The following is a 1,086,203-nucleotide window of genomic DNA, read 5'->3' as shown; positions in this document are numbered from 1 at the left end:
TTTGGTTTATGAGATCAAGCTACAGAGCCAATTTCACAATCATACAAATCACAGCTGCCATTTTTACATCAAAAAAGTGAATGAAAGTGTTTTATTAGAAGGTAGTTCTGCATGTGAAAGTGACAAAATCAACTCCAAGTTATGGGAGGCATAAATAGAAATGGCAATTTTCTAAGATGGTTTATTGTAAAATTTTCATCCTAATTTGAATTGATAACAGAAGATTTTGAAGCATGGTTTTTAAGATCAACAAAGAAAACAATGATTAAAAAGTTAAACCCTAAAATCATGAAACCTATTGTGCCTATTTTCCAGAGACCTGGAAAGGATAGAGATTCCGAATATAAACACACGGATGTTTCAACCCATGAAGAATCTTTCCTACATGTATGTATGTATGAAAGAACAGAGAAGAAAATATGGTGAAATGTTACAGATGCTCTAGCGTAAACTGTCTAATGTATCACTGCAATGTGTTTTTATGCAAGAAAAAGTCTTTTATTGAGAACTTTTTAATTTTGTCACCTTTGGTCCCTGTTCAAATAGAGTTCAATATTATGATGTGCCGACATGAATGACACTTCTCTCTGGAAACACGCTGTTTATCCAATTGAGGCCCAATAAGAGATCAGGGTACCAGAATGCCACATATTACACAAGATGAAGTCACTGGCTAATGGTACTCAAGAGACCTGGAAACATTAATTCACCTCACATGAGTGAGCAGTCGGCCACTCTAAGATTTGAGCCCTTAGGAAGAAAGATGCTATATAAATTCCAGGTGTTGTTTCTGTTACTGAGTGCACTACAAAATGGAGGTAATTCATCTTTATAGTAGTTTTTGATAAGTCACGTTAATATATTTGGCTAAAGTGCACTGTGTAAGTTGTGTTAATATATGTGTATATGACATGATCATTTCTTTATCAACTGTGTAACCTATATGTTCTGATTTCAAAAATTAACCATTGTCATCCACAACAATAGGGAGGATTCGATGTAAGATATCAAGTTGGGTGCAGCAAGTGGCTGAAATGGTTAGTGTGAAGGTGCACTTTGGGGAGAATATTTTGTTTATGTCTGTGCAGCAGGACTGATTACCCAAGGACAAGTATTTGATGTACATCCAAATGGTTTTCATAACTTCTCCTTCTGTGGTTCCAGTAGATAAATATTTAATGAGGCTAGTGTTTCCTTGTTGCGGGCAGAATGTGAGGTCTTCTTAGAACAGAGAAATTCAACTTTTGTAGAACTTGATGGAGAAGCAGCTGCTTTAAATGTGGACCTCGGGTTGAGGTCAAGAAGGACCCAGTGATTAACAGAAAGTGTGTGAACATGGTTCCTTCCCTACTAAGTGACCTAGTGATTCTCCTTTCATCTTCCTTGTCCATCGTTTATTGAAATACCTCCACCTGCCCACCTGCCCTGGTCACAGCGGGCGGAGAGGCTGAACCACTCTAAGCTATTTGAGGACGCGGGTACCTGACACACCCAGCACGAAACCATCCATCTGCTTGTCTAACAAGTGTGTGTTTCTAGTGCCTCCCTCAGGCCAGGGGGAACACAGGGATCAGCGAGAGAGAGAAGAACCTGCCCCATGGAGCTTCCATGGAGCTTCGGGAGCCAGAAAGTAAACTAGGAAACAAATAAATGATGAAGAAATGCTGGGAAGGAAAGTATAGCGAGTTCAAGGGATGAAGGAAGGGAATGTAGATGGTTCACCCAGAAGTCAGAGATGTGACAGTCAAGCAGCCCCAAATGGAGGGAGGCAATTCTGGGGGGAGGGTCTTGCAGGCAGAGGGAAAAGCAAAAGCAGCGCACTGAGAATAAGGTGAACCGGCTTGTTTGAGGATCAGAAGAAAGCCCACGTGTCTGGGTGGAGTGAGCATAGTCGGGAAGCGGTGAAATGGTCAGGGTAGCCAGGGGTCCAGTCACGGGAGGCCTGGAAGCCAGGTAAAGTAAAGCTTTCTTTAACTGGCTAGTTTAGCAAAATTGAATGGACAGATTGAAAAAAAAAAAAAAGATTAGATGAGAAAGGAACTGAAAGAGATGATAAATGAATACAAAAACAGAACAAGTTTTATGGGAGAAAATCCTAAACATAACAGGTTTAGAGAATGACCTTAAATCCAAATGACCTCCCCAGTTTAAACCCTTGAAGATCGCACACACTTAGATCATAAATACACCAATGACAGACAAGCCTGTTTTTTCCTCTCGAAATGGTTTAAGTCCTTCCAGGCCCTGACCAGGAATCTGTGTGTAGCTGCTTCTCCTACTCGCTGCCATGAGACTGAATTTTCCTAGTCTCATGGACCCTCCCTTCCTGCCCCTACCAGGGAAAAGAAGGCTAGTTTAAGGGAATAGACTTAAAAGTAAGTACAAGACAGGGATGTTTTTAGTGAGACTCTTAACATCCCAAACCCAAGCCCCTGAAAGTTTGTTAAAGATCAGTTTCACAATGACCATCAACTTCTTATAACACCCCAGAGAACCACCCCAGACAAGGAAAATTAGAGCCCTGGAGACTTGCCATTCTCACGTCCTCGCCACAGATCCCCGTGTTCTTTAGGTTCTTCACCTTTAGAGGAGGAAGACTGCCTAGAGTAAAGTAATACTGAATGAAGAACTCTATCCTTCCATAATCACTGCTAAACAGAAATAACCAAGCCTAGTGAAGCCGCACACCTCCCACAGCTGCAGCCCCAGATAGGACTGCGCCTGTCGTCTCTGTCATTGCTGTCAAGTGACTCTTTTTTCCCTTTGACTTTAGTTATTTCAAAAACTTTCGATACTGCTCCTATGCTCCCCATGTCCGAATATGTATGCCCTTGACTGACGGCATTTCTTCATTTGAGGACCTCTTGGCTAACAATATCCTCAGAGTATTTGTCTGGGTTATAGCTTTCATAACCTGCTTTGGAAATCTTTTTGTCATTGGCATGAGATCTTTCATTAAAGCTGAAAACACGACTCACGCTACGTCCATCAAAATCCTTTGCTGTAAGTATGTTTTCCATGTAAATGGATTAAGGGTGTCTTCCGTGCGCTGTGCTCTAGATTATATCAGCCTTCAGCAAACGGCATTTAATATGAATTACATATTCTGCGAAATTTTTTTAAAGTATGAAAGTCCTGTTGTTCTCTTTGGTTACTCTGTTCTGGATTGCATGAGTCTGCAGTGATTTATGTCTTGGAAATGACGTAACAAGGAGTCAATGAGTCAAGGGATGGATTATAGAAGGACAGGTTGTAGGTTACAAAACTATGCTTTGTTTAACCTTTAATTTCAGTAACATCCATGTTCCTCAACCCCAGAAAATTACTCCCTTTATTAAATATGTAAGTTATATTTTTTTTACTGTTTAAAACCTAGATTCCCTATGTGACCCTATGGACTGTAGCCCACCAGCCTCCTCTGTCCATAGGATTCTCAATGCAAGAATACTGGAATGGATTGCCATACCCTCCTCCAGGGAATCTTCCCGACCCAAGGATTGAACCTTGTGTCTCTTACGTCTCCTGCATTGGCAGGCGGGTTCTTTACCACTAGTGCCCCCCGGGAAGCCCAGGCTCCCCACAACCCTAATTATCTCCCTACCACCACTTTTTCAAAATTATAAAGATGTGGTGTAGTACTTTAGAAATAGTACACCTTTTGAAGTCTGTTGACTCCTAAGTACTATTTTACGTTTTCGTTAGTTCATTTAGTACAGTATAGAGGAAGCAGATCTAATCAGAAAGTGAAGACGGGGATGTTGAAACTACCAACACATACTCTATGATTCTTCAACAGGTGCAGACTGCCTGATGGGTGTGTATTTGTTCTTCATCGGCCTTTGTGATCTAAAGTACCGTGGGCAGTATCAGAAGTACGCGCTGCTGTGGATGGAGAGCTTGCAGTGCCGCCTCCTGGGCTTCCTGGCCATGCTGTCCACTGAGGTTTCTGTCCTCTTGCTCACGTACTTGACCTTGGAGAAGTTCCTGGCCGTTGTCTTTCCCTTCAGTAACATTCGTCCTGGAAAATGGCAGACCCTGGCCATCCTCATCTGCATCTGGATTGTGGGGTTCTTAATAGCTGTGACTCCGTTGTGGAAGGAGGATTATTTTGGAAACTTTTATGGAAAAAATGGAGTATGTTTCCCACTTTATTATGACCAAACAGAAGATATTGGAAGCAAAGGGTATTCTCTTGGAATTTTCCTAGGTAACTTATTTCTCATTTCCTGGACAAACATCATTTTGATAGAAATACCACAAATTTCAGTAAAGCCATATTTGTCTGTTTCAGAAAGTAAGCAAATATAGTTAAGACTGTCTCCTTTTTTTAAAGAAAAGTTCCTGCTGCATATTTATGTGTTTTTATTAAATTTTTTATTAAGAGATTTGGTATGAAAAATAAAAACATACTGTCAGGATCTCCAAATCATCTTTTTTATTATCTGTGAGACCCTTTGGTTTTATGTTCATACACAGTGACAATGATCTGGAGGAATTCCAGTTCACTGCCATGTCCTGTGACCCTTCCAAGTTATTTGAACTCATTTTTTCATGGTCTAGATATGAGGTAAATAAATAATAATAACAAAATTCTTGAAATTCACTAGCAGGAGATTATTTGAGTGGAAATGCCAGAAAGGTTTATTGCCTTTCATAAATGCAGTTCTAGAGTCAGCAACGGAAGGGTGCTTTTCCATTTCCTTAATCCTCCCTAATTTTTTAGAAAAGAAAACCCAACCTTCTCTAGTACGAGTGAATGAGAAGTTTAGCCCCTAAAGATTAAAAAAATGTTTTATATTGTCTAATAGGTATCTCTCTTGCTTAACACTAAGGCCATCTCCGTATTCTCTCTTTAACCTGGGCTGTATCATCAATTCAGTTCCCCCTTTGCATCGGTCCCCTCATCTAAAGAGGCAATAAGCTCTGTCATCCTTTCTTTTTTATCAAACTTTTTTTCTTCAAAATATGCCTCTGACTTCTCTTTCTTTCAGTCTGTACCTACTGCTGTCACCTCTCTTTTAAAGCCTTATGACCTTCACCCTGAATTACTACATTAGTCCTTACTGGTGTTTTGGCCTCTGGGGTCTTTGCTCTCCTGTTTATCTGTCCACCACCCGAGTATCCAAAGGACTGAGTATCCTCTGCTTGGAGACCTTCAGGAACCCCCTACAACCAGGGTCAAGTTTAAATTAGTCACTTAAAAGCCCATCACAAAATGGCCCTAAGCACCATTCCCAGCTGTTCTAGTCCTATTCCTTCTCCCTCTGAAAAAGAAAACACTTTATTTGCACCATTTTAATAATACTCCTCACATAGAACCCTATTTGGTAGTCGTTTTTGCGTGGCGGTATCATGTCTACAGTATTGTAAGCCATTCCCAGTATAGGTGCACTTCCTGGAAAACTTCCTCAGCACATGCACACACACACACAGACACAGACACACACACGGACACACACACACACACACACCCTTATATTCATTGATTCAAAAAGGATTTATTGAGCACCTCCTATAGGCCAGGCACTATTTTGGGTACTGGAGATCAAATAGGTTGGTCCCCACAGACCTGCAGCCAGAAAGGAGGATGAAGACAAGTAAACACGTCCTCGTGTCACCAGCTGACAGAAGTCAGGGAGGAGGAGTGCAGAATGTCCTAGGAGCCCAAGATCTGAGGACCGAGGAGGGCGTCCCAGTAAAAATCAGCCCAAACTGAGGCCCGAAGCGTGAGGATACATTGGCCAAGTGAAGGCAGACATTGTAGTCCAGGACTTAGAGACCCACAGCCAGGGAACAGGCCCAGATAAAGGGCCAAAGAAGTTTGTGTGGCTGGATCTTGTGGTGGAGGTGTGGGGGTGGTTGACAGGGTTTAGCACACGCACACACACACACACACACACACACATAAATATCATCTGCATTTACACAGCTTATTTGTGAGACATGGAGTCTTAAGGGCCCATATTTTTGCTTAAAAATAAGAATATATAGTTTTTAAATAATTTTTAAATTTTAGAATATGTTTAGATTTAGAGAAAAGTTGCAAAGACAGTACAGTTTTCTGTATTTCAGACATGCCTCACCCAGATTCCACTGTTGTTAACTTCTCACATTCCTATGGTGTTTCCAGAACATACACTTCTGAACCTTTCTATAGGTCTGTTTTCAGGATTTGTACCAGAGAAACATCTTTAACAGTCATTTTTTTTTATTCTTAACTTTCTGACAGTAGACCTAAGATCAACCAATTTTGTGAAATCCAATTGTATGGCTTTGTAACGAGATTCCATGTGAAATGTTTTGGATAAAAACAATGAAACACCAAGAATTTATATTATTTCTCCTTAGACTTTACTAGTCTTACATACAATCTACTCAGATGGACGTTTTAAAACAACTTTGAAATTATATGGATATTTTACATTCACTATAAGGAATAAGATGAGTATTCTCTCAGGATTTTTATGGTAGCAAGAATGTAACGAAGTAACCAAAAAGTCACTATTATGGGATAAGTGACTCTAAAGCAGTAATTCATATAGTTGAATTTTTAGTTTTTCTCTTACTCTTTCTTTTTCTAAAACAGTCTAAAGGGTTATGAATTTCAGTTTAGATTACTATGGGCAATCTGAAGGAAAATAAGATGCATTTTTTTTTGTTCTAGGCATTATTTTTATTTAAGACCAATAAACATGAGAAATAATGTTTCTGATGCTATTATCTTCTTGATATCCCAAGGTTATCTTAATCATATTTATAAGATAAAGGAATAGGGCATATTGATTTTTTGATATGTACATGTGATTACAGTAATCCCTTAAGGTTTGAATTTGCAGAGAGGTAAAAAAATTAAATAGTCTTTTTCCTGCTTTAAAAAAGCTACAGATTACCTCATGATATACCTAGATCTGAATTTCAAAGTCTATAATTCTTGGTAATGTGCTTATGTATTTGAACTATCTTTTCGATCTGGCGAACCCAATGCCTTTATTCCAGTTTATAGCCGTGGGTTCAGGGTTTTAGCTGATTACCGCTCTGCTAGTGCAAAGAATGATTCTTGGAAAAGGCACCATACCAAACGTTTAAGCAATGCAGTATTTCTCCTGTTGATTTATACCCCGAGATGTTAAGAGGTGTGCTTTTCCCAACAGGTGTGAATTTGCTGGCTTTCCTCATCATTGTGTTTTCCTATACTGTCATGTTCTGTTCCATTCAAAAAACTGCCCTGCAGACTTCAGAAGTGAGGAGTCACGTGGGAAGAGAGGTGGCTGTTGCAAACCGTTTCTTTTTTATAGTGTTCTCTGACGCCATCTGCTGGATTCCTGTGTTTGTAATTAAAATTCTTTCCCTCTCCCGGGTGGAAATACCAGGTCAGTCCCTTCTATGATTCCCACACACGTTGTGTCTTCTTTCGTCCTCTGTTTGACGAGGCACAGGGTCTCACGTGTAGTAAATTCTCCACAAATACCTACAGCTTGAGTTATGATTTCCTCAGTGTTTATACATACATATATAAATAACATATATTATGCATTACATATATATTATATAAATAAAATAAATATATATGTGTGTATATATATATATATAATTTTATTTATTTTTTACTCTTGGGCCTTCCTTGCTGTGTGGGCTTTTCTCTAGCTGTGGCGATTGGGGGTTACTCTCGAGTTGTGGTGTGTGGGCTTCTCATTGCAGGGCTTCTCTTGTTGCAGAGCACAGGCTCCAGGGCATGTGGGCTCAGTAGAAGCAGTTCGTGGGCTCCAGAGCACAGGCTCAATAGTTTTGGTGCACGGACCTAGCTTCTCTGCAACATGTGGGATCTTTCCAGATCAGAAATCGAACCCATGTCTCCCGCACTGGCAGACAGATTCTTTAGCACTGAGCCACCAGGAAAGCCCTCCTCGGTGTTTCATAATCAGCATTTTAAGATAGGAATTGGGTAATGGTGTAACCCTGATTAGAATAATAAAAACACAGGAGATAGAGAAAAACTAAATCTCAGTGTCTCACTTCCACTTGAGCTAGAGAGTGGTGCTTCACCAAGGGTACATAAAACAGAACAAAATATTTATGCCCAGGTTCCAGCCTGGGCCTCTGAATTCAGTCAACAGGGACCAAGGCCTAGACATGGCTATTTTAGAAAAGATCCCCCTGTGGTTCTGAGGTGCACCCCCTGGTTAAGAACCACTAGTCTGTTTCACGGCCCTGGCCATGTGGTTATCACACCGGGCCCTGTGGATGGCCATGGAACAAACGTGTGTGTCTGTGCTTAATTGCTGTCATGTCCAACTCTTGCGACCCCATAGACTATAGCCTCCCAGGCTCTTCGGTCCATGGGATTCTCCAGGCAAGAATACTGGAGGGGGTTGCCATTTCCTTCCCCAGGGGATCTTCCCGACCCAGGAATCAAGTCCAGGTCTCCTGCATTGCAGGCAGACTCTTTGAGTAAAAAACTCCTGCAACTATTTATGTCCCTCTGCCTTGTCAAATGTCTCACAAATGCCACACAACACCCACCACATCCCTTTAACCTATCAGCTTAGCCTCACGATAAGGTTTTCTGATAGTAGGGATTGTGGTAGTTGGTTAGTCGCTAAGTCGTATCTGAGTCTTTTGGGACCCTATGGTAGGGTAAGTAGCCCGTCAGGCTCCTCTCTCCATGGGATTTCCCAGACAAGAATACTGGAGTGGGTTGCCTTTTCCTTCTCCAGGGGAGCTTCCCAACCCAGGGATGGAACCTGTATCTCCTGCTTTGCAGGCAGATCCTTTACCACTGAGCCACCAGAGAAGCCTGATAATAGGGGTAGTAATCGTCATTCTTGGAGAAAGTGTAAGACATTTCAGACCATGATAGGGAACCATATCAGGAAGAAATTACCATGAAACATTACTGGGCCACACGCTAGTCTTTCTCTACATCTTATAATTCAGCAGTTTGAGGTTTGTCTTGAGCACTGCAGTGGAACTAGGAGAGAAGCCTTTACCACACTTGCCTAAGCCTCTCCTTCCTTGCCCAACTTCCCATGGTGTTGTACAAACTGTTACATTCATGGACCTAAACCACTCCGTCCCCACCGTCCAAGAACTGTGGGGTCTTCTCCACCACGGCAGGTGGCCGATAGTACCTGGGCTCAGCCACAAAGGTAAGCTGGCTTCAGCCCTCCCATCTCAGTCCTGAGATGATGCTAACCTTACATCACCGAGTGACCCTGAGACTAATGGGACATCTCATTCCTGATCACAGCCTCCTTTAAGGACTCAATAGACAAAAAAGCAACTGTTTTTTCTTCCATCACATACTGTTTGTATCTAATTTTTTAAAAATTAAGGACAAGTAATATATACTAATATAAAACTTCATTGAATCAATCTAAGATATGCTAAATACAAATGTTTTTCTTTCATATTCTTTCCAGTTAAAAAGAAATAAGGAAAAGAAAGAGAAGACGGGATGAAAAGAGGAGAGGCAAACATAGAAAAAGGAGAAGGGAGAGGTCAAAGGGAAGGAGGAAGGGGCAGATAAGTAGTTAGAGAAGAGATGGAAAGCAAACCAGAAGAAGAACAGAAAGGATGTAGGGAAGAGCGGGACTAAGAGAAGAGCAAGCAGCAGTGTGTGAAGGATAAGAAAACTGCGGGATGGGGAAGCAAGGGGTTGCAGTCACAAAGGAGTGGAAGAGGGGAAGGAAGGATGCTGGTCTGACCGACCAGCTCCTCCCCCGAGATGACAGTTCTCTGACTTTGAAGATAGGGGAGGAGGCTGCAGAGTGTGGTGGGTCTGGAGAACAACAGGGCTTAGTGCTGAAAAGGGACGTCCGCAGAGCCGGCCCAGCTCCCGGACGTCAGTCATGTAAGTTATCATCAGCCCCTTTCACAGATAAGGCAGTTGAGGTCTGGGGAGCTTAGTTGATTTGCCCACAGTCTCAGAGCTAAGAAGTGTGCAAGCCTAGGATCAGGCTCTATTTGAGGAGGAAAACACATTTCATCCTAACCAAGTAAATGATGTAGTCGGCCCATCGTACCTCTGCATTCCAAATCCATGGATTCAACCAACCGCACACCAAAAGTATTGGGGGGAAATTTTCCAGAAATTTCCAAAGAACAAAAAACTTGAATTTGCCTTGTGCTAGCAAATATTTCCATAGTATTTACATTGTATTTATAACTCTTTACATGCAAGTACATTGTACTAGGTATTATAAGTAATATAGAGATGATTTAAAGGATATGGGAGGATGTACATAAGTTATATGCAAATGCTATGCCATATTTTATAAGGGACTTAAGAATCTGCTGATTTTGGTATCTGTCCCACCGTGGATATCAAGGGACAACTGAATTCAGAAAACTCTCTGTTATCCAAAATATCTCCTCCCTTTTTGTGAAACATTTCCCTTATATTCTATTAGCCTTTGAAAGGCTTCACACTGAAGGAATTCACTGAGTTTGGAGATATATTCTTTTTTGCTCCTCAGATCTTCTGACTCCATTCTGAATATAATAGTGTAAGGCACAGAGATCTTCAGGACTGAAATTTAGACCAAGGTCAGATCTGACTCTAAACCAGAAGATTTCTGGACACTGTCCAATTAATTGCTCATTTTCCTATTTTTATATAAGGAAAGGCAACAAAAACTAGAAAAGTACATATCGATTTATAGTTTATAAAGTGTTTTCACATAATATTTCCTCCCATATTGATTCACGACAAACTACAGAGTAGTTACTGAAACTCAGAAAAGTTCATGTAGGACCCTGAATCCATAGCTCTTATGCTCTTTTGGCAAAGAGATTTTCCAGAAGGTGAGAGAAGACTTAGATGGAACAGGTAGCCCTCTCAAAAACAGCATTAACCATAGCATGTAACGTGTTTCGTGTGTATTAAATCCTCACCTTTCTTTCATGTTTCGTTTCCTTCTCCAGGCACAATCACCTCCTGGGTCGTCATTTTTTTCCTTCCAGTAAACAGTGCCTTGAACCCAATCCTCTACACTCTCACAACCAGCTTTTTCAAGGACAAGTTGAAACAGCTGTTGCACAAACATCGGAGAAAATCGATTTTCAAAACTAAAAAAAAAAGTGTGTCTACTTCCATCGTGTGGGCGGATGACTCCTCTGCACTTAAACCTGGGGCTTTGAACAAAATAAACCTCGAGGACAATATAGTGAAACCAATTTCCTAGTCATGGTTTTGGAGCACTGGACTTCAAATGGACTACCTGAAAAAGCACAGCGTTTGGAAGATGACGCCTGCAACGCTTTTCATCTTTAAAAATCGAGCGATCCTTGACTGCACTGGGAGCATAGTAGGAGGATGTCAGGCATGACATTCTGATGGCAGCCGTGGTGTTTATCAACTGAGGACTGTACCTACGGGTCTCCTCACCCCGACATGCCTGCGATGCACTAATGGACCCATAAATAGCAGGCTGATGGGCAGTGGATCTCTCTCTCAGCAGCACGGCCAACCTACCAGTGGATGTCCACCTGTTGGTCCTACACGATCTGCTCTTAAATTGAGTTGTGCTGTCCATTATATAAAAATATTCATGACATCTAATTCTAGCGTGGCCATAATCGCATTAAGCCTAAATCGCTTTCCTTGCTTTTTCCATGTCAAACGAAACCATCAGCATCCTGCTGAAGTGATAGAAAAAGGACTTCTGAGATGTCCACTCACCTCAAGTCCTCCCTAAGGAGGCCAGTGGAGCGGCAGCTTTGAAAGCAGAACTTTGCACAAGGCTCAAAGTCTAATATAAGACCACAGAGGGGCGCGCTGACTATTCACCTGGTACCATTCACCTTTTGGCTTGTATGTGATGTCAGAAGAGTTGTGCTCTCAAAATATTTTTCTTAAGGTTGCCCACACCACAGAGGAAAATTGGGCATTACAACTGCCAAAAACTACATTTCCGTATGTTTTAAAATATAATTTCTCTAGAGCATCATCCCTATTGCTGGCAAGTTCTGCCTTCACAGAACACACAGATAAGTGTTAAGGGGGATTCAGGAATACTGGACTCAGATAAATTCCCATTGTTTTTAACAAAAAAGCTAGTAAGTTTGTTCTTTTTTTTGGAAAATGAAAAGCACTTGTGAAGGCCTGGACATGTTTTTATACTGAAAGATTATATGTGAAAAAAAGAATCAGATAAATAAAATTCTATTTTGCAATTATCTATGTATTATTTTAAGTTCAACAAAGACCACATTCATGTGCTTAGTAGCTTCGGTCATATCCGACACTATGGACTGTAGTCTGCAAGGCTCCTCTGTCCATGAGATTTTCCTGGCAAGAATACTGGAGTGGTTTGCCATTTCCTTCTCCAGGGGATCTTCCTGACCCAGGGATCAAATTTGTGTCTCCTGTGTCTTCTGCACTGGCAGGCAAATTCTTTTCTGCTGAGCCACCAGGGAAGACCACCAAAGACTTGGGCTTATTGACTATTAACCATTTTTTTTTCCTCTGGTAGATAATATAACTCAGAAACAAACACATAACCTCAGTTAACAAGACACTTCTTACATTTTTTTTCTTCCCCCCTTTTCCAAATCATGAAGCAGTTAACTTATTTTTCACTTCCTTCGGCGTTCCCTTAACGAGATGAATGTAAGCAAGTGAGAACCCCAGACCACCTCCTACTGCATGTTTATCTAGTAGCATCCAGGATGAAAGGAATCCCAGAATTGATACATCACAACTGTTATTATCTAATATTGACTAAAACCGTCATGTGAGTTCCTTTATTTTGATCACGTGACATATTTCTTACATCAGTGAAATCTTTCCACATTTATTCTTTTTTTCCCCACATTTATTCTAGAAATAATTTCCCTACCCATCGACTAAGCTGCCCTTTTTTCTTACAGTTTCAAATTTTACTCCTCTTGTCTCCTCACTATCATTAGTCGCTTCCTCGTGTGCCTATTTTATTAAATGTCCTTTCCAGTCCTTGAACATCATATGATTTATTTCCTAATACATTTTCCAACATCAGAAGCATAAATAACGAATAGACCCTGAGCCTTGGGTATTTCAATCTTAGCACAAATGTGTATCTCCCAATTTCCCATTCTTGAAAGGCATCAGGCGTGAGCCAGGAAGTAAGGCTCTGGGAACTGTTTGTGAATGTCTGCACTCTTGCTATTGAGCTTTGGGCATGAAAAGAAGCACAAGGGCAGATGCACCAGGGAAACGAGCAGCGTATGTCAGAAAAATGGAAGTTATTGATGCATATTGGTCAGCAACATGTCAACAAATAGTATAAAATTAAATTCTAGTAGCTTAGTGATTAACAATCTTATTCTGTACTGTTATATAAACAGAAAACCACCAGAAACCATGAGAAAACCATCAGCTTTATTTGTGCTAGACATAGCCTGGCTTTATTATATCACCTTGTTTTATTCTTGCTTTTTATCTGATTAAACTAGCCCATGCCCATCAGGAAAAGACCCTGATGCTGAGAAAGATTGAAGGCAGGAGGAAAAGGGGGTGGCAGAGGATGAGGTGACTAGAGAGTATCACCAAGTCAATGGACATGAATCTAAGGAAACCCTGAGAGATAGGAAAGGGTCGGGAGCCTGGCGTGTTGCAGTCCATGGGGTTGCAAAGAGTCAGACATGACTTAGTGACTGAACAACAATGCCCATCACAGTTGCTGAAATCGCTTAAATTAGGCATACCAGAGCTTTAGTGTAAGTAGCAGTATCACCTCCCCCCCACCCCATCTTGCACCCCAATTATGGAGGTTCATCTACTGGTCTCTGTAGCATCAAGGAGCCACAAAAGCAGACCCATCTCTCCAGCGTTTGTCTCCTAAGGATGACTTTGTTGCCAGATCAGGTAAGTATTTGGTCATTTGCTACCTATCTACTCATGACACGTTTTTAAGATTGTGTCTCATGCCCCAGGTAAATATTTTCTCTGCTTTAGCATCCTCAGGTTCATAAGCAGAGATCCAAAGAGTGCACATGTTAGAGGTAAGAAATAGTAAAGATTTCATATCCACCCTATCATGTGATAAATACCCCAAGGCAGTCTGAAGGAAATGTATCTTCCAAAACTAACAAGGAATACATGTAAGACGTTATTTCTTTTTTATTTTTGCAGTGTGACACAAACAGGCATACAGTTCTATTTAATAAATAGCCTTAGGCAACTTTACTCAAGAAACAAAACATTGAAGATAAGAATTTGTGTTTTGGTGAGTAACAGAGAGTGATTACAAAGCTCTTTTTATATGTATGTGTTTATTTGTTTATGTATGTATCTGTGTATCAGTTGTCTGATATTTATGAAAGACAAAAGAAGCATATTTAATAATGATAGTGTTTATTTCTGAACCAGGAAACTGAAATGAGAGGGTTCTCCTTTTAAATGGCTTTTCAGTGGGAGATCTCGGAGTCCTTGAGAAATACTTCCCAAAGCCCTGTAAGCTAATTGAAACCTATTACTCAATGTATTTCATCACACTCATCTCCAGGATATTTCTCCACATGACACAGACAGAAGAAATAAATTGAATGAATGAAGAAATAGACAACAAAAAGGCCAAGTGACAAAACTGCAGATCTGGGAGGGGGGAACTTCTGCTGTCTGAACAGCCTGGTCCTAGCCCATGGCGGCACTCCTACCTCTAGGAGCTAAGCAAACTCATAATGAACTTGAGTTATAAACTTGTAACTACTTTATAAAACAGAAGAAATTATTCCTGGTCTGTATAGGACCTAGTAAAGCATTTACTCGTTTAGTGATTCTCTAAATTAATGGTTCAAGGGTGTTTGATTCAGTATAGGTTTCATAATGAAAACCATATACTTTCTAGACAAACATAACACACATTTAATACAAGGAAAAACAGTATCACAAGTGAGGGGACTGGCACCATAATTCCAGGTCAGCCATCAACTACTTACAGGACCACAGACAAATATTTTTAAATCTCTTTCATTCTATGTAACCAGCTTTCCTTAAGATTATATCACATAAACAGATGTCTTGTCCCGTTTCTGGAGAGATCTGTTGTGTAGATTAAAACATATGCTGAAGGTTGGTGTAGATTAAAAATCTCAAAGTTTACATAAAGTTCAAGGATTATTCGATTCTCAATTTCCCTTTTCTCAGGAACAATCAATGCACAGAGCACCCGTGTTCTGAAATCCACCCCTTCGAGTGAATTTCCTTCCAGGAAGCTTCTCTTCTGGAAAAAAAAGACTGAAGCAAAGCCTCAGACATTGAAGCTTTTCTAAGATACAGGCACTTCCAACAACACAGTGGTAAGTACAACCTAAAAATTAGGCAGCCGACTGCTAGCAGAATCCAGGAATGCAGTTCAGTTCAGTTCAGTCAACCAGCCGTGTCTGACTCTTTGCAATTGCAGCATGCCAGGCTTCCCTGTCCCTCACCAACTCCTGGAGCTTACACAGACTCACGTCCATTAAGTCAGTGACGCCATCCACCATCTCATCCTCTATCATTCCCTTTTCCTCCCACCTTCAATCTTTCCCAGCATCAGGGACTTTTCAAATGAGTCCATTCTTCACATCAGGTGGCCAAAGTATTGGAGTTTCAGCTTCAGCATCAGTCCTTCCAATGAACACCCAGTACTGATTTCCTTTAGGATGGACTGGTTGGATCTCCTTGCAGTCCAAGAGACTCTCAAGAATCTCCTCCAACACCACAGTTCAAAAGCATCAATTCTTTGGCACTAAGCTTTCTTTATAGTCCAGCTGTCACATCCATACATGACTACTGGAAAAATCATAGCCTTGACTAGATGGACCTTTTTTGGCAAAGTAATGTCTCTGCGTTTTAATATGCTATCTAGGTTGGTCATAACTTCTCTTCCATAGAGCAAGCGTCTTTTAATTTCATGGCTGCAGTCACCATCTGCAGTGATTTTGGAGCCCAAAAAAATAAAGTCTCTCACTGTTTCCATTGTTTCTCCATCTATTTACCATGAAGTGATGGGACCAGATGCCATGATCTTAGTTTTCTGAATGTTGAGTTTTTTGAATTTCTGAATGCCAACTTTTTCACTCTCCTCTTTCACTTTCATCAAGAGGCTCTTTAGTTCTTCTTCGCTTTCTGCCATAAGTGTGGTGATATTTGCATATCTGAGGTTATTGATATTTCCCCTGGCAATCTTGATTCCAACTTGTGCTTCATACAGCCCAGTGTTTCTCATGATGTACTCTGCATACACTAAATAAACAGGATGACAATATACAGCCTTGACGTACTCCTTCCCCTATTTGAAACCAGTCTGTTGTTCCATGTCCAGTTCTAATTGTTACTTCCTGACCTGCATATAGATTTCTCAGGAGGCAGGTCAGGTGGCCTGGTATTCCCATCTCTTGAAGAATTTTCCACAGTTTGTTGTGATCCACACAGTCAAAGGCTTTGGTGTAGTCAAGAAAGCAGAAGTAGATGTTTTTCTGGAACTTGTTCGCTTTTTTGATGATCCAACAGATATTGGCAATTTGATTTCTGGTTCCTCTGCCTTTTCTATATCCAGCTTGAACATCTGGAAATTCACAGTTCACGTACTGTTGAAGCCTGGCTTGGAGAATTTTGAGCATAGCGTGTGAGATGAGTGCAATTATGCGGTAGTTAGAGCATTCTTTGCCATTGCTTTTCTTAGGGATTGGAATAAAAACTGACCTTTTCCAGTCCTGTGGCCACTGCTGAGTTTTCCAAATTTGCTGCCATATTGGGTGCAGCACTTTCACAGCCTCATCTTTTAGGATTTGAAATAGCTCAACAGGAATTCCATCACCTCCACTAGCTTCGTTCATAGTGATGCTTCCTAAGGCCCACTTGACTTCGCATACCAGGATGTCTGACTCTAGGTGAATGATCACACCATTGTGATTATCTGGGTCTTGAAGATCTTTTTTGTGCAGTTCTATGTATTCTTGCCACCTCTTCTTTATATCCTCTGCTTCTGTTAGGTCCATAACATTTCTATCCTTTATTGTGCACATCTTTGCATGAAATGTTCCCTTGCTATCTCTTATTTTCTTGAAGAGATCCCTAGTCTTTCCCATTCTATTGTTTTCCTTTATTTCTTTGAATTGATCACTGAGGAAGGCTTTCTTATCTCTCCTTGCTATTCTTTGGAACTCTACATTCAAATGGGTATATCTTTCCTTTTCTCCTTTGCCTTTTACTTTTCTTCTTTTCACAGCTATTTGTAAGACCTCATCAGACAACCATTTTGTCTTTTTGCATTTCTTTTTCTTGAGAATGGTCTTGACCACTGTCTCCTATACAGTGTCATGAACTTCCGTCCATATTTCTTCCAGGCATTCTGTCTATCAGATCTAATCCGTTGAATCTATTTGTCACTTCCACTTTATAATCATAAAGGATTCAATTTAGGTCTTATCTGAGTGTTCTAGTGGTTTTCCCTACTTTCTTCAATTTAAGTCTGAATTTGGCAATAAGGAGTTCATGATATGAGCCACAGTCTGCTCCTGGATTTGCTTTTTTTGTTTTTTTGTTTTTTGTTTTTTTTTTGCTGATTGTATATTTGGCTCCATCTTTGGCTGCAAAGAATATAATCAATCTGATTTTGGTGTTGACCATCTGGTGATGTCCATGTGTAGAGTCTTCTCTTGTGTTGTTGGAAGAGGATATTTGCTATGACCAGTGCATTCTCTTGGCAAAACTCTATTAGCTTTTGCCATGCTTCATTTTGTACTCTAAGGCCAAATTTGCCTGTTACTCCAAGTATTTCTTGACTTCCTACTTTTGCATTCCAGTCCCCTATAATGAAAAGGACATCTTTTTTGGGTGTTAGTTCTAGAAGGTCTTGTAGGTCTTCATAGAACTGTTCAACTTCAACTTCTTCAGCATTACTGGTTAGGGCATAGACTTGGATTATGGTGATATTGAATGATTTGCCTTGGAAATGAACAGAGATCATTTTGTCGCTTTTGAGATTGCATCCAAGTACTGCATTTCAGACTCTTTTGTTGACTATGATGGCTAGTCCATTTCTTCTAAGGGATCTTGTCCACAATAGTAGATATAATGGTCATCTGAGTTAAATTCACCCATTCCAGTCCATTTTAGTTTGCTGGTTCCTAAAATGTCTATGTTCACTCTTGCCATCTTCTATTTGACCACGTCCAATTTGTCTTGACTCATGGACCTAACATTCCGTGTTCCTATGCAATATTGCTCTTTACAGCATCGGACCTTGCTTCTATCACCAGTCACATCCACAACTGGGTATTGTTTTTGCTTTGGCTCCATCCCTTCATTCTTTCTGGAGTTATTTCTCCACTGATCTCTAGTAGCATACTGGGCACTTACCAACCTGGGGAGTTCATTTTTCAGTGTCCCTGAATGCAGACATCAGGGTAATTGACAAACAAACTTAACTACAAATCATAGACTGGTATCTTCACATAAGTGTAAAAGTGGATCTACTGTCACCTGTATTATCCTCTAAAACAGACATAGATGCACTGGGATGTCCAGCCCTTAGGATTCGCTATATTCCTGGGGAAAGCATTGTTAGGATAAAGAGATTATGACATATCTCATTCCCCCATGGAACCAGCTTAGAACATGCGGTTCTTGACCCAGGATTGGTCTCCACCTCCAACTTTGCACCATCAGCCATAAACTGACTCCTGGCTGGTCAACAATCTCTCCCTCCTTCTGCTGGCTCATCCTCCTCAGCTGGTAATGCTCATAATTCTCAGCAATAAGAAAACAGTCCTCCCATCCTGTACCTTCCTTTAGAATTTGTCCTCTCTTTATGGCTAAACGTTTTAAAAGAATGGTGCATTCTTGGTCATCAGCATCTCACCTTCTATGACTTCTCAATAACTGACCTCCACCCTCACCACTCCACTGAGCTGCTCTCCTGAAGATCGAATCACCGTATTGTCACATGAAACCAACATGAGGTTATGTCAGTTATGCTTCGGGGCTTCCCTGGTGGCTCAGACAGTAGAGTCTTCCTGCAGTGTGGGAGACCTGGGTTTTATCCCTGGGTCAGAAGGATCCCCTGGGAGAAGGAAATGGCAACCCCACTCCAGTATTCTTGCCTGGAGAATTCCATGGATGGAGGAGGCTGGCAGGCTACAGTCTGTGGGGTTGCAGAGTTGGCCATGACTGAGTGATTTCACTTTCCTTTTCAATGAAAATGCTTCAATGAAAATGTCAGTAAGTTACTTTGTTTTCATTGAAGTGTATTTGATTTCCAATGTTTCCAGGGGTCTCTGGCTCTTCCACCACTTCCTGTGCGGGCCACAGGAGGGTGAGAGTGGAGGAGGGTTTCTGTAGCAGCCCCAGGTGACGATGTCTAAAACTGCAGGGCAACTAACTCCTCCCCGAATGGACTTTGTCCACAGGAGAGAGAAGAGGAAGGCGGGCCAGCAGATCAGTTGCCACTTGTCCTCCTCCAGTTCACTGCTCCTAGGAATACGTCCCTCTATGGCCTACATCCAGGGACACCCCATTTGGCCAAGCGGGTCCACCTGCCCAGCCACTGTTCTTGGCTTGCTCTGAAGCCATGGCATTTGCACAAACCTTGCACTTGTCATCCTTCTCTGCCTTGCATCCTACTTCCCTCAGCCTCACTGCTCTAGGGTTGGCTTCCTAGCAAAGCATCAGCTCTTAAGCCTTGATTTAGGCTCTGGCTTTTCTAGGGAATCAGGGCTAAGACATCCCACAAACCAGCAATTCAACTTGCAGGTGTTCACCCTAGAGAAACTGCAGCACATGGGCACAGAGAGATGAATACAAAGATGTTCAATGCTACCATGTGTGTTCAGTATTTGTATTTGTGTGAAAGCAGAGGCAATCTAACTGTCCTGCAGTAGGAGAATGTATAAAAGATGATAATTAAAACAATTCTTATACAGCAGTTAAAGTGATCTCATATATCAAAATAGAGAAATGTCAAGAGCATAATACTGATTAAAAGCAAAATTGTTAAAGATGAGCAGTGTAAGTTGTAAAAGATGAACAATATAACATTCACCCCAAATTTTAAAACACAAAACAATGTATCCCCTTACATATTTAAGCCATGGGAATGATATTCTGCAACTTTAAGAAAGGATTTACCTCTGGGAAAGATAGAAAAAATCTGTCTTTAACAGTTGTTCTTAAAAAAGACCTAAAGCAAGTATCACTAATGTGATTATCTGTTTAACTTTGCCAGTGTATACATTGTTATCAGTTATATTAGTTCAAAAACCTTTCTGTGGTTCCACCATCTTTTTAAAAATTTTATTTATTTACTTATGGTTGCTCTGGTCTTTGTTGGTGTTTGCAGGCTTTCTCTAGTTGCGGTGAGTTGGGTCTACTCTTCATTGCAGTGCAGGGGCTTCTCATTGTAGCCAGTGGCTTCTCTTGTTGGTGAGCCTGCGCTCTAGGTGCTTGGGCTTCAGTAGTTCGCAGCACCTGGGCTCAGTAGCTGGGGCACACAGGCTTCAGTTGCTCCACAGCTGGTGAAATCTGCCCAGACCGGGGATCGAACCTGTGTCCCCTGCATTGGTAGGCAGATTCTTATCCACTGTACCACCAGGGAAATCCCCATCATCATTCAGAATTAAAATGTAAATGTCTCAAGCCCTCATCCTGCATATCATAGCATTAGCATATCCAGTCTCGTCAATCAAGGTTTCTTTAAATTCTCAGGGGATTTATAATTGGCGAAGTCAGTTCGTCTTCTGTGAGCCCTTTCCTTCCCCCCGACCCCTTGCTCTGGGCCTCCTCTAGCCTTGTCTGTCTGGACCACAGCCCTCGGTCCTCCCACCAACACAGGTGCAGAGCAGAGTGATGTTGCTGGCAGGACTGGTTTACCCCTCACCTCTGTGCATCATCGCTAACACAGAGCTACTTGTTTGCAGACTTAGAGCTGAGGATAATGAAGACAGATTGCAGTTTAGTCAAAAAAAGAACTTGAATAAAATGTGTTCTAAAACTTCATTCAGCCATTTCCATCTCTATATTTAGGTTCACATTGTCTCCATCTTTGGGGGCTTTTCTGTTATACACACACACATGCATGCACATATACCTTCTCCCTACGCTGACTGCCAGCCTTCCATCCCATAAATTCCGTTAATCCCTTCTTCAGAAGAGTTTTGTTTTTTAACCTCTGCTCCAAACTGAGTTCAAGCCTACCCTTGCTTATCCAAAATACAAATTTGCATTGTTAAACAAAGGGCCTTCTATTTAAGGTCTCCACCCTTTGGCTGCACAAAACAGAAGGAAAAGCTTTGAAATTTTCGGCCTTTCTTTAGCATGAACAAATTTTATGAAAAATAGCCTCCCCCTACAAGTCTTTCTGAAAACAGAAGGAAAACAGTAGGAAAATTCACTTCGTATCTTTTCAAAATAAGTTTGCAAGCTTGGTGAAACTCTCCCATACCCAACTCAGCCCCACTACCCATATATACAAACACTAGAAGTCCTGAAATCTAGGTCCATTTAGTGTAGGGGCAAATAATTCATCTACCTTAGTTAACACCAAAGAAATATCTGTATTATGGCCCAGTGTTAGAATGACTGTCCATAAGGATGATGCCTTAGATGTGCATAGCCTTCAATAGTTTATGAAGAACTTTTATATAGAAAACAATCTGTAGAGAAATATATGTGTGTGTTATTCACTCAGTTGTGTTCGACTCTTTGCAGCCTCATGGCTCAGATGGTAAAGAATCTGCCTGCAATGCAAGAGACCCAGATTCAATCCCTGGGTTGGGAAAATCCCCTGGAGAAGGGGATGGCAACCCACTCCAGTATTCTTGCCTGGAGAATTTCACGAACAGAGGAGCCTGGCAGGCTACAGTCCATGGGGTCTCAGTTCTACTAAAAATTATTCGTGATCCCTTATATATTTCTCTGTGCTTCCCTAGTAGCTCAGATTGTAAAGCATCTTCATGCAATGCAGGAGACCTGGGTTTGTTCCCTGGATCAGGAAGATCCCCTGGAGAAGGAAATGGAAACCCACTAAAGTTCAGTTCTCTTAACACTCAATATTATTCTTTACATGCTACCAAACTGTATCTAATCTTCTGTCACCAAGAAAAGATTAGATTAGTATAAGAGTACTATAGAAATGATGCTTTTGAACGGTGATGTTGGAGAAGACTCTTGCAAGTTCCTTGGGCTGCAAGGGGATCAAACCAGCCAATCTAAAGGAAATCAGTCCTGAATATTCAATGGAAGGACTGATACTGAAGCTGAAGCTCCATTTGGCCACCTGACGCGAAGAACTGGCTCACTGGAAAAGACCCTGTTGCTGAGCAAGACTGAAGGCAGGGGAAGAAGAGGACAACAGAGGATGAAATAGTTGGATGGCATCGTTGACTTGATGGACATGAGTTTGAGCAAGCTCTGGGAGTTGGTGATGGACAGGTGATGGAGAGGTGTGCTGTGGTCCCTGGGGTCACAGAGTCAGACATGACTGAGTGACTGAACTGAACTGAGCTGACTATAGAAAGGATCAAGTGAAAAGAAACATAAACAATTTCAGAAGGAATTCATTCTAAAGTTTAAGCTTTGATGGATAAATGGTTACCTAGAATAGAGCCTAATGCATAGCAGGTGCTCAAGAATTTGTTGAATGAATGAATGAAATGTGTATATCCTTGGCTGCTTGAAATCACTATTTAGTTATCCAGAATGACCCAAGGGTTTTAGATGGCTGCAACGGTGTTATCCAGGATGCTAGGATGTATGGACACATCTCCTAGCATCCTGGATAAATGAAATTTTCTGGCCCTTATTTTTTATATATATATAATGTATATATATATACACCAGCTGAGCCACCAAGGAAGCCCTATACATATATATATATTTCTAAATATATATATTTATATAAATTTATAATAAATTTCTAAATTTATGCATAATTTCTAAATATATATATATTTCTAAATTTCATATATATATATATATATATATATATATATATATATAATTTCTATCTCTATTACTCTCTTCCTTGCCTACATCCTTGGTCTTCAAAGCCACATTAGTAGGTAAAGATTGTCAGTATCCAAGAAAACATACACAGGGATATGTCTACCTAGAGGAAGACACTGAGATTCCAGTAAGATTTTTTCACAACTTCGTTACCTACTGAATAGAGTACCTTTTGTGTAATCTTTGGTGACATCAGACTTTCTTAAAGGAGAGAGCTTATGTGACAACCTTCTTCCTGGCACTGAAGATGAATGTGGCTATGCAGAACACAGAGATGATAGAAGGTGAGGAAAGCCCTTGACTTTGATTCACGAGATGGGGAAAATTTGCTCAGAGAATGGAACACATCAGAGAACAGACCTCAGAGTCCCAGGCTCGGAAGAGACAGCCCAGTAGCTGAGCAAACAGCAGAGTTTTATTTGGCAGAATTTGCTTCACAGAGTAAGAGAAGAGAGAAGTGATTCAAAGAGAAAGAGTGAAATAAGGTTTTAAACTTTTATACAAATACTGTGTCAGGCTTGAAGCACAAGTGGAGAGTTTAGAATACTAAACCAAAGTAGAAGCAATGTCTATCTAACGCAAATGCCAGAATGTTTTTAAGTCATCTGCAAAGCACATTCAAAAGAGGAGAGAAGTCTTTGCAAGAAAAGACAGCAATCCCTGAATGGGTTCCTTGTCTATGACCATGCGAAGCTTAGAAAACACACCAAATATTGAACTTGCATGATTGTGTTGAATTAAAAACTTGTTAAAGGATTCAAACATCTATGACAAGTGAACACGAATCAAAAGAAACAAAATTCCATTAACTCAAAGAAATTTTGAATCAGCAGATATTAAGATTCAATTTAAGAATTAAAGATTTTGGAATAGCCCTCTAGCAAGAAGATAAGGGCTTTCCTGGGAGTGGATTCTGCCTTCCCCGATGTCCACAGCTGCTGAATAGCTTCCTCTGCCAGGTCTATTCCCCATCTCTCTAAACCCCATCTCACTGCTGAGACCTAACAGGCTCACTCCCAGGTTGACAGTAATGCTGGCAAAGCCACAACTGGTGGTTCGTCTTCTTCTCAACAATGTAAGTAATATCGCACAAACTAAATTATGGCAACATTGAAAGAACAAACAAAAAAATGAAAACCACCCACAATCCCACAAATTTAATATAATATGACTTTCATTTATTTATTTTCTGGCCCTTATTATGTTAATATGTACATTTCCATCATTTCAAACCCAGCAAATGTATGTATTACTACATGTGCTGTTTTTCAAGAGTGTAAAATTTTTTTCATGTTCCCTAGTTTTCATAATTGCTGTTTTTTCTATATTGAGAGGCATGATTTTCCACTGAAGTATTAATCCTAATTGATTTAACCACTTCCCTACTGTGAAACATTTTGGTTCTTTCCAACTCTGTTTATTCATTCGGAAAGCAGGAATTGCCTTTTATGTGGTAAACACTACACTAAAATTTAGAGACATAAATAGTCCCTGCTCTTGACAAATTCAGGAGGAAAGAAATACGGTCACTGAAGGGGAGACCTGGAACCACACTGCCTGGATCCAGAGCTCCCGTGGCATTGGTCCTGCACCCCAGCTCACTTCTCCCTCTACCAAATCTGCCTCCTCCCCCTCCTTTCCACAGGTGTCAACCCCGAGTACACCCTGACGAATCCCTTCAACACTAAACTCTGTCTCAGTGTCTGCTTTCTGAATACGCCAGCTGATGAAACACCATAAGAGAAAGATGAGGTTGCCAGACCCTTGGGTAGAAATGGAACGTGAATCTCACATCAGGCATCAAAAGACCTGGTTCAAGTCCCAGATCAGCCACAGAGAGGCAGTGTGATCTTTTTTTTTTTTAATATTATTTAATTGGAGGCTAATTACTTTACAATACACTAGTGGCATTTGCCATAATTTGACATGAATCAGTCATAGGTTCCCCATCCTGAACACCCCCCACCTCCCTCCCCATCTCATCCCACTGGGTCGTCCCAGTGCTCTGGCCCTGAGCACTTGTCTCATGCATCAAACATGGACTGGCGATCTATTTCATATATGGTAATATACATGTTTCAATGCTATTCTCTCAAATCTTCCCACCCTTGCCTTCTCCCATAGAGTCCATAAGTCTGTTCTTTAAATCTGTGTCTCTTTTGCTGTCTCGCATATAGGGTCATCGTTACCATCTTTCTAAATTCCATATATATGCATTAATATACTGTATTGGTGTTTTTCTTTCTGACTTACTTCACTCTGTATAATATAGGCTTCAGTTTCATCCACCTCATTAGAACCGATTCAAATGCATTCTTTTTAATAGCTGAGTAATATTCCATTGCATATATGTACCACAACTTTCTTATCCTTTCATCTGCCGATGAACATCTAGGTTGCTTCCATTTCCTAGCTATTATAGACAGTACGGCGATGAACATTGGGATACACGTGTCTCTTTCAATTCTGGTTTCTTCGGTGTGTATGCCCAGCAGTGGGATCGCTGGGTCATATGACAGTTCTGTTTCCAGTTTTTTAAGGAACCTCCACACTGTTCTCCACAGTGGCTGTACTAGCTTGCATTCCCACCAACAGCGTAAGAAGGTTCCCTTTTCTCTGCACCCTCTCCAGCATTTATTGTTTGTAGACTTTGATAGCAGCCATTCTGACCGGCGTGAGATGGTATCTCATTGTGGTTTTGATTTGCATTTCTCTGCTAATGAGTGATGTTGAGCATCTTTCATGTGTTTGTTAGTCATCTGTATGTCTTCTTTGGAGAAATGTCTGTTTAGTTCTTTGGCCCATTTTTTATTTTTTATTTTATTTCATTTTTTCAGGAACTAGTATTTATTATCAAAGTCATATTCGATGTCAACAAGATGCCACAGCTACAAAAAAAAATCACGCACATTGCAATCTCAATGCAAACAAATGGAACCCCAGTCATTAAAAAAGTAATTCAAATTACCCCAAAAAGCAACTGAATTTTTCAAACATCTTTATACATCCAGCCAACAAATTAAAATGGTTAACAAGAAAAAACACAAATTCAGAAGTCTGGTATCGATGTTTTAAAAAGGCAACTGCTTAAACATTTCTATTGATTCGAACATCAATCTCTCGGCCACTCAGCTTCATCCCATTCATCATCCAGCAGGCTCTCTCAGCCACCTCTGGCAACTCAAACTTAACCACACCACACCCCTTGGACTTCCCATTCTCCATCTTGATGTTGGCATACAGCACGTGGCCTCATTCGTTGAACTTGTCTTTTAGCACCTTCCATGTAAAATCAAATGGGAGATTTCTCACAAATATCTGGCAGGCTTTCCTGGCCACCCTAGGGGCATGGCCTCCAGTTCCACCAAAGGAACCCACGAAACTTCCTCCAAAGTTGCCATGCTCCATCTCGATGGCACGGTCAAAGCTGGCACCGCCACCACCACCCATGGCCAGGCCCATGAGCTCAATGCCAGCACCCATGGCAGGACCCATGCACTCAAGGCTGTTGGTGTCCATGCGCTCCAGGCCCATATGCTCGAGATTGTTGGGGCCCATATGCTCCAGGCTCATGCCCTCCAGGTTGTTGGTGCCCATGCACTCTAGGCTGGTGACCATGTGATCCATCATGGGGCCCATGCCTCTGGGCACCATGTGCTCCATGTCCAGGCCCATGCACTCAATGGCAGGGCCCATGCGCTCCACACCAGAGCCCATGCGCTCGATGGTCTAGCCCACATGGTCAATGGGCATGGCCATTCACTTGAGGCCAAAGCCCATGCCAGCACCCATGTGCTCCACACCAGAGCCAATGTGCTCCATGGTCTGGTCCATGTGCTCGATGCTGGAGGCCATGTGGTCGAGGCCCAGGAGCCCATGCACTTGATGCCAGAGCCCATGTGCTGAACGGAGCCCATGCAGTCCATGACCAGGCCCATGCACTCAATCTCAGAGCCCACACAATCCATGCCATGGCCCAGGCCTGCACCTATGCATCCCATGCCGCCCCCCTCTCCCCCCCACTCTGCCCAATGTGGTCAATGCTGGGGCCCATCCTCTCAATTCTGCGGACACTGCCTCTGCCTCCACCACCTCCCTGCTTTGCAATGATCTCTTCTCTCTTCAGGGCATTACTTAGGATTTTGCTTATTCTGCCCATGTTCATCCCAGATCCAAATCGACCCATATTTTCCATACCACCACCAAAGGGTCCTTCGATGCCTCCCATTTTATTTATTCCAAATCCTATGCCTTCCATTCCCATTCCTGCAGGTCCCAGGTTGCCCATTCCAATGCCTTTATTCAAACGGTTGGCATCAATAGGCTGCCCTCCTGGTCCTAACCCTGTGCCAATACCACCAAGTCCATGGGGAAGTTGTTGTGGATGCTCAGGAAAGAAAAAGTATCCCTTTGGAAAGGCCCTCTCATCCATTTTCACGTGCATTGGTCTGTCAAACAGCAGCTGGCCATTAAACATAGATAGAGCTTGCATGGCTTCAGTGGACTGTTCAAAAGTAACAGTGCCTATTCCATGACTTTTTCCGTCTTTATCCTCAAGAATGTCTGTTCAGACCACCACACAAGCCATACTAAAAACTTCCTTCAGTTTCTTCCAGCCAAATTTATAATCCAGATCTGCTATAAATACTGTGCTTCCAAGTCCTCCAGCCTGTAATGCATGGATAATCTCATTTGGGATGTTAGGATTATTTAGGATACTGGGTGCGATATTAATCATTCCTGGGCCACCTGGTCCCATACCCGTCCCACCAGTCATAGCCATCACCTTTTGCATTGCTCTCCTGGCATGTTCACCATCAGGATCTTCTTTGACTTTCAGTGGTCTTCCACTCAGACTATCCTTGTTTAGAACTTCAGCAGCTTTTTTCATGCTCTCTTCCATCTTGACGTCAACAACAGCACATCTCCTTGACTTTCCTTCAGCGTCCATTAAGAGTTCCATGTATGTTACCTCACCAACTTTTTGTTTAACCAGGTCTTTAAGTGACTGCCATTTCACATCAAAAGGTATGTTTGTAATGAAGGCTCTGTATCTTTTAGTTGGATTGACTTATGGCTCAAAGCGATTGCCTCCTCTTTTTATGTTTTTCTCCTTCCTCTTCTCATTCTGAGCAGGTCGTTCTCCTTCACCTTTCGGGCCTGGCACGCCTGGCGCGCCAAGTTGTCGCTTGGCACGCCAGGCGCACCGCTTTGCTCCTCCATTTTAGGCTCTGTCGCCGCCACCTCGGTCGCCGCTTCGACCCCTGCCGCCATTTTCTCCGCATCTGGGCTTTGTGTGAGCGAGAGAGCTGCGCGGCGCTGCACCTACTTGGCCCATTTTTAAAGTGGGTTGTTTATTTTTCTGGAATTGAGCTGCATGAGCTGCTTGTGTATTTTTGAGATTAATTCTTTGTCAGTTGCTTCATTTGCTGCTATTTTCTCCCATTCTGAAGGCTGTTTTTTCACCTTGCTTATAGTTTCCTTTGTTGTGCAAAAGCTTTTAAGTTTCATTAGGTCCCATTTGTTTATTTTTGCTTTTATTTCCATTACTCTGGGAGGTGGGTCATAGAAGATCCTGCTGTGATTTATGTCAGAGAGTGTTTTGCCTATGTTTTCCTCTAGGAGTTTTATAGTTTCTGGTCTTACATTTAGATCTTTAATCCATTTTGAGTTTATTTTTGTGTATGGTGTTAGAAAGTGTTCTAGTTTCATTCTTTTACAAGTGGTTGACCAGTTTTCCCAGCACCACTTGTTAAAGAGATTGTCTTTCTCCACTGTATATCCTTGCCTCCTTTGTCAAAAATAAGGTGTCCATATGTGCATGGATTTATCTCTGGGTTTTCTATTTTGTTCCATTGATCTATATTTCTGTCTTTGTGCCAGTACCATATTGTCTTGATGACTGTAGCTTTGTAGTATAGCCTGACATCAGGCAGGTTGATTCTTCCAGTTCCATTCTTCTTTCTCAAGATTGCTTTGGCTATTTGAGGTTTTTTTGTATTTCCATACAAACTGTGAAATTATTCATTCTAGTTCTCTGAAAAATACCGTTGGTAGCTTGATAGGGATTGCATTGAATCTATAGATTGCTTTGAGTAAAATACTCATTTTTACTATATTGATTCTTCCAATCCATGAACATGGTATATTTTCCATCTATTTGTGTCTTCTTTGATTTCTTTCATCAGTGTTTTATAGTTTTCTATATATAGGTCTTTTGTTTCTTTAGGTAGATTTATTCTGAAGTATTTTATTTTTTTTTGTTGCAATGGTGAATGGAATTGTTTCCTTAATTTCTCTTTCTGTTTTCTCATTGCTAGTGTATAGATATAAATGCAGTTAGTGTATAGATATATATAATTTTATATAATTTATATAAAATTAACACACAGAAATCCCTTGGATTCCTATACACTAACAATGAGAAAACAGAAAGAGAAATTAAGGCAGTGTGATCTTGAACAAGCCTCTTACTCTCTTGAGCCTCAAGTGTTGGTTAAGACAAGAGTAATTTCTCCCCATCTATCTTACACAGTTATGGTCCTGAGGACTTAACAGTAAGATAATAGGTGTCTTGGGGAAACACTCTTTGGAATGTAAGAGGTTCGATAATTTGTTATTCAGTAGATTCTGGAGTTGTTCTTTTCTTTGCTTATTATTTAAGTTCATCTTTCTCAGCACTAAACCATTCAGATTGTTCTAGAAAAATAGTCCCCTGGACTATTCTGATAGGTGGTTAGAACTAACTCTTCAAGGCTCATGTGCATGTGCATGCTCAGTTGCTCAGTTGTGTCTGACTCTTTCTGACCCCAAGGACTGTAGCCTGCCAGGCTCCTCTGCCCATGGGATTCTCCAGGCAAGAATACTGGAGTGGGTTGCCATTTCCTTCTCTAGGGGATCTCCCTGACCCAGGGATTGAATCTGCATCTCCTGTGTCTTCTGCATTGGCGGGTGGATTCTTTAGCACTGTGCCAAGTGGGAAGCCCCTTTAAGGCTCATAAAGAGACGTAAAAAATCAAGAACTCTGAGTGACTATCAAAGGGCTCTGCAAATTTCACACAAACATTTCTATGTAAGGGAATTCCCTCACCATCCAGTGATTAAGACTCAGCACTTTCATTGCTCTGGGCCTAGGTTCAGTCTCTAGTCAGGGAACTAAAATCCTGCATGACATAGCCAAGAAATTTTTTCTACACAATATATATATTTTATGACTACACACTCAGATCCTAGGCTACATGAACACTTGTAGTCTTAGATATAAATGAACTACATGAGACATAGACAGTATGTAGTAGAAGACAGGAACAGATATAAAGGAGATACATGGTCCCAAGTCCTGTTAATGTATAGGAAGTTATCAATTTAGTTCAGTCACTCAGTTGTCTCCAACTCTTTGTGACCCCATGGACTGCAGCATGCCAGGCTTCCATGTCCATCACCAACTCTGGGAGCTTGCTCAAACTCATGTCCATTGAGTCGGTGATGCCATCCAATCATCTCATACTCTGTCATCCCTTTCTCCTCCTGACTTCAATCTTGCCCACCATCAAGGTCTTTTCAAATGAGTCAGTTCTTCCCATCAGGTGGCCAAAGTATTGGAGCTTCAGCATCAGTTCTTCTAATAAATATTCAGAACTGATTTCCTCTGGGATTGACTGCTTTGATCTCCTTGCAGTCCAAGGGAATCTCAAGAGTCTTCTCCAACACCACAGTTAAAGGCATCAATTCTTTGGTGCTCAGCTTTCTTGATAGTCCAACTCTCACATCCATATACGACTACTGGAAAGAGTCATAGCAAAGAGTCAGACATGACTGAGTGAGCACACACACACACACACACACACACACACACACACACAGCTCATCCTGGCTAGAGAACTTTGTAAGTACGAATTGGTTCACTTTTCTTCCTGTCATTGAAGCTTCTTCATAACTAGGAGTCTCATCAGAGAGATAGTGACTCAGTTGAAGATCAGGACAATGATGGAATTTTGGATTTACAGTGGAAGGAGAGACTGACGGTGCAGAGCCTGGATGTAGCGGGGTCAGCAGCTCTCCAGTGGAAAGTGTCAGTTGGAGCCTCATGCAGTGAAAAGGTATGCCTATCACTTCTCACTGTTACCAAAAGGTATGCATAGGGTGTCCGACAGCTCACCGCTCAAAAGCCAATAAGCAGGCCAGGATGGTGGAAAGGGAAGTTTGCTTTATTTTAGATGCTGGCAACTGAGGGGGAGGGGGTGGGGGGTGGCAGACACCTGTCCAAAGGCCGACTCCCCCCACCCCCTGACAAGAAGAGGGTGAGTGCACTTATAGACAGGACTCTGGTGGGGGAGGACTACATGCAGAAACAGCACAGTCATCTCTAACAGTCATTTCAAATTGATCATCTGTGGTCTGACCAATATCATCTTGACTGTTTTAGGTGCAGTTAATCATCAGTTCCAGGGTCCATTTGTTCCCATTTCTTTGCAGTCATTTCTCAGAATTGTGGCAGCTGAAGTCCTGGGAACAGTCTGGCCATCATGTAGTTAACTTCTCCACCTGGGGTTTTGGTATGTATAAGGCAGCTTACAGGATATGGCTCAGAATACTATCTAAGGCCCTTGAGAAAGAACTAAAAGTCCTTGACTATGCTTAACGACTACATTATTATTATTTAGTCTCCTTAGACTGTTTTCCTTTGTTTCAGTGTTTCTCACTTCTTTGATTAAACTTACTCTTTGATAAAAATTTTCCACAGGCAAAAGGGAGGCAGAGGACATGGTGGGACAGGGGCAAGGATCATATGGTCCTGCTCCGTTTCATTACTGCCGGCCCTATGGCAGGTCAGTAAGTCATAGCATCCAGAGAACTGTACCCACTGCAAACATTTCATTTATCAGCTATCTATCTATCTGTCTATCTATCTATCATCTCTATCTTTTTGAGAAAGTCTCAGATTAGTGTAACAATTCACTTACCAGTAACTTGCTATAAAAGAAAAATTAGGGGCTATGATGAGGGTCTTAGCCTGTCCATGCTTCCAGCAACTTTCAGAGGTCTTTGAGTTCCTCATTTTGATTCACTAAAAAACAGATTATTAATCAAAAGTTAAAGTGTTTTCCCTTTGGTAAGGACAATGATCTTTCTCTTAGCCCTTTTCCAGTCCTGATAAGGACAAAGCAGATCTTATTCAGAAAGCCCACTGTCACAGTTTACAATAGCCAGGACATGGAAGCAACCTAAATATCCATCAACAGAGGAATGGATAAAGAAGAGGTGGAATATTACTAAGCCATTAAAAGGAATGAAATTGTGCCATTTGCAAAGATGTGGATGGACCTAGAGACTGTCATACAGAGTGAAGTAAATCAGAAAGAGAAAAACAAATATCGTATATTAATGCAGAGGAATCTAGAAAAATGGTATAGATGATCTTATTTGCAAAGCAGAAGTGGAGACACAGTTGTAGAGGGCAAATATATGGATACCAAGGGGGAAAGGAAGGGTGGGGGGAATTGGGAGTTTGGGACTGATGTATCTATAGTATTGATACTACGCATAAAATAGATAGCTAGTGAGAACTACAGCACAGGGAACTCTGCGTGATGCTCTCAGGTGACTTAATTGGGAAGGAAATCCAAAAAAAGAGGCGATATTTGTTTACATATAGCTGATTCACTTTGCTGTATGATAGAAACTAACACAACATTGTAAAGCAACTATACTCCAATAAAAATAATTAAAAACAAAACAAAGCAAAACAAAAGCCTACTCTTGGAAATGGAACTGCTCTGTCAACATCAGCAAGCAAAAGTGAACAATTTATCCTTGATTTCCCCCCCGCCCAAAATATTAACAAATAATTAACAGAGAAAGTGGAGTCCATTTGATAGTAAATAGAATAAGATCTAGGCTAAACAAAGAAAATGCAAAAATGCAAAGTGGTTTCAGTATCTCTTCTCTACCCTTCTCTGTTTCTCTCTTTTCTCTGACTCTTTAGATCTACCAAACTTTGCACGAATTTCTTCTCTTGCAGTCCCTTGGCCTCTCAAGCTCCTCACCCTAATTTGGCTCTCCATGACTCAGAATCTTTATTTTACCTCCAACCACCAATCCAAGGCATGTACTATTTCTCCACTTATAACCCCAATAGTCAGTGGGTTCTCATGCCCTTGGGTTTTAAAGGGCTAACTAGCTAATCCAGAGGCTACCCAGGTGGCGTGCTGGTAAAGAATCTGCCTGCCAGTGCAGGAGAGGCAGGTTCGATCCCTGGGTTGGGAAGATCCCCTGCAGGAGGAGATGGCAACCCACTCCAGTATTCTTGCCTGGAGAATCCCATTGACAGAGGAGGTTAGCAGGCTACACAGTCCATGGGGTCGTAAAGAGTTGGACACGACTGAGTGACTAAGCACACAGCTAATCCAGAGGCTAACATAATATTAGAGAGAGTCTTGTAGGGATGGGCTACTCCCAGACAACATGTAACAAATACATGTTACTAATAGCCTCCTAAAGACAAGCGGTCCATGGGAACCATTTTTCCCATGAGAGATTCTAATGATGGACACTCACACTTTACAGCTAAGGAGGGCCAGGCTCCATCTGCCTGGGGGTGCACAGATAACTGCAACTGGAATGACCACTCTCACCCCAATCAGAGGAGGTTCCTCCCAGCCCTGATCTCTTGATGTCGAGGCCCTCTACCTCCAGTTTCCTTCCTTCAGAGTTCTGGGAACATTGATACTATCTCACCAAAAGCCTTTCTGATTCCCTTAATTCCCTCAGTCTGGTAGTACACTTGGCTTCAGAACAGAGAGGACTGAAATGTCTGTCAGTGATGATCTCCTCTGATCTGGCAATCCTGAAGGATAGACGTGCCAAAATGAGACAATTAAAGGAGCAGTGTCCTGTGCATAAGAACTAGGATGTATTAAAGTACTGAGTGCCACCCAAATGATAAGGAGTAGGTACCCAGACATGCTCTCAGTATTTTCACTTTTATATTTAAAAAGAAAAAAAAATCACGAAGCTTTAAAACTGTTCCAGTGAAATAAATCTAAAACAAAACAAAACCAGACTGGATATGTATAGGGACTTCAAAGGTGGCTCAATAGTAAAGAACCTGCCTGCCAATGCAGGAGACACAGGCTTCATCCCTGGGTCAGGAAGATCCTCTGGCTGAGGAAATGGCAACCCACTCCAGTATTCTTGCCTGGAGAATCCCATGGACAGAGGAGCCTGGTGGGCTACTGTCCATGGGGTCACAAAGAGTTGGACAAGGCTGAGCGTGCATGAATATATAACTGATTCACTGAACTGCACTTTTGAAACTAACACAGCATTGTAAATCAACTATACTCTAATAAAATGTTTAAAAGAAAAAAAAAAATTCCCCCAGAAGAATCATTCTGCATTTCCTGAGGTAGAGGCTGTGAAAACAGAGTGAGATTGCCAAGGGTAGCTGGGGAGGCTGATCAGCAGTGACATTAAACAGCAGTTTCCTGTGACAACCACAGCTGGCATTTAGACAGAGTGGGGAAAGCAGAAACCAAGCAAAGGGGACTCGAGAGATGGTGGGAAGTGAAGCAGGACGAGTGGAGAAGCCAAGCCATGACAGTAAGCAGTAAAGTACCGATGAAGACCTCAGCAAATGCCACTGCTCACAACACACATCCACCACCATCTCCTGATCTCAGGACATCTGAAGCATAAACCCCCACACAGCAACCCTTCCTTTTGTTCTTATAAATTGGCAGCAGGCCCACATCACTGATGTTGCACCAAAGTCCTGACTCTACAAAATAACTAGAGACAAATCATTCACTCATTCAGTGAAATGAATGGAGTGGACAGTGGGGGATAGGGACAAGGGAGACAGATTTCATCAACTTCCACACATTCCAGAATGACCTTTATGTTTGCTGGGCTTTCCAGATGGCCCAGTGGTAAAGAATCCACCTGCCACTGCAAGAGATGCAAGAGTTTGATCCCTGGGTGGGGAGGAAACCCTGGAGTAGGAAATGGCAACCCACTCCAGTATTCTGGTCGGAAAAATTCCATGGATAGAGGAGCCTGGAGGGTTATAGTCTATGGGGTCACAAAGAGTCGAATACGACTGAACAACTATACACATTTTATGTCTGCCTTTCACTTGGATGTTAACACACATATGTGGTTGAAAGAGACTTTTATTCCTCTTGTTAACATATTCGGGTAGCTATGCTTCACATGATTAATATACAGGTATATGATTTAAATTTGGTCAATTTTGCTTAATTTAGTTTGTGCCTTTTTAACAACCTCTATTTTTTCCCCCTCCCTCCCTATCCCAGGGCAGCCACTTTTCTACACTTTGTTTGACAGTTCCAAAATTTTATTTAGTTATTTATTTATTTCAGGTTCCACATATAAATGATATCATGTGGCATTTTCTTTCTCTTTCTGGCATATTTCACTTAGCGTCATGTCCTCCAGGTCCACTCGTTTGTCACAAATAAGAGCATATCCTTCTCTGTTATATTATTCTGTCTGAATCACACTTGATTGTATATACAGATCTTGTTGACTTATGATAGGGTTATGCACCATAAACCCATTGTATGCTGAAAATATCATAAGTTGAAAATACATTTGATACCCCTAACCTACTGAACAATGTAGCTTAGCCCAGTCTGCTTTCAATGTGCTCAGGACATTTAACATTATCCTACAGTTGGGCAAAACCATCTAACACAAAGCCTATTTCACACACACAAAAAAGTGTTGAATATTTCATGTCATGTATTGTATTCTGTACTGAAAGTGAAAAACAGAATGGTTGTTATGGGTGTGGAATGGCAACAGGTGTGTCAGCAGTGCACTCACGTGTTCCTCTGCCTGACTAGGAGCCAGGCTCCCAGAACCACACAAGAGAATAGTGTAGCATGTTATCACTAGCCCAGGAAAAGATCCAAATTCAAAGTACAGTTTCTACAGAATGCATATCACTCTTGCACCAACAGTAAGTCAGAAATCATAAGTCAGACTGTCATAAGTTGGAGATCGTCCATATATACATCACACCTTGATTCGTTCTGTGGATGGACACTTGGGTTGATTCCATGTCTTGGCTATTGTGAATACTGCTCCTGTGAATGTGAAAGTGCAACCATCTCTCTGAAACTCTGTTTTCATTTACTTTGGATGTATACCCAGATGTGGGATTGCTGGATCAAATGGTAATTCTATTTCTAAATTTTTGAGGGCCCTCCAAACTGTTTTCCTTAGAGGCGAAAACAATTTATGTTCCCACCAACACTGCACAGAGGTTCCCTTTCCTCCCTGCATCCTTGCCAACGCTTGTTATCTCTTGCCTTTTTTATTTTTCGTTTTTATTGGAATATAGTTGCTTTACAATGCTGTGTTAGTTGCTACTGTACAGCAGAGTTAATCAGCTACATGTGGACATATATCTCCTGGTTTTTGGATTTCCTTTCCATTTAGGTCACCACAGAGTATTGCGTAGCGTTCCCTGTGCTATTCAGTAGGTTCTCATTAGTTATCTGTTTTATATAGTAGTGTATGTATGTGAATCCCAATCTCCCAATTCATCTCACCCCCTCTTCCCGTCTCGGTGTCCATACACTTATTCCCTACCTCTGTGCCTCTATTTCTGCATTGCAAATAGGTTCATCGGTCTTGTCTTTTTGATGATAGCTATTCTAACATGTGTGAGGTGATATATCAATGTAGTTTTGATGTGCATTTCCCTGATGATTAAGAAAGTGAAAACCTTTCTACGTACCTTCTGATCATTTATATGTCTTCTCTAGAAGAATTCCTATTCAGTTCCTCTGCCCATTTTTAAATTGAACTGTTTGGTTTTTTGCTTTCAGTTGTATATGTTTTTTACATATTTTAAATATTACCCCCTTAGCAGATGTATGAACTCATACAAATATTTTTCCCTTTCTGTAGGTCGCATGTTCTTTTATTTTGTTGATGTGCAGATGCCTTATAGTTTGATGTATTCCCACTTTTTAATTTTTGCTTTTGGTGTCAAATATAAAGAAAAAGTCACTGCCAAGACCAAAGTCAAGGAGCTTACCCTCTGCATTTTCATGTAGATCAGTTCTGTCAACTTTCGTCAGTTATAAAGAAACTTTATTCCTGAATGACTTGTTCATTGTGTTGTCACTGTGAAAAGAAAACAACATTAAAATACAGATTTAGAAACATGAAAACTATAACAAGTTTTTGCAAGGTCAGAGTGCTACTCACTTTTGCTTAATATCAGATTGTCAAAATTAATACTATCACTGCAAGAAAGAAATAATTTATTTTTTCACAGCCTTGACTAAAGATTCAATTTTTATAAGGTGGAGAAAAATTGTATGATTTTTTTTTTGAGATGAAGAGTTTATTCAATTTGCTTCAAGGCCATTACATAACTGTTTATTTTGGTTGGCACAATATTTTGCTGCACAATTAGTGCTATTAATTTTTACCATTAAATTGTATCAGTTTTAGCAATTTTTCCTTTAGTATGTGAATAATCTTTTTCTAATTAAGGAACAAAATTTTGAAAAAAGGAACAACGTTTAAAAGAAAAGTTCAATTGTGTCAATGTACCTAATGGATATTTTAAAATAAACCAGATTATTAGATTGGGCTTCCTCTCCTAATAACTGACCCAGAAAAGAAGCTAATTTCTTGGAATATAAAGTAGGACGATTTACTTGTATTTGTCTGTTAGTCAGATATCTTAAATCCAAACTTACAATGAGTATATATAATATATCTGGCATTAAATTGTTTTAAAAATTAAGTACATTATTTCTCTGACCCAACAGCTATTACTGAGCACTACAGAAATGTCTGTAATTGTGTTTGCATGCACAGCTATAATGGTTTCTGAAATATGATTTAAAAATCAATACCTAAAAGTATTTTAAATGCATACTTGGGCATTATTCATCCTAGAGGCATGCACATTTTATTTTCTAGAAAAATCAAAGTCATACTTTGTCAAACCAAAAACTACATTTTCAATATTGTCTACATGATTTGACTGTGCAGAGACAATACTTAGATTTAACCAACTTAGGGGATGAACCTAAAAGATGAAAGAATATTAAACTTGAATATTATTTCCGTGATGGTTCAGCTGGTAAAGAACCCACCTGCTGATGCAGGAGACACAAGAGACATGAATTTGATCCCTGGGTCAGGAAAATCCCCTGGAGAAGGAAATTGCAACCCACTTCAGTATTCTTGCCTGGAAAATTCCATGGACAGAGGAGCCTCGTGGGTTACAGTTTATAGGGTTGCAAAGAGTTGGACAAGACTGAGTGTACACACACACAGGGGATGAACTAAAGGATGAAAGAATATTAAACTTGAACAGCACAGACATAGATTTTCTGCAGCTAAAATTCTGTGTTTTAGTAATATGTAGCTACCACAACCACTGACTAATTATTAAAGTAAAAATTAACTGTAAGTCTCTTTTATCTTAACATTTCTTTTAAAGTATAGGAAAAAGAGCATTTATATTATTTATGAGCTTAGTATTATTATCCATTAATTATGTAATGCTTATTTCACTTTTCTAATATATGTTTGGAAAAACAAGATCACAATATTGTAGGGAATACGTTAATGAAGAGTAATCACTAAATAACAAGTCAACAACATTTACAACAAATATAAAGTAATTGTTAGGGTTTTTAAGTCCTTAGGAATTTTTGAATATTGAAAGCACAAACAGATATAAATATATCTTCCTTTAGTTTAGGTTTACAATTTTTCTTTCCATGGTTACTTTTAGGGAAATTAAGACACATTTTCATGGAAAAAAATTTACTCTATAATTACATATTACTTCAAGATTTTTAAATTCATGCTCTATAAATAGACTGTAATCAAACAAATTAATAATACTACATTAACCTGGTTCATACAAATCAGGCTACAGTTGATTCAACATTCATTACTGTTCATCTTTAGTTTATAATTGAATTTAAAGTTCATTTGTTTCCAAACGAAAATGTATTAAGAATATAATTTTTATTTATAATAATTAAGTGTTCAAATCCATCAAAATTACATATTTTGCTAATTCTTTGGCACTTGAGAATCTATAATTTGGGTAACTTTTCAGCACATGCCTGAAAATCATAAATTTACAATGTATTGTAGTTTTAGTTGCCATTGAATAGTGACCTCAAATTGGAAGCTTTAACTGTTAAATACTCAGAGCTTCTTACTTCATACCTCGGTAGGTGTTGGTTTGAAAAGACTTTGAGAGAAACATGTTACTCAGAAACATATAGTCTAGGGTGGAAATGAAATAAATAAAGATTTCACAAGAAATTCTGATGTCTGCAGGCAGCCCCAAGGACACGTCCTCTGAACTACACCTGGCCCACGGAGTGTCAGAGGACAAGCTATGTGCAAGATGGAAGCTGAGAATAATTCTGCAAATATTGCTGAAAACAATCCAGATCCTCTTATGTACGGTCTCTCAATCTCCACATTCCAACTCAGGTGGGAATCTCCCTCCCCTTGTCCATTCCCATCCCTCACGCTGTAATTTACGCTTCTGTCTTCACGGTGGCTGCTGAGTTTAGTTTCACCTGATTTCATTTCAATATGGGAGATGCTCTCTCAAGTAAGGGAGACGCTTGCTGTTGGGGATTTCCAGACTCTGCGCAGGGGTAGAGGTGTATCTGCCCTGATCGTCACTTCTCCAGGCCCTTGCAGGTGGCTAGTCTCCATGCGAGCCCTCCACGCTACCTAGTTAATAAGCATCCATCTGATTTTTTAAAATTTATTATTTATTTATTTGTGACTGCACTGGGTCTTTGTTGGGCTTTCCAGGTGGTGCTAGTGGTAAAGAACCCATCTGCCCATCCAAGTAGACATGAGTGACGCAGGTTCCATCTCTGGGCTGGGAAGATCCCCTGGAGGAGGGCATGGCAACCCACTTGAGTATTCTCGTCTAGAGAATCCCGTGGACAGAGGAGTCTGGCGGGCTACAGTCGATGGGGTTGCACAGAGTCAGATGTGACTGGGCAGCACAGCAGCAGCAGCAGCATCTTTTTTGCTGTGCAGGCTTTCTCTAGTTGCAGTGGGCAGGAGTCACTCTCTAGTTGTGGTGCGTAGGGCTTCTCACTTCAGTGGCTTCTGTTGTTGCAGAGCACGGGCTCTACGTTCTCAGGCTTCAGTGGCTGCAGTGCTCGAGCTCAGTAGTTGTGACATAGTGGCTTAGCTATGTCTAGGCAACTAAGGGGAGCTTAGGTGTGGGGTCTTCCTGGACCAGGAATCGAACCTGTGTCCTATGCACTGGCAGGTGGATTCTCAACCACTGGACCACCAGGGAGGTCCCAGCATCCAACTGATTTTTAAATCACACTGAGGGTTGCAGAACACGAGGCCTCAGGAACCAACCTAAAACTGAAAACACTGCAGTTGTTAGAATATAACATATACATAGTTCTTCCAGTAGTCAGGTGTCTTTTAACCTGATAAATGCAGTGAAGTGAGAACCAAATGAGAAATGAGAACCAAATCTGCAGAACTAGCTTAGATGATTCAAATCTTCCAGAAAACACTTACCCTGAACCAGTCCTGAGACAGCCCTCCATCTATTGCAGTTACCACCAATGTCAGAGCTCCTCTACATTTCCTAACTAGACCAACAACCTTAGAAAGAAGTAACCTGATTTTTTCCATGTTAAATGGTCAAAGACAACCCGGCTATAGTAGTTTTTAAAAGAAATCAAACAGAGAGAGTTAAGAAGTAAAAAAGAATGAGTTCATTTTTTGAGACAAGTTTAGCTACATCAAAAAATGCTTCAAGTCAATTTAAAAAGAAACGATTTCACTGTCAATCTTCTCCATATGCCTCCTTTGGGTTTTGCTTTATTATCATTTGAAGGTAACTAGAATTGCAAACATCAGCTTCTCTGAATAATCACTAAGATGTCTTCCAAAAGAAAGTCAAGGGCTATAATCCTAGTCTAAATTTTTGGATGGCTTCCCAGTTAAATGTCAAAACAGTAGCTTCCTTTGGGATAGTTATTCCTTTTTATTGTACTGAAGAGCCCTTTTAGTGGCTTGTTCTGAATAATTACATATCACGCTTGACTTTTCTTTTACATAATATGAAAATTTTTTATTTCTTTATTCTCTATGGTAACAGCCAAGTTGCTTCAAGCCTGTTTCTTTTCTCTCAAGTACAAAGCTATTTTCCTGGAAGTGGAGGTGGGGGATCTGTCATACACGCAGGCAGAGAACGTCGAAGCAGTTCAGGCAAAGAGAAACACGTACTCCGTCCACACTTCATCTGCGTCAAGTCGGCTTGCTTTCTTCTGAAGCCATGTACACGTCCTCACCCCGGGACTTCCCAGGTGCTGTTTACTCAGCATAGAATGCTCTTCCCTCCTTCCCATCCTCAGACTGCTGTTCATCACTCATCTTTCACTGTCAGCTCAGAATCCATCCCTATCATGATGACTTTCCCCCGATCATCCAGACAGGATCCTGTGTTCTTTTCTCAGCTAGGGAAAAGGTGTGCTTAATCATTCAGTCATGTCCGACTCTGTGGCCCCCATGGACTGTAGCCCGCCAGGCTCCTCTGTCCATGGGATTTCCCAGGCAAGAATACCGGAGTGGGTTGCCATTCTGTTCTGCAGGGGATCTTGCTGACCCAGGGATCGAACCTGCATCTCCTGCGTTGGCAGGTAGTTTCTTTTACCATTGTGCCACCTGGGAAGCCCGAGGAATGGGTCCCCACTGTGAACTTTTTAAAGTATGCAATAAACGGTAGCATTAATTTTGATTTTTTAAAAAAACTTCACAATTTTCACAATACTTACAAAATTGTTCTTTTTCATGGGGTTACCAACGTTCGTAGTCACCGTCTGCATGTATCCTTTCCTGAAATATTGTCATAAGATACACTGATTTTCCTAGAACAGAAAGGGGGACCCCTGGCTAACTGATTGGACACACCAGCATTGAGCAGACCACTCAGCAGGGGAACATGCTGGCTTCCTCTGTCTTTTTTTGTTGTTGTATTTTGTTTTTATTTTTTAATCGGAGGAAAATTGGTTTACAATGTTGTGTTGGTTTCTGTCGTACAGCAACACGAATCAATCATATATATGTTCCCTCCCGCTTTGATTGGCTTTTCTCCCATAGAAGCAGGTCACATCAATATCACAAGGGCAGGGACACTCACTGTCCCAATGACTCTGCCAAGTGACCTGGAATGAAGGAAGGCTGCTTAGAAGGCTGCTGAGCCACGGCTGGGGGGCAGATGACAGCTAACAACCCCCTGAACCCCTCCAAAGTCACCTCTTACCTCCTCTCGAGGACTGCCCGAGACAAACAAACACTCTGTTTATTACACGTGGTCCAGTTAAGTTGGTTGTGTTAGTGTTAGCTGCTATGCTCTGTCTGACTCTTTGAGGCGCTATGGACTGTAACCCACCAGGCTCCTCTGTCCACAGGATTTCTCAGGCAAGAATACTGGAGTGGGTTGCCATTCCCTTCTCCAGGGTCTCTTCCCCACCCAGGGATCGAACCCACATCATCTGTATTTGCAGGTGAGTTCTTTACTACTGGGAAGCCACCTGGGAAGCCCTCTGATTAAGTCAATCCTTTTGTGCAAAGCATTTTTTTTCCTAAATATATTAGGGAAAATGTCATGTTCATCAGCTTTTTACTTTTATCAGTAAAGGACACTTATTTAGGGAGCTATCTGTCTGGGGCTGATGATATTTGATAACACTCACAAAATAGTTTGCTTATTTTCATTATCTTATTTCTTGCAGTGCATCCTAACTCCTCTGGGAGGGACAGCATCTGTTCCTGCAGGGGGAATGTCTCCAGCCTTCTCGTTGGTTCTCCCCCCAGCTTTAGACTCCAGGGAAACCAGCTCTCCCTCATTCTTGTGGATTCCCTAGATTTTTGCACGGAGATTTATGAAAAAGAGACTTGTAATGCTTCGGTGTTAATTAGATATCACAGTCTTGTGAACGGAATGAGACTAAAAGGATGATCTGAAAAAAGAAAAAGAAAAGCAAAGGATATTTAGAAAAGATTTCAAAGATTCTTGAAAACCACTAGGAAATTCTTCAGAATGGAAAAAAATTTCTACAACAAATATGAAAATTATTCTGCTGTCAAATACTTAGCTTATTTACTGTTAAAATGTTAATATTGTACCTTCCTAGACTGAGACTAACTTTTAAATTTCAGGCGTTTAGATTTAGAGTTCAACTCACAGCTTATTAAAGTGTGGAATGGGATTCTCTAATATTCTTACAACTATGCCCCAGAACTCCAGAGCATACAAACTATATGGGCCAATTAATTTTCAAATTTCATAAAGTATGTCAGTGCTATAAACAATTAGTAGTGAGAGAAAAAAAAATGATACCCTTTTTGATGGTAGAATGACACGGAGCACTTAACAAGCATTCATTGAGGGCCTGTTGGGCTCCAACGGTGGGGATGGGGGTGGGGAAGGGGACAGGGTAAGGATGAATGGAGATGCGAGTGCGGGAAGGGAAAATCAGGACATTCGCAAAGAACAGTACCTGCTTTCAAAACGTGTCCACAATCCCATGAAGGCGAAAGAAAAGGAAAAGGAAAAGAAAATGCTGTTGGTATGCTGACAGTTGTATCATGACAAAACAGGTAGGTAGCCTCCAGTTTTCAAATGGTTGAGCCACTTTTTTAATAAAGTCTGGAATCCAGGATTTTCCAGCACAGGCCCAACTAAGGAGCTAGGGAGATCAGTAACTGTTTTGTTTTTTTTTTTTTCTCTTTGTCCCCCTTAGGGCCTGTAATAGTCCTACTTCCTGATCAAAAAGTAGATCAACTCCAAGTGTAAAAACAGTTTCATTCGCTGCAGCTTAAAAAGTTTTCTTAACTCAAGAGTTCAGTGATGGAGTTCTATCCCAGTTCCCTTATTCAGAATCCATGAGGCCTTGAGTGCATCCCCTTACCACTCCACCTTCAGGAGAAACTGCAGGAAAGCCCTTTGTGTGCTAAAAAGGTAGAAGCAAAGTCCAGCTAATCATACTATGATACTCCAACAACATGATGAAACTGGGTTTAGAGTAAGACCATTCACCAAAATCGCACACTATACCAGGGATAAGAAAGACCCAGAGGAATTCAAATTTTCACTTCCTAATTAAGCTATCCCTCTTGAACTGAGCTCTGATCCACCATGATATTTTGTCCTGGGAGTAACTGTCCAGCTTCACTTTCTGCCACACCTCCCATCCTGGGCCACATCAGCTGTCACTAAGACACCCAACTCCAGTCTCTCTATGACTGCGCCAAGGTCCTTTCTTAGGTCTTAGTACCCAAACCTGTAAGAAGTGGACCATAAAAAAGGCTGAGCACTGAAGAATTGATCCTTTCGAACTGTGATGCTGGAGAAGACACTTGAGAGTCCCTTGGACAGAAAGGAGATCAAACCAGTCAATCCTAAAGGAAATAAACCCTGAATTTTCATTGGAGGGACTGATGCTGAAGCTCCAATACTCTGGCCACCTGAGTGAGGAAGAGCTGACTCATTGGAAAAGACCCTAATGCTAGGATAGATTGAGGGCAGGAGGAGAAGGGGAAGACAGAGGATGAGATGGTTGGATGGCATTACCAACTCAATGGACATGAGTCTGAGCAAACTCTGGGAGATGGTGAAGGACAGGGAAGCCTGGCCTGTTGCTTCACGCCATGGGGTTGAAAAGAATGGGACACAACTTAGGGACGGAACAACAGCAACAGCCCTAAACCTGGCACTGTTTTACCTCCTTGAAATGACAACTTATTGTATTATAACAATTACTCTCTAACAGTGTGGGCACCCATTGAAGACAGAGATCATGTGTTATTAATCTTTGTACCCTTGTCAGTGTACCTGGCAAAGATACATGGCTTAGTGAATGAATGGGTGCATGTATCCAAATCATAATTTCTGCCCATAAAGAACAGGATTGTGACATACTCCAACTACATGTTTCTGTGTTTCCCAAAAACACTACTAGTGTCTATATAGTTTTATAACAGCTTTGCTGAGATGTAACTCACAGGTAACCTCAGCTTTTCAAAAGTTTACTGGGTATCACTTGTTATGAAAAAACTACATTAGTTACCATTTTCGATCACCAAAAGAAATACAAAGAGGGTTTTTGCTTTTATGCAAAAGGCAAAAAGCAAAAACAGCACTCAGCACTCGATTTGCAGCAAGCCTATACAGAGGCAGAGTCAGGCTCCACCTCCCCCCACCACCCCGCCCCCAACCATACTGGGCATCCCACTCTCAGTCTGCCATAGATTTGAACTAAGTCTGTGAGCATCTGTGCTTTATCTTGATTGATTTTGCGTGTTCATTAGCAAGATGTGCCCCCAAGGTAATTCTTTTGTGCTTGCTCCCCTTTTGGCTTATGAAAGGTTTCATAGGAACACTCTACTTCAGGTAGGGGGGAAGCTTGCACAAGTTCACTCAAAGTGTACTAACACAATGCAGTGGTTTTTAGTGGATTCAGAACTGTGCGTGCATCACCCACTAACAAATTGAGGGAACAGTCTCATCACCTTTAAGAAACCCCAACCCCTTAGCAGTCACTCCCCAACCCCCCTCGCGCCCCTAGCGACCATTAATCTACCTTCAGCCTCTATGGATTCCTAACTTCTTGTTACGTACGCAGTGTACACAGCGTCAATTATTAGAACGGATCTCTGTGCCTCAGACCTAAGTGCCGAAGCAGCTTTGATTCAGTGTAGAAGTACAAAATCAATCTCTTTGCTTTGTGACCTTAGGTAAGTTGTTGAACTGGATTAAGTTTCCTCCTAAAAATGAAGAAGTTTGGACTGTGTAAGAGGTTTTAAAAAAAAAAAAAAAAAAAAGCAAAACCCCTCTGGCTATAATTCCAATAGGCTTCCTAATAAATGTCTTCCTGTAATTAACATTTCACACCAGAACTGCTGCAGCCGCTGCCTTCCCCGCGAAGGGCCCTAGAGAAAACGTTTTCTCTTTTTCTGCCCTTTGTGGGTGTCTATTCCTGGGCGGGCCAAGGAGAAACTGCAGAGCACGGGAGCGGAGTCTCTCCAGCGTTCCGCGCCCGCAGGAAGCCTCGCCCAGCTCGGGACCGCACCCTCCGCGGCGCCCCCGGGAGAGAGCCGGCAGCCGCGCGCGCCACGGGCGCGGGGAGGGGCGCGGCCATGGGGAGGGGGCGGAGCCAGTGGCCCGGCAGCCAATCGTGGCGGCCGCGCGTCCCGAGGGCCGCGGCTCGCCGGGCGCGCAGGGGGCGGGGCTCCGCTTGACAGTGGCGGTCGCCGGGCAGCGAAGCCCGGGCGCAGCGAGCGCGGCGCGGCGCGGGGAGCACGGGCGGCGGCAGCGGCGGCGCAGGGCCCCCGCCAGCTCAGGGTCTCGGCGCAGCGGAACAGCCTCCCGCGGCGGCGGCGGCGGTGGCGTCCGGGCGATGCGGCGGGTCTCCTCAGGCGCCGGTGTCCCGACCTCTTCCTGAAGGTACCGCGCGGTGCTCGCCCCCTCGCCCTGGAGCGGCGCAGCGCCGACCCCGCGGCTTTGTGAAGCCCAGGCTGGGGCGCGGGGTGGGTGGGGCCGGGCGGGGCGGCGCTGTCTGGGCCGCTTTCCCCGCGAGGAAGAGGGTTGCGGCGGAGGGAAGCGGGCTGAGGGAGGAGGGCTGTCTCCCGGGCGCGGCTGGCGGCCCTGCCGCCCTGCATCCTCCTGCCATCCCCTACCCTCCCCACCCCACGTGGTTCGAAAGAGGTTTCGTTCCAGGAGAAAGTTTGGTGCTGAGACGCGCGGAGCCGGACTCGGGGGTCCCTGAGGCGCGCCCTGGTAGAGGGGCGGCAGGTCGTCCTTGCCGGGGACGCCCGTGACCTGAATATGGGCAAGCGGGAACCCAGGCCACTTTCTACCGTCTCCCCACACCCACTCTCCCCCCAGCTGCATTCCCGACGCAGGCTCTTCCCCAAGGGAATTCCTCGATGGGGATTTCCCGCTCCCCCCCCCCCACCACCATCGGAGCAGGGGACGAGCACCCAGAGCCCCCCCCACCCCCGCTGTGGCTTCTGCCGAAGGTAGTAAAGAATCCCGCACCTTCTAATTAAAGGTCTCTGAACAGTGTGTCAGAGCTGCCGGTGATTCCTTCTGTGTCACATCTTGAATATTTTCCTCATGCTACTGGGCTTGCAGTTGGTCTCCAGCGTGCTGGGGTGTGGAGCACAGGAAGGGGAGTAGAAGCTGTGGCCCATCTCTCAGGGTGCAGGTTGGGGAAAAAAAGAATACAGAACGCACTGATCCACTTGAAGATGGGAGAAAGTTTCAGCCTTCAAAAAAAAGATGGGTTTCTGTGTGGACTATTTGCTTTGTGAGGAAGCTTCCTCAAATGCAGAGAAATAGAGTTAGTATTAAGTTTTACACAAGGTTGTAGGAACACAGTCTGTCATCACTGTAGCTGGGAGTAGAGGTGGTCATGTGTTTATCATAGGGACTTGAAATGAGCAGATGTCGACAACACATCAACCTGATACCTTTCTGATCATATGTGTGGGTTCTCACAGGTACTTTATTTCTTACCAAGAATATTCGTACCATAAGACAACTTCATAATACCTTTGGTACCCTGCAGACCGCCTTAGCCAAGGACATGAACCTCTTGTTCTGGTCCACACTGTTTCTTCCTTCACCAGGTCACGTCACTTCCATAAGAACGTTTACATGTGAAAGACCAGGAAACCTGCTTCGTCCATTGTGACACGATATATACAGCATATACATGGTGCATACAGGTGTCCTAGATATTTTGTATGTATCTTTGATTCTCACAGTCACCCTGATGTGTTCTTAACTTCCCCTATTTTAGGATTTAAAGAGTTGTGCAGTCTTCCCAAGATTGGAATTTGAACCTGGATGTCTTTGACTTCCTGCCTGGTGCCCGTTTCCACTAATCTATGCTATCTCTTGGCCTCTCTGGAGAGAGAGTTGCCCATGTGATGATACAGTAGGAAATCCCAGCATGGCGATGTACCCTGCGTCTCCTGACCTCCTGAGTCAGAGCCCTTTATGAAGTGTCTTCTCCTTCTGGGAACCCACCCCTGTGTGCCCAGCTGGTATGATATCAGGGTTGATGTCAGGGACTGACATCATGGGCTCCACACACTACGCCCACTCCCCTACGCCCCGGATGTAAGTCAGATAGCAATCTCCAAACATACCTTCCCCTTCCTAATACCTTGGTTCCAGAAGACAGGTGACCGAGTGTTTTCCCTTTCTGCTGCTTAAGGAGCAGTTTCTCCCCTCTCAGCCGTTCAGGTCTATTTTAAGTCTGCACAGATAAGTACACCCCACCAGCTGGCAGCCACGCCTCCCCTGCGGTGTTCACAGGGACACACTCACCCTTCTGTACCAACTGTCAGAGAATTCCTGACACAGCCCTGCCTACTTACAGTGGAAGACTGAAACAAGGTCTCTGGGGAAGATGGTGCTCGTCCCTGGATTCTCCTCTACTGACCAGAAAGGAGACTCACCTGAGGACCCTAGGGCAGGAAGCAGGCCTTCTCAATAGTACCAAATGTTGCGTGTGTGGTGGTCTGTTGTCAACACTGTTAAAGATAATGTATTTGTCATATAGAAATGCTTTTACTGGTTGTCTTCATGATGGATGGAGGTGATCACCTGTTTCTGATTTGATTACTCACTTTTACACTGAGGCAGTTGTCACCTGGCTGAAGGGTCTGAAAACCTGGTATCACAGTTGTGATAGTGAGTTTGAAGCTGTGTCTAAAAAAAAAAAAAGTATCTTTTATTATAACCTACAGGTACTCTTTTATCACTTCTCTTCCCTAGGCGGGTTGTGTGTATGTCTATTCTCTCCCTTGCTATAGTCTTCAACTCTTCTCTGGTTCCAAAATGGTTTGCAGTACTAAGGCTAAAAAGAGATAAATTCATTTTTGAGCTGTGACCATATGCTGCCTGGAATCCTATCCTCGTAGTTGGCATTTTACTCATGTTACTCTAGTGTTCAGCATCTCAAAGTCCCATGTGTGTGCCTTGGGATTTCACATGGGCTCTCCTGTCTAATCATTTCACTCCGTCCCCCGCAGCTTGGTGAGGTTTCAGTCTAGAAGACAGCCCTGGCACCTCCTGCCTGATAGCTCTAAACTGTGGAAAACTGGAGCAGCACTAATTAAAGTTGGGAAAGTGGAACATGAGGTGTGCTCGCTGTCACTCTGGCACCAGAATGGGAAATGTACCAAAACCATTTGAGGGGAGAAAGAGTGATGCCGACTTCTTTAAATGACTGGGGATCTGCAAAACTGTACCAGATAATTGACATGGTATAGTCAACCTGAAGTTGGGAGCATGCAGATACCTCACTAACCTAAAAGTGTCCACATTCAACAAACTTCCACTCTGCATTCTATTCAGGTTTTAAAACCTATTATTAACTGGCAACCCATCTTTATTTCTGTATTTCATCAAATCGGGAATGTCATCAGAATGTAAGACATAGCATGATTTTTCTTATACAGGGAGGAAAGAAAATACTGCCAATTATATTATGACCTGCCACTGTAACAGTGGTCTTCCAGGACAAGGCATGAAACTGTCATGCTAGCATCTCACAGCTTTCAATGTTCATCTCTTCCATCAGTTGTGGTACTTTTTACTGCTGGTACCTCAGTAGCATTGCTTATGGTGTGATAGGCAATCAGTTTGTATATGTCTCAGTTACGAACTGTAACACAGATTCCTCTTCTGTGTTTTCCTTCAGTCTAGTTAAGCATTTGGATTTTGCTTTGAAAGGTAATGTGGAAACGCTAAACAAAGACAAATGTTTCCTTTAGTAACAGAACATTTAGACCCCACTACTCTGTTTGTTTGCCTTGGTGCACACACAGTAACATCTTTTAAGTGCCAGATCTTTTTGAAAGCCATTTAGATGGCAATTTAACAGAATACATGCAATGCCAATGATGCTCCTTAGTGGAAGCAATGACAAAATGAATATCGGTGACCAAGTTGATGCAAATACAGGGAAATGATGATTGTGCTGTGACTACTGCCAAGTTGTCAGTCATTTTAAGATACTGTCCTTATTAAGACCCATCCTGATTTCAGAGATATTAAAGTGTGGGGGAAAAAATGAACCTTATCAATGAAATATGTTAATCTGTGCCCACTTAGTTTGGGGAACTTGACCTGCTTACCATCTTGCATGTTTTCATTCATTCAGAGTCATTCATTTTGTTAAACTCCAAGCTTCAAAGGCTGATGATGAGGGCTGGCAGAGAGTGGCCCAAGTGAGAGAGCCAGTAAGGAGGTTATGAGTGTGGCCTCAGGATCGGTTGGTTTGCATATGAAAGGCTTGTGGGAAGGCCAGTCTTTTTATCTTTAGGAATTGACTCAGCCTGGGAAGGACACTTCCTCCAGGGTCCTCAAGGCCCTCCCCCCACGCCCCCAGATGTCAAAACATCAGGGTACAAAAAATAAAAGGCTTGGTTAATTACCCGGAGATTTTTTTAAATAGTCAACTAATGGATTTGGCTCAGGTGCAGCCAAGCGTGAGGAGGTGCCTCGCTCAGGATGTGACACATGGTCTCATCCAGTCAACATTCATTAAATCCAAGTCGTGGCGCCAGATGGTCCAGCCGCGCTCACAGTCAGCCTGTGCTGGATACTGCATCAGGTGCGCACTGTTCATCTTGAGAGAGAGCAGAAAATGAGAGGCCGTACACTGCCCAGAGGACCCCTGGATGAAAGATGAACCACCCAGGACAAAGGCAAAACACAAGTCCCTAAAAACATAAATGAACCCTCAAGCAGATACTTCTTCAACTTTAAGATCTGAAAATCTGTAAGGTGATTATATATTGGGGGCTTATTCACTGTGGATTTGGAAGATCAGTAAGAGTTAGGAAGCATGAAAAAGTTAGTGGCTCAGTCATGTCTGACTCTTTGCGACCCCATGGACTGGGGGTCAAGTTCCTCTGTCCATTGGATTCTCCAGGCAAGAATACTGGAGTGGGTAGCCGTTCCCTTCTCCAGAGGATTTTCCCAACCCAGGGATTGAACCTGGGTCTCCGGCATTGCAGGCAAATTCTTTACCATCTGAGCCACCAGGTTGTTTCTCAGAGTGAAACTGGAATTGGGAAGTGAATTTAGTGTTGGTGAGTGGTGTGCTCAGGAGTTGATCGCTAAAGGTGAGTTACTCAAAATAACGTGAGTCATCCTTTTCTTCTCAGCTGCTGGCAATATCAATCCGATGAGCAGATGATTTTCATACACAGAAAAGAATGTCACTGGAGAGAGTTATTTGAAGGCAATTAATAGGATGTGTGGTGGCGACAAGTCTAGGCATAGAATGTTTCACCTATACCTGGCTGACAAGTGTCTGCTTTGAGGACACTAATGGAGAAGGCAATGAGTGGGGTGGACCTGGGTTTAGATTCAAGGCATTGCTCTTAATAATGAAAGCAGGGGTGTTTGAGGGTGGGCGTGTCTGGACTCACAGTGAAGTAAATGAGTCCTTCCTCTGGGCAGCCTCATGACTTTTCTTTATGTGGCTGGTTAATGGTTATAACGTCTTCAGAATCCTATGACTTTTTCTTAGAATCTTGACCATGCATGTTAAGAAATAATCATGAAAACGTAAGCAGGAGGTCAGTCTTTTCATGTAAGAAGGGTAATTCCTTTGCAGTGAAAGCTGTGCAGTAGCCCTCCACGTGCAATTCCTCCTAGTCTGTGAGGAGGAGGAATTTGCACGCATCATTCTTGTGTTCGTGTAGGAGTTTATCTGTGTTGATGGAAGTTGCAGAAGTGTGTTCACTGGAACACACAGCTGCTCTGCCTTTGTACTTCCACACTGACATCATAACTCTTTAGTTAAAATAGTGATGGTAGCTGAAACTGGCCAGCGAAAGCATTTCTGCCTGGCTTATGTTGCTGACCTGGATTTGACGTTGGTCAGGATGATCTTTGGGTTTATCCACTCCAGTGATGCATTACCTCTCAACCTCACATACATTTCACAGTCCAGGCTTTTAAGGCCTTTTAACCTGATTCCCTACATGAATTAGGTCCACATGAAAATGGAATATTCGGTCAAATGAGATAATATGCAGAAACATGTGAATCGGCCAAGAAATGTAACGGACAATTACATCAAGCTGAATATTGCTTTCAGGTGTTATTCAGCATTGGCAGTCTTTGGGGTCCTTGGCTTTCTGGAACTCTTTCTTTGTGTTGATTCTTAAGTGAGACCCCCTATGGAAGGCTGGGGGGAGAAGGGACAGCCTTCCTGGAGCTATTCTTGATAATTATGTTCTAACTTTAACCTTTGTGAATCTGAATTGCTCTCTTCTGGGAGTGGGGTAAGAGGCATCTCCCTGCTGATCTCTTCAGCCCTGGAGCCTAGAAAAGTGCCTGCAAATGGCAGGGCTTAATGATTATTTGCGTAATTAAAAAATATCCTTTGACTGGTTGACACAGGAATTCCCATCCTTCTTTGGTCCAAAGATTCTTATTACTTATGAATAGAAATCCTCACAAAATACCTTATGATTTCATATCTAAATCACTTAGTATAAAGAATCAAGGATATCAAACCTGAAATTGTAAAGAATGGAAGTCATGAAGATAAACTCTCCTTAACAAATTAAAAAATCTATTGTGAGTGAGCATTATTAAAATTCTATAGTATTGGATTGTAAACTAGGAAGACTAAAAATAATGGTATAGAAATTACAGATTTTGACTCAGATTATTTAGTGAGCTTAACACATACAAATAAGAAACACAGCTTTTGAAAAAAGACTCAGTTACCTAAGGAAGCATGTTAGAATGATAGACTAATAGCTTGAAGAGAAAACAGTAAGAAAGAGAATAGTTTACATTTTGGTCTTAAGCAAATACTGCATGAATTTCCGATAAGTTAAGTGTTAAATGTTGGAGAGAAAAAAAGAAATACCATAGTGATGGATACATGTCATTATGCGAGTGTCTAAACCCACAGAATGGATGGCACAGTGAGTGAACCATAATGCTAACCATTAACCATGATGGACTTTGGGTGATTATGATGTGTCAGTGTGGGTTTATCAGCTGTAACAAACGTCCCCACTCTGGTGGTGGTGTTGACAATGAAGGAGGCTGTGTATGTGTGGAGACAGAGAATATATGGGAAATCTCTGTACCTTCCCCTCAATTTTGCTGTGAACCTAAAACTGCTCTGAAGGAATTAAGTCTTATTAATAAAAAAGGAAAAGAGGAAGAGAGGGAGAAACGGACAGACAGAAAACAGTAATTTTTCTATCCCAAGTCTGAAGGCAGTGAAGACTTTTCTGAACATTCATGTCATCTTATAAGACAAATACATTGGAATATAGAAACCTGATAATTATTTAAATAACGAACTGTAATAAAACCATCCTAAAAGGCATCATGATAGAACATGGCTAATGGAAGCATATCTAAATTATGTGGGGGGGTTGATACGAATATGGGATGTGTGACCTGGTCACACATCCCAGGGGTTGAGGGAGGGAAGCAGATGTTTTGGTCCTTGATGTACAGATGTTAGATCATTTCATGATAGGCCCAGAGTGTAAAACATATACATTAATCACTATCACCTAAAGGTGTATTTTGTGTTTTGACAAAGATCAAAGATCAGGAGTAATTGGGAAGTTGGAATTCTATATCCACTGACTGCTTGTTCATTTGTTGCATTACTGGAGGAAGAAAAAAAAAACCCAAAGAACCCTGCTATAAAGCACAGGAAGCTCAGCTCAGTGCTCTGTGATGACCTAGATGGGTGGGAGGGAGGTCCAAGAAGGAGGGAATATATGTGTACCTATAGCTGATTCATTTGGTTGAATCATACAACATTGCAAAATAATTGCACTTCAATTAAAAAAAAAAAAAAAAAACCACACACACCTAAAAACCAAAAAACAACAGAAACCATCCTTGAAACACCACTCGATAGTAAGGGCTTTATTCAGAAACCACTTGAGACAGAATTACATATCAGAATTTTTTTCTCTTGTTTTTCCAGACAATAGAAACAAATTTCACAGGAGGCTACAGTTTGGACACTTGGAGGTGTTAGTAGCACATTGGACAGTGTCTCTGCCTTCATTGTATGCCTTAAAAGCGCACTTATCTGAAACAGTAGTTCAGGGTTTGAAATCTGCTCTGCTCTCAATTCTCATCACATGTCCACTCCAGCATTGATTTTCTTATCTCTGTGGGATGTGGAGGTAGAAGCTCTGTCTCTGTGAGTATTGCATGTGGCTGGACAGTGACCTTCCAGCCCATTGAAAGAATCAGAACAGAGGTTGGGAGGTCCCTTAAACAGTGGCTATGTTACATCAGGTGTGTCTGGGGGATGGAAAGAGTTTCCACTCAGACTGATGGGGGCTTACCATCCTCTTGTCTTGGAGTGAGAAATGCATCATTGCCCAGTGAGGGGGCTGTGTGACTGGTACCCAGCTCAAGGCTCTCTGTTGTCTCCTTATGCCGTTTAATCCTCATACAGCCCCTGGGCAGTCAGCCCTGTTACTGTCTCTGTTTTGCAGATGGGGAAACTGAACAACAAAGAGGTTAACTATTTTGCTTTGGGTGACCTTGATAGCAAGTGAAGAGGCTGAGAGAAGAACCTGGAGATCTGACCGGGATGCAGCACCGACTATGCTCCCATGGGGTGTTCTTAACACCCTTCAGACTTAGCTTCCTTGTCTGTAAATTGGGGCCATTCATTTGTATACTCAGCCAGTTGGTGGTGAGTTTGCAAGAGAATATGAATAAAGTATCAAGCACCCTATGGCCCAGTGCACAGTGGTTGCCTGTTATTATTGCTGTCTTTTTCCCTGGTGGTCCAGTGGCCAGAACTCCACGTTCCCAATGCAGGGTCCCAGGTTCAATGTGTGGTCAGGGAACTAGATCCCACGTGCTGCAATTAGTTCACATGCCGCAGCTCAAAGTTTCCTGTGCCGCAGTGAAGACTGAGGATTCCACGTGCTGCAGTCAAATAAAAATTGTAAACAATCTTAATAAAGTTAAAAAAAAAATTTAGCCCATTGCCATAGCAGCCACTCTATCCTAGCTGTTCACTGTTACAGGTCTACAGGAGCTTCTTTACTGATGTCTGTTAAGTCCAGTCTAGAACCCTCTCTTCTCCACCTGGATGGATATTTTCTTCCTTCTGTAGAGTGACTGGATGTGAGGGAAGCAGACGTGGAAGAGGAAGCGCTTTAAAAGGAAGGGAGGCAGAGCGACCTTAATCACTGTGGGAACCTCCACCCCCTCAGCAAAACAGTAGAATTAAATCCACCAGAAGTAACACAGAAGGCACGTTTTCATTCAACACTCCGCTGCCAAGAACTTCATCTTCATCTGTTATCCTTCGAGTGCTGTATCTGTTGTCTTCTCAAGTAAGAAGAAAACTATAGGCAACCTCTAGTATACTCTTGAAGCAGTAACTATATAGAAAGAATACATTTAATTACAAGATCCCAAGTAGTTAGTGACCATCAACATTCTTGTAAATATATTGTAGCCAGTGAAAAGTACAATGTATTCCTCTAGACCTTAAAGAGATTCTGGTACATCCACTTTGAAGTATTTAGAAATCAATTAAGAAATACCTTTTTTTTTCTCACAAGTCCAATGTCATGTTTATAGAACACCTCATTTATACATTTGTAATACATTTTAACTTATTAAAATGTGTTGCAGCTTCCCAAGTGGTGCTAGTGGTAAAGAATCTGGCTTCCAGTCCAGGAGATACAAGAGACTTGGGTTCAATCCCTGGGTCAGGAAGATCCCCTGGAGTAGGAAATGGCACCTCACTCTGGTATCCTTGCCTGGAGATTTCCACGGGCAGAGGAGCCTGGCGGACTACAGTTCATAGGGCCTCAGAGTCAGACATGGCTGAGAGGCTGAGCACAAAATACATTAGATATGTTTTTAATGTTAGTATGTTTTATTATGCAAGTAATATGTTCAGTGGGCTTCCCTGGTGGCTTGGATGGTAAAAAATCTACCTGCAATGCTGGAGACTCTGGTTTGATCCCTGGGTTAGGATGATCCCCTGGAGAAGGGAATGGTTTACCCACTCCAGTATTCTTGCCTGGAGTATTCCCTGGATAATGTTGAACATTTTAAAGATTTAGTTAAGCCAATAGAAGAATATAAAAACCATCCATAATTCCACTTCCTAAATATCATCACTGTTTGCATTTTTGCGTATTTTCTCCCAGATTTCTTTTTTTCATGTATAGATGTATACAAGATTGAATCATTTAGTATACTCTTTTATAAGCTGCTTTTTTCACATAGCACAGTTTATCCCAAATCTCTCACCATGACAGTAAACCATTAGGTAGATTTATCAGACAAATGTCAATAGACCTTGGCCCCCAGGACACTAGAAAGGCCTCCACTTAGCCCCAAGGCTGAAGATGTTGTCCAACTCTATACAAAACATGCTGTCTGCCTGGTGGAGCTTTTAAGTCCCCACGCTGCCCAAGCTGGGTCTCACTTGCACAGTGTGAGGTCTACATCTGCACTCCAGCTCTGCTCAGTACCCTTGTCATCCTGAGGCTCCTGCTGTTTATCTCCTGAAGGTTCTCAGTGTCACCCTGGCATTTCTGACACGGAACTGCAAATGAGCTTTTTCTGCCTCCCATCCTCTGACGGGTGAAGGTCAGGAGATACACAGCCCTGCCAACTGGCTTCTTAAAACCAGGACCATCTGCCGATAAAAACCTGCCATTCAGAATGCTGACTCCCTCCCCATTTCTACAGTTGGCTCTCAATTACTGCTTCCCCTGGGAGCCAAGATCCCCAAGATCATTAAAACCCACAGTGGAAAACCAAACTTCACGAGAGTTTAAAATCTCCTCCTTGTCCATCTTTCAACTAGAGCTGCTCACAAATGCATTAATTTGAGTTTCTTCTCCTTTTATCCTCCTGATTCATGGCCTAATGAGCAATAAGGTAGTGAAAATGTGGTTATCAGACAGACGAGCAAGCAGCCTGTCTTTATGATCCTACAGTTTGAGTGTATGTGTCTGAAACCTCTCCTGCCTTCACTGTGAAGGGTACTAAGCAAGGTGTTTTATAAGTTGCTTTTTGCTACCTAGGTTTTCCAAAAACCCATCAGAGCTCTTCACATTAAGTTCTAAGTAATTGATATTCTTTTCTTTTTTAAACACTATTTCCTCTGTTTCAGTCTGCCATCTAATTTCCACTGTCCTGCAAAACAACAACAACAAAAACTATATACCCACACAAGTCCATGTGTATTTCTGTGTATGTATATTCATACAAATACACTTTTTAAAAAATGAATCATCTGTACCATCTTTCTAGATTCCACATACATGTGCTCATATGCAATGTTTGTTTTTCTCTTTCTGACTTACTTCACTGTATATGACAGACTCCACATCTCCACAAATGACCCAGTTTCATTCCTTTTTTATGGCTAATATTCCACTGTATGTTGTATATATCTACCACATCTTCTTTATCTGTTCATCTGTCAATGGACACTTAAGTTGCTTCCATGTTTTGGGGCTATTGTAAATTGTGCTGCAGTGAACACTGGGATGCATGTATCTTTTTGAATTATGGTTTTCTCAGGGTATATGACCAGAAGGATAGAGATGCAGAGATAGGGAACAGACATGTGGATGGGGGTGGGGGGCGGAGAGGGGAGGATGAGTGGGGAGATTGGGACTGACCTGTGTGCATTGCCACGTGTCAAACAGATCGAAGTGGGGACCTGCCCGTGTAGCACGGGGAGCTCAGCTCGGTGCTCTGTGGTGACCTAGAAGGGTGGGCTGGGGGAGGGGTTGGGAGGGAGCTCCAGGAGGGAGGGGAATGTAGGTATGCACACTTTGTTGTACTGCAGAAGCTACTCAGCATTGTAAAGAAACTATGCCCCAATTAAAAAAAAAAAGTCACCATTCTCTAGCCATGCATGTTTTTGTTCTTATACCTTCTCCTCCGAGGAGCGCTGAGCCTTGACATGGCCGGGCATTCAGCACGCCTGTGTGCACGCACATCCATCCTTCCCTCCTCGGCCAGCGTGGGGCAGCTGCCTGTCCCGTCTGCTCCTCTCTTCCCCAGCTTCAAGCCTGCCTTTAGTCCTGACATATCTCTTCTCCCGCTTCTTTCCTGCTGGTCAGTGCTCTGACATTCTCGTCCTCTCAGGAAAGACATGAGATACCTCCGAAAGAACAAACTTAGGACCACGGTATTCTCTGCAGCCATCTCAGTCATTAATGTTTCCTGAAACAGCACTCCACGTTTAAAAGATTTTAGGGTTTTGGTTTCTGTTTTTCCTTAAAGGAAGCCTTTCCGTGGACCAGCTTTCATGGCACTGTTGTGGCTGGAAAGGGCTACTGCCCTCCGGTTACGTCACAGATGCCGAGAAGGGCCATTGCGACTAAGGCACGGCCAGCACTTAGTTCTGAGCGTTCTAACCGTCTTGCTGGATAAGCGGCTTATTCCTCAGCAACAGTAGTGAATCAGGCCCCATGGGACCACTCCAGCCTATTTGAATAAGCTATCAATAACATTAAAAGCCTTCCCAGACATCGACATTTGCCAGCACTTACAGGCCAGTGCAAATGGGACGAGTGGCTTTTGGACGTTTTCAGTTTCTCCCCAGTGTTTGTTAAACAGTCAAGGTATTTATCAGAAATGGCCATGGGACACGAACACCTTCTAGTATGTGCTTTTAATTGTATTTTTGCTGAAACTGTCAGACTCGATTTCTTGTTGGATCATGTCCTTAGCCCCAGAGAGGAATCCTGGAAGTGCTGAAAAGAATTCTGTGTGAATTAGCCCTATTTAGAAGAAGACCAGTCAGAGCTGGCATAGCGGCCTAAGCTTTCAGCCAGGGCTGAGTGTGAGGACTGCCAATTAGGAGGCAGCAAGGGGGGCCCAGATCTGTGCCCCCTCCTCTCCTCTCCCACTCAACAGAGCGCTCCAGGCCCACTGACCCAGCCAGGCGCCAAATCCGCTGGACCCCAGACTAGAATCTGAGCAACACAATCCAAAGCTAGCAAAGAGCCTGCGGAGGTGGCCATGGCATGACTGATTTCATTTGCGTCCTGGATGAGTTTTAAGACGATGACAACTTCTCTCTCAAAAATGTGTTTTTCACACAAATCCCTTCTTTTTTCTTTTTTTGGAAAGAGTCCACTGTTTCGATCAAGTTCTTCGATCTTAGAGGAATCCATGGCTACAAAGTGCTTAAGATCCATGGTTCTAGCTTTTTACTCCAATTTAAAATAACCTCTCCTTTGCTGACTCCTAAGTTTTATTCAAGTCCTGAAAGGAAAGAAGGTTGAGGTGTTCTAAGGCTCTGAGTTCAGCTACAGGGGTTTGGGGGGCATTTTAAACCCAAACCCTTACCTTTCTGAGCCCAAGAAATCACAGAATCAGAGGAAAGCTGCCCTGATGAGGTTTAACAGTGTGTGTGGGAGGGGTGACACTGTCCACTCCCAACATGAGCTGAGGACTGTGGGAAGATGCTGGACCACATAGTGGAACTGGGCAAAGTGGTTGCCAGTCCAGCTGTGGCAAAGAACCTTTTTTATTTTTGCTAAAATGGGCATAAAGTCCTACAACTTTGTATGTAGCCCCAAACAGCTAAGATCCAAATACACTTTTCAGGATTCTGAATTCTAAAATACCCCCTACTGACAGTAATTTACACGACCTTTTGGATCTGAAGTATAGTGAGAATTGATTATATTCATCTGTTTTTTTACCTAGGATATAATTTCCTCAGGAGTATTGATAATATTGGTCAATATGGAAAGAATGGGTGCCTGAATGACATATATAAATTAAACAGCCTCCTTTTAAAAACATGACTGATCTGAAATAACACAAACAAGAATACCACCAAGTCATAACCAAGTCCTTTTCATACGAGAGTAGGTTTTGAGAATTTAAGGCCTGTCCTTTGTTGTCCCACATGGTGATGAACTGACCAAACATACATACAGGAAAAAGAAGTAAAGATATTAAATTTTTATTTTTAAAAGTTTGCTGTTTCTATCTGGGCTTCACTGGTGGCTCACTGGTAGAGAATATGACTGCCAGTGCAGGAGAGCATGGGTTCATTCATTGACCCTGCAAGATCCCAGGTGCCACAGAGTAGCTAAGCCCATGTGCCGCAACTACTGAGCCTGCACTCGAGCCTGGGAGCCGCAACTGCGGAGCCCATGTGCTACAACTGTGGAAACCTGTGAGCTCTAGAGCCTATGCACCATGACAAGAGAAGCCACCACCATGAGAAGCTCAGCTCTCCCCAAGCAGCGATGACTACTGCCAAAACTACGTAAATAAATAAAATTATTTTTAAACGCTTGCTGCTAATGTCTTCAGATCAACATTTTTATCAGTATGGTAGAAAAGGCTAAAGCTTATTTTCGAGGGGAGAATTTAAGTAACTTTTATTTGGCCAATGTGACTAGCTAAATTCCCTTCTGGTAATCTTTTTAAATACTAGATCTACTCATGAGGTTTATCTGTGAACTTAAGTGGAGTTTCTGGATTTTCCTGGATGGATTTACTTATTTGTGTACTTTGCAAGGTGGTCTCTATTTTACTTGAAAGCCCATTAAATAAGAGGATGTGCTTGATTGAAAGGAGAGCTTGAGGATTAACCAGCCAAAGCAGAAGAAAGCAGTGACTGAGTGAAGTTAATCTGATTGTCCCAGAGTTGATCCTAAACCATTACTGCCTAAGCCTTGGTGGATCCCTCTGTTTACAAGGAGGACACTGCCTGTGGCAGCAGCAGGAGCTTAGTGTGCTGTTTGGACGGCTTATGCAAAGTTGGTCACTCAAGATTTCACAAGCACAGCAAAGCCTCACTTATCTGTCATTACAGGGCTTTGCCGACCAAGGTCCGTATAGTTAAAGCTACAGTTTTTCCAGTAGTCGTGTACAGATGTGAGAGTTGGATCGTAAAGAAGGCTGAGCACCGACTGATGCTTTCCAATGATGATACTGGAGAAGACTCGTTGACAGTCCTTGGAATGGGACTCGGACCAGTCAATCCTAAAGAAAATCAACCCTGGACGTCATTGGAAGGACTGATGCTGAAGCTGAAGCTCCAATACTTTGGCCACCTGATGGGAAGAGCCAACTCATTGGGAAAAACCCTGATGCTGGGGAAAATTGAGGGCAAGAGGAGAAGGGGATGACATAAGACGACAGAGGACCATAGTTGGATGGCGTCATCAACTCAATGGACATGAGTTTGAGCAAACTCCAGGAAATAGTGAAGGACAGGGAAGCCTGGTGTGCTGCAGTCCTTGGGGTCCCTAAGAGTCAGACATGGCTGAGCTACTAAACAGCAGTAACAACAGGGCTTCCTAGGTGGCTCAGTGGTAAAGAATCTGCCTGCCAATGCAAGAGATGTGGGTTCGACCCCCGGGTCTGGAAGATCCGCTGGAGGAGGAAATGGCTACCCACTCATGTATTCTTGCTTGGAGAATTCCATGGACAGAGGAGCCTGGCGATCTACAGTTCATGGAGTCAAAAAGAGTCGGATGCAACTTAGCACGCACACACAGGGCAATGCATTCCAAATATGTTAGTTTTTCACATAACATAAGCTAACTTTTTTTGGAATCTGTTAATTAAAGGAAGACACTGTCTTCCGAAACAGTGTTGAAGTTAACTTTCCCTTTTCTGAATGTCTTGGTCGTGGATGTACCTCGTGCAGCTGTAAAACTAGGAAAGTGAGGTCATTTGTCCATTGAGCCAAGTTACTTTGTATTTCTTCCCTGCTGTGATTTTGTGGAACTGTTTCCTCCACAGATCCTTAGGGAGGAAATGATCTTCCCATTCCTGTTGGAGTATTTAATGTACATCTGTTACCTGGATGGCTCCACACCTTTCTTATGCTAGAGAGAGTACTTTGCAAGTTCTGTTCTTTTAGAAATAGAGAGGGACTTCACTGTCAGCCCAGTGGTTAAGACTCTCAGCTCCCAGTGCAGGGGACCTGGGTTTGATCCCTGGTCAGGGAACTAGGTCCCCTATGCCTCAACGAAGATCTCATGTGTGGCAACTAAGAGCCCGAGCAGCCAAATAAATAGATAAAATACTAAGAGAGTTAGTGTTGACAACATGTAGTTGACAACATGTAATGACACTCATTGGCTTTAATTATTCTTAAAATGGATTTGGGTTAAAGAATAGCTTCTAGTTCATTATTGTGACATTGGTAAAATTCTAAAATGGGCCTTTCAATTTAAAAATTTTGAGCTCTTTAGCAACTGTAAGTGCAAAGCCTTGTATCTAACTTCATCTGAAGTCAGTCTCCTAATTCTACCTTGACCAGAAATTTTGGCTTAATTTATGTTGTATGTGTTGTAAGGGCTCCCAGGTGGTGCCAGTGGTAAAGAACCCATTTGCCAATGCAGGAGACTTAAGAGACGTGAATTTGATTCCTGGGTCAGGAAGATCACCTGGAGAAGGAAATGACAACTCACCCCAGTATTCTTGCCTGGAGAATCCCATGGACAGAGGAGCCCTGGCAGGCTATAGTTCATAGGGTCGCAAAGAGTCAGACTTGACTGACGTGACCTCGCACGCATGTGTTCACATGTTGTAGGGTAAATAACACAAATGATAAAATAATGCAAATAATAAGGACCTAAGGGGAAAGTAAAGGGGAGTTTTGAAGAGCTCACATCATCACTATGCATGACTGTGTAACTTTTTAGTAAGTATGAAGTGAGAAGTGAAGTGAGTGAGAGTCGCTCAGTCATGTCCAACTCTTTGCAACCCCATGGAATATATAGTCCATGGAATTCTCCAGGCCAGAATACTGGAGTGGGTAGCCTTTCCCTTCTCCAGGGGATCTTCCCAATCCAGGGATGGGACCCAGGTCTCACAAATTGCAGGTGGATTCTCTACCAACTGAGCCACAAGGGAAGTCCAAGAATACTGGAGTGGATAGCCTATTCCTTCTCCAGGGTATCTTCCCAACCCAGGAATTGAACTGGGGTCTCCTGCATTGCAGGCGGATTCTTTACCAACTGAGCTATTAGGGAAGCCTTTAGTAAGTATAAAGTGAAGTCACTCAGTTGTGTCCGACTCTTTGTAACTCCATGGACTGTAGCCCACCAGGCTTCTCCATCCATGGGGTTTTCCAGGCAAGAATACTGGAGTGGGTTGCCATTTCCTTCTCCAGGGGATATTCCCCACCCAGGGACTGAACCCAGGTCTCCTGCATTGAAGGCAGACGCTTTACCCTCTGAGCCACTAGGGAAGTCCCTTAGTAAGTATAGAGAGATTTAAATATATTTAAAGTTGTGTTTCTCTCAGATTTAAGTTATTGGCTATACACTAAATGGCTTGATGACTTGGTTTCCATGTATATAGCCCTACAAAAGAATTTTTTCCAGTACATGCTTAACAATCAATAAGTAATTTTTATTTATTTTCAGTGAATTCTTTTATGGAATGGAGACAGTATCTCCATATTTCATATGCCTCTTCCAATATGTATTTATTTCACAATGCTTTTTTCACCATTGCGAGTAGATACATTGAGGCAGTAGATGTAAATATGTACAGTTTCTTGCTTTAAACATCTATACAGTCGTGGTGGCGGTGGCTGTTAATAGCATAACTAGATGCTATGGAATTAGGCAGAAATATACTTGTTATATAGAAAGGTCTGGTTACCACAGCAGCGTCTCCTTTTGTCCTGGAGCAGCATTTAATTTTTTTTTTTCCCCTTTAAGTTCCAGACTAGAGTTGTTTACAGTCTTTTTTTTCCTTTACAAATGCCAGTCGCCTGGAGATATGGCAGCTGATCAACACACCTGATTACTCTGCAGGTGTAAACCAGATAATTTAGGCCCCCAAGCCATCCGGGACCAGAAGTACTTAGTTGCTCTTCTTCATTAGTGAAATTCACAGGATGGTTCTATCAATAAATCGTCCGTTTCCATCTTAGGTTTGAAAATCAGACCCTCATCACAATGCCATTGGCTTCCCTGGTGGCTCAGCAGGAAAGAACCCACCTGCCAATGTAGGAGACTCGGGTTTGATCCCTGGGTCAGGAAGATCCCCTGGAGAAGAAAATGGCAACCTACTCCAGTATTCTTCCCTGGGAAATCCCAGGGACAGAGGAGCCTGGGGGACTCCAGTCCATGGGGTTGCAAAGAGTCAGACAGGACTTAGAGACTAAACAACAGCCACGCAATGCCAGTTATGGGAGCCTGCGTATCTAGGTGAGCTACTTAGAGGAAGTGAGAAGTCAATAGGTCAGAGCTGGAACGTGAGTTATGTGACCACTCCAGCATCATCATCATTATTGGTCAGGGAAAAGTACTAAGTTCCCTTTATCTGCTGAAGTGGTAGGGGATGGTGATTTCATTGCATATGGCTTTTGATTAGAATGTCTTAATGAGGTTGGCAGTGATGGGGAGATGAATTTCGAAGAACAATTTTGGAGTGTGTGTAGGTATGTTTAAGTAGCATCCTAATGACTCTGAGAAATTACCTGAGGAAGATGTAATCAACTAGACCATACTGGCTTATCAACATCGGGCCATGTTCTGCTTTTCTAATTTGATTACCTGGAAACTAGTATCATTAAACTAAAGAACATCTGTGTTGTAGGTCTTGATGGGGGAGGGGGGAAACCAAAGAAAGATTAATGATATTTTAAGAAATACTCTGACTCTGTGCCGGAAATGATCTCTTCTCACAAATTTTGCTTTCCAGCCTAAAACAGCCCTGTCCATGCTCTATAATTAGAAATATAATAAATAGTCAAACCCAGGCACTAGGAAAAATGTCAGATTTATTTTCTCCACCCCCACTTGTCCTATATTTGTTTGGTTTATTGTTCTCTTGGTCAGTGAAGAAATTTTATTTATATGTGAGTGGCAGACAGCATAAAAGTAAATGATTCAACAAATTTACCATTTGGAGTATATTCTATTTTTATTGTAATTAACCATATTTTGGGACATTAAGTACAGGAAGGCTTCCCTATAGTATTTGTGTGATAACTTTTCTGTCCAGAGAAATATGTTGTGTTTTAAACCCATATGACAAACAAATACTTCTATCCTAAATGTCTGAAAGAAAGATATCTAGTGTGATTTCCTATGCACAAAGATGTGGATCACAAGGCTTTCAAGAGCTGTAAAGTTGGTTTTCTGTTTAGACCCACCTCATATCTAAGGTATTTAGAAATTAACTGGTGCAAAATAATATACTATTTACTAGAAACAGTTTTAAAGGACCGTAGCCTATCATCTCTTTCAAATAATCTTTACTGGGGACGTTCACATGAGCATACTGTGGCCTGGAGCATGAACTTACTGTTACAGTGTCGGGGACCACTGCTTTCTCAGATTTTACACTGGATCAAAGACAGTCTTTATGCTGATAGATGATACTAGAGGAGTGTCAGTTTCCCTGGACACTCTCAGAAGCTACTCCCTTCCTAGAGTCCACTCACCTTTCCACTTGCACCCACCAGGCAGGCCCAGAAATCATCTGCTCAGACCAGAGACGTCAGGTGGGTGTCCTTGCCTGAGGGAGGAGAAGACTGTGCAAGAAAAATGCAGGACAGAATTCCAGTCTATAAATAACTCAAAGGCCATTGAAAAGAGGAGATGAACATGAGAGAGACAAGGAACCAACTAAACTATGGAAAATTCAGTGCTCAATTGTGTGAGGTTCAAAGTGCTTTTCTTAGAGAACCAATCAGGAGGGAAAGGAAGCCGTGAAGCAGGGCTGATTTTGTTAGACATACAAAAGGTCAAAGCTTTCCTGGTGGTTTTGGTATGATGTAGGACCAGAGCTTGTGGCTCAGGGGTTAAAAGAATGCACCTGCCAATGCAGGAGTTGCAGGAGACGAGAGTTTGACCCTTGGGTTGGGAAGATGCCCTGGAGGAGGGCATTGCAGCACACTGCCGTATTCTTGCCTGGAGAATCCCATGGACAGAGGAGCCTGGCGGGCTCCATAGGATCACAGAGTCGGACACAGCTAAAGTGACTGAATACACGTGCAGGGGACCAGAGCTCGGCCCCTCTTAGTACTGACTCTTGGTTTTAATGGCTGATGCTAGGGCAGACATCCTAATGCTGAACCACCCTCGTTGTGTACTTGCCCCTGTCGTAGTTTAGAAAAGGCTCTTTGGCATCAGTGGAAAGGCTGTGCTTCATCTGAGGTGGAGATGAGTCTCCTATGTATAACAGGTGACCTCTTGACAGCAAACTACATGACAGGCAGAGTTTGTCCATAATCTCCTAGGGGCTAGTGGGAAGGAAGAGCAAAAACTAGCTCATTTGCATCTCATCCTGCCCAGGAAAATTTTTGCTAATAGTAGTTCTACTTGTTTTTGTAAACTGTGGGTAGAGCACTTAACATTAGAGCCAGTCTTTTTTTAAAAAATACTATTTTAATTTTATTATTTGTAGCTACTCTCTAGTTGCCATGCACAGGCTTCTCATTGCAGTGGCCTCAGTACTTGTGGTGCACGGGCTTAGTTGCCACTTGGCACGTGGAATCGTCCCAGACCAGAGATAGAACCTGTGTCGCCTGCGTTGGCAGGTGGATTTTTAACCAGCAGACAACCAGGGAAGCCAGGAAAGCTACTCTTTTAACAAAACTTTTTTTTTTTAACAAAACTCTTAAGTGTACATTCCAGTGTCGTTGACTTTAGGTACAGTGTTTTACAGAAGATCTTTAGAACTTATTTATCTTTCTTAACTGAACTGTTAATGTCAGTTGACTAGTAACTTCCCATTTTTCCAATCTTTGATTCTAGGAATTTGACTGTTTTATTAGGTATCTCATGTCTGTGGAATCATGCAGTATTTATTCTTCTGTGATTGGCTTATTTCATTTAGCATAATATCCTCAAGGTTCATCCATGTGTGGTCGCATGTTGCAAAATTCCCTTCTTTTTAACAGGTAAATAGTATTCCATTGTCTGTTTCTACCGTGTTCTTCATCTGTCAAGGGACTTGTAGGTTGTTTCCACATTTGGCTACTGTGAGTAGCGATACAATGAACAAGGGAGTGCTAATATATCTTTAAGATTCTGATTTCAATTATTTTCGATAAATACCCAGAAATGGGATTCCTGAATCTTATGGTAGTTTTCTGTCTAATTTTTTGAGAAAGCTCCATACTGTTTTCTGTAGCAGTTGTACCATTTTGCGTTCCCACCAGCAGAATGCAAGGGTTCCAATTTCTCCACATCCTTGCCATCACTTCTTGTTTCTTGTTTGTTTGTTTTTCCATATATAATAACCATCCTGACAGGCATAATGTGATGTCTCATTGTGATTTTGATTTGCATTTCCCTGATGATTAGTAACATTGAACATTTTTTATATATGGCTCCACCATCAGTATGTCTTCTTTGGAAAAATGTCTATTTAAGTCCTTAGCCCATTTTTTTTTTCAGAGTTGTAGGAGTTCCTTATATATTTTGGAGATGAGCTCCTTGTCAGATGTATGGTTTGCAGATATTTTTTCCCATTCCATAAGTTGCCCTTTTGTTCTGTTGATTGTTTCCTTTCCTTGAAGATGTTTGGTTTATCTTAGAGGGAAAGCTTTCAGTTTTTCACCATTAAGTATAATGTTTCCTGTGGGTTTTTCATAATTAGTCTTTATTATGTTGAAGTAATTTCCTTCTGTTTTTAGTTTGTTTTGAATTTTTATTATGAAAAGCTGTTAGATTTTTTCAGATGCTTTTTCTGTATGTGTTGAGATGATCGTGTGATTTTTATCCTTTATTTCAATAATGTGGAATATGATATTAATTGATTTTCATATGTGAGACATTCTTCCATCCTAAGGATAAATCTCACTTGGTTGTGGTATATAATCCTTCTCATGTGCTGTTGACTTCAGTTTGCTAGTATTTTGATCAGAAATTTTGCATCTATATTCATCAGATATATTGGCTATAGTTTTCTTTTTTTGATGTGGATCATTTTTTTAAAAATCAGTATTGAATTTGTTATAATACTGCTTCTGTTTTGTGTGTTGGTATTTTGGCTATGGGGCCAATGGGATCTCAGCTCCCCAATCAGGGATTGAACCCAGAGGCCCTATATTGGTTAGTCTTAACTACTGGACCACCAAGGAAGTCCCCTGACTATAGTTTTCTTTTCTTGTTGTGTCTTTTTCTGGTTTTGGTATCAGGCCTCATGAAATGTTTGAAAGTGTTCACTCTTCTTCCATGTTTTGAAAGAGTTTGAGAAGGATTGGCACTGATTTTTCTTTATTTGGTAGGATTCACCATGAAGACAAGTATTTTTGTGCTTTCCTTTTTTGGGAGATTTTGATTATTGATTCATCTCTACACTTATAGATCTGCTCATACTTTCTATTTTTCCATGATTTAGTCTTGGTAGGCTATATGTTTCTAGGAATTTATCCATTTGTTCTAGGTTATCCAGTTTGTTGGTGTATTGTTGTTCATAGTAGTCTCTTATGATTCTTCTAACTCTGTAGTGTCAGTTGTAATGATTCTTCTTTCATTTCTGATTTACTTGAGTCTTTTTATCTTAGTTGGAGTTTGTCAGTTTTGCTTATCTTTTCAAAAACTAACTGAAAAATTCACAAGTATGTGGAAATTAAACAGCCTGCTCTTGAATAACCATTAGGTCAAAGAAGAAATAAAAAAGGACATTAGAAGATACCTCTAGACGAATGAAAATGAAAACAAAAACTTTCACAACTTACGGGATGAGACAAAAATAGAAGAGGGAAGTGCATTGCAATAAGTGTTTAGATGAACAAATGAGAAATATCTCAAAGATTACACCTCAAGGAGCTAGAAAAATAAGAACAAACTGAGCCCAAATTTAGCAGATGGAAGGAAGTAACAAACTAAATGAGATATAAAATAGAAAAATAATAGGGAAATGTCAAAACTAAGAATTGGCTTTTTGATTGCCACTTTTGTCAACTCTGAAATCAAGAAAATAAGTGAGTCTGCAGTAGCCACTTTAATTGAAGCAGGTATCTGTATGCACATGATTTGGGGCAGAAATACAATTCAGTTCAATTCAGTTCAGTCACTCAGTCCTATCTGGCTCCTATTTGTGACCCCATGGACTGCAGCATGCCAGACGTCCCTGTTCATCACCAACTCCCAGAGTTTACTCAAACTCATGTCCATAGAGTTGGTGATGCCATCCAACCATCTCATCCTGTCATCCCCTTCTCCTCCTGCCTTCAACCTTTTCCAGCATCAGAGTCTTTTCAAATTAGTCAGATCTTCCCATCAGGTGGCCAAAGTACTAGAGTTTCAACTTCAGTGTCAGTCCTTCCAATGATTATTCAGGACTGATTTCCTTTAGGATGGACTGGTTGGATCTCCTTGCAGTCCAAGGGACTCTCAAGAGTCTTCTCCAACACCACAATTCAAAAGCATCAATTCTTCAGTGCTCAGCTTACTTTATAGTCCAACTCTCACATTCATTCATGACTACTGGGAACACCGTAACTTTGACTAGACGGACCTTTGTTGGTAGAGTAATGTCTCTGCTTTCTAATAAACTGTCTAGGTTGGTCATAACTTTTCTTCCAAGGAGCAAGTGTCTTTTATTTTCATGGCTGCAGTCACCATCTGCAGTGATTTTGGAGCCAAAAAATTAAGTCTGTCACTATTTCCACTGTTTCCCCATCTATTTGCCATGAAGTGATTGGGACAAGATGCCATGATCTTAGTTTTCTGAATGTTGAGTTTTAAGCCAAATTTTTCATTCTCCTCTTTCTTTTTTTTTTTTTTTTTTTTCATTTTCCTCTTTCACTTTCATCAAGAGGCTCTTTAGTTCTTTGCTTTCTGCCATAAGGTGATGTCATCTGTGTATCTGAGGTTGTTGATATTTCTCCTGGCAATCTTGATTCCAGCTTGTGCTTCATCCAGTCCAGCATTTCTCATGATGTACTCTGCATATAAGTTAAATAAGCAGGGTGACAATATACAGCCTTGACATACTCCTTTCCTGATTTGGAACCAGTCTGTTGTTCCATGTCCGGTTCTAACTGTTGCTTCTTGACCTGCATACAGATTTCTAAGGAGGCAGGTCAGGTGTTCTGGTATTTCCAACTCTTGAAGAATTTTCCACAGTTTGTTGTGATCCACAGAGTCAAAGGCTTTGGCATAGTCAATAAAGCAGAAGTAGATGTTTTGCTGAAATTCTCTTGCTTTTTTGATGATCCAGCGGATGTTGGCAATTTGATCTCTGGTTCCCCTGCCTTTTCTAAATCCAGCTTGAATATCCAGAAGTTCACGATTCACGCACTGTTGAAGTCTGGCTTGGAGAATTTGAGCATTACTTTACTAGTGTGTGAGATGAGTGCAGTTGAGTGGTAAGTTTGAGCATTCTTTGGCATTGCCTTTCTTTGGGATTGCCTTTCTTCCAGTCCTGTGGCCACTGCTGAGTTTTCCAAATTAGTTGACATATTGAGTGCAGCACTTCCACAGCATCATCTTTTAGGTTTTGAAATAGCTCAGCAGGAATTCTATCACCTCCACTAGCTTTGTGCATAATGATGCTTCCTAAGGCCCACTTGACTTCGCATTCCAGGATGTCTGACTCTAGGTGAGTGATCACACCATCTTGATTATCTGGGTCATGAAGATCTTTTTGTATAGTTCTTCTGTGTATTCTTGCCACCTCTTAATATCTTCTACTTCTGTTAGGTCCATACCATTTCTGTCTTTTATTGTTCCCATGTTTGCATGAAATATTCCCTTGGTAGTTCTAATTTTCTTGAAGAGATCTCTAGTCTTTCCCATTCTGTTATTTTCCTCTATTTCTTTGCATTGGTCACTGAGGAAGGCTTTCTTATGTCTCCTTGCTATTCTTTGGAACTCTGCATTCAAATGGGGATATCTTTCCTTTTCTCCTATGCCTTTTGCTTCTCTTCTTTTCATAACTATTTGTAAGGCTTCCTCAGACAATCATTTTGCCTTTCTTTTTCTTGGGGATGGTCTTGATCCCTGTCTCCTGTACAATGTCACAAACCTCTGTCCATAGTTCTTCAGGCACTCTGTCTATCAGATCTAATCCCTTGAATCTATTTGTCACTTCCATGGTATAATCGTAAGGGATTTGATTTAGCTCATACCTGAGTGGTCTAGTGGTTCTCCCTACTTTCTTCAATTTAAATCTGAATTTGACAATAAGGAGTTCATGATCAGAACTACAGTCAGCTCCCAGTCTTGTTTTTGCTGACTGTATAGAGCTTGTTCATCTTTGGCTGCAAAGAATATAATCAATCTGATTTCAGTATTGACCATCTGGTGATGTCCATGTATAGAGTCTTCTCTTGTGTTGTTGCAAGAGGGTGTTTGCTATGATCAGTGATTACACCAGGACAAAATGTGTATAAACTTACTCACAAGAAGGTTTTACCATGCCTCTTAGTTTAGGGATGTAGGAAATTAGAAAATACAAAAAATTGTGAAACCTCTTTAGGTGATAGTTGAAGTTACTGGTAGGCCCTGCTGTCAGTGACTGCCAGGAGAAAGGAGTGCAGATTCATCACACGCTATCAAACTTTGGACCATTTGCTATAGAAATATCTCAGTCAGCTCATGTCTGCAGCAGTCTTCAAGACTTCCTTACAGTTCTTTATTGTTGACTCATTCTTTGTCAGGGTGTGCCATAAAATGATGCTGGGAGTCTGGTTTCTTGCTTTGATTCACTCTTTTTCCTTGCCTAAAGCACTTCCCAGCGGGGACAATAACCTAATACACTGAGCTCAGTGTAAACAGGAAATCTGGCAGCAATAACTGGACCAAGGGCTAACTTTGCAAAGCCAAGTTTTAATGAGTAATTTGCAAAGTGATTAATCAGGAGGCCACTGTCCTTAGAAAATGGGGTACGTGCACACCACGCTGACTTGGTGCCTTTCCTGGCTCTCTGAGGCGACACTGTCTTATGGACTGCTGCCCTCCTTATGTCCAGGAAGCTTCTCTTCAGTCACCTGCTGTTACCGGGATCCAAGGGGGAAAGTTAGTGAACTCCAGAATCCGCTTCTTTAGTCTCAAAAAACTGCAGATCATGAGCTCTTAATGACCGATCAGTGGATCAGAAAATCGACTTAGTGATTCAAACTCTTAGTCCCTCAGTCGTGCTGACTCTTTGTGACCCCATGGACCGTGGCCCGCCAGGCTTCTCTGTCCATGGGATTTCCCAGGCAAGAGTACTGGAGTGGGTTGCCATTTCCTTCTCCAGGGGATCTTCCTAACCCAGGAATCAAACCCGGGTCTCCTGCACTATAGGCAGATTCCTTACTGTCTCAGCCACCGGAGAAGCCCAAAATCAACTATCAAAAAAAATTAAGTGGAATAAACTAGAACCATCAGTATGTCATATGTTATGAGGTTAAATATTTCACAAAACAAATTTTTTATACACATATAGATATGCACACCTATGTTGGTGCTGGATTATAATATAATATATATTTCTTACTGTAGATCTTGGTCGGAAAAGCTTAAGCATCATCACAATATTTAAAACTTTTTTGAAATATGGAGATATTATTTTTCAATTACATTTTAGATAGTGATCAAGAGATAGTTTATTTCTTTATGCTTAGGAAAAATAAATTTTCTAGGAAAATAATGAATGTACTTAAAATTTCTGTAATTAGACAAAAGAAATGAATATGTTTGTATGATTCTCCCCAAAATATGACATTAAATGTAAACTGTTTGATAGCTTATGCTATTAAGTCTCCTAAATATTTCAAAGCTATATTTATGATATATTTTGTATGCAAATTAATGATAAGGCAAATAATACAAATATTCAAACATTTTAAATAGCATTTCAAAATGTAGAGTCTTGACACTAAAATGAAAAAAGTAAAATCTAATTTTTAAAAAGTACAAACAGCAAGTCTACAGGTTCTTCCAAGGAGCAGAGAAGATAATTGAGCTATTTCAAGGCTGTCATCAATATATTTTTCAGATATTATCATAGAAATTCTATAAAGCCCTATTACTTTTATTTAGCATTTGAGTAGTTTTCTTCATCATCCACAGTGACACCTTTATTTGGTGTGGGGGGAGAAAGGGAATCATTTTGTTTTAAAGAATCATCATTTTTAGCTTTGCTCAGTGGCAGTATCGTAGCCAATGAGGTTTATCCGAGGCGCGATTATTCCTAATTGAAAACTTTTCCTAATACCCCACCATGATGGAAGATTTAATGTGATTTTTATTGTTAATTTTCAATTTATGTGTTTTGTGGTCAGAGAATACAATTTGCCTGGTGTTGACTGACATCTTTTTTCATCTAATATGCAATTAATATTTCATTTAAAAAAAGAATCATCATTTTTATGTAAAATATGTAAAACAAGAAGCAACAAAGGAACATAGACTCCAGAGCCAGATTACTTGGGTTATGTGACCAAGAGCTGGTGCTTTAACCTGTCTGCTTCACTTCTTCATCCATAAATGGAGGAAAAGAGCAGTGTCTGTGTTATGGAGGATTAAGTGAGTTAATATTTATAAATCTGGCAAGTTAGGAAGTTCTGTTGAAGTGTTTGCTATTTCTCATGGCACCTAGTCAACCTTTGTTTATTCAGCAAACATTCACATCACACCTAGAAGATCAAATGCTGACCTGGGGATGAAAGAGCAGCCTCCAGCATCTAAAGAGCGCAGCTGGGTAGATCAAGTTCCTGGAACGGTAGACGGGAGACAGGACGCAAAATGCTACTTTGGTGATGGGGGAGGGGGAGCTGGGGCAGACAGTGAGTGCGAAAACTCACTTTTCTTAAACAAATACTAGTTGCCCACAGTCTAAACAAAGTCCAGATGTTGACACTTGTTTTGGATTTTCCCCTTGACCAAGCAGCCTAATTCCTGGCTTTTCCCTCCCTTATCACCTCGCCTAAGCTTTCTGTTGCCATTTCTCTAGTCTGGCTTTTCTCTAAGTGTTCGGTCTCAATGGCACCGTTGAAGGGCTACAGTAGGGATTCAGGACCGATGGATCACACAAGACTCCAGGCCTAGGTGTGGATCTCTCAGTGCTGATCCATATGCCTGTGGTTGGTTGGCCCGTTTACCAGAGGTAGAGAGAGGGATTACTGCTTTGGTTTACAGGCCTTCTTACTTCCCCTTCCCAAGTCAATTGCTCAACTTGCAAAATGCTTCAAATATCCTCTAATCATACTTAGTATACAGTGTAAATCTTCTAAGTACGTTTCACCTGTGAAAAATGTAATCCCTACATGGTTCTGATTTCCCTAATAGTTTGTCATGCTGTGTATTTACTCATAAAGTTAATATTACTGAAGGAAAATTGGGCATTTGGGTCCAGGGTTGAGAGTGAAGGAGTCATTTCAGGAACGTAGAAGTCTCATTCTTTAAGTGCTTGGTAAGCCCCAGCTGTGAGGATCCAAATATGAATCAGACACTCACAAGGCTTGAACGTGGATGGGGAAACAGATGCGATTACAAGTGTTAGGAACACTCTAGTAGAAACACAGACATGTTTCAGTGGTGGCTTAAAGCGGGGCATGGTCAGTTAACGCTTTGGTGCTATTAGGGACCTCACGTTAGCATGTTACTACCTGTAGCACCATCACATGTTAACCAAGGACCTTCTGCAGGCAGAACACCACACCCAGGAGCTGGGCTGTCCACCAACATAGGACAGTGAGAAGGTGGATCAGGAAGCCGCCCAACTCGCCACATCTAGCCCAGCCCTGTATACACATAACCGCATCTGAACTGAGGTCATGTCCCAGCCCCCAGCGTATCTATACACCATTCCTGTTCCTATAGGGATGGCTTAGAAGCTATGTGCCTGTCTGTGGAGGTTGAGAATATGTTTATCTTATATAAAATATGCAGGAGGTGGTGAAGCAAGCGAATGAAAGATAAACCCCTACCCAGATGGTCAACATCACCAGCAAAGCAAAAACTCAGATGCAAATGTAACCACAGAAAGTTAACAATGGTAAAGAATAGGAAGAGAAACTTTGAGAAGGTGTATGATTTTGAATAGATGATTCACAAGCAAAGAATAAATGCTTCGTTCACCTTGACTCTAAAAATGAGAATGTCAATTGAATGCAAAAGGAGAAACTTTATGATAAAGAATTCGGGTGACTGAATGAAATGAAAAATGATTTAGTAGGTGATGGAGATTCAGCGGGAAGCTCAACCTCCCATCTCAGGTAAAAAGGGGACATTAACCTTCTATGTGACCCTCCTGGGCTCAGTAATAATAATGTTGAAGGAGAAGTGAGGGGAGTCTTGGTGAGAAAAATCAGGAGAGTTAGTCACGCACTGAAGAGATGTTTCCAGGTTGGGATCAGGAAACCAAGATGATTAAATCAATGCAGAATTATTGTGTGTAACATGATCAAAGTAATGAAAAGACCCATCTTCTCAAATTGTATTTGAGCAAGGAAATCCCAGGATGGCAGTGACAGGGGTACATGCGGAGGACAGAAAATGATGTCAGGAGTTCAGGAACCAAGAAATAAAGCAATAACAATAACAGCACCCCCGTAACCTGTAAGATCCTCAAGATAAGACCTCAGAATAAACTAAAAGGCATCACAGCACTCTTTCCAAGCCACACCAGGTATCTGTGTTTGCCCAGCCACCTGTCTCCTTAATCGGGAACTTTGCCAGATGTAAAAACAAACAAGATGAAAGAAAGAACAACGCAAAACACTAAGACCCTGATGCTGGGAAAGACTGAGGGCAGGAGGAGAAGGGGCGACAGAGGATGAGATGGTTGGATGGCATCATTACCTCAGTGGATGTGAGTTTGAGCAAACTCCGGGAGACAGTGAAGGTCAGGGAAGCCGGGTCGCAGAGAGTTGGACATAACTGAGCGACTGAACAATAACAGAAGATTCAACTACATGAGCTTGATGATTTCAAACTTGAAGTGGAAAGAGCTGCAATGTCATAAGTGAGAGAGGAAAGGAGGTGGTTACCAGGACATGGACAGATCTTAAGAAGGAGACAGATTCCCTGAATTCTGATCTCACTGCTGTTCCCACCTGGCTTTATGGTTCTGGCGAGGGAGTTTCCCAGTGTGTTTGTTTGTTTGCTTTTTTCCTTGCCTGTAAAACAAGAGTCTTGGAATAAATGAATTTTAAGATACTGACTGCACTTAAAGATTTCTATAAGGATATAGAGAATATAAAGTGAATTCAGGCTTCCACTGGAGGCCTACACGCCGTTGCTGGGGCTGCCACCATGTCTCTAGTAATCCCTGAGTGAGTACTCAACACCAACATCGATGGGCGGCGGAAAATTGCCTTTGCCTTCACTGCAATTAAGGGTGTGGGGTGAAGATATGCTCATGTGGTATTGAGGAAAGCAGACATCGACTTCACCAAGAGGGCAGGAGAGCTCACCAAGGATGAGGTGGAACGTGTGATCACCATTATGCAGAATCCACGCCAATACAAGATCCCAGACTGGTTCTTAAATAGACAGAAGGACATGAAGGATGGAAAACACAGCCAGGTCCTGGCAAACAGTCTAGACAACAAACTCCATGAAGACCTGGAACGACTGAAGAAGATTCGGGCCCACAGGGGGCTGCGCCACTTCTGGGGACTTTGCGTCCGAGGTCAGCACACCAAGACGACAGGCCACCGTGGTCGCACTGTGGGTGTGTCCAAGAAGAAATAATGTGTGGGCCTTGTGTTTATGCAGTTATGGAAAAAAAATTAAGTGAATTCAGATCTCATGACAAGTTCAAAGTGAATTCACTACTCAGGATGTAAGAATGAGGTTTCTATCAGTTGATCATTTACTTATTTTCCTTATTTTTTTAGTTTGCCAACCCACTCTTGATCTATCTAGGTTCACACTCAGAAAGCCTGTTCCATCCGCTTCCTCAGAACCTTCCTAGAATATCACAATGTCTTCAAAGGACTTCTCTCCCAATTTCAGAAAAAATGGGCATATTTTGCACCATTAAAGGCCATAATGTCCAAAGTTTGTCCATATTCTGCCAATTTTGGTCCTGTCGAGCTCCTTCTAGAGATGTCAGGGCCCTTGGCTTACTTGGTTTTGAGGGTGGGTACTGCCTTTTGGGGAATATAATAGCCAAGGGATTTAAACCATGTCTGTTTAAAGTTGCATTGTGGGGACCTCTCTGGTGGTTCAGTGGCTAAGACTCCTTGCTCCCAGTGCAGGGGGCCTGGGCTCCATCCCTGGTCAGAGAACTAGATTCCACATGCCACACCTAAGAGTTTGCATGCTGCAGTGGAGATCAAGGATCCTGTGTGCTGCAATGAAGACTCGGTGCAGCCAGATAAATAAATAAATAATTAACAGGAAAAAGTTCCATTGTGTTAGGGGTTAGGGGTTATGGGGAATGGGGGAAGGTGGCCCAAAGGTACAAAACTCCAATTATAAGATATACAAGTGCTGGGAGTGTAATGTACAGCATGGTGACTAGAGTTAACAATAGTATATCATATCCTTACTAAGAGAATAGATCTTAAATTCTCATCACAAAGGAAAAGAATGTGTAACTATGTGAGGTGACAGACGTTAACCAAACCAATTGTGGTGATCATTTTGTAATATCTACTTATATCAAATCATTCCGCTATACATGCTACCTTGTCTAGTGTTATATGTCAGTTATGTCTCAGTAAAGCTGAGGGGAAGTCAAGTTGCACTGTGCAGTAGGATATTACTTGGTAGCTTCAGTTATAGTGCCTGCGTGGATGCTAAGTCACTTCAGTCGTGTCTGACTCTTTGCAACTGCAGCGATCATAGCCTGTCAGGCTCCTCTGTCCATGGGATTCTCCAGGCAAGAATACTGGAGTGGGTTGCCTTGCCCTTCTCCAGGGAATCTTCCCAACCCAGGGGTGAAACCCGCATATTTTACGACTCCTCCATCTCCTGCACTGGCAGGTGGGTTCTTTACCACTCCTGCCACTTGGGGAGCCCCGTCAGTTGCAGTGGTAAATGTCAAATGAAGAGTGTGAGGCACTGCTGTCTCATGCCTTCTGCAGAGTCCAGTGCCTTTTCTCTTCAGTGTAAATGGGCAGTAACACACCTAATAAAGCCAAAGGATAGAATGGTCATTTCAGCCTGCCAATTTAATGGGGCATTGCTCTGACTTTTATCCCTTGGGTGCTAATGTGATCCTAAACACTCAGGAAAGTGGGATCCCTCTCTTTTCTGTAGGTTCAGAAAGAAAGACAAGTTACTTAAGAATGTTCCATGTCTTCCGTGAAAATGCACCTTCAATAGGATTGAACCAGAGGCTCTTCAGGGACTTCCCTGGTAGTCCAGTGGTTAAGACTCTGCGCTCCCAATGGAGGGGGCTCTGGATTCAATCCCTGGTCAGGGAGCTAGATCCCACATGCCGCAACTCAGAGTTTGTACGCTGCAGCTAAAGATCCTGTGTGCCACAACTAAGACCTGGTGCAGCCTAATAGATATTTTTTAAAAAAGTAAAAGAGAGTCTTGTGGCCAGAAGGGGCAAATCAATGAGAGTGGAGTTAGAGAAAGATACTGGAAGGCAAGGGTCAGATGACAGGACTAAGCCACCCAGGGGAAAGTCCTGCTAAGTTTTAGACAACAATCTTGGTCAAGTTACACTTGAATTACCGATGAGCTGCCACAAAGAAGATGCTGCAGAGATAACCGACAGTTAAGATTCCACAGGATGAAGAGATCTGGGCTGGGCAGTCAGATCAGGGACCTGCAAACATAGGGCAGATAATAGAATTTGAGGACAGGTGATCGATAAAAAGGGTAGGCAGTCAACCAACAGTAGAATCTATCTTTTAAAAAAATAACACGAGCAAGAAAAAGCAGAGTCGTCAAGGCTATGTCTACACTAAACTTGCAAGTGAGGTTGAAGGGTCCAGAGCATCTCTTACTGTTCATCACCACCCTGCAACCTGGAGCTCCCCAAGAAGTTTTTGAAACGGATGCTCCATCTGCATTCCAGGTAGGATATTGCATTGGGGGGGGGGGGTTCCTTTTACTCTGTTTTGATTCTTTTATGGAATATCTGCTGTTGTCAATTCTGGTACTCCGTTTGATCTTTGGGTTCAGAAATATGAACTTTTTAAAGAGTTGAAGCTTGGACATGACCTGCCTTGAAAGCTCACTTGGAAAGATTATCAGGAAATCCTGAGAAGGGCAGTGCATTAAGAAAATTCCAGGAGATGGACTTAAGGGCAAGAAAAGTCTCAGCTAGAAAAATCTACCCCTCGTTGGATGAGGATAAAGGGATTCTAGAAGTGGTTAGCATTGTTTGCAAGAAGCCAGATACTGATTTTATTGAGACCAAAAAAAGACAAAGAAAAAAATTAAAAATTCAGTAAAGCACCAGGGAAGAAAATAATGATTATCACAGAGTATATAACAAAGGTTTCTGTTAAAGGGGAGGGGAAGAAATGAGCATGTTAGGCAGGAATAGCCATTTGGTTCAAAAGAGGCTTTTATGAAAATTAGCTTGAGAAAGTGACATTCATAATTAATGACCTAAAGGCAGGAAAATGTTTCCTGCACACGCTTGTCTTTTTAATTACTCCACATCCTCTGAGATACTCCAGGGCAGTGGTGATTTTGCAGCATTAGTTATCTTTTCGAGTTGAATATTATAGATGTAAGTGTGTGTGCCTTACATAGTAGGGCAAGAATGTGAGTCTGTAACTTTTAGTTCAGATTTGAGAGTCTTAGTCCAGGGTTAAGCTTAGGTTAAATTCATTAATAGAATTTAATTAAATGACAGCCAACTGATTCTGTTTGAATGAATATGTTTTCTTTTTTCTTCTTACTCCACAACTAAGTCATTATGTAAGTTTTCAAAACTTCTACTTCAGTGGCAGACTAGAAAAAATTACAATGGAGGCAGAATGAAAACTCACTTGCAATTTTAACCCCAGGATAGGCTCATTTCTCCCTTGCCAATAGAGGAAATCTACAGGGACCTTTTTGTTTCCAGATAGATGGAAAATTCCTATTTTGGGAATCCACCCCTACTATTTTAAAATAGTGTTCAGCCATTACTTAATCTGAGGCCTGGCTTTTGATCCACTGCTCAGAGGATTAAGTGAAATTCTGGGTTTCAAGTGAAAGGTCAGCAGATGCTACATAGCCTGTGCGGAAAAGGCTGAGTCGTGTGGTTTGTTACTGCTCCCGCATCTGAGATTCATCTGCATGGAATTAGTCCTTTGTTTCAAGTTTCTTGTCAAAAAAAATTTTTTTAAGTACTGTTAAACAATTGCTTATTATGATCTTGTAAGGGGGACCCAAATTCAGTCTGATACGTTGTTTGCATTGAGGTCTCTATCTTTGCTAAGCGAAATGTAAACTGTGTCAATTCATGACCATGATGGGTGCCCGTACATACCTCCCAGTAGCCCCATACCTTGAGCTTCAGTGCAGTCTGACTGACTGCAGATTAAGTAACAAATGGAATTGAGATGCAGTGGAAACGTGAAGCTAAGTCAGATAAAGAGCACTAGCATTACCCTCGGATGTGCATCAGAGTGGAAGAGGAATCTGGGAACCCGATGTTGTGATAGCGGCGCCTGAAATGTGATGCTGTTAGCCTATGAAGAGACCTGTTCATGTGTATGTATAACATTTTAGTGTATTATCTGTTTAGAGAGGACCATCTATGATATATATGCATATAAATATATGTGTACACATATATATCATAGATCATAAATATATATGTGTTAGATAATCCCTTCAAATACATATGCATATGTGTATGTGTGTGTGTGTATATATATAGGGGCTGGGGGCGGGGAGGGACTTCCTTGCTGGTGCAGTGGTTAAGACTGTGCTTTCATTGCAGGGGATTCGAGAACTAAGATCCCACATGCCATTCTCTGTGGTCAAAAAAAATAAAAGTAAAATAAATTAATAAATAAAGTCTCAATTTTTTAAAAAAGAGAGAGACGGAGATAGTTCGCCCAAGCATGTGTACGAGTGAGTGTGTGTGTGTGTGTGTTCTGTGGACAGATGTATGCATGCACATGTATGTATGTACACTTATATTTAAGGATATATCACAGATGGCTAGAAATCTTTCTCAGATTGTTTCCCTGCTTTTTAAGTACCTTCCTGAGCAACAGGACAGTTGTAAATGCCTCTAGGTTCATAAAGCATTATCTATCATTTGTAAGTATGATAGATAGTTAATTCAATTTAATTCAGTTCTGAGTAGATAATGTCTAAGCTTCTTGATTATAATACATTTTTGTTTTCTCTGTAACAGTTCTTCTTTCTTAAAAAATAAAGGCAATGGGAAGCTTTTCCAGTGATTTTTTTTTTTTTTTGTATGTGAAATTAATTGTTGGCCTCAGTCCCATGCCTTAGTGGGTAGGCATCATTATAGAACCCAGGTGCCAGCTGCTGTCATGACATTAGGGCTAACTTTGAGATGTAATTTCCATAGGAACCCATGGTTCAAATGTGAGGTGTCCCTAACTAAATCCAGAATTTTCAGATTACCATGGAATCAAAATTTATTTGTTGAGGAAAAAACCCCTATGCCTAGTGGGAACATAAGCTCTGAGATGCCAATATTCAGGTGCATGTGAGTTTTTGTGATGTGATTGAGATTGTGATGGCTATTTCTGAAAATGTACCTGCTCACCAGGAAAGCCTAGAAATTTGCTTCCAACTTAAAGATATATATGATATAATATTTATTCTATATCATCATTATATGACTTTCCCAGCTGTTACATTGGTAAAGAACCCGCCTGCCAGTGCAAGAGATGTGAGTTCAATCCCCCGGAGTAAGAAATGGCAACCTGCTCCGGTATTCTCACCTGGAAAATTCCATGGGCAGAAGACCCCGGCGGACTTGTTTTCTGAGCAGCACCATGAGCTTAACAGTATGCTAAGCATTATTATTGCAAGCAATCTGCTGATTATCAGAGTCAGCAATCCTTTTCATCCAGGCACTCCAGTGGTGCTATAGGGCTTCAGTGTGCTGGCGCTCTCTAGAATGACAGGGACTCCTTTGCATACATTCCAAACACTCATATCCTAGTAATTTATATTCTTCCAGACTTCATGCATATCTCCAACCAGTCTCATGAGTACTGTTTCTCTCCACTTAATTTTGTGTGTTCACGGAACTTCTTACTACTCAAAGCCGGGACTCATTCAGCCAGCCTAAGTCGACAGTAGCCTCTGCCTGATAGCATTGTGGGTGAAGACTCTTAATGAACCTACGCTCTGGAAATGTTCTCACATGGCAAGCCGACAATGCATGAATGAAAACTTTAAGGTAGAAAACCTTATAATCTATTCTGAGTGTCCGGTGGGAGGAGGCAGCTGTCAATAGGTCTTATTTTTAAAACCAAGAGCAAAGGATCACGTGTGTTTGTGCTGCCAGCTTCATGTTTCAGAAAATAGTTGACTGTTCTGATGGTTGAGTTCATAAAGAAATGGAATGCTTCCTTCTCAGCTTCAAATTCAGTGATCTTTTGGGTTCTTAGTGGTAACTACAGTATTCCTCTCTCCTGTTTAGCAAGACATAAACATTGCTCTTCTTGAAATGCATGGGAAGAGCCAGCATAGTTGCTTCCATGTGCAAGACACTTGTCTTGCTATTTTCATCACTACTAATGCTAACTGTGATTTCTTTAAAGCCTTGCTTCCATCTGTGTTAAGTCGCTCTCAATCGTGTCCAACTCTTTGTGACCCGGTGGACTGTAGCCCACCAGGCTCCTCTGTCATCCAAGATACACTGAATTCTTAGTGCTCCTATAAAATGTCAGTGAATGGAATTAAGCAGGCAATGAAGCAGAGACAGAAGTTACATTGGCATAACTATATTTTAGCCTATATATTTTAGGAAAAAATAACCCAAGAGATGGGAAAAGTATTTTTAAAGGCATCAAGGGACCTGTTAGCAATGAGTGCTCTGACACACCGTTTTTATCACACATTTTGATCTTGGTGTTCTCCAATATTCTTGCCTAGAGAATTCCATGGACAAAAGAGTCTGGCGGGCTACAGTTCATGGGGTCACAAAGAGTCAGACACGACTGAGCAACTAACACTCTGGGCTTCCCTGGTGGCTCAGACGGTAAAGAATCTCCCTGTAATGCAGGAGACCTGGGTTTGATCCCTGGGTTGGGAAAATCCCTTGGAGAAGGGAATGACTACCCACTCCAGTATTCTGACCTGGAGAATTTCACGGACAGAGGAGCCTGGTGGGCTACAAATAAATGTGTTTGAAAGTGATAGAAGAGCCATGATTTCATGTTTTTGTGACTCCCATAGACAGAGGAGTCTGTGGAGTCATAAACAGTTGGACACTGCTGAGTGTCTAACACTTTCACTTCACTAATTTTAATACATCTTCTTTGCTAAGAAAAAGAGTGGCATTTTAAGTGGTATCTTTGCCAGAAAAGGAACAAAAAAAAAAAACAGAATGATTTTTATGGTCTTCACTTGCAGTCTTTGTCCCGTACCTACTGGAAATTAATTGTAACAGTCCACTTATTTAATTTAATTAAATTAAAATTTTTTTAAAAAGTAATTTATCCAGTAAAATCATAAATTAATGGCTCTTTGGAAATGCTTAGTAGGCCAGCAGTCTTTAGCCTTTACAACAAGAATTGTGGAAACGATTTACATGAATGGATTAGGTTTCATTTTAAAGTCATCTATTTTGTCATTGTCAATATCAGTACTTCCTCAAGAAGTTCATGGGGTCACAAAGAGTCCTTCAAATACTTCCTCAAGACCTATATAGGATGATCCTTATGTAGAAATAATTTATGAGATAAAGGAGAGAGAACAAAAAAACAAGGGACTTCCCTAGTGGACCGATGTCTAAGACTCTGCATTCGCAGTGCAGGGGGCCCAGGTCCCACCCCTGGTCAGGAAACTGATCCCACATGCTGCAACGAAAGATCCTGGGTGCTGTAACGAAGACTGAAGATCCTACTTGCCACAGCTAAGACCCAGCACAGCCAAATAAATAACTTTTTTTTTTTAATAATTAAATGACATAAACAAATACAAATAGTTTACCTTGTAAGTTACCATAAGTACCCTAGGTAAAAGAAAATAGGAGCCAAATACTGGAGTGGTTATAAAGTTTCAAAGTAATGGTGAGGTATGGAGAGGAATAAATGTGAAAGTAATAGAAGAGCCATGATTTCATGTTTTCATGTGAGCTGTAATTGATTTAAATAATCAGTTTTTTCCACCCTGGAATTGTTTTCTTGCTTAGTAAATGGAACACACAGTTATGCATTATAAGGAGTTGATATTGAAATGATCATTCCCACTGGGGAGAAGAGTTGCAGAGATAGTCTGTAATGGAAAAGGCATATCATGTGAGCCATATATGTCATTTTAAATTTCCAGAGGATGCACATAAACAAGTTAAAAAAAAAAGCAAGTGAATTAATTTTAATAATACATTTTAAACCCAGTCCATCCAAAATATTATCATTTCAACATGTGTTGAATATAAAACAATTAATGGGATATGTTCCATTTTTTTCCTACTGTCTTTTGAAAGCTGATGTGTATTTTATACCTGCAGCACATCTCAGAGTCAGACTAGCTTCATTTCCTGTGTTCAGCAGACTCCTGTGGCTTGTGGCTGCTGCCCTGGACAGCACAGCTCTAGACGAAGGACTTACGGGGGCTAAAATGGAGGAAGAGGCCAAGCCAGTGATAAGCTGTGACTTTTCTATAATGAGCCAAACTGTTCTCAGCCCAGCTCACTCCTGCCATAGCCCTTGGGCTGGCAGGTTTTCTGGTTTTTATTTCAGGGAAACCAGAAATTCAGAGTCCTGTGAGAAACGTCTTGATTTTTAAATGTTGGCAACAAACTCAAAATTTTTACATCTTATGGGTCTGGCCCTCAGATTGCCAGTTTGTGGCCTCTGTTCCTAGCATTTTGTGTTTTAAATCAGTTTTTCTGGCTCATCCTACGTGCAGTATTAGGTTTGGTTAAGGACAACAAAGGATCCTTGGTTTTCACAAATGCAAATGTGTATGAACATATTTTTATATGTATAGATGTATCCCACATCTAGGCAGTGGTTGCCCAGCTAACTCAAGTGCTTTTAGGAAAGAAAATTTCATATATTCACAGAACCTGGAGCTGGAGAGCCTCTAGGATAAGCTCTTCATTCTTTCAGCTTACTGCACTCCTCCTTTTTAAAAAACACTCATCCTGCCTATGTTCGTTCAGCATCCCTAGGCTGTGTCAGGTCGCAGGCTTCTCCAGGGCAGGCAGAATCTGTCTTGCTCCTCACTGTGGCCCCAGCATCTTGTATATGGCAGGATTTGTGCAAGTGTCTACTCAATGGATGAGTAAATAGCTTAAAAACCCAAGGAGGAAATGTTGGTGAGAATGTGGAAAAATTGGAACTCTTGTGCACCACTGGTGGAGATGTAAAATGGTGCATCCACTTTGGAAAACAGTGTGGCAATTCCTCAAAAAATTAAAAATAAAATGTACCACATCATCCAGCAATTCCATTTCTGGGTATATATATACACCCTCCAAAATAAAAAGTGAGTTCAGAAGGAGGTATTTGTATACCCATGCTCATGGCGGCATTAGTCACCCTCGGCAGTAGGCAGAAGCAACCTGACTGTCTGTGTGTTGTGTGTTCAGTTGCTAAGTCACGTCTGACTCTTTGCAACCCCATGGACTGCAGCACACCAGGCTTCCCTTGATATGAATAGATAAAATGTCATACATATGTATTAATAAAATAAAAAATTGGCTCAATGGATATTCAGCCTTGAGAAAGAAAATCCTGTCACGTGTTATATATAACATGGGTGAAACTTGAAGACATTGTGCTAAATGAAATAAGACATTGTCCTGAGTGAAATAAGCCAGTCACAAAAGAATAAGTACTATACGATTCCACTTATGTGAAGTATCTAGAGGGGTCAGACTCATAAACACAGAAGGTTAGAATAGTGGTTACCAGAGACCGGGAGGAGGAGGCAGTGGGGTCTTATTATTTGATGGGTACAGAGTTTCAGTTTTGCAAGATGAAAAGAGTTCTGTGGATGGATGGTGGTGATGGTTGCATGAAAAAGAGAGTGTACTTATTACCACTGAACTGTGTGCTTAAAAATGGATAAAGTGGTAAATTTTACCTTATATATATTTTGCTACAATTAAAAACATTAATAAAAAAAAAAAAAACCAGGAAGGTTAAATGACTTATCCAAGATCACAGCATACTACTCTGGAGCTTTTAACACACTGTTGATCAGAGACAAATTAATGCCACAGGCATCAGTTTCTGCAGAAATCCCCCGGTCACTAATGTGTTAGAACTATCCCAGATTGTTTGCAGTGTTTTTTGAGGTAGCACGAAAATGAAAGGAAGGACTTAAAGGTGGGAACCAGGAGACTGAGACCTTGAGAAGTCCTCTGAGGTCTCGGTGCCTCGTTTCCCACACGTGCCGTGCTGTGTCCCTGGAAACAACTGACCAGTAAGGTCAAGAGGATGAAATGAAGTGTGTATGAGAGAAGTATGTATGCTGGGTTAATCCGGGCTGAATTCATGATACTCTGGGGAATGAGTGTTATTGAGATAGAAACTTCCAGGTAATGCAGAAAATACGTGAGGGCCTTGCTGAGCTGCTGCCCAGTGTGATCATTCCCCAGTTCAGTTGAACGGTTGGCTGAATGTAAAAGTTTGCCTCCGTCTCTGAGCGAGTTTGTTTCCCTTTATTGTTGTCATCATGATGCTGATGGTTTTATTTCAAAGTGATCTTGCGTGTATGCTGAAATGCCCTTGGAGTCAGATTCATCTTCTCTTGGTCTCAGAGTAAAGTGAGGTGGGAAGAGAATCTGACACCCCAGTAAGATATCTAGTCTCGAGACGGCAGTGCCCCACCCGAGGAGCAGCATCTCTAGGTGACCTTGACTGGCTTGGGAGCTATGTGAATGTCTCCTCTTCAAAGCAGCCAGATTTCAGCAATTAGAGGGGAAAGCATAAGTGTTTGAATATCTTCATTCTCTAGAGATTTGCTTTCTTAGGAAAGCAAACTCTCCCTCTTCTGTCACATGCTGTATTGAGTCTCATTGTTGAAGATGACATTATCTTGAAGCCGAGAAAGTAAATGAGATTCTATACTAGTTCTGCATCACAGATGGTCCGGTTTATCCACCCTTATGTTTTAAAAATGAACACAGCCACATGCCTTGTGCGTTGCTACTTACAGATCGATTCTCCCCGTTGTTGGGAGAGCTTTCAGTTACATCATACACTAAAATAAATTCAGGATGGATTAAGTGAGTTGAATGTAGCAAATAAAACCATAAAAATCAAGAAGAAAATAAAGATGGAGAGTTAGTTTGGGAAGAGGCTGTTGAGGTATAAATGCAATGAAAAATGCTGCAGAAGAAAAATTGATAAATTGATAAATTTAACTTCAAATAATCTCTACATATCAAAAATATAAAGCAACATTTTAGGAAAGATTTTGCAGTGAGTATGATCAGCAAAGGATTAATATATAAATAAATCTGTAATCAATTCTAAAAACCTTTACCACCCCTAGAAAATGATGGACACAGGACATGATTTGTTATTTAGTCGCTAAGTCGTGTCCAACTCTTTGTGACCCCATGGACTATAACCCACCAGGCTCCTCTGTCCATGGGATTTCCCAGGCAAGAATAGTGGAGTGGATTGCCATTTCCTTCTTCAGGTCATCTTCCTGACCAGGGATTGAACCTGTGTCTCATGAATTGGCAGGCAGATTCTTTATCACTGGGCCACCTGGGAAGCCCATAGGACATGATTAGGGACATGATTTTTCTTTACAAAAGAAGAACTGAAAGTGGCTAGTTAGTGTAAAAAAGTCATTATCTCTAGAAGTTAAAGATATGCCAACTTAAATAAGATGGAGATTATTTCTACTATTAAACTGTCAATTCTTTTTTTTACAAGATAACATTTAATACCGGCATTCATATACTGCTGGGAGGAGTATAAATTAAAATAGCCTTTCTGAAAGGAAAGCTATTTAGCAGCAGATACTTAGAACTTTAAATGTGATCATACACTTTGACTCAGAATCTTTTCTAAGGAAATAATTAGAAATACCAGTAAAGATTTATGTGTAAGGATGTTTCCATCAGCAATATTTGTAGCAGTGAGAAATTGAAGATAACCCAGATGAACAATGATAGGGAATTATATGAATTATGATTCTTTGATGACAGTGTTAAAAATCAGGAGTCCAAAGAACATTTATTAAAGTGTTCAGTGTGAATTGTGTGCATTTATATAATGTATAATTGTGTGAATGTGTATAGCCATATACCAAGATGTAACCTGGCAAATATATACAGTTCCGTTGCTCAGTTGTGCCTGACTCTTTGCAACCCCATGGACTGCAGCATGCCAGGCTTCCCTGTCCATTCCCAACTCCCAGAACCTACCAAAACTCATGTCCATTGAGTTGGTGATGCCATCCAACCGTCTCATCCTCTGTCATCCCCTTCTGCCTTCAATCTTTCCCATATATATATATATGCATTGAAAAGAGATTACATGACAAACATCAAATATGTTAGAAGCAGTTAGCTCTGCATGGCCAGATTACAGATGCTTTCAGTTTTCTTTATACTTTTCTGCCTATTTCAGATTTTCTACAGTAAAAAAAAAAAAATTTTTTTAATGGAATTGCGATGAAAACAGATTTATTGTGAAAAAGACTCTACATCTTTTCTGTAAACTTTTTCCTGGCACCATCACTCACTTCATCATTAATAACTCCACCTTTTCCCCCCAATCCATCAAATTTCCAGATTCTATAAGTCTTCCTCCTCAATGCTTCCTAGACCTGACCCTTCACTTTCCCTCCTACAGTCAGTCCTATTGTTTGGGTTGGGTGTGTGGATGTGTGTGTGTGTGCACGCAGTAGTGTCCAACTCTTTTTGACCCCATGGGCTGTAGCCTGTCAGGCTCCAACCCATGTCTCCTGCATTGGCAGGCAGATTCTTGACCACGTGAGTCACCTGGAAAGCCCATAGGTTGGGTTCCCTCCTCCAGGGGATCTTCCCAACCAGGGATTGAACCTGGGACTCTTGCATTGCAGGTGGATTCTTTACCTCCTGAGCTACCAGGGAAGCCCCCTCATTATTTATCACCTGGTCAGAAACTTCCATAGTCTCTCCATTGCCCTGGGGTTTGAACCCTGATTCTGAGCCCCACATCCACCACTCTTGGTGAGGTGCCCCTCATATAACATTCACGTGATAGTCCTCAAGTTCCCTATCCCATCAACCACACTGTCCCTGTGCGTTCACATCTCTATGACGCTCCTTCCGCTGGCAATAAAGTGTTCATTCATTCATTCATTCATTCAACAGCCGTTTAGTGAGCAAATGTTCCATGCCAGGCAGTCCAGGGCACAAAAATGAATCAAACACAAGTTTCTGCCTCACTGTAGCTCAGAGTCAACTTGGGGGAGACAAATAAATAAGCAATTAGTTATGTTTTGTAAGATAAGTGCTAGTTATGTTAAATAATCTCTCCAGTGATGGATCCGGATTTGAACTCAGGTTGACTTGTCCTTGGGGCTGCTCTGGTGGCTCAGACAGTAAAGAATCTGCCTGCAACACAGGAGACCTGGGTTCAATTCCTGGGTTGGGAAGATCCCCTGGAGAAGGAAATGGCTACCCACTTCAGTAGTCTTACATGGAGAATCCCATGGACAGAGGAGTCTGGTGGGCTATAGTCCATGGGGTCGCAAAGAGTCAGACAGGACTGATGGACTACCTACCAAGTCCAAGCTCACTCTGCTTGCCGCACGAGGGGCCAATGAATCCAAGAGACGAGGGGTTGCGGCAAGGAAGAGACTTTAATAGGGGAGTCGGCTGACCGAGAAGATGGCAGGCTAGTGCCTCAAAATAACCCTCTTACAGAGGTCTGGGTGCCAGGTTCTCTTTTACAGATCAGAGATGGGGGAGTAGGTGAGGAAGCACAGTGAAAAGGCCATTTATCTTGCAAACATCTCCTAGAATGCAAGCCTCAGGCAGAGGATGTGTTAATTTCATCCTTCCTGCCATTTGCAGGTGGACAGGGTTCTGAACAAAGGCACTTTAGTTTACAGTCAGCCAGAATTCTCTGGCTGGATTCTCTGAAGCAGGTCATTCTGTGCATAATAACAAAAGCAACGAAAAGCAAGTCAAAGGAACAGTTCCAACATGGAGTCAGAATTGGCTTCTTCTCTGTAGTAGAGTCTGATATGACATATGCTGAGTCTGTGTTGGTGGAGGAGCAGGAGCTGAACTTCAGAATGGCCCATTTGCTGAGGGGTTGCTGCTTAAACCTCTTTGTAGCTGGAATAACAATAGTTAATAACCGATACCCTGTGCCAGGCTCTAAGTACTTGGCATACTGACTTAATTCATCCTCACAGCCACTCTATGAGGGAGGTAGAAACAACTGTATCTTTTTAGAGATAAACTGAGACACAGAAAGATTCAGTCATTTGAACAATGTCACATACTAACTCTGGCTCCAGTGTCTTAGCTCTTGACCAATGTGCTTCAGCAGTTTCTTTTGTGCGCTTGGCTGTCTGCAGTTAGATTGTAAAACATGGAAAGTCAGAGACTTTCCTCGGCACTTTTGCATCCCTAGTACAACTCTGTGCATTGACACCAGTAAATAAGAATTGAATGGAATTGAACAAAGAGCCTTCACAGAGTCCTGTAAAATATTCATACTGGTTTTCATGATTATCCAGACCTGTGTTTTGTGGGGGGCGGGGAGAATTGAAGAAAAAGAAAACTGTTGATCCCTCCATTTTAACCCCACATTGAATGTCCTTCAGAAACAGATAACACGCCTGCATTGACTGAATTCACATTACGTGGTTCCTTCAAGTCAGAAGCAATCCAGCAGTGACCTTGTTGAACTGCCCACTGGTTCAAAACTGTAACTTGACTTAAAGACACTGAGAACAGGATTCCAGAATGTGAGAGGCTCTTGCTTTTTTACACTCACTTGTTCTAAAGCCTGTAGCTCTTTAGAGGAGATTGCAAGCCCTGCCGGGTTGGACTCCAGCATAATAGAGTCCTAATACACAAGTTTCTCGGAGATGCTGTGCAAACCAACACTTGTTTCCTGTTGGAACCCCGAGACAGGGCCCTTTGCTCAGGGAGAGTCTTGAGTTTTACATCCTGAGGGCGGGTGACTGACCTGCATGGCCACCGTAGGAATGTCACTGGAGACAGCTGCCTGTGTGCACAGAGGTTGGACCATGCTAATCCTTTCTCTCCCCTACCTCCATGCTCACTTACACATGCGGGAGGAGCAAGCTGCCACGAGGTCGTGCAGGGACACACACACTTCTCATTCCAACCATAGCATCACGTTTGCTTTAGCAGAGCTGCCGGATGGAGGGGAGAGATGGGAGGTGGGGCAGTAGCGACGACATGTCACACCACCCTCTTCTGCCCCGGCTTTTGTCACAGCTTCCCCTTCACAGCCTGACCTCCATGCCAACAATTCAAAATAATGTTTAGCCTTTGAGGCCAGGTCCAGCCAAGGCCTCATTAAGAACATTAATAGCAGCTAACATTAATTGAGCCTGTCCACCAAGTGTCAGACTCTGTTCTTTCCATAGAGCAATGCTTGTAACACTGGAGGGCTGCGTCCGTTGTTCTTGTCCGCATCTACTGACTGCAGTAGCTGGGGCTTGGAGCAGTTTGGTGAATTGCCTGGGATGGAGGAGCCAGGACTCAGCTCTGAGCTGTGTCACTCCAAAGCCCAGGCTCTAAGCCTGCTTGATTCGCCTTCTTGGCCACAGGCTTCTAGCCTCCAGGAGTTCCCTGCTTTTGCCTCCAGCCAGAAGTCATTTATCCTCCTAAGAGATTCTCACAGTGCTTGATCTGCATTTCTTTCTTGGGACTTCCCAGTTCAGCACCCGATTATCGTTATTTATATAAAATGTTCACTTATCCTATTCAGTGGCGGGGGTGGGGCACGGAGGCAGAGTCCATTTCTTACTCCTCAGCATATTTTCCATGGCCCCCAGTGTCATATGTAGGGCCTCAGGCAAGACTGAATAATGCGCGAGGTTGTTTTTTATTAGATCTGCTCTCTGAGCACCTGCACCTCAGTGGGAATTTGGGAATCAAGAAAACTATTTGTTGAAATTCTTTGGCTCAGGTTTCCCAAAGAAAAGATTTACCTGAGAAAAGTTGAATCATGGTTTTCCTAACAAAAACAGGGAACTCATACTGAACTCATACCTCACCCTGCCTTACCCGTGATGCCCCGGTTCCTCGCTGTCCTAGAGAGGCTCAGAGACCATCAGCATCCCAGGCTGCACGGATCCTGTCCTTGTTTATGGTTCAGATTTCTTATCCCTTCCTGCGCCATCCCATTTATTCAGTGTCTGGGTTGACGCTCTGTTGGATCCCCTGTGACAGGCTGCAGAGACACTTCTATCTCACGTTGCTTCAGTTCAGACCTTAGAGGATCTAGTTATTACCTGTACTTGGAGGTTCTACTGTTACATAAATTTATCCACACAGATTTCAGAACATTCTGGGAAATGCCTGCTCAGCTATTTCTCATACCAGGAATGCACACCCGTCTCTCTTTCTGTCTTCCTTTCTCTCTCTCTTCTGTCTAATCTTACTTCTTGGGCTGTGACAAATGAGAAGGGTTTGAGGTTCATATCTTGATCCAGTTTTTGGCAGACGAGAACCCTTTTGAGGATGAACCCAACCTTATACCTCCCACAATCCACCCTTTCTGGACGAGTTACTCAAGACTTTTATGTTTTTCTCTTTAACCATTTCATAATCACTGGTTTCTAAACTATCCTAGCACAGTATTTTGTTCATGATTATGCACAAATAATGAATAATGAGGGGAATGAACTAATGAGGGGAAAAGGGAGGAAAGAAAGTAGCATGTCCAGGGACTTCCCTGGGGGTCCAGTGATTAAGAATCCGCCTTGCAATGCAGGGAACACAGGTTTGATTCCTAGTCTGGGAAGATCCCACGTGCCTCGGAACAGCTAAGCCTGCGCCCCACAACTACAGAGGCTGTACTCTAGAACCTGGGAGCCACGATTACTGAAGCCTGCGCACCACAACTAGAGAGTAGCCCCTCTCACCACAGCTAGAGAAAGCTCGCACGGCCACAAAGACCCAGTGCAGCCAAAAATAAATATTAAAAAAAAAAAAGGAAAGTAGTGTGTCCAGGTGCACTACTACAAGCAGGCCACCCCTTTTCTTCAAGTGCAGCCCTAAACAAGGTGTCCAGATGGAGCACCCCAGCCCCTCCCCTTGCTGATTTCAGTAAATCACAAGGAGCTTCTGTTTGCCCCAGGGTCGGTCTTGGTGCCTGAGTTGCCTGCTGGGGAGCAAAGTCCGCAGCTGGCCCAGATGTTGCTGTGCATTTATATAAGTCTGTGTGTTTGCATGCTCCTCTGTGCGTACACTTTGTGTCCTGTATGTCTTCTGTGCAGAAAGCATGCCTGCCTCCTCATGGGCTGTGGGGAAGCAGAGGTCGGCAGTCACAACTCAGGAGGGCCCCTGCCTGCTGAGCCACCCCCGTGCCTGCAGCCTCATTCACTTTGGGTTCTGCCTCCCTTTCTGCAACCTCTAAATGCTTTCTTCTTTTCTCAAAGCCAGATCACACATTTGTGAGTGGTTGGGCTATCTTTGAACCCTTAGTTCTTGCACAGGATGACTGAGGGGAAAGCCAGGAATGGTGATAAGGAAGTGGTAGAGACATGGCATGTCATCACAGCCACTTAAATAATTCCTGTTGCTATTTTTAAGCGTTGCTCAGTTAGATGTTCGGAATGCACGTCTGTTGTCAGTGCACAGTGCATGCTGTGGTTTGGTAGATGGTCCTGCCTGAGCAGGGTTTGCCAGGCTGAATCTTCGGCAGGTGTCCATCTGCCTGCAGATTAATTGAGGCAAGTCAGTACGGAGAAGCCCCTAAACTCCTGAAGAATGCGGCTGGATGAGTGAATGCCTCAGGGGCAGGCGCAGTGCACTACGCCCATCAGTGAACAAACCGTCACACAGTGAAGCTCCTACTAAGCACCAGGCACTCAAGCATCTAACTCTGCAGCCAGCTGCTGCCAGCACGCTCCGATGAAAGGCTTCCATGGTCGCCTCTTAGATGCCAACCTTCATGTCAGTGCCCAGAGTATTTGGAAAACATCATTAAATAAGGCAATTCATTTCCTTAAGACAGAACTCAGAGTCGCAAGGAGGTTAAATGAAAAGGAACCCAACAGGGCCAGGTTTCCAACCCTTTCTCTTGTGCATAAATATTAATAGACATATATAGTAGATAATAGATTATATAATAGAAATATAATACATAAATATTAATAGATAATTGGCATAAGAGTTCTTCAGCTTTGTCATCTCTTGTGATAGTGGCAGGACTATGGGTTTGTTGTTCACTGTTAATTCTCCATTTGCTCATCTTTGGTATTCAACATATTTCTCTCCCCCCGATGAGGGCATGGCAAGCCAGAGCAGTCCAACAGGTAGAAACAAGTGAAGATAAATCTCCTTGTGACCAGGACTTCTTGTCACACCTCCTGATCTGCTTCAAATATAAAAGGAAGACATTCCACCTTTAAAGACAATTTCTATACCTTTGCTCATGGAATGGAACAAACCTCTGTTTAGCTGGGGATTGGAAGGGGGTGTTGGCTTTGTTTTCAGTGCATCAAAAGTACCATTTGTCTAAAACTAAGTGTTGACACGAAAACATCTCCAAAGCATATTGACAAGAGGGACTTACGATCTAGGGAAAGATGAGGCATAAGACTTGGGTCCTTTGCTCTGTACCAGGGAGACACATCCACTCAGGCAGTCACTCCTCTGAGACAGCTTCTTCAGGTGCTGTAAAGGGTCCCCAGAGCAGCTGTGAGTTTGCAGTGAGGTACATCCATGAGCATGCTCTGAGCTCAGGGCACCACTCTTTCTATCCCCTTTTTTAATTGTCTGTTTGTTGCATCATGAACAGTATCATATAACCGGCATCATTTAACACAAAGCTGTCTGCTTTTTCACTCTCTGTTCTGTGTGGTGACGCGCGTAGAACTGTGCACACAGAATGGCGTGGGATGCCGTCAGTCCCATCACTTGCTCATCGGAGACCTCATAGTGCCTGTTGCACAGGAACAGCCTGTAAGGTAGCTTTTCTAATCTTAGACACAGATCAATTATTCACCAGCCTGGCTCCTCTTGTGCATTATCTTATAGAATTCACCCTGGCAACGTTGCACCTCGCATCTAAATCTTAATCTGAATTTGATACATGGATATTAGGTTTCTTCCGCTTTAGATTGTTCTAAATGTCAGTCAATTGTGACAATGTTTTAAAATGTTTTCTCCTTCCCTCACTTTTCCTTAGGAAGGTTACTTAGCTTTGTATGAAGCTTGATAGGAAGTTTAAGAAACTAAGAGCTGGCTCTCCTTTTCTGCTATTTAGTGTCAGTGATGAGATCAGACTTCTGAAATATCAACCATTTAGCTTATAAGAAGAAATACATAAGCAAGAACTTCTGCTTAAATCTATTTTTTTTAGTTGCATATAAGAATTGCATGTATTTTGTAATTAATCAACTTTATTTATTAGAGCAGTTTTAGATTTACAGAAATTTGTGTGGATAGTAGAGAAAGTTCTCATATCACCCTCGATTTTCCCTTATTAATAGCATCTTGTATTAACATACCATATTTGTTAGAATTGATAAACCAATGTCACTACATTGTTAATTAAAATCTACATACTAGGGCTTATTTTTTGTGTTGCAGAGTTTTCAACATAATTAAAATTTATACAATTTTTGCACAACACCTAGATACACATTCTATTCAAGTTCAGTGTCCCCTGCATTATAGTCTCTGCTGAAATCTATTTTATATACTATGTTGTTTTCGGTGTTGAATGCAATGGTATAAAATGTGTTTTCACTTTTCAAATGTGTCATTCAAAATTACACATACTACAGTTATTCTTTTTCACTGCATATGAAGAAAACTGTATAGTATCAAGTTTCTGATAGTTGCATATGTAAATCAGTAAGTCCCTGATTGTCAGAAAAGTGATATGGACATGAAGAAATTCATTCATTTTTATAATGTTTTTATTTTGTTTTTTACCATGGGTACAAGCAAAGGAAGCAAAACCGTGTTGAGGGAGGGACCACATCATGTCATTAATCGGCTCTCCTGACAAGATGGATAATTATGCTCTTGAGCGCCTCACATAAAAGAACTAATGGTTCCTGGAGAGAGTCTAGCCAGCTCAGGAAAAAATTGGAGACTACAATTATAACATTAATAGCCCTCATGAGCGTGTGCACATTTATCTTCGAAGTGAAACAGTGCCCCTTGGTCCACACTCGGCCATCAGTCTGTGCTTCCATGTTGTAGCCATGAAAATTAAACAGTGGGTGATTTCTCACTAGAAGAGTAACATTCTTTTACATATATATGTACATGTAGTTTTATTTATTATTTATTTCTGGCTGAGCTGGGCCTTCGCTGTTGCACAGACTTTGCTCTGGCTGGGACGAGCAGGGGCTTCTCTAGTTGTGGTGCACGGGCTTCTTGTTCGGTAGCTTCTCCTGTCGCAGAACATGGGCTCTAAGGAATGAGGGCTTCAGTAGCTGCGGCTCCCGGGCTCTGGAACGCAGGCCCAGTAGTTGTGACGCAGGGGCTTAGTTGCCCTGCAGAATGTGGGATCTTCCCGGATCAGAGAGAGAATCTGTGTCTCCCACATTGGCAGGCGGATTCTTTACCACGGAGCCACCAGGGGAGCCCGAAAAGTAACGTTCCTAAAGAGCTGTAAGAAGAACACAAGTGGACTCGCTCCATATTTAACCCCGTGTGCAAAGGCGGGACGGGAGGGCTGCCCGTCAGTAATACTTCTGTTGCTCCATCACACAACAGACACATGGAAACTGATTCAACCCAGGTCAGGGGTCAGCAAATGAGCGACAGGAGAGACAGCCTGCACAGTCTGAGAGGCAGGTGCTCAAATGAGGGGCATTTTAGGACATAAGGTCTAAGTAAATCGAGGATCCAGTGAGGGAAATTAATAATATCGCAGTTAAGCATTGAATATATTCTCAAGCATCTTCGAGGTCCTGTTATGATATCATAACATTTAGACAGAACATTTTCACTCCACCCTTGGAGAATTTAGATTGTATTAAGTAGAATATTCTGAAATATTTCTGCTAATTTTTTCAGACTATTTCTTAGAGCAGTTTTAAGTTTACAGCAAAAATGGAAGAGAAGGTACAGAGATTTCCCATTTCCCACTGTGCTCACACACGAACAGTCTGACCCATTATTGACATTCCCACGCCTACTTATTCTCACGAATATTTTTGACAATATTTAACTATCCAAATCTTTCCAGTGTTGGCTAAGTTCCCCCCGCCACCATGGACCTTTGTCTATTTGTTTATTTTTTAAAATTTTATTGAAGTGTATTTGATTTAAAATGTTGTGTTAGTTTCAGGCGGACTGCAAAGTGAATCGGTTATACATATACATATATCACGTACACATATACATCTTTTCCCCTCTTTTTTAGATTCTTTTCCCAATACAGGTTATCACGGAGTATTGAGTAGAGTTTCCTGTGCTATACAGTAGGTCCTTATTAGCTGTCTACTTCATATATTGTGGTGGGTGTGCATCAATCCCAATCTCCCAACTTATCCCTCCTTCCCCCTTCTCTGTTCAGTAGCCTTAAATTTGTTTTCTACATCTGTGACTGTACTTACAGCTTACAGGCTATGTAATTTTGCAAAATTTATCTCTCAGAACTCCAGTGTCCTGTCTATAAAATAGTAATGTTTTGTGGGGAATAAAGGTACAGTTTGATCCTTATGGGACATAGGACATTGTGTCTTGCACATGACGCACACCTAGTGAATGTTGGTGACAGGACTTAACAAGAGCAAGTACAGGCCTGTCCAGCTCTCTGTGGTGACCCCGGTGGATTCTTATAGTTGATGTTGTATCAATGGGAAAAGTGTTCGAAACACTTGACATAGCTATAGACAGATTGTGATTATCTTAAATTGTAATTTTAATAGAAAATTAAGAAAAACAAATTTAGAGATGTTCAGGGTGGGAGAGATACAAGCTGGAGCAATTAGAAACATTCTCAAAGATTTGGAATATTCTTTGGGAGGACTGATGGTGAATCTGAAGCTCCAGTACTTTGAACACTTGATGCAAAGAGCTGACTCACTGGGAAAGACCCTGATGCTGGGAAAGATTGAAGGCAGGAGAAGGGGGCAGCAGAGGATGAGATGGTTAGATGGCATCACCGACTCGATGGTCATGAATTTGAGCAACCTCTGGGAGATATGGAACAGGAAAGCCTGGCATGCTGTATAGTCCAGGGGTTCACAGAGTCGGACACAACTTAGCGACCGAACAACAACAACAAAGATTTGGTGCTTGAAGAATGGGTGGGAGGAAGGGGTATTCAAGTTCAGGAGAATTTTTTTAATATTTATTTATTGTTTGGCTGTGGAGGGTCTTAGCTGCGGCACTCAGGACCTTCGTTGTGTCTTGAAGGCTCAGTAGTTGCAGCACTCAGGCTTAACTGCGCCTCTGTGTGTGGGGTCTTATTTCCCCAACCAGGGATCAAACCTTAGTCCTTTGCATTGCAGGGCAGATTCTTACCCACTGAACCACCAGGGAATTCCCTGGGAGAGTGTTTTGTGCTTGCTCGCATAAAGGTTCCAATGTGGTTCAGTGCCAAGTTTGACGATAAATGCCTCCGTGTCACTTTGCCCGGAAGAAAATCAGAAGATAGCAAGCCTTTTAGAATTAGGGGTTCCAGCCAAGCCTGTTGTGAAGAGGGGCCCCCAGTGCTGAGAGTTTCTTCATTCAGAAGACGCTCATCTGAGATGACTGACAACCAGAGGAGTCCCCCCACCCTCCCTCACCATCCTGCAGGCCCTACTCCTTGACAGCAGCCCCCCAAAGGGACTGTAGAGGCTTATTCTGTGACCACGACAGTTGTGGGTAAGAACAGCGACCCCGGCACAGAGGGAGAGGCAGGGCAGTCCCTCCTCTCCCCCGGCTCACTGACCAGCCGTGTAAAAACTGCTTTCCCACCCTCACAACAGGACTCAGAATAAAGCAGACGCCATCCTAAGCAGCCCCGTGGGGTTTCTGGGAGCTGAAAACCACAGCAGAGCTTTCTCCTGACTGGGCATGACTCTAACACAAGAAAAAGGATAATTTTAGACCACCAACTTTGACCTTGCGAGTACAAGGAGAATGGTATAAAAAAGAAAAATAAAGTGGAAGAAACGAGCAGAAAATGATGGGATTTAAACCCCTAGATCCTAAGATCAGACCCGGTTTTTTAAATACCCTAAAACCTCATACTGGAGCGTTTAAATCTGAACTTAGCTATTGTTTCTTGTATTTGTTTTATGTGTAATATAAATGATTATTGTTGTTTAGTCCCTAAGTTGTGTCCAGCTCTTTTGCGACTCCATGAACTACATAACCCGCCAGGCTTCTATGTCCATGGGATTCTCCAGGTAAGAATACTAGAGTGGGTTGCCATTTCCTCCTCCAGGGGATTTTCCCGACCCAGGGATCAAACCATCATCTTCTGCATTGCAAGCAGATTCTTTATCCCTGAGCCACCTGGGAAGTCCAATTAGGGGTTGCTTAATATTAATGTTCTTCTAACACCTACTGTTTATCAACATTTTGCCTTGTGCAGATCACACAGAATGCCCCATGCACTGTACTCAGTGTATTAGTTGCTTTTGGCTGCTGTAACAAGTTACCACAAATTTTGTGGCTTAAAGTGACACAGACCTATTCTCTTACATTTGCAGAGACCGGAAATCCAAAATGGGTCAGCAGGGCTGCATTCCTTCTGGAGACTCTAGGGAAATATCCTTTTCTTGCCTTTTCCTGCATTTCTTGGCTTCTGGTCCTGCCCGTCCTGACCTCTGCTTCCGTAGTCACGTCTCCCTCTCTGACTCCCATCCTCCCGTCTCCCTCTTGTAAGGATCCTTATGACTGTATGTAGGGCCCACCCGAGTAATTCAAGATAATCTCCCATCTTGAGATCTTTAACTTATCCCATCTGCAAAGCCTGTTTGGGCAAGCAAGTGACATATTCCCAGGTTCCTGGGACTGGAATGTGGACTTCTTAGGGTCTGTTGTACCACAGTGAGGCTTCCTGTGTGTTAGACCATCAACCTAGACTGAAGTCCATCAGAGGAGAAAATGGCCAAATGTTACAAGTGGAAGGTTATGTTACAAGTGGAAGGTCAGTTTGTTCCTATACAGAATTCTATAGGTTAATATATTTCATATGGTCTTCCCAGGCGGCTCAGCGGTAAAAAAAAGAAAAAAAAGAAAAAAAAATGCCTGCAGTGCAAGAGACGTAGGTTTGATCCCTGGGTCAGGAAGATTGCCCTGGAGGAGGAAATGGCAACCCACTCCAGTGTTCTTACCTGGAGTATCCTATGGACATAGCACAGTAGCACATGCATGCTCAGTCGAGTCCGATTCCTTGCAACCCCGTGGACTATAGCCCATCAGGCTCCGGTCCATGGGGTTCTCCAGGCAAGAATACTGGAGTGAATTGCCATGCCCTCCTCCAAGGGATCTTCCCGATCCAGGAAATCAAACCTGCATTGCAGGAGAGCCCACGTGTACTGCTACTACTATGGCTACTAGTAAATTTTATATGTGAACAATGAAAATGTATTTAAGTCTTATATTCAGAAAGAGGAAGTTTCTCCCTTAACATTCTGTAAATATTTTAATATGTGGTCCACAGCGTCTTCTCCTTCATCCTGCAGCCTAGCTAACCGTGGGCCCTCCATCCTCTGGGGGCTGCTGTCAGCTCCAGGCGAACCACGTAAGGCAGCTCATTCCTTCTCATAAACAGTGTGTCTTTGCTTTATGTTTATCATTTAAACTGGTTGTCAGCCCTGCCCTGGAGCAGTGACCTGAATTTGCAGTCTGCATGCATGCTAAGTCACTTCTTAGCAACGCCATGGACTGTAGCCCGCCAGAGTCTTCTGTCCATGGGATTCTCCAGGCAAGAATACTGGAGTGGGTTGCCATGCCCTTCTCTAGGGGATCTTTGTGACCCAGGGATTGAACATGTGTCTCTTAAGTCTCTTGCATTGGCGGGCATGTTCTTTATCACTAGAGCCACCTGCAGTTTAGCACAGCACATCCTCTGAAGTACAACAGTGTCTTTCTGGCTTCCTCCTGTAGCTTGTGGTGGCTCGAAGAAGCAGGAAGAAAGTTCAGGGTAGGGAGCACCCTGGAGTGGTGGGAGAGGGGGCGGTTAGCAGATGGCACCCTGGCAGTAGAGGAGGTTGTCTGGGCGTTGATGGGTGACAGAACTGTATGCTGATGGTGCTAGCAGGCTGCCTGCAGAGGAGGGGTTGGGATTCAATTCCCAGTGCAGATGGAGGCGCTTGCATAGAAGCTTCACATCCATGGATAAGATAATAAAGATGTTGAAGACGTACCTACCCTCCTAGAGAGTGTTGATACCGCAGCATTGCGACTCGCTGCAAAGCCAAGGGCTTGCTGGGGGCACCTGCTCAGCTTGGTCGCTGGAAGCTTGGGAATCTCTTAGTGACACTCAGCTCTGTCCCATGTGTGGCTCCTGCGAGGCTGCTGGGGGGCCTACGTTCTCCTTGTACTTAATTCAACTCTGTCAGGACTAGATTATGGTGAGGTTTGGCTGTGTTTTTAATTTATGGTGACCAGATATAGATGTATTAGCTTCCTACTGATGCTTTAACAAGGAACCACAAACTTAGTGGCTTAAAGCAACACACATTTGTTTTCTTACAGTTCTGTCTGTCAGAAGTCCAACATGTATCTCACTGAGCCAAGTTCAAGGCTATAATTCCTTTCTGGAGATTCTGGAGAATCTCTTTTCTTGCCTCTTCCACCTTCTAGTGGCTGCCTACTTTCCTTGGCTTATGGCCCCTTCCACCATCTTAAAGCCAAGCAGAATCCTTCTTCTTCTTCTTTTTTTATTTGTTGTTGTGGGAGAGTGACTGTTTCTTTTCTTTTCTTAAATACTTGTTTATTTGGTTGCACTGGGTCTTAGTTGTGGCCAGTGAACTCTTAGTTGCTGCACGTGGGATTTAGTTCCCTGACCAGGGATTGAACCCAGGCCCCCTGCACTGGGAGTCCTAGCCACTGGACCACCATGGAGGTCCCCAGAATCTTTGTTATATTCCCATCTCACTGATGGTCTTTTTTTTGTTTTTTTAAGAATCACATCTTCCTCTTCCTTTCTCTTCCGAGATCTGGATTCTGAACATCTTGGGATTATGCCATTCACTTCCAAAACTTTGTTACCGGTGTTGTGGCTGCATTTCAGCTAGAGTGTTATGAGTGAGGGAATAGTGATCAAGGTGAAAAGAGAGAGTTTCAGAAACATTGTAGCCAGGGGTCAGAAGCATGGGCGGGTGTAAACAACATAGAAAAGAAAGAGGGTCGGGCACCAATAAGTATGTCCTGGTGAGTCTGAGATTTTTATGTCAATAAAACTTGTGCTTTTCATATAAATGAACTTTAAATGCTTGTAGAAAACATCCATTGTTTTTGTTATTCAGAGGAAGTAATTCATGATAAAATAATAAAGAAGCTGAACAGATACATAAGTATCTAGGTGAATAATCACTTAGATAGTGTTAATATGATGGAATTGCAAGGACTTTTCAGAGAAATAGAATTCTGTTTGGTTTGTAGAAATTATAATGCCTATATTTATTTCTCATCGACCTATTGCATTCTCCATTATAACTCTTAGAGAATATAAAAATTGACCTATATCAAATAGAAACATGATTCTGGCAGCAAAACAGGTTTCCATAAAAATCAAGTAAAGTAGACAAAAGAGAAGAGCTAGACAGTTTTTATTACATTTATTTTTGTCCATCCCTTCAGTTTTTCCTGATCTATTTTAAAACCCAGGTCACATGGGCCAGAATCTATATTTATTGTTAAATAAATATATCTGTTAGACTTGAACCATATATGGAAAACATTGCTTATCTTGATTCCAGTGGTATTTTAAAATATTAATATTCTGAGTTGGTTTAGTGACTTTAGCCTTTTTTTTTTTCCAGGCTTTGCATTCAAATATAATTGCCAGCTTTTCTCCACTTTGCTCCACTTTTCTCACTTCCTGTGTCCCATTAAAGCTTGAAAGGATGTCATCCCTCATAGGACATGATTCTCATCTCCCCATCCTTCTTTATTTCCATCCTTGTATTTCTGTCTTAGCTAAATGTTAGTCTCATACTTCCTCTAGTGAATAATTCCTTTTAGCTCAATGGACAAGAGAAACCAAGCAAAACTTCATTCTTGAAGGAAATTATTAAGCTAATTTTTATACCATCTCTTCTAAAATTCCATAACTGCTTCTTAATCAGACACTTCTGTTAAATTCTAGATGTCAGTGAGCAGAATCAAAGGCCCATAGTTATATGCTTTTCAGAGTAAAGTATTGCCGTTGCCTCTAGCTTTGCACATTCTGATCTAAAGCATTAATATTTCCTTTATTTCTGTCTCAATCATCCAGTGGTATAATGCTTAAAAAAAAAAAAAATCACAGGAAGATGACTGGGGTTTGGTTTGTAGTGAAAGAAGGCAAGTCTTCTCAGAAACACAAAGAGCTACAGACTGTGTTTCAACTGTACTTACTACAGAGAGGTCTCAACTCATGTGCCAGTCTGTCCTGACTAAATAGCTGTGCCAAGAATTCTGTATCTGTGATCAACTAGTAATGTCTGCATGGGTGCAGAATGTGACAGTAGGAATATATATATATATATGCCACATATTTACCATTCTTAAAATCTAGATGAAGGCTTCCTGACAACATTTTTTTTTCTTTTAAAGAGAACATGGGGGCAGAGGGGGAATTGGGGGTGCAGAGGAGGAATTGGGGGGTTTGAAACTATGTATAAAATAAATAACTAATGAGAACTTACTGTATAGCACAGGGAACTCTACGTATTAAATGCACTGTAGGGACCTGAATGGGAAGGAAGTCCAGAAGGGAGGGGATACATATATATATTGCTGATTCATTTTGCTGTCCTGTAGAAACTAACAGAACATTGTAAAGCGACTATACTCCAATAAAAATTAAATTATCCTCTAATTAAAAATAAATTTTAAAAGTACTTAGAAAAAGTTAATTTATAAAAGACAGTATGGCAGTGGAAGGAACTTGCATGGGTTCGGGAATCAGATCCGTTTGGGTCCAAATCTCTCTTGTTAGTGAGTGAGTGAGTGAGTGAAGGCGCTCAGTTGTGTCCGACTCTTTGCGACCCCATGCACTGTAGCCCGCCAATCTCTCCTCTAGTTTTATCCAATTGTATGATGCTAGGAAAGCCAGCTACCATTTGTGCAGTCTTTAAGATGGGGTTGATAATACCTGCATTTCATGGTTGTTGGAATCATTAATCAGAACATTGCATGTGAAACCCCTGGGCCCTAGGAGAGTCTGCATTGATGGTAGCTGTACGGTTCACTTCCTGGGCTATCTTTCCACTCTCTCACCCACCGATCTGCCAAGACAAAGTCTTCACCAGACCGTGGGGCTCTAGTAGAAGGGAGAGATTTCTCAACTAAACCAGTCACATAATACTGCTTCTCACTCAGATCAGACCAAAACAAGTTCTTCCTTGGGGAATTCGCAGACTTAAGCTGGTGAAGAAGACAAGCTCTGTTGTCTTGTGCTCCCCGAGCCGGGGAATCTCCTCCTGTGACAAACCCTGTCCGCGGTGGGGAGAATGAACTCATGATGCAGCATCTGAGTGTCTAGTGCTAGAGCCTGGGCCCCTGGAGCGGCCCTGGATCCTGTCCTCCCAAAGCTTGGTCATCTTTTCATTTGATTCATTAAGCTCCATCCCCTTCTCCCACCCCAAACACAGACTTCTAGTCCCATTTAACTTTTTTTTAAATGTAGTTGTTGTTGTTAATAAATTAATTAATCTGACTGCACTGGATCTCAGTTGCAGCACATGGGATCTTTACTTGTGGCATGTGAACTCTCAGTTGCAGCCATGTGGGACTGCAGCCGTGTGGGATCTAGTTCTCTGACCAGGCATCGAACCCAGTTCCCTGGCATTGGGAGCATGGAGTCTTAGCCCACTGGCCCACCATTTAACTTTCAGCTGGATCCAAACTGGAAACAGTTCTGACTGATAACACTAATTATTATTATGCCTGTTTTTTAAGGAAGTTTGATTTCTATAGATTATCACTAAATTCCATCATTGCTCTTCTCTCGATATTTTTTTCATTTTCTTTGTATGAACAAGTCTTAAAATCCAAAAGAAGTGGGTTTAAATAGCTTTACTTATAAGCATGTCATATTAAATAGCTGAGCTGTGAATATTTATGATTGATGACATACTGGTAAAGTCTTTCTCTTGCAGTGGTCTAAGTAGATAACATCTATGTCCAAAAATGGGCACTGTTGAGTGGTTTTTTAAAACTTTGATGCCATATGGTGCAAATGAAACCACAGTCATCCTTCTAGAACCTGTTCAGACAAGATAGGTCTCTAGAAAGATAGCTCCACTCCATCTCACAGATGGTGTCTGCCAGTCTGGGGTCCTCCAGGGGCCTGGGTAACCCTGGGAGGACCTCAGCCTCAGCGTCATCCTGGTAGGAACTGTGTCAGAAGGCATTTCATCTCTGTTACCCTCATTCATGGGCTTCCCTCCTGGCTCAGTGGTAAAGAATCTACCTACCATACAGGAGACACAGGTTTGATCCCTTGGGTTGGGAAGATCCTCTGGAGTGGGAAATTGCAACCCACTCCAGTTTTTCTTGCCTGGAGAATCCCATGGACAGAGGAGCCTGGAGGGCTCCAGTCCATAGAGTCGCAAAAAGTCAGACACGACTGAGCACGCATGCACACAACGGACCCTCATTCCCACCCCACCACCTGCAACCACCGACTCCAGTGTCTGGCCATGTTTGGTCTTCCAGAAATGCTTGTTTAATTTTGGTTTTGGCCACCCCTTGAGCAACAGGAGCTTAGTTCTTGGACTGGGGATTGAACCTGCGCACCTGCAGTGGAAGCACGGATTCTTAACCCCTGGACTGCCCTGGAAGTCCTGTTTGTTTGATTGATTAGAACCTCAAGCAGAGAGAAAACATTTTAATCTAGTGCACCTTTTCCTTAAATCTCACCCCGACAATTGTCCCTCTCTATCTTCAGGCTTTTTCTGTCTAAAAGCACCTTCCTTTCTATCTCAATATTTCTCAGCCCTTTTAAGGAGAAAATATCTCTTTAAAATGAAAATTCTAGATTCAGAAGAATGATTTTTCCATAAGCTGTATAGAAAAATCAGATCTACAGCTTTCAACGTACTGCTTGTGCACATACACACGATTATTTGTGCCCTTAAGAAACGCTGTGTATTATTTTATAAACTCATACACATGAAATAGTTGGAAAATCACAAATTCACAAACTCTCATAATTAGGGAAACTGAAAAAGAGGCAGCCAGGGAGAGTCCTTTTTATTTTCCATTTTCCCCATCACAGTGCTACGCATGAATAGAGCAGACATTTGCTATTAATTTGCACTTTACCGAAAAGCCTATATAATCCAATTCAGCTTTTTGTTGAACTTTAGTTGTTTCACCTAGATTGAGCTTTTATATCTTATTTGCTATAAACTCCTCATGAACCAAATTTGAATTATGCCTTTATAATTATCTTTTGGGTCCTAGATATACATTAAATACTTAGTTGCTACTTGATAACTGAATAGGGAATAGAAAAAAGAGTGTTTTCAGAAGCTGCTAGTGTAGTGGGAAACACAGGGTCAACTCAAAGATGGCTGTAATTTCCCAAAGAGCATTCAAATGAATAATTTAACCAGCTTTCACTTTAAAGCTGACCTAAGATGGTATTACTCAGTGGAACTGAAATTGCTGTGTCCCAGAGCACACAGAGAAATATAATATGAGGTACAGGCCAATAGGCAGGTAGAATGTTCTGCTCGATCGTATGTTCTGTTTAACATCATTTCAGAATCTGAGGAGTCATGAGAGTCTTTAATCCAAGTCCTTCATTTTGTAGAGAGAAGTGAGCTTCCCAGAATCACCCAGTTAACTTGAGACAGAAAGCTGTATCTCAGATTCTCAAATTCCTAGTTGCTGCTTTTTTTGAAGTGGGATAAAATAAAATAAACCTATCGTGAAAATTTCCCGACAGTTTATCTTCTTTATGCTGCAGAGCTAAAGCCATACTTGAGGGGAAAAAACAGTCGGAAATTCTGGCCTTGAGTCCTAACCTTCTCACCTAGTGATGGTCATTCAGTCCCCATGAGCCTCAGTTTTTTTCATCTGTGGGATGAGAGACAGTATTTGATGCTGGATTTCAGTACCCAGTGAAACAATGTGTGTAAAGATGCTTTGTTCGCTGTAAAGCTCCACAGTAATATGAGGTAGTATTCTTTCTGTTGTTGGGATCTCGAAATCGCTATTAGAATTTCTGATCCTAGAGAATGCCAGTTGAAGAAATGCAGGAAACACCTGGTTTTTTTTACTCTACACTTACTTATCCAGGGATGTGACTTGAAAACATTAAAGGTAAAGGCTGCTTTTAGATGGAAGCTTTCAAAAGAAAGCTTTTTTTTTTTTTAAGTGGCTCTCCATCTAGAGCAATAAAGAAAAACATTGTTCTGATTCATGTCTTAGCCGGCTGTCACTTATTAAAAATTATTTCCTCTAAGAACAGTCTATTAACTAACCTGTATTTGTCCATCTCACACTGAATTTTCATCTCTCTATTATGTTCCTGTTCAAATGGAGGCAGCTGTGCATGAATATCAATTAAAGTTAATGGAAATTTGGTTCTCCTCTCTCACTGCTGAAAAACTGTGAATAGATGTTTCAACTGCTGTTTGCATAGTACTAGATTAGGCACTTGGGAGTGTAGCTGTGTTGGAAAAATTTAAACTGTCACCAACACAATGACAATAGCTCAGGATTGGGCTCCCCCAGAGGGGTGTGTGCTGGGTAGTCCTGTGTCACAGACAGAGTGGGAGGTCCCACCAGCAGCTCAATTCAGTGGCTCCACGGGTGGAAATTTCCCAGGCTCTTAATATGGAGTTTGTCCAACATGTAAAGACAATTGTCTAAGTAAAAACAGAAAGAATGAGAATTTCTGGGTGGGACACACAAGTCCCTTTCCCATCACTAAGATTAGTTGCAAGTTCTACACAAAGTTGACTCTGCTCTGCAGTAAAATGGGAAAAATACATCACTTGAATCATTGAAACCCCGAGATGCTCACCAAACATTATTTTAGCAAGTGGCTTCAATTTTTTTCAGAAAAGAATGTTTTCCACAAAGGGCAGCCATTAATTGATTTTTATTTTGCTTCTTTTCCTGCATGGAATATCCTTGATTTTCAATAGAGTAAAATAAAGTAGGAAAGAAATAGAAAGGCAACCAATATTGATAAAGTTTCTTTTCAGTGTATGCGTTACAACATGTATTTATAAGGTTAGAGATATTTAGAGGCTTCCCTGGTAGCTAAGCTGATAAAGAATCCATCTGCAATGTAGGAGACCCCAGTTTGATTCCTGGGTTGGGAAGAGCCCCTGGAGAAGGGATAGGCTACCCACTGCAGTATTCTTGGGTTTCCCTGGTGGCTCAGATGGTAAAAAATCCGCCAGCAATGCAGGAGGCCTGGGTTCAGTCCCTGGGTTGGGGAGATCCCCTGGAGAAGGGAACAGCTACCCACTCCAGTATTCTTGCCTGGAAAATTCCATGGACAGGGTAGGGTAGCCTGATGGGCTGCAGTCCATGGGGTTGCAAAGAGTCAGACACGACTGAAGGGACTTAGCATGCATGCTCCCTGAAGTCACTTCCCTGCAGAGCAACCACAGTGATCTTTTAGAAGCTTTAGTATTGATCACCCTCTCCTTCCCCCACTTGTAATTCCCCAATGGCACCCCTCCACCTGCCGTGACATCTAGACTCTGTCCTGGATAACAAAGCCCCAGCCTCCCCTGGGTCCTGCCTGGGTCTCCAGTATTGTTTTCTGTCACTCTGCCTTTTTTCACACCCCAGTATAGTGTTTCCTTCCTGTTCTCTAACACATCATATATGTTTCCACTACTGAGCTTTTGCATGAATTCTCTGCTTTCTGAGCTCTTGGCTCTCATCTCTGAGTGGCTGGATCCTTCTTAACTTTCAGATCTCAGCCTAATGTACCTCCTGGAAGATGCCTCCCACAACAATCCCTCTAAAGTAGTCACCGCCTATCTTGCCCCTCTGCTTTCTCTCCTGTGTATTTATTGCTGTCTGATATTGTCTTGCTTATCTGTTTATTAATTTTTCACTTTTCAGTCTGCATCCAGACATGTACCCCTATACTGTAGGCTCTGAGAGCAGGGCCTTGAAGGTCTTCTTTGCCATAGTAACCTCAGTCCTTGAAGCAGTGCCTGTAGAAGATGCTCAAAAAACATATTTGGAACAAATAAATGCATGCACTCAAGCAACAGAGAAATCTGTTAAGGGGGGAATTGATGACGTCTGCTTTATTTCATAATGAGGACTTGGCTGATCTTGCTAAATTCCTAAGAACTAATAAAAAAATTAAAAAAATATAAAATAAAACTTCCTGTTATTTGGCCAGTTCAGTTCATTGAACTCTCTTTCTTCCGCATTTGTGATCAAGGCTGCCATAAAGGATAAGCATGTTGGCATTGTGAATTTCTGATTAGATGCATGGAAGAGGTTAATGCGACATGGAGGCAGGATCCTTATGACCCAGGATGTCTAGATTCTCACTGATTTCATAAGATTGTGGTCGGGAACTTCCAAGTCCTTTGGCAGAACCAGAAAGTCTGCAGTACTAAGAACTACTCCAGTGAATGGCTATAGTTCTCTCCCCAGTCCTCCTTCCTTCCTTTTTTTAAAAAATCTGCTAACAAATGAAATAAAAAGTACAGCAGGCATGGCCCTGGGATGTTCTCAGTTAGAATTAACCACTCGGAGATTCTCACCTGTGGAGCTGAAGCGCCCATGTGAGCCTAAGTCTATCTAACTCTCAGCTAAGCTACACCCTTTCCCTAAGGAGATTTCTGAGGCCAAGCCTGTTGACCCATTTAGAGATCCAGGGGTAAGGAGCTTTCTATTTATTTGCCAGTAAAGCACTATTTATGGCATTCTGATCACACGCTCTCTTAAGACTATACTTCCAGAGTTTTGTACGGGGAGAGTATAGAACACTTCTTGTAGTATTTATCTTTTAGGATTGAAAGCATTGAAGATAGCTTTACTTAGTATTGAGAAGAGTTTTATGTGGCCTCTAGCCAGTTCCCCATTCCTCCTTTCTCATTTCACAATTGCAGAGTGCTACTGCTGTAGTTTGCCTCTGTTTTGAGCCCCACCCTTCCTGTTGCTAAGCAGATGAACTGGGTTGCATAAATTGTCAATTACTCAGCTGTGACAATAAAAAGGACAGAACAGCCATGGGCAGAAATGAGGACAGCAACTTCTAGCCCTTGGGTTTCAGATTAGATGTTAAAGAGAGAAGTAGAAGGCAACAGGTGAAGTTATCATAAGTAAAAGTGTGATCTTTACAAACTGGTAAAATTTGAAAACAGAACAGAAATGCCCCCTCCCCTTGCCCAATTTCCTTTATGTATATCTTCAGGAAGACCTGAGCAAGCTCATTCTCCTTTTCAGAATATTTGTTTATTGAAGGGAATCCTTCCTTTAACGTAAGAGTCATCTCTTATCATGACCAAAAGTAAAAAAGAAGAAAGGATATTATGGAAGGAAAAATGAAATAAAATTCTGCAACTTTAATACCACCTCATTAGAATTTCCTTCAGAGATTTGTATTCATTATTTTAGAGTAAATGGATTAGATTTGTTTGGGTATTTGTTTCTTTGTTTGTGTCTAGTTACAATTTACTTACTTTTATCCTTTAGTTTTGGGATTCCCTGGTGGCTCAGTGGTAAAGAATTCACCTGCCAGTGCAGGAAACGCAGGTTCAATCCCTGGGTCGAGAAGATCCCCTGGAGAAGGAAATGGCAACCCACTCTGGTATTCTTGCTAGGGAAATCTCATGGATAGAGGAGCCTGGCGGTCTACAGTCCGTGGGGTCGCAAAGAATCAGACATGACTGAGGAACTAAACAGCAAACAACAATCCTTAGTTTTAGAATATTTATTGAGTAGCAGTTACTAGTTTAATATTTCAGGTTAGGTTGATTCCCAAGTCTGAAGTCAGTTCTAAATCTGTATGTATTCATGAGCATATTTGCATTTCTGACCCAACAACAACAACAACAACAAAGCTAACTTTGCTTTGGGCCATGAATCTTCACTCATCTCATTTACCCAGCTTCCTTAATAAAGCAGGTTTAGTGAGGCAGGTGTCCACCAAAACTTCGGCTCTCAGCACGTCACCTGTGACTTCCCGTGGAAATTTTCCACGAAACAAACATTGAATAGGATTACAAAGATTTCCTTCTGGAGTCCTAGAGTACTGATTCCACTCACCTGTAAGAGGCATAATAAGCTCAATGTCGGCTCTAGCCCCCCAGAGAGAGGTAAATCATGTGTACAAGTATAATTAGCACACCATCAGGTTGTAAGAACCGGTACTTGGTTTTCTCTGTTGGGATGTTTTCCACCAATGGCTTCCCAAAGAGCTCCTTTGCAAATAGCTATGGAAACTACTACAGCAAATAATGCACTCAAAAAAGAAGAGCGTGCTGCAAATAGAACACCAGAGGGCACTGGAGTGACATTGTTATGTGATTGCATTTCCCTTTGCTCTGCAACCAAAATACTATTTCTATTGAAGTGCAGTTGGTTTATAATGTTGTTAATTCCTGTTGTACAGCAAAGTGGTTTGATTGTTGTTGTTGTTCAGCCGCTGTCGTGTCCGACTATTTGTGACCCCATGGACTGAAGCACACCAGGCTTCCCTGTCCTTCACTATCTCTCAGAGTTTGCTCAGATCCGTGTCCATTGATTCAGTGATGCCATCCAAACATCTCACCCTCTGTCGCTCCCTTCTCCACCTTCTCTCAATCTTTCCCAGCATCAGGGTCTTTTCCAATGATTTGGCTCTTCACCTCAGGTAGCCAAAGTATTGGAGCTTCACATGTATTTGTTTCCCCTGATATATACATATGTATATATATTTATTTACATTCTTTTTTAAAATATTCTTTTCCATTATGTCTTATCGTGGGATATTGAATATATAATTTTCTGTGCTATTCAGTAGGACCTTGTTGTTTATCCATTCGATATATAATAGCTTACATCTGTTAACCCTATCCTCCCACTGCATCCTTACCCCAGCGCCCTCCTCCTGTTAAAAGCTCTTAAAAATATTGCGCTGCCTTGTCTTGAACACATTTGCTGGAGTTTATACAACATAGATTTCTGATATGAGTCAAACGTTTGTTGTTATTTATCATTCTAATCAACATTTTCTCAAAAGCAGGTCTTTTCTTCCTATGCTGAATTTAAAAGAATCTTTAGTAATTTCTTCTTAGACAGTTTTGTTTTTGAAGGAAAGCACATCTTATTCTTCTAAGATTGTAATTTGCCTAATAGTTCTAATACTAAAGATATTAGAATCTGCTTGATAATTAAAGAAAGGAATTATTTCCAAACCTGCTTTTAGACTCACAGGATGTGGTCATCATATCAATATGTGCCTGCTGTTGAATTTAAAATAAAGCATATGAATGCACCAGGATAATGTAGCAGTGCTAAAAAGTAGATAAGTATGGATAGTTTGAAAATTATACTGTCACTTAGTCATAAACAACAATGTTAAGCTATTTTAGAATTCTAAATGAAGTAGTTTTGTTCAATATAAATTACCTTAAAAGTGGGAATTTAGTGTCTAATGTTTATGTGCCTGCGTGCCTAGAATTGTCTTTTAAATCATCCTTGCTTCCCCTCCAGACCTGTCAGTCTATTTGAAGAAACAAGGTATTTTCCTTTTAAGAAGTTGTCACATGACAATTTAATCCAAGAGATAAATAACACCTAGCAAACATACAGAATTTTGCACATGTGTATCAGGTAAAATTGTGTTTAAAGAATGGAGATGCTGCATGAGTGGAGAGGCTGTGGGGAGACTTGCAGAAGGGAAGACTGGGCTTGAAGGCTGGGTAGGATTTGGGCAGAGGACAGGTGATTCAGAATCACAGCCCGGCAAGAAGGGAGAAGGGAGAAAGCGTTAGTCCCTCAGTTGTGTCCGACTCTCTGCAATCCCATGGACTGTGGTCCACCAGGCTCCTCTCTCCATGGGGTTTCCTAGGCATGAGCACTGGAGTGGCTTGCCATTTCCTCCTCCAGGGGATCTTCCCAACCTGGGGATCAAACCTGGGTCTCCCACATTGCTGGTGGATTCTTTCCTGTCTGAGGCACTAGGGAAGCCCTGGTGAGAAGGGAGGCACGTGTGCTCAGTCGTGTCTGGCTCTTTGTGACCCCCTGGACTGTAGCCCACCAGGCTTCTCTGTCCATAGAATTTTCCAGGCAAGAATACTGGAGTCTGTTGCCATTTCCTTTGGGAGAGCCAGCAAGAATTCCCCAGCAGCAACATACCGGGCATCTCCTGGTCCCTCCACAGGGAGGTCACAATCCAGGGTTACACATGCCATTTGTTTTTATGTTATTGCTTTGTTTGCTTTTATGTTGGAATTTGGGGTGGTTGTTTTTTGTTTGGGTTTTCTTAGGAGTTTGTGTTGTTTGTTGTTTTGATGCTTCTTTCAGTTCAGTTCTGTCGCTGAGTCGTGTCTGACTCTGCGACCCCATGGACTGCAGCACGCCAGGCCTCCCTGTCCATCACCAACTCCCATTGCTGCTTCTTTCATCAAGAAAACACAATCCCACCGTTTGTAAGACAGCAATTCACTCTCCATCCCCAATATTGCCGATCCTTTTCCTGGCCTTTCTCGGCTCTGTTGCAGCTAGATCTGTGTGTGCTGCTGTGATGCCTGCCTTGGTGGGGGCGTGGGGAGGGTCCTGAGTGTTCACGCTGAGTGTCACTCGCCTGTCCTGATGCACCTGGAACCAGTCCCTCCAGGTTCTGAAGGAAGAATCCTGGCCTGATTTCATCTTTGTAGTCCCGACACTCAATACACTTTAGGAGTTTGGTAAATACTTATTTTATAATTAAAAATACCTTTTTGTTAGTATAAGAGCAGTGTAAATGCATTATGGAAAATTAGAAAATACATAAAGCAAAAATACCTTTGAAAAACAGCATATTCTCACATAGGCTACTATTAACATCTGAGTGTCTGTCCTTCCAAACTTATTTCTATACATATCTGTGTTAATTTGTCTTTCTTGTTTTAAAATTTTTTTTTAATTGGAGGATAATTGCTTGACAATGTTGTGTCACTTTCTGCTGTACAACATGAATCGGCCATGAGTACACACATATCCCCTCCCTCTTCCATCTCCCTCTCACCTACCCCCTCCATCTTTCATCTATCTATCTAGGTATTTTAAAATGAGATTATGTTATAATATGCAGTTTTATTAATGCACACTATTTTCTAGTCTCTTTTTTTTTCATTTAATAATCTCCCCATTTATACATAAATATGTCTGGTCTCTATATGATTCCTATCAACGAACACGCTGCATAAAAATCTTCCAAGAGAATGTTTGTTAAAATTCAGATTCCAGGACTTCCCCTGTAGTCCAGTGGTTTAGATTCCTCACTCCTGATGCAGGGGACCAAGGTTCCATCCCTGGTCAGGGAACTAGATCCCACACGTTGCAGTTAAAGAGTTTGCATGCTGCCACTAGAGATCCCATGCGCCACAACTACGACCTGATGCAGCCAAGGAAAATGTTTTTTAAAAATTCAGAATCCTAGGCCCTAGTTGGATCTTGAGGTTCATAATCTCCAGGGTTTGGTTCTGAAATCTGTATTTTAGCCAGTGACTAAATGCCCAAATCCCGGTCACTGATCTATAGCGTCACCGTGTGTGGGCTGGGGGTGGGATAGACTTTTATTGTATGAATACAATGCAGTTTATTTAAGCAATCTCTACTGGTTTAATTCTTGCCCTCCATCTTGAACCAAGTGATAAAGGTCATTTGGTGATAAGCATAAGTCAAGATGATAAACATTTTAAATTTCTGTGGACATCAATGTAGCTTGATGTATTAAGTGCTAGTGTTACACATTTTAAATCTGCTCAATATTGATAAAGGGAGATCTTTGGTACCATCCCCAAGCCACAGGACAGACCACCATAGAATGGGCTGACCTAAAACTATGGCAGGGGCCTTTCTTTCTTTCTTTTGTCTTTCGTTCATGGGCCACGAGGACCTAAGCCTGTGTGTCTGTGTGGGAAGCCAGATGACTCAGGTCCCCATGTCTAGCACCCTCGTCTCTGGGTTATGTGGACACATTGACCCATTTTGCCTCTGAATCCTTCTGCTGTCTGCTGACAGAGTCTTTCTTACCACTTAACACCAGTGATTAAGTGATAACCAGACAACTCTGCCCAGCCCACATTATTTCCTCCTAATATGTGGATATAATTGTCCGGTACTCCCAAGTTCTTGGCCACTGTAGAGGAAGTGTCTGCCCAGGATTTTTTCTTGTGTTTTTTTTTTTCCCCCTTTCAATTATTTTCTGTAGTTCCCCAGGTTTCATGATGTAATAGCCATGGAATTAAACTTGAGCAGCTTAGAATTACTGATTAATTGCGTGACGCTTCAATTATGATTACTAATTGATCCCCACCTACCCCTGGTGGCAGCAGACTTCATGGTGCTGTGATAGACATATGGGAAAAGCTCTGTTTGAACTTTGATGGACGAGATTCAGGAGATTAGGTTAAAAAATGTTTTCCAGAGCTCTCAGATGGGCCAGATTTGTAAAACACTGTTTGTGGACACCTAGACATTGTAACATTAATATTTCCTAATCTATTAAGTATAAAACTACCGATTCTGTTTCAACACAAAAGATAAGGCCTAGTAATTCATTTATTAGTTCACTAAATAGTTACTGAGCCCTTACTGAATGCAGGCAGGATGCTAGGCACCGAGATTCAATTGGAGAGCTAGATGGACCTCGTTCCTGCCCTCATGAAGTTTACGGTCTAAGAGATCAAAGACAAACAGACAATTCATACTAACACAGTAGGGACAATTTAGCCCAGACTCAGAGTGCCAGGATAGGCTTCTCCTGTAAGTTCTGTCCAAACAAATCGATAGGAACTGAGGAAACAGGGGAGGAGGTTTCTAAGGCAAAGGAGCACCATCTTCAAAAGCCTGTGGGAGGAGTTTCCCTGGTGGTCCAGTGGTTAAGAAGCCACCTTTCAATGGTGGGGACTTGGGTTCTATCCCTGGTCAGGGAACTAGGATCCCATATGCCGAGGAGCAACTAAGCCCTTGAGCCTCAACCAGAGAATTCATGAGCTGTAATGAAGATCCAGCATGCTGCAATTAAGACCTGATGTAGCCAAAGATGAAGTCCATGAGGTACTGAGTCATATTCAGGGAGCCGAATGAAGCCCACTGTGGCTGAAATCTGAGCTTGACTGAAATGGCTAAGCCAGACCAGGTTACCCCATACCTTGGAAGCCCTGGCAAGGAGTTTGGGCTTCACAGGAGGCACTAGTGGTAAAGAACCTGCCTGCCAATACAGGAGACGTAAGAGACACAGGTTCGATCCCTAGATCAGGAAGATCCCTTGGAGGAGGGCATAGCAACCTGCTCCAGCATTCTTGCCTGGAGAATCCCATGGACAGAGGAGCCTGGAGGGCTACAGTCCATGGGGTTGCACAAAGTTGGACACGACTGAAGCGACTTAGCACTCAGCACATAGGAACAATAGGGAGCCATTGACCCTCTTTATGAAGAGAGTTATAATCAGATTTATATTTTAACGGTATTACTTTTGCAGAAGTAGGCACAGTGGTTTGAAAAGTAGTAAGACAAGAGGCAAGGAGATTGGTTTGGGTCCCCCCTGTGTCACCCCACCAAGAATTGCTGCTAACCCATGGGAGACAGGAGTCATTTATGTTATATTCATTTAGTGTGACTATTTGGTTTGTAATGTTACACTCAGCTGAAAACAGTGCACTTAGCTTAGACTCTTCCTGCCAGAAGCCAGGCACTGTTCTCTTTGAACATTGTCTTTTGGGAGCTTACAATCAGGTGAGGAGAGACAGACAATAAACATGTTTTTAAAATTAATATGGGAATTCCCTGGAGGTCCAGTGATGGGACTCAGCAGTCTCACTGCCAGACCCCGGGTTCCATCCCTGGTCGGAAAAGTAAAAATCATACAAACCACATGGTGTGGTAAAAATGAAATAAAATTAATACATTAGCAACCTTCCTCACAATGACCAAAAGTTGGAAACAACGTTAATGTCCATTGATAGATGAATGGATAAACCAAATATGGTGTATACATGCAATGGAATATCATTCTACCTTAAAAAGGGATGAAATTCAGATATATGCTGAAGCATAGATGAACCTGGAAAACAGAATGCTCAGTGAAGTAAGCCAGACACAGAAGGACAAATACTGTATGGTTCCACGTGTATGAGGTAGCTAGAGTCGTCAAACTCCTAGAGATGGAAAGAATAGAGCTTACCAGGGGCTGGGGTTCGGAACATATGGGGAGTTACCATTTAATGGGAATAGAATTTTTGTTTGAGAAGATGAAAAAGTTCTTGAAATGGATAGTGGTGATGTTCGCACAATGTCATGAGCATACTTAATGCCACAGAATTACACACGTAAAATGGCAAATTTTACTTTATGTCTATAATACCACAATTAAAAAAAAAAAAAGAAAACCTTGTTCCCCCCACAGCCGAACAGTCTGTAAGGCACTGGGGTAAAGAAATGCAAGGAGTGGCCAAAACTATGTTTCAGGTAGATTTTTGTTTGGACAAAAAAGTGTAATATAGATGGTGGTAAATTAAATGAAGCAATAAAGCAGATGATACTGGGGAGTTTTCCTTGGGGGGCCAGGTAGGGGCTCGGCTCTTTCTTCAGGGGATGTGGTTAGAGAAGGACTCAAAGGAGGGGACATTTAAGCTGAACCCTGACAGAAAGACTCAGCTGTATCGTGCCATGTGAAACCGAATGACCCATGACTGTATGATCTGAATCACATGAAAAATGAATGCTTAGTTGGGAAAATACACAAATGAGACCTGGAAGGACACATCAAATGGTAAACTGCTTGTGATTGTAAATGACTTTGTTGTTTGTTTCTTGGGTTTTTTGGTTTCCTATTATGTATGTGTTTAATTTTTAAGAAATAAGTGTTATTTTATAAACCTTAAAAAAGAAAAGGAAGACTCAGCTGTGCCGGGACCCAGCGGAGGAACATCATTGGTAGAAATGAGCAGGGACAAAGGTGCAAAGGTCCTGAAGCGCCTGGCAGAGAGAGTGAAGATCAGTGGGGCCGGAGGGCTGCGAAGAGAGCAGGAGGTAGGAATAAAGGCAGGATTAAGGCAGGAGCCGGAGCCCAAAGGGCTCGCAGGTCATGGAGGGAGGTGAGTTTTATTCTAGCTGCAGTGGGAGGCACTGGAGGATTTTAAACACAGCAGAGATGCGATCAGGTTTATAAAACAGGAGGATCGCTCAACTGGGAGGTCAGGGCCGTGGAGGGAGAGGGAAAGACATGAGGAAGTGTTGGCAGTGATGAGGGGGAAATGATGCCGGGACACGAAGAGGGGTGTGATTCGGAAGCAGCTGGAAGGCAGAGTCCCAGGATTCCGCACTTGAACAACCGCAGACAGTGTGCATCTGTGATGCCCGGGTTTCCAACCTGGATTTCTGGATGAAGGTGGAGCCACCATGGGGCCCAGGTTGCTAGAGTGCTGGGTCCACGCTCGCTGCTGAGGCTGGCGTTTGGTTTCATCCAGGGAGTATGGAAGGAGAAGAGCAGTAAACAGCGAGAGCTTCAGCTCTGGGGTCCAGAGGCTTGGCTGTGCGTGGGCATGACTTACCAACTTTGGGAAGGATAAATTGCTTTAAGCCTCTGAGAATGAGGCTCATAATAGGAAATCTGGGTGCAGTGGGACCTCTAAAAATGAGGGATGCCCTTCCCTTCTGTGAGCCCCTCACCAGCCTCACAGCCTCAAAGTCAGTAATACAAGGTCTGGTCTGAAGGATCAGTCAGGCAGATCTCAGGTAATATCCCGATTCCTGCTCTTCCCCAGAGTAGCTGAAAACAGGGAGAAGTATTAACCTGGGGGAAGCCATGAACTCAAACAGCCGCACAAGCAAGGTCAACCTGCAAACACCTAAAGGCTTCTGGCTCCAAAGAAAAAACATGTCAAGTAATGGGGGTCAAGGGGATGGGGTAGGGGGTGGTTCTCATTCACAATAGTAACAAAAGCTAAAAGGCAGGAATAAATCTAAAAGATATTCAAGTCCTTATAGAGAAAATTACGAAACATTACTGAGGAACATGGAAGAGGAAATAGCAATACACTCCAGTATTCTTGCGTGGAAAACTCCGTGAATAGAGGAGCCTGGCAGGCTCCAGTCCATGGGGTTGCAGAGGGGGAGCACACATGGACCGCACACTGAAGAACTAAAATAAGATGCAAATCAAAGGCGAGAGACCACATTCCTACGTGCTGGGATTCAAAATCAAAACCAGTTTTCATCATCATTGATTTTAAAACTTAATCAAATTTCAATCAGACTCTCAGCAGGTTGTGAGTGGGTGTGTGGGAGTGTGGCATTTTAGAAGCCAAATTCATGTAGAAAGCACAATAAACAAAAATATCTAGGATGAGTTTGAAGACTATCAAGAGAAATTTCCTGTATCAGATACCAAAATTTATTTAGAAACTATGCTGGTTTAGTCAAAGGAACGTTGGTGCAGGGATTAAAAATAGACCAAATTTGAGACCCAGAAACCAATCCATGCACATATAGAAACTCAATTTATGGCATTAGATATTGGCATTGCAGATAAAGTAGGGGAATTGATTGATACTTGACTCGTAACACAAACATACAAAAATAAATTCCAGGTAGATTGAAGACCTAAATGTTAGCAACAAACATGTAAGAACAAATGTCTGCAAAATTTCATATCATGGAGAGATTTTATAGACAGGATACAAAAAGCAAAATCACAGTTGATAAGTGTGCCTACATTAAAATGAAAGTTGTTGGTTCAGCAGAAAATACTATGAGCAAAATGATAAGCTACATAATGGAAGAAGGTATTTGCATTGGCTGTAAGTGATTAAAAATTAGTATCCAAAATTTTTTTGTTTGTTTTGGCTGCACTGTGTGGCATGTGGGACCTGAAGTTCTCTGACCAGGGATCGAACCTGTGCCTGGTGCAGTGGAAGTGCAGAGTCTTAACCCTTGGACTTCCAGGGAAGTCCCTGAATATATTTTCAACCTGTAAATCAATAAGATATAGAAGCATAGCCTAACAGAAAACTGAGCAAAGAAAATGAACATAAAGTACACAGAAGAAATTTAATTGGTCTGAAAAGACACCCAGCCTCCCTAGTTACGAGTTTGGAATGGCAAGGATTTCCAGATGCCCATGCAATGGCTCAGTCTCCTGGGGACATTTGTGACAGGTCGAAGGCTCATGGTCCTTAGGAGTTCATAGGGTGGCCCTGTGGCTTGGAGCTAGATGCCAAGTTGATGCCCATCTCTTTCAACTTTGCCAGAGTTTAGAAGGTCAACGGCCAGGGTATTGTGAAATTCAGGTCTTAAGCTAAAACCACACGGGATGAAGACTTGGTGAGATGGGAAGGCTCAGAGCTATAGGGATGAGCACCCCAGAGAGCTTCAGAGCCAGTGGACAGTGAAGGTCACAGGAAGCCAGATAAGGAGCTGAAATTTATGCCCAGTTGATTCCCATTTAACATGGGGCAAGTGAAGGCTGGGGGCTTCCTCAGTGACTCAAGTGGTGAAGAATCCACCTGCAGTGCAAGAGACCCGGGTTCGGTTCCTGGGTCAGAAAGATCCCCTGGAGGAGGAAATGACAATCCACTCCACTATACTTGCCTAGGAGATCCCACGGACAGAGGAACCTGGTGGGCTACAGTGAGGTGGCAAAGAGTTGGACACAACCGTGCACACGCACACACACGCAAGTGAAGCGTGGGGCTCTAGGCAGGCTGAGCCCCACATGGAAGGTGGTGACTCAGAAAATGATGTGATATAAACTTTGTGGCCACCTCTGGCTACTCATTCACCTCTGTCCTTGTTGCCAACTAATCTCAATCTTAATGAGTAAGCAGTGTCTCTTGAGCAAGACTAATCCCCCAAAGTCAGAGATGGCATGTTGGCCCATTCCCTGGTTTGTTGGTAACGCCATTTGCTTGTTCAGTATGAGATGACCAAGTGCCTCACGGTCCCTGGACACTGTTTTAGGAGCTTGAGATCTCTGTCCTCCTGAAATTTACATTTTGGGGAGGGGAAGGGGAGGGAATTATAAATCACCAAAATGAACAAGTAAATTACTTATCTCAGCCTCTACCCCAGGCCTACTGATAAAAGAATCTGTGTTTTAACCAGTTCCTCTAGTGATGTTTATGTGCATAGAAGTTTGAGAAACTGTGAGTCTAGGAACCACTGGCTTTTCCATTCATAATTCTGCATCCAGTCATCACAGTTGGATTGACTTTCTGCCAAGTCAACACCTAACCTGTTTTTGGTAACAGACAGGACATCTCCTGCCGATGGGAAGTAGTATTTGTGAGCAGATATTATAGGCAACACTTAACCAAGTCATTTTGGATTTGGGACTCGTTCCTTTGCTATAAATGTGCCTATTTCTTCTCATACTGAGCAACTACTGGCTATAATTAAGGCAACTTTAACAGCAGCAAGTGGTTTCGTTATTTTATGCAGCTTGCTATTCTGGACCAATTTATTTTAGTTCTGGTACATCTGGTTATACCAAAAAATTTGACTCCTTTGCTAAATAAAGGTGTTCTCTCTGTTTTCTTCGTTTTAACACAATGCGGCAAGGCAAGTAGTAAGAGCAAGTGGTCAGAATCGTCTGAAGTGCTTTCTCATTTCCACGCTTCGGCGTCCACCACTGCTTCCAGAAGTTTTTCTGCCAAAACAAAGTATTCCTTTTTGGTAGCCAGTTCCTAGTTAGTCAGTTCCATTCATATTTTCCTGCTCATCACCAAATGAAGTAGTTATCTTTAACTTTCAACCATTAGCACCTACAGTTACTGTCTCTCTGATTCATTTTGAAATGAATCATGTACTGACATGCCAGCTCTTCCACACTTGTCTTGAACTGTCATGTGTGTCTGGTGAACTGTCATTGGAGTCTCAGATTATTGTTTACATTCTCATACTTGATAGAGTTTAGATTCCTGATGGACAGGAACTCTGTCTTATGTATCTTAATGCATTTCATACATCCCCTTAGTTATTGGATACATGTGTCTTGATTTTAGTGTATATTTGTTCTATTAGTAAAAGTTTTTGTTTTTTTTTTTTAAGTCAAGGATCCCGTGTATAAATTATAAAATTTGAGGCTCATATCACACAGATATTTCCATTTGCTGTCGGAGTAAAGCTTTAAGCCATATTTTAAGGGACTGAATCATAGCTTGGAATGATGTTCCCCAAGTAGCTGTTTGTTCTCAGCTTGTGAGATGATAGAAGCTGAATTCCTGTTTGAAGAACAAGGTAATCGGGCTCCACCATTAGAAAGCAAGCAGAAAAGGTAGTTAGAATTCAAATTGAACACTATTAATTTTCAGTATGGTATTCCTTGTACAATGTCATCACCAGACATTTGAAAGAAAGCTATGACTCAAATGTAAATAGCATTGTCATAAGAGCAGAAAGAATGTGAAAAGCATAGAGAATTTTTTTTCTTATAGCACAGTGGAGAAGCAATTCAATATCGAATCTAGGACAGTTCCCAAATAAATGGTATAGATCACTGCACTACAGTGTTTAATCTATTTATTCCTAACTATGTGGTTTACCCAAGAAGAGATTAGCAAGAACTCTGAAACTGAGAGACTACTAGAGCTAGGATAAAAGCTTGCTTTCCTCATACAGCCTTTTTTCTTCAACAGAAGCACATTCTTACTGTATCATTTTTCCTCTTTCCAAAGACCTTCCCTTTATATTGATGAAAGGAAGAAATGGGTTATCTCATTCTTCAATTATTTATAATAGCTCAGCACATCATTCTAAGCTTCATTGGGCCATCTGGGATTTTGCTAGAAACTGAACTCCTGATTTCCAAATGGGATGAGCTGAAGCTGCCTACAAAATTGAGGTTTTGGAAGATGGGAAAAACAATAATAATAAATACTGAAAGTTTATTTTGGAAAATACATGGACCCCTATTTCATGACTTTTTCAGGATTTTTACATGTGTATAGCTGTAAAGTTTCATATTCTAAAAATAAATCTGCTTATCTAACCCAGAATAAATAGCAACCAGAGTTTGAATTGTAGGAGAGCACTCATACTCAAATTTTCAGAAACTTGATTGGCTATTTCTCAAACTCAGATGTATCTAAAGATAGAAAATGGACTCAGAGGTCCCCGTGTCCAAGAAGCATCCTGTCACACAGAAGCCCATCTTTGTGGTCAAACATTTCCTTTTTAGAATGAATTTGTTCTTCCTTTCACTTATCTGTTTGGTTCTTCAAACTGTTGTCCTGAGTCGTGTGTCATGTGTGTGTGCTCAGTCATGTCTGACTCTTTACAACCCTGTGGAAATGGGAAATGGAAATGGGCTACTCTTTGTAGCCCGCCAGGCTCCTCTGTCCATGGGATTCTCCAGGCAAGAATACTGGAGTGGGTTGCCATTTCCTTCACCAGGGGATCTTCCCAACCCAGGGATCGAACCTGTGTGGATGTATTTATTCACATAAAAATACTGGGTAAAAGATGAAAATGATGACTCTTGGTTTATTTTTGTGAGATGTTTACTATGACCTTAACATGAATGGGAAAAATAATGGCCATATTAAAGATGGTTTCATATAGTCAGCATAAATAAACTCTTACATAAACCAAATTTTTAAACAGTCAAAATCACTGATTATTTGACTTTGGTAGCATCAGCTCTCTCTGAAATATCAATTCCATGGTGCACATAATCTTTGAGGGAGTTTTGCAAAAATTGAACTAGATTTCAAGAAGATTGTCATTAAACCATAAGATATTTATACCACTTGTTATATGGGAAAAGGTTAAAAAAAAAGCTTTACTGACATGTTTCATAGTCTGCTTAGGAGAGAGCAGGGACTCATTTGAGGCAGGAAGAATGAATTTTAGTTAATTTCAAGGTTAATATCTTCATGCATCAAATTATTTAAAAATATTTTCATTGCACTTTCATTCCCCTTGGAATTTAAAGAATCAGACCATTTTACTTTCTTACAAGGCGAGCTCGCACTAACTCAGGCCTTTGAATCACAGGCATTTGGGTAGAAAAAACATATTTTCTCTGAACATAACTAAAGTAGGAAAGTAGGATGAAGAGAAAAGGGTTAGGAGGCATTATTAAGAAGATCGTTTTAAACAGCAAAAATCAGCTGTCTCTCCATACTCTCTGTTTAGGGTCCAAAGAAGGGAATTGATTTCAACCAGCTGACGTGTTTTGGCTTCTGGTTCTGACATTATCCCAAACCAGCTCACATGACTGTCTTCAGTTACTAAACGGTTACTGACCAGGCACATGCTGTCCCATGATGGACAAAACAGACCCAATTCTTGCCTTCATACAGCCTACAGTTTAGTGGGAAGTCCTTTAGGAAGCCCTCCTCGTTCAAAGGGCAGGTGACCCCAGTGTCCAGTGAGTCTGCATTGTATTTACTTTTTTGTCTCTGAAATTCCCCACCTTAAAAAGCTGTTGTCCCTTGAATTTCAAGATATCATTGTCTTCACATCTTCTCTAATTTTAGTTCTGATCTTTTTCTTTTCCATGTAAAGAAAAAAAGAACTGGGTTCATACTACCCTTGCTTACCATTCTAAATTTCTCTTTTGGGGTCAGTCCTGTTTTCTTTGAATTCTATGATCACCCAAGGACAATACACTGATGACTGGCTCATCAGCCCCACGCGGACTCTCCTCAGCTCCAAACTCCAAACCCCTGGTCCCTGGAGATTTCCACATCCTGTCTCTCAGGTAACTCAAGCTGAACTCACCCTGTATGTTCCCAGATTTTTCCTCCTCCTATCTTACCTGTCTTAACAGCATTATCCAATTGCTCAAGCTAGAAATCCTGGGGGTCACACCGACCACTCCCTTTCTCATAGCCTTGCTTCTCCCAAGTCCCATATTTTGTAATTAGAATATATTAGAATATATCTAGAATAAAAATCCCTTTCTGTCTGTTTGGGGGCTTGCCTGGTGGCTCAGATGGTAAAGAATCTGTCTTACATGCAGGAAACCTGAGTTCTATCTATGGGTCGGGAAGATCCCCTGGAGATGGAAATGGAGCCACTCCAGCATTCTTGCCTGGGAAATGCCATGGGCAGAGGAGCCTGGTGGGCTGCAGTTCATGGGGCCACAAAGAGTTGGACACAATGGAGCATGAATAGACATACATTCTTAGATTCATCAATTTTACAATTTTCTAATTCATTACTTTCTGGTTTTACGTGTCTCTTAACTATTCCCCTTCCGTATTCTTTAGATTTATGTTATTTCTATCATCTTAGGTAATATATATTTAATTTGTTTGTTTAAATTTGTTCCTGTTTAATAATAGCACTCTCACTTGCATTTTGTCCCCTAGAGTCACAGGTGTCTTGGAAGTGGAGGAAATTGTCAAAACCATCTAATTCAAACCTCTTGTCTTCTGTGTTAAGAAGGCAAACAGACGTGTTTCACAGCCATCTGCTTGTAGAAGCAAAATCTCAAACAATTTTTGTGATCCTCTTTTTCCACTCCACCACCCACCCTGGCTGCTTAACCAAAAAAAAAAAAAAAAAACAGAGAGAGAGAGAATATAGTAAAGAGAGATCATTTCTCGTGGGAATGTGACCTGTCTACAGCTTGGGCAACCTTTCAAAAGGCCAGGACTTAATGTGGCCAGCTAAGGGCTTTCTGAGCACTGTTTTTTTTTTTTTTTTTTTTTTTTTTCTGTCTCTGGGACAGAGGTTAGTTTGTGTTGACACAAACTGTGTAAATAAACCCATAGACTCAGGCAGGGTGCAGGGCCTGTAGAGGGTGGCTTTGGGACTAGAGTTCAGACCCCTGGAGCTGCACCTGTCCTAAAGGAGCTCACGTCCCTTTAACTGCTGGCTCCCAACCAGACCTCCCGGTTGAGAGAGCCTCTCTCTTCCCACTCTGTTCCAGTCTGACCGCATCCCCCACCCCAGCCCATTGTTCCAGCCTCCTGACCTGACTGAGCCGCCTGGGAGAAGGACTGTTATCTCATTGAATGATTGTCCCAGGCTCATCAGCTCAGCAGAGTGCAGGGAGAGGAGAAGAGCAAATGGAACAAGAGCAGTTCGACTGTGGAAGTGTCTGGCCTGTATGCCCCTGTACTCCCTCCATTATCCTCCTTTCTTGCCCTGACTTGAGTTAGTGAATGTGGAGGGATGGGGCAGGGGCCTTCCAGGTGGCTCAGTGGTAAAGAATGTGCCTGCAATGTAGGAGACCCGGGTTCGATTCCTAGGTCAGGAGGATGCCCTGGAGGAGGACATGGCAACCCACTCCAGGATTCTTGCCTGGAGAATCTCATGGACAGAGGAGCCTGGTGGGCTGCATGCAGTCCACGGGGTCCCAAAGCTTTGGATATGACTAAGCGACTAAACAGCCACAGTAACAAGGATGGGGCAGAAAGCAAAGTGGTATAGACAGGGATTTGAAAATGAGTGTTCCTTCCTTTTTACTTACAAAGGCTTATGAAAGAAAGTTCATTGCTTTCATTTAACACTGGATATTGGTGACCTTTTGAGAACGAAGATGTAAAAAGATGGATATGTGTGTGTATACACATGTATGTATACATACATATGTGTGTATATATATATATATATATATGCACATACATTTTACACACCTAGAAGAGTCTGAAACTCACAGAAATCTTGTGATGAAGCATCTCTATGTAAAGTGCTGGATGTTTTTGCCATGGGAATAATTTTACTCCTTTACTCCCCTCCCCCTTTTTCCTACTCAAGGCTTCTCCTGGCTGTTCTTTACAATAGCCAGACAGTCCATAAGTTCAGGTAGAGTTGTTCTCTTTGATTCATTAAATTGTAATCCCTTAAACTCAGGAATTTTTTTATTCTTTATTCCTACTTTCCACCCCTGGGTACATAAAACAGCTCAGTAAATATGGTGATGCATTGAATGGGATGGGGCCATAGCATCTGTCAGCCCTTGGTGGGTATACTATTTGTACCTCCACCAGCCCTGGGGTATGTTCAGAGACCAGTGTTTCCAGAAGGAGATTGAGGTTCACAAGGAGACGCCATTCACGGTGGCAGACAGTAGAGCCAGGCCCCCACCCTTCCAGTCCATATATTAATATGCATAAGCTAGAAAATGGTACAGATGAACTTATTTGCAGGACAGAAATAGAGATGCAGATGTGGGAAACAGATGTGGACACAGTGGGGAAGGAGAGGGTGGGACAAGCTGAGAGAGTAGCGTTGACATACATACCCTACTATGTGTGAAATAAGTAACTAGTAGGAAGCTGCCGCATAGCACAGAAGCTCAGCTCGGTGCTCTGTGATGACCTGGAGGAGTGGAAATGGGGGTGGGTTGATGGGAGGGAGGCTCAAGAGGGAAGGGATATATGTGGACATACAGCTGGTTCGCGCTGTTGTCCAGCAGAAACTGACATTACATTGTACAGCAATTTATCCTCCAGTTAAAAAATAAAAATTAAAAATCAAGAAAAAGCCTTACCCTTCTGCCTTCCTGCCTCTTCCCTTGGAATGGGGCTGCTGTCCTTGCCAAAATCTATTGTATATCATTTAGATTCTAAATTAAGTATCAATTAAACGAATTAGCACTAGAATTCTCTTCCCTTCTTTCTCTCTTTTTCGGTATAATTTTTAAAAAAATAACTTTTTTGTAATTTTTTTTTGCACTCCTTTGAAACTTAACCAAAGCAATTGTTTTATGGTAAGGTTTACACCATTTGTGAATCAAGAAAATCAACCTGGGAAGCTTAGAGTTTGGTTTTCAGGCCTTATCCTAACACATCAGCCTTTTACCTACATATTTCAGTGGGTGTTGAACTCATTTTCCTTTTTCTAACTTCCTTTCTTCCGTTGATGTCAGCTAGTTAGGTATTTGTATTTAAGTGTATGAAAATAAAATCCTGCAGCCCTAAATTGCTTCTAGAAGCTGCAAGAAGTCAGGAGACACAGTTCTCCTGGAACCCACTCTACCCTCTACTCTTAGCCCTGGGAGCCTGGCTTAGGTGACCCCAATAAGTCAGAAGGGTGACACAGCCCAGGGAACAAAGATGTGTAAGAAGTGAGTTACATGCCAGCAAGGGAGAAGGATGTATCAGCAGATCATAATAAAACAGTGTCAGAAAGGCGGTGGGAGGTGTGAGGGAGCTAGGAGCTCAGAGGTACAACTAAAGTAGCTGGGAAAAGTCAGAAACAGTTTCTTTCTTCCTTTTTTTCCCCGTTGTTTATTTATTTGGCTGCATTGGGTCTCAGTTGTGGCACATGGGCTTAGTTGCCCCACGACATGTGGGACCTTAGTTCCCCGACCAGGGATCAAACCTGCGTCCCTGCATTGGAACGCGGATCCTTAACCACTGGACCGCCAGGGAAGTCCCCAGAAATAGTTTCTTAATGGAGCCTGGGGAATTGGGGGCAGAGTAGGAGAGAAGTGGTGCCAGAGAGGGTGAAGGGACTTAAGGATAAGGAGAGGGTGAGAAAAGAACCCAGGAGAAGACAGCAACGAGAACTAGGACATTAACTGAGAGACGGCTGGGAGTGGGGAGCGGTCAGGATGTCACCACGTGCAGCTGAGCATTGCTGAACAGGCCAGTGCAAAGAAGGCCGACATAAGAGGTGAGTGTAAGGAAGTGAACTGGCCCCAGGTCGTGGAGCGAAGGGTTAAAGATGCCAGGGTGTTGAGATGGAGCCGTCATTGGCTTTCCATCTATAGACCCAGGAAGCCATTAGGACAAGTCTAGGCAAGAGTTAATGGAGACCTGTACTGGCACAATGTTGACAGGAATAGAGGAAGCAACGAATTCAAAGAGGCAAAATTGGCAGCACCGGCTAAGTGCTCTATGTGGTGTCAGGGAGAGGAGGGAATTTAGAATGATTCCTAAGTTAGAAACTCAAGTGGTCAAGAAAATGCAGGATGGGTAGCAATTTAGAGACCATGATGATTTCAGGGCTGGACCTGTTGAGCCTTGAGTGATCTTAAATACCCAGATGGAACTGAACATCAGTAGTTGGATATGAGCCCCGTGATGAGGTGGTAGCTCCTGTGTCTGCCGTGTCGCTTCAGTCCTGTCTGACTCTTTGTGACCCCCATGGACTGTAGCCAGCGAGGCTGCTCTGTTCTTGGGATTCTCTAAACAAGAATACTGGAGTGGGTTGCCATGCCCTCCTCCAAGGGATCTTTCCGACCCAGAATTCGAACCTGTGTCCCTTACATCTCCTGCATTGGCAGACAGTTCTTTACCAATAGCGCCCCCAGGTAGCATAGGTCTGAGGATTTTATGTATCTGAAGAGCACACCGCCAGTACTTGAGGAGAGCGCAGGGTGATGAAATGTCACTATGTTAATAGTACCTGTTTGAAAGTCCCCGGTGACTCAGGGGGAGAGAATCCACCTTCTGTGCAGGAGACAAGGAGAGGCGGGTTCGATCCCTGGGATGGGAAGATCCCCTGGAGGAGGGCGTGGCAACCCACTCCAGTATTCTTGTCTGGAGAATCCCGTGGACAGAGGAGCCTGGCGGGCTACAGTCCACGGGGTCACAAAGAGTCAGACACGACTGAACGATTGAGCACGAAGCATGCACAAAATCCCAGGCTGCTTAGAGATATAGATAAAGATACAGACGTGTGCACAGATACACTCATGTCTTCTTCTGCTCCCCTCCCCCACTGAGGATTAGTAAAATAGTAAATCTTCTGTGAAGCATGGCATCAGAAGAAACGTTCACAAGGAATGTAGACAAAACAACATTAACCAAAACCACATACCTCCTCCAAAAAAAGAGCAGTGCATGTAGAAAATTATAGCTTTTATCCATGTCAAGGAAGAGCGTTTGACAGCTACAGGATGTGAGAAGAAGATGCAAATGACTAACTGGTTTGGGGAAAAAGAATGTTCACACAGAGTCACAAGAGAACCACTTACATCTTCAGTATCCGATAAAGTCACCATTAATACTCCAGCCCACTCACCCTAACAGTGTGTTTAACGTGATCACCTAGTCTCTGTCCCCGCCCCCCACCCCACTCTCTAGTAAACTGTACAAAATACTGCTGATTTTTAGATCTGGGCATTCACTGAAGACATTTTGGTATTTCAAGGTGGAAGTTAAATTGTAGACGTTTTCTAGGGAAAAGAAGCTTCGTATGTGTATCTCTGTAGGAGCTTCCCAGGTGTCTCAGTGATGAAGAATCTGCCTGCCATTGCAGGAGATGCAGGAAATGCAGGTTCGATCCCTGGGTCAGGAAGATCCCCTGGAGAAGGAAACAGCAACCTGCTCCAGTATTCTTGCCTGGAGAATTCCATGAACAGAGGAGCCTGGCGGGCTACCATCCATGGGGTCACAAAGAGTTGGACACAACTGAGCACGTGCCAACCCACATATATAGTATAATATGTACAGCTGGCTCATCGTATCCACAGGTTCTGCTTTCTTGAATTAAGCCAACTGCGACACTTTACGAAAGAGGCTTGAGCATCTGTTGATTTTGATATCCACTTTTGGGATCCTGGGACCACTGCCCCTCAGATACTGAGGATGACCTTCTCAGTATTATCTTTAGTATTACCTTACTAAATGACATCTCAGTGCAGGGAACTCGTTTTGAGTGATTTAAAGAATTTTATTTCTCATGGTTCCTCTCCTGGAATGGGAAAGAAATAAACATTTGTAATAGTTGATTAATATTCTATCATTTTTTCAAGTCTGAATTACACAAGAATTCCATGCTAGTTTCTACAAAACCCTAAAATTTTTCAGAATTCGTAAGCATTTCGTTACTGTAGGAATCCTATCTCAATGTAGAAAATGGAAATGAGGGAAACCACAGTTATAAACAGTGGCTTGTTGATCAGCACTAAATAAAAATAAAGGTTTGACAAAAATAGAGACATGAAAGCTGAAGCTGAGGCAGTGGGTCATTTTTGAGAATTTCAGAAGAATTATTGTGGAGAAATGGAAAACCACAAAACAGCTTTTTTTAAATTACTAGTCAAGCCTCTTCTACATCCCTGTAAAGACTGAAATGAAACCACAGGCAGTCACAGATGGAAAAAAACTGACCTCCCTAATAGGGCAGCATTTCATCAAGGTGGTGTGATAACTGATCCTTTGTGGAGAAACTTGTTCAACAACAAGAAAAATACAGGTTTGTGTGTAACAGAGTAACTACCGACTGAGTGAGAACACCGCTGAGTTTCAGTTATTTTCTGTCTATTTTGAGGACAATCTGTAGAAAAATATAATGATATTTTGACTTCCCTTGCCCCCTTCCAACAGTTGGTGTGTGTTAGAAGAGTAAAACCTCCTTTCTTTCATTGCCTGGATAAATTATAATTATAAGGATACTTCTGTGGCTTGTACTGGATTTCTGAGTCTGAGTTAAATTATTTGAAGTTATTTTTCTCTGGGCCATCTTTTTCAGCACAAGCAACAGTAGTTGGTTTTGTATTGATTGCTTCGCACTGAGATCTGTTCTCCTAGTAGGGGAGGGCGGACCTGGCAAACAGCCTGCAAAGATGTAAAGCTTGTTCCTTTCTTCTCTGTGGCCTGTCACAAGGCCCAAAGAGGCCTTAGCAAATGGTCTTTTGTTTTGCACATCATGAGGGCTTGAAGGATACTAATAATTGTTACAGAGAAAACAAGGGGAAAGAAAGTTTTCAATTTGACCACTTTTGGGAAAATGCCAGTTAAACAGAATTAAGTGGGGTTGGTTCTTTGCTGCAATATTCGAGTCTACGATGTGGACTTTTGCATGGTGACTCTCCAAGAGAGGACAGTTGTTGGCAGAACTTCCTAGATGTTTCTCACCTGGACACAGCTCTGTCACTAGAGCTTTCACAGAACCGCTCTTTGAAAATGATGGTTTAAGGCACTGACTCAAGTTCTATGAAGACTGACCATGTGGCCCAGGGAAGGGGGTTAAACCAGAGGCCTCAGTTGAAACATAGTTTTGGTTTCTTTGGCCTATGTCCTGTCTTTAAAAACCTGAAGTCGGGGACTTCCCTGGTGGTCTAGTGGTTAAGACCCTGAGCTTTCAGTGCAGGGGGTTCTGGCTTGAGTTCAGTCCCTGGTCAGAGAACTAAGATCCCGCATGCTGCACGGTATGGCCAAAAACCTCCCCACAAAACCAGAAAAACAAAAGCCTGAAGCCAACATTTATAAATCAGGCTTGTTGTTCAGTTGCTAAGTCATGTCCTACTCTTTGGGGCCTCATGGACTGCAGCACTTTCCTGTCCTTCATTACCTCCCAGAGTTTGCTCTAACTCATGTCTATTGAGTTGATGATGCCATCCAACCATCTCCTCACCCCTTTTTCCTCTTGCCCTCAATCTTTCCCAGCATCAGGATCTGCTCTTCTCATCAGGTGGCCAAAGGATTGGAGCTTCAGCTTCAGCATCAGTCCTTTCAATGAATATTCAGGGTTGATTTCCTTTAAGATTGACTGGTTTGATCTCCTTGCAATCTAAGGGATTCTCAAGAGTCTTCTCCAACACCACAAAAATCAAGGTTTCTAACTTTTCTTGAAAAATCAGAGGATGAAGCACATCTAATCTTTGGTCCTCCACAAGCACTGGTCCACTGGACTTGAGAAGCCGCTGCCCTGCAGGGGAGAGATGTTCACTCATTTTTCAGTGTCTACCCACCGCATTTCAGTACATATGACAGCCCGGCTCATTGGTCTCCCTTGGGTGGCTTCAGACACACTGGCCCCTCCAGTCACATGGCACCCCCTCATGGATGAGAAGGGGCTCTGAGGTTGAATCTGGGCAGATGGGAGATGGTAAGACAAAGCCTGGAATCTGGAACCAAAAATGCCAAAATGTTGACAGTGGTTGTCTTTTATTTATTACTTTTTTTGTGCTTTCCAGAAACTCTGCAACAAACATTTCCTTTGTAATTAAAAAAAAGAAAGAATTTAGAAAAACAGCTAGAAAGAATCTGAAATAGGAAATTTTTTTTTTAGATTTAGCTACTATGAAAATATCTGCCTTCCTTTCAATCCTAATTACTAATAGTGCTTATAAAACCAGCAACAGAACCATGAACTTGTGCAAGAAACCAAAAATAGGTCTGCTTCAAGAGTTGTCTTAAGATCCTGTGTTTCAGCTATTCATCCTGAGTTAATAATATAAATCTGCAGCTTTGTTTTATGGAGGCAGAATTGAAAGATGTTGGTTCGGCTTATGTGAAGTTTGGTTTCTGATACTTGAACCTTTCGTAACTTCGAGAATATGACATAAACTAAATAACCTTTTATTTAGAAAATGATAAAAAAAATAAATAAATAGAAGAACAGATAGATAGATCTTTCTGAGATGATTTGGAGGCCTAAGAAAATTGAAAATTTGAGGCCCACCTTACCGGTGAAGACAGGAGGAGAAGGGGATGACAGAGGATGAGATTGGGATGACATCACTGACTCAATGGACATGAGTTTTAGCAAACTCCAGGAGATGGTGAAGGACAGGGAAGCCTGGCATGCTGCAGTCCATGGGGTTTCAAAGAGTCGGGCATAACTTAGCGACTGAACAACAATTACGAGTGAAGATAGTTCCAAGTTTTCATACAGTTTCCTCGAAGCTGTCTAGGACTCAACAGTGAGTAAACAAACATGACACATGTTTAAATCTTGTGTGAAACAGACGTTTGGAACCCAAAGTTGGAATTTAATTTCTGGAGAAAAGAAATAAAATGGTGGCTCCTTTCAACCCCTGAGGGAGAGATACTGGAAGGACACCATTTGAAATTGCTCGTTTGATTCATTTGCTCTTTCTTGGTTATACATAAAAAAAAAAAAAAAAAAAAAAAGACCCAGAAATGAGGGTAGAGCAAAGGAGATGCTTTGTGGATAAGGATAAGACACCAGGGAGAGGGAAGACAAAATCAAAAGAGAAGAGCCTAGAGATAGTTGGGAAACAAAGAATCATAGGGGAAATTATATATTAGAGAGCTTAGTATTAAAGGAAGACTAGGCATTATTGTAATTATTTACTAATGCAGTTTCTCAAGGGACTTCCCTAGTGGCTCCCATGGTAAAGAATCTGCCTGCAAGGAGGGAGATCCAGGAAAATCCCCTGGAGAAGGAAATGGCAACCCACTCCAGTGTTCTTGCCTAGGAAATCCCATGGACAGAGGGGCCTGGCAGTTTCTTGCCCCCTCTTTTGTTCATTTTTAACTTTTCTAAAGTACTAAAAATTTTAAATTAGAGTATAATTGCTTCAGGGTTTTATTAGTTTCTACCGTACAACAATGTGAATTAGTTTACATATATATATATATGCCCTTGCTCTTGAGTCTTTCTCTCAGACTGAGAGAAAATCTTTGTAAACAAAGAAACTGACAAAGGAGTAATCTCCAAAATATACAAGTAGCTCATGCAACTCAATATAAAGAACAAAAAGCAAAACAACTCAATCAAAAAAATGGTCGAAACACCTAAACAGACATTTCTCTAAGGAAGACATAGAGATGGCCAGCAAATACATGAAAAGATGTTCAACATTGCTCATTATTAGAGAAATGCAAATCAAAACTACAATGACATATTACCTTACACCGGTCATAATGACCATCATCAAAAAATCTGCAAACAATAAATGCTGGAGAGGATGTGAAGAAAAGAGAACCATCTTGCATCTTGCACTGTTCTTGGCCCTCTTAAAGAGTTTCCTCCTCTGTAAAGTGGAAACAGTGGTAGTACCACACTCATGAGGGCCAACAAAATACTACAGGAGAAATACTTAGACAGGACATGACTAGGAGAATACATAATAAAGACTATTATCAGCATTAGATTAAAAGAAAATGTTTGCTGCTGTTTTTTATTGACTCCCAGTTTTATTGGGTTGTGATAAAAGGATATCTCGTAGAATATGATGAAAAGCAAATTAGTATTTTGAGTTTTGTTTCATGGCCTTGTACATGGTCCATACTGGAGTGGGTTACCATTCCCTTTTCCCGGGTATCTTCTCAACCCAGGGATTGAAACCAGGTCTCCTCCATTGCAGGCAGATTATTTACTGTTTGAACCACCAGCAAAGCCCATCATTTTTTTTAGATGTCCTAAATAAATTTAAGAAATTATTTTGGGGTAGAGAATTCTCTGTCCACTGGATCAGACTTTTAAATTATGATATTTAAATCTGCATTCTTGCTAGTTTTTTTTTTTTTTAGTCTGCTTAATATCAGTTTCTGAGAGACCTCATTTTTTACTTTTGTTTGCATAAGAAGCAATGAGGTTGTTTTTTAAATGCTGATCGTATAAAACTATTCGGGATTTAAATGGCGTGAATTATAAAGTTTTTCTATTGCGCAGGAGACAACTCATTGAAAAAGACCCTGATGATGGGAAAGATTGAGGGCAAGAGGAAAGGGGGACGACAGAGGATGAGATGGTTGGATGGTATCACTGACTCAGTGGATGAGTTTGAGCAAGCTCTGGGAGATGGTGAAGGACAGGGAAGCTTGGTATACTGCAGTGCATGAGATTGCAGAGTTGGAAATGACTTAGCAACTGAAAAATAACACCTGAATTTGTACAGAAGAGCTAGTTCAGTGACTGACATTTCACATTTTTTCATTAAATGGGTCATGTCACCTGAATGATCAGTGCAGTGTTGGATCCAGCTACAAAGCCAGTGTAGGCACTCATGCTTCCACTTAAGTCTGGAACATTCCCACAGGAGAGTCCCGAGAATGTTAGCATTGTCTGAAATTGAGGGAAGTCTTCAGACCAACAGGGGCTTCCCTGGTGGCCCAGCTGGTAAAGAATCTGCCAGCAATGCAGGAGACCCTGGTTCGATTCCTGGATTGGAAAGATCCTCTGGAGAAGGGATAGGATACCCACTCCAGGATTCTTGGGCTTCCCTTGTGGCTCAGCTGGTAAAGGATCTGTGTTCGATCCCTGGATTGGAAAGATCCCATGGAGAAGGGAAAGGCTACCCACTTCAGTATTCTGGCCTGGAGAATTCCTAATATAGTCCATGAGTCGGACACGACCAAGTGACTTTCATTCACCTTCAGACCAGCTCATTTCATCCGCCCTCAGTGTCCAGCAGAGCTACACCCAAGTCACTTAAGATAACCCTTGTTTATCTTAATCTTGAAGTTCTTTGGCCTAAAAGATTTCACACTTTTTCTTGGTAGCTTGTAAGGAAACTTCCTCTTAAGACACGCCTTCTTTTTTTTTTTTTCAATTGCAGTCTTTTACTCATTTACTTGTTTGTTCATTCTGTAGTATTTATTGAGCACCTTCTCTGGGCAACTCACAGTGAATGTGTTACATGGGATTGTCAGATAGGCGTCTTTCAGGCATTCTTGAAGCTTTGCAGTGAAGACATGATTCAGGATAAGAGAATTCTTAAGTGAAAAGGAGTCACATAACTCTTGAGTCCGTGTGTATTTTTTTACTCCCTCTTGAGGCAGATGACATGAGTTTGAGTAAACTCTGGGAGTTGGTGATGGACAGGGAGGCCTGGCATGCTGTAATTCATGAGATCTCAAAGAGTTGGACATGACTGAGTGACTGAACAGAACTGAGGCAGATGATGCAATCAGAATTTTTTCCACTTTTATTGATTAATTTTATTAACCGAAGCCCAGAATATGTCTGAATCTTGGTTGAATGCACTGGGGGAGAGGTATAACTTTGCCTTTTTAAAAAAAGTTGTATTGAGGTGTAATTGACTTATAATAAATTGCTCCTGTGTGTTTGTGTGTGTGTGTGTATACTGTGTGCTCAGTTGAGTCTGACTCTTTGTGACCCCCTGGACTGTAGCCCCCCAGGCTTCTCTGTCCATGGGATTTCTCCAGGGTAGAATACTGGAGTGGGTAGCGATTCCCTTCACCAGAAGATCTTCCTGAGCCAGGGATCAAACCCACGTCTCCTACATTGGCAGGAGGATTCTTTACCACTGAGCCACCTGGGAAACCTATCAAACTTAAAAGTACAGAGTTTAATTCCTTTTGACAAATGTGTACACCACCCGCCATTTCAGATCTAGCACACCACGGAGAAGTTTGAAGTGAAGCTTGAACTTAATGTCCTTGACACGCAGATGAAAGTTACAGTTGGGGCTGAGGCCTTGGCTGAGCACCCCTGGGTGACAGCAGACACTTGTCAACCTGCTTTTAGCAACCGCATTTCCGAGGTTACACCATCTAGTATTTGGACAAAATACTTTAAACACTTCAATTCTTTTATGCAAATTTCGGCTCAATTCCTTAAACAGAACAAATTAGCTACCCATCCTTCCTCTCGAAGACTGTGTGGGTGTGTTGGGGGCAAGGAGGGAGATTTGTTTATGTTGTCCTCTCACCAAAGAACTCCTCAACAAGCCCAGAAAAATGTGCCCTTAAGCCCTACCTTCATTTGAGAACAGTCCAGGCAGTTATGCTGGCATTTTGCTGAGACTTGCAAAATTGAACAAAGAGGAATGCAAGTGCAAATGAAGTTGGATTTCAAGCCAATAAGAGCTGGTTTGAAAGCTTTTTAAAAAAGGTACAGCCTGGATGACATTAAAAACTTGGGTAAGAGTCTACTTCCACAAGCCTGTGTATCATAGATTCTGGAATAAATAAAGATGGTTCAGGAGAAGGGTTACTTACTGGAGCCAGATTTATTTTAATGTCTTTTTAAATTTTGATCGGAATTACCAAAGTGTTTGGAAGGGTTGGAGTCAGTTTTTTAGTACTGATTTTTTTTTAAGGGGATTGTCTTCTCTATGTCTGATTTGTGGTGGTGTTTAGAAATACATACAATAATGGCAGCTTACAGTTTTTCCTTCTGTTCCCTATCTGCCAGGATTGCTCCGTCTCACTTTTCGCATGTGTCAGGCCCCAGTGTGGGTGCAGTATTGTGTGGGCATTTGCTGTGATGTCACATCTTAGTGCCTTTGCCCTAGTTCCCTCCATCTTCACTGCGAACTCGCTCCTTCTCCCCTGAAAACCCTTCCCTTCCCAGGCCCCTCCCCGCCAGAAAGAGCTGACAAAGTAGCTTTCTCTGACTCACCTCTGCACAGAGTGATCATTCTGTGTGTTATAGGTCTGCTCCCTTTCTAGATGCAGAGCTTCTTGAGGGCAGAGGCCTTCCACTTCTTGTGGTGTCAGGCACATTGTTTAGTTGCTAAGCTCTGTCTGACTCTTTGCAACCACATGGGCTATATAGCCCACCAGGCTCCTCCGTCCATGGGATTTCCCAGGCAAGAATACTGGAGTGGGATTTCCTTCTTCAGGGCATCTTCCCGGACCAGGGATCAAGCACAGAGTAGATGCTCAATCAGTGGGCTGGTCAAAGAAAAGGGGAGAGCGAAGGAGGGCAGAACTTCTAAGAAGCCCTGAAAGAATCCGAGCAGAAGGGATCTGAGAGGTAGGATGAAAAACAAGAGATATTGATGTTGAGGACACCAAGGGAGCAGAGAATCAGAAGAGGGAAAGGCTGGCCATTAGTGTTAATTTGCCAGGGACAGCCAATGAGATAAGTACTGAAAACCTCCATTGTATTTTTAGGAACTGAGGGAAGATTTCTTCCGCTGTAGTCACACCCTGGATAATACTGCAGGTGTGTTAACAACACCAGGCAGAGATGTGTCGGCAGTGAGAGGCGGCAGGTGACCTCTCAGAGGGATGCGTCGGTGGAGCTTGGTTTGGTGATATATTCTTCATCCTGATATTCTGTACAGTGATTTTTTCCCTGTTGTCAAACCCACTGAATAATGGGTCCTCTCAGCTTACAAACTGAATAGAGAGCTCAAAAATTCAGAAATATTTGCAGGATATAAAATTGAGAGATTGAGTCAGACTGAGATTTGGGAGTTTATTGCGTGAATCTTAACAGGCCGAAAATCCTAGTGGATCATTTCTCAGAAGGTGATAATGAGCAAGATGGTGACAGTTATAAAATTGTACAGTTCTCAACTTGCCTTTTTCTCAAAAAATTCAAATAATTTAGATTTTTTTAAATGACCAAAATTCACTTTAAAATTCTCTTTTAAAACTACCAAAATTCGCAAGGAAATTATAGCCATAAAGTGAGGAAATAAATGTTTTTCTATGGAATATTTGAACACTCAAAAAGAAGACAATGTCTTGTTAGCAGGAAGAATAAAATGTTCATGAGATGGTAACATCATTTCATAAAAAATTACACAGCTTATTGAAGGATAAGAAATAAGAATAATTCAAAGGAGATGAATATATTGGATTTTTTAGGAGAATGGAAACCTTTAAAGCATCTTGGTTATTAAAAGTATAGGAATAGAAGATGTCCAATTATATATTTTAAATTACTTAATTACACTCTAAGATTTCTTTTAGCTCAGAGCCCAATATCGTCATCATTCTTTGAACCACTTGAAAAAAATGAAATTCCACTTGTGACTGTTACCATGAAGAAGGAGAGATGGACTTAACATCACAGCCTGTGAATATTCTCCTTTAGCTCAAACCAAGCTGAATTCTTTGTGGCTGATTATCATTCATCTTGTCAGCCAATTTAAATATTTTGAAAGGAAAGTTTACTTTTTTCATGTTCACAAATTTAATACTATTTTAAAATAAAAATTGGCCCTTTTATCATTATCCTAAAATTTGAATAATAGCACATTTAAGCTGTTCTCACTTTTCTCTTTAAGAAAACATATTAAATGACTAGAGTCATTTCTCTTTTTATTCCCAATGAGTGGGGAATAGTTGGGCACGAGAGAGGTTACATTGAGAATATCTGGAACCCTCGAACCCTCTCTAACATCATTTTATTTTTAGAAGATCAGGAGATGAGGAACACCTTCAAGTGGGGTGGGATTTTTTTCCCCCTAATTATGATTTAAATCTCAGGAAAATGTAATACATTTGTCTAAAATGCATTTTAATATGCAAAGTCTCAACATGAATACATTTTATTAAAGCAAGAATCTGAATTCTCCTTCTGCTTTTTCTTACTGTAAGATTCCATGGATCTTACAGATGACCTGACAGCTGGGTTATGGGGGGGCGGGTGGAGGGTTTGGGGGTGTGGGGTGAGGTCAGCCAGACCCCTCCTCCCTCACTCAGTGGCGCAGTAGAAATCTGCCTAAAACCTAGGCTTGTGTTAGGAAGGTAGAGAAAGACTTTAGAGTTCTTTCAGATTTCATGTATACATTTAAGAATGAAGCATGGCGTGCTTTTGAGTATGTGGTAGTTTTTGTTTTGTTCTCTTCAGTATGGTGTAGCTTAAAGCATGGACTTGGGCAGAAGTGTTGGAGGCAGGTCAAATCTGTGTTCTGCTCTTCTGTCCCCTGGTTCCTTGGCATTTGGCAGCCTCGGTGTGCTTGTCTGTGGAACAGGGGGATTAGGAGGGATCCGTGAGATGATGCATGTCCAAAGCTTAGCACAGAACCTGGCCGGTATTAAGTGTGCAGTAACCACAGCTGTTGTTACTGTGTTCCAGATGCCTGAGCTCTTAACCCCGTGTTGCAGCCAGGCTCTCCGCGGGCAGCCGTGCCTGTCCCACACTCTATGTGATAATCACACCTTGCTTCTGAGGCTCCGTTTCATTTCGTCTGCACTCTTGTTCAGCCCCCTGAGGATACTGTGAATTGGGAAAGAGAGTCACTCAAAGCTCGACTTTCAGCTTGTCTTTGCTAGATTTCCCCCTGTTAACATCCAGTATTTTGTGCCCTAGGGCTCTACCCTGTTAGGGACTTAAAACTTAACCACTGTTCTCTAGATTTTTATTATGGGAATGTATTTTTTCTCCTATTAAATCGTTACCTCAAACTTTAAGTAATGCTTTACTTTTAATTTCTTTGCTGGAGAAAAAAGTGTGTTTTCAATAAGCTAAGGGAGATTCAAGAAGTCTCACGGGCTTTTCAAAATAGTTTTGTACAAGCCACTCATTGTTTTGAAGTTTGTGGTATGTTCCAACTTGACAAAATAGTTTTTAAGTCCTGCAAGGGAAATGGTGTCTAATTAGTAAAATAACTTAATAATCTAATATGTAAACAGCTTGCTGGATTATAATTATAATCTATGGGTTATAGTGCAACCCTAATCTGGACACACTTCTTAAAAAAATATATATACTTTTCACTTCAGAAAATCTGTTGTAAAAAGAACTATTTGCTAAAAGGAGAAAAGAGAATGAAACTTATACTCAGGTGAAAAGACCCAGTTCCTAAATTCTATCAAATAATCTAACCTACTTGGTATACAGTAAACCAAAGGGCTTTCCAGGTGGCTTTAGTGGTAAAGAACCCACCTGCCAGCACAGGAGACATGAGAGACGTGGGTTGCATCCCTGGTTTAGGAAGATGCCCCAGAGGAGGGCTTGGCAACCCACTCCAGTATTCTTGCCTGAAGAATTCCACCGACAGAGCATCCTGGCCAGCCACAGTCCAGAGACTTGCAAATAGTCTCTTCACACGCATGCATACAAGCACAAATCAAAGTAAACAGTGATTTCTGAAACAACCTCTAAATCCCTTACAGTGTTACGTATCTACGGATTCCAGGCACTGGGAAGAGAAAAGGCAGATTTTATCATCTTTATCTTCTGACTCACACTGCAGTCAGACAGAATATAAGGGGTGTGTGTGTGTGTGTGAGAGAGAGAGAGAGAGAGAAAGAGAGAGAGACAGAGAGAGAGAGAGAGAGACGGAGGAGGAGCAGGGGAGAGGAGACCCAGCCCTGGGACATGAGAGGATAAATGATAGAATTATGAGTTCTGCCGAGTCAGTTAGAGAAAAGTGGGCAGAACCTTTCCACACAAATAGAGCAAGGGGGAAGGGAACAAAGGATGTATGAACGCAAAGTCCGGAAGAGAGAGAAAGCAAGCATGGGACAGGTCGAGCCGGAATCTGGTGAAGGCTGCTTTTTCTCAGACCACCAAACCAGTTGACCATGTTAGTTGTGAGCCCGGCAGGATCCCGGCAGAGACCGCAGGGTCCTTTCCACTGGCTGAGTGGAGGGTGCCATCCGTGGTAGGTCACAGCTCACTGGCTAGACCTCTGACCTCACCTTGTCAGACAGCTGACCTTTCCCAGAAGCCATCTACCAGGTAGAGCGCAGGAGGGGAGGGGAGGGCAGGGGGGCTGCACTGGGGTCCCGGCACTGCTGCTCATGCCCACCCACCCCGGGTCCTTCCTGCTCATCGCAGCCATCTGTCATCTCCTCCGTCCGGCCCTTATCTACCTGCCAGATAAGGAATGTCATAAAGACAGAGGTTTGCTCTGCCTGTGTCGTGTGAGACAAAAAGGTAGGAGGGAATGTAAAAATATTTCCCAAAGTTTCCCAAAAACTTCTATTAAAAAAAAAATCCAAGAGTTCAGAAAACAACAATAATTAGGCTTGCAATTTGCATAGGCGTTCATTCTGAAAGAGTAAGTTGTGGTTGCTTTATGGCGTTGCAGCAATAAAACAGAGATTACGCTCAGTACTCATCTGGCCCCTTTTATTACCTATGTGCCACAACTGTTGGCAGTCCTCAGTCTCCTGCACCTAATGATTTTTTAAATCTCTCCTCCCCTGTGCTCTTTACTGGGGATAGGAGGGGCTGCTTAGTAATTCTACACCTGTTCAAGTCCACGCCTATCAACTTGCTAAGCTTCCCAAACAAGTGCAGGGCAAAGCATGAGAACTCCTAAGTCTGGGGTGGAGACGGAGGCGGCTGCACCTGGGTTTGGCTTTTCAGAATTTTTTGCCAGGAAAATCAAATGTATTTCCTACCATGGCGGTTGATGACAGTAATTTATATTCCAGGACGAAGAACAAACTAAATTCATCGCAAAATGATTATAAATCATCAAGACGGAGCAGCCTGCCACCTGAATTACTCATAGGAAATGATATTAAAGCAAGACTTCAAAGAAACTTTAGAAACTTGGAACCCATTCACCTGAGGCGCCCAAAGAAGAGACCATCGATATTTCCAGGTAGGATTTGTTTCAATTGATGCCTGCTGGTTAAAACAACAAGGATTGTATTTCATTTCTAACGATCAGATGTGTTACATTTCAGATTAACTTGGGACATGTTTGAGAACTTGAGGCAGTAAAGTAAACATGTTTAATTGTAAAAAAAAAAAAAAAAATTTCATCTGAAAGCACTCCCATCCTTTTTCTTTTCTTGATTTATTTTCATATCTTTAAGGGTCTGTAAATAGGTGTCTCTTTGACTGTAAGTATCTGTAAATAGGCGGCTATTCTGTCGGGCTGTGGAATCTGGGACCTGTTTTGCTTGCAGTGCTGGAGAATTCCATGCTGCATTTCATTTTCTGACATATTTTCTTTATTTTGCAAGATTATTGGATTGTTGAGTGAAGCCGATGTTTGTATGCACCAGAAATTAACGCCATTAAATACTCGAATGCATGCTTCAAATTCCTGTCTTGCATCAGAGCCTAAAACCATTTGTAGTAAAGGGCTCGATTAAACAGTGTCGATGGTGGAGGGTACTGGAGCTCAGAAGACTCCCAGATTTCAATCTCGATAAAGAGACTCTGGTAGTGGCCTTAGGTGGCCAAGCCTGGTATTACAGGTGTGTAGATTGTGTAAGATGCCCGTGACAGTGAACTCTCACTGAGGTATCACTGGTGCGTGATCCCTGGAGAGGATGAATTATTTAGTCAACTTATTTCAGTACTGTTTGCATTGGAATTTTCTGGAGAAACTGAAAGTGGCCTTTTGTTGTGATTTGATTGATCAGTTAGATTGATAAATTAGTAACTGCTGAAATCTAACTCTGTGATGATAGAAAATAAACGAGGAGAATTCGTTCAAGCTTTCCTTCATCATAAAAATGAAACAGACCCCCCTCACAGTCTCTGTACTGTTTTAGGAAATATTGAATAGCTAGGTGATGACTTAGAAATGTGGGCCATCAAGGCCACAAGCTAAAAACTTCAGTTCATAAGGAAGTTCTTGTGTTCATGAAGTTCTTGGGTCAGTGGCGCTACCTTGGTGTGAAAATACTCTGCAGGAAAAAACAAAGCCCAGGCTGCAGTGGGCCAGAGGTGTACGTGTGTAGGTGCATTGGCAGGAGAAGGAAGGGGATGGGGGAAACAAGCCTGCTAGGAGGAGCGTTTGAGTGTCTGAAGTATCTAAAAACACAGTAGCTTTCTGCCTGTTCTCTTTGATCTGAAAGTAGTGAGGAGCCCAGACCTGCCTTGCTCTCCTGAGCCTGTGTGACACGAAACGCTTTCTGTAGAGCTGGTTCCCTAGCCCTTCTTCAGAAACCTGCTCCCAGGCCTGTTCACCTTCTGCTCTTTCTTCTCCTTGTCTTTGGTTTAATGTATGGGAATCCATATGGGCTTCCCTGGTGTCTGAGTGGTAAAGAATCCACCTGCCAATGCAGGAGACCTGGGTTTGATCCCTGGGTCAGGAAGATCCCCTGGAGGAGGAAATGGCAACCCACTCCAGTATTCTTGCCTGGGAAATCCCAGGGACAGAGGAGCCTGGCAGGCTACAGTCCATGGGGTCGAAAAAGAGTGGGACATGACTGAGTGACTTAACAACAACATTGGGATCCATGTGTGTCACGATTCACCAGGCTTTTCTCTACCACCCCTCCCCAACACTTTCAGACAGCCAGATCCCAGAACATCTCACCCTCTCCAGCCCCCATTTCCGTTTTGCCTTCTCTTTCTAGAAGGTCATCTGGCTCCGGGCTGTCAGCTACAATCACAGAATTATGAGAAGATCTCTAGTGTGGACCTCACACAAGTCATTCCTTTCTAAGATCTTAGACTGTCCTAATTAATTGGACAGGGTAGAGTTGTGAAAGAGACGTTGAACTTAGGGGACCTGGGTTCTAGTGTAGACTGTGTCCCCAAAGGGCTGTTTGTGGTCTCCGAGCCAGCTCACCAACCCCTGTGGCCTTCAATGACATTCTTTTTCTTTGGCCTAGTTCTGGGGCCATTCCCCACCTTGGGTACAGCAACAGGGGATGAACTCTTAACAGCTTCCCTGTGTGCCAGGGTATCCAGGTGACAAGGTGGAGAGTTACCTGCCTGAAGTTTGAACAATGCTGGCTACTTCTTTTTTTCCTAAATTCGATTTCAAATAAACCACAACTTCACTGTCATGCAGGTTGCACTAACTTCTTTTTACGATAGATGAGTTAGAAATACCCTGGCCTGAAAAACCCACCGCAGCTCCTAAAGGTCAGCTGAAACAGAATTGTACATCAAATGTGTTGTTGTGCTCAGTCGTGTCTGACTCTTTGCAACCCCCATGAACTGTAACCCACCAGGCTCCTCTGTCCACAGGGTTTCTCCAGGCAGGAATACAGGAGTGGGTTGCCATGCCCTCCTCCAGGGGATCTTCCCAACCCGGGGATCAAACCCAGGTCTCCCACATTGCAGGCAGACTCTTTACCAGCTGAGCTACCAGGGAGGCCCCTGTATGATATGCAGTGACACGTAAAGAGCAGATAGAATGTGGGAGCAAGCATCATGGAAATTTAGGCACCAACTCAAAATGATAAGTGTTGCTATCATTTGTCTGATGAGATTCAAGATTGAAGACGTGTTAGTGTTCTGATGTGTATTCACTCTGACCCTTACAGACTCCCAGACAGCATTATCCTCCATCTCAAGTCCCCTGTTCTCAGTCCTGAGCGGAGCGATTGAGTGCCGTGTTGAACAGTTCATTCATTCACTCATGAAATATTCATTTAGTTCTTGCACTGGGCTAGGTTGGACCTTGAAGAAGCAAGCTACATGTTATTCTGTTCTTATTGCCCATTGCTCCTCTAAGGACCATCCCACATGTCAGATGGTTATCTACCCAAAATGAAAATGTGTTTGTTTCATTCCTTTAAATTCTTCAGTGATTCCCATCGCTCTTAGGATAAAGTCCAGACTCCTTAATGTAAAGTGCACGAGACTGCTTACCCAACCAGTGCTTCTGTCCTTGGCACATCTCTTAGCATTCCTCCTCTTGCAGTCCTGCAAGCCCAGCCCACTTCAGATCCCCGTGGCCCATCACACCTGCTCTTCTGGGTTAAGTGCTCTATCACCTACATGCCCAGTTTCACCTGACTAATTTGTACCTTAGCTTCAGGTGTCAGCTTGACCACCCTCTGAGGGAATGTCCAGGAAGTTTTCCTGATCCTCCTGTCTGGGTTGGGTCCATTCTCCGTTCCTTCGCATGACACCTGGACTTTGCCCTATCACAACACTTATCATGTTGTATTGTAATTATCCGTTTACTTATCTGTATCTTCCACTAACCCAGGAGCCAGGGACCGTATCAGTCCTGTTAACCATTGTGTCCCTTGTACCTGTCACAATGCTTGGCACATAGCGTGAGCTCAGTAAATGTTTATTCAGTTGACTCAAATTGTGGTGGACAGAGTGAACTCTGGTTCACACACGCCTTGTGCGCGCTGAATGCCTCCTTCACTCTCCCATCCTCTCTCACCTCCCAACACACACACACACACACACACACACAACCCCACACACCACACACACACACAACCCCACAAACCACACACACACCACACACACACAACCCCACACACACCACACGCACACACACCACATACACACACAGCACACAGATAGATCACACACACACCACACACATATCACACATACACACATACCACACACACACACACAAAACCCCACACACCACACACACACACAACCCCACACACCACACACACACCACACATACACACAACCCCACACACAACACACACACCACACACACACACAACCCCACACACACCACACACACACACACCACACAGATACATCACACACACACCACACACATACCACACACACACACACACACACAACCCCACAAACCACACACACACCACACATACACACAACCCCACACACAACACACACACCACACACACACACACACCACACACACACACAGAGCACACAGATGCATCACACACACACCACACACATACCACACACACACACACACAAAACCCCACACACCACACACACCACACGCACACACACAGCACACAGATACATCACACACACACCACACACATACCACACACACACACACACACACACACACACACACACACACAAAACCCCACACACCACACACACACACAACCCCACAAACCACACACACACCACACATACACACAACCCCACACACACCACACGCACACACACCACACACACACACACAGCACACAGATACATCACACACACACCACACACATACCACACACACACACACACACACACAACCCCACACACCACACACACCACACATGCACACATACCACACACACCACACACACATACCACAGATACACCACACATACACACACACACCCCCCACACCCCCCCTACACACACATGCCTGTGTTCCCATTCTGACCTTTCTTCCCTTCTCTCCCTGGGCTTCAAGGCCTAATTCATGACTTCTGTCTTCTGTAACCACCCAGCCTTCTGACCTCTCTTGAGTCCTCCTCTGTGCTGACCACCTCCTCGGCCTCATCACTGCATGGAGAGTCCTTCCCTTTCTTCCTGGGATTGCGTTCAGTTGTCTTGGGTTGTGAAAGGGTTCGGTACTTTGTTGCTTGGTGGCAACTGTTAAGTTTTGTACAGAAACTCTTTGAAAACAGGGACTATATGTGTCTTCGAATGGCCCAGTTGTATCAGAGAAAGAGTTGGGCATCATAGGTGGTCAGTGTTCAGTGAAGTTAGCTAACTTCAATTAGTGGCGAGTTACCTAATGGACTGTGAGGCAGTGTCCGTCCTGTGGAGCCCATCTCATTCTAGCTCTAGGAAAGAACCAGTTGGCAGTGGAGACTGTCAAAGGGTGAGGTCTTTAATAATGATGCTCCTCACTGTAGGAACTCCTGGTTCGGGGAGTGCAGGTACCCCTGTCTCAGTGTGTGGTTCATCCATTAAAATGTGTTAGGGTCCTCTGTATCCCAGGGTCTATTCTAGCCCTTGGGAAGACAGCAGAAAAGAAGACAATTTGTTACATAACTGATGGGAAAGAATTTTCCTAGCAGGATGCCTTGCATACTGTATAATCCGGTAAATACCGCTTGAGTTAAGGAATAAGGGGACACCATACTCACAGCAATGAATTGTACACAAAACCAGTACATATAAATATCATATTCATATGATTTTTACAAAATCATAAAAAATTAACCATTTATCTTTCTCTTGAAGAAGTCTCAACAGTAGAACTAGTTTGAGTTGCTCAGTTGAAGTTCCACCATTTTACCTCCACCATGCCAGGCATTAGGAATGTACGTTGGTCTTAGGACTTCCCTGTTGGTCCAATGGGCTAAGACTCCGCGTTCCCAATGCAGGGGGCCTGGGTTCGATCTCTGGTCAGGGAACTAGATACCACATGCCTCAACTAAGACCTGGTGCAGCCCCCCCCCCCCAAAAATGTAGGTAGGTCTCTAGCAGGCAGGCAGCCTGACTTCCTATTCCTCCTGAAAGAACTCCTGCCGCTTCATAGCAAAGGGCTCAGCTCAGTGATCTAAGAAAGCAGAGGAGCGAGAAGTGATCCTAACACATTCCATGCCCATGGGCGAGTCAGATTGAAGTGAGCATCTCTTCCTGCATGTGGAAGAGAGTGGGGCTCAGGTACCAGGTGTCAGAGGCTGTTCACTCAGCTCTCCTAAGCAGACAAGTTGATGCATCTTATCTGCTCAGTCTTAAAATATCCTACGGATTTTGCAGTCATCTGTTTGAGAAGTGAGGCGCCATCTGCCTGGAGGAAACGGGCTGTTCTGCATACTTCCTTACTGCTTAGAGGACGACTGTGGGGAGTCTGCTGGGGCCGTGAGGACCAGGGCCTTCCGGTCAGGACTCACATAGCAGATATCCCAGCGATATAAGCGAACCTCCATTCTCATTTTTAAATCAGTTCTGTTCAGAAGCTTTCTTTTAAAAAGAAAATCCACAATCTAAAAAATGTCATTTAAATCATTTTAATAATAAAACAGATTTTGAACATTTCTGGTTTCCCAGGTATCTCAGTGGTAAAGAATCCACCTGCCAATGCTGGAGACTGGTTTGATCCCTGGGTTGGGAAGATCCCCTGGAGGAGGAAATGGCAACCCACTCCAGTATTCTTGTCTGGAAAATTCCATGGACAGAGGAGCCTGGTGGACAAGAGTCCATGGGGTCGCAAAGTGTCAGGACACTACTTATCAACCAAACAATAACAACAAAGTAAAATTTCCCCTTGCTGCACGTAGGATTTTATTGGAAACACAGGGAAGCAGTAAGAACAGTGGCAGCTAGATGGTTCTGGGCTCCCCGAGGTGGCCAGAAGGAGACAGTGAGGCTGAAGAGTTGGGCTGGGCGCTGTCCTGGGAGCCTCTTATCCTGGGCGCAGGGAACGACTGTAAATAAGCTGCCTCCCCCAGTACTGTGTTGGCTGTCAGAATTCTGTCACTCAGGTCTCTGCTGAGTAGTGATTGGATGACGGTCCAGCAGGGCCTTCCAGGGACCCGGAGGATGCCATCAGCGCCTCCTTAAGATGTGCTGTAAACTGGGCTTCCTGGGAGCCTGTGCAGCTGGGTTCAGTGGCTCCTCTCGGTGACATCAGGACCCATGTTTCCCATACCTGGGTGTCCCCACAACACCCACCTCGGGGCGTTGATGTGGGAGGTGCCCCGGAGGTGGTAAGATGGGCAGACAGGGTGGAAGCGGGTGAGAACGCACGTGTCATGACCGCTCTGGGGTCCCACCCCCGTCCATCTGTCCTGCCCATCTGGTCGTGTGACTTCCTTCCGCAGCCGCTTCCAGAGGTGGCCATGCCCCGGACTAAGGGCAGGGAGCCCCAAAGTCACGAGTTTGAACCGCTTCTGGCGTGAAAGGGTTCCGGCTGAAGGATTTCACAAAGTGTCTACCTCACAAGCAGGTTCAAGTTCTAACCCCCGATCTTACTAAATGTGTAACCTCGGATGAGTCACTTGATCTTGTAGAGCCTCTTTATTTATTTACTTATTTTTCTCTAGTTGCTGAACAAATGCTTTCTGCTGGAAAACATAAATAAATAAATAAATGGAACAGTTGTGAAACTGAAATTAAGTGTAAACTTCCAGGCTATTAAACATTGGAGCCTTCTTTCTTATTCTTGCTCTCGGAAACTTTTTTACTTCTTCATCTGTAACATGGGGATGAAAATCCAGTGTCACCGAGTCACGTGACACTCAAATGAAATAGTGCATGATGATGAAATGATACACAGCTGGAATTGACAGTGTTCACTTATACTTCGGCGGTATCAAAGGTCTTGTTTCTCATAATTTGTACTTTTCATGGGTAGGTGTGATTGGAACACTTTTGCAAATCTTCATGACTGGAGAATTATCCTAAGTTGCTAACCAGATCCTCTGTGAATGTAAATTCTGTGTAAGGAGACAACGCTATGACGACGCTACTAAAAGACCCGTTAATTTCATTTTTCCATGAAAAAGAGGATAACACAGAAACTCTTGTCATGATATAAATATCCATATATTTTCTCAATATGAATTATCAAACTTGAGAGTGTTGTCATGACAGGCCTCTAAAAAAACTGTTCCATATTAGTAACAACACTGTCGGTGATTTCAAAACTTAGTTGTAGCCCATTTATGTTTAATAATTTTTCCTAGTTTTGTCTAAGGCCCTGCTTTTGGAAATTCAACCCTGGCTTTCCTTTGAACCAAAAGTTGGAACAGGATGGTAATTAGTTTGCAATTATATATAATATATAGCTTATCTATATGATTATAGATGAATTAACCACTTGAAATTCATCTTTTTAAATATTAGGAGTATTTAGACTTCAAAAACTTTTGAATGTCAAAAAATCTGACATTTTGGGGAAATGGAGGTGGAGTGTTTGGACTTGGTACTTTCACTGCTGGAGTTCGCTTCCTGTTTGGGGAATTTAGATCCTGCAAGCCACTTGGCACAGCAAAAAAAAAAAAAATTGACATTTTGATTTAAAATATTTATAGCATTTCTCCAAGTCTGTGAATCTGTTTCTGTTTTGTAAGTTCGTTGGTATCATTTCTTTTTAAATTCCACATAGTAGGGATGTCGTACAATATTTTCTATTTCTCTGTCTGACTTACTTCATTCAGTATGACTCTTGAGAAAGAGCTTATGGTTGCCAGGGGGATGGATGTGGAGAAGGGATAGTTAGGGATTTGGGGATGGACAGATACACACTCCTATATTTAAAGTGGATAATCAACAAGAACCTACTGCATAGCGCAGGGAACTCTGCTCAATGTTATATGGCAGCCTGGATGGGAAGGGAGTTCATGGGAGAATGGCTACACGTGTATGTATGGCTGGGTCCCTTCACTGGTCACCTGAAACTATCACAACATTGTCTGTTAATTGGCTGTATCCCGATACAAAATCAAAAGTTAAAAAAATAAAATATTTACAGCATTTCTTACTCAAAAATATTAATGCAGCAAAAACTGAGGAATCCTGTTTTCTTAATCAAATGTATTTCTTGAACAACTTTCTTCAGGAAGGCAAAATTTCTGTTCTCGTTTTGCTTTGTTCTATTTTCTAAAAAGAAACAAAGCCAAAAACCATTAATGAGGCTATTAATATGGTGATCCAGTTACTGTTAAGGAAAACAAGAATGTTAATACTACAAACATACATGATAAACAAAGGGAAATAAGTTTTACCTTTATGCAGGGACCCAGAATAAGCAGAAGGTGTTAGATTTACAGCTTGACTTCAGACTTTTTCTCCTTGTCGTAAAAAGATAAATAAATACAAATATTTGGTTCTGAAGACAAGACTTACAATATAAGTATATTAAGAGGTGGCTTAAACACCCTTGTTCTAAAAGCAGTTCATTTCCATTTGCTCATCTATAGCAAATGTGTAGCTGTACAGATTTGAGAGCTCCCACAAACTTATTCCCATTCTTAACATTCTAAGTTCTAGTGGTCATATCTAGACTGTGAAAAGATTATATATTCTTACATCCACATAACTTTGTATTAAGATCCCTGGTGGCTCAGACATTGAATAATCTGCCTGCAATGAAGAAGCCCTGGGTTCAGTCCCTGGGTTTGGACGATCCCCTGGAGGAGAACATAGCAACCCACTCCAGGCTTCTTGTCTGGAGAATCCCGTGGACAGAGAAGCCTGGCCGGCTACAGTGCACAGGGTCACAAAGAGTTGGAGATGACTGAGCAACTTTATATTTACTCAAGCTACTTCAGTGATAATTTTAAATATTTTTTATTGTTTTCATGAATAATGTACTTTTAACAAATACTTAGCAGGGAGAATGGTCATCCAGCTACCCAGTTAAATAAATGACCAGACCCAAACATTCCTTTACTTCAAATACTTTGGGACTCTGTAAAGAATGTTTACCTTCAAATTTTAACTAGAATACCTCCCACTTTTCTTTAAAGTCTAGGAAAATGTAGGTGTGGGAATAGGGGTTTACAAGATGAGCTTAAACAGGTAGTCATGTTTGGGTGACACGCATGTAAAAACTCTCATACAGAATGGTCAGGTTGTTTTTCAGTCACAAGTTTAAAACCTCCCGTCTTAAGTGGGACATGAGTTAATTTTTTTGTGTGCCAAACAACTTATTATTAGAGCTATCTTTGAATATCCTGGGAGCTCAGAACCCCAAGGTGGAGGAACCAGGAAGATGGTGTGTACTTTTGTCAGTAGATCGGGTTTCTCCATGGTACTCCCTCAGCTATCAAATTACACTCTTCTGTCCCTCCCTGATAACTTAAGAAAGACTGAATCCTCTTGATGGATAATGAATACTGGATGGTGTCTTGGAGCAGTTATGCGCCAGAAAGATTCAATTTAATGAAACATTCTTTTAAGTATCAAAATAGCTCAAGGATAAGGACTTCCCTGGTAGCTCAGTGGTAAAGAATCCACCTGGCCAGTGCAGGAGACTCGGGTTTGATCTGTGGTCTGAGAAGATCTCACATGCCATGGAGCAACTAAGTCTGTGCACCTCCACTACTGAGCCTGTGTTCTAGAGCCTGGGAGCTATACAGCTACTGGGACCATGCACCACAACTGAAGCCCATGCGCCTAGAGCCTGTGCTCTGCAACAAGAGAAGCCACCGCAACGACAAGCCCGTGCACCACAACTAGAGAGTAGTCCCTGCTCACTGCAACTAGAGACACATCTGCATAGCAGTGAAGACCCAGCACAGCCAAGCATAAATAAATAGTTATTTAAAAAAAAAAAAAAAAAAACAGTGCCCACGGACAAAGAAAGCTATGCCATGAGAAACACAACATCTATTCAACAGAAATCTAAGCTACCTTGTTGAATGTCTACTAGATGCAAAGCCCTGTGAAGGCCTAGTTGATGGTTAAGACACTGATACACAGCAATTTGTTCCCTATCTAATTTTTTACCAGGACAGCAGGGTACACTAATTTGGGTGTTCGTTCTTCTCTGGCACCAGCATTTAAGCCTCTCTGTCGCACCAGCTAAAAGTAATACTGACACCGTGTCATCTAGCACAGAAGCCCTAATTGGCAGTGGAGTGTCTCCTATGGGAAAATGGCAGGGGACCTTAACTGTACTCCGCATCAGGGTTTTTTGCTGGGGGGTTGTTTACCTGTTGTAATTTGGGCCTCTTCTGCACCCTTGGGAACATAGCTAAGGGGGAGAGGGTCATAACTCCACTGTTCCTTCCCAGGGTCCAGCTCAGGAAGGGTTTCCTGTCTTTTGAGATTTTCAAATGCTTATACAACTAAAGGAATATTAACTTAGCAACTTAGGGCATTAATTTTTAATCCCTGTTGTAAATGCAAATTACTGGAGGGGGGTTTCAGAACCCACAGCCCTGGAGATTGGATTGAGGAACTCTGGGGGCCAGGGGCCAGGCTTCTAACTGCAATGTGGAAATTTTCCCCACATACTTGGGATGTTTGTCCCCATCCCCTAGTAGAGAATTCTTGATTTAAAAGAAGTAAAAAGATCCTAAAGATCAAAGTCGTTCTTAAACTCTCTCCTGTTTCCCATGTAGAAAGCAGAAGATCCCCCATCCCAGCCTCTTGTCATCTGGTCGCCTCCCTCTCACACCTAGCCACCACCCATCTCAACTATCAGTATGTTCTTGGGCAGGAAGAGAACCTGCATTTTCTCTCCTAACAGTGCCTGGGTTTGAGTTCCATTATACAGAGACTTCCTCCTGGTTCCCACTCATAATCTTACAAACTGTTCATCTAGGTCTTTGTTTTAACCCCTGCTCACATCAGAGAGTGAAACACGAGGAATTTTCCTGCCACACCTTGGTCCATTTAAAAAATTGTAACAATGCGCTATGGGCTGAATGTTTATGTCCCCCCAGAATCCATGTGTTGAATAATCCCCAACACGGTGGCATTTGGAGATGGGACTTTGGTGGCAGTTAGGTCATGAGGATGGAGCCCTCATTAATGGAATTAGCGCCCTTATGAAAAGATACAGAGGAGAGATGATCTTTCTCAATTTGTTTCTCCTTCCATCCCTGGGGCGAAAGATCCCCTGGAGAAGGGAATGGCTACCCACTCCAGTATTCTTGCCTGCCTGGAGGGCTACAGTCCATGGGGTCACCAAGAGTTGGAATGACAGAGCGACTAACACTCACTTTTTTTTCTGCCATGTGAGGACACAGCAAGAAGCCAGGAAGAGGGGTCTCACTAGACACCAAACCAGCCAGCACCTTGATCTGGGACTTCCCAGCCTCCAGAACCATGAGATGTAAATGTTTGTTGTCAAAACCACCTGGTCTACAATAATTTGCTATAGCAGCCTTAATTGACAAAACCAACTAAATGAGTAAGAAACATATGAGTCCTTAAGAAATACTGTCAAACAGTACAAGTAATATAATAAAATATAGAAATGTTTAATGAGTAAAAGTTGATGAATATCATGCATGATACTTAGTGCTGCACAGAAACTGCATTATTCAGAAATAAACTAGAATGACTTACTCCCTTTTGTTACTAAATCACATCCATAAATAACAGTTGAGCAACTTCTCAAAAGAAATATTGCCAAAATGTAATTACTTTTAATAAAGATGCCACAAATTGATACATAATTATTTAAATAAAAGGCAGTGCAGTTTTGGAAGACTCTATAAACATCCCAATGTTGTAGCCTTGTACTTTGTCTTAATTTCTGCTAAATTAGAAAGTGCTCTGCTGTTTCAGATATACCGGTACTATTCAGTCCTTTAGTAAAACGTAGGTGACTAAAATCTATATGCTTAACCATGCTTAACGAATATTTATAATGATAGAAGCCATTTTATTGGCAGTAAATAAGCTTCTGATTGCTATGCCAAATACTCCCACAAGCATAAACATGGAAGGCAGCAAGCAGGAAATGGCCTGGAATTATATTCTTCATGAACAACCTGAACTGAAAATGCAAAATCTCTATCAATGGGGTCATGGTTGGGGATAAGAAAGTACAAAGGAAGTCCAGAAGGAATTTATCTAACATACTCAGCAGAGGGATCTTGGAAAAAAAAAAAGCAAGCAAAAAGAAAATAATGTTATACTTAAATCCACAATCACACCTCCCATCACAGCAGGGAATTTGTGGGGCGGTTTTTAGTTTAAAATGTTTACTGCTATGGACAGGGCAAAATGACTTGCAGAAATGAAACTGGGTTTGATGCTTGCCTCTGGGGAGTAGAATGAATGATGTTAGACTTTCAGTTGTGTCTGACTCTTTGCACCTCCATGGACTGTAGCCCACCAAGCCCCTCTGTCCATACGGATTCCCCAGGCAAGAATACTAGAGTGGGTAGCTATTCCCTTCTTCAGGGAATCTTCCTGACCCGGGGATCAAACCGGATCTCTTGCTTTGGCAGGTGGATTCTTTACCTCCTGAGCCACCAGGGAAGCCCTCTGGGAAGCTTCTTAAATGTCACTGAGATGGTTAAGAGCGAGGGTGGTGGCAAGAGTGTAATTCTTGTTTATTTGATAAGTAATGGTTCTCTTTATAAAAGGCTCTTTTAATGTTTCCAAAGATTGAAAATAATGATCAGTTAACATAGATGAATAAACTGAGACAGGGACAGTGGAATCCAGAAAGTGTTGTTCCCCCCCCCCAAACAACAATGGATTGTGTGTCTCTACCCAACCACTGCCTCAGGGAATTGATTTATAGGAAATTGGAGCAATGGGGAAGGTGATGGAGGAAGCCCAGAAGAGTTCGTTGGCTTCTCCTCATTGTCACTCCTTGAAAGGCTCCCCACCTCAGCCTGCACATTATTGCTTTTAAAACAATGTTAAGACCTAACTCAGTTGTATTTGGGCAGCAGAGGTAGAAATTACTGATATATGAAATGCTGATGTTCAGACAGAAGTCTAGCATTGCACATTGCTTTCTTTAAGTTGGAAAACTCAATGTGTCGGAGTTGAAAAATTGACTAAAAAATCCACCACACTCTCACAGGGGCTATAGTAGAGGGTTCTGCTTCTTTAAAGTGTGGACATTTGAGATGAACGCAGTAAAATTGATTAATATGTAATTGTTGAGACTTCTCTGGTGGTCCAGTGGTTAAGACCCTGTGCTTCCAATGGGGCTCGATCCCTGGTCGGAGAACTAAGATCCCGCATGCCATGCAGTGTGGCCAAAAAAAATGTAGTCGTTGCTCACAAAATACAGATTAATCAGCTGACCGGAGTTCTGTCCCTGCTCTGGGCCAGAGTGCTTACAAGCCCTTGCTTACTCTATGGTTGTCACCTTAATGTCTCACATGGCTGTATGCTGCCAATCGCTGAATGGAATGATCTCCTGCATTGGCAGGCAGGTTCTTTACCACTAGTGCCACCTGGGAAACCCTTTTGTAGTGTCTGCTCTACCAGTATCCTTCAACCTCTGGACATCTTGGTGTCTTCTTCTTTTCTTCTCCCATCTGTTCTTTCAAATTCCTTTCTACCACATGTCTCCAGAATTTCATGTTCTTCTCCCTCTGTCATATAGAACAGTTCAGCTCTTTCCAGCTCTTACCCCCAGCTCTTCTTCAGGCCTATCACAGCACATCCAGAAACAATTGAGGTGCTCATTGAAATCAAAGGGCCATCTGAGGTTACTTCCTTTAAGCCCATGGTTATCTTAAGGGTACATAAGAACCTTCGCAACTTTTGTTAAAATTAAATTCAGATGCTGGCTCATCTGGTTTGGAGGTGGCTGGGGAATACTTAGCTTCCCAGGTAGCTCAGTAGTAAGGAACCCACCTGCCAATGCAGGAGAAGAAAGATGCAGGTTCAATCCCTGGGTCAGGAAGATGACCTGTAGGTGAGCATGGTAACCTACTCCAGTATTCTTGCCTGGAGGATTCCATGGACAGAGGAGCCTGGTGGGCTACAGTCCATGGGGTCTCCAAGAGCTGGGCACAGCTTAGCAACTGGGCACTGGGAGTACTTACTTTTAATAGTCATGATTTGATTCTGACTGAGGAATCTTCTCAAATCTATGGTTTTTCCGGTAGTCATGTATGGATGTGAGAGTAGGACTATAAAGAAAGCTGAGCACCAAAGAATTGATGCTTTTGAACTGTGGTGTTGGAGAAGATTCTTGAAAGTCCCTTGGACTACAAAGAGATCCAACCAGTTCATCTTAAAGGAAATCAGTCCTGTATATTCATTGGAAGGGCTGATGCTGAAGCTGAAACTCTAATACTTTGCCACCTGATGCAAAAAACTGACTCATTAGAAAAGGCCCTGATGCTGGGAAAGATTGAAGGCAGGAGGAGTAGGGGAAGACAGAGGATGAGATGGTTGGATGGCATCACCGACTCAATGAACACAAGTTTGAGTAAACTCCGGGAGTTGGCAATGGACAGGGAGGCCTGGTGTGCTTCAGTCCATGGGATCGCAAAGAGTCGGACATGACTGGGTGACTGAACTGAACTGAGGAATCTTCAGCATCTTTGAGAAACTCTATGGTCTAATAAGATTCATCCTCTATAGGAGGCAGTTGGAGTCAGATAGCAGGGTTTTCCTCCTTTACATATAGAACGTACCTACTGAATCCTGCAAAGACCCCCACTGGGATGTCTCTCCATCATCCTATTGCTTGACTGTCTTACAGCGTAAGCCCAGGATCACTCTGCTTAGAAGCTCTGTCCATTAAAACTTTGGTAGACTCATTAGTAGCGGATGAGAGTCGTATTTCCTATCTTAAGAGGATTTATCTTGTCAAACATGTTTGTGTTCACTTGAACAAGCCCAGTGACCCATGTAACCAAGTTACATAGAGGACAGAGCTTGCTCTGGGTCGAACCAGGGAACTTTGCTTCCCATCTTCCAGTGAGGTAGAACAGAAGACAGGCTTAAGGGATCAGGAAGTAAGACCATCGTGGCTTAGCAGAAGGCCACATTATTTTCTATTTTTAGAGTGGTTGTGATAAGTTCACATTGATTTGGGCAGCATTTTCTGGTGAGATTAGCTTTGTTTTCTGCTCCATTTGCAGGATAGCTATGTCTCTTTTAAGAGTTAATATAATTATCATGCAAACCAGAAACTGATCAGAGGGTTCTTGTAAAGTGTATAAATTATCCATACTATCAATTAATAAAAATTAATAAATTCTCTTACAGAATGTGTTTCATTTTTTTAAGAAGACTTTTTAAAAAATGTATTTATTTGGCTGTACTGAATCTTAGTTGTGGCATGTGGGATCTTCAGTTGGTGCATGCCAACTCTTAGTTGTGGAATGTGGGATCTAGTTCCCTGACAGGGATTGAATCCAGGTCCCCTGCTTTGGGAGCTCAGGGTCTTAACCACTGGACCACCAGGGAAGTCCCCAGTAAAGTATTTTAAAAAATTTGTTTTACAGAAGTGTGCACTTTTCAGAAAGCTGTCATTTCTGTTGTGTTAAAAAATATGTACACATCTATACCATCTTTCCTAATCAGTTTACTGTCTTTTGTCATATTTCTGTCATCTTTCTACCTCAATTTTTAGCTTTTTGATTAAAAGAGCTAAATTTTCTATTTCTTTAATGTTCCTGAGACATTTATCCTGTGACTTCTGCCCTCAGTGGGTGTTCAGGAAAATGCTGTGTCCCACCCAGAGCTGTGTCATATTTTCCTCTCTTCCAGGAATAGAGTGTGGGCCTGGATAAGTAATTTGGCCACCCTGTACACCCTATAATATTCCTTGAAAAGTGGGATAAAAACAGCATCTGATCCCCAACATCTCTGCTATTTGAAGGACCCCTCTGGAGTCTAGAGTTGCATCTGTCATCTTCTTGTAGCTTTTGTTCTTTTAGACATTGAGATACGTTCTAATAACCTGCATTTCCCTTCTGGTAGTTTCTTTACTTTCACTATCTTTACTACACTCTTGAGCATGGCACTGAAGACCCAGGAGCCCTCCCAGGCTGGCCCCATGCTCAGATGAAGGCTTTGCCCTTCATCTGAGCATGTCCTTCATCTTTGTCCCTCATGCCTTCCCAGCCACTTGGAACCATGGACACTCTCTGGTCCTGCTCCTCTCTCACTGGTGTGGGTCTTTACACAGGCTTCCTCATCTGCCCACTTTGCTTTTCTCTATTATATTCCTTTTCAAGGCCAAGCTCAGGGACTTCCCTGGTTGTCTAGTGGTTAAGAACCTGCTTTTCAATGGAGGGGATGTGGGTTCGATCCCTGGTCGGGAAACAAAGATCCCACGTGCCCTGGGCCAGCTAAGCCCATGCACTGCAACCAAGACTGGATGCAGCCAGATAGATAAATATTAAGACTGAGCTCAGATGTTACCTTCTCTCTCAGACTGTCCCTTGTATTCCCACCTTTAGATAATTTAGTTATCCTATCTTTTGTTTTAGAGGTCTTCACACAGTTCTATGGTGTTTAATGCTGTGTGTATCTGTTAATACCACCTTCTCTGCTCCGACCCTCTTGAAGGCAGAAACAGTATATCCCATGAATGAATGAATGAGTGAACAAATGAATGTGTGTGCTCAGTTGTTCAGTCATGTCCAGCTCTTTGCAACCCCGTGAACTGTAGCCCACCAGGCTCCTCTGTCCCTGGGATTTTTCAGGCAAGAATACTGGAGTGGGTTGCCATGTTCTCCTCTAGGGGATCTCCCCAACCCAGGGATCAAACCTACATCTCCTGTGTCTCCTAGCATTGGCAGGTGAATTCTTTAACACTGAGCTGCCAGGAAAGCCCCTGAGAAAATGAATGAATGGATACTTTCCCTGTCTGTCTACATATTAACTGCCTAGTCTGTCTTAGAAAGTGAAATCGCTCTGTCGTTTCCGACTCTTTGCGACCCCACGGACTGATTATAGCCTACCAGGCTCCTCTGTCCATGGGATTTTCCAGGCAAGAATACTGGAGTGGGTTGCCATTTCCTTCTCCAGGATATCTTCCCGACCCAGGGATTGAACCTGGGTCTCCCGCATTGTAGGCAGATGCTTTACCGTCTGAGCCACCAGGGAAGTAGTCTGTCTTAGCAATCAGTAACAAGCACAAAGCTAAATTATTTCTCAAGAAGCGATAGTCATCCTTGATATTAGTTTTCCAGTGAAAGTGGTCTCTTTTCCTCTATCCAAATCCCTCAGCTTCTGGACTCCTGTTGTCTTACTCTTGTCTTAACATATCCCATTTGGAGAGGATTTTTTCTTTGTAATATTAACTACTTTTAATCCTTTGCAGGTTTGAGTAAGTGAGAGGTATAGTGTAATCTCTTCTGAGCATCATATGAGCTAAATAAAATCTTTCTTCCATCCAAGGCTGCGTCATTTTTTCCACTTCCCTTTCCCACTTACTGTATCCTGTATAAAACTGATGTCAGCTGCTTGTGTGTCCATCAAGTTGCCTAATGTTTTGAGTCAGTATCCTTTATTAATTTATTTTGCTCCTGCATCCATGATTGGCTAGAGTTCTTTGACAATTTCTTTTTGGCTAATAGATTTACAAAATCAAAACTTTCTAAAGCACTTCACTTTTGCTGGTGTCATTATATATGTCGCAGTAGCAGAGAATATAATTGTGTTTCGTGCAACACTGTGGAAGAGTTAAGTGGGAAGAATGAAAAGAGACTCAACAAAAAGAAATAACTGTAAGCTTGTCAGAGAATCAAAATGAATTTCCTAAAGTTGTTCATATGGTGACAAGTATATGCAACTTCTGCATTAAATCATCAGGTATGAAATCTTATTCTGAAGAAAGCTCATCAGAATGATGGTTCTTTGATGTATGGAATGGATTGTTTACCTGATGAAGCAACACAACAGATATGTCGGGAATAACCAGCTTTACAGCTGACGGCAAACTCCCTCGGGCAAGGACTTTATATGTCTGGCACAATTATACTTATTGTATATCAGTGCTGTATAAATATTTAATAACAGCTCCTTCCACACCTACTCCAGGCAGGTTGAGCCTTCCTGACTTGTCATGTCCATAATCAAATATGTATTTCCACATTAATCATTTGAGGTGTGGTGCCGCTGTTAGTCTGGTTTCTTTTGGATGATCTATCTTCTCTAGGCTTGGGGTGTGCTCTGGGTGACTGGAATATAGATAAATAGCTGTGAAAAAGAAAATCTCTTCATTTTTAGAGTTGAATGAGTTGCATAGAGTGAGCTATACTTTTTCCTAAAGGCAAGTCACCTTTGTTGGGAGTTACACCAATACCTGGACTTCTTCATCCAGACTCTTTAATCCACAACTAGCCTCTGGGCAGCTTACTTGACCTCTCCTGAGGTCAGTTTGCTCATCTGAAAAAGATCTAATCACAAAGGTTGTTTCTGGCTCCAAAGTTTTATGTACTGCCTATTTCCAGATGTAATATTGGTGCTTCTTTACTCAGAAGGAGTAAATGTGCTCATTCTTAAGTCTGTCTTTCTAGTAAATGTGGGCAATGTGCTACTACTTAAACATTTCATCTATTGTCTGATGTTATTTGTTAAGAGAAATTTATGCTTTTTTTTTTTTTTTTTTTTGCTTTTTTAAGCTGTTTATGGGGTTTTTGTGGCAAGAATATTCCTTGCCATTCCCTCCTCCAGTGGACCACATTTTGTCAGAACTCTTCATTATTTAGAAAAAGAGAATCATTGTGGGAACAGATTGGAATTCCAAAGCACATACATAGAGAAAAGCATAGCTGTTGACTTATGTGAATTTTAAAGGAATAGCACATTTAAATTGATCAGAAAGAACAGAATTTACTGGCTCTGGGAGATAAGTTTACTAATCCTACGAACTCTGCCCCTTGGTTTCTTTATCAGTGAAATGAGATGAAGACTTAAAGGGCCATTGCATTTACAAGAGTTTCAGTTGGAATGGATACGTGCATGCTCAGTCACTCAGTCTAACTTTCTTGTGAAAAGATGCTTCAAAGGTTGGTGCTTCAAGTTTTCTGTCCCCACCCTCTCGTGACTTTTACCGCAGTTCCTTTATGTCTGGCTCCATTTGGAGCCACCGTCTTTGCTCATGCACAGCCGCTCTGATATTTGTTACTGGTGGTGCAGCAACACTGATCAGGCCACTGTGCTTTGCTCAGACTCTCAGTCGTGTCCGCCAGGCTCCTCTGTCCACGGGGATTCTCCAGGCAAGGATACTGGAGTGGGTTGCCATGCCCTCCTCCAGGGGATCTTCCCAGCCCAGGGATCGAACCCAGGTCTCCCTCACTGCAAGCGGATTCTTTACTCTCTGAGCTACCAGGGAAGTCCAGACCACAGAAGGATTTAATCTGTTTTTTGTTTGCACCAACAATTTCCTCCAAAGGCCCAAGTTTATTTGCCAAAAGTGAAGTAGTTAAGGCCTCATAAAAAAGCTATGTAAATCCTTTTGGTTTTATTCACTTTGTCTTCCTCTCCTATCTGGGAACTCCCAGTCTATAGAAGTTTTGTTTGTATGCACTGAGGTTTCCAAGGGTGACTTGGGCAAACTGGAAAAGTTCTTTGGCCCAGGCCAACATTGGGATCATATTCCTACTCACTTTCACTCTGTGAACCCCAGGTAAGTTTTTCTGCCTGGGGAGCACAGAGAGTTTTGTCTAGGTCCACTGACCTTCATCACCGAACAGTAACTATTGTGCTTCCCGTTACAATGATTTACCCTTGTGTTACTCTCATGTTTAAATTATTAATATAATGGATTTATTAATATATCAATACATGAATACACTGAGAATCATATAAGCCACTAACACTGTTGTGACATGTCTTTTTTATTCCTCTTAAACACCTTTAAAAATGTATACATCTTCCAAGTCCCCAATTACTGATTTTGACCTCTCCATCACTGACTAGGATCAACTTGCTTAATCCGATCTTCATTTCTGTATTAGTAAATCTTGTAATCTGTATTGTTATGATCATTTTTCCACATTGATTCCCCCACCAGTGACTGCAGTTCATAGAAGAATCATGTACCAGATCGTTCATTCAAGTCATTCATACTGCAAAGACTTTGAGAACTTACTGCATGCCAGGCAGTGGTCTAGAACTTGCCCATAAGTATTCACGTGTCCTATGACATATACCTCATTTTATCATGCTTCTGTTTATTGTACTTCACAGATACTGCTGTTTTTAAAAGGCTTGTAGCAACCCTGCATTATCAGACAATACTTAGCATTTTTAGCAATAAAGTATTTAAAGTATTCTTTTTAAAGAATTAAGGAGATAGGGTGTTTTTGTTTTTTGTTTTTTTGTTTTGGCTACACTGGGTCTTCATTGGTGTATGCTTCTTTCTCTAGTCGCAATGAGTGGGGGCTAGTCTCTAGTTGCAGTGCTTGGGTTTCTCACTTTGGTGGCTTCTTGTTGCAGAGCAGTCTCTAGAGTGCACGGGCTCAGTAGTTGCAACATGCGGGCTTCAGTAGTTGCAGCAGGCAGGCTCAGTAGTTGCGGCAGGCAGGTTCAGTAGTTGAGGCAGGCGGCCTCAGTAGTTGGGGCAGGCGGGCTCGGTAGTTGCGGCAGGCAGGCTCGGTAGTTGTGGCATGCAGGCTCAGTAGTTGCGGCAGGCAGGCTCAGTAGTTGCGGCTCTCAGGCTCTGGAGCATAGACTCAGTAGTTGTGGTACACAGGTTTAGTTGCCTCTCGGCACATGGAATCTTCCTGGACCAGGGATCAAACCTGTGTCTCCTGCATTGGCAGGCTGACTGTTAACCATTGGACCAGCTGGGAAGTCCAACAATGAAGTATTTTTTAATGAAGGTATGTGTGTAGACATAATGCTGTTGCACATAACAGATGACAGTATGGTGTAAATATAACTTTTATATGCATTGGGAAACCAGAAAATCCATGGGACTTGCCTTATTGCAATATTTGCTTTACTGTGATGGTCTGGAACTGAACTCATAATATCTAAGATATACATACCTCAGCTGAGACTTTAGTGACCCATGTTAGTGACATCAAGGATCACTGATCACGGATCACCATAACAAATATAATAATAAGAAAAAGTTTTAAATGCTACAAGAATTACCAAAATGTGACACAGAGACACGAAGTAAGCAACTACTGTTGGGAAGATGGTGCTAATAGACTCACTCAGCAGAGTTGCCACAAACCTTCAGCCTATAAAGTATGCACTGTCTACAAAATACCATAAAGTCAAGTGCAAAAAAGCAAGCTATGCCTGTATTTTTCCTTTCTACTCTGACAATATTTGCTTCATATTTGTGGGAGCTCTGATGTCTGTTGCATACATAATTGTTTTACCTTCTTGGTAAAATGAACTTTTTATCGTAAAGTTCTTTGTCTCGTCTAACAATTTTTGACTTAAGCTTTATTTTTTCTGCTGTTAGTATGCCATCCCCACTCTCTTTTGATTACTAAGATGAATTATGTTTTCCCATACTTTTACTTTCAAAGTATTTGTATCTGTTAATCCTTAGAAGTAAGTCTCTTGTAGAAAGCTTATACTTGGATTCTGTTTTTGGTTTTTTATTTTCTTTAATCCACTGAGCCAGTCTACATCTTTTGATTGGAGAATTTAATCCATTTATAGTTAAAGTAATTACTTAAAGACTCCCCTGGTGGTCAAGTGGTTAAGACTTTGCCTTCCAATGTGGGGGGGGGGGGGGAGGTGTGAGTTCGATCCCTGGGGAGCTAAAATCCCACATGACTCACTGCCAAAAAATCAAAACATGAAACAATATTGTAAAAAATTCAATAAAGACTTTAAAAATGGCCCACATCTTAGAAATAGTAATTACTATAGAAGGACTCACTATTGCCATTCTTTGTTTTCTGTTTTATTGCTTTTTGTCCCTCATTTGCTTCCTTACTGCCTTCCTTTGTGTTTAGTTGATTTTCTTTTTGTAGTGACATGTTTTGATTTCCTTCTTGTTTCCTTTTACTTCTGTCCTATAGATGTTTTCTTTGTGGTTACCATGGGGTTGCAGAACACCCTCAAGTTATAACAATGTATTTTAAACTGATAGCTTCAACTGCATTGAGAAAGTCTATTCATTTAAGTCTCTGCCCCACCTGTATTTACATTATGGACGTCACAAATTACATCTTAGTACACTGTGTACCTGTCACCATAGATTTATAACTGTTGTTTACGCTTTTGTCATTTAAAGCCTATTTAAAAATGAGTGGTGGAGTTATAGACCAAAACTGTAAGAATTCAGGTTTTTGTATTTGTCCATATGTTGACTTTAACCAGAGGACTTCTGCAGTCATATGGTTTCAAGTTCCTATCCAGCATCCTTTCATCCGGACTTTAAGAACTCCCTTTAGCATTTCTTGTAGGGTGGGTCTAGTGTTAACTCCCTCAGCTTTCATTTACCTGAGAATGTCTCAATTTCTCTCTCTCATTTCTAAAGAACAGTTTTGCCTTATATACTATTCTCAGATGGTGACTTTTTTTTCTTTCAGTACTTTAAATATATCATCCCTTTGCTTTCTAGCCTGTAAGATTTCTGCTGAGAAATCCACTGATGTTATTCTTGAAATTTCCTCGTATATGATGAACCACTTTCCTCTTGCTGCTTTCAAGATTCTCTCTTTGTCTTCTGTTTTGGTTCTATTTTTGATTATTATTTGATTATTGGTTTATAATAATCCTTTTTGGTTTATCCTACTTAGAGTTTATTAAGATTCTTGTATGTATATATCCATGTCCTTCTTCAAATTTGGGACATTTTCACCATTTTTTCTTCAAGTAAATTCTCTGCCCCTTTCTCTCTCTCTCTTCTGGAACTCCCATAATGCATATATTAATCTGCTTAATGGTATCTCATAAATCCTGTAGGTTCTCTTCACTTTTCTTCCTTCTTTTTCTTTTTGTTCCTCAGATTTAATAATTTCGAATGACCCATCTTCAAGTTTTCTGATTCTGTTTTTCTGCTTGCTTGAATTCGTTGTTGGACCTCTCTAGTGAATTTTTTTAATTCAGTTATTTTTTTTCCCAGCTTGATAGTTTCTGTTTGGTTCTCTTTTTAAAAACCATTTTTACTGGAGTATAGTTTCTTTACAATGTTGTGTTACTTTCTGCTGTACAACAAAATAGATCAACTATACATATCCATCTATCCCCTCTTTTTTGTATTCCCTTCCCGTTTAGGTAATCACAGAACACTGCGTAGTTTCCTGTGCTATACAGTCGGTTCTCATTAGTTATTTGTTTTGTACATAGTAGTGTATATATATTGGGATTCCCTGGTGGCTCAGATGGTAAAGAATCTGTCTGTAACGCAGGAGACCTGGGTTCAGTCCCTGGTCAGGGAGATCCCCAGGAGAAGAGAATGGCAGCTCGTTCCAATATTCTTGCCTGGAGAATTCTATGGACAGAGAAGCCTGGTGGGCTACAGTCTTGGGCTTCCCTGGTGGCTCAGCTGGTAAAGAATCCACCTGCAATGTGGGAGACCTGGGTTAGATCCCTGGGTGGGGAAGATCTCCTGGAGAAGGGACAGGCTAACCACTGCAGTATTCTGGCCTGGAGAATTCCGTGGACTATATAGTCCATGGGGTTGCAAAAAGTCAGACACGACTGAGTGACTTTCAGTGTATATATGTCGACCCCAATGGTTCTTTTATTAATAATTTTTATCTCTTTATTGATAGTCTCCTTTTGTTCATGCATTGTTTTCCTAAATTTATTTAGTTTTCTGTCTGTATTCTTCTTTATCTCATTGAGCACACTTAAATTGCTTTAAAGTCTTCATTAGGTAAGTCCAAGACCTGTGTTTCTTTAGGGTTGGTTTGTGTAGGTTAATTTTGTTCGTTTGAATGGCCCTTGTTTATGTCTTGTGATCTTTGTTGAAAATTGGGCATTTGAAAAGCCATTTTCTCACTCAGTCTTTGTGGACTGGCTCTGCACAGAGGAGAGTCTTCACTAATCAACCTGGAATGAAGTCTTAAGTTGCAGCTTTTTTCTGAGGATATGTCTTCCCTGCATCTGTACAGTTGCTTTTCTCCCCTCCAATTCTCCTGTATATGTGGCAGTTTTTAAATCTCTTAATTTCCTTAACAGTCTTATCCCTGTCCTCTCTCAGGACCTTAGTTGTTTTGTTGTATTCCTCTGCCTGTAATCTCTTGCCCACAGGCTGCTTCACCCACCACTGCTTTCTGTAGCCTCCAACCTGATAGCCAAAATATGTCACCATTCACATCAATGCTCTGAATCAGGTCAGAAGGAAACCAGTTCCCACGAAAAACCAGAATGTTGCAAACAAGTTCTACCATTTCATTGTGTCCTGAAGGAGGAACCAGAAATTGGGTGACATCATCCTGACCACGTCATGCTGTATCAGGATGGGATGGAGTAAAGATAAGCAAAAAGTCCCAAATGTCTTACTGATTTTTTTTCTTTATTAAATTTGTTACAATACTGTTCTATTTTATGTTTTGACTTTTTGGCCTTGAAGCATGTGGGAGCTCAGCTCCTTGACCAGGGGTCACATCCACACACCCTGCCTTGGAGGGGGGCGTCTTAACCACTGGACGTCCAGGCACGTCCCTGTCTTGGTGTTTTGAGTGTAGTTTTTTCTACTTGGTTAGGCATTCATTTGGTTGCTATGGCTTCTTAATTGGTTCTCTAGTTCCCACAAAGCTGCTTTGGTACATATGTTGTTGATCCTTTGATATTTCCATGGGAGAACATGGGCCTGCCGCTTCCTAGCCCGTCATCCTGCTGATGTCACCCTTGTTAATAAGTAACTCATAGTCCAGGGAGGAAGAGAGACACACAATGAGAAGGACATAAATAGCTCTGCGTTTTTGAAAAAAAAATAACTTAAGGTTACACATCCTTGTATTGGGTTGGCCAAAAACTTTGTGTATGTTTTTCTGTAAGATGCTATGGAAAAACCCAAATGAATTTTCTGGCCAACACAGCACAAGAAAAAATAAACTTCAAAGCCAGGGAAACCCCTGGAAACCTGTGTATTAGTCTAGGTGAGAAATGATAAGGGCCTGGACTAAGACAGAGGCACACATTTAAGAAATATTGAGGAGATACAGTTCTAAAGCTCAGTAGCCTATTGGAAGCATGTGCCAGGGATGCGAGGACAGAGGAAAGATAGAATCAAGAAATAGACAAGTAGTAACTGTAGAAATAGACCCAGTAGCTCTGACTTTAAGCAAGTTTCTTAGCCAATCTATGCTCATTTCTTCTTCTATTAAATAGGATGGCTGTGAAGACTGAAAGAGATAACACGTGTAAGTGCTTAGTATGTTGTAGGCACTTCATCAATTAGTCTATTTTTCCCCATCCCCCTACCTCTAACCAGCATCACTAGATTATGCAGCTTGGTAGATGGTGATGCTGCTAATTAAAATGTAGACTAGGAGAAGCGCAAGTCAATCTTTTAAATCTCTGGGTTTGTTGGAGTTTTTTTTTAACTCTCACTCTTTAGCAATAATACACACTAGACACATTCTATATAAGGAAATGTTTGCATTAGTGTTTATCTTTGTCAAACAAGCTGTCCTACGTGTCCTAAAATTATTTTCCTATTCCCAGAATATTCCCCTAAAATTAGGCAGGAAGCAAGGTCACTTTGAGCACATCGTTGGTTCCAGGTTGTTCAGTAAATTTGGAGCACAGTGATAAAAATAATTTCTGTCTCCTGGCTCTTGAGCCAATACTTTGTTATCAAGTCTGAGTCTTTTTAAAAATTCTGTGAGAATCTTCTCCAAATGGCTATAATTTGACAGATTTATAGTCATGTAAATAGATGTGTGCATTCATGATGACAGTTTAAATGTTATGTTTAGAGATTATGAAAGGAAAATAGGAAAAGGAACTTCAACTAGCCCTTTTCCCCTTCTCAGGGCACTGACCTTTTTATAAATTATATTTTCCGTAGGCCAAAATTCAAATTGCTATCAATACTAGAGAATGTTGGTTTTCATGAAACTGCTATTTTGTATGGACTATGTCTAGTTTAACAACTCAATATGTAGTAAATTGTAAAAGTTGACAAAGAGCAATTTAAAAACTTGTTCTTGAGATAATCTGAAATAATCAGGATATTGTGTTTAACCCTTGATAAATAACGCTGTAGTTAAGATCTATGTATCAGATTTTAGAAGATGGTAATTATATATCTGGGTATTCCATGCTGATTAAAGAAAATCCATTGGCTTGTAAAATATAAAATCTGAGAAGTTGGGATGATGCAGACTTCCAGCTGAGGAATGGTGTAAGCAGTTATTGCAGCTATGTCCTTGGGTTTTTTCCTCTAAGTCATATTCCACTTTCTCACACCACCCAGAAATGGAATTTCCCAAAGTCCTGTGTTTTATTAATCATACATTTTGAAGCCTTTTCAAGAAAAACAAAAGCTATAAAAATATCAGGTGGCAACAACAACAAAAAAAGTAGCAGCATCTAATTCATTTCTGCTCATACTGTGGCTGTGGTCCATTTCCTGCATCTCATTGCTTATCCAGTGAAATAGTCAAATATGTCATCAGATGTTACCTCCCATAGAGAAAGTAGCAAGCACATTTTTGGGGTACTGAAAATAATGACACTGTGGTGGGACTCTTTGCATAACTCCATCATTATGCACTTAGAGATATTTTTCTTTGGCAGAGTCCTGATGACTGGAAAGACAGAACTGTTCAGTGAGTGACATCTCCATCTGTTTTCTCATGTGATCTCTCTTATTCAGAGGTTTGACTTCAGCAGATTCATAGGGTTACATTTCTCAGAGATGACACATGGACGTGCCCAGACACAGAGAATAGTTTTGCCTCATAAAACCTTATCTCTTTTCTAAATTTTTTAATTGGTGGAAAATTGCTTTACAGTGTCGTGTTGGTTTCTGCTGTTCAACAACAGGAATCAGTCATGTTTGTGTGTGTGTGTGTGTGTGTGTATTCCTTCTCTCCCTCCCCTCTCTCCCCTCCCTCCATCCTACCCCTCGAGGTCATCACAGAACACCAGGCTGGGCTCCCTCTCTTATTGAGCAACTTCCTAATAACTATCTGTTTTACATATCGTAGTGTATACATGTCAATGCTACTTTCTCAGTTTGTCCCACCCTCACCTTCCCCCACTGTGTCCACAAGTTTGTTGTCTACTAGGTTCATCGGTATCATTTTTCTAGGTTCCATATATATGTGTTAATATACCATGCTGGTTTTTCTCTTTCTATTTCACTCTTAAAGACTCTAGGTTCATCCACTTCACTACAACTGACTCAGATTCGTTCCTTTTTATGGCTGAGTAATATTCCATTATATAAATGTACCACAACTGTTTTAACCATTAACTACAATAAGGTATTAGCCCATACCATTTAGAATGACCATCATAAAAAACACCTACAAACAATAAATGCCGGAGAAGATGTGGATAAAAAAGGATTCTCCTGCACTGTTGATGGGAATATAAGCTGATACAGGCATTATGGAAAACAGTATGGAGACTCCTTTAAAAACTAGAAATAAATCTACCATGTGTTGTATTTTCCACATCTTTGTGGCCCTTTGGACTGTAGCCCAAAGGCTCCTATGTCCATGGAATTTTTCAGGCAAGAATACTAGAGTGGGTTGCCATTTTCCCTCTCCAGGGGATCTTCCTGACCCAGGGATCAAACACATGTCTCCCTGTGTCTCCTGCATTGCAGGCAGATTCTTTACCCACCCAGCAATCCCACTGCTGGGCATATACCCTGAGAAAACCACAACTTGAAAAGATGAACATGTACCCCAATGTTCTTTGAAGCAATATTTATAATAGCCAGAAGATGGAAACAACCTAGATGTCCATCAACAGATGAATGGAAGAAACAAGATGGCCAGGAGAAATATCAGCAACCTCAGACATGCAGATGATACCACTCTAATGGCAGAAAGCAAAGAGGAACCAAAGAGGCTCAATGAGGGTGAAGAAGGAGAGTACAAAAGCCAGCTTAAAACTCAATATTAAAAAAACTAAGGTCATGGCATCTGGGCCCATCACTTAATGGTAAATAAAAGGGGAAAAGGTGGAAACAGTAACAAATTTCCTCTTCTTGGGCTCTAAAATCACTGTGGATGGTGACTGCAGCCATGAAATTAGATGATTACTTCTTGGCAGGAAAGCTATGACAAACCTAGACAGTGTGTTAAAAAGCAAAGACATCACTTTGTTGACAGAGTTCCATATAGTCAAGGTTATGGTCTTTCCAGTAGTCATGTTCAGATGTGAGAGTGGGACCATAAAGAAGGTAGAGCACCAAAGAATTGGTGATTTCGAACTGTGGTGCTAGAGAAGACCTTCCAAGAAGACCCTTGGAGATCCAACCAGTCAATCTTAAAGGAAGTCAACCCTGAATACTTATTGGAAGGACTGATGCTGAAGCAGAAGCCCCAGTACTTTGGCCACGTGATGCTAACAGTCGACTCATTGGAAAAGACCCTGATGCTGGGGAAGATTGAGGGCAGAAGGAGAAGAGGGCGACAGGATGAGATGATTGGATTGCATCACTGACTCAATGGACAGATGGTGAGGGAAGGGAAGCCTGGCATGCTGCTGTCCGTGGGTTTTCGAAGAGTCAGACACAACTTGGTGACTGAACGATAACAACAACTGGTCTTTTTCTTTAAATTAAAAAATAATCATGAAGAGCTTCAGAAACAAAAGAATAAAAAATGTGGTATCAAATACTGTGTACCCACCTCAAAATAAAACAGATGCTAATAATGTCAGAAATTTAAATTTTCCAGATACTGCTAAGTCTCCATCTCTGTCCCTTTCCCATTTCTTCCTCCAAAGAGATAACCATTGTTTCCTGACATTGGTGGACTTCATTTCTATGAAATGTCTTAATAGTTCTAGTATCTGCTTAATACTGTTGCTGTTTAGTCCCTAAGTCGTGTCCAACTCTTTGACACCCCATGAGCTATAGCCTGACAGGCTTCTCTGGACTATCTACTTATCCATCTCTACAAAAACATGTTTCTCCATGAGCCCCAGGTCTTATTTCCTGATTCCACACTAGCCAAGTTCCTAAGTTCCCAAGAGCAGCTGCTGCTACCCGTGACTGTGTCACAGGGCCACCATCATGTCACTTCGTGTCTCACTGATTGTCAGTTCCTGGGCATTTTAGGAACCCTGTGTTTCCCCTTCTCCCTTACAAACTTAGCCATGCATGTTAACAATTGTGTATTATACTTTAGCCAGCACATCTGAGTGATATAAACAGGAGTGTTTTCTGGTTTGCTCTCTCAACACCATTAAAAAGCAGTGCTAACTTCATTTTCATGAACCAGTCATTTTCCTGTAATAATTCTTTCATGTCTTGTGTTAATGTTTTGGTTGGACTATGCATAGTTATGTACCATGGTTTGCATCAGTGTGTATTAGGACCCTTAGAGCAAGGCTCCCAAGCCTGCTTCTTCAGTTACCTTCTAACTGTAAGATTCTGTATAAAATATTTTATAACAATTTTATTAGAAAAACAAACTTCATTTCCATTGTTAAGAATACTTCCAAGAAGTGACCATAGATATTTTCTTAAGAAGACATGCATGGTTATGAAATAAAATGATTTAATAAATGAATATGATGGTTTGAGCAGATTATCTCAAAAGTTTGCATTCTTTTCCTTAACCATGAGTATTTTGTAATCTTTTTCTTAACAAAGCTTCTTTTGCCCTTATCCACTCCTTAGTCAAGACCACTGCCAAGTTTTTAATTATAAAGTAACTTACTTCATAAGCCTGAAGGAGATGAATCCTGGCTGATTATTGGAAGGATAAAACTAGAAATCCCAGTTAAGTAAAGTTTCACCCAAAACATTCTGTTCCAACAGAGTCATTTTTCCTTCCAAAAAACCTGGCATAGGACTCTCTCCCCTGGGCCAAGTTACACCTGTGTTTTCCAGTGTCTCTAGAACTTTGCTGTGATCTACATTTGTTCTCTTAAAGGCCAGTAAACTTGATGGGCTTTCTGCCAAACTGAGACATAGCACTGAGTAATTTAGAATTCTTCCTGATGAAATGTGTCCTTATGGAGATAACTCATTCCTTGAGCTTTATCACGGCCCGGGACCACCAATGCACAGTCCCAGGTTGTTAGCATTAGCTCCCCCAACCCCAGCCTGGGAGTTGCATGAAAGTGAAAAAGTCACTCAGTCGTGTCCAACTCTGCTACTCTATGGACTGAAGCCTGCCAGGTTCCTCTGTCCATGGAATTCTCCAGTCAAGAATACTAGAGTGGGTAGCCATTTCCTTCTCCAGGGGATCTTCTTGACCCGGGGATTGAAATCAGATCTCCTGCATTGCAGGCGGCTGCTTACCATCTGAGTCACCAGGGAAGCCAGGTGGGAGTTGCTTAATGTATCATTTGTATGTATGGAGCTTCAGAACCACGGGCCATGCCCATGCCAAGTCCCTATTCCCAACACAAAGTTTGTACTCAGTTTTAAACCAAGACTGAAAGCCCTTTTATTTTGAGACTGTAATGAGATAGTTGTATTCCCCCATTATAAAATGGTTTGAAATACATTTTATATCACTTGGGAGGTTGAACATAAACTTAGGAAAACTGATTCTGATGGAAAATGAAGGGCCTGTTAAAAGATCAGTGTGGTGGGAGAACCCTGGTAAATGATTCTGGGAGTTTTAAAGAAAGCTTCAGGAGAAATCCTGAGAGCCTGGGCCAGGGTGGGGGTGAGGGTGTGTGGGAACGTGAGCCCTTTAAGGTCCCTTGTCACTCAGGAGTTGTAATTGGTGTTCTCTCTTGGAGTATGAGGGCTTCCCTGGTGGCTCACTTATAAAGAATCTGCCTGCAATGCAGGAGATTCAGGTTTGACCCCTGGGTCCAGAAGATCCCCTGGAGAAGGACGTGGCAACCCACTCCAGTGTTCTTGCCTGGGAAATGCCATGGACAGAGGAGCCTGGTAGACTGCAGCCCATCGGGTCACAAAGAGTTGGAACATGACTTAGCAACTAAACAACAATTTGGAGTATGGGAAAAAAGAATTAAAGTGACATCCAGACCAAGGGACACAGAACCTGTATTTGAATCCCGGGTCTGCCTCCAGTGGCTTCTTAGGACACAGGTCAATACACAGACTCAGTGGCCCATGGTCTCCTTTGTTTGGAGTTCTGCCAAGGTCAGAGTGCTGACCTTGGGAGTTCTTCTCCATCTCTAAAGAGCCTGTACCCAGTAGGTGCCTTTCCAAATATAGCTGATTTTAATTGTTTCCTTTAGTGTGGGTGCTCATGATGTAGAAGCCTGGCACACATCTGCCATCATGACCTCATAGACACCCTCTCTTTACTTCCTTGACCTGCATGAGATTGAGGGACCTTCCAGAAAGTGGAAGCCTTTCTGTTTTCTTGAGATTCATTCATCAAGGTCTTTACATTAGTTCAGTGCTGACATTAACATTTTCACTACTCTAATCTGGTTTAACTAACGAGTCATCTATTGCTAATATTTCAGCCTTCCCACCATGCTCCTGACCTGCATCTGGTCCATTTATTCATTCATGTATTCACTCAACCACCTTTAAGCATCTCCAGTATTCCGAGTCCTACAAAGTCTGGGGCTGAGGTTGCAAAGTGGACAAGAATGTTTTCTGTGGTACACTTCTCTGGTAAAGGTCAACCTGATAACATGAGACCACCCAGAAAGCAGCTGTTTGCTCTGTTATGTTCCTGGAACAGAAGATCTCAAATCTTCTGACCCTTAAATCCACTACTGGCCAATAAATGATATTCCCATCATAACGCTTTACTTGTTTCCATATTATTGAATCATTTTCTTCTACTTTGTATTCTAGATAGTCACATATATATGTGTGTGTGTGTGTGTGTGTGTGTGTGTGTGTGTGTGTATGTGTATCACTTCTCTGTTCCCCGTATAGTTTCTTCAGAAAATGGTACTTGCATTTATTTCTCTCTTCTTGACTATCATATGGAAAATATTGAGAAATCAGCTGCATTTGAAAAATACCCCACAAAGAAAAGTTACTCTTTGAGGCATCGTACTTACTAGAAAATTAGAGATAAAAAAATGTAACAGTCAACCAATTGTATATACAGTTAGTTTATTCAAATATATTTATATTCTTTTTTTTTTAATTGGAGGACACTTGCCATACAATGTTGTATTGGCTTCTGCCATACAGCAAGGTGAATCGGCCGTAAGTGTGTGTATATGTGCTCAGTTGCTTCAGTCATGTCCAGCTCTTTGCTACCCTGTAGACTATAGCCCACCAGGCTCCTCTGTCCATGGGATTTCCCAGGCAAGAATACTGGAGTGGGTTGCCATTTCCTTTTCCACAGCCATAAGTGTGTAATATACCCTTCCTCTTAAGCCTCCCTCCCAGCCTCCCCCACCTCACCCCTCTAGCTCATCACAGAGCTCAGGGCTGGGCTCCCAGATATATTTGTATTCTTAATGGCCTATACTAGACATATTTGAATGCCTTATTGTTGGGGATAATCTAGAGATGTGAGATTTGTTTTTAGTGTAGCTAGAAATCAAGGATATAAGTTTGTAAAGAAGAAAAGCAGAAAAAGAAATCTAGATGAAGGTATGATGAAAGATGGCAATTAAATGCCATATTTTTCTGAAATAGATGACAGCCACTTTACCTATGTAGTTTAACTGGAAAGGGAGGAAGACTTAAATTTGAGATATCCAATTATCTATTGATGAGAGGAAGTAATTAAAGGTTACCATGTTTATTGATAGTTCCACAGCATACAGCTAGTTAGATTCAAACAGCTTAACCAAAGTAAAAATGAGATAGAATTTTAAGATAGAAAACACAGTGCTTATAATGAAAATTATAGAGAAATGTGAGATATATAAACTGAAGACAATGCTAGAACCTGTGTTAGAAGGAATAATGCCGTAGATGCGGTGTACTACACGGAAGCTGGGTGGTGGCCTTAGCCGTCTTTTCTTCCAACCTATGAATGCCCAGAGTAATACCTCTGATGCATCTGTTGATTGTTAAATGGCTCTTTGACCACTTCTGGAAATTTTCAGAGACAAGGAGTTTCATCATTTAAAAGTCTGTCTTTTTCAGTAGTGAGCAACTCTAATTTGCTAGAACCTAGTCCTCATGATATAATCAAATTGACCACCTTCTGTACAGTCTCCCTGGTTCTGGGCTCTGAAGACACAGAAAGTAAATCCAGTCTTTATTTTTTTATTGTGACAGCCCTTTGTAAAGACTTGAAGAAACTGATTGTGTTTCTTTTGAGTTTCTTTTCTTAACCTAAATATCTCCCATTTTATAATGTGTTCCTGCGTTTGTTTCCATACTTTTTGATAGCCTGGGCCTTGGTTTATCAAGGTTCCTTTTTTTAAGTTTTTTTTTTTTTAAGTCTTTATTGAATTTGTTACAGTACTTCTTCTGTTTTATGTTTTTTCCTTTTTTTTTTGGCCATGAGGCATGTGGGATCTTAGCTCTCCAACCAGGGATTGAACCTGCACTCCCTGCATTGGAAGGCAAATGTGGATCACTTAACCACTGGACTGGCAGGGAATCCCTAAGATTCCTCTTAAACATGGTTCTGATACCTCCGATGTGGTCTGAGCATTGCCAGAATGACAGATGGGCTCTTCATTCATCCAGATCAAGACTGCATTGCCTTTTGAAGGGTAGTCCTATCGTGTTATCATTTATAAGAGAGTTCAGTACTTTCATTCCCAAACTTTCTGCACTTTGGGTATATGTATTCTATGTTTTTGTTTGTTTTATTTATAAACACCGAGTGAGCACTATGCTATTTCAGGTGTGATGTTGGGCCCTGGGGACAAAAGATGAATAAGATTCTGACTGGAGGATTTTATGATGTACTAGAGGGAGTGACAGACAATAAAAATTAGAGTATGCTGTGTGATATAAATGTGAACTCAGTGCTCTAAGAACATAGGAAAGGGAATAAACTGCTTGGGAAGGGGGACTGGTAAAGACTCATCATCCAAACATTCACTCAATAAACCACTGTTAACTGAGAATCTTCTGTGTGTGAGACACATAAGTAGACCCTTTTTGGTATGATTGTGAAGTTCCCAAGTATGGTATCAGGTCTATATTTTTCTGGATTATCTATAAAAGTTAATGAAAGATTCTGCAAACTTCCTTCCTACATTTCCATGATCTTTTTAATTTACCAGTAGGAAATGGCAACCTGCTCCAGTATTCTTGCCTGGAAAATTCCATGGAGAGAGGAACCTGGCAGGCTACAGTTCCTGGGGTTGCAAAGAGTCAGACATGACCAAGCAACTGAGCACGCGCACATGCGCGTGCACACACACACACACACACACAGATAGAGGTTAATATCATGAACAATTATTAGTTCCTAATGATTACCAATTTCTTTTTAAAGTACTGAAAAGCTACTTGTTATATAATTTGCTCTTGGATTTAAACATAAAATCCATGCTATAGCTTTGCAGTTTCTGGAATATTTCTTCTCCCTTCTGAAAATTTCTTGTCCCCTTTCTTTGGAATTTACCACTTTTTCCTTTTATTGTAATGTCTCCAAGACCAATAATAGAAGTTTCATGATCTTCATCATCCTCTTGCTCTCCTGAATCTCCTGATGTTGCTTTCTAATTCTTCCCATGAGAAAACCCTCCCTTAGCCTCTCCCACCCCCACAGGCCCCCAGCCCCTCACCACCCCCTACCCCCACCCCCACTTTTCCACTTTTCCTTGAAGCATCAGTTTTCAAGGTTTGGTCTATTGATAGACTTTAAGAGGTCTTCTAGTGTGAAGAGCTTCAATTCAGAGGCTCTGTAGAGGACTGTGTTGTGATGTAAAGTAACTCTTACCTTTGTCTTGTAAATAATAAGCAAGTCACATCTGATCCTGCCCTATTTGTCACAAGTGAATCCCCACCTCGTGCCCCAGCACAGCCTTCCTTACAGTCCCAGTGCTGTTTATCTGACTGCCTGAGAGACGCAGGTTCTTATGGTCTTGCCCAGTATGTTCAGTGTGTTACCATTGTAACATGTGATCGGTATAAAAATCACTCTTGAGATATTTTACATTCTTTTGTACTACCAAGTCTTTGAAATCTGATGTTATGTTTTAGAGAGCGCATCTTAAGTGCTCCGTAGCCATGTGGGACTGTTGGCTTCCATGTTAGATAGTACTGGTCTAGCCTTTGACTCAGTGAGGACACATAGCATGCCTTGTGTCCCTGGCACAAAACCCAGTGCCTGGCATACAGTAAATACTCAGTAGATGTGGAAGTAGAAGAGCGGAAGGGAGCCATCTGTACTACCTCTGTGTGTAACAAGGATCATGTTCATTCAGGTGTTTTTCTCTTTTGCATTTCCTTATGTTTAAAATTGCCCTATTGTGCAAGGGATGTGCTTATGGAGGGTTGCTGCAGAAATACAAAGTGAAAGAAGGAGTTGTTATTTAGCTTTTCGACATCTAAAGCCAAGTTTGTCTGGTTAAGAAAGAAAAGGGATTTTAATAGTTTTTAGCTCTCACTGACATATCAAAATTTAGATCTTATAGACTAAAATTTACTTATATTTAGATCTTATATACTAAAATCTACTTATAATTTAACACGTCCAAGTGAAAATAACAGGAATTGTGTATGCAATATACAGAATTATGTGTAGAATATATTAGTATATAATAAGAAATTAACAAAAGAAATATCACTATGCAAAGTGGCCAAATGATTTTAATGAAACTGAGACCTAGTTTTGTAGTATTTAGATGTCCTGCAGGGTTAGGAACAAAAGTCAAAATTTTAGAAATTAAGAATGATAAAATGCATTAATCATTTTCTAGGTTTTTGGCCATCTACACAAGAGGGTCTTTAACATGTGGATTCTTGCTCCACCTTTGACCCTTTCAGAATGTTCTAACTCTCTGAAAAAACTGCTGTAAAATAATAAATGTAGGGGAATGCTAGGGAGGAAGGGTGGAATGAATGGAGACAAAGGGCTGACTTGTTGCTCTTTTAGTTGCTGGAAAATATCATTAAAGCCAGATAGGATGCACGTGGTAAAAAGAGGGCACCTGAACAAACAGGTATTGGATTTAGAGAATGCCTGCAAGGCTATTCTGGGCTGTATTCCCAGGGCAGACTCCCAGGTTACCTGTCCTGCCAGGTACCTACTAATCTATCCTCTCGGAAGGGAACATTTTCCCCACGACTGTAGGAGGGGCTTCTTGAAAGCTCCAAGTCTGATTTTTTTTCTACATGCTTAATTGGTAAAGTGCTAAGTTTTGAATAATCACATCAAGTAATTCTTGATGGTGGAATGAATCCCTGAAACTGCCCTCATGGTCCCACATGAAGGAAAGACTTCACAGACAGTAGTGTACCTACAACTGAGAAACTGATGTCAGCCTCTGAATTGAGGCTGACGGTTCCTGGGGAGAATGCAAATTCAAGGTGAACTAGAAGACAACATGAGATGCCATCTGTGAAACAGGAAACTGAACATTTACTTACATTCTTGGTTTATTAGCCTTATAATCAGAAATGTAAGAAAGAGGTGCTTGGTATCGCCTCCTGGAGTAAACCACTGAGGCTTCTTTTGCCTTTCCATGTGATCTTACTATTTCGTATTTAGGAAATGTATAAAATATGCTGAGTGCTACATCCTCCTTCTTTTTGCGCCACTGTGCTAAGTTGCTTCAGTCCGACTCTTTGTGACCCCTTGTGTAGCCCTCCAGGCCCCTCTGTCCATGGGTTTCTCCAGGCAAGAATACTGGAGGGCATGGGATGTCATGCGCTCCTCCAGGGGATCTTCCCGACCCAGGGATCGAACCCGCATCTTTTAAGTCTCCTGCATTGGCAGTTAGGTTCTTTACCACTAGCACCACCTGGGAAGTCCCTTTTTACCCCCAGACGTTTAACAAAATGTCAGCTTTTTATGAACATGGACCCACCAGTTGCATACACTGTGTACCTCCTGGGTGGCAGGTTAGGGTCACCATCTTCCCCACTGTTTGTCCTCCACTAGTGAAACTTCCATTATCCCCCAGAAATACCCATGTTCTCCATATCCTGTTCCATCCAAAACACCCTCAAGAAATGATTTGAAACTTTTACATAAAACTGGTAGCACAGGGTCTCATCAAAAGGCTTGAACAATGGAGGTTCCCGTGTACGTCTGTATGTCTGCTTCTAAGATAGCAAGGAGTCTTGCTGTCTACTCTTCTCATGGCATGAGGAAGATGAATTAACTCACAAGGAAGATAGAGATGTATTAAAAGCAATTGCCTGCTCTTTCTCAGAACGAAAACTGGTGTGTTTTTTGAGGGGTGGGGGTCCTAAAGGCTGAGTCTTCTTTCTGATGAGCAATCTGAAAGTGACGGAATTAATTTTTTGGTTCGGGTGAAAGGCGGGGTGGGAATCAGAGAAAAGTAGCCTTGTTAACTCACCTGGGCAGGAAGCGGGCAGAGTTGAGGGTCCTGGGAGAGGAGGATGCCCATGCACTTGGACCCTTCCTGTCAGGTGTAAGTAGGAGGGAGTGGGGCTTGGGTGGCTGGAACTTTGACCTTGAGAGTCTGAACAGGGGGCATCTGAGATCACCTTCAGGCAACGGGGGGCTTCCCTGATAGCTTAGCTGGTAAAGAATCCGCCTGCAATGCAGGAGACCCTGGGTTTGATCCCTGGGTTGGGAAGATCCCTTGGAGAAGGGAAGGGCTACCCACTCCAGTATTCTGGCCTGGAGAATTCCATGGACTATATAGTCCATGGGGTTGAAAAGAGTCGGACACGACTGAGTGACTTTCACTAACTTCAGGCAAAGGGAGTGGAGTTCGTGTGGGGGACTTCACTTCAAGATACACCCTCATTTGAGATGGAAAGGGGAACCGGTGAGACTTAGCCTCCACATGGGAGCAACGTCAGACCTGAGCCCAAAAGCAGCATGTGGGGCAGGAATGAGGTCCGAGGACTTAGTGGGACTTGTTCACTTTAGAATGGCTTGTTTTATACATGTGAATTTCACTTCACTTAAGAAAAATAAGAGTTTGATATTGAAACTCCAACTAAAAACCTTAATTTATCTACTTAAAAAATAATTGTCATATACAGTGGAACTATATGTAACTTTGTTCTGTATTTTCCAAGTCTCCTGTAAATGTGTTATCATACTTTCACAATTTAAAAAAATAAAAAAGAGAGAAAGAAAGAAAAGAAAAATAAGACTTAGCAGTGAGGACTTAACAGTGCTCAGCTTAGGAACCAGAAGACTGGTAGACCTTGTTGGAGCAGTCAGAGCTACCAGGGGTTCTTGAATGACCCAGGGGAGGAGGGGAACACCAGAGACCAGTAAGTAACAGGGGCAAGAGCTGGTACCAGCTCACTCTGATTTAGTTGGAGAAAATTAAAAAGTGTTGCGTGTTATAGAAATGCATATCTAATATGCTATTAAAAATTTCAGTGGTTCTCTATTGCCCATGGAAATAAGATCTAAAACCATTTTAATGGCATTCCAGGCTCCCTATGTGAAGCTCCAAATCTTTTCTTTGAGTTTTGCATTTCCTGCTGTCTTCCAGCAACCCTGGTTCCATTGCTGCCCCTCATATGATTTCCACTTGGATATTTCGCTGCTTTTACTCTGTGGTAACAGTGGGCAGATGACTGTTTGGGATTTTTAATGGGTTTCACAAGTGGGGAAGAGCCTCTGACACTGATTTTCAGCAGACCTGCTGTCTGTCTGTCTCCTTCCCAGCTTGCTATTTCTCCCGCACCTGCTACCTCCCGACCTAGTATCTTCCTACACCACATAAAGTCTTTACTATCTCAGTAAAAACAAAATTTCATTTTGCATCCAATCAAACAGTTAAATACCTTGTCATTTCTTTACCCGATATTCATTCATTCACCCAAGTGCAAGTTGCAAGTGTTAGTCCCTCAATCATGTCCAACTCTTTGCGACCTCATGGACTGTAGCCTGCCAGGTTCCTCTGTCCATGGGATTCTCCAGGCAAGAATACTGGAGTGGGTAGCCATGTCCTTCTCCAGGGGATTTTTCCCAACCCAGGGATCAAACCCAGGTCTCCTGCATTGCAGGTAGATTCTTCACCGTCTGAGCCTTCAGGGAAGCCCCAGCAAATGCTTAATTATCACACCAGGCATGATACTTGCCTTGGGAATTCAGAGATGAATAAGTCATGGATCCAAAAGAAGACCTGTAATTCTGAAAGAAAGTAAGAGAAGTCGTTTCCCAAGATGAAAGGCTCATCTTCAGTTGTGAAAGTTATTTGATTTTATGGATGCTTCCTTACATCTGTTTGGAAGGGTTGCAGAGTACAAGTGATTGAAAGATGTTTTGAAGACTTTTTGTGTTTGCCTAACTGACAGAGTCTTTATTTGCTTAAAGTATGGATAAACTAATAACAATCCCATAGCATCCATTGTGGTACCTCACGCCTTTTTAGTAAAAACAACAGCTAAAAGGCCACATACTCTGACAAGGGATCTCTCAGAGTCCCTTTTCCAGTCCATTGCATCTTTGATTGTGAAGCATAAAAAGCTTGAAACAACATGTCACGGGAGAGATAATTTAGCCAAAATAGGACATTAAACAGCACATGGGTCATAACTTGAGAAAAATCTGGACGTAGGCATGTGAACATGATGTTTTCTCTCTTCCAACCTAGGTGCCAAAGGAGGGAAGAATGATACATTGGACTGTATCCAATTAGAAAAAAAACTGTGTAAGAAAAACAAAGCCCAGAGTTTTTATTTTCCCAAGAGATTAAATCTGGATGGGCAAAGATGATGGTGTTCTAACGGACAGAGACATCCCCTGGGGAAATGCCAAATGTGTCTCAAGTTAATATGTCCAGTTGTACATGAATATTTTTCTCTTGGCTGGGGTATTTTAATAGATGTTTATTTTGAAAAAGCGAGGCACAACAAAACATATCAGTTTAAATTCAGTGATTGCTATGATGATGTCAGTTCGTTTCCCACAGGTTTTACTCTTTTCTGTGCGTGTGGCTTGGTCACTCAATCATGTCTGACTCTTTGCAACCCCATGGACTGTAGCCCACCAGGCTCCTCTGTTCATGGGATTTCCCAGGCAAGAATATTGGAGTGGGTTGCCATTTCCTGCTCCAGGGGAGTCTTCCTGACTCAGGCACTGAACTCAAGTCTCCTGCATTCTTTACAGGCAGATTCTTTATTGGTGAGTGATGTTTTATCCCTTATCACAAGAAGGAAGGTTTTCCCAGTGGCTCAGCGGTAAATAATCCGCCTGCAATGCAGGAGCTGCAGGAGACACAGTTTCAATCCTTGGGTGGGGAAAATCCCCTAAAGGGGGGCATGGCAACCTACTCCAGTATTCTTGCTGAGAGAATCCCATGGACAGAGGAGCCTGGTGGGCTACAGTCCATGGGGTCGCAAGGAGTTGGACCTGACTGGGGAGACTCAGCACACAGGCACCCACGCACAAGAAGGAAACACTTTCTTTAGGTTCATTACCTGGACAGTGGTAAATAGATGATGTGGAAACTTACCTGACATGATGAAGTACATTCTGGAATGTAAATTACCCTCTCTCCATCCATAACATCCTGTTTGTGGCTTAACTATTGACTATTTATACAGATTTTCCCAGCCCCTGGAGTTTATGGGAAAGAATGTTTAGCTCTGACAAAAAGAAAATGTTTCCACATATTATATTGTTTAGCTAAAAGTTTTTGCCTTGAATTTTCTGCATCTGAATTACGCATGAATGGTTGAGCCATCACTTTTGGAATATTTGGAATACGATTGGTTATATTAAATGGATCTAACACTGGAGCATGCCCAAGTTGTAGAAGATCACAGTTAGGAATAACATCTTCTATTTGTAAGGCATATTATGCATTCATATATAGCCTAGTATTTAATTATCAAGCTAATCATAGGAAGCAAATAATACTTTTATCCCCAGTTGGCAAATGAAAGAACTAGAACTCTGAGTGTTTATGTAACTTACTAAGAAACACTATAAATGACAGAGCTGAGTTCAAATCAAATTGTTTTGACTCCAAATCCAGCATTGATTCTATTTTTTTCCTTAAAAACCATTACTTTTTATGTTTATTCAAAGCAATGTGACTCTGGAATCAGGAGTCCTGTGTTTATTTATTTTTTAGCATTCATTTTTATTTATTTGGCTGTGTCAGGTCTTATTGCAGACCACAGGATTGTCGATCTTCATTGTGGCATGGAGGATCTTTAGTTGTGGCATGTGGGGTCTAGTTCCCTGACCAGGGATAAGATGTGGGCCCTCTGTATTAGCAACATGGAGTCTTAGCCACTGGACTCACAGAGAAGTTCCTGGGAGGCCTGAATTTAAATCCTAGTCCAGCCAGTTACTAAACATGTGGCCTGGATGAGGTACTTGACCTCTCAAATTCTCGCTCCTAAGACCACAATGTCCAAATGATGATTGACTTGCCTCTTGTAATTGTGAAGATTAAATCAGATCATATTTGTAAAGCTCAAGCCTGCAGTAACCTCTCTATAAATGTTAGCTATTTTTATTTTATTCTTAGAACAACTCTTAAGGAAATGTTTTAAGAGTTGACATGAGATTTAAACTCTTTTAACCCTCAAATCTCAGAATGTCTGACCGAGTTCGTCAACCTTTTTTCTTCTTTTCCCCACCACTAATACATCTATGACAGAGATGTCTAACCATGCATGAGTCCTCCCCAAACTCAATATTTCTGTTTGGTTTTCTCTTACCACACCTAGCAATGATCTTGTAATCCCATTTGTACCACACTGAGAGTCCTCTGTTTCCATTTCTTTCACAGGATGAATTTCCCCTGCTTATAAATTCAATTTAATTGACACAGTTGGGGAAAATCCTCAAGTCATAAGTCAAAAAATGTCATCCTACTTTTCTGGAACTATACTTAGATGTTAAAATTTCTTGTTCTCTTAAGCCGGTCTCTTAAGCTCTTTTGTGTCATTTTTCTCTTCCTCTGTCTGTGCTGTTCTGGAAAATGTCCTCAGATACATCTTCCAGTTCACCAATTCTTTCTTCCTGTGTTGAATTTGTTGTTAAATCTGTCCATTTTAAACTTCAGTTGTTGTGGGGGTTTTTTGGCCACGCTCTGCGGCATGTAGTATTTTACTTCCCTTGTACATGTGCATACTCAGTCATGTCCAACTCTTTGTGACCCCATGGACTGTAGCCCACCAGGTTTCTCTGACCGTGGAATTTTCCAGGCAAGAATACTGAAGTGGGTTGCCATTTCCTCCGCCAGGGGATCTTCTTGACCCGTGTCTCCTGTATTGGCAGACATATTCTTTACCGTTGAGCCACTGGGGAAGCCCAGAATCTTTGGGGTAGAGTAGACCACACTCAAGAAGTTCAAAGAGCAAAAGGCTAAACCACCCAGCAGGTGGTTTCTCTAGGAAACAACAAGAAAGATAAATCTGGGTTAATTAAGCTTCTTGGCAGCTCTCTAGGCTCTTGACAGAAGATCTTTTTACCTCAACCTGACTGCCCCCAACCATGATTTCCACCCCCTCCAGCTGCAGCTTTCTCCCTCACCCCTCTGCTCTTTGAACTGATATCATTTATCAAGCAGAAAAATACCTACATAAATAGGCATCCAAATCTTCCTCTTCAGAACAGTTTTCATAGCCTTTTAAGCAAGATAAAGACATATTTAGAGTTGTGGGTTAAGGCAATAGTTTTAAGATTTAAAAAAAAAATTCCTGAACCAGTTAAATACTTAGAAAATTAAAAGTACTTATAGGGAGTATTCAGTTTTTCATTTTCTAAGAATGTATATTTTTTAAAAATTTAATATCATTTTATTTATTATTTTGGCTGTGCCGGGTCTTCGTTGCCGGCTTCTCAATGCAGTGGCTTCTCTTGTTTCAGAGCACGGGCTCAGTCGTGGCGCACGGGCTTAGTGCTCGTGGCAAGTGGGATCTTCTTGGACCAGGAATGGAACTAGTGTCCCCTGCATCGGCAGGCAGATTCTTAACTACTGGACCACCAAGAATGGTGGAAGTATTATTTTTAAGCCACTTCACACTAGTTTTTCTGTTGTATCAGTTTGCTGCATAAGAAACCACCCCCAAATGCAGTGTCTAACAGCAGCACCCATTCATTATCTTTGAGTGTCTTCTGAGGGTCTTCTTTTCTGGGCCTGCCAGCCTGGACCTGGGTGGCCTGGATGCCGTCATCCACACATCTGGGCCCTCAGGGTGGGCAGCTCAGATGGATGGACAGGGCCTGTCTTCACTTGGCTTCTAACCCAGAAGGCCAGCCCTGGCTCATTTCATTGTGTCTCAGGGTTCTCTGCAGCAAGAGAGGAAACCCCAGCACAGAAGTCCCACCACCCAAAGCAACGCACAGGCAAGCTCAGATTCGAGAGCTGGAGAGGTGGGAGCCCTCCCCTTGCTGGAAGGAGCTACTGGGTCACAGTGCAGAGGGACAGATAAAGAGGCAAGAATTGTGACCATTTCTGCTGCAATCAACTCCAGGAGATCGTGACGGACATGGGAGCCTGGCGTGTTGCACTCCATGGGGTCACAATGAGTCAGACACAACTTAGCGACTAAACAACTACTACAGTCATGATTATCATTTCATAGCAAGAAGAGTTAAGAAAAATTAGAATGTAAATTCCTCAAATTTAAAATATTTAGTTTATGAAAAAGAGGGCTTCCCTCGTGGCTCAGATGGTAAAGAATCCACCTGCAGTGCGGGAGACCTAGATTCAGTCCCTAGATTGGGAAGATCCCCTGGAGAAGGAAACATCTACCCACTCCAGTATTCTGGCCTGGAGAATTCCATGGACTGTATAGTCCATGGGGTCACAAAGAGTTGGACACAACTGAGCGACTTTCACTTCACTTCACTTTATGAAAAAGAGCCTCACCATATTGTCCTTTATTCATCTTCTTCTTATTATTAATGATACCATGGACTATTGAGAACTTCATTCCTGTTCCCATTATTCTAGTGTTGGGAACTATGAAGTCATGAAACCAAATCTGGCAGCATTGTCTCAGATTAGAGAAAAGGGTGGGGAAAACTAGAGGGAGGAAGTCAGATAAGAATCTGGTTAAGAGATAAAGAGAGAGCATGAAGTGACTACTGAAATAGTGAGGAAGCAGGGAAATGTGATAAATAGCTCAGAGTAGCATTTAGTACCAGGACAGAATGGGCATGTGTGTTTGTGTGTGTGTGTGTGTGTGTGTGTGTATAAGTGTAGGGAAAGGATGAGTCCTAACTCTGAGCCTTCCAGATCGTCTGTATTATTTCTGTTACTGTGTGACAAGTTGCCACTTGCTTAGCAATTTAAACGACACCCACCTGTTACCCTACAGTTTCCTTATGTGAGATCTTCATGTGTCACGGTGGGTCTTTCTATTGCAGCGCATGGACTCTGGTTGTGGCATGGGGGCCCAGCAGCTGTAGTGCGAGGGCTTAGTTGCTCTACCGAATGGGGGATCTTAGCTCCCTGATGAGGGATCGAACCCACGTCCCCTGCCTTGCAAGATGGATTCTTAACCACTGGACCCACCAGGGAAATCCCCAAAGTCAGGGTTTTGATTGAGCTGGGCTCTGACCTGGAGGCTCAAAAGATGAATCCATGTTCAGGCTCATTCAGGCTGTCGGTGGAACCCAGGTCCTTGTTATTATAGAACCGAGGACCTGTTTCCTTGTTGGCTGTGAGCTAGGGCTCTTTGCATCTTGCAGCCAGAAGTGGGACATTGACACTCTCCCTGTGCTTCCAAGCTTCTCCTCTCTTCTTCTGCCATGAGTCCAAGAAAAGTCCTGTTCTTAGAAGGGGTCCTGGGATCAGATCAGGCCCACTCGGATAATCTCCCTGTTTTAAGGTCATTTCTGCCATGTGACATAACATTACATAACACGATCCTGGGAGTGATAGTCCATCAAATTCATGGGGATTAGAGCAGGACAGCTTTGGGGGACAATTTTAGAAATTCTGCCTTTCACTTCATCTCTTGGAAAAAGAGATATGATTAAGGAGATGATTTTTTTTTCATGAAGATATAATTTTATTGTGAAACCACCATCATCTCAGAGGATTATTGTTAGACACTCATGATATCAAGAATAAAGAAATGGTTTGTAAACATAAAGAGCTGGAATGAACGCAGATGCAACCATTTGGACCATGATATCCACTGCTCATTAAGCTGGATCATCTTTGGCAGGTCGGGACATCCAGCTCCCTCCTCCGAGGGGGTTTACTCCTTCTGTCTCTAGGGTCCCTTACACATGTGCTCCCTCCTCCGAGGGGGTTTATTCCTTCTGTCTCTAGGGTCACTTACATGTCTGGGAGAAGCTTGGCTCCTGGTGACTTTTCCCTTAGTCTCGTGGCTGAATTGGACCAAGATCTGTGCAGCTCCCCTGTTGTGGAGCCCAGAATTCGAGCTCCTCATCCCTGGGGGATTCAGAAGCTTAGAGGGACCCTGAACAAAATCCAGCTCTCTTAAAGGTGCGAGTCACTCATTCGCTTTGGGAATGGGGCTTATCATCAGTGTGGTGGGGGTGGAGGTGAGGAGAGGGGTGGGATGCGTCTGTCCTGCTTGAACCTCCTTCACCAAGATCTGGCGGCCCAGTTCATTTTGGCGGGGAGGTGAGGTCTTCTCTTGCCCACCAGCCTCAGCCACGTGACTTGGCACAGTCGGGCCAGGCTGTTGTCGTTCAGTCATTCAGTCATGTCTGACTCTGTGACCCTGTGGACTCCAGCACGCCAGCCTTCCCTGTCCTTCACATCTCCCGAAGCTTGCTCAAACTCATGTCCATTGAGTCGGTGATGCCATCCACCCATCTCATCCCCTGTCGTCCCCTTCTCCCTTCTCCTCCTGCCTTCAATCTTTCCCAGCATCAGGGTGTTTTCAAATGAGTTGGCTCTTCGCATCAGGTGGCCAAAAGATTGGAGCTTCAACTTCAGCATCAGTCCTTCCAGTGAATATTCAGAGTTGATTTCCTGTAGGATTGACTGGTTTGATAAAACGGGCCAAAACGAAAACCAGAGTGCCGACGTTCAGGGTCCCAGGTGTAACGGTGGAATTTTTTGTTGCAGAGACCCGTGTGAAACTTGGCTCTCAGGACCTGGACTGGGTTCACTATTGTCCTTCACTAGGTCAAACAAATGAGTTTTAGCCTCACATCGGAGCCCACAGGTTTCTAGGTGAGGAAGCTGGCGTGAAAGGGCTGAGCTACTGCAGATGTGAGCCCAGGCCTGCTGCAGGTGGCTGATAGAAAAAAACAAAACTGATTTGTAGGAGGGAACTCCTGCCATGAAGAGCTCCCTCCAGCAGGATGTAGGTTGTAGGCTGAGAAAGAGAAGGACTGCTCAGTTGCTCAGTTGTGTCCAACCCTTTGTGACCCCATGGGCTGTAGCCCGCCAGGCTCCTCTGTCCATGGGATTTCCCAGGCAAGAATACTGGAGTGGGTTACCGTTCCCTTCTCCAAGGGATTTTCCTGGCCCAGGAATCAAACCCGGGTTTCCTGCATTGTAGGCAAATTCTTTACTGTATATGCCACTGGGAAAGCCATTGTCACAGGCTAGCAGTCCTAAAGGGAGGTCCCTGGCCTTTCAAATATGTGAGATGAGTTTTCACCTTCCAGTCTTCTATCACCCATTTCAAAGGAGGAATTGGTTGTTCAGAGCCCCAGGCTCCTAATTTGTAAAACAGGTTTAATTTTTTTCTCTATACTTAAAATAGATAAAGTATAAGAATATCCATAATATATAGTCCTGTGCTCATGAAACTATAATACATTATCTCATAGCAGGTGTTACTGTAATTATCTCTTATAATTCAGCTTAAATAAATAGGTGAGGCCTGAATTATATTTTTCCTTGAAATCACCATGCCACTCTTTGATAATTACTTGTAGATTTTTAAAAAATTTTCTAGGTCATATTTTGCTTCCTAACAGCTATTTTGTGAGATTTGTTTTTCCTCTGAAAAGCAAGGGAGGGGCTGTACATCATTGAGAAACAACTTTCTAGCACCTTCTTGCTTATCTCCAAGATAGCTTTCAGTTGAGCATCTCTCCTCCCAAGGCTGTGCTTACATCCTCATCCAGCCGAGTCTACAAGAACATTTTGAGATGAGATCTTAATCATGAAGAATAAATTCCTTTAAGAGCAGAGGCCAAGGGGAAATATGCTTCCAGGCTTTAATGATTACCTTATTTGTCCATGACAAAAGATGTCCCCTGGAGGATACTTTTTCTCCCAGAATATCCTAGAGCATGAAGCACGTGGTTGAGTTAGAAGAACACAGTGAATCAAGTCTTGTCTCCTGCACATTTGTGGGTGTCACAGTGGGGCCAGCACAGAGTGGCCTCATTGCATAGATTAAGCTGTTGAGTGACTCCATCCGGCAGCCCCGGGAGGAATCCAGCGTCAGAAATTGAGTGTTTCAGAATTCCCTGCCTGGATGGCAGGCCAGGCTGCTGTCCACTTTAGAAGCAGCCCAAATCTATGCAATAATAAGAGTGAAATTGACAACCAATTAGGATGGGTCACCTTTCTGAAACTCGGTCAAACTTTTATTTTTTTACAAAAAGGAAAAGTCAAAATTGTTTTAGTCTCTCAAAAATGAGATGTCATATTCCTCTAAAAATAGTCAGGGTAAGATTCCTGTTTAGCTGGTGACATATTTGAGAACCGTTTTGAGAATTAGCATTTTTCTCTCCTTCCCAATAAAATAATTTTCTGAGCTGTAACTTTTTATCAGATTACTAATGTGTTGTAGCCTAAGGAGTGTGATTTTGTGTAGCCTTATAAAAGTGCTGTGACTGTCGGTGTGGCTCAATTCCTGTTTAAACTGTCCTATGCTACCATCATATATAAGTCCATAATTCCAAAATCATGTACTTCAAGATAATCAACATGCAGATCATTTATTTAAAACACTTTACTCTTCCAAATGCTTGTGATTGTATTTTTGCCTTTTTTTTTTTTTTTTTGTCGTTTTGGTCACACTTTGCTGAATGTGGGATCTTAGTTCCCCAACCAGGAATCAAACCTGTGCCCCCTGCATTGGGAGTGTGGATTCTTAGCCACTGGACCACCAGTAAAATCCCTTTAAGATTATTGTAAAATTGCTTTAAAAATATATACTTGGATAGCTGCCCCCAAATGAGTCTGTATTATACTTATTTACTGAATATATATAAATATAACTTTAATTTTGATATTGCTATAAAATCACTCAGTTCAGTTGTCATCTTCTCATGAATATCTACCATCTTGCTTTCCCTCACTATGAGACAATCCCTTGGCTGTTGACTGTTCTTTTCTTCCTCTGACCCCGAGGTTTAGCCTGTATCAATTTTCTAGTTGAGCCACCTTCCTGGTAGCCCACCAGCAGGCGTACCCCTGAGAACTGGCTAGCATATGCGTACCTCCTCTGTCGAATTCAGGGTACTTAGTGTCGGGACACTTCCGGTGTAGAGGAAACTGCACATAGCATTTGTATGTTTAGCTATGTTGCAAGCATGTGAGAGCACGGATTTATATTATACTTCTCTGGTGGTGGTTTAATCGCTAAGTCATATCCGACTTTTGTGACCCCATGGACTGTAGCCGCCTAGGCTCCTCTTTCCATGAGATTTTCCAGGGAAGAATACTGGAGTGGGTTGCCACTTCCTACTCCGATACTTCTCTGGGTTTCCATTTTTAATAAATAAGTCCTAATGGTTTAAATTATTATATCTTCTTACTTTCTGACTTCTCTTTTGAATGAATTTTTTCATTCCTCTTAGGTGGACTGTAATGACTCATTCATTGTAGTAGTTGGTGGTAAAAATTTTCTCTCTTTATATATGTCTGCCTTGCTTCTCTTTTCCCAAATCCACACCAGTGCCACTCATTGCTGGAAGAATGCAGAGATCAAATGGGATCTGCTAAAAAAGCAAGCCCACAGTGCAGAAGCATAGCTGACTGTAGGAAACCCTGTCGTGGCATGCAAAGATAACAGAGGAAAAATGCCAAAAAAGAGAAAACAGGAATTTGACCTCTTAATGTCAGAAACTTTGTCTTTAAATTTCTTTAGGAGCCTAGAACTAGTGATTCTCAACTGTAATAGGTTGATCTAATGATCAACTTCCCCTTTTATCAGAAATATTTTGTCACATCTCCTTTATTATCCTGCAATGAAATTGAAAGGTAATACAACTCACCTATCCATATAATTTCTTTTAAAAAAAATCTGTATTTAAATATCTGTATCTCATATCTGTGATATAAAAAGAGAAAGCTAAGGAAAGTAATCTGTGATAAACTGCTTGGAATATCAGCACTTTCTATCCTCTGACACTCTCTCAGAGGGACAGGTTGAAAGAGTCAGGTACCTGCACCTATCCCAGAGCCATCATGAATGCATGCCTCCCAGGCAGACTGACCCAGATGTAGGCCAGGTGTAGCATTGCCCTGGGTGTTTGGATTTTCCAAATGGATGACCAGTTCTTGTTGAAGCTCCCACATAGCAAAGTACTCTCTCTCCTTCACTTACACCAAGCAGTTGCATTCCTTGAAAATGTGGAAGATATGTAACCTGTGCAAAACCACTTTGTTTACATGTCCAAGAGTTAAATTCTGGACTTAGATCATTACAAGTGAGTTTTTCATGTTCAAGGATGTCAGGGAGAGCATGTGAAGGTCAGTGGAACAGGAGACAGTTCTTCATGGGCGGGAAAGCACCAGGCATTGGTGGGCACAGAGCTCTTCTGCCTTCTGTCCACGTGATGCTGGCAGCCCCTCCTCCATCACTGGTGTGACCGAAACCATCTCCACACATTTGAAAAAATCCCACTAAAGGGTGGTTTCACATCCTTTAAGAACACTGCCATCGAACATTAAGGATGCCTGGTAATAAATTTGATTCTATTTTATTATTAAGGGGTGTAAGTGTTATAGAAAGTTACATTTTAACCACTGTTGTATTGAATGCTCACCGTTTTGTCTTGCGACCACACTGTAAGCCTATGGAGGGTCAAGACCATATCTTACTGAATCCAAGTTTCCAGCAGGGCATCAGGCAGTTAGTTGGTACTCAGTAGCTACTTGGTTAATAATTGGACTCAGGAACAATCTACCCTGTTTTCACAGGAGCTGGTATTACCTTCATGTTATGAGTAATACATGCCTCTTTTATCAAACTTCATTGTTATTACAAGTAAGCTATTAACTGCTAGATTGTGCAAACCTAGAAGAAAATCAGTAGTCTGTGCCCAGTTGGAGATCATCTTTCTTGCATAATATATAAGAAAAGAGATGCTAGCCACTACAGAGTCTGTGGTGTTTTCCCTTAAGAAAATACTCTTCCATTGTTGTAAAACAATTAAGAGCTTTTAAAATACAACAGAGCAGAGAAAAAACAACAAAGATAGTCTATCCACAAGGACATAAGTATCCATTTGGAGAGATGGGCTACGTACCTAGAAGCGTTAAAGCTAATAAGCAGGTGCCAGGAGGAATAGAGATGTCATTAAATACACTAGGGGACAAGGGAGAACTGATCACTCCGCTTGGAATGCGAGGGTTGGAGTATCATTATACGTGTTGGAGGGAATTTGAACTGATGCAGAGGAACACATCCTTGGCAAAGGGAGGAGAGTGTAACAAAGGCTTGGAGGGGAGGCATCAGGGGAGTGGTCCAGGTGATGGTGGGTAGAGAACAGTGGTGGTGGTGATGGTGAATAGAAGTTTGTCTTCTTCTATGGGGAAAAATGTAGAGAAAGCTGTTTGGCAGAGTAGAAACCAGACTGGTTATTTACTTTTGGCCAGAACTACTTTAAAAGACCTGATGTTAACTGTAAGCTCCATGTTTAAAAAATATTCTCATAGATTTGTTTTTTGGGTTTTTTTTTTTTTTCATTTTCTTTGTGCCAGTGAAAATGCAATGTTCATGGTTGGGTTTTGGACTGAATGTTTAGTAATTCTCATCTGAAAATGAGAATTAGAAAAGAGAGAATGTTATCCATATTTTACTGTAACAGATTATGATTTTTTATCGCCTTCATTCAGATGACTTATGTTAGAGTCACTGAGCACACAGTATTAAGGAAGGCTGTGTGCTGAGCTGGGCTTGGGTTTGGGATCAGAAATCACTCACAGCTGTACCACCTTAGGCAGTAAGCCTGGTGAATCTCAGTTTTCCCATCTTTAGAATGGGGGTAATGCCTCATTCACACACACACACACACACACACACACACACACACACACACACACACGTCTTTGGCTTAAGTGAGATAACCTGTAAAATAGCCCGTTCTGTGGCACATAGAAGACACTTAATAAATATTAGGTCTCAGATTAAAATAAGGTATTTAACTCCATAAGGTAAGGTGAAATTTGTATCCAGTTACGGAACTAGTAAAGCTTATAAAAATTCCATCCCATCAGCCAAACAAGTATTTCTTATATTGAGTGACCTTGGATTCTCTAAACTTCAGTTTTTTCATCTATTAAATAGGGATAAAGCACCAATCTCAGAGACTTGCTTTGACAGTTAAGTGCAGTGGCACAGGAAAAGTGCTTCACATAGTTGCTAGCATAAAGCAGTGTCTCAATGAATATTATCATTGCTATTAATATCATTATGATGCCTCTGCCTTGCTGTGCACATATCCTATCTCTATCTTTACTACAGTCCTACGAGGTGTGTATTTTTTTTTTTTAATTTCATCTTTACTAAGGTATAATTGGCATTTAAAATGGAAAGATTTAAATTGTACATAGTGGTGATTTCATATACATACACATTGAAAATATTCTCCTCGTCTAGTTAATTAACACATCCAGCGGTATGTATTATTAATGTGTGAGCCACCAGGGAAGTCTGCTTTTTTATGGGCAGGAGCTGAAGAATGGGGAAACTAAATGGCCTGCTCTGGGTCACCAGTTGGTTAATTGGTGAGAGTAGACTTGAACACAGATCTTGCAGTTCTGAGTCTGATGTGGTTTCTGCCATGCCATTGCCACCTCAAGCCTCTGTAATATGCCAGGGTAACGTTTTCTTTCCAAGTCCTCTTAAAAATGATTCATAGAACAGTTTGGAAACCACTGGACAGAATAACAAATATTTCTTGATACCCCCTGAGCCTCAAATGACATTTGATACATAGTAACAGTCCTACCTTGGATAGGGAAAAAGTGGAAACAGTGACAGATTTTATTTTCTGGGGCTCCAAAAGCACTGTGAATGGTGACTGCAGCCACAAAATTAAAAGATGCTTTCTCCTTGAAAGAAAAGCTATGACAAACCTAGATAGCATATTAAAAAGCAGACACATCACTTTGCTAACAAAGGTATAATCAAAGCTATGGTGTTTCCAGTAGTCATCTATGGATGTGAGAGTTAGACCGTCCAGAAGGCTGAGTGTCCCTTGAGGATCCTTTGGACAGCAAGGAGATCAAACCAGTCTATCCGGAAGGAAATCAACCTTGAATATTCATTGAAAGGACTGATGCTGAAGCTGAAGCTCCAATCCTTTGGCCACCTGATGCAGAGCTGATTCACTGGAAAAGACCCTGATGCTGAGAAAGATCGAGGGCAAGAGGAGAAGTGGGCAACAGAGGATAAGATGGTTGTATGGCATCATCCACTCAATGGACATGAGTTTGAGCAAATTCCGGGAGATGGTGAAGGATAGGGAAGCCTGGAGTGCTACAGTCCATGGGGTCACAGAGTAGTACATGACTTAGTGACTGAACAACCTCAATGACAACCAATCTTGCATAATACAAGTCCTGCTTTTCCAGTGAAGAAGATAAACCTATCCTTGGCAACTCCTCTTTGCTGTCACTGCAATTCTCCCAGTGTCTTCATGTTGACGTCATGTATTAAGTTGGAGTTGGGTGGAAAATTTGACTGTTAGCAATTATTCAGCATGGTTTGCCTTTCAGTATTGAGCACTGCTACCTGAAGTGGTAATCATGCTTGACTTCTTACCATCTGTGTCATAGCAAAGTTGTTTTTTTTTTAAAATCTGGTTGCCAGTCAGTGTTGATCATTTCTTTGGTTCCACTTAGAGTGTTGAGATTCCTTATGAAAATAAATATTTTGGAGGTACAGCTAAAACACAGACAAACATGAAAGTGGAGGTATTGCAAACCTAGACATATGTTGGGTTGCAGGAGTTGCCATCTTGGCTGCATATGGAGTGTTGTTCTGGGCACATGGCGGGATTTCAGCAAGTTGGAAATCAGGTTTCTGGGAGCCAGCAAACGTTAAACATCTGCCAAAGTTAATTATGAAACAAAAACATTCTTTATTGAAAATGTTTGTGCTTTTCAATTACCTGAACGCCATCATGCTCAGTATTTCCGAGCTACGTGAAGGGCCTGGAATCATGAACTTGGGATTTGGGATCTTCCATGGGTAGAGAAAGGAGAGTGTCCTGTCTCCCTTACTCTTTGTATTCAAGGACAGACCTGTTTTTCAAAATCTCTGTAAGGTCATTTGGTAGTTTTTTTTTTTTTTTTTAGTTGAATAGCTGTGATTGAAAGTGTACCGGCTCATCTGCTAGAACAGAGTCTGTGCCAGAAGAATCTTTGGAACAGCAGCAAAATTCATGAGATTCTTGTGAGTTTCACTGTGTTCTTTGAATGCTGGCTTCTGGAAAGATCTATGGGCAGCCACAGGCACAGCAAGAATTAGACACAGCCGGAATTCACCATCTGCCACTGCTGTTGGGAGTGTAAGAAGATGATGACTGTTAGTATTATTAATTATTCATCACGAGACATTTATTAAAACTCCATAATCTTCTGCTGCTGGAACTCATGCATTCAATTAAACAGACATAAGAAACAGAAATGTCTTTCTTCCTAAAAAAAAAGAAAAAAAAAAGTGAAAAGAGCTGGCTTTAAGCAAACAATTTATAGTAAACTATACTAAATTTTTTTTCCCTCTGTGTCAGGAGTTAATACATTCATGTTGAAGAAATGCAAGATATAAGTTCATGGGCCTGATACTTGGACTAAAATCCACACATGAAGACAGATGTTTAAATATGGACCTTGCCTATATTTCATTCATCAGTAGTAGAATCAGATTAATAAAATTTCAACTTTGAAAAGGACCCTGAAGTAGCCTAACCTTGTGTGTCCTCTATCAGAAACTTCTCAATAATATCCTCACTGAAGGAGTCACCGAAGAAGTCAGTGTGTTTGACTTCTGTTCACGTACCTCCAGTAACAGGAAATGCATTACCTCCAGAAGAAATTCATTCACTCAGTATATTTACTGAGCATTTACTAAGTTACTGTCTTCAAGGAGTTGACTCCTCTAACCAGAGGAGTCAGCCATAACTGATAAGTTCAGTACTTAAGTAAATTATGTGTTAGGGTGTTTGTTCATTACATTTTCAGGTGTCTCTTTTTGCCAGAAAGTTTCCCCATATAGTTCCTTCCGTATAGTGACTGCTTAGATATTTGACAGGAGTGCTCATTGCCCTCTTAACTCACCTAATTTTCAAATTATACATTCTTAGTTGGTTAAGCAGCTACTTATGTATACCAGTTTGCTAAGTGAAAGTCGCTCAGTCATGTCCGACTCTTTGTGACCCCATGGATTATACAGTCCATGGAATTCTCCAGACCAGAATACTGGAGTAGGTAGCTGTTCCCTTCTTCAAGAGATCTTCCCAACCTAGGGATTGAACCCAGGTCTCCTGCACTGCAGGCAAATTCCACAAGTGAAGCCCAAGAATACTGGAGTGGGTAGCCTATTCCTTCTCCAGAGGATTTTCCCTACCCAGGAATCGAATCAGGGTCTCCTGCATTGCAGGCAGATTCTTTACCAGCTAAGTTTTCAGGGAAGCCCACCAGTTTGCTAACATGACCATTCGAAGGGACCAAAGACTGGGCAGGATAAACAACAGAGGTTGGCTCTCAGAGGCTAGAAATCCAAGATAAAGATGTTGGCAGGATTAGTTTCTTTAAGGCCTCTCTTCTTGGCTTGCAGATGCCCATCTTCTCCCTGTGTCTTCATATAATCTTTTCTCTGTGTCTGTTTGTGTCCTCATTTCTTCTTCTTATAAGGAAACCAGTCAGATTTGACTAGGACACTGGTGACCTTATCTGAAGCTCTGCATGCATGCTGAGTCACTTCATTGTGTCCAACTCGCTGCGACCCTACGGACTGTAGCCCACCAGGCTCCTCTGTCCATGGGATTCTCCAGGCAAGGATACTGGAGTGGGTTGCCATGCTCTCCTCCTCTTCCCAACCCAGGGATCAGACTCGTGTCTCATGTCTCCTGCATTTGAAATGGGGTTCTTTACCACTAGCACCACCTGTGAAGCCCTATTTGAACCCTGGTGGCTCAGATGGTGAAGAATCTGCCTGCAGTGTGGGAGACCTGGGTTTGATCCCTGGGTCAGGAAAATTCCCTGGAGAAGGGAATTTTAAAGACCTTCATAAAGACCCTACTCCAGCTGCACACATTCTGCAGTCCTGGGGGTTAGGACTTTAACATATGCATTTAATGGGGGATGCCATTCAGCCCATAACATATGCTCTTCTCATGTTGGAACACTCTCAAGCAGGCAGATTATGCCACAGAAAGAATCAGGCAGGATGGTCACATCCTATGCGCTAGATATCTTGATTACATTTGAAAACCCCGGCATAATGACTGACATTGAACTTGCAGTCAACAAGAAGTGCCAAGTCTTTCAGTGTCTTGTTTTTTAAGTCACACCTTCTTCCATCCTTTGCATAGTTGATTCATTCATTCAGCTATTCATCCAGCGAGTCTGCTCTGAGCACTGGCTACTTTGTAGATACTACTGCACAGACACTGGCTCTGCAGCAAGGAAACTGGCAGACAATGTCCCTGACTTCTTTGGAGCTTAAATGATATCCATGAAGGCTTTCAATAAACGAGTGAACAAACAAATATGTAATTGTAAATTGATAGATGCCATACTCTTTACAATAGCCAAGTCATGGAAACAATCTAAATGTCCATCGATGGGGAGTGGATAAAGAAGATGTGGTACGTGTATACTGTGGAATATTGGTGGTGGTGGTGGTTTAATCACTAGTTGTGTCTGACTCTTGTGACCCCATTGACTGTAGCCTGCCAGGCTTCTCTGTCTATGGGATTCTCTAGGCAACTGGAGTGTGTTGCCATTTCCCCCTCCAGGGGATCTTCCCAACCCAGAGATTGAACCTGGGTCTCCTGCACTGCAGGCAGATTCTTTACCAACTGAGCTTTGAGGGAAGCCCCACAATGGAATATTACTCAGCCACAAAAGGAGCAGAAGTGGATCATTTGCAGAGACATGTATAGGCCCGAAGATTGTCACACAGAGTGAAGTAAGTCAGAAAGAAAAACAAATATCATATATCCATGCATATGTATGGAATCTGGAAAAACGGTATAGATGATCTTATTTGCAGACACAGAGACCCAGACATAGAGAACAAACATATGGACACCAAGGGGAAAGAAGAGGTGGGATGAATTGAGAGACTGGAATTGACATATATACACTACTGATACTATGTATGAAATAGATAACCGATGGGAACCTACCTCCTTTATAGCACAGGGAACTCAACTCATTGCTCTGTGGTAACCTAGATGGGAAGAAGATCTAAAAAAGAGGGATAAATGTGTATGTAGAGCTGATTGACTTTGCTATACAGCAGAAACTAACATTGTAAAGCAACTATTCTCCAATAAAAAACTTTTAAAAAATTTATGTGTGCTGTGAAGCAAATAAACATACAAGAGAGGCATCCTACTTTTATTTTTTATTTTTTTTTTAGGCATCCTACTTTTAATATGTTTTTTAGGGGGTGGCAATAAAATACTATATTTTAAATTCGGCCCATATTCCACCCTGCCCCGGTCATCTGCAGGACAGTTCCTGGCTGTTATTTACTGCATGTATGCAGTGCCTCCTCCGCCATCTCCATACTTTATTCTCTAATGGGATTTAGTACGATATCTGGGCTTCCCTACAGTGCAGGAGCTTCAGAGACGCAGGTTCGATCGCTGGGTGGTGAAGATCCCCTGGAGGAGCGAGTGGCAACCCACTCCAGTATTCTTGCCTAGGAAACCCCAGGCTGCTGGGCCACAGTCCATAGTGTCACAAAGAATTAGACACACAATTGGAGCAACTAAACCACCACCACGCCACCGTGGCTTGTCAAGCTTCATGAGCAGAGAGGTACTGTGGTAAGCGTTCATGTAGACATCAGTTGACATCAGTTTGCTTATTGAATTGGCACATTTATAATCCACAGTATACATAGAGTACGTTAAATTGAAACAAAATTCACTATTTCTTGAGTACTCATCACATCCCTATATTCTTCTGAGTTGCTAGGATTACAACCAGGAATAAAACAGTCATAACCCCTGCCTTCACAGATCTTGTATTCTCCTGATGATGGGAGACAGACTATGAATGTGGACATTTAGATAATGAAACATGCTTTGAATAAAAATGAAGGAAAGGAAGAGAATAACATGGAAGTGAAATCTTACTCTATAGATAATGGTCAGATTTTGCTGATTGGCAGAGACTTGGAGAAAGAAAAGCAGTAAAGCATGTGGACATCTGGGTAGAGAGGGTTCAGGCAGAGGATAGAGTGCAAGGGCCCTGGGCTTGGGCCGCGTGAAGAGCAGCAAGGAGGCTGCTGTGGTCAGAGTGGCTCCTTTTTTAATATTTATTAATTTGGCTGTGCCAAGTCTTAATTGAGGCATGTGGGACCTTTAGCTGCAGCATGTGGGGTCTTTAGTCGAGGCCTGTGACATGTAGTTCCCTGACCAGGGATGCAACACGAGCCCCTGCATTGGGAGCGTGGAGTCTTAGCCACTGGACCACCAGGGGTGTCCCTGAGTGTTTGTTCTTCATCACTGGTGTTTCAGAAAATGTAACAGAAAATCAGGTTGATTCTTCACTCTACTTGCTCTATTTGGTTTTGCTCTTGTTCTTCTTGTTAACTAAAAGTGTGTGAGAAAAGAGTGTTTTAGTTCTACTAAGCCTGTGTTATTAACTGGCTGTGCAGGTGATTCCAGGGTGTGTGTGCACACGCTCAGTCGTGTCCGACTCTGTGATCCATGGACTGTGGTCCGCCACGCTCTTCTATCCATGGAATTTTCCTGGAAGAATCCTGGAGCAGGTTGCCATTTCCTCCACCAGGGAGTCTTCCTAACCCAGGAATTAAACTCGGGTCTAGCGTCTCCAGTGTTGGCAGGTGGATTCTTAACCACTGCTTCGACCTGGGAACCCCATTTATGTATATGCTGGTGCTGCTGCTAAGTCACGTCAGTCGTGTCCGACTCTGTGCGACCCCATAGACAGCAGCCCACCAGGCTCCCATCCCTGGGATTCTCCAGGCAAGAACACTGGAGTGGGCTGCCATTTCCTTCTCCTGTGCTTGAAAGTGAAGAGTGAAAGTGAAGTCGCTCAGTCGTTCTACATATATACAAGTTTGATGAAATTAGGAGAGCATTCGGGACATACATTTTTATGTTTAAACGTGAGAGTGAGAGTCATCTACCTGATTTAAAAGAAACAAAAACCCTTTGTAGCCCGTGATGATCTGCTCTAAGCAGTCATGCTGCAGGTGCTATCGTTTTCAGCTTCCAAATAAGCCGGAGTTGGGTAAGGGCCAGAGTAGTTAGGAATTTGAATAAGAGCTCTGATTCTTCGCAGGATTCCCCACACCTGTGTTAAACTACCGCAGGTGCGATCCCATTGGTGCAGACAGTTTTATAAGCAAAACCTAGGGGAGGGGGCGGCCACTTCCTGACACCACTCTTCTTTCACGCGCAGTGGGTCTTCCCCTGACCTCTCGGTAGCCAGCTTCTGGGTACTGTGCATCCTGAGACGTGTTGGGAATTCTTTTTTGGTTACAAAGCAAACCGTTCTCATGCTTCCAAGTGTTTCCATGTGTCAATTTCTAAGAGGCAACCTGTGTCAGGTCGAGAGCAGAGTGAGTGTGGGTGACTGTGCAGGTGAGCCCGCAGTGGTTCGGACAGCCCAGCCAGGCCGTGGCTGGGACCTCAGAGGACGCCAGAACGCTTGCGGTACCAGAAGTGCAAACGCATAAAACTGTAACTGCCTCAGAGTTAGACTTTCAAATGCACCACGTAGCCTCACTTGGTCCTGAGACCAAAGTCTGCAAAGAGCAGTGTTTGGACTCATTCTTTGGCCACAACCATCTTATTTGAATGCCTCAGTTTCTCCACTGGTGAAATTTAAAAATGTACAGACCTTCACATGATGTGAAGAAGATGTGTTAATTAATCAGTTCCTTCTTGGAAAAGAAAGTCACAATGAGCTATGGTGGTCGCCCTTGGTTGGAGTCCCTTCTCTGTGAATGACCAGCTGGGTAAGTGTGTCCCGGTAAAGTTGTTTTCTCATAGACAGGTGTTTTCAGAGCATTATAATATTTCATGGATCACATCCTGCATCTGCTTGGTTATTTCTAAGGGTTGAACATATGGCATTTAAGGAAATTTTGTGGTAATGGCAGAAGATTTCAAAACTAGTCTCTTAGAATTACACCTCTGATTGGATATTTTAGCAGAAGCAGTCTATTCCACACTGCCATGTGATTTTTAGTCTTTGGCTTGTATGAAACAATTAGTTGTTCTCCTTTCTATTGTATCTGTGGATTTGAAGAAAACCACTTGACGGATGCACAGCAAAAGGATGCATTTTGTGTAGTTTACTGAGAGGGATGTTAGACCATTGCTGGTGGGCTCACCCACAAAAATAAAGCTCAGCAAGTGTTTTATAGAATCTCTGATACTCTGGGCACCATGCTAGATGCTGGTACATCAGAGTTGAGGGGCATGGTCTTGTACTTCCTCGGAGGAGCTCAAAATTTAGCGAGGAGGCAGACATGTAAACTAATAATTACAAAACTGTGTAGCAGGTGCTTTGTTGTTTAGTTGCTGAGTCATGTTCCACTCTCATCACCCCATGGACTGTAGCCTGCCAGGCTCCTCTGTCCATGGGCTTTCCCAGCAGGAATACAGGAGTGGGTTGCCATTTCTACCTCCAGGGGGAGGAGGTTCCTTTGGCTGAAGCACAGGGTTGCATGAAGTTGGAGAAGTAGAAAAGGGTCGAGGATGACATCAGACGTTGAACTTGATCCCCAAAGTGATAAGAGAGTCACTGAACAAGCTGCAGCTGTAGGTAGGACTGCAAGACCAATGAGAGGACTGTTGCATTGAGCCTGGCAGGGAATCATTAGGACCTGAATTAAGACAATGATGGTGGAAATGAAGATGAGAAGATGGGGACAAGAAATATGTAAGATGGAGAATAGACAGGGCTTGCTGAGACTTTGATTGTAGGGGTGACTAGGAAGAGGGTTCTTGGCTTTCTAAACTTGAATGGTTTTGTAAATGGTGGTGCCATTCGGGCAGTAAAGGAGATAACTGGAACTGGGGAAGGGATGGGGTGAGTTCAGATTTAAAGATGTTGAATTTCAGGCACCTCCAGGGTATTCAGGTGGAGACAGACAACAGAAATGTAAAGAGGTACCCTGTATTGGCATGAAGAGGAGGTGTAGAAATATTCAGGAAACCTACATAACAGTTGAAGGGTTTAGATGAAATTCCCTAAGCAACGTTTATGAGTGGCACAGTGGTAAAGAACCCGCCTGCCAATGCAGAAGACGCAAGAGATGTGGGTTCGATCTTTGGATTGGGAAGATCCCTTGGAGGAGGAAATTGCAACCTACCTCTACCATTCTTGCCTGGAAAGTTCCCTGGACAGAAGAGCCTGGCGGACTACAGTCCATGCGGTTGCAAAGAGTTGGATGAGACTGAGCACACACGAGAAGGAAAAGGTCTCAAATGGAAGTCTGAGTTACTCTTTCCTTTGAAGGGAGGGTTGGAGGAGGAAAGAGCCCTTAAAGCCATGAAGCCAGAGGCAGAGGGAGAACAGAGGAGACTGATGCCACAGAAGCCAAGTAAAGTCAAAGTGTCAAAAGAAAAAGACTGATAGAGCCAAATGCTGCCGAGAGGCCAGTAAGGTGAGGACTAGAAGGTTCCCTGGGGTCTGGGCAATGGTGGTCACAGCACACTAATTACCAGTGAGCTGGAATGGCAGCAAATTGGAGAGCAAGGGAGATTAGGAAGGGGCTTCAGAAAGTGTGTGCATGTTTAAGAAACTTGGCTATCAGGAAGACAGGGTGGTTCCTGCTTTCATCAGGTGTTGCTGAGTCCACGGTCAGCCTAACTGACCACGTGTGGCAGGGAGTTCTCCATCAATTGTCAATTCAACAGGCTCCTGGCAGCGTGGATTTAGAGGATGTCAAAAGTTTTCGATTCAAAGTCGATCTCAGACCCCTGCCTGCCACTTTCTAATACCTCCTGCTACTCCTAAGTAGAAAAAGTTTCAGACTCTCACTAGAGATGCTCTGGCCTTGGTGCTTTGAATAGGACAGGTGCAGACCAATTCCATGGAGGAATTGCTCCTTATCGTGTGACAAGGAACACCTGGCGTCCTACCTGAATGGGCACCTGGTGATTTGTAAGAGGGTGCGGGATTGCATACCCACTCCAGTGTTCTTGCCTGGAGAATCCCAGGGACGGGGGAGGCTGGTGGGCTGCCGTCTATGGGGTCGCACAGAGTTGGACATGACTGAAGCAACTTAGCAGCAGCAGGATTGCATCCAGGCATTTCTCCCAGTGCTGGAACCTGGGGTGAGTCCCTTCCAGCTTAGGCTTGGGCTTTCCATCCATTATGAGTGAATTTGATTGTATGACTTCTCAGACCCACTCCTCCAGGTCCACCGGGCTTGGATTCTGCCTTCAGCGTTTGGTTTTTGTTTCCCCTTCCACATACCTCCCACGCTTTGCATGATTCCTAGAGTTTTCGGCCTACCACACACAGTTAAGAATGAGCCTTATCTGCAGCTGACATGGTTGGAAACTGGCCAGGGAATAAGAAATCGAACACCAAGAAAATCGAGACCATTTTCTTCCATCTTACATCCCTCTTGGCTTTTTTGCCTCTCTGTGCTGCCAGCTTAACTCATCCTCTTGGCCAAAATGGGAGTTTGTTCAAACAGATGTCTGGGAGCCTGGAAAATCATGGACAGCTCCGATGGAGATGATTAAAGGCCTGGAGCCGCCAGTATAAAATCGCTGTGCTTTGACCGCCCTGCCGTTGGTTAGAATACTTGCTGGTTCACTCATTGGTTAGACTACTTGCTGGTTCACTCATTTACCCCAATAGCTGTTCATTCAGTGACTACTTCCCGAGGGCCTCCTGTGTGCCGTGATGACTGGGCTCACCTGGGGTCCCAGGGCGCTGAAACAGCGACCACCGTGAACATGGAATCTGCCCTAATGGAGATGATAGTCCAAAGAGGGAGAAAAGCATATCGGGAAAAGTCACACAATAAAGGCACAACTGCAAACTGTGATAAGGGCTATTAAAAGTAAAAGTAGCAATGAGGAATTTGAACAGTGGGTCCAGATTTAGACCAGGACAGCAGGGGAAGGTGTCTCTGAAGAAGTGATGTTTTGATTAATGGTAGGATGAACAGGATTAGCCAAAGAGAACAGAGAAAGCACGTGGGGAGTGGAGTAGCACGGTCTAGACCCTGACGTGGGGCAGGGCGAGGTGGCCAGAGGATGGGGGAAGGGAGAGCAAGGAGATGATGGGAGACTCGGGCAGCGCCAACGGTGCACGACCAGGCAGGTAGGGGTCATGGACGAAGAGGAGAGTTTTGAGGAGGGTGGGGGTCAGCGCAGCACACGCTGCTGAGATGCCATTTAATGAGAGAGTGAGCAGTGTCCGCTGGCTCCTTGGAGATTACTGGTCACCTGAGTGGGAGTGCGGCCACAGGAGATAGCCTGGAACTGACTGAAGGGGAAATGGGGCGCGAGGTGTAGAGGCAGCCTCGCTGAGACGCTAAGCTACAGTGGGGAAGTCGGGAGGAGAAGGTAGGAATGGGAAGGAAATGTGGGATGAAAGAAAGGGTTTTGCATTGTTTCTTGTTTGCTTTTGGATGAGCAGTACTCAGCAATTTCAAAAAGACCGGAAAGATCTCACAGAAACAGAAAGGTTAAGATACAGGAGACTTTGAGGGCATGGGGTCCCAGCAAGGGGGCAGAGATGGGGTCAGATGAGGCATCTCCTCCATCTAGCCAGAGACGTGGGATGGTGGTTTAGGGAATTCAGTGGCAGGAAAATGAGGACCTTCCACATTGATGCCACCTGTGAGGCAAAGTCCTCCCTGAGCTGGCAGGAGGGGAAAAGGCAAGAGCTGACAGCTGCAGAGAAAGGCAGAGATGGGAGCCCTGCTCGCCCCATGCCCCGCACCTCCGATGGGGCAGCCTGGCTCCCTGCACCTGCTGGCAGGGCTCCTGTCTACTCACTGTCTGCCCCACTCATCGGGTCAGCATTGGCAGACATATCGAATATATAAGGAAGGCCGTTTTGATTTTGTTTCCTGGGGTTTAATGCCATATTGCACCACTTGATGTAATTTCCTTACAAATCCAGAGTATTCTGCCATGGGAGCAGTGCATTTGCTCTGGTGATTTTTCTTCCCTGTTTTGCATCCAGTTAATTTCATGATGCCCCCCAAACCCCCCCCACCATGTTCTGACTTTTTTTACCCTTGAAGTTGCATATACCCTTTCGCCTGCTAATCTGAAAAGCACACAATTTTGTGTCTTTTCTGGTGGTTTTGTGTAACTACGTCTCACAGTTCAGTCTGCCTTCCACCCCACTGTTAGAAAACACGTTTTGAAGCTGCACTCTTTGATGCAAGCCCTCTTGTGAAAATACTCACATACCTTGCCTTGTGTAGTTTTTGGCTTCTCCCTCTCCAGATTACCCACTCTTGCCTCCCCATGATTAGGAGCTTTGAAACAACACTTATAGTATGAACTAGAAAGTCCACTAGATCTTTCCTTTCCTTCCCTCTTCCCATGGCCTCACTGCTTTCTGCTCGGGGATTTGTCTTCGTTTAGCTTCCTCTCTGTGTCCTATGCTTGGACTCTTCAGATTCCTGTCTCTCTGCTCCAAGCCCCCGAGTCTTCACCTTCCTTCCAAGGACAAGCTGAAGCAGGGGTACCTTCTTGGAGATACGAGTCATCTCTTTTGCAGTTCTTAAGTCCTTACTGAGTAGCTACAGGGATAATGAAGGATGAGGAAGGGAGTAAACACGTAGTGAGAATCTCCCTGCTAGGTGTGTGCTTTCTGCTCTGTGAACCGTTATGGTCATCCTGCTCCAGAGAGCGTTGGTCCCGGTTTATAGACAGATGGACAGACCCCAGAGATGTTTGTGACTTCTTGAGACCTATTTTAGAGCCAGGACTGGAACCCGTCCTTCCTGGCCCAGAGTTCAAGGGGGCGGGAGGTTATCATTGCATCGTCTGGACCCTTCATGAAAGAGAGGCCCCATGAAAGCCCTTGACTTGCTTCAGATCTTACACTTGCTCTGATGTGAGGGTGGCTCCCTGGCAATTAGGAGTCTTTAATCCTTGGGTCCAGGCAGGAATCTCCTTCACCACTAGGTGGCGATGTAGCAGCATCGCAAGTGGTCCCCACGCACATGGAAACGTAGACTTGGGGACAAGCCTTCTAGGACTAAGGCGTTCGAACATTTTTTTTTCTTTTCCTCTTTAAATAATTTCCTGACATAAAACTAACCATTTTAAAGTGACAATTCAGTGTCATTTAGTGTATTCACAATGTTGTGCAACCACTACCTCTGTTGCTCTACAGTAAAACCCCTTAAGTGTTAAGCAGATTCTTAACTGGGGAATTCTCCCCAATTCCCCCTTCTGTGTCGCTGGCAACAGTCAATCTGCATTCTGCCTTGATAGATTTGCCTATTCTGTGTGTTTTTCTAAATAGAATCGTACAGTATGTGATCTTTTGTGTCTGGCTTCCTTCTCTTAATGTGATGCTTTCAAATCTTATCCATGCAGCAGGTGTCAGTACTTTGTTCTTTTTTATGACTGAATAGTATTCCACCATATGGATATACAACAGTTTATCTGTTCATCCCCTGATGGACATCTGGGCTTTTTCCACCTTTGGCCATTGTAAACAGCGCTTCTATGAACGTGTCCTTGAGTCCTTGTTTTCAGTTCTTTGAGATATCTACCAAGAAGGGAATTGTGGAGTCATTTGGTAATTCTGTTTTTAACTTTTTGAGGAACTCCTAAACTCTTGCATAACAGCTGAACCATTTTGCATTGTCATCAGCAGTGTATAAGATTTTATTAACTTTTTTGACCGTGATGCACAAGAATATTTTACATATTTTATATAGCAACCCATCGTTCACAAGTGTGTATGTATATATCATATATAGATGTATATGTGTGTGTGTATATATATATAATAGAAGTTTTATGAAATTGTGCTCACTTTATTACTACGTGATGCACTCAGTGTTCTTCCTGTTCTATTTTAATAGAAAAACAGGATGGTTTCAATCCACTAAATTAGTTCCACAACTCAAAGCAAAATGAAATCTTAAAAGATTAATTATTAAGATCAGAGTACTATTCCAAGTGTAAAAAATAACTTATCTCCTTTCCATTTGAATAGTCAAAGAATTTAGGTCATCCATTAATTTTTCAATGCACAAGTTTGGGGGAGAAGCTTATTTAACTTATGAAAATGACATTTTATATAGTATATTCTTGAACATGGACAGTTTAGATCATATTCAAAGATGAGTTGTGTTGCATGTACTTGACAATGTGAGGATTGTAATTAGATGGTATTCTATAGTCAAGCAATAAATCTGAGTGTCGTACCTGTGGTTTCTAGGAAAAGTCCTGTGATACATGTGATTTTCACTTATAAATAGTTCTTTATGTATCGCTTGAATACTTCATAGTAGAGCAAGATACTGCAGGGTGCAGTGGGGATGACAGGAAGAACAAGTGGTAGTAGAGCGAGAAAGAAGTACAGTCAAGAGAGTTGGAAGAAAAGCGTGAGAAGCTTATCTAATGTGAGGCAATACTTTATTACTGTCCTCAATAATCACCTGAAACTGAGCTCTTCTGGAAGATCTGGTATTTTGGGAGCAGTGGAGGCCAGTGGTTAGAGGAAATTCTGTTAAAAGGAATGAAGGACTGATACAAGCAGGTCCATGGATACGACTGAGGGGGTTGATGGCCTGAGATGGGAAAGAACTCCATATTACTTCTCATTAACCTTTAAGTGAAATCTTCTGTTTTCTTCAATTACCAGTATAGGCAATAAACCTAGTATTAGCAGTACCTTCGACTTCACTACCAATTAAACCAGAGATTGTTTCATCCCATTACAGTTACTTTAGGTCAATTTCAGTGTTGTTTATGTTCATTATTTAAAAACTTTAACTATTAAGCTCGTCTCTCAATTGTGTTCAGTAAGCTATTAAGGAAATGAATATATACAATACCATAATTTAAAATAATTTGATTTTTAAAATAATTTGATAGCTCTTTTGAAATAACTGATTCTCCCTTTTACACTGCTGCTGAGGATGTAAATTGGTGCAGCCACTGTGAAAAACCTCCAGTATGGAGGTTCCTTAAAAAACTGAAAATAGAGCTACCATATAATCCAGCAATTCTACTCCTGGGTGTATTCAGAAAAAAATGAAAACACTAATTCAAAAATAGCTAGTTCCCTTATAAGCCCATGTCTTTGATCTCATGTAAACACATTCTGAGAAGGAGTCACTGGGCTTTGCCATAGGGATTTGTGCCCCCCAAATAGTTCAGAATCCCCTAGAGCTGTCTTCCCAATAAGGGAGGCAGTACCCCATGCAGTTCCCAAGCACGGGGACTGTCGTGGCTGGTTCAAGCTGAGATGCACTATAAAATACATAACAGATTTCAAATATTTCATGCAAAAAGAGAAAATACTTCACACGTACTTTTTAGTGCACACTGAATGATAATATTTGGGTGTGTTGGGGTGAATAAAACATATTGAATCTCAACCGTTTATTTTTAGTTATTATAAAGTAGGTATTTGAAAATTTTAAATTGCTTATATGGACATCACCTGGCTTGTATCAGATGTGAGCTCCAATCCTGGTTCGATTCACATAACCAGCCATTATCTTCATCATTGTTATTACTGTTACTCCAGCATGTCCTAGCTGTCAGATCCCCATCCGTTGGCATTTCCTCATCTCTAAGAGTAGATGGATCTTCCCGACCCAGGGGTTGAACCCGCGTCTCCTGAGGTTCCTGCATTTGCAGGCAGATTATGTACCATGAGCATCACCCGGAAAGCCTAGAGAACCAAAGGGAAGAGTATTGCTACGTTCATTCCAGAGTCAGCCTTCTTCTTAATACATTTCTTATTATCAGAAATGCCCACCATCTTCTTATCTCACCCAAAAGCCCAACAGAAGCCCCACAATCTTTACCTTCCTCTTTTACTGTTCTGCTACTCAATATTGTAATGAGCAAAAAATTTTAATTATATACATGAGAGTAACATACCAAGATGATGATATAAGAATTCATAGGCAAAGCAATATTTTTTTTTTTTTAATTTAAAGAAAGAGAAAAGGAGAAATAACAAGGGATATTCCCTTGGAGATTAAAGATGGAAATAAGTCTTGAGGTCGGGTGGAGTCCCAGGCAGACATTTGCCACTCATCCTGTATTTATCCAGAGAGGCTGAAGTGGCATTTGGAGAAGACCCAGGCAAACCACCAGCAGATTCCTGGAGTTTGGAAATGGTCACTTAAATAGCAGGACAACCCTGGTGTGTCCCTAAAGTAAAAAATCCAGCAGGCTTTGTTCAGTAGCTGGAGCTCCTCCTATTTAAGAGGAAAGGGGTGATGAGGGAACTCCCACCCTCTTGTTGGGCTGATCCATCAACTGATGGAACTCTGAGCATCTTAACACTGGTGCCCTGGGAATACAAAGCCCTTTCATCTACAGAACCTCCTCTGAGGTCATGAAACAAGTTTGTGTAGACAGCAGATGCTCGCGTATCACGTGTATCTTATGATGGGAGGGGACTAGCTCAGACACACAAGTGGCTCACGGTGGTGGTAAATGGGGAGAGGGGCTGACCCTGGGTTTAGGTTTCTGCACTGCTAACACTGTGAGGGTCAGATTCACTTCCTCCCACCTCTGTTACCCTGGGCTTCTCAGAGTGACCTCACCCTCCCTGACCGTCTGCAAAGATCATTATTCTCCCTTCTGGCTCCCAAGCGTTTGTATCTGCGCTCCCCACCGGCCTGTTAGTTAAGCTGCTCCCTGCCATCATTCAGCCAGTTTCTAACAGCCCCACCCTCCTACACAAAGCGCTGCCTGTCTGGTCGGAGCAGGGTGGCGATTTCCCCACCCTTTCTAAAAACATGCCTCCAAAATACACTCAACCCTTCACAGTTAACGGTTCCTACCACGTTTGAACTGAGCCTGTGCAAGGAGCATCTGCCTAATGTTGGTGTTTTGTCTCGTTCACTGCTGTTGGGCTCAGTGATCTCCAGGCAGGCATTGGAGGGTCTGAACCACACGGCCCCTGGAACAGATGGTCATTTTGAAGATTTAGTCAGTGATGCTCAGTGAGGCAGACTCTTGTTTTTTAAGCTCTATTTCCAAATGAAGGGATATTCTGTATATCTTTTAATTGCTTCATTCAACTCTTCTTACTCTCAGTGGTGATAACCTGGCTTTGTGTTAAGTGCCGAATCACTTCAGTTGTGCCCCACTCTTTGGGACCCTCGCCTGCCAGGCTCCTCTGTCCATGGAATTTCCCAGGCAAGAATACTGGAGTGAGTTGCCATTTCCTCCTCCAGGAGATCTTCCTGACCCAGGGATCAAACCCACGTCCCTTATGCCTCCTGCATTGGCAGGCAGATTCTTTACCACTAGTCAGCTGTAGTTTATCCCTGGTTTCCAGTATGTGTCCAGTTGTATAGTTTTATCCGCTTTCCCCCAACCTGATTAAATCACTTTGATATTGTCTCATTCATTTCACAATAGACAACGCTATCATTTTCATTTTGATTTATTTAATTCCCAATTATTTTTTGGTCCTGTGTCAGCGTCTCCTACTCCGAAGCCAGTGTGTGCTCTATATTGATATTTTTGATGCTAGCTTTATCAAAACATAGTTGAGAAGGTGAATCTGTTGCCAAAAATTCAAAGAATAAATGCCAAAGATTTACATGAAATAATTTATTGCCCAGTGTTCTGCTTTCATCATGATGTGGTTCCTCCCCATAGGAGGGCTGGTTTGCCCAAGAGATGAGGCAGTTGGGGATAAGAACTAGCATCCTTCATTGAGTAGAAACGTGTCCAAGGTCATAGTATCAAGGTCAAAATTAGGAGCACAATAAGAATTTCCTGATTCCCAATCATTCAGCTTTTGTTGGTAGGTAACTGTAAATATGGGACGCTACCTAGAAGAAGGAACAAAATTTTAGCATTTATAAAATATAAGTAGGGAGGATATAAAAGATAATCAAAACTTCTGACATTTTTCCAATTTCATTGACTTTGAATAGATTTTAGTGACTGTATACAATAAATGGTGCCTTTGAGGAAAAGTTGATTTGACCCTTATGACTTAAACACTCGTATTTATTTTTATGCTTGAAATTGGGAATGTGAGTGGGAATATTAGTTCTAGCTCTAAAAAGTACTCAATTTTTATCACTAAATAATGGAAATAGCTTACCATACTCAAAACTTTTAATGTAACTATGAGAAGGCTGCTTTTTGGTTTGTTAAATTATCATGCTTATGGGGAAGAACCAACTTTTCTTAGTTCTCATTTAGATGGCAAATAGTGTTTGCGGAAGAGTGATGATTAATATAAATAAACTTTTTTTTTTACTTTAAATATTATTGTGCATTTTTGGTAAATAATGATGTGCTAAGCAAATGTCATTTTTCACTTCTTCAGAGAAGACGTAAATATTTTATAGCAAGTGCCATTTTTTACTTAACAAAGGGCTTAATATTTTATAATCCTACATTGTTAGCTCTTGAAGCTAGTTATATTAGAGCTGTTTGCATCTCAGTATAAATGGTACTTCAGGCTGCTGGTGGTATACGAAAGTACAGTAGGCAAGTTATCAGTGCCTTTGTGATAAAGGTCAGAGGAGGTAACCTTTCCACGTTTTCTCTTTACAAGCACATCTGTCTGAACAGTATTAAATGCAAGTGCCTTGTATTTACTCTGCAGAAATTGAGGTCAAATCTTTATACTTGCAAAATATATATGAACCACAGCATCTCTTGGGTTGGGCTCTAGGTTCATAATATCCAAACATGCAGGCCCTACCATGAGAGGTTAATAGGAGTAAATTAGGTAAATATTGAGCTGACACTAAGCTGACCAGAACCTCTGCTCAGCTTTCCCCTGGGCACTGGAAGTTAGCAGCACTAAAATACTAAATAATACTTTTTTGTATGTGCACATTTAAGCTTTCTCTATCTTTGCAAACATTCAGCCTTCCCTTGGTAGCCAGCAGAGGTGGGTAGCTAGAGGGCTAGACCCTCTGTGATGAGCAGGGTCCCTCTCTGCGCCTTTCCCTAACCTGGCTCTGGAGCGAAGGGGGCATTTTGTGCTGGGTGTTCTGGGTTCATTGCCAGCTGTCGATGGCTACTTACCAGTTGTCATCTTCCTGTGCCGTCACTTAATTCTCATAAAGAACCCGTGTGATAAGCGCTATTTTACAGACAAGGAGACCCAGGCCACCAGATAGATATCCGTGCCTTAGACCCACGTCCAGTTCCTTTGTCGTGTCCCCTGGTTCCATGTGAAACCCCTTTGGGGGAGAGGTGAGTGAGGAAGAAAACTGGGTTCTGCTGCTGTTTTTTAACGAAAACAATTTTAGGAGACACGATTTTCCTTGTTTATGTCTGAATCTGTGTAGCAACAAGCTGCCTTAATGAAGTTCTGTCGTGTTCAAAAAAAATGTAAATGTCTTTCAATTCATTTCAAAGAATTATTTGCACTGGAGAGTACTGGAGTGAATGTTTTCAAAACTTGTAGAATCTATTTTTGGGGAAGATTTGTATATGGGGTTGAATTTTTTTTTTTTAAGGAATGATTATCACATTTCATGTTAATGAGATGAACGTTTCTGTGGCATCACTTCCTATTTCTTTCTCTAATTTCTTAGCATAGGATAGATCAGCCCAAATTATGCATAGACCAAAATAGCAGCTTGTGATTTATGTTGATCATTTGTTCTTTAGATTGTCTCTAAAAGGTCTCTTACTTCTACTGCTTAAAGAAAAACAAAACCCTTTCTTCACAACTGTCTCTATTGATTTCAACTGCTGTCTTGCCAGCTCAATCCAGGCGATGCTTAATTTGACTTAGAAGTGTTCTTATAAAGAAGCAACATGTGTAATAGTAGGGATGTGATATATTTAGTGCTGTTTTGGAATTTGAAACTCCAGATCAAAAATTGATAAAGGAATTTTTTTCTTGCATTGAGTGATTTTCCTTTGTTTCCTCAGGATGCTCCTCTGCCTCATACATTCTGTTCCTGCATGTACACATCACTTTGTGACAATAATTAACACGTGTGTAGCCACGTGTAGCTCTCCATAGGAAGGGGCCTAGATTCCAGTGCTAACCCAATCAACTCAATCAGATGCTTTCAAATCATTAGGTAATGGCTCTTCACATTGGCAGGCATCCAGATGGTTTGCCTCACTTTGTTTTCACTTTTTTTTCTTTTGAGCACCACACATTTCAGTCTCAGAGTTTTCAGAAAAGGGAAAATTAAATATGAATTAGAACAGAAACCGACTGCACTTCTTGGTTATAATCAGGCAGGGTGTGAAATGCTTTGGGTTGTAAAATATAATCCATGAACCCTTTACCACCTTCATCTCAATGCCACCCAGCAATCTGGGGCCTAGGGTGACCACTTGACCTCTGCCTTCTTGATACATACTGTTTTCTTAGTTCCTGCTGCACCACCCTAGGCTACCTCCAGTCCCTTAGGCATCTGGATCACAAAAAAAGCACCCTTCTGGTGGGTTGGGGCTTCCCAGTAGCTCAGCAGTAAAGAATCCGCCTGCAACTCAGGAGACACAGGAGACATGGGTTCCGAGCAACTAGGCACGCGCCTGTGGGTTCAGTAAAGGGTAGATGCAAGCCCACACCAGGCTGGACACAGCCCATTACCACCCCTTTACCAGCTTGGAGAGTGGAGTTCAGACTAGATTTCCACCCTCACTCGTCCCACCCCTACCACAAGTCAAGCATCCCTTATACAGAATACAACCAGTGCAAGGAATCAGATCAAGGTGAAAAATCACCGCATTCTTCTCTAGATTCCTTTTGGGTTGGGCTTCAACCCCCAAGGAACAACTTCTTCCGGCCTAAAGCTGGACAGGAAGGCAGTGAGGAATCCTGGAGAGCCAGGGGGCCTGCTGCACTCCTTTTAGTGATAACGAAGGTCTTGGCATCTCTTCCTGAACTTTTGCTAAAGAAGCTGGTAAGCATGATTCTGGCCTTGCTTGTGATTGAAGTAAATACATAAAATTTAGAATAAATGACTCAGACTCTAAAATTTTCCAGGCCTCAATTTTATCAGTATGACTGATAAAGGTGTATGACTTTCACCTTTGGCCTTATTTTATGCCTCTTTAAACCTCCATTTGCTCATCTGTAAAATGGGGCTATTAATAGCACTTCATTGTGTCGGGGTGAAGATTAAATATGATAAAGTAGGGACTTTCAGCACAATATTGTGTGCATGCGTACTAAATCACTTCAGCTACGTCTGACTCTTTGCAACCTCATGGACTGTAGCCCACCAGGCTGCTCTGTCCATGGGATTCTTCAGGCAAGAATACTGGAGTATGTTGCCACGCCCTTCTCCAGGTGACCTTGCTGACCCATGGATTGAAACCACACTCTAATACTTTTCAATAAATGTAGATGGTGTCATTAATAGTTATCACAGTCTCAGGTCACTTTCTGACTCCCTCCTCTCTCTTTGATACCATTTCCCTAAGGCCTCCTGTTTTTCCTGTATTTCTGCTGCTTTTCTCTCAGCCCCCAACATCTCTGCCTAACTCGTAAAGATTCATGTTCTCCTAAGATTCTTAAAGAAGGGTTCCTCTTTTTACAGATACAAAAGCTGAAATAGCTTTAGTTCATCGTAAATGACAACTGATGTCTCATAAGAAGCCAGAGGTGCCTTCAGATTTTGTATTTTAAGTACCTCTGTCCAGGTGCCCATTCTGACTACATTTTTAAAATAAGTACCCCACCCTCACCTACCTAGAGAGAGGAAACAAAAGGATAAATGTCTTATCCCAGCTTGCAGCAGGTGTCATTCTATTTGATTTTCAGGCTTTTCAACAAAACAAAAGGCCTTTTCTGTTCTTTCACAATATATGCTCACTTTAAAGGTACTTGAATGAGAAAAAAGCCTACACCGGACCAGATTCCTGGTTCTAATGGACAATAACTGGGCTGTTAGTTGCTGATTCATTCTTCATAGGGAAAACTAAATGCCATTACAAACATTTTTGTCTAAATTGCATTTAAAATTTTGTGATAGCTTCCTCTTGAAATACTGTATATGAGTGGCATTATCAACAAATTAATACATTTAATATGATAGTCACATGTATTTTTAACTACTAAAAAATATGTTTATAGTAGGATTGAAAACTTTTAAAAGCCAGTTAAGATCTCTTTTAAAAGAGAAAATCTGACTTGAGTAACAGTATATAATAGCATGTTTGGTTACTGTAGCTGTTTTAAATGTCTCCAACTTGCAGTCCCCAAATAGTTACCACTGATGTTCAGAAGTGATAGACCTTAAGTGGTACAAAAAATGTATTTAACCTAAATTTTAAAGTTCTATTCTGGAGTCCCCAAGAGTTCATGATAAATGTCAAGGTAACAAAATTTAATTGTTTACTCTATGCAAGGCACGATGCTGAACACTTTCATAATGTCATTTACTCCTTCCAGCAAGTCAATGAGATCAGTACCACTATAATCCCCAATTTACAGATGAGGAAATTAAGGCTTAGTGACGTTAATAGCTTGCCCTAGATCTTATAGCTAGAAAGTTCTGAAAAGTTTTGAGAGGCTTTGTACTCATTAACTCCAAGGCACCCTGAAGCTTTCCTGTTCATTATTGCCATCCATAGTGGGGGAGGCACCAGAAAAGGGGGCATGGATATTAGTTTTGTTCTCAAATGTAACAACCGGTAAATCCTTTGGGTCCTGTTTCACCTAGAATCCATATATTCAAAGTACAGGTGATAAAACGAAATTAGCTCATTAACTCTGGTAAGCATGTAAATGAAAACTAAGTCAGTCTAAGTAGACTTCAAGAGAAGATAGTACTGATGAATGGTTGGAATTCTTGGTGGGGTTACTTGCCTTTTGTGTAAGAAGTTTGAAAAGAAAGCTGATTGTATTGATAGTGCCTTGGGGCATTTCAGGACACAGTCCTAAAGGTTCTCCTTCCTGTTGAAATTTTAAAAATTCTCAGTCTTAGAGAAAGTATAGTCTCTCCCTGCCATTTGTCAAATGAACAGTTAATCCGGGGAGTCCTATTTGCATGTTGACTTTGAGTGGGGGAGGGGCGCTCAAATTTTTTGTGAAATGATTATTAGCATAGTTTATCAATCCCGTTGTAAAATGTTGATCATAAATGAGCTTGGGATGGGGGTAGGATTCGTGGTTTATAAAATGTTTAGCCAAATCCCACCTGCTCAAACGTCGCCTGTCAAGATTAAAGTATTGACTACAATCCCCTAGCCAAGCTAAATAACAACATGAAACCAAGCTAACTGAAGTCAGGACACCTGATACCAAGATTTCATGGAGGAAAAAAAAGCCATTGTGCAGCCAGGAATACAGCGCGTTTGCTTATCTTTTTAATACAAATAAAAAATAAGCTTTATTGGGCTCGGTGATCTTTAGAATACACAGGCTTGCCGGATGCATTGTGGAGCCTGGCGTTCTGTACACGAGCTTACGTGGCTGGTACTGTCCCCTTCGGATGCACACGTTGGTAGGGGGTGGGTACCCCTCAAAAATGTCAGCATTTCTGGGAGGGAGCAGCACAGAAAGGAGGGGAGGGAAAAGCCCCAACCGACATCCTGTTGTTATCAAGCTCTCCTCTTGCAGAGCGGCGATCGAAGGGCGCTTTTCAGATCCACCACCAGATCCAGGGGTGCCACTGGGCCGCCGTAGTTGTGTGGATTCCGGGGACGGACGCGGGTGGGGGAGCGCGGCCGGTGCACCTCCAGGGGCGGGGGGAGCAGCTCACCCGGAGCGGGGCTGACAGGCGAGGATCTGCAGGAGCTGGGAGGTTCAGCCCACAGCTGAGTCGAGGGACCGGACTGTGGGGGCCGGGGGACCCTCCCCGCGCATCCCTGCTGGCCCATCCCTCCCCGCGCATCCCCAGCCCTGCGCGCCGGGGTACCGTGCCCCCTCCCACAACGCACACCGCGTGCAGGTGAGACTTCCTTGGCCTCGTACCTGCCGGGCCGAGCGTGTGGGCGACCCGGCGGCCGGCGTCGCTGGCACTGGCAGACGCCTCCCAGGGCTAGGGATCCGCACCCAGCGAATAAGCAGCCAGTCCTGGACCCGGAGGAGGAGCGGCCGAGCATCCCTCTCCCGCTCCGCCGCGTCCTTCTCATGAGGACTCGCCGGAGGTGGACCCGCAGAGCCAGCCTCCTGGCCGCTGACCCCGCTTACATCACGAACCTGTGACCAGCGCATCCCTCCCACGCCCGGTACCTGCTCCGCGCGGCTCACGGTCCAGCCTCGGGAGCAGGCTCTTTGTATGCCGCCGACATGGCCAGCCAGCAGGATTCCGGCTTCTTCGAGATCAGTATCAAATATTTACTGAAATCCTGGAGTAATAGTGAGTAACAGAAAATAACCTTTTTTTTTTTTTGGTTTGTTTGTTTGCTGGGTGTTGCGTAAGATCTGAGCAATAAAAGCCTCAACTGAAAAGCATAGGCTTGTGAGCCCAGGAAGTTTTTCTTTCTTTCTTTTTTTTTTTTTTTTTTTGCTTCCATCTGCTATGAAAATCAAAATGTCAGAGACTGAACTAGCCTTCCTGAAGTGCAGAGGCTGTGGTGGAATTACAGTAGATGTGGTTTGATTAAATTTTCAAGTGAGATGGCCCTTCAGACTCTTGGTGAGCGCAGGACGGGGTATTCCAGGCTGCATTTCCTGCCTTGGTGTGTGTTTAATGTGTTCAGGTTTTATCGAAATAATTTCGTGAAGTGTGGTTTAATCAAAGGGGTGTGGCAGGGCTTCAGAGTACTTCATAATTGTTTTATTAGGGTATTGTCTAAAGAAATAAAAAGTACTTAATGGTCCAAAACCTGACTCATCTTTTTTGAATATAGAGGCACTTGCAGATTTATTTGGTCTCTCTTGTCCATGTGGTTGGTGTTCAGAATTATAATAGTATATAATATTAATGTATTATAATAGTATAACACTTGAATTTAAAAAAATTCTGATGTTTGTCATAGTCCAAATAATGTGCTTTTCTGAAACATAAACAAGTGAGTTGCTGACCATAAAATCATTTATTAGGATATCAGAATGTTATGGCTTCTGAAGTTAGGGTTCTGACCTACTTAAAGCTTTTAGCAGGAAGATCTTTAAAAAAGACAACCTCTAAGGCATCATGGATCTGGAATCAAATTAAAATGAGGCCTTCAGGTGATCAGTGATGCCTTGCATTTTCTGAACAGTTTAAAAACAAAGTCTTCTCTATTTCTCCGATCAGCCTTTGTACTTGCTTTGGATTAAAAGACTGGCTGGTATTATAGGTACTGAATTGTTTGAAATTTAAAAAAAAAATTTTTTTTTCCAAGAAAAAATTTTATGTTGTATTTCATGTATACTAATTAACCTACCTGCAGGTCCAAGAGCTGGTGATTAATTATCTCCTACATAAATGACCTGTGGACAAGATTGTTCGTATGTAAACAAAACCCGGGCAGGAGAACCTGTGCCTTAATTGCTTTGAGAAAAGAGACAGCACCTTCGGCCGGAAGGTGTTCAGGGATATGCATCTCTAAATGCTATCCACAGAAACCATCTTTTCCAGGTCATTTTGCACCACTGTATACACCAAGGGGCTTGTCTGAAGCTGTATTTCTATAAGTGGGAAGCCATTTGGGAGTAATACTGTCACCCCCCAACAGCATTCCTTTGTTACAATCATAATTCATTTATCTTAGATTCATTATTTGTGTTAATACTTCACACGTAAGGATAAATCTTCCTTTGTCTATTCCTCCCATAGATTAGTGACAAGAATTGGACATACAAGCTTCTTTAGGAGCAGTTTTCCAATATCTGGAAAGACTTACTGCGAGTTTGACATCCGTGCGTGATACTGAATCATTATTTTGAGCACTTTAAGGCCAGATTATTTTCTTCCATCAATTCCTGTCATTGCCTGATTAGATAGAAAATTATGTTGGGACAATCCTGAGGCCAGTGGGATTTCTTTTAAAATCTTTCTCCACCTGTCTATTTTCAGATTATTCTAGACAAAGCTTATATTCTCTGCCCCGTTCCTAAACTCTCGCCATTTCCCCACCCTGCACTCACATCAGGAGATGGTTCAGAATGACTGTTCATTTCTACTTTGAGAGTGTCTGGGACACAGTTTTGAATTCTTTCATTCATTCAGCAAATGTTTACTCCAGACCTACTACATGCCAGGCTGTGGAGCTACAGAGGTGAATAAGACACAGCATTCCCCCTCAATCTTAATTTCTTTTTTGCACAAGAGTGAATTTGGTAATTTCTCTAGTGTGCCTTTGGGGGGAGGTCAGAATGTTTTTCAGTCCTTTCTTAAAAGAGGAAGAGGAAATACACCTTAGGCTGAGTCTTCTTTAAGCTTGTTGCAACACTGTAGCTCTCAATTTTACATGTTTTCAGTGGCCAAAAAAAAAAAAGAGAAAGAGAGAAAAGAATTTGTCTGTGTGGAAGACAAAGTGAAAAACAGAAGTTTTAGGGAGCTCAGCCTGCTCAGGGCCCCAAGGCTAAGAAGATGCACCATGGGGTGGGCGGCTCGTTGGCCCAGCATCACAGTTTTGAAAGGTGAGGACACCCCCCACCAACCCTGCCTCCATACTGGATTTATGAAAGTGCAACAATTAAAAACCAATAAAGCAAACTCTATAACTACATCTGACTGCTTTGCAAGGTGGTCATACAAGGAAAGATGCTTCCTGGAGCATTTACCAGGTTAAGAGTTACATCTTTTTTTTTTTAATGGCACATTGTGATTTTGTATATACTTGTCTCCCCCGAAGAGTGAACAAGTCAATTAGATCAGTCATTGCCTGGTGAGGTGTCTTAGGTTTTCTTTCAGTGTTCATTTTGACACTCCCTTCTTCACACAGGCTTGCCCTCTCTGTCAGCCTGCACTTTCATTTTAATGGAGGTGGAAATTCAAAATGGCCTTGATGTTTGGAAATAAAATGTCTTTTGCAGACTTGGCTGCTTTCCTTATCCGCCTGGACACCTGTCCCTGTTTGCTCTTTTCCCACTCTTATCCAGGCCTTCCCCAGCTGGTCAGTGATTCTCACAGGTGCGTCCCCTTGATGTCCAAGGCCATGGCCACCATGGGCCCTCCCCGGTTTAACCTGGAGTATCGCAGTGGTCTCCACCTGGTCCACCTGACATTGAGCAGCCTGGAGGGGCGTCTGCCAGCTTTTCAAAGACTTCATCTCAGCCCTTCTTGCCCCCGAGTGCCGGTGACCACCGCACAGGACCCTCTCTGAGTTCCTTGTTTATGTTCTCCTGCTCCAGCCAGAGTTAATTTGCTGCCCTCTGTGTGTTTCAGCACCTTGCTCTCCAGTTCATGCCTGTGCACGCGTTGGCCCCCTAACCTGGTATGCCCTCACCTGAAACAGACAAGCTGCAGAACCAGATAGACTTGGTCCACTTATCTAGGTCCTGGGTTTGTGAGGCCTTGGACAATCAGTTAACTACTCTCTGCCTCAGTTCTCTCATCCGTAAGGTGGAGGCAACAATAATACCTCACAGTATTAAGGCATTAAGATGTCAAGTATTAATACTTAGCACAATAGCCGGCACATTGTGAATCTCAATAAGTGTTAAAATAATATGAATGTATTCCAATGCTTCCCCCTCTTCTAAACCCACCTAAAATCAAACTTAGACCATTTTTCACCTTAGCATTGATAGCCTCAGTGGATTCTGTGAATAGTCAATATTTACTAAAACCTCTTGATTTGGGCCATTCATTTTTCTAGATTTCCTTTTTAACTTTACCCCCCTTTTCCACCTCAGCTACTGTTGGAATATGCCTACCTTCCCTAAGTACATACCTTCCAGCAGTGTGGGAGATGGCCTGGGAATATTCTTGGTGGCCAAAAGTCACCTTGGCCTTCCAGGTTTGCTACAGAAAAATATTTAGAGCAGGTGGTTCCCAGTTGTTTCATGGAAAGGAGGACTTGCTTTGTATGGAGGCTCAGAGCTGGTATATAGGCTTGCCCATCTATCTGAAACTTCTAACCAGCATTCCATTGTTTCACCCCCCACCCCACCCCACCCCACCCCACCTCCCATCCCCCCACCCATCCCATAACATCCAGTGAACATGGAGCCCAGCCGATGAAGGGGCCTTCAGGGTTCTTTTAACATCTCCCATCTTTGCAGGGCAGGAAAGGGCAATTTGTATCCTTTCTGCAATGCTAACAAAACCTTGCAAATCCCATAGAGATAAGAAGCTTCTGAATGTCTGTTAATGCTTTCAGGGAATGGGAATTTTATTGATAAATAAACTGCTCTAGGGAACTGAACAAGCCCCGGGCCCTGTTTTGGAAGGGACCGCTGTACATATAAAATGACTCATCTTGTTGTAGACAAACTTGCTTTAGTGGAAGATTTGGGTGTGGCATTTCTCAGATACGAGTTAGGTCGTGGTGAGAAGGATAGTGTTTCTGTCTGCAGAAATGCCGATTAGTATATGGTCAGCTCTGAGGATGAAGAGAAGTGCAAGTGAGGATTGGAAACACTTCCCATTCCCCGCAGAGCAGTATTTAGTGATCCCTGTAGATGTCACAGGATACCACAAAGATGCTATGAGAAAGCCTTAGACATCTCAAGGTGTTAGTTTAGTTTGGGTAGAGTGTTTTGTTGTTGTTTTTTTTTCTGAGGGGCTGGGGAGGAAGGTGGGAGCTGTGCTGGGTCTTCATTGCTGCATGGGCTTTTCTCTCGTTGCAGTGCGGGCCGTCTCGTTGCAGTGGCTTCTCGAGTTGTGGAGCATGGGCTCTAGGGCGTGCGGTTTCCGTTGTTTCGGCTCCTGGGCTCAGGCTTGTAGTTGTGGTACATGGGCTTAGTTGCTCCATGGTATGTGGGGTCTTCCTGGACCAGGGATCAAACTCATGTCTCCTGCAATGGCAAATGGATTCTTATCCACTATCCCACCAGGAAAGCCCCTAAAGTTGGTTTAAAGACATAGAAGACTGAAGAGGTTCGCCAGGTTGCCTGAGTCCAGCAGAGCAGTACAGCTCAAGTGCAAACACACCCATCTGGTTCTTCTAACAGTGGGGAACACGCAGCACTGTTCCAGGCATCTAGAAGAGAGTTACCCCCAGGTTCCTGTTCCTATTTCACCTCAGCTAAAATAGTTGATGGTCCTGATGAGAAGTGGAACCCCAAATCAATGCCCACTCTCTCCAAGGAGAAAGAGTTGGTGTATCCTGGGTTTATGTTGAAAGCAAATTTGAGGTTTTTACTTGCTTTTGTTTTAAGGGTTTATTTATTTGGTTGAAATGCATGAAAAATCCTAGAATCTATAGTAGCAGTAGCTGTCACAGTGCCTGAGGGCCCACCTTGTATCAGGTGTTATACTTGGTAATTTATATGTAGGGCAAACCACATCATTGTTTGTCCAAACTGAGACACTTGAGAGTGAAAGTTAATAATTATGCTGGGACACTAGGCATGAACAGGGACTGCCCTGAGCAAGGGAGGGCATATGACCACTCTGTTTATTATCTTTACTCTTTCCAGTAATCCTGCAAGGTTACGTATTATCTATATTTTACAGATGAAAATCAGAAAAATGAGTGTTGAAAAAGTGATTTGCTCAAAGCTAGGATGGTAGTAAAGTGCCATCAGCCCCTCCCCGAATCCAGTGATAATCTCATTTTTTAAAAATCACCCACAGAATGACCAAAGGATCAAGAACACTTTGGGCAATGTAATGCTTTATAGGTATTTTCATTCTTGTTGACTGACTGAGTTGCCCAGTTCTTAGCCTCTTCCTTCCCTGTGTACCTTTGAAGAGCTCTCTCCCTCTCCCATCCACCCCTCCTCTCTTTTTCTCTTTCAAGATGGAGAACATGATCTCCTTAGTACGTAGCTGTTTGAAAGAGTTCAGTTCAATAGCTCAGTCGTATCCGACTCTTTGCAGCCCCATGAATCGCAGCACGCCAGGCCTCCCTGTCCATCACCAACTCCCGGAGTTTACTCAGACTCATGTCCATTGAGTCGGTGATGCCATCCAGCCATCTCGTCCTCTGTCGGCCCCTTCTCCTCCTGCCCCCAATCCCTCCCAGCATCAGGATCTTTTCCAGTGAGTCAACTCTTCGCATGAGGTGGCCAAAGTACTGAAGTACTGGAAGACTTAAGTATTAACAATTCTTCACTCTCATTGTTAAATACAATACATAGGCAGCTCTGCACCCTATGGTCATTTAACACACTTGCACTCACAAAAGATGCGTGTAAAAGGGTACATTTCTTCTAGTAGAATATTTTATGTTGATTTCCCCCATTTCTAAAAGTTATTTAATTATATAATTACATACATAATTACACTCAAATTACACATACATAATTACACTCATACATACACTCAAATACATAAGAATGTATTAATGGTCTTCTTTTAGAATTGTCCTTTGCTTGTTGAGGTTTCTCTGCTATGTTGTGGGTTTTTTTTTTTAATCAGTAGCAGACTTCTAATTGTCTTTATCAGAGAGAACAGAGACTATTTCCAAGGATGATGGAGATATATCTGTAATTTGGGTGCCTCTGCTTACCTGATATCTCTGATCTCTGCCACCATAAACCACCCCCGCTGCCCACAAGACTGGCCAACCAAAATGACTCACTTTCTGCTTCTTTGCCTACTTTTGCATGGTGCTTGGAGAAGTTGTCAGCAAGAACTGAAATAGTCCAAAAGGCAAACGGTAGTAGGCAAGAAAGAGAGATGACCTGGATATTTTTACAATCTGGGAACCACCCAGGATATTTGAGAAAGTTGCCAGTATTTAGATGTTTCAACTGATACAACATGCAAATATGCCCTTTATTTAAAAGACATCTGTTTCGAAACGGTTTAATACCCATGACTCACTAGTTCACTTTTGGGTACAGTTCAGGGAATTGAATAGATTTCATGAGTCCTGATCATCTTATTAGTTACATCTTTATTTTTGAGCCTGGTGGGATACTTCGAATGAGCTGGGTTCAGAAATAAGTTTGAGTTGATGAGAAATGACATTTTACTTGTGTTGGAGCTGTTCCATAGATTGACAGCCCTGGATATAATCTTTTGTACTGGGTTTTTTTGTTTTTTTTTTTTTCGTACTAAACCTTAAATTTATTTAGTGTCTTGTAGTCTGCTCAGCGCCTTCAAACACTACATTACCTCATTTGATGAATTTGATGCATTGATTAGGAATAAACTAGCTTATTGAATGTTCCTGATTTGGGATAATAAGGCTTAATTTTCCCAAAGTTTATCTTCTCTGGCGTGAGATACCCATATGGCAGCAGGTAGGTATTTTTTGTGAGTTTTCAGATCAAATGAGCAAATAATGATCTTAGTCTGTGGGCTTGACCTTTGCATGGGACTTTTGAAATACACTATAGCTTGGCATTTATCACCTAAGGTACACAGAGGTGAGACCAACCAAAACACATCTGTATGAAAAATTCCTGAATTTATTTGTACCTTATTTGTACCCTAGCATTTCTTAGTTTTTTTAAAACACTTAAACATTTCAAATATTCCACAATATGGTGCCTTTTGGGTATCACCCACTATTTGCAGATGACCCCAGTGCAGAAGATTTAGCAGGCAGCCACTTCCTGGAGAGTGGCATTTATGGAAAAGATAGTACACAGCCTTATCTCTTTTTCTTTGTACTAATCTCTCTCATTTGATAGGTCTCATTCATCATGTTCACTTCAATATTGTTCCATTGTAGAACTGTTGGCTGTATGAATAAAAGAATGCTGTCTCTTTGAGCTGAAATGCATCTCCCAGTTTTGGAGGAGGAATGGAAATAGCCTTTTCCATTAGAACATTTTAATTTACTCTTCAATGCTACTTTATATTCATACTCAAAAACTTACTATCTTAGCATCAGCTTTTCTTGGTTATTACTCCAAAATGCTTTGCTTCTTGATACTGTCAGTGAAGCAAGGCAGACACTATCCATTACTTCTTTCTTCTTGCGCATCTTCTGTGCGCTGGACCCACTGCTTTGGGAGCTTCATCACTCATCCAGACCTGGATCCCACCATCAAAGGTCTCAGTTTCCCTTCCTTCCTTTCTAGATTCAGAATTCAGGACGATTAATGCAAAAGTTCCCAGGACTAGGAGAGGATCCAGTGATATTTCAGAAAGATTGTGTACCCTAGAGAATTTTATTTGGGAGGAGGTGTTTGAAAGATTCTGTTGACGTTAACTTTGTAGATGTATTTCACTGCATCAGAGAATTATTGGAAGCCTGGTGTTTACAGGCAAAGTCCTGTGAGAATATTTTCCAATATTCCATTCTAGCAGGATGGCTGAAGGAGAGGAGGAAATGTAAATTATTTACTCTGGAACACTTAACCAGATGTCAGTATTTGGGAGAGCAAGGGTTTCAGACAGACATTCTTTACCTTAGGAAAATGTGAAGAGGAGTTACGATGTTTATCAGAATTTTGGCCTGGGACTAACTTAAAGCCATTATATTTCACTTGAGGTGTATCGCTATTCAGAATATTTGGGGGCTTATGAGAGAAGGGATGTGTGTGCGTGTGTGTGTGAAGTATATTTCTATAAGTTGTTTAATGATCATGTATCTCACCTATATTGTTACAAACACTTCTTCTTTTTTACAGAACACACAAGCACAAGCATTTCAGTGTTAGTCATCCAAAACTCCAGATGCTAAGTAGTGAAAGTTTATATTCTGCCAGCATATCAGACTCTGTAATGAGTCTGATTTTGGTTTAATTCCTTTCTACTGTTTTAGTCATTTGATGAGCTACAGATGGAAATTTAAGCCAAAGCCGTAACATTTCAGCTAATACTTTTTATGCTGCTGTAAGAACTTGTTGTCATGTCAATTTAAGAGAGCTGAAATCTTTTTCAAGAAGGCATTCAAATCTACATTAAGTGCTTTTATCAACTCTAATTTGATATACAACTCTAACTGCCTCTGCTGTTCTCAGTTGCAAAGTGCACAGTAGTTTAGCAGTGAAGACAGCTTTGAAATTTCTAGGATTTCTCAGCTAATGCCACAAGCACAGCATTATAGAATATACAATTAAATCTCTGTTAAATTTTTTTGTCCTAAGTTTAAGAAACACTAGGCTGACTTCTTTGAGTTAGGATTTAAACAGGTAAATATGTATTTTGGCAACCATGAGAAGGAGAGGGTATTAGATTAACTAGGGCACTACTTTAGTAAAATTCCATTTGAATGTCATATTTATGTAGGAAGGATTCAGCAAATCAGGAAAATGATTTATTATGTAACCGTCAAATCAATAAAGTGCTTCAATTGTGCAAATACAAGATTAGGTTTTCCTTCCCTGTTTTTCTGTTATTTTTCTGTGTGTGACCTTGATCATCTCCTTCCCTCACTTCCTTATGTGAAAGGAACAAACCTGACACTGTCTATAGCTGTTTTGTGTGAAGGGTTTTGAATGCTGCCACTGAGAAAAGAGGTTTATGTCATCATCGTAATATTTGTCAGTTATTTCTCCCGCCCCGTTAAAGCCAGACTGAAGGAGGATGAGCTGTAGGTTTTTGAACTTGACTGATAAGTGGAGACCTGTCTCTGACTTCCCAAGCTTGGTCAGTTTCTTGAGCTAACCAGCTCTTCAGTATCCTGAATAAGATAAAGTTGTCTCATTATACAGCCTATTGGGTTCTTTCTGTCATTATTTTTACAGCAAAGTGACTGTGTGTCTAACTCAGGGAATTTGAATGTGGTTGTCTCCAATCTGAGGGGCTGGCATTCTTCATCTGGAGACAGGCGTTTCTTTCTGCACAACAAGATATGGTGTTTATGGAGATGGCTGGCAATCTGGAGGCTACAGCCCAAGGATACTCTCCTAGGTTTTAGTAGATACCGTGTTTCGGTTAAGCCATACTGAAATAAAGAAGTTCTTAAGGATGCAGGGTTTTATTAGAAAATCTGTCTGAAACATTGTTTGGTTTATTATACTGTTGACCTTTATTTAATGCCTGCAGCTAGGTAGAAAGCTCTGTGACAGCTTTAAAGAATCTTAAGACTGGAAAAATTGCTCTAACTGAGTAGCTTGCCTATGACTTTGGCAAATTATAAGCAGTTAGTTTAATATTTACAGGTTAAAGCACCAATGAGAAGATAAATTGTAGTTTTCCTTTTAAAAATTAAAAACCTGCTTTTCAACTTTTAAGTTTTTGAAAAACCACGTTTCTAACAAATCTTCCCCCAAAATGAGGCCTTGCAGTTGAAAGACAACATGGACTTAACCTTAGTATTACATGTACTATGTCAGCACCCTAGAATTAATCGTCTGTTTTTCTTTGTTTAGTTGAAGTGTAATTGATGTACAATATTGTATGTTGTGGGTATACAGTATACTGACTCATAATTTTTAAAGATTATACTTCATTTGTAGTTATTATAAAATATTAGCTATATTCTCTGGGTTTACAGTGTATCCTTGTAGCTTATCTTGTGCATAATAGTTTGTACCTCACATCACCAATTCCATGAACAGGAGTTTGAGCAAACTCTGGGAGATGGTGAAGGACAGGGAAGCCTGGCGTACTGCAGTCCATGGGGTTGCGAAGAGTCAGACATGACTTAACAACTGAACAACAATAGCAGTGACAGTCCTCTACCTCTGTACTGATCTACTTTTTTCTAATGAGATTCATGACTTCCTTGGTGAGTCTGTAGAGAAGCCCATCCCCTGTTGGGCCACTCTGGGTCTTTGGTCCCCCTCCTTCTTGATTTAATGGTGACCCTGAGGCCTGACCTCATCTTTTCTTCCACGACCACTTGTCCTCTTTCTGTTTTACTTGATTGAATACAATCGCTAGCAAACAGGAAAAGGAGACATTTTAGTCTTGCCTTCTGATTTTGCATTCCATTTACTAAACAAATCCCCAGTCCTTATCATTATGGGAAAGGTAATCCTAGTTTATGCCAATTGATATATCCATTTTGAAGCTATTTGAAATAGCTTGGCCCATTTTCAACTTAAAAAAAAACAACTAATGTTTAACTAACAATTTAAATGCTTGAACTTTAAGAAAGGTCACAATTATGAATGAGAATGAAGATTCTATCACAGTTTAAATATCCCCAAATCTGTCCTACCTTAGCTGCTTTTCTTTCTCTTGTTAACTGTTCTGTTTGCCATTTCAGTGCTTATTACCATTTTCTTTGCAGGACAAAGGAGTTGAAATTCAAATTGTTATTAGTCAACTGCTTTATTTATTTTTTTTTTTTTTAGTCAACTGCTTTATTTTTTAAAAAAGGAAAGAAAAAATAGAAATTGGAAATTGAGTAGTATTCTGAACATCAGTGACTTTCATTTCTAAATCTTAAATCCCTCTTGTCACCACTTAGAATACCTGCCATTCACAGGTATAATGGTATGGTTAATACATAGAACTAACTTTGCCATCTAGTGATGTGAAATGTGTATCATTTTAGGATGCCTTTGCTATACAAAATAGGTAAACTTTCTCATGGCTGAAAGAATGAAGACTTAATTAACATGCCTGACCCACAGCCTGGGTGAAGCTGGGTGATTCCAAGGGGTTTTAGAATCTGGAGGACCTAGACCATCCCATCTTTATACGGGCACTGCATGATAACAAGATGACTACCTTGGTTCTAAATATCTTCACTCTACTTAAGAGGAAGGGAGGCAGCCCAGTCTAGGTTGGTCTTCTAGCAGGAAGAAGATTTTGCTTAAAAAAAAAAAAAAAATCCAAACCCCAGCAAACTTCTTATATTCCTCTGGTTGGAATTGGGTCACATGCTAGTCACTGGCAAAGTTGAATGGAATTACCGTGTTGGCTTTAGCAAACTTCATGCATGCCCTGTGCTGGGTTTGGTCCACCTTCTGTTAGACAAGACTTCTGCCTGCTACCTGATCAAAGGGGAGCAACCAGTGTGTGTTCAGTTGTGTCCAACTCTTTGGACACATGACCCTTATGGACTCCTGCCCACTAGGCTCCTCTGTCCATGGGATTTCCCAGGCCAGAGCCACCAGTAGTAACCCCCATAAAATATAAAATGTACAATTACAGATGAGTGTTAATGACCACATGTTGTTATATAACATTGCATTAAACATAATAATAATAGCTGATGTTATTAGCCCTTGTGGAAGTATCAGTGCTGTATTAAATGCTTTACTTGCATCATTCTCTCTAATCTTCACCATGACCCAATTTGACATATACCATTTGTAAGTGGCAGAGCGGGGAATCAAACATAGACTCTAGGATAAACACTGAATTATGAAGTGTTGTGCTGAGTCACTCAGTCATGTTCGACTCTGTGACCTCATGACCCTATGGACTCCTGCCCACCAGGCTCCTCTCTCCAGGGATTCTCCAGGCAAGAATACTGGAGTGGGTTGCCATCCCCTCCGCCAGGGGATCTTCCTAACCCAGGGATCGAACCCAGAAATCCCGCATTGCAGGCGGATTCTTTACCGTCTGAGACACCAGGGAAGCCCTAAAGATACTGATTAACAGTAGGTAAAATTGATGAACCTCAGGTAAGAGTAGAAGGATGTTGACATGTACTTCCTAGCAATTTACCACAGTGATGTGTGTTAAGAAGCAGTGGCAGAGTTTTGAAAGTACTCAAAATAAAAATTTTCTCTTTGCCTCCAATTTCAGAAAAAGGAGCATTTTCCGTTGCTTCCTTTCTTATGCTCCTTCAATAAGAAATTGAATCTGTTTTTTTGTTTTTGTTTTTTAAAGCAAGTTGTAAGGAAGAATATTACTAGATCAGAAACTTTAGATCGTATCCAGTTCTCAGTTGAAAAACAAAAACGCAAAGGAATGTAATGGGTATATTCAAATCTGTTGTTAGATTAAAATGAAAAAATACAATATTAATTCCTTTGAGTGCCATTTGGCAGTAGTAGATGAAATGTCCTTAATTTTGTTGTTACCCAAAAATGACCAAATGTTTTCCTATTTTCAGATGTTTCTACTTACATAGAAATGTCAGTATTTTCCAGTGAGGTTTAGCTTTCAGTCTCCTTGTTCAGATTCAGCTATTTGAAAGCGCTTTAAGCCTGACTTTACCTATCCATGCCCCCTCCCCCAAGTTAATCTTACAAATAGTCCAATAAGAAGAATTGGCTCAGTTTCAGCCAGCGTGCTGTGCACCATCTCATTTAAACTTCATTAAATCCTGGTGAGGCAAATGTCTCCTTACAGGTAAAAACCCTAAAATAAATGACTTCCCCAAGGGAAGGGCGTGAATAAGCACTGGCAGCTGGATTCAGATTTATCTCCGCCTGCAGAGCCTCTGTTCCTGTCGGGGGGCCTGCAGGGGCCCTGCCCAGCCCCCCCTCTCCTATGCTGCAGTCCCACCAGAACGTTTCAAAGAGGCAGGTGCTCGCCTTTTCAGCCTCAGTGCAAGCTTGCAACTGCGATTCGGTTGCTGGGGGAACTTCTGGAATGCCCATTTGTTCCTGAAAATAGGATCAATTCATTCTTGGCCACTCTGATTGACATGCTGCCTCCAACCTTGAGACACACAGTTCATGTAGACAGCAGAAGGCAAAGTCAAAAACTAAATCCTAATGACCAGAGATGACTTTAAGCTGAACATGAGTCAAGGTCCTGCTCTTAAGGAGAGGATTGTCTGGTGAAAGAGATCTACATAAATCAATAATCATAGTTGAATATGACGAGGGACCAACCCCATGAAAGATGAATTGTGTCTCTGAGTAAGAGTGACTATTGTTTGTACGTAAATATGGTCCACTGACCCTGAAGGCCAGCTTTTCTTTTCCTTTCCCGCTTTGCTGGTAGTCCTCGCCAGCACTGAATCTTTTTCTCAACAGCCTGGTGAAGCTGTAACTTCATCTCTCTCCTCCAGGTCCTTTACTGTGCTCAGTATTCTCATTATAGATGCTGAGTTTCCCTAGGGGTCATCTCAGGCAAGAAGCTCCGTTCTTTTCAACTCTTTGGTCTTCATTCAAAACCTGGCTGAAACGTCTTGTGCTTCTTTCTGCATCTGGGTCTCCATCCCCATCACCTCTACCACAGCCTTGCTCCAGGCCTTCATCACCTCTCACCTGGAGCATCTCGGCTCTTCCTTGCCAGCCTGTCTGCTGCCCCCGCCTCTCTGCCTTCCCAGGACAGTCTGGTCTTCTCCACAGCCTGGAGGGGTGGTCTTCACCTTGGCCCTTGGGACTGCGTGTCAGCACTAAGAGTGATGTTCGCACAGGCAGGGTCAGCCTCATGTTGATGGTAGCAAGCATACTGAATAATTAAAATATCATTGTGAACTCGCGTCGTCATCTGAATTCATTGTCTTGACCATGTTTATCCAACATGTTTGTTCTGGTAGGCTTAAGAAGTCTATAGATTATTTACTTCTTTCTGCTCTTTTCCTTTCATGTTCTTCTTGATTTTGGTTCTTTTCCCTTGTTAATTTTTTCTTTTCTCCTTTTCTTCTCTTTCTCCATCACATTTTATAAGTATAGCTTCGTATGCAACATTATTAGCTATTTCATTACATCTTAAGCATATTAATGAGATATTTTAATAAAACACTTTCCAAAACCCAGTCCTGTAACAAATAAAAAAGTCATGAAGAAAAGGTTTGGTAGAACACAGACTTGGATTCTATCTCTGACCCACACTCTGTCATCACAGTCATGGCCTAGGCATGCAGTGTTGTTTCAGGGCAGGGAACACAATTTAAGGTAAAAGGAGTAGGACATACTACTCTGTATTTTTTCATGCTATCGAGAGTTGAAGAGCCTGGGTTTGGTGGGCATGATGCAGAAATTAAGAAAAAACTGGCTTATAGTTAAGTGAAAAACCAAGAGCTCAGTATAATTATTTGCTAATAAAACACATGAACTCAGACCGAGGCTCTAATTACTTATGAAGGGTCCAAACTCCAGTGATGGAAGGGCCACTCAACAGTTCTCAAGTGTCCCTTATACACAAAATAACAGTCTTCAAACTGGCCCAATGAGCTCATTAAATATCATATTGTTCTGCCAGATAAGGCTCTTGTTTCAGGGAGTGACTCAGAGACTGTCACTTCTTGGGCCAGGAGAATGAAAGTGCTCTTCAGGCTCTGGGGAAAGGATAAATTGTTGACACTGTTCCGAGGCCATCCCTCCCCACTTCGGTCTGTGTCTGATTAAACCATGTGTTGTATTGAAAGATGACCACTCAGCTGATCTGTTCAGCTCAGTGTTGTCATGAAGTTTCTGCTGTAGACCCACACAGTGGAGAGGAGGTTAGAAAGTTCCTTATGGACAGGGTTCAACTCGTGCCGAAGAACAACCCAGGCTTGAGGTGCTGGGCTGGCAAAGTCATGTGTGCTCAGAGCTTGGGTCCAAGTCTCCATCTCCTTTCTTGTAAGTGGAAAGTTAACTACCAGCCAAGAGTGTCATCTCATTTGGGTTACTTGCTTTTATTTTTTTCTTACTGAAAAACAGAAGTGAATCACACCCTTCACCAAGCCCTGCTGCAGAAGGAAATGATGCAGTGCTGGTCACGTGGCACAAAGGAAGAAGGCTCATAATGCAAACCTAGTTCATTGTGTTCTGGTGTGAGGACAGGTTCAGTCCCCACACAAAACTGTGGTTCTTCAATATAGACTCTTTTACATGGAGGAACCACGAGGTTTTACTTCGTTTTTGACCTTTTTTAATTCTTCTGCCTCTTTGACCACTGGAGTTCACTAATTTTGATTGTAATACAAAGTATGGAAAGAATTGATTTAAGCTTGTTTGATTTACTTTTTTTCTGTGTGATTTGGAATAGTTATGACCATGTGCTTTGCCTTAGCCTCTAACTTGCTATGTGACTTTGAGCAAGGTGCTTCAACTCTGATTCTGTAGAAAGGTTTTAATATATATTGTATCTCTCTTTATAAATAAATAAATATACATACATGCACATGTAATATGTCTACCATAAAGCCATAATAATTGAATGAATCCCATCACTTCATGGCAAATAAAAGGGGAAAAAGTGGAAGCAGTGACAGATTTTATTTTCTCGGGTTCTAAAATCACTGCTGAGCAACTGAACTGAACTGAAAATCACTGTGGATGGTGATTGCAGCCATGAAATTAAAAGATGCTTGCTCCTTGGAAGGAAAGCTATGACAAACCTAGATAGCATATTAAAAAGCAGAGACATCACTTTGCCAGCAAAGGTCCATATAGTCAGAGCTATGGTTTTTCCAGTAGTCATGTAGTGACTGTTGGTAGTGAGTGTTGGACCATACAGAAGGCTGAGTGCCAGAGAATTCATTCTTTCAAATTGTGGTGTTGGAGAAGACTTTTGAGAGTCCCTTGGACAGCAGGGAGACCAGACCAGTCAATCGTGACGGAAATCAATCCTGAATATTCATTGGGAGGATCGATGCTGAAGTTGAAGCTCCAATACTTTGGCCACCTGATGAGAAGAACTGACTCATTGGAAAAGACCCTGATGCTGGGAAAGATTGAGGGCAGAAGAAGAAGGGGCGACAGAGGATGAGATGGTTGTATGGCATCACTGACTCAATGGATATAAATTTGAGCAAGCTCCGGGAGATGGCGAAGGACCGGGAAGCCTGGTGTGCTGCAGTTCACGGGGTCACAAAGAGTCAATCACGACTTACTGTTTGAACAACAGTAATGTTTATAAAAAGTTTAATATACAGCCTCACTGTTGTAATTGCTCGATAAATTTTGACCATTATTATTATTTAATTAATGCTTATCTAAATTCCTCTGTGAGTTAATGGTTTTAACATGTTGGTTCATTGCTAAGACAATAGGGCCAGGGACAGAGTCCTGGAGTCTCTTTCTAACATCTTGCCTTGGCGAGCTGGTCTTTACCACTCCCTGTAGAAGACCTTCTGGTAAAGAGGTGTATTTCCAGAACTTCAGAAAAGTTCTGAATTCAGAGTTGCGTGGAGTGACTGCTAGTGCAGCAGGGTATTAATATGTGCTACAGTTGAAGCCTGTCTTGCAGGCGTCATATGAGTTTAACTTTGTTGTTCAGTTGCTAAGTCGTGTCTGACTCTTTGCAACTGCCTGGACTGCAGCACACCAGTCTTCCCTGTCCTTCACCGCCTCTTGGAATTTGCTCAAACTCATGTCCACTGGGAGAAGGCAATGGCACCCCGCTCCAGTACTCTTGCCTGGAAAATCCCATGGATGGAGGAGCCTGGTAGGCTGTAGTCCATGGGGTCGCTAAGAGTCGAACACAACTGAGCGACTTCACTTTCCCTTTTCACTTTCATGCATTGGAGAAGGAAATGGCAATCCACTCCAGTGTTCTTGCCTGGAGAATCCCAGGGCCGGTGGAGCCTGGTGGGCTTCCATCTATGGGGTTGCACAGAGTTGGACACGACTGAAGCCACTTAGCAGCAGCAGCAGCATGTCCATTGAGTCGGTGATGCCATCCAACTATCTCATCCTCTCTTGTTCCCTTCTCCTCCTGCCTTCAGTCTTTCTCAGCATCAGGGTCTCTTCCAGTGAGGCGGCTCTTTGCATCAGGTGGCCAAAGTATTGGAGCTTCAGCATCAGTCCTTCCAGTGAATATTCAGGATTGATTTCCTTTAGGATTGACTGATTTGATCTCCTTGCTGTCCAAGAGTCTCCTCCAACACCACAGTTCAAAAACCTTAAGCATGTGTTTTTTGGAACTGAGCCAAAGTCCTCTCCCAAGTGTGAGTCCAGATGTCACCTTCGGGGTGAAGTCTTCTCTGACTGCTCCACCTCCCCTGCTCTTTCTACATCTTTCCCCAGTAGCGATGTCTACAGTGTTGTGCAAGTGTACTTTGTGGTCTAGGTCCCACCTGGGCTAAGAATCCACCATCTGTTCATCCTTATATTCCCCAGACCTTTCAGGCACATTGGCACTTGATAAGAAACTGTTACATATTAATGGTGAGTAAAATTACCTGAATGGGTGTAGGAGGCCTATGGCCAAATATAACTTACATTGATCCCATCATGGATGAGCTCCCAGCAAGCTGTAACAATGTTCTGTATTGGGGGATGGAGGGATTTTGCTCTAACCTGGGGCTCAACATCCAGCCTTAGCTATAAAGTCTCTCTCCCTCTGTGACCTTCACCTGTTTTCTTTGGGTGGATTTAATAAGTTAAACTCAGCAGTTCTACTCCTGTATATATATCCCTGCCCCCCAAAAAATGGTAATTTAAAACGATACATCACTCCAGTGTTCATAGTAGCCTTATTTATAATTGCCAAGATATGGAAGCAACCTAAGTGTCCATCAGCAGATGAATGGATAAAGAAGATGTAGTATAGATATATTCAATGGAATACTACTTAGCCATAAAAAAAGAACAAAATTTTTGCCATTTTGCAGTAACATGAATGGACTCTGTGTTCACAGAACTCAGGGCCCATGGATCCATGAAACTCAAGATGCAGTTAGGGTGAAATAATGTATTTATGTAGTAATCAGCCAACTTCAGGGAATATTTCTGTGATTGGCTTTTTTGTTTTGTTTTAAATTAGTTGACACTGTCAAAGATTGCTTTCTCTAGAAAATATATTAACTTATTCCTACATTTGTCTACAGTGTCATTTAAGTTAAATGGATTTAACTTTTGCCAAATTAGAAGGAAACTATTTTTAGTGAGATTACAGAAGTAGTTCTTTATGATCAAGGTCTCTTTCCATGGGAGGGATACTGCTGTTTCATATTTGGAGAAATTGATTGTCTTAGTAGAAAAAAGTTCTGAACACAAAGATTTTTGTCCTGACAGTTAAGATGGAGTTACTCAGAGCATCAAGTTGGACATGCCTGAGTGAGCTTTCAGGAAGTTCCTGTCAGTAAATCAACAGCCTTCCCCTTCTCTTACAAATTATTGGATGCCTGCTTGAGTAGGGCACCAGGCCGGATAGAGCCTACGAAGCAGGGCCACCTCCTGCCTTCTATGGACTTTACAGTCAGAGACAGCTGGCTTTGATGAAAGGACAGATAGAAGGAAGTTGCGGAGAACAAAAATGCTGATCAGATAAATGTTCTTTTCTGTGCCAGGCCTTGTGCTTGGACTCAGGGATACTGACATAAATAATCATCCAGAGGATAAAGTGATTAATTTTTTTTTTTTTAATGTGGGAGGGAAAAGGCAGAGGAATTGTTCCAAGAGGCTGTGACATTTGAACTTGAAGAATGCCTCAGATAGGAGAGGGGAGGGCGAAGGGAAGAGTGTGATCAAATGCAGGGGGGATGAAATTCATGGATTCAGGGAGCGACTGGATCTCAGGGTCCCAGAAGAGTGACAGTGGTTACCTGCATACAATTGTGTCAAATCATAAGGAGCACTGAAGGAGCTGTTGAAGGGTCTGGGCTTTATCCTGAAAGCATCAGGCAAGCCCCACAGCTTTTGTTTGTTTTCTTCTTCTTTTTTATTTTTAAAATTTTGAAAGTATGATAAAACATTTACAGGAGACTTGGAAAATACAGAGCAAAGTTACATATGGTTCTACTACATATTAAAATTATTTTGTAAGTAGATAAATTAAGACTTTTAGTTGGAGTTTCAATATCAAACTCTCAAAAATTAATGAATAGAAAAGTAGAAGGATACAGTAGACCTGAAGAGCACTATAAACTAATTCAACATAATTAAGATTTATACAATTTTCACACAACAGTAGGATACAAGTTCTATTCAAGCTCCCATAGACGATAAACCAGGAGACAGTGGAACATATCCAGAGACATAAAGCAAGGTGCAAACATTTCATGGTCAAAAGGTATTGAAGTAGTACAGGGTCTGTTCTGTAATCACTGGGGATTTATGTTAGAAATCAATATGAAAAGATATTTGAAAATAGCCCACATATTTTCAAGTGTGGTGCCCCAGCAGCTTTTTAAAGCAGGAGCAACATGAACAGATTCCAGGAAATTCTGGGAGTTTGGGTTGAAAATGGAAATAGAAGAATCTCTATGAGGATAACCCAGGGAAGAGATGACACAGCTCAAAGTAAGGGAGAAGGAGAGGTGGAGAGGAGGGAACAGTTTCCAGCAACTCGTCTGGGTTAGAGTGGCCAGGGCTCAGTGTCCTCCCTAAACCAAGGCTGTGCTTGATTTTAACACATGATATTAATATGTATGATGATGTAGCTCATGCAAGTGGCTTAAAAAAGAGAGGGCAAGAGACAGAAGCAATTACCTGAGGAACAGCGTTTTGAAATTATACGTTGAATGGGAGTTGTCCTCTTAGAATATTTGTGTTGAAGCTAAAAGGTGATGATGGAGTTACCTGTTGACATCTCATTTAATTTCTTGCACCAGAATAGCAGAGGCATTTTTGTGCTGATATATATTGTTGAGTTTGGTTCATGGTTATTCCCAGATTATATAGATGAACAGAGATTTTGTGTTTCAATAAAATAAAATTTAGATGAGCAAGGCACCTTGAATCATTTAAATGCACAAATAAGGCTCTAATGAATGATGCACAGCCCTCTGGAATACTTTGGGATGGTTTCAGGTTATCAGTTCATCTAAATTGTCTAACCAGTGTGTTTTGTTTTTTTGTTTTTGTTTTTTTGGCCACGTCACACAGCATGTGGGATCTTAGTTCCCCAACCAGGGATCAAACCCACAACCCTTGCAGTGAAAGCATGGAGTCTTAACTTACTGGAACTTCAGGGATGTCCCCTAATTTGTCTAACCAATTTTTGTATATGGAAATCTCCTAGGATTGTGTAGTGTGACTTTCACAGGAAAGCAGTGCATCATGAATGGTCACAAACAGTACTTAAGAGACAAGGTTCAGGATGATGTGATCTCTGTTAGTTGCCTTTTGGGGCATTCATAGCTGTACATGGTTTGGTCCTCCTAGGACCGACTCTCGAGTTCCTTTCTACCTTCTAGAGAGAGCTGGTGTGCTTCCCAGGCCATGTGGACTTGCGTAAATCTCTCTAGGAGAAAAATCTCTGCTAGTCTTAGGCAACTCGATGCTGACATATTTTTCTGTGTTTTTGTGCCAGTTCAAACTCTATCCCATTAGGCTAGTTGAATCAGATTCTCCCAGTGCCTCCTCCCTGCCCTTACGTGAGGAAACTGCTGGAAGTTGTATTCACTTTTATGGGCTGCCAGGGCATGGCCGTCACTGCTTCAGAATGCCGCCGAGTGCTCTGTAACGATTAATAAGTCATGGCAGATGGTTTGTCATCACATAGGAAAGTAAGGCAGACATGCACGTAATTTGTCATAAAACAACAGTGTAAACCTTCCACTTACCCTGTCTTGAGCACTTAGTTCTCTCAATGAATATTGCACAATAAAGGAACTTAAAGTTATAATTACGTATCTGCCACACGTAGTATTTCAGGAAGACACATGAGCATGTGAACAAGCTCTTAAAAAGCTACTTAATAGTAAGGGACTGGTAGTTCAGTGGTTGACCACACTCTCCCACTGCAGGGAACACAGGTTTGGTCCCTGGTTGGGGAACTAGGATACCATATGCTGTGCTGTGAGGCCAGAAAAAAAAAAGGACTAAAAAGTTAAAAAAAAAAAAAAAAAATACTTAACAATGAGAATTATTTAAATAAATGAACTAACAGCAGTATAGTTGAGACAGAAATAATACTTTACCATAAAACAAGAAGTTATACAGTAACAAAACTCCATTCATACATATACATATTTAAATTTATACAGTAACAAACCTCCATTCATAGAGATACATATTTAAGTATTTCCATCCCTTTCCATTCTGAGGGCTCAAAGTTATTGCATCCCAGGATGTAATTGGGTGAGGAAAAGAACCGTTGCCCTTTTATTTGGTTAAGGGAGGTTTTGTGGTACCAGTTGGATTTGTGAAAGGTCTTTGAAAGAGAAGATGTGTTGGCAGGATTGGGAGGAAAAGGCATGTCAAGCAAAAAGTGTGTGGCTGGAGTGAAGAAGCAGAGGAAGGGAGTGGTAGGGTGGCTGGCCAGAGCAGCTGAAGGGAATTCAAGACCTACCTCCTGGAATGAAATAGAAGCCCACCAAAGCTTCAGACACACAGTTGCCAGTTGAGCTTTCTGCTTGAATAGGAGCCCATGTTCCCCAGCGCTCCAAGGACTCTGAGGTTTCAGGTGGGGATTAGCCGATGAAATGATCCTGCTGTGGGAACAGTATGAATTAAGATTGTGGTGTCTGTGTGAGGAATTCACATTTTGTCAGACTGCTTTACCAGCTTTTCTTCCCTCATTCCCGTGGCTTCCAAATTAAAGCTATAAACAAACAGATACACTGAGAACCCACTGTGTGCAGAGCACTGCAGTAGGTGTTTTGGATTGCCTGAATTTCAAAGAAGTGACCCTCAAGAGGCAGGCAAAGTGGGAATCCATGATTTTTAGTAAGAATGCTGATAGTAATACAGTGGTTATCCCAAATCCGTGTGTACTCAGCTGTAACATGTGGGATATAGTTAGACAGGGCTAAGGGAGTAGTAAGATGTTTAAAAATCTGTTTCCTAGTCAGTCTTATGTTTTTGATTTTATGCGGATTTGGGTGCCATGTGGAAGCATTAATATCTGAGATCTCTTTTATGGTGTTTTTGCATCTCAGTTTCTAGGAGGCAGTTTGGTATAGCAAGAAGAGTGCACACTTCTGAGCCAGGAGAACTATATTGGAGTCCCTTGGGTGTACGATCTTGGATAAGTTACTTTAACTTTTTCACCTTCAAGCAGGCATAAAGCTAACTCCTCAGTCTTGGAACAGAGTCCCCCTAAAACCAAGTTCCCAGTCTTACCCAGCCTGATAGTTTTTGAAGTGATTAATAGATATTTGCATATTGAATCAATACATCAATATTTTATTGCTTATTTGTGAATATTTATGGCTAGAGGTGTTTACTGATTCATAGTTATGCAACACGGTGGCTTTTCCTAATGGCTTTCCATGTTTATTCACAAAAATGGTTTCCCATATGTCTAAGTTTTATAAAGCAGTTAAGTGGTCTGGAGAACAGCATGTACAGTAGAAATATAATGCATGATTTTTTGTAGTTTTAAGCTTTCTAGTAGTCACATTAAACAAAGCTTGAAAACATCTGAAATTTCTTTTAGTATTTACCTAGTCCAGTATATCTAAAATATTATTTTGACATGTAGTCAGTATAAACATTATTTTTTTCTTTTTAAAACATTTTTTAATTGAAAGATAATTGGTTTGTAGAATTTTGTGGTTTTCTGTCATATAGCAACAAGAATCAGCCATCAGTACACCCATGTCCCTTCTCTCCAGATCCTTCCTCTCATCTCCCTCCCCATCCCACCCCTCAGCCTGTCACAGAGCCCCTGTTTGCATTCCCTGAGTCACATGGCAAATCCCCTTTGGCTATCTATTTTACATATGGTATTGTAAATATCCATGTTCCTCTCTCCATACACCTCGCCTCTCCCTCTTCCCTTCCCCCCATGCCCATAGGTCTGTTCTCTATGTCTCTTTCTCCATCACCATAAACATTATTAATGAAATATTTCATATTCTCTTTAGAAGGAATAATTCTCCAAAATCCAGTGTTGATTAATCTCAAACCACCAATGCTTCTAAATTTGAATAGCAAATTGGTCAAAAATCCTTGGTCTCTATTTAGATATCATAAAATTTACAGTTTAAAAAAACTAGTTTTACATATGCAAATTATTACAGATGTACCTAAATTTTTTCCTATAACTGAATCAAGTATCAAGTCTTCAATTTTAATTTAAACGGATTAAAATGAAAATGCAGTAACTCAGTTGCATTAACCACATTTCAAGTGCTTCATAGTTTTATGTGGCTGGTATTGAACAGTACAGCTAAAATTATCTTGAATTGTTTTTTAGTAGGTCCCCAGACTTTTAGGCAGCAGAATCATTTCATAATAAGAAAAGAAAGATATTCTAAACCTGGATTTCATCTTGGGAATTGCCTTATACTGATTATGCTTAGTGGTGACTTCTGACACTCAGCTTGTTCTGCCTGCTAGCTTGATGACATCTTTTTGAATGCAGCTCTCTAGGTTAGACAAAGTAATGTTTAGTTGCTTTTAAAATGCCAAAAGGATGACTATTTTTTCATAGCAAGTGTCTCAAGCTATTATCTTTTGAGTGAAAAGTCTGGATCTCAAACTGCTTGACTTGCCCAAGGTCCCATGGCTAGTCGTGGGGCAAGTACCCCTTAAACCTGAATTTATGGGTCCTGGCTGCCATGGAGTCCTTATTTTGCCTGCTTTGGACACTTAAGGTCTTACCTGAAGGAATACCCTTTCTTAGACCATATTTTTTGATTCTCAAACATATCATCAACTCCTGGATCCTTGGGCAGAGCAAAGTTGTGGAGATGAAAAGTCTTGGGGATAGACGCTTCCTTAGTAGTAAAAAGCTATGTGACAAAGTCCCTTCTTCCTGCTTCTTCATTGACCTGTAAAGGCAAGATTTAACTTGATAGAAAAACAGCCATTTTAATCTCCCACATAGCGGTGCCTTTACTATCTTCATTTCTAATGTATAAAGTTCTCTTTTGGAAATGCCTCTTTTTTGCTTCTACATAAAACCAGTACAGATGATTCATAAGCGTTGGGTCGAAATGGATATGGGATACTCAGCTGAATGGTTCTTTAACGTTCAGTGTAACTGGTTTTTAGGCACTGCTGTTTTCTGTATGCTTCTTAATGAATAGTCAAAAGGGAGGGATAGAGCTCATTCCTTAAGCTCCTGGCATTAGCTATTTCACCAGCATTTGCATACTTGATCAAGAAGGTTAACATTTTCAGGACCAGTCAAAACTTCAAGTTGGAAATATTGGTTTAAATGATGCTTTTTCAGATGCAGTAGTTGTTTTCTCTCATTTTAACTGTACCTCTTTGAGCTCCCATTATCAAGTTCATTGTATTAAGTATTTAGATGTTTTTGGTAAAAATATGAAAATCCTTTGAGTTTTCACCCTCCACTATTGATGCAATACATCTTTTTTTTTTGACCATGCTGCATGGCTTGAAGAATCTTAGTTCCCCAACCAGGGATTAAACACTCATCCTCTGCAGTGGAAACGTGGAGTCTTAACACTGGACCACCAGGAAAGTCCCTAATGCAACATCTTGAAGACTCCCTCTTTTTGTTCTGGGCCACTAGTCAGAAATGTCCTTATGGACTATTGTTTCCAGGAGGCTTACTCTAAAGGCAGATATTGCCCTGCTTTTGTTGGCACTGTCATTAATTGTGTGAGTGCATTTTAGAATTTTTGCATCTATGAAGTGATCGTTTGTTACATCTTGCCTTCTCTGCATCCAATTTGCTGAGGGTTTAAAAACTGAGCAAATAAACCTGCCTGAGTTGTATGCAAATAAAAGTTAAACTTGCAGTGAGGACTTGAGTAGACTGTAAAGTGCTTGAGTTTTGTGACATCTATTTGGGCAGAGAAGCTATGAGGCTATTTTGAGATGAAAAGCACATTAAGGACAACATAAATGAGCCCCAACTTTGGGGGGAGGTTACCTTCTGGTTCTTTATTATGTTTTGAGTTGTAAGGATGAGGTTACTAGCTTGACAGCTCTGTTCAAGATGGTAACTGTTTTAAACCCTCTCATTCCCTGTCTGTGGAGACAGTTTTACAGCATACTCAATTATCATTTTTTTTTAATTAAATATTCCCAGAGGCCACCAGTAGCTTCCAAACCTGGCTGCATATCCGAATTACTTCTGGAGCCTTTAAAAAAGATAGATCCCAGCTTTCCACCAATTTCACCAGAAATTGGTGAAATTTGTCCTGGAATTCGTGCTTTTTGTGGAGCTCCCAAGCTCTATAAAAAGAGCTGTAAAGAGTTTTTTGTCAGCCCTCTTCCTCCCAGAATAAATGCATTAAACTCAAGAAATAGGATCAATAGAGTGTTCCTCCAGTATAACATAATTAAAAGACTATAGGTCAGGGAAAGATCCGGTTAGGCATTGCACTTTCTGCTGTGGAACTGGGGAGTGTTTTTCTAAGCTGATTCATCTTCAGAGAAAAGTTTTTGGAGAAGAAGCACTTAGAGTATGTCTAACACAAGTAAGTTCTTTCATTTCTCATTAGCATAGAACCCCTTCTGATTTTCCTCTCCAAGGTGGGGCTTAAGTGCACCTGGTAATTTACAAGAGAATGGGTGACACGTGGAGGTTTAAAGAGAGGCTCTGTACATTCAGACAATCTGTAGTCATAAGTATTGCACACCTGTTGGTAGAACACTGCTTTAACAGTGGCTGGGTTCCAGGGGTGCCCTGCACCAGAACAAACCAGTATTTTCCTAGAGGCCTTCCTGGTAAACTTTTCGGACTGCATTTGTTTGTTGCATCTGTCTTTAGGTAATGACCTGCTTGGCAGTTGCCACCTACAACTAGAAGCCTGTATGATAGCCATTGCCTCCAAGCATAATGACACCCTGTCTTTGATAGGTTCTTGGCCCTTATTATGGTTTCCACAGGGAAGGGGTGAGGCTGCATGGGATGTTTGCTTGTGTTGTACTTAATTTGCTTTCTATTCTAAGACAGCCTCAGAGGTTCTTTGTCTCTGAAAATTTGTTAATCCAAGTGAATGATTGTATTCTGTACTACGTTATGTCATGGAAAAATAGTGAAAAGATATATATAATCCTTTTGGCACTGGCATCTTATCGTTAATTGCCATGTTTCTATGATACTGTTTTAGCACTTGTATTTACTGTTGTTATTTAGTTGCCCAGTCATGTCCAGTTCTTCATGACCCCCATGGACTGCAGCCTGCCAGACTCCTCTGTCCATGGGGATTTCCAGGCAAGAATACTGGAGTAGGTTGCCATACCCTCCTCCAGGGGATCTTTCTGACCCAGGGATTGAACCTGCATCTTCTGCATGTCTCTGGCATCACAGGCAGATTCTTTACTGCTGAACCACCGGGGAGGCCCCTTGTATCTATTAAATTCCTAGAAAGGCTAATGTGCATGTGATTATGCAAATAAAATGTAACATCTTATTACTGAAATATTTCATTAAATGTATCACACACTGGTCCTAAAGATTCAATGAGAAATGTTGGATTTTTAAGACCAGTGATGGAAAAAAGAGAAAGAATCATTATTATCAGCTTGAGTTTCTTATCACTTCAGAGTTTTGATGTAGTTAATGTTCAGTATCATCGTTTTAAATGTTGACTTGTTCTCCATGCTAGAAAAATTGGAGTCGGTGTCTAAAGGCTATTTCTTGCTTCCCATAATATAATAAGGTAGATTGTAATATACATTAAGGAAGGTTCATACAGTCCTGTAGGTCCCATTTGATGAAAGTGGTTATATAATCTAACCTTCATGTTAATCAAGTAGCATGAAATAGTATCAGTCTGTCAGTAGCCTAGAAACAGTCTTTCCCAAAGCAATGAGGTTAACCAGATACACTCAGGAATGTCCTTGCAACTTCTAAGCTTGTGAAAAGAGAAGCAGCCAGTTTGGGCTTTCATTTGCACTTAAAAATATTTGCAGTCAGGCCACCAGGCCACACAGATACAGAAAGGAATTTTTTATGAATATTAGATTAACTGTTAAAGTAATAAAAAGCATAAACTTTAAAATCATCATTCAATTAATATTTGAGGATTATTATGGAACTATCAATTAAGCATGCCAGCAGTCCATTTTATGTTATTTATTAAATTTAGATTACATTAATATAGTTTAAAATGCATGACATTTATTTAGCATCATCGGGGAACAAATGATCTCTGAGTAAATTTCTTCAGGTCATGAAGTTTAACCCTTATGTGTCAAAACATTTCAGTTTAATAATACTGAATAGAAGTCTTTCCAAAGTGTACCTTACTATTCTCTGTATTGTATCCATGCTGTCAGAGTCTGTCATGATTCAACCATGTCTAAATGAATTCAGAACATCAGCAAATGTATTAATTATTAAAGATTCATTGTATGTGGCTACCTTATTTATTTTTGGCTGCACTGGGTCTTCATGGCTGCACTCAGTTTTTCTCTAGTTATGCTGAGTGGGGACTATTTCCCAACTGGTGTGCGGGCCTCTGATTGCGGTGGCTTCTCTTGCTGCAGAGAGCATGGTTTCTAGGCCATGGGCTTCAGAAGCTGCGGCGCGTGGGCTCAGTAGTTAGGGCACACGGGCATAGCTGCCCTGCGGCATGCGGAATCTTCCCAGGCTAGGGATTGAAACCATGTCCCCTGCATTGGCAGGCAAGTTTCCTAACCACTAGATCGCCAGGGACGTTCAGAATGGTCTCTTTTTATACTAAAATATCCTAAGGCTGCTATCCTTCAAAAGTTTTATGTCTGCTTTTTGTTGTCTTCTGGTTTTTCTATCAATCTGAGCCATCAGCTGACATATTTCACTTACTCAGCTCTCAGTGTGCCTGCCCATAGGAGCCTTCACCTATCCATGATTTGGTACTTTCAGTCTGACGTAAACTGAGGCAAGATCAGGATTGCTGGAATGGTGTGTCCTGTGGGAGAAATGAGCTCTGAGTAGAGACGGGTGAGGTGAGATAGGAATTCTTAGTAACAAAGATGGACAGACTTTGTGCCATCTGTTTTTGACTCTAAAAGACACCTTGTATTATCCATTAATTCTAGGGATCCAAACTTCTAGGGATCCAAAGATGAGAACAGTGTGACTCATGCCCTTAGGATGTTTCCCAGACTTATACGGGCCAGGCTACTGCAGAAGGATGAATAGATCATGGAGGGCATCATGGAGACTCAACTCTGGGATTCATGAATGCTGGGGTTTTGGATATGTGAAGTTTCTGGATTAAAAAGGTAGATCATTTGGAGGCTCTTTCAAAATGTTTACAAAAACAAATACTCTAAGTTTACCATTGTTTAGAAGTTCTAATTATAGTATGGGAAGTACTAGAATAAAAATTAATAAACGTAGTGACGCTGGAGTCTGACAACCCTATATTTGAATGACTTGAGAAATCTTATTTTTAACTCCTTTCATCGACTCCAGAATGGAATTGTAATGCCTGTCTTATAAGGTTGCTGTGAGGACTTAATGAAATAATACATGTAAAGTGCCTGGCAGAGTACCTGACTCCAGTTCCATGTCTCACTAACATTATTTCTTTTTTCTACCTCTTTCTATCTTGTACTTCCCTTAAATGCTATTTGATAATATCTGTAATAGAGTGAAAAGACAAAACAAAAATTTTTTTTCTTATTTTACTGAGGCTCTTTTAAGTAATGTTTTTTGCCATTGAATGACAGTCGTATCATTTGAAAGGTTGGCCTAATAATAGCCTGAGAGATTTGAAGCTGACAAAGTACAGATTTTCAGTTGAGTCTTGACTCCAATGTAGATCCTGAAAAAGGAGAATTGAAGAATTCAATACTCAAGACTTAGATACCTCCCTCAGCACACTGTTGTATTGTAATTGTTTTGAGCCCTTTCATGTAAACAAACCAGATGCTACATAGGCACCACAGTCGACTCTAAAATAATAATAATAAAAAAAGGCATCATAAACCCTGGATGTGTAAGATACTGTGGAACCACAGGGGCATCTTTGCTGGCATTGAGCTTGCCTGAAACACTTAGAGTGTTCATTCTGGGAATTTGGACATTTTTCTCCTTCCTGTGAAATGTTTCTGTTCATCAGTCAATTCACCATACCATGCTGTTTTGTAATTTCAACCTATGTTGCTCTAGCAAACCTTCAATTACCCTGAGTAAATCAAGAATAGGAAATGACTTGGGTTTCTTGCTCTTCACAGCTGTGTTAGTGAAGAAAATACATTTTCACTGACCCTCATACAATTCTTCTGTCAGAAATAATGCCCATTGAAAGCTCAGTTAGTTACAGTTCTATTTTGTTTTTAAGTAACTTTGCCTTTTCCTTCCCAATCTCCTCACTGGCCTAATCTTGTTTTTTATTTGAAGGTGAAACACTTAACCGTCACCACCAGTATCGGTTCCTTCATAAATTAAGTTTTTCACAAGTCGATTTAGGCTGTGCCTTTTAAAATAATAAAACTGTAGATTTCCGCCCTGATCACTTTTCTTTACCGGTTGTGTTAGCAGATGTTCAGGGTTTTGTCTTCCTTAAGAGTGTAGTTTCTCACTGACTTGGCTTCAGATAGGGATTCTCTGCTATTGCGTTTTGCTGTAAGAACTTAAGCTGTTTAAAGCTGTTTGCACTTGTGGCCAAGAGTCCTGGTTCCCAAAGCAACGGTTTATCAACCACCCTGTGTTATCTCTGCTCTTGTATTTCTCCGGTCACAGGAACACAGCAGCCTGGCGGGGTGGCCCTGGGGGCGTGCGTGGACTTGGAATGCGTGGACTGTTTGTGGCGAGCCGTGGGGGTCAGGCTCATGTTCCTGGAGTGCTCTGAGCAGCTTGGCTAATCTGGCAGCATAGTATGTTCTTGTGGTTAAATATAGACATACAGGCACTCTGCAAGTTGTAGCTCACTGTCTTACCGAGCAGCTAAAAATTGTCCCATTGGCATGAACAGTCTGCCCTGGACGGAAGGCCTGTTTTAGTTTGTCTTCTACTGTAGGTCTTTAGCACCTGACTAAAAATACACCTTGGGCCAGAAATAAAGGAGACCCACCTGGTGGCCGAGACACTTATGGTGGCAGAGAGCAGCGGGATCATGGACTCGGTCACTCTCTTCTTCTGCTTCGGAACATAGTCTGTGCAAACGGTTCCCAACTGTGAGTTTGGGTTCCTTTTCAGGCTCATGGAGATTACAACAGCTTGTTGGAGACGATCCTCTGTGATCAGCTTCATAAAAGGGCTTGGTAGGTATGAAAGGCTGATGATTGTGTGGAGTGGGTCATTGGTTATCAGACTCTGGGTGGAGAGAGGGTTCTCTTAACGGTTTCTGTGGATGGGGGTGGTAGGAACACCTGCATCTCTATGCAGGGATTAGTTGTAATGTCACTTGTTTAGAGACGGGAATAATACCCTTTAGGATTTCTGATTGGGATTGCAATTGTTGGGATTGTTTCTGAGGTTAGGATTTGGTTAATTTTGTGTATGAGTCTGTAGAACAACAAACCTGTGATGTCATGGAATTTTTCTGTGCACTGAAATTCTACTAAAAGATTTGGTCTGACTCTCTGTTCTATAAAATTGCTAATCCATAAAAAAAAAAAAACTGCTAGTATACATTTGGAAGATAGTTAACATCCCATTCAATATTACAGCAGAGGTAGAGGTTATGCATGATTTCTTCTAAATGTTGATGTAAATATCCTTATTTGTTTTGTTTTAAACCTTGAAATGGGCCTAAAGCAGTCTTTCCTTTGCTTTGGACCTAGCCTTCTCCAACATTTAAAAACTGTTTTTCTTTTTTTGTGTAGGAACTAAAAAACAGGATGCCATATGTTAACCAACATTAACTGGATCCAAATTGCATGCGGCTGCTCTTTCTTTATCCAAATAAAATAGCCTGGTTACATTAGCTCTATCATAACCTTGTGAGCAGTATTGTACAGGAGTTCCAAAAAATTAATGAGAGGAAACTTCCATGACACAGAGTTAATTACATGCAACTTGGATATCGACCTCTTAACTTTCTATTTAATGAAGGTAGAGGAAAAGTTAATTTGTAAATGGTAAAGGCATACATACTGTTCTAGTAGAAGAGAAGCATTTTGTTTATTAATGATTTGGGAGATTTAATTACTTGTTAATTATTCTGCTGCACTATCTCTAATAAAACTACTAGATATTTGCATATAATACCACTCTATTTCTAGGGATAAAATCTCTATTAGTCATTAATTTACCCCTTTATGGTTTAAAAGTGGAGTATATTAGGAAACTATTTTCCCCTCTCAGATTTTTTTTAATGTATAACAAGCATACAAGTTAAAAGGCAAAACTTACGGTTTTATGCCTTTGGAAAAATGCTCCACCATAATAGGACTTAATGAAATGATTCATATTTTTGTTTGATATCTCTTGGAAATGTTACCCTTGCTATGTTACTGCTGGATAGACTGCTCGTGTGCTCTGGCTCAACTTCTTTTCAAACTCAGTGTCTCTCTTGCTCACAATCTATAAACTTAACTTTTCTAAGAGATCAGTAACAACTAATATGCTTCTATGAATTGAAAGATTTATGATCACCTGAAATGATAAACTTGGGGTAGGCATGTATCTATTAAGTGAATTTTACAGTCATTATACAGTTCCATAACTATTTAAAAATTTAATAAGGCCTATAATATTTTTTATTAAATGATCTGACATCCAAGTAAGCACATATGAATGAGGAATTTAATAAATACTTTGATCTTGACAAAATGAAGGACTTACCAGACTATCAAGGATTTCACTTATTCAGTGAAATGTTAGTGAGTTCATTATCACTTAATGTTAATTCAGTGTCAATGATGTAAATATTTGTGTAATTTCTATTGTATGCCCTGCATTGGAAGTCCTTATCTTGCTATAGATGCTACAAATATATCTTGAGTTATCATATGTATTCACTTCAGTTCAGTTGCTCAGTCATGTCCGACTCTGCGATCTCATGGACTGCAGCACGCTAGGCTGCCTTGTCCATCACCAGCTCCCGGAGCTTGCTCAAACTCATGTCCATCGAGTTGGTGATGCCATTCAACCATCTCATCCTCTGTCGTCCCCTTCTCCTCCCACGTTCGATCTTTCCCAGCATCAGGGTCTTTTCCAATGAGTCAGTTCTTCTCATCAGGTGGCCAAAGTATTGGAGCTTCAGCTTTAGCATCAGTTCTTCCAATGAATATTCAGGACTGATTTCCTTTAGGATTGACTGGTTGGATCTCCTTGCTGTCCAAGGGACTCTCAAGAGTCTTCTCCAACACCACAGTTCAAAAGCATCAATTCTTCAACACTCAGCTTTCTCTATAGTCCAACTCTCACATCTATACATGATTACTGGAAAAACCATAGCTTTGACTAGATGGGCCTTTGTCAGCAAAGTGATGTCTCTGCTTTTTAATATGCTGTCTAGGTTGGTCGTAGCTTTTCTTCTAAGAAACAAGCGTCTTTTAATTTCATGGCTGCAGTCACCATCTGCAGTGATTTTGGAGTCCAATAAGATAAAGTCTGTCACTGATTCCATTGTTTCCATCTGTTTGCCATGAAGTGATGAGACCAGATGCCATGATCTTAGTTTTCTGAATGTTGAGTTTTAAGCCAACTTTTTTACTCTTCTCTTCCACTTTCATCAAGAGGCTCTTTAGTTTCTCTTTGCTTTCTGCCATAAGGGTGGTGTCATCTGCATATCTGAGGTCATTGATATTTCTCCTGGCAGTCTTGATTCCAGCTTCTGCTTCATCCAGCCGGGCGTTTCGCATGATGTACTCTGCATAGAAGTTAAATAAGCAGGGTGCCAATAAATAACCTTGACATGCTCCTTTCCTAATTTGGAACCAGTCCCTTGTTCCATATCCAGTTCTAACTGTTGCTTCTTGACCTGCATACAGGTTTCACAGGAGGCAGGAAAGGTGGTCTGGTGTCCCATCTCTTTAAGAATTTTCCACAGTTTGTTGTGATCCAGTCAAAAGCTTTGGCATAGTCAATAGAGCATAATGCATATGCAGAGCATCTATATCATACATACATGTAGGTATAGTACTGTAAACATATGTATGTGTATGTATTTGATAGTTGAATGCATATTATAATGTATATTGTACTGGTGTATATATATATTACTTTATGATAGATTATATTAGCAAAGACATACATAGGATCGGACTCCTTTTCAAGTCCCCTCACCCCCTGTCCCGCATCGTGTCGTCTCCAAAGGGATCCTAGAGGGGAACAGCTAGAACTTTGGTTTGTGACATTTGATGTCAGGAGAAGGTGGCTTCTGGCTCTGCTTTCTGCTGGTCATCTCCGCATAGCCAGCCTGCCTTGTCGTTATTGTCCCTTCAGATTGGGTCCGTGTGTCATGTGCCCACTAATGCAGCTGCAAACACTTCTCTTACCCTTGATTCTGGCTTAAATATGGTTCTGATAACATAGCCCAAGAAGTTGGGTTTGTCCTTCCTGGTGGGCCTGAGTCTAACACCCACGCAGCAGCCTACACACCACTGCTGCTCCTGCAGCCTCTAGAGCCTTCTTGACCATGACGCACAGCAAGAAACACATTTTGTGTTAGGCCCAGAGCACCCACAGGAACCATAGGGATGGGAAACAGAAGTGTTGTCAAATAGTGCTTTCCCTCACTATACAAGGTGCCATCACTCTGCTGTTTATCTCTTCTGTGGTTTTCTATTCTGTTTCAATGCAGACATGCTGCTTGTGACTGAGTGTACTAAATGTTAAACTTTGTCTTCTTTATTGAATTTTAAAGAGCATGTTATACATATTGGGCTTCCCTGGTGGCTCAGCTGGTAAAGAATCTGCCTGCAATGCAGGAGACCAGGGTTCAATCCCTGGGTTGGAAAGATCTGCTGGAGAAGGGAATGGCTACCCACTCTGTATTCTTGCCTGGAGAGTTCCATGGACAGAGGAGCCTGGCAGTTTACAGCCCATGGGGTCGTAGAGAGTTGGACATGACTCAGTGACTAACACTTTTTTTTTTTAAACATACTAAGGACAGAGTGAACACTTGTTATGTAGCAAATTGATTAACTGATCTCACTCATGGTATTTTCAGACAACAATATTTCTGAAAAGACTCAAACTATATTGTAACATAGGTATGATCAAGGATGCCTGTGTAAATGACATCCCACCTATATTCACCTTTGCTGTGTGTTGTAAGTGTAAATGCTCCAAGGTACACACTGTTCAGTCAAATACATTTAATTAATGTGAAAAGTTGTAGCTGGACTTAAAAGTCTTAGTGAATATTCTAATGTATATGATTAAACTTACATTACAGATGGTATTCAGTTTTTTATATAACTTATTTTTATATCGTTATAGCATTCCTTCATTATTGCTACTATAAGGCAATAATGGAAACTGAACAAATGAGCCTTATTTTTTTTTTACAAAGTGTTGTATTATGAAAAATTTTCAAATACATATCCAAGGAGAAAGAATATACAATATACACATATAAATGCAATATGCAACACATCTCCATCACTCAGTTTGAGCAGTTATCAAGCTATGGTCATGTTTACTTCATGCATACATTTAAGAGACCTTTTTCTCTTAAATATTTTGAGTCAATTATGGACATCATTTCATTGAACTCCATATCATCAGTATACAGTCTAGAAAATAGAGATATTTTCTTACCTACCCACAATGCTATTATCATTCCTAACAAAGTTAACCATGATTCTTTGTTACCTAGTATCCAAATTCAAATTCATAGTCAATATGCTTTGACATTTTAAAAAAATGACTTCTAACAGTTGGTTTGCTCAAATTGTGCAGAAGATCTGCACATTATGTTTGGTGTTTCTGTCTCCTTTAATCATCCTACTTACTTATGTATGTAGGTTTGTATGTATTTGGCGTGCCAGGTCTTAGTTGGGGCATGCAAGATCTAGTTCCCTGACCAGGGATCTAACCCGGACCCCCTGCTTTGGGAGCATGGAATCTTAGCCACTGGACCACCAGGGAAGGCCCCCTTTCTACCTATTTTTATCTTCATTGACTTGTAGAAATTAATGCACTTTTCTTATAAAATGGACCTAATTCTGGATTATTTTCTTTGCTTCCTAGGGTGACATTTAACTTGCTTCTATATCCCCATTATTTCTTATAAATAGTTGTTAGTTCTAGTGTTTTTGAAACCTGGGTGCACTTGGACATAGGGGGAGAAACATTTCCCTTTTGGCCCCACTGCCAAGGTCATTTCTGTTCCCGTACTAGGAGACTCGGAAGCCCTCTGCCATTCTCAGGAATACATAGCTGACTGTTTTCAGTGCTTGGGGTCAAGAACTCTGACCAATATCCTGCCACAGGGAGGGAATTTTGAGAAAGCTGGTAGAGTTAGTATTCTAAAGAAGTATTTTAAACACCTTAATCATGATAATATCTCACCAGGAAACAGCTCAAACAGCCATCCTATACAACAATATTGATCCAACTTTTCTCCCAGAAACCTGCTAGCTTCAAGTAAGATCCAGACTCATTGACTTGTCATCCAAGCTCTTAATTCTGATAATGAGAACTAAAAACCTACTTTTTTATAGGACTTAGGAGTTTAAGGTTTCATATATGTGTACTTGTTCAATTATTTTGTTCACACTAAGACTACCGTGGAAGCAGATGGGTTCAGTTCAGTTGTTTAATTATGCCAGGCCTTGTGCTAAGTGCTTGGGATCTTTATGGTCCAGTTCTTGAGGACTTCTCAGTGCCCTGGTGAAGACAGCCTACCCATGTGTGCTGTGATGGGGACGCATGGTAGGAGGACGAGGGGCGGGGGGACAAAAAGAGACCCTCGGCTGATGTCTCCAGGCGGCTTCCACGCTGTGCCCTCAGCTCGGTTGTGCCTTTCTCGTCTCTGCTCGTCAGAGTCCTACGCGTCCTTTTAGCCTTGGGTCAGATGCCATCTCTTCCACCAAGTCTGGCGAATCAGTGGCTGGGAACAGTTGATGCTTCTGTCTTCCTAGGTCTAGCCCAGAGTTTTATGAAAGGCACAGTCTCGGGATATGATTTTTTTAAAAATGTTGACATGAAGGACTTCCCTGGTGGTCCAGTGGTTAAGACCCCTTGCTCCCAATGCACGAGGCACGGTTTTGATCCCTGCTTGGGGAACTAATCCCATGTGCTATGTGGCTTGGCCTAAAATAAATAAATATTTATTTTTTAATGTTGACATAAGTCCTGAGTTTATAGTGAAGCATAGTCAGGTTTCCTCATGTGTCCGCCTCTGGCATAGGGGGTTGCCAGTGTCAGAAGGGTGGACAGGACCAGAGGAGCAGTGGAGGTAGCGCTAAAAGGGTCAGGATTATTTGTCAAGCTTTCTTCTAGAGAAAAGACAGACCATGGAATCTCACTAATTTGTATTAAGTCAAGGAAAGACAAGTGTTGATTATTAAGTTGCTGAATTGTTAAAGTTTTGAATAAGTGATGTTTTATGCGTTTTCAGCCTTCCCTGATAGCTCAGTTAGTAAAGAATCTGCCTGCGATGCAGGAGACCTCGGTTCAATTCCTGGGTCAGGAAGATCCGTTGGCGAAGGGATAGGCTACCCACTCCAGTATTCTTAGACTTCCCTTGTGGCTCAGCTGGTAAAGAATCCGCCTGCAATGTGGGAGACCTGGGTTTGATCTCTGGGTTGGGAAGATCCCCTGGAGAAGGGAACGGCTACCCACTCCGGTATTCTGGCCTGGAGAATTCCATGGACTCTATAGTCCATGGGGTCGCAAAGAGTTGGCCCCACTGAGCGACTTTCACTTTCACTTATGGGTTGTCAGTGCATATTTTTACACAAATACTGGAGCTAGAAAGGACAATGAGGCCTGGCCTTTTTAGGCGGCCAGGTGGTTCAGGTTCCTCCCCCTGGGTCACACAGAGCCGGGCCGGGACTCAGACCTTGGAGTCTCCATGCAGTGCTCTTTCTCTGTTTGGCTTACAAAGCATTAAGTTGGCGTTCATAAAGCTTGTCAGTTTTGCTGCAGACGAAAGGAATGAAGAATACTTCTGTCAACTGGATTCATTGGTCCTCTTTGCTTTCCTCAGAGATCTGCGTGTGGTCCCCGGGCCAGCAGCATAACCTGGAAGCTGGTTAGAAATGCAGATTATCCAGCCTTACCCCAGAGCCCCTGAATCGGGAGGGGCCAACCCTTCCAGGTGAATCTGTGTGCAGAGTTCTGAGAACCCCTGCATCCCATCGAAAGTCATCAGGTCTTTTTCAGAGTTCACATATAACAGCATAAGGCCTTGTCCAATTTATCACCACTTTTGAATTAAGAAATTTCTAATTAATGAGATTTGACTGCATGAAATGAGCCAGAAGAGGAAGAAAATAGAAAGGTAGAGAAGATGTGAGGAGGAGGAAGAGGGAGAGAAAGGCCAGCGAGCACCCCACAAATGAGAGCAGTTTGTCAGTTCTGTCCAGGAGAAGGAAGTTGAAATTCAGGATTATCCTGTCTCTAGCTGGTTATCTGATCTCCTTTCGATGAGAAAGGACCTTGAAATGTCAGTGTAACCTCATCTTCCTCTGCTCACAGATCTCGGCAAACATTCCTTCAGGCTCTGATGACAGCATTTAGACTTTGAAAATTGGGGGAAAGTCCGTGTAATTGCATCTGAGCAGATGACAGACATTTATAAAGGAGATCACTGAAGTGTTATTGTCGTTTCTCCAAGATAGAACACTGGTAGGCAAAGAAAGAGAGAAAGAAAACAAAGCAATGACTTGACGCTAGCTCTTTTTTTTTTTTTTTTTTTTTTTTTTGATGCTAGCTCTTTATCTAACTACTTCGCTGTCTCCAGGGTATTCTGTCTTTGGGAGACTAAAGACGAAACTGCATTGAGAGGCCACAAATTGTAGTAAATACAGAATACTGTGCCTTCAAGTTCACTTGCTTCCTCTTAGGATAACAACCAGTTAAAGGTTATGTCATCAGGAAAGAAGAGTCTATACCTTTCTAAGGCGTGTCATTAATCAGATTTCATGTATTTAGATGGGGCCTCAATTCTTGATTATTTTTTGTGTTCCTAGCCTTTCTCGGACTCATCTAATGACTAAAAGATACATTCAAGTTCAAGAAGGCAGATAGCTTGGCAGGAGACCCATGGCTGGAGGTTGTATGAGTCTTTCTAGAAATTAACCAACTCTATTAATTTATGAGAAACCTCCAAATTACAACTTTAAAATTTTATCTGTCATCCTTTGAAGTCCCCAAACTAGCCAGAGGAAAAAACCCTGTGGGCAAAGGGACTTATTTTATTTAGTCTTCATCACAAGCAACTGGTTTGTTTTTAAAAACAAACAAAAAAACCAGGGTGATCCAGAAAGTTCACAAGCTGTCAAGGAGACATGGGTTTAGATCCAGAGTCAACCACTCTGTGACTTTGGACAAATCACTTAACCTCTCTCAACATGCACAGTCCTATCTGTGAAAAGGAGATTGTTTGACCTTCTAGGATTATTTTTGAGGATTAAAGATATTAATTATCCTAGAGCTATCTTATGAAATTGAAACTTGAAGGAGCACAATTTGAGAACTATAGAATTAAGAGCCAAAGAGTGTAAGAGAAGGCAGGAATGTAGTCAACTAAAAAGAAAGGAACATTGCACATTATGAAAACTTTATGGAGATTAAGCAGAATTTAACATGTCATTGAATATATTTTTCTTCCAAGGCAAAATTTACTTCTGAATATTTTTGCCTAGTAGTCTTTTCTTGACCTACTTTGAAATATATAATATTATGGAGGAATCTTCCATCTCCTTAGAAATGTTTTCCTGTTGCTCAAGCTAATTGTTTCATCTTATCCCAATATTTTCCACTTGCTAATAATGCTCATCAGAGGAAAATAATTCATCTAATCATACTTAGAGGTTTTTTTTTTCTTTTCATCCTAATTTACTTTCCATGACCTTGAGGGTTTCTGGTCATTTTGAGTATTTGCAGTCCTTTTAAAATGCCATTTCTTAAGTACCCTCATAAATGCATTAGTGGACAATTTATTATTGTTCTATACACAGTATGACATGTTCTCACAGTAGCTGCGTCATCCTTGGTTTGTTATGTTTTATGAAATGTTCCTGTAATCCCAGTAAACAAAATAAGTCTTACAGGAAAGGATGGATTAGGGGGGAAAGTGTGGCCCTAAAGAAGGACCCAGCTCTTGGTTATGAAAGAGGTTTGCCCTCCAGACCTACAAAGTGAACAAGGCAGTGAGAACCAACAGAAAGAATAACTTGTGTCCAGCTGCAGAGAAATCTGATCAGTGTACTCCTGTGTTGAAAGGTAAGGTTACACAGATCTCTGGAAAGTAAAGTTGTATAAGTGGATCTCCCTTTCCGGGAGGGGTACCTCCTTTGAACAGCTATTACCTACTGTCTCGGGATACTTTAAAAAAAAAGAAGAAAAGAAAGGCATTTTTTTATTTCAAATGTGCAGAGTGTGATTCCAGTAATGGAAACATCAGAAAAAGCACTGAGTGTTTTGAAAAGCTGGCTCCTTGTTGTCTGTCTTTGTAAGCTGCTGAGAGCCAGCAGAGATGGCCCCTTTGTGTGTCCTGCACTTGTGAAGGAGGTGAAGAATCAGGGTGTGCCATCAGCATTTTGATTCAAGCCCATTACAGGCTGGTTAAAACTCTCATTTTCAATCGAACTGGCAGAGATACAGGCAGGCCATAGGGATGAATCAGGAAAGCAGACCTTGCCACCCCACAGCCAAGCACTCTAGGTTTCCTTGGACACCCATGAGTGCCCAGGACTTTCCTCTCTCCACAGCAGTTCCAGACTAGAACATCTGAGTGCCTTTGGGCAGATAGACAAGACATGGTTCCTCTCTTCACTCACTCACTTTAATTTTCCCTTTGTCCTTTTAGAATGTATTGCAGTCTAACACATTGTGTGTGCCTGTGTTTGTTGTTGTTGTTGTTTAGTTGCTCAGTTGTGTCCAGCTCTTTGCGATTCCATGGACTGCAGCACACCAGGCTTCCCTGTCCTTCGACTCCCAGAGCTTGCTCAAACTCATGTCTGTTAAGTTGGTGATGCCATCCAACCATCTCATCTTCTGTGGTCCCCTTCTCTTCCTGCCTTCTATCTTTCCCAGCATCAGGGTTTTTTCCAATCAGTCAGCTCTTTGCATTGGGTGGCCAGAGTACTGGAGCTTCAGCTTCAGGATCAGTACACATGTGGAATTGCTGATTATATGACCCTGTCTCAGTAATCTGTAAACTCCATGAGGGCAGGACCCATCTGTTTTGTTCATAGCTATCTTCCCAGTACCTGGAACAGAGCTCGAAACCTCAGCCCTCATTCATTAAATATTGGTCAAAGTGAATGGGTGAATGAATGAATAGATGGATGGATGAATGGTAGGCTATAGTGAGTGATGGTCTTAACATCTCTTAAAATCTAACTGAGAAAACCAGTTGCTTTCCTATAGCATAGATTGCTGCTTCTAGCCTCTGGGGCATTTACATGAGGAAACTCATTATAGCCTTTCCTTTCCTTTCCTGTCATGATAAAAATGTAGCTGAACTATGAGTTGTGGGGGCGTTTGTATGGGTGTTGCCATTTGCATTTTAATACTTCTGGAAATGTTGGTAACTCGGGGAAATTGTACTGAAGACCTTAGCCAGCTAAGCGCAGTCAAACTAAAAATTAAGGTACTAGTCAATGAAATTGGAGGAAAAAACAGTCACATTCAAAAGATTGTCACTTGTACTGGAAATAGATCTAATAAAGAGGTAACAAGTAGGCCACGAAGGCCTAAATCATGTTTTACAGAGTAAGGAGTGGACCCTGCTCAGTGTAAGAAATAGATACCCGGTGAAACGGGGAGAGGCACCTCCTGAAACCATCCAGCAGAACCAAACTGAAATGGAATTTAGCATAAATATAATAAAATACCATCCACAAAACCCATTTAAGACAGAAGAAGATTTAATCCGAGATTAAAATGTAAATGGGAAAATATGAAGAGAAAGCAGATTTCAGAAAGATTCAATAATTTAGAGAGCTGATTAATATCTGAAAGTCATGCCCTTTTTCTCAACCCCGCCTCAGCTCTCCACCCCAACTGGGTGGACTGTGGGTCAGAGCCCAGACCCAGCCAGTGGAGGAGAGGGTAGTGACCGGACCCTGAAGTGTGGATGGGCTTGCTTGCCTGGTTGGATAGAAAGCAGGGAAAGCAGTGGAGAGGAATAGTCTCAGACTGTAGGGTCGTCTTTCAATATCCCACAGAGGACTGGGATTCCAAAATCCATGGATTCTCAGGTCCCTTATATAAAGTGGTGTAGTATTTACATATAACCTGCACACATCCTCCCACATACTTGAAACCATCTCTCAATTACTAATAAGACCAAATACAATGCAAATGCTGTATAAATAGTTGTAAATACTGTGTAAATAGTTGCCAGCCCACAGCAAATTCAAGTTTTCCTGGAACTTTTTTTTGTTTTTTTCTTCAATATTTGCCTTGCAGGGTTGGTGGAATCCACAGATGTGGAGCCAGGAGGCAGACTGTAACTGCCTGAGTTTGCAGAGCTGGAGGATGGGGCCCAACTGTGGCTGTTACTGAACTGGTGGTTGGTTTATATGTTTCAGTGAAAAATCCTTTAAAAATCAGACCTATGAAGAAATAGATTTAATTCTCAAGAGCAGAATTTACCCCTTAATACACCAAAACCTCTTTCTAGTTTTTTTTCCTTTTGACATCGAAAACTTTTGGAAATTTTTATCATTCTTCTTTCCCACCTTCTCAAATACAGGACTAGAAGTTTAACTTATTTTAACCTTTGCAAGGGACTCTGGGTCATCATCGCGAACATTAATTGCGACAGACTGCAGGATGGAGCTATCTTGCCCCCAAGCCTGTGGGAATGTCGTATTCTGTGTCCCTGCACCAAACGGCTTCAAGCATATGCGTTGTTTTTTTTTTTTAATTGGAGGATAATTGCTTTATAGTGTTGTGTTTGTTTCTGCTGCACAACAACATGAACCAGCTGTGAAAGTGAAAGTGAAAGTTGCTCAGTTGTGTCTGACTCTGCGACCCCCATGGACTATACAGTCCATGGAATTCTCCAGGCCAGAATACTAGAGTGGGTAGCCTTTCCCTTCTCCAGGGGAGCTTCCCAGCCCAGGGATTGAACCCAGGTCTCCCTCATTGCAGGCAGATTCTTTATCCGCTGAGCCACAAGGGAAGCCCATGAACCAGCTATATGTATACACATATCCCCTCCCTCTTGAGCCTCCCTCCCACCCCACCGCATCTCACCTCTCTTTCTTCACAGAGCTGAGCTCCCTGTGCGTTATAGCAGGTTCCCACTGGCTAGCTCTTTTACACACGAGTGTGTATTTGTCAGTGCTCCTCTCAGTTTGTCCCACCCTCTCCTTCCCCCACGGTGTCCAAAAGTCCATTCTCTTCGTCTGCATCTCTATTCCTGCCTTGCATGTAGGTTCACCAGTACCATATTTCTAGATTCCGTATATATGTGGAGGCAGCTGCATTTTTAAGTTCTGGTGGTTTTTGAGTTTTTTGCCTTCTTTTTCTTTTTTTCTTGTTAGTATTTCTACCTGTAGATTTTGTACCTTTCCCTTGTACTTTTCTGTTTCCCAACTATTGTGAACTTAGAAACTAGACCATTGATTTTAACTGTGTGTAGATTAAGAGCAAGTCAGTGCTGAGGGAGGTTGTAATGATTTTTTCCCAATGGTCCTGGTCTCATGTTTAGTATGAACTGTGTAACTCAGTTTCGACTGTCAGGAACATGTTGTTTCTGCTTCTCAGCTGTGTTGTTACCAAATAACTGAGTTGCTGAGAGGTGCCCTGAAAATTATCTTAACAAAAAACTAGAATCACTTACCAATTAATTATGGTAGGATGAAGAGTAAAAAGGGCTTCCTGGTGGCTCAACGGTAGAGAATTTGTCTGCAGTGCAGGTTCAGTCTCTGGGTCAGGAAGATGCCCTGGAGGAGGGCATAGCAACCTACTTCCCTGAAGAATCCCATTTACAGAGGAGCATGGCGGGCTACAGTCCATGGGGTTGCAAAAGAATCAGACACAACTGACTGACTGAGCACGCACTGGGAGGGGTTACTAAAAGGTGTGAGTGGATCTAAATCAAGGACACCTGACACCTACCTCAGTACCTCTCCCTGCATCTCCGTCTGCCCAGCTGATCTGTTTGCAGCCAGAACAGCGGGCACCTCTCCTTGAATCACTTTCAGCTCTGGCACAGAGCACTGCTGGGCTAGGATAGTTCCAGCCCGTTAAGTCTGTACACAGACTTTTGTAGTCACAGGATGTCTGGCTTTGAAGGACAGGCGGATACCGTTTTTTATGATAGCAGTGAATTGGTTCTTTGGCCTTTTTTAAATGCACAAGTTGTCTGGGAGACATTCTGGTATCTGCATTTCAGCCCTTCTGGTTCAAAATGCAGCTTTGCAGGAGGACTGCCAGAGGTCACTACTAAGAAAATCCTCTCACTATAGTCAGGACTCGCAGGCCCCTAGAGTCTTACAATGATGGATCTGGCCTTGCAGTTGCGTTTTCCATCAAGCTGATTATTGCTGTCTTCTATAAAAAGGTTAAAGTTCTGTGGACAACTAAAGGGAATAAAAAGTCCTCCACTTTGAGTTTTTCGGTTTCTGTTTGACTCAGTCCTATGGCACAATGCCATTGATACTTTAAAACAGGGGTCCCCAACCTCTGGGACCTAATGCCTGATGATCTGAGGTGGAGCTGATGTAGTGGTAATAGACAAAGTGCACTATAAATGTAATGCATTTGAATCATCCCAGAACCACCCCGCCATCACCCCCTGGTCCGTGGAAAAATTGTCTTCCACCCAACCGGCCCCTGGTGCCAGAAAGGTTGGGGACCACTGCGTTAGAATGGAATCTCATGGAGATCCCTTGTCCTTCTGTGCTTTGGGCCTGGGAGTCCTCCTACTTCCACCAAGTTCTTGCACTTGGAGTAGGAGGTAACACAGTAGAGGAATAGCCCGGCCTTCATTTGTATCACTTGATCTTTGAATGTGCTCTTTAGAATTAGTAGCACCTTCTAATGATCTGCTAGGAGTGCCATTTAATAATGACTCTTCATTGCAAATACTTCACACTATTCCTTTAAAGACTCTGGCCCCTGGTTCTTCTCATAGAGTTCCCTCCTTATGAATCACTTCTAGACATACAGAAATAAAGTGTCATTTGAGTTATTTAAGGAGATTTATTAAGTATTATCTGTGCAAAGAACTCTGTTAGATCTGGGAGGCTACAACCCTGTTAGGAGTATATGGTTCAGTTACAGAGCCAACCCTCAACAAAACCATGTGACCAATTGGTAATACTTTCATTTGTCAACTATCTCTGGAGCCTTCCTTAAGTCATGTGGGAATGTCCAAGGCCAGAGAGTGAGAGTTAAATGTTTAAACCTTGTTATACACACCACTGAGGACTGGCCTGGTGGAACAAGTTTTATGGAGATGCAAGTAGGTGTGGTTCTGAGAGGCCAGGAGGACGAGATGAGCAGAGAAGAGCAGAAAGCGGCAGCCAGAGAGAAAGCAGGAAGGCACAGATGAGAACGGGGTGCTCCTGGGCCAGCCGGGGCGTCACCACGACTTGGGACAGCCGGAACCACACCCTACCTTTGAGGCTTACTGATGAGAATTGAGAGCCGATGAAACTGTTGAGTGAAGTAAGTCAGAAAGGGACAAACAAATGTCATATGTATGGAATCTAGGAGGATGGTACTGATGAGCCTGTTGGCAGGGTAACAGTGGAGATGCAGACACAGAGAACCACAGAGAACAGGCATGTGGACACAGTGGGGGAAGGAGAGGGCAGGCAAATTGAGAGAATAGCCTGGAAACAGATACATTACCATATGTAAAATAGATAGCCAGTGAGAATTTGTTGTGTGACCACAGGGAGCTTGAACCTATGCTCTGTGATAACCTAGAGGAGTGGGAGGTGGGAAGGAGGTTCAAGAGGGAGGGGACCTATGTAAAACTATGGCTGATTCATGTCAATATGTGGCAGAAACCAACACAGTATTGTAAAGCAGCTATCCTCCAATAAAAATAAATATTTAAAAAATGTGTTACAGTTAAGCTGAAGGAAGATGGGTTTGGTATGTGAAATGAGTGAAATTAACCTGCAATGGGGCTGCTGTAATAATCTAGCTGTAGGTTTCCAAGGGCCTAGACTAAGATTGAGCTAGTGAGAATGGAGAGAGAATAGAATCATATACAACAGATTTATTTTTATAACTTGAGAGGCCATATTCTTAAAGTTTAATGGAGGTTGAGATATGTGAAGATCTTCCAGATATAAGGGAGCCTCCAGCTGTATGGGAGATTACATGAATTATAGAGGAAGAGACATTAGAAAAGATGACAGAATCTGCATGATGTGAAAACATGTTGGTAATTCCGTGAAATTAGTAAAATTTTTGCCTGGCTTCCTGAATTTGGCTTGAGTTAAAATGAAGATAGGGCTTCCCTTGTGGCTCAGCTGGTAAAGAATCCGCCTGCAATGTAGGAGACCTGGGTTCGATCCCTGGGTTGGAAAGATCCCCTGGAGAAGGGAAATACCCACTACAGCATTCTGGCCTGGAGAATTGCATGGACTGCATAGTCTATGGGGTTCAAAGAGTCGGACACAACTGAGTGACTTTCACAAAAAGAAGATAAGAGAGGCCTTGAATTTATTTGTAGTGTTGAGAAGCATGTTTCAGGTTTCACGGGGAAATTTTTCCCTCCCTTATTATCAATGACATCCCACCATTCTCTTAAAAACCAAACCAATGTCCAAACTGGAATCAGCTTTTCTTTCTTTACTCCCTTCCTTAATCTCTGTATCCAGTCACCCCAAACTATGGAATCTTCCCTTTTAAATGTTTACTTTATCATCGTCCTGTCCTCAGCATTCCTAATGCCTTTCTCCTAAGCCCACCTACTCTCATATTTCTTTCCTTGAATTTTGATAATCTTATAGGTACTTAGGTGGAACGGGCTATTAGTGCATGTTAGAACTGAACAAAGGATAGTCTGAAGTAGCATGCTAAAGTCACTTTAGTAATGTCCAACTCTGCGACTGTATGAACCAAAGCCCACCAGGCCCCTTTGTCAGTGGGATTTTCCAGGCAAGAATACTGAAGTGCGTTGCCATTTCCTACTCCAGGGAGATCCTTCCAACCCAGGGATCGAACCTGTGTCTCTTGTGCCCTACATTGGCAGGAGGATTCTTTACCACTGGTGCCACCTGGGAAACCCCACTCAAAAGTGGAGAGGCATAAAATTTTCATTTGTGAATAGATTTTTTTCTTAGACTAGTTAAAACAGTGATCCAGCTGTTGCATCCTGAAGGAGGCCACTCACTGGCGACTCTGATAACGGGCCTCTGTTCAAAATCTCAGCCAAGCAGGTAATCTGTGCATTTTAGAAGGGATGAGAAGGGACAGCCCAACTTGAACCAAAGGATGGTGAGAGGGAGAAGCCACACCTTGGATGGCATAGAGGGGGACACTCCTGAGCCTTTTATCTTTCAAGAGGGACAACCCCTTTGGGGGCAAGAGCTAGCTGGGCTTCTGAAAATTGACTCTTGGAAACTTCCAAAAGGGATGACCTCAGAGTCTTTTCTGTTCTTAGCATAAAGCACAAAAGACAGCTCCTGGTCATTAGGAAAACCAGGTTAAGAAAATCCCTTGTTTTCCACTGTGTGTTTTCTTAGACCATTTTTCTGGAACATAAAAAAGAAGCTAAAAACAGCCTAAATGTCTTAGGATTTATCAGCTGTATTATGTCCTTGTAACATGATTTACCTAAGTATAGTAACCAGTAGTATTTTGATGTATTCAAATATGACATAATGCACACTTGTGTCATCAAAATAATTAAATTGTGACACTGTAAGACCAGGTTATAATATTGCCTACAGCATTCTTCATGTGATTCATATCTTTATGTATTGATGATTTATTTTCAGTCGGTCAGAATATCCATTCTATTTTTCAGCTTCTCCAGTTGGCAACGGTTATATCAAGCCTCCAGTTCCACCTGTTTCTGGTACACAAAAGGAGAAAGGGCCCCCAACCATGTTACCCATCAATGTGGACCCAGACAGCAAACCTGGGGAATATGTCCTCAAGAGTTTATTTGTCAACTTCACCACCCAGGCTGAGCGCAAGATTCGCATCATTATGGCAGAACCCCTGGTGAGTAAACACAGAAGGCTTGTGTCTTTTTCAGTCCTTCTTGATGCTGAGTATAGATTTTACAGCTCTAGGAAGGGATGAAGGATGGATGGCTTTTCCCCTAGTTTGTTTTTTGACATCGTGTGTGTGTGTACTCAGTCATATTCAACTCTTTGCGACCCCATGGACTGTAACCTCCCAGGTTCCTCTGTCCATGGGGTTTTTCAGGCAAGAATGTTGAAGAAGGTTACCATTTCCTCTGCCAGGGGTTCTTCCTGACCCAGGGATTGAACCTGTGTCTCCTGTATCAGTAGGCGGATTCTTTTTTTTTTTTTTTTTTTTAGTAGGCGGATTCTTTAACCACTGCGCCACTTGGGAAGCCCTTTTTGATACCATAGGTAATTTTTCAGTCAGTTCAGATGGTCAGTCGTATCCGACTATTTGCAACCCCATGGACTGCAGCACACCAGGCCTCTCTGTCCATTACCAACTCCCAGAGTTTACTCAAACTCACGTCCATTGAGTCGGTGATGCCATCCAACCATCTCATCCTCTGTCGTCCCCTTCTCCTCCTGCCTTCAATCTTTCCCAGCATCAGGGTCTTTTCAAATGAGTCAGTTCTTCCGATCAGATGGCCAAAGTGTTAGAGTTCAGCTTCAGCATCAGTCCTCCCAATGAATATTCAGGACTGATTTCCTTTAGGATGGATTGGTTGGATCTCCTTGCAGTCCAAGGTACTCTCAAGAGTCTTCTCCAACACCACAGTTCAAAAGCATTGATTCTTCAGCACTCTGCTTTCTTTATAGTCCAAATCTCACATCCATACATGACTTCTGAAAAAACCATAGCTTTGACTAGATGGACCTTTGTCAGCAAAGTAATGTCTCTGCTTTTAAATATGCTGTCTAGGTTGGTCATAACTTTTCTTCCAAGGGGCAAATGTCTTATAATTTCATGGCTGCAATTACCATCTGCAGTGATTTTGGAGTCCCCCAAAATAAAGTCTGTCACTGATTCCACTGTTTCCCCATCTATTTGCCATGAGGTGATGGGACCAGATGCCATGATCTTAGTTTTCTGAGTGTTGAATTTTAAGCCAACTTTTTCACTCTCCTCTTTCACTTCCATCAAGAGGCTCTTTAGTTCTTCTTTGCTTTCTGCCATAAGAGTGGTGTCATCTGCATATCTGAGGTTATTAATACTTCTTCTGACAATCTTGATTCCAGCTTGTGCTTCCTCTAGCCCAACTTTTCTCATGATGTACTCTGCATATAAGTTAAATAAGCAGGGTGACAATATATAGCCTTGACATACTCCTTTGCCTATTTGGAACCAGTCCATTGTTCCATGTCCAGTTTTAACTGTTGCTTCCTAACCTGCAGACAGACTTCTCAAGAGGCAGGTCAGGTGGTCTGGTATCCCCATTTCTTTAAGAATTTTCCAGAGTTTGTTGTGGTCCACACAGTCAAAGGCTTTGGCATAGTCAATAAAGCAGAAGTAGATGTTTTTCTGGAACTCTCTTGCTTTTTTAATGATCCACTGGATGTTGGCAATTTGATCTCTGGTTCCTCTACCTTTTCCAAATCCATCTTGAACATCTGGAAGTTCATGGTTCACGTACTGTTGAAGCCTGGCTTGGAGAATTTTGAGCATTACTTTACTAGCGTGTAAGATGAGTGCAATTGTGCGGTAGTTTGAGCATTCTTTGGCATTGCCTTTCTTTGGGATTGGAATGAAAACTGACCTTTTCCAGTCCAGTAGCCACTGTTGAGTTTTCCAAATTTGCTGGCATATTAAGTGCAGCACTTTCACAGCATCATCTTTTAGGAATTGAAATAGCTCAACTGGAATTCCATCACCTCCACTAGCTTTGTTTGAAGTGATGCTTCCTAAAGCCCACTTGACTTCACATTCCAGGATGTCTGACTCTAGGTGGGTGATCACGTCATCATGATTATCTGGGTTGTGAAGATCTTTTTTGTATAGTTCTGTGTATTCTTACCACCTTGTCTTAATATCTTCTGCTTCTGTTAGGTCCATATCATTTCTGTCCTTTATCGAGCCCATCTTTGCATAAAATATTTCCTTGGTTTCTCTAATTTTCTTGAAGAGCTCTCTAGACTTTCACATTCTATTGTTTCCCCCTATTTCTTTGCATTGATCCCTGAGGAAGGCTTTCTTATCTCTCCTTGCTGTTCTTTGGAACTCTGCACTCAAATGGGTATATCTTTCCTTTTCTCCTTTGCCTTTCACTTCTCTTCTATTCACAGATATTTGTAAGGCCTCATCGGACAACCATCTTGCCTTTTTGCATTTCTTCTCGTTGGGGATGGTCTTGATCCCTTCCTCTTGTACAGTGTCATGAACCTCTGTCCCTAGTTTTAAAAAATAATATTCACATTTCCTGATTTAAGAACATAATTGAGGATCAAGGACCTTAAAATAATTAGCAGATAGAATTCAGCAGCACACTTCACCACTGGGTTTAGGACAGATAAGAATTTAACATTAAGAAGTATTAAAATTGTAGAAAAGTTCTTTTCATAGTCTCTGCTGTGTCTGGGTACTTTAGTCAAAATCTTTTGTCCTATCTTTAAAGTAAAAAAAAAAAAAAAAATTATCTTTCTTCAAGGGATTGCCTGAGCTCCTAGTCTGAGAACAAATAGACAGATGGTCTCCGTCACATAGTATCCAAGGAAGTTTTTTGAGTCGGTTATAAGTACCATTCTGTTACCTGAAAATGGAAGACAGGAAATTGTTGATTCGGTTACCTACAGTCCCTTTCTTAGATGAATAATGCCCTTCAAGTCAGTAGTCAATATCTTCTTTGCAAATGATTCTGCTGCAAAATAAGGCTTGTGCTTCAGCCTTATGTTAATTACTTTAACAAGAGCTCTAAAGACAGAGTGCTAAATCTCAAAAGGATAATGGAAAGGAAGAAAGTTCAGTTGGAAGATTCAGATTACTTGTCTCCTGACCTTGGCGGGCCACTCACAATAAGAGAAAGGAAAGGAGTTCAGAGTGACGCAGTTCTGTCTGTGAAGCTGGCTTTGTACCTCCTGTGAAGAGACTGGGACAGAAGAGGTCTGAGGCTGGCTTGAAGGCATCATAGCTTAAAACAATTAAATGTAACTTTGAGCCCATAGCCCGTGCGTGCTCAGTCGCTTCAGTTGTGTCTGACTCTTTGCAACCCTATGGACTGTAGGAGCCTATAGCCTAAGTCTCTTGAAAACTACGTAACTTATGATACTCAGCATCATCTGTTCAAAATGATCTTTATTAGGGACTTCCCTGGCAGTCCAGTGGTGAAGACTCTGAGCTTCCAGTGCATGGGGTGTGGGTGGGTTCAATCTCTGGTCAGGAAACTTAGATCATACATGCCTTGTGAGGCAGCTAAAAAATAAAAACAAAAATTCTTACCAAATAATAATAATAGTAACCTTTATAAGAATCACAGTTTAACATTTGGGACTCAAAATTCAAGGATATTGAAATGTTTTGAATATTTGTAACCCAAACATTAGAAACTTTGCCTTTAAATGTTTTTATTAGATCAATGAATTCCAACTTTCTATTAAGGAAAATGTTTTCTTGGTTTTACAGTTTAAATCAATTATAATAAATGAAACCTAGTATGAAGCTTAGTACTCTAGCTTTTTCCCATTCACCTGTGTGTTTGTGTTTCTAGTGCTTTTACTACTAATAATAGGTGATATTTCTGGAGCACTTAACTATGTGCCAAGCACTGTACTTAACATACTATATATCCTTTAATCTTCACAGTGACCTTAGGTAGAGAGTATTTATGCACCTGTTTATAGATGGGGAAAGCTGGCACAGAGAGGCAAAAGTGATCATCCAAGGTCACACAGTTTTTATTTGAATTCAAGCTGGGTCTCTTCAGAGCCCACCTCAGAACCATTCTACACTCTGCTAGTCTTTGCGTGGGCATTTTCATAGGAAGATACCTTCTATGGTATCTTTACTTAAGAGACTTAAGTATTACTTAAAGCAACAGAGGGCTTTCCTATAAATGGGGTCCAAAGAATCACGCACCTTCATTCCCATTGCTCGAAACAGTGCTGATCCCTGGAAACCTCTGAGCTTCTTGGGAGGTGTGGGGGGGAGCCAGGCCACCTCCTCAAGATGGGGAGGTGGGGAGCTACCTGGGCTCCAAAGATCCCAGAAGAGTTTAAGGAGAGAGTGGAAAAGCACAGGGAAGAATCCTTTTAGTCAATGGCAGTGGAAACATGCCAAAACACATCAGGGCTCTCTGAACTTGTGTATCATGGTAGATTTTTTCAAGAAACTAGTAAGTTATACCTTCCCAAATGGCGCTAGTGGTAAAGTACCTGCCTGCTAATGCAGGAGACATAAGAGACCTGGGTTCGATCCCTGGGTTGGAGTAGGAAATGGCAACCCACTCCAGTATTCTTGCTTGGAGAATCCCATGGACAGAGGAGGCTGGCAGGTACAGTCCATGGGGTTGCAAAGAGCCAGACACGACTGAAACGACTTAGCGTGAGGCACAAGGATGTTGTATGGTAGTTGAATAGAGGCGCTTAGAAGGCTGGACTGTGAACATCCCTGATTCTAAAATAATAGTTTAGGTACTGTTGTTTAAGGATTCAGGAAGTAGATTAGATTGGGTTTAACTTTTTCATCTTTAGTTTACTTCGTTTGGAATGTGTTTGCATAGCATTTTTCTTCTTGGAGTAAACATTATGTCTGAGAAGCTAACATGTTTCACAGCGTTCTTTTAATTAGAGGTAGACATTTCTGTTCCTTTCTCTGAGACAACTTAAAGGTCCCCAAACAAGAAAAATGAAAAAAAAAAGTGTACGCTGTCTTCATCAGCAAATCTTCATTGTGTGCCCAGGGTGAAAGAGTTTACCAGATGCTGATGGTCAAGTAAATGGACATTGTGTTTTTAGCTAAAGAAATGTATTCAATCAATTTTCAGTATTGTTGCTTTTTATAAAACGAGACTATTCCTCTTGTATTTTTTGGCAGAGGTGTAAGCTTCTGTGCCATTTCCTTCTCTTGTCTGTTGAAAAGTGCTTAGTAATTTTTGCCCTTGAATTTGTTTACTTATTGGACAATAAATGTGAGTAGATGCTGTGGCTTGTACCTGAGTCTAATGTAAATGTGTGTTTGGCGTTTTGTTCTAGAGCCCTAGCAAGAAGAGGAGTTATTTTTGATATATGTGTAATATGTTTAAAGTCAATTCTGAATAAATGTCCCCTAGTATCCTGGTGGCTCAGAGGTTAAAGCATCTGCCTGCCATGCGGGAGACCCGGGTTTGATCCCTGGATCAGAAAGATCCTCTGGAGAAGGAAATGGCAACCCACTCCAGTATCCTTGCTTGGAAAATCCCATGGATGGAGAAGCCTGGTAGACTACCAGTCCACGGGGTCGCAAAGAGTCGGACACGACTGAGCGATTTCACTTTCACTTTCAGTATTTCTCTTACAGAAGTTGATTTTATTTAGAAAGTTGTTGAATCCTTTAAAAGCCTGGATTCATGTGGACTTGTATCATATCACAAAGTTGTATTGTCTTATCTCTAATATAATTAAAACTTGTATGGGAGTAGCAAAGATAGTTTTTAAAAATTTGTAAGTATTGATTTATTGTTTATGGGGCTACTCAGGAATCTGTATTTCTCAGTTTTCTTTTTAAAAGAAACCTTCAGAATTCCACATCAGTTACACTGCATGAGATCAGTTATATACAATGTTAAATTAAAGTTGTACTTATGAATTACTGATGTCCAGATAGCTAACTTAAATGGGGGGAAAAGGACGGGAAACAAAGATGTTCTACCAAGATAAAATATTAGATTTTTTTCTTGTTAAAGATGTTTCACCAGTTTAGCAATATTGTTCTTCATACCTAAAAGATGCTCAGGTCATATTCATTAATATTTATGGATAAGTCAATAATTTTACTCAATTTCTGTTGCTTTATGAGGTCATTTGATAGTATTTGCTCCTGGCTGGTCTCCCTATTATTTTACTTTTCCCAAGCAGTGTTTTAAACAAGGTCAATTGGGTCATCTGTAACTTTTTTATACTTTTATCTCAAAACAGAGAAACAGATGCTATCCCTCTTGCCTCCTGCTCCTTTCCTCTGGTTTAAAATTTATTTTTCCCAAGTATATCTTTTTATAGTTATTTAAGTTATAATCAGTGGGGGGTAAATCACTTGGTTTAGTTTATCTCAGATGCTCGGATTTCCCCGAATTATCAGTGATATTTCAGCTGAGAATAGAATTCTAGTTTCACATTTATTCTCCTTCCAGACTTTTGCTGATAAGTTTCACCATGTTGCCTCTAGCACTGCTGTTGAACAGTCTGGTTGATTTGCTATTTGTTTGTGGATTATTTACTTTTTTCTCTGTCTGTTTTTATGGTTTTTTTTTTTTTGCTTTGTCTATAGCTTTCTGCAGTTTCACCACACTCTGTGTTGAGATGTGGATTTATTTCTATTTTCCTGTTTGAGAATCTGATGCTTCTTAAATTGAAGGTTCATGTTTTTCATCAGTTTTGAAAAATTCTTAGCTATTAATTATTTGAAGATTACCACGTCTCCACTTTTCCTCTTTTTTCTGGCATTTATGTTAGATATACATTGCTCTATTACCTGTCTTTTTACCATTCTTTAATTATTTCTACCCCTCTATCTTGCTGCTATATTCTGAGTCAATTCCTCAGGTCTAATCTTCAATTTATTAATCCTCTCTTGGGCTATAGGGCTTCCCTGGTGGCCCAGTGGTAAAGAATCCACCTGTTAATGCAAGAGACACAGGTTCAATCCCTGGGTCGAGAAGATACTCTGGAGAAGGAAATGGTAATCCACTCCAATATTCTTGCTTGAGAAATTTCATGGACAGAGGAGCCTGATGGGCTACAGTCCATAGGGTCACCAAAGAGTCAGACATGACTTAGCAGCTAAACCATGACAACTCTTGGGCAGTGTCTAATCTGCTGTATAATGTGTCCAATGAGAGTTATAATTTTGGTGATATAGTGTTTTCTTTCTAGAAGTATGTTTTAAAATCTATTTAGGTGAGGATTTTGTTAATTTGAGGGATTTCTTATGTTTAGAACTTCTATTTTGTGTCTTTGATCACCTTAAACATGCATTTTTGTTTGTGTCCTCTCTTAGGTTAGCCCCAGAATCTTCACTGTCTTGGGCCAAATATTATATTAATTTCTTGGTTTGGGAATTTCTGCACCTGGAAGGTGATACAAATATAAGCTCCAAACTCTTTCAAGACTTTAGACTGTGGTTTAAAATTCTTGGGGAGGATTGTGTTGTTTTTACCTAGAACTGAGGCAGGGGCCATTGGAATATCTTTTCATCATCTTGTGCCGGGACATAGATTTGTAGCTCATCCACTGTTCAGGACCACTGTTTAGGACCACACTTTATGTGGGCATCTTATCTCCAGTGCCCCACCTCTCAAGGTTCACAGCTTAGTTTCCTGTCCCCAAGTGGACAGCAACAGAAAGCTTCCAGCCTAATGAGACCAGTAGTTCTCCCCCTGTGTATCCACTGCATCACCTCCTATCTTTCTGCTTTTCATTTCCCTTTTCCTTTCTTGTGAACTCATTTCTTCACTTAAAAAAGTCCTATATTCCACTCACCATTTTCAAGTGTTTACAGCCTGTGAACTTCTGTATTATCTTGGCCTATTATCCTACCAGAGCCCTCTATGGAATTCTTGGTTTGCCTTTCATGCAGATAAGGACAGGATGGGTCTTTGTATTGTGAGCTTCCTGTACAAGCAGATATTCCCATGGCAAGATGGGGTGACCCCAAGATGAATAAAAGGAAGAGTGAGGGAATTGTCTAGTCAAAGCTATGGTTTTTCTAGTAGTCATGTATGGATGTGAGAATTGGACTATAAAGAAAGCTAAGTGCCGAAAAATTGATGCTTTTGAACTGTGGTGTTGTAGAAGACTCTTGAGAGTCCCTTGGACTGCAAGGAGATCCAACCAGTCCATCCTAAAGGAAATCAGTCCTGAATATTCATTGGAAGGACTGAGGCTGAAGCTGAAACTCCAATTCTTTGGCCACCTGATGCGAAGAACTGACTCATTGGAAAAAAGCCTGATGCTGGGAAAGATTAAAGACAGGAGGAGACAGGAACGACAGAGGATGAGATGGTTGGATGTCATCACCGACTCGAAGGACATGAGTTTGAGCAAGCTCCGGGAGCTGGTGATGGACAGGGAAGCCTGGCGTGCTGCAGTCAGTCCGTGAGGTCGCAAAGAGTTGGACACAGCTGAGCGACTTCACTTTCACTTTTCACTTTCATGCATTGGAGGTGGAAATGGCAACCCATTCCAGTGTTCTTGCCTGGAGAATCCCAGGGATAGGGGAGCCTGGTGGGCTACCATCTATGAAGTCACGCAGAGTCGGACACGACTGAAGCGACTTAGCAGCAGCAGCAGCAGAGTGACTGAACTGAACTGAATTGAGGGGACTGTCACTAAGTCTTCCTCTTCTGGTCCTTCCTGATGAGTTTTCCCTAAATACAAGCCTGTCCCTTTCATTCTCTTATTTAAAACCTTCGTTTCACACCCTTTTGCTCCTTGATTTGACTTCAGCCTGTCTTTCTTCACCTGTGCATCTTTATGTCCTTTATGTCCTGTGTTATGGCCTTTATGTCCATCTTTATCCCCTGTGTTTCAGTTCTGTGCTTGCCTGTCACTGTGTATATAGTCCACTGGCCCCCCTTCCTGGAATGCCCTCAGCTCTTCATCCTGCCTTCCTCTTTTAAGGCCCATCTTAAATACCTCATCATCTGGAAAGGTTATTTGATTTCTTCCCTGACTCCACACAGTTATACAGATGTGGGTAAACGTACCTGTAAATCTCTATCTGAATCACTGTACCATTATCTCAGGCAAACTGGCTTCATTAAATAAGAGTATTAGAATAGACTAGAATAGAAAATGTCAGAACATTATAGGTTTTAAGAGTGCATGTTGTTTTATGAAACTTTCAGTTGTGTGTATATCTACCAGACCTTGGTATCAAATTTATTTTTTTATGATGAGTAGGGGTGAAGGATATAGAATTTCTGTTTTAAGTTGAAGAAGCACTTTAGGAATTCACTGAAGGACCAACAGTTAGGACTGCTTTCACTGCTGAGGGTCCAGGTTGAATCCCTGCTTGGGGAACTAAGTTCTCACAAGCCATAGGGAGTGGCCAAAAAAAGAAAGAAATGAAAAAAGACACACTTTAGTAGCCTTTAAGTTCCTTACAGGCATTACTTACTGTGTCTTATCTACACATGCACACATACAAATACATGTATATCCCCATGTCTAGAAAGTCTCCATTAAACACAGTAGACAGTAAGTGTTTTGTTTAAATGAGTAAGTATATGAATAAAAGGAGTGGATAGATGAATGGGTGAAAAAATATTAATATGGTAACTCAAAAAGAATGTAGGATCCTGTATGTTTCTCAGGGTCATCTTGCTAACCTCTGAATTGATAATACTGGATTTTGTTCTGTCCTTTGTACCCCTCAGCAGATGAAAGCCCTACAGTCTGCCGAGTACAAGAGACGTTAATTCTTAGCCTTCTGCCTTGGGCCATCTAAGGACACCTCATTATTCACTGATACGGTCACCTGCTCCCACTTCACCCAAGCAGTGTGTGGAGAGGAGAGTCAAGTTGACTCTTAGCGGTCAGACTAAGCCTCAGAATATATGCTCTCATTATCTCTGCGTCTCTCCATTTATATAGCATCTGTCACTAGGAGTCACAGGCAATTACCTTCTCAATAAACTCTTTTCCAAAAAATCAAGACACTCCAGCTTTTCAAAATTCATGAGTCCCAATAATCTTGACCTTGGAGATTTAGTGGGCGAGAAGAGATAAGACCAAAAACAAAGCAGCTTTTCATTCAGACTGATCTAATAGTGTTGGAAGGCCAGTCAGTCCCTCTCCTTTTTTTCTCATGTGCAAGAGTCTAGCTCATGGGTGGACGAGAGAAGTCAGGGCAATAGGTGGAGCTCTGACATGATTCTTAGCACCTGCCAGATGCTGCGTTATCACCATCACTGTGATTCTCATGGTCGCCTAGAAACTGGTATCAACTAAGTAAATCCCCTAGTGTGTGTCTCTGGAGGTCATCCTGGTGCTTCCTGTCTGTGTTGTTCAGGAGTGGAGGCTTGAGCAGGGGGTGGCTGCCTGCTGTTGCCCAGCGCTGGTATTGTCAGGGTGGTGGTTCTGAACTCCACCTTGGCCACGAGAAAGGCAAAGCCAAAGCTGGCTTGGGCAGACCTGGTGTGGATTCTTTAGGGACTTAAGCTCTGAGAGGTGACAGAGGCAAACAAACAAAAGTTTATGCGACAAGGCAACACCCCTGCTCTCTCACCTTGGAGCCAGCAAAATATCAATACTTGAGGTTTATGCGGGTATAGCTTGTGAGGACTTAGGAAATGAAACCAGGGATTTGAAGTGCGTCTACGTAGAATGGTTTTCCAAGGCTTTCCAAGAGGAAATTTCACAGCGTCTTGAGGGTAGGGATCTGGGAGACAAGTAGGAACACTGTAGTGTTGGGAAGCCAATGTCCCAAAAAGTAAAAGCTGGATTACTCAACTAAGTAAAACATGTTCGGAAAATCTGAAGAACTTTCCTTTCTCTCATTCATATATTTAAATTTGATGAAAACCTCAGAAGAAAAAATTTTAACAGTCATCTAATCAAACTGATTTTTCCTGTTTTATTGAGATAAAATTGATATGTGACATTGTATTGGTTTCAGATGTACAGCATAGCAATGTCATATATATCTTATAAAATGATCACCACAATAACTTTAGTCAACATCCATCACCTTACATGGGCTTCCCTCATAGCTCAGTTAGTAAAGAATCTGCCTGCAAAAAAAAAAAAAAAAAAAGAATCTGCCTGCAGTGCAGGAGACCTGGGTTCAATTCCTGGGTTAGGGAGATCCCCTGGAGAAGGAAGTGGCAACCCACTCCAGTATTCTTGCCTGGAGAATCCCATGGACAGAGGAGCCTGGCAGGCTACAGTCCATGGGTCACAAGAGTCAGACACGACTTAGTGACTGAACCATCACCTTACATGGTTACATTTGTGTGTGTGTGTGTGATGAGAAGTTTTTAATGTAATCCTATTTTAAAGGAACTTTTTGAAATTATTTATTTTTGGCTGTAGCGGGTCTTTGTTGCTGCCTGGGCTTTTCTTTAGTTGGAAAGAGCAGGGACTACGGTCTAGTCGCAGTGCTCGGGCTTCTCTTTGGGGTGGCTTCTCATTGGGGTGGCTTCTCTTTGGGGTGGCTTCTCCTGTTGCAGAGCACAGGCCCCGGGGCGCCTGGGCTTCCACAGTTGTGGTTCCCGGGCTCTCGAGCACAGGCTCAGTAGTTGTGGCGTATAGGCTTAGTTGCCCCAAGGCATGTGTGATCTTCCTGGACCAGAGACAGAACCCGTGTCTCCTGCATTGCCAGTCAGACTCTTTACCACTTAATCACCAGGGAAGCCTGAGAATTCTTGAGATTTACTCTCTTCACAACTTTCAAACATGCAACTCAGTATTGTCAACTATAGTCACTTTGCTGTACGTTACGTACTCAGAACTTACGTATGTAATAACCAGAAGTGTGCACCTTCAAGAATCTTCAACCACACTTCTCAGACTGCCTGTTCTGTCCACCCTCCTTCCTATAATTTGCCCAATACACAGGAAACTTGGTTTTTCATCAGAGCTCTGCTACCAGCCTGTGCTTCCAACAAAGTCACTTAACTGTGATTCATCATGGTTTTTTCTTTTATGAAATGTTCACAATCAAGCCTAGTTTTTCCTCTGATGTACATAACAAATGTAAGCATTAAGTCTCCACATGTCTGAGTGAATAAGTCACATCCCAGTGCATCCACTCAGGTTAAAGTCACCATTGTCTTCACCAGGAGCTGCAGTGAAGCTAAACCAGGTACTGAGCAGAGCTTTCATCTGGATCTACGGTCTATCAGCATGAAATACCAATAGGAAGAAGAAGAAATTCTGACTCACCTAAGACTTAGAAAGCAAGTGATTTATTCTCTAATTGAAACCTGGAAAGAGGAAAAGATCTGCATCATCTCAGAGAACACACCCCATTCATCTTGTCCTTCATCAGAGCCTAGAACTGAGCAGAGCTCATCTTCCTGTAACATTCTGATATTTAAAAACACTTTTAGGATGAAAGTCCGTGTGACATTGGGAAGCTTTTATTTTTGGAATTGCTCAAGTCTTGATAGCCTCTGCTCCCAAAACAGTTAATGGAGGAAATAGTATCCCTGTATTGAACTTAGAACATAGGTGAGGGGTGACAGACAGTCATAGAGATGCTAACTGAGGGATGCAGGGAGGGAGTCTTAATAATCACATGACGGGATCTTACTTGTTACTTTCACTGCTGTCTCAGATGGTAAAGAATCTGCCTGCAATACTGGAGACCTGGATTCGATCCCTGGGTCAAGAAGATCACCTGGAGGAGGGTATGGCAACCCACTCCAGTGTTTTTGCCTAGGTAATCCCTAGGGACAGGGGAGCCTGGCAGGCTATAGTCCATGGGGTTCCAAAGAATCGGACATGACTGAGCAACTAAGCACAGCTAGTTTGCTAACATAAGTGACACAAGTCAGGGAATTTCTGTTGTTCAGTTGCTTGCTGCTGCTGCTGCTAAGTCGCTTCAGTCATGTCTGACTCTGTGCAACCCCATAGACGGCAGCCCACCAGGCTCCCCTGTCCCTGGGATTCTCCAGGCAAGAACACTGGAGTGGGTTGCCGTTTCCTTCTCCAATGCATGAAAGTGAAAAGTGAAAGTGAAGTCGCTCAGTCATGTCCAACTCTTTGCAACCCCATGGACTGCAGCACTCCAGGCTTCCTTGTCCCTCACTGTCTCCCAGAGTTTGTTGAAACTCCATGTCCATTGAGTCGGTGATGCCATCCAACCATCTCATCCTCTGTCGCTGCCTTCTCCTGCCCTCAGTGTTTCCCAGCATCACTCTTTTCCAATGAGTTGACTCTTCCCATTAGGTGGCCAAAGTTTTGGAGCTTCAGCATCATTCCTTCCAATGAATATTCAGAGTTGATTTCCTTTAGGATTGACTGGTTTGATCTCCCTGCTGTTCAAGGGACTCTCAAGAGTCTTCTGCAGCACCATAGTTCGAAAGCATCAATTTGCTGACGCTTAGCCTTCTTTATGGTCCAACTCTCACATCTGTACAGACTACCATATTTGATTTCTATTATAATATAAGACTAAAAATAAACTATGGGGCTTCCCTGGTGGCTCAGTGGTGAAAAAAAAAAAATCCACCTGCCAATGCAGGAGGCATGGTTTGATCCTTGGGTGGGGAAGATTCCCCTGGAGAAGGAAGTGACAACCCTGTCCAGTATTCTTGCCTGGGAAATCCCATGGACAGAGGAGCCTGATGGGCTACAGTCCATGGGGTCACAAAGAGTTGGACGCAACTTAGCAACTGAACAACAACAAATAAACTAGAAATAACACAGAAGAGCGTTTTGGTGTGCAAGTGTTTAAAGAATCCAGGATGCCACTCTTGGTTGCACCCTCACCACCAGCCTCTAGTGAATGTGTCATGCCTTAACATCAAGCCTATAGGGACAGCAGTCACAGTGAGCTGGCACAGATGTGGAAAGGCCGAGCAAGTAGTTTTCGACTGCATTCCCGCGTGTGACTGTGGTTCTAGATTCAGGCAGCCCTGCCTGCTGACACACCTTTGTTTCTTGGCCCTGCGTCTCAGGCTCTCAGCTCCTCCTCTACCTGCTGTCACAACTGGCAACAGCCCAGCTCTCCAGTTAACCCCAAACCAAGCAGGACCCTGTGCTGGAACACTGACACAGGTGACCTACCACCAACAAACCAAGTGCGAGACGGGGGCTAGTAGTTTTAAGGAGTCTGATTGTGGCTGTGAGGAAGCATAGCCTCTTGTAAGTGAAATGCACACTCACCCAACCTCCTCTTAGGATTTCAGACCAGATCTGACAAGAGCCAAGAGACCGAGGTTGTTCTGTAGTCTATTTGTAGTTATAAAAGAGCTCTTTTTTTGTTTGTTTTGGTGCCTCTGGCCTGTATATAGATTGAACATTCTGCTGTAGTCTTGTTTCACCTTTTCAGATACCTCAGTTATCTGCTGATGTCAAGATGTCAGAAGATATCAGATCCTTTCATCAGGAACTTTTTTTTTTTTTTTAATATTTAAAGAATTTGTGAATTAGGAAATCCTGCTATACTAATTGAAGGACAGAATTACTGTCTCTAATTAAATTAGGATCTTTATATGGTGGATTTTCATGAAAACTATTATAATTAGTCATGTTAAAGCCTGATGAAGTGAAGTGTTAGTCGCTCAGTCGTGTCCAACTCTTTCGACTGCCGGACATTAACCCATTAGGCTCCTCCGCCCATGGAATTCTCCAGGCAAGAATACTGGAGTCTGTTGCCATGCCCTTCTCCAGGGGATCTTCCCAACCCAGAGATCGAACGTGGGTCTCCTGCATTTCAGGCAGATTCTTTACCAACTGAGCCACTAGGGAAGCCTGATAGTCAGTCACTAACCTCAGTGTTGACATTTCAAGATAATATTTCATCATGATCAGAATTTGCAAATTGGTGGGTTGTTTTCTTTTTTACACTGTTGTATATGCCAGTCTGACAACCAGATGTTACACATATGTCATCTAAGGATGTGCAAATAGGAGAAAGAGCACCTTTAGTATCTCTCTGCACTGTGGATTCAAGTTAGCTTTCCAGAAGGACAACCAGCTAGTGTTTTTAGCCAACCTTCTCTTAGTAGAGAGTCTCTTGCTTCAACAAACCTAATAAGGGAAATGTGAAAAGAATAAAAATAATTTCTAGATTTACTTTCCTACTGAGTATAGAGATAGAATTAAAGTAATGCTGTCCTTAAAGGAGACTGAGAAACAATTCAGGTCAGATAAGAAATATTTATATTACACTTGACAAAGTACTGGATTATTTTCCAAGTTATAAATAAATATATAACTTTTAAAATAGCTTTTTCTTAGCAAAGCAGCTCAACCTGGCACCCCTTACTTAATCTAGTAAGACTTTCACCAGGAATCTGAAAACTCACCCTAAGCCAGAAACAAAATACTATTAGTAGCTGAAACCAGACAGAATTGTTGAAAGGTTGCATTGGGCTGCTAAATGACGTGATCTTTCCGATGAGCTCACAAACTCACTTTTTTTCTGTGTACTGTTCAACTTGAAGTTTGTTTGCCTTGTTAGGAGTATTCTTGGATTCATACAAATGAAAAATTGTTCTTTTGTGACTGTTAAATGGGCTTTTTTTGGCCATGAAATGAAATTCAGTATACCATGAGAGTAAAAGTTCGATTGAACCTTATAGCATGTAAACCATATGGAAAGTATCATGAAGTAATTTTTAAAAAAAGAGCACCATAGCACTTTTTATTTCAACTTAACAGTATCCAGTTCAATTCATTCATGAGTGAGGCTATAATTTTTATGGTCAGCGACTATGAGAACATGATCAAAGTTTCTTCTTTTTGAGAATACAAAACCAGGGGAATGTTGTTCCTCAAGTTATCTCCAGTCTAGCCTCGTTGATTGTATGCTTAGTTTTTACTACTTATAGAGACATCGTTTTTAACATGAAAGAGCATTTGAAAATACATCATTTTTAAAGTGACAGAAAATACCAATAAAAGTAAGTTCATTAATGTGACATAATAATTAAACATTGAAGGCCCATTCCTGCAATCACTATGATCTAATATCACTATGTTTCCACATAGCATTTTGCATTTTGACTTTTCCGAAAGTCATTGATACAGTTTTAGGCAGAGGCAGTCTTCAGCACCATAGTAATTTTAACTGGCTAAAATTCTACGAGTCATGCATTAACAAGAAGACATTATTAGGTATTTTTTATTTCCATTTACATGTATATCTAATATTTCTAACTTCAGTGATTCTTAAAAGTCAGCATTCTGTTTGACGGTATTTTCAAATTTTAGGAATTTCTACTCAGTTCATAGGTTGTAGTTATAGAAGTTTGTGGAAGGTTAGGTAATAAAATCTTTAAATAGTTTTTTGTTTGACCTAACAGATAAGTATTGCTTTTTTAAAACTGAGGTGTGTTCACGTACTATGAGGGCTTCCTTAGTAGCTCAGTTGGTAAAGAATTCACCTGCAAGGCAGGAGACCCTGGTTCAATTCATGGGCTGGGAAGATCCGCTGGAGAAGGGAAAGGCTACCCACTCCAGGATTCTTGGGCTTTTCTGGTGGCTCAGGTGGTAAAGAATCCACCTGCAATGTGGGAGGACCTGGGTTCCATGCCTGGGTTGGGAAGATCCCTTGGAGAAGGGAACAGCTACCCACTCCAGTATTCTTGCCTGGAGAATTCCATAAGATAGAGGAGCCTGGCGGGCTATAGTCCATGGGGTCACAAAGATTCGGACACGACTGAGCGACTTTCCTGTTCACTTTCACATACCATGAAGTTCATCATTTTGTGCAATTCAGTGAGTATTCACAAAGCTGTACAATATCCACTAGTAATTCCAGAGCACTGCCGGTTAATAGCACTTTAAAAGAGTAAGTAGATTTTGATCTACTTTTTTTCCAAATCTTTACCTCCTAGAGTTTTTATTTTACCAGAAAACCATACCTTTTTTTTTTTTCTTAGTTAAGGTAACTGGATCATTTCAGTTTTAGCTGGGAAGTTTTGATTGGCTGCACAAAATCTGGGTATGTAATGAACATTATATAATGATGATCATGAGGATACTGCATATGAAATTGCCTCTTTTGTCTCATGAGTAAAACCAAAATTCAAGATACTTAATGGACTGTGGAACCTTCAGAGGAAGGAAAATGCTTACCCATGAGTCAAGCCAAATTCTGATTCACAAATGGCCATGTGGCAGCATTCCTTGCACTCTCTGTGCTATTTTTTTTATCAGAACTGTTTTTTATCGGGTGATTTTTAACAGAATTGCCTTGCCTCCTCCCTTTGGTCTCCAAGAAAATAAAATGCCTATCAGACAGGTGAAGGGTTCTTCTTATTCACTCAGTGAAGAGGTTTACTTTAAGTCAGTATCATTAAATTACAATTTATATACAATAATCTACAGGGGATTAAAATCTATGATTTGATGAATTTGGACAAATTTTCACACCCATGTCAGCATCGCCACCATCCAGATACAGAATGTTTCCATAATCCTTAGGAGTTTGCTGAGGCTCTGTGCAGGCCCATACCCCCACCCCCACCCCCGGGGCCTCGAGCAACTATTGATCTATGTGGAGGTTAATTCCCAGTTTCTAGACTTATATAAATGGAAGCCACATACAGTGTACTCTTTTGTGCCTGCTTTTCACTGAGCATAGTACATTTGAGGCAGTATCCATTTATTATTCATCAGTAACTCACTCCTCTTCATTGTTGAGTAGAATTCCATTTAACGAATAGACTGTAAAGAGTTGGACACAGTTGAGCGAACACCAGCCCCAATGTGCTTATTAATACTTAGTTACCTTTAAATGGTCTTTGGGTCAAAACAGAGTGTTTGAGTACAGTTTTGACCAACGCAGGTCTTTTTTTTCTTCCTTATTCTTTTTAAGATTCTTTCCCATTATAGCTTATTATAAGATACTGAATATAGTTCCATATGCTCTACAGGGTCTACCTTGTGTTTTTATCTGCATTATTTAATACATATAGTAATGTATATCTGCCAATTCCAAGCTTTTATTATCCCTTCCTCCCTTCTTGTTTTGGTGACCATAAGTTTGTTTTTTGTGTTTTTGAGTAATCAGCACAAGTCTTGATTTTCACAGATCATGTAAACAATTATACTAATGCATATTATATAAGATGTTGTGATATATATATTATATAACATATATATAATATATATATTATATAAGATGTTGTGATAGTAGCTTACAGATAGACAGACAGTGCTTTTTAACTTCCAAGTGCAAGTGATTGTACTTAAGACTATGCATTATACAAAGAGGAATAAGACAGGTTTTTACAAGATTAACAACCATTTTGGGGCTTTCCTGTTATGTGTCAGATGCACTAATTTTAACCTTAACCCTAGCACGTAGGCAATAATAATAATTATTCATCCTTCTGTATAGTACCTCCTGACTGCAGGCACTGTTCTTAAATACTTGAATCACATCAACTCACCTAATTTTCACATTAACATCATGGGATCAGTAGGTACTCTCATGCCCCACTTCACATACAAGGAAGCAACTTGTCAAAAGTCACATAGTACGTGATGGGGCTGGGACTCAGCACAGACCATCCATCTCCTGGAGCCTTGCTGTTCACCACTGTACTCATAGCCTCCATAGTTTTTTGGTCAGAAAGCCGAACTTGGGAGATGTAGTAAGATGTACCAAAGGTGGTGTAATTGGGCTTAATATCCTGATTCAAATCCTGGTTTGATTGACTTCAAAGTTTAAGCTCTAGTCGACTTGAAAAGGGAAATGTATGAGAATAACCAGGATGGCTTTTGTTAGATGCTTAAGACTAAAGAATAGCAAAGGAGCTATGTAAGAGTGAAACCTCTGTTACTTCTTATAGGAGTGATCAGGGAAAGTGTGGTGAAGTAAATGAACCTTGTACTACAGGTACAATTTTTTTTGACAAGAGATGGTTTGGTTAATCTGAGGAGGGTATGTGTGTGTGTTTGTGATGTAGTGGTGGTGGTGGAGTTCAGATGCTAAGTCATGTCCGAGTCTTTGTGACACCATGGACTGCAGCATGCCAGACTCCTCTGTTTTCTACTATCGCCCGGAGTTAACTCAAATTCACATTCATTGAGTCAGTGATACTATCGAACCATCTCATCTGCTGCTGCCCTCTTCTCCTTTTGCTTTCAGTCTTTTCCAGTGAGTCAGCTTTTTGCATCAGGTGGCCAAAGTATTGGAACTTCAGCATCAGTCCTTCCAGTGAATATTCAGGGTTGATTTCCTTTAGGATTGACCGGTTTGATCTCCTTGCAGAGTCTTCTCCAGCATCATAATTTGAAAGCATCAATTCTTTGGCGCTCAACTTTCTTTATGATCCAACTCTCATATCCATATGTGACAACTGGAAAAACCGTAGTCTTATCAGAAGATAAATCAGAACATGATTGATTTCACATCCTCAGCAGCATCCCTGGTTAACGTAAACATTTGAGGAGAAAGACCAGCCTGTGAGGGACACAGAGAAAGGATATCTAAAGAATTCGGAGGAGAAAAAGTGGGGGATGGAAGGATTTGGGTAGAAAAAGGAATCATCAATAGTGTTTCGCTGCAGCCAAAAATTTCAAAAAGAAAAGTGCTGAGAGATGGCCACCAGATTTGTTGTTTGGGAAGTCACTGGGCTTGTAGGGGCACTGTTTTTAGTGGTGACACAAGGTCAGATTGCAGGTGGTTGAAGGAAGAGCTGGAGAGGAAAGGAAGACTGAAAGTATAGACCACTCACTGGAGAACTAAGGATGAGAAAGGAGTAGAGAGAAAGCAGTAGCCAGGGGCGGAGGTGAAAGATCTCCTTTAAGATGAAAAGTTCTAAGTGAGCACAAGAGCCAGGAGAGCAGGGCAAGGGAGACTGACCTTTGGGGAGTAAGGAGCTGACTGATGGGGCAAGGTCCCAGAGGAGGCAGGGAAAGATGCATCCACCTGTGAATGTCCACTCAGTGGACGTGGCATGCACAGTTGGGATGTATGTATGTGCTCAGTCATGTCTGACTCTTTGTGACCCCATGGACTATAGCCTGCCAAGTTCCTCTGTCCATGGGCTTTTCCAGGCAAGAATACTGGAGTGGGCTGCCATTTCCTATTCCAAGGGATCTTCCCAACACAGGGATTGAACCCACGTCTCCTGCATTGGCAGGCAGGTTCTTTACCACTGTGCCACCTGGGAAGCCCCTGCACAGTTGGGATATGTTGGGACAGAAAAATTCAAAATACCAACAAAATAGAATGTAAGCCAGAAAAAGATTAAAGAAGGTAGCATCTTAAATTTCTTGGTAGCTGCTGTAGTTTAAAAAAAAAAAAATGCCTTTGGGAGCTTCTCTTTTGTTCAATTAAAATGAATATTAACTTTGTAGCCAAATTTAATTGAAATTTCCCTTCCAGTGTTCAAATAATGGATTTGTCCTAGAAACTGTTAGGTTTGATGGAGAAATTGGCCTCTCTGAAATGTGCAAAGCCAGCTGCAAATAGGACAGATTCTCTCAAGAGTTTTTTAATTTTTAGAACAAATGCCAAAATATTCCTCCAGATTTGAATCCACCTTCTCATTTCACATCCCAGGGTACCAGGCAGCATCTTACTTGCTGGTGAAAAGCGGAAGTGTTAGTTGATCAGTTCTGTCCAACTCTTTGGGATGCTATGGAATGTAGTCCATCAGGCTCCTCTGTCCATGGGATTCTCCAGGCAAGAATACTGTAGTGGGCCGACATTACTTGCTGGTACTGGTAGCTGATTTGAGATACTCTCTATTATTCTCTTGATCTCAGGATTTTTCTCAATATTCTGGGTAAGAATCAGCATGTATTGTCTTGTTTCAAGAAGTCCATTCTGTAACTGAATAGAATGAAAGGAGAATCCAGTTTTATCTGTTCCTGTAAGCCCCTTCTTTTCTTCCAAGGAGCAAGCGTCTTTTAATTGACTGCAGCCATGAAATTGAAAGACTCTTGCTCCTTGGAAGAAAAGTTATGACCAACCTAGACAACATATTAAAAGGCAGAGACATTACCAATAAGGTCCGTCTAGCCATGGTTTTTCCAGTAGTCATGTATGGATGTGAGAGTTGGACTACAAAGAAAGCCGAATGCCAAAGAATTGATGCTTTTGAACTGTGCTGTTGGAGAAGACTCTTGAGAGTCCCTTGGACTGCAAAGAGATCCAACCAGTCCATCCTAAAGGAAATCAGTCCTGAATATTCATTGAAAGGACTGATGCTGAAGCTGAAACTTCAATCCTTTGGCCACCTGATGAGAAGAACTGACTCACTGGAAAAGACCCTGATATTGGGAAAGACTGAAGGCGGGAGGAGAAGGGGACAACAGAGGATGAGGTGGTTGTATGGCATCACTGACTCAATAGACATGAGTCTGAGTAAACTCCAGGAGTTGGAAATGGACAGGGAGGCCTAGGGTGCTGCAGTCCATGGGGTCACAAAGAGTTGGTCACAACTGAGCAACTGAACTGAACTGAAGCCCCTTCTTCCATTAGATCTGAATGGTTTTAATTAGTGCTCATGAATTCTTAGTAGAAAGCTAGTCAGGTTGGCATGAAGTAATGCTCATTTTTACCTGCGGATGAACTGAGGGCTGAGTCTTCCACTAGAAGTTCAGTGATCCCTTCAGGCATCAAGATACAGAGGTTATCTTCAAGGTGACTCCAAGCCCTGGATCCCTGATTGCCCCTCAAGTAGGGAGAGACTTCTGTGGGAGAAATGGCCAATATTCTGAACTGGACCTTCTTGGGATTACGCCTTAGGTCTGTTTTCAAGGTTGGGTCAAAGTTGGCACAAATAATATCTGATGGAAAAAAAAAAGCGTGTCGGACATGAGGATGTCTTGAACCCCGTTTTCTTTGGTTCGGCCTGAGGAGGGTGCCTGCCACTGCGGGTGGTGGTTCCGCTCAAATGCTTGAGCGGCATTCTCTTCTCTGAGAGGGCCAGCTCACTGCTCATCACTGCCCCCCGTCCCGTGTTCTGGTAAAGGAGAGAGATTCCAGCTGCAGTTCAGCTCTGAAAATTTTCTGTTAACTACTTCAGTCAGTTCAGTTCAGTTGCTCGGTCGTGTCCGACTCCTTTCGACCCCATGGACTGCAGCATGCCAGGCCTCCCTGTCCATCACCAACTCCTGGAGTTTACACAAATTCATGTCCTTTGAGTTGGTGATGCCATCCAACTGTCTCATCCTCTGTCATCCCTTTCTCCTGCCTTCAATCTTTCCCAGCATTCAGGGTCTTTTTCAGTGAGTCAGTTCTTCACATCAGGTGGCGAAAGAATTGGAGTTTCAGCTTCAGCATCAGTCCTTCCAATGAAGACCCAGAACTGATCTCCTTTAGGATGGACTGGTTGGATCTCCTTGCTGACCAAGGCACTCTCAAGAGTCTTCTCCAACGCCACAGTTCGAAAGCATTGATTCTTCGGCACTCAGATTTCTTTATAGTCCAATTCTCACATCCATACATGACTACTGGAAAAACCATAACTCTGACTAGATGGACCTTTGTTGGCAAAGTAATGTCTCTGCTTATTAATATGCTGTCTAGGTTGATCATGACTTTTCTTTCAAGGAGCAAGCATCTTTTAATTTCATGGCTGCAGTCACTATCTGCAGTGATTTTGGAGCCCCCCAAAACTAGTCTGTCACTGGTGAAAGTGAAAGTTGCTCAGTTGTGTCTGACTCTTTGTGACCCATTTGGAATTCTCCAGGCCAGAATACTGGAGTGGGTAGCCTTTCCCTTCTTCAGGGGGTCTTCCCAACCCAGAGACCGAACCCAGGTCTCTTGCAATTGTGGGTGAATTCCTTACCAGCTGAGCCACAAGGGAAGCCCCAGAATCCTGAAGTGGGTAACCTATCCCTTCTCTGCAGATCTTCCTGACCCAGGAATTGAACTGGGGTCTCCTGCATTGCAGGCGGATTCTTTACCAGCCGAGCTATCATGGAAGAACACACATGTGTATTATAAAATCTCACTGATGGTGACATCAAAATCCTAAGTCAGTGATGCAAAAGTGTGTTGTTATACAAACATACTGCAGCTTGAAGACTGGAGAAGTTTGGTGTTTGTTGTTCTTTTAAAATTTGGTTGTTTTTGTAAAGTGAAGTCACTCAGTCGTGTCTGACTCTTTGCAACCCCATGGACTGTAGCCTATCAGGCTTCTCCATCCATGGGATTTTTCAAGGGTACTAGAGTGGGTTGCCATTTCCTTCTCCAGGGGATCTTCCTGACCCAGGAATCGAACCCACTCTCCTGCACTGCAGGCAGATGCTTTACCCTCTGAGCCACCAAGGAAGCATCCTACCATTACAAGGGTTCCTCTAATTACATAATGAGCATTAAAGTTTTAACAATGTTATATTTTTTTAAGAGAAAGGGGAAATTACCCTTTATAATGTTTCTTTTCTCTTTTTTGTGATGCAGCTTTCTAGTTATACTTGGAAGCTTCCAGGAAGCTAAAATTAAAGGTTTAATTAATGTTAGTGGGGTGGGTGTTGCCCCAGGAAAAGAGGTGGAACTTAGTTTCAGCTCCTGTACAATATGAAAGAGGTTACACATCTTAATTTTATCTAGTTCTAGTAATAATGGTATTGAAAGGAATTTTAATAGTAGTAATAACTCTCAATTATTGAGTACTCTGTGTCATTCATCTTGCATTTCTATGAGGTAGGTTGGCATGTATTCTTACATTACCTAAAAGTTAACTGAAGCTTAGAGAAGTTAAGTGAGATCCACTGAAGTACCTCGGAGTCAAAGTCAAATCTCTCTCAATCCACAGTCCATGCACTGAACTGTTACATAATAATTAAAAGACATTAAAATAGCATCTCATAAGCAAGGTTGGTGATATATTTAACAAATTTAATACATTCATATTAACTCCAGTGGCATTGCTGAGTGATGTGTTTACTGAAATCTTTCTTAAGATTAGTAATAATTGGTAACATTTGAAATTAGTGAAGTCCTACCTATGTGGGGCACATTGGGGATTTTGGGGGGCCACTAAAAGTTCAGAAGTAGAAAGTTATTTACTAAATAAGCCCCTTGTATCCCCAAAATAAACCATCTTTTGACAAAGGAGACTCTAGACTTGTCTCACTGCCGTGTCCATGGCACTGGCTTGCCATCTTTTCTCTTACTTACATATTACAGAGGTCCAGTGTGGAAAGACTGTAAAATGAAAATGTAGTTAGCATGCACTGAAATTGCTTGGAAATGGAGGTAGAAGTCAGTGGCCTTTTTAGGTAGGTATGGACACAGAGAGCTTTTAGAGTTTGTGTTTTCTTAAGAGAGGGAGAGGTTGGAACATCCTGAGGTGTGAGAAGCACAAACAGGGACTTTTCTCTTTTCCTTTGGAAGTGCTCGAAACCCCTACTGGTTTCTTCGTGACAGGCAAAATCCCTCTTGGATGGGTCAGGACAGCAGTGCTCTTTGATTCAAGGGAAGCAAACTTGAAGAAAAGCCCACAGTGCAGGCTGAGAGGGGCAGCTTGCTTTTCACATGGCAGGCGAGATGCTCGCCACCCAGATCCTGCCTAGAAATGGGAAGAAATGGAGGGGGTTTCCTTCTGTAGCTCCATTAGGAAAAGATAAAGAGTTGCTTCCCAGATGGTGCAGTGGTAAAGAATCTGCCTACCAGTGCAGGAGACGCAGAAGACTAGGGTTTGATCCCTGGGTTGGGAAGATCCTCTGAAGAAGGAAATGGCAACCCACTCCAGTATGCTTTCCTAAACAATCTCGTAGACAGAGGAGCCTGGTGGGCTATAGTCCATGGGGTCGCAAAGAGTCGGACACGACTGACCACACACAGCACACACACAGAGTTGGATAGTGCTGTCAAAACCAGTTTTAAGTGCCTTATTCCATCTTAGAAAGTGAGACATTATTGAAAAAAAAATCTAATGATAACGTAAGTGATATATCATGATACCCTGTTTTTAGTTTTTGTTTTTTTTATGGGAAATTTCAAGCATGGACTAAAGTGGGAAGACTGTGTAATGAACACTGTGATCATCTCAGCAGTTACCCACTCATGGCCCATTTGTTACATCCCCAGCACCTCTCCCCAGTAGTATTTTCAGGAAACGCTAGAAACCATTTCTTTCAGTCTTTAAGTGTATCTCTAAAAGATTGATTCTTTTATAAACGAGACCATTTTCAAACAACTTTTTTAAACAACACCTAAAAAGTTAAAATCATCCTATCATATCTAATGTGTTCAAATCACCAGTGGTCTCATGAATCTTGTACTTTCTCTTAAAGGATTATTTGCATCAGAATCCAGATCAGATCCAGGTAGTGCAATAGCCTTTTTAAAAAAAGTCAATAGGCTCCACCTCCATTTCTCTTTGCATCTTTTTACTGAAGCAGTGTCTGTCTTTATTTCCGTTTCTTTCCATCTGGACCTTGCTGATTGCATCCCTGTGATTTAGTGTGACATATTCCTCTTACTCCTTCTCTAACTCCTGTATTTCCTAAAAATTGGAAATGTATCTAAAGACTTGGTTAGGTTCAGGATTTTTGTTTGTTTGTTTTGTTTTGGTCAAGACTGTTTCAAAGTGTTTGCTCCCATTAGGAGGGACAGCATCCATTTTGCTCTCTTTGTCCTGTCTGTAATCCCTCATGTTCAGTGCTAAGTCTCTTGATGTTTTGGGTTTGTTCAGCCCTTCTGTTCACTGTCAACCCAGTGAGCTGGAGCTTCTGGGAAAGGTCAAGTTATAGGCTAAGGTCTCCCAACTTTGGACCACTAAGAATTTTCTTGGATTTGTCACAGCCAAAGTTTTGAGTTTTTTAGAATGATTTTTGAAGAACAAAAATGTCATTCAATTCAATTAATGAACCTTTAGTAAATAAGTAAATTTGCACTAAAATACAGAACAAAGACAATTTTTAAAAGCATACAAAGCACACTGTTCTTACTGGACAAATGAGACTATTATTTTGAGCCTCCTCCATCATAGTCAGTTTCTACTTGTTCTTTAAGTACCTGTTGTTTAATCTGTGTTAATCTCATTTTTCTGCCTGCCATGCAGGAGACCTGGGTTCAATCCCTGGGTTGGGAAGATCCCCTGGAGGAGGAAATGGCAACCCTCTCCAGTATTCTTGCCTGGAGAACCCCATGGAAAGAGGAGCCTGGAGGTCTACAGTCCGTGGGGTCGCAAAGAGTTGGACACGACTGAGCAGCTAAGCACAGTCTCACTTTACTGCTTATTTGTTGCTCTTTTAGAACCACTTGGCCTTGACTGTGTACACCTTGGATTCTTACAGACCTTAGATGGGGTGTGCTGATCTGCAGGAGAATCTTAAGCAGAGCCATGTCTCTGCAGTTCTCTTTTCTCAAGTGGACATGAGCCTATCGGAAGGCTCTGTGTTCAGATGACTCTCTTCTGAGCTTGAGCAAGTTTGTTTCCCTTCTCGCTTTCATTCTCCTCTCCCTTCCTTTCTTCCCTTTTTCTTTTTCCTTTTCCCTGTACTTTTTAGCCAGTATGAAACTGTCTTCCCCAGGTCTACTTTTTAACCTCTTGACACTGATAAAATCTATGCTGGTGCAAAGATAACTTCGGGAATGTTAAAAGGTAAACTTGATTTTCTGTGTCCAAAGCAATCTTTCCAAATGCATAGGGATACAGTCATCTAATAGAAGTGTGTGTGTGTGTTCAGTCGTGTCTGACTCTTTGTGACCCCATGGACTGTAGCCCACCAGGCTCCTCTGTCCATGGAATTTTCCAGGCAAGAATACTAGAGCAGGTTGACATTTCCTACTCAAAGGGATCTTCAGGGATTGAACCTGCATCTCCTGCACTGCCAGGCAGATTGTTTTAATACTGTACCACCTGGGGATAACTATATTCATCTCAGAAACCTTAATAAAAAGTTTCAGCTCTGTACTAAGAGCGTAGGGAGACAGATAAGTTACAACACTGGAAATGCTGGCAAGAATAGATGCAAACCAAGTGCCATGTGACAATGAACAGATGACTCTACTTGAAGAAAGTAGGGAGTAGCTTAATCCTGGAAGTGACATTTAAACTAAGTCTTCAAAGAATATGATTAAGACAGCATAGTTCTGTAAGAACAGTTTGGGAGAACTCAGTTTAAAGATATGTTGTTTTACTGGGGCATGGAATTCAAGTAATGGGCTAATGGACTTGACTTAGGAGTAGAGCAGTAACTTAACAGAATTACTGTCTTCTATGTTTGGAGTAAAGTCTTTTGTGGTTGAGAATTTCTTAAAAATTTCTGACATTTAAAGCAGTCCTCAAAATAGTGGTAAAGATTGAACAACACTTACTGTTGCAGAATTGTACCCTTAAAAATCATTAAAATGGTCAATCTTGTGTCATATGTGTTTTGCCACAGTGAAAAGTATATTAAAAAGTTTATTACAACAAAACAGACACATGCCAGTAAGAGGATCTCTTAGTTGGAGAAACTGGGCATCATCAACCTAGAGATATGATTAATTTGGCATTTGTTTAGCCATTGCCAAGCCACACCCTGCCCTGTGACTTTAAGTGCTGGGAAAAAGAGAGGGTCCTGCATTTCTGCAGCTTGTAATAGTCGCTAGGGGTGGCCATCAGCTGATCACTCTTGGATGTGTGTCTGTATAGTGCAATTCTGTTGATACATGTGATGTGAGTTTACTCTGTGGTAAGTGCTATGAAAGGGCACATATGCAGAGCTTTGCAGGGATGTGGGGGTGTGGAACAGGTGTTATGAGGGGACTCAGTGACAGGCTTCCCTGAGGAAGTGACAGTGGGCTGAGATATGACTAGTGAACAAGTCTAGGTAATACTCAGCATTTCAGCTTCTTAGCCCCGCTGGCAGGAACACGGTGCTGGTCAGCATTCCCCCCTAAGTCTCACTTGACACCTCGTGAGCCCTCGATTACTGTTGAGTGATGAGTAAATAAAACAAGGAATAAAAATGTTTCTACTGGGTTTGTTCCAAAGATGTCTGTGGAACCTGGCCCCACCTGTTTTCACTTCTTTGGTTTCACATTTGTATGTTGTTTTACAAAGGACTTCAGATGACATTGAAACATAGGAAATGCTTCACCATTTATTTGCTGAATTTGTGCTCTCATACAATCAACTGACTGTCTCTTCTTTATTTGTTCTTCTTTGTTCTCAGTTACATTGTGATATCTGCTCTTCCACCTGTGTATTCAAGATAATATACTCTGAAGACAAAATGTTTATTAGCCCTTAAGAACAGAGCAGTCTCTTCATTGTTGATGAGTCTGCATTTTGAAGCCGTGTATTTTGCAAATGAGACAGCAGTTAATTCACACTGTTCTCAATTAAGCGTCATATACCCAGACTGAGCCCATCTTTTTAAGAACAGAGACCCTGGGGGGTGGGGGTGTACACATCCGCCTTAGGCGTGTATCGTCTTCAGTGGGGGAGAAGATTGGAGAAATGAGACAAGGAAAGGGTCCGTGTGGTCGGCAAAGTGTGAATGGACTCTTTCTAGAACATCTACATTGGCTCACGTAAAGCTTTATTTTTTGATCTATAACTTTTTACATAGTTTCTAATCTTAAACCAAATTTGGGTCAGCGTTAGCTTCCATACGTATCAAAGAATGATAAGGATAAATAGTTATAAAATGCCCTCCTGAAAGGTCAGTGAAGTCTTCCTAATGTAAACAAAGACATCACGGTTAGGAAAATTTGTTTGTGTAGACCTTTGTCACCACCCAGATTATTTTTGCTGAGATTTGGATGTGTTACAAGTCAAAAGATCACGCTCAAAATTCAGCAGTTACACCTAGTAACTGTGTGATTGGTAGGCTGTCCCTAAACACCAGACCAATAGTTAGGCCTATGGTAAGTCCCCTACATACAAACTTTCAAAGATGTGAACATGCCCTTGTACACCAGCTGGTGTACTGTAATACTGTACTTTTCAAGGTTATGTAAGATTTAAAATGGTTCCTTTGTTTTCTGTTTGTTTTTTATGTACATGTTACTTGCATGACAAGTATTATAAACCTATTACAGTACAGTACTATATAGCTGATTATGTTAGTTGGGTACCTAGGCTAGCTTTATTGAATTTATGAATGCTCTTTTGGGATGGAACTCATTTGTATGTAGGGGAATTAATGTATTTTGTTTCTAAATCTTGGGACCTGAAATGGTGTATCACTTTCAACTTTTATTACCTGTGATGTTCTGAGACAGGTACTAAAATTTCAGACAAATTCCCTAGTTTTTATCATGTGATTTTCATTGAAGTACAGAGGGCCAATTACTACTTCAGATTTGAATGTCTTGGTCAAATATGTGAAGATGAATAGCAAAAATCCTGGTGGTGGTGATCAAACACTGTACTTTAAGGTTTGAATAGTAAAGAAGAGTTTCTTATTTGAAAACTGTCATCTCTTTCTCCCATAAAGGAAGAAATAGATGAGAAAAAATTTAACAATAATGGCCTTTCTTTTGAAATATTTAAGAGCCTCTGGTAATTTTTCTTACATGTTTTTCTTTCCAGGAAAAGCCATTGACAAAATCGCTACAACGTGGAGAAGACCCCCAGTTTGATCAAGTATGTAATATGTATTATATACTGGTTTTATTTATTTCAAAATGTACAAAGCTAAGGGCTGGGGACTCACCATGGCGTGAGGATGAACTTCCTCAAGGAGGATGCAGGGCTGTGAACCTAGGAACTGAGTCCTGCGGCTTTTGTAGTGACAGCGTATAGTAGCCATTCAACAAATGCCTCTTGGTTTGAAGTGCTGAAATAATATGAATAGGTCCTCAATTGTTTGTGGGATCTTTGTGTATAAGAATTAAAGGAACTGAGAAAAGATGAAACAACTTCCATTCAAAAACTTTTTGAGATTCTTCTGAATAAATGGTACCACTGATGACCAGATCTCTGCCCTAGAGCTTACTTATGTTTGCATCCAATATTCTGTTGAATGCCAACTATGTGCTTGACATGGCACTAGGCTCTGGTGAGATGAAATCTAGGACAACTTTTAGCCTTTCAAAAATTCACAGTCCTGTGAGAGAGAAACTACCTAAACAGTAATTATTTAAAAAAAAAAAAAAAAAAAACCGCAATGTGGTAACTTAGAGTCTCATTAGAGAAAGTGATAAATGAGTAAAACAATAAATACAAAGAAGGTCCTTTGAAAAATAGATCAGGACTGGTTAAAGGACTTCCAGCTCTAAACAGTAGATGATAACCATGGGAAACAAGGATCTTACATATCCTGGTTGAGTCACTTCAGGAGGGCTTTATGTGTGTTTAGAACGGTGAATAATGGTATCAGAGGAGGCTGGAGATGTGTGTGTGGTGTTTCCTATACCTCTGTAGTTAATGACAGAGAGGACAGCATGTTCTTTAAAAACCTCGCTTGGTGCCAGTGGAGGAGACAAGTCCTGCTGGATGCTCAGGGGGCTGGTCTGATGCAGCGGGGGGTTTATATTGTCATATGGAGAACGCAGATTACACTTTCTGTAGGCTCTGACTCTGCCTTTAATGTGGCGTCTAGAGGAAAATTCTTTGGCTGTTAAGGTCCAGATGTGTTCGACCCAAAACTGTAAGCACTGACTATTGAGACAGAATCCCCCATTTCCTGTTTTACAATCTATTCCTTGAGTGAGATCTCACAAGTGTGCGCTCATAGCCAGTCTGTGAAGGCTGGGGTGGCCCTGGCTTTGCACTCTGTCACTGGCAGAACTGGCTGTTTTCTGGAATGCTGGTGGAGTGGAGTGTGGGCTTCTTCTCTCTGGGTCATGGAACTGTCCTTTCATCTCACATTATCCTTAGTTGCTGTCACCTGCTTCTCCTTGGGCAGTCAGGGACCTGGAGTGAGTGTTTGGGGTCATCACTTGGGGATTATAGTCATAGCAAGTATGGCTCTTTCTGTCCTCTTTAAGAATGTGAATATTATCTGTCTTCCACGATTTTTCACTCTATTTTATCTTCTTTGTCTCTATCCTCTTAGATTATCACTCTGTGTTCCTCAAAAAAATTGTACTTTTCCCCCCCTCCAGCTTAATGTACTTCTTTCTTTTTTTCCTCCTGGAGAAGAGTACTTTTGCATTCTAACATTTCATATAGTAGTTATCCCCAATAATTTGGCTTAAACACAATTTCTCATTTATTATTCAACACTCTATTTCTGCATTTCAGCATTGTGGGGAAGAGACAGACTTTGGAATTAGATGTGCCTGGGTTTAAATCCCAACTTTGCTGCTTAATTAGCTATAACACTTTTAACCCTGCTGCTCGAAATGTTGCAATGCAGATTCTCTGCCCTGCCCCCATCCACTGAGGCAGACTCTACAGCTTAAGGAGACCCCCAGGTGACCGCCACATGCATTGACACTCAAGAAGCACTGATTATAACACAGATAAATAGATAAAAATGTGTGCTCAGTCATGTCCAACTATTCATGACCGCATGGACTGCAGCCCACCAGGATCCTCTGTCTGTGGGATTCTCCAGGCAAGAATACTAGAGTGGGTTGCCATTTTCTTCCCCAGGGATCAAACCCATGTCTCCTGCATTTCCTGCCTTATTAGGAGGATTCTTTACCACTAGCACCACCTAAGAAACTTGTAACACATCTCTCTGTTTTAAAGACACTTCTGGAGTGAACCTATAGTGAGATAGTCACTGAGAACTTTCAAATAAGGCACATAAGATTATCCTCTGATTGTAAAATCATCAGTTTATGTGTGAACCAGGAGAGAACCAACCCACAAAATCTGTCTCATTTGGAAGAGATAGCACGACTCCCAGGCCAGAAGGAAACTTGACTGGAGTTGGTTCCCCTGTGGGTTCAGTGGAAAAAAAAAAAAAAAAAGTCAGCCAAATCACCTTTGAAAGTTCTGGTGTACTGTTTTACCAGCAAATGATAAGAACTGTGGTTCTATGGCAAGGCCATGAATGTATCAAGCTCCCTTAGCATTTTGATATCAAAGGTCCAAATTCTGTAATTCCTCTTACTCCAATTCCAGGCAGAAGGATGTTAACCTAAATTCACACAGAGGTCCATCTATGGAAGAACACGCTAGGGACACCTCCTTGGTGCTACAGACTCCACTCAAGGAGCCTGGTGGGTTCCTTCCTTCCATCGAAGGAACTGGAGGGTTCCCAGTTCCTGCTGATGAAAATCTCCTATGTGAATGAGAATTAATAAAGACACACAAGATTTCCAGCAGCACTCTGAAAACATATACTGCCACTAACTTATTTTAAATGTGTAAAGTAACTCAGCACTTGAAAGGAAAATAACTGAAAAACTGTCCTGGTCATAAAGTTCTTTATTTTAGCAAACGTTTATTGAGTGTGTGTGTGTGTGTGTGTACATGTACACACATACACACAAAACCCTGTGTGAGACAGAGATGTAAGATGTGGCCCCTGCATTCAAGGTAGGAAGGAATCTGACTGGCGAAGACCTTGATGCCAGTTGGAAGGACCTCACCATCTACATGTCAGTAGCTGAAAGATCAAAGTAGAGACTTGATGTTAAAGCCCGTGGGAACAGTGTCTATGACTAGAGAGATCCTTCAAGTTTGGATGCATTTTGGGAGTTGGGGCATTGATAATGACTTGAGGCAAAAAGGGCCGTGACTAAAAGGGAGGCAGAGAAGTAGAAAGAAAGGATGATTATAAGCAACATTATATAAGAAGAATCAATATTGATTGAGAAAAGGAGAAACAAAAAGTTCCTGTAGTTTTCAACGATGGTTTGGAGTCATTTCCATTCTATTTAACAAACTCCGAGTGCCTGAAGCATGCCAGCATCTGTGCAAGGTGCTGAGTTTACAAAGCAGTAAGGGAGTTTCTACCCTCCAGGAATTCTCAGTTCCAGGAGGAAGACAGATACCTGAACAAGTAGCGCTACAATGTAAATAGAAGGTATGGTTCAAGTGCAGTGGAACTCAGGTAAGGGAGCAGCTAAGGATTCTAGAGAATGAGACAGAGGATGAGATGGTTGGATGGCATCACCGACTCGATGGACAGGAGTTTAAGCAAGCTCTGGGAGTTGGTGAGGGACAGGGAAGCCTGGTGTGCTGCAGGCCATGGGGTCACAAAGAGTCAGACACGACTAAGCAACTGAACTGATTGAAGGATTTTAGAGGATGAGGTGGTTGGATGGCATCCCTAAATCAATGGACATGAGTTTCAGCAAACTCAGGGAGATGGTGAAGGACAGGAAAGTCAGGTGTACTGCCGTTCACGGGGTTGCAAAGAATCAGACACTCCTGAGTGACTGAACAACAACAAAGGATTCTAGAAAGAAGGACGGGTGTGTTATAGTACTGTGGCGAGAGCAGAAATCAGGTTTCAGGAATAAAGTGAGGCAAGAAGAGTAAACAGCAGCAGTACATGGTGGGCCAGTGAAGCAGTCAGCCAGAAGAGGGACCAGTCTTTGTGTGGGTCAGAGAGGGGAGAGCGGAGTCAAATGAGGGCTGTGTGTGTCTACAGAACCCTCTTCTGCCACATGTAATACAAGAGCTTAAGGCTATGCCTTTCTACCAAGCCTATGTCCTTTTTTTTTTTTTTTTTTTTTTACAAATTGTTTCCTGTGTACAGGATTATAATTTGATTTCAGTATTCACTGTGGTGCACTCAGTTTAGCTTCCGTCTGTCACCGTAAAGGTGACCCCATGTACCCTTTCTCCTGTCCACCACCTCTTCCCTGTGGTGACCACTTCTCTGCTCTCGGTACCTCTGTGCTCATTTTTGTTGGGTTTGCTCATTGATTTGTGTGTGTGTTTGTTCTTCATTTACATGTGGGCTCAACACCCTTTTCCAGGATGGTTGAGGTTTCTGAGAATCAGATATGACTTCTGATAATTGGTTTTTTCAACAGATTGTTTCTGGTTCTAGAACAGTTACTATCTCAGGGTCCTTTCCCATTCACTTTAGAGTGAGCTGTGCCTACAGTGAACTCAAGGAGTCTAGAGTTGCCACTTTCCTGTTTGGAGCTGATGTAGGACACGCGTTGCTCGGAGGCATCTCCGGTAACCATCTGGGAGGCTCTGTGTTCACATTTGCTGGGGTCCAGAAAAGTTGACTTAGTTCAGGAATGCAAGCTAAACAAAAAGATTCCAATGGATACCTTGATAGTTTGTGCTCGAGTATGAGATAGGTGGGTCTTTGTTTTTCCCCACTGTGGTTGTCCTGGGTGCCCATGGGGCATTGATTCCAGGGCCTCCAGCCTACCCGAATGCCGAAATCTGCAGAAACTCAAGTTTCTTATGTAAAGTGGCATAGCATTTGCATATAACCTACACACATCCTCCCGTATACTTTCAATCATCTCTAGATTACTTATGATATGTATTACAATGTAAATGATACATAAATAGTTATAAATAGGATTCATATCATTGCCAGAGAGTGACAAATTGAGGTTTTGCTTTTTGGAACTTCTGGAATTTTTTTCCAAATATTTTTGAACTGTGTTTGGTGGAATCTGTGGATCCAGAGGGCCGAGTCTATACCTAAAAGCAACATTTATCTGCTCTGATTAAATCTGTCATCAACTTCAGTCATTAACTTAGCCTATGATCTTATCTAAATCAAAATATTTTGTGTCTGAGCTTCAGTTTCAATATTTGGAAATGAAGAGGGGAAAAACGAAATAGGCATGTTTGAAGGTCTGTTGTGAGCTCCGCACTTTATAGTTTCTTCTTTAGTCTCCATAAAAGCCCAGTAGAGAAGAATTAGATCCCATTTAGCGCTTCAAAGAAATGGCAACATGGCCAAGCTCATACAGCCTATAAAGGGCAGAGCTGTAACTTGAATTCAAAACCGTATGGTCTTCCAGTACACTAATGAAATTATGAAAATTCAGCTCATGAAGCTCAGTCTTCACATAGGCTGCTTTGAGTAGTTGCAGCTGTTTACAGTTCATTGTGACCTGTTCTTTACTGGTGTCATCTCTATAAGTTCCAGACAAGTTGCTCAAACATTCTCTTTAACTGCTCTTGGGATTTTCTTCTAGATGGTATATGTTTATGTCCTTTTGTGGCATTTAAAATGCCATCTATGAACAGGAAACACATGGTAACATAAATCTCTTACAAATCTATAATAGAACTAAATAGCATCTTACCATCTTGGATAACAATAATTTTCCTGCCGAAGAAGGCACATGAAATTCTAGTGCTTCGACATTGAGTCTCATTCTGCAGTTCAGTGAAAATCTTATTTTAAATGTATAAGTGAAAAGTAAAATATATAAGCAATTGAGAGTAAAAACAAATTGGCTGGCCTTGGATTCACATTAGTGTTATTCAGTGTTTCTTAAATTATTCTCCAGTGGAAGGTGGACCAGAAAGTGGACAAAGGTGTTAAAATTAAATAATGGAGATCTTTTCCTAATTTGCAAGAAAACATATTTAACAAATAGATTTTTACACTTTTAAGTTTTATAATAAATTATTCTTAAGCATTTGGTGTTTGTCATCACTCATTGAAATACTTTAATCTAGCAACAATATGAAATGTGATAGAGTAAAAAAGAAATTGCATCTGAATTGCTTTCATAGATCAATATGTTGTGGTATCACATAGAGAGAACCCTACCCCCCAGGTGCTTGGCCACCTCAACTAGCTTGAGAAATTAAACCATAAATGAAGTTACTTTAAAATTATTTATTAAATGCACCACTCATGAGTAGTCAGCCTTATAACTGTAAAATACAGAATAACTCCATTGAGTAATTATTCATACATTTATGTGTGAAGTTTCCTTCTTTGCATTCAGTGAGTATAATAAAATGCTTATGAAAAATTAATGTCATAGCTACAGCATAATGGGCAGTCTCTTTTAGCCTATTTATATATAAAATGCCAAAGTAAACATTAAGAAAACATTTGCAAAGTACATTTAGTATTCCCCTGTATCCCCCCACCCCCAAAAGAAAACACCAGTATGAAATAGTTCTGTGATTCTGTGCACTTCAGGTCCTCAAGCTGCCCAGTACCTAGCTCATCTGTGATGGAAGAATATGATCATTTAAATGCAACAAGAACATCTTTGTAAATGTTCCTCCCCTTTCACAGCAACACAGAGCTAGAATTCATCTCACCATTGGCTCGGCTTCCTGTAAATGAAGGAGCTAAGTAACCAAGAAGCCAGCTAGACCTTACTCCCTTCCTGAGCTTTGAGGGCCAGGTCTTTGCGAATTCCACCCTTCCTTCCTGACAGCCTGAACTCAAAAGGGCAGTAACAGAGAGATGGAAAAAACACACACACAGCCACCCCATGCTGACCTTTCATCTCTTCTAAGACAGTCTCAGTGTTCTTGCCATGGAAAGTATGCTCAACAGATATAATACCAAGAATGGCTTTAGAAAGGCTTTTTAAGGCATAGAAAAAATTATTACAGCTGAGGTTTGAAGAACATTATTGACAGTCTTTAAGGGGAATATGAGTGTGAAAGTGTTAGTCGCTCAGTCGTGTCTGATTCTGCGACCCCATGGACTGTAGCCCGCCAGGCTCCTCTATTCATGGGATTCTCCAGGCAAGAATACTGGAGTGGCTAGTCATTCCCTTCTTCAGGGGATTGTGGGTTACACCTAAGTGAAATAGCTGAATGCTCTACCTGGAGAGATTTAAGAGTCAGACTCAGGTTTATATCACCTTGATGGGTCTGAAGTAAGTAAAGGAGCTTGTATACATCCCACCCCATGTTTTTTTAAGTCAGTGTTTAATTTTAGAGTAGTTTTGGGTTTACAGAAAAGTTGCAAAGGTAGCACAGACGGTTGTCATATACCCCACACCCAGTGTTTGCTATTAACCTCTTACGTTATCAAGGTATATTTGTCATAACTAAGAAACCCAACATCAGTACAATATTATGGGCTAAACTCTGCATTTGTGTTTCATCTGTTTTTCCCTAATGTGTGTCTTCTGTTCCAGGTTACCATTGAGGATGCCATATTCCATTTAGTTATCGTGTCTCAGCATTTCATCCAGATTTGCAAAAGTATTCTTAAATTATTGAAATATAATGGTAGCTACTTTAAGATTTTATTACAGATTCAGTAATTAAGATGGAATTAACCCATGGTCAGGGACTCTGAATTCTGAACCCTTTACCCCTGTGGGAGGAACCCCCTCTGTTTTGTTGTTGTTGAGTCGCTAAGTCGTGTCCAACTCTTTGCGACCCCATGGACTGTAGCCCACCAGGCTCCTGTGTCCATGGGATTTTCCAGGCAAGAATACTGGAATGGGTTGCCATTTCCTTCTCCAGGGGATCTTCCTGACCCAGAGATCAAACCCTGGTCTCCTGCATTATGGGCAGATTCTTCACCACTGAGCCACAAGGGAAGCCAATTCATTTACCAAATCAAAATATTTTAGATGATGGTAACTTGAAGGAAATATCCTTCTGATGCTCAGGTAACTTTAGAGAAAACAAGTAAATTACCCCCTTGACACACTGTAGTTGGCTTTCCTCCAAATTTTTCTGCCGTTTTATCCACAGGAAGAGCAGGAAAATTTGTTATGACTGTGGATGTTACAGTATTGGAGGGTGGGGGTAGTGGGTAGCTCTTTAAAAAAAAAAAAAAAAAAAAAACCTAGATATTTTAAAATTACAAAAACCTATAAGGGTGACTAGGTTCACCGGGCAGGCTGAAAGCAATAGCCTGTTTTTTTTTTTTATGTTATTATATTAACCCATAACTAAAGATAATGTACAATGTTGAATTATATACATACAACCATAATTATAAGAGAAAGGGCATGAAATAAGCTGTCAAGAAATAGGGTCTGAGGAATATAGCATCATTGCCTTGTTCAGTCTTAGGGCTTGCTTTATTAATTTTTTTTTCATTTATTTTTATTGGTTGGAGGCTAATTACTTTACAATATTGTAGTGGTTTTTGTCATACATTGACATGAATCAGCCATGGATTTACATGTATTCCCCATCCCGATCTCCCCTCCCACCTTAGGGGTTGCTTTAAAGGTGACAGTGGAAAGTCTTGGTGACGTGAAGCATTGAGCTTTCATTGTTCCAGTTGCCTGCTTTATAAAAGAAGTTAAGTCTCGCCTGCTTAACTACAGAAGTATGTTAGGTTAACTAAGGTTTTCCATTTCTGCTGCCACCTCCCCAGCTCAGGCCCTGAGCCTGGGGCTATTGCAGGATTATCCTTATTCTATTCAAGCGTGTGTGTGTGTGTGTGTGTGTGTGTGTGTGTGTGTATTCTCTTGACTGCCTTTGGTCCAGCCTGCACGCCACTGCTAGATTAAACCTCCCCAAACACCGTTTTTATGAGCTAGGTATTCTACTCAGCAACTTTTTGGAGCTTCTCAATTTCTAGAGAAGAAAACGGAAGTGTCTGCCTCCAATGAGGGAGACCTGGGTTCAATCCCTGGGTCGGGAATGTCTCCTGGAGAAGGAAATGGCAACCCACTCCAGTATTCCTGCCTGGAAAATCATGTGGACAGAGAAGCCTGTTAGGCTACAGTCCATGAGGTTGCAAAGAGTCGGACACAACTGAGCAACTTCACTTTCACTTTCAAGTACCTTTTTTTATTTAGTTCCAACTTAAAATCGTCAACTTTGTTTCCCTCCACTCTGGTGTACCAGAATCCCTACACCAGTCAGATGTTTCTTCTTTCAGTTCCTTCAAAACCTTCATTAATCGTATAATCGTTATCAACAATCAACTATTTTGTGCCTTCACAACCATAGGATCTCCTGCTTAGGCTCCTTGCTTAGTTTCTTTTTTGACTATCATTTTAAATTTCTACCCTTTTTTTAAAAGGTCCAGGTAAAATCCTACCTTCCTTTCTCTTAAACTCCCATCCATCCTCTTCCTCCGGTGATCTCTCTCCTGAGAACTCCTGATTTTAATATGCACTCCTAATATGTTAGTATATTTCCTCCTGGTCTATGTTCTATGCCTGCATACTTATACAGTGAAAGAAAAGTGAAAGTGTTAGTCACTCAGTCATATCTGACTCTGTGACCCCATATACTGTAGCCCACCAGGCTCCTCTGTCGATTGAATTTCCCAGCAAGAATACTGAAGTGGGCCACCACTAGCTTTTCCAGAGGACCTTCCCACCCAGGGATCAAGCCCAGGTCTCCTGCATTGGCAGGTAGATTCTTTACTGTTTGAGCCACAAGGGAAGCCCTGTACTTATATAGGTTCTTTCAGTCTTTTTTCACTTAACATGTCCTGAACATGTCACAACATGAAGTATTTTTGAAGCAAGATTATTAATGGTTTCATAGAGAGTCTACATCAAATTCTACTTTGGATTAAGGTATTTACATATAGTTGGACATTTGTTTCCTTTTTTTGTTTTAAGACTGTCATAAAAATTTTTACTCATCTCTAATTATGTTCTTGAGAGAAATGCCTAGGAGTAGACTTATTAAGGATGATTTTATTAGGTTCTTGATAAGTATTTCTAAATTACCTTCCAGATGTTATGCCAACTTTTTTCTTCTATCTGTAGTGTATGAACATGTTCGTCTTATCACTGTCTCATCAGCTCTAGGTTTTATGATTTGCCTGTACTGTTTGTTAATTAAGTAATTAAGACCTAACTCATAGTAGTTTGACATGTTCCAGTTATAAGGCCTTCATCAGAGAGATGTTTTGCAAATATTTTCTCCCGGTCTATGGCCAGTCCTGTCATCACTTAACAATATCCATCTAAAAGCACAAACTTTTGATTTTGGTGATTTTCAGTAGGTCGAATTCTCATGAACTCTGCTTTTGGTTTGGTCCCTAAGAAATCCTTGCCTACCCTAAAGTGGCAAGGATTTTCTCCTGTATTTTCTTCGGGAGTTTTATAGTTTTAGATGTTACACTCAGGTCTGTGATCCATTTTGAGATCAGTTTTGCATATGAGATATGGATTGAGTCTCATTTTGGGGATGATATTTAGTAAAAGATCAGGAATCTTTCCAAAATAAGAAAAGTAGAATAACTCATCTGTCAAAAGCATGTTTGTTTTTTGAAGAAGAGGGGAGATGTTTGCCTTTAATACAGGGTATATTATTGCTGCTCACTTATTGAGTCTAATTTGAGGCATACTTCATATTGTATATGATTGTTTATTGGCAGAAAGCCATGTATTGTTACTTAGGTTATTTGGGGAGTAGACTTGTTTATTTCACCTAAACCATTAGTATAATTAAATTAATTAATGTATTTATCTGTATAACAAGCATTTTTGAGGATCTAAGAAGTACAAGGCACTGTACTTCTTAGATGGTATGGGAAAATAATTTCTTTGTGGTCCATGCAATTAACATCTGATTTCTAGAATGAAAGGGAGTCAAAGTAATTAACTTTCTTAAGCCACAAAGTTATTATTGTATGAAGAGCATCTGTCAACAGTAAGAAACTTGGGTTCTTGGGAATGCATGTACTAAAAAGACTATTATGGAGAGGAGTGTGATGAATAAGAATATTTTGTAGTGCCTATGGTTTGGAGTTATTTGTGAAATAAAAAGTTTCCTAGTAATTGGCAGTGCCACCCAAGCTTTTTAATCACCTGCTTTTCTCTGCAGGTCATCAGTTCAATGAGCTCCCTTTCTGAATATTGCCTACCTTCCATTCTACGTACATTATTTGACTGGTATAAAAGGCAAAATGGCATTGAGGATGAATCACATGAGTACAGACCAAGAACCAGCAATAAATCCAAAAGGTACATTTCTTTTATGTAAGGATTATGAGGATTATTCTTTCTCTCTCTCTTTCTTTTTTCCTAAGAAACAAATCTGAGTGGGAGTTGGGAAGACCACTAGACCTTCTGACCTCTTTGCACTTGAGCCTGGGCTTCAGGGGTCCCTTTTCTAGCAAGTGGCACCTTTGGAATGTTAGTTGCTGCGAGCCGCCACAGGCTGAAATGGTTCCATGACTTTATTTTGCCAGTGTGGTGGGGGCAAGGTGTCAAGGACCCCTGGTAACCCTCTTGCCTGCTTCTCTCCTGGGCTCTGTCTCCCCTGGTGTACAGTTAAAGGCAGAAAGCCTGCAGCAGGCCCTGCAGGACATTGCCTAGATATTCGGATTCGCTTCGTAACCTTGGATGCCCAGGGTACTGCAGTGGGAAGGTCAGTGGATTGGACAGTAGGGATAGTCCCAGAACTGCCACCAATTAGCCATGAGACTCTGGGCAACTCCCCACTTGTCTGAACCTCAGCCTCTTCGTGGGCAAAAGTGGGAAGTCAGATCACCCCATCTCTAGCTTCCCTTCCAGCTGAGATTTGCCCATTTATTCTGTGGTTTCCTTCTCTTGTGGATTCGAAAAGTAGAACTTGCTGCTACTTGTGCTGTTCAGCCATAAAACTTAAGACGCCCAATGAATGTATGTCCCCCGGAGTTCTAGGTAAATATGTATAATATGTGTGTTTGAAATCAACCTAATAAAGCAAGGTAGCAAATAAGAAAGTTTAATACATTTCCCTTTCTTTAAAAAATGGGAGATTATTTTAAAAGCACAGATTTTTCCATGTGGCTTATACATTTTTTAATGCTTTTAAAGACAATATAATGGAAACTAATCATTCAGAAAATCAGATATTAACTACTACTTGTGAGTGATTTATCCTTCTCATATTTCTTGATACTCCAGTACTTATATGTAAACTCTTGAAATTGAAGACCTGTTATTTTACCAAATTACATGTCATCTGAACTTGTAATTTCATTTTGCAATATGCTTGAGTTTTATGCAAGATTTATTTACTTTGTTTGGAGGGGAGATTAATAACTTTTGTATACTGAATAATTATTCTAGCTGAAGAAGGATTTTTTTAAATAGAGATAATTCAGATACTATAAAACGCACCCTTTTAAAGTGTGTGATTCAGTGCGTTTAGTTCATTCACAAGGTTGGATAGCCATCACCACTGTCTCATTCAAGAATATTTTTATTACCCTAAAAAGAAACCCATACCAATTAACAGTTTCTCATAAATACTTTTTAATGTATCAAATTTAAAGGTAGAATTTCAATTCTGTGTCTGAAATTGATTCAGTCTGTATGATTAATAAGTTCATCCACTTATTAATTTAGTATTTTCGCCATATAACATGGCAGCTTGTTAATAGATACTAAAACTTTCTGGGGGTGAAAGTGGGACAATTTGAATGAGCTTAATTGAGTTAGTTTTAGTTTTTTTCAGAATTGAGTTACTTAAACTAGATTTTTCATAAACTGATTTCTGTATGGATTGATAATAATTGGTTTTTAGATTGTGTTACTGGTTATTTCCAGGAGATCAGAGTAATTGCCAAGATCAAATACAGAATTGGTACAGTGAGATTCAATTCAGTTGCATTTTAGTTAGCATTTGGAAGCTTAAAATAAGAGAGAGAGTACGTGTTTTGGAGAAAACCAAAAGAATGAGGGTCTCTAGAAGATGAGGTAGCTAACAATGGGGTTTTTCTCACTAGAAACAAGAAAAGAAGAACTTTAGGAAGAAGCATAAGCAACTGAAAACAGTCAAATGTGATGGAGGTGTATTTGGGTTATGAGCTCTAAGAATTGTGTATGATTTCTAAGATTAGTATAATATCAACATTTCGACTGCCAAATAAATTTGTCAGATGCCTCTGGCTCCTGGCAGAGAGACCTCAAGCCAGCAACAACGTGAATTCATTATTGGAAATATATATGTGTTTCTTTTATTTGAAAGCATAAATTGATCAAATAAAATTGAAGCAGGAGTTTAATTTTTTTTTTCTACCCCCATTTTTTTTTTTCTTTTTGCTACTTTCTCAAGGTCCTCTGGCCCCTTTTGAAGACACCAGTAGCCCTCCCCTCTCCACGTCTGCTGGCCGTCTCTGAGAGTTTGCCTTCCCTTTGGTCTACAGACTTCTTGTTTCTCTTCTCCATGATGTAATCTCTAGGTTAGACTTGCAGACGCCCTCTGTTTAACGCAGCTCCATATGTTTTCCTCTCCTTCCTTCATCTGGCAGCAACACTTTCTAATCCTGGTGGGTCTTGAAGGACTCCAGGTAGATGATTTGGTCCATCTCGCTCCCTCCTGGCAGGACTGATTGTTAATGATCCTGAAGAATGAGCTGCTACCTGCTTCATACATTTCCCCTTGCAAGTTAAAACTACAGCCTCCTTTGTTGACCTGCTCTGTCACCTACCAGGCTTAACTGGACGCTCTCAAGGCTGCAGAACTCCTCCAAAGTTCTTTTTTTTTTATCTTTTATATGCTTTCTTCTCATTCTTTCTAGACTGAAGGGAAAAACGTTCCATATTTAAAAGTCTTTATTTTGAAAATATCTGCCTGACAAATCCAAATTCCATCATCCTTTCTCATGAGTTTTATTTAATATACAGTGCTGAGCAGTTGTGTGTTTGGGAGACTCTACTAAATACTTACACATTTTAATACTCAAGCAAACCTTACTATAATGACTGTTATTATTTCCATTTTGTAAATGGAAAAATTACTGGTAAGTGGAAGAGCCGTAATTTTCACCCAGGACTGTTCCACACCAAAACCAACACTCTTAGCCACTGTTCTTTGCTAAGGAGTTTGGCAGTCACTTCATTTGTTCAGTTCCAAATTAGCCCTCAGTCAGTTCATTAGAGAAGCAGGAAATGAAGGGAGGGAGGTAAAAACTCACACTTCTGTCCTCCTGACAGTGCTTATTCTGCTCCCTAACTTTTGATGAGTTCAGATGACTCTCCTTTGCCCCTTCTACCTCTTCTTCCATCTGCTCTTTGATCTTTCTCTCTTCCACCACCCCTTGACATCTTTTTTCTTCCTCTCATTAATCTCAAGTGGCAAAAGGTCAAGAGAAAGAACCAGGAAGGCGGAGTGGGGGGGGGGGGGGCGGGCAAAATTTAATAGTGGTCCTTCTCCACCCACTACAGTCCTACTCCCATTGGTAATCATACTATTTCTTTCCATTGTTTTGATCTTTTCACAAGATCCTCTAAGTGTCTACCTCTAGCATGGGAGCCCTGGGTCATGTTTGTTTCTATCTTCAAGATGATAGGATTCATAGATTGAAAGGTACCTTAGGAAAGTCCACAAGATGAAATTGTAGGTTCCCAAATGGTGAATCAGGTTGACTTGGTTGAACATTTAACATATGATGTCAGTTACTCTGATCCACAGTGTGTCCACCGCACCACACTTATTGTAGGAGTAACTTCAGTGTGTATTTATCACTGCAGTCTTGTCTGCAAAATTGGTTTGCAGCCCATTGGGGATGAATCCTAGATTTTTGATTAATTTTATCACGTGGAGAATGTTTTTAGTGCCTATTTAATGTGAATATTTTAAATTTTTACAGTGATGAACAGCAGCGAGATTATTTAATGGAAAGACGGGACCTTGCCATTGATTTTATTTTTTCTTTAGTATTAATAGAAGTTTTGAAACAGGTAGGTCATCAATTTAATGTTACCTTTAGATAAGATTTATTTACCTAATAACAACTTATATTTTTAAGGTCTAAGTTTATTAAATTGTTCATGAATTTCAAATACCATGTCATATGAACTATATTGCTTGATGGCTAAAGGCTGTGTATAGTCCAGTGGAAGTACTCTTATTGATTTGATCTTTAATATTCCCTTCCAAGCTAAGAACCATCTTTTCTCTTTTCCAGATTCCACTTCATCCAGTAATAGACAGTTTAATACATGATGTTATTAACTTGGCTTTCAAGCACTTTAAGTACAAAGAAGGGTAAAGTAATTTTCTTTCCTTCAAATTTTGAAGAAGTCGGGTGCTTAAAACGAAATCGAGTTTGCTCTTTTTAGATGACCAGAGGGATTCCTTACTTGTCTAATTGTATCTTGTCTAGGTACCTTGGTCCTAACACTGGCAATATGCACATTGTGGCAGACCTGTATGCAGAAGTCATTGGTGTATTGGCACAAGCTAAGTAAGTGAACCTGAGAATCCTTCACCATAAGAACATGAGTATGCCATCCGTTCCTACTCCCAGAAAGGGGGAGGGTGTGAACTTACAAGAAACTTGCGGTTTATTTTTGCTGTGTATGTCCTGTCGCTGAACCTCACTAGAGGCAAGTACCACGTCTTCTTCCAATTTGCTTTCTCTGTTACCTTTTTCACTTGGCAACTGGGCCTGATACTACCATGAGTCCATGAGTTTCAGACTACTGCATCCAAGAAGGAAATGGCCTAACCAAAGTACTTTTCTTCCTGCTCAATTTTTCAAAGAAGTTTATCAGTTTTAAAAGTCTTGTTTTCTATATTCCATGAGTGGGTGATTATGGTATAACATCCGTGAGTGGGAAAATTCCATTCTAGAATGTCCCTTTACTATAGACCTTACTTAATTCAGCTGAGCTAAAAATGTCCCAGACTGTGTCATGGAAACAAGTTGGAAAATTCTCATTGCTAATTTTATCTGGCCCCATAACACTATTTAGCAGGCTAGAACAAAATGGTATTAGACTATTAGCAATAAAATACTTCTTCCAAAAGTGATGTCACACCCTGTTCACCCATCTTCATCTTATTCAACCCGGAGGCAAATCGGGCAAGATCTGAATGCCTAGGTTAGGCCAAGTGAGCCAGAAACTTAATGTGAATCCAAGCCAAGAGACCAGCTTGGAACAACAGTGATGCCCTGATCTTTGTGAAATGCAATCCTCAGAAAGATTTTTATCTTCAAGAGATGGAATTTCCTAACTTAGCAGCATGGAAACACTCAATTTATCAAAAAAACAAAAGTTTTTTAAAAGCACTTACTCAGCAACTTTAGCTAGCTAAACGGTAGAAATAACTCAGGAAACAGACCCCAAAAACTCCTTGACATGACTTATTTAATCTAACCCTGTTTGTCTGTTCATCTTGACTACCTATTCTTTTCTAACACACAAAATATCAGCATTAGATGAAAGAGAGGTGGATACACTGATGCAATGAGAAATTTCAGTCTCAAAATCTGACAGCAATAGAGAGGAAAGAAACTGACCCAAGAATACATAAGAACTAAACAATAGAGTTACCTGGAGCTTTTTGCATGAGAATATATATTGTACTTTTATTTTATAGCCCATTGTACTAATTCTAGCTCATGAGTCATTAAAAAATGTATAATGCATTTTGGAGAGATTTCTATTACAATTAAATAATGAAAGTACTGGCTTTTTGAAGGGATAAGTTACAATTATCTGGCAAATTAACTCATATGTCTCTACCTCATACCTAGAAAAGATGAGAAAAATGAGTTGTTAATATGTATTTTGGCCGCTTTGTCAAATCCTGAAAATCTCATCCTATTCCTTTGTAATTATCCCAGCATAACTCTTATACAATCATTTGGAGTTTAATATGCCAAAAATGACTTCTTGTGTTTTTCTTAGTTTTTGTGAAATTCACCTAACAATATCACTTACTATAGAAGGACTTTCCTTAGCTACATCGATTTTCAATTGAGAATGAATTGAGAGATGTCAGATGTCATAATTAAAACAACATTTTAAGGTTGGAGGAATTTCCACATTAGGTCAGATTTATGATCCACTAAGGCACTGTTTCTTGCCAATAGTGACTTTTTCAATTTTCATGATGTCAGTATTTGTCTCAGTTCTGTAATAGTAGGCTATAACAAATGCCTCAATTTGGATAATTGTCCAGTACTTTCTAGTCACAAGAAAATGCTTTCACCAATAGGTTCTTGCAGTAATTGCAGTAATATATAGTAATCACAGTGATAAATTCTCAACTGGTCAGTATAGAGTTAACCTTTATTGATTGATAGTACAGTCTTAAATGGGTGTCATACTACAGATTATCATGTTACATTCTTCTCATTAGTATACCAGAACCATTTCTTTATTGTTGCCTTAGAATATTACTGCTTCCTTTGTTCTCGGTGGGGGGAAAAAAAGGATGTATGCTTATCTGATACAGGATGGTTATCTTTCTTAAAAAAATAAATGAGTAATGTAACAATTCTAATTTTAGATTTTATATCTAGATCCCAGTGGTAATGTATACAAAATATTTTCTTCATTCTGACTTTAGTTATTAATGCTTAGTTTGGTCTTTAAGTTTTAGCAGAAACACTACTTTTACTCTTACTAGTGATAATGTACTTAATTCTTATCATTAATGGAAGAAATTTTATTGCTATTAAGTGATATTCACCCAGGGTCTTAGCACTTTCAAAGTTAAAGTTAAAATTAGATTTTTTTAAGGTAAGTTTTGGGGGTTGAAGTCTGGTATATTAATTTAAATAGTGATGTTTGTTTTTAAGATTCATAATTTCAAAATTCTTCTCTTTATGTGATATAATTTTAATGTATATATTTTATATTCTCACTTTAATAATATAAATATTGTACATTCTATACATTTCAAAGCAGGAGACTGAATAGTTTTTTAGTTACTCTATTTACTAAAGAATATTGAACACTAAAGGCATGATTATTGAAAAGAAATTTATTTTTCCCTAAAATTATTTTAAGGGAAAATAATTTTTAAGTATGAGTAGGTTTTTAGATTATTTTTATTTTAAAATAACATGTTTATGTCATTTAGAACTTTTTAAAACATAGCCATATTTATTTTTAAGTGAAAAACAGACATTTAGCCACTAACTTGTGAAAATGTTGAAATAGTAACATATACAAATAACCTGCCTTTCCCTCCCTCTCCTTGTTTTAGTCCTGGATTAGACAAGGAAAGCATGCTTTCTAAGTATCATGTGATTTTTAAAACTATATAGCTCTAACCTATAAAGTTACCATTTCCTTTTAAAGTCTCTCATTTCAAAATTAAAACCACAGTTTTTTTTTTTTTTTTTTTTAGTGTTTGGAAGTAGCTTGAATTAAAAAGAATAGAATAGAATTCTTAAAAAGTCTAGTTTGAAACTGTGAAATTTTATAATCTTGATTGGAAATGTCATTTCTGTCTCTTTGCCATGATGTTTCTTCTTTCTGTCCTTCATCTGTCCCTGGTTAAAGACCTCTGCTCACCCTTCACCCCAACATAAATCCCCTCTAATGTATTCTTTGATTATCCAGCTGATAAGAGCCCCTCCATTCTCCAGTGCCTGCCCCCAGCCTCTTTAGGTGTATTATTCACATAAAGGGCAGTGTGAAATACGATGTGTGTGAAGAATGATCTGGGTTGGGGCATTTCACCTTCCTGAAGGACCAGAGAGATCCAGGAAGAATCTCAGGAACTTGCTAACGTACCTCAAATAATAGTAATGGTTATTACTATTTTTGAAATTATTATTATTCACATGGCTCATGGTCAGTGCTACATTGTTTTATCTTCCCAATTAAACTGCACATTGTTCTGCATAGGGTGGGGACTACATTTCACAGCTCATGACTGTCAAAGGCAGCAGCAGAATAGTGGACATTTCTGGATTTCACATCAGAAGATCTGTATTTGAGTCTCATCTTTGTCACACTGATCTGATCTGTTTCTTCATAAAATGGAAATGCATTCACTACTTATTTGCTCCTCCATTGCCTTCTTAAAATCTTTTTTACTCTACACAGCAGACATAAAGAAAAATCCACAAATTGTTTTGAAAATACCATTTTAAAAAACTGTTACCAAATGTAACATCCTGCACTCAAGCCAGGAACAAGAAAATGGCCGGTTCTCATGAAGCCCCTTCCACCCAACTTGCCAAACATACACCCCTTGCGCTGCCTGTTGGTGAAACTATGTCCGTATATTTATTTTATACGTCCTAAAATTTCTACTCTGAGGTGTTGAGAGTTGTTGTTGCAAACTTCTGGGATTCTGTTAATTGGCCTTCAACTTTTATAAACATAATCACCCTGTCTGATCGTGTCTTGTTCCTAAGTGGTCCTATGTGGAAACTCAGGGTGATAGACTCAGGAAACAGAATGCAGTGAATCTTAGAACACTTCCCTTGTTTTTCCTTTTTTTAAACTAATAGTCAAACCAGCCATCTCAGATATGGCTTGGATAACTTGTTTGTTTATGTTCCTTTACCCTTCGGCAGTTTGACAATCTGCTACTTTTCCACCCTCTTAGAATCTATTCTTTCTTTAAACTTTTTATGATAATGTTGTTGTTGTGATTAATGTTATTAATATTATCTTACTTTCAAGCTATATAAATACCCTAAGTTCCTTGGGGATCGTCTCTTTTTAGTTGTAAAATCCCATACATGTATTAGAGAGCTTAGTCATCTTTTAGAAATGATTTGAAATTTTCCATTACTAGATTTTTCCTTCAACCTAAAAATATTTTTCTCAATGATCATTAACCTAAAACTGTAAAAGAAACAACAACAGAAAACTTTGTAAGTGGATGTAGAAATATGACTTGGCATTATTTGCTGTCGTTGTTAGAAATACCTGGCCTCCTATAATATATTATTGCTCATCTGTTCACAATTGGATACTTCAGGCCCTTGGGGTCTGTAAGTACCCAGGAAATTGCTAAGCCAGAGGAAATGGAGCTTTTCATCATGCTCAATTTAAGAGCTAGAGCATTTTGAAGGGCTCTAAATAACCTTGCATCTTCTCCCTAGGTTGAAGGAGACGTTGAGCGTCTGGTAGAATAAGAGAAGAAACAAGATTGGACTCTTACCAAATCCCCAATATCAAGACTTTTACAAAATGCCCATCATTGTCCTTCAGCTGATGGGAACGTGTCCCCACCAGTTGCGCTGTCACTCCTAGATGTCGGAGGCCTGCATTTCCCTCACATTCCTACCCATCATTTGACAAATTCCTCCTGTCCTCTTCTTAGATTCCCTGCTGTAAAGAAGAAATTTATGGCAGAGCTCAAAGAATTACGGCACAAAGAGCAGAGCCCATATATCGTTCAAAGCATCATCAGCTTGATAATGGGGATGAAGTTCTTTCGAATTAAGATGTATCCAGTGGAGGACTTTGAGGCCTCTCTTCAGTTTATGCAGGTACTGTCTTGGACGGGAACTTGTGCGTCTTCCCTCCTCAGAGTGACTGACCTGAAATGTGAGAACCCATTCACTGAAGTCCTACTTTTTTTTCTCAATAATTCATGTGCTTATTTGCTTAGTAGTATCCAACTCCCTGTGACTCTTTGGACTGCAGCCCACCAGGCTCAATGGAGTGGGTTGCCATTTCCTCCTCCAGGGGATATTTCCCAACCAGGGATTGAACCCATGTCGCTTGTGTTTCCTGCATTCCCGGCGAGTGGGTTTCATAACCTAGTAATAGAATTTCAGGCATATAATTTCATTTTTAAACTCATATCATCTTTGGAGTAGGTGTACAGTGGAATTTTATTTGTAGATTTTTTTTCTTTTTTTCACTCATTGGTTGCATATTATTCTGTTAATAAAATGTGGCTTTATTTTTTACTTTTTAAGATCAATAGTATTGAGTTGGCAATGTTAACATTTCTAGGCATCAGAACTTTTAAGTAATGAAATCTTTTTTATACTTATCATACTAAAGAATTATTGCTAATAAGGATTTTCCAGAGTATACAGCTGTATTAGATTTTATAAAACTTTAGTGTCTGAAGGAATTTTTTTTCTAATGGTGCTGTGAATTAGATTTAGTGGGAATCTTAATAAAAAGTTTCAATACGAGGGTTATGAATGAAGGTTGTTCCACTTCATACCTGCTAGGATGGCTATAAGCAGAAAGACAGATGACAGCAAGTTGCCTGTTGGTGAGGTTGTAGAGAAGTGATAACCCTCATACACTGCTGGTGGGAATGTAAAATAGACAAGCAGCTTTTGGAAACAGTTTGGCAATTCTCCAAATATTTAAATCTAGAATCCCAAAATCCAGTAATTCCAATTCTAGGTATATATCCAAGAGAAATGAAAATGTATGCCCACACAAAATCTTGAATGTAACTGTTCATAGAAGCATTATTCCTAATAGCCAATATCCAGGAGAGGCAAACCCATAGAGATGGGAAGTAGGTTAGTTGTGTTGGGCTGGAGGAGGCAGCTGTGCTTAGGGAGGGCCGGACTTCTGGCTCACGGGTGCTAAGTTTCTTTCTGTGATAATGAAAAGGTTCTACATTTGACTGTGATGAAAGATGTACAGTTGTGAATATACTAAAAGCTATCAAGTTGTACACTTTATAAGAGTGAATTGCATGGTATGTCAACTGTACTCAATAAAGCTGTTTAAAAAAAGAAGAATATAGGCCCCATATCAAACTTGTGGAATTCAAGCTTCAGGGCTTATCAGTTCTGTGACCTTGTACAAGTCACAATCTAACTCCTCCCAGCTTCACTTACCTTGTCTGCAGAGTGGTAACAGTGACACTCACTTTGTTTTGTTTTGTTTTGTTTTGTTTACTTTAAAGTTAATTTGTGCTTTATTTTATTTTTTTTTTAAATTTTTTTATTTTTATTTTTTTTCAGTGGGTTTTGTCATACATTGATATGAATCAGCCATAGAGTTACACGTATTCCCCATCCCGATCCCCCCTCCCACCTCCCTCTCCACCCGATTCCTCTGGGTCTTCCCAGTGCACCAGGCCCGAGCACTTGACTCATGCATCCCACCTGGGCTGGTGATCTGTTTCACCATAGATAATATACATGCTGTTCTTTCGAAGCATCCCACCCTCACCTTCTCCCACAGAGTTCAAAAGTCTGTTCTGTACATCTGTGTCTCTATTTCTGTTTTGCATATAGGGTTATCGTTACCATCTTTCTAAATTCCATATATATGTGTTAGTATACTGTAATGTTCTTTATCTTTCTGGCTTACTTCCCTCTGTATAATGGGCTCCAGTTTCATCCATCTCATTAGAACTGATTCAAATGAATTCTTTTTAACAGCTGAGTAATAATCCATGGTGTATATGTACCACAGCTTCCTTATCCATTCGTCTGCTGATGGGCATCTAGGTTGCTTCCATGTCCTGGCTATTATAAACAGTGCTGCGATGAACATTGGGGTGCACGTGTCTCTTTCAGATCTGGTTTCCTCAGTGTGTATGCCCAGAAGTGGGATTGCTGGGGCATATGGCAGTTCTATTTCCAGTTTTTTAAGAAATCTCCACACTGTTTTCCATAGTAGCTGTACTAGGTTGCATTCCCACCAACAGTGTAAGAGGGTTCCCTTTTCTCCACACCCTCTCCAGCATTTATTGCTTGTAGACTTTTGGATAGCAGCCATCCTGACTGGCGTGTAATGGTCCCTCATTGTGGTTTTGATTTGCATTTCTCTGATAATGAGTGATGTGGAGCATCTTTTCATGTGTTTGTTAGTCATCTGTATGTCTTCTTTGGAGAAATGTCTGTTTAGTTCTTTGGCCTATTTTTTGGTTGGGTCATTTATTTTTCTGGAATTGAGCTTCAGGAGTTGCTTGTATATTTTTGAGATTAATCCTTTGTCTGTTTCCTCATTTGCTATTATTTTCTCCCAATCTGAGGGCTGTCTTTTCACCTTACTTATAGTTTCCTTTGTTGTGCAAAAGCTTTTAATTTTCATTAGGTCCCATTTGTTTATTTTTGCTTTTATTTCCAATATTCTGGGAGGTGGGTCATAGAAGATCTTGCTGTGATTTATGTCGGACAGCGTTTTGCCTATGTTCTCCTCTAGGAGTTTTATAGTTTCTGGTCTTACATTTAGATCTTTAATCCATTTTGAGTTTATTTTTGTGTATGGTGTTAGAAAGTGTTCTAGTTTCATTCTTTTACAAGTGGTTGACCAGTTTCCCCAGCACCACTTGTTAAAGAGGTTGTCTTTTTTCCATTGTATATCCTTGCCTCCTTTGTCAAAGATAAGGTGTCCATAGGTTCGTGGATTTATCTCTGGGCTTTCTATTCTGTTCCATTGATCTATATTTCTGTCTTTGTGCCAGTACCATACTGTCTTGATGACTGTGGCTTTGTAGTAGAGTCTGAAGTCCTGCAGGTTGATTCCTCCAGTTCCATTCTTCTTTCTCAAGATTACTTTGGCTATTCGAGGTTTTTTGTATTTCCATACAAATTGTGAAATTATTTGTTCTAGTTCTGTGAAAAATACCGTTGGTAGCTTGGTAGGGATTGCATTGAATCTATAGATTGCTTTGGGTAGAATAGCCATTTTGACAATATTGATTCTTCCAATCCATGAACACGGTATGTTTCTCCATCTGTTTGTGTCCTCTTTGATTTCTTTCATCAGTGTTTTATAGTTTTCTATGTATAGGTCTTTTGTTTCTTCAGGTAGATATACTCCTAAGTATTTTATTCTTTTTGTTGCAATGGTGAATGGTATTGTTTCCTTAATTTCTCTTTCTGCTTTTTCATTGTTAGTATATAGGAATGCAAGGGATTTCTGTGTGTTAATTTTATATCCTGCAACTTTACTATATTCATTGATTAGCTCTAGTAATTTTCTGGAAGAGTCTTTAGGGTTTTCTATGTAGAGGATCATGTCATCTGCAAACAGAGTTTCACTTCTTTTCCTATCTGGATTCCTTTTACTTCTTTTTCCTGCTCTGATTGCTGTGACCAAAACTTCCAAGACTATGTTGAATAGTAGTGGTGAGAGTGGGCACCCTTGTCTTGTTCCTGATTTCAGAGGAAATGCTTTCATTTTTTCACCATTGAGGGTGATGCTTGCTGTGGCTTTGTAATATATAGCTTTTATTATGTTGAGGTATGTTCCTTCTATTCCTGCTTTCTGGAGAGTTTTAATCATAAATGAGTGTTGAATTTTGTCAAAGGCTTTCTCTGCATCTATTGAGATAATCATATGGTTTTTATCTTCCAATTTGTTAATGTGGTGTATTACGTTGATTGATTTGCGGATATTAAAGAATCCTTGCATTCCTGGGATAAAGCCCACTTGGTCATGGTGTATGATTTTTTTAATATGTTGTTGGATTCTGTTTGCTAGAATTTTGTTAAGGATTTTTGCATCTATGTTCATCAGTGATATTGGCCTGTAGTTTTCTTTTTTTGTGGCATCTTTGTCTGGTTTTGGAATTAGGGTGATGGTGGCCTCATAGAATGAGTTTGGAAGTTTACCTTCTTCTGCAATTTTCTGGAAGAGTTTGAGTAAGATAGGTTTTAGCTCTTCTCTAAATTTTTGGTAGAATTCAGCTGTGAAGCCATCTGGTCCTGGGCTTTTGTTTGCTGGAAGATTTTTGATTACAGTTTCGATTTCCTTGCTTGTGATGGTTCTGTTAAGATCTTCTATTTCTTCCTGGTTCAGTTTTGGAAAGTTATACTTTTCTAAGAATTTGTCCATTTCCTCCAAGTTGTCCGTTTTATTGGCATAGAGCTGCTGGTAGTAGTCTCTTATGATCCTTTGTATTTCAGTGTTGTCTGTTGTGATCTCTCCATTTTCATTTCTAATTTTGTTAATTTGGTTCGTCTCTCTTTGTTTCTTAATGAGTCTTGCTAATGGTTTGTCAATTTTGTTTATTTTTTCAAAAAACCAGCTTTTAGCTTTGTTTATTTTTGCTATGGTCTCTTTAGTTTCTTTTGCATTTATTTCTGCCCTAATTTTTAAGATTTCTTTCCTTCTTCTGACCCTGGGGTTCTTCATTTCTTCCTTCTCTAATTGCTTTAGGTGTAGAGTTAGGTTATTTATTTGGCTTTTTTCTTGTTTCTTGATGTAAGCCTGTAATGCTATGAACCTTCCCCTTAGCACTGCTTTTACAGTGTCCCATAGGTTTTGGGTTGTTGTGTTTTCCTTTTCATTCATTTCTATGCATATTTTGATTTCTTTTTTTATTTCTTCTATGATTTGTTGGTTATTCAGAAGTGTGTTATTTAGCCTCCATATGTTTGAATTTTTAACATTTCTTTTTTCCTGTAATTGAGATCTAATCTTGCTGCACTGTGGTCAGAAAAGATGACTGGAATGATTTCAATTTTTTTGAATTTTCCAAGACCAGATTTATGGCCCAGGATGTGATCTATTCTGGAGAAGGTTCCATGTGCACTTGAGAAAAAGGTGAAGTTGATTGTTTTGGGGTGAAATGTCCTATAGATATCAATTAGGTCTAGGTGGTCCATTGTATCATTTAAGGTTTGTGTTTCCTTGTTAATTTTCTGTTTAGTTGATCTATCCATAGTTGTGAGTGGGGTATTAAAGTCTCCCACTATTATTGTGTTACTATTAATTTCCTCTTTCATACTCGTTAGCGTTTGCCGTACATATTGCGGTGCTCCTATGTTGGGTGCATATATATTTATAATTGTTATATCTTCTTCTTGGATTGATCCTTTGATCATTATGTAGTGTCCTTCTTTGTCTCTTTTCACATCCTTTATTTGAAAGTCTATTTTATCTGATATGAGTATTGCGACTCCTGCTTTCTTTTGTTCTCCGTTTGCGTGAAATATTTTTTTCCAGCCCTTCACTTTTAGTCTGTATGTGTCTCTTGTTTTGAGGTGGGTCTCTTGTAGACAGCATATATAGGGGTCTTGTTTTTGTATCCATTCAGCCAATCTTTGTCTTTTGGTTGGGGCATTCAACCCATTTACATTTAAGGTAATTATTGATAGGTGTGGTCCCATTGCCATTTACTTTGTTGTTTTGGGTTCATGTTTATACAAACTTTCTGCATTTCCTGTCTAGAGAAGATCCTTTAGCAATTGTTGAAGAGCTGGTTTGGTGGTGCTGAATTCTCTCAGCTTTAGCTTGTCTGTAAAGCTTTTGAATTCTCCTTCATATCTGAATGAGATCCTTGCTGGGTATAGTGATCTAGGTTGTAGGTTATTCTCTTTCATTCCTTTAAGTATGTCCTGCCATTCCCTTCTGGCCTGGAGGGTTTCTATTGATAGATCAGCTGTTATCCTTATAGGAATCCCTTTGTGTGTTATTTGTTGTTTCTCCCTTGCTGCTTTTAGTATTTGTTCTTTGTGTTTGATCTTTGTTAATTTGATTAATATGTGTCTTGGGGTGTTTCGCCTTGGGTTTATCCTGTTTGGGACTCTCTGGGTTTCTTGGACTTGGGTGGCTATTTCCTTCCCCATTTTAGGGAAGTTTTCAGCTATTATCTCCTCGAGTATTTTCTCATGGCCTTTCTTTTTGTCTTCTTCTTCTGGGACTCCTATGATTCGAATGTTGGGGCGTTTCACATTGTCCCAGAGGTCCCTGAGGTTGTCCTCATTGCTTTTGATCCTTTTTTTTCCCTCTCTGCTTCATTTATTTCCACCATTTTATCTTCTACCTCACTTATCCTATCTTCTGTCTCCGTTATTCTACTCTTGGTTCCCTCCAGAGTGTTTTTGATCTCATTCATTGCATTATTCATTTTTAATTGACTCTTTTTTATTTCTTCTAGGTCTTTATTAAACATTTCTTGCATCTTCTCAATCTTTGTCTCCAGGCTATTTATCTGTAACTCCATTTTGTTTTCAAGATTTTGGATCATTTTTATTATCATTATTCTAAATTCTTTTTCAGGTAGATTCCCTATCTCCTCCTCTTTTGTTTGACTTGGTGGGCCTTTTTCATGTTCCTTTACCTGTTGGGTATTTCTCTGCCTTTCCATCTTGTTTAGATTGCTGTGTCTGGAGTGGGCTTTCTGCATTCTGGAGGTCTGTAGTTCCTTTTTATTGTGGAGGTTTTACCCAGTGGATGGGGTTAGACGATTGGCTTGTCAAGGTTTCCTGGTTAGCAAAGCTTGCGTCGGTGTTCTGGTGCGTGGAACTTGATTTCTTCTCTTTGGAGAGCAATGGAGTGCCCAGTAATGAGTTTTGAGATGGGTCTATGTGTTAGGTGTGACCTTGGGCAGCCTGCATGTTGACGTTCAGGGCTATGTTCCTGCGTTGCTGGAGAATTTGCATGGTATGTCTTGCTCTAAAACTTATTGGCTCTTGGGTGGTGGTTGGTTTCAGTGTAGGTATGGAGGCTTTTGGACGGTCTCTTATTACTTAAAGATTCATGTAGTCAGGAGTTTTCTGGTGTTCTTAGGTTTTGGGCTTAAGTCTCCTGCCTCTGGATTTCAGTTTTATTCTTCCTGTAGTCTCAGGACTTCTCCAACTCTACAGCTCTGATAATAAAACTTCTAGGTTAATGGTGAAAAGATTCTCCCCCATTAGGGACACCCAGAGAGGTTCACAGAGTTACGTGAAGAAGAGGAGAGGGAGGAGGGAGATAGAGATGAGCAGGAGGAGAAAAAGGGGGACTCAAGAGGAGAGAGACAGATCTACGAAGTTGTCTGATCCTAGAGTGTTCTCCGTAGCCCAGACACCCACAAAGGTTCACAGAATTGGATTGGGAAGAGAAGGGGAAAGGATGAAATAGAGGTGTTCTGAGGTAGAAAACAGAGAGTCAAGCTTGGGAGAGAATAATCAACACACTCCTGAATAAAAATGGGAGCTGAATATTGGATTCTTAAATGTTCACAATTTATATCATATACTGAAAAACAAAGATTAAAGATCTAGAGTAGAGGTTAGACTCTTAAAAAATACTATATTAAAAACAAAAACCAAAACACACACAAAAAATTTTAGAAATATATATGAAGTTTGGTTTAAAAATAGGGCTTCTCTTCTTTTTTTTTTTTCTGTAAGGTTATAGTGTATTGACAATGAAAATTAAGGAGTAGTAGAGGAGTACTAGAGGACTTTAAAAGAAATAAGAGAAAAAGAAAAATAGAAAATAGAGAAGAAGAAAAAAGAAAAAAAAGAAAAAAATTATTTTTCCTAATTAAAAAAATCGTAAAAATCTATGAAAATGAAAGTTAAGGAGTAATGGGGGAGTAATAGGGAATTTTAAAGGAAAATAAAAGATAAAAAGAAAAAATAAATTTTTTTTTTCTTACTTAAAAAAAAAAAAAAAGTAAAAATATATCTAGGAATTTCTCTGGAGCTGTTGTGGTCAGTGTGGGTTCGGCTCAGTTTCAGGTAGCTCCTCGTTCCAGCTTGCACTTCTCGATATCTACAGGCCCTTCCGGTGTAGTCGGTGTTTTCTATGGGGATTTTAATCTGTTGCACTGGTCCCTTCTGAAGCAGTTCCCTTTGTTTATTTGGCTTCTGTTGCCGGTCTCTTCAGGGCCTCATTTCCGCCCTGACACAGACGGGCATAGGTGGACTCTTATTCAGGTAGCTAGTTCCGTCGCGCTGCGGGGAGGGGCTGGCATTATTTTCTCCCTCTGCGCTGCTCAGGCTCCTGGCTGCTCTGTATGGAGCGCGCCCCACGCTGCGCGCGGTTCCAGCCCTCGGGTGATCCACAAAAGCGAGGAACATAAAGCTGCGCCTGCGTTTTGTCCCTACGCAGGCAGCCAGGCGCTTGACGGGTGCTCTCTCCCTGAGTGCGGCGCGTCTGCCCTGCGCGATCCCAGCCTCAGTTTCCGCCCGCGCCAGTCCGGTGCGTGCGCCTTCTGCCCTCCGCGTCCCCAGCCCCAGTCCCCGCCCGCGCCAGTCGGGTGCGTGAGCCCTGTGTCTAGCCGCGACCCTCCCGGCGGATGTCAACCATCCAGAATCTCAGGAGGTCTTTTATTAGAAGGTGGAGGCCCGTTTGCAGTGTGGTAGGGGATGCGGTGCTTGGGGTAGAGCCTGCCCCCTCCCCTTCCTCCCTGCCTCCTGCCTCCGGCGGGGCTGGGCCGGTCCGCAGCCTGCGAGCTCTTCTCAGGACTTTCTCGGTCCCTTTGTTCTGCGAACGGCGGGCAGTGTGTTCCAGCCGGTTAATTTTCTCTCTCTCTTTTGCTGTCCCACAGTTCAAGTTGGCAACTCACAAAAGCTCCTTCCGATTGTCCTCAAGGCACTCAGGCCCGGACCCTGTCCCAAGCAATGCCGCAACTCCTCTCAGTTCTGCCCCCACTTGCTGGTGGCGGATGCGGGCGTCTGGGGTACTTTTCTGCTGGGAGTTGCTTTTAGGCTCCTAATCTGTGGGTTTTATTTATTGTTTCCCTCCCAGTAAGGTTGCCCTCCAAGATTCAAACACTTCCCCCAGGCCCGCCAGTGTGAGGGTTTCCCGGTGTCTGGAAACGTCCTCTATTAAGACCCTTCCCGGGACGGATCTCCGTCCTTAGCTCTTTTGTCTCACTTTTTATCTTTTATATTTTGTCCTACCTCCTTTCGAAGACAATGGGCTGCTTTTCTGGGCGTCTGATGACCTCAGCTAGCGATCAGAAGTTGTTTTGTGAAGTTTGCTCTGCGTTCAGTTATTCTTTTGATGAATTTGTAGGAGAGAAAGTGGTCTCCCCGTCCTACTCCTCTGCCATCTTGGCTCCTCCCCTGACACTCACTTTGGAAGGTGGTTCTGGGCATTCTTGGACTCAGTAAATAATATTTTTCTCTCTCTCATGCTAATGATTCGTGTGTATGTGTACATGCATGACAATTTGAAATGATATTTACATATGTATGCAAAATAATGTAGGAAAAGGACCATAATTCTGGGAACCATAATGCCCCATTCTGTATAGGGAAAACAGTCTCAAAGACTTTGCATGCCAGTAATGCCTGTCTTGGACTGAGGTCTTAGTATGATATCATATACTGCGGACTTGAGTAACTATTGCTGCTGATAGTCTCAATGTGGACTGAAAAAAAAGTGGTAATAGTTGATACACATAATAACCTGTCATCAGAAGTACCTGTAGCCTTGGATTCTCCCATGAAAGCTACATCTGGAAAAAACCACAGTAAGTTATGACCCGAAAGGTCAGAAAGGGGAAGGGGGCTGGCAGAATTCTAAACAGGCCAACTCTTCTAATAAATTATTCCGCAGGCAACCAAAAGCACCCTTTGGGGTCAGGAGTCCACAGGCAAAGACATCCTTGCTGGAGGAATGCTTCCAAATGTTTCCTTGTCCCAGGTCGGGAAGGGAAACATTTCAGACTTGCTCATGAAACTATCTGAACAATAAACACCTAAAATGTCAGGGCTAACAAGTAAACATCTTTGTGCCCCGGGTTGTCAGGGGGGCCCAAAACAAGTTGAATGTCTCTGCCTCTCTCCCCATGTTTACCTTCTCTGGGGATCTGTATTTGTGGGTTATTCAAGGACCCAGCCCCCCCTCCCCCCACATAGTAGCTAGTCAACAGAAATTTGTTGGAAATAAATGAATGAACCAACCAGTAAGTCAGTGGATGAACACCTGCTTACTGGTTATAGATGCTTTGTCCTTTCAGCATCATGATTTTGGGATAGAAATTAGGGGGAGAGTGAGAAAACCAGCCCTGTAAAATGTCATTGGAGACTATTGTGAACTTGAATATAAATGCTGGACTCCAGTGATTTTTTTTTAAATAGATTATGGTGTATGCGATGTTATTAAGTGTTACTAAATTAAGATCTGTTGACTTAAATTTGTTTACCTGCAATCTTCTGTGCACATTTCAATCTTTCTCCCTCCTTTGACTCTCTTTCTGCTTCTCAGGAATGTGCACATTACTTTCTCGAGGTCAAAGACAAAGATATCAAACATGCCTTGGCTGGGCTGTTTGTTGAAATTCTTGTCCCAGTGGCTGCTGTAAGTTACATTTTCATTTTAAAGAATCTCTTCAAATTGGATTAGAGAATCAGCAATTTCATTTAGTATAATATGAACACTCATCTCTGTTTCAGGCTGTTAAAAATGAAGTTAATGTTCCCTGCCTCAGAAACTTCGTCGAAAGCCTGTATGATACCACGCTGGAACTTTCTTCTCGAAAGAAGCATTCCTTGGTTAGTAACTATGAGAAAATTCAAAACACAAAACTGCAGTGACCCAAATTCCTAGGCTGAGGTCTGTTTGAGAGTCATAAGAGTTCCGCAGATAGGAGAATTACCTACAGCTCCCTCAAAAAGCACTAAGTCATGTCTGACTCTTGTGATTCAGTGAACTGTAGCCTGCCAGGCTCCTCTGTCCATGGGATTCTCAAAAAGAGGAAGCATTTCAGAATTTGGAGCTGGTACCTAATATTAAACATTGATTGAATCGTGATAACCGGAGGGAATTAGACCATGTTACCTCAAGGAGCCTACTAGTCCTAAAGATTCTGCTGTTTATGTTCAAGGATTGGTTTAACTTAATTTTTATTTTAATTTGTACTTTTTCCAATCTGAAAGCTAAAGATGCTAACAAAAGTTTCTCTTCTCAAGCCTCAGGAACTTTCACTGGCTAATTCCTATCCTGACTTTCAGAATCAAAATGGAACCAGACAGGAAAGGGAATTAGAACACAGAGAGTTGCCCTTGAGAAAGATTCTCTGAAGGCTGAGAGAACAGTCTTGGGGAATGCTTTTGTGCTGAAAAGCAGCATAGAAGTTTTTTAAATTACATCACCCTTTTTCCTCCATTGTCCGTCTCCACTGTCCTCAGAAACACTTGCAAAATGCCCATTTCTGCATGACACCCATTGGGTCTGGAAGTGTTACAAAGTCCGGGGTGGTGAATAAAGCTCTGGTTTTGAGTTGGAAGGTGGTAGACCAGCTGGGCCTGCGATGGTATAGAGGAAGCTGGTTGCTTAGATTGCTGATTTCTAGTACTGTTTATGTTAATCTTTAAAGTATGAACATTACCACCATTATCTGAGCAAGTACTCAGAGTTGCTTTGCTGGAAGTGGTGACAGATTTGTTCATTTGTCTACATTCTGTGGTCTTTGTGACTGCTTGTATTTTGTTTTTTAAATTACCAGCTGTAATTAGAGTTGTACTCAATGACAGTGGTAGTTCAACATCACTTTAAAACTAAGTTAATATAAAAAGAAAAAGCAAGTTAATGGAATGTTAAGCACTGAATCTTACTGTGGCAATAGATTTTTGCTAATTCAAGTTAATAGATGAACCAGTTATATTTTGTTTAAATCTTTACTAGCCCTTGTTTTCGGGGGAGCCATTAAGGTATATACTATCTGATTCAGCAAAATGGCGGCGTGTTCTACATGTATACTGTAAAAGCCACCCACCAGCTTTTATGTCTTCTCCAGTTGCTGTGGGAAACCTGCCCAGTCAAGCAGGAAAACCACAGTAGCACCTCTGTTTATTCGGTCGTAAGCAAATTCCTCCTGTGGTTAAATTTGTCTTGGTGGAGTTTACCAGGGTAATAACATTTCTTTTAGGAATCTTCCTTAATTACAGGAAGATTGCATGCAAAAGAAAATATATACACCTACCTCTAAGACGGGACAAACTAGTAGATGTTTATGAGCAAAAAAACAGTAACAGTTTTCAAATCAGTGTGCCTTCCTCCTTTTTTTTTCCAGAGGATTGAGAGTGATCTATGATTGTTTTTAAAATTCATAAGGGAAGACTAAATCAGTGAATCAGATTTCTATTTGTGATCCATGAAACTCTCTCTACCCTGTACATTGTTGTTTCTGTTTAGTCACTAAGTCATGTCAGACTCTGCAACCCTGTGTACTATAGCCTGCCAGGCTCCTCTGTCCGTGGGAACTCCCAGGCAAAAATACTGGAGTGCTTGCCATTTCCTTCTCCAAGAGATCTTCCTGACCCAGGGATCAAACCCACCTCTCCTGCATTGGGAGGCAGATTCTTTACCACTGAGCCCCCAGGGAGACCCAACCCTCTACACAACTCTAGAGTATTCCATTTCCATCCTTCTCAGAAACACTTGCAAAATGCCCTCTTCTGCACGGCACCCGTTGGGTGTGGGTGTGTTACGGAGTCTGGTCCGTACGGCACACGGGGGAGATGGATGGATGGACGGTGGTTCCAGAGAGCCTGTGTTACCAGAGTGGTTGCAGTTCCATCGTCCTGTGACCGCCCCTTCTCTCCCCTCAGGCCTTGTACCCACTGGTGACCTGTCTGCTCTGCGTCAGCCAGAAGCAGCTGTTCCTCAACAGGTGGCACGTTTTCCTCAACAACTGCTTATCCAACCTTAAAGTGAGTATGTGTCAGCTCGAAAAGCTCTCTTATGAAAACATATTATGAGTCTGAGGCTGGTGTGTGCTCCTGAGAGTGACTCCTGAGGTTTGCGGGGGAAATGATCCTACACTATTGGAATAATGAAAAAAGTATTAATGAGCATTTTCCTTTTTAAATATAGTCCATTTTAGAAGGTGATTGGGGATAAGAGAAATCATGTCAAATTTGAGGGGGGAAGTCTTTTAAAGTTTTTAAAAAATGTTGATTTTCTTATTGAAGTACAGTTGATTTACAGTGTTGTAAAATCTTGTCTAATAAGGATCACTTGAAAGGTAGAATTAAATGCCCCTTTATATGCATCTGTGTGTGCTCAGTCGTATCAACTCTTTGCGACCCCGTGGACTGTAACCTGCCAGGCTCCTCTGTCCATGGAATCTCCCAGGCAAGAATACTGGAGGGTTCAGGATGGAGGAGACACATATATACCTATGGCCAATTCATATTGATGTATGGCAAAAACTATCACAATACTATAAAGTAATTATCCTCCAATTAAAATAAATAAAATTTTTTTAAAAAAAGAATACTAGAACAGGTTGCCATTTCCTTCTCCAGAGGATCTACCTGACCCAGGGATCGAACCCTCATCTCTCGCATCTCCTGCATTGGCAGGCAGATTATTTACCACTAGTGCCTCCTGAGAAGCTCATATGCACCTATGGTCAGGCTTTAAATGATTGAAAAAAGAGGAGGTCACACGTCACTGACAGAAGCAGGTGAAATGCTTTCAGAAGCTCACCCAATCCTCCTCCAGCCTCCCTCTGACTCATTCCAGGCTAGGAAAACATTAGGTTGGCCAAAAAGTTCGTTTGGAGTTTCTGTAAAATGTTGTGGAAAAATCTGAATGAATTTTTGGGTCAGCCTGTTATTTGTGGAGGGGTTTGTGGGGAACGTTTATTCTGTGGGAGGATTGAACTACTAACAGAAAGCACTTATTTCCTGTCCCTGTTATTTGTGATTATTTGAAGATACTCTGTTCAAGCCACATGACGTTCAATTATTAGTCCCAGACGCTCACTGAACAACGGCTGTTCAGGTGCTGGGTGATGTGAGGAACCAAGGCATGGTCCCTGAAACCGAGGCATGCATGTTCAGTTGCCCAGTTGTGTCTGACTCTTTGCGGCCCCACGGACTATGTGCCCACCAGGCTCCTCTGTCCATGGGATTGCCCAGGCAAGAATACTGGAGTGGGTCGCTGTGCCCTCATCCAGGGGATCTCTTCCACCCAGGGATTGAACCTGAGTCTCCTGCATTAACTGGAGAAGGAAATGGCAGCCCACTCCAGTATTCTTGCCCGGAGAATCCCATGGATAGAGGAGCCTGGTGGGCTACAGTCCGTGAGGTCGCACAGAGTCGGACGCAACAGAGCAATTTAGCAGCAGCAGCAGCTCCTGCATTGGCAGGCAGATTCTTTACTACCGAGTCACCTGGGAAGACCTTGAAACCGAGGAATTTAGAGTTAAAACAACCATAATGATTAGCATTTAAATTGCCTTAAAAACTTGAACATGGTGAACAGATTTTAAGTTTTAGTGACCTGTTAATAAAAGTCAACTAAGTGAACACCATTTCTAATATAAGTGCAGATAGCACCTAATGATCATAATTGTTCTCCCTTGTGTCCAAAAACATTGAATTCCTTTTATAATTTTAATGCTTCTTCAGAATTTTTTAAATATACTTAGTTATAAAATCCTGTATGTGCTTGTACATGCTGTCTTATCTTTTTTATTTTAAGACACTTTAATTTAGTGAAGTGGTTAAGATTAATTATATTATTTTGGCATTTACCATCATGACACAGTAATCTGCATTGGAGCTGTTTGAAGCAGTAGCTAGGTATTGGCTCTGAAAGCTGATTGTGAAATCCAAGATTAGAATCATTTATTTTCCTCAAATTGGCAGGGAAATATAATAGCAGTGGATATAGAATTAAGCCTTTAAGAATTCTGGAAAACAAAGTGCTTTTCAGGATATCAACTATTATATAATGGCCACTTTCAGAAGTTTTATTCAGGGATTTATCCATCTGTCATATGCCTCTAACACACAGCTTAATGTTATTTTTTGTTGTTACTTCATCCACTTGTATGTTATTCAGTTTTTCTAGTTAAACATGTTTTTTTCTTCTACATTTTACACAAAGAAAAAGGCCATTTTGTTCAAAACAAAAAAAAAAGAGAGACTTGATTAAGAATGTTCAGTTTTCTGTGTCTTTTATGCTAAACGTTTGTGATGAATTTTAGTTAGTATCAAAATAGTGTTTTGCATTAAAATTTCCTTATTGTGGCCAAAAAGACCAACATTTTTTTGTGTCCAGAATTGCTTTTGAAATACAGAAGCTTAATCTTACTTTGAACTTAATTGCTTTATATTTAAATATAAAATCAGCCACTTAAAAAAAGTTTATTGACGCATAGTTGCTATACGATGTTGTGTTAATTTCTACTGTACAGCAGAGTGAACCAGCCATACATATACATATATTCCCTTTTTTTTAGATTTCCTTCCCATTTTGTTCACCGCTGAGCATTGAGTAGCATTCCTTGTTTTATACAGTAGGTTCACATTAGTTACCTATTTTAATTGCTTTACAGTTAGAATACTATGTGAAGGTCTGGTGGAAGCCCACCGAAGTGGTTTAATAACAGAGTTACACACAGCCCTCAAGAGAAGGGCTGCACGCTGATGATGTTTCCCTGTGTGAATATTTCAAGCGTCAGGATTTCACAAAGGGGAAAGCAATAAGATCAGAAAGGTACTCGAAGTGAGGAAGATAGGAAAGTCAGTTATATAAAAACTAGATCTAGGGTGCCTGTCCTCGAGGAGCTTGGCATTTCAATGGGGGATGTGTGATAAAGTTTCAAAATGCATGTGGCAGACGAGGGACGTAAAAGCTGGGAGTGAGGAGACACCTGTGCCATTTCTACAGGTCAGGTGCCCAGTGAAGCATGGAAGAGGTAGTTATTAGGCAAAGGAGAGGCAATGATACTTCACTTAATGGGTGGTAAATGGTCGAAATTCACCTCCTCAAGGGTAAAAGATATAGAAGATCTTTGAAGAGCTACAGTTGAAATAAAATTGTAGCCCATGTATTTAGAACTCAACCCAGTAAGGATTAAATGGGATCATTTAAAAATGTCATTAATATACAGAAAACCTTCCAAACCTCCTCAAGAGTCCTCAACAGGCAAGAAATACCCAGGGAAAAGCTGACATGGTTTCAGGAGCACACTTTGTCTTGAATGGCTTCAGTATTTTGTGGGGTTTAGAGCCAACCATATCATTTCAAAAAGGACCTCCAGTCCAGCTCTTTCCTCTGTTCACTGTCCCTTCTTGTCCCCCCTCCACCCCCTACACACGCTGGGGTATAATGAGCCCAGTGTTTGCCCCCTGCCTGTTGAACTTGGTAGCCAGCTCTGATGTGTTCTGCCGGGGAGAGCTGTCATGGTGGCCGCATGACATAGGGCAGAGTAGAAATGTGTGTGAGCATGAAAAAATCTGCTATTAAAGTAAACAAGCTCTCAGATTTAATGTCAGTGCCCTGGTTTATCCTCAGCGTCAGTCTGTCAGGAGCAGGCTGCTTCCGTAACACAAACATGAAGTCTTTATTTACACTTGTTAACTCGGTCAACCATGTGTTAGCAATCTGCCCTTGTAAAGTGGTGAGAAATTTATGACACCTTCTCACCACGACCTTGACATCGTTCAAGAACTTCTGGCCAGTGAGGACCAATACTTTATGCTTTTATGAATTTTATGTCAGAATTTGAATATACTGAGCTGTTAAAAAAATGCTACATTCCCTTCCTGTCTACCTTAGTACATCTAATTCTGAAAAAGGAAAAACTTGATTTAATAGTGCTTTCGTATTTTTTCATGAATCCCCATTTATTAATAGTTTTTTTAAATTGAAATTATTAAGTGTTCATCATAAGTATGTGCAAGTTTCTTGTCCTTGAAAATAGATATAATTGGAAGAACCTTTACATTTTCTTTTTCTTACAATAATTAATAAATATTAAAACCAGTGAAGTCTTCTTTATTAGAAAGAAAAGAAACCTTAAAAGTTAAGAAATTCATTTATACAATGTAGTTAATAACAAGAAGAGGTCTCATTAATTGGAGATTAGTTATGAGGCAGGCCAGCAGTAGGGCCTTTAAATGTATGTTGTGGATTATCATGACAATATCACAGGCTGTATTGAATTCCCCGTATGCTTTCATGTTATTATTTATGTTTTTTCCAGAAATTTTGCTCAGATGGCAATTTTTTTTAACTTTTCTTTTTATGTTGGAATGTAGCTAATTAAAAATGTTATGATAATTTCAGTGGACAGTAAAGGGACTCAGCCATATATATACATGTATGCATTCTCCCCCAAACTCCCCTCCCATCTAGGCTGTTACATAACATTGAGCAGAGTTCCCCTGTGCTCTCCTGTAGGACCATGGGGAAGGATGGGGGAAAGGAAGGATAGTTAGGGAGTTTGGGATTGACATGTACATACTGCTGTATTTAAAATGCTCAGAAATATTGAAGGTGTATCATCTGAAGGTTAGACATTAGTCAGCATAGCCTCAAAGTCCTAGAAACCAAAGTACAGAATTTAAAAGATTTCTCTTTTCCTCTCAGTCCCTATTTGCACTAGGACTAGAATGCATTCACTTAGTCAGCTGGTCATCAATTCTTCACCAGAAATGTACCAGGCAGTGTTCCAGATGCTGGGAATAAGTGATGAATGAGATAGTGACGCTTGCAGTTCTTTTAGACTTTGTAATTCAGTGGAGGAGACAGACAGGAAACAAACAGATAAGGACAAAAACTTCAGGTGGTGCTAACTGCTATGAAGAAAATCAAATAGGACATAATGATAGAGAATCACACATTCAGAACGGTGCAGGGAGGGGCGGGGACAAGAAAGGTCTTTTGATTGCCATTAAGAATATCAAAGTTTGGCTGCCATTAATTTTTTGGATGAATCTTATTTTGGGCACTTCATGTATCTTCATGTGTAATAATCACAATGAAGTTAAAGGAGTGCTTTTAACTTTTCATGTAAATATAAGGGTATTTAATGATGTCTTTATTTTGCAAAGGGGAAGCATTGAGTAATATATTAAGGATTCCATAGTCATTGCCTGAATGCATTAAAGTGTATGGTCCTATTTAAAACAACTACTCTCCTCTTAGTAAGTACGACATTTAAATGATACAGTATTAACTATTTTAAATAGTTTTCAAGAAATAGTTATTCTGTTTTAATATAACTTTATTTCTATAAATTTGAGAACATTTCATCTATGTTTCAGATCCATCAAAGGCACATTTCAAAGTGGAATTTATAAATTCTGATAGAACATACATTGGGTCAGAAAATTAGTGAGCAGATGACAGGTGTGTTACTTACTTTAAATGCCTTTTTTTTCAGCCAGTGAATAGAAGAAATAATCTCTGTAGATTGTTGGTATGGTAATTTTAGAGGTTATCCTAAACTATAGCACATAATGTCATTTGGATAATACAGTCATCAAAAAGATTGAATTATGATCAAAGTAATTTGATTCAGGTATCAAAAGGAAATGTCAAAAAGAAGGAAGGTGTGGAGTGAGATAGGCACTGACTTATAGCAGAAACCAGCAAGTTTACTTAAGTGCCTTTACTTGCAATGGAAGAGAGATCTAGAAGAGTTTTAAGTATAGTGAGATCAAAGAAGTCTGGGTGACCGGGTGCAAGTGGTCAACTGACGGATCATGGGAAACATTGGTCTATCCAATGACCCTATCACCAGCCAAGTTATCAGTGACTTCAGTGCTCCTTACTTTTTACTGTTAACACCGAATTGCTTTAGCTAAGTCAAAAGGTTAAAATTTAAAGAAGATGGGCATGGGATTGGGCAGACTGACATGTCATGTAAAGTCTGGAAGATCCACTCTGAAACCTACTCGTTTCTTGACCAGTTTTATCAATGTAACCTCAGCTCTGCTATAAAGAAATTATTGGTTAATAATTGAGAAGCATATGCTAATGGGAGAAGAGAGTAGTCTTTCAGTCTTGGAGTAGAGATCTTTGATACAGAGGTCAGTGGTTTGACACATAGGTTAAAAATGTCAGCATCCTGAGACAATATAGTCAGACCTTGTATGTTAGCTGCTGTTGGAATATGAAGGCAGTGAAGAAGTCCTGTCTTCAAGCAGAGTACAATCTAGTCGTTGCCAGTAGCATATTTGGGCAGTCTTCATTTAATCTTAAATTGAAATCATTCATGGTTTGAAGACACAGGGGCCAGATTGCCTGGGCTTTAATTCTGGTTCTCTCACTTATGAGCTCCTCTGGGTCTCGACTCCCTCATCCTTTAAAGGACGCAGTAGCAGTAGCTACTTTGTAGGTTGTGCTGAGCATTAAAAAGAGTTAATATACATACAACTTTGATAACAGTGCCTGATACAGTGGGTATCCTGTAACATGCACGTTCCAGTTTCTGAGAAAATAGTCTTTACTGGAGCAGAAGTCAGTTGCTATCCCAGGTGTCATTTACAGGCTTGAAGACCTGAGCCAATGATTTGACTTCTGTCAAAACAGAATCCTCCCGGTTGATGTCATGGGCTATGAAAGTACTTTTGAAATAGCAAAATGTGATACAGGTGTGAGATATTTAGTAATATTGTATCATGTCGATTAGCTTCAGCTATGTACTGAGGGTTGCCTTTAGTTCCTATATAAAGAAATTTTGCTTATGCATCAGGTTGTTCAGCTACTACTCAATTTGCCTTTTTTTCTCCAGACTTTAAAATTTTTATTTTGTGTTGGGGTCTAGCCAATTAACAATGGTACGGTAGTTTCAGGTGAACGGTGAAGGGACTCAGCCATGCATATACATGTACCCATCTTCCCCCAAACCCTCCTCCCACAGTTTCTTTTTTAAGTTATTTGCCAATAACCTGCTGAATGGCAGTCACTGAGGGCACAACAGTGAACAACCCAGAGGTCCTGGAGCTCACAGTCTGGTAGGAAACCTACAGGAGATCAACATTCTAGAAGACAGACAGCAGGAGCCCTTGGTAATCTCCCCAGGGTGGAGGAAGGAGTGGGGGAGTAGTGGAATGTAACAGAAGAGTAACACCTAATGAATCTTGCTGGGGAGTAGGAATTTTCTAAGTAGAACAAGGGCAGGAAGGCATTCCAGGCATTCGATGAATTGCAGAAGGGATGTAACAGCGCAGAGCACACCGGAGGTGAAGGCAGGAGGTGGGGATGGGGGAGCCAGGTCACCAGAGGCCCCTGTTGCACCACATCATGGAATCTGGACATTGTCCAGGAGGTGCTGAGAAGCCACTTAACTTGAAATGCAGGGGGGAGTAAACAGTCACGGTTGCAGTTTAAGAATATCATCTGATAGTGCTGAGAATAGAAGAGAAGCCAGGGAAATCACGTTAGGAGGGAATTGTGGTGACCAGTTGTATCATCTCGGAATGCTAAAAAAATCAATTACCAGTCCAGAAAAACACGGTTAAAACAAAGCAAAACCTGAAGTCAGCCACTTTGCTCTTTGGTCTCTATGGGAGCGAAAGAAGACTGTCTCAAATGTATTCTTAAGAATGAAAGAACATCAGCCACAATAAGATGCTTCAAAAAGATAATTGTGGGTAGATGGAAAGGAAAAAAGTATAAGAGAAGTTGAGCAGAAGACAGTGATGTGAATCATTGAAACTGGAGAGCTTAGTTAAGCTCCTCAATGAAAGTTAGATGATTACTTGCTCTACTGGATCATGACTCACAGTGTCAGATAAGGCCTGAGAGAGAATTTTGAATGATACACGATGCAAACATAAGATTTGTTGTTCAGTTGCTCAGTCATGTCCAACTCTTTGCGACCCCATGGACTGCAGCATGCCAGGCTTCCCTGTTCTTTGCCATCTCCCAGAGCTTGCTCAAACTCATGTCCATTGAGTCAGTGATGCAATCCAACCATCTCATCCTCTATCATCCCCTTCTCCTACTGGCTTCAATCTTTCCCAGCATCAGGGATACTTATATGTATAAGTAAAGAGAAACTCACAAAGGTGGAGATATTCCCACTAGAATGGCAGCTTCCTGAAGTCAGGGACTACATCTCCTTTGCTGCTGGATCTGTGTCTTATATATAATAATAGTTACTGTGGGCAGGAACTAAATTCCCTTTGTGCACTAGCTCATTTAGTTCTCTTAACAGTCCTAGGAGGGAGGGAGGATTAGCATCGTTTCACAGACAGGGAAGATCAGGCCCAGAGAGATTAGGAGGGTCCCTAACGTTGGCCACACCACTCATAAATTACAGAGTGAGGATGTATTTAAAACTGGGCAGTGTGTGTCTAGAGTTTTTAACTAGTGTGTAAGCATGTTAAGAGACCTTTACTGGTCTGGAGGAAGGATAATTAGAATTCCTGACATTTTTAAATGATAGACTATTTTAAATGCAACTTTACTAGTTTATAAAATTCCTGTATGTATCTAAGACATGCAACAAATTATAAGTTTTATCACTTGTTTTACTAAAAGATTAAAAAAAAATCCTTTATGTGTAAATGTATGCTTCTAAAAAGCTGGGACTTTTTTCCTGGAGCTAGAAAAAGTAGTTATAAAGTTTATTTGGAAGAGTAAACATACAGGAATATATGAGAAAACTCTAAAAATAGAAAAAGAACAGTGGATGTTGGAAGATAGGCCATAGTAGATAATAAAACACATCATAAGGCCTCAAAAATTAAAGTGATGTTTTATTGTTTTATTTATTTAGATTAATAGAAGAAAAAAAGCCAGAATGAGACCAAAATGCATGTGGAAATTTCAAATTTTTTAATTGAAATTTCAAATTTTATAATGATCACATCAAGGAGTTATTTTAAAACTGTTTTGGCATAAGAACTCTATCTTTCCTAAATCTGAAAAGTTACTCCCTATAGTCTTTTCCATCCAATTTATTTATGTGACTCATCTTTATTCAGCAAGTAGCTTAAAGGTAAACTTATCCTAGATTGTATCTAAGCAGTTATGAAATCTTCAAAAATCAGGACCCGAATTATCTACACTAAGAATAGAACAGCAGCAGTGGTTGTGACAAGATGAATAAATGAACAGGGAAGAGGAGGAATCATAAAAGCTAAAGACCTCTAAGAAAGTGAAGAGTGATGTCATACCATTTAATCTGCAATCTTATATCTTGGTTTCTGATGTAGAATAAAGACCCCAAGATGGCTCGAGTTGCACTGGAATCTCTGTACAGATTACTTTGGGTTTACATGATCCGAATTAAATGTGAAAGTAACACAGCTACTCAGAGGTAAGGAGCTGGCTTGGGTTTATGGTGACCCCATCACTAAGTTAATGGTAACCACTTCACTCAGACAATGAAGAGGGTGTTTTATTTCATTGCTACCCACCCTAACCAAACTAAAAGCTGTTCAAAGCTGACAGTTTCTAAAAGATCTAAGTCCTTTGGACATTTTCAGGCTTTTCTTAGGCATTAGCTCAGCAGCCATTACAGAAACCCCAGTCTCTACCAGGATTGCCAAATTCCGTGTCAGGGTTAATTTGCCGCTGTAACAAAGGAAATGGCTATAATTTTCCAGCTGCCCTTCGTTTTCCAGAGAAACTTTTCATAGAGTAATTATGCTAATGGAAAAGAAATGAAGTGGTTTGTTTTCTTTTTCTGAATTCTCTCTGATACTTAGATAAGATGAAGCATCTACCATTTTCCCTTAAAGTACTGGAGCTCAGCCAATCTTGCTTGTTTTCTCTTTTTTTCCCCCCTTATCTTTCAGCCGTCTTATAACCATCATCACAACACTTTTCCCCAAAGGGTCCCGTGGTGTGGTGCCAAGGGATATGCCTCTCAACATCTTTGTGAAAATCATCCAGTTCATCGCCCAGGTAATGGAGACACTTCTGGGAGTCTTCTAATTGCCTTTAAGTAGCCACCTCCTTCTTAGGAATTACTAACAGACTAAGAGTCTAAAATAATATATGTATAAACTTTTCAGAGTGATTTTGCAAGTGTTTTCACACATAGCTTGTTTTTTTTGCTTCAAAACAAATTGTGACATGGTGTGCCAAGTGATTTCAGCATTTGACAAATGAAGGAACTGAGAGACAGGTTTTAAGTGACTCACCTAAGGTCACAGAGAGTATTAGCAAAAGGGTCTCAGGACTCCCTGGCTCTGTTTTTTCCTGCTTCTCTGCTCTAGATTCCACAAGTCAGGAGGAAATTGAGTCTGATATTTGCGGGAAATCAGAAGATGATAGTTACTGAACTTGGATGAGTAAATCATAATGCTCTAACTTTCACCCTGTGAAAAAGAAGAATGTAACATAAATAGTAGCATTTATCAAGCTAATATCAAGCCAAGAACTGTTCTAAGCACTTTACACATTCTATTCTACTTAAGAACTGGGTCCAATAATATTAAACATTTAATGTTAGTTTACTATTTAGACCCAGGACTTCTATTTTTTAAAACATTGTGCGTAAATGGTTTTATCCCCACTTTGACTTCCTTGTGATTTATGGAGAAGCATGAAAAGTCATTCATTACAGTCTGTCCTCTGCCATGAGCTAGCACACATGAGTGCTAGGTCACTTCAGTCATGTCCAACTTTATGACCCTGTGGATTGTACCCTGTCAAGGCTCCATCTGTCCATGGGATTCTCCAGGCAAGAATACTGGAGTGAGTTGCCAGGGGATCTTCCAAGATCTACCAAGATCTCCAGGGGATCTTCCAAACCCAGGACTGAACCCATATCTCTTGCATCTCCTGCGTTGGCAGGCAGGTTCTTTACCACTACCACCACCTAGGAAATCGTGAGCCAGCTCTATACCCTAAAGAAGTCCTGGAACATCTTCATTATATGTGTCTTTATTTGTAAAATGTGAATAGGAATGCTTGCCCAGTATCCCTCAGAATGTTGTGTGGATAAAGGGAAATAACAAATGTGAAAATACTGTTGAAGTGTAATTGATATTGACATAAAGACATAAGGTTCTATTGCTGCTTTACAGGTAATTTAATATATGATATCTCTCTGTGTGTTTAGTATAATGAAATGCCTCTGTAATGTTTGTACTTAGAGAAAGGACATTACTCCATTATGAACATTAATTCATCCGCCACTTTGCAGAATTAGCAGAACTTTTCTACATTAAGTTGTCATGTGGCTGAGAACGTGCTTTGATTATTCGGAAATAGGTTGTATAAAATGAAGATGACAGGTCTTAGTAGTCACTGTCTCAAATTATTAGAATCTGCCTTAAATGTTCTCATTTAAATGACCTTAATGTGTCATTTGTTGATTATTCATTTCCCTTGCAGGATTGTCTGTTATAAGCCAAAGGATTGGAAATGTTAGATAACAGAAGAAAACGATCATTTTGTAGGGGTATTTTTAAAGCTATGTTTTTAAACTGAGTTTTAAGAAGTTGTAAACATTTGCAGGACAAGTAGGAGGAGTTTGTAGTGTGTATAAGCCCAGATACTCAGAATGTTTTGGTTTGTCATGTTTTGATTTTTAGTCATTCTGTGTATCAGGGTCTAATTTCATATATTATAGAATGATAGCATCTCCACACACCCCATGAAAACTGAACCAAAGGTTCAGATGGACATGGATTTCCGCCAGGGATTCTCTGTGATGCATAAAATGAAGCAGGACCCCTCCTCTTTCAGCAGCCACCTGTTTGGTGCATATATGATGCATAGCATTTTCATGTTAAGTGAGTATTTTAACACTTTGTTTTGTTTTCTCTTTTTCGCCATAGGAACGTTTAGATTTTGCAATGAAAGAAATCATTTTTGATTTCCTTTGTGTGGGAAAACCAGCAAAAGCTTTCAGTCTCAATCCAGAGGTAAGAATGACCCTTCTGCATGTCTTCACTTTGCAATCTTGGTGAGTGGAGTGAAGGCCATCCTCTCCAAAAAGTCTCCTATTGTTTTCTGTCCATGGTATTTGACAAAAATAGTACACCTGGTGGAATTTCAGAAGTAAGATTTTTGGATGAATAGACTTAGAATGATTAAAGATTGATATATTCTGTTCTTGCAGAAGGAAGTAAACCTTGCTCCAAAAGGTAATCTGTCGCTCTAAGTCTGGTGGTTTATTTTAGAAAGGTCAATACTTATAACTTATTTTGATGCAGATTAGCAAATTGAGGAGTTTTGGGAAGTGATGAAGCAGAGAAGAATCAATACATGCAATGATAAAATACTAAAATATAGTGAAATTAAATAAGTTAATGTTTGCATATTTGATTCTGTGGCAGCATCATAGTTCAAGGGCCAGGAAGGTCATGAAAATGAGTGTATAATAGATATGATGTACTTCCTAGAGGGTGGCAAGGGGAGGGGCTGCCTATGCAAATGAAAAGCACACTCAGTTTTGGATCTCGAAAAAGACTGTTGGCCAAGAGAAATATGCTTGGCAAGTGGCCTCCTTGCAGCCTCGTACCTGTGAGATTGTAGAGAGAACACTGAACCAGAAGTCAGCAGAGCTGAATTTACTGCTTGCCACCAGCTCTTCCACCTTTAGTAGCTGTAAGACATTGCACACCATAAAATTTTTTAAAAAGATTGTTCCTGTCATCACTGTGATATTGTGTGGCTCCTTCATCATGTCGGTGAGGAAGGAGGCCCAGAGCCCAGAGGCCCAGCACAGGCCGCTGGTTAGCAGCAAAGGGAACCGAGCCTCCCTGTATCCTCTTGCTTCCTCTCCCAAACCCTGATTGCTCTTCTTGGTGCTGAGTTTGAGCAGCACATTGAGGCCAACAAGCCGCAAATAGGAGTTTGTCTAGCTTTTAATGCCATCACAGGGGTCCACAATGGCTGCTGCCAAAGTCAGTGAGCCAATGAGTGGGGGGCAAAGCCAGTGTAAATTCAGGGCATTTTGGCTGAAATGAGGCCCATGACCCACTGACTAAAGAGTCTTCTCTTGCCTAGAGACAGTGGTTCCAAGCTTTTCAATGGATAAAGGATAGTCTTTTTTTTTTTTTTTTTGACTATGACATACAGCTTAGTTTCCCAACTAGGGATCAGACCCAGGCCCCCTGCCATGAAAACACAGAGTCCTAAACACTAGACAGTCAGGGAATCCCAGATAGTCTTTCTAACAAATAGTGCTGAACAGTTGGGCAATCACTTGCAACATAATGAACTTCAACCCATAATTTGCCCTGTCAGCAAAAATTAACTCACATCATAAGCCTAAATGTGAAATCCTGTATCAGAAATCTTCCAGAAGAAAACAAAATCTTTGTGACATTAAGTAGGCAGAAATTTCTTTGCATACAAAAATTATAAACTACAAAAGAAAAAGTTGATAAATTGACCATGCACTTTAAAAGATGATGTTTACTGAAGCATAGAGCCAAAGACTGGGAGAAAATATTTGCAAAACATATATTGACAAACTCTTCTATCCAGAATGTACGAACTGTCATAACTTAATAATACAGTTTTTTGTATGGGCAAAATGAAGAGCCTCTTTATCAAAGAAGAAATATATATGACCGGTAAACCAATAAAAAGATGTTCAACATCGTAAATCGTTAGAGAAATGCGAATTAAAACTAAGGTGAGATGTGCTGAGAAGAATACAGAGCAATTGGAACTTAATACTATTTTAGTGAGAATTCAAAATGGTACGACCACTTTAGAAAAGTTTGGTAATAATTTCTTATAAGTTTAAACATACACTTCCATTCCAGCACTTCCATTCCAAGGTATTTATCCAAGAGAAATTAAAACCTATGTCCATAAAGGTTTGTATGAATATTTATAGGAGCTTTATTCATGATCACTAAAAACAGGAAAGCCACTCCTGTTCAACAGCTGGTGGATGTCTAAAGAAATTATGAATCATTAGTACAATGAAGTACTATTTAGCCACAAAAAGGAACAAACTATTGATATTGCAGCAGCACCTCAAAAGCATCCCACTAAACGAAATAAGCAAGACACAAAAGGTTGTGTCTGTTTGCCTCTGTTTATATCGTATTCTAAAAAGGCAAAATTATAGACAGAAATTAGACACTGATAGTAAAGTGCTGGGGTTGGAGGAGAGGATTGACTTTAAAGATACACAGAGGAACTTTAGGGGATGATGGAAATATTTTACATCTTGACTGTGATGATGATAGCAGACTAAGTTTCTCAAAATTGGAAGAACTCTAGAAAAGTTCATCATATGCCAAGTGTATGTTTAAAAGTATATTTTACTACATGTGAATTATATCTCAGTAAACTTGACTTCAATAGGAAAACAGTGAAGATTCTTGCCTATAATATATTTACTAGTAGGAACTTTTCTAGCATTAATTCTCACCATAGCCCTATATGATCAATAGGTATTAGTATTCTCATTATACAGAAAGGAACCTGAGACTTGGCTTTGAGAAAGTTAAGTAATTTCTTAAGACCAGACAGATAATTGAAGGAGAGGTATGATGCAGAGCTATATAAAACATGATACGAAGTTATTTTTGAAATTAAGTTAAAAATATATTTCTTAAACTATTCCAATTTACTTCTGTCCTTGATACTATTCAGAGGAAATGAAAACTAAGAGAACTGGCAGGATGGCTCATAAATTGGATAATCCACTTGCAGATAATGGCTTGATCATTTACGTCAACTCACGGTCATCTTATGGGTACTGCACCTCCTGAACTGAACATTGTATTTCCTCACCCCAATGACTGCTGTGTCTTGAAAAAAATCCACAAGCCTAGAAAACATCTCAGAAAGAACTGCTAAAATAAATGAGGGAACTAATGAATTTTAATATACAGTCAATTTTTTAATTAATACTTCTTCACGTTAGAAAATGGATAGAGAATATTAGTGAAGACCATAAAAATCATAAAATACACACTGTATTGGGTATGAATGGGCCAGAGAAATGTTTACCACATCCTGGTTAAAATATCCCTACTCCTTGAAGCTTGAATTAATAGTTTAAAACTAGAAGTCAGAGCTTCCCTGATGGCTCAGTGGTAAAGAGTCCACCTGCCAATGCAGGAACAGAGAGGCTCAATCCCTGATCTGGGAAGATCTCGCTTATCACAGAACAACTCAGCCCATGTTGCACAACTAGAGAGTGGCCTCCACTGGCTACGACTACAGTAAACCTGTGTGCAGTGACAGAGACCCAGTGCAGCCATAAATAAATAAATCTTTAAAATAAATAATCAGCTTTTGAACTGTGGTGTTGGAGAAGACTCTTGAGAGTCCCTTGGACTGCAAGGAGCTCCAACCAGCCCATCCTAAAGGAGATCAGTCCTGGGTGTTCACTGGAAGGACTGATGCTGAAGGTGAAACTCCAATACTTTGGCCGCCTCATGCGAAGAGTTGACTCATTGGAAAAGACCCTGATGCTGGGAGGGATTGGGGGCAGGAGGAGAAGGAGACGACAGAGGATGAGATGGCTGAATGGCATCCCCAACTCGATGGACATGAGTTTGAGTAAACTCCGGGAGTTGGTGATGGACAGGGAAGCCTGGCGTGCTGTGATTCATGAGGTCGCAAAGAGTTGGACACGACTGAGCGACTGAACAGAACTGAAGTATTACTTCATCTTATAAGTACATGTAATCATGTACTACAGATTGGGTGATCCAGGCAAACTCAACTTGGATATTTAGCTTCCCACTACTAGTTACGTGGTCCTCAGTTTCCTCACCTGAAAAATAAGAATAATCATACCTTCCTTGCATGGCTGTTTTAAAGGCAGAGAGTTAATGTGCAGTTCTAGATATACGTTAAGAACTCAATAAATTGTAATTGGGTTATCAGTGTTACTACTGGTAATTATTTTCTGCGTTAGGGAGTAGTCTACTTCGGGAACTTATTAACTTGTGGTTTGAAAATATGAGTGTAAATGTTTACACGTGGCTGTTAAAGGAAGAACAGATGTTTTAGTACCTTATGACCTTTTAAGATGATTGCTGCTGGAAGCAACTATCTTACTGCGTCATCTTTTGGAGCCATTACCTGAGACTGAAGAAGATATTACTGAGTCAATATTATACCTCATCTGAGACTGAGGAAGATAATGACCTGGCCCAGAAGGACATTTCTTCTTATAAGGTTATGTGTTGTTATCAGTAACAGGTTCTATGGCTTTGAATTCTTTAAATTTATTTTCAAATTCACCAGCCTTTGTGATTCCAAAATCTGCAACCTGCAGTTCAGAGCAGACAACTCTTATTTCTGTGATTCACAGTTAGAACTCTGTTTGTTTGTTTTTTTCATCCAGTCATTGTGAAGTAACATGTCTCCTTCCAGGAGAGGAAGAGATTTCTGTTGACCTTGGTTTACCCTAATGAAGCAGCTCCAGAGGGTGACCACTTGTCCCTTTGAGGTGCATCCAGCATCCCCCAAAGAGAATGAGTCTGATTATCTCTTAACGTACCTGCAAGTTTGGTGGAAATCTTTCCAGTTGTTTCCTTGTGACGCAGCACCAGAAGTGTCAGGAATTTAATTTTACTGTCTTGTTCATTCACTCAGTTGTGTCCAGCTCCTTGCGACCCCATGGATTGCAGCATGCCAGGCTTCTCTGTCCTTCACCATCTCCTGGAGCTTGCTCAAACTCATGTCTGTTTATTCTGTCAGATTTGGCCTAAACTCTTGTGCCTTCTAAATGACTTTCCCACTCTGATCTCGATGGCAAGCCATGCTTAACTTCTCTAAAGGACTGCTGGTCTGATTTCACAACAGTAATTGGGTCTTTCTCTTCATCATGAATGTGTTGTCTCTTACAGAGAATGAATATTGGCTTAAGGGCATTCTTGGTCATAGCTGATAGCTTGCAGCAGAAAGATGGAGAACCTCCCATGCCAGTTACTGGGGCTGTTCTCCCTTCAGGAAACACACTGAGGGTGAAGAAAACATATCTGAGTAAGACACTAACTGAAGAGGAAGCCAAAATGATAGGTGGGTTTCAAAGATGTGTTCACGCTGGGTTTTATTAAGCCTTTAAAATGACCAGTATATACTCACCCTTAGTGAGATATACATTTAAAAAATATTCATAAAAGTAGCTGGTGAGACATTTCAACATTAATTGTTTTGATTCAGTCTGTGGTTTGTTTTACTGCCCTTTAAACTTTTTGGAACTTCCTGTTAAACATTTTGTTTTTTAAATGTTAGATTTTTATCTAAGTTTGGTCTTTTCAAACTTCTAATGTTGATTATCTGCAGTTTACAGTAAATTTCTAAGATATCTGTGTCCTTTGTAGATAATCCTGTTTATAAAGCAATATAAATGTACTCATTCCTGCATCTATTTTTATGGTTCCTTTTTTTTTTCTGCCCCAGTAAAATTAGTTTAATCTGTGTTTTAAACATGCCAAACCCTATATCTGCCAGGGTATATTTTGAGTTTAGCCTACATAAGATTATTTTCTTTTTAATTTAACTATCTTAACCCAAAGAGATAACTTTTTGCATTTGTTTCCTTTTTTACTGAGTTTATGAATTTACAAACATGCTTCAAACTTGTCAAGACAGTTCTTTGATTCCAAAGACCTGGAGGAAACATATGTGGAAACTTTTTTCTTTAAAATATTTATCTTTAGTTATGAAATGGTTAAGTGAGTTCAAAAAATTTTAATACATGAGAAATAACCATTAATAATTATTTCATTAAAGTAGAAATTTTGAATGCAAAGCGATTTACATTTATATACATAAATATAGAAAATGTATATACATATATGAAATACATATTCTATACACATTTGTCTTCCACTCTGCCGAGAGTGATAAAAATAATATCACTGAAATACATCTTCCTTCATTTAAAAGTTTATAATGTGAAGCCATTTTATTATTTTTACTAAAAAAAAAATATTTATTTCAGGGAAATATAATTATATTTATATTCATAATATAAAGTTATTAAAATTCTAACCCCATATGAGCACAGTCTTTTATTATCTTTTATTCAGATAATCATTCATCATGGTGATTTTTTTTTTTATACTAAACAGAAACATGAAAATTCCAGCATGGAACTTTGTTTCCTTGTTTATTTTAACTCTTCTGGAAAATATTTCACTTTGAAGAATTAGATTTCCTATGTGTTAAATTTAAATGATTCTTTGGGTAACACCCACTACATTCGGGCACTATGCTAAGAGTCCTGCAGATAAGAGATTAGAATTAGAATTAAACTCTGCTAAATAGACTGGTCTAATTAGCAGAATTAGACTCTGCTTGAAGAATTCATTGACTCACAGAAAATCTTCAATAAAAAATACATCACTGAGGATAAATAAACTGGTAATTTCACTCTTTGATAGATTTAGTCAAATATGTGACTGTAATGCATATTTTTCAGGCATGTCATTATATTACTCTCAAGTACGAAAAGCTGTGGACAACATTTTAAGGCACCTTGATAAAGAAGTAGGAAGGTGTATGATGCTGACTAATGTCCAGATGTTAAACAAAGAACCTGAAGACATGATCACGTGAGTATAAATGAGGACTAAATTTTCAGTGAAGGATTAATGAACCAAAAGACACCAGCAGAGATCTTTCTCCTTTAATTTGTATACTGTTCTCATCTTAGAATCAGCCCTAAGAAGTGTTGTTCAGTCGTTAAGTCGTGTCTGACTCTGCCACACTGTGGGCTGCAGCACTCCAGGCTTCCCTGTCCTTCACTGTCTCCTGGAGTTTGCTCAAATTCCTATCATTTGAGTGGGTGATGTCATCCAACCATCTCATCCTCTGCCACCCTCTTCCTTTTGCCTTTAACCTTTCCCAGCATCAGAGTCTTTTCCAGGGAGTCAGCTCTTCGAATCAGGTGGCCAAAGTATTGGAGCTTCAACTTCAGCATCAATCCTTCCAAGGAATATATGAATATTTAGGATTGATTTCCTTTAAAGAAGTGTTAGGGATATTAAAAACATAGTTTGATAATATTTGGCTAACTGTAAAAGTAAAGTCAAACCCAAGATTGATCTTTTTTGGCTGTGTTTCAAGTATCATTAGGTCAGTAAGTTAGAAAATGGGCCCAAGACTTTCTCTGGCCCACATTTTTCAGAAGTGATGTTTTGCTCCCAAGCCCTTGTGCAATAGCAACATCACCAGTTTACAGTCATACCATCTTTAAGAATCACAAGTTCACTTGTTCCTAGTGAGTATTCCTGAAATGTGAGAGTTAAACCTGCTTAATATTCTCTATGTAACCGTGTCATAGAAATACTGGATTTTGAGAATGTATTTGTAGCTTAAAATGTAGAAATCAGATGTTCTTAGCCAAAATCTGAGATCTAGATTTGTAATTAGTGCTCTTCATTAGAAACTCACACCATTTGTATTTGCTACTTTTGATTGCTTATGGCAGGAACATGGATTTGGTTGTGACTTTTCATTTTAAGAAGGTTTGGACTTTCTTGAACTGTGAATTAAATTATATTTGGCAACTGTGGCATAAATTTCTAAAGATATAATTAGAAAAATTTTCTTTGTCACTTAGCATGTGTGCTCAGTCGTGTCCAAATTTTTGCGACCCTGTGGACTGTAGCCTGCCAAGCTCCTCTGTCCATGGACTTCTCCAGGCAAGAATACTGGAGTGGGTTGCCATTTCCTACCCCAGGGGAACTTCCTGACCCAAGGATCAAACTCTCATTTCCTGAGGCTTCTATGTTGGCAGGCTGATTCTTAGCATATCCAGTTCTAAATATCACCATTAGCAGGAAGGTTGTTACCTATGTAGGAAAGTTCATGTTATCGATGTGTATTAACGTTAGTATGTTAAAAGCAAAGTACAGTGAAAAAAAAATGATAAAATAAAGTTAAAAATACAGAATTATTTTTAATGCATATTTAGCAGTATGGCAAGTTAAAATGAAAACCTCCTCTACAGAGCTCCACTAAAATCTGTAGCCATTCCTTGATTCAGGGTGATTTCTTCCAGAGTTTCCCAATGTCAGCACAAATATATATTTTTTTAATAAAAATGAGTTATACAATGTGTATTTTCCTGTAGCTTGCCAATCATTTGATTGAAATGAATGATATAGAGTGCATGTTGCTGTAGACTTTTCAACCAAAATGATAGCAGAAGTGATAGTGACCAAAGTTAATAACATTGAATATCCTGTCTACAGCTCTAGTACTTATCTCACAAATTGCCAGATTGTCCATAAACCTTTAACTTCCTTATTATGCACTCTTTGAATATGTTTAAGCAATTTTCAATTGATAATGTAGAAGATATAAGAAGTGCTTTTAAAACTTCTTCCATATAGTTGTTTCCTTTGAAAACAGTCAACAAATGAAAGATGTTTGAAGGAAAACTTTGAGGGACTTCTCTGGCCGTCCAGTGGTTAGGACTCCATGCTTTCACTGCTAGGGACATGAGTTTCATCCCTGGTTGGGAAACTTAAGATCCTGCAAGTCATGTGGTGCAGCCAAAACAATAATAATAATGATAAATAAAGAAAAACTATGTTTGTAATGCAGAGGTCATAAAACAGGTCAGGACTAAAACAATATATTCAAAACCTTAAAAGGGTATAGGTTTAAATGTAAGTGTAAACATTTCATTTGTATTTTAATAATACCTCAAACCTTTTCTAAGATGATTCTTTACTTTTTCCTAGTCAACCATCTTAAGACCCTCAAATTGGGCTAGAAAGAGTTTTTGTGCTAGGTTTTAAAGCAGACCCTTGAGTGGAAAATATTTCATGGCTGCATTTCTAAAAAAAACAAGGAGAAACATTAGAGAATCATGTAAGTATTTAGGGAAAGAGAGTTGAGGTCCACACCATGCTAATGGAAACGGTTACTGGAGTTGGTAGTTGAGGTTGGTTCAGGCCTTGCATAGGGTATGAACTTGAATATGAAGCATTCTGTATTGCTGTTTCCATTTCTTATCCCTCTTGTACTTTATGCTGGCAAAAATAGTAATAATGGTAAATACAATAATATGATTGTTAATTACATAATGTCTGTTAATGAATACTATGTTATTTGGGACTTCCCAGGTGGCACAAGTGGTTAAAAAAAAAAACCCACCTGCCAATGCAGGGCACACAAGAGACACAGGTTCGATCCCCAGGTTGGGAGGATCCCCTGGAGTAGGAAATGGCAACCCACCCCAGTATTCTTTCCTGGAGAATCCCATGGACAGAGGAACCTGGCGGGCTACAGTCCATGGGGCCACAAAGGGTCAGACTTGACTCAATACACACATGTTATTTGGGGGACTCATCCACCTCGTATAAAAGCCAAGGGAGTGAGGAATGCAGTTAAAGGAAGCCAGGCACCATTGAGAGTTTCTAATCTGGGCTCCCTTTATCAGCTGGGAATTCTGTCTGGCAGAATTTGTCATACACTTCAGGCCAGGCAGGGTCAATCTGTTTTCCGACAGATAGGAAAGTAATCCCAGGTGTTTAAAACATCTGGAGAGCGTGTCAGGAGAACTATTGAAATGACTCTCTGTGTCACACACGAGCACTCACATCAGTCCCCAGGCTGTAACTCTGTCCAGCCGTCACAGATATCATTTGAAGTCTGCTCCTTCCTTCAGTTGATTGGAGACCACTCTGCAGAGTCTGTGTACATCCCCCACAAAATGACTATGGAAAAAGAGAAAATAATCTTACGACTTCCCACAAAAACAAAGTATTTTAGAAATGACAGATGTCTTATTTTTCACATAAATAGTTTTATATTCATTCCTAACAAAGTTACAAACACATGATAAAAAGTAGTCACAGAGCAAAATTGCTGTCCTATTATCCTCTTTAGCTTACGGAGAGCATGGATTCTGCTCGTTGCGTTTCTCTTCTGACAGAATAGAATATACTGTTCCAGGGAAAAATTGCTTCTGTGCTACTTTGTATTTTCATTATTGTGTCCTAGGACTATGTTAATTTGGTGCTAATTTTACATTTATTCTCAGAGGAGTAAGTCAGAATTTAAATATGCTGTTTTATTTTATCACTTAAGTTATTTGAAAGATTTGATGTAATTGAGTTTTCCCATAAAGGTTATTGATAAAATATGTGGTTAAGAATCAGTTACCTACTTAAACTAGTAAAACTTTAAATAATTTATCACCAAATTTATATTTTCCCTTCAGATTTTACAGCAGAATATAGAAGGCATTGTTCTTTGTTTAGTCACTCAATCGTGTCCGACTCTTTTGTGACCCCATGGACTGTAGCCCGCCAGGCTCCTCAGTCCATGGGATTCTCCAGGCAAGAATACTGGAGTGGGTTGCATTTCCTTCTCCAGGAATCTTTCCAATCCACGGATCGAACCTGAGTTTCTTGCGTGTCCTGCATTGGCAGGGAGATTCTTTACTGCTGAGCCACCAGGGAAGCCCCATAGACGACATCAAGTAGCCTAGAAAGAGGAAATCTCCATAGAGGTCAGGACCATCAGTATAATTTTAGCAATCAGAAATGGGTGCACAATTATATACATTTCAGGATTTTACCCGACAATATGAAAGACTTATTTTTGGATGCACTAAAAAAAATAGCAAAAATCAGCAGTGGGGACTCTAAGAGAAGAAGCATAACTCATTAGAGAGAGAAGCTTTCAGATTTCATGTTTGTTAGAGGCACCATTCCTTGTATATAATAAAATACTATGTTTTCAGTGCTGAATGTAGGAATGACTACAATACATTTCTTACATGCTGATGCATTTAGGCATTTTAGTAAATTCAGTATTTTTACTGCAGCCCACAGGGACCAAAACCTACAGAAAGCCACTGAATGGAAAGATATATGATAGAATGCTTCTGCTACTGGCATTTTCCTCTTCAGATATTTACCTCTGTCCAACATTTACATGTTCATAAGTTCTCTTAGAACTGGCCAAGCTATAAAGGGCATAAATATTAAGAATAACATGGAATTTTAATTTTAATGCTTTTTTGAAGCTAGCTGATGTTTGCTAAAAAATTTTTAATTAAAAAATGTATTATTGAGAATTCACAAACTAAGTATAAAAGGAATTTTTAAAATTAAACTATCAAAGGATAGCTTTTGTTAGTTTCTATCATTTATACTTTTGAGGCTATTAAAGCTTAAAAGAGCACTAAAATAGTTTTGTTTTTAAAAAATAATATGGAGCAGACACCAGGCGGTGATTCAGAAGGCCTTGATTCTAGTCTTTGTTTACATATTTGACCAATTTTTAAAAATGTTTTCACAACCTTTGACTTATGTTTAAACTTTGTCTTCACATTCCAGGGGTGAAAGAAAGCCAAAAATAGATCTTTTCAGGACCTGTGTTGCTGCTATTCCTCGACTGCTTCCTGATGGGATGTCAAAACTTGAACTTATTGACCTGCTGGCGAGGTAGGTGAGGACTGTGGTGGGCATTATTTGACCAAAATTGATTTTAATCCTTTGTCATGATTCCTAAAAGAATGATCATTAAAAAATGGACATTTAGTAATTCTCTGTACTGTCTAGCATGCCCAGGAAGAGTAAAGAAATGTTTTTGGTTTGGGTGTTTTTTTTTAATTCCCATGCTCAAGAGGTTTAAAATACCATATAGAAGCAAGGACATAAGCACATAAAGTAAGTAGTAATCTAAAGCCTGAACCTCTGCAAATTAATGGCACACAAAATATGTGATACCTGACATCAGAGGGTAGGAGGATTACCGTGGTCTGGGGATGTCAGCAGGTGATTCCTAGAAGATGGTGGAACTTGAGCTGCCCTTGAAGGAAAGACAGAATCAGAAATGCAGAAGGAGTGACGTGAGGACAAGGACAGAGGCGAGACCAGGATATGAGATGAATCTGACCAGTAAAAAGTTCATTCAGGATCTGATTCTCAGTCTGAGACCCACACCTCTGGAGGGCCAAGAAACAGGGATCCCACGATAAGTTTTATACTTAAGAAAGCTTCCAAAATCCATACGTTTATTCCTCACCATCCTCTATAAGAATGCATAGTCCAGCTTGAACCTCAGGTTAATTTGCTTTGAATGAAATGATATTATTGTAGTTAAGTAAGCTTGATTTTTCTCATGTTGATCTGAAGTTCTGGTTGACAGTTACACATGTCTTTAATTTAAAAATCATAAGTTTATGGTAGCAATAACCCTATATGCAAAACAGAAAAAGAGACACAGAAGTACAGAACAGACTTTTGAACTCTGGGGGAGAACGTGAGGGTGGGATGTTTTGAAAGAACAGCATGTATATTATCTATGGTAAAACAGACCACCAGCCCAGGTGGGATGCATGAGTCAAGTGCTCGGGCCTGGTGCACTGGGAGGACCCTGAGGAGTCGGGTGGAGAGGGAGGTGGGAGGGGGGATCGGGATGGGGAATACGTGTAACTATATGGCTGATTCATGTCAATGTATGACAAAACCCACTGAAATGTTGTGAAGTGATTGGCCTCCAACTAATAAAATAATATTTAAAAAAATAAAAAAAAATAAATAAAAAATAAAAATAAAAATCATAAGTTACTTATAACCTGAAAACATTTGGAAGGCAAAATCATTAAAAACAGGGTATGTGGAGAGGGTGGAAGAAAGTAGAAAAAAAATCATCATGTTTTGATAATAGAGAAGAAAAAGGAGTTTGGAAACCCCATGATAAAAAGAAATAGAAATAAGACTGGAGAGACATATTTTCAACTAATCTTTACTACTAGCTGAGGTGTTTGGACTTGTGGAGAATAACATGATAAAAGAAAGTGTCATTTCCAGCTGGTTAATCTGATTAATGGTGGAAAGCCCAGAGAAGGATAACAGATATTGATGCTGATTGGATTAAAGATGTATTATGCATAACCTTATTTATCCACGGGGCTTCCCTGATGGCTCAGATGGCAAACAGTCTGCCTACAATGTGGGAGACCCAGGCTCAATCCCTGGGTTGGGAAGAACTCCTGGACAAGGGAATGGCAACCCACTCCAGTATTCTTGCCTGGCAAATCCCATGGACAAGAGGAGCCTGGCGGGCTGTAGTCCATAGGGTTGCAAAGAGTCAAACACGACAGAACAGCTAAGCATGTGGGCACAGAAGGTGGATTCCCAGTGAATGATGAACATGGTGATTTGGAGGTGGGAGGAGCCAAGGAAGAAAGAGACCAAGATACGGTAAAGGACCATCCAGGCTAATAAGGAGTCTCTCCCAGAGTGATGGCAAAGAATGACAGTAAAGAAAAGCTGTGAGACAAGTGCCAAAGTCACCCCAAAATGTAGAGGCGCAGCCTGTCCATTTGCCATAGACAGCAGTGGGGAGGGTGGTGTGACCAGAAGACCAGTGTTAGTATTTCCACAAAAGAGCGGTGCTGAGTGAGAGGGCTTCAGGGGCAGTGTGGAATCAGGGGACAAAAGACTGCTCTCCATGGCCACTCAGGTTCAACTGAACTTGTGTCTGACTCTTTGTGACCTCATGAACTGTAGCCCGTCAGGCTCCTCTGTCCAAGAGAATGAGGAGCCAGCATCTTGAAAGTTTTGGGGGAGGTGCCCCGAAATAAGAGCAATACTGATTCCCTTGGGAAATCTTGAATTTTGCTTCTCTGCTTTGTCATTTGACTAGCCAAGTGATCTAGACAAAACTATTTAACCCCTTAGCCTGTCTTTTCTCACAAGCCTGTTGAGAGGCCTGAAAGACAGAAGACCTGGCAGCACTTGGTTAATCTGAAAGAAAATGTCAACAGGGTAAAAACAGTTATCAGTTAAAGTGAAATAGAAGCAAAGTTCACTTATTTCAGTGACTTTCTAATTGGTGATGATTATATAACTAAGCCCTTTGACATGCTAAGTTTTTAAATGTCATGCAGCCTTTTGGTAACATCTCTAGTGCTCTTTAGCTGTAAATCTGAGTGGGAGACTCTTACCTCTGGAATCACCTTGATAGCCCCCTCCAAAGGCGCCTGGGCCTGCAGACCCTCTGTGCCTGGCATGTCAGGAGGGAATTCTGTCAAATGTGGTTGGAATGACAGTGCTATTTATAGTGTATCGTGTTTATTATTGTGTACATTCTTACAAAGCCCAAAGCAATGGGTCCTGTTTTTATGAGCGGAAAGAACAAATAAATATTCTTGAGAGTTCAAGTCTCAGGGCAAAGTCGAGAAGAGGACTGGACTTATATGGGAAGCCTGTGAAGAGGCCTTTTTCATAAGCTTCAGAAGAAGCTGGAGGCCATTCTCTCAGGGGAAGGATAACTCAGAGAGCTGGTCCTCACACTGGGTCCATTAACCTGTGAGAAAACGGTCTCCTTCAGCTCTCCAGAAGGTCACAGGACAGAAGTGAAGGAGCTGAAGAGCAGTTAATGTGAGTTCCAAACCTTCCCTCACTTTATTCCCCTACAATCCAGTCACATTTGGATTCAGTTGGCTTCTGACATGGTCTTGTCAAAAAGGTGTGAGCCCTTTAAATTCAGACAGTCTCGTGGTCACATCCATGGTACATTTTTACCAGAGAAAAACTTCGTTTGCTTCATAATCGGCAAAATAAAACCAACTTTCATGCAGGCTCTGCTGCCTCTCACAGCTCAGTTCTCTGAATGAGTGTCAACTGAATATATATACTGATACGGTGTGAAAGTTGTGTTAGGTTTTATTGGGGGCAAAGTAAGGGCTGTAGCCTGGGAGACAGCATTTCAGATAGCTCTGAGAAACTGCTCCAAAGAGGTCGGGGGAAGGCCAAGTATATATGTGATTTCAGTGAAGGGGAAATACATGACATCAAGCATATATTTTTTGCAGAAGGTTTCTGCTAGTCTCCTGAAGGCAGCTGCTATTCATGAGGAGCACATGTCACCATGATGGATTCTCGTGCTTTTCCAGATATGAGGAGATATAAGAATTAGGCTCATAAAATCTTCTCCTGAAAATATCTTACTGTCTGAAGGCCTGCTCTGCCAGTTTTTCCCAGAGCACAGTGTGCCTCATTCCTGATCTCCATCGTGAGCTCCTTTCAGAAGGTGTTGAAGGTCAGCAGCTGCAATGGCTCATAATTTGATCTTTGTAGAGGTAGATGGCAAGTGTCAGTTTTTAGTGACAGGAGTTTCAAGGATTTGTCCTCCAGAGGCTCCCTTCCCAGCAGTTCAAGGCAAAGTGAAAAGTGAAAGTGTTAGTTGCTCAGTCGTGTCCGACTCTTTGCAACTCCATGGGCTGTAGCCCGCCAGGCTCCTCTGTCCGTTAAATTCTCCAGGCCAGAATACTGGAATGGGTAGCCTTTCCTTTCTCCAGGGGATCTTCCCAACTTAGGGATCAAACTCGGGTCTCCTGCATTGCAGGTGGATTCTTTACTGTCTGAGCTACAAGCAAAGAAGGGGGAGCTTACTCTTCTCCTTGGCAATTGCCATCTTTTTTCTCTTTCACCTCCGGAATGTTGCCTGCTCTGCCCTTGACAACAGGAAGAACCTGTCCACCCAACAGTCCACAAGCTCCTTTGTCACTTCCTGTTGTAGCACTCTAGTTGCATTCAGGGTTTGCTGACTTTCCTTTCAAAAATATGAAATAGGCTTATGAGAATTAAACAATGCATACAAATCGCTTAACATCAGGGCTAAAACACAGTAAGCTCTGAGCAAATGTTAGTTATTATTTTTAGGTATCTTTAAATCTGAATAACATACTATGCCACGATGTACAGTGCAGTTTCATATACATGATGTTAGGAAAGTGGGCAAACATTCATTCCTATTTTCAGACAAGGAGCTTGAATTTCAGAAGAGTAAAAGTCAGTTGCTCAAATTTATAGAGTTTTCCTGAAATGGAATGGAAGTGACAGATGTCATTGGTTTTATGCAAAATGACAAACACATTTTATGCAGTGTTTCTTTTCAGTTGGTAGAACTTTGAGGTCATGCATTCACAGTTCCACAATCTTTGGTGGTATCCGAAAAATACTTATAATTTAGCATTCATTGTTGGTTCTTTAGCCTGTGTGTATATAGCAGAGGGTGGCTGTTTTGAGTAGCCAGGTGAGAACTATAGACTGAATCACATACTGCCTCAATAAACCACTTAATCATTTTTTTTTTTTACTTTATAGTTTTATCTTACTATTTTTTAACTTTTTATTTTGTACTGGGGTATAGCCAATTATGGAGAAGGAAATGGCAACTCACTCCAGTATTCTTGCCTGGGAAATCCCATGGACAGAGGAGCCTGGCAGGCTGCAGTCTATGGGATCGCAAAGAGTCAGACATGACTTGGCAACTAAACAATATAGCCAATAAACAGACAATGTTTGTGACAGTTTCAGATGAACAGTGAAGAGACTCAACCACACGTTACATGTATTATACATGTCTCCATTCTCCCTTGAGCCCCCCTCCAGTACAGACTGCCACATAACATTGACCAGAGTTCCCAGGCCTACACAGTAGGTCCTTGTTAGACCACTTCATCTTATTTCTGCATTTTAATTGAGATGTAGTTCAAAGCACTGTAAATAGTGGAAGCTCGTTCTCTTAACACCTTAGAGAGGAAATTTCCACTGCTTCTGGTGTGAACATTGCAGAGGTTAACAGTCCACTTGTCAGCACGTGTCGCTCCTCTTAGCAACCCTTGTCTTTCTCTGGGCTTTCCCTTCACAACCAGTTCTTCCCCTTCTGCCCTTGGTGATGTTGTAGACCAGCCAGTCCCTCACATGCCTGATAACCTTTGGTCAGTCCTGCCAGAGTTGAAAGGAGGCTGTCTTTCCTAATGGAGCTTTTCTTCTGGGTGTAGTTTGTGAATTTGCAATCACTCCCAGTGCACCGCCAGCAGCAAAACTCTTCAAAGCGACTGAGCCGACTCCACCTGAAGTGGAGCTCACCTTTATGAAAGTATTTTTGGTTCAGTTGTTTGTCTGGTCTGACCAACGAAGAAGGTGGCCTTGCTCAGGCTCTGGGGTTTCCCCACTTTACCCACATCCTTACTCAGCGTAAGTGCCCCAGTGCTCGTACTACGCCCCTGACCTGGATCACTCCAGGCAGGGCCTCGGGACCATTGGCCATGGCCACCTGTTGAATCAGGACACTCTGGTCCCTGCACCCCATGCCAGCTGCCAATGGAGGGGGGACGAGGGGATGGCACATGCAGTTGATGTTGGCAGTAGCAGTTTTTTGGGTGTGCTTGACTCTTGTATTATGGTGGAGTCCTTTCAAGCCCTGTTGGTGGTCTTGTGTGGAACCATATACCCGTGACCCCATTTTCAGCTCCTGGAAACCAGATCAGCTTCTTAGAAATTTTCCCTCAGGTCCCCCAAGCTGGTCAGACTTCCTGAGTTGCCTTCTCTAAACATCTCTCTTCTCTCTCAGTTGCAGCCTCCGGATTCTCACAGGACTGTCATTTATGTAATCACAGGTGTTTATGTTACAGGCAAGAACCCGTCCTTTTCTGGTTTCTCAGTGGGATGGCCCTGCCGGGGTTTGGGGCGCCCTCTCCTCGGCCGCTCCTCACTCACTAGACCAGGAGGCTGCAAGTAGAGGAGCCTTCCGGCACCTCCTGCATCCTCAGGATGGCTGAGCATCTTTCTCGTTTACCTCTGAGTCTTCTTTTCCTTTTGAGTTAGCTAAAATCTTTTCCCCACTTTCTCTTTTATAATATTCAATCCCATGTGCTTCACAAGATGATGCTGTGATTATCTGGTTGAAAATCTAACAGAAGTGAAAATGAGAAAGTTCTGGGTGGAAGCAGCAACAGTTGTATGTGATCACGCAGCTCCATACTCAGACTCTCCAAGGAACGGCACGGGGTGCAGGGGTGGGGGGACCCCAACCCTTCTCGCAACTTCTTCCTGTTCTCTCTCACCTACTGCCACTCAGTCTTGCCTTGATGCGTTATTTTCACCCCATCTCAGTTCCGTGACACTGGACCTTTTTCTTCCACAAACATTCCACTTCTGTTATCAACTGGGCCTTTTATTCCCAAAGCTCTCTCCCCTCCCTGGTCCTGTCTGTCCATACTCCAGGAACGTTTTTGAGTGTTTTCACCAGTCAAGCATGTGAATACCGTTATTTCAAGAGCAGTGGCCACCAAAAATAGCAAGGGCTGCACCAACTTCAGGCTCTCAGAGTCCTTATTATGATCCCACACTGTCAGTTTAAAGTGAAGACAGATTCCAGATTGCAAATTGTGGATGATGACAAAGTGAGATGAAGAGTACAGTGAGTCTCATGGGAAATCAGAAAGTACTGGAACTTCTTAAAAGGTTCATCTAAATGGACCATGCCGTGGCTTTTTTCTTGACTTTGACTCTAAAGAAATGTGCTTACCTGATTTCTTATATATAATAAAATAGCACAAACTGATTGGTTTCTATAACAGAAATGGACTGAAATACAAAGGAAGTTTGTGTTGTCCTGCCTTAGTCCTTAATTAGAAGCCCCAGGTTTAAGACCTCTGTGTGTTCTTTTAGCAACTGTGATCTGCTTGATAATTGCACACTTAATAGCAAGTCTGCCCTAAAGAATTAGCTTTTCCTTCTCAGCATCTTTGTAGAACTTGACTTGCTTTTAGAACAGAAAATACATCTTTCCTTCTTATGGATGAGCTCTCACCTGGTTATCTGGTCAAATTTGGACCAATTTGTGTGCTTCATGTTCTAAAGCAGCGGTCCCCAATTTTTTTGGCACCAGGGATCAGTTTCATGGAAGACAATTTTTCCACAGACGAGGCAGTGGGCAGGGGGTGGTTTCAGGATGAATCAAGCTCATTACATGTATTGTGCACTTTATTTCTATCATTATTACATCAGCACCACCTCAGATCATCAGGCATTAGATCCCGGAAGTTGGGGAACCCCTGCTCTAGAGAATAAGATGGATATTCCATATCAAGTTTTTGAACTACTCTCTATTCAAAAATATGTAACTGTTCCAGACCTGTTTTGTGGAGAAAGCTTTGGACTAAAAATGAGAAGTCCTGAGCTGGAATCCCGGACTTTGCGAAAGTTCCTTAACCACTCTGGTTCACAATTTCTTTTTCTATTGGTTGAGGATATTATGTTCTACTTAAAGGTAGCTGTTGACTCAGCCACCTTCTTCTTGAACACTCAACACTTCCAGGCTGCTGAGCCCTGAAAATTCTATATCCTAGGTATCTTCACTCTCCATCTCTCCCTTCCTCGCATCTTCTCTTCCTTGGGTCAGGCCCCCACCACCTGGTGCCTGAGTCACTCATGTAATGACCTCCCAGATGGTCTCTGCCCTCAGTCTTGTGACTTCTTCAAGGCACCCTCTGTATTCCTGCCTGACTTTTTTTTATCAGATGTGAGCCTCATCCTGTTCCTTCCCCCTGTAACTTTCAGAATCAGTTCATTTTCTTCCAGTAATAATAGCTCACACGTACCAGGTGCTCACATGTACTCTGTGCGTGGTGTGGTGCTCAACACTGTGTGTGAATCCTCTCAGAGAAGCTCACAGCAGGCTTATGAGATACAAGTACAGCTGTTATCCCAATCTTCCGATTGAGTCTCAGACGCTGAGAGGTTCAGCAACTAGCACATGGTCACATAGCTGTGCGTGACAGAGGCAAGACAGTGATCAGACGCTTAACCTCTTAGTGCTATGTCATCTCCTTGGATGGCCCACAGACCCTCTACCGAACTGCCCCTGTTCCCTCTCCAGGCCTGTCTCACGCCTTGCTCTAGCCAACACTCTACCCAGTAAACACAGCCAGTCTAAGGGCTGAATCTCAGGAGGGCCTCAAAAATGTGTGCGTATTAAGTAATTGAATGAATAAATCTATAAAGCGTGATGTTAGCTCTAATGCCACATACCAATGTTGAGATTTAATATTATTGTATTCTAGCTTAAATCACAAATACACTGTTATTTTTCAGTTGACAAACTCAAGATTTCTCAACTTTGGCATTATCAGCATTTTATTTTACATGAATTTTGATAGAAGCTTGCTTTCTTTTAATCAAAACACAGAAACTATCCTTATGCCATTCAGTGGGTGAATATTAAACTATGATATAGCCATAACATGGAATACTGATCATAGAATAAGCTGTTGAATATCAGCATTTTAGGCCAGATAATTCCTTGTGATAGGCATTGTCCTGTGCATTGTAGAGTGTTTAGCAGCATCCTTGGCTTCTACCTCTACACAGATACCAGGAGCACCCTCCCAAGTTGTGACAACCAGTAATGTCTCTAGTCATTGCCAAAAATCCCTTGGTTGAGGCAAAACCAGTTCAGGATAACTGACCTAACTTTTAATTGTTCATTTTCACTCAACTTCTGGATAAGTCCCTTAGTTTCTCCAGTACCATCTTGAAGAGTGGTAAGCTTTGATACTGTTATAGCTTATTTTATAGTCAGTAATATATTAAAAAGTATGTACAGCTAAATGCAACATGGTACCGTGGATTGCATTCTGAAACAGGAAGGACATTAATGGAAAACTGGTGAAATCTGAATAAAATCTGTATTTTAGTTAATAGCATCAAACCAATGTTAACATCTTAGTTCTAATCAACTGCCATGGTTACATAAGATGTGAACATTAGGGGAACTGAGTGAAAACTGTCATACTATATTAGGTGAGGGTAACCCATTTTCAGACACAGATAAAAGCAGAGCCTTACATGTGTTCCTTTATAGCTATAGAAGAAAAACTAATAAATGATGTCATTGTCTTTATTCATCTTACAGGCTCTCTATTCATATGGATGATGAACTGCGACATATTGCCCAAAATTCTCTTCAGGGTTTACTTGTTGACTTCTCAGACTGGAGGGAAGATGTCCTATTTGGCTTCACCAACTTCCTGCTTCGGGAAGTAAATGACATGCATCACACACTCCTTGATTCGTCCCTCAAGCTCCTGCTCCAGCTGCTCACCCAGTGGAAATTGGTCATACAAACACAAGGAAAAGTCTACGAACAGGCCAACAAAATCAGAAATGCAGAGGTAATTTTCACCCTCTTCCCATTAATTGATGTTCTTTTACAGAGTACGTATATATATAAGTGGCAGCCCAAAGAACCTTCAGGGTTCTTATTTTCAGCTACCTAGGAACTTTCTTTCAAGGGGTGACCCTGAGTTTTTCCATCTGCTTAAACTGTGACCAAGAAACTCAGGGCATGATTATGTCACATCAGGTTAGACTTATTAACAAGGCATTTATAAAGTAGAAATTGTTTTCTTTCAGAGAATTAGGTTTCAAAAACTGTTTGTAAGAGCAGATGACCATAGGGAAGAGATAATTGAGGTGAATGTGGATCTAGATATAGATGTGGAGATGGATCTAGGTATGGATATGTATCTAGATATGCATATAGATCTAGAGCTGCATATGGGTATGAATTAGGATTTAGAACTGGATATGAATGTGTGTACGAGTCTAGATATGGATATGAATCTAGAGCAGATATGGATATAGATATTGGTATGAGTCTAAGACATATGAATATAGAGGTGGAGTGGATTATAGAGGTAGATATGGATATGAATCTAGAGCATATATGGGTATAGATATGAATATGGATATAGGGTTAGATGTGGATATATAAAAGTTAGCTTCCCACCAGTTTCTTTTGTCCCTAGTCAGCCACAAATTAGTTGCTTTCTCCACTATCCAGAGAAGAAAGTAGTCTTGTGGTTTCTTTATTCTTTCATGCCTCGAAAATGAATGGTAAAAAAATAATGATAACATTTGAAGAGCATTCCTCATTTACACTGAGGAAGAGTGTAATCAGAGGAGAACCCAGGCAGCATGACTTGGCATTGGCAATGAGCCCATAGAGGAACTGTCTGACTGCAGAAGAGCTTAACTGAGGGTCTGAGGAATGTCAAGGCTCAGGAAGTAAGAGAATATTTAGATCCCAGATGGGCTGACCTCAGAGAGGAGTTTCAGGGCATTTCTCCTTCCTTGTGTCCTACACTCACCAAAAGATGACAAGGAAGAAAACAAGGGTTGCGTATGCTTATAAAAGGAAGCTTGAAATGAAGGTGGAATCTGCCCCATTGTCTGTTTGCTCTTGTTTTAGACTCACTTGGTTTGGGAACTTTCAGAACCCTTCTCGTTAACGTGCAAAACCCAGATTAAAAACTAACATGAAAACAGATCACCAAATCTGATTAGAATGTCAATGTTTGAAACTTCAATTTAATAGTAACTAAAGTAGAGAATTAACTATAGAGAATTTAAGTAAAACCAAATTAAGTCACTTGAAACATATAGGGTCATTTCAAATGGTGTGGATGGAAGCGGGTTTTATTCTTACTAATAGCCTTTGAAAAGGTATTCCTTTTTAGAACTACCAGAGGGTTGATGGTATTCCAAAGTTAGTAAGTGGTCTAAAAACAAAAAGGGGTCTGTGATATTTCATGAATAATAATGAATTTATAGACATGTCTGGTTCTGAGCCAATGTGATTTATGTTGGTATTACAAGGTCAGATGTGCCAGACGTACATAGAAGAGTGGCAACTTCTTCCACTGTTGTTTTCCTGAACACAGAATTTTTTTTTTCATTGCACGACAGCTAATTGCCAATGGCTCCAGCCATCGAATCCAGTCGGAGCGAGGTCCCCACTGCAGTGTACTCCATGCTGTGGAAGGTTTTGCCCTGGTTTTACTCTGCAGTTTCCAGGTGGCCACACGCAAACTGTCTGTTTTAATACTCAAGGAAATTCGAGCTTTATTTGTTGCCCTGGGTCAGCCTGAGGTATGGACTGTTTTTCTGAATTTTCCAATTCATATCTTTCAACAGTTTCAAAGTTTAAAAACTGTAAAGAATGCATTACTGTTTTATGTACTTTCATGTCACATGATGTCAACAAATAATTTTTGAAAGAGGATGGATTTTTAATTGTGAAATCGTACTCTTGATCTGCAGGAACTAAGTTATATATTCTGTGAGCAATAGAGTAGACCATTCCTGATTTTCTATGAGATGGTGCTTTGGGAAGAAGTGAATCTTATGATTCAGTAACAGAACATTTTCTTTCATAATGTTCAGTGTACATAGAATTAAGAAGTTGTTATTACATTTATAATAGAGAATGAACTTGAGAAAACAATGCATTCCATTTAGAATTAGCAAAGTATCAAACATCCTAGCTTACTGAAAGTTGTTTAATCTCAATAGTGGTACAAAAATGGCATCACAGGAAAACATGTCCTCGTGAGACAAGAGAAATGAGCTGATTAAGTAATTAATTAATTAATGATTGTCACCAGCCATTCTTCTGCACTTGATCAAGTGCTCTATGCCCTTGTTTAGGTTAAGGGCTAAAGTTAAGGTTCATTGCCTGTCGGCACATGTGGCCAAACCCTATCCATAAGTTGATGAAAGAAGGACATACTTCACATGCTTATTTAGAAAAATGCTACTTTCCATTTTCTTGTTTTTAATCACTAATCTTGGTTTCATGATCCTCAAAATGATCATTGTCTTTACAAAATATTTTCAGTGTATCCCAGTTCTTTCTGTTCACATTTCTACAGCAAGCTTTCTGATGTGTTTTAGGACATCTTTGGGATCTAGTGAATGGATTTTGATAAACCTTCATTAAGTTTTTATAGTAATAATGATAATTATTATTGTGAGGCTAATAATTACCTGAGAATAACCTCAGGTATAACCTCACAAGAACCTGAGAATCAATACTGTTTTTGTTTCCATTGCACAGATTCTTGGAGTGAGGTTTAGGGAGGTTAAATGCCTATACCTAAAATCAACAGCTAGGATGTGGCAGAGCTAGAATTGAAAGCCATGTTTATAAATGCCTCTAAAGCCCAGGTTCTTTGCTACTTCAGCAAGCTGTGTTAAGTATGCTTCTCATATGGTACTTTCTTTAACCAGCCACAGCTGGTCTTTTTGGTGTAAGTTTTTTTATTGAGATACAAGCAACATATAACTTTATTTGTTTCAAGTGTACAGCATTCCATAGTTGTTTATATTGTGAAATGTTCACCACAACAAGTAAATAACATCCATCACCACTCATGGTTACAGGATTTTTTTTTTCTTGTGGTAGATTTTAAGATCTTGTCTCTTAGCAACTTTAAAATTTGCGATATGTTATAGTTAACTCTCGTTGACATGCTGTATATTATATCTGTGTGACTTATTGATTTTATAGCCAGAAGTTTATACCTCTTTTATTCCTTTTCCCATTTTGCCACCCCTCCCCCAACCCCTGGGAACCAGTTAGTCTGTTCTCTGTATCTGTAAGCTTGGTTGTTTTTTTGTTTGTTTTTTTCAGCCACAACTTTTTTGAAATCATTCTCATTCATACCTGAGTATGAATGAGGACATTCCAAGTGAGGACATTCTGAAGCTTTCCTATAAGTGTTCTAAGTAAATGATTTGATATTTCTGAGCCTCTCTATGTTAAAGAATGGCAAATATACACATGTTCATGTGTATATGCACTATTCACGTAGAAGAATTTCCTGTAAGATGTTTTCTCTTGTGCCTTTTTCCAATTTGCTTCTTTTACCAAATAGCTGTGCCCAACATAGGGACCACAGAGAGGGTGCAGTCAGTCTCCAGTGCACTTTCTTTGGGACTGAAATTCAATCACAATCAACTGTTAATGTTGTTTTTGCAGATCAGTGACTTAAGTATGTGGCCTTATCATGGTCTGGCAAAGCATACTCTTGTGACTTTTGCATTCCTTAAAATTAATGATGACCTGAACACTTTAGCGAATAAGGTGTGATCCTGAGGTTTAGATTCCAGTCTCAATAACTGTATGTACATGAGTTTTTGAAATTGAAGTGTGTTTTCAGTACAAGGTCAAATTGTAGCTCAAATCTTCTTCCACTGAAACTTGTAAGACTAAACTCAGAACCACAGGGAGTTTTATACTCACTACCTTTCACACCTTGGCACTCACTTTTCTGTGAGAAAACCCTTATCACTACCTTGCAAGCTCTTCTGCTTCTTGTACTGGACAAAGGCAGTGGGGAGGGTGGAAGGGCTCATTTTCCCACAGAGAGTAATCTCCTCCCTTCTGTACAGGACGATGACAGACCTATGATTGATGTCATGGATCAGCTAAGTTCTTCCATCCTCGAAAGTTTTATTCATGTCGCAGTTTCGGATTCAGTAAGTACACATTTGATCCTGCTTGCTGATAATCCTTAAGTATAAGCTCTGGGCCTCTCTGGAAAAGAGATATGGAGGAAAAGCCATGTAGGGGCTTTATGTCAGGTTAATAAACTGACACAGATGTACTTAGGGAAACAAGACTTAGTTTTTTAGATACTAGCTCTGGAGACCTTCAGATAAATTTAAAAGAAAATTTGTGAGACTTCCCTCGTGGTCCAGTGGCTAAGACTCTGCGTTCCCAATGCAGGGGGCACAGATTGGATCCTGGTTGGGGAATTAGATCCCACATGCTGCAACTAAACCCTGACACAGCCAAATAAATAAAAACATTATTTAAAACAGAATTTGAGTCTAAGGAAGATAGATAAAAATTTTGCAAATTGAAACTTCTGAAATTGCTCAGGATCCTTTAAAAAAATTATTGGTTTTATTTATTACACTTAAAGCTCTATATAGCCTGTATTAGTATGGTGCTTTACAGCTTACAAGATGGTTTCACAGCTGTTCCCTTTTTTGAATAGAAACTCAAAAACGATGAGGACGTAGTTACACAGCATGTTAGGGCCTGAATTTGACCATATCTGGAATCTGAGCATAATAGAGCTTAACACATGCTGCTACACAAATACATTCTTTGTCTTATTTTATTTTTTTAAATTAATTCTTATTGGACAGTCTCTGTTTTAAAGAGCATATTGGCAACTTTTTAATTTCTGATCAAGTAGAAGGGAAATTGAAATGGATTTTAATTACTTGATTTTAAAAAATCAGTATAGCACAGTAATTAGACTTGGATTGATTTCAGTTAAATAACTGAAGGGAGGCAGAGTGGATCTGTAGAAATGACATTGCTGATGCCCCTTGTGTATTCCAGGCAAATAATTATAAATGAAAAGAAGCATATTTGACAAAGAGCTATAAATAAATATAAACGCTAAAGGCATTTGTGAGCTTTTCTAACTGAAATTGAACAGAGGTTCCTATTTTTAGCAGTCCTGTTCTAGCTTGTGGTTGTAATATTAACAGTAATTACTAAAACTAATGGAATTACTAAAACTATTAGCCAAGCAATGCAGACCTGAACAGTAGTAGAATAGTGCTACCTCCCTCGTGGCTCAGTGGTAAATAACTGCCTGCAGTGCAGGAGACCTGGGTTTGATCCCTCAGCTGGGAAGATTCCCTGGAGAAGGACATGGCAACCCACTCCAGTGTTCTTGCCTGGAGAATCCCATGGACAGAGCAGCCTGGTGAGCTACAGTCCAGGGGTTCACACACAGTCGGACACAACTTAGGGACTAAACAACAACCACCATCACCTCTTCGTTTAGAAATTCAGATTGCTTTTACACTGAATAAGACCATCAGGTGTTAATTGTTTTATATACTTATCTTCTTTACCTTCAGATCATATTCTGTTCACGTGATTTTGTTCTGTGTTTATCAGAATCTAAATCTTGAGCTGGGGTGACCAGGTCAGCGGGGATGCATGTAAAAGGATGCACAGAAAGGGGAGCAGAGGTGTGGGGGAAAACAGCGCCTGCTTTGTGCAAGGGCTTGACATCCCTCATCTCATGTCATTTACTTAAAAACTAGGTGAGGTCAGCACCGTCATTTCTGGGTCATAAGCTAAGCAGACAGAGACTCTGGGGTGATCAGAGGTGTTCCCAGGGCACTGGCGTTGGGCAGAGCTAGTGTTGGAGCCTTGAGTCTCAGGCTCTGAAGCGGAAGCCGTGCCTCTTCGACCCATTAACCATGGAGGCCCCTGGGCCACCCCTCTGCTCCATGGGAACTCAGAGACCCTACAGGTGAAATGGAGCACCTTACGTGCCCGACAGATATAACAGCAATTCTATCTCCTGGCCCAACAGCTAGATTATTTGAAACTTTCCTCAAGTTTAGTAGTCTGGACTTAAAAGAGAATGAAATACATGAAACTGTGTGTTATCAATATGTAAATATATATATGTATAGATATTAAATGTAGATACAGGTATCTTTTTGGCGCCAGTGGTAAAGAACCCACCTGCCAATGCAGGAGACATCAGAGACACCGGTTCGATCCCTGGGTTGGGAAGATCCCCAGGAGGAGGAAATGACACCTACTCCAGTATTCTTGCCTGGAGAATCCTAGGCAAGAGGAGGAGGAGCCTGGTGGGTTACAGTCCACAGGGTTGCACAGAGTCGGACAGGACCAAAGTGTTTTGCACACACGTAGCATGCCTCTTTCAAAGGGTTTTAGAATGTATTCTGGCTTGATACCATAGGACGAAAATAAGTAGGTATCTTAACCTCAAAAAAGCATCAGTAAAATGCCCTTTGTAAAAGGGATTGCATGTAGCCATCTCCCTAAGCCATAGGGAAGGTATTTCAGTCCAAGTAAAGACTCTTGAGAGTCCCTTGGACTGCAGGGAGATCCAACCAGTCCATCCTAAAGAAAATCAGTCCTAAATATTCATTGGAAGGCCTGATGTTGAAGCTGAAACTCCAATACTTTGGCCACCTAATGCGAAGAGCTGACTCATTTGAAAAGACCCCGATGCTGGGAAAGATTGAGGGCAGGAGGAGAAGGGGATGATAGAGAATGAGATGGTTGGATGGCATCACCGACTCAATGGACAAGAGTTTGGGTAAACTCTGGGAGTTAGTGATGGATAGGGAGGGCTGGCGTGTTGCAGTCCATGGGGTTGCAAAGAGTCAGACATAACTGAGCTGACTGACTTTTCAGCTAAACAAAAATCATGGCTTAAAAAAAAAAAAAACACTAATCACAGGGACTTACCTGTGGTCCAGTGGTCAGAACTCTTGAGTTTCCACTGGAGGGCACACAGGTTCAATCCCTGGTTGAGGAGCTAAGACTCCACATGCTGCAGGGCGCAGCAAAAAAAAAAAAAAAAAAAAAGCACTTAATTACAGAGGTAATAACACACAAATCTCAGAGATTAGTAAGTATTCAGAAGTGTAAATTGGCACATCTGTGGTTGAATTTTAACTAATGTCGTATATTTGCTTGACAAGTATTTAGTGGTCAGCCCCTGGGTACTATTGTGCGGGGCTCTGTGACTTTGAAACGTCACTTCTGCTACTCACATCCTCACGTAGGAATGACCATGGCCCAGGTCTGGCTTGGCGGGGAGGGCCATGGAAGGGGTGTTTTAGATTCCAAGCTGGGCCCGTGGCAGAGGTAGACGGGCAGAGCACTGTGGAGGCAGAGGCATTGGGCCAAGGCGAGGATGTGGACCTTGCAGCTCAGCGTCGCGTCCTCGCCTGCTTCTTCCACCTGCAGGCCACCTTACCCTTGACCCACAGCGTGGACCTGCAGTGGCTGGTGGAGTGGAACGCCGTCTTGGTCAACAGCCATTACGACGTGAAGAGCCCTTCCCACGTCTGGATTTTCGCCCAGTCTGTCAAGGACCCCTGGGTGCTCTGCCTCTTCAGCTTCCTCCGGCAGGAGAACCTGCCCAAGCACTGCCCCACCGCCCTCAGCTACGCCTGGCCCTACGCCTTCACGCGGCTGCAGTCCGTGATGCCCCTGGTGGACCCGAAGTAAGGGGCCCCTACGCTTCCCTATGTTCTGCTTGTTTTACCGTAATTTCCCCCTTTTACATTTTATATTAGAGATCAGGATAGAATCCTCTAGCTTCTGAACAGGGCTTTCTAGGTGGCTCTAGTGGTTAAGAACCCCAATGCCAATGCAGGAGACATAGAGTTTCTGAACATCCTACTACAGAATTCTTAGTGTTGAGTAAAAACAGGTTAAAAGTTCATGTCTGGAGCTAGTTTTTTCCCTCCCTTAATCATCAGTGTGATTATCTGACTGTAGAATCTAAGCCTCTTACTGGTTGAAAGGGTAGTAACTTCTAGTCAACTCTCCAACCAATAGAGACAATCCCTGTCCAAACAGACAGTCCTGGACAGTTAATTGTTCAACTCAGTTGGGGCCCTTCCCAGCATCTTTGTTGAATAAGTGATACCTTAAAATCCAGAACTTAGTTTTCCCTCTTGTTTTTGACTCCATATTTCTAGTAGCCCAATTAATGCCAAGAAAACCAGCACAGCCGGCAGTGGAGACAACTACGTTACGTTGTGGAGAAATTATCTTATTCTTTGTTTTGGAGTTGCAAAACCCAGTATTATGAGCCCAGGACACTTGCGAGCTTCCACCCCAGAAATAATGGCCACGACACCTGATGGTACAGTGAGCTACGATAACAAGGTGACATGACATGCTTCAGAAGAATTATTCTGTAAGGTTTTTTTTTAGCTTGTTTGTCTAGAGTTCACAGTGCACATTGCACTGTGCCTGCCATCTGGAGTATATGGGATCAGATTTTTCATCCTACACATTTCTAAATTCCATTGAGTGTTTGTGTGAATAATTTATTTCCCTCCCCTGACAAGTGGGAAACTGAAAATAAAAGGAAGTTAAGAAACTTGCTGAAAATCATAGAGTGACTTGTATTTCTATCAGTGCCCTGAGGTTTGGTGTCCCACATACCACATTTCTCTCACGCCTCACCGAGTATTCACCTTTAAACTGGGTCTTTGATTAAATTATCTTGTTAAAGATGCTTTTGTGGATTCACATAGTTGTTTTTTCAATTAATTGATTTTAATTGGAGGGTAATTACTTTACAGTATTGTGATGGTTTTTGTCATACATCAGCATGAATTGGCCACAAGTATACATGTGTCCTCCCCCCATCCTGAACCCCCACCACCACCTCCCTCCCACCCTATCCCTCTGGGTTGTCCCAGAGCTCCCACTTTGGGTGGCCTTCTTCATGCATTGAACTTGCACTGGTCATCTGTTTTACATATGGTAATGTACATGTTTCAATGCTGAGATCCCCTGTGGCTCAGTGGTTAAAAAAAAATAGTTTTGTGTTTGTTTGTTTTTTAAAGAAGACTGTTATAATAAGAATGTTCTTTAGATTTTGTGTTCCAGGTAAAAAATGCATTCATTGTGTTGTTTTTAAATTTACGTGTTTTTTCTTTTTTTCTTGAAATGATGGCAGTGCCTTGGGATGTGGTTCAGTACTTGAAAACTGTTATAATGGAATCATCATTTGGTTAAAGGAAGTCTCAGTTACCATGTTACCTCTTTTTCACTTTTCATCAACTTGTTTCAGGCCATAGGCACCCCGTCGGTGGGCGTTCTGTTAAAGCAGTTGGTGCCTTTGATGAGACTTGAGGGCATTGAGATCACAGAGTCCTTAGTTTTAGGATTTGGAAGGACAAATTCCCTTGTCTTCAGGTATGGTAATCTTGTTCTGAATTTGTATATACACCTGCTCTCATAGTTCCTGCTTCCAATTCAAGTTTGAGTTTGCATGTTGGCGTGTGCCTGGAGAGGCTGCAGGCTTTGCACAGTTCCCTTTATGCCCTCATGGGTTTTCATGCATGTGACATTGTGATTGCCTCAAATTTCATTTTCAGTCATTGCAACTCTGATTTTACCTTTCAGATGTTCTCTCATATACAGGCTTTGTTTTCGATAACTTTAAATGAAGTTTAAACTTTAAATGAAGTCAGTGTCAGTCTCCAGTTAGCTAGACTGTTCAGAGGCCATAACATCAAAATAGTGAGAGTCTGCTCATCAGCCACTCATACAACAGACTCTCAAAGGTTGAGCATCGACAGAATATTTTCAGGGGTGTTTGTGACATGTCACACATACTAGTCTTTCTATAAGATGATGTGTCTGCCTTAAGAGAACCGTCATGTCTCACTGTCTGGATTCCTCTAGTCCAATAACCATTTCATCTGAGGCAATGTCAAAGCATTTTCAAAGGGTCCTCATAAAATGTTAGTTTAGGCTGCCTCTCATAATTTTATTTGGCGATAAAAGCTTATAAGAACAAAAGAAAAATCTTAGGTTTTGATGTACATAGAAAATGGAAAGCTCCAAGCATCTGTGAGAAATTTATTGGAAAAATTAAGATTAACGAGACATTTTAGAAGCCACTGAAAAATATGTTACAGTATAGACTCGGATTTTATCCTTTAAAAATGTAACTGAGTTCTGACTACTTGAGTGCCAGTGAACCAGTGTTTTACTCCTTATTGATTGATTAGTTAAGATAATGCATCATATAGAAATACTATGAGAGGATAGTAAAAATGTCTTTCTTACCTAATGTCTTTCTCAAAGAACCTAAGGCTCTTTTGCACATCTTACCCTCTCAGTATTCCTAGGAACAGGAAAGATGATGCAGTTTACCATCCACCTGCATGCAGAAAAATTAATGTCTCAGTGCCCTCACTGGTAAAATTGTTACAATAAATAAAAATAAATTATATCTAATTTAAAAAAACTGGTATAATTGTAGAATCTATCTTACAGATTTATTGAGGGCATTAAGTGTAAAAATGTACATAGTAAATATTTCATAAAGGATTGCTATTAGATGAGGAGACTATTAGTGTTATTTAGTAACACTGATACTATTAGTGTTTTAATAACACCGACACTATTAGTGTTACTTCCATTTCTTTGATGGAGAAATTCTAGCATCTATATTGGAGGAATCTGGAATGAGATGCAGGATTTCTGTTTGTCAGGAGAGAATGCCATAGTTTACCTTCCTTGGATTTCCCTGTGTTTAATAACAGTACAAAATATTCTGCCAGAAAATACAAGATTTTTCAAACATGGAACAGATTATGGACAAAGTACCTAGCCACAGGATAGACCTCCTAAAGCTGTCTATTATGACAAAGCTGATTCATATCAATGTATGACAAAACCCACTGAAATGTTGTGAAGTAATTAGCCTCCAACTAATAAAAAAAAAAAAGAAGTTAGTTTCTAACGACGACAGCTGATTAGTGGGTATAAAGCTGAGAATTTGATAAAATAGGAACAGATGGAAGTATATACATGTGATATCAGACATGTATTGATATGGAAAAATTTGTTTACTTTTACTACACAAGAGAAAAGGTTTTGATGAGAACCTCAATATTCAAATACTTGTCAAAATGTGCATTCATCATCTAGCTCAAATAAAAGAATTTATCTCTGAAATTCCAAAAAGACTTCATTTTAAAATGAACTCTTAAGACAGTCCCCTGAGCACAGATTCCAAAAGTGGCACCATAGTCATCGCATCTGTTTCTTTTGCTCCAATTGAATTAAAAATTTTATTAATCTTCATTCCCACAGCTTGTGAGAAAGTGCTTTGAATTTAGTAAGCACTTACAAAAACATTGTTGACTTAATTGTTCAGGTAGGGGGTTTTGCCTAGAGTCTCCAGAATATTAAATCAAAATCAACAAATGTGTAGTGAGTCCAAATTATATACATAGCACTGGGGTAAGACTGGTTATACAAAGTGCAGGCCGCTGCCTGTTCCTAGTTCACCACGTGACAGGGAAATGGAAAGGCGGGAGATTTTGATGTCAGAAGCAAAGTTTAAAAAGCAGATTTGGGGGGATTGAATGGCTATATATTGTGACAAAGTTGGTGTCAATTAATATTGAATTCTAAATGCTGACCCTTTCCATTCATAGAGAATTGGTAGAAGAACTTCATCCATTAATGAAAGAGGCTCTGGAACGAAGGCCCGAGGTAAGATTTTGAATTTGAATAATTAATGCCTTGGTTTATCTGGACAGTAGTGTGAATTTAAACCATACCCAGTGGTTTGCTGTCAAGAGTACGAACATAACGTCCTTTTAACAATGAATCTTACTATTTTAACGTTGGTTATTTTCATTATTTCTTTGAGTATTTGTACAATCTGGGTCCAACTTTAAAAGATTTTAAGTCCTAAGCTTGTGAAAGAAAAGGAACCTAAATAATCGTATATATGTTAAGATATTATAGTCTTTTTGCAAAAGTTTTAAGTTTGAATTTTGGTTTTTAGTCAGTGTGCTTTTTTTTTTTTTTTTACAAAGAGCTGAGAAACCAGGAACATCATTTGTTTCCTCTAGTATATAAAGCTCTTTCTTCAACATTGTCTTCCCTGAAGTGAACTCTGAAAAGGATAAACTTGCAATGTAGCAGAATAAGAAATTAAACAGAGTAAGACTGAAAGAGAAGCTTCCCATGTAGTAGATAAGATACAAGAAGTAGCCAAAGCTCTGCAGTTTGAGCAAGAACAGTGTTACCAGATTTGGTGCAATTATTCCTGTCCACAGTGTTTTTCCACTTTTTTCTGATGCTTTAGTTTTTCATCAGTGTCTGGGAACCTCCAGGAAATGAGGCTTATTGACTCTCAACATTTCCAGCTCAGATATTTACTGACCCACTTGTGATCTGTTTTTCTATAGCTTGTGATAACAAGCATTTCTCTAAGGATTAGGTAGAAAAAAAGTACTTTTTTGTCTTTTGTGTTTAGAAAATTAAAAATGACTAGATTACATCTTTCTTTTTTAAAGCAGAGTTGAAATTATTGTGTCCACATTCATAAGTGATATTACCTCTTTCTAAACAGAACAAAAAACGCCGAGAACGGCGAGACTTGTTAAGGCTACAACTGCTTCGAATTTTTGAACTTCTGGCTGATGCTGGTGTCATAAGTGACAGGTAGGAGGGAAATTATACTGAGCTGAACTCTGCTCATTAAACTGATGTGTTTGCCTGTTTTTTTTCCCTCTTTTCTTTTTTTCTTATTTTTATTGAGGTATAGCTGATTTACAATGTTGTTAATTCCTATTATATAGTGAAATGATTTGGTTGTATATACTTCATTGTATAGTGAAGTGATACATATATATATGTATACATACACACACATTCTTTTTCTTAATATTATTTTCCATTATGGTTTATCAAAGGATTTTTTAAATTGGAGGATAATTGCTTTACAATGTTGTGTTAGTTTCTGCTATGTAATGAAGCGAATCAGCTCTACTATACATCTATCCCTTCTCCCTTGAGCCTCCCACCCCTCCCACATCCCGTCCGTCTCAGTCATCACAGAGCACCAAGCTCAGCCCCCTGTGCTATATACAGCAGCTTCCCACTGGCTAGTCTTTACTTTATATATATATATTTGTATGTACACACACACACATGACTTTTAACTTTTACTTAGAAAAGTTCCAAGGAGCTTGTTTTTTTCATATACACTGCGTGTACATCAAGAACAAATTTAGCGTGTGAGTTCTGACAGTGAACCTTATTTTCTGTGAAGCATATACTACTTTGACATCAAGACCAATCATCTAAAAGTTTCGTTTCCTTTTGTTCCAGCACAAATGGAGCCTTAGAACGGGACACTTTAGCCCTTGGAGCTTTGTTCTTAGAATACGTGGACCTGACCCGCATGCTCTTAGAAGCTGAAAATGATAAAGAAGTGGAAATTCTTAAAGATATCCGGGCACATTTTAGTGCCATGGTTGCCAACTTGATTCAGCGTGTTCCAGGTACAGCGACGCATCACTGCAGATTACCTTTCATGCTTGAAGTGTCATTTGTGTTCCTCATTACTGTGTTTTCCTCTTTGAACCTACTGGCCTGTGTGCAGGTCTGGGATGGGACCATTTATTTGTTTGGAAATACTTGACGATACGCTTGAAGATTGTGGGCATGCAGCGCAGAGTTGGAATGGGAACAATAGTAATTGCATTTGGCTTTGTGCTCATGATTATTTCTATTCTTTGTTTTGGTTCCCATCTGAAAATGAACCTGTGTGATTTCTATAGGAAAAAAGTAATTCAAAGGGAACATTCACAGGGGCTTCATTTTTTTCATTCTCACTCTGCTTATCTGTGAACATATAATCTCAGCAATATTTCTGCTCTTGATCCTATCCAATCCACATATTATATAGAATTCTATATATGTTAATAAATTATATTATTATTATATTAATATTATAATTATAATAATGTGATTATATTATATTATTTTTTTCTAGAACAAAGTGAGTCTGAAGCATTTTCATCTAATAGAAACAAAAGAGAATAAAAATAGTTTGGTGTAAAAATAGATTACTGTAATTAAAATTTTGTGACATAATTATAAAAAGCTGAAAGTCATCTATTTCTGCTTTTTCATTATGATTTAACTTTATAATGTTGTAAAACTTGATTACCAATTCTCCTCATTTTTAATGACCCTAAATTATGGTTTGAGTTAACTTCCTCGGTTAAGGAATTTTTGTTTGAAATAGACAGTGTGTACATTGTATTTACAGTTCTTCCTAAAGACACAGCAGCAGTTAAGAGAACATTTAATATGTAAGGAGTAGCTGAGTGGAAGGTGTTGCAGTTTTTCTATACATTACTTAGAAAACAGTGTCTGGGAATCCATTTTCTATCTTCCTGTTCTGAGACAAGATGCTGTTGACTGACACATTAGGAGAGGAAAGAAAAATAGGCTTGACTTTTTAAATCTATGTTTCATTACCTAAAGAAATCTTGAGTTAGAAAATGAATTTACTTCTTTCCCCAAAACTTAAGAATCATGCGTAATAGCAATGTCAACTGTATTCACTGTATTTTTTCAGTGTAGTAGACTCTTAGCCTGTGTTTTCTCTCTAGTTCACCACCGAAGATTTCTCTTCCCCCAGCAAAGCCTGAGGCATCATCTTTTCATCTTATTTAGCCAGTGGGCAGGACCCTTCAGCATTATGTTCACTCCCCTGGATCGTTACAGTGACAGAAATCATCAAATTACAAGATACCAGTATTGTGCGTTAAAGGTAGGTCACCTTTGCCTCATGAATGACTTGTCAGATTGATGATCTCTTTCCTTAAACAACCATGCCTTACATAAGGGTAAAATAAATAATATGGTATGACATGATAAAGTACAAACACACATGCAAAAAAAATCAAGTCTATACACTTATATAAATACATAAACTCACTACACATTCTAAAATATCTGCACATGAACAAAATAGAGATCTCTGTATAACCATGTAAATATTCCAGTTTTGCTCATAGTTTCAAAATGCAGAACTTTTCCAAGATTCCATTTTTATCTAAAAATTTCTACTGTATGAAAACCTTAGTTTTTGCTTATTTTTCCCTGATAGCTCAGTTGGTAAAAAATCTGCCTGCAATGCAGAAGACCCTGGTTCAATTCTTGGGTCTGGAGGATCCAATGGCAAAGGGATAAGCTATCCACTCCAGTATTCTTGGGCTTCCCCTGTGGCTCAGCTGGTAAAGAATCTGCCTGCAATGCGGGAGACCTGGGTTTGATCTCTGGGCTGGGAAGATCCCCTGGAGAAGGGAAAGGCTACCCACTCCAGTATTCTGGCCTGGAGAATTCCATGGACTCTGTAGTCCATGGGGTTGCAAAGAGTCAGATGTAACTGACTTTCACTTTAACTTATCCTTTAAGTAGCTGCCTTGCCAATTAACTTCCAACTTAAAATGTATATGGATATAGATATATATCCTCATGTTTAAAACCTGTGAAGAGCCACATTCTCTTTTTAATCTCTTTCCATCCTAGAAGACTTACAGAAATAAGCTTCTACACTACCAGGGCTGTTGAAAATTTTCAGAACCATAATTCCTTACAGCTTAATTTCCTTTAGAAACTAATTGTATGTTGACTTTGTTATACATATCAGAAGTTGCTAACTGTCAAATTCACCTTTGCCTCAGTAGAGCTAATATAAGCCATGGCCCTGACAGTCATTTGGACCTATTGATTAGAGAGTAAATCAAGATCTTCCCTTCTCTGGATGGCTGAGTCCCTTTGCTATCCACCTGAAACTATCACAACATTGTTAATTGACTAGCTTAATATAAGATTAAAAGTTTTCATTAAAAAAAAATCTTCCCTTCTCTTGCTTTCTCCCCATCTCAAAGGAACTAAAGTTTATATTCTTCATTTTCTTTAGCTTTGATTAAAATCATAGTTACCTAGTTCTACGTTTTTCATAGCTTGTCAGTTTAGTGCATTAGTCAAATATTTGTTAAATTTCTGAGTTCAGTGTATTAGTCAAATATTTGCCATCAAAACAAAATTTGAAAAGTTATATTTACCATAAGCAGAATTCATTCACTTGAAATCACCGAAGGTAAGCTTATTTTAAATCCTGTGAAATGCTCATTTTGTTTTGAATGTCTCAGCCATACATTGTAAAGGTTTATTATAAAAGTACTTGTCTACAAAGTTCAATTTATGGGTTTTGATTCTTGTAAAAAGAGATAAAATTAGCAATCTGGTATTTTTTTTATTGAATCTACTAAGGAATACTTTAAAATCTTGTAGACATAACTGCTTTAAAAGCTGCTGCTGCTGCTAAGTCGCTTCAGTCGTGTCCAACTCTGTGTGACCCCATAGATGGCAGCCCACCAGGCTCCCCCGTCCCTGGGATGCTCCAGGCAAGAACACTGGAGTGGGTTGCCATTTCCTTCTCCAATGAATGAAAGTGAAAAGTGAAAGTGAAGTCACTCAGTCCTGTCTGGCGTCTAGCGACCCCATGGACTGCAGCCCACCAGGCCCCTCCGTCCATGGGATTTCCCAGGCAAGAGTACCTGAGTGGGTTGCCATTGCTTTAAAAGACCCATGTCATTTATAAATCTGGTAGTATGTGTTTTAAAGTCGCTTGCACATCATTCAGTCATGCCAGGACTCATTTGCAACTGTGTTCTGTTTTGTTTTCAGGCAATGTCGGCAGTGTTGTGTTGTGGCCCAGTGTTTGACAACGTAGGGCTTTCCCCAGATGGCTACCTATACAAGTGGCTTGACAACATTCTGGCTTGTCAAGATTTACGAGTAAGTACTAGCCAAAAATACATTGTTTTAAATGTCTTGATTGTTTTGTCTTGGTTCGGTTGGTACTGACATGTCTACATATTGTTCACAGTGCAGTCTCTTCACACGTTAGCCACAGACGTGTAGGCTTGTCGGTTGCTTTACATTACACTATGATGCATCAGAATAAGAAACATAGTAACGTTTACCAAAGTTGACCATAAACCAGGCCATAAAGCAAGTCTCCACAAAGTTCAAATGATTGAAATGACACAGACTGTATTCTCTAATCACAGTGACACTAAGCTAGTAATAGATAATAAAGATAATTAAGAAATACTCTTCCAGATACAGTGATTTAAAGAATACTTAAAAATAAAAAGAGAAAAATATTTTTAACTGAAGAGTAATGAAAACACTGCTTACTAAACATGTGGGTTGTAAATAAAACCTTGCTTAGGATGAATCATATATTGGAAAGAAAAAAGACTGAGATCAGTCACCTAAGCATACATTTCATGAAGTTAGAAAAAGTATATCAAACTCAAAAGAAGCACACTGAGGGAAATAATAGAGATAAGAGCACAAATTAATTAAAGAGAAAAAATTACTAGAAATGGACACTTAAACTAAAAACTTGAATTTGTTAAAAGACTAATAAAATTAGTAAATCCATGGGAAGTCTGATCAGGAAACATAAGATATAGGTCATCAACCTCAGAAATGTAAAGACTCACTACAGATACCACAGATGCTAAAAATCAGACAACATATAAACATCTTTGTGCCAATAAACTTGACATTCTAGATAAAATAGACAAATTTCTAGAAAACACAGCACAAATAGAAAATCTGAATAGTCAGATAAGTAGCAAAGACATTTAATCTATAAGTGAGAGTGTCCCCACAAAGACAACTTTAGGACCAGATGACGTTATGGATTAATTCAAGACTTAAGAAACAGATTGCAAAGATTTAATACAAATCCTTAAGGAGAAAACATATAGAAAGGAAACACATCTGGATATATTTTATGAGACCCACATAACCTTCATACTAAAATGGGACAAGGATTTAATAAGAAAGACAACTAAAAGGCAAACTCATTCTTGACTATAGATATAGAAACTTTAAATACAATATTAAAAAATTGAATTCAGTGATATATTAAAAGAGGATGCCTAATGATCAAGTTGGGATTATTCAAGAACTGCAAGATTGGTTTAATATTCAAATGTTCTTCAATTCATTTATATATTAATTATATAAAGTCTCAGGAAGGAAGTATCATCTGATCATCTTAATAAGATGCAGAAAGAGCATTTAATAAAATTCTACATTCATTCATGAGGGCAATTCCTAATGAAACAAAGAATAAAAAAGAACTTAGTTTGATAAGGGGTATCTTAAAAAAAAAACCTATAGTAAACATTCTACTAAATAGTGAATATTGAAAGTGTTGTCTGAGATTAGAATGACCCAGGAAGCCCACGTTCACTACTTCTGTCAACGTTATACTAAAGATCCTAGCCAATGGATTAGAAAAGAAAAAATAAGATAGCAGGAGTGAAAAAGAAGAAACAGTTTGTACAGAAACAGATGCACAGGCTTAGAGAATAAATTTACAGTTACCAGTGGGGAAGAGTTGCAGGGAGGAATAGATTGGGAATTTGGGATTAACATGTCCACACTGCTCTACTTAAAATAGATAACCAGCAAGGACCTGTAGTATAGCACAGGGAACTCTGCTCAGTCCTGTCTAATAACCTGAATGGGAAAAGAACTTGAAAAAGAACAGATACATTTGTATGTGTAAGTGTATCTCCCTGCCGTACACCTGAAACTGACAGAATGCTGTTAGTGAACTGTGCCCATGTAAGATGAAATGGGAAAAAAGAGTGTGGATTTAAACATGAAAGCTGAAAAATTAAAGTTTCTAGAAAATACAACAGGATAATTTAATCCCCAGATTTAGGGAGAGATTTCTTAAACAAGATGCAAAAATTACTAACCATCAGGAAAGACTAATAACTTCACTTCACCAAAAGACACCATTGAGAGTGTAAATAGACTGGTTATAGAGTAACCAAGAAGATATTTACAACATAGAGGCAACAGAATTCTTATCTGGAATATATAAAGGACCTCTACAAATAAATAAGGTAAAGACATTCTTGAAAAAAATGAACAAGAGAATTAAACAAGCACTTTACAAAAGAGATTATCCAGTACATGCAATATGAGACATACACAGAAATATTTAAAGCAGTATTATGAGGTCAAGAGCTGGAACAACCCAGATGTTCATCAGTAGTAGAATGAATAAACTGTGGAGCAATCATGAATTAGAATATTATGCAACAATGAAAACAAATAAATGTAGATGACTTTTAAACATAAATTGAGTAAAAGACACATAATTATATATATTACATATTAATACTATAATTCTATTTACATAGAGTTCAAAGCAGTTCAGACTCTTCAGTGGTGGTAGAAAACAGGATGCTGGGTTCACTCACTCAGTCGTGTCTGACTCTTTGTGACCCCATGGGCTGTCACCCGCCAGGTCCTCAGTCCATGGAATTCTCCAGGAAAGAATACTGGAGCAAGTTGCCATTTCCTACTTCAGGGGATCTTCCCAACCCAGGGACTGAACCTATGTCTTTTGTGTCTCCTGAATTGGCAGGCAGATTCTTTACCACTGTGTCACCTGGCGAGCCCAGAAATCAGGATAATGGTTATTCTTGAGGAGGGCTTCCCTGGTGGCTCAGATGGTAAAGAATCTGCCTGCAACGTAGGAGACCTGGGTTGGGAAGATCCCTTGGAGAAGGAAATAGCAACCCACTGCAGTATTCTTGCCTGGAGAATCCTGTGGACAGAGGAGCCTGTAGGTCTACAGTCCATGGGGTCACAAAGAGTTGGACACAACTGAGCAACGTTCACTTTTACTTTCTTTTCCCAACTATGCACTGATAAAAAAAATAATTTAAAAAAAGTAATTTTGTTACACAGTGAAAGTTCTGGGACCTATACCCTATAACTTAAGAACAATCAAGCCATAATTTTTCCATCTCCAGTGTGATTGCTATGGGTGGGAGAATGAATAACTTCAGCAAGAAGTGGGAAAATGTTACTTTCTGAGGGGAAGATAGCCCCCAGACACCAGGCTCATCCTGGACGAATGTGACCATCCAGTATTTAACAGTGGCTTCAAGAATCATCAGTTAATGATCCTGTTAATTCTATCTAGCATGATAGTCTTTTCATATGAAAGGCTGATTAAAAAGTGTTTATTGATAGCATATTTCTTTTTCAAAGATTGTCAGCTAAGCTATACACAGTGTATTTATAATCAAGCCTAATAAACATACTCCTCTGAGCTTTTTCTGTAAAAAATTTGCATGCATAAAGACTTTCCTTTTATATATTTAATTTTTTTAAACCAAATACATGTATTTTTCAAAAATATTTTAAACAAATATTTTCAAGTGTTAAATATTTGCCAATGAAGTCTCTGTCACCTTGTCAGTGTTAAAAATAGAGAATGAGTGGACCTTATATGATAGACTGACACTGGCTCAAATTTAGTTTATACATTTCAATTTCCAGTTGCAATATTACATCCTTTTAAAGACCTTTTTGTGAAATAAAAATTAATTAAGATGGATGTTCAGTCTTCACTTTCCTTTTGCCCAGTTTACATTCACTAAGCTCAATTTTTGTGTCTTTCCCTGGAATAATCTTTCATTAAACATGAGGGGTTGCTTTCCTCTGTGTATTCAGGTGCATCAACTTGGCTGTGAGGTTGTCGTCTTGCTACTGGAACTAAATCCTGACCAAATAAATCTTTTCAATTGGGCGATTGACCGATGCTACACTGGTTCCTACCAACTTGCGTCTGGTTGCTTCAAAGCCATAGCTACTGTGTGTGGAAGCAGGTATGGATTCTTTAAGTGGAAGCTACTGGTCACTGACAACTGCAGATTAAGGTTGCTCTTCATCATATTGAGGACTGATTGCGAACTGAGAGCTGATTGTTTTTGCAAATATCCAAGTGGAGTAAATTCTAAGGAAATAGAAATGGCCTCTCCTTCCCCAGAAGATAGACTGTTCTAAGTTCATAGCTACATTGAGTTTTCATTCTACCAGGAGAATGGTTTGTAGTTCAAGCACCCTTCTTTTTAAGTTGCCTGGAAATTTATAATGAAGTTTTAGAGCAGGCTTTGAAAATGACCAAGATTTCGTTTAAGGAATTTCTAGAAATATTTGTGATAAGTATGAACTATAAGCCCTTCAGCCATTTTGAGACCAAACTAAACTCAGGAAGCAACCTAAAAACTTTAAATTTCTCTCATACAAACCTTGAGAAAGGAAGAAGGGGCAGGGGAAATGGGTCTCCTGGGATTCCAGAGATTATGCTTTTTAAAACATTGCCCTCACTATGTAAATCAGTCACTCAGCGGAGTCATTCATCTCTACAGTTTATTGAAATAATTTCATAGCTAAGCTGAAAGGGTTAATAAAGACTCCCCAGATTAGAACAGCTCTTCCCAAGAAAAAGCTTATTATGTATTACAAATGGAGAGAAGGCAGCCCACCTTTGTTTTTGAAAGGACTTTGATAGACTGTTAATTGTTCCTTTTAATTAAATATGGCATTTTAAATAGCTATCCTAAGCTACCGGATAAAGGGAATAAAAGTAAATTCATTTTAAATTACAATCTGTTATGATTCTAAATTCATAAGAACAGAATTTTAGAAGACATCTACTTTCAATAAACCTAAAATGAACATGCTATTTAAAGAGACAAGTTTCTCTTTAGTATTTTTCTTTTATGAAGATGATAGATAACATTTCATGTATAAAGCTTTCATCTTCCATAATCTAAGTAGTAAAATTTTTATTATATACAGATTTTAATTTCCATAAAAGTCATATCGGATGATAATCTAAATTGTCTGGTTTTCCATTGGTTTATTTCTTGATGTTCAGTTCAGTTCAGTCGCTCAGTCGTGTCCGACTCTTTGAGACCCCATGAACTGCAGCACGCCAGGCCTCCCTGTCCATCACCAACTCCCGGAGTTTACTCAAACTCATGTCCATCGAGTCAGTGATGCCATCCAGCCATCTCATCCTCTGTCGTCCCCTTCTCCTCCTTCCCCCAATCCCTCCCAACATCAGGGTCTTTTCCAATGAGTCAACTCTTCGCATGAGGTGGCCAAAGTATTGGAGTTTCAGCTTTAGCATCAGTCCTTCCAGTGAACACCCAGGACTGATCTCCTTTAGGATGGACTGGTTGGATCTCCATGCAGTTCAAGGGACTCTCAAGAGTCTTCTCCAACACCACAGTTCAAAAGCATCAATTCTTCAGCACTCAACTTTCTTGATGTTAGCAATAGTAAATAAATGACATTTATCCTATAGGATATTAACAAAATAACATTTTTTATAAACGTCTCTTTCTCTGGAGGATTGTTTTATTTTCAGGTATTTCAACTTTCTAAAAACAAATTTCGGCTCTTTGATTTTAAAGAACATATTTAGAATCTATGACTTGGACCATAAGTTCATCTCTCAAAAGTAAGAGGAATAAAAGTTTCCTCTCTTTGCCACCCTTCTCCCAGTGAACTTGGTTTGAACTGTCTTATTCAAATTTATTTCATCTCATAAAATATCACAGTGCATTCCTCTGAATGAATCTAGGTTCTTTTTAGGGAGCACAAATAAATGTTTTTATGAATTTAGCAATATAGTCTCAATTCCAGTAATATCCCAGTCACAAAAATATTAGGTTATAAAGCTCTCTATGTTTAGAGTAGGTTTTAAAAGATAGCATCCTAAAATATTTTGGTTTCTTAAACTAATATTGCCTATCAGCTTACACTCATGACAAATCTATTCTGAGGGAAGGTCAGGGCCAGATGCTGCCATGGCTGTGACCTCTCTGCTAAGACAGTGACCAGCACTTGTCATTTCTCACCACAGGGATGTTCAGAATTTGAAGTTTCAGCTGTGGCCTAAATTTGTTCTCTTTTCCCATAAGTTCTCAGTCTTTGTAGTTTAGATAAGTCTCCAGATTTGTTTGAGCAACTTTGCACTTATTTTCAGTATTTTTTTGAAAAGCACTTCTGGTGTTTTAGACTTTGTCTTCTGCAAGTTTAATTCTAAAAAAAAAACACCCAAATCACTTATAAAATAATCTGTTCCTGAAAAGTCACACACAAACTAGATCATGTTTTATAAATTCCTGAAACAAGGTATCTGAACAGTAACTTCTACAAGACATACTCTAAAGCAAAGAATTCTTCCTGTAAAGTAAAATAATTTACAATATATGATCATATATTGGCATATTTTTATAGGAATATGACAACTTATAGGCAGACTCATTTATTAAGGAACCACTTGTAATTGACTTTAAAATACCTAAAAGATTTAACATTTTAAAAATATAGATTAAAATTTTCTACTTTTAGAATGAAAGTAATTTTTACATAGCTAGTATATAAATCTTTATATTCAACAGCTGTGATAGTAGGAAAAAATGGTTCTCTGCATTCTTTTCAGTTCCTTTTATTTCTATAAATGTGTGTGTGTGTAGTGAGCTTGCTGGTCTCCAGTCAAAATTATAACTGTAATTATAACTATAATCTGACTCTGCTGACATTGAGAGATTTGGAAGCTGGAGTGGAACGTGAATAAGACCAGGGAAAGTGAAGATAAAAGTAGAAAGTGATTGTAAAACTGATATTAGTTTCAAAGGCTTTTTCATGATATGTTTCATATTTGAGTAAAAACTTTTAAATGCAGCTCAGTACTATAATTTAGCACAAAAGACAATAGTTCACCTGTCAGGCAGCATTAATTCCAATAACTATTTGGCTCCTGTGTGTGTTCTCATTAATTTTTCCATCAATTCCAAATTATATCACTTTAGAACAGATTAGGAAATTGAGAAAGAGACTAAATGGCTTTCCAAGGTTGTAAACCAAGGTAAATAATGTGTTCTCTCTATTAAAAGTATAGACCGCTTCCAGTCACTGGCTTAATTCAACAGAATTCTCTTCACATTTAATTAAATACTTAAGAATTCCATTGTTTTCACTCTTATTCTCGAGCATACTCCTCAAATATATTTATTTTTTTCCTTCAAATATTTTTAATAGATGTTTTAGAAGTATATGTAAGATCAAAGTTTTAATTTTTAAAGAATTGTGTTGGGTTTATTTTTAGAGGTGGTTTTTATTGTCATTATTGTTTATATGCCTATCTTGCCTTAACTATAAATCTTTCCTATTTAAGTCAGATACAGCAAACTTGAATTATTTTTTTTAATCAAGTTGTTTTAAATTTATTTATTTTAATTGGAGGATAATTACAATATTGTGATGGTTTTTGCCATATATCAACATGAATAAGCCACAAATGTACATGTGCCCTCCTCATTTTAATCACTGGCTCCCACTACCCTCCCCATCCCATCCCTCTGGTTGTCCCAGAGCACCGGCTTTGAGTGCCCTGCTTTATGTATCAAACTTGCACTGGTCAGCTGTTTTACATATGGTAATATACATGTTTCGATGCTACTCTCTCACATCATCCCACCCTCGCCTTCTCCCACAGAGTCCAAAAGTCTGTTCTTTACATCTGTGTCTCCTTTGCTGCCCTGCATGTAGGATTGTCAGTACCATCTTTCTAAATTCCATATGTATGTGTTAATATAGTGTTTGTCTTTCTCTTTCTGACTTACTTCAAAACTTGAATTCTTAAAAGTAAATGCCCCGCATTTCTTAAGAGAATAGCATCCATCTGTTACCAAAGAAGACAGGGAAGCTTATCTTTCGTGAATCACGGTCGTGCTCCCTGACTGGTGACGTACAGCCCCATTTGGTTGTGTCCCCTGGAGAATTTCAGGAGAGCACAGAGTTTGGGAATTTGGGCTCTGGAAACATAATGTCTTGAGATTGATTCTCGCTCTGTCTCTCATTAAGCTGTGTGATCTTGAACAACTTACTTCAAATGCTTACTCATTTGTGAAATACGAGTGGTAACGGGGTTAGGGTAAGGATTAAAGGAAAACAGTATCTTGACCAAAGGTCTAGCACATGGTAAGCACCCTGTAAACACTATTATTATTGCTATTATTATTCAACAGCTATTGGAAGCAAAGAGCTATGATGTAATCATATCAACTAGTAAAATCCATTTCTCTTTAGAATAACTCAAAATTATCTTGAGTTTCATCAGTTAGTTCTAGATAAGCCAGAGCTAATGAGTATTTCTCAAATTCTTCAAAATTTCCTCTCTTTCAGATAGAAAAAAAAATCAGTTTTCTTTCTTATTTACTTTCTGAACCACATCTACCTTTTATATCTATTTTATCATTTTATTTTTATTCTGTGTGATCATAGCTGTCTTTCTTTTATCCTTCCACTGTCTATGCTGAATAATTAAATACTGAAAAATGTAAGATTCTATTTCTAAGCCTATTTTAAATGTCTAAGTACAGATGTTTTATTTGTACTCTTGCACTCATCAGAGAGCTTTCTGATTTTTTCCTTCTCTGGGTTTCTTTCACTTTCTGTATCTGTATTACTTCTTTCAGTGTGATTCCCCTTCAATTCCATAACTCAGTTTTAAGCAGCTAATTGAATTCCCTGATTACATGGTTGAGGGCATAACCCTGCATAAGAGGCCAGCTTTGTCTACTCTTCTTCTGCCTTTAAATCCCCAGTGATCTCTAGTAGTTTCCAGTGTTTATTTAAAAATATATATGTATTAAGTCCCAGAATCAGAGACAGTAATGTATGTAAGACGTCTCTGCTACTGTAGGGCTCAGAAGAAAGTTACCTTTCTGTTTTCACAGAAAGGTCTGTTTTCAGATACTGCAGTTCATAAGAATTCTAAATTAGACTGGTCATGAAATGACCTATTGTGGGGTATCTAGGAGGTGGACAGCACAGTGGATAAGTGTTTGAATTCTTGGGAGTCAAACAAATCTAGGATGGAATCCAGGCTCCACTCCTTCTCCCTGACCTTGGGTGAGAATTTAACATCTTTAAGCCTCACAGTCTTGGTGTGAAGATTAAGTCAGAAATCTTGGTAAAGGACTTGGTATTGTAACTCGCACAAAGTCACCATGTCATAACATAAACATTACCCACAGCTCATCACCATCCTTACCACTGTCATTTGGGGAGCTTTGCCCAGTTTCTCATCAACCTCATGCATTTTTGTTCATTTAAAATTATAGTCCTAGAAAAGTAATCATGTTGGAGTGCTAATTGGTAAAACCACTTTGGACGGTAGTATAGCAGCAGTATCTATCAAAATTTTAAGTATGCCCTTGGACCCTGCATGACTTGTCTAGAAATCTGTTCTAAAGAAATACTTGCCCAACACGTCAAAGTTATCATAGTGAAAAAAATGAAAATAACCTTTAAACATCTGTCAGTGTGTGTCTAAGGTTGGCTTTCCCAGGAAATAGAACCTTGTGGTGGAGATTTGAGTTCAGGAAATTTATTAGGGAATGCCCTTGGGATCAACGTCTGTGAGGAAGTGAGGGAGACAGGACCCAGCAGAAGAAAGAAACTTCAAGCAATCCCACGGGGAGCACTGCTGGGGAGCATGCATGACCTTGGTCTAGGCAGTTCCCAGAGAAGGATTCAACCAGAGAGATCAGCCTCCAGCACGGTAGTGGGAGGATGGAGCACCTCTGTCCTGAAGGGAGGTCTAGGCGGCACAGCATCCACGACAAGAGTGGTTATTTATGGTTTGTCCATACTGTGGAGCAGGCCTCCTCTGACGGCTCAGATGGTCAAGAATCTCCCTGCAGTGCAGGAGACCTGGGTTCAATCCCTGGGTCAGAAGATCTCCTGGAGAAGGAAATGGCCACCCACTCCAGTATTCTTGCCTGGGAAATCCCATGGACAGAGAAGCCTGGCAGGCTACAGTCCACGGGGGTCACAAAGAGTTGGACACGACTGAGTGACAGATACTTGATAGTGTGGAACCCTGTACAGCTACTGAGAAGACTAAAGTGAGCCTCATTGTCCAGTGAAACATGGACATGTAGGTAGTATAAGCACATTTAGGTTTAAAATCCTGTGTACTGGGGAGGGGTATTTTGACATGTATAATCTTTCAAGAAGCTATTCTCTCCGCATAGAATGCACCCCGTGCTACCCCTTCCATGGCCGTGGATTTCTGTATCATCTGTGGACAATCCCAGGTTCCTCCTCATAACTAGACTGTATAGTTTGTCTCCTTAACTCAACTGAGTTTTCCTTAAGGGAGGGCACCAGCCGGACTAGCTTAGTATCATCAGTTCTTTGCAGTTGTTTCTGATAGATGTTTGGTGCTCAATACATTTAGATGGATTGAATGAAAACATCAAGTCAGTGAGCTGTTGAGTTTAGACATATTGTCTTCTGTCTTTTCCTCTTGTTTTCGGTTTTCATCAAAAATCTATTAGCAATAGGTAGACTTTTGTGTTCATTGAGCTGATGTGACAATATTCAGTTTTAACCTCAGAGCAGTTTCCCTTCATCTACTAATAAACAGCAGATGGGGATGGTGAAATGGGCTTGGGAATGCCATTAGTGTGACTGAGCTCAGTGTGCTGTCTAGAATTTTGAGAGGTAATGATCTATCAAGGTTACTAGCCAGGCTATCCCATAACCTGTACTGTTTTGTTTTGTTTTAGGAACTATCCTTTTGACATAGTGACGCTGTTAAACCTTGTTCTGTTCAAGGCCTCTGACACCAACAGAGAGATTTATGAAATCTCCATGCAGCTCATGCAGGCATGTATCACCGACTACAGAGAAATTTCCATCCCTGAACACAGGAAATGGAAGTGGTAGTTGATCACTAGATTGCTGTTTATTGATACACATTCATGCATTTCTACACATCACTGGTGGATATGATGAGTGAGAAAATAATACTTAATTATCTGTAAACACAGGCAGTAACTGATGCTTTGCCTTTCATACAGTATTAAAAGATGCATTCATAAATTTTATTACAAAACTGCATTCAATATAAATACTCTTGAGATAGCCAGCCAATGCTTTTTCATACTGTTTATAACTTTCATATTTCTTTTTTTTTAACTGTGGACACATGAGAATGGTATTATTTTAATAAGTCATAGTAGAAAACTGGTAACAATATTATCTCAGTTTTACAAATACGCATTTTTACGTGTGTTTACATGAAGCTACTCTCCTACTTCTTTATAGATCCTTGAAGCAAAGCTTTTTGTGTACTCGAAGAAAGTAGCCGAACAAAGACCTGGCAGTATTCTGTATGGGACGCACGGCCCATTGCCACCGCTCTACAGCGTGTCACTGGCCTTCTTGTCGTGCGAACTGGCCAGGATGTACCCCGAGCTCACACTTCCTCTCTTCTCAGGTATTGTGCAATTGTCAGTCATGGCATGTGTGATCCTTTCTGCCCTAAGTATTCTTACTTTTAAAATTCTAGTGTAATTGAGAGTCAAAATTTTTGATAATAAATTTGTCAATCAAAATTGCATTGGGCTAAGTTCATTTGTCCCTGGAGTAGGAAATGACAACCTGCTCCACTATTCTTGCCTGGAAAATTCCATGGACAGAGGAACCTGGCGGACTTCAGTCCATGGAGTTGCAAAGAGTCGGACACGACTGAGTGACTGAGCATGCATGCAAGCTCAGTTACAGACAAAAATAAATTCTAGAATATCCTTAAATATAGAAGAGTGTGTTTATCTAAAACAGTGTGGGTATAAATAAACATAGGACAAATGTGAAGATGCTTAGGTGAATCATTATCACTATGTATGTAAAATTTCCCCAAGAAATTAAATATAAGTGATGTAACTTTATCCCCTGGAGGGGGAAATGGCAACCCACTCCAGTATTCTTGCCTGGGAAATCCCATGGATAGAGAATCCTGTGGGTTGCAGTCCACGGGGTCACAAAGAGTCACACACAACTGAGCACATGCATGCACACACACACACACGCAACTTCTAATGCAAGTAATTGCTGTCAGTTGCTTTTGGTGATGATGTTTATGGTATTTTGCAGCTTGAATGTCGCTACATATATAATTTATTGAGAGTTTGATTTAGGGCACAAATTTACAAGTAATCTTTGTGAATAATGTTTTGGAAAATCCATTTATTTGAGATAGATTAGTCACATCCTTGCATTGTGCCTGAAATAGTGGGAGGACTCAAGAAAAACCTTTTTGATAAACTAATTTTCTACTTGGAAAACTAACATTTGTTTTTCTTCACTTCGACCAAGATTTGAGTGCTGCCTGTATGCCAGGCACTGTGCTTGGATCCTGGAAATACAGAGGCAAGTAAAGCAGTCTCTCCCATCAAAGTTTCATCATCTAGTAATAAAGAAAAATGTACAAGCATATAATTGTGATACAGTGTAGCAAGTGTAGTTTAAAAAATTATACTTCTGTATGATATGCACATTCTCTCTTTGAGATGGAAGATCAAGAAGTCATCAATTATTGGGTCAAGAATATCAGGAAAGTCTTCCCAGAGAAGTTGATGTCTCAGCTGCAGTTTGAAAGAAGAGTAGAAATTTGCAAAGCAGATAAATAGGTGACATTGCAGTTGGCAAGTGGATTGGCATTACAGGCCAACGAAATAGCATGTGCATTGGCTTAGAAGTATAAGATAACATGACACATTTGAAAGATTATATAGGGGGGTTGGCTAATATAACATGCAGAGAAGGGGGAAAGTTTGAGATGGTTATGGACAGAGAGGCAGAAATCAACCTTGGAAGGCCTTTATTGTGTTCCTAGGAGTTTGCAAGTCAGAGACTACATATGTGCTCCTTGAAATCCCTCAGAAGTCTATGAACAGGGAGGATGGTCAAGCAAGCTGCTTGCGTTTTGAAAGCCACTCATCCGTTTCAAACAAGAAGAGAGAGGGGTGAGATCAGAGTGAAGTTTTAGAAAGACACTTCCTGTAGTGTGGTGAGTGGATGACAGAACATCCTGTCTGGAGAGAGGAGACCAGTTGAGAAACAATGACACCACCTCCAAGGAGGATATGATGAGACCTGAACATGAGAACAGAGGGGAGACCAGAGTTGTGAGCTATGGGCGGAGTACATGAAGGAAGTGCCTGGTGTGTTATCTGGGAGGTAGGGAGTGATCACCCCATCTGGAGAGCTGATTCGAGGAGAAGAGGAGGGTCCAGGCGAGGCAGAGACTATGAGCTCACACTCAGATCAGTTTGGGTTATCGAGTTTAGGCATCTGTTGGACACCCTTGTGTATAGATAGACCAGGGCCGAGGGAAGGCCCAGTGGTAGTGGCTCATGGAAGACCATCGAGGATAAGAACCGTAGGAATAAATGAGGTCATGAATGGAGAGAGTACAGAGTGAAAGAAAACCTGGACCCCAACTTTTAAGGACCAGGCCAGTGAAGGGTGAGGGAGCAAAGAGGGAAGGGAGGCATGTTTATGGAAAGAGAACACCCAGAGAGTGTGTTTCATGGAGACCTAGAGAAGACAGGACTTAGGAAAAGGGAGTGAGTGGTCCACAGCCTCCTCCAGAATAGCGAGACCCTGGGGGATAAAGCCTGAAGATAACCCTATGAATTTCACAATTCATCAGCAACTGTCTATCATTTCCAGGGAGAAGCAGCAGCAGAAGCCAGGTCTTAGGGGCTTGGCTGAGAAAGAAGCAATGCAAGGGAGGATGGGGCTTATGGTGGATGCAGTCAGAGGATGAGCTAGATTTGAGCTTGTTTCATGGGAGAAGCTGGTAAGAGGAGAGAGTCTGACAATTGGAGAGAGAGAGGAGAAACAGTTTAGCAGATTTGACAAGGAAAGAAGCTCATATCATGAGTTGCAAGCAAGTTAAGCCTTAGTTTCGGTCAAGAATTGACCAGAATTGACCTTTTGGCTATTTCAACTTATGAGAAATAACTTTTATAAAATAGCATGGAAAAATAAGGAGATTATAATGGATTCCTAGCCTTTGTTTATACTGCCTTTACCATTAAAAACCCTGCGGTGAGATTTTTACTGCCTGTAGTTTCATATGACTTAATTCCTTGTAAGAAGCCAAGCCAGTTATTTAGGTCTTGCCCAAACAGCCAGAAAATGATCTAGCATCCCACTGACGTTGTCTTAGAGATTATTTAATTTGTTTCTGGAGAGGTGAATGATGTTTGCATGTCACAGCATTTTTTTCCCTCGTTTTCCTTTAAAACATCTTTACACCTGATCTGGAAGCATGGGGTACCCCAGAGATCCCTACCCTCTCAGGCTTATGACTAACAGACAAGATGTAGTAAACAGCGTCAATAAGGAAATCATTTATAAATTTTATAAACATGAAATTTATAAATACAAACTTGTTTTACATAAATAAGTAATATGATAGAAGGTGATTACTGCTCCAAAAAGTCTATAGATTTTTGTACCACTGTTGAAAGATGACAGTCTTAAAATAGTTGTCCCTATGATTGGAAAGATTTCTTTCTCTCCCAAGTCCCAGGGCTTTCTGTTGTTGTTTAATCACTAAGTTGTGTTCGACTCTTTGTGACCAATGGACTGTAGTCCCCTAGGCTCCTCTGTCCATGGGATTGCCCAGGCAAGAATACTGGAGTGGGTTGCCATTTCCTCCTCCAGGGGATCTTCCTGACCCAATGTGAAACTCACATCTCCTTTGTTTGCAGGCACATTCTTTACCACTGAGCCACCAAGGAACCTCCCCCCACCCCAATCCTTTCTAGCAGAGCTTAAATGGTTCTTTTGTCATCAAAGTGCCCCACATCTTTATGACCGGAATCATTTTCTTCCATCGAACCCCCAAAGGACTCTGTGCCTCTGTTGTGTCATCCGTCACTTTCTACCTGGCCCCAGGGTTATCTGTAGACACAACTAGTCTCAGAGCTTCCTCCTCAGGAGAGGATCACATCCTTAATCTTTGCTGTCTCCATGGTGCCTGGAAGAGCATTTTGCACCTAGGAGAGGTCTGGTATGTTGGACTAAATAAGTGTTGTACTTTTATAGGGATCTGAATATGTGTCATGAAAGTCCATAGTATCAGTCATCACATCCATGTAAGTCTGGACATTAAGTCAATTTTGAGATTTGACCTGTGTGACATATAACAGCATAACATGTCTGACTTGCAGCACAGCATAAAGTATACTCTTATTCTTCAAAATAAAAGAGTTGTAATTTTAGGAAAAAGGCCAAATCCATTGAAGTCTCTGTTTCAGGGATACAGTGGATCATCTCCTGGCATCTGTGTCATTCTGTTGTATAGCAGGCCCGAGCTCTCTAAATGAGATTACATGCCATGCTGGATGATAGCAGGTACATTAGGCCAAGCTTTCTAATGTCCCTTGGGATAAAATGAATTCTCCTGTAAATATTAGAAACAGGAGATGACTTCAGAGCTTGCAGCATGTATATAAAGCTGTGCTTTTGTGTCTATAGAAAACTTATTTAGATCATAAAATGAAATGCTGCTGCCAGTGAAACAATGCAAAAATGTTATCAGAGGAAGTAATGGTGAGATGACTGGTCATACAGTTGTACCTTTTTGACTCATTTATTTCAGAAGACAAAGCGCAGCATCAACCATACACCTTCCACATAGCTGGCAGTTTTCAAGTGGGCACCACACATGGGACATCACACACTGAGTTTGTTCTTCCTGGAGGGTTGCAGCTTACTTTTTAACAGCTCATGCATGCAAGGCACTTTGTAAAATTTAGGTATAATGGAGAGAGAATAGTCATTATTATAATAATCCTAAGTAAGTGTTAGTCCCTCAGTCTTGCCCGACTCTTTGTGACCCCATGGACTGTATCCAGTCAGGCTCCTCTGTCCGTGGAATTCTCCAAACAAGAGTACTGGAGTGGGTAGCTATTCCCTTCTCCAGGTGATCTTCCTGACCCAGGGATCGAACCTTGGTCTCCTGCATTGCAGGTGGATTCTTTACTGACTGAGCCACCAGGGAAAGCCCATGAATAATCCTAACTGCTGTTTATTAAGAGCCTGTTGGATGACAGGCATATTGTGTCTTTTAATCTTCACAATCAACTAGTGTGGGACCTGATTGGCCCATTTTACAGACGAGGAAGCTGAGGAACAGAGAACTTCAGTAACTAACCCAGAGTCTCATGCAGCTAGTATGTGGACAAACTGGGATCTGGGCATATGTCCTTCTGATTCCTGTTCTGTCCGCTTTAACCTACTGCTTCCGCTAGCTGTTCACCTTCTGGTTCAGTCTGATGAGATGACGTGGCTCACGGTCTCTGCCGTTCTCTGCAGAGGTCAGCCAGCGCTTCCCCACCACGCATCCCAACGGGCGTCAGATCATGCTCACCTACCTGCTGCCCTGGCTGCACAACATCGAGCTGGTGGACAGCAGGCTGCTCCTCCCGGGCTCCAGCCCCAGCAGCCCCGAGGACGACGCCAAGGACCGCGAGGGAGAGGTGACGGCTTCTCAGGGGCTGAAGGGCAATGGCTGGGGCTCCCCGGAGGCGACGTCCCTGGTGCTGAACAACCTCATGTACATGACTGCCAAGGTAAGCGCTGAGGAGCTGCACCTTCCTCACGGGAAACCCGGGGAAAGTGGTGCCTGCCGTCAACAATCTCAAGAACAGGGTGTGGGTGGTGGGGACGGTTGCACAAGTGCGCACATGCTTCAGGCCACTGAACTTCAGGCCCACTTGAAAAACGATTACAGTGGGACACTTCGTTATGTGTATTTTAGCCCAGTTTGATTGTGATCCCAGTTATCATCGTTATTATATGATCCTTGCATTTGAATCATCATGTGAATAAGTATTGTGCAGTAGTGAAGTGTGTATTATAAATTCTTGAAAAGTGGCATCTTTGTGATGCGTGGCCATTCTCCCCCCTTCTTAACGATTCTGAGATGACCGTGACCCTTGAAATGATTTTTCATCAGACATTTTGCATCCTCACATTTTTCCCACGCTCCTCCCGGGTCCGGTTTTATTTTGTCGGTTACAGTATGGGGATGAAGTTCCCGGACCGGAAATGGAAAATGCCTGGAATGCGTTAGCCAACAATGAGAAGTGGAGCAACAACCTGCGGATCACCTTGCAGTTTCTGATCAGCCTGTGCGGGGTCAGCAGCGACACGCTCCTCCTGCCCTATGTGAGTGCCCCTCCAAGGTTGGGGTCCTTATTCTGTCACTGCTTCCATCTGCGATTGCAAGTCAGAATGTCATCATCGCACGAGTAGAATAGAGATGTCAGATTTCATCAGTCACGCCCATCTCCTGTGAGCTTTCTAGATGGTACATAAAAGCTCCCTTCTGCCCCCTGCATTGCAAGCTCGTGTCCTCGTGGCATCTCTGTCATCCCTTCTGTAAGTCTTTGGACCCAGAAACTTTGAGATTAAGGAGTCCACATCCCAGGTTTCACTAGTGGTAAAGAACCCGCCCGCCAATACAGGAGATGTAAGAGACACGGGTTTGATCCCTGGGTTGGGAAGGAGGAGGGCATGGCAACCCACTCCAGTATTCTTGTCTGGAGAATCCCAGGGACAGGGGAGCCTGGTGGGCTGCAGTCCATGGGGTCCCAAAGAGTGGGGTATGACTGAAGTGACTTAGCAGCAGTAGCATTCTTCTCATAATTACCTAAATCTGTCTTCTAGAAACATTAGACCCATTATGTAAGAGAAACTAAGTAACACATTATATTATTACTAATAAAAAATGTTCTGTGTTTACATCCTGAATGCTCTTAAAACAATAATATGCAGAATATTCCGGTTTATCTCTTCAAAGATAGGTAGTCAAAGAGAGAAATAAGCAACAGAAAAGTCCTACTGACATGCCCACCTTCGTGTCTGTATTTAAAGGTGAGGTCATCAGTAAAACGATTGCATTTTGAAAACCCTCACACAGTTGGTGTCTGTGTGCTGGTTGTTTTTCTGAGAGGTGTTGTGCCTGCCTGCCCTGCTGTTCTGGGCCATGTAAGCCTCATTGCTGCTTCTGAGCCTCAGGCTTGAGGGTTGCAGTAATGCAGAGATTTAATCCAGAGTTATTTTTAAAACTTAAAACCATGCAGACAGCTCAAACTCGTCTGTTTCTCTGGTAGAAGAGAGTAACGGGAGGCTGAGTTCCTTTTTAAATGGACACAGCTAGCAGTTTTTCTCCCATGGTTTGCATAAATAAAATACTTTCTCAAGATAAGACCTTAGATGGTAAGGTTTGTTTTGTTTTGTTGGAAGATTTTTTTTTTTTAATGTCGACCATTTTTTAAATCTGTATTGAATTTGTTAGAATGCTGCTTCTGTTTTATGTCTTGGATTTTTGGCCTCAAGGCATGTGGAGTTAAGTTAACTACTTCTTAGTTCCCTGCACCCACTGGAAGGCGAAGTCTTAACCATTAGACTACCAGGGAGGCCCCCAGATGGCAAATTTTAAGGTTAGATAGAAGTCATCTTTAGTCCACAAGTTATCCCAGAAGTAGCTTTTGTAAACTCAGCCATGAGGGAAGGTAAGACTTTCAACAACCCACTTCTATCAGATGAACATGTGAGAAAAGGTGATTTTTTTTTTTTTTTTTGGTCTTTAGGTTGAAGATTGGTTTTTTTTTTTTAATTTATTTTGTATTGGGGTTTAGCCAATTAACAATATTGTGATAGTTTCAGGCGAACAGCAAAGGGACTCAGCCATACATATCAGGTATCCATTCTCCACCAGACGAAGACTCCCCTCCCGTCCAGGCTGCCACATAACCCTGAGCAGAGTTCCACGTGCTCTACAACCGGTCCTTGTTGGTGATCCATTTTAAACATAGCAGTGTGTACACATCCATCCCAGCTCCCTAACTGTCCCTTCTTCCCATCCTTCCCCCTCCCCGCCCCCACCGGGCAGCCATAATCCAGACCCTTTGCTCATCCTAGGAGAGAAGGACGGTGAGCGCTCCTGGGATGTTGCGGTCATCAAAATGAATGGGTTACCACCTCTGCTGTCGACAACCTCACATCCCTGTGGGCTGCTCTGGGAAATATCCCTTGTGTTCTGTTTCTTGTCTCAGATCAAGAAGGTGGCCGTCTACCTGTGCCGGAACAACACCATTCAGACCATGGAGGAGCTGCTCTTCGAGCTGCAGCAGACGGAGCCGGTGAACCCCATCGTCCAGCACTGCGACAACCCGCCCTTCTACCGCTTCACAGCCAGCAGCAAGGCCTCGGCGGCGGCCTCCGGTAGGACCCAGGCAGCTGGGTGGACGGGAAAACTCTGGGTTTTCCTTCGTGTAGAGCATTGAAGGGGTATTGAGTAGGTGCTTGCTGCTTGTTCGTATACCTACATATATTGGGTTGACCAAAATGTTTGTCTGGGTTTTTCCATACCACGGTTTTTGGCCAACCCAATACATTCATTTAAGAGAAGGCTTAAGGATAGCAGAGACTCTTAGCGCCTTGTCCGATTAATGAAGTGGTCTTACAAGGATAACCAACAATCGAGAGCCCAGGACTCATATGCCACACAGTTGTTGGTTTTTTTTTAATTAATTTATTTTAATTGGAAGCTAATTACTTTACAATATTGTAGTGGTTTTTCCCTACATTGACATGAATCTGCCATGGTTGTACACGTGTTCCCCATCCTGAACACCCCTCCCACCTCCCTTCCCATCCCATCTCTCAGGGTCATCCCAGTGCACCAGCCCCGAGCACCCTGTCTCATGAATCAAACCTGGACTGGCGATCTGTTTCACATGTGATAATATACATTTTTATTTTAGACCGAGCTTATGGTGGACACTGTAGTCATGGAGGAATCTCACTTCTGGACCCTCCTCCTTGTATCTAATGGGATTCTCTTGGCTGATATTCTCCTAGGGTTGACTGAACTGCCCCCCTCCACCAGTGTTACCACTTTTCAGTTGGCCTCTCAGCATCATGGTGTGAAATAGATACCACCCTCCTCAAACTCCTTGATGCTGTCTTCCCTTCGCTTCCCTTAACACCACGATTGCCTCCAAAGCTCTCTCCTCTTAGGCCCTGGTCTCGTATGCCCTCTCTGTGCCCCAGACCCTGCTGCCTGAGCAGTGATCTCACAGAGAAGCAGTGCCCTGGGGATCCTAAGCTCTAGGCATTTGGAATGTTCTAACGTTCATTTCGTAACTCCTGGAACCAGAAACGCTAGAGCCACTAGTGGCAGGACTGGCCACTATAAATAAGCTCATTACCTAAGTAGCCAGGAAGAGAGGGTTTTAAGAATGTTGTAGCCTCACTTTGTAAGTGAGTTGAGGAATTTGGTTTGACTGTAATAGATGTCTTGGATTCTTCGCTTCAGTGGTGTGGGCTTGGAAGGTTGTTCAGAATGTCTGAGATTGTGCAGAAGGTGCAAGGAATCTTTCAAACTGGGGATTTTACAGGAAATCCTTTCCTGGAATCACTGAAGACTTGAGCTTGACCTCCACAACAGGCTTTTCTTTCTGAGCTGTTCTTTAATCTCATCTGCAGGAACCACCTCCAGCAGCAACACAGTGGTTGCCGGCCAGGACAGTTTCCCAGACGCTGAGGAGAGCAAGATACTAAAAGAATCTGATGAGAGGTTGGTGCACAGATTTGGCTTAACATGCAGCTTAACTTTCAGCAATTGTCTATGCAAAGCATTAGTAACATTTGCAGGGCTTGATAAATTTCACACACATGTACACATACACAAATCCTTTCTTTTTTAGAAACACAGATTGACTTTCAGACTCTGCTCTGTATATCCCTAAAGATAACCATTTCTTCCTGAGCAAAGCCAGAGCAGAGATTAAGAGGAATGTTGTTCTAGTGGCTGAAGACCATTTACCTCCAGGCTTAATAACAGCCACACCTTATTCTGCTAGTGGGCACAGTCCATCTGGAGTTAGAGGGAATAGCCATGTGAAATTTGCAAATCTGGTTCTTGAATAATTTCTTAGAATAGTTATCTTGAGATGAGTTCTATGAAACATCACCATTCTTTTACCTTTAACTCTGTCACATCTTGGTTAACTAAGAACATTGTCTAAAAGAAACCTTAATGTCTTTCCCCTTAGTTCTTTAACAGTAATATTTCTCTTGTGCATATTTCTGCTTTCACATTGCCCAGGAACTATTCATAAGTAAGCACAATCTGGATCTATTTACTGCAGTTGAGTGTGAAGAGCAGAGAACAAACCAAAAGAGACAAACAGGACTTAAATTTGAAAATAAAAATTAAGGTGATTCTCATGATGTTGAAAACTTATAAGGCTAAGTATTTTCTAGTAAAAAGTAATGGGGAGCCCTTTCACTTAAATTAATTAAAAAATGAGATACAGATTCATACTGAAGAAAATTTAGTGGATCACATAATGAAAATAATTCATTTAGCTTTAAAAGCCCCTGGATGCTTTGTGATTTCATCGCGTGCATGAGAACCCATCAGGGGCTACAGGTGGAAGTTATCTGGCCCAGGGCTGGAGTTCTGAAAGTTCTTTCTCTAAGTCAGCCACAGCAAATTCTGGCTGACTACACTGCCTTAAGGCAAAATGCTTATCCTCTGCGTTTCCCTTCAGATCATCAATGGGTCATGAATAACAGACCTTTTCCATTATAGTTCACTAAGGTTTTTCTTTCTCAGAAATAGATTAAGGTTTCCATACTCTGTAAATCAATGACAGTACAAGATTATTAATTCACATGTTATTTTTTAATCTATATTTGCTGGTACCTTCTTTGGAAAACTCCCTAATGGTAAAAAGAAAAAAAAATCACATATTTCTCTGAAGATATTTCTGTCTTCTGGTGGGAGTAAAACATTCTTTATCATTCATTGTATAGTATGAATTTTTCACCTTAATTATACTAAGGGTAGAAAGGTGATATATTTCCATATATTATCATCTCATTACACAGGCTCCTTTAGGACCAGAGTTATGAGTGTCCTGCCTAAATTTTTAGTGATAGCCTTTAAAATGAAGAAGGCAGTTATCACTGTAACATTGCAACTGGATAATATCTGTAAGAGGCTTTCTCGTTTATTTCCTGCTTTCTTGCTTTATCACTGTATCCTGTTGGCCATTGGGAAGCCCAATGCTACCTACATTTTTACATAGTCGCGCATATCCAATTCCTTCATACTGACTATATCTGTTTATCTACCTGTAGGTAGATTAATTGATTATATATATGATCACACCTATATGAATATTTTATCACACAGAATACTGTTGTTACGTTAACCCTCTATTTCACCTATACTATTTCTCTAGTATAGTCTGTCTTTTCTTTGATAGTAAACTGTGCTCTCAGCCTAAAGTATCTTTATTTTTCTTTGCAGTCTACTTATCACCTTCATCGCTATGAGCCTTGTCATGTTGATTTATGGGTGCTTGTACACACGTTTGTGTCTCAACCATTACCTTTTCATTCTTAGAAAACAGCAATTACATGGCTCTTAGACATATTTCTATCCTTAATTATTACCCTGCTGTGCTGCACATAGTAATCGTCTTTTAAATTCAGCATATAAATGAAAATTGGAGAAACATCACAGCCCTAGAGATAGATAAGCTAGCTGTCCAAACACCTACCAGCCCCTTTCTCCCTCCCTCTTGCTGACCCCATTACAGAAGACAGTTATTTACCCTGTTCTTTTCAGTCCTTCTAGACAAAGAGTCTACGGAGATGGTATTGGTCAGAAATACTGATGATCTGGCTCATTTCTGGGAGTACCAGTCACCTGATTGCCTTGTTGGGCTCCAGGGGGCGCCATGGACTTGTACAAAGTGGCTGTCCTGATGCCAGGTTCTTTACAACTAGTTAGTAGTTCTTTGATGTAATTCAGAAATATTTAATAATACCATAGCTACTGACAAAAAAAATTAAGATGGCTTATAATAAAAGAACCATTAAAGCCAGTATTGTATTATATTGTTAGTTGCTCAGTCGTGTCCGGCTCTTTGCAACCCTATGGACTGTAGCCTACCAGGCTCCTCTGTCCATGGGATTTTCCAGGTAAGAATACTGGAGTGGATTGCCGTTTCCTTCTCCAGGGTATCTTCCCGACCCAGGGATCAAACCTAGGTCTCCTGCATTGCAGGCAGATTCTTTTACCATCTGAGCTACAGGGAATCAGGGTAAGAGAATAAGTGTGTGTGTGGGTGTGTGGGGGTGTGAGTCATTCACGCATGTCCAGCTCTTCACCACTTTATGGACTGTAGCCCACCAGGCTCCTCTCTCCATGGAATTCTCCAAGCAAGAATACTGGAATGGGTAGCCATTCCCTTCTCCAGAGCATTTTCCCAACTCAGGGGTTGAACCCTGATCTCCTGCATTGCAGGTGAATTCTTTACCATCTGAGCCATGCTTTTGAACTGTGGTGTTGAAGAAGATTCTTGAGAGTCCCTTGGACAGCAAGAAGATTAAACCAGTCAATCCTAAAAGAAATCTATCCTGAATATTCATTAGAAGGACTGATGCTGAAGCTCCAGTACTTTGGTCACCAGATGCGAAGAGAAGAGCTGACTCATTGGAGAAGACCCAGTGCATCAGCTGGGAAAGATTGAGGACAGGAGGCGAAGGGGATGACAGAGGATGAGATGGTTGGAGGGCATCACTGACTTAATGGACATGAGTTTGAGCAAGCTCCAGGAGATGGTGAAGAACAGGAAAGCCCGGCGTGCTGCAGTCCATGGGGTCACAAAGAGTCAAACGTGACTGAGCGACTGAAAAACAGCAACTAAATAAGTACCTTTAAGCTCTAAGAAGTATTTATCACATAGTTCTTTCAGTTAAACAATAATCTGAATACATATTTTTAATTAAAATAACAGTTTGTAAAATATGCAGAAACAAGCCCTTTACGTATTTTTAATACATCAACCCTTAATAAAAGCCATGAAAGGATTGTTCATAAGGAACTAAAAGCAATAAACTTTAGCTATATAAGTTTCTGGTGATCCGTGTTGATACAGGAATAGAGATTAGTAATCCACAGAAAGTTGCTTACGTGTTAATTTTGAGCAGAATCAGCAAGGGAAAACATAGGGAAACACTTCATCTTTCTAATTTTTCTCTTACTCAGTCACTTCAGTCGTGTCCGACTCTTTGCAACCTATGGACTGTAGCCTACCAGGCTCCTCTGTCTATGGTATTCTCCAGGCAAGAATACTGGAGTGGGTTGCCATGTCCTCCTCCAGGAGATCATCTCCGCCCAGGAATTTAACCCATATTTACTGCATCTCCTGCATTGCAGGGAGGTTCTTTACCCACTGAGCCACCTGAGAAGCCCAGTCTTAGCAGAGTTATTTTTATGATATATTTCTAAGACATGTATTTTTATATTAAAAGACTATTCAGTCTGCTTAATCCTTGAAATTCTTCTAGGATCTAGACCCAAAATTAATTTCTTCAACCAGGAAAGTAAAGGAACAGATTTTACTCTTGGGAGTCAGTTTTTACTTTTTGTTTTTGCCAAGTATCCACTTCACCGTGCTATGGTTTTGATCTTCTCCAGAATAAGAAGTGTGGAAGGGGCTTTTTCCTCCCCTTCATCTTGGCCTCATAAACTCCTCCGAGAAATCCTTTAAATCTGTCTTAAAAGAAAACAAGAAGAATTGCCATCCGTTCTATAGCTCTTCCCTGCCCAGCCTTCCTGAACATAATTGTAAAACCAACATAAATCACCATTCTTGAGTCACTGGCAGATCTCTGCCTGGTGTGAAATTATAGATGTGGAATTCTTTCATCACTCTGTTTTTACTCCTTGTTGAATGGTGTCTGGGTTCTTCATGCGCTGTTTATATCTTTGCATTTATCAGCATAAATATGATTGTAGAATTTCTTCAGAAGGTAATAAGTTGGTCACTTTTCCAATTTCGTTAAGGACTAGTCTGATTTAGATAATTACGCGGTCTGATCTGTATGAAACTCAGCAGATGTCTTTTATCTTCTGATAAAAGAAGTTGTGGATTCACAAATAGCCCAAAAGATGTGAGAATGAAGAATGTTTGAAATACAAAGTTACTAGGAAAAGATTGCTTATCAGGACTTAAAAAAAAAAAAGCTGCTGCAAATGTCTACAGAGTGAATGAAACCAAAGGCTTTATAGTTGATACACTTCTGAATTCTGCAGTCACATCACTGTTGCAGTGTTCTGAGGTTATACACCTGGAACAAGGTAGCATCTTAATGGCACATCCTGAAATGGCACTTTTTCCTGAAATTTCCCTCTTTCTCCCTACATTGATGGGGACAACTGGGACCCTGCACTTTCCCACTTTCAGAGGGAAATAAGAGTATTGGTCTGATATCAATTATAACAGAAAATCTAGTCAATAATATAGACAAACCACACTTTGTATCATTTTATGTAAAATAAATATATAGACGTACCATTTCACCCTCACTTCCCCTCAGTCACACCCTTGCCTGACTTTATAGCTCTTTGGGTGGTAGAAATGTTATTGATTTGTAAGTCTTTGGTGCTCTGAAAAGGCATTCTAGAAATCCAAGAGTATAATAATTAATACTCTATAATTAGACGGCATCTCATAGTTTTGGAAACTTTCTCATATCATTCCTTTTGATTCCTGCAACAGCCCCAACAAAATAAATGTTAAAGTGTTGTTATTATTCTGTTTAGGCAGGTGTGGAAATGGGGTCCCCAAGGAGGTAAGGAACTTGCCCAGGGTCATCGAGCTAGGGAGCAAGAGCTCAGCCTGAGGTCACGCATCCCCCTTCTCAGAGGCAGCACAGCCTTGAAAGTGTCCCCACCGTCATCTTCCTTGGCTGACACTGGACAAGTTATTTCACCTCACTCAGTCTGTTTCCTCCTTGGCAGAGTCAGTTCAGTTCAGTCGCTCAGTCGTGTCCGACTCTTTGCGACCCCATGAATCGCAGCACACCAGGCCTCCCTGTCCATCACCAACTCCTGGAGTTTACTCAAACTCATGTCCATTGAGTCGGGGATGCCATCCAGCCATCTCATCCTCTGTCGTCCCCTTCTCCTCCTTCCCCCAATCCCTCCCAGCATCAGGGTCTTTTCCAATGAGTCAACTCTTCACATGAGGTGGCCAGAGTATTGGAGTTTCAGCTTTAGCATCAGTCCTTCCAATGAACACCCAGGACTGATCTCCTTCAGGATGGAATGGTTGTATCTCCTTGCAGTTCAAGGGACTCTCAAGAGTCTTCTCCAACAACACAGTTCAAAAGCATCAATTCTTCAGTGCTCAGCTTTCTTCATAGTCGAACTCTCACATCCATACATGACCACTGGAAAAACCATAGTCTTGACTAGACAGGCCTTTGTTGGCAAAGTAACGTCTCTGGTTTTTAATATGCTGTCTAGGTTGGTCATAACTTTCCTTCCAAGGAGTAAGCGTCTTTTAATTTCATGACTGCAATCACCATCTGCAGTGATTTTGGAGTAAATGTGTTTATCTCAAAGATGAGTGAGTGAGATTAAACGAGATAGTGCACGTGAAGTTGTTATACTTCGGGGGCTTCCCTGGTGGTCCAGTGGTTAAGAATCCGCCTTGCGGTGCAGGCGACACGGGTTCAGTCCTTGGTCGGTAAACTAAGATCCACATGCCATGGAACAGCTAAGCCCGTGCCCAGCAACTACTGAGCCCACGCACTCCAGAGCCCCTTGTGCCACAACTAGAGTCCAAGCGCTGCAGTGAAAGATGCCCCAGATGCAACAGAAATTCCACAAGCTATGATTGAGGCTGGATGCAGCCAAATAAATAAATACTCTTTTAAAAGTTATCCTTCAACCTCTTGTTTTGTTTGTTTGGTTTTGATTACTTCTTAAACCACAGAAAGACTAGACAGAAAGAGGCCCTCTGGTTGTATTACACCACCACTAGTACCTTTTCCTAAAAACCTTTTAAGGAAAACATTAAAACTCATAAGATTAAAAATTTGTTATGAAACTATTTTTGTATATGTCCAGGTCTGTCCTATTTTACGTATTCAATCTTTCAGCCATTATTTCTACCATGTGCCAGGTTACCATGTGAATCAAGGATTCATGTTATTCATTATCACACCCGTCTTCTTTCCAAGCAAATGTTACAATTTTCTAGTTGGAGTCACACATATTAGTCTTAAAATATTTTTCTTTCAAGGTTTGAACTTGTGCTCCTGAGCAGGAGTGACCATTGACCTGCTCGAGCACAAAGGGAATGTGTGGGGTACACTATTTACAGTATTCTTTTAGGAAAAGCATCATCAATCGCTAAATAATAGTATTTTTGTGTCTCAGCACATAACACCCATGTGTCAGTATCTCAGGATGGCTGCTCTTGTATTTGCAGGTTTAGTAACGTCATCAGAGCCCATACGCGTCTGGAGTCAAGATACAGCAACAGCTCAGGAGGCTCATACGATGAGGATAAAAGTAAGCACTAACAGCCTGAGGGGTTTCACATGGAGGGCAAGTGGTTAGTGAATGGAAAATGAGTATTTTGATTATTCTTGTTCTGATCAGTAAAAAGAGGCCCACAAATAATTAAGTAACCATTTAATCCAACTATGCAGAGAGTCACTCTCTTCAAAGTAAAAACAAACCAAACAGTAGATGAATCAGAATTAGGAAGACTTTGAGCTACTACCTAAAACCATATTTTTGTCTTCTTGGCCCTTTTCCTGGGTGATGCATTTGGCAAAAGGCTAGTACAAGATTGTCTCTTTAGAAAACAGAGGTTTCCGTTCAGTTCTCCTGCCTGTCTTGGGAGTGGATTTAACCTTCAAGCTTTGTGAGTCAGCTCACCCAGGATAGATCTGTTTTCACATTTAATTTCTCAGGGACCTAGTGAAACCCTTGCCAGACTAGGAGATAGGATTGTCCCAGGAATCACACTGTACTTTGGGAAGCTGGAAAAACTGGAAAGAGCAATGCATTCATTGATTTTGTTTAAGTCTTGGACAGGTTGTATACTTATTGGTCAGGGAGTGGTCGCAGTTACTTGTTCACAAGTTACAGGAATTCTGGAAGCAGCAAACATCTCCAGTGACATATTAGCTGTGTAAGGAAATTGATAAACTATCTTCTGGAACTTCCTTGTTTGGGTGGAAATTATAATATGATATCTCATGAGTCAGGTCCATTTTGTAAGTTAGCGCACAGAACTTTTGTACTGGCTGTTTTGAATTAGTTTGTTCTTATGGGAAATGTGCAGAGTACAGTAAGAGGTGAGTGTTTTAGGTTGGCCAAAAAGTTTGTTCAGGCTTTTCAGTACAATGTTATGAAAAACCCGAATAAGCTTTTTGGCCAACCCAGTAGTTCTAATGACACTACATTTCAGTTTTACTTCTTAATGCACAGATAGGCAATTCTCCACCATTCAAAATATCAGTGGAAGAAATGTCTAAAATCCATGTAATATTGCCATCCTCAGATTAAGTTTTATCTGTGCTCATGTGCTCACGCATGTCTGGCTCTTCATGACCCCCGTGGACTGTAGCCTGCCAGGCTCCTCTGTCCATGGGATTTCTCAGGCAGGAATATTGGAGTGGGTCACCATCCCCTCCTCCAAGGGATCTTCCCAACCCGGGGATTGAACCCACATCTCTTGTGTCTTCTGCATTGGCAGGTGACCACTAGGGTCGCCTGGGAAGCCCAAGTTTTAACTGTGTCTCTATAAAACCTTTTTCTAGAACAGTTAGTATGAGGTTGGGGCCGGGGGAAACTTATGCACTCTCCCTCATTTCTGTGCCCATCAGGGTACTTGGCCTTCCAGGCCCCAAACAGTTGCATTTCAAGAGCACAGACCATTAGTTCTAGGCAGGACCAGATTTTATAGATGAGGAGAGCAGTACTCTGAGGGATGGAGTTGTTGGTTCAAGAACAGTCTCCTTGCTATATAATACTTGGTAACACAAAATTTTCAGGACAGAAAAATTGAGTCATGGAAATGTTAGGCAGTTGAATCCTGACTTCCCCAGAATGGGACAGGCATGCTCTCATGAAGCGTAACATTCTATGACTGTGGATTTTACATTAGGAATATTGTTGCACTTCGACCAGTTGATTCCCTCAAAGTGTATCTCTTTGTTCTGCACCAGGACACAGAATTTGGTAGAAAACACTGTAACAAAGTAATAATCACTTTGAAAATACATCTTCAGAGCCCTTTGGTATTGAAACTTTATATTCCTTATGTATTTTAAAATAGTGACTTTAAGAGGGTAATTATAACAAAATGAGCAACTATGTCATTATAGAAACTCAGATCACTGGCTTTAGGGGTAAAGAGAAAAAGTAATAGAAGTATTTATAAAGGGAAAGAAAAACTACTGTGAGTGAAAATAAGGCAGAAAGAGTAGTCTAGTAGCATCATCATGGCCTCTGTTTTACCCAGAAATGTTTATAAATTTGTCATACCAGCATAAATAGCATCTTACTGGGTAATTTTTGGTATAGTACTTGAATTTGATTGAGTCATGTGTCAGTAATAGTCTTCACATGATTATTGATTTTAACCAGGGAAATTAAAGTTCAGAGTAAGTAGTTGGGTTGCTGAGAGCTCTAAATTTCTCAAGTCAAAGAAACATGGAAATCAAGCTATTCAAACAGATCCTCATCATAGAAAGTCCATAAAATAGATACTAAGATCCTTCTCTATTTGTCAAATAACAGAATTGACTTCAGCTGTCCCCAGATGAAGCAGTTCATCTAGTAGGGCACAAGTACCATCAGAAGTTTGGTAGCTGGATCCTGCCTGATGCATTTTTGGTTCCAGCCACCCAGTGATGGGTACAGTCTATGCCATGAGAGAAGCAAAGGTTTGCAGGTGCAGTTCCAAACCTTATGACCGACTGTATGATATATGTCAGGAGTAGTTATTTTCTCCCTGAATTCTTGAGGGTATGAGCAGGGCTAAGATGAATGAGAAGGGATCAGGAGAGACCTCACAGCCCAGCGCTTCCTAGTCTGGGTTTATCTAAAAAGAAAGGTGCAGCCTCTTTAAAGTATTTTTTATTAAAAAAAAAAAATACCACCTTGGATATGACAGGCAAACAGATTCAGACCTAATCTATAAAGCTGGTGGACAGCGCCTGGCATGGTCACAGAACAGCAAAGAAAGGCAACGTGACTGGGATGCCGTGAGCAGAGGGCACGGGATAGGAGATAAGCCAAGAAACGGGGGCGGTCTTGTCAGGCCTTACAGGCCCTGGTGTGAATTGAATGCTAGATTTCATTTTGAATGTAAAGGAGAGCCGCTGGCCAGTGGTATGCAGAGAAAGGGAATCTGAATGGACTTCTGTTTTCAAAGGAGGGCTCTGGGGACTTCCCTGGTGGTCTAGTGGTTAATTCTTCGCCTTCCAGTGCAGGGGGTGTGGGTTCAATCCCTGATTGGGGAGCTAAGATCCCACATGCCTCCAGGCCAAAAAAAAAAAAAGACACCAAAACATAAAACAGAAGTGATATTGTAACAAATTCAATAAAAACTTTAAAAATTGTCTACATTAAAAAAAAGAAATCTTAAAAAAAGGAGGATGGCTCTGGCTGCTCTGCTGAGAATAGATTGCAGAGGGTTAAGCATGGAGGCAGGAAGGTGGTGGGAGGCTCTGCCTCCCGTGAGAGATGGTGAGGGTTCAGCCCAGGATGGAGTGATGGAGATGGTGAGAAGTGGTCATTTCTTGGGTTTGTTTTGAGGGAGAGCTTACTGAATATGAGGATGGTGGCAAGTTACTTAACCTCAGCGTCCCCTCTACAAAATTAGGATAATAGTTACCTATCATTGGGTTATGTTGGGTTATTAATACATGAAATGTATAGACCATTGCCTGACATGAGGTAACCCCTCACTGTTGTTAGTTGCTCAGTCGTGTCCGACTCTTTACCACCCCATGGACTGTGGCCCACCAGGCTCCTCTATTCATGGGATTCTCCAGGCAAGAATACTGGAGTGGGTTGCCATTCCTTCTCCAGAGTATCTTCCCAACCCAGGGATCAAGCCCACATCTCCTTCATTATCAGGAGAGCCACCAAGGAAGCCCAAGCTGTCTCTCCGTTAGTTCTGACGTTATTATTTTTATTATTACTGTCACTACCGCCATCACCATGGTTATTAGAAATATAAGCAACTATGGCTGATTCATGTTGATGTTTGGCAGAAGCCAACATAATTCTGTAAAGCAATTATCCTTCAATTAAAAAATAAATTTATATATATATATATATATATAAGTGAGAAGTCAGGGAGGATTCCCAAGCTCCCATCCTGAGTGAACTGAAAATAAGAAATCACATTTTACTGAGATGGAGGAGATGAGAGAAGGAGTGAGTTGTCACAGTGATGGGAATTCACGTGATGTAGGGTTTTTCTTCTTGTGTATCTATGTTTTCAGTCGCTCTATAATGAATAACTATAAATTAGATATCCAAGAAATAAAGGAATGAAAGAAACTTAATGAAGTAATTCCAGCCCATTTGATCATATAATTTCATAGTCACCAAATGGAATGGTTAGATCATATAATTTCATAGTCACCAAATGGAATGGTTAGGAAGTTATTTTTATAAGCACGAATTTGTGAGTTGCTTTCTAAAAAGGCAAGTCAGGAAAACAAGCAGCTTCTGTCCCTGTAAATGAAGCACATTCGTCTTTCTCACGCTACAGATGACCCAATTTCTCCCTACACCGGCTGGCTGCTGACTATCACAGAGACCAAACAGCCGCAGCCCCTGCCCATGCCTTGCACGGGGGGGTGCTGGGCCCCCCTGGTGGACTACCTCCCAGAGACCATCACCCCCCGGGGGCCACTCCACAGGTGAGTAGCACGTGCAGATGGAGGGGAGTGATCACTTAGCTCTGAGTAGATTTTTCTTCCTATGAAAAGAGAAACCTGTTCCAGGTCCCATCAACTGAAATGATGTTTGAAATCAGAGGGAACACAAGTGACTTGAACTGCAGCCCTCAGCATACTGACTGACCTTGGTCGAACATTAACCAGTGTGCAAAGCTGCCTTGCAGCCCTTTCAGTTTTTCCTTGATGTGCCCTTGGTATGGGTGTTCATTCTGTTATGCCTTTTTGATTGTGAGCAGCTAAAAGAAAGCACCCTTGTCTTCCGAGTCTCTTCATCCCTCAGCCCTTATTTTCAAAAAAGTGACTGATGAGAGTCCCCATTACGTGAATTAGCTCAAGTGAAGTTTCTTCTCCTCGTGGAGCTCTGTGCTGTGTCAGAAGTTACACTCCATTTCCCTGGAACCAGGGTCTCGCCTAATTCTTCAAGGCTGACGAGTTGGACGTGATTGTGCCCGAGCGACCTGTCGGTCTGTTTCCGTCCTCTTAGGACATGGTGTTGACGTCATCATTTTCATTGATTAGGTGCAACGTCGCTGTCATCTTTATGACGGAGATGGTGGTGGACCACAGTGTCAGAGAAGACTGGGCTCTTCATCTCCCGCTGCTGCTCCACGCTGTCTTCTTAGGTAAGCCTGGAGCCCAGAGGAATTCTGGCCACTAGAGTCCGAAACCTACACAAGTCATCCCAGGGAGCTTTTACGTGGCCATCCTGCTTTTCTGAAATACCTAATATCTTCCGTTTTTCACTGTCCTTTTTGTGACATCTCTAAAATTCCAGTTGATTAGTCATTGTTTAAAATTGTCCTGGCACCATAATATAGAGTGGTACTTCATCCATGCTACTTCTATAGAGATATTCAAAACAAGCTGGTCTTCTTTTAGGGGCTTTGGTTCTCTGTGATAAATTTAAAGCCACGAGACACAGTGAGTGCATAGAGAGAGAATGTAGAACACGGTCGGCTAAGCACTGAGATATTAAAATACCCAAGTTGCAGAGCAAAAAATAAAAAACTGGAAAGAGGAATCAGCCCGGCAGGGAGACTTAGAGAGTTAAAGTTAGAAACCTTTAGTAACAGGGAAGAGAACATCTCAGGAAAGAGGAATGCTAAACATGTCAGATGCTACAGAGAGGTCAAGAAAAGTCCATCTATCAGCATTTCATAAGAACATTTTTTAAGGAATAAAACATTTGATTTTTCCTAAGCCTGATTTCTTTACGTTGGTAACAAACTAACAAAGGAAACTAAACATTCCTCTAACATATTCCTCCTGGGCATCTTGGAATCTTTGCTATCCCTGGAATCTAGTCGAGCTGAAGGTTTGTTTATACTGAGATTCCACTGTTTTGTTCCAGGTTTGGACCATTACCGGCCAGAAGTCTTTGAACACAGCAAAAAATTGCTTCTTCACCTCCTGATTGCCCTATCTTGCAACAGCAATTTCCATGCCATTGCCTCTGTGCTCCTACAGACTCGGGAGATGGGCGAAGCCAAGACTCTAACAGTTCAGCCAGCTTATCAGCCCGAGTATCTCTATACAGGTAACACAAGGAGGAGCAGGGAGCCTGAGACAGAGTCATAAGTCTGAGGATACCTGGGGATGTCCCTGGAGCCCACATCAACGTCTCTGCTTTTACCCTTGCCCCAGCTTTCTGAGGGATAAAATATGCACCATTATGCACAACAAACATGCACCGTTTTACTTGATGTTAAATCCTTCTTCCTAAGTATTTCCAAATATACTTTTTAAATTACTACTGTGATTGCTATTTTCATTAAATATGCTATCAAAAAAATTAATATCCATTGACCGAGAGAGCATGAGTCTGGAACACCCATGGGGGAGAATGTGCAAAACAGTGACCACCTCCAGTATTTTGAGACCAGGTATCACCAAGGTCCCAGACATTTCCCTATGTACCTTGAGACATAATTACATTAAATTAATATACACACACACAAAAAAGTTAATATACACATTCAGAGTTCTGGGCACATTTATGCAAAACATTGTGTATAACCTACTTATTGCTATTAGAGGCTGTTATCCTCAAAAATAGTATCATGTTGAAAGGTTGTTGCTGAACGATAAGACGCCAGGATTCTTGGCCTTCGGAGGAGACAAACTCAATCCAGAGCTAGAGACGAGCTGGATCGCTCAGAGCGTTTGTGTGATAAAGTTTTATTAAAGTATAAAGGAGATAAAGAAAGCTTCTGACATGGGCATCAGAAGGGGGCAGAAAGAGTGCCCCCCTGCTAGTCTTCAGCTGGATGTTATATAGTCACTAGCAGTCTTTTAATGAAAAGAAAAGAATGTCTTAAAACTCAGAATGGCACCAGGCCTCTGATCCATAAATTGCATTTTGTGATAATCTTGGCACCAGATGATTCATCCCAGGCCATAAAACGATTGACTTGAATCTTGTAGAAGGGCAGTTTACCATACAAATAGTTTCGTTTACATGGATTAGGGGAACAATATCTGAGGATAACATACTGGTTTGTCAAGTAGGTTCTGAGCCATTTGGTAGAACCGACTTGAAGACAAGAGTCTGGGGTAAATGCATAGCACATTAACATAACTTAACACAAACATTTCCATAAGAAAAATGTATTGGTTAACTCAGGGTTTGAGAATAGCTAGCTTCAGGTGAAACCAGGTGTCATGGCAACACAGTATTTTAAGAGAAACCACCTTTTAAATTTGTATAGAGAAGGAAAAAAAAATATTGCTAGTTTGTTTCCTCCTGCCACGTAAGAGAGAGAAAAATGTCTGGCACTTGCAGCCTATTTCCTCCCTTTGGAGACCCCTGGCCTTCCTGCCTGTTATCCTCTCAATGTCATATAGTTAAATCGTCTGTTACCCAAGAATAATTTACCTACAGCACAGTTAGGTTCAAATGTGTAACAAAGCTATTCATCAGTCAATGGGTGTGTGAAAGCATGCACACACAGACACACACACTCACTTCTTTTGCAGAAAGCATCAATTAAAACACCAGAGCATCAAATGATTTGGTAAGTCTGTTAGAGAAAGACTGATTAAGTGAGCTTAATCAGAAGACTGGGTATTTTGAAGATCTTTGTATCTTAGCGCAAATGGTTCCATGCCATTCTTTTTATATACTGCATAGTATCCATTGAACCACATGTCTTAACTCATATGTTTCTTATCCATAACTGGAGAAATTGTTCTGGTTTGTGTCTCTTTTGCTTCTTGGTCAATATACAAAATGCCTCCTTGAGCCCCTAGGCTTGTATACTTTGATGTACTTTTAGTCATTGTATCTCCAGGATACATTTCTTAGTTTGTGGTGATTGGTTTGAACAAAAGGTAGATGTCTTTAAATTTTTTTATTGATATTGCAAATTGTTCTCCAAGATTGTTGCACTAATTTAAACCCACAATATTTAACAGTGTGTATTGCACACCTACTATTACTAAACTTTTTTGTCTTTACCAGTCTGATAAATAAAAGGTGGTATCTTGGGGGAGAAAAGGTGGGGGGAAAGACACCAAAGTAGAAAATAGCAGAGCACCATCTATTGCCAAATCACACTGGTTTACACTGCAGTGCAACTATTCCATAAGCAGAAAAAGAGTTTCAGTCTCATTTAATCATAGCCATAGCCAAAAATCAAGTGGTTTTTTTTTTCCCAAAAAAATTTAAATAACTGCACACTTCCTGATGCGCACCTCCTAACCTTATTCAATGCCTGACCTGCACATTCCACCTGGACCTTGTCTCCCACCAGGTGGCTTCGACTTCCTGAGAGAGGACCAGTCGTCCCCGGTGCCAGACTCAGGGCTCAGCTCCAGCTCCACCTCGTCCAGCATCAGTCTGGGAGGCAGCAGTGGGAACCTCCCACAGATGACCCAGGAGGTAGAAGATGTGGACGTGGCTGCCGACGCCGATGAGAAGGCAAACAAGCTCATTGAGTTTCTGACGACCAGGTAAGGGAGGGGTCAGGAGATGGGCTGCTGTTTTCGGATCAGTCTTTTGGAAGAGTGCCATCATTTTAAAACTGCAGATAAAAATTCTAGTGAAGTCTCCTGTCTTCTGAATTGCATCTGCTGTCCTTTGTGTAAGAGGCAGACCCTGGTAGGCACTGTCTACGACTCCCCTGATGTCACAGTGGAGGAGAAGGGAGATTTCCTGCCTGATGAGCAGGTAGCAGATGTGGGCAGGAGGCAAGTGTGACTTTCACCATCTATTAGAGCTACCAGCCTCTGGGAGTTCCAAGACTTGGCAGAGAACATTGCTCTGGAAACCCAAAGTATTAGCCATGGTCAACCCAGTAGCAGCTGCAGAGAGGGGACCCCTATCTGATCCCCTAGTCCAAAGGGTCATTTATAAATGGAATTCAGGAATGAGAAGCAATTGGACGCATGTTGGGAAAGGAATCCAACTAATAATAGATCAAAGTCAAGAAAACTGTGAGTGATCCCATTTTTTTCAGATTTTATGGGTCTTTTGAGGAATGATTTAGCTTTTGGTTCAGTTCTCATAAGCTCAGTTCAATATAGAATTTAACACATAGGAAGCTCAGATAGGGGCTGGTGGTGCCTCCTTGCAGGGTGTCTCAGGGACCTGACTGGTTTGTGGAGAAGAAAGGTTTTCTCACTACGCACCAGTGTCAGTGCTGGGAATGGTGTTCTCTGAAATTCTGACATGCGGATCCATCCCACTCTTACCACAGAGAAAACCAAATAGACGACAGAGGTTGTATCTTCAGTTTGTCCTACAGTGTTTGGCAACTTAACCTAACCATGTGATCCTGATAAAATGTTATCTCTGCAAATTCTAAAATGTATAAAGGGAGTCTGTGTCTAAATCTGCGTTTTATTTGACATGTTACATCATTTCATTTAAGACAAATAACCTGTTATGTGCTGAATGAACACTGTCCTGCTGAATTGAGAAGCTTTAATTTTGTGAGCAAAACATATGAAAAAGTATGTCTCCATTAGTTAAGTAGATCTATTTTGAGTGTGCTCTTAAGCTTTATAAGACTGAAATTTTCTACCAAATTAATAAATAAGTTTTTTAAAAAAATGTATGTTGCCCCTTTGGAGTTAGAACTGTGTATATGGTTATGCAAAATGATAGTTACATTTTTGACAGTTGGTGTGTTTTGTTGAAGGGCATTTGGTCCGCTTTGGTGCCATGAGGACATCACACCCAAAAATCAGAATTCAAAGAGTGCTGAACAACTCACCAATTTTCTACGTCATGTTGTATCTGTGTTCAGAGATTCCAAATCAGGTACTTCATCCTATTTCTACAAAGCCCACTTTCAGCATTTTTCTGTAACGGAGCTCATTCTCCCCATATAACCCTGTGTATGTATTATGTGTGTGCGTGTGTGTGTATGTGTGTAAAATCCTCCATTTGGCATCAATAGCCAAGGAATATTCATGGGGGTATTGAAGCTTTCTCAGGTGTGCCTAACTTAATGATAGTTAATGTCACATATAGTTGCATTATGCTCTATCAGATAATTTCCCCAGTGTCTCTCTTCTCTTTGCTTCATTTCCCTCCCTACAACTAAACTGTGCCTATATTAATTTTTTTTAAAGAAGGCCATGAGAAAGAAATTTTATTTGCTGTCATCAGACTCAACTGGGAGGAAATGGTCTGTCTTGCAAACTGGGTTTTTTTTAAAAAAATAATAATTTTTCAATAAAATGTTTTTGGCTTTGAAAGTATTTGCTGACAAGTCCTGTGCCAGTGACCCCTCAATATTCTGAACACAGTCTGATGCACTGGTAGCACTAGTAGCTCCACGAGGCGCTAGTGGCCTCACAGTATTTAAGCCCTTAGCTGGATTCCATTCGGATCTGCTTGGCCAGGGCTGGTGTGTGTGTGAAATTTAAATTTGTCTCCTCAGCCTGATAAGCAGCTATCTCTGCCTTTTCTCACTCAGCAGGCTGGCCATAGTAAATGTGTCTCACCAGCTCTTCTGGCTGCTCTGATAATTAGCACATTTTACAGTTTGAAACATTCCAGATAAGCCACGTATCTTTTCATTATCAGAGGATACATACTAAGAAACAAAAAATACTGTTAAACTGAAGTGGGAAAGTTGTTCCCGGAATGGAATTGCCATTTCTTGTTTTGAGTTTCCCCTTTGGAATTTCTTTGAAGTATTAAGACTGCTTTTATTGGTATTTCCCCCACCTAAAAGTCACTTCAATAGCTTTGAAGGAAAAATTTTGTGATGCATGTGAACTCTTGTGTAAAACTCTTGATGGTATGCTGCTGCTGCTAAGTCGCTTCAGGCGTGTCCAACTCTGTGCGACCCCATAGACGATAGCCCACCAGGCTCCTTTGTCCCTGGGATTCTCCAGGCAAGAACACTGGAGTGGGTTGCCATTTCCTTCTCCAATGCATGCATGCATGCTGTCGCTTCAGTTGTGTCCGACTCTGTGTGACCCTATGGACAGCAGCCCACCAGGCTCCTCAGTCCATAGGATTCTCTAGGCAAGAATACTGGAGTGGGTTGCCATTTCCTTCTCCGCTTGATAGTATAAAGATACTAAAAATGAGAAAAAGTATGAATGCCATATATAGCATATTCTCAGAGCATGTTTCAGGCTGCTTAGAACATTCTGGTCTTCCCTGGTGGCTGAGACAGTAAAGCATCTGCCCACAATGCAGGAGACCTGGGTTCAATCCCTGGGTCAGGAAGATCCCCTGGAGAAGGAAATGGCAACCCACTCCAGTACTCTTGCCTGGAAAATTCCATGGACAGAAGAGCCTGGTAGGCTACAGCCCATGGGGTTGCAAAGAGTTGGACGCAACTGAACAACTTCACTTTCACTTAGAACATTCTGTGTCTTTTCACATCTTTCTCAAGATATTTTTACTCACCACAATTTTCTTGAACGTGGCTGCTTTCTGCCTACTTCCAGTATAGCACAATAAGATGTGTTCCTGGAAACAGTTGTATTAGTCAGGGTAGCATAGCCGCTGTAATAAATAACCCCCAAAGCTCAGAGACCTAAACAAGAGGCTGTTTCTGGATCTCATAACAGTTCAGTGTGGATGTTTGGGAGCAGCTTTCCACCTGGTGCTTCAGGGACCCTCCCTGCTCTGTGTCTCCGCCACCCACTAGGCTCAGAGGTCTCTACTCAACCCCCTGTGTCCAGGGGCAGGTGGAGGAACAGAGTGCGTGGAGGGTTACCCCGGAGGAGTTTACCTGCTAGCCTTGAGTGTAGCATCCAGTGCATCTCCCCGTGTCCCACTGGCCAGACCTCAGGCCCAAGGTCACATCTGACTGAGGAAGACTGAGAAATGTGGGTTCATTGTGTAACAGGGAGAAAAGGACACCAGGACACTTTGTTGGTGCTGCAGGAGCTTTGTCTTATGTGGTGTACTGCGTGTCCCAGGGCTCACACAGCCAGGCAGCAGCACCAGGAACAGCAACACTGAATTTTTCCTCCTGGTCCACTTTCATGGAACCATCAAATGTGCCCCCAGAGCCTCTCCATCATGGAGACAGCCCAAATCGCTGTTTTTAATCAGGCCCACTGACTCGCATAGCCTGACTTTTCTGCACATAAAGAGGGGCAACCAGTGGAGGATTTAATGGCCCAGAATTCAGCCATGGATTTTCCCTTATGTTTTCATTTTATTATGATCAGATGGTTTTCTGAGGGCTGAGATTACCTTCATGCTGTTGGAAGAACAGACACTCAGGAGGTGAAAGCTGAACCAGTCCTTGCCTCTTTGCAGTGCCTGCACCTCCACGGCTGCTTGTTTACGGGTGATTCTGAAGAACAGGGAGTTTGGCCCAGGCCTTGGTTGTGCTTGCGGACGTGCTAAGTTGCCTCAGTCATGTCTCACCCTGTGCAACCCATGGACTGTAGCCCGCCAGGCTCCTCTGTCCATGGGGTTCTCTAGGCAAGAATGCTGGAGTGGGTTGCCATGCCCTCCTCCAGGGGATCTTCCCAATGCAGGGATTAAACCCAGGTTTCCTGCATTGTGAGGAGAGTTCTTTACCACTAGCGCCACCTGGCTGGTCAGATCCACTCATCACTTTCCTCTTCATTCACAAGACTTGGGTCTAACGGATTCTCATATGACAGAGGAGCGAACATATTCTATGTGAAAAGTGAAGAAGAATGATGCCAAACAGTAGCAGCACAATAACTAATAATACATTTGTAAGCACCAGTGATGTGTCAGACACCATTCTAAGTCCTTTTTAAGTTGGTTTTCACAACCACTCTTTGAGGTGGATGCTCTGATTCACAAGGTAAAGACAAGGAAACAGGCTCACAGAGAATAAATTTCTTTCCCAGCGTCCCAAATCTCTCATTTAAAATCAGGACCATATCCCTCCGAAGCTTTCTACCCCATAAAGCTTGCTCCAAACTCTTTCTATTCCACTGTGCCCCCTTTAAGATTGATTCAGATTTGGTTTTAATTTTTTATTTTATTGAAGTATAGTTTCTCTACAATGTTGTGTTAAGGTGAATATTTCTACTGTATAGCTAAATGAACCAGCCTTATATATACACATATCCCCTCTTTTTTGGATTTCCTTCCGAGTCAAGTCACCACTGACCACTGAGTAGTCTCCTGCGCTATACAGCTGGTTCTCATTAGTTAGAGGAATCCCCAGATGGTGCTAGTGGTTAAGAGATGCCAGTTGGATACCCCGGTCGGAAAGATCCCCTGGAGGAGGAAATGGCAACCCACTCCAGTACTCTTGCCTGGAGAATCCCATGGACAGAGGAGCCTGGCGGGCTACAGTCCATGGTGTCGCAAAGAGTCGGATTCGACTGAGCGACTTAACTAACACACAGTCATCAGCTCTGTTTTATACGTGGTAGGCCGTCAATCCCCTTCACAGGGTTCATTTTTAAACAAGTACCACCAGGAGGGGGCGCTGTGCAGTCAGCCTGCTGTCAGCGCACAGCTGTCCGGCGGCCTCGGTTAGCGGCTGAGTGCTGACCTGCTCCCGCCCCTGCGCCCTAGGTTTCCACCTGGAGCAGCACCTGAGTGAAGTGGCGCTGCAGACAGCCCTCGCCAGCTCTTCCCGGCACTATGCCGGCCGGTCCTTCCAGATATTCCGGGCCCTCAAACAACCTCTGTCAGCACACGCCTTGTCGGACCTCCTCTCCCGGCTGGTGGAGGTGATTGGCGAGCACGGAGATGAGATTCAGGTACAGAAGGAAAGCGGGGGCATGCACCCTTCTCTCAGTGCAGAGATGAGGAGTTAATGACTTTCTTTGAACTTTCTTCCTCCTGCCAATTATCCCAACTGTTCAGAAGTGTATAATTTATTTAAAAATTCTATAAGTTGGCTTTTGTTTTTACAAATCTCTCTCCAGAGGGGGTGCTGTTCTAGAAATTCAGTGGACACTTTTATTGAGCCAACAACCGAAATCCTTTGGCGACTCTTTGTTTTTATTGATTTTGTTTGGTGGGGGCCAGGGGAGGTATTTTGTCTTGTTTTTGTCTTTTTACTAACAACCTGAGATGCAGTTGTGCAGCCTGCTCACCCAGAGAAGGGGGTGGGGGTGCTATTGTGTCTGTGCAGAGCACCAGTCCTGTCTGTGTGACTGGCCTTTCATAAAGTGAGAAAACCTAAAGAAATAGTGGGCAGAGTAGATGCCACAAGAGGACCCTGTGGACTGTGGAACCCAGAGACTGCGGAGCTGAACAGGTGGAAAGCCAGGGGCATTACAAGCTCTGTAGCTGGGGCCAAGCCCTTCTTTTCCATCAGAAATGTTCTGCATCTCAGAGGGCTGTATGCCTGGAGACTTCAGCTTCTTTTTCTCCTCTGGTCATTGGAAGCACACTTTAAAATGCCCCAAGTCACAGCCCTTCTCATCCTTCATCTCTTCATCTCTGGCTTCCAGATGTTGCCACTCTGTATTTCAAATGCCCACCATTCCCCTCAGCAAGAAGCCACACTTGCCCACTGTAGCCTTACCCCTCCCTGTTGGGTTTTGAATGAGACTGGTCTGTTGAAAACCTCACATGTAGGGAGAGAAATCATCATGATTACCTGCTAACTCCTAAGCCATCTGAGTTTCCTAAGTGGCCCTTAAAATTTCTTTGTAAATTAAACAAGCCATAACTGTCCAGCTTTCAAAGATGGTATCAATATTTGAATAAAGTTTGTATCCATTAAATTTATCTTCAAGATGCTAGCTGTGGCACAGAATGTTGTCTTTGTGTGTCTGGCAGGGTTATGTCATGGAAGCCCTTCTTACCCTGGAAGCTGCCGTGGACAACTTGTCTGACTGCTTGAAGAACACTGATCTCTTAACTGTACTATCTCGGTGAGCATCAGCTGAACAATATTTTAAAATCAGATACATTATACTCAATATTTGGGAGAAGCCTGGACTTTGGGCAAAATCTAAAGAACAAATCGTTTTTTGAAGTCTGTTTGTGACCCGAGAAAGTATGTATGACATTTCCTTCAGTTTAAAAAAAAAAAGGAAATTACAACAGACACATATATACACAGGAAGTTAGACAATGTGTTATTTCTAAGTAATACAAATATTAGTTTTTTTAATTTCCTATTTCTTTGAGTATTTTTTCATATTTTATATAATTATCCTATTTATCACATTTTATAGAAACAAATTAAGCATCCTTTTTTAAATGCATATATACAAGACTTATCTGATCCATCACCATAAAAACATTTGAAATAAATGTTGATTTTACTTGAAGAAATTTCTACCTTAGGATCTTTCTTTTTTAGTTTTTAATTCCTTTTGTTCCTGTCAATGTTTAATAACCCATTTAAAATCATTCACAGTTTCATATTCTGCTTGGATAATTAAGCTCATCTTGCTTGAAATTGAATCAGTAATGTTATAGCAGGTTGGGCCTTGTTTCATTTTTAAGGTGAACATTTTTATAATAGGTAATTTTAGTGTAATTACTAACATCATATATATTTATCTGTGTAAACCCACTGGTTAATCTATATCAGTAAAAATTCAGCAACAATGTTGATAGAAATAGACTTAGAAATCATTTTTCATAAATTTTATAAGTGCCAAAATTTTCCTTTAACACAAGCATTTACATTTTTCTTTCTAGATATTTCTGTGTCTGTTCTTTTTATCAGTAAGTTAATAGAGTAGTAACATTTATACCTATTGGACACATTTTTATTTCATAATTATTCTCACCTAAATTCAAACAAAAATTAAATGAATGATCAGTAAACTTTAGAGCCAACTGCTTATTTCTTTAACTTTTCAATAAGTTAAAGTCAGTGTTTGGTTTTGTTGTTTTGTTAGTGAGGATTGTTCTGGTTAAGTTTGGTTTTTCACACCTTTATGTTTAAGAATAAGGAAACATATTCCTTTTCATTTAAGAATGTGGAAAAAAATGATTAGAAAGTAATATTTCCAAGGAATGATTTGCCCACTTTGTTGATGGATCTTTAAAGGACTAGCCTTTCACTGCAATGCGCTGGATTCCTGTTGAACTCTTTAATTTCTATACCCAGCTCTTCATCGCCAGACTTAAGCTCTAACACTAAACTGACAGCAAGCCGAAAGAGCACGGGCCAGCTCAATGTGAACCCCGGGGCGGCTAGCGGCAACACCGCAACTGCGGAACGCAGCCGGCATCAAAGGAGCTTCTCTGTGCCCAAGAAGTTCGGTGTTGTCGACCGGTCCTCAGACCCACCTCGGAGCGCCACCCTGGACAGAATTCAGGCCTGTACCCAACAAGGCCTCTCCTCGAAAACCAGAAGCTCATCCTCCTTGAAGGACAGCCTCACGGACCCATCACACATAAACCATCCAACCAACCTGTTGGCCACCATCTTTTGGGTCACGGTGGCTTTGATGGAATCCGATTTTGAGTTTGAATACCTAATGGCCCTGAGGCTGTTGAACAGACTGCTGGCTCACATGCCGCTCGATAAAGCAGAGAACCGAGAAAAACTAGAGAAACTCCAGGCGCAGCTCAAGTGGGCAGACTTTTCGGGGTTGCAGCAGCTGCTGTTGAAGGGGTTCACCTCCCTCACTACCACCGACCTTACCTTGCAGCTCTTCAGTTTGCTGACACCAGTGTCCAAAGTATCCATGGTGGACTCATCTCAAGCCATCGGTAAAGCTCACACTCTTTTAAGTTCTGGTCATGGTGGAATGTGTGTTTAGTGTAATAAGATACTGTGGGCTTAGCGCTTTTAATGATTAACCATTTAAAAATGGTTCTTTGGGAAGAGTTTTTCTTTTAAAATTTGTATAGAAGTTTTTCTTTAATTTTTTAAAATTTCTTTTTTAATGTGCTGGGTCCTAGCTGCAAGCAGGCTTTCTCCAGTTGCAAATGGGGGCTACTCTTCATTGTGGTGGCTTCTCTTGTTGTGGAGCACGGACTCAAGGGTGCATGAGCTTCAGCAGTTGCAGCACGTCAGCTCAGTAACTGCTGCTTCCAGGCTCTCGAGCACAGGCTCAATAGTTGTGGTGCATGGGCTTAGTTGTTCTGCAGCATGTGGCATCTTCTTGGACCAGGGATTGAACTTGGGTCTCCTGCATTGGCAGGAGGATTCCTCACCACTCAGCCACGAGGGAAGCCTTGTATAAGTCTTAACTATGTGTACTGTAGAAGATGTTTTTAAGGCAGTTGTGTAAAAGGGGCAAGAATAATACATGAGATTTTTCTTTCTGCTTTTCAGATCACATTGCAGACAGTGCTAGTTTATTCCATCGCCCTTATACAGACATTTTCTCTTTTTTCTTAACTCTTAAATCTTTTATTTTTCTGAGCCTTTATTTTCCTCTTGAAAATTCCCTTGGTTCCCTGTTGTTTTGAATTAAATCAGCAAACCGGATTTTTAATACCATGGCATATGGCCCACAATTCTTTCCAGGGAGCCAAAGCTTAATACAGTAGAACTAAGCTACTCCTCATCATTTCAAAGAATCTTTCTGATAACTTAAATTTATTGGCCTGTCTTTTCAAATAAGTTTTCCTTAAAATACATTTTTTTGATAAAAACTTCAAACTAGTGCTTCAGTTCATTTTAATCCACTTTTTAAAATCTATGCCAACAATGATTCTTACTTGCAACAGTCGATAGCATGACAGCACTCTACCTGAAAATTGCAAATCTACTTCAGTGCCTGCTTTGAACAGGTGCCATTATGGTTGTACATTTATCATGGACTTTATGTTAGATCAAAGTTACATCAAAAGGCTGCTTTTGCATCTCCTCAGAATAAAATCTATAATAGGCCTTCCTGCTGTTAATGGCTCAAATGCACCATATTCACGTGTCTCCATTTGTATCTTCTCTAATCCAGGGTTTCCACTGAATGTCTTGTGTCTTCTGCCCCAGCTGATACAGCATTTTGAAAACCCCAACCAGTTCTGTAAGGATGTAGCTGAGAGAATCGCTCAGGTATGCCTTAGGGCTTCACCCTCAGGCAGATCCAAGACCTGATGTTGGACAGAGGTTACCAGGCTCGGGGTGATACATTTCATAAACTGAAGATACTGATATCGCTAGTAATGCACGTTTCTGGGTGGCTGATTCACATGGTCATTTCATTATTGAGAAAATAAGTGGGAAAAAAAATTGGTGAAAATTAAATGACTAAGCATTCTGTGGCTGTCCCCAAAAATGTATCGACCAGTTTTCCAGGATGCTGGGGCTTAGAGCAAAATTGCTAACATTTCTTCCTTATTCATCAGGCTGTTGTATCCCTAATTGACTTTCTTCTTGTAAAAGGTTTGTTTGGAAGAGAAGAACCCCAAACTTTCCAATCTTGCACACGTCATGACTCTTTATAAAACACACAGCTACACGAGGGACTGTGCCACGTGGGTCAATGTGGTCTGCCGGTACCTTCATGAAGCCTATGCTGACATCACCTTGAATATGGTTACCTACCTGGCAGAGGTAAGTTCTGAATTGAGGATAACATCTATTATAGTTTCTATGGGCAAAATAGTAGGCTTCCCTCATAGCTCAGTCGGTAGAGAATCCACCTGCAATGCAGGAGACCCGGGTTTGATTCCTGGGTTGGGATGATCCCCTGGAGAAGGAAATGGCAACCCACTCCAATATTCTTTCCTGAAAAATCCTGTGGACAGAGGAGCCTGGCAGGCTACAGCCCATGGGGTCGCAAGAATCAGACACGACTTAGCGACTAAACCACCACCACCACCATGAGTAAAATATGTATGTGAAACTGATAATAAGAGCCTTAACTTTGTTTATTGATCATGTATTCGCTTACTATATATTATCATAGATGCTAAATAGAATCAGTTAAAACAACTGATTCTTGCAACTCAGTGATCATAACAGAGAAGCTGAGAATCAGCCGGGTTTAGTAATCTACCACAAGTATAAGGTGTCAGAGCAGCCTTTGAAATGATGTATAGTTGCCTCCAAAGCGTAAACTCCTTTTTACTACCCTGGTACCTGTCAGCACATGCCAGAGACAGGAAGATTTTATTCAAATTATTTTGGGTGTTCAGATCTTATTTAAGGACTTAACTATGTTTAACTATTGTGTGCTCTGAACTCATTAACAAAGCATATATTTTTGAAGATACTCATTTTTCCACACAATAGATTTGTGTAAGTATTTCCTCGTTTGTTAACTGTTCAGTTCTTTTGGCCACTTTTGATGTGGAATTTCACTGTTTCTTTGAATCATTTCTATTATCTTTTAGTTTTGAACTGTAACTTTTTTCATTATGTCTGTCACATCAGTTTGCTCATTATTTTTCTTTCCTTTTTGAAAATATCATTGACTTCTTTCTTGATTATAAAAGCAGTATGTGTTCATAGCAGAAAATTCAGAAGGTACAGAACAGTAAAAAAAAAAAAAAATAGAAAAAGAAAGAAAAATTCAATCAAAATAATTAAAATTATCCAGAGAGAAACACTATTAAGATTTTGTTGGGTGTCCTTCCTGTGTTATTTCTGTATAACATACACCCATTTACATCAGTGTTAGCATCATTTATTATATAGAAACTATATATCCCTTCTTTATTATTTCACTTAATATAGCTAATATCTTTTACTGTCCAAAAACTTCCTATTGAATACATGGTATTTTATCATACAGATTACCATAATCTATGTATCCATTTCCCTAGTGTTTGGTATTTAAATTGCTTACAGAACTTTCTTGTTTTGTGTGAGATTTTTTTTTTCTTTTTTTTTTTTTACCATTATAAATAATGCCTTGGTGAAATCTCGTACTTAAATCTTAGTATCTATCTCTAGGTTTGGAAAAGTTCCTAAAAGTGTAATTACTGTTTCAAAAGATATGAACCCTTTTAGTTCTCTTGATCTCAATTGCCAGATTATCCAAGTTAACGTTTCCACTGATGATTTCCACCCCTCCTATATCCTCCCCAGTGCTATCATCAATTTGATAATTTATAGATGTATCTCTTTTGTTTTCATTTGTAATTTTCAGTCACTGGTGGTATTTGATGCTTTCTTTTTGAGGTTTATCTTGTATTCCATTGTGTGAATTTTTTTTTTTAGCTCTTTAAAAAAATTTTTATAAGCATTTTTCTTTTTTAAAAGAACGTTTATTTACTTGTTTATTAGGCTGTGCTATGCAGCATTGTGGAATCTTAGTTTCTCAAGCAGGAATCACACCCTGTGCCCCCTGCAGTGGAAGCAGAGTCTTAACCACGGGACCATCAGGGAAGTCCCTGAATATTATATTTATATATCAGACCTACAGCATTGCCTTTGATAACATCTCCACCTCTTCAGTAGTCAGGACGTTCTTTTCCCTCCTAAGGAAATATGCAGTCATAAAAGTACTAGGAGACCTTGGTGCTTGTGTGTGGAAATCTGGTGTCAGACTGACTCTCCCTGCGCGTTGCCCCCGCAGCTGCTGGAGAAGGGCCTCCCCAGCATGCAGCAGCCCCTCCTGCAGGTGATCTACAGCCTGCTCAGCTACATGGACCTTTCTGCCGTTCCGGTAAAGCAGTTCAACGTGGAAGTTCTGAAGACCATTGAAAAATACGTGCAAGTGAGTACTGAACCAGGGTGTTTCCAGACAGTCGTTCCAGAAAGACAGGCTCTGCACGGAGCTCATACTTGGCCATAGTTACATGGGTGCCAGGTTGCGTGCTCACTTCTCGATGTCCATAACACAGTGAGAGCAGCCAGGACGGTGGCTGACCACTACCCTGAGCCGTGTCCTGAGGGGAAAGGCAGGACCAGGCCCCGGGGCGTTCCTGAGCCTTCAGAGGACACGCCTCTGCCTCCTGAGTTTAAAGGCCAGATGCCGAAAGCATGTCCCGGCTTGGGGGGCAGGGACAGGGTCTTGTTTGAGGGGTTCTATTTCAAAGGAGAAGGAAGAAGCAACTTGTGTGTGCCTGTTTCTAGACCAGGTATTTCAGAGGAGAAGGGTTAATTCAGAGGTGAAAGTTGTCACTTAGGGTTGAATGAACTAAGGCTAAGAAATCGGCATACTTGTACTTTAAAATACTCCAACAAACAAAACATACTGTGTACTTGGTGAGTTCAGAGTTCAAGGGCAAATGCTTGGTTTTCTCTGGTTAAACTCATTGACTAAGCCTGACAATTTTCAACATTTTTTCCCCATCTTCACTTCACCAGTCACATTACTTGCAGAATTTGCAAATGCTAAAAATGATCTTCAAGCTTTTTGTTTTCTTGAAGTGGCATTGCTCCAATAACAGTTGTAACATGTGGTAGATGATCATTATCGCTTTCTCACTTGACACTCACGAGAGACAGAGGGTCAGTTCACATCTTTGCCCCTTGTTAAAAAATATATATATATTTTATTAGACTACCTGTTCTTAGGCCTGTGGGCCATCCCTGGTACTTGAGATCTTATCTTGAATGGTGGCTAATTTCATATCAAACCATGACCTCCTTGTGCAGAATTTAACAATGAAGGGAATGCGTTTTACTACATGTGCTTTTATTCCAAGTCCTAGGCAAATAATAATGTTTATTGGGCTGGTTATCCACGTTCAATATTTTTATGGGAGAAGTGTCTGGGTCTGGCCGGGAGTTGTCAGAGACACAAAGATGGTGAAACACAGTGAGACTTACAAGAAGAGTAGGAGTTTGATAAGGAAGCAGAGGAAGGGCATTCCAGGATGAGAGAATAGCATGAGGAAAAGCACAGAGGCTAAGAGACGTCGGCTGGTGTGGGGAATTCAGAGATTACCCATTTAGGCCTTGCTTGAAGAGTGTGGACTCCTCCTTGTCCACCAGGGGGAGCCCTTGAAGGTGTTTAAGTGGGGAAGTGACTTGAGCTGAAGATTCTGGAAAGGTCAGTGTAGCTGGAATGGGTTTGATGGACCTAAGGAGGCAAGTGGGGAAACCAGTTAAGAGACCACTGAAATAGTCCAGGGAGGATTCAGCTGAGTCAGTGCCAACAGGAATGGAGGTGGGCAGGGGTAGGGGTCAGATTCTCAGGAGGGAGGGAAGAGGGGAGTTAAGAATGGTTCCCAGACTCCGGGGTTAGGTCGTGAGGAAGACATGGACAAGAAGAGAAGAGGGCAGAGGGCAGAGGTCAGACGCCCAGGAAGCAAATGGAGCAGAAAGAGCTAGAGAAGCAGGAAGTGTGGATGGACACTGGAGGCAGGGAGAATCTTGACAAGGAGTGAGGAAACAGCAGCCTAACTGTAATGAGGGTTGAGTTTTTTTGTTTGTGTTTTGTTTTGCTTTTCAAATTAAGGAAGTACCTCATTAGCAAAAGTGGTACCTTGTTATTTTAAACTTCTGTTTATTTGAATGTGGACAAAGCTGGTCTTTTTTATTTGTTTATTTCCTAAATGTAGCTCCTCTTATAGATAAATTATCTTTTTTATGTCATTTGCCTTTTACTTATCAAAGAATTTCCTGCGCTGTTTTAAATCAGTGAGTTCTAATGGGTCATGAGAAGTTTCAGTAGCTAGGAGCATGTTAGTTTTTTTTAATGAAATAATTTTTTAAGTATTGACTGACTGTTTCATTTCCTTCAGAGCATTCACTGGAGAGAAGCTCTAAATATCTTGAAGCTGGTGGTTTCTCGATCTGCCAGTCTAGTTTTGCCTTCCTACCAACACAGTGACCTCTCAAAGATAGAAATACATCGAGTATGGACGAGCGCATCCAAGGAATTACCTGGAAAAACCCTAGACTTCCACTTTGATATTTCAGAGGTATGTTAACTGTTTCCGTAAACTTTAGCATGAATACATAGTGGCAAAGTTCAAAACTAGCCGCCTAGAGAAGGGGAGACTTACTTTACATTTATGTCAAATGAAAGCTTCTAAGGCCTAATGAGGTTCTATTTTTTTTTTTTTTTTAAGAACACATTCACAGGGGCCCTGATTTGGCAGCTTTTAAAAATAGAAGCTAGCCTCAATTATATAAAAGCGATTCCACAGAAAAGACAATTTCTGAAATGGAATGATCTTAAGCATTTTAAACCATGATCTTCACTCATTCTTTATCTGACTGCTGCCACATCCTGTCTTGTATCTGCAACCTTGCTTCCTGAACTGTAACCAAACCAGTGAATGACCGAGATTTATGGAATCTGCCTTTATGGTCACTTCCCCAAACCACGCTGCTTTTTTTTCTTTAATAATTTTTTTAAGTTGACATGTTATATTTTCATTTTTATTAAGTTCCAGGAATTTTTTTGGGGGGGGGGGGGATCACATGGCATGCAGGATTTTAGTTGCCCGACTAGGAATCATACCCACAGCCCCTGTGGTGGGCACGTGGAGTTCTAAAAACTGGACCGTCAGGGAGTCTCCCATACTGCTTTTTACAGCACCACTATTTAAATTCTTGCCTTGAGAATGAAGGGAATGTGGAGAAGAGACCTATGAACCAAACTAAGGAGTTGGGAAGAAAAGAGGACACAAAATAGTCAGATTTACCTGCTGGTCCATGAACAAACTTTTGGAAACCTGTACTTAAGTATGTTAATCTAAGATATAAAAATATATTTGCTTTCCTGTCTCTTACCCCATGACCATTAAGCCCCCTAAAGCAGAAACCATGGTCTGTCCACTTTGTAATTACGGTCTATACAGTGTCTAATGCATGAACGTACTTCATATATATTCTTCAGTTTGGCTGAATGAATCAGTTCACTAAAGGCATAAAGTAGGTCTGCTGACATGGAACTTATTGACTCAGTTGTAGCCAGATTGGGTTTTTTTCAAATAATCGTCTCATTGACCATTCAACACTCAGGATGAGATACTGTTTATTGCTGCTATTAATGATATTTATATATGACATTAAGGTATCAAATCAATATTTTTCCATTTTAAACAGTCTATATTGCTAGGGTAGGAGAGGGGAGCTTACTCTTTTACTAAAGTTTATTCTGTTCCAAAGAGGTACAGAAAACCAGCAGCCAATCAGCTGCATGCCCCAGAGACCCAGTTGCTCCAGAAAGATGGGCCTGGAGAGACAGGTGGAACGCTCCCAGCCAGCGTCTCTCATCTCTGAATGTGGGCCTCTGAACAGGTTTCTGCAGAGACCCCCTTGGGGCTGAAGTTTGGGAGGTGCTGCCTACCCAGCCACCACATTACAGACCCCTCAGGAAGTGAAATTTCTTAAATGTTGCCCAAGAACCTGGCCCTGACTGTTTCATTTAAATAATTGAAAACATAGATTTAAATAAATTTTTAAATACTTGAGAGTATAAAATTGGTGAGTACAGATTTGGATGAGGGGAAGGAATTTTGGTCTTGTTTTAAGAAAGTCTTTCAAGCTTAAGCATTTGAAAATAATTTGCTTTCCTGCATGTTTTCCTTCTCATCTTTACAGTCATTTCTGAAGTGTGTTTAAGAACAAGCAATTGGATTTGTTTTCAGCTGCTCAAGAGGGTGGGAACGTATTGAAGATGCAAAATTGGTTTGTGTGTTAGTCACTCAGTTGTGTCTCTTTGCAACCTCAGGGACTGTAGCTTGCCAGGCTCCTCTTTCCATGGAATTCTCCATGCAAGAAGACTGGAGTGGGTAGTCATTCCCTTCTTCAGGGTATCTTCCCAACCCAGGGATCGAACCTCGGTCTCCCGCGTTGCAGGCAGATTCTTTACCATCTGAGCCACCAGGGAAGCAAAATGGTTTAGGATGTTCTTTGAACATCGGGGAAATGAGCCTCCATGTAACACTGAACTTCTGTACATTTTCATCAAATAAGCAGTTCTTGGTTGCTGCTGGGAGATGGAGCCACATACCAAGGACTGTGGATGAGAGAGAACAATGTATGCTTCTCTGCTCTTTACCCTGCAGACGCCCATCATCGGGAGGCGGTATGATGAACTGCAGAACTCCTCTGGGCGTGACGGGAAGCCCAGGGCCATGGCCGTCACCCGGAGCGCATCCTCCACCTCCTCAGGCTCCAACTCCAACGTCCTTGTCCCTGTCAGCTGGAAAAGGCCCCAGTATTCCCAGGTAAAGAGTCCTCAACTCGCAGGATTGGACAGGAGCTTAGGGGGCCTGTTGAAACCAACTGTGATACGCGATTTGGGCAGCCACACTCCCAGTGTCACCCACCTGGGCATCAGCACTTCAGTGATAAGGAGCTCATGGCGTCCATATTCCGAGGGAACCCCTTTACTCCTTGAAGAGTTCATTATGTTGAGTTGAAGTCAGACACTCTGTTGCTTCTACTCATTGATCCTAGTTCTCTTAAGGCTTAGAAAATGCAATCAGATCTCTCACATGGCAGCCCTTCAGACACTTAACCTACCCCCTCTACCACTCACCCAGATAAGTCCTTTTTCCTCCAAATAATACATCCCAGTTCTCCCAACCAATCCTCTGTGGCAGGGCTGCATGCTGTCCTGTGAGCCGACCCTGGATCCAGTCAAAGGGTTCATGCATGGCTGACATGAGGAGCAGAGCAGGCGCCCAGATTGCTCTGTGCTTGAGTTGTCTCTATTCACTCTATGGGTTACTGATGTCACCGGACTTACTGTCAAGTGAAACCTGTGCATTATTTAGGGCTCTTTTGATGACATGTGCCAGAAGCCCAGTGAAAAACTGCCTGAAGTGAAAAAGGAACATGTTCACTCCTGTATCGCGGCTTCAAGTGGAGCTGGATTCGAGCATACAGAATCCTTAGACCCTCTCCCTCGTCCTCACGGCCCCACCTTCTGGTGGCAAAGTCCTGCTTTCCTCTCTGCTGACTTCATCCTCGGGCAGGTTCTTCCCTGTGAGGCACCAGCGACCTCTGGCAGCTCCAGATTTTACATGGTCTTTGCCTCTGACCATTTCAGGGTAGAGGCCTTCCCTCCCTAACATCCACAGCAATTCTAGAGAAAATTAAAGTGTTAGTCGCTAAGCCGTGTCTGACTCTTGACTGACCCCATGGACTGTAGCCCACCATGCTTCTCTGTCCATGGGATTTTCCAGGCAACAATACTGGAGTGGGTTGCCATTTCCTTCTCCAGGGGATCTTCCCGACCCAGGGATTGAACCCGGGTCTCCTGCACTGCAGGCAGACTGTGTATTCTCTGAACCACCAGGGAAGCCCCATTCTAGAGGAAGGATTCTTGCAATCCCTACGAGGAAGGAAGAGTGTCCCCTGGTGGGAGAAGAGCCGTCCCGAGGTGAAAGAGGAACTGCATTACCGGGAGAAGTGGATGCTGTGCCGAGAAAACCCCTTAGGATGCAGGTCCAGCAGGACTCCTCCTCACTCTCAGAGGCTGGGAAGATGCAGCCTACGTGCAGCACCTGCTGGGGCCGAGCGGGTTCTCAGTGGGTGTTCACTGCCGGTTGAACAGAGAACCCGCTACACTCTCTTGGAGGTTTGGAAAAGAGAAGACACATGCACAGCCACGTTCCATGTTCCTCTATTGACTTTTTCCCAGAATTGTAAAATGCCCACTAAAATCTAGAGACAGAGGTTAATGAATCTTCCCCCATTCTTCAACATCAAGGCCCTCCTGTCTTTGACCTTGAAATGACGCCATATTCAGTGTCTCAAGAAGGATGCAGGGAAGTGGCCGAAATAGCTCAGTTGGGAGAGCGTTAGACAGAAGAAGGATGCAGGGAACCGAGTTCCATCAAGAAGGAAAATCTGTGAACGATCCTGGCCTCCTTGCAGGTTCCATATTAACTTAAATCAGGTTAAAAAGGAAAAAAATCATTTTCAAGCAATTAGGGTGATTGCTTTAATAAGAATAGTTCTGAAGCACGTTGACATTTTTTAGGCTGTGGTTATTCATCTTTTTCATTCTCAACTCACCCATCATTCTGAGACCTAGATTATGTCATTGGAAAATGTGATGGTTTGTGGAAGAATCCCAATGCTTAAGGAACTGAAAAGTAAGGTTTATGAAGAAAAGCAAAAGGAATTGAATCTGTTTAACTATAGAAGGAATAAGTTGAGAAAGATTTAACATTCCTTGCAAATAATCAAATTTAATTCTGCAGTAAGTAAAGCTATCCTCCCATTTGGGGTAAAGAGATTTGTGTTGTAACATAAGAGATTTAATTTAGGTATAAGGAAGGGCCTGCTAATGACTGAAAGTTGTAGCACACAAGAAAGATGACCAAGGGGAGTAATAAACAAGACCAGAAGCTGACTGTGGCTCAGATCATGAACTCCTTATTGCCAAATTCAGATTTAAACTGAAGAAAGTAGGGGAAACCACTAGGCCATTCAGGTATGACCTAAATCAAATCCCTTATGACTATACAGTGGAAGTGAGAAATAGATTTAAGGGACTAGATCTGATAGACAGAGAGCCTGATGAACTATGGGTGGAGGTTCCTGACATTGTACAGGAGACAGGGATCAAGACCATCCCCAAGGAAAAGAAATGCAAAAAGGCAAAATGGCTGTCTGAGGAGGCCTTACAAATAGCTGTGAAAAGAAGAGAAGCGAAAAGCAAAGGAGAAAAGGAAAGATATTCCCATTTGAATACAGAATTCCAAAGAATGACCAGGAGAGATAAGAAAGCCTTCCTCAGAGATCAATGCAAAGAAATAGAGGAAAACAACAGAATGGGAAAGACTAGAGAGCTCTTCAAGAAAATTAGAGATATCAAGGGAACATTTCAGGCAAAGATAGGTTCGATAAAGGACCAAAATGGTATGGACCTAACAGAAGCAGAAGATATTAAGAAGGGGTGGCAAGAATACACAGAAGAACTGTACAAAAAAGATCTTCACGACCCAGATAATCACAATGGTGTGATCACTGACCTAGAGCCAGACATCCTGGAATGTGAAGTCAAGTGGGCCTTAGAAAGCATCACTACAAACAAAGCTAGTGGATGAGATGGAATTCCAGTTGAGCTATTTCAAATCCTGAAAGATGATGCTGTGAAAGTGCTGCACTCAATATGCCAGCAAATTTGGAAAACTCAGGAGTGGCCGCAGGACTGGAAAAGGTCAGTTTTCATTCTAATCCCTAAGAAAGGCAATCCCAAAGAATGCTCAAACTACCACACAATTGCACTCATCTCACACGCTAGTAAAGTAATGCTCAAAATTCTCCAAGTCAGGCTTCAGCAGTACGTGAACCGAGAACTTCCAGATGTTCAAGCTGGATTTAGAAAAGGCAGAGGAACCAGAGATCAAATTGCCAATATCCGCTGGATCATTGAAAAAGCAAGAGAGTTCCAGAAAAACATCCATTTCTGCTTTATTGACTACGCCAAAGCCTTCGACTGTGTGGATCACAATAAACTGTGGAAAATTCTGAAAGAGATGGGAATACCAGACCACCTGACCTGCCTCTTGAGAAACCTGTATGCAGGTCAGGAAGCAACAGTTAGAAGTGGACATGGAACAACAGACTGGTTCCAAATAGGAAAAGGAGTACGTCAAGGCTGTATATTGTCACCCTGCTTATTTAACTTACATGCAGAGTACATCATGAGAAACGCCGGGCTGGAGGAAGCACAAGCTGGAATCAAGATTGCTGGGAGAAATATCAATAACCTCAGATATGCAGATGACACCACCCTTATGGTAGAAAGTGAAGAGGAACTTAAAAGCCTCTTGATGAAAGTGAAAGAGGAGAGTGAAAAAGTTGGCTTAAAGCTTAATATTCAGAAAACTAAGATCATGGCATCTGGTCCCATCACCTCATGGGAAATAGATGGGGAGACAGTGGAAACAGTGTCCCCCCATGAACAGTGTTCATTTTGGGGGCTCCAAAATCACTGCAGATGGTGATTGCAGCCATGAAATGAAAAGACACTTACTCCTTGGAAGGAAAGTTATGACCAACCTAGATAGCATATTAAAAACCAGAGACATTACTTTGTCAACAAAGGTCCGTCTGGTCAAGGCTATGGTTTTTCCAGTGGTCATGTGTGGATGTGAGAGTTGGACTGTGAAGAGAGCTGAGCACCAAAAAATTGATGCTTTTGAACTGTGGTGTTGGAGAAGACTCTTGAGAGTCCCTTGGACTGCAAGGAGATCCAACCAGTCCATCCTAAAGGAGATCAGTCCTGGGTGTTCATTGGAAGGACTGATGCTGAAGCTGCAACTCCAGTACTTTGGCACCTCATGCGAAGAGTTGACTCATTGGAAAAGACCCTGATGCTGGGAGGGATTGGGGGCAGGAGGAGAAGGGGGCGAGAGAGGATGAGATGGCTGGATGGCATCACCAACTCGATGGGCATGAGTCTGAGTAAACTCCGGGAGTTGGTGATGGTTAGGAGGCCTGGAGTGCTGCAATTCATGGGGTCGCAAAGAGTCGGACACGACTGAGTGACGGAACTGAACTGAACTGAAGAACCAAGGGATTGACTTTCATATCCCCTCCCTCAGGAATATCCAGATCAGCACTGTCCAGTAGATATACAATGTGAGCCTCATTTAAATATTTCTAACAGTCATCTTTTGAAAAAAAGTTAAAAAAAAAAAAGCAGGTCAAGTTAATTTTAGTAAAATTTTAGTTAATATATCTAAAATATTTTTCAGCATATAATCAATATATAATCATTGATGAGACATTTCACACTTTTTTCACACCAAATCTTCATGTGTTTTGCATCTCTCTATTCTCACTGGCTACATCTCAGGTGGATTGGCCCTGTGTGGCTGATGGCCACAGGATTAGAGCAGATTTGATCACAGGTCCCCAGATTAAAACCTGCCTGTGTGCTTCTTTTCCAGAAGAGGACCAAAGAGAAGTTGGTGCACGTCCTTTCTCTGTGTGGCCAAGAAGTAGGATTAAGCAAGAATCCATCAGTAAGTTCTGTCATATATCATATTTATTTTGGTATTGTTATCACTTTTGCTTTTGGTCATGTAGTTTAGAGGATTCAACTATGAACTGCAAGTATGACATCCATCATCTTGATCAGTCTCTTAGACTTCTCACCACACTATGATTTTTATGACTTACTTCAGAAACAATGAAAGATGTTACTGGCTGTCTGCTCCAGTTGGTAAATAAAAACTCAAGTTGGCAAATAAAAACTCAAATTATTTTTATTTTTTAGTATCTTGATTTTTAAAGAATATACCCAGGCTTTCCTAAAATAGGTATATGTGACTGTGTCCTGCACTACTGTACATGATACACGTTCCTTTGTTGTATAATTTTACTCTGTGCACACATTTCTCAACATGATGTCACTATTTTACTCATGTAAAGGTGAAAACAGTGATATGTTTTTTTCTTGCATAAACTTCTATTGATATTACAGTTGGAAAAAAATATACACCATTGGGCTTTGAAATAAAATGAACAACTAAAGTACCAGAAGTTAACTTCTGAAGCTTTTTTAAAAATTTAGAAAATTGTGTGTGAGAACACTGCAGCAAAAGGTTTGGTTTTGCCAGGTATTTTTATTTCACCTGTATTGTAGCGTCTTTATTAGTAACAAGAAAAGATCGCAAACCAAGTTATTTCTCAAGTAAAATCAGAACCAGCAAATGGTTTCTCTGGGGAGTTGCTTTTAAAATTCCAAAGTGTATATGCTAATGTAGTTCATGACCGGGTGAAACAGGAGCGACTCACAGGCACCTAGAGTAAAGGCTGATACTTATCCTCCCGGAATGTGCTCCAGCAAGCAGCACTGCCTGCTTTGAAGTCACCTTCCAAGTTGCTGGTTGGTGCGTTTGCTGCTGCTCCTGTGACATCCCTGAGGGCAGAGGGACGGAGGGCGGAGGAGCCTCCCAGCCCCAGGGAGGGGAATGGCAGCCTTCATCTCCACAGCAGCACAGCCAGCAGGGCGTCTCTCCGCCCCTGTGGTTACACTTTCCCCTCCAGACCCCAACCGCCTGCCTCTGTGCTGTGGCCTTTCAAGCTAGAATTGTTTACTGTGTTACGAATAAGAAAAGCCACACTAACTAGGAAAGGGAGCACTCAGCTGAGGAAATCAGAGTGCTGGTCTCTTGGTGGATGGACCTTGAGACTGTCATACAGTGAAGTCAGTCAGAAAGAGAAGAACAAATACCATGTAATACCACTTTTATGTGAAACCTAGAAAAATGGTGCAGGTGAACTTATTTGCAAAGCAGACGCAGAGACACAGAAAGTAGGAACAAATATGGATACCAAGCAGCAGGACGGGTGGGATGAACTGAGAGATTGGGACTGACAATATATACACTACTGATCACCGACTCAATGGACATGGGTTTGAGTGAACTCCGGGAGTTGGTGATGGACAGGGAGGCCTGGCATGCTGTGATTCATGGGGTTGCAGAGTCTGATAAGACTGAGGGACTGAACTGAACACTGTGGATACTATGTATAAAATACTGACAGATGACTAATGAGAACCTCCCTTATTGCACAGGGAACTCCACTCAGTGCTCTGTCCTCACCTCCTGGGAAGGAGACCTAAAGAGGGGATGTATACACACACAAAGCTGATTCACTCTACTATACAGTAGAAACTAACACAGCATTATAAAGCAGCCATACTACAATTAAAAAAAAAAAAGCATCCTCGTCTCTCATCTCCCCGACTAGGTGGCTGGTCCTCAGCGCTGTTTATCTCGTGGACCCATTTGCAATCCCTGTGTGTGTTGTGCCATTTTATAAAAACCTAGTGCAAATCCTATGACTGTTCTTAAAACACTGGAGGAAAAAAAAAGTATATTTAAAATCCATTTACTTTTTCCTGTTGAGAGACAATTGTTATATTTAAATTCTTATGAATTTTTACTTTCAACGAAGACCAAGAGGTTATAATGGTTAAATTAAAAGAACACTGTTCATTTTGTTTAATGTCAGTCTATGTTCAGGAGAGGCTGCATGGCAAAACATTTAGATTTTTTTCAAGTCTGTTATTCCTGAGAAGTTATATTAAAATGGCCCAAGAAAAATGAACCTAAACATATAATTTTAAAATTCTGACATATTAAAATTTTAATAGGAAAAAAAAAGTTTTGTTTAAATAAACAGGACAGGAATCTAAGTGTGAATTCTGAACATGGCTGCTCAGCTTCTCTGTAATTCAGATGAACAAGTTCTGTACTTCTTAGGTTTCTTTTTCTTTACCAGTTCCTGGTTTATCCCTCAAAGGGTTAAATCCTTTGCCCTCACAGTTCATTCTATAGTAACATATCTTGTTGGCATCAGTAGTCCTTAAAATCTTAAGTGATAATATGTATGTGATGTGCATGTGTGTGTGAATCTATACAGTTTCTAACCTCGGTCAGTGTAGAAACAATGGAAAATTTCTTGGCTGCTGCAGACTGTCTGTGAACACAGACACGCTCAGTTGAAACACACGCACACACACGTAGGATCCAGTCATCATTAAGAAGCAACTGTTTGACTCGAACATTTTCCTAGTACATGAACTTGCATCTTTGCAACGAGTTTAATCTGAAGGCACCTGTCCAACATAAATAATAAAAGAACATTCTAAAAATACCCACTTAAGGAATTAGGTGTGTACTGGAAATACAGTGCTACGAGGAGCCAGTTACGGGTTCTGTAGCTCAAACCACCGAAGGGAGAGCAGTTTCTCAGGAGAGCCCTCTCGGTTCACAGGTGATCTTCTCGTCGTGCGGGGACCTGGACCTGCTGGAGCATCAGACGAGCCTGGTGTCGTCTGAGGACGGGGCCCGGGAGCAGGAGAACATGGATGACACCAACAGCGAGCAGCAGTTCCGGGTCTTCAGAGACTTCGACTTCCTAGACGTGGAACTGGAGGATGGAGAGGTAGGCACAGACTCAGTGAAAACCATCCGCTCAGCCTTTTCTTTGCTAATGAATTGGTTTCTTTCTACCTGCTAAATAGTGAGTTCTTTAATTAGAAAGCTTGTAAACTTTATTTTGGATCAGTTTATTCAAAGTACAACAGCTTAACTTGGGCAAAAGTCACCCCACCCTTCCTGTCTAAGCCCAGGGCCAAAGCGGTTCCAAGTTCTTTCTAAATGGCAGAGATCTGACTTTGAATGGCCACACGGAGACTCTGTGTGTGTACAGTCCGAAGGCAAACTCAAAAAAAAAAAAAAAAAACCCAGAAACATTGACGGTCTCAGCCTGTTCTCTGGTGCCTGGGAAAAACATTCAAAGCATTTCATTATTTTAAGCGTGAGGTTGCTCTTATGTGATGATTTCAAAGTTTGCCTGCTACAGCCTGTGATCGGAGCCCGAGGGCCTGGCATCTTTGTGTTGTTTGAAATCCTCAGAACTTGAAACTAGGTTTAACATATAAGAGAGCTCCTGGCTCTGCTTTTGGCTGGTTTTTGACACCTGGAGCATCTGAATTCAAGTCTGAACAGGCAGATGCAGATCTGTGTATCTGAGTGATAATTGTGGTAATAAGGTGCTTCAGTTATGAGTCATGTTTTTGAAAACCGGGATGGAAGGAGGAGCACTGTTTCAGTAGCTTGGGGGCATATTCCAGCTGAGAGGCAGGCTTTTTCCTCCTGGGATGGACACTAAGTTCCCTTCGGTGAGGTTGCCGTCTGTAAAAATGCCTGCTACCCAGCGTGGTGTGTGGTGGGCTCCACATTATACTTCCCAGACAGAGGACTTTCTGCCAGTCGCACAGTTCAAATGGAAGCCAAGGTTCCAAGCTTATCATATCCTGTGGTAAGTATAGTAGTAGTGTTAGTCACTCAGTTGTGTCAAGTCTGACATGACTTTGCAACCCCATGGACTGTCGCCTGCCAGGCTCCTCTGTCCCTAGGATTCTCCAGGCAAGAATGCTGGAGTGGGTTGCCATTCCCTTCTCCAGGGGATCTTCCCAACCTGGTGATCGAACCTGGGTCTCTCGCACTGCAGGCAGATTCTTTACCATCTGAGCCACCAGGGAAGCCCAGTGGCAGGTGGGCATCTCCTAATTATAAACTTGTGGAAAATGATACTTCAGGTAACTGCTTGCCTTCCCTAAAAGAACACTTGCTGACCAATCCACTTATGTCAAAGCTAGGTCATGGAGCTGTCTATTTTTGTCCTTACTGGCCACTGACGACCCTGGCTGTCTGTGCCAGCAAGGGAGAGTCATGTCCTCAGAATGAAGCATGTTTTCTTCACCAATTCTTCCCTGAAAACAGGTTTATCAGATCTAGTCCTTTTAGGAGTCTAAAGGCACTGACTGCAAGGCACCTTTAAAACATGTCAGTTCTTCACCTTGAATTTTCTTGAACCAGTAAAAAGTTCTGCAGTTTTCTGTGTTAACCATAACTAGCAATAAAGAAATCAACAAGTAAATGTGGTGAGAATTGTTTAAAAAGTGTAATGCAAAATGCAGCTGTTTTGAATATTTTCAAAATGAGCTAGAGGTATATGGAATGTCTAAAGATTAATAACTTCCTGATTTGGGCAACTGACCTCATCTTTGCTCTCAGGCTAGAATTCAAGCTTAGGTAGTACCCTTTTCACTCTGTAAGTTAAACTAAGGAGGAAAAAATTGATGAAACAAGAGAGGCATCATTTTTTTTCAGTCTCATACAAAGACAAATGGGCTATGTGAAGGGATCTGGCAGGAATGCTATCAAGTGGAAGAATCAGACATAACTGCAGAAGTGACTTATTTCTATCAAAATAAGGAAAACCTTAGATGCTCATCATTTGAAAACAAATGATTATGATTTTATAAGAAACACAAGAGTGTGACAGTATGTACTTTATCCAAATAAAATAAACTATTTGAGAATGTTACTTCTACACAAGGTTACAATAAGGGATTCTAGCCTGCTTACAGAGTCACAGATAGTCAAAGCAGGTCCAGCTCTGATTTTAGCTCAATCTCTGACCCAGTTTAAGCCTCGAAGTAGCTTCTCTTGGTGTACTCATCTATCAAATGGGGATGATAATACCTGCCTGTAGAGTTGATGTGAGGGATCAAGTAAGGTGACCTCTGTAAAGCTTTTCACATAATTTCGGGCACAGAATAGGCATTCTAAGTTTCTGTTCCTTTGTACTGTCATTGGTGAATAATTTCAGTATTTCCTCTTCTGCAAAAGGTAAGCATATTTGGCTTCTAGATCAAAACACATTTATAAAAAAAGACAGATAAGGTTCTTGTCATGTTTATTCCCTTTCGTTAGTCTCAATGTATTGACTAAATCTTTAACGGTTTGCCTTTGAACTCTTCAGAATCCTTAAAGGGTGCTATGTCTTTGCTGTTAATTGCACCTCAGCAGTGAAACAGCCTGATCACAAACACTTCTGCTTTTGTGGGCAGGATCAGGTGATGCCACCTTTTTTCCCCCAGCAGATGACCCTCATTAGTCTTTCCATGACATTTCACAGTTTTCTCACAAATAAAAATTTAGACATTCAAAAAAAAAAAGTGTTGAGGAGACAGAACAAAGTTGTCACTGAAGTGGAAAGCTATTTCGGAAACTGTATTTATGATTTGTTACCAGCTACATCATCCACTGCTAAGAGATCTGGAATTTCCGGTGTTTGGTACTAATTCTTCTCTTTGGGGTTTGTGTATCTTTGCCTTTTTTTTTAAGGTGCCTCTACTGAAGTATATACTGTTAGCACTGTTAGTTGCTGTTGTGTTAAAACTAAGACAAATGCACTTGAGTATATGTGATATAATCATTTTAAATAGACCTCTTATTTGTTTTTCTGTCCATTCAATCTGCTACCCAGGAACTTCAGGTAAGATGATGCTATTTTCAATTCAGATATGCTAGTAGGTGTTTTGCATCATTGCAGATTTGTAACAACATAATTGCTTTTTCTTCCCTTGGAGAGTATGTATGCCTATTTGCACATTTATATTGAGATGTGTGTGATAGAAGTATTTTTCTTGGTTGCTCTAGGGAAAAAATATTTTCTGAAAGTATAAATACATTTTAAAATGTAGTTTTAAAATCTTTATATGTCTAGTTCTGGAAGTTGCATAATTTTCTCTCTTGAGGGAAGGTGAGTTTTTAAGTATGATTCATAGAAATCCTATAATTTCTCATTAGGCAGCTGTACAACTGGAATGGTTTGGTTTTGTGGTTTAATTCTTTTATTAAAAGTGAAATCAACAAGCTTTATCTAAACAATACACCACACCCACTTCCAATCAACTGCTTTTATTTTCTAGGAATTAAGAGCTATCTTTGTAGGGTAAGTTAGTATCCAAGTGAGGACTCTTTTGCAACTAAAAAGGAGTCTGGTAATAATTACACCCAGACAACAAGCATAAGCCAGTGTTATCCTGGACAAAGTGACCTATGAGCACACTAGATCCATGTCTTATAGGCTTAAGTCTGAGTAGGGTCATTTGGGGGAACATGTTTTGACTTCTAAGTTCCTTCAACAATAATTCTTTTTTTGATATTCCAATATCAACGAATATTACTTCCAACACTTTTAGAGTATTCCATTGTGAATATTTTCTCATCTCTGTATGAACCCTGAGTGGTTATTTAGGTGTGATAACCGACATCAAGGACAGTTAGCCACCTTCTCAGTCTTCTCACACACAGAACCCTTCCCACACACAGAAAGTTTTGGCTTTTGACCCCAAAGGTGACATAAAATACAAACATGACATCTGGGTGTGGGGAGGCTGAAAGGCAGCTCTCCCAGTAGGGGTAGTCCTGTGCTGTGACAAGGCCTGGTGGACTTTTAATCACCACAGACTCCAACACAGGCCAGGCTACTGTTGCTCTCAACCCCTCAGCCACCACTAGGGAAACGGTTTCAATATCCTTGCCTCCAACGTGACTACTGCATCCTCCAGCAAGACACCAAATATCATCCCTGTGAGGACAGCTTCCCTGACTCCCAGTTCCCATGCCTGACTGATTCAGGTCTTCACCTGAACTGTGGTCAGATCAACACAGCGGCACTCCGTGCCCAGTGCAGCACTCTCTGGCCCTGGATATATCTCTCTGCCAGCTCAGTGCAAGCCAGGTTCAGGGTGGGGGACTTCCAGAATTGCTGCCTCAGACAGTTCATCCAGTCCATCCATTGATTCGGTGCAAGAGAATCAGTTCTGTGAAATTGTTTCACAGTTGTACATTTCTCCCAGTAATTGTCACATTCCTTTTTCTCTGTTTTGTAATCTCATTTTTCTTTACCCTCTTTATTTCTTCAATACTGTGTTTTCTTTTTCTTCCTGGAACTCTTGCCTCGTCCACATTTTTTTCATTCTTTCCCTGAAACAGCTGTTTTAAAATACCAGCACAATAGTAAGCCTTCTCTACCAGGAAAAAAAAAACAATCATTTGGTGGTAATGTAGCACAGTAGTTACAGATAAAAGGTACAGATAGAGCTATAAACTATAGAAATCAAATACTGAGTTGTATAATCAAACAGTCCTAAGGATAATCATAAATGGGATGAATAATGATAATTTCCACATAATATCCAGAATGTGTTCAGGATTCTTACCCGTTGCCTTCTACCATGAATACCCAAAACAGACTTTTGAAAAGCTAAGCATCTATTATTCCAGAGATCTGTGAGAATGGTAGGCTTTATTTTATTAGAAATCAGAAAAAATAGACCCATAAAATCAGAGGGAAAAACTCATTAATTTTAATAGTACTTTACATCTCTCCCTGAAATTATATGATTATGCTATTTACTGAGCTCTCATCAGAAAGTTTATTTCAGTGAACCATCTGTGTTTCAAATGACTAATGTAAATGATAAGATTCTGTGCTAGATTGTATTCAGATTACTAATCTGTTTGGTTTAGGTTCAAATTTGCTCACCAATAGGTGAGTAATATTTCTCTTGCTTTATTCCTGGAGAGAGAAATAAAACCCAGATTTGTTTTTAGGGGGAAAAAATTATATTCAATTAAATAAACTTACTTAATATATGATAATTTGTAGAGACAATCTGAGATATATCTGAAATCTTTCTGTAACACTCTACCTTGCCACTTAGCCCAGTTCTCAGTGCACATGTACAATTCAGCAACAGTCCTTGGTACCAGGTCAATCCATCCAGGTCCAGGGAGCGAACTGTTTCCTGTGTTGGGACAATTATTTAAAGATGAGCCTAAAGCAAAACTGAAGCCTTGCTGCTCTGGCCTCCGCATCGTGCATGATCGTCTGACTGTGCCCAGCTGCTCTCTGACACCATTTAACTCTGCATTTTATCTGTGAAAACTGCTGTGGCAGAAACGGGCTGGAATGTGTACCTAATGCTCTTCAACTTAATACCAAGAAGGTGTGGACTATGCCACAAGCATAGCCGTTACTTTGTTCTCTGGACAACAGTACTAAACAGTGGGGGTCAGGGAGTGGGTAAGGAACACCTCTGTTGAAGTTGTTCTAATAATAAGTCTCTTTCTGATAGCTTTTTGTTAACATGGCTCTTTATAGAGGACCCCCAAATCAACTTGTAAAACAGTGTTACCTACTGTGCCAAAGAACAGTGTATGATCACATCTATCTGACCTAACACGCATTTAGGTGAAAACAGTGTGCTGTTTTACTACTCTTCACAACGCGTAAGCAACATCATTGGTGCCCGTGTCCGTGAGGCGAGGGCTTGAGAGTTCATAATGAAAATATTGATGCTAAGCTATGACTGATCAGATGTGTGAAGCTGTACATGCGGGAGAATTCTGGCCTTAAAAAGCAGCTGACGGTGTGATTTCAGGGCGAGAGTATGGACAACTTCAACTGGGGAGTCCGCAGGCGTTCTTTGGACAGTCTGGACAAGTGCGACCTGCAGCTGCTGGAGGAGCGCCAGCTCTCAGGAAGCTCTCCTAGCCTCAATAAAATGAACCACGAGGATTCTGACGAGTCCTCTGAGGAGGAGGACCTCACCACCAGCCAGATCCTGGAGCACTCTGACCTCGTAAGTAGGAACTCTCCACCTCTTCTTCCCAAGAAACTGGGAGACTGCTCTTTGTCATTCAGGCAGCAAGGCAGTTTACAGTTGCAGCTGAAGAAACTTCCCACAGCTGCCAGACTCAAACCTAGGATTGTCGGGTGGAGCCTGTCTGATTCTAACCAGCTTCTTCTCTGGAGGGTGCAAATGGAGACAAATGCTGGGGGTTTCATAAGCCCTGAATGCCATCAGATTTGTTCAGGCCTAGATTTTCCCTAGATAACTTATTATGCTGAACTCTTTCTTAAAAAAAAAAAAGAAAAAAAAATTCCTTCAACATCTGAAGTTTGAGGAAATAAGACAGACATTTTGATGGGGTTTTCTGGAAAGAGAAGGGGTCTTTGTGTCTCACAGTGCTGGGCCTTGCTAGCTGCAGTGTTTAAGTTCTAATGACAGTGAAGTATGTATTAATATGTTCAACAGTTAGTACCTGTCCACTAGCAACCAGTTTGTACTCTTATGTAAAAAGTAATCAGAGCTTGTAAAGAATGGGAACGTCACACGACATTGTGTTTCCTTTGCTTTCTCAACAGATCATGAATCTCTCTCCTTCAGAGGAGACTAACCCCATGGAATCACTCACGACCGCCTGCGATCTGACCCCTGCTGACCCTCACTCCTTTAATACCAGGATGGCTAGCTTTGATGCTGCTCTGCCTGATATGAATAATCTTCAGATTTCTGAGGGTTCAAAGGTGAAGAGATTTTTGGCAATTGTTGGTTATGGTTTTCCTTCCAAAAAAAGTGTATTTCCAATTTTCTGAGCATTCTTAGCAGGTTGTAAGTGAAGGGACTATCTTTTATCTTTTTCTTTTCTGAAATAGTTGTTAGTGCCCCTGAGCCTAGGTTTTGAAGTTGCTTTACTCTCAAGAGACCTAAGCAAGCCGTCTTCTGGTTGGTTGAAAGAGATTTGATTTGAGGTCCTTTTAAGATGAAACGTTTGCATTTTCCATAGAGCACAAACACTGCTGATTAATGGCAAAACAGATGTCTGAGATGGCTGAGACAGGGAAACTGATGTTCTTTGTCATGACTTTTATAAAACAATCTGTTAAGTGAGGTGTGGGTGTATTCATAGATTGGAGGGAATTTTTTCCAATGTAGGAACCAATTATACAGGCTGCAAATTGATTGCATTCTTGCCTTTTGTTGGGCTATGACAAATTTCAGTATCAATCACAGTATTATGCACAAACCTGTCTTAATCGGCTCTAGAGAATAGTAAGTAATGGATAGAATTTCCTTATTTAAAAGGTCAGCTTTTTAGAAAAACCTAAAAATGTGTATTTCATCTAAGGTTTATTTCATTGATTTGCATAAGCCATTTTGTCCATAAAACTATCAACTTCCACACTGTGTTCACATATGTACCCACATAAATGGCCATTAGTATAGAACTTTATTTTCTTATATTAGACATACCAAAATAGCCTATTGCTATTAGGATTAAAGTTTTCTTTATCTTAGAGTTTGGTTATGGAGGTGTAAGTTTAAAAGAGAAAATAGGAAAAAATACATAGAAAACAAATTTATAAAAGTATATTCTTTCTGATGCTTCTATAGAAAAATATAATATTGGCTATTCTGTATCCTTATACAGTGTACTAAATATGCATTTGAGATCTAGCAAAACCTATATACTGTAAACCAAGAGCAGCCAACCAAACTGCAATCACATAAAAATATTGAAGCTTAAAAAATAATTATTTCTAAGACTTCCCCATTACAAAAGGACTGTGACCAGGATTCTGAGAATTAGCAGAATCCTTTTTTAGCCAAAAAGGGGACCAGAAAGGAAATCTGTCTGAGATTAAAATGCCAGAATCTTTGAAATTAAACTTCATGGAAAGGACATCACAAAATAAATGTGAAGTTATTATTAGCATTTGTTATTTCACAGTCTTGCAATAGTCAACTTTTCTATTTTGAATGCTAAGTTATATAGATTTCTCATACAAAGCACTGCCTAAGTAATAATATTTTTATGGAGTCACACAAATCTATCAGGGCAAGGCTGAATTTAATTTCTGAAAAGCTATCTCTGTTTTTTACATCAGCTGGGCTGCTGCAAAATTTGATATATCTGTGATGTTAGAAAGAGAAAACAGAAGATGTTTTTATAAGATCTCAGCCTGTCCCTAGTAGATTAAGTTTATATACATTAATAACCCAGACCAGTCAGCAGTCTCGTTGGCACCAGTCTAATTTTAAACAGCAGGAAGAGACAGATATGGATAAGCCCCTGAAATTCAGTATTTATAAGCAGTTCCTTCAAAGACATGAGATAACCTATTTCCCTAACATATCTGTAAACATTCCTAATTTCCCTATTTAATCCTAGGTTCAAAATACTAAAGGGGCAGCCAGATGTCAACCGTTGGTAACGCTCTAATTCATATGCCTATTTTGCCCTGGTTTTGTCTTTGTTTTAAGAAAATGACTCACTGAACCACATACACATGCTTTCTTCCTCTCCTCTTCTGTTCTGTAGTCAGGCTGTCTTCCTTCCTCTCCTGAAGAACAATTGGTCCTCCAGATGATTTCCCTCTGGCCGGGGTTCAAGCCCAGCCTCTTTTTCCATTTGACCTGCCAGTCTCTTTCCTGCCTCTCAGTGGTCCCAGCTCTGCCGCCCTAGAGCCGTCCCATCTCCCTGCTCATTCTACATTTTACAGCAACGCAAGAGATATGTGCTGCCTTCAGGGGATATTCCCAAGAGTGAAGCATATATGTATGTGGAGCTCAGAGGATGTTCAGTAAGGAAGGCCTGTCAACGAGGGGGGCTCAATGAATAGCTCTGGGTCACTAATGGGCATGGCAGAGACTTCAGGAGCCTTTACTATGCCAGGCACTGATGATTCTAAATTCTAGTTTCCATCGGTAACATTGGACATACTCCAGATTATATAATATACTGGAGAGTTAACTCCAGGTAACTTGCTTTAGAAGACTGGGCTTATACAACAAAGAGAGCTCTGAATCCAGAGATAGGTGTCTCTCACCCTGGCTCTGGGTCTGATTACATACCTGGTATTAGACATGACCTTTTCCTGTGTGGAGAGTTCCATGGACGGAGGAGCCTGGTGGGCTGCAGTCCGTGGGGTCACAAAGAGTTGGACACAACTGAGTGACTTCATTTTCACTTTCCTGTGTGGAGCATCGACTTCCTCATCTTTGAAAGTGGAGGTCTGACCCAGGGGGTCGCTTCCAAGTTTAGCATTTATACTCCTTAAGTGTGGATCAAATATGGTAATCTTCTGAGAGCTTCTTTGGGAACTCTCTCAGAAAAGGCTGAAAAGAAGATAAAGAACAGTGCTTCAGAGAATTCTTGAGTTCGGTTATACAAATTGACTATGCCGTAGCTAGAAGACAGATGACCCCAATTTCCATTGTTCTCTGGATTTCAGATTTGCCTCTGGATATCTTTACATGTTGGGGGATTCTTTTCTCTCCTTTGCTCCCAGGCCGATGCTGTCCAGGAAGAGGAGGACGCCCCTGTGCAGGAGGATGATCTTTCCAGCTCCATCAATGAACTCCCGGCCACTTTCGAATGCAGCGACAGCTTTAGTCTGGATATGACTGAGGCAGAAGAAAAAGGCAACCGAGCGCTGGACCAGTTCACTCTTGCCAGGTAAAGGGTGTACATGGCATATCATACTGGGTTCCCTCTAACTCCAGTTTAACGTCAGACTTGTGCCTCTGGGACGTCCTCACAAAGGAGTCCAAGCTGACATGACTTGGAAGGTTGTCAACCAGTGAGGAATCATTCAGCTCCAGTGTAGGGCCTCATGCGGAACCAGAAAGGCTATATGCCTGTAGGAACTTAGAGCCCTGGAATAATAATATACTCAGACGCTCAGTCATGTCTGACTTTGTGACCCCATGGACTGTAGCCCGCCAGACTTCTCTGTCCATGTGATTTTCCCAGGCAAGAATGCTGGAGTGGGTTGCAGTTTCCTTCTCCAGGGGATCTTCCTGACCCAAGGATTGAACCTGCGTCTCCTGCACTGCAGACAGATTCTTTACCACTGAGCCACCAGGGAAGCCCTAGAGCCCTGGAATAACATTTAAAGAAAGCCAAAGAGGAGCCCTTGGGAACATGGTCCATGCCTTGTAAGCTTTGAAGATAAGCAAGCTTGGCAAGGCTTGGAAATGGAGCTCTTCCCATCTTGAGTTAAAAGACCAGAACAAGAGTCCTTTGTAAGCTACATACCTACTTTTTTTTTTTTAAGTGGGTGGCTTTCAGCTTCGAGACTGACATTTCTGAGACAAGTGAGATCTAGTCAGAGACTATAAACAGGAAACATATAAAGGAATAGATTTTTAGAAAAAACCATTAATGTGGCATCTAGAATAAATCACAAATAATGCTACAGATCTTCTTCAGGAGAAGAAAGTCAGAATCCTAAAATCACTCCTCTGAACACTGCTTCTGACGTGGCTAGACAGAGGCTTTCTGTTATGGTGACGCGTATCCTTTTGTCAGAGAAACAGCTTAGGGTGATACCTAGAGAAGAAATGTTGACTTTTCAGTTCACTTATTTTTCCTCTCCTTTCTTTGTTTCCCTCTGTCTCACTGTGAATTTCTCTTCTCTCGTTTTCCTTTCTCTGCCCTGTTTCTCCTAGTCATTTATGTGTATGCACCCACTATTACTCTCCCTCCACAAAGGAAAAGTGAAAAGATTAAAAATTTTCCGCATTTTTTTAAAGTGAAAAATGAAAAAGACTGAAATGGGTCAAAGCACAGGAGTGAATGTGCCCTGTGTCTGGGGAAAGGCCAGCAGGAAAGTGAGGGTTAGTTGCTGAAGGCTAAAAAGCAGTCCCGTATCTGTATAAAGGAAATCAGAGTTGGGGAATCTCAGAAATTACGGAACTCTAGAGGTGAAAAATTCTCTTTTCTAGAATCAGAATCTCGAGACCTCTGACTGAGAGCCAGGCTCCCGAAGCAACCCTCACAGGCGAAGCAGGCAGGAGGGGTGCCTCGGGTGAGAATCAACACCGCCGGCAAAGGTAAGGAGGACGCCATTCCTGACTTTGTCATCTGCGTTTTTTCCAGCTTTGGGGAAGGTGAGAGGGGAGTGTCGCCCCCTCCCTCGCCCTTCTTCTCGGCCATCCTTGCCGCCTTTCAGCCCACGGCCTGTGACGATGCCGAGGAGGCCTGGCGCAGCCACATCAACCAGCTCATGTGTGACTCGGACGGCTCCTGTGCTGTGTACACGTTCCACGTCTTCTCCTCCCTGTTTAAGGTATGCTGCCCGCAAAGGGGCCGCAGCCGCCAGCTCTTCAGGGAGCCAGCTGGCCTCGACCTGAGTGGGGAAGCACTGGGTTTACACTACACTTTTTCCTCAGTTTCCTCTGACTTCATCCTTTCTTCCATTCATCACGGAGACATTGTGCTCGGTGGTTCAGACCGCTGGGACGTGATCCTCACTGGTCCCTCCGGCTTTCATTGGCGTCATCAGGTACAGGCAGGCAGCCAGGCCTTCAGGACCACAGCGGGTATCTTCAACCAAGCCCATTCTCCATCTCTTCTTTCCACTCCGACCTCTGCTGTACCTCTTCCTTCTTCGTTGCTTTTCCCTTATCTTTTATTCCCACTCACCATGAATTCCTTCAACCTGCCGGCCTGTGACACTTTTTGAGAGGTTGATTATCTTGAGTACATCATGAGAAAAGGCATGGTAACTTGTGCTGGATGGAGGAATGGGCCCTCTGACCACCTTCAGGAAGAACCATGGCAAAAGGGGGAGAGAGAAAAATAAGGAATTATGTGAAAAGTGGAAAAAATGGGATTATCTGCTTTAAATAATTTCAAATTCAGGAAGCCATAATTTAGTTAATATAAAAGTAAAGTCAGTTTTTGAGCCTGGAGGCCCTTCCATTCTTGAAGGAGTGTATACCAATAGTACTAATAGCTAGTGTCTCCATATTCTCTGTTATTTGTGCGACCCACTCTCAAGTTTTCCAGTTTACTTTTCATGAGACCTGTCTGAGATGAACTGGGGGCTGGAGGAACTGCTAGCCTTAAAACAGGAAGCAATGAGCTGCTGAAAGATAAGAATCCAGAAACACCCTAACATTAAGCCAGACTGAAATTTAAAAACAAACTATCCCAAATCTAGCATTTGAGGTAAATTTGTAAAGATTCAGGAACAATGTAATTTATTGTTCTAAAGTCTGTGTTTAAGTAATGGTTAATCATGTGTATCCAAGTTTGGCTGTTGTGATCCTGTCTTACTACAGTTACTAGACTGCACGCTCAACTTTACAGTCCTGAGCAGTACTTTTCCTTCTGCCGAGAACCATCACTTCCTGTTTTCCCTCAGCTGTGCTCCCAGTGTATACAGATTCCTGACGGGGCGGCACCTCCATGAATGAGGCCTTCCTTTAGCTCTCTCTCCCCCTGCACCCCTGACCTGGAATCCCAGGCGTCTGTCACACTCTGTTGGAATTACCTGCTTAGGCATCTGTCTCCTGCGGGCGAGGGCAGGCGATATATCTTGCTTTGATCGCAGTGGCTGGCACTGTGGCTCACACACAACAGGCGCTCGGTAGGAAGGAAAACTCTCTTAATGTAAGTCTCAAATGCACAGTTTCACCTAATGCCAGCATAGCAACAGGTTGTCATGTGAGCTGGGACCTGGGGCTGGGTACTGGGAGGAACACTGGAGCTCGGATTTTTTTTTTTTATCAGTTGACTGGATCAATTCCTAAGACATTTATCTGCAATAATAATAATACAAATTGTGTTTCTCCTATTTTTTTTAATATTACATTTTTCTTTCTTTTTTTTTTTCTTTGTAAGTATATATTTATTTCCTTTGGTGCCTTGCACAGTAAGGCACTATAATAACAGAATAGAAATGGCCACAGCAAATAGCTCTAGTGACAATTTACTAGACAAGTTACAGTTTAATGATGATGGTGGTGATTCTTTCACTTTATTATTTTTTTACAATAAGGGTGTCATCTTTGTACTCCACACACACAAAATAAAACAAATGCTTATGAAAGTCCCTGCCCCCACCCCCATCTCAAAACATTCTGAATGTAGCTATTCAAGAACAGAAAAATCAAGACATGTTTGATTTCAAAATTTCAATAAAAAAGCAAAGTATGTAATGCAACAGCTGTTCAACTTCCAACTCTAAAATAGGCACCGTTAGACAAACAAAACTCCTCATATTTTAAATTTCTCCAGCACACATTCCAGTATAAATGTTCTGAACTGTAATCAGCTAGTAATTAATAATGGGAATAGAACCTTAGAACACAAGTTACATTGCTTCCTTGTACCCCTTTCTCTTACCACTAGAGGGTAGAAGTGTCAGGGGATATAGAGTCAAAGGAAGAAGGATTAAAAAGAAATTCCCAAAGTCACTGTTGTTTGGGACTAGAGAGGAAGACAGCATTTTACAAATGTTCAAAAAATCCCAAGGCAAGTAACACAGTTTATTCACTATCAGTCCTACTAGAAAGAATAAAGACATCTGTGTCTTATTATATAAAACTGGACTTTCAGAAGTGTATTACAGGTTTACCAGAAACTATGGATGTAGTTTTAGGCTTCATCAAAGAAAATAAGTACAGACTGAGTTAGATGCTGTACACCTAGCCTAGCTGGATCAGTGTCTGGAACTGCTCACTGTGTCACCCCAAACAGCTGTAAACTAAACAATAGTATGTAACTCCAGAAGAAGCTTAAGGATTAAGAACGTTCTCAGCTACCATCAAATGCTCAGTGATTGAGAGCAAAATCGCTGTTCCAATATGCTGGAAATGAAACACATTTCAGACACACAGTCTACTGTTCTTTCATCACATCCTCACTGGAGCTGTTTACTTAGTTTCCCAATATTTCCCTGTGGGTCTGGACACCACGTTTCCCTGCATTTGATGGATTCTGGACAGAGTAGAGAGGACGTTAACTGCAAAAATACTTTGCTTTTAAAAACAAGGAAATGGTTTCTAATGGGCCAGCAGGGATGGCTTTCCAAGTGTCTCCATCAGTCTGTTTCCTCCCTGTGCTCCTGGGTTAGAATATTGTCATTTGTGTGCACAGTGTCACCAAATCACATGCTGTTTTTATATGGAAGTCATGGGTGGCTCTGAAGTTCCCAGCCTCTCAGTCCAATAAAATGTAAACCCAGGTCTCACCATATCCTTGGGTGAGAGAGAAGAACCCAACTTCTTGGAGGACCTGGCTCCTCCTCCTCACTCTGCCAGTCAGCTGTTAATAGCTCTGTGGTACATGACATTTCCTGCTCCTCTCAGCTGCAGTATTCTGTCAAGTATTTTAAATTGCACATAAAACTAACACCACCATAAGACATAATGTTATGCATTATGACAAGATTCTCAGATATATTAAATAAAAATAATATGCAGCACGGTTGGCATTTTTATCTAGTATAACTGATAAGGAACCAAGAGCCTGCGGTTGTTTGGGGGACCTGCTAAGTACCCCATAGCAGTGCAGAGCGGATTTCTCGTGGATTAGATTCTCCAACTCGAAAGGTATGAAATCTCTTTGGGGAAAGCCAATGCCTAGAATTATTTTTTGGTTAAATATTTTGTTCTTTTTGTTAAAAGATATTTTGAGTTGGAAGTTGGGGCTAAAAGTGTTCTCATTTTGTCACTGACACAGGCCCCGCGAGTCAGATTCTTCCTAATTACGGTTTTTCTTCAGGCAGTATAGGAGGAATAGTAACGTTTACAAAGCATTATCACTTATGGAAGGGATGTGAACTTAGAACCCTTACTCCATCACTTACTGTTTGCATGATCTTGAGTCCTCTGACCTCTCTTAACCTCCGGTTCTTTACCTGGTTGTGAGCACTGATGAGGTGACATGTGCAAAGCTCTCAGGGAGACAGGTCCTGTTTTAGTCCTCCTGTCTCTGGGAGCTGTGATCTGGGAATGATAGAAAGGAGTCATATCTCATTACCTTTTTCCTCTCACCCACACTGAAGTAATCTCAGAACTTCTCACTCATCTAACAAACATGCTAGGCAGAAGATTCTGACTGGCACTGGCTATCAGCAAAAAAGCAAAGCAGCACTTATTTAAAAGATACATGGGCATCCACACATTGGGAAATGACATTTTAGAAAGAAACTTTGTTCACACTGGGTGATTATTCACTTAAGACAGTCACTCTGTTCCTATCACACACACACACACACATTATTCACTTAAGACAGTCACTCTGTTCCTAACACACACACACACACACACGCCACTACATGGAGGACCTGTGCTGATTTGATATTTTCCTAAGAATTAAGAAAGTTTTTTCCTAGTGCCTAAGTTAAAACATGGCCTTTACAAATAGTGATTATGTTGCCTTTCAGAATATTCAGAAAAGGTTCTGCTTCCTAACCTGTGACGCAGCCAGTTACCTTGGCGATAACCTCCGGGGCATCGGATCCAAGTTTGTCAGCTCTTCCCAGATACTTACCTCCTGCTCTGAGTGCCCCACGCTCTTCGTGGACGCTGAGACTGTGAGTATCCCAGGCCTACTCCCGTGGTCAACAGCCTGCCCAGCTGACAGTGTGGAACTTCAGGGAAGCACGTGTGCAGTTGCAGTTTGTTGGAAAGACACTTGGGTTTTTGTGAGCAGCGCTGTGTGGTGATGGGAGCCCCAAAGGCCTGGGTCTGCACAGGAATGGCTGTGCGTGGCCAGCCAAGGCCGTCACTGCAGGAGATCAGGAAGAGACCCCCCCCCCAACCCCTTAGCCCTGTGCCCCCTCTGTGTTCATGGTGCTTCTCTCTGATGACCCTAAAGGCTGTGAACATGGTGCGCTAACCTCTCAGAGCAGCCCTAGCCAGTCCCCATGATGCTGGGTCAGCCAGCCAGATGGGTCCCCAGAGGCACCATGTCATCACTTTCTCTTCTTCCGAGAGACCACCTGCCCTCTTGCTGGATTCATCCAGCCCCACTGCAGATGATGAGTTTGAAGGATGATTAAAATAGTCACTGGCTGACTGCTGAATCGTGACTATATAAACACAATGCTAACCTTCCAAGACCAGCAAGCTTTCTGTAGGGGAGAGGAGCACTCTTTCCATCCCCTATGCATTTCACAGAACCGTCTCATCTGCTCAGTACTTACTGGGGTTTAGAGACAATGAAGATGTGCTTCACTTCTGAAAGTCTCTGAAGAGTCAGTCTTTCCAGGAACTTGATTAGTGGTTGGCTGTCTTGTAGCAAAGAATACGATATGAGAAATCTTTCTATCTTAAATGATTTAAAATGCAAATTAAATAAAAAGACCTAGTTGGAGGTCTGTCTTCACATTTCCTGGAGTATTACTGGATGAAGACTACTGGAGTCCATGCATAAAATGGATGCCGATTCTTAATGCAGGCTTCTGTAGAATGCTTGTTAAGATTTGTCTGTCTAAACTGATATGGGGGAAATGAGTATCTTCACAGGAAATTTAAATTAGCAAGTCATACTCAAGTGCAATTGCTTCTGAGAGTGGAGCAAAATTACAAACTGTACAGGTTATTAAAACAGATGCCACCCCCGACACACTCTGTATTACATCTAAATATACTTCTCTTTTCTGTAGCCATGCCTTTGTCTAGGTGTCTCTCTGGAAGTTGTTTTAATACAAATTATTTTCCTGTCTTTATTAGCTCCTTTCTTGTGGACTTCTGGACAAGCTCAAGTTCAGTGTTTTAGAACTGCAAGAATATTTGGATACCTACAACAACAGGAAAGAGGCCACTCTCTCAGTAAGCGTCTGTGTCTCTGTGCATACAAGTTTCACTAACACTGAATGAACCCAACCACCATGAGCTCTTGGGAGGGGATGTGAATAACACAAGAGAGGCCCTTTTGGGAGAAGACAGACTTACCTAGTCTTCCAACTTAATGGTGATAGAACTATCAATAGTATGGATTATATAAAAATGATACCTACAAAAGAGAAATTTTTCAGCTTCCAATTTTAGCCCTATAGTTTTTCTAACCAAGAAATTGGGGAAAGTGGGTATCTGTTCAATGTATCACTTTATCAAGATTATAACCTCTCTTTTCTCAGAAATTTATTAATAAAATTGTTAATTACGTCCTTCCAGTGTTCGCCTCACCCAAAACTGGTTGAGATGGATCTCACCTCTCTTATCCACCACTCTCAGTAGCTGTTTCTCCCCATCACCGTGGTTTCTCTTGGCCTCAGTTCCTGGTCTTTTCTTCCTCCTTCCTTCAAAGATGTAAACTGTAAAATGTCACAGACAGAAGTGATTCAGAAACCATCCATGCAGACCTCCTGATTTCCAACAAATACTTGTGTGTAATTTCCAGGGAGCATTTCCCATCGTAGACCAGGCACTATAAAAAGATCGTGGATTTTGAAGTCGGATGGACTTTGAACTCAAACTGCAGCTCAGTTTCTTAAGGGTTAGTAACCCTGGATAAGTTACTTAACCTCCTGTCATCTCAGATTCATCATCTATAAGACAGTGTGATATGCTATAATGGTCAGAGCAGCTGTCACTTTCCTGAGTCCTTTTTATATATCCAATAATCTGGTAAGAGTTATCTCTCTCAAATCATGTAATGCTTGCAACTACCCTGGGAGTTGCTATTATTATTCTCATTAGCTAGGAGGTAGAAAAGTGGTTATCTAAACCCAGGTCTTTGGGATTCAAAGGTTCATGCTGTTAACTACAACTCAATGTTGCCTTTGAAATAGAAATAGTGTATGTAAACTGCCCTGCCAAGTACCTCACACACAGAAGACATTCATCCTTAAGCTCCTGGCTTTTTGTTTCTTGTTATTTATTTCCATGACTGTCAAAGAGAGAGTTCTGACATTCTGCTGCAGAAATTCCCTTTGTCTTCTATTTCTGTGGCTCTTTCACTGTCAACTGTTTTCCAGCTTCTCAGGCATCAGATAATAAAAGGAATCCTTTAATTCTGGTTGGTGAACAAGCCAGTCTTTTGATGTGAAGTGTGAGTTTCAGCTCTTCAGTGCTTACTGTTTTCTACCCAAAGGTTCCTTTCACATCTATACTAGTTACTATTCTAGATAGTTAAACTGGCAGAATCTTTAAATAGCTGGGCTATTATTGTAAGGTCTTTCTTACAGTTAAGACCTGCCCCATAGAAGCCGCCTCAACATAACAAAGCCAGGCTGCAAGGCCCAGGCTGACTCAGCCTGGGAAGATGTACTGGCCCTGTCTCCTAATCTCAGGCATATGAAGGGTTTCTAACTGTATGTGGATTTAATTTATACAAACATTTGGAATGGTCTAGTGACACTATTTTTCAGGGTAGATACATCACAATAATAACGTGATAAATGTTGAAATTTTAAAATGGCCATCTCTGAACCCATATAAAAGGGTATTTTAATTTTAAATTGTTAATCTTTAACCAAAAACTTTCAAACGGTCATTGCAGCAAAATTTTAAATCTTATTGTGATTAGAAACTTAATCTATTATATCTTCCCTGACAGAATTGATGATAAACATAAATTCAGACACCACTGAATTTACCTATGTCTCTCTCTTTCTGACAACAGTGGCTTGCAAATTGTAAGGCGACATTTGCAGGAGGATCAAGAGATGGAGTAATTACCTGTCAACCAGGGGACTCAGAGGAAAAGGTAATAAATACCTATTAGAGTTTATCTTTTCTGTGCTGACTTTGTGTGTTGGTTTTGATATACCCAAGAAGCGTGGAACTTGAAAAAGGAAGAGGGAGGAAGCATCATCCCATACATTCACACGAGACCTGTACAGTAAGCAAGATTGTCATTAGAACCAAGCATGATGTTGTGTTGATGGGATTGGTGGGGGAGGTTCTTTCTTTTGGAAAAGCAGAAGTATAAAAATAACCTTTCTGCTGGACACTAACTATACTAACCATTTTCCTAATAAAACTGTTCCTCATTCAAAATATAAAACCAATGTCACAGGGCAATTATCTTTCAATTAAAAATTTTAAAAAGAAGAAAAAAAAATCATTAATTCTTCTCTGAACCACTTAGTTCTTTCAGTGAAGAAAGTCTCTGTTGACCTCTCAGCAATCACACAGATTTTTCTTCTCATTTCAATCTGCTTTAAATACACACCTCAAAAAAAAAAAAAATACACACCTCAGTCCAGCTGGTTTATCAGTATTTGCCGCCTTGTAAAGGAAACACAGCAGAAAAGCGTGAGGTCTCTCATTCTATAGTTACTGCCGAGTGGCCCCCATGGTGGGTACGACAGTGAATTCTGCCTGGGTAGAGTTTCTGATCTATTCAGGGAGATGGACGTAAACAGTCATATGTGTATAAACTGTGACAAGTGCCATTAAGGATAGATGAGAACAGTGAGCTATGAAAAGATATAGCAGAGAACCTGGCCTAACGAGAGGGCAGTTCCGGGAAGGCTTCTCCACAGAGGTGCCATTCAGGCAGAGATCTCAGCTCTGAGCTGGAGTGTGTTAGGGGCGTGTGGTGGGGGGCAGGGGCTTGGTGATCTTGCAAAGGCCCCGAAGTGGCAGGGAACATGACCCTTTGCGAGGACTGAAGGGAGTCTGTGTGGCAGGGCAGGTAGGAAGTGACCAGGAGAAAAGTTGCAGAAGCCAGACCATGCAGGGCTTGGGTGCTTATCCTGACATCAATGGAACCAATTAAAAGTTATTAACAGGAGGGTGTGATTAGATTGGGGCTCTGTCACACTCCTGTGGAAACAGACGCAGTGAGCAAGCGAGGATTCGGGAAGACAGGTTAGGAGGCTACTTACTGGCCAAGGCAGAGATGTCAACTTGTAATTACACTATCACATCGAGAAAAGCATGTCAGAGTGTGGGGCCTTCAAAGGATGAGAAATCACCTTCAAGGTGAGCTTTGTGGAGAAATGATGGTGTTGCTCCATTTAAATATTGATCTTATGTCCAGAGTTGGTGGGAGATTATTTTTCTAATTAGAGCTACCATTTGGCTTCCATTCCAAAGTAAAACCCAACAAATGTTTGACCTCAGAGTACCGCTTATCCTCCAGTGATTTACTCCAGCTCTCTTTTTTAAGTCAGATGCTCTGTCTTCTGGAATAGTTTGTTGTTGCCCATTATTCTGAGCACTCTTTGCCTAAGGACAGATGGAAGCAGAGATTAGGAAGTAAATTTTCACTTGAAGAATCTATGTCTGGGGAAAATAAAATTATATCTGGATATAAACTGCAAAGTCAACATGCCAGAAATTACTCCACGTGTATATTCTATTTCAGAGAAGTGTGGACTTTGTAGAAGGATCAGTGCTTACCTTACTAAACCTAGCAAACTCTTGAGCAGTTAGAGGTGTCAGTTGGCCAGAGATGATGACCATGTACAGACAGGCATGTGAAGTCTCCTGACCCCAAGGCTTGACCCATAACACCAAACTGATTTCTAGTCATTCTTAACAGGTGACAAAAGTGAGAAATTACTGTGGAATTTGTGGAAGAGAATATAATTGTTTTCTAGATGTTGAATATTTTCTGATTTTTTGTCTATTCTCAGTGTAAAGTTGTTACATTAAATTAATGAGGAAAGTTTACACTTAGGTAGCCTATAAGCTATAACCAATTTACAGACATGTTTTATTCAGCTTGTACAAGTTTTTTAATTGACTCAACATTTTAAACTTGAAACTGTTCACACATACCCTCAAAACAGCATTTCTGGCATCTCTTAAAATAAAAAAAAAAAAAAAAAAAAAAACAAAACCTAGCAACACCAGGCCTGCCTTCCTAAATTAGCAGCAGTGACCTTGAGCTGGTGGCTCTCCACCATCCTTGTGCAGTGAGTTCCTGACCCTGCAGGTAAGAGCCAACCATCACGATGTTGTTTTCTTTATGATAGGAACATGTGCCTCTGTACCTAAAGCCCCAAAATGGGGAAGTGAATGCCAAGTAGAAAGAGTTGTTGTGCCTTTTGAGAAAAACGCCAGTGTTTCTCTTTGCTACTGTGAGAACCATCTCTGTGTACTAAGATGCAAGCGCCAGAATGCTGGGCTCCCTCCTGGAAGGAACCTTGGAGGAGGATTCCTAGTGCGTGTACGAAACAGAACAAACTGTGCTCCTAAGAAAAGTGCTTCTCATATGTGAAAAGGATTCTGGAACAGAAGTGTTTTTTTGTTTGTTTGTTTTTTTAAGGCAGGCATGATTAGTTAATACTTTAGGCTACTGGGTGACTACAATACCAGCTCTAGAATGAGGCACAGCGCACAGTAAATACGATGTAAAACAAGGCGGGTGTGCAAGTCCCAGACATGGCTTTACCAGTGCTTTCTCCACCTGTGCACATTCTGAAGACAGACACATCTCTACATGACTTAAAAGCTAGCACTGACCTCTCTGTTGCCCGTGGAATTCATCGTGGAGTGGCTTCTGGGGAGTTGAAGTTCATAGAAACGTAGGTCAGGGTAGAGCGTTGCAGCTCTGGGCTCTCCAGGCCACAGCCTCAAACCTTCAGTGAATTAGCACAGGTCAACTCCTGGTTCTGCGGAGCTGGCCCTAGGAAAGCTGCAGAGGTCATCGCTTCATCTGTTGTAAGTGATTTTAGTTGATGGACATGGAATTTCACAGCCATTTCTGAGCACTACTTGAACACTCGACTCTGTGGACTCAAGTACAATAATTTACATTTAGCCCCACTACATTTTATCTATTACATTCAAATCATCATAGAATCTTCTTGGACACTAACCCTCTTGGTTGTGTGTTTCCTATCCCTGCCTAATCCATGAATGGGAGAAGCCTGCAGCCTCTGTTCTACAGATTGAACAAGCAGCTAAATGTTGAACAAGACAAGATGTTTCTCCAGCTAAACTGTAACCCATTAAACTTCATCCTTCAGATAGTCAGTCATTCTCTATAAGGAATCTCTTTTCTAGACTGACTAAGGAAATGCCTCCTGAAGTGGAAGTTTTCTTGAAAAGTAAATACTTCAAGCTTTGCAATCTATATTAGAGGCTTAAGCGTATTTACCTTTCAAAATTTTGGAAGATATTCATGACAAATGTCCAAAAGAACTATTCAATAAATGTGATACAACAATCATCAATGTGCCAGAGCCAAGTGATATTAGCAACAGTGAGAACATATTGTTTCTACCTGCTCAGGAGGTTACAAGCATCTAGGTAACACAGAGTGGGCTTCCCAGGTGGTGCTAGTGGTGAAGAACCTGCCTGTCAATGCAGGAGACATAAAAGACACAGGTTCAATCCCTGGCATGGGAAGATCCCCTGGAGGAAGGCATGGCAACCCACTCCAGTACACCTGCCTGGAGAATCCCATGGGTAGAGGAGCCTAGGGGCTCCTAGGGTCACAGAGTCAGACACAACTGAAGTGACACATGCAACACCAAAGTAGGAAAGCTTCAACACTTGGCTAGATTTTCTATATTCTATCAAGTTTAGTTCAAACCAGTGACTTTCAGAGATTAAACATGGTAAAAACCATAGCTAATATATCAACAGTAATACTGTGACTTACCTTCTGATATGTCGAAAGTTTCTAAGAGGCATGTTCCTTGTGGTTCAGTGGTTAAGACTCCACACTTCCAATGCAGGGAGGGGCAGGTTTGATCCCTGGTTAGGGAACTAAGATCCTGCATGCCAAAAAAAAAAAAAGAAAAATTCTTAGATTTTTCACCTAACTAGCTGTCATAAGCAAAGCACTCCTTTCAGAGCAGAGTACAGAGAAACAAGAATGGCTGTGCTACTGCTGATGTCTAGGCTTTAAAGCTCCCTTGTCTATGATGGGTTCTTAATATTTTGAGTTAATTTTTCTTCTCATTTTGAGAAAACATACATCTAAATCCAGTTCAATAAATCAAGCCGTATCAGGTGTACAGGAACAGGGCTTGAAGAAAATGCGTGTGACCAAATAAAACAGTGACATTTCCACATTTTCAAAAGCATCCTGTATCACCAGAAACAGATACATCTGTAAAGATTTCTAAAGGGATTATTTTTACAACCTGGATACCAGAAAATATTAGCACAGGGTGGGGGAAAAGTTTAACATTTTCCTTGAAAGGCATTTTTCACTATCTTTTTGAAGCTCTAAATGCAAACTCGGTCCCAGCCTGAGGCCAAGGAAAGGATTTTTGAGATAGTAAATATCAATGCAGCTTGGACTAGCCTACCTAAAAAGGAGTGCGTAAGAAGGACTCTGAGAACTGGTGTTCGTCAAGTTGGCCATCTCCCAAGAAACACAGTTTTGTGCCCTGAGTGCCAGGTGGGAGGAATTTGTTGACAATGAAATTCCTTAGCACCAGTCTGGAGTCAGAAAGTCTCACTGGCCTTCATTGAACAGAGAAGATTTTCCTTTAGCTGATCTGACGACCTTCTGGAATTACAACCTTGTTTTGGAAACCAGTAAAAAGATAGAAGTTTCTTCACATAATACCCTGTAATTGAAAAAAAATAAAAAAATTCCCTGTAATTGCTCAGTACTTGCTTCTTTCCATGCTTCTGGAAAGTAAATTCCATGGCAGGAACAGTTACATGCTAAGGTGCTTACTAACGTTTCAATCAAATTTGATGTTTTCTAAAAAGTCCTCACAGTGGAGACTCTGTACGTGTAGATTTAAGACTAGCCCTGTAATCCTTTCTTGTGTGACTGTCTTTCAGTAGTATGTAAGGTTTGGTTATAAAAATGTCTAGCATAATGGTTATAAAGTTTTCTTGAAAATAGCAAATAACTTCGGTTGTATAATCTGTATCACAGGCTTAAAGATTTAAAAGGTATTTACAGCCAGGGTCAAAAAAACTACTCAATAAACTTGATACAGCAGTCATCAATGTGCCAGACCCTCATGGTATTACTAGCAGTGAGACAAGAGGAAACCCTTAGAAGGCAGGGGGTAAGGGAGTTGGTACTGATGATGCTTTATGTTTGAAGATACTAATAATTTGATAGTTTTATTAATAATAATGATAGCTTTATTTTTTGTATACTGTACCTTATGTTAAGTACAACATATTAAACTGATGATAATTTAGGTTTTTTTGGAAAGAGTTTTAAAATAAGTGGTTTTTGTTATTGATGATTAGAAATAGAAGATCCTTAAATATTTTGAAAATCCAGAACCAGATGTATTGACCCATTGTTAGAAATGGCCAAGTGGATTTTTTTTTTTAATGTTCTCTCAGGTTGTGGTAATCTCTTACCACATACACAAACCTTCCCTAACAAGTCTATGATTACAATATGGTGACACCAAAAATATGATAGCTGTAGTTGAACATGGCCCAGATACAAATTTATATTCTTCTAGACTTAATGGTTGGTTCTAGAAGACTTTTAGAAATTCACTACTGGGAGAAAAATTATAAAAAATAAAATGCAAGGTTACTTGTCATAGTTCACACTTGTTCGGGAGGATGAAGACAACATTTAATCCTTTGAAATAATATCTAACTCTCCTGTCAGAGGGCTTCTCTTGTGGCTCAGTTGGTAAAGAATCAGCCTCCAATGCGGAAGACCTGGGTTCAATCCCTGAGTTGGGAAGATCCCCTGGAGAAGGGAAAGGCTACCCACTCCAGTATTCTAGCCTGGAGAATTCCATGGAGTGTATAGTCCATGAGGTCGCAAAGAGTCGGACATGACTGAGAGACTTTCACTCACTCCTGTCAGATATTCTCAATATGGAAAGCAATATGACTAAAGAAAATGCCACTTAGATTGTTAATTATATATATGCTAATTAGATAGTCGTAGTTCAGTAGATATGGAGCCAAGCACATTAAAGACTTTTCCTTAACTAACATTTAGCAATGATTGTTTGGGGCGGTAGTTCTTCCAAATTAATCCAATGGCATCCTCACAGTTTTACTACATTTACATGTTATTCACATTTAAACACTAAAATCTTCAAGCAATACAAGTTTTCGCTTACTGTCTCCAAGACCAACAGAATCTAAAGCAACTAATCAAAGAATCTAAAGGATCACAAATTATGTTTTCCAATGACACGTTTCCCATTAGAGCTTGTCTTAAACTGGACCGCTGTGCCTGTTGAATGGGTACCACATTTGCAAGCATTTATCACGGTGGGGCGAGCGATGCTAATACTGCTGGACGGCTCTGCTCGTGAAGAGGGCCGTGCTTTCTGTTGCATGCAGTACACTGACCCTGTCCTCTCTTTCCTTTCCTTTGTTTCCTGTGCCATGCTTGCTGTGTAGCAAATGGAATCTCTTGCAGTAAGTTAACTTTCTTTCATACTTTGTCCATTTAGGCATGGACCCATAACAAATCTTATTTTTACTGTGACTATTATATCTCTTAGCATGTTTTTCCCTTTTTTGTTTCATTTTCTTTTATTTGGTAGACTAAGACATGTAGTTTTTATTAGCATTCCAGGCTGCTTTCCTCCCCAAATAGAAACTTATGTTGCTATGAACTTTCATGCGCTAGGTGGGATATTTTTAGTAATAACTACCATTATTGGACACTTAGGAAAGTCAGGGTTTTCACAGCTGGGTTTCACCCTAACTTGTGAAAGGTAACATTCAGTTTTTAAATGATACTTTTTTAATCTGCGAGTCTCTGGAAGTTGTCTTTAATACCTAATTTTGAAAGGTTTCCACAAACAAAAGTTTAAATGATCGTAAAATGTGTTACTAAAACAACCAAAGACCTAATTTGCATTAACGAGTGAGTATAGCTACTTCTTTAAACTTAGGCTTGTTATAAGCACTGAGAGATCACATAAATCTAAGCAGAATTTTCCCCTGCCCTAAGGGCCAGAGAGAGAGGAAAAAGAAAAAATCCATCTAGCATGGTCTTAACACGAATGGGAGTCATTTTTAAAAATTAGGATCAAACATATGTTAATACCATTAATGGAATATTCTTCCTAAAAACCTAAATTTTAATTCTTGTCATTTCTCTCTTTAAAGTGATCTGGGGAAAATAATTTTAAGTCACCTCAGCAACTGAGGTGACCTTAGCAGTCACCTAAGCACCTCAGCAGCTCTCAATTCTGCATTCTTTTAGTCTTATTAAGCTTCCCTTAATAAAGGGAAGATAAAGAATCCACCTGCAAGGCAGGAGACCTGGGTCCGTTCCCAGGTTGGGAAGATCCCCTGGAGGAGGGCATGGCACCCCACTCTGGTATTCTTGCCTGGAGAATTCCTTGGACAGAGGAGCCTGGTGGGCTACATACAGTCTATGGGGTCACAAAGAGTTGGACATGACTGAGCAACTTTCACACACACTAAGAGTAAAAGAAAGGCCCTGTTTATCCTTACTTAACCACATTTGAATGGTAAAGTGTTGGTTTAAGCCACATATTTAACCCACTTTCACTGGTGACTGCTGAGCCATGCAGTTCTATCTGGTGAAAGCTGTCCTTTTCCTCTGGCAGAATCCTGTCCTCTACTGAGGAGCTAAACCTTTCTTGGGATTAAACAGGCAAAGTTTAGAGACCATTAAGCAGATACGGCTTAAACAGTAGTCATGATCATTGGTGTTGGAATTATTCATGGTTTATCCTTACTTTACAGTACATGTACGCTGTATAATGAAAACATTTTCAATTCCAGAGGTGTCTATAGGGCTCAAGGCCCATTTTGTAGGAATAGTTTTTAAAAATTCTTTCCACAGAAAGTTTTGCATGCTTTTCATCATTTCTCCTTTTTGTAAGCACTTTGGGCCCTTTTTATATCTAATTCAACAAGTATCTGCTGAGCACTGAGTAGAAACTGTCGGTAAAACTGGCACAGAACCTTAGACAATCACATGACTTCTTCCTATGTTTACAGACTTTAAGATCTGTGCCTGCACCCTGAGTGCAGCCAGAATTGTCACAAGGAATAATCTCTCGAGTGTCTCCTGGATTGATAAAATTTGACACCTAGAACCAGTTAATGTCATGCCTTTAAAATATACTTTAAATAAAAAGAAAATGTTTTAAAAGACATATAGCTTATAAAAATTAACACAACCACAGCTATAACACAACTACAGCTGTAATTTGTAGATATTAAATCTAATAGACAAATATAATGGAAATTTGGCAGTTCACCAAGTCCCTTTATAGCTACTAATTCTATTTAGTAATCTTCCAGGATTTGTTTTATTCTATATTATACTGTGAGTTTCTCACTGATATTCATTGATTGGATTTTATTGTTCTGTATTATTTAGAGTGGTAACAGCTAGTTACGCTTCCTTGTTTTAAAAAGAAAAAATGTTAAGTCTCCACTAAGATTTCACTTATTATATAAGAATGATCCTTAGTAACTATTTCTTCCTACACAAATTCTCTCTTTAGCAATTGGAACTGTGTCAGAGGTTGTATAAGCTACACTTCCAGCTGCTGCTGCTTTTTCAGTCCTACTGTAAGCTCATCGGCCAGGTGCACGAAGTCAGCTCCATGCCAGAGGTGAGCCCCCCCACCCCCAGGTCCTGCCATGAGCTCAGCACTGCTTTTCCTTTGTTCTCCCCCAGTTTATGTAATAAACTATTACACCAGTTTATGTGTAATAGAATCACTTGAACATTTATAATCATTTCACTTAAGTACAAGTCTTAAAACACTAGTGTCTCATATTTATTTCCATGCTTCTTTGGTGGTGCCAGGACTAGGGTGAGGCAAGTGACCTACCTGGACACAAAATGCAAGGACAGCCTTGAGGATCCAGGGGAGGCCAGCTTGGCATAGTTCTAAGGGAGGTGCTCACCCTAGCGACAATATTCACACGCCTACAATATTTAAAACTTACCTAGATTTGAAATAAGAAATTCACTTCCAAGCTTAAAAATTGTGTGTCTAAGACAGTCTAACAACTTATATAAAAGGCTTATTAACCTCATTTAATTTTGAGCCCGGGGCTGGAGTGTATCATTGTGTCTAAGCAGCATCTGCGTGAAGACTGTCCTTGAGGGCTTCAGTTCTATAGCTTGTTCAGTGAGCAAGCTGGGAATGAAGAAAAGCAAAGATGTTGGATAAATCAACTTCCCAAAGAAAACAGGCATCCTCAGTTTGCATTAGGAAGGGAAAAAAAACCTTTAAATTCACATCTGTTCTTTTTTTAAATGCTCTTGAGGTCAAACTGCAATACAGCTATCTTCAATAGTACACTTGGGAGCACTAGAAGTGACATAGGTTCTCTTTATGATTTATTTCTTAATAATACAGGATCTTCTGGTTCCAGTGAATCTGAGGCAAAATATCCTTACCTCTGTGATGAATACTAACATGACATTGTGATTTTTCCTCCTCTCCCTTAAAATTATGTCTTTCATCTTTTCCAATGCATAGGGATAGGGATAAAAATTTATTCCTCAAACAGGTTCATGTTCTTGATTACATTTATTGGGCACTTATGTGCCCAACTGTTTAAATAAGCTGTGAGGTGGATAACATCTTCAGTCTCACAGCACTGAAGGCACATAAGAATCTATCTGCTTGACCGTGTAGTAGTCAAGAATGCAGGAGTGGCATCTACCCAGCTTTACCCAGCTCCTCTGCCTGTTCTTCTAGTGCATTTTACCTCTATGTGTGCCCTTCTACTTAAATAGAAAACATTAGGAGGAGTCAATCTTTTATACAAGGAGAGTGTGCCAGCTGTTGATACAGTTATTCAGTGCATACAGCCCCTTAGCCCTACATATATCAAGCAGTATAGTTCCATCAGTTCTGTTTTTAGTTTACTGAGATATTAAGCTTGTGCTTAACCAGACCTCATACAATTTTAATTGGGGATGTAAAATCCAGCCTGCAACTAAATATAGTAAAAATACTTTTTTTTTTTTAACAGCTGCTAAATATGTCCAAGGAACTGAGTGACCTAAAGAAAAACCTGAAGGAGGCCACTGCAGCCATTGCAGCTGACCCTCTTTACGTCGAGGGGGCATGGTCCGAGCCAACCTTTACATCCACTGAGGCAGCCATCCAGTCCATGCTTGAGTGCTTGAAGAACAACGAACTTGGCAAGGCTTTACGGCAAATAAGGGAATGCAGGTAACGCGACTATTTGTATTGTTGTTTCGTCGCTAAGTCATGTCTGACTCTTTGGCCCCATGAACTTATAGCCTTTCAGGCTCCAGTGTCCATGGGGTTTCCCAGGCAAGCATACTGGAGCGGGTTGCCATGCTCTCCTCCAGGGGATCTTCCCGACCCAGGGATCAAACCTGCATCTCTTAAGTCTCCTGCATTGGCAGGTGGGTTCTTTACCACTAATGCCACCTGGGAAGCCCACTAGTTAGGCATGCATTTCTTTTAACTATCTCTAACAGTCACTTTGTCAGGGCTAGGGACTAAATCACCGTGGAAGGAACATTGAGATGTTTATATAAATCCCCCTCGGATCCTTTCCATTACCATGACAGAAACATCAGGTTTCAGAACTTATTGTCTGAAATATTAGTGTTGGTTCTAGTTATCTGTCATCTCTAAAATGTTTAAACACTTCAAAGTATGCTCCAAAATAATTTTAAAACTAATTTTTTGAATGTATCCTTTTTGGGACTTTCTCCCTATATTTTGATAGTATATTCACATTCACTGTAACCACAATGCTATAGCAAATAAATGTTTTAAGATTATAGGATTCCATTCTGGCTTTTTTTTTTTTTTTTTTTGCCACACAGTGTGACATGTGGGATCTTAGTTCCTCAACCAGGAATCAAACCTATGCCCCCCTGCAGTGGAAGTTCATAGTCTTAACCACTAGACAGTAAGGAAAACCCCTATTCTGATATTTTTATACTTTAGATTTTATCAAAACCAATAAAAATTAATATTCTAAAACTGATTATAGTGATGTTTATACAACTCTGAATATTAACCAAAAAAGCCACAGGATTATATTTTGGATAGCTGAATTGTATAGTGTATGAATTTTATCTCAATAAAAGCTTTTGTATTCAGAAAGTAGTTTTCTTGTACTAATAAAGACTCAACCTTATAAATTAACAGTGCCTCTAACCTCTGCTGCTCTTTTCTGCCTGCAGAAGTCTGTGGCCCAATGACATCTTTGGAAGCAGTTCTGACGACGAGGTCCAGACACTACTGAATATTTACTTCCGTCATCAAACTCTGGGACAGACGGGCACTTACGCGTTGGTGGGGTCTAACCAGAGCCTGACTGAGATCTGCACCAAGCTGATGGAGTTGAACATGGAGATCCGGGACATGATCCGCAGGGCCCAGAGCTACCGGGTCCTCACTGCCTTTCTTCCAGATTCCAGCGTTTCCGGCACTAGTCTCTGACAGGAGCCTCCCATCCCCCATGGGTGCCAAGCTGGGGGTGCTGCCATGCTGGGGTGACGTCATTCAGTGTCTTCTCAGCCTTCAAAAGGCTTGGTCAGACTGTTCTCCCTCTTGTTACCTGTAGGACTTTTCATAAAGAGAATGGCAGAACTTCCCACATGTAGCAATACTCTAAGAACCAAGGTAGCATAGGACGGTTTTGGAACAGCCTCCACCCATCATTCTGTGTGGCACAAACACGTTATCCTTTTACTGAGCAAATGCAACTCACTACTGAAGATGTGACTTCCATTGCATACCAAAGCCAACTACTCTGAACAATACCTTCCTTTCTAGAAACAATTTTAGATTGGCAAAAGTGCAATGTTTTCTTCACTAAATATTTTATATTCTAAAACTTGTACATTCTTTTTCTTTTTTTTTTTTTTTGGCTTTTGTTTTGTGTGTGTGTGTGTGTGAGGTGAGCTGAGGAAGGAGCAGGCAGAATGAAGCTGGCCACTGAAAACTGTAAGACGGTCAAAAGCTGACAGCCTGTGTATGTGAAAAGGGAATTGTAAATGGACAATTTAATGTACACTGAAATTTGAATACCATTACTGTATCTAAAAGGAGCTGCTATGAAGTACCTTTCTTATGTTGCTAGGCTACTGTCTCGGAAAGCCCTGGATCTCTTTGCAGGGGTCTGTGATTAAGACCTCGCACCAAAAATGGTCCAGATAGACCTTTTTTGAAGGATCTTGGCTGCTTTTTACTAGAATGTTGCTTTTATGAACATATTTATACTACAGAAGGATGAGTGTTAATTTTAACCAACTTTGCCATTTTGTAGAAAAAAGTTAAAGACATCCACATTATAAATTCCAAGTCTTTCCACCTGTTACGCATGCATATTTTAATATCCACATGGATAGCCAGAAATAGGACATAAAGGTAAAATATGAGTTGTCATTTTGTTTCTTAAGAAATGTCATTTTATTTGTAATATATATGTAAAGGGCCATTCTTAAAGTTTTCTCCTTAAATTTAATGCTGTCAAGTGTTAGCTGTGTGCATGTAAACCTGTTGCACATCAGAAACATATTCAAAGTTTATCTGTGTAACTTATTCACTCTGTAAATACATTTAAAGTTTTTGTGATGTAATCTCGGTTGACATTCTGTTTAGAACTGCCTTTAAACTAAAAAAAACAAAAAAACAAAAAGATACCACAGGTTTTATTTCTACTTAATGAAGATTTTTGCTTTGATTTATATTTTTGCATGTGGGTTGCCATGGTGACAATCCCAAGGAGTACCACACTTGTGTGTTCCATGACTGGCAGCCAGGGGGTTGTGAAGCAAGTACCATGACCCTGGGAAGAGGGGATCTCTATAACCTCTTGAGGTAGACACCAAAGACTGTAACCCTCAACCAGCTCTCGCTACAACCATAGGCAAGAAACCCGAAAAAAAGAACTCTCATTATCCACAGCCTATCATTAGGTTGTCATCCTTAAAATTTTGAAAGAGATCCATTAATGATAAGGAAAAAGTAGAGAGTTCTATTCTTTCACAATAACCCATCTATTCTTCACCCAGCTCAAAAAACAGGATCATGGAAACACATAACTAACTTTTATGGTCTCCCTATTCATACTCCTTAGATTAACCAATGTAACTTGCTTTCTAATATACAACTAAATCATAAGTAGTAATTTTTCTAGAAGTATCCACAACAGAGTCTGATTCAAGATTTTTTTAATGTTACCACAGATACAATTATTAACTGGTTTTAATGACTTTCTGGACATTGCTGTCAACATACTATTTTGATGATTTTCAACTTACCCTAAAGATGATTAACCATAATCATTAGGAAAAAACAATCACAATCTCTCTGGGGAAAAAAATTTTTCACAAAATGCAGGTTTCTGTGGTTAACAACACTAAGCAACTCAAGTTCTGCTGGGACCCCCACTAGAAAGGACTGATTAGTCGTGACTGAATTTTCCACCGTGGCCTCTTACCCAATAAAGAACCACCATGATTGGGTTATTCTTTTAAAAAGAGTTTTTCAGTAATATCATCTGTAGTCATGAGAAGTAGTGGGGTTTTTTTTTTTTTTTTACTGTTTTCTTATTTTTTTAAAACAGGTTTGTTAATATGAAAGAGTTCTACTTTTCCTGTTTCTTAACCTCCTCTCCCTTAGTGAAGCAGAAGGGCCCTCTGAAGCTGCAAATAGGCCCCAGCGGAGGGCAACAATCAGTGGCTTTAGAGCTGCCCTCAAGTCTGGAGTATCGTGTTCTCCCTCTATTACTGAAGCCTTAATGTTCACTTCCCCAGGGGCAGGCACAGGAGAGGAGGAGTAGGGTATCTGCCCTCTCCTTCAGATGCCTATTTCCTCACCTCTGAGAAGGAACACCTCCTCCTACCACCATGCTTTTTAGCCCCAGAATATCACATACTGTATCCACTGGCATAAAAAAGCAATTCAGGTAGGTGTACTGCAACTTAAGACATAACTTGATTAACCTGTAGTGTCCAAATTGAGTATTTTAGTAAAAGCACCATACATTTTAGAGGCATGTGAATGTCTTATTCCCACCAATAGGTAAGACTGTTACTGTTAGTAAAGATGTGAGATAAAGATCCTTGTAATTTAGCATTGCACACGTGTGTACAAACATGGATAGAGTCAATTCTTAAGGCTCTTCGGGTTCCAAACTAACGTTGTTCCTTCCAGTGAATTGTGGAATTACAGAAATAAGGTGGCGGTTGGGGGTGGGGTGGGGTGGGGAGGAGTGTTCCAGGCAGGGAACAACTGGGAGTGCCCAGAGAGGTGATGGAAGCTCTGTGCCCTCTCCCCAAACCCTGCCCTATGCATCTGTTCCCTGTGGGTGTTCATCTGTAGCCTTTATCATATCCTTTAACAAAAAATCAGTAAACAGTACTAGCATTTAAGGCATATCCCTCTCCAAAGCTTGGTGTTATCCTTTCTACAACCTCATTGCTCAGCACACAGATCAACATTAGCTCCGTCTTCTGGGAACCTGGCAGAAACACGGATCCTCAGGTCCTACGCCAGACCTACAGATTCAGAATCTGCATTTTAACAGAACCCTCAGAGAGATCCCCAGACAAGGACCTGAGCTCATCCTCTCACGAAAACACCAAAATCACAACTATCTGCTGAATAACCATCAGGAAAAATGACTAGAGCCTACCAAAAAAGATAATCTACTATCAAAGACAAAAAAGCAGCCACAACAACATGGTAGGAGGGTTCCATTTGCCATATAATCAAATCACACACCCACAGAGTGGGTGACCCAGAAACTGGAAAATCATTTCATCACAGAGGTTCTCCCACAGGAGTGAGAATTCTAAGTGCCAGGTCAGGTTCCCCAGTCTGGGGGTCTGGCCATTGGGAGGAGGAGCCCCCAGCGCATTTGGCTTTGAAGACCGAGGGGCTTGACTGCAGGAACTCCATAGAACTGGTGGAAGCAGAAATGCCACTCTTGGAGGGTGCACATAAGATTTCATGCACACTGGGACTCTGGAGAAAAAGCAGTAACTTCATAAGAGCCTGGCCCAGTCCTACCTGCTAGTTTTGGATGGTGTCCTGGGGAGGCAGAGGGCAGCTATGACTCATTGCAGGAACAAGAACACTGGTGGCAGAGGTACTGGGGACTACTCATTTGCATGAATGGTCCTTGAGGCTGCCATTTGAGGCCAAGACCTAGCCTCACCCAACAGCCCAAAGGTTACAGTGCTGAGATGCCTCAGGCCAAACAGCACAGCCCTGCCCTTCAGACAGGCTGCTTAAAGTCTTCCTGAGCTCACACACACACCTATAAACACACCTCTTGACAGAGCCAGAGGGATAAGACCCAACTCCATCCATCAGTGGGCTGGCATGAATCCCTCCCACCAGGAAGCCTGAACAAGTCTCTTGGGCCATACTTATCTACCAGAGGGAAGACACCAGAAACAAGAGGAACTACAATGCGGCAGACTGTGGGACAGTAAACACACAAAGTTAGACAAAATGAGACAGCAGAGGAATATATTCCAGAGTAAGGAACAAGACAAAATCCTAGAAGAATAAATAAGTTAAATGAAGATGGGCAATCAAACCAAAAAAGAATTCAGAGTAATGATAATAAAGATGACCCAAGTCCTCAGATGTCCTTTTTATCATAGGGGACTGGAATGAAAAAGTAGGAAGTCAAGAGATACCAGGAGTAACAGGCAAATTTGGTCTTGGAGTACAAAATGAAGCAGGGCAAAGGCTCACAAATGAACTGGTCATAGCAAACACCCTCTTCCAACAACATAAGAGAAGACCCTACACATGGACATTACCAGATGGTCAATACCAAAATCAGATTGACTAAATTCTCAGCAGCCAAAGATGGAGAAGCTCTATACAGTCAGCAAAAACAAGACCAGAAGCTGACTGTGGTTCAGATTATGAACTCCTTACGGCCAAATTCAGATTTAAATTGAAGAAAGAAAGTAGGGAAAACCACTAGACCATTCAGGTATGACCTAAATCAAATCCCTTGCTAATACACAGTGGAAGTGACAAAAAGATTCAAGGGATTAGATCTCATAGTCAGAGTGCCTGAAGAACTATAGACAGAGGTTCATGACATTCTACAGGAGGCGGTGATCAAAGACTATCCCCAAGAAAAAGAAATGCAAAAAGGCAAAATGGTTGTCTGAGGAGGCCTTATAGATACCTGAGAAAAGACGAGAAACTAAAGGCAAAGGAGAAAAGAAAATATATACCCATCTGAATGCAGAGTTCCAAAGAATAGCAAGGAGAGATAAGAAAGCCTTCCTCAGAGATCAATGCAAAGAAATAGAGGAAAACAACAGAATGGGAAAGACTAGCGATCTCTTCAAGAAAATTAGAGACACCAAGGGAATATTTTATGAAAAGATGGGCTCAATAAAGGACAGATATGGTAGGGACCTAACAAAGGCAGAAGATATTAAGAAGGGGTGGCAAGATTACACAGAAGAATTGTACAAAAAAGATCTTCACGACCCAGATAATCACGATGGTGCGATCACTCACCTAAAGCCAGACATCCTGGAATGTGAAGTCAAGTGGGCCTTAGGAGGCTTCACTATGAACAAAGTTAGTGGAGGTGACAGAATTCCAGTTGAGCTATTTCAAATCCTGAAAGATGATGCTGTGAAAGTGCTACACTCAGTATGTCAGCAAATTTGGAAAACTCAGCAGTGGCCACAGGCCTGGAAAAGGTCAGTTTTCATTCCAATCCCAAAGAAAGGCAATGCCAAAGAATGCTCAAACTACCACACAATTGCACTCATCTCACTCGCTAGTAAAGTAATGATCAAAATTCTCCAAGTCAGGCTTCAGCAATACATGAACTGAGAACTTCCAGATGTTCAAGCTGGTTTTAGAAAAGGCAGAGGAATCAGAGATCAAATTGCCAATATTTGCTGGATCATGGAAAAAGCAAGAGAGTTCCAGAAAAACATCTATTTCTGCTTTATTGACTACGCCAAAGCCTTCGACTGTGTGGATCACAATAAACTGGAAAATTCTGAAAGAGATGGGAATACCAGACCACCTGACCTGCCTCTTGAGAAACCTGTATGCAAGTCAGGAAGCAACAGTTAGAACTGGACGTGGAACAGACTGGTTCCAAATAGAAAAAGGAGTACGTCAAGGCTGTATATTGTCACCCTACTTATTTAACTTAAATGCGAAGTACATCATGAGAAATGCTGGGCTGGAAGAAGCACAAGCTGGAATCAAGATTGCCCGGAGAAATATCAATCACCTCAGATATGCAGATGACACCACCCTTATGGCAGAGAGTGAAGAAGAACTAAAGAGCCTCTTGATGAAAGTGAAAGAGGAGAGTGAAAACGTTGGCTTAAAGCTCAACATTCAGAAAACTAAGATCGTGGCATCTGATCCCATCACCTCATGGCAAATAGATGGGGAAACAGTGGCTGACTTTATTTTTCTGGGCTCCAAAATCACTGCAGGTGGTGATTGCAGCCATGAAATGAAAAGACCCTTACTCCTTGGAAGGAAAGTTATGAACAACCTAGAAGCATATTAAAAACCAGAGACATTACTTTGCCAACAAAGACCCATCTAGTCAAGGCTATGGTTTTTCCAGTGGTCATGTGTGGATGTGAGAGTTGGACTGTAAAGAAAGCTGAGCACCAGAGAATTGATGCTTTTGAACTGTGGTGTTGGAGAAGACTCTTGAGAGTCCCTTGGACTGCAAGGAGATCCAACCAGTCCATCCTAAAGGAGATCAGTCCTGGGTGTACATTGGAAGGACTGATGCTGAAGCTGAAATTCCAACCCTCTGGCCACCTGATGCGAAGCGCTGACTTACTGGAAAAGACCCTGATGCTGGGAAGGATTGGGGGCAGGAGGAGAAGGGGACGACAGAGGATGAGATGGTTGGATGGCATCACCGACTCAATGGATATGGGTTTGGGTGGACTCTGGGAATTGGTGATGGACAGGGAGGCCTGGCATGCTGCAGTTCATGGGGTCGCAAAGAGTCAGAGACAACTGAGTGACTGAACTGAAATGAACTGAAGAAAAGCAAAAAGCAAGGGAGAGAGGGAAAGGTACATCCAATTAAATGCAGAGTTTCAAAGAATAGCTAGAGGAGACAAGAATGCTTTCTTCAATGAACAGTGTTTAATATAGAAGAAAACAGCAAAAGGGGAAAGACTAGAGATCTCTTCAGGAAAACTGGAAACATCAAGGGAGCATTCTGCCCAAAGATGGGCACAATAAAGGATAACAATGGTAGAGACCTAGTAGATGATGAAGAAATCAAGAAGCAATGGAAAGAAAACACAGAAGAACTGTATAAAAAAGATCTTAATGAACCAGATTACTACGATGGTGTGTTTAGTCACCCAGAGCCAGACATTCTGAAATGCAAAGTCCAGTGGGCCTTAAGAAGCAATGCTGTTAATAAAGCTAGTGGATGCGATGAAATTCCAGCAGAACTATTCAGATCCCTAAAAGATGATGCCATCAAGGTTTTGCACTCATTATGTCAGTAAATCTGGATGAGCCAGCAGTGGCCAGAAGACTGGAAAAGGTTAATTCTCATCCCAATTCCCAAGAAGGGTAGTACCAAAGAATGTGATAACCATCAGACAATTGCACTCTACTCCTATGCTAGTAAGGTCATGCTTAAAATCTTGCATGCTAGGCTTCAGCATTATATGCAACAAGAACTTCCAGATATTCAGGCTGGGTTTAGAAAAGGAAGAGGAACTAGAGATCAAATTGCCAACATTCACTGGATTACAGAGAAAGCAAGGGAATTCCAGAAAAACATCTATCTCTGATTCATTAACTAAACGAAAGCCTTTGACTATGTGGATCATGACAAACTGTGGAAAGCTCTAGGAGAGATGGGAATACCAGACCATCCTACCTGTCTCCTGAGAAACCTGTATGTGGGTCAAGAAGTAACAGTTAGAACCCTGTATGGAACAACTGACTGGTTCAAGAATGAGAAAGGAGTATGACAGGGTTGTCTGCTGTCACCCTGTTTGTTTAACCTATACGCTGAGCACATCATGAGAAATGCCGGACTGGTTAAGTTACAAGCAGGAATCAAGATAGGTGGGAGAAACGTCAACAACCTCAGACATGCGGAAGATACCACTCTAATGGCAGTAAGCGAAGAGGAAGTAAAGAGCCTCTTGATGAGGGTGAAGGAGAAGAGGGAAAGAGCTGGCTTAATACTAAATATTAAAAAAAATTAAGATCATGGCATCTGGCCCCATTACTGCATGAAAAATAGAAGGGGAAAAGGTGGAAGTAGTGACTGATTTCCTCTTCTTGGGCTCCAAGATCACTGCAAATGGTGACTGCAGCCATGAAATCAGAAGATTTCATGGCAGGAAAGCAATGGCAATCCTAGACAGTGTAGACAGTTGAAAAGCAGAGATAATACTCTTCTGAAAAAGGGCCATATAGTCAAGGTTATGGTCTTCCCAGTGGTCACATATGGCTGCGACAGCTGGACCATAAAGAAGGCAGAACACCAAAGAACTGATGCCTTCAAAATGTGGTGTGGAAAAAGACTCCTGAAAGTTCCCTGGACAGCAAGGAGACCAAACCGGTCAATCTTAAGGGAGATCAACTCTGAATATTCACTGGAAGGACTGATGCTGAAGCTGAATCTCCAGTATTTTGGTCATCTGATGCACACAGATGACTCATTTGCAAAGTCCCTGATGCTGGGAAAGATCAAGGGCAGAAGGAGAAGAGGGCATCAGAGGATGAGACAGTTGAATGGCATCACCGATGTAATGAACATGAACTTGGGCAAACTCCAGCAGATGGTGAGGGACAAGGAGGTTTGGCATGCTTTAGTCCATGGGGGTCGCAAAGAGTCGGATATGACTGGGCAGCTGAACAATGAACAAGGAAGTAAAAGACCTCTACTCTGAAAACTGTAAGATGCTGATGAAAGAAACCAAAGATGACACAAGCAGATAGAAAAGATACACCATGTTCTTGGACTGGAAGAATCAATATTGTCAAAATGATTATACTACCTAAAGCAATCTGCAGATTCAATGCAATCCCTACCAAATGATGGAAGGACATTTTTTGCAGATCTAGAACAAAAAATCTTGGTCTGGAAGCACAAAGACTCCGAATAGCCAAAGCAATCTTGAGAAATCAAAACAGAGCTGGAGGAATCAGGCTTCCTGACTTCAGACTGTATTATAGAGCAATAGTAAGCAAGGGCTTCCCTAGTGGTTCGGGGACTAAGAATCTGCCTGCCAATGCAGGGGACACAGGTTCAATCCCCACTCCAGGAAGATCCCACCTGCGGCAGAGCAACTAAACCCACATGCCACAACTACTGAGCCTGTGCTCTAAAGCTCATAAGGCCCAACTACCGAACCCTAGGCACCTAGAGCCCATGCTCCACAACAAGAGAAGCCACCACAAGGAGAATCCCCATTCACCACAACTAGAGTAAGCCTGCACACAGCAACAAAGAGCCACCACATTCAAAAAATAAAATAAATAAATCTTAAAAAAAAATAAAGCTACAGTATTACTGTGGTAATACTGTAATAACAGTAATAACAGTGTGGTATTGGCACAATCGTATGGAATAGAAAGTCCAGAAATAACCCACACACTTATCATCAATTAATCTATGATAAAAGAAGCAAGAATAAAAACTGGAGAAAAGATAATTTCTTCAATGAGTGGTGGTTGAAAAACTGGGCAGCTACATACAAAAGAATGAAATTAGAATACTCCATAACACCACACACAAAAATAAACTCAAAATGGGTTAAAAACCTAAATATGAGACTGGATACTGTAAAACTCTTAGAGGAAAATATAGGCAGAACACTGACATAAATCACAACATTATCTTTTTGGATCCACCTCCTAGAGTAATGAAAACAAAAATAAACAAATGGTACCTAATTAAAGCCTTTTGCACAGCAAAGAAAATAATAAACAAATTGAAAAAATAATCCACAGAGTGGTAAAAAATATTTGCAAACTATGCAACTGAGAAGGGATTAATCTCCAAAATATACAGACAGTTCATGAAGCACAATATGAAAAAAAAATTCGAATCAAAAATTGGGCAGAAAATCTAAATAGATCACTTCAAAGAAGATATACAGATGGCCAAGAGGCACATGAAAAGATGTTTGGCATCACTAGTTATGAGAGAAATGCAAATCAAAACTACAATATCACTTCACACTGGTCAGAATGGCCATCATCAAAAAAAAAAGAAAACAACCCACAAACAATAAATGGTGGAGGGCTTCCCTGGTGGCTCAGTAGTACCTGAGCCATTGCAATAGTGGTACCTGCAATCTGCCATTGCAGGAGACACAGGTTCAATCTCTGATCTGGAAAGATTCCACATGCCATTGAGCAACTAAGCCCATGTGCCACAACTACTGAGCTTGTCTTCTGGAGGCCAGGAGTTGCAATTACTGAGCCCACGTGCCGCAACTACTGAGCCCATGTTTCACAACTACTGACCTTCACACACCCTAGAGTCTGTTCTCCACAATGAGAAGCCCATGCACCACAACTAAAGTAGTCCCTGCTCGCTGCAATGAGAAAAGCCCACACAGCAACAAAGACCCAGCACAGGCAAAAATAAATAATAAATTAAAAAAAATTTTTTTAAAGAGGATTCCCTTAAAAGAGTAAGAAAATAAATGCTGGAGAGGGTGGGGAGAAAAGGAAAGTCTCCTACACTATTGGTGGGAATGTAAATTGAAAGAGTACTATGGAGAACAGTATGGAGGTTCCTTAGAAAACTAAAAATAGAGCTACTATATGATCCTACAATCCCACTCCTGGGCATATGTGTGGAGAAAACCATACTTTGAAAAGATATGTGTACCCCAATGTTCATTGCAGCGTGATTTATAATAACCAAGATATGAAAGCAATCTAAGTGTCCATCGATAGATAAATGGATAAAGATGCAGTATATATACACAACTAAACACTATTCAGTCATACAAAAGAATGAATTAATGCCATTTGCATCAACATGGATGAACCTAGAGATTATCATACTTACTGACTTACATAGTCAGAGAAAAGGCAAATATCATATGTTATCACTTACATGTGGAATCTGAAAAAAAAAAAAGATACAAAGGAACTTATTTACAAAACTGAAACAGACTCACAGACTTTGAAAACAAACTTATGGTTAACAAAGAGAAAATCTGGGTGGAGAGGAATAAATTTGGGGTTTTGAGGTCAATGTATGCACACTACTGTATATAAAACATAAACAATGGGAACCTAGTGTATAGCACAGGAACTCTACTCAGGACTCTGTAATAACTTAAATGGATAAGGAACCTGAAAAGGAACAGATATATGGACATGCATAACTAAAACACTCTACTGTACACCTGAAACTAACACATTGTAAATCAAATATACTCCAATATAAAATTTAAAAACAAATTAAACAAGAAATAAGGGGACCTCCAGACTGCTTTTATCAGTTACTTACACCTGCTTCTAAGTATCTGTCCAAAAACATGAATGTTAGTGGTGGTTTTACAGCATCTTAATTATATATCACTAAAACTAGAGGCTTTTTAAAGCTTCTTTATACACTTACTCAGAATTGATTACTGTGTGAATGCCTATCATGAGCTGAGCTTTTTCCTTCATTCAACAAATATTTATCACATACCAGTTCTCTGAGCTAGGCACTGTTTTGGGGGATACTGCAGATACCAAAACAGATACATCCCTGTCCTCAAGGATTTTATGTTTTCATAGAGAAGATGAACTTGTTTTATCTATGCCAGGCCATGAAGAACAAAAAAAACAGGACAAAGTAACTGGGATATGGTTCTGGGTCAGAAAAGGGGTCAGAGAAACCTTTCTAATATAGAATTTAAGCAAGTGTGAATGAAGTGAGGACAGAGAATAGATACCTGGGGGAAGAAAGATCCAGAAAAGGGAGAAGCAAGTGAAAAGAGCCTGAAGCAGGAGCTTGATCCCCTCCTGAAGGGACAGCAAGGAAGCCAGAAACCTTAGTGGTTTGTGCACAGAGGTGAGTGGCCAGAGGGTGGCACAAAGGGTCATGTGGCCCAGGAAGAACCTGGGCCTTTCTTGAGTGAAATGGAGAGCCACTGGATGTTGGGAGGCAGAGCAGTGATAGCCTCTGACCTCTGACCTATGTTTTAAAAGGATCTCTCTCTCAAAAAAAAAAAAAAAAAAGGATCTCTCTTCTTGGAATGATGAAAAAATTCTTGAAATAGCAGTGATCATTACACAACATGGTGAATATACTTAATGTCACTCAATTGTGTACTTAGATGGGAAACTTCATGTTTTATACACACACACACACACACACACACACACACACATATTTTAACCATAAAAAAAATAATTTTTTTAAAAAGGATCACTCTGGGACTTCCTTGGTGATCCAATGGTTAAGACTGCCTGCCAAAGCCTGTTATACAGAGTGAAGTAGGTCAAAAAGAGAAAATATCATATATTAATGTATATATATATGGAATCTAAAATGATTGAGTCTCTCTAATGAACCTATTTATAGAGGAGAAATGGAGACGCAGGCATAGGGAACGGTCTGCCCTGCCACAGCTGGAGATGGACACACTGGGAGGAGAGAGGGGAGGACAAACTGAGAAAGTAGCATCGACATATACCCACCATCATGTGTAATACAGATAGCTAGCGGGAAGCCGCTGAACAGCACAGGGAGTCCAGCCTGACTCTCTGTGATGACTAGAGGGGTGGGAGGTGGTTGGGAGGGCGGCTCAGAAGGGAGGGGCATACGTATATAATTTTGAGTGATCCATGCTGATGTATGGCAGAGACCACTACAACACTGTAAAGCAATTACCCTCCAAGAGAAAAAAAAAAAATCTGCCTGCCAATGCAGGGGACACAGATTCAATCCCTGGATCAGAAGGTTCCACAGGCCCTGGTGCAACTAAGCACGTGTGCCAAAACTACTGAAGCCTGCATGCCCTGGAGTCTGTGTTCTGCAATAAGAGAGGCCACAGGAATGAGAAAACCATGCACCACAACGAGAGAGTAGGCCAGCCACAACTAGAGAAAAGCATGCACAGCAACGAAGATCCAGCACAGCCAAAAATAAATAAATGTTTAAAAAAAAAAAAAAAGGACCGCTCTGGCTGCTACATGCAAAGTAGACTATAAGATGGCAAAAGTGGGAAGACTAGTTAAAAGACTATTGCCACAGTGCAATCATGAGAGATGTTGGCTTGGGTTAGCACAGTAGCAACGGAGGTGATCAGAAATGAGCCTACTCTGGACATATTTCAGAGATCGAGCTGACTGAACTTGATCATGACACACAGAAATGTCAGCAACTTTAAAATCTGGCCCAAATAATTAGAAAATAGAGTGACTGCTTACCAAGACGAGGAAGTGGACATTTGGGAAGTGGAAATCAAGCTTTCCTATCACACGTTAACTCTGAAATGCCAAATTAGACACCCAAGACAAGACAGATGAGCAAATGGGTAGATGTGTGAGTGTGTGACTGAGAAGTTTATAAACATAGATATGATACATACAGTCTCTGAGGAAAAAATAGGATACACACCTGTCTCTCCTATAAGAATCAGAGTGTAGAGCAATGAGTTTGAAACCTTAGTTGCACATTAAATTGTACAGGGAACTAAAAAAACAATACCCCTCCACTCCTCCAGAGACTGATTTAACTGGCCCAAAGTGTATGACTACAGGGCTATTTAAAGTTCCCAAAGTAATTCTAATGCACTGCCAAGACTGAAACAGTCTTTGGTGGTTCTTGAACCTAAGAATTACCAGAGTCAAAAGTCATCAAAAGTACCCACTCAGGTAAATCCAGAGCAAGGTCCATCAAACCAGGATTTTAAAAACCAACTCACTTTGAAAGTCACTCAATTAGGAGAAATTTACTCTCCAGTAAAGTTCACACCCTCCATCATTTTTCCACAGAGGGTGTTTGTGTAGTGATTCAACACCAAATCTGTCACTGTTACTTTGTTTTGCATTTGAGGTCACTGGAAGTTAGGGACTAGAATTCACACAGTACACTAACAGAACAGTTTCCTGTCAGACGTTTCCTTCTCTGTCACCATCTCCTCTAGCCCAGAATTGCTTTTAACAGCAAACTCTTGCTCTAACACAGTATGTTAATAATGGATTCCAAGAATGCTGGCCACCTGCCAACTGGCTTCTGGGAGTTACTGGGCCAGGAGGCTGACAAAGTTCCTTCTTGTTCCCTTCTAAGATTTCCAACCCTTCTCTCCATATTTCTATTTCAAACTGTCCAGACACTTTAAAATTCATGCTGCCCAGCTGCACTAACCATCCTCCTTCCTCAAGCCCATCGCCATCCTGATCATACACAGTAGTAGTCTGTGAACGTTAGAGCACGTTAGAGTCATTGGGGAAACTTTTAAAATACTTTAGTCCAGGTCCCACTCCAGATCCCTTCAATTAAACCCTCAGGATAGCGCCCAAACATGGTTACTTATAAAGTTCCTTGGAGGATTTTAAGTTGCAGCTGTGGCTGAGAACAGCTGACCTAAAACCATGTCTTCCTCTAAAATGCCTGATATCATTCCCAGGGACTGCAACATTCTTGTGGTTAATCTAAACAGTATCTTTTTCCTCTTGGCTTTAACATTCTTACCTCCAGGGACCTGTGCTTCCCTCTGTCCCAACTTGGCCACCCAATTTCATGTACATGCATGCTCAGTCACTCAGTCGTGTCTTGACTTTTTGTGACCCCATGGACAGCAGCCCATCAAGCTCCTCTGTCCATGGAATTTCCCAAGGAAGAATACTGGAGTGGGTTGCCATTTCCTTCTCTGGGGGATCTTCCCAACCCAGGGATCAAACCCGAGTCTCCTGCATCTCCTGCACAGGCAGGCAGATTTTTTTTTTCTTTTTTTCACCACTGAGCCACCTGGGAAGCTCACTCAGCTTCATAGTATACCAAAATCCTACCCATAGCAACAGCTCTAGAATCTCATTGTTTAAGCATCTCACTCACTTCCAGGCCCCTTTAACTCTGGAACCCTATGCACTCCAGCATTTCTTCTCCTATCATGAATAATGGATCTGTAGACCTTATTGCTTTTGCCACGACCCACCACCTAACTTCACTTCACTTTTGAACAAGTTTAAATTTCATGGATTATAAGCATCCCCTTGCTGACAATCAAAAATATCTTTTCCCCATCTTACTCAACTAGTTCAAACCTTTCCACATGTACACACACTGAACTGTGATATTACTAGAATACAACTGCAACCAAGCCTAATTAAGAGTGCTAAACCTCAAAATGAGCCCTCAATGCCATCAGTCAATCCTAAAACACTTGATAATTTCAAATTCCCATTATCTGCAGCTTTCCCACACCTTTCTTTTGTATTACTATTGAGGTATAATTGGGTTTTCCCTAATTACTCAGAGGTAAAGAATCTGCCTGCCAATGCAGGATACAAGGGTTCAATCCCTGGCTTAGGAAAATCCTCTGGAGGAGGGCATGACAACCCACTCCAGTATTTTTGCCTGGAGAATCCCATGGACAGAGAAGCCTGGTGGGCTAGTCAGTGAGGTCACATAGGGTCGGACACAAGTGAGTGACTAAGCAACAACAACAAAAGGTATGACTGACATTGGTTTCAGGTGTACAACATAATGATTTGACATCTGTGGCACTGCAAAATGATCATCCCAATAAGTCTATTTACCATCTGTCACCACAGAAAGTTACAAAAAATTTTTTTCTTCTGATGAGAACTTTTAAGACTTAATTTCTCAGCAACTTTAAATTTTGCAACAGATTATTATTGACCAACAGAATGGGAAAGACTAGAAATCTCTTCAAGAAAATTAGAGATACCAAGGAAACAATTCATGCAAAGATGGGTACTATACAGGACAGAAACGGCATGGATCTAACAGAAGCAGAAGATATTAAGAAGAGGTGGCAACAATACACAGAAGAACTGTACAAAAAATGATCTTCATGACCCAGATAACCACAAGGTATGATCACTTACCTAGAGCCAGACTTCCTGGAATGTGAAGTCAAGTGGGCCTTAGGATGCATCTCTATAAACACACCCAGTGGAGGTGACAGAATTCCAGCTGAGCTATTTCAAATCCTAAAAGATGATGCTATCAAAGTGCTGCACTCAATATGCCAGCAAATATGAAATCCAGCAGCGGCTAAAGGACTAGAAAAAGTCAGTTTTCATTCTAATCCCAAAGAAGGGCAATGCCAAAGAATGTCCAAAGCACCACACAAATTGCACTCACTTCACATGCTAGCAAAGTAATGCTCAAATTCTCCAAGTGAGGCTTCAACAGTACATGAACCAAGAACCTCCTGATGTTCAAGCTGGATTTAGAAAAGGCAGAGGAACCAGAGAACAAATTGCCAACATCTGCTGGATCATAGAAAAATCAAGAGAATTCCAGAAAGACATCTACTTCTGCTTTAATGACTACATTAAAGCCTTTGACTGTGTGAATCACAACCAACTGTGGAAAATTCTTAAAGAGATGAGAATACCAGACCACCTTACCTGCCTCCTGAGAAACCTGTATGCAGGTCAAGAAGCAATGGTTAGAAATGGACATGGAACAGCAGACTGGTTCCCAACTGGGAAAGGAGTATGTCAAGGCTGTATATTGTCATCCTGCTTATTTAACTCACATGCAGAGTACTTCATGTGAAATGCCGGGCTGGATGAAGTACAAGCTGGAATCAAGACTGTTGGAAGAAACACCAATAACCTCAGATATACAGATAACACCACCCTTATGGCAGAAAACAAAGAGAAATTAAAGAGCCTCTTGATCAAGGTAGAGGAGAGTAGTAAAGTTGGCTTAAAACTCAACATTAAAAAAATGAAGATCATGGCATCTGGTTCCATCATGTCATGGCAGATAGATGTGGAAACAATAGAAACATTGACAGACTATTTTCTTGGACTCTAAAATCACTGTGGATGGTGACTACAGCCATAAAATTAAAAGACACTTCCTCCTTGGAAGAAAAGCTATGACAAACCTAGACAGCGTATTAAAAAGCTGAGACATCACTTTGCAAACAAAGGTCCATAGAGTCAAAGCTATGGTTTTTCCAGTAGTCATGTACAGATGTGAGGCTTGGACCATAAAGAAAGCTGAGTGCTAAAGAACTGATGCTTCCAAACTGCAGTGCTGGAGAAGACTTCTGAGAGTCCCTTGGACAGTAAGGATATCAAACCAGTCAATCCTAAAAGAAATCAACCCTGAATATTCATTGGACTGAGGCTGAAGCTGAAGTTCCAATACTCTGGCCATCTGATGTGAAGAACTGACTCACTGGAAAAGACCCTGATACTGGGAAAGATTGAGGGCAGGAGAACTGGACAACAGAGGATGAGATGGTTGGATGGCATTACTGACTCAACAGACATGAGTTTGAGAGTGCTCCGTCCGGGAGATGGTAAAGGACAAGGAAGCCTGGCATGCTGCAGTCCATGGGGTCCAAAGAGTCAGACATGACTCAGCAACTGAACAACAATTATTGATCACAATGTATATCACCTCCCAAAAGCTTATTTATATATGACTGGAAATTATATTTCTTGATCTCCACCTGTTTTGCTTACCCTCCAATCACCCCCTCCAACTCTAGCAACTATCAATCTTTTCTCTGTACCTATGAGTTCAGTTTGATTTGTCTGTTTTTCAGATTCCACAAATAAGTGAAATTACAGTCTTTGATTCTGTCTTATTTTACTTAATCTTATTTTACTCAAGGTCTATCCACGTTGTCGCAAATGACAAGATTTCATTCTTTAGTATGGCTGAATGGTAGTCCATTGTACATATTCATCACATCTTCTCTATCCACTCATCCATTGATGGACACTTAGGTTGTTTACATATGTTGGCTATTGTAAATAAAGCTGTTTTGAACATTGGGGTGCATGTATCTTTTCAAATTAGTGTTTTTATTTTCTTTGAATAAATAACAGAAGTCATATTGCTGGATCATATGTAGTTTTAATTTTTCAAGGAACCTCTATACTGTTTTCCACAATGGCTGCACCAATCTACATTCTCATCAACAGTGCAATAGTTTTCTTTTATCCACATCCTTGCCAACATTTGCTATTTCTTCCCCTTTTGAGAGTAACCATTCTAATTAAGTGTGAGGTGGTATCTCTTTGTGGTTTTGGTTTACACTTCTTTGATGATTAGGGATGCTGAGCATCTTTTCATGTGTCTGCTGGACATCTCTATGTCATCTTTGAAAAAATGTCCATTCAGATCCTCTGCTCATTTGTTAACTGGATTTTTTTATTGACTTGTATCAGTTCTTCATATATATTAGAAATCAACCCCTTATTCAATATACAATTTGCAAATACCATCTCCCATTCAATAGGCTGGCTTTCTATTTTGTTACTGGTATCATTCCCTGTGCAGAAGCTTTTTTGTTTATAGTCTCATTTGTTTATTTTTGCTTTTGCTATCATTGCCTTTGAAGTAAGGTTCAAAAATAACACCAAGATAAACATCATAAATTTACCACCTCTGTTTTCTTCTAGGAGTTTTAAGGTTTTTGGACTTATGTTCAAGCCTTTATTTTAAGTTAATTTCTGTGTATGGTGTAAGATAGTGGTTCAGTTCCATTCTTTAAAACATGGCCGTTCAATTGTCTCAACATCATTTACCCAGGAGACTGTTCTTTTTCCCACTGTATATTCTCAACTCCTTTGTCATAAATTAATTGACCATATGTGCCTGAGTTTATCCAAGGTTCTCTATGCTGCTCCACTGACCTGTGTCACTGTTTTTATGCCAATACTATAAAAGTTTTGTTTACTGTAGCTTTGTAACATAGATTGAAATCAGGCATACCTCCAGCTTTGTTGTTCTTAAAAAATATTGCTTTATTTTTTCAAAACTTTGATTCTGTACAAATTTGGGGGTTGCTTTATTTTTGTGAAAAAAAGTCATGAGTATTTTGGTATATATAGATTATATATAGATTACTTCGGGTAATACGGTTATTTTAACAATATTAATTCTTCCAAATGAGAACAAAAGACACAGATTGAAAATTAGGGTATAGAAAAAATATTTCACACAAATGTAAATGACAAGTATACCACTCCTGGGCATACACACCGAGGAAACTAGATCTGAAAGAGACACGTGCACCCCAATGTTCATCACAGCACTGTTTATAATTGCCAGGACATGCAAGCAACCTAGATGCCCATCAGCAGACGAATGGATAAGGAAGCTATGGTATATATACACAATGGAATATTACTCAGCCATTAAAAAGAATTCATTTGAATCAGTTCTAATGAGATGGATGAAACCGGAGCCCATTATACAGAGTGAAGTAAGCCAGAAAGATAAAGACCAATACAGTATACTAATGCATATATATGGAATTTTAAAAGATGGTAATGATAACCCAATATGCAAAACAGAAAAAGAGACACAGATGTACAGAACAGACTTTGGGACTCTGTAGGAGAAGGAGAGGGTGGGATGTTCTGAGAGAATAGCATTGAAACAAGTATACTATCAAGGGTGAAACAGACCACCAGCCCAGGTTGGATGCATGAGACAAGTGCTCAGGGCTGGTGCACTGGGAAGACCCAGAAGGGTGGGATGGGGAGGGAGGCGGGAGGGGGGATCAGGATGGGGAACACAAGGCTGATTCATGTCAATGTATGGCAAAAACCACTACAATATTGTAAAGTAATTAGCCTCCAACTAATAAAAATAAATGGAAAAAAAATTCACTCTAAAAAAATTTAAAAAAAAAGAAAGAGTGGCAATACTCATAAGACAAAGTGGATTCTAAATCAGTCTATAACAAAAAACATAGAAGGGCATTATATATTGATAAAGGGATAAATAAAAAAGAGAATATAATACTAGTTAATCCTATACAACTTATATATAATAGTATACAAGTACCTTATATATAGTATAATATACTTTATTATATATAAGAAGTACCTTATAATATAGAAGTATCTAAGTATATAAAGCAAATTAAGGGAAAAACTGAGAACAATAAATAGTAGAGACTTTAACACCCAGCTTATATCAATGGACAGATTATCCAGACAGAAGATACAGAAACATTGGATTTTAATAAGGAAAAGTTAATAATGACACTTTAAACTAGCTATACTTAATAGATATCTACATGACATTCCATGCAAAATCAGAATACACATGCAGTGTTCTCCAGGATGGATCACATGCTAGGCCACAAACAAGTCTCACTGCCTGTAAGATACAGAAATTATATCAAGTATCTTTTCTAACAACAACAGTATGAAATTAGAAATTAATTATAGGAAGAAAAATGAGAAAAGAACAAACATGTGGAGACTAATCAACATGCTACCAAAAAAACAAATGTGTCAATGAAGACATCGAAGAGGAAGTCAGAAAACACCAGGCTCAAATAAAAACAGAAGCACAACTTTCTAAAATCTATGACACACAGCAAAAACAATTCTAAGATGAATGTTTATAGCAATATAGGCATACCTAAAGAAACAACAATCTCAACCTAATGTAACCTACCATCTAAAGAAATCAGAAAAAGAACAAATCCCAAAGTCCACATAAAGAAAGAAATAATAAAAATCATAGAGAAAACAGAGACTAAAAAAACAGATCAATGAAAACAAGACCTGATTATTTAAAAACAAAGTTGGTAAGTCTTTAGCTAGGTTTATTCAAAAAATAAGAGGACACAAGGGAAAAAAGTGAAAGAGATTACCACTGATATTACAGAAATACAATCAATCATGAGGATACTATGAATAGTTACATGCCAACAAACTGGACAATCTTTTTAAAAATGGATGAACTCCTAGAACCATACAGTCATCCAAGACTGAATCAGAAAGAAATAATCTGTTGAGTATAATGTGAGCTGTGGGTCTGTCATATATGGTCTTTATTATGTTGAGGTAGGTCCCCTCTATACCCATTTGTCTGTAGCTTTTTAAATAAATGGATGTTGAATTTTACCAAAAGGTATTCTGCATCTATTGAAATGATCATAGGGTTTTTATTCTTCAATTTATTAATATATTGTATCACATTGATTGATTTATGGATATGGAAAAGTCCTTGCATCCCTGAGATAAATCCCACTTGATAATGGTGTATGATCATTTTAATATATTGTTTGATTCCATTTACAAGTGTTAGGTTAATTATTTTTTTCATCTAAGTATATTATTAATAGTGATATTGGCCAACGTTTTTTGCAGATCTTTGTCTGGTTTTGGTATCAGGGAGATAACGGTTTCATAGAATGAGTTTGGAAGTGTTCCTTCTTCTGAACTTTCTGGAATAGTTTAAGAAGGCTAGGCATTAACTGCTCCCTAAAATTGGACAGAATTTACCTGTGAAGCCATCAGGTCTAGGACTTTTGCTTTTGGGGAGCTTGTTAATCACAGATTAAACTTCAGTATTTGTAACTGGTCTGTTCATATTTTCTATTTCTTCCTGATTCAGTTATAGAAGACTGTACCTTTCTAAGAATTTGTCCATTTTTTCTAGGTTGTCAATTTTAATGGCATACAGTTGCTTGTAGTAATCTCTTACGGCCCCTTGCATTTCTGTGGTATTGGTTATAACTTCTTTTTAATTTATAATTTAAAAAATTTGGGTCCTCTCCCTTTTTTTCTTGATGAGTCTGGCTAAAGTTTTATCTTCTGAAAAAGTTGGAAGCATCTCCTCTAAAATCAGAAACAAGACAAGGATGTTATTCAACAAAGTTTTGGAGTCCAAACCACAGAAATCAAAGAAGAGAAAAATAAAAGGAATCCAATTAGAAAAGAAGAAGTAAAACTGTCACTGTTTGCTGATGCTATTATACGATACGTTCAGTTCAGTTCAGTTGCTCAGTTGTGTCCGACTCTTTGAGACCCCATGAATCACAGCACACCATGCTTATTGCCAAATTCAGACTTAAACTGAAGAAAGCAGGGAAAACCACTAGACCATTCAGGTATGACCTAAATCAAATCCCTTATGACTATACTATATGTAGAAAATCCTAAAGACACTACCAGAAAACTACTAGAGTGTATCCATGGATTTGGTAAGGTTGCAAAATTATAAAATTAATAGTCAGAAATCTGTTAAATTTCTATATACTAACAATGATAGACCAGAAACAGAAAATAAAGGAACAATCCCATGTACCATCAAAAAGAACTAAATACCTAAAAATAACCTACCTAAGGAGAAGATATTGATGAAAAAAACTGAAGATGACACAAAGAGATGAAAAATATATAGTATACCATATCCATGAATTAGAAGAATCAATATCATCAAAATGACTGTACTATCCAAGGCAATCTACAGCTTCAATTGCAATCCCTATCAAACTACCAATGGCATTTTTCACAGAACTAGAAAAGAAAGTTTTTTACTTGGATGGAAACACAAAAGACCCAAGAAGTTAAAGCAAACTTGTGAAAGAAAAACAGCTGGAAGAATCAGGCTCCCTGACTTAAAACAATACCACAAATACACCACAAAACTACGTGATCAAAACAGTATGATACTGACACAAAAACAGACACATAGAGCAATGGGACAGAACAGAGATCCCCAAAAGAAAACCATGCACATATGTTTGATTAATCCATGACAAAGGAGGCAAAAATATATAATGAGGAAGAGACAGTCTCTTCAATAAGTAGTGTTGGAAAAATTGCACAGCTACATGTAAAAGAATGAAATCAGTACATTCTCTAGGACCATACACAAAAACAAACTCAAAATGGATTAAAGATCTAAATGTAAGACCAGATACTATAAAACTACCAGAGGAGAACATAGGCAGAACACTCTTTGACATAAATTACAGAAAGATCTTTTTGGATCCATCTGCTAGAATAATGGAAAAACAGAAATAACAAATGGGACTTAATTAAACTTAAAAGCTTTTCCACAGCAAAAAGAAACCATAAACAGGACAAAAAGACAACTCTCAGAATGGAAGAAAATATTTGCAAATGAAGCAACTGACAAGGGATTAATCTCCAAAATATATAAACAGTTCAAGCAGCTCAATATATATGTATGTATGTATAAGACAATCTAATAAAAAACTGGGTAGAAGACATAAATAGACATTTCTCCAAAGAAGAAGACACAGTGATGGCCAAAAAGCACATGAAAAATTGCTCAATATCACTACTCATCAGGGAAATGCAAATCAAAACTACAATGAGGTATCACCCCACACTGGTAAAAATGGCCATCATAAAAAAAAAATCTATAAATAATAAATGCTGAGGAGTGTGTGGAGACAAGCAAACACTCCTACCCTGTTGGTAGGAATGTAAATTCGTAAATGTAAAGTGCTCCATGTAACAACCTAGAGGGGTGGGGTGGGAGGAAGGTTCAAGAGGGAGTGGACATACGTATACTTATGGCTGATTCACACTGTTGTACAGCAGAAATCAATACACCATTGTAAAGCAATTATCCTCCAATGAAAAATAAATTTTTTTAAATTTAAAAATAAAGAATAAATTGACCTTCAGTGGAAAGGAAAAAAAGAAATAGATAATCTGAAGGGACTAAATAGTATTGAAATTGAATCAGTAATCACAAACACCAAGAGAAGTCCAGGATGGACAGCTTCACAGAGGAATTCTATCAAACATATAAGGAAGAGTTAATTTTCTTTGTATGTTAATCCTATCTTCTCAAACTACTCAAAATACTAGAGAGGCGGAAACATTCCCAAATTCATTCTACAAGGCCACCATTACCCTTATACCAAAACTAGATGAAGACACTACAAAAAAAAAAAAACTACAAGCCAACATCCCTAATTAACATAGATGCAAAATAATCAACAAATATTAGCAAACAATATACAAACTGGATCATACATCATGATCAAGGATCTAGGGATGCAAGGACAGTTCAGATTCAGCAGCTGCAAATCAGTGTGCCACAACATATTATAAATAGAAAGGATAAAAAAATTACATGATCATATCAATTATTATTTAGTTACTAAGTCATGTCCAACTCTTTGGGACTCCTTGGACTGTAACCTGCCAGGCTCCTATGTCCATGGGATATCCCAGGCAAGAAAACTGGAGTGGACTGCCATTTCCTTTCCAGGGGATCGTCCCAACCCAGGGATTGAACCCATTTCTTCTGTTTGGTTGGCAAATTCTTTACCATTGACACACCAGGGAAGTCTCAACCATCCCAATGGATACAGAAAAATCATTTGACAAAAATTCAACACCCAATCATGATTAAAAACTCTTAGAAAAGTTGGTACAGAGGGAACACATCTCAATATAATAAAGGCCGTATATGACAAACCCACACCTAGTATCATATCCAATGGTGAAAAACTGAAAGATTTTCTTCTAAAATCAGGAACAAGGTAAGGATGCCCATTCTCACCACTTATGCGTAACAAGTTATTGAAAGTCCTAGGCACCACAATTAGAGGGAAAAAAGAAATAAAAAGCATCCAAATTGTAAGGGAAGAAGTAAAACTGTCATTATTTGCATATGACATGATATTATATTAAAAAAAAAACCTAAAGACTTCACCAAAAAGCTACTAGAAATAATAAATTGCAGGATACCAGACAAATATACAGAAACCTGTTGCTTTTCTAAACACTAGCAATGGATTATCAAAAATAGAAAGCAAGAAACAATCCCATTTACAATCACATCAAAAAGAATAATACACCTGGAAATAAACTTAACCAAGGAGCTAAAAAACCTACACCACGAGAACTCTAAGAGACTGATGAAAGAAACTGAAGATAATATAATACAAATAAATGGGAAGACATCCCATATTCATGGATTGGAAGAATTTTGTTAAAATTCTTCTGTCCATACTTCTGTCAATGCAATTTATAGATTTAAAACAACCTCCAAACTATCCATGACACTTTTCACAGAATCAGAACAATAATCCTAAAATCAGTATGGAATTACAAAAGACCCAAGTAGCCAAAGTAATCTTGAGAAGTAAGGAGTAAGGTGAAAGTATTATGTTCTCTGATTTTAGCCTATACTACAAACTATAGTAGTCAAAAGAGTATGATATTGGTACAAAAACGAACACATCAAGAAATGTGAGAGAATAGAGATCCCCCCCAAAAAGCAATTCACATATGGTTGATTAATTCATGACAAGGGAGGCAAAAATATATAATGAAGAAGAGACAGTCTCTTCAATAAGCTGTGCTGAGGAAACTGCACAGTTATGCATAAAAGAAAGAAATTAGAACATTCACAAAGATCATACAAAAAAATAAACTCAAATGGATTAAAGACCTAAATGTAAGACCAGATACTATAAAACCACAAGAGGAAAACATGGGCAGTACATTCTTTGACATAAGTCTTAGTAATATTTTTTTGGATCTGTCTCATCAGGCAAGGGAAACAAAAGCAAAAATAACCAAATGAGAGTTTATTAAAACTTAAAAGCTTTTGTACAGTAAATAAAATAATCAACAAAATGCAAGCACAAGCTACTAAATGGAAGAAGATATGTGCAAATGATACATCCAATAAGGCAGGGGTCCCAAACCTCTGGATCATGGACCAATACCTCCTGTCTGATCAGCGGCAGCATTAAACTAGAAATAAAGTGCACAATAAATGGAATGCACTTGAGTCATCCCCAAACCATCCCCTTACCCCAGTCCCTAAATTGCCTTTCATGAAAATGGTTCCTAGTACCAAAAAGGTTGGGGACCACTCTAATAAGGGGTTACTATCCAAAATATATAATGAGATCATACAAACTGACAAGAAAACAAGCAACCTGATTTTAAAATGGGCAAAAAATCTGAACAGACATTTTTACAAAGATGGCTTTACAGATAACCAATAGGCACATGAAAAGATGCTCAACATCAGTAATCATCAGGGCAATACAAACCAAAACCATAATGAGAAACTAATACACTACTGTAAAGCAACTATACTTCAATAAAAATTTTTTAGAAAACCACGAGATACTACCTCATATCAAGAATGGCTGTCATAAAAAAGGCAACAAATTATCAGTGCTGGCAAAGATGTGGAGAAAAGGAACACTGGCACACTGACTGTAGGAATATAAATTGGTAAGGATTTCCTATGAAAACACTATGGAGATTCTTCAAATAATTAAAAACAGAACCATCATTTAATCCAGCATTTCCACTTCTCAGTATTTATTTGAAGAAAATGAAAACACTAATTCAAAATGATACACGTACCCTTATTTTCACTGAAGCATTGTTTACAATAGCCAAGATATAGAAGCAAAGTGCCATTGATAGATGGATAAATATTACTCAACCATAAAAAGAACGAAATCTTGTAATTTCTTACAAAATGGATGACCCAAACGGTATTATGTTAAGTAAAATCAGTCAGACAAATACAATATTATTTCACATATATTCAGAATTTAAAAAACAAATGGCAAACATAACCAAAAAGAAACAATCATAGATTCATAGAATAAACAGGTGGTTGCCAGAGAGGAAGGATTTGAGGAAGGAACAAGATACAGAAATGGGAATCAAGAGGTACAAGCTACTAGGTATAAACTAAAATACAAAGATGTACTGTACAGCATAGGGAATATAATCAGGATCTTATAATTTTAAGTATAATCTATAAAAATGTCAAATAATGTTGTACACCTGAAACTAATATACTGTAAATCAACTATACATCAATTTTAAAAATCAGATAATTTATCTTTACTCCCAAATCTATAAACCTATCTTTATCTAATTCAAGTCCATGTTCTAGCTGTACCATCTTTCTACAGTAGAATAAATTCACTGTTTCCACCAGGTCTGGACTACATCTCTTCTCCCTTTTCATGGTTTTTGTACTTGCAGGAATGTTTTCTCATTGCTGTAACATCAGCTTCCCTCTACTGAATTATTTCCACTAACAAACTTAATCAATTCTACCTCCTTTTAGTGTATCACTAATTTCTCTGCTTTTTAACAGCAAAACTTCTATAAAGTATTCTCTTTATTTACTGCCTTCACATTATTAATTTGGCTTCTATCCATCCAGTCCATTAAAGCTTCTCTTTTTCAAGATGACCAGACACCTTCATGTCACAAAATCCAAAAGACGTGTCTATCTTCAGCTTTCTTATTCACCAAAGGATCAGAACACTTCCTCCTTTTTGAAGTACTGTTTTATATATGCTTTCACGACACCATCCTGTTGATCTTCTCTTTCATCTAACCTAAAAAGTTCTTTCTGTCTAAAGTGTAGTCAGGAGACTAGTGGCATTGACTGCTAATCTAAGAAGTTCCCAAATGCTAAGTCTGAGACCCATGACCCACTGAATCAGAACATCCAACTAATAAGATACACCACCAGGAAAAAGAAGGTAAGAGGATGCTGGAGTAAAAAAAACTTGAGCTCACCTTCTCTCATGAAATACAATTAGAACTACTTGCTAAACAACCATCAACAAAAAAGACTGGAACCTACCAAAAGAGGTATTTTACATCAAAAGACAAAGAAGAAACGGCAAAGAGATGGGAGGAAGGGTGACTTTGTGATATAATCAAATCTAACACCGCTGCATAGGCGACCCAGAAACTGAGATGGAGCTGACATAATAATGATAGAAATAAAGTATACGATGAAAGTAATGTGCTTCAATCATCCCGAAACCTTCTCCCACCCTGGGTCTGTGGGAAAAATTGTCTTCCACAAAACAGTTCCTGGGGCCAAAAAGGTTGGGGACTGCTGATCAATGTGACACAGCATATTAACAAATGAAACAGTAAAAATGCCACAATAATCTATTTTGATGGAGAAAGAGCCTCTGGTGCAACTCAACACCCACTTATGATAAAAAGAGAAAATCTACCTCATCATAATAAAGGCCAAATATGACAAACTGACAGCAAATATCATTCTCAATGGTGAAAAACTGAAAGCATTTTCTCTAAACTCAGGAACAAGACAAGGATGCCCACTCTCATCACTATTAATCAACATCAAAGAAATCCAAATTGAAAAATAAGTAGTAAATCTGTCACTGCTTGCAGATGACATGACACTTTATATAAACAATCCTAAAGATGCCACCATAAAACTACTGCTTTATTGTGGATAAGAATCCCATAGAAGAAATGGAGTAGCCCTCATAGTCAACAAGAGTTTGAAATGCAGTACTTCGGTGCAAATTTAAAAATGACAGAATGATCTTAGTTCCTTTCCAAGACAAATAATTCAACATTACAGAAATCCTCATCTATGCCCCAACTAGTGGTGCAAAAAAAGCTGAACTTGACCAGTTCTATCATGATCTACAACATCCTCTTAGAACTAACAACAACAAAAAATGTTATCACAGGAGACTGGTGTGCAAACGTAGGAAGTTGAGAAGAATACCTGGAATAATAGGCAAATTTGGCCTTGGAGTACAAAATGAAGCAGGGCAAAGACTCACAGAGTTTTGTCAAGAGAACACTGGTCATAGCAAACACCCTCTTCCAATGTGACCAGAGATCAAATTGTCAACATTCACTAGACCGTGGAGAAAGAAAGTGAATTCCAGGCTACACTACTTCTGCTTCACTGACTACACTAAAGCCTTTGACTCTGTGGATCATAACAAACTGTGGAAAACTCTTAAAGAGATGGGAGTACCAGATTGCCTAACCTGTCTCTTCCAAAATCTGTATGCAGGTCAAGAAGCAACAGTTAAAACCAGATATGGAACAACAGACTGGTAAAAACTGGTAAAGAAATACGTCAAGGCTGCATATTGTCACCCTGCATATTTATTTAACAAGCTACAATCAAGATTGCCAGGAGAAATATCAACAACCTCATGTATGCAAATGATACCACTTCAATGGCAGAAAGTGAAGAAAAACTAAAGAGCTTCTTGATGAGGGTGAAAGAGAAGAGTCAAAAAGCTGGTTTAAAACTCAACATTCAAAAATCTAAGATCATGGCATCTGGTCCCATCATTTTATGGCAAATAGAAGGGGAAAAAATGAAAGCAGTGACAGATTTTATTTTCTTGGACTCCAAAATCACTCTGGACAGTGACTGCAGCCATGAAATTAAAAGACACTTGCTCCTCAGAATGAAAGCTATGACAAATCTAGACAGCATATTAAAAAGCAGAGACATCACTTTGCTTACAAAGGTTCATACAGTCAAAGCCATGGTTTTTCCAGTAGTCATGAATGGATGTGAGATTTAAGGCTAAGCGCCAAAGAATTAATACTATGAATTGTGCTGCTGGAGAAAACGCTTGAGAGTCCCCCTTGGACTGCAAGGAGATAAACTATTCAATGCAAAAGGGAATCAATCCTGAATATTTATTGGAAGGACTGATGATGAAGTTCTAATACTTTAGCCACTGATGTGAAGAGCCAACTCATTGGAAAAGACCCTCATGCTGGGAAAGATGGAGGGCAGGAGGAGAAGAAGACGGAAGAGGATGAGATGGTTAGATAGCATGACTGACTCAATGACACGAATCTGAGCAAACTCTGGGAGATACTGAAAGACAGAGGAACACGGAGAGCTACAGTCCATGGGGTCACAAAGAGTTGGACACAACTTAGCGACACAAGAGCAGCAGCAACAAATCAATGAATGTGGTAAACCTGCAGAGTACAAAATTAATACACAGAAATCTCTAGCATTCCTATACACTAGCAATGAAAGACTGAAAACAGAAATTAAGGAAACAATCCCATTACCTTTGCAACAAAAAGAATAAAATTGCTACGAATAAACCTACCTAAGGATGCAAAACACCTGTACTCAAATCTATAATATACTGATGAAAGAAATCAAAAGCAACACAAATAGATGAAGAGATAACCATGCTCTTGGATCAGAAGAATATTGTGAACATAACTAAACTACCCAAAACAATCTACATATCCAATGCAACCCCTATCAAATTACTAATGGCATTTTTCATAGAACTAGAACAAAAACTGTTATAATTTGTATGGAAACACAAAAGACCCTGAAAAGCCAAAGCAATTTTGAGAGAAAGAGTTAGAGGAATCAGGTTCCCTGACTTCATACTATACTACAAAGCTACAGTAATCAAGACTGTTGTTTACTGTACAGTCACTAAGTCATGTCTGACTCCTTTGTGACCCCAAGGACTGCAGCCTGCCAGCCTCCATGGGGGATCTCCCAGGAAAGAATACTGGAGAGGGTTGCCATTTCCTCCATTTCCTTCTCTAGAGGATCTTTCCAACCCAGGGATCCAACTCAAGTCTCTCTGTACTGGCAGGCAGATTCTTTACAACTCAGACACCAAGGAAGCCCCAATCAAGACGGCAGTGGCATCAAAACCAGAATTGTAGAGCAATGAAACAGAATTGAAAGACCAAAGATAAACCAACGCATATATGATCATCTAATCTGTGATAAAGGAGGCAACAATACATAATGGAGAAAAGACTGTCTCTTCAATAAGTGATGGTGGGAAAACTAGACAGCTACATGGAAAATAATGAAATTAGAACATTCCATAACACCAAACACAAAAATAAAAACTCAAAATTATTAAATACCTAAATGTAAGGCTGGACACTATAAAACTCTTAGAGGAAAACAGAAGCAGAACACTCTTGAATATAAATCACAGCAAGATCTTTTCTTAACCACCTTCTAGGGTAATGAAAATGCAAATAAAAATAAACAAATGGGAGATAATTAAAAAGTTTTTGCACAGTGAAGGAAACCATAATCAAGATGAAAAGACAATCTTCATAATGGGAGAAAATATTTGCAAATGAAGTAACTGACAAAAGATTAATCTCCAAAATACAAAAAGAGCTCATGCAGTTCAATACCAAAAAAAAAAACCGGGTAGAAGACTAAATAGACACTTCTCCAAAGAGGACATACAAATGGCCAACAGACACATGAAAAGATGCTCAACATCATGAATTACTAAGGAAATGTGAATCTAAAGTACAATGACATACCACCTGACATCAGTCAGAATGGCCATTATCAAAAATTCTACAAACAGTAAATACTGGAAAGAGTGTAGAGAAAAGGAAACCCACTTACACTGCTGGTGGGAATGCAAATTGATACAGATACTATGGAGAACAGCATGGAGGTTCCTAAAAGAACTAAAAACAGAAATACCATTTGGTTCAGTTCAGTCACTCACTCATGTCCAACTCTTTGCGACCCCATGGACTGCAGCTCGCCAGGCTTCCCTGCTCATCACCAACTCCCAGAGCTTACTCAAACTCATGTCTATCAAGGCAGTGATGCCATTCAACCATCTCATCCTCTGTCACCCCCTTCTCCTGCCTTGAATCTTTCCCAGCATCAAGGTCTTTTCCAATGAGTCAATTCTTCCCATCGGGTGGCCAAAGTATTGGAGCTTCAGCATCAGTCCTTTTAATGAATATTCAGGATTGAATTCCTTTAAGATTGACTGGTTTGAACTCCCTGCAGTCCAAGGGACTCTCAGGAGTCTTCTCCAACACCACAGTTCAAAAGGATCAATTCTTCAGCGCTTAGCTTTCTTTATGGTCCAACACTCACATCCATACATGACTACTAGAAAAACTAGATAGACCTTTGTCAGTAAGTGATGTCTCTGCTTGTTAATACGCTGTCTAGGTCTGACATAGGTTTTCTTCCAAGGAGCAAGCATCTTTTAATTTCATGGCTGCAGTCACCATTTGCAGTGATTCTAGAGCCCAAGAAAATAAAGTCTGTAACTGTTTCCATTGTTTCCCCATCTATTTGCCATGAAGTGATGGGACCGGATACCATAATCTTCTTTTTCTGAACTCTGAGTTTTAAGTCAACTTTTTTACTCTCCTCTTTCACCTTCATCAAAAGGGTCTTTAGTTCCTTTTCACTTTCTGCTGTAAGAGGGGTGTCATCCGCATATCTGAGGTTACTGGTATCTCTCCCAGGAATCCTCATTCCAGCCCAATATTTCGTATAATATACTCTGCATTAAGTTAAATAAGCAGAATGAAAATATACAGCCTTGACATACTCCTTTCCCAATTTGGAACCAGTCTGTTGTTCCATGTCTGGCACTGTTGCTTCCTGACCTGAATACAGATTTCTCAGGAGGCAGGTAAGATGGTCTGGTATTCCCGTCTCTTTAAGAATTTTCCATAGTCTGCTGTGATCCAAACAGTCAAAAGCTTTAGTGTAGTCAATGAAGTAGATGTTTTTATACTTCTAGATCTTCTAGAACTAACACCAAAAAAAAAATGTCCTTTTCATCATAGGAGACTGGGGAATGCAAAAGTAGGAAGTCAAGAACTCATCTAGAGCCAGACATCTTGGAGTGCAAAGTCAAGCAGGCCTTAGGAGGCATCACTATGAACAAAGCTACTGGAGGTGATAGAATTTCAGCTAAGCTATTTCAAATCCTAAAAGATGATGCTGTTAAAGTACTGAACTCAATATGCCAGAACTACCCATATGACCCAGAAATTTCACTACTTCAAATATACCCTGAGAAAACCTAAATTCAAAAAGATACATGTACCTCAACATTCATTACAGTACTATTTATAATAGCCAGGAAACAGAAGCAACCTAAATGTCCATCAACAGATGAATGAATAAAGAAGATGTGCTACCAAAAAAAAGATTTGCTACATGAATACAATGAGAAAATTACTCAGTCATAAAAAGGAAATAAATGGGTCCTTTGTAATAATGTGAGTAGATCTAGAATCTGTCATATGCAGTGATGTAAGTCAGAAAGAGAAAAACATTGTACATTAACACTTCTATGTGTAATCTAGAAAAATGGTAGAAATGAACCTATATGCAGTGCTGCAACAGAGACACAGATACAGAGAAAAGACATGTAGATACAAAGGGGAAGGGGAGGGTGTGATGAGTTTTGAGAGTAGGACTGACATATATGCACAACCATGTGTAAAGCACATGGCAGATAGCTAGAGGAAAGCTGCTGTATACCAAAGAGAGCTCAGTTTGGTGCTCTGTAATGACCCAGACAGGCAGAAATAGAAGAACAGGTGCAAGAGGGAAGAGAATACATGTGTGTGTGTATATATACAAATACATGTATATAGCAGATTTACTTTGCTGTACAGAAAAAACTAACACAACAATGTAAAGCAATTATACCTCAATAATTTAAATAAGTAAAATGCCAATAAAAACAGGAATAAACCTGTATATGTCAATAGATTTCATCTGAATCATTGATATTATCTTCTCAAAGGGACTCCCCTAGAACAGTTTCAGTACTTTTTTTGACAATGAACTGCATTTTACTTAATGTTAACTCATTGAAAATCTTTGACTGTTAAATAACTGGCCACTCTGATTAGGTAAAATATCTAACACTATTAACTCTAACAGAGTGTATTCTATATTTTCAAAAACTAGTGATTTAAAGTTTTATTTACAGTTTCTAAAATTCAGGCTCAAACTGAAGAAAAGTAGCGAAAACCATGAGGCCATTCAGGTATGACCTAAACTAAATCCCTAAGATTATATAGTGGAAGTAAAAAATAGATTCAAGGGATTTGACCTGACAGACAGGTGCCTGAAGAACTCTGGATAGATGTTTGTGACATCATACAGGAGGCAGTGATCAAGACCAGCCCCCCAAAAAAGAAATGCAAAAAGGCAAAATGGTTGTCTGAGGCGGCCAGAAAAATAGCTGAGAATAGAAGAGAAGCTAAAGGCAAAGGAGAAAGGGACAGATATACCCAACTGAATACAAAGTTCCAGAGAACAGTAAGGAGATATAAGAAAGCCTTCCTCAATGATCAATACAAAGAAATACAGGAAAACAATAGAATGGGAATGGCTAGCGATTTCTTCAAGAGAATTAGAAATACCAAGGGAACATTTCATGCAAAGACTGGCACAATAAAGGACAGAAATAATATGGACCTAACAGAAGCAGAAGATTTTAAGAAGAGGTGGCAAGAATACACAGAAGTAGTATACAGAAAAGATCCTCATGAACCATCATGGTGTGATCATTCACCTAGAGCCAGACATCTTGAAGTGCAAAGCCAAGTGGGTCTTATGAAGCATTACTATGAACACAGCTAGTGAAGGTGATGGAATTACAGCTGATCTATTTCAAATCCTGAAAGATGATGCTGTGAAAGTGATGCATTCAATATGCAAGCAAATATGGAAAACTCAGCAGTGGCCACAGGAATAGACCAGATTTCTTTCCAATCCCAAAGAAGGGCAATGCCAAAGAATGTTCAAACTACTGTACAATTGCACTCATCTCACATGCTAGCAAAGTAATGCTCAAAATTCTCCAAGCCAGGCTTCAATAGTACGTGACTGTGAACTTCCAGATGTTCAAGATGGATTTTGAAAAGGCAGAGGAACTAGAGATCAAATTGCTGGATCATACAAAAAACAAGAGAATTCCAGAAAAACATCTATTTCTGCTTCATTAAGAAAGCTAAAGCCTTTGACTGTGTATATCACAACAAACTGGAAAAATTCTTCAAGAGATGGGAATACCAAGTCAACTTGCATGCCTCTTGTAAAACCTTTATGCAAGTCAAGAAGCAACAGTTAGAACCAGATATGGAACAATGGACTGGTTCCAAATTGGGAAAGGAGTATGTCAAGGCTGAACACTGTTATCCTGCTCATTTAACTCATATGCAGAGTATATCATGTGAAACACTGGGCTGGATGAAATACAAGATGGAATCAAAACTGCCAGGAGAAATACCAGTAACCTCAGATATGCAGATGACACCACCCTATGGCAGAAAGTGAAGAGGAACTAAAGAGCCTCTTGATGAAAGTGAAAGAAGAGAGTGAAAAACCTGGCTTAAAACTCAACATTCAAAAAACTAAGATCATGGCATCCAGTCCCATCACTTCATAGCGAATAGATGAGGAAACAATGGAAACAGTGACAGATTTTATTTTCTTGGACTCCAAAATCACTGCAGTTGGTGACTGCAGCCATGAAATTAAAAGACGCTTGCCCCTTCAAAGAAAAGCTATGACCAACCTAGACAGCATATTAAAAAGCAGAGACATCACTTTGCCAACAAAGGTTCATCTAATCAAAGTTATGGTTTTTCCAGTAGTCATCTATGGATGTAAGAGTTGGACCATAAAGATGGCTGAATGCTGAAGAATTGATCCTCTTGAACTGTGGTACTGGAAAAGACTCCTGAGAGTCCCTTGGACTGCAAGGAGATCAAACCAGTCAATCCTAAAGGAAATCAATCCTGAATATTCATTAGAAGGACTGACACTGAAACTTCAATACTTTGGCCACCTGATGTGAAAAGCCAACTCAGTGGAAAAGACCCTAATGCTGGGAAAGACTGAAGGCAGGAGAAGAAGGGGATAAAGAGTACAAGATGGTTGGATGGCATCATTGACTCAATGGACATGACTTTCTGCAAGTTCCAGGAGATAGTGAAGGACCGGGCAGCCTGGCATGCTGCAGTGCATGGGGTCGCAAAGAGTTGGACATGAATGAGCACCTAAACAATAACAAATATATTTATCTTCATAAATATGTGTGTATGGATATACATATGTGCATATATATGTAAGCATTTGTGATTGTGTGTATATACAATAATACACACAGTGATGAAACATAGGGCATGATATTATATTCAGCATGTCTTAGAATCAAGTGTATTTTATTAAATGCAATTCACTGGCAAGAAACATTTAACAAACCATAAGAATAAACTACAAAGCCTTTTTAAATATTTTATATGATACAGTTTTGTAATAGAACTATGTCTTGATATTTAATAAAATGAAGCCGACTTAATGAACATTTTTAAAAAATATATAGGCAGAAATCCAAAATAAAACTTTTCTCCAAAGAGGACAATACAAATGGCCAAGAGACTCATGGAAAGATGCTCAACATCTCTAATTATTAGAGTAAAGCAAGTCAAAATCACAATAAGGTATCACCTCTCTCCAGTCAGAATGGCCATCTGCTTTCAATTGATATAACCACTACAGAGAACCTTATGGAAGTTTCTTAAAAAACTAAAAGTAGAACTACCTTATGACCCAGTAGTCCCACCACTGGGCATATACTGTGTGTGTGTGTGTGTGTGTGTGTGTGTGTGTGTGTGTGTGTGTGTGTGTAAGAAAACCTTAATTCCAAAAGATACATGCACCCCCATGTTCATTGAAACATTATTTACAACAGTCAACTACCGCAGTGTCCATAGACAGAGGAATGGATAAAGATGCTGTAGATATATACAATGGACTATTACTCAGTCATAAACAGAAATGAAATTGTGCCATTTGCAGAGATGTGGATGGACCTAGATCCTGTCATACAGAGTGAAATAAGTCAGAAAGAGAAAAACAAGTATCATATTAATGCATACATGGAATCTAGAGAAATGGCACAGATGAACCAATTTGCCAAGCAGAAATACAGATAAATACTGTTTGATTCCACTTATACAAGATATCTAGAATAGTCAAATTCATAGAGTCAGAAAGCACATTTATAGATACCAGGGGCCACGGGATGGAGGGAATAGGTCTATGGAGGGAGAATGTCGAGTTAGTGTTTAATGGAGACAGAGTTTCAATTTAAAGAGATGAAAGATTGGGGGGATGAGTGATGATGAGAGTTGCAAAACAATGTAAATGTATTTAGTACCACTGAAGTATATAGTTAAATATGGTTCAAACAGTATATTTTATATTATGTGACTTTAATCATAACAAAAAATTTAAAACCTCATGGTAACCACAAATCAAAAATAGGCAAGAGATAGACACACAAAAAAGAAAAAGCAATCCAAACAACACTAAAGATAGCCCTCAAATCACAAGGGAACCAGACAGAAGGAAGAAAGAAAAGACCTACAAAAACAAATCAAACAATCCCATTTACCAATGCAACAAAAAGAATAAAGTGCCTAGGAATAAACTTACCTAAGGATACAAAAGACGTCTACTCAGAAAATTTTAAGATATTGATGAAAGAAATCAAAGATGAAACAAACAAATGATGAGATATACCATGTTTTATGGATTGGAAAAATCACTATTGTGAAAATAACTATATTACCCAAAGCAATCTACAGATTAAATGCAATCCCTATCAAATTACCAACAGCATTTTTCACAGAATTAAAATAAAAAATTTTATAATTTGTATGGAAGCAAAATAGATCCTGAATAGCCAAAGCAACCTTGAGAAAGAAAAACAGAGCTGGAGGAATCAGGCTCCTTGACTTCATGAAAAGTGAAAGTGAAGTCACTCAGTCGTGTCCGACTCTTTGCGACCCCATGGACTGTAGTCTACCAGGCTCCTCCGTCCATGAAATTCTCCAGGCAAGAATACTGGAGTGGGTTACCATTTCCTTCTCCACCTTGACTTCATACTGTACTACAAATCTACAGTAATCAAGATAGTATGTTACTGGCATTAAAATCAGACATACAGAACAATGGAACAGGACTGAAATCCCAAGATAAGCCCAGGAACCTATGGTCACCTAACCTATGATATAGGAGGCAAGGATATACAATGGAGAAAAGACAGTCTCTTCAATAAATGGTTCTGGGAAAACTGGACAGCTACATGTAATAGAATGAAATTAGAACACTCCATAACACCAAACAGAAAAATAAAAACTCAAAATGGATTAAATATCTTTGTAAGGCTGGACACTATAAAACTCTTAGAGGAAAACATAGGCAGAACAGTCTTTGACATAAATCACAGCAAGATCTTTTTTGACCCACCTTCCAGAGTAATGAAAATAAAAACAAAAATAAACAAACAGCACCTAGTGCAACTTAAAAGCTTTTGCACAGTAAAGTAAACTGTAAACAAGATGAAAAGACAACCCTTAGAATGGTAGAAATTATTTGTAAATGAAGCAACTGACAAGAGATGAATCTCCAAAATATACAATCAGCTCTTGCAGTTCAATATAAAAACCAAACAACTGACTCAAAACATAAGCAGAAGACCTAAACAGACATTTCTCCAAAGAAGACACACAATCAACAGGCACATAATAATATACATTCAATATCACTAATTATTAGAGAAACACAAATCAAAATTATAATGAGGTATCACCACACACCAGTCAGAAGTGCCATCATCAATATGTCTACAAATAATAAATGCTGGAGAGGATATGAAGAAAAGGGAATCCTCTTACACTGTTGGTGGGAATGTAAATTGATACAGCCACTATGCGGAACAGTACGGAGATTCCTTTAAAAACTAAAAATAGAACTATCACATGACCCAGCAATCCTACTCTAGATATATACCCAGAGAAAACCATAATTCCCAAATATACATGCAGCCCAGCCTTCACTGCTACACTATTTACTATAGACAAGATATGGAAGCAAATTTAATGCCCACTGACAGAGGGGTGAACAAAGATGTGGTACATATATATAATGGAATATTACTCAGCCATTAAAAAAATAAGGCCATTTGCAAAAACATGGATGGATCTAGACATTACCAAATGACCATATTAAGTCAGACAGAAAAAGACAATTATATGATATCACTTATATGTGGACTCTAACTTTTTAAAAAATGATGCAAATGAACATATTTATAAAACAGAAAATGACTTACAGATATCAAGCACAGATTTGTGATTGCCAAGATGATGGGGGAAATAAATATAGGGATGGGGAGGGATGGATCAGGAGTTTGGGAGGGACACACACAGTCTACTACTTATGGGATGGATGGCCAGCAGGGACCCTACTGTACAGCATGGGGAGCTCTAATCAGTACTCTATGTGGCTTATTTGAATGGGAGTCTGTGAGGAAATGAATATATGTGTATGTGTAATTGGGTCACTTTGCTGTACACTTTCAGGCTATCACAACATTGTAAATCAACTATACTTCAATAAAATTAAAATATTTTTTAAAAACTACGAGATATCACCTCACCCTGGTCAGAATGACCATCATCAAAAAGTCTACAGACAGGATTTCCTTGGTAGTCCAGCACTTGAGAATCCACCTGCCAGATTTCCCTGGTGGTTCAGTGGATAAGAGTCCATCTGGCATGGACATGAATTTGATCCCTGGTCTGGGAATGCCTCGGATCAAATAAGCCCATGTGCCACAACTACTGAGCCCTTGCACTGCAACTACTGAAGCCCTTACACCTAGAGCTCATGCTCCACCAACGAGAAGCCACCTCAAAGCCTGCACACCGAAAGGGGGAGTAGCCTCTGCTCACCAACCACAACTAGAGAAAACCCACAACGAAAACCCAGCAGAGCCAAAAAAAAAAAAAAGAATCTGCCTGTCAATGCAGCGAAAATGGGTTTGATCCCTCGTCCAGGAAGATTCCACATGGCCTGGGGCAACTGAGCCCATGAACCATAGCTAACTGAGCCAGTGCTCTAGAGCTCATGAACCTCGAGCCCATGCTCCACAAGAGACGCCCCCACAATGAGAAGCCCAAGCACTGCAACAAAGAGTAGCCTCTGCTCACTGCAACTAGAGAAAGCTTGCACTCAGCAATGAAGATCCAGTGCAGCCAAAAATTAAATAAATACAAGTGTTTTTAAAAGTCTACAAACAAGCGCTGGAGAGGGTGTGGAGAAAGGAAATCCCCCTACACTGTTGGTGGGAATGTAAATTGGTGCAGCTACTATGGAGAACAGTATGGAGGCTCCTTCAAAAACAAAACTGAGCTACCATATGATCCAGCAATTACACTCCTGGGCATGTACCTGTAGGAATCCATGGCTTCAAAAAATACATGCATCCTATTGTTCTGCCACATTGTTAACAACAGCCAGGACACAGAAGCAACCAAATCACCCAGGGACAGAGGAATGGATAAAGAAGATGGGATATATATCCAATGGAATACTACTCAGCAATTAAAAAGAAATAAATACCATTAGCAGCAACCAGGATGCACCTGTAGATTATAGTATCACATCAGTCAGACAGAGAAAGACAAATACAATTTCACTTATAAGAGGAATCTTTTTTAAAAATGATACAAATAAGCTTATCACAAAACAGAAACACACTCAGAAAATGAACTTATGATTACTAAAGAGGAAAAGTGGAGAGAAGAGACTAATTTAGAGTTTGGGATTGACATATATATACTAAGATATTTAAAATAGACAACAAAAAAAGATCTACTGTATAGCACAGAGAACTCTGCTCCATATTCTCTAAAAATGTATAAGGGAAAAGGTTCTAAAAAAGAATAGCTACAGATGCATGTGGAACTGAATCACTTTGCTGTACACCTGAAAGTAATACAACACTGTTAATCAACTGTTCAGTTCAGTTGCTCAGTCATGTCCAGCTCTTTGCAACCCCATGGACTACAGCATGCCAGGCCTCCCTGTCCATCATCAGTTCCCAGAGTTTACCCAAATTCATGTCCACTGAGTCGGTGATGCCATCCAACCATCTCATCTCCTGTCGTGAACATTTGGGTACACGTGTCTCTTTCAATTCTGGTTTCCTCGGTGTGCACGCCCAGCAGTGGGATTGCTGGGTCATATGGCAATTCTATTTCCAGTTTCTTAAGGAATCTCCACACTGTTCTCCATAGTGGCTGCACCAGTTTGCTTTTCCACCAATGGTGTAAGAGGGTTCCCTTTCTCCACACCCTCTCCAGCATTTACTATTTGTAAACTTTTTGATGGCAGTGATACTGACCTGTGTGAGATGGTACCTCACTGTGGTTTTGATTTGCATTTCTCTGATAATGAGTGATGCTGAGCATCTTTTCATGTGTTTGTTAGCCATCTATATGATTTCTTTGGAGAACTGTCTATTTAGGTCTTTGGCTCATTTTTTGATTGGGTTGTTTATTTTTCTGGTATTGAGCTGCTTGTATATTTTGGAAATTAATTCTTTGTCAGTTATTTCATTTGCTATTATTTTCTCCCATTCTGAAGGCTGTCTTTTCACCTTAAGTATAGTTTCCTTTGTTGTGCAAAAGCTTTTAAGCTTAATTAGGTCCCATTTGTTTATTTTTGCTTTTATTTCCATTACTCTGGGAGGTGGGTCATAGAGGATTTTGCTGTGATTTATGTCAGTGAGTGTTCTGCCTGTGTTTTCCTCTAGGAGTTTTACAGTTTATAGTCTAACATTTAGATCTTTAATCCATTATAAGTTTAATTTTGTGTATGGTATTAGAAGGTGTTCTAGTTTCATTCTTTTACAGGTGGTTGACCAGTTTTCCCAGCACCACTTGTTAAAGAGATTATCTTTTCTCCATTGTATATTTTTTCCTCCTTTGTCAAAGATAAGGTGTCTATAGATGCATGGATTCATCTCTGGGCTTTCTATTTTGTTCCATTGATCAATATTTCTGTCTTTGTGCCAGTACCTGTATTGATGACTGTAGCTTTGTAATATAGTCTGAAGTCAGGCAGGTTGATTCCTCCAGTTCCATTCTTCTTTCTCAAGATTGCTTTGGCTCTTTGAGACTTTTTTGTGCTTCCATACAATTTGTGACATTATTTGTTCAAGTTCTGTGAAAAATACCGTTGGTAGCTTGATAGGGATTGCATTGAATCTGTAGATTGCTTTGGATAGTATACTCATTTTCACTATATTGATTCTTCTGATTCATGAACATGGTATATTTCCCCATCTATTTGTGTCACCTTTGTTTTCTTTCATCAGTGTTTTATACTTTTCTATATATAGGTCTTCTGCTTCTTTAGGTAAGTTTATTCCTAAGTATTTTATTCTTTTCATTGCAGTGGTGAATGGGATTGTTTCCTCTTTGTGTTTTCTCATTGTTAGTGTATAGGGATACAAGGAATTTCTATGTATTAATTTTATATCCTGAAACTTTACTATATTCACTGATTAGCGCTAGTAATTTTCTGGTAGTGTCTTTAGAATTTTCTATGTAGAGGATCATGCCATCTGCAAACAGTGCGAGTTTCAGTTTTTCTCTTCCATTCTGGATTCCTTTTATTTTTCTCTGATTGCTGTGGCTTAAACTTCCAAAACTATGTTCAATAGTAGTGGTGAGAGTGGGCACTGTTGTCTTGTTCCTGACTTTAGAGGAAATGCTTTCAATTTTTTGCCATTGTGGATAATGTTTGCTGCGAGTTTACCATAGATGGGTTTTATTATGTTGAGGTATTTTCCTTCTATGCCTCCTTTTGGAGAGCTTTTATCACAAATGGGTGTTGAATTGTGTCAAATTGTGTCAAATTTCTCTGCACCTATTGAGATAATCATATGGTTTTTATCTTTCAATTTGTTAATGTGTATCACATTGATTGATTTGCAAATATTGAAGAATCCTTGCATTCCTGGGATAAAGCCCACTTGGTCACAATGTATGATCTTTTTAATATGTTGTTGGATTCTGTTTGCTAGAATTTTGTTGAGTATTTTTGCATCTATGTTCACCAGTAACATTGGCCTGTAGTTTGTGTGTGTATGTGTGTGTGTGTGGCATCTTTGTCTGGTTTTGGAATTAGTGTGATGGTGGCCTCACAGAATGAATCTGGGAGTTTACCTTCCTCTGAAATTTTCTGGAAGAGTTTGAGTAGGATAGGTGCTGCTGCTGCTAAGTCACTTTAGCCGTGTCTGACTCTGTGCAGCCCCATAGATGGCAGTCCACCAGGCTCCCCTGTCCCTGGGATTCTCCAGGTAAGACCACTGGAGTGGGTTGCCATTTCTTCTCCAATGCATGAAAGTGGCAAGTGAAAGTGAAGTCGCTCAGTCATGTCCGACTCTTAGTGACCCCATGGACAGCAGCCCACCAGGCTCCTCCGTCCACAGGATTTTCCAGGCGAGAGTACTGGAATGGGTTGCCATTGCCTTCTCTAAGGAGAGGTGCTAGTTCTTCTCTAAATTTTTGGTAGAATCCACCTGTGAAGCCATCTGGTCCTGGGCTTCTGTTTGTTGGAAGATTTTTGATTCCAGTTTTGATTTCTGTGCTTGTGATGCGTCTGTTAAGATTTTCTGTTTCTTCCTCATTCAATTTTGGAAGGTTATACTTTTCTAAGAATTTGTCCATTTCTTCCAAGTTGTCCATTTTATTGGCATATAGTTGCTGATGGTAGTCTCTATGATCCTTTGTATTTCTGTGTTTGTGATTTCTCTATTTTCATTTCTAATTTTATTGATTTGATTCTCCTCCCCTTTTTTCTTGATGAGTCTAGCTAATGGTTTGTCTATTTATCTTCTCAAAGAACCAGCTTTTAGTTTTGTTGATTTTTGCTATAGTCTCCTTTGTTTTTCATTTATATCTGCTCTGATTTTTATGATTTCTTTCCTTCTAACAACTTTGGGGTTCTTCATGTCTTCATTTTCTAGTTGCTTTAGGGGTAAAGTTAGGTTATTTATTTGATGTTTCGTCTCTTGAGGTAAACTTGTATTGCTATGAACCTTTCTCTTAGTACTGCATTTACTGAATCCCATAGGTTTTGGGTTGTTGTGTTTTCATTTTCAATTGTTTCTATGCATATTTTGATTTCCTTTTTGATTTCTTCCATGATCTGTTGGTTATTCAGAAGTGTGTTGTTTAGCCTCCATATGTCTGTATTCGCAATAGTTTTTTTCCTGTAGTTGACATCCAATCTCACTGCATTGTGATCAGAAAAGATGCTTGAAATGATTTCAATTTTTTTTGAATTTACCAAGGCTAGATTTATGGACCAGGATGTGATCTATCCTGGAGAATGTCCCGTGTGCACTTGAGAAAAAGGTGAAATTCATTGTTTTGGGATGATATGTCCTATAGATATCAATTAGGTCTAACTGGTCCATTGTATCATTTAAAGCTTGTGTTTCCCTGTTAATTTTCTGTTTGGTTGGTTGAGTGGGGTATTAAAGTCTTCCACTATTACTGTGCTACTGTTAACTTCCCCTTTCATACTTCTTAGCATTTGCCTTAAGTATTGAGGTTCTCTATGTTTGGTGCACATATATTTATAATTGTTATATCTTCTTCTTGGATTGATTTTTTGACCATTGTGTAGTGTTCTTATCTCTTTTCATGGTCTTTATTTCAAAGTCTATTGCTACTCTTGCTTTCTTTTGGTCTCCATTTGCATGAAATATCTTTTTCCAACACTTCACTTTCAGTCTGTATGTATCCCTTGGTTTGAGGTGAGTCTCTTGTAGACAGCATATATAGGGGTCTTATTTTTGTATCCATTCAGCCAGTCTTTGTCTTTTGGTTGGGGCATTCAAACCATTTACATTTAAGGTAATTATTGATAAGTATGATCCAGTTGCCATTTACTTTGTTGTTTTGGGTTCAGTTTTATGACAGTTTTTCTGTGTTTCCTGTCTAAAGAATATCCTTTAGCATTTGTTAAAGTACTGGTTTGGTGGTGCTGCATTCTCTCAGCTTTTGGTAAAGCTCTTAATTTCTCCTTCATATCTGAATGAGATCCTTGCTGGGTACAGTAATCTTGGTTGTAGGCTTTTCTTTTTCATCACTTTATGTATGTCCTGCCATTCCCTTCTGGCCTGAAGAGTTTCTGTTGAAAGATCAGCAGTTATCCTGATGGGGATCCTCTTGTGTGTTATTTGTTGCTTTTCCCTTGCTGCTTTTAATATTTGCTCTTTGTGTTTAATCTTCATTAGTTTGATTAATATGTGTATTGGGGTGTTTTGCCTTGGGTTTATCCTGTTTGGGACTCTGCATTTCTTGAACTTGGGTGGCTATTTCCTTCCCCATTTTAGGGAAGTTTTCAAGTATTATCTCCTTAAGTATTTCCTCATGCCTTTTATTTTTGTCTTCTTCTTCTCGGACACCTATGATTCCAATGTTGGACCATTTAACATTGTCCCAGAGGTCTCTGAGATTGCCCTCAGTTCTTTTAACTCTTCTTTTTTCCTCTCTGCTTCATTTATTTCCACCATTTGATCTTCCACCTCACTTATCCTCTCTTCTGCCTCAGTTATTCTACTGTTGGTTTCCTCCAGAGTGCTTTTGATCTCAGTTATTGCATTATTCATTATTGATTGACTCTTATATTATTTCTTCTAGGTCCTTGTTAAACATTTCTTGCATTTTCTCAATCCTTGTTTCTAGCCTATTTATCTGTAACTCCATTTTGTTTTCAAGATTTGGGATCAGCTTTACTATCATTATTCTGAATTCCTTTTCAGGTAGACTCCCTATCTCCTCCTCTTTGGTTTGGTGGATTTTTATCATGTTCCTTTAGCTGCTGAACATTTCTCTGCCTTTTCATTTTGTTTAGATTGCTGTGTTTGAGGTGCCCTTTCTGTAGGCTGGATGCTTGTGTTTCCTCTTTATTGTAGAGTCTGCTCCCTGTGGGTGGGGTTGGACTAGTGGTTTGTCAAGGTCTCCTGGTTGGGGGAGCCTGCATCTGTGTCCTGGTGGGTGGAGCTGTATCTCATCACTCTGGAGTGCAATGAAGTGTCCATTAGTGAGTTTTGGGGTGTCTATGGGTTTGGGATGGCTTTGAGCAGCTTCTCTTTTAATGCTCAGCGTTGTGTTCCCGCTTTGCTGGTGAATTAACGAGGTAAGTCTTGCACTAGAACTTGATGGTTCTTGGTAGAGCCTGGTTTCAAAGTAGGTATGGAGATTTTGGGGAGAGCTCTTGTCTATTAATGTTCCCTGGATTCATGAGTTCTCTGATCTTCTCAAGCTTTGGAATTAAGCCTCCTGCTCCTGGCTTTCAGTCTTATTCTTACAGTAGCCTCAAGACTTCTCCTTCCACACAGCACTGATGATAAAACATCTAGGTTAATGGTGAACCAATTCTCCACAGCAAGGGACACCCAGAGAGATTCACAGAAATAAATAGAGAAGAGAATAGGGAGGATGGAGATAGCGGTGACCAGGAAGAGAAGAGGTGGAGTCAAAAGTGGAAGAGAGCAATCTAACCAGTAATCAATTCCCTAAGTGCTCTCTACAGTCCGGAACACCCAGAGAGATTCACAGAGTTAACTAGAGAAGAGAAGGGGGAAGAAGGAGATAGAGGTGACCTGGGGGAGAAAAAGGAGAGTCAAAGGGGTAGAGAACAATCAAGCCAGTAATCAAATCCCTAGAGTGAAAATAGATACTGAAGATTAGATCCTTAAAGGTACAAAATTGATAACAAATACTAAAAAGCAAAGGTTAAAAATCTAGAATAGAGGTTAGATTCTCAAAAATACAGTATAAAAAATACAAAACAAAATCAATCACAAAAATTAAAAAATATATAAATGAAATTTGTTTTAAACATTGGGTCTTTTTTTTGCAAGCTAATAGAGGGTATAAAAATGAAAATTAAAGGAGTAATAAAGGACTTGAATTTTTTTAAAAAAATTAAAAAGTGATAATAGTAAAAATATATCTAGGAACGTCTCTGGAGCTATTTGGGCAGTGTGGGGTCGGTTCAGTTTCAGCAAGTTCCTTGTTCCAGCTTGTACTTGCTCTCAAGGTCTATGGGCCTACTCCAATGCTTAGTCAATATCAACTGCAGGGTTATAGTCTGTTACACCTGTCACTTCCACAGCGGTTCCCTCTTCTTTATTTTGGCTTCCTCTGTTTGCAAGTCTCTTCAGTGTCTAATTTCTGCCCTGACACAAGGAGGCAAAGATGGTCACTTATTTAGGTTCACTTGTTCAGTTGTGTTGTGGGGAGGGAGGAACATTGCAAACAAATGTTGCTGGCATGTGTGGGGAGTGCCCGCAGTGTGTGAACCACACTGGGTTTGCCACAGCCCAAGGTGGCATGTGCTTCCTGGGTCTACAATGCCCAAGCTCCAGGGTGCTCTGCAAGGAGCATGTGAACCCTGCATTTCATGCCCTTCCCAGGTCTAAGCTGCTCAGGTTCTTGGGTACTCCGCAAGGGCTCAGACCCGGTTGGGGTGTGCGTTTTGTGCTCTTCCTAGGTCTGAGGAGCTCAGGTAATTGGGTGCTCGGCAAGCACACTGTCCCAAGTGGGCTGTGCATCTTAATCACCTCCCTGGCCCCAGCTGCTTGGTTTCCCAGGTGCACTTTGAGAGCACTGTCTTGGGTGTGCTGTGTGTCTCCTCTGGGGAGCTGATCTCAGGCTGACATTCCTGGCTGATGTCAACAGTCCAGGATCCCAGGAAGACGTGGTTAGCAGCTGGGAGTCTGCTCACAGTTTGATGGAAGACGCCATTTCTGGGGTCAAGACTCCAGCAGCCCCTTGCCTTCCAGCTCTGGCTGTCACATGCCTGCCTCTTTGCTAGGCGGGGGGGGGGGGGGGGGGGGGCGGGGGGGGGCGCGGCTGCAGAAAAAGGGGCCTATACACATCCAGCTAGCTCTCCTTTGTTATTGGCTCAATCTTTTGTTCTGTGAGTACACTAGGCTGTGTGTTAGAGCCTTTTGCAGGAAAATTATTTTTTCTCTCTCTGGCAATCCCACCATTTGGGTGGCCATCTCATGTTGGCTCCCTCAGACTGTCCTTAGGGCATTCAGGCCAGGTCCTTACCCTAAGGACTGATGATACAGCCATAGCCTCCCTGCCCAGCCCCCACTCGCTGGTGGTGAGCTTGAGCAACTGGGCTACTTCTCTGTTGGCAGTTGCAGTTAGGTGCATATTCTGTGTTGTTGTTTTTCTCTCCTGGTTATGTTGACCTCCAAGATTTCAAAACTCTTCACATACTTGCCTGTGGGAGGGTTTCCTACTGTGTGGAAACTTCTCCTTCAGGACTCTCTCCCCAGAATGGGTCTCCTTCCCTAAGTCTTTTGTATCTGCTTTTTTGTCTTTTATATTTTGTCCTACCTGCTTTCAAAGAGAATGGACTGCCTTTCTGGGTGCCTGGTGTCCTCAACCAGCATTCAGAAGTTGTTTTGTGGAAGTTGCTCAACATTCAAATGAACTTTTGATGAATTTGTGGGGGAGAAAGTGATCTCCCCATGCTATTCCTCTGCCATTGTGGAACTGCTTCCAGAATTTTGTGGTTTTCTGTCATACATCAACAAGAATCAACCATACGTACACCCATGTCCCCTCTATCCTGAACCTTCCTCACAACTCCCTCCCCATTCCACCCTTCTGGATTGTCACAGAGCCACTATTTCAGTTTCCTGAGTCATTCAGCAAATCCCCATTGGCTATCTATTTTACATATTGTGTTGTACATTTCCATGTTACTCTCTCCATACATCTCACCCCCTCCCTTCTCCCATCCCCCTGTGTTCATAGGTCTGTTCTCTGTTTCTCCATTGCTGCCCTGAAAATAAATTCATCATCACCATCTTTTTAGATTCCATATACGTGCATCAGTATGTGATATTTATATTTCTCTTTCTGACTTACTTCACTCTGTTTGATAGGCTCTAGGTTCTCCACCTCATTAGAACTGACTCAAATGCATTCCCTTTTACTGCTAAGTAGTACTCCATTGTATATATGTACCACAGCTTCTTTATCCATTCATCTGTCAATAGACATCTAGGTTGCTTCCATGTTCTAACTATTGTAAAGAGTGCTGCAGTGGAAATTGGGGTACATGTGTCTGTTTCAATTTTGGTTTCCTCAGGATATATGCCTTGGAGTGGGATTGCTGGGTCATATGGTGGTTTTATTCCTAACTTTTTAAGGACTCTCCATACCATCTTCCACAGTGGCTGTATCAGTTTACATTCCCATCAGCAATGCAAGAGGGTTCTGTTTTCTCCACACCCTCTCCAGCATTTATTGTTTGTACTTTTTGATAATGGCCATTCTCACTGGTGTGAGATGCTATCTCATTATAGATTTGATTTGCATTTCTCTAATAATGAGTGATGTTGAGCATCTTTTCATGTGCTTGTTAGCCATCTGTATGTCTTTGAAGAAATGCCTTTTTAGGTCATTTCCCCACTTTTTGATTGGGCTTTTTTCTGGTATTGAGTTGTATGAGCTGCTTGTGTATTTTGGAAATTGTCAGTTTCATTTGCTATTATTTTCTCCCATTCTGAGGGTTGTCTTCTCACCTTGTTTGCAGTTTCCTTTGCTGTGCAAAAGCTTTTAAGTTCACGTGTTCTACCATGCTTTCCTCTAAGAGTTTTATGGTTTCTGGTCTTACATTTAGGTCTGTAATCCATTTTGAGTTTATGTTTGTATATGGTGTTAGAAAGTGTTCTAACTTCATTATTTCGCATGTAGCTGTCCAGTTTTCCCAACACCTCTTATTGAAGAGTCTATCTTTGCCCCATTGTATATTCTTGCCTCCTTTGTCAAAAACAGTACCCATAAGTGCGTGGGTTTATCTCTTGGTTCTCTATTTTGTTCCATTGGTCTTGTTTCTGTACCAGTAGTATACTGTCTTTATGACTGTAACTTTGTAGTATAATCTGAAGTTGGGCAGGTTGATTCCTCCAACTCCATTCTTCTTTCTCAAGACTGCTTTGGCTATTTGGGGTCTTTTGTGTTTCCATACGAATTGTCAATTTTTTTGTTCTAGTTCTGTGAAAAATGCCATTGGTAATTTGATAGGCATTGCATGAATCTGTAGATTGCCTTTGGCAGTATAGTCATTTTCCCAATATTGATTCTTCCTACACAGGAGCATGGAGTATCTCTCCACCTGTTTACATTGTCTTCAATGTCTTTCATCAGTGTCTTATAATTTTCCATATACAGGTCTTTTGTCTCATTAGTTAGGTTTATTCCTAGATATTTTATTCTTTTTGATGTAGTGGTGACCAGGATTGATTCCTTAATTTCTCTGATTTTTCATTGCTAGTATATAGGAATGACAGAGGATGAGATGGTTATGTGGCATCACCAACTTGATGAGTCTGAGCAAGTTCCAAGTACTGGTGATGGACAAGGAAGTCTGGCATGCTGCAGTCTGTGGGGTTGCAAAGAGTCAGACACAACTTAGCAACTGATCTGAATATAGGAAATACAAGTGATTTCTGTGTATTGACCTCATATCCCATGACTTTGCTGAATTCACTGACTAGCTCTAGTAATTTTCTGATAGTTTCTTTTGGATTTTCTGTGTACAGTATCATGTCATCTGCAAACAGTGAGAGAGTAACTTCTTTTCTGATCTGGATTCCTTTTATTTCTTTTTCTTCTCTAATTGCTGTAGCTAGGACTTCCAGAAATATGTTAAATAACAGTGGTGAGAGTGGACACCTTGTCTTTTCCTGATCTTAGAGGGAATGCTTTTAGTTTTTCACTATTGGGAATAATGTTTGCTGTGGGCTTATCATATATGGCCTTTGCCATGTTGAGGTAGGTTCCTTCTATGCCCATTTTTTGAAGGGTTTTCATCATAAATGTGTACTGAATTTGTCAAAGGATTTTTCTACATCTATTGAGATGATCATATAGCTTTTATCCTTCAATTTGTTGATATGGTACATAACATTGATTGATCTGCATGTATTAAAGAATCCTTGCATCCCTGGAATAAACCCGACTTGATCATTGTGTATGAGTTTTTTAATGTGTTGTTGAATTCTGTTTGCTACAATTTTGTTGAGGATTTTTGCATCTACGTTCATCAGTGATACTGGCATGTAATTTTCTTTTCTTTTTGTTGTCTTTGTCTGGTTTTGGTATCAGGGTGATTGTGGCCTCGGAGAATGAGCTGGAAGTGTTCCTTTGCAATTTTTTGGAATAGATTCAGAAAAATAGGCATTAGCTCCTCTCTAAATGTTTGACAGAATTCCTGTGAAGCCATCTGACCCTGGGCTTTTGTTTTTGGGGAGACTTTTTATCACAGTTTCAATTTTAGTGTTTGTAACTGGGCTTTTCATAATTTCTATTTCTTCTTGGTTCAGTCTTGGGAGGTTGAACTTTTCTAACAATCTGTACATTTCCTCTAGGTTGTCCATTTTATTAGCATATAGTTGCTCATAATATTCTCTTATGATCATCTGTATTTCTGTGTTGTCCATTTCAACTTTTTTTTCATTTCTAATTTTGTTAATTTGATCTTTCTCCTTTTCTTCCTGAGTCTGGCTAGTGGTTTGTCAATTTTGTTTATCTTCTCAAAGAACAAAGTTTTAGTTTTATTAATCTCTGCTATTGTTTCTTTCATTTCCTTTTCATTATTTCTGCTCTGATCTTTATGATTTCTTTCCTTCTGCTGACTTTGGGGTTTTTTTTGTTCTTCTTTTTCCAGGTGCTTTAGATACAGAGTTAGGTTGTCTGTTCAGTGCTTTTCTTGCTTCTTGAGGTATGATTGTATCACTATAAACTTCCCTCTTAGAACTGCTTTTGCTGAATCCCATGGGCTTTGGGCTGCTGTGTTTTCATTTTCGTTTGTTTCTAGGAATCTTTTGATTTCCTTTCTTATTCTTCAGTAACCTCTTTGTTATTTAGTAATGTACTATTTAATCTCCATGAGTTTGTGGGTTTTGCAGTTTTTTTCCTATAGTTGATATCTAGTATTATAGCATTGTGGTCAGAGAAGATACTTGATATGATTTCAGTTTTCTTAAATTTACTGAGGCTTGGTTTGTGGCCAAAGATGTGGTCTATCCTGAAAAATGTTCCATGTGCACTTTAGAAGAAAATGTATTTTCTGCATTTCGATGGAAAGTTCTGAAGATATCAATTAGGTCTATTTGGTCTAATGTTTCATTTTAGGTTTGTGTTTCTTTATTGATTCTCTGTTTTGATGATCTGTTCATTGGTATAAATGGGGTGTTAAAGTCCCTTACTATTATTGTGTTTCTGTCAATTTCCCTTCTTATGCCTGTCAGTGTTTGCCTTATGTACTGAGGTGCTCCAATGTTGGGTGCATAAATATTTACAATTGTTACGTCGTCTTCTTGGACTGATCCCTTGATCATTATGTAGTGTCCCTCTTGGGCTCTTATAATATTCTTTAAAATCTATTTTGTCTGAAATAAGGACTGCCACTCTGGCTTTCTTTTAGTTTCCATTTGCAAGGAATATCTTTTTCCATCCTTTTCCTTTCAGTCTGTATGTGTCTCTATGTCTGAAGTGGGTCTCTTGTAGGCAGCATATATATGGGTCTTGTTTTTGAATCCATTCAGTCATCCTTTATCTTTTGGTTGGTGCATTTAATCCATTTACATTTAAGGTGATGGTTGATACACATGTTTCTATTGGCATTTTCTTGATTGTTTTGGGTTTGTATTTGTAGGTCTTTCCTTTCTCTTGTGTTTACTGGCTATATAAGTCCCTTTAGTATTTGCTGCAAGGCTGGTTTGGTGGTGCTAAATTCTCTTAACTTCTGCTTGTCTGTAAAACTTTGATTTCTCCATCAATTCTGAATGAGATCTTTGCTGGGTATAGTAATCTTGGTTGTAGATTTTTCTCTTTCAGTACTTTAAATACATCCTGTCATTCCCTTGTGGCCTGCAGAGTGTCTGCTGAGAGATTCACCGTTAATTGTACGGTCTTTCCCTTGTATGTTTCTTGTTGCTTTTCCCTTGCTTTTTTTAATGTTCTTTCTTTGAGCTTAATCTCTGTTAGCTTGATGACTATGTATCTTGATGTATTTCTCCTTGTGTTTATCCTGTAAGGGACTCTGTGCTTCTTGGACTTGATTGACTATTTCCTTTCCCATGCTGGGGAAGTTTTCAACTATATTTTCTTCAAAAATTTTCTCAGTGACGTTTTGTTTTTCCTTCCTCTGGGATCCCTATAATTTGAATGGTGATGCATTTAATATTGTTCCAAAGGTCTCTGAGGCTATCCTCAATTCTTTTCATTCTTTTCCCTTTGTTCTGCTCTTCAGCAGTTATTTGCACCATTCTATCCTCCAGCTCATTTATCCATTCCTCTGCCTCAGTTATTCTGCTATTGACTCCTTCTAGAGTATTTTTTAATTTCAGTAATTGTTATTCATCTAAGTTTGCTTATTCTTTATTTCTTCTATGTCCTTGGTGATTCTATTAACTGTGTTAAATATTTCCTGCGTTTTCTCCATTGTATTTTCAAGTCTTTGAAGCATCTTTATTATCATTATTCTGAATTCTCTTTCAGGTAGTTTGCTTATTTCATCTTCGTTTATTTGGTCTTGTGAGTTTCTACCTTGTTCTTTCATTTGCACTATATTTCTCTATTTTTTCATCATTTTTTTCTAACATGCTCCATTTGAGGTCTTCTTTTCCCACACTTTAGGGTTGTTTCTTTCTTCCATTTGGTTTTTGCCCTTGGAGGGAAAGATTGGTTGAGTGGTTTGTGCTGATTTCTTGTTAGGGGTGCCTTGTGCCTTTGTTCTAGTGGGAGGAGATCAAGCAGATGAAGGAGGTAATTATAGAAATAATGGGACATATACACACACTTCCATACATACAGTTATAATGAAGGTATTCTAAAGAAAAGCGTACAGAAGACTGACTTGGTGAAGAAGGGAAATCAAAAGTGCTATTGACCAATTAAAAGCAGAGCTAGCTAATGCTCAATCTGGAAAACTGAGCATGAGCAGAGTGCCAACTGGGGAATACAGCAAAGAGAGCTTGACAATTTAACTTGACAATCACTTCATGGTAGATAGATGGGGAAACAATGGAAACAGTGACAGACTTTATTTTCTTGGGCTCCATAATCACTGCAGAGAAGGCAATGGCACCCCACTTGAGTACTCTTGCCTGGAAAATCCAACTCATGAAGGAGCCTGGTAGGCTGCAGTCCATGGGATAGCTAAGAGTTGGACACAACTGAGTGACTTCACTTTTACTTTTCATTTTCATGCACTGGAGAAGGAAATGGCAACCCACTCCAGTGTTCTTGCCTGAAGAATCCCAGGGACGGGGTCGACTGGTGGGCTGCTGTCTATGGGGTCGCACAGAGTTGGACACGACTGAAGCAACTTAGCAGCAGCAGCAGCCAAATCACTGCAGATGGTGATTGTGGTCGCAAAATTAAAAGATGCTCGCTCCTGGAATAAAAGCTATGACAAACTAGACAGCATATTACAAAGCAGAGACATCACTTTGCCGACAAAGATCTGTACAGTCAAAGCTAAGATTTTTCCAGTAGTCATGTTGGGATGTGAGAGTTGGATTATAAAGAAAGCTGAGCACTAAAGAATTGATGCTTTTGAATGGTGGTGTTGGAGAAGACTCTTGAGAGTCCCTTGCACTGCAAGGAGATCCAACCAGTCCATCCTAAAGGAAATCAATCCTAATTATTCATTTGAAGGACTGATGCTGAAGCTGAAGCTCTAACACTTTGGCCACCTGATGAGGAGAACTGACTCACTGGAAAAGACCCTGATGCTGGGAAAGATTGAAGGCAGGAGGAGAAGGTGATGACAGAGGATGAGATGGTTAGATGGCATCACCAACTCAATGGACATGAATTTGAGCAACCTCAGACAGTTTGAGGATGGACAGGGAAACCTAGCGTGCTGCAGTCCATGGGGGTTGCAAAGAGTCAGACATGACTGAACAACTGAAGTGAGACTGATAGGATTAACATATACACACTACTACACATAAAATAGATAATCAACAAGGACCTGTTGTATAGCACAGGGAACTCTACTCAATATTCTGTAATATTCTAAAAGGGAAAAGAATCTAAAACAGAATAGAAACATGTACAAGTATAACTGAATCAGTGTGCTGTATCTCTGAAATGAATATGATACTTTAAACTGACTATACTCCAATATAAAATAAAATTACAAAAAATAGACAATAAATTTAAAAAGGCAATTTGGATACAAGCTGAAAATTAGAGTCTTTGGGAAAAACACATCATAGGTCAGTGGTCCTGGCAGAGCCATAATAATGACCATAAAAGTTCTAAATTAAAATCTAATACAGAGTGGGGCTTCCCTGGTGGCTTGGTGGGAAAGACTTCACCTACCAATGAAGGAGACATGGTTCGATTCCTGATCCGGGAAGATGCCACACGCCTTGGAGTAAGCAACTAAACATGTGTGCCACAACTACTGAGGCCGTGCTCTAGAGCCCGGGAGCCACAATTACTGAGCCCAAGTGCAGCAGCCACTGAAGGCCCGTGCACCCTAGAGCCTGTGCTCTGCAACAAGAGAAGCCACCGCAACAAGAAGTCCATGCACCACAACTACAGAGTAGCCCCCACTCACCACAATAGAGAAAAGCCCTCATGGCAATGAAGATCTAGTATAGCCAATAAATAAAATGATTTTAAAAAATCTAACACAGAGGAGGGAAAAGATAAGTTAAGCTAAAAACAAGTCAACTTACAATAGGGATCACAGCATAAAGAATTTTTAATAATGGTTGAAATCAAATTAAATGACTATTAAACAAAACAAACAAAAAAACATGATCACTAGGTAACTCATGGTACATTAAAGTTTTAGAATCATTGTTCCAAGTATTGGTGTGCCCCAGGCGTCTGTGTGTACCCTCCATCCAGGCCTACAGCTTTAAGTACTATATATTTTTTAATCTACAAATCTCTCTCTGGCTCCAACCTCCTCGCCTAAATTCCAGATTCATATAAGCAACAGCCTACATGACAACTCCATTTGGATGGAGTCTCGAATATTTCAAAGTTACTATTAAAAACAAAAGCCTTTTCCCTTCTCACTACACAGTCCCACCAAAAAAAGGACAGCTAAGCTTACTGAGTACCTTTTACAGGTAATAACCTAAGTGCTTAACACATATCAGCTGCTTTAATCCTCCCATCACCATCCACAAGAGACAGTTACTATTATTGTGCCCATTTTACAGAGAAGTAATTGAGAGAGAGAAAGTAACTTACCCACAACTATACATCTCCTAAGTATCACACCAGTGATTTGAAGCAAGGTAATTTGACTCCACTAGACCATTCAGGTATGACCTAAATCAAATCCTTTATGACTATACAGTGGAAGTGAGAAATAGATTTAAGGGACTAGATCTGATAGACAGAGAGCCTGATGAACTATGGATGGAGGTTCGTGACATTGTACAGGAGACAGGGATCAAGACCATCCCCATGGAAAAGAAGTGCAAAAAGGCAAAATGGCTGTCTGAGGAGGCCTTACAAATAGCTGTGAAAAGAAGAGAAGCAAAAAGCAAAGGAGAAAAGGAAAGATATTCCCATTTGAATGTAGAGTTCTAAAGAATAGCCAGGAGAGATAAGAAAGCCTTCCTCAGTGATCAATGCAAAGAAATAGAGGAAAACAACAGAATGGGAAAGACTAGAGATCTCTTCAAGAAAATTAGAGATATCAAGGGAACATTTCAGGCAAAGATGGGTTCGATAAAGGACCAAAATGGTATGGACCTAACAGAAGCAGAAGATATTAAGAAGAGGTGACAAGAATACACAGAAGAATAGAACTACCATATGACCCAGCAATACCACTTCTGGGCATACACACTGAGGAATCCAGATCTGAAAGAGACACGTGCACCCCAATGTTCATCGCAGCACTGTTTATAATAGCCAGGACATGGAAGCAACCTAGATGCCCATCAGCAGATGAATGGATAAGGAAGCTGTGGTACATATACACCATGGAATATTACTCAGCCATTAAAAAGAATTCATTTGAATCAGTTCTAATGAGATGGATGAAACTGGAGCCCATTATATAGAGCGAAGTAAGCCAGAAAGATAAAGAACATTACAGTATACCAACACATATATACTGAATTTAGAAAGATGGTAACGATGGCCCTATATGCAGGGCAGAAGAAGAGATGCAGAAGTACAGAACAGACTTTTGAACTCTGTGGGAGAAGGTGAGGGTGGGATGTTTCGAAAGAACAGCATGTATATTATCTGTGGTGAAACAGACCACCAGCCCAGGTGGGATGCATGAGTCAAGTGCTCGGGCCTGGTGGGCTGGGAAGACCCAGAGGAATCGGGTGGAGAGGGAGGTGGGATGGGGGACCGGGATTGGGAATATGTGTAACTCTATGGCTGATTCATATCAATATATGACAAAACCCACTGCAAAATAAAAAAGAAAAAAAAAGAAAAAAAAAAGAATACACAGAAGAACTGTACAAAAAAGATCTTCACAACCCAGATAATCACAATGGTGCGATCACTCACCTAGAGCCAGACACCCTGGAATGTGAAGTCAAGTGGGCCTTAGAAAGCATCACTACAAACAAAGCTAGTGGATGTGATGGAATTCCAGTTGAGCTATTTCAAATCCTGAAAGATGATGCTGTGAAAGTGCTGCACTTAATATGCCAGCAAATTTGGAAAACCCAGCAGTGGCCACAGGACTGGAAAAGGTCCATTTTCATTCCAATCCCTAGGAAAGGCAATGCCAAAGAATGCTCAAACTACCGCACAATTGCACTCATCTCACACGTTAGCAAAGTAATGCTCAAAATTCTCCAAGCCAGGATTCAATAGTACATGAACTGAGAACTTCCAGATGGTTTTAGAAAAGGCAGAGGAACCAGAGATCAAATTGCCAATATTTGCTGGATTATCGAAAAAGCAAGAGAGTTCCATAAAAACATCTGTTTCTGCTTTATTGACTACGCCAAAGCCTTCGACTGTGTGGATCACAATAAACTGTGGAAAATTCTGAAAGAGATGGGAATATCAGACCACCTGACCTGCCTCTTGAGAAACCTGTGTGCAAGTCAGGAAGCAACAGTTAGAACTGGACATGGAACAACAGACTGGTTCCAAATAGGAAAAGGAGTACGTCAAGGCTGTATATTGTCATCCTGCTTATTTAACTTATATGCAGAGTACATCATGAGAAATGCTGGGCTGGAAGAAGCACAAGCTGGAATCAAGATTGCTGGGAGAAATATCAATAACCTCAGATATGCAGATGACACTACCCTTATGGCAGAGAGTGAAGAGGAACTGAAAAGCCTCTTGAAAAGTGAGAGAGGAGAGTGAAAAAGTTGGCTTGAAGCTTAACATTCAGAAAACTAAGATCATGGCATCTGGTCCCATCACCTCATGGGAAATAGATGGGGAGACAGTGAAAACAATGTCAAGACTTCATTTTTCTGGGCTCCAAAAGCACTGCAGATGGTGACTGCAGCCGTGAAATTAAAAGACGCTTACTCCCTGGAAGGAATGTTATGACCAACCTAGGTGGCATATTAAAAAGCAGAGACATCACTTTGTCAACAAATGTCTGTCTGGTCAAGGCTATGGTTTTTCCAGTGGTCATGTTTGGATGTGAGAGTTGGACTGTGAAGAAAGCTGAGCACCGAAAATTGATGCTTTTGAACTATGGTGTTGGAGAAGACTCTTGAGAGTCCCTTGGACTGCAAGGATACACAACTAGTCCATCCTAAAGGAGATCAGTCCTGGGTGTTCATTGGACGGATTGATGCTGAAGCTGAAACTCCAATACTTTGGCCACCTCATGCGAAGAGTTGACTCATTGGAAAAGACCCTGATGCTGGAAGGGATTGGGGGCAGGAGGAGAAGGGGACGACACTGGATGAGACGGCGGGATGGCATCACCGACTCGATGGACATGAGTTTGAACAAACTCCGGGAGTTGGTGATGGACAGGGAGGCCTGGCGTGCTGCGACTCATGGGGTCGCAAAGAGTCAGACACGACTGAGTGACTGAACTGAACTGAATCTGACTCCAAAATATGTTCCTGTCATACCTCTCAGTTCCATTCAACCAAGAACTCAAATATAAAGTCATCATTTCACCATCTCCCACTTCTAATCCTGTGCATTCCACTTTCAAACATTATCTAGAATTGATGTATTCCTCTCCATCTCCATGGTCACCCATTCTTTTCCAAGCCATCGTCTTGCTTGTGTATTTGTTAACCTCTTAACTGGTCTTCCTCCTTCCGATCTATCGATCTTCTCTCATAGCAGTATGATTTTTACAGTAAGAATCTGACGTTAGTGCCTTCTTTAAATACTTTCATGAGCTGCCATATGCTTGACCTGAGCCCTGCCTTCTCCAGCCTTTGTCTGATATTAGCCTCAGGGACTCTTGTTCCTGCCCCACCTCCAGGGCTTTTGCTCTTGTTGTTTCTATGGAACCAAAATCATCTTTTCTCCCAGCTCTCCCTCATCCTGCAGATCTCAGTTCTCATGTCACCTCTTTTCAACCACCCTTTCTAAAGGAGTCACTATTATAGCTCCATTTCCTTCGCTGCACTTAACACATCTAAATCTGAAAACATAAACTTATCACTAGTAGCTAAAGCTGTAGAGAATGTACTGGTCTACCTAGATTCAAATTCTGACTTTATGACCTTCCTGTGGCTCCTTCTACCCATCTATTAAAAATGAGTGCAATACAACTGCTGTGATGAGTTACAACAATGCCTAGCATATACTAAGGGCTATTTAAGCATTTGATATAATGATTACATATACTTGAAGGCAAGGACCCCCTTGATTGTCTCTATATTCCTGACACAACACCCAGTTTACAAAAGTTTGTCAAATGACTATTGTTCCCTTTCATTGTTCCATTTGTATTAGTGATAGAGTCTACCATTTCCCAGTCTTTATTGATGTTTTTACCCGAGAATCATCAAGTAATGGGGCTTCTCTGATAGTTCAGTTGGTAAAGAATCCACCTGCAATGCAGCAGACCCCAGTTCGATTCCTGGGTTAGGACTATCCTCTGGAGAAGGGATAGGCTACTCACTTCAGTATGCTTGGGCTTCCCTTGTGCCTCAGCTGGTAAAGAATCTGCCTGCAATGCAGGAGACCTGGGTTCAATCCCTAGGTTGGGAAAAATCCCCTGGAGACGGGAAAGGCTACTCACTCCAGTATTCTGGCCTGGAGAATTCCATGGACTGTACAGTTCGTGGGGTTGCAAAGAGTCAGACATGACTGAGTAACTTTCACCAATTAATGTGCCTTCACAGTCTATTTTACATGCATTTATTTAATTCTATTCACATCAACAATTGTCACACAAACTACAAAAAGTACAAAAGCATAATCCATCTTCCAATACCAGGTGAGGGTCAAGTTGAAAGAAAGGAACTATACAGGAAATCACAGGAAGAGTTCAGGAGTCCTGAACAAAGCACACTGCCTGTCATATGATGTATTTAAAGCTGCAAATGCTGCCACAGGAGAATCTCTTGTCTTTGCAGCGGCCACACAGTTCCTGCCGATGGGGCCTCCTTAGATTGATGTGTCTTTTCTTTTGAGGGCAGGAACAACGAGACTTTAAACAGGTCTTTAGAAAAGAAGCAACAGTTTGGACACTAAATGATCAAATTTAGTTCTTCAAATGAAAATATTCCTACTACCCATCCCTCCTATCTTTATCCTTTGAATCCCACGAGAAGTCCAAGACTAAGTTTTACAAAACCACTCACTGCCCATAAAGTGTCATGCATTTTTTTCCCCAGATGAATGGCCAAAGATGACCTTTAAAAGAAGATTGCTGAGCCAAATCAGAAGATATAAGAGAGAAATTATAAAAGTTAAAGTTGTGTAGAGTCTTTTCATTATGTAGGTTTTCACATTTGTAGCCATGTGAGAGTGAGGAGTAGTGAGTATTAAGTGATTTGATTACCTGAACTGCAGTGATTCTCAACTGGTAGTATTTTACCTACTAGCAAACATTTCAGAATATCTGGAGTATTTTTGGTTAAGACAGGAGGGAGGGGTGTTCTAGGCAGCAGCCCAACCTTTTTGGTACCAGGGACCAACTTCTTAGACAATTTTTTCATGGTCTGGGGATGGGGGGTGGGTAGGGGTGATTCAAACACATTACATTTATTGTACACTTTATTTCTATTATTATTACATCAGCTCCACCTCATATCATCAGGCATGAGGTCCTGAATGTTGGGGACCCCTGTTCTAGAGGAAGCTAAATGTTTTCCTTTCAGACATGGCTAATCTTTGCTGAAATTTGAAGTGTTTTTAACCATTATCCCATTCTATCTTCTGATAGTAAAAAAAAAAAAAAAAAAAAATCACAAACCAAGAAGACTGGTACACTGCCCTGGTCCACCTTCCCAATCCTGCTAATCTTTGAAAATGTATGATCACTGCTCTATTTTCTGTATATGTCAATAACCAAAAAGAGTAAGTCAAGCTTTACCTTTTATATTGTGAAAACAGGCATTTTTATTTTCCAAATGAGTCTATATGGTTTATCAAATGTTGGATATATTACACTTACACTTTCCACCCTCCAGCTGATGAGTATGCATCCTTAAGAAAATTCTAACAGTAACATACTCACATAGTGTCTACTCTATGTACTGCTCTAAGCACTTTATATAAGTTCATTTAGTACTCACATCACCTTTATAAGGAATAAAAAGCTCAATGAAAAAAATTGTAATTTAAAAAATCAGGACTTACTCTAAAGGTAGGTTTCTGGTTTTGGTAATGGTAGGTTAGGTAGTTCTAAGTCTTCTGCTTAGGATAACTAGACAAGCTGAGCAAAGATACTAATTAAAAACAAGAACTACTTGAAGGCACTGGAGAATTACCAAAGTATCCCAGAGACGGAAACCCAGAAAGAGAGATGAGCCTGATATTTGGGACTATTTTCTCTTCAAAGGCAATTCTGTAACAGGTAAATTTTTAAGACAACAGGAAGCTGAAAATTAGCTTCACAAGCTGATGAGGCTGAGGAATCTTAAATATGTCAAAATGGGAGAGCACTGGTTAACAATTCAGGTTTTGTGCTGGGACCCTGAAAGGCTACACCCTGAAGTAAGAACGAAACAAAAATTCATCAGCCTTCACAGATGCTGAAGTCCAACTTCAAAACAGCTCAATTATAACTGGCAAATAGTAATCAGAAATTGCTAGTATCTTCATCTGCCTAACATAAGCAAACAGTCTTCTGTGAAAAGATACTATTCTGGCCTCAAATTATCACTATAATTTTTCACATACAATACATAGCACTCAAAAGTAACCAAGTATCTAAGGAGACAGAACAATTCCTTGAAAACCAAGAAATGTAAGAGGATAGCAACAGAACCACAGAAGATTAAGTTAATGGGGTTTTCTGGTACAGATTTTAAGAAAATGACGCTTAATATGCTCAAAGAAATTAGGCTGGTATTTCCAGCAGAGAAATGGACACTCATAAAGACATAAAAATTCTGGTACTGAAAAATGCAATAAGGGAAATCTATAACTAAATAGGTAGTTGTATTGGAAAAAGCAGAAGGCGAAACGAGAGAAATGAAAGATGGTTTAGTAGATGATACCCAAACTGCAGGAAGGAGAGACAAAAGCATAGGAAACACAGAAAAGAGCAAAAATGATTTAAGGGATATGGTGACAGTTCTAATATAAGTAATTAGAAGAAAAGAGAATGGAGATGGAAGTAATATTTTAAATGACAATGACTGATAATTTTCCAAACATGATAGAAGTCTCCAAGTTAACAGACTTGTGAAACTGTAAGCAGGTAAATACAAAGAAACCACAATTAGGCATAGAATTATAAAACTTCTAAAAATCAAAGTAGAGAGAAATATCTTAAAAGCTAACAGACTTAAGGTGAAAAAAATGAGATATTACTTCAAAGGAGCTGCAGTGAGACCAGCAGCCACTTGACAGAAACAATGAAGGTCAGATCCTTAAGGGGGAGAAAGAAACTACTGCTGCTGCTGCTAAGTCACTTCAGTCATGTTCGACTCTGTGTGACCCCATAGACAGCACCCCACCACGCTCCCCCGTCCCTGGGATTCTCCAGGCAAGAACACTGGAGTGGGTTGCCATTTTCTTCTCCAATGCACCAACCTAAAAACTTTACACTCAGCAAAAATAACCTTTAAAAAAGCTATCCAGACAAAATAAAATGTGTCACCTTCAGATGTGCATTACAGGAAATATTAAAATGAGGTATTCAGGTCAAAAGAAAGTGGTCCCAGATACAAAAAGGATCTAAAAGCAGCAGAAAGAGTAAATATGCAGTTAAAACTAATTAGACTACAAAAATAATGTCTTTTGAAGTTTAAAAAAAATATACAACAATAACTGCAAAGAAGTTAGGATGAAGAGATAATGGATTAGCATGTTCTAAGGTCACTGCATTGTCAAGGAATGATAAGATCAACATCTATATAAATTGCTTAAGCATGCTGTAAGATGAACCTTGAAGAACACTAAAGAATGAATAACTGCCAAGATAAGGGAGAGTGATTTAAAAAAAAAAAAAACAACTCAAGTGAACACAGGAAGTAAAAGGAGTATAATAGTAAGAAGAGATATTTAAATCCAAAGTAATTATAATAAACTGAGAATGTCAGACTAGAAAAACTAAAGATAATAGTTTAGAAATATTAGACTAATTTTTAAAATTACTTCTAAGTAGTATAAAAATATTTTTAAGTGAAAGATTTAGGTAAAAATTCTTGATTATGAAAATCAACGATGTCACACTTTTCTGAAAAGCTTAAAGAGCCATCTCCTGCAAGCTGTTTAAGAGCTCATCGAATTCTGTGACACCCTACACTTTGGAGACACCACGGAATCTGATTACAACTCTAATACTTAGTATCTGTCTAACTTTGGGCAACTTACTTTCTTACTGAAAGTTAGGTTTTCGTTCTGTATCATGGGAATAACACCTACTTCAAAGGTTAGGTTACAGGAGATATGAGAAGCACTTGGCTCCAAGTTTGGCACATAGCTTAATATGCAGGAGAAAATGGCAACCCACTCCAGTATTCTTGCCTGGGAAACTCCATGGACAGAGGAGCCTGGTGGGCTACACTCCATGGGGTTGCAAAGAGTCAGATATTACCACCACTACCAAGAGCTTAGAAAAGGTTACCTATTAAGTTACATGCAAACTATTCACAAGGTGTTCAAGGAAAAACACACACCACATACGTAAACAAACCACATAAGGCAACTTAAATCTCCTCCTTCCCCGCAAAAAGACTAGAATTTATGCTTTATTTTCTAAAATATTACAAAAATTCAAACAAATAGCAAGCTGAACACTCCTACACAAATATCCACATCTAGCAAATCCTAACATTTTGCCACAGAATCTTCATGCTTAATAATGAAAACATTATGGACACAATGGAAATACTCAGTTTGCTTACCTGGCACTGGATTGCTTCCACTCGATAAGGATTAAAACTCTTTTGGCATTTGCAACAGAGTTGTTTGAAATAAACCTAAAGAGAAATTTGCCTTTTACAGAGGTTTATGTGTACCCTAGGCTCCCAGTTCTTAAGTAATCCATTCCTTCACCTTGCAGCTTGCTTTTGCCCAATCTCTATGCTGAGGTCTTAAGCTCTTGTGGTGCTATCAGTCACTTTTTCTTATTTTTTGAATCTCATTTTCTTTACCTGTAAAATCGAGACAATGCCACTTCCTTTTTCTATAGTTTTGACAACTACCCAGTAACGTACATAAAGTACTACAGTAAAATTCTTCAGTAAGAAGCAGCTATTATAATTTTATTCATTGCACAGACACAACATTTGACCTTCTCCTTTTGTCCGGATCTATTTGTCCGTTTCTAATTTTTTCAGTATTTCTCCATTTGAAATTCAAATTACTTATAGTTATACACCAATGCACATGTTTCTAGGCTTTGTGCATTCTCACTTCAATTTATAAACCTTTAAAACCATACTTTGACAACAAGATGCCTTCCCTCTGACAGAGTTAATCGTCCCCCTTCTGTATTATTTTTATACCACTTCCATGTCACCAGTGCCAACGCATAGATCACCAATCTCATCTTGTCTGCATCATTCCTATCAGAATCAATTTCTTCAGGATGAGTTCTATATCTTGTTCTTTGTATTCTAAAATCATGAGTGTTTGAATTAAACCCACTGTTCTTATTCTAGCAAGAAAAGGAAAGTAATTTTAGTTAAGTTAAAATATCTTTCACCTCCAGGATCTAGTAAATGGCTAGTGCAAAAGAGAAAAAAAAAAAAAAACTTTTCATTCACATCTCAGCATACCTCCTTGCTCTCTTCCTCCATACTCCTTAAGTCAGAAAAGTGGTTATCTAAAATGCAACAGCATAGGGGCCTCAAACTCATATGCTTGTAGAGGTTAATCAGACAGACTAGGTGTAGGCTGTTGCAAAATGAAGGGCAAGTGCAGAGTGAAGGAAGACAGAAGCTACTCAGTCCCAGTCTACTGCTCCTCACACAGAAGTGAGGGTGTTTAAAGACCAGAGTTTGACTGTTCAGGAAAACCTAAAAATGCAGAATGTGAAATCTTTCCCAAACTTAATATGTTGACAATCAGGAAAACCTAAAAATGCAGAATGTGAAATCTTTCCCAAACTTAATATGTTGACAACTAATTCAATTTAATGCATGGAGCCTAAGTGAGTCAGTCTCTCAAGGTTAACCTTCACAATAAATTATTTCTCTCACTGCCCCATCTTGTGGACAGACAATGGAAATTTTCTAGAGCTAAAGCCGAAATTTGTCACAATACACCGACTGAAAAATGATTATACAGGTTGTATCTCACAAGGAACTCAGTTCAGTGCTCTGTAGTGACCTAGATGGGCCAGACTGGGGGTGAGATAGGAGGGAGATCCAGGAGGGAGAGGATATATGTATACATATATCTGATTAACTTAGTTGTACAGCAGAAGCTAACAACACTGTAAGGCAGCTATTAATATACCCCAATTAAAAAAAAAGTTATAACAAGTCCCAATGTATACAAGGTCAAGAGTTCATCTAAATAAGGTAACATTTTGTCCAACGCAACTACCAAACCAAATGTAACACCAGGATGTGGTTCAGGAACTCAAGCTCTTGTGGACAGCCCAATTTCGTTCAGTCCAAACCTTTGCTTAGCACCTACTATGTCCTTGGCAATAAGGCTGCGTTATAGTCACGTCCCATTAGGACACACAGTCTTCCTCCATTTAACATCCATACCCACCCCATTCTTCTCCCATATCCCACTCACTTTCACTTACCTTATTAGTTCCAGAAATGCACCACACATAAGCACTCTCCCATCTGGTCTTACAATCTTTACAGTGAAAATAGCCATATTTGGGTTCTAAAAACTGCAAATACGGAGGAAAAGTCCTTTACTATCTTGAGGGGTCAAAAGTGAGTGAGAAGTCACTCAGTCATGTCCAACTCTTTGCGACCCCATGGACTGTATACAGTCCACGGAATTCTCCAGGTCAGAATACTGGAGTGGGTAGCCTTTCCCTTTTCCAGGGGATCTTCCCAACCCAGGGATCCAACCCAGGTCTCCCGCATTGCGGGCCGATTCTTTACCAAGTGAGCCACAAGGGAAGCCCTGAGGGGTGAAGGGGGGAGTAGGATAAAAAGCCAGATCCTGCTATCCTTGTGGTTTTGTATAAGTAAAAAACAGGAAGCCTCCTTAACCTCACTCATAGCTATTCTCAAGGTCAGTAGATGAACTCAACTGTCAAGGACTGACGACTCTGGGACTCTAGCTTCTCTCAGGCTTTTCCAATCTGTTTTCCCCAAGGACATGAGCACCAGCTGCACAAAATGAAGATCTGATCACATACTTCACAAACCCAAAACCCCTCTTTTGCCTCATTTGCAACAGCTATGGTTCCCAAACTTTAGAGGTTTCACAGACTTAAAGTTGGCTCCTCATTGTACCAAAAAGCTAAAGAAACAAAGCAAAAACACAGGGACTTCCCTAGTGGTCCAGTGGTTAAGAATTTGCTTTCCAATACTGGGAGGCGGGTTGAACCCCTAGTGGGAAACTAAGAAGCCCACATTCTAAACTACTGAGCCAGGGGCTCTGGAGCACGAGTCGCAACTAGAGAAAAGCAGGCGCGCGGCAAAGAACGATCCCGCGTGCGGCCAGTCAGACCCAAAGCAGTCCAATCAATAAATTTTAAAAATCCACACAGGACATGTAAAATACATGTTTTCAGAACTTCCTCTCTCCTTTATCAAATAAAGGGAGGACGTGCAAGATTCTGCTCTCACGGCGCCAGAAATGGCGGGAGAAAAAAGAAGGCTAAGGCGAGGGGAGAGGAAGCTCACCTGGAAGTTAGGCCTCCCAGGCGGCTGGCTGGAGTCTACCGGGGCCGGCTTGCTCTTCCTCTCCCGAGGACTCGAGGAGTCTTCTTCCGCCAGCTCCTCACGCGGCTGGAGTTCCTCGAGGGGATCCTCTTCTGACCTTGGTGGTGGTAGTGGCGGGGGCGGCTGGCCAGCCTCCGGAGGACCCGAGAGCGTCTTCCGCAGTAGCACCTGGCCCCAGTGGCCCGGCACTTGTGAAGAGACGCCCCAGGCGGACGCGGGTGCCCTGTGGCCTGCGCTGGCCCAGGAGGAGAGGCTGTCCAGGGTGCGAGGCCCCAGAGAGCACTGGACGGACTTGCCCACCCGGGGGCTCACCTGCACGCCCACATCCTTGGTGTTGGCCTTGCGCAGCCGCAGGCTCAGGCCGGGGTTCATATGGGAGAAAACGGCCATGAGCTGGGCTCTCTTGTAAGGGTCCACGCAGTAGTCGGAGGCATTGGAGGGCATCAGCAGCCTGGGCCTGGCCAGGAAAGTGGGGGGAACGTTGGTTTGACTCCAGTGAGGTTGTCTGTGCTCAGAGGGTCCAGACTGGCCCAAACGCAGCATGTTCCCATAGCCCGGGTACAAGCTGTAGGGAACACAGAAGATGCGCTCCATCCGACCACCTGGCGCCCGGGCTCAGCACAATATCCCGAGGCAGTTTCAGTCCTTGTTTTGTCTCCCACCTTTATCCACCCCCTATTTCTCCAGATCACGTTGGTTCACGTTCTTCCGGAGCTTCTCCATTTATTTCTGATTCTGATGAGTGCTGCTGCCTATTACTCAAATTGGAGGAGGGAAGGCGATATCCCTACCTAGAGAGGCCTAATTGCCACCTGATCCGTAATTGGGATCTCTCTCTCTCTCTTCAATTCACTGCTCTTGAATCTTTTTTTTTTTCAAAGCTGTTTTTCATTTAACTTCTTATTCACACACATGCTTTAATTAGCAATTCCAATTTATTCCTATGCATGCTTAGTCGATTCAATCATCTGAATCGACTTGATGATCCTATGAACTGCAACCCACCAGGCCCCTCTGTCCATGGGATTCTCCAGGCAAGAATACTGGAGTGGGTTGCCATGCCCTTCTTCCCAACCCATGGATCGAACCCAGGTCTCCTGCATTGCAGGCAGATTCTTTACCATTTGAGCTACCCGGGAGGCTCCAATTTATTCCTATAGTGACTTAACAATTTCAGAGATTGTGTTTTAAAAATAAAAAAGATTGAATACAAGCAGCAAAATTTGAGCTGCTGCACTATTATAGTGAGCATAAAGAATTATATTATAGCAGAATGCATAAATGTAAAAAACCTGGTTCTGCAGCAGCAAGGAGCATAGTTATGGGGGTTGGGGGGGCAGTGTATTTAGTGAAAAATTACATTTCAGAGGGTTGTGTAACATGTCAAGCGTTCTCATTAGTCCACTCTAGTGAGAATTCTCCCCAAAAGCAGAAAAGAAGCAAACTGTTCTTAGAGGTTAAATGCAGACTTAATCACAGGATAGTTAAGTATCTTAAGTAAAAGACTTGAAGTGAAACTTGACGTGCTGCTCGCTGAATCGCTTCAGTAGTGTCCCACTCTTTGCGACCCCATGGACAGTAGCCTGCCAGGCTCCTCTGTCCACCTGGGCCTTGTTTACTAACTTGAGTAAGTTACAACTTACTCAACTGGATGATTGCTTCCCCATTTGATCATATTAAAAAATTTATAAGATTATCGTAAGGTTAAATGTGATATTACTTATAAAGCAACTGGATGATTCAGTTTCCCCATCTGACAACTCCAAAAAATTTATAAGATTACCATAAGGTTAAATGTGATATTACTTACAGAGCATAAAGAATAACTCACAGATGCTCATTAAGAGGTAGCTGTTATTGGCTAAAGATCACAGGTCTGGGTATCTGTGCTATTTAGACCTAGATGATCATAAGCTTTTGTGTCTACGTGTATAGAAAAGGTGTCTACGGCCAAGGATTATGATCAAACTAAAATGACACCTCAGGTACCAAGTAAACGGCACCCTTTTCCGAATTCAAATTTGCTTTCACTGTTCATTGGTCAGGAGCCTTTGGATAATAGCAAGGCCACTATCACCTTCAGAATCCAGTTGAAAGCTTTCTAGGTCCTACAATAAACCTGAATTAACCCTTGTGCTAGCCATAGCCCATACTCTGTGAATGAGACTGCTGTCTTCCAAGGCAGTTTCAGAGCATGTCAGGCACAAAACAGGTGCTTAGCACCCTAGGAGCGTCAAGGATACGTCAAGGATACTACGGAAGCCTGCAGAAGGAAGTATTATCTAAAACTACAAGAGACTTGAGATAGGCTTAACAACTTTTCAAGCCGGGAGAGTCTCAGAGGTTTTTGAAATTCTGCTGCCCAACAGCAATACGCAGTCTATAACCAATGTCCTGCGGCTTCAAATCTCAGCCCCTTCCACTCTATAGGGGGCTCTCCGTTGGGCAAGAAGTCATCCACACAGACTGACCACTGTGGGGTTTTTCTAACGTCTGCCCACTTTAGGCAACGCCCTCTTAGTAGAGAACAAAGACTTTTCACAGACCGCAGGCCGCGTCGGGGGTGGGGGCGGCCATCCATAGGAGAGACGGAGCGGAGGAGGGGGGAGGCAGGGCGTATACATGGGGCGTGGTCCCTCCAAACAGCGCGGCTTGGTACTCTGAAGGCTCGGAAGAAGAGAACGAGCATCCCGGCTCTTTCTTGAGCTACTCCGGACTGACGCAACGTTTAGCCCTCGCCACAAGCGGCAGCACTGACGGCGCGGCCAGAGCCTGACTTCCGGTGGGCGTATACACTGCGTGCTGCGTCATGGCGTCATCGCGTGACATATCCCGAGAGCGGGCTTTTGGCGCGAGAATCTGAAACCCGGTGGGCGGAGGTGGGGCTGCTGAAGTTTGCTGTCTGGGGCGGTGGGTCTCCGCGAAGGAGCTTGAGGGATCCGATTTCTTACTGAGTGCCGGCGCGTTTTGTCAGCCTCCTCTGGCCAAAAAAAAAAAAAAACCAGCTTCACCTCTGAAGGCGGTTAGTGTTGGCAGGGGTGGAGATGGGCAGCCTTCCGCGGTCTCAGGCGGCGGGGAGCGCCTCCGGTGCTCGGGTGGGAGCCGAGCCTCCTGCCCTCGCTGGTCCCTGTCCGCCCCGTACCGACAGGGAGAAGGGACCCGCTCCTCGGCCGGAGGCTCGAGCCCCGCCCCTTCCCGGGGACGCCGTGGCCCAGCTTCGGGCGCCGCTCGTCCCACATGTCCCAGGCTGAAATTTCCTTCATTGGAATCACGATGAAGTTACTTTACCGAAATATTGCTGTTTTGGAAAATGTTTCATAGCCTGTGGCACATTGTATCTGCCTCATCGCTTAGTCCCCAGGTAGTTGCTGTGTTAACGAAAATTTACTGATTGGGAATTGTCACCCGGTGTTTATGTAATAGCCCTCTGCTAACTGCGCAGCCACTGGCCACACGTGACTAGTTAATGAAGATTAAATAATAGTTAAATATTCTGTTCTTGAGCAGACTTGCCACAGTTGAGATGGGTCATGTGGCTAATGGCTGCTCTATTGGACAGCACAAATACAGAATACTTACTTCCCCGCGGTGAGTTAGATTCTTGTCCTAGAATAAACAATGTAGCTTCAGGCAGGTTTACCGCTTCCGGTTTTACCTCAGAATCACTTAGCAAGGACTGCACCCATGTGAAGTGTATTTTGGTGTTCTCTTTTGCAGACTCACCAAACTTTGGAGTAATAGTGTAGATAAAAATGCCGGTTGGATGCAAAGAGAGGCCAACTTTTTTTGACATTTTTAAGACGCGATGCAACAAAGCAGGTATTGACAGATTTTTTTATATGAATTGATCGTTTACATAAAGAAAAATGTTTTCAGAAAAAATGTGTAATTATGCATGCTTGTTGAAAAGAATCCAGTGCTTCACGTTTTTGTTTACACCATAAACTGTGCTTTATGAAGTCATAAATCGGAAAAGTAATCATTCACAGTTAACCAAATGATCGGTGTAGAACCTGTGGTGGATAAAGAGGAAACTGGCCCCTGGATGAGTAGAACTGTTTCTAAAGCGGAGACTTTCTAGCAAATCAGAAGCATTAGTAACATAATAGCAGAAGTTGTCCAACTTTTTGGTCTCAGTTCTCCTTACACTCCTAAAATGATTGAGGACTAAGAGCTTTTGTTTATGTAGGTTACCATATTAGAAATTAAAACTAAGAACTTTTAAAATATTAAGATAATAGCAAAGATAAACTCATTGCATATTAACATGAATAATATGTTTATGAAAAATAACTTTTCCAAGAAAAATGTGAGGAGTGACATCATTTAAAAATTTTGCTGTTCTCTTTACTGACTCAATAGAAGATAGCTGGATTCTCATGCTCATTTCTGCATTTAATTCTTTACAATATGTTGTTTTGATAGAAGTATATGAAGAAAACCATACCTTACACAGAAAGTGTAGTTAGAAAAAGGAGTATTTTTAACTGTTTTCACTTTATTGTGGGTAGTTTTCTTTGGTATTATACCATACTTAAGTGGGAGTTTCTTAAAAGTTGCAATGTGGAATCTGAAACCATGTAATGAATTTTTTGTACTCTTTTTACATTAAATGCAATTAGTCTTTCTTGCTCATGAATAAATCTTTGACCCATGATGTGACATCATCCATGGTTTGGTTATTTGAAAAATATTGATGTTCTGAATTACACAAATATTCCAAATATTGACACATTCCATTAGACGTTATTAAAAAATCTCATTGGTTACTTCACTGATCTCATCAGAAAAGTCTCTTCAGGTTGGGAAGATGTCAAGCTCACAGAGAACAAAGTTCTAATTCTCATTTGAAAACTCACATTTTATCTTTGGCAGCAAACTGTTGTTTTCCCTGCAGTAACAGGCTCACTTCATTCATTTTCAAGAAAATGTCCACCAAATACCCAACTCAGAATAACTTAGTCATTCTTTCTAGCAAAAATGGCTTTCCATGAAAAGTGCTAATTTAACTGACAACTCATCACATGAGTGCTTTTTCCAAATAACTATTGTACTTCACTATGCAGAAATGCTTTATGTGTGCTTTCCATTTTGTCACTAAGGACACTCTAAGTTAAACTTGCTTTTTTGATTTTTTGGAACAAGTTCATGGTGATGAAAAATATAGTAACTCCTAGTACAATTTGTGGCCACTGCCATGATCAGGCTAAGCCGTCACCTGTTTTACCCACCACTGCTGTAAATGTCAACACTGGGAAAAAGGCAAATAATGTCCAATATGAAAACAGCTTTGACCTTATGGACCCCTTGAAAGGGTCTTGGGGAACCTACCCCCAAGTGGTCCACAGGCCACATTTTGAGAACCACCACTTAAAAGTATAGAACACAAGGGAAATTTTGTTCTCCTCTCTAACAGGGAATCTGTTCCACTTGATTTGTGAGTCTATATGTCTTGTGTACCTATAGATTTGTCACAGCCATTTATGTAGTGTTGTGTCTGTGGGTTGCATTCTTATTGTGGATGATTTTTATTTTTGAATCACGAATATAAAAACTTTAAAAGAGCTAACATAGCTAGTAATCTTGTATTGTAAAAAATTTCTCTTATACCTTACTACGAATTCATAAAAGAACAGACTAGTGAACTTGTTGAACTCATTATTGACCAAATAAGTATTAGTAACAAAGGTTACTGACCAGGGAAGCTTCAGTATTTACTTGTATAACAAATCACTGGTGTTAGCTTCTGCAAAAATCCTCCAGTTAATAATGTGTTAATTAGTATGCCTTAAATGTAATTCACAGTCAAAATCTCAAGCATCCTTTTCTGTATCATAATCTTCACTGGCTCATGGGTTTTATTGTGTCACAATTTTTATTTTCTTTACAGATTTAGGACCTATAAGCCTTAATTGGTTTGAAGAACTTTCTTCAGAAGCTCCACCCTGCAATTCTGAACCTTCAGAAGAATCAGAATATAAAATCAGTAGTTATGAAACAAACCCATTTAAAACACCACAAAGGAAACCTTATCATCAGTTGGCTTCAACTCCTGTAATATTCAAAGAGCAAAGTCTAACTCTGCCACTGTACCAATCTCCTTTAAAAGAATTACATAAATTCAGATTGGATTCAGGTAAGTTATGTGATGTAGTTGACTAGGGAAAATATGACCCCAGTAATTCAGACAAACCTGTGCTAAAAATCCCGACTCTGTTGTTAACTATATCAGGTTGTCCAGACCAATCTCTCTGGCCACACTTTCCTCACCTGAAAAATGGAAATGATTAAAATACTACCTAGGTTTAGATTAAATAAAATAATGTAAGTCCTTGATAAATGTTCCTTTTTTCCTTCCTTTGATTAATATATCCTGCCCCCTAAGACTTGCTAAATTATATCTTTCCTATACAGAAAAACCTAGGGCTCGTTTGGATGTTGAACTAAACTGTATTTTTGCAGGCTGTCACAGAGGACAGAGATTTTTTTTTTTTAATAATAGCTATAATGTCTTTTGATTTGGTAGCACTTTCTCTGGCCTGTATGCCAGGTGTTTGCAACTTATCATATAAGAAGATTATATATTTATCACTTGCTTGATTTAAGTAACAAACTCTTTGGAGTATTACTCTCTAGTAAGAGGAGCTAACAGTATACAGATTATGTACAGTTTAAGATTGAGTGTGGTACATGTCAGAAGAAAAGTAAAAAAAAGTATAATGAGAATTAAGAAAGGAAGCATAAATCGTATTGAGGGCAGTTAAGGGAATAATTCAACTCAATTAAACCTTGAAGAATAAGTGAGATTCAGAAATTTGAAGATGGATTAGAGTGGGCATGTTCTAGTCATAGAAAAACATGAAGAATATGTAGTTTGTGAAGTTAATATCAAGTAATTCAGACTGAAGTGTTGTGTGTTTGAAAAGGACTAGTAAACAACTTGAGGCTTTTATTTTTTTTTTTTTTTTTTTTTTTTTTTCACTGTTTAAGGAATTTTTATTAAAGCAAGAATTTTATAATCCAAATTACGTTTCCTTGCCAACTTGAGGCTTTTAAAAAAAAAAAGCAAATCGGTGGCAGACATTGAATGCTGGGCTAAAGAAATTAAATTTATTTGATAAGTTGTTGAACAGAGAAAGCAAATGTAAATTTAATCATGCTACTTCCTGCTTCAAACCTATGATTACCTCCTATTGCCCTCATGATAAAATCCAGACTCTTTAATATGATCTACAAGGTCCTTTATAATTTGTTCTCTCGTTAATGCTTGCCTCATCTTGCCATAATTTCCTTCTTACACACTCTCAGTTTACCGTTCAGTGATACTGAATTTTGTTTTTTTGGAACTACTATGCTCTGTGGCTCTTTACATATTGTTGCCACTGCCTAGTACTTACTTTTTAAGCTTTTGCCTAGCTAACTGACACTCATCTTTCAGATCTTGACTCATCTCTCTGCTCCTAGGAAGTATTCTCTGTTTCACTTACTTAGCTTCTAGTGAAGGAATCTTACATAAGCAATTGTCCTATGATAAGTACTATGAAAGAGGAAACTCATGGTATTAGGAAGCACACACATGAAAGGGGGTATAGGTAATGGGCAAAGATTTTCTTACATGTTATTGCATACCTAATGGCATACATAGTAGGTGTTCAGTAAGTATTTGTAGAATAAATGAATATCTTGTTTAGAAATCCTAAAGATTTGGCAGCTGTCTTTGGAGATGTGCTTTTCAAAATGTGATGCCTGGACCATTAGACTCTCCTGAAGTGCTGATTGAAAAGGACAATTCCAAGCACTTCTCTGAACCTGTTAAATTAAAATCTCTGGAAATAGAGGTTATGATGGTACATTTTAAACTAATTGGCGACTCATAGAAGACAAGACTGCAGGCAGGGAGATCAACTAGCAGATATATATATAATGTTCCAGGTGATGGGAGGCAAGTGCCTGAGTTAGAATAGTGGTCGTGAAAGTGGATATGGAAGGTAGAAATAGGGGACCCTGCAGTAACCTCAATACAGACAATTCACAAGAAAGGATCAAATCACAGGTGCAGTGCATGACTGAGAACATAGTGGTGACATTCATAGAAATAGTAAATTCTAGGAGAAAAGCCGGTTTGAGAAGGACGAGGTTTGAAAGAATTGAAAAAAAGGTAGGTTTGGACCGCAATTTTAGGTAGTATTGGGATGTGAAAGTGGCGATGTCCTAAGAACTTTTGGGGAATATAAGTCTGAAGCTAAAGAAAGAATACAGGTGGGAGAGAAAGCTGTAGGAATCAGCTCTGTTTGAAAAGTGAAAAAGTCATTATATCTGGTGAGAAAATTGATCATGATGAGGGCTAGATAGAGCCTTAGCGAATGTGAAACAAATGAAATGTGGAAATCATCCATGTGAGAAAGGGAATCATCCATTCAGTAAACATCCTCTGCTTACTTTGTGCCTAGTAACTTGCTTGGCATTAAGGATAAAAACATGAATAAGATGGCCTTTGACCTCTGGACCTCAGTCTTGTATGGGAGAAATTATACAAATATGCTGGTTGGTGTATGTTATAATAGGAGCATGTACAAAGAACTGTGTTGTGGGCATAGCAAAGGAAACAGCCATCTGTCTTAGTGTGGTCAGGAAAAGCTCTGTAAAATGACATATACTGAATCAACTGAACCTTGAAAGACATACCTAGAGTTGGTGGTTTATTTTCTAATTGTAATCTGCTGGGGTTGGTCTTTCTATAACCAGGGAAGGATAGGAATGAATTAATAAGTCTGCTGTGGACTCACAGCAGAAGCATTAACTTTTTTAAACTTATAGTGCATTAATAATTCTGTTAAGACCTTTTGCTTTTAAGCAAGCTTACTTTAAATTCAGTATTGAAATGTAAGACTTAAGCTATTTTCTCATCTACTTAGCTCACTTCTAATATCTAAAATATTTTTAAAAAATTATCCATTAGGGACCTCCCTGGTGGTCCAGTGGCTAAGACTCCAGGCTTCCAATGCAGAGGAGCCTGGGTTCAATCCCTGGTCATGGAACTAGATCCCACATGCTACAACTAAGGCCTGGCACTACCAAAATAAATAAATAAATAAATAAATATTAAAAAAAAATTATCCATTAAATTGCATGAGGAAGTTTGCTGTTTTTTCTTCTCATAAGTCTTTCCTTTTGCGTAAAATCACATAAGTTTATTCAACCATCATTTTGCTTATTATGAGATTCTCAAGTTATTTGCAAAATATTTATTAGGATGTGAACTTTGTTTTACCTGGTTCTTTTTTTTTTTTTTCTTTTTATTTCTTACAGTTTCTATTCTTTTGTGTTTTCTTTTTATTGCTGAGCCAGTATTGATACCTTTAGTTAACTAAAGTCCTGTGTTTACATTAAGGTTCATTTTTTTGTATAGTTCTTTGGACTTTGGCAAATGTGTAATGTCATATACTCACCATTACAGTATATACAGAATGGTTTCACTGCCCTGAAAAGCCCCTGTTTTCCACCTCTTCATCCTTCCTTGCCCCTAAACCCCTGGAAACCACTGATCTTGAACTGTATTCAAAGTGTTTTATGCATTTATATAAATAAATGTTGAATGGAGTCAGACATCCTTTGAGACATCACTTTTTGGAAAGGAATTCACTTCAGACTGAATTCCCCATATATTCTCCTTCCAGTATAGATGAGACTTGTTTTTAACTTCTTCTACAGAATAAAAATCCATAATCCAGAACATATACATCCTCACTGCATTATTGTCTGTTTCAGGAAAGGATATTGCCAACAGTAAACATAAAAGTTGTTGCAAGGTGAAGGCTAAAATCAATCAACCAAATGATGTTATCAGTCCACCTCCAAATTCCTCTCTTAGTGAAAGGTATGATGAAGCAATTATATTAAAATAAAGGAAACATTTTCCTATATGTGATATTTTTTTATAGAGATGCATCTAATCATCATTGTAATATTTTGCCTTAGAGCCTGGTAGAGGATTTTCTACTTTAAAATAATTTCCTTTTAGATTGAATCCTTGACTACAATAATTTTTACATTAGAAACATTTACTCTGTTTTTCTTATAACATTTAATTCACTGTTTTTCTGTGTATCTGTGGAATTTTTATGTAACAAAAATAAATGATGAAAAGCAATGCCTTTGAAATATTCAGTTTAAAATAATTTGTATACTCTGAATCTGTGCAGAGAGTTTGATGCTGTCATAGATTCACTTTATATAATTTTTAAATTCAAAATACACGATTCCTAGCACCTAAAATTTGTGACTACTTTATATACTACTTTCAGTGGGGATTTTTAAACATAATTTAGTGGTTACTTAATTCTTCGTGAGATAGTTCCTTTTTTAAAAAGTAATCTAAGAATATTACAAACTAGTATAATTCTAATTGATATGACTGGGAGTCCTTTTTTAAAATAAGATTACTATTTTGTTTCTTTTTGATATTTTCATTCTCTTTTGAATAATTGAGGGATTTGTTCTGTTTCCTTTTAGTCCTGTTCTGCAATGTACACATGTAACACCACAAAGAGAAAAGTCGGGTATGATTAAAAACAAGACCTTTTATTTTTCATATAGTCTTAATTCTAATAAATATAAAACTTAGTAATTTGTCTCTTGTTTTATCCCCAGTGGTATGTGGAAGTTTATTTCATACACCAAAGCTCATGAAGGTAAATAGTTTATTTTTACTGTGTAGTACTATGTAGTAATTGAAAATTTGACAACGGTGTCATAATTTTGCAGTTATGTACCTACTAACTCACATAGGCGTTTGGTGAGTGATAAATGAAAAAAAAAATAGTGAATAGAAAAATTCTCAAGCATCTGTTCACTTCTATGAAGTAAACGATTTTCCTTATTTCCAGGGTCAGACACCGAAACGTATTTCTGAAAGTTTAGGAGCTGAGGTGGATCCTGATATGTCTTGGTCAAGTTCTCTGGCCACACCACCAACACTTAGTTCTACTGTGCTCATAGGTAATACCTGTGAATGTATATTATATAAGACAGTGTTGATAAATTGTCATCTGTAATGCTTCTGTTAAAAAATTATATGAAAAGATAATTAGTAACCAGATTAGAGAATCTGTCTTCGTTAGGTATGTTACTATTTCAGAATAATTTTATTCTATGCAAGTGTTGATTGAGATAAATCTCAAGTGAATCAAAGAGTATTTTGCCACATTTAGTCACTCGGTCGTGTCCAACTCTTTGCAACACCATAGACTGTAGTCCACCAGGCTCCTCTGTCCTTGGGGATTCTCCAAGCAAGAATACTGGAGTGGTTTGCCATGTTCCCAACCCAGAAATCAAACCCAGGTCTCCTGCCTTGCAGGCGGATTCTTTGCCATCCGAGCCACCAGGGAAGCAAAGAGTATTTTAGAGGCATCAAATTAATTTATATACAAACCAGGATTTTTTTTACTTTAGCAGAAATACATTACATTTTGATTCTTCTTTAGTTGGACATTTAACTGTCTTCTTTTCTTGCTTAGATGAAGTAATACAGGTTTAAAGCATGTTGAAAAGTAAGAAGTAGTTAACATGATATACCTTTCAACTGTATTATCTAAATAAATACTAAAATCTACAAGCTTTAGCTTTTAAATCATGATCTCACAACTTAATCTGATTCTCCAAGCCTTTGTGGACAGAATTATCTTCAAGTTAGAATCATCAAACTATAGTTTCTTACCAGCTTATCAGTGGTACTAAGGAAATGTGAATATAACTTATCCACTGTGTTGATTGACCTCTAATTACTATACTTGGATTAATTCATTTTGCTTTAAATGTGTTATTTAACCCAAAAATGCATGTTTCTTTTGAGGTCTAACTGAAAAATACAGAAGTTTTAGGTTAATTTTAGTGTATGATGTATAATACAGTATAGGTAAATTGAACTATTTTTTTTACAGTCCGAGATGAGGAAGCATCTGCAGCTGTGTTTCCTAGTGATACTACTGCTGTAAGTAAATATGACACAGTGATTAAAGTGTTGCAGTTGCTTTGAATGCCTTGAGAAATTATTTATCTAGCATTTTTCATTCTTTAATTTATGATTTTATAAGCCTTTGGGAAAGTCTCTAAACTTGTTTCTGTGTGTGATTTTCTTTGACTTCCAATGAAACTCTACTGTCTCTCTGTTTAAGAATAAGTTGAAGATACTATGTGCATAGTGAGAATTTCTATACTAGTGATTTTAAAATATAACTTTTGCAGATTTTGAAAAGATATTTTTCTAACCATGATGAAAGTCTGAAAAATAATAAGTTTATCCATTCTGGGCCAGACAATGACAACAAAAATCAAACAAAAGCTGAAAGTCATGGTAAGCCCTTCTGTTTAATTGAATGACTATTCTTAATTGACATCATTGAAATAATTGCTCATCTTTTCTTAAAGAGAAAAAATGTTACTTCTCCTTTCTTTATTACTGAAGGTATTGAGAATAGAAACTAACTTCATTTAGATGAAAATGTTTAAACATCATGCTAGGACAATACTATTCAAAGATGCTATTGTGACCCCAAAACAAAACCCATAACTCAAAACTTAGAGATGCATGATAAGGCTTAGAATTAACAAAATGTTAAAACCTTATCTCTAATTAGAAAGCAAGTATGGTTGCAGATACACCAAAAGTTACTCAATCAGGTTATTGGAATGTTCCATATTCTTCAGTTCAGTTCAGTTAAGTCGCTCAGTCATGTCCAACTCTTCGTGACACCGTGGACTGCAGCATGACAGGCTTCTCTGTCCATCACCAACTCCCGGAGCATACTCAAACTCATATCCATCAAGTCGGTGATGCCATCCAGCCATCTCATCCTCTGTCGTCCCCTTCTCCTCCTTCCTTCAATCTTTCCCAGCATCAGGGTCTTTTCCATTGAGTAAGTTCTTTGCATCAGGTGGCCAAAGTATTGAAACTTCCGCTTCAGCATCAGTCCTTCCAATGAATATTCAGGACTGATTTTCTTTAGGATTGACCAGTTTGATCTCTTTGCAGTCCAAGGGACTTTCAAGAGTCTTCTCCAACACCACAGTTCAAAAGCATCAATTCTTCTGCGCTCAGCTTTCTTTATAGTCCAACTCTCACATCCATACATGACTACTGGAAAAATAATAGCTTTGACTAAAAGTAATGTCTCTGCTTTTTAATATGCTGTCTAGGTTTGTCATAACTTTTCTTCCAAGGGGCAAACATCTTTTAATTTCATGGCCGCAGTTACCATCTGCAGTGATTTTGGAGCCCAAGAAAATAAAGTCAATCATTTTTTCCCCATCTATTTGCCATGAAGTGATGGGACCGGATGCCATGTTCTTAGTTTTTTAAATGTTGAGTTTTAAGCCAACTTTTTCACTCTCCTCTTTCATTTTCATCAAGAGGCTCTTTAGTTCTTATCTTTCTGCCATAAGGGTGGTGTCATCTGCATATCTGAAGTTATTGATATTTTTCGCAGCAATCTTGATTCCAACTTGTGCTTCATTCAGTCTGGCATTTTGCATGATGTACTCTGCATATAAGTTAAATAAGCAGGGTGGCAGTATACAGCCTTGATGTACTCCTTTCCCAATTTGGAACCACTCCGTCGTTCCATGTCCAGTTACTAACTGTTGCTTCTTGACCTGCATAGAGATTTCTCAGGAGGCAGGTAAGGTGGTCTGGTATTCTCATCTCTTTAAAGAATTTTCCACAGTTTGTTGTGACCCACATGGTCAAAGACTGGTATACTCAATAAAGCAGAAGTAGATGTTTTTCTGGAACTCTCTTGCTTTTTCGATGATCCAATAGATGTTGGCAATTTGTTCTCTGATTCCTCTGCCTTTTCTAAATCCAGCTTGAACATCTGGAAGTTCTCGGTTCATGTACTATTGAATCCTGGCTTGGAGAATTTTGAGCATTACTTTGCTAGCGTGTGAGATGAGTGCAATTGTGCGGCACTTAGAACATTCTTTGGCATTGCCTTTCTTTGGGATTGGAATGAAAACTGGTCCATTCCAGTCCTGTTGCCACTGCTTGAGGTATCCATATTTGCTTGCATATTGAGTGCAGCAATTAAACATCATGATCTTTCATGATTTGAAATAGCTCAGCTATAATTCCATTACCTCCACTATCCGTGTCCATAGTGATGCTTCGTTAGAACCACTTGACTTGTCACTTCAAGATGTGTGGCTCTAGGTGCATGATCATACCATGGTGGTTATCTGGGTCATTAAGATCTTTTTTGTATAGTTCTTCTGTGTATTGTTGCCACCTCTTCTTATTATCTTCTGTTTCTGTTAGGTCCATACCATTTCTGTCCTTTAATTGTACCCATCTTTGCAAGAAATGTTCCCTTGGTATCTAGTTTTCTTGAAGAGATCTCTAGTCTTTCCCATTCTGTTGTTTTCCTCTATTTTGTTGCACTGATCTCTGAGGAAGGTCTTATCTCTCCTTGCTATCCTTTGGAACTCTGCATTCAAATGGGTATATCTTTTCTCCTTTGCTTTTAGCTTCTCTTCTTTTCTCAGGTATTTATAAGTCCTCCTCAGACAACCATTTTGGCTTCTTGGGTTTCTTTTTCTTGGAGATGGTCTTGATATCTGCATGTTCTTAGTATGTGTGTGTAACTGTATAAATGTGTAGGATTGGGTATCGTGTGTGTGTGTGTGTGTTTGTATAAAATTAGATTTTACTGCTGGTTGTAGGGCCACAAAATTAATTTGGAACTTGCAATTTGATAAATTTTAATATTGTGTTTATTTAGTAAATTTGAGTAAATTGATTGTATAGACCTGGTAAAGAAAGGTTTTTAGAGATTGAGTGTGAATAAAAGGCTGTGAGTACACTGGAATCAGTCTTGACCAGAAGAACAGGGCAAGGTTGGTGTGTACCTACCCAAAACTTAGCTAGCATTCAGGATAACTCTTCAAATGCTAAATTATGCATTATTTAGTGTATACTATTTCTATAAAAAGGTTTGAGAGTAATATAAATTATATGGTTGTGTTATAAAATGTTATTAGTAATACTTATGTTTTAAATTTTAACAGGATTGGAGAAAAGGTTAGAGGATTCATTTGGTAAAGTAAATAGCTGCAAAGATCATTTTGAAAAGTCAGTGCCAAATGTCCTAGAAGATGAAGTACATGAAACAGTTGCAGGTATCTCTGAAGAAGATAGTTTGCCAGTATGTGTTACTAAATATAAAACAAAAAAGCTACAAAAAATAAAAACTGGCAAGACTAGGAAAAATATTTTCCATGAAATAAAAACAGATGAATGTGAAGAAGCTAAAAAGGAAATGACGGAAAGTAAACATTCATTTGCATCTGAAACAGAACCAAATGACAGTGATCCATTAGATTCAAATGTAATAAATCAGAAACCCATTGGCAATGGAACTGACATAATCTCCAGGGAAGTTGTACCATCTTCAGTCTCTGAATGGTCTCAGCTCACACTCTCGGGTCTAAATGGAACCCAGATGGAGAAAACGTCTCTACTGCATATTTCTTCTTGTGACCAAACTAATTCAGAAAAAGACCTCATAGGCACAGAGAAAGAGTGTACCAACTTCATTACTTTAGAAAATTCTTTGCCACATATTTCAAGCATATCAAAAACAGTGAAGATATTAAATATGGAAACAGTGGTAAACAAGACAGATGAAGGGCAGTGTCTTGAATCTCATGAAGATCCCACCACTGTGGGACAGCAAATACTGACTGACTCTTCTCCACATCAGACCATCAAAAAGTCTATCTTCAGGATAAGAGAATCACCAGAAAAGATACTTAGAGAAGATTTCTCAAGTAATGTGACTGATTCAAACTTGAAAGAAGAACCAGAAGACTCTAATAAAAGTGAATCAGAAATACAAACTATTTACTCACAGACAGAGGATTCTGTATGTTCAAGTTCAGGTGATAATGAGAGCTGGCCAGCCACTACCAAATACACTTCAGTAGCTTTGAAGAGCACAGGTTTGATATCCACTTTGAAAAATAAAACAAAAAAGTTTATTTATGCTATAAATGATAAAACAACTTACCAAGGACTGAAAATACAGAATGACCAAGAATCAGAACTAACTAACTCTTCAGCCCAATTTGAAGCAAAGCCTTTGGAGGCACCACATACATTTACAAATGTTGATTCAGGTACCTTTTGGTGTATATGTAAATAGTGTATATAGTTTTATGGATGGTGATAAATTTCTTATTTGAACATGTGTATATTTCTTTAACCTTTTTTAAAAACATACTGCCTACTTTCATTCTACAATTTTTTTGGTTTTTCTTCTGTCATTTTTTTTTAATCTATATATTCTATATCAGACATTGTTGTTTAGGCCTTTGATTACCAGTGTTCAGAATCATTCCATTCAAACTTGTTGGATCAGTTTGCATGGTGTATACATATATATACATATGCATATATGTATATATATAAAATCATAACTCTTGAGCATGTGATTGATAAACACCAAGAGCTTGGCTACTTAATTCCTACTTTAATTTTCAGTATTTGTTATATGCAAGTTGGACAATTCTATAAATATGTTGTGCTATTTAATATGTATTTTCTTTAAAGCATGTAAAAAATAGGAAAAAAAGCTAATTGTTAGCTAAGTTTAATGTAAGGCAGTCATAAAATAGTGACATTTTTGTTGTTACACAGTTTTCTTAAATATTTAGAGGTTACTTAGAGTTATTACTATATCTCGGTGTCAGGAATGTGCATAGTAAAAGCCATTTTTTATTTGAGCAAAAGTTTATTTATTAGTAGTTATTATGTGTGTTCAATCTCTGGGTCGAGAAGATCCCCTGGAGAAAGAAATGGCAACCCACTCCAATATTCTTGCCTGAAAAATTCCATGGACAGGGGAGCCTGGTGGATATAGTCCATTTAGTTGCAAAGAATCAGACATGACTTAACATATTCATACTGTATGTTAAAAGGTGACTTTATCACCCTCTGAGAATATTTGACTGGGTGATAGTATTTTAATGAACAATGGGCTTGGTGGAACTGTAGTACAGAACTGTTTGAGATTTAGGTTAATTTCCAGAAGAAAATGTATATATCAGAGATAAAACCAACAAAACAGTGGTTAATGAATAAATAAAATGAGACTAATAATTTTGACTTGTTAATAGATTCAGAAGCACAATAAAATTAAATATTTGCATATATAATTGAGATTAAGTAATCTTTCAGGCCCTTCATGTGTAGAACCTGTTTTTAAAGTTCATTTTTTGTTTTTCTTCAATGGGAAAGACTGAACCAAAGGAAGTGGTTACTTTTTAGTTCCTTTTCATTACCTTGATTTTCTAACTCCTATTACATCAATATTAGCAAAGAATTCTTTTCCAATTTTATTTTCTAATAAAAATACTTTGAATTGACTTGATAAATATTACTAAAAAATACTAGATCCTCTGTATCTTTAGTTGGGAAATGTAGTAACTTCAAAATAGAGAATATTTAGAATTATTTCTTTTAAACTTGACATTCACTTCTTGATTTTCATGTAATTCCTGTTTTAGACACTATCTTTTTAACTTAGTGGAAAATATTTAGTGAATGTGATTAATAATACTTGAATTTTATCTTGTCACTTTGTGTCTTCATGCTTAGGTTCATTGCATTCTTCTATCCAAAAAAACTGTTCACAGAATGATTCTGAAGAACCAGCTTTGTCTTTAACCAGCTCTTTTGGGACAGTTCTGAGAAAATGTTTTAATAATGAAAGCAGTTCTTCTAATAATAAAACAATATCTCAGGATCTTTATTGTAAAGAAACAAATATTAATAAGGAAAAATGGCAGTCATTTATAACCACAGAAACTGATTATGTGTCATGCTTGCAGGACAAGCATTGTGAAGATAATCCAAAAGGCCAAGGTGTTTCAGATATGAAGGAAAAAGTCTTGCCTGTAGTATGTCGCCCTGAATTGCCACATTCAGAGGAATGTAGTGTTACTGTCTTCCAATTCCAGGAAAGTTTTTTACATGACCATGATAATACCACCATTTTAACTCCTAGCTCCAAGCATCTTCTGTCAAATCCAGTTGTGATTTCTAGAGGAAAACAATCATATAAAATGTCAGAGAAAATAAAATCTAAGAATTGTGAAGCAGGTTTTGAATTAACTAAATATATTTCCATGGAAGAGAATCAAGAAACATGTGTTTTAAATGAAAATTCTAAGAAAGCTGAGATGTTGTCACCTGAAAAATATATAACAGGAGCATCACCTGTGAAAGTACAATGCTACCAAAATACGAATCTCACAGTCATTCATAAAGACCAGGAAGAAACTACTTTAATTTCAAAAAGAACTGTCAACCCAAACTCTGAAGAACTTTCCCCAGACAATGAAAATAATTTTATCTTTCAAACAACTAGTGAAAGAAATACTCCTATTTTAGGGAACATTAAGGAAGTTCATGAGGCAGACCTCAGTTGTTTAAAAGAACCTGTTCTCAAGAACTCTGTCATAGTAACAAGTATAGATATGGATGGTGGACAAGCAGCCAAAATATACATTACAAAAGATTCTGTCTCATCAAATATAGTCCATGGTCTTATAGAGAAGAATAGAAATAGCATAAAGCAACAACCAAAGATGACTCTAGGTCAAGATTCAAAGCCAGATGTATCCTTAGATACAGATACAAAATCAAACAGAAATAACTTTTGCAGGGACAAATGGGCAGGACTCTCAGATTTGACTTCAAGTCACAGTTTTGGAAATGGCTTCAGAACAGCTTCTAATAAAAAGATAAAACTCTCTGAACACAATATTAAGAAAAGCAAAATGCTCTTCAAGGATATTGAAGAACATTATCCTGCTAGCTTAGCTTGTGTTGAAATTGTAAAATCATTAGAAAATCAAAGGGAAGGAGGCCGACCTCATGATCATGATTCACAGTCAGTTGATACAGTGTGTGGGTATGTGCAGAGTGGCGCTGTTGTTTCTGATGGTGAAAACAGTCACACAACTCCTCCAGTTTTATCTTTAAAGCAAGACTTCAGTTCAAACCATAATTTAACACCCAGCCAGAAGGCAGAAATTACAGAACTTTCTACAATATTGGAAGAATCAGGAAGTCAGTTTGAATTTACACAGTTCAGAAAACCAAGCCACATATTACAGAGTAATCCATTTGAAATGCCTGAAACCCAGATAACTGTCTTGAATACCACTTCTGAGGAGCAGAAAGATGTTGATCTTCATCTCACAACCAGTGCCCCATCTCTCAGTCATGTAGATAGCAGCAAGAAATATGAAGGTTTAGTTGGACATGAGCAAAAGTTGATCTGCTTATCAACAACCAACTGTAACAAAAGTGTTTCTGGTTATTTAACAGATAAAAGTGAAGAGGAGTTGAGGGGCTTTTATTCAGCTCGTGGCACAAAATTGAATGTTTCTAATGAAGCATTGCAGAAAACCATGAAACTGTTCAGTGACATCAAGAACGTTAGTGAGAAAACTCCTGCAGAAGTAGATCCAGGAAGTTTCTCTTCAAGCCAGTGTAACGATTCTGATGTTTCTGTGTTTAAGGTAGAAAATTATAGCAGTGATAAAAATTTAAGTGAGGAAAATAATAAATGCCAACTGATACTCCAAAGTAACTTTGAAATGACCACCAGTAGTTTTGTCAAAGAACATACTGAAGATTTCAAGAGAAATACTGAAAACAAAGATAACAAATGTGCTGGGTTTGTTTGTAATTTAGGAGAATCTGATGGCTGTGCTTCAAGTAAAAATGATACAGTTTATGTTCATAAAGACGAAAGTGGCTTACCATATACTGATCAACACAACATACATCTGAAACTGTCTCATCACTTTACGAAGGAGGAAAACATTCCAATTAAAGAAGGTTTGTCGGATTTAACTTGTTTGGAAGTTATGAAAGCTGAAGAAACATTTAATAAGTCAAATAAAAAGGAGCCAATTGCTAATAAGATGAGGCAAAATATAAAAGATTTTGGTGTTTTTGATTTATCCTTTTGGACTGCAAGTGGGAAAAACATAAGGGTCTCTAAGGAGTCTTTAAATAAAGTTGTAAATTTCTTTGACGAAAAATGTACAGAAAAAGAATTAAATAATTTTTCAGATTCCTCAAATTCTGAATTACTTTCTGGCATAAATATCAACAAAATGGACATGTCAAGTCATGAGGAAACCAGTGTGTTCAAAAACAAAATGCTGAAAGAAAGCAGCCCAGCTGGTATTGAAAATCAAATACTGACACTCCAACAAAGAGAAAAATGTGAACTCAAAAAGATCAAAGAACCAACCATGTTGGGTTTTCATACAGCTAGTGGGAAAAAAGTAAAAATTACCAAAGAATCTTTGGACAAAGTGAAAAATCTTTTTGATGAAACAAAGCAAGACAATAGTGAAGTGACTGATTTTATCCATCAAGGGGCAAAGGTGCTAAAGGACAGAGAGGTTTGTAAAGAAGAGCTTGACTTATCATGCGAGATAGGTAAAGTAACTGCCCCAAAGCATGAAGAGATGCAGAATTCTCTAGAGGAGAAAAAGGTTGTTTCTGAGGAGACTGCCATGCCACCCAGGTTCTTAAGTGATCATTTACACAAACAAACTGAAAATCTCCACATATCACATAGTATCTCTCTGAAAGTTAAAGTACATGAAAATATAGAAGAAGAAACAGCAAAAAGTCCTATAACTTGTTACACAAACCTTTCCACTTCTTCAGCCATTGAAAACTCAGCTTTAGCATTTTACACAGGACATGGTAGAAAAATTTCTGTGAGTCAGGCTTCACTAATTAAAGCCCAGAAATGGCTTAGAGAAGGAGAATTGAATGATCAACCAGAAAAAATAAATTCCTCCAAAACTATATGTTTAAAGGAATATACTGGGGATTATGTAGGAAATCCTTCATGTGGAAACAGTTCAAACAGTATCATAACTGAAAATGACAAAAGCCTCTCTGAAAAGCAAGATTCAACTTCCTTAAACAACAGCATGCCTAACAGCTATTCATGTCATTCTGATTTTTGTCATTCCAGTGAGGGATTTAATAAATCAGAGTATCTCTCAAAGAATAAAATTGATAATTCTGGTATTGAGCCAGTAGTGAAGAATGTCAAAGATAGGAAAAACAGTAGTTTTTCTGAAGTAATACCCACCATAAGAGAAGCAAACATAAACCCACAAGCTTTAGACAAAGATAGTTGTGTTCTGAAACTTGTGACTAAGTTTTCACCATGCAAAAATAAAAAGACAGCTGTTGAAGTGGCCTTATCTAATTCAAATAAGTTTGAGACTGAACCACCTGCATACAGTACAGCAAGTGATCAAATAGTCTTTGTTTCACATGAACCAACAGTGAGAGAGAGGTTTACAGACAACCTCAGGAACATAACTAAGCAAAACACTGAGACTAAACCAGGCACTGACCAAACAAAAACTGTGACAGATTCTCATAAGGCATTGGGTGACTCAGAGGATGTTATTTTCCCTAACTCCCCAGATAATGAAGAACATAATATGCATTCACATGATGTTTCTCCTGACATTCAAAGTGAACTGATTTTACAACATGACCAAAGTATTTCTGGATTGGAGAAAGTTTCTGAAATACCACTTCGTCATGTTGATTTGAAAACTTCTGATAGATGTAAATTTAACATGGGAAAGCATCCCAGGTCTGTTTCTTCTATGACTGCTTGTGGGATTTTTAACACAGCAAGTGCAAAATCTGTCCAAGTGTCAGATTCTGCATTACAAAAAGCAAGACAGGTATTTTCTAAGTCAGAAGACAATGCCAAGCAACTCTTTTCCAGAGTGTCATTTAAAAGTAATGAAGAGCATTCAGACATGTTCACAAGAAAAGAAAATACTATGACACATACCCCCCCAAATTTACTATCATCTGCTTTCTCTGGATTTAGTACAGCAAGTGGAAAACACGTGCCAGTTGCTGAGAGTGCCTTGTGCAAAGTTAAGGGAATGTTTGAAGAATTTGATTTAATCAGAACTGAATATAGTCTCCAGCATTCACCTACCTCTAGGCAAGATGTATCAAAGATACTTCCTGTCTCTTGTACTGATAAAAGAACCCCAGAACACTCTGTGAGCTCCAAAATGGAAAAAGCCTACAATAAAGAATTTAAATTATCAAACAATTATAACATTGAAAGTGGTTCTTCAGAAAATAATCACTCTATTAAAGTTTCTTCGTATCTCTCTGAGTTTAAGCAAGACCAACAACAGTCAGTATTAGGAACCAGAGTATCACACATTGAGAACATTCATCTTTTGGGGGAAAAGCAAACTTTGCCTAAAAATATAAAAAAGGAAATTGGGAAAACTGAAACTTTTCCTGATCTTCTTGTGAAAACAAATACAGAAATTTGTTCTACTGACTCCAAAGACCCAGAGAACTATTTTGAAACAGAAGCAGTAGAGATTGCCAAAGCTTTTATGGAAGATGGTGAGCTGACAGATTCTGAATTTCCAAGTCATGCGAAACACTCTCCTTTTACATGCCAAAAAAATGAAACGGTTTTGTCAAATTCAAGAATAGAAAAAAGAAGAGGAGATGCACTTGTCACAGTTGGTAGGTGTCTGTTTTTGCCTTTTGGTCTCCCAGTCGCTTTTTAAATGGTTAAGTCCTTAATAAGTCTGTGCTGCTGCTGCTGCTGCTAAGTCGCTTCAGTCGTGTCCGACTCTTTGTGACCCCATGTACTGCAGCCTACCAGGCTCCTCTCTCCATGGGATTTTCCAGGCAAGAGTACTGGAGTGGGTTGCCATTGCCTTCTCCCTCTGGTATGCTAGCTTGTAACAATTAGAAAATTATACACTAAGTACATTTTTTCAGACTTCGGTGTGTAGTTTGGTTTCATTCTTGATATAGCTGAATCTGTGTGCCAGGAAGTCATTGGTTGAGTACCGTACACATAGAGATGGGGAGAGAGAACAGAGTTTCAGACTCTGAATATTAAGAACTTAAAAGCTGGTTTCTGACTCTAGATGTTGGTTAGCTTGCCTTTTTTTTTTTTTCATCTAGCAGGTGTTCTAAGATAAGTTTTTTTTTAGTAAATAGTATTCTGGTCTTAATGCCATTTGGACTATGTTCTGACTTCTCTTTTAAATATTTAACAACTCAGCTCAATTATGAGGTTAATTAGATGTTTGATTTTTTTTTCTTTCTGTTAGTATCTTTGACTAGGGGTAATCTTAAATAATTAAATCTGTTGATTAGTTACAATTAAAGTAAATGCCAAAAGTAACTCTCCAACTTTTAAGTGAACGATCTGAAGCATGTCAATCCTGTTTAAAAACTCTAGACTCATAGAGTAGCTGAGTTTTCACAAGTCTTCTTGTCCAGGCCCTTCACATTATAGAGAAAGACACTGAAGATGGTCAGTTCATTCTTATACTTGGTACATTTTGCCCTTAAGTCATCCTGGTGGATACAGACTTCCTTAATCAAGTATTATCCATGCCACATTCTATACCAACTTCATGTTACAGGCAGAGTAGTAAGTTTACAATACTTATCTTATTGTTACTATTCTCTAGTGCAAAATTCTGAGGTGCAGATGCTAAAGATATTCATAATTCTTTTATAGAAAATAATGTCTTTATTTATAGGATCCTGTTTTGTTCATGTGTGCACTAAAGTAGGTTGGCCTTGTGCCTAGGAGTAACAACTCAGATTTCTACTAAGTGTTCTCAACAGCATCATTGTTTCATTTCCCTCACTGTTGTTAGATATAAATATATATAGCTTAATCAGCTTCTAGAGAAGGGCATGGCAATCCACTCCAGTATTCTTGCCTGGAGAATCCCCATGGACAGAGAAGCCTGGCCGGCTACAGTCCATGGGGTTGCAAAGAGTCAGACACGACTGAGCGACTAGGCACAATCAGCTTCTGGTTGACAGGTTCTTGTCAAACAATTAAATCACTTTATAATCGAACATTCGATAAAGCCTTGCATGGACATATTTACTTATTAAATCCTTCAAATTCACTTCCTTTAATAAATCGAAAAACATCTGAAAACAAAGGATCAGGACTTCCCTGGTGGTGTAGTGGCTAAGAGTACACCCTCCCAATGCACGGGGGCTGGGTTCAATCCCTGGTGGGGGAACTAGATCCCACATGCTTCAACCAAGACCCAAGGCAGCCAAATAAACAAAATAAATTTTTTTTTTTAAAAAGCTATCTGTTAACACATTATCTCAGTATGGCATAGAAATGCATAACTTCAATTATGGCTTAAGTTTATTCTAAGCCTTTGAAGAGTTTTTAAACAAGAAGTACATATTACTTTTGCCAGTACTTTAATTTTGGTAATTTAAAATCTTTTTTCTTAGCCACTGACTCTAGTTCAGGGACCTATATAATAAATCCCTTCTTGACTGTAATGCAAAAAAAAAAGTTTATTTGAAGAAATTTTTTGTTTGTCCTTATTGCCAATAAGCCTGGAGTTACATTAAGTGGCAGTTTATTTTAAAAAAAAGATTATCTGTGATATCTGGTACATCTGTTTATCCCTGGACCCAATTAAAAAGAAGTATTTTAAATGGTCAAAAAATAATAGAAATTAAATTGACATTGAAAAATTAATTATAAAAATTACAAAATTAATTACAAAAATCACTTACAAAATAGAATGTTCACTATTTAACTTATAATTATTATGTATTTTTTACTTAACACATCGTAAGAGCCAGTACTTTAGTTTTAAAAAATGGACTATGGCTTTTGAAAAATAAAACCAACGTTATTTGCTTTAAAAACATGTATGGGAATTTCTTTTTAGGAGAACCCCCAATCAAACGAAACTTGTTAAATGAATTTGACAGGATAATAGAAAATCAAGGAAAATCCTTAAAGGCTTCAAAAAGCACTCCAGATGGTAAAATATGCTTTTTAATGTGTATCTTTTCTCCTTCTCTAATTACTATACTTAATATTCTTAAAGTTGTTTTTCTCACCTCTTTCGGGTATATGGATAATTGAGCAAGACTTTACAGTGTGGTTTATTAAAACTTCTATCTTGCTTTATTTGTTATGTGAGTTTTTCCTTCATACTACCAGGTATAATGTGGAGGTTTTCCATAATTGAGAAATGTGAAATGATACTCAAATAAGGATTTTTAAAATAAAAAGCTGAGAGAATTTAGTAAGAACTTAATAAAATAAGTTTACATTCTAAAATACAGTTGATTTCATAATATTTACCAGAATCGATTATTTAATTGGAGATTGAAAAATAGTGACTTGAAAATTCTGTTATTACTTTATACATTTATTAGCTGGGATTCTTCAGCAAGGAAGGGCTTTCCCTTAATAACTGGGGATTATCTATATAGTTCTTGCTAAAAAGGCATGATAAATATTGAATTCTTTCCCTTCACTCACCAATTTTCAGAGTAAAGAGTAGTTGGTATAATAATCACTACTAAGGGTAGTAAAGGAATTTTCTTCTTTCTCCTTTAGATACAGTTGATTTCTTAGATTCTTATTTATAATATGGATATAAAGTTTTAAAGAACACATTATAAATAATGTATTTCTTTACAAAAGGTAACATTCTTTTTGATGCCCTAATCATTTCAAATTTGTAACTAGTGACCTCTTCGAGTATTTCTTAAGAGTTCTTTTTTTTTTAATATGCTTTAATTACCTTTGAACACTTTCTTGCTTTGTATTATCACAGAAAGATTTCTAGGAAGTCACTGTAATTCTTCACCCCAGTTCTAGAGTCCTTAGAATTTCCAGAGATCCTTTCAATGGTTAATACTTTTTAAAACACAAGATTTGAGTGCTAACTACGCTCAGAGCTGCTGTGTTATTATCTTTTTTTAATGCTATATTCTTGGTTCTAATAACATTAACATATTTACTTATTTGTTTTATTATCCAGCCAAGATTCTCAAACTTTTTGCTCTCAAAATCTCTTTATACTCTTAAAAATTATTGAGGATCCTCAAGAGCATTTGATTATGTGGATTATTTCTATTTATATTTATCATATTCAACATTAAAATTGAAAAATTTTAGTATTTATAAATATTAAATATTATACTTAAGTCATCTTGAAAATATTAGTTCAGACTTATGCAGCTCTTCCAACATTGACACATTATACCATCTTAAACAATTACTTTTATTAATGTCACCACTGATCTAATCTGAAAATTTAGTATTGGGAAATTGTAAAGGTAACAGCCAGATATAAGCGTTTTACAATTGTCATTTTGTTTAAAAGCTTGAACTTTACATTAGTTTGTTTTGCAGCAAATACTTATTTTTTTGTAGTGATGAGCTCATTTCATTCATTTTTGAAGAAGTATTTGCTGAATACCCAACTCTGAATAAATAGTTTGTTGGTTATGCTTTCAAGTAAAAATGGAATTCTTTGGGGGAAAGTTGATTAGTGCAGTTCACATAAAGTGCATTTCCTTTAGACAGTTATCACACTAAAGTATGCAGCAGGACATACCAGCAATGCCAGTGTCAACACAGTTAGAAGGATATATATATATAACTACAACTACTACTGCTTATTATTATTATTGATCACGATTATTATTAAGGTAGTTTAACAGCTTGGATCATCTCTAAGGGGTGTGGGTACTCCCTCCCAGTGTTCCATGGATCACTCTGAGAATCACTGTCTTATAGTATATGTATAATAGCTTCAAGTTTACAGTACCACTATTACTATTAATAAACTACTAAGGGAGATTTAAGAATTATTTGCAGTTTTTGTCCTAGGAACATATATCGTAAGGAATGTATAGTTAGTTAAAGTTCTCTATTCAAATGTCACTTAAAAGAATTCTTTTGTGGTTAACAATTTGATAATTAGGTTAGATTAATTAGTTTCACTTTGTTTTCAGTTTTAAGGTTTGCCCTTTTAAATTTCATATTTGGATAAATAGAATGTTTATGTAGTTCATTCATCGAAACTATAGAAATATTTACTCAGAGAAGCCTTATTTCCATCACTGTCTCCTCCATATTGTTCACCAACTTCCTCACTTCTTGCTTATTATATTGGTAACTATTTTTAATGGTTTTTGGTCTATCCTTTTAGGGCTTCTAAATAAGTAAATATGTGTGTATATATATATACATATATATATAAGTAATATGTAAATATGTATATATATATATTCTCATTACTTTTCTTTCTCACTCAAAAGATATCAGTGTGCACAGGGCTTTGTACCTTCTTTGTTGTTCAGCTTGAATTTATCTGGAGCTAATGCATAAATGAGCATAGAGAGATCTTCCTTGTTCTTTCTTGTGATTGTGTAGTGCTTGATCACATGGCTATATCAGTGTATTCTGGTTTATTCAACCAGTCCCATCCCTACTAATGGACTAGTGGAAGATTTAAGAAGTACAAGTTACCTACTGAAAATGAATAATATCTACAGTTTAGCTTGTCAACCTTCATAAAACTAAAGATTTATATTTTCATTGGCAATTCACTAATGCCTTCAAGTTCTGATTAACATCAGCTGACGAAATTTATACTGATTTCATATATATATTTGCACTGTGAGTTATTTGGTATTAATCATTATCAATTTGAGAACCATGCTTTTTGATAGTTATGAACTAAGCATTCATTATGTGCACTGAAAAATTTTAAATGTATAATCTCAAATTTTTGTGTAGTTACAATAATGTATAATGAACAGACATAGGAAATAAAATCTCTCATTAGATTTTCATTACTATATAATATAAAATGCATTCATTAATACATAATGTGAAATATATTTTTTTAGGCACAATGAAAGATAGAAGGCTGTTTATGCATCACATTTCTTTAGAGCCAGTTACCTGTGGACCTTCTTGGTAAGACATGTTTAATTTTTTTTAATTCTAATATAGTGTAGTAAAAGTGTGGGTTTTTTAAAATATATTTATAGATATACTGGCTCTAACATACAGTGAAAACATTAACACTTCCCTTTTTTGAGAGCCTGCATCAGGATTAAATAATTCTGTACTCTGGTAGTACTTTATACTGCTACACATATTATTATCTCATTTTTGATAACTTTGTAGACATATAGATTTTATTTCAATTTTATGGATAAGGTAACTAAAGTTGAGCAGGATATGGAAATTACTCAAAACCAATTAATAAAGGTGGCATATCCTTGGTAGCTCAGCTGGTAAAGAATCCGCCTGCAATGCAGGAAACCCTGGTTCAATTCTTGGGTCTGGAAGATCTCCTGGAGAAGGGATAGATTCCTGGAGAAGGGATAGACCCACTCCAATATTCATGGGCTTCCCTGGTGGCTCAGACGGTAAAGAATCTGCCTGCAATGAAGGAGAGCTGGGTTAGATCCCCAGGTTGGGCAGATCCCCTGGAGGAGGGCATGGCAACCCACTCCAGTACTCTTGCCTGGGGAATCCCATGGACAGAAGAGCCTGGCGGGCTATAATCCATGGGGTCGCAAAGAGTTGGACATGACTGAGCGACTAAGCACACACATATTATATCTCAATAAAAGTGAAAGAAAAATTAAAGATGGCATATATTAAAAATATACTTTTATCTCTCCTCCCTCTCAAAACTGTACTAGTTACAAGAGAATTTTTTAAATGTATTAGTCTGTAAGTACAGTGTTGTTTCAGAAGAAACAAATTTTTTAAAAATTAATATTCTTTTTAATATTTATTTTACTTATTTATTTATTTGGTTGCACTGGGTCTTAGTTGCAGCATGCGAACTCTTAGTTGTGGCATGTAGGACATGGTTCCCTGACCAGGACCAGGGATTGAACCCATGGGAGCACAGAGTCTTAGCCACTGGACCACCAGGAAAATCCTGAAATGACAAAACTTTGGAAGCTAAAATCATGAATGACTTAGAAAGACATAGAAATCTAAAACCTAACATTAGAGCAGGCAGAGAAGCTACCCAGTTTCCCCTAAAGAACCTGAAAAAGACTCAAATTGGCAGCAACATATACTTCTGAAGGTGAAGTAGAAAATAGGAAGATTAGTTGAAAATCCATGTAAGATTTTCCCCTCCCCAACTGCAGGCAGGCAAAAAAATCCCTCTTCTACCAAAAGACCAGAAGATCATTCTCTGGAGAATATGAATTGGAGAGTTTCTGAATTGGGGATGGGACTAGGGGAAGGATCTGAAAACAGAGATTAAGTAAAAATATGGATTTCAAGTGGTGAGAACCCGCAGCCTCGTTCCCACACTTGGCTCCCAAATGCTGGCAGCTGGGCCTCTAGGCAAAAGACTCAATGATTCTTTTTCTGGGTCTTAGGACCAGCCCAATAGAAAGGCTACTGATAGTTGCAGGTATTGAAATTAAACTGCACTGCCAGACAGTGAAGCCAACAATCGACAAGCTCACCAGCACACAGCTTCCAGTCAGCTATTCAGTGCTTCACTCTTAAGCGAGAACAGAAAATCAAAGATCACTTGTCACTGGAAGAAAGATCCTGTGAAAGATAGTATCCAAAGTAAAGGGGAGGCAAAAAAGGAGCTTAGGGGAAATAGACCATGCAAAAAGAAGAAAACTTCAAAAGTCCAACTGGATTGCTTGTCTTAGAGCCAGGCATGACAAGAATTATTGTGCTATAAATACTAAAATGAATATAACAAAGTGATGTGAGAACATAAAAAAATTGGCAGCTAATTATGTGACAAAAGCTTAATAGGAAAAATACTTTAGATGGAATGTAAAGAATGCTGGTTAAAGAGGTCATTGCAAATCTGGATGCAGTAAGAAGTTGTGTGACTTTCATCATGGGAGTTGTCAGGCATGGGGGTGGGGTGAGGATAGGGAGGAAACACAAAGAAATGGGGAGAGTCAGACTAAAAAGGAAAGCTTCCTGGATATCATTTCTGACAAATCAAAACCTGGACAGGCAGTGGTTTGTCTTTGGATGTTTCTGAGAAGCAACATAACCAGATGTATGTTTTAGAAATAGATCAGAGAGAAACTATTGCAAGGAGATTAGTAAGGAAGTAAAGGCATTTATTGTCTTCCCAGGTGACTCAGTGGTAGAGAGTCCACCTGCCAGTGCAGGAGACCTGGGTTCGATCCCTGGGTCAAGAAGATCCCCTGGAGGAGGGCATGGCAACCTGCTTCAGTTGCCATAGACAATCCTGGAGAATGCCTGGAGAATCCCATAGACAAAGGAGCCAGGCGGACTACAGTCCATGCAGTCACAAGAGTCAGACATGACTTAGCAACTAAAGAACAACAAAGGCTTCGTTTAGTTAGTACATGTGGTAGAGTTGAGATTGAGTGGAAGATAGATCCCCATTTGGCCAGATAGTCACTAACAGAGAGTGGCAAAATATGTCCCAAGTAGATTCAAATAGATGTCTTGATCATAAAAGCTGCAAACCAGACTCCTCATTTTCACAATAGTCTTCATATTTAAAAACAATAGAGTAAAAGAAATCAATGAAAGTAAGTTTTGGAGCAGGTTTATTCATTCCTGTGCATTCGATCACATCTAGATCATCTTTTCAAGGAAATGAGTCCAGCGATTGTCACCTCTCTGTCCTGCATTGATAATTTTTCATTTCTACTGGACTAGTCCTATCAGTGTGAAAGTCACTCAGTCATGTCCAACTCTGCAACCCCATGGACTATACAGTCCATGGAATTCTCCAGGCCAGAATACTTTCCCTTCTCCAGGGGATCTTTCCAACCCAGTGACTGAGCCCAGGTCTCCTGCATTGCAGGCAGATTCTTTACCAGCTGAGCCACAAGGGAAGCCCAAGAATACTGGAGTATGTAGCCTATCCCTTCTCCAGGGGATCTTCCTGACCCAGGAATCGAACCAAGGTCGCCCCAGTTCTCTGCATTGCAGGCAGATTCTTTACCAACTGAGCTATCAAGGAAGCCCATCAGTGTAGGTAGTTGCTATTAATCTCCCATCTTGAAAAGAGTTTCTTGACTTCCCTTATCCCACCAGTCCATTTCCATGCCCCCTTAAAGCACATCTCATTAGAATTGTCTCAACTCACCTTCTCTACTTCATCTCTTCCCTTTCTCTCCCAAACCCATCTCAGATTTTTATCACCACCCACTACCACCCATCATCAAGATTACCAGTGAATTCCACATTGTCCCCCATCCTTGTGTTAACCTGTCGGTAGCATTGACACAGTCAATCACTCCTGCTTTCTTAAGGCTTCTGGGCCATCTCTCTTACTTCTCCTATCCCACTGGCTCTCTTTCTTACTTTCCTTTGCTAGTTCTTCCCCTGGCCACTAAATATTAAATTACCCCATGGTTCAGCTCCAAATGGCTTCTCTTCCTGCCCTTCCCCACTAGTGTCTCATCCAGTCTCATGACTTTGTATATCATCTATTTGGTGATGACTCCAAAATTCACATCTTTAAGCCAAATTTCTTCCAAAAACAACATATTCATTCATTCAGCTACTTGCTTGACATTTTTATTTGGGTGACTTGTAGCCATCATAAACTTAACATCTCCAAAACTGATGTCCTATCCTATAAATGTAAAAGTATAACAACTCTGCTTTCAAAATATACCCCAAATCCAATCACTTTTCACCACTTCTACCCCTAACACCTGGTTCAAGGCATCATAAAACTGCCTGGATTATCTCAGTAGATTTGGTCTCCATGCTTCTGACTCTGCCTCTTCCCTCCTCGTAGACACAGTGAATTTTCAGCAAAGCAGCTGGCAGGGTCCTTTTTAAAGTATTGATATGACAGATTATGTCATTTCTGGACTCAAAAACTATTCCATGACTTCATCTCAGAATACAAGCTGGAATTCTTTGGCATGCTACACAGGTTCTCTGTGATCTGGCCTTCTTGCTACCTTTCCAGTCTCACCTGCTAACTTCCCCTTGCTTACTCTGCTCCAGGCATATATGTGTACAGCCTAGCATGTGGTGTCTGCTCTTCCGCTCTGCCTGCAACAACCTCCTCCCAAGTCCCTACATGTCTTTCTCTCACCTGTTTTAGGTCTCTTTACAAATGTCACCTCATCAGTAATGTTTTCCTTGCCACCCTATATAAAATATCATTTATTTATTTTGGCTGGACACTTCCTGTCCCCCTTATCTTGCTTTAATTTTATCCATAACATATTATACCAGCTGACATTTGTTTGTTTCCCTCCACTAGAATGTAAACTCTATGATTTTGTTTGGTTTGTCACTATATCCCACAGCCAGAACACTGCCTGGCATATAGTGGAACACATTACTTGCTGGCTAGATGAATGGATAACTAAGTGGGGTCTAGGGTAACTTCAAGTTCCAAGGGTTTAGGGTTGGGTAAAAGGAAATATGAGGTTTTCAACAAAGTATGGAGGAAGAACTTCTATGCTTGGGAAGGTAATTAGTTTTCATTTTGGACAGGTTGAGTTTGAGATGAGTGTGCAACATCAAGGTAGGGATGTCTGATAATTGATGCAGTTCACAGTGCAGGAATACCATCCGGGGAATGTCAAATTAAACAAAATGAATGTTTTTGTTGCATAGATGGTGATTTAAGCAATGTAACTGATTCATATCTCCCAGGGAAGGTGTCCACAGAATAAATCCAACTTTAGAGGCAGGAGTGTTTTTAAGAGAAAGAAGAGAAAAAAAAAAAAAAACAGTTTAAAAAAGACAGAAGGAAAAAGAGGGAAAATCATGGTGTAAATGTTGGCAGTGAGAATTTTAAAAGGAAGTTTTCAAAACTGTCAGGGGTCAAGCTGAATGTATTTACACATGAAGCTTTTTTTATTTTGGCTTCAGGAGATCATTAGCAACTTTATTGAAAACAATTTCTACAGAATAGTGGGGGAAATGAGAGTTCAGTGCGTAGAAAGTGAGGAAGTGAAAACATCTAGTTTAGATTACCTGCAGAAGAAGGTTGACCATGAGGGATAGGCAACAGTTATTAACTTGAAGTGGGGAGATAAGGCTGAGAAAAAAGTCAAGGGTGGGCAAGGCTTTCTGAGTGAAAAAGATGTAACAGATGATGAATGAGAAAGGAAGATATGGAATGATCATTTTAAGAGCAAGACTCCCGAGCTTGAGATACTAAATGAGGCCAAGAGTACAGGTGAAGGGGTTACTGTGAGAAGAGAATGGGTAGAGAGATGTCTGGTGAAGGAGGTAAGTGAGGAGCTGTGATTGATCTGGAGGAGACTGACTCTTCTCTACTATTTGCAGGTGATAAAGTTAGGCTGGGAGTTGGTGTGAGAGAGTTACAGACTTGCAGAATGTGGTATTCTTTTGGAGAGCAACCATGAGGAAATGCAAAACAGTTATCAGAATAGGATTGCCATGTAGCAATTGAGGGTCTCAAAAACAAAAAATCTTATTCTGAAACATTTATACATTTACTGGTAAATAAACTTAAATATTTTCTCCCTATTGTAGTGTAACTACAGAACGGCGAGAAATACAGAACCCAAATTTCACTGCACCTGGTCAAGAATTTCTGTCTAAGTCTCACTTTTATGAACACCTGACTTTGGGAAAGTCTTCAAGCAATTTATCAATTTCAGGGCAGCCACTTTGCAAGGTTCCTGACCCAAGAAATGAGAAAAAGAGACACTCGATAACTATAGGCAAACCCATGAAAGTCTTTGTCCCACCTTTTAAAACTAAATCGCATGTTCACAGAGATGAGCAGTTTGTTGGCAAGAATACTAATTTGGAGGAAAACAAACAAAAACAAAAAAATACAGATGAGCATGGCTCTGGTGACAGTGAAAACAATGTTAACAACTGTGAAATTCATCAAACAACTATACTTTTCACCAAGGGAGAAGAAGAACCTTTAGGTATTGTGTAACAATTTGTGTTGACGTATTTTTGCCTTTCAGTTATTTATTTCTTATATTAAATAATGCCTTGAGGAGAGGATTTTTCCCACTTTCATTGTGATTACTAATTTCAAAATCTTATAATGCCAAGTCCAAAGATTAAATTATTCTAATGTTTTTTTCCAAAGATAACTATTTGTAGATTTTTTGGTTTAAAAAAAAAAAAGTTTTAGACATACAATCTAGGACTGCTATTATTGATTATATTTTTTACCAGACTGCTAATTTTCTTCCAAATTCAAAATAAAAACAATCTATTTCTGTTCTTTTATACATTTTTTTAAGTAGAAACTTTTTTCATCCCTTAAGATTTAAAGTTAGAGCAAATTGATACAATTTTATAAAACAAGTGTTGTACTTCTAAAATTTTATATTCAACTTCATTTTTTGCTGTTTGTTCTTTAATAGATTCAATTACAAATCTTCAGAGTGCCAGAGATATACAGGAAATGCGAATTAGAAAGAAACAAAGGCAACGTATTTTTCCACAGCCAGGCAGTCTGTATCTTGCAAAAACATCCAGTATGCCTAGAATCTCCCTCAGAGAGTCAGTAAAAGGCCGAATTCCCTCTGCGTGTTCTCACAAACAGGTATGCCTTTGTCTGCCATGCTAATAACTGTTAGCAACGTGTTGCTTTATTAGCTGGCATCTCCAAATTGTTTTGTTTAAATAAAGAACAAATTGGGGCAGAAATGAATGAGTAAAATCATGTCCTAATCCGCCTACTGTGCCAGCCTCCTTCCCGTTGCTACTTTGTTCCACCAAAGTGATCTGTTTCAAAATTACTGCTTCTCGTCCCCCTTCAAAATGTATTCATTTTAGTACTATAAGTGCTCTCAGCTAGGTGTTAGAGGAAGTGTGAATAACTCCTAACCCTGAACCTGCTAAGAGCCATTTACAGTTTTAAAAGAGATTCTTACTAAGCGAGCTCTATCTAGTTAGAATTTGGAGTAATGAAGAGATGAGAGTCTGGGCCCTTTCTAAGTTTTTTAACTTAACAAGTTTTCTAAAACATTAGGTTACTTTTTTATCCCCACAAGGACTTTCTACTGCACATGGAGCTGGAGGCAGGTACACCAAGGGAATGAGAAAGGTGCCACAGACTCTTGAAGGTCATTTATATTATATAAAAATTTTTTAGCTTCTAGTAAGCAAGTTACATATTTTTATAGTGAGTGTTTTCATATTTAAATGAAAAACTTTGTGTAAATTCAGTTTTGGCTTGTTATAATTGTTTTTTTTGTGAAACATGTTCTTTTGTTTGATTTTCTTTTACTCATTTTCAAAATCTTCTATCATTTATTTTGTGCAGCTATATATGTATGGTGTTTCAAAACACTGTGTAAAAATTAACAGCAAAAATGCAGAGGCTTTTCAGTTTCACACTCAGGATTATTTTGGTAAGGAAGGTTTATGGACTGGAAAGGGAATACAGTTGGCTGATGGTGGATGGCTCATACCCTCCAATGATGGAAAGGCTGGAAAAGAAGAATTTTATAGGTACTCTCTGCAAAGAGAAATTTTCTATTAACTTATATATCCCTTCATCTCTCTCTTTCTCATGAGTCCCTTTTCCATCTTATCTCTCTCGAACTTAAAAACTTGACTAGAAATCAAAAGCTTATACATTGAATCATTTTAAGTACATTGTGGTTCATTTGATATTCTGTTGAAATCTTTTGAAAAATGAATTTTGGTTTGTCTTAGGATTTACTGAATTGGTTCTGCTTAAATTAGAACATTATTGCTTATACAAACTAAAGACTGGTAAGAAAAATTAAGTATGAGTTGGCCTTCTCGTAAAACCACACACAGAGACACACTTGCGTGCATATTCTCCTTCATTGTGTATTTCAGTAAATATATAAATACTAAAATTAGAAATACTTAAATATCAGTAATACCAAATAACTAGAGAACTCCAGTGGCCCTAAAACATCAACCAACAGTTTAGAAACTGTTTATCCTCTTAGGATTCTAATGTTTATACAAACAGAATTTAAAGTGCTATCTACCTGATGCCAGTGACAAGCGATGGGAAACTTTTCTCCAGCACCCTTATTTCTGAGATTTAGGATTATCTTTCCAAAATTTACAGCTTTGGAAAAGTGGTAAAGCATCTTTTCCCTAAATTTTTCCTATGTTTTTAGAGTATTTTAAAACAGGAGTGTATTTACATCTTGGTATTTGCCCCATATGTCAAATATTGATTCTAGTTGGAAAAGTAACAGTTGTATCACTTAATTGTATTAAGAAGACCACATATTTTAGAGGTCAATAGTGATTATTTTGTAATCAAGTGGGCATGGTTCAAAAATCTTTTGAGTGTTAAAGCTCAAGCTTTTTTTAAAGAAAAGAAATAGAGTTTATTTAAGCAAGTAGACGCTCTCAGAGGGAGAGCAGGCAGATAGGTAAAGAACTGCTGCCTCAAGCTGTTTTTTATCATTTAGCAAATATTTACTGAAGACCTACTGTACCCAGATACTGCTAATGTCTTGGGTACTAGGGTTAGCAAAACAAAAAAATCTTTGCCCTAGTAAGTCATATATTCTAGTGGAGGGGTTTGAAACAAGGAAGGAAAATTTCTTAAAGGACTAAGTAAATCATATAGTATATTAAAAAGTGATAAATACTTTGAAGATAAAACTAGCAAAGTGGGGTAGAGAGAATTGAGTGAGAAGAGGTAAAACTTTTTAAACACAGTAATAAGGCAACATGTAAGGATACCAGTGCCAGTGGTTGGTAGATCAGAGGGTGAAAGTTTATGGATGTTCTTTTAATTACTTCTGTTAACATTAGTACTGAGAGTGAGAACAGGAAAGGCAGAGGAGTTGTAGATTTGAGCAGAAAGGAGTAGCTATTAAGAGAACCAAGACTAGAGAAGCAAGTTCTTGAGTGATTTCTAAAAACAATCTCTTTAGTAAGAAATATATAATCTAAAATATAATTATTTTAAATTAAAGATCTTATTTTTCAGTTGAAATAAGTGTATTGAATAATATGTGAATTTTTCATTAGCATATTTGGATACATGTCAAATCATTTTCTAGAGTTATGTTGCTTATTGATTATATATTAACTCATAAAAAACTTATTGAATGATCTTATACAATTTAGTTTTTGTGCAAAGAATAGTTGGGGCTATTGAACTCAGTATCATCTTATGTGATTTTTATTATTCATTCTCCCTTTATTTGTTCAGAGCTCTGTGTGACACCCCAGGTGTGGATCCAAAGCTTATTTCTAGAGTTTGGGTCTATAATCATTATAGATGGATTATATGGAAACTAGCAGCTATGGAATTTGCCTTTCCTAAGGAGTTTGCTAATAGATGCCTAAACCCAGAAAGGGTACTTCTTCAACTAAAATACAGGCAAGTTTAAAGCATCCTATTGTGTAATCCTGTATCGTGGTATGGGTCAGACTTGTAAGCCACCTGTGACTGTCTATCATAAAGGATCACTAGCCAGTTGTCATGACAGTTGCTATCCCACTTGTATAGCATAGTTCTCATGTTACCCTCCAGCCCCACTTAAGATCAATCACACATTCATATACCTCTTGCTTCCCTTTGTCCTTCCCTCTTCTCAAACTCTTGGCATGTGAGAATATGAATTTGACAAGTAAAGCATTATTGCATTTGGGGAAGATTAATATTTAACTCATTTTAGCAATATAAAACTTAATATAATGCCAACTATCATCTTTGAAATTCTCTTTGATCTTGGTATTTCTTCAGTAAAGGTTATTTAATTTTTATTCTCAATTTTTCAATGACTTTTTTCTTACAGTGAAATTCTAGACTCACAATTCCTAAAATAGTGAATTTTTCTATTAATTTTTAGATATGATGTGGAAATCGATAGAAGCAAAAGATCAGCGATAAAAAAGATAATGGAAAGGGATGACACAGCTGCAAAAACACTTGTTCTCTGTGTTTCTGAAATAATTTCATTAAGCACAGATATATCTGAATCTTCTAGCAGTAAGACTAGCAGTGTGGATACCACAAAGGTGGCCATTGTCCAACTTACAGATGGATGGTATGCTATTAAGGCCCAGGTGGACCCTCCCCTCTCAGCTCTCCTAAAGAACGGTAGACTGACTGTGGGTCAGAAGATCGTAATTCACGGAGCAGAGCTGGTGGGCTCTCCTGATGCCTGTACACCTCTTGAAGCCCCAGAATCTCTTATGCTAAAGGTAAGTTAAATAAATGCACACTCTTGGTAAAAATCAGGCACTGATTCAGTTCAATGCTAGAAAGGCTTTACATTTACATTTTTTAAATTTACTTATGCCTATTATGTTTCATTTTTTGAAAAATGTACTGATACTCTTGAATGTAAGTGGCAGATTTCTCAGATAGTTAAATTTTTTGTGATTTTAGGGGGAAAGCCAGAGATGTTTATTGAGCTAAAATAATGTGGGTTGCAGTTAAAGAATAGGAGTAAATTTGCATCAGATGCTTATTTTTATACTTGGAACTCTTGCCACCATGTTGGTCTCATAGTATTGCTCTACTTCCACCCAGTGACTAGGCCAGATCTCTGTTTCAGTGTGACTAGAACATCAAGTCTCAATGATTCTTGAATATATAATACTAAAGTATGCTTTTCATCTCTGTGTATACTAGGTAACAGGACTTTGTCAGTGTCGAATAGTCTACAATATTGCTATCAGAAATGATTGTAGTATTGCACATTCAGATTCACTTATGAAATAACCTTGTAAAGAATTTACTTCTGTTATATTTTGAGTCACTGTATTTCAGGAAAGCATTTTAATTAATCATTTTTAAGTTAAAGAGATAATTTGTCATTAACTTGGGCTGCAATTCAGCATACTATATACTATGATTTACAATATACTATGATTTACATTTCCTTTCTTTACAACTTACTGCTCTCCCTGGAGTTATTAAGTGTCTTGTCTTGTTTTTCTTAATTTTCTTTTATCCTTATTACCAACTCATTTTCACACGAGTCACATAAAAATCATCTATGTTAAAATACCTTTATCAGTTTCATTTCTTTTTCCTGAAGATTCCTTGGATTTCTCAGTATTCCTGCTCAATTCCAAAGTGGTTATCGTCCATGTATGTGGCACAGTTACCATTCTTGAGGTTATTTTCACCCCTTTCTGTGTTAGAAGCCCCATATTCTAGATTTCATATCTTTCTAGATTTGTTCCCTGTTTTTAAGACAGACAGCTACCATAGGCTTCTTGAGAAAGGGAACATGCAATAATTTTTTATCTTATTTACAAAGCTGACTGAATACAGAGTTTGAGGTTGAAATAATTCCTTCAGAATTTTGAAGACATTTCTTCTGTTACCTTGCTTCTAGTATAGTTTCTGCTAAGTTCAGTGTTGGTCTTTCTTATTCCCAGCCCTTCACTATGGGATCTGTCCCTAAGAGGTTTTTAGACTGCCTGTCTCCATTATTCTGAAGTTACACAGTGAAATCAACCCAAAAAGAAGGAAAATTATTATGAAATCTGAAGTAGAAGTGAATATAAATTTTGCTTATAAATCAGTTTGTTAATTTGTCTAGATTTCCGCTAACAGCACTCGACCTGCTTGCTGGTATGCCAAACTTGGATTCTCCCCCGATCCCAGACCTCTTCCTCTTCCCTTGTCATCACTCTTCAGCGATGGAGGAAATGTTGGCTGTGTTGATATAATTATTCAGAGAGCGTACCCTATCCAGGTATGATATATTCTTGAAATTTACTCCATATTTCTTCCTTTGCATGCTCAGTCATGTCCGACTCTGTGATCCCAAGGACCATAGCCCACCAGGCTCCTGTGTCTGTGGGAGTATTTCTTCCCATAGAGACGATTTATTTGAATGATCCCTCCCAACCATATGTTTCTGTTTGACACATTATTAACAGTGGATGGAGAAGACATCAACTGGATTATACATATTTCGCAATGAAAGAGAAGAAGAAAAGGAAGCAACAAAATATGCAGAAGCTCAGCAAAATAAACTGGAAGCCCTGTTCACTAAAATTCAAGCAGAATTTGAAGACCATGAAGGTAAAATGAGTTGTGTTTACAAGATCTTTTTTTATATGAAAATAAAGTTTTAGAGGCTTCTAATTGGGTTAATTGTCTTCATTTTGAGTAATAGATTTTTTTTTCTGATTCTGATTCTGAATCTGAATTTTTTCTGATTTTTAAAAAAATATTACATAGATATACAGATAAGCATTGAATTGGCCCCAAAATATCAGATCTTTATTCACCACAGTTAGCTTTTAGAACCTCACAAAATGCCTTAGACAACTAAACATTATAGACCTGCAGCACTTTTCAGAAGTCTTAATTAAACTCTCCCTTGAGCTTTAGTAACTAGAGTATTTGTGGCATCGATTTTTGGTATTAGAGAAAGGAAAACAACAAGGGAAAGAACTATAGGATTATTTCCCCAAACCATTTGTCATTCTCTGTCCTCTGTGTCTTTATCTGTGTTATAGAACTTGCATTTTTGCTGTTGTAGTTGTTGATTTTTATGTTTTTATACTGGAGCTTGAGCTTGTTTTCCCCAGTGGCATCAATTTGAATAATAAAAATCACAGTGTTTTATGCTTAAAAGACATGAAATTTTACTTTTTTATCTACCTTTTTTATTGTGGAAAATATTATGTTTTCCTTCATTTCTTCATGATTTTATTATTTAACTTCATGTTCCATATAAATTTGAAGGAAAATGGGATTCTCAGTATTTGATTTGCTTAAAATCACCACTAGCTCATAATTAGGTGAATCATGAAATCATTTACTTTAATTTACAAATTGGTCTAACGAAGTAAACTCTGTATGACAGTTTTTTAAACCATTAATACACTAGTTTCAGATTTTCCTGGAGAACTTTTAGCAGATAAGTGGTTTATTTTTAACCTCCCTTCTTTGGGTGCTTTTCTTTTTTTTTTTTTTTTGCTGAGTTCTCTAGTTTTCGGTGTTCTTAAATTCATAGTTTAGCTTACTTAGTGTTTTTTCCCTAGAAAATGTGACAGAACAATGTATGCCATCACGTGCACTAACAAGACAGCAAGTCCGTGCTCTGCAAGATGGTGCAGAACTTTATGAAGCTATGAAGAATGCGCCAGACCCAAGTTACCTTGAGGTGAGAGAGTGTGGGCCTGCAGGAAGTAAGTAGGTGAAGCCTTAGTCTTCATCCTTCAAGGTGGGAAGCTGTCGTCACTCATCTGGTCATTACAGGAGGCAGTATGTTGAAATGCTGTGTTTCTCAAAGTGGGTGTGTACATTTCTAGGATCCTCAGTGATGTACCAAACCAGGGGGGTACATTTCTACTTTTGTACCAAATAGAGGATGAGAGGGTTAAATAATTTTATATATTAAATATGGTTTAAAATGTGGTAAAAACTTGTTTATTTTTAAGGTAAAACAAGTATCTTCAAAGCACTGTCTCAGTTTCCTCAGCTCTTCAGATCCTGCCTAGAGTTTATTTCATGATCCTCTACCTTAAGGATAGTTGGAAAAGTTTCAGAAACACTAAAGTATGTTACAAACAGCATAGGCTTTAGAATCATGGCTCTACCATTTATTAGCTAAGCAAATAGGACATAAAGTAGCTGTCAAATGGGCACAAAAGATGTTTTAGAATCAAATTTGATAGTGTATATAAAGTGTATTATTGCAAAGTTTTATATAAATGCTATTATTAAAACATCATTTCATATATTAAGGTAATCTACTTCCCAAATTTTTGGACACCTGGGTATCTAATTAATGCAACTTTTAAGATTACTTTGCTAAATAAGGAGGAGAGGGGAGATTTTAGAAAAACAGTTTATTGATTAGTATCATTTATTTGATGACAGTAAATGTTGTATATGACTTTAACTTTCTTAATGGGCCCTCAAAGTAAACACTGCTCTGCTCAGAGAGTGAGTGAGCAGTGCTGTTCTGAATGGAATTCCCCTGTATTCCCAAATGTTACAACACAGATTGTCTCTATGGACAGTGAGTCTGATTTTCAAGCCTGTGAGTACAATTGATACAAGTCTGTACGGCTTTGTTATGCTTTCCTGAGAAATTATTTGTCTCTGTCTCTTTATGTTTGTTGACGCTTATGAGAACATAGTCTTAATTTCATCCATAAAATTTAACAAAATATTCTTCTGGTTTCCTTTTATAGAATTTACTTACAAGGAGAAAGTAGAGGGCAGGATGAGAGCTGGGAGACTAAGTTCTAGACCCTGGCCCTGTGTAGCTGGACAGACCTCAGACCTCCTCCATCACCATCTGCCTGGGAAAGCCTTGAGGGTGGTTTATCTCTATGGGTCTAAGTTTATGTGGTTCTAAGAGATTCACTGAGAGAAAGGTATCATTATCATTCTTAGAGAAAGAAATTGCCTTCAATTTCTAAAATATATGTTAAAAGGACTTGTTTTCAGTGATAATGTTTAGTTGTTGTGGGGCATCTGAAATCACATAATTTTTTAAAAATTGATGTTTAACCTAAACACTGCCTATTTAGGAACATCTTTGTAAGGCACAGGGTCCCCCTTCCCAATACAGACTCAGGTATTAACATGGGTGAGTCAGCAGCAGTCTAGTAGGTTATGTGTCAGAATTCCCATTTATTTTATTTTTGATTCCTTTATTTTTTGTTAATGCTGGGTGAGATTCCTAGGAGGTTCAAACATCAGTTTGCTAAATGGCTGGGAGAGAAATGTAGAGACAGAGATGAGTGCTTATAGTACATACCTGTTTTAAATTGTATCTACTGTTCCAGAGAGTTAATGAAATTATACTACGGGGGCTAAGAATGGGGGGCTCTTGAGCCAACCCCTGCCTATATGGCTCTGCAAATTATTTATTCTGTCTGTACCTCAGCTTCCTCACCTACCTCATGGAAACAATAATAGTACCTACCTCATAGGATTATTGTAAAAATTAAATGAATTAATACATTACCATACATAGACCTGTTTCTGAAATATAATAAGCATTCAGATGTTAGCTATGTATAATGTCAGTGTTGATGATTATGATTATGAGAGTATATTTATAAGTAGGGGTTGTTTTGGCCCTAGGTAAATTTGTCACAAGGATTAGTAAACTGTTTAAGGCACTTGAAAATACTTGTTATATGATAAACTGAGTACATAAATCTCAATTTTTATATTGTCACATCCTTAATGTAAACTCAATTCTATTGTATTTTATCCCCATTTAAAGAGATTCATCTCCAGTAGATGAGGTGGTTTGTTTCTGTTTTGTTTGCTTTATACTCCAAAATCATCTGCCTCAATATACCAATTGGCCACAGGGTTATTTTAGTGAAGAGCAGTTAAGAGCCTTGAATAATCACAGACAGATGTTGAATGATAAGAAGCAAGCCCAGATCCAGGTGGAACTCAGGAAGGCTATGGAGTCTGCTGAGCAAGGGGAACAGATTTTGCCAAGGGACGTTACACCTGTATGGAAGCTGCGTATCATGAGCTATAAGAGAAAGGAAAAAGATTCAGGTCAGTATGGAGAGTTCTTGTTTTTAATCAATTTTAAGTTTAAAAAATTATCTTAGTAGATTATTTCAAATAGTAGATCAAGTGTTAAGTGAGTCTATATCAGGGGAGACAAAATGGGCTCCCAGTGCCCACAAAATGACAATATATCCCTTGGATCTTTGTTGTCCTCAGTATTTATTTTTAAACAAGATTCTTAATGATGATCATTTCTTCCTTTATAATTTATCTATTTCCTCTTTCTCTCAATAGTTATATTGAATATCTGGCGTCCATCATCAGAACTATATTCCCTCTTAACAGAGGGAAAGAGATACAGAATCTATCATCTTACAGCATCAAAATCTAAGAGTAAACATGAAAGAGCTAACATACAATTGACAGCAACAAAAAAGACTCAATATCAACAACTACCGGTATAAACTTCTCATCATAATTTTTCAACTTTGATAAATGTGTATTAGTTTATAGAATCCATGTATACTGATTTTTTTTTTTTTTCTTGTAGGCTTCAGATGAAATTCTATTACAAATCTATCAGCCAAGGGAGCCCCTTCACTTCAACAAATTATTGGATTCAGACTTCCAGCCGCCTTGTTCTGAGGTGGACCTAATAGGATTTGTAGTTTCTGTTGTGAAAAAAATAGGTAATACACAGTGTATTTAATGGTAGCTTTTTTATGGATGCCTTGGAAAATCATTATATTTTAAAATTTGTCTTCCTTATGATTAATTGAAGCTACTAATTGACAAGTTTGATAACTAGTGATTTGAAAATACATTTGTTTTAACTTGATTCTTAAAGGCAGTTCTACAATATCACAAGGAAACAACTTATATGCCATTCTGTGCTACTTAATTTTAAAGAAATTGCTAGAAAATGTTTTGCACCACAGTAATGATTACTTGACAAAATAATCTCCTTCTGCAGTTAACTGAGCTATCAAGCCTTCACCTCCTACCTCAGTTTTTATTACTCTCTAACATCTTAGCCACATTCATCTCTACTTTATTCCATCAATATGACATTGTTCATTCCTCCTTCCATACCCTGTTGCATAAATTTTATCTGCAAACCATGTGCCCAGCTTATGTCTCAACTTAAGCACAAAAGCCTTCCATTTATTGGTAATTTTGTGCCAGGCCCTTCAGCATTTGGTCTCACCATCCCTACCCCCCAGAACTCTGTGCCCCCTTCCCCTTCAGCTGTGCTAGCACCTTCCTTGCTATTCTTGTGCCCACTTTCATCGCAGAGCCTTTACCCTCACTGCTTCCTCTCCTAGAAACCCTGCCCACAGGCGACCACATAGCTGGTTCCCTTGGCTCCTTCAGGCCTCTGGTAAAACGCAGCCTCCTAAGAGGCCTTCCCTTGAGCCCCTTTGTAAAAGCTGTATTTCCTCTACTCCAAACTGAGCACTTCTTCTCCCGTTTTTTGCCTGTTTTTCTCCATAGCACCCACCAGCACCTAACTTTTTTTTTTTTCCCCTATTTTTTTTGATCTCCCTCTTCTGGAATGTTAGCTCTCTAAGGGCAGAGACTTTGTTACTGCTGTATCATCAGCTCTTAAAACAGTGCCAGGTTCAGGGTAGGGTCTCAGATCCATGGATTCCTTATCAACTGCTCTGCCACAGCTTCTCGCTTCCTCAGCTCTTTGGCTAAGGTTTATTTATTGTCTGTCTTTTTTTCAAGAAGGCTTCAATGGTGCCATATTCCAGGAGTTCCTCATATGTTTGAAATGTGAAACTATTGCCCTAATTCTAGGACTGTGTCTTGGCAGGCATAATAATGTAGGATCTTGCTTTCTTTCCTTCCCTCAGGACTTTGTAGAAATTCCTCTTTTGACATTTAACAGTCTAAAATTTCCCCCCATTTAGGTGATTTTCTTTTTATGTTTAGATGTCTGAAGAATATGTTTTGAGGTCCGAAAGTTCAAGCTGTATCTTACAAGCATTCTTTACAGTTCTCCTGAAACACAGACGGCCTTTTAATCTGCAAATTCAGGGAATTCCCTGGTGGTCCAGTGATTAGGACTCGCTGCTTTCACTGTTGAGGGGGCTCAGGTTCAATCCCTGGTTGGGGAACTAAGATTCCACAAACTACATGGTGCAGCTGAATAATAATCTGCAGATTCAGTGCTTTCTTTGTATTAGATAAATTCTGTAATATCTTTGAATAAATCTTTTATTTCACTTAGTAGGATTTCTACTTCAAGGCCAGCAGTTAGTCTTATGTTGGATTTTTTTTTTTTACCTCTTCTCTGATTGCTTCTATTTCTGTCTTTTCCATCTTCATTCACCATGATTATATGTCAATAATTTTATTTTTGGCAGTATATGTTTTATTCCTTGTGATTTGTGATGCATGCATTTGTCCCATTATAGATAGTTTACTGGTGTCCTCAGTTTCTTTCTTTGATCCTGCAGTCTCCCTTCTGTCTGACAGGACTATTTTTCATCCAGTATCCATATCCAAGCTTTTATTTTATTGATTATGTTCCTATTAAGTACAGTAGCATGAGTCAGTTTTGAAGACTTCAGAAATTTTTTTAGTTCTATTTTTGGGTTGTACTCTTTGTCTTTTGCTATGTTCTTTTCTCTTGCTTAATGTGTTTTTGTTTACTTGTGTTTTAGTGCTTTGTGGGTTTTTCTTTTAACTGCAGTATGTTAACACATTACATGGTTTTTGTAGCATTTTTATTTCATCTTGTCTTATTTGGGTGATTCCAAATGTCATTATTGTTGTTATAGAGGGTGGGTAATGTTTATTCAGTTTGTTCAGTCAGTATTTATGAAATGCCTGTCATGTGCCAGGCACTGTCTAAATGTCTAGGTGCATAGCAATGAAAAACAGGCAAATACCCCTGCCCTCATGGAGGCTACATTATGGCTAGGGAGGGAGATCACAAACAAAATAAGTAGCACATACAGTTTTCTTAGTGTGGCTAAGGAAGAAAATGAAGAAGGGAGTGACAGGTTGGATGGGGGAAGGGGAGAGGACTGCAGCTTTAGACAGCAACGTGAGGAAAGATCTCACTGCAAAGGTGGCATCTGGATGAGACATGAAGGACTAGAGGGAGAGGGGCATGTGGGCATCTTGGTGGGGGGAGGGGGGTGGGGAACATTCCAGGAAGAAGGAGCCACAGTAACAAAGGTCATGTTAAGAGAATGACCCTGGTACCTAAAAGCATTAACAGCGGCCAGTGAGTGAGCAGTAACAGCTGGGAAGAGGCAGTGGAGGACTGAATCATGGGGTGGGCCTTGCATGAATTCTTTCTCTCTGAAGGTTTCAAATAGAGGAGTGACACCCTCTTTTCTTCCAAGTAACAAGGGTCTTTTAATTTCATGGCTGCAGTCACCATCTGCAGTGATTTTGGAGCCCAGAAAAATAAAAGTCTTTCTGTTTCCGTTGTTTCCTCATCTATTTGCCATGAAGAGATGGGACTGGATGCCATGATCTTAGTTTTTTGAATGTTGAGTTTTAAGTCATCTTTTTCACTCTCCTCTTTCACTTTCAGCAAGAAGCTCTTTAGTTCTTTGCTTTCTGCCATAAGGGTGGTGTCATCTGCATGTCTGAGGTTATTGATATTTCTCCTGAGGTTATTGATTCCAGCTTGTGCTTCATTCAGCCCAGCATTTCACATGTACTCTGCATAGAAGTTAAATAAGCAGGGTGACAATATACAGCCTTGAGGTATTTGTTTCCTAACTTGGAACCAGTCTGTTGTTCCATGTCCAGTTCTAACTGTTGCTTCTTGACCTGCATACAGATTTCTCAGGAGGCAGGTAAGGTGATCTGGTATTCCCATCTCTTTAAGAATTTTCCACCATTTGTTGTGATCCATGCAGTCAAAGGCTTTGGCATAGTCAATAAGGCAGAAGCAGAAGTTTTTCTGGAATTCTCTTGCTTTTTCTATGATCCAACTGATGTTGGCAATTTGATCTCCAGTTCCTCTGTCTTTTCTAAATCCATCTTGAACATCTGGAAGTTCACGGTTCACATACTGTTGAAGCCTCATTTGGAGAATTTTGAACATTATTTTGCTAGCGTGTGAGATGAATGCAATTGTGCGATAGTTTGAACATTCTTTGGGATTGGAATGAAAACTGACCCTTCCCAGGCCTGTGGCCACTGCTGAGTTTTCCAAATTTGCTGGCATATTGAGTGCATAGCTTGGAAGAGAAGCTATAACCAACGAAGACAGCATATTAAAAAGCAGAGACATCACTTTGCTGACAAAGGTCTGTCTAGTTAAAGCTATGGTTTTTCCAGTACTCATATGTGGATGTGAGAGTTGGATTATAAAGAAAGCTGAGCACCGAAGAATTGATGCTTTTGAACTTTGGCGTTGGAGAAGACTCTTGAGAGTACCTTGGACTGCAAGGATATCAAACCAGTCAATCCTAAAGGAAATCAGTCCTGAATATTCATTGGAAGGACTGATGCTGAAACTGAAACTCCCGTTCTTTGGCCACCTGATGCAAAGAACTGACTCTTTGGAAAAGACCCTGATGCTGGGAAAGATTGAAGGCAGGAAGAGAAGGGGACGACAGAGGATGAGATGGTTGGATGGCATCACCGACTTGATGGACATGAGTTTGAGTGAGCTACAGGTGTTGGTGATGGACAGGGAAACCTGGTGTGCTGCAGTCCATGGGGTTGCAGAGTCCGACACAACTGAGCGACTGAACTGAACTGTGACACCCTCTGACTAGGTTTTCTCAGGATCACGCTGGCTGCTCTATTGAGAGTAGACTGTAGGGGGCATGAGACTCCAAACAAGGAAATCAGCTGGAGGCTGTTGTAGAAATTTAGGCAATTGATAGTTGTTTGGAGCAAACAAAGCAATGGGAGTGGCCAGGAATAGTCAGATTGTGGTTGTATTTTGAAGGTAGGAGGACACTGTGGATGAAGAGAAGAATCAAGGAGTGAGGGCCAAGGTTTTGTCTGAGCAGCTGGAGAAATGGAGTTGCTATATAGAGGGAAGTACTCAAGAAAAACAGGTGGGCAGGTAAGGCCAGGAGTTTAATCAACTTAGAGATTTCTACTTGACAGCTGGATATTGTTGTAAGGGAATGATCTAGGCTGAAGATACAAGTTGGGAAGTCATCAACATACAGGTGATGCTTAAATTCAGGAGACAGGATGAGGTCACTGGGTGTGGGAGTAGGTAGAGAAAAGAGCCAGGGCCTGACTCAGGCCTGTCAGAGGCATTTGATCCCACGGAGGTGAGGCTGACAAGGGAGAGGTGGGATTCCGTGTCCAGAGAGGCAGTGTGCCGAGGCCAGGGACTACTCGTGTGGGATGAACTGGGAGCCTAGGTTTCTCTTGGAGACAGACATAAGACTAGTTCTACTGGTCCCACAGTGGACTGTGGTGACAAGGTGAGCTGTGTGAGAGAGGGACCCGCCAGCACCTCATGCTGACTCATGTTGACTCTTTCTCTTTTTCTGTGGTATTGAAGACCAGTTTTACACCTCTTAGTTACTGTATGAAGGTGGGGTGTTTCAGTTGCTATCCACTGTTTATTCCCATTATCCCTGGAAGATACTGTGTTGCAGATCATTTTCCCTAGTTCAGCAAGTAGCCTCATGTATTCATTCATCTGCTGGACCACAAACTTAAGCAGCATATTATCTCACAGTTCTGAAGGCTGGAAGTCCAAAATCAAGGTACTGGCAGGGTGGGTTCCTTCTGAGAAAGAATCTGTCCTGTGCCTCACTCCCAGCCTCTGATGGTTTGCTAGGAGGCTGTGACCTTCCTTGGCTTGTAGATGCCTCAGAGTCTCTGCCTTCTTCACCTGGCAGTCTCCTTGTGTGCATGTCTGTGTCCAGATTCTCCCTTTTCATAAGGACATTCCTTATTCAGGATGTACTGAAATGAAACTTCAACTTGATTTTGTTAGCAAACACTGTGTTTGCCAGTAAGGTCACATTCACAGGTTAGGATGTCATCATCTTTTATGGGGATGCAGTTCAACCCATGACAGTTATCCTGTTTTCCACCAGGAAACCATTTTCATTGTTTCTGATTATTTCTATCTGCCTTTCTTCAGATTTAGGAATAACAGAATTCTTCAAATGTGTGTTCTCTCACCAGTGTGGAGAAGGCGACGGAGCTGGGCCCTCTTGTGCTTAGTTCTATCCCACAATCTTCTGTCTCCTTCCTTCATCACCAATTCTTGAATTTTATACTAGGATATGCCTTATTTGTATGTTATTGGTAGACTTTTCTTTCTTTTTTTATTTAGTTTGATGTCAAGTGTTAGTGGGAGAAACTTCTCTCAGAAAGTTTCAAAGTGCCACCCTAAACCTGAAGTACCAGTTCTCCAATACCCAACTCTAGTCATGAGGTTTCTTAGCTTAAAATCTTTGGTGGCGCCCTGTCCCTTAAAAACTGAAACCCAAACTCCTTCCGACGCCTGAAAAAGCCTTCAGCCTCCTGCCTTAAGCCACCCCCCCACACACCTCAGCTACTTGGTTTCACATTCTTGGCACACTAAAGTATTTCACATTCCTGCCTTGAAAGTCGTTCACTTTGCTTAGAATGCCCTCTTCCTTCCCATCTTGATGAATTTTTCCTATTCATTATTCAGCTTACATGTTTCCTGCTTCCCCATAGCCTCTGTAACAGAATGTGTTGTCATACTGCGTTGAAATTTTAGCACCATAAGCAACAGGTCCTGAGCTGTTGAAAATCCTGAGTTTTTCCTAAGTTTAGTTATTTTGGTTTGTTTTTACCATTAGCCTACACAAAATAAATGGCCATACTTAGAGTTTCCTTATATTTTAAAATTTATCCAGTACATATATAAGTGAAGTTTGTTTTTTATATTCTGGGTTTTGTTTTTTCCATCTTAGGTATTGCTCCTTTGGTCTATTTGTCAGATGAATGCCATAATTTACTGGCAATAAAGTTTTGGATAGATCTTAATGAGGACATTATTAAACCTCACATGTTAATTGCTGCAAGCAACCTCCAGTGGCGACCAGAGTCTAAATCGGGAATTCCTACTTTATTTGCTGGAGATTTTTCCACATTTTCTGCCAGTCCTAAGGAGGGCCATTTTCAAGAGACATTCCACAAAATGAAAAATACTGTTGAGGTAAAATTAGCCTTGAGCATTACCATACATGTTGGTATTTTCCTATTTTGACAGTCAGATGTCAAGCAAGTGGCAGCTTTTATGAAAATTGGATAGCTGAGATATAATGTGAGATTTCAGCATATATTAATTGTTCATGAACCTGAGGAGATGGTGAGTGACAGCCATCAGGGAGGAAAGAATGATTTGACAGGAACCGAATTAGGAAAAATTGTGAGAAGGATGTTCAGAGATGTAGACCATGTAGGCAAACTGGAAATTGGTAACAAGAATTATATGTTATCCATGGTTTACAGCACATGGCAGTGTAATGTTAATATGTAGCTTCCAAATTTACATTCTAGGGACTTCCCTGGCAGTTCAGTGGTTAAGACTTCATGCTTCCATTGCAGGTGGTACAGGTTCAATCCCTGCTCAGGAACTAAGATCCTGCATGCTGTGTGGAATGGCCAAAAAGGAAAAAAAAAAAAAACAAAAACTTTCTAAATTAACATTTTAAACTCCATATCTAATATTTTATCATTTATACCTGTCTTTGACTTAAAATAATACCAAATAGAACAAAATTTACTGAGTACTTACTGTACATCTGGCCTTGTTGTAAGGCTGTCTCATTTAATGCTCCCACCAACCCTATAATGTAGGGAACTGTTTTCCCATTTCATTGATGAGAAACGGAAGTCACACATCCACATTGGTAGAACCAGGATTCATGCTTAAGCCATCTGAATGCAGAGTCCAGACTATTAACTACCATGCGGTGCTGCCTCCCAATAAAATTTGGCATTTTATAAATGCTAACTTATAAAAATCTGTAAAAGATAAGCCTCTTAGTTCTGTAGTTTAATATTTGAAATGTATCATTCAGAATACATGTAAATAAAATTCTATTTTAAAAGCATTAGCTATATAAAGTTTGTATAATATTCTATTTGGACTCAATGTACATCATGAATAACAACACCCTAATTTATTTATGGCTTCTAAACTGGGGGCTGAAATGTAAACTGGGGATTACATTCACTGTTTGGTTCCCTTGTGGAGTACTTACTCTTTATATCCCAGATTTTCTCTGACAACTTTCAAGGGCAGTTCATTTACATATCATTTTAAATTTTAACAAAATAGTGATAAATTGGGTTAAACCATAACCAAACTGCTCCTATTTGACACTTTGTGACTTCTGAAACAACAGTTTCATGTGGTATAACCTGTATGTTATTTCAGTTAATTCTTAGACATGAAGCCATTCTCATTTTGAAAGTGAAAATAGCTCAGTTGTGTCCGACTCTTTGTGACCCCATGGACTATATGGTCCATGGAATTCCCCAGGCCAGAATACTGGAGTGGGTAGCCTATCCCTTCTCCAGGGGATCTTCCCGACCCAGGATATCTCTTTCCCTCACACACACACCCTCTTTCCTTCTCTTCCTCCAACAATTAAGGTCTTCTAAATCACTGATGTAGCTTTTGCATTTTTACACTGGTTAATTATTTGACAGTTGCTATCAAATTTGGGGTGTCTCATTTTGTTTCTGGTCTGCATTTTTTATTTCAGGTTTTAAAGGTAACATTTTCTGAAAACATATGAATGTGTAGGTTTGCATTTTACAAACCAGCTTTTCCAATTTATTTTCTTAGAATATTGATACATTTTGCGAGGATGCAGAAAACAAGCTGATTCATTTACTTAATGCAAGTAATCCCAAGTGGTCCACCCCAACTAAAGACTGTACTTCAGCACCACCCACTGCTCAAACAGTCCTTGGTTCAAGAAATAAGTTTCCGGTAAGTTAATCTAAATTTAACAAATTTTATAAATACTCTATAGAGAGGCAACAGTATATTCCGATGTATACCTAGTAAACATGATAACATGTAATTAAACCTAATTAGAAAGTGTCATTAATTATTAGTGCCTCCTATAGGTATCGGCTGTCTGGAAAGTTTATCCTGTTTATTGAAGCCAGAGTGTAATACTCTTTGGGGGCAAATTTTATAAATGGGTGCTTTCATTTTTAGCATTCGCAGTACACATGACTGAGAAGACTTTTTTGCCCATGTCCTTTTGTTCAGAGGACTATCCTATATAATTAGGGTTGTTTCTAAGCTCAATTTAACTCTTTAAATCACAATAAAAGCAAATCGAGCTAAAGTCTGTAATTTTGGCTAACGACTAGTGCTAAGTTATATATATTAACTCATTTAACCTTCACAACAACCCTGAGATAAAAATGATCTCCAGTTTACGGACAAGGAAACTATGATATGCAGGGGTTAGGCATTTGCCTCCAGTCACAACTAGAAAAGTAGGAACACAGGCTGTGTTCTTAAAATGATTTTTAAAATGCTTATTTTTGTTTAACCTGTTAATAACAAAAAGGAAAAGATTAAAGCATAAATTATGTCTCCTACCTCCTTTTTGCTTTTACTACAACTATTTTTCATCTTTATTTTCACGTCATTTTTATATCCTCTTATGCAACAATCTTTCCTTCTGGAATAAGAATAATAACATTAATGTCTCTTGAAATCATAGCCACTAGGGGAGTAAAAGTGTGTGGTATTTGTGTTTTTAAATATTTTTTAATAAAAGCTAATTTGATTTTATTTTGTATATTAGGACATAATTATATAGGCTACTTCTTTGTTTTTGTATTTTTCACTAGCTGTCTTCTCCCAGTATTGAGATGAATTACCAAAGTCCATTGTCACTTTGTAAGCTAAAAGAGAAGTCTGTCTGCACACCTGTATCAGCCCAAGTAACTTCAAAGTCTTGTTGCAAAGGGGAAAAAGAGACTGATGACCCAAAAAGCTGCAAAAAGAGAAGAGCCTTGGATTTCTTGAGTAGACTGCCTGTACCCCCACCTGTTAGTCCCATTTGTACATTTGTTTCTCCAGCCGCACAGAAGGCATTTCAGCCACCACGGAGTTGTGGCACCAAATATGAAACACCTATGAAGAAAAAAGAATTGAATTCTCCTCAGATGACTCCACTTAAAAAATTTAACGACATTTCTGTTTTGGAAAGTGATTCGATAGCTGATGAAGAACTTGCACTGATAAATACCCAAGCCCTTTTATCTGGTTCAGCAGGAGGAAATCAACTTATATCTATCAGTGGGTCCACCAGGACCGTTCCCACTAGTCTTAAGGATTATGTTGGACTGAAAAGGCCTTACACTACATCTGTGATCAAAGAACGAGAGAATTCCCCAGCCAGGACTGAAGAACAGGAGACTAATATGCAGGACACAAGTGCAATAAAAAACATATCCAAGAGACTGCAAAGGCGACAGAAACAAAAATGATAGTTAAATTAGTTATTGACTCAACCTTCCTAGTTTGTAAAACATATACAGTTTCAAACTTTACATTGGAATTTGCATAATGAGGAAAGGAAGGAAATAGTTAAAAGTTTATCTGGTATTTGTATATCACAGCAATGCTCTTTCCCTTTTTCTTTATTGGTATATTCTTATTTCAATTATATATCTTAAAATTGTGTAACTGTATATTAACTAATCAAGAAAATCTCTAAGTCTTTATGACTGGGTTCGATCACTGTAAGTATTACAAATGAAGTAAACACAACAGTTTCTTTTAGATTGTGTCAACTACAGGAAACTAAGTAATTTTGACTCACATAATTCTTTTTGGTTTAGTTCCATTTTAGGTTTGTTTTTAAGAGGTAACCCACTATGAACCAGTTTTCCATACTGCACATGTTGGTTCTAATACAGTTTTTCCCTGATCAAAAAAGTCAGGATGAGTAAGATATTACAGTGGTGTTTTCTTTCAACCAGTCCTTCATCCTTAAGTCAGCATGACTACAAAAAAATAGAACCCTCAATGCACTTCCTTTTTCTGATGCCATTTTGATCTGTAAAATTTAATTATTTATTAAAAGTTGAAATACTTTAAATCAGAAACAGACTTCATTGTTAATTTGTTTTTATTTCTTAACAAAATGATCACCTGGACTGCAACTTAAGAGAAAATCTTTCAAATTGGCACTGATTCTCCTTGCTTTTAGTCCTATCACAGGATTCAACAAGCAGTCCCTTTTAAACCTAGTTTTCTCTAACCACTAAAGCAGATGAGAACCATTCAATTTAAGATGGTATTCTCATTTGTAACTTTAGTAGAGGAAAAAGAGAAAGCAGTTCAAACTAGAAGCTAATAGCATAAAGTGTTTTAGTATGTCTTAAATTTATATGCAGTATCATGTTTTTAAATCTCATTATAAACACATCTTAAAGCCAAGAATAAATCCTTTTAAAAAGCAATTTCCTTCTTTCCATAACTGTGACCCATGTTCTTTCTCTCTTCTGAAAATTAACATAATAGTCTGTTCTGCTATTCTTTCTAACTTAAGTGTTCTGCCAGTCTTACTAATGTGATTTAACTTTTTTTCATAGAACAATTTAGTCTTCATATCCTAATCATTTTCCCAATGATCCATACACTAGAACAGGGAATAAAACTTGAGTCTCAGCTGAACAGAAAGAATTATAAGAATTCAGCCTTTTTATTTCTTGAAAAAACTTAAGCTATAACCTCCTTCATTTTTCATTAGCATTTAGACTACCCATAATGGAGACATCTAACATACACTCTGCTTTTTGTAAACTGTAAATAATATAGCCAAGCAAAATGTGAAGCCTGAGTATATATAGATATTGTCCCCCCAAAAGTGATAATTTAATGATTACAAAGTCAGCAATGTATACTGCATGATAAGGGGTAAATGGTAAAAGTGATTTGTGTTACTCAACAAACACTTAATGAGAGCCTCTTGCGTATATAAAGCACTCTGCCAACCCTGTGAGTGATGCAAATGTTAATACACAAAACAAGTCAGTGTTAAGTGTTCAAAAATTTAAAAAAATCAGGAGTCATGGGTGTTGAAAGAAAAAACAGGTCATTTCTAGATGGGATAAACAAAGTTGGTGGCATTTTATTAATGATTTTATGCTCCCAAAAAGGCAAATGTATCAGGGAACTATTCTGAGCTCTTTCAGAGTAGGACAAATACAAAGTAGCCCAGTCCAAGCTAGGTGAACCAGAAACCCTATGCAGACAGTCTGAAGTAAATCAGTGGGGCTTGAGTTATGATCCTTCAGCTGCTCCTATGGAATTGAGCAAAGGAACTCTCATCTGGACTTTCTGACACTTCTCACCTCTACTATCCTAAATGAGTCAAGCCACCCAGACTGACCTAATTCTGCACTGACCTAGGGATCACGTTGACTAGGATTACCCAGGACTATCTGGGGTCTGGAAAACAGGAGTACTGTTAATGTGGATTATCATTATTATTAGATTATTATGTGTTGAGCTTGGATACACAGAATTTAGCCAAACTATACTTTAGATTCATTCAAATTCACTTAATTTTAGCTTGTTGTGCAAACTTTGCTACTCAAAAGAGACATCAATTTTTTTAAATGTTAATGAAAAAATTACATATCATTGCTGGTAATCATCAAGATGTTGAATAGATTTCAATAGTACTAAATATGGAATATTAAAGTAATACAGTCTTTCTAATGTATAGAGATTAAATAATTTATACACACAAGTAAAATATAAAGTTGCTTTTATCTTTACCTCTGTGTCTCCTAGTCATTAAAGAAGATGGGTAAATACAGTTATAGAAAAACTAGTACTTAATAGGGTAGAATTCTGTAGTATTTATGGTAAATAAGTTTTTTATTTTCTTAAACCCCCCAAAATTAGATTCAATGACAAGTCCATATAAAGCAATACCATATATAATTTTTAATAACCATAAAAGCACCATTATATAGAACACTTAAAATAATGCTTCACAAAACATTAGAAAGAAGTTGTTGGCCAACAAGAAATAAAGCATACCTCCTACATGGTCTTATCCGTGGTCTCACACCAAATTAATCTGATTCCAACCTGTTAAAATTTGATTTGGATTCATAAATTCAATATTAATAAAAGAATTGTAGTAGAACTTTGTCTTAAAGCCTCACAAAACACTGAGACTGCTCCTCATAAGAGGAGCATGACTTTTCCTGTTTCCATGTGAGGACATCCTGGGATGCTTCATTCCTTGTACGCCCAAAACTTTGGAGCTGCCAACTGATAATACACGTTTATAGGAATAATTCTTAAAAATTGCTTCATTATTCCTCTTAAAAATTGGTGTTTTATAAAGGCAGGCTTGTTTTATGTACACTGTTAGCTCAACAGCCAAACAGGTTTATCCCTGTTATCAAACAGGTTTAATCCTGTTTGATAAAGTGGTAGTTAAAACACAAGATGTGACTTGAAACAACGACACTGATTTTCCTCAGTAGCTCGTATCACTATTAAGATTTTAACAGATATTTCTAACAGTGACACATCGCTAAAATAAAGGGATAATTTCCCAAAGTGTCTACTTTGAAGGACAATATTCCCTTAGGTGTATACTTCCTAGTGTCTTCATCTTAAAGGAAAATCAGTATCATCATTACAGCCACACAACTCACATTTTTGGATACACAGATGATCAAAAGTAGCAATGCCACTAAAAAATTGTTCCGACCTATTTCTCCCCCACCTTTCCAACTTTCCTGATGGAGATGAATTTCCTGAAAAAATAGACTGCTTCAGAGAAAGGGCTACTGAAGCTTTACATTAAAAACAGTTCATTAATGAGCCTATGTGGCTGATTACGTTCTTGGGTATGTTCTCAGGCTTCAGTTTTGAATTAGTTCTTTCCCTAGAGAAAGGACTTTGTTTAATCAAATTGGTAGAATTCCCAGCATCAGACCATGCACATAGGATCACTTTTAACAAATGCTTGTTGAAGAGGCATGTAACGACTTCTGCACAGAAACTCTCAGGCTTGACTATTTACACTGGAATTAGAGCTCTGACTACCACCGAACGGAGAATAAATACCAAAAATTGAAGTAAAAACTGATTTAGGAAAATTCGGAATGCCTGTAAGAGAGGCCTCTAATACCCGTGGTGACAACCACCCCTTCTGTTAAAGGAGCTCTCATTAGCGAAGCTGCCATGCGCCCTCCGGTTTGGGAACTCTGCATAGGTGTTCCAGTACCCTGCACGGTTGGAAGGAGATGCGTTATTCCTGTCCTGGTTTCTGTTCGCTCTGCTTGGTTTTTCAGCGTGCAGCACACTGTAAAAGGTAACATCATGTTCATATCGTTCTTTCATTCGGTGTATTTTCTCTCTTGGGACTCCATGAATGTTTCTTCTACGTGGAAAAAAAAAATGCAAATGTTTAGTTAAGGCAGCATATCAAAATGAGTTATATTTTACAAGTATTTGTATTTTACAAGTCCTGTATTATTACACAGATATGCACTCCCTATTCTCAAGATGGAACTCTGACAAAAGCAAAACATCGTGTTAGGCAGTTATTGTTCGGCTCAACTGTTTTTCATGCGGCCCTGCACACTCCCCAAGCTACCCTGAGGCTAGCAAAGAGCTAAAACATCAAAAAATGCTGTTTCTGGAAATCTCAATTCTGTGCTTCAAAACATAAGACAGCACCATGAGCTCTTCTTATGTGTTTGCCAATTTGTTACGCATGTATCTGTAATCACTTTTGTCAGTCCTAGATAGTTCTAGATCCTTATTAAAACAACATTCTTCAATTCTCATGGACATGAGAATCAATTGGGGATATAGTTTTGAAATGTAATTATCAGAGATTTCAACTAGGAATGGGGTCCATGAACTACGACTTTTAAAAATATTTATTATTTATTTTTTTGGCTGTGGTGGATCTTTGCTGCCACAGTACAGGGGCTTTCTCTACCAGCGGGGCACGGGCCTCTCACTGCAGTGGCTTCTCTTGTTGCAGAGCACAGGCTCTAGGTGTGTGGCTTCAGGAGCTGTGACATGTGGACTCAGTGGATACAGCTCCCAGACTCAGTAGTTGTGACGCACATGCTTACTGCTCTGCAGCACATGGGATCCCTCTGGACCAGGGATCAAATCAGCATCCCTTGCATTGCAAGGCAGATTCTCAACCACTGGACCACCAGGGATGCCCCATGAACTAGGAGTTTCACAGTCACCTCAGGTGATTCTGACAGAGGTGATTCACACATCACTTGGGAAATACTATCTGCTTGTAACCATAAGATGAATTAGACTTATTCCTAAAAAGTAAATTCTGACCTCACTGGTTACTTTAAATCATTGACATTACCAAATAGCACAGATGATGAATTATCAGAACCCATGCATTCAATCAACAAGTTAGTATTATTTGGACATTTATTGCTTTACAAACTAGAAGCAGCATCTAGACCATAAATGAACCACAGACTGTTCAATATCTGAAGGTCTTTGTTTAGCCTAAGTGCAAAAACACCACTCACAAGTGCAATCCCATGCAGAGGAAAGTGCTTTCAAATGTCCATTAATGAAGAAGCATTTTAGCAGAATGTTAAATATGTCCTTGTTGAGGACCAAGTCCAAGCTAAGATTTAGCATTTAGCATTATATTAGAAAACTGACCCCAAAGTAAAGTCTTTCACATTAATAATTTCAAAGTTATCAATTTCCAAGAATTACCATTTCTGGCCTGAAAACTACCATGTCCATTTCCAGCCTGAAAAGATTCTTTTGTTCGGTCTGAAATACCTGAAAATAGCAGGATACATAATGAGGAGCTAGAAAAACAAAGAAGTACCTTGCTAACTCTTGAACGTTGAATTTCCAGCGAGTGTCAGGTTCTCGGAATATAACTTCATAGTTATTTTCAAGTGCCTGATTTTTCAAAAGTACATAAAACATTGAAGACATGGTATGTATGTTTGGGAATGTTTATGCTGCCATTTAACATTTACTACAAATCTTTTCTAACATTCCTTTTGTTTAACCAGTAATTCAATGCCTCAATTTATGTTAACAAATACAGTTGGTACATATCCATACTTAGCCACTCTCAGATTATATTATGGTTCCAAATGATAAATTTTCAGTAATTCTATCTACTATGTTGGAAAATGACAACAGTTCTTTGTTTTGAACCTTTAAAAAGATAGATAGTTGAACTAGTTTTAAATTCCCTGTCCATAGGAATGAGCAATGAACTCCAATGGTTTCCCAAAGTCCTGTACATGTGATTATCGTAGATTCACTTTCATCAACTGCCTTGGCCTAGTCCTCACACCTTGCTTTACAAAGTGAGAGTACCAGAGGCACAGAGCTTGGGAAATAAAAGTGATTTCCACATACTTCACATATTCTTCCCTCCAAAAAGTAGCTCTCCCATCCATACCACATAGTTTGGCTCAATTCACCGTGCTATATTTCCTTGAGTTTAGAAAATGATTACCATTTCCATGGAAACATCAAATGTTCTTTGCATTGCCTGACTACTACTTACTTTATCTCAAATTGAACTTTCTGTTATGACTACTGTTTGTTGTGTTATAAAATACAGAATAAAATGGGGGATTTATTCTTCATTCTTTCCTCTTCATTCTTTAGATAGACACTTCTAATTTCATAAGGATATCAAATATTATACATGGAAACTATCTAGCTTCTGTGTCTTAGTAGTAGCTGTGAATGGCTGGGAAAGATTGTGCATGTCTAGAAATTAGAAAATAAAAAGTAAAATGACTTTCCTTAAGCCACTCTCAGTTAAGCTCTGCCTCTTGGTTCTGAGCTGTGCCTTAATTAACCCGACTCTTCACATCCCTGTCCATTTTTCTCCTAAGTGGATGTCTGATCCATGAACTGAAGTAACCACAAAGTTGATGCTCATTCTTTCCTACATTCAGCAAAGTCCCACAGTCTGGGCCTAAGTAAAACTGATGAAAGTATCTAGACAAAAACACACCTTTATGTAAGCTACTCTGCCCAAAATATTAAAAAAAGGCTTAAAAACAGGCTGCCATGAGTCCAGTTTTAGAGAGATTCACTTTAAAATTAGCCAAGTAGGGAGAATACTCAGCTGTCTTCTTCCTCTCCCTGTATGTTTGTGGATCTTTTCTCCTTAATACACACAGTAAGGAATGAAAACATATTAGCACAAAAGATGACATCTGTCTGAAAAATAGATCAGACTTTCTTCATAAATAAAGAAAAATGTACACATTGCTTCATTCATCTGACTGTCCTGACAGTAAACGGCTGAATTGTTACCTTATACGTGCATTTATATTTGTATTCTAATATCTTAATAGGGTTACAGTGTTACTCCTGAATCTGTGTTTAAACTAAGAAATTCATTGCCCTGGAACTCCCATGCAGCAGCAGCACCCACAGTCCTGAAGTCCCCAGCGTGGCAAAGACAGAACTGTCCTATGGATATCATCTCCAGCTCCACTGGAGGCATCACCTAGTCCAGCACTTCTCAGCAGGTTTCAGCAGATGCTCCTATGGATGCCTTCCCTTAGGAAAACAACCAAGACAGAATGCTGTCAAGAATTCAGACCAAGGGCTATTTTTAAAATGTACCCTGAGGTAGTATTAGCATCTCAGCAAATTTCAGCCACTGAACGGCAGAGAAACGCTAAAATAAAACCTCTTTACCTGATCCCTGGGAGAACTACTAGTAATGAATATGAGATCATTGAGACCAAAAAAAGAAGAAAGAACAAATGTTTCAACTTTCTCACAAAATGTCCAGAACTGAAAATTCAGAATGATACTTCTTCCTACCATGACTGCATAGGGCTTCATTTCCCAGGCGTGGAGGTTGGTATTATCAATAATAATGGGGGATATGCCATTCCTCATTGCTTTTCTTGCTGCAACACAATGTTATATAACAGTGAACAACATGCAACAATCACAGAAGGGCGAGTGTACTCCATATTTTGTTATTTTTATTACAGGATGGCCTCATTACACAACTTTAATACCACCTACTTCAGAACCCATTATCAAAAATTTTCTTTTTCCTGGAATCTAGGGAGGTTACACTCTGGCATTCTGTTTGAGGGGAAAACATGGCAGAACTTTAGATTAAGCTCCTTCCATAAATTTTTTTCATTTTGCAGGAGCTACAATCTATGTGCACAAGAGGATTTCCCAGGAGCTTGGAAAGGAATCTGTCACCTCTTTTCTGGTTCCACTCATGAGCTTCCTCCAGGAAGTCAGGATTGAATTCATAGGCACCATCTTCCCTGAAGAAAAAATCATCCGTGCTGAAAATCAGGGCTCTGGGAAAGTCGTGTTGCAATTGTCTGGAGAGTGGGGAAACAAAGATTATTTTATGACCATGCATTTTCATACTATAAATCATTTCCTTCCATCTCTAACATTTAGCAGTTTACACTTGTGAGACCACCAGGTTTGAGTTGTTGAAATTCATTTTAAAAAGAGAGATTCTCTCTAGAAGGTATCACTCCTTCATAGGGGTAAGGAGAGGGCTGAGAGGGGACTGGTATGTTGCCCAACTCTTTAACAAGTGCTGGTCACCACGGCGCTGATGTCTGCAGCTACCAGAACTGATTCTAGAGGAAACCCTGGAGGCTTCGCTACAGGGGTGACAAGAGTGGGCACAGCCCTCACTGACATTCCTCTGTGACGCACCACTGCCCAAGGACCCCTGCTGCAGCCCCTTCCTGCACCCCCTTACCTGTCCTGGGTCCCCTCGCCTTGGAGCTCTGTTCTCCATAAGGACCCATGTGAGACACTGGTTCTTGCTGAGGTATGAAATGTAGATAAAAATGATGTGTGTGCTACCCCTAACAGGTAACATTTTAGCAGTGACCTAAACCAAATTCTAAAACCAGAAGAAGATGCAGATCCAACATTCCCTAGACTTTCCTAAACTTCTATCACTCTCTCTGAATATGAAAATGTCACACACAGAAAAAAAGAAAAAGCATCATGGAGTCCCCCCTTTAAAGCAGGGGGAAAAAAATAAAGCATATGAAGTTTTGCACAAAATAACTTCAGAGAGAAGATATTTCCACATGAAATCCTTATTCAGACTTCTTTGGGGGAGAAGATGGCTATTGTGCTAGACAGTAACAAAGTAAATCTCTGAGCTTCCTTTCCTCACCTATAAAAATGGAGGATAACAGCACCCATCTTGCTAAGTGAAGATGACTACCTAATAACCTGGGGAAGTGCCTCGCACAGTGCCTGACACAATGAGCACACGATTCTCTCCCTTCTCCCTGTGTTGCTCCCCAGCGTAATTCTAACTTTAAACAAATTCACCAGTCAGATACAGTCCATGACAAAATGGCCCTGCTAAGAATAAAAAGATATTTAAAAGTTGGAGGAAGGACTTCCCTGGTGATCCAGTGGCTAAGAATCTACCAATGCAAGGGATGTGGGTTTGATTCCTGGTCTGGGAAGATCCCACATGCTGCAGAGCAGCTAAGCCTGTGCACCACAACTGCCGAGCCAGCATGCCTAGAGCCCATGCTCTGCAACAAGCAGCCACTGCAGTGAGAAGCCCGCACACCACAGCTAGAGAGTAGCCCCTGATTGCCACAACTAGACAAAAGCCCACACAGCAACGCAGACCCAGCGCAGCCAAAAATAAGTACGATTTAAAAAAAAGGGGGGGGGGAATGTTGGAACATAAGAGCAGGAAATATAAAAAGAAAACAGAACTATTCAGCTCTGTTTGTTCTTCTCCATCAAGAAGAATTCTCTCTAATCAGGAAAGAGCATAAGGCATTGAAACCACAGATAATGAGTAAAGCACCTAAGCAGCTTGAAACACTTAGGTTCAGTTCCTGCCATTCTACTAGTGCCATGCGGACTCTCTAAGCTTCTGTGTTCCTGACTGAAAACTTGTATAATATCACGACCTATTAAACAGAGCTTCTAGTAAGGATGGAATGAGGTGAGGTACGGGAAAACATTTTTTAAGAGGTAAGGTACAAACACAGGGTACTGTTATTTTATTAACAATAACAAATGAAGTCAAATTTTCCAACCAAAACTCTTTACATGCCATCGTAGTAAAAAGTGCATTGGAGTGTGTACATGCTAGGAGAGGCGGCAAAGAAAACATGGCCATTTTAAATACACCACAGATACAGAAACGGACATGAAAGGCAAGTATAAAGATCTGATAAAACGGATTTGCATAGTTTCTTTGTAAATGTCTTTTGACTGTAAAGATACTCAAACTGAAAAGCTCAAATCAGATATCCAAATGTTAACCTCCAGGGCAAACAGTTATTATAAAGACACCTTAGAAGAAAATCTAAGGGCAACACTAACTGCCTTTTCAGGTGTGCATATTTTATATTTGTAAATGCTTTACAGTTTTTGAATTATTTTCATCAATATTATCTAGTCTAAACATGAAAGCTTCAATCAGAGTTTAAATAATATTGTGTAACTTGTTTTCCTTATCTTTTGTGTACTAAGTTCAGCAACTCTGGATATTAGTTCCAAAACTTCTTAAATATCCCTTCTAAATCTGGCTTCATTTGTTTTCCTATTAAGTCTGCCACTTACAGGTTTGGTTTTGTCATTTTCAGAATGGAGTTTTTCTTCTCATAGACATAGCTTTATCTCCTCTTTATGGTTTATATTACCTACTACACGTTAATACTCTAATTTTTCATTTAAAAAAAAAAAACCTTTTAAGGCATGTGTTCAATTCACATTTTATTTGAATTCCATTCCCTTCTAAAAAAACAAAAAAGAAAACACAGCAAAGAAAGTATCACCTTGTTTGCAAAATTTTGCCTTAAATTGTTTAGGACCACTATGGAGCTGAACCACCTGCTCATCATTTCCCAAGACACATGTGACTATAGCCTATATGGTCCTCCTAACAAACAGGCAGGCAAAAATAGGACCGTTTTTCACCTTTACAACTCTAATGGAATTGGGGGACTGGAGATGATGAAAGAATTGACTTTTTGATCTTACTGAATGATCGTTCCTTCAAAACTTGTTTTAGCTTCACCTGAATGTTAAATCAGCACTGGCAGTCATGGTGCATTTTGAATACACAAGACTTAAAAGCTCTCCCAACTAAATGAAGAACTGGTGAACTAAGCAATCCTAAGAGTCTCAAACTTCAGTGGAAGCAATAAATACCATTCCGTCAGCTTCAGAAGTGACGAGCATAATGCCCCGGCTCTAGCTTCCTTTATGGTGATCAGGAGCCTCATGCATTAGGGAAATGGAGAGAATGGAAAAAAAAAAAGACAATTACATCCACATAATTTTCACCTCTGCAGTGCCCCCCCAAACTCACCTGAAACTACTACTATGAGAGTAACTTAGGTTCTAATCTTGATTTCATAGCATCACTCTTTTGTGTAATTCTTTTGTTTAATAATAGAGAACGATTTGAATATATTTAGATATCTATTAGTCACTCACCCACTCATTGATAAAGTCCAACATTAGTATGTAACTTTGAATTGTACCCCTTATTATTGGAATTTTCCAACATGCAAAATAGAATAACATAATTATTCCCCATATAACCATGGTCCAGCTTTAACAATTATCGTTATATGGCCAGTTTTGTTTCATCTGCTTCATACTTCATTTCACCAAATATCTTTTCAGTGTTCAAATTTCCCTGATTGTCTTATAAATATATTCCTACAATTGGTTTGTTGACTCAAGAGCTAAACAAGATCCATACTTTGCATTTGGTCCCCACATTCCTCAAGTCTCATTTACTCCATGTTTTTCCCTCTTTTTATTTCCACCTAAACTTTCCCTCCACAACCTTTTATATTTAGAAAATGTTCAAACCTATAAAAATAAGTTGAAAGAATACTATGAACACTCCTTACCCTCCATTATTAACATTTTTGTTAACAATGTTGTTAACGTCTTGCCTCATTTATTTTACTTCTCTCACATGTGTATTTTTGATGTGCCATTTAAAAATAAGTTGCAGACATCATGATACTTTGTTCCTAAATGCTTTATCAAGTATCTTCTATAAATAACATTATCCTAAATAATCACGTCACAACTTAAAAATGGAATTATAAATTATAAATGTTATAAATATATACTATACATAAATTATATACTAATTTATATTATAATTTTATATTACAGCTATTTATAATGCATGCAATGCTCAGTTGCTCAGTTGTGTCCAACTCTTTCTGACCCCATGAATTGTAGCCCACCATGCTCCTCTGTTCATGGGATTTCCCAGGCAAGAACACTGGAGTGGGCAGCCATTCCATTCTCCAGGGGATCTTCCCGAGCCAGTGATCGAACCTGGATCTCCTGCATTGCAAGTGGATTCTTTACCTCTGAGCCACCAGGGAAGCCCTTAGCTATTTAAAATAGCCAATGTAAAAAAAAAAAAAAATAGCCAATGTCAATAGATTTTCTAATTTAAAATTTCCTTCACGGTACCAATAATATCTTCACAGGTTCAAGTACAGCATTTAGCTATTAACGCCTCTTTAGTATCACTTAATCTAGTCTTCATGCCTTCTCTGGCTTCCCTTTTTAAAAAAAAAAAAATACTTTTAATTGAAGGATAATTGCTTTACAATATTGTGTTGGTTCCTGCCATACATCAACATGAATCAGCCATAGGTATATATTTGCCCCCTCTCTCGTGAACCTCCCTCCCTGCTTTCCCTTTTTGAAGAGTCTAGTCAGTTGGCTTGAGAATGCCCCACATTCTGGATTAGCCTGATTATTTCCTCATAATTAGATCCAGATTGAACATTTTGGAAGGAAAATACAGAGGTGATGTTTGCGTACCTGACTGCACGTGATGACCATCTGTACCATCCGGCTAAGTTTATCACTTGGCTAACAGGTAGCATCAGCTAGCATTGCTTCCCTTGTGATACTACATCATGTTGGAGTTGGGGGAGGGGGGCTGATGTAACAAGAGGCCCCGTGTAACATCCTATTCCCCAACAACCTTTCCCTCAATGAGCTTTATATTCATTTCTGATCACTGCCAAATGAGTTATTACACTGGGAATAGCAGAATACTGATTACTTCATGTAATTTCTTCTGTATTTACTAGGTGGCATTGTCTAGTAAAGAAGAGCACTCTTTCCCTTTCCCCTTTTAATAATGCTTACCATCGTCTTTCTTTATGATGCTCAAATTGTCCCAAATTTGCCCAGCAGGTGCCCCCTCAAGCTGGCTCCTGTGTCTTGGTCTACACCAGCCTTAAAAATACTACTTTTCCTTTCTAATTAGCAAAGTAACACATATTCAAGGCAAAATATTTTGGAAGAGAAAACTGCAAAACAGGAGAGGTTCCTATATTCCTCAACCTAAAAATACTAATATTTTGATTGTCTTTCCAGGAGACAGAATTTTTTTTCTCATCTGATATTTTGTTCCATAAAAACAGAAACATAATGCAGAGAACATCAACTTCTTTTCACCAAATTTATTTCCACAGCAACTATTTCCCACCTTACGAAGTATGATTCTGTGCCATTATTTTTTTCTTTGTTTAAAAATTAATTTATTTATTTTAATTAGAGGCTAATTACTTTACAATATTGTAGTGGGTTTTGCCATACATTGACATGAGTCAGCCATGGGTGTACATGTATCCCCCATCCTGAATCCCCCTCCCACCACCCTCCCCATCCCATCCCTCAGGGTCGTATCAGTGTAGCAGCCCTGAGCGTCCTGCCTCATGCATCGAACCTGGACTGGCGATCAATTTCACATATGGTAATATACATGTTTCAATGCCATTCTCTCAAATCGTCCCACCCTCGCCTTCTCCCAGAGTCCAAAAGTCTGTTCTTTACACCTTGGTCTCTTTTGCTGTCTTGCATATAGGGTCATCGTTACCATCTTTCTAAATTCCATATATATGTGTTAATATACTGTATTGGTGTTTTTCTTTCTGACTTACTTCACTCTGTATAATAAGCTCCAGTTTCATCCACCTCATTAGAACTGATTCAAATGTGTTCTTTTTAATAGCTGAGAAACATTCCATTGTGTATATATACCACAGCTTTCTTATCTATTCGTCTGCCTATGGACATATAAGTCACTTCCAGGTCTTAGCTATTGTAAACAGTGCTGCGATGAACATTGGGGTACATGGGTCTCTTTCAGTTCTGGTCTCCTCGGTATGTATGACCAGCAATGGAATTGCTGGGTCATATTATGCCATTATTTTTGATGAGTTATTCATATGGATGAACCATAATTTACTTAACCAATATTCTGTGGTCAGGTATTTAGTTTGTCCTCAATTTCTTTGATTCTCAGCAAGTTTAAGTATTTTTTCTTATGTGTGCTACTCATTTAGAGATATTCTTTTGTGAACTGCATTTTCATTTTCATGTCCTGTGGTTGTTGATAAAACCTCCTTATTGGGAGGTTTATGGCCAAATGAATTGGTAAAATCTTTATTAAGTACCTCAATTTCTTTTTAATTTTGTTTATAATGAACTCTAACATACAAGTCTCAATTAATAGAACTTTCCTTTAGTCACATAAACTCATCTTTTATGTTCTACTTTCTGTCTTTGATAATACATTTACAATAGTCTTTCCCAACCCAAGATTATGTAAATATTCATCTATGTTCTCTTATATTTCACTCTTGAATCCATCTAAAATTTCAGCTTTTATGTGGTTAAAACAGAATGAAAATGGATCCCTATCTCAAGCCACTCACAAAAACCTGAAATGGATTAAAGATTTAAATGTAAGACCTGAAGCATTTAACTCCTAGAAGAAAGCGTAGGGGAAAATCTCCTTGACACTGGTCCTGGCAATCAGTTTCTAGGTATTACATCAGAGTACAAGCCACGAAAGCAAAAAGTAGTAAAAGAGGCTACATCAAACTGAAAAGCTTCTACACAGCAAAGGAAACAATCAACAAAATAAAAAGGCAATCTACCAAATGGCATCACCAACTTGAAGGACATGAGTTTGAGTAAGCTCGGGAGTTGGTTATTGGACAGGGAAGCCTGGCATGCTGCAGTCCATGGAGTCGCAAAGCATCAGACACAACAGAGCAACTGAACTAGTCAAATAGAAAAAAATATTTCCAAATCATATATCTGATATGGGGTTAATAACCAAAATATGTAAATAACTCATACAACTCATTAACAAAAATTAAAAATCCAATTAAAAAAAGAGCAGAGGATCTGAATAGACATTTTCCCCAAGAAGACATACAAACGGCACACAGGTACATAAAAAGGTGCTCAACAGTGTTAATCGTTAAGGAAATGCAAATCAAAATCCCAGTGAACTATCACCTCATACCTGACTAAATGGCTATCATCAGCAAGACAAGAAATTAAAAGTGTTGATGAGGATGTGGAGAAAAGGAAACTTTTGTGCACAGTTAAAAGGAAAGTAAATTATTGCAGCCTCTGTGGAAAACAGGATGGAGGTTTCTCAACAAATTAAAAATAGAACTACCGTAAGATCCAGTAATCCCACTTCTGGTTTACACCCAAAGGAAATGAAAACAGGATCTTCAAGTTATCTGTATACTCCCCATGTTTACTAAAGCATTATTCAGAATAGCCAAAATATGAAAACAAGTGTTTGTCAGTGGGTAAATGGATAAATGTGGTAAATACATGCAATGGGATATTTTTCAGCCAGGACAAAGAAGGAAATCCTTCCATTTGTGACAATATCAATGAACTTTAAGGTCATTATGTTAAGTGAAATAAATCAGACAAAGACAAATGCTATATGACCTCACTTATATGTGGAATCTAAAAAAGTTAAACTCATAGAAACAGAGTACAGTGATGGTTTCCAGGGGCTGAGGGTGTGGGAAATGTCGGTCAAAGGATACAAACTTCCAAGTAAAAGATGACTAAGTTCTGGGGATCTAATGTACAGCATGGTGGTTACTGCTAATTCTGTATTATGCACCAGAAAGCTGCTGAGTAGATCTTAATATGTTCTCATCACAGAAAAGAAATGGTGATTATGTGACACAATGGAGGTGTTAGCCAAGACTACAGAAGTAACCATTTTTCAACACAGGAAGATATCAAGTCAATACACTATACACGTTAAATTTACATAATGTGTCAGTTACACCTCAATAAAGCTGGGGGGAAAAAAGGCAAGTGAGTGGCACACATGGATTAAAACCCAGGCTTCTGGCCTCAGAGCTTTACACTAAACCACTGTAACTGAGTGCTTTTAAAATGAACCACAGTTATCTTCTTTCTCTAGTGACACTGAGGTTGTCTGCAATTTTCTGTACCATAAACAAAATTTTCAGTGAACATCACTGTGCCAATCTCCTTGTGAATATGTAGAACATCTCCTGAGGGTTTAGCCTCAAGTGGAATAGAAATGGAAACATTTGTTTTTTTGAAACTGTAGAGCAGGTATTATTTAAAATTTCCTTCTTTCTTTCAGAAAAAAAAAAAAATTTTTTTTCCAGACAGAATATATGTTCCATGAAGGCAGGGATTTTTGTCTTTTTTGTTCAGTGCTCTATTTTACATGAGACATAATAGATATTTGGTAAGTGTATGAGTGGTTCTTAAATATCAGGTTCTGTTATCTTAATTATGCAAATGTTGTATAGGGTGAAAAGAACCTGTGTGAATTTCTATTTACTCTTTATGTGTTGAGAATTTTACCAGAACCTAAGGTTTATCCCCAAAGAAGACTGGGAAAGAAAATTCTTCCTAGACCAGTACTTCCTCTAGATGTTATTGGTATCCTCCTCAATGACTTTAAGCTGGGAGGCAGGAAACAGATTCAGCAACTCAGTAACCTGAGGAGAACGGGGAGGGAGCCATAGCTGTAAAAAGCTTGGGCCTGGTGTGGCTGATCTTCTCGCTGCTGCCAACTGCACCGCCAAGGCTGAGCCTTGCCCTTAGGTAGATGGAGCTCAGCCATCACCAGCTTCATGGACCCGCCAAGCCACAGGGGCTAAAGGCACCCCAGTGAATAGTTCCCAGGTCATCCTACTGCTCACTCTCACCCTCATATCTCCAAAGCAGGGCATGTTCATGAGATTCCAAACCAGACTCCCAGTTAGCCCTCATGTGACTCCACTGCAGTTTCCAGCAGAAATTCCTTTCAGTGTCTTGTGTGTGAACAGCAACTTTCCAGAGAATTCAGCAATGCCACAGGTTTCTCCTGTGTTTAATGCTTTGCTGGTCAACTTAGTCATGCTGAGAAGAGAAGGAATCACATAATAATATGTGAGTTCCTTACCCTGACAGTTGAAATACAGATAAACTAAGCTCTTTTAATAGGATCTTGACGAGTGTTTTTCATTACACAACAGATTGAAATCAACCTCATTACACTTTGATCAGGTCACTCTCACTAGCCTCTTCCTTTAGTGCAAAAGAAAAAGGTCTGATTAGAAATAAGGAGAATTTATCCCTATGACCTTGATCAAGATATATAACTTCTTGAAATAATGCCATTTGCAGCAATATGGACAGACCTAAAGATTATCATACTAAATAAAGTCAGAAAGAGAAAGACTAATACCAAATGATATCATTTATATGTAGAATCTAAAATAACAATACAAATCAACGTAATGTATGAAAAAAACCAGATTCACAGACATAGAGAACAGACCTGTGGTTACCGAAGGGGGAGGGGAGGGAAGGAATGGGAGTTTGGAATTGGCAGAGGCAATTATGTGTAGGACGGATAAACAACAAGGTCCTACACAGAGAACTACATTCAATATTCTGTGACAAACCATAATGGAAAATAATGTGAAAAGGAATATATAAATATATATATGAGTCACTTTGCTGTACAGAAAAAATTAACACAACATTGTAAATTAACTACACTTCAATAAAATTTTTTAAAAAGATATATAACTTCTTAGAGTTTAGTGTCTTCAGCTTGGACTAGATGAACTCTGTAAGAACTTCCTGATCATTTCCTGAAATTTTCCTATGAAAATATTCTTCCCCTTTCGTTTCTTTCTCTATTTCTACTGCTTCTCTAATCATAACCACACCTGTGACATTACATTGCCCCAATTCAGTAGGATCTTCTTCCCATACCCCGATAGCTCACGGACTATAGTGGTTGTGATTCTCCTTTGTTACCTTTCTAGTGAATGACTGTGAACATAAACACTGCACTGTGTGTTCTTACTCTCCGTGAACATAGGTAGCATATATAGTCCTTTTTCTTCCCAACCTTCAGAGAGAGGCACTGCAAGGACTCTCAGCACTGGGGAGAAGAGATTCAGGAACCACTTTAGGAAAAAAAAAAAAATCACTAAAAATATAAAAAGTCAGTAGCTTCTCCAAGTAGACCTGAGGAGCTAAAAATCTGAGATGTCGCCTGCCTGATGCTCTAATTTTCATACACACAGACCTGGACTAGTACAAACTCTCTATTTTGACCTTGCTTTTACTTATGAGAGCCCTAGCCTCAGAGCATGGGGTCTGAGGTGACCATGGCCCAGAGCACTGTGAAGCGAGTATGCTCTGGGGTCTAATTACTCACTACTTAGTTAACCTAACTAATCCCCTCTTCCCACTGCTTCTCATATTTTTTTTAAACTGCATTTGGTTATAAAGTATACCTTCGTCCCCATCTCTGTTCTATCATTGCATCACATCAGGAAAGCATCCTTTCACCTCCTTGGATAGCTCTGGTGCCAAGAAATAATGAAAACGTATTTCTCTTGATGGAAAATTCCAAGTCGTCCAGACATATGAATAAGGAGAAAAGACAGCTGTCAGTGAGCATCCTTTGAGCCTACTGAAACCATATCACAAACCATTTTTGATGGTGCCAAAACAAACTAGCACATTGCAAAGGATGTGTGTCCTAAAGCATGGTCCCCAGGCTTTACTTTGACTCATACTTAAAGATTTAAAAAAAAAAAAATGCAGGAACTGACTTAAGGTTGAGAACTTTTAATTTTTCAAACAAGACCATTAAAAAGAAAAAAAAAAAGATTACCTTAAACTATTGCCATTTCAAAAGGACATTTTAGTCATATAGTCATGTAAGGCAATATTATTCAGTTATGAAGTAATGAGATTCTGACACATGCTATAACATAGACGAACCCTGAAAACATTAACCTAAGTGAAATAAGCCATACACAAAAGGACAAATACCATATGATTCCCCTTTCATAACGTATCTAGAGTAGTCAAATACAGAAACAGAAAATCAGATCAGAGGTAGGTTACCAGGAGCTGAGGGGAGGGGAGAGGTATTGCTTAATGGGTACAAAGTTTCTGTTTGTGGTGATAAAATTTATAAAAGACAGTGGTGATGACTGCAAATCACGTAATTAATAGCACTGAATCGGACACTTAAAAATAGTTAAAATGTCCTCAAAGGGGGGACATTACACACACACACAGAAGAAAGCACAGAAGTCCACAGATGTTTTCACTGAAGTCAGAGGAAAGAACAGGTGCAGATTCAAATGTGTATATATCAGTTCAGTTGTGGAAACAAATAGTTCTGGATCACCTGCTGAGGGTAAAAGGGTCTCGGAATTGGAATTTTATTTCCTCTCTCAATCCTATACTTTTTAGCCAGCTTTTTAACATTCTCCATGGTCTGGCTCTGGGGTTACCTAACCAACACACTCAATATGAACAATTCACTGCAATCAAGCCCTGCTCCTCGTGAGCCTAGAACACTCAGGTCTTTCCCATCTCCATCTTCTTATGTATGATGCTAATCCTTTTCCTTGGCTTTCTGGTCTTCAGACATCCTCCTGGTCTTCAAGGCCAGCTTGAGAACCACCTCCACATGGAGGAGACTAGCTCTTCCCTAATTATCTTATCTTCCTAATAACCAGCCTCAGTGACTCCACTGGCCTTGACCACCACCAGCACAGAAGAGGCTATTTCCCATGAGACTTTACTTACCCACAGCAGTGTGCTGGTTACTATCTTCCATTTGTTAGTCTTGTGTAGGCTCCTCCTCTCAACCTTACAGTATATATACCTCACTGTGGTTAGTCACTTAGTCGTATCCAACTCTTTGAGACACCATGGACTGCATGCAGCCCACAAGGCTCCTCTGTCCATGGGGATTCACTAGGCAAGAATACTGGAGTGGGTTGCCAAGCCCTCCTCCAGAAAATCTTCCCAACCCTGTTTGAACCCAGGTCGCATTTCTGGCAGATTCTTTACCATCTGAGGTGTTAATAATCTTATCAGTACTTAGGAAATACTGCTATTGTTGACTATCAAATAATTAACAATAGTTGGTATTTATGTAGCCCACACATTCTACAGTGCTTTCACATTCATAATCACAGGATCATTGTTTACCACAATATCTTAAATCCTCACAATAAACTAACTAAAGGAATATTAGCTCCATTTTAATGAAAAAGAACCTGAGGTGTTCAAATGATCTATACTAGTTCATAGGCTAATAAAATGTAATAAAATAGTTCATAATTAAACAATTAATAGCCCTGAGTAATTAAAATCAGTCTTCTTACAGATTAAAAAAACTTCCTGGTATGTCCAAGACAAGAATAACCCTAGGGAAGCCCTTTATATAAAAAATTACTTATTTACTTGGTTTTTTAATAAATGCTTCATCATACAACCTATGTCTATCGAGCAAAGTTATTGAATAAAACTATTTTCAGCTAACTTAAAAAGCTATTTTCACCTTTAAAAAGTTTACAAACAATATGTACTTGTTATGGAAAAACTGAGAAAGTCAGGGGCAAAAGTCTGTATTCTATCCACTGCCTAAAATCAACAACTATAAATACCTATCTTTCTACATATTTCTTAAAACAGGAAATGGAATTTTTGTGTATATTAGAACATAGATGTCAAACGTACATCCATGTTTTCATTAATGACACGTGACTTATAAGCCAATCCTCTATTTTGTACACTTAAGTTGGCTCACATTTTTTTCTAGGACATCAAAACTCTGTGCTGAACATCCCTCTAATCTCACGCACTTGTCCAGTGATTGCCTTAGGATGAATTCCTGGAAGTAGAGTTTACAGGCCAATGGCAATAACCTATTTTTGAAATGCTTTTTAAATGAAATAGAGGTGATAAAACACATATAGCAGAGAAGCTGATTTCTTAGTACTCTGATGTACTTAAAATTTTTAAGGCAGATAAAAACTTCAACTGTTTTTTAACATGCCCAAAGAATTTAAATAATGTTTTCCACATTCCAGTCCCTGCAAAGTGTGAAAACATACAGATGAAAAGCACAGAAATCTAACATTGATTTGGGAGACCAGACAGAGCCTAATTTCAAAAGCATTTTTATTTTTTTAATCAAATGAGAAATGAAAGTTAAGTAGAAAAAAAGATGAACCTGCATTTGTAAAAAACAGATCTCCTCCCATTTTTTCTTAAGTTTTATTTTTCTGATTCAAGAAATACAAGCTCATTATAGAAAATTTGGAATAAACATAGAATAATAAAAATATGAATTTCCCAGAATCCAACAATACATACGATAGCCTTACAGTTTTTACTACTTTCTTACCTACGTGTATTTTTTTTAAAACAATTTGCAATCCTCCCTCTCTCCCCACAAATGGCCTGTGACATCCCACATCCTCACTGCAGGCCTCTTTCCTTGCTGAGCTGTGACTTGTATCCTTGCCTGCTCTCCTGATTTCCATGTAAATGCACAAACCAGGGACTTCTCTGGGACAGTGGCTAAGACTCATCATTCCCAGTGCAGAGGGCCCAGGTTCGATACCTGGTCAGGGAACTAGATCCCACATACTACAACTAAAAAAGATCCCCCATGCTACAACAAATATTTTTTAAAAATTTTTTTTAAAAAATGCACAACCCACCCCAAAGCAGGGCCAAAGTTCTGTGTTCTCAGAATTACCCATGTCCAGCCTATCAAAAGAACTCACAACGTCGGCTCCGAGCTGCCTCCTTCACTTCAGAGTCAGGCTTCTCCCCAGGAACACCATGAAGATGATCTCAGCTGGTCAACATCTTCAGCAGAAATGAATGCCTCTTAAAATGTATATGGTGGTTTAAGGTTTAACAAGTTCTCTCACACAGATGTAATCCTCACAGGAGTCCTCTGAAGTAGGCAGAGCAGATTTCCCTGTTTAACAGGGAAGGAAACTGAGGAGTTGAGATCACAGCTATTCCATGGCAGAGCTTAGATTTGAAGCCATAAATTAGGACTTCCCTAGTGGCCCAGTAGTTAAGATTCTGCACCTCCAATGCAGAGGCACAAGCCCGATCCCTGTTTCAAGAACTAAGATCCCATGAACCACTGGGTGCAACCAAAAAAAAAAAAAAGAAAAGTCATAAACTGACTCAAAGTTCAGAGCTCTTTACCTAGCCATTATTAACAAAACACTCTTAAGTCTTACAATTAGAAATTAAGAGCTAGAAAGATCTTCAGTAAATCATCTAACCTAATCTCTGTCTTACTATTCACTTATGAGGAAAGTAAAGAAAAGCTAGGTGACTGTCCAAAGTTACCAACTGCCTTGTGACAATGAGGATCTAAAGGCACACTCTTCAGACTTCCAGACCAGTGCTCATGGCAGCCATCCCTAGAGAGAGATTCTTTAATAAGTTGTTCTCTTATCCAGTGTCTTCCGCTTAGCCAAAGTCAACCAGGAATTAAAATCTTAAAAGTGTAGATGTCAGAGCCAGAAGGGACCTTAAGATAAACCAGGCCAACGCACTAGCTTTGGAGATGAAGAAAGTGAGACCCAAAACCCACCGCTTCTGCTGTTCAATTCTATGCGCCCAGAGCTCACAGTATTATTCCCCTCTGGGTAACTCTAAACAAAATCTGGCCAAAGACGTTTATTCACTTCTTGGACACAGTGTGTGAGAGGCCACAGGTCAGCAAGGCCAAAGAAAAACTGAACAGGGTTTGACTGCAGGAGGTCTTTCGTTGGTAAGAGATGTACCAACCATGGCTGTATCATAAAATAACCAAGTTCTGCCAGGTTCCAGGAAGGCTTCCCCATTCTCCACTCATACAGAGAGAAGACCTATTGAAATGTGTGTGGTTCTTAGAAAAGGATACCAGTGGCCATTTGGAAGTCACTTGTCCCTTGAATCTGTGAAAATGCAGCAATAAGGTTTTGCTAAAAGCAAATCAGCCAGGAATCCTAACTGGCAGCACATCCCCAGGGCTCTCATCTTTCCCTGACCCTAAAGGACCTAGCCCTTCCTCCCATGTTCTTTGTGTACCATTCAAATCCGCTTCTGACTGTACACTGACACCTGGATTCTTTTTCTAAGGTTCCACAGTTCCACAGCCAGCCCCCGTGATTCTACAGCTTGCTAGCCTTATGTCTCTGGTGAGATGGAAAGCTCTTTGAGGGCCAGGAACCACTTCGACGGAACACACACTACTGCCAGACACGGTGCTTTTGCAGGATAAGATATGGCCCCCACTTTCAAGAAACTTCCAGGATAAACAAAACCATGTGCAGCACTGAGCAAAGCCCAAGGTGTAAACAGGAAGCGGAGGAGCCCAGAGGACGAGGATAAGAGAGAGTTTTAAAGCGCTGTTGGAATCGGTTAGGCAAAGGGCAGCGGAGGGCAAGCCAGGCAAAGGCAAACCAGGCGGGCGGGCCAGCGTCAGCAAAGCCAAGGAGAGAAACAGTTCAACGCTGCAGAGTGGTGGGAGTTGAGGCTGGAGCGGCAGGCCTAGCAAGGTGGCCAAGGCAACAAGCCCGTGTCATTCACGCTGACCCGGTACGGGGGCCGCTGACGCAATTCGCGGGTAAACTAATTTGGGCGCCTTGGGCACAGTAGAAAGGCTGTGTCGGTGACGGCCTGCGAGGCCACGCGACCCCCTCCCCGGGGCACCTGTGCGCCTTCGCAATCGCCAAAGGACACGCGGGGCTGCCTCCACCCGCCAGATATTCTACAGATCGTGCGCCCTGGCCCGGCCCCGACCCCGGGCCCCCGATCGTCTCCGCTCCGGTTTAAAACGCCTGTTGACGCACTGTGGCGGGTGCCTGTGCGCCAGCGGGCGGCCCGGCGGTTTCCTCTGCAGTCGCCATCGGGCTTTCCCGAAGAGGGCTGCCCTTGGGTCCCCGACCCCAGGCTGAGAGAGTGGGGGTGAAGGCATCCAGCCCCGCTGGCGGGGTCCGCGCGGGGGGTGGGGGCGGTGCCATGGAGGCTTGCGCCAGGCGCGGTGCCGACCACCGTCCTCCCGCGAGGGCGCAGCCTGGGAACCCGCGGCATGGGCCCCCGCGTCTCAGGCCCGCGGCCCGGCCGGGAACCGGGTGGCCCGGCTTCCCTCGGCAGGCGCTGGCTGGACCGGAGCCCGGCGGGCACTCGGCGCGCGGCGCATCATTACCTGGCCAGTGTAGTTTTCCCCGAGCCCGGGAGGCCTCGCAGGAGGTAGAGGTGTTTCCGAAAGCTGTGGCGGCGCGGAGGTGTTCCACGCGGGGGTGGCGGGGCTGGCGGCCGAGGCGGCTGCGGCTGCTGCTGCTGCTGCTGCTGCCGGAGGCTCAGCCTCCCAAAGGATTCAAGAAAACTCTCCTCCATGGGGTGGGGGCTGGCGGCGAGAGCCCTGCGTTCCCTTTCCTGAAGTCACGGTCTTGGCCAAAGCTGTTGTTTTTGTGGCTCTCCGGCCATGTGATAGATGGAGGGGCGGGCGCTCGCAGCCCAGCCCCTCCTTCCCACCCGCCCGAACCGCGCTGCGTGGGAGGGGTCGTCCCTACCTGGAAAGCCGGGGACGCTGGGAGACTGACAGCCACGAAAACCTCGGCGACCGACCTCCACTCCCCCCCAGCGCCCACCCTCACCTCCAGCCCAGCCCGTACCTCCCTGCGCGCGTCGCCCCGGGCCCACCGAGCGGGACCCTGGGCACTTCCCCGGGCCGCCCGCGTAGAAGGCAGGCCTTCTGCAAAAGCCCTACCCCATCCCACCGCCCACTAGGCCTTGAAAGTGAAATAATTTTAGTTGACGAAGAGAACGTGAACAGCATTTTGAACAGTAACAGTAAAAACCATAGTCTCCCCCAGTTTGTGAGCACCGATATCTGGCTGGTGTCCCAGTGGCTAATGCCACTCTCCCAGGACCTGTATAATTCCTTTTTTTTTTTTAATTCTTCTTCTGCCAAAAATATTCTTAGAAAGCTTTGTTGCTTCTACATAACTTCAGAAATCTCTTCTTCAAAACAAGGCACCCCTTAAAACTCAGATCGATTTATGAATAGTAGTATAAAGTAGGCCTCCTGAGAAAGAAGGGTTACTGCCCAGGTACATGCTTTGTTGCCTGAAAAGCCGTGGTCTCCCCAGAAACTATTTCAGCTCCCCAGGGAAAGGAGCAGTCTACTGACACTAGAGAGAAGCATCCAGAATTCAGTTCTAAGTTCCGGGAACTGGTGAGCGCCAGTTGGTTGATCACCACAGTACTTTCCAATATTTCACACTCAAGAGTGTGATAGAAAGATCCTATTTTCTGAACTAAAATCCAAGACGCATGGACTGAAAGAGACAATGTTGAAAATTAACACCATCTTGGAAAAATCCCAGATATATGGTGGCTTGGGCTGTAATAACCATTGTAAAGCAAATACATTTTGTTTCTGGCAGCTAAGGTATGAAAATTTTGAAAAGGAACTGTGAAGAAAAGCAATTTACTTCTAAAACAAAACCCAGGAATTGCACAATGAGCTCTGGAAGGCACTCTCCAAGTAGGGAGGGGCTCTATGCTCAGAATTTCACCTTCCTCTTGGGGTTCTACTAGGGAGGGGCAGGGGAGGACAGGGAGGTGAGCTACTCTCTCTTGACATATCCCTTTCCAGCACTGGAGCAAGGATTTTTAGCACTGCTGAGAAACACTGAAACTTCAAAAGCTTCTCTAAATATTAGGGGAAAACCATAAGGAACAGAGACTATAGATGAATCATAAAAATAGTAATGCTTATCGTGTATGTATCATATCATATACTTCTATGTATCCTAGTATACTTCTTAAGAACTTTTTGCCCAGTCTCAAATACTACCTTTCCATTCTAGACTTGTGTTCTCTAATACAGGAGTCACAAGCCACAGGTGAAATATGACTGGTCCAAGTGAGATTGGGGCATCCCTGGTAGCTCAGCTGGTAAAGAATCCGCCTGCAATGCAGGAAACCTGGGTTCCATCCCTGGGTTGGGAAGATACCCTGGAGAAGGGAACAGCTACCCACTCCAGTATTCTGGCCTGGACCATGAAGTCACGAAGAGTTGGACACAGCTGAATGACTTTCACTTTCACTTTCAAGTGAGATTAAAATACATACTGAATTTCAAAGGTTCCATATGAAAAAAATGAAGTAAAAATAGCTCAATAACTTTTATATTCATGTGTTGATAGTATGGTGAGTACATTAGGTTAGTATATTATTAATTTCATGTTTCTTTTTGCTTTTTAATGTGGCCAGTAGAAAAGTCTGAATTATGTATGTGGCTGACATATTTCTATTAGACAGTGTTGCAGGAGACTTCTGTCCATTTCTATTTCCTTCTGTAGAGGGTGTCCCAGGCAGCATGGATAGGGCAACAGGAGGACACACAGCTTTGGGGACTAGAAGTTTGGGCACACCGAGACTGCAGTGTCGGTGGCAGCTGGAGCAGTGAAGTAGGTGCTGGGAAATGTGAGTGTGCTGTTAGAAGAGAGGTCTTAAGCTGGAGGCAAGCGCTTTGAAAATTCCTGCCCTGTACAAAGATGGAGAATAGAGCAGACAGCTGAAGTCGGGGCTTCGGGATCACACTTAAGGTCTGTGCACCCCCCCACCCAAAGTGGATCTGTTGAAAGAAAGTACAAGGGACAGACAGAACTCTAAGAGAGTGTGTAAAGCCCCAGGAAGGGAGAGCTGGAGGAGGAGAAAATGGCGGGCAGTATCTGAAAGTGACCCTAGACACTTCTCCTTTCTCTTAGCTCTCAGATTTAACTAGTCAGTAGGCTCTGTTTTCCCCAATTTATTCCTCAGAACCACAGTTTGCTTAAAGCTGTTTGTGTATCTTGTTTCTTCCCACTAGACTAAGTTCAAAGGCAAAGACAGTGTCACCCTTGTCACCCCAAGAGCTAACACAGCGTCTGACATTCAGAGGTGCTCAATAATTGTATATGGACCTGAACTGCCTTCTCAGTAAATGAGTCTGAGCGTGGGCTTTACTTAAGATTAAGACTGAACAAAGATAGGGACAACTTCAACTGAGGAGTAATGTAAACACAGTCAGTGACCACATCAGCAGTTCTGAGGGCCACACTACTCTCAGATAACATCTACGGTCAGATCCTCACTGGCCCTAACGAGCTGGCAGCCTCCAGAAAGGAGGGCTTCCCTGGGTCAGAGGATCCCTGCGATTAACACTCCTTCGTGCCCTCAGTTCATCCAATCAGGTTTTTCAGCTCTAAAGTTCTATTCCATTTCTCTAGAATGTGATGACCAGCACAATCTCATTTTGCTGTCCTACAAACCATTACTATGATGAGGTAAAGAATCTTAGAAGTAGTTTTTGGCAGGCAAAGAAACATTCAAATCTTTCTCTAATTATTATTGTTTAACAAGACGTGGAAAAACAAGGGGGTACACAGGAAAAGCTCATGGAAACCAGAAATTTAACCCTTGAACCTAGAGTTCCAAATACTCCACAATTTGGAATGCTTAAATCAACCCCAGGTTTCTCCCCTGCAGATGCCATATGGCAGAAAGTCTGAAACCAAGATGAAACTTCCAAAGCAGTGTAAGCAAAGACCCTATAACAGAGTAGAATCATTAAAATACAGAGGTAATAGCTTCTCAATTCTCATTCTATGTCCTTTCTTCCCCTACCAAAAGCTTTTATCTGATTTCCCTACCAAAAGTTTTGATAGATTTTTTACTCAAAAAAATGTCTTATATAAATTTTTACCTTGTTACATATATATGTATATATGACATGAATTGAAAGAATAGGAAAGCATCCATCTGTGCCTGTTTAGCTGTTTCTCTGGGGGACCCCTCGTTGCTCTAGCACCTCCAGATTTCACCTTCCACCAGTCTGCACTGCACTATTTGGCCATTCAGAGGTAGCGCCTCTCTACTTAAAACTCCTCCCTCCTGGTTCTTCCCTCATCCTTCCCCTAGAAGCTGGATGAAGGATATAGGAAGCTGGAAGAGGTTAGGGAAGGGGGACAATGGGAGGGCAGTCATGCAGAGTATCTGCTGGGCTGAATCAATAGTGGAAATGCTCAGGACTCGGTGGCCTGGGATAAGTCTGCCAACACAGAAATGTCCTCTGGATAAGACTGACTTTGCTCATTCTAGCATCACATTACCTCTGCCTCCTACATTCCATCCCTCTCTCTATTTCAGATCATACTCCTCTCCCTAGGCGATAACAATAATCTGTTTCTGCAGCACCAAGTATTTGCCACTGTGCATAGGGACACTTGAGGAGTATAAGCTTTGAAGAGGAAGCCTGGGAGGTGGGGAAAGTAGTCCCAGCCCATTTTTCTAAAGCTCTATTCTGGAAATTAGGGCAAGGTAATAAAGGCAGTGGCTGGAGAAAGCTGGGGGCATCCTGGACCCAAAGTACAAGCCTGGGTGGAGAGTTAGCTGATACACTTCAATACAGCACAGAGTCTCAGAATTGGTCATTAGCCATGCCACACTCACTGTTAAATATTTATACTATTACCCTTATGCACAGCCATGATGGCGTATTCATTAGAAATCCATAAATGTTGCTACTGAAGGGCCCTAAGAAAGCAAAGACTTGCCAGATGCCAGAGTCTCCTCTGCAGCCATCTGTGTTCCAACCCTAATACTGATCGTCTCTTGTCTGAAATCATCCCATCCTAGGTCAAAGGTGAGTCCAGTTTCACAACAGCACTAGGAGTCTGCACAAAGAGCAAGATCTCAGGGAGTTCAACCAAACACTGGAGACTTTGGTCTGTCTGGACCAGACTTATGGTCTAGCAGAAAGATAAACTGAAACTGTACAAAATGAACTAGGGAAAACGTTGAGCTATTTTAAATAAAACACTCAATTCCCAATCAAGCAGATGGAATACAAATAGTTAGCTTCCAGTCTCTCATTGAAACCCCAGGAGAATGTAGAGGCTTTTTTTGGGGGAGGGTGGGGAGGGGCGGAGGGAGTGTTAGGAGAATGGGGGATATGAGTATTATTTTTAAGTATTAATATAAACTGTAAGAAAAAAGATCACAGCAACAAAATAATTAAAAACTGGAAAGCAAAAGGCCTAGTGTTAACTAATTTGGAAAAACAATTAAGAAACAAAACTTGAATTATAGAAAGTCAAGAAGAAATACCATTTACTCTGCATAACCCCTAAAATTTCAGGAACTGGAAAATTCAGGGCTGGAGGTGGGGCTCTAAACAGGAAAGTTAGTTAAAAGTCTGTTTAAGAAACAGACATCCACACAGTCGGGCAGCCCTCTAGAGAAGCCTGGAGGTTTATTCCCTGGAGAAGATAAAACAGGATGAGAAGAGTACAAGGTAAGATAAGGCAGGCAATGCTCCCTTTCCGAAAACAGAGGGATTACATAAATGCCTACATGTTGAATAATGAGACATCATACCTTGTTTTTCAAATATGAATTTTCATATTTGAAATCTATTAAGCACAATTAAACTGAAATAATAGCAATAATAAAAATAATAGTTACTGTAGCATAGTGCAAGTCCCACAATCCCTAACCAAAATCCTTGAGGTCAGAATTGCTTCAGAATTCAGAAAGTTTTTAGTGGAGTCTAGGGCACCCATGGTAATTAAACACATTAATATTTCTCCAGTGAAATGTCTGAAAAGTCACACTACCTGGGGTAAATAAGGAGTAAAACTAACTTGACTGTTTAGGTCAAATTTTGCTGCCAACTTAGTTTTAATGCCAGACATTTAAGAAACAAAACAAAACAACTTTTGGTTTTCAGAGCTTCCTGGATTTGAAATTCTAGAAATGGAATCATGGACCCACATTTGGATAAAGGGGCCTATCCTTCTATTCTGATGCAATTTTAAAAATAATCTACTCAAGTTTCCTGGATCTTATTTTCTTCATAAAATAAAATAGGGCAAATATCTTCAAAATTAGATAATAAATTACTCAAGTTATTACCTCTTTTGCTGAGTTTTTTATTAGTATTCAGGAAACTGATCAGAATAGTTGAACAGATTATTCAAACCAATTTCAGTCCAATGACCATATCACTCTACATTATCCTTCGGGTTGGCACTGAGCTCTCTTTCTTGATGATCAGGATCTTCAACAGTACCTGGAAGATGGAGAATTCAACTGCAAACAAACACAAGCCCAGACAAGTCCAGACAGAATGGTGACAAGAATGGAGTTTGTCGTCAGTTTCCCAAGCTCATGACTATTTTATGCGCCCCGCCCAACCAGCATCCAGAATTTTACACTGTCCCACAGCCCGCACACCCTGCCTGGTCTTGCTTCATTCAAGAGCCCATCCTCTGGATTTTGCCCAACCTTCTGTTTCTAAATCAAAGCCTGGTCTATGTCCCACTCCCTGATGATCCAGCTTTTTTACACTGTAAAGTTAAAAATAAATACACTTAATTCATGCAAATGTGTTAACAAGTTTATTAAGTCAATACATTGCTCTGCCAGGAGCATTTCAAATCAAAGCTGCAACCAACAAAGATACTCAGGGGAAAGGAATTAACCCTTACTAAGAGCCTATTATTTTTCAAAAACTTTGCACAAGTTATTTCATTTAATCCTCATATAATATCCCCATGACAGATTAGTATCATAAACCTGTTTTTGTTTTTTTTTTCAGGTGAAAACATTGCAGCTTTGAGAAGGCAATTTGTTTAAGGTCACATAGCGAGTCGGCAGGAGCTTCAAGATGGGAACCCATCCTCTTTCCAGCAGGCTGCCCTACCTCCTTAAAGGAGTGAGGCAGTATAAACACTCTGGCCACCAGCAGGCAGAGGATTTGAGGCTCCAAGAGCCAACCACATTCTCTTGCTATTTCCTTCTTTTTAATTTCTGTTTATCACTTGAGGCCCACTGATCATTATGCCAAAGACAAAACCAAAAGGCCCATTCTCATTACAATTATAAAAATGCTGTACATAGTTACAGCACTCATAAAATTCCCCAAGAGAAGACTAATAATTAGGGATGCCTGCTCTATGAGGTTCACAGAGGGCAGTCAGTTTAGCATGAATGTAAAAGATGAACATAAATATCAAAACTATGGTTCATAAAGTGTCCTTGACACAAAATCAGCAGATAGAAAAGACCCGCCAAATTAGCCACTGCCAAATATGCCCATGCTTATTGTGTGCTGTTTATCCTGGTGTCACATTGAGGGGAAAGGTAAACACTCGCTTCCTAACTTCAATCCTCACATAAACTCCATGAGGCCAGTTTTCACTGCTACATCCTCGGTGTGTAGAAAAATGTCTAAACTGAGGCAACTCAATAAACACTTGCTGAACAAATGAATGAATTTGTTCATGTCCTTTCTCTGGAATCTCTTCCCTTCCTCTATCTATCCCACATGTTCTAGTGGTTCCTTTCTCCCAAATCTTTAGTCTTTCCCCTTCTTTCAGCAGAACCTAGTTTAAAACAAACAGAAATATTTTTACTGGGCATATGTGCGTTTCTAGTTAGCTGAGAAATGGAAACACAGAATACTCTTAGAAATAAGAGTTACAATGAAAAGAGAAAACATATGGTTAATGCAGAGTACATTCAATTCTTATCAAGTGCAGATATATACTGAAATAGTAGCAGCTGTGTTTATTTCATAATTTAGGCATTTGAAAAAAAAGTGCAATGTTTTTATTTTAATGTCAGTTTGTGTCAAGTTTAAAAGATAACTAACATGCATTTGTCTACATATTTTACCTCTTTTCCTAGATAATCTTTTAATATTTAAATATAACCTATATCCCTAATTCCCAGTCCTCATCACATATCAATCTGTGGGAGGCAGGAAGAGAATTCATCATAAACTATGTATGGACAGAATGCTCTAAAATATATTCTAACAAATAAAGTTGGAAAATAAATTTGGTAGCAACAATCTAAGCTTTGTTGTATTTCACAAAAAGATCTACATTTAAAGGAAATAAAAACATCACATGTGCAACAGCACACAGGGTTGCCATGGTAACAGACTACATTTTTTGTATTTACTCTTCTATTGTACATATGAGCTATTACAACCAAATAATGTCAACATCCATTTCCTTCTGATCATATACAGGTCGCTGGAATAAGTTGTACTTACAGTTCAAGGAGTTCTCATTTTTTTTAACCAATCTTCTTCTGTCTTTTCTAGAAATTATAATTAAAATACATATAATAATAATGATTAATATAGTGCACTGGGGTTAAGTTTTGCACCATCATTTAACTCACATAGGAACTGTCCCCAAATGAAAAAGAAACCTAATAAACACAAATGTCAGTTTAAACATTTAAAGTATCCATGTGTTTGTGTGTTTGTGTGTATGTATTTAGGTAGCAACAAGGTCTCCATGCAAATGAGGAGAAATAAGAAATTTTTAAAAATGTATTTGGTTTTACGACCTGAGCACACAAACGAATCTACTTTTCCGACAGCTGTGTTTACATGAAAAGATAAGAAATACCTACTATCCTGAACATATAATTCTATAATGGTTCCCTAAACCTTGATTTTACTATTCATTTCAAAATGTACCTCTAGCATTGCCCTTCAGCACATCTAAGTAACTACCAACTAACATAAACAGAATCCCAGCATCTCCTCATTACAAGACACAGAGGACTGGCTTTTCCAGAGTCTCTGTTACCTTTCTAACCTTCTCAGCCAGTCCTCCTCCAGCTGCCTGGAAAATTAATAGCCTGTCAGAACTGTCATGGACCACTAGAACATACCCATAATGAGGTGCTTCCAAGTTAAGTAAATATAAATCTAATTTGTAGCTGTTACTCTATTATAACAAGACTGAGGAGTGGAGAGAAGAAAAAGATGTAAAGAAAAATAAATGACTCTCCTAAAACAGGCACCTCAGTCACCCACAGTTGACCCTTATACCAGCCTATACTACAACAATGTTAGGGAGTTAAATGCAACTTTCTCTCTGGGACTAATTGAAAGAAACATGCATAGATTATCCAACCATTCACATACATCCTTTCTCTAATTTAACACAAAGGATGTAGCTCTTCATGTTACATTTGATGAATAGGATTTCTTTTTTTTTTTTTTAAGAAACCAGTTAGAGGGCATTATGCTAAGTGAAATAACTCAGAAAGTAAAACACAAATACTATAAATATCATGTATGTGTGGAACCTAAAAATACAACAAACTAATTAATAAAACAAACAAAAAAAAAAAGCAGATTCAGATACAGAGAACAAACAAGTGGTTATGGGCAATATAAAGGTGGAAAAGTGGGAGGTACAAACTACTGGGTGTAAGATAAGCTCAAGAACGTATTACCCGGACTTCCCTGGTGGTCCAGTGGTTGGAAATCCACCTGCCAATGCAGGGGACATGGGTTTGGCCCCCTGGTCCAGGAGGATTCCACATGCTGCAGAGCAGCTAAGCCTGTGTGCCACAACTACTGAGCCTGTGGTTCTGTAGCCTACATAGCCTACTACTGTAGCCTACATAGCCTACTAGAGCCTACGGGTTCTGAAACAAGAGAAGCCATGGCAATGAGAACCCACACACTGCAACTTGGGAGTAGACGCTGCTCTGCGCAACTAGAAAAAGTCCACGTGCAGCAACAAAGACCCAGAGCAGCCAAAAATAAATACATACATAAATAAAATTATTTTTAAAAGAATGTATTATACAACACAAGGAGTATAGCCAGTATTTTCTAATAACTATAAATGGAAAGTAACTTTTAAAAATTGCATTAAAAATCAATAATAAAAAAGAGAAACCAATTAGAGAAGATCTTTGAAAGCATAAAAATATACCTCTACTGATGTCTTCCACTGCAAGTAGATCATCTTCAGTGTCTTCCAGTCGAGGGGAACCACACAGTCTTCTGGCAACAAAGATTCTGGGGGCAGGGGAGAGAGAACAAATTTCATCTCTCCTGTCACACATACTTTTACCCTGAATATGAAGATATGCAAACATGATATCTAGACCTCCATAATGATAAAAGCCTGGTTTTGAAGATATTTCAGTGACAGCTAAAGCAGGAATTAGTTTGTCTCAGATTCCTATTAGCAAACACTACCCAGACTCAATAAAAATGCTTATGTATATATGTAAAGTGATGTGGATCTTAGTTCATATTCTAGTGTAAATACAAATATATACACACCAGCAGCTTCAAGTGGTACTGTCACAGGGCATAAATTGAGGAAGGCATCTTTTCCTGAGACATTGTATAGAATAATGCAAGCACAGCAAGTTTAGCCTTCTTGCAAATTGCTCCTTCCATGTAAGAGTGTACAGGGGTAAAATCCTGACAATTAAGATACTAATAAGCAAGTCCATGCATTGATCTAAACAAATCAGCCAAATTAAACCATACAAGAAAAAAAAGAGAAATAAAATAAAATAAACCATACAAGATATTCTTCCTATACTTGCACATCCCTAGCAACATGAGTAGCTTGGTTTTTTCAGGTCTATATATGGTTACTATATAATCCTACTGTGTCTACAGACTTTCTAACAATATAATTCAAGTTCCCTGTCTTATTGACAAGACCATGGATACGCCAGAGCTGTGCCCCCTCGACCTTCGGCTGTAAACGAATTGGTTTACAGCCTCCACTTAAGAGTTTTCTCCTTTCCTTTTTTAAGCATGTTCTGCAGTGCTCCTGCTCAGACCTCATTTCACAAAGAGGTCCTACTCTGCAACCTCATGGACTGCAGCCTGACAGGCTTCTCTGTCCATGGGATTAGCCAGGCAAGAATTTTTCAAACATACACTATTTCCAAATGCAAAATTCTTTCCCTCTGTTTTTCTTTTAAGTCACATTTGTATGATATAAGCACAGTGTACAATTCACTCCCATTTGGAGCCATCCCAGACAAAACCACAACCCGATATTCTCTTCTACAATTCCTTTGGCACAGCTAACCTCACTCATAAAATATTCATAAGCTTATCATTTATATTTTCTAGGCACAATAATTTTGTTTTGTGTTAGTCTTGTCTCCCCATTTAGAAGGTAAGCTACTTGATGAATGAGGTCTATTTCCTCTAAAAAGCTTTCCAAAGCTTAATTAATGGATGCTGGATCATTATTGTTGATTATGATGGTATTGTGCATTCAGGGGAGGAGGTTTAGAATCTTTTCCCACTAGTGCCTTCATGCTTTCTGGTGCTGATCTAAGGCAGTGATTATTAACATTTATGGGTCACAGACATCCCTGAGAACCTGATAAAATCTAAGGACTTTCTCCCAGAAAAAATGGCACAAAATGACACAAAGAATTTTGCATACAATTTTAGAATATGAACTTTGGAGTAAGATTCCTGGCTTAAAAGCAAATGCAATTTAACTTTTAAAATTGGTATGTTTCTTTGGTGCATCTAGGAGAATAGAAAATGGCAGCAAACAGTAACAATGTGATTATTCACAAAGTTTACAAAAATGCTAAGAATGACACCGGAACAGGTTGATAGTTGTGAGTCCTCAGACTCTGAGATTTAACCAATCTTGGGTCTGAGCTGAGTTAACCAAATATGTAGAAAACAGCAGAAGTTCAGGAGCAAAGTTAAATCCACCGGAAGTTAAAGTGTGAGGGAATCCCAGGCTCAATGGTAGGTGCAGAAGAAAAAGAGTATCAGGATGACACTGGATGCAGGGACTGGAGCTTTACTTCTTGGCTCTTACAGCTTCTGTCCCCAAGGAAGGGGACTTATAATTGCATGAAATCATTAACATGTGCAACTGACTTACAGACAAGGAAAAATTGGGATATGTTCTTCATTTACTTTTTAAGATATTTAGCATCTTAAATAGGCATATTATTTAGAGGAAATGTACTTATTTACTTATAATATTATAATAATATTACTTATAATATTAAAAAAAGTAAGTCAACCAGTCAGACTCCTTCCTAACCTTCTTTTCAGTACCCTTCTCAGACAGTCTTTAAAAATTAAACTGATTTCAGGTATTTTTTCATCACTTAATTTTCATTGTCCATCGTTTTACTATTCTCATATCTATAAGCCCAACTGTGAAAGAGAAAGGGTCATATGCCAAACAAGAGAAATGCAGAAAGCAGAAAAAATTTTCCAAAAATAAAGCAGTCCATCTCTATTTGTTACCAATCACTGTTAGCCTGTCTCATTCTTCATTCTTCCTACTGTCTGTTTAAATTGAGAGTCCAAGTATTCAACATGCTCAAAGACATTTCAGACTACTAGTCATCCTGGTGGTGGGAGTGGGGGCTTGACTCCATCAAGCACCATTTGCTATACATCCTCTACTTCCACCTCTGAAAAGCATCGCAAGATCAGTTAACTGCAAGAAATCACTAACACGAGGTAGAAACACCTCAAAAATCACTTGCATATATTAAATTGGACTTTTTATTTGTACCAAATAAACTCAATTTACCCACTGGAACTCCAGGAGATCCAAAAAGCTTTACAAGTTGAAAGGCAAACTCCTGTGATAATGGTAGCTCAAGGGAATCAAAGTGGTCAGGGCTTGTTAAATCTTGGTTATCCTGACTGTGTAGGAACGGTAAAGGCTGAGGTTCTTCCCATGTCTTTAGCTTTTCAACAAAACTTTTATTTAAGGAGTGCAGATCAGAGGTGACACCAAAAGAGTACAAAGTATCAGGCTGGCTACTTAAAATTTCTGAAGATGTAAACCTTACATCATTTAGTTTATCATCTACTCTCCTCTCAGAGTTCAAAGTCGAAAACAGTTTCTTGCCTGAAAAAGATATCTTCCAAAAGCTAGATGGATACTGTAGCATAAGAGAAGGAATGGGATTTCTGTAAAAATACACAGAATGCCTTACTCTATTAAATAGCAGGTGATGAGAATAAAATTGTCCACCAACATTTAGAAGAGAATCTTTGACAATGTCAAAGTAAATGTCAAAGTAAAACCATGATGGATGATAATCGAAGGTCACAATGTGTTGCTTATTCTCTTCATTATTTATTTCTGAAATTTCATCTTTTTCTTCTTCCAAAATAATTTTTAGTCCATGGCTTTCTGTTAACAAGTCACGTTTCCCCATTTCTTTTACGATGGTATGACTCTGTCCCAGTAAGTTAAAGTTTGGTGCCAAACTGAAAATCCTTTTCTGCCTCCTCTTTTTATTCTCTGTTGAATGTAAGGTACTCTTCAGGATATCCAATTTAAAGAAGTGGCTTTTAAAGATATTTGTCTCTGTTTCTATGACTGACTCTATATTCTCAGTTGGAGATGACAAGTCTTCATTTTCTATCGCTAGCTTCTCTTCTATCAATGTTTCTGGACTGTCTCCTGGCCCTTCCGAAGTGGAGATCAATTTGACCAACTGCCCCCTGCTGTCAGGATGAGCCAGCTTTTGCCGTCTATCTTTCTTTGGTCTCTGTTCACATATAAACTTATAAGGCCCCTCAGGCCAGCTACCAAAATAGGGTTGTCTATCAGAGCCCAACTGTAAATCACCATCAGACAAATCATTTGAGAAAAAAGCCCAATTATTGTTTTTAGTTGTATTTACTGCTTGTTCCTTTCTTAAAACTTTATCTGATGTTCCGGATGTATATTGATAGCACGGACTTGTTTCATTCAGGAGACTCTCATCTACCATCTCTCCCTTCTGCATAAACGAGTATGGGGCTTCAACAAATTTGTCCTGGGTGTTTAATGTCATGATATTCCTATTTTCAATACGCTTTTCTACCTCTGTGACAGAACAGTCATCACTTGCTACATAAGAAAGATTTTGAGTCACTGTTGGACAAGAAACAGAACTTTCATTTGGCATCAATGACAAACTTAGAAACAAGTCATCATTATCTTTAGGGAGGTAATTCTTTGGTGGACTGTCCAACTCAACTACAGACATAACATCTGGCAAACTGTTTTCAGAATTTATGTCTTCCTGTCTTTTATCCTTATGGACATTCACAAAACCTCCCACTTCATTTCTCAGATCAACAGTTAAGGAACACTCTGACTTCCTTTTGGTCTCTTCTAAGTCTTCCTCTTCACTCTGAGATGGGTCCTGATCTCCTGGTGTAAGATAATTTAAGGTTTCAAATGAGTTTTCCTCCATGATTTTATTATGACTGTTCTGCTTTTTACTTCTTTTTCTGTTTCTCTTCCTGGCTTTGCTGAACCTGTGCCCAGTTTTCTTCAAATCTCTTTCTCTGAAATATAAAAAAGAAATTTATAACTTAATTACTTGTATAACAATATAAACTAAAACATTATACTCAATGTGCAGATTTACAAATCATTAGTACAAGAGATTCTAAAGTGTGTGTGCACTTTGTACTATGGTGGTGGTTTAGTCACTAAGTCGTGTCCGACAATTGCGACCCCATGGACTGTAGCCCATCAGGCCCCTCTGTCAATAGGATTTTCCAGGCAAGAATACTGGAGTGCGTTGCCATTTCTTTCTCCAGGGGATCTTCCTGACCCAGGGATCGAACCTGGGTCTCCTACACTGCAAGCAGCTTCTTTACTGAGCTATAAACTTTAATCCTCTAAATTAAAAATGAATACACTTTGAGAAAGTTACAACTCATTTCATAAACAAATAACTTTATGAAAATCTAATGTTTTCCTTAAGATACTTAATATTATATATATATGAAGTATATATATATGAAGTATACATATATATATGAAGTGTGTATATATATATATGAAGTATATATAAGTGTATATATATATATATATATGAAGTATATATAGTTTCCTTGGTAACTCAGATGGTAAAGAATCCATCTCCAATGAGGGAGACCTGGGTTCAATCCCTGGGTAAGGAAGATCCCCTGGAGAAGGGCATGGCAACCCACTCCAGTATTCTTGCCTGGAGAATCCCCATGGACAGAGGAGCCTGGTGGGCTACAGTCCATGGGGTCACAAAGAATCAGATATGACTGAGTGACTAAGCACTGCAAAGCACCAATAAACAACTTACTTTTCCCAACATCTTGAATTTTGAAAAGTGACAGATATAGTCTAAATGACAGAGCTTTAAAGGCTCAAGTAGTAGATTTTCTCTAGTCATAAAAACTCTGGCAACTAAGACGCTCCATCAATTTGTAAAGAACAGCTGATGATGAGCAGCCAAATTCAGTACTGGGATGATACGCTTCTAGTAGGTTAGTAAGCAGTGATTCTAAATCAGAGGCTCCACCACTGCTCTGTGGGGTGTGTGGGAAGGCATTTTTGGGTCACTGGCACTTGGCACTGAGGTCAGGGGTGTTAACTATCCTGCGATGCCAGGGACAGTTTCAAGTGAAAACTTATTCTACCCAAATGAGCAGTAATGCACTCATCAAGCACACTAAAAGTTCACAGTGCCCCTTAATTAAAAGCAATCTTAGATTCTGGGGGAAAAACAGAGGACTTAGGAAATATTCTAATTTAAAATATAAAGGTTTCATTATCTCCTCTTCCACAAGGTACAGATGGAAAGAGTAAAATGTAGCGGAGGAAGGACCACAAGACGTAGCTGAGGGAAAAAAATCCCAGGTAGAGGAACGGAAAATAAACAATTAGACAAGCAAACACTGAAGTAGAGAAAGATAATGAGGAAAAGAGAAATTAGTCAAATTGGTTGGGCGTTGGACAAAAGAGCTTATTAAAACTACCCCAGCCTCTGGCCTGATTTATTCCATCCCATGTTGCTGGGCAATTTTCAATAGGCAAAACCCCTGAATACCTCGTTCTTTGTTAACTAATTGCTGCTGCCTTTGTTTACATATTCCTTGATGTTGGTTTAGAAAGAACATTAAGATTGTAAATCAACTACTCTTCAATTTAAAAAAAAATTATAATATAAAAAAGAACATTAAGGACAGCAAATTCTGAGAAGCAGTTAAGATGGGGTTTCTATAAAAAGGATGTGGAGTAAAGAATGGCAACTTTGGCAGTAGCTCTCCTTTATGGTCAGTTCTATCAGACTCCAATGAAAGGTCTACTTGAAGTCTAAGGTACAGTCAGTTGTAAAATGCACACTGCAGACTAGTCTGCTGTTCTGAAAACAAACTCCACTGTCGTCATCCAAACATGCATCATCTTGTTGTAGGGCAAGGAGGAAAAGAATGAGTCGAGTTTGTTGTTGCTTTATTTATTGGACTAAATGGTATAAAAGAACGAGTGTTTGCTGTTGCTTTATTTATTGGACTAAATGGACTTAAGATTCACTCCAGGCCTTGTGACTCTGTGGAGTTGAATGCACTTCATGTGTAGCCACTGTCCCTTTAAACAGTTCTCTACTGCACAAGAAAGGAGAACTCTAAACTACGGAAATGGGTTCCTATATATGGTTCATTGCAAAAATGTTTATAGATCCTTATGCCACCAGGTATTCTAAGGTCCACAACGCTACTTTGAAAACTGGTTTTTTTCTTTAAAAAAAAAAGGCTATTTAATGCACACTTACTCTGTATTAAGATTATTTAATTCCTTTATAGGTACAAACTTACCTAATCTTCTTGATAACAACCATATGTAGTAAGGCAAATGCCAGTTTTACTCCCATCTCAAAAAGGCAACTGAAACAAAGAGAAGCTTCAGAATTTTCTGTACTGCAGCCACAATAGAAAATAGCATGGAGGCTCTTCAAAAAGTTAAAAATAGAACTATCATGTGATCCAGCAATTCCATTTCTGGGAATATGTCCAAAGGAAATAAAAACACTAATTCAAAGAGATATCTGTACCCCATGTTCACAGAAGCATTACATGGAAACAAGTGCCCATCAATAGATGAATGGATAAAGAAGTTGTGGCGTATACAATGGACTATTATTCAGTCATTAAAAATGAGGAAATTCTACCATTTGTGACAACATGGATGAACCTTTAAGACTTTATGGTAATTGAAATCAGTCAGACAAGGAAAGACAAATACTGTATGATCTCACTTATATGTGGAATCTAATACAAAATGAACAAGAAAAACTCATAGAAAAGGAGGTTAGATTTGTGGTTACCAGAGGTGGGGACTGGGGTTGGGCAGAAATGGAGGAAAGTAGTCAAAAGGTACAAACTTACAATTATTCAATAAGTAAGCATTGGGGATTTAACATAGTAACATGGTAACTATAGTTAACATTGCTATATGATACATAGTTAAAGTTGTTAAGAGAGTAGATTCTAGGAGTTCTCACCACAAAGAGAGAAATTTTTTCTTCTTATTGTATCTACATGAGTTGATGGATGTTAACTAAACCTACTGTGGTAATCATTTCACAACATATGTAAATCAAATCATCTTATTGTACATCTTAAATTTACATTGATATATGTCATTTTTTCTCAATAAAACTGGGGGAAAAAAATTCCAGGGTCACATGGCTACTGGCGGGATTCAGACCAAGGCTCACTGACTCTCCATTCTATATTGTTTACCCATTATACAAAATTGCCCCTCAACTTAAAAAGAGAATTTTACAAAAACACGTTGATTCTCTTTCTCCTCCTCTCATCTTTAAATTCTCACATGTCCATAAACACAGAGATACCCAGCTGGTAAGAGTTGAGTCCTTTTCTTGGAAGCAGTTCTTGGGTCTTAACTCATACTATCACTAACCTAATAGTGTCTTGAGACTTTTTTTCTCTGTGTTATCAAAGCAAATAGAGAACAACAGAAAGTGAGACAGGTAGTGTGAAGCAGGACCCATCTTGCTAATCAGACTTTATGTCAAGATTTTATATGAGAAATGGAAAGACCAGAGTAGATGGTTTACAATTCAGACAGGCTGATGGACACAGAGGCTCCTCCTGGAGTTAATTCATTTGTCATGGGGTACAGGTAGTGAAGAGTAATCATATTCTGGATATATTTTGAAGGAAAGACATGCAAGAGTTGAAAATCAACTGGTTAAAGTATGAGAAAAAAGATAATGACTGCAAAGATTTTGGCTGGAACAACTGAAAGGATGAAAAAGCCATTTGCTGATACACAGAAGCCTGTGCAAGGTATGGATTTGAAGGCAGTGCTACTGAATCAATTGCCTCAAATTTCAGCTTAGAGTCTTAATCAGCAAATTAATCTGTCCCTTTAGCAAAAGTTAGAAAGTAGAAAAGATGAGGGTTTCTCTAATATGCCTCATGAGTTCCTATGCTTTTTTAAATGAATTATAATCTGATAATAAAGCTATGACCAACCTAGACAGCATATTAAAAAGCAGAGACATTACTTTCCCAACAAAGATCCGTCTAGTCAAAGTTATGGTTTTTCCAGTAGTCATGTATGGATGTGAGAGTTGGACTATAAAAAAAGCTGAGCACCAAAGAATTGATGCTTTAGAAATGCGATGTTGGAGAAGACTCTTGAGAGTCCCTTGGACTGCAAGGAGATCCAACCAGTTCATCCTAAAGGAAATCAGCCCTGAATATTCATTGGAAGGACTGATGTTGAAGCTGAAACTCCAATATTTTGGCCATCTGATGCGAAGAACTGACTCATTGGAAAAGTCCCTGATGATGGAAAAGATTGAAGGCAGGAGTCAACAGAGGACAAAATGGTTGAACACCATCACCGACTCAATGGACATGAGTTTGAGTAATCTCTGGGAGTTGGTGATGGACAGGGAAGCCTAGAGTGCTGTAGTCCATGGGGTCACAAAAAATCGGACACGACTGAGCAACTGAACTGAACTGAACAATCTGATATCTAATTAGAGAAAGGATAGTGGAAACCTACCAATGATGAAAACTCATGATGCCTGCAGAGAATTTAACATGGATCATGAAAGAAAGAGGTGGCTTAAAAAAATAAACTATTAAAATCTGAGAGATCAGGCAACTTATTAAAGCAGTTTGCTAAAACTTAATCCAAGGAGTCTTAAGGACTGGAATTTTCATAAAAAATACAATGCCAAAAAGTATGAAAATCAGACTAACTCTACAAGGAAGTATGTCAGAGACCTGTTCTGGTTCTACACCATGGAAACTCTGTATAGTGACCACACTTATCCCAGTACTTGGAACGGGCCTTCTGGAAAGAAAACACAAACCATTAACAGGGACTTGTGAAGCATGTGGGAGATAAGAGAAGTGGTAATGGTGGTGATAACTTCTTCGAGAATGTATATACACTGGATGTGCCTAGTCAGTATACACATTTATTTATAAAGTGTAAAAGGCTCATCAAACCTATGTTGTACTCATGCTGATTCATTTAGGGATGAATGGCACCATTAAAAGAAAAGAAGCATCAAGAAATATAAGTTAGTCATGGAGAAGAAATCAGGAGAGTTGGAGGAATGGGCTGTAGCTTTCAAAAAGAAAGGAAGAAGTAAGACAAGAACAAATGGTGACATATCTCTGAAAATAAGATTTAACTTTTAGATAATGGCTTAGAATTCAAGCTCCTGGGTAGGGATGGAGTGTGTACCTTTTAAGAATCAGAAAGATAATGTTTGCTCAGGGGCAAGTTAACCTGACCAAGTGAATTGTGACCTGAAGACAAAGGTGAGAGAACATCCAGATATAGCCAAAGCTGGGGGAGAAAAAAGTTATTGCTTCATGTTCTTCATGAGGAAAAGAATTAAGGGAGCCAGAAACATTATTTCTTATTGCAGAAGTCTATATACTAATTCATGAAGCATGGGCAATCCATGAAGTAAAACTCAGTTAAAAGAGAGGTCTCATAGCTTTATGGAATGACTGCAGTTGAAATAATCCAGGTCCAGGTTCTAGTCTTGATTCATTAATAATCTAGAAGGGGGATCTTGGGCAAACCAGGTCTCCTTCTGAAACAGAGATAACATTACCTTCTTGCAGAGTTGTAAAGATTAATATGGATGTCCTTAAATGACCTCTACCTAACTGACATATTCCTTCCATTGCCTCTGCAGAATAGAATAACTAATACCAATGACACAAAATGTTTGCAGCTAGATGGCTATTCTCAGGTACAACCACACCTTTCTGCTCCCATTATTTAGAGCTGCATATTTAAAAGAAGTCAGAGGAATTTATTCTCAAGTCTGTTTATACTAATAATCATAATTGTACTATAGTTATGTAGTTTGATTAAAAATTATGTCAATCAGTAGAATGAGTACAAGAACAGAAGTTTCTATAAAAAATTAAATTGAAGTAAATGACCCAATAAAGATGAAGTACTAAACAATTGTTATCAAATCCAGTTTAGGCAGGATAACCATAAAGTTTTGCTTAAAAGTCACAAAAACCTATAACTTGCACTCCTATCACTTTGAAGATTTCTTTGGGTTTTCCCTCCAATTTACATCACCAGAAACTGGAAATTCCTTAAACACACACATTTATGGTCAATTAATCTATGACAAAAAAGGCAAGGATATACAATGGAGAAAAAGCCAATCTCTTCATCAAGTGGTGCTGAGAAAACTGGAGGGCTACATGCAAAAGAATGAAACTAGAACATTTTTTAAACACCATATACAAATGTAAATTCAAAATGGATTAAAGACGTAAATGTAAGACTGAAAAACCATAAAATTCCTAAAGGAAAACAAAGGCAAATACTCTTTGACATATGGTAGCAATATATTTTTGTATCTATCTCCTGAAGCAAAGGAAATAAAAGCAAAAATAAACAAGTGGGACCCAATTAGACTTAAAAGCTTTTGCTCAGCAAAGGAAACCATCAGTAAAACTGAATGATAACCTACTGAATGGGAGAAAATATTTGTAAATGATATGACTGATAAGGGATGTTAATATTCAACATATATAAGCAGTTCACATAACTCAATATAAAAAAAAAATCTAATTTAATAATGAGCTGAGCTGAATAAACACTTTCCCAAAGAGAACATGCAAAGGCCAATAGGCATCTAAAAATATGCTCCATATTACTAATCATAAGGGAAACGCAAACCAAAACCACAATGAGACATCACCTTACACTGTCAGAATGGCTACCCCTGAAAAGGACAGAAGTAACACACACTGGCGATGCTGCGGGGAAAAAGGAACTTTGGTACACTGGTTGGTGGGAATGTAAACTGGTGTAGTGACCATGGAAAACAGTATGAAACTACCACATGACTCAGCAATTCCACTCCAGGTCATGTACCAAAAAAAAAAAAACAAAACAAAGCAGAAACCCTAATTTAATACATGCACTCCAACATTCATGGAAGGATTATTTACATTTGCCAAGATATGGAAGCAATCTAAGTGTTATTAACGGATGAATGGATAAAGACAATGTGCTATATACAGTGAGTCCCCTAAACATGAACCTCAAAGTTGCAAACTTCAAAAGATGCATATGTGCGTTCCATCAATGTCAGGCATGAAGGAAACTCCAGCTTGCGTGACGCCGCCTATCGCTGATGCTCTTTCAGCTCCAACGTCTTTCCTCTTTCCTCCAGTCAGTAACTCTTCTTGCCTGTTCACTCAACAGCAGCCCATATATGCCACCTATTGTACTGTACTACTAAACTTTTCAAGTTACCGTAAGATTAAAATTTTTTTGTTTTTTTAATGTATTACTGTGTGAGAAATATTATAAACCTATTACAGTACAGTACTATATAGTCAATTGTGTTAGTGGGGTACTTGGGCTAAGTCTGTTGGACTTACAAACTAAATGGACTTATGAATGCACCCTCAGAGCTCATTCAAATGTCAGGGACATACTGCATATATATATATATACATACATATATAATATTTTTATAATTTTAATATATTTATAATATATTTATAATGTATTTATTTATATATTTATTTATTACTCAGCCATAAAAAATGAATAAAATTTTGCCATTTGTAGCAACATGAATGGATTTGGAGAGAATTATAAGTGAAATAAGTCAGACAGAAAAAGACAAACACTGTATGGCATCACTTACATGGGGAATCTAAAAAATATAACAAACTAGTGAATATAACCAAAAGAAGCAGAATCAAGATACAGAGAACAAACTAAAGGTTACCAGTAGGGAGAGGGAAGGGGGAGAGGCAATATAGGAGTAGAGGATTAAGAGGTACAAACTATTGTGTATAAAAAAAATAAATTATGCTATATAGCTGTCAAAATTACAAATCTCACAATGATAAAGTCCTGATGTATTTGCATATTTACATATTTTGAAATATGCACATCTATGTTTAAAAACACAGGAATATGCAAAATACTAATAGTGGTGAACTATGGAGGTTGATTTCATTGTGATTTTCTGTATGTCCAGAATTTCCTACACCAAAGATGTACTACTTTTGTAGTAGAAAAATAAAGGCTTTCTTCAGTAAACAAATTAGGCAAAGCAAGGAGAAAAAACATACAAAAGTGCTTTCTCAATATTTAAGCCTTACTCTAGAATAACAAATCCATTTATGGATTTACTGAACATGTTTTGACTAATGAACATAAATTTAATCCACCCCCCACAAACACACAAAAAAGCCTGCATGCAAATTCAGTTCTAGCTAGTAAGACTCAGCAATTACTGTTAATAACTGTCTTCTTTAAAAAAAGCCCTTTTACTATTTGGTGATTTCTCTACATTTTCAATAGTCATGAATAAGAATAATTCCAATTCAAATTATAGTATAGTGTATTAAATTAATTTTCCTATTTGCATTTTCTATCTCAAAGATTTCACTTTGAGATAATTCTTGACATGCTTTTATTACTGCCAATAATAACTGCAAGTTCTCAAAATTAAAACCTAATTTTTCTTAAGTACATTGATTTTGTTATGTCCATCCTTAGTCAAATTCTTTAAAAATCTATAGATATAAATCAGCATATTTTTAAAGATATATCAGATTAAAATAACATTTTCCTGAAAGTTAAATTCTCCAAGGCAAGTAGCTAATTTCCAAATCTTCTAACACCTTTTCAAGTAAATTCTCATTACTGCAAAGGGATTGCTTCAAATACAGAAAAGTCTATATTTTCCCTTGACAAGATCACACTGCTGCATGCATAAAATCCATGATTAATAAGGTAAATGAGTTCAATATTCTAAGATACTAACTCCAATTCTATCAATTACATTTCTCCTCTCTGTTACAAATCTAATTTAATTGCCAAGATTTGGGCAATTCTAATTGTTTTAAAATACTTTCAGTTCATTTTCATTGTTAATGAACAACAAATTTACACTAATGGCATTACTTCACACCCACTATTCACAAAGAAAAATATAATTGATTATTATATCATCAAAATAAAACACTAAAAAACATAGGCTTGGACTTTATGTTGTTTAAAAATTCTCTTAATAGCTGTTTAAACCAAAATTAGGAAAACTAAGGTGCTTAAATATCACTTCTCAGGTAAGGCCTATCCTGTCCTTTATGTTGTTTAAAAATTCTCTTAATAGCTGTTTAAACCAAAATTAGGAAAACTAAGGTGCTTAAATATCATTTCTCAGGTAAGGCCTATCCTGTCCCCTGTATTTAAAATTGCAGCCACCCCTCCCTCCCAACCCTCAACCGAAACACCCTTACCCCAGGCCAGGCCCTCCTTAGTCTCCTCCTTTTTTTCCTCAGCACTTATTTCCATCTAACAGACAGTATAATTGACTTGTCTTCTTTGACTTCTTGTGAAGTTTAGTCCATTTTGCTCCCAGCTGCTCCCTCAGTCCCTAGCACAGTGCTTGTGATTTACAGCTGCTGTTGAATGAAAAATTTTACCAAGATTAACGGTGGAGGCTGTTGCTTTTCTCTGAGTCACATATTGGTGACTTACACAAATATGTGGGAAGTGCAATATTTAATTTCATAATCAGAGTAAATCCTCATTTTTCACCCTGCTTAAGCAGGAAAACACTCTCGCAGCCTCAACTGAGATGTATTAATGCTTCCATGGTTGAAGATAAGCATATGTCCCCATGATAGTGGCTCAGAACCTGAAAATCAGAACCCAGGCAGAGAGAATTCAGAGGTCTGGAATCTTCCAGGAAAAAAGGGTCAGGGTGCTGCTTTTTCTTTTTGCTATTCTTTGTGTCTCAAATGACTCTTCTTACTCAGTTATTAACCATAAATCATATCAATAGTCTTCCTCGTTGTGCTTACTGTACATGCTTTCCATGTATTATCCTATTTAATAACTATCATAATGACCCTAGGAGAAATTTACGATTAACCACACCAATCTAACCAATCTACAGATAGAGACATTGAGATTTAAATAGTTTCCCCAAACATCTGGTGGGTGGTAGAGGTCTCTGGCATTTAAAGTTTGCATCTTAAAAACACTATGCAGGCAAAAACCACTACAATATTGTAAAGTAATTAGCCTCCAACTAATAAAAATAAACGGGGGAAAAAAAAAACACTATGCAATATTGCTCCCCCACTCATCATGACCATGTAATTTGTCATGAGTTACATGAACTCATGGATTCCAACATCATTACCTGACTAATCCTGCTCATGTTATCCTAAGCACAGACAATATACAAAAAGGGGAGAACTTCCGTGGATATAGAATAAGCTCTAGTAATGTGTAATTATCAACAATATCTCTTGATGGGACTATTCACATCAAAGAAATTTCAGGCTACAAAAGCAGCTAAGTCAAGTCAAGTAAAGCTAACAAATATCCCAGAAGTTCACAATAATAATAACAAAAACACAGCAAAAAGTGTTATTATCAGAAATTTTTCCTACTTAAAATGTTCATTTATTATGGAATGTGAATATATAGAAAATAGAAATATTGCTTTGCAAAAGAAATCTTTTCACATACCCCTACAAAAGACCTGACAGATTTAAAATACAATGGATTAAATACTAAAAGTAAATGACTTTCTGAAAACTACAGGAAAAGAAAAATGCATTAGGTAGGCCTGTTTAATTTTACTTCTTGTCCTAAGACTGAAATGAGATTTGTGATATTCATGCACGATCTCATACTTTAAACATTCCAAAACACCAAGATAAACTTTCAAAACTTATTTTCCTACATATCAGTTCAGTTCAGTTCAGTCGCTCAGTCGTGTCTGCCTCTTTGCGACCCCATGAACTGCAGCACACCAGGCCTCCCTGTCCATCACCAACTCCCAGAGTTTACTCAAACTCAAGTCCATCGAGTCGGTGATGCCATCCAGCCAGCTCATCCTCTGTCGTCTCCTTCTCCTCCTGCCCCCAATCCCTCCCAGCATCAGGGTCTTTTCCACTGAGTCAACTCTTTGCATGAGGTGGCCAAAGTATTGGGAATTTCAGCTTCAGCATCAGTCCTTCCTATATATAGTCTATCTTTATTTTCTTATTATAAATTAACATGATTAAAATAAGAATTCATCCCTATACTAGGCACAAAGAGGATACTAATACTCTTTCAAATGACAAACTTACACCTACTTAGTAAACCTCTTTAGTAGCTGGCATTGTTAAGACAGCCCTGATTTACTACAACTTTTCAAATTCTTAACATGTTTGACATATTTAACAGTCACAGCTGTTGTTTTAAAATGAATACAGTAATTACATTTAAAATCCTTTTCAAACATGAGATTAAGAAAAAAGAATCATGCCCTCTAAGAATAAAAACTTTCCAAAACTGATTGGTCTCATAAGCGTACATTTTAAATTTCATACACTTAAAACTGTGTATGCATCTGGAGGATGCATACAAAGCTGTCTAACTAGATTATGAAGGGCATCATGAATAAAAAAGGCTGACTTTTGCTTCATCTTCTTTTGTATGAAAATTTTTTAGGTCAGGCTTAAATCATTTATACATATAACTTATATCTAGGTTTCTGTGTCCAAAAAAGCAATGCAATCTATTAAGAGGACCCTAGCACATACAGTTGGAGAAGGCAATGGTACCCCACTCCAGTACTCTTGCCTGGAAAATCCCATGGACAGAGGAGCCTGGTAGGCTGCAGTCCATGGGGTCGCTAAGAGTCAGACACGACTGAGCAACTTCACTTTCACTTTTCACTTTCATGCATTGCAGAAGGAAATGGCAACCACTCGTGTTCTTGCCTGGAGAATCCCAGGGACGGGGGACCCTGGTGGGCTGCCGTCTATGGGGTCGCACAGAGTCGGACACAACTGAAGCGACATAGCAGCAGCAGCAGCAGCAGCACATAGTGTCAGCGGAGTTGCAGACTATATATAACCTTTGTGATGGGCTGGCTGCATTCCTGTACCATAATCTTAAAGGGGGGAAAACGGTTTCATTTTTTCCCCCTTTAAGGTTATGTTCCAAAGAAGAAACTGTCTAAAAAGTTGAATCTGTAGTGGGTTCAAGTTTATGGTCATAGAGTTCAGACAATGACAGTCTTCCGTAGTTTTGCTTTTTTAAGAGATGGTTCACAGCACATCCTCTGGCTGACTTCCAGGCAGCATACAGCATACACCTTGACTTCTTTGATGCAGTTTCCACTTCTCTATGTATCCTGTGCATCACTGTGTTGCACATGTAGAACTGTGTTACTTCTACATTGTGTAAAAGTGATGAGAACCTTACCTATACACAGTGCATTCAGGTTTTATTCTGATACATGGCTTTGGTCTTGGGTTTTTATCATCAGCGAATATTCCCACAATTATTCAACAAATTAGTTCACAAAGAACTCTGATGTCAAGTATTGCTGAGTTGGGTTAAGTACCCCATTCCTATCTCCAAATTACAGCAATATCTCTTGTCAACGTTTCTTGTTAAAATGTTAAATGAACTCAAGCAAGTACTAAAACTGAGCCTATCTTCAATGATGTTTATGCTGTTTTTTATTAAAAAATTAAGTAGGAAATCAACTTTCATAAAACTGCCTTAGAATTTCCATGAATTTTTCTGGGTAGCCAATTTGCAGCTGTCAAGGATCCACTTACTGATGAACTACTCCAATAATACAGGCTAATATTACTCACCATATATACTTACTGGAAAGAATTTTGGTAAAGGAAAAAAATGACCGAAAACTTGGAGTGCTGGATGCTAGTCCTAGTTCTTCCACTGAATTTAGGGATAAGTTATTTTACCTCCTTGGATCTTAATTTCCTCATTTACAAAATGTGAGATTTGAGTTAGATGGCCTGTAAATCCTTTTTAGCCCCAACAATCTACTTTTTAAAACTGGGTTTTAAAAAAAAAACTATGTTAAATACTCTGCCAATAATATTTATAATGTTCAGTATTTTTTTGCAGAATCCAGAATGTGTTAAAAACATCTCATTAATATTCAAAGTATTCATGAGAAAACAAAAGGACATTTATCTTTATATGTAACATTTGAGTCGTGGACTGGGACAGCAACTTGTACAGGGTCACAAAACTGCAGTATGAGAGCAATGATTCTAATTTCTTGATTGCGACTGTAGTATTCTATTCACTATACTATCTTTGTTGCTGTTCTACTTAGAAGCAATGTGCTTTAACCCTTCTCACCCTCATTCAGCCATCTCCAACATACTCAAGCCTACCCTGCTCAATTTCTTAATGCCTGAAACCTCCATACTATTCTCCTTTCTCCTTCAATCCTATCAGCATAATTATCAATGATACTTTTTCATCTGCTTCCTATATATATGTCTTAGGTTTCCAGGTACAGTATTTGTCACATTTTCAGTCTAACTTCTATTAATTTTCTATATAAATGTCAAGTAAATATAGAAAGGTGCGTCACAACCATCTTTACATCCATCAATACATAGGGTGAGAGCTTGTACCTTTACACATACCCAATACATTGAAAAATCAAGTGACTGAAAAGGATGGCAGAAATTCTATCTGCTGTTTGTTACAATGATTTTAGAACTTCCTTTCTCTATGACTTTCTCACTTTCCCTTCTAGGACCCCCAAGCTCTTCATCCTTGAAGTCAATGAAGGAAATTGGTTTTCTAGGGTCTCTAAAGACATTGGCTTGAAAACTCCTTCCTGGTTTCCTTGAGCAGAATATCCTACCTTAACTGTGGTCTCCAACACCTAAAGCCTATCACTAACCTGTCAAACCAGAACCTCAACCAAGTCCGTTGGCTACTCTCCCTGAAAAAAATGTTCAGATTTGTTCCTAAAACCAGCAGCCACAGAGACACATCTCCTGTTAATTCAACATGTATAAGTGAGAGGCCACATTCTACTCCTTATATCCAGGAAAGTGGGAGTCAGGGCTGCAAATATCTCCAATGCCAGCAAATAGCAGAGGTGAGAAAGGCACTATTGACCTAGAACCAGGAACTCGTCTCATAGTCACTCAGAATTAGGGGAAAACTGGAGAAACCACACAGTTTTCTTAGGCGTGTAAAAGCTGCCATGGATATAGGAGACCATGAGTCTCAGGTCTCAAAGGGCTAAGTTAATTAGCATGTTTCTGTGGCCACATTTTATTAAAGTGCTTAAGTTCTTCTGCATATAGTATCCTGCACTCCCTCTTAATTCACTGCCCAGCCCCTTCTCCAGGCCCTCCCTCCACCCCATCTTCCACTTACCATCAACTAACAGGTTAAGGATTGATCCCAAAGGACCCACAGGTTTTCTCTCTAGCACAGTAAACAGTCTGTTATAAATTACTGATAGCCATGAAATTAACCACCCAAAAAATCATGCCTTTTGAACATTGTCACTGGCTCCCTTCAGGGACTCCAAGGGCTAGCCTGTGCTTTTTTCCTGCCTTTCCTACCCCTGGAGATATTCAAATGGGCCTTGTCAAGAACAGACCTCGCACCAGTCACCTCAGCAGGCAGTCAGTCAGCTCTTGTTCCTTTGCGTCCCCTGGAACAAAGGGGCCTAAGATGGCCTGGAACCCAGTGGGAGATGAGGTTATCAGTGGTCGTGGCAGTGGCACCCCAGCAAGCAAACATCTGGTGCCCTTTGAGCCCTTGACCAGAAGGCTGCGATCTCTTACCAGTTTCCCGAGTTGCCCTCACGTGGTTACTGTGGCAACTGCAGCTTCTCTTGGGATTTTGACTGAGGATGGCTAAATCAAAGTGAAAGTTGCCCAGTCCTGTCCAACTCTTTACAACCCCATGGACTATACAGTCTATGGAATTCTCTAGGCCAGAACACTTGAGTGGGTGGCCTTTCCCTTCTCCAGGGGATCTTCCCAACCAAGGTCTCCTGCACTGCAGGTGGATTCTTTGCCACCTGAGCCACAAAGGAAGCCCTGAGAAGGCTATGAAGACGCTAATGTGCCAGCTGGTTGACTGGCTCCACCACACCAACCATATAATTTGATTACCTCTGCACAAAGGGTGTGCAACCAGACTACTTCTGCTTTATGGCCAGCCTTCTGACGTATCTGAGACTCAGCCCTGGTGAGGAAGGCAAAGACAAGGGGTGGGTCAGCCAACTGACATGCCACTACATTCCAAATTCAGACTTCATAGTCAAGAGCCATTTTGCAATGACTTCTTGACTCAGAGTGTAACGCCAAGGATAACAACTTGTGAATTTATCAGCTACCTTAAATAAACGGGTTCTCACCTGATAGTGCCTTCTCCTTATTCTTGCCCCAGACTTAAGACAGGCTAGCGTAAGTTAAGGTAGGCAGGATTAGGTAGGGGGTGGTTTGCACAAACTGAGGTAGACTGGTGCTTATTACAGACAAATAAGCTCTTTTTTTTTTTTTAATCAAGAAAAAAAGAAACTTGAAACTTTCTTGGGTGGTCCAGTGGCTAGGACTCTCCAATGGAGGAGCTCAGGTTCAATCTCTGGTCAGGGAACCAGATCCCACATGCCACAGCTAAGAGTTTGCATGCCACAACTAAGATCTGGCATGCTGCAACAAAGACCCAGTGCAGTCAACTAAATAAATAAGTAATATTTAAGGAAAGAAAAAAGGAAGTTTGAGTAAATAACATCCCTGTTGGGATAGGTATAGTCACTTCCAGAGTATAGTTCAGGTCCTCCAAAATACAAAAAAGAAAAACGCAACAGCAGTTCAGGAGAACTCCTATTTTTCCCTGATAAATGCTGGTTCTTTTGGTAGGGGAACAAAAACAGAGAAGAAAGAAAACTGGCTCTACCAAGATAAGAGTAGCTTCATGCACTAACTGTGCAGAATGGCTAACCATCCCACTCTTCTTTCATGGTAGTCACTTCACAAGTGGCTAGAACAAATAATCAAAATTCTATCAATCCAGATATGGTTAGACATAAGCTACACTCGACCAAGGTCAGGGCCATTCCAGAGTGACTCCCAAAGAGTAGAATGCTGGGGGAGAAATGGCGGAGACTACACTAGAGTGCCAGGGCACTCACCCGTAGAGTAGAAAGCTCACCAGAAAGCTTCCTGCCTCTGCCAAAACATCATCCAGTCAGGTACCTTAGGTCATTCCACAAACACCACAAAACGCCTGGTGGTCTTCCAACTAACTGTAACATGACCACAGAAGTTTTCTTCTTTCTATTACTACTCTGGAAAGTATGCTCCATCCCAAAAAATGCTACTCAAAATGTTATCCGTACTGATGTCAGTCCATAAGAAACCAGTAACTTTCACAGGAATTTGAGAATAATTTTTGTATCTATTGAATTGAATTGTAAAGTATTTGACATATTAAAATTTTTCTAGTAAATTCATTTTAATTATACTTTACTAAATTATCAGACTGCGATGCATTGGAAAATTTAAAAAAAAAAAACTCTTTCCACCACGAAGAGTTTGAAAAACACCAATTAAAACAAAAATTAACTGTCATATTTCTGGTAAAAATCTCTTCTGTGATCCCTACTGTCAGCAAGATAGTCTTAGCTCACTAACACTGTGTTTTCACCTTTATCAGGCCCCTTCTCTAAAGTAGCTTCCTAACTAGTGTGCTTGACACGGCCTCTGACGGGTGACAGATAAGACTGCTAAATGGAGCCCATGGCAGGTGGGGTTTCTGAGCTCCAGGACCAGAAGCCTTGGGAAGAGTAGCCTGGCCCATTTACTCCAGCAAATTCCACAAATTTTGTCTTCTGTGTGTGCTATAACATAGACAAGATTGAGAACTGCTGATGTCTGCAGTTACCTCTTGTTACACTTTACACTAAACTTTATGCTCCACCAACAATAAAAAGCCTGCTCTCCCATCCACACCTAAATTTGTATTTCCAACCCAGACCTCTCCCATGAACTCTAAACACACCATATATTCTACATCTCCATTCAATGTCCAGAAAGCACCTAAAACTTAAGATGTCCAAAACTAAACACCTGTTTTCTTTTCTAAATGTGCTCCTCTTATATTGTATCTTAGTAAACTGTAACTCCATTCTTATCATACCCATTATTTAATGTATTTAGCAAATCTTGTCAGTTCTAGCTTCAACCAGCTCTTACTACCTCTACCTCTGTCCCCTGGCTGAGGTCTCAATCACCTCTCATTTGGATTATTCCAAGAGCCGTCTAGTTAGTCCCTGCTTCCATTCTTATATCTCTAAACTGATTCTCAAGACAGCAGTCAGAACTGATTTTATATAACTTAAAACACAAGTCAGATCACATCATCCCCTGCTCAAAACTCTCCAACAGCTTCCCACCTCAAGCAGAGTAAAGGTCTGTATTTCTTCAATAATTTACAAGGCCCATTATTATCCTGTTCCTTCTTTCTCTTTCTCTCTTCCACCACTTGGCCCTCTGCTCACTTAGCTCCAAGAAAGCTGACATTCTACTCTTCCTTAACCACACAAAGCACAGTCCCACCTCATCAGAGTTCTCACTTGCAGGACCCTAGTCTGGACTGCTCCATCCTTGCTTCTCTCTTTACTAATTCACTCTCATTTTCTTCAAGTCTCTGGTCAAACGTTATCTTATCAATTCAGCCTTCATAGATCACTTCAAGTAAAGTGGTACACATTCCACTAAGCCGCATCCTCCCTATGCCACTTATGCTGCTTCAATTTTGTCCACAGCACTTACCATCTGACCTCCCAGATACCAGATACCTGCTTATTGATTTAGTCTGTTTCCCTACCCTAACTCAGGAAGGGAGGGCAGAGGTTTTGTCTGTTTTGCTCACTGATCTATCATTAAATGGAGAAGGCAATGGCACCCCACTCCAGTACTCTTGCCTGGGAAATCCCATGGACAGAGGAGCCTGGTGAGTTGCAGTCCATGGGGTCACGCAGAGTCGGACACGACTGAGCAACTTCACTTTCACTTTTCACTTTCATACATTGGCAAAGGAAATGGCAACCCACTCCAGTGTTCTTGCTTGGAGAATCCCAGGGACGGGGGAGCCTGGTGGGCTCCCGTCTATGGGGTCACACAGAATTGGACACGACTGAAGCGACTTAGCAGCAGCAGCAACTATCCTTAAAACAATGCCTGGCACATAGTAAGCACTCATGAAACACTGTTGAATGAATAAATATATTCATGAATAAATTCAATACTTACTCTTACCCATCTCTGAGCCTTTGACCATTCAGTTACTACTGTCTACAGCCTTTCCCCTTACTCATTTTCCCTTACTAAATTCCACTTTTTCTTATGTCCAGTCCTCCACATTTCACTGACTGACTACCAATGTACTAAATGAACAGTGGAAAAGTAACTCCACTGCAACACACTCATCCAGAAAACATTTTACTGACCCTTCTCACTACGGATTCATATTTCTTAACCACATTCCTTCAATCAGAAAACATCATTCCACCCCCAGAAACTATAGCTTATACCTGCTGCTTTCTCACTGCACTGAGTACTTCTACTATGTATCTGCATAGATTGTCCCCAAAGTCAAGATACACTTGATGTTCTTAGAAACAACATAAATCATTCTGATATGCACCAAGCAAGACAATTCAGAGAGGAAGTCCTATTTACCCCCCGCCCTGTATTTCATGTTCTCATGACTGCCAAAAGCTACAAGGCCCGCAAAGAATCAGTCCATCATCCATCAAGAAATGATACACTGAAACAATCAGTAAAATAAGCTTCCAGTCTTTCAATACCACTCATGCCAATGGCCTAGTGTCATCCCCGCATGCACTCAACCTTACTCATTTACTCAGTTGCATTTCAGTTTCTGATCCCTCTTTGTCTCCCAGTTTACTATGCTTTTGTTTTTCATTCCTTGACTAGATTTATTGCTTCCTCAGAATAATGCTTGTGTTTCTGAAACTATGTTAACACCTACTTGGGCTCTTTTAAACCACCCTTGGTAAGATGGCTCACCCGAGTTTCAGTCCGAAAGACCTACCGCAGACTCTGTGACTTCAGCAGGTCTAATCCAGCTCCTACAAGGGGAGAATTCATATGACCAAACAAACATTTCTTGAACTTTCCATGTTATTTCCACAACACAATTAATCAACATCTTACTTAGAAAGCCTCAACAGCCAATTACTTATTAAAATCTGATAAGCTGCTTTTTCTTCTGATTTCCTTTCTCCATTGACCGCTATCTATACTGCCCCTAGATAACCTCATTCTTCTATAGGTAAACTGTTTCTAAATATATAACAGTTTCTTCTACTGCACTGTTAGAGTAGAAAATAACCTAAGAAGTGATTCAAAAAGAATGGTATGTTATCAAAAATTTAGAATACTAACATTTAAAATAATAAACAAAAAAATAAAATAATAAACAAAGATACTAGTAATTAAGATAATACAAACTTTAAAATATTACAAATTTTAAAAAACTTAAAATATTACTCCTCTCTGATCCCTTTGTCTACTGAATCTTGTGACAACTCTGTCACTTCCTGGACTGCACTACAAAAATAGAAAGCTGACATCCACTCAAATTGATGTTCCCATCTGAATGACTCATTTTACAGAAGCCTAGACTGCAATTAACTAAGTTTCACCTAACTAGAGGTAAGCTGATATCTCACTGTCACACGAACATGACACAGAAAGCTGTGATGAAAAACAAAAAAAAAATGTATTCATGAAAAGTAAGGGTGGTGGGGAAAAGCTCCTTACTTTTATTATGCTTGACATTAAAAAAAAATTTTTTTTTTTCTGTTAAAGAAATGGATTCGTGTGATCTGGCCAATATACTGCTCTGTGAAACTAATCATACCATATTTGTCAATAAAGATGAGAAGAGCAAACTGACTCGATCATACGAAAAGTCAATACAACACAAATGAAAAATTAGTGCCACTGTTCATGACAAAAAGGCATACATCACAAACTGTTTTGAAGTATTACACAGCTTTTTTTTTTTTTTAATTTTTTTTTAAGGCTAGTCAAGTGAAGCAGTGGGAGTGGAGAAGGAACAAATCTGTAACTGGCTGTGATCAATTAATTATAAACACCACTGCATTCCGACCAGCCTACACAGCTTAATTTCTGACTCCCTATGCTAAAGAGGATTATGAGTATCTTTGTTAAATGACAAAAAAACCAGACTTAATCCTTTAGACCTTTCTAACTAGTATAAAATTCAACCAATTGCTTTGTTTGCTTCTCTGCCATCTCTACTGTATAAGGAAGTGAAATCATCAAAAGGCAAACAAAATCAGTTTCAAGGTTAACACACAAGCTACTTCAGCTGAAATTCTAACATACTCATATAATTCATCCAGTAATCCTATTTAAGATGGTATTCTCATTTAAGAGGAAAAGTTTCAGAAACTAAGTGACTTGACTAAGTTGCAATTTAAAATTCTGTGCTCTACTAAAAGTGGAGGTTTCTGCTCTTCAAAACAATCTCTGAGGTACAGCAAAGATAGTGTCTGAAACAGAACTAGGTTGCACAATGAATAGCTCACAGGGTCAGGCAGCCCACTATACATTTCTTAATGAAACATATTCCATTTTCATAAAGTTTTGAACCAAATTAAAAATTAAGAACCAATGACCAAGTCAAATGCCCTCATTTTATACATAAAGGAACTGCAGAAGAAATGCCTCACAGTGCCTCTCAACTATCAGGTACAATACTGTGTACTAGTTTGCTAGGAGTGTGACAAAATGCAGACTGGGTGGCTTAAACAGCAGTTTATTTTCTCACAATTCTAGAAGCTTGAATTCTGAGATCAAGGTGTCCACAGGGTTGGTTTCTTCTAAGGCCTCTCTTTCATTGGTAGATGGCCTTCTTCTGCCTATGTCTTCAAAGGTCTTCCTTTTGTTTATGGTTGTGTCCTAATTTCCTGTTCTTATAAGGATACCAGTTATATTGGATTACAGTCCATCCATATCTTAATTATCTCTTTAAAGGTGCTATCTCCAAATATAATTACATTCTGAGGTACTGGGGGATAGGACCTCAACATATGAATTTGAGGGGTCATAATTTAGCCCGTTTAACCCTCCACTCTCTTGCCTCCCATCAACTAACGTCCTTCTCATATGCAAAACACATTCACCCATTCCAAGAGCCCACAGTGTTAGCCCCTTCTAGCATCAACTCTTGCCTGGAAAATCCCATGGACGGAGACGCCTGCTGGCTGCAGTCCCTGGGGTCGCTAACAGTTGGACACGACTGAGCAACTTCACTTTCACTATTCACTTTCATGCACTGGAGAAGGAAATGGCAACCCACTCCAGTATTCTTGCCTGGAGAATCCCAGGGAAGGAGGAGCCTGGTGGGCTGCTGTCTATGAGGTCACACAGAGTCGGACACAACTGAAGTAACTTAGCAGCAAAAGCAGCAGCATCAACTCTTAAAACCAAATATCTTATCTAAATACCATTTAAACCAGCTATGGGCCAACTTGAGATATGATTTATCCTGAGGCAAAATTTCTCTTCAGCTGTTATTTAACCATGTGACTGCAGACAACTTATCGGCTCTCAAAATGTTTCCATTCCAAAAAGGAAAAATCAGAAAGAGGAGACGATGAGTCCCAAGCAAGTCTGTAATAAGGCAACTTTCATAAGATTTTAATGTTGAAGAATAATATTTGATAATCAACAATAATCTATGGCTCCATGCTCTGGGCCCACTGTGCTGGAGCCCCACCCTCTCAGGCTTGGTGCTCTGATCCCATGGTGGCAGTGGCAGCCCTGTTGACCTCTAAACTACCTTCCAGGTCATGCTATTCTTTTCTTGGAGGAAAACACATGCTCTCAGCCAGATGACACAGATAGCCCTAATGCCTTGTCTTATAGACTCTCAGAAGTCTGACAGCCTCCTTCATTTCATCCTGTCTCTGTCCCTTTCAGTCCAAGCTGGTAGTGTTTCTGCTGCCATAACCCCATCTCAGGTCCTGCTGAGATGGCTTAATGAACCCCTAAGTCACATGTCCATACTCCTTTATCAAATGGTTGTCTAGCAACAGCCTTGATGTTGTCTCCAGAACACATTTTCTAATTTTTTGCAACATGCATAGGCTGAGAATTTCCAAATCTTCAAAAGTTTTGGTTCCATTTTGCTTAATAAATCTTTCTTCAATTATCTTTGTCCTCTTGTGTTTTACTCTAAGCAGCAAGGAGAAATCAGGTCACGCTTTTAACACTTTGCTTATAAATTTCAGTTAAATATCCAAACTTATCACTTAGCAGTTCAATTTCCCACAAACCCATAGAACACAATTTAGCCAAGCTTTCTGCCACCTTTTAACATGACTGCCTTTCCTTACGTTTCCAATAACATGTTCCTCACTTTCATCTGAGACTTTAACAGAAGCACCCTTTTCTTATTTCTATCAATATGATCATACAAGCTAAGTGAGACTTCCTGATAGCCCTCTTTCAGAGCCCTCAACAGAATTGTTCATATTTCTACCTACAATCACAGAAGGCAACCTTGGGCTTTTTCTAACATGAAGCTCGAAATTATTCCAGCCTCTGCAATAGCCAGTTCCAAAGCCATTTCTACATTCTTAGATATTTGTTAGAGCAGCATCCCACTTCCCAGTACCCAAATCTGTGTCAGTTTTCCAAAGCCACAAAGCATCAGTCTGGGTTGCTTAAACAACAGCAATTAATTTTCTCAGAATTCCGGAAGTTATAAGTTCAAGATCAAGGTGTCAGCAGGGTAGGTTTCTTCAAAAGCCTCTCTCCTTGGCGTGCAGATGGCTGTCTTCCTCCAGTGTTGTTAAGGTCTTCCCTTTTTGTGTGTCTGTGTCCTAATCACCTCTTAAGGACATCAATCATATTGGATCAGGGTCCAATCATATGACTTCACTTTACTTTAATTACCTCTTTAAAGGGCCAATATCCTAAAAATAGTCACATCATAAAATACTGGTTCAGGACTTCCAACACATGAAATTTTAAGAGGACACAATTCAGCCCATAACAAGCTGAGATTACTCATATTCACTTATTGTATAAACACTGAATACCACTCCTTCTCACTGTTCTGATGACCATACAACCGTGAACAAAACTGGTACAACCTCCGACACATGGTACTTAAAGATAAAAGGGAGACGAAATAATCATATACTCACACAAATTAATGAAAAAAAAGTACATGAGAGCATATAATATGTATTTTGGACTACATCAAGCCTGCCTGCTACATCCAAAAAGGTTTTCTTGAAGAGCTCATATCTGAAAGGGTGAGTATGGAAAGCATATGTGCCCACAGAACTCTCCAGGAAAAAGGAACAGAATAGTACATTCAAGAAACTGAGAAGTGGCCAGGAAGGCTGAAACACAGAAAGTATGAGGAGTAATAAAACATGAGGTTGGAAAGGAAGGTAGGGGCCACATCAACCACATTATGGTTTCTGGTCTTTATCTTAAAAGCAATGGGAAGCACCTGAAAGGTTTTATTCATAATCATATTTTCATTTTACAAAGATCACTCTGGAAAAAAGGGGGCACTAAGGGCTTCTAATTTGCTGGTAATGTTCTACTTCTTGAGTAGGATTCTGGTTACATGGGTATGTTCACTTCGTGAAAATCTGCTGAGCTATATACTTAAACTTTAAGCACTTTTCTTAATAAGTACATTATATTTCAGTCTTCTAAGATTGTGGAGAAAATGGGCTAGAATAGAGAAATTACAGCTGTGGGGACCCCAGCATCAGGAAGAGATGGTAATTCAAACTATTCTTATAGAAAAACCCAAACAAACTTTTTGGCCAACCCAATACAAAGATGGCAGTCAAAAATGAAGAGACTCAAGATAATTAAGTAGCGAAATTCAAATACCCCAGTTGATGGACTGAATATGAAGGGGGAAAGAAGGCATCAAAGATGACTCTCAAGTACCTGGTTTACAAAAATAGATGGATGGTAGATCCATTCTCCATAAGTGAAAATCCTGGAGTTCCACAGATGTGACAGATCACAGATTCAATTTTTCAGGCTTTAAAGTAGAAATTTCAACTAGGCAGTTTAAGCATGTAGGCTGGAGCACAGAGAACAGGTGTAAAAAGAAAACAGCTTGGGAAGTAATACTATTAAAAGAAGGGCGGCCCCAGTGGCTCAGTGGTAAAGAATCAGCCTGCAATGCAGCAGACCTGGGTTCGATCCCTGGGTCAGAAGATCCCCTGGAAGAGGGCACGACAGCCCACTCCAGCATTCTTGCCTGGAAAATCCCATGGACAGAAGGGCCTGGCAGGTAACAGTCCATAGGGTCGCAAATAGTCTGAAGTGACTGAGCACATGCAAACACAAGCTCCTAGCAGTACTATAGGCACTAGATTAGGTTCTGTGGACAGTTATGAACAGAACAAATAGGTTATCATAGAACTTATATTCTAATTCAAAAGACTCCCAACAAATTGTATTAAATAAGGTAACTTCAACTACTAATAGGTACTGTGATGAAAACAAGAGGATGGTTTAATAGAGTGACAGTGTTGGGGCTACTTTACTTTAGATTGGAATAGTTAGGACTCTCTGTGGCGGTGACATTGAGGTGGGACCTGAATGCTTAGAATTATGCTAGGTATAGGAAAAACAGAAAAAATTTAGAGCAGTCCAGAAAGAAAAAAAAAGCTTAGTGTTTAAAGCAATATCAAGCTTTGCATATCTGAAAAACAGAGCAAAAGGCCAGTATAGACACAATGTAGTAAATGAAGAGCAGAGGGTATAAGACAGGGTCAGGGAAGAAGCCAAGGGCCAGATCACATAGAGTTTAAGCAAAAGGGATGTAATTTATACTTAAAAAATTTTTTTAAGTTATAGATTTCTCTAGTTACTCTGTGGCAAAGATAAATGTGGGGAGACTACTAGGTCCAAGTGAGACATGATGAAGTCTCACAGGGAAAGTTAAGAGGAAGAATAGAAGTGTCAAAGGAAAAATTAAAACATAATCTCTAAATGACCCTAAAGAAATAGACAAAGTCTCAAGGCTGCCCTACTTACATGTATTCTAGTATTTAATTTTTTGATCACAGATCACATATCTAAAAACTACTAACAATATTCAAAATTTCAAACAAAAGGCTCTGATATTGTTAGATAAGACAAGTTAGATGGATGAGCCTTCTTCTCTGCCTGGACGCCCTTTCTCAGCAAGTATCAAACACACTACTTCATACTTTGTATCTCCATGTTTTCTAAATTATGAACTGCTCTATAAAGTTGCTCTATTTAGATGAATGGGTTCTTAGTATCAAGAGGTTGATTATTTTCTGGAGAAGATGTCTAATATTCAACAAATATTTACTGACTCATTAAAAGACAAAGCTTCAAAGACAAAACAAGGAAGACCATGCTTTCATGCCCGTAAGAAAGTGAAAATTAAAATCACTCAGTCATGTCTGACTCTTTGCCACCCCATGGACTGCACAGTCCATGGAATTCTCCAGGTCAGAAAACTGGAGTGGGTAGCCTTTACCTTCTCCAGGGGATCTTCCCAACCCAGGGATCAAACCCAGGTCTCCCGCATTGCAAGCAGATACTTTACCAGCTGAGCCACCAGAGAAAGATAATCTTTCTTAGCATAATGTCTGGGTTCTACTGGTCTTTACACAGCAAAGGGAAGATGTGGAGGGAGAAATTACCACTTTTGACCACTAGCTCTTCAGCTTTAACAATTTCTTTCCTATCATTCCCAGAACTAAATTTTTTTTCTTACTACTTTCTAATCAATTCAAAATGTCTAACCCAGGTCTCCTATCACATTTCCTATAAATACTTCAATTTACTTATATTCAAAATGAAATGTTATAACTATATCTTTGCCAGCATTACATTATATTTCAATAATCTCAATCTCATAATGCAGTTTCAAGAACCAAAAGTTACCTTAATCTATTCATGAAACCAATGCTATTCCTTCCCCACTCTAACAAAAACTCTACTTTTGATTTCCAATTTAGAAAAAACAAAAAGAAAATCCAGAAACTACTCTCAAGAAATAAAGAAAAATCAAGAAAGATCCAGCACTTCTATTTTTTTTTAACTAAAACAAAATGACACACATTTTCAACAGAAAGAGTTCTTCATTTTGTACTCAAAGGCTTTCCTTACAGAATCTAATCAATTCAATACTTTATTTCTATAGAAAACTTAACAGGCTCCTCTACTGTTCTTTTAGAAAATTAATGTAAACAACATAAAAGAAAAAGGACGCTAATTATCACAAAAGGTAAAAAACCCTTAATTCTCCAGAAATTCGGAAAACTGATGTGATTTCCATGACAGTTACTGCTAGCACACTTAATAAGTGGACACTCAAAGAAAAATACACTAACATCACTTAAAACAGTGTTGGTCTATTTAGGAAATAACTCCCTCAAAGACTCCTCATTCTTTACCACCTGAGGGAAGCCCCATACTCTCTCAAAAGTAATCAGTAAAACAAACAGCTTACACAATTTAACAATCCATTTATTGAATACTACATATTTTAAGTACTAGCTAAAATCAGGAGATATTAAAATAAAATATAAAAGCACAACAGCATATATAAAAATGTAATTCAAACGATGTTGCTGAAATATGATTATCAACTATCAGTGTATACTTTGCAGAAAATAATTATACACTAAATGGCATGCAAGCTTTCAGTTTTTACTTATAATAGGCATTCTAAATAAATGGTCACTTTCAGATTTCTTCACTCAGCTTCACTGGTAAGTCAACATACCTCTAACACTATACACTCAAAAAGGTACCATCAAGATGCACTCAAGTTTTCCATTGGAATTTCTTTGCTGCCTAGAAAAAGCCCCTATATTAATAACAAGAATTTAACCAAAGATAACTACGTGGTTTAACAGATAAAATGAGCTACAATGAGGAATACGTCTGAACTAGACGAGACTCCTAGTTATCATCGCTTCCCAGAGAAACTATGTTCACAGGATAAATTGCTTAAATTCTCTAGGTTTCTGTTTCCTCTTTATAAAAAATTAGATATGATATAAAAATTACATCTACAATTACACTTAGAAAAGGGACTGGCACTGACAGGCATTAACTAAATGGTAGCTACTTAAATAAGTATTATTAAATAAAGGCTTGTTTGTATTAAATTCCTATTGCTCATTGTAGTAGTATTGGAGAATATGAAGAATCACCTGTAAAAGCTGAACTCAAAAATAGCTTTCAGCTTTCCTTCAGAAGCATTCAGTCAAGGCTAGATAAAAGAATCATGACAACAGTGAATTCCCTAAGAGTGAGTTTCCAACTACTTTTATCAACTAGTCTATCAGGAAGGGGCTTGAGTACCGTAAAATAAGTTTTTCTCAAATACATACATCGAAGTACTACAGTATGCTTATGAAATTCCTAACCAATGAACAGGGCTTTCCAGGTGGCTCAATGGTAATAAAGAATTCGCCTGTCAAGCAGGAGACACAGGTTTGATCCCTGGGTCTGGAAGATCCCCTGGAGGAGGAAATGGTCTGGGAAATTCCATGGACAGAGAAACCTGGAGGGTTAAACAGGTTAGGGGTCGCATGGGGTCGCAACTTAGTGACTAAACAACAACAACAAACAAGTAACACTGATAGATTCTTATAAACCTTTCCAACTATTTTCATATCAAAGTTCTACCTAAACCGTCGGGTCAGGAAACTGTAAAACTGTAGTTTGTAAGTTTAACATGATGAAATAAGGTTCACAAGGAACAATGAATTCAGTGGAACACAGGAAGGGAAAAAAGTTACCTCTATTTTTGATGGAAACTTATCATCCCACCAACTTCATTAAAAATGTTACAAAGTTAACATAAGGATAGCTGAGCAGAAAATGGAGTGAAGAAAAAGAAAACAAGTATAGGAAAAGACTATGAAAAAAACCTGATTTCTAATACCATTAAGAAGAAAAAATAAAAAGAAAAAATTTTTATTTTTTCTAAATAAAAAAAAAAACCAAAAACTCATGATCCTCTTCCAAATCAAATTTTCTTTCATTTTGATATATTAAAAAGACTGAAGAGTCCAGAACTACAATTGAAGAGGCAGTAACAAAGTTGTACAATTATTATAATTACTGTTGTAGGGTAAAACTTTATCTTTACATGTCCTATTTGAGGATACAGATGAAACTGCAAAACAAAAAAATAATCCAAATAAAGTGTATTTTAATAGACTGTACTGAACTTGAACACAATTTTAACCACGAATGAACAGACTATTCTTATTTTTTTTCCCTTAGTTACCTATAATAATGTTGAAAGGCCTAATGCATATATATGGAATTTAGAAAGATGTTAACGATAACCCTATATGCAAGACAGAAAAAGAGACACAGATGTATAGAACAGACTTTTGGACTCTATGGGAGAAGGCGAGGGTGGGATGATCTGAGAGAATAGCATTGAAATGTGTACATTATCAAGTGTGAAACAGATCGCCAGTCCAGGTTGGATGCACGAGACAAGTGCTTGGGGCTGGTGCACTGGGATGACCCAGAGGGATGGGATGGGGAGGGAGGTGGGAGGCGGGTTCGGGATGGGGAACACATGTAAACCCATGGCTGATTCATGTCAATGTGTGGCAAAAACCACTACAATACTGTAAAGTAATTAGCCTCCAACTAATAAAAATAAATGAAAAAAAAAAAATGTTGAAGGGCAAAAAGTTCAATAGGCTATCTCAAAAATCTCTCCATCTTCCCATTAATTTACAAAAAATTCAACTGTAGAAACAAAAAAAACCACTGCAATATTAACAACTGCACAACACCAATGAAGTCTTCAGTCATTTCCAAAGTAGATGCAATGCTTTGGTAATGTGACTATATCTAAGATTAGGGGTTAGAGTATGGCTGTGTCCATGTTAGATACAACAGTTTATTTTTTACACACTAAGACAGTTTATTAAAGTTAATGGACTTCATGCTGGGAAGTGCATTGTAATGACTACAATTTTTACACCTGGAATGAGACAGGGTTATCATTCAGAGAATAAAATCTGTTAGAAGGAAAGGGAAGAAAAAGATTATTTCTAATCTAACTGACCAAAGTAAACAAAGTTTATCTTCTACTAAAGATAGCAAAAACTCAAAACTTTCCAAACTGATACAGTTCTAGCTTTAAAAATAACTCATTTTTTCTCTGAGGATCCCTTTTCAGAGATATTTATGCTATTCTTTCCCCTTGTTTCTGTGTGAAAATTGATAGCAACACTGTATTGAGAATTTCCACAGGTGATATTCAAAATTGTATACCCCATTAGAAAAATTAGGCCACTCAGTACAATCTATATAAAGATACTGAATCTAAGTTTTCTAATTTTAGTTGCAAAAATCATAAACTTTTCAAGATTTGCTCTGAAATTTACAGCCATGCAAAACTGGAAATTTTTTAGACTTTTTAGGCAATTTGAATCAACTGAACTGAATTAATTTAAATGCTGCTCAGCAAAGGAAGAAAAGGAATAAAACACACAAAGACAATCACTAATCACTCCTTTCAGAATCTACTTCAACAAATTCACTTAATACTACTTCTTGCCATTGCACTCATCTCACACGCTAGTAAAGTAATGCTTAAAATTATCCAAGGCAGGCTTCAGCAATACGTGCACCATGAACTTCCACATGTTCAAGCTGGTTTTAGAAAAGGCAGAGGAACCAGAGATCAAATTGCCAATATCCGCTGGATCACTGAAAAAGCAAGAGAGTTCCAGAAAAACATCTATTTCTGCTTTATTGACTACTGTGTGGATCACAATAAACTGTGGAAAATTCTGAAAGAGATGGGAATACCAGACCACCTGACCTGCCTCTTGAGAAACCTATATTCAGGTCAGGAAGCAACAGTTAGAACTGGACAAGGAACAGACTGGTTCCAAATAGGAAAAGGAGTACGTCAAGGCTGTATATTGTCACCCTGCTTATTTAACTTCTATGCAGAGTACATCATGAGAAACGTTGGGCTGGAGGAAGCACAAGCTGGAATCAAGATTGCTGGGAGAAATATCAATCACCTCAGATATGCACATGACACCACCCTTATGGAAGAAAGTGAAAAAGAACTAAAGATCCTCTTGATGAAAGTGAAAGAGGAGAGTGAAAACATTGGCTTAAAGCTCAACATTCAGAAAACTAAGATCATGGCATCTGGTCCCATCACTTCATGGCAAATAGATGGGGAAACAGTGGCTGACTTTATTTTTCTGGACTCCAAAATCACTGCAGATGGTGACTGCAGCCATGAAATTAAAGACGCTTACTTCTTGGAAGGAAAGTTATGACCAACCTAGACAGCATATTAAAAAGCACAGACATTACTTTGCCAACAAAGGTCCGTCTAATCAAGGCTATGTTTTTTCCAGTGGTCATGTATGGATGTGAGAGTTGGACTATAAAGAAAGCTGAGAACCGAAGAATTGATGCTTTTGAACTGTGGTGTTGGAGAAGACTCTTGAGAGTCCCTTGCACTGGAAGGATATCCAACCAGATATGCAACTGATCCTAAAAGAGATCAGTCCTGGGTGTTCACTGGAAGGACTGATGTTGAAGCTGAAACTCCAATCCTTTGGCCACCTGATGCGAAGAGCTGATTCATTGGAAAAGACCCTGATGCTGGAAAAGACTGAGGGAAGGAGGAAAAGGGGAAAACAGAGGATGAGATGGTTGGATGGCATCACCAACTCAATGGACATGGGTTTGGGTGGACTCCAGGAATTGGTGATGGACAGGGAGGCCTGGCATGCTGTGCTTCATGGGGTTGCAAAGAGGCGGACACGACTGAGTGACTGAACTGAACTGAACTTGTCATCCTTAGGATATTTTAAGGAAAAAAATCTGGCATACAAATAGAGAAACCAATTGCTTTAATAATACCTTAATTTTTAAAATAAAATAAAACATGCAAATCTTACTTAACTGCAAAGCAAAGAAAACCATCACCAAAGAAGATATCCAATAATCCCTTAATATCATCTTTCCTTTCACAAAAATTACAGCTAATAATTTTAATGAGAAAAAAATTTTATTTATAAATTGTAACGTACAAAATTTAACTCTAAAACCCACTAATGATCTGCTGTTCTGCTGCCATCACATGTTTATTTTGAATGGTCATTTTAACAAAACTAAGTAATAATGTACTTTGTTATGATTCTAGACTAAGAAGCATTACTCTATTTATAAAGGGTTGCAGACAAACATAGACAAACATACACTCCAGCCCCAATAACTGAATCCTCAGTTACTGCATTTATGTTACACTACTGTATGATACTTCAATAAACCCTAGGACACCTATCTTATCGAGTTACTAATACATGAACAACCACATTTATTCAACATTTTCCAAAGAGAACATCACCAATTTTCTTTGAAAATACTTAGAAAACCAGGCTCAGAAAATCAGACATTTCCACGATAACAAAAACTCAATTATGGTTGAAACAAATATTTTATATCCCTTGATATAAATTCTTTCAAAACTTACCTATATATAAAACTGGAAAATTTCATAACCTATATTAATTAGGTAAGAGATAAGCAAACTTCAAATAGTTAAATCCACCCTATCATACCATCAACAAAACACAACCCTATCTTCTATAAACAATCTTACTTTAAAACACATAATATATTAAAAAGCTAATATTTTCTTTTAGGAAAGTGAATAATGAAAGATCAATTTAAAAAGCATCAAAAGTTCAACTTAATTACCACACAAATATTTTTATTGGCAGTATTGACATATAGAAAACTGGAGAAGTGATTTTTACAACAAGTCTATGAAAAAAGAATCTTTCTGAACCACACTAGAATCTACATTTTGTTTAAAATGTTCACCTTAGTTAAATATGATGAGTAATGCCCATTTTTTCTTTGTGATGGAGACCAACTCAGAATGGCAGGAAGCAGCAGAGGGAGCTAGTCCATTAGGAATATATCTAAATTTTAAAAAAGAATGTCTGAATAGAAGGAAAAACTTGGATGAAAAAACTTTTAATTGGTGAATTTCATCTTTTATTGCATATTCATTTCTCTGTTCTGTTACTGTTCAAAAGTAAAAAATAACATTAGTCAGAATGCTTGGGGGAACTTTTAATTTACTCTGTCTTAAAAAAAAAAAATTAGGGACTTCCCAGGTGGTCCAGTGGTTCAGACTCCATGTTTCCAATGCAGGGGGTGCAGGTTCCATCCCTAGTCAAGGAACTGAGATCCTACATACCAAGTGGTGTGGCCAAAACACAAACAAAAAAAATACAAAAAGCCCCAACAAAAACATCTTCTAGAATGTTACCTCCTCGCCTCAGTAAACATTTATAACTTTAAAAAATATTTGGTAATGACTAACAATCTCTTTAGTACTCAGAAATATTAGGAGATGACATTTAATCTGTAATAAAAACTAGAAACTTATTTTTATAGACTTACTATTATGAACAAGTTGCTTCATCATTTGTATCTTCCAAAGGCAATTCTCTAGATCCTCGAAATAAATCTGGCTGCTGTTCAAAACCTAATGGTACTATTACTTCTAAATAAAGTTTTATAAGGACAAAGGGAAAGGGACACACAATATATAACTAACAGTTGTTTCACCTGTCCCAAAACTAAATCCTTCTTTTCTATTTCAAAATGTCAATTTACATAATAAAATGCTGGGAAAAGCAAGCCCAAATACCAGGAAGTACTACTCTGAAACAAAAGAATTATGAAAACAGTGAATAAAGGAAACATGAACATTTATAATTGTATATACATTTATATATAAAACATGAGTTAGTATATTTCTACTATATCATAGTTAGAATGAACAAATATATACAAACATACATTATGTGTCAAAACAAAATACAGTAATACTCATTTAAATGTAAACAGTACTAGAGACTACAAATAAAAATCACATTATCTCGTTAGAGGCAATGTAATAAAGACCTTGTTAAAAGTACTGTGCTTAGTTTTGAGCCTTGCAATTAGTATTACTTAATAATATTAGTTAAAAAGTAATATAAAGATGTGAGAGAACATTTAAAGCTGAAAAAAAAACACTAAAAAGTTTTAAAACAACATCTGAAGATTATGGTATTCATCACTTTGCTCTACACCTGTAACCACCACAACACTGTTAATCAACTATACTCCATATAAAATAAAATTAAAAAAAAAATACTATAGGATTTAGGATAGGTTGGTTTAGGCGAAAGAAGACTTAAAGGACATGAACTATTACCATGTAAAACACACAAAAAATTTTCAAGAGTTGTAATTAGCACTTTTTTTCCCCCTAAAAATGGTAAATCAAAGCAAAATTAGGATGAATTGCCCAAGACCTCTGAAATGAATTCCATCTCGGTTTTAAAATTTTAAGTGATGGAACACAATCTAACAAAAACAATAAAGTGAGATACACAGTTGTCCTTAAAGAAAAGCTAAAACCCGGAGAAGTAAAACATTCCAGAGGACAAATCTTCCTACAATTAATGCTAAGGAGCTGTCTAAAATATTTTTACACTAGAATTATACTGTGTTAATTTAAACAGAGAAAAGTTATATACTATCAGAATAACATGAAGAGTTTTTGTAAACTATATAGTGATTGCCCTGTTTTTCATTCCAGAATTGGGGAGTATGGGGAGACAGAGAATGGCTTAAAAAGAAGGGTGATGAAAATGTAAATTATGGAGAAAAAACCCGTGGTGACTGATATACCTACTGTATTGGCATTTGATAGAGAATTTTGTTTTAGTAAGTGATATGCTAATTACAGCTTAGAAATACTTTTTTACAAAGATGAATTTGCAGAAAAACATAATTTTACCGGTATTATGAATAGAGGAGTCAACTAAAGTGCCTTTAACAAGTTAGTATTTCTTATATATTTAAGATAGTCAAAGAAAAATACTAAAGTTTTATGAAAAGTTGAATTTAGGTATGAACTGTAAAACTGTCTGACATCTATAAAAGATAAAATCAGTTTAAAATTCAATTATAGAAAAACATTCTGATTCCTACCCACTTAACTCAGGGGTCTTCATAATAACCAAAAGTATTACAACAAAAGATTATAAAAACATTTAAAATACAATTTTATATAATTTTTATTTACACTTCAGAATTTAAACAACTTGCTGGGAACATCTTTTGTGAGGCAATGTGGTCTTTTTTTAAAATCTGAAACTACTTAAGTTTCAAGGCAGGCTCACTAAATTTTTTTAAGGGCAAGCAACAAATGAGTTAGCTGAAAATAGCCAACTTAATGATTATTTGTAACACAGACTTCATTATGTGAGCCTAGAGAGCCTCCCCACCTCTGTCTCTCCTGTGAAGGAGGAGGTCTTTGTGTGCTTTTGTGTGGCGGTTCCACTGAATTCATTACAATAGAGATGGACATTTGATATTCATAACGATCCAACATCTGAGCAATCTTCTTTCGAGACACACCATGTTTATTCCTCCTACCAAAAAAGAAAAGGATTTTAATTCTAATTTTTAAGAATGTATAGGATTAACCTATTTTAGAGTAACAGAGCAGAATACAGTCTAAATTACATTTGGCAAATAAATACCAGAAGATACACCTCATATGTTATTTTTAAAAAAGGGGTCTCTCAGTTTTAAACAATATATTAAAAAGGCTTAAAAGACCATATATCAGAGCAAAATGTTAACTGATTATACTGTCTTCACACAGAACTAACTACTGATTCACTGAACCACTGAGTTAATGATCCCTAACTTTTAAACAAAGTAAAAAGATAATGCAACACTGTTTTGAGAATTACAGAAGAATTGAGTGGGTTTCTAGGACTTACAAAACTCTATATAAAATATGTATAACTTGCAAAAGCTATTTTTAATACACCTGCATTTAAAAAATTTATTATCAACACCAAGCTATTATTAGAGATCCATTTTTACATATCTCATAAACATTGTATTGAATGAAAGAAACTAAAGACAATGACTATATACTGCATAATTCTATTTATTAATATATAAACTTTGAAAAAAATTAAACTATGGGCTAAAGTGAAGGATTTTTTTAAAAAGAAAAAAAAAAGCTTTAAGGAATAGCAAGCAAGTAATTGTAGGGAACTGTTACTGGGAAAAGGAATTCAAAAAACTTCTAAAAGTGTTAGTAAAGCTCTCATGACACAAGTAGTAGTTAAATGAATATCTGACTTATAAGAAATTTGTTAAGCTACATATTTATATTTTACGTAACTTTCTGTGAGTTTAATTTTGACAACAAAAAGTGGTTTATGAATTATTCTTGTCTCTCAAAAAATTTTTTTAAAGAATTTAACCCTTGTAGTTTTCTGTAATTTGAGTTGGACATGGCAAAACACACAGAACATATTTTACATTTATTAAGTTCTAGACTTACTAAAGCTAACTCATCTTCCTAGAAAAAAAGACATAAAAATCTGTCAAACTATACTAGATAGCAGTTAAATTGACTTTATTTTGTAAAGCTATTTTATATTAAAAATTATAATAAGTTTCAACAGTCTCAAATGCAAATAAAGCCTAACCATACAACAATTTCATTAACTCACTTATTCAACATAAGCGAAGTATCTTTAGTTTTTAAACTCTCTCTTCTTTCTACCTGAGGAGCAATAATCACAGAGGGCAGGCAAAGAATACCAGACATTAATAATATCTATCAGTTTAACTCTTCATAAATTTGATTGGCATGCAAATTAGAAAGGGAAAGAAAGATAACCAAAGGAATAAAAATTCAAAGATACAAAAGGAATGAAAGGCAAGGAGGAAAGAAAGTAGTTGAATACCATACACAGAATAACAGTTTTAAGCAGGAAGAGGGAAACACGTGGGAGAAAAAAATGGTCTTAAAAAGAGAGGTGATGGTTGCACAACTCTGTGAATATACTGAAAACCACTGAACTGTACACTTTTAATGGGTAAATTGTAAGGTATCTGAATTAAAAGTTGTCATCAAAGATGGGATGGATGGAGTGAAAATGAAGAAGGGAAAATGATTTACAGTCAGGAAAACCAGGGTAAATGGATAAAGGTAAACACAAATGGAAGATCAGGGTTGAAACTAATACAAGACCACAATCCCTCACAAACCCTGAAATCTAAAATACTCTGAAAATTCAGTTTTCTGTTGACTTATATAGAAGCAAAGTCTAACCACGCCCATACTCATATGGCCGCATGATCAACTCAGAACTAACATTAAACCATGTAAATTTTTCTCATCTGCACAGACTGATCATTCACAATCTGCTGCAGAAACACTGAGATGTTTGATTATGCCATGCTGCCCCAAACTCTGCTAGGAGTGCTAACAATTAGGTACAGGCTCTGTATTGCCTTTCTTAAAAAAAAAAAAAAAAAAATCTGAATTCTTTTTTTTCCTTCCCAACTACCCGTATTAGTTGGAGGCCAACCACTCCACAACACTGCATTGCCCCTGCCACACACTGACATGAAAAATATATAACGCTTCACGAATTTGCATGTCATCCTTGTGCAGGGGCCATGCTAATCTTCTCTGTATCGTTCCAATTTTAATATATGTGCTGCCGAAGTGAGCACAAAATCTGAATTCTTAAACACATCGATTCCCTGGATCTTGGCTATGGGATAATGGATATGTTGCAATAAAGATGGAAAAGGGGGAGAGAGAAAAAGCATCAGGTAAAAAGGTGATGGGATCTAAAACGGGAAAGAGATGAAGTTGGAAAGGCAACGCAGAGAAGTGGCCTTGCTAAAAAGCAGAAGGGAAAGTCTTAGTTTTTCTCTCAGTTTTCTGGAACTCTACTAGCATTCAATAAACTGGGAACCAACACAGGAAGTCATGGAAGAAAAAGTAACAAACACACTTAACAAGGAACATTTAAGGAAATTTAATACTGCAAAGAGCCTCAAACACATTGCGTTTAAGTCAATGCTCCTCTTATTCTATTAAGTGAGTAGTAGTAGTAATAGTCCCTATTCACAGGTATCAAAGATTTAACAAACAAAAGCTAGTAAAAAATTGATCATGAAAAGGAGAAAAGAAAGAAAAAAAAAGATAAAAGAGATTAAAAAAATTTTGAGTGCCTTACTTTTCTAATTCTTCAGGATCAAATTTCCACCAAGTTTCAGGTTCATGAAACTCTACTCTGTATCCTTTTCCTATGGCCTACACAAAAGAAAGGAAGAAAACAAAAACCCAGAGAATACTTCTTAAAGTAAAAAGATGGAAGACAGATAAAAATTTCACTTAGACAATACTTCTAAATTTGCTCAACCAAGAAAGATTTACCTTTAAAATAATATGGTTTATAAAAATTTTAAGGCCACCTAACAGTCAAATTCCAATCACGATTCTCAAGTCCAGGCAAAACTAACAAGATGAACATATTGCTTAGTAAGCACCATTCTCAATTTTTTAAAAATTAAGTAAATGGACATACCTCTTTAGAGAACAAGGACAAATGTTTTAATAGTAAACATCAAAGTTAACTGAAATTTTGGAATATGAAAAAAACTGAAAAGAACAGAAAAACTCTCTCATATCTCATATTTACCATTTCCACATATGGTTTCATTTCCCAAGCTTGTGTATTAGTGTTGTCTATTATGACTGGCGATCTCCCCTGATTGATAGCTTGCTTTGCTGAAATAAAAAATAATTTAAAAAACAAAAAACAGAACTATTAGATAAAAATATGTAAAATAAATTTTAAACATTCATTATGAAATTTTCTACATCCCTGTACTTAAAACCAAAACTGTGCAATCTCTAGAGTCAGTGCATGGAAATCAAAGGACTCTGCTAGATTAAGTGGAATTAAGAGACATAAACACATGTAATGGGTCTTCTTCAGACCAAATGCTGGTTTTGCAAAACTAGCTGTAAAGGACATTTTGGGGGAATTATTCTGTTGAACTTACAGCTAATGAAGACTTCAGTCTACAGCTTTCATTTACAGAAAATGTAGGAACAAGTTACATCTGAATATGGTCTGAGTATGAAAAGAGACAAACATTAAATGACATGGAAAGATGGAGACTTTTAACAGAAAATGGCAATTTACAAGATAATACGTAACTGATTTCATTTTGGGCAAAATGTAAAGAATGTGGAAAGTTACTAAGACACCAAAAGTTGTCTTCTATAGGTAAAATTACCAATAATTCCTTTGAAATAAGAGGCTGAGGTTTAAAAAAAAAAAGAAAGTGTTATGGATTTATCACTATTTATATCCTAAGCAGCTAAATTCCACGGTTCAACTGACTTTGTGGATATTTCTTAGGACAATGATTTCTGAAATTGGGAGCTGAGCTACAACAGAACTTTTCAAACTATATCTCCCTATCCCTATGCCGTCGATTCCCGTATGAGGTGAGAATTATGCCAGTGATTCCTGTTAATGACAGGCAAGACAACTAAGAGCCCACTATAAAATTTATTTTATTTTATAGAGTCCCATCATTTATGAAACAGAGACTCCATTTAAGACTGTTCTCACAGAAAGCAGCAGAAGAGCAGTCACTTGGATGGGGAGGATTCTGTGACTCTCAGGAACCTTCCTGCAGTGGCCATAGCTGGAGGAGGGGTGGTGTCTACTCTTTGGTTCTGTCTCCACCCTGGGTATGCTCAAGGACCACCCTCTCGTGGTTCTGACCTCTCTGACTTTGGCCCTCAGGGGACCTCTTGACTTGGCTGTTGTCATTCCAGATTCATGTATCATGCCTCTTCCTAGAGAAACCTGAGAATTCCTCAGACTGGAAGCTTCAGATGCTCCAAGAGCAAATCAGTTAGTGCTTTGAATTTACATGTTAACAAACAGGTTACTTAGCACCACTCCAAAAGAGTAACACAAATTACCTCTAACAGGTGGGGCTATGGATGGATGGTTGTTGTTGCTTAGTGGCTAAGTCGTGTCCAACTCTTTTGAGACCCCATGGACTATATAGCCTGCCGGGCTCCTCTATCCATGGGATTTCCCAGGCAAGAATACTGGAGTGGGATGCCATTTCCTTCTCCCCACTATAAAATTTAAAATGCAAATGCATTGATAGGTATTTGCATATCAATACAATGGCAAAATACAACCATATGTAAGTTTTGCTGGGATTTAGAATTCAAATCACTTGAGTTTCACATAATGAAAATATTTATATAGATGTCTAAGGGACGATAGAGTTTTAAAGGTTAAGTAATAATGACTAATGTGGAATGTAAATATACATTTGGGAGAAAACATCTCTAAATATTAAAAGAAAGTTACAACCTGGGTCACAAACAGGATACCAAGATGCTATCAATTCCCACTGCTTTACCCCAAACAGTGATCAAATTTTCATTAAAAAAAAAAAAAAAAAATTAAAGTAATTCTCCTAATGTCTGATAGACAGGCTTACTCCTCTAAGGAGTCAAGTCTACAAAAGGAGCTTATTAACCAAATAAATATCTGATTTGCAGGAATGGGGATATTATTCTCTTTCCATGAATAATTATCATCCAATACCACATTCCAGTGCACTCCAGGAAAATAAAGGTCTAAGGTAAACAATGTCTGATACTCAAATAAAGAGTGTCATTTTCTCAAACAAATTAACCACCATACTCTAAGAAAGAGAATAACGACATCTTGGAGATATTTTAAATTTATAAGCAGTTAAAGATGAATTCTGATTCTTCTAATAAACATGAGGCAGACTGATATTCCCAGAATAATGACTGACACTTAAAAGTATTCAATAAATGTTTGTAAACTAAACGTAATGCTCACCACTTTCAAAATGTCTAATGATTGCTAGTTATCATTACCTTGAAAGGGGTTAAAAATTACCTTGGAAAAGTCCACACTTACTATACTAATAAAACCAATGGTTTATCTAGACACCAATATGTTCAGCAAGTATAATTCACACGGCACAAACATTTTAATAAAATAGTCTAGTATTGCACAAAGAAAAAAAAATGTCTCTCCAGTTCACCAAAGATATACTGCCTCATTCCCCTTATCACCTACTTCTGTTCCTCTTAACTCTGGGCCAATAACTCTAAGCATTTTTGGGAACTGTCAGTATCATCCTCATTTGACTTGGGCAGTAACACTGCAGCATTTTAAAAAACAAAAAAAAAAAATTTTAAATATTTTTTTCTAAAATAAATATTTGAAGAAATCCTAGAATCAATACTGACAATAGTCTTATCAAACTTATCTGACATTTAAACTTTTTATTCAAAAATATCCTCACTGAAATTCCTTACTTTGAAAATTGAGAATTAGAAAGAAAAGCATTTATGCTGTTTTTCCTGTACATACTGTACTTCAGGGTAACAATAGTTGCTAGTTCTAGCTAAGATGACATTCTTCATTACAGAAGAATCCTAGCCACTGAACACAGAAGGAATGACAGACCTAGAAAATCATTTTGCAACTTTAATGAAATAACTGATTAAGGAAACAATTCATTCTTGAATGAAACAGGGAGCAGACTGTCCCTCTGAAGCTACATCACTAAAAATGGGACAACCATTTACTTACAAAGAAAAAAAGGTTGAACCAAATAAATCCTACAAGTTAAATGACTACCACAAGGAAGCAAATAGGCTGTTCACTGTAATCGCTCTACTCCAGGTTTAAATAATGTTTCATCATCAAAGCATTCTTAATCTTTTAAAAAAGAAATTATAGTATAATATAAGCATGTACCTACACAGTTCTAGATTAATAGTTTTCAATTCTGACTGTAACATTAGAATATCTAGGAAACTTTCCAAAAAAACCACTAATGTTTAGATTCACTCCAGACCAATTAGGGGCTTCCCCAATGGCTCAGTGGTAAAGAATCCACCTGCAATGCAGGAACCTGGGAAGACACAGGTTCGATCCCTGAGCTAGGAAGATCCTCTGAAGAAGGACGTGGCAACCTGCTCCAGCATTCTTGTCTGGAGAATCCCACGGACAGAGGAGCCTGGCAGTCCACAGGGTTGTAAAGAATTGGACATGACTGAAGTGAATGAGCATGCAAGCACATCAGACTAACTAAACCAGAATCTCTGAGGCTAGCACTTGGGCATGAGTTTAAAAAAAAAAATCGCCAAGTGATTCAAATGTGCAGCCAACAAGGTTAATAACTACTATTCCAAAATTAAAAGAAATTGACCCATGTGCCTCTAAAAAGTGTATAAGTAATATTTTTGTATCAGTGGAAAAAACATTTAATATTCATGGACATTAAGCCTTAGAAAATATTGTCATTACTCGAGGAAATAACTTCTGGTAACACATAACAAAAATACTAGTTTTCTGAATTTGTTCATGAGGTAATATCAGAGGTTTTCTGAATTTGTTCATGAGGTATAAAGCAGTGTATCAAAACATCCTATACCTCTATTGTACTGGTTTATGTACACTATCTACAGTTTAAAAAATATTCTAAATACATTCTCTGATTTTCACAACCTCAATCAGGTAGAGTAAGTATAATTATCACTGCTTCTAAGAGATGAAAAACTGGGTCTCAAAGCTCTTTTGATGGCTTGTCAAAGGCATCCAGCTGGTAAAAAGTTAAAAAAAAAAAAAAAAAAAAAAGTCAAGAATAAAAATTCAGGTTTGTGACTCCTAGTCAAATATTCTATCCCAGAAGACTTGGCCCAAAACAAACCTCTGTTCTGGTTCCAGTCATGGGCATCACCAAGTTGATTAACATTATACCTGTACCCATCTTGATGGTGAAAATAGTCATCAGTGCTGAACACAATGCCATCACGACTCTGACCAAGCAGAATTCTGTTAATAAAAGAAATCATAAAGGTGCCATTTATAAAATCTATAACCATCAGAAATAAGCCACATAGGAAAGATTATTAAATGAATATCTGGTACGTATTTGTAAATATATTGCAGGCAGAACAGCACAGGAGTTGAACCTTAAAAAGCTTTCAGATTTCAAATATCACTTCATACTTAAATCTACATAACAATAGCCATAAAGTGACTTCTATATTGCAACTTTTAAAAACACTCTTCAATTTCAAAATGATGTCAACTTTCCATGCTTTAACTTTAGTGAATTTGTATTTGGTTGTCTAAAACTTCCTAAATTTAACATAATAGGTTACCTAAGACAAGCAAGCTTAAGGAAGCAATTCATCTGGGGAAAACTACATTTGACTCAAACTAGTTTTGATAGCTTTGATACACTATTTCTATAAAGCACAAACATGCATGACCTGAAAGTGGGACTTGAGGTTTAAGGCTGTGAAACAGTCTATGATCCTCCAGAGTATAATCATGTTTTTAATTTTTAAGAGATTAAATTACTAACTGAAATTAACTACTAAATACTAAACAAAGAACACATCCTCAGAACAAGTCAGTGGTAATCAAGGTCTGTCCTCACGATTTACCACCTTTAACTTCTAAGCACAGAGAGATTGACAAGTGTTCAGCGTAAGAGAATTCCCATAACCAGCGACTCATCAAACAGATTGGAGATGTGCTGAGAAAAAGGAAAAGACAGTAGCAACAATTTGGAGCCAACAATAACAAAAAATCCACCTGCAATGCAGGAGACCCTGGTTCGATTCCTGGGTCGTGAAGATCACCTGGAGAAGGGATAGGCTACCCACTCCAGTATTCTGGCCTGGATTCCATGGACTGTATAGACCATGGAGTCGCAAAGAGTCAGACACAACTGAGGAGACTTTCACTTTATCTCCCCTCCTTCAATCATTAGGCAGTTGGATTATCATTTTACTGGGCTTCCAGTGGCACTAGTGGTAAAGAGGCTGCCTGCCAATGCAGGAGACTTAAGAGATGTGGGTTCCATCCCTGAGTCGGGAAGATCCACTGGAGGAGGGCAGGGCAACCCACTCCAGTATTCATGCCTGGAGAATGCCTTGGACAGAGGAGCCTGGCAGGTTACAGTTCATGGAGTGGACTGAAGCAACTGAGCATATGTAATTCTATAATCTCTTTTTGAGAAGGGGAAGGGAGTAGAAGGTAGTGGGAAGGATGATATTGCCCTGGGGTGATTCAAGAATACTTCCTAATAAAAGTAACAAAGAATTTCAACTATTAAAATAACAAACATCAAATTACTTTGAACAAACAAAAGTAAATGTTTATCATGTTGAAGTTGGCAGAAACCAACACAATTCTGTAAAGCAAATATCCTTCAATTAAAAAATATATCTTAAAAAAAAGTAAATGGTTTAAATTAATTGTTTGAGGATAAAGCTGGATTTCTCTTTTAAGTGGCCATGATTTTCCCAAAATATACCATCTAACACATTTGGCATCCTATTTGTTTATAAGTGATTAAAAAATGCCACAATATTTAAAAAAAAATGCCACAATATTAGCATTCCAAACCAAAGCTCAATTGTCTAAAAAAATTTTGATCATAATCAACTAGATGATACCTAGTTATGTTTAAAAGTACCAGAAACCTGATACTATCTTTCCTAGATAACATACATGTTTCTTTTTTTTTCCCCCTCTGTTCTATTACTTTACTAGCAGGTGATCGTCTAGATTTAATAATGCCATACTACAAGAGTACAGGATCTTCTGTACCCAAGAAATGCTTAACCTCTTCAAAAAAGAAAAAAAAGTGGGGAGGGAAGGGATAGTAAATCAATTTATATCATAAAACCATGTCAACATCAAACACGAGCAAATCTCAATGAAGAGTATCTTAGTTGCATAAATCATAACTACAGCAAATAATTTTAGCTTGGGGAGACTTTTTCCTCCCAGACTGCTCATGCATTGTTTCAAAATTTCCTGAATTATCTCAAAAATACCTTTATCAATCTAGATATATCTAATGTCATATCAACCATCTGAACAAAAGCAAATTATTTAAGGCTATCAGTATTTTCAAAATTCTTAGATTCTATTAGAACCCTCCCAAGTTACGACAGGTACTAAAATGGATTCTCAGAAAATTTAGATCTTTGAGAAATTATACAATAAAAATTTCAGATGTGGTCCCAATGGCCACTTGACTCGTATTTTGCAAAACAGCTATCTTTTTGAGGACCTAGTATGTGCTAAGCATTTTATATACATACCTCTATGATTCCATTTATCCTCACAACAACCTTGCCAATGTGGTATTAAACAAATTCAGAAATGAAAATAATTTCAGAACTCAGATGACCAAAATCACATAAACAATGGTGGAAGAGCCAAAACCAATAGCTCACAACATCCCCACCTCCTGGTGTCCACACCCTTGGATAATCCCCTCAACTGAGGAGACAGCCTATAGAGGCAAGGAACTGAGGCCTTCAATCCAGTAGCTCACAAGGAAATAAATCTTGTCAACAATTCTGAGAGATATTCCATGCAGGTCTTCCCCAAGACAAGCCTTCAGACCAAAACACAGCCCAAGGCAACATGGTCATCATAGCATCATTAGAGACCCTGAACCAGAGGCATCCAGATTCCTGTCCTTCAGAAACTGTGAGACAATAAATGTTTATTGCTTTAACAAGTCAGCTTCAGGGAACTTTGTAACACAACCATAGATTAAAAATTTACTCTGTACTTACAATCTTTCACTTGAGTAACAACAAGTGAATTGTATTCTTTAAACGTCATTTTGAGAGTCCTACTCCCCAAAACGGTCTACTATACATAGAGTCATTGTAATTTTCCTGCTTAATTTTTTTTACTTTCTAAGAACCATATGTTTTCTATAACACATCATATATGTTTAAAAATAGAAGTGATTAAAAAAAAAAGGAGTAAAACTGATATTGCATGAATTCTTTACCTCCTTATGTACTGAGTGGCCTTGCATACCCTCTGGCTGAAGACTACTGGGACACTTCATTCTCCAAACACTTCTTGAAAGAAAATTACCCTACATAAGAAAAAGTCAACCTTTCCTCTGGAGTTTAAACTGAGAGCTCTTCCAACAGAAGGAAAAAAAAAAATTCTCTTCCTCTCTTCAAACTGTTGTGTTCTATGACTGCTGTAACAAATTATCACAAACTTGGTGGCTAAAACAACACAGGTTTATTATCCTACTGTTCTGAAGGTCAGAAGTCTGAAATCAGTTTGATTAGGTTAAAATCAAGTTGTGGTCAGACTGCTGCTGCTAAATCGCGTCAGTCATGTCCGACTGTGCAACCCCATAGACGGCAGCCCAACAGGCTCCCCCGTCCCTGGGATTCTCCAGGCAAGAACACTGGAGTGGGTTGCCATTTCCCTCTCCAATGCATGAAAATGAAAAGTGAAAGTGAAGTTGCTCAGTCGTGTCCGACCCTTTGAGACCCCATGGACTGTAGCCTACCAGGCTCCTCTGTCCATGGGATTTTCCAGGCAAGAATACTGGAGTGGGTCGCCAGTGGTCAGACTAGCATTCTTCTAAAAGCAACCTACATATCCATCTTGACTCATGGTCCCTTCATCATCAAAGCCAGCAGAGTAGGACTTCCTCTTTCTGACAAGCGCTTCAACTATCTTTTATTCCTGATCAACTCCACAGACATTTTGCTAATACGATGAAAGTACTGCTTCTGATAATACTCTCACTGGTGAACTCTGTAGCATATAAGAAATGTGAATTTGCTGAAGTATTTTTGATTTATGCCTCCTCCTTGCAAGAACACAGTATAGGAATCTAGCAAAATCTTTAGCCTACACCCCTAAGAATGATACCCAAAACTTGATCCCTAAATGGTCCTGAGATCAACCATGGAATCTAAGGATTCAGTCTGGCTGACTGCCAACTACAACAGCAACAAAATTCTACCTCTAGAATATTGTTGAATTCTGCCTCAAAAGAACCTTTCATCAAAAAGCCGTCAGTTTACCTAAAAGGACAAAGAGCTGGCACCTTGTCATACCTACAGAAGTTGTGTGAACTGTTTTCAAAGGTTCATTTGTAAATATTTAAAGTCTGTACTGGTATTCAAATTTAACGTAAGACTGGTTTCATCAAAATCTGTTCATGAAGTTGTGGTAAACACCAAGCTTCTGCCACTTGTAACCAAGTTGGCTTAGGTCAGTTATCAGTAAACAAAAAGATAATGCTGTCTTGAGGGTTAAGATGAGAAACCAAAACATCAAAAGTAGAGGCAATTAAGAGAACCGCTAAATAAGTAAAATCCTGAGAAAAATGAAAGGACACATATTATGTCTCCTGCAGTGGAGGGCAGGGTACTAGTTCAAGCACACAAGGATATGAAGATAAAGAGGTAGGTAAGGACTAAAGAAAGAAAGGGACTTGAATACTATCTCAAAAGAATTCGAAACTTATCTAACCCACTATAACTCATTACCACATATCAATACTAAACAATGTTATATTTTAATTTAGTGCCCCAAATCAGTTCAACTCTGATCCTCCAAATATTTGTTCCTTTTTTCAAAGCTCATTTGAAAAGCTAAATCCTACATGAAACCATTCCCCACTAGAGAGTATGTGGCTTCATATCCAATCCCAAACCATTCCTACTTCATTCAAAAAAGTGCTGACCTAAAGAGATACTTCTGCTGCTTTAACCAAGCTATTCAAAGCCAGGAGTCAGTATAGAGCAACCCATGTGATAGATATTAAAGTGAAGGATTAGGTAAGAAACACACTCTCATTTACATCCCCATTTTGATCTCTTACCAGTTTTTATAACTTCTCCCAAGTCCTTTAACCTGAACTCATTTTTTATTAGCCTCTGCTGCTTCTAAAAACTGAAAAGACTAATTCATCTCCCAAGATGGTTATATATGGAAGTACTCTATAACCTAAAAACAGTAACATAAATGGTAATTGTGACTATAACCTCCACTCTTATTACACCTAATTTCTCAAATAAAGAAATATACACGGGGTCGCAAAGAGTCAGACATGACTTAGCAACTGAACAACAACATATTAAATATAATCACCTCTCATCTCCCACTACAATTATGTCTCCTTGAACTTTTACTGAATTGCCACTACACTTGACTCACTTTCAGTTTCAACACACTCCAATATGCTGTTCCAAACCTAACCCTTCTTTTTTACATTCTATACCAGAGGCCCTCACCAGAAGATGCCTTCATCCAATTTCCAACCATCCCTTTTCTGATATTCCAAATCTAGAAGAACGCCCATGTTTTTAAGACTTCATTCTTAATTTCTATCCTTTCTAAAGAAGGGTTGAAACATCATTGTCTCTACAAAATTTTCACTAAAAAGGAATCAAAATGCAGGCTTAAAATTCACAAAATCACAGTTTACAATCTAGCTTGAAATGTCTATATAACTTAAATCTTTCTCTAATTTCTTGCTTCTGAAGAAATACTGTTTAAATTGTTTAGACTGTCTTGCAAATAAATATAAACCATTTACAAAACAGTTCCTTGGACTTTTTAATCATCACCCAAAGACATCAAATAAACTCTTTTCCCTCTTATCTAGCATAAACCTTAAATCATCCTATATAAACTACAAAGACTCTGTACTGTTTTTCACAGCTGCACAAACTTGTTTGACTGCATCAATACTTTAAAAATGTAAACAAAGACAGGAATTTGAAACATTTCACCACACAATAAAACATCATCAGTTCTAACTCCACTAATTCAGATATTGCTCACTTCAAACTCTTAAAAGAAACCACAAAAATGTTCCCTCCATCAACAATGGTACGAACACGACACAGTTCTTAAAACAAGCTCAAAATTCCTTTCCTTGGGTTATCTCATTGGCTTCTCATAATAATTCCAGAAAAATAAGTATTAAAATGGTGAAACCTGTCCAAGGTCACAAACTGAAATAACTGAGTCAAAGCTCAAGTTTTCTACCCGTGAATCCAACTCTTCTTGAATAGCTGATTTGAAGGGCAGCAGAGTTCTCAAATAGCATCTGCTTTCATCACAGCCATTATTTCACATGGTGAATCTATTTTTAAAGTCCTTAACAGGATCTTAATATAATTCCTCTATCAGAAAACATCTTTTTAAATATTTACCATCATATGCCATTCTCAAGTATAACAAATTAAAGATTTTTACAAGACACATAACAGCATTTGCCATTGATTACAACATCATGATCTTTAAGCAATAAATTACCAAGTATTCACTTGGTAATCTTTACTTACCGAGACAATGTTGTTTTCCCAGAACCAGGCAAACCTCTTAAAAGAATAAGTAACTTCTGCAATTTATGTAACTTTTCCTCTTGAAACTGCTGGTTTATAAACCTGTCTGTTCCATTACACTCGTCCACAGAAGGATCTTTCCAGTATCCTTCACTGGTTTCACAGAAACCATTACTTGCATACCCATCTTGCACATTATAGTCATTTCTAGAGGGATGATCACCACTGGTAATATCACTGCAGTCAGTATATTCATTGTTCTCATTAAAAGTCAAACAATCCCAGTTATCATGACAACTATTTATAAAATATCCATTCTGCATCTCAAAGTCATCCTGGGCATGGAAAATATTTGATGGTGGATCTGGTGGAACACTCAGTCTTTGAATATTTAAGTGATAATTAAAACTGGGAAGATGAGGGTCTTGTGGTACTACAAAAGAATGCATTGCTTGCCACTCAGGCCTGAAGGAAGTAAATGAATTGTCACAAAATGTAGGTATTACTTGTCCATTACAAGGATATTTACCTGGCTCATTCACCATGCACTGTTGATAACCACAAGGTGGTTGAAGGCCATTACTAAGATATTTTTTCTTTTCTTCTTCAGATTTTAACCGATCATTATCATGGCTCTGATAATACGGAACGAGTTGTTTCTCAGAGGGTTCGGGTTCCTTACAACTGCTTTCTGAATCATCTTTTTCATTTTCAAGCTCTTCAATTTCTTTGTAAAACTGGAACAATTCATTGTCAATCTCTGATTTTTTGGAGTTAAATTTCTGTTTCTTTTTTTCTCTTTTGCCATCTCTACCATTGATGGTGTCTGCTTGATTCCTCCTGTCATTACATTTTTTTTTCTCAGGGGGTTTGTAAATGGGTCCTATAAATGCTTTACTTGTGCTATATATCTCATCATCTGAGGATCCCAATGGAGGATGCATATCCTGTACAACTTGTGAATCAACAGACTCAATAACATCTGGTCTGTCAGTAGGCATCCCATCATGCACAGGTTTCAGCAAATCTGTAGTTTGGGTTTTGTCCTCCTGAGGATAACTATGTCCTCTAACATTAGTGATGATTACAGGGGTCCAATCACTTCCAGTTTTCTCTTGCTTTCTGTGAAAATTACCACTACCATGATGGGGGAAAACATATGCCTCTTCATTAGACTTCAATTTCTTGGAGCATGGTTCACTTATTAGTTCTTCCTCATGTCCTATGGATTTAGCTTCAATTTCACCATACGGCATCTGAGGAGCAAATCATACAACTAATAATACTTTAAAAATCTAAACAAAAGTTTCCTCAGAAACAATAGAAAAAAAACAATTTGATATAAGCATTTAAAAAGCATTTTCACAAAACACGAAAATTTCAAAGTTGTAATTTTATAACCATGTACTACTGTTATGACATTGTGATTTAAAGCAGAAGTTTCACTGAAGGTAAATAAACATCCTTTTTTTAAAGAAAGCTATATCTCCTCTTTAACTAATGTATTTCTGAATTCAGAAACCTAAGCAAAAATTTAAGCGAGCTTGGAAAGCTCAATCAGTAATACACATTTCGATGACACAGATATACAATCGTGTACTAAAAGGGAGAGTAAGTGTGCCACCCAAAATGACACATATCCAAACTGGCTATGATAAACTGTATCATAAATGTCTTCCTGTTTAAAACCACTAGGTCCTTAGCAAACCTCAGACAACCACAAGTGTTAGCAATCAAACGTCAGATTAACTGAAATGTCAGTCTTTATAGGCCCTATTCCTTCGAGGAGAGTAAAAGTGTCTCCAAGTGTGTGTATTACATTAATTTTAAAGAAAAGAACAGTAACTTAAGTTGTACTGAGAATGAGAGAAATATGTGACGTTTAGAAATCTGGCAACTCCCCAAATCAAAGCCCTCATCTTTTCCAGATGGTTCGTCCATCTCGTAGATAAATAAACTCCGCTTCCCTTGAAAATTTTTGGGGACCCTCAACATACAATTCAAAAGCCTGCTTTAGGGTCAATACTTCATTCCGCCCGCTCTCTGGTCTTCCTCTCTCTAATACGAGGAAAGAGCAAAAACACGAATGAGACAGGAAGGCCCCAGGGTGACTGAAAGAAAATACACCTTAAGAAAACGTCAACCTCCTAGAAACAGGCCCCTCCAAGGCCGCTTCTCAGCTTCTCACTTCCTCATTGTAAACAGCAGAAAAGTCCCAGGGAAAGAGAAAGGAGAGAGAGGCCTATACACAACCTGAACCCTAAGGCCTCCTGACCTCCAAACAGGGCAGCCCGGGCAAAATCGCTTCACCCAATTTCTCTGTCCCAAAGGTGACACGTTTAGGTTCTGTCTAGGAATTCCGAGGAGCTCCGAGACACAAAGGTTCACTCCCGGCTTCTGTTTACGGCTAACCTAAAGGGTTCAGTCAAGCTCCGGCGAGAAGCCAAGCCACTGAAGGAAGAAGAAAGAAACTGAAAAACGTCCCCACCACAAGCCCACCTCGCTTAAAATGGTCTGTTTACTCACCTTATACCACAGTTCTGCATTGACCTCAAAAAAGTAGGTGAAAGAAGCGCGGAGACCTTCCCCAAATAGAGACCGGGTGGGACTGAATGCCCGGCCCTCAGGAGCCGAGAAACAAGCCTCCACTCCGTACGCAAGATGGCGACCACCTCACAGTTACCCCGGCAGGAGTAAGAATTCACGCCAAGGCATTGTGGGAAACGAAGTCCGGAATTCACACCCAGCCTGGAAATCTCAATGTCTCCCAGAATGCATTGCTCCACATACGCGCTGAGGACAACAAGCGAAGGCCGGAAGTAGTTCTTAAGTTGGAGGCGGGACGTTGTTTAGAAATACCAACTTCGGCTAAAACAGGCATTGACCTGGTCTGGGCTTAGCCCCTAAATGAAAAGATACTGTGAGTGCCTGACACCCCAAACAGATACATAAGTTGTTCCGAGTACATGCTTTAAGGTTTTTAGGGATACACAAAAACTTTTCAAAGGGGTCTTAACATTTCACCTCGCCAACTAGGCTTACTAATGTTTCTACGAAAACTGATTAGGTTCATGTTTTTCTGTCCGAGAATCACTGCAGCAGAGCCTTGATAACAGATAAAAGTACTTGTGATAAAATAACTTAAAATGTCATAGTTGTATTTTGTTTTGGGAACTAAAGATCATTTTCTGAGCCTTCTCGTTAAAACAGTCAACTTGTGGAAAGCGCTTAGAACAGCGCTTGGTAAAAATAAGTGCTGTATAAGTGTTTGTTAAATTAGAAATAACCACAAACCGAACAACTGGCAGTCCTCTGCTCAAGGTCCCTTCTCTCTTCCCACCGTCTCACCACTCTCTCTAGACCCACTCGTTCACCTGCAGGGAAACCGCTAATCTCTTCATATGTATTTAAATACGTATGTAAGTAAACCCGTTGCGATAGCGTTTTTTTTTTTTTTTAATATTATTTTATTAGTTGGAGGCGATAGCGTTTTAATTTATAAATATAGTAGTTAAAATCACAGTCTCAAATGTTTGCATTGGATTATTTAACAACCTTATGACCAAGAGGGCTTACCAAGAGCAATCCATCCGTTTACAGTGACAGACTCGTCCTCAAATACAAACTCTCTTGTCGACCTTTATGATGTTTCCTCATGATTAGATTCAAATTAAGCATTCTTGGTGGAAACAACCACATGCCTGAAGTGTTCTTCCTCGGGATGGTACATCCGGAGGCACAAAATGTCTGTCTATACATTATAAGGTGGTATTAATTTTTATCACAGGATCAATGTGTTGTAGTTTCTTCACTTGGTTTTCCCCTGCTTTCATCCCTTAAGCAATCTGTGAAAAAATACTTTGAGACCAAGAAAATGTCTCACTCCTAATCAAACTCTCCCTTAAGATTTTGCCTTCATTTATGATTCTTACTGCAACTGCTCTTTACAATGTTAGTTGTTGTGTTTATTTCCCCCCTACCTCCTTCAAGCCCATCACATTTATTAGTTTTGATGCTTGTTGCTGTTCAGTCTCCCAGTCACATCCAACTAATAGCAATCCCAAGCATGCCAGGCCTCCCTGTCCTTCACCATTTCCTGAAGTTTGTCCAAGTTCATGTCCATTGCAAGGGTGTTGACATCCAGCCATCTCATCCTCTGAAGGCCCTCTTCTCCTTCTGCCTGTGATCTTTCCCAACTTCAGGGACTTTTCCAATGAATCAGCTGTTCACGTCAGATGACCAAAATACTGGAGTTTCAGCTTCAGCATCAGTCCTTCCAACAAGTAGTCAGGGTTGATTTTCCTTAAGATTGACTGGTTTGATCTACTAAAAAGTAAGTTTTGATGCTACTAAAAAGTAAAGCCTCCTTGCTTTCTATCAGTATGAATTTACATGTTCCTTTTTGTTTAAGAAGTTAGAGTCCATTGCTGTTCTTATTTGTTTATTAGTTTATAATAGTCTATTTTTAGGATAGTTTTAGGTTCAGAGAAAAACTGAGTACATAGTCAGAGTTTCCATCCCATTCACTTCACATACAGTTTCCCCTGTTACTAATCTCTTACAGTATTATAGTAGTTTATATATATTTTGTGTATATATATATATATATATAAAATATTACAGTATTTTAGTACATTAATACAATTAATGTACCAATATTGATACACTAATGTTAAGGACAGACCATCATTTTTCAGATTTCCTTAGTTTTTCACTAACGTCCCTTCTGTGCCAGGGCTCCATCCAGGAGGCAATATTACATGGAGTTGTCATTTCTCCTTAGTCTCCTCCTGGCTGTGATGGTTTCTCAGACTCCACTTGGTTTTCATGACTTGGGCAATTTTAAGGAAAACTAATCAGGAACCTTGTAGGATGCTCTTCTATTGGAATTTATATGATGCTTTTCTCATGATTAGACCAGAATTATGGGTTTTTGAGAGGGAGACCAGAGAGGTAAAGTGTCATTTTCATAACATTATAACAGGTGTACATACTACCAACATAGTTTATGAGTGTATATGTTGGTCACCAGAGTAGTCTAGGTCAGGTTTCTTCACTGTAAAGTTACTCTTTTTCCCCCGCTTGCCCTACCATACACCTTGGAAGGAAGTCATCGTGCACAGCACACGTTTCTGGAGTGCTCTCTCTTCATTAGAGTATTTACTGCATAAGAGATTTGTCTCTTCTCTCCTTATTTATTTATTTAATTTAATTATTTAGTCACACTGGATCTTCACTGTGGTGCTAGGACTCAGTTCTGGCATGTGGATCTTAGTTCCCTGACCAGGGATTAAACCATCATCCCCTGCCTTGAAAAGCAGATTCTTAACCACTGGGTCACCAGGGAAGTCCCCATCTTTATTTATTTTGATGCTCAAATTATCTGAGGTTTGCCCAGCTTTGGGTTGGCTCCTTTTGACCTGCACTTTGAGTACTTCCTTACCTTGTGGCATAGGATTTTTCAGGCTTCATTCATTACTCATGACCTGGAATCAAAAATTTCTCCAAGTCGTGGTTTCTTCCCTGCTCCCACTCTTGGAGAATGGTATTTAGAAGCTAAGACCTTGGCCTTAAGAGTTCTTATTGATACTAGAGTATTACTGCTTTCAGGCCATCTTAGTAGACAGAAGGTGGGGAGAGGACAACAGATTTTCTTTTTTTTTATTTAAGGAAACATAAATATTGATACTTAAAATTCCAATATAATTCCGCAATGTTCTCTTAAAAATTTTTTATTAAGGTATAACTGATTTACAGTGTTGTGTTAACTTCTGCTATATGGCAAAGAGATTCAGTTTTATGTATAAAGCATTTTTATATTCTTTTCCATTATGATTTATCACAAGTTATTGAATATAGTTTCCTGTGCTATAGAGTAGGACCTTGTTGTTATCCATTCTATGTATAGTAGCTTTACAGTGTTCTTTGTTGCCATCCCCATTTCATATTTGTGTCTGCCTTCTTCAACAGTGAGAACCTTGTTTCCTCATAGCACATTTATTTGCTAACCCTGCATTACACATAAAATAGTTTTAGAATTGCTACATTCACATATTTACCTAAGCAAACCTACTAAAAAGGGTTCAACCCTTAGTTGTAGTTTTTCTTTCTGTAGATTGAGGGTTGAAAGTCAAAATACTAGGTACAAAAATAACTTGAATTACTTCTCTTGCACTACCCTATTACATTTCCATGGGTTTGTGTTAGTTATTTGAAATACACTTGAGTTGATTTTTTTCTATTTCCAGGTTTGGTTTATTTTTCCTTCCATTACTGATGATTTCATTTTACTTTTGAAATATGTAGAATAATACGTTTCCCAAAGTGTAAACCACCCAAAAGGGTATATTCAGACAAATATCACTCTCTTCCATTTCTCTGAAACCCTTTTTCCTACAACCTTTTATATATATACAATTTTCTTGTTTTCTGATGTATCCGTCCTATGTTTCTTTTTGCAAAAAAATAAGCAGACATATATATATGTTTTCTTATTTCTCTTTTCTTACTCCAAAGTGAACATACCATATATGCAGTTTACTCCAAAGTGAACATACCATATCTTCTAGAGATCATTTTACATCAACCTAGAGAGATCTTCTTCATTGTATTTTACAGGTGCATAGTACTCCATGATGTAGATGTACCATAGTTTATTCACTTAATAAATGTTTGGGAAGCAACCAGTATTTTGGATGTTGGGTAGCACCCAATATTTTGCAATCATAAATAATGCTACAGTAAGTGACCTTGTGTGTTTATATTTTAGGAGGCATACCTTTAAATTCTTGAAAGTGGGATTTCTAGGTCAAAGGGTAAATCCATATGTACTACATATTTCCAAATTCTCTTCCACAGAGGTTGTATCATTTTGCATTCCCACTAGCAACATATGAAAGTGCCAGTTTACCTCAGCTGTTATCCTTATGTAATTAATGAGAAATGGTATGTCAGTGTAGTTTTAATATATACTTCTGTTATAATGAGTGGGGACAGTCTTTGTATTTTTTTGTGTGTGTGTACTGACTTTTTCTTTGGCTCATGTTCTATTGGAATTTTTAAATCTTTTACTCAATTAAGCAATGTCTTTATATAAAAGATATATATATATATATATATATATATATATATATATATATCTGGCATGTGTGTGTGTGCTAAGTTGCTTCAGTCATATCTGACTCTTTGTGTTCCCATGGAATATAGCCCACCATAGTACTTTCTTTTCTTAATGTAGTACTAGAGATTGTTCACTATATTTTACTTAGGATTTTTCCAGTAAAGTATTTGTAAGTGATATTGGTTTGTAATTCTTTTATCATATCTGAATCACATTTATATAGTAACTGATGGAGAAATTAGAAACAAAATAGATAAAGAGTCCCACTTTTCCAGTCTCTCCCAGTCTTTCTCTAAACATTCTTAATTTGCCATATTTTCCTCTTCTAGCATTTTTTGTTCATGTTCCTATGTTTAGCCTTTCCATCCCTGGCTGTTAAAAACTCAAAATTGATAGGATCGATTTGTCCTGGTATCCGAACACTCTCTGGTGATATTTACACTGGCTCATATGATTGTACCTTTGTAGTTAGACCCATAATTTAAGTCCATATCCTTTCTTCCAGCCACTCTTCCATTACCTCCACTCTTTTCTTTGGTTGCACCACAAGGCTTATGCAATTTTGGTTCCCCGATTGGGTACTGAACTTGCATCATAGCAGGAAAGCGTCAATTCTTAACCACTGGACCACCAGAGAATTCCTGCCCCTCCTCCATCCTGATAGATAAATCTTAGGAATGGACCCATGCCAGGGTTGCCTATTGCAATTATGAAGTTATTTTCGGCCAAAAGTAACCACCAATATCTGGAGATGGAGGAGGGTTGTATATGTCTCCTTGCCACAGCTTTATTACCAGTTATAGAGAAAGTGAATCCCAGACTAAATTCTGACACACATATAGACATTTATTAGCAAACTGCCACAGAACAAAATAACAACAATTATAAACCTATTTTGTAAGCTCAAAGTCCCAACTTTGTCCTTAAATGTGCCAATACAGGGAATTTCTTGGTGTTCCAGCGGTATGGACTCTGCACTCTCACAACTGAGGGTCTGGTTCATTCCCTGGTCGGGGAACTCAGATCCCATAGGTGCAACCACACACACACACACACACACAGACACACACAAATGTACCAACACAACTTACATGAAGAGTTCATTAAGACCAATAACAATAGAGGTGAATTATTACTTTATGAATGACAAGTAATAGGAATTCTCCAAATTAATGGCTGAACACAAACTTTTTCAGAATAAAGCTTCACACCAGTTCAAAGGATACCTTGTTAATGGGAGGGTGAGGACTGTTCCTATATTTCAACATACTTAAACCTCTGTAAATTTACACATATATCTTAAACACCAGTAATTTCATCAACAAAAATTCATTTCTAACATCAAATATGCTAATTAACTCTGGCATTGATCAGAGAGTAGAGCTCAAGTACAAACTCTGGAATGTAACCTTTTTTTTTAAATGTTAGCTAACCATCTCTAAAATATATATTCCTCAGTAAGGTACAGAGCACCCTCAAGATACAGATTTAAACTAATGTATACATGGTGGTATCACATTATTTATGCTGACGTATTTGAAAATAAATTATAGACAATTTACAAAAGATCATAAGCCAAGGCCCAGTTTATTTGTCCTGCCAGTCTGACTTGGACTGCCCTGCTCCCAAAATGACACGAGACATTTTGTAAATGTGAAAACAATATATATATATTTCCTTACAGTGCTTACAAATAGCTGTGAAAAGAAGACAAGTGAAAAGTAAAGGAGAAAAGGAAAGATGTACCCATTTAAATGTGGAGTTCCAGAGAATGGCAAGGAGAGGTAAGAAAGCCTTCCTCAGAGATCAATGCAAAGAAATAGAGGAAACCAATAGAATGGGAAAGACTAGAGATCTCTTCAAGAAAATTAGAGATACCAAGGGAACATTTCATGCAAAGATGAGCTCAATAAAGGACAGAAATGGTATGAACCTAAGAAGCAGAAGATATTAGGAAGAGTGGCAACAATACACAGAAGAACTGTACAAAAAAGATCTTCACAACCCAGATAATCACAATGGTGTGATCACTCACCTAGAGCCAGAAAGCCTGCAATGTGAAGTCAAGTGGGCCTTAGAAAGCATCACTAAGAACAAAGCTAGTGGAGGTGATGAATTCCAGTTGAGCTATTTCAAATCCTAAAAGATGATGCTGTGAAAGTGCTGCACTCAATATGCCAGCAAATTTGGGAAACTCAGCAGTGGCCACAGGAATGGAAAAGGTCAGTTTTCATTCCAATCTCAAAAAAAGGCAATCCCAAGGAACGCTCAAACTACCGCACAGTTGCACTCATCTCACACACTAGTAAAGTAATGCTCAGAATTCTCCAAGCCAGGCTTCAGCAATACGTGAACCAGGAACTTCCAAATGTTCAAGCTTGTTTTAGAAAACGCAGAGGAACCAGAGATCAAATTGCCAACATCCGCTGGATCATTGAAAAAACACGAGAGTTCCAGAAAACATCTATTTCTGCTTTATTGACTATGCCAAAGTCTTTGACTGTGTGGATCACAATAAACTGTGGAAAATTCTGAAAGAGATGGGAATAACAGACCACCTGACCTGCCTCTTGAGAAACTGTATGCAGGAGAGGAAGCAACAGTTAGAACTGGACATGGAACAGCAGACTAGTTCCAAATAGGAAAAGGAGTATGTCAAGGCTGTATATTGTCACCTTGCTATTTAACTCATGTGCAGAGTACATCATGAGAAGCGCTGGGCTGGAGGAAGCACAAGCTGGAATCAAGATTGCTAGGAGAAATATCAATAACCTCAGATATGCACATGACACCACCCTTATGGAAGAAAGTGAAAAAGAACTAAAGAGCCTCTTGATGAAAGTGAAAGGGGAGAGTGAAAACATTGGCTTAAAGCTCAACATTCAGAAAACTAAGATCATGGCATCACTTTTGGCAAATAGATGGGGAAACAGTGGAAACAGTGGCTGACTTTATTTTTCTGGGTTCCAAAATCACTGCAGATGGTGATTGCAGCCATGAAATTAAAAGATCCTTACTCCTTGGAAGGAAAGTTATGACCGACCTAGACAGCATATTAAAAAGCAGAGACATTACTTTGTCAACAAAGGTCCGTCTAATCAAGGCTATGGTTTTTCCAGTAGTCATGTATGGATGTGAGAGTTGGACTGTGAAGAAAGCTGAGTGCCAAAGATTGATGCTTTTGAACTGTGGTGTTGGAGAAGATTCTTGAGAGTCCCTTGGACTGCAAAGAAATTCAACCAGTTCATCCTAAAGGAAATCAGTCCTGGGTGTTCATTGGAAGGACTGATGTTGAAGTTGAAACTGCAATACTTTGGCCACCTGATGTGAAGAACTGACTCATTTGAAAAGACCCTGATGTTGGGAAAGATTGAGGGCAGAAGGACAAGGGGATGACAGAGGATGAGATGGTTGGATGGCATCACCGACTCAATGGACATGAGTTTGGGTAAACTCTGGGAGTTGGTGATGGACAGGGAGCCCTGGCATGCTGTGGTTCATGGAGTTGCAAAGAGTCTGACACGACTGAGCGACTGAACTGAACTGAACTGATGGTGCTTAGTATTCCCTGAAGGTAACACTGTTATCTTCAGAGAAGCAAAGGAGAAAGTTTTTCCCTAGCAGGGTGACAGTGAGTAAGGTGGTAAAGATGCCAAGGCAAGGGCCTGCTAGTTCTCCAGTTGGTCCAGGTTTTGGTCTCCCCACCATTGCATCTTCTATCCAGTACATTCTCATTATTATCCCCACTTCCTGTCAGTCTTCAAAAAAACCCAAAACTTCACGTGGATATGGTATTCCAGTCTTCACACAAATAAAGTGAAAGTGAAGTCACTCACTCACGTCCGACCCTCCAGGACCCCATGGACTGCAGTCTACCAGGCTCCTCCGTCCATGGGATTTTCCAGGCAAGAGTACTAGAGTGGGTTGCCATTTCCTTCTCCAGGGGATCTTCCCAACCCTGAGGTTGAACCCGGATCTCCTGCTTTGTAGACAGACACTTTACCGTCTGTGCCACCAGGGAAGTTCAGTTCAGTTCAGTTCAGTTCAGTAACTCAGTCGTGTCCGACTCTTTGCGACCCCATGAATAAATGATACCAAAAATGGAAGAAGTAAGCAATTATTTTTAGTGATCACTCAGGAAGCTTTCCTTAAAATAAAACTACCTTGATACAAAGCCACATAAGTTTTTAATCCTACTCATAAAGAAAATCTGCATTTGTTGATTTTTATATCTAGAACAAAAATTTCAGGGTTTTGACTGAAGCATTAACTTGTGCAGTAATATACTTTATAGTTTTATTTCATGGAAAGTAATTAATTCCCACAGCTTTTATTGATTCTGTGCATAAAGCTTTTTATGTTTCTAATTAAGAGTTGCAGAAATAACATCTTTCTTGACTCTTTACTGCCAAAGTCATTGGAAATTATACCTCATAAGCAATCTTTCAGAAGAACTAGTCAATATATTTGCTTTTTAAAAGAACATGCAGCTCCAATAAAACCTCATATTTGACTTTTTATGGTTTCACTAATTTCCCATCAGTGATGTGATCTACTGATTTTTTCATTATAAATATTTGTGGTTATCATACAGTAAAAATTATTTTTAAAATAATGATATTTTGTTACATAAATATGGTATTTTTTTAGAATCTAGAAATGCAGAAGCTGAATTTATTTTTAGCTCCATCATTATATAAGACTGATGAGAGGAGAGTGATTGAAGGATGGTTCAGTTGTGTTTTTCCTAAATTTTTTCCTCTGTCTTGTTACAGTGACTGTTATCACAAAAAGAGTGGAAATATTGAAAGGATAGAGAAGTTACATTACTTAGAGCTAGCCATAGACACCAACTCTGGCTAGATTAAGAAGACGGTATTTATGGGAACAATACCCAATAATGATATCAGATGACAGTCTACGGGTAGTGTCTTTTGCCTCTTTGTGTCAAAGCCTGTTTCCACCATTCTGGTTGTGAAAATGCGGTGAAGTGTTCTAGAAGGCAGGACCAAATCTATATACTCCTCAGCACATCCACATCTTTGCACCCACCAGGGTACTCCCTCAGCCCATCATACAGTGCTGGGCCATTTTATAATCCTTAAAAACCAAGCGATGCTTTCTGTTACAGATTTGATATTCATGCAAAAGTGTTCTTGCTGCCTCCTTTACTCCATGTTTACTACTTATATGCTATAACCAAAGAACCTTCCTTTTATAATAATCTAAACATTCTTGCTAGGATAATAGTCAAAGCTTTTAGTAAAATTGTTATATAGGTAGCATATCACCTAAAAGTCATACTGCATGGCAGTTTTATGTGCATTTGCACAGATATATTACTATGGAGATTTTTAGTGCTGTGGCAATAAATAATATTGTATTTCAAAGCCGTCTGCTTTTGTCCAGTAATCTACATTCATAAATGATAAGTTCTCAACCCAGAAAGCATAAAAGTGACTAACATGGAACTTACTCTGTGCCAGACACTATTCTACATACATTACTTAATTGGATCATTGAATCTCTTGAGCAGTCCCAAGAAGTAGATGCTATTATCATCCCTGTTGTACAAAGCAGGAAACTGAGGCCTGGAGGGTTTCATAACCGGAACTTGTTCAGGGTCAGGAGCCAGTAAGCGGCAGGGCCAGAATTTGGAACTATGAAATCTGCCTCCTGGGTCTATATAACTGTGTTGGCTCTAAACTTAAAGCAGAAGTATGTCTTGTAGAGAATGGGTAAATGAATTTAACTTTGTTGTTGTTGTTAATTCACTAAGTTGTGTCTGACTCCTTGTGACCCCATGGACTGTAGCCCACCAGTCTCCTCTGTCCATGGGATTTCCTAAGAAGGATTCTGGAATGGGTTGCCATTTCCTCCTCCAGGAGATCTTCCCAAATCAGTGAATGAACCTATGTCTCCTCCTCAGAAGGTGGATTCTTTACCACTGAGCCACCTGGGAAGCCCAAATTTAACTTTAGGAGAATTTCAATGTGTTCATGTAAAAATTATTATAAAATTTTGGTTTGATTGTTGTAAAAAGGATTCTACAATATGTACTTGAACTTGTAAAAAATGTACATAATGTATATATATTCATTGTAACAAGTCAATGCTACAGAAGTATATAAAGGAAAAACTAATCATCGCCCAACAGCCCTCATTCCAACCCTAATCCTCTGAGATAACCAATGTTAACATCGTGCAAAGTCCACTTCCACATCATTCACTGTTTGTACAAATATATACACATATATGGCTTTCCTCCTTGCCACTTCTTTCCTGTTTCTTCTTTTCACAAAATGAGATTGTCCCCTTTGGTGGGGCGCATTTCACTTTGGTAGTGTATCAGTTGCTCTGTGGAAATTCCCTCCTCTGATACCTGTGTTGGGCAGAAGGGCCTCTGGGGAGAAATGAGTCCTGCCCACCCAGCAGCCTGAGTCTGCGAGTGGAAATGGGACAGGGCTGAGCTAATCCTTGAAGGGATTTCATTTAGGTCATACCTGAATGGTCTAGTGATTTTCACCACTTTCTTCAATTTAAGTCTGAATTTGGCAATAAGGAGTTCATGATCTGAGCCACAGTCAGCTCCTGGTCTCATTTTTGCTGACTATATAGAGCTTCTCCATCTTTGGCTGCAAATAATATAATCAATCTGATTTTGGTGTTGGCCATCTGGTGACGTCCATATGTAGAGTCTTCTCTTGTGTTGTTGGAAGAGGGTGTTTGCTATGACCAGTGCGTTCTCTTGGCAAAACTCTATTAGCCTTTGCCCTGCTTCATTCTGTACTCCAAGGCCAAATTTGCCTGTTATTCCAGGTGTTTCTTGACTTCCTACTTTTGCTTCTTATTTAACTTATACGCAGAATACATCAAGAGAAATGCTGGGCTGGAAGAAGCACAAGCTGGAATCAACATTGCCGGGCTGCTACAGCTAAGTCGCTTCAGTTGTGTTTGACTCTGTGTGACCACATAGACGGCAGCCCACCGGGCTCACCTATCCCTGGGATTCTCCAGGCAAGAACACTGGAGTGGGTTGCCATTTCCTTCTCCAATACATGAAAGTGAAAAGTGAAAGTGAAGTCGCTCAGTCATGTCCGACTCTTAGTGACCCCATGGACAGGCTCCTCTGTCCATGGGACTTTTCAGGCAAGAGTACTGGAATGGGGTGCCATTGCCTTCTCCGAGATTGCCAGGAGAAATATTAATAACCTCAGATATGCAGATGACACCACCCTTATGGAAGAAAGTGAAGAAGAAGTAAAGAGCCTCTTGATGAAAGTGAAAGGGGAGAGTGAAAATATTGGCTTAAAGCTCAACATCCAGAAAACTAAGATCATGGCATCTGGTCCCATCTCTTCATGGCAAATAGATGGGGAAACAGTGGAAACAGTGGCTGACTTTATTTTTCTGGGTTCCAAAATCACTGCAGATGGTGATTGCAGCCATGAAGTTAAAAGATGCTTACTCCTTGGAAGGAAAGTTATGGCCAACCTAGCAGTATATTAAAAAGCAGAGACATTACTTTGTCAACAAAGGTCCATCTAATCAAGGCTATGGTTTTTCCAGTAGTCATGTATAGATGTGAGAGTTGAACTATAAAGAAAGCTGAGTGCCAAAGAATTGATGCTTTTGAACTGTGGTGTTGGAGAAGATTCTTGAGAGTCCGTTGGACTGCAAAGAGATTCAACCAGTCCATCCTAAAGGAAATTAGTCCTGGGTGTTCATTGGAAGGACTGATGTTGAAGCTGAAATTGCAATACTTTGGCCACCTGATGTGAAGAGCTGACTCACTTGAAAAGACCCTGATGCCGGGTAAGATTGAGGGCAGGAGGACAAGGGGACCACAGAGGATGAGCTGGTTGGATGGTATCACTGAGTCAATGGACATGAGTTTTGGTAAACTCCAATTCCATGGACATGAGTTTGGGAGTTGGTGATGGACAGGGAGGCCTGGCATACTGCAGTTCACACGCCCGAGCGACTGAACTGAACTGAACTGAATCCTTGAAGAAGGAAATGGCAACCCACTGCAGTATTCTTGCCTGGAGAATCCCATGGACAGGGGAACCTGCTGGGTGAGTCCACGGGGTGACCAAGAGTCGGACACAACTGAGCAACTATCACTCACACTTACTTGAGCTAATCCTGTGACACTGCAGAAGGGGCACTGTAACTGCACATACAAGGGCCATCACTACGGCACTGTGTAACTGAAACCTCTGGAGTGGTCCCTTTGGTAATTCTGTTTCCCCTGTAAACAGGAAAATCCATAAACAAAAGGCACTTGTTTATTTGTCCAGGAGGAAGAGGGGATTGAGGAGTTTCACTTTCTGATGCCAATGGATAGAACGGATTGGTTGGCACTGGCTGGCACTCCTATCCTCAGCAGGGCCCAAAGGGAACCTGGGACAGACCAGTGGCAGCCAAGGAGGCAGAGAGTAATCTGCAGAAAGCTCATGGGCAGGACTGGTGACATGGTTTGTGGGGCCCAGCTTGAAATGAAAATGCAGGGCCCCTTGCTAAAGAATCAAAATAATTCAAGACAGCAGAGCATTAAATGAAGTGCCAGCCCTTCTGAGCACAGGTCCCTGTACGGCTGGGCAGGCTCCACATCCACGAAGCCAGCCCTGTTTATGGTGTCCAATAGTGGGAGGAAGGAGACTTGCAACAGCTTGCCTTTTGGTCACATGATAATTCTTACTTTCATTTTCACTAAAGATTATTAGGGAAAGATTGAAAGTGGGAGGAGAAGGGGATGACAGAGGATGAGATGACTGGATGGTATCACCAACTCGGTAGATGTGAGTTTGAGTAAGCTCTGGGAGTTGGTGATGGACAGGGAAGCCTAGAATCCATGGGGTTGCAAAGAGTCAGACACGACTGAGAGACTGAATTGACTGAAAGATTATTATCAATCTTTTTTCTTGCTTTAAAAATTCTCATTCTAAGACACTTAAGAGAAAAATGTGAAATTTTTATCATAAGGGTAATTTACATGCGTGGAGGAAGAGCTCCTCTGAAAGCATTATTTCTTCTTTATCATCAGAGGGTGGAAGGGACTGACTCTGTGAATAGCCTAAGACATCAGAAAGGAGATCATGCCATTGCCTTGAGTCCATTGGAATCCTAAGACCTCCACGATTAGGGAACCGCCTTGGTTCCCATTATAAAATATTTGTGTCCAGGTTTTCATGAACTTTCAACTCCCTTGGGTAAATCCAAGGAGCGGGATTGCTATAGGTTATGGCACAAGTATGTTTAGTTTTGCAAGAAACTGCCAAACTGTCTTCCAAAGTAGCATACCATTTTTGCATTCCTGCCAGCAATGAAGGAGAGTTCTTGCTCCCTGCTACCTGTTAGCATTTAGTGTTGTCGGTATTTTGGATTTTGGCTATTGTAATAAATGTGTAGTGGTACCTCAATGTTGTTTTAATTTGCACTTCCTTAATGACATATGATGTGGAATATCTTTCCCTGTGCTTATGTGTCCTCTATATAAAATTCTTTGGCCCATTTCTTAATCATGTGCTGCTCACCAAATTTTTACAAACTAAACAAACACACTGGGTAATTAATCAAGAAACAGAACACTTTGTATCAGTTAAATTTTTTAACATAACCATTATACCATTACTTTATTATACCTAAAATTAAACAATAATGTTAAATATTCAGTGTTATAATTTCCAGATGTCTCATAAATGTCATAATTACTTTTTACAGTTTATTTTCTTGAATCTGAATCCAAGTGGGTCCACATACCACAACGATCAGTTAACCTCTTTTAGTATTTAGGTTCCCTTCTCATCTCTCATTTGTTCTCCCTTGGAATTTATTTTTTGTTTATATTCTTATTGAGGTGTAATTGTCATACAGCATTATATATTAGTTTCATGTGCATAATACAACAATTCTATATTTGTATATATTGCAAAATGGTCACCACAGTAAATTCATTTAACATCTATCATCGTAAATAGTTACAGAATTTTTCTCTTGTGATCAGATCTTTTAAAATTTATCAGGAACTTCCAAATTTGCAATATAGTATTATCAACTATACATTATATCTGCATAACTTATTTTACAGTTGGGAGTTTGTACCCTTGACCCTCTTTCCCGTTTCACCTGCCCCTGTAGCCCCCACCTCTGGCAGTCCCAATCTATTCTCTGTGTTTAGGAGCTTTTTTGTTTGTTTTGTTTTGGATTCCATGTAAAAGTGAGATCATATGATATTTGTCCTTTCCTCTCAAGGTCTATCTGTGTTGCTGCAAATGACAAGGTTTCATTATTTTTATGGCTGAATAATATCTCATAGTACATATATGAACCAGGTAATATTTATCCATTCATCTATTGATGGAAGCTGAAGTTGCTTCTTGGAGAAGGAAATGGCAACCCACTCCAGTATCCTTGCCTGGAAAATCTCATGGACAGAGGATCCTGGTGGGCTGCAGTCCATGGGTTCGCAGAGTCGGGCGCGACTGAGCGACTAACACACTTGAAGTTGCTTCTATATCTTGGCTATTGTAAATAATGCTGCAATGAACATAGGGGTGTATATATCTTCTCAAGTTCGTGTTTTTGTTTCTTTGGATAAATACGCAGAAATGAAATTGCTGGATCATATGGAAGTTCTATTTTAATTTTTAAAGGAAGCGCCATACTTTTTTCCATAACAGCTTTACCAATTTACATTAACACCAGTGGTGCAAAAGGATACCCTATCTCCACATCCTTGCCAACATGTTATTTATATCCATTCTGACAAGTGTGAGATGTTATCTCATGGTGTTTCTGATTTGTAGGTCCTTAATGATTAGGGACAGAGAAGGCAATGGCAACCCACTCCAGTACTCTTGCCTGGAGAATCCCAGAGACGGGGGAGCCTGGTGGGCTGCCGTCTATGGAGTTGCACAGAGTTGGACACGACTGAAGCGACTTAGCAGTAGTAGCAATGATTAGGGATGTCGAGCGTCTTTTCATGTACCTATTGCCCATATATATGTCTTCTTTGGAAAAATGCCTATTCATTTCACCTGCATATTTTATAATCAGGTTTTTTTTTCTTGCTATTTAGTTGCCTGAGATCTTTATATATTTTGGATATTACTCCCTTATCAGATATATGACTTGCAAATATTTTCTCTCTTTCTGTAGACTGCTTTTTTCATTTTGTTAATGGTTTCCTTTACTGTGCAGAAGCTTTTTGGTTTGTTGTAGTCCCATTTGTTTGTTTTTGTTTTTGTTTCCTTTGGTTTTGGTGTTAACCCTTGGAATTTAAGAAACCACGTTATGTCCCTCCATATTTCTTGTAAACTGGTACTTGCATCTAGAGACTTGATCAGATTCAGGTTGGGTTATTCAGCAATATTACTGAATAGGTACAGTTAACATTCTTCAGTCAAGGAGCATCTAATGTTCAGTTGTCTTTCTAGGTGATGTTAGCAGGTATTTGTTCAGTGTCTAATTCTATGATTTTCACTTTGATTTCAAAATATGATGTTATTCTAGTTCTATCATTCCTTCTTCATTTATTAGCTGGACTACTTCTGTTCACAGAAAACTATTTGATTATCCACTGCTATAGTTTATACACGACGGGCAGGTTAAATGACGGATTCTTCCTCTTTATTTGCCAGATTCCAAAATAATGAGTTGGTTCATTAGCAACCTCCAGCAGTGACAAAGTGTTTTTATTTTAAAAATATATTGTGAATGCATGAATTTAAACATATTTTATGTTACAATTCATTACTGATCTGCTCAACAATAGAGGTTCATTAAGTAAATTATGGTATAGCTACACAGGAAATAGTAGTATATGGTCACTAAAGTAATGATATAAGTGTGTATGTATTCACCTGAAAGTTTTTCATGATACTTTATTTAAAAATCTTTTTAACATTAAATACACAATCATGGTACCAAAGGGAATGTAGTGATATATTTTTCTTCCACAACTGTTTGCAAGCTACTCAGACTCCTTCCTGCTGCTGCTACTGCTAAGTTGCTTCAGTCATGTCCGACTCTGTGCGACCCCAGAGACAGCAGCCCAACAGGCTCCTCTGTCCCTGGGATTCTCCAGGCAAGAACACTGGAGTGGGTTGCCATTTCCTTCTCCGAAACTCCTTCCTAGAAGTGCTTTAAGTTTGTGTATTCTTGTACATATCTTCCTCAACTTCCAGTGGGGTTTCAGTCTGATAAACCCATTGTAAGTTGAAAATATCATTAAGTCAAAAATGCATTTAATATCCCTAACCTGGAGAAGACTTTTGAGAGTCCCTTGGACTGTGAGGAGATCCAACCAGTTTATCCTAAAGGAGATCAGTCCTGAAAATTCACTGGAAAGACTGATGCTAAAGCTGAAACTCCAATACTTTGGCCATCTGATGTGAAGAACTGACTCATTTGAAAAGACTCTGATGCTGGGAAAGATTGAAGGTGGGAGGAGAAGGGGACGACAGAGGATGAGATGGTTGGATGGCATCACCGACTCAATGGACATGAATTTGGGTAAACTCCAGGAGTTGGTGATGGAGAGGGAGGCCTGGTGTGCTGCAGTCCATGGGGTCGCAAAGAATCGGACACAACTGAGCGACTGAACTGAACTGAACTGAACCTTTTGAACATCACAGCTTAGCTTACTTTAAATGTGCTCAGGACACTTACATTAGCCTACAGTTGGGCAAAATAAATCTAACACAAGGCCTACTTTATAATCGAGTGTTGAATATCACCTGTAGTTTATTGACTACTGTACTGAAAGTGAAAAAAAGAATGGTCATATAGGTCTAGAATGATTGTAAGTATATAGGTTATTTATCCTCGTGATCATATGACTGTGGCCTGCTTCCTCTGCCCAGCACCACGAGAGTACCATACCCACATCACTGGATTCAAACTCAACATCATAAGTTGAACCATAGGTTGGGGATGATCTGTGTATTTTGCTGAATGTTTTAGAGCTGATAGTTCAGCCGTTGTGCGATGCTGTGGTTGTATCAGTTGAAATAATGAAATACTTCTATAAGGTTGTCATATGGTCACATTCCTGGCACCTTGCCTACTCTCCTTCCCCCTTGGGTACTCCAGCCCCTCCCTGTCACCCTGCAGACTTTACCCACTGTCCTCAACTAGAGGGTGAATGTCTGGCACAGCAGAGAGTATTCAGCATCTTGCTCAAGTTACAGCCTGTATCTGTCTGACTGGTCCTTGCCTGTCCTGTATAGTTGCATATATTTTAAATATTATCCCTGGAGATTTCTGTATAAACAAATATCTGATGTTTTCAAGGAGAGATGGCAGATTATAAAACAGTATTAATGTATGCCTGATATATTAAATCTACATTAAAATACATATGAAATTATATTTTATAACATATATTTATTTTATAGTATAATTATATTTTATAACATACACAAAATATATGTTATGTTATTAAAATATAGCATAAAATTATATTTTATAACATATATATGAATAGAATGTATTAAAGGCATTAAAAGTAACTTCATCTGGTGGCATGATTATGATTGATTTCTTTTTCATTTTAATCTTTACTACATTTTCAGATTTCTTTACAGTTAACTCATTATTTACACATCAGAAAAATATTTTGGGAGGCTCCAAAGTCACTGCAGATGGTGACTGAAGCCATGAGATTAAAAGATGCTTGCTACTTGGAAGAAAACCTAGACAGCGTATTAAAATGCAGAGACATTACTTTGCCAACAAAGGTTCATCTAGTCAAAGCTATGGTTTTTCCAGTAGTCATGTGTGGATGTGAGAGTTGGACTATAAAGAAAGCTGAGTGCAGAAGAATCGATGTGTTTGAACTGTGGTGTTGGAGAAGACTCTTGAGCATCCCCTGGACTCTCAACCAATCCATCCTAAAGGAAATCAGTCCTGAATATTCATTGGAAGGCCTGATGTTGAAGCTGAAACTCCAGTACTTTGGCTGCCTGATGCGAAGAGCTGACTCGTTGGAAAAGACCCTGATATTGGAAAAGATTGAGGGTAGGAGGAGAAGGGGACGACAGAGGATGAGATGGGTGGATGGCATCACCAACTCAATGAACCTGAGTTTGAGTAAACTCTGGATGTTGGTGATGTACCGAGAGGCCTGGCGTGCCTCAGCCCATAGGGTCACAAAGAGTCGGACACAACTGAGCTACTGAACTGAAAACTGGTTTTATTTCAGTAAAACTAGTTTTTTTTTTTTTTTAAGAAATGGCAACATTTTTTCAACAGCTCCATCTGCTGGCTGCTGAAGGAAGTTAATTTTCAAATATTAACTATATTTGTTTCTACTATAACAGGACAAGAAACAGAATTCCTGTATTGGAACAAGGTATGCTTTTTATAGATTTGTGAAGAGAACTATCAGGAGTCAAGTGAATTTAGCTGGAATGAAAAGTGATACAAACTTGGTTGGATGTAGATTGGGCTATTACCCCATGCACAAAAATCGACTGCCTAGAATAGAAACGTAACAGGGTTTCGTGTTTTGGGCTATTTCACACTGGCGTGTTGATTTTGTTGATTATGTAAAATAAAAACATAGATTGGTGGTTGAGTATTGATATATATGAAGCATAGGAATTAATATACTTTTGCACTCATATTCAGAGCTTCAGTCTAAACTCTCCTGTGTCATGCTCATTATTTTCAAGTGAAATTGCTCTTAATTCCATATCTTGAATCTGCCTGCAATACCGGAGACCTGGGTTCCATCCCTCGGTTAGGAAGATCCTTGGAGGAGGGCATAGCAACCCAGTCTAGTATGCTTGCCTGGAGAATCCACGTGGACAGAAGAGCCTGGTGGGCTACAGTCCATGGGGTCGCAAAGAGCTGGACACGACTGAGCAACTAAGCACGGCCATACCTCTTTATTTAATTTCCTGCGGTTGAATTGATGATAAATGCTTTCCAAAACAAAGTTCCTCTTTATATGGTTACAGGAGGTATTATATTTTGCTTAAAAATCTCTCAATCATCTAGCTTTGGAACTCTTGAAAAGTAAAATCTATCATGCTGAGTGAAATCATTCATGAAACGATAGGTACTGTATAATTTCACTTACATGAGGTATCTAAAGTAGTCAAATTCATAGAAACAAGATAGAATGGGAGTTAAGGGGGAAAAGGGAGTCGTTGCTTAATGGGTATAGGGTCTCAATTCTGCAAGATGAAAAAGTTCTGGAGAGCTGTTTCACAAACAATGTAAATATGCTTAACACTACTGAACTGGGCACCTTAAAATGTTAGAACGGTAAATTTTATAATTTCTTTAATCACAATAAGTGAGTAAAGTCTAAATATATATATATTGAATATGTAATATATATATATACTGTATATATATATATATATATAACAAATTTGAGAGAAAATATTGAAGTAATCATACTCTACACTTAAGGATCCATTTTTCTTGTCCTCTCAAAAGTCTATTAATATTTCCACATGTTTATATTTGTTTGTGACTTACATGGGACTTAATTTAAAAAGAAATTACATGTTTGTAACATGAAATGAAATTTTTTAATTACTTGTCTGTGTGTGTTAGTCATTCATTTCTGTCTAACTCTTTGCAATCCCATGGACTGTAACCCACCAGGCTCTTCTGTCCATGGAATCCTTCAGGCAAGGATACTGGAGTGGGTAGCCATTCTGTTCTTCAGGGGAACTTTCTGACCCAGGGATTCAACCTGAGTGTCCTGCATTGCAGGCAGATTCTTTACCATCCGAGCCACCAGGGAACCCCTTTAAATTACGTGCTTTCTAAATTAATTGGAAGATGATGAGATTCACTAAAAAAATTTCCCCTGACAATGGATTCCCTGGACAAATCATTTAGCTATCTGAATCTCAGTTTCTTTATGTAAAATAAATTGAAAGAGGTGATCATTTTGCTCTATGAACCCTAAACTTCTCAAAATCTTTTCATGGCATCTTTCTGACACCCTTTCCTAACCAGTTCTAACACCATTATATATGTGTATATGTATATACATATACATATATATATATAAACAAACTGAAAATAAAATTTGAAAAGCAACCATCAAGTAAATAAAGGACTATTAAGTACATTTTTTTAAATAAGAAATCACACCTCCCCTGGAGAAGGAAATGGCAACCCACTCCAGTATTCTTGCTTGGGAAATCTCATGAACAGAGGAGCCTGGGCAGACTATGGTTCATGGGGTCACAAAGAGTCAGACATGACTGAGCACGCCAAAAAAAAAGGGGGGGGCCGTAATTGTATGCTTCCATTCATGCAAAATGTTTAGAGTAGGGAAATCTATAGAAACAGAACATAGATAAGTGATTGCTTAGTGTCGGGATAGTTAAAGAGTATAACATTTCTTTTTGAGATAATGAAAATGTTCTAAAATTGACTATAGTGATAGTAGCACTTATCTGTGAGTATACCAAAAGCCACTGAATTGTATACTTTAAAAGATGAGCTTTATGGTACATAAATCATATCTAAATAAAGGTGTTTAAAAAATTAAAAAAAAAGAGAAATCACGCCTCATTTGATTCTATATAAAGGAAGTCTCCCCTCTGCAAGGGATAGATGTGATATGAACTTAGAACAGACTTTTAAAATATGCATATACAAAGAGTTCTCATGCCACAGAGAAAAACAAAAGGACTTACCCGGAGGTCCAATGGTTAAGACTTTGCACTTCCAATGCAGGGGGCATGGGTTCCATCCTTGGTCAGGGAACTAAGACCCCTCTTGCTGTGCAACATGGCCAAAAAAAACCACAAACGCACATACATATAGAATCCATATCCCATTTGGGGAGAGGACTGAACTCTTTCAAAAAGGATAGAGAGTGTTTCATTTTCTGCCCTTTTTGAAAATCATGAGGCAAACATTTTCTAGTTGTAAATAACATAGGCAGTAAGACTGTGGAGAGAAAAAGAAAATTAAAATGAAGGGTAAATCTATAGGCAAAGGAAGTCATGGGCCAAAGCAGCATGGTTGTGGGAAGCAGAGAAGTTCAGAGTAATGAGAAGTAAAGTGGCTAAGTTGAGTAAGCGAGTCTGGTTGAATAAATAGAGGTAGCGCCCTCACACCCTCATAGCCACCTAGTCAACAAGTAGCAGGAGCGTCCCTGAATGCCAGACACTTAATTAAAAGTCAAAATATAAATAGGCATTTAGCGAGAGAGTGCTCATTTTTATTCCATTCAGTCATCTGGCCAGATTGTTCTATTACTAATGATTTCAAACACCATATAAAGAAATTTTATTCTAAATGAGATGTGTTTAAGGGAGCTCATGTTATTACTATTAGTATGCTTCTAGTATTAAATTTAACTGCTTGCTGAGAATTATCACTAATTCTAGTGGCTAATCATAATGCTCTTTAAATAAATTCTCATTTGCTTTCTTAAATATCTAAGCCAATGGTATACTTGGTATAAACAGGAAATTTAGAGTAAGTCATTGTTTGATATAAAAACATGAGCATAAGATAATATATATACATAATACTAGATGAATATATACTATTATTCATAACTACTTGATTTTAGTCATTTTGAATACAATTGTGTGTTGGTGTATTCCTCTTTGGTTTAATCGCATATAGGATTGTGCTTCTTGAACCTGGGTGAATCTTTCCTGTCATAGGTCAGGGAATTTTTCAGTTATTATTCTTCAAATATGTTCTCAGACCTTTTCTCTTTCTCTTTTCCCTCAGGGACCCATATCATGTGAGTATTAGTGCTCTTGATGTTGTCCCAGAGGTCTCAAATTATCCTTGTTTCTTTTTAAGTATTTTAAATACATGCACTTCAACTGGTACTGGCATAATTCTTAACAGAGTCCAACAGTTGCAAAAAATACACTGTGAAACAATGTTGAATATTTATTACAAGTTGTTAAAAAATAGCATTTTGATTCCAGAGTCTACAGGCTGTACTTCACCATAGGAAGCCACTAGCCACATGTACTTTTTTTTTTTAAAGATTTATTTATTTATTTTATTTCGTTTTTTGGCTGTGGTAGGTCTTCCTTATTGCATGCTGGTTTTCTCCAGTGGTGGCAAGGGGTGAGGGGGTGTGTGGCATGCGGGATCTTCCCACAGCAGGGATGGAACCCGTGTCTCATGTGTTGCAAGGCAGATTCTTAACCACTGGATCACCAGGAAAACCCACCACATGTACTTATTGAGCACTTGAAACATAGCTAGTGCAAACTGAAATGTGCTTTTAGTGTAAAATTCACAAGATGAACAAAAGAATGTAAATTATCTGTGATTATATATTAATAACAAAACTATATTGATTACATATGCAAATGACAATGTTTTGGATATACTGTTACATAAAATGTTATTAAAATTAACTTCACTGGTTTCTCTTCACTTTAAAATGGAAAGATTTCATGTTACATACATGGTTCATATATTTCTTTTGGACAGTGTGGATTTACAGTGTAAATAAGTGTATTTCCTCTCATTAACCAGGATCAGGCCCATTGACTTCACACACTGCTGAGTGCTAACCTTGAATAAGAGTGAACAGTTTTTGCTTTGACTGTTCTGCCCAGTGCATTCAGGAATTCTCAGTCAGCAGTTCAGAACATCAATTATAATGGTGACCTATGCTACTTAACTCCAAGGAAATCTGGAAGACTCTACAAGTCTGTAGATAACACATATATACACATATTCCCAAAGATCCCAGAGATTTCTTCAGAATAAAAGAAGTTAAGACTTTCAGTATAGTGTCTGTATAGGAGATCAGGAGTACCACTGGTTACTAGTTAGGTAAGAAGATGCTTCAAGACTTAACCGAATGAGTTTAACAAGATGAGACCTCTAAGAGTATTTAAAAAGAAAGTCAGCAAGAAACTGCCTTGGCTTGCGTTTGCTGGCTTTGGCATCGAGTTGTATTGTAGGCAAAGTCATTTTGGAACCCTTACCCTTATTTCCCTTTGTGGCATCCTTTCCCTTCTAGCTCTTCTTCCTATGTGGAAATCACACTACCTTTCTCTTCCTTGTCTCTTTTATCTGCCAATCTCTACGGAAAGGAAAATAATCTTTTAGTGGAATGTTAGTGGAAAGCTGATAGAAGCATGGGCCGACAGGTGCCGCTTTCAATTATATTGCTCCTGATGAGTTACAACTCGGTTATTTTTTGGACTTTTTATTATTTTTATTAGATCAGCTGTAAGTGTACAGCAAATTGAGAGGAAGATACAGAGATTTCCCATTTATACCCTGCTGCCATATTTGGTTGATTTCTTTTTAAAGTCCTTAACACAGAAATTTATTTTTCTTTTAACACCAACTTTTCAAATTTTCCCAGAGTGTTGCTTTAAGTGAAGGTTTATATTACTAATTTCTTTAAATCTATTGACTGTTGCATAAAACAGTTTCGTTAGCAACTAAGCTTCTTTGAGGCCTTTAAAGTTATTTTTTCCTGTCTCCATCCTAATAGTAATCGCCAGATCAACTTTAATATGCCACCTTAGAGTTGAAGGCGGGAGGAACGGCACCTTCTGGAGGTGAAGGGGGTTAGAAACCCACCTTCTGGAAGGCGTCCGGTGATCTTCAGATTATTTCTCCAATAACGACAATTGTCATAGGACGAATGAATGGAATGCTTTGTTACAGATATAATTACTATGTTCCTCCCTTCTCCCGCTTCCTAAACAATACCTGAAAATGGGAAAGCTGTGGGGTTAATTAAAGACATAACATACATAGTGGAGAAAAAAGCAATTTTATGACATTTTGAGATGACTACGTCATCTCAAAAGTAAAGGAGCAAAGTAGTTAACACCAATTTTATTTACTTAGCACAACATTCTTACTGAATTTCACTGTTTTGAAAAATTTCCAACTTTTATCCATAAAGCTAGAAATAAATAACAATTTGTGTGGTTTTCGGGAAAAGTCAAGAAAGCTTTAAGAGGCAGAGAAAGCATTGACAGCTGCGGGTCTTGCAGCGGCGGCGTGCCCGTGTGGCTGCGTGCGCGCGCGACGGGCGGGGCGGGGCGGAGCGGCGGCGGGGACGCGCTCCGGGCGGGGCGGGGCGGAGGGAAGGCGGGCGGGCCGGCGGGGGTGCGCGCGGGCGCTCGCGGGGCGGTCCGGTCGGTAGGGGGCGCTGCGCACCAACGCGGCGCTCTGCCTGCCCCCGGGTGCTGTCCGCGGCGGTTCGATTGGAGCAGCCGCCGAAGAGCGCTTGGCGCCATTTTGAAGCGGAGAGGAGGAGGAACGGCCGGGCTGGCTGCGGAAGGGGAGGGGGGGAGGAGGCGATTGGATGCGGCGGCGGCGGCGGCGGATCCCGGAGAGCGGCGGAGTGAGAGGAGTAGCGAGTCGGGAACCCGGAGGTAGGAAACAATTCAGTTAACGGGAAGAGAAAACGTCTCTCCTCTCCGGTCGCCGCGCTCCATTTTTTTCAGCGCCCTCCGCCGCGGCTGTGTCTTGGCGGGGCTCAAAGCGGCGCCCGCCTGGCAGCCGCGACTCGCCTCCCGGCATCGGGGGCTGCAGCCGCCGGCTACTCGGCGGCGGCGGCGCCGGGAGGAGCGGGGCACGGGCCGGGGGCGTGGGCCGGGGCTGCGCGGTGGGGGTGGGGAGGGCCCCGGGGCGGGCGCGCTCCCTCCACGCCGCGGGCTCCAGCCGCCGCCGACTGGAAATTAAACTTGCCGCCCTGGCCGGGCCGGGGCGCCCGCGGCGGCGAGGGCGGCGGGGCGGCGGGGCGGTGACCTTGCGCGCGGCCGGGGGTCCGTGCCGGCCGCCCGCGCCCCGCCGCCTCCCCTCCCCTCCCCCCCGCGCCCGGCCGGCCGGCCGACGGGGCCGGCGGCTGTTTCCCGGGCGGCAGGCGGGCGGCGCGGCGCTCCTGTTGAATCCTCCTCGGGCGGGCGGGTTTTTCATCCCCCCCTTTCCGGGCGAGGGGCGGGGAGCGCGGGTCCCGAGTGGACCCCGAGCGCTGTGCGGGCCTCGGCGCCCTCGACCCAGCCGCCGGGTCCCCAGCGCCGCGTAGCTCCTCTGCTCCGGGCGGCGACCGCGGGCCGACCGAGTGACATTTTCGTACAGTTACTTACCGGCGTCCGGCGATATAAAGCGCGCTCGCCGCGCCTCCCGCAGCTGGTGCAGGGGGCACCCGAGGACCCGGTTTGAGAAGGAGTCCTTCCCCGGGGGTAGGTTTCCTTTAGGAAGCCTCCGAGTTGGAACGACTCGTGCAAGCCGTGTGCGGCTGTACAGTTGACGTTCGTGCAGTCTCTAGTCTGGGTGACAACCTGAAAAGTTTCTGATCGGGAGAAGGATCTGGTATGTGGTTCTTTAGCTGTTGGCTGCCTTTTGGTTGTATGCGTTAAAACTGTGCTCAGCAGCGGTCCAGTTATTCGAGGCAAATCAATCTGAACCCTGAATCCCGGCACCTCCTTGTTTTAAGAGTTACCTCTTCCCGCGTTCCGTTTGTGCCCGGTGTAAACTCGGGGTAGGGTTTGGAAGAGCAGGTCCCTATCCAGTTAACACACGTTTTAGGCATCTTAGCCAACCCTAAAAGGGAACCCTTTATCTCGTTTTGGAGAAGGTGCCTTGGACGCTCTTCTCACACTTCTGTTATGGATGGGCAGTTCTGTCCTGAACGACCCTATAAACCCTGTTTAGTAAACCATTTTGGAAATTTTGGATGTAGCCTTCAATTTAGAAGGTGGGTCTCCGGTCTTGAGTGCTTTGGGGGTCTTCTGCTGTCTTCCTAATAACCTTTAAAAATTAAAGTGTGTTTATATATGAGACGAGCTGTAAATAAGTCATAATTATTTAAAACTTGAATGGCAGTGTAATCATTGTTCTCAACACATGTAGGTGAAGTTTCAAGATAGAGCGTTTTCCGTATTCGTATGTAGTAGTCAAAATGGTTAAAAACATAAAAATGATATTAAGTTAAAAAAAGGGGGCTAGAAAGGACGCTTATTTAGGCTGTATGTATGTCAGAGATGTTAGTTTTAGGGACAATAAAATGAGCATTCTTTTTTTTTTTTTAAATGAGCATTCTTATGGTGTATGCAGGTCAGTTTGTGAAGCAATTAATTTGGTATTGTCTGGTGATAGCAGAAAACCTAGTTAAAATTTATAGTGATTTATAGGTGAAAGTTTCAATATGGAACTTTTTATGTTGAGGTAGATTTATTCTGAAAAACTTAACTAAAAAATATCCACTTAAATTAGAGCATTATTTAAAAAAATAAATATACAAATCTATGTGGAAGAGTGCACTTTAGACATTCTTTGATTACTGAAGGTTTTTTTGCCTTTTTTGATCATTAAAAAAATTATCCTCAGGGTTTTACTTAAATGTGTATTTTAAATGACAAGGTAGTGTTTGCAGATTCCTTACCATTTGAGCCACCAGGGAAGCCCTAGTGTTTGTATTGGCCTTAATTTTTTTTTAAAGAACTTTTGTGCCCTTTCTTTCTTTTTTTTTTTTTGTTGCCCTTTCTTATTTTCTCCTTTTTTGTTGAGGTTGATTCTGTCTGTATTAACTTTATTTTTTACAGCAGCTGTCACTTTCATTCTTGTCTGGTTATGCCTTTTTTTCCCTCAAGAATTAGAGGTAATGTGATGTTGATAGTGATTCATGTCGTGGAATGTTTTTTCCTAAGGTTATTTGACAAACAATTCTACTGAGTTGGCTGTTGATTAAAAGTTTTAATTTTTAAATTTATTTTAAATTATTTTTTATCTTTAACTGTCACAGAGTTACATTTTGAGGACCAGGCTTTGTCAATAATTTGTTAAACCTAAAATAAAGTGATACTCTGTAATAGACAGGGCTTGCTCTGGTGAAGAGGGCCAAACTTTGTGCAGAGGGGAGTATTTTGGGGAGATTTTGTTCTTTCTGCTGCTGCTGCTTGAAGATTAGGATTATCCTGTGTCTTCCTCAGTGCTACTTTTTTTTTTTTTTGACCGTGGGTGCCTAGAACTAACAGGAGAACTCACGGTGATTTGACTTGGATGACAAGTACTGTGTATAATTTGTATTAAAAAAGAATAAATTTATATTTCCTTTGTTAGTGTTAGCAGGCTATAAGGAAACTTAGATGATCTCCAACTCATAATATGCATGAGAAATTAAGTTCAGATTGTATTTTGATTGATTTATCCAAAGTCACAGTCATATTCTTGTGATGGAATTGAGACAGCCCTTAGATCTCTTGGAGGCTTAGAAGCATCCACATGGTCTGTATTGTTTTATTCAGGACTTCAGCAATATTTAAAATTATTGCCAGATAGCATATTATTCTCTGTTCTCTTCTCCACTTTTCATTCATTCACCCAAGAAATAAAGTTTGGAGGTTAACCATCTGTTTGAGGGTCTGGTTTTATTAATTTGTGTCCAGGATTCAGTCCACTTAAATTGTCTCAGAAGATAACCTTTTGCATGTCTCTGTCTTCTGGATTTGCTAGATCTTTTCATTGTGTTACAGTGCCTGACAAATAAATGTCTTACAAAAGGCATTTATTTAATCTTAATTAAATTTGTAAGCCGGAATAACTTGGAAGTTAGTGTTGAACTTTATTTGTTGTAAGATGTATGTATACATGAGTGTGTATTTTTTTACTTTTAAACTCAATTTGCTACACAAGTCATTTGTCACTTCCAATTACAGTAGGTGTTTGGAGAAAATTGTATTTGGTTTGAGTATTCCTGTTTGGGAATGTTAAAAAGTCCAAAAATACTTAGTCCAAAAATAAACCCAGTAATTTTTTTGAGAATGTATTTACTTGTTAAGCTTATTTAAGAAGCTGCTAAATTGTTCAAAATTTTATCTCCTTGGAGTGTAAAGGTCAGCTCTTCCTCACACTACACTGTCATGAATCACCTGGTTTTAATCCCCAATATTTGAAAAAGTTTTTATTTTTTTTTAATTTTTTTATTTTATTTTTTTTTTTGGGTGAAAAAGGTTTTATAACCCTTACTAATTAGTTCAAATTAAGGATAAGTTTGCTTTAATTGTTTTCAATTGGTAGGGGTGATCATACTCATTAAGAAAAACATGAAGATTAAGCTCAGATTAGTTAAATTTAGTTATTTAAAAAATAAATCTTATAGCCATTACTCTGAGATATTTAAAAATATACATTATAGTTACAGTGCCCTAACCGTAGGTGGCTCAGCGGTGAAGAATCCTCCTGCCAATGCAGGAGAGGCCGGTTTGACCCCTGGATGGGAAAGATCCCTGGGAGGAGGTAATGGCAACCCACTCCAGTACTGCCTGGAAAATCCGATGGACAGAAGATCATGGCAGGCTATAGAACAAGGTTACAAAAAGTTGGACCTCACTGAGCATGTCACTAGTAAGCAATAATAATAATAAGAATAGTTGGTTTAGCAATGTAAAGTTTACAAGTCAGCTAAGAGTAGTGGAGGAAAGACTGGTAAGCAGGAAGGTAATATGAGGCATTGTTAGAGGCCCATGATCTAGAAGTACTCCACTGACTTGCCTCTCTTTGACAGAGAGTGCTCTGACCTGATTCAGTTTAATGAACAAATATTAAGCTTCATGTGTCCGTTGTACCAGGGATGATGCGACCAACAAGACTGAGACTGCTCCGTAGAGGTTTAGGGTGGTGGTTGGCCGCTTGCCCCAAGGCCGTGGGAGCTGCGGGCCTTGTAGGACCCCTGCTGTTAGTGATTCTGTGAGGGGCAGGCTCTCCTTCCTCTTCAGTGACAGCTGAAGTTGCTCTTCTTTATGTGGGGGAGCGAAGGAGGGGGCATTATAACCGCAAGCTTTGTCTCTCTAGGAGGGAATGGTTGGGGGTCCGAAAGGAGACAAGTTTGTGGTTCCCTGGGCAGGGTAGGGATTCTTTTTCTTTTTCATCTCTCAGGTTGTTGTAGAGAAGTGAGTGAAGATATTTTAAAGAAAAGTTCCAGATACGTATCCAGAATGTATTTACAAAAACATCCCAGGTAGTTGAAATTCCATCAGGCAGTTTCCGTTAGCCTTCAGATATTGGGATGGGAGTTGGGTGAGTGTGTGGAGAGTTGGTAGTGAGAGTAATTGTTAAGGTTGAGGAGGGAAGAGGTACTTTATAAAGAATCGTGTATTTTAAGTTAAAAGTTATACATGTATATGATAAAATTCTTATGGTACAGAAAGGTGAAAATAAAAGTTACTTTACAGCTTCCCCCTAAAAGGTAATCCATTGTTAGCAGTTTTCAGAAAGTTTACTTTTCAAAATATTTATACAGAAAAGTGTTATACCTTACTTGTTGTTATAAAAAACTATATTGTTTACTTTTTCCTGCAGTTTACTTTTTTCCTGTAGTTAATATCACATAGCTCTTCTCATATTGGCACATATAGATCAACATAATTTAAAAATAATTAAAGTTCTATATGCATATATATCATTATATTCTCACTTTTTTTGAGTGGTATTTAGGATGTAACTGTTTATACAAACCAACAGTATATGACTATGCCTGTTACATGTTTGCTAACATTGGGCTTTATTAAGCTTTATATTTTTTGCTGATTTAATTTGGGAGGTTTGTACCTTGTTTTTAAAAGGGCTTCCCTGATGGCTCAGTGGGTAAAGAATCCACCTCCAATGCAGGAGACAAGACACAGGAGATGTGGGTTAGATCCCTGGTTGGGGAAGATCTCCTGGTATAGGAAATGGCAATCCACTCCAGTATTCTTGCCCGAAAAATCATTAGGACAAAGGAGCCCAGTGGGCTACAGTCCAAAGGGCCGCAAAGAATTGGACACAACAGCTCTGCAAGCCTGAACCTTGTTTTGGGTTTGCATTTTTTTGATTATGAGGAGGGTACTAAAATTCGTATGCTTATTGGGCAGCAGTTACTTGCAGCACATACTTTAGATTGAGTAGGTTAATTATCTGGGTGCCCCCCTCTCCCCATAATATGGTTTGAGGGAGATGGAATTTGCCGAGAGAAATAAGATTTCAGAACCCATGGGGAATAATGCCCTGAATGTCGAGGCTACAGTGTTAGGCTCTGAACGGTAACCAAAGGTTAACATGAGGTTATCGAGAACTCTTAACTCATTCTTAACAGAACATTATGTAAAGACAGGAATGGAGATTTGAGAGTCAGGGCAAGTAAATTTTATATAGGGTCAGCTCTGTCTCCTGCTGTCTGCTTGTTCTGTCTCACCACTCACCCCTCTTGCCCCAACTGTCATTTCATTTTTTATTTATACTGTCATTTGATTTGTTCCTCTTCCCTGGTGGGGGTGGCAACCTTGACTTTGATAGTTCAGTTCCTCCAGAGATGAGGACAGTTTTTCTATAAGGGAAACTGATTTTCTTTCAAACAGTCAAAGGGAACAGTTCTCATTTCTAACATCCTTTAGATCTATTTTGTGATCTTCAGTAGTGCCTCTTTATAGTTAGTATTCTGCTAGTGTCAGGGCCTTAGTGCTGAACTGCAGAAACCTGGGATGTTGGCATGAATACCTGAGCTGTGTTCCCATTTAATCCCTACATGCTGTCCCCACCCCAGCTTTACTTTCTTTCTTTTTTTTTTTTTAAATGAAATAAGTTTTTTCTTAGACTTGGGAGGCAATTGGTTTAAAAGACTCTTGTCTGTTACCCCTACCCCTCCTCACCCTCCCCAAATGTGACATGTAGAGATGATGTTAATTACCTTGATCTTTTCACAGTGCATACATATATCAAAAGATCAAGCCATATACCTTAAGTATCTACATTTTTATATGTCAAAGATGTCTCAGTAAAGTTTAAAATAATGTTCTTATCTATCTTCAGTTATTATATACCTTATTATCCCTGGTGGCTCAGACGGTGAAGAATCTGCCTGCAGGGCAGGAGACGATGGGTTCCATTCTTGGATCAGGAAGATCCCATGGAGAAGGGAATGGCTTACCCACTCCAGTATTCTTGTTTGGAGAATTCCATGAGCAGAGGGGCCTGGTGGGTTACAGGGGTCACAAAGAGTTGAGCACAGCTGGTCAAATGGATGGCCCTTTTTCATTTGTACCCTTCGTCTAGGCTCTCAAACGGGGGTGATTTTGAACACCCTTTCCCTCCTCGGCCTCTCCCCTCAGGACCTTTGGCAATGCCTGGAGACATTTTGGTTGTCCTAACTGGAGGGTGGAAGGAGGGAGAGAGTGGTGCTACTGGTGTCTAGCGAATAGAAACAAGGGTGTTGCTAAACATCCCACAATGAGTAGGGCGGCCCTCCACAACAAAAAATGATCTGGTCATAAATGTGTCTATTGCCAAGAAACCCTGGTTTTGGCCGAACGAGTCCAGGAGACCCCCGTCCAGGAGAATCAGGCCTGCCCGCCAGCTTGATGTAGCAGTCAGGCAGTAGTCATGTTTCCTGTAGTCTTAGACTCAGAATGGAAAGTTTTGAACTAATAGCTCTTGAGTACTTTTTTCCCCCCCTCTGTCCCTTTGGTCCCTTTCTTTTCAGCTTTTTGCTTTTCATTCTCCTCTGCTTTTATGATGTTAACATAATTAGGTCAGGGCTTTGCGGTTTGGAAGGTCACTAGCAGTGAAGACTTGAACAGAAGTCGGAACATATTTAGCCATTTGACATGATGCTTGAGGAGTGAAGTCCCTTACTAAGAAGAGCTGAAGAGCGTGGCGGTTAAGCATATAGACAAGAATCTAGACTGGTTTTTATCCTGCCTCCATCACTAGCTAGCAGTGTCACTGTGGACAAGTTACCTAATCTCACCAAGCCTCAGTTTCTTAATCTGTAAAGTGGGAATAATAGCAGATCTCTCATTTTAAAAGCAGCCTTATTGAGATGTAATCCACATTCCATAGAGTTCACCTGATGAAAGTGTGCAGTTTATTTTTTCCTAATATGTTTGCAGGTGTAGCCATTGCCACGATTTGCTCTTTGTCCTTTATAAGAAAAACCCTGAATCCATTAGCAGTCAGTTCCAGTCACTGCTTATCTCATTAGTTTTTGGTATAAATCAGGCCAAATTCTTACCCTGGTGATTAATATGTAAGTATTTAATTAAACAACTATTCTAACTTGGAGCAGAGAAACTGTGGCAAGACAATTTGTATCACTTTAGAGAAGGCAAAGATGGATAATTTTTTGTTGAATGGATATTTACATGCTATCCAAAGAAGTTGTTTTCAGATATAAAGATGAAAGATTTTCCTTCATTTAAAATATCTTCATTTAAGTAGGAAGAAAAAGACATATTTTAAGATACTAGATATACCAGTTATAATTGTAAGATAATTATAAAATGAGGTAGAATAAGTGCTTTCAGGAAGGTGTAAAAATTATTGAAATTGGAAATTTGATAAAGGGAGATTAATTAGGTTAAGAGTGCAGGAACCATGAAAAACTTCTCTAAAGTAGAGACCATTCTGGCCAAGTCTTAGTTGATAAAATATGGGACTTTGGCTCTGTGAAGACCACTTGAAGAATGCTGGTTTTTGAAATATTGGTAGTATCCTCATAATTTTTTTTTTTTTTTCTTGCTGCCTCATGCTGCTGCCAAATGGTTGTCTCTGGTAGCTACACCTGCATTCTTTTTTTAAAAATTACTTGTCTATTTTTTGCTTAGACTTGAGGCTTGTGGGATCTTAGTTCCTGGACCAAGGATTGAACCTGGGCCCTCAGCAGTAAAACTACTGAGTCCTAAGCACTGGAATTCCTACTGGTAATTCCCATCCCCGCCCTTTTTTGGTATTCCTAATCTGTTGTGAATTTGGGAAATTATCTAAATACAAGAAATAAACAAGTGTTCATTGAGAGCATGGTGTCTGTGAGAGCAGGATGTGATTATGTGGCCTTATGCTGTCACTTTGAGTTAGCTGCCTTTTTAGTTTTATTCTCCAGGTTAATTGCGTTTATAGAATAAATAGTTCCTTGGTAAATTAGGCTCATATAAAATGTTCTCTTTTTTTTTCTTCCAAGGCTTCCACTAACCTTTCTTTTCAGTTTCCTGTCCTCTTTTTCTCATGTACCATCAGACACAACACCTCCAGTGCCTGTCCCAGCTGGGCTGCACTGCTCTCTCCTTTAACATCTGGTTAACACAGGATATTTTTGTTTTTTTGAAAGTTGAATGACTAGATTTGTATCAAGTCAGTAACCTGGGTGTTATCTTGATCCCTCCATCTCCCTTACTTCTCAAATCAAGTTGAGTTACCAAATCCTGTTGATTCTGATACAGTAGTTTCAAAGTCTTTTTTTTTTTTTTAACACTATATACGCAATAATACTTCAAAAGTAAAAAAGCAAAAAGTCTCTTACCCATATCCTTCCTCATCTGTATGTTTCCCAGACTCCTACAGTAGTTTACTAGTATTATTGATTTATTATATCCTTCTGAGGATTTAAAAAAATACAGCCCTGTACAAATACATTTATCCCACCCCATTCCTTCCCTTACCCCAACACATGTTTTACACTAGTGTTGGAAACTAACTGCTTTTCCTTTTATTTATTTTCTTCACTTAACAGTACACCCTGGAGATCTTCAGTATTAGTATATAAAGTGCTAGTATGTGTACTTTCTCCCTCTCCACAGCTCCAGTGTTCATATTTTGTACATATGCAGGCGTGTCTGTAGATTAAGTTCCTAGAAGTGGCATTGCTGGGTTAAAGAATAAATGAGATACAATTTTGATAGATATTGTTGCCCTTCATAGGGGTTGAAACAATAATGTATGTGTGAGAACACTTGTTTTACTATAGCAATGTCATTACAGCATGCAATCCAATTTTTTGGATTTTTGCCAGTATGATAGGTGAAAATGATACCTCAGTGTAGTTTTCATTTTTTACATTTCTTATGAGTGAAGTTGAGCATCCTTCCATTTGTTTGGGCCATTTTGATCTTCCTTTTTTTCCTCTCTGAACTGTCTTGATCTGAATCTTTAGTCATTTTCCTGTCCATTTTGGGGATTCTTCTTCTCTTCAGTCCATGTGCCTTGGTTGATTTTTTAAAATGAAACAACTTGCTTGTTGCAGTTGTCCTCGGACAGATTGCTTCCATTTTTACTCCCTTCTAGGCTTTCTCTCATTCACAATGTTAGCAAAGTGATACTTCTAATTGCACGTTTGAAAGCATCATTCCCTTGCTTAAAACTGTTGAGTGGCTCTTCACTGACTCCATAGTCCAAGGGCCTTAGCGTTAGGATGGTACCTCATAGGTTCTCCAAACTCCCAGAACACTGAATTGCTCCTTGCTCCTTGTTGAGTTAGACCCTTTGTTTGTGTCTTTGCATGGGGTATTTCTCTGTTTATAATGGTCTGTTCCTGCTTGTCTACATGTCCATTTTCATTCTTCACCTAATGAAGGGCTTTTCTGTTGCCTGACTGTTCTTCTCTCAAGTCCCTATGTATACCTTATAATGGAAACCCTCACATTGTGTATTGGCATTAAGTGTGTATTTCTTTGCCCTAGATTGTTAACCTCTCGAGGGCATGAACTTACGGACTTAGGAACCTAGCATAGTGTTTGGCACATAGACAATGAGAAATAATTACCGAGTACCCATTGATATATGTATATATACACTATGTGTAGACAACCTGGGACAAAGAAAAAAAAGGAAAATTAATACTATGAATTCATTTATTTAAAAATTTAATATTTACATTGAGATATTTATTAAATAAAATAAAATGTACAGACCTTAGATGTTTTAGGTGTGACTTTTAGGTGTGACAGTTATACTCATGTAACTGATAACCAAAGGATGATAAAGGATTCTCATCACCCCAGAAAGTTCACTGATTGCCCTTTGCATTCAGTTCCCCTCTTCCCCAAACGCTCTGATTTCTAACAATGTAGATATTTTGTTTGGTTTTCGTACAGTGTGTTCTTTTCTGGTATCTAGCTTTGTTTGTTGAACATATATTTCCAGACCCATCTGTGAGGCTGGATGTGTCAGAGTCCTTTTTATTAGCTGAGTAGTACGCCATTGGATGAATGTATCAAGCTTATTTTTTCTTCTGTTGATGGGTATTTGAGTTATTTCCAGTTTTTTAATTTTTAGAATAAGACCTGGATGGATCTTCTTGCAAATGTGTTTTCATTTTTCTTGAGTAAATAACTAGGATTGGAATTGTTGGTTTATAAGCAGATGTGTGTTTTACTGTGTAAGAAACTGCTACATAGTTTTTCAGAATTTTCTCTTAAATACTCTTCACTGTGACTATGTTTTCTAGTTGCTCCACATCCTTTCCAGTACTTGAATGATCTTTTTTTTTTTTTTTAATTCATTTTTGTTCATGCTGGGTCTTTGCTGATGCGTGAAGATTTTTCTCTAATTGCGGCCAGTGGGGAATACTGTCTAATTGTGATGTACAGGCTCTTCCTGCGGTGGCCGCTCTCGCTGTGGAGCAAGGGCTCAGGGCAGACAGGCTTCAGCCTGTGGCGCATGGCTTAGTTCCTCCAGGGCATGTGGGATCTTCCTGGATCAGGGATCAAACCTCTGTCATCTGCATTGGCAGGCATATTCATTATCACTGAGCACCAGGGAAGCACATGGTCATTCTTTTTAATTTTGGCTATTTAGTGGATGTGAAATGGTATTTTGTGGTTTTATTTTAGATTTCCTTGCTAGCTTATGATGTTTCATATGGTTGACAATTGTCAATAATTTTGTAGAATTCCTCTTAAGTTTTTTGCACATTAAAAAGAATTGGTTATCTTTCTATTATTGATGTGTAAGAATTCTTAATATAGTCTTGATACAAGTTTTTTGTAGCATCAATGTCCTGGGAGTGTTTTCTCCCGGTTTGTAAGTTTGTCTTTTCCTTAACAGTGTATTTTGATAAACTAAAGTTTTAATTTTGATGAAGTTCAGTTCTTTTTCTTTAATAGGTTTGAGTTCTAAGAAGCTTTTGCCTGCTCAGAAATCATGAAAATAATTTCCCTTGTTTATTTTAGAAATTTCGTAGTCTTATGGATGGGGCTGTGATCCATATTGAACTAACTATTGTGTGTTGTGTGAAGTTGGGATTGAGGTTCATTTAAAAAAAATATCCAATTTCAGCACCATTGTTGGAAAATTTTTTTTGTTTTCCTACATTGAATTGCTGTTGTGTTTTTGTCTAGGATTGTTTGTACATACATGTGTGGATCTGTCTGGGCTCAGTTTTGTTTCTTTGATCTCATTGTTCCCCTGTGCCAGTATTATTATTATCTCTGTTGCCTTAAGTCTTGAAATCAAATCGTGTGAATCCTCTAATATTGTTTGGCCATCTAGTTCCTTTGTGTTACTATATAAATTTTAAAATTAGTTTGTCAGTTTCTATGGGGAAAAAAAAACACCTTTTGGGATATTGATTGGGATTGTGTTGCTCCATAAATACATTTAGGGAGAAGTGACATATAACAATATTGAATTTGATAGTCAGCCTTTAACATGGTTTCCCTTGATTCTTGCCTCCTTGTCTGTGCACCCTTTTGTAGTCACCTTGCACATGATTTTAGGGTTGATCTGTGTAACCTGTAGAATACGGTTATAGTCCCTTCTGAAATCAGATTATAAAGGGCACAGCGGCTTGTGTACTGGTCATTTTCTCTCCCTCATTGCTTACTGAAGGAGAAACCAGCTACCATGTTGTAGAGGCCCACTGTCAAGCCTGAATTTCAAGATCTGAAATTTCAAAAATTTCAAAAATTTCAAAAAATTTCAAGATCTGAAATTTTACCCCATTTGCTAGTTAACAGGTTAGCCTGCTGCAGTTTCATGGATGCTGATAGAAGGCATAAGACTCTTGGGTCTGACTCAGAAGACAGTTCATTGTCACAGCGACTGTAGTAGCCTGGGTGCTGTGAGCATTTTTGCACCAGTTCCTCAATCTCCAGATCACACTTCATGTGAAGAGGATCAGATGACAACTGCACATGGAGTGCTTGCATTATAAAGGAATTCTGAACGTAGGGCACCTAGACATTTTTTTAATGCACAGTAAGCATACCTGCTCTTTACTCTGGAGACTTTATTTTCCCATCTGTTCACTTTATAAAAATCTCTGGAAAGCCTGGAACAAAGGCAGTGAGATCCTCAGCTGCAGGTGTGCAGAAATGTGAAAGTCAAATGGAATATTGTCTCCCAACATCCTTGTGACAAAATGACTGAGGCTTTCTCTTGGAAGCAGATCCTCTGGCCTTCAGTTGAATGTAGACGCAACTATAGTTTGCAACCTCCTGAGAAACCCTTGAGCCAGACCCACCAGCTAAGCTGCTCCTGGATTTCGGACCCTTGGAAACTGTGTGACAGAATAAATATTTTCAACTGCTAAAGTTTTGGAGTTTATTACATGTCAGTGGCTGATTAATACAGTTGTTTACCTTTCCTTTTATTGGGTCATCTTTTTTGATATGTACTGTAAACAAATTTTGTATACATGTATGTATTATACAAGATCTCTATATCAGTGGAGTAAAATAGGTTTTTCTATACCCCTCATCCAAGATAAGGAGCAGCGGCTGTGCTTTGGTGGAGTGGCCGTGAAGAGATACCTCACGTCTGAGGTAAGAGAAACCCAAGTAAGACGGTAGGTGTTGCGAGAGGGCATCAGAGGGCACACACACTAAAACCATAATCAGAGAAAACTAGCCAGCTTGATCACAGGACCACAGTCGTGTCTAACTCAGTGAAACTAAGCCATGCCGTATGGGACCAACCAAGACAGTCGGGTCTGGTGGAGAGGTCTGACAGAATGTGGTCCACTGGAGAAGGGAATGGCAAACCACTTCAGTATTCTTGCCTTGAGAACCCCATGAATAGTATGAGAAGGCAAAATGATAGGATACTGAAAGAGGAACTCCCCAGGTCGGTAGGTGCCCAATATACTACTGGAGATCAGTGGAGAAATAACTCCAGAAATAATGAAGGGATGGAGCCAAAGCAAAAACAATACCCAGTTGTGGATGGGACTGGTGATAGAAGGAAGGTCTGATGCTTAAAGAGCAATATTGTATAGGAACCTGGAATCTTAGGTCCATGAATCAAGGCAAATTGGAAGTGGTCAAGCACAAGATGGCAAGAGTGAATGTCGACATTCTAGGAATCAGCGAACTAAAATGGACTGGAATGGATGAATTTAATTCAGATGACCATTATATCTACTACTGTGGGCAGGAATACCTTAGAAGAAATGGAGTAGCCATCATAGTCAACAAGAGAGTCCTAAATGTAGTACTTGGATGCAATCTCAAAAACGACAGAATGATCTCTGTTCGTTTCCAAGGCAAACCATTCAGTATCACGGTAATCCAAGCCTATGCCCCAGCCAGTAACACTGAAGAAGCCGAAGTTGAACGGTTCTATAAAGACCTACAAGACCTTTTAGAACTAACACCCAAAAAAGATGTCCTTTTCATTATAGGGGACTGGAATGCAAAAGTGGCAAGTCAGGAAACACCTGGAGTGACAGGCACATTTGGCCTTGGAGTACAGAATGAAGCAGGGCAAAGGCTAATAGAGTTTTGCCAAGAGAACACACTGGTCACAGCAAACAACCTCTTCCAACAACACAAGAGAAGACTCTACACATGGACATCACCAGATGGTCAACACCGAAATCAGATGGATTATATTCTTTGCAGCCAAAGATGGAGAAGCTCTATACAGTCAGCAAAAATGAGACCAGGAGCTGACTGTGGTCATGAACTCCTTATTGCCAAATTCAGACTTAAACTGAAGAAAGTAGGGAAAACCATTAGACCATTCAGGTATGACCTAAGTCAAATCCCTTATGACTATACAGTGAAAGTGAGAAATAGATTTACGGGACTAGATCTGATAGAGAGCCTGATGAACTATGGACGGAGGTTCGTGACATTGTACAGGAGACAGGGATCAAGACCATCCCCATGGAAAAGAAATGCAAAAAGGCAAGATGCTTGTCTGAGGAGGCCTTACAAATAGCTGTGAAAAGAAGAGAAGCAAAAAGCAAAGGAGAAAAGGAAAGATATTCCCATTTGAATGCAGAGTTCCAAAGAATAGCCAGGAGAGATAAGAAAGCCTTCCTCTGCAATCAATGCAAAGAAATAGAGGAAAACAACAGAATGGAAAAGACTGAAGATATCTTCAAGAAAATTAGAGATATCAAGGGAAAATTTCAGGCAAAGATGGGTTCGAGAAAGGACAGAAATGGTATGGACCTAACAGAAGCAGAAGATATTAAGAAGAGGTGGCAAGAATACACAGAAGAACTGTACAAAAAAGATCTTCACGACCCAGATAATCACAGTGGTATGATCATTCACCAAGAGCCAGACATCCTGGAATGTGAAGTCAAGTGGACCTTAGAAAGCATCACTACAAACAAAGCTAGTGGATGTGATGGAATTCCAGTTGAGCTATTTCAAATCCTGAAAGATGATGCTGTGAAAGTGCTGCACTCAATATGCCAGCAAATTTGGAAAACTCAGCAGTGGCCACAGAACTGGAAAAGGTCTGTTTTCATTCCAGTCCGTAAGAAGGGCGATGCCAAAGAATGCTCAAACTACCGCACAATTGCACTCATCTCACACACTAGTAAAGTAATGCTCAAAATTCTCCAAGCTAGGCTTCAGCAATACGTGAACCGAGAACTTCCAGATGTTCAAGCTGGTTTTGGAAAAGGCAGAGGAACCAGAGATCAAATTGCCAATATCCGCTGGATCATTGAAAAAGCAAGAGAGTTCCAGAAAAACATTTATTTCTGCTTTATTGACTACGCCAAAGCCTTCGACTGTGTGGATCACAATAAACTGTGGAAAATTCTGAAAGAGATGGGAATACCAGACCACCTGACCTACCTCTTGAGAAACCTGTATGCAGGTCAGGAAGCAACAGTTAGAACTGCACATGGACCAACAGACTGGTTCCAAATAGGAAAAGGAGTACGTCAAGGCTGTATATTGTCACCCTGCTTATTTAACTTCTATGCAGAGTACATCATGAGAAACGCTGGGCTGGAAGAAGCACAAGCTGGAATCAAGATTGCTGGGAGAAATATCAATAATCTCAGATATGCAGATGACACCACTCTTATGGCAGAGAGTGAAGAGGAACTAAAATGCCTCTTGATGAAAGTGAAAGAGGAGAGTGAAAAAGTTGGCTTAAAGCTTAACATTCAGAAAACTAAGATCATGGCATCTGGTCCCATCACCTCATGGGAAATAGATGGGGAGACAGTGGAAACAGTGTCAGACTTTATTTTATTTTTTTTCAGACTTTATTTTTTTGGGCTCCAAAATCACCACGGATGGTGACTGCAGCCATGAAATTAAAAGACGCTTACTCCTTGGAAGGAAAGTTATGACCAACCTAGATAGCATATTGAAAACCAGAGACATTACTCTGCCAACAAAGGTCCGTGTGGTCAAGGCTATGGTTTTCCCAGTGGTCATGTATGGATATGAGAGTTGGACTGTGAAGAAAGCTGAGCGCTGAAAAATTGATGCTTTTGAACTGTGGTGTTGGAGAAGACTCTTGAGAGTCCCTTGGACTGCAAGGAGATCCAACCAGACCATCCTAAAGGAGATCAGTCCTGGGTGTTCATTGGACGGACTGATGCTGAAGCTGCAACTCCAGTACTTTAGCCACCTCATGCGAATAGTTGACTCACTGGAAAAGACCCTGATGCTGGGAGGGATTGGGGGCAGGAGGAGAGGGGAGTGACGGAGGATGAGATGGCTGGATGGCATCACCAACTCAATGGGCGTAAGTTTGAGTGAACTCCGGGAATTGGTGATGGACAGGGAGGCCTGGCGTGCTGTGATTCATGGGGTCACAAAGAGTCAGACACGACTGAGCGACTGAACTGAACTGATATCAATATGGTAATATATTATGTAATACAATTTTGTTCATGTAACACTTTAATGAACTTCATAGAGATCTTGCAGTTGTATTCATTCCTGAAGATTTTTCTTCTTGATGCTATTTTCTAAATTTTATTTTTTGCTGCTAGTATATAGAAATATACTAGTTGTTGTAACAATTTTTGTGTGTATATACTTTGACTATGCTGAACTACACTTAGTTCCAGTTGCCTTTTTGTGGCTTCTTTAGGATTTTCTCTGCAAAAATAATCACATCTGTGAATAATTAGACAGTTTTACTCCCTTTTCTCCCATCTTTGTAAGCTTTTTATTTCTTTGCCTTACCTTATTGCTCTATCTAGTATTTTCAATTTAGTTTGAAGAGAAATGGTAATAATGGTCATTCTTGTCTTGTTCCACATCTTAAGGGGAAAGCATTATCTTTAACATTAAATAGAGTGTCAGTAGTGGTTTTTCTGTAGATTAAAAGAAATCACATTGAGGATTTTACTTTCTATTTCCAGATTACTGATATTTTAATTTTTATAGATGGGTGTTGAATTTTGTCAGGTGCTCCCCTTTTTAATATTCACTGAGATGACTTTATTCTGTTATTATGGTGAATTGTATTTATTTATTTTTGAAAGTTAAACCAATTTTGCATTCCTGAGTTAATCTTATTTGGTCATAAATATATTGTCTTTTTATCTGTTTCTGAATTTGACCTGCTAATATTTTGTTAAGGATTTTGGTGTCTGTGTGCAGGAGGAATGTTGGTCTATGATTATCATTTTTTTGTAATGCCTTTTAATATCATGTTTAGCCTTCTAAAAGAAGAAGTGCTTTCCTTTTTGTTTTCAGAAATAGTTTATATATGACTGCTGTTATTTCTTTAATGTTTGGTAACCATGTAGGCATGGAGGGGTTTTATGTTGTGTGTGGGGGGAATTTTTGTTAACAGATTTCATTTCTTTGGTAAATATATGGTTACGTTGTTCAGTCACTCAGTCGTGTCCAACTCTTTGTGACCCCATGGATTGCAGCACACCTGGCTTCCCTGTCCTTCACCATCTCCCGGAGCTTACTCGAACTCATGTCCATTGAGTCGGTGATGCCATCCAACCACCTCATCCTCTCTTGTCCTCTTCTCCTCTGCCTTCAGTCTTTCCCAGCATCAGGGTTTTTTCCATTGAGTCGATTCTGGGAGCTTCAGCTTCTTCATTGGTTCTTCCAATGAATATTCAGGGTTGGTTTCTTTTAGGATTGATGGTTTGATCTTCTTGCTGTCCAAGGGACTCTCAAGAGTCTTCTCCAACACCACAGTTAGGAGGCATAAATTCTTTGGTGGTCTGCCTTCTTTATGGTCCATCTCTCACATCCATACATGACTACTGGAAAAACCGTAGCTTTGACTAGACTGACCTTTGTCAACAAAGTGATGTCTCTGCTTTTTAATACGCTTTCTAACTTTGTCATAACTTTTCTTCCAAGGAGCAAGTGTCTTTTAATTTCATGACTGCAGTTACCACCTGCAGTGATTTTGGAGTCCAAGAAAATAAAGTCCGTCACTGTTTCCATTGTTTCCCCATCTATTTGCCATGAAGTAATGGGACCGGATGCCATGATCTTAGTTTTTTTAATGTTGAGTTATATGGTTATATGGATTTTCTGTCTTTTTTCCCCACAGGCAGTGTATCTCATTTAGCTTATCAACTAACTCTCTTGGCAGAAAATTTTTAATTTTCCCTTGTGATCCTTTTAATTTCTGTAGGAGCTGTTGTGACCCCTTTTTAATGCTCTTTTTCCTTGGTCATTCTTGCTATGAGTGTAGCAATTTGATTTCTTTCCACAGCTTTTGGTTTCAATAATTTAATTGACTTTTGTGCTTGTCTTGATAGTTTCCTTCACTCTTATCTTCAGTTGGCTTAGTGTATTCTTTTAACCCCTGGTTCCTTAAGCTAGAAATTTAGATATTTAATTTGGAAATTTAGGCATTTAAATTTGAGTTTCTTTTTAAATATAAGGACTTAAAAAGTTATAATTTCCCCACATTTCTATATGTTATATTTTCATTATCAGTTCAAAATATTTTCTGATTTCCTTAACTCTTGAATTGTTTTAGAAGTGTGTTGCTTAGTTTTCAAATATTTTGGTTTTTTCCGAATAGCTTATTGTAATTGATTTCTTTTTTTGGCCATGCTGTGTGGCAGGTGGGCTCTTACTTCCCTGATGACCAGGGATCGAACCAGCGCTCCCTGTAGTGGAAGTGCGGTGCCATAACCACTGGACCACTGGGGAAGTCCCTGTAGTTGATAATTTTTTTATGTAATTCTGTTGTAATTACAGGTTAAACTGTAAAATTTCCATCTTTTGAAATGTGGACTTATTTTATGGTGTGGTATATGGTCTCATACAATTAAGTCAAGTTGGTAAATAGTAATGATCTATATCTGAGGTCAGAAAACGTCCTGCAAAGGGCAGTATAGGAAATATTTTAGGTTTTGTGAATTACACAGTTTCTGTTTTAACTACCATGCCCTTGTAGTGTGAAAGCAAATGTGGCAATATGTAAATAGATGAGTGTGGCAGCGTTCTAATAAAACTTCATTTACAAAGATGGGTAGAGGTCCTGCGGTTTGCTGCACCTGATATAGTGCCTATGAATTGCTTTATAATCATTTCAGTAGCTGCAAGAGGGGTATTAAAATTAGCAAATATAACTGTGAATTTATTAATTTCTTCCTATAACTTTGTTGGCTTAATTAATTTATTAATTTATTCACTTGATTTATTCATACCATTTCCCTTGTGTTTACTATTTATACTCATGGTGTATAATTTTGACTATTATATGTTTAACTTGATTGTGTCTTTGTTTTTAAAAGTTTGCTTCTTTTAGATAGCATATATTTAATGGATGTATTCCTTTCCTTCCTTCTTTCCTCCTTCCCTCCCTTAATAGTAGCCATATCTAATAGTCTCTGCCTCTGAGTGGAGGATTTGGTAACTTTACATTTAATGTTATTTATATGGTTAAGGACTTCCCTGGTGGCTCAGATGGTAAAAGCGTCTGCCTACAATGTGGGAGACCTGGGTTCAATCCCTGGGATGGGAAGATCTCCTGGAGAAGGAAATGGCAACCCACTCCAGTATTCTTGCCTGGAAAATCCCATGGATGGAGAAGCCTGGTAGGCTACAGTCCATGGGGTTTCAAAGAGTCGGACACGACTGAGTGACTTCACTTTCACATGGTTAAGTTTAAAGTCTTCCATATTACTCTGTTTTATCAGTTTGTCTCCTCTCTTCCTTCTCTTACTGCCCACAGTTCTTTTATGTTGATCAAATTTTTAAAAATAAATTGCCATTGGACTTTCTAAGCTGTATGACTTTGTGTAAGTGTCTGCTGTAGGGATTCCAGTATTCATGATTAGCTTTTACAGTTCACTTACCATTAATGTTATTCCACTTGATGTAAAATGAAAGAACTTTAAAAAACATAATTACATTTAACCTTTGTACTGTTGATATGTTAACTTTTGCTTCAACACAGTGCTATTTTTGCTTTAGTCATTTGCCTTTTTTTAGGGAGAGAAACGAGAGTCTTTTTAAATAATTACATAATTATTTTGGATTTTCTTCATATGTATAGATCTAAGTTTCATTTGATGTCATTTCCTTTCAACTTGAAGAATTTCCTTTTAACGCAGCATAATGTTTAGTGATTAAAGTCTTCAGCTTATGTATGTTCACACACACACACTCAGTAGATATATATATATATATATACACATTTATTAAGAGTAAATATATTACTCTTACATTTTAATAATTATAATTTATAATTATATTGCTCTTGGTAAATATATATATATTTACTCGTATTTTTCAAGAATATTTTTGCTGGATGTAGATTCTGGGTTGACAGTCTTTAATTGCTGTAAAGATTCTTTTTTAATTGTCTTCTGGTATCCATTGCATCTTTAATTTTCAACAGTTTGATATTCTTTTTTCTTTTTCTCTCATTTATTTGTTACTCTGCTTAGAGTTGAGCTCATTGAACTTGCAAATTGATTTTTTCCACCGGTTTTTTGACCATTATTTAAAATGATTTTTCTGCCTCATTCTCTCTTCTCTTTGGGATTTTTGGTCTTTTGCTTAAAAGTACTTGGGGGGCGGGGGGCGGGGCTGCCCTGATGGCTCAGTGGTAAAGAATCTTCCTGCCAGTGCAGGGGACACAGTTTCGATCCCTGATTGAGGAACATCCCACATACCTCAGGTCAGCTCAGCCCGTGCACCATGACTGCTGAGCCTGTGGTCTAGAGCCCAGGAGCTACAGCTACTGAGCTCACTTACTGCAACTGCTGAAGCCCTTGTGCCTTAGAGCTTGTGCTTGGCAATAAGAGAAGCCACCACAATGAGAAGACTGCGTACTGGAACTAGAGAGTAGCCCTCAAAGAGCAACAAAGTCCCAGCACAGACAAAAATAAATGAAGTAAAATCATTTTTTAAAAAAAAATGTACTGTAGGTCTGTGAGTCTCTCTTGTGTTTGAAGTTTTTTCAGTCTTTTCCCCTCAGTTCTTCCAGTAGAGTGACTTACACAGATTTGTCTTCAAAGTCACAAGCTCTTTTTTATTTTGCTTCTAATATGTTTCTAATAACTGTCAAGCCCATTCCCCACCCCCATATATTTATACTTACTTTACAGTTTCATTGAGATGTAATTGACAAATAATATTGGATAAGTGTAAGATATATAGCATGGTGATATATATATGTATATGTTGTTAAGTCATTACCATAGTTAAGTGAGTTAACAAATCTGTCATCTTACATAGTTAACATTATTTTGTATGTGTGGTGAGACTATTTAAGATTTACTCTCAGCAGCTTTCAAGCACACAATACAATATTGTTAACTGTAGTCACCATTCTGTACATTAGAGCCCCAGAACCTATTTATCTTGTAACTGAAAGTTTGTACTCTTTGACAAAAATCTCTTCACTTCTTCTCACTCCCCCTCACCCTGTCAACTCTGTTTATATGAGTTCGAATTTTTAGATTCCATGTAAAAAGTGAGATCACACAGTATTTATTTTTCTGTCTGAGTTATTTCACTTAACATAATGTCCATAAGGTTCATCCCTGTTGTTCAAAATGATAAAATCTCCTTTTTTGTGGCTCATGTTCTCTTGAATATACACACTACATATTTATTCATTCATCCGGTGATTCATATTTAGGTTATTTCCATGCCTTGGATATTGTGAATAATTTTGCAGTGATCACAGGGATGCAGGTATCTCTAAATCCACTTTAAAATAATGTACTTTTCAGTTCAAGTATTTCATTTTTAAAAAAATATCTACTTCTGGCTGTGCTTGGGTCATCGTTCTTGCACTTGGACTTTCTCTAGTTGCAACGAGTGGGGGCCCCCTCTAGTTGTGGTGCATGGGCTTCTTGTTGTGGAGCACAGGCTCCAGGATGCGTGGGGTTCGGAAGTTGTGGTACACGGGCTCAGTAGTTGCTGCCTGTGGGCTCTAGGGCACAGACTCAGGAGATGCGGTACACGGGCTCAGTTGCTCCTTGGCAGGTGGAGTCTTCCCAGACCAGGACTTGAACCTGTGTCGCTTGCACTGGCAGGTGGATTCTTTACCTCTTAGCCGCCAGGGAAGCCTCAAGTACTTCATTTTTTAACTACTTACATTTATCTGTTGAGATTCTCTGTTGTGACCATTTGAACAAATTTATTGCAGCTTACTTAAAGTCTTTGCTTGTTAATCCTTTTCTCTAAATTGTTTCATTTAAAAAAAAATATTTATTGCTTTTTTTTCTGTTCTTGACAGTAGGTCACATTTCCCTGCTACATTTCATGTCTAGAAAGTTCTGATTGTAGAGTGGACATTGTGGATGATTTATTTCTAAATTCTCTTTTCTTCTGATGAGTGTAGTTAAATAACTGGTTGATCACCTTGAGCTTGTGCAGGCTTGCTCTTACACTTTAGGATGGGTCTGAGGACACCTGAGGTGTTTTTAAGCCCTGATAACTTGGCCAGGTTCATGTCTCTTCTGCAGTGGGAGCAGCTGAGATTGCTGCTTAGAGGCTCTTTTAGCTTTCCACTTGTTTCCATTGGGCTCCTTAGAGTCTTCTGTGAGCATACTCAGCTCAGGGGTCAGTGAGAAACTGGAAGGAGTTTATATTAGTTTTTGAGGTTTCTGCTTCTGTGACTCACTCATTTTCTGAATTTGCCTTCTGAATTTTTAACCACTCTGTGGCCATGACATTAATAAGCCTGAGCTTTTTGCTTGAGTTCTAGTAGTCTTGTGCTGCTGTAGACTGGGAGTGAAGTGAAAGTGAAGTCGCTCAGTTGTGTCCAACTCTTTGCGACCCCGTGGGTTGTAGCCTACCAGGCTCCTCCATCAATGGGATTCTCCAGGCAAGAATATTGGAGTGGGTTACCATTTCCTTCTCCAGGGGATCTTCCCGACCCAGGGATTGAACTCAGGTCTCCTGAATTGGAGGCAGACACTTTAACCTCTGAGCCACTGTCTTGTGCTGTTGTAAACTGGGAGTGCCCTCAGGGAAAAAGCTGTGTAACTTTGAACCTCTTGCAATGTACTTCCCTTCTTTCAGTGGTCAGATTTCCAATTTCTTTCTACTCTTGATGCTTTCTTCTGCCTTCAAATCATTTTTAAAAGTATTTTACCCAGAGGTTTGTTTTTTTTTTTAATAATTGTTATATGAGGAAGGGTTAATGAGTTGATAAAAGCTGTTAGAATTCTTCAGACTCATTTTCATTCATTTCACACTGGCCTGAAGCACAGTTGCTGACTTAACACACACCTTGTTTTAGGCCTGTGTTTTTAGAGACTCACTGTTTCTTCAGTTACATCATGTATTTGGATTAAGTAGGTAATTATTTAATGAAAAACCTGGAGCTGAACAGTGTTTGCAAAAACTTGTGAAAGGGACAGCCATATTTCCTCTGTTGTTTCTTTTCCCCTTTCTTAGCACCAGCCTCTGATAGATAGCAGTGGAACCAGGGACTAGGTACTATTGGAAGAAAATGTTGTTTTCAGTTGTGTTTGATTTTTACTTCTCTTGGTATTTATGAAAAAAGTACTAAAATGTGTTGACCTCTCTGCTGCCCAAGGGACTCTCAAGAGTCTTCTCTAGCACCACAGTTCAAAAGCATCAATTTTTCTGCCCTAGCCTTCTTTATGGTCCAACTCTCACATTTGTATATGATTACTGAAAAAACTGTGGCTTTGACTATACAGGCCTTTGTTGGAAAACTGATGTCTCTGCTTTTTAATATGCTGTCTAGGTTTGTCATAGTTTTTCTTCCAAGGAGCAAGTGTCTTTTCATTTCATGGCTGCAGTCACCATCCGTAGTGATTTTGGAGCCCAAGAAAATAAAATCTGTCGCTGTTTCCACTTTTCCTCCATCTGTTTGCCATGGAGTGATGGGACCAGATGCCATGATTTTCGTTATTTGAATGTTTCCCAGTTGTAGGTATTGATTATATACACTGAATCTGATGCTGGGCTTGATGTCAGCAGGGCTGGTAATTGGGAATGGAACACAGACATGGAGTGACAGAGAGTAAGGTTAAACTGGAACTACAAAGAATTTTCGGAATTTATAGAAATGAGTTGAAACCTATGAGCCCAAACTTGAACCTTCATGGCTCTCACTGCTTCCGCACCTGTAACCTTGACATGTAGGTAACCTGCAGTGGGTGTGACACACCTAACTCTGCAGATGAACGAAACCTGCCTCGGTATTATTTGGAAAAGCGAAGATGGGGATCTGACAGAAGCTAGGAGAACTGTAGGCCCAGTTGCTGCCCCACGCCAGTGAAGGTGAGCCCAGAGAGCCTTGACAATGTGTGAGGGCTGCCAGAACACCTGAACTTACTGTAGCATTCCAAACCTGGTGGCTGCTTCTCTTTTGTCTTCTGTATCTCGTGGGGATTGATTTTTTTTTTTTTTTTTTAAAGCCAACTCTAACCCAGAACCTAGGGTGTATATTGTCACCCTGATTTTTTAACTTATATGCAGAATACATCATGTGAAATGCTGGGCTGGATGATGCACAAGCTGGAATCAAGATTGCCAGGAGAAATATCAATAACCTCAGATATGCAGATGGCACCACCCTTTTGGCAGAAAGCAAAGAAGAACTAAAGAGCCTCTTGATGAAAGTGAAAGAGGAAAGTGAAAAAGATGTCTTAAACTCAGCATTCAGAAAACTAAGATCATGGCATCTGGTCCCATCACTTCATGGCAAATTTCTTTGGGCTCCAAAATCACTGCAGATGGTGACTGCAGCCATGAAATTAAAAGCAAGAAAAGTTAGGACCAACCTAGGCAGCATATTAAAAAGCACAGACATTACTTTGCCAACAAAGGTCCATCTAGTCAAAGCTATGGTTTTTCCAGTAGTCATGTATGGACGTGAGAGTTGGACTATAAAGAAAGCTGAGTGCCAAAGAATTGATACTTTTTTTTTTTTTTTTTTACTGTGCCTTTCATATTTTCTTTGTATTTCTCAATAGTTGCTTGACCCAACATCTGTCTGCTCTATACAATGAAAATACAAACTAAATGAGAATAGAAAAAAATAATTAAAGCATTAAATTGTACAAATTGCAAATCTGTTCCAAAATATACTTACATTAAATAAAATACGCATTTCAGTAAGAGATCTACAGTGAATGACTCTGCATTCTGGGAAGCTTCACGACACCTAGGCAGGGCCGACATTCGTGGGAGGAGCTAGGAGACTTCGCACCAATCACAGTTTGCAGCGGGTTTCTGACGGCCAATCTGCGGGCTACACTGAGCACGTCATGAGCATCACCTGCGCGGGACTGACGGGGAAGGGGGGAAGCAGCTCTAGCCTCGACGCTGAGTTCATTCTCATCAACAGCCTATACAGTGCAGTTTCAAAAAAGTAAACATGTTAAGGTAAGCAGACAACTCTTTAGGACCCCAGACACATTTTCTGGCTGTATTTATGTGGAACTCTCCGGCTACAATGGGCGGTCGTGAAGAGGTTCTTCCTCAGGACAACACGGTCACAGGACTCGGATGAGCCGGCGGGACTGAGGGGAGCTGAGGACCGGGGAGAGGCTCCCTCTGGTTGCGGGTGGAGCCCATCTTCTCACGCACAGTCCGCGGCCCTGCAGTCCTCTCCCCGTATCATCTGGCGTAGCGCTTAATGTAGTCCTCCACTTTATTCCGGAAGTCCTCCTTGTCAAGCAAATGATGTTCCGCAGCTTCAATATTCAGTGGATCATCAAAATTCAACAGATCAGTAAACAAAGAGTTTAATCCCCAAACAACATCCTTCAGCGTCCTTGTGGGGGCCCAGCCGGTGCCGTCGATCGAATGTTCTCTCAGTAAGCTGAGACATATCTCACCAGTCTCGGTGATGTTGGGGTGCCAGATCCTGGTCAAGCATTTCACTTTGGGTGGCACCATGTTGTATGCGTCAGGAACTTCAGTTTCAAACTGAAATTTTCCACCCTGGTAGTAACCCTCATCTGGGGTGACAGTTAGCTGAAAGTAATGAAGCTTGTTTGGATCAGGAAAATGCACTTTACACGTACAAGGTAAATTAGCTTCAAGTTCTGCAACCTCTTTAACAAGCAGCCTGTCCCTCACAGACACTCGCCGACTGGAGTCAGAGGCTGTGGCTGACGCCCGGGATCCTTTGAGACCGTCATCCCGCTTCAGCTTGCTTGCCAGCGTCAGCATCACTGCTGCCTTTTTCCTGGGCACCCCGAGACAGGCGAGGCGGGCCCGGCGCCCAACACCATGCCCCAGCCGGCCGGCGGCAGCGAGACGCGGCCCCTCACAGCCTGCACCGGCTCCGGGCGGCGGGACCGGAAGTCAAGAATTGATACTTTTGAACTGTGGTGTTGGAGAAGACTCTTGAGGGTCCCTTCAACTGCAAGGAGATCAAACCAGTCAATCCTAAAGGAAATGAGTCCTGAATATTCATTGGAAAGACTTACGCTGAAGCTGAAACTCCAACCCTTTGGGCACGGGATGTGAAGAACTGACTCATTGGAGAAGATCCTGATGTTGGGAAAGATAGAAGGCAGGAGGAGAAGGGGACAACAGGATGAGATGGCTGGATGGCGTCACCGACTTGATGGACATGAGTTTGAGTAGGCTCCGGGAGTTGGTGATGGGCAGGGAAGCCTGGCATGCTGCAGTCCCTGGGGTCGCAAAGAGTCGGACATGACTGAGCGACTGAACTGATCTGAACTGAACCCAGAACCGTGAAAAATGTATTTGGAAAAATGTAATTGCTACCCAGCAAGGTAAAAAGCCATTACAGACCATCCTTTGTCACCATGGCACCAATGCACACCTCTTTTCATTGTATTTATGTTACAAATGAAGACAGTTGTGAAACTCTACTTCTGGTGAACATAACGCAACTATCCTTTGTTCATCTGATAACATACAAACCCTCTCTTTAAGAGAGAATACAAAATCTCTTTATCCATAGGTGGGTTAATTTCTTTTCTACCTATGTCACATTTTCTACTTAACTTCCTGTAACTCAGATACCAAAATATGATATGCAGTTAGGTACTATCAGATGATTATCAAAAGGGAGAGAAATGGTTAATATAGATAGAAATATTTTATACCATAAAAAGAAGAAATACTATTAGAATTTTCATTTCTACAACTAGTCATGTGGTTGTAGTTGCTGTCTATAATTACTTTCTGCTGTGACTCTGCATTCCCTCTGTTCTTGGCAGTATCTCAGCTGATGGTGGTTTCTTGCCTGATGGGGTGACCTGAATCTTCATTCCTTAAGGGTCTGGGTCATTAACAGTCCTGCCTGATTGTTTCCATTGACTTTAATCACACTACTTGGAAATACTAAGTGGCCTCCCAGAGGAACTCCTGCATTCCAGACATACTTTCTGGGAGCCCCTCTTGTATAGTAGGAGCGTGGCTTCCCCTTGATTGTGAGGTCAGTCACCCTCGTCGGTTCTGCAACCCCTTCTTTGTTGGTTCGTTGGCATGAATAACCCCAAGTGGCTGGGTGGCAGTCTAACTTCCAGTTTCGTGGAATCATTTCTGCATTCCTTGGTGGAAACTAAAATCTAACAAAGGAACAATATAGCACATAGGTGGCTAAGTGATATGGTATGTTGTATGTGTCAGCGAATTGGGAAGCAAAGTGAATTAGTTTGGAGTGACAATCAGTTAATACAAATTAATGTAGGTACATTTCATAATACTTGGGGAGATAATCAGGATACTGTGTACTAAATATTTACTTTGAAAGAAGTGTAAATATATTCAAAATGTGCACTATTTTTTTTTCTTTTTCACTTTTTACTATCCAGTATTTAATAATGGACTGGTGGTTGGTAACAGTTGAGTTTTGAATCTAGATCTTTTTAGATTTTTAGATATACTTTTTAGTATATATATACTTATTAGTATATCTTTTTAGATATACTTTTTAGATTTTTTTATTTGTTTGTTTACCTCTAGGGTGAGACTTATATTTACTATTTTGAGCTTCTATAAATTAATTTTAAAGAATATAGAACAGTGAGCATAAATGACTTCATTTATTTTCACAACTGAAAATAGTACAGTAGCATTGTTGCAGGAAGGGGGACCCCTTCCAGGGCCCAAAACTGGGCTCTTGTCTAACACTCGGAAATGAATTGTTCGAGGAGACACATGCTGACAAAGCAAGAGATTTTATTGGGAAAGGGCACCTGGGTGGAGAGCAGTAGGTAAGGGAACCCAGGAGAACTGCTCTGCCGAGTGACTCGCAGTCTTGGGTTTTATGGTGATGGGATTAGTTTCCAGGTAGTCTTTGGCCAATCATTTTAATTCAGTCTTTCCTGGTGGCGCACACATCGCTCAGCCAAGATGGATGCTAGCGAGAGGGATTCTGGGAAGTGGACGGACAGGCAGTGTCTCCTATCGACCTTTCCCGAACTCTTCTGGTTGGTGGTGGCTTATTAGTTCTGTATTCTTTATCAGGATCTCCTGTCATAAAACAACTCATGCAAATGGTTACTATGTGCCTGGCCAGGGTGGGCGGTTTCAATCAGTATGCTTCCCTAACAGCATTGTGTGTCATATCTACTCTGAAACTAGAAATTATAATAATACAGTGATTAGGAGGGTGAGCCTGGAGTCAGACTACCTGGCTTTAAATTTCAGCCCTCCTCAGTTCAGTCGCTCAGTCATGTCCGACTCTTTGCGACCCCATGGACTGCAACACGCCAGGCCTCCCTGTCCATCACCAATTCCCAGAGTCCACCCAAACTCATGTCCATCGAGTCGATGATCCCATCCAGCCATCGCATCCTCTGTTGTCCCCTTTTCCTCTTGCCCTCAATCTTTCCCAGCATCAGGATCTTTTCCAGTGAGTCAGTTCTTTGCATCAGGTGGCCATTATTGGAGTTTCAGCTTCAGCATCAGTCCTTCCAATGAACACCCAGGACTGATCTCCTTTAGGATGGACTGGTTGGATCTCCTTGCAGTCCAAGGGACTCTCAAGAGTCTTCTCCAACACCACAGTTCAAAAGCATCAATTCTTCAGCGCTCAGCTTTCTTTATATCCAACTCTCACAGCCATACATGACTACTGGAAAAATCATAGCCTTGATTAGACGGACCTTTGTTGGCAAAGTAATGTCTCTGCTTTTTAATAAGCTGTCTAGGTTGGTCATAACTTTCCTTCCAAGGGGTAAGCGTCTTTTAATTTCATGGCTACAGTCACGCTTATCCTAAATTTCAGTTAACTATTGCTCTGTAGCAGTCCTTCCCCTGCCCCCCGTGTCAGTGGCTTAAAATGAGTGCGTGTTATTACTCATGAATCTGTAGGTCACATGGATGGTTCCAATCATCTGGGCTAGATTTGACTCATTTCAGCTGAGTTAATGTCATCTAGGATAGAGAGGAAACAAGTAGACCTCATCCTGGAAACTGGCACAACATCACTTTCTGCCATGTTCTGTTGATTCAAGTCAAGTTGTGAGGCCAGACAGGATTCAGGATATGGGGAAATCAGCTCTACCTCTTGATGGGGGGAGCTGCATTATCCCATTGCCAGGAGTTGGATCTAGGCGGGGTGGAGAATTGGAGCCATTTTATAGTCATTTTACCTTACAGCATGATCATGCACAAGTCTCTTCATCTCTTCGAATCTGTTTGCTAACTGTAAAAATGGCTAGGAGAGTAATGATTCTTTTTGAGGCTGTTTTGAAGATCAGATAAAATAATCTGTGTGAAGTGTCTTTGGTTGTTCTTGATGTCTGTCAACATGTGCTCAGTATGTGTTTGTTATTATTGCTTGGTAGTAAGTGAAAGTGAAAGTCACTCAATCGTGTCCGACACTTTGCAACCCCCATGGACTGTATCCTGGCAGGCGCCTCTGTCTGTGGAGTTCTCCAGGCAAGAATACTGGAGTGGGTAACTGTTTCCTTCTCCAGGGGATCTTTCCAACCCAGGGATTGAACCCAGGTTTCCCACATTGCAGTTAGACTCTTTACCATCTGAACCACCAGGCAAGTCATGAAAGGTAATAGTTAGGTGTGTTGTATTTATGACTTAAAATAGTTATAATAATCCTATGGTGCTATCATTATTTCCTTCTTATACCTGAGGAGACAAACTGAATCCTATGGTGCTATCATTATTTCCTTCTTATACCTGAGGAGACAAACCAATATGCCAAGGTTTGTGGTAGACCCAGCACTTGAACCAACACGCTTTTTTATTTCCACCCTGAAAGTCTAATACTTGAATTTGAGAGCCAGTACAGTGGTAAACATGTGGCCTCTGGAGCTTTGTTAGTCCTTGTCCCACATCTTACCAGCCTTTCAGCCTTGGGCAAATTACTTAATCTCTTTATGCCTCACTTTCTAGGAAAGGAGATTGCATACCTTGGGCACATGGTTGCTTGTGAAGTTTGTGAAGTCACTCAGTCGTGTCCGATTCTTTGCAACCCTGTGGACTGTAGCCTCCCAACCAGGCTTTTCCCTCCATGGGATTCTCCAGGCAAGAATACTGGAGTGGGTTGCCATTTCCTTCTCCAGGGGATCTTCCCCACTCAGGGATTGAATCCGGGTCTCCCACATTGTGGGCAGACGGTTTAACCTCTGAGCCACCAGGGAAGCCCAACATGGTTGCTGGTGAGGATTAAATGAATTAATAGATGTTAAATGTTTAGAACTAGCTCAGGCTAGGTAGGTATGAAGTATGTTGTTATTCCTTTTCCTCTTTATTATTACACGCTGCTGTGTTTAGGCTGAAACTGTAAAAACTTTTCAGTTGAAAAGATTAAATGAGACTGAAATTATCACCCTTTTCTTTTTAGAGCCATCTAATTTTTTCATGAAGTAGTGTTGACCTTTATGGTTAGTTTTTTAATACACTAATTATGGATTTTACTGATGTGAATTGGTTATATAGGGATGGTTCAATTTGAGGAAAAACTATTCCACAGTATTTTGTCTCCCCCCCCCCCCTTTTCCATTCTGAGCTTTTCTTGCACAATGTCATTCATTTCTGTGGTTTCTATTCAGTGTTGATTACCCTCAAATCAACATCTGAAGTTTGACCTCACTCCTGATTTTTGTTCCTTAATTAGTTTTTCTTCTTTCTCCAGTTAGTTATTATAATTACTGTTTTTTCTCATATTGTCTCCTCTCCTGTATGCTTATTGCTTCCGGTTTAGTGCAGATCCTATTTTTTTGTTGTTGTTTGTTTCTTTTTTTAACATCTGACCTTACTGTTACTCTGAGAACATCTTAGTTTTGTTTTTTTTTTCCACTTGAATATATATTTATTTTAGAATGTGGCAGTAACAGCATGATAATAAACCATCACAAACTTGTACCAAGAAGCACACAATCTTTAAAGTGTTGTTTTTCACAACACTTTAAATTTTGTTGTTGTTTTTAAATTTAAGTATGGCATTATTATTATTTTGCACTAGAGTCAAAGACAACATTTAGGTTCTTCAGCTTTGGGGCATTTAGTAACACTGAAATGATTGTCTAGTCAGGCAGAGGCAGGAAATTCAAATGCAGTTTCTTTCACTTCTGCTGGTTCCTTTGCAGTAAGATCCATCTTCTCACGTGAGAAATCATTAATAGGGAGACCTTCAACAACCTTCTAGGTCTTATCCTTGATTGTAACAGGGAACGGGTAAAGCAGATCATCAGGAATACCATAGGAGTTGCCATCAGAGATAATGCCCATGGACACAAACTCTCCCTCTGGGGTTCCAAACCAGATGTATCTCCGTGGTCACAGATGGCTTTTGCAGCTGACGTTGCACTGGACAGTTTCTGCGCCTTGATGACAGCAGCATCGTGCTACCGCATGGTCCTGACGAATGCTGCCTTGTCATCTTTCAGAGCTGTCATCTTTCAGAGCTTCATAAACACCAACTTCCTTTCCCTGCAGTTTTACCCTGGCATTAGTTGAGGAATGGTATCCCCAGATAATGACATTCTTTACATCATCAGAAGTCACTCCAAGTTTAAGAGCAGTCTGAGCTTCAGCTGGGTTGTGATGCAAAAGAGTCAAGCAACTGAAGTTCTCCTTGGGAATGGATGGCGCCAACTTAGAGGTAGTCAGACAGTTGGTGTTGGCTGGGTTTCCCACCACCATAGCCTTCACTGACTTCTTGGCATATTTGTCCAAGGCTGCACCCTGGCATTTGAAGATTTTCATATTTGCTTTGAGTAAATCTTTCCACTCCATGCCATCCCTTCTTGGCATGAAGCCCACAAGAATGGCCACATCCAGGTCTTTGAAGGCAGTCTCTTCTTTATCTGTTGTGATGACATCTTTCAGGAGGGGCAGTGCACAGTCTTGCAGCTCCATCAGGACACCCATTATTGGAGTGATACCAAAGCCGAGAATGATAGGCTGGTCTTTACCATTTCCATTACTGTACAGCCGTGAATATGCAACTTGACCAGCTGCTCCAGTCACAAGGGACTCGGATTGGTTCAGACATGATTGGGAAGAGCGCGGAGACTTCCTGCACCTGTCGAATGAGCCTCAGGCAGTCAGGTCACCTCTGTCTCGGAACCAACTCACATCTTAGTTTTGACTGGACTCAGAGGTAGAAGCTCTTGGAGAAGACAGCCTCCCTCTCTTGTTATTCTCTTTCTGGCATTTTTCTTTGGCCGCCTCCATTTTCTTGGCCACAAGTTTAGCATATTCTGCAGTCTGCCTTTATTTTTCTCGGCACACTGTTCCCTCAGGGTAATATACTGATGTTTGTGTTGCAGACACGTGAAATACAGACCCTGACTCTTGTGTGCCTTGGAGTTGGACATGACTGAGCACACACGAAGGAGGAGTGGTAGAGGAGTTACTACTGTTTCTGACTTTAGAGGATGTTTCTCTGTTAAGAGTGATGTTTCTGGTTTTTAGTAGAATAATACCTTTGTAGGTAAGCATATTTTCTTGTAGTTTTAGCAGATGGGTATTGATTCCTGCATGTGTTGAGATAGGTTTCTTTCTTCCTTCAGCATCTTGATATTGTAAATTATGTTGATAGATTTTTCTGGCTATTAACCAAAACCTTGCATTATTAGGATAAACCCATTTTGGTCATAATGTAGCTACACTCTCCAATGTAGTACTCACTAGCCACTTTTGGCAGTTTGAATTTAAATTTATGAAAATTAAATAAAATTAAAAATCCAGTTTCTTAGACTTATTAATCACATTTCAAGTGTTAATTGTAGCTAGTGGCTATCATGTTGGACATTGGAGATACAGAACATTTTCGTTGCAGAAACTTCTGTAGTGCAGTGCTGTGATATATATAGCTGCCTTTTAAAACACATCCATCTTTAATCTAACTGGTCAATTGAGATTTTGAAATAAGCCATTACTTTTCATTACATTTTTTTGTTTTTTTTTCCCCCCACCCTAGTCTTTCTGGTTATTTTCAGCATCCTCTTTCTGTTCTCATATTTTATAATTTCATTTTAAAAAATTTCTTAAACATTTCAGCTATATTTTACCTTTTGTTGATTAAATTTTGAAATCTGAATTCAGTGGTGCTTCAGTCTCTCAGTGATGTTCGTTTCCTTGTGTGTGTGTTGATCCTTGAGTAGGACTCATGTTTTGTTGAGCTTAGTGTGTGGAAGATTTGGGAGAGTACTCTGAGAAGGTTTTCTTTAAGCCCACAGAAGATTTTGTTTTTGTAATAACAGGACTTATGCCCTGGGAACTTTAAGGATGACTTTCAGGCTCAGCTTTCCTGCTTATAGTTGGCACAGTGCTGATATGGACAGTTACCCTCTGGCATTTCCATGTGCATACTGCTTACTGTCCAAGTTTCAACATACTATTGTTATGGGGTTGGATAGGTAGGGAGTATGGAAGTGATGATGGAGTACGGAAATGTCCTTGTAGATTTTTCTTTGTATGTGTTCAGCAATATGATAACAGTTTTCTGCTGGATCAGTTGGGCTCTTCATAATGTACTGACTGTAGACTACTGGATATGGATGTTCAGTCTTTTCAGTTGGGCTTTTCACTGCTTCTGGTGATACTTAGTTCTCTCTGCCTTCATCCCTTCCAGTTTGAACTGTCCTGCTCTCAAGTACTAGAATTCTTATTTCACTGTTGCTACTTTTCACTCTAGCTTGCTTTGGTTATTGTATGTACAAACCTATCCACCTTTCTTTGAATACATTGAATAATTTCATTAAAATTAATGAAGATTTTAAAATGTATTTCTCTTGTGTCTTTTTGTATTGACTTTATTTTATTTAGCCTTGTGCTCTGATTCTTATTTTGTGCACCTCTTTTGGACTCCTTGAGTCTTCTTTTGTGCTTGTTGATTTTTCTTTATGCAGTTATATTTGTAAATAAAATTCTAAATTAGTCATTATTGATAGCAAGTGTGGGCTTCTTTAACTATTGTATGAATTAGGGTCACTTTCTCCAAATGGGTGCTTCTGAGGGAATGGGTAGCTATAGTTCTTTCTCTGTGTGTTTTCCCTGGTGTGGTAAATCAACTGAGACAGGCTTCAAAAGTAGGGCTATTTTTAGGGTGTGTGGGCTAGGAGCACACCGGTAAGGCTTGTATCTCCTGTGAACAAAACAGATGGCTGAGAGAGCATTTGTGTCACAAAATCCCAACTTGTTTTATCTTGCAATCTACATCAGGTCAGGAAAGCTTAGATGTAGAGTCTTTACCTATCTTAATTTTGTTTTGGTTTCTGGTGGACTTTCAAAATCCTATTGTTGGCTGTGTTTTTTGACCTGAGGTTATTAGCAGGAATTAGGAAAAGAGTTGCTGTAGAGGTAAGAGTGTGCTATTAGAAGATTCTGTTTGCTTGTTGTTAATAGTGATGGCCCAGACCTAAGGAGCTTTTATCTTCCTGTCTTCATTCAGTTCCCCATCCCCTAATTCTGAGTCTGGGTGCTTTATTGAGACCTGGTTTTACTTGTGTTGACTATCAGCATTGTCAGTGATCTTCTGATTGCTAACACTGCTATAGTTTTTTCCCATAGTTGTTATTTCATTGGACATACTAATTGATTTGGGGAAGAGGAGAGAAGTGTTATTTTGCATTGACCACTGTAAAATCAGAAATTCTACTGAAAAAGATTTTAAGGTTTATTCTTATTTTCATTGTGTGCCTTTTGGGCACGTGTAAGTTCTGAAGTGTTTTTTTTTTTTTTTTTTAGTTCTGAAATTTTAGAATGAGACACTGCCACTAGCATTTCCTATTTTACATTGATTTCCATAGAGTACTTTTAATCACATCAACTGCCTAAACCCAGTTTCTCAAAGATACATGGTAACCATCAAAAGGAGTGTAGAATGATCATTCCATGTTGAGATGGAACTCCTTTGAGCTAATGCTTCACTTGGTGTCTGACAGCTCTTAACAGTTGCTGTGTTCTCCTTGGTAATTAAAAATATCCAACAGTATCTGTGAATTTGCTGTGAAGTCCAGGGTGTTCTGAGATGTCTTGGTGCACAGTTTGGTAACTATAGGTGTAGCACTTTACAGTTTGTATAGCATTTAAGCAGATAATTATTTTCTGCTTAGAAGACTGAAAATCAGCCATCTTTGTAGGATAAGCTATAGATATTTGTACAAGACTAGTCTACTGGGCTGTCTGTTCGCATCTCAGAAGACTGTCTTCATTTTAAAGTTTATTTCTGATTGGTATTTTAAAAATATAGTTCATTTTCTGTGAGTTTTTAACCCTTTTAGTGGAAGAAAATGTATTTGCCAGGGGATTGAAAAGAAGTGTCTTTAAATAACCATTTTCTGTATTGACATTCTTCCTGTTGCAAATTTGTTTTTCTGAGAAAATATTTTTGAAAAAAGATTAAAAATTAATTTTCAAGTAAATAATTGAGTAACTTTTCATACTGTTCATGGTATTCTTGAAGCAAGAATACTGGAGTGGTTTGCCATTCCCTTCTCCAGTGAACCATGTTTTGTCAAAACTCTCCACAGAGAATGGCAAGAACACATAGAACTATATAAAAAGGTCTTAATGATTCAAATAACCATGATGGTGTGGTCACTCACCTAAAGCCAGATGACCAGGAGTGTGAAGTCAAGTGGGCCTTAGGAAGCATTGCATGTGTGCTAAGTTGCTTTAGTCACGTCTAACTCTTTGCAACTCTGTGGACTGTAGCCTGCCAGGCTCCTCTGTCCATGGGATTCTCTAGGCAAGAATAATGGAGTGAGTTGCCCTGCCCTCCTCCAGGGCATCTTACCCGGACATGTTTCTCTTATGTCTCCTGTTTGGCAGGCAGGTTCTTGAACACCAGCGCCATCTGGGAGGCATTACTATGAACAAAGCTAGTGGAGGTGATGGAATTCGAGCTGAGTTATTTCAAATCCTAAAAGATAATGCTGTAAAAGGGCTGCATCCAATATTTCAGCAAATTTGGAAATTTCAGCAGTGGCCACAGGACTGGAAAAAGTCAGTATTCATTTCAATGCCAAAGAAGGAGCTACTGCACAATTGCACTCATTTCACATGCTAGCAAGGTAATGCTCAGAATCATTCAAGCTAGACTTCAGCACTATGTGAACCAAGAATTTCCAGATAACAAGCTAGATTTAGAAAAGGCAGAGGAACCAGAGATCAGATTGCCAACATCCGTTGGATCTTAGAAAAAGCAAGGAAATTCCAGAAAACTGTCTGTTTCATTGACTGCACTGAAGCCTTTGACTCTGTGGATCACAATAACTGTGGAAAGTTCTTAAAGAGATGGGACTACCAGGCTACCCTAGCTGTCTCCTGGGAAACCTGTATGCAGGTCAGGAAGCAACAGTAAGAACTTGACATGGAACAACTGACTGGTTCAAAATGGGAAAAGGAGTACATTAAAGCTGTGTATTGTCACTGCTTATTTAACTTATATGCAGAATATAGTATGTAAAATGCTCAGCTGGATGAATCACAAACTGAAATCAAGATTGCCAGGAGGAATATCAACTACCTCAGATACACAGATGATACTACTATAATGGCAGAAAGTGAAGAGGAACTAAAGAGCCTCTTGATGAGGGTGAAAAAGGAGAGTAAAAAAGCTGGCTTAAAACTCAACATTTAAAAATCTAAGATCACGGCATCTGGTTCCATCACTTCATGGTAAGTAGATGGGGGGAAAAATGGAAACAGTGACAGATTTTATATTCTTGGGCTCCCAAATCACTGTGGATGTTTACTGCATCCATGAAATTAAAAGATGTTTGCTCCTTGGAAGAAAAGCTATAACAAACCTGGACAGCATATTAAAAAGCAGAGACATCATTTTACTCACATAGGTCCATGTAATCAAAGCTTTGTTTTTTGTTTTTTTTTTAACTAGGCAAAGAATTTTATTTATCTTTGTCTCAAACTTTATTCTTAGGCTTCTTCAGCTTCATTAGCTGCAAAGAATGAATTGTATATAAGCAAAAACTGAAAAGAGCTGCGGTGTTCAGGGGCTTATGCTTAAAAATATTAGAGATCTAGATTTTATCAGATCCATAAACAAAATTTTAAAAAGCAGTCATAATATAAAATAGCAGTTCCCAGTAACTTCTTCAAGATTTATCTTCTTCAGAAGTTAACTCAGTTCAGTTTGCTTCATTCTTGGAAGCCTCATCAAAATTCTCCACAAGATCTGGAACTTCATCCTCCTCCTCCTCTCCAGTGGCAAGTGGTGCTTTTCCATCCACGGATTGTTTGGGCAGAGCTTCAGACAGTCTCCTTAAACTGGTCAGACTGTTGGCACAAAGCTGGTTTAAGATGCTGGGGAGCATTTCTGTCAGTTGCTTTGTCTCAGCGTGGCCTGTAATGGTGAAAGTGTTTGCTGCCAGAGATGCCTGAACTTTAGGGTTGTTAAAGTGAATCACTGTTCCTTGATTTGTGAACATATTCACCTCTTCAATACCAGAGATAGTTTACCCCTAACTTCTTTAAAGAGAACTGAAGTTTTTTGCCATCTGCTGTGGCTGTTCTGTGAACGACCTCCTTTCTGCGGAGCAGTTCCTTTCCCACCAATGTGCACTTGTGCCTGCAGTTTGGCGAGTTTCTCCTGGTTCATGATAGTTTCTTTCATCTTGTTGGAGCAGAAATGGGGCCACGCGGTGGACTAGGGTTGGCGCTCAGGTGGTCTCGGGCAGACCAGCTGAGGTTAGGCGCACACACGCGGGGACGCAAGATGGCAGCTAGAGCCAAAGCTGTGTTTTTTCCAGTAATGTACGGATGTGAGCGTTGGACCATAAAGAAGGCTGAGCGCTGAAGAATTGATGCTTTTGAATTGTGTTGGAGAAGACTCTTGAGAGTCCCTTGGACTGCAAGAAAATCAAACCAGTCAATTCTAAAGGAAATCAGCCCTGAGTATTCATTGGAAGAACTGATGCTGAGGCTCCAGTACTTTGGCCACCAGATGCGAAGAACTGACTTGTTAGAAAAGACCCTAATGCTGGGAGAGATTGAGGGCTAGGGGAGAATGGGGCAGCAGGGGACGAGATGGTTGGATAGCATCACCAACTCAGTGGACATAAATTTGAGCAAACTCTGGGAGATAGTGAAGAACAGGGAAGCCTGGTGTGCTTTAGTTCACGGGTTCACAAAGAGTCTACACGGATGAGAAACTGAACAAAGGGGAAACTGCAAGGGGGAGGGGATAAATTAGGATCTTGGAATTTATAAATGCACACTACTATGTATCAAATAAGCAATAGGAACCTACAGTCTATCACAGGGAATTATATTTAATATGTTGTAATTGTCTATAATGGAAAAGAATCTGAAAAAGTATATGTGTGTATTCATATACATGAGCTTCCCAGGTGGTGCTAGTGGTAAAGAACCTGCTTGCCAATTCAGGAGCCATAAGAGACGGTTCAATCCCTGGCTCAGAAAGATCCCCTGGAGGAAGTCACGGCAGTGCATTCCAGTACTCTTACCTGGAGAATCCCATGGACAGAGGAATCTTAATTCGTGCTACAGTCCATAGAATTGCAAAGAGTTGAACACAATTGAAGCAACTTAGAACATACACATACATATGTATATCTGAATCACTTTCTGTACACCGGAAGCTAACATAGCCTTGTAAGTCAGTTATGCTTCAATTAAAAAAAAAAGCCCCAAATAAACAGAAAAAGGGTAGTCTTCAACAGATGATACTGGAGCAGCTAGGTGGATTTCTACATTGTAAAGAGTGAGGTTGGATTCCATCTCAAACAATACATAAAAATCAACTAAAAGTGGATCAATGACCTAAACAGCTAAAACCATAAATGCTTAGAGGAAAATATAGGAGTAACATTTCATGACTTTGGAGGTTTGATATTAGATATTTAGATATGATAACAGCAGCATGAACAATAAAAGAAAAAAATGGATTGGTTTCACTACATAAAACTTAGAAACTTTTGTGCCTTAAAGGACATTATCAAGAAAGTGAAAGACAGCCTACAAAATGGGAGAAAAAAACTTGCAAATCGTATCTGATATGGATTTCCCGATTTTCTGGATATCTGATATCCAGAATGTTTAAAGGACTCTTGGAGCTCCACAATAAAAGAACAAGCAATTTAAAAATTGGGGAAAGGACATGAACAGACATTTCTCTAGAATCTGTGGATTGGAAAGAATCCATAAAATCCTAAGTATATACTACAAAGAATTGAAGCCAGGGTCTTGAAGAGATATTTGTACTTGCATGTTCATAGCAGTATTATTCACAGTAGCTACCAGTGGAAACAAACACAAATGTCCATTAACAGATGAATGAAAAAACAAAATGTGTTTAAATGGAGAGTGAATTGTATGGTATTTGAATTATATCTAAAATTCTCCAAGCTAGGCTTCAGCAGTACGTGAACCATGAACTTCCAGTTGTTCAAGCTGGTTTTAGAAAAGGCAGAGGAACCAGAGATCAAATTGCCAACATCCGCTGGATCATTGAAAAAGCAGGAGAGTTCCAGAAAAACATCTATTTCTGCTTTATTGACTATGCCAAAGCCTTCGACTGTGTGGATCACAATAAACTGTGGAAAATTCTGAAAGAGATGGGAATACCAGACCACCTGACCTACCTCTTGAGAAACCTGTATGCAGGTCAGGTAGCAACAGTTAGAACTGCACATGGACCAACAGACTGGTTCCAAATAGGAAAAGGAGTACGTCAAGGCTGTATATTGTCACCCTGCTTATTTAACTTCTATGCAGAGTACATCATGAGAAACGCTGGGCTGGAAGAAGCGCAAGCTGGAATCAAGATTGGGGGAGAAATATCAATCACCTCAGATACTCAGATGACACCACCCTTATGGCAGAAAGTGAAGAGGAACTAAAAAGCCTCTTGATGAAAGTGAAAGAGGAGAGTGAAAAAGTTGGCCTGAAGCTCAACATTCAGAAAACTAAGATCATGGCATCCAGTCCCATCACTTGATGGCAAATAGATGGGGAAACAGTGGAAACAGTGTCAGACTTTATTTTTTGGGGCTCCAAAATGACTGCAGATGGTGACTGCAGCCATGAAATTAAAAGATGCTTACTCCTTGGAAGGAAAGTTATGACCAACCTAGATAGTGTATTAAAAACCAGAGACATTACTTTGCCAACAAAGGTCTGTCTGGTCAAGGCTATGGTTTTCCTAGTGGTCATGTATGGATGTGAGAGTTGGACTGTGAAGAAAACTGAGCACCGAAGAATTGATGCTTTTGAACTGTGGTGTTGGAGAAGACTCTTGAGAGTCCCTTGGACTGCAAGAAGATCCAACCAATCCCTCCTAAAGGAATTCAGTCCTGGGTGTTCATTGGAAGGACTGATGCTGAAGCTGAAACTGCAATACTTTGGCCACCTCATGCGAAGAGTTGACTCATTGGAAAAGACCCTGATGCTGGGAGGGATTGGGGGCAGGAGGAGAAGGGGACAACAGAGGATGAGATGACTGGATGGCATCACCGACTTGATTCATAGGGTCGCAGAATCAGACACGACTGAGCGACAACTGAACTGAACTGAAGGCTGTTTTAGGAAAATAAAAGAAGCACAAAACAAAGCCCAGCATCTTTGTTTGGACGTCACTGGTAGAGAAAAACTGGGTTGATTTTAGCCAGGAAGAATATATGGTAGATGGTTGGCAGTTACGTCTATTAACCATAGAAAAATCTTTCCAATTCTCCTGTGAAGTAAGAAGCAGCTTCCTAGTTAGGGTGATGCAGTTGCAAAATATCCTAAAGGGGCAAATAAATAATTTGGAATTATTAGATGTAATTCAACTAATCACTCAGAAAAGTAATAATGGGACTGGAGACAAAAACTTGTACATACCTTCAAAATTAATATCAGGAATATTTCTAAATACTTAATGTAATATGATAGTTTTTTATGTTTTCTCATTAGGAGACATTTACAGACCAGTTTATTAAACATTTTGGTGCACTTGACATCCAGAATTATATTCCAGTTTCCTCCAACATTGCCTAATTTATTCATTATGGTTCACCTACAAGGTTTATAACTTAACTTTTTTTTTTTTTAAACTTCATGGTAAAAGCAGAACATAGAATTTACTCTTTAAATTTTAGAATACAATAAGTGCACAACTTTTGAAGCAAGTTTATTGATCATCATTATGAACATTGTTACTTTTAATGAAGTAGGTGCTTCCCTGATGGCTAGGTTGGTAAAGAATCTGCCGGCAATGTGGGAGACCCAGGTTCGGTCCCTGGGTCGGGGACATCCCTTGGAGAAGGGCATGGCAATCCTCTCCAGTATTCCTGCCTGGGAAATCCCAGAGACAGAGGAGTTTGGCAGGCTACAGTCCATGGGGTCACAAAGAGTTGGACACGACTGAGTGATTAACACTTTAAGTAGAGTTAATAATTATACTTTATTCTGCATACATTGTGACATGGCCCTTAAATATCAGTATGAATGATACATTTATGCCTATTTTATTGTAGTCTTAAAGAGATGCAGATGTAGCTTTATGCAGGATATATTGAGTTTTGAATCGGAAGTATAGGTCTCTCTGAGTTGACATTGTTGATTTTTCTTACACTGAGCACCTTACTGAACACAACAACTCTTTGTAAACAGATTTTGTTTTCATTCTGTGTTCTCTAGTTGTGGGGAGCTTTAGGGGAAGTCAGAGGGATGTCATGGAGATAAATGACCATCCCTGTCTTGGTCTGAGAAAGGGTCAGGACAGTCTCTATTCTCTTCTGGGGTAAAATTTTCCTGCTGTTGTCTTAATCATTTTCTTCCATTAAATCATATTTCTCTCTTATTTTCTATTATATCCTTTCCTTGAATGTTTCATGCTCCTCCTGCTATGCCTATGAACCTCTCATATATTCCAGTAGTTGTTTTATGTTCTAGTTGGTGTGTCTCTTGTCTTTGGGAATTCTAAAATACAGATGTGATTGCCCTTTATGTTCTTTAAAGAACAAAGAAAAACGATAACCACCTTATGTGATGAACACCAAACTCCTTATCAGGGATATAGGAAAACCTGAGATTAACTGATCTCAATTTCTTTTATAATCTTCCTCACCTGTACATGCACATATGCATATACACACTTGCACATTCCAGTTAAATAAATCACAGTTAACACCGCTCTGCTGTCGCACATGTTTCTGTAGCATAATTAGCTCTGTGGTAAGTGGAATGATTTAAGTGTAATGTGGAAGTATCATTGGTCATAAATGTGTATTTTCTAGCACATCAATGCTTGGAAGCATTCAAGGGCAGTCTTTCTTCCAAAGATAATACTTAAACATTGTTTGATGTTAAGAACTGAAAATCCTCAGTGCAAATCAAAAAATCACAGTGAAATCAGATCACACTTGTTAGATCAGAAAGACAAGGAATGTTGTGAAGGTGTGGGAAAAAAGCACCTCTTACACAGTGCTGATGGGGATATATATTGGTGCAGCCAGTTTGGAGGTTCCTCAGAAAATTAAAAATTGAACTGACTGATGATCGGCATTTCCACTTCTAGATATTTATCCCAAGAAAATGAAAACACTAACTCGAAAAGATACATGCACTCCCAAGTCCCTTGCAATATTATTTACAATAGCCAAGATATGGAAGTATTCGTGTCCGCTGATGGTTGAATGACTAAAGAAAATGTGAGGCACATGCACAGACACTGAAATATTATTCAGCCATAAAAAAGGGAAATGCTCACATTGCAACAACATGGACGGATAAGTCAGAGGAAGACATAGTGTGTAAACTCACTTGTATGTAATAATAGACTCTGAAATCAAATCAGAACTTAAACTGATAGATTCAAGAAACAGATTTATAGTTGCCAGAGCTGGGAAGGGAAAGGTGGATGAAATGGATGGGAGAGCAAAAGGCACAGTCTTCCTTAAAAAAGTCATGGGATGCACAACATGGTGACTGAAGTTAACACCTTATTGTAAATTTTAAAAGTTTCTAAGAGAGTAGGTCTTAGAAGTTTTCTTCACAGGAAAAAGTTTGTATGGTGATGGATATTAACTAGATTTATTGTGATCATTTTCTAATGTGTCTATATGTTGAATCATTATATTGCACACTTGAAACTAATATAATGTTATATGTTAACTATATCTCAGTGAAATTTAAAAAAATCTTAAAATGTGATGCCATGTATTAATGTTTGAAGTCATATTTGATCTAGATGTGAGACAAAAAGATTGTTTAGATTTATTGTGCTCTGAAGGAAAATATGTTCTGTGAGTGATCTGTAGATGCAATGCAAAAAGGAGAAAGCTCAAAATCCAGGTGAAGTGAAACAGATCGCCAGCCCAGGTTGGATGCATGAGACAAGTGGTCAGGGCTGGTGCACTGGGAAGACCCAGAGGGATGGGATGGAGAGGGAGGCGGGAGGGGGATCGAGATGGGGAACACATGTAAATCCATGACTGATTCATGTCAATGTATGGCAAAAACCACTACAATTAAACAAAAACGAAATCCAGATGAAAAATTGCCTGTTTATTACAAGCAGAAGATTTATTAATAGTATCAAGAATCTCTGATCTTTTCTTTTAAGTTTCTGGTACAGCTGCGAATGTAGGCAAAATACCTATGCGGCTGTTTTCTCTACTTTTAACAAAAAATTGAAGACTGTCACTAGATTACATTTTTAATTCTGCCACAGGGTTTCCTGTTAGAAGTAAGTACCTTCAGGAGCCTGCATTTGAAAGGGAAACCTGAGCTCTGAGCTTTAAGGTTGAGAAATTTGATTATGATGCTTGTAACAATTGCCAATGGATACTTGCTGTGCTGGTATTTTATTAGGATTGTGTTTGTTTTTCTCATGTTCTGTTACAACGGTTATTTTTAAGTGTTAATTTTTCAGAATGTGAGATTGTTCTGGAAACACATGTTTTTAAATTTTTTTTTTTGGTAACTTTAAACTTTTTATTTTGTGTTGGGGTATAGCCGATTAACAGTGTTTTGGCAGTTTTTGGTGAACAACAAAGGGACTTAGCCACACATATACATGTATCCATTCTCGCCCAGGTTCCCCTCCCATTTAGGCTGGCACATAACATTGAACAGAGTTCCATGTGCTGTACAATAGGTCTTTGTTGGTTACCCATTCTAAATAAAAGTGTGCATGACCTTCCCAAAGTGTCTCACCGTCCATTCCCCTTGACAACTCTAAGTTTGTTTTCTTAAGTCTGTGAGTCTCTGTTTTGTAAGTTCATTTGTATCATTTCTTTTTAGCTTCCACATATAAGGGATGTCATATGATATTTCTGTCTTACTTCACTCAGTATGACAACTCTGCATCCATGTTGCTGCAAATGGCATTATTTCCCTTTTTTAAATGACCGAGTAATATTCCACTGAATATATGTACCACATCTTTATACATTCCTCTGTCAATGGACATTTAGGTTGCTTCCATGTCTTGGCTGTTGTAAACAGCTCTTCAGTGTAATTGGGGTGCTTGCATCCTTTCAGATCATGTTTTTCTCTGGATATATGCCCAGGAGGGGGATTGCAGCATCATATGTAGCTCTATTTTTAGTTTTTTAAGGAACCCCTCCATACTGTTCTCCATAGTGACTGTACCACTTTACATTCCCACCAACAGTGCAGCAGGGTTCTCTTCTCTCCACACCCTCTCCAGCATTTGTTGTTTGTGGATTTTTTAATGAAGGCCATTTTGATTGGTGTGAGGTAATAGCTCATTGTGGTTTTGATTTGCATTTCTCTAATAACTAGCGATGTTGAACGTCTTTTCATGTGCCTGCCTATTGGCTATCAGTATGTCCTGTTTGGAGAAATGTCTATTCAGGTCTCCTGCCCATTTTTTGAATGGGTTGTTTGTTTTGATGCTATTAAGTGTCATAAGCTGGTTGTAAATTTTTGGGAGTGATCCTTTATGGTCACATCATTTGCAAATATTTTCTCCCAGTCTGTGGATTGTTTTCGTTTTGCCTATTGTTGCCTTTCCTGTGCAAAAACTTCTGAGTTCAAGTATGTCCCATTTGTTTATTTTTGCTTTTATTTCCATTATTCTGGAAGAGAGATTGAAAAAGACATTGTTGTGATTTATATTAGAGAAATAACATAAATCTGGAGTGGGTAGCCTGTCCCTTTTCCAACGGATCTTCTCAACCCAGGAATTGAACCAGGGTCTCCTGCATTGCAGGCGGATTCTTTACCAACTGGGCTATCAGGGGAGCCCATGTTAGAGAGTGTTCTGCCTATGTTTTCCTTTAGGACTTTTACAGTGTCCGGTCTCACATTTAGGTCTTTAATCCATTTTGAGCTTATTTTTATGTACAGGGTTAAGAAATGATCTACTTTCATTTTTTTTTTTTTTAACTGTGGCTGTCCAGTTTTCCCAGCACCATTTGTTGAAGAGACTGTCTTTACAACATTGTGTGGTCTTGCCTCCTTTATCATAGATTAATTGACCATAGGTGTGTGGGCTTATCCTGTTCCATTGATTTATATTTTTATTTTTGGAAACACACATATCTTGTAACAGATGCTTGGATTTGTCTTTTCTCACACTCAGCATATCTTTGTGCTTCTGCTCATTGCTCGGTGTTTCATCTGCCCTGAATCCTCACTTAGCCACCTTGTTGTCTACCACAGCTTAAATTCCAGCTCCCTGTGATGTGTGACTGACCGCTTTCTCTGCTGTCTCTGATAGAATGGATTGTTCCTTCATTTGTCTTTCCTTTAAAACATTGATTTTGTGTACAAGTTAATGATGTTTAGTCATTGCCCTCCAAACATCACTCGTGTCCCTTTGTATTCATTTATTTCTCTCCCCTAGCCAACTACTCTATCACATCTAATCCCTTGAATCTATTTGTCCCTTCCACTATATAATCGTAAGGGATTTGATTTAGGTCATACCTGAATGGTCCAGTGGTTTTCCCTACTTTCTTCAACTTAAGTCTGAATTTGGCAATAAGGAGTTCATGATCTGAACCACAGTCAGCTCCCAGTCTTGTTTTTGCTGACTATGTAGAGCTTCTCCATTTTCGGCTACAAATAATATAATCAATCTGATTTTGGTATTTACCATCTGGTGATGTCCATGTGTAGAGTCATCTCTTGTGTTGTTGGAAGAGGGTGTTTGCTATGACCAGTGAGTTCTCTTGGCAAAACTCTATTAGCCTTTGCCCTGCTTCATTCTGTACTCCAAGGCCAAACTTGCTTGTTATTCTAGGTATCTCTTAACTTCTTGCTTTTGCATTCCAGTCCCTTATAATGAAAAGGACATCTTTTTTTGGTGTTCTAGAAGGTCTTGTAGGTCATCACAGAACCGTTCAACTTTAGCTTCTTCGGCATTACTGGTTGAGATATAGACTTGGATTACTGTGATATTGAATGGTTTGCCTGGGAAACGAACAGAGATCATGCTGTCATTTTTGAGATTGCATCCAAGTACTGCATTTCAGACTCTTGTTGACTATGATGGTCACTCCATTTCTTCTAAGGGATTCTTGCCCACAGTAGTAGATATAATGGACACCTGAATTAATTTCGCCCATTCTGGTCCATTTTAATTTTCTGATTCCTAAAATGTCGATGTTCACTCTTGCCGTCTCCTGTTTGACCATTTCCAATTTACCTTGATTCATGGACCTAACATTCCAGGTTCCTACGAAATATTGTTCTTTACAGCATCATACTGTACTTCCACCACCAGTCACATCCACAACTGGGCATTGTTTTCCCTTTGGCTCCGTCTCTTCATTCTTCCTGGAGCTATTTCTCCACTCTTCTCTAGTAGCATATTGGGCATCTTCCAACCTGGGGAATTGCACTTTCACTGTCCTCTCTTACCGCCTTTTCGTGCTGTTCATGGAGTTCTCAAGGCAAGAATACTGAGTGGTTTGCCATTCTCTTCTCCAGTGGACCACATTTTGTCAGAATGTAGGAGGTTCGTGACATTGTGCAGGAGGCAGTGATCAAGACCATCCCCAAAGAAAAGAAATTCAAAAAGGCAAAATGGTTGTCTGAGGTTGTCTTACAAATAGCTGAGAAAAGAAGAGAAGCTAAAGGCAAAGGAGAAAAGGAAAGCTATATTTATCTGAATGCAGAGTTGGAAAGAATAGCAAGGAGAGATAAGAAAGCCTTCCTCAGTGATCAATCCAAATAAATAGAGGAAAAAATAGAATGGAGAAGACGTAGATAGAAATCTCTTCAAGAAAATCAGAAATACGAAGGGAGCATTTCATGCAAAGATGGGCACAATAAAGGTCAGAAATAGTATGGACCTAGTAGAAGCAGAAGTTATTAAGAGGTGGCAAGAATACACAGAGAAAAACTATACAAAAAAGATCCAGACATCCTGGAATGCAAAGTCAAGTGGACCTTAGGAAACACAACTACTAGTGGTACTTGGTGGAAGTTAGTGCAAGTGATGGAATTCTAGTTGAGTTATTTCAAATCCTAAAAGATGATGCTGTTGAAGTGCTGCACTCAATATGCCAGCATATTTGGAAAACTCAGTAGTGGCCACAGCAATGGAAAAGGTCAGTTTTCATTCCAATCCCTAAGAAAGGCAGTGCCAAAGAATGTTCAAACTACTGCACAATTACATTCATCTCACACGCTAGCAAAGTAATGGTCAAAATTCTCCAAATCAGGCTTCAACAATACGTGAACCGAGAGAACTTCCAGATATTCAAGCTGGATTTAGAAAAGGCAGGGGAACCAGAGATCAAATTGCCAACATCCACTGGATCATAGAAAAAGCAAGAGTTCCAGAAAAACATCTGCTTTATTGACTACACCAAAGCCTTTGACTGTGTGGATCACTACAAACTGTGGAAAATTCTGAAAGAGATGGGAATACTAGATCACCTTACATACCTCCTGAGAAATCTGTATGCAGGTCAGGAAGCAACTGTTAAAATCAGACATGAAACGATGGACTGGTTCCAAATTGGGAAAGGAGTATATCAAGGCTGTATATTGTCACCCTGTTGATTTAACTTATATACAGAGTACATCATGTGTGAAATACTGGGATGGATGAAACACAAGCTGGAATCAAGATTGCCGGAGAAAAGTCAATAACCTCAGACATGCAGATGACACCACCCTTATGGCAGAAAGTGAACAACTAAAGAGCCTCTTGGTGAAAGTGAAAGAGGAGAGTGAAAAAGGTGGCTTAAAACTCAACAGTCAGAAAACCAAGATCATGGCATCTTGTCCCATCACTTCATGGCAAATAGATGAGGAAACAATGGAAACAGTGAGAGACTTAATTTTCTTGGGCTCCAAAATCACTGCAGATGGTGACTGCAGCCATGAAATTAAAAGACACTTGCTCCTTGGAAGAAAAGTTATGGCCAACCTAGATAACATATTAAAAAACAGAGACGTTACTTTGCTGACGAAGGTCCATCTAGTCAAAGCTATGGTTTTTCCAGTAGTCATGTATGGATGTGAAAGTTGGATTATAAAGAAAGCTGAGTGCTGAAGAATTGATGCTCGTGAACTGTGGTCATGAATATTAGGGGATTCAGTGTGCTCCAGAGATTGGAGATTGATTAGGTTAAGGGAATAAGCATTGAAAATCATATATAGATTATTCCCAGTTTAGTTGCTGAATAACTTCAGCATGGTTGATCTCTGATCCTCAGTTTCCTCACTTTTAAAATGGGCACAATATATAATTCATCTTATTATTAATAGTATTTGAAAAAAAGATAATTTGTTGAGCTCTTTTTACCCTTCATGTTAGCATTAGATATGCACCAGTGAACAACATAGGATAATTGTTCTGTTACAATTTATACTTGAGAAGTGTAAGCAGACATTAGAGGATAAATATTTACAGTTATGATTAAACTTTCGAGGGAAACATGCAAGGGTTCTGTGAGAGCATGTAGTAGAGATTTAACTGAGCTTGGGCAAATTTGGTAAAGTGTCCATGAGACAGAGAAGAGGAAGCGGAAAGACAAGCAGACACTTAGAAGGATCTTGGTATGATGCTTTTATGGCATAGAAGTATGACTGGAGCGTAGTGATTAAATGGTCAGATTATTATATGTTGAACTTATTTTTAACTCAGTGGGAACCTGTTTAAGGTAGTAGACATGAAGAGATTGGCATATTAAGATCATCTGGCTGCTGTATGAAGGATGAATTGGAGGTGATTTAAATTAGGTTATAGTGAAGTAATGGACAAATGAAGCTGATTCCATTTATGTTTTGTACATGGCATTTACAGGACTTGATAGTTGCTTTTAAGTGTTGAAAGAGAATAGTCAAAGGTTATGCCCAGTTTTCTGGGAGCAACACTGGATGCACTCGGACACCCTATACAGAGAGAAGATTGAAGAGTGCTTTATGGAGGGGGATGAAATTGGTTTGTTGTATGGTTTTGAGTTTTTTTAGATTCAAGATCCCTTTGAGAATAGGGCTTTCCTAAAGGCTCAGTTGGTAAAAAATCTGCCTGCAGTACAGGAGACCCAGGTTCTCTTCCCAGGGTGGGGAAGAGACTACCTTTGAGAATAACTAAGTAGAAATGTTAGGTTGGCCATGGTATATGTGGATTGGAGTTCAGAAGAGAGCTCTTGGTGGGGTATTTTGGAGTAGCTTTAAGAAAGCTTGGGGCAGAAGCCTTGGGAGAAAAACATGTAGACCAAGAAGTGAACAGAGGAAATAGAATTAATAATATTTAGAGGTTGAATAGAAGAAAAGGAAACAAAGGAGACAGTTACTAGTAATAGGAGAAAAATCGGGCAAAGGCGAAAGGTAGTAGAAATCAAAGGATAGGAATGTTTCAGAAAGGAGTCTGCTCTCCACCGTGTGTCATACTGCTCAGCTCAATAAAATTAGGATTGGAAAAGTGCTTTGGCAACTGGAGGGCAGTAATGACTTTTAGTTAGCTATTACTGCATAACAAATCACCCCAAACCGTAATGGCTTTAAACACCCAACATTTCTCTCAGTTCTCCAGGTTGGCAGCTTGAGTTTGGCTTGACTGGGTAGTTCTGCTGATCTGGGTCAGCCTTAGCTGATTGACGTGGGCTTGCTCATACATCTACAAGTGTGTGTCTGTGATCACCGAAAAGTTTGTCTGTGACTGGCTTCCTTCATGATAGTCATGCCTGGTGTAACTGAGATCTCTCTCTGTATGTGTCTCAGTTTACAGTGGGATAACTTCCGTGCGTGTGCTCTTCTTAGGAGGAGTTTCAAGAATGCAAGTCAATAAATTTCACAACACAAGCACTTTTTAAGCTTGCCAGTGTCCCATTGACCAAAGTCATAAGACCATCTCAAATTCAAGTGCTGGAAAAACATTCTTCTTGATGAGAGTAGTCACAAAATCACATTGCAAGGCTGTAGATAGAGGGAACAGAAAGATTTGTCATTTTTGAAGTCATCCTCAGTGATTATGGCAAAAACAGTATTGCTGGTGTTGGAGGATGCTGGAAACAGGATTGGGTTAGTATGATAAGCAAATGGGAACGAAGGAAGTGCAGATTACTTTTTGGAAAGCTTGGCTGTGAAGATGGTTTGAGAGAGAAGACAGTAGCTAGAGGCATGTAGAAAGTAAACAGGCATGTTGTACTTTCTTTCCCTTCCTGCCCGAATTTCTCTCCGCACAAGAACAGAGTGCTTATGCTGAGAAAGGAATCTAGTAGACACGGAGGATACAGATGCTGAGCAGGAAGAGATAACGGATGAAGTGAAAGTCTCTGAGAAACCTGTAGAGGATGGGATTCTGTGCACTTGTGAAGGGATTCGTTTTTAACATGAAGAGGGTTACATACTTTATAGTTAACAGAAGGGAAGGAGGAACTTGGTACACACGTAGTGTAGGTACATGTAGCCAATAGTTCATTCTGTTTTTTTGTAAGATTGTATGGAAAAACCCGAACAAAATTTTTGGCCAGTCACAACAGATGGGAGACTGGGAAAGTTTTCTGTGTGACAGCTTCTGTTTTCTCAGTGAAGTAGAGGCTGTCTACTGAGAGTGGGGGTTCTAAGAAGAATGTGTGCTTGAGGTTTGATGTGAACAGAGAAGCTCTGTAATCTTATCCGCTCAATGAATGAGACAGTGAGCTGACCACGGGCTAGGAAGTGTTGTTGTTGTTGTTTAGTCACTTAGTTGTGTCCAACTCTTGTGACCCCATGGACTGTAATACCAAGCATTTAATAAATGGGAGATGTTATCATTATTAATATAAAATATTACTTTAAAGGGATTTGTCAGAACACTTTGAGTTATTAGTTAGAAAGTGGTGCTAGTTGAGATGTTCTTGGGTCTTTAATTCTACTTCCACGATGGTCCTTGAAAAGATTGTAGGCAGGAGAGTAACCGTGTGTTTAATCATTTATAAATAAACATTACCAAAAATGAACAAAATGGGTCTGCTTTCTAAAATGACTTCCTGAAGCATTTAATATTACTTTGTATTACCAAAACATAGAGGAATAACTATTAAATATACTTAAATTTGAATTAATAAAGATATTTCAGTCTGAATGGTTGGGTTAGTGGTAACATTTATATGGGAAAAAAACCTTTTTGTTTTAGTAGTTGGAAAATTTGTAAATGTGGCCTTAAGGTTATATACTTAAAGGAGAATAACATAATTTATTTTGTCTCTTTTCTTTTAGGACACACAGTCATTATTTTTTCAGTTATCTCTGGCCAAAAAGAAACCCTTCTTACTCTGACTATGTACTGGAAGGGTGGTTGTATTGGTATTTATGGAGGGCACCATCTGCTGGTTATAAGAGGTACCGGTTGTAGGAAGCGTACCTTTTACAGTTGTCAGACTTCACAAAATCTTGTTTTCTTTCCAACTCCACCTTAAACCTGGAGTAGTCCCAGAAGGAAAAGCAGCTTTTAATAAACATGGGAAAGTAGAGATTCTAGTAGTAACTTGATTTGATTTCTGTGACTCTGATAAACTTGTTGCCACATACTGGCTGTTGAAGAAAAATTATTATGAAAATGACAGATACCTGCTTTTATTTCTTTCCAGATCACTTTACCAATGACTGTTGCTTTTGCTCTCACCCTTGTGGTTTAATCCAGTGAATGTTGTGTTCTTTTTTCCCATTCATTGAAAGGACCTTAATATTTTTACTGCAGTCTTTATTGCATCTTATGAACATTTACCTACCTCTAGGGTAGAATGATGATTTCATTGATTTTTTTTTTCCTTTCTAGGATTGTTAGTATGATTTTTAAAATTACCGGTATGTTTGTTTTAATTAATTACCATTTTCTTTGAACTTACTCAGTGGTTGTATAAACTCTTTAGTATTAGAATAGTTTGTGTTTCATTGTTCATTCTGTATACAAAACTGTAGGTATTTATGACAACATGTATATAATGGTATTTGAAATTAATATATACATATATCTGTGTGGTGTTTAAGTCCCTCAGTTGTGCCCAACTCTTTGCAGCCCAATGGACTGTGTAGCCTGTCGGACTCCCCAGTCCATGGGATTTTTCAAGCAAGAATACTGGAGTGGGTTGCCATGCCCTCCTCCAGGGGATCTTCCCAGCCCAGAGATTGAACCTGAATTGGCAGGCAGATTCTTTACTACTGAACCACTCGGGAAGCCCATATACATATGTACTCTATAATACATTTATATACAGTGTATAAATGGACTCTGACACAGGTCTGTTTTTATATAAATAATTTAAGGTACTACTTATTTTCAGTTCATTCACTCTATCATAATGTATACTATTTGAAATTCAACACAAAATGAATGTCAAATAATTTCTTTGACACTATTTCGGAGGAGAGGCTGTGTGTCAATGTATCTTTTCCCTTTGACTTCCCATAACAGTTGAATAACCTGTTTCTTTACTGTAACCTTCCTTTCTTCTTCTGCATTGCTCTCCTCTCTCTCTCCTTTCCACCTTTTTCCTCTTACATTATTATTTGGTGTTTGTTCCTGTTGTTGTCTAGGAAGTACATAGAGATCAGTTTACCAAATCCAAGGGCCTGGGGTTATCTTGAAAGAGTGATGTGTATTTACAAAGTCACTAACACTATATACCATCTCTCCATCTTCAAACATTTTTTTTTACTAGTTAAAAAGCAAATTTTTCTCTTTTTTGACCCTCTTCTGTTTTCTTTCCTGACCCCACCCACCCACATCAATACAGATATTTCTTAGAGTTTAGTCTCTGTATCTCAGCTCACCCTACACATTTTCTTTATTGATTCTGTAAGCCCCCAAAGTGTAAGCTATACGTGGTGGTAAAATGTTTTCTTTCATTGACTTTTCTCTAGAACTTCAGCTTAACATCTCTAGTTGCCTTGTATTCCACACTTAGTTTTTCCGGAGCCCTGACTTCTCCTTGGTTTCCCTGCCTCTGTGATGACGAGGGCAGTCACTGTCCGTGTTCTGCCGCCAGTGTATACTTGGTATGCAGAGAACTGCTGTCACACCAGCCAAGTTCTCAGAAGATAGTAAATGGTTGACTTTCTAGGAACAAAGACTTTGAATCTTGTTAGCATCTTCTACTTCTCTCAAGTAAGCATTCATAGTCTTTGCATCAGTTTTCTTATTTTCAGTCATTCCCTGCAGTCTGTTCCTTATTAGTTCTTATTGGAATTTTGTAGCAGTTTCCTGTTTTTATTGTATTTGATTTCTCCTCTGCCTAGTCTGTACTTCCTATTCTGAGCCACTGTCTCTTTTTTTTTTTTTTTTTTTTGCCACTGTCTCTTAAAATAGTTCTCGTCATTGATTTAGCAAGTGTTTCTTGAGCATCTACTTTGTTCTAAGAATGCCTAAAATGATACATACTATCATTGTTCTAAAGGTAAAGGACATCAACCCTGAATATTGATTGGAAGGACTGATGCTGAAGCCCCAATATTTTGGCCACCTGATGCAAAGAGCTGACTTATTGGAAAAGACCCTGATGCTGGGAAAGATTGAAGGCAGGAGGAGAAGGGGGTGATAGAGGGTGAGATGGTTGGATGGCATCACTGACTCAATGGACGTGACTTTGAGCAAACTCCTGGAGATAGTAAAGGACAGGGAAGCCTGGCGTGCTGCAGTTCACGGGGTCGCAAGGAGTTAGACATAACTTAGTGACTGAACAACAAATCCTTGTTTTAAGGAGCTTCTAGTCAAGTAGGGGAAACAGACAAATAAATTTATTAAATGTGATGTGATTAAATGCTAATTATGATATGTTCACAGTTTTCCAGCTGTAGGGAAAGAGCCAAGCTAGGCCTAAGGAGGTTGGGAGAAAGAAGTTTAAACATAATCTTGAAAATTCAAGGTACATGGAGTTTGCTTATAGAGAGGGGCCAGTAAATTTATCTTTGAGGAAACAGCTCATGTGTTTACTCACAGAAGTATTTCAAACCTCTGCTCACAAAACCATTGCTTATGAAGCAGAAGTGCAAACTGAGAGACTTGCCTCTTTGTTGCTCTACTTTTCCTTCTTTGCTCCCTTTTACTTCCTTCCACTTTTTCCTTTAGTAGTGGTTTTAGACCAGTAAGAAATTCTGAACTTTGTTCTCTGGGATTTATTCATATTCTTTTCTCCGTCCTTTTGTTCTGTATATTGTTAACACTTCACCCGCATCTACTTTCAATTTCTTTAAATCTTACATTTTTCCAGGCTTGTTGTTTGTTATTTCTGTTGATTACTTTAGGATTTATTGTGATTTAATCGTCTAGGGGGAATGTCTATTTCCTTTGTCAATTTTGAGACCTATCTTAACTCATGTGGCCCTATAGCCACTCTAGAATGTCATACAGATAATAGGTTCTTGATAAAGTTTTGACTGTACAGATGGAACCATGTCTGCATTATTAAGCTGTGGTCTGTGATCACAGTCGTGTCTGTTGTTAAGGGAGACGAACAGCTTTTTGCTTCTGTTGAGGCAAGGTAGAGAGACTTTGTTATGGTCCAGGTTCTATGGAAAAGTGGGAATCCTGTCACATTTGTATTTACCTTCCTGTAGAATGGTTTATCCTAGGCATTCACTGAATATCTTCGGTTGAAGGAACACAAACAGCTGTAGGTTTGATTCTTGGCTTTTCCTAACCAGAGGTTGTGAAGTTGTTTTCCTACATTATATTCTAAAAACTTTCCCAATTGCCTCAATATTTAGTTTATTAATCGACCTGGAATTCCTTTTGTGTATGGTGTGAGATATGGGTACAGTGTCATTTTTTTCCACATAGATAATGAAAATCTCAGAACGTAAAAAATTTAAACAACTTTATTGAGTTGTAATTTGTATATCATAAAATTAATAAAATTGACCTATTTCAAGTGTATAGTTGAGTAATTTTTAGCAAATATCCTGAGGTGAAACTCACCATAGTCCAATTTTAGAACATTTTTATCAGTCCAGTAAGATCCCTCATGCCGATTTATAATTAATCTGTCACTGAATTCTTTATAAGTTTTCATCTTGAGTTCTCAGCAGCATCTCTATTATAGTGTTAAACAAGTGATGATAGCAGGTATGTTTTTGTAGGTCCTGAAAATAGGTAAAACATTTTCAGAAGAGCATCAATAAGCATGATTTATGCTGTAGGGTATAGCATCTTACCTTTCTCAGATTCAGAAATCTTTCATATAATTCTTAGTTTGTTGAACTTTTCTCCTTATTTTCTTTTATAGTTGTGAATTGATCTTGAATTTTCTTCAAACATTGTCTCTTAATTTTTTAGATTATCACATGATTTTTCTTTTTTATTCTGTTAATATGATGAATTCAACCTTGCATTTCTGGGATTAAACCCAGTTTTTTTATCTGCAGCTACATTTGGTTTCTTAAGTATTTTTTTCTAGTATTTTTTTATTTAAAAACTTTGTAAACAGAAAAGACCTGTCAGTGTTTCTTTTCCCTTTCTCTTACTTTTCTCATTGGATGTTAGTATCATGGTTATGCTAGTTAGCTGGATAAAGTTGTTAGGTTGGTGAAGGAGTAATTGTGGTTTTGGACTGTGAATTTTAAATCACACAACTAGGCTCAAACACATCTTTATTAATCAAAATAGGAACCATTATAGTCAAGACATTTTTGCTAATGAAAAATAAGTTGATTTATTCCTGTAGCATAAAAATCCGTGCTTTGGAATTCAGCGAACTCTTGGAAAGCATTATCTTTTTGGGGTTGGGGTAGTATTCTACATTAATGTCAGGAAGAGTCTCTTGTTTGATGTTCTATCTTGACAGGAGTCTGTCTTCCTTTTCCCATAAGATCACCGAAACTGAACTCTAAATTTGTCAGGGTTGGCAGATGGGCTCAGGGTGTAAGTAGATGTAATGTTCCATTTACTTCTCTGGATTCCTGAATTCTCTTAGATTTTGGCCCAAGTAATTTGTAATACTATAAAAAAATGCTGTGTGTGTATTTTATATATATGTATATAATTTTGTAGTATATATTATGAATATTATATATAGTATTTTATATATGTAGGTAAGTATATAATTAAATAAAATCATATTTTTTTGTAGTTGAAGGATTAGTTCAAATAACCTAGCTTGTCACAAATGGAAATAAAAGTAAAAATAAAATTTTAAAAGTAGAAATGTTCAATAAAATGATTTTCATTAATTAAATAAATGAACTACTATAAATTAGGAAATAGAATTTTTTCATGTTTATTATGAATATTGTTAATGCTTTTTTTTTGGTTTGCATCTAATAGTTTTCTTGTTTTAGGGGTAAAAATACTTCCATCATGGCTCATTCAAAGACAAGGACCAATGATGGAAAAATTACCTATCCTCCTGGTGTCAAGGAAATCTCAGATAAAATATCTAAAGAAGAGATGGTGAGACGGTTAAAGGTGAGTAGAATTAGGTTATGTCCTTTGGGCATCCATTTAGGATCAGCGGAGTTGGGGAGAGCACCTATGGAAATCATATAGGGTTGTACCTTGGTAAAGCACGTCAGAGCAGAAAATATTTCTTGACCAAAACTAGTTAGCTGTAATTAGGAGCTAAGAAAGTGGAATAGGTAAAGAATTGTAGAGTTTCCTTAGCTATTGTTAACTGGAGTATAGTTGGAACGCTGAAGCTTAGGATTTTTAGGGCCTCTTCTCCTGCTCTTGCTGAGTCGTGTCTGACTCTGTGTGACCCCATAGATGGCAGCCCACCAGGCTCTACTTGGGTATAAAAGACAAATCCCTAATATGCTTATACTCCTTATTGTCTGTGGAAAGTTGTCTCCTCTCTCCAATATCTCATTTATATTATAAAAACCACCATTTAAATTTGATTTTTAATTCTTATTAAAAATTAAATTTATAAGATTTAATTCTTTGTACTGAGTACTAAGTCTCCATTTTACTTTCTTGTATTTTGAAATTAAGTTAAAGAACTTTACTTTTAGCTCTTGGTTTCTGATGTGCAGCAGTGAGTCAAGATGGATGGCAAACTTCCATTCATGAGGCAGTCACTGTACTGTTAAACTCTTCGTATTTGCTTGAATAATGTTTCGTCTTTGACCATCAGTGATGGTCTTCATGCTTAAAATGGTTAGAAGAGCAGAGTGGCCAAGGAGATTATTAAGCTGATTAGTTCAGATGTTCTTTATTTTTAAGCATTTTTTCCCCTTCAGTGTTGTATCCACCTAGACATGTTGCCTGTTATTAATATTTGCCTATATTTCCAGTGTAGAAAGTTTGCCATAATTAATCACTGAAGGCCCAGGAGCTTTAATGTACTACTTTATTGCTGCATGATTATTTTTATTAGAAGAAAAAAAAAAACCCTTGTACTATTATAAATTTCATATAAAATCTTAGTTTTATAGCCTATGCATACAGTACTGGAATGACAGATATAAGGTGTTTATTATTCAAAGCAAAAGGCATCTTTGAGCAGATTGAGTTTACCAATATGTGGATCTTTTTAGTTGGGAGTTTGTGTATATTTTATTAGAAATGGTTAAGCTGCAAACTGTATATGGTATTTTTCATTTCTGAGTATCTAGATTTTCTTGACCTATTAAATTTTTAGAGAAAAAGTATGTTTATTTCCTCAGATTTGTTCATATTTCAGCAATGGTATCATCCTTATTGTCTGCTAAGAAATGAATGTTAAACACAGAGATAGATTCCACTTATAAGCTATTAGCATTTAGTGTCTTTTATGGATGTTATTTTCTCAGACATCTTTTTTAATTTAAAGACTCATATATGAAGTGTTCATGAGTTTGTAACACCATTTGAGTTGTACAGAGTACTGAGGAATTCCTGTTATCTAACCCTTGATTATTTTGGTGGAATGATTGCCACAGTGTTCACATGCAGTGCTGGTAGTATCCTTTTATTATTTTGTAGAAGTTTATGCCCAGCAATAATCTGCTTAGTTTTCTTTTTTTTCTTTCTAATTTACACTTCCCTCTGTTAAGTTTTATAAAATCGTGTTAATATATGTCATTGTTTATGTAATTTCTAGAGTTTCCTGTAATATTTTATTCAAAATATACTTTGTGTCTCACTCTTGTGAAGAGATTCCAGGGGAAGAACGAGTTTCTTGCATGTAGCTTTCCATTCCTCCCCACATAACACACCTAAGTCCATCAAAGCATATATCTTAGAAGTAATAACATTAAGAGGTTAGGAGAGTAGCCCTGGACATTGTACTCTTAAACTGATGTAGTGCCAGACTGGAAGGATTAGTGTGTGCCTGGTTCTGGATTCTGGTGTAGTAGAACTGAGGGTCCGTCCTGTGAGGAGCAGTGTTAGCCACAGCTGCTGTGGGAATTCGGTGTGACATTGGGCAGTTCATTACTCAGAAGTCTTACTCTGCAGCTGGGTGGAGATCCATGTTGCCATGTGTCTCAAGGACCCAGTGCAGTCCTACTTGCTGACTGGTGTTTGTAGCACCACCTAGTGGATGCCAGATGGTCACCTTTACGTTCTCCCTGTTAAGTTCGGCAATTTTGTTAAGTCTCATGTGAAGTAGAAATAGTGCAGGCTGAGGCTTCACTGTGACTGCTAATATTGAAATTAGAGAAAGCTCTTCATAGAATTCAGACTATGTAATTTTTCACGATTGTTGTTTCTGTCCCACTTCTTTTGTGTAAAGGTTTGCTTTCTTCTGCTCACTCCATACATGATGCTGTTGAGTCTTACTAATGAACTGTCCACCTCTTGTTCTCTTTTGCTGTAGTGCAGGAAGTACTTCATTGGATGCTACAGATAGATACTTTCAGAGGAAACATGAAAGTGTATTTATTGGAAGTTAACCTTTGTAATTAATATGATTTTTATTTTCAGATGAATATATTTTTACATGGAGGATGTCATTATTTGATTTCATTTTATTTTTATATAGATGGTTGTGAAAACTTTCATGGATATGGACCAGGACTCTGAAGAAGAAAAGGAGCTTTACTTAAATCTAGCTTTACATCTTGCTTCAGATTTTTTCCTCAAGCATCCTGATAAAGATGTTCGCTTACTGGTAGCCTGCTGCCTTGCTGATATTTTCAGGATTTATGCTCCTGAAGCTCCTTATACATCCCCTGATAAATTAAAGGCAAGTACTGATTCAAAGAACTGCCAAGATTGACTGATACTTTATCTTTCTAACTGAAACGGGTATTCAAGTATTTAGATTATTTGTTTGGAGTCTTTGACATTAATTGCAGCAGTCTTTTGCTAAACTACTTTTGTTTTCTTTATTTTCTGTAGAATTTCCTCCCTCCCATTAGTACTTAATTTTATAAAACAAGTTCTGAAGATCAGAATATGAAGTTGATTAGTAAAGTGTATTGTATACTTTCTTTTTTGGCTGCTCCATGTGGCTTGTGGGATCTTAGTCCCCTGACCAGGGATTGAACCTTGGCCGTGGTAGTGAAAGTGCCAAGTCTTAACCACTGGATTGCCAGGGAGTTTCCTATACTTTTTAAATTATGTCGTCATTAGTGCTATCACTTGGCGTACACTTCCTTTTCCTTTTTAAAAATTCATGTTGAAGACCATGTTCATTATTGAAAAGACAGTATCTAGTGTAAATGTGAATTTATAAGAATCCTAATTCATATAATGGAAGATGTGATGTGCATTGTTCTGAAGCAAATACAGTGGGCAAAATTTAATGAAAGGTAGAAAACATACCTAGTACTTGATTATGGTAGTTTTTAGTAAAGGCATGTCAATGAAATGATTTTTAAAAGATGGAAAAAGAAAGGGAATAACCTGGTTAATCCAATGGATAAAAAGAATGAAAATAAGTATAGCTGTGCAAAAAAATATCGAGTAAGGTGGGTTAGAAGAACATTAGAAAAACCAGCAATAATAAAAGATAACTGCAGAATCTGTGGGTTAGGAAATGAGTCCATGGGAAGATTACTGAGTATGAATTTAAAAAAAGACAATTTAGATTTATTTTATTTAACAAATATTTATGTTAGTTACCTGTCAGGAACTGGGTTTACTTTGGTGAAAAACAGCCCAGACTTGGTTCTATAGTCAGGGACTTGCATCTTAAAAACTGAAATGAGAAACCCGCTCATTTGATCAAGTCAGCCAAGATTCCAGTAAGGAATGCCCAAACTGCTGTGGGCATGTTTGTCTTACATATCTCACAGTGGGGGAAATAGGGAATGATATTTGTCATTTAAAAGTAAACTGAATTATAAGATTTGAGAATGCTCGGAGACTTAAAGTAGATAATATGAGCTGGTCTGTGGAGTTGTGTACCTGAATGAATTGTGAACCTCTAATTTGAGGTACTTAATTGTTTTAAAGAGTAGTTGTATTTAGTAACCATTTTTGAAGAATGTACTTTTGATAGTATTTTTCTTGAAAAGCTACTCAATAGTCTGCATATTCTGTTTCTTCCCTTTTAAATAAGGTTTATCATTTTACTTATAAGGGACATTTTTTCTCTCTCTCTTTTTTGATTGATTAGCATGCCTCCTTTATAGAATTAGCTTTTATAATTTTAGCCTTTTCCAAACTTTCCAAAAACATCATCTCCATACAAATTTGACTCAGAGTGATACTGAACCTATTTTACCCAGGTATAAAGGGGATGTGTAATAAAAAGTCAAAAGTAAGAGATGGAGATAGATTGATAAATTGTAGGGGAAAACAAGTGTTAATAATTATAATAACTGGGTAGGAAGCCTGACAAGTTAACTTCTAAGGGTCTTTTTAAAATTTCTAAGTTTCTGCAGTCTCTTTTCTTTCCACTTGGTGATTTTGTTTTGCAGTTTTAAGTTTCCTAAACTATGTTCTTTCTATCCAATTACCATATATAATGCCATTCCACAAACCTGATCAAATCAGCTTTCAGTCATTTCAACGTGTTCATTCTAATAACAGCATAAGTTTTAGTTTACTTGGTTTTCAGGTCTGTTATTTTTAACTTACTGTAAGATCATGGTAAATGATTTACTGTCTTCCTTTAAAGGGGGGTAAGATATTTGGTGTTTTTATGATAATGCACATTAAAAAAATTTCAGCCAAATGCAAGATTTTTTTTTCCCTTTTTTTAAACTGGTTCTTTACAATTTTATCATGACAGATACATATGAGTGCTGAATTATCTTTAGGGATTTAGTGGATGTTTTCATAATCTAAACAATCCTTTGTCCTTTTTTTTAAGGATATATTTATGTTTATAACAAGGCAGTTGAAGGGACTAGAAGATACAAAGAGCCCACAATTCAATAGGTATTTTTATTTACTTGAGGTAAGCAGTATATTTTGAGGTGGCATTTTAAAATGGTTTCTGTACATGTGTATTTTTACTAATTAAAATTTTACCCTTTTCACCTCTTAATTTTAGAACATTGCTTGGGTCAAGTCATATAACATATGTTTTGAGTTGGAAGACAGCAATGAAATTTTTACCCAATTATACAGAACATTATTTTCAGTTATAAAGTAAGTTTACTAAGATTATAATCTTTTTTAAATATAAAGAATTTTTAGCTTATAGATGAATCTGCATAAACTTTTTATGATGAATATTGGAAGGCTAATATTTGTAACTTAAGAATCATTAACATGATTTTTATAGATACGTTTTGAAAACGAATATAGCCAATTTTGTATTGTAGAGAATAATACAAGAGTGGCATTATTTAATCTAACTGATATAAAAATATTTTTATTATTTTATTTTTCTTTTGTTTAAATCACATATTACTGACCCCTTAATTCCTGTGAATCATTTAGTTCTCTGTGTATTCCTTATAATCATCTATTAGAATTAACTTCAGCAAAGCAGTTTGATGTTCTGAATTTAAGGCCAAACTAAAGTTACATTTGATTTAATTACTTTTGATTGTGAGACTGATAAAAATTAACAAACATAATCTTGGAAATGTAGTTTAAAAAATACTTTGGATGCTACTGTAAGATTTTGGAGAGAAGGAAGCTTTAAATGAATATGTAGAATTATATTTAATTAATACCTTAATATCATTGTAAAATAAAGTGTGGTATTCCATGTTATGATTAAATTCTATAAATTTCAGGTATGCTTAAGTTTAAATGAAATATCAATTTTGAATTTCAGCAATGGCCACAATCAGAAAGTTCATATGCATATGGTGGATCTCATGAGTTCTATTATTTGTGAAGGTGATACAGTATCTCAAGAGCTTTTGGATACAGTTTTGGTAAATCTGGTACCTGCTCATAAGGTAAGTAGCAAAATATACTTGAATATGTATATCTAAAATATGTCAACAGTAGGGTCTAGAATTTACTTATGTTTAAAATGCAGTTTATCCTGCTTTATCCCTAGTTTTGGAGACTTTTATTGATTAATGTTAATGAACATTCATTGTATTTAGTAAAACATGACTGTGTGGATCACAATAAACTGTGGAAAATTCTGAAAGAGATGGGAATACCAGACCACCTGACCTACCTCTTGAGAAATCTGTATGCAGGTCAGGAAGCAACAGTTAGAACTGGACGTGAAACAACAGACTGGTTCCGAATAGGAAAAGGAGTATGTCAAGGTTGTATATTGTCACCCTGCTTATTAACTTATATACAGAGTACGTCATGAGAAATGCTGGGCTGGAGGAAGCACAAGCTGGAATCAAGATTGCCGGGAGAAATATCAATCACCTCAGATACGCAGATGACACCACCCTTATGGCAGAAAATGAAGAAGAACTAAAGAGCCCCTTGATGAGAGTGAAAGAGGAGAGTGAAAAAGTTGGCTTAAAGCTCAATATTCAGAAAACTAAGGTCATGGCATCTGGTCTCATCACTTCATGGGAAATAGATGGGGAAACAGTGGAAACAGTGGCTGACTTTATTTTTCTGGGCTCCAAAATCACTGCAGATGGTGATTGCAGCCATGAGATTAAAAGACGCTTACTCCTTGGAAGGAAAGTTATGACCAACCTAGACAGCATATTAAAAAGGAGAGACATTGCTTTGCCAACAAAGGTCCATCTCATCAAGGCTATGGTTTTTCCAGTAGTCATGTATGTATGTGAGAGTTGGACTATAAAGAAAGCTGAGCACCGAAGAATTGATGCTTTTGAACTGTGGTGTTGGAGAAGACTCTTGAGAGTCCCTTGGACTGCAAGGAGATCCAGCCAGTCCATCCTAAGGGAAGTCAGTCCTGGGTGTTCATTGGGAAGACTGATGTTGAAGCTGAAATTCCAATCCTTTAGCCACCTGATACGAAGAGCTGATTCATTGGAAAAGACCCTGATGCTGGGAAAGATTGAGGGCAGGAGGAGAAAGGGACGACAGAGGATGAGATGGTTGGGTGGCATCCTCAACTCAATGGACATGGGTTTGGGTGGACTCCGGGAGTTGGTGATGGACAGGGAGGCCTGGCATGCTGAGGTTCATGGGATCTCAAAAGAGTCGGACACAACTGAGCAACTGAACTGAACTGAAAACATGAAACACTTATTAGTCATTAATTAAATGGAAAGAAGAGATAATAGATTTTGTACATGTGGTAAAATATCTGTAATAACTCAGTTTTGTATAGGATTATGTTTCAAGGAGTATATTACTAGCTACTTAGAAATGGGTTCAATCCCTGGGTTGAGAAGATGCTTGGAGAAGGAAGTGGAAACTCACTCCAGTATTCCTGCCCAGAAATTTACAGAGGAGTCTGGCAGGCTATGATCCATGGAGTCGCAAAGAGTTGGACATGACTGAGCGACTAATACTTTGATTTTCTTTTCTTTGATTCTCTAATATGTGTTGGGAGATACATAAGCAATTAGTACCTTGGGTAAAAGATAGTGGTAGTATAGATTGAAAGGAGGGGTGAAATGCAAAGAGAAGTCTTTACTAATTTGGAAAAAGGGCAAATGTTGATGGCAGTACTGTTTCTTGCGTGGGTAATGTTAATCAAGTTGTGTGTGTTTATGTGTTTGTGTGTTTTGTTCTTTGAAAGTGACTGCCACTCTAGTGAGCAGTTGGAAATGTGGTTCTCTGATTCACCAGTATAAAGGTCTCTGCAAACTTAAGACCTTTCTGGCAAAATATAATTTAAATTTATAGCTATACAGCTTTCTCAGAAATACTGCCAGTGAAAAATGACCTCATAATCCAGAATTTCCAAACTTTTAAAATAGTCCCTCAATACTGAAAAATCAGGCACTAATTAAAAATTCAGATTATATATTTATGAGCTAAAAATGATAAATACCTTTAACAGAATTAAATATAACAGTTTTATGTCTTAATGCCTGTGAGTGTAAGAGTTAAAAAACGTGATAGCTAGGCATATGAATGGAGAAGGTGTAAGGTTAGGGGAAAGAAAGGTATAAATTAAAAATGGTCATTGAAATCAAAGTCTTTATTGGATTGTAACAGGCATTTAGAGAACTAGGATATAGATCTGAGGAAATTATACAAATACAGTGAGATAAGGAAAAGAAAAGATTCTAACACGTGAAAGAGAGACTGGAAAGGTCCAGTATGTCTAAAAGTGATTTAGAACACCAAATAAGAATGGAAAAAGAAACAATATGCAAGTATATATTTGCTTAACATTTTCTAGAATTGATGAGAAGCATAAATTTATAAGTGACGTAACAAAAGTGTCATAAACAGAATATAAACAAAACCCAGTGCAGACACATCCTGGAGAAATTGTTGAATGCTGAAATAGAAATAATGTATTCATACCAAGCATCCAGAGGGGAAAAGCACAGCCCTCACAAAGAATAAACCTTAAAGTGATGTCTGACTTCTCAGTGGCAAGGACAGATGCCAGAAGATAATGGACCTGTATTTCACAAAGTGCTAAGATAAAATAACTCTATACAGACACAGTTGCTATCCAGTTTGAGTGAACTTAAGACATTAAATATACAGCTTGTCAATATACCCTTCTTGAAAGAACTACTACTCTTCAAATACTTTAGAATAATGGAAATTGAAACTTGAAAGAAGTGAAATGTAAGTAGTAGTGGTGAACAACAAAATGCTCTAAGTAAGAACTGATATAAAGCAAAAACAGTAGTAGTAAAAAATTGTACTTATTTATTAAAGGGATATTAACAAAATGGTCCTAAACCACTGGATAAAAATAACATGTAAGATTGAATGACTTAATGGAGTCGGTGAGTGATATGAACCTGGTGATGATCAGGACAATACAGCAGTAAAAAATTTACTTTGAACATTAAATGAAGTACTTTTGTTAAAATTTTAAGGATTACAATGCAGGGAAGAATTAAAATAAATGTAAATGGACCAAATTTATTACTTCAGGTTGTCAGATTAAATTAAAAATAATCCACCTGGTCATTGTTAATAAGAGATAACAGCAAAAATAATTTCACCAAAGGCGACACTAAAAGGATGGGAAAAGTATTTGCCAAGCGCATATTGACTGAAGGGAAATTGAAGTAGCTTGTATTGATTTTAGGTAGTATAGTCTTCACTGGGTAGAGAAGGGATTTATTACAGTGATAAACTATAGTGCTAAAATGATATCTAACTTGCAATTACATAGGCTAAAAATATTAGTATATAAAACATATATTGAAAAAATTATAAGGACAAACTCACAATTTGGTGGGCCATTTTAAAAACTTCCCAGTAATTATAAATCTAATAGACCAGTGGTTCTTGAGGATTTTAAGCCACAAAGCTTAACAATGCTGTAGCACTCATAATTAATCTGTCAAAAGAATAAACCATAATGGAAATTACTAGCTATTTAGAAATGATAATTAAAATGATAACATATTGAATCGTCTGGGATTCAAGTTAAATATTTTTAATACAGCTTTATGGTTGTGTCCAGCTCAAGAAGTTATGAAAATATTATTAGAATGTACAGGTGGTAGAAGAAAGTAAACAATGAAGAATGGAAGTTAATCAAATGGAAAACACAGTGACATTTCAGAAGAACCTAAAATTGGTAATTTAGGTCAAATCACGTCAGATCAGAAAATGGGAGATGATATCAATAAACAGTTTTAGAATGAAATGAAGAACAGCAAACATTAAAAAGATCAAAAACAATTCCATGAACATTATTTTATGCTAACATTTGGAATTGGTCAGATTTCTAGAAAATATAGCTTGCCAATTTTTTCTCAAGAGAGAAAATTTTGAATAACCTTTAACCAGTAAAAATTTTAATTGATTTTATTTATTTAAAAAAAAGTTTTTAAAATTGGTTTTAGAAACTATATCCATAAAACCGGCAAAGGCCTTCCTCCCAAACAACCATGACAATAATGATAGCAGCAGCCGCAGAACTCAAACCGAGCATAAAAGAACTTAAAACTCATTACCAGCTGATTTCTATTAATCATTTAAGTGCCATGTAATCCTGATATTTAGAAAGCTTTTTCAGATTATAAAAAGGAAAGCATGTTCTACAATTCACATTATGAACAGAATATAATCTTCATAGGGAAACTAGACAAATCCAAGTGCAAGAAAGGAGGATAATTTAAAGTAAAATGGCAACCCACTTCAGTATTCTTGCCTGGAGAATCCTGTGGACAGAAGAGCCTGGAGGGCTGCTGTCCATAGGGTCGCACAGAGTCGGACACGACTGAAGCGACTTAGCATGTATGCATGCATTGGAGAAGGAAATGGCAGCCCACTCCGGTATTCTTGCCTGGAGAATCCCAGGAACAGAGGAGCCTGGTGGGCTGCCGTCTGTCGGGTCGCACAGAGTCGGACACGACTGAAATGACTTAGCAGCAGCAGCATACTCATGTAAATCCAGTGTAAAATAGCAATGGATAGTATCCAGAATGATACAAAGATGGTTAACAGTAGGCTAAGATATTTGTGGAAATTAACAGAGCAAAGAAAAAAAATATCAGTAGACCTATAAAGAAAACTGTTTGCTAAAGTTCAGTATAACTTATGATAAAGAATATTAGCATATTTGAAATAGTAATTTCTTTAACCTTATAAGGTTGTGCATGGTACTGCACTTAATGGTGAAATGATGAGGCATTCTCTTTGATATTAGGGATATTGTAAAGATGTCAACTTCTACTCAGGAAAGAGACAAGTATGCTGTTTCTAATCGACATTAACTGGAGGCCTTAAGTTAGTGGAATAAAACAATACAAACAAAAGATAAAAGAAGAAACAAAACTGAAATTATTTGCAGATGTTCTGACTGCTTGTACAGAAAAAAACAATGTACAAATTAGTTTGTAGAACAAGTAAGAAAATTCTGCAGTTGCTAGGTATAAGATCAATATATAAAAATCTGTTAGTGTAATTTGGAAAAAAATTTTACTTGTAGCTTTTAACAAAAATTTGAGCTACTTAGAAATTTAATAACTGTACGTGACCTTAGCATCAAAAATTATTGCAGTTGATGAAAAAGTACATGTTGCATGATTTGTTACATTTATGTGATGGGAAACTCAGTATCGTAATAATGTCATCCCTCTTCATACTAATAGATAACCCAGTCAAAATAGAGACTGTGAATGTGTGTGTATATGAGCATGTGTGTTTAGTTGGACAAATCGGTTTTTCAAAAAGAGTAAGAAAGTGGGGACTTACCTTAACCTGATGTTAAGACATTGCTTCCATATGTCTCTTTGACTGTAAAATCAGACAATAATAGTAATAGACCAAGAGACATATGGAAGTAATGGAAACCTTACAAATAGATATATAGTTATATAGAAACTTGAGAGTGTGGATATTACAGGGAAGTCTCTGGAGGGAATAATGGACTTGAATGTCCATGTGGAAAATAATACAAGATTCTTATTTCACACCATGCATAAAAATAAAGTACAGGCAGAATACAGATCTAAATATGAAAAGCCAGTGTTTAAAGTTTTATTCAAAAATACAAAACAACAAATTAACATTAGTGTAGAAAGAATTTTAAAAAATGTAGAGAGAACACAAGCCAAGTAGTAGAGAGAGCACAAGCCAAATAGGAAAAGATTGATACATCTGGTTATATTAAAATGAAAACTTCTATGACCTAAGACACCATAAGCATTGTAAAAATTTAACTATAAGATACATTGTGCATATAATTGACAGATACTTAGTGGATAGAATTTATAGAGAAGCTTCACAAATAAGAATAAGGCAAAACAGCTCATTTGAAAAATGGCAAAGGTAATATTTATAGAAAATTACTTCTTATATGTGCAAGGAGCCATGTACAAGACAATTTAATGTCTATGAATAGGAGAATGAGTAAATAAGCTGTAGTAGGCTATATGGGCTTCCCTGGTGGTTCAGATGGTAAAGAATCCACCTGCAATGCAGGAGACCCAGATTCAATCCCTGGGTCAAGAAAATCCCCTGGAGAAGGAAATGGCAACCCACTACAGTATTCTTGCCTTGGAAATCCAGTGGACAGAGGACCCTGGCGGGCTGCAGTCCATGATGTCTCAAAGAGTCAAACATGGCTTAGCGACTAAGCATGCACATATTATGTATTAAAATACTAAACAGGGATCTTACGTTCTACTAGACTACTTAGTCTTCAGAGAAAAGTGTCTTTGCTGTGCTGTCTCCCTTTTATTCAAATTGAATTTTAGAGTTTTCTCATTCATTTATTTACTTAAGAGTAGCTTTTTGAATACAGGTAATATTTCCTTTTTCATATTTAGTGGTGTATAATATAGGTACTTTTTTTCCCCTCCCCCCTCAGAATTTAAACAAGCAAGCATATGATTTGGCAAAGGCTTTACTGAAGAGGACAGCTCAAGCTATTGAACCATATATTACGAATGTAAGTCTTCCTTGTCCAATTGGTTGTCAGAAAGATTAGCCAAAATTTTAAAGACTGCTCGAAGCAGAATTTTGGCAAGTAGTACATACTTTAAGATTTTTATTGTTTTAATCATTAAGTGTATTTTCTTTCTCCTTCTTATTTAAAATTATTATTGGTTAGTATTTTCTTGATTACCTCTATCTTTTGTTCATTTCCTTCTTTCAAATTGCGTAGTAACTAAAACAGTTTTTATTTTGGTTAGCAAACTATACTGTTTTTATTGTTGGAAATTGAGTTAAATGTAATTAGATAAATCATATGGAACTTTTCATTATTCAGAGAAGTTGCTTACAGCTTTTTGGAAATTAAATTGATTTGTACAAGAAGAAGATATGAACTAATATCAAGACATAAAAATTGAAGGCAAGTATGAATGACAGCAATGTGGTGAAAGTTGCCTATCTTACTCTCCTTGGGATAGATTCCATATAAATCTACCTTTTCTGAGAACGGGAAAGAATTGCAGTGAAAAAGCCCTTTCATTGTCATCTCAGGTCTACTTATTTAAGATTGACCATTTTCTCTTTGTTTTCAGGAGAAATGTATTCTGTCTGCTAGGTTCACTGATAGAAGCTTGTTGAGGTTTTATTTTACCCTCACAGTTGTGGTGAGCTGCACAGCTCTGGATGGCACCATTCACATTGTATTCCATGTGAATTTGTTCCATCCAGTGGAACAAATCCAGAGCACAGTCTTCATGTTGGCCTCTGGATTTGTGTAGCAGGTCTGTCTCCACCCTGCTTTCTACTTTTATCCACATCTGAAAATGTAAAGGATGTAAATCTGTCATCTTGGAAAAATTTAAGAAAGAAAGCCTTTTGTAATTATGTATTTAATTTTCCAGAAGTTTATTGAAGGAGATTTTTTCTTGAAGTATACAAAATTTAATTTGGTATATAAAAATGTATCATGGAAATGGAACAATACCTTGGTAAATTCCAGTCTTCGTTGCTGGCTTATTTCTTAAATAATTAAAAGCATGTGATGATTTGGAAAAATGTATTTGATTTATAAAGAAACTGTTTTGTAGAGTGAACTTTCAGAAACTGGAGACTTGAATTATGTAATCTGCCTTAAAAGCTCCAATAAGATTTCCAGGGAATTCTAAATATTGATTTCTGCAAGTTTTGTGAGTGTTGTGTATTGGCTGGAGTAAATTGCTTAGGTTGAGTGGATTGAGTTCTTTTTGTATGACATGATGGCACTTGAAATCTGTAGAGCCACATTTAAACATTCTGTTATTTAGTACCCCTTCCCTTTTCCTTTGCTTCAAGTGCCTGTGAATGATTGTCTCCATGGATATTAGGTATACTAGGTGAGCTCCTCCTGGTGGTCATTTATTTAAGCTGATACTGCCAAGCCAGTTTTTTTAGGGGAACACTTACTTTTTCTGATACACAAATAAGAAAATAACACTGTACTATGTTGGTATGCTTTCTAGGATTGGGAAAATAAATGATTGGGTAATAAAAGAAAGATTTGGAATAGAATGAGGTGATTAGGTTCATTATACTATTCTCTCAACATCTGTGTATGTCTGAAAATATTTATGATAAAGCTAAAAGAAAGATAAAAACACTTCTAGTAACCCCGTATACATCAAGGTAAAAACATTTCCCTGTCACTTACACCTTATGTTTCCTGCTCTTAGTTCTTGCTACAGATATAGACAGTCACTCCATACTCTATTATGTCTTTATCAGAAGCTGGGGATGGGGGCAGGAGATAAAGGATGAGTAGAATGGTCTGAGCACACGTTCAGTTACATATTTATTCCAAGTATTCTGTCATTTTCTTCTCTCTCCCTGTTGTCCTTTTTTTCTTGTTCCCCTGCTTTGTTTGATAGTTAGCTAAAAAGTCATTAAAAATTGCTTTTTTTTCCTTCTCCTGTTCTCCCTTCTAAATCTACTTAACTTTTCTACTGCAGATCTATACAGTTACATGTAAAATACTTTCTGGTGAGTTTAATTGTCTTGTGGGTCTTAGTACAGTGTAAAACTCATTCAGTCTTTTTGGACTTGTACATGTAAAGCCATTATTCATTTATCTTCCTAGTAGAAAACTAACAAGCAAAAATAGAGGTAGGCTATCAAGGTAATATAACCCCACTTCTATCTCTTCTTCACTTGAGTATTTTTTCACTCTCATGCATGTAGACACATTCAAATTTGTTTTTTATAGATAGTGATGTTTTTATATGTAGAACTTAAGAAGTCACGTTGAACGAGTTATTTTTTTAAAATAGAATTTGTAATTTGACAACTCACAAAACTTAAAAAGTACATATATGTATTAAAAAGGTACAACAGTATCAAAAACAGAAAGTACATAGTGACAATTCAAGAAATTCCCTATATGGATCACTTCTTGGTAATGTTATTTTTTTACCAGATCTTTTTAATCACAGGTTTTAGGGGATGACACAAAATTATTTTGTTGCTTTGAAAAAATGTGTTGTTTGTCTTGATATAGTTAAAATTTGGTTAAATTGCTTAATCTCACTTAGTGTCAGTTATTTTGTAATTAAATTTTATCATCTAAATTTAAGGTAGAATTTCTTACCAGGGTTTAACTTATTCCTCCTACTTGTTTCATCAGGAGGCAGTTGTTATTTAATGTTATGTGCAAATTAGCATTTGTAATGGAAGGACTCATGTTTTTTAGAGGGAGATACTTTACCCAAATCTATATTTGCTGCTTCCGCTGAAGTGTACATCTTCAGGAAGTTGTTTTACTTGTAATTGTATCATGGTACCTGTTATACATCATTCATTCATTTAAACTGAGTAGATTTTGTATACCTCTGTGTCAGGCACTGTACTAGGCTCTTGTTATACAGTGAAGACTGATTTGGAGATACGTGGAGATTGTAAGTGTCAAATAAATGTTTTTGATGAAATTTGTAAGGAGTTAAACCAGGCAGTGTTTTTTCCCCCCTTGCATTTTCAAATGAGCTTTCCCAGACTGATAGAAGTTTTCTCCAAACTGATGATTTGAGCACCAAGGTGGCCAGATTGGAAAGAATTATCTTTTGTTAAGGAAAGCTAGATTTATTTTTAAACAGGAGAAAGTTTTGAATGGAAAAAAAAAGCCATTGTATCTTCAACTTGAATGAGAATTTAACCTTTGATGTCTTGAAATTCTTTTCACACAAAATTGATGAACATTACAGACAAAATACTTATTTTTAAAAGCAATAAATAATAATAGAATAGAATTTTTTATTTTCTTCCCTCATGGTTAGGTAATTTGTACAGGTTCATAAGTCCAAAAAACTTCCTTTAAAAACAACCCAAGAACTAAAGGTCAGTAGAGAAGACGTTGAAATGTGAAATCCTTGACTGTACTTTCCAGATAGAAAACCTAATTAAGCCAAGTTGTATGTTAATTGTCACAGAAAGAAGAGATCAGAGCAGCTTGTATGATGTAGAGAATCCTTAATGCCATTTTCAAGGAGATACTGTGTAGGATATTCTGTGGGTTAATTTTTTCACATATTTGGAAGACTTTAAATAGATAGGAACTTGATCATTACGCCGTGTGTTTTTTACCATTTTCAGTAGTAATGTGATAAATGTTTTGAGTGTAGAAGCTTGTGCTGGCTGCTTATAGAAGAAATATGTTCACATTTGATTTTCTTTTGTTTGTGTGTGCTTTTAATTGGACTTTAATTAGTGCTGTAAACCTTTATGTGTGTGTGTTTATGTATATACACATTGTTTATCAGAATATAAAAGAAGATAGTATTAGATGTTGTTTTGCATGGTAAATATAAAATTACATATTTTAAAAGTGGCATTGGCTCCTACTATGAAGGTGTAAGGCTTTGTCTTCCGTGCTGTTCTCTCCCATACTGCTGTGGTGAACAAAATGTGATCCCTTGCCCTTAAGAAATTTATCTAACAAAATGTGATCCCTTGCCCTTAAGAAATTTATCTAGTAGAGAAACTAAGACATGTATACAAATAACTGTGATACAGAGTGAAATATGGTAAGTACCATAATGGGGAATAAAATGTGTTTGGTAGGTAGGCTGTTTATTGATATGTTAATTGATAAATCAATAGAAATTTCTTGTCTTTTACTATGTATCAGACGAATTCCATGTTTTATCTTTTTTGGTAACCTCTGGTGCTTTCCTACCTTCTATTAGAAAACATTTTGATATACCTGTTTTGACTTTGTATAGCATATTAATGAATTTAATGAAATAATAAAATTTCAGAAAACTCACTTTATCTATGGTACTTCTATTAATGATACTTTTTTTTCTCAAAAGTTTTTTAATCAGGTTCTGATGCTTGGGAAAACATCTATCAGCGATTTATCAGAGCATGTCTTTGACTTAATTTTGGAGCTCTATAATATTGATAGTCATTTGCTGCTCTCAGTTTTACCCCAGCTTGAATTTAAATTGAAGGTAACTATTCTAAAAACATGGTTTTATCAACTAGATTAACAAAAACCATTATTTGTGGCTTTTTAATCCTTACAGTGCTTTTAACTGAATGTTTTTAAGCGTGGTGGTGTATTACTGTTACTTATTTACATGTTTGTGCCTTGCCTGTTTGTGTATTGCTGGTGACTGGCATGGTGCCTAGCAGATTGAATCTGCTTATAATTAATGATTAGCAGGATGAATGTTTTCCAGATGATGTTTTCTGGGTTGTGACTAACTTTTGAGGTCATAGCTACACATCAAACTTTCGTTTCTAAGGCATAATTTATAGTGGTTCCCCAGACCCTTTGATTGTGCCATAAAAATGGTTTAGAGGCTGTTATCCACATAGGGTGAAATATTTTTGCTTTATGAGTGTTATATTTGCTTGCTTAGCCTGTATCGAAAGCGCTTTTGTTTTTCAGATCACTTTCTAGAGTCTATAAGTAATGCCCTTATTACCTTGGCATAAAATTATGCCGTCAAATTGAGTTTCATTTGCAGGTTTGGGGCATATTTTTCTTTTTCAGATTGTTACATAAAGATTAAATAAATCTGGTTATAATTGATACTCTGATGAACCTCACTGTACCACTCGGAAAAGTTGTTAAATGATTTATGTGTTGTGCTTCTTGTTTCTAAAACTTTGAATTTGTCTCTTTGAAAGCTACAAAATAATCTGAGTTGATAGTGAATTACCCCCAAAATGCAGTGAATAATTTTTCTCATTTTATTCTGGGTATCATTTTGATGTATTTGCCAACTGAGCTATTTGATTCACTGGCCTTCCTCTGCCCGCTCTTTTCATATCACTAACAGTTTTGATAAGGCAGAAGGCAGTCATACCTTTAATTATTTGTTGGCTTGATTTCATCTAATAAAATATTAAATACTATAAGAAATATAAGAATAAGAAATTAGCATTGCTGCCTCTAGCAAATTTAACATCTATTATGGGAGGAAGAGGAAAAATCCATATCTAATAAGAGGCCAGATATTATAAGTATCAGAAAAGATACAAACAGCATACGATTAAAGCAAAGGGAACAGCATGCAGAAACACGGAGAGGTAGGAAGGTGCTGAGTGAATTTGCACAACACAAAGAATTACAGTTGCGTGGTTGTATAAAGTCAGTTTAAATCATCCCTGTCTCCCCATTAAAATCTTTACCTGTGGAGCCTTAACGAACAGACAGATGTCCAGGCATTAACCTAAATCAGAATTTCAGGCAGTGGAGTTCAGAGATGAGTTTTTGGTTAGCAGTTTTTATTTTTAAAAGCCTTACAGGTCATTCTATTGTTCAGTCAGGTTTGAAATACACTTTTTTGGAGGCATAGCGAAGGAATAATAAAGTCAGATCATATCATAGAGTCTTTAAATGCTTGGCTTTGGCGTTGGTTTGAAATTTTAAAAGAAGTCTGTACAGTGCTGGCTAAGTAACTTGACTATTAGTGCTTTGTAACAGTCTCACATTTTGTGTTCAAGTCTAGTATTGTGGCTGGCTCATTCATTTAAAAGTTGTCATGTGTTAGAGGCACCAAGATCAAGAATGAAGCTTGAGTTCTTATCTGCAGAGTACCTGTGTTGTATATATAACAGAGACTTTAGTTTTCTTATCTGTGAGGCTTCATCACATTGTTGAACTCCATTACGTATCTGCTGTATGTAGATGAACTGACTCTCCTATTGGGAGATTTAGTGCGTATTTATTTCTACAAAGGGCTTAAACAGTCATACATAATTCTCTCTTTACTGTAGGCTTGGCCTCTGTCAATGTCTATTCTTTTTTTTTTTTTTTTTTTCCAATGTCTCTTCTTAAAAACCACAAATAGCTTTTCAAGGGTCCCAAGTTGGTTTGATGTGGATTAGTTTTTTATTTTGAATGGAGACAAGCCTCAATTGTAGGCCAGGTCATTAAGTTTTAATCAAAGTTTTAACTTTTGGGATGAATTTTCATGTAGAGGAATATTCCTTTAATGTAATTTGAGATGATTAGAGCATTGAAGATAGCATTTAATTTTGTGAAAAATATATTGAACATCTTTTACGTATAATTCACCTGAAATTCATAGAAAGTTTTCAAGGTTTTTTAAGGGAAATCATGGGAAAAATTATTCTGAGTATATCTACCTCATGGTTTTAAAGCTGTGGTTGTGTTTTGTTTTAGAGCAATGATAATGAGGAACGTCTTCAAGTTGTTAAACTACTGGCAAAAATGTTTGGGGCAAAGGATTCAGAATTGGCTTCTCAAAACAAACCACTTTGGCAGTGTTACTTGGGCAGGTATATGATTTTGGTGTCCTGTTTTAAAGTAATATGTGTTTATATCTACTTATTAATTTAAAACAGCATCCACATTTAGGATTTTTTCATAAATGAAGTATTTTATATTTTGAAATTTTTGATGCTGATAGTGATCGGCCATATTTACAAATTCCCCTTCTTTGTCTTCAGCAATTTTTTTTTAGTAATTTTTAAAAGATGATATATTTAAAAAGCTATCTTACAAAGTATTATAATCATGAAATGGAAGTATTATTACATAGCAGTATATGTATTATTACATAGCAGTGATTCATTCCAACTGCAAATACATCATTGTGTATATTATATATATATATATAACAAAAATTATATTTAGTTAGATTATTTGGAGATTTGTAAGAATAAGAGTATCCATAGAATGGGTAAATAAATGATTATGTATGTTTCCCCTAATAACCTCCTTTCTACATTTCTTATGATAATGAAGAATTGATAATCTGGACTTTGTTGTATGCTTTTAATGATCCACAAACCTTCTGAAATTGGTTGCAAAGTTTGAATGTGTTTGTGTAACTTTTCTGTGTGAGAAATTTATTACTTTTCTAAAGATTTCCCTGATCTTGAATATATTAAAACCACTTCTCAGTGTCCTGGCTGAAACCTACTTTGACCTTGAGGATAGAGGAGGATTTCCCCCTCCCTTTTTTTTATTATGCTTATAACAAATAATGCAGTTAAGTCATAAATAAACAAGTAAATAAGGTTGAATCTTATTCTATTTTCTTTGTATTGAAATATTTGCATTGTTACTGCTACTTTTCTTTCTATTTCACTACCAGAGCCTTCAGTGATTATAATACATTTAGTCTCTTCTGGACTTGTTTTTTCTAATTTGTTAATGAAGAGATAAGCCTTTATACATTAAGCCCTAAATTTTTACTCTGATTTCTTATTTCATATGTAGCTTAATAATAATATTTAACAAGGTGTGTTAAACTGATAAATCTTAGCCCATTGTCATTTTGAATTTGATTTCTAGACTTTTTCACCTTAAATACAATGAGCAAGAGGGCACAATATTTTATGTTTAATTAAATCATGCAACTACTAATAATGTCAAAATGTATTTTTTTTGACATGTTAAAAACAAAAAAGTATAATTTTACATAAAGACATTTAATATATCTTTATATCAGGACTTGGATTCACCAGACCATTGTAGGATTTTCAGAGAAAAAATTCTACTTTAAATTTGTTACCTTTTTATTACATTGTAGTTTTTCCTTTTACTATTAATGGCATAAACAATCATATTATTGCCCATTTTAAGGAGCTAGAGTATTTATTTAAAGATGTCTTTTAATGGTGATATGGTACATGTTTAGTTGAGAATGGTATGGTACATAGATTGAGTACTTAGATTCACTCAGGAAACCATGTGAGAATAGATTGGTTTTATGTAGCTTTTTGAGTACTTCCTGAAGCAGTTTTCCTCCCAGTATTAAGCTTTGATGAGTAATCTGTGCCCATTCAGCAGACTGCTGTTTATCTTGTTGTTGCTAAACTTTGTCTCTTATTAGCTGGTATGAGATTGGGAAACGTTTTGATCTTTGAGAATTAAGACATGCGAAAATGTTGAGTGGAAAATCTTGTTACTCAATATTTTTTTTTAATCTCTGTTTTGTACTTCATAATGAACTTAGGTAAATTATAGGCTTTGAACATTGGTGGTTTAGAGATAACTAGACACCATATGTTTCCTGATGGAGGAACACGATACTGTTATCAAGTAGTCTTGCTTTAAAAAAAAAATATCCTGAATATGATCAAATCTGTAGACCTGATTACTAATCTACAGGATTTAGGAGAGAGGGGAACCTGGTAGTTGACATCAGAATGATAAGATTAGCAAAATCTAAACTGTGAAAAACACTGGGCACATAAACACAAAACAGTTGGTTCACCAGATTCTAAGGGAAGAGAAAAGAAATATGAAAGTTAAAGATAGTTAAATAACACATCGGCCAAAAAGTTTTAACTTTCCAGAGATGCATACTGAGATACCTACATTTTTATGTAAAAATTTGATTTGATATTAATGTAAATAATTATGGTTAACTATAATAGACAGAAGTAATTATTGGCACAATTTTAAAGTCATAAAATAATACAGGGTTTAGTACAAGATCTGTGAAACATTTGTGAATGTTCTATATTTAAGAAAGAATAATTTGAGGAAGAGTTTTCATTTCAGTATGGGGTTTAATAATGTATCCATGAACTATGTATATACTTAACACTTGTATGAGCATATATATTTGAAAGTATAATATTTATAGGAAAAATTTTGTCATTCCAGTTCTTATTTTTGAGCCAAATGTGTGTTGTTTAAATATGCTCCTTAAAAGTACATAGTTCTCACAGGAGATTGACCTAGTTTAATATAAAAGTTCTATAACATTTTTACATATATAGTATATAAATCTTTGTTAAAATATTCTGGTTGTGCTTTGAATTATGCTGTATAAATTATTTTTTCTTTTAATTAGAGAAATAAATGTAAATCAAGTGCGGATATCTGCACTTGAGAGAGAACATGTCTGTTTCTCTTATACTAAAGATTACTCTGTGCTTTTGTATTTTTTCAGGTTTAATGATATCCATGTACCAATCCGCCTGGAATGTGTGAAATTTGCTAGCCATTGTCTCATGAACCATCCTGATTTAGCAAAGGACTTAACAGGTACTGTATACCCATAATGGCAAATATTCCTTGGTGCTCTTTGGAAAAAAAAAAAGATAGGCTTTATATATAGGACAAAAACCTTCTGTTTTGTACTTTTTTTGTGATATTAGTGGGTGAAGTCTTCAAATTTACCATCATGGTAGTTACTCTCTGAAGCTAGAATTTTGCCTCCTAGTACATAGGCTACAGTCATGTACATTAAAAAGTAGTGTTATCAGAGGCAGTGTTGGTTTCTTAATTTAAGAACAATTCTGAAAGTATTTCAGGCATTTGGATTTGAATAGGTCTTGCCTTTGAATACGTTATGAGACTTCAGTGGTCTTCAGTATTTTGAAAACTTATGTGAGAGTCGTTAATTTATAAACTAATCATGCTTAATGGAGATAACTTTCCTGAAATGTGTAAATTCATAAGGTATCTCAGTTTTATAGTAATGTGAATATTGTGTGTCTGACTGATGCCACTCTTAAGTTTTTTAAAATTATGAAATATTTCAGAAAATATAGATGAATATAGTAGCCACTGTCTTCCTCAGAAATGTTAGCATTTTTATGTATAGTTTAGGAGATTAAAAGAGAAAAAGAAAATACATTGTAGATACAGTTGAAATGCTTTTTACAAGGGATTCTTTTTCCTACTTAGAGTAACTTCTCTATTAAATTTGATCTACAACCTGTTCATGTTTTTCTATCTATGTTACATGTGTACCTGTCTATAAATTATATGTAGTATTCTAAAAGTGATTTAAAAATTTTATTGAAAATATATATTGAATTTGACATAGTTCAACTTATTCCTGTGATCTTATTTTGTATTTTCTATTTTACACGCCTATTCTTTGCTTCTCTTATTTCTATTTTTCCTCTCATCTGCTCAGTGTATTTTCTTCTCATTTTTCCGTTTTTATCCACATGGGTCTGGAAGTTACATTCTCCTTCATGCTTTCACCACATAGCTGACTAATTAAATCTAAAGTTAATCAGAATACTAGCTTTCTGAGCAATCAAGGACCCTTGAATACTTTAACTCTGAGCAATCTCTTCCCCAGCTTTCATATTATTGCTTATTATTATTGGGTTGGCCTTTAGGTTTTTAACTTAAAAATAAAAGACACACTGCATTTTTACCAAAAACTTTATTAAACTTCATATTCACTGTGAACTTTATTAAACTTCATATTGACTGTTTCATTTTCCTACCTTCTACCATTTTTCAGGCAACTTCGTAATTTGATCTTCTCAAAACTTTTTTTTATCTTTTTTGAGCAAAGAACTGTTTCAGGTGCCTTTTACAGTCTTCCACAGAATTGAAATTTTTTTCTATTAGGAGAATTTTGTAAAGACTGAAATAAATGGAAAACCAAAGGTGCAATGTCTGGTGAATAATGCAAGGAATCGGAACTTCCCAGCCAATCTTTAACTGTTTTTGCCTGGTCATCAAGGAAACATGCAGTCTTCCATTATCCTGATGGGAGATTGTGTTTTCTGCTGGCTGATTCCAGATGCTTTTTGTTGAGTGCTGCTTTCACTTGGTCTAATTGGGACCAGTACCTGTTGGAATCAATTATTTAGTTTTCTGGAAGGAGCTTATAATAAAGGACTCCCTTCCAGTTCCACCATATACACAGCATCTCCTTTGGATGAAGACTGGCCTTTGGTGTCTTGTTCCACAATTTCTTCTGTTCTATATTATTGTATAGTATCCACTTTTCATTGCCTATCACACATACTGTCTTTCTCACTGTTTGAAATAGTTCCATTTGGTAGAGAATGCTCAAGGTGGAGGAGCTTAGGGCCTGGGCATTGGTTTTATGAGCTTTTTACATGATATTTGTTAACTGTTCATTTATTGAGTAGTAAATCCATTCACAATCATAAGCCCTGTTTGCTGTTACTCCAGATCCAAACAACAAAATTACACCTTACTAGTCTTCTAATTAAAAAGCTGAATAATAATTTTTGTTCACCTGTGGTGAAAGTGAAAATGAAGGTACTCAGTCGTGTCCGATTCTTTGCAACCCCATGGACTATAGCCTGCTAAGCTCCTCCTCCATGGGATTTTCCAGGCAAGAATACTGGAATGGATTGCCATTTCCTTCTCCAGGGGATCTTCCCAACCCAGGGATCGAACTTGGGTCTCCCGCATTGCAGGCAGACTCTTTACTGTCTGAGTCACCAGGGAATATATTCACTTGTACCTCTTCTTTAAACCTAATATCATTACTAAAGATTGTTCATTTTTCTTTCAGTTTTCTCAGTGCCAGATCTGAACTCCCCATGTTTTTTGCTTTAATATTCTCCTCCAGTCTCACATAATTGTTTAATGTTTCATTTCTTCTGTCATCCCTTTGGTCTTTCTTTCAGTTCAGTTAAGTGGAATTGTCTTATGGTCTTTCCTGTAATTCTATTTCTTTGCTGCCATTATCTTAATTTAATCTTTCAATAACCTCACTAAGGGTTTGCCTAGTTAAGGGAGATAGAAACTTGAATCTCTATAGTCTTTTCCCAGCAGAACCACTTGACTTGACTATTTAAACCATTAAAGAAAAATCAAAGTGAAATATTTAGCATTGATGTATTTCTTGATTCATTTATGTGGCTTGTTGAATTAATGAGCCTAGGAACTGCTAAGACATCCACCCTGCCCCATAGATAGGGAGGGGATTTACTACTCAGTTGCATGTAAGCTACTGTATTTTGACTGAAGGACTAACCTTCCTTCCTTCTTCCTTCTCTTTCTTCCTTTCTGTCTCTCCTGCTACTAATGTTTTTGAAACATTAAACTTTCTATTTAGGTTTTGTTTTTGTTGTGGTTTACTTTCAAAGGTCTTATGCAATCTTTTAAGACATTTTAATTGTCAAAGTTCCATTTTAATCATAAAATTTTATCTTTCAGAGTATCTTAAAGTGAGGTCACATGACCCTGAGGAAGCTATTAGGCATGATGTTATTGTGTCTATAGTTACAGCTGCTAAAAAAGATATTCTTCTGGTCAATGATCACTTACTTAATTTTGTGAGAGAGAGAACATTAGATAAACGGGTAAGTAGGAATAATAATTAGTAGTAGGTTTATATTTTGAATACTCTAAGTTTTAATAGAGTTTCACTTGCAAATATTGAGATTTAAATGAAATTAGCTCTTTTTTTGGGGGGACATTTTAATATCTAAAATAATGTTTATAAGGAGGTTTTACATTTTGTTACATTAAGTTTTGTTCATATTATTTGTTCATCCTCAAATGGGACAGGTCCAAGTGGTACATTAGTCAGATATTTAACCTGTACACTAATCTTAATAAGTGACTTTGTAAAGACCTCGGGCACAACTTCTCTTTTTCCTTTCATACGGGTATCAATTCATAGTCCTCTAGCTGATTGTATTATAATTTCTATGGAATAGAAAGTAAAAGATGTTTCATCATGGCAAAGCTAACCCGAGCAGAGCAGCATGCTTCTTGCCCACCTTCCCTGACCCCAGACCTTCCTCCTTGAGCACCACATGGCTCCCCTCACTAGTCAGCGGCTTCTAAAGAAGGGACTGTGTCTTGTTATGTTTGTGTTCCTTGTTGCCTGGGATGTATTCGGTGCTTAGTGTTTCAGTGAATATTCATTCTCCCCTCCTCCCCATTGCCTTTCCTTCATGGCATGGATTTTATAGACTTAGACTTAAGAGTGATTTTGGTGAAAGATGAAAATCTTTTCTGTATTTAGGGGTTAATTAGCAAAGAAAGCAGGAGGCTTGTTGATAGCTATGAATAACTTTAGCCAGGCAAATACTTTACAACATTTTTGACAGTCACTTACAGGTTGATTATGCTCTCTTCATCATTTGATTCTCTCTTTGATCATGCTGGTTGTGGGTGGAGAATAGATGGACAGGAGTTGCATGGCTTTCTTGTGAAATCTGTAGGTATTCAGAGCAACTTATTTTAACTGGTAAGTTTTAGACTTGTCTTTACTGAATATACCAGTAGGGTACTAAACAATGAAAAGGCCAAAAGTTGTGAAGGAAGAAAAACAGATTTGCATCATGCTAGGGTGACAGCCTTCTGAGTGTTGTTTAAGTAATCTTTTTCATGGTCAGAGTTTGTGTGTCGTTGGGATCATGCTTCACGTGTGTTTGATCATCGTGTTGTGTTTGTTATAGGACTGCTTGGGTCATTCTGTATATATTGAATACCAAAAAGTTGTTAAATGTATTTACATTATTGGTGGTATTAGAATATACTCTCTATCTTTAAATTCTCCCTAAAACACCAGTTTCAGGAACTAGAGGTAAGATAGGGAATTGGATATACAGTTTTTACAAATGTACTGAATTTTGAGTAAAGCTTTTGAAGTCGTTGATTTCAGTGTGTATGCAAAGGATGGATGAAATAAGGACTATTGTTTACTGTAATTAAAAGAGAAACCAAAAGAAAAATGTTGCTATGACTGCAAAGAAAATATGAATAGTCTTTGAAGATTTGTGAAGTTCTAAATATTACTAACATCCTACTGATTATAGTGCTGTAAAATTTAAGGTTAATCTCATACTGAGATAATTAATGTTGGATATATAGCAGATATGTACTCGTTTAAAAAAATAGTTGAATACGTTATTCTGACACCTGAATGTCTTTCCCAGGTACACAAAATGAACCAGTAATGTGTCTTTACATTCAGCATCTGATAAAGCCACTATTCTATGTACCTTTACAAGTATGTTTAGTATAGACCATAATTTGGAAAAATTCTATAAGGAATAGTGCACACTTTATGCACTCAACTGTCTTTGCCTTTTAAAAGTTGGTAACGTGTTTTCCCTCACTAATTCTAAGTGACATTAAGTAGATTGTGATTGAAATTTGTTTTTAGAAGTTGGTAAGGGTCTAAGATATCAAAAGTGAAATCGCTCAGTCATATCTGACTCTTTGCGACCCCATGGATTGCAATCTAAGAGGCTCCACTGTCCATGGGATTTTTTCCAGGCAAGAATACTGGAGTGGGTTGCCATTTCCTTCTCCAGGAGATATCAAAGCATTAAAATTATTTATATATTAATAGATGTCTATGCTTGATATAGTAAATATTAAAATGATAGTTGTATTTTTTTCATAGTTATTACAAATTAACATCTAGTAAGGTATGATTAAAATACACTGTGTAAAGTAAATAAAAAAGGGGGTAACTAAACTTGAAGGAATTAATATAAGGAGGCATTTTTGAATTATAAAAAAAATGTTTTTATTTTAAGTGGAGAGTACGCAAAGAAGCCATGATGGGACTTGCCCAGATTTATAAGAAATACGCTTTACAATCAGCAGCTGGGAAAGATGCTGCAAAACAGATTTCATGGATCAAAGACAAATTGCTCCATATATATTATCAAAATAGTATTGATGATAGGTAAGTTAAAGAGACCATAAGTAAAATGTTTGGTGCTTTTTGGTATTATATAACTGTTGTTGAGCTGTTGTTTTAGGTGAACTTTTTTTTGTAACTTTAAACTCCCTTTTCGGTTTTTACTGCAAGTTAAAAATTTTGAGTGACTAGTTGCTTTCCCACCAAAGCCATAAATGAAGTAGTGATGTACATATAACTTTAGGGATGGATACATCTTTTACGGTCATTTTCATATACTGTATTTTAACTGAGTAATATTTGAAAGTAGAAATGTATGCAATTATAATTTAAATTTTGTTTCATAGGCAATTGTATTATAAGGAGTCACATTGATTTTTTTTTCAAATACAAGTCAAATATACACCTTTTGTATTTAGGCATTTTAAATAAAAACAGTTCCTACTTAAGGCTAAAAAAATAACAAATTTATATATAAAAACACATTATCTGAATATAGTCTTGTGTTTTTCTTTTCCAGTATATAAGATTAGATCTTGTATGGAACCTATCCATTTTATAGTTAGTAGACTTGTAAATCCTGCTTGTAGTCTGCATTGATTTGATGAATTTTTGGTGGGGTTCAAATGATCTTACCTGTAAGGATCAAAATAAGAAAATTTAAGAACCAGTAGGACATCTTAGAATTTTAAGAGGTGTAGGAAGTAGAAACTGAGTGTCTTAGGTTGATACTAGCTAAGAAATTTCACAGTTACTATTTTTTAAAAATTGACATTTTTAAGCTTTTTGAGCATGTGACATTAATGCACAGAGATTTGCATTTTGATTTGGTAGCTCCCCTTTCCCCTGTTCTTTTTGTTCTTTTATCTAGGTCGTTTTTGATGATGATCACTGTGGAAACTCAGAAGACAAATATTTCCTTGTTAGTTTTAACTTAGATTAGAATTTGTCACTTGGAAAGTTCTAGTGTAGGTTTTTAGCCCTTAATTATTTAGCTAATGAAATTGAGCCGCTAGTATATCACGTGCCCAGAGTCGTGCAGAAGTAGCTATCTTTGCTAGGTATAGTATTTTTTGTTGTATATCCAGCTAACATTTTTTTTGTGGGGTGGGGGAGGCTCTTCTTGTTAAACCTTTTGATTTGTAAATCTCATCTCCACTCAGAAAGAAGAAGCTTTCTTATATGTATTTTTATATGTTTTGGAAATTTACATACATATGTAATACATATATTTATAGAAATTAATAGAGTACTTTATGTTTTTTCATAGATTGCTTGTTGAACGGATCTTTGCTCAATACATGGTCCCCCACAATTTGGAAACAACAGAACGCATGAAATGCTTGTATTATTTGTATGCCACACTGGATTTAAATGCAGTGAAGTATGTTTCAAATGTCAAACTCTGTTCTTTCCATCTTTTGCAGTATACTGGATTTTATGGAAACAAAAACAACTGTATTTTTAATGTCGACAATTTATGTAATGTACATTGTTTAAATGGTCAGATGCAATAGAATACTTGTATATTTTTTCAGAAAGTACTGCTACTGACATGAGATTAAAAAGGATTTTTGTAACTAATTATAAAACAGCTGATTGATTGGGTAGCTTTTAGGATTTAGTTTTTTCTGTTGTCTCAAGAAATATTGATGTATTTTTTGGTTTTTGCTTATATTCCTTAAGGCATTAGAAGGGCCCATATTGTGAAAGTAGTGCTTTCTTATTTTTACCTGATACTGATTAGAATTATAGTGTAAGCCAGTAGGATACACGTTTCTGTGCTGCATAATCTCAACATGGTGTTATAGTTTGGCATAAAGGTAAGCAAAAATATGTTTTTATGACCATGTTTCATTCAAAAAGTGCTTTTGAAGGCCTTTGTAAGGAATTGGCACATTATATTTGGAAGAGGAATTGCTAATTGAATTGTACTGAGGCTTAGCAAATTGAGGCCTGGAGATTGATATGCTCTAGGTTTCAGAAACTATAGATCCTTAGTATTCTAATAAATGGGTAACTTAACCCCCAGCTATTGGGGTTTACATATGAAGAAATTAGAAGTCTAGGGAGCTGTACCTAATTTTCATTCCTGTCACAGTGTAATGGGTTTTTCACTTCACTTCCCCCATGGAAATCGTTATAGGCCTGTTTATATCTTTCACAGAAATGTAGAGAAAAAGATTGTAGGAGGGAAAAGGTACATTTCTTAATATCGACTGTATTTCAGACACAGGAATGTGTGTTAATTCTGTCTGTTTCCTGCTGCAATTGGCAGAGTTGAGTAGGTTCAACAGGGACCTTATGACCCACAAAGCTTATGAAATTTACCATCTGGCTTTTTATAGAAAAAACTTGGCAACTCCTAGCATAAGTGACTTTTTTCTGTTTTCCACGTGATAAACTGAATCCCCCAGAGATCAGTTAACTTGCATAAAATTACTCAACTAGTAAGAGACAAGGCCAGAATTTGAATTCAGTTCTACCTGGTTCCAAAACTCATTCTTTTTCCACTGCATATAGTAAAATACGTTTTCACTGTATTTAATTGATTGTAAAGCATTAAATTTTCATATGCTAACATCTCTGAAATTGGAATGCATCCTTTTCTTCATGGTGCAGTTGATGGCCTTTTAGCATGGATGAGATATGATATATATAAGTATATCCCTTTTGGAACAAACTGTTTTAAGACACAACCAGTCTAGATGCCTTGACTCAGTTCAGCTGTCATTCATGAGTAGTAATGAATTAAAGACACTTTAAAGCCAAAAGTGAGAGTTCACCACTCATAAATCCTACTTGAAAAAATTACTAAAGAATAAAAAAGGAAACTAAATCCAGAAGGAAAGAAAAGGATAGTTTTCTTAAACAAGTGTTGGGATCTGTATTAAAAGTAGATTAGCATCTAGGCTGACATTGAGTCAAGCTACACCACTGCAGCAGTTTGTGAGCTCATGAGAGAAGGGAAGGATACCCTTCTCCTTCCCTGGAAGGGGGCACACAGTCAGATAACAACATCTTAAGACGGCAGGTAGTGTTCTGATGTTCTTTCGTCATATGAGTGAGGACAGACATGACATGTTGATTAATTAGACCAAGTTTACCTATTAAAAATTTAAGTCACCCCTAAAAGAATTTGAGTGTATAACTTCTAAACCCATAAGAGCAAACAACTAATGAAAACTTTAATACCAGAAATGGAAAATAAAATTTAAAAATTTGTGAATAGAATACAGAAAACATAAATGACAATTCCAGAACTAAAATAATATACTGAAAATATATTTTGAGATACACTGAAAAATGATTTCATGGAAAAGCTGAAAGTAAATTCCAATCTGTGGATCAGTTGATTTCTACAAAAATGGTTGGTGAGTGCATGAATACTTCTCTCTTTTAAGTTAAAATAAGTAAGGGTTGTGTATCTGTGTGTGTGTGTGTGTGTGTGTGTGTATAACATTTTTGAAATTATTTTTTAAGTCAACTTTTTGTAAAGTTTCTCTACGTTTTATACACTGAAACATTTGTCAGGTATCTGCCCAATATGTCTTAGAGCTTATAGTTAATGTTTTTATGATGCTTATGGTGTCTTAGCACATATAAAAGTTTAAATTTTAATATAACCAAATATATCAGTCTTTTTCTGTTTTGCTTGTGCTCTCTCTATATTTTAAAAATTCTTTTCTATGCTGAGGTTAATTTGTTGTTTTATATTTTTAAATAACATTTTAGATTTGCTTTTCAGGTTGAGATCTTTATTCTTCCTGTAATTTATTTTTATGCATGATGTGAAATAAGAATCTTACATTATTTTCTATATGGATATTCAAGTCCATTTTTCCCTCTAATGACTTCCCTGTGATACCCACCCTCTCAAGTTTCTATACAACTATGTTATCCTTTTGTAAGTTCTCCATTAATTCAGTATGTCCCTTTGTCTGTTACTTCCTATTAATCAACTTTTTCGAATTAAGTGTTCAACTATACACCTGATGGTTTTTAACATTTTATTACTTACTCTTTACATTTTGTCTGTGGTTACTTTCTTCAAAAGTCTTTACATTTACTGTCGTGAAGTATTTTATGCACCCAAAGAAATCATGAGTTTTGAAGCATAGTAATAACTGTCTATGAATCTGCCACCCACCCTCTTTCATCTTCCTTCCTCTCAGAGGAAACCACTAACCTTAATTTTGTGTTTCTCATTTCCTTTTAAAGAATGGTTTTATTATACGTATATGTGTATCCTCTAATTATATATTTTTTGTTTTTGATCATTTTTGAACTTTATAAAAGTGGAGTGATTGTGGGTATAGTCTTCTGTGATTTTTTTTTCACACCAGTCTATTATGTTCCTAAACTTCATCCGCTGTCTCTACATAGCTTATGGGTCATTCATTTTCACTGAGGTATTGAATTACTTTGTCATTATTCCACAGTTTTATTCTATCATCTTGACATTGCAGATCTGAATGCATGGAAAGAATGGACATTTGTGTTGTTTCCATTTTTTAATAATGCAAATAATGCTACTGTGAACATTTTCCAGTTTAGTAAACATGCAAGAGTTTCTCTGAGGTATAGTTGTGAATGGTTCTCAGATTTGACTACATATTGGAATCATTTGGAAAGTTTTAAAAAACACTGACACATGAATCTCATCCTCAGTTTGTCATTTAATTTGTCTAGTTTGTAGTATGTGCATTGGGGTTTTTAGCATTTCGGGGGATTCCAATGGGCAGACAAGGTTTAGGATCACTGGAGTTACAGCTATGAGTGGAACTGTTGAGGATGCACATTTCCAGCATTATAAACTAGTCAAATCATTTTCCAATATGATTATACTAATTTATACTCTTGCCAGTGGTTTCTAAGTTTCTCCATCCTCTGTCAGGCGTTTTAGCTTTTGTGAATCTTTTGGGTATGAAATTTTGTCTCATTCTCTTTCCATCATCCTGAATACTAATAATGTTGATGTTTTACTTAATGTTTCTGATTTTACCACAGTGCTCACCACTCTGTATTATAATGGCTGTCCTACTTCATTCATTTGTATTACCATTCTAGCCCAGAAAGTCATTTGAATTTGTGACTTCTAATTAGTTTGAATGGTATTTAAAATAGCTCCTGTGTAACAAGCAGGTTCTTGCTAAGAATTTGTTTGGTAAGGATTTTTATTTATTGAAAGAGCCATACATTTTATTCTATGATGGTGTTCTTTTGAGGGAGACAAAGTACCTTCTATATTTTAGACTTTTTGATACGTACCCAGTTTTGGGTATGTCACTAAGTTAACTGAATATCTTGATGATTGGAGAGGAGAATTGAGGCAGCTTGAGTACCCTCTGATCATGGTGTATTTTTCCACCTCCCCCAAGTTTCCCAGAGCAGCTGTTATCGCCGAGAGTAAGTGGTAGTATCAGGTGTCCTGGCGGTGATCTTATCCTTCATTGATCAGGCTCTTATCTAAACAGCTCTGTACTGCCAAGTCTGAGGGGTAGTTTGCCAGTTAGGAGTAGAAGACTGGAGGAGAGGTTCTTGTCAATGTTTGATAGGTTTCTGTGGCTCAGTGGCAGTTCTTTTTCTTTGAAATGACGCAAACATGTAGTGCATTGGTATAAATGGGGAGGAGCCGCATGAGGGGATTAGTTGTCTACTTAAAATGTCACTTAATCAAAAAAAAAAAAAAGTTAACAAATGTAAGAGTATCCAGGCTCTAGTCAGATTTTTCACTTTTATTTAGTGACAGAGCTGGAATTCAGACTAAAATTGAATGAATGGATATTTGTCTTCCTAGTATAGTAATACTGCTTCCACTAGTACAATTTTTTTTTCCTTAAGTGCTGTTTAGAAAACACAAGGACACATTGTCTTTGCTGCTTAATATAATTTGATTAAAATGCTTGAGGGGGTGCCCTTCCTGATGGTTACAGTACAAATTGTTAGTATGTAATGGTCACTTTTTGATTTAAGTTGCAACCGTAATAGTTTATAATAAGCTTTAGAATTACTTAAGATTTCATCTTTAAATTAATAAATAACTATAATAGATAAGATAATTTCTTTTTTATTTTTCTGCTTTAAGTGAAAGCAAGTTTCAAAATCGAGGGCGTTTTGGAGTTAAAAGTAGTGATAAAATGTGTAGGTATGGAGAGAATTCATTGACTTTGGGGTTCAGAAGTAATTTCACAGATGACTGCTCTGTTTCTTTCAAAAGTATTGTTTTAATTACATAACTGCTACTTTGCTGTGAGACTTTCAGTCCTCTGGATAATGGTCATTTTTCTTTTAATGGTTGCATTCTTGAAATGTGCCTGTTAAACTTGAGGGAACTTTAGTACCTTGAAAACAGTAAAGTATAAGTATTTTAAGATGAAAATGCCCCAGTACTGTTGTTTTGCTAGTACCATTTATAAGGGACTACGATAAAGGATTTTGTTTCCAAATTTCTGCTAATTTATCTCCTTTTTTAAAAAATACAAAAGTACTTTTAAGACACACTGCTGAGAATGAAAATATTAAGCAAATAATTGCTTTGTCTATCAAAAGAAAATGGATGTTTTTACATGGTTTTATATATGTCTGCATTAAATTATTATCTTAGAGCAGTGCTTTGTATGTATAGTAATGGGGTTAATAGAAAGTATGTACTCAGTCGTGTCTGACTCTTTGTGACCCCATGGACTATAGCCCACCAGGCTCCTGTGTAGATGGAATTTTCCAGGCAAGAATTCTGGAGTGGTTGCCATTCCTTCTCCAGGTGATCTTCCCCACCCAGGGATGGAACCTGAGTCTCTTTGGTCTCCTGCATTGACAGGCAGATTCTTTACCACTAGTGCCACCTGGGAAGCCCCAATAGAAGTATAGATAATTGAAAACAATAATGAGAAGTAGTATTTGGTTTTGGAAAATTTCTTTTTAAAAATTTTAAATATAAATGGTTCTGATATTCTATAACTCAGCATTTAAATAACATTAACTGCTCTCTGTGATTTATATATGTTTTATATATAAATTTCTTATATAAATCTCTTTTTTAAATTTCTGCCTGAGAACAATAAAAGTGTTATGGGGACATCAAAATTTTTGCTGTGTAAGATGAATGTTCACTTATATAACATAATATAATTTATAAATAACTAATAAAGTATATAATATATATTATGTAAAATTACAATATTTTTCTTTCAGGAAAAAGTATCCCCATTATCTCAGAACTCACTGTTGTCTATCTTTTATTCCTTTTCATCCTACCTACTGCAAGATATTATTCCATTAAATATTGCTTTATTTCTCAAGTTTGTAATCACCTCAGTTAATTCCTATGCCCTTGCCTGCAAATGTGTTCCAGTTAATGAGAAATTTTCCCTATTTCTATACAAAAGGAAAAACAGTCACCACTAATCCCTTTCTTTTGATCTACCCATCTCTCCAAATGTCATTCTCTCTTCTATTTGACTCCTCTCTCTCTCCATATATCATCAGTTGCTTAGCCCCTGTAACTTTTACCCCGTCTTTGTCATCTCCTTGTGTAATCTGAACTTACAGAAAAAATTAACATAGTTGGAATATCCTAGAAGGATTTTTATCCCATTTTGTTATTTAAATTTATGTGTTTTATGTTTTTCAGAGCATTGAATGAAATGTGGAAGTGTCAAAATCTGCTCCGACATCAAGTAAAGGATTTGCTCGACTTAATTAAGCAACCCAAAGTAAGTTATCACCATTTCTGCTATGTGTTGAACAGCTGTTTCTGCGTGGAACAATTCTGACTCTAGAACCTATGATCTCTAACTTAGAACACTGAAATTTTTAAGAAACTTACTACATAGAAAAACTTAAATTTACTGTATCTGCAAAAGGTGATAACCAACAGGAAACAGAATGTGCTTCTGTGTACTCAGAATTAAGCCTTTTTTGGTAACTTTAAAAACAAAAAACAATAACAGCATTATGGAAAGCATATAAAACAGTAAAATTACACTTAATGTTGCTTCACTGAAATGCTGCCATCATCTTTGTATAGTCTTGTGGTTATAGAAAGTTTTAAAATCATGTAATTATAGTTTAGTATTTTGATATTTTTACTTAAAACCAATATTATGGTAATTTTAATGTATTACTTGGTCTTCATAATTGTAATTTAATAGTAGTTATTCATCCAGTTGCTGTTGTTTGAGAATGTTGTGTGTAGGCCTGTAAAAGATATAATTCATCTAAAAATCAGTGTGTCTGGTCATTTTAAATTGCATCCAGGGAAAACAGCACAGTGTTATGTTTGTTTTTTTTTCAGCATATAGTGGACTCCTTCACCCTTTCCCCACAACATACACCACCTTATGTTCATAGGACAGAGGTCAATAGAATGCAGTTATTTCATGTAAGGGAGAACATCTCCAGTTTTCCTAGGTGTAAATCTTGCCATTTGCCCTAAAAATCAGTGCGCTAATAGTAGTTGTTTGAGTGATTTATGGTGACCTCACTTTTTTCTTAACCCCTAAATCAGTAGTAGTAATAAGACATTTCTTGCCCCTTGTTTGCCTGATTGAAGCTTTACACCTGAGTAGTATTTTTGTTTTATAGGCTAACAATTATCTCTTTGTTTATGACTTACTGAACAGTATTAAAGTCCTAATAGCAGCCAAATAGCATTTTAAGTGTATAGGTTGTGTGTTGAGCAGTGTGATGTATGAGACTGTAATCAAGAATAGCTTTGTTGACTCTCACTGTCCCTTTAAAATTTATTTAGCGTGAGCTTCTTCTCTTGGCTTGTTCATAAAACCTTGGCATAAAAACTCATGGTATTCCTGTTCAGTCTAGGAATAAAATGCAGGCTCAGCCCAGTTACAGTGTTTTATTTCCTTCTACTTTGTGGTATTTTCCTTTAAATTGTCTTAAAATAATTAGCATGTTATCTAAGTCAAAGAATTCTCATTTGTGTGTGGTGGGGAAGAAGAAGAAACAGAATATGTGTGTGAAGAAGCAGCAGAATGGAGAAGGATAGTACTCTAAAGTGGCATTGTAGTGAAAGAAGAATTAAGTCTATTACTTAATACTCACTTTATGTTGAGAATTCTAGTAGATGTTACACAGTTAAAGTTAGAAAAAAAAGGCTGTGTTTAATTTTTGTCTGTTTATATAATTCTGCCTATTTTATCAGGAAGACTCTTAGATATTTAGTGTTTCTTTGACTTCTTCCTTATTCCTTCTGATTAAGGTAATTTTTACTCTTTCTTAGCAGTGTAGCCTCCACTTACTTCGTTTAACGTAACTGGTTTGCTCCGTGTCTCTCAAAGTGACTTGCAGTATTGTGGTTTGTTGGTGATGTTTCTTTTCATTGAATAACACTAACCTGATGCAGTGAATAACTAGCATTCTTAGAAACGTCACTCATACCCATGACTTTACAGAATATGTTACATGAAGCGCAATGTAATGAAGACATTCATTCACTGAAATAGTATACTACCCTGATGCAGCATATAACTAGCCCTCTTGGAAAAATCTTTTGCACATGTTAGTGGCGTCTTAATTGTCTTCATCTAGCGTCTTCCCTATGGCTTCCTGACTTACGTGTCATAATCCTCAGGCTTAAATACCTCAGTTCAATCAGAACTATATACTTCTCAATTTTTTGTTTGCAATAGACTACAGATATGAAAACCAATGTTTCCAGATTACTTTGTTCCCCTTTTAAACTAAGTTGTCCTGTCCTTTGAGTATACTTTTAAGAAAAACAAAATACCTCTGTGTCCCAAAAGGTTGATGCAGCAGTTATATCTTTTTCTTTTTTTTTTTTCCTTTTGGGAGGATGACAAAACAGGATGAGGGAAGAAGTGACAAGGGTGGATTATGACTTCACTTCTATCTTTCATTCAGTTTATCAGGGGTTTAAACATGTCTAAAGAAGGAGCATATACTGGTGGTCCGGGTGTGGGCCTAGAGTGTGAGTGGGTTATGCTTAACTTTCTGAAGAGTATAATGATTATTGTTAGGAGATTTTAATTTTGCATTTTTTTGTGTGATTTTCAGACAGATGCCAGTGTCAAGGCCATATTTTCAAAAGTGATGGTTATTACAAGTAAGTTACTTCAAATATTATATGTAAAATTTAAGGTTTATTTGAGACATTTCTTTTTTGGTAGTATAAAATATTCCTCAAAGTTCCATTTTAGGCTATGATAATATAGGAAAAGATTAAAGGTTTTTGGTTGATTTTTTTAATTTTTTTTCTTTTCCCCAGTATACTCAGTTTTCCTTTTTGTTTTTTTCTCATTTTCATTTATTTTGCATTCTGTGTGAATTATTTTGTGTTTTGGTATGAGCAAGAGCTAGATAAAGGTTTTATTACATAAATTTATTTTTGAGAATTCATTCAAATTGCTGTGTAAGCTTGCTGTTAAAAACTGAGCCTGTGCTTAGCTATTGTTTGCTCTAATGTGAATCTATCTGAAGCTAATTTCATTGTGAGTCAAAGTTTAGAATGAAGGATATACTTAATAACTGCAAATTTTTTTTTTTGAAAAAAAAAAGTTAATTCACTTTTTTACTTTCAGAGTTTTAAAATAAAATGTCATTTAATTGCTTTTAACAGGGAACACTAAAGGGTTGTGTAGCATGTCTCCTTTGTTCAGGGCAGGGAAAAGTAGCTTTTTTTGCAGGGCACTAGCTTTTCCTCTCACCTCAGAGATCCCTGTGTATGGCAGGAGGGCGGAGGGAAGATCAGGAGCACCTGGGGGAGTGCTTGCACCGAGCTTCCACTTGGCTAATGAAGAGATCTTAGGCGGATTTTTGAGATGTTAACAAATGTTCCAGGATGTATGTGGAAGTATGCTAAGACACTGAAAAAGAATAGTAACCTAATTCATTGGTATTAGACTAAGTGATAGAAACTCTGGCACGAGGAGAAATTTCACACCAAAATATCTTTTAGTCCTGAGCAGTTAAATTTGTTTTCAGTCCCTTTGGATAACTTAAAGCAAGTGATTTCATGCTATTGCTTTTTTTTTTTTAATTCTTTTTATTTATTTAATTTATGTGGCTGCACCAGGTCTTAGTTGTGGCATGTGGGATCTAGTACTCTGACCAGGGATTGAACCCGGGCCCCCTGCATTGGAAGCATGGAGTCCTAGCCCCTGGACCACCAGGGAGGTCCCCATGCTATTGCTTTTAAATAAGTATTTCCCTGGTTGTTTGGCTGTGGACACTATTCTCTAAAGGAGATAATCTCCTGTAGTCTTTCTGTTTTAATCTCGTATCCATTTTCTTCCAACAAGTACAATATTTCCCAAATTCTGCTCCGAGGGATGTCAGTACCCTGCACATATTAGTAGTACCATCAGAAAAAAAGAGTTCCAGTGGTCAAGTATCTTTGTAGCATCTTGAATTAAAGGGATTAGCTCCTTTTCTTCTCTCTTTCCTTCCTCTCTCCCTCTCCCATCACTTTCTTTTCATTTTGTTTCTTAGGTGACATGCTTTATTGTAGCCTTAATATGATGCTGTGGAGGGGCTGTAAAGTGACTTTTCCCAAAACTGTTGATACATCATACAGTAGAATTTTTGTGTTACGGAAATAGGGAAAGGTTACACAGTCACATAGTTGGGGGGGGAGATTAGTTCTTACTATGTTCAGTCATGTAGCCAAGATATAAATGGAACTTCAGAGTCATATATGAACTTGAAGACTGCATTTACTGTATTCGTATTTCAAGATTCAACAGGTTTCTGTTACTTTTATTAGAGTCCATATTTCTGTATTACAATTCCTGTTAATAGCAGGGTCCTACCGAGTCTGGTTCTCCATTACAGTTGTGAGCAGTCAGAAAAAATGATGTTATGATGGATATTTAGTTAACTTTCATAAGTGTTTTGATTAATGATGTATTAGGTGAGCAGTATAAAACTAATTTTTGATTCTGTAAGAACTCAGACTTTCTCATGTGGTAGTGGCATATCCGGCAGTAACCCCTGGACCATGTTGTTCAGCCTGTTGTGGTACCGAGCAGCATGCATGTGTGTGCGCATTTTCTGTGGATGCTTTAACAGTAAACAGTGCAGAACAGAAAGATAGTTTCTTCAAGGTAAATCTTACTGATCTTGATCTCGTGCTGTGAATCACACAAGAACAATGTATGCACAAGCTCATGGGACAGTAATAAAATTGGTATTTTTCAGGTTGACATTTAAGTCCTTTAGGTATTATATGGAGTTATTTAAAATTAACCAGTTTGGTCTTTCTCTGGATAGATGGTCCTTCACAATGATTTTATGTTTCTAGGAAAAAATTTTTTACTTGTGAAAATTTACTATTAAAGGATCTTTATAATTTTTATCTCATTAAATTAAATGAATTTGTGTGTTAGGATTCTTCATCAAAGTAAAGAATGAAAAATGTTGCTCTTTTATTATTTCAGGAAATATCTAAAATTGCATTTTAATTTAATTTAAGGAAATTTGCCAGATCCTGGTAAGGCTCAGGATTTCATGAAGAAATTCACACAAGTGTTAGAAGATGATGAGAAAATAAGAAAACAGTTAGAAGTGCTTGTCAGTCCAACATGCTCCTGCAAACAGGCTGAAGGTTGTGTGGTAAGGAGAGAAATTTAAAAGAGTTAATGTTTGGTGATAAGTCACTTCAGTCGTGTCTGACTCTGTGCAACCCTATATACTGTAGCCTGCCAGGCTCCTCTGTAATGTTTGGAGAAGCCCGCAAATCCTTTTTTGTCCCCTTTTGTAAAATAATTTATGTTCATTATGTAAAACTTAGGAAATATCACAAAAATAATAATATATTAAACTGTAATTACTCTATAGACACAGTTGTTAATATTATGGTGCATGTTCTTTTAAAATAAGATTATATTATACAGAGCTTTGTATATTTTACTTTTTCATTAGTCTTTTACTGTATTATCTTTAGTAGCAACATAGCACACCATTGAATATATGTGCCATAATTTATTGAATGGTCCCCACATTTACATTTTTCCCCAGTTTTTGATTAATGTAACATATAAATAATCTTTATAGCTTAATAATTTTACACAGTCTTATTTTCTTTTCTTTAGGATAAATTTGCTACTGGCCAGTATCACTGTTGGAAACAGAAAACTCAAACAAAAACATTATTATTTTGATAGGATTTGTAAAATCGGTTGCTAATCACATGACCACTTTTTCTCCTTGGATATATTAGTCGTTCTTATTTCTTTTGTAAATTATGTGTTTTTAATCTTTGCCTACTTTTATAGACTATCTGTCTTTATCTCATTGGCTTGTTAGTATGTCATGGCATTGTGTGTTAATTAGGCTGCAGGTAGTTTTCCAATGGTTGTAGTTTAGCCCTTTTCATTTTGTTTATGATGCCCTTTACGTATGATAGTTTTGTTATCTCACTAAGTTTGTCAGCGGTCTCCTCAAGGCTTTGCCTTAGGAGTCTTGCTTATGAAATCCCATTGTACTGCAGGTCAATGAAAATATTTACTTATGTCATTATTATTTAATCTGTTTCCCGTATATCTTCTATAAAAGATGATTCTTGGCTCTACCCCAGATTGACTAAATGAGAATCTTCACAGTGAGGCCTAGGAATCTGTAGTTTTAATAAGCTCCCCTGGTAATTTTGCTTGTTGAAGTTTGCTATCCCGTGACCATTGGTTTTATTCTTTTGTGTTTGTTTTCATCCTTTCGGAATATCTTTGGTGTAAGATATGAGATAGGGATCTAACTCTGCTTTTATTTTTTAAAAAGGTCTATTGAGCTTTTCCAGTATATTCAGTATTACAATATATTGAATAATTCTTTTTCTGTTTACTTGAAGTGTTACCTTTTTCCTATACTAAATTCTTAATTTAGTCTTTTTGTATTGATTTGTTTATTCCAGCACCAATACTATGCCAATAGTACTGGTACTATGTGATTTTAATTATTGTAGTTTCTTAACATTTTAATGTAATGAATTATTTAAACATACTTTTGTAATATTTTGAACATCTCCATTACAGCGTGAAATAACTAAGAAGTTGGGCAATCCCAAACAGCCTACAAATCCTTTTCTGGAAATGATCAAATTTCTCTTGGAGAGGATAGCACCTGTGCACATAGATACTGAGTCTATCAGGTATTTAATGAAAATATTGAATTTTTGTTACCATTAATTTGGTCATGCTTTAGTAGTCATTATTGAGTATCTACTATATGTAAGGCACTAATCTATATATATATATATGTATATACATGATGGCTATATACTTATCTGTATATATCTGTATGTATTTAGTATTTCATGTTATTTCTTTTAATTTTATATACTCTTTTTGGATGAAAATTTGTCAATGCAAGCCTAATTTTTATCTGTTAACAGTATACTGGTTAGTTAGCTTGCATAGGTTAACTGATAGAAACAAGTTGCAGTTCTACCTCCTGGAAAAGAAAACAAAGTGATTATGTTATAAAACAACATATGATGTATTTCCACGGGTATCTGAGAACTAAAAATGTTATTTTTAAGACAGCTTTCATTTAATGTTTCAGGTTTGATATCACCTGACTTTGGCATCTTGGAAAATACTTCCTTTTTATGTCTGTACTTGGTTTTGTAAAATGTGGGAAGAGCTCTTCTCTTACTTATTTATTTATGGCCATGCCATACAGCATGATACCAGGGATTGAACCGTTTGCGTTGGAGTGCAGAGCCATTCAACCAGTAGATTGCTAGTGAAGCCCCCTCCCACCTTTGTTTGTTTGTTTGTTTTAAACTATTCCTGAAGTGTTTCAGCCGGTTGAGAAAAGGAATTCTTATAAAATATGGAGAGCATATTCGTTTGTTAGTGACCGGTAGTACTTTTCAGAGGTATATTAGAATCTAAAATACTACTAATGGTACACTCTGTCCTAAGTAAAGCCCTTTTGGGGGTTTTTTGGAGGGAGGGCATAAGGTATAGCTTTTGGCTTGTAACCCTCTGTAGTGGAGGAGGACACTACGTTGGATGCCTGTTTTTTATTTTGGACTCCTCTTGCCTTGTCTTTCATTTGAGGAAAGTGTTCCTCAGTTTCAAAAATAAAAGGAAGCAAAACAAAAACTGGAATCCTTTATATTATTACAAGGAAAAATCTGAATCAGACTGATGCCTTCTATATTTAAAACAATGCTAGTTAGGTATTGGCAAAGCATACTTTATACTTTTAATTAATCTTCTGTCTAGTAGTGGAATAAGAGTTTTAATCAAGAGATTGTATTATAGTTGCATAAAATTGTTGATGCAGATAGTGTTCAAAGGATTAAAAGACTTTCTCTGAGAGGGTAGTATTTGACCTGAGAGGAAGACTGGGTAAGATTTTATTTCTACAGAAATGGGAGGAGAATTCTAGGCGTTGAGTTTTATATAAGCCAAGCTAACTGGATAGAAAGGATTAAGGATATTTATATATAAGAAAATGATTGCCATCAAAATTTAAGTTACTCTATGGAGAAATTTAAGTGTTTTGAGGTGATCCTCAAAAAGCATTTGGGGTCAGATTGTGGAAAGCCTTTAGGATCTGACTTTAGAGCTTTTATTTTGTTCTTTGGTCTCTTGAGAAGCAGGAATGATTGATGGTGGACAGGAGGAGGGAAATAGAAGAGAGAGCCTGCTAAGGTGTTGTTACAATTTTCTTTGGATGATGGTAGTGGAATAGAAAGGAAAGAACATATTTTAGGAAGGTTTTAAAAGAACAACCTTAGAAACGGGTCCTCTTACTGGAAATGGGGAATAAAATGGAGGAGGAGTCAGAAGTTTATGGGGTCAAATCCAGATGATGAAGAGAATAGTAGTACCTTGGAAAGAATGAAGGGAGCTGGTGAGAAAGGATATGCTTCTTGTTTGGGCATGACAGACAATTTTTTTAAATCAAATTACAGAAAGATAAAACCAGGTCATTTCCGTATTTTTGTAAGTTAAGATACTTGTTTCCAGAAATAATGAATTTTATGAACAAAAAGACTGAGGACCAAAGCGGGTCTTTGTAGGTTGGTAATACATAAGATATGTTCAGTCATAACTAATAATAATAGGTAATAGCCATTAGTGCTTATAATGTGCAGTCTTTGTTTTATGTGTTTTGACTCTACCTCTTTATAAGGCAAAAAATGTTATTATTCCCAGTTTACAGGTAAGGAACAGTGAGCTACACTGATGTTAGAGTAACTTTCCCACTGCTGGGAAGTAGCTAATGGCATTTAAACAGAGGAAGTCTGGCTCCAGTGCCCTCTTGGTTTAGCCATCACACTGTAGAAAGGTTCTACTCTCTTCCCCACCAGTAGTCATGGAGTGTCCAATTCACCTAACTTTTCCTAATAGTGGCTGTTACCCTTTTCAGTCTTTGCCATTTTATAGGTGAATGATGTTGTTTAGTTGCTAAGTCATTTCCAACTCTTTGTGACCCTCTGGACTGCAGCACGCCAGACTTCACCATCTCCTGGAGCTTGCTGAAACTCATGTCCATTAAGTTAGTGATGCCATTTAACTCTCTCGTCCTCTGCCGCCCCCTTCTCCTCCTGCCCTCAGTCTTTACCAGCATCAGAATCTTTCCCAGTGAGTCAGCTCTGCATCAGATTGCCAAAGTATTGAAGCTTCAGCTTCAGCATTAGTCTTTCCAATGCATATTCAGGGTTGATTTCTTTGAGGATTTACTGGTTTGATCTTCTTGCAGTCCAAGGGACTGTGAAGAGTCTTTTCCAACACCACAATTCGAAAGCATCAGTTCTTCGGCGCTCAGCCTTCTTTATGGTTCAGCTCTTGCATCTGTACATGACTACTGAAAAAACCACCGTAGTTTTGACTATACAGACCTTTGTTGGCAAAGTGATGTCTCTGCTTTTTAAAACACTGTCTAGGTTTGTCATAACTTTCCGTCCAAGGAGCAAGTGTCTTAATTTTATGGCTGCAGTGAATGATGGCACTGTTTAAAGTTGAATGTTTTTTCCCCATATGTTTCTTGGCTAATTGCTTTTCTTCTTCTTTTTCTGTATGTGACTTAGAGGAATTGTCTTTTTTTATTGATTATATGAATGCTTTATAAAATAAGGCTATTAACACAGTTTGATTGCCTTTTAAATTTGTGCTTGACATTAGTAAATACTAAATTATATGATCTATCATTTGTTTCCTTTATTATTTCTTTCTGGTATCATATTAGGTGGCTATGTTTTTTACATTTAGGTTTTAATTGTTCTGGAATCCATTTCATTGTAAGGTGGACATAAGAGATCCATCCTTTTTTAAAAGCCTAGTAGCTGGTTGTATCAAACCATTTATTGAAAAATTGGTTCCTTCCTATTTGATTTGAGACATTCCCTTATTGTAGGATAAATTCTTAATAATATTTAGGGTCTTATTGGATTTTTTTCCCTTTGTTTCTTTGTATTTTAAGGCTTTTATGATAAAATTTTAAATTTTGTTTAGAAAGTTCTTTCATCCCTCCTCCCTTAATATTTACTAGCTGTTCTCAAACATCACTTAATGTTTCCAGATGAGTTATAGAATGCATGTGTAGAATTTTATCTCACACCAAGTTGTGTTCCTGTAAGATATTTTTAGATGTAGTGGCAAATGCTATTTGTGTAATACGGTTTCCATCTTATGAAAATACTTGTCTTGATTGTTTCAAATCTCTTTGCTCCCTTTATATAATTTTAGGAGTTATATACAGATTCTGTGCATTTAAAACTTTTTATTCCTAGTTATTTTATACATTTTGACTTGTCATTGTAAATAGATTTCTTCCACCCCTCGCCCCTATATTTTTAAGGTGACTTTGGCTAATACAGAATAGTTCTGTTGATTTTTAGTGTTGGTGGTGTAACCTCACTGAACTCCTAGTATTTTGTAATAGTTTTTCAGTTCCTTCTCTTTGATTTTCCAGGTTGATGCTTTTTATCACTGGCTCTTATTCTGTGGTTTTTAGCTCAGTTGTACATGACTTAGCAACTAAACAACAGCAGTACCACCTCTACAGGAATGCCTTTCCTCACTCCCCTTGCTAACCAACCTCACTTCTTGTCCTGGCCTTCTCTCCAGTCCTTATTGTTTCTACATTACCTTTTTTAATGTGTTTATTTACTTATCTTTGGCCTTTGGCCTCCCCTCACTAGACTGAGAGCTTCCTGCTCTTAGTCATGGAAGAAAGAAATGAATTTCATTTTGGATATATATGGCATTTTTCATTCCTTTGGTACATTTAGGTACTGGAACTGATGAAAATTTGGGAAGAGAATTCAGGCTGAAGATTTTTATTTGGAGTAGTTGGAGCTATGAGAAACAGTTAAGCAGAGAAAATGGGCAGAACAGGACAGAAAACATCCTCAGTGATTTTTAACTGTTAAGGGAATAATAAATTTAAGAGGATATTGCAAGGAAGACAGATGTATTTGACTCATATCTTGACCTTAGATTTGAGTACATAATATTTTTGTAGAAACATTAAATCTACTAAGCGTTTTGAAAAATATTGAATAATTGAATTTTCTTGTATTTTGGTACATATTAGGTCTCTGACTTGATGTTTGTTACTTGTTTTTTGTAATAAAACATACCTATCAAAGTGAATGAGTATTTTGGATAACTGACAGTGTATTTCAAATGATTATTTTAAAATCACATAAGCTTGTTTTTAGAAGAAAATAAAATATTGTATTTCCGTTGTGATCTGTTCTGAGTATTCTAGTGAGGATTTATTATACGTTTGTTGTATGACATTTTTACACCTGTCAGAAGCAGTCCTTTCTGGCTTTCATAACAGTGCCGGACACAATAATATTTGCTAGGTTGTTTGAAAGTGCTTTATGTTACCATTTATCCTTTATTAAAGTATATGTTGTTCTACATATTGGAGCCAGAATGAGCGTTAGATAATTAATTGGAAAACATTTCTTATCATTCACATGTTTGGACCTAAACTTCACACAGCAAATACAAGAATAAAAATGCAGCATTAATAAACAGCAAGTCAGATAACATTTTGACCTCATTTGAATGGACATGGGGAAATATCATTTTGAAAAGAAGCATCTCAAAATATTTACTACAGCTTTTTGTTTTGCCATAATGGTTGGGAAACAGCGGTATCAAATTTTTGTGTGGTTTAGTTGTGGTCTGTACAGAAAATACTCAGGATTATTTTTCTTAAACATTGCTAATAAAAAATGAGTTGAAAAAACAGAAAAAAAATTTTTTTTTGTTATACTTCAGTGCTCTTATAAAGCAAGTGAACAAATCAATAGATGGAACAGCAGATGATGAAGATGAGGGTGTTCCAACTGATCAAGCCATCAGGGCAGGTCTTGAACTGCTTAAGGTAAATATGCTTACATTGAAATTTAGGCACTTAGGTGCTTAATGAGATAACTGTTACATATATAGTTTGTATTTTTTAGTCTAGAGATTTGCTTTTCTAAGGTTAATAGAATCTAAAGTAAAATTTTCTTAGTCACTTTTAGGTAATCACTTTTACTCAATTTTAGGTAAAATTGCGAATTTATTCTAACATGTAAGCTAAATATTAATATTTTTATGTTTAAATTATATAATATAGGCTAGTATTAATTATATTAAGGATTATAATTTGAAGGTTTCATTAGTGTGCAAAGAACTTGCTAACCCTACCACAGAAAGCACCAAAATTTTAAAGTCCATTTTATGTGTTGTTTTGTTAGCTAAAATGTACCATTGCCTTTTATTTAATACAGAAATATCAGTTAATTGTTGATAACTTAGAGCATATAAAATCATAAAGAAGAAAACATTGAGAAGCCTATCATTCATAAATATTTCTTTTGTTTCCTTTTAATCTATAGAAAAATATACTCTTTGGTACAGTTGAAATGAGACTAAATATACAATTTTATATCTTGACTTTTCCCATAGTAAATTATAAACATTTTCTCAATGTGTTTTAAGACGGTGTTTTTAAGAGTGTCATAAAGCAGGTCTGATTTTTTTTTTATTGTCATTTATTAGATATTTGCTCTAAGTTAATTGCTTTTGCTTCCTCATGTGTAATGGAGGTAGAAATAATGCTTATCGCAAAGGGATTAAACTAACTCATGTACTTAATGTCTTGGCAGACATTTATTTTGAAAGTGTGATTGTAATGGAGGGTCTAATTTGATTTCCTTCAAATCGCTATACCCAGTTTTACTAGGTCTGTTTATTAAAAATTTCATCCATTTTCAGTTATTTTCTGTTGTCTTTAAAATCTGTTATACTTTACATTAAATTCTTAGATGTGGTAAGGTCTATTTATTGCTTTATTTTTTCTTTAGTCCTGTGTTGGGGTGATTATTGTAAGCTTACAATTTCTTTTACTGTTTGATGTTTTACACTCTTCCCCTAGATTCAGTTTAGTCCAGTTCAGTTCAGTCGCTAAGTCATGTCCGACTCTTTGCGACCCTATGAATCTCAGGACGCCAGGCATCCCTGTCCATCACCAACTCCCAGAGCCTACCCAAACTCATGTCCATCGAGTCAGTGATGCCATCCAGCCGTCTCATCCTCTCTGGTCCCCTTCCCCTCCTGCCCCCAGTCCTTCTCAGTATCGGGGTCTTTTCCAATGAGTCAACTCTTCGCATGAAGTGGCCAAAGTATTGCAGTTTCAGCTTCAGCATCAGTCCTTCCAGTGAACACCCAGGACTGATCTCCTTTAGGATGGACTGGTTGGATCTTCCCTAGATTACTTTTTCCCAAAAATGTTATCTTCTTCTAATGACCTTTATTTAGAATAATAGAGGTATTTTGTTGAAGTCTCTTCTCATTTTCCTTTTCTCCTACCTTCAGTTTCTTCCACCCCTCCTCCCCAAACCTTAACCAAATCCAGACTATTTTGAGAATTATGTTAGCATGTTGTTCAGTTTTGAAGATAACTGTTTCTTCAGATTGTACAGTCTTCCTACACAAGAATGTTTCTGTTATATATTTGAGTCTTAAATTTTACTTACAGTGCTCTCATTTATTTTTAGCATAATTACTTGTGTTTTTAGTTTGATTTATAGCATTTCTAGTGTGTAACATTTTGGATTTATAAAGATGAAAAGGATTTATAGATCATTTTTATGATCATTTTTTAGGTACTCTCATTTACACATCCTATTTCATTTCATTCTGCTGAAACATTTGAGTCTCTCCTGGCTTGTCTGAAAATGGATGATGAAAAAGTAGCAGAAGCTGCACTCCAAATTTTCAAAAACACAGGAGGCAAAATTGAAGAGGATTTCCCACACATCAGATCGTGAGTTGAGTTTTTTTCTGATAAATATTCTAGAAAATAAAAAATAACTTGTTGTTTCTTGATTTACATAATAGTTGGAGTCAATTTTAAGTTTTGAGGAAATAATATCTGGGTTTTATCTTAAGTCTAAACTATTTAGAGTCTTTATTTCCTGGGAGAAGGCATTGATTGGTATTTTAGAAGATTCATGAAAATGTAAGATGACCATGGCATTTCCTTCTGAAGCATCAATTTTGCTTGAAGATTTTAATGAAAACAGTTTTATAGCAAAAGAGTTCCTTGGCATATTATGGCATAGGATAAACAATTAATGCGAATTTAAGGTCCAGTGAGAAACTCCAAAGGAATTTCAGCAGGATTGTCCATAGTACTCTACATTCTCCCGTTATATGAGTATTGAATTGAAAATTTACAGAAGTATTGTTTTACTTGACACAGGGAAGCAGAGAAGCATGCAGTAATCATCCTAACAGCAGTATATTTTCTGTGTGTGTTTGCGTGTACTAGTATTTCCAAAAATTGGAAATTATGCTGTTATCCTGGAGATCTCTAATAGTGGTTGATTATGCTTCAAGATTCTATAATAGCTCAGAAAGAATACATCTTCATTCCTTACGAATCCTTCCTTGCTTCTGTGTGTTCATCTCTCCATCCTGTTCCTGGAGAGCGTAGCTGCTAGTTGGTCTTGATATTGCCATAGTCACTGGTGACTGGCTTCACCTCTAGCTGATTGTTTCTGGTCTAGTTAGTATTGGTTGGGGTGCTGTGTTTCTCCACGTTGAAGTTGACTGTGGCTCTTTTCTTCAGAGAGAGACTTGGACAAAGCTAGCATTTTAGAGGCTCAGGTGTAGGTTTTGTTATCCCTTTCTATTGACATGAGCTTAATCAGCCCTAGAAACTATTGATATATAGAAAAAGAGCATTATTTAAATGATAATTGAAACATACCAGAATACTGTAACAATATACTTTTGGCAAGGGCGAGAAACTTTATTTTTTAGGACTGGCTTCTTAATTTTTAAGAGAGCCTGGAGAACAGGAATTTTCCTTGTAATGGAGCTGTGACTTTGTGGTCCAGATCAGAGATCAGAGTTTGGAGATACATGTATACACACACACTAAGCGTATAAACTATGTGCAACTCTACACAGGTACTGTACAAAATGCCCAGTTATTTTATTATCTCATTTAAACTTTATAACAATTCAGTAAAGTGTAGGAATTACTTTACTGAATCTAATCTTCAAAGTGGGAAGTCTGATGTTTACTTGAGGCAAATCGTTCTAGGTCATGTAGCTAGCAAATAGCCAAGGGAATATTTGAATATCGGCCTGTTTGGATTGCCTATGGTAACATATCCATTATGGCATAGTTTTCTTAATTAGAGCATTGATCTAATTAGTTTGATTTATTAGTTTGATTTATTCAGCAGATTTTTTTGTTTTCATTCTAGACTGTCTTTTCTAATGTCCTTTATCTTTTAAAGAAACATCGTTCAGTATATTTATAGGAAAACTACCAGAGCAAAGTTGAAAGGTGGACATTTTAGAACACGAAGTGAAAGTCGCTCAGTCGTGTCCAACTCTTTGTGACCCAAAGGACTATACAGTCCATGAATGCCTCCAGGCCAGAATACTAGAGTGGGTATCTTCTCAGGGGATCTTCCCAACCCAAGTCCCCCACATTATAGGCAACTTCTTTACCAGCTGAGCTGTTAATAGTGGAGTGGGTAGCCTCTCCCTTCTCCAGCGGATCTTCCTAACCTAGGAATCGAACCAGGGTCTCCTGTATTGCTAGTGGATCCTTTACCAACTGAGCTATCACACCAAAGGGAATTTTAAAACATTTGCAGCTTTACTATGAAATTGAAGTCCTTGAAATTACTTGATATATATATGCTGAGTATATGTCAGGTGTCTCTCACGAGGAGAATTAGCTCAGCTGATAATGAATACCTGCTGGGTGCACACAGTTTTCAGTGAGGTTGCTCTTGTTATATGTCTTCTAGAAGATAAAATATATATGTGGATTTTATTTTTTACATCATTAAATTGGGTGAGTTGATGTTGAGGAAAACTGATAAGAGTTAAATGAATGTTTATTAAATTATCTTCCATTGAATTCACCAAAATTATTTAAAAGGAAAATGTGTCTTAAGTAGAAGCTACCACAAACTGGAGAGAATTAGTACTAGGTAAGCCATTTAGACTGAATTGAGTGTGAGAACATTGACAATTGATTAATATATCCCTGAATCAGGTGTACAAGGGAATGTATAATAAGTGTTCTTTCATTTGCTAATCTAGAGGGAGAGGTTGAGGTATGGGCAGGCTTTGAAAGAAATGTTGTTCAGTCACTCAGTCCTGTCCAGCTCTTTGAAACTCCGTGGGCTGCAGCATGACAGGTCTCCCTTGTCCCTCACTTCAGTTCAGTCACTCGATCATGTCTGACTCTTTGTGACCCATGGACTGCAGCATCCCAGACTTCCCGGTCCATCACCAATTCCCAGGGTTTACCCAAACTCATCTCCATTGAGTCAGTGATGCCATCCAACCATCTCATCCTCTGTTCTCCTCTTCTCCTGCCTTCAGTCTTTCCCAACATCAGGGTCTTTTCAAATAAGTCAGCTCTTCCCATCAGGTGGCCAAAGGATTGGAGTTTCAGCTTCAACCTCAGTCCCAATGAACACCCAGGACTGATCTCCTTTAGGATGGACTGGTTGGATCTCCTTGCAGTCCAAGGGACTCTCAAGAGTCTTCTCCAACACCACAGTTCAAAAGCATCAATTCTTCGGCTATCAGCTTTCTTGATAGTCCAACTCTCATGTCCATACATGACTACTGGAAAAACCATAGCTTTGACTAGATGGACCTTTGTTGACAAAGTAATGTCTCTGCTTTTTAATATGCTGTCTAGGTTAGGCATAGCTGTTCTTCCAAGGAGCAAGCATCTTTTAATTTCATGGCCATAATCACCATCTGCAGTGATCTTGGGGCCCCCCCCAAAAATAAGGTCTGCCACTGTTTCCACTGTTTCCCATCTATTTGCCATGAAGTGTTGGGACTGGATGCCATGATCTTAGTTTTCCAAATGTTGAGCGTTAAGCCAACTTTTTCACTCTCCTCTTTCACTTTAATCAAGAGGCTCTTTAGTTCTTCTTCATTTTCTGCCGTAAGGGTGATGTCCTCTGCATATCTGAGGTTATTGAATTTCTCCCGGCAATCTTGATTCTAGCTTGTGCTTCGTCCAGCCCAGCATTTCTCATGATGTACTCTGCATATAAGGTAAATAAGCAGGGTGACAATATACAGCCTTGATGTACTGTTTTTCCTATTTGAAACTGGTCTGTCGTTCCATGTCCAGTTCTAACTGTTGCTTCCTCTCCTGCATACAGATTTCTCAAGAAGCAGGTCAAGTGGTCTGGTATTCCCATGTCTTTCAGAAGTTTCCACAGTTTGTTGTGATCCACACAGTCAAAGGTTTTGGCATAGTTAATAAAGCAGAAATAAATGTTTTTTTGGAACTCTCTCCCTTTTTCGATGATCCATCCGATGTTGGCAATTTGATCTCTGGTTCCTCTGCCTTTTCTAAAACCAGCTTGAACATCTGGAAGTCCATAGTTTATGTATTGAAGCCTGGCTTGATGACTTTTGAGCATTACTTTACTACCGTGTGAGATGAGTGCAATTGTGTGCTAGTTTGAGCATTCTTTAGCATTGCCTTTCTTTGGAATTGGAATGAAAACAGACCTTCTCCATTCCTGTGGCCACTGCTGAGTTTTCAAAATTTGCTGGCATATTGAGTGCAGTACTTTTTGAGCATCATCTTTCAGGATTTGAAATAGTTCAACTGGAATTCCATCACCTCCACTAGCTTTGTTTGTAGTGATGCTTCCTAAGGCCCACTTGACTTCACATTCCAGGATGTCTGGCTCTAGGTGAGTGATCACACCGTTGTGATTATCTGGGTTGTGAAGATCTTTTTTGTAAAGTTCTTCTGTGTTTTCTTGCCACCTCTTCTTAATATATTCTGCTTCTGTTAGGTCCCTGTCATTTCTGTCCTTTATTGAGCCCATGTTTGCATGAAATGTTCCCTTGGTATCTCTAATTTTCTTGAAGAGATCTCTAGTCTTTCCCATTCTGTTGTTTTCCTCTATTTCTTTGCACTGATCACTGAGGAAGGCTTTCTTGTCTCTCCTTGCTATTCTTTGTAACTCTGCATTCAGATGGGTTTATGTTCCCTTTTCTCCTTTGCTTTTGGCTTCTTTTCTTTTCATATCTATTTGTAAGGCTTCCTCAGACAGCCAATTTGCTTTTTCGCATTTATTTTTCTTGGGTATGGTCTTGATCCCTGTCTCCTGTGCATTGTCACAAACCTCCATCCATAGTTCATCAGGTACTCTGTTGATCAGATCTAGTCCCTTAAATCTATTTCTCACTTCCACTGTATAATCATAAGGGATTTGATTTCGGTCATACCTGAATGCTCTAGTGGTTTTCCCTACTTTCTTCAATTTAAGTCTGAATTTGACCATAAGGAGTTCATGTTCTGAGCCACAGTCAGCTTCCGGTCTTGCTTTTGCTGACTGTATAGACCTTCTCCATCTTTGGCTGGGAAGAGTATAATCATGATTTTGGTGTTGACCATCTGGTAATGTCCATGTGTAGAGTCTTCTCTTGTGTTGTTGGAAGAGGGTGTTTTCTGTGACCTGTCCCTCACCACCTTCCCAAAGTTTGCCCAACTTCATGTCCATTGTATCGATGATGCAATCGGGGAACCTTATTTTTCTGTAGCAGAGCTAAAGGAAAGACTTTGTGGTCGTACCTTTTTTCTCTGGGTTTAATAGGTGTATAGCTTTTCGGTGAGGTAAGGCTTAGAGTTGTGAATCAAATGTCTTATTACCGACTTTACAGGAAAAGAAAAAAGTAAGTGCTGACCTACTAAACTAAAATGATGGTGGATTATGGGTTCCATTCTGTCTCAGTAGATTTCTCAGGAACCTGGCTCACCCGAAAATAGTTAGAGGTGCCAACACTGAGGGTCCCCTATAGCATAGGATATGGTCATAGTCCAAGTGAAGCTGGTTCTCAATTGGAGGAGCTTAAGCAGACTTGGAGAGAAATTAAACAGAAATAAAGGACTCACTACCTTTATTCCCACCTACCTTATCCATGCTACTTATCCACTTGATTAAGCAAGTGTAATTTCAGTTGGGAGTTCTGATGTTATTTTTTTGAAAGGCATGTCCAATGTTTAATCATCAGGGAGACACCATCTACATTTTTGCTTAAATGGCAGAGCCAAAGAGAATTTCTTTTATTTAAAGATTAATTAATAGGATACAGATAGACAAACACGGATCCTTTGAGGATATTTTAGTGTTCAAAAGATAGGTGATTAACACTAGGAGGAATGAAATTTTTGTTGAATAAAAGAACTTTAGACTTATGTTCTTAACTGCCAAGAAAATTAAGCAGCAAATGACTTCTGGGAAAAAAGGAACAAAAATAATATATCATAAAAAGAGAAATGACAGAACTAAGGATAAAGAGGAGCAGAAACATATTTCTGTTATAGAATGAAATTTATTATAAACAGCAAGGAGCAGAGTAAGCAATAGTGAAAATGTAATCAGGAAGGTTTCTGTTGAACTTATGGAAATTGCATAGAACATGGGTGTAGTGGGCAAAGAAATAAATGCAGATAAAGAGAATTGCAGATGATGGAAAGTCATGATTGGTTTCTGTGGAGAAGACAACAGTATAATGGAAAGTGGAAAATTTTTTAAAAATAATTGTAATGAATAATAATAATGAATGAAAATGTGAATCTGGAAATGAAGAGGACTCTTGTTTTAGGAAGGTATTGATAGCTTACTATGAATGGTGTTGGATTTGTGGTCTCCAAAGAAGATTTAACTTCAGTACCAGGGACCAGGCTTGATCACTCAAGAGCTTTTGTGCAGCATAGTTTTATTAAAGTGAAAAAGGATAGAGAAAGCTTCTGACATATTCATCAGAAGGGGGACAGAGAGTGCACCCCCCCCCCCCCAATAATCTTATTAAGGCCTCATACACTTTTTCCCAGAACCACTCCCATATCATATATCTTAAATCAGCAAGATTAGAACTAACAATAGAAAGGTCTTAAGAGACCTGCTCCCATAACATACACATCTCAAGGTAACAAGTCAGAAGGTTGCTGTTAAGAAGGACAAACATATCCTCAGGCAAGATACATATTTTTCTATTGACTAAGACAAAAGTGAAAGAAAGTGAAGTCAGTTCAACTCTTTGAGACCCTGTGGACTGTTGCCTACCAGACTCCTCCCTCCATGGGATTCTCCAGGCAAGAATACTGGAGTGGGTTGCCATTTCCTTCTCCAAGGGATCTTCCCGACCCAGGGATGGAACCTGGGTCTCCCACATTGCAGGCAGACACTTTAACCTCTGAGCCAAAGTTTCTCCTTTTCTTCTCCTTGAAATCCCCAGACCCTTTTCTCCTTCTCGAGGGCTCTGGACCTCTTCCTCACTGGCCCTGGACTCCTTATCAACCTACCTAAGGATTAGCTCTCTCAATATCCTAATGGGATTTACTGAATTTTCAGAGATTATGGAAGTGATTTCATAAACATCAAGGGGAAAAGAAAAGGTAAATCATGTACAACAGAATAGTAACGGGGCTGATGTTTCTTTTCAACCACGTAAGATTTCCACAGTTAATGATTCAATAGTTGTGAAGTTTTGATCAGAAAATAAATGTAACTAAAGTTTTTCCTAATTAGCTAAGTTGTGCTAAGGGCAAATGAAGGATTTTCTTTGAAATTCAAGGATTTAGAAAACGTGTTATCCCCTTTTTATTGTGAGGTCACTCTTTCTACCAAGTCATGTGCCTTTTCCCCTTTGCATTCAGTTTTGCTTATGCCCTTAAATAAAACTTTTTGTTTTCTTATTTGCATATCTGATTCTCTTTTCTCACCATTTAAATTTCAGTATTCAAGTTTTAGGTGTGGCTATATCTATGTTTTAGATATTTGAAAATCTGAATATTTAAAGGGTGATGTAAATAAATAAAATTGGCTCAGGAAGAAGGAAGGGGAAAAAATCCTAATAGGCTATAATTATAAAAGAATTTCAGAAAATTACCCTCTAATAATAATAAGGGCCAATGAGAGTTATGTTAAAGTGGGTATTTCAAATATATCTATATCTCTCTCTGTGTGTGTGTGTGTGTGTGTGTGTGTGTGTGTATCTAAAAACCGTGCAGAAATTCTAAGTCTTTTTAATTGTTCCAGACATGAGGGGGAAAGGAAAACATTTAGATATAAAGCCAAGATAGCTAGTTGGAATGCTAAAACCTGATAAAAGATATCCCTCCAAAAGAAAACTGAGACAAATTTTATTGATACTGATGAAAATTGTATGCAAAAAGAGACTTTACTATAGTAAAGCAAGAATACACTATGGCCAAATGTTGGTTAATTCCAGGAATATAAGAAGGGTTACTAATAGAAGAAAACCTGATATTCTTGTTATAATTCATTATATAAATGAGTAAAAGGGAGAGGCCACACAATAGATCTTTTTGACAGATGCTGAAAGGGCTTCCAGTAAAAAGGAAAATCAGTTTACTTAGAGTTAAACCCAATAAAACAGGATTTTAATGCGTTCATACTTCTCAAACCAGTGAAATTGAAGTCGCTCAGTCTTGTCTGACTCTTTGGGACCTTATGGACAGTAGCCTACCAGGCTTTTCTGTCCATGGAATTTTCCAGGCAAGAGTACTGGAGTGGGTTGCCATTTCCTTCTCCAAATATCTCAAACCAGTATCTACCACCATATGGTAAAACACAAGCATTCCCAGTAATATCAGGAGCAGGATGAGAAAATACACTAACTCTGCCATGATTTAACATTGTTTTGAAAGCATTAGCCAATATAATTACATAAGAAAATAAAATTAAAAGGTACAGTTGTTGGAAAAGAGGAAGCAAAGTTACCATATTTCTAAGAGAAAAATCCAAGAGAATCAACTGCAGAACTACTAAAAACAAGATGGCCATAATGAGTATCTGGAAATCCACAGCTCTCTTTATATCCTACTAATAATCATTTAGAAAATATTATAGGAGTAAAAAAATCAGAAGATTTAAAAGCCAAGTGTATGAGAAATTTACAACCCTGTACTGTCTCTATAGTAATGAGGAGTATAATATTTAACAAAGAAATTAGTCAGGAAAACTTAAATCACTGAATAAGTAACTGGTAAGCAGTTTTAAAAAGAAAAAATAATGTAGACTACTTACTTGATTTTACATATATTCTGGATGAGCCAGAGATTCTTTATTTAATAATCTAAGATTTTATTTAAAAACTTTTCAATCTATGATTATTTTATATATATACATAAAATGAATTAGTATAAGTATTAACAACCAGTAGTTTTTTTCTTTTTAACTTATATTATTGAAGGATAATTGCTTTACAGAATTTTGTTGTTTTCTGTGAAACCTCAACATGAATCAGCCATAGGTATACATACATCCCCTCCCTTTTGAACCTTCTTCCCATCTCCCTCCCCATCCCACCCCTCTCAGTTGATACAGAGCCCCTGTTTGAGTTTCCTGAGCCATACAGCAAATTCCTGTTGGCTATCTATTTTACATATGGTAATGTAAGTTTCCATGTTACTCTTTACATACATCTCTCCCTCTCCTCCCATCTCCGCATGTCCATAAGTCTGTTCTCTATGTCTGTTTCTACATTGCTGCCTTGTAAATAAATTCTTCAGTACCATTTTTCTAGATTCTGTACATATGTGTTAGAATACAATATTTATCTTTCTGTCTCACTTCACTCTGTGTAATAGGCTGTAGGTTCATCCACCTCATCAGAACTGACTCAATTGCATTTCTTTTTATGGCTGAATAATATTCCATTGTGTATATGTACCACAGCTTCCTTGTCCACTCATCTGTCGGTGGGCATCTAGGTTGCTTCCGTGTTCTAGCTATTGTAAATAGTGCTGAATGAACAATGGGATATATGTGTCTTTTGCAGTTTTCATTTCCCCAGGCTAATATGCCTAGCAGTGGGATTGCTGGGTAATATGATGGTTTTATTTCTTGTTTTTTAAGCAATCTCCATACCATCTTCCACAGTGACTGTATCAATTTACATTCCCACCAACAGTGCAAGAGTTTTCCCTTTTCTCCACACCCTATCCAGAATTTATTGTTTTGTTTTTGTTTTTGTTTTTTTTTTTTGATGATGGCCATTCTGACTGGTGTGAGGTGATATATCATTGTGGTTTTTATTTGCATTCCTCTAATAATGAGTCATGTTGAGCATCTTTTCATGCGTGTGTTAACCATCTGTCTGTCTTGTTTGGAGAAATGTCTGTTTAGGTCTTAGTGGGAACACTTTTTGATTGGGTTGTTTGTTTTTCTGACATAGAGTTATATGAGCTGCTTGTATATTTTGGAAATTAATCCTTTGCCAGTTGTTTCATTTGCTATTAATTTCTCCTGTTCTGAGGCTCATCTTTTCACTCTGCTTATAGTTTCCTTTGCCGTGCAAAAGCTTTTAAATTTAATCAGGTCCCACTTGTTTACTTTTGTTTTTATTTCCTTTACTCTAGGAGGTGGGTCATAGAGGATCTTGCTTTGATTTATGTCATCCAGTGTTCTGCCTATGTTTTCCCTCTAACAGTTTTATAGTTTCCTGTCTTACATTTAGGTCTTTCATCCATTTTGAGTTTATCTTTGTGTATGGTGTTAGGAAGTGTTCTAACTTCATTCTTTTACCTGTAGCTGTCCAGTTTCCCCAGCACCATTTATTGAAAAGACTGTCTTTGCCCCCATTGTATATTCTTGCCTCCTTTGTCAAAAATAAGGTACCCATAGGTGCATGGGTTTATTTCTGGGCTTTCTGTCTTGTTCCATTGGTCTATATTTCTGTTTTTGTGCCAGTACCGTACTGTCTTGATGACTGTAGCTTTGTAGTATAATCTGAAGTCAGGAAAGTTGATTCCTTCAGCTCCATTCTTCTTTCTCAAGACTGCTTTGACTGTTTGGATCTTTTGTGTTTCCACGTGAATTGTGAAATTTTTTGTTCTAGTTCTGTGATAACTGCCATTGGTAATTTGATAGTGATCACATTGAATCTGTAGATTGCATTTGGTAGTACAGTCATTTTCACAATATTGATTCTTCCTACTCAGAAGCATGGGATATCTCTCCATCTGTTTATGTCGTCTTTGATTTCTTTCACTAGTGTCTTATAATTTTCTGTGTGCAGTTCTTTTGTCCCCTTAGGTAGTTTATTCCTAGATATTTAATTCTTTTTGTTGCAATGGTGAATGGGATTGATTGCTTAAATTCTCTTTCTGATCTTTCATTGTTAGTAATGTAGAAATGCAAGTGATTTCTGTGTATTAATTTTGTATCCTGCCACTTTGTTAAATTCACTGATTAGCTCTAGTAATTTTCTAATATTGTCTTTAGGGTTTTCTTTGTATGGTATTATGTCATCTGCAAACAGTGAGAGCTTTACTTCTTTTCCAATGTGGATTCCTTTTATTTCTTTTTCTTCTCTGATTGCTGTAGCAAGGACTTCCAGAACTATGTTGAATAATAGTGGTGAAAGTGGAAACGGACACTCTTGTCTTGTTCCTGATGTTAGGGGGAATGCTTTCAGTTTTTCACCATTGAGAATAATGTTTGCTGTATGCTTATCATTTATGGCCTTTACTATGTTGAGGTAGGTTCCTATGCCCATTTTTTTTGAAGAGTTTTAATCATAAATGGGTGCTGAATTTTGTCAAAGGCTTTTTCTGCATCTATTGAGATTATCATATGGTTTTTATCTTTTAATTTGTTAATATGGTGTGTCACATTGATTGATTTGCATATATTGAAGAATCTTTGCATTCTTGGCATAAACCCAACTTGATCATGGTGTATGAGCTTTTTGATGTGTTGCTGAATTCTGTTTGCTAAAATTTTGTTGAAGATTTTTGCATGTAAGTTCATCAGTGATATTGGCCTGTAGATTTTTTTGTGTGTGTTGTCTTTGTCTGATTTTGGTATCAGGGCGATGGTGGTCTTGTAGAATGAGATTGAAAGTGTTCCTTCCTCTAAATTTTTTGAAAGAGGTATAGAAGAAGGCAAGGTATTAGCTCTTCTCTAAATATTTCATAGAATTCTCCTGTGAAGCCATCTGGTTCTGGGCTTTTGATTTTAGGGAGATTTTTGATCACAGCTTCAATTTCAGTGCTTGTGATTGGGTTGTTCATAATTTTGATTTTTTTCCTGGTTCAGTATTGGAGGATTGAAGTTTTCTAAGAATCTGTTTCTTTCAGTTTATACATTTTAGTGCCATATAGTTATTCATAATAGTCTCTTATCATCCTTTGTATTTCTGCATCGTTTCTTGTAACTGCTCATTTTTCATTTCTAATTTTGTTGATTTGATTCTTCTCTTTTTTTCTTGAGGCTGGTGAAAGGTTTGTCAATTTTGTTTTATCTTCTCAAAAACCAACTTTTAGTGTTATAATCTGTAGTATTGTTTCTTTCATTTCTTTTTCATTTATTTCTGCTCTGATCTTTATGATTTCTTTCCTTCTACTAATTTTGGGGTTTTGGTTTTTTTGTTGTTGTTCTTTTTTTCTGAGTTGTTTTAGGTGTAAAGTTAGGTTGTGTATTGGATGTTTTTCTTGTTTCTTGAGGTAGAATTATATTGCTATAAACTTCCCTCTTAGAATTGCTTTTGCAGCATCCCATAGGTTTTGTATTGTCGTGTTTTCATTGTTGTTTGTTTCTAGAAATTTCTTCATTTCCCTTTTGACTTCTTCAATAACCTGTTGGTTGTTTAGAAACATGTTGTTTAATCTCCATGTGTTTATGTTTCTTACATTTTTTTTCCTTGTAATTGATACCTAGTCTCATAGTGTTGTGATCGGAGAAGATGCTTGATACGATTTCAGTTTTCTTAAATTTACTGAGTTTTGATTTGTGACCCAAGATGTGGTCTGTTCTGGAGAATGTTCCATGTGCACTTGAGAAGAAGGTGTATTCTTCTGCATTTGAATGAAATGTCCTGAAGATATCAATGAGATCTGTCTCATCTAATGTATCATTTAAGACTTGTGTTTCCTTATTAGTTCATTTAAGACTTGTGTTTCCTTATTAGTTTTCTGTCTTGATGATCTGTCCATTGGTGTGAGTGGGGTGTTAAAGTCTCCAGCTATTATTGTGATACTGTCGATTTCTCCTTTTATGTCTGTTAGTGTTTGTCTTACGTATTGAGGTGCTCCTATGTCGGGTGCATAGATATTTCCAATTGTTATGTCTTCCTCTTGGCTTGATCCCTTGATCATTATGTAGTGTCCTTCCTTATCTCTTGTAAAATTCTTTATTTTAAGGTCTATTTTGTCTGATATGAAGATTGCTACTCCAGCTTTCTTTTGCTTCCCGTTTGCATGGAGTATATTTTTCCATCCTCTAACTTTCAGTCTGTGTGTGTCTTGAGGTCTAAAGTGGGTTTCTTGTAGACAGCATATATATGGGTCATATTTTTATATCCATTCAGCCAGTCTGTGTCTTTTGGTTGGAGCGTTTAATCCATTTACATTTAAAGTAATTATTGATACATATGTTCTTATTGCCATTTTCTTAATTGTTAGGGGTTGGTTTTGTAGATCTTTTTTCTTCTCTTGTATTTCTTGACTATATAAGTCCCTTTAACTTTTGTTGTAAAACTGGTTTGGTGGTATTGAAGAACTTTTGGTGGTTTTGAAGAACTTTCTACTATTATGTCCAACCCATTTTTCTGTGATGCTATTGGTATTTTCATTATCTGTTTGTAGGTGTTTACACTTTAGGGATATTTACCATTTCTCTGTAACAAGAAATACAAAATTTCCTTTCAGTTGGTCACTTGTCTTTTTATCATATTTTACTGTTACCTTTTCTGTGACTGCTATTATTATAATGAATTATTTATCTCTAATTGTTTTTTAAACTGGAGCACTGAGTTGGGCAAGGAGAAGAATTCAGAAGTTACTTCCACTGTGAAATAAATGCATAATAGTTGAACTAAGAGATCCTGCCTTATTCAGGACTTTACGTTACTATGTAATGAAGTGATATGACGCGTGAATGTTCTTCCAGGTAGCTAGGTGACACTGCCACTTTGAGAACTGTGGCTAAGTTTGGCTTTACTAGAGTGATCTTATGTAGGCCCCCTATGTAAAATTGTAACACTGTCACAAACTTAGGCCTGTCCCCTATTGCTGTCCTGTTTTTCTTCTTTTTCCCCCCTTTATAGGAGTTACCACAATTTAACATAACAGATGTTTTGCTGACTTAATGTGTTATCATTTGTCTTATCTCTAATATGCTGGTAGAATGAAGACACCGATTTGGGACTTTAAATAGTGCCTGGCATTATAGCAAGTACTCAATTTGTATTGGTTAAATGATCAGATTTCTCCTCATGTAGATTGTTTGGGGATAGATTAAAAGATGAATTGGAAGAGGAAGAGACTTGAGAAAGAAGGAGCAATTTATGTCCCATTATGGTGGTCTTACGTCAAAAGCTTAGCTAAAGTGATAACAATGATAATAAAATAGAAAAGGCTAATGGAAATGACATTAAAAAGAAAAAAATGGGTTACCATTCTTGTTTGTATTTATAACTAATAAATAAAAAGGAAATGTTATTTGTATTTGTATTATTTTTATATGGATGTTTATAAAGCATAATTACAGATGATTGAAAATGAGTGAGTAGATGCTGTGACCTTTGTTTCTTTTGTTTCTTACAAAACATTCCTTCAAAAATACAAGCATTAAAGTATCTAGTGGAAATCATAATGATTTTTCTGGTTTATTGTTTTTCTGTAATTTTTTTTTTTTTTTTAGAGCTTTGCTTCCAGTTTTACATCACAAATCTAAAAAAGGACCCCCCCGTCAAGCCAAATACGCTATTCATTGTATCCATGCAATATTTTCTAGTAAAGAAACCCAGTTTGCACAGATATTTGAGGTAAAAAGAAAAAATTTTTTTGTTTCATGTTATTGTTAAAAAAATATGAATGAGTTTACAGAATGTTAATGTTTGGAGATGTATCATTTTGTAATTTTCCAAATTTGAATTAGTATAATCAATATTAATGATTGGTTAAAATTTGAAAATATCTGATGATTCAGCTTTTTAATGCTAGCTTATTCAGAAATCAAGCAGTTGTACAATAGTTTTGACATTAGTTTATACATTTAGTATTAGGAAACTTTTTTCATTAGTAAATAATTACATATAAAATTGTAGTTACTCATAATAGGTAATAGGTGACTATTCTATCAGTGTATAGATTTTGGAAGTTAGATTTCTATACATGAAATACTACTGAAGTGTGTGGGGTTTTATATATGAATACTGATTTATAATTAGGTTAAATAAATTTGTACTTTAATGATTGACCTAATTTCATATTAGATTAAAATGTGCCTTTTCCTTTGCAGGGCATGTGATCCACACCCAAAGATCCTTGATAGTTGGTGCTCTCCAAAACACCCACGGCAATTTAGGTACATGGCAGATGGTTTTGGACAGGACCAAATATCAAGGACCTTTGTGTGTAGACCCAAATGTCTTATTGGGTATATTGGGACAGGACCAAATACCTACTGACCATCTTTTCAGCATATATTTTATTTTTTCTCTACTTTGAATTACCAGTACCCTTTCTAAGTATGGGAATTTACTCTAAGCTATTAGAATCAGGGTCTAGCTTTAGCCTTCTTACTGCAAATAGGAGCTAAACAGAAAATTTATAAAAATCTTGTAGTTATAGTCTAGGAGCCTTGAATGAAGTCAGAACAATTTGGAAGTTATGCTGAAACTAACCCACCATAAATACACAGACTTGCTGTCTATTTTAGAAGTATTTATGCTAATTTTGTCATATTTTCATGATTTAAAGGCAGGGTAAAGGAGGAAGAAACGTTTTCTGTATCTATTAAACAGCATCTTTGCTATAGATACTCAACCATAATATAATTTAAAAGTTGAGGTGGAGGTATTTTCTATTTTTTTAAATTTTTTAATAAGAGGATGACTTCAGTGGACTCATGTTGATTTCTAGAAAGCTTTTTTTTTTCCCTTGAGTAATCTTTTTGTTCTCTCCAATGATGATGAGGAGGAAAATGCTGATAATAGCTTGACTTTATTGGTTACTTTTAATTTTAATATCTGTAACTTCATCTTTACAAGAACCTACCTGGTAATCCTTCTCCTATAACGTAGAAGATTGGCTGGCTTTCTCAGAAAAGGTTTCATAGACACATCTAACCTTTATCAGATTACTGTTAATCCAGAGCTGCTGCTGCTGCTAAGTCGCTTCAGTTGTGTCCAGCTCTGTGCGACCCCATAGATGGCAGCCCACCAGGCTCCCCCGTCCCTGGAATTCTCCAGGCAAGAACACTGGAGTGGGTTGCCATTTCCTTCTCCAGTGCATGAAAGTGAAAAGTGAAAGTGAAGTTGCTCAGTCCTGTCGACTCTTAGCGACCCAATAGACTGCAGCCTACCAGACTCCTCCATCCATGGGATTTTCCAGGCAAGAGTACTGGAGAGGGTTGCCATTGCCTTCTCTGGCTAATCCAGGGACTGATCATTAATTTTGGTTTTTCAGAAATGATTTTAATATCTTATTGTGGAAAATTGTCACACAATATAATAAATGAATTGGAAAAAAGTACACTATCAGTTATCTAAAGTGTAAACAAGTTATCACTTAGATGTGCAATGGAGGTATTGAGGGAAGTCATCGAGAACAGCAAGAAGTACTGTCATTACTTTTGACTAAATGAAGCTTTTCATATTGCCCCAATGTGTTGGAAAAGAACAGTTTTGTGTTGCTTTTCAAGCCTAGAATGCTTGGTGTTCAGTATAGGAGGATACCTACACCTTTATCTCAACCCCGTTTGCCCAGCCACCCAGTTTCTTTTCTCAGAGGCAACCAGTGTTACCAGTTTCTAGTGTACTTTTCAGGAGATACTTTATTCTTATACAAGTAATATAAATACACAAAACACGTCTTTTGTCCCCTTCCTCCTCTCCTTATGCCAGTGATAGTGTGCTATAGCCACTCTTCTGATTATCTTATTTTAAAAATTGAACAATATATTTTAGGTATCAACTATGTGAGTAAATAAGCAGTTTCCTTTTGTTATAGCAAAATGAATATTAAAATAATATTTTTATTTTACTATGAGTAATAAAATAGTTTTATTAGTTATGGTACTTAATATTTGATGCTATAAAAATCCACAAAAATGCTTGTAACTATCCATAATGAAAGCTTTTTTCTTGCTCATGATAAAAGTCCATTTGGGTGTTTTGATTGCATTCTAATCAGTGGTTTAGCCATGCAGACCCTTTTGACTAGTGGCTTCTCTTTCCTTGTGACTCAGACAGTAAAGCATCTACCTTCAATGAGGGAGACCTGGGTTTGATCCCTGGGTTAGAAAGATCCCCTGGAGAAGGAAATGGCAATCCACTCCAGTACTCTTGCCTGGAAAATTCCATGGACAGGGGAGCCTGGTGGGCTACAGTCTATGGGGTCGCAAAGAGTCAGACAAGACTGAGCAACTTCACTTTCTTTCACTTTTGCTTTTTCTCTCTGAGTCCCGTTGGATCCTTTGTATTAAGCCACCAGTGAGTAAAGAGAGAGAGAATGTGGAGAAGACACATTGTTTATGTCTGCCTCAGTTCAGGCATGGCATACCTTACTTTCATCCCCATTCTGGTAACCAGAACTTCTGACTGCACATAGAAGCATCCTTATGCCCAGAAAGCAGAATAGAAGTAGGTATGGGTGAGCCGAAATGGCTACCCACTCCAGTTTCTTGCCTGGAGAATTCCATGGACAGAGGAACCTCATGGGCTACAGTCCATGCAGTCAAAAAGAGTTGTGCACGACTGAGCAACTTTCAGCAGTTGCTGACATATTTATATATGCAATCATAAAATGTATGATACATGATTCTTCATATTGAAATGTTTCTTTACCTACCTCTAAAATGTAATTTGGGAAAAACTGAAAATACTTAAGATATGATGCCTTCTAGTCATAAAAGTTGTCAGTAAAAGTTAAATGTAGCTTGAACCACTGCTTATACCATGTATTGGAACTTGTGTGGTTTTTAGCATTTGTAGATGAGACATGTGAACAGTTTATTTGCATGTTTATGGAGTTAATCATTTTCCTTTCCTCACTTTTAGCCTCTGCATAAGAGCCTAGATCCGAGCAACCTGGAGCATCTCATCACACCACTGGTGACTATTGGTCACATTGCTCTCCTTGCACCAGATCAGTTTGCTGCTCCTTTGAAGTCTTTGGTAGCTACTTTCATTGTGAAGGATCTTCTGATGAATGATCGGGTAATTTATGTTTTCTAGATGTGTATTCTTCATAATGCTATCTTCTAAAATTTTATGCAACAAGGAGAGAAGTGGAATGATGTAAGTTGCACTTCAGTTTGGTTGATTTGTTTTTAGCTTTTCCTTTCTTTTTACCATGCTGCATCTTCATTATAAGTGAAACAACATTGAAACATCTCTTTAGTTGAGCATAGGGCTATGACCTGGAATGCTTTCCTTGAGAAATACAAGATATCACTGGATTCTGTCTATTTCAACTTTATAAGGATGTAAGTTTTTTAATGACATCTATTTTTTAAAAAATGTGAAGATTGACAGGTTAGTTTGCAGTATGGTTGTCATGATAGTAGTTGTTGCATTTCATACATACAATAGAGAATTAAAAGATCCCTGAGGAAAACACTGGGGAAAAAAGTAGTGATTTTCTGTCTCCATTGTGTGAATATTTGGGGCAGGGTATGTTTGGGTGTCTTGGAGAATTGACCCCTACAGTCATGTGGAGTTTTATGCATGTGTTTGTGTATTTTTAGATATACATATGTGTAGAAAAGAATACTGTAAAACTAGGATCTTCAGAATGGTAAATGAGCATTGGTTTCAGATTAAAGTTACCAGCTGCGTTAGCCCCTAACAAGAGTAGGCCTATTCTATGACGCATTGACTTCTCTCCGCTGTAAAAGTTCTAGAATACATCTTCTTCCAATAGAAGAGTGTTTTCTGTGTTGAAAATCTGTTTAGCATAGCCACCTTAATTAATGATCTAAGCTAGATGTTCTGGATAACTTGCTGCAACTTCTGCATCAGTACTTGCTGCTCCACCTTGTACTTCTGTGTCTAGGGATGGCTTCTACAGTATTATGAACCAGCCTCTGCTAGCCTCAGATTTTCCTTCTGGAGCCTCCTTAGCTCTCTCAGTCTTCACAGAATTGAAGAGAGTTACAGCCTTGCTCTGGATCAGTCTTTGGCTTAAGGGAATGTTGGGCTGGTTTGATCTCCCCTCCAGTCCATTAAACTTTCTCCATATCAGCAATAAGTGTGTTTTGCTTTCTTGTCATTGACATTTTCACTGGAGTAAAATGTGGAGTAGCACTGGAGTAGCACTTTTAATTTCCTTCAAGAACTTATCCTTCACATTCACAACTTGGCCCAAGAGGTTTAGTTTTCAACCAATAGTAGCTTTTGACATGCCTTCATCACTAAGCTTTATCGCTTTTGATATGACGTTGAGAGATGTGCAGTGCTTCCTTTCACTTGAACATGTACAATCCATGATAGGTTTGCTAATTTTCCCAATTTCTATGTTGTTGTATCTTAGGGAATAGGGTTGCCTGAGGAGAGGGGGAGAGATGGGGAAAAGGCCAGTCTGTATGTAGAGCAGTCAGAACACACACGTTTACTGATTAAGTTCATTGTGTTAATGGGTGTGATTCATGGCACCTCAAAACAGTTACAGTAGTACCATTAAAGATCTCTAGTCACTTATCACCATAACAAATGTAATAACAAATGTAATAATAGTGAAATCATTTGGAATACTGCAAGAATTATGAAAATGTGACAGTGATATGAAGTGAGCAAATGCTGTTGGAAAAATAGCACTGATAGATACTTGACACGAACCTTCAATTTGTAGAAAATGCAGTATTTGTGAAGCATATTGAGACAATTTTTGTGTGTATACAAAAAGTATGTCAGGCAGTTGGATTACAGTAAAAATAAAATTTGTATATTTAGAGTGTGTAATTAGAACTACAGTAAGATAGGAAAGAGAATATGAAACAGAAATAGTATTTGAAGTGATAATGCCAGAAAATTTTTCAAAATTTATGAAAGACATCAAAGCTATGCATTCAAGAAGAGATGCAAACCCCAAGTAGGATCAGTATAACACAAAGCTTACTAGATACATCATAGTAAACCTAGAACCAATCAAAATAGAAAGGATTAAAAGCATTCATGCAAACAGACAGAAAACCTTCCAGGGAACAAGACTGTCAAGAGAAAAGATTAGAAGATGAAAGATAATGGGATAATATCTTCAAATTATTGATTGGAAGAAAAGTACCAATCTGGAATTCTAAACCTGGAGAAAATAGCCTTTAAAAAGGGAACGCAACATAAACACATTTTCAGACAAAAACTGAGAAAATGAGAAAATAATTGCAAACCATGTATCTAATATGTCCATGTTGTGTAAATACACATATAGCTCAATTGCAGAAAAAGAGTTTGATTAAAAAATAGGCAGAGGCAACATTTTTCCAAAGAACACAAACAAGTCATCAGTAATTGTATGAAAAGTGCTCAACATCAGTAATCACCAGAGAAATGCAAATCAAAACCACAGAAGGATAGGACTTCACTTCTCTTAGAATGACTAATATAAAATAGACAGATAATAAGTGTTGGTGAAGATGTGAAGAGAAGGAACCCTTTTGCACTGTTGGTGTGAATGTAAAATGAAAAACAGTATGGAAGATCTTCCAAAAAATTAAAAATAGGAAACAAAAAAGAAAATTGAAGCACCACATGATTCAGTAATAAATACTTCAGAGTATTTATCTGAAGGAAATACCAACACTAATTCAAAAAGATCTCTGCACCCCCATGTTCAATGCAGCATTATTTATAGCAATCAAGACATGGAAGCAACCCAAGTGTCCATCTAATGGATGAATGGATAGAGGAAAAGTGGTGTATATATACAATGTAACATTGATCAGTTATTAGAAAAAGGAAAAAGTCCTGGCATTTGTGACAGCATGGATGAACCTTGAGGGCATTATGCTGAGTTAAATAGACAAAGATGAATACTGTGTGATGTTTCTTACATGCAGTATCAAATCTAAAAAACCCCAAGTAACAGCAACAAAAACTCAAACTCATAGGTATAGAGATCTGGTGGTGGTTGTCACAGGATAGGGATGAAGGATGTGTGAATTGGGTAAAGGAATTCTAAAGGTACAGACTTCAGTTATAAAATAAGTCAAGGAATGTAATGTACAGCATGGTGACTATCGTTATTAATACTGCCTAATATATCTGACAGTTTCTGCTGAGAGTAGGTCTGAAAATGTCTCATCATAGGAAAAAAATTGTAGCTGTGTTGTGATGGGTGATAACTAGACTTACTGTGGTGATCATTTCACAATATATGTAAATATTGAATCATTGTACCTCTAGAACTGATATGTCATATGCCAATTATATCCTTTTTAAGAAAGAGAATTATTAATTTGAAAAAAAAAGTGAAGAATGAATTGGCAGAATGGGAGAAAATACTTGAAAATCATATATATCTGATAAGAGACTTAAAACTCAACAAGACAAACAGCTTAGTTTTCTTTAAATGGGTTAAAGACCTGAATAGTCATTACTATTAATAGTTATTATAGCTTTTTCATTTATATTTTTGTATTAAGGTTTGTTCATTGTTTTTCTAGACATGATGCTGTTGCACGCTTAATAGACCAAATTATTGTGTAAACAACTTTTTGTACACTGGAAAACCAAGACATTTTGTAACTTGCTTTATTGCAACACTTGCCTTATTGTGGTTGTTTGGAACCATACATGCAGTGTCTCTGAGGTATACCTGTTTCTGCCTGCTCATGCTTCATCTTTGCTTTCTTCTGACCCATCTTTGAATTTACTCATCCTCTCTTCAGATTTGTCGAGTCTCATGTTACACCCATAAAATTGAATTCTTAATTGCATTGTTTATATAGTTTTTTCCTGTAATTTCCTTAGAGTTTTTAAATAAAATTTTTAATTCCCTGCCAGAATTCTTTTTCTTACCATATAATCTTTCAGCACCTCTAATTACGTTAAAATTTATGTGAGTTAGTCTCAGTATCTGTCTCCAGTGGCTCTTTTTCTTTGTCTGGTTTTCACTTGATTGCTGGTCAGGTCTTACCTTGCACACGTTGTTGTTGATTGAGCTGCACGCTTTTTGTACGAAAAGTTATAGAGATTGTTTGAAGCTCTGGATGATTTTATAATTCTTCCAAAGAATATTCATTTTTGCTTCTGATAGGCAGTTGAGCTCCTCTGAAATAATTTTCATTCAATCAAGAATGCAGTGATTGGAAGCTGGGTTTCAGTTTTTGACAGGTGATTGTTTTTCTGATCACTTTTATGTTTAGGGTGTTTTTATTTGGGATCCACCCAAAAGTCTAGGTTGCTTAACAAGTCAGTCATTCAGTTCAGTCACTCAGTTGTGTCTGACTCTTTGTGACCCCATGAACCACAGCACACCAGGCCTCCCTGTCCATCACCAACTCCCGGAGTCCACCCAAACCCATGTCCATTGAGTCGGTGATGCCATCTAACCATCTCATCCTCTGTCGTCCCCTTTTCTCCTGCCCTCAATCTTTCCCAGCATCAGGGTCTTTTCAAATGAGTCAGTTCTTTGTATCAGGTGGCCAAAGGATTGGAGTTTCAGCTTCAACATCAGTCCTACCAGTGAACACCCAGGACTTCTCTCCTTTAGGATAGACTGGTTGGATCTCCTTGCGGTTCAAGAGACTCTCAAGAGTCTTCTCCAACACCACAGTTCAAAAGCACCAATTCTTTGGCGTTCAGCTTTCTTTATAGTCCAACTCTCACATCCATACATGACCACTGGAGAAACCATGCTTTGACTAGATGGACCTTTGTTGACAAAGTAATGTCTCTCCTTTTTAATATGCTGTCTAGGTTGGTCATAACTTTCCTTCCAAGGAGTAAGCGTCTTTTAATTTCATGGCTGCAATCACCATCTGCAGTGATTTTGGAGCCCAGAAAAATAAAGTCAGTCACAGTTTCCACTGTTTCCTCATCTATTTGCCATGAAGTGATGGGACTGGATGCCATGATCTTAGTTTTCTGAATGTATGAGCTTTAAGCCAACTTTTTCACTCTCCTCTTTCACTTTCATCAAGAAGCTCTTTAGTTCTTCTTCACTTTTCTGCCATAAGGGTGGTGTCATCTGCATATCTGAGGTGATTGATATTTCTCCTGGCAATCTTGATTCCAGCTTGTGCTTCTTTCAGCCCAGCATTTCTCATGATGTACTCTGCATATAAGTTAAATAAGCAGGGTGACAATATACAGCCTTGACGTACTCCTTTTTCTATTTGGAACCAGTCTGTTGTTCCATGTCCAGTTCTAACTGTTGCTTCCTGACCTGCATACAGGTTTCTCAAGAGGCAAGTCAGGTGGTCTGGTATTCCCATCTCTTTCAGGATTTTCCACAGTTTATTGTGATCCACACAGTCAAAGACCCTACTTTTTATTGGACTCAGAATTTCTTTTTTTTTTCCCTTCTAGCTCTGTGACAGTGATGCAAAACATCGCTCAACCTTTAAACCTCTTTCATTTTCAGAATCAGCCATCATTTATACATCAGAAAAGCAATTTGAACGCCAGGCTCACATCTCAGTTATTCTCTTTTCAATACCCTTGAACTGTTAGCATCTAGTGGTGTTACTCTTCAAACTTTTCTTCTGTTTTTCTCCTGTCCCAGCTAACCACAAAGCACCATTTTACCATATGTTTATCTCAAAACAGTGTACTTGTTTAGTTTTGCTTGTTCCTAAGGCTTATCGATTATTTTATACCGTATATTGATATATTCTTGGGTGACTTGCTATCATCATTATGGATTTGTTTCTTAGAATAATAACCCTTGATGTTGAATCTAGCTGTAGTTCATTCATTCACTACTCTGTATTATATCATTGTGTGAAGTATCTCATTTTCTTAATGGAAACATGGTATATTTCCATTTCTTTCTTGTTTTAAATAGTACTCCTGTGCCTTTTTTTTTTTTTCTTTTTTATATAGCCTTCTGATGCATATGAGTACAAATTTCTCCAGGTTACATTCACAAGAGTAGTATACTTCTGACCATCAGTCTGTACATTTAATTTTTCACTCTATTGCTGAAGTATTTTTCAGACTGGTTGTAAAATCTTATTTTCCTTTCCGCTGCATATGACATTATTGTCAGATTTCTTAAATTTTGTCCATCTAATAAATACAAAGTAGTATCTCTTAATTTGTATTTCCCTGGTTACTAAGAATGTTTATGTCTAGTCATCATTCTTGTTGGCTCTTTTCTGAAATTCCTCTTCATGTCTTTTGCCTTTTTTTCTTTCTTGGGTTGTTTATGTTTTTCTCACAGGTAATCTTTACACACTTGATATTTTTTTCAGGTACATGTTGAAGTATGTTCATAAAATGTGTAAAATCTCATTTATGGTGTGTCTTTCTATTCCCTTCATAGTGTCCTTTGAACAAAAGTTATTAATTTTAATGTAACTAAATTTATCATTCTTTTCTCTTGTAGTTAGTGCTTTTTATATCTTGTTTAAGAAATTATTTCCTATGCCATTGTCATAAAAATAGTCTCTCATACGTTGTTTTAAAAGTTTTGAAGTTTTCTTTTCACACATAAAAATTTTAATCCATCTGGTATTGATTTTTTTGCTTTTTTTGTATGCTATGACTCAAGAACTCCATTTCTTTCTATTCTCCATTAGGAGAACCAACTTTCCCAGCAGAATTTATGGAGTGATTTCTCCTTCTTCCAGTCATCTGCAGTGCTATCATTCTTACACAGCCTCTATTTTTTTCCCATTGCTTAGTTTGCTTATCTACAATGTGTCTTCTATTAAAATTTTGTAGTTTTCTCTGTAAGCAGATTTAAATATTTCTCTTACACAGCTTTGTTAGGTATTTCAGTTTTAAGAATTATGTTGGTGGTGGTGAATTTGGGCAGTTATAGTTTTTATCTTATTACCTTGTGCTAAACTCTTTTTCACTTTTCATCATTATTACGAGAAAGGTCCATCTTGATTGCTTCCTTATCCGTAAATATTGCTACATATTTTCTTATATTTCTACATGTATTTCCTATGCTTACTGTTTTTCATCTCAACTTCATCTGTCAGTTTTTGAGAGAGGTATATTCAAGTGTTCAGTTGTGATGATGTAGTTTTTAATCTTTTTAAAAAAAATCATTTTTGGTTATTTGACATTATCCTGCTAGTTTTATAGATGTTCATAATTTTGTATCTTATAAGATCAAAGAAAAATGTGTCAGTAACCTTTTTATTAAAATATTAGTATACCATTTAACTCCATACCCCATTTATATGCTTTTTCATCTTGACTAGTATTTTTGTCCATTAGTCTTAGAATTTTTGTTTGTTTTAGTTTTGTTGCATCTATTATGGTTTTATTATTTTTGAACCTGTTTATTGACCTTATGATTTTTTTATTTTATATTTGTAATAATTTATGCTGATTGAATTTTCTTGTGAATTTAATATTTATGTGGAAGGCATCTTTGAATTCTTTCGAACTGGCTTGTAATTTGAAAGATTTCTGAAAATATTTTTCTCCCTATTCTTAAATATTAGAATTCTATTTTTCAACTCTCTTGGCTGTGGAAAATTCAGAAAATTGTTTTTTGGCATGTAGTCTTGCCACCAAGAAATCTGAAGTTGATGTGGTTCTTGTTTCTTTTTTGGTAGGTTTCTCCATGGGAGCTTTGGGATTTTTTGGGATATTCTTAGTTCAGAAATTTTGTCAGTATGTTTCTAATGAAATTCTTTTTTTCCTTATTTTCACTTCATGCTTTGAAGGTGCTTCTCTACTCAAGACTTGGTCCTTAAACTATTTGTAAATAGCTCTGTGTTTGGGGAGCTTACCTTCTGTGTTGGAAGTTCTGTCCTGTTGCCAGAAGGTTATCGGAGGTGCTCTTTGATTTCTGTTTCCAACTGGAAATTGTGCATGTCAAGTTGAGGTGAAAATGGGATCTCCTATGTTCCAAGACTGGGTTCAGCTCTTTGGTCACCTTACTTAATTGCCTGGCTGCTACTGTAAATTCACATCTCTCAATACTTTCAGTTTATCATATCAGTGTTACTCTGTGATTGTTCTAAAAAGATGACTTTTTGAAGGGTGTTTTCTGTGTTTTTCTGGAGATGTCAATCCTCTAGCTCTGTTTTTTACCCCCTCTGTATATTTTCTGTTTTTTGAAACTTTTCTATGATTTTGGTTTTGTTTTCTGGGCTTCCGTGGTGGCTCAGCCGGCAAACAGTACACAATGCAGGAGACCTGGGTTTGATCCCTGGGTCAGGAGGATACCCTGGAGAAGGGAGTGGCTACCCACTCCAGTATACTTGCCTGGAAATTCCTTGGACAGGGGATCCTGGCCAGCTACAATCTATGGGGTCACAAAGAGTTGAACATGACTAACACTTTCACTTTTTTGCTTCCCAACCCAGCTAACAGGGTAAGGGGGATGGGTGTGGGGTGGGGTGTGTGGGTGTGAGTGTGTGTTGTCTTTAAGTAGGAAGATACTGATGTGTGTTTTCTGTAACTTCAGCTGCAAACCTTTATATTTGTTCCCTGCTCAAGACTTTTTGCAGCTACCTTTCCCCTTGTTTATTAACTATAGCTGACCATTGAGCAAAATGAAAGTTAAAGCTGCCAACCCTTGTGTTGTGGAAAAAATCTTTTTTATAATTTATAGTCAGCTGTCTGTATGTGGTTCCTTGGCATTTGTGATTCAGTCAAACATAGATTGTGTATTGTGTATTACTGTAGTATATATTCACTTAAAATCGGCATGTTGGTTGGACCTGCACAGTTCAAACTTGTCTTATTCAAGGGTCATCTGTATCCTTTTTGGCTCCATTGATTTTTATCCTATTCCTTGCCAGTTGCCTTAAATAAATGAAACATTAGTCTTAAAGGGGGTTAAGCAAGGAAGTATACATAAGTTGTTGAAGTCAGTCCTGTCTCATACCTGCAAAGAACCAACTGGTGCTGGAGGCAGAAGTTTCATTTGGGTGCTGGTGAAGACAGGGCTTTCAACCTTTTTGCGTAAGTAACAGAAAACATAGTCATATATAATGACTGTTGCTGCAGAAGGTAAAGATTTCATTCATTCTCTAACTATTAATTACACATGAGAATTTGTATCTTAAAGTCCTTAATTTTTGTTTAGCTTCCAGGAAAAAAGACAACTAAGCTTTGGGTTCCAGATGAAGAGGTTTCACCTGAAACAATGGTCAAAGTGAGTGACATGCACAGATCTGTTGATTTTAATCTATTTAATATACCCTATTATTATTATAGGTTTTAATAGTTCCTGTTATAAAGATATGGCTATTGAAGTAATTCAGGTTTTTATGTTTATTCTCTGACATCCTTTGGGCCATGACGGTATAGGGCAATACTGAGAAACCTGAGACTTTGGGCAGCTGCACATAATCTAGTTTGGAAAATAAAAAGAGTGTGAAGACTCCTTCCATGTTTCTTTTTCTTAGATATCAATATTTTAATGGCAAAAGACAATGCTGACTTTAAGTACCTTCTCCTTTCAGTAAAGATGGTCATCCAGGTTTTAAGACTGTTCCTCAGGGCTTCCCAGGTGACGCTAGTGGTAAAGAATCAGCCTGCCAACACAAGAGAAAGAATCTGCCTGTCACTGCAGGAGATGAGGGTTCGATTCCTGGGTCAGGAACATACCCCGGAGAAGGAAATGGCAACCCATTTCCAGTATTCCTGCCTGGGAAATCCCATGGACAGAGGAGTCTGGCAGGCAGCAGCCAATAGAGTCACAAAAGAGTTGTACACAACTGAGCATGCACACACATCTTTTCCATGGAATTTGATAAACTTTTTTATTAAAAAAATTCAACCTGTAATTTCTTGAGTTAGGAGTCATATGTAAAAGATTGCTTATCGCTTCTGTAGGAGTATTACTTCTCTAAAACTGTATGTAATATAGACCTCATATCAATCTGCTGCCCAAGGTGTGAAGGCCAAGAACAAATACATTAAATATTGTTTTTCTAATTATAATTTCTTATAAATAATTTTGTTGTATATTTATATTTCGTACTGTGAACTACTTTTTCACATTATTGCAGTTTTCAGATTCTGATACTATTTCTCTGGACCTGTAGGGCAGTCTTCCTTTAGCATCATTGAATGATGCTGGAAACTTTTGAGTTCTAGTATGAACCAATTTTCTCTGCATTGGTCTCAAGTACCAGTTTTGTATAGATGGACAACACTGTATTAGAAGGCAGGCCACCTGCACTTAAGTTCATGGTTATGAAGTGGCCAAGGAAGAGAATCTGAAGAGTGTAAGCCACATACCACTGTCTAAAACCCATTTAGCTCTGAAGCTTCAGATCTATAAAAAGTAAGATAATATGTAAAAAAGAAAATGTGTTGGACCCCTTCAGAAAGGTTTGTTCCAAATATTAGAGGCAGTAACAGGTATTAAAGTACTGATATTGATAGTTAAGTACTTCATAATTATGAAAAATGCACTACAGATGTAAGGTGGTATAAACTCTTAGACACAAAAGATGGAATATGATTTGCATTTGGGAACTTCATGGGTTAGGGAAGTTAGCATGATTTTATTGTGGATTCTAAAGGGTAGAGTGTTGGAGAAACATTTTTTAAAAAGCAGGAAGAACCAGTTTTTAGATAAATCATTCATTTGTCAATTACCAGGAGGTGGAACATGAAAAATTTTTAAAACATTTAAAGTTATCTTCACACATGCAAATAAAAATAATTTTTCCTTTCCTTTTCTTAAAACGCGTCTATTAAAAACATTTCTTTATTCTTTCTCAAAGCTAATGTAGAGTTTCTTTGAACAGTAGCAATGTTGTGTCAATTTGTATTTTAAATAGATTCAGGCTATTAAAATGATGGTTCGATGGCTACTTGGAATGAAAAATAATCACAGTAAATCAGGAACTTCTACATTAAGATTGCTCACAACAATATTGCACAGTGATGGAGACTTGACAGAACAAGGGAAAATTAGGTATGTAATTACAGCTTCAGCATTCTTTGGATTACACAGTATGTTAACATCTGATGTAATTTTTGAGTGATGGTTTCTTTTTAAACAAAATAATACAGATTTGTAGATATGCATATATTTTTATTGTAATAGGCTTTTGTATAGTGGTTATTTCAAAATGACAGTCCCATGTCTAGTGCAGATTACTGCTGAATGCTTTTAAGTATTTTTAACAGTAGATGTTTACTTTTTTTAATACCTCATGTGAAATTGTTAATGTACCAATCAGTAACTGGTGTTTTACATTCTTGTTAATATCTAAATGCAAAAGAACAGACCGAATAGAAAGCAATTTACCTGAATCTGTTTCCAGAAGCGTTGTTGCTGTTCTGTTGCTAAGTTGTGTTTGACTCTTTGCGACCCCACGGACTCCAGCACACCAGACTCCTCTGTCCTCTGCTGTCTCCTGGAGTTTGCTCAGACTCATGTCCATTGAGTTGGTGATGCTGTCTAATCATCTCATCCCCTGCCACCCCCTGCTCCTTTTGACACCAGTCTTTCCTAACATCAGGGTCTTTTCTGATCGAATTGGCTCTCCAGAAGCAAAAATATGTGCATATGTGGAAAATGGAAAATGCACTTGACACAAAGTATTAAAAATACACATACTCTTTTGTTTGTTTTTAGTTTGTTTTGTTTGAAAGATGTATAGTCTAGTGACTGAAAACATGAACTCTGGATTCCAGATTCAAATCCTGGAACCACATCTTAGCAGCTTGGTACCTTTCAATAAGTTACTTTAACTGCTCTGTACCTCAGTTTCTTCAGCTATAAAACAGAGACGATGATTAATGCCTGTCTCATCTAACTATTATGATAATCAAATAAGTTAGTATATTTAATGTATTTAAAACAGTGCCCAGCACATAGTAATTAGATATATTGATGGTAGTGGTTATGTCAGAATTAGCTAAAATTTAGAAGTTTGTCCTCTGTGAAAATACAGGTGCCATTTATAGCATCTTTTTGGTAGTTAAAAATATGAGAGTAACTTCCCCCACCTTTTATGTGTGTGTGTGTGTGTGTGTATACACACATCTAGCATAAAATCTTTAGGATCAAATATGAATGGTAATTGTCAGCTGCTTAATACTTTGCCATCTTTGCTTCATTTCTTGTATCCTTTGCTCATACAGTACTTTTTTGCATAGAATATTAGCATTAACACATTCTTCTCAAACAGATCAAATGAAAAGAAAATTCTGTAAGGTATTCCACATGTATTACCTTTTCAGTAAAATTAGTTATCTCTACCTTCTACTCATAATTTATGTTAGCATCCAAGAGTTACATAATAATTAGAAAAATTCCCTTAGTATTAATACATTTTATCTCAAATTTACTAATTAAATTATTTGTGTGCATACTTAGGTCTCATGTCATCTGTTTTTATTCATAGTATTCTTTAACAAAATCACACATGTCCTTGAATTCTATAAGTGTGTGTGAATTACATTGGGTCTGTCTGCTTTAAAAAAGTTTAGTGAAGAACAGTTGATTTACAGTAGTGTGTCAATTTCTGCTGTACATCAGTGATGCAGTTAAGTACATATATATGTATATATGCCTTTTCATATTCTTTTCATTGTAGTTTGCCACAGGATATTGGATATAGTTCCCTGTGCTATACAGTAGGACCTTGTTGCTTATCCATCCTATAGCTAAAAGTTTGCCTCTGCTAATCCCAAACTCCCAATCTCCTCTACACCTCTTCCCCCGGCAACCACATGTCTTTTTTCTATTTCTATAAGTTTGTTTTTGTTTTGTAGATATGTGATTTGTGTCACATTTTAAATTCCACATATAAGTGATATCATATGGTATTTGTCTTTCTCTTTCTGACTGACTTTGCTTAGTATGATAATCTCTAGGTCCATTCATGTTGTTGCAAATGGCAGAATTTCATCTTTTTGATGGCTAAGTAATATTCCACTGTATACACATACCATATCTTCTTTGTCCATTCATCTGTCGATGGATATTTGCATTTCTGTGTCTTAGCTATTGAAAATAGTGAACATAGGGGTGCATTTATGTATGCTGTGAACATTGGGGTGCATTTATCTCTTTAAGTTTAGTTTTGTCTTGGTGTATGCCCAGGAGTGGAATTGCTGGAACTTTGTTTTTAGTTTTTTGAAGAACCTCCATATTGTTTTCCATAGTGGCCGCACTGATCTACATTCCTACCAACAGTGTAAGAACAGTGTCCTACTGAAAGTGAAGGAACTTTTCTTCACACTCTCTCCAGCATTTGTTGTTTGTATACTTTTTAATGATGACCATTCTGACTGGTGTGAGGTGGTACCTCATTGTAGTTTTGTTTTGCATTTATCTAGTAATTAGCAATATTGAGCATCCTTTTTTTTTTTTTTGGTAGTGGTTTTTGTCATACATTGACATGAATCAGCCATGGATTTACAAGTATTCCCCATCCCGATCCTCCCTCCCACCTCCCTCTCCACCCGATTCCTCTGGGTCTTCCCAGTGTGAGCATCTTTTCATGTACCTATTGGCCATCTGTATGTCTCCTTTGGAGAGATGTATATTTAGATCTTCTATTTTTTGATTGGCTTGCTTGTTGTTGAGTTTTATGGGCTGATTCTGTATTTCGGAAAGAAAGCTGTTATTTTTCACATCATTTGCAAATATTTTCTGCCTACCCCTAGGTTGTCTTTTCATTTTGTTTGTGGTTTCCCTTGCTGTGCAGAAGCTTGTAAGTTTAATTAGGTCCCATTTGTTTATTTTTGCTTTTATTGCTATTGCCTTGGGAGCCTGACGTGTGAACACATTGTGTGATTTATGTCAGAATATTTAGGCTTTCTTCTGTGAGTTTTATGCTGGTGTTTTTGTGTATGGTGTGAGAGTGTTCTTACTTCATTGACTTACATGCAGCTGTCCTTCTTTCCTGGCATCACTTGATGAAGAGATTGTCTTTTCCTCATTGAATATTCTTGCTTCCTTTGTCAAAGATTAACTATTCACAGGTTTGTGGATTTATTCTGGGCTCTCTATTCTGTTCCATTGATCCACGTGTCTGTTTTTGTGCCAATAACATAGTGGTTTGATTATGGTAGCTTTTTTGCATTGTCTGAAGTCAGGAGGACAATGCCTCCTGCTTTGTACTCTTCCTCAGGATTGCCTTGGCAGTTCTGAGTCTTTTTTGGTTCCATTTACCTTTTAGGATTATTTATTTTAATTCTGTGAAAAGTCTCATGGGTAATTTGATAGGTATCGCCTTAAATCTGTAGATTGCTTTGAATAGTATGGCCATTTTAATAACAGTATTAACTTTCAATTCAAGAGCTGGGATGTTTTTTCATTTCTCTGAATCATCTTCAGCTTTCTTTATTAATATTTTGTATTTCTCAGCATATAAGTCTTTCATTTCCTTGGTCAGATTCATTTCTAAGTATTTTATTTTGGTGGTACAGTTTTAAAAGGGATTGTTTGTTTATACTCTCTTTCTGATATTTCATTGTTGGTGTAAAGCAATGCAGCCTGTTTCTGTATATTAACCTTGTATCCTTCTACCTTGCTGAATTCATTTATCAGTTCTGGTAGATTCTGTGTGGAGTCTTAAGAGTTTTCTATATCGTATCATCTGCATATGATAGTAATATTTACCTCTTCTCTACCAATTTGAATACCTTTTATTTCCTTTCCTTCTCTGCTTTAGCTGGGACTTCCAATACTATGTTGAAGTGAAGTGGTGAGAGTGGGTATCCTTGTCTTTCTCCAGAGTATACTGGGAAGACTTTAAAGTTCTTACTGTTGAATATTATATGGGCTGTGGGTTCATCATAAATAGTTTTTATTATGTTGAGCTATGTTCCCTCTATACTCATTTTCATAAGGGTTTTGTATCATGAGTGAATGTTGACTTGATTTATCAAGTGCTTTTTCTGCATCTATTGACATGATCATGTGGTTTTAATCCTTTCTTTTGTTGATGTGGTGTATCACATTGATTGATGTGCATGTGTTGAACTATCCTTGTGATCCTGGGGTGAATCCAGCTTGGTTGTGGTGTATGACCTTTTTTATGTGTTGTTGAATTCAGGTTGCTGATACTTTAAGAACTTTTGTGTTTATTCATCAAAGATATTGATCTGTAATTTGCTTTTTTGATAGTGTCTTTGTCTGGTTTTGGTAACTTCATTACCAAACTTCAGGGTGATGGTGACTTCATAGAATGTCTCTGGGAGTGTTTTCTTCCTATTCACTCTTTTGGAAGAGTTTAAGAAGTTCTTTTTTGTATGTTTTATAGAATTCCCCATTGAAGCCATCTGGTCTTAAAAGTTTTTTTGGAGGGAGTGTTTTTGGTTTGGTTTTTTAAATTACAGATTCTGAATCATTTATAGTGATTGGTTATCTATTTCTTCTTGCTTTTTAGTGGGCTGTATGTTTCTAAAAAGTTGTCCTTTTCTTCTAGGTTCATAGTATTCTCTTTCATTACTGTTGTTTATAGTAATTCTCTTTCAGTTTCTATGTATTTCTGCAGTTTAAGTTGTGATTTCTCCTCTTTGATTTCTTATTTTGTTTATTTGGGTCTTTTCTTCATGGTGAGCCTGGTCAGAGGTTTGTCAAGTTTTGTTTGCCATGTCAAAGAATCAGCTCTTGGTTTTATTGATTTTTTTTTTTTTTTTTTTTTGGTATTGTTTTTAAATCTCTGTTTTATTTATTTCCTCTCTGATCTTTATTATTTCCTTCCATCTGCAGACTTTAGGTTTGTGGTTTGATGGTTTTCTTTTGTATTATTCTTGTATTCTCTTCTTTTTGGTTTTTGTTAATCTGTTGTTATGTTTTTGATTTGTGCTTGCCTTGGTTTTCAAATACATTAAACCCATTCATATACCTACTTGCTTTAGATTGGTAATCATACAAACTGAAACACATTCTAGGAAAAGACAAATCTATATTTTCTTACTCTCCTCGCCCACATTTTATAATTTTGTTGTCCTTTTACATCTTCATAGTGACACTTTTGCTGTTCATTTTGGTAATCATTGCTTTCACAGTAATTTTATTTTTTTAAAGAATTTGTGTACTTATTTCAGTGACTTACTTTTCAGTTGTGATTTTCTTTTTCTTATTGTTTCTTGGATCTTTTCTACTTAGAGAGGACCTTTCAATATATCCTTTTAAGATAGGTTTAGTATTGTATTCTTTAAGTTATTGTTTGTCTGAGAAATTCTTTATCTCTCCTCCTGTTCTAAAGGATAATCTTGCTGGGTGCAGTATCCTGGGTTGCAGATTTTTCACTTTTGGACTCTGAATGTATCTTGCTACTCCCTTCTGGCCTGCAGTGTTTCTGTAGAGAAATGAGCTGATAGCCTTTTGGGGGTTCCCTTGTAGTTAACTCTTGTTCTCTTGCTGCCTTTAAAATCCTCTCTTTTAACATTTGCCACTTTTATTATAATGTGTCTTGGTATAAGTCTGTTTGGATTTATCTTGTTAAGGGCACTTTTTGCTTCCTCTATTCGGATATCTATTTCTTTCTTTAGGCCTGGTAAGTTTTCAGCCATAATTTCTTCAAGGACATGTTCATTCCCCTTTCTCTTTTTTCTTCCAGAATCCCTATCATGCATAGATTTGCATGCTTCATATTACCCCATAGGTCTCTTATATTGCCTTTTTTGGGGGGGTGTTGTCTGCTGATCTACTTAGATAATTTCCATTTTTCTGTCTTCCAGATCACTTATTCCTTCTGTTGTCCATAGCGTTTAGTTCAGCTTTGGTCTCTTCTAATGAATTCTCTGTTTTTTCCTTGGCCCTTGCTTATAGTTTCAATTCCTTTTCACAGTAATCTGCATCTCTGTCAGTGGCCTTTCTTAATTCCTGTAGTATTTTCATTCATTTTCTCCATTTTGAATTCAGTGTCTGTCAGATTGAAGAAGTCTGTTTCATTGTTTCTTTCAGGGGAATTCTATCTTTTAATGGGGAGTGCTTTTTCTGCTTCTTTATTTTACTTTTATTTCTTTTGCTCTGTGAGTTTGGAACAGTTACTTACTGTGGTCTTTGAGGGCTGTTTTTATGTGGGGATGACCCTGTGTAGCCTGTGTGAGTTTAATATTTTTTGGTGTGAGGGCTGTTTTTTAGTATGAATGCCTACAGCCTGTTTCTTCTGTGTATGCTGGCCATTATCCCCTTGATAGGAGCTGTGACAGATGTTGTAGTGACCAGAGCCTGCACAGGATATTGACCAGGCCTCCTCTTTGGTCTGTGGTTGTCAGTGCCCTGTTGGGGCAGGGTCTGCTCCCAAGTTGTTGGGAGTAGAGGACCCCAGATCCATTTCTGATCTGCAGTGCAAGGGAGGTAGGATTGGAACCCTCTCACTAGAAGAGCCCCTGAGTATTGTTCCACTGGAGCTGTATGTACCTGTGAATATGCTGTGTTGTGTCACCTTCAATCTTTTGCCTGAACTCACTGTTGTTGGCACTGCCTTCGCCTCACCTCAAGCGTGGATATGCTGGCAATTGCTCTTGGTGTCTCTCAGGAGTTGTTTTCACAAGGTCACCAGTGCAGATACACTGAAGTCAAGTCCCAAGACTGTACTAGTTGCATACCTGGACCTGCTGTGGGAGCTATGGAGGCACTGCAGGCCCTGGCCTGGCCCGCCCTCGAGTGTAGGAGCCCACAAAGCCCACAGCTGCTAAGGCCAGACCCATGCCCCCCGCAGGAGCTCTCGGGTCTGCGTCCTTGAGCTAGTCTTCAAAAACGTTGTAATGGACAGAGGAGCTTGGCAAGCTGCATTCCATGGGGTCACAGAGTCAGACACGACTGAGTGTGCGTGTATACACACACAAAGTATTTTAATTACTTTTTTTATTTTACTAAATTCCAACAAGGAAATCAGACTTTCCTTAGCAGTGGTTGAGTGAGTTATCTTATAATAACTACTTGGAATATTGCTATTGATGAACTGAAAATATCTCTGCAACCTGTAACTTCAGAACCTCATTAATGTTAGCATACATTCAGTAAATATTTTTATGTAATTGTTAGAAAGCTAAAGGAAGAGTCTAGATCTTTAGATCTTGGAAGATTAAGATTTGTCTCTTTTGCATCCTGGAAGATTAATTAAGATTTGTCTTTTTTTTTTATTTGCCTCTTTTACATCCCTCTCAGTATGGTGTATATGTTGTATGTATAGTAAATAATAATGTTTTACTATGGAGCTATGTAGGGAGTCCTAATTAAGGAGTTACAACTTCCCCCCCTTACAATATTTCAGTGAATCAGTAATTCATCTGCCATGTCTCTGTATTAGGAAGGATTATTTAAATATATTTACTAGTTAAGAATTTCCTAATTGCTGAAATATATCCCATTTTACAGTAGATTTTTTTCCCTTAAAAAGAGGCTCTTGATAATATTTCAAAATTGAATACTAGCTAAAAATAGTAATTTTTTAATCTACTGTACCTGCTTTTATGTTAACTTCTTTTGTACTTTACACCATAGTTTTAGTTGAATGATTAGCAAGTTATGATATTTTGTGCCCAATACATAAGTAAACATATATCCCAAGAAAAGTCCATAGTGGAAGACTTGAGACCTAACAACTGAACATACAGATAGATTTGTCCTAGGCTTGTCTGAAAACTTTCTGTGCAGAACAAGAGAATTCAATGACTAGCTTAGACTTGTGTTCAAAGAAGAATTTTGTGCTATTGGACACCATCTTCCAAGCATAATATAGTGGTCAGTATCACTGAATTGTTTTATGCCTTTTTTTTGGCCAGAGGAATTTTTATAAAGTTAGATATACAAAGTAGGAATGTTCTTGTGCAGATGTCCAGAAGTCTTAATTCATATTCTTTCTTGCTTATTTTTCAGTAAACCAGATATGTCACGCCTGAGACTCGCTGCTGGGAGTGCAATTGTGAAGCTGGCCCAGGAGCCCTGTTACCATGAGATTATCACGTTAGAACAGTATCAGCTGTGTGCTTTAGCTATCAATGTAAGGAAAATGGCTGGTTATACAGAACATGATTCTTTGTGTTCTTTGACTTTTAGTACTTGTGGTACTTCAGTATTTAAAACATCTGTTTATTATGATTTTAGTTTTGGTGCTGTTATTCAGATACTTGACTAGGCAATATGAGAAATGAGATTTTTGCAAAACCCATAATTTTCTGGTTTACTATTTCCTCTTTAATTTTGGAGGTAACCTTATTTTGCCAAAAAATGAGAATTGTTTAAAAATAACATATTAAATTTCTTAGAAAACAACATATGTAATTAATTTTTCAAATTGGTAGTACTTGGAGTCTATCGATTTATTGGATTCTTGGTAATGATATTTCTCAGGATATTAGTGGTATTGGTTGTTCAGTAGAAATTAAAAGAAAAAATTAGGACAAGTATGGATGTTAAGAGAGATGGACTTTGTTTGAAATTTGCTGTATAGTAAAGTATGTGCAGATCATTAGTTAAATGTCCCTCTGTCCAGAGAACATCCATGCTTGTTAAATTCTAGAGACTTTCTTTTCTAGCATACTGTATATGTTACTGTCTCAGTCACCAAACTCCCAGTGTGAAAGTTCAGATTACCTAAGTATAAAGATTGTTTTAGAATTCTGTTGACTGTAAAACATGTATTAATTGTAAAATGTTAATTATTAGCACATTCTCACAACTTAAAAATATGGGATTACCCTATTGTAAACAAAGCTTTGTCCTAATTTGGTTGTTCTTTCAACCACAGGCTTGTCTCTGCTCTCTTATCCTCTCACTCTTACCTGCTCACGTTTTAGCATTTGCTTTCACTGTTTTCCAGAAATGATCTAATTAAGTCCCCCAGTCCAATGATCTTAATCTTTATTATACATGTCCTTTTGGCATCATTTGACACAACTCTTTGCATGTTTAATTTTTATTTTTTTTAAATTTATTTATTTATTGCACCTCTATTTTTGAAATACTTTTTATTGGCTTTTGTCTCCTGATTTTTGTCATACTTCACAACTACATTTTCTGGCCCTTCTCAAGTTTCTGGACCCACTTCCAAAGCCAAACAGAAATTTGAAACTTTTATTTTCTGAGAACGTAAGACTGAATCTCTTCCAAATCTATTCTTTCCTGACATGCAGAGAATCTCAATAAACATTAAGTAAAGGTGAATGGCATTTCTTAGACCTAAAAGCATGATTTATATTTGACTGTTTGCTTGTGTTTGCACCTTTTTAGAAAAGTACAGATAATTCTGTCCTTTGATATCTATTACATCTTTTTTATTCGTACCTTTTTAACCTTAACCATTCTGATTGCTGTACCCATCGTTAGCTGTCTTCTGTGCTGTTGGGAGACTTTCTCTATGGTGTGTTAAGTTTCCCTGTCAAGTTCTGGTCATGTTATTCTCCTGGTCAGAAATATTTATGGGCTTGTACTCATAAGAAAGAAAACTTGCATATATTTTACCTTGTCATTCAAGCCCTTCTAATATTTGGACCCGCATATACATTTAAAAATTCTGTTTAGCACACCACCCTTTACCTGTGTTTATTTCAGTGAAGCTGAACTTTTTTCTTTCTTTTATGTACCTGTGGTTTGCCTCCCTCTAATTTTATTTTCACCCTCTTCATTTATACATACCCAGATCCAACCCTTTCTGCAAATCAAGGCTCAGACACAATCTTCTCCATGAAACTTGCCCTTATTCTTACAAGAGATTTCCTTTGGATCCCCTAAAGATTTTATCTACAGTCCTGATATGTACTTGCCTTGTGCTTAGTTACATGCCTATGGTTTATTTGTATTTACTTGAGTTGAGCTCTTTAAAGGCAATGTTGTATCTCAGTGGCCTCTGTCATGTATTTGAATAGAAAGTAAATCTGGAGGAATAAAAATTCAGTAATACAAATCTTGAAAGCAAAAGTGGCCCAGTCGTGTCCAACACTTTGCGACCTCATGGACTATACAGCCCATGGAATTGTCCAGGACAGAATACTGGAGTGGGTAGCCTTTCCTTTCTCCAGGGGATCTTCCCAACCCAGGGACTGAACCCAGGTCTCCCTCATTGCAGGCAGGCAGATTCTTTACCAGCTGAGCCACCAGGGAAGCCTTTGAAAGTCAATCAGTCATGTCTGACTCTTTGCGACCCCATGGACTATGCAGTCCATGGAATTCTCCAGGCCAATCTAGGCATTTTAGAATTTGAATGCGCTTCATGAAAACTTACTGTGCACTTCTATGTGCTTTGCATTGCTCTAGGTTCTTCAGATACAAAGGTGAGTCATGGCTACAGCCCTTAAGAAGATAACCTCTTAGGAGAACAGAAGATATAAGTGCTGTTAATACAATGCAATACACATAATAATTGAACTATTTACAAGATACTACAAATAACTGAGAATAATTTATACTTAAAATGTATACTTTGCTGTACAGCAGAAATTAACACAAAAATTTATTTAATATGCAGACTAAAATGAATTTCTTAGTAGCAAATAAAAGCTTTGATTGGAACTTTATCTCGGAAAAACATTTGGTAGCATAGATACCATCTTCCTTATGTTGAACCAGTTACTGGTTATAACCATAAACATGAAAGTATCAAGTGTCTGCTTTTTTGAGAGTGTGTTTTTCCTGATAAAAATTGTGTCACTCTGTCCTCTGCTTCACATGTTTTTATAGTCAAAGTGTAAAGCTTTACTTCATACTTTTAATAGCCTTGTTCAGTTGCTCAGTTGTGTCTGACTCTGTGACCCCATGGACTGCAGCATGCCAGGCTTTCCTGTCCTTCACCGTCTCCTGGAGCTTACCCAAACTCATATCCATTGAGTCAGTGATGCTATCCAACCATCTTGTCCTCTGTCATCCACTTCTCCTCCTGCCTTCAATCTTTCCCAGAATCAAGGTCTTTTCTAATGAGTTGGCTCTTCATATCAGTGGCCCAAAATATTGGAGTTTCAGCTTCAGTATCAGTCCTTCCAGTGGATATTCAGGGTTGATTTCCTTTAGGATTGACTGGTTTAATAACCTAGTCAAAAGGATAAATCTGTTCTTTACTTCATATTATTTTTTATAAGCTAGTGTAAAGGGTAAATCTTTGCAAAAAACAGAGCAAACGTTGGAAGGCTTCCTCATTTCGCAGGAGCACATCTTTTAAATCTTTATTTAGGTGATTCTCTTTAGCTGTACCCATTGTATCATCGTTCTTGTCAGTTTTCTCATCTTTTGTTGTTAAATGTGTCAGTTGCTTTGCATATGATTTGACAGTTTTTTTCTAACATTATCTTAATGATCTTTTGAAACTCTCCTACCTTTGCTGTGATTCACTGTTGACATTGTAATTAATTTGCATTGTACCATTAGATCTTCAGTGATTACTGAAAGAATGACAAAAACATGGCCTTGGAAATGTATCTACGTTGTGTGGAGGGATTTTTGAGTGCCCTTCAGTGTTTTGTTGTTGTTTGTTTGTTTGGTTTATTGAGGTATATTTGATTTACAGTATTGTGTTAGTTTCAGGTGTGACGGGTATAGTGATGCCGGTTGCTTCTGCAGGTTATATTCCACTATAGCTTATCATATTAGATAATAGTATTGAGTGAAAGTGAGAGTTGCTCAGTCATGTCTGTCTCTCTGCAACCCCAAAGACAATAGCCCCCAGGCTCCTCTGTCCATGGAATTCTCCAGGCAAGAATACTGGCATGGGTAACCATTCTCTTCTCCAGGATAATATTGACTAGTTTGTATCTATTAATCCCATACTTCTAATTTGTCCCTCTCCCACTTGTTTAATGTTCTTACAAATAACTTGTTCATTTGTGAATATATTTGTGATGTATTGACTTTTACTTATATTGTTTGTTTGTAATTGGATATTTTCATAATGAATAATTGGATACTGAAAATTCCTCTCCTTATAGGAGTAATAATGAGGAAGGGGTGATAAAAGTTTAATTTTGTTTTGTGGAGTATAAGGATAGATAATAATAGTTCTATTGATTACTATTTTTTTTAATTGAAGTATAGTTGATTTATAGGGTTGTGTTAATTTCTGCTATATAGCAAATTAATTCAGTAGTGTGTATATACACACACACACACACACACACACACACACATTCTTTTTATATTCTTTTCCATTATGGTTTATCACAGAATATTGAATGTAGTTCCCTGTGCTATTCAGTACAACATTGTTATCCATTCTGTATATAATGCTTTGCATCTGCTAACCCCAAACTACCATTTCATCCCTCCCCACTCTACCTTCCCCCTTGGCAACCAACCATAAATCTGTTCTGTGTGTCTGTTCTGTTTTGTAGATAGGTTCATTTGTGTCTTATTTTAGATTCCACATATCAGTGATAGTATCTGTCTTTCCGACCTACCTACTTCACTTAGTATCATAATCCACAGGTCCATTCATGTTGCTGCAAAATGGCAATATTTCATTCATTTCATGGCTGAGTAGTATTCCATTGTACTTTTGTCACTCACCTGTTGGTGGACCTTTACGTTGTTTCCAGGTCTTGGCTATTGTAAACAGTACTGCTATGAACATGGTGGTGCAGGTATCTTTTTGAACTATAGTTTTGTCTGATTATGTGCCCAGGAGTGGGATTACTGGATTGTATGGTGACTCTATTTTCAGTTTTTTGAGGAATCTCCATACTATTCTCCATAGTAGTTGTACTTGACTACTTTTTTTAAAGTGGCTGTTTGGTATTGTAATAAACTGAAGTTTAAAGTAAATGAAAGAAGATGCACAAAATAAAGATTTAAAGATAAGGGCAAGATGTTGCAACCTAGGTTTTGAAGAAAAGCAAAATTAGCATTCTAGATAGAAGAAATAAACATACAGTTGCAATAATATGAAACATACCACACATTATGTTCATTGATGGAATGAAAGTCTTTTTGTATCTCATATATGGTTCAAAAATCATACTGAGCTTTTCCCTATAGTTTAGAAAAAATTCTCATAATCTGTAGCGGACATTGTGCTAGGTTTTGAGGCACAAGGAGGAATAAAATCACAGTGCTTGGCCTCAAGAAACAGCACTGCATAAGACAGGTAAACCAGTCCTTTTCATACTGTGTACTAAATGCTAGGCTGGAGATACGCACAGAGTACTAGCAGAGCACAGTACTGGATATGCACAGAGGGTTTAGGGTAAAGATTTACACAGTGATTTCTGGAAGGTATGGGAGCTGTCCTTGAAGATGAGGACAGGTTAGCTACTAGAGTGGAGGTGGGTGGTTTAGGAGAGCAAGTAGTGTGAGAAAAGCAGGCACAGTGATGAGCAGTTCATTTTTAGAATTAGGAGGAATGTGATGTTGCTGAAATGGATTAAGTAACTCCTGCCTTCGGAATTGTGCTTTTTAATCTGAACAGTTTTTTTAAATGATAGAACTAAATATATAAATTGGACAGAGTTTTATCTTGCTCAGTAAATGAAAAAGGTAAATGTGAGATAGTGTTCAGACTTGTTTTTACATATCTCATTTAAGTTAAGGAGGATTCGTATTTACTAGTTTTTATCTATTTTAAGAGTGCATTCAATGTGTTCTCACACAGGCAGCTGGTAGTCATTTTAAGGTCCAGGTTACCACGCTGGCGCCCATGTTAATTTGTCCCACCTCGGTTCTGTGCACTGGGGCACTGGTTGTGGGTACTCGTGGGTTTCCTATCCAGAGTCGTTATTTCCTCTTTGGGGTAGGTAACATGTGGAATAATTATGTCTTCCAGGATGAATGCTACCAAGTAAGACAAGTGTTTGCTCAGAAACTTCACAAAGGCCTTTCTCGATTACGGCTTCCACTTGAGTATATGGCAATTTGTGCACTTTGTGCAAAAGACCCTGTAAAAGAAAGAAGAGCTCATGCCAGGCAGTGTCTGGTAAAAAATATCAATGTGAGACGCGAGTATCTGAAACAGCATGCAGCTGTTAGCGGTAAGCTTGTGTGAAAATGAAGAGTGTACTTTCCCGTCTTGCCAGTTTCTGTTTTGTGGAACACAAAATGTTACTGTTGTTTATTATATTATAATTAGCCCTCATTAAGTAAGTTGTTATTACTGTTTTTCAGTAGCAACCTTCCCTCATAAAAGGTTATTGTAAAATACAAATGCATGGATATTTAAATATCATCCTATAGTTCTTGATGCAACTGACTAAAAGGCTAAGGGGAAAAAGCACGAACTTTGGAGGTAATGAAACAGTAAGAGGTACATTTATGAAGATTGTCTAAGTACTCTTTTAGTTTAAAAAAGTCCAGGTCTTTATCACCTGTAACTGACATTAATATCAGGGTCCTGTGTGCCTTTTTAAAAAATCTGCTCACATCACTCTGTCCACACTGTTAGTTTTTGTGTCCCTGACTTCTATGACTTGATCAACAGCATTAAAAGCCATCCAGTTATGCAAGTCAGAAGTCAGAGGCATTCCTCATGCCTTCTTTTTTCCTCTCATTGATCAATAAATCCTCTTAATTCTTCTTTTGGGTGTCTTCACTGTTTCTCCCCAACTCCCCTATCCTGCTGTATTTCACTTGGATTAGCATATCTACTCCTAACTAACTCCCTGTTGTAAATGTTTCACTGCCTCCAGCCAAGCCACACCACTGTCAAAATTATCTTCCTAAAACAGATCAGTACTTGAAACCTTGGTTGGCTCCTTTCTGCTTAGAGGATCAAGTAGAAGCTCATTAGCATGACCGTTTATAGTTAACTCTCAGCCTGAGTTTTAAACTTTCCCTCTCACTACTCCTGAATGTAAATTCTTTGCTCCTTGTACTCTGGATTATTTGAAATTTGTGTAGCCAGCTTTTTTCTCTGTTGTCAACTCTGTCTGGAAATTGCTTCCCCCTTCTGGCCAAACAAATAAACAAAACCAAGGAGAGAAGTTTGCCCCTTGTGAATCCTTTAAAATACAGTTTTGGGACCCTCTTTCTCTTCCTACTTCACCTTAGGGGTTCTGGAGTTACATCTCACCTCTGCCATTTACTGGTTGTATTTGTGTTTATGCAGTCTGAGCCTTGGTTTCCTTTTTGTAAGATTGGTATAGTTTTACTTGTATCTTATGGTAGTTATGATTAAAGAGTTATATATATAAAGCATCTGGCATAATGCATGGTCCAAAGAAGTACTCAGAAGTTATTAACTGTTCTTATTTTAGGGTACTGTCCATGGTGAAGTGGGGCTTCTGTCCTGGTACTGTCTGTGCTCACTGTGAGGTCTTTGTCTAGTCTTATGCATTTTTATATTTAAAATAGTAAGCTCTACTCAAATATTAGGTCTGAAAAAGAGTAAGCACTTAGTACATGTTTGATAGACTTTTAATTCAAATTTCACTGAATTTTGAACCTTGTTACTTTTTTCTTCTGTACTTACCTTGAAATGAATATTACATACAAGCTTATTCTCTTTGAGTTCAGCAATAGAAATAAAGAAAATTTGGTGCCTTGTTGACACATATATTATTTTATTCTAGGCTGAACAAAATTTGCAAGAGTAGGAAGTATAAAAAGAATTACTCAGAGTATGAATCTTGATATTTTGAGTAACCTTTATTAAACCTAATTAGGATTTCCATTTGTATGTGTAATGGACTGTACTGATCTCAGTCAGAATATTAAAACATTTGAATTTAAACTGAAAAGATACTTCATTGTTATTTAAAATGCCCTAGAAACAATGTCTGTTCCTTTCTGTCAGTTTTTATGTTGCAGATTGTATTAAATAGTATCAACCTTTACTTCCTATTTTTGTGCCATACTGACTGAAAGATTTACTAGTTGTTTTCCTTTTGCACAGCAACTTACAAGGGAGTGTTGAACAGAGAGTTACTAATAAGAAGAAAAATAGATTTTATGTTCCTTAGTCTTGAGTATAGTTTGGGTCACTTTTTCTCATATCTGTTGAAAATCGAAATATTTATCTTTGTAGACTCAGCACAGGGTGCATTTAGTAGGCATATCAATATTGGCCATGATGGATAACTGGATAAACTTTATGATGTACCTCAGCACTGGACCTTTCAGTGTATTTTTCTTCCAGTGATATTGTGGTAAATTATTGGAATGCAAGAAATAGACTATCAGAGAGAGAAAGAGAGTGAGTAAGATTTGGTTTTCTAACCTGGATGTTTTTGTTTTGTTTTATTTTTCAGAAAAATTACTGTCTCTTCTACCTGAGTATGTTGTTCCATATACAATACACCTTTTGGCTCATGACCCAGATTATGTCAAAGTACAGGATATTGAACAACTTAAAGATGTTAAAGAGTAAGACTTTTTCTATCCCATTTTCATATTTTCTGAAGGTTTTTCCCCTTTCCTGCTGATAATGGAATCTCAGTTATAATTAGTGTATTAAATTTATTTCATTTCTTAGGAGTTTAAGGTTCTTTACCTTATTTGTTCTCTTTTTCTTTTTTCCTACCATCTCTTCATATTTCACTTCTTATATAATTCCCAAAATATCCTAGCATAATTACTGTATTATTGTCCTATTTCTCTACCAGTCTGGCATTTCTTTTCTGTTGAAGTTATCTGTTAAAGAGTTTGCTTTGTAATTCTTATCTTTTCCTACTTTCTTCTGAAGCACTTACAGATTTTTATGTGGAGTGAATTAACACTCTTTTATTCACATGGTAAGCATATTTCCTTTGCAGTTCCTGTCTTTCTCCATAAGGAAGAAAGATAGTCTAACTTAATAATGGGCCAAGTTGATAACCAGGAAACTGTTCCCGTATTTCACTGTTGATTCTCTAACTAAATTAGGTTTATGACAGTTGCAGTTCTTTAAAGATTCTTATTGAGGTGCCAGAAGAATATACCTGCCAGGGTGTGGGATGGGGGAATATAATGATATTTAGAGAAGTCTTTGTAAGACTTCCTTAAATAGAGATGAGATCCTATTCCTGTTATAGTATAGGATGACCTCTGTGCTTTTGAATAAATTAATTTCCTATGCTATTCAGTTCAGTTCAGTTCAGTCGCTCAGTCGTGTCTGACTCTTTGCGACCCCATGAATCGTAGCACTCAAAGGCCTCCCTGTCCATCACCAACTCCCGGAGTTGACTCAGACTTATGTCCATCGAGTCGGTGATGCCATCCAGCCATCTCATCCTGTCACCCCCTTTTCCTCCTGCCCCTAATCCCTCCCAGCATCAGGATCTTTTCCAATGAGTCAACTCTTCGTGTGAGGTGGCCAAAGGATTGGAGTTTCAGCTTCAGCATCAGTCCTTCCAATGAACACCCAGGACTGATCTCCTTTAGGATGGACTGGTTGAATCTCCTTGCAGTCCAAGGGACTCTCAAGAGTCTTCTCCAATACCACAGTTCAGAAGCATCAATTCTTCGGCGCTCACAGTCCAAGTTGGACTTTCTTCACAGTCCAACTCTCACATCCATACATGACCACTGGAAAAATCATAGCCTTGACTTGACAGACCTTTGTTAGCAAAGTAATGTCTCTGCTTTTTAATATGCTATCCAGGTTGGTCACAACTTTCCTTCCAAGGAGTAAGTGTCTTTTCATTTCATGGCTGCAGTCACTATCTGTAGTGATTTTGGAGCCCCCCAAAATAAAGTCTGACACTGTTTCCACTGTTTCCCCATCTATTTCCCATGAAGTGATGGGACTGGATGCCATGATCTTAGTTTTCTGAATGTTGAGCTTTAAGCCAACTTTTTCACTCTTCTTTCACTTTCATCAAGAGACCTTTTAGTTCCTCTTCACTTTATGCCATAAGGGTGGTGTCATCTGCATATCTGAGATTATTGATATTTCTCCCGGCAATCTTGATTCCAGCTTGTACTTCTTCCAGCATTTCTCATGATGTACTCTGCATATATGTTAAATAAGCAGGGTGACAATATACAGCCTTGACATGTTCCTTTTCCCATTTGGAATCAGTCAGTTGTTCCATGTCCAGTTCTAACTGTTGCTTCCTGACCTGCATATTGGTTGCTCAAGAGGCAGGTCAGGTGGTCTGGTATTCCCATCTCTTTCAGAATTTTCCACAGTTTATTGTGATCCACACAGTCAAAGGCTTTGGCATGGTCAGTAAAGCAGAAATAGATGTTTTCTGGAACTCTCGTGCTTTTTCAATGATCCAGCAGATGTTGGCAATTTGATCTCTGGTTCCTCTGCGTTTTCTAAAACAAGCTTGAACATTTGGAAGTTCCTGGTTCACGTACTGCTGTAACCTGGCTTGGAGAATTTTGAGCATTACTTTACTACCGTGTGAGATGAGTGCAATTGTGCAGTAGTTTGAGCATTCTTTGGGATTGCCTTTCTTTGGGATTGGAATGAAAACTAACCTTTTCCAGCCCTGTGGCCACTGCTGAGTTTTCCAAATTTGCTGGCATATTGAGTGCAGCACTTTCACAGCATCATCTTTCAGGATTTGAAATAGCTCAACTGGAATTTCATCACCTCCACTAGCTTTGTTCATACTGATGCTTTCTAAGGCCCACTTGACTTCACATTCCAGGATGTCTGTCTGGCTCTAGGTGAGTGATCACACCATCATGATTATCTGGGTCGTGAAGATCTTTTTTGTACAGTTCTTCTGTGTATTCTTGCCACCTCTTCTTAATATCTTCTGCTTCTGTTAGGCTCATACCATTTCTGTCCTTTATTGAGCCCATCTTTGCATGAAATGTTCCCTTGGTATCTCTAATTTTCTTGAAGAGATCTCTAGTCTTTCCCATTCTGTTGTTTTCCTCTATTTCTTTGCATTGATCGCTGAGGAAGGATTTCTCATCTCCTTGCTGTTCTTTGGAACTCTGCGTTCCAATGGGAATATCTTTCCTTTTCTCCTTTGCTTTTTGCTTCTCTTCTTTTCACAGCTATTTGTAAGGCCTCCTCAGACAACCATCTTGCCTTTTTGCATTTCTTTTCCATGGGGATGGACTTGATCCCTGTCTCCTATACAATGTCACGAACCTCCGTCTATAGTTCATCAGGCACTCTATCAGATCTAGTCCCTTAAATCTATTTCTCACTTCCACTGTATAATCATAAGGCATTTGATTTCGGTCATACCTGAATGCTCTAGTGGTTTTCCCTACTTTCTTCAATTTAAGTCTGAATTTGGCAATAAGGAGTTCATGATCTGAGCCACAGTCAGCTCCCAGTCTTGTTTTGGCTGACTGTATAGAGCTTCTCCATCTTTGGCTGCAAAGAATATAATCAGTCTGATTTCGGTGTTGACCATCTGGTGATATCCATGTCTTATGATTTTAGCTTCTTATTAAAGGAAAATAACTCTTGGTTTCTTAATTCATAGAAATATTTTATAGTTAAGTATTTGTGGTGCTTCAAGAGAATAAAGTTAAATTACTGATAATTTTCTCATGACAAGAGAAAAGGCTTTTACCCTCTTTTTGCCACAGTTTCTAGTTTTAAAAAATAAGCAATTAGTTTTCCCAAAATGAATTCTGTGTTAGTGTGATTATACTAAGGAAAACTTTTAGCCATTCCCCTTTCTCAGAACACAGTGTTTTTTTTTTTTTTTTTTTAAATGATAAAATATTCCTTGAAACTTACTAAATAAATATTTGGGGCTGTATTTATAAAGTCTAGTACAGCCCTGAGTGATCTTTCTATCAGAGAAAAGAAACTGTAACCTATGTCTGAGATCTCAGAGGTTACTTTCTTCCCTTCTAGAATTTACCTTGTTTCACATTTCCCTCTTCTCCCATTTTCTCCTCTGTACTATCACTCTGTCCCATTCCATATGCATAATACAGAGACAAAGGACTTTCATTTTTTTTTCTTGAATAGATTTTAATATAATTACCCTGAAACTGAGGTACTGAAACTTTTTTTTCCCCTTTAGTATATAAAGTTGTCAGCTCTGACTTTTCCCTCAATTTATTGATGAAGACTCTTCGGGTTGTTCAGTTCAGTTCAGTTGCTCAGTTGTATCCGACTCTTTGCGACCCCATGAATTTCAGAACGCCAGGCCTCCCTGTCCATCACCAATTTCCAGAGTCTACCCAAACCCTTGCCCATCGAGTTGGTGATGCCATCCAGCCATCTCATCCTCTGTTGTCCCCTTCTCCTCCTGCCCCCAATCCCTCCCAGCATCAGGGTCTTTTCCAATGAGTCAACTGTTCGTGTGAAGTGGCCAAAGTACTGGAGTTTCAGCTTCAGCATCAGTCCTTCCAGTGAACACCCAGGAGTGATCTTCTTTAGGATGGACTGGTTGGATCTCCTTGCAGTCCAAGGGACTCTCAAGACTCTTCTCCAATACCACAGTTCAGAAGCATCAATTTTTCGGTGCTCAGCTTTCTTCACAGTTCATACATACATGACCACTGGAAAAACCATAGCCTTGACCAGATGGACCTTTGTTGGCAAAGTAATGTCTCTTCTTTTTAATATGCTCTCTAGGTTGGTCATAACTTTTCTTCCAAGGAGTAAGTGTCTTTCCATTTCATGGCTGCAGTCACCATCTGCAGTGATTTTGGTAGGTTGTTAGAGTTTCCTAAAGACTTCAGTCAGAACCACAGTCAATCTTAGAACATTAGAGTCTTCACTTTATGATCCAGTTACTGTTTTAGGCAGTCCTTTTTCCCTGCCATAGCTAGGGATTAAGATCACTTCTTTATTTCTATCATTTCTGATTCTTTTTAACTTTTCTGTCTACCTAGGAAAATTAGTGAGACTTTGAGAAAGGATGTTATGAATTCATACCTACATTGCTCGTATGTTGTAATATGTATGTGATGTATTTTTTTTTCTCCATTGATTTATAGCTATTTCTTTTTAATTTTTTCTGCTCTTGAAGTTCATTTTATTTAGAATTATATCTGTATTTAATAGTGAATTTTTTTCTTGGTATTTTTTAGGTGTCTTTGGTTTGTTCTGGAAATACTAATGGCTAAAAATGAAAATAATAGTCATGCGTTTATCAGAAAGATGGTAGAAAATATTAAACAAACAAAAGATGCTCAAGGACCAGATGATGCAAAAATGAATGAAGTATGTAATTCTTTGTAAATAGTTATGATTCTGTATTGACTTGAAGCATTTGAGTATAGGGTATGAGACTTTTGTAGACAGCATCAGCCTTTTCTACTAGTAGTTAAATAGTATTCGTGTTAGTAATTAGACTTACTAATATAGAATCTGTAGAGAATAGTAGTAATGCTGTTAGTAGTAAACTAATTACAATAATAGAATAAGTATTTTAACTTGTACTGTTGTCCTGGAAACTACATACTAAATGCATGTTCTGGAATTACTCTTAATTCATAGAGTCTAGTTTGCCAGCTTAAGTACCTGATTTTTTCTTTTTGTTTAATACCCATTGCAGAAACTGTATACTGTATGTGATGTTGCCATGAATATCATCATGTCAAAAAGCACCACATATAGTTTGGAATCTCCTAAAGACCCAGTACTGCCAGCTCGTTTTTTCACCCAGCCTGACAAGGTAGTTATTTTAGGATTTATTTGTGTAAGTTGAAATAAAATGTATTGTCACCATTAGGTTGTGGGAAGATCAGGAGGAATCAGTGTCAAGAGTTGACCCACTACTTACGTCATGGGGAAAGGTCGCCATGAATCTTAATTAACCATGTTCAAGATCAGAATATGGGCCAAGCCGGAGGACACAAATAGGTTCAGAAATGAGTTAAAATGATCTATTATTTTTATTGTTTTCTGAGTTTTATGCTAGTTTTAAGAGCACAGGCAAAAATGTGATCAAAGCTGGTAAATTAACGAGTTAATGGCCATTGATTCAAAACGGAAAGGAGAATGCTGATACAGTCTGAAATTATAAGCCCTTGAAATTTCTAACTGATGTGAAAGAATCAGAGCAGGCCTCATACCTGGGGAACGTTACAGGGATCTTCCCAACCACTTTCAGAAAACTCAAGTATAGTAGTATTCTCAAAAAGGTATTTTTAAGAATCTCTTGGAGGTTTATAGTCTATCTAAGTCATTACCTTTTTTTTTTTTTTAAAGCCCAGCACCAGTTAGCATCTTAACCCCAGTGTATAGAGTTTGGAACAGGCCTTGTAGTTTCACCTAAAAAGGGACTGTCTGCATTTAGGCATTCACTTTTTTATGATTAAGATAAAAGGAGTATATATGTGGTCTCTTCCCTGGAGAGTATTATTATATAAGCATGTTTTTGTTCAGGTGCTCTTAGAGCCTTAGCATATTAGAGGTCAAAAATGTTGTGTTAATACTAGAGTTAGTACAAGGTTAGTTTTAGCTATTACAGCATTTAAAATCAGTGACTGAAATTTTGTTTCAACTGATTTTTAGTTTCAATAAATATGTATTTTATAATGCACTTTAAAACAAAAGCTGCTCTAATTTAAGCTTTGTAGACTTTTGGATTGCTTCGTAGATACAGTGTTTCAGAAGTCATTGACTGTGTCTTTTTTCCCTTGCTTCCAGAACTTCAGTAACACCAAAAATTATCTGCCTCCAGAAATGAAGTCATTTTTCACTCCTGGAAAAGTATGTTTTGAAAATTGTTTTAATTTTTATGTGGTAGTTTATTTTACTGTGACTGTTGGTATAATTATATTATTTTGTATTTCTTTTAAATTGGTATATCAAAAGAAAATAGAAATATTCAGTATCTTCCATTTAGTAAGAAAAAGTCATTTTTACTATATAGATGTAGGTTGAGATATAGAACATATTTTTTAGCTTATGGTAAAACCCTGGATATCTTCTTTCTTAAATTTCTTATTCTGTATTATTAAAGTAAAAAGACATCTTATGTCCTTCCCTGATGCTACTGCTGCTGCTAAGTCGCTAGCAAGAGTCTAATTGTCAATTTTCATTGTTGACTATACATTTTTTGTGTTCCTTTCTGTGTAAGCCTTCTTACTGTAGGTAACTTAGAAACGTAACTGTTATTCTGTTAGTACAGTTTTTATTTATTCACATGATGCTCGGTTTGTAATTCTGATTTTGCTTAAGGACAGGCAGGCTTGTGGTGATTGATGTGTAGGTACTTTGGCGGTGTTATTGTGATTCCTTACATCTGAGTTTCCTTTGGCTTTTATCAAATAGAAAGAGACATGCGTTTTTCATTTCAGCCCAAAACAACCAATGTTCTAGGAGCTGTTAATAAGCCGCTTTCATCAGCAGGCAAACAGTCTCAGACAAAATCATCACGAATGGAAACTGTAAGCAATGCAAGCAGCAGCTCAAATCCAAGCTCTCCTGGAAGAATAAAAGGGAGGTAAGTACACAAGCAGTACCATGCTTTACATTAAGGACTTCACCAAGGCTGTGAGATCTAAAATAACATATTTTACCTTTAGTGTCAATGAGTGAAAGTCAGTGCATATCTGTACATTCCTGTTTTAACACTGATAGCCAATTACAAGGTAAACGTATTTGCTTACTCGCTTAGATGGGTACTCTGTAGCCTTTCATATTTTAGCTTGTTGGGGCAATCTCTTGTTAGACATAAGCTGGTTTCCAGACTAAGTGTCCAGTGAATCTAAATCTTCAAATTACAGCTCATCTATACAGTGGAATACATAGTCCTTTACAAATGATGACGTATGAGCTCATATGAAGAGTTTTCATAATATGTGATTGAGTGGAAAAGACAAAGAATAGAACAGTGTAAAGTATTTTGGGGTTTTAAGAAGAATTTGTATTTACATGTGCTTGTACATGCATCAAAAGTTTTAGGAAGAATACCCAACGTCTTCATAGTGTATACAGTAATCTAGTGTAGGAGAGAGATCCTCTGATGTGGTTTTGAATTTCTTTTACTGTGCATGTATATAAGTGTTTTTTTTTTTAAGTTTTAAAAAAGTTTAAAAATGTGGTTTAAATTATGCTATTTCAGTTTTTTATTTTCTTAAGAAAAAAGGAAAATAATTTACACTTTAACTAGTTTTAGCATTTTTTGTTTTTTGTTGTTGTTTAGTTTCTAAATTGTGTCTTTTTGTTCACCAGGACTCTTTCTAAGGGAATGGGCTAGGTGTGTATTAGAGATCACTTTGGTTGGAGAGTAGGGATTAGAGAATAATGGTCAGGGATGAAGTTGAGAGGTAGCCAGATTATGTTTGACCTTTGTTGATAATGTAAAGGATTTGGTTTGACTTTTAAGTAAAACTGGAAGATGTAGAGTCTAATGATCTGACTTGTGCTTTTAGAAGGTTACCTAGGTTACTGATGGAGGATAGAGGAGCTAGAGTCAGCTGATAGTAATCTCAGGCAGGCATGAAAAGGGAGAAGGTTGGAAAATAGCAAATGGTGTTAAATATATTAAAGTGCTTCCCTTGCAGCTCAGTTGGTAAAGAATCTGCCTGCAATGCAGGAGACCCGGGTTCGATTCCTGAGTCAGGAAGAGCCTCTGGAGAAGGAAATGGCAACCCTCTCCAGTATTCCTGCCTAGAGAATTCCATGGACAGAAGAGCCTGGCGGGCTACAGTCCATGGGATGGTGAGAGAGTGGGACATGACTTACGGACTAAAGCACCATGAAAATAAAATGGATACTTTTTGGAAAGAATGAAACTTTTTGTTCATAAAGCTATAAAGCTACACTGGAAACAGGAAGAACTTTTAAAGTTTGATTGTAATAATAATAACAAATATCTGTATTAAAAGGCTTGATAGTTCTGAAATGGATCACAGTGAAAATGAAGATTACACAATGTCTTCACCTTTGCCGGGAAAAAAAAGTGACAAGAGAGACGACTCTGATCTTGTAAGGGTGAGATATTTCGTTTGATTTTATAATAAGTACAATAATAGTAATTCTTACTATGTAAATAATAATTTTTACACTGAAACCGGTTAATATTACTTTCAAGTTTGACATCTGATTTTACTTCAGTGGTTTTAATCACAAATTTGAGTTTATAATTATCCTCTACCATGTAATTTAAGTATATTGAATTTCTTGTGTGTCTTACCATTCTAGTAAGCAGTTTTTATTCTTTAAAGCTTTGGACTTCTTGTCTTCCAGTGGCCCAAACTTACATATCCTACAAAGTTTAAATGATTTTCAGGTTTTTTTCAGGTTTCTCCAGTAATTTATTTTAGCAGGTTGTTTCTCTTTGTACTTAAAACTCTAAAATTCTTACTCAATCCTAACTATAGTATTAATTCTGATTATTATTGGCTGTTTAAAAATTTCACCCAAGCAGAATTAAAAATTGATTGCTTAGCCAGAAAGGAACCTTGGTATCTGGATTTATAGAAGAATCCTTGAGTGGGAAAAGCTATTTATGTTTTCTCATCTGACCTCTCTGTTAGTGCAGAAATTCCTTCTTTATAATTTATGAGAATAGTTAGCATGTGCTTGAAAATGCCTTAAGTGGAAAGCCTGTTATTTCTCCCATTTGTTGGAGACTTCAGCTAGGTTACCCACACCCACATATACTGCTCTTCTTCCCCCTCCCCAAATTAGAAAACATGGTTAATATTTTGTTATCCTATAAATTCCATATCTAGTCTACATTTTGGAGCAATGCAGAATAAAGTCTATGTTTTCATAGAACAGTTCTGAATTTCTGACCTTTTGAGATTGATATGTGTAGTTGATAAGGCTTTTGCTGTCTTTTGTGTAACTTTGCATCCTTTTTTAAAAGAACCTTATTAATAAGCTTGTTTTAACTGAAATGTCTTCAGAGAGCTGACATTATGAGATAGAAGTTCAACTTAAAGACCAATAGATAGTGAAAAAGTATCGTCTTTTTTGTATACTACCAGCTTCACATCGAAATTTCACTACAAAGGGATTATTGTTCATGTACATTTATATTAAAATATGGCCACAGGACTGCAAAAGGTCAGTTTTCATTCCAATGCCAAAGAATGTTCAAACTACCATACAATTGTGCTCATTTCACATGCTAGCAAGGGAATGCTCAAAACCCTTCTAGACTTCAGCAGAGTGAACCTAGAACTTCCAGATGTACAAGCTGGATTTAGAAAAGGCAGAGGAACCAGGGATCAAATTGCCAACATCTCTTGGATCATAGAAAAAGCAAGGGAATTCCTAAAAAACATCTACTACTGCCTCACTGACTATGTTAAACCTTTTGACTGTGGATCACAACAAACTGGAAAATTCTTAAAAGAAATTGGGATATCAGACCACCTTACCTGTCCTGAGAAACCTATACACAGGACAAGAAGCTGCAGTTAGATCGGACATGGAACAAAGGACTAGTTCAAAATTGGGAGAGGAGTATGACAAGGCTGTATATTGTCACCCTGCTTTTTTAAGTTTTATGTGGAGGACATCATGCAAAATGCCAGGCTTGATGCATCACAAGCTGGAATCAGGATGGCCAGGAGAAATAACAACCTCATATGGAGATGATATACCACCCTAACAGCAGAAAGTGATGAGGAACTAAAGAGCCTCTTGATGAGGGTGAAAGAGGAGAGTGAAAAACCTGGCTTAAAACTCAACATTCAAAAAACTAAGATCATGGCATCCTGTCTTCATGGCAAATAAATGGGAAGAAAGTGGGAACAGTGACTTATTTTATTTTCTTGGGATCCAAAACTTGCTCCTTGGAAGAAAAGCTATGACAAACCTGGACAGCGTATTAAAAAGCAGAGATGTTACTTTGCCAACAAAGGTCCATATGTCAAAGCTGTGGATTTTCCAGTAGTCATGTATGGATGTGAGAGTTGGACCATGAAGAAGGCTAAGCACCAAAGAATTGATGCTTTTGAACTGTGGTGTTGGAGAACCACAACAGTTGGAACTCTTGAGAGTCCCTTGGACTACAAGGAGATCCAGCCACTCCATCCTAAAGGAAATCAGTCTTGAATATTGAAGGACTGATGTTGAAACTGAAACTCCAATACTTTAGCCACCCGATGCGAAGAACTGACTCATTTGAAAAGACCCTGATTCTGGGAAAGAATGAGAGCAGGAGGAGAAGGGGACAACAGGGATGAGATGGTTGGATGGCATCACCAGCTCAATGGACATGAATTTAAGCAAACTCCAGGAGATAGTGAAGAAAGGGATCGCAAAGAACTGGACACGACTTAGCGACTGAACAATAATAATTTAGTTTTACAGTTAACATTTTCCCCATTTCCTACTTCTAATGTCGATTTTGTACCCCCTCTGTTCTGAAAACAGTACAGTACAAAATGAAAAATTAGAGAATTTAGTGCTTTAGGAAGCTAGATTATTTTATGATACTATCAAGAAAACAGACATTGAATTTCCTTTTTACCACCAGCCTTTTCCAGAACATTAAGATTTCAGCCATTTTTTTCAGATCTTTGGATGTCAAAATGAATTGTAATATTTATAATTGGAAACTTTAGTTTTATTTTAATATTTTCCTTCCCTTCTCTAAGTAATGACAGTTAATTTTTAATTTATGTACAAAACTCTAGAAAAGTACTAACAAATTAAAACCAAACATTTATATGTCTTTTTTCTTCCCAGAATGCAAGGATAATTTAAATGCTAAAAAATCTTTTTATATAGCAAGTCAACATCCTAAATAAAAGATGCTAACAAGATAATCTCAGATCATGCCAAGCAGATATAAATAAAATTTGATTCTTGGCAAATGAGTGAACTCTTTGTAAGTTAATGCTAGAAACATACTTCATTATATGCTAAAAGTTTTATCTGTTTAAATCAGCAGTCATTGATTTGGTCTAAATTATTATTCTTAAAGGCAAAATACTTGAAGCATTTTTATTAAAAATCAGGAACAAAACAAACAGTTGGTTATGACCACTGTTCTTGTTCTGGAATATTTGGCCAGTTCTGAAAGACACGAAATAGAAACCTAAAGTATGACAATCAAAAGGAAGAGACATTTATTTTTATACTCTTAAAAAAAATAAGGGGAAGCAATAGAAAAACTAAATTTAGCATGGTAGATGTATGTCTGTATGTATACATATAATTAACTTTACTCTGGTCATTTTACTTTATATCAGATAGCCACTTGGGGGAAAAAAGATTTACTTTATAGCAATAACTGTTACAGTGAAATTAGATAGAAGGATCTAAACATAACCTTGTGTGGATCACAATAAACTGTGGAAAATTTTGAAAGAGATATGTATACCAGACCACCTGACCTGCCTCTTGAGAAACCTGTATGCAGGTCAGGAAGCAACAGTTAGAACTGGACATGGAACAACAGACTGGTTCCAAATAGGAAAAGGAGTATGTCAAGGCTGTATATTGTCACCCTGCTTATTTAACATATATGCAGAGTACATCATGAGAAACGCGGGGCTGGAAAAAGCACAAGCTGGAATCAAGATTGCTGGGAGAAATTTCATTAATCTCAGATATGCAGATGACACCACCCTTATGGCAGAGAGTGAAGAGGACTAAAAACCCTCTTGATGAAAGTGAAAGAGAAGAGTGAAAAAGTTGGCTTAAAGCTCATATATTGAGAAAACTAAGATCATGGCATCCGGTCCCATCACTTCATGGGAAATAGATGGGGAAACAGTGGAAACAGTGTCGGACTTTATTTTTGGGGGCTCCAAAATGACTGCAGATGGTGACTGCAGCCATGAAATGAAAAGACACTTACTCCTTGGAAGGAAAGTTATGACCAACCTAGATAGCATTTTAAAAAGCAGAGACATTACTTTGCCAACAAAGGTCCGTCTAGTCAAGGCTATGGTTTTTCCAGTAGTCATGTATGGATGTGAGAGTTGGACTATGAAGAAAGCTGAGTGCCGAAAAGTTGATGCTTTTGAACTGTGGTGTTGGAGAAGACTCTTGAGAGTCCCTTGGACTGCAAGGAGATCCAACCAGTCCATCCTAAAGGAGATCAGTCCTGGGTGTTCATTGGAAGGACTGATGCTGAAGCTGCAACTCCAATCCTTTGGCCACCTCATGCGAAGAGTTGACTCATTGGAAAAGACCCTGATGCTGGGAAAGATTGAGGGCAGGAGGAGAAGGGGACAGCGGAGAATGAGATGGCTGGATGGCATCACTGACTTGACAGACATGAGTTTGAGTCAACTCCGGGAGTTGGTGATGGACAGGGAGGCCTGGCGTGCTGTGATTCATGGGGTCGCAAAGAGTTGGACACAACTGAGCGACTGAACTGAACTGAACTGAAACATAACCTTAAAAAGAAGTAGGAGGAACCTATGTGGAGAAAACATCAAAACTGAGAAACATAGAAAAGAGAGAGGACATGCCATATTCCTTAATGGGATAAATGAGTAAAAAAGATGACAGTTCGAAGTGAAAATATCATTGTAAAATTCCAGTGTGATTTTAAGTCCATGGTGAAGAATGTTGTTTAGCTGCCAAGTTGTGTCCAACTCTTTGTGACACCATGGCCTATAGCCCCCCAGGCTCCTCTGTACATGGGATCTCCCAGGATTTCCTGTATTCCCAAGAATACTGGCGTGGCTTACCATTTCCCTCTCCAGGGGATCTTCCCAGACTAGATATGAAACCTGTATCTTCCTGCATTAGCAGGTGTATTTTACCAGAGTCACCAAGGAAGCTCAGGGGTAGTATAAATGGATGCAAAGAAGGAGTAATGATAAAATCAGCCCAACCAAACACAAACATGCTTAGTTATAATTAGTAAAATACTAATTATATGTGCTTTTGTTGCATAGTATTTTACTAATACCTAGAAATGTTTCTGTTTTTGAAAAATAACACAAAGTAAAGGAAGCATAATATATCAGTGATTTTGAAGTGATTAGATGTGTCTTGGGCAGTGGGAGTAGGTAAAACAGTTTAGAACCTCAACTCACATCCTGTTCTTAAACAAGATATGATAATGTCTTAGTCTCTTCAGGCCATCACAACAATACACCATAGACTGGAACGCTTGAACAACACAAATTTTCTCATATTTCTGGAGGTTCGAATGTCCAAGATCGAAGTGTGGGCCAGTTCAGTTGCTGATGGGCTCTCTGTTCCTGGTTTGCAGATGGTTACCCTGGGTTCGATCCCTGGGCTGGGAAGACTCCCTGAAGTAGGAAATGGCAACCCGCTCCAGTATTCTTGCTTGGAAAATTACGTGGACAGATCAGTGTGGCGGGTGACAGTCCATGGGGTCACAATGAGTTGGACATGACTGAACACACACACACACACCCACACCCCCCCCCCTTCTTACTGTGTTCTTTTTTTTTTTTTTTTAATATTATTTTATTAGTTGGAGGCCAATCACTTTACAACATTTCAGTGGGTTTTGTCATACATTGACATGAATCAGCCATATAGTTACATGTATTCCCCATCCCGATCCCCCCTCCCACCTCCCTCCCCACCCGACTCCTCAGGGTCCTCCCAGTGCACCAGGCCCGAGCACCTGACTCATGTATCCCACCTGGGCTGGTGGTCCGTTTCACCATAGATAATATACATGCTGTTCTTTCAAAACATCCCACCCTCACGTTCTCCCCCAGAGTTCAAAAGTCTGTTCTGTATTTCTGTGTCTCTTTTTCTGTTTTGCATATAGGGTTATCGCCACCATCTATCTAAATTCCGTATATATGTGTTAGTATACTGTAATGTTCTTTATCTTTCTGACTTACTTCACTCTGTATAATGGGCTCCAGTTTCATCCATCTCATTAGAACTGATTCAAATGAATTCTTTTTAACGGCTGAGTAATATTCCATGGTGTATATGTACCACAGCTTCCTTATCCATTCATCTGCTGATGGGCATCTAGGTTGCTTCCATGTCCTGGCTATTATAAACAGTGCTGCGATGAACATTGGGGTGCACGTGTCTCTTTCAGATCTGGATTCCTCAGTGTGTATGCCCAGAAGTGGTATTGCTGGGTCATATGGCAGTTCTATTTCCAGTTTTTTAAGAAATCTCCACACTGTTCTCCATAGCGGCTGTACTAGTTTGCATTCCCACCAACAGTGTAAGAGGGTTCCCTTTTCTCCACACCCTCTCCAGCATTTATTGCTTGTAGACTTTTGGATAGCAGCCATCCTGACTGGCGTGTAATGGTACCTCATTGTGGTTTTGATTTGCATTTCTCTGATGATGAGTGATGTGGAGCATCTTTTCATGTGTTTGTTAGCCATCTGTATGTCTTCTTTGGAGAAATGTCTGTTTAGTTCTTTGGCCCATTTTTTGATTGGGTCGTTTATTTTTCTGGAATTGAGCTTCAGGAGTTGCTTGTATATTTTTGAGATTAATCCTTTGTCTGTTTCCTCATTTGTTATTATTTTCTCCCAATCTGAGGGCTGTCTTTTCACCTTACTTATAGTTTCCTTACTGTGTTCTTATCTAGTGGTAAGAGGACATCACACACACACACACACACACACACACACACACACACACACACACACACACACACACACACACACACACACACACACACACACACACACACACCCTTCTTACTGTGCTCTTATCTAGTGGTAAGAGGACATCACACACACACACACACACACACACACACACACACACACACACACACACACACACACACACACACACACACACACACACACACACACACACCCTTCTTACTGTGCTCTTATCTAGTGGTAAGAGGACATGAGTTTGAGCAAACTTGTGGAGATGGTGAAGGACAGGGAATCCCAACGTGCTGCTGTTCACAGGGCCACAAAGTGTCGGACATGACTGAGCAACTGAACAACAAGCTGGTGGAGAGAGAGACAGTGAGATCTCTCTGGTGTCTCTTTTCCTAAGGACACTAATCCCATCATGATGGCCCCACCCTCATGACTTGAGAATTACCTCCCAAAGACCCCTTTTCCAAAGAATATCAGAATACTTCAGCTTGTGAATTTTGTGGGGACACAATTGAGTTCACAATGAACAGGAAATAAAATTTAAAATATACACAGAAATGTAAAATATTGTAGATTAAAACTCTAAACTCCAGTAAACAGGCAAGGGGCATAATTAGGCAGTTCACAAGATAAGAAACACAAATGGCTAATTAAACATGTGAAGAATTACAAGTAACCAGATAATTTTTGTTTCCACAGATGTTTTAAGAATGTAAAGGAAAAAAAAGGATGTAAAGGAACAGACCATTTGGAAATTAACTTAGTACTACAAACATGTTTTTATATGTTTTACACACATGGTACATGTATGGAGAAAATTACAAATTCATACATACTATTCCTGGTTTCTTTGAAGAATTTCTTTAAAGAATGTCCATCTAGGAGTTAAGGCTTAAATTCTGTGAATGTAGACTGGGATTTATATTAAATTTGAAAGTGACTGATTTTTTTATTTTGTTGTTGTATCTGGGAAGAAGCAATGTCTTTGATTCAGAAGTATTTTTAGAATTTTTAATAAATGATGAATATATTTAACTTTTGTATCTTTTGCAACCTCCACTTATGAAATAAAATAGTTCTTTTATGATGTGTATGCATTATGCATTACATAGTTGATATTTATGTCTTATTTATATACACTGTGTGGTAAAATTAGGATTGCTTAAATTGACTATCAAATGCAGATCCACTATACTCAATGTAGTCCATTATTTAAGCATTGAATTTGGCTTTTTTACTCTTTTTAGTAGACCAGATGGATTTTTTTCCCCAAGAAAATACATTGATTTTATTACCAAAACAGTGTAGACATTTGTGAAATATTTGAAAGTAAGTTGCCAATTAAAACTTGGTAGAGACAACAGATACTAATAAGAAACAACTGCAGTTCTTTATAATGAGTACTGAACTATGACTCCTTTTAAGCGTTGAATTTAGAATGTTCTTTTTAATGGACTAGCTCTTCATCAAAAATGTATAATCTAATCATCTACTGATCTTGAGAGGTTTCATCTGAGGCTCTCTAGCTTGAGTAAGAATAAAAATTTACCCTCTTAACCCCAGATTAGTTTTATATTAGAAAATTGTTAATAAAAGCAAGTAGGTAGTTATGGTTCTGACATGCTTAAAACCTCTAGACCTTATTTAGGTACATTCTTGTGACTGAAGTGGATAACAGATTTTGTTCGTTTGTTTATTCTTGAACATATATATACACACACACACACACACTAATAATGTATACTAAGTTTTATATTTGAAATCGTGGCTTTTATTCCTAGTCTGAATTGGACAAACCTAGAAGCCGGAAAAAGACACCTGTAACAGATTCGGAAGAGAAATTAGGCATGGATGATCTTTCCAAGTTGGTACAGGAACAGAAACCTAAAGGCAGTCAGCGTGGACGAAAGAGAGGCCACGCGGCTTCAGAGTCAGACGAACAGCAGTGGCCTGAGGAAAAGAGGCTCAAAGAAGATATACTGGAAAATGAGGATGAACAGAACAGTCCGCCAAAAAAAGGTAAACGAGGCCGACCACCAAAACCTCTTGGTGGGGGTACGCCCAAAGAAGAGCCAACGATGAAAACATCCAAAAAAGGAAGCAAAAAAAAATCTGGACCTTCAACAGCAGAAGAGGAGGATGAAGAAGAAAGACAAAGTGGAAACACAGAGCAGAAGTCAAAAAGTAAACAGCACCGGACTTCAAGGAGAGCACAGCAGAGGTAAGTGTGTGCAACACTGAACTGCATGCATTCAGTTACTGTATTGTAAATCATAACTTGATGCTGTCTGCATCTGGGTCTTCCCCAAAGCAGAGCAGAGTCTCCTGAAACTAGTGCAGTTGAATCCACACAGTCCATACCACAGAAAGGACGAGGAAGACCATCAAAAACGCCATCACCATCACAACCCCCCAAAAATGTGTAAGTTGTAAATAATATTAAGTTTCAAACCAGTTTCAAATTATTTTGCAAGAGTTCATAAATTTTTAAGTATAGCAATACATTGTGAAAGTGTTAGTTGCTCAGTTGTGTCCAACTCTTCATGACCCCCTGGATTGTAGCCCACCAGGCTCCCTTATCCATTCTCCAGGGAAGAATTCTCCAGGCAAGAATACTGGAGTGTGTTGCCATTCCCTTTTCCAGATCTTCCTGACCCAAGAATTGAACCAGATCTCCTGCACTGCAGGCAGATTCTTTACTGTCTGAGCCACCCTATATATTTAGCCCATTATGCTAGGTAAGATAAAATTTTTGTAAACTTACCTATGTGATTGATACCCCAATCATCCTTTGGCGACATTTGTACATTTTTATAGGTTTTAGACAAATGATTATATACGAATACCAAATAGTTTATTATTTCCAGTATACACTTTATGGTACCTAAAGAGACGATGGCGTATCTTTAAAAAATCACAGCATAGATCACATTTTCTTGTTATTCCATATTACAGGTTTTCCATCTTTCCTCAGCAGCTTTAAAAAAATAGCTTATACACTTTTGCTTTCCTTCTTTGATCAGTGTAGGAAAGTAACAGGCATCATTTTTCCTAAGTACATTAGTGGAAATTATCCCATAGTGATGTCAAGCTTTTGATGTCTTGATATTGTTTGTTTTCTAATCAAATTAATATGTCTCTATCTACATATAGATAGTTTTGGATGTTCACACAAGTACATGTTTATAGGAGAGTTACAGTAACAAATCTGTGTCCGAAATTATTAAAGTGGCAGGGGCATCAATGTTGTAATTTGTAAATTTGGCACTTTTTTTCTCATTTAAAGAAAAAACAGAGTAGCATGTTGTCTGTTAGAAATTTTGCAGTTTTTCTGAAAGTAATCCCATACTTCAGTGGCTTGACTTTTCAGAGTTGCCAGCACACCTTGGTTAAACACTCAGTTCATAGTTTTTCCTGTTCCTATGTATTCCATAGGAAAAGTTACCAAATGTCTAGTCAGTACTTCCCACCTTTTTCCATTTAATTTTTCCTTCATGTAAAAAGTAAAGGTAAGTACATTTTTGCTGCAGCTTTATAAGTGTGTTTGTATTCAACCATGAAAAATCACTGTTTTTTAAAAAAAATTCCTAAGATAGCTTAAAGTTCGATGATTAATTTTATAACAAAATAACAGGGTAAATATTGTTCATGCTTGTAACTTTAATTTGTTTATATTTGGGCATCATAAAATTAAGGGCTTATATGATTATCATGTTATCTTGTAAAATTACACAAGTCCTTCTCATGGGAGTATTTGAAGCAAGTATTTTCTGTTAAAAAAATCAACACAGAAAGAGAGTCTATGTCCTGTCTTAACAGCCTAACTTCTTTTTACTGGAAAGCCCCTCTTTAGAGGTAGTGTGATCACATATATTATGATTTGCTTGTTTTCTTGTTCTGATCTCAGTGGAATTGAGCAAGATTGTATTATTTTCCCTGTATTTTCTTCTGTTAATTATGAAAAATTGAATCAGGTAAGTAAATTTGAGTTAAATTGGTTTGAGTACAGATTAAACAGTATGTATGTTCAACTGCTTATTGAAATGATTAGAAAATTCTAAATTAAAAATTAAATACTGACAGATATATACATTTAATTAAATGGTGGTATCTGTTACATATTTTTGAGTGTCTTCTATGTATCAGAGAGTACTAGGTGCTAAGAAATATAGTGACAGAAGACAGACATCTTTATAGTTCTTACTGTCTAAACAGGCATGTAGCTATTAAATATTCACACATGAATGTGGAATAGTAAGTTGTGAAATGTACTTTGGAGGACAAAGTTAGGGTGCTGTAAGAGAGTGTAATGAGAGGGCTGGGGAAGTTTTCTCTTTGGAAAGTTGATACTTGAGAACAGTAGGAGTTAGACTTCTAGCTAGTAGGGAGAGGAACATTTCAGGTGGAGGGAACCCTGTTTTGGAAGGTTCTGAAGTGGGAATCTTGACAAATTCAGAGAGCCGAAGGAAGGCAAAGTTTTTGCTGTATTGCAGTTTCAGGGAATTGTGGGTGTAGAAAGAGATGAGAACTGACAAGTAGGCAAGGCCAGTCTAAAGGTCCTTATGTACTTATCAAGGAGGTTAATGCAATTACTCTGAGTACAGTAGGGGGCCTCTCTCAGGGGCGTGAGATCAGCTGTTTTACATTTTTAAAAGATTACTTGTAGAGAGGCAAAAGATGAGAATGATTTAGAAATATGTACGATGTAACAGTGAAGATGGAGAGAAGCGAGTGGATTTGAGATTTCTTTACAAGTAGAATCTTTGGGTCAGATAAAGAATTGCACACTATTAAGGAAGTCTCTAAATTTTCTGGTTTGAGCAACTCAGTAGACATAGATGCCTTTTACAGACTTGGGGAAGATAAAAGGAAGAATAGACTTTGGGTTATATTTTAAAATCCTTTATGGTGTTGGTTTCAGTCACCTTGACTTTTGTTATTTGGTAGATCTTTTTATATGTAACAATCTAGGGTTAAGTACTGGTTTAGGGTTTAGAATGTAAGAAAAATATTTCTTGGCTTACACGGAAATTGAGGGTAAAAATGATAATAAAGGAAAATCTATGAAGTATTTAAAGCATTTCCTCTTATGAAGTAAAGTAGAAAGTGAAAGTTGCTCATTCGTGTCCGACCCTTCGCGACCCCATGGACTGTATACAGTCTGTGGAAATCTCCAGGCCAGAATACTGGAGGGGTAGCCGTTTCCTTCTCCAGGGTATCTTCCCAACTCAGGGATCGAACCCAGGTCTCCTGCATTCAGGCAGATTGTTTACCATCTGAGCCACCAGGGAAGATCAAGAATTCTGGAGTGGGTAGGCTATCCTTTCTCCAGGGGATCTTCCCAACCCAGGAATCAAACCCCTGAGTCTCCTGCATTGCAGGCAGATTCTTTACCAGCTGAGCAGTATACCAGAGAAGCCCTCTTATGAAGTAAACTACCACTTAAAAATCACAATGTTCATTTTATTTTACCTGTGTTTTACTCTAGCCGTGTAGGACGCTCTAAACAAGCAGCTACTAAAGAAAATGACTCAAGTGAAGAAATAGATGTGTTTCAGGGTAGCTCTCCTGTCAATGATGAAAATCCACAGGAAGAAACAGAGGAAGAGGAAGTCTCTACAGTAAATGTATGTGTTTTTTAAAGTGCCATGTGTGTTAGTATGGAATGTATTCAATAGAATTAGAGTTGATAAGTGGTCAGATTCTTTTAGCACTTGCTGTTACTTAATAATTCTGAATATTTATATATATATGTGTATTTTCATTTGTTTGTAGTGTTAGTTCATCTATCAGCTTAGATTGTGGAGAAAATATCATTTATGAAAACCTGAAACCAGTGAGAGTAATAGAAGTAGCCTAGTGAAAGTGTAAATGTCTAATATACAGCTGAATACAGAGAGGAGCAAGTGATGGTCTCGGGACAACACCACATGCATTTACGTTTTCTGTTATACATACTCTTGGTAATATTTTGTATAAGTTTTTTGTTTGAGTTTCTCAGTAGCAACTAGAAGTTAGTCAGTCATGTAGAATAAAGTCATGTCTTCAAATAAAATTAGCGTTTGGAATTCATAAAAATTGGCAATAGACCTTTCTTTCACAAAAGTAGGAATGTGATGCCTCATGAGATACTTTTTAAAATAATGAATGACTTTGCCTGTCACATCTCTGATTTTTCTCTTTGGAAGAAATATAATTGATGCATCTAAGTAAGAGCCGTGTATTGCTAATATTCATGCTGAATCTGTGGATCAGCTCAGCTAGTTTCAGTTTTTTTGTTTGAGAAACGTGTGTCCTGTGATCAAGCCCCAGAGTTGACCCTTGCCTCTGTCTTATTTAATATAATAAGCAACTCTGTCTGCATCAGGATTCATTTATCTGAACTAGTTGAAGACCAGAGGAAAAAAATATGTTGAATTATGGTCTCAAACTAGTTTGGCTTGTAAAGGGTTTTTATGGGGGGAAGGTATAAAAATAAGGCTGAAAAGTACATAGTAACTGATGGATTCATTAAAGGAAAACTAAACTATATGTTAATTACATTAAAATCCAGTTCTACTTGTGTTCCTTTTGTTAATAGTGAACTTATTTTATCTGAAATTTTATGCTTTCATTAGTACTTCCCACATTTTTTATGTTTTTGATAGTTGTTATGATCCAAACTCAATAGGTAATTTCTGAGAAAGGTAACTATAAGCCTAAATTCATAAATATCAGACACATACTTTACTACAGAGACATAAATAACAAGGTGATATTTGTCATTGTTTTTTGCTGTTGACATTGACTTCTGTTCATTTCTCTTTAAAATTATTAAAGAGAAAAGTAAAATATTTTCTCTTTTGCTAATCCTGGGAAAGACTGTATATGAGCATTCATGTATGTGATGCTAAGGCAGAAAGTTAATGTAGGAGAAAGATTTTAAGGAAGGACTATCAGGAACATGTTAAGAATAATAATTGGTTATAAAACAATGGTAATTACACCTGTTTATGTTTCTTTCAAGGTGCGGCGGCGAGGTTCTAAAAGAGAAAGGCGATGAACAGATGCCGTTAATAACTTTCTGTGTGAGAGCTTTGAAAAAAAAGTGGTTGTCAAGCTTCAGGCTGAGTAAAGCCTTTGATGCACAATATGGGACTGCTGAAGAGTGGACAGTTGGACCTTACTCTGATGACCTCATGTGTCTGTGGTCACACGCTTTAGCCATGCGCATGGTGACAACATTGACTATGGAGTCTTGTGGAAGAGTCTAATGTGCGATGGCTATGTAGACATAAACTAAAGAAGAAACTTGTAAATATATTTTTTCTTTTTTTTTTTTATGATGTTTCTGACTTCTAAAGTGCTTGTATAGCTTTTATCTGCGGCTTTAAACTGACAGTGCTCAACTGTTTATTGGATCTATTGATTTGAAAAGAGTTTGTTAGGATAGATCTTAAGCAGCAGTCTGTCAGTGTTTGTATTTGTATTCTCTGCAATTTTACTGTGAAAAAAATTTTTTTTCAACGAATGGTGTCATTTTCTTGATGTCACTGTTTGTTGGAGAGCTGAAGTGCTCTCTTTCCCGTGCGTCTCTTAGCTGGTGTTTACTCCCAGGCATCCTTAATCTGCAGAGGTGCTAAGTGGTCTGCCATCACACCTGAATCATGCCTCTGATGGGAGGACGCCACACAAATGGTGAAACAGTCCTGAAGTTGTTTGATTATTTACACCTCAGTATTGGTCCCAGAATTTTCTGGCCTTTCATGGCAATGAAAATTTTAAAAAGAGAAAGATTTAAAATATTTTAATTTTAAAGAGTGTGTTATTAAAATAATGTACTGAATTCTTTATCCCGTTTTATCATCCCTTTTCAGTTTTTAGTAATCTACTGTATCAATAAAATTCTATAATTTGAATTAGTTTCTGATAGTCTAGAATGTTATTGTGTATAGATACTTCCTCTTGAACATTATGTTCAGAAAATGCAAATTATTACACTATAATATAAAATCTGATATATACACATTAGAAATGTTTCAGTTCTCCATAACAGTGTAAAATTAATCAGAAAGAAAAAAATTTTATTGATGCAGTGTGTCTTTATAAAGCTGTTCTTGAAAGCAAGTGTTTTGTATTTTATAGTGAGTTGCATGTTTATGAAAAAAAATTGCTGAAAATGGGATGTGCTCTTTTCTGTAAATTCATATTTAGCCATAGTATATGATAGATTGCCCCATAACATAGTTTTTCATCAAGAGTTTATTATTGTACTTTATTTTGGAGCCAAAAAATTTTTTTTGGGGGAGGGGCAGGGTGGGAGTGATATATCCAACTATATGAGCTACTGTAGGTACCACAGTTTTATGAACTTTGAATGAAATTCCACTTGTCCAGATTGAGAGAAGTGGAAATTTATTTGGTTTAGAGCATATCTTTCTTCTTTTCTTTGTTGTAATCTACAAAATATAGAAACAAAGGCAGTATCATTTATACAGTTTTATGAACTGTATTTTCAACCAAAACATATAGGGTATGACTTAATGCTTACCTAAATTCATTTTAGTATTTCAGGTGCTGTTCTTTCATTTTTTCATGGTTCCATCAGAAAAGAAAATCGTATTCTAACTTATTTATCACAGTGAATAATGGAGCATTTTCATTTAAATATACCATTATGTTTAAGGTATATTTCCAAGATTGGTTATAATAGATGGGGGATATAATAAACTACTATTTTGGAAAATGACGTTTACTATTTTCCAGTGTATACTCACAATTGACATGATGATTATTTTTCTTTTAAAAATTTCTTCATGTTTATGAAAGGGCCTTTTATTTTAAAAAAAAGTTTTGAATTGTGTCTTAATCTCTCAATATTTAACTATTCTTCATTTACAACAGTACTGACACCAGTGATAATGGGAGGCTGCTATATATCAAGGCATCTAATGTTGGACCAATATACAGCTGGTTTTTAAACGTGTCATTAGCTCAGTTCTCCCAAACACACTATTTCTATTTCAGCAGTACAAAGGCATGTTTTTAAATCTATAAAATAAAGAATAAGGGATAGCTTTGTATTTTTGTCTTTGACTAAATTGCACCAGAAATGTTTATGGAAGTATATCTTTAAGACCATTTTATAAAACATAATGAAAAAATGATTGTGGAGGATTTTTATTTGCATGTTCATAGTTAACCAAATTTCATTGCACATTTAATTCTGTACATTAGTTCACACAAAATGCTCATTGTAGATTTTGTTCAATGCCAGTGAGTCTGTGATTTTATAACTTGTCTGTTCACTTTCTGGGAGGATTACAATGTAAATTTTCCATTTTTCTGTAGAAAAATAGGTGCAATAATGATCAAAGTTTTGATGTCCTGAGTCATCTTAGGGGATTATCTTATTATTATGTTTAAACTTAACATTTCATGTACTAACATTTGGAGAGCCACATACTATAACTAAAGTAAAATTAAGTATGTGTAAAACATTAATTGCTAACAGTGGTTAGCAAACTCTTCAGTGATAATGTTCATTTTGAAAATATGTACTGTATAAAATTAAGAAAATATTTAACTCACTGTAACAAGTTCCACTATGAAAATCTTACGATTCTTCAGTGAGGTTATCTTGCTGCACTGTGTAGCAAATCCATTTAATCTACATTATAATAAAATTTCTTGCTGCAGTGCAACAGGAAGCTTTTTCAGTGATCTCCACTGTATATGTAAATTACAAATGTGGCTGTAAAACTTGTTCCAGACATTAAAGGTTAAATGACTTTCTGTATTTTCTTACAACTTGTTAAGTTTGATTTTTAAGATTTCCTTTTGCCCACTTAAAGAATGTCAGGAATTTAAGAATTTGTTTAACTTAGGCATATGTCCACTACCATATAGTATTATGTCACCATAATGAACAATTGGTATTTAGGTAGATAACCAATTTTCAGACACATTTTTGAATTTTCTGTGAAGTTGAATAAACATGAAAGCTAATATATAATTGTATTATTTTATTTATGTGAATCTATATACATATATATTTAAATATTTACTAAGTGGAGGAGGTTATATTTTAATGATTTTTACTTTTGGAGCCTTTGGTTCATGAAAAGAAAAGTGTATTTCCTAGTAACATTTTTCAAACTTTTTGTTTGAACTCATGCAAAATCTTGGCCGACAGAGATTTACTAAGTATTATTTAAATGATTGCATAACTGAAGAAAAGAAAAATATCAACTTCAAACGTAAGCACTAAGAAATGTAGTGGCAGTTTTGTTAATGTGTTCAGCAAATATTTATAGAGTTCTATATATAAATTATAGAATTTATATAATGTGCTAGGCTGGTTACAGAGGACACGTGTGATCAGGATAGTAAGTCTCTGCCCTTGCGGAACTCACGTCCTCCACAAAGAGGTGGGGGAATAAGGAGAACAACAAGCAGTATTTAATATCATATCATATGGTGGAAAATGTGGAGATTAGAAAAGGACAAATTGGATAGAGAGTAGAAATGATTGGAGGAGAAGCTGTTCTATACACTTGGAAGCTATGTTATTCAGTAAAATTTAGGATTGTTACATTTTTATGATGAAGTTGACACTTTTATAATTATAAAATGTCACTTGTTGTCTGTATGAATACATCATGCTGGCTTTGATAATCGAAACAGCCATACCAGTTTTGTTGTAACTATTCTTTGCATGACAGAACTTCTTCTGTCCTGTTATTTTCAACCTGTTTGTGTCCTTATGTTGAAAAGCGTGTATTATGTAAACATTTTATCCTTTGGTCTTGTTCTTTTATCCAATCTTAGAATCTTTGTTTTTTAATTAGAGGGTTTAGGCTATTTATTTTTGGTTTAATCACTGATATGCTAGCTTTTTCTGGTATTTTCTTTTTTTGCCATTTTTTTCTTTATTCCTTTATGTTCTCCTTTTCCTACCTTCTTTTGGCTCTGGAAAGTACTTCTTGCTATATTATCTCTTTTACTAGCTTTTTAGTTATACCTGATTGTGTTATTATTTCAGTGGTTAACCTGCAGATTACAGTATCTGTATTGTACTTATTATAGTCTACCCTGTATTAATGTTTTTACAACCTTACGAACAATGCAAGAAGTTGAAAACAGTTCAGCTTCATTTGCTGTGCCTCTACTCTTTGTTCTGTATTTTTTTATATATTTTTTGGTTTTAAATGTCAGAATATCAATGCTTTCAATAATCAGTGTTCTTGTTTACCCATAATTTTCTCTTTGCTTTTTTTTTTTTTTGGTGGGGGGGGAGGATAGTTCTATGGTTCTATCTTACTTTATTTTCCTTCAGCCTGAAGAACTTTTTAGTATTGCTTATGGTGCCGGTCTGGGGCAGTTAATTCATTCAGTGTTTTTTGTTTGTTTGAAATGTCTTAATCACACCTTCATTATTGAAGGGTATTTTCCTTGGATGTGGAATTCCCAGACGGGCAGTTTTATTTCGCAGCTTAAAAGTTAGCATTCTCTTGTCCTCTCATTTCTGTATTTTTTTGTTGTGAAGTCAGCTTAAAACCCTTTTGCTCTTTGTAGGTAACGTGTCTTTTTTTTCTGGTTGCTTTCAGAATTTTCTCTTTGTTTTTAGCAGTTTAACCATGCTGAGTGGTTTTCCTTTTATTTGTCATGCTTGGCGTTTCCTGAGCTTTTGAAGCTGTGGATTGATGTGTTCCATCAGTTTTGAAAGATTACCCTCACAAATTACTTCTACTCTATTATCACTCCTCTCTTTCTGACACTCCAGTTATAAATACGGCTTCCCTGATAACTCAGTTGGTAAAGAATCCACCTGCAGTGTGGGAGACCTGGGATCAATCCCTGGGTTGGAAAGATCTCCTGGAGAAGGGAAAGGCTACCCACTCCAGTATTCTGGCCTGGAGAATTCCATGGACTTATAGTCCATGGGGTCGCAAAGAGTTGGACATGACTGGACTACTTTTCACTTCACTTTCACTTTCCCTATTCTTTCTACTTGTTTTTCTCTCATGCTTCACTGTTTTGAATATTTTCTATTAACCCATCTTCAGATTTATCAAGCCTGTCTTCTGCCCCATTCAGTCTTCTGTGTAACCCACCCAATTAGGTGGTTTTAAACATTATACTTTTTAGTTTAGAATGTCCAGTTATATTTTATAGATTTCATTTCTCTGTTGAATGTCTCTTTTTATGCATTTCTCTCATTTATAAAAATATGCAACTGGCAGAGATTGGAATTACATAACTAACTCTTCATCATCCGTGGACCTGATATTATTGCCTAATTCTTTTTTTCTTCATTATCAGTCACATTTTTTTCTGGTCACATTCCTTTCTCTCACCTTACAGGGCTTTTAATTTTTTTCTCTGTTGCAGGAAAATGTGCATAAAAGAACTGAAGGATTGAAGTTAATGTGATTCCACTTCCCCCCCCCACAACAGGAGAGACTTTGCTTTGTTTTCTGTTAGGCATCGATTACCTCAATCCATGGAATTGGGCTTGGGTTGCAGCTTATGTTAGACTCAAACTTGTTTCAAAAGTCTTGGGACATGTGTTATGTGAAAGCACGGCAAGACTACGATTTCATTCAGCTTTTCCCTCCAGCCCAGACTCTCAAGAGGAGGGCAGTTTTACAAAGGATCATCAAAGAAGGTTCTCTGAGAAGGTGACATCTGATTGTGGACTTCGATGAAGTGAGGGAATCAAACCAAACCATGTGAGGGGAAAAAAGAGTATTACGGGCAGAGGGAAGAGTTAAGTACAAAAAGTCCGTAGGGAAGAATGAGCGCATTAGGGATTTCAAGAAGGCTGTGTTTCTGAAGTGAAAGTGACCTATGGATAAAAGGGCTGGAGGGAAATTCAGAAGCCAGCAAAGAGCTAGACCATACCTGTGTGCTCTTGGGAGTTTTGTTCAGAGTTTGATGGGAATCCATTGTCTTTGATGAGTAGGAGAATGGCAAGATCTGGATCTGCTTTTATTTCTTATTTTTTAATTAAAAATAAAAAGATGTTGGACTGAACATGTCTAAAACTGAATGCATAAGCTTTCCTTCTGGGATCTAGTCATCTTCATACATCTGAAAGTAGAGCCAGCATTCAGCTAGTAACATAAATCAGAAACCTAGAAATTGCCTCCCTCCTGCTCCTCATCCTTATGCTTATATTCTCATCTGTCATTAAGTCCTGTTGATTTTCCTTTCTGATTGCTCCTGTAATTTTTCTACTTTGTAAGTTCTCATGTCTTTGCCTCCAAACTTGTCTGTCATATTTGCTCTTGCCTGACCTCAAATTGATTTTCACAGTGTAGTCAGACTATCGTGAAATAGAGTGATCCTCCCAAATGTAGCAGCAACAACAAATCCTGCAGTGTAAACCCTGCAACCCCTTCACACTCCACCATTGCCTTTAGGATAACGCGCCCTACACAGCTTTGCATCTTTGGTCACTCCTGTCTAGCCAGACTTTTCTTAGTCTGTGTCAGCCACACTGTTCCCTTACACCTAGTTGCCAGAGGTACAAGCTACTAGGGTGCATATAAAGGGATATGGATATTCAAAAGATAAAATTATAGTCTATTCTTTGTGCCTGGAGCCCTCTTCCTTTTTGTGCTGCATCTAGTTGTCTCATACTCAAACAACAAGTAAGAATTTTGCTGCATCTAGTTGTCTCATACTCAAACAACAAGTAAGAATTTTCCCCGAGGAAGCCGTTGTAGGTTTCTGTGATGAGGACAAACCCTACTATTGTATGCCCTCTTAGTTTATTTCTTTATAGAGCCTCTTAGCCCAGTTGGTATTTGGATCATCTTACTGCCTCCAACACTGTAAGTTACATGAAGACAGATGGGGTTTCTGTTCACTAGTTTTATCTCCAGCACACAGCACAGTGCCTTGTACTTAGCAGTCAAGAACACTCGTTGAATAAATCTAAATTTACCTTATTAAAATGTAGATAAATAACATGACAAATTATTTAAGATGAAGTCAGATAATTTACTGTGCCAGGTAACCTTACTAAAGGCTTTCCATGTACTATTTGACGTAGCCCTCCCTCACTGTAGCTCAGTGTGGTAGTGGATGGTATGCCCCTTAACAGATGAGGGAACTTGAGGGTCAGAGAGTGGTTTATTCAAGATTCCTCATCTTGGAAGTGATGCCAGAGGGGTTGGTCACATCTGTTTTACTCCAGAGGTGTGCTGTTTTTCTGCTATCTCAGATATTAATCATCAAACCAATTGATGGAATAAATGTTAATATAAGTCTTAAAGAAGTTGTAATATAGTTCCCAAATTATGTTGGAATTTCCCAGTCAAGGTGATAACAATACTGGGCCACATTTTATTGGATAACCTATTACTACATCTCCCATTGTGAGAAATGTGTATTTTCAGCATTTTACAAAGCAGCCTGCTGCTGCTGCTGCTGCTAAGTCGCTTCAGTTGTATCCAATTCTGTGCGACCCCACAGACGGCAGCCCACCAGGCTCCCCCATCCCTGGGATTCTCTAGGCAGAACACTGGAGTGGGTTGCCATTTCCTTCTTCAGTGCATGAAAGTGAAAAGTGAAAGTGAAGTCGCTCAGTCGTGTCTATGACTCTCAGTGACCCCATGGACTGCAGCCTGCCAGGCTCCTCCGTCCATGGGGTTTTCCAGGCAAGAATACTGGAGTGGGTTGCCATTGCCTCACAAAGCAACCTAGACTTGCCCAAAGGTCACAGGGTAGAGCCAGTCAGAGTTGATGGTTTGAAGTGATCCTTAAATGCTGCTCATTTGGACTAGAATTCAAATACTAATAACTTACTGAAACCAATACTGCTTTCTTTTTACTGAAAGCATATACAATGTTTCAGACTGAGATCCTAGAAGGTGATGGATTAAAAATGTAAGTTTTATTTACGTGACAATTTCCATTCTTGAATAGACGGGTTTAACTGAGTTCACTAGGTTGTCTTCTGCACCCCTTGGGGGCCTGTAGGTATCAAAAAAAAATCCTGGAGAGGAGGAGATAGTGTTCACCCCTTATAGATGATATGTGAATGTTTGGAGGGTGCTGCATACTATAAGTGTTCATTTGGGAAATGAGATCAACTTGGCTCAAGAGAGCTTTCTGAGTTGTGTTTGGGTAGTGGGGAGATAACCTGTGCAAAAGTAGCTTGGGAGAACATGGTGGGGGGCTTTAAATTACAAAGCCAGTTCAGGGAGCTGCCCATGACTTTTTAGAGCAAAAGAAATTAGGAAACTGTTAATGTTAGGACTTTTAATGCAACAACTTTAGAAGGGTGTGTAATACAGTTCAACCGGCTATAAATAGGGAGTCCAATTAGTTAACTCTAAGATTAGCTTAGTAGTTTGCTCTGAAGAAGCAATTACCTTGTCATTAAGACTCAGACTGTTCATAATTAGTAATTGTTAGACTTGAGTTCTGTAGTTTCATTAGTCAGATAAAGACAGTGTTCACAGTAACTAACAGCCAGTTTAACATCTTTTTTGATTTGAAACCTTAACACATGTACTTCCTAAATATTTTACCATAGAAAGGAGGTGGAAACAATACACATTCAGCACAAAATATGAAAATTACCTTTCATCTGATCAGGATTTCAGTTACACTTCCTCATGCATACCTGTATATCTTTTGTTTTTATGTAAGTGGGACCATGCTATGCCCTTCTACAATTTTTCCCTCTACTTATAAAGCTATCAGCGCATATGGGTTTATTGCACACTTTTAACAGCTGCATAAGATTCATTGTGTAGTTATGCCATGATTTATTTAATCAGTGTTCTATTGATGGGCATTTGAGTTATTTACATTTTTCACTGTTACAAGTGAGGCAGTAAATGATCTTTCCTGCATGTCTTTGTGCTGAAATGCCCGATTTCCTATGAGAAATAGATTCCTGCGTAGAGGATTGTGGAGTTCCTTGAAATTTTAAGTTTTGCCAAATTGCTTTCCCCAAAGTCTACCAGTTAATACTGGTTTTAACTTCTGTCAGCTGATAAAACTTACTTTGTTTTCATTTGCATTTCTCCAGTTACAAATGAAAGACCATTGTCACATATGTTTTCTTTTTGATTGGCTCTTTCTAGTCCATGAACTACTTGTTCCTATTTGCCTGTTTTTCTATTTAACTGTGTCTTTTTATCATTGTTGTTACTCATCTCTGGGCAAAAAGGGAGGAGGTAGGGATGGGTTATGGACTTTAGTTACACCGAGTTACATTTTGTTATAAAAAGTACTATGGGTTTTGCCTAGCATATGTAATAAAGTGAGTTTACTTTTTATTCCATGAGCTCTGTATATATTCTCACATTATTCACTTGCTTGTTAAATCTGTGGAAGTTACCTTCTGGTGACCCACTTACCTTCTTAAGCTTTTTTTTTTTTAAACTGTTATCACACAGGTTGTGGAATCTTAGTTCCCTGACAGGGGATTCAATCCAGGCCATGGTTGTGAAAGCATTTGAATCCTAACCACTTGACTGCCAGGGAATCCCCAATTGATGTGTTCTGTCATAATTTCTGTAATACTATTGGAGTTTTTCCTCTTCGTGAGCTCAAATCTGTCAGTATTTTTCACTGTGGCCTCGGAGTTTTGTGCTTACTACAAGATTTTTAAAATACTTTCCTGTTTTCTAATACATATCCTTTTTTTAAAAAAAAACATGTTAATGATTTACATTTACTCCATCTGGGGACTGCTTTTGTATATTGTGTGTGATTGTGTTCTAACTTTATTTTCTCCTAAGTGTGTGGTTGCTTTACTTAATACAGTCTATTGCATAATTTCTTTTATCTCACTGGTTTGAAATGCCACAGCTATCATGAACTAAATATTGTCGTCTACCTGGGTATGATTTTGGACTCATGTGTCATTGATTTCTTTGTCTTTGCCTATAACCAACATATAATGTAGTTACTGTACCCATATGATAAGGTTTTATATTTAGTCTGAGACATTTCCCTAAAATGTAATTTTAACAGTGTCTTATTTGTTCTTGGCTACTCTGGTTATTTTCTCTTACTCAGAATATCAATATCTTTACAATATTGAGTCTGCCCACCGAGACAGATTTTTTAAAAGCCCTTCCTTTCAATATAATTTTACTATTTTCTTTATAAGAATAGGCTCTGCATCTTAAAACATACATTTTACAAGTGTTTTTGGTCATTGCTAACGTTGCTGTTATTCTGTTTTCTAACTGGTTATACCTATTGTGTTATGTTTTCAGCCACTTTGCTGAACTTTTACTAGTTGTAAGAGTCTTTCAGTTAATTCTCTTGGATTTGTTAGGTGACACTCTCTGCAAACAGTTTTGTCAGTATTTCAGATTGTTTTGATACTTACATCATGTTTTTCCGGTCTAATTGTGTTGGTTGGCATCCCCATAGCATTGTTAAATAGAAAACATCCTGTCTTTTGCAGTTTAAGAAAGTTTCTATTTCTGTCTAATCAGGGTTATTAAAAAATAAAATCTGGAATGTGTGTTGAATTCCATGTTTGCATGTCAGTTTATGTTTTTTTAAAATATATAATTATCAGTGTAATGAATTACACTAATAGATTTCATAAATAGAATCATCCTTGCTTGCTTTGGCAGGATTAACCCAACTTGGTCATCCTACTAGATTGAGCATGCCAGCATTTTACTCAGTATCCTTATGTTCATGTCGAGTATTGAGACTGTAATTCTCTTTGTTGTGTTCTCCTTACTCCAGTATTGGTGTGAAGGGTTTTGCTAGCCTTTAAAATTAGTTGGAAAGCTCTCTTATTTTTCTATGAAACAATTTATATAATGTAGGAATTATCTATTTCCTGAAATCTTCACGGAGCTCACATTTTACATTGTACTTGGTGCCTTTTAAAAGTTTACTTTTTCACTTTTCCAGTAAAAAATATTTTCAGCATCTGGGAAATAATATAGCAGACCATTATGATCTTATTCTCCAAATATAAAAGATGTTAATACTTCACCATATTTGTTTCAGTTCTCAGTATCTCCTCCCAACCCTAACACACACACGTTCTCTGCTATTGCTGTGAGTGAGCAGTAAAATCTCTCAGGAATGTTTAGCAAGAAATGTTTATTTACTGTATTTTAAGAGTAAAGTCACTACGCAAAAGATGCATTCCTAATTTTTTTAAAAGAAATAAAATACTAAAAGATATAGTTAAAACTTATAACCTTTTTTCATTCTTCCCCCTTGCTTCACTAGGATATTAATGTGTATCATTCATGTGCATATTTTCATCCTTGTTTTACATATGTGTATTTTTAAAAATGCATAGGACTATTTTGTATATTTTTAAACTTTATGGGGAAAATGCATTGTATCTATAATTTTGAAACCTATTTTTCACCCAGTACTGTGTCTTTGAGGAATAGGTATAGCCATGCTTATTACATGTTGCTCTTTCTATTTTTTCATGATTTAACATCTCTGAAATTAGGATGCTTCTTAAATCATGATATCAGATTTGATGAGGTCCTGTAGTTAGTTCTTCTTAATTGCTTTTGTGAGGCATTCTATTGTTTTACTATATACTACAGTTAATCCATTTTAAGGCAACTATAATCATTTTTCATATTTTTACTTTTACCCTTGTTATCAGATTGTTTACACTTTCACCACTACAAACCAGGGCCAAAGTGAACAACCTGTCTCATAGACAATTATTTTGAATGGAAATGTTAGACTTAATGAATATGCTTCATTAAAGCACAAGGTTGTTTTACTTTACACTCCCACCAGCAGTGCATAAGAGCTTTTGTTTGCTTTTAATTTTTAGATTTGAATCCCTTTAAAATTAACTCTATGTGTGTTGTGGGGTAGGGGTTTTATTTTATCTTTTTCAGATGCATTCACCTCAGCACTGTTCCTTACTAGTTTATTCTTTGTACTTTGATTTAAATACTATCATATACCAAGTGCCTTTATAGATTGAGAATATAAAATAACATTTATAATATTTATAATGTTCTAGGCTCTCTTTTTGTGTTCCATTAGTTTATGTGTGTTCTCCTGCAACTAGTATATTTTCATTACTATAGTTTTATAGTAAGGCATCTTCCTTAATAATACCATTCAAAATTGTCTTGCTATTTTTGTCTTTTTACACCTCCACTTGAATTTTATTTTTTTTTATTATTTTTTTTTTTAAATATTATTTTATTAGTTGGAGGCCAATCACTTTACAACATTTCAGTGGGTTTTGTCATACATTGACATGAATCAGCCATATAGTTACACGTATTCCCCATCCCGATCCCCCCTCCCACCTCCCTCCCCACCCGACTCCTCAGGGTCCTCCCAGTGCACCAGGCCCGAGCACCTGACTCATGTATCCCACCTGGGCTGGTGGTCCGTTTCACCATAGATAATATACATGCTGTTCTTTCAAAACATCCCACCCTCACGTTCTCCCCCAGAGTTCAAAAGTCTGTTCTGTACTTCTGTGTCTCTTTTTCTGTTTTGCATATAGGGTTATCGCCACCATCTATCTAAATTCCGTATATATGTGTTAGTATACTGTAATGATCTTTATCTTTCTGGCTTACTTCACTCTGTATAATGGGCTCCAGTTTCATCCATCTCATTAGAACTGATTCAAATGAATTCTTTTTAACGGCTGAGTAATATTCCATGGTGTATATGTACCACAGCTTCCTTATCCATTCATCTGCTGATGGGCATCTGGGTTGCTTCCATGTCCTGGCTATTATAAACAGTGCTGCAATGAACATTGGGGTGCACGTGTCTCTTTCAGATCTGGATTCCTCAGTGTGTATGCCTAGAAGTGGTATTGCTGGGTCATATGGCAGTTCTATTTCCAGTTTTTTAAGAAATCTCCACACTGTTTTCCATAGTGGCTGTACTAGTTTGCATTCCCACCAACAGTGCAAGAGGGTTCCCTTTTCTCCACACCCTCTCCAGCATTTATTGCTTGTAGACTTTTGGATAGCAGCCATCCTGACTGGCGTGTAATGGTACCTCATTGTGGTTTTGATTTGCATTTCTCTGATGATGAGTGATGTTGAGCATCTTTTCATGTGTTTGTTAGCCATCTGTATGTCTTCTTTGGAGAAATGTCTGTTTAGTTCTTTGGCCCATTTTTTGATTGGGTCGTTTAGTTTTCTGGAATTGAGCTGCAGGAGTTGCTTGTATATTTTTGAGATTAATCCTTTGTCTGTTTCCTCATTTGTTATTATTTTCTCCCAATCTGAGGGCTGTCTTTTCACCTTACTTATAGTTTCCTTTGTTGTGCAAAAGCTTTTAATTTTCATTAGGTCCCATTTGTTTATTTTTGCTTTTATTTCCAATATTCTGGGAGGTGGGTCATAGAAGATCTTGCTGTGATTTATGTCGGAGAGTGTTTTGCCTATGTTCTCCTCTAGGAGTTTTATAGTTTCTGGTCTTACATTTAGATCTTTAATCCATTTTGAGTTTATTTTTGTGTATGGTGTTAGAAAGTGTTCTAGTTTCATTCTTTTACAAGTGGTTGACCAGTTTTCCCAGCACCACTTGTTAAAGAGATTGTCTTTTTTCCATTGTATATCCTTGCCTCCTTTGTCAAAGATGAGGTGTCCATAGGTTCGTGGATTTATCTCTGGGCTTTCTATTCTATTCCATTGATCCATATTTCTGTCTTTGTGCCAGTACCATACTGTCTTGATGACTGTGGCTTTGTAGTAGAGTCTGAAGTCAGGCAGGTTGATTCCTCCAGTTCCATTCTTCTTTCTCAAGATTACTTTGGCTATTCGAGGTTTTTTGTATTTCCATACAAATTGTGAAATTATTTGTTCTAGTTCTGTGAAAAATACCGTTGGTAACTTGATAGGGATTGCATTGAATCTATAGATTGCTTTGGGTAGAATAGCCATTTTGATAATATTGATTCTTCCAATCCATGAGCACGGTATGTTTCTCCATCTGTTTGTGTCCTCTTTGATTTCTTTCATCAGTGTTTTATAGTTTTCTATGTATAGGTCTTTTGTTTCTTTAGGTAGATATACTCCTAAGTATTTTATTCTTTTTGTTGCAATGGTGAATGGTATTGTTTCCTTAATTCCTCTTTCTGTTTTTTCATTGTTAGTGTATAGGAATGCAAGGGATTTCTGTGTGTTAATTTTATATCCTGCAACTTTACTATATTCATTGATTAGCTCTAGTAATTTTCTGGAAGAGTCTTTAGGGTTTTCTATGTAGAGGATCATGTCATCTGCAAACAGCGAGAGTTTCACTTCTTCTTTTCCTATCTGGATTCCTTTTATGTCTTTTTCTGCTCTGATTGCTGTGGCCAAAACTTCCAACACTATGTTGAATAGTAGTGGTGAGAGTGGGCATCCTTGTCTTGTTCCTGATTTCAGAGGAAATGCTTTCAATTTTTCACCATTGAGGGTGATGCTTGCTGTGGGTTTGTCATATATAGCTTTTATTATGTTGAGGTATGTTCCTTCTATTCCTGCTTTCTGGAGAGTTTTAATCATAAATGAGTGTTGAATTTTGTCAAAGGCTTTCTCTGCATCTATTGAGATAATCATATGGTTTTTATCTTTCAATTTGTTAATGTGGTGTATTACGTTGATTGATTTGCGGATATTAAAGAATCCTTGCATTCCTGGGATAAAGCCCACTTGGTCATGGTGTATGATTTTTTTAATATGTTGTTGGATTCTGTTTGCTAGAATTTTGTTAAGGATTTTTGCATCTATGTTCATCAGTGATATTGGCCTGTAGTTTTCTTTTTTTGTGGCATCTTTGTCTGGTTTTGGAATTAGGGTGATGGTGGCCTCATAGAATGAGTTTGGAAGTTTACCTTCTGCAATTTTCTGGAAGAGTTTGAGTAAGATAGGTGTTAGCTCTTCTCTAAATTTTTGGTAGAATTCAGCTGTGAAGCCATCTGGTCCTGGGCTTTTGTTTGCTGGAAGATTTCTGATTACAGTTTCGATTTCCTTGCTTGTGATGACTCTGTTAAGATCTTCTATTTCTTCCTGGTTCAGTTTTGGAAAGTTATACTTTTCTAAGAATTTGTCCATTTCATCCAAGTTGTCCATTTTATTGGCATAGAGCTGCTGGTAGTAGTCTCTTATGATCCTTTGGATTTCAGTGTTGTCTGTTGTGATCTCACCCTTTTCATTTCTTATTTTGTTAATTTGGTTCTTCTCTCTTTGTTTCTTAATGAGTCTTGCTAATGGTTTGTCAATTTTGTTTATTTTTTCAAAAAACCAGCTTTTAGCTTTGTTGATTTTTGCTATGGTCTCTTTAGTTTCTTTCGCATTTATTTCTGCCCTAATTTTTAAGATTTCTTTCCTTCTGCTAACCCTGGGGTCCTTCATTTCTTCCTTCTCTAATTGCTTTAGGTGTAGAGTTAGGTTATTTATTTGGCTTTTTTCTTGTTTCTTGATGTGTGCCTGTAATGCTATGAACCTTCCCCTTAGCACTGCTTTTACAGTGTCCCATAGGTTTTGGGTTGTTGTGTTTTCATTTTCATTTATTTCTATACATACTTTGATTTCTTTTTTGATTTCTTCTATGATTTGTTGGTTATTCAGAAGCGTGTTATTTAGCCTCCATATGTTGGAATTTTTAACAATTTTTTTCCTGTAATTGAGATCTAATCTTACTGCACTGTGGTCAGAAAAGATGACTGGAATGATGTCAATTTTTTTGAATTTTCCAAGACCAGATTTATGGCCCAGGATGTGATCTATTCTGGAGAAGGTTCCGTGTGCACTTGAGAAAAAGGTGAAGTTGATTGTTTTGGGGTGAAATGTCCTATAGATATCAATTAGGTCTAGCTGGTCCATTGTATCATTTAAGGTTTGTGTTTCCTTGTTGATTTTCTGTTTAGTTGATCTATCCATGGTTGTGAGTGGGGTATTAAAGTCTCCCACTATTATTGTGTTACTATTAATTTCCTCTTTCATACTCGTTAGTGTTTGCCGTACATATTGCGGTGCTCCTATGTTGGGTGCATATATATTTATAATTGTTATATCTTCTTCTTGGATTGATCCTTTGATCATTATGTAGTGTCCTTCTTTGTCTCTTTTCACATCCTTTATTTGGAAGTCTATTTTATCTGATATGAGTATTGCGACTCCTGCTTTCTTTTGGTCTCCGTTTGCGTGAAATATTTTTTTCCAGCCCTTCACTTTCAGTCTGTATGTGTCCCTTGTTTTGAGGTGGGTCTCTTGTAGACAGCATATATAGGGGTCTTGTTTTTGTATCCATTCAGCCAATCTTTGTCTTCTGGTTGGGGCATTTAAAATCAAGCTGCCAGATTCTGGGAAAGTTCTTAGGATTTTTATTGGAATTGCACTGAACTAAAAAATTGTTTTGAAAAGAATGATCATTTTTACAATATTGAAATCTTTCCATTTATGAATATGATTGGGTAGTTGGTATCTATCTTTAATATCCATAAGTAGTTTTGTATAGTTTACTTCATAGCAGTCTTGCAAACTCTATTTTCCTTTAAACTTACTTTTTCTCATTGTTGCTGATGGATAAGGAACACTGGCTCAGTCTACCCTCACTCCTTTACTCTCTTACTCCTTGGGGGCCTTAAAAGCTTTTTTTGGAGCTGCAACTTTTATCATCTTTTTAGCTTCTTTTATAGTTAATCTACAAGTGTTCCACTTCTTCCTGAAGTGAAATTTTGATAACTCATGTTTTCTCTGGCATGTCTAGATTTAAAAATTTGTTGAATTGAGGTTTCATGTAGGCAATTTTATTTTATAAACCTCCTCTGTAGCTTTTTCTTGGTTCAAAAATACTTTTTTTTAAATTCTTTTTTTCCCCCTTATATGCTTAGATTTCATTGAAATATTCTAAGAAGCAGCTTTAGGTTTCATTGGTTGAGCATTTCTTTGTTGTTTCATGTTGTTTCTGTAATTTCTTCAAAAATCTTCATTCCTTTTTTCAACTTTACTTGAATTTTTAAATTCTTCTTTAGTCTCTTGGGCTAATTATTTCATTTACCTTTAGTCTTTCGTTAATAATACGTTGCTCTTCTAACTACAGCTTGATTACAATCCAAAGGTTTTGTTTTGTAGTGTTATCCCTTACTATTCACTTGTAAACAGCTTATAATTTTTGTTTTGAGTCTTAAGCTTAGTGGGGCTTTTTTTCCCTGCAGACTTGAAAAAAGAAAAATTCTGAATGTTAGTAGGATTGGGGGGAGGGGGTTGGTTATTTTGTTATCTTTTTGTGATTAACTTCTAATTTAACTAAATGTAGGCCAAGAATGCCACTTGTGTAATTTTGATTCTTGGTCTGTGTTAACAAATTTTTGTTGCGTGTTTCCATATGTGTCTAAAAAGAAGGTTTGTTTAGGTTTATTCACAGTGCTTTGTGTACCAAATTGTGTGTGTGTGTGTGTGTGTGTGTGTGTATGAATGTTTTAGATTGAACATACTGGGCTATTTAAATTTATATATCTTGGTTTTATTGTCTGTCAAACCTATTAGTTTAGGAGATAGTCTTTTAATGTGGCCAGTGAATTTATCCATTTCTCCTTATATCAGTTTTAACTAATATATTTCAAAGTTGGGATGTTAAAAGTTCTATGACTAATACAAGTATTTGATGCTCCCTTTCCCAGCTTCCCTCTGTCATTTTGTTTTTCATCTGATTTTAAAATATCATATCGCTATCTTTACTACTTATTGTTCCCCTTCATTTTCTCTGTTCTGTTTCTAGAATTCCTTTCAGATATTTAGAGATTTTCTAATTGTCTTCCACATCTAAACATTACCCTTGCAATGCTTTTCTCTAGCATCCATTTTAGGCTGTGTTTCTTCTTAAAGTATATTTGTTTTTTTTGCCTGAATTTGCCAAAATTTTAAATTTCTTTCTCTTGTGGGTTTATCTTGGAGTACATGTGCACGTGTGTGTTCTTATCTGCTTTCATGTTATGAGGGAAGATAATTGCCAGCACTTAATTTTCTGTCTAAATCCCATGGAATCCTATCTTGACTCCATCACTTATGTTGTATTCCTACCCATTTTCTTTTTGTTTGCTTGGGAGATGAAAGTTTCCTAAGCTTATACTTAATGCATCATCTCAGAGCCTTCCAGAGCCACTTTAAAAAACAAAAACAAAAGTTAATTATCTTCAGCATGTCTGGTTGTGCTACTGGTGTTTATCATTGTAAGCTGGAGTTACTTCAGCTTCTCAGAGCTCCTACTGTCCAGTTCAGAGAAGCTCATTTTATGGAATTATTACTGTAGATCACCAATGACCAAATCTAACCCTTCCCAGTCTTCTTTCTTCAGGACTTCTCTGTATCACTTGCTTTTTGACTGGCCCTTGTGACATTGTTAGACTAGGATTTTTTTCCTACCCTTCTGAATGTCTGTTATTTTCACTATAGTGGTTTTCCTTCCTTCACCCGCTCCTTAACTGACATTATAACTTCACCTAAGTGTTATCAACTTTTCTGCCCTCTTCCTAAAGGTAAGAAGACAATTTTACTGACCTTTGCACACTAGAAATTGTACTTTTAATATCCATTGAGAAAACTTATATAAAGCCATAATACTTGAGTAGAGCCACATCGTAAACATATTTAACTTATACATTGATTTTAAAACCAGTCCCCAAGAAAGATATGGGGATGTGACTCTACTAGCTTCTTTAATCACCTCAGCAACATATAGTATTAAAGACTGAGTAAGTAGAATTCCCTGGCAGTCTATTAGTTAGGACTCTGCACGTTCACTGCTGATGAGGGCACGGGTTCAATCCCTGGTCCGAAGACTAAGATCCCACAGGTGGCTTGGCGTGGCCAAAAAAAAAGGATTGAATAAGTGTATAAAAGGCAAATATTTAAATAAAATGAAGTAAATATTGCAAGAAGCAGTATCTACCTATTTTTCATTCTCCAGTGTTTTCATAGCTATCCTAAAGGCAAAGTTGTTTAAATGCCCTAACATCTAAATGTATTGGGTTGGCTGAAAAGTTTGGGCTTTCCATAAAATGTGGAAAAACCTGAATGGACTTTTTGGCTATCTGAATACTCCCTTTTGTGCCTTTTATAGGTTTAGGACATTGATAACTCAAATTTTAGCATGCATGGAAATCACTGCTTTGGGTTATGTATATAAAACCAATGGAGATGTAAGGGATCCTTAAGGGTACTTTCAAGTATACCTAAAATTTATATGTCAACTTTAGATTTGCCACACTCAATAAATTTTTATTCCCATCTATATACATTTGAATGATATTGCTACATACATGGAAAATAATTTATTGAAACTTTATGTAGATATGCTCATTTCATGTGATACTCCTTGTGTAAAGGTGGACAAACAGTGCTTTAATTTTACTGGCTCTGCAAATGTAGTAGAAGTATGATCTCAGTCAAGTTACTTTACATATCTGTGCTGCAGTTTCCTTATCTATAAAATGGCAGTAAATAACTGACTATAACCTCAAAGTATAGACTATCAAATAAAATTGTGTGTGCAAAAAAAAAAAAAAAACTGTAGATGATGAAGTTTTCAGGTGTCAGTAATTCAGTTATTGGGATCATTACCCACTTTTGGACAAGAGGGTAATGGTTGGTCCTTAAAGAAAATATGTTTAACTGAAAAAGTGAGATACAGTCATGGGGAACTGAGACTTACATGTGGGTGTGTGGGCGTTAGGGTATCTGTATTATATCTGCTGCCTTGGGACAGAGGTAGGGAATATACAAACCATGTTGCTGTCTTCAGTACTATCCACCTTTGGTAATTTCTCAAATTGCTGACCTTTGCCCACTGTTCAAATTATAGTTCACCTTGCCCACTCATCTTCTTGAATTTTTTTTTTGATTTCTTCAAATGATGGTAAAATTCACCAAACAAAATTTACCATTTTAACCATTTATAAGTACATAGTTAAGTGGTATTAATTATATTCCTAATGTATAGCCATCACCACCATCTATTTCCAAAACTTTTTTCCTTTGGAAAAACTGAAACTCTATACCTATTAAATGATGATTCCACATTTCCCCCTCCCTCCAGCCCCTGGCAACCACCATTCGTGTCAATGGACTCGTGGGTTGCTTCCACATGTTAGTTATTGTGAATATGCTGCTATGAACATGAACGTTGCAAATATCTCTTCAAGATCCTGCTTTCAATTTTTTTGGTATATACCCAGAAGTTGGAATTGCTGAGCCATGTAGTAATTGTTTTTAAAATTTTTGAGGAGCTTCTGTACTGTTTTCCACAGTGGCTGTGCCATCAACAGTGCACAAGGGTTTTGATTTCTCCACACCTCTGATTCTGTCTTGGTTCCTATTTATTGTATCTGTGCTATAATCCTAAACAAACCGGAATCTGAGACTAAGCCCTGTACTTTCTGCTTATGATCTGTTAAACGTTAGGTTATCCTTTTAAATGACCCAACTTGATACTTTGGATATAGACCTTCATGAAATCTTATTTATCCCACTTTTAAAAACCAGGCTTTTTTCTTTCTATACCAGTGTAACCATTGAAAAAAGGATTAAAATAAGTAGAAAACTAGAAAACTTCATAAGAGCTAAGCAAAGAAACAGCCATAAGTATATACCACAAATTATTAAGAATATCAATGTTATTTGATATTAATATAGTTTTCAATTTTTATAAAGAATACATAGTTGGGAAAATCTGGTATTATGGAATGACCTGCAATAAAATGTCCCAAACTCTCAGAAAAAAAATCTCTTGAATCCCATCCCCACCCTACGCCCATGCTTAAACCTGAACCTCTCTCCTAGAGTTTTATCATTCTGTACAGCTCTCATTCTGGACTTTCCTTCTCTTAAGTAGAATCTGTTTCCTAAATCTCAGGTCTTCCTCTTAGATAATTCCCTTATTTTGCTGGAATTCATCTTCAAGTAAATTCCTAAGAAAGGGTTATGGGAAGTATATTTTGTGAGTACTTGAATGTCTGAAGTGAAGTGTAGTGAAAGTCACTCAGTCGTGTCTGACTCTTTGTGACCCCATGGACTCTACAGTCCATGAAATTCTCCAGGCCAGAATACTGGAGTGGGTAGCCTTTCCCTTCTCCAGAGGATCTTCCCAACCCAGGGATCGAACACAGGTCTCCCATGTTGCAGGTGGATTCTTTACCAGCTGAGCCACAAGGAAAGCCCAAGAATACTGGAGTGGGTAGCCTATCCCTTCTCCAGGGGATCTTCCCAACCCAGGAATCGAACCAGGGTCTCCCTGCAGGCAGATTCTTTACCAGCTGAGCTATCAGGGAAGCATAGTATGAAGTAAGAATGAATGAATGAATGTCTGAAGATATATATTCTACATTCACACTTGCCATTTGTCCTGAATACAGCCCCCACTTCTTGTTGGAGAAGCATCAGTGATGTAAGATGAGCCTGGGAAAGGGATGTACATTGGTGTGGCTCTCCAGGAAATTCCACCTGCCACAGTGAGCGCCTTAGCAACAGGTGTGCTCACTTCTTTTAGTTTCTGGCTCCTCCTCCCTTGCCTGGCACTGACCCTCAATTCCATTTTTCCTGTGAGCTCTGCAGCCCTTGGAAATGTTGACCTTTCTGACTCCTGTTCCTTGGCTCTTATTCTCTGCCTGTCAGCTTTCTTCTCTTTGGCTTTCTTTCTGTTCTTCACGGCTACCCTTGGTCTAAATATCATTGACACTTGGACTGATATATCTGTAGAGCTGAAGAAAGAGAAATAATGTTTGCAATCACAGTAATCCAATCCAAAAGACAAATACAACAGAAGTAATTATCCCTCTTTGCCTGTAAAGTTTTATAGTTCCCCTTTCTCCTACTTCAGTCTACAGTTTTTTCTGCTGCACAACAAAACAAAAACAAGACCAAAAAAAAAAAACCCACCAAGATCCCTGTGGCTCTGACAGTAAAGAATCAGTCTGCAATGCAGGAGACCTGGGTTTAATCCGTGGGTTGGGAAGATCCCCTGTAGAAGGGAATGACTACCCACTCCAGTATTCTTGCCTGGAGAATTCCTTAAAAAGCCATGCTTTAAGTTCTCTCTGCAACCCCCACTCTGCAACACACGTGGTGAAGGGCTTGCAGGGTGTCTTGGCCCAGGCTAGGGAGCTGAAGAAGACATCTGGAGGGAGGCTGCACATGGGCAGTGCCTGGCAAGTAATTCCCCCCAACCCCCATCCCTTCTCGCTGGCCTGGCTGGTCCATGGCACAGAATCTGGGCACCAGATGTTGAGCTTGGGTAAGGGAATAACTTGGGGTCAATTTTAAAAAGAGATTTTGTCCAAGAAAGTGGCCCGCCAGGATAAGGACTGTGCATCCTTAAGAACTGTGTTGGATTCCAAGAGCCAAAGTTGAGGAGGGGGGTCCAGAGAACACCCAGAAAAAGTACTTTATTATTATCTCTTTGAGTCCTCCCAGAAACTCTGTGGGATAGCTACTATTATTATCTCTGAGGCTCAGGGGTTCTGATAACAAATGTAATTTATTTGTAACCTGGTTCAGACAGCCTCTGGTGTTGGTGCCCGGGTTCATAGGAGACCCTGACCACAGAAGGTGACTGCACACCCTGGACTCTAGCCTTCACTCCTCCTTTAAGAGTTCTTTGGGAGGGCCCTTGAAGGGTGATCACAGACAGGCTTCTTTTGCCTTCCAGGCCCGGCACCCAGTGCCTCGGACTCCCCGCGTCCACATACCGGACTCCGGATACAGCCGGGTCACACCGTTGTCCTGCTGACCTCCCAAATTCTGTTTCCACTTGACTTGCCAAGCTGAGTGTTCCTCCCGACTGGCAGGGGGCGTGCGCTGAACCTCGGGTGATATCACCATCCGGGTGCCTCCCAACTGGGTGCTTTTCATCTTCTCAGCTCGGGTGATCCGATTGCTTTTTCTGTCGCAGAGCCCTACACAACATTCCAGGACAACCGAAAGAGATGCATTTAACAACCCATTAATCTTGGCAGTGCCACACGGAAAATGGCAAGCTGGATCTAAATTTAGGTCTGTCTGGGTCCCTCATCTGATCTGTCTCTTTCTACAGAGATACACATGTTATTTGTATGCATGGAATAAAGATGAAAAGGAAATTCAACATCTTAACTTGGGGTATGTGAAGTCAGTCAGTCGTCTCCGACTCTTTGCGACCCCATGGACTATAGCCTACCAGGCTCCTCCATCCATGGGATTTTCCAGGCAAGAGTACTGGAGTGGGTTGCCATTTCCTTCTCCAGGGGCTCCTCCCAACCCAGGAATCGAACCCAGGTCTCCCACATTGTAGACAGACGCTTTACCGTTGGAGTCACCAGGGAAGTCGGGGTTGGGTATTACTGTTTATGGTTTTTAAAAGTTATTGAAAACAAAGTGAGCAGAAAAGTCACAAAGTTTTTTAAATGATAAAATTGATACATGAGGAGTCTATGCAAAATTGTTAAAGCAAAGGTCCAAAAGATGGGAATAACAGGTTGGAAGACAATGTCAGTTGTTTTCAGGCAAGAGTGTTGGCTGATTGAGCCATGGACCCGTTGTCTTAGATTAGTTTTCATGTAACTTTGACTTCATTTGACATGTAAAACTGTAACAAACTCCTTTATGTTAAAAAAATAACTTGAAATGTCTTTTTAAAAAAATCCTAAAATTTTATTATTGGTTTAAATGCTAAAAAAGTTCATTTCTTCCCTGACTCAGCATGAAACTCATGCTGCATTGAAAATTAAAAGGTGGAAAAATACACCTGACAAATATTAACAAAATAAAAGCTGAGAATGGTATATGAGGAGGAGATAGATACCTTGAGACAAAAAGCATTATCACTACATAATAAAAGGATCATTTTTACTGGGAACAAATTTATATTCTAAATTCATGCACTAATAAAATAGCATCAAATTATATGAAAAAATAAAAGAGTAAGGGACAAATCCATTATAATAGGTAAGTTCATTCTCTCAGTTATTAAGTTAAATGAAAAATTAGTAAATATACAGAGTACTTGAACAAAACATCAATGTGTTGGGCAATTAATGTGATGTGCAATAAACTTCAATAATACATGTTTTTCTTGAGCACATGTGGATACTTTACAAAAATTGACCATGTGTTAGCCCACAGAGCAATTCTCAACAAATTTCAAAGAACTGATATTATGCAAACCACATTTTGTTTTCTGACTAAAATTCCATAAAGATAAGATTAAATTTTCCATACATCTGAAGACTGAGAGAATATATCATAAGGGAGATTTAAAATTTTAGTATCATTCATGATAATAGACATCAGCTGTTATGAGATGGAGCAAAAGCAATAAGAGATTTATAGCATTAAATGTTACATTAGAATAGTCTGAAAATTAGTAAGCAAAACTCCTAACTTAAGATCCTAGGATGGCGAAGAAAATGGCAACCCACCCCAGTATCCTTGCCTGGGAAATTCCATGGACAGAGAAGCGTGATGGGCTACAGGCCAAGGGGTTGCAAAAGAGCTGGACATGACTTAGCGACTAAGCAACAAGATACTAGAAAATAAAATAATTCTTTAAAAAGTATAAGGAAGGAAGAGTAGAAATCAAAGAAACAGAAAAACATCTGACAGACTTAAAGCCAACAATAGATTCTTTATAAAGAATATTAATTAATTTAGATACATTAATGGAAAAGGCACAAATAAGGTAGGGAATGAAAAGGGGGACATATGTATAGACACAGAAAAGACTTAAAAGATAACAAGAAAATATCATGCACAACTTTGTGCCAATTAACTTGAAAATTTAGATAACATTGACAAGTTTTGAAGAAAAAAACAGGAAAAAAGAAAGTAAAACTAGAATTATAGAGAATCAGTAAAGATATCCCTAAAGCGAGGGCTCTAATTAATTATAGGCAAGTTCTATCAGAGTTTTAGGAAACTCTAAATCATGACATAAGCTATGACATTGTTATAAGTTAGATATCAAAACCATGCAAAAATAGCATGGGAAACCTCAGGCCAATTACATGTATGAATGTAGATTAAAAATCCTAAACAAACATTAACAACTGAGCCAGTCATATATTTTAAAAAGAAGAAATAGGAACACATGTAAATCCATGGCTGATTCATGTCAATGTATGGCAAAAACCACTACAATATTGTAAAGTAATTAGCCTCCAACTAATAAAAATAAATGAAAAAAAAGAAGAAATAAACCAATGGGCTTTCAAATTTCTGGGTTTATTCCAGGAATTCATTTTAATAGAGTAAAAGAAAAAGAAAATATGGGATCATTTCAATAGAGGCAGAAAAAGCATTTGGTAAAATTAAACACTCTAAATAAAAACTCTTAGTAAAGTAGAATTGCCTTAATCTGATAAAGAATATCTGCCAATAACAAATATTTTCCATAAGGAATTATTAGAAGCATTCCTTTTAAAATTAGGAATAAGAGAGTATAAGCATATGTGATAAAACTGCATATGTAAAAAAATCAAGAAAATGAGAAAACCAACATTCAAGAAAGGTTATACCAGCTAGGAGCCCAAGCCTGGGACAGGAAAGGAACACACAGACAGGATAGTAGTGGGTCTGTTCTACTTCTTAAGTAGGGTGGTTTTATAACAGGCATTTCATTTATTATTAACCCTCTGAGCACATTATATACATTCTTGTTTATCTAGTGAGGGTGTTAAAATGAGATATAGAGGAGAAACACATGGCAAATATCTCTCCTAATTCTGGACTCTGATGTCTCTGTGGGTATCTGGTGGATTTACGGGGTAGGGTGGATACAAGAGCCCAGTGTGCTGGAGTAAAGACCCTTCAACCCAAGGAGAATGAGGCAGCCCGTGCCCTGCACCCTGGAGCCCTGGTTCCCAGAAAGGAGAGGATTTCTGAACAGGGTTTGCAGTTTCTCTCACTTGACCAGCTCTTGGCCCAAGTCTGTGCACTAAAACAGAGGCCTGGAAGTAAACAGCCAACAGCTCTGTGACCAAAACCCTGCAAGTCCCTGGGAGAAGAGCTGCGCTGATTAGGAACACCTCTGACTGGATGTCACCTAAAAAGGGAAGGAAGATATTTCCCCCTCTTTGAGGAGCTCTGAGTGAACTGTGAGGGTCCGAGGAGCGGCAATGGCAGACAGGAGGGTGTAGGCCCTCGGAGGCGGCCCTGTGCCCCTTGGACACTTAAGGTGCCAGCGGATGGAGGCTCAGTGCCCAGGGAGGCTGCATGGGTGCAGCCCTGTGTGTCCACAAGAGCAAGAAGAGACCCTTGGAAATGGCTTGCAACACCTGCTGAGAGTTACTCTCCTGACTTCATCTATACCTACAACCCAGGTGACATTTCTGTTTCAGAGAATGAGATTTACAAGCTGCTGCATTTTCCTTTATCGGAACGTAGTATCAGCGTGAGTCCTAACTCTGCCTCTGCTTCCCTCCCTTCATCTCCCTGTATCCTTCTGATAGGAATGTTGGGCTAGTGTTACCGACCTTTCCAGCCGGGTCCGTGCCTGGGGCCTCTCGCACCAGCAGAACAAGACCAAGTTTGGTTCTGAAGCAAAGGAAAGTCTTGTTAATTGATCAGAGTGGACAGGCGAACACTCTGCCCTGAGGCCGCGCTCTCTGAGAAGGCGGAGCTGCTATTCAGAGATCCGGTCACCGGGAAGGGCCAGGGCTTCTCGCGAGGCCGCAGGGCTGTGCCGGTCTTGCCTCAGAAACCGTGTCCGGCGCAGCCTTTCTTCACACGGCCCGCCACCGCCGCCATCTTGGGCTGAGGTGTTGCTCCCGATGCTTCTACACGCGGAATTGTGTCCGCGTGTCATTTTTCACCGGGAATGCTGGACTGAACACCCGGACTGAAGTGTCCGCGGCCTCTGCATGCGGCCCCCTGTGAGCGGGTGAGACGACACTAAGCACAAAGGAAAAGGAGTGGGGGGTGGGGGGAAGGTTAGACTCATTTATTTTATTACCTAGACTGTTTTTATTTCCCAGGAATTGTTAATAGGCTTCGCCGGTAACACTAGCTCTAAGCACTAGGCCCCTAGTGGATACTGTTTGTTCTTACAGGGGTTTCTAAATATTTTTCCAGAAATAAATTGTACAGTTCGCCAGGAAGAGTGCCAGTGTGCCTGGCTTTGCTTTCAACGTGTCTCCCCTTCCCCGTGGCTCCCTCCCTCTCCCTCGGTCTGCCGGGTGATGTCAAGAGTGAGCACAATTCCCGTCTGTGGGGATGCTCTCCTGAACAGCTTTTGTTTCCAGAGCTGTGATGTGAGCAAGACCGCATTAGTGTTTTCTTTTTGCCCTTTCTCTGGCATTGTGCTTCTTAGCTCGAAACATTCTAAACAGATCTCTTAAGAATCTTTACATAATTGTCAGTGTTCTGTGTGTAAATGCCAAGGTTGACAAACTGCTCTGAGAAGTTTAATTAAAAACGGAGTAAGCTTGTTTGAAAATTGAGAAGTGGCATTTTATATGCGCCTAAATATGTTTACCCATCTAGAGAATATAATAGGATGCCAGAGTCCAAGAGACACTGAACACTTGCTAATTGATTCTCAGGACAAAAGTGTTTAAGTGAATTCAAATGATGATGCTTCAAGCCAGTTAAACAACTTGAATCTCTGTACAGCTAACGGTTGTCAAGCCTTAACAATAGTCACTTATGTCAAGCAAGAGCCTGTGACAAACTGTGAGACTTTCAGAACACCTCTTAGAGATCTTGCAATTGAGTTATTCTGTAACGTAAGGATTATCCATCATGCAGCATAGTTTTCAGTTAATCTTTCATAGATCAACTTGCAATGAGGTTGCCAGATCAATGCATTTAACATTGAAATGGCAGTCTCGCCATTCAAACAATTACAGCTGGGTGTATAAAACTGGCAGTTTGTAAGGTCAGCTTTTACCATTGGAAACCTGTAGACATCCTTAAATTTTAGCAAAAAGCATCAGCTTCATTAATTACATGAGCTTTGTTGAGCTACTTATCAGATACGATTAGGTTTGTGTCAACAGTATGTTATCTAACTGCTGGCTAATCTCTGTGGACCTAGAGGACTGCTGATCATATATACATGTGAACACCTCTGAGGTTAATAACAGTAATTTCTGTGAATATTTCTAATATTGAAACTTTTCAAACCTTCTAAAATATTATTTTGAAGGATCTGGCATTATGAGAGAGTAGCAAAGAGTATACACAGTTATTAGATTTATACCTTTTTAGTCTTTATCTTCTTTGTGGTTATTTGTCAGGGTTTAATTCTTATCTTTTTTAAATTTATTGGAGTATAGTTGATTTACAATGTTGTGTTAGTTTGTGTACAGCAAAGTGATTCAGTTATCCGTATACATATATCACTCTTTTTTAGATTCTTTTCCCGTGTAGGTCATTGGAGAATATTGAGTAGAGTTCTTTGTGCTATACAGTAGATCCTGGGGCTTTTAGTTTTTGCTGTACCACTGAACCGAAAAAAGAGTCTGAAAACCAAATTAGTTCCCAGTTGGTTGTAAATAAAGTTGTTACCATCTTTGAATATACAATCAAAGTAAAAATAGTATTGACAGAATGAATTATTGGCAGATTAAGTCAAACTATGTTTATTGGGAGCAAGAGTATATTGTGGGTGAGAGAAAAGATGTAGGTTCTTGTGCTGGCTTGAGATCTTGAAAAAGTCACAAGACTTATCTCAGCCTTAGATTCCTTGTATGAAGTGGTTGATTAGACCCAATAATCTTTAATATATCTTTCCATTCAGTCAGCTCAGTTGTTCAGTCATGTCTGACTCTTTGCGACCCCATGGACTGCAGCACGCCAGGCTTCCCTGTCTATCACCAACTCCTGGAGCTTCCTCAAACTCGAATCAATGATGCCATCCAACCATCTCATCCTTTGTCGTCCCCTTCTTCTCCCGCTTTCAGTCTTTCCCAGCATCGGGGTCTTTTCAAATGAGTCCAGTTCTTTGCATCAGGTGGCCCAAGGATTGGAGTTTCAGCTTCAGCATTAGTCCTTCCGGTGAATATTCAGAACTGATTTCCTTTAGGATGGACTGTTTGAATCTCCTTGCAGTCCAAAGGACTCTCAAGAGTCTTCACCAACACCACAGTTCAAAAGCTTCAATTCTTTATAGAGTCCAGCTGTCACATCCATACAAGATTACTGGAGAAACCATAGCTTTGACTATATGAACATTTGTCAGCAAAGTAATGTCTCTGCTTTTTAATATGCTATCTAGGTTTGTTATAGCTTTTCTTCCAAGGAGCAAACATCTTTTAATTTCATGGCTGCAGTCACCATCTGGAGTGATTCTGGAGCCTCCCAAAATAAAGTCTCTCACTGTTTCCATTTTTCCCCATCTGTTTGCCATAAAGTAATGGGACTGGATGCCATGATCTTAGTTTTTTGAATATGAGTTTTAAGTCAACTTTTTCACTCTCCTCTTTCACTTTCATCAAGAGGCTCTTTAGTTCTTCTTTGCTTTCTGCCATAAGAGTGGTGTCATCTACATATCTGAGGTTACTGATATTTCTCCTGGCAGTCTTGATTCCAGCTTGTGCTTCATCCAGCCCGGCGTTTCACATGATGGACTCTGCATATAAGTTAAATAAGCAGGGTGACAATATACAGCCTTGATGTACTCCTTTCCCAATTTGGAACCAGTCTGTTGTTCCATGTCCATTAGGGAACATTATTTTTCTGAAACAAAAATGAAGGGGTTCCTTATGTACAAAAACAGAAGAACTGCTAGGGGCTCCTGATGGTACATGAAATTACCACGTCGTATAAAACAAGATTGCTTGTGTGCTGAGAAATAAGCCCTAGCATGCCAGATTGCTTCAGTCATGTTCAACTCTTTTGCGACACAATAGACTGAATGAAGCCTGCCAGGCTCCCCTCTCTCTGGGATTCTCCAAGCAAGAATATTGGAGTTGGTTGCCATGCCCTCCTCCAGGGGATCTTCCAGACCCATGAATTGAATCTGCATCTCTTACATCTCCTGCATAGGCAGGTAGGTTCTTTACCACTAGTGACACCTGGGACGCTTCCAAGGGTTGCTGTGTACCTCTGGAGCTTGCCGTTAGGGTCTTGCCCAAGGCACCTAGCAAGCAGTAAGCTATCTTGAGGAGCACAACTATCTCTACAGAAAGCAAGAACCTCAGGCTTTGTACTTCCTAATGTGTATGCATTATAGGAACAGTTTTATGTCACTCATGGTCTTGGCACAGGTGAAAGTAATACATGTTTCTGAAGATGCTTCTCTGTATTATGATTTTTCTCATCACATGAGCTTTTAACTATATCCTTGGAAGCATTTGCTAGTTCACCTCACCTCTATTATGTTCCTTGTTGATGTTAGCATCTTTTCTATCTGGATCCAGGGACTACATTTTGGCCCTTACTATTTTAATGCCACATATATGCCCTGCAACACTCTCTCCTTCTACTTATGTACATATCTTCCATTATTCAATCTCTGAGAGTAGATGCAATGTCCAGGACACTTTACATTGTTGGTACTGTTTACCTGGTTTGATTACTTTTAGCTCCAGAATTTTGATGGTAATAGAGTTAATTGGGGTCTTTAATAGAACATCTGGTTCGTGCTACAAGATAAAGAAAATCCCCAATTCAATTGACTTAAACAAAAAAGAAACTGTAGTATGGCTGAGTCCCTTCTCTGTTCACCTGAAACTATCACAACATTCTGTTAACTAGCTATACCCCAATACAAAATTAGAAGTTTAATTAAAAAGAAATAAATGCTGGCATATAAAAAGAAAAGAAAATGTATCACATCTAACAGGAGGTCTGGCTCAAGAACCTGAGGTTCATTACTGCTTAGCATTGTGGCTTGTCCTCATGGTTGCAAAATGGCTGCAGCAGTTCCTGTCACCACAACTAGCTGTGATAATAGCAGAAGGAGAGAGGATTTTCTGTGTGTCTCTTTTTGTTAACAAAGATATCTTTTCCATACCATATCCCTACTTCCAGTCAGATTTTTGCAGGTACGTCACTGACCAGAATCTATCAATAGTCATACCTTTGCTAGTTACTTGGTAAGAGCGATAAAATTATCATGACTCATTTAATTGATACATTGTTTTATTTGAGCAAGTTAATTTATATAGGTGTGACAAGAGGTATTGACTAATATGTAAATACTTTCTTTTTTTATATAATGAAGCTAGAGCCACATGATAGTAAAGCTTTAGAATTAACATCTGTCTGGAGGCTTTGTAAAGCCTCAAGAGTTGTAAATTACTTTTATGAGTGAAAGAGATTTTATCATTGTTATCAGTATTATTTTCTCTTAAGACTCCCACATTTGTTAATATTACTGGATTGCCAGGAAGTGACATTCTTTACTGTATGAGGTTGAATATCATAAGTCATAGAGCACATAGGTTTCCCTAGGAAGACTTGTGGAGAAGGCAATGGCACTCCACTCCAGTACTCTTGTCTGGAAAATCCCATGGATGGAGGAGCCTGGTAGGCTGCAGTCCATGGGGTTGCTAAGAGTCGGACATGACTGAGCGACTTCACTTTTACTTTTCACTTTCATGCATTGGAGAAGGAAATGGCAACCCACTCCAGTGTTCTTGCCTGGAGAATCCTAGGGACGGGGAGCCTGATGGGCTACCGTCTATGGGGCTGCACAGAGTCGGACACGAGTGAAGTGACTTAGCAGCAGCAGGAAGACTTGTAGATGTAACCTTTGTTCCGTAATAGTGGAGAACTATAGTTTTTGTTTCTCTATCACATCTAATTAAATGAATTTTTGGTATAGGCAATGTTCAACTACATTTTGGTAAGAAAAAGACATGGTCATAAGTAGTAATTCCCTTCAGAGGTGGCTAAGCTCTATTAATTTATTAGGTCAAAATTTTTTAAAATTATGAAATAGGAAATTGGTCACAGAAAATGAGCTCAATAAAGATACTTTCCACAGTATCTAATCTTGGTTATCATTATTTTGTAGGCCCATCAATACATGTCATTATAATCCAAAAAGTTATTTTAAAATTACCTTGATGATATATTAACTTATAATTTATACCTCATGGGACATGATCTCTCACAGGATTTTTTTTTTCTTTTGAATTTTCACTATTCATTTGGGACAAAGTGTCATATTAGGAGTGCTTGATTCTAGTGTATGAGTAGGTGTATCCTACTAAACTGAAAGTGAGAGATAGTTTAAGTAGTTTGCTGAAGATTTATGAAAATATTAATCACAGTGAAATCAGTACTCACAAAACCTTTTGGGAACACATATCCACCTTTGTTATAACTCATCTTTCAATTTATTGAAAATATTGAATTTATTATACAGTATAGTGGCACTAGTGGTAAAGAATCTGCCAATGCAGGTTTGATCCCTGGGTTGGGAAAATCCCCTGGAGGAGACCTGGCACCCCATTCCAGTATTCTTGCCTGGGAAATCCAATGGACAGAGGAACCTGATGGGCTACAATCCATGGAGCCTCGAAGACGCAGACACGACTGAGTACACAATCATATTTATTAAATTAAAGTATAAGTTTTTTCCTGTGTATGTGAATATGTGTGTGAATGTACATTTACACTGGGGGAAGTGGTAATATATTTAATGGAACTGCAGGATCCAGAGCAGACAGCATTTTCTGCTGCTGGTCTTGATTTTCTTTTATACTTCTAGACACATACCCAGCAGGACTTTAATGTAGTTAAATTAGCTCATAATGGCTAACAGGAGAAAAGAGCCTCCTGGATAGCACATTATAATGTCCTTTCTGAGAAGAGTATTCCTGCAAAAGTTGGGTCTACTTGTAAAAACATTAAAGTTATAAAAGCATGAAATTTCATCTTGGGGTGTACAGGAATGAATATCCTCTTTGTACTGGTGGTTTTTCCATCTATATCACTCAGACTTAAACACACACAGTTAATGTTTTTGCACCACCGAGGACTGCATTGCAAAGCTGTATTGTCTGCTCATAACAATAAAAGGAAAGGAAAAGAAAAATACTCAGAATAGTTTGGGCTGGTCTAGGAGTGAAGGTAATTTATAAGATTGTCTGTCTCCTGGATTCTTGCTCTTGTGTTTTTCTCTGAATGGGAGCTCAGCCATTCCTCATTGACTGACCCATGAACCCATGGGGCTTGCCTTTCTGGGCCTCCTGGTCCCGCATTCTTAAATCCAGAGGATCAGGGCTGGGACAGATGGCCTGGCACGACACAGACAGCCATGTCACTGCCACTTAAACCCAATCTCAATGTCGACTGGTTTGCAAAGGACTGTCCAGTACAGCAAATGCCAGGCACCATTGCTTTGTGGAGGAACGCACCTCTGCACCTGTGGATAAGGAGCACGTTACCTTGACAGTGTTGCAAGCCAGAGGGAAGAACAACTAGCTCCTGCTTATGGAGTGGTTTTTTATTCTTTGGTTTTAAATATGAGTAACATTTATTTGGCCAGCAGTTTAAAGATAGCCCTTTCGAGATACAGTTTTTTAGCATGTGTAAATTGATGGTAACATTCACTTTGGGATGACCTGGAAGGACCTCCATCTTCCAGAGCAGGTGGAAAGAACATTGGTTCTGGAATCAGAAAGAATAGATTTCTACTCTGAGCTTTGTGATCTTAAGCAAATTCCAGCTGATTCTTATTTTTCATGACAGTTCTTTTCTACAAAGTCATTGTGAACCCTGAATTAGCAAATACTGAATCACTGCTCCTGGGGAAATACAGGGTGAGGTTCCTGTGACCCTCTGCTCACAGCATCTTTGTCAACAGATCAGTACATACCCTTGTTTTGTGTGTGTTTCTGTTTAAAGACAACTTATTTAATATATATTGTTGATTCATTAATACTGAACTCAGAGCCACAGCACTGTAACTCATGCCTGAAGGAAGCTTATTTAACACACGTATTTTCTCTGTAAAGCACATTCCAGCCTTCCTGTATGTAGGAACACCAGACAGCACTCCAGCGCTACATTTGGGAGCCATATAAACAGTGAAGTCACCATAAAAAGCAGAAAAAAGGAAAAAAAGATGGTACTAAATAGACTATGAAAAGGACGCAATATTATGAGAACTGAAACCAGAAGGCTGAGCATTGCCTTGTTGAACCTCACCTGGAAGGAGCATGTCTGGTGACTCAAATTTTTTGTGGTTCTGTGCGTGATCCCAGATGAACCTGCAAGTACTGCGAGTTTTGATTTCTGGCTACAAATACATTTTTAAGGTATAGGTGGGTTCCTAATTATGGAATCCACAGGGAATGAGGATCAACTGTATTTACCCACTGTGGACTCATCTATGAGCTAGAGCTTATACAGTTTATTCCAGATTGCTGGGAAGATTAAATGAGATGAGATTTTTGCAGCACCTGACCTGTATTAGGACCTTTGTTCTTCAGTTACCCAGTCATCTCCAACTCTTTGTGACCACATGGACTGCAGCACACCAGGCTTCTCTGTCCTTCACTATCTCCTGGAGTTTGCTGAAACTTATGTCCATTGAATCAGTGATGCTATCCAATCATCTCATCCTCTGTCACCCGCTTCTCCTCCTGCCCTCAATCTTTCCCAGCATCGGGGTCTTTTTCAGTGAGTTGGATGTTTGCATCAGGTGCAAAAGTATTGCAGATTCAGCTTCAACATCAGTCCTTCCGATGAATATTCAGGGTTGCTTTCCTTTAGGGTGGACTGGTTGGCTCTCCTTGCTGTCCAAGGGACTGTACATCAATTCCTTCTTTTGTCTCTTTCCTTCATTCTCCCTAGGCTTGACTTAGCATCCATCCTGCTTCCACCTGCTTCTGTCCTTCTCTCAGGTACCCTTACCTGCATCCTGGTAATCCCTCTCTACCTCATCCTGTGAGGCTGGGTTAAGACCCAACTTTGCCAAGAAGATTTCCAGGTGATCTTGCTCCCATGCAGTCTGTACTACACATGTTAAAGTGGTAACTCTTTGAATCTGAATCTGGTTTTTAGATCTGTTTTCTCCTAACTTGTAAGCTTATGTGCCCAAGAACCATGCCTTCAATTTTTCCTATTTATCACAGAATAGATGCCACTTCTAGGACTTTGAAGGTATTCTATAATTAATATGTTGAATAAATAAGTGAATAAATAGAAGAAAGAAAGAGACACACAAACCAACCAACCTGGGTTTTCTGTACAGTATGTGCTTACCTGCTCAGTGTAGTCTAAGAATGAGGTCTCTGTGACTGACAGTACTTGAATGACACAGTGTCCTGTGGTCTGAGGGTCACTTTTTACAGTTCCCACAGCATCAGCTCATCAGAATAGAGACACAGCTCCACAGAGAAGCTGGCAAGGAGGAGAGAAGCAGTCTTATGCATGATTCAATACTGCCATTCCCTTATCACATCTTCCTTTTATTTCCATCTTAGCTCTTGTCACAGTCAGAAATTCTCTTCCACTTTTGTTACTTGTTTATTATGCAGTCCATGTGGCCAATAATCTTGCGTGCCTTGTTTTCTACTATGTCCTAGTGCCTTGGACAGTCCTGACACATAGTCAGTGGTCAATCAATGTTTATTGAAAGAATAAATAAATAAATTCAGTTCTGCTATCATCTATCTTTTTTTAAAAAATTTTAATTGACTTGCCTGTACCATCTGCACCTTTGGACAAAAATAGTCAGTCACTTTATAGCATATGTAGATAGCTTTCCTGGTACTTTTTATTCATTTACTCTGTTATTCATCCATTCACAGTTGTATCTGCTCACTTCTGTCTTCTGTGGGCTCCTTGAGGACAGACAGTTATTTAGCTTTGTGTTCCCAGCACAGAGTAAGGATGCAATAAATCTTTCATGAATGAATGGGTATTTTCCCTAGAGAGTAGAGGTGAGAGGACAGTTGGTAAGGTACCCCATGAACAAAATGGAAGGTGAAGAGAGAAAAACAACTTAAAAATCTAATATCATGCTCCGTGATGTTAAATCTGCTTTCTTATAGAATTACTTGTTTTTTTCTCTCAAACTCCATAAACTAGAGCACATATTACTGTTCCTATTTAGAAATGAAGACATCTAATCTTGTGGATTTAAGTCTGAGCTTATAAAGTTGGTAGGTAGTGAATCTAAGATTAAAAAGCCAGGTCATTTAATTCCAAGATAAGGGCTTTTTGCATTCAACTAGGGTGAGGGTGTCTGATAAAACACAGTGAGACAGTGTTCTTTTGTGGATGATAAATGTCTGAAGGTAAATCCACAGAGGAGAGCTGACTCTGCTATCGGATCATTAGAATGAGTATAATCTCGAAAGGGCTATGATGGATAGGACCCATCTGGGTGTACAAAGCTTGGTGTGTGTGTGTGTGTGTGTTTATCAGAGTTTCACTATCACTCTTGTCTAGAATGGGAGCCAAGAAACAAATGAAGGGGAGCATATGGATGGGTGGGTGGGAGTAGGGAAAAGATCCGTAAGGTGGCCTGTGGTGGTGAGGTAGCAGCAGTGATGCAGCCAACTAAGGTTTTGATTAGCAGGGGGCTGAGTGGTACCTAAAGGAACAATGGACAGTTGGTGGCAGTGCCTCTGCAAAGGTGAAGCCAAAGTGAATGATCTGAGCCAATACCAAATCTTGTCAAAGTCCACTTGGTGTCCTGACCTTGAATCCTCTGAAGTGAGCCCTCAAAGCATGACTTGTGTGTTGTTCCTGTGGGCCCCTTTATTCCCTCCCTACTGCACACTTTCTCTTTGAACACCTTAAATGTTGTCTAAATTGGATCCTGGAAGAAAAATGCCACAAAGTTCCCAACCTCATTCTTTCTGTAGGGGGCTCCTGTTATATTCTCCCTGGGTCCTCACAGATAGTTCTCACAGCAAAAATACTGGAGTGGCTTGCCATTCCCTCCTCCAGTGGATCATGTTTTGCCACTATTGTTCTTCCAGTGGTCATGTATAGATGTGAGAGTTGGGCCATAAAGAAGACTGAGCCCTAAAGAATTGTTGCTTTTGAACTGTGGTGCTGGGAAAGACTCTTGAGAGTCTCTTGGACTGCAAAGAGATCAAGTCAGTCAATTCTAAAGGAAATCAACCTGGAATACTCATTGCAAGGACTGATGCTGGAGCTGAAACTCCAATACTTTGGCTACGTGATGCAAAGAGCTGACTCATTGGAAAAGATACTAATGCTTGGAAAGATTGAGGGCAAGAGGAAAGGGGGGTGACAGAAGATGAGATGGTTTGATAGCAACCAACTCAACGTACATGAGTTTGAGCAAACTTGGAGAGATGGTGAATGGCAAGAGAGCCTGGCATGCTGCAGGCCATGGGGTCACAGAGTCAGATATGACTTAGGGACTGAATGACAACAACATGGATGATGGAAGCAGGCTACTGAGAACCTGAGAAAAAGTCTCTCTGGGGTCCTCAAGGGTGTTCTGAATAGAAACAGGTCATCCCCTCCAGTTCTCATGCAGCAGCCTCCTGCCTTACATAAGACAATTGAGGGATGCTCAGCATTTGTGGCATTTTCTGAGCACTGGCTGCTGCTGTGGGTGAACAAGATGTGTTGGAAGTTGGTAGTAGACCCTCCAGCTTCACCCATCCCTGCCAAGTCTCACTGTCCCTGCCTTGTCCCACTTGCCTCTTGTCCCCACTGTCCCCTTGCCTCACCATTCTTGCCCACTGATTCTTGGACCTCCATCTCCTGTGTCAGGCAGCCAGGTCAAGGCATGGATGTTCTCTGTTCAGAGAACCCTGCTCTGAGAGACCACCTCACTCTAAATACTTGCCTCATTCATTGCCGTAATTTTACACTCTTCATCAAACAACCCTCAAACATACCACATTTCATGGTCTTGGAGGCAGTTCTAACTCTTGCTCCTCTTTTCCTTCCCTTTGCATCACAGAATGCCCGTAGGAGTTACACCCCCTATATCCACGACTATACCTTGAACTTGAAGGGGTGTTTCTCAAACTTGTTTGGAAAACAGTGACATATTATTCATTTAATTTTTAATATCTAAATACCAAATGTTAGGCTAAGGCAGACGTTGGGCTTAGTTGCTCAGTTGTGTCTGACTCTTTGCAATGCCATGGACTGTAGCCCATCAGGCTTCTCTGTCCATGGTGATTCTCCAGGCGAGAATACTGGAGTGGGTTGCCATGCCCCCCTCCAAGGGATCTTCTCAACCCAGGGATCAAACCCAGGTCTCCCACACTGCAGGTGGATTCCTTACCAGCTGAGCCACCAGGAAAGCCTAAAGCAGACACTATTTCACACTAATCTCTAGTGGGTGAACTTGAGGTAAAAAGATATCAGCAACATAGGAAAAATGTATTTTGAGAAATTTTAAATTACAAAATTTTATCCATGAACATAGTTCTCCCTCTTCCAAATTAAGACTGGGGATAATGGAATTCTGGCAGCAGAGCTATTGGTGGACTATTGGGATAGACAGTATTTTAAGAGGGGAGTGAATAAGGAAAGGGGCTTCCCAGGTGGCTCAGTGGTAAAGAATCTGCCTGCCAATGCAGGAGACACAGGAGATGTGAATTTGACCCCTGGGTCGGGAAGATCCCCTGGAGAAGGAAATGGCAACCCATGCCAGTATTCTTGTCTGGAAAATTCTATGGACAGAGGAGTGTGGCGGGCTACAGGGTAGCATATGGGTCCCTAGGAATTTCCACGACTGCATTCTTACTCTGGAGGAAAGCTGTAGAGAGGGTTGGGAAAATTACTTAAACATGTAAAATAATGACACTTAAAATAATGACAACACTACACCCAGGTTTTTTTAAAACCACTTTGAGATATGATTGAGATATGAAAAACTGGACATAATTAATGTATACAACTTGAGTTTGGAGACTGTGTATACACCCATCACCATAATCTGTACCATAAACATATTCATCACCTCCAAAAGTTACTTCCTCCCCTATTTGTTTATTCATCATTCCAGCACTATTTTAAGTGCTTTACATATATTAATTCATGGAATTGATAAAACATCCTTATGAGGTAGGTGTACTTATACTATTTCCATTTTATAGATTGGAAAACAAAGTACAGAAAGAGAGTTAGTTGCCCAAGTTGAGTTAGTAAAGGTGAGATTTGTAGTCTCTTCTCTTACATTCTGCCTTATGCAGTCTTGTTGAGAACCTGCCCTGCATATTCCCCGCTCTACCAGCGTATTGTGTGTGTGAGTCCAGGTGTTGACATTAAGTTCCAACAGCACTGAGACTTTGTTTTGCTCACTGTTGTGTCCTTGGCCCCCAGCACTGTGCTCAGGATATGTTTGTTGACTTAATTAAGGACTAAGCTTTGATTCTTCTGAGTGCCAGGCTCACGTTACTCCTTCATTAGCAGTTATTTTGCAGTCTTCTTTATGACCCAGTTTTCTTTTTTCATTTGGGTGAAAAATGATTTTGGCATTTTAACAGCACGACTTCATTATTGATATTTTTAATCTGCCCCCACCATCAAATTCCCCCTTTGATATTTTGTCACTCCCAATATATTTAGAAACGTTTGTCTTTGTCTTTTTCTCCTTCCTTTTGAATCTATGATGTATTTTAACAAGGAGTATTCTATGAATGCAAAAATAGTTGTATTTTATTTTAGTTTATCTCCTTTACTCCATAATAGAGGTTAAGAATATACCTTTTTGATAACAAAGAACTTTCTTACTATCTTTCTGATTAACTGAATAGTCAAAGAAAACACCATAATTGTGTGAAATGGTCTGATTTAGAAACCAATTATAAGGAACATAATTATCTACTAATGAAATATGCATGTAAGTCCTTGGTTTGCTGCTTCTAATGTCACTGTAGACAAATGTGTACCCAGCAGTAACTTGCATAAGGTAAATTGAAAGTCAACCATTTCTAGATTGTGTCTGAAAATCTCATGACAGCCAACAACTCAGAATCAAAAATATCTATTTTTCTCCTGCAAATGTCTCCCTCACTCTGTGTGTGTGTCTAAGGGATGTTTTCTGGTCTGAAATTAAGATTTGCTTGCTCTTCCCTTCTGTCTACTGATGATTATCAAAGATTTAATCTTTGGTTTCTCTGGGCTTCAAAGGTGGAGCTGTGAGATTCTTATTATTTATTTATTTACTTGTTTATTTACTTTTGGTTGCTTATTATTTACTTATTGTTGGTTGCACTGGGTCTTCATTGCTGCGTGTGGGCTTTCTCTAGTTGTGGCAAGCGTGGGCTCCTCTTTACTGAGGTACATCGGCTTCTCATTGCAGTGACTTCTCTTGTTGTGGAGTGAGCTTCAATAGTTGCAACACGCGGGCTCTAGCAGTTGTGGCGTGCAGACTTTAGTTGCTCCATGGCATGCGAAATCTTCTTAGACCAGGGATCGAACCCGTGCCCCCTGCATTGGCAGGCAGATTTTAGGCACGGTACCACCAGGGGAGTCCTGAGGTTCTTTGATTATCATAAGGATGCAAACAGACAAAAAGGCCCCCTGGTTCCCTTAGGAAATGTGTTGTTAAGAACAATCTCACTGTCTCCACGGATACATCAGGAATACGCCTTCAGACACAGAAACGCACAGCTCCAGATGACAGCAGACGAGTACCTGAAGAGCAGAAAAGAATATATAGACCTACGAGAACCATGGTGGTGCAAAGGAACTAGGGGGGAAGGGACTGTTCGTAGGACTGGACCTGCCCTCCTAGGGTGGGGGAACTGAAGCAGGGGTGCAATCCCCACACCGGGGCAATTGCCTGAGTCAGAGGAGAAACATTTAAGGCTGAGAGGGGAACAGCTGATCTGTGGCAGCCTAAATGGAATGAGAATCCGACAGTGCTTGTCACAGCCATACATACCCTAGACGGCAAAGTGGCTGGGAGCTGGAGTTTAGGGATTGAGGAGCAATCCCAGGACGAGGGCTGCTGTTGACTTCGGAGAGAGAGATTGAGGGGATGTGAGAGGAGACTGTGGTGGGAAATGCCTGTGGAGGAAAGCCTGGCAGCCAGGGAAGCAAGGCGATACAGCTGAGTCACGCATAGGGGATGGAGCCGTCACCATAGCCTCTCTCCCCGCATGCACCCGCATTGGCAGCTGAACAATAGAGAGGCTGGCCCATCAAATGCCTGATGCCTTGATCTACAGAGTGGGACCCCAGGAGGGAAGGGCGGCCCCTTTATGTGCCTGATGCACCCAACAACAGAGAAGGACCTCAGGCAAGGAAGGCCTCTAAGTGCCTGAATGGGCAGAGCTATGGAGAAAGACTGGGCAAAGAGCCCTTCTGATTGCCAACTACAAGAGGCTCAGAAAAAGACTCTAATAGGGCCCTAACTCCTGCGGTGGAGGCAGTCCACGTCCCTGCACACTTGGCGCCGCCAGGGCCCCCGAAAGTCAAGCAGCTGCGCCACCATCACGCTCAACTCTCACTGGGGCAGAGCTGCCACAGGCAAAAACAGTCTTGCACCTATGCACACAGGGTCGCTTCGGTAGTGTTTGACTCGTTGCGACCTTATGGACTGTGGCCTGCCAGGCTTCTCTGTCAGGGAGGGAGGTTCTCCAGGCAAGAATACTGGAGCATATTGGCCAGTATTGGTTGCCACACCCTTCTCGAGCTCTCTGTTTCCTGCTGCCCTAGCTGCCAACTCCCCTGAGTACCTGGTGCTGCCAGAACCCCTGTGCCTCAAGCAGCTGCACCACCTCCACACCTGGCCCTCATGGGGGCAAACCCAAGTCCTCCAGGGCAGCCTCAGGAGCACACCCCAGTGGGCAACCCATATCCAGAGGTGGAAATAAAACCACAGTTGAAACCCCAGGGACAGTGTGACTAAGGAAGAAGACCCCAAACCCTTCCACCAGCTGTACAGCTGCAGATTAAATCCACATGATCAACTAGGCAGACTCTCTGTGGAATATATAAAAGGTCATTGAGAGCTCCCAGTAAAGAAAACACACTAGTTCTGATAGCTGTGGACTTTAGAGGCAAGAACACAGAGGAGTAGGAGCAGATTAGAATCTGAGCTGCCTTCACAGCAGGTCCAGAGATGAGCACAGTGTTAGAGGGCATCCTAGGGAGGTGAAGTGGAATGCAGTGACTCAAGAAAAACATTTATTGTTCTTATGTTTTGATGTGTTCTATGGATTCTTTTTTTTCCTCAGTCACATTTTTTATTGTTGTTATAAACCTCTGCCTCTATATCAGGCTTTTGCTGTTCTGGAGAGATTTTTTTTTTTCCCTCTTTTTAAAATTTTAATTTTTAAACATGTTATTGTTTTTTCTACATTTATTCCTTTGTTTGCTTTTCCTACTGTTCTTTTCCCCTTGCAGTTAATCTTTAATATATATAAATCTTCTTTATCTATTTCTCTTTAACTTTACATATCTATTCTTTTCTTCCTTTAGTCTGAACAAATTTGTTAGTTTTATTTTCATTGCTTTATACCCCAATTGGCACCTTGCTTTAGTTTTATTTTCCAGTTTGTGCTTTAGTTAGTTTCATTCTGGTAATTTTTGGTTCCCTTTGTTTGCCAGGTCAGTTTGCTTATGGGTGTATATGTATATGTGTATATTCAGTCACACTTTTTATTGTTGTTATAAACCCCTGCCTCTACTTTGGGCCTTTGCAGTTCTGTGGAGTTTTCCTTTTTTTTCCTTTTCTCTTTCTTCTTCCATTTTTTTTCTTTTCTCTATTTTATAATTTTAATTTTCTTAAACCTATTATATTTTCCTACATTTATTCCTTTGTTTGCCTTTCCTACTGTTCTTTTCCCCTTGCAGTTAATCTTCAAGGTTTATAAATCTTCTTCATCTACGTCTATTTAACTTTGCATAGCTATTCTTCCTTTCTTTTCTTTCTTTCCTTTCCTCTCAACATATTTGTTAGTTTTGTTTTCATTGCTTTATTCCCCAGTGGCAACCCACTCCAGTACTCTTGCCTGGAAAATCCCATGGACGGAGGAGCTTGGTAGGCTACAGTCCATGTGGTCTCGAAGGGTCAGATACGACTGAGTGCCTTCACTTTCACTTTTCACTTTCGGGCATTGGAGAGGGGAATGGCAACCCACTCCAGTATTCTTGCCTGGAGAATCCCAGGGATGGAGGAGCCTGGTGGGCTGCCATCTATGGGGTCACACAGAGTCAGACACGACTGAAGCGACTTAGCAGCAGTAGCATTCTCCAATTGGCACCTTCCTTTAGTTTTGTTTTACAGTTTGTGCTTTAGTTAGTTTTGTTCTGATAGGTATAATTTTAGGTTTCCTTTGTTTGCCAGGTCAAGCTATTGTACTTTATTTTTGTTGAACTGTTTTGATTTTGCTTATGGGTGTATATAAATATGTGTATGTTCAGTCACACTATTTATTCTTGTTATAAACTTCTGCATCTACATTGGGCTTTTGCAGTTCTGTTGAGTTTTCCTTTTTTTCTTCTTCTTCCATTTAAAAAAAATCTTTTTTGTTTTTTATAATTTTAACTTTTAATTTTTTTAAACCTATTATATTTTTTCTACATTTATTCCTTTGTCTTTCCTACTGTTCTTTTCCCCTTGCCGTTAGTCTTTAATGATATAAATTTTCATCTACCTCTAACTTTGCATAGCTATTCTTTCTTTTCTTTCAACATATTTGTTAGTTTTGTTTTCATTGCTTCATTCCCCACTTGACACCTTGCTTTAGTTTTGTTTTCCAGTTTGTGCTTTAGTTAGTTTTGTTCTTAACTGGTAAATAATAATTTTTGATTTCCTTTGTTCGCCAGGTCAATCTATTGTACTTTATTTTTGTTGGACTGCTTTGACTTTGCTTATGGGTGTATATGTTTATGTGTATATTCCATTATTTTAATTATTATTTGCATGATTTTGTAACTGCCATTTGTCTGGGGTTCATCTTTGGTTTCTCATTTTTGGATATTTGTTTTAATCTCACTTAGTGCTATAACAAACCACTTGTGGAATCTTCGTTCCTGACCAGAGATCAAGCCCTGAGCCTTTGGAGTGGGAGCACTGATTCCAAGATCCTAGAATACCAGAGGACTAACCCTAGCGGGTATCAAATAGTGAGAACTCACACAAAGGAAACCACTGTAATACAAGACCTGGCGTCACCCAACCACCAATAGCATCTCTGTGCAGGATGCCTCATCTAAACAACAAGCAAAACAAAAATACAAACCCAATCATCAGCAGACAGGATTACCACCTCACTCAGCCTTGCCCATCAGAGGAAAAACAAACAAAAACTCAGCACAAATCTCACCCTGTAAGAAGCTTACACAAACCTCTGGACCAACCTTAGAGGGCAGAAACCATAAGGAAGAAAGAATTCAGCCTTGAAGCCTAGGAAAAGGAGACCTCAAACACAAAAAGTTTAAAAAAAAAATAACAAAAAGGCAGAGAAATACTACACAAATGAAGGAACAAACTAGAAACACAGAAGTCCAGAGAAATGAAGAGGAAATAGGCAAACTACCTGAAAAAGAATTCAGAATAATGATAGTAAAGATGACCAAAAATCTTGAAAGCAAAACGGAGAAAATGAAAGAGTCAATTAACAAAGACCTAGAAGAATTAAAGGATAAACATGCAGAGACAAACACCACAATTACTGAAATTTAAAATACTCTAGAAGGAATCAGTAGCAGAATATCTGAAGCAGAAGAACAAATCAGTGAGATGGAAGATAAAATGGTGGAAATAATTTCTGAAGAGCAGAGTAAGGTAAAAAGAATGAAAAGAGTTAAGGATAGTCTCAGACCTCTGGGACAATATCAAATGCCCCAACATTGGAATAATAGGGGTCCCAGAAGAAGAGAAAAGAAAGCATATGAGAAAATTTTTGAAGAGATTATAGTTGAAAATTTCCCCAACATGGAAAAGGAAATAGCCTATCAAGTCCACGGGACACAAAGAGTCCCATACAGGATAAACCCAAGGAGAAACACACCAATATGCATACTAATCAAACTAAGAAAGACTAAACACAAAGAAAGAATATTAAAAGCAGCAAGGGAGAAGCAATAAGTAACACACGGGAGACCCCATACGCTTAACAGTTGATTTTTCAGTAGAAACTCTGCAGGCCAGAAGGGAAGGGCAGGATATACTTAAAGTACTGAAAGGGAAAATTTACAACTAAGATTACTGTACCAGCAAGGAGCTCATTCAAAATTGATGGAGAAATCAAGCAAAAGTTAAGAGAATTCAATACCACCAAACCAGCTTTATAACAAAGTTAAACAGACTTATGTAGTCAAGAAATACAAGAGAAGAAAAAAGATATTCAAAATCAACCCCAAACAATTAAGAAAATGGCAATAGGAACATATAAATCAATAATTACTTTATTTTTTTTTCCTTTTAGTTCTACCAGTTTTTTGCTACCAACCCATCTCCCTCCACCCTCGTGCACACGTGCTCAGTCATGTAATCCCATGGACTTCAGCCCGCCAGACTCCTCTGTCCATGGATTTTTCCAGGCAAGAATACTGGTGTGTGTTGCCATTTCCTTCTCCCAATAATTACTTTAAATGAAAATAGATTAAATGCCAAAATACATAGACTGGCTGAATGGATACAAAAACAAGACCCATATATATGCTGTCTACAAGAAACCCACGTTAGACCTCAAGACACATATAGACTAAAAGTGAGAGGATGGAAGAATATATTCCATGCAAATGGGAAGCAGAAGAAAGCTGGAGTAGCAATCCTTGTATCAGACAAAATACACCTTAAAATAAAAAAGATTACAGGAGGTGAAGAAGGACACTACATAATGATCAAGGGATCAATCCAATAGGAAGACATAACAATTGTAAATATCTATGCACCCAACATAGGAGCACCTCAATACATAAGACAAACACTAACAGACATAAAAGGAGAAATTGACAGTAACACAATAATAGTAGGAGATTTTAACACCCCACTCACACCAATGAACAGAACATCAAAACAGAAAATTAATAAGGAAACACAAGTCTTAAATGATGCATTAGATGAGATGGATCTCATTGATATCTTCAGGACATTCCATCCAATGCAGAAGAATACACTTTCTTCTCAAGTGTACATGGAACATTCTCCGGGATAGACCACATCATGGGTCACAAATCAAACCTCAGTAAATTTAAGAAAATTGAAATCATATCAAGCATCCTCTCTAACCACAACGCTATGAGACTAGATATCAATTACAAGAAAAAAACTGTAAGTAACAGAAACACATGGAGATTAAAACAACACGTTTCTAAATAACCAACAGGTTACTGAAGAAGTCAAAAGGGAAAACAAAAAATTTCTAGAAACAAATGATAGTGAAAACACAACTCAAAACCTATGGGATGCAGCAAAAGCAGTCCTAAGAAGGAAGTTTATAGCAATACAATCACACCTCAAGAAGCAAGAGAAACATTGAATAGATGCCTAACTTTACACCTAAAACAACTAGAAAAAGAAGAAGGAAAAAAAAAACCCAAAATTAATAGAAGGAAAGAAATCATAAAAATCCAAGCAGAAATAAATGAAAAAGAAATAAAAGATTAATAAAACTAAAGGCTGGTTCTTTGAGAAGATAAAATTGACAAACCTTTAGCCAGACTCATCAAGAAACAGAGAAGAATCAAATCAACAAAATTAGAAATGACAAAGGATAGGTTACAACAGACAATGCAGAAATACCAAGGAGTATAAGAGAATATTCAGTTCAGTACAGTTCAGTCGCTTAGTCGTGTCCAACTCTTTGTGACCCCATGGACTGCAGCACACCAGGCCTCCCTGTCCCTCACCAACTCCTGGAGTTTACTCAAACTCATGTCCATTAAGTCAGTGATGCCATCCATCCAACCATCTCATCCTCTGTCATCCCCTTCTCCTCCTGCCTTTCAGTCTTTCCCAGGATCAGGGTCTTTTTCAATGAGCCAGTTCTTCATATCAGGTGGCCAAGGTATTGGAGTATAAGAGACTATTATGGAAAACTATATGGCAATAAAATGGATAACCTGGAAAAAATGGACAGATTCTTAGAAAAGTCCAATCTCCAAGACTGAACCAGGAAGAAATCAAAATTATGAACAACCCAGTTACAAGCACTGAAATTGAAGCTGTGATCAAAAATCTCCCAAAAAGCAAAAGCTCAGGACCAGATGGCTTCATAGATTTCTATCAAACATTTAGAGAAGAGCTAATGCCTGTCCTTCTAAAACTCTTTCAAAAAGTTGCAGAGGAAGGAACACTTCCAAACTCATTCTCCAAGGCCACCATAACCCTGATACTAAAACCAGACAAAGACAACACACACACAAAAACTACAGGCCAATATCACTGATGAACATAGTTGCAAAAATCTTCAACAAAATTTTAGCAAACAGAATTCAGCAACACGTCAAAAAGCTCATATACCATGATCAAGTTGGGTTTTTGCCAGGAATGCAAGGATTCTTCAATATATGCAAATCAGTCAATGTGATACACCATATTAACAAATTGAAAGATAAAAACCATATGATAATCTCAGTACATGCAGAAAAAGCCTTTGACAAAATTCAGCACTTGTTTATGATTAAAACTCTTCAAAAAATGGGCATAGAAGGGACCTACTTCAACATAGTAAAGACCATATATGATAAGCGTACAGCAAACATTATTCTCAATGGTGAGAAACTGAAAGCATTCCCCCTAAGATCAGGAACAAGACAAGGGCGTCCACTTTCACCACTATTATTCAACATAGTTCTGGAAGTCCTAGCTACAGAAGAAAAAGAAATAAAAGGAATGCAGATTGAAAAAGAAGTAAAGCTCTCACTGTTTGCAGATGCCATGATACTGTACATGGAAAACCTTAAAGATTGTATCAGAAAATTACTAGATCTAATCAGTGAATTTAGCAAAGTTGGAGTATACAAAATCAATACACAGAAATCACTTGCATTTCTATGTACTAACAATGAAAAATCAGAAAGAGAAATTAAGGAATAAACCCCATTCGCCATTGCAACACAAAGAATTAAATATCTAGGAATAAACTTACCTAAAGGAGATAAAAGAACTATATACAGAAAGTTATAAGACACTGATGAAAGAAATCAAAGATGACATAGGCAGATGGAGAGGTATTCCATGTTCCTGGGTAGGAAGAATCAATACTGTGAAAAATGACTGTACTACTCAATGCAATCTACAGATTCGATGCTAGCCCTATCAAATTACCAATGGCATTTTGCACAGAACTAGAACAAAAAATTTCACAATTCTTATGGAAACCCAAAAGACCCAAATAGTCAAAGGAGTCTTGAGAAAGAAGAATGGAGCTGAAGGAATCAACTTTCCTGACTTCAGATTATACTGCAAAACTGCAGTCATCAAGACAGTATGGTACTGGCACAAAAACAGAAATATAGACCAATGGAACAAGACAGAAAGCCCAGAAATAAACCCATGCACCTATGGGTACTTTATTTTTGACAAAGGAGGCAAGAATATACAATGGGGCAAAGATAGCCTCTTCAATAAATGATGCTGGGAAAACTGGACAGCTACAGGTAAAAGAATTAAGTTAGAACACTTCCTAACACCATACACAAAGATAAACTCAAAATGGATTAAAGACCTAAACGTAAAACCAGAAACTATAAAACTCTTAGAGGGAAAATATAGGCAGAACACTTGATAACATAAATCAAAGCAAGATCCTCTATGACCCACCTCCTGAAGTAATGGAAATAAAAACAAAAGTAAACAAGTGGAACCTGATTAAACTTAAAAACTTTTGCATAGCAAAGGAAACTGTAAGCAAGGTGAAAAGACAACCCTTGGAATGGGAGAAAATAATAACAAATGAAACAACTGACAAAGGATTAATTTCCAAAATATACAAGCAGCTCATACAACTCAATACCAGGAAAACAAACAACCCAATCAAAAAGCAGGAAAAAGACCTAAACATACATTTCTCCAAAGAAGACATACAAATGGCTAACAAACACATGAAAAGATGCTCAACATCGCTCATTATTAGAGAAATGCAAATCAAAACCATAATGAGACGTCACCTCACACTTGTCAGAATGGCCATCATCAAAAAGTCTACAAACAATAAATGTTGGAGAGGGTATGGAGAAAAGGGAATGCTGTTGCACTGTTGGTGGGAATGTAGATTGATACAGCCACCGTGGAAGTCGGTATGGAGATTGCTTAGAAAACTAGAAATAAAACCAACATATGACCCTGCAATCCCACTCCTAGGAATATACCCTAAGGAAACCAGGATGGAAAAAGACACATGTATCCCATTGTTCATTGCAGCACTATTTACAATAGCTAGAACATGGAAGCAACCTAGATGCCCATCTACAGATAAGTGGATAAAGAAGTTGTGGTACATATACACAATGGAATATTACTCAGCCATAAAAAGGAACACATTTGAGTCAGTTCTAATGAGGTAGATGAACCTAGAACCTATTATACAGAGTGAAGTGTGTCAGAAAAAGATAAATATCATATTCCACATATATGGAATCTAGAAAAATTCTGAAGAATTTATTTACAGGGCAGCAATGGAGAAACAGACATAGAGAATAGACTTATGGACATGGGGAGAGGGGAGGAGAGGGTGAGATGTATGTAAAAAGTAACATGGAAACTTACATTACCATATGTAAAATAGATAGCCAACGGGAATTTGCTGTATGGCTCAGGAAACTCAAACAGGGGCTCTGTATCAACATAGAGGGTTGGAATGAGGAGGGAAATGGGAGGGAGGTTCAAAAGGGAGGGGATATAGGTACACCTATGGCTGATTCATGTTGAGGTTTGACAGAAAATAACAAAATTCTGTAAAGCAATTATCCCTCAATTAAAAAAAAAAAAATCTCAGTTTCCATAGTCTGAGGACAGTGAAACAAAATAGCCCTACAAGTCAGGGGGCTTTCTTTCAGCGTGTTAACAGAGCCATGGCTATCTGCTCTGGAGAAGATATCAGGGGATGCTTCTGAGTTCCCACCTCTCTCTGTGTAGGGGTTCATGAGAAGCTTGCTTTGGTCTGGGTAGGGGGGCAGCACGGCCTGAGCAGGGCAGAGCACCAGTCTCCTTGGCTCTAATTGTCTTAAGGAAAGGATGCTGGACTATGAAGACTCCTAGCCCCAAATGTTTACCTCACTCATGCCTGTAATGTCAGAGCAACTCTTGTTGTTCTGAGGCCAATGAAACTCATGTCACTGAAGTGATTTTTTGTCCTTCCTTCTCCCCAGTACACTGCTTCAGTCTCCTCACTTACTGTATTTTATCAGCTCTGAGACACATTTTGGGGGGATTATATTTTAGCATCTTTGAAATTGGGGAGTGTCTTACCATCAACGTTTTGTCGCAGTTTAATTTGCCGGTCTGGGACATAAAGTAACCATGTGCTACATAAGGGCTTCCCAGGTGGCCTTGGTGGTAAAGAACCCACCTGCCAATACAGGAGACATAAGAGATGTAGGCTTGATCCCTGGGTCACGACGATCTCCTGGAGGAGGGCATGGCAACCCACTCTAGTACGCATGCCTGGAGAATCCCATGGACAGAGGAGCCTGGCAGGCTATGGTCCATAGGGCTGCAAAGAGTCAGACATGACCGAAGCATCTTAGCAAATGCTTCATAATCTACGATGTCTCAGGTTGGATGAAATATCAGTCATAGCAGGTCTATAGGCTTTGCAAGAACATCCCCCTTTCCAGCCTTGTCATCTGTCACCATCTCACACAAATGGTCCTGAAGGACATGCTGTGAGTGACTTCTGACCTCCACACATGTGCTGTACTTTCTTACCAGGCCATCTTTGCTCCTGGTTGTCCTCTGCCTTTCATGCTTTTTCCATCACTGTCCATAGAAATCCATGCCATTCTTCAGGGTTCATCTCAATGACTTTGGCCAACTTGGACACTCCCCTGATTGTTGCCAACCAGAAATCATCCCTTCCTTCCCTAAAATCCATATGGAGATCTATGTGTGTGCATGTATGCCTGCGTACTTCGTTGCTAAGTTGTGTCCAACTCTTTGTGACCCCATGGACTGTAGCCTGCTAGGTTCCTCTGTCCATGGGATTCCCCAGGCAAGAATACTGCAGTGGGTCTCCATTCCCTTCTCCAGAGGATCTTCCTGACCTAGGGATCGAACACGGGTCTCCTGCATTGCAGGTGGATTCTTTACCATCTGAGCCACCAGTGAAGCTCAGTAAAGGTAGATAAATGTGACAGAGATGATTTTAAGAGAGTAAAGTGAAGTCACTCGGTCATGTCTGACTCTTTGCGACCCCATGGACAGTAGCCCACCAGGCTCCTCCATCCATAGAATTTTCTAGGCAAGAGTACTGGAGTGGGTTGCCATTTCCTTCTCCAGGGGATCTTCCCCACCTAGGGATCAACCCAGGTCTCCCGCATTACAGGTAGAGGCTTTACTATCTGAGCCACCAGTGAATCCCTAAGAGAGTAAAGAATGAGTTCAGTTGGGTTCCCAAAGAAATCTGAACCGATGTACCTTAAACTGAAGAAGTTGCTTAAGCTGTTATCAATCTGTTCACCTCAGTGTGAATGAGTCTGGGATCCTTCCTCAGAGCCAGTTTTAGAAGGGTGGGTCTGGGGCAGCACTGAAGCCCTGAGAGCAGTGGAGCACTGCTGGGGGCGGGCAGCAGCCCCCTCCCGTCTTCCCAGAGCTGCCCAGGGGGAAGAGGTGGAGCTGGGGGCTGCTCCGGTTTTCCTGGGGCCAAGGGCTGCCCTGCCGGGGATGGGGGTTGAGGACTGTGCGAAGCCCGGCTCCACCTCCAGCACTTGCTTGCAGGAGTGCTCATAGTGCCTGGGCGGTGGACAACCTGCGCTTGCCTCTGACTGCTCTGCCCACCACACAGCCTTTGCAGCCGTGTGACTTGCGAGCACTAGGTTTCGGCCTAGTCGCTGCTGTGCCCATCTTTCCACAGCTCCGCAAAGTCTTATTTACTCCAGCAATGGTTACACAAAGAAAGATGGGTGAGTCACCGGGGCTTGGGGAGAAAGTGGCTTTCTGTCATTCTCCTGAAGACGCAGAATTAATATTGCACCGCAGGGAGGAGGCCTTTGTTATCAGACAAATAGGTATTCCAGTGTGTTCTCACTGCTTGTCATTCAGGATTCGTCTGTGCAGGAAACTTTTAACCAAGCAGAAGGATTGTTTTCTTACTCCCTTAGGTTTGAGGAATATTGAATCATTGCATTGATATGTCTTCTTATAGTTGGTTTGTGTCTTCTAAGTGAGATCTGTGGCCTTACTGTAGATCTCAAGAACCTTGCCTTGTTTTTCAGAGCCAACATGAAAATGGTAGCATATATATACTGCTCACAAAAGACCTTGTCCTCTTCCATGGGAAGGTTTATTGGCAATGTGATTTCCATGCCAAAGCAATTACACATCTGTTGAGCATCTACAAAGGACCAAGCTTTGTGCTGGACACAGGGATGGGAAGTTGAATAAAGAGCCATCCTCACCCTTGAGTTTTATTCATTCATTTATTGAACAAATCCCTGTTCTAGGCCCCGGCAGTACCACAATGACTAACATAGAAAAAGTTCCCACCCTTGGGGAGCTCATATCACAGTGAGGGCAAGAAACAAATAATACAGTAGCAGGTGGTGATATGTCTTGGAAAGAAGGATAAAGCAGGTAACCACAGAGCTTGTGTGTGTTATTTTAGAGTTTTAGAGTGGTCAGGAAGAATGTGGGTAGAATTCTGAATAAATCAGGGAGTGAGCCTCAGTTGCCTGGAGGAGGAACACGCCAGACAGAGGGGAGCAGAGGCCCAGAGGTGTCCAAGCAGCAAGAAGACAGTGTGTTTGTGCTTAGTGAGCCAGGCAGTAACTGCAGAAGGTGAAGGTCACAGAGCCAGACCAGACTTGCAAGACTTGGAGGCCACTTATGGACTTGGATTTGATCCTCTTTCATTGTAATGTCTGCATTTGAATTTCTTTTTAATCACATGGGATTTTAAAAGAGAAAACTTTTTTTTTTTTAACTAAAGGATAATGAACATACAGAAACATACAAAGAAGATAGCTGTGTACCTGCACTCAGGTTGAGAAATAAGAGTTTTACCTGCGCCCCACCCCAGAGACTTCTCCCATTCAGAGAACCGCTATCAGACTTCTAGAAACAGGGAATTATTCTGAGCTTCCTGTAAGTGAAAGTGTTACCAAAAGGTTTGGGTTGCCTCCACCTGCTTGCCTCAAAAGCCAATAAACAGGTCAAGTTGGTGGAAAGTTTGCTTTATTTCAGATGCTGGCAACCGTAGGGGAGGGCAGATATCTGTCCAAAGGCTGGCTCCCCCCACTGACAATCAGTGGGTTAGAGATTTTATAGGCTGAGAGAGGGGGCTACAAGCAGAAACAGCACAATCAGCTCTGACAGTCGTCTTCAAATTGGTCGTTGGTGGTCTGACCAGTGTCATCTTCATTGTTTTAGGTACAGTTAATCTTCACTTCCAAGGTTGGTTTGCTTCCATTTCTCTAAGACCAGTTCTGGGGACTGTAGCAGCTTTTGTCATGGCTGCAGTCTAGTCACTATGTAGTTAACCTCCACCTGGTGGGGGTTTCAGTACCTATGAGACAGCTCCCAGGATATGGCTCAGAATATTATCTATAGCTCTTGAGAAGGACCTAGAGGTCCTTGACTACGCTTAATGACTACATTATTATTGGTCTCCTTTGACTGTTTTCCTTTGTTTCTGCATGCTCTCATTTCTCTGATTAAACTTATTCTTTGACTAAAGTTTTCCACAGACAAAAGACAGGCAGAGGACATTGTGAAGGCAAGGACCAGAGGATCCTGCTGGGATACAGTGGGGGCAAGGATCAGAGGTTCCTGCTCCATTTCAAAAGCATACAGTATGTAATTTTTTATGTCTGGTTTCATTCACCTAACATTATGCTTGTGAGATTCTTCCATGCTGCTGTGTGTTATAATGCTTGTTCATTCTTGTTGCTGTATAATGTTCCATTGTATGAATATTTGACAGTTTCTTTTATGTGGATTGTTTCCAGCTTTGGCTGTTATAGATACAGCTGCTACAAGTACTGATGTATGTGTCTTTCAGTATATCTGTATGTGTTTCTGTTGGGTATAAATCTAAGAGTGGAATTGCTGGCATATGTATATGTTTGACTTCAGTAAATAGTGTCAGTATTCCAAAGTGCGGGCTTCCCTTGTGAATCATCTGGTAAAGAATATGCCTGCAATGTGGGAGACCTGGGTTCGGCCCCTGGGTTGGGAAGATCCCCTGGAGAAGGGAAAGGCTACCCACTTTAATATTCTAGCCTGGAGAATTTCATGGACTGTGTAGTCCTTGGGGGTTGCAAAGAATCGGACAACGACTAAGCGACTTTCACTTTCACTTTTCCAGAGTGCATGCGTCATGTTTCACTCCCACTGGCCTTTTGTGAGAATTCCAGTGGCTTCATATTCTCACCAACAATGGAGATGATTTGTCTTTTCTGTTTAACCATTCTGGTGTGTCTGTAATGGTATACCACTGTAATTTTCATTTTCATTTTCCTGATGACTCATGAAGCTACATTTTCATACATTTGTGAGCAATTTGGATATCTTCTTTTGTGAGGAAAATCTGTCTCTGCCTGTATCACTCATTATATTTGCATTGTAATTCTATGTAGCAGGGAAAGGGAAAGATAAAAAACCTAACTCAGTTTCACTTGTCTTTCTAGAAAGTGTGCATGTGTGCATGTATGAGTGTAGGTATAAGTGTGTGAGAGTGTGCATGAATGTGTGTGGGCAAATGTGTCATGAATCAAAGTGTGGATAGGAAAATCCCTACTATATCCTTCTGCACAGAGAAGCTCTCAGGTGAAGAGAACAGCTGAAGACTGTAATTTGTGCTGCCCACACCTGGAACTCGCCACAGATTTATAACAAGACTTGGAGAGACAGGCAGGCAGGGGAAAAACTCTTCATGATAAAGTGGGGAAAAGTCAAGTTTTTCTGCCAGGCGGAGGTCCTCTCAGAGTGACACAGGTAGGGTGGGGTCCAGAGTGGGTCACAGGATGCAGATGGCCTGGGGACAGCTCACACAGGTGGAGCAATGAAGGGAGAGAATTCAGTAGGTGCTGAAACTCAGAGCCAAGGATGAGTAGTAGACAAAACAGAAGCTTCGGAGATGGGGCCCCACTCGGAAAGGCCATTTTAAGTCTTACAGAATAAATACGGCTTCCCAATGCTGGTGGCATCATGGACACCGAGGCAGCCCAGCTCAATTCACATGTCTTTCTCCGCACATGGGAAATGAGCTCCTTGGCTCCTTAGAGTTTGTGGACACCCAACACAGTCCGGGCCTTTATTGTTGAATTAATTAATGAGTGAGATTAATCAATAAAGATGGGAGATAATGAAGTGAGAATAAAATGACTGGAAGTGCTGGAGCAGACCAAACCAGTTTGAGTGATCGAGGAAGGGAATTAGATAAGAAACCAATAAGATGAACTTCACCTGGTTTAATATTTTCAGACTGATGCTGAAACTGAAGCTCCAACACTTTGGCCACCTGATGCGAAGAACTGACTTCTTAGAAAAGACCCTGATGCTGGGAAAGATTGAAGGCATGAGGAGAAGGGGACAGCAGAGGGTGAAATGGTTGGATGGCATCACTGACTCAGTGAGCAATCTCTGGGAGTTGGTGATGGACAGGGAAGCCTGGCGTGCTGCAGTCCATGGGGGTCACAAAAAGCCACACACGACTGAGCCACTGAACTGAATATTTTCAGCATTCATGTTCCTGAGAAGCCGGGGTGGGGGGACCTTGGCTCCTGTAGGGGGTGGGGGGTAGCCTCCATGTGTGAGCCTTGCAAGTAGGACCACCTGGGCTATGGCTGTGATACAGACAAGGAGACTTTTCTCTGGCTGGGGATTGTACTGTCAAGTGTTTTTTTGTTTTTGTTTTTTATTTAGTATAGCCATTGACAGTTTTCCTTATTATAAGAAGCGTTGCTTGAGAACCTTTGTTGTGTTTGGATAATACTAAGCAAAGCAGTGGTTTATGGGCAACTATTGAGAGTAGCCGTAAACGCCAGCCCTAGGCTGGCAAGGTAATGCTGCTGTCTTCTCTGGGAGATCCTCTCCTCAGGCTTTATTACTCTTCTTGTGGCTGTAGTTGAATAAAGTTACATTTTTATAAATTGAACATGCTTATCTGAGTTGTCTTCTTAGGAAAAAAAAACAAAACCACAAACAACAGATATAGTGACATAAATCTGCCCAACATTGTGGAGATAAGGCGGAGGGGACCACGTGCAGCTGAGATTGAGTAGATTATGTCCTGGAGGATGGGAAAATCAGGGGAAAAGGGAAAGCAAACAGTCACATTCCTACAGCACAAGCCCTGGAAGTGAATCTTGATTCACTTCACATACAATTCCAGTGTGCCCACCAGCTGAAACCCTTCTATGTTTGCTTATTTGTTTAGTAAAGGGAAATGTCCCCAGCCTCACAGCCTTCATGAGTTGCTTGCCTGGAGAGGATCACAACTATTGAGCCATCCTGGAAGGCAGGAAATAGGGCTCTAACAGTAGGATGTTTTTTTAAAAGGACATTTTAAAAATGACTGTGAAATGTTCCATCTGAAAAAAAAACCAGCAATGTATTTTTTAGGACTTTATCTGTTTTGTCACTCCTGGTTCCTCAGTGTCACGTAGTAGGCGTTCAATAAATGTGGCTTCAATATGTTTGATGGGGTTCCAATTTTTATCTTTTTGAACAACACTTCAGTGAACACAGGTATCTGTGCATCTTATGATTTCCTCAGAATAAATTCTTATGAATGAAATTACTTGTCTAGAGTAGCGTTTCTTAAGGTGCCTGTGAATTTTCTGGGGCTTCCCTGGTGGCTCAGATAGTAAAGAATCTGCCCGCAATGCAGGAGACCCAGGTTCAATCCCTGGGTCAGGAAGATCCCCTGGAGAAGGAAATGGCAACCCAGTCCAGTATTCTTGCCTGGAAAATCCCATGGACAGAGGAGCCTAGTGGACTACAGTCCATGGGGTCGCAAAGAGTCCAGCACAAGTGAGCGATTAACACACACACGAATCTTCTGGGGAGTCTTGTTAAACTGTAGGACCTGATTCTATAGGTGTGGGGTGGGACCTGAGAGCCTACATTTTTACTGAGTTTCAGGTCACGCTGATATTGCTGGTCCACAGACTACACTTCGAGACTTGAAGCACTAGATAAGCAGCAGGCAGGGCCAACCAGTGCAGCAGTTCACCTCCGAGAGGCAAGTTTGAGTGGACCAGGGCCCCTGTGTATTAGAAGAAAAGAGAAAACTAACCCCTGGTCACCAGACTGTTCAGAGTGAATTTCTACTCCTCCCTCAAGAAATGTTAGAAAGGGTAAAGAAATCTCAGTGCTGATTTTTGTAATCTGTTTGGAGTCAAATAGATACACTGGCAGCCCAGAGGAATTATCAATGAACTGATAAATGGGATGTGGGCAACTTGCCAATTCTTATTAGCATCCCTCCAGGCCTCAGAGAGGGAGCAGATCATTGGAGTGGTCAGCTCCGAGGCTGCCTTTGCTGAGGACAGACGTACTGCTGTCTGGTCGGCTTTGTGTGGGGCAGACCGCAAATTACTCTCGCCCTCCTGCCTCTGCTGTGGGAGTGATGCTTGCCTCAATTCTGCCCTGGGTCATCAGGAACCCTATTCTCAGAAGAAACTTGACCCTCTATACCTGTTTTCCTTTTATCTGTGTTTTTGCCTTTTTATGTTTATTTCCAGGAACTGCTTTCTTCAAAGTAGCACCTGGGGACCTAGAGAGAAGGGAGGAAGAACAGGTGGGTCATGTGTACCCCCCTAGAACTGGTGCAGGAGATTTACAAATGGAGTTTGAGCTTGGGCTTGTGATGTGGTTGACCTCCAGGGATGGTAGGAAAAGCTGCCATGATTTTATCTAGTCTTATTAACAGTTTGGAGAGATTTGCCCCTGAGGTGATTTTGTGAAATGCAATCTAAAAACTGAGTAAAGAAATGATTCACCAAAAGCATCACTTAGCCTGCTAGGGGAAAGAAATAATTTCTTCCATTGAAGCCCTTTGTCTGCTAAGAGCCTAGTGACTTTAAAATGCTGGAAGCGTATTTCAAATGCTGCAGTTATTCTCAGGCGCTCTGCTGTGTCCTGTGTTTCTGCTAGTTAGACGATACAAGAGGAAATTTGTCTTCAGCAGGCAGTTCCAGAGAACTGGCCAACATGGGACATCATCTGGACCTCAAGGAATGTAGGAAGGGTCTCAAAAATGTAGGCTCTGCCTTTACTTAGCCACATGACCCAGCTGGGGAGGCATCCCAGAGGCACAAAAACTGTGCATGGCAATAAGAGTTAAAATGAAAACAACCCATAGACTGGCCTGATACATACAGAAGTCTAATTTTCCCAGGAGAAGAGTTCTCTCCCACTGTGCTATTCTGTGACTCTCAACTCGTGTGTACCACTCTCCTACCACTATTGCTTTTTATCTTATACAATTTTATTTATGAATTTGTCTTAACTTCCTAACTTGTAAGCTTCTTGGAGACTGTGATGAGCCACTGTCTAGTAGAGGATCAGGTATAGCTAAATCAGTCTAAGAGGGCTTCCTGGAGGAGGTGACTTTCCTCCTAGATTTAAAAGAAAGTGATAATCTCTGATTTGGTGAAATTATCCTCTCAATTTTCCTTTGTCCCATTTTGTTGGTTTCTCTCCCTCTCTGTTCTCATTTTTAAATGTGAATGATCCTCCAGGTAATATATACATATAATATACACAAACACATTATAAATGAAATACTCTTACTTTTTAACCATCTAACCCTCCTCTCCATTTAGATGAATCTTCTCTTGTTCTTAAACTTCAGCTCCACAATCCTGTAAGACAGAGCCCAGTGATCCATGCCTCCTGGTACTCATGACTATATGATTGTACCCTCCTGAGTAACCTCCTTCTGACAGATATCATACAGCAATATTGAAGGGTATCATTTTCGTGATTAGTTACAAATAAGTGTGACCTCCACCTTGTTAGCAGACTCTCCCTCTTGCTTTTGTGGTTTGCACACTTTGGTGAAGGTGCCACATAGGGCACAGGCCCATGTGGCGAGGGACTGAGAGTGACCTCCATCCAACAGCCAGCAAGAACCTGGGGCTTCAACACACAACAGCCCATAAACTGAATCCTGATACCAGACACTGGAATACCCTTGTAAGTGCCCCCACCCTAGTCCCCACCTCTAGCCTTCAGATGAAAACCCATGTCAGCCAACTCCTTGAGCACAGCTCTGTGAAAAACCCCAAGGAGAAGGACTCAGCTGTGCCCGATTCCTGACCTGCAGAAATTGTGAGATAATGTGCATGTTGTTAAAGCCACTGAGTTTTGGGGTAATTTGTTACCTAGCAATAGATAACTGATACACACCCCATGACCTTTGTTGCTAGAATGTCAAGACTGAATTCTTTACCTTCCCCCTAGTTCCCCCAGTACAGCTCCTCTTGCTTAGTTATCGTCCTCTTGGTCACTCTTTAATCAGCCTCTAGACTTACGATCCCGTCTTCATTCTTTCTGCCCCTTCATCTGTTATTTTCAAGTCTCAAGTTTTGCTCATTTTCCTTGGTGATGCAGTTGCTGCTGCTGCTGCTGCTAAGTCGAATCAGTCGTGTCCAACTCTGTGCAACCCCATAGATGGCAGCCCACCAGGCTTCCCTGTCCCTGGGATTCTCCAGGCAAGAACACTGGAGTGGGTTGCCATTTCCTTCTCCAGTGCATGAAAGTGAAAAGTGAAAGGGAAGCCACTCAGTCATGTCCGACTCTTAGCGACTCCGTGGAACTGCAGCCTACAAGGCTCCTCTGTCCATGGGATTTCCCAGCCAAGAGTACTGGAGTGGGTTGCATTGCCTTCTTCGGTGATGCAGTTAGCTAAGTGGAAAAAATGGTCCAGGTGGCAGGAACCACACAGGTGAAAGGTCTAACATGGGAGCTAGCGGTTTCTCAGTTCTCACTTCCATCTCCTGGTTTCCTTGCCAATCAACTCTGTTCTGCACAATTTAGCAATTAATTAAACATTGCCTAATATCGTTCTCTGACATCTCATGGACTAATCTTGTCTTCTTAGTTAAACTAGAAGCTGGGCTCAAACCTCATAGTTATTTTTTCTTTAGGGTACCAAAACACAATGCTAAGGACACAGTGGATTAAAAAGGCCTGGACTGAGGTCTAAGGTTGCATGTCCTGTGGAGCTACTCAGTGTGGGTCTCAATTCAGTGCCACGGATGGAGGGCACTGCGGGTGGGCACTGGGGTTACTGCAGGTGGAGATGCAACACGGGGCAGACATTTCCCACTCTCAGAGTGTAGCTGCTCCACTGGGGTGAAGGTGGGGTTCCTCCTCATGGTCCCTGTGGTTCTGTTAGACCTCCCAGTGCAGAGGGGTTATTCCTACTCATGTAACTGTGCTAATAAGCAACACGTCTGCAGATTACTGCCACTTCCTTTTATCGCTTGAATCCCAGGATAAGATTTTACTGACAGCCTTAGTTTTTTTGTAACTCCTCTGCTGAACTGTTGACTCAGTTTTCTTGCAATCTTTTGCAGACTGTAACTCAAGTCATCTGTGACTGATGGAATGACAGGAAGCTCGAGGTTCAGGGGGAACTTCACAGTGGGCAATGTGCTCACTCCCCTTGTTTGTGAGGACACTTCAGATCCAAATTCAAGGGCTCTTACCTTTGCCTGAGACTGACTCATGAACTAATTAGTCACATTTGCAGCTAATGAAGGGTGAGCTCTGGGAACAACCTGATTTATTTTCTCTTTCAAGAATCTTTTGGCTCTGACCACTTATGGAGCAAGGGGTCTGCTCCTGTATCAGCAGCTTGAACTGAAATATTTGTTGAACCACAGACAGAGGACACGAGGACCAAGAATTTACAGTGAAGGGCAAAGGCCTCTGGGGCAAGGTTCCTTTGGTCTTTAAACTCACTGCCAGAGCCCACAGGCTGGTCTTGGTCTCGGGGAGCAGGAGAGGCAGTTAACTTCTGACCCCCAGGGAGGGGCCAGTGTGGCTTTGATGTCTTCTGGGTTTCCTGCAGTTCACAGGAGGCCTCTGGGGGCAGGACCAGAGCAGGAGGAGAAGCAGAAAGCTTCCAACAACCTGACCTAAGGGAAACAGCAGGCAGAGAGGAGAATGTCGGATGCATGGCTGTGTTCAGTGCAGTCTTATCAGGCAACAAGAGTGTGAGCATTTGGTGAGGGCAGTGGGATAGGAGGAACCCAGCACTTAGCACTGCCCACTTGTACTCAGAGAGGAATACCTGGCATCAAGCGAAAAGCACTCAGCATCGCACAGTCCAACCTCAGTACCGGGATGAGGCTTTGATCAGAGGCTGTCCCCCTAGCACGGGTACAACCTCCTTCCTCCTTTGTCCTCTGTACCTTGCCTTTCTCAGCTCTGAGCTCGGACAGCAGGCATGGGGTCTGCCCTCGTGTAATGTGTGCATCAGGTACACACTGCCTAACTTAAAGGGCTCACTTGACAGATGATTTGCTTCTCAGCAGTGCCTCTTATACCTACTGAAAGAGAAAAGCTCCAGAAATGCAAATAAAAGCAGAGACCTTTTCAAAGTTCCCTTGTCATAACTCTCCCAGTTAAGACACTAGTCTTGTGAGCGTGTGTGCACACGTGAGGTAGAGATGAACATAGCATTGTTTTGAATGTTTATGTCTTGATTATGATGATATGGTTAAGCTAAGCACCACAAATGTGCCCTCTTCCCCCTTTCTCTCTCCCTTCTCCCTCTCCCTCCCCCTTTCCTTCCCCCTCCCCCTTTCCTTCCCACCTCCTCTTTTCCTCCCCCCTCCCCCTTTCCCCTCCTCCTTTCAGGGGAGCATATTTACAAAGGAGGCATACCCCTGGCAGGGTCTGATCCCCAGGGTCTTGAGATCTGGGTTAATTTGGTGATGGACTAGAATGTTTGGTGAAAATGGTGTATCTGCCTGAACATCTCCTCTAACTAAAGGTTCCTTATTCGTTACGCTCTTTAACATCTGCCAGATGACTGCAGGATTTTGCTGTTAGTGGAATTCTGGGGTCCTTAACTGTTAGTATCTAAAGAGTAAATGGCAGCTGGAACAGGAAGCCTGGGGTTGATCTGTGTTCCATGTACTGAGGCTGGCTGGGGTTTAGAAACCCGTCTGCAGCAGGGTTTAGTAGCCCACATCTGGCTGGCTTTCCCAGTAGGGAAGAGATGACAGGGAAGTTAGACAGCTTAGTTGATGGCATCTTCCCTAAAATCAGCCCAGATTTGAACGTTCGTAGGTGGGTGTGACAGGAAAAACAGTGGCAATTGCTTGCTAGACATTCTTCTAATTAATAAAGCAGATAAATCTCTATGCACGTCCCACCAAGGGAGAAAAATACAGCCTTTAAAAAGTTTATTTCCCCTAAATTGGCCCTTATACAAAACAGTTGCCTCCCCTCTGCTATGAGAGACTGCTCACCCTAGAGTTTGCTTTCTAAGAACCTTCCAGGGTCCCTAGGTTTGAATTTCAACGAGCTTTCAGATGGTTCCAAGCCTCTGTAATTCTAGAAACATTCAGAACAGAACAGAGCATGAAGAAGATGATTATTTTTCTCATCTGAACAAACAATTTCTCCTCTCCACTCCTAGCTTTATAGAGGAAAAATTGACAAAAGTTGTATATATTTAAGGTGTGCAGTGTGATGTTTTGATATATGCTGAAATATTCATCACAATCAAGCTAATTAACATATCCATCAACTCACAGTTACTTTTTTTTTTTTGGTAAGAACAATTAAGATTTATTCTCTTAGCAAATTTCAAGTATAAATACAGTATTGTTAACTATGTGCAAATAATTTAAAAAATCTCCAGTGGGTCAGGTTCATGGCCAAGGTTGGAAAGGAAATACATTCCTGAAATGCAAATGTGGGTTGCCTGCAGGAGTGTTGTTTACACTCCTTAAACTCCTGCTTTTGGAGTCTAGGGAGGAAGGTGTGGGAATGGGAAGGCAGGCTGGGACTCAGGAGAAAGAGGAGGAGGAAGAGAAATATGGTGAGTCATGTGTTCACCTACACCTTCATCATCGGCCATGTTTTTACTGAGCATCTTGAATGTACCCAGTGATGTGCTGGGCTCTGTGGGGTATAACAGTCACTGACTCAGTCCCTCCTGCCTGGATTTCAGAGTCTGGCTGGGGAGCCCTGTGAAGACACCTATTCTTGAACACAAGACTGCTGTGTTATAATGGAGGTTTTAAAAAGTGTTCTGGGAAACCAGAGGAAGGAAGGAGTAATGATACTGGGGCCAGACGGGAAGACCTGGCAGAGGAGGAAGAGAGGGAAGGTGAGTTCTTGCAGAAGGTCATCACCCATGCCTGCTGTCTCCTGAGAGGGCCAAGCCCAGGGAGACCTTGAGAAACAGAACTCTTACTGGAATGCACCAAGGGCCTGAAATAAATTCGGGATCCTGTTGGCATTCAGTGATAAACAGAGAATAGAAAAGATATTCAGAATATTTTCTGAATGTAGAGGAAATACATATACTTTCCCAGGATTGGGACAAGTTCCATTAAACCTGGCAGGATCCAATGAATGATTGCTTTCCTTTCACAGGGAGGCTAATGAGCTTGACAATTTAGGAGGTCCTTCTCAGTCCTCAGAACTCAGCACTCAGAGCTCAGTTCTCAGTACTCAGAGCTCAGTGCTTGGTGCTTAGAACTCAGTGCCCAGAGCTTGGTGCTCGGTTCTCAGTGCTCAGTACTTAGAGCCCAGTGCCTGGTGCTCAGTGCTCAGAACTCAGTACTTAGAACTTGTGCTCAGAGCTCAGTGCTCAGCAATCCACATTCACACAGCCATGAAGTGAGCAGAAGCCTCACCAAGGACAGGCACTCCTCTGGGATGTCAATCACTCATATGGAGTCCACTGGTTTCTCAATAGCCTAAAAATACTTGAAAATGCTTCGTTATGACTCTCTGTGTAGGAAAATCCAAAGAAAACAATTCTTTGGGCTATCAGTTCTTTCTACATTTTCCAGAAAGAGAAAGCCTAGAATGAAAGAAGCAGATACGGTTCCTGACCCTACTTTCTCTGTGGCCTCAGTATCTTTGCCTGTACCAGGAAAGGGTGGGGCCAGTGGGGCACGAATGCTTCTCTCTGCTGGACGTCCTCTTAGATTGAGCTTTGTGCAGACTGGCAGCTGTTTGCAGTTCCTTAGCCAGGCAGTCAGAGGAAGTTTTCTCCCCACTATGTCTCTCCATCTGCCAAACTAAATTCTTTTCTGGGCAACATCTGTTCACATTTCCCATGCGATATTGTCTCAGCTGACCACAAAAATAATTACATACTTATTCTGGAGTAATCAGTTCATCTGAGTCCTTTTCAACAGGATAGCACACTTCACTGGGAAAAGTGACATCCCAAGAACAGAAATTCTCCAATGTGCCACAGTTCAGGGAGCTTACCAATCAGTGCCCTTGTCCTTAGGGGCAGTGGGGAGAGGTAGAGATGGCTCTGCCACTTGGAGCCACGCTAGACCTGAAATGTCAGCCCCTTTTCCTTCCTCACTCTTTCTCGTTTGGAACTGAGCTGTAGGGGTAGAGTGTGGGAGGGTTTCTCACAGACTCTAATATGAAGTTTACGGTAGGGTAGAAAAAGAGCAGAGGGTTTTATTACAGCCAAGAGTGACACAGTTAAATATATTGTTTCCTTTGATATATATGTAAAAGGCATAAAGTAAGCTGGCAGTGAGAAACAAAAGTAAACAGTGTGCTTATGACAAAATCATTTCTTTTTGAGCTGTTGTACATAGCCTGAGTAGGGGGGTTGGGTCAAGAGGTGATAATATGAGATGCATAATGATTTGGGGAGAACAAGTGAAGGTTTATGGAGCAGAAAATCACATTGGAAAGGGCACCTAAGTGTTAGGTCTTGGATGACCTTGAATGACAGGCTGAAGTTTTGGAATACATTTTATGGCAAGTCATGGGAGGGACACCAACATTCATTTATTAATAATTGGATTTCATATCTTTCATATGTCAGGCTGTCCCCTGTGAGGACATGGAGTATAGAGTGCTATCTGTCCCTGGGGTGTAGTGTTCTGAGCTTCACATACTTCCCTCTTCTTCCTCCAGTGGTTATTTTGCATATAACCATCTTGTAAGAAATTGGAAGCTTTCCAGGTTTCTGAGGGGACTACTAAACCTTTTAAAGGCAATAATTATGGAACTGGTCTGTGTTCATTTATTCAGCTAACTATGGTGTCTCACTGGTAAAGAATCTGCCGCCAATGTAGGAGATGCGGGTTCAATTCCTGGGTCGGGAAGATCCCCTGGACAAGGAAATGGCAACCCACTCCAGTATTCTTATGTGGAGAATCCCCTGGACAGAGGAGCCTGGTGGGCTGTAGTCCATGGGGTTGTGAAGAGTCAGATACAACTTAGCAACTGAACAACAGAAACAAATGTGTCAGATACTAGGTTCTGGAGACACAAGGAGTAAATCATGGTGCTAGACTTCAAAGATCTTAAATGGGGAGGGAGACACTAAAATATGTTTTCATTATAATGTAGTCAGACAGAAATAAGCACCAGGATCTGTGGGACGACAGAGGTTTCAAGGAACGGCTTCTTAGAGAAGATGAAATGTGCCCAGCAGAGGTTAATAGATAACTGAGAGTTAAGTAAACAGGTCAAGAAGAGTACAGGAGCATTTGAGGTTGAGGGATTGGTTTGGGGTGTGCATTTTGGCATTATTAGAGTGGAGTGCTCTAGACAGAGAGGAGCAAAAGCCATTGTTATAGATGGGATCTGAATGGAACTAGAGGAAAACCAGGCAGGAAGTGAACACTCCTGTTTCAGTGACCATGCTGGTTCCAGATATGTAGAACTGAATAATCGCAAATCCATCTGCAAATATCTAGAAATTCTAGACAAACTATGGCAAAGACCTTTTGAATGACTAGTTAGCTTTGAGAGAAAGAGGAAACCCTGTAGCTCTAGAAACTTGGATTTTAATGCCCACAAGGTGATAGGATAGGAGACCATGAGCTGATGAAAAAGACAGAGCTGGAACTGAAGCTGGAACTAAGCTCCTCCCTAAACCCATATGCTCAGATATACCCTCAGTGACAGTGGACTAGGAAAGTCTGTACTGGCACAGAAGAGAACAGGAAGCTTGACTGTTTTGGGGTGGGAAAAAAGAAATCCCTTCTCCCTCTGTTACCAAAATTCATAACCACCCACACTGTATGTTTGACCTGAGTTTTGGGTAGTGAGTTTATACTATCCACATGGTTTGACCATTGCCAAATCAAAAAATTTTTTAATAAAGATTGTCCCCAAACTGAGGATATAAAGAGCTAGGACTCTTTATAGGAATGAATGCAAAGATATTCTGAAAGGGCAGTGTTTTCCCAACTTGGGAGGTAAAAGATTTGTACAGTGGAGACAACAAAAAATCAAGTTAGACCCCTAAGAACTTTAGATAATTTAATGGAAAAATTAATATTTTATAATGAAATTTAATATTTTGAAAATGAAAGTTCATATTTTGAAAATGAAAATTCATATTTTGAAAATGAAAATTCATATTAAGTTAATATAAGATGAATATATTTAAGTGACTAAAAATATGAAAGGGTTTAAAACTTATAGAGCAAGACAACATGAGGAAATAACTGTCAAATTTGAAAGAATCACATAGAACTTTTAGAAAAATATCATTGGAAAAAATTTTGTGTATAGTTTGAATAGCAGAGTAGACATAGTTGGATACAGAAATAGTCAACTGGAATTTCAGAAGAGAGTTCCAAGAATGCAGAGATAAAGAGATAGAAAAATATATAAGTGATGCTAAGAAGCATGGATGATGGAATGAAAATATATGAACTATGTCTACCAAGAGTTCTCAGAGGGAAAATGTAATAAAAGGAAAAGAAATATTAGAAGAGCTAATAACTTTGAAGTTAGTATTGGTAAAGATATCAATCCTCAGTTTCAAGAAGCACAATGATTCCTGAAGAAAATAATAATTCCACTTCCAGACAAATCTTATTGAAGATTCAGGATTCCAAAGGCAAGAAAAATATTCAAAGAAACCAGAGAAAAAAGATGGATTACCTAAAAAGGAATTAAGGTCTGCAAATATCCTGTTTCTCCACATAGTTTTGCCCATAAATTTTAGCATCTAGAGACATTTATTTGTTTGTGGCTGCTCCCAGACCTTCTCTGGTTGCCATCCTTGGGCTCAGTAGTTGTGGTACATGAGCTTAGTTGCCCCGCAGCATGTGGAATCTTCCCAGACCAGGGATTGAACCCGTGTTCCTGGCATTGGCTAAACCACTGGACCACCAATGAACTCTCCAGCATCTATAGAAAATTTTTGTGGGGGGATCTTCCTGTATTGACAGGGGTCCATTCAAAGCTTACCCACTCTCCCCAGCCAAGGGGTGAGGAAACAAGCTGTTCTTCCAGGTGGGCTGGGCGAGAAGTCAGTGCAGACAGCCCAGCCCTTTCAGACCTGTGGGACCTAACAATGGACCAGAGCCCAGCTGGACGCCACGGTAAGAGTAGCCAAGATGAGAGGGGAGACGTGACCATTGAGGAATTATAAGCTGTTTGCGGATAGGGACTGAGTTTGTCCCCTTCATGGGTGTAACCCTAGGCTTGGCACAGTGCCTGGATGTGGTGATGCTTATTAAGGTTGAATTGTGTCATCCCACCTGCCACCAATTTATATAATGAATCTTTAAACCCCACCCCCAGTACTTCAGAATGCAACTGCGTTTGGACATGGAGCCTTTAATGAGGCCAGTAGGATGGGCCCTAATCCTACATGACTGATATCCTTATGAGAGGAAGTAATTAGAACACAACAGAGAGATACCACAGGCTCACATGCATGGAGGAAAGACCATGTGTGCTCACAGCAAAAAGACAACCATCTATAATCTAAGGAAAACCATACCTGTTGACATGTTACCTTGGACTTCCAGCTTCTGGGACTGTGAGGAAATAGATCTCTGTTGTGTTCTAATTACTTCCTCTCATAAGGATATCAGTCATGTAGGATTAGGGCCCACACTACTGGCCTCATTAAAGGCCCTATGTCCAAACACAGTTGCATTTTGAAGTACTGGGGCTGGGGTTAAGTCCCCTAGTCTTAATGTTTTATTGTGGCAGCTCTAGCAAATGGATATATTGCTTCATAGACATCTTTTGAGTCAGTAAAAGAATGTGAAGTCTATTGACCTGTGACTCAGAAGTCAAGGGTAGACTTTGTAAAATAGTGCTTCTCATACACTTGAGCACATGCAGATCACCTAGCCTCTTATAAGATTGCAGAGTCTGACTCTCCAGCTCCAGGAATCGGCCTCAGATTCTTTGCGTATGACAAACCCCCAAGGCAAGTGGAAAGTCCAAAGACCACACTGTGAACAGTGATGGTTAGAGTCCCGAGGCTTGCCATTGAGAATTGGATGATCTTTAGTGATTTTAGAGGAAGATAGGAGGGCTTGATGAGCTCAATTCAGCAACTACTCTAAGCACTTTCCGGATGCAAGACCCTGTGCCAGCTCGTGGAGCAGACCCCAGGTGGGCCAGCTGCCTCAGCCCCACCAGGAGGAGGACACGCAAGACAGAGTGTGTCCAAACTGCCAAGCTCTCCTTTGTCTCTGGGAGAGCCCATTTTATTCCAGTGTCAGTAGAGAGGATGAGGCTTCCCCATCAGTCATGCAGGGCCGCTGGGAAGACAACTTTTTCATCAAGGCTTCAGGAAACTAGATGAGTTTTTGAAAAGAGTGGGAGGCAGCTGAGAGTTATTTGTTGACCTTGTAATTCTAAATGGGATTCTCTTTTGTTTTCCTGCCCTTGGGTCGGGATTCTGCGGGGGCATCATTCTCCTGCACCTGCTTGAGAAGGCAGCCCGCTCATGATCGCGGACAAAATGTCAAGGGTGCCCCCCGCTTCCCACCCGTGTCTTTTTAATGCACCTTTCTCTCAGCTGAGCAATCAAGACTCCTTTAGGAGGCAAGGGAAGAACAGTTTCTAGTGTTCATGTGAATAAATAACCTATTCTTCACGTGGCTCTTTTCCCAGTGCCCTGGGGAAACAATTTGTGATGCAAATTAAGTATGAGCCATCACTGAGAATTACAGAATGATGGAAGTATTATTATTATTAATTTATCAATCTATAAATAGCCTCAAAAATATCCAGGTGGCTTGGTCTGAGAGGGATCAGACGGGGTTCCGTTTGATCTCATTAACAAGCCCTTACCTGCATACGGAACAGGAGGTGGGGATGGTGTGGGCCAGGCCTGGGAGGGGGGCCTGCCCAAGATCTCGCAGGCCAGGGCTCTTTGGGGGGTGGTTTGGGTGGAAGCTAGGATGTCTCTAAGGAATTATTTACAGAGACTGTTGAGGTTTCTCAGGTGGTTCAGTGCAGAATCCACCTGAGATGTGTGTTCGATCCCTAGGTCGGGAAGATCCTCTGGAGAAGGAAGTGGCAACCCACTCCAGTACTCTTGCCTGGAGAACCCCATGGACAGAGGAGCCTGGTGGGTTACTGTCCATGGCATCGCAAGTAGTCAGACACAACTATAGTGACTGGGCATGCAAGGTATACATACAGTGTGTTGATTTTATACATTTATATAGTGCAAAATGATCACCACTACGGCATTAGTTAACACCTCCATCCCATCTCATAATTACCATTTCTTGGGACTTCCCTGGTGGTCCAGTGGTTAAGACTTCACCTTTAATGCAGGGGATGTAGGTTCAATCCCTGGTTGGGGAGCTAAGATCCTACATGTCTTGTGGCCGAAAAAACCTGAAACATAACACAGAAACAATATTGTAACAAATTCCATAAAGACTTTAAAAATGGTCCACATAAAAAAATCTTTAAAATATTACCATTTCTTTTGTTTTTTTGATAGTGAGAGCATTTAAGAACTATGCTGTTAGCGCCTTAAAGTATGTAATACAGCATTATTATGTACAGTACATTAGATGCCCAGAACTTGTTACTCTTATAATTGGAAGTCTGTACCCTTTCACCAATATCTTCCCATTTTTCCCACCCTCCAGTCCCTGATAACTGTCACTCTACAGGCTTTTAAAAATTCCACATGTATCAATAAGCGACACCATACAGTATTTGTCTTTCTCTGTCTGACTTATTTCTTAAGTTATAGCATAATGCCATCAAGATTCATCAAATTGTCACAAATGCTGAAGTTTCCTTCTTTCTCATGTCTGAATAATATTACACTGTGTGTATGTATATATCTCACATCTTCTTTATCTGTTTATCCTTTGATTTTTGTTTCCATATCTTGGCTATTGTGAATAATTCTGCAGTGAACAAGGAGCGTAAATATCTTTTCGAGATCCTGCTTTTAATTCCTTTAGACACATTGCTGGATTGCTGGATCGTATGGTCATTCTATTTTTAATGGATTGAGGAATGTCCATACTATTTTCCATAGCAGCTGTACCAATTTGCTCTTCTATCAACAGTGCATAAGGATTTCCTTTCATCCACATCTTTATCAACACAGTTAATCTTGTATTTTTGATGACAGCCATTCTAACAGATATGAAGTGATGGCTCACTGTGCTTTTGATTTGCATTTCACTGACTATTAACGATGTTGAACAACTTTTCATGTAACTGTTTGTCTTTTGTATGAAAGAAAACCCTTCTTAGGAAAAATATTCAGATCCTCTGCCCATTTTTAAATTGTGTGTGTTTTTTTTTTGCTATTGAGTTGTATGAGATATTTATACATTTTGGATTTTATAAATCCCTTATCGTGTATTCATTCTATATGATTTGCAAATACTTTCTCCCATAGATAGCCTTCTTATTTGTTTTTGATTATTTTTTTCTGCTGTGCCGAAGCTTTTTAGTTTGATGTAGTCTTATTTACTTTTGCTTTGTTGCTGTGCTTTTGGTGTCATGTCCAAGAAATTGCTGCTGAGTTCAATACCAAGGAACTTTTCCCTACACTTTATTCTAGGAGTTTTATAGTTTGGGCTTTATGGTAGAAGTCTTTGGTCCATTTTGAGTTTATTTTTGTGACTGGTGTAAGCTAGGGGTCAAGACAATGTTCTTCCCTAGAATCTTAGTGAGAGAACAGCTCTGTTGAGATCTTGACTTTGGGAGTTGTAGCTTCCAGGACTGAGAGATATTAAAAATCTGTTTTTTTTTTTTTAATTCTGTTGTTTTAAGCCACTCATTTTGTGTCCTTTTTATGGCATCTCACAGAAGCTAGATCATATGGCTTAGTTCTAAATCTGAATCTTAGATCATTTTGTGATCTTCATATACTTGTCCATTCATCTCTGCCCTTTTCCCAAGTACAAAGGAAAGCTCCTTGCTCCTGGAATTTGGCATACTGTACTGTACTATATTTTGCCCCTGGTCCTTTGCTCCATTAAGTCTCCTTCCCTAGCATGTCCATGTCCACCAAACAAACTCCTGCTTTTATCATTTTGGACAACTTTAGCCATCCTCTTGCACTCTTCCCCATAATTCACAGAGTTAGATATGTACTTCTCACGAGCTCATATCCCTCAGGATATATCTGCCCTAGAACATGTGTAATATTGGGTTGGATAGTGATTGTTCATTTGCAGTTCTTCCACCCACTAGACATTGAGCTCTTTAAAGACAGGGACAACCAGATCTTTTTATCTTTTGTATTCAGAATAGTGTCTGAAAGGTGCTCAGTGCTTTCTGAGCAAAGATCCTTAGATAGGTCACTGGATCATATTTTTGAGACATTGCATTCTAGAATTGGTGACATTTTACACTAAGCTTAGAGGCAGGGAGTGTCAAAATGTGGGATGCCCAAAGTGAAGTTTTTGGCAAGCCTTGTCTCTACCTGTCATCCCTGAAAGAGTGAAGGGTATTAGTGGCTCCCTGATTGAATGCCCCACTGCTTCCAAGGTACTTCTGGATCCCAGAACATGCTCTGTGCCAGAAGCTCAGGACTGGCCATGCATTACATTATGCAAAATGTGAGAGAGCATTTATACTTTATGGACTGTCCCTGGAGAAAATGGATTTTCCATCCTAGACTCCAATCTGATATTTCCAGATGGAAGAGAAAAAAATGAATGCCAGGTTGCCAAGGGTTCATTTTAACCCAGACCAGCAGCTTTGTGACGAGTTCAAGTTCACATGCAGATAGTTTGAATCCTACTAGAAACTGAATATGAATAAAAGAGGTGTAAGTCTGGGACTTCCCTGGTGGTTCAGTGGTGAGGACTCTGCCTTCTGATGCAGAGTTTAATCCCTGGTTGGGGACTTAAGGGGTTTCCCTGGTGGCTCAGATGGTAAAGAATCTGCCTATAATGCAGGAGATGCTGGTTCAATCCCTGGGTCAGGAAGATCCCTTGTAGAAGGGCATGGCTACCCACTCCATATTCTTGCCTGGAGAATTCCATGAACAGAAGAGCGTGGGGTCTCAAAGAGCTGGACACAACTGAGTGACTAACACTTTCACTTTCTGTTTCACTGGAGAGCCAAGATCCCTCAGTTACAGGGAACCCGAAACCTCAACTAGAGGGACCCCCCCCCTGCACTGCGCCAAAAGATCCTGCATGCTGCAACTAAGACCCAATGCAGCCCAAAAATAAAAAGAGGAAGTTAAAAAAAAAGAGAGGTGTAAGTCTTGGCATCTTTTGCCTTGAATTTGTAATGCTTTCCCAAGTGTTCTTCGTGTTACTAACTTCCCTCCTCTTTAGTCAGTTCCCTGTGCTTCTGTTGCTGTTTTAATCATGTCACTCTCTGTCCCCAAATCACTGAAAACTCCTCATTTCACACTGGACAAAGTCCAAACTCCACATAGTGTCCAGATCCTTCCTTTCTTCAGCTTTACTCTAGTTTCCAGTCTCACAGCTGGCTCCCCACTCTTTTCTCCTGTTCTTGGGGAAGGACTTCCACTTAAGCTCAGCTCTTGGCTTGCTGGTTATTTCCCCAGGTTTCTTTCTCTTTGGGAAGCCTTTTGGTTTCTTGACTAAAGCCATTGCTTCCTTTTTAGGATGTTCATAGAATTTTGTTGTTATTGCCCACTCTACCTCAATACTGATTTCTTTAATGAGAATTTCATCAAGTGTGACTGGAAATGGGGAATAATTTCAGTATAACACAGACATTGTGATGTTCCCTTGTGATTTTTTTCAGCATGCTAATTTTTCTAGAAATCAAGGTCATGCTTTGTCGTAGCACATGGCGATATATGAAGACTTAATGGAAACAGCTTAAAATCTACAGATGAGCCTTGCTTTATTGCAAATATTGGCTGGAGGAGTGAATGGCCTCAAGCACCACTATCTGTTCCACCATTTGCTGTTTGGTGAAGTTGTGCATGAAAGTTGTGGGTGAAACTCCAAAGACATTTAAAAAATGTATCTGTTTACTTACTTTTGTGAATTTATTTGGCTATGTCAGGTCTTTGTTACACCATGCAGGATCTTTCATTGCAGTGCATGGACTCCAACTGTGCACAGGCTCAGTAGTTGCGATGCTCAGGCCCTGTTGCTCCACAGCCTGTGGAATCTCAGTTCCCTGACCAGAGATTGAACCCATGTTCCCTGCATTGCAAGGCAGATTCTTAACAACCGGATCACCAGGGAAGTCCCCAGTCTGCAAAGACATTTACACCCATGTTAAAATGGGTTGGGGGCTTCCCTCATAGTCTAGTGGCTAAGACTCTGTGCTCCCAATTTGGAGGGCCTGGGTTCAATTCCTGGTTGGGGAACTGGATCCCACATGTTGCAACTAGAGATCCTGCATGTGGCAATGAAGATCGAAGATCTCATGTGCTACAGCTAAGATCAGGCACAGCCAAAATAAATAAATTAATAAACAAGCCAACAAACAAAAAAACCCCAACCAACGAACCAAACAAACAAAAAAACTTAATACATTGATAAAGAAGATCACACTCTAAGTCAGATGTTGGTTCTGATAAAATGATTTCTATTCAAAGCAAATGGCTGAGTGAATCCAAAAATGTAGAAATAGTAACACCAACTTCCCTGGATGACCTCAAGATTAAATGAGATAATATATGAGAAAGTACCTACCCTAGGACTTTGTACTTAATCACTCAGTTTCCAGTCACCTATTGACCTCACCCAGTTAAATTTTCACTTCAGATATTAGCCTTTTTATAATTTCTACTTGGCTTTTTAAAATGGTTTCCAGTCAGACAGCCAGGATAAATGTGGGGCTCACCTTATGTAGTATTTCCTTTCTCTCAAGGATTACAGTCCTGCTTTACCTCTATCCAGTGCTTGTAAGTAACTGCTTTGTGTATTCTATGCAGTTTTATAGTTGATCATGGTAGGAGGGAAAGTCCAGTACCAATTACTCTGTTGTGGTCAGAAACAAAAGTCTCCTCCTTTGCATGTACTTAACTTTTAAAATATTTACAGTCATGTGAAATAGACATTATTCTACATACTTTGAGGATGAGGAAATTGACTCTGATAAATCACAAATAATATGACCTAGATCACATAACTAATAAGTGGTGGAGTTGTGATTTGAACCCAGATCTTTTTGGTGGTCAAAGTCAAGCTTTAACCCCTATATCAGATTTCTAAAAGGGCTTTGGTTAAGAAATGATGTTTATAGGTTCTTTTAGACATTTTGAAGATCTATCTTTATTTTTCATGCTCAGTTTCTTATGAAGTTTTATTTATATTATTAGCATTTTTGAAAGAAACAGTTTAATAAAGGGTCAGGTATAAGTTATTTCATAAGAGAAACAATTTTCTGTGGGCCAGGATCATACAACTTCCATGGAGGGAACCTCCAGAGCATTTTTGGCTGATAGATGAACTGTTGAAGTGAGGGTGACAGCTGGAGTCCAAAGAATCCAGAATTGAGAGATAACGAGCAGGAAGCAAGTGAAGGTGGGAGCCATGAAAGTAAACAGACAAAGACAAATGGAATTGGATGGTCAGAGGATGACCAGGAGTTTGCTAAGGGAACTGAAGAGAATTCTACAAGAGTTGATTAAGTTATGGTAGCTATAATGAAGCTTTAGCAGTAGGTCCAACAGAATCAGAAGTTGAATGTCCTTGAGAAGGGCCTTAGGTTAGCATCTTTGCACCAAAAGGACCACTGCTCCCTTGTGGTGCTGAGACTCCTGTCTGCACCCCCCAATTTAAACCATCTCAAGACTGAATTCATTGTCTATTCTATGTTACATACAGTTTGCACCCATGGTTTTCAATCCTGGCAGCACATTAGAATAATATAAAAAGTTTTTGAAGGTCTTTAAACACGAACACTACCCCAGACAGGTTAAATCTCTGGGAGTGTAGTCCAGATATTAGTTGCATACTGGAAGACACCTCAATAGAAATTATTTAATCTTAAGAACATGGAGAAAATGGATTTAAAAAAAGACACAGAGTCTCAATGCCCCACATGATGATATTGATTGATATGACATGCACATCTAACATGCTTGTAACTGGAGCCCCAGAAGTAGAAAAGAGAGAGATTGGAAGAAAAAACATTTGAAAAAATAATGACTGAAGAGTTCTAAAATCTAGTGAAAAAAATCTGTAGATCCAAGAATCTCAGTAGAACTGAATCAGGATAAATACATAGAAAACAATCACACTTAAGTACATTAAAGTAAAAGAGCTGAAACCAAAGAGAAAATCTTAAGGTCATCCAGGGAAAATGTATTTGATATAGAGAACAATAGTAAGAAGATCGAATATCTTCTCTTCAAAAACAATGGAGGCCAGAAGACAGTGCAACTAGTGTCTTTAAAGTTCTGGGGAAGACACAACAGCAGCAGCTATCAACACAGGACTGTATGTCCAAAGAAAACAGCCTTAAATGTCTGTGAAATAAAAATATTTTCAGAGAAACAAAAGCTAAAAGTCATCAGCAGAAGAGCTGCAAAAGAAATGTTAAAGGAAGCTTTTTCAAACTGAAGTAAAGTGGCTCCAAATAGGAATTGAGAGTTAGAAAATGCAATGTAGAACCCTTGAAAAAGGGGCTCCTTGGGGTGGTCCAGTGGTTAGTGCCTCATGCTTCCATGGCAGGAGACATGGCTTCAATCTCTGATCAGGGAACTAAGATCCCATATGCTGTGTGGCCAAAAAAAAAAAAAAAAGAAAAGAAATTTCAAATTTTTCTTTGAAAAAGAAATTAGGTAGGTAAATATAAAAGACTTTTAAAAATATTTTAAATTTCAATTTATTTAAAAGACAACTCAGAGTTTAAAACAAAATATGACATTGTGTTGTGGGGTTTATAACATATGTAGGAGTAAAAACATATGACAACAGTAGCACAAAGAACAGGTCTTTAAAGGGAACTTCCTCCCAGTTGTAAGCTTTTAAGATTTGTACATTTACCTGAAGTGGTAAAATTTTAGCTCTAACTAAACTGAACTAAGTTAAGAATAAATATTGTAATCTCAAGAGTGATTACTTAACAAAGTATATATAAAAAGCCAGTAATTAAAATTAAATACTAAAAATACGCAATGAACCTAACTACAGTAAAGAGCATCAGAGGAACAAGAAACAGACAGCAAAAATAGGAAATAAATAGCAAGGTGGTGGGCTTAAAACTAGTACTATTAGTAATTGCATTAAACGATGATAGTTAATTATTTCAATTAAAAGAAGATATTGTCAGGCTATTTGAAAAATAAGATTAAACCAAATATTGTGTGTAAAATATGCACTTTAAATATAAAGATATAGATTGAATGTAAAGGGATAGAAAGAGATAGCATAAAAATAATAATCATAAAAACCACCATATTAAAGTCAGACAGTGGATTTGAAGGTAAGGAATATTATCAAAGATGAAAACAGTCATTTCATAATTATAAAGATCAATTTATCATAAATACATAGGTTTATGCATCTATTAAGAGAACCTCAAAATGCATGAGGCAAAAACTAAAGGGTAAAACAGACAATATATTCAGAGAGAGAGGACACAAATTACTGAATTCAGAAATATTAGGAATCAAAGAGGAAATATCATCTCAGATCCTACAGATCTTAGAAGAATATAGAGGGCATATTATGAGACTCTTTATGCAAATAAATATAGCAACTTATAAAGAACTGAGCAAATTTCTTGAGAAACATGTGGAATTTATCAAAACTGACACAACAATGTAGAAAATCTGAATGGCCCTATATTTATTAAAGAATTACTACTCCAGTTCCAGATGGTTTCACTTGTGAATGATATCATACATTTAAGAGATATAATCAATCTTACTCAAATTCCCCTAGAAAATAGAGAAGGGCGTATACCTCAACTTGTTTTATGAGGCCAAAATAGTATTGTTACCAAAACCTGACCAATAAATGGCAAGCAAAGAAAATTACAAACCAAGTCCCTCATGAGCACAGATGTAAAAATCCTTGACGAAGCATCAACTAATTGAATATAATAAAAGAATCATAGATCATAGCCAGGTAGAATCAATTAAAAGAATGTAAAATTGTTTTAACATTTGAATGTCAATCAAATATGAATATAAAAGAACACACCACATTTCCATCTCGATAAATGCAGAAAAGGTATTTGATAAAATTTAGCCCCTGTTCCTTATAAATATTCTCAGAACATTGGAAGTAAAGGTACCATCTTCACTCTAACAAAGTTCATCCATACCAAACACGGCTAACATTATACTTAATTGTGAAAGACTGAATACTTTCCTCCTATGATTCTGAACAAAGCAAAGGTGTTCCTTCTCATTGGTTCCAACAGTGATTATACACACGATTTTGGTTGGGTTACATTTACAGTGGCTTTAGCAATGGTGATATGGAGTACTCCTGTCTAAATTGCTTTCAATTCTAGTCTTACTTTTTTTGGCTGTACTGCCCAGGGAACCTATGCTCCCTGCAGTGGAAGCTCCAAGTCTTAGCCACTGGACCACCAAGGGACCTGGGGAAGGAAATGGCAACCCACTGCAGCACTTTTGCCTGGGAAATCTCATGGGCAGAGGAGCCTGGCGGGCTACAGTCCATGCGGTCCCAAAGAGTTGGACACGACTGAGCGACTAAGCATACAGCACCACCAAGGGAAGTCAAGTCTAATTTTTTAAAAATTATAGACCATTTAAAAATATATGAATACATCAAATAATTCATGACAAACTAAATTGCTAATGATAAAGGCATACTAACTGTAATTCATAATTATAAATAATAATAATAATTTAAAAAAACCAGCAACTGGAAACTCTAACCAAATGACGACAATGCTTACCGTGCTCTAGTAGCAGAGGGTGCTTCCAGAAAATTGTGGAAATTACAGATCTCTACCCATGTGCTTTTCTTTTTCTTTTTGCTAAAGATTGTGTGGCTGCCGGACTTACTGAGAGAATAATGAATAAGTGGCTTCAGTAAATTCCAGTCACACGTTAATTTTGGTTTAATGAACTCTAATTTTGGTTACCCATAAATCTTTTAGTTATTACTACTGAGTAGTGTTAAAAGAGTGGTTGAGTGCCAGTCTGAGGGACCTGTAAGAATGGAGGGTAGGGTTTTCATGTTCAAATTAGTTTAAGAATCACTTTTGTTTGTTTGTTTTGTTTTTGTTTAATTGCTAAGTCATGTCTGACTCTGCAACCCCACGGACTGTAGCCTGCTAAGCTCCTCTGTCCGTGGAATTCTCCAGGCAAGAATACTGGAGTGGGTTGCTCATTTGGTAGCCCATAAGGGACTCACTAGAGAAAATATTGCTCTGGGAAAAGAGATGAGATGGGTTGGAGAAGTGCTGTATCAGAATATCCAAGGGGAAATGTGTAATTTGAAAACAATGATAAATAATTTCTTTTGATTTAAAATAATATGTTAAAGGACTGCATGAAATTGTTTTTATGCAAACACAGAATGTATTAAAAAGCTATCAAAGCACTGAGCATAAATGAAATTTGTGTAAGTGGAGTAGTATATTCTTTTCCAAATTTATTTATTACAGAATCTGGTTGAAATAGAATGGATTCTCTTGGTTGAGTCTCTTGCCTCAGGTCCATAACCTGTGTGTTGTCACCCTGCTTATTTAACTTATATGCAGAGTACATAATGCAAAATGCTGGGCTGGATGAAGCACAAACTGGAATCAAGATTGCCAGGAGAAATATCAATAACCTCAGATATGCAGATGACACCACCCTTATGGCAGAAAGCAAAGAAGAACTAAAGAGCCTCTTGATGAAAGTAAAAGAGGAGAGTGAAAAAGTTGGCTTAAAACTCAACATTCAAAAAATTAAGACCATGGCATCCAGTCCCATCACTTTATGGCAAATAAATTGGGAAATAATGGAAACAGTGACAGACTTTATTTTTGGGGTCTCCAAAATCACTCCAGATGGTGACTGCAGCAATGAAATTAAAAGACACTTTCTCCTTGGAAGAAAAGCTATGACCAACCCAGACAGCATTTTAAAAGCAGAGACATTACTTTGCCAACAAAGGTCCATCTAGTCAAAGCCATAGTTTTTCCAGTAGTCGTGTATGAATGTGAGAGTTGGACTATAAAGAAAGCTGAGCGCTGATGCTTTTGAACTGTGGTGTTCAAGACTCTTGAGAGTCCCTTGGACTGTAACGAGATTCAACCAGTAAATCCTAAAGAAAATCAGTCGTGAATATTCATTGGAAGGACTGATGCTGAAGCTGAAACTCCAATACTTTGGCCACCTGATAAACAGAACTGTCTCATTGGAAAAGACCCTGATGCTGGGAAAGGCTGAAGGCAGGAGGATAAGGGAACCACAGGGGATGAGATGGTTGGATGGTGTCACTGAGTCAATGGACATGACTTTGAGTAGACTCCGGGAATTGGTGATAGACAGGGAGGCCTAGCGGGCTGCAGTCCATGTGGTTGCAAAGAGTGGGACATGACTGAATGACTGAACTGAACTGAACTGAACTTGGGCCACACTGGCATTTTTACTGCTCTTCAAACACCAAGACATGCTCCTGTCTTGTCTTGCGGCTTTTGCACGTGCTGCTCTCTCGGCCTGGAATGCCCTTCCCTTAAGTTTCATCAAGGTTCCCTTCCTCATTTAACCCATCTTTGTCTGAAAACTCATTTTCATAATGAACTCTACCATGATCATCTTATTTAATGTGCAAACTGCCCTGCACTCCTTTCTCCTAACTATGGAATGCCCCTATCCTGCTGGGTTTTTTTTCTTTTTAATAGCACTGTCTTTCTTTCTCTCTTTCTTTCTTTTTTAAGGTTTAACAAACATTTAATAAGCATCTATACAGTCAGGTACCTGTGGTTAGGCACCATGAAGGGCAAATGTATATAAGACTAGCTCTTGAAGAACTGTAATATAAGTGAAGGGAGATGCTATCAAACAAATAATTAATAGCAGCAATATAAGTATCTTAGCTTGCTTGTGCTGCTATAAGAAGGCTCCATAGACTGGGTGGCTTAAACAACAGACATTTATTTCTGACAGTTCTGGAGACAGAGAAGTCCAAGATCAAGGTGCTGGCAGATTCAGGTACTGGTGAGAATCTGCTTATTGGATTTTTTTTTTTTAGAAATGTTTACCTAGCAGCTGGCTATTTTTATTGGCACAAATTATCCAGTGATAAAAATAAGGGGTTGATATTTAAGCAAAGACAAAAACTTGATGTTTTGGTTAATCTATACATCCTTAGTAAAGGCAAACATGAAATTTCTTTCTTTTTTTTTTTTCAGTGGGTTTTGTCATACATTGATATGAATCAGCCATAGAGTTACACGCATTCCCCATCCCAATCCCCCCTCCCACCTCCCTCTCCACCCGATTCCTCTGGGTCTTCCCAGCCCACCAGGCCCGAGCACTTGACTCATGCATCCCACCTGGGCTGGTGATCTGTTTCACCATAGATAATATACATGCTGTTCTTTCGAAACATCCCACCCTCACCTTCTCCCACAGAGTTCAAAAGTCTGTTCTGTACTTCTGTGTCTCTTTTTCTGTTTTGCATATAGGGTTATCGTTACCATCTTTCTAAATTCCATATATATGTGTTAGTATGCTGTAATGTTCTTTATATTTCTGGCTTACTTCACTCTGTATAATGGGCTCCGGTTTCATCCATCTCATTAGAACTGATTCAAATGAATTCTTTTTACTGGCTGAGTAATATTCCATGGTGTATATGTACCACAGCTTCTTTATCCATTCATCTGCTGATGGGCATCTAGGTTGCTTCTATGTCCTGGCTATTATAAACAGTGCTGTGATGAACATTGGGGTGCACATGTCTCTTTCAGATCTGGATTCCTCAGTGTGTATGCCCAGAAGTGGGATTGCTGGGTCATATGGCAGTTCTATTTCCTGTTTTTTAAGAAATCTCCACACTGTTTTCCATAGTGGCTGTACTAGTTTGCATTCCCACCAACAGTGTAAGAGGGTTCCCTTTTCTCCACACCCTCTCCAGCATTTATTGCTTGTAGACTTTTGGATAGCAGCCATCCTGACTGGCGTGTAATGGTACCTCATTGTGGTTTTGATTTGCATTTCTCTGATAATGAGTGATGTTGAGCATCTTTTCATGTGTTTGTTAGCCATCTGTATGTCTTCTTTGGAGAAATGTCTGTTTAGTTCTTTGGCCCATGTTTTGATTGGGTCATTTATTTTTCTGGAATTGAGCTGCAGGAGTTGCTTGTATATTTTTGAGATTAATCCTTTGTCTGTTTCTTCATTTGCTATTATTTTCTCCCAATCTGAGGGCTGTCTTTTCACCTTACTTATAGTTTCCTTTGTTGTGCAAAAGCTTTTAATTTTCATTAGGTCCCATTTGTTTATTTTTGCTTTTATTTCCAATATTCTGGGAGGTGGGTCATAGAAGATCTTGCTGTGATTTATGTCGGAGAGTGTTTTGCCTATGTTGTCCTCTAGGAGTTTTATAGTTTCTGGTCTTACATTTAGATCTTTAATCCATTTTGAGTTTATTTTTGTGTATGGTGTTAGAAGGCGTTCTAGTTTCATTCTTTTACAAGTGGTTGACCAGTTTTCCCAGCATCACTTGTTAAAGAGATTGTCTTTTCTCCATTGTATACTCTTGCCTCCTTTGTCAAAGATAAGGTGTCCATAGGTTCGTGGATTTATCTCTGGGCTTTCTGTTCTGTTCCATTGATCTATATTTCTGTCTTTGTGCCAGTACCATACTGTCTTGATGACTGTGGCTTTGTAGTAGAGTCTGAAGTCAGGCAGGTTGATTCCTCCAGTTCCATTCTTCTTTCTCAAGATTACTTTGGCTATTCGAGGTTTTTTGTATTTCCATACAAATTGTGAAATTATTTGTTCTAGTTCTGTGAAAAATACCGTTGGTAGCTTGATAGGGATTGCATTGAATCTATAGATTGCTTTGGGGTAGAATAGCAATTTTGACAATATTGATTCTTCCAATCCATGAACACGGTATGTTTCTCCATCTGTTTGTGTCCTCTTTGGTTTCTTTCATCAGTGTTTTATAGTTTTCTATGTATAGGTCTTTCATTTCTTTAGGTAGATATACTCCTAAGTATTTTATTCTTTTTGTTGCAATGGTGAATGGTATTGTTTCCTTAATTTCTCTTTCTGTTTTTTCATTGTTAGTATATAGGAATGCAAGGGGATTCTGTGTGTTAATTTTATATCCTGCAACTTTACTATATTCATTGATTAGCTCTAGTAATTTTCTGGAAGAGTCTTTAGGGTTTTCTATGTAGAGGATCATGTCATCTGCAAACAGCGAGAGTTTCACTTTCTTTTCCTATCTGGTTTCCTTTTACGTCTTTTTCTGCTCTGATTGCTGTGGCCAAAACTTCCAACACTATGTTGAAAAGTAGTGGTGAGAGTGGGCATCCTTGTCTTGTTCCTGATTTCAGAGGAAATGCTTTCAATTTTTCACCATTGAGGGTGATGCTTGCTGTGGGTTTGTCATATATAGCTTTTATTATGTTGAGGTATGTTCCTTCTATTCCTGCTTTCTGGAGAGTTTTAATCATAAATGAGTGTTGAATTTTGTCAAAGGCTTTCTCTGCATCTATTGATATAATCATATGGTTTTTATCTTCCAATGCTTATTGGATTTTAGACAGACAGACACATCTTCTATCCTGTGCTCATGTTCCTCTCCCTAAGCACTTATCTCTTTACCATATACTCTAAAATAATTACTTGTTTGTGTCATTTATTGAGACATGAACCGAAGAGTGAGATTTTGAAACTCAGGTTTGTAATAATATTTGGAAGGTCTATTTCCTCTCTGTTTTATACAAGGAAGATAATTTTGAACATTGTAGACCTTTTGGATTGGGCATAAGTAGCGTTCTTCCATATTTAATTTGAACTGTTCAAAAAACACAAATTAAATAAAACTTCTCAAGACTTCTTCTGTTAGTGTTGCTTATAGCCAGTTCTGATCCAGTTGGCTGTTAGGGTTGCAGATTTGTTTGCTCTTTCACTTCTTCTGGTCCCAGTGGAGGATTCTATGGTACACCACCCAGATGCCCTCTTCAGCATAGAGACACTCATTTTTTCAGCTGCTCGGAGTATTAGCTGCAGATGGCTCTCTGGGTCTTGCCTTTAGCCTAAGGGAACCATCTCACCTAGAGGTATACCTCTCTCTAAGCATCCTACATTCACTGACAGAATGAAATGGGGTGCAAAAGCATCCTCAACTCATCTGAGGACAGTCCTGAAGGGCCAGAGCTAAGACCTTCATTGCATCTCCATGATAATTCAATTTCTCTTTCTGCCTAATTTGATTTTTTCTGAGACTCCCTTTCAGTTGTTCTTACAGCATTCTCCAACAACAACAACAAAAAACTCAATCCAAGATATTTAGGACCAGAAGTAGGATTTTGGAACTGGGTTTCTTATTGGATGACTGGCAACAAGGTGCCCATCACTGGTGGATGAGGAGTTTGGAGAGCTTTTGGCAGGCTATAGCAGGACAATTAAACTTTGTTAACGTTTCACTTGTGAATTAGAATAGGATACTGCAATACCACTGATAGAAGAGAGTGCACTGGTGGAAGCAACAGTGATAACAATGAGAGGATAAAATTCTGAGTAATAGAGTCTAGGTGGCCCAATGTTCTTTATGAGTAACAGAGTTGAATGGATGCCTTGGGGACATGACATGTTGAGATCCATGGAGATGAGTAATGAAACATGTCTGAAGGGCAAGATAGATGAGTTGACAAGAATATCATTCAACTGAAGCAAGTAAAAGAGATCAAGGATAGATTATCAGGAGGACAAAGGCACCTCAGTAAAAAGTCAGGTCCTTGCCTGACTTCATCTAATCTGGTTTTTAAGCCCAGGGAACACTGGCTGAAGGAGAAGGAGGGTTCCTGGGAAGAGGAATCCTGCAACCTTACGGCAAGTCTATATGGTAATGAGTCTCCTAGTCCTTTTCCAACGGAACCTCCGGCAATTTGCTTGGGTAATTTTACTCTGGGGAGAGGAAAATAACCAGACATTTCAAATACTGTAGGGCACAGAGTTCTGTAATCATTGATACCTGTGACTAAAGCATCGTTATGGCCCCTTTGGTAGAATCGAAGCATGTGCATGCGTGCTGAGTCACTTCAGTCGTGTCTAACTCTTTGTGACTCCATGGACTGTTGCCTACCAGGCTCCTCTGTCCATGGGATTCTCCAGGCAAGAATACTGGAGTGAGTTGCCATTTCCTTCTCCACGGGATCTTCTTGACCCAGGGATCGAACCCTCATCTCTTACATCTTTTGCATCGGCAGGTGGGTTCTTTACCATTAGCGCCACTGCTGAGATATGGAGGCCAGATAATAAATGGAGTCCTGGTCACACTCTGTTTCATCATGGTTCCACTGGCCCGAAGACCTGCTTTGTGGTCATTTCTCATATTCCTGAACACATATTTGGACTGGACATACTTGGTAGCTAGAAGAATTCCCATATCTGAACCTAGGAGTATGCAGTAAGAGCTAAAATAGTGGAGAAGCCCGGTGGAAACCTCTGAATCTGCATCCTTGCCCCAAAGGTGGTAAAACACAAATCATATTATATCTTGGGGATAGCAGCACAGACGAGTGTCATGCCCCTTGCAGGTTTCTGCAGCTGCATTGTTGGTGTTTGGGTTTTCATCTAACCTCTCTTAAGGACATCTCCTTCAGCTTCTTATCCTCATGTCCAAATTCCCTGATAGCCCTGCCAAACAAAAACATTCACATCCTCCCAAGAGTAGACAGGAGTTTTCCTGCACAAAGATATCTCAAGTCAGTCTTAAAACTTAAAATAAAAAAGTCTCTCTAAAGGCAAATACATGTGTAGGGTGGAAAGTGTATTTTATATATAGACAGTATTTTTCATGATGACACAGAAGATTTCATTCCTAAGAACCACAACAGTGTCTCAAAAATCTCTTTCTCCAATTACAGATCTTCCTCTACTTATGATCAAGTTATGTCCCAATAAATCCATCCTAAGTTGAAAATACCATAAGGCAAAAATGCATTTAATACCCCTAATCTACTGAACATCACAGTTTAGCCCAGCCTATCTTCAGCATGCTCAGAACATTTACTTTAGTCTACGGTTAGGCAAAACTATCTAACACAGAACCTATTCTATAGTGAAGTGTTGAATATCCCACACAGTTTATTGAACACTGTACTGAACGTGAAGAACAGAACAGCTGTGTGGGTCTAGCATGGTTTAAGTGTGCCGGTTGTTTCCTCTTGTGGTCTTGTGGCTGGTTGGGAGCTGTGGCTCACTGCCACTGCCCAGCATCATGAGAGATGATAGGATGGTATGTTGTTAGCTGAGGAAAGATCCAAATTCAAAATTCAGTGAGTGGTTTCTACCAAATGATTATCATTTTCTCATGTTGAAAAATCAACAAGTCGAACCACTAGAGGTCAGGGAGCATGTGAAAAGTTTCAGCTTTATATTTACCTACCCAAATGGCCTATTTGAGTAGTTTTTTTTCCAGAAGAAAGGGTCTTCTGAAGGTACATTCAACCTGTCTGTCATCTCTTTACAAATCAAATTACTTTGAAGTGGCAATACTTCCTTCAGCACCACTTTCACCTCACACAGACTTCTTTCATTCTTATTATGTTTTCAGAATCTTAGGTCATGTTTTAAGGGACCAGTGCTATCTGCAAGAGGATAGGTCTCAGGCAAGGGGCCTCAGATGGACTATCTCTCCTTTAGCATAAGGAAGAGAATATCCTGTAGCCTCCTGGATGGACCTGAACACAAATGCTAACCACTTCAGAGCCACAGTTTGGGCCCTTCACCATGTTCATGCCAGTTCGAGGTCAGCTTATAAACTCAGGGTCATGTTAGCCTTCGGTCTCAGGCTAATGACAAGCAGTCTTTCTGGCTGCAAGTACAAGACTGTTTCTGACGCCTTTTAGAGAAGAGATTGGGATTTTTGAGGATATCAGGAATCCTTCCAAGAGGGTCCTGAGGAGGCCAGCTCTGGGTAGCTATGGCCAACCACCCAGATAGGAAAGTGACCGTCATAGACTTTCTTTTTGAAGAGGCTGGACTGTGTGAGGACAGTTGGGCAAAAGCCCACTCTTCAATGTGAGTTTTAAAGCCTTTAGGAGTCCCTCTCCCACTCCAGGCTCTGCTAATGGTGGGGAGACTTGGGAAAGCTGACTCATTCTGCTTAGCTCGGCTTTGCTCTCCCTCCCACTCACTCATAAATTGCTGCACAGACTGTGCTGGATAAATTGACATTAAAAGTTATTAAAGGAACAAATCGACAGTTTAGAAGATGTGCATTCATGGCAGGCATCTGCAGAGCTCTGGGAGAGCTGGGGCAGGGCAGAGTGATGTGGTGAGTCACAGAGCTGGGGCCTCACAGCTTTGAAAGCTGGAAGAAATCCCAGTGCTCACAGAGGCCCAGCATATCCCCTTAAGGAGACCATCTGAAAGAAACCCAGTGGTGACTCAGTATAGCCTTGTCTGTGGTCCTGGGCCTCACTGTGGGTTTATGCGATTATTTGGGTTTTACACAGATGTTTGCATATTTATATCTTTTAAAAAATAATATTGTTCTTATTTTTGGCAGCCTAGTGGTAATTAATCTTGGTGGGGGTGGGATCCCCCCTGTCTGTATGTGGGCAGCTCTAGCTTCCTGTCTGCTATGGTTCCGAGGTCCCACACGTCCAGCAGGGGCACTTGCTTCACTTTCTCTTGGGTCACATCCAGCCTGGTGCTTCTCAGCATTCATCTCTTTAACTCTCTTGTTCCCACCTAAGTGTATGGTTTGCTTTCCTTCCCAGATAGTGAACTCCTGCTGTAGGTGAATATTTGGCCTTCCCCACTGTTTTTGGGAATAGGAACTTCCCAGGTGACTTGGTGGTAAAGAATCTGCCTGTCAGTGCAGGGGGGGACAGGTTTGATCCCTGGGTCAGGAAGATCCCCTGGAGGAGGAAATGGCAATCAACTCTAATATTCTTGCATGTAAAATCCCGTGGACAGAGGAACCTGGTAGACTATAGCTCATGGGGTCACAAAGAGTCGGACACACATTGCAGTGAATGAACACACGCACTCCCCAAAGATATATTTTTAAAACCTCATTTCGTTTATTTATTGTATTTGGCTGTGCTGAGTCTTTGTTGATGCACTGGGGCTGCTCTGTAGTTGCGGTACGCAGGCTTCTCACAGTAGTGGCTTCTCTTGTTCCGGAGCGTGGGCTCTAGAGCATGGGCTCAGTAGCTATGGCACACAGGCTTAGTTCCTCCATGGGATGTGGGATCTTCCCAGACCAGGAGTTGGACCCATGTCCCCTGCATTGACAGGCAGATTCTTAACCACTGGATCGTTGGAGAAGTCCTCCCCAAAAACATTTTGAATGAGTGACTATGAAGTTGTTTCAAGGGCTGGCGACTGAAGGAAGATATTAATCTGTTACTCATAATTTGCTGTGTGGGGGGAGCAGAGATACATGTTAGAATTTAAAAGTCAGCTGATACATGCCTATGACTCAAGTGGTAGTGCCCAGGTCTTATAGAAGGCTTCTTTGGGCATTTTTCCAAATAACAGTGGTTGCCAGAGAAATGACCTATGGATAGTAACCATTAACATTTAATTACACATTTGCTGGGTGCCAGAGAATGCTCCATGGGCTCTGTGTGCATTAGCTTATTTAATCCTTATAACAAGAGTTTGAGCTAAGTTCTCTTATGATTTTACACATAAGGAAACCGAGGCACATAATAGACACTATGTACCTTGCCCAAGATCACATAGCTAGCAAGTTACAGAGCTGGGATTTAAACTCAGACATTCTGGCTCCAAATGGCAACCCACTCCAGTATTCTTTCCTGGAGAATCCCACGGACAGAGGAGCCTGGTGGACTGCAGTCCATGGGGTTGCAAAGAGTTCCGCACGACTGAGCAACTAACACTATTCTGGTTCCAGGAACTGTGCTCTTAAGCAGGACACTGCAGTGCCTCTCAGAAAGGTTTAAACACATGACACAACCCCTCCCACTTACCTATCCACCAAAACTTTAAGTCCCCTTTGAAATAAGTGGCTTACATATAATGACTAGGTCTATGAGACATCCAGCAAATCTTTTCCACCTTTCTTCCCAAGCTCCTTTTTGGCTCTCAGACTTGGTAGAAGACATCCATGGTGAATAAAACTTCTGTCTAGGATTTTGAAAGCAATACTGAACACTGGAACTGATGACAGTAATTTGGAGTCCTCCGAGTTTATTCTGGAGAAACCAAGATAGGGACTGGTTGGAAATGACTTGTGATATGTATGAAAAATCCTAGGAATTATTTTGGTTTGCAGCACTCATATTAGGTAATGTTCAGGGTGAGCCTTCCCAAGTTTTTTCACTATGTTTCAAATGTCAATTTGTATTTTTATATTCTATTCCCCCAAGAGCTCTGAAGGATGTTTATTGTTTATGGGTTTAATAGAGTATCTGCCTCTCCTACTGTGAAACCTCTGGATGATTTGAATATTAACCTTTGGTCTACCTGTACCACTGTTAGCTGCTTAAAGTGAGAAAGGGGACAACCTGGATCCAGATCTGGTAACCCTGGAAACTACTGATCTCTTTGGGACTCAATTTCCTCACCTATAAGGTGAAGGGAATGAATGAGATGACCTCCAAGGTTCATCCATGGTTCTGAGTACTTTTAGACATGTTTCTGGAAGGCTAAGCTTTCTACACATTTTTCTTACAAGTGTATCAAAACTTTTTATCCTTGGCAGTGGGCTCTGGCATAACACCATCTTCAGACAAGCATTCCAATCTTGGAAAATAGCATTCAGAAAAAGGAGTGATTTAAATTTTCACTCTAGACAAGTTAAAAAAAATTTTTTTTTCTGGTCTTACAAGTCATTTTCTCATTACTCCTTTCTGTAACTATTTAGTAGACAGAGTGCCCAGGAATCAAGTAACTTTTAACTTTAGAGCACTACCCTATAGCTTCATCACATTTCCTGGAACTGCCAGTTAGCTTGATTAGATTCAGGTTAATTTTTAAATTTTTAGCAACAGTACTTTTGTAATAGTATTGCATCATTAAGAAGGCATATAACGTTGCCTGTCTTACTTTCAGGGTTCCTACAGTAGATAGAGGGTTTCCCAGGTGGCTCAGTGATAAAGAATCCAGCTGCCGATGCAGGAGACTTGGGTTCAATCCCTAGGTCAGGAAGATCCCCTGGAGAAGGAAATGGCAACCTACTCCAGTATTCTTGCCTGGGAAATCCCACTGACAGAGGAGCCTGATGGGCTACAGTTCATAGGGTTGCAAAGAGTCGGACACAGCTAGAGTGACTAAACAACAATGTTGATGGAAGGGTTCAGATGGTCGCTGTCAGTCCTTTCCATATAAAGTTCCCCAGTGACAGGGTGATAAGAGCAGTTTTCCTGGGTCAGTCTCATTTTATGGTTGTTCTGCTTGTATGCTGACCAGTTTCTTGTTTGTTCTAGATTTTTCATTTCTAAACAAACTTGTTATTAGCAATTGAATTAAAACAAGCTGAGGTGGTCTTTGTAGACCTCTACTACATACATCCAGCTTCTAACATACTATCATCTAAAAGTTTGTGATGCAGTGAACACAATTCTTACATTAAAGTGTGGTTAACCTGAAAAGTGATGAGCAAAAACCAATTTCCTGATGCAATCTAAGTAGCAGTTTCCTTTCAAGGACAGCATACAGGGTGTTTGTTGATAAAACGTTTGCTCGAGATATGGCTGGTTGGGGACAGATGACCCTGTCCATTTTCAGATGGTAGTGGGAGACTTATTCAGTGTTGCTGCCCTCATCAGGCGTCTGGTTTGCTGGACAGTTGTACAGTGGCCTGTACTATGGTCTGCAAGATGTATGAAGCCATACTTACACTCAAGATGTGTGAAGTCAGTTACTGGGAAATATAGGAAATTATGTGATAGGTACACATAAATGTGTGTGGCAAGTAGAGGCTATCCTGCCATGGATAATGTAGGAAGTAGTCTGAATGAGCTTGCATTATCTCTTATTGTATCGTTAAATGACTACAACTATTAATTAAACTTAATTAGTTAATTAATTAGGCTGTGCCAGGTTGCAGCACACCAGATCTTCTACCTTCCCTGTGGCATGTGAGTTCCTTTAGATTCAGCATGCAGGATCTTTAGTTTTGATATTCAAACTCTTAGTTGTGGTATGTGGGATCTATTTCCCTGACCAGGGATTGAACCCAGCCCCTCTGCTTTGGGAGCAAGGAATCTTAGCTACTGAACTACCAGGGAAGTCCCTTAGTTTGTTTTTGATGAACTCTCCTGCTGGCAAAAATCTAAAAAACCCAGCAGTCCATGTTTAATGGAAAATTAAATAATAATTGTCTACTTAAGAAAGTTGATGAATATATAACTTTACCCAAAATATTTGTCAATATTTACCATCCACTATGGGACCTGTAGTGTTATTACCAACCACATGAAAACCAGAAGATACAAATCTCACGAAGAAACATCAGCATCTGCTTCAAAAGCTAGTGGTTATTTTAAGAAGCCCTTGCCTGGAGAAAACCATAATTCGAAAGGATACATGCACCCCAGTGTTCATTGCAGCACTATTGCAACAGCAAGGACATGGAAGTGACCTAAGTGTCCATCAACAGAGGAATGGATTTTATATATACATAAAAGGTGGGCTTCCCAGGCGGCTCAGTGGTAAAGAATCTGCCTGCCAATGCAGGAGACACATTTAACCTTAATCCCTGGGTCATGAAGATCCCCTGGAGAAGGAAATGGCAACCCACTCCAGTATTCTTGGCTGGGAAATCCCATGGACAGAGGAGCCTGGAGGGCTACAGTCCATGGGGTCGCAAAGAGTTGGTCGCAACTTATCGACTAAACAGTGACAACAAATATATAAAACATAGTTAACAAGAACTTACTGCGTTAGCACAGGGAATTCTATTCAGTGCTCTGTAATGACCTATATGAAAATGGAGTCTAGAAAGAGAGTGGCTGTATGTATATGAATGGCTGACTCGCTTTGCTGTGTAGCAAGAGCTAACACAACATTTGTAAATCAGCTAAACTTTAATAAAAATTGATTAAAAAAAAACCACTGAAGACGACCTAACATCTGCAGCTGCAGGTGGTGCTTCTACACATCACTCTGCCAATCATGACTTATCATTTAGATCAAATAACTATTATTCTAAATGGATTTTGCTCATTTTAAATTTCAAATTTTCTTCTTTATTTATGAATAGTGAAATAATAGCTTGTTGATATCTTCGGCCAGTATTGGAGGAAATTATAAACAGTTAAATAAAGATGGATTCATATTAATGCCATGAGAGTCTTCAAACAGAAGTCACTTAATTCCAATAGTGTGTGTGTTTTTTCATCTGCTCCATGGTATTAAAATGAAGCTTTAGAAGTTCATTCTGTTGAAGGGAACATGATTGTTAATGCTATTATAAATTCAGATGTATGTCTAACATTAGAGAAAAATGCTTTATTTTTATGGTGTTAATGACAAATACAAATTGTGGTGGGGCCAAGTAATATAAAAACAATGCTTTTAGTAAATTAAGAAGCTTATGGAGCATAAACATACTTGTGATTGATTGTGATGCACATATAATTTATAATTTCATCCAAATAAGCTGCAATATCTTACTAATCAAAACAGAAGCTGAGTTGTCAAAATTTACAAATATTTATACATTATCACAGTTGTATTGAGTGACAAAATTTTTGTCGTAAAGTATTTTTTTGTGTGTGTTCATCAAAAAATGATGCATTTGATGAATATGAAACAATATTTTAGATGCTCAAACATGCATTCTCTCTTGGCTGCCAGCTCTAAGTTATAGTTCATGTTTGCTTGAACCTTTGAAGAATGGCTTTGTAAATCAACTTGTGTGTTATACAATGGTATCAAACTTTCTGCAAAAGATTCTGATAAATTTTGTTTGTATTATGATCAAAATAAAGTTGGAAGTTTTTAATTGCTGTATTCAAAGCATATGAAATACCAAAAACTTCAGCTTTTGAAAACTTTTGGTAAAATTTAATTATCGAGGAGGAAAAAAGCTTGTGAATAGGAAGGCATTAAAAATTATCTCTATAAAAAGCAAGAGAAAAACAGAACAGATGAAACAATGAGATCTCAAACTATATTTAAAATTTAATTTTGAATTACTGTAATTGCACCTTGGAATATATTGAACTGTGGGAAGAATCTCTTGATGGAACCTTTACTTTAATTAAACATTTATGTTCAGTTTTAGAATGGAATGATTTTAGAAGGTCTTTGATTTTGCAGTGTCTTCATTTCGTGAAACCTTGAACATAATCATAAATAGAGACCATGTATTTAAGGAGGTTTTTCTTGTAGAAATATTTGTTAAAAAATAGAGGCAAAAGATTCTATCCAAAGTACTTGAGCTAAAATATTTATATGCTTCAAGATAAAGAATATTAGAGGATGAATTAAGCATTCTGCATGTCTGAGAAAGAGAGGCTCGCAGAAGTGCTGAGAGGGAAGGCAAAGCCATATCCTGAATTGGAGTCTATTCATGTGAGGACTGATGTTATCCCTTCCATGGCACTGACTGCTGCCTCCAGGTAATGGTGCCATTTTGGTCTCTCAGCTTTGGCCTCTGTTTCTGACAGCTTACTCAGCTTACTGAGGAGTGGTGGCAGCCAGGTTAGATTTATTGAAGGGAAAACTATGTTGTGTAACCTCTTTGGACCAAGCCCTAGGGTGGCTGACTGACATGCAAAGAATGGGTTATCTTTTTAACCTGATTATTGAGAACCTTCTCTATCAAGAATGTCTCTGGCAGACATGGACCTGAGCTGTTAACATCTTCAGGCTCTGTAATTATTCTGAAATATCTCTACATACCACATATCTCTACCCCTGACTTCCCTGTCACCAGTTTTGCAAGTCTCTGAGCAAGCAACCAATCATCAGGCATGGCTTATAAATAATTATAGATTTACATCCTAGGCCATTTCTCCTTCCACACAACATGGATGGCCAGATGTGTCACTTGAAGTTTTGCCCACCAGTATTATTTAATTTATCACTGCTTTCCAGGGCCATCTCTTGAGTGTGGTGTGGTGGTGTAGGCTCCACTCTTGCTGGTCCCAGCATATCACACCGATTCATCTGTAGACAAGGCTTTACCTTCTTCTGATAACTGGACATGATGGACTCACTCTGAGGCCATGGGTGTGTGGGAGGTGGTCAAGCCAGGAAGTCAGAGCCATCTGTTGGTATAGTTTGCTTGAACTTTCTGAACCTGCTTAGTTTTGGTTTCACTTTCAGTTTAGAATGGAAAGTTGCCACACATGTCCAATTTAATGGTTTGGTGGATTTAATTCTTGATGGATAATTGATACATGATGGACACAGCACATGATTGATAATTGAGTTGCATAGTCAACTTGGTATCCCTTGTGTGTGCTAAGTTGCTTAGACTACCTACACAAAGGTCATGTCTGACTCTTTGTGACCCCATGGACTGTAGCCTACCAGGCTCCTCCGTCCATGGAGATTCTCCAGGCAAGAATATTGGAGTGGGTTGCCATGCCTTCCTCCAGGGGATTTTCCCGACCCAGGGATCAAACCCAGGTCTCCCGCATTGCAGGCGGACTCTACTGTCTGAGCCACCAAGGAAGCCCTTGGTGAGTGTGAATCCTCTACCAGATGGTAGTAGCCAGCCATAGGCTGCTTTTATAATGAAAAGCAGTTGTCAGCAGAGGAGGGCTTGCTAGCTATTCTAATGGAGCTCCACTGACACTTTCCATACTGTTGGTTTAAGCCACAGAGCAACTTGCACCACAACCTGAAAATGCTGCAGTGTGCTTGTTTATTTTTTAAATAACGTTTCTTCCCTTTAAAAAAATTTATTAAAATATAGTTGACTTACAATGCTTCAGATGTATAGCAAAGTGATTCAGGTATAGTGCTTCTATGAGCATTGGGATGCATGTATCTTTTCAAATTAGAGTTTTCATCTTTCTTAGATATATGCCTGGGAGTGGGATTGCTTGATCGTATGGTAAGTCTATTGTTAATTTTTTTAAGGAAACTCCATAGTGGCTGCACCAATTTACATTCCCAAAAAAAGTGTGGGAGGGTTTTCTCCCACACTTTTCTCCATACCCTCTCCAACAGTTTTGTTTGTAGACATGTTAATGGCCGTTCTGATTGGCATGAGGTGATTTCTCATTGTAGTTTTGATTTGCATTACTCTAGTAGTGATGTTGAGCATTTTTCATGTGCCTGTTGGCCATCTGTGTGTCTTCTTTGGAGAAATGTCTGTTTAGGTCTTCTGCCCACTGTTTGATTTGGTTGTTTGTTTTGATATTGAGCTGTATGAGCTGTTTGTATATTTTGGAAATTAAGCCCTTGTTGGTCCCATTGTTTGCAAATATTTTCTCCCATTCTGTAGGTTGTCTTTTCATTTTGTTTATGGTTTCTTTTGTTGTGCAAAATCTTTTAAGTTTAACTAGGTCTCATTTGTTTACTTTTTACTTTTGTTTCCATTACTCTAGGAGACAGATCCAAAAAGATGTTGCTGTGATTTATGTAAAAGAGTGTTCTATGTTTTCCTCTAGGAGTTTCATAGTATCTGGTTTTACATTTATAGGTCTTTAGTCTATTTTGAGCCTTTTTTTTTTTCGTATGGTATTGCAGAATGTTCTAAATTCCATTCTTTTACATGTAGCTGTCCAGTTTTCTTAGCACCACTTATTGAAGACAGTGTTTTTTTTCCCTCCATTGTATATTCTTGCCTCCTAGATTAGTTGACTCTAAGTGCATGGGTTTACTTCTGGCCCTCTATCCTGTTCCATTGATCTATGTATCTGTTTTTGTGCCAGTACCATACTGTTTTGGTTACTGTAACATTGTACAGGATACTTTTTTGATTTCTTCCCCACTCAACATTAGCAGCCTGTAGGTTCCTTGGTAAATGAACAATAGCAGCACATATCTGTATACAGTATATATTGCTTCTCCAAACAAGGGAGGACCACCAAACATTGTTTTTTTCTTTTTAGCAGCTGGGACAGGTGCAGTGACTTGATTCTTACTGTATAGGGAAATCCACCCCCTTAACTTCATTTCACTCCACTGAACCCGTGTAAACTTTGATATTGCAGGCCCATTTAAATTTTCAGGGGGATTGTCTTCTGATCTCTGGCATGCAGATGTCTTATTTGGGCATCTAGGGTACTTGACATGACCTGTTCACAAGATTAGGTCATCAGTATAATAAACCGGGATGATGTTCTGTGAGACATCAAGATGATCATAATCCTTTCAGTGTATTTTGGATTCTTCTATATACATACATATAGTTGATATAGTTCTGGTGGGTAAGCAGTAGAGTGATGCTGAAGCTGAAATTCCAATACTGTGGCCACCTGATGTGAAGAAATGACTCATTGGAGAAGACCCTGATGCTGGGAAAGATTGAAGGCAGGAGGAAGAAGGGGATGACAGATAATGAGATGGTTGGATGGCATCACCGACTTGATGGACTTGAGTTTGAGCAAGCTCTGGGAGTTGGTGATGAACAGGGAAACCTGTTGTGCTGCAGTCCATGGGGTTGCAAAGAGTCGGACATGACTGAATGACTGAACTGAACTAAAGGCAGAGACACTACAAATGGAGCTGCAGCTGTGATTGTTAGTATCATCCATTATCATCATCTGATTATGTTTGCAATCTTCTATGGTCATTCTTCATAACCCATCCCACCTTTGCTCTTAGCCAAAAGTGTAAGTAATTCAGGATGTGATAGGAATCACTACCCTTTGTCTCTCAAGGCTTTTCTGGTAGCACTAGTCTCTGCAATTCCTCCAGAGGTGTAGTTTGCTTTTGCTTTGAGTCCTACCCCAGGTCACAGGTGTGAGGCCTTGTACCAAGGCCACAGAAGCAGAGCCCAGAACCAAGGATACCTCCAAAGCTAGTTGAGCCCGTTTGTAACCATTGCCAAAAGCCCCTGATCATCACTAACAAGCTTCCTGACTCCCAATTAGGCAAAGATGTCCACTCCAATAAACACCCTATAGCGCCCATCCAATCACCTAACACCAACTTTCCAGCAGGAATTTTCTTGTATTGAGGTTATAAAAATTAGCTACTAACTCACAAAAGCTGTCGACTCTCCCTGACCTGTCAGGAGTTGGTGGCCTGCTGTGCTCACAGTGCCCACTTTATCTCTACTCTTTGTTCTTAATAAACTCACTCCTTTCTGCAGTACTCTGTGTCTGGCAGTTCTTTTCCAACCTGTGCTTGACTGCCTCAACACTTTATTCTCTTGATAAAAGTGAGTTTTGGAGAGTAGTTTCTGGGGTTTCCACTTGGCTCCCTTAACTTCACTTTCAATTCTCAGATTAGGAAACCAGGGAAGAAATTTTGCTAGGTGTACTCTGTATACATATTAGCGCTGTGCAATATGTCTGGATCTAGAGCTGTAGCTACCAAAGGGATGTATTCACACTGGCTGGCCCTGCTGTTATCTAACTCAGGTCACACCTCTTTCTAACACCTGACCTTGTAAGGCCCTACTCTAACTCCAGGCCCACAGTGGCATTTTGGGCTTCTGAGCAGCCAGTGCGTGTATAACTAGTGAAATCTGAATGAAATCTATGGATTGTACCAATTTCTTGACTTTGATATTGTGCTAAAGTTGTGTGAGATGTTAATATCGAGTGAGGGAGGAGGGTGTTTGGAACTTTCCTGTACACTTCTCTGTAATTTCCCATGAATCTACAGTTATTTCAAATAAAAATGTTTTAAAAATTGGGAAAGTGCTTGCATTCTAGAGTGTTGAAAGCATTAGAGGGAGATGGATCTAGTACAATATCTAGCACAGAGTAGGTTTTTAATCAATTAGTTACACAAATACAGACATATATGCAGACCTGCACTCTTTATGACATACCTCATCTCCTACTAGTGAGTGGTGGGCTTAGAGTCATTTGCCCACCAGATGTAATATGTATACCACACTCTGTATTCTATTTTTAAAAAAGATTTTTTTTTTTTTTTTTTGATGTGGACCATTTTTAAAGTCTTTTACAATATTGCTTCTGACTTATGTTTTGGTGTTTTGGCCAAGAGGCATGTGGGATCTTAACCTCCCTGACTAAGGATCAAACCTGCACCCCTTTCATTGGAAGGCAGAGTCTTCACCCCTGGACTGCCAGGGAAGCCCCCTCTGTATTCTTAGTTTCCTTATGACTCCAGTTGCCACTGATAAAACAGCTGTTGGGAATGAAACTCACAACCTTGGTCCCTAATCAAAGGAGCTACCTGGTCATTATTGTATGTGAAGGTGGGGATAGATCCACTCCATAGCATCTGGAATGTGTGAGTTCTAGTGAGGCAGCCCCGTCAGTGGTATAGGAGGTGGTGATGATGGTGGTCATGATGGAAAGCGTAGAATTAAGAAACAGAGGAGCCTGAGATGAGAAGGCTGGAAAGAAGACTTAGGGAGGGGTTAGTGACTTCGCCCTGAGTGTTGCATCGAAGAACTGTGGCCGTGGCTCACCCACAGATAGGTCTGCCATGAAGGAAGAGGGTGATGTTCATTTTCTGACTAACACTTAAGAACTTGGGCATGATGTCTAAATACATAATTAAAGTTAATCTTGTTGCCATTATCTTATTCATTATAGTGATTTTCTGGTTGTTTTTATGGATCATTGTAAAACTCGTTTTGAATGAGATGTGTCTTTTTCAATCTTAATTTTTAAGAGTGCCTATATTCTTCAGTTGCTAAGTAACAAGCCTATAATGTGTTATCACAGTGGTTCTATCTGAATAATTTCTATAATCACTTAGGAGATTGCCTTAATAGTATATCATCTTAAATAGTGAGAAATGACTAATTCTAGGCTGTTTGGAGAAAGCTGACAAGTATTTCCTCAAAGGCAGGAGGTTCATCAGCCAACCAACATAAATTCAGAGCATGCGATGTCTTCCTCGCCCACTGCAGCTCTCCTTTGCAAGGTTACCACTGCCTTCAGTGTTTCCAGATGAAACAGGCACTCACTAGGAACTTTCTCAAGTTTCAGAGAGCCAAGGGATCCAGAAGGGGAGATTTTTTTAAAAAGGAACATTTTTCTTCAGTGACTTGCAAAATTATATTTATCATAAATGAAGCATGACACAAAGTAAGGCAGTGTTGCTCTCGTTCTATCAGGGCGGAAGCACAAGCAGAGCTGAGATATGGGAAGACCGTAACTGTCCTAATCAAGGGAGCCCTTGATTGGAGGCCCATGGGTGTGACTCCAGGTGACCCTCTGTAACCACACTGCCAGGAGCCAACAGGGCGAATGCTGTGAATCTGAGCCTCCAAACACTGGCCGGGTTTGTGTAGTTCTCAGGGGCAAAACCTACTCCAGTCCTGACCATCTTACAGAGGCCATATCTCCGGTCAGTGTGAATAAGCTGCACAAGACACGTTTGGGTCTCTCCTCATCAGAAGAAATGTTACCTTAGCCTTTCCTTCCCTTCTGTGACTATCCAATTTCCTTTCTTCACCACTAGACTTTTAGGAAGACCTATGCTGCTTTCACTGTCTACAGTGTCTCACCCCTCCTTTTCTCTTCATCCCATTGCAGTCTGGGTCCCGACCTTCCTCCTTGAATAGTCACTAAACTGCTCTTCCTGTGGTCATTCATGATGCCCTCAATGCCAGACTCCCTGTCCTATTTCAGTGCTCAGCCTGAGGGATATGCCTGCATGTTTGGCATGGGACACAGTCTCCTCCTTGAAGTTTGCTTCTCAAAGGCCCCGGCTCCTCTCTCTTGATCTGCTTGTTAACTCCATCTTCTAATACTTCTCCTATTTCTCTCCCTACACTGGCCCCCCTTGGCTGGCTCCTCTTTTTCTTTCCACTCTGTAATCATTGGTGTCCTGGAGGATTCATTCCTTAGCCCTTCCTTCTGTTACCTCTTTCCTGTTCACCTCTCCCCTCCTTCCTCGCACCAAATCCAGAGTCATCATATCCATCCTACTTTGTTCTAGGCACTATTCTAGAGTTTCCCAGGAGGTGCTAGTGGTAAAGAACCTGCCTGCCAATGCAAGAGCGGTAAGAGAGGCAGGTTTGAACGTGGGTCAGGAAGATCCCCTGGAGGAGGACATGGCAACCCACTCCAGTATTCTTGCCTGGAGAATCCATGGACAGAGGAGCCTGGTGGGCTACAGTCCATGGCGTTGCAAAGAGTTGGGTACAACTGAAGTGACTTAGCACAGCACACACATGCTAGTGCTGGAAATGCAGAGATGAATAAGACCCAATCCCTAACTGCACTGCATATGTTAGAATCTAGAGGCAGCAACACATGAGTAAATGTTAGTATACCACCAGGCAGGTTTGGACAGGGGCGTGGTGGGGGCAAGAGCCAATTCTACACGATGGGGAGGTACAGTACCCTCTGGAATACTTACAATGCTGCATGTTTATTAGATGTGAAGGGCTGTCAGAGCTAAGTCATGGCTTTCCAGAGGAAAGGGTGTGTGTGTGTGTGTGTGTGTGTGTGTGTGTGTGTGTGTGTGTGTGTGTGTATGTGTGTGTGGTATATGCACATGTGCCCAGAAACCTTGAGCAGCGGAGGAGCTGTGTGGAGAGAACCTGAACCCTTTCCAAGAAGGAGACCTTATCTTAGTGCTTCAGCTGTAAGTTACCAGGAGACTAGTTAGGGAATCTGGCTTTGCCCCAACCTGCAGATGAGTCATTAATTCTTTGTAGTCCTCCTTTGAACTTTATGTTCAGGCTACCAAATTATTTTTCTGTCTCCAAGGGTGATTTTAAAAACATTTAACGAAGACATCAACACAGGTCAGTCAGAATAAATGATCGAACGTGATTCTGGAGGTCTCTTTTTGTGCCATAAGGTAAATCCTTTAGTTCCTGATTATAGAGATGTGTGGGAGTGTCTGCATGTGTGTACATGTATGATGGAGGTGTCTGAGGGAGGGGCTGGGGCAGTTGATACAGAGAGGAGGAAATGTTTGGGAGTCTTGGGACAGTGCAGTTTCCCAATGATATGAAAGTACTTAAATATTTTAACACCCTGAATACAGGGACATTACTGACTTCCTACTGAGACTGCAAATTCTCTGAGGACAGGCTACATCTTAATGATTTCTGTGACCCTAGCTCTGAGTGTACCACTCTGCTCACAGTGAGTGATAAATGCTTATTGACTAGACAGAGGGGAATTAATGATTTAGTTTAGTAGGGCTTCCCTGGTGGCTCAGATGGTAAAGAATCTTCCTGCAAAGCAGGAGACCCGGGTTTGATCCCTGGATTGGGAAGAACCCCCGGAGAAGGGAAAAGCTACCCACTCCAGTATTCTTGCTTGGAGAATTCCATCAATAGAGGAGTCTGGCGGGCTACAGTCGGTGGGGTTGCAAAGAGTTGGACTAGCACTTTCACTTTCAGTGGTTTAGTAAAATTTGGTGAATGAGTCATGCAGACCAGGTTTTGCCATGACAACAAACAGCCTCCAAATCATAGTGGCTTATTACATAAAGGTTCATTTCTTGTGTATATGACTTGTCTGTTGCAGGTCTCTGGGGCTCCTGCTCCATGTCTTCTCCCTCTGGGACCAGGTTCCTGGGAAATGGGAGTCCCTCAACAGAGGGAAAAAGAAGAAAGTGGCAAAGTGTGTCCTGACTCGCTTTCTTAATGAGTGAATTTATGTGTTTATTTCTGGCTGCACTGGGTCTTCTTTGCTGTGTGCAGACTCTCCCCTGTGGTGCACGGGCTTCTCATTGCAGTGGTTTCTCTTGTTGCAGAGCATGGGTTCTAGGGCGCAGGCTCAGTAGTTGTGACACACCCGCTTAATTGCTCTGTGGCATGTGGGATATTCCCGGACCAGGGGTCAAACCCTTGTCCCTAGTATTGTCAGGTGGATTCTCAACCACTGGACCACTGGGAAATCCCTGCCCTGAGTCTTAAAGCTCAAGCCAGAAGCTTATGACATGTCACTTCTGCTTGCATTTCGTTGACCAAAGCAAGTCTCATTTGATGACAATCATTATATTTAAAATGAAAGACAAGTTCATAGGTGTAACCCAATTGCTAATTCTGGACCCCAAGATGTGTCAGGGAAACAAAAGGAGATAAACTAGAGTCCCTGCTCTGGAGAGGATCACACTCTTGTAGGAAAAATAGGTGTGTAAACTGACACAATACAGGAGGAGCAGGCTTTAATAGTCTGGGAAGAGAAGCCTTCTGTAGACTCCATGAGTGGTTTAAGTTCCCTGCCAGCCTGTGCATGTCTGTATCCAATGAGTATTTTTATAGTCACAGTTATCAAGCTTTGCTGGGATTATTTGTTATGCTCTGTATCTCCTCCCACCCTCCCATTGGAGAGCAAAGATGTTAAGGCAAACACACAATTCTGTTAGGAAGGAATTAGTCTCACTGGTCTGTCTCCTCAGGGTTAGGCTCTTTGTTGTTTTGTTCCGTCACTAAGTTGTGTCTGACTCTTTGTGACCCCATGGACTGCAACACGCCAGGCTTCCCTGTCCTTCAGTATCTCCTGGAGTTTGCTCAAATTCAAGTCCATTGAGTCAGTGATGCCATTCAACCATCTCATCCTCTATCACCCCCTTCTCCTCCTGCCCTCAATCTTTCTCAGCATCAGGGTCTTTTCCAGTAAGTTAGCTTTTCACATCTGGTGGCCAAAGTATTGGAGCTTCAGCTTCAGCATCAGTCCTTCCAATGAATAATCAGGATTGAGTTCCTTTAGGATTGACTGGTTTGATCTCCTTGCTGTCCAATGGACTCTCAAGAGTCTTCTCTAGCACCACAGTTCAGAAGTATCCTTTCTTCTGTGCACAACTTTCTATATGGTCCAACTCTCACATCTGTACATGACTACTGGCAAAATCATAGTTTTGGCACAAAATAAATGAATGAGGGGATGAATGAGTGAATAAGACTTATTGGCTTCTCGAGTCTGGTCTTACTCAGGAGCCTTATCATCATCTTTAGCTCCAGGGTACACTTGCTGTAGTTGGACACCTATTTCATTGACTACTGTTCCACTTTTCCTCTGCTTCTCTTCCTAGCACATGGCTCCTGGCAAATGGTGATATGGTAACCCATGTTATATCAGCCTTCGTCTGTGTTGCAGGGTTTCTCCACCTCCCATGTTGTCTTGCCTTCTCTCAATTGAGGTGATTCACACTGTGGAGTTTATTCTAAGAAGCGCATGGCAGCTGTAAAATCTGTGTAGCTTTTGTTGTTGTTGTTTGTACTGGATTGAATAGTGTCTCCCCCAAATTCATATCCACCCAGAAATTCAGAATGTGACCCTTAGGAAATATATCCTTTAAAGATGTCATAAAAAAAAAGATGTCATAAATTAAGATAAGGTCATACTGAATTAGAGTGGGCCCTAATCCATGAACTTGTGTCCTGAGAAGAAAAAGAAACAGAGACACGGAGATACACAGAAGAAGGCCGTGTGACATCAGCAGAGACTGGAGTGACACGTCTGCGTGCCATGGAGGGCTGTGATTGTCTGCAACCCCCAGGAGCTAGGAAGAGGCAAGGAAATATCCTCCCTTTGAGCTGTCATGGACAGCATGGCTCTGCCGACTCGATTTTGGACTTCTGTTTCCCGAAGTGCGAGAAAGTAAATTGCCGCTGTTTCAAGTCAGGCAGGTTGCAGTGATTTGTTAAGGCTGTGCTCTCGGTACTAGTAAATGACAAGGGTGCTTCTCCTCCTTGTGGTCCTTCACACTTCTGCACCTACTCAGTGTTCCAGCCTCCTTTGCTCAGGAAAAGAGGAGGGAAGCACACTGTTTCGCAGTAGTCTTCCATCCAAATGTCCATCCCCTGCTGGCTGTGCTTGCCCAGGGTGGCTGTCTCTGTTGTGCTTAGGTCAGGCTGAAGCCAATACAGAGACAATAAAGAAGTCTGCTTAGGTCTTCGTTCAGGGGAATGAAGGGTCAAGGGGGAATTCTCTCTTCCAGCCCTGCTCTCTGGAACCTGTGTAGGTGGTCAGTGAAATCATCACGAATATAATAAATGATCTTCTCGAACAAGTCTGGTCATTCTCGTAGCTCACCTCTCCTCTCTGCTCTCCATCATGCCCACCCTACTCCCAGCTACCACAGTTCCTCAACTACAGAACTGGATCACTCTCCTAATAATGGCACTAGCTCCTATTTATTCAGAAGTATTGTGTGCCATGCAATCTAGTTAATGATTTACATAACTTCTTTAATCCTCACAACAGCCTTATGAAGTAGGTGATATTGCCCTTATTTTACAGATGAGGAAAACAAAATCTGGAGAAGTTAAATAACTTGCCCAGGATCACACAGGCAGCAAGTTGCAGAGGTAAGATTAGAACTTAGATGGAATTCCAAAGCCTGTGCTGTTAAGCACCACTTGTAACAAAAAGAGCACCATTCAGTCCAATTCAACTCACATTCCATGGAGTTACCATAAACAACTTCCAACATATGACTATTTTTGAACTACAAAAGGGCAATTTCATATGGTTCAAAAACTAATATATGCCAAGCACACTGGACTAGGTGCTGTGTATAATCAGTCTTAGGTGCCTGGGGTGTGTAATTAATTTTTTTCCCCCTTAGGCACCATGCATAGCATCCTTACACATTAGGTATCATATGATGAGAATTAGTTCTGGAGTAAGACAGACTTTGATGTGAATCTAGGCCCTGCCACTTGCTGACCATGTGCTTTTATGTACAAATTATTTATTTTCTTTGAATGTCATTTAAACTTCCATCCCTTATCCATAAGATAGAGGATGTGGGTGCATGCTTAGTTGCCTCAGTTATGTCCAGCTCTTTACAACTCCATGGACTGTAGACTACCAGGTTCCTCTGTCCATGAGAGTTCCCAGGCATGAATACTGGAGAGGGTTGCCATTTCCTTTTCCAGGGGATCTTCCCAACACAGGGTTTGAACCTGTGTCTCTTGTGTCTCCTGCCTTGGCAGGGGGCTTCTTTACCACTGAGCCACCTGGAAAGCCCGAGAACTGAAGACCTTTTCCTAATTAACTGTGTAACCTTGAGTAATTCACTTACTTCTTCAGGCTACAATTCCCTCTCCTGGGAGAAGACATTTAACTAGATGATCTCTAGGGCTTTAGCAGTTCTAACATTGACTCTGAACATACAGTCAAGTTTCTGTCTGCCACAGCTAGGCAAATATTCACAGAGGATTTTGGAGAACTGCTAATTATGCCCAAGGAAAAAATTGAGAAAAGTTGTTCCTTAGCAAATGTTTAGCTCTGGGCTTGTAAATCATGAGTTTCTTTTTCATTGCTGAGTTTGTGTCTAATAGAAGTCTTACCTGCTCTAGGGGACTTATATCTGATGTTCGTTAGGTGCCTCATTTATAAAAAAATGATTTGCAGGAGAGGAACAAATGCTTCCTTTTCAGGAGCAGATGTTGTGGAATGAGGCAAAACATGCTGCCTAACACCTTGTCATCCAAATTCACAGACATCTCTGGTACTCTGGGCAGCTCTGACACCATTCTAGGGAGGGGACTAAGAGGACACGTCTTCTCAATAAATTAGTCTGTTTATTCAGTTTCTGGTTCTGCAGAATAGAGCTTTGGCCGAATCACAGAGAGGCATCAGCAGGGAGGGGAAAAAAATCACCTTATTTTCTGCTTTAGCCAATAGCATTTTCCTGCTCAGACTCTGCAAAATGGACATGATTCGCTTTGCAGGCTCTTGCAGCTGTTGCACTTCTCTCTGGCCTTCTGGTTTCATGTGCTCCTGGTTCAGTCAGACTGCTTTACTTCTGTTTTTTCCCCCACCAATCATTTTTCTTTAATTTCTCCTTGCTCTTTACCACAGTGATATCCAGTAAGCTTTTCCCTTTTCTTCCATGTCCTCCCACCTTCTAGTATCTCTATCATCCTCTCCTCCTTTCTTTTTCTCCTGCTGTGTTCCAAAAGGCTTCTTTGAGTTTTGAATATTAATGTCCCTAAAATCAAATGAGAATTTTGGGAGTCATGATCATCTGAGGTAATCACACATAAGGATTTTACCAGCTACTATTTTCTGTTCCGAGAGAATTTTGCAGCTATGGTCATTCTCTGTTTTCCTTATAATATTATACAGTCTGACTTTTAACTCTATAAACATGTTGGGTAAAAGTGGAATTTGGGAAGAAGGGCAAATTCTAGGGCATAACTGAGGTAGAGCAGTGGAGACCACTCGAGCCTGTGAATGTCATTTGTTTGTTGTTGTTTACTCTCTAAGTCATGTCTGAGTCTTGCGACTCCATGGACTGCAGCACTCCAGGCTTCCCTGTCCTTCACTATCTCCTGGAGTTTGCTCAGGCTGATGTCCATTGAGTTGATGATGCCATCCGACCATCGCATCCTCTTGTCGCCTGCCTTCTCCTCCTGCCCTCAATCTTTCTCAGCATAGGATCTTTTCCAATGAGTTGGCTCTTCACATCAGGTGGTCAAAGTAATGGAGCTTCAGCATTAGACCTTCCAATGTCAGGGTTAATTTCCTTTAGGATTGATGGTTTGAGCTCCTTGCAGTCCAAGGGATTCTGAAGAGTCTTCTCCAGCACCACAGTTTGAAAACATCTGTTCTTTGGTGCTCAGCTTTCTTTGTGGTCCAACTCTCACATCCCTGCATGACTGCCAGAAAAACCATAGTTTTGACTATGTGGACCTTTGTCAGTGAAGTGATCTCTCTGCTTTTTAATACGCTGTCTAGGTTTGTCATTTCTTGCCTTCCAGGGAGCAAGCATCCTTAATTTTGTGGCTGCAGTCATTTGTTTACTACACATTTTACCAACCTCCATTGAGGAGAGGTGAAATTTTAGAGCACTGAGCTAAGGACTATAAAGGGAGATAAATTACCTTATGCACAAAGGTGTCATATTTGGAGCTTTTATAGAGGAGGAGCAGGCAGGAGCAGTAAAAGGAAAAATCTCCACTTACAGCAAGACATGCCCAAGGAGATATCAAGATTAAAAGTTATGCTTCATCATAACTGATTCTCACCAGCTGAGGTAGACCCAAACACCAAACTTCTACTGGACCCATGTAAAGACTGGACATTAGAAATGGATTTGTGTGAACCCACCAGGGACAGACCTTTAGATTAATTTCCAGAGTGATTAATTTCCAGAATGCTGGTTTTCAAGCTTTAATCACTGTGAACTTCACTTTCTAGATTTATCTCTGACTTTCCCCCTCTCAACTCACTGTTCGGTGAATTTCTTACCTTGTGTGAGCTTCTTTTTGCCTGGCAAGTCAATAAACTGGGCTTTGTGGGTTTTATTTTATTATTTATAATTCTGGTAGTCTTCATTTTATTATTTTCCAGAATATAGGCTGCAGGAAAGCCAACTAATGCTTAACATCTGGCAGCAGCACGTACAAAATTCTGAATAGCAAGAACAACTAAAAGAAAAACAACCAAAGCAAACAATAAATCAACAACAGCAGCAGTAGCATAATTACAGCAGATCTCACTCATTGAACAGGGCCTTGCTGGAAATGAGACCCTCAGTAACTTCCCAGCTCAGGTAATTTCTAACCAGGCATTGGTTTCAACTGGACTATGCCAGTTTCATCTGTGAAACTGTTCAATATCTAGACCTGAGTATTGTTTCTGGGTGTTTGTGTGGCCTCTTTGGTTTCACATTCAAAGTTTCGCAGACGATAAGGAAAAAAGCCCATCATTTTAACAAAAATTACTTGCCTGCTACTTTTTAATGACTCAGCAGATATTGCTGCAAGATTTGTTTGTTTGGGTTGTACATCTTTTGTACAGACTCTTGTGTACTGATACTTGTTTTTTCTCAAAAGAATCCAGAACCTGAGTTCATTTTGTTTTGCCATTTTCTTTAAGAAACTCTGGAGATTTCCAGTTGCAAGTGGTGATCTGCAGCACAACTTTCAAACTCTGAAAAATTATTGGAGTCCTGTACATCATTCTTCATGGAAAGAAACAGCTGGCCTTTTCCCCATAAGTGTACTTTCCTCCTACATCAAGATGCTATTACGGTTTGTTTTATACCTCATGGAATGTTAGTAATGTACTACATATTTGTGAAGGGAATTTATTGAAAGTGTAGCAGAATCTATTGGATGTACTCCTTGCTGTAGCCTTAAAGTGTAGTTTAGTCGCTAAGTCATGTCCAACTCTTTGTGATCCCATGGGCTGTAGGTCACCAGGCTCCTCTGTCCATAAGATTTTCTAGGCAAGAATACGGGAGTGGGTTGACATTTCCTCCTCCAGGAGGTCTTCTCCACCCAGAAATCAAACCTGGGTCTCGTGCATTGCAGGCAGATTCTTTACCAACCAAGCCACCAGGGAGCCCAGTTGGTTTTCTACCTCTGGCTGTGCCTGTCTTTTAGAGGGTTTGGTCTGTGATATAAAGTATTACATAGTGTTTTGCTTGTCCTAAATACTATGAGCACCTGATGTCTTTTATGGCGACCTTCCTAGTTCCTCCCTTACTGTCATCTTTAAATATTAGTAAGTGTTTATATATGCCTACCACCCAGGGCTTTATCTTGGGCATGTACAAAATGTTTGAGTGCATTCCTTCTGAATTCTGGCCCTATTCCTCCCTCCCTTCCTTAAACATTTGTTAGCAGGCAGGAGAATGAATGTCAAAGGTCCTTGGATAATTCAGGACTCAAGTCAGAGCAAAGGCCCCACTCAAGAGTGAGTACTAGTGGCATGTTTCCAGAATACAGAGAACAGGACAGTGTAAGCAGAGTGGTAGGAGTAGGTCATAGGAAGGAGGGGAAATAATAGTGATTTCTCTTCCTTTTAGAGAAACTTTCCCATGAGACATGGTTTTTTGGAGGATCTGTTATCAAATTTAATTACCACCCCAAATTTTGTGGCTTAAGACAGAAATGATTTATTAGCTCTCAAAATTCTTAGGGTTGGAAATCTGGATGTTTATCTTGCTTGTCTTGCAGTAAGAATTGAAATAGGGCCTGGAGAGTCTAAGATGGCCTCATTCACCATTAGGAGTTGATGCTGACTCTATGCTAGAATTCTATGCTGGCTCTATTCTCTTTCACATGACCTCTTGTCCTCCACTAGATTACAGGGGGCTTGTTCACAGAACAGTGGTCTCAGGATCCTAAGGCCTAGGCTCTGGAATTTGTACAATATCACTTTCTACTGGTCCAAGCTGGTCCAGATTCAAGGCATGGAAAAATAGATTCCATCTTTTAATGGGAAGACCAAAGGGATATAGACCCAGGGAGACACGATTCACTGGGAACCTTTATTAAAACAACCTATCACAGCAGAAGTGGGTCAAAAGAGTGGGGATGAGGGTGGGACTAGGAAGTAGGAGGAGGGCAAATTAAGAATTAAAGATGAAGGGTTCCTCTGGTGACTCAGTGATAGAGAATCCACCTGCCAATGCAGGAGACATGGGTTCATTCACCTGCCTGGGAAGATCCCACATGCTGCAGAGCAACTAAGCCCATGTATCACAACTGTTGAGTCTGTGCTCCAGAGCCTGGGAACTGCAGCTACCGAGCCTGCGTCCTGTAACTGCAGTAGCCTGTGTGCCCTAGAATCCATGCTCTGCAACAAGAGAAGCCATTTCAATGAGAAGCTCTTGCATGGCAAGTAGAGAGTAGCCCTGGCTCCCCACAATTGGAGAAAAGCCCTCACAGCAACAAAGATCCTGAATAGCCAGGGGGTGAAAACAGTTAAGACTTGAAGATGAAGTCTTCCTTGGAATCTTTATTCTTGTCTTCAGTTATGGAATTCTGTGTGTCAACAAAGGGTAAATTGTCCCCAGTTGTTTGTTTCTGAGGATATAGACTCAAAGGTATGTATTAGTGAAGGAAAACATAATAGATGCCTGGAATTTTATGAAAATTTGGCATTTAGGGGATAATATATATATGTGTATATATATATGCAGGAACCATTAGAATGTCAAAGATATGGGGGGAAACACAAGATTTTATCAAGCAGTTACATGCACATTCCAGGTTATACGTACATACTCAAACATATGAAATGCTTTCTGTTGTCAGATAACTTTAGTTTTATGGTTGGAAGATTTAAAGATGGTTTTCTTTTCTATAACCCTGTGATTAGGTTTTCACCAAGCTATGGGTGTGTGCTTTAACTGGGAGTCATGTGGGTTCTTTAAGTCAAGTCTCTTAGAGTCTTACAAATTTCTTATATATAATCAGGAAACATGCAAATCTTTATTAAAGGAATTGAACTTCAAAGTCATTTTTAGGTGATTTTTTTAAGAAGTTGAATATTAGAAGTAATTCTTGTAGTACAATTTTTATCCTTTTCATCGGTCTTCAACATTCCCTTTTTACGATTTGCTCTGAAACTAATTTCCATAGTCTTTCTGAATAGTTCCTCTTTTAGTAGATACTGTTATCTTTCTGCTGGAGCCATAGGAACACTGAAGAGGTTGTTGGACTCAAAGACTGGCTTCAGTTTACCTTTTCACATACTGTGTGTCTATTTTCTTTATCTACATGCAAAGTGGGAGAATGTAAAATAAAGCATGGAAATAAGATGCCACAGAGATCATAGTTGTATCTTCATTTGCTGCTAGTTTACCCTGAGTTTTGTTTTTGCATTACTTCCTCATCTTTCTCTTCTCTTAACTTCTTGAGCTGGAATCAGCATGGCCTACAAGAAATATAGTCAGCTTAGTCTTTCCTTCCATTGTAGTCAACAGTCACATCCTTATAAATTGCTGTAGCTTTAGGTTTCTATAGAAAATTTCCTGGTACACCTACAATAATTTTTTAAATTAAAATTTAAAAATTTAAATTTTTATTGAAGTGTGTTTGAGACCAACAACATTTTTTGACAGTTCGAAAACTAATCTTCAAAGATTTGCATAGTGACTTACACCACATTTATCATATAAACACCATTTTTATTTCTTGAACCAAGACAGCTCTGATAAACAAACACATGAAGAACAAGAAAATAAAAATCACTTGCTTAGAAATTATCACTCTTAACTATGTCCCAAGCTGAGTTATCCTTTTGAGAAGTATTCTTTGTTGTTGTTCAGTTGCTAAATTGTGTCCAACTCTTGGTGTGTGATAGCATATTAAAAAGTAGAGACATTACTTTGCCAACAAAGGTCCATCTGGTCAAGGCTATGGTTTTCCCAGTGGTCATGTATGGATGTGAGAGTTGGACTATGAAGAAAGCTGAGCGCTGAAAAATTGTTGCTTTTGAACTGTGGTGTTGGAGAAGACTCTTGAGAATCCCTTGGACTGCAAGGAGATCCAACCAGTTCATCCTAAAGGAGATCAGTCCTGGGTGTTTGTTGGAAGGACTGATGCTGAAGCTGAAACTCTCATACTTTGGCCACCTCATGCGAAGAGTTTACTCATTGGAAAAGACCCTGATGCTGGGAGGGATTGGGGGCAGGAGGAGAAGGGGATGACAGAGGATGAGATGGCTGGATGGCATCACTGACTCGATGGGCATGAGTTTGAGCAAACTCCGGGAGTTTGTGATGGACAGGGAGGCCTGGCGTGCTGCGATTCATGGGGTCGCAAAGAGTCGAACATGACTGAGCGACTGAACTGAACTGAACTTTGTGACCCCAAGGACTGCAGCTCACCAGGCTCCTCTGTCCTTCACTGTCTCTTGGAGTTTGCTCATATTCATGTCCATTGAGTCAGTGATGCCATCTAACCATCTCATCCTCTGCTGCCCTCTTCTCCTTTTGCCATAAATCTTTCCCAGCATCATGGTCTTTTCCAATGAGTAGGCTCTTCTCATCAGGTCGCAGAAGTGTTAGAGAAGTATTCTAGTATGGTTCTAGATTAGCCTACCTGATCCTTTTCCCCTTACAGTCCCTTCAAATTACTCAGACATTTGTCCTCTTCACCTCTTAACCAAAGGCAGCAGTGGCTGTTCATCTCAAGTTGTCCTCTCGTTCTGCATTGGCAAGGTTTTTCTCTCCAGCTCCCTCTGTGTGGGTGTGGAGGATGCTTCTCATCTCCCACTTTTCCAGAGGGAGTCTTGGGTGTAGTCACCCTCAGCTGAATCTCAGTAAGAGAGTACAAGATCAAAAGCCCAAATTGGCCCAATACTGAAATACTGAAGTTACTTGAGAGTGAAATTATTACTGGATGCCACATCTGGTCTTTGAGTCCCAAGGCCACAAGCAGAATGTTACAGCCTCAGAAGCCTAACAATTTCAGCATTTCATGTAGCAGCTTAAGTTTTCCACAGCCTGAACTCAGTTAATCTCCAGTCCACAGGGGAGGTCACCATGGAAATGCCACAAGTTTCTGCAATGGATACAATATCCTACCAGTGCTGGAGATGTAAGAGACGCAAGTTCAATCCCTAGGTCAGGAAGGTTCCTTGCAGAGAAGGGCATGGCAACCCACTGCAGTTCTCTTGCCTGGAGAATCCCGTGGACAGAGGAGACTGGTGAGCTGCTTGCTATCTAAAGTGTTGCAAAGAGTTGGACTTGACTGAAGTAACTTCGCACACATGCTCGCACCCTGTACCTGGGGTCAACTTCCACAAGCTGTGTCTGTGGGATTAGGAGTGAAGGCTGGGGGCTGGTAGCAGTTCTGGCCTCTTATCCTGAGCCTCTCTTGAGGGGCCCCACAGTCCAAAGCCTGGAAGTCAGCCTAGCATGTCCTGTCTGCAATACTCTTCAGCCCAGTGTATGCAGAGGAAAAACTCTGGAAGGGAGAAAGGCAGCCCTAGCTTTTCAGGGGAGTTAGGAAATCTCACCAAGGCTCTGTCTCACAGAAAAAACAATCTCAAAATACAAGGGTGCTTGATAGTTTTTAGTTCTGATTTCTTTCTCAGTCATTAGAAATCAAGCTTTAAAAAGACCCTATCCACCATGTTTTAATAGTTATCACTGGGGCTTAAAGTGATTAATAACAGAAGGCTTTTGTTTAAATATTAAACATTAATGGTTTTGTTCTGCTCTTGAGAACTGGAGGCAGACAGTTGGAAATGGGTTCACAACAGGCTGTGCCCCTGGGGTCTGGGTTGATGACAAAGGTGACCCTTGAGAGATGGTGCCTGTAATCATAGGACCCTTCCAGCCCACCGTGGTCCTGGGCAGCACCTTCACCTGGAAAGCATGTGACTTCACAAAAGCCTTTTGCAAGTTTTGTTTCCCAAGTGACTGATGAGTCTATTGGAGAGGAATTTTATTGTCACTTGCTTCTTTTGTATGATGTCACATGACTACACTGAGGCTCAAAAAGCCAAATCCCTTATCTTAATAAGAATAGCTATCAACTGGCACTGAGCTGACATTTTATATGCATTATTCTATTTGAAGTTGATAGTACCCCAAGGGGTATGTAATATGAGTATTAGAAATGTTGGATAACTTTCCAAGTACACCCAACTTGTAAGAAAGATTTGGAAACCATGCTCACTCTCTTCAGTCATGTCCAGCTCTTTGCAACCCTATGGACTGTAGCCAGCCAGGCTCCTCTATCCATCAGATTCTCCAGGCAAAAATACTGGAGTGGGTTGCCATGCCCTTTTCCAGGGAATCTTCCTGATCCAGGGATCAAACCTACGTCTCTTGCATCTCCTGCATTGGCAGCCAGGTTCTTTACCACTAGCACCACCTGGGAAGCCCCAGAAACAATCCTTATCTGATTCTGAGTAACAGTCTTTTGCTTGCCGTAGCACACCTAACTTAATACTATTAAATATCTAGTGCAGCTCTCTTGAGACATGACTGCCTCCCAGACCTTAGACCATCTTCTTTTCATTTTTGAGTGAGCTGCGTGTCAGGATGACTTCAGAGCATGGAAGTAGAGGCACTGGCACTGGCCTTTAATGAGTGCTGGACACTGTACGTTGTGACACGAAACCATTGAAGCCTCACAACAACCCATCAGGTATCCCTGCACTCAACACCTGAGTCACGGAGATGGTCAGGTAACCAGCACGCAGGGGAGCAAGGACCAGGTGGCTGGCACCAGAGTAGCCTGTGCTGTTACTCATAGGTGTAGGGCCACCTGGACTAAAATGGGGAGCAGGGAGATTTCAGAGCAGGATGAGGGCCAGTGGCTATCAAGAGTTCTGCTTGAGCATGTTATATTTGAGGTGGAGCGTTAGGTGTCTGAGTGGAGCTATCGAGAGGGCATTTGGGTATTAATGCAGCAAACAGGTGGTATGTAAAGCCCTAGGTAAGATGAACTCACCTCTAGAAAATGTACAGGTGAGAGGAGAGGCCCATGGCCCCTTCCACATCCCAAGGGTGGGCAGAAGAGGCAGGGTTGGCAAAGGACCCAAGGACCCCTCTCTTTCTCTTACACCTCACATCCCAACCCTCAGTGGGACCTGTGGATCCCTGCCACCCCTTTCTGTGCCCTAGAATAAGTCAACAGCATGGCTCACTCCTATAGCCTAGAGTCCCTGCTGACAGGATGCTCTGGTTGCCCCACTCTCCTCAGTAAGGTCTGGTCACTCCAGCCTTCTTGTTTTGGGGTGCAGGCAGGCTCCCCTCAGGGCCTCTGCACGGCTCTTCCCCTGCAGGCAGTGCACTTCCCTAGATGGTCCCAGGGCCCATCCACTGCTTTGTCCACTTCTTAGTCAAATGCCACCTCCTCATAGGGGTCTTTCCTGACCATCTTATCCAAATGTGCGCATTCCCCACACCACTTCCCACCCCACTTCCCCTATGACCTGCTGTAGTTTCCTTCATAGCCCTCTTTACTGCCTACATTGTATTACATGCTCACTGACAACCTCTTCTCCATGATGGTCAATTCCATGACACTCTATTGATTCTGTGCTGTGTTCCCAATGCCCAAAAGAGTGCCTGGCCCCATGGGAAACACAACAAATATCTGTGAATGAATGAATGTTTGAAAAAAAAAATTAAGCAGTGGTTGAGGAACACAAGGAGAAATGTGCTGTCACTGAAGGAACTGGAGAAACTGTTTCAAGAAGCAGAATGTCCATCCATATCTGATGGTGATGATGGTCAAAGGGATGCAGTACTGACCTTGGATTTGGGCACCGGTGTTCCTCCCATTTCACTTTTATTGGTGTGACAGAGACTCCTCTGCAAGGATGGTCATTGTAGCCTCGAGAGTAACCGCAAAACATTGACACAAACAAAGATGGATAGGCATCATTAACTTAATGGTTGAATTTTTTTTTTTAATTTTTTCTTCCAGGTTTATTGAGAGATAATTGACATATGGCATTGTGTGAGTTTAGGGTATACAGCATAATGATTTTATTTACATATATCATGGAGTGATTATCACAATAAGTTTAGTGAACATCCATCATCTCATATAGGTACAAATTTAAAGAAATAGAAAAATACTTTTTTCTTGTGATGAGAACACTTAGGATTTACTCTTTTAGTAGCTTTCATATGTAACTTACAGCTGTTAGTTATATTTATCATGTTGTGCATCATATCTCTAGTACTTTTTATCTTATGAAGTTGAATATATTATGACATTCTTACTATGGAATATTATGCAGCCATCCAAAAAGAGGGAAATGAAAGTGAAAGTTGCTCAGTCATGTCCAGCTCTTTACGACTCCGTGGACTGTATAGTCTATGGGATTTTCCAGGTCAGAATACTGGAGTGGGTAGCTGTTCCTTTCTCCAGGGGATCTTCCCAACCCATGGATCGAAACCAGGTCTCCCACATTGTAGGTGGATTCTTTACCAGCTGAGCCACCAGGGAAGCATAAAAGAGGGAGGTCTGTAGCATTTTCTGAAGATGTTCAGATACATAAAATGAAGAAAGTAGTTGGAATTCAGTTTGTAGTATGAAAAACTAGTTGTTAGAAAAGATATATATCTACTAAGAAAAAATGGGAATGGATAAACAACTTATTTCAGAAATTTTCTCTGTGGGGTTTGATACCTGGGGAGATTTTCACTTCTTATTTTATACAGCTGTTTTTTAAGTGGTAAGATTATGGGAATTTTTTTTTCTCTTTGCAATTTGCACATATTTTCCCAGGTAATTTTAAAGGAAAGAAATCCATAGGCTGGTTTTATATCTATTTAAATAAATAGATGAAAAAGAAGTGGAGGGTAAAGGTTGGAGACTCTGGGCCAGACAAGAGCCAGACGTCCCAGAAAGAGAGCTCCAGACATGAGTAGAAAGCTTTCTGCCCATTTGCCCCTGCTCTGAATACTTGAGAGGCCTCATACAGCTGGGCTGCTGGACAGCAGTTGTCATGAGGTGTACCGGTGTTGAGCTGGTCACCCTGCCTCTCCCGTAGGGAGAACTCTGTGGTATGTGCCAGTCAAGAGGCCTATGAAGAGTTCGCTTAGCTTATGTTGAAACTTTGTCACTGGCACTGTCACCTCTTTTACTTAAACTTTTTTTTTTTTTCTTCCCAAGACACCTAGAGTCTGTGAAGTGCACTCTGGTGAGAACAGGGCATGCAGATCCAGTTCTCCCTTCTTCAGGGTATATCGTACATCCGGCTTGCTTTGACTGCTGATCAGAGGGAGGTGCTTGGCTTGCTTCCTAGAGATGTCAAAGCAGAGCAAAATCCACACTTTTTCAATAGGTAAGTGACAGTCAAGGTCATCCTCTAAAACAGAGTTTCTTGGAAACTAGGATATATGTATATTTTATAATTTTATTTATTTATTTATTTTTGGCCACTGGGTCTCTGTTGCTGTCTGGGCCTCTCTCCAGCTGCAGTGAGCTGGGGCTCCTCTCTGTTAGTAGTTGCGGTGTGTGGGGTTCCCACTGCAGTGGCCTCTCCTGCTGTGGAGCACGGGCTCCAGGGCCCAGGCTCACTGGCTGTGGTTCGTGGGCTCTGCGGTTGTGGCGGATGGGCTTTGTTGCTCTGCGGCATGTGGGATCCTCCCGGACCAGAGATCAAGCCCGCGTCCCCTACATTGGCAGGAGGATCCCCCGCCACTGAGCCACCAGGGAAGCCCCATTGATTATATTTTTAAAAAATTAAATTCTACTTCACTAATGGGAATTGATGAAGGATGTTGATGCTCTTCCATCTTCACTTTGTTCAGGAGTCTGGATGGAGGCCAGCTGTGTGTGTTAGAGACTCAGCAAGATCTCTACGTCTTTTGCAGTCAGACTTCAGAGAGGAGCCTGTATTCTCATCCCTTCCTCACTTCTCCGTCTTCCTCAGCTCCCTGTATTATGACTCTTCCCCTGCTTCTCACTGGTGTCTCCATCCACTCCCTCTCCTTGGTCATCCACATGCCAGGAGACTGTCTCATGTCTTCAGAGCCTAGCAGGGCCCCCCCTGTACAACATGCCCCAGGGCCCCAAGCTCTCACTCACCCTCTGCCTTCACCTCGGTTGTTCCCTTTGCCTGGCTCACTTTCCCCTCATTTCTCCTCCTTTTGTGACAAACTCCACAGTATGTCCCTTGGAGAATCTTCACTGGCCACTTCCTCCCACCCCCGAGGACACCGGGGTCTTCCCCAGGCTGTGTCCCCACAACTGTGAGCAGACTGCAGGTATAGAGCTCCCTGTGCAGTGTCGTCGTGAGGCTCACGTCCGCCTCTTTGTTAGACTGTGCGCTTCTTCATCCTTAGCTCCTAATACAGTCCTTGGGGCAGGGTAGGTGCCCTGCTCGTGTTGGCTGAATAAATGAATGAATGATTCCCATGGGAATATGAAAGGCAAGCCCCGCGATTTTGCTGGGGATTCATTGTCCTGAGGATAATACTAAAGGGCCACATACACACAATTCCCCTATCCAGGTACCATCTTGACTCCCCTTCTTCCAAGTTCACACAGAAGGCGGCCCAGGAGTTTTAAATCCCATTCCCAATTCTGTTTCTGACTCACTCTAGCCCTTTAAATTACTCACTTCCTGTCTGTGATGGCATTTGCTCATTTGTAAAACAAGGTGACCTTTGACAAGTAACAACTGAGAGCTTAAAAAAGATTTCAGAGCACCATGAGTTACGTGAATGCTAGATGATGAATCAGTGAAGTGAGTGAGTGAACTGCTAAGCTCCCCATTGCATTGCTAGCTACCTTATCTGTCAAATTAAAAAGTACTAGAACCACCACAAGGGGAGGAGAGTCTTGATAGTCACTCTTCCTTATGAGTAATTTCTTGTGAGGAACAGCAAAAAGGACACGAAGCCAGGATTATGGATGAAGGGGAGTGGGGTGGGAGGGGTGCTGTCTTTCTTATTCTAATTCCCATTTTCAGTGTATTTAAGTGTATGCCTGTAAAGAGAAGGATGCACAAATTATTAGTGCCCAAAGGCGGTGCCTGTGAAGGGAAGAGAATTTATAAATGTTGCTGTGACATTTCCTTCCGAGGGGTGCTGAGCGGATCCAAGGTCGTTGTAGATGTTTACCCCTGATTTCCCCTGCGGGGAGAAGTGTCCACTCCAGCATCATTTATCGGCATCTTTGCAATCCCCCAGGGTGGAGGAGGGCCTTCCCTCTCTCGTCCAGTCAGGCCAGGGTGAGCAGTGAGTGCTGCTGCATCATTGGCCTCCCTCATGAGTACCTTACAGATCAGAAATAATTAGCTGATTCATTCCAGGCCAGAGGAGTGAGGCAATGCCAAATGCCAATTAGCCTGGCATATAAACATGTCGCTTCCCAGTAGTCAGGTCTAATGTTGAGACAAGCATTAAAAAATGACAGGCGGTCCGGGGAGGAAGTTTCCTTTTTTAGAAGGCCTAAAAGTGAGGACCTTGCTATGTTGGCTTTTCTCTTGTGCTTTCATAATAATATATGGCATGTTGCCTGATATTATGGATTTGAGTTAAGCCTTTTACCTTTCTGGTTGTAGGGGGAAATTGTTGAGTGGGGGTGGGACACTCTTGTCCCTGTCCCCCTTAAAGATGAAGATGGTAGTCTTCTCCCTGTCACCCTGTTGGGTGTTCAGGGGTCCCCTTTGCACTTAGAAATGTCCTGAGAGCCTTGGGGGTGGAGCCCATGCTGGTGGCAGGGCAGGGTGGACGAACAACTCATCCTGCAGGGCTTGGTGGGGGTGAGGGAGGAACAGACCAGCTTGTAAAGACCAGATGGTCCACAGCTGCAGGTCTGGGGTCTGGACCGTGTACAGTTCTCATTCAGGGAAAAGGTTTTCATTCTCTCCTGGGAAGGGCCAGGTGTTCCCTTCCAGTGTTGAAAAATACCAAAAAGCTATAAAGCTGTATTCAGACATTTCTAAAAAGCTCAAATATTCATATGTAGCCAAATATATAAAATACGTATCCATAGTGTATAACCATTTACAACATGTGTATATGTGTGTGTTATATTTTGTTGTTGTTTAGCTGCTCAGTCATGTCGGACTCTTTTGTGACCCCATGGACAGTAGCCCGCCAGGCTTCTCTGTCCGTGGGATTTCTCAGGCAAGAATACTGGGGTGGATAGCCATGCCCTCCCCTCCAGGGGATCTTCCCAACCCAGGGACTGAACCTGTGTCTCCTGTGTCTCCTGCATCGGCAGGCGGATTCTTTACCACTGAGCTGCCAGGGAAGTACACACACACTTACCAGTATTTGTACATATTATACATATATTGATATATGTGTGTATATTCTCATATTCTAAAGTTAATACCATATCTTGAGCAACTCTTTCTCTAACCACAGTTTTTCTGGGCAGTATGGAAATCACCTTCTTAGTATCTGCTATCAAAGACTATCACGTAGGAGAAAAGCAATTCTTTCCAGCTAATGGTAGCCTGCATGAAATTAAACCTGGAATAGGCCACTTGAGATTCTTATTCAGTTTCTATTTCTTTTTAGAAGTTAATTTTTATTAGAGTACAGTTGCTTTACAGCATTATGCTAGTTTCTGCTGTACATCAAAGTGAATCAACCATCGGGCTTCCCGGTGGCTCAACCGTGAAGAGGCCGCCTGCAACGCAGGAAACACAGGAGACTCAGGTTTGACCCCTGGGTCGGGAAGATCCCCTGGAGGAGGGCATGGCAACCCACTCCAGTATTCTTGCCTGGAGAATCCCATGGACGGAGGAGCCTGGTGGGCTACGGTCCATCGGGTCACAAAGGGTCCGACCCGACTGAAACGATTGAGCACACATGTACCCATACATAGCTCCCCTCCTTTTGGGATTTCCTTCCCATTCAGGCCACCACAGAGCATTGAGTAGAGTTCCCTGTGCTATACAGTAGGTTCTTACTGGTTATCTATTGTATATATAGTAATCCCAGGGACGGGGGAGCCTGGTGGGCTGCCATTGATGGGGTCGCACAGAGTCGGACACGACTGAAGCGACTTAGCAGCAGCAGCAATAATGTATATATGTCAATTCCAATCTCCCAATTCAGCACCCCTCCCCTTACTCCTTTGGTATCCATAGGTTTGTTCTCTACTTCACTGTCTCTGTTTCTGCTTTGCAAATAAGATTGATTTATATTCCATCTTGAAACTTGTATTATATTAATATCTTGGAAAAGCAAGAGCCTGGGTTTGGTCTTCTGGCTTGGTGCTGTGATTACACTTTGGGATGTGTCTACTGACATATGAAGTGGGTTGGGGGCTAATTAACTCCAAGAGACTACCACCCTCCTCTCGTATCCAGTCCAGGCTAAATGTCTGTATGTTTGTACATTCCACCTTTATGACTACACCCCAGAACACATTGCTGAGTCCGCCATCCCTCCCCTGACAAATATCATACTCTTAAACAACCACAACATACTGAAGCTGTGTGAAGCACTAGGGGAAGATCTCAGATCTTCAGAATGTTTAGGGTCCTCTGTGATTGGTGACCTTGAAACACTGCCTGTTTACTTACCTTTTGCATTCTATAAGCATGATCCCAGAAGGCTGGTCCCCAAATGTAGCCTGTCCCCATATTTTAAAGGGCAACTCTTTGCTCTGACAAAATTATCAGCCTCTTAACTTCTTGGATATTCTATCTAAAATTATAATTGTTTCCTAATCTTCAAGTCTGAGCTTCTCAGGTTAATATTTTACATAGCAAGTAAGATCCTTGGACATGGCTATCATATGCACAAGCATTATACATTGAATGACTTTGTGAACAAATATGTTAGGAATTGCATATAATTATGCAATTATATCCTAGAGTCTATAGATAGTAATTGGTTATGAGATGGGCTGCAGAGCTCAGGAGAATTCCTTGGTGATTGAATATAGTGAATATATTTCTATATAAACTGTTTCTAAGTTCTTTTGACAGGTAAAGCAACAATTTTTAAGGTGAGACAGAGATGTACTCTCACTGCCCTCCTTTAAATTTGTAGTTTAATGACTTGAAAACACACACACACACCAGGGATAGCAAATAGGTGTCATTCTTTTTATTTTTATTTTTTTTGGCTTCACAGAGCAGCATTTAGATCTTAGTTCCCTGACCAGTGATTGAACCTGTGCCCCCTGCAATGGAAGCACAGTCTTAACCCCTGGACTTCCAGGGAAGTCCCAGTAGGTGTCATTTAGGAATGCCAACTGATTGGTGGAGACCACTCTGAGTGCTGTATTTCATAGACTTGTGAAGTGGATAATGGAAAAGCATGATAGTTGATTACATATCCACTAAGGGCATGGTGAGTGGCAGGGGCCGAGGGTAATTTTCTGTATAAATATGAGAGCTCTTTCTGTGGGGAGAAGCTAATGTAGATGAAGAGTCAGATATCATGTTGACTTGGTGTTGAATCTGTTGGTTGTACTTTTTATTTGTCTACTTTCAGTTTTGGTTATGCTGGGTCTTTTTTGCTGCACGGGCTTTTCTCTAGTTGTGAGTGGGGGCTGCTCTCTAGTTGCAGTGCACAGGCTTTCCATTGAGGTGGCTTCTCTTGTTGCAGAGCACAGGCTGTAGGGTGCGTCGGCTCAGTAGTTGTGGCTTCTGGGCTTTAGAGCACAACCTCACTGGTTGTGGTGCGTGGGCTTAGTTGCTCTGTGTCATATGGGATCCTCCCAGATCAGGATCGAACCCATGTCCCCTGCACTGGCAGGCAGATTCTTAGCCACTAAGCCACCCCGGAAGCCCCTGTCGGGTGTATTTTTATTTCATCCGAGCTTGTTAAAACAACTGCAGCAGTCATTCAGAACACAGTAATAGCCACCTCAAAACATCAAAAGTTCAACTAGAAATTGCGTAGTGAGTGTAAAGCAAGTGACTCAATTTAAGGCAGGAAATGGGAAAGAAAATTGGTAAGTTCATCATAAGCTAGTTATATATGAAACAATTAAGTTAAATTCATACTCTATCCTTAAACTCACATTTGCCATGTTTCATGATTCCTACTATTAACCAAAACATGTTTCACAAACCTTAACCTTCACAAACACAGAAACTATGCATTTTAATTGGGTAAAGATATGCTTTGTAGTAAAATAATTTTATAAGAGGGCCCTTATCTCTTTGCTTTGGATAGCAGGGAAGAAATCTGTGACCTGCGAAGGAAAAGAGAGAAGAGCCAAATATATATTCCTTGAGACCTTTGACTCAATCTGATTAGTTCGCAAATAGTTTCCTTTTAATTGTTTAGTTCACTAGGCCATAAATTCAGCTTCCTTATCAGCACAGAGCAAGGCATTTTCTAGCACAGCATCCAGAATAAACAAAAGCTCTCTAAGCCCAAGTGATTTGCTTCATAGTTTCCCTGTGAGAGAGACTCATAATTAAAGTTGACTCTCTTCTTAAATAGAAGCTCATGTTTCTGATTTCCTAGTTCCCCCCTTTCAAGAAAGGTTTGTATTGTTCTATTCCTCCATAGAAAAAGAAAACAAATAACAAGATGCTTTGGGGCAGTGATTCTAAATGCATTTAGAAATTGCATTTGGCTGCAGGTCACACAGACCTGACTATAGTGACTTAAGCAGATTAGATTATTTTCTCTGTCATTAGAGAAGGATGGATGTTGGCACATGCACAGTGGCTCTGTGCACTGTCAGGGACCTGGGCTCCTCTTGACTCCTCTTCCATCTTTGGTTTGCAACTTTGCTCTCAAACTTGACTCATGGTGCAAGGTACAAGGAGCTACAGCAGCCATTGCATCTCCATTTCAGGAAAGAAGTAGGAGAAGAGGGTAATTGAGTGTTTTTCTAGAAACCTTCCAAGGAGTCATACTTAACAGATTACTGAATTCCGGATGACTCCTCACCTCACCAGTCTCTATGACCCTTGGCCATTGGATCAACTCTGCATTAGGTTGGACACAGCGTGCCAGCAACCTACCTCCTGCCTGCCCACAGTGGCTCTGGTCCCCAAGCTTCATCATTGCCACCCTGGCCCAAGGAACAGCGAGGCAGCCTGGCACCCATGCTTTTGTGACTGTGAGGGGGGAAGAGTTAGTCTTCCATGGATGAGGCTTGACTAGGGGAGTGAGAGCTGTCAGATCGACTGGTCTTAGAAGATCTTGGCTGCTGCTCTTGTGAAGTGACTCAGGAGACTGCAGAGCTGGGACTGGAGCCCATTTCCCCAAAACACTCAGCCATGTGGAGGAGCCTGGTTACCTGATGAAACTCACCCTTTCTGAGCCTCAGTTCATCTGTAAACTTCACGGATTGGTTGTGATGAATAAATAATGCAATGGGTATGAGATGTCAACCACACAGTGAAGGTGCTGTAAGTGGTCTTAAGAGTATTTTCCATTCCTGGACTTCGATTCTAGAACATGGATTGCTTCTGCCTTGGACGAGAGACAGTACAGAGTGAGGAGTGCAGCTGCAGTGCCGCTGCTCTTAGGGAAAGTGCTCGTTCTCTGGTGCTAAAGCTCAAGTCCTGGCTCCTTTGTCAGAGCTGCTATCAGCCATCTTCCTGCAAGGGTTCAGGGATATTTCACCACACCGGCGTTATAATTCTCTCTTTGTCAGCATTGCTACAACAGATGGTACCTGGGCTGCAGAATTTAGACTGTAAATTAATGGAGGATTAGGCATGCAGACTCTGGGATCTCAATCACTATGACTGCAGGGTTCCATGAGCTGGCCTGGCAGATAAAGACCTTTCAGTTTCTGACTGCTTTCAGCATAGATCCTTGGGGACAGGCCTGCAGCTACCCAGTGACTACCCTGTTACCACCTCTGGCTTCTCCAGGTCAGGACACAGAGTGGTCTGGCTCGTGGAGGAGGGCTTTTAGAGTCAGATAATCCAATCTGCAGGGCTTCCCTTGTAGCTCACTCGGTAAAGAATCTGCCTGCAGTGTAGGAGACCCGGGTTCAATCCCTGGGTTGGGAAGATCCCCTGGAGAAGGAAATGGCAACCCATTCCGGTATCCTTGCCTGGAAAATCTCATGGACAGAGGAGCCTGGTGGGCTGCAGTCCGTGGGGTTGCAAAGAGTCGGGCACAACTGAGTGACTAACACTTAATCCAATCTGCATTTGGACACTGGCTCAGTCACTTGTTAGCTGTGTGTCCCCGAGGAAGTCACTGAATACCTCTTCAGCTTAGTTTACTTATTTTTTCATCTGGAAAGAAAGTGCTATGGCCCAGCTGTCATGGAACATACATTCAGTGAGCCATAACTACTGTTACTATTAAACAGTGTTCATCTTTGCTATACTCTTTATATATGTAACTAAGTTAAAGTAGCTTTATTGAGGTTTAATTTGGATACAATAAAAATTAATCCATTTTAAGTGTATGGTTTGAGGAGTTTTGGCAAATCTATATCCATGTAATTGCTACCACAATCAAGACATAGAACCTTTTTATCATCACCCATCCCCAAACTTTCTTTACAGTCAATTCCTGACTCCTATCCCTGGCCTCAGATAATCAGTGGTTTGCTATAATTATAGCTTTGGCCTTTTTGAGATTACATAAAATGGAATCACAGAGTATAGTCTTTTGTGTTGGGCTTATTTTTGAATTTTTTTTTTTGAATAGTGTTTTTTAAGTTAATTAGTTATTTATCTGGCAGCACTGGGTCTTTGTTGCTACACATGGGCTTTTTCTAGTTGTAGTGATGGTAGCTACACTCTAGTTGCATTGTGAGGGCTTCTCACTGTAGTGGCTTCTTTTGTTGCAGAGCATGGGCTCTAAAGTATGCAGGCTTCAGTGGCTGTGGCTTGCAGGCTCAGTAGTTGTGGCTCAAGGGCTCTAGTTGTGGTGCACAGGCTTAGTTGCTGCATGACATGTGGAATCTTCCCAAGTCAGGGATCAAACCTGTGTCCCCTGCAGTGGCAGGCAGATTCCTAACCACCAGGGAAATTCTTTGAATAATGTTTTTACGATTTATCCATTTGGATATATTAGTAGTTTTTATTGCTAAATAGAATTTCATTTAACAGTTGATGGACTTTTGGGATATTTTCAGTTTCAGTTCAGTTCAGTTCATTCACTCAATCATGTCCAAATCTTTGCCACCCCATGGACTGCAGCACACCAAGCGTCCCTGTCCATCCCCAACTTCCAGAGTTTCAAACTCATGTCCATTGAGTCGGTGATGCCATCCAACAATCTCATCCTCTGTCGTTCCTTTCTCCTCCTGCCTTCAATCTTTCCCAGCATCAGGGTCTTTTCCAGTGAGTCAGTTCTTCGCATCAGGTGGCCAAAGTATTGGAGTTTCAGCTTCAGCATCAGTCCTTCCAATGAATATTCAGGACTGATTGCTTTTAGGATGGACTGGTTGGATCTTCTTGCAGTCCAAGGGACTCTCAAGAGTCTTCTCCAACACTACAGTTCACAAGCATCAATTCTTCGGCACTCAGCTTTCTTTATAGTCCAACTCTTACATCCTTACATGACTACTGGAAAAAACTTAGTCTTGGCTAGATAGACCTTTGTTGGCCAAATAATGTCTCTTTTTAATATGCTGTCACTTTTAATGAAGCTTTCTAATATGCTGTCTGGGTTGGTCATAACTTCTCTTCCAAGGAGTAAGCGTCTTTTAATTTCATGGCTGCAGCCACTATCTGCAGTGATTTTAGAGCCCCCCAAAATAAAATCTGTCACTGCTTCCACTGTTTCCCCATCTATTTTCCATAAAGTGATGGGACCCGATGCCATGATCTTAGTTTTCTGAATGTTGAGTTTTAAGCCAACTTTTCACTTTCCTCTTTCACTTTCATCAAGAGGCTCTTTAGTTCTTTTTCGCTTTCTGCCATAAGGGTGGTGTCATCTGCATATCTGAGGTTATTGACATTTCTTCCAGCAATCTTGATTCCAGCTTGTGCTTCATCCAGCCCAGTGTTTCTCATGAAGCATAAAAGTTAAATAATATGGGTGACAACATACAGCCTTGACGTACTTCTTTCCCAATTTTGAAAAAAAAATCAGTTGTTCCATGTTTGGTTCTGTTGCTTCTTGACCTGCAAACAGGTATCTCTGGAGACAGATTAGGTGGTATGGTATTCCCATCTCTTTAAGAATTTTCCACCCTTTGTTATGATCCACACAGTCAAAGGCTTTAGCCTACTCAATGAAGCAGAAGTAGATATTTTTCTGAATTCCCTTACTTTCTCCACGATCTAACAAATGTTTGCAATTTAATCTCTGATTCCTCTGCCTCTTTAAAACCCAGCTTGTACATCTGGAAGTTCTCAGTTCATGTACTGCTGAATCCTGGCTTGAAGGATTTTTAGTATAACCTAGCTAGCATGTGAAATGAGTGCAATTATACAGTAGTTTGAACATTCCTTGGCATTGCCCTTCTTTGGGATTGCAATGAAAACTGACCTTTTCCAGCCCTGTGGCCACTGTTGAATTTTCCAAATTTGCTGACTTATTGAATACAGCACTTTATATGCACATATGCTTTAATTTCTCTTGGGTGAATACCTAGGACTGGTGATACTAGGTCATATAGTATATTAAATTTGACTAAAATAAAATAAAAAAAGACCAACTGTCTTCCAAAGTGGCTGTACCATTTCGCATTTTCACCAACACAAAAGATTTAGAGTTGATTTAACTTCTCACCAGTCCTCAATATTGTCATTTCTTTTCATTTTGGCTGTTCTAGTATGTGGATAGGATATCTCATTGTTGTTTTAATTTTTTATTTCTCTGATAAATAGTGATGGCTGAATATCTTTTCATTTACTCATTGGCCATTAGTATATATTCTTTTGTGAAATGCCCAATTTTTTTGGCCCATTTAAAAACTGGATTGTTTGTCTTCTTGTCCTGATATCATGGGTCTACTTCTGGACTCTCTATTCTTTTCCATTCGTCTATATGCCTGTGCTTATGCCAATGTGATACCTACTTAGGTTTATCACAAGTATGAGGTCAGATAGTGTAGGTCTTCTGTTTTTTCTTAACATATTTTGGTATTTTTAGGTCCTTTGTATTCCCAAATAAATTTTAGGACCAGTTTGTGATTTTCGACACAATGTCTGCTGGTAATTTGATTGAGATTGAATTGAGTGGATAGGTTAATTTGAGGAGAAATGGCATCTTAATGAGACTGAATCTTCCAATTCACAATGTGATATATTTACCCATTTATTTAGGTCTTCTTTAATTTTTCTCAGTAATGTTTTATAGTTTGCAATATAAAGATACAGTGCAAGTTTGATTAAATATATTCCTAAGTGTTGTATTTTATTTTATTTTTTTGATGTTTTGATGTCTAATGTTTGATGGGGCTTCCCAGGTGGCACTAATGGTAAAGAACTTGCCCACCAATGCAGGAGACTGAAGAGATGCAGGTTCAGTCCCTGGGTCAGGAAGATCCCCTGGAGAAGGAAATGGCAACCCACTCCAGTATTCTTGCCTGGAGAATCCCATTGACATAGGAGCCTGGTGGGCTACAGCCCATGGAATTGCAAAGAGTTGGAAATAACTGAAGCAACTTAGCATGAATACATGGATTTTCCCCCTAAATTTCATTTTCTAGTTGTTTCTTGCTGGTATATAGAAATGCAACTAATCTTTTCATGTTTACCTCAATCCATGTGAATTTACTAAATTCACTTGTTAGTTCTAGTAGCAGTTTTGCAGATTATTTGGGATTTTACATATACATGATATGATTATCTTAAAAATATAGATGATCTAATTTCTTTCCAAACCACATGCTTTTGTTTCCTTTTCTTGTCTACTGTATTGACTAGGACTTCCAGTAAGTCACTGAATAGAAGTAAAGGGAGCAGAAATGCTTGCCTTGTTACTGCTCTTAAGCAGAAAGCATTCAGTCCTTCCTTATTAAGAACAATGTCAGTTGTAGGACTCTCATAAATTCTCTTCGCCAGTTTGAGAAAATTTCCTTCTATTTCTAGTTTGCTTAAAACTTTTATCGTGGATGTATGTTTAATTTTGTCAAATAGATTACGTGCATCTGTTAAGATAATCATAAGGTTTTCCTACTTTACTGGATTAATATGGTGAATTATATTAATGATTTTCAGTTATTGAACTAATGTTGCATCCCTAAAATAAAACTTACTTGATTTTAATGCATTATTCTTTATATATGTTGCAGAATTCAGTTGCTAATATATTTTAAAGCATTTTTATTTTTATATTCTTGAGTAATATTCTTTTCTTCTCCAAGCTAGGCTTCAACAGTACGTGAGCCGTCAATTTCCAGATGTTCAAGCTGGATTTAGAAAAGGCAGAGGAACCAGAGGTCAAATTGCCAACATCTCCTGGATCATCAAAAAGCAAGAGAGTTCCAGAAAAACATCTATTTCTGTTTTATTGACTACACCAAAGCCTTTGATTGTGTGGATCACCACAAACTGTGGATAATTCTTAAAGAAATGGGAATACCAGACCACCTGACCTGCCTCCTGAGAAATCTGGAGGTATGCAGGTCAAGAAGTAACAGTTAGAACTGAACATGAAACAATAGACTGGTTATAAATTGGAAAAGGAGTACCTCAAGGCTGTATATTGTCACCCTGCTTATTTAACTTATATGCAGAGTACATCATGAAAAATGCTGGGCTGGATGAAGCACAAGCTGGAATCAAGATTGCTGGGAGAAATGTCAATAACCTCAGATATGCAGATGATACCACCATTATGGCAGAAAGCGAAGAAGAACTAAAGAGGCTTTTGATGAACCTGAAAGAAGAGAGTGAAAAAGTTGGCGTAAAACTCAACATTCATAAAACTAAGATCTTGGCATCCAATCCCATCACTTCATGGCAAACAGTTGGGGAAACAGTAGAAGCAGTGACAGACTTTATTTTTGGGGCCTCTAAAATCACTTCAGGTGGTGACTGCAGCCATGAAATTAAAAGATGCTTGCTCCTTGGAAGAGAAGTTAAGGACCAACCTAGACAGCATATTAAAAAGCAAAGGCATTACTTTGCCAACAAAGGTCTATCTAGTCAAGGCTATGGTTTTTCCAGTAGTCATGTGTGGATGTGAGAGTTCGACTATAAAGAAATGCTGAAGAATTGATGCTTTTGAACTGTGGTGTTGGAGAAGACTCTTGAGAGTCCCTTGGACTGCAAGAAGATCCAATTAGTCCATCCTAAAGGCAATCAGTCCTGAATATTCATTGGAAGGACAGATGCTAAAGCTGAAACTCCAATACTTTGGCCACCTGATGTAAAGAACTGACTCACTGGAAAAGACCCTGATGCTGGGAAAGATTGAAGGCAGGAGGAGAAGGGGACAACAGAGGATGAGATTGTTGGATGGCATCACCGACTCAATGGACATGAGTTTGAGTAAACTTCGGGAGTTGGTGATGCACAGGGACGCCTGGTGTGCTGCAGTCCATGGGGTGGCAAAGGGTCGAACATGACTGAGAGACTGATCTGAATTTAGTGTTTTTTGTAATAGTAATATAGGTTAATAAAATAAGTTGGGGAGTATGATAAGCTAAATAAAATCCCCATGGACTATAGCCTGCCAGGATCCTCTGTCCATGGAATTTGCAAGGCAAGAATAATAGAATGGAATGAGTTCCATTCTCCAGGGGATCTTCCTAACCCAGGGATCAAACCTGGGTCTTCTGCATTGCAGGTGGATTCTTTACTATTTGAGCCACCAGGGAATCCCAAATAAAGTCCTCAAAGATGTGCTAATCCCCAGAATCTCTGATTATCATCTTAAATGTAAGTAGATTTTTCTAATATGATTAAGTTGAGGTTATGGGGAAATTGTCTTGAAATGGGAACAGTGTCTCAGATTATCAAGATGTCTGTAAATGCAATCATTAAATGTCCTTACAAGTAAGAGGCAGAGGGAGATTTCACACAGGTGGAAAAGGAGAAGAGAAGGAGGCAGCGAGACCATAGAGGCATAGATTTGGAGTAACAGGTCACATGCCAAGGAATGCTGTTCCTACTGGAAGCTGAAAGAGTCCAGGAAAGGGTTCTACATAGAGCCTCTGAGGGAAGCTCAGTCCAACTGACACCTTGATTTTGGCCCAGTCATGCTATTTGGATTTCTGGCATCCAGAACAGTGAGGGAATAAATTTCTGTTGTTTTAAGCCAGCAAATTGATGTTAAATCGATACACTAGCCTCAAGGCAATGAATAGAGGAAATATTCCCTTCTATATATTCTGAAAGATTTTGTGTAGGATGGGTACTATTTCTTCTTTAAATGTTTATTAGAATTCACCTGTGAAGTTCTCCAAACATACATTTTTTTAATGCAAAGAGTATAAATTATAATTTCAATTTTAAAGAATTAATATAGAATTTAGATTTTCTATTTCATCCTGAGTTAGTTTTTGCTGTTTGTGTATTTCAAAGACTTTGTTGACTTCATCTATATAGTTGGGCTTATTGGTCTAAAGTTATCAGTAATATTTGCTATCATCCTTTTAATTTCTATGAGATGTGTGGTAAAGTCCTCTTTCATTCCTGATATTGGTAATTTATTTCTTGTCTCTTTTGTTCTTGTTCGATGTAGGTAGGTGTATATCAATTTCATGAATTTTTTCGAAGAATTTTGTTTTAGTTTTATTGATTTTCTCTATTGTTTAATTTTTATTTTTAAACTTATAATATTGTTTCTTTTCTTTTCCTTATTTTGGGCTTTACTTATTCTTTTATCTCTTAAAAAGGGAATTTTAGATAATTGATTTTAGGCTTTCCTTCATTTCTGTTATTAACATTCGAAACTATATTTTCCTTTAAGCATTTCTTTCACTAAACTCCATAAATTTTGATATCTTATGTTTTCAGTTAAATTTAGCTCTGAATATATTCTAATTTTTTTTGTGATTTATTTCTCTGATCCTTCAATTACTTAGAAATATATTGCTTAATTTCCAAATATATGGATATACCCAAATGCATTTCTGTTATTAAGTTCTAATTTTATTCTTTTGTGGGTCATAAAGCACATGCTATGTGAGTTCTGTCCTTTTGTATTTACTGAGATTATTTTTTTTGGTCTGGCATATGGTCTATCTTGATGAATGTTTCACATGCACTTGAAAATACTGCCGTTGTTAGGTGGAACATCAATAAATGCCAATTTAGTCATGTTGGTTGATAGTTTTGTTCAAATTTTTCATATTTTTACTGATTTTATGTCTGCCTGTTCTATCAATTACTGAGAGGAATGTGAAAGTTTTGGCTCAGATTGTTGTCTATTTCAGTTTAGACAGCTCTTGCTTTATGTATCATGCAGTTCTTTTAGTAGGTGTTGTACTTGTATGATTGTTATATCTTAACTTTTCTTTTCTCTGGAAAGTTTCCTTGTCTTCAAGTCTTTCTTATCTGATATTAATGGAGTCTCTATATCTTCTTTATGCTTACTGTTTGCATGATATGTCTTTTTTATTTTACTTTCAATCTATTTGTACCTTTGTATTTTAAATGCTTCTGTGATAGAGCACATACAGCTGAGTGTTGCTTTTTATATATATAAATATTTCTATCTTTTAATCAGAGTATTTAATCTGTTACACTCAAAGTAATTAATCATGTGGTTGAATTTAGGTCCACTATTTTGTCATTTTTTTCAGTTTGCATCATTTCTTTTTGTTCCTCTGTATCTCCTTGCCTGTCTTCTTTCTTTGTACATGAAATGTTTTTAGTAACATTTTGATTTAATCTACTGGCTCTTTAGGTATATTTATTTGCATTTAAGGGGGTTTCCCTGATAACTCAGTTGGTAAAGAATCCTCCTGCAATGCAGGAGACCCCAGTTTGATTCCTGGGTTGGAAAGATCTGCTGGAGAAGGGATAGGCTACCCTCTCCAGTACTCTGGCCTGGAGAATTCCATGGACTGTATTTGCATTTAGCACTTGCTCTAGGGATTACAACATGGATCTTTTATTGATCACAGCTTATTTAAATTACAATAGGGACCTTACCTCAGTACATGGATCCACACACATTTGTATTTTAATATTCTTTTTGGTTTTTATTTGATGAAATGCTGTTAAATTTTTTTTTGATAGATGCTAGTTACATAACCAAATGATTGACCTCTTTTAAACATGAACTTACTGAGGCATTTGCCAAGAGAAAGTCTGAGGAGGAAATTAGAACGAGGTGTCAAGTGGTGTAACATCGTACATATAGATTATAAAAGGCAGAGGGGCTCCAGAGAGATTGTGGCTGATGGAGAATGGGAGAGAGGAACATTGTTGTAGAAGGTAGGATAGATCTGAGGTTCAGCCATCCATGAGCTATGGCTTCTGCAAGATAAGGAAAGTTGGAGAGTGGGTGGGTGGGTAATATTTGGAAACTCAGTTGAGACACTTAGTGGTTTTTTTTAAGATTTTTTTATGCACACCATAAAGACTTTTTAACAGTCTTTATTGAATTTGTTACAATACTGCTTCTGTTTTAGGTTTTGATTTTTTTGGTGGTGAGGCATATGGGATCTTATCTCCCCAGCCAGAAATCGAACTCACAGCTCTCTGCGTTGGAAGGTGAAGCTTTAACCACTGAACTGCCAGGAAAGTCCCTTGGTGCTTTTAAATCAAGAGGTTAAATTAACAAAAAATGTGTTAATATGCAAAAGTATATTTTACTAGCACCTCGACTATATACCTGAGAGTAAGCTGAGCTAGGAAAACCAGTGAAAATTCTTGAAGAAATTTTTAGGGAAAAAAAGAAATAAAAAAAGAATGAATTGAACTTGAATGCTGCCCTAATTTAGAAATCTATTTATTAGCCTCTCTTTAAAGATGAGAAAAATGACTCTTCATGTTTTTACATAGTATGTAAATTTAGGGTAAATTAACAAATTCTTTCTTTTTTTGTTATATATATAAAAAAATTTCCCCTGTAAAACACTATCAAGTGAATTGTATTCTACCTCGTTTTTGTCTGTATGTGTGTGTGTTTGTCTCTTCCTGAGGAGATCTTAACTATTGCACCTGTTCTGATTCTCAAAAAAGCATCTTTAGTCACCCGACAGATGCGCCAGTGGCAAGGGAAAACATGAGGTCTTGAGCAGCTCTTTAGATGAACCCTAGGATAGGATTGGTTACATTTAATTCCCAAAGCCCTCATATTATATTTCTCTTTAAGGGCTGTTGCAATATAGTTTTTATGAGCTGGAAGGTTGTCATATCTTGGGAAATTTTACTATTTCATCTTGCCCTTTAATGTGCCTGCCAAAGTATTCAAAGAGTTGAGTAAGAATTATATGTATTAGGATGATGAAAAATGTTTTAACCACTTTAAATGATTTAAACCATTTTCCATTGGAAATAAATTCAGAAAGATAAAAATAATAAAGAGGCCCAGATATGCTGCCACGTGGTATTGACATGGTTGAAATTGGACATGATGATACTCCAGCATTTAATGGTTGACAGTTGAGTGTAATCAGCTGCCTCATGTAGATTTCCAAGACTCATCAGCCAGTGACACTCAGGGGCTTCATCTCAATATTTCATCATCTGTTGTTCTCACCTGCTTACAGAGGACCTCCCACCCTTGCAAATTCTTCCCAAAGTATGTTAGGGTGTTCCTGGGGTTTTGCGGTGTGTTCCTGATGAGTTTCTCCTAAGTTCGCCATGCCGCCCCCTCTTCTGTGTCAAAGCCTGATGTGCAGGGAGGGAAGGGGGAGTGCCATTTTTCCGCGCATAGCACACTCTATGAGTCTTAGTGGGATGCTGGGCCATTTGTCCTCTTCGTGTTTTTCAGAGGCTGCAGGGAAGCAGCACTTTTATATTCCTTGCAGTCCTCTCTCTTTCTGGGATGCAGCCCAGGAAGATGAACATGGGATAGTCTGTAGGACAAATACTGCTGTACTCTAAATAGCTGTTCTCAGGTTCTAAGGATTGATTACTAGGCCAAGTGGGATGTTTTCTTGTTTCTTGGCCCTTTAAGGGGTATTTCTACAGAGTTAGGTTCTCTGTTCTGGGAAGGCAGAGATTATACTTGACTTATTCCTCTCTTTGTCGCCAGAGTAGGCAAATAATAAAAACTTGTTCTCTCTCTACCTGGGGCTCTTAGGTCTTTCAGCCAAGAGAATTCTTTGGGGGCTGACCCCGCACTACTTTTAAAATATCTCATAAAGTATCTTATTGTAGTTACTGGGCTAAATTGCCTTCTTCTTAAAGAGCTTGGAAATTGTGACAAAATTTCATTGCCCATATTGATATCATTTCAACTCAGGTGTCTATTTATTTCTCTTATTTTGTTTTTGGTTAAATTATAGACTAACGTGGGCATTTCAACGATTTGATCATGATGAAATGATTTCCTTTTGCCTCACTGTTAACAAAATCTATTGGTGTAGGGTTGCCAGAGAAAACACAAAATATTCAGTTAAATTTTAATTTCTAGTAAATATAATGAACAATTTTTAGTATTGCTAAATCCCATGCATTTTGGCAATGGAGTATAGTCTCAAATTTACCCTAGAGTTTATTTATTGTTTCTGTGAAATTCAATTTTAATTCAGTTCTGTTCAGTTCAGTTGCTCAGTTGTGTACGACTCTTTGCAACCCTATGGATTGCAGCTTGCCAGGCCTCCCTGTCCATCACGAACTTCCAGAGTTTATTCAAACTCATGTCCATTGAGTTGGTGATGTCATCCAGCCATCTCATCCTCTGTCGTCCTCTTCTCCTCCTGCCCTCAATCTTTTCCAGCATCAGGGTCTTCTTCAATGAGTTGGTTCTTTGCCTCAGGTGGCCAAAGTATTGGAGTTTCAGCTTCAGCATCAGTCCTTCCAATGAATATTTAGGACTGATTTCTTTTGGGATGGACTGGTTGGATCTCCTTGCAGTCCAAGGGACTCTCAAGAGTCTTCTTCAACACCACAGTTCAAAAGCATCAATTCTTCAGTGCTCAGCTTTCCTTATAGGCCAACTCTCACATCCACACATGACTACTAGAAAAACCGTGGCTTTGACTAGATGGACCTCTGTTGGCAAAGTAATGTCTCTGCTTTTTAATGCTGTCTAGGTTGGTCCTTAACTTTTCTTCCAAGGAGCAAGCATCTTTTAATTTCATGGCTGCAGTCACCATCTGCCTTGATTTTAGAGCCCCCCAAAATAAAGACTTCACTGTTTCCACTGTTTCCCTATCTATTTGCCATGAAGTGATGGGATTGGATGCCAAGATCTTAGTTTTCTGAATGTTGAGTTTTAAGCCAACTTTTTCACTCTCTTCTTTCAGGTTCATCAAGAGGCTCTTTAGTTCTTCTTCACTTTCTGCCATAAGGGTGGTGTCATCTGCATATCTGAAGTTACTGGTATTTCTCCCAGTAATCTTGATTTCAACTTGTGCTTCATCCAGCCCAACATTTCTCATGATGTACTCTGCATATAAGTTAAATAAGCAGGATGACAATATATAGCCTTGATGTGCTCCTTTCCCGATTTGGAACCAGTCTGTTGTTCCATGTCCAGTTCTTCTTCTTCTTTTTTTTAAAATTTATTTTAATTGGAGGCTAATTATTTTAAAATATTGTAGTGGTTTTTGCCGTACATTGGCATAAATCAGCCATAGATGTACATGTGTCCCCCATCCTGAACACCCCGCCCACTTCCCTCCCCACCCCATCCCTCAGGATCATCCCAGTGCACCAGCCCTGAGCACCCTATCTCATGCATCAAACCTGGACTGGCGATCTGTTTCACATATGATAATATACATGTTTCAGTACTATTCTCTCAAATTATCCAACCCTCGCCTTCTCCCACAGAGTCTGTGTCTCTTTTGCTGTCTCGCATATAGCGTCATTGTTACCATCTTTCTAAATTCCATATATATGCGTTAGTATACTGTATTGGTGTTTTTCTTTCTGACTTACTTCACTCTGTATAATAGGCTCCAGTTTCATCCACCTCATTAGAACTGATTCAAATGTACTTTTTTAAATGGCTGATATTCCATTGTGTATATGTACCACAACTTTCTTATCCATTCATCTGCCGATGGACATCTATGTTGCTTCCATGTCCTGACTATTATAAACAGTGCTGCAATGAACATTGGGGTACACGTGTCTCTTTCAATTCTGGTTTCCTCGGTGTGTATGCCCAACAGCATACAGGATTGCTGGGTCATGTGGCAGTTCTATTTCTAGTTTTTTAAGTCATCTCCACACTGTTCTCTATAGTGGTCATACTAGTTTGCATTCCCACCAACAATGTAAGAGGGTTCCCTTTTCTCCACACCCTCTGCAGCATTTATTGTTTGTAGACTTTTGGATAGCAGAGATTCTGACCAGCATGAGATGGTACCTTGTTGTGGTTTTGATTTACATTTCTCTGATAATGAGTGATGTTGAGCATCTTTTCATGTGTTTGTTAGCCATTTGTATGTCTTCTTTGGAAAATGTCCATTTAGTTCTTTGGCCCATGTTTTGATTGGGCCGTTTATTTTTCTTAAATTGAGCTGCAGAAGTGGCTTGTATACTTTTGAGATTAATTCTTTGTCAGTTGCTTCGTTTGCTATTATTTTCTCCCATTCTAAAGGCTGTCTTTTCACCTTGCTTATAGTTTCCTTCATTGTGGAAAAGCTTTTAATTTTCATTAGGTTCCTTTTGTTTATTTTTGCTTTTATTTCCATTACTCTGGGAGGTGGGTCATGGAGGATCCTGCTGTGATTTATGTCGGAGAGTGTTTTGCCTATGTTGTCCTCTAGGAGTTTTATAGTTTCTGGTCTTACATTTAGATCTTTAATCCATCTTGAGTTTATTTTTGTGTATAGTGTTAGAAGGTGTTCTAGTTTCATTCTTTTACAAGTGGTTGACCACTTTTCCCAATACCAATTGTTAAAGAGATTGTCTTTCTTCCATTGTATACTCTTGCCTCCTTTGTCAAAGATAAGGTGTCCTTAGGTGTGTGGATTTATCTCTGGGCTTTCTATTTTGTTCCATTGATGTATATTTCTGTCTTTGTGCCGGTACCATGCTGTCTTGATGACTGTAGCTTTGTAGTATAGCCTGAAGTCAGGCAGGTTGATTCCTCCAGTTCCATTCTTCTTTCTCAAGATAGCCTCAGCTATTCTAGGTTTTTTTGTATTTCCATACAAATTGTGAAATTATTTGCTCTAGTTCTCTGAAAAATACCGTTGGTAGCTTGATAGGGATTGCATTGAATCTATAGATTGCTTTGGGGTAGTATACTCATTTTCACTATATTGATTCATCTGATCCATGAACATGGTATATTTCTCCATCTATTTGTGTCATCTTTGATTTCTTTCATCAGTGTTTTATAGTTTTCTATATATAGATCTTTTGTTTCTTTAGGTAGATTTATTCCTAAGTATTTTATTCTTTTTGTTGCGATGGTGAATGGAATTGTTTCTTTAATTTCACTTTCTGTTTTCTCATTGTTAGTGTATAGGAATGCAAGGGATTTCTGCAGGTTAATTTTATATCCTGCCTCTTTACTATATTCATTGATTAACTGTAGTAATTTTCTGGTGGAGTCTTTAGGGTTTTCTATGTAGAGGATCATGTTATCTGCAAACAGAGTTTTACTTCTTCTTTTCCAATCTGGATTCCTTTTCTTTTTCTACTCTGATTGCTGTGGCTAAAACTTCCAAAACTATGTGGTGAGAGTGGACACCCTTGTCTTGTTCCTGACTTTAGGGGAAATGCCTTCAATTTTTCACCATTAAGGATAATGTTTGCTGTGGGTTTGTCATATATAGCTTTTATTATGTTGAGGTATGTTCCTTCTATTCTTGCTTTCTTGAGAGTTTTTATCATAAGTGGATGTTGAATTTTGTCAAAGGCTTTTTCTGCATCTATTGAGATAATCATATGTTTTTTATCTTTCAATTTGTTAATGTGGTGTATTACATTGACTGATTTGCAGATATTAAAGAATCCTTGCATTCCTGGGGTAAAGCCCACTTGGTCATGATGTATGATCTTTTTAATATGTTGTTGGATTCTGTTTGCTAGAATTTTATTAAGGATTTTTGCATCTATGTTCATCAGTGATACTGGCCTGTAGTTTTCTTTTTTTGTGGCGTCTTTGTCTGGTTTTGGTATTAGTGTGATGGTGGCCTCATAGAATGAGTTTGGCAGTTTACCTTCCTCTGCAATTTTCTGGAAGAGTCTGAGTAGGATAGGTGTTAGGTCTTCTCTAAATTTTTGGTAGAATTCAGCTGTGAAGCTGTCTGGTCCAGGGCTTCTGTTTGCTGGAAGATTTCTGATTACAGCTTTGATTTCCGTGCTTGTGATGGGTCTGTTAAGATTTTATATTCCTTTCTGATCCAGTTTTGGAAAGTTATACTTTTTTAAGAATTTGTCCATTTCTTCCAAGTTGTCCATTTTATTGGCATATAGTTGCTGATAGTAGTCTCTTATGATCCTTTGTATTTCTGTGTTGTCTGTTGTGATTTCTCCATTTTCATTTTTAATTTTGTTGATTTGATTCTTCTCCCTTTGTTTCTACATGTCCAGTTCTAACTGTTGCTTCCTGACCTGCATACAAATTTCTCAATTTTATTTAGTTGTCTTATTTTTCTTTTTTTTTTCCAGAACAAATCATTTCTCTTTTCTGTGTTTCCACTTCTTCATCTATAAAATGGAGTATCAACCTGTGTACCTCATTAAACTAAAGCTTAGATAACATTAAGTACATTAATATTCTTTGTTAAGTAAGAACTTGCCATAAAAATGAGACTTTCCCAGCTGTTTGTTCAACAAATGTCTGTTGTGTATCTGCTATTTGCTCGGGCTGATGTTAGCACACATTTGCTAATAGTGGATTCAAAATAAGTGGAAGACAGGTTTTGCTTTTAAGGAGTTTTCTATCTAGAAAACAAACTTCATAGTCTTTTCTTTTAAACACTACAGAGGAGGAACAAGTTAGTAAAATGTAGTGAGGACTGTGGCATAGCATCCTAGAGGATGCTGAGAACAGAGTCATGAGTTGGATCCAAGGACCTAATGGCTTCTTGCTGAGAATGGATCCCTTGCTGGAATACTCAGCAGGCCTGTGAGTGCTCCTGTAGAATGACAGTAACAAAGGAGGCATTTGGAAGTTCAGAAGAAAGACTTTACAATGAGGAGGAAATTTCTCCTGTAGAATGATTTCAAATCCAGTTTCCAAGTTCCAGTATGAGTTAATATGTTCCTATTTCTAATTTGAATTTGAGCTTAAATAATATCTGGATGTGAGAGTTGGACTATAAAGAAAGCTGAGCACCAAAGAATTGATGCTTTTGAACTGTGGTTTTGGAGAAGACTCTTGAGAGTCCCTTGGACTGCTAGGAGATCCAACCAGTTCATCCTAAAGGAAATCAGTCCTGTGTATTCATTGGAAGGACTGATGCTGAAGCTGAAGCTCCAACCCTTTGGCTACCTGATGCAAAGAGCTGACTCATTGGAAAAGACCCTGATGCTGGAAAAGATTGAAGGTGGGAGGTGAAGGCAATGACAGAGGATGAGATGATTGGATGGTGTCACCAATTTGATGAACATGAGTTTGAGTAAGCTCCGGGAGTTGGTAATGGACAGGGAAGCCTGGCATGCTGTAGTCCATGGGGTTGCAAAGAGTCAGGCACAACTGAGCAACTGAACCGAACTGGGTATCTGGAAAACACACTAACATAATTTTCTTTTCAAATGAGAAAGCCCTCTAGTATTCCATACAATCCATCTTCTAAGTACATATTCAATATGGAAGATTATTATTTTTTCGTTCTTTTCTAATTCACTCAATAAGCACATATCAAGCATGTACTATGTAAAATAGACAGTGTGCTAGGAATGTAGATTAGAGATAAAATAAAGGAATAATCTCATTGAGATGCTCACTTTACATGCTTCTAATAATGAACCCTGAGATCTTGTTAGAGGTTCTAGTAGAACAGATAAACTTTGAGTGTACCCTTGACCTAGGAACCATCTTTCTTGCTCAGAGGAATATCTTTTCCCAATGAACATGACATTTGGGTAGGATCACATGATCCAGATGAGTTGACCAACTCTGGTCTCCAAGAAAGTGAGTGATATTACAGACAGACAGCCCTTCTTTCTTTCTTTTTATTAATTATTTGTCTGTGCTCGTTCTTAGTGGTAGCATGTGGGATCTTTGATCTTCATTGGGGCACGCGGGCTCTTTAGTTGTGGCCTATGAACTCTTAGTTGCTGCACGTGGGATCTAGTTCCCTGATCAGGGATTGAATCTGGGCCCCCTTGCATTGAGAGTGTGGCAATTTAGCTATCGGACCTCCAGGGAAATCTCAAATGAACCTTACTTTTTAAAACAAATCAAAATCTAGTGGGGAAGACAGACATGTAATGCATAGAGTTAATCGTTTCATGAGGGGAATATATAAGGTGCTGCAGAAGCAGAGGAGAAAGTGGCAGAGAAGGGTTTCTGGTTGGCACCTTAGAGTAGGCGGCCCTGGGCTTTAGAAGAGCTGGGAGCTCACCAGGGTGTGAACGTGGGCGAGCATTGCTGGCAGGATGAACATCTTGTGCCTCCGAATAGCATTTATCACTTTCTTCCTTATGGCTTCTGCCTTCCTGCCTCAAACTGTGGGCTCCTCCAGGCCTGATGGGGCTGTGTCTTAATTGTCTTTGCAGCCCGTCATCTCGCAGTGTGTTTTTCAAATTGCTATTTTAGCTTGATGGACTAAAATTGCACCAAAAACATTTTCAAGTAGACGCTAATGGTAAGAATGGAATATGCAGAATATTCCCTCCTCAATATGAATTGGGAAGTGGGAAATCAAAGACGTTTTGGTTCAAACCCTGGTTTACCCCTCACTGGGTTGTATAATCTGGAGTATGACACCCTCGCTGAAACTTTTCCATATAAGAAAAATGAGAAAAATGTTATCTACTTTATATGTTGGTTTGAAGACTGAAAGAGATAATGTGTATGGTGTGATTGGCATAATCACATATTCACATATTAATTCCCCATACCCACTTATAACACATTTCTTAAGCTGATTTTGAATTTAGTTGCTACTTTTGTTGGAAGAAAAATTTAAGGGCCTGGCATACAGTCCACCAAAAAGAATAAAAATTATACTAGTGTGAAAAAATAATTGTGTTTATAACCTCATACACTTTCATACATATTGCTACATATCCACATATTTATTGCAAATAGATTGTGTTTCTTTCAGGCAAGATGCTTTAGTTGGCTGATGGTTGTATGTGAGTCCCAGATGTGCTCTGGTGAGACGGCATCTGGAAAATCAGGAGGCTATTTGCAGGATGCCATCAGCATTTTAAATGTTAAATTTAAAAATCCTGAATATACATTTTGCTGCAGAATCCTTACACATAAATAATAACCCAGGAGAAGTGTTTAAGAAAAAAATTTTTTGAGAAAAACACCTAAATATTCTCTCCATGAATCTCTGTGAATTAGGAAGAGCAGGATTGTTGTTTGATTTCAGGAATGTGGTGTGCATCCCTGTTCCTTGGCAGCAGGGTTTGACTACCTCTGGTCTGTTAGACTGAGCAATTTCAGTGCAAACCAGTTCTAAATTAATATATATATATTTCTTAAACTGATATCATTCTAAATATAGACCCAGCCTTGAGAGAGGTGGGTCATTTGGGGGAACAGTCAATTTCTGGAATAATAGAAGACTTAGCTTAAGCACTCAGCATGCATGTGTCACTAAGTCACTTCAGTCATGTCCAACTCTTTGCTCTGTAGTCCTCCAATCTCTTCTGTCCATGAGATTCTCCAGCAAGAATAATGGAGTAGGTTGCCATGCCCTCCTGCAGGGGATCTTCCCTACCCAGGGATCAAACCGACGTCTCTTATGTCTCCTGCGTTAGCAGGCGAGTTCTTTACCACTATTTTTGTTGTTGTTCATTTGCTCAGTCATGTGTCCGACTCTTTGTGACACCATGGACTAGAGCATGCCAGACTTCCCTGTCCTTCACCATCTCCTGGAGCTTGCTCAAACACATGTCCATTGAGTCAGTGATGCCATCCAACCATCTCATCCTCTGTCATTCCCTTTTCCTCCTGCTTTGATTTTTCCCTTTTATGTGTTTCCCTGGATTAAAACACCCAGGACAGAGGGTTTTTTAAAAGTATTTATTTATTTAGCATTGGAAGCTCAGAGTCTTAACCACTGGACCACCAGGGAAGTCCCTGGACAGAGGGTTTAAGTGGCTTGATCTATATGAGAGAGTTAACATTCATGGGGGAAATTCCTGTATAAGAAGGGGTGAGTGGATCCTTTGGGACAGTCAGTTCAGTTCAGTTCAGTCGCTCAGTCATGTCCGACTCTTTGCAACCCCATGAACTGCAGCACGCCAGGCCTCTCTGTCCATCTCCAACTCCCGGAGTCCACCCAAACCCATGTCCATTGAGTCAGTGATGCCATCCAACCATCTCATCCTCTGTCGTCCCCTTCTCCTCCTGCCTTCAATCTTTCCCAGCATCAGGGTCTTTTCCAGTGAGTCAGCTCCTCGCATCAAGTGGCCAAAGTATTGGAGTTTCAGCTTCAACATCAATCCTTCCAATGAACACCCAGGACTGATCTCCCTTAGGATGGACTGGTTGGATCTCCTCGCAGTCCAAGGGACTCTCAAGGGTCTACTTCAACACCACAGTTCAAAAGCATCTTTCTTTTGAAGAATGTTACAGCATAACTTCCAGTTCTGTCCTCTTCACCAGCCATATCTTCTGGTACATCTCCTTTCTCCAAATACTTTCCACGATGCAGACACGTTGAGCTGTTAGTGATGGATTTAGGAGGAATTCACAGAGCTGCAAAAGAGAAATATGCTGCAACATATTTTGTCTTAGCACATGCTATTGCTTTTGCCTGGAATATCCTTCACCCTGGTGTCTGCAGTAAAGCTTTTATTCATCCTTTAAGATTCTCCTTAAGTGATACTTGTTCACTGAAGTTTTCTTCAACATCCCAAAGCAGTTAGTTGATTTTTTTTTCCCCTCTGGGCTCTACTGGCACATTTAGTATCTCAGTCTTAGCACTTACCACACTATTTTGTAATTTGCCTGTTTATGTGTCTGTCTCCTTGGGACACACTTTCTTAGCTGTCTACCAAAATCTTTACCCCATCTCTTCTCTTTCTTACTGATAGAGTCTTAGTGTTGTTCAGATATCCAGCTTTAAGGACAACTGGGCTTCCTCCTCAGCTTCTGGGAGTCAATTTTGATTAGCCTAAGCCTATAATGGTAATTCTAACCTGCCTGCTAGTAACTGGTTTTAGTTTGAGTATGTGATACAGTTCTGACCAAGGATGGGAAATCTGCGGTGGAGATATATCTGAAGCTTGATTGCACGTGTGAATCGCCTGGGAATTTTTTACAAGGCAGATTTTGAGTCTGTCGGTCCGGGGTGGAGCTGAGAAGCCACATAATAAGTCCCTAGGGGCGATAGAGCCACAAGCTTCCAGTCTGAGGACCACACTGAGTAAGTAGTAAGCTAAGGGGGCTTCTAGGTTAAGTTTCTTTTCTTTAAAAAATTTTTATCAGTATTTTTTTATTGAAGTATAGTTGATTTGCAATGTTGTATTAATTTCTGCAGTACAGCAAAGTGATTCATATATATATATATATATATATATGTATGTATACATATATCTACTACATATATAATGGGCTTCCCTGCTAGCTCAGCTGGTAAAGAATCCACCTGCAGTGCAGGAAACCCCGGTATGATTCCTGGGTTTGGAAGACCTGCTTAATAGGCTACCCACTCCAGTATTCTTGGGCTTCCCTGGTTATACATATAAATTCTCTTTAAAATATTCTTTTCCATTCTGGTTTATCATAGGATACTGAATATAGTTCTCTGTGCTATACTATAGGGCCTTGTTGTTTATCCATTCTATATTTAAGAGCTTACATCTGCTAACCTCAACCTCCTACTACATCCCTTCCCCAACCCCTTCCTCGTTGGCAGTCACAAGTCTGTTTTCTATATCTGTGATTCTTTCTGTTTCATAACTCTTTTCACAGGTCATTTGTGTCATATTTTAGATTCCACATATAAGTGATATCATATTGTATTTGCTTTTCTTTTTTTTAATTTACTTTACTTAGTGTGACAGTCTCTAGTTGTATCAGTGTTGCTGCAAATGGCATCGTTTTGTTTTTTATGGCTGAGTAGCGCTCCATTACATGTATGAATTACATATTTTTACTTATTTATCTGTCGATGGACATTTAGGTTGTTTCCATGTCTTGGCTATTGTGAGCAGTGCTGCTGTGAACCCAGAGGGACATTTATCTTTTGAATTATGCTTTTGTCTGGATATATGGCCAGGAGTGAGATTATTGGATCATACAGTAGTTCTTAGTTTTCTGATGAACCTCCACAGTGTTTTCCATGGTAGTTGCACCAGCTTACATTCCTACCAACAGTGTAGGAGGGTTCCCTTTTCTCCACACCCTCTCCAGCCATCATTAAAGAAGTCTACAAGTTTCTTTACTTCTAAAAAAAAAGACCTGAGAGAAAAACAGGTGTTTTGGTATCTCTGAAATCAGCTGTGTGAAGTGTTTCCTGGAGCAGGTGTAGTGTGGTGTCAAGGAAAGATGGAGATGGGACTTCCCTGGTGGTCCAGTGGTTTAAGACTCCAGGTTTCCATAGCACAGGACACGTGTTTCTTTTCTGGTTGGGGTGCTAAGGTCCATCTGCTGCCCAGTGCAGCAAAAAAAAAAAAAAAAAAAAAAGTAGAGAAAAATTCAGTTCTTTCTCTTTCTTTCTGTAAATAAATTAGTTATTATCCTGTGCTGTATTTAGTCACTCAGTTGGGTCCGACTCTTTGCGACCCCATGGACTGTAGCCCACCAGGCTCCTCTGTCCATGGGGATTCTACAGGCAAGAATATTGGAGTGGGTTGCCATGCCCTCCTCCAGGGGATCTTCCCAACCCAGGGGTCAAACCCAGATCTACTGCATCATAGGTGGATTCTTTACCATCTGAGCCACTGGGGAAGCCCAAATTAGTTATCAGGTGTACAATATACACTATTTTTCTTGGTCATAGATTTTTTAAAATTTTATTTTTATTTTTTTAACACCAAAAACATTTTGTTTGGGGTATAGCTGATTAACCGTGTTGTAATAGTTTCAGGTGAACAGGGAAGGAACTCAGCCATACATATACCTGTATCCATTCTCCCTCAAACACTCCTCCCAAACCCAGTTTTAGAGCTGATGTTGTGAAGTCTGGAACTGCACAACCACAACACATTTTATTGTTTATGTTCCAGGAAGAGTTATTTTATAAAATGTTTATTTCAATCTTGTATATGTATATAGTATATGTATGGAGTCATGATGTAAAATGTCTTTTTAACTCTGGGTCATAAAAGTTCAAAAACACTAGCTTGGTGAAAGGGCCACTTTTCCCTCTGGGGAACAAAGCATGTACTTTGCATTCCTGCAGGAGGCAAAGCTGTTCCCAGAGCCCCACCTACCAACCAGGCTTCTGTGACATCCCCTAGCCATTCTGTCTCCCTGCAGTCACCAAGCCCCATGCTCAGAAGCCCAGCCTAGGAGCTATCTCCTTTCCAAACTTTCCTGACTCTCTGAGGAAACCGCACTCACTGGTGGCTCAGTGGTAAAAGAATCTGCCTACCAGCGCAGGAGATGTGGGGGTTCGGTCCCTGAGTCAGGAAGATCCCCAGGAGATGGGCATGGCCACCCACTCCAGTGTTCTTACCTGGAAAATCACGTGGACAGAGGAGCCTGGCGGGGCTACAGGCCATGGGGTCGCAAAGAGTCGGACGCGATGGAGTGGCTGAGCCCTGTGATCTCCTCGTTCAGCTGCTGCCTGTACTTGGCACCGTGGCTTCTCTGAGCCCCTTGTGTGGCCTGGCCTCTTACTTGCTGGCTGGCTCCATGCCAGATCACAGAGATCCCAGACAGGGCTGTTTGACCCTTGGGTCCAGATGTCTGTGCTCTGTCCCAGTGGAAAATGGACTGGGTCAGCATTTGGGGCTCAAGGGGCTTTGACAAATTAACCATCTGGAGTTTTGGACCAGACCTTGCTTTGTCTGCTTCTTGGAGTGCTGAGGGAGGGGCATCTTTAAAGATAGACTTTGGTCCTGATGCTGAAGCATCACTCTGGAGGCTGTTGGGAGGCACACCAGCCCTGCAAAGCCACTCTAGGAAAGGGGATGTAGAAACTCACCTCCCCATTGCTTTTCCTCCCTTTCTGTCCCAAGCTCAGCATTCCTGTCTTCACTAGCTCTGCAAATCCATGTCTGAGGTGCTAGCATGAGAAACGCTAGCACCTTTCATTTTTTCTGTATACACCCAGCTCTGCATCAGGAAATCCAATCCCAAAGCCAAGGGAGAGCTTTAGAAACTCCCTGTGCTATGAAAACCTTCCCAGTCTCCCTGCTGGAATTCACTCTGCTTTCCTCCAGGCCCCTCTGGATTTTGTTTGTGCTTCTATTTGAGTGCATGTCACATGCTGCCTCATTGTAGTTATTTGGCTTTCTGTCTGGCTTTCTGTATATACTTCTGAGCTCTTTGAAATTGTGTTTTATTCATCTTCACTCAGCAAACTGCTGTGCATGCAGCGGGTGCTACACACACTGAACGGCTGATTTATTATTATTTTCAGGGTTAAAGGTGGTCAGTGACTTTGTGGTCAATGACAGGGATGTCAAGACTGTTCAGTGGGGGGAGTAACAGCCTTTTCAACAAATGGTGTTGGGAAAAATGCATATCCACATGCAAAACAAATGAAGTTGGACCCTTGGTTTGGTGGTTTAATCACTCAGTCGTGTCTGACTCTTGCAATCCCACCAGGCTCCTTGTCCATGGGATTCTCCAGACAAGAGTACTGGGGTGGGTTGCCATTTCCTTCTCCAAGTTGGACCCTTACCTTATGGTATATACAAAACTCAAAATGGGTCAAAGACCTAAATATAAGAGCTAAAGCTATAAGACTCTTTGAAGAAAACATAGGGAAAAAGCTTCATAACATTGATGTCAGTTTAGTCAGTTCAGTCACTCAGTTGTGTCCGACTCTTTCTGCCTGCTAAGTCGATTCAGTCATATCTGACTCTTTGTGACCCTATAGACGGTAGCCCACCAGACTCCTCTGTCCATAGGATTCTCCAGGCAAGAATACTGGAGTGGGTTACCATTTCCTTCTCCAAGTTGGACCCTTACCTTATGGTATATACAGCTTAAAAAATGGGTCAAAGACCTAAATATAAGAGCTAAAACCATAAAACTCTTTGAAGAAAACATAGGGAAAAAGCTTCATAATATTGGTGTGCCTGCATGCTAAGTTGCTCCAGTCATGTCTGACTCTTTGTAACCCTCTGGACTGTAGCTGGCAAGACTCCTCTGTCCATAGGATTCTCCAAACAAGAATACTAGAGTGGGTTGCCATGCCCTCCTGCAGGGGATCTTCCTGACCCAGAGATGGAACTTAAGGAGTTTCTTAAGTCTCCTACATTGGCAGGTGGGTTCTTTACCTCTGGTGCCACTTGGGAAGTCCATTTATAACATAGGATTTGGTGATAAATTCTTGGCTATGGTACCAAAGGCACAGGTAAAAAAAGAAAAAAACAAATAACTCCCTCACTCTAAGAGTGTTTAACTTGCAGAATGGGAACTATGCTCCGATTAACCACAATTCCCCGCCACCGCTCCCCTCGGTCTCTGACAACCACTTTTCTACTTTCTGTTTCTACGAATTTGACGACTTTAGACACCCATAGAAGTGGAGTTCAAATCACCGTTTGTGGTTGGCTTATTTCACTTAGCATGATGTCCTCAGGTTTACCCATGTTATAGCATAATAGCATATGTCAAAATTTCCTTCCTTTTAAGGCTGAATGTATTTTTTGGACTTTCAGTGTGTATTTTATGTTCTGTTTCCACCTCCTGCGCTCCCCACCCCCGCCAGTTTCAAACATGCTTTTGTACTCTTTATTATCTTCCTCATCTCAGGCATTTTTCATTTGCACTACATTTTCAAGTCAAATCAAGCTGTTAATAGGCTGAAAAGTCAGTACACAAAAGTTTTCAATGAAAATTACATGAAGACACTAAAAATATCATTAGTGAAAACCTATTTGTAATTCAGTTTTAAAAAAAAATTTATTTTATTGAAGTATAATTGATTTACAATATGTACTAATTTCTGCTATACAGAAAAGTGATTCAGATATATATATATGCTATATATATATGTATATGCATTCTTTTTTATATTCTTTTTTATTATGGTTTATCACAGGATGTTGAGTACAGTTCCCTGTGCTATACAGTAGGACCTTGTTGTTTATCCATTCTATACATAATAGTTTGCATCTGCATCTGCTAATCCCAAACTCCCAGTCCATCCCTCCCCCGCCTCCCACCCCCTCCTTGGCAACTGTGAGACTGTTCTCTATGTCTTGAATATGTTTCTGTTTTGTAGATAAGTTCATTTGTGTCATATTTTCAGTTCCATATATAAGCAATATTATATGGTATTTGTCTTTCTCTCTATGACTTCCTTCAATTCGTATGATAATCTCTAGGTCTGTCCATATTGCTGCAAGTGACATTATACCATTCTTGTTTATGTTTGAATAGTATTCCGTTCTATATATGTACCACTTTTTCTTTATCCATTCATCTGTCAATGGACATCTAGGTTGCTTCCATGTCTTCACTATTGTAAATATTGCTGCTATGTGCATAGGGATGTATGTTTCTTTTTGAATTATGGCTTTGTCCAGATACATATTCAGGAATGGTGTTGCTGGATCATATGGCAACACAATTTTTAGTTTTTTGAGGAACCTCCATACCGTTCTCCATGTGGCTATACCAATTTACATTCCCACCAACAGTGTAGGAGGGTTACCTTTTCTCCACACCTTCTCCAGCATGTTATTTGTAGGCTTTTAAATTATGGCCATTCTGACTGATGTGAGGTGATACCTCATTGTAGTTTTGATTTGCATTCCTCTAATAACTTGAGATGTTGAGCATCTTTTCATCTGCCTGTTGGCCATCTGTATATCTTTTTTGGAGAAATATCTATTTAAATCTTCCATCCATTTTTTGATTGCGTTGTTTGTTTTTTTGTTATTGAGTTATAGCAGCTGTTTGTATATTTTGGAAATTAAGGCCTTGTTGGTCACATGTGATTCAGATTCTTGAGAACAAATAACTGGTGAAACTCAAAGAAGAACCAGTTGGAGATTATTGCTTTTGCATTTTCCTGAAATTTAAGCCATTGAAGATGTAACTTAAGACTGGTGGGGATAGAATATATTGGGGGAGACAGAAAAGAAGAGCAATCTTGGCTGTAGCAAAGGAAAGATGACTTTCTCAGGACAGAAAGGGATGGGGATCAGAGGGTGAAGGGACAGCAGGGACCTCAGAGGTGAGGTTAGTGGAGCCTTGAGGTCTCTGGAATCCAGGACTTGGCAAAGATTCCATGCCTCACCTGTGAGGTGGAAGGCAAAAGCTTCAGTGGACTACGTGAGCTTGGATCTGAGAAAACCACAGCAACTCCCCCTTGACTAGGTGTAAGCGGTCTTTGCTCCATTTTCCAGGCACTTCCCAAACCTCCTGGGTTATAGTGAGATAATGACTGATATTGAATTTCTTCGAATTCGTTGAGATGGGTCTTAATTCCAAATTAAACTGACCTAAGTACAGTGGCATTTCCATTGTACTTGAGTTTGTGGACTGAAATTCATTTCCACTATGCTCTACAGTTTTCTTCAATCTTTCTCCTAAATGAAAAGCATTGTAATTAACTTATGTGCATCAGAGCATAGGGGTTTATAGAACAGTGGGTTAATAGATGTGAAAACACTTTGAAAAGTTATTAACACTGAATAAATGAAAAAGGAGAAACAGTAAAGCCTGACTCATAGTGAAAACTTTCATTTCATTAATCCAGAAAGTTCCAGTAATCCTGAGACCTGGCAAAACTAGAACGAGTAACTCTCTTTAATAGTGTATGATCAACAATATTAGCTTGAATAGCTTACTATCTTTTATCATCAGAGGTTCCTAGAGAGCAGGAACTAGTAAGGAGCCCAGCTAAATAGGTCACCACTTTTGTATTACAGTTTTTGATAAACAGAAGGGAAGAAAGGAGAGCAGAAATTGCTCTCTCTACCTTCTTCCTGCAGTTCTACTTTGCATCTTAATAATGTAGGCACTCTTGGGATGAGTAAGCTAGGGTAGGAGTAAGCTCTGTCAATCATTTACATTTGCACTCAGCTCTTTCACCTGACCTGAACAGACTTGCTGGGGAGAGTGAACCCTGTGAATAAGCAGAGTAAGCCCCCTGCTAGCGAATAACAAACCCCTTTCTCCAGATAATACAGGGCGATGAGAATAGACTTGGGTGTCTGCAGTCTGGCTCAGGACAGTCTCAAATGTACCAGGCCAATCTGCTTTTGATGCAGATGGTAATTTGATAATTTCTACAAGAAATGGTTCAGATTCTTGCCCTTCACTCCAGAGTTTCAGGCTTCAGTCTCCTAACAGTTTAATTCTTAGAGGGTCATTTTTTTGTTTGTTTTGTTTTTTTGCTGGGAGGCACTCTTTAGGTTGGCAGCCAGGTTCGCTTGAGCACAGGCAATCCTGCACGTCGCAGTGCCCTATCCAAATGGAAAGAAGTCCAGAGGACACATTAATCAGGTGGGAATCTCACAAATGAGAGAATTGTGAGGGGTGGTGGGGTGGCAGAGGAGCAGCATCTGTCTAGTGTTTGCTAGAGCACCAAGCCCAGGAGGATGGGTTGCCTAGCAGCTCCAGTCACTTCAGCGAGTGCTAGGCAACGAGGTGCAATCTATCAGCTGCAGCCCAGCCTGGTTTTCTCCTGGTTTCTAGAAGACGTGTAGGTATTTCATAAGTGTCTAATTAGCTTCAACCTCATCCACTTTACTGTCTGCATCAGGTATCCTCTTTCTGTCTCCTCTCTACCCTCCACCCCGTTTTGTCTGATGTTCAAATGCTCTTCCCACTAGGAGGGGACCTAAACCTTGCAGGGAAATTTCGTGCATTTCAGAGAATAGAAAAATGAGAATTTGTCACTTGGATTACATTAGGCATTTCCCCGCTTTTCATTCAGCCAGCTCTCTGCGGTCATTTTCAAGGCTTCTTACTGACATGCAAATTGTTCAACACACGAATAGAAATTCGCTGATGGATACCAAGGAAACCAGGGCCTATATTTTATGATGCAAGCAGCCATTCTGTTGCCTTCTTGCTCCTTCACTACAAAGAGAGAAGAGTTTTGTGGTGGTGCTGGATCTGTGTGATTTCTGTAGTCCACTGTCTTCAGTGTGCACTTTCTACGTGTTAATCCGTGTTTTGCTGATTATTTTCATGATTATTATTATTATTTCTGCTTTGCAGTTGGGGAAACAGAGGCTTGGGAAGTTCAAGTCTCTAAGACACAAAGTCCCTTAGTGGCCCTAAGTGTCACCTGATGCCTCCACGAAGTTGTTGAGACATGACCTCTGTTCACTGGGAAAATTCTAATCTAGTTGAAAAAACTGTAGTGATTCTGAAATATATTATGTATTTAAATCTGAGGCCATATGTAATTTAGAGGGATTCAGGCACGTGGGAGTCTGTGATGTGGCTTCTTGCAGGGGATAAGGCCCGAAAAAGGTTTAAAGGAGCGAGGAGGGGTTTCAGACTCTCCTGAATCTTCTTCCAGGGAAGCCACTAAAGGGCAAGGCATCTTTGGGTTCTGCATGCCAGTCTTTAATTTTCAGATGGCAGCACAAAAACTGGAAGCCAGGAGGAACCTAGATTGTACTCTGTTCTCCATTTTGTTTGACCTTGAACTCACAGTTTCACAAGCCTTGTTATGCCTGGGTTTTCATCACACCCACCACTGCAGACAGTCCTGGGGCTGAGCACACTGCCATGTATCCAGAAGCTGAGTTGAAATGGGATAAAGATTAATCCTTCCTGTCACTGCAGTGCCCAGTTCCCCAAAGAGGAAACTAAAAAACAAATAGGGGAAATCAAGTGGCTCAGAGAGCAGAAAGGGAAAAACCAATCAGCAAGCTTGGTTCAAGTTCAAAATAAATAAGATGAGGATTTATAAATGTATGAGCTCTCCCTTCATTTTTAGAGTAGCCCACTCAAAAGTCAATTGTTTCTGGAAAAGAAAGGAGGTTTATGACATCTGAATGCTCTAATACCTAGGCACTCTCCCTACCTCCACACACACACACACACACACACACACACACACACACACACTACGGCTTTGCTGTTATTGATTCTCAGACCATCTATGAAGGGTATTATGTAGGGCAATGATCTTAAACTTTAACATACATATAAATCATCTTGTTAAAATTCAGATTCCTGGGTGAGGTATGTAGATTGGTGGTAGGGCCCGAGGGTTTGCATTTCTAACAAGCTCCTGAGTGGTACTGGTCTTGCGGGCCCAAGAACCATACTTTGAGGAGCAAGGCTGTCAGGGTTTCCCGATTCAAGTAAGACAATAGGCCAGAGCATCCCACATGTCCTTTCTGGCTGTTGTTTAAGATCAGAGTATGATTTAAACTGAAACTATCAAAGGTACAAAAACTGACAAACTCATTAAATTTTCCTCTCTTTGTTCTCTGAAAAATTCCCCATCAACATAACCTAATTTTCTCCCCCAGCAGCAATTAGATTTGAAGTGATGCTTGACGTCACGGTATATCATCTCTCAGCATCTTTGCCGGAGCACTTTGCGGTAGGTGTTACTACCTTTGTATTCATGGTGAGAAAGTTGATAGTAAGTGCTGAAGTCAAGGCTAGCACCTGAGATCGTTTGCCTTCAAACCCTAGACCATACCTCTAAACCATGTATAAACACCTCACAGACCCCTGAGATGGTGAGAGGGGGCAGGTATTTATAAACTCAGCTGTGCCCCATCTCCCGAGGTTGTCACAGATACTTTAGGGGGAGGGAGGCATGGGTTGCAGGGAGAAGTAGTGTTGGATCAGTCAGCTCTGGGGGAAGACGGGGGATTGTGTTCAGTGTGATTTTCTCTACCTGGTGCCTCCTTCCTTCCTTTTTTTTAAAATCTTCTCTTCCTATCTACTCCCTGTGTAGCCACACCCAGGTAGGCTGTTGTCCCTCACCTGGCCTGGTGGACCCAGAGAAATATGACTGAAACACATTTAAAAAATGGGATATATTTAATATATCAGTTTCCTTGTTCCAGAAGTAAAGACATTAATAACATTATGCACTTCCTCCATCACCCTTTCCAGGGTGGCTAGGAAGATTTTTGAGAAGATTGTTCAACTTCAAGAACCGAATTTCTTTCTTTCTCTTCTTAAACAGGGAGGATTTCTTTTGCCTTCTTTTCTTCTTCTTGTTTTTTTTTTTTAATAGTTGTTTATTCAGCTGCACCGGGTCTTAGTTGAGGCACATGGGATCTTCAGTCTTTGCTGTCGCATGCAGGATCTTTTCAGTTGTGGCATGCAGAACTGACCAGGGATTGAACCCAGGCCCCCTGCATTGGGAACACAGAGTCTTAGCTATTGGACCCCCAGGGAAATCCCAAGGACAGAATTTCTAACCGTGGATTTGGAGAGATTTTCATTTGTGTGTGGGGGAGAGGGGTTAGTGATAGAGGAGAATATGGAGGAGGGGGCATCTCTGCCCACGGGTGCTCAGATCCACCCCTAGAAGTGCCAGCTGAGGTATGGGGAGAGGGCACATCCCCACTCAGTGCCACCATGTGCCATGGTTTTTAAAAGGTACTTGACACAGTTGAAAAGAAAACAAAACAGATTCATATTAGGTGAGTTTATTCAACTGGTTTGGAAATGGCCCTGAAGTATGAACACAGGCTGTGGAGACATAAACAATGATTAATAGCAATGTCTGCTGGGCTGCTCGAGGGACCTTTATTACATTTTATCTAACAGCCTCATTAATGGTCTAGAAGAGGTAGACGCTAACAGAACTTTAATTAAATTCATGGTGGATATTAAATTGGGAGTGATTGTGAATCTCAGGAAAGGCAGAAAGGCAACCTAAGAGGACACAAGAAGGAGAAGATAAAATAAAATCCAGCATTAAGAAGCGAAGAGAAAGGCCTTCCAAACACGTCTTTCATGGAAATGACAAGGGTTTTCAGGTTGGCGTGTTGTATGTCCAACACTGTCCTGGGTGCTTTGGGGATGTTAGCTCCTTTGTTCTTTCCAGTAACCTTGGGACAGGTGCTGTTGTAGTTCTTATCTTGCAGGTAAGGAGACTGAAACAGGAAGAGGTGAAGTGGTTTGCACAAAGTACCAAGTGACAAGTGGTCTAGAAATTTAAAAAAAATCCCCTTGAGACATTTTGTCTTTTATTTCTTTCTTCTAGGGTTATAAAGCAGTAGTAAAACCGTGCTTTAAAAATATTTCTGTTCATGTGGTTTTAGTGGAAATATATATTTTGTGTGTTAGTTTAAGGATAACCTATTTAAAAAATTGCTTTTCAGACAGAGATGTTCATAGTATCCATCTCATTATCACCATGAATTTGGGCATCCGGTCTGCCTTCTCTGAAAGGGGCAGTGACCATGAGCTCTGCCCTTCACTAGAAAGTGTACTGTGTGGTTGGGGCCCTGATGGGCTTGCTACTGCCGTGTCACCCAGCTTCTAGATGAGAGTCCGGCACTCAGGTGACGTTCAAGAAATAATTATTAAATGCATTTCTATTAGGCCACATCAATTTTGCCCCAGCTTCCATTTGGAATTCAGAAAGCACTAGATAGTGGTTTTAATGGCAGAGAGAAGAGCCGTGGATGCTAGAGAGTGACACGCTTCTCTTCTGTGCCCTTAGGGCTTTGAGCTACGGCTCAACAACTGCCATTCCTAACATGTAGCCGGAGTAAGGAACTCATCCCGCTATCCTTGCTGGTGCTGAGGTCTCGTGGCTAGGCTCTATCTCCTGCCTTCACAGGGTTGGAGAAGCAAACAAGAGCAGGGCTAAGAAGGTATGTGTCAACTATGAGGAACAGCATAAACGTTAGTTGTTTTCTTATAGCTAGGACCTTACGTGGTGCTTATCAAGTTTCATATATCCCCAGGCCACTGTTTGGAAAATAGTTAAGCTAGTTTAAGAACTCAAATAAATTTGCTGTAACACAGAGAGGCCAAGAGAGTGTGGCTCATCTCTAAAGAACAGGTTGCAACAGACCATGCTTTCTCTCCAGGTGAATTTGGGGCTGGGGCCCAGGAATATTGCTCTTCAAATGGTTCATGTGATTGTCGTGCTTCGCCAGGTTTGAGAATAATGACACATTCATAAGAAAAACTGTTTTTTACAGGGTTGGTAGGAAAGAGTAGGGCTGGGAGAGCAACTGGCCAGAAGGGTTGGGGAATTTGGGGGAACCTTGACTTACACAGGAGAAGAGGTCATAGAAAATAGTGTCAAAGTCAAGGTCAGGGTGAGTGTAGGGCCTCTTGTTGCCCAGCTAAGAGCCAGTGGAGTGTTCAGTGTCTGTGTCGGGAGTGAGGTGGGATCAGTAATTGATAGTCCTAGCAACTGAAAATCATCTTCCGACAGAGGGGAGTTGTTTCTAGGGTCAGCCTTCAGTCATTGATGGAACTCCTTCTTTAACTAGAGCTGCTAACTAGATCCCCTTTCCACGGTACCTTCTGACCCACCTATTTCCTGAACACCAGCAGTGGGTGAAAGTGAGAGAGAGAGAAAGTGAGAGAGAGAGATTCTCAGCTCTCTAGTCTGCTCCAGCGGCCATGGCTAAATACTGCAGACCTGGTGGCTTAAACAGCAGAAATTGATTTTCTCATGGTTCTGGAGGCTACAACCCTGAGATCAGGTTGTCAACAGGGATGTTTTCTCCCAAGGTCCCTCTGCTTGGTTTGGAGATGGCTGTCTTCTCTCTATGTTCTCACATGGTCTTTCCTCCATATGTGTCTGTGTCCGCACGGCCTCTTCTTATAGGGACACCAGTCATATCAGACCAGGGCCCACCCTTATGATCTCATTTTACATTAATCTCCTCTTTAAAGACCCTGACTCAAAATACAGTCATATTCTAAGGTCCTGGAGTTTGGGGTTTCAACAGAGAAATTGGGGGTATGGAGCATGATTCAGTCTGTAACAGAAGTGATGGCAGATTTAGGTTTTAAAAGGCTTCTCTGGCTCCAGGGTGGAGAATGAATGAAGGCCAAGACTGAAAGCCAGAGGCCGTATGAGGCTCCCGTGATAACCCAGGTTTGGCTTATGCCTCACACTGAGACAACTGACACCTGTCTCTGGCGGGGTTTCCACCCTCCGTCCTGTCTCCCATCATGACTTTATTGCATTTTCATGCAGAATATTCTAATGCTATGAAAATCTAAACACTGATTTACAAGTTATATTTTTTTAAAATGGTCAAAGGAAGCACTACAAAATTTTACATTGGAGAGTACTCTCAAGATTGAGTTTTTAAAAAAGCAAAAACAAATCTAAAAAATTCCCCAATCATTTAAAGGCAAGAGGGAATCATTTTTGTAACTTAATTATGAAAACATCAGATAAATTAAATCATTTTATATTATCACATTTTTTGCTGAAATGTCACTTGAAATAAAAATAAATGAACAAATACTAGCGATTCTTTAAAATGTACTTGTCTGACTTGTCAGAGTTTTAAAGAATGAAAGATGAGGGAAAACGATGTTATTTAACTATTGAAAATTCATTTTATTTTCTAGTACTTGAAAATATAAGAAAATCTGGAACAGCAAATTAGAACAAATCAGAATCATATCCCAATTCAAATCATCATCATCATCATCACATATTCACCATAAGGAAATGTTTTTTAAAGCTTTAAAAGGCAGCAGTCTTGAAGAAGCACACTGAGAAAATAAGCCATGACCTAGAATGGAGATAATGACAGATACCAGATTTATTAGTCATTCTGCAATATGTATTTTGTACCCACTGTGTGCAGTAGATAATCTCAAATGTGGTGATGGGCTACCTGCATTAGAAACACCTGGGAAATGTGCCACAAATGCAAATTCTTGAGCCTCATTCCAGACCAAACCCAAACACATGGACAGAAGGCAGAGGCATCAACAACTTGAGGACATTATAAGTCAGTTCAGGTGGTTCTTCAGCCCAGCAAAGATTGAGGGCCACTGTCAGAGATAAATGTATATTGTGTTATGTGGGTGGGAAAAGAGAAATCAGTTCCACATGTCTGCCCTGAGGATATTTTTTTGCTGCAACATGTGCATGTGGGATCTTATTAATAGTTCCCTGACCAGGGGTTGAACCAGCGTCCCCTGCAGTGGAAGCCCAGAGTCTTAACTACTGGACCGCCCGGGAAGTCCCTGCCCTGAGAATTTACTGTTGGGTGGGGAAGTCTACTTGGAAACATGAAATCATTAGGAAACACATCATAGCACAGAATTTCTTAACTTTAAGAGAACACCGCTGTCATTTAGCCTAATCCTTTCAATTTGCAATGAGCATCTAATACTGAGAGGAGTGACCCAGCCAGGCTCATGCTTGAGGCATGTGCCGGGGTGAATCCTGGCCTCTGACTCAGTGTTTTGTCTACTCTGTGGTGACACGTTGACCCTTAACCAGCTCATCACCTCTAATACATTCAGACAAATACAGATGGGGGGTTGGTTTTATTCTTTAAGGGGACACATAATCCTTGCTCGTTTTCCACTTTGAAATAATAAAATCTTGCAAGCATTCTTCAAAACATGGCTCTGGGAAAAACTCACCATCTGTGCTTGTTGTTGACTGAACATGGACTGGAGGAAAAAAAAAGGGCCACTCAGGCAGTTTTCATGCCTGTTGAGCTTCACTGATTCCAGGAATTCTGAAGTCATCTCCTGGAATTAATTTTTAACTTATCTAGGTATGTTTCTTAAAATAAAATTTTTATCTTGCTGAGGAAGAAAGTAAAGGGATCAGAGATTATTTTGTCCTAAAAGATTGACGAGGGTTTGCTATCATTGAGGAAGCAAAATGTTTTATGAAACAACCAGAGAAGAAATAATTCTATTACATTGTGAGGGATGTAAGCGCTAAAGAGGGGAACTACCACTAATAAGAAAGTATTGCCATCCTCTTATTGGATGGGTTTTGAAGACAAATAGATAATCCCCTCTCTTGTACTTTTCTTTCTGTTTGTTTTTTAAGCCAAGGCCACTGCTTCCATCACTCTTTACATTCTAAAGCCCTCCAAATCCTGATTCCCAGCCCCTACTGCATCAAGGATGTGCTGGAGGTCTTCTCATTGCCTGTTGGTCCCTTGGCATCAGGTCCAAAGTTCCCAGATGGCAGACATGGTTGAAAGTTCCGTGAGACTCTTGCTGTGTTCACTAGCAGGTTTATTCCACTTCAAAAGCCAGAACCTGTTAACCTGCAGAGCTCAGAGATGCAGGGATAAAAAGCAGAGCTTTCCCATGTGGTAACAAGTGGGGCTACCCTGGCTCACGAGGCTTCATAGGTGGCTCAGTGGTAAAGAATCCATCTGCAAAGCAGGAGACACAGGGTCGACTCCTGGGTTGGGAAGATTCCCCTGGAGAAGGAAATGGCTACCCGCTCCAGTATTTTTGCCTGATATATTCTAATCCCATGGACAGAGGAACTGGCGGGCTACAGTCCATGGGGTCACAAAAGAGGCCAGCATGACTTAACGACTAAACAATCCTGCTCACATCCCTTGGTTTCTGGATCCATGCCTTTTTTTTCCTATTGGGGACATATCACCATCCATTGGTCACTGGTTTAGCAAGTCTACTGTGTCCTGCAGGATACACTGCATCCTAATTGGCTGTTCAACTCCTCCTCCAGCAGATAATGTTGTCCCTCTGTTAGGTCAGCAGCTTCTGGGTGATGTGATATGTAAGAGACCACAGGGTTCCCTGGTTGGGTGTTCTCCATCACATCTCCTAGTTGTGAAGTGCGGCTGTTGATGTTTGTTTTGCAGGCAGCAGTGTTATGAGGACTGTGAGAATGTGAATCAGGCACTCTGGAGCCTTTAGACAACAGTGCTGGCTGGGGCCCTGGGAGCAAACGAAGTAAGTTCATATTAGGAATATGTCAGTTCTACACTACCATGAGTGGCATAGATAGCTAGTGGGAAGCTGCTGCAAAGCTCAGGGAGCTCAGCTCAGGGCTCTGTGATGACCTAAAGGGGTAGGATGGGGGGATGTGGGAGGGAGGCTCGAGAGGGAGGGGATATGTGTATACGGATAGCCAGTTCACATTGTTGTACTACAGAAGAAACTAACACGACATTGTAAAGCAATTATACTCCAATTAAAAAAATAAATTATGATGGTATGAAAGATTGGAAAAAAAAAAAAAAAAAAAGAATATGTTAGTTCTGTCAAGAGGAATTGCACCACATGGAAGAAGTGCCATATAGTTATTCTCCCACCAATGTGCCGGTTGGTCATCTCCTTTAGGGAGGTACCACCAAGGGATTTGGCGCTAGTTAGTTTTGTTGGTGGCAAAACAAATTTTAAAATACTTATGTGTTTATTTTATTGAACCAGTAGTCATGTGAATGGAGTAGCCACAGGGCAGGGGTGGAGGCCACAAATGGGCCCCACAGCCTGGTTTTGGGCTGGTAAGAATCAGCTCAGTTTTGTTAGAGGAAAGCCAGGTTGCTGAGCCCATGCATGGCCACTATCCCTGCCCTGCACCTACTCCATCCAAAGGACTGTTGGGTCAGTACAAAAAACACATAAGTATTTTAAAGTTTCCTCATTTTGGGAAGCCTGGTGTGCTGCAGTCCAAGGGGTCACAAAGAGTCGGACACGACTGAGTGACTGAACATTTTAATTATCAAATACAGTAAATATTTATAAATATAACTCAGATAATCAAAAGCTCTTGGGATCATCCATAATTTTTAAGACTGTAAGGAAGTCTTGAGGCAAGAATGTTTGTGAAGCACTGCCTTTGACCAATCACTGTGTCTCTGGCTGGTCAGATCTTCCTGGCTGTGTGCCTGTACCCACCTAAGGGTTGGGCATTGTCAGTTCAGTTCAATTCAGTTCAGTTCAGTCACTCAGTCATGTCCAACTCTTTGCAACCCCATGAATTGCAGCACATGAAGCCTCCCTGTCCATCACCAACTCCCGGAGTTTATCCAAACTCATGTCCATCGAGTCAGTGATGCCATCCAGCCATCTCATCCTCTGTCATCTCCTTCTCCTCCTGTCCCCAATCCCTCCCAGCATCAGGGTCTTTTCAAATCAGTCAACTGTTCGCATGAGGTGGCCAAAGTATTGAAGTATCAGCCTCAACATCAGTCCTTCCAATGAACACCCAGGACTGATCTCCTTTAGGATGGACTGGTTGGATCTTTTTGCAGTCCAAAGGACTCTCAAGAGTCTTCTTCAACACCACAGTTCAAAAGCATCAATTCTTCAGTGCTCAGCTTTCTTTATAGTCCAACTCTCACATTCATACATGACCACTGGAAAAACCACAGCTTTGACTAGATGGACCTTTGTCAGCAAAGTAATGTCTCTGCTTTTTAATATACTGTCTAGGTTGGTCATAGCTTTCCTTCGAAGGAGCAAGCATCTTTTAATTTCATGGCTGCAGTCACCACCTGAAGTGATTTTGGAGCCAAAGAAAATAAAGTCTGTCACTGTTTCCATTGTTTTCCCCATCAATTTGCCATGGAACTGGATGCCATGATCTTAGTTTTCTGAATGTTGAGTATTAAGCCAACTTTTTCACTCTCCTCTTTCACTTTCATCAAGAGGCTCTTTAGTTCTTCTTCGCTTTCTGCCATAAGGGTGGTGTCATCTGCATATCTGAGGTTATTGATATTTCTCCTGGAAATCTTGATTCCAGCTTGTACTTCATCCAGCCCAGCATTTTTCATGATGTACTCTGCATATAAGTTAAATAAGCAGGGTGACAATATATAGCCTTGATGTGCTCCTTTCCCCATTTGGAACCAATCTGTTGTTCCATGTCCACTTCTAACTGTTGCTTCTTGACCTGCATGCCTCCAGATTTCTCAGGAAGCAGGTCAGGTGGTCTGGTATTGCCATCTCTTTAAGAATTTTCCACAGTTTGTTGTGATCCACACAGTCAAAGGCTTTGGTGTAGTCAATAAAGCAGAAGTAGATGTTTTTCTGAAACTCTCTTGCTTTTTCTGTGATCCAACGAATGTTGGCAATTTGACCTCTACTTCCTCTGCCTTTTCTAAATCCAGCTTGAACATCTGGAAGTTCACATTTCACATACTGTTGAAGCCTGGCTTAGAGAATTTTGAACATTGCTTTGTTAGCATGTGAAACAAGGGCAATTGTGTGGTAGTTTGAACACTCTTTGGCATTGCCTTTTTTGGGGGATTGGAATGAAAACTGACCTTTTCCAGTCCATTGTCAGCCCCCTCAAAACTCTGTAAGCCATGAATGGGGGACAAGTGGTTCCTCCCCTCCCCAAACCAAAAATAACCTAGGAGCTACTTTCCACAAAAGGGAGAGTGCATATTGTGTTCCAAACCAAACAAACTGAGAAATCAGATAATCTACTGTATTAAGGATCTTGGTTTCAGTGCTTTTGATCCCTCAGGGCCTGGTACCATGTAGAACAATTTTGGTCAGTGACTGTATGACTGACTGAATGAAGAGTGGATGAGTAAATGAATGAGTGAATGAGTGAGTGAATAAAGGCTGCGAGAATTGTCCAGATGACCTCTTGAGGTCTTTCCAACCCTATGGTTTTATATAGCTCCTGTGAAACAGTGTTCTGAGGTCTACATTTGTGTGTGTGTGCATGTGTGTGTGTGTGTGTGTGTGTGTTACATAAGCAGGAAGAGGATGTCGAGCATGACCTAGAGGTGGCAAATTTCAAGCTGCCACAGCCAAGGGGCACTCAGAAGGTTAGACCAGGGGTAACTGGGAACTTGGAATGGATGGAAAGGTGAGGCTTCAACAGCCTGTCCACTGCCTGCCTCCTTCCCTTCCCTGTCAAGGCCCAGGTGAATCAATCAGAAAGCTGAAATGCTCGTAGGAAGAACTTGGGCACCTTGATGCTGGTCTGAAGGGAGGCCCCGGTGTTTATAGGTAACAGAGAAGGTTGTATTTGAAACTTACAGATGACATGGCAGTTCACAGGACAGTGGCTGCAGGCATGCGTTTGGGAGCAACTGCTATTTGGGATTGACTGGGGACACTGTTCCATGTACCCAAATATAAGACACACATTTAGGAATGTTCTTACAGGAACCTGGAAAAGAGAATGACTCATAGAGCCTCACAGAACTGGGTAGAACTAAAACAGCTATAGGGGGAACGTGACAGAAATACTTTTAACAGATAATTGCACTGGGGTTGCCCAGGGCTGGGAGATGCTGAAATGAATCAGAGCATCATGCCAGCTTTGTTTAGAGCACGGATCACGTCTAGGCTCCAAGCCCTGTGCTCCATGCCTCATTGGTGCTGCTTGCTGCTGGAACTCTGAAAAAGTCAGCACCACCTGCCTATGGATTTCTCTTTCTTCCTAGAGAGAAGGGCCAATGGCTTGTTATCTTCCAAATGTCTAAAATTGAAATGTGTGAGATTGGGAATTGCCAACAGATTTACTGAAGCCTGGCAAAGTGTTTTGAAATTCTAGTGGGGACTTCATCACCCAGTAGAGATGAGTGACTTGTTTTTATTGTAGGGATGGCTAACATGACAGATGAACCCAAGAGGACTGGGAGTAGGGGGGGTCTCGCTGACAGAGCATGGTGTCTATATCCCGTGTGGCCTGACAACCTGGGGAGCGCTGGAGCTTGATAGCCGGGATGTGCAGTAAGATAAAGAGATTTCTTTTTCCTTGATCTGTCCTCAAGGAACACGTGTTTAAGAATCATCCTATGTCAGAACCTAAGAGGTATCATTAAAACTGAGTCTGTACGTGGCAGCCTGTAGAAACTTAATGTCTTCCAATGCCATGTCTTAGACTTCTATAATTTTCTTTGGATCTGATGAGCAACACTTACCTGAATAGGAAAAGTTTAAAGTAAAAAGTGAAAGAATAAAAAAGTCATAGATAGTTACTAATACCATTTTAGTGTGCATGCCTTTTTTGGTGTGCATTTATATATATATTAAAAATAAAATGATAATTATATTTTAAATAAGCAGCAAACTAACAGAAAGATGATGAGGAAATACATACAAATGCATACATTCATTAAGTGATGCTAGCTGAGAGATCAGTAGCTCATTCTAAGGGTAACTGCTTGGAGGACAAGGTCTTTGAACTGGAATTTAGATTTTCAGTATAGAAGTGTCCTAGATCCTCAAGTTATCTGTCAAAAAATCAACCCCCACCCCCCAACAAAAGGCCTTTTCTTTAGAATGATGGGTGGACAACTTTCTGTATGTGTACATAATGTATATTTTTAAAGGCAATAAAGTTCACAATTAAGAGCAGGGATGTATTATCTCACATGTTCGGAGTTGAGAAAGCTGAAGCCAACAGAAAAGAATTAGATGGAATAGGCTGGTGGCAGTGAATGCCGGCACCTTGACATAGGGGACAGTGAGTGAGTGAGACCATAAAGTGGAGGCTTGAAGGCAAGCACTTGTTAGAAATGCTAGGATTGAATAACCAGTGTGTGAAGAGAAAAATGAGTTAAGAAACCTAAACAGGGCCATTGTTTTTTTAAATTGAAGTATAGTTGATTTCTCCAGTGGCTCAGATGGTAAAGAATCTGCCTATAGTGCAGGAAACCCAGGTTGGATCCCTGGGTTAGGAAGACTCCCTGGAGGAGAAAATGACAACCCACTCCAGTATTCTTGCCTGGAGAATCCCATGGACAGAGGAGCCTGGTGGGGTACAGTCCATGGGGTCGCAAAGAGCTGAACAAGGCTGAGAGACTTTCACACACACACACACACACACACACACACACACGGCTGATTTACAATGTTGTGTTACTTTCAGCTGTACAGCACAGTGATTCAAACATATATTTGTACCTATGTATCTATTTATTCCTTTGCACATTCTTTCCTCCCATGTTAAGTCACTTAAGTCATGTCCAACTCTGTGCGACCCCATAGACGGCAGCCCACCCGGCTCCCCCGTCCCTGGGATTCTCCAGGCAAGAACACTGGAGTGGGTTGCCATTTCCTTCTCCAATGCATGAAAGTGAAAAGTGAAAGTGAAGTCACTCAGTCATGTCCGACTCTTAGCAACCTCATGGACTGCAGCCTACCAGGCTCCTCTGTCCATGGATTTTCCAGGCAAGAGTACTGGAGTGGGGTGCCATTGCCTTCTCCATCTTTCCTCCTATAGGTTATCACAAAATGTTGAGTGTAGTTCCCTGTGATATACAGTAGGTCCTTTTGGGTTTATCTATTTTGTATGTAGGAGTGTGTATATGTTAATCTTAAATTCTCAATTTATACCCACCTCCCACCCGCTGCTTAAATAGGGCCTTTGTTGAAAATGAAGAAATGAATTAAGAAGGAAGGGACAACAGAGACAATAATCGATGGTCAGTGGCCTCCTCTGCCCTGTGATTTTTACATGTGGTCCATCCTCATTAACACTTGTTATCGTAAATAATGGCAATATCATTAATAATGATTCCACCAGGAAGAAAGAGAACACTGTCAACCCCAGGAGATGCTGCTACCGGTTGGTATCTACTGTACTTGTGAGCATTTTCTGGTAACCCACAAACACTTGTTCTGCCATTAAAGTCTAGTTAAGGGAGTGCAGACACAGGCAATAGAATAGCTATAACTTCAGGCAGCATGCGGTAGATACCAAGTGAAAGGTCCAGTGGATGGTGTGAAGAAGTTCATGGTGGGAAAAGACCTTGTGGGCAATGCAGCTCAAGGCAGGGACCCAAATGCTTGGGCTCCCAGAGACAGAGGGAACCTGTGCAGAAGGACATTTTTTACAAACTAATTTTTATTGGAGTCTAGTTGATTTACAACGTTGTGTTAGTTTCTGCTATACAGTAAAGTGAATGAGTTATGCATAGTCGCATACTCCCTCTTTTTTAGATTCTGTTACCAAATAGATCAGTATAGAGTACTGAGTAGGGTTCCCTGTGCTATCCAGTATAGAAAAACATTTTGAAGAAGACAGATTTGGTTGCAGATTAGAGCATGAAAGAACAGAGGAAAGGCTTTGAGGCAGAGACATGAGTCAGGAGATGTTGGGAAAATGCCAAACAGAAGGCACAGAGGTGGTGATGGGAGGGTTAGAAAGAAACAAGTGGAAGTATTCACAGAACCTGGTAGCTGACTGGTTGCTGGGGTCCAGAGAGAAGTTGTAATCAAAGGTGGCTTCAAACCTGGGAGTCAGAGAGAACCATGCTCATCTTGGCAGAATAGATGCTAGATTTAAAAATCAAGTGATGAACTTGAGATGTGGCAAGTTCCAGGTGCCAGGAGGCGTCCCAGGAGAGGCGTTTAGCAGGCATTTGGTGGTGGTGTCTGGTGATAGTTTGGAACTGAATGGTGATGTGGGGGTCGTGTGCATTTAAGTCTTTGTAATTGAAAACTGAAAGTGGGTTTGGAGAGAAAGATGACTGAAGAGAACCCCGGAGGGGTGTGCGTGCAGCAGGTCTGCAAAAGGAAGCAGCAGCGGTGGTGGATATGGACAAAGAAGGTGCCGTTAGAGAGTGAGGCAGACTCAGAATGGCGTGGCACAGAGAGCCAAGGGTTTCAAGGAGGGCTGGGTGGGAGACATGAACTATTACAAAGAGCTCGGAGACAATCTGGACAAAATATTTCATAACTTCCTGCTTACAAATTGAGCTTCGGCCCTATTCATTACTGTTTTTAAAATATACGTTCTTACTTTTAGAGCCGTTTTAGGGTCAAAGAAAGTAATAAACTGAAATTTTCTGTTGTCCGACTCTTTGCAACCCCATGGACTATAGTCCGTGGAATTTTCCAGGCCAGAATACTGGAGTGGGTAACCTTTCCCTTCTCCAGGGGATCATCCCAACCCAGGGATCAAACCCAGGTCTCCTGCACTGCAGGTGGATTCTTTACCAGCTGAGCCACAAAGGAAGCCCAAATATAGAGTTCCCGCAACCTGCCTGTCCCAACACATGCACAGCCTTGCCCACTGTTAACATCCCCACCAGAGTGGCATACTTGTTATATTAGAGGAAGTTACATTGAAGCATCATTGTCACCCAATGTCCAAAGTTTAATTATGACTCACTCTTGGTGTTGTATGTTGTATGAGTTTTCACAAATGTGTAATGACACGCATCCATTGTTATAATATATAGAACAGTTATATTGCCCCGAAATCTACTGTATTCCATCTTTTCATCCCTCCTTCTCCCCTTACCCTCAGCAACCTACTGTCTCCAGAATTTTACCTTTTCCAGAATGTCATATAGTCAGAATCACAGAGTATGTAACCTTTTCAAGTTGGGCTTTTCCATTTAATAATGTGCATTTAATGTTCCTCCATGTCTTTTCATGGCTTGATGCCTCATTTCTTTTTAGCACTAAATAACATTTCTTTGTTTGCTGTACCACACTTTATTTATTCATTTACCTACTGGAGGACATCTTAGTTGCTTCCAGGCTTTTTTTTTTTTTAATATTTTGGGATATATACCTAAAATATAGGAATTTAGGTATTGCTGGATCATATGGTGATTCCATATGCAGTTTTTTTGTTGTTGTTGTTTGGACATGTTTTCAATTCATTTGGGTAAATATCAAGGAGCACAATGGCTCCACCATATGGGAAGAATATGGTTTAGTTTTGTAAGAAACTGCCAAATTGTCTTCCAAAGTTTTGCATTCTTACAGGCATCTTGCATCCTTAATGGGAAGTATCATTCTGCATTCCCGCCAGCAATGAATGAAAGTTCCTGTTGCTTCACAGCCTCTCCAGCATTTGGTGTTGTTAGTATCTTGGATTTTTGCCATTCCAGTAAGTGTAGTGATATCTCAATTGTTGTTTTAATTTGTAGTTATCTAAATGGCATATGATATTGAGCATCCTTTAATATGCTTATTTGCCATTCTTAAATCTTCTTTGGTGAACTGTCTATTTAGATCTTTTTTCCACTTAAATCAGGTTGTTTATTTTCTTACTGTTTCATTTTTAAAGTTTTTTTTTAAACATTTTGGATAACAGTCCTTTTATATCTTTTATTAAAAAGTCCAGATGTATCATTTACAAAAATAATGTCTTTTACAAAGATTTTCTCTCACTCTATACCTTGTTTTTTTTCAAATATTTTGGGATTTTCCAACTATCTTTCTGCTTTTGATTTTTAGTTTAATTCCATTGTGGTCTGAGAGCAGATATCATATGATTTCTATTCTTTTAAATTTGTTGTGTCTTATGGCCCAAAACATGGTCGGCTTGGTGAATGTTCTATGTGAGCTTGGGAAGAATGTGTGTTCTGTTGTTGTTGGATGAAGTAGTCTATAGATGTCAATTATGTCCAGTTGATGGATGGTGCTGTTGAGTTCAACTATGTCCTTACTGATTTTCTGTCTGCGGGATCTGTGCCTCTCTGTGAGAGGGGTATTGAAGTCTCCAAATGTAATAGTAAATTTACCTGTTTCTCCTTGAGTTCCATCAGTTTTGCCTCATGTAGTTTGACACTGTTGTTAGGCACATACACACACATATTAAGGACTGTTATATCTTTTCCAATAGAGTGCTTAGCGTATAAGTCAGTTGGTTTACATTCCTGGAATGATAATTTCAACATTTCTGTCATAATCAGAGTCCATCTCTGATGCTTGCCCTATCTCTTCAAGCTGCATTTTAGGATACCTTGTAATTTTTGTTGAAAGTTGGACATGATGTGTTGGGTGAAAGAAGGCATCTCCAAGACATCTCCCCAAATATTCTGATTAAGTAGTTTTACAGTGGGGTCCAGGAAACTGCATTTTACAAGTTTTCAGGTGATTCTGATCCGTGAACCCTGTGAACCATAGTTTGGGGAAGGTTGACTCAGTCTGGTGAAGTCTCAGGCCTTGCCTCCATACAATGAGGCAGTGACACCTGCTCCATGGTTTGTGTGTGGAAAGCATCTGGCTGTGAATCTGGTCTATTGAGGGTGTTCAGAAATGTTGGCTCCTTTCCCTCTAGGTATCATTGATTTCATTCAACCATGTGCATCCAATGTCAGAGAAGAGACCAAAATCCCTAGAATGTGCTGGAAGTTGACAGAAATCAGCTAACAAATTAAGGAGCATCAAACGGCAAAGGGTAATAAGAGTCTGTGAAACACAATAGATGTGTTTTGAAGAACACAGGCTGCTAACAGAATGGATTCCCACTGCCTCCCCACAAGTCAGCCATGTATGGAAATCAAAAATTCCACTCCAGTGAGCGCACTTCCCTGCTCTCAAATGCCAGAAACCATGGAGCAGCAAGCAGAGCTGTACCATTACCACTGGCAGCAAGCAGTTTTATAATGAGTTTTGGAAATTTGACTACTTGCCAGCCTCTGATTCATTAATGTAATATTAGAAGAAAATTAACAGGGGAAATTGACCTCAGAGGACATTTGGGGAGAAGGACAAGTCCATGCTGAACCGAGTCAGCTACCAAGAAAGTGAAACCGGTTTGCCCATGAGCACGGGAGCTTTCAAGGTTCTTGCTTGCAATGTGTACATTCCATCGTCTTAGCTGTGACTGCTCCTGCTGTTGCTATAGAGTGGAACTTTGAAGCACTGATGTCTATAATAAGCTAGATGAGCTCACTTGTTAATGCTTTTTCCTTCCTGTTATACTTTTCAGTATGTTAAGCTGCTATTTAACTTTGAATTGTCACAATCTGTGGCATTATATAATGCTATAATTTCTTTGCTATATAATTGGTAAAGAACTTTGCAATACTTCTGGTTGGAGGGGGATTAAAAACTATAGAGAAACATAAGGCTGTGTTTATTTAAGAGCATAAAAAAAAATTCCATCAACTCTCCCCAAAATAAGTTGGGCAAAAACCATTAAGACTTCTTTATTCCTTTTTTTCTTTCATGCAAAGAGTGTACTTTAAACTGAAAAAATTTCCCCGCTTTCACCCATTGTTTGTGGACATAGGATATATAGCAGCAGGGGAAGAGATGAGAAAAATCTACTGAAAGCTGGCTCTGTTTAACAGCTTAAATTCAAATTTGTTTTTAAAAAGAAAGAGCCTGTAATGTTTTATTCAGGTTCAGCAATGGCAACATTGTTAGAATTGAAGCCTGTCTTATGGAAAGAATTTTTAAAATTATGAACTACTAAATAAAGCTTTGAAATAGAATCTGATTTGTCTATGGGGAGGGTTTGTAAAATTTTTAAAAATTTATTCTTACATTTGTTCATTCATTCAACAAACACTGGCTGTTGCCATCTGTGCTGGACAGTGGGAGGAAGGAGGGGAGACAGTTGTGCCCTTCAGGAACTCTCTGCTCTCCCTTGAATCAGCCTCCATGGAGTTCTATGTGTGCTCCATCACAGCATGTTGGATATTTTATTGAAACCACTGATTCAGCAAATACCTGATGAATATTTCCTTTGTGTTGAGTGAGGGGCTACAGGGTTCCTGCCTATCCCATGGGGCTCTTGTGGGGATTAAGTGGGTTAATGCAGGTAATGTTTAGCACCTGGAACCTTGGAGGTGTTTAATAGATATCTGAGGAATTGAGTCAGTCATCTTAATGCCCAGTGGGAAACTGTTGCTGGGAAAAGATTGATAGTGGTCCTGTGGTGTAGACTTTAGTAGGATGAGATGATGGAGAAAGGAGTTTACTATCTTGGGGCAGCAATAATTCTGCATATCTCTGGCAGTCATGCTTTTTGACCTTCTGGTCTACCCACTTTTGTTTAGGTTTCTTTCTTTGGTTTCAGCTGCTTTGTGACATCTTTCCTCCCTCCTTCCCTCTCCTGCTTCCTTCCTATCATCTTTCCTTCCACCTCTCCCTCCTTCTCTCCAGGCTTCCTCATGTTTATTCTATTCATACTGCTGTGATAAAACCCCACCAATATTACTCCATACAATTTACTCACGTTAATGTAAGAGCAGCCATTGTGGGACAGGCTACCCAGGAGGATTCATAGGAACGCTGAGTCATTGATGGGTGAGAGTTGGGGCAGGGGGCCAGGCTCAGCCTCTAGAGGTTGGGCTGACCTGAGAATGGAGTCCCTATTATAGTTTAAAGTGCCTAAATACGGTTGACCCTTGAACAACCCAGGTTTGAACAGTGCGACTCCGCTTATTTCAATAGTAAATGCTATAGTGCTACACCATTTGTAAATGCAGAGGAACTGTGGGTGTGGAGGGCCAACTATAAACTATACTCAGATTAGCCTCACCACTGTTCAAGGGTCAATTGTACATACACAGCTATTACTATTAATATATACACCTACATATGAATCTGGCAGGTGAGTTCTTTACCATTAGCACCACCTGAGAAGCCCTGCACACATGTAAAATCTTTTTCAGGGGAGTTTTGGTATTCTGAATTATGGAGCAAAAGTGGCTGATTCCTCTGTTTAGGAGCACTGAGACTAGAATGAGTGCCTGGGTTATTTGAAATAAAATGAATGAGGAGTTATTGATTCTTAATAGCGGTGGTGGTGTGGGGAATACCACTTGAAGAGTTCAGCTGTCATTTCCTCAGTGTTCATTTAGGTATTTTAAGTATGCAAGATTTTAGACAAAGAAAATATGTATCTTTTATACTTACAGAGAGTTTTTTACACAGACCTTGTAAATAAAACCTTGTTTATTGCTCCCCAAAGGGCCAATCCCTAAACATACTCTCTGCCTTCCATGAGGGCAGTGCCTCTCCTACAGGTCAGTAAGCTCATGAGGGCAGAGCATGTTTACTTTTGGTCCCCATAAGTCCCCAGAGCCTGGTATGCCGCCTGGTGCCCAGAAGTGCTCAGTCCGCATCTATCCATGTAAAATTGTCAGGTGTGTGAAGTCATTTTGAAATGCTGCGTTTTATAGCTCAGATACTCTAAATGAAAAATGATGATTCCTCTGATGAGAAGCACTGAGACTAGGATGAGTGACTGGGATTGAAATAAAAGAAATGAAGCATTATTGATTTTTAGCGGTGGTAGAGTGAGTGGGGTGCAGGGAAAACACTAAACGGGTTTCTTGACCAAACTAGAAACCCTAGGAGAACTAGGAGAACTTATGTAGCAAACATGCTGTTAAGGAATAGTTCTACTAGTGGAATTTTAAACCCTTGGTGCAAATTTCAATAACATATCCTGCTTTCAGGTAGTAATTGTTTGAGGAACTGAGAATCTACAGGATGACACCCACACTTCTACAGCGAAATTCATGGTGGGGGCCCAAGGCTGGCTGTTACTGTGATGATGTAAACACTCACTGTGTAAGTGGGTTCAGTCTTCTGACTAGGGGAGGAATCATGTATAAGGAAGACGTGAGAAAATTGAAACAAATCCTGACTTCACCTTCCAAAGAATAAATTTGTAGTTTAGCATCCACAAAAATGACCAGACCCAAGCCCTTTGAGTAATCCCTGGTTACATGGAACCCAAACAGGAGAACTCAGCAGGACTGGCTTATTGACTAGAATCACTACCCAGTCTGCACAATTGGTGGCAATCAGTTTTAAATCAGATCAAAATATGCATGAGGGGCAAAGAAGTTGACTCAGTGGCTTACCTAAAACATAGTCACTTTCTAGGGATAAAAAAATCAGGATACAATGGAAAATAAAATCTCAGTATAGTATCTGTTAATGAATTATTGGATTACATTGATATACTTTTGATTAGAGCTGACAAACATTCTGATCTATTTAATGTATTTTCTTCCTTAACCACAGCAGCATTTTTCATGATATTATGTTATTAATACAGGATACCAAACCTTCACTAACTATTAATTGCTTCCTGTGTTGAAGATAATGACTTCATATAGCAGGAAAGTTTGTTTTAGCAAACTGGCAGAGTATGTCTGCAAACAGGCAGCTGAATTGGACACAACTGAAAGATTTGGTTTTCAAATTTGCTATGGCTCATTAGGATAGTACTTGGAGCAGAGGGACAATTATTTCTTGGATCCCGGTGCTTGCATAGTTGTTTAAACAGGCCACAGAGGAATGGAACGACCATATCTTTTCCTCGAATCCATTTAACCATGCATGTATGCATATGATTATTGTCTTTGGTGCCAGTGAACCCAAACATAAGAATATTATTTCTAAATGTTGCCAATATCCGTAATGGAACTACTTATAAAATGACATTATATGAGGTAATTTTGCTATTATGTTGTTTTTAACTCTTTTTTTTGTTTAGTGTCAATCTCTAGCAGTTTCCCTTATTGCTAACTACTGCTGAAATGCATAGTACTCAGAGGTGCAACTCAGAACTGTCAAACCTGGATCCAGAATCTCGACTGAAACAGTCATGAGTGCTGACCTGGTCCTAGTCTCCTCTTCTTATTCAAAACTGGTCTCTCAGTTTTGAAGACCCAAACTGGGAGGGTCTTCACTTGCAATTTTATGAGGACAATAGAAATAGCTGAGGAAGACTAAAATCATACTGTAGATTAGAATGAAATCTATACACAGTTTATCGGAAACTCAAGTATTATCATATATAATGAAATCCCTCAATGGGGGGCCTTCCAGAGCCCAATTTATAATTTAAAAAAATTAGGTAAATCTGCCAGCAGTTTTTCTTTATAAGCAGGAATGAGACCTAGGAGCATAAACACATGTGTGTGTGCTCAGTTGCATACGATTCTTTGTGACCCCATGGACTGTAGCCTGCCAGGCTTCTCTGTCCATGGAGTTTTCCAGGCAAGATACTGGAGTGGGTTGCCATTTTCTACTCCTATATATATGCTGTGCTGTGCTTAGTCACTCGGTTGTGTCCAACTCTGTGACCCCATGGACTATAACCCATCAGGCACCTCTGTCCATGGGGATTTACCAGGCAAGAATACCGGAGCAGGTTACCATGCCCTCCTCCAGGGGATCTTCCCAATGCAGGGATTGAATCCAGGTCTTCTACATTGCAGGCAGATTCTTTTATTAATTTTTTAATTAATTTATTTTAATTGGAAGATAATTACTTTGCAATACTGTGATGGTTTTTGCCATACATCAACATGAATCAGCCATGGGTGCACATGTATCCCCCATCCTGAACTCCTCTCCCACCTTTTCCCTCTAGGTTGTCCCAGAGCACTGGCTTTGAGTGCCCTGCTTCACGCATCCAACTTGTATTGGTCATCTATTTCACATATGGTAATATACATGTTTCAATGCTATTCTCTCAAATCATCCCATCCTCACCTTCTCCCACAGAGTCCAAAAGTCTGTTCTTTACATCTGTGTCTCTTTTGCTGCCCTGCATATAGGATTGTCATTACCATCTTTCTAAATTCCATATGTATGCGTTAATATACAGTATTGGTGTTTCCCTTTCTGACTTACTTCACTCCGTATAATTGGCTCCAGTTTCATCCACCTCATTAGAACTGACTCAAATGTGTTCCTTTTATAGCTGAGTAATATTCTATTGTGTATATGTACCACAATTTCCTTACCCATTCATCTGCTGATGGACATCTAGGTTGCTTCCACGTGCAGGCAGATTCTTTACCATCTGAGCCGCCAGGGAAGCCCACTCCTATATATATACATACATGTATATGTATATATATATTAAATGTGTACATATATTATGTATATATGTAATTGTGGTAAAATATATATAATATAAAATTTACCATTTAAATTATTATGTGTATAGTTATTGACATAAGGTACAGTCACAACGTCATACCGCCATCACCATTATGTTTCCAGAACTTTTTAATCATTTCAAGGTGAAACTCTGTATCCTTTAAGCAATAACCCCTCACCCCTTCTTCCAAACCCTGAGAACCATCTTTCTGCTTTCTGTCTTTATGATTTTGAGTACTCTTGGTATCTCTTGTAAGTGGAATCATATGATATTTGTCCTTTTGTGTCTGGCTTATTTCATTTAGCATAATGTTTTCAGTTTTCATCCATGTTATTATATGTATCAGAGTTTCCTTCCTCTTTAAAGCTGAATAATATTCCATTGCATATCTTACTACACTTAGTTCATCTATCAATAGACACTTGATTTGTTTATATCTTTTGTCTGTTGTGAATAGTGCTGCATTTACCACGTGTGTACAATTATCTCTCCAGGACAATGCTTCCAATTTTGGGAGTATATACACAGAAATTACTGGATCACATGGTAATTTTATTTTTAAGTTTTTGAGGAGCCTCCAAACTGTTTTCCATAGTGACTGTACTATTTTGTATTTGGAGTATGTATATATATTTTTGTATATAATTCATTTATTGGTTTTTGGTTGCGCTGTTTCTGTGGCTGTGTGAGGGCTTTCTCTAGTTGTGGAGAGTGGGGGCTACTCTTGGTTGTGCTTCTCACTGTGGTGGCTTCTCTTGTGAGGCATGGGCTCTAGGTGCTCAGGCCCCAGTAGTTGCTGCATAGGGTCTCATTAGTTGTGGCTCGCAGCCTCTAGAGAAAGGGCCCAATAGCTGTGGCGCACAGGCTTAGTTGCCCCGTACCATGTGGGATCTTCCCAGACCAGGGATCGATCTCACGTCCCCTGCATTGGCAGGTAGACTCCCATCCATTGTACCACCAGGGAAGTCCTGGAGTATATCTTTTGTGATGCAATCTCGTTTTCATATGAAAATGTAAGGCAAGCAGTTCCTCTGTCCTGGAAGAAGATGTTGAAAGTCTCTCTTCCTTTAGTGTTCAGAGCAGGGGGAAAAGAGGTGGATTAATGGGGCCTTATTGATGCAAAAGGGTCTATATCTTAGTCCCTTTATCATCTGTGTTATCCACTAGTGTTTTCTGCACTGGGCAGAAAGGGGAACACCTCGACACTTCCCATGCTGCACCATTAAACTCTATGGCTGTAGAACCCCAGAGAGAAACTGTTAACATTTCCTACCATCCTATGGGCTCTGGTATAGAAAACTTGGCAGGGCACAAAATTAACATCTTTTCTTGATGAAAAATAGTGTTACAACATTAAGTTCCATATTAATGGAAGAAATACTTTGGCATTCATTGGAACAGTGCTTTGGGTATAAAAAATGACATGAGGAATAGGGTTGCATTCTGAGTCTTATTTGAAACAATGATGCCACCATTTCATTTGTCTGAATGGAGCCTAACATGGTAGAAGAGAGATTAGGAAGGAGATTTCTATTCATTTTTAGGTCCTTCTTTGAAAATTGAGTCATTTTATCTCTTTTAAATGAAGATTCTCATCCCAGTGCCCCCTACCCTCCCCACACACCAGAGTCTCATAAAATAGTTTTTTCTACATGACTGATTAGTTTCCTTCTCTATACAGATTTTGGGGGAATTGTCATTTTGTGCCTATGAAACAAAAGAAAATTTGATTCAGAAGATTAAAAACACATTCTTGCCTGCTCTAATTATAAAGATTAAAAGCATCGGGCCTCATCTAAACAGTGAATTTAGAGGATAAATATATGTTTGCCAGATCTTTACCAAGCTTGAGAGAGCACATTTCATTTGTTCTAAACCTATCCACAGGGAGCCTTCCACACGCTGGGTCTTGACGCCCCCATGCTGTACCTCTGTGCTATCCAGTTTGTATGGAAGGACAGTGACACAACTCCAGGATGAGGGCTTTGTTGGTGTCAAGAGGCTCTAGACTTGAGCTATTTAAGTGGTACAAATAAAAAACATAACGTGTGTCTTTTTGTGAGTGTTTATGTTTGTGTTTCATTCTACTCAGATGAATAAAAGACTTCTTTTCCACAACTGAGTAAATGAAATGATCAAGCAAGAATGTGCCCCACATGTGTTCAAAAGCCAAGGAAATGGCTAGCTATATTTAGGATGCTATTCACTGTAATAACACTAAAAATACTTTTTAATTGGCCCAGTTGCTTCCTGATTTTTGAGATCTCCTATATAGTTTTTTAATTATCTAGGTCCTCGTGATGGTTAATTTTATTTGTCTACTTGGAGGTGTTCTGGGGTGAGATTAACATCTAAATAGATGAACTTTGCATGGAGCAGGTTGTCCTTCATGTTACAGGTGGACCTCACTCACGCAGTTGAAGGCCTGAGTGGAACAAAAAGATTGATGTCCCTGGGCAAGGGGGAATTCTCTGGAAGACTGCCTTTGGACTTCATCGGCACCATCTTGGGTCTGCAGTCTGCCAGCCCACACTGCAGATTTTGGGCTTGCCAGTCTCCATAATCATGGAACCAATTTTTTTTTATTTTTTATAGCACATAAACCTCTCTCACTCTTTCTTTCTGTCTCCCTCTCCTACTGGTTCTGCTTCTACAGACAGCCCTGACTAGTATGCTTCCTTACCCATATTTACATTTCCCTTCTGTCCCTGAATTTCTACATTTTGTAAAGTGAACTCAGATCAATATTTTATGCTTTTTCTTGTTTTAGAGGTAAACTAAGATGACTTGTTCTATATAATAAAAAAAAATAGATGTAAGAATATATAGGGATAAGTAGATGAGAATGTATCAGTCAGGGTTCTAGCAAGAAATAGAATTCTACCCCAAAAAATTTAACCAAAAAATGATTATTTACAGAAGTGTAGACACGGTTAAGGGAACTATAACTAGGAATAGTGAAACCCTCAGGGAACCAACATTAGCAGGAAGTGGTTACCACCCAACAGCCTGAAGGGACAAAGGCCATGTTTCCAGAGCCCATGAGTCTTGGAGGGGCTGCCTGGCAGCGGCTGCTATCTGAGGAGGAGGTGGCCACAGTCAGACTATGACTGAAGCAAGGAGCAGAGGAAGAAATACCCTGATCTTTCTCCCATCCTTTCTCTGATCTCCTGCCACTGCCTCTTGTTGTCTGAACCCAAGCAGATGTCAATGGCCAGGAACTGGGAGATGCAGTCTAGAGAGCCCAGCCTCCTGGGGCACATGCCAGTATAGAGGGGATAGATCTGGGGAGACAAATGGGATAGCTTGCAGATCTTCAAAACAGCCCAGAAGATTTTGCTAAGGGCTGAAGAATAATCACCCTTCACCTCCAGTTGACCTCCCAGCTTTGATGACTAAAGAAAGCCTCTCCCAGCTCTGTGCATGAGCTTTTTCTTTCTGGAAACCTGCTCTTTTCCAGAGGGATCAGTATGATTCTACTCACTGGATGTAACAGGAAAATTTATAAACCATGGAAAGAACTTTCTGGAACAGCTGTGAGTGATAAAACTGGATGGAATCAGCAAGAGACCTATTTGCAGAGCATGAGAGAGGAGCCTGAGGAGCTCAGAAGTTGAGCCTGATTCTGAGGCTTCAAGTATTTAATTGAAAACAGAGCAGGCAGTCAGTGAACACAAATGAGTACAAAGGAAAGAAATGCTGATTACTTACAAAGATGCCCCAATGTCCTAAATCCCAATGTTCATCCATTCCTTTGTGTAAAAGCATCTTATTTTAAAAAGCAGACACTTTGTGTAAGCTGCAGAAGGGTGGGTGATACAATTGTGTGGCCAACTCTGTCTTAGGAATTAACTGTTGAGATTATTTGCCATAAAAGAGGAGGTCAGAATTGATGAAGGTACATTTTGTATTCTTCACAGAATATTCTCCCAAGGTCAGCATGAGATTACAAAGGCTCCAGTCAGCTGGTGCGACTCTTGGCCTTGTTTGCTTCTCAGTGTGGGACTTCATATGTAAAGCAGAGAGAAAGTAGCTGAAGAAATAATTGCTGAATGTATCCGTTCAGTCCCTATGGTTTTCACCAATCACATGTCTTAGTCTGCTCAGGCTATTATAACAAAAATACTACAGATCAGGTGGTGACATGATTAGACAGCAAAATTGAGTTTAGCTAGTGAAGTTGAGGTAAGACTGCCAACTCCATCCAATCTTATCACCCACAGCTATTCCATCACCGACTCAACAGATGTGAGTTTGAACAAACTCCAGGAGACAGTGAAGGACAGGGAAGTCTGGCATGCTTCAGTCCATGGTGTCACAGAACCAGACACCACTAAGTGACTGAACACTGAACAGCAAATAGATCAGGTGGCTTAGACAACAGACATTGGTTTCTCAGGATTCTGGAGGCCAGAAAGTCCAAAGTCCAGGTGCCAGTCAATCTGGTTCCTGGTGAGGACTCACTTCCTAGTTTGCATCTGGCTGCCTTCTTTCCATGTCCTCATGTGGTAGGAGGTCTAGTGTCTCTTTCTCTTCTTCAGTTCAGTTCAGTTCAGTCACTCAGTCGTGTCTGACTCTTTGCGACCCCATGAATCGCAGCATGCCAGGCCTCCCTGCCCATCACCAACTCCTGGAGTTTACTCAAACTCATGCCCATCGAGTCGGTGATGCCATCCAGCCATCTCATCCTCTGTCATCCCCTTCTCCTCCTGCCCCCAACTCCTTCCAGCATCAAGGTCTTTTCCAATGAGTCAACTCTTTGCATGAGGTGGCCAAAGTATTGGAGTTTTAGCTTCAGCATCAATCCTTCCAATGAACACCCAGGACTGATCTCCTTTAGAATGGACTGGTTGGATCTCCTTGCAGTCCAGGGACTCTCAAGAGTCTTCTCCAACACCACAGTTCAAAAGCATCAATTCTTTGGCTCTCAACTTTCTTCACAGCCCAACTCTCACATCCATACATGACCACTGGAAAAACCATAGCCTTGACTAGACGGACCTTTGTTGGCAAAGTAATGTCTCTGCTTTTTAATATGCTATCTAGGTTGGTCATAACTTTTCTTCTGAGGAGCAAGTGTCTTAATTTCATGCCTGCAATCACCATCTACAGTGATTTTGGAGCCCCCCAAAATAACGTCTGACACTGTTTCCCCATCTATTTCCCATGAAGTGATGGGACCAGATGCCATGATCTTAGTTTCCTGAATGTTGAGCTTTAAACCAACTTTTTTTAAGTGAAAAAAGCCTCACTTTCATCAAGAGGCTTTTTAGTTCCTCTTCACTTTCTGCCATAAGAGTGGTGTCATCTGCATATCTGAGGTTATTGATATTTCTCCCGGCAATCTTGATTCCAGCTTGTGCTTCTTCCAGCCCAGCGTTTCTCATGATGTACTCTGCATATAAGCTAAATAAGCAGGATGACAATATACAGTCTTGATGTACTCCTTTTCCTATTTGGAACCAGTCTGTTGTTCCATGTCCAGTTCTAACTGTTGCTTCTTGACCTGCATATACAATGACACTAATCCCATCACGAAAGCCACAGCCTCATGACGTCATCTTGCCCTAATTACCTCCCAAAGGCTCCCTCTGCAAACACCATCCTGTTGGGAGTTAGGATTTGAACATATAAATTTTTGGGGGAACACTAACATTTGGTCCTTGATGAGATGGTACAAGTCACACACTGTGAAGATGTTTGCAAAATTGCTGCTAGGAGTATTGCTAAAGTGTTAGCCTTTTTCCTTCAACTTGACTTTGATCCATTATTCTAGTGTTTTAAATCATTGGTTTTACACATACAGAGATTAAATGTATTGCATCTTACTTCTCTGGCAAAGGAAGAACGTGGTCCTCCAGCTAAGTGACAGATGGCCAAAGTTTACAAAACGACTAAGAAAACATAATCAATGCATTAAAACAAAGTTCACTGCTAACACTGAACTGTTTCTTTTCTATTTTGATCCATAAGGTAACAGCTCTCTAATCTGGAAAAAAGAAAACACTGAACATTATTTAAAAAGAACCAACACCCTCTTTAGCTGTTCAGAGCAGTTTCTGTTTTTGGATTAAAAGGCACTAAGAAAAATACTGCTAAGGGAACAGTTACATGAGGCAACCTTGAGGAGAAAATTGCTGACATGAATGGTATTCCACTGTATTCAGTGTGATTAAAATTGAATTATTTTCCTTATAATACTTTGTGACTAAAAATTTGCTAGGCAACATGACATTAATGAAAAATCTGGAAAAGAATTAGAAAATAATTATTGTTTACATGAAAGCTATTCAATTATTTATGCAAGAAAATCTCTCAACTTCACTATGCTGTCATTCTCCAAAGTGAAAATGTACACTTGAATGTCTGTTGTCGGTCTATAACTCTATCCTTATATCTACATCTCTCTCCCTTATAGATGTTATTCTCATGGTTAATCAGAATGTCTCAGGATTTGTAGAAGTTAGAGACCTAAGGAGAAGGACTTCCCTTGCAGTCTAGTGGTTAAGACTGGTCCCTCTTCCAGTGTGTGGGGAACAGGTTTGATCCCTGGTTGGGGAACTAAGAGACCACATGCCATGTGGTGTGGCCAAAAATTTTTTTAAAAAAGAAAAATTAAAAAAAAAAATTCTAGGGAGAAAATATCTTCCTGACATCATAATCAATTCATTTGTTTATTTACATGTAATTGATCAAAGTAAATTTTTGAGAGAGATTAAAACGATTATTCTCTGTGTCTGCAACAGGGTGATCAGAAGCTCTAGGCAGAGAACACAAGTATGTCTGTGATTCCCTTTGTACACTGTCTGACCCAATGCCACGACTGCAGGTATTTTCATTATGATAGTGAAGGTTAAGAACAAGGGCACCAAGTGAAGTTGGGAGTCATGGTTTGGAGGCAAAGGAGTGGCTCTACAGAAGCGCCTGAGGGTCCATGTGAAAGAGATGAAACAAGCAACCTTTCTGGTAGACACTTCAGTCCTTGACGGAAGGCTGTGTTTCTAGAGATTGAATTGAAACCTCTACATGGGGAATTTAAAGGCAGGAACGGATCACATTACCTGTGAATTTTTTTTAACATGATAATGACTCTTAGTACCTAGAATAAGGAAATAAGAGGTCACATTGAAGTAACACAAGAATGGAGAATCAGGGAGACTAAAGCAGTGAAACAGACAGACTGACATCATGCCACAGGGTATATATTCTTTCTTAAAAGTTCAAAGATGCTACAATTTCTGTGGCATATATAACCCTCCTAATAATCCCTAAGAGGGCTTCCCACGTACTCAGTGGTAAAGAATCTGTCTGCCAAGCAGGGAACCCAATTTTCAGTCATTTGAGTGTATCCTAAGGCAATTATGCTAGTTAGATCATATGAGATGATTTCATATAAGAAACACACATCTGAATTAAATACAGTGATGATAACAATGATATGCATTGAATATTTAACATATGCCAGACTTTTCTAACTACATTACTTCTATCAACTATTTTCATCAAGGAGAGAGAATAAGCATCACAAAAATATAAATTTTATTGTTGGCAAAGTAATTCACTTAAAAAATGTATTTGCTAAATAAAATAAGGTGAAAATAAAACACTGTGGTCCCATGGATCACTGGTGACACAAAGAGATATGATATTTATAATGTCTACCTTGGACAAGGGATCAACATCTGGAATATATCAGAGAAACTTCTGCATGTCTACAACAACAAAATAATCCAATAGAAAAATGGACAAAATGTGGAAGAGGATGTTTACACAAGAGGAAACTCTTCGAGGTAAAAAACAGATGGACAGATGCTCTAACATTATTAATAAAGGAAATGAAAATAAAATAACGAGATATCACGTTGTGCCCATTAACTAGGCAATAATAAGAGAGATGGATATTGCCTACTGTTGTGAAGATTGTAAGATTAGGAGCATCCTGGCCTTCTGGTGAAAGAGTAGACTGGGCAGCCATCTGTGAGGCAGTGACACTACTCAGCCCAGCTGAGTGTATGTCTAAGCGTGTTGAGGCAGGAGGCAATCTGATGTCCTTCATCAGAAACAGATGGATAGAATGTGAGGGAGAACCCCCTGGAGGACCATACTGCAGCTAGAAGCGGATTCAATTTTCATGTAGGAGCATGGGTAGATCTTAAGGTTACAGCACTGAGTGAACAAAGTAAGACACAGTTGAGATATATGACATAATTGTATTTCTATAAATAAAAGATACATCCTAAACTACTTAACACTTAGAAGAAATATAATGAAAAAGCTTCCTAAAAAAAAAAAAAGCTTCCTGATATTACATTTGGCAATAATTGTTTGGCTCTGACATAAAAAACACAGGCCATGAAAGAAAACAGTTGATAACTTGGACTTCATTAAATTATAAACTTTTGTGTACCAAAGGACACTATCAAGAGAGTGAAAAGGCAACCCATGGAATGGGAGAAAATATTTGCAAATCATATATATCTGATAAGGCATTAATACCTGGGATATGGAAAAAACTCCTACAGCTCAACAACCAAAAAACAAACTATATAATTTGAAAATGGGCAAAGAAATTGAATAGACACAATGCCAAAGAAAATATGCAAATAACCAACAATCATGTTTAAGAATGCTCAATATCACTAGTCATTAGGGAAGTGCACGTTCAAACCATGGTAATAAATCACTCCACACCTATTAGGAGGGCTATTATTAAAAGAAAAACAAACCAGAAGATAGCAAGTAGTGGGGAAGATGTAGAGAAACTGGAAACTTATGTATCACTGGTGGGGATGTAAAGTGGTAGATCCATTGTGAAGAAAGAGTATGGTGGTTCTTCAGAAAATTAAACGTAGAATTGCCATTCGATCCAGCAATTCCCCTTCTGGGTATATACCACAAAGAAGTGAAAGCAGGAACCTGATCAGATATTTGTATACCTATATTCATAGCAGCATTATTCACAATAGCCAATCAGTGGAAATAATCTAAGTGTCCATCAACAGATGAATGAATGAACAGAGTGTGGTACAGACATATAACAAAATATTACTCAGCCTTAAAAAGGAAGGAAATTCTGACTCATGATACAATGTGGATGCACCTCAAAGATGTTGTATTAAGTGAAATGTCAGTCACAAAAGAACAAATGTTGTCTGGTACCACCTCACCTATACGAGGGACCTGGAGTAGTCAGATTCATAAAGAGAGAAAGCAGTATGATGGTTGTCAGGGTTTGGAGGGAGGAGAAATGGGGAGTTATTATTTAATGAATGCAGAGTTTCAGTTTGGTTTGATGGAAAAATTATGGAGACGGATGGCTATGATACTTGCATCACAAGTATATGTATCACAGATACTCTAATTTATATTGCAAATGCATTTACTGCAACTGAACTATACACTTAAATTAGTTAAAATGGTAAATTTTATGTTATTTATATTTTATCACAATTTGAAAAGTGAAAAATAAATTTAAAAAGACAGGAAGATTCTGCACTTCCAATTCAGGGGGCACAGGTTTAATCCCTGGTCGGAGAAGATCCCATAGGACACATGGTGTGGCCAAAAAGAAAAAAAAAAAGACAAAAAAATATGTAGTTTTGATAGTTTCAGAGAAGAGTTTCAGGGAAGTGTTTCAGAGAAGTTTCAGAGAAGAGTGAAACAATTTTTTTTTAAGAAGATGGGAGAAAATGGGAGTTTATGTCTTACTGATATGAAGCAGTCAAAACATGTAATAGTTAAGTGGTTGATGCTACACAGATTTTAAAATTAATGAATTAATTAGTTCAAGAATAATTTTTAAGAGAAAATATATATTCACATAAAAGAGCAAATACCCATTTCAAGGTATTTCTAAAACACACTAGGATGTTTGATGTGGGGAGGGGAAAAGGGTTGGTTACAAGGATAAAAGGGAATAAACAAATAAATGGAAAAGGAGACTGGAAACATACTTGTAATCTCTCAATTCAGTTCAGTTTAATAAATACTTATTAAGGCTCTACTTCTCCCAGACACTTTATTTGCTCTTTTTGATGGTATCCAAGCCTAAATATGATTTATGAACATGGAGTAATGAGACTGTTTATTAATTTTAGTCAGAGAATTTCATGTGCCACAAGAATAGAGATAAAAATAAAAATTTATTACTGGAGGAAAGTTCCTTCTGAGATCTCTTATCTTTTTTATATGGAAAGATAAACTGACATATAATAAATGAGATTCTATCTTCAATGTAGCTTTTATCTCAAGCAATGATATTAAACTATTAAAAGCTAAGAAATATAATTAAAAATAAGCCATAACATAAAAAATATGATAGATTTGGGGAAGATGAAATGTTATTTGGATTATTTGGTATCAGTCTTTTATAAAAATAAAGCCTTAGAAGTACAGTTATTTATTTCTAAGCCCATTACTACAAATTCAACATGCCCTAATAAAATTCATCCTTAATAATTCTCAACCATTCATTAAGTCAGAAAACATTTATTAAATTCCTACCATGTGCCAGACACTGGGGCTCAATTACCATTCTACACCATTACTTTCAAACTTATATCTCTACCCCAGGTTTCTCTGAATTCCAAACTCATAGCATAACCTTCTTTATATGACTTGACTCTATCAAAAGAACTTTAAATCCAACATGTAAAAAAAAAAATCCCTTGTTATTCAGCCCCAGGAAATGTTCTTTCAGTTATTTTTCTCTAGAAGAATAGTTTCACAATCCATCTCATTGGCACAAGCCAGAATCTTGATGATTCTGGAATCATGGTAAGTGATTATCCTGATCACTCTCTCTATCATTTGTCTTATTCAGTCAGTTACCATGTCATATTGATTTTATTTTTTAAGTATTTCCCCAATGCATTCACTTTCCTCCACCTTCAGTTGCCATCACAGTCCAAGCTACGTTATTATCTCTGATTTCTTGATGGGGCTCTATGCCAAAAACATACCCAGACTTCCAAATCATTCTCTACACTGAAACCAAATCTGGTCACATCATTTCCTATCCCTCCTCCCCTCTTAAAAATCAATGTCTCTTAAGTTGGAGAAAAACAGTCTTTAAGGTGACCAGTGATGCATTCATAGAATGTTCCTACCTTCTCTCTGTCCTCTCATCCTACTCGCTCCTTCGTTCTCTTTGCCCTTCCACAACGGCCTTCAAGTTAAGTCCCTTGTATGCACCATGCTCCCTCCTGCCATGGGATCTCTGGACATGATCTTCTCATAGATTGGATTATTATTCTGCTTCTTCTTTCTCCGCTTTTCCTTTTCCTTGCATAGTTCATCCACTCACTTATGAATGCTTATTGAAAACCTACTGCTTGCAGGTACTAGTTCAGGTGCCCCTGACTCAGTGATAAAATAAACTCCTCACCCTCTTGAAGGTTTCATTTTAGTGAGTTGAATTTAAGACTATGGTGTATTAACTCTGACTGAGCTCAACATTCCTTCTTCAGAGAAGTCTGATCAAAGTCTGAACAAAGAGATCAGGTCTCTTTGTTACAAGTTCTCAAAACCCCATGAACTCCTGCTAGTACTAAGTCAACTCAAAATGCATTAAAGACTTGAAAGTAAGATCTGAATCCATTAAAAGTTCTAGAACAAGACATAAGCTCCTTGACATCAGTCTTGGCAATTATTTTTTAGAGTTCAAAGCAAAAGCAAAGACAGAAAAGCAAAAGTAAACAAGTGGGACCACCTCAAACTAAAAAAGCTTTTGTTTAGCCAAAGAAACCATCAACCAAATAAAAAGGCAACATACTGAATGGGGTAAAATACTTGCAAATCATGTATTTGATACAGGAGTTAATATCTAAGATTCAGAACTCTTTGTTACAAGTTCTCAAAACCCCATGTACTCCTTGCTGGTACTCAGGCACAGATGGAAGGGTAACTTCCCTGGAGGGTTATGGGGTCCAGAGCTCCATGGAGAGGCAGATGTGTGTGGTGGTCATGCCTGGGGAGCTCTCCCTGATGGTCACAATTTCTTTGTGAGTCATAGTCTAGACCTGCTTTGTCTAGGACAGTAGCTACTCACCACATGGGACTACTGAGCCCTTTGAATGTGGCCAGTCTGAAGAGACAGGTTATAAGTGCAAAATACACATCAGATTTTGAAGACTTTTAATTACAAAAAGTAATGTGATATATCTCATTTTATAAAGTTGCTGTGAACACTGCATTGTTCAATACTGAACCATTGCTTCTAGGGGAAATACTGGGTTGGGTTCCTGAGAACCTCTGGTTATGACATTTCCACCAATTGATCAACACATAATCTTGATTTATGTGTGTTCCTATGTAAAGACACTTTATTTAATATCTCTTATCTCATTAACATTAAACTCATGGCCAACAGCACTGTAACTCATGACGAATGAAGCTTATCTAACACACATATTTTTTCCATAAGTACATCACAGTCTTCTTGTGTTCAGGAACAGTAGACAGCACTTCAAATTATGCTTAGGAGTCGCTTTAGACAAGAGACCAAGAGACTCACCAACAAAAATCCCCACAAATATAAAAAATGTGGCAGTAAGTAGACTGCAAAAAGGACACTGTTTATGTATGCTGAGAGTTGAGACAGAAGGCAGAGCATTGCCTTGTTTGACCTCAGTTGGCATGTGAGTCAGGTGATTCAAATTTTTTTACCACTCTTCACATGCACACAAATTGAGGTTAAAACAAATTTTAATGAGTAGGCAAATTTACAAAAACAGAATCAGTGATCCACCAAAATACTTGTTTGGATTAATAAATGATTCACTAAAGTGACAGGATACAAAATCAATATACAGAAATTTGTTACATTTCTATACAAATAAACTACCAGAAAGATAAATTAAGAAAACTAGAGTTGGACATGACAGCAATTGAACAACCATCCATTTATAATTGCATCAAAAGAATAAAATACCTAGAAATAAATGTAATACATAGAAATAAATGTAATCAAGTAGCTGAAAGACCCCCTACACTGAAAACTATAAAACATTGATGAAAACATTAAAGAAGATACAAATAAATGGAAAGATACTTCATGCTTATGGTTTGGAATAATTAATATTGTTAAATATTCATGCTACCAAAGCAATCTATAGATTCAGTACGATCTCTGTCAAAATTCCAATGGCGTTTTTCAAAGAAGTAAAATTGATGCTTTCGAAATGTGGTGCTGGAGGTTCTTGAGAGTCCCTTGGACAGCAAGATCAAACCAGTCAATCCTAAAGGAAATCAACTCTGAATATTCATTGAAAGGACTGATGCTGAAACTGAAGCCCCAATACTTCAACCACCAGATGTGAAGAGCTGACTCATTGGAAAAAACCCTGATGCTGGGAAAGATTGAAGCCAGGAGGCGAACAGAGGATGAGATGGTTGGATGGCATCACTGAGTCAACGGACATGAGTTTGAGCAAACTCCAGGAGACGGTGAAGGACAGGGAAGCCTGGCGTGCTGGAGTCCGTGTGATCAGCGTGCTGGAGTCCGTGTGATCACAAAGAGTCGGACATGACTTAGCAATTGAACAACAAGAACAAACAGTCCTAAAATTCATAGAAAAACCACAAAACCCCCAAATAACCAAAGCAGTTTTGAGAAAGAAGAATAAAGCCAGAGGCATCATACTCCCTAACTTCAAGTGATATTACAAAACTACAGTAATCAAAATAGTATGATATTGGCATAAAAACAGACACATAGATCAATGGAACAGAATAGAGAGCTCAGAAATAAACCCACACATGTGTAGTCATTTAATTTATAACAAATGAACCAAGAATATATAGTGGGGAAAGAGCAGTCTCTAACAAATTGTGTTGGGAAAACTGAACAGCTCTTAGCAAAAGAATGAAACTGGACCACTGTGTAACACCATAGAAAAAAGTCAACTGAAAATGCATTAAAGACTTGAAAGTAAGACCTGAAATCTTTAGAAGATCTAGAACAAAACATAAACTCCTTGACATCAGTCTTAGCAATTATTTTTTGGATTTCAAAGGAAAAAGAAAGTCAAAAAAGCAAAAAAAAACAAGTGAGACCACCTTAAACTAAAAAAGCTTTTGAAAAGAACCTGTATCCACAAATGGTTGGACAAAGAAAATGTGATAAATATAGATATCAGTTAAGTTCAGTTCAGTCTCTTAGTGGTGTCCAACTCTTTGCAACCCCATGGACTGCAGCACGCCAGTCTTCCCTGTTCATCACCAACTCCCGGAGCTTGCTCAAACTCATGTCCGTTGAGTCCGTGATGCCATTGAACCATCTCATCCTCTGTTGTCTCCTTCTCCTCCTGCCTTCAATCTTTCCCAGCATCAAGGTCTTTTCCAATGAGTCAGTTCTTTGCATCAGGTGGCCAAAGGATTGGTGTTTCAACTCCAGCATCAGTCCTTCAAACGAATATTCAGGACTGATTTCCTTTAGGATTGACTGATTTGATCTCCTTGCAGTCCAAGGGACTCTCAAGAGTCTTCTCCAACACCACAGTTCAAAAGCATCAGTTCTTTGGTGCTCAGCTTCCTTTATAGTCCAGCTCTCACATCCATACATGACTACTGGAAAAACCATAATTTTAACTAGATGGACCTTTGTTGGCAAAGTAATGTCTCTGCTTTTTAATGTACTGTCTAGGTTGGTCCTTAGCTTTTCTTCCAAGGAACAAGCATGTTTTAATTTCATGGCTGCAGTCACCATCTGCAGTGATTTTGGAGCCAAAGAAAATAAAGTCTGTCACTGCTTCCACTGTTTCCCCATCTATTTGCCATGAAGTGATGGGACCGGATGCCATGATCTTAGTTTTCTGAATGTTGAGTCTTAAGCCAGGTTTTTCACTGTCCTCTTTCACTTTCATCAAGAGGTTCTTTAGTTCTTCTTTGCTTTCTGCCATAAGGGTGGTGTCATATGCATATCTGAGGTTATTGATATTTCTCCTGGAAATTTTGATTCCAGCCTTTGCTTCATCCAGCCCAGCATTTTGCATGATGTACTCTACATGGAAATTAAATAAGTAGGATTATAATATATGGCCTTGATGTACTCCTTTCCCAATTTGGAACCAGTCCATTGTTCCATGTCTAGTTCTCACTGTTGCTTCTTGACCTGCAAATAGATTTTTCAGGAGGCAGACCAGGTGGTCTGGTATTCCCATCTCTTTAAGAATTTTCCACAGTTTGTTGGGATTCACATAGTCAAAGGCTTTGGTGTAGTCAATAAAGCAGAAATAGGTGTTTTTCTGGAACTCCCTTGATTTTTTGATGACCCAGCGGATGTTGGCAATATGATCTCTGATTCCTCTGCCTTTTTAAAAATTCAACTTGAACATCTAGAAGTTCTCAGTTCATGTACAGTTGAAGCCTGGCTTGGAGAATTTTCAGCAATACTTGGCTAGCGTGTGAGATGAGTGCAATTGTGCAGTAGTTTGAGCATTCTTTGGCATTGGCTTTCTTTGGGATTGGAATGAAAACTGACCTTTTCCAGTCCTGTGGCCTCTGCTGAGTTTTCCAAATTTGCTGGCATATTGAGTGCAGCACTTTCAAAGCATCATCTTTTAGGATTTGAAATAGCTCAACTGGCATTCCATCACCTCCATTGGCTTTGTTCGTAGCGATGCTTCCTAAGGCCCACCTGACTTTGCATTCTAGGATGTCTGGCTCTAGGTGAGTGATCACACCATCATGGTTATCTGGGTCATGAAGATCTTTTGTATATAGATCTGTGTATTCTTGTCACCTCATGTTAATATCTTCTTCTTCTGTTAGGTCCATACAATTTCTGTCCTTTATTGTGCCCATTTTTGCATGAAATGTTCCCTTGGTATCTCTAATTTTTTTGAAGAGATCTCTAGTCTTTCCCTTCCTATTGTTTTCCTCTATTTCTTTGCACTGATCGCTGAGGAAGGCCTTCTTATCTCTCCTTGCTATTCTTTGGAACTCTACATTCAAATAGGTATATCTTTTCTTTTCTCCTTTGCCTTTAGCTTGTCTTCTTTTCTCAGCTATTTGTAAGACCTCCTCAGACTATTTTGCTTTTTTGCATTTCTTTTTCTTGGGGATTGTCTTGATCACTGCCTCCTGTACAATGTTATGAACCTCTGTCCATAGTTTTTCAGGCACTCTGTCTACCAGATCTAATCCCTTGAGCCTATTTTTAACTTCTATTGTATAATCATAAGGGATTTGATTTAGGCCATACCTGAATGGTCTATTGGTTTTCCCTACTTTCTTCAATTTAACCCTGAATTTAAATACATATATATGGAATATTATTTAGTCATAAAAATGAATAAAATCATTCACAACAACTTGGGTGGGCCTTGAGGGCATTATATTAAGTGAAATAAGTCAGACAGAAGATGACAAATACCATATGATGTCACTTACATCTGAACTCTAAAAACAAACAAATCTCCCCAAAAACCCAAGCTCACAGATACAGAGAACAGTTTGGTAGTTGCCAGAGGCAGAACTGGATGGTGGGTGAAATGGTAAAAAGAGTTAAAAGATACAAACTTCTAGTTATATAATAAATAAGTTGTGGGGTGTAATGTATAGCATGGGGACTACTGTTAATAATACCATATTGCATATTTGAAAACATATGCAAATCCTAAAAGTAAATCTTGAAAGTTCTCATCACAAGAAAAAGAATTCTGCAAGTGTGGTGAGAGACATTTTGCAACATATACAAGTATCGAATCATTTTGTTATATACTTAAAACTAACATAATGTTGTATGTTAATTGTACCTCAAAGAAAATATTTAAAAAACAGAATCAGTGGATAATAAGGGTCCAAGTTATATTGGATATATTGGACTAAACAAAAAAATATTGTTAAAATTAATTTCACCTGTTTCTTTGCACTTTTTAATTTGGCTGCTAGGTAACTTGAGGTTATTCAAGTAGCTCACATTACATTTCTATCCGACTCACTGCACTAGATCATCTGTTAAGAGAGGGCGTCAAAAAAGGGTCTTGAGCACCTTTTTTGAAATTTTCTAAGGTCCCTCGAGTGTCTGCAAATAGCCAGATACACACAAGAGGCTACAAACAAGGTCAACAGAAAGCTTAGAGTTCTGGCTGAATTTACAGAGCTTGACAAGAGTTGTAGAATAAAGTCAGAGGAAAAGTATTTTTCTTATCCTACAAACTATCCTTGAAGCTTCAAGTCCATCAGGAACCATTAATAACCAGCTCTGAGTCTGGTTCATCGCCCTGGGTCAAGTTCCTCCAGCTTGGCTCCCAAATCCTCCAGGTACCTCAGGTGTGAGAAGTAGGTGGGGACGGGTCTGTGTCCCTCCCCCCTCTCAGGAGTGTTCTGAGCAAGAATTGTTTAATATATAAGGCTCCTTTTATTTATTTTAAAGCATTTTTTTTTTGCTTATTTTTAGATTAATTAATTTATTCTTTGGCTAACTTGAGTCTTCATTGCTGCGTGCAGGCTTTCTCTAGTTGCAGCGAGCAAGGGTTTCTCTCTTGTGGAGCATGGGTTCTAGAGCATGGGCTCAGTAGTTGTGGCTCATGGGGCTTAGTTGCCTTATGGCACGTGGAATCTTCCCAGAGGAAGGATCAAACCTGTGTCCTATGCATTGGCAGGCAGGTTCTTAACCACTTGACCACCAGGGAAGTTCTAGAAGGCACATTTTAAGGGATGGAATTCTGCAGCTAAAATCAAGTTTGAAAGTCATTGTCCTAAGTCCTGATAGTGAAAACTGAAGAGGCATACAGGAGAGGCCGTCAGGAGGCCTGAGGTTAGAGGTGGCAACCAAGGACAGCAGCAGGCCTCTTCCCCTGGGGCAAGGTGACCCTGAAAGGGACACACTTTGCATTAGGTGACTAACTCAAGTGTTTATGCCTTGGAAAAGCAGGGTAGATTTTAAGTGTGTCTGAAAATACTGTTTTCATTATCAGCCATTAGATACTGGAGAACAGAATGAAACTTCCAAACTAGATTCCCACTCACATTTACTTCTTGACTCCCCTCAACATTGCTGGAGGTATATTCTACGGACAGAAGACTACCATATGCTGAGATGGTATTTATCTTGAGTTTGATGAGCAGAAAAGAAAATTAAAGGATAAGATTATCTGGTTTTTTTTTTTTTGTTTTTTTTTTTAAGATGCCTACTTTAAAACACAGGTCGATACACAATACCAATTTCTCCATGTTATTCCCTCTTTTGGAAATACCTATTCTACCTTCATCCAGTCCCTTTTTGGTTTGCAATGTAACATGATTTAAGGAAATTTACTTGGAATGTAAGTTGCTGAAAATTTTGTACATACTGAATAATAGTGGTCATGATTTTTATTCTTCTTTCTGTATTTGCAGAATTCTACACTTGCTATAATGAGTTTTAAATTTCCTTGTATTCTTATTTCTGTAAGTGGCTTACATTTCCATAACAATAGCCCAAATAGTGAATTTAACAAATTGTAGACTGTAAAAAGGAATTCACTTCTTACCAGACTTAAAGAAACATTCCTATTGTCTCGTTGGGTACTATTGTGTTCTTTCCTGTACTAGAGGAAAATTCTATATTGCATATAATGTGAGGTGCATGCATCTTTATGTCATTCTATACCTTTTTAGGGAAACTCATCACATCCTTGCTGAATTATTATTTAATGTATACATCACAACCTTGATTTCTCAGTGCTTATTTTCTAAAAGGACACAAAATAACTATGACCCATGCTCTCCTTATTTGAACACATATGGATCATGTTTAACTTAAAAGTCACTGTAAAGTTTGTTTTGCCAATGTTTTGCATGAACACTATTATTCTACAAGCCAACTTGCTTCCTTTTGTCTCTGATGCTTCGGTCAGTTCCTGCTCATTACTGCACGCAGCACTCTTTTAAGTTTTTCATAGCAATTCTCTATATTCTCTTTGTAACATGGTCTGAATGTCTTGTTAGGTTTCTGGCCAAATTTCTCTATTTGGCAGATGTCTTCATTAGCCTGCCTCCGACAACTCCTATAGCTTTCCCTGTGAGGTTTCCGCTAATTCCAGAGCTGTTGGTACACATGAATGGCTTGCATCTTTTTTCCCTTACAATGAACTTCCTTGCCTTTGTGAATCTTGAGACTCATCAGGCAACAAGCCAGCCAGGAATCAGTTTTGGTGTGTGCTTTTTACTCTTAATGAACTAAGATAATGGAGGGACCCCGGCAGATTCTGACACTTCCTGGGACATGAGCTTTCTGGCTGGATTTTATGCGGATCAACCCTGCAATGCCAACACCTCTGCTTTCACTTCATGGTTTCCTCATTTGACTTGCTGACTTCTGCAGGGGTTCTCACAAGATCAGCTCTCTGGCTATCTTGCAGGCTTGATATAGATGTTTTTAATCAACACTTTTTTCTGATAATAAACTAATAATCTAGAAAATCTTGAGATTATAAAAACATCCAAGAATTTAAATTACTTGGAATCTTACTCCACAGAGGGAATGAGTATTAATATCCTGGTGCATTTCCTTTTAGTCTTTTTGTTGAAATACACACACACACACGTGTATATATATATATGTATATTGTTACTGTTTAGTCACTAAGTCATGCCAGACTCTTGCAACCTGATGGACTGTAGCCCACCAGGCTCCTCTGTCCATGGGATTTCCCAGGTAAGAGTACTAGAGTTCTGTTGCCATTTCCTTCTCCAGAGGATTTTTCCAACCCAGGATTCGAACTTGCGTCTCCTGCATTGACAGGCAGATTCTTTTTCAGTGAGCCACCTAGGAAGCTGTATTTCACAGGGTGTCACCTTTGAACCCATATTGTGTCCTTCTGAGTTAGACTTTGGAAACTGACTGGGCTTCTGACCTCTCTAGGCATAAATGTGTGTTCGATGTGCTTGAAGGCACAGTTCTCCAGAGGGTATGTTTAGAGAGAGTGTCTCTGATGGCCCAAGTGAAGACAGAGATGAGGATCAAGGCAGCAGGGAGAAGAGTGTGGCATCTCTTTCCCACCAGGCCCTCCAGATAGACTCACAGCCTTTAGGGAGAGAGGAATTGAAATAGCAACAAGATGGCCTGCTTTTTTGGACTTTTGAGTTAGAGACACAAAGAATGTAGCTTTGGGGTATAGGCAACAACATACTGGAGCCGGAGAGAAGGCCATTGCTGTGTTTCCAGGTACTGCAGTGTGATGTCTTCAGGGACAGAGCTCACCTTGGTCAGACATTGGCATTTCCTGCTGGGCATTATTAGCTCTTCATGTGGCTTCACAGCAGTGGACAGCATCAGGGGAACACGCTGGATGCCAGGTAGCATCCTGTACCTGAGTATCACATATGATCACGTGGGGGTCCCTTTTGGAAAGTCTTTTAAGGAGGAGTCCCAGTTTCTGCAGGTGGGAATGAGAACAGAAACTTTGGCATCTAAATACTAGTGTGATGCCATTTGCATTTGTACACTAGTGACATCTGGAACTTCCAATGACATATTTGTTTCTATTAAAATTGGGATATATTCTATGCATACTTCTGTGTATCCTGCTCTTTTCCCCTTAATAGAATAATTTCATGTGCCATTAAATGCATTTTAAACAAAGGCTTATGCTTATAACAGCAGGGGTATCATCTTTGTCAGCAATCTCAGTTCAGTTCAGTTCAGTCACTCAGTCGTGTCCAACTCTTTGCAACCCCATGGACTGCAGCACGCCAGGCTTTCCTATTTATTACCAACTCCCAGAGCTTGCTCAAACTCATGTCCATTGTGTCGGTGATGCTATCCAACCATCTTATCCTTGCATCCCCTTCCCCTCCTGCCTTCAATCTTTCCCAGCATCGGGATCTTGTCCAGTGAGTCAGTTCTTCGCATCAGGTGGTCAGAGGATTGGAGTTTCAGCTTCATCATCAGTCCTTCCAATGAATATTCAGGACTGATTTCCTTTAGGATGGACTGGTTGGATCTCCTTGCAGTCCAAGGGATTCTCAAGAGTCTTCTCCAACATCACAATTCAAAAGCATCAATTCTTCAGTGCTCGGATTTCTTTATGGCCCAACTCTCACATCCATACATGACTACTGGAAAAACCATAATTTTAACTAGATGGACCTTTGTTGGCAAAGTAATGTCTCTGCTTTTTAATTTGCTGTCTAGGTTGGTCATAACTTTTCTTCTGAGGAGCAAGTGTTTTAATTTCATGGCTGCAGTGGCCATCTGCAGTGATTTTTGGAGGCCCCCCAAATAAAGTCTCTCACTGTTTCCATTGTTTCCACATCTATTTGCCATGAAGTGATGGGACCAGATACCATGATTTTAGTTTTCTGAATGTTGAGTTTTAAGCCAACTTTTTCACTGTCCTCTTTCACTTTCATCAAGAGGTTCTTTAGTTCTTCTTTGCTTTCTGCCATAAGGGTGGTGTCATCTGCATATCTGAGGTTACTGATATTTCTCCTGGAAATCTTGAGTCCAGCTTGTGTTTCATACAGCCCAACATTTCTCATGATGTACTCTGTATAGAAGTTAAATAAACAGGATGACAATATACAGCCTTGACATACTCCTTTCCCAACTTGGAACCAGTCTGTTGTTCCATGTCTGGTTCTTACTGTTGCTTCTTGACCTGCATATAGATTTCTCAGGAGGCAGGTCAGGTGGTCTGGTATTCCCATCTCTTTAAGAATTTTCCACAGTTTGTTGTGATCCACACAGTCAAAGGCTTTGGCATAGTCAATAAAGCAGAAATAGATGTTTTTCTGGAACTCCCTTGATTTTTTCATGACCCAACAGATGTTGGCAATTTGATCTCTGTTTCCTCTGCCTTTTCTAAACCCAGCTTGAACATATGGAAGTTCTCAGTTCATGTACTGTTGAAGCCTGGCTTGGAGACTTTTGAGCAGTACTTTGCTAGCATGTGAGACCGTACAATTATGCAGTAGTTTGAGCATTTTTTGGCATTGCCTTTCTTTGGGATTGGAATGAAAACCGACCTTTTCCAGTCCTGTGGCCTCTGCTGAGTTTTCCAAATTTGCTGGCATATTGAGTGCAGCACTTTCAAAGCATCATCTTTTAGGATTTGAAATAGCTCAACTGGCATTCCATCACCTCCATTAGCTTTGTTCGTAGCGATGCTTCCTAAGGCCCACCTGACTTTGCATTCTAGGATGTCTGGCTCTAGGTGAGTGATCACACCATCATGGTTATCTGGGTCATGAAGATCTTTTGTATATAGATCTGTGTATTCTTGTCACCTCATGTTAATATCTTCTTCTTCTGTTAGGTCCATACAATTTCTGTCCTTTATTGTGCCCATTTTTGCATGAAATGTTCCCTTGGTATCTCTAATTTTTTTGAAGAGATCTCTAGTCTTTCCCATTCTGTTTTTTTCCTCTATTTCTTTGCATTGATCACTGAGGAAGGCCTTCTTATCTCTCCTTGCTATTCTTTGGAACTCTACATTCAAATAGGTATATCTTTTCTTTTCTCCTTTGCCTTTAGCTTGTCTTCTTTTCTCAGCTATTTGTAAGACCTCCTCAGACCATTTTGCTTTTTCATTTCTTTTTCTTGGGGATTGTCTTGATCACTGCCTCCTGTACAATGTTATGAACCTCCGTTCATAGTTTTTCAGGCACTCTGTCTACCAGATCTAATACCTTGAATCTATTTGTCACTTCCATTATATAATCATAAGGGATTTGATTTAGGCCATACGTGAATGGTCTATTGGTTTTCCCTACTTTCTTCAATTTAAGTCTGAATTTGGCAATAAGGAGTTCATGATCTGAGCTGCAGTCAGCTCCCAGTCTTGTTTTTGCTGACTGTATAGAGCTTCTTCATTTTTGGCTGCAAAGAATATAATCAATCTGATTTTGGTGTTGACCATCGGGTCATGTCCATGTGTAGAGTCTTCTCTCGTGTTGTTGGAAGAGGATGTTTGCTATGACCAGGGTGTTCTCTTGGCAAAACTCTGCTAGCCTTTGCCCTGCTTCATTCTGTACTCCAAGGCCAAATTTGCCTTTTACTTCAGGTATCTCTTGACTTTGAACTTTTGCATTCAGTCCCCTATAATGAAAAGGACATTCTTTTTGGATGTTAGTTCTAAAAGGTCTTGTAGGTCTTCATAGAACCTTTCAACTTCAGCTTCTTCAGCATTACTGGTTGGGGCTTAGACTTGGATTACTGTGATATTGAATGGTTTGCTTGGGAAATGAACAGAGATCATTATGTCATTTTTGAGATTGCATCCAAGTACTGCATTTCGGACTCTTTTGTTGACCATGATGGCTACTCCAATTCTTCTAAGGGATTCTTGCCCACAGTAGTGGATATAACAGTCATCTGAGTTAAATTCACCCATTCCAGTCCATTTTAGTTTGCTGATTCCTAAAATGTCGATGTTCACTCTTGCCATCTCCTGTTTGACCTCTTCCAATTTGCCTTGATTCGTGGACCTAACATTCCAGGTTCCTGTGCAATATTGTTCATTACAGCATCGGACTTCACTTTCATCAGCAGTCACATCCACAGCTGGGCATTGTTTTCGATTTGGCTCCATCTCTTCATTCTTTCTGGAGTTATTTCTCCACTCTTCTCCATTATCATATTTGGCACCTACCAACCTGGGGAGTTCATCTTTCATTGTTATACCTTTTTGCCTTTTCATACTGTTCATGGGTTCTCAAGGCAAGAATACTGAAGTGGTTTGCCATTCCCTTCTTCAGTGGACCACCTTTTGTCAGAACTCTCCACCATGACCCGTCCATCTTGGGTGGCCCTACGTAGCATGGCTCATAGTTTCACAAGTTAGACAAGGCTGTGGTCCATGTGATCAGTTTGATTAGTTTTCTGTGATTGTCCCAATAGACTTTCTTTAATGTAATCACACACACCACTCAGTAACTGTTATCTTCTTGTTGAATGTATTGCCTTAAAAACTGATATCTCACAACTAGTGGCTGTCTGTAGTCTGATGGAACACCTTTTAAAGTCCTGGGGTCTACAGGGAAAATGCAGAAACCAATGTCCCGAGGAAATGATGAGGGTCAAGGAGGCTCCTGCCTGGCCTCTGCTTTCCTGTCATGTTGCTTGTCTGTGTTCCTTTCCATTTCTCTCCTGGAGTGTCTCCTTTCACATTTTGCAGTTATGATTTGAGACATGTTCATTCTTTGAAACTCAACTTCTGCTTTTTGGAGAAATAACTAAATGCCTGAACATAGCAGCGGTGTGGAAGGAAAGGGGGAAGGAACAAAAGCAAGAACTGTTTTGAAGAAAAAACCAGCCCATTCTATCTGAACACTGTGCATCAGAGGCAAGGGAAAAGAGAAATGAAAGCTGACTCCAGGGTTTTAAGCCTGGAGATGAGAGAGTATCCGATATCATCACCACCGAGAGAAAGAGAAATGAGCAGGAGGGTTCAATTTGAAAGCAAGATAATTTTCTCATTTTTAAAGATATAGTTTAAAGCAACACATAGTCATTGTGTCCTTGTATGATAAAATATTGGGAAATAAAAAGAAAAAATAATTAGAGGTAAAGTTTTCATATACATTTTCCTGATTAGTATCAATATGTGTGTTTTGAAGTATGAATTGTATCATAATTTACCTAAAATTGTATAACCTGCTCTTTTAACACTTCACAATATGTGGTAAACCTTCTAGGTCATTGCATGGCCTACTACAGTGACATTTTGAATAACCACATTAAAGTCCATCATGCGTATAATTTATTGTACCAATGGTCTCTTATTGAATATTAAGGTTGTTTCAGTTTTTTGGCTACATTCAATTATTTTGCAATAGCTATTCTTGTAGCTAAATATTTGTTCATACTCATGATTTTTTCTTTATTCATTTATTTTTCAAATACATATTGTGTGTTGAACCCATGGGATCAAAACCAAATATGAAACCACCCCAATCCTCAAGATTCACACATTTTAGGGCAGGGAAACAGACAAGTAAATAGGCTTAAACTTATGAGGCAAGTGTTAGACTCTAATTCTCTGATTCCCTAGAATGTTGTATAGTTTAGAATTTAATTTAAAATGTATATCCTCAACACTGGGTAAAATAGCATGATGACTTCCTTAGGTTAATTTTTAGAAGTGAAGTTGTGATTCAACATTTCAAAGTTTTTGATCCATCTTGCCCAGTTGCTCATGGGAAACGCATCATCAGTTTTGCCCCTGGTGATGGTACAGCAGAGGTTGCCGAGTCTCTTCATCAGAAGAGATGCTTCTTGCTTCCCCCGTCTCAGGGTGATAGATCTCTCCAAGTTGCAGCTGGCACCTAGCGTTCCAGCTGCAGATTAATTTCCTAGCATCCTTGCGACTAGGTATGGCTGTAAGATTTGTTCTGGCAAGTGGGATGTTCAGGGAAGGATGTGTTTGCAACTCTGGGTCCTTACTTGATAGATCTGTACTCTGGACATCCTCCTGTTAATTCCCTTGTTGACTGCTGAGAAATGGTGATAACAGGAGAACCTGGGAAACATGCTGGGGATGGCAGAGCCAGGACAGACTCTGGGGTATCTTCTCCTAGATTGTCACGGGAGTGAGAAATAAACTTTCATACTGTTTTTACACATGTATTGGGTCGGCCAAAAAGTTTGCTTGGGTTTGCATGACTTATTATGGAGAAATCTGAACGAACTTTTTGGCCAACCCACTATTTTTTGTTGTTATTACCTCGTGGCTCAGATGGTAAAGAATCTGCCTGCAATGCGGGGGACCTGGGTTTGATCCCTGGGTTGGGAAGATCCCCTGGAGGAGGACATGGCAACCCACTGCAGTATTCTAGCCTGAAGAACCCCCATGGACAGAGAAGCCTGGTGGGCTACAGTCCATGGGGTCTCAGAGTCAGACACGACTGAGTGACTAAGCACACATACGCAGTGTAGCTAAACCTGCACCCAGTTCATATAAGCAGCATTTAGGAGAATCTCCCCCCAAATCCTCACCAACACTTTGCAACCTAAGACCCAAACTCTTCTCTCTCTTAATTTGTATTTCTTTAATGACGGCCCAAATTTTATCTTCTTTTATTTACATGTTTAATGGTAATAGAATTACTTTGGATTTGTTAATTGGAAGTTTTAACAAGCTGTTCCACGTTTTTCTTGTAATTTAACCCAATTTAACCTAATTTACCCTGAATAAGGAAATAGCAATCCACTCTAGTATCCTTGCCTGGAAAATCCCATGGACAGAGGAGCCTAGTAGGCTATAGTTCATGGGGTCTCAAAGAGGCAGACATGACTGAGTGAATAACATTTTCACTTTTTCAACCTAATTTAACTCTGGAGTCACCCTTTACTTCTCTTTCTCAAAGTCACTTCTAACCATCAAGAAATGTTTTGTCTTTACTTTTCAAATAGATCCAGAAATCTGACTCCTTACTTCCACGGCTACCAGCCATCCTGTTCCCAGCCCCCTTACCTCTCCCATCTTTTCCCAAAAGAGCAGGCAAGGTGGGATCCTGTAGAAGCAACACGAATTCGTGTAATGTCTCTGCTCAAACCTTCCTGCTTCTCCTCGCACCCAGAGCAAGAGCAAGCATTCTCTGCTGTGGCCTCAACGGCCTCCTTGCTGATCCTGAATGGGTCAGGCACACCCTGAACAAAGCCCTTTGCACTGGTTCTTCCCTCTGTCGTTTATTCTCTGACCAGATATATTCACGGCTCACTCTCACCTCCTCCAGATCTCTGCTGAAATGCTGCCTCAACAAAGCTCATCCTCATCACACTGTTTAAAATTGCAAGCAGTCTTGTCAGCCTGGCAGTCTTTTCTCTTCGATGTTTATTTCCCTATTGCATGTACCTCCTCCGAATATACTAAATACTAAAAATCATTTACTTAATAAGATTGTTGTTTATTTTCTGTCTCCTTTCACTAGGATATACATGGCATGAGAATAAGGACTTTATTGCTGCTCTATGTGAAATGCATAGGACAACACCTGGCACATAGTAGGTGTTTGTGTTTCCCATCATTGCTGTAACAAATTACCCCAAATTTGGTGGCTTAAAACAACACATTAATTATCTTACAGCTCTAATGTTAACTTGTCAGCAGAATTGTGTTCCTCCCTCTGGAGGTTCTAGGGAAAATATGTTCCCTTGCTTTTGTCCCTTCAAAAGGCTGCTGACATTCCTTGCCTCATGGCTGTGCTTCATGACAACCCCTGCTTCCATCATTACATCTTCTCTGATGATGTAATGGGCATCTTTTATTCTTTTCCTCCTTATTTCCCTTATAAGGACACATGATTACAGTGGGCCCACCTGGTATATTAGTTTGGGCTTACTATCTTACTCCTTGAAGGGAAAGTTATGACCAACCTAGACAGCATATTAAAAAGCAGAGACAATAGTTTGTCAACAAAGGTCCGTCTGGTCAAGGCTATGGTTTTTCCAGTGGTCATGTATGGATGTGAGAGTTGGACTGTGAAGAAAGCTGAGCGCCGAAAAATTGATGCTTTTGAACTGTGGTGTTGGAGAAGACTCTTGAGAGTCCCTTGAACTGCAAGAGATCCAACCAGTCCATCCTAAAAGAGATCAGTCCTGGGTGTTCACTGGAAGGACTGATGCTGAAGCAGACCACTCCAATCCTTTGGGCACCTCATGCGAAGGGTTGACTGATTGGAAAAGACCCTGATGCTGGGAAGGATTGGGGGCAGGAGGAGAAGGGGACGACAGAGGATGAGATGGCTGGATGGCATCACCGACTTGATGGACACGAGTTTGAGTAAACTCTGGGAGTTTGTGATGGACAGGGAGGCCTGGCGTGCTGCGATTCATGGGGTTGCAAAGAGTTGGACACGACTGAGCTGAACTGAACTGAGTAACCAAATACCTAAACTGGGTGGCTTCAACAACATAAATGAATTTTCTCCCAGGTCTGGAGGCTGGAAGTCTGAGATTAGGGTACAGGCTGGGTTGGGTTTGGGGGCTTCCCTGGTGGCTCAGTGGTAAAGAATCCACCTGCCAGTGCGGGAGATGTGAATTCGATCCCTGGGTGGAGAAGATCTGCTGGAAGAGGAAATGACAGACCAGTCCAATATTCTTGCCTGGGAAATCCCATGGACAGAGGAGCCTGGGGGGCTCCAGCCCATGGGGTCGCCAAGAGGTGGACCTGACTGATCACAGCACTGCACAGGGATGGGTTCAGGGGAGAGAACTCTCTTTCTTGTTGAATGAGTGAATAAACTCCTTGGAATAGTAAATAAGTTTCAGGTTTTGGTCTGGTTGCTGTACATTTAATTTTAGATCAGGTCAGACTGACCTCGCCTCTGGCATTCTACTGGTTGTTCCCAGAGGGTCTTGGTGGTGGAAGCTCACCACCCCCATTCTGGTGACACAGCCCCAGGTCAGTTCCCCTGAACTCTTGCTTCAGCTCTCCTCCCGTGGAGGCTCAGTCAGCTTGTTGGATAGTGCAAACTGGTAACGGCTCCCATTTCATTCCTGTTTCTGCTTTCCAGGTTTCTCAAGCCTCAGAATGCGCTGTAGCCTGTGCCACGGTATTGCCCTCTCAGCACTTCCCGTTCATCTCCTCTAACACCATTCCCAGGTCACACTTCCTACAAAGGTGCTGGGGGTCTCTCCCTTCCTCCTGCCATGGGGAGCAGGACTGGGGGGCCAGTACTTCAGTGGCCATAGGTTGGAGTTTTGTAAGAACGACTGGTCACAAGCTCAACTATACTGTAGTTGCTACAGCGCCTAAGGGGAGACATTAAACTGCCGCTCATTTGTTTATTCATTTCACCAGTGTTTACTGAGCACTTTGCAAGGCAGCAGGGCACCAGGCTCTGCCCTTGAGAAGTCCACTAGAGAAAGTGCCGCGGGAGCACAGAGAGAGAGAGAGAGATAGAGAGAGACATGTGTTCCCTCCAAACCACAAAGATGCTGCTGCCCTACACCAGCGGTGTGTGGCTCCTGGGGACAGAGCCAGACTCTGGTAGGAGGTGCAGCAAGGCAGACTCTGTGGGAGGGGTGATATTTGATTTGTTGTGTCTTCACCAGGTAGCGATCTCCCCGTCACAGTCACAGGAAATGTTTAGGCAGAAGATTGACATGATTGGAGGAGACTCCTCCATCGGTGGGAGTTTAGATCATATGAATCCAAAGCTTCCTTCCAAGATTCCAATTTTTTTTTTTTCTGTTAGGGTGGAGTCCCAGCCTGGATAAAGCCATAAGATTAGGTATATAGGTCATGGTCAGCATCAAACATCAGAACCCACTCTGGCCGGTTTAAGCAGAAAAAGGAATTGTTTATGAAAGGATGTTAAGTCACTCACACAATGGTTGGGATGCTTTTCAAAACACGGTGGAGGCTGTGCTTCCAGGAACAGGAAACCACTCCTGCTCTTGGTGCCGCCAAGAGCTGGGAGGTCACCAGGGGGTGATCAGTAGATGACCACAAGAATGATTGCTGAGACCTGGCCTCCCTGTCCTTCCTTCCTTCCTTCACTGTCCTTTCTCTGTCATTACCATCTGCTCCTCAGGATGCAGCTCTTTTTTTTTTTTGATGTAGCCTTCATCAGAATATGGGTTACTTGTTTGGAATTTCCTTTTATGTTATAGCACAGCTTCTCCCCCCCACCCCCTGCCCTCCCGCCCCCCCCCCCCCGGAAGATATAGTTGAGAAAGAAAAGAATTAGGGAGAAGAAAACACTTAAATCAGAGGTCATTTCCATTCACATAGCATCAATCCTTGTTGATCACTGCACCCACAGGTACTTCAAAACTGAGTTAATCCTAATGCAGTTATTTAGCTGACATGTTCCTTTTTTTCTCTCTTCCTGTCCTTTTTCTTTCTCTTCTGGGGTAAGGGATGGAGAGTTAGTATTTATAAAGACAAAAGGAAGAAAATTCCCTCCTCTGATTCCATGTCTCAAAGATAAGTATTTTCAACCACAAGAGATTTTTTTTTTTTTGGATCTAAAATTGCAACATAATTTATGTAACATTCTCTGGTTGGGGATTTCCCTATTGTCTGCTGTTGCGAACATCACTGCAATGGGTGTGTGTGCATGTATATCTTTATGCATTTGTTGCTACTATTGCTATAAGATAGAGTCCCGTGAAGTGGAATTTCTGGATCAGATGGCCTGGGTATGTGTATTTTTTTATATATGATGATAAATTACCCTTTCCCAAAGTTGGAAGATTTACACAGGTTGACCAGGTTCCGGAACAAGAGTTTCCCTTGAGGGCAAGCCTTGCTGAGGAGGACAGAGAGTGATTTTATTTAGAGAGTGCATTTTATTTAGTTATTAATTAAGTTTTATTGGATAGAGTTGCTTTACAAAGTTGTGTTAGATTCTACTTTACAGTAAAATGAGTCCATGTACATATATCCCCTCCCTTTCAACTTCCGTCACCACAGTGCATTTAGTAGAGTTCCCTGTGCTTTAGAGTATGTTCTCAAACCCTTTATCTTAAATCTCTTAAGTTTTCTTATTGACTCCTAAAACCCTATAAAATCTCTCTCAACACAGTATTTTGGATATTCCCCTGTCCCTTTTGTGTTTTATTTGTTTCCTGGAGACATTTCTTCTGAAGCCATCTCTCCTCCTTCTCCCATCTGGAATGAGGGAGTGAGTGTGTGTTAGTTGCTCAGTCGTGTCTGACTCTTTGCGACCCCATGGACTGTAGCCCACCAGGCTTCTCTGTCCATGGAATTTTCCAGGCGGGAGTACTGGAGTGGATTGCCATATCCTTCTCCAAGGGATCTTCCACACCCAGGGATCGAACCCAGGTCTCCTGCATTGCAGGCACATTCTTTACCGTCTGAGCCACCAGGGAAGTCCCCCACCCCTGCCCCAATCTGGAATGCTCTGCCCTAAATTGGCTGCATCCTGAGATTTCCTTTCGCTATAATCCTACAAATTCCCTTTGTATTTATCCTGCCTTCTATCCTCTGTTTCATGCAATCTACATTTTCTCTTTTTTGGGATTTACTTCCTTGTTTTCATGGAACACATTTTTATAACTTCAGGTGCCTGGAAAGCACTTTTAAAAAGACCTTTAATGTCTGAAATGTCTATTTTGCTGTCATTTGTGATTATTAGTTTGGTGGGGTACAGAATTCTAGGTTGAAAATAATTTTCCTTCAGAATATTGAAGGTGTGGCTCCACTGTTCTCTAATTTTCAGTGTTTCTTTTGAGAAGTCCAAGGCTACTAGAAAATCTTATCTTTATCTTTGGGATTCTGAAGTTCTGCAATGGTGTGCCTTACTTTGGCTTTTTTTTTTTTTTTTTTTTTTTTAATCATTATTGTGCTTCTCACACCTATTTAAGTAGAAATGCATGTCCTTAAACACCAAGACATTTTATATTTTCTCTATTCTCTCACTTGAACACCTAGAAGTTGGATGTTTGATTTCCTAAATTTTCCTAATTTTTTCTTTTCTCTTTTCCAATGCTTTATTTATTGTACTGGTTTCTAAGAGATTTTCTTATTTTCCAATACTTTTGCCAATTTAAAAATTTTGTTTTTACTTGTTAGCATATTCTTAATTTTCAAGGGTTCTTTTCTTGGCTCTCCATTGTTCTGGGAGTTGGTGATGGACAGGGAGGCCTGGTGTGCTGCAGTCCATGGGGTCGCAAAGAGTCAAACACGACTGAGCCACTGAACTGAAATGAATTGTTCCAATATTTATCCTTATCGTTTTCTTGTATCATAGATGCAATGTTTTCTCTTGATTGAAATTATTAATGATGGCTTTTGGACTCTTCCATGAGGAGGTCCCCTTCACCTATCTGGTGCTTCCTGGCTGTGTTCTTTATATTTAAGAGTGAATCACTACACCTAGGACATGGAAGCAACCTAGATGTCCATCAGCAGATGAATGGATAAAGAAGTTATGGTATATATATACTGTGGAATATTACTCAGTCATAGAAAGGAATGAATTTGAGTTAGCTATAGTGAGGTGGAAACTAGAGTCTGTTATTCAGAGTGAAGTAAGCCAGAAAGAGAAAAACAAATATTGTATATTAATGCATATATATGGAATCCAGAAAAACAATAATGATGAACCTATTTACAGAGAAGAGATGGAGATGCAGACATAGAGAATGGACTAGTCGACACAGCAGGGGAAGGGGAGGGTAGGACAAATTAAGAAAGTAGCATTGACATATACACACTATCCTGTGTAAAAGAGATAACTAGTGAGAAGCTGCCGTATCACACAGGGAGCCCAGCCTGGAGCCCTGAAGTGACCTCGAAGGGTGGGATGGGGCCGGAGGGAGGCTCGAGAGGGAGGGGGTATGTGTATAATTATGGTTGACTTGCATTGATGTATGGCAGAAACCAATACAACATTGGACAGCAATTATCCTCCAATAAAAAAGGAAGACATTATTTACATTAATATATTAAATATGTTATATATATTAAATATAAATATATTATATATTAAATATATTTTAATTTAATATAAAATAAGATTTATATATTTATATATTTATAAACATCTATATTTAATATAAATATATTTATTTTAATTATATATATAATTATATTATATATTTATATATTATATAATTATATATAAATATATTAAAATATAATTATATATTTTAATATGAATATATTTATATATTATATTATATAGAATAAATAAATAAATATATATATATAAAAGAATAAATCACTAAGAAGCTGTCTGGAATCTTTATGTGCACAGGCAGAGCTTGTAACCGATTGAGTGTTACTACCAGTTACCTTGATGGAGTCGGGAACTAGCTGGGAGAACATTGGGGGTCCCACTGCTGGCTATATACAGAATTTGATTTACTTAGTTAATTTTTAGTTTCCTGTTTCACCCACATTCTTCTCCATGCATGCTGTTCCCAACGCAGTAGGCTCTCTGGATCCATTTCTCCAGAGAGAATAAGTTTCCTGTGGAGCTAGCAGATGTGTAGAGCCAGTCTGTGCTTAGGATGGAAAGCTGGGATCTACTGGCTCCATTTCCAGCCCTCCAGCTGCCCCTCTCCTTGCACAGTATCCCCGCTCTTGATCTTTTCTGGAGCATGTTAGGTACACCATCTTGCTTCTCATGCACCTCTCCATCAGTTAACTCACTCACCACCCTTTCATCTTCATTTCCTCCATGTACACTAACCTCTCTCAATTTTACTGAGAGAGGCTATGTCTCTCCTTGTTGTATTGGGGTGGGGGGAGTTGAGGAAGAAAAGGAAGTAGGAACATTTTCACTCTAGCAGGGCAATGCCCTAAGTCCCTAATGGCCATGCTCTTTGCTGCTAGACACGAACCTGGTGTCAGCACGTGTTTAGTTGGTGTAGCAAGATAGTTCCAGGCTAGAGAGGCAGTGAGTGGTGTTACTTAGGAGGATAAGGGGAGGATCTGAGCCTTCAGACTCCCTGCTCCACTCAGAAGAGTTGAAAGCGTAGATACGTCAGAAGCACAGAGAGCCCAAAATAGTGTCTCCAAGGTCTACTTGAGCCCCAGGGAGCTCAGTAGAGCTGCAGCTTCCTGGGAACACGTTTGCTGTTGTCTTGACATTACAACAACAAGATCCTCCTGTATAGCACAGGGGACTGTATTCAATATCCTGTGATAAACCATAACGAAAAAGAATTATGAAGAAGAGTGTATAAATAGGTATAACTGAGTCACCGTGCTGTACAGCAGAAATTAACATTGTAAATCAAATATACTTCAATAGCATTTTTAAATATGCATATTTTTTTGCAAAAAAAAAAAAAAAAAAAAAGACTTCACAGAGCTCCTTTTTGTTGCCTTTTTTTTTAGTGATTTTTTTTTTGGTCTACCATTCCTTGTCTTTTGCTCCTTCCCCACCATTCCAGCATTCTAGCTGCACAATCTTGTTTCTCTGCTTTTCTTAATATCTTCATGTTTAATATTTTGGGACCTTCAGTTCAGTTCAGTTCAGTTGCTCAGTAGTGTCCGACTCTGTGACCCCATGAATCGCAGCACACCAGGCCTCCCTGTCCATCACAAACTCCTCAAACCCATGTCATCGTGTAAGTGATGCCATCCATCTCATCCTCTGTCGTCTCCTTCTCCTCCTGCCCCCAGTCCCTCCCAGCATCAGGGTCTTTTCCAATCAGTCAACACTTCACATGAGGTGGCCAAAGTACTGGAGTTTCAGCTTCAGCATCAGTCCTTCCAATGAACACCCAGGACTGATCTCTTTTAGGATGGACTGGTTGGATCTCCTTGCAGTCCAAGGGACTCTCAAGAGTCTTCTCCAACACCACAGTTCAAAAGCATCAATTTTTTGGCACTCAGCTTTCGTCACATTCCAACTCTCACATCCATACATGACCATGGAAAAACCATAACCTTGACCAGACGGACTTTTGTTGACAAAGTAATGTCTCTGCTTTTTAATATGCTATCTAGGTTGGTCATAACTTTCCTTCCAAGGAGTAAGCGTCTTTTAATTTCATGGCTTAAAAGCCCACAATTAGCTGCCTTAGATCACAGCTGTGACTGTACGCTTACGTCATCTTTTCCCCGAAACTTCCAATTCTCCTTCTCCTTCGCTTTTCCTCTTCTGTGTACAAAGGTGTGCAGGGTTTCTCATCTTGAAAATACTTTCTCTGAACTCTGAGAACCCTTTAAGTGACCATCGTTTCTCATTTGCTCTCCTGGCCAGCTTGTCAGAAGATAATGTGCTCGTGGCCTTTATTTTTTCATCTCACATATACCTCTCACTTAATGCCTTACACTGTAATCTGGCTTAAGCCCTGTTACAATCTAAAACATCTGTCTCCAAAATCTCCAAATGATCTAATTTCTAGGTCAGTTGTCTTTTCTCACCAAGTTTGATCATCTTTCCTTTTTGAAATGCTTACCTCCTTAGTTTGAAAAGCACATTACCCTAGACTTCTGGCCCACCCTGTGGGTTCTTTTTATTTTTTTCTTTTAATTCCACCCTATCCACTCCCTACAAATGGAGATAAGGCTAGCTCTTGGCTTTTAGTTGTCCTTGGATTCTTTTTTTCAATATATATATATTTTTTGATGTGGACCATTTTTTAAAAGTCTTTATTGAATCTGTTACAATATTGTTTTCGCTTTATGTTTTGGTTTTCTTGGTCAGGAGGCATGTGGGATCTTAGCACTCTCTGCAATAGGAAGTCTTAACCACTGGACCATCAGGGAAATCACAATTTTGATTTTTGAATGTCCTCATCCACTACCCTGGGATCAAAATTCCTGATCCTAATCTCCAATCAGTAACTGCCTTCTGAGCTTCAAAGTGATAACTCCAATTATTTGCTTAATACCTGGCTTACAAATTTGACTGACACTTCAAATTTAACATATTTAGCACTGAAGTCATCTTTCATCTGATATTAATTACACCTCATGATGTACTCAGGAACATCAATGGTGCTGTCGTTTTTATTTTCAGCTCATCTCAAAACATTTAAATCATCATTTACTTTCCCCTCTCACCTACCTGTCACATGCAATCAGAGTTTTCATTTTTGGTATTGTCGCTCATCTCTCTCTCTCTCTCTCTTTTTTTTTCCCATTTTTTTATCATGCTAGGCAGAAGTCTTCCTTAACTCATTATGTACTTTACTATAGTTGCTTTTAAAGTGATCTTTCAGGTTCTAGTATCTCCCCCTCAATTTACTGACAAATCAATTGACTAATATTGTCCCCTTTCTTAAATTGAAGCATCTTGCTGTTTGCCCTTGTAGCTCCACTACAAAAATTTTCTGTGGCTCCTGAGTTGGCTGACCACAAAAACCCTTACAGATTTGAAATTAAGCTACTGGATTGTAAATCAACTTTAGCTTTGTTTCAATGACAAATAAGCAGAACAAGGATAAAGCAGGTGGGAACAGAGCCTTGTTGCATTCCTAGTTCTTTAGGAAGGTCCATCTGATACTTAGTGGCTCTGAAAACCTCTGTGAAATGAAGAACTTACCTTACCAGGTCAGAGAAGCTCAGAGCCCTAGGCTCAGTGCCTTTTTAATCTTTTGGAGCTTGTCAGAGGTGTGCCAGGGGAAGTGGGGATGTTGGCAGTTAAACTATTCCACAGTGACATTGTTTTGTGTTCTTTTTCCTGTTGTAGCATCAGACTTATCTGCAGTTTTAGTGGAGTGGGCCTGGGCTATTGCTCCCTGAAATACACCTAGATGCAGGATGTCAAATATGGCCTTTGCTGTGACCACTTCTGCCTGTACTAAGAGACATTACTAATCAATCTCTTGATTGATTAGTAGACATTACTAATCAAGGCTCTTTTGTAAGCTGGGATGTGACTACAGAATTCTCAGCATGTGCTTCAGCCCTCTCTCTTACTAATGGTTTCATTCATTCATTCCATAAATATTAGTGTAGCAGCTATAATGGATAGACATTATTCTAGGTGTTGCAAAGAAAAAGCCCAATGCCTTTTCTCATTCGGCTTACATTCTAGTTGAAGATAAAGGAAAAAAGTAAGCCAACAAGATAATCTGGGTTAGTCCTGAGCTCGATAGGAAACATAAAACAGGACAAAGTGATTGAGAGTGACTGGGGGTAACTACTATGGACAGAGAGTTAAAGAAGGCTGCTCTCAGAATATGACTCTTGTTCTAAGACCTGACTGAGGAGAAGCAGGTGGTTCTGAAAAGCATTCCAGAGAGAAATTGTCTTGAGGTTGGGAGCCAGTTTGGCTAGTTCCAAGGACAAGCAGGAGGTGTGTGTGGCTGGAACAGAGTAAAGAGTGGTATGACAAAAAGGCAAGGGTTGCTGGTCTGTTTTGTTAACTGTTAACTGTTGCATTCCCAGTGTCTAGAATAGTGCTCGGCACAAAACAAATATTTATTTAATGAGTAAAAGCAGCTCTGATGTGATATAATAATAAAACCTATTAAAGACTCTTTATCCCTACCTACATTTTCAACCCACTATTTCCTTGCACTGTCAAATAGACTTTCTTTTTTTTACCATGATACACTGAGGACACTTTTTTCTTCCATAGTTTGCTTCCCCATATCCTTACATCCCAGACTTTTTGCAAATTTTACTATGCAACCCCAGATAGTACCATGTCTTATCTGTGAAACTTTTCCAACCAACTCAAAATAGAATAATTTCTCCTTCTGAATTCTTCAAATACCTGTCATAGGTGTCATTTGTTAACACTCAATGTAATAAACTGAACAACATTATTACCAACTTTCTTTGTCCTGTTTCTTCCAATCACTACTGTTCTTTTTAAGATTTTTTTTGATGTGGACCATTTATAAAGCCTTTGTTGAATTTGTCACAATACTGCTTGGTTTATATTTTGAGTTTTTGGCTGTGAGGCATGTGAGATCTTAGCTCCCTGACCAGGGATTGAACCTGCATCCTTTGCATTGGGAGGTGAAGTCTTAACCACTGGACTGCTAGGGAAGTCCCCATCACTACTGTTTCTGAGGATGGGATTTGTCACCTGTTTTGAAGGCTTGAACTCCT

At 39.6% G+C, this 1,086,203-nt stretch overlaps 7 protein-coding genes, 1 long non-coding RNA gene, 1 other non-coding gene and 6 pseudogenes across 51 annotated transcripts in view; 7 read left to right on the top strand and 8 right to left on the bottom strand.

Moving 5' to 3' along the window:
* The window catches only part of RXFP2 (relaxin family peptide receptor 2), a 58,362-nt gene extending 46,196 nt beyond the window's left edge, over window positions 1-12,166 (top strand). For all 6 annotated transcript variants that reach the window (XM_065902142.1, XM_065902140.1, XM_065902138.1 and 3 more), the window contains 5 exons: window positions 316-387; window positions 2,774-3,003; window positions 3,797-4,207; window positions 7,152-7,370; window positions 10,924-12,166. In XM_065902142.1, the coding sequence (XP_065758214.1) occupies window positions 316-387; window positions 2,774-3,003; window positions 3,797-4,207; window positions 7,152-7,370; window positions 10,924-11,183 (1,192 nt within the window). In that variant the 3' untranslated portion in view covers window positions 11,184-12,166. The remainder of the gene's footprint in view (window positions 1-315; window positions 388-2,773; window positions 3,004-3,796; window positions 4,208-7,151; window positions 7,371-10,923) is intronic.
* Window positions 12,167-25,964: 13,798 nt separating this feature from the next.
* On the bottom strand, window positions 25,965-28,240 carry LOC136144188 (heterogeneous nuclear ribonucleoprotein M-like; annotated as a pseudogene).
* Window positions 28,241-39,449: 11,209 nt separating this feature from the next.
* Window positions 39,450-42,539, top strand: LOC136144308 (uncharacterized). Its single transcript, XR_010658522.1, has 3 exons — window positions 39,450-39,478; window positions 41,171-41,343; window positions 42,448-42,539. It is a non-coding gene; the product is annotated as an uncharacterized lncRNA (long non-coding RNA).
* Window positions 42,540-73,136: 30,597 nt separating this feature from the next.
* LOC136144569 (U4 spliceosomal RNA) lies at window positions 73,137-73,267 on the top strand (annotated as a pseudogene).
* Window positions 73,268-76,258: 2,991 nt separating this feature from the next.
* Window positions 76,259-76,710, top strand: LOC136144345 (small ribosomal subunit protein uS13-like; annotated as a pseudogene).
* Window positions 76,711-143,125: 66,415 nt separating this feature from the next.
* FRY (FRY microtubule binding protein) lies at window positions 143,126-472,213 on the top strand. 3 transcript variants are annotated; one of them, XM_065901750.1, is made up of 62 exons: window positions 143,126-143,403; window positions 266,894-267,093; window positions 296,360-296,413; window positions 307,391-307,530; window positions 311,148-311,238; window positions 311,466-311,545; window positions 311,664-311,744; window positions 316,580-316,748; window positions 327,124-327,216; window positions 327,312-327,410; window positions 329,469-329,570; window positions 338,829-338,932; window positions 339,414-339,522; window positions 341,406-341,492; window positions 346,401-346,572; window positions 347,981-348,113; window positions 352,860-352,967; window positions 362,239-362,497; window positions 364,074-364,256; window positions 366,561-366,647; window positions 369,934-370,193; window positions 370,674-370,863; window positions 371,780-371,904; window positions 374,163-374,220; window positions 375,089-375,180; window positions 375,850-376,022; window positions 377,142-377,302; window positions 379,228-379,338; window positions 383,104-383,258; window positions 390,027-390,126; window positions 390,568-390,739; window positions 395,635-395,891; window positions 396,343-396,489; window positions 398,382-398,550; window positions 399,817-399,907; window positions 406,632-406,714; window positions 410,943-411,093; window positions 411,652-411,755; window positions 412,484-412,669; window positions 414,885-415,083; window positions 416,274-416,395; window positions 420,116-420,303; window positions 421,334-421,428; window positions 422,622-423,229; window positions 424,426-424,523; window positions 424,854-425,024; window positions 426,994-427,134; window positions 429,110-429,289; window positions 431,387-431,548; window positions 436,235-436,309; window positions 439,074-439,244; window positions 445,105-445,305; window positions 445,872-446,033; window positions 448,800-448,966; window positions 450,392-450,581; window positions 454,689-454,838; window positions 455,980-456,078; window positions 457,874-457,957; window positions 464,509-464,526; window positions 466,602-466,712; window positions 468,091-468,293; window positions 469,286-472,213. In XM_065901750.1, exons 1-62 carry the CDS (start codon window positions 143,199-143,201, stop codon window positions 469,542-469,544), a joined length of 9,195 nt encoding a protein of 3,064 aa, XP_065757822.1. In that variant the 5' UTR covers window positions 143,126-143,198; the 3' UTR covers window positions 469,545-472,213. The 3 variants fall into 3 exon arrangements, with proteins under 3 accessions (XP_065757822.1, XP_065757823.1, XP_065757824.1); XM_065901751.1 differs by lacking the exon at window positions 464,509-464,526 and having other exon boundaries at window positions 469,286-472,212; XM_065901752.1 differs by lacking the exons at window positions 143,126-143,403; window positions 464,509-464,526 and adding an exon at window positions 219,589-219,702 and having other exon boundaries at window positions 469,286-472,212.
* On the bottom strand, window positions 439,128-536,631 carry ZAR1L (zygote arrest 1 like). Of its 16 annotated transcripts, XR_010658492.1 has the most exons (16): window positions 535,979-536,631; window positions 534,916-535,008; window positions 533,057-533,131; window positions 461,813-461,927; window positions 460,669-460,934; window positions 457,969-458,085; window positions 456,462-456,563; window positions 455,451-455,538; window positions 454,796-455,032; window positions 454,110-454,248; window positions 451,791-452,058; window positions 450,938-451,055; window positions 448,363-448,626; window positions 444,373-444,468; window positions 443,305-443,653; window positions 439,128-439,229 (listed from the first exon to the last, which is right to left on the bottom strand). XR_010658492.1 is itself a non-coding variant. In XM_065901766.1 (4 exons), exons 1-4 carry the CDS (start codon window positions 536,609-536,611, stop codon window positions 522,302-522,304), a joined length of 825 nt encoding a protein of 274 aa, XP_065757838.1. In that variant the 5' UTR covers window positions 536,612-536,631; the 3' UTR covers window positions 521,019-522,301. The 16 variants fall into 16 exon arrangements, 2 of the variants coding, with proteins under 2 accessions (XP_065757838.1, XP_065757837.1); XR_010658483.1 differs by lacking the exons at window positions 439,128-439,229; window positions 443,305-443,653; window positions 444,373-444,468; window positions 448,363-448,626 and adding an exon at window positions 453,493-453,619 and having other exon boundaries at window positions 450,575-451,055; XR_010658489.1 differs by lacking the exons at window positions 439,128-439,229; window positions 443,305-443,653; window positions 444,373-444,468; window positions 448,363-448,626 and adding an exon at window positions 453,493-453,619 and having other exon boundaries at window positions 450,575-451,055; window positions 451,791-451,882.
* A 2,099-nt stretch (window positions 536,632-538,730) lies between these two features.
* Window positions 538,731-590,428, top strand: BRCA2 (BRCA2 DNA repair associated). Of its 5 annotated transcripts, none has more exons than XM_065901748.1 (27): window positions 538,731-538,799; window positions 539,735-539,836; window positions 541,908-542,153; window positions 545,786-545,894; window positions 546,530-546,576; window positions 546,668-546,708; window positions 546,904-547,015; window positions 547,957-548,006; window positions 548,261-548,369; window positions 551,078-552,187; window positions 553,668-558,635; window positions 560,849-560,944; window positions 563,835-563,904; window positions 569,446-569,852; window positions 570,303-570,484; window positions 571,208-571,395; window positions 573,098-573,268; window positions 573,741-574,095; window positions 575,448-575,603; window positions 575,791-575,935; window positions 576,904-577,025; window positions 579,199-579,397; window positions 579,647-579,810; window positions 579,903-580,041; window positions 586,252-586,496; window positions 588,138-588,284; window positions 589,166-590,428. In XM_065901748.1, the coding sequence occupies exons 2-27, from the start codon at window positions 539,770-539,772 to the stop codon at window positions 589,805-589,807; spliced, it is 10,287 nt and encodes a 3,428-aa protein (XP_065757820.1). In that variant the 5' UTR covers window positions 538,731-538,799; window positions 539,735-539,769; the 3' UTR covers window positions 589,808-590,428. The 5 variants fall into 5 exon arrangements, with proteins under 5 accessions (XP_065757820.1, XP_065757817.1, XP_065757821.1 ...); XM_065901745.1 differs by lacking the exon at window positions 538,731-538,799 and adding an exon at window positions 538,872-538,896; XM_065901749.1 differs by lacking the exon at window positions 538,731-538,799 and adding an exon at window positions 538,906-539,039 and having other exon boundaries at window positions 560,852-560,944.
* A 1,829-nt stretch (window positions 590,429-592,257) lies between these two features.
* On the bottom strand, window positions 592,258-614,057 carry N4BP2L1 (NEDD4 binding protein 2 like 1). Of its 4 annotated transcripts, none has more exons than XM_065901767.1 (5): window positions 613,714-614,017; window positions 597,567-597,694; window positions 597,168-597,256; window positions 595,186-595,262; window positions 592,258-593,736 (listed from the first exon to the last, which is right to left on the bottom strand). In XM_065901767.1, exons 1-5 carry the CDS (start codon window positions 613,902-613,904, stop codon window positions 593,478-593,480), a joined length of 744 nt encoding a protein of 247 aa, XP_065757839.1. In that variant the 5' UTR covers window positions 613,905-614,017; the 3' UTR covers window positions 592,258-593,477. The 4 variants fall into 4 exon arrangements, with proteins under 4 accessions (XP_065757839.1, XP_065757840.1, XP_065757841.1 ...); XM_065901768.1 differs by lacking the exon at window positions 595,186-595,262 and adding an exon at window positions 595,068-595,136 and having other exon boundaries at window positions 593,545-593,736; window positions 613,714-614,025; XM_065901769.1 differs by lacking the exons at window positions 595,186-595,262; window positions 597,168-597,256 and adding an exon at window positions 595,068-595,136 and having other exon boundaries at window positions 593,545-593,736; window positions 613,714-614,029.
* Window positions 614,058-619,475: 5,418 nt separating this feature from the next.
* Window positions 619,476-678,379, bottom strand: N4BP2L2 (NEDD4 binding protein 2 like 2). 9 transcript variants are annotated; one of them, XM_065901755.1, is made up of 11 exons: window positions 678,227-678,379; window positions 675,701-676,956; window positions 669,259-669,383; window positions 665,163-665,251; window positions 664,698-664,774; window positions 661,923-662,069; window positions 629,980-630,048; window positions 625,928-627,687; window positions 623,312-623,397; window positions 621,622-621,668; window positions 619,476-619,649 (listed from the first exon to the last, which is right to left on the bottom strand). In XM_065901755.1, the coding sequence occupies exons 2-10, from the start codon at window positions 676,954-676,956 to the stop codon at window positions 621,645-621,647; spliced, it is 3,633 nt and encodes a 1,210-aa protein (XP_065757827.1). In that variant the 5' UTR covers window positions 678,227-678,379; the 3' UTR covers window positions 619,476-619,649; window positions 621,622-621,644. The 9 variants fall into 9 exon arrangements, with proteins under 9 accessions (XP_065757827.1, XP_065757826.1, XP_065757828.1 ...); XM_065901754.1 differs by having other exon boundaries at window positions 619,476-619,629; XM_065901756.1 differs by having other exon boundaries at window positions 619,476-619,629; window positions 675,701-676,976; window positions 678,227-678,374.
* Window positions 664,079-664,185, bottom strand: LOC136144576 (U6 spliceosomal RNA). Its single transcript, XR_010658593.1, has one exon. It is a non-coding gene; the product is annotated as a U6 spliceosomal RNA (small nuclear RNA).
* Window positions 678,380-703,070: 24,691 nt separating the features above from the next.
* PDS5B (PDS5 cohesin associated factor B) lies at window positions 703,071-876,357 on the top strand. Of its 6 annotated transcripts, none has more exons than XM_065901672.1 (35): window positions 703,071-703,189; window positions 760,310-760,436; window positions 762,934-763,137; window positions 765,214-765,300; window positions 765,397-765,494; window positions 766,132-766,258; window positions 772,714-772,794; window positions 777,116-777,256; window positions 779,443-779,558; window positions 782,189-782,283; window positions 785,182-785,327; window positions 787,524-787,675; window positions 788,901-789,014; window positions 795,264-795,345; window positions 797,666-797,714; window positions 800,082-800,221; window positions 801,637-801,752; window positions 806,860-806,965; window positions 808,734-808,894; window positions 822,819-822,942; window positions 826,180-826,338; window positions 835,340-835,408; window positions 837,048-837,184; window positions 845,063-845,186; window positions 850,929-851,133; window positions 853,348-853,462; window positions 858,044-858,176; window positions 858,511-858,630; window positions 859,608-859,670; window positions 860,261-860,406; window positions 861,794-861,893; window positions 870,238-870,677; window positions 870,771-870,878; window positions 873,945-874,083; window positions 875,463-876,357. In XM_065901672.1, exons 2-35 carry the CDS (start codon window positions 760,329-760,331, stop codon window positions 875,496-875,498), a joined length of 4,341 nt encoding a protein of 1,446 aa, XP_065757744.1. In that variant the 5' UTR covers window positions 703,071-703,189; window positions 760,310-760,328; the 3' UTR covers window positions 875,499-876,357. The 6 variants fall into 6 exon arrangements, with proteins under 6 accessions (XP_065757744.1, XP_065757743.1, XP_065757742.1 ...); XM_065901671.1 differs by having other exon boundaries at window positions 870,768-870,878; XM_065901670.1 differs by having other exon boundaries at window positions 861,794-861,899.
* Window positions 728,158-729,503, bottom strand: LOC136144273 (NEDD8-conjugating enzyme UBE2F pseudogene; annotated as a pseudogene).
* LOC136144361 (malate dehydrogenase, cytoplasmic pseudogene) lies at window positions 734,584-735,644 on the bottom strand (annotated as a pseudogene).
* LOC136144377 (transcription factor BTF3 pseudogene) lies at window positions 740,579-741,288 on the bottom strand (annotated as a pseudogene).
* Window positions 876,358-1,086,203: the final 209,846 nt, after the last annotated feature.

This window comes from Muntiacus reevesi, chromosome 11 (genome assembly GCF_963930625.1).
Source record: "Muntiacus reevesi chromosome 11, mMunRee1.1, whole genome shotgun sequence".
Lineage (NCBI taxonomy): Eukaryota > Metazoa > Chordata > Mammalia > Artiodactyla > Cervidae > Muntiacus > Muntiacus reevesi.
The sequence above is the reverse complement of the archived record's forward strand: the minus strand, read 5'-3'. Positions and strand labels throughout refer to the sequence as shown.

Bases quoted from the DNA above. Each gene is read 5' to 3' on its own strand.
- N4BP2L1 (XM_065901767.1), bottom strand. From the start codon at position 613,904: ATGGAGGAGAGTTTTCTTGAATCCTTTGGGAGGCTGAGCCTCCGGCAG. The intron at 597,695-613,713 runs GTAATGATGCGC...CCCACTCTCCAG, and splicing joins GGGAAAACTACACTGGCCAG to ACAATTGCAACACGACTTTC. The intron at 597,257-597,566 runs GTGACAGATTCC...ATTGTGTTGCAG, and splicing joins TGAGTGGAACCAGAAAAGAG to CAAGAAAAGCAATGAGGAAT.
- ZAR1L (XM_065901765.1), bottom strand. From the start codon at position 536,611: ATGGAGCGCATCTTCTGTGTTCCCTACAGCTTGTACCCGGGCTATGGG. The intron at 535,009-535,978 runs GTGAGCTTCCTC...CCGTATTTGCAG, and splicing joins CTGGGAGGCCTAACTTCCAG to TTTTTAGAACCCAAATATGG. The intron at 529,198-533,056 runs GTAAGCAAACTG...TCTTTTCTAAAG, and splicing joins TGGAAGCAATCCAGTGCCAG to ACCTGTTTAAAGTCTCGTTG.
- FRY (XM_065901750.1), top strand. From the start codon at position 143,199: ATGGCGGTTGATGACAGTAATTTATATTCCAGGACGAAGAACAAACTA. The intron at 311,239-311,465 runs GTAGGTCATCAA...TCTCTTTTCCAG, and splicing joins TAATAGAAGTTTTGAAACAG to ATTCCACTTCATCCAGTAAT. The intron at 366,648-369,933 runs GTAAGTACACAT...TTCCACCTGCAG, and splicing joins ATGTCGCAGTTTCGGATTCA to GCCACCTTACCCTTGACCCA.
- BRCA2 (XM_065901748.1), top strand. From the start codon at position 539,770: ATGCCGGTTGGATGCAAAGAGAGGCCAACTTTTTTTGACATTTTTAAG. The intron at 552,188-553,667 runs GTACCTTTTGGT...CTTCATGCTTAG, and splicing joins ATTTACAAATGTTGATTCAG to GTTCATTGCATTCTTCTATC. The intron at 579,398-579,646 runs GTCAGTATGGAG...TTCTCTCAATAG, and splicing joins GAGAAAGGAAAAAGATTCAG to TTATATTGAATATCTGGCGT.
- PDS5B (XM_065901668.1), top strand. From the start codon at position 760,329: ATGGCTCATTCAAAGACAAGGACCAATGATGGAAAAATTACCTATCCT. The intron at 765,495-766,131 runs GTAAGTTTACTA...TTTGAATTTCAG, and splicing joins ACATTATTTTCAGTTATAAA to CAATGGCCACAATCAGAAAG. The intron at 787,676-788,900 runs GTAAGTTAAAGA...GTTTTTTCATAG, and splicing joins CAAAATAGTATTGATGATAG to ATTGCTTGTTGAACGGATCT.
- N4BP2L2 (XM_065901755.1), bottom strand. From the start codon at position 676,956: ATGCCGTATGGTGAAATTGAAGCTAAATCCATAGGACATGAGGAAGAA. The intron at 664,775-665,162 runs GTAAATATGAGA...TCTTTTGTGTAG, and splicing joins TGAAACCATATGTGGAAATG to GCCATAGGAAAAGGATACAG. The intron at 627,688-629,979 runs GTAAGTTTGTAC...TTTATATTTCAG, and splicing joins GTTGTTATCAAGAAGATTAG to AGAAAGAGATTTGAAGAAAA.